Below are 1,153,433 nucleotides of genomic sequence, written 5' to 3'. Positions count from 1 at the left end.
TTGTATAGTACCAGGGAAACAGTTTTGTTTCTGGAGAACCCTCTTTGTGTGGTGTCAGTAGCGACTAGCAAATTTCGCCCCCTTGGGTATTAACAAGCCAAGTCACACAAGCATTACATCTACATTTATACTCCGCAAGCCACCCAACGGTGTGTGGCGGAGGGCATTACTGAGCTTATAAGCACGTCGTCTACCACACTCCTGTGTGCATGTCACTGCATAACGCAACAGGCTGTGGGGCCACATCACTTAACGCAAATCGGGTAAAGTTTTTATTTGAAATAGAAACTAATCTTACGCAGGAAAATTATTTCTTTGAAATTCATTGTGGCTTTACATATAAGAAAGAAAAAGATTATCCCTATCACTGGCTTCTTTATAATCGTGGAGGTCACCATTTCTAACGTTAACACAAAACATTTGAAGTATCTATCCACCTACTGCCTAATTAACTGACTCAAATATATTTTTATTGGCAATATGATGTGCGAATATTTTTCCATAAATTAAGTTCCGAGTTCGGCACCAAGTTTTAATCTCCCAGGAAGTTTCTTAAGTGGTCTTTATTTTCATACACGAAGAATGGGAAAATCTGGGCTGAATAGACCTTCCGAAACACTTTTTCTTTAATTGTTCCAGCATTGTGATTAAAAAAGATGTCGTGCTCAGCATTCTCCATCGTCTAAAATACTGCGTTTTCGACTTTAGTCGGAACTGCTAAGGACACAGCCTTGGGACCTGAGGGCTCGGCAAGTTTATGATGTACATTCGATATACCCATCGGTATGGAAAATGATAGATGTTGGGTTATGCTGCGGTACGAAAGACACTGCTCTTTTTTCCCTTGTCAAAACGTCCAAGACTGGTTCCTATGATTTATCACATCACGGAGAACTATTCTATCCTTTGGTCTTACTGTGCGGCCAAAAGCAAGAAGTGAGTTACTGGCGTAGCACGATAACTCTCGGCAAATTGGTAGTCACGTGTGTAGAACGAGAAGGAAGATATTAAATCTGCAAGAAACACATGCGTTAGAGGCACTCTCTTTACTGATGCTGGCCAGCATACAATTAGATTTAAAAAATACACACACACACACACACACACACACACACACACACACACACACACACAAATAGTTCAAATGTCTCTGAGTACTATGGGACTTAACTTCTGAGGCCATCACCCCCCTAGAACTAACCTAAGGACATCACACACATCCATGCCCGAGGCTGGATTCGAACCTGCGACCGTAGCGGTCGCGCGGTTCCACAGTGAAGCTCCTAGAAGCGCTTATCAAAATAAACAACGATGAAACGATGAGAACACTGAAAGCTAAGCCTGAAGCGCATGACTGCTATTGAGGGATCCCAAGCGTGATAGCAAATGTGGCTAGGATTTTCTTTTGTTATACATATACTGAACACTGGTGAACCATGCGGGCCTCAATGTGTCTTTGTTCAGTAACGAAATACTATTAAAAATATAGCAAGGCAGAACTGCTGATCATGTTCACAGCTGAAGTTCAACAACTGCGGTGTCGGTCAGTTTCACCAAAAATCAGTCGTTAGCCAAAAATAAAAAATCGCTTTATCGATTTCTACAAATTAATCTGTCATTTTCAGAAGCTTTACACACGATTAAATGATACGTAAGCCGACGTCAAATAAGGATCGGACGAAAAAGATGTTATACAATAAATAAGTAAAAAATATAAAAAGTTTTTTAGATGCATATGTACTGTACTTGAGCATCAGAAAAGTGTAAAAGTTTTGCTAAAAGCGAATGAACAACAGTTAAGCACCAAAAAACCACATGCCATCGTGAAGGAAGATTGAACAGTGTTACATCGCAAAAAGTACATAATTTATGCGACGCACAGCAACTAATACACTGATAATTTGAAGTGAATTGATCACGGCTACACAGTGAACGAAGTAGGAACGCTAGCATACGTAAAACTTTACAAAACCATACAAAGTGATTAACTTAATTATATAAAAAGAAAATTATACTTTGGATCAGATCCTGAACGTCCATTCAAGTATGTAAATAAAATTACGTGTACAGGAGGGGGAGCAGTGGCTAGTAAAAGGCAGCTAAAGAATTCTTCTTTATTAAAAGCTAATGATGGCTCCATGGGCCGATAGAGTAGCGGCAGTTCCTTTAACTTTTCAGTATGCTGAGACGAGGTTCGCAGCAGGACGAGAGCTTCAAATCAAATGTGTGTGAAACCTTATGGGACTTAACTGCTAAGGTCAACAGTCCCTAAGGTTACACACCACTTAATTTTAAATTATCCTAAGGACAAACACGCACACCCATGCCCGAGGGAGGAATCGAACCTCCGCCGGGACCAGCCGGACGAGAGTTTGCTGAAACGCAAGGTAAGTGAGTTGTGCTCAGATTGTGATACCAAGGAGTGTAGACCGCTGACCCAGAAGGTAGCGATGTGTCCCAGCGCATGTTTAAGAGTTGAAATCTTACGCTCAACACGTGCTTGTGGCTCGTAAAAAAGGCTGATTTAATTCTACCATACAAACACTTGAAAACTAATAAGCGTTGTAAGGATCGCTTAATGTAGGTATTTTAACAGGTTAGCGTGTAATAAAGACTTTACTAACTTGTAAACAGAGGCTATGAGCTGAAAAAAAAAACAAAGATACAGTAAAAGCCACTAGTACACATTGAACTAAAGCAATAATAATGATCAAAAAGAGTTATTTAAAATATGTGCACGTGCCAGTGCTATGACAACATAATTTCGACATCATTGAAAGGAGATTCTACAAATCAGAAAACCGTCTAAACTATAGTACGAGCTGATAAATCAGCAAGTCCTTATAATTAATCCTGATTTAGAGGTCCTTGTAAACTATATGCAAAATGTGAATATTAAGTAAAGTGGGCTTGAGAAGAGTGTGTTTTTCAGTCTTGAGATACTCTGCGGTAGTTGACATATGAAGTTTCACCGTCTTTGTTGAGAAAGTGCTCACGAAACCGAGAGTTGGCTGTCCTCTCTGTCAGTCAAATAGAAAAATTGGAAATACATTGCAATAAATTTTATACAGCCCACATTTACGTTATTTGTGAGTTGCAGACCTCCCATTATGTATCACTGGGAATGACGTCAGCTCATGGTCGGCAGCGATTAAAGTATTCTGACAGCACAACGTTACGTCACGGGCACCCTGCTTCCTCGTGTGTTATCTCTCATGCGACAGTATCTTGGTGACCAGTCCTCAGCAGGCACGTACCTCTACGAACTGTACTTCCTGTTGAGGTACTTACGTTGGCAGTAGGACCCTCACTTCTGTCCCCAGCAAATCGTGTGGCACCATCTCGGACGTCAACTCCAATTCTGTCCAGTGTCTGTATCCAGATCATCAAAGATCAGTTACAACAGTTGTGGGACAGCTTCCCTTACGAGCGGATACGAAGTCTTTATGACACCATCCCCCACAGAATTTATGCATGCTTCGTGGCCAGAGGGTGTGCAACATCGTACTGATAAGTGGATTTATAATCTCAAGCACTTTGTAAATCTGACTCGATTTTGCCATCACTGCAGTAACATCACACACCTTCTCCACCCGTGAAGTTTCATTCCCTTTCCTCCTCCACTTCTTCGTGCTTCACTTCTATTGTTGGGCTGTCAAGTTCGTGACCGTGGATAATGTCTAAGGACAGTCGACTAGAAAATAGAGATCTTACAACGAAATTTTAGCTGCATACTAAAGTGAATTAAAATTTTAGTGTTTATTGTGGTTAAAGTCATTGTCGAACTTACGCTACAGACAAATGAATACGTTTTAAATAGAGAACATGAAACACTCAATCTTTTGACTTACACAGTAAGAACGGTAAATCTCGACAGAGGCAAAAATTTAAATATCAATCGTCACCTGACATTATAACGATACGTACATGTCCAACACTGTAATCTAGCCAATACTGTAAATCAATAACGGCGCAGTAGACGAGAACACTGGCGAAATTTTCGTTTATAGAGCATTTTTCAGTTAAGCATATCTATCGGTTTTGTGCGACCCACAATGCCTTCAAATACCAAGTGCAAGACTTTCATGCTCGCTAAAGTGCTCACTAAGTGCACACTTTCAGCCCCACAAAAAAAAAAAATTAACAGGAATTTTTATAGGAAATTCAATGTAGTTAAATTTTATTTTGGGATACGTTCTCGTTGGAGGTTACAGTTTCGAGTTATTAAAGAAAAACGCGTTGACGGTCACGTTTGTACGTTATTTTCTTTTTTAATTATTCGAAAACTACGACCTCTAGCGAAGACGTATCTCTGTACAAAATTAAACTACATTAAATTTTCTACACGAGAATCCTGCTCATTTTCTTCTGCAGGACTAATAGCTCGTGTGCAACGAGAGAAAATATATGAAAATCTAGCGCGTGGTTTCTGAAAGCGTTGCGGGTTGTAAAAGCACAAAGGGAGGGGTAGCTGAATCATTTGGTATAGTATTCACACAACCCTTTTTTTGTATTCATTCTTAATAGAAAATACAATTTCACACAAATTATTGTAATTATGGGTATTTTCTTGAGTGTCTACCTGCGACAAGGGCAACACTCCCAAACGCTGCTTCGGTAGCCGCCACCAACTTTTACTCCGCGACTCCTGCAAACTGTTTCACTGGCACAGCACTCCCGGCGCTTGGGTCTAGATAATCGACGTTTATGTGCATTCATGACCCGTACCAAAACAGAGTCAATAATGTTGAGTAAAGGACCGTGGACCCCTTACATGTCGTTATAAGATAATATGAACTTGTAGAGAAAAAGATTAGAACGATTGATGATGAACCTTTGTCAATGAAAGTGTGCTGTTGAGTCCCATGTTTCTAAGATCATTAGACTGCGATGATCACTAAATGGAGTTCCCGGAGTCAAGAGAATCATGCCTGACGTTTTTTCCTGAGTTAAAGTGAATTTATCTTTTTTTTCTAGTATGTGTGTGAATGTGAGACTCTTTTTGTAGAAAGTAATGATAATGTTTTCCGAAGACAGCAAATAATATTTAAGCATAGAATCCAGAAAGAAGAGTTAATCTTCAGAAGAGTCATTTAAAGTTACTCTTTTCTTTTTTACACCTTTGTGCCAAATATTTTAAGTAAAAGGAAACGTGAATAAAAATGGAATAAACGATAGATTTCGCGCGTGGTATACCTCTGATAGTCCTTGGGGCCTTCGGTTCATGTGGCTCTATAGAAATAAGTACTGCTTACATTTAAGCTACCCCTGAAGCGGATGAAATAATTTATTTTTTACCTCTGTCTTTTACAACCAGAGATGCAATATTTGACACTCCCGAACGGACTGTTAAATTCATTCTGCCGGCCGGAGTGGCCGTGCGGTTCTAGGCGCTACAGTCTGGAGCCGAGCGACCGCTACGGTCGCAGGTTCGAATCCTGCCTCCGGCATGGATGTTTGTGATGTCCTTAGGTTAGTTAGGTTTAATTAGTTCTAAGTTCTAGGCGACTGATGACCTCAGAAGTTAAGTCGCATAGTGCTCAGAGCCATTTGAACCATTTTTTTGTGGGAGGGATGTTAAGTAAGTAATGCAACATATTTTTTCTGAAAGCAAGTTGGTTTAATCAGGAGTCCAATACACCGTATAAGTCGCAACTCTTTTGGCTAGAAACCCCAATTCTTCAACATAATCCCAGTTCAGTGCGACGGCCTTACGCCACCTTTTCAGGAAGATATGTATGCCCGCATGGCACCACTCCACTGATCGATGTTGGAGCCAACTTCTTGCTGCATTAACACCTGCTCGTCAGTCACGTACTGCTTCCCGCGCAGTGCATGTTTCCTTGGGCCAAACAGATGGAAATCGGAAGGTGCGCCATCAGGGTTGTGGGGTGGATGACGAAGATCAGTTCGATGGTGTTTTGTGTGCTCCACTCGGGTGCGCAGAATTGTGTGAGACCATGTGTTATCATGAAGTAGTAGAAGCTCGTTTGCATTTTTGTGGCGACCAAGACGCTGTAGTTGTTGCTTCAATTTCACAGCTGTGTGCGGCAGGCCGGCATGCGGGAGAACGCGCGACCTTGTTGCGATGATGACAGAAGCCTCGTCCAACGATTCACCGTGCTTTTGTTCACTGTCAGGTCTCCACAGAATTCTACAAACGCATGTTAATATGTATGGTACTGTAGTTTCCTCCCCCCGCCCTCCGCCCCCCCCCCCCAAAAAAAAAATTGACACAGCTCTCCGCTTGGAAAGTACCTCCGTTTCAGAAGCATTTTTGAAGGCTACAATTGTGTAGCCATCTACGGGAACTTCTTGAAACTTTAGGGGCTGAATATTCCACGATATCACACAACAAATTCCGCGTTTTCTCTACCGAAATTGATCGAGAAAAAAAATTGTTGCATTCCGTCGCGCGGAATGAATTCGCATTAACCTGCGAACAAGCAAAAAATTAATTATCTAACTTTGTTTTGGACGTGAGGAGTAAAACTTTATGGATACCTAAGTAGACAGTTTTGCAGCCGTGGTAGGAGTAAGACGACAGCTGAGAGACTTGGGCTTCCGATGCAACAGCCACTCCGGGCGGTGCCTAACAACGCAGGCAGCTCTTTGGGGCGTTGTGAGATAAGCGGGGAGTGGTTAATTGCGGGCAGGTGTTGGAGGAGGCAGGGAGGGAGGGAGCTAGATGCGCCGGTGAGTGGCTGCCGTGCCCGGCCGTCAGCGCTTTGCCGTAATGCCGCGAGCCCAGGGGCCGGCGCCCCAGCCAGCACTGCTAACTGAATTGCCGGCCCGCAGAGGGCGCGCAGTTAGCCACTAAGCCCCGCCGACAAGGGCCGGCTTACCCTCTGACCGCCGGCAAGCGGGCCCTCTGCTGCGGCACCGCACCATCCGAGAGAGATTCGCACGCTTCAGACGGGCACGTCGTGCGCTCGTAGTTGCTTGTTCGACCTTTCTGCAGTTAAAAATCAAGATCTGTTGCACTTTCGCACGTCTAACACTTTACCACTAGTGCTCCACATAGACTATATACAAAAGTTCTTTGTTAAACGAGGAAGGAGGAGGAAGAGTTTGTTTCTGCTAAGCCAGAACTAACGAGAAGAACACAACAAGTGCCACAATCCGATTTGCCAGGAGGGTGGGGCAAAAAAAGCGAACAAGTGTCTCGGCTTATCTGTAGGTACTCGACCATTTTTAAGGTTCTTTATGCGCTTTTTACCAAAGCAAAGCTTCAGACGAAGTGGTGGCACGGCGATTGCCGTCACGGATTCTTAATTTTGCGTCCCATATTCGAAACACGTTTATTACCTTTATCTCCTTTTTTCATTTATACAAGATGGGTTAAAACTGACTGCACAACTATGGAATGATATAGAAATTAATTAAAATAACTTACAGAGTACTTTTTGACACACTCTGTATACCCATACCTACAGAAGATTATATACGAATACTGATACAACGTTCTCCATATTCATTTACTAATTGGCTCTGAGCACTATGGGACTCAACTGCTGTGGTCATTAGTCCCCTAGAACTTAGAACTACTTAAACCTAACTAACCTAAGGACATCACACACATCCATGCCCGAGGCAGGATTCGAACCTGCGACCGTAGCAGTCGCACGGTTCCGGACTGCGCGCCTAGAACCGCGAGACCACCGCGGCCGGCATTTACTAATTGTTTGTCGGATGAATGAATTAAAGAAAGAAAGAATGAGAAAATTATTTGAAATTGTTTTCGCTGGAATTCCTCTAGTGTGTTTTGAAACACAATAAATTGCAAAGGGGTCAGTTTTCCGAAAAGTGATGCTTTATGCATGGTTCGTCGCGAAATTATTGATAATGTGCGAAATCTTCAGCTATGTTTAAAAAAAATGGTTCAAATGGCTCTGAGCACTATGCGACTTAGCTTCTGAGGTCATCAGCCGCCTAGAACTTAGAACTAATTAAACCTAACTAACCTATAGACACCACACACATCCACGCCCGAAGCAGGATTCGAACCTGCGACCGTAGCGGCCGCTCGGTTCCAGACTGTTGCGCCCAGAACCGCACAGCCACTCAGGCTCAGCTATGTTAACGACGTTTCTTTTCCCAGTGAGATTCATACGAATAAATGTAACTGTGGCAAACCTGCCTTTGCATTGTGCTCGTGTTATTTGAAATATCCGTGTTTCGAATGTTTCAAGGGAATGCATAAAATCTTCCTAATGAATACAACATGTGATATAAGAATGAAATATCGGAATATGAGAACTGAGAAAGATTGTAAGCCGTCAGCTTACCGTACACACATAAATTATACAATAAATACATATAATAGGAGTATGACACTTATTGTGAAATCCAGTTGTAATTTTATAATTAATATAGTATAATACCTTTGTATTCGCTAATTCGATAAGTAACGTTCCTGCAGTAACATTCTGCTGGAATGGATAGTTAAATGAAAACAATTTAAAAAATGAATAAAGAGAATAACTGGGTTTAGAACACGATGCGCAAAATTAAGAACGCCCGACTATAACCACCAAGCCACCAATCCGTCTAGTGATATCGTGCGGTAACAAGCACATAAAAGACCTCCAAAATCACCGAAAACTTTGACCGTCGTTTTTTCAGAAACGGTCGTGTATCAACAAATAAGCCGAGACGTGGGGTCGATTATTTCGACTCCCCTTCCACGGAGCAAAGTTCTTGGGAAATCAGATGATGCCAATTGCCATGTTCTCCTAGTGAGTAATGTCTTGAGAAACACTTCTTACACTTTACATAAATGTATGAGCAAGCGGTAATGATTCCTAATACGCCTAGTCTGTTGGCTTACAAAAATGACAAAGTATGTTAAAACCTATAATGTGCCTACTTTTGCAGGCTTCTGAAAATGACAGAATAATCTATTGAAACCGGTAAAGCGAAGAAAATATGCGAACATGAAATGTCAGTTCATCGGTACGAAAGCTGACGCTACGATCCTGATCTCTTATATGATAACGATTTCTACAGACGACAGCGGTTTCACGTGGACAGTTCACGTAGACGTGTCAGTCCAGGTTCTAAAAAAAAGTGTGAAGCAACACAACATCAACGCAGTTAGCAAAAGGAGTAGGGAATTAACACAAAGAAATTCTACAGAACGGCAGCTGTAGCGATATGCCTATACTATGTTGGACAATTGGTATTAAAAAGCAAGAACAGAAGTTGTCCCTGGTTGTAAAGCATAGCTTGGGTATAACAAGGATATAGTTGGCAATGCAGACGTATGCCATCAGCTGTAAGTCTGGAGGTTAGAAGATATGGTTATAGGTTACAGATACTATTGGTCGAACCGCATACTGTAAAATATACAACATACAAAACGATTATATGAATGCGTGGTGTCTGTTCTCTCGGACATGGAAAGGCGCATGTGTAAATGCACAGTCACGTTCGACCTCCTGCGGGAATCTCGAAGTAACGGGGATTTGGACAGGGACTGTAGATAGGTGGCGCAAGGTGGGAATGTGAGTCGGTCGAGAAGCATACCGAGGTTGTCCGCGCAGTTACGATAAACTCTGTGTCCTGGTGGTGCAGTGGTTAATATTACTGCCTAGTAAGCACAAGATCACAAGTTCGAATCCAGGTCCGACAAAAATTTTCACTCGTCGCCACTGATTCCGCAGAAAGTCCCTATGCAGGTGACACCATGAATTCCTTTCGTTTCCTTTCTCTCTCTCCCCCCTACATCCACTTTCAATTTACATAACACAAAAGGACATTTCTTTTTCTTACGAGCGGAAGGAAAAATGTTGTCAAAGTACATCCAGCAAATGAGACGAGTAGCTGCAATGGACCACAAGTCGTACAGCTAGAGTGAATAAGAAGAGGAGACATCTGTGGAACTTTACAGTCGGTGCTAGATATCGAAACCAGATCATTGTCAATTTTATGTACACTTAGTGGTGCATACCTTGCTTTAGATTTAGTGTGAGTTATTTTCCTTTCTTCCAGAAAAAAATTCATTCCACAAATGCGTAGATATTTTTATTTCACTTTGTCAGTTTCAACAGATTAATTTGCGATCTTTACAAGCCTTTAAAATGAGGGATAATATAAATCACTAAACCTTGGCCATATATTTGTGTAAAGTATAGGAAGCGATTTACAAAAACTTGATTAGTATTGGTTAGCAGAATGACACTCTTCTTCCTCTTTCCTTACTTAATATGGAAATTTTGGATATAGTTGACATGGACTACACAACGAACCTGTAGGAAGAGTTAGAAATATATAAAAATTCCTACCTAAAGTCAAAAGAGTTTTCGAACGATCAGCTTACGTTGAAAAATAGATAGTAGTTTTATTGTATAGCATCTCTTCTAAATTGAGAAAATTAACCCATTCCATTTAGATATTAGAACCATATGCCTTGTTTTTCAAATATACTCGTATTATATGTGACTTCTTTATGTACCTCAGTTATACTTCTTATATGATTTTGTATATCTTCCTTGATGCCAGCAGAACAAATAGAGTAAGTGCATAAATGTGATACAAAAAATGGTTCAAATGGCTCTGAGCACTATGGGACTTAACATCTGAGGTCATCAGTCCCCTAGAACTTAGAACTACATAAACATAACTAACCTAAGGACATAACACACACCATGCCCGAGTACATGATTCGAACCTGCGACCATAGCTGTCGCGCGGTTCCACACTGAAGCACCTAGAACCGCTCGGCCACACCGGCCGGCTAAATGTGAAACATTTACCGTAAATTATCAGTCTGTCACTTTGTATTTATGGTAGTCACATACAATATGTAAATTTTTAGACATGTCATGGCACTGCGCTTCTGTGAAGAAACTAGTGCTAAATCAGTACTAAGTAAGTTTTTGTAATGCACTTCTTATACGTTCCATAAATGTTTGGCCAAGGTCTAATGATTTATAACATCCCTAACTTTGTAGGCTTCCGAAGACGACAGTGCAACTGACGACTGAATTGTACTCTGAAATATATACTTCAGTAATTGAGAAAATAACAGCTATGAATAAAATAATAAATTTTGCTTTCTCCTGTATATTGAAGCAATCAGCTTTCTTTCTGAATTTACGGGTTCTTGCGAAATAGTAACATACCATTTGTTAATAATCATACATTAAGTTATTGCAGAAATGATAATGTTATTTTTTATACGGCAGCGGTATTGAAATTGAGCTTTGACAATAGTTATACTTTCCAACATTTTCCGTGTACACGACTGTGAGGTCACAGCCATCTGTTGCAAGAGCAATGGTTTACAACGTCCCGAAGAGATTTTTCATTTTAGTTCTGAACGCAGGCTCTATTCTTTACCAAGATTTTCGGTTGGTAGCTCCGGTGGAGGGTACGCTTTAAAGTAGCCTACCTCTCAGGGGTACAAATTCAACGTGAAAAATACGTTGCTAGTTAGTTGTTATGTTTTACCCTATATTTTTGAGGTATTGTTAAGTCCCTAAGGAGCACTTTTTTAAAATTTTTTTAGAGACAGTTGTTGTACTCTTGGAGAGTACGATTTGTTACAAATCACAAGACGAGTATTGATGACTAAACCGACGCTTGTGACAAATCTTAATCGTTCCTCCTGTTTAGCTATGCAGTTCTCTTAAAAGAAAGTTATGGTCGGGTTTATATGTTCTCACTTAATGCTGCGGGATGTAACACAACACTACGAGAAAAACTTTGCATAAGTCCGATTTAGCATTTTTTGCAAATATTGCCTCCACTCATGTTATGTTATTTACGATACAGTTTGATTCAAGACACTGGGATAAATCTTAGAACACACGAAGTTGACTCCGCTCACGTTATTTACGATACGGTTTGATTCAAGAAACTGGGATAAATCTTGGAACACACGAATTTGACTCAACACACTAAGATACATCTTGGAACACACGTGCTCCGTTAGGCAACAGGTTGACTGTTAGATGTGAGTTTATTATATCAGAGCTAAGTGAATTCGACTGTGGGAAAATTGTTGGTGTTCATGTGATAAATGCTTTTGTATCGAGGGGATGATTAGTGTTTCAACAGGCGCTGGTTTAAAGATTTATACTGCATAGCATACAGAGAAACACACTGATTGTTTGGCAGTCGCCCATCCCTTGAGACACGTTCTTGTGATCTATCTTCTTCATTGTAATAAAAAACTTAATGCAATTTTCTTGAACTGTTGTACAGCATTCCGAGAACGCAGCATCCTATAGGCATCCTGTACGAGGCGAGTGGGCAGGGCCCCACATCAGTACTATTGAGATTTTGTCTTCTACTGTGGAGAGAAGGATGCGCGATCCCCACCCGGCTCCGCCACCATATTTGACATTGGCATTATTTTGCAGGAAGAGTGATGTAAGAATGTCAACGGGTTTCCTGCACCGTATGCGGTCCGATGTCGTGTGACTAGGGCCTCCCGTCGGGTAATCCGTTCGGCGGCTGCAAGTCTTTCGATTTGACGCCACTTCGGCGACTTGCGCGTCTATGGGGATGAGATGATGATGATGATGATGATCAGGACAACGCAACACCCAGTGTCTGAGCGGAGAAAATCTCCGACCCAGGCGGGAATCGAACCCGGGCCCTTGGGATTGAAATTCTGTCGCGCTGACCACTCAGCTACCGGGGGCGGAACCTGCACCGTATTAGCTTGGTAATGGGTTGTGTTTAGGGTGTATCCGTATTTTTGTTTTCTTCCTGTGTATTAGATGTCGATTAACTATAGCTGAAGAGCTAGTAGAAAAATCGCGGCATATCTGTTTCTTTATTGCAGTCTCCCGGTTAACATTGTAACACAGTATGGACGCTGGCAAGACGCGCCTAATTCAAACATATACAGATATTTAGTGAATCTGCATCGAAGTCATTTCTTATATTAACAAGGAGAAAGATTTCATCGTATGTGTGTTAAGCCAATACGTAAATGTTTTTGTCGTTAAAAGAGGAACTGAATTTTGCCCCATGGAAAGCTTTGTTGTTAAAACTCAGATAAAGGGTCCCCAGCCCTGCTCTCTCTCTCTCTCTCTCACACACACACACACACACACACACACACACACACACACACACACCAATTACCCAAGTAAATGGTAATTTACGCTGAGTCTTGGATGAATTGTATTTTGGAAGTAAGTAACCTCCAGTGTGTTTCAGATACATTATTTAACACATGGCACGACTACTGAGAACTACCATTTGGTGTCCTGATTATTCTAATGAGCCCTTGTTCTATTGCATAAACCGGCGCCCCTTACGCATTTCAATAAAGTACTGGTGCAGTAGCCGCGAGAAGCTCTGGCCTGTTTTACAGTCGATTCGTGCCGGAGTACAAACTGGCGGCATTCCAACTCCAGATTCCGTGCAGTTCGTGAACTGTTTGCATTAACAGCTGCCTGTGTTTCCCGCTGTTCAGCTCCTGAAAGTGCATGATAACTGTTTGATCCGGTCAGTTTCAAAAGGCTTGATCCCTTGAACTGATTTTAGAATCTTGGCTCGAGCGTAACCTTTTCTTTTTTCGTTAGTTATAAAAATGGTCAAGGAGTCTCCAACTTGTGATAGAACCTATGGGGATTTGAATATGTATATCTTGTTGCTAAGCATCGCTCATTCTTCTTGGAATATTATTACTAATTATATTTCCTATAATTTCTCTAGTCACTTCTTTGGACCACAATGAGCATAGCACATATACTGTATAAATAGCCGACATATTTCTATTCCGATGTCTCTTCTAAATGTCCTGTCTCCATGAAACTCATAATATTTCAAAATTTATTCTTTTTTCAGTGATCAATCTTCTGACATGTTTGATGCGGCGAACCACGAATTATTCTCCTTTGCCAACCTCTTCATCTCAGACTAGCACTCGCAATCTACATCCTAAATTATCACCTCGATGTATTAATGTATTCTGTACAGTTTTTGCCCTCTACTATAACTCATAGCAAAAATACATTAAAATATGTTGTCACCAGTAAGATTTACATGTCACTGGGTGCTATCAGATAGCAGCAAACCCGTTTCTAATTTTATGTATACCTGTCGTTACTCATTAGCCGTCAGGTTGACATATCGTTCATTAAGTTTTTGCCTTTGTAAAACATTTAGCATGTAAAAGTATCTTAAAATGTAACACCAAAAATAATTAATGTAGGGTAATAAAACTTTGGGCAATACATCTTTGTAGGTAACATATACATGTGATTGACATTTCCATATCACAGTTTAGTGTAAGTGCGATATAAGCCATTGCACACGTGAAATGGTACACTAATAACCAATGTAACCGCCAGAATGTTGAATTGAGACTTACAAATGTGCATGCATTGTGTTGTATAGGTACCGTATGTTATTTTGTGGGATGCACTTCCATGCTTCCTGCACTTGATCGGTCAATAAAGGGACGGTTACTACAGGTTGTGTATGACACAGGAGTTATCGTCCAATGATGTCCAGTATGAGCTGGATTGGGGACAGATTTGGTGATCGAGCCGGCCAGGGCAACATGTCGACACTCTACAGAGAATTTTAGGTTACAACAGCGGTATGTGAGCGAGCGTTATCCTGTTGGAAAACACCCCCTGGTATGCTGTTTATAAATGGCAGCACGACAGGTCGAATAGCCAGACTGACGTACAAATTTGCAGTCAAGGTGCGTGGGATAACCGCGTGAGTGTTCCTGCTGCCATATGAAATCGCATCTCAGACCGTAAGTCCAGGTGTAGGTCCAGTGTGTGTAGCATGCAGACATGTTGGTTGCAGGCCCTCAACTGGCCTCGTCGTAACCAACACACGGCCATAACTATCACCAAGGCAGAACCACCTTTCATAAGAAAACCAACCAGGCATCAACCCTGTCCTCCGATGAACTGTCGCTTGACACCACTTAAGTCGCAAATGACGGTAGTCTGGGGTCAGTGGGACGCACGCTACTGGCCTTCTGGCGCGGGTCTGTCCTCGGAGTAACCGATTTGCAACAGTTTGTCGTTTCACTGTGGGGCCATCTGTTCTTCAATCTGGTGCTGCAGATGCAGTACAATGCTTCAGAGCCATACACCGAATGCAATTGTTTTCCCTCTCGGCAGTGCCACAGCCTGGTCTTCGTGCGACCGCACTTCATAGTGACCACCACTGCCAGCAGTCTTTTACAATGGTTACATTCCTGCCAAGTCTTTCCCCAGTGTCGCAGAAGCCCCGTTACACAATGTTGTTAAAACTCAGTGCCGTGTTGGTAATGGTCTTCAAAAATGGTTCAGATGCCTCTAACCATTATGAGACTTACATCTGAGGTCATCAGTCCCCTAGACTTAGAACTACTTAAACCTAACTAAAAAAAATTGTTCAAATGGCTCTGAACACTATGGGACTCAACTGCTGTGGTCATTAGTCCTCTAGAACTTAGAACTACTTAAACCTAACTAACCTAAGAACATCACACACATCCATGCCCGAGGCAGAATTCGAACCTGCGAATGTAGCAGCCTGGCGGTTCCGGACTGAAGTATCTAGAACCACTCGGCCACGACCGCCGTCGGTAATGGCGTCTTTGTCGCGTTAAAAGCATTCTTGATTAACTTGAAGTCACCATGTCCAGTCTCAACGGTATCTAACGTTCGCGACCATTACAGCGTGTATTAAAAGAAAACCTGATGTACATTCTCAAAGTGGTGCTACTTGCTCCACTCTTATGCTACTGGCACGAAAGTTGAAAATAAAGCATGTTTCAGATGTATAAACGCAGGTACCAACTTTCCTTTGTATCGCACAAATTCTTCTTGCTTATGCGATTTTTTTTTCCGTCAGTATATGTGCTAGAAATCAATGAAAGGTACACGTTGCCCCCCTCCGACGAATATGAAACCTGTGAGATACAGCGCGCAGGTAATTAAAATAGTATAGTCATTGGCCCGTAAACTGATAATGAGAGGTGAGAGCTGGCAACCAGATTGTGAAACCAACAGATTTAGTTTTTTACTACTGCGTATATGTTAGGACGTTTCGAGTCTACTTGCCGACCGTGGCTATCATTAGTTTTGTAAAGTTAGTTAGTTAATTAATTAGTTTCATGTTCCACGGAAAATTTGTGCGATAAATCATAAAGATATGGATCAACTGATGTTACGTACTCATGACAATTTAATTTTTAAATATGGCTACATGCTAAAGATTAATAAATTCCTTTTTCTAACATTTACCGATGTGAGTTAGTAATTCCTACCCTCCATCTGTTACATATTACAGTAATAGAAATTCTTCTATAGAACAAAAGGAGTTGACAAGGAGGAACATTAAAAATTTTTTTTAGACTGTACTTTGCTGTTAGACATTTTACATTTCTCGGTAAGTTATGACAAGTTTTTGTTGCAGCACTGTGCACCTAGTTTTGTACTAATGACAACATTAATGTGGAGTACTCAATGTCATTTTTCCTTCTACTATTGTAATTATGTACATCATTGTTCCTTGTGAACTGCGGTGGATTATTTACAACAAATCTCACGAGGGAATAAATATACTGTGAAGCTATAGTCATAATGCCCAGCTCCTTAAACGGATGTCTACAAAATGATCGTGTGTGTGTACCAGACACTGCTCTTATAATATGTTTTTGGGCAGTGAAGTCTTTCTTTGTCGAAGATGAATTATCCCAGGACATTACTCGATATGATATTATTGAATGGAAATATGCAAAATGTGTCAGCTGACTACTTTCCCTCGCTGCAAGATTTGCACTGCTTCTAAGGGCAAATGTGGTCGACCTAAGTTGTTTTTGGAGTTCCAGAATGTGCTTTTTCCATTTTAAATCTTCAACAATATGAACACCTATGAATTTTGAAGTTTCCTCACCATGTGTAAACTTGTCATTGGTGTAGTACCCCTAGATGTGCAGAACTGAATATGTTGTTCATCGTTAAAAGTGAGGGTGAGACCATTCGTGGAAAACCAGTCAACAATATTTTCAAGAACATTGTTTACTATTTCTTATGTTTCTGTACTTACGCTTGGATTGATTACAATACTAGTGTCATGCAAAAAGAACTAATATTTTGTATTTGTATATTACACGGAAGATCGTGTACATATACGAAGAACAATAGTGGACCTATGGCAGAACCTTGGGGGGGCACCCCATACGTGATTTTTCCACAGTCAGAGTAATGTGCTCGGACTATACTGATTGAATTACTAAGTACAACATTCTGCATTCTTTTGGTCAGATATGGCATTTTCAACTGGTTGGCTATACCATCAGCCCCATAAAACTTCAATGTATCTAGGAAAATGTTGAGATTCACGATGTAAATGCTTTAGATATGTTGCAGAAAGTACTAACCGGAGCTATTTCATTATTAAATGCTGGTAAAGTTTGGTGAGTGAATGTGTAAATGGCATTCTCAGTAGAACAACTCTTCTGAAATCCAAATTGTGATTTGCTGAAGATATTGTTTTTGCTCAGGTGAGACACTATTTTAGAATATATCATCTCCTCAAACATTTTGGAAAATGATGGCAGCAGCAAATAAAGAGTTGTGGTGGGACTGTGTATTTCATTAACCTAGGTGCAATAATCCAAATTCATAGAGCACTTGTCTATGAAAAGCAAACTTCTCGATTTCGAGTCTCGGTCCGGCACACAGTTCCGATCTGCCAGGAAGTTTCACATCAGCACATACTCCGCTGAAATGCAGGAGGATCTGCAGCGAATTGACGCATGGTGCAGGGAATGGCAATTGAATCTCAATGTAGACAACTGTAATGTGCTGCGAATACATAGAAAGAAAGATCCCTTATCATTTAGCTACAAAATAGCAGGTCAGCAACGGGAAGCAGTTAATTCCGTAAATTATCTGGGAGAACGGATTAGGAGTGATTTAAAATGGAATGATCACATAAAGTTGATCGTCGGTAAAACAGATGACAGACTGAGATTCATTGGTAGAATCCTAAGGAAATGCAATCCGAAAACAAAGGAAGTAGGTTACAGTACGCTTGTTCGCCTTCTGCTTGAATACTGCTCAGCAGTGTGGGATCCGTACCAGATAAGGTTGATAGAAGAGATAGAGAAGATCCAACGGAGAGCAGCGCGCTTCGTTAGAGGATCATTTGGTAATCGCGAAAGCGTTGAGGAGATGATAGATAAACTCCAGTGGAAGACTATGCAGGAGAGACGCTCAGTAGCTCGGTACGAGCTTCTGTTAAAGTTTCGAGAACATGCCTTCAACGAGGAGTCAAGCAGTATATTGCTCCCTCCTACGTATATCTCGCGAAGAGACCATGAGGATAAAATCAGAGAGATTAGAGCCCACACAGAAGCATACCGACAATCCTTCTTTCCACGAACAATACGAGACTGGAATAGAAGGGAGCACAGATAGAGGTACACAAGGTACCCTCCGCCACACACCGTCAGGTGGCTAGCGGAGTATGGATGTAGATGTAGATGCAGAGTGATAATTTGATTCTGTATCCAAGTCGGTACTTCGAAATATTGTCAATGTGACTCAGAAATCATGATGTGGGCCTCTGAAGGTGACTTGTTGGTGTGACGCCACGATGTGCCTATTGTGCTGGTCTTTTGTTCATCTCCAGGGCAAAATATCCTCAAATGGATGTGCCGCGAAAAACGAGTCCGGACGGTTGGGAAATAACGAAATTAGCAACGACCATTTTCTGCGCCTGAGGAAGGGGGCCTTGCTCTGAACTGCGACGTGTCGCGCGCGTGGGCGGCGTCGTCCTGCGAATTCGAATGCCAGCCACGGCCTGAGATTAGCCGCCTCCCATTAGTGCACGCAGTCATTAGGGGCGCCCAATTAGCCCCGTGGAAAAAGAAAAATCGCAAGGGCGGCGGGCTCCTGGGACGGCCGGCGGTGGGCGCCCAAAGAGCGGTGCGTCGCGCTGTGCCCACTGCGCCCCCGGTACAGAACCGATCAATCGGCCACTCAGTGGCTGAAGGCGCGACGCCATGGAGGCTGCGCCGCTCCGACATTTATCCCTTCGCCGCAGCGTTCCGTCACGCCGCTGCTCCACCGAAGAGAACGCTTCTCACTGACGGGCACCTTTTTTTTGTGGGGTACGGACAAAGTATCTCCTTCAAGCACCTTAGCCTGCGTCAGCTGCTCCCGTTATCGATGAAAAACAGATAAACAAATACGTGCTGATGACTTCACAGAAAGAAGACCTCTTTTTTGTCACCAGTCTTCCGACTGGTTTGATACGGTCCGCCACGAATTCCACTCCTGTGCCAACCTTTACATCTCAGAGCAGCACATGCAACCTGCGTCCTCAATTATTTGATGGATAGTCTCTGTGTTCCTCTACACGTCTTCCTCCCACGTCCCCAGACCTCAGTCCGTGCGATTATTGGCTTTGGGGTTACCTGCAGTCGCAAGTGTATCGTGATCGACCGACATCTGTAGGGATGCTGAAAGACAACATCCGACGCCAATGCCTCACCGTAACTCCGAACATGCTTTACAGAGCTGTTCACAACATTATTCCTCGACTACAGCTATTGTTGAGGAATGATGGTGGACATATTGAGCATTTCCTGTAAAGAACATCATATTTGCTTTGTCTTACTTTTTTATGGTAATTATTGCTATTATGATCAGATGAAGCGCCATCTGTCGGACATTTTTTGAACTTTTGTATATATATTTTTTTGTTCTAATAAAACCCCATGTCATTCCAAGCATGTGTGTCAATTTGTACCTCTCTATCTACATTATTCCGTCATGTATTCAGTTTTCAAATTCATACTGACTTTTTGATCACCCGGTATACCGGGACTGAAAAGATCTCCCTGCAAAAGCAAACGAAAATAAATTCAGTAATTTTATGTTTTCAATGCGATAATTAAAATTTTACCACTGTACCTCGTGCAGTGCCAGGCAGCGGATTGAAACCGTTATTGAAACCGCTCCAGCGACTCAGTGCAAAAATCGACCGTGATGCAAGTCCGCTGAAGCATCCAGTCCGGGCGAACCAGACCTTGCCGCAGGCTCACCAGCGAGGCCGGCCAACTGCGACGCTGGCTGCGAGAGCGCTCGCCACTGCCACCGCCACCGCCGCCGCCGGCCGCCGGCTGTGTTGACAGCACGTGCGGATACGTGGGCGGAAGTCGCCCCCACCCTGGCCCGTCCCGTCCGGGCAGCCGCGTGCGTTCCAGCGGACCAGAAACCACGGCCACCCGGCTACCGACGGCGGCCGCCTCTGTTGCTTCCACCCACCGGCCTTCCACAATGGCGTGCACGCCGCTGCGGCACTAACAGAATTAACCCCCGCCCCTTCTCTCTCCGCGGTACTGTGCCCGCGCTGAAACAGTCGTTCGTGACGCATTCAAACTACTGTACGGACCGTGTCTCGTGTTTGCTGATCCGTGTTCACTTCTGTTATCGTATACTTACGCAGTGTCAGTTTTCGCCATTGTTAGACTATAGCAGTGGTTCCCAACAAAATTTTCTCTAGGACATCCTCATCGAGTATGGTTGGTACCTTGTCATATCACAAAATTCCTCGTAGACAAAATGAATGGCATGCTGGGAACCAATGTACAATAAGGCTGTTTAGCCACCAGTCCTGTAGTCTCAGCAATACTGCAAGTCTTCCAAACAATAATATTAGCATCTGGAAATGCTTCAAGGCCACTATAGTCTGCATGATTGTCCCAAACAACAGCCAAGGTAAGCCATGTACTACCTCCAAACACTGCTTGTACATCACAAGTGAAATTAAGCAGCAGTCCACGAAACACATTGGGACTTCCAAATAATTGCTGTTTATTAAACTGTCCAGCCAGGCCAATATCAATGGCCTTGAACGACCTGTACACAGGTACACTGCGCCGCCAGCGACGATGGTAACCTAGACTTCGCAGAGGCATTGCTGAGGCACGTTAACAGACAATACCTAAAGTACCCAAATTAAGAGTCTTTTATGCGTTTTCTATTTTTGGTACTTAGAAAAAACATTGACATATTCATTATTGAAAAAATATTGAGCTTAAAACTTTTTCAATTTAGCCATCATTGTTATTGTTAAAATTTTGATTATTGCTCAAAATGTTTGTCTTCAAATCTGGGTGTTTAGTATAACAAACTCCTTAAAAAATTGAGTATGAACTGAAAATTACAGGAAAAAAAATTAAAACTGAGTGTACTACACTTGAGATTGCATTGAGTAGAAATGTGTGAAAAATACGAAAACACTAATCTCGTACAACCGGCCGGTGTGGCCGTGCGGTTCTAGGCGCGTCAGTCTTGAACCGCGTGACCGCTTTGGTCGCAGGTTCGAATCCTGCCTCGGGCATGGATGTGTGTGATGTCCTTAGGTTAGGTAGGTTTAAGTAGTTCTAAGTTCTAGGGGACTTATGACCACAGATGTTAAGTCCCTTAGTGCTCAGAGCCATTTGAACCATTTAGCCAACTAATTTCGTACAAGGTATTATTTATTTGAAAAAATATAGTTACAACAGAGTACTCCATCAGTACACAGTTAGTTTTAATTTTCATTTCTTAATGAGATGAGTTCAATTTGACCTTTGAGTCCATTATTTCAGAAATATTAAGTTCCAAACTTGAAACTGTCACTCTGAAATCCGACCGCATGTCGAGCCGATTCCTAAATTTGTTTTTCATGAAACACACGGAAGAAAATGCTTGCTCACACCGATATGTGGTTGCAAATGGGAGGATCTAACGTAATACAGCAGAACTATTTGCCTTATCTAATTCTAGTTTTGAACTAGTGTGTGCTAGTGTCAGTTGGCTCTAGGAAGAAGCTAGATGCAGAAGTTAGCGTCCGGTAAAGCTATGCTCATGCAGGAAGCGGCCAAAACAAAAAAATCTCTTATCATACGAAATATATTTAATATATTTTTTATTCTAACAGCATCTTGCGGACCCCTCCGGCATAGCTCGCGGATCCCTGGGGGTCGGCGGACCACCTGTTCGGAACCACTAGTCACTGTGTATAAAGGGTGTCTACAATAATTAAAAAAACGGGCTTTGAAAATCCCATTATTTTATTTATTGTTTTTGGCAACACTGTTTTTACACGTTTTGCTATCGATGATCGTTGACGTTATATTTTTATACTGTGCACAAGTTTTCCAGGTCATTGTTAGTGTAGTATCGTCTCCGAAAGATACAGAATGGAACAGCGAGTGTTGATTGTGAAAACTCACCACAAGAATGATGAAAGTTTCGCGTACTGTTCTGAGACACAACAATGCGCAAAATGAATTCACTGTTCGTAGGTTGACCAATAAACTTAAAAGAAAGAAAGAAAAAAAAAAGATTCAACAGTAGGCATCAAAGCCCGGGACGCCTTCGAAGTGACTGAAGCCAGGAAAATTTACTTGCTGTGTGTGATTCTGTTGCTGTGAGTCCAGGAAAATTATGTTGCCGTCGTAGTCAAGAAATTTGCATGCGCCCAGCAAAAATACATGGAATCTTAACAAAACATTAGCCATTACACCTGTACAGACTTCAGTTGAACAGGAACTTAAATCAACGGATCATGGAAAACGACAGCAATGTCTGCAGTTGATCCTGCAAAAGGAACGAGAAAGCTATCGTTTCACAATGTGCTTATTTTCTCAGACGAAACTCACTTCCATTTTAATGTCTTTGTAAACGAGCATAATTGACGAATATGGGGATCAAAGAACGTAAAGTAATTCACGAAAATGTCGTGCATCGTCAGCAAGTTTGGTGTAGGATTTGAAATGAGTGCTTAATCGGTCCTTACTTTTTAGAATGTGAAAAATGAAGGGCTGACACAGTGAATGGAATTCGTTAGCGGGTGATGTTCATCCTTTCCTCTAGCCTCGTTTGGATTAAATAAACATCCAGAATTTATGACTCCAACAAGACGGCACAATGAGCCACACTTAAGAAGACTGAATCGCTCTGTTGCGTGAAACGTTCCCAGACAGACTAATATGGTTACGAGGAGACCAAACTCGATCTTGCGACCTGGCGCCTTGTAACTTTTTGCTACGCTAAGTGACGAGTTAACCGGATTAAACCTCGTAATCTGTTTCAACTGGAACAATAAATTCGACGTGTGTTAGACGAAGTTAATGGGGAAATGTATGAGCGGGTAAGATTAGTAGGGGGGGGAGGGGGATATGCCCGATATAGTGTTCCACGTTTAAACACGGCCGTACTGCGCTCGGCAAACAGAATAATGGGGGAGTCAGTTCAAATAGGATGTGTTTGAACATTCGCCCTACAGCCCAGACTTGGTTTCCGACACCTCGTGAAGAGAATGCTTGTTTTGTTTGCGTCTTTCAAATAAATAAATGCGATTTATAGTAGCTTCAGATCCGGCGTTCTTTTTGAGACACACTTTATAATAAAAACTTTTGCATTAAACTCTGTTATAAGTTTCATAAATTACCTGATATGGAAACAGACTGTTAGTTCTCTTAATCGTTAGGACTGAAATAATCTCTAGAAATTTATTTGTGCTAAAGAGGCATTTCCATGTAGTACTTATTTCAAAAGAAGCAGCAACCGATTTCCACAACCAGAAGTTTTAGATTTATTTTGAAAGGAATTGTTAAGCATCCGAGAAAAGCCATCTGATTTCTAAGGGAGGCGAGGGACAAATGGGTGGAGGGGGCGCACCAAATGGTATGTCACTTCTGGGGAAAAATGCTCTCTAACTGGACCTGCCACTACAAAGCAACACGAACGTTACATCTCTTACTCTCCTATCCCTTCTTCTTCATCAGTATCGTCACTATCTACTTCTTCATTTACTCTGCTAACAGCCTCAAAAGTTGAGAGCTTCTCTTGTAACGGCTTCTCTTGTGAGAGGAGGAACAGTCATGTGCACTTAGAATCCAGTCCTCTGCGTCCAGCATCAAGCTTGCCCTGATAATCATCTTACACTATATGTGACCACAAAGTCACTGGCCATTCCAGAGAACGTGCTCTTTTTTCTGTCACAATATTCATCTGAGGGCACACGTGTAATTTTGAACTCTGGTAACAAACTGGCAGAACCGATCCCTGAGAGGCTAAAGAAAAAGTAAGGTAGTGTCAACGTATGTCCAGAAATCCACGATTTCTGTGCTAGACGGCAGAGGCCTGTACTGTACTTTCCAGTGACTAAAACACTCCAATTTCCCACCAGAGTGTGGCAATGTTTCTAGGATGTCAGCCTTTTTTGTTCCTCATTCTTTTAAGTATCACTATGATGCCAAGTTAGAAGAATTAGGCTCTGTCATATCAAATCGGAAATCAGACAAGACTTCATAACGCAGTATTTGTATACCAAAGTACGAGAGAGATGTTATGCCCCACTCATCCTTGCCACTGGAAGCTCTCTGACTGGCCTGTTTCCACGAAAGTGGTGTGGCTTAAGTAGGAGTTGAGAAATGTGACTGGATGAGCTGATAGGGCAGTACTATACTGAGTCCAGGCTGGGATAAATATGTATTGACTTAGAAGCTCTCTGATTGGCGCAATTCCTGGAAATAGGCTGTGGACCTAAGAAGCAGATGAGAAATGCGATTGGACGTTAGGATACTGAGCAGTTATTGGGAGAGTTACATTGGTGTGTTGGCATAGAAACTGTCTGACTGGCCTAGTTCCAAAAAATTGTATGGCTTAGGAAAGGGGAGAGGAGGGGAAGATTCATGGCATAGGAGAAGAGGTGGAGAGGGAGTAGTGGAAGGGGAATAACATGGCCTAAGAAGGGGGTGTGGCTTAGGGGGGGATGGCGCATGATACCGTCGTGTATATGCACCTGCCTGTAAGCAACCCCTGATTATCAGTGGTCAGAAATGGTCCAGAACGCCTGTTGTTCTCCTACAGCGATCGCTTCAGTTCAGCTGAATTACAAAATGGTTCAAATGGCTCTAAGCACTAAGGGACTTAACATCTGAGGTCATCAGTACCCTAGACTTAGAACTACTTAAACCTACCTAACCCAAGGACATCACACACATCTATGCCCGAGGCAGGATTCGAACCTGCGACCGTAGCAGCAGCGCGGATCCAGACTGAAGCGCCTAGGAACGCTCGGCCACAGTGGCCGGAGCTGAATTGCATGATATTATTTATATACTACAACGGCTGTCTTGTAGCAGTACATCAAAGACATCTGACTGATATACGATGTAATGACGTATAATGGTAGATGCTTTCGCTTTCACAGTAATGCATTCTTCGAAGCACAATTTTCTGTAGAATATAAAGCAATTCGCCTTGTTGAACAAGCCGGAAATGAACCACTTACAGCAGTGGAGCAGTCGTCACCTGTTTATTCTACAGATATACAAACGTGTACTCTAACGAGGAGGAGATGGAATCCAGGTAGATGGCACATTTTATCACGGTGACTGCAGCTCTCGATGTCTACAATGTTTGCGTGCACCATTTCCCTGAATTCCCACCGGATATCCGCATCTGTATAGAGAATCGAGTGCCATGGGAGTGTGTCGTGTGTTTAACTATAGGGCACATTATGCTCTGGAGTAGAGGAAGCACGTCATCCAGAGGCCACGTCTCAAGCAGACTACTGACACTAAGTGCGTCTGAAAGTCCTAGAGGGAAAGTTTAGTATGTCAAATGTAATTTTTCTTTATTTTCGTCTTGTACTGTTTGTGTCTGTAGTCTGTCACAAAGACGTAATGAGCATTTGTCTAAATGGGTCCGAACGACTAAAATCAACGCTCAGGATTGGGCCGTGCATCAGGCCAACATCGCCATATGAACACGCGATTATGATCCGCGATTAGCTGTCTCCCTCGTTTCGTTTGCAAACCGCCCTGCGTATTAAGTTACGTAAGAAGGTTCTTCAAAATTTCACCGAATGGCTAAATTTACTTGACAAATCAACTGAAGGGTATTTACGGCGAAAACAATCGCATAATCTATTAGTCTTAATTCGAGAAGTCAGTACAAACTAAATCACATAATTTCAGATCTAAATTAAGGAGGTAGAAGAAGTTCCAAAATCACAAATGTTTTGTAATAAAAAAGTTTGCTAGATATAGTGGCACGTCATGCAAATAAACAATCACTGAATAAAACCGAAGTGTCGGCCACTTGCAGTGGCTCTCTGTGTATGCTTTGCCGTTGAATGTATTCTGTTATCCAAAAACCATAATATTTCGTCAATATGCCCCTCCTGAGCATGATATTATCATTATTTTTCAGACCATTGATATTATTGATCTCTTGTGCTGTAAGTAGCCCAACAGGCTGCGCGAAGAACCTGAGACGGGTGCTTTGGCAGTGAGAAACTGCCACTGCGCCACCAATGCCTCGCATGAGAAAACAGGAGTCTCCACTACATTCGCAGATGACTGCCAATCATGGCTCATACTGTAAAGTGCAATACATGGCAACAGATTCCCCCCTCCTTCCACGACAGACAATGAGTCTAATAAAGTTTCCATCACTGCCACTACAGAAAAACAATAACATCAACGGGTTTTAATTTTGTGTAATCTCATGATCAGTACCCGAATTGTGGAGAAGTATTAGCCTCGTGCGTAAGCTCGCAACATTTTTCTTTGCATGTTGGTCTTCTGGTTGCTATGGGTTTATTTATCGATTGTCATTTCTCATTTGTAGTTCACCGCTGCTATTTGAGTTTTAATATTGTTATTTCGTCGTTCTGAGACAGTGAGTGGAACTGTGGATGCTGGAAATTGGACGGGAAAATTTTATTAACTGTGATCATTCTACCGTCGTGCGACATGTGCATGCAATGAGGAAGTTTCAAAAATGAGGTATATGTGCCGCATGGTGTAAGTCAAAATCACAAATATCAACGGGTGGCCAAATGCACATATCTGCTTCCTCGTCATCAATTGGCTCGTAAATAATGCCAACCATTCCCATCCTGTGTCGTTACTGGAGACGAGAAATGGTGTTTATCGTAACATAAGGAAAAGAAAGGAGTGGTTGAGCCCAAACGAAAGAACAACTCCCCGTTCAAAGACCTGCGCGCACGCGAAAGGCAATATTATGCGTTTGGCGGAACAGTGACAGTGTGGTGAAATACAAATTGCTTCCACGACGTGTAACCAACACTGCTGACATTTAATGTCAACAACTGGGACGCCCGCATTCTACTAGACTGACAAAAAACATGGTACAGGAATTGGGTATGGGAAGTCGTTCCGCACCCACATTATTTAACTGACCATACGCCCTCAGATTTTCACCTCTTCCACTCTCTAATGAGCAACGTTCACGGAATTTCCTTTCCGGCTGGAACAGCGCTCCGAACGTGGCTTGACGAGGTTTCCGCATCCAAACCACGTAGTTTCTACAGTTGCGGAATCGAAAAGTTACGTCAGCGTTGGCAGACGTGTAAACAGTGAAGGAGAATACATAATTGATAACGAAAATCATCGTTATGTGTACCTGTTGCGTTTATTAAAAAAAATTGAAAAACGTTACAAACTTATGCGCCAACCCAATGTAATGGACCGTGGGCAACAAAATGTTCAAAATGTGTGTGGAATCTTATGGGACTTAACTGCTAAGGTCATCAGTTCCTAAGCTTACACACTACTTAAGCTAAATTAACCTAAGGACAAACACACACACACACACACACACACACACACACACACACACATGCCCGAGGGAGGACTCTAACCTCCGCCGGGACCAGCCTCACAGTCTATGACTGCAGCTCCCTAGACCGCACGGCTAATCCCGCACGGCTCCTGGACAACAATGTACACCAGTAGAACCAAGAGAAGATGTTTACTGTATCACGCGGCACTATACGCAGACATCTTTTAACTAATTATGACTGCAGAATCCTAAGCACTTACAAAAAAAAATTTAATCGTCTTAGTAATCTGGCTTCCTGCACACCGTCAGTAGCTCAAGAACACAGAGAACGAAATTGACTTTGATTGGCAGATATTCGCCTCAGAGAAGAGTGGGATGAAAGCACGGAAAGGCGTAATTAGTAAAGCGTCGGGGCTAAATATATATTACAGTCTGTAGAGTGCCCAGTGCAGTTAGGTTCGCCAGTGAAACGAAAGAATACACAAACAGAGAACAAACAAGAAACACTACAGGCAGACACTAATTATGTACCAAAAATAACCAATACACGGCCGAAGGGAGAGCAAATTTTAATAACCGTCGAACGCGCACAAAGCTGGCGGAAAGGCAAATATTTGGAGACGTGTCTGGAATATCAACAGCGCCGGCTGGGCGCTGCAGGTGCGTTCGCGCCGCCAGAGAGCAGGCAGCTCCCGTACAGTGCACAGTGGAAGGTGGCCCGCTGTAGTGACGGGGGTGGTAGGGAGCGCAAGGAGGGGGGGGGGGGGAGCCTATCCAGCCACGCCCTGCTGCCCCGCTCCCACCAGCCTTCCGCCCCTGCCTGTTACTGGGTGCCTGCCACATGGCAAGAGCTCCTTCTTTGCTAAAGTTCACTCATGCCGGGAGCAGCCGAGAGATTCCCCTTTACTATGCTAAACACCGACGGAAGAAAATCGCTGCACCAAGAGGAAGTTGTGTGGTATAAACGACAGTTGGTAGGCGTGTTTCTCCATCTGAAAGATGATGTCACTCATATAAGAGTGACGCTAGCGCCACTACGAGGATGCAAATCAGGATTGCTTTAAATACACGCTATAACGTTCGTGAGCGTTAGTAAACCTTAAGATGAGTTGATGTCAGTCAGAATGACTTTAAGATGAGAAATACACCATTATCAACACCTCACGGAATTTGAACGAGGACGATTAGTAGAGCTGCCAGAAGCTGGATGATCCTTCTACGATACTGTAGAAAGGCCTGACAGCAATGTAGCCACCGTACATGACTGCTGTCAGTAGTGGTCACGATAATGTGCTCTACTGGCCATTAAAATTGCTACACCACGAAGAAGACGTGCTGCAAAAGCGAAATTTAACCGGCAGCAAGAAGATGCTGTAATATGCAAGTGATTAGTTTTTCAGAGCATTCACACAAGGTTGGCGCCGCTGGCGACAACTACAACGTACTGACATGAGGAAAGTTTCCAACCGATTTCTCATACACAAACAGCAGTTGACCGGCGTTGAAACGTCGTTGTGATGCCTTGTGTAAGGATGAGAAATACGTACCATCAAGTTTCCGACTTTGATCAAGGTCGGGCTGTAGCCTATCGCGATTGCGGTTTATCGTATCGCAACATTGGTGCACGCGTTAGTCGAGATCATATGACTATTAGCAGAATATGGAATCGGTGGGTTCAGGAGGGTAATATGGAACGCCGTGCTGAATCCCAACTTCCTAGTATCACTAGCAGTCGAGATGACAGGCATCTTCTACGCATGGCTGTAACGCATCGTGCGGCCACGTCTCGATCCCTGAGTCAACAGGTGAGGACGTTTGCAAGACAACAACCATCTGCCCGAACAGTTCGACAACGTTTGCAGCAGCATGGACTATCAGCTCTGAGACCATGGCTGCGGTTACCCTTGACGCTACAACATAGACAGGAGCGCCAACGATGGTGTATTCAACGACGAACCTGGTGCACGAATGGCAAAATATCATTTTTTTCGGATGAATCCAGGTTCTGTTTACAGCACCATGATGGTCGCATCCGTGTTTGGCGACATCGTGGTGAACGCACATTGGAAGCGTGTATTCGTTATCGCCATACTGGCGTATCACCCGGCAGAGCAGAGCAGGCCAGATGACCACGTGCAACCAAACTGTAAGCTGTCTAGACACACTGGACTTACACCTGCAGTTATGGTCTGCAATGTGCCATACCTTATGACAGTGCAGGAGCACTGTCATTGTTATCCCACGCACCCTGACTGCAAAACTATACGCCAGTCTGGTAATTCTAATTGTTGTTCTTCCATTCAAGAACAGCATTTCAGGGAGAGTTATGCAACAGGATAACGCTCGCCAACACACCACTGTAGTGGCCTAACATGCTCTGCACAATATCGACACGTTTCATTGGTTTATTCGATCACCGAATTATTCTCCAATCAAGCGCATATGGGACATCATCGGACGACGACTCCGGCCTCACTCATAAAAATTTGCCCCTTTATTGACCGACCAAATGCAACAAGTATCGAACTCCATCCCACAAACGGACATCTGGTACCTGTACAACACAATGTAAGCACGTTTGTATGCTTACATTCAACATTCTGGCGGCTACGTCCGTTATTAATGTACCACTATTTCACATTTGCAATGACTTATCTTAATTATTTTTTGGTGTTGCGATTTTTTTTCCGTCAGTATGTACGCTCAGCTCATTCGTACTAAGGCATTTATATCTACGTAACACCATTCTCCACAAAGGTCCCCAACTGCAGCCGTGGAAACCCACTCGATTCCTCACACAATCTGTTACATTTATCACCGTGTTTAACAATCACAGGAGTTAAGTCCCATAGTGCTCAGAGCCATTTGAACCATTTTTCCTACTCAATTACACTCTAAAACAAGTGTTTTAAATTTAAATCTTTCTAAACATTCAAATAACAGTCTTCAGTTGTCTACCAATTGGTGAACATGATAACATCTATAAGCATATTCTCGGAATCACTATTCCCCTCTACGAACCACCACACTGTAAAAACTTAAAAACACATCTGTACGTTCGCCCATCACACACTTCAAAATGTCTACAAAGCCCTCGAAATCTTGGGTAATCCGAACTCTGCCTCCTTCTCCATACACGTTCACCTTTCCCAATACGTATTCTCCCCATCAAATCAACTTCCCTCTCTCCTCGACGATACTAAACCATTCTGAATTTCCTATGTCTCCTTTAAACTTAAAATGTAATACGCTATACCAAAATTACTCCTTTTCATCACCACACCTGTTTGTCTGCCACGTTTATTCTGACATATCATACTACAAATTATGTCAACACATCATCTTCAAAACTTCAAACGAAAAATTTTACACAAAAGAACCTGTTAACAGAAAACTTCAGATTACATTTATGACAATAGTAGAAACAAAATTGTCAATTTCAGCTTTCGTCCGGATATTTTCCGTAATGAACAGCGATAATGTAATGAACTTGTGTACCCGCTGTGTTCTTCGCCGCTTGACAGAAGAGCACAAACAGCAACGAAGGGCCACGTATGTGCCGAATTTCTTGCGCATTACGACCATGATCGTGACAATTTTTTGTGGTACACCGAAACAGGCGATGAAACATGGGTTCATCTCTTCGTACCGGAAAGAAAACGTCAGTCGAGGGACTGGCACTACCTCCGACGAAACAGTTCAAAGCCGCACGCTCAGCCGATAATGCCATGAGGACTAAGTTCTGAGACTCCAAAAAGGTTATTGTATTCTGTTCGACTTCCTCCCTCTTGGTGCAACGATCAAGTCTGAATTGTATTCTGCTACACTCAGGAAACTGAAGTAACGACTACAGTGTGTTCGTCGTTACTTTCGTTTTGCCTCAGGTTACAGTAGGAAGTAATTATTGTTTTCAATATCGAGATATAAGTTTTCCTTTGATTGCTCGCAGCTTCAATACTTCGCTGGGTGAAGGGAATATTTGACGCATTTGTTTATTTCTTTTCATCATTTCACAAAGAGGTCACACGGCGTTTATATGTATACTCCTTGTTACATCCTGTATGGGTGTGCACGGGTATGAATGGAAGTCAAATGTAGCCGGAGCATGGACCAAAGAGAACAGTTTAATGGAATAGCAGTCATTGCCAACATTACAAGAATAACGGCAGGTAGGCCAGAGCAGCGGGCAAAGATGAAAACAGGCACAAGGGTAGGTTACAAAGTTGGTGCGGGGGTGAGGTGAGGTGAGTCTCCCCACCACCGCGTCGGAATAGGAACGTTGGTCGGATTTTGGCGTGTGGAGAGCACTGTGGGGGCCAGCCATGAGACGGACCGGACGCGGAAGCACAGCAGCTCGCACATTTGGTGAGATACAAATGAGGTAATGTGGCTAAAAATTCACGACGGGGTATGCTCATAGCACGCATTCAACATACCTTCATCGGTACAGGTTACGGTTTTAATTTATTTGCAATAGTTTTCTCTGAAATGTGTTTGTGAAATTTTGCTTTGTGGTAGTGAGCACGCAACAGGAACCATCAGTTGATGTAGCTATTTCCCGAGTTATAAGCTTCACTTTTAGCTCAATGAGTGCAGACTGCGTATCGGATGGTAGATCGAGAAATTTCTGTCGCGAAATTTAATTATTTTTGGTACTTTCTTTGTGAGTTCAGTTCGCACTTCATTTTGGCGCCAATAGTACATCATTTTTGCCCAGAATCTTTTCTCTGATAGAGGTTATCTACCTTCAGGTGTGGCCCACTTATGTATTTTTTGTGTTATTATGAAATTATGTATCATATATTAGGGCTATCCACAAAGTACATTACGTTTTGGAATTAAAAATAAATAAAGTATTGGAAATTTTTTATTATATACAGATGAAAGCCACACATAAGTACTACTTTTCTACATAGTTGCCATTTAAATTAAGGCACTTATCGTAGCGATGGACGAGCTTGGAAATTCCTTCGTCGTAAAATTCGGCCTTACAGGGCGGATCGTTCACCTTCCACATTCCAGGTTTTTGGCACAATGAAGTATGCAGTACGACTATAATAGAGAGGTTACTGATGCAACAAGACGTTGGCACCGACGCCGACCAGTAAATTGGTACAAACCGTGCGCGCAGGCCCCCCCAGTAAGGTGGCGTAAGGCCGTTGTAATGGACGGAGGTTATGTTTAGAAATAGGGTTTGTACCCGAAAGAGTGGCGAATAATGTGGTGTATTGGAATCCTGAATAACACCGACCTGCTTTCAGAATAAGTGTTTTGCTACAATTACGAACAGCTTAAATTGGAAGGAACACTTAGTAAATATTGTGTGAAAGGCTAACCAAAAACTGCGTTTTATTGGAAGGGCACTTAGAAAATGTAACAGACCTACTAAGGAGACTGCCTACACTAATCTCGTCCGTCCTCTTTTAGAATACTCCTTAACACATAGGACTGACGGAGTACATCGAAAAAGTTCAAAGGAAAGCAGCACGTCTTGTATTATAGCGAAATATGGGAGAGAGTGTCACTGAGATGATACAGGATTTGGGCTGGAAATCATTAAAAGAAAGGCGTTTTTCGCGACGGAATCTTCTCACGAAATTCCAATCACCAACTCTCCTCCAAATACGAAAATATTTTGTTGACACCGACCTACATAGGGAGGAACGATCACCACAATAAAATACGGGAAATCAGAGCTCGTACGGAAACATATAGGTGTTCAATCTCTCTATGCGCTTTAAGAGATTGGAATAATAGAGAATTGTGAAGGTGGTTCGATGAACCCTCCGCCAGGCACTTAAATGTGATTTGCAGAGTATCCATATAGATGTAGATGTATAATTATTGAAAGTCCCTTCTATTTGCCGAGAAATGTGCCTCCGCAGAGAGCCCCATACGATTTGAAAACAATCCATTAATAATATGGTGTATTTGCGAGACGGTGTCCTCTGAGGGAATGACGGACATTTGAAGCAGTAGTGTGTGATCAGGCGTTATAAGCGGCCGTTTATTTGGACAAGACGTCCTCCCTAATGTCATAACGTATGATTTTTTCTTGGAGTACACACGGAACTCAGATTTATTTAAACACATTGAAAACCTACACATGCCACAGCCGCGAGAAGCAGAGTGCTTCACTCGCCCAGCCCTATTGAATCCTTTATACAGAAATAAAGCATTTCCACAAATTGAGGTCTTAATGAATGACAGAAAAAATGCTAGAACAGAATTGGAACCCTGGACCTTCGGGTTGACAGAAAGACATCCGCTAAACAAAGCAGCGGTACTAGTGTTAGAAACACGTATTCTACGAGTGGGGGGCTTGCTTCGTCACTTCTGTTTCAAATTACAATGTCCAAAGATGACAATGTTTAATTTTACCTTCTGTTTACCTTGCATACTAGTTTTATAACTTTTCTTGGTGATATTTTTATGTAGTTAATTAGGAAGAACTGAAAATACTTTCTTCGCTGATCTTATGTTAAGTGACATAATTCTTAAGAGAAATAGAATAGTTCTGTCATTTACAGGTCGGGCAGTGTTCGTGTTTTATTAAACACGAACTCCCTTGCTGCATCTCAAGATCTAGAAGACTCTCTTTACCGGACTGTTATCTGCGTTAGTACCTCAATGAAAGGCAATGAAGTCGCTGAGGTCAGCTGGCGGTAATTACGCCGACAAGAGGTTGGAGAGGTTTCGAAAGTCAGAGAGGCGCTGACTCTGCGGATCGCAGTGGAACTTAAAGGAGGACAGATGAAAGTGCCTCTGCGAGTCTGACGTCACACTGCTAGAAGAGCAATCATACCGTAACTGTGTTTCTGTACGCCAATCCGCAGAATCCTCTGGATTTGTGGATTCGACAGCCCATTTTATTGGTGCATTCTTCAAAGTAAATGATAACTTACCATCTAAAGCGCTGAAGCGCAATCTGTTCTTCACCTTCATAGCGTAAGTAGTCTTGAGTTTCTGCTGTCACATATTTGCTGACACACATATATTTCGAAAATTCAATGAACGCAACTTTCGTGAAATCAGTTGAACCAGGAGACTCGGTCGAAACTCTCGCACTTTTATAGTTTTAAATAATTAAAGAGCAAATACAAACACAAAATAAATGAAGTAAAGAAATATGATTTACTGCTCATGACAATATTTGACTGTCATCAACTCCTTGTAATTTCTAGCGTCCGACAGTAATATTTACATTTAAATGTTGTTGAAGAGACGTTGCATGAGAAATACGATAGAATGGAAAGACGTAAGTAAATGCGAAATGTGTAGGTTAGGACGTAGTGTTTGTTCTTACTGTTATGTCATTAAGGCCCCAATAACCTCTATTTATAGACTGAGACTTTAATTGCACTTCGTACTTCATGTAACCATATTGGTCCATAGCGGCAATGGATAAATCAAAATTCAAGACGACAGTGACAAATATGTAAGTCGTTTCGGTGAGTATATTCGTTTAGAAAAGTCAACATGTACGACGGGCAGAGATAATGGACTAAAGTAGTGGCCGCGGTTATTATCTATGACAATGCTGTATACAAAATATCCAGTTAATAAGTACTTTAAGACAAATAAAACGGTATTTGTAATAACATAATATGAAAAGAGATTATCTTAGTCATGATTCGTAAGTAAACTTCGTAAAATATAGGTATGAAACTGGGCGTACATAATGCACTTTTGCATAAGATAGTTAAAAATCTCTTTTATGTTAAAATTTTTCACAAATAGTAAGTTTTAGTAAAATCGATACGCAGTTTCAGAAGCCGGCTAAAATTATTTCTAACGACACCTCATTGTCCCTGTACGATTACTGTGTGTTGAGGAAAAGGGGTGTTGACGTCAGAAATAATATATACTAATTGCTGCATCGAAAAAGGAATATTCGATTGTAAACACATCTTATTTTTGTACTAAACATTTTTACATAAATTGGAATTTGTATTTGTTTTACAGCAACGACAGGAAAACGAATTGTGCATGGCACAATTTAGATCGCTTAACACCGACTGCCAATTGAGAACCAATTACAACAGATTATTATAATATGAGGTAGGCCTTAAATTTTGTACCTTTGCTGATATTCCTTTCAAAGCGTCAGTTCTGTGGTAGGCTCTCGTATGGCATTTGTGAGACACACGCGAAACTGTAACTGGCATCAGGAACACAAAAGTACCGTATTGGCCAGAAAATAAGCCGCCACTACATATAAGCCGAAACCCAAATTTTGAGGGAAAAAAAAGATTTTGCATGAAAATAATCCGCACACTGGCTGACAGGAGAAAAATTACCAAAAATTTATTAGTACTTCCATGTAGGATGTAGGAAAACTATGTGGTGAAAAGTATTCGCACACCTGGCTGAAAATGACTTACAAGTTCATGGCGCTAATGCTGGAATTCAATATGGTGATGGCCCACCCTTAGCCTTGATGACACCTTCCACTCTCGCAGGCACACGTTCAATCAGATGCTAGAAGGTTTGTTGGCGAATGGCAGCCCGTTCTTCACGGAGGGAGTAGGGGTATTGATGTCGGTCGGTGAGACCTGACGCGAAGTCGTCGTTCTAAAACATCCCAAAGCTGTCCTATAGGATTCAGGTCACGATTTTGCGCAGTCCAGTGCATTACAGGGATGTTATTGTCGTGTTACCACTCCGCCACAGGCCGTGTATTATGACCAGGTGCTCTATCATGTGAATGATGCAATCGCCATCTCCGAATTACTCTTCAATCGTGAGGAGCAAGAAGGCGCTTAAAACATCAGTGCAGGCCTGTGATGTGATAGTGCCACGCAAAACAACAAGGGGAGCACGCCTCCTCCATGAAAAACACGACCACACCATAACACACGCTGGCAGATGACGTTCACCGGTTATTCGCCATACCCACACCCTGCCATCGGATCTCCACATTGGGTACCGTGATTCGTCACTCCACACAACGTTTTTTCACTGTTCAATTGTCCAACGTTTACGCTCCTTACACCAAGCGAGGCGCCGTTTGCAATTTACCGGTGTGATGTGTGGCTTATGAACAGCCGCTCACCATGAAATCCAAGTTTTCTCACCTTCCACCTGTCATAATAATTTCAGTGGATCCTGATGCAGTTTGGAATTGCTGTGTGATGGTCTGGATAGATGTCTGCCTCTTAAACATTACGACCCTCTCCAACTGTCGAGGGTCTCTGTCAGTCAACATACGAGGTCGGCCTGAAAGCATTTGTGCTGTACGTGTCCACGTTTCCACTTCACTATCACGTCGGAAACAGTGGACCTAGGGATGGTTTGGAGTGTGGAAATCTCACGTCCAGACGAATGACACAAGTGACCCCAAATCACCTGACCACGTTCGAAGTGCGTGAGTTCCACAGAGCGCCCGATACTGCTCTCTCACGATGTCTGATGACTACTGAGGTCGCTGATGTGGAGTACCTGGCAGCAGGTGTCAGCACACTACACCTAATATGAAAAATGACGACCATGAGGCAACAATCGGCTTGCAGAAATGGGCCACTGGCGGACTCTCAATCTTACCAGATTGCATAAGAATATGCTCTTCTTCCAGCAGCCAAACTGAATACGTTTGTCGGAGGTTGTACTTGGACGGTTTGTTTATGGCGACATCTAGTACCTGTAGTTTTGAAGTCATTCCTCGAGGTATTACGACAAGTCCTGTCTTTTGTGCAGCCAGTTTATCTTTCACTTCAGCAGTTAAACGTCCCTTAAAAGCATCCGAAACTAGCATGGCGCTCTTAGCTAGTAGTGCCCTAGGTCTGCGATTCCAAACAGTAGACAACCAGTGAACCATCAGGTGCGTTGTCGTCCAGCCCTTTTCTCGGCAACGGGTCACTACGTCGATCGGAAGGTTTTCTTCAGAATGACACAAGTGGGTAACTTTCCCCCCATCGCCTGTAATAGCTAACATCACCGACATTCTATTTCTTTCATTCCTCGTTCTTCTTAATGCGAGAATTTTTGCTCCTTTTATGTCTACCGGCGTATTGCTCGGCATGTCAAAAAATACTGCTGTTTCGTCAACGATGCCAATCTGATGAAAAGGTTACGAATGACTCTTTCGCAACTGCGTGGCGTAACGTTGTAAGTTGACAAGCTTCTCCTCGAAATCTGCTGTCGTTATTTGTGCTCCGTCGGACAGGAAGGCCATTTCTCTGCATAAACCGACGATACCAACCAATACTCGCACGAAATTTTCGTTATGGTACGTTTAAGATTTTGGTGATTTCCAAGGCCTCAAGTTAGATAATTTCTCATGAGATAGGCATCCCATCTTTTCTCTTTTCGTGCATGGAGAACAGAACCTTTGCTTCAGGTTCCGGATACCTGGAACATTTCGATCCACTGAAGGATTTTCTCGTTGAAACTACCTTCTTCCATTCTTCTTCTGAAGCAACCCAACGTCGCACGTCACATACGTCCAGTCCATACTTCGTTCCAGCCTCTCTGTTGATTGTTACTTTGGCGTAAGACCAAGTGTAATTCTGAAGGTTTCATCGTAACTACTTTGAATTACTTAGCTTGATGATGCTTTTCTCTCTAAATTGTCGTTCATGTCATCATAAACCAGGTTTTCGTACCAGTACCCATCCGAAAGTGCATTATAAAGTACGAAACAATATTGTTAGACCTACGCAACGTGTAATTATGTAATAGGCGTATTTAAACTGTTTTAGCATGTAATTATCTGAACTGTTTCTTATTTAAATTGTTTTGTTAATTAAATTGCATTGTGTATTATTGAGAAAGAGCGGGAAACCGCGCATAGATACATTTTGAGAAAGAGCGGGAAACAGTAATACATCTGTAATGGTAGCAGGGATTGTCTGCACCAAAAACCATTGTTGGCGGCGAGACCGCACTTTTGTAGCATTGAGCGTTGGAAGCGAGCAGTTGCGAGTAAGATGTGAGACGAGGCAGTCGTAGCTAGCGAGACATGAGAGGAGGTCGCTGTAAGCGAGGTATGAATTAACACTTTGAAAGAAGCGGTGTGCTCGCCAGCCACTCGCTATATGTAGCGCAATGCTAGTTTTTAAGAATTTTTGTAAAGAACTATGCCCCTTGTAATTGTTTGTCAAGATCGTTCTCAGAATATAGTTAACTTCTACCAGATTAAATGCATTAAGAATTTTCTATCCCAAAATCATTCACGTAAATGCTTTACGGAATTTATTGTTATCTTAAAAGAAAAGTCTAAACTGAGCTTCAGCTTTTATCAAATCTAAATTAACTTCAACTTAAAGAATTCCAGTCACAAAGTATTATGAAACTCCACCAGCAGCTTATAATTATGTTAAAGAGAAGTAAGTATATTCATTCCACAGTTTGCTGTAGCAGTCAGATGGCGATCCAGTATAAATAATTAAAGGTAAGAATCAGTCTTAATAATTTCAGGTAACGACTGAGGGCCACGGCGACAACACATTTTATGTTTCGTCGTAATAATCAGCAGGTAGTCTTGACAGAGCAGCAGTTAAAAGATTTTAAGAGACGCAGCGTTCAGTCAGCAAGCAAACGTTCATCCAATATTAGACGGGAAGGTTTCAAACGTTAATGCCAAAAGAACACTGGTAAAAGTTTGCACTGTTGTGTAATAAAATGCCTTGTCGCCAGTTTAGGCTACAGAAGCTAGTTGTTGCAAATGAGTTTAATTTTTGTACAGCAATTGCTTGTGAACGGCAGCAGATATAAGCAATACTTTTCGAGAGTGAAATTTTGTTAAAAAGTGCGGCTTATTTTCAGATTAGTACGGTACTCTATGGAAAGTTTCAGGTAGTCTTTTTGTCTTTGTAGTGGTTTAGATTTATGACAAATTTAGAGCAGTCCAGTTTCCATGAGAACACATAGTGGAAGCTCTGGTCCTACTCCTCTGTCTGGCTGGAAGCGTGCGTATTGTACTTTACACCAGTTGCACCGGTACCAGTGCCAGCCATAATTTAAGCTTCTGATAATCCTTGTCGCCATTTTCGCATCGTAAACGACATTACAGGCCCCGCCCTGCCGCGGATTACGCTGGATGCGAAACTGAATCCTCAGCGAGGCGCGCCGCTTCTGCCATGCTCGCAGTCGATAAACTCCTAATTTGAGCCTTTATACAAAACGCTTGCTTTACACTGCTATCACTTGTTCTCTCAGTAAAGCGCGTCTGCATGCTGTTACGACACACTGAGCTGCGTTTTTATTGTTAAGTACTGTAGACGAAATTCGCTTGTACATCGAGCTAGTGAACGAACGCCGACACTATGAATACGACCTGTACCAATTACAATAAAGGAAATGCATAGACGTACGTGCCAGTACAAAGGCTCTGTGGATTACACCACAACAGTTAATGCTATCGCAGATATAAAAATGTGAGTAATTCGTGAAGTTGGGGCAGATTCTAGCGCTAATAGCAATAGTCGGAAGTGATGGTTGCGAGTAAAGAGCCAAATTTGGTTTCTATTTTGTTTCCCTCACATTTGAAATTTCAGTTCACATGAGCGCATAAAGACCTTTAGTACAAGTTGATCTTCGTTTTTGAGGTGCCTTCACGCTAAAGTCACGTTCTTGCATAGAGAAAATTATGTCTGTCCATTTACCGTCGCCTAACTGAAACTGTCGTTTGAATCTAGGACCGGCAGAGCCTTGCATCTAATTCCAGCCCAGCAAAATCAGCCTTACGCAGTGACCGTCTCCGTCAGCGACTGCTTATCGCACCTATCTACACTGAATATGTCTGCTTCTGTTCGTTACTCTGCTGCCTTCTGGACCCTCAGTCCTACTATTTTGTTCACGTTTCCCCTTAGCCCCCGCCAGACCTTGACTTGACGTAGCACCTGAGGCTTCACATCGCCTATTTGCTATACTGGTTTGTTATTTTTCAGCTATCTTTTAGAGGCTGTTTGGAGGGGTTAAAAAGTCTTTTCCTATATGGCCACCGAATTCGTTCTAAGGCTTCCATTGGCTTCTAACGGCGTGTTGTAGCTCCACTACGAATCCCTCTCTATTTTTCACTTACAGAATGTTTTCTATGTCTTATAATTATTGCCTAAGGACCTTGCTTCATTAACTATCACCTTATTTATCTTTACTGTCTATGGCCTTTGCCTCATTAATTCTGTAGAATAACGTATCCTTTATTTCCATAGGCCTTCCGAAAAGTTCTCTGTGTTCCTGTAGCCCGGGAATGTGACTTATCACTATAAGCTTCCCAAGTCGGCAACTGTACCACACAACGTGTGGCCGTTGTAGTTTCTTCTGACACTACACTCAGTATCTTTCACAAGACTTGTCATTTAGCTAATGGCCTGACAACAACTCAAATATGTGGTTGTTCATTACAATCCTCCAGTAATTAATTCTTGACTGATTTGCAGACTTATGTCTACTCTACACGAAGGGAGAAGCCCCAAGAACTTAGAGGGTCTCTGACAGTTCATGCTGTGACATTTATAGGCTCTGACTGCAGGAAATGTGGTTCAATGCCATTCCTGTCACCAAAGGCGCCAGTTGACCATTTTAACTTTTGTTACACGTGTTGTGAGGTGTTGGCCTGGTTAGTGCTCTTTCTCCCATTGTAATTTTAGATTTTTATAAAATAAATCTTAGTTACGTGATTTCATTTTTCCTTAGCATCATGCTGTTCCTTTATCAGTCAGTGAGTGATTACTAGGTTCAAATGTAATGATTTATTTAGTTTATTTCATTTCATACCTTCTTTTGCGATTAGAATTACAGTGGTGTATTTGATATGCTCGTAAGTAGGTTCTTGGCAAAAACTTTTTTTTGTGGGTCTTCATAGCTGTTATGCATCAACCACACTGGTAAAATGCTTGTATTGACCAAAGTCTTACACGACAGAAGTCGCTATACACTACTACGGTTGCAGGGACTTGGGCCTATCATCAGGAGCACCTGAAATGTAATGGACAACAATATTGTAGCCTACTGCCTTAAACGATTAAAACTTAATAAAGCATTAAAATTTAGAATCTAAAAAAAATCAGATAAAATGATTGAAAATTATGTAACTAGCAGTCAGTTCTCTGAATTTTCTCGACTGTGTTCCTCGGAAAGAACGTCGTCTTCCCTCCAGGGATACCCTTTTAAGTTTCCGAAACATCCCCGTGATATTTGCGTGAGGTTCGAACTTACCAGTAACACATCTAGCAGCTCGCCTCTGAATTGCTTCGATGTCTTCCTTCAGTTGACCTGGTAACCACAATCCCTAAAATTGTCCCAATAAACGGAAGCAGACCAATCGCCTTCCCTGCTACAATCGTGACATGCTCGATCCATTTCATATCGCATTGGTACGTTACGCACAGACATCTACTCCACATGACTGCGTCCAGAAGCACACTACCAAAGCTGTATTCGAACATTATGTGTTTACATTTTTTGCATTTAGAACTAGTTGCCATTCATCAGACTAAATACAGATTTTGCCGAAGTCGTGTCATCCTACATTCAGTCAGAGACGACACCTTCCGGTACACCATAGTATCATTGGCAAACAGCCGCAGATTTCTCCTCTCCCTGTCCGCCACATCATTTACGTATATACAAGGTGTACTACTTTGCTTCCGCCGTTTGCCGCTAGGTGGCGACAAGGGTAAGTAGCGGTCGAAAGAAACAGTTCGCAGACGTTATGCAGTTAGCTTGGACCTCGGTCAATATAACCTCATTCAAACAATAGTCGATTTGTGTCTGCATCATAAAGCTGTTCTTGATTGAAAATGTCAATTTACGAGCCTAATTCTCGTCATTTGCGGGAGGTGTTACTGTTTTATTTCAATATGAAGAAAACAGCGGCTGACTCATCGAATGCTGTCACGTACGTATGGTAAGGACGCTATTAGTGAAAGAACGTGTCATGAGTGGTTTCAACGCTTCAAGAACGGTGATTTTAACGTCCTAGACCGGTATAATGGTGGAAGAGAGAATGTTTACGAAGATGCAGAATTGAAGACATTGCTGAGTGAAGACTCGCGTCAAACTCAAGAAGGATTGGCACGGGTAGTGGGAGTGACGGCAAGCCATTTCAAAACGTCTCAAGGGCATGGGAATGATTCGGAAAGAAGGAACTTGGGTCCCGTGTGATCTGAAACCAAGAGACGTTGAACGTCGTTTGTGTGTTTGTAAACAGTTGCTTCAGAGCCAAAAACGGAAGGGATTTCTGCATCGCATTGTGACCGGGGTCGAAAAATGGGTACATTACGATAATCCTAAACGCAAAAAATCATGGAGATATCCTGGCCATGCCTCCACGTCGATGGCCAAACCGAATATTCACGGCTCCAAGATCATGCCCTGCATTTGGTGGGGCCAGCTCGGCGTCGTGTACTATGAGGTGCTAAAACAAAGTGAAACCATCACAGGTGCTCGTTATCGGACGCAGTTAATGCGTTCGAGCATAGCCTTAAAAGACACACGGCTGCAGTACAGCGGGAGGCACGATAAAGTGACTTTCCAGCACGACAACGTTCGACCCCAAGTTGCAAAACAAGTCAAAACGTACTTGGGAACGTTAAAATGAAAAGTCCTACCCCACCCGCCGTATTCTCCAGATATTGCTCTCTCTGACTATCACCTGTTTAGATCAATGGCACATGGCCTGGATGACCAACACTTCCGATCTCATGAGGAAGTCACAAATTGGATTGATTCGTGGATCACTTGAAAAGATGAACAATTTTTTCGACACGGGATTCTTTCACTGTCCGAAAGATTAGAGAAAGTAGTGGCCAGCGATGGAAAATACTTTTGAGTGATACATGTGTAACCAATTTGTTTCATTAAAGCCTCAAATGTTGGGGAAAAAACGGCGGAAGAAAAGTTGTACACCCTGTAGATAAAAATAGTGGTCCTGTCATCCTGCCCTGGTGCACTCCTGACAGCATCCTTGTCTCTGATGAACTATGGCCGTCGAGAACAACGTACTGGGTTCTATTACTTAGTAAGTATTCGAGCCACACACATATCTGGGAAGCTATTACGTGTGCTCGTGCCTCCGTTAACAGTCTGCAGTGAAGCGACTTGTCAAATCTAGGAATATGGGATTTGCGTTTTGCCCTTCATCCATGGTTGGCAGGATATCATGTGAGAAAAGGGCAAGCTGAGTTTCGCACGAACGATGCTTTCTATAACCATGCTGATTCGTGGCCATAAGCTTTTCCGTTTCAAGGAAATTTATTACGAGTATATCTGAACTGAGAATAAGTTCAAAAATTTTGCAGCAGACCCATGTTAAGGATGTTGGTCTGTAATTTTACGGGTCCATTATTTTACCTTCTTACGTATAGGAGTCACCTGCGCTTATATATATACGCTCGCTTGTGGCTTGGCGCTCGGAAAGAGATTCGCAGTAACGGCAAGCTATGTAAAAGACCAATGCCGTAGAGTACTGTTTGTGAAACAGAGTAGGGATTGCACCCGGACCTGGCGAGTCGTTTTCTTTACAGTTCTTTCGGTTGTTTCTCTTCGCCAGGGATGCTTATTACTATGACCTCCATATGGGCGTCTGTACGATGGTCGAACGACCGTATGTTTCTATAAGTCTCCTGCGTGAACAGTTTCTTAAATGTGAAATTTAAAAACTTCGCTTTAGTTTGCTATCTTCAACTGCCACACCAGACTTATCAACGAGTGCCTGGGTAGAAACCTTAGGTCCGCTTAGTGATATTAGGCAGACTGGAAGTTTCTCGGGTTCTCAAAGAAATGCTTCAAACGGCTCTAAGCACTATGGGACTTAACATCTGAGGTCATCAGTCCCCTAGACTTAGAACTACTTAAACCTAACTAACCTAAGGACATCACACACACCCATTCCCGAGGAAGGATTCGATCCTGCGACCATATCAGCAGCGCGGTTCCGGACTGAAGCGACTAGAACCGCTCATCCACAGCGGCCGGCTCTCGGGTTCTCAGCAAGACGTATTGCCAAGGCATGACGATGGTAATTGTTATACGGTTTCCTTTGGATTTTTAGAATTTCGTTGTTAAACCACCATGTGTCCACTTATTCGGCACATACGTCTCCAGAGGACGATTTTCAACACGTTTAAACTTTGCGCGTAATTTCTGTAGTCCATCAGACTGGAACCAGATAATGTCAGTTCCCTGTCTAAGTGGTAGAAATGTTCTCCTAACATTATTGGTTGGTTTATTTGCTTCAATAAGCGTAGTCGCTATGATGACGTCATAGTCACTAATCCCTCTGTCTATACCGACGCCGTCTATAAGGTCAGACCTGTTTATAGTTACAAGGTGTAATACATTTCCATTGCGTGTGGGCTGTCTAACTGCTCAGGACGGTTTGCGGAAACAAGTTCAAAAGTACTTCCGCAAGACTGTGTCTGAACCCCTACAAAGAATCCATAAATATTCCAGTCTATACTTGGTAGGTTAAAGCCACCTCCAACTAATGTTGCATGATGTGGGTATTTCCGCGCTACTGGCTGTAGACTTCATTTTTATGACTAAAACTGTTACACTGGAATCGGGTGGACGGTAAAAACATGCAACAATTAACTAGAGAATAACCAACACCTCAACACCTGATATGTGTACTATAGGGGAAATATATATGGAAAAAGGTAAAGAAATCTTTGCTGTTTTTATAGATTTAGAAAAAGCTTTTGACAGAGTTCAGTTGAACAAGCTGATGGATATTTTGAAGAGGAAAGGAGTAGATTGGAAAGAGAGAAGACTGTTACAGAATCTGTATTTACACCAAACAGTAAGGATAAGGATTGAAAATGAAATGTCACAAGGAAGCAGCATTGGACGAGGTGTTAGACAAGGTTGTTGCCTTTTCCCACTGTTGTTTAACACATACCTTGAAGAGATTATTGCGAAAGGCTTATATGGCAAAAGAGGAATATGTATTGGTGGAAAGAGAATAGAATGTATAAGAATTACTGATGACATAGTATTAGTGGCAGAAAGTGGGCGGACAGTGAATAACATGCTGAAAGCTCTGAATGAAGCTCGTGTGGAATATGGGATGCAAATAAACACAGCAAAAACAAAGAGTGTGGTCATCAGTACAAGACGGAGACTCCACAATATTAAAATAGGACAATCTACCATTAGCCAAGTAAGTGCAAGTGCATTTAAATATCTTGGACGCACAGTACCTGAAGACTTGAGATGTCACCAGGAGATGAGAACTCGAACTATCATAGCGAAGGAGGCATTCAACAAGAAGAGGAGACTCTTATGTGGCAAATTAGATAAAGGTATAAGGAAAAGTCTTGGCAAATGTTTTGTCTGGAGTGTGGCACTATATAACTGAGACGAGAGGAAGAAAAAAGGTTAGAAGCATTTGAGATGTAGATGTGGAGGAGAATGGAGAGAATAAGCTGTATGGAAAGAGTGAGTAATGAGAGAGTATTGGAAAGGGTTGGTGAGAGAAGATGTCTGCAGGAGGTTGTAAGAGAAAGGAAAAAGAACTGGTTGGGACATTCATTGAGAAGGGAGTGTTTGCTAGCAGATGCCTCGGAAGGATTGGCTTGTGGCAGAAGACAGAGGAAGAAGGAGATACAAGATGATGATAGACGACATAAAGGGAAGAGGAAATTATGCAGACCTGAAGAGGATGGCAGAAGACCGGACAGCATGCAGAACTACCGTGTGAAAACGTGCCTTTTGGCAGAACACTGATGATGATGATATACGTAATCAGTTATCTTCACTGTCACTCTCAAATTCAACTTAAATAGAGACAGTATTTAGGTCAACTGCAATGAATACTCCCTCTCATATGGCGTCTAATCTGTCTTTTCGGTATACGTTACACGAAACGCTAAAAATATCAGGGTTTTCTTTTTCGGGTTTCAGACAGTTCTCGGTGCCTTTTTAACTAATAAAATATGTGTTACTTATTGTACAGATCCTGAACGAGATCGGATAGCTCTAAGTGACCGATTTGTGGAATACTAAGCGAGCATTCTGTTTCACAGACAACTCATATCTTAATTTTCTGGTAACAGGTGAACGGTGTACACCATATAGTGACTGATTATGTGTGAATGCCGTAGTGTTAACTTAAAATTACATCGCATATAGCACTAACTTTGGATCCAAGTAGTGACAATATATAAGAATTTTCATAAAACGACTTCTTTTCGTTCAATAGCCAGTAAAAATCTGGAACTATAAAATATTTGATGCACCCTTTAGGTACCTTTACTGCGGCTAGTTTCTACGAGTTTCAGTAGCCGATGAACATTAATTGTTTCCTTCAGGGAAGACACACGGTTCAGAAGAAGTACTCGGATATTTTTCTATTATAGACGAAACAACTCCGCACTGCAGCACTTCCTCTGGAGGTAGAGCAGAATGGGAGTATCTGGGTAATCAATAAACGACGTCTCTGAATTATATAGTGCCTGTGCTTTCGTAATGACAGTTGTTATGTAACCTTCAAGATGTAAAAGTTATTTTGTATGATAATTGACGTTAAAATCTTTTTCTAATTGTTCCCACAAACAGCTACTCGTCAGAGTTCAGAATTTCTTTCGGATGGTTGTAATTTTCTTTCCTTTTTTTGAATTATATATAGAGACGTTGCGAACCGTCAGTTGTCGTAAAGGACTGAGTATGCAATAAGAACCGGCAGAGACTGATGGCTTTTAAAATTAGTGTAGAAATAGAGAAACCGAAAATCTGGTTTTGGCTTTCTTATCGTCAAAAAGGTAGCGATACAATAAATACCGAGAGCAAAAGAGATGAGGTTAACGCAGACGTATCTGATTTATCTATTGACTATTCATGAACAGAAAATCGTTCATTACAGTTCAGAGTGTAGGTGAAGAGAAAAGCTGAATTGACTCACGAGAAAATCAGGGAAATATTCGCAGTTCTCTAAGAACAAGTAGGCCACAATAAAGCAATTTCAAATCATGGTATGTTTTAATCCATGTAGGAAGCTTGGTAGTTCACTACAAAATAAGGTATTTAAACTACATCCGTGCAAGTGATCGAGAAAAGTTTCTAATATTGATAAATACAGACGAACAAGCAGGTCAACTTGTGAGGAAAGTGAAATAAAACTGAAGCAACTGATATGACGCATCTGGTATCTCGCGAAAATTCAAGGTAAAGACAGACACTCTAAGAGACATGACTGGGACAAATAAATGATAGAGAAAATAATCTGCAAAACGGTCAACGGGGAAGTGATTAAAAACCTATTTCTCCTCAGAAGCCGAAAACGGAAAATGGATTGAAATGAGAGGAATAAATACTTGACGTATTCGGATAAGAAAAGAAGTGGGTTGTTAGGTATCACAACTGTACAGTGTACTGTACTGTACAACTTCACAAATAAGAAAAGGAAGAAGATTAGCGTTTAACGTCCCGTGGACCATGATGTGGTTAGAGATGGAGTATCAGATCGGACTGGGCAAAGACAGGGAGGGAAACTGGCCGAACAGTGACAAAAGGAGAATCCTGCCATTCACCTTATGTGATTTAGGAAAGTCACGGGAACCCTAAATCTGGATGTCGAGATGGATATTTGAACCACTGTCCTCCTGAATGCGGATCCAAAGTCTTAGCACTGCGCCATTTCATCCGGCACAGTACAAGCGACACTGCAGTGTTCTGTTCAACGCTGCCGCACTAGCTAGTTCGCCGGGCGCCAGTAATATCGCCAAGCAGAAGCAGCGGCAGACGCAGAGGGGGGAGCAGACGTAAATTGAGTGGATTATCGTTGGCGGCCGAGTCCAGACTGCAGGCGCGCCGCTCCCTGCTGCTGTCACTGCGAAACCAGGGCGGCCACTGTTTGCGTTCAGCAGCGCCTCAGAGCCTCGGGAGACAGAGGCGTACAGCAACACGGCGTGTATCGACGGCGCTCACACCTTTTTGTAGAAAAAAATGTGTGTACAGCATCTATACGTTCATTATTATGAAGGCTACCGTGTAACTGAACGGAAACTGACGAACATATCTGGTTCGGGCTTCTACTGTCCTGCATAGGGTCCTCCAGAATCGCAGCTACACGCCGGGGTTGCACACTATGTCTTTTTACAACCTCTATGTTGACTGCCATTCACGGCTTCCGCGCAGATCCACAAAAACAACAGAAATACTAGGCTTATGTCAGGACAATCTCAAAAAACTGTTCAAATAGCTCTGAGCACTATGGGACTTAACATCTAAGGTCATCAGTGCCCTACAACATACAACTACTCACACCTAATTAACCTAAGGACATCACACTCATCTATGCCCAACGCAGAACTAGAACCTGCGACCGTAGCGGTCGCGCGGTTCCAGGCTGAAGCGCCTAAAACCGCTCGGTCACACCGGCCGGCCATAATGTTAAAACTAAATATCTAGGTACTGCATTGATAAAGGTCTCAGACATTGCTGCATTATTTTATAAATTGCTGATATGTTGGTGGCTAATTTCTTTCCTGAATTACTTTCAAAAGGAGCGAAAAATTATTGTATTTCAAGTCGGATCGTTTGTCCATCAATTTCTCAGGCTCCTTTATCTCCTTTATATATTTCCCATTCTTCAAGTATGACTAACAACATTCCTTAAGGTGATGCCTGTAAAACTGTCATAGGATTTTAGTACCACTTGCTGTATATTTTCAGCTTCACAGATCATGGCCAAAAGTAATCTTGTTTTGGCTGATACGTTCCTTGTAGATAGTTAGAAATTTCGAGCAGTTTGGCCTACATAAAGGCAATCACATGTTCCACATTGTAATGCACACACCTCAGATGCATGAAACTTTCTTTTGTTCGTAACACTATATAGTACTATTTAGAGAAATCGTGCACTAACTTCTCCGTAATACGACCATAACGTTCCAATGCAAGAAACTTCTTTTTTCTTCCTTACGTGGGTTTTTTTCGCTTCTGTATTTTTTGGGAATCTGTGTAGTAGCTAAGCTTCTCCTAACCTGTGGCTACTGCTACCTGTTTGAGACTACGTAACTGACGCCGTATTTCCGTTTCACATAATCGAAGCTTGTACGAGGGTAATCCCAAACGATAGGTCTCCTATTTTTTATAAGTACATAGACCTGTTTATTTCTACAATGGTTTACATCAGTTTACAGCTTGAACACTTAGCTATTTTTCGACATAATCACATGTCATACCAGCTCGCCGCCATGATATTCAGAAAGCTATCAACCACTTCTTTCACCTCGTCGTCGGAGCTGAATGGCTGGGACCACAATTAACGCTGACAGCTACTGTGAGACTCTGAAAAAACTCAAACGGGCAATTCAGAACCGGAGAAGAGGAATGTTGAGCAAGGTCGTACACATTATCCATGACTACGCCACAGGTTAAGAGAAGCTTAGCTTCTACTCAGATTCTCAAAAAAATTCAGAAGCGAAAAAAACCCACGTAAGAAAGGAAAAAGAAGTTTCTTGCATTGGAATGTTATGGTCGTATTACGGAGAAGTTAGTGCACGATTTCTCTAAATAGTACTATATAGTATTACGAACAAAAAGTTTCATGCATCTGGGATGTGTGCATTACAATGTGGAACATGTGATTGCCTTTATGTAGGCCAAACTGGTCGGAATTTCTAACTATGTGTCGGCCTGTGTGTCCGTGAGGTTCTAGGCGCTGCAGTTTGGAACCGCGTGACCGTTACGTTCGCAGGTTCGAATCCTGCCTTGGGCATGGATGTGTGTGATGTCCTTAGGTTAGTTAGGTTTAAGTAGTTCTAAGTTCTAGGGTACTGATGAACTCAGAAGTTCAGTCCCATAGTGCTCAGAGCCATTTGAACCATTTTTCTAACTATGTACAAGGAACATATCAGCCCAAACAACAAAATTACTTTTGGCCATGTATTGCGAAGCAGAAAACATACAGCAAGTAGTACTAAAATCCTATGACAGTTTTACAGGCATCACCTTAAGGAATGTTGTTAGTCATACTTGAAGAATGGGAAATATATAAAGGAGATAAAGGAGCCTGAGAAATTGATGGACAAATGATCCGACTTGAAATACAATAATTTTTCGCTCTTTTTGAAAGTAATTCAGGAAAGAAATTAACCACCAACATATCAGCAATTTATAAAATAATGCAGCAATGTCTGAGTCCTTTATCAATGCAGTACCTAGATATTTAGTTTTAACATTATGGCCGGCCTGTGTGACCGAGCGGTTATAGGCGCTTCAGCCTGGAACCGCGCGACCGCTACGGTCGGAGGTTCGAATCCTGCGTCCGGCATGGATGAGTGTAATGTCCTTAGGTTAGTTAGGTGTAAGTAGTTCTAAGTTCTAGGGGCATTGATGACCTCAGATGTTAAGTCCTATAGTGCACAGAGCCATTTGAACCATTTTTTGTGATTGTGCAGACATAAGCCCAGTATTTCTGTTGTTTTTGTGGATCTGCGCGGAAGCCGTGAATGGCAGTCAACATAGAGGTTGTAAAAAGACATAGTGTGCAACCCCGGCGAGTAGCTGCGATTCTGGAGGACCCTATGCAGGATAGTAGAAGCCCGAACCAGATTTGTTCGTCAGTTTCCGTTCAGTTACACGGTAGCCTTCATAATAATGAACGTATAGATGCTGTACACACATTTTTTCTACAAAAAGGTGTGAGCGCCGTCGATACACGCCGTGTTGCTGTACGCCTCTGTCTCCCGAGGCTCTGAGGCGCTGCTGAACGCAAACAGTGGCCGCCCTGGTTTCGCAGTGACAGCAGCAGGGAGCGGCGCGCCTGCCGTCTGGACTCGGCCGCCAACGATAATCCACTCAATTTACGTCTGCTCCCCCCCCCCCCCATCCCCCCTACGTCCCTCGCCGCTGCTTCTGGTATCTTCGTATTTTGTTTCTTGTCAAATTACGACATGGCTGAAACGAGAACGGAAAATGGAAATACTTTTTGATTCTGCTTCCACAGCAGCCTATTCATCGCACATTGACATGAAGATCAAAGCCAGAAATAAGTAAAGAATTCTTTTATCAGCTACAAACCGGTGGACATTTTTTGCCTAATTACAACATGGCAGGGTTGACTTCTGACAAGGATCTGCAGGCACGTCGAAGTTTCATGCTCTTAGATCAGAGATCTAAATCCACGCTGTATCGACATCACCTATATGAACACACATTAACAACAGAAGGTGTCTGTCAAAGTTTTATGTAGGCCCATAAACGACTAAAGATACCTATCAATTTTTAAATGTACTAAGGCAATCTTAATGCAATCAAGTAACATTTCTTATGTTGATTTGATGTAAAGACAAATCTACTACGTACAGTGAAAGAGCACAAACGCAGGTGTTACATAAAACAATCTGTTGTATTCAGAATGCTTGAAAATGGTTCAAAATGTCTCTGAGCACTATGGGACTTAACATCTATGGTCATCAGTCCCCTAGAATTTAGAACTACTGAAACCTAACTAAGCTAAGGACATCACACACATCCATGCCCTGGCAGGATTCGAACCTGCGACCGTAGCGGTGAAAATGTTGTGTTTCATGTTTTGTTAATAACTTCGTACTTTCTAATGTGGAATAGATTGAGAATGAACGAAAATTTTCGAAACTTGACACTAATAAAAATATGGTATGCCACACCGTTGGAAACCTTAATTACTAAAGTCTTACACATGCTACATAAACGTGATTTCCTTTATTTCTATTTTTGTGGCTACATCGCAGTCATAGTGCTCTCTTTGGATCAGTTAAAAAACAGCCCACTGCTGTCCGGTGAGTCTCATTAGGTCGTGGCCGCATGATAAATTGCTATTTGGGCTACAGAGGATTTATCGGTTTACCAATATCGAAATGTGTTGCTGATAAATTCCACAATATAAAGGCTTTGGTTATATTTATAGATGTTAAGTATCTTCAGTTTATAAATTCATTTGCAAAATGGCAGGACTTCGGGCCCTCCCTTACGTGGTGGTAAGACTCATCATACCATCTCATCTTCCATTATTGTTTGATTCTTCATATTTGCAAATTGCCTTTAATATACGATGAACATTCTTCGTTATGCAAATCTTTGATCAGAAGCTCTGCACCGACAAGCGAAGGAAATAATTTGCATGGGTGACAGAGATATATTTTTAAAATAATTTTTACTTCCACCTTGCGACTGCTGTGGAGTTTTCAGCTGCCGAGTGTGGCCGATGAGGGAAGAAAGCTGACGGATTCACAGGAATGCGGAGGGCGTATACTATAGCCGTGCCGGTCCAGCGGCTGAACAGACTGGGGGCGGACAAGGTCACCGGCCGTGCGACAGGTGCCCAAGACATCGCCCTCGTCTCGCATTCTGATGTAGCAATCGGCGGCTAGCGGACGCTCCGAGCACCGTTTTCGAGGGTGAATGCTGTTGTCAAAAGTGGTGTATTTTGAAAGAGAAGAGAGGACAGAGGACATATGCTACGGCCTATGGCATTGTCTGCTAGGGCTTCGCGGAAGCGGGCGTCGTTCTCGACGGGGTGTGTGTCACACGCAGACCATGTAGTTAGTATAGTCCATTGGTGTCCGACGCCCAAGAGCTTCCCGCGCAGACATCTCGCGATGGCTGTGATTGGAAGGTTGACTCTTTACGTCAGCTCATGATTACGGCCGCCATGGGGACTGGCGGGGAAAGATGTCACAGGCGGCTACGGTGACGAAATTCTGTAATGGTAGGTTTGCCGTTTTTGTTTAATAGCCATGATTGGCGCAAATATTGTTGTTGGGTCGTGATTGGCTAGTCACTAGCGCAACGGAGCAGAAGCTCTGACCGACCTGTGGCGAAGAAAACGCTCAGAGAGCCGTCCTGATTGTCAGAGGAGTCAGACATTACTTACTCTTCTGTGCTTCGTCGTAGAGTAGTTTGATAGGGCCTTATCTGTCCGGTCACAAAGACAAGTACAGTTTTGCGGTCGAGTTTGGAGCGCTCTATCCCGGACGCCATCAGCCTCATCGCAGCGCACCCGGCGACGAATCGCAGCAGTCGTCTACACGTAGAAATTTGCTGTTACTACATCTACATCTACATATATACTCCGCTAGTCACCAAACGGTGCGTTGCGGAGGGCACAGCTCGCCAAAGTCATATTCCCCCCCCCCCCCCACCCCCTCTCAGGATGGCTAAATGTACCAGTCACCAATCCTGCCGCTCTTCTTTGGACCTTCTCAATCCCTTGAATCAGACCAAACTGGTAAGGGTCCCATACAGACGAACAATACTCCAAGACTGGACGAACTAACGTATTGTAAGCTATTTCCTTTGCTGAAGGACTCCATCGCTGCAGGATTCTACCAATAAACCGCAATGTAGAGTTCGCCTTACCCGTTACGTGTGTACTGTTTGTAGTAATGTAGGCTGTTGCGGCTGAAAACGAATCCGTCAATCAATTTCACGCCCCAACAGCGGATACACATAGCACCACTTTCTTTTCACCAGCAGTAGGGCGGCAAAGTGTTCGACCACTGTCACGTAAAATGTGATTATAATTAATATGCATCTTACTGCGCCACCAGTGACATACAGGTGTCTCACGTCACTTCGTTCAGATAAGTCCCCTATTGGATTTTGCCAGAGTCTCTACTAATTTTTGTCCGTAAAACTGTCAATAACTCGTGGCGCTTATGATTCTCACACAACTCATTTTTAAATTTTATTTTGATCTTTGTTTTGGAGTCAATAAACCTCATTGCAACACTCTAGGCCAGAATTTTCTCTACTGGAATGCACAATTCCCCTTCATTCCTATCATTATTTGGAATGAGAAACAATAATCAGTCTCTTAATTAAATTCATGTGAAGTTTAGGTGGCTCAAGACGTGTAAGTGATGTGCACCCTTATAGTGTGGTACGCATCAGAGCTTAGCTCTAGTCCTAATTTGCATGTTAGTTAGGAACACCCACACGCATCCACAGGCAAACTTCCAAGTTCTATCAATTGTCAATACGTTTAATGTTGTCTGTTGTTTGAGTGTGCCCTCGTAATACAAGACGGTTGGAGCGTAAGTTCTGACTTAACTAGAATAATTAACTGCAGTGTTATCCAGAATTCCAGCGACAAACTCTCAGAGTTTGTTCAGTGATACTTTTTGTGTATTTTGATACAATGAACCCTCGGCCTCCAGTGGCTCGCTAGAGAGAAATAATGAAATTATGATTTATTCGGTTTGTTAGTGCTGTCAGCCTTGTTTGTACTCGTATGGCTTCCCAACTGTGAATACGTCTGTAGTACACAACAGGAAAACGTACAGTACAACACATTACACAGAGTAATGTAATAACTCTCAGGTACAAAAGTACTGTGGTGTGGCTGCCGTCGGTGCGGGAACAGCTCGGCATAGCGGCGTAGTGCCGCTCTTCCATTGTGTTCAGAGTGAGCCCATGCACGAGTTCTCCACCGGCTGACTCTCCACAAGTAAACCTGTCCGTACTGCTACTATCACTGTTAACGCACCAGTAACACTGCTGGACAGAAAACAATAGAATGCAGCGATATTGAGTAAAAATTTGAAGGTAGCGAGGTAAGGAGGGCATTACTTTTATCAGCAGCAGATGTCGTGAGCGAATGAAAACAAACCATGTATCCCATACCGTAGATGTTTTTCACTATTGTACACTATTTCCAGTGCGTACAGGTACAACAGAAATAAGGAAAAATTACCAAAAGAAATGCAATAACTCTGTAATGAGCCGCCGGAGATCGTGGGTCCCTTATATCGAAATACGCTAAAAGTATCCCCGAAGAACTTCTGAAAGTCTATCGGTGGAGTTCCGGTTCACATTGTCTAACAGTATTCTTCGACCTTTCGAGTCGTGCTACAGAATAATAAGTAACTCGGCTGGCTAGATTAGGCGTCAAAAGCTTCCGTGTATGAACATATTTGCGAATCACTTTCCACCGTCGTTTTCTGAAAGTTTTTTTGAGTTACAGTCGAAATTTCTATAACAATAAATGGAAACTGACGACACTAGTTACAATTAATCCTCGGTGGAATAGACTCACCGAATTTTACAGACTTGACGTGTTGAAAATGCCTCACGTACTCAGGCACAGTACACAATATCTAAATGGTGCCGGCCGGAGTGGCCGTGCGGTTCTAGGCTCTATAGTCTGGAGCCGGGCGACCGCTACGGTCGCACATTCGAATCCTGCCTCGGGCATGGATGTGTGTGATGTCCTTAGGTTAGTTAGCTTTAATTAGTTCTACGTTCTGGGCGACTGATGACCTCAGAAGTTAAGTCGCATAGTGCTCAGAGCCATTTGAACCAAATAAATGGTGCGACATTGTCGAGATGGCATTAGTTAATATTATATGCCTCAACTGAAAAAAAACGTTGGTACGATGACGACATTCACTGACAGTAATTATTGAAATGCAGTTCATCTTAGCGGAACTTTTTCATAAGAATACAATGAGACTCTGTGTGGCTACACAATCATTCAGGCTATCCAATCGAAGTCAAGTCAATATGATTAAAACTTTTAAGTCCAAGAAAAGTCACCTACGACAGATCATTTTTACGAATCAATAAAAATTAATCAATGACCTCTCAATGTAAGACGACTAAGACATGCTACGCAAAAGAGATCGAATTTGAATATTTAAAACAAACCAAAATCGCAGCATCTTACCTTAGCAAATTACGTTTGGAAGAAAGAAATGAATTTCTCTAAGGATGAGTATATAAGGGTCGTCTGAGAGAGATTATACTAAACCGAGCCTCCTTCAAGATTTTGTTCCACCATTAACCGAGTAATTAGTCAATAATTTTAAAGTAAGTATTGACAACCTGATCATCATGGTCCAGCGTCTTATGCTTTGTCTGTTCGAATCAGAAGTTAGTAAAATTACAATGAAGGAAAAAATCACAGCACCAAAAAAATTCTCAATATAGAATAATGAAATTCCGAGAATGCATGTGTCTAGGTAACATATTTTACAGATTAATAGAATGGTTCAAATGGCTCTGAGCACTATGGGACTCAACTGCTGTGGTCATCAGTCCGCTAGAACTTAGAACTACTTAAACCTAACTAACCTAAGGACATCACACACATCGATGCCCGAGGCTGGATTCGAACCTGCGACCGTAGCGGTCCCGCGGTTCCAGACTGAAGCGCCTATAACCGCACGGCCACACCGACCGGCTACAGATTAACACAGTGAGGTCACAGGTTAACGTAAGCACCCGATAAGCCACTGAAAATGAGAAATGTTGGTACATAAATAACTTGTGTAATCTCCAGAACGTTGAATGCAAGCAAGCTGACGCGCATGAATTGTGTTGCTCAGGTACCGGATGTCAGTTTCTGGGATGGAGTTCCAAGCCTATTGCATTGGCCAGTCAATACAGGGGCGGTTAACGCTCTTTGTAGATGACGCTGGAGTTGTCCGAAGATGTGCCATATGTGCTCAACAGCAGTAGTGATCGAGCAGACCAAGGCAACATGTCAACACACTGTACAAACGTTTGAGTTACAACGGCTGTATGTGGTCAGGCGTTATTCTGTTTGAAAACATGCCCTCGGATGCTGTTCACGGATGGCAGCACAACAGGTCGGATCGACAGACCGACGTACAATTTTGCAGTCAAGATACGTGAGATAACCACGAAAGTTGTCATATGAAATCGCATCCCACAGCATAAATCTAACTATAGGTGCAGTGTATCTAGGCCATAGGCACGTTGGTTGCAGACCTCAACCAACAAATGGCCGTCATTCGTACCAAGGCAGAAATCTGTCCTGCAGTGAGCTCTCGCTTGACACCACTGAAGACGCAAATGACGGGGGTTTGGGTTCGGTGGAATGCACGCTACAGGGCGTCTAGATCGCAGCTGTCCTTGAAGTAACTGATCTGTAATAGTTCATTGTGTCTCTGTGGTGCCACATGTTGCTTAAATTGGTGCTGCAGGCGCAGAACGAGTGCCTTGTGACCGTACGGAGCCTGGTCTTCTTGTGATCGTACATTCTCATGACCACCGCTGTCAGCAATCATGTACAGTGGCTACACTCCTGCCAAGCCTTTCTGGAATATTGCAGGAGGAACATCTAGCTTCTCGTAGCTCTATTATCACAAAGCGAAAAAAGTGGTCCAGCTAAAACATTCAATTTTTTTCGTACTACACGAATATATAATAAAAAATGGTGGTTCCTATTTTAAAAAACCGCGGTTGACATCTGTTTGACCTATGGCAGCGCCATCTAGCGGGCCAAGCATAGCGCCATCTGGTTTACCCCTTCAAACTAGACAAGCTTCGTTCTTTGTAGTTTTTCCGTTGGACGCTTATTTCGTCTGGTATTTGGCCCGGTAACGATCAATGGACCACCCTGCATATGAAGAACATTATTAACAAGGAAATAAAGGTGGTTCAAATCGCTCTGAGCACTATGGGACTTAACTGATGTGGTCATCAGTCCCCTAGAACGTAGAACTACTTAAACCTAACTAACCTAAGGACATCTCACACATTCATGCCCGAGGCAGGATTCGAACTTGCGACCGTAGCGGTCACGCGGTTCCAGACTGTAGCCCCTAGAACAGCACGGCCACTAGGGCTGGCAAGGAAAGAAAGAAAGAAAGAAAGAAAGAATGCTAAGCCCACCACACAGGTATGCACAGACTCTAGTATTGCCGAGGCACGCAACATAACAGCGCGGGCAGTGTGGAATAATGTAGCAATAACAGGTTCAGAAGTAGTTTCAATTGTCGTTAGTCGGCAAACCTCGAGGTATTCCGAATATGCTAGTAACATATGTAGTAATATAAGCTGGAAATTATACACTTGGCAACTTGAGCAAATTCCTTTTATTTTGTGTAATTATTTTTAAACTTGATTCTTACTTCCAATCTTCTGTCTTATTTTTACATTAATATTACAAACGGTTGCTATTAACATTTATTACTATATACAAATTTGAAACACTGTACGTCATCATGATTAGTGAATATATACGACCTGTTTAGAGTTTCGAGGTAACAGGCCAAATTTGTGGCAATAAATTGCATTGAAACGAATTGGCCCGTTCACAGGTAAGTCCAAGACGGTACTCTGAATATCTCGCTTATTGTGCGATACATTATACACTGTGGATCTGCTGCCTGCAAAAATCGATAATAGTTCAGAATAGTATATCTGAATGACATAGTTAGTAACAGTGGTAGCGTAATTCACATAGTACCGAATAGAATGATTCAGAATACATGGCCCCCACCTAGTGCTGATAACAGAAGGTCGGTCTTCGCGTCTACATTTGCTGCAAAAAACCGTGTGACTGAAATTCTCACACTATTGGCGCGACATACGACCTCTTCAACCAGTGACAGACGTTTTTATGTTGTTCTTCGTGTTTCCCTTCGTATATTCATTACTAGATGCCCCTTTAACTGGGCAGTGCCAACATAGACACAAGCTTTAGGAAGTGGTTGCTCAACAGCTTCTGCTGCGCTAGTCCGGCCGGCCAGTCCCTTAGAGCCCTGCACCACTACGCAGCCTCTGCCTTTGAACAGAGGCCTGCTCTTCTGTGAACAAACTCCGTGGCTTCTCGCTAAGCTCTCAGTGCTTGTCGGAATTCCGTTGGGGGTTGTCCGGTTTCGACTAGGTTTCACTGAGAGTATCAGCAGGCGTTCGCCAAAATCTATGCCTTTGATACGTTAACAAGGAAGTGCATTCATTATCACGATCACGGCATAGCGAGTACTACAAGCAGTTCTTCATGCAGCTGAGAAAGGAGAAGCCGAGTTGTTGACTACAGGATTTCACCTCAGTGCATTATCCGCGGCACGTCGACTGTAATGTGCTGTAGACCAATCAGAGATTATTAAAATTTAATAAAAGCCAGAAGTGTTTCATCCATTTACATATAGCCACAATCTATTGAAAAACGCTTTAAGAATAATTGCCTACCATTAGGGTACCAAGAAAATCCAATTAAAACATATTCACTACCAAAACGAAAAATGCTCCTGTCATAGCACAAAGACGACGAAAACAACCTGGACAAAGTTAGGGATGCAAAAGAAGGAACTAGCTTTTCGACTTACCTGGCGGCCTCAAACCGACTTGAAAAGAAACATCTTTACATATTGACGCTTTCTTCCTTTTTGCTGTTAGTACCCATATCATATAAGGCATGGTACCAAGTAAAGTACACTCCTGGAAATGGAAAAAAAGAATACATTGACACCGGTGTCTCAGACCCACCATACCTGCTCCGGACACTGCGAGAGGGCTGTACAAGCAATGATCACACGCACGGCACAGCGGACACACCAGGAACCTCTGGTGATCGTCGAGGGGACACTGAATAGTGCACGTTACATCCAAACCGTCATCGAACCCATCGTTCTACCATTCCTAGACCGGCAAGGGAACTTGCTTTCCAACAGGACAATGCACGTCCTCATCTATCCCGTGCCACCCAACGTGCTCTAGAAGGTGTAAGTCAACTACCCTGGCCAGCAAGATCTCCGGATCTGTCCCACATTGAGCATGTTTGGGACTGGATGAAGCGTCGTCTCACGCGGTCTGCACGTCCAGCACGAACGCTGGTCCAACTGAGGCGCCAGGTGGAAATGGCATGGCAAGCCGTTCCACAGGACTACATCCAGCATCTCTACGATCGTCTCGATGGGAGAATAGCAGCCTGCATTGCTGCGAAAGGTGGATATACACTGTACTAGTGCCGACATTGTGCATGCTCTGTTGCCTGTGTCTATGTGCCTGTGGTTCTGTCAGTGTGATCATGTGATGTATCTGACCCCAGGAATATGTCAATAAAGTTTCCCCTTCCTGGGACAATGAATTCACGGTGTTTTTATTTCAATTTCCAGGAGTGTAACATGATACATGATCTCATCCCCCCAGGGACCAATCCACCGCCACAATTTTTATCTCCCCAGAAATTTTTTTTTAGCTATTACATATATACACTTCAGCTATATAATATTATACAGGGTGTTACAAAAACTTACGACCAAATTTTCAGGACCCATTTCTCACACACAACCAGTCTCGCTCCAGTCCAGAGTTATTTACGAGTGACTATTTTTGCACCGAAAATCGCAACAAGGGTGACCGTTTTTGCACGTAAAATCCGAACAGTTCTCATACGAATTGTGCTATTTGCTGGACATTAATTTCCGTCCAGTTAACATCTTCTGCAAAAGGAATACGCCGATTCGCACAATTGGTCTGGGTGCCAGCTCCTGTTCGTCGTTCAAACTGTGCATAATATACTGTAAGATAACTACAGTAAGGCAAATGTTTAAGTGTCTACACAAATGGCCGCTGGTCCAGACTCGCGTTCTTGACACATACACCGACGAAAAAAGATAATTCTTGTAACGTAATGAAAATTCGAGAATACGTTTGTCTAGGTAACATATTTAATTTGCAAATCACAGGTTAATGCTAGCGCTAGATAAGCCACTGCAAAAGTGAAATGCTGGTACATTAATAACCGGTGTATCTGCCAGACTGTTGAATTGAAACGTGCATGTATTGCGTTGCACAGGTGCCGGATGTCAGTTTGTGGGATGAAGTTTCGTTCCTCTTGCATTGGTCGATCAATACAGGGACGCTTAATGTTGGTTGTGGATGACGCAGGAGTTGTTTTCCGATATGTCCCACATCTGCTCGTTTGGAGACAGATCTGGTGATCGACCAAGCCAAGGCAACATGTCAACACTCCGTAGAACATGTTGAGTTACAACAGCGGTATGTGGGTGAGCGTTATCCTGTTGGAAAACTACCCCTGTAATGCTCTTCATGAATGGCAGCACAACAGGTCCAGTCACTACACTCACTTATAAATTTGAATCAGCGTGCATGGGACAACTGCGAGAGTGGGACTTTGGTTCTAGCCGTGAGTCGTGCGTGAATAGCCAAATGGTGCCTGCTTGGTAGTTCAGCGTGTTCGCTCAGAGGGCCGCTTGCCCTCTGTAATATTAAAAAAAAAAAGTAAAGGAACTTGAAAGGATGTCTTGTGACGTCAGCCCAGACCTAATGCAACGAACTGTATCGAACAAAATATAAAAAACCAGAAAAAAAAGAAAGAAATGATAAGGTGACCGCTCGCGATAAGTGGGAAATCAGGGTTCGAGTCCCGGTCCGCCAAAAAATTCCGTTGTTCAAAAAATGGCTCTGAGCACTATGGGGCTTAACTTTTGAGGTCATCAGTCCCCTAGAACTTAGAACTACTTAAGCCTAACTAACCTAAGGACATGACAAACATCGATGCCCGAGGCAGGATTCGAACCTGCGACCGTAGCGGTCGCGCGGTTCCAGACTGCAGCGCCTAGAACCGCTCGGCCACCAAAGGCCGGCAATTCCCGTTGTTGTCGTTCCGTTCTACTGCTGATGGTAGTCATTATTCACAATTAGGAATTAATGTGATTTTTTGCATAACGGCTGTGGTCGTCGCAGTGCATCGTCATCAGAATAACACAGGCACTGCAATATCGTAGCCACGAGAGTGCTCCTGCTGTCATAAGAAATCGCACCCCACACCGTAACTGCAGGTGTAGGCCCAGGGCGTCTAGTATGTAGACAGGTTAGCTGCAGGCCCCCAGTTGCTCTCCTTCTAACGGACACGACCATCACTAGCACCGAGGTAGAACCAGGGGTCGTCAGAAAAGATTCCCCTCCAACGAACTCTCGCTTGACACCACCGAAGTAGCAAATGACGGTGGTTTCCATGCTACATGGCGGCTGGCTCGGAGCTGTCCTTCAAGTAACTGGATTGTAACAGATTTCTTTGTCGCTGTGGTGCCAACTATGACTGAAATTGCTACTGGAAACGCAGTACGATGCGCCAGAGCCATATGCTAAACACGACGGTCTTCTATCTCGGTAATGTCACGTGGCCGTTCGGAGCCCAGTCTTCTTGCGACCGTACATTCCCGTGACCACCGCTGCCAACAATCATGTATAGTGGCTACATTCCTGCCAAGTTTTGCTGCAATATCGGATATGGAACATATAGCTTCTCGTAGCCTTATCACACGATCTCGTTCGAACTTAATGAGGTGCTGGAAAGGCGTCTTTGTCGTATTAAAGGCATTCACTACTAAAATCAATTCACCAGGTCCAATTTCAAAGGTATCTAACACTCACAACCGTTACAGTGTGTATTTACGGCAAACCTGATTTGCAACCTCATAGTGGCGATACTAGCACCACTGTTAAACGACTGGTGCGAATTTCGAACACACATTATCATTCAGATGTAGAAATACGCCTAGCAACTTTCGTTTATGTCGCACAATTCGTGCTTCGTGTTGCGATTCATTCCCGTCAGAGTATATTTGTTATAGGGCTTAAGCGCTGAACAGACTTTATCACCTTAGCGTATGAATCTCACCAGTTCTTGGCTACAAGCATGTATCACTTGGGCGTAAATGTGTTACGCATACAGTGACAGTAGAAGTCAAAGATATTGGTTATGTTGTTTATTGGACAGCTACAGTCCAGTGTCCTTATAGCTTCGGGTCCACTTTGGTGAGATTCTAAACTGTAGCTTGGCTTTCGTCAAGTTGGAATCTTTGCGAAACGAACCAATTATATTTCTTCATACTCTCCACCATAAATTCAATTAACGGTCGTTCCTGCTCCGTTCTCTTCACTTGCGTGAGCCGAGACGATATCAATGTCAGTTATTCTCAAGTCATGCTCGTCCGCCGGATTTTATAGTTATTTTTTAATAGTGTACTACGTATGTTAACTGATATTGTTATCATTTTCCTTCAGTCAATTTAATTTCCCATATTAACGCAAAGCTTTTCCATGTGCATTTCCTTTTAGTTGGCTTTCGAAATTTCCTCATTTACGCAGCTTACAATTGGTTTTGTTATTCCTTACTTTTTTACATTTCAAGTTTATACAATATTAAATTTGTCATTCAGATACAAGGTTACATAAATTTATCAAAGTACAAATTATCACAATGCGATCAGAAGAGTAAATGAGATTAATGTCACAGAGGATACACCTAGTAGTTTGATCAGCAGTGCAGGATAAATTATAAAAAAATCCTCTTTTTATATACATATGCGTACCTTCTAACTCTTTCAACAGACAAGAGAGACGGGTACGTAGAATTTTCTTAAGACTTCACACACGATGAAGGCGCAATACAAAATCTATTAATTCAAAAGCTCAGTTACCTGTCATGAAAGATTTGTTTTCATTACAAACTCGTACAAGAGTCCATATTTTGCTTTATCGTTACTAGCTAACAAGATTTAAAGATTCGTTACAAACTGATTGCCAGGGTTACTAAGATTTTCTTTAAGTATTTTATATGTTGCATATTGGTGACGCGTTGTGAAGAGGACAATCGAAACAACATCTTCTCATCTGAGGCACGTGACTATGAAATTGATGGCGGACACGGAGAGCATAATAACTAAATAGTAGATAACAGTTCCGTTCTTTTGCGGATTCCACGAAATTAAAGAAGTTTGTTTGCACTCATTTACGCAGCGTACAATTAGTTTTGTTATTCCTTAGTTTTTAACATTTCAAATTTATACAACATTAAATATGACATTCAGATAGAAGGTTACATAAATTTATTAAAGTACAAATTATCACATACAATCTGAAGAGTAAATTACATGAATGTCACATAGGATACACCTAGAAGTCTGATAAGCAGTGCAGCATAAATTTATAAAAATCTTCTATTTATATTCATATGCGTTCTTTCTAACTCTGTCAACAGACAAAAGAGATGTGTACCTAGAATTTTCTTAAGACTTTACACACGACGAAGGTGCAATACATGATTTATTAATTCAAAAGCTCAGTTTCCTGTAAAGAAAGATTTGCTTTGATTACGAACTCGTACAAGAGCCTATATTTTGCAATATCGTTACTTGATAACAAGATTTAAAGATTCGTTGCAAACTGGTAGCCAGGTTTATTAAGATTTCCTTTAAGTATTTTTACGTGTTCCACATTGATAACGCATTGTAAAGAAGACTACAGAAACAACGTTTTCTCATCTGGGGTAAGTGACGATGAAATTGATGGCGGACTCGGAGGGCATAACAACTAAATAGTAGAGGACGGTTCAGTTCTTTTGCGGTTTTCATGAAATTAAAGCAGTATTTTTGCAATAAATATTATTACAATGCTCTGCTTTTATATAAATTAAGGAGTGAAACTATCATCGAATCCATCCTATGTATTTAGTTGCAGTTTCCGGCAAAGCCACGAGAGCAGTGCGCCAAATTGCCACCACGGCCGGCTGAGAACTCGAGCACTCGGATGTCTACTAGTCGAGCAGCTTCCGCAGGATAGCGGCTCCTTAATTTCCGATATCAGACCCGAGGGGCGGTGGGAGCAGCAGCCAAGTTGGCGGCGCGGCGTAACAGGCGTCTTTGGCAGAGCAGTGCAGCAAGGCGGGAGCCAATATTTGGGGAGGGAGTGCGCCTGTCTCAATATCGGGCGCGCCCCGTATTTGAACTGCGGTTGTCGCGGCCGTGAGCTGTGGGACCATCCGCTAGTCTGCTGCTTCCTGCTCCCAGAGGCTCTGCGGACGAGCGCTGGGCACTAGTTATTGCAGACTAACGCCCGCCCCGGCACCGAGGACTGCTGCTGCGCGTCGCATCGCTCGCCTCCCGTGGAACAAACTCCACTAGGGCCTGCAGGGAGCCAAACCCCAGTCCTGGTTACTTATCGTCTGGCCTTCTGATGTGATTTCAAGAAAATTGTCGAAGATATGGAGTACCTTTTTACAATCTATAGGTGGGCTATGAAACAATAGTGTAGAAAAAGAACTTCCATTCTATTACGTAAGATCACTGGACAAAATATTACACTACTGGCCGTTAAAATTGCTACACCAAGAAGAAATGCAGATGATAAACGGGTATACGTTGTACAAATATATTATACTAGAACTGACATTTTCACGCAGTTTGTGTGCATAGATCCTAAAAAACCAATATCCAGAACAACCACCTCTGGCCGTAATAACGGCCTTGATACGCCTGGGCAGGGAGTCAGTGCTTGGATAGCGTGTACAGGTACAGCTGCCCATGCAGCTTCAACACGATATCACAATTGATCAAGAGTAGTGACTGACGTATTGTGACGAGCCAGTTGCTCGGCCACCATTGACCAGACGTTTTCAATTGCTGAGAGATCTGGAGAATGTGCTCGCCAGGGCGGCAGTCGAATATTTTCTGTATACCGAAAGGCCCGTACAGGACATGCAACATGCGGTAGTGCATTTTCCTGCTGAACTGTACGGTTTCGCAGGGATCGAATGAAGTTTAGAGCCACGGATCGTAACACATCTGAAATGTAACGTCCACTGTTCAAAGTACCGTCAATGTGAACAAGAGGTGACCGAGACGTGTAACCAATGGCACCACACATCATGACGCCGGGTGATACGCCAGTATGGCGATGACGAATACACGTTTCCAATGTGCGTTCACCGGGATGTCGCCAGACACGGATGCTACCATAATGATGCTGTAAACAGAACCTGGATTCATCAGAAAAGATGACGTTTTGCCATTCGTGCACCAATGTTCGTCGTTGAGTACACCATCGCAGGCGCTCCTGTCAGTGGTGCAGCGTCAAGGGTAACCGCAGCCATGGTCTCCGAGCTGATAGTCCATGCTGCTGCAAACGTCGTCGAAATGTTCGTGCATGTGGTTGTTGTCTTGCAAACGTCCCCATCTCTTGACTCAGAGATCGAGACGTGGCTCAACGATCCTTTACAGCCATGTGGATAAGATACCTGTCATCTCGACTGCTAGTGATACGAGGCTGTTGGGATCCAGCACGGCGTTTGGTACTACCCTCCTGAACCGACCGATTCCATATTCTGCTAACAGTCATTGGATCTCGACCAACGCGAGCAGCAATGTCGCGATACGATAAACCGCAATCGCGATAGGTTACAATCCGACATTTATCAAAGTCGGAAACGTGATAGTACGCATTTCTCCTCCTTACACGAGGCATCATAGCAACGTTTCACCAGGCAACGCTGGTCAACTGCTGTTCGTGTATCAGAAATCGGTTGGAAACTTTCGTCATGTCAGGACCTTGTAGGTGTCGCCATCGGTGCCAACTTTGTGTGAATGCTCTGAGAAGCTAATCATCTGTATATCACACCACCTTCTTCCTGTCGGTTACATTTCGCGTCTCTAGCACGTCATCTGCGTGGTGTTCCATTTTTAACGGCCGGTAGTGTACATTAATAACCGGTGTAACCGCCAGAATGTGGAATGCAAACGTCCAAACTTGCAGGCGTCGTGTTGTGCAGGTGTCGGATGTCAGGTTATCGGATAAAGTTGCATGCCTGCCGCACTTGATCGGTCAGTAAAGGGACTGTTAATGCTACTTGTGGATGACAAAGCAGTTGTCTTCGGTAATCTCTCATTTGTGCTCACTGGCACCGAGGCAGAACCATATTTCATCACAAAGCGCAACAGACTTCCACCCATTCCCTCCCCCCCTGCCCTCCCCTCCCCCTCCAATGAGCTCTGTCTGAACTCGCCAATAACCGTGGCTTAGGGTCACCGGAATGCACGCTAATGGGCTACTGGCTCCGAGCTTACTTGAAGTGTTCGCTTTGTAACAATTCACTGTGTCTGTGGTGCTAACTGCTACTGCTCAAATAGCTGCTGCACATGCAGTACTATTAGCCAGAGCCATATACCGAACATGATAGTCTTCCCTCTCTGTAATGCCACTTAGCCGTCTGGAGCCCGGTCTTCTTGCGAAAGTATGTTCTCGTGACCACCGCTGCCGGGAATCACGTAGAGTGGTCACATTCCTGCCAAGTCTTTTTGCAGCATCGCAGGAGGAATATTCAACATCTCGTCTCCCTGTTACACGACCTCATTCAATATCAATGAGGTGTTGGTAACGGCGCGTTTGTCGCCTTAATGTCCTTGGCTCTAAGCACTATGGGACTTAACATCTGAGGTCAGCAGTCCCCTAGAACTTAGAACCACTTAAACCTAACTAACCTAGGGACATAACACACATCCATGCCCGAGGCAGGATTCGAACCTGCGACCGTAGCAGCAGCGCGGCTCCGGACTGAAGCGCCTAGAACAGCTCGGATACAGCGGCAGGCCTAAAGTCCTTCTTGACTACCATGAACTCACCACTTCCGGTATTAAAAGTAACTAATGCTCAAGACAATTAAGTGTGTATTTAATGCGAATCACATACGCATCCTCATAGTGGCACTATCAGCTTCACTGTTATGCGACTGGCTCCGTTATACAAAACTGCAACCAGTCACTTTTTTGAATAATTATGTTTAATTTCATGAACCGGTTTTCGAACCTTTTCAGGTTGATCTTCAGATGGTTTCATAAAGTTTCATCATTATTGCTAGCATAATGCTGGCTCTATGACAAAAAGGTGGAACACGCTTTAATTAGGAATCACGTTCTCTGAGAGACACTTTTTGTTAAATCTGATTGCATTCTTTTAATGTAACGCCACACTCTTCGTTCTTTTACCTCTTCGATACTGTGCAATGTGTTTTTTTGTAGGGTAAAGTTGAGTGAATCTGCACTGTTGTGATCGCGCTATCTTCATCGCACTCACCAATTAAACGAAAGGGTGAGTTCACTTGTAAAATTACAACTGTGCACAACACGGTACGCCACAAGCACGACAGAGAAGTTTGTTCCATAATTGGAAAAAAGGGACAGGAATGCGTGGCCAATAGCCGAAGCGAAAGGGTAAGAATAGAGTAATTCTTTCAAAGGACAGACTCCCTCTCTTCCAAAGTTTATGATGCTTGGCGTTGCTTCTGCGTTGTGTGGTGTAATAAATCAAGTCCGGTGTACGGAGCGTCATAATACACTGAACCTAGCTGCAGCGTCTTACAATTTTTCCCTTGCATTCGCAATGACAATTACGCAAATCCCTTCTGCAAATATGGTATATTGCCTCAGTGGCCGTTTATAATATACCAGTCCGCTCCATTACTGGTAATACTGATTTACGATGTTTCTTGTAGATAGCGATATGCTGAGGCCACACATTCCACACAGCTCATCACTTCCTCCACCCGGCTCCCCCGACACTTACGTCGCATTATGTGGGTAATGGGGAAGACGTTATTTAGTGGCTTGCGTTCGTTATTGCCTCGTTAGGCAGTATCATGGGCACGAGTGAGCGCTAGGCTAGGGCGGGAAAGGGGGGGGGGGGTGGCATGAGAAGGGGAGAGGGTGGGTAGGGGGTTGGAGGAGGAGAGAAATTAGGAGGAAAGAAATAAGCAAATAATTAGTTTTTCTGTTAATGAGATAACGAGTCCTGCAATTGTCGGCAGCTTATACTGTGTCTCACCACTAGCATAAAATGGATAGATTATAAACAATGGAGTGAGTAGAACGAAACTTACAAAAAAGTTGTATGCTATTGTGTCGGAAGAAAAATGCAAAAATTATTCAAAGATTTGTTTGTCGAGGTTGGTAGTGAACCAATCTAACAGGGAAATCATCAGTTTTTAAGTTGGAAACACTGTCGTTTTGTTTACTTCATAACAAACATAGTTTGTGGTGCGTAATTGCTTTACTCCGAGATTTAAAAGTACCGTTCTAAATTGTGTTTTTGCCGGCCGCGGTGGTCTCGCGGTTCTAGGCGTGCAGTCCGGAACCGTGCGACTGCAACGGTCGCAGATTCGAATCCTGCCTCGGGCATGGATGTGTGTGATGTCTTTAGGTTAGTTAGGTTTAAGTAGTTCTAAGTTCTAGGGGACTAATGACCACATCAGTTGAGTCCCATAGTGCTCAGAGCCATTTGCCATTTAAATTGTGTTGTTTTAATTTAAGCACACAGCAAATTTGTAATCCCGTTTCATTAACCAATAGTTCAGTCTTAAAGTGTACTTTAATCTGGCTTGTGTTTCGGCTAACTGAAAATGTAGGGTTGTGTTTTCGAAATCTGTGGTGTGAACAGAAACAAAAACGGTCAGATTTTATTACAAGAAATCCAAGAATTTGACGGAAATGAAGAATCAACTGGCACTGTTCTCAACCTAAGTTATGATAGTTTGACTAAGGCATACGGAAAAAGTAAGCAGCCCTTTAAATTTTATGCACGTACAATTTGTTACTTAAAAGGCAAACATTAGGTGTATGCCTTTTTTTAAAAAAATGTCGATTACACCCATTTATTTTAACAGATTAATGTCATTTGTTTAGGAAAGGAGACGAAGATCGAAAGCTCTTCGTTACTGCTGCAGGTATGGCTTGTACATTTAAAGATATAATTTTAAAAAAATGATATTAACAAACAAACCAAGTTTGTCAATTTAATGATGATATAAGTAATTAGAGTTGTAACAATTTTTATTCGCAAAACAGAATAAAAATCACAATTCATCCACTATCTTTAATTTTAGTTTTGTATTGAATAAAACTTTTTTGAACCAGTCAGTTCTCCTAGACGCAAAGCAGATTTTGACATGTCCCTATGCAACAAATGTATCAAATGGCTCTGAGCACTATGGGACTTAACTTCTTAGGTCATCAGTCCCCTAGAACTTAGAAATACTTAAACATAACTAACCTAAGGACATCACACACACACACACACCCATGCCCGAGGCAGGATTCGAACCTGCTACCGTAGCGGTCGCGCGGTCCCAGAATGAAGCGCCCAGAACCGCTCGGCCACACCGGCCGGCTGTCCCTATGCAACACTGTACACAGAACATTTCTAAGGCAAGATAATTACAGTTAGGTTAGCGAAGCTTCCGATTTTGGCTTTCTTTATTCTTTTTATTTACGCATCGGAACTTGATATCGGTAACCAGTAAGTTGTTATGTTTTTGGTAGCTTATCTTACGAGGAGGAGTAACTACAGTATCTATTCAAGAAGAAAAATTATATGCAGTCCGAACCAAGTGATGGAAAAATAAAAGCTGTCATCAGCATCAAACCAACGAGATGGTGCAGTAGTTAGCAATCTGCACTACCATTCGGGAGGACGGCGGTTCAAACCCACTTCCGGACATCCTGATTTAGTTTTTCCGCGATTAAATGCCGGGATGGTTTCTTTGAAAGAGCACGGCCTATTTCCTTCACCACCCTTACCTCATCCGACCTTGTGCTCCGTCTTTAATGACATTGTTGTCGACGGGACGTTAAGTATTATTTTCCATCTTCTCCTCTTGCATTGACCAGAGGAAATCCACTGAAATGACATGAGGGGGAATCAATAGGTTTGAAGTCAATGAAATGGAATGACACCCGTCGTCGATTCACAAACGTGCAGCCTGCTGTGTAAAGTACGCTTTTGAAAGGCGAGTCAGTTATTTACAATGAACTTTTGTTTTACATTCTAACCTACATCATGGAGAAAAGTAGAATATTTGAAATTAGATTTAGGTTTGTTCGTTGTTTTTATATTATAAAATCTGTGTAGATGATACCTGTGTTTTACATAACAGTCAGTTTCATGTTTTTTTATTTCTTACACGAGTGTTTTATGCTTAACTATCTCTCGCGCTCCTGCATATCAACAGGCAGTGCGCAGCTTCCGGCTACCGGCGCACTCATTGCTGCTGTGTGGCCACGACTGCACTTGGCGTTGCGTGGTCGTTACCAGAAAGGCGCGGTGAGGCTACAGTAAAGAAGTACAGCTGTGGCGAAGGAGAACGCATAGCACTGCGAGTTACTTCAAGACAGTTCTGCATATACTGTCTAGTGTTTCAGCGTGTCCTCGTGAAACATCACGATGAAAACTCGCTATAAGCCGACTGAAGCGTCCTCACTTCCAGTTTCAATACCACCGTGGTCGACTAACAACAGGAGACGACTCTGGAAAACAAACAACGAAAGTCGGGATACAGAAAACCCGACCAAGAATAATGCATGGGGAATCAACTGCGAAAGCAAATCTTCGAGAAGACGATCTTTGAGTGATGCCAACATGCTGCGAATCTTCCTGCAGGAAAAGAGAGACAGAGATAAATTGGAAAAGAAGTTACATTTTCGCGAAAATTATTTCAATTCTTTCTCAACGAAATTTTATGCTTATTTTTATTGAAATCACGCTAAAAAAAGGTCTGTAGAAGTGCAACCTTTCCTTTTGATGCTGCAGAAACACTGTTGTTGATCAAGAGGATACATATTGTTTAAAGGAGGAGAAGCCGTGGCGGGAAGCCAAAAACTGGGGAACATAAGGACAGGTTGAAGGGGAGAAAGCAGAACCGATAAAAAAAAAGTGGTTGGCTTGGTTGACTACCATGAGGCGGACGCGAGATCGATTCGAGGCCGGGTCGGAGATACTAACCGCTGAGGGACTAGGTGCTGTGTTGTACTAACCATTTCGTCTCATTTTTATCGACGTACAAGTCGCCAGTATGGAGTCGAATAGAAAGATTCGCACGAGGCGGTCGAACAATCTCACATGGGGTTTCCCGATTAATAATGACATACCAACATTTCATTTTTACAATGTAAAGAATATTTTATGGCAAATGAAAAAGTGCAACAGGCCACAATCAAAGCCTGGATCTTCTACTTATGAGTAGCTTTCCACTTATCCGTTTGGCTGTCTGAGCAAGCACCCAACACCACATCAACTTCATGTCACTGACGTTTCCTCATATTACTTCATTTGTCTCGTCACATTTAATAAACTGCAAGCTCTGCATTTCTGAGCAAATGTCGGTGACATTATTTCATATCTTAGCATTTCAAAAATTTCCTCCCCGTTGATTCTATTCATTTCATTGAATTTAGTTTAGGTGATGCCTACATTTATGGCAATGTAGGCTACTGCCCTCCAATAAATCTATTCCTCCCAAATGTGTTATTCTGACATACTGCATGGGAGAAATAATAGCACGAAAAATCAATGATACTGAAATTCTAGGTCGGACCTGAAGGTGAGTTCAGTGTTCAGGTAACCTAATGGATAAGACGATTGTTCACGATAAGCAGGAGATACAGACTACAATACCGATCCCGCTCAAATTGTCATTTGTCACTACGAAACATTCTCAGAAGCTTCATAACAAACAAACAAACAAACAAAAAACGCTTGAGAACCTAGCGCTAAATTTTCTTAATTTGTATCGTGACTCTTTTCACAGAAAACATAATATCACACTTTTATAGTACACCGCGGTCATTTGATTATTTACGAAAAATACACTGAGGTGACAAAAAGTCATGGGCTACTTCCCAGTACCGTGTCGGTGCTCCTTTTGCTCGGCATAGTGTCACAACTCAACCTGGCATGGAATCAACTAGTTGTTGGAAGTATCCTGCAGATATATAGAGCCATACTGTCTCTATAACCGTCCCTAATTGCGAAAGTGTTGCTGGTGCAGGATGTGTGTGAATCGGTCTCTCCATTATGTCCTCATAAATGTTCTATGGGATACATGTCAGACAATATCGGTGGCCAAGACATTCGCACGAATTGTTCGACGGAACATCATTGTTTGGGAACAGGAAGTCAATCAATGGTTGTAAATGGTCTTCATGCAGCCGAACATAACCATTTTAAGTCAATGATCGGTTCAGTTTGACCAGAGGGCCCAGTCCATTCCATATAAAAATAGCCCATACCACTATGGAGCCAACACTAGCTTGCACAGTGCCTTGTTGACAACTTGGCTCCATCGTTTCGTGGGGTCTGAGCCACAGTCGAAACCTACCATCGGCTCTTACCCACTGAAGTCGGGACTGATCTAAACAGGCCACGGTTTTTCAGTCATCTACGGTCCCACCGATATTGCACGAGCCCAGGAGAGGCACTGCAAAAATTGGTTCAAATGGCTCTGAGCACTATGGGACTTAACTTCTGAGGTCATCAGTCCCCTAGAGTCGGAACTACTTAAACCTAACTAACCTAAGGACATCACACACATCCATGGCCGAGGCAGGATTCGAACCTGCGACCGTAGCGGTCGCGCGGTTCCAGACTGTAGCGCCTAGAACCGCTCGCCCACCCCGGCCGGCAGAGGCACAGCAAGTGATGTGCTGTTAGCAAAGGTACTTGAGTCGATCGCCTGCTGCCACAGCCCATTAACGCCACATTTCGTCGCATTGTCCTGAAGGATACATTCGTCGCACGTCTCATGTTGATTTCTGTGGATACTTCATGCAGTGTTAGCCAGCCGGAGTAGTCGAGCGGCTCTAGGCGCTACAGCCTGGAACCAAGAGACCGCTACGGTCGCAGGTTCGAATCCTGCCTCGGGCATGGATGTGTGTTATGTCCTTAGGTTAGTTAGGTTTGAGTAGTTCTAAGACTACCCCTAGCCTTAGAATTACTTAAACCTAACTAACCTGATGACCTCAGATGTTAATTTCCATAGTACTTAGAGCCATTTGAACCATTTGACAAACCTAAGGAGCAGCACGGTTGCAGATTGAAGCGTCTAGAACCGCTCGGCTACAGCAGCTGGTGTGTGTTTGTCAACGTAGGTATTCTCTCTGTTCTTACATCATTTAGAAAGTGGTTTGTTGTTAATGAGCGTCATGTGGAAGGGTACAGAGATGACACATACAAAGATCTTTCTCTGTGGAGGGCTTGCACACTGTGTCTATTTGCACGTTGTAAAATTCCCTGACAATCACTCACTGCAAAAGATCTTACAAAACACAAAGTATCCGTTTTTATCGAAGAAAAGAAATGACTGCCCGACTGACGCCTGTTTTGTTTCTCAAGGATGCAGACATGACACGAACTGAAGCATTTACGGTGTAATGTAATGTAACAGTGGCTACATATGTCTGTCAAGCGATAACACTCTGTAGCTTATATTTCACAGTGACAAGAGACAGCAGACGGTCATGCGTCAGTAAAACGCCTCTGGCCGCAGCATCCGTGATCTGCGGTCGCGAGTGCTAAACGAGTGCGCCAGCAGTGCATTACCCTCGTCATCTGCGTCCATTAGCCGGTAGCGGAGTTGAGGCGCTTGCCAACGGCTCCCTCAGCGCGTCTTAACTCACGACATGGGCCGCCACTACCACTCGCTGGACGACCTTCGCTCTAATCGATACGTGGCTCTCCAGCTTAACATTAGAGGTCCCGTCTTGGCTTGTCGCAAAACTAACGTGGTGTTTGGTGACTATTATTTTACTTTTTTGTGTAAGTTACCTAACTGAATCAAGTTTCATTTTCGATGACGCCTAGGATGGATGATAAAATTCTCGCCATCTTTGGGCACTATTGCAAGTTGTAAGCACAATAATTGGTTCTCAAACTACAGTAAAAGTTAGTTTTCTTTTTTTTTCCTTCTTTTTAAAAAATTTTTAACGCAGCCTGCTACGAGTTCCTCTCTTGTACCAGATTTTTCGTCTCAGAGTAGCACTTGAAACCTACGTCCTCGGTTATTTACTGGACAAATTCCCTCTAGTACCATGGCACTTATTCTGTTCTCTTACCAGATGTCATATCATTCTGTCCCTTCTTGTTGTACTGGCGTGGAAACTGGAATTGTATACAATAGTTTGTATGAAATCATTTTTTATTGCTTCTAGCCATTACGTCTTGTCAACATAAATGGATAAGTACAACATTCAAAGAAAAACTTATTATGGACATAGGGATATTAAATAAAAGAGGGCAGCTTCAATTAATAAAAAGCCCACTGGTAGTATAATAGCTGTTGATCTTCATATTCGTTTAAAGAACATAATGACAATTGAAACCACGCTATAGGAACTGCAAAGACGCAAAAAGTTTGTAATACAGCTCCTACTGTCAAACAGTTAATTGGAGAGACTTTAGGGGTGCAAGGGCCAGGTAGCATACTACCTACAAACAGGCGAAGTTGTCTGAGGGCGTTACCTCGATAAGACTCCCTGCCTGACAGGGAGTTCCCGCGTGGATAGCACCGAGGAAAGGCTGTAAACGCGACGGATTTCTTTCAACTGTGAAGTGTGTGGACGTTATATAACAGTTTAGGTGCTCATATTTTAGATTTCAGTGGATCCCTTGGTCAGTGGTTACACTGAACAGAAAGGTAACTTGTAAATGCTCAAAAACCATTACAGTGTACCATATTTATTCAATGGCATTAATTATCCAGAATGATAATTCCCACACATACAGTATTGAAAATATCTAAAATACATTTGGTCACCATGAAGATTAAATAACATGTCTTCCCATCAGCCTCCAATCTCTTGATTGGAACATCATAGAGACAATTTTACTGCAACAATTACGGCCCTGTCAACTTCCCAGCCGATCTCTTAAAGGATTGGGACTTTGGTTACTATTAAAGGCGTTAAATTGATGTAACTATTACTTAGCACTTAAAAGTATCGATTCGCTAGGCGTATTTACGCTTTTTTGAATGACGTAATCCCAAAATACCCCGTGCAGAAAGCCACCAAATCACCAAAAGATAGACTTATTCTATGTCTGTTAGTACAGGGTTGGTAACTGCATAATACACACAAACTTTTGTACTCAGTTCACAAGAAGTTCAGAGGTGTCCATCGGGGTAGGCATAGACAAACCCACATCCTTATAGTGGATTAAGACTTACTTTGTGTCAAGCATTCTGACGAAAAGTAGAAGTACGCAACGCGAGTGAAGACTCGCAAGAAGAGAGCATCTTCTGATCCGTCCACAGCGACGAGCAACCAACCTTAAGAATGGAATAGCAGTAGGAATACGACGAGGTTGTCCGTGATGACTGACAGAAACTACCCCTACAACACAGCAAAAGAAACAGACGTAACAATGTAATTTCAATACACTGTGAAATTCAGTTCTTGCTCCGTGCTGGCATTAAATATATCCCTTTTCTTCTGAAAGAAGGCAAATAGTTATTTGGTATGTTAACTTATTTTGAACGCTAGTGGTATATATCCAACGTTTGCATCGGCATTTCAGTGTGAACAGACTAACACTTATAACTGCTGAAATGTACTACTTATGGAAGGCTGTATAATCATAAAACCAGAGAAACTATTTTGAATCCCAAAAGCAACTCTTCATTATATTAAATGAATCCGGATGTAATTTTGTGCACCTGTGTGATTACTTCATTACCATCAGAACGCTAATGTATGGTTCCGCTTCTTGTGTATGCACAGCTTTCTTGGTATAATATTGGTTAATAAACGAAAGACAACACGAAGTAAGGTAAAAAAATCCTACGCCATAAAATAACTTTGCGTACCCTGACAACTAAAATGCTATTTTGCGAAACATAAACGTCAAGTATTTTCACGAATAAAGTGATCTGTACAGCTTCAAGAGTTCACATTATTATAGTTGCTACGACATCGTGGATTGAGCTGAAGAAACGACAATTTCTGGGTACTGTAGGATCCTCGAACTACACTGAAAGGTTCTGATCCCTTGTCCACGAACACTACAAGGACCGTAATAATCTGTCTGGAGACAACAGGAACAGTACAAATATAGCGTCGATTTCAGATTGCACTGCTATTAATAACGATTAGGTAGCATTGCAAGAAGTAACAATTTTGTCAGCAAACGATTTAGTTAGCCATAGCTAAATGTGAGCCTAGCACCATCTCCAGACAGGGGCATGCATATCCTACGAAAATTACCCATTGTTTCTCATGCAAATAAAAACGCAACGTCCTTTTTAAGTAACACGTGCCGGCCATTGTGGACGAGCGGTTCTAGGCGCTTCAGTCTGGAACAGCGCGACCGCTAAGATAGCAGGTTCGAATCCTGCCTCGGGCATGGATGTGTGTGATGTTCTTAGGTTAGTTAGGTTTAAGTAGTTCTACGTCTAGGAGACTGATGACCTCAGATGTTAAGGCCCACAGTGCTCAGAGACTTTTGAACCATTTTCTGAAGTAACACTGTGTACGGAGGACTTTATACGCAACATTTTGACTGAGTAAACAATTAGGTAATATCAGCTGCATCAAATTTGCGAACGTGCGAATGAAGAAGCAAAAAAATTTAAACAAGTGATTAATGAACTGCAATTTAGTTTTGAAGCACAACTTGTCAACAGACAGTTCTCGCCGTCCGGCGTTATCTGCGCGCCAGATCACTCCGTCCACTGACAGTAGCAGGAGAGAGTTTTTGCGGCGAGTACCTGCTGGCGGCGGATCGTTCATTATCCTGCTCGGGCTGGTTTACGCTGTCACCGCCAGCATTAATTTACCTCATTACTCTTAATTTCGCGTAATAAATGCAACGGTACGGCTCTGATACGACCTTTTTTTGCCGTTCAGTGTGTTTTAATTACGCGAGTGCACGCCGTTCCGCATTCCTATCACACCAGCGCCAGTGACAGTTGGTTCGTCGTATCGTTTTACACTGGGGTGGTACGGAAGTTGTGCGACGTCCCGTTCCGGATGTGTGTCCTCTTCAATAAAGGGTATGCGTATAGAATCCACAAAATTCCGCAGTAAGCACACTATTCCTGAAGAATTATCCCTGTCACCAACTTGAAGAGTGACCTTCGAAACTGCCATAGTGGCAAGTACGACCAGACGCGATAAACTCGATTCGCGTTGGGTTCTGTTTCGAGGTATTTGGTTGAAGTTCTTTAAACGATTTCTGTCGTTTCGACAGCACAAGAATCTGCCATTATCAAAGGTTTATCGCCGGCCGCTGTGGCCGAGTGATTCTAGGCGCTTCAGTCTGGAACCGCGCGACCGCTACGGTCGCAGGTTAGAATCCTCCCTTGGGCACAGATGTGTGTGATGTCCTTAGGTTAGTTATGTTTAAGTAGTTCTAAGTTCTAGGGGACTGATGAGCTCAGATGTTAAGTCCCTTAGTGCTCAGAGCCATTTGAACCGCAGGTTCAGCGTCGAATGCCCATGGCGGTGCCCAGCCGTCAAGGAATTCGTCAAAAGATCACGTCACACTCAACAATTTTGTGAAGTCTACTCACAGGGAACATACTTTGGACAGTGGTTAACAGACACAAAAGTAACTCACAATGACCACCTCACCTCTACTTCTGTCGTCGAGTTCTGTACATCTTGATTGATGATACCCATACATATTATAAAGGTGTGTGTGTGTATGTGTGTTTTCTGTATCTCGTCCTAAACCACTGAACCGATTTCAGACGAACTTGTTTCACATATACCTTACTCACAGGCAACAATCGCTGCGGGAGCGAGAAACCCCTATCTATAAGAGTTCAGGAGATATGACTTCATAAACACTGATATACGTGAGAAACTGCAGCATCATGCATGATATTTAAACGTATTATTTCCGTGCTTCTAACTGTATTCGCTCTGAACTTCACAGGCAGTTGTCACATATATGCCGCTAAACTGACCTACAAAAGCATATCATGGTACCACACATAGTTCAGGAGATACGGGTTCATTCATGATGCTGTAGTTTTTCATTCATCTCAGTGTTTATGAAGTCAAAATTTATTACTTCTTTGCAATGAACTCTATTCACAACATATTCCGCAGGCAGTACTGCAAATGCATCATTGAACGCCACATAGGTCAAGAGATATGACGCTGTAAACACTGAGACGCGAGAAAAAGTAATGCAGCATGCAAGGCAACAATAACCAGCCCATACAACAAAACGACTACAAAACCTCGCGCATTATTCTCAGAAGATGAGGACTGAGAACATGGTTGTCACTTAGTACTTAAACAATTGTTCCGAACTGCCTGTGCAATCAGACTGAAACAGAACCATGTAATACCAGAAGATGAAGAAGGAAAATAGTTCCTGAGTGCTTGAGCAATGATTCTGAACTAATATTTCTTGTGAGCAAACAACATTTCATCAGTAGTTTCATTCGCGAAGGACTTCGAAATTGTTTCGGAATTTGCGTCGATTACAGACTGTTTAAAACACCACGATAGATGATAACGCACAGTTTGATTTTTCCGAAGGGAGAATTAAAGGTGACGTAGTTGTGGCTAAATGGGTTAGCGGAACGTTAAATAATCTTACAAACATCTATAGAATACGCTCATTTTATTTACTCTATAGGGCTGGAAGTTCCCATCTTTGACGGAGCTGAATTATAAGCTCTGCATCTACATCCACATAGATACTCCGCAAGCCACCGACCGGTGTGTGGCGCAGGGTATACTGTACCACTACTAATCATTTCCTTTCCTGTTTCACTCACAAACAGAACGAGGGAAAAACGGCTATCTATATGACTCAGTATGAGCCCCATATTTTCGTATCTTATCTTGGTGGTCCTTAAGCGCAATGAAGCAAAATAGTTCGGCAGTCAGCTTCAAATGCCGTTTCTCTAAATTTTCCCAATACTGTTTCTCGAAAAGAACGTCACCTTCCCTTCAGCCACATCCATTGGAGTTCCCGAACCATATCGGTTACACTTATGTATTGTTTGGACCCACCGGTAATAAATCTAGCAGCCCACCTCTGAATTACGTCGATGTCTTCCTTCAATTCGATCTGGTACGGATCCCAAACACTTGAGCAATACTCAAGAATAGGTCGGACAAGTGTCCTATGTGCGGTCTCCTTTACAGGTGATTCACTCTTTCCTACAACTCTCCCAATAAACAGAAGTCTACCATTCAGCTACCCTACCACAGTTCTCACATGCTCATTTCGTCTCATATAGCTTTGAAACGTTACGCCCAGATATTTAATCGACTTGAACAACTGTCAGTATCTCCGCATTCCCCAATATATCAGTCTAGAGAAGCCCACTATGGCTGGAAATGACTGAGCTGCTTATGTTTCGGACTCTCTCCTCGAAGCAGTTCGGAGGACCTGTGGGCGCCGTAGCGATTTTTCCCTCTTAGAGCGTTTTAGATCATGAAAGTTTCAACAGAGAGTCATCATCTCAGCGAAATATGCCCTTGCAATCTGGGTCGAACGAATACATAGGACTCAAATACGGGCAAGTCTCTCACTCTTCCCGAGTATGGGTTCGTGCACAAACTACAATCTATACAAGAACTTACTCGACAACTCCTCAAAACTGTTGAATATTGCGCATAGGCAATTCCTCGCTAATTATGTGGAGTACAGAAGAGATCGAGATGCATTTTATGGCATAGATCAATATAACTTTTGTCGTACAGGACCTGACAGGGCAGGCGACTGAGGTCGGAACAGATATTTAGGCTACTGATGGGCCGACTCGATTTCTATGTGGATACTGAGAATAGGCTCACATTACCGATAGTTAAGTGTACCCCTTGCTGCCAAAGATTCTCCATCTTAGTTGTGAGTTGTCACACGAAAACACAAAGTAACAGTGAAAAGAGGTGGGATTTGCACTATGTTCTTGTAGCGACTTATATCGTAACAGTGATTAAATTTCTGCAGTCCTCATAGAAAAGTGCAACGAGTTCACACCATTTTTTCATATTTAGAATATAAAATTACGTGCTGAGGACGGAGATTAGGTAGGTTAGGTATAATGAAGCATTGCAATGCAAGTTGCCTTAAATAAGCCACTTCGACATTTGCCCAATTTTAGACACAAATTGGGCACTACGAGCAAAATGTAGGTACTGGTTTTCATTACCTGTTTTCTAATAGTATGTAAGTGTTTTGATAATGAATAAAATGTATTTATTTTCTTTTTACCTTCGAAGGCCACGTTTCTACAGTCAGCCATTTTGGTTTCTACACAAACTTTCGGCTTTAGACAACCAAAAAAACTCCTACAATTAAAAAAAAATTAGGTGTGCACAGTATTTAACAGCTATAACATTATTACCGATTCACGAACATTTCCTGGCCCAATAAAGAAAATCATTCACTGTGATTGGGCCGACGACGCATATTATTTTTAGAATATTTTGTTAACGGTGAATATTGATCACTTCTGTTTCTACTATACTGAAATGTAAAGGAAAAGGTTCAAGTTACACTGAACATAAAATATTTACTGCAATATCCGATGATTGTATTACACATTTTCTTTACGTAGGCCACTTATAGCAACCTTCCCTAGATATAGATGGAAATATTATTCGATGCGCTAAACGGGATTTAACTGAGATTTCTGTAATGCGATATGGAGAGAGAGAGAGAGAGAGAGAGAGAGAGAGAGAGAGAGAGAGAGAGAGAGACAATCGAAGACGTAATATTCGCTGGAGTCAAATGCAGCTAAGTGCATTGAGGAATTGCAATGCCGTGACTACAGGCTTGGCTTCCCGTAGCAGTCATCTTATGTTTAAGGTTCCTGTTCCCGTAATGGTCCTGCTGGTGATTCATACTCCTAATCACCATTTCAGTTTTTTCGGGTACTTTACTAACCTGGTCGTATTTCTCCTTAGGAATCCGAGAACTGACTGTTATTATAGCGAACAGAACCCTTCTATATATCTTACTTTCTACATGTCTACATCTACATGACTACTATGCAATTCACATTTAAGTGATTGGCAGAGGGTTCATCGAACCACAATCATACTATCTCTCTACTATTCCACTCCCGAACAGCGAGCGGGAAAAACGAACACCTAAACCTTTCTGTTCGAGCTCTGATTTCTCTTACTTTATTTTGATGATCATTCCTACCTATGTAGGTGGGGCTCAACAAAATATTTTCGCATTCGGAAGAGAAAGTTGGTGACTGAAATTTCGTAAAAAGGTCTTGGCGCGACGAAAAACGTCTATGCTGTAATGACTTCCATCCCAACTCGTGTATCATATCTGCCACACTCTCTCCCCTATAACGCGATAATACAAAACGAGCTGCCCTTTTTTGCACCCTTTCGATGTGCTCCGTCAATCCCACTTGGTAAGGATCCCACACCACGCAGCAATATTCTAACAGAGGACGGACGAGTGTAGTGTAAGCTGTCTCTATAGTGGACTTGTTGCATCTTCTAAGTGTCCTGCCAATGAAACGCAACCTTTGGCTCGCCTTCCCGACAATATTATCTATGTGGTCCTTCCAACTGAAGTTGTTCGTAATTTTAACACCCAGGTACTTAGTTGAATTGACAGCCTTGAGTATTGTACTATTTATCGAGTAATCGAATTCCAACGGATTTATTTTGGAACTCATGTGGATCATCTCACACTTTTCGTTATTTAGCGTCAACTGTCACCTGACACACCATACAGCAATCTTTTCTAAATCGCTTTGCAGCTGATACTGGTCTTCGGATGACCTTACTAGACGGTAAATTACAGCATCATCTGCGAACAGTCTAAGAGAACTGCTCAGATTGTCACCCAGGTCATTTATATAGATCAGGAACAGTAGAGGTCCCAGGACGCTTCCCTGGGAACACCTGATATCACTTCAGTTTTACTCGATGATTTGCCGTCTATTACTACGAACTGCGACCTTCCTGACAGGAAATCACGAATCCAGTCGCACAACTGAGACGATACCCAATAGCTCCGCAGCTTGATTAGAAGTCGCTTGTGAGGAACGGTGTCAAAAGCTTTCCGGAAATCTAGAAATACGGAATCAACTTGAGATCCCTTGTCGATAGCGGCCATTACTTCGTGCGCGGTATCCAAACTTAGATCTGTAACTGGAGTAACTGAAACTTTCTGTCAAGTTAGAACTGTATAGTGGATCTCGACTAGAGCCAGGAATATTGCCTACCGCAGGCGATTCTCTTACCGACTGAACTACCCAGGCACGACTCGCGAACTGCCCTGCAAGCTTAACTTCTGCCATTACCTCTCTGCCGCCTCTCGGCAGAAAAGCAGCTGTTGCTGTGGAACAGCCGTTTCTCCATAATATTCTCTCTTTCAGGAGTGCTAGTCCAATATGGTATGCAGGAGAGCTTCCGTGAAGCTTGTGAGGTATGAAAGAGGAGCCGGCGGAAATACAGTTATGAAGGCGGGTCGTGAGTCGCGACTGGATCGTTCAATCAGTAACGGCATCGCCCGTGTAACGTAAGGTTCCGAGCTCGAATGCCGGTTAAACCTACGACTCAGTTTTCCAGAAAGTTTCGTTTACAAAACGGAATTTTCTGGAACTTTTTTTTTGCCGATGGCGTGTCGGACGCTAACGTCTTGGGCCGCAGTGATACGTGCTTTGCACCGCATGTGGCCAGTGGGCCATGGCTTGGACACCACTGGTTTAAAAATATACGATTCGAATATTCCGATTTGTTTCGAACTCCACACGATAGTGGGTACCGATTGTGGGCTACTTGTTACTAATACATTGGAGAACGAGCACTCATCTTACTTGAAGTGCTGGTCTCACGACGTTCAGCAGGACCGTTCAGAAAAGGAATCTTTAGCCGTCCGCTGTCCCCTCCCTCACCCCCCCCCCCCCACACACACACACACACTCACAGACAGACACGGTATCCGCGTCTCACTCCACAGCGCAGCGCAGACGCCCGCTGGTCACACGTCGTCGCGCCTTGGCGCCGCCGGCCTCTCCGGCTGTGACGTAAGCAGCGTCGGCGGTGGTTGGGGGGGGCGGGGGGGGGGGGGGCGGCGGGCCGGTCTGCTTTACGTCCTGCGGGAGGCCGGCGCAGCCCTCGAGGACTTATTGTCGGCGGCGGGCAGGGCGTCTCTCGAGAGCTCTCCGGCTCCTCACAGAGGCCGCCGTGGCTCCCGCTGGGCCGATTCCACGTCAGCCCGGCGAGTGTCGCTACTTCTGCCGCAATCCACAACACCTTCAGCCTCTGTCTCTCTCTCTCTCTCTCCCTCGAACGTTTTCGCATCTAAAAATTTAATTTGCACCTATGTGTTTACGCGACTTATAACAGGGTACCTCTACCGCAAGTTAGACGCAAATATCTTTTGATTTTTGACATTATACAAATAATGCCTTTTTCTATTGCAGCGACACCAAAGAAGCTGACCAGACTTTAATTACATTTACATCTACGTGATTACTCTGCTATTCACAATAAAGTGCCTGCCACAGGGTTCAATGAACCACCTTCAAGCTATTTCTCTACTGTTCCACTCTCGAACGGCACGCGGGAAAAACGAGCTCTTCAATTTTTCCGTGCGAGTCCAGATTTCTCTTATTTTATAGTCATGATCATTTCTCCCTATGTAGGTGGGTGCCAACACAATGTTTTCGCAATCGGAGGAGAAAGCTGGTGATTGAAATTTCATGAGAAGATCCCGTCGCAACGAAAAACGCCTTTGTTTTAATGATTGCCACTCCAATTCACGTATCATGTCTGTAACACTCTCCCCCCTGTTTCGCGACAATACAAAACGAGCTGCCCTTCTTTGTACTTTTTCGATGTCACCCGTCAGTCCCACCTGATGCGGATCCCACACCGCACAGCAGTGCTCCAAATAGGGCGGACATGCGTGGTGTAAGCAGTCTCTTTGGTAGACTGAATGTTCTGCCTATGAATCGCTCTACCCACAATATTATCTATGTCATCGTTTCAATTTAAGTTATTTCTAATTGTAATCCCTAAGTATTTACTTGAATTTACAGCCCTTAGATTTGTGTGACTTACCGCGTAATCGAAATTTAGCTGATTTCTTTTGGTACTCATGTGAATAACTTCGCACTTTTCTTTATTCAGGGTCAACTGCCACTTTTCGCTCCATACAGATATCTTATCTAAATCAGTTTAAAAGTCGTTTTGACGATTTGACGACTTTGCAAGACGGTAAATGACAGCACCATCTGCAAACAATCTAAGACGGCTACTCAGATTGTCTCGTATGTCGTTAATATATATATCAGGAACAATAGAGGGCCTACAACACTTCCTTGGGGAACGCCGGATATTAGTTCTGTTTTACTCGATGACTTTCCGTCTATTACTACGAACTGCGACCTTTCTGTCAGGAAATCATGGATGCAGTCGCACAACTGAGGCGATACTCCGCGGGCACGCAATTTGGTTAGAAGACGCTTTTGAGGAACGGTGGCGAAAGCCTTCTGGAAATATAAAAATACGGAATCAATATGACATCCCCTGTCGATAAAACTTATTACTTCATGAGTATAAAGAGCTAGTTGTGTTTCACAAGAACGATATTTTCTGAATCCGTGCTGACTGTATGTCAATATATCGTTTTCTTTGAGGCACTTTATAATGTTCGAACACAGTATGTGTTCGAAAACCCTACTGCAAATCGACGTTAGTGATATAGGCCTGTAATTCAGCGGATTTCTCCGACTTCCCTTTCTGCGTATTGGTGTAACTTGAGCAATTTTCAAGTCTTTAGGTACGGATCCTTTTGTGAGCGAGTGGTTGAATATAATTGCTAAATATGGAATTATTTTATCAGCATACTCTGAGAGTAACCTGACTGGTATAAAATTTGGACCGCAGGCCTTGCCTTTATTAAGTGATTTGGGCTGCTTTGTTACACAGAGGATATCTACTTCTATTATATTCGCGGTTGCGAATACGAGCCACCTTCAGCTGTACAATGGAGTGCCGACATCGGACCGGGACTCCAACCAGAATATCCTGCTTTATGAGAACGGTGGCCTTAACCACTTTCGTTTTGTGAGCACGCTTCAGGGCCAGACCCAAATTTCGGTATGCCGCCGTCCAAGTGTCATACCTCTGCTCGTACGTTCCATTAACGTTATTCCCAGGCATACATGATTGTGCGAAGAAATATTGCATCATACTTTTTCACGACACAGGCACTACAATTTCGTATTTGTCGGCCGACACCGGGCAAGCGACTTACAAATAAGATGCAAATGGAAATGAGCGTTTGGCGTCATTGGCAGGTCCGGCCGCCTTGGTGCAGGTCGTATTACATTACACCACAGTGGGCGACTTGCTCGCCGCATGGGGATGAAATGATGATGAAGACATCACAAGCCGGGGATCGAACCCGGGCCCGTAAGACGGCAATTCGTCGCGCTGACCACTTTTTTTTTTTTCTGACAGAGAATGCATTTATATTTACATAACATTAAATATTCAGGAATTATTTATAATAATTTCGTAAAAAAGCCCCAAACACTTTTGGAAAACGTGAAGGTGAAGAAAAAAATTAAACACAACAGGAGTCGGATCATACATCGATCTCATCTCTGCATTGTAACATTTTTTTTTTTTTTTTAATAGGAATTAAAGAAAACGCCCTCCTGGCAGAACAGACAAAGCAGCATCCGCGTCCCGCCAACTTGTGGGTAGACGCACACCGAATCCCAAGGCAGTCAGGCATGTTCCAGGCACGTCTTCACGAAGAATATTGCATTTTCCGGTACATGGGACTGAGTCCTGGTATTACACATTCTCATTGAAGTCATCTTCTCATACCTGGGACACCCCAGCTGCAGGGGGGATCGAAGAAGGCACTACCCAAAAAATTGGCATAGTACTGACGGTATCGCGGATGGTGCATGAGAAAAGTAAAGCGATCTTGCAGGAATGTCCAAAAATCCAGAACACTCTTATCACCTTCATGGAACAAATAAGAGATCGAGAGACCTTTTATCCAGATCACAGCGTTGGTCTTCGTACTTGGGAAGTATGTCTCATCTGGGAACAGAAGAGATTTCGGTGTAATGGCATGGGGAGCCGTACGTAGAAGAAAGGCAAGCATCTTCTGAATCAGCTGCCACACCTCTGCAGAAGATCCACACATCAGTCGATGTTCGTCCGTATCAAGCGTTTGACAGCGAGGACACAGCGGCGAATCTGTCATTTTTATGGCATGTAGACGAAGTTGTGTCATGTATTTTCCAGTAACGACCAAATACCAGGTCGCACGTGCGCTCGTGTCTAGGTATATATGGTGTACAGAACGCCATACCACGGGCCATGCGATCGTAGGATATCGCCTTTCCACAACATTCCGAGTGTGATTTCTCATCATGATTCGGTAAACATCACGTGCCATAGGGGGTCTGGTACTAGGCAAGTCGGCATGGACATAACTGTATTCGATGAAAAAGGTCCGGATATGTGAGAGAGGGGAAGAAATATGGGCTACTGCAACGGGTGCCACTCGAGAGGGAGGGGCCACTTCATCAATCAGGCTTCCCGATAATCCGTTTCGGCGGCGGATCCACGATTTAACCATCGTACTTACATAAAGGGCAGCTGCTCTCGCTCGGACGTTGACAAGGCCGAGGCCGCCATCTCGAGGAGGAAGTGTCAGCGTGTCGTAGCGGACTTTGAAGATAAGACCCGCGCTAACAAAGTAGCCGAACGCCGCCTGAAGTCTGTGTGCCATTGCCTTTGGCATCGGTAAAATCTGTGCTAAATGGGGTAGTCGCGAGACTAGATGAGTGTTAACAAAATCCACCCTTTGTAACATGTCCAATGCTCTCAGGAGGTTGCCACGAACGTTCGTGCGGATAGCTTGAAGCAGGCGTTTGTAGTTAAATGAGATCGTGCGCTGTATATCACGCGTGAAGGTGATCCCCAAACATTTGAGCTTGTCCACTAATGGCAATGGTGCCACACTCTCAGCTGGAAGGCCTCTACCGACGGACATAGCACTAGATTTCGTCAGGTTCACACGGCTGCCCGCAGCAGCCCCGTACTGGTTGATCCACGCCAGTGCCTCTCGCACTTCATCCTCCGATAGAACCAAGAACACCAAGTCATCTGCATAGGCGCGGCAGATGAAAGAAGTCCCCCTCATTGTTATGCCTGTCAACCGGCTCCTCAAACCGTGTAATAGTGGCTCAAGGGCAATGGCGAAAAGCAGCATCGACAGCGGACATCCTTGACGGACCGACCGCATGACGTTAATAGGGCCCACCACACGGCCATTGACCAGCACCCGCGACGTGGCACCTCGGAGAAGCCGCAAGACGAGGTGTATAAACCTGTGGGGAAAGGCCATGCGTCGGAGTACGTTTTCGAGAAAGTCATGACTCACTCTATCAAAGGCGTGGTCGAAGTCCACTGTCACTAAGGCACCACGACTGCGACAGGTCATGGTCAGGGCTATAACGTCACGGTAATCGCTGAGTGCCGTCTGAATGTTACTATCACCTCCAAAGCACGTTTGATCCAGAGAGATAACTTGAGGGACGACGCGCCTAATGCGAGCGCCAAGAATCCGGGTAAAAATCTTGAAGTCACAATTTAACATGGTCAGCGGCCGATAATGTTCCACTCCTCGACCTCCCGATGGCTTGGGGACCGGGATAAGCAAGCCTTCTACGAATTCGGGTGGGAGAGGAAAGTCAGGGTTCATCAGTTCTTCATACATCGCAGGCCAGCGTGAGCCCATGATGTCATGAAATGTGCGGTAAAACTCCAGCGGGAACCCATCTGGACCTGGGGCTTTGTTTGCCGCACCCTTATGAAGAGCATCGGCAACATCATCAGCCGTAATTGTCGCCGTGAGAATCTCCGCAGCAGACTCGTCCAGGGTATCTGTCAAGGAACGGAGGACATCAGACATTACCGCCACGTTCCGGTCCTCTGCTGCATAGAACTCGTTGTAGTGATCCACAAAGGCTCTTACGATGTCATTCTGGGACGTCAATCGACGACCATCTGGCATGTCGAGGGCGTTGATCAACTTTCTACGACACCGCTGCTTCTCTCGGATAACATGATGCATGGACGGGAGCTCTGCTGGTACACATTCGTGACATCTTGCGCGTACTACTGTGCCTTCAAGGCGGTGACGCATAAGAGAAATTATCTTCGCCTTAATACGTTGAATTTCAACCTGTCTTTGAACTGAGGGGGCAAGGTTTGAGAGTTCCCGGAGAATTGTGAAATAGTATTCCATGGTATGTCGGTGCCATAACATTTTATCGCGACCGTAATTCATCATAGAACGACGTAAAGCAGGCTTAGCGCAGTCGATCCACCACCGAAGTGTTGAAGGATACGCTGGAAGGCGTCTCACACAGTTGTTCCACGTCGTCTCTACGACCTGCCTACATTCCGGATCCTTGAGATGGGCCACATTCAGCTTCCACAGGCCTCGACCGCGCCACACCTTCTGCCTCTGGAGCGAAACAGTGCAAATGTAGGCGATATGGTCGGAGAAGGCGGTAGGCCATAACTCAGCGTCAAGCGTGGCAGTTACGAGTCCTGGGGACACGTAGACACGGTCAAGACGACTTGCTGAATGGCTGGTGACGTACGTATACCCAGGCCGATCGCCATGCACGCGGTCCCAAGTATCGGTGAGTTTCAGTTCATGCACAAGCAGCTTGAGTTCCTGGCATGTGGTGAAATGGGGATGTTGGTCCTTTTGGGATAACACACAATTGAAGTCGCCGCCAAGAATAATATGGTCGTAGCGTCCGACAAACAAAGGAGCGATCTGTTCTGAATAGAATCGCGACCGCTCCCGTCGCTTGGCCGTGCCCGAGGGAGCGTAAACATTGATGACTCGAACACCGTGGAAAGTCACAGCAAGACCCCTAGCCGATGGTAGGTAAATCACGTCATCTACATCAATGCCTTCCTTTAAAAGAATAGCTGTCCCACTGCCACCGTCGGCACACGGCGTGAGGTAGGAAACATAGCCATAGACATTAGGAAACGTCGCCAGGCGAACTTCCTGCAAAAGGGCAACATCTAGGTCCGACGCCCTCAACATATCACGGAGCAATTGTAGTTTGACAGGGGTGCCAATGGTGTTGACATTGATGGAGCCAATCCTGTAAGCTTGTCGTAGAATTGGGACTACAGGGACGCTCATGGAGGCACGAAGAGCAGCAGCGAACAAGAATGTTGTCCCAGTAGGCTGCACATCCCCATCCTGTAACCCTGTCGATTAGGAGTCGTGGGCTGGAGCAGCGGCATTCGCGGCTGTCTCACTAGTTGGTGTTTCGTCGGCTACATCGTCATACCACGCAAGGGTGCGTGGATGGTGTGCGTCCAGTGGAGTACCAGCAGAGTCCGAAGGCAGTGTCACGTCGGTGGTGGAAGAGTTGTCCTGGCTCAGCTGTTGTTCAACGTCCATAGGTACAGCGCCTGGTGCATGCAAGGATGGTTGTACGTCCGACGGAGTGCAAGTTGGTGCTTCCACCACGGATTCGTCCTTCGGGGGAACAACTTGATAATTTTGATCTTCATCGTCTTGAGACTGCGTCCTGCATGTGTCAGACGGGGCGATCCGCCGTTTCCGACGTCTCTTCGGCGACCGTTGCTTGCGCACGTGATCTTCAGTGTCCGAAGACGCCTGGGGATCCGGAAGTTCAGGCACAAAAGCATCGGTAGGCACAATCATGGAGTCAAGGGCCATCCCCTGTCCTTGAGATTGCTCACCACTGCACACTTCGGGAGGAGGAGGCAAGGGCGTCGGTCCGTCCGCAACAGCCTGAGGCAGTACCGGAGACGACGATGTACCAGTAGTAGGAGCCAGTGGTGTTCGCGGTCGGGGGTCGCTATGGAGAGCTTCGACAAACGTCAGCGGTAGCGACGTCGGAGCGGTCGTGGCCGGCAGGTCCCCAGGCGGTAACTGTGTGATTCTGCGCTGCAGACAGCTAGAACGGAGGTGTCCTTCTTTGCCACATCCCGAGCATGTCTTCGGCTGTCCATCATAAATAATAATTGCACGGCAGCCACCAATATATAAGTAGGACGGCACATGTTTGGTTAGTTCTATGCGGATCTGCCGTACTCCATTGAGAACCGGGTATGTAGTGAACTGAACCCACTTCTCAGCTGTGTGGCTAATCACTTTTCCATATGGATGGAATGCAGATACCACTACCTCTGAAGGCACCTCGAAAGGGAGTTCAAAAACACGTATCGTGCGCAGTCCAAGTCCCGCATGTTCCACAGTTACGTCACCGATGTGTCCATCAGAGTGACGGAACTTAAGACCACTTCGAGTTGCATCTAGAATTTTTTCACATATGTCTTCGTTGACCAATTTCACGTATACCACACTGCTCACTATAGAAAGGTGGATGCCAACAAGATCGTTGCAGTCAATCTTGACTTCATCTCTGATAAACTGTTCGATTTCCAGTGCTTTTGGTCGGGCATATTCAGGTGCAAAGCTAATCTTCAGTGTCGATTTTCGGTGGGCATAAGCCATTCTCTGTCGAATGAAATATAGCGCGCTAAGACGGCAGAATCACGTAAACAACTCCGCGAGCGAGCTGCGCGGCGAGGACGTAAACAAGACGTCCGTGCCGCTAGAGTGCCGAAAGGCGACTACCACTCAGCTATCGGGGCGAACTTATGTCTCTCCTATACGGGAATAGCGTTAATGAGGTGTACGAGTACAGATATGAAACAGAAACGATGACGTATGAAAGTTTAGGTCTGGCTGTGAAGTGTACTCGCATAGCTGAAGTGGTTCGAGTCCCGGACAGACACAAATTTTTACTGTAGCGATTCCGTTATACAGTTGGAAGTAGTTCATACTCGCAACTGCAAATACATTGCATGTCTTTCACAGCAGGTGTAGTCACCGCAGCGCCTGTCCCTTCGGACATGGCAAGTATGTTCGAAGGAACATTGCTTCGTTCTTCATTCCACAGGTACTACCATTTCATATACATCTGCAAAAGTCCAAAAATATCAGAAACAGAAGTAATAACATCGGTAAGGTGAGGTAATCAGTTCTGGCCAGCCTAAAACCACGTCCAATCGAGAAATGACCCAGAAAGACGGGAAATTATGCTATTATTTTTCATATTCAGTCACCAAGTGTGGGTGCTTCACTGTCGAAGTACTGAGTTTCAGTGACACCATTCGCTGAAACAGCGGAGAGTTCCAGATATATTACTGAAATTACTGTCACAAACGATGAAAATGTGATGTCAGCACTTTGCTACCAATGATATGTCATTAAAGGTAAAGGCGTGGCGGAAAGCGCTAATATTTCCACCCACGCCACACTGCACCAAATACGATATGCGATATCGTAGGTCCTAGACCAGTATCCACATATCAGGGAAAAAACATAAATACTACAAAGTCCACAATGCCCGTTGGACACTGTAGACCGGCAGTAAACCCGTGGATATTTTGATTATCAAATACGCCGGGAGAAACTCAAGAATCACAAATACTACAATATCTCTGACTCCATACTGTTCCTAAAAGGGGGTCCGGATCTCGGCCAGTACACACTTCTATCACGTCAAATTTAAGGATAATAATAATACTAAAGGTCGTGTTTAAACTCCGACTGAACTTTCCCAGAGGGAAGAACTTGTGAGACAGCACAAATGAAACATGAAACTCCAAGCCCAGACCAAACTATTTGTGGTTCGTCTTCCACATTTGAAACGTTCGAAATGGATGCGACTATTCTGAACAGTAGCTTATAGCAACATTGTGGGCAGCATATACAGCGATTCCTACTGCTCTTTACGATAGTATTTATGACCCCCTCATGAAACGATTAACCTTCGTCTGACATAGCTACAGGACTGAGAAGAGGAAGGAAAGGAGTCTAGTATTTAGCGTCCTATTGAAAATGGGATGATTAGAGATGAGGCGACAGACAGGATAGCTCAACGATGTAGAAGAAAAACACATCGTTTTATATTAAGAAAGAACCATCCTGCCTTCGTCTTAATTCAGGAAAACCACGGGAAACTTAAATCGTATCTTTGGACGATGATCCGAAAACCCTACGTCCCGAATACGAGTCCAATATGCACCATTCCGCTCTCTTGCGGAGACCGCGACTCTGTGCTGCAACACGCACTCGAGAGCATCATATTTTCACTACTGGCCATTAAAATTGCTGCACCAAGAAGAAATGCAGATGATACACGGGTATTTATGGGACAAATATATTATACTAGAACTGACATGTGATCACATTTTCACGCAATTTGGGTGCATAGATCCTGAGAAGCAACCACCTCTGGCCGTAATAACTGCCTTGATACGACTGAGCACTGAGTCAAACAGAGCTTGGATGGCGTGTACAGGTACAGCTGCCCATGCAGATTCAACACGATACCACAGTTCATCAATAGTAGTGACTGGCGTATTGTGACGAGCCAGTTGCTCGGCCACCATTGACCAGACGTTTTTAGTTAGTGAGAGATCTGGGGAATGTGCTGCCCAGGGTAGCAGTCGAACATTTTCTGTATCCAGAAAGGCCCGTACAGGACCTGCAACATGCGGTCGTGCATTATCCTACTGAAATGTAGGGTTTCGCAGAGATGGAATGAAGGTTGGAGCCACGGGTCGTAACACATCTGAAATGTAACGTCCACTGTTCAAAGCGCCGTCAATGCGAAAAAGAGGTGACCGAGACGTGTAATCAATGGCACCCCACGCCATCACGCCAGGTGATACCCCAGTATGGCGATGACGAATACAAGCTTTCAATGTACGTTCACCGCGATGTCGCGAAACACGGATGCGACCATCATGATGCTGTAAACAGAACCTGGATTCATCCGAAAAAATGACGTTTTGACATTCGTGCACCCAGGTACGTCGTTGAGTAAACCATCGCAGGCGCTCCTGTCTGTGATGCAGCAATGATCTCCGAGCTGATAGTCCATGCTGCAGCAAACGTCGTCGAACTGTTCGTGCAGATGGTTGTTGACTCAGAAATCGAGATGGCTGCAAGATCCGTTACAGCCATGCGGATAAGATGCCTGTCATCTCGACTGCTAGTGATAGGAGGCCGTTGGGATCCAGCACGGCGTTCCGTATTACCCTCCTGATCCCACGGATTCTGACAATCATTGGATCTCGACCAACGCGAGCAGCAATTACGATAGACCGCAATCGCGATAGGCTACATCCGACCTTTATCAAAGTCGGGAACGTGATGGTACGCATTTCTCCTCCTGACACGAGGCATCACCACAACGTTTCACCAGGCAACGCCAGTCAAGTGCTTTTTGTGTATGAGAAATCGGTTGGAAACTTTCCTCATGTCAGCACGTAGGTCTCGCCACCTGCGCCAACCTTGTGTGAATGCCCTGAAATGCTAAGCATATGCATATCACAGCATCTTCTTCCTGTCGGTTAAATTTCCCGTCTGTAGCACATCATCTTCGTGGTGTAGCAATTTTAATAGCCAGTAGGGTAGTTATTCAGGCTGGGAGAACATGGTGGCCAAGCCATATGCTGAGTCATCTGCTGCTGAAAATATTTGTCCACGCAATGATTGTTGTGTGGTCAAGCGTTGTGATCTTGACGGATTACATCATCAGCTATCGCATGGATATAAGGATGTACACGTGCATTTTAGGTATCTATTTGCACTCGTGCGGTAAATAACATTGCGGAGGTCCATTCATCCAGCTACACATATGCTACCTCACGCTCGATCGGATCCGAATGCATCCCTTTGGCGAATGTCCATGCAGATAACTGAAACGTTCCTTCTCGTCCGCACTTTCGGAGTTCCTGTAACATCTGGTGAAGCGGAGTTCCTGTAACATCTGGTGAAGTCCTGCCAGGATCGCGGCCGGAGTCCACGGACTCCTAGCGTCGTGCAGTGCACGAAACGAATCATACGACGTATTGCTGAGTAGACTTCCTCTAGAAAGTTTCTTGACGTACCTGGATAATTTCTATAGCATGTTACACCTAAACCATAATGCCAAATAAGGGTCGCCAGCCTCGCATAGAGCCTCGATATAGAGTTAAAACAGTCCCTCCCTCTACACCACTATTCAGTGCCCTGAGGCTATCTGACTACCTTCAACAGCTTCCATTTTCGATCAGCGGATTGGACGAAAAACACCGCATTCAGTCACTATACCTTGATCAACCGTTTTATTCTGTAGACAACGTTGTCGAAAGTCAAAGAGGGCAAGGATATACGCGGGTATTCCATATTTCCAATTTCTATTGGACCAAAACTCACCTTTTCCTTCTTCTAATAACCCTCACCAAGAGTGTATCGTTCGTTACAAAAGACCCCCAGCTAGCCAGTTACTCCACACTCTGTTAGGCGATCTCCACCTTAAAAGTCTATGTATGTTCGCTAACGCCAACATCCACCTCGAAAACAAGCACGAGAATAAGACGTTTCCCACAAGCAGAACACTTCTGAACCTTACATATCTTGAGAACCACCTTACTACTCCTGACTTCGCCATACCACTTCCGCCCCACAGGGCACAACTCGCCTCCTTAACCCTACCACCTCCTCTGGCCGAATCCTCTACTTCGTCGGCCTCCCCCAGCTCCACTGCATAATATCCACATGCCGACATTTCGGTGAATCAGCTTCCAGAGCAGAAAGTAATCACTGAGATTTAGCCATTTTCTGCTGACGTTTAGAATAAACGTGTAAAGTACTGCTGCCTGTAGAACTTTCCGAATTTTGTTTCCCCTAAGGATACCAGGGAACACCAGAGATCTGAACATCACCCAGTAGGACCAGGCCACCATTCTTTAGCCAGGTTAGTGGAACCCTGCCCATCATCTTCAGGAAGGAGACTAACCGCAATCCTATGGACACTGCCAAACCGGCGCTGTCATGCACAGTCGCGTCCAGCACTTGCGAGAATAGTGTCCCGTCAATGATCCGTTACATAACGTGACAAAGGTATGGAAAGTCTTACCATCTACATTGAATAAGAGTTTCAGACATTAGTCACTGAGAATACGCTGCTGCAAAAAAACTAAACTAAAAATAGTGACAGCGATCAGGAAACAAAACATATGAATGTGAGTAATGAACATGGCAGAAACATACAGGTTTATTATAGTGCGAGGGTTAGTCAAAGTTTATAATTTTTTTTGACGTAAATATCTGCTTTTCCAGTGCACATTGGAATACTGAGTCACAGTACGTTAGCATGCCCCTAAAGCAGCCAAAATGAAGTAGTGCAGCTCACACCAGTTTATCAAAGGGCTGTACCATTTTATTCTGGCTCCTCTAAGAGTTTGCGTAGGTGCGGTGGCACTGGTATTTCAATGGGTAACACGGCTGTGAATATTTATTTACCAAAAAACACAAATGTTATTATAAAACGGCTTTTTTTGAAATGGTAATCAGAACTTTATGACTAAGCCTCGTATTTATTAATATTGTCAAATTAAACGTAGGTGTTTGCCGACTGTTATATGGAGCAGTTGCTACATATGTAAGAGATATTAGTCATACTGTGTCCAGAAGAAAATGTGAGATCACAAGATGGCAGTAGCGGCTCCACGATGGTTTTGAGATATTGGCGATTAGACACAAGGTAGTAGGGACTGCCTCGTAAATAAATGTTAGCCGCTACAGTCTGGAACCGCGCGACCGCTACGGTAGCTGGTTCAAATCCTGCCTCGGGCATGCATGTGTGTGATGTCCTTAGGTTAGTTAGGTTTAAGTACTTCTAAGTTATAGGGGACTGATGACCTCAGAAGTTAAGTCCCATAGCGCTCAGAGCCATTTGAACCATTTTTTCATCTAATGAATGAAACTAAAGTCCACAATAAATTCCTGTTCATTGGTAAAATGCATGGCCTTAAGTGCAAACATTAAATAGATAATACAAGTAATTATGAAGTACACAATGGTTCAAATGCATTAGTAAACACCCACGATAGCATCTTGGCACAGGTGGGTGGAATTGGAAAGGAAATGATGATTACAATGCAGAGTTAGCCGTGACCATGTAAACCATCAATGATTTCTGAATTAGCTAACAGATTAAAGGAAAGACTGGGAAAATTTTATATGAGTACAAATTCCCTTATCTAAGCTAATGCTGAGTTCAACTAGCTGAGTGCATCAATTAATTCTGAAAAGCAAAACTCTTTAACTCGAAACAAATGACTTCACATCCACCCTAGGCGTATGCTGCACATGCCTGCCTTCGTTCCAAAATACAAATGCAGAGAATGGCTGAAGGGGTAGCTGTAGGTTACAAGTTTGGGCCCAGCAACTATGATCGACTCTGAGACAGAGTCTCAAAACAACAATGAGCTAAGCACAGTCTGCGAGAACAGTAGACTAAGGCGAAGTGTTCCCTCTCTGGAGCTCTTGGACGAGGTGTTTATATGTCCTTCTACAACTCTTGCTGTTTCTGCCAGCACCAGGTGCTTGGCAGCCAACTGCTATGTGCTAGCCAATGTAAAATTCTTAAAAACATTAGCACTTTCTTCCTCTTAAGGAATCTGTGGAGATTAACCAGCAACACACATTTCCCTCTTCGAGTGGGGCAGAAAGAAATTCTCTCTCAGTATGACCTTGTTTTCACATTTCGGCTAATGACAACGCCATTACGTAGACACTCAAGACACTATAGAGTAGTTTTGTAAGGTGTCAGGCAAATCCAACACCTTCCATGAAAACCCTGACATAAGCAAATCCAGTCACATAGCTCTGAATAAATCGTGACATTAAATTAACCAAAGTATTACGAGCAATGAGTGAGCAAATGGAATTCCACAGACTAACACAAGAATGCCTAAATGCATGCCGTAACTTCCCACCTTGACACCGACGCAGTTCCGAGGGGAGAAACGAGAACAGAAGCCGAGAGCAGAACCGTGTTAAGCTAGAAGGCCCTACGATAAGGGACGGACAGGACACCCACGTCGGCAGCCTACTGCTAAGACCACCACCCGCACGTTTTGGCGTAAGACTTTTTCGCGTCTCAGGTACGTCAAGGACCACCCCCCAGCCCATGTTAAAAGATAGAGCCCTCCAGAAGAACAGTATAGATCTTACGATAACGCTAAAAGGACCACACCAGCTACAAGTTTCAGCGTGAGAATTTTTTGTATTACGTTGCAAACTTTAAAAACATTGCCCCAACACGAAAAGTATAACGTTTCTCATTGGATAGACAGAATTTTTGTAGGCGGAGCTTAAGGTTAACATTGAGACCCTGATTGGTCAGATGAAAACACTGCCAGATAGTTTTTTTAAACCAACTTCGGTAAACTGTAGTAAGGAGAAGTTAAACGAGAGTTGCTTCCGAGACGGCGAGCTGGATGGCTGCTGCGCCGGCCGCTGTCGCCCTGACGCTGCCTGAAGACCGACAAGATAATGAACGCACGCGATGCCGCATTTTTGAGCGCATCAGGTTTCACTCAGAACTGCAGAAGTCTGATCTGTTACACCCCCTTTTTTTGCGTAATACTAGTGTCGATCGTTAATTAAAACTCATGGTGTTCACATTTGCCACTTGAAGTAAAGATCTGAAACGTGATGATTTTTCTGTTTTATAGTTATTGAGAAGCCACATCAGCCACTGTAATTTACGACAGGTTAGATAAGTAATTAAAGATAACTGAGGGTCACTGTAGACCATTTTGATAGTTTTCTCTTTTGTGAAACTTAATTTACACCTAGATTATAGATGTGATATGGCATAGGTCATCCTTCGATCCATTGTAGAACTTGGAAAACCACTCAGGGAATATTCGTTCACATTTTTGTTGAACGCAGTTGGTTTTTACCATCCTGTATTGAAACATTTCCTTTTATCAATATTGCAATTTATAAACGATGTTTTGTGAGTAGAATAAAATTATAAATGGTAAACTTAACTGCTTTTTCTTCGTTATTTTACCAGCTAACTAAAAATAGGAAAGCCTTGAACCCTTTCCACTATATTTAGTTAGTATTAAGATTCTTTTACAGGGAGTGCAGTGGAGCTGACGCTGAGATCATTTAGTATTTGGTTATATCATCGCTAGTCTCACTGAACTTTTCTGAATTCTACATGTCAGGTGTGGTCTGGCGTCTCCTTACCAGCAACAGGTCGCAGGTTCAAACTAGTTAATTCCCTAAAAAACACGCTCAGAGCGTCGTTGCGCGAAATTGGTAGGGAGACACGATATAGAACAATCAGACACCACCATGAATGTTTAGAGTTTTATGGAGCCAATCCTGGGCTCCCTTGCAAAACTAATACATCAATTGCTGGCAACATTGTTTGAGTCCATCAGATACCTCTCGCTCTAAGTGTCTCATGCCTTGCCACCCTCTTGCAGATCCCTACGTTTTTTAGAAAGCTTTACTTTCGCTTCTTACAATGTGAGCTTAAAACTTGCCAACTTCGGCCTTCTGCCCTGGTGTGGTCATCAACGGGGCGCAGAGCACCTTCCGAGACAGCACCCGTTGCCCACTGAATCCTGCAAGGGACTCTTCCTTTCATCTAAAAACAGTCTTACGACCCCATTATGACTATCGTTGTGGCCCTCACACTCTCACAGTCAACCGCCGGATGCAGCTCACAGAAAAATTACACATAGTTTGCACCACTGTTAAATTCACAATCATTGAAGTTCGTTGCAGTTACATGCATAACTTCGTGTATCACTTGTAATTTGAATTGATTTGGTAGTATAATTTTATTAGTGGGTTGCTAATTACGTGCCGCGTGGGATTAGCCGAGCGGTCTGGAGCGCTGCAGTCATGGACTGTGCGGCTGGTCCCGGCGTAGATTCGACTCCTTCCTCGGGCATGGGTGTGTGTGTGTTCGTCCTTATGATAATTTAGCTTAAGTAGTGTGTAAGCTTAGGGACTGTTGACCTTAGCAGTTAAGTCCCATAAGATTTCACACACATTTGAACTTTTTTTTGCTAATTACGTTACGGAGTAGTTTTGGGAAAAACTGCACGTAATAATTAGCACATCAGAAGAATCACACTGCCTCCAATAACAACATAAACTAAGCATGCTGTGCTTTATATGGCATTCCATAGGGTATTAATGATTACACTACTGGCCATTAAAATTGCTACACCACGAAGATGACATGCTACAGACTCGAAATTTAACCGACAGGAAGAAGATGCCGTGATACGCAAATGATTTTCTTTTCAGAACATCCACACAAGGTTGGCGCCAGTGACGACAGCTACAACGGGCTGACATGAGGAAAGTTTCCAACCGACTTCTCATACACAAACAGCAGTTGACCGGCGTACCATGGTGAAACGATGTTTGATGCCTCCTGTAAGGAACAGAAATGCGTACCATCACGTTTCCGACTATGATAAAGGTCGTATTGTATCCTATCGCGATTGCTGTTTATCGTGTCGCGACATTGCTGCTCGCGTTTGTCGAGATCCAATCACTGTTGCCAGCATATAGAATCGGTGGGTTCAGGAGGGTAATACGGAACGCCGTGCTGGATCCGAACGGCCTCGCGTCACTAACAGTCGCGATGACAGGCAACTTATCCGCATGGCTGTAACGGATCGTGCAGCCACGACTCAATCCCTGAGTCAACAGATGGGGACGTTTGCAAGACAACCATCTGCACGAACAGTTCGATGATGTTTGCTGCAGCATGTACTATCAACTCGGAGATCATGGCTGCGGTTACCCTTGACGCTGCATCACAGACAGGAGTGCCTGCGATGGTGTACTCAACGATGAACCTGTGTGCACGAATGGCAAAACGTCATTTTTTTCGGATGAATCCAGGTTCTGTTCGCAGCATCATGATGGTCGCATCCGTGTTTGGCGACATCGCGGTGAACGCACATTGGAAGCGTGTATTCGACATCACCATACTGGCTTATCACCCGGCGTGATTGTATGGGGTGCCATTGGTTAGCCGGCCGCGCTGGTCTCGCGGTTCTAGGCGCTCAGTCCGGAACCGCGCGACTTCTACGGTCGCAGGTTCGAATCGTGCCTCGGGCATGGATGTTTGTGATATCCTTAGGTTAGTTAGGTTTAAGTAGTTCTAAGTTCTAGGGGACTGATGACCACAGATGTTAAGTCCCATAGTGCTCAGAGCCATTTGAACCATGTTCTTTTTTTTTTTTTCTTTTTTGCCATTGGTTACTCGTCTCGATCACCTCTTGTTCTCACTGACGGCACACTGAAAACTTGACGTTACATTTCAGATGTGTTACGACCCGTGGCTCTACGCTTCATTCGATCCCTGCGAAACTCTACATTTCAGCAGGATAATGCACGACCGCATGTTGCAGGTGCTGTACGGGCCTTTCTGGATACAGAACATGTTCGACTGCTGCCCTGGCCAGCACATTCTCCAGATCTCTCACCAACTGGAAACGTCTGCTCTATGGTGGCCGAGCAACTGGCTCATCACAATACGCCAGGCACTACTCTTGATGAACTGTGGTGTCGTGTTGAATCTGCGTGGCCAGCTGTACCTGTACACGCCATCCAAGCTCTGTTTGACTCAATGCTCAGTCGTATCAAGGCATTTATTACGGGCAGAAGTGGTTGTTTCTCAGGATCTAAGCACCCAAATTGAGTGAAAATGTAATCACATGTCTGTTCTAGTATAATATATTTGTCCAATGAATACCCGTTTATCATTTGCATTTCTTCTTGGTGTAGCAATTTTAATGGCCAGCAGTGTACATACCAATATTAAACGTTTAATGGCATGATTTCCTAAACATTATTGCATATATATGTCGGAGAAATCGAGATCCTCTGCAATAAACGGCATATCGTCACGCGCCGTTTCTTGGAACCACCAGACTGAGTTCGTTACAAAAAGAGAGAAAATGGAGCCCCGCGTTGCCGAATGATAGTGCCGGAATGATGAAAGAGAAATCGCCGTAACGTAGTGTGCATTACGCTTAATTAAAGTCCTCTTCTGAATTACATCCGTTTTTATTTTACGGTTGAAAGCGCGGCAGGTCGTTAGCACTATCGCGGACATTAATCGAGCTTCGTTATTTCGTCGGTTACGAGTGCCGGCGCCCGTCGCGCTGCGCGCACAATAGGGCGGCCGGCCGCGCACCCAGCCCGATAATACAATATTTCACGCGCCGCGACCAGTAACGAACCGCAGCGCACCGCGGTCGCTGTTTGCGTCCGCAAAAGTTTCCCGCGGTTTTTCCGCCGCCTCCGTTTCCACTGTAGACGCCGATGATTGTTGTCGTAAATAACTGCGGCTGTTCCCGCGGAGAGCCCGGGTGTAAGTCTGGATTTTCCGGGCGGTCAAATCCGATCGTGACGTAACGATCTCCTCTACGAGCAACTCCAGTGTTTCCTCGAGAAGTGGCGAGCAGGCGTGCTCGGTGGGGTACGGACAAGTATTAAAACGTGTGTGATGGGTCAGACACGCGGAAAGTGGGCTACAGACGGCCCAGAAATGCACTGGAGTACGCATAGGACTTATTAGCGTAGAGCTGTGGTTCACTTGTTCTAGAGCAAAGCGTGGCGTCAGGTTACACTATCCCGAATGTCGAGAGTTACGGTTGTGGCAAATGGGCAGAAAGGGGCAGGAAGGACGCGGCAGAGTATCAGGAGTAATCCATACAAGGGCCGGTGCCGTTCCACTCCCATGAATATTGAGCAGGGCGCTCGTCGTGCTATTACACGGCGACCAGTGTAACGTGACGAGTTTTCCGAAAGGCCGCTAGCTATGAGGAGAGAGAACAATGGCTGCACGCACAAGTTGACCCAGGGAAGACACACACACACACACACACACACACACACACACACACACACACACACGCTCAGGGAAGAATGAGAGGGATAGGGGGAGAGTGAGTGAGTGAGAGAGAGAGAAAGAGAGAGAGAGAGAGAGAGTACTCGTTCTGCGGGAATAAGGCTGATGAAAGGCACTCGGGAATACAAGAAGGGATTATCTCTGCAGATTACAGTTGCAAAACGGAAATTGGCTTTCTACTTGCGCCCAGAACGACGATAATTGCAGTTTAGTAACTGATGAGGGCGTCGTGCGAAATCAGTGTCGTAACGACATCCATGCATTTCTTCATGTGCACATTCAGAAACTAGGACGCAGTGAAAACTTATGACAGGTGCATCCATCTGCCAATGCATTTATGGTCGACGTGTAACTACACCCTCTTTTCCACACACTTATGCTATTTTATCATTTACATTTTTGCTAAGATGTGTAAGGTAGTCAAAGTACTATGCGATATATGTCAAGTACCGTAGTGCCACCTGAATACCATCACGTAACTTCAGAATAAATGTTGTGTGAGTATCAGCTGAGAACGCAAGAACTTAGGGATCACTTTTGATTTAGTTTGTCCTCCGAGTAGGTCGTTACAAGCACTTTCTTAACGATGTTGTAACATCGGACCATAGCCAACAAGCCACTGTGGAGAGTTCCGTGGCTAATGCTTCCTTATCGTTTCACTTGAGAGTGATGCGTGAGGAAAGTTACTATCAGCAAATCCCTCTTATTTTCTTCTTCTGGTTCTCCAACAGGATATGATAGTAGAATCGTCTGACTCGAATACTGATACCGTAAAGTCCACCACAGCTGCTTTCCAATACCAAGGTCTTCTTGGCTTAAAATGCACAGATCAAAAAAAGTTTTGCTTCACCCCAATTCCCAGAACTGCCGAAGATAGACATTGGGTGTGGACAGACACAGCTCCTTTGACTGTTCAGAGATGTCACTAAATCCACTCAAAGATGTAAACAACCATGCATGACTAGCGCCTATTAGTCGGAGGGGGTCCAACAGGCGATCAGTTCCAGTCATTCCGCCAGGAAGTAAGTACACGACTCGTGTTGTCTGCAGTTGAACCTTGCCTAGACGGTCAATACCGCGGTTCGATCGTGTCCGCATTGTTATTTTGTGCCAGTAAGGGAGCTCAACAAGGGAAGTGTCCAGGCGTCTCTGAGTGATCCAAAGTGATGTTGTTCAGACATGGAGGAGATACAGAGAGACAGGAACTGTCGATAACATGTCTTTCTCAGCTCGCCGAGGGGATACTACTGTAATGAATGACCGCTACCTACGGATTATGGCTCGGAGGAACCCTGACAGCAACGCCACTATCTTGAATAACACTTTTCGTGCAGTCACAGAACGTCGTGTTACGACTCAAACTGTGCGAAATAGTCTGCAGGAAGCGCAACTTCACTACCGACATCCATGGCGAGGACCATCTTTGCAACAACGACACCGTGCAGCGTGGTACAGATGGGCCCAACAACATGCCACATGGACCGCTCAGGATTGGCATCACGTTCTCTTCATCCATAAGTGTCGCATATGCCTTCAACCAGACAATCGTCGGAGACGTGTTTGGAGACAACCTGGTCAGTCTGAACGCCTTAGACACGCTGTCCAGCGAGTGCAGCAGGGTGGAGGTTCCATGCTGTTTTGGATTGGCATTATGTGGGGCCGCTGGTTCTCATGGAAGGCACCGTAACGGCTGTACGATACGTGAATGCCATCCTCAGACCTATAATGCAATCATATCGGCAGCATATTGGCGACGAATTCTTCATGGAAGACAATTCGCGCTCCCACACATCTTGTGAATGACTTCCTTCAGGATAACGACATCTCTCGAATCGAGTGGCCATCATGTTCTCCAGACATGAATCCTGTCGACCATGCCTGGGATAGATTGAAAAGGGCTGTTTATGGACGAAGTGACCCACCAATCACTCTGAGGGATTTACGCCGAATCGCCATTGAGGAGTGAGACAATCTGGACCAATAGTACCTTGATGAGCTAGTGGATAGTATGCTATGACGAATACAGGCATGCATCAATGCAACAGGACGTGCTACTGGGTATTAGAGGTACCCGTGTGTACAGCAATCTGGACCACCACCTCTGAAGGTCTCGCTGTATGGTAGTACATTATGCAATGTGTGGTTTTCATGACGAATGAAAAGGACGGAAATGATGTTTATGTTTTTCTGTATTCCAATTTTCTGTACACGTTCCCCAACTCAAGGAACCGAAGTGATGCAAAACTTTTTTTGATGTGTGTATATCCGTGATTACGACACTGACGTCGACCTGAATATTTTATTTTATTGTTGCATCGGAGACAGTTCAGTACAAAAGTGACATTTTGAGGATTTCGGTTTTTGTCCTTCAGTCAACCTCAGAAAAGTGCCTCTCGGAGCAATGATGTTATGTGTGTTTCCAGTAACCGAATAAGACGACGGCCAGTCAAAGTATTGTGCGCAAAAATGGAATTTTTAGCTAAGACGACGTCCCGACAAAATACATACCAGTAATTGAACAAACCAATGAACCCTAACAAATATTATTAATTTAAAAAAGTGTCAGCAGTAGTTCCTGTGAACGGATGACGATGCTTCGAAGCTAAGTGGCATACATTCAAGACCAAATAAAATATTTTTATGCCTCCCATAATAGCAGTAACCATCTCCGGAACAGTCGTGGAACATCACGCCCTAAGCTATAATTACTCTTGAAAGCGAATCTCAAACATGTTCAACAGTTTTAAGGTCGAAAGCACAATAGACAATCCCGCGTCCGGCCATCCTGATTTAGGTTTTCCGTGATCTCACTAAATCGCTCCAGGCAAATGCCGGGATGGTTTCTTTGAAAGGGCACGGCCGACTTCCTTCCCCGTCCTTCCCTAATCCGATGAGACCGATGACCTCGCATTTCGGTCTCTTTCCCCAAACAACCCAACCCACATTGAACAGGACATTCGAGAAATACCATCCCTTCAAAGTGTGTCTCTTTCCAATTGAGCTCCACGGGTAGAAAACAGCGCGGACAAGGAAATTGCTACCCGTTAAGTCCCTTACCCTTTATACGCGTTTGGAAGTATTTTATCAGCGTCTGTGGATACTGGAGTATTGTAAAACACTTTAACCAGTGTCTTCAGAATCTTTCGCGGCGGCTTATCTGAATAAAATCTTCTCCGTTTTCAACTCGCGTCAGTTCCAATAAAATACTCCATGTTCAGTTGGCTGTCTCTGCCATCGTCTTCAGGATTTAAAACCACCCGACTACCCGGGCTGGTACGGATTTCCGAGGCAGGATTGTAGCCTCTGGAACCAGTTAGAAAGGGATGAAACGATGCATGCGCGGAAGACCTGTTGGGCAGATCATAGCAGCCCCGACCCTCTGCGGGCCCGAGGCCCCCGATAAACCGTGGCGCGTAAGTCACACCACGTGACACTGCAGATTTTATGAGTGCCAGCAGTTGTCTCCCGAGAGGAGCGAGTAACTATTTCAGGCGAGTTTAATAATTCTTGACTGCGTGTTTAAATTCACGCAAGTTCTCGATAGCACACGGTAAAATTAAGACCTTCAGTACGTATCTTTTCTGGTAAATATTGATTTCCCATGGGCCCTGCACTGAGCCAAGCGTTCGCAAAGTGTGGCGGACTAGTGTGACGTCACAAAGTCGTTGTAGGGCCTATGCATCTCGCTGGCCTCGCCGAAGACCGAGTGACGTCAGGTGCTGCCAAGCGCCGGCGACACGTTTCAAACTGCCGCTCCTGCCTACCAACAAGCATCAAGCATACGTCTTTGCTTTTTTTCGGTATTTGTTTTAACCTGTTCGGTAATCTAGGGTTCTGGCGGAAGCCTTGCGCGTGGTTTGAATTTTCGTCTGCTGAAGTCAGACCTCGTAATTCACATTCCATGGACTAAGAATGTGGTGGCCAATAAAGACGACATTTTCATGTAATACAGTCTGAGATTTCCTTGCAACTTTCCTTAAGTTACGACTTTCTGTCGCAATTACTGAGTCAAATTTTCTGAAGAATATTTCATGAATATTCGGAAGGTGCATGAACTCGTTGTCATCGCATCTTGCATTGCGTTAAATGTTAAGACATACAGTCCGTTTATCAATTGAGCCTTAATTATTATTAATTTTAAACCATGTTAACGTGGTATATCTCTCAATTTAATAAGGGCTGCATAGTGTACTTGTAATTACATTTAAGAGAAGTATTGACAGCACATTCATTTTACACCTAACAAGGATCAGGCCGTGAGGCGAAGCTTCGAATGAACGGGGTGTCCTACAGCAGCCGTAACGTCATTTTGTGGTAGCGTTCATCAATTACGTACGGGACCTTTGTTAATGTAAACGAAGCAGGAATGACGGAGCTCTAAGTTAGCTGCTAGTGTGATGGCATCAGGATCTATGTGCCACTGTGAGGAAAATTTCGTAAATCCACATGTCATCATCTTTAGCTTTTACCGATGTCAACGACGACCCACCCTCGACAGTATACTGCGCACTCAAGCTAACATGGCGGCAATCCGTCCCGAATGATAGTAACAATAACGTAGACAATAATAATCTTTAATATCTGTTGCTTTTAATGCAAAACTAGACTAACACCGCCCATTAACTTTTAACCACAAAGTAATTATTATTGTGATTGTCCGCATCGACAAGAGGTTTTTTATATGCAATATAACTCAGGCGTTCCCTGGAATATCGAATTTAAGTCCATTAAGTCGCTTTTCCGTTCTCTGCAAATTTTGCACAGGGACTAATAAGATTTTCGGTTGACAAAATATTATTACTCTCCCACAGACAAAATGCCCTCCAGAAACATTTGTATGCTGTGCCGCACAACACCGTTTTCAACAGACCACCTGTGTTTGGTGTGCACTGTGCTGAGATCTGCTTATTAGTGATGAGGTAGAACTATGGTGGCATTTAATTCTGATAGCATCACCTCTGAAGCTACCAGAAACTGAAGACTGATTGTGATAATACATCCAGTAAGGACAGCCAATGTGAGAAACAATCTATTAGAACGAAACGTAAAATTCAGAAAGGAAAGCGGAAGAAAGATGTGCGAAGAAGAGGAGAAATTCTGGACAATATTACGTTTCGTCAAAAACTGTTAAGAAAGTCAGTTCAACGATTTTTGAAGTCAGCAAGAAATGCTGCTCGAAGGAATGTTTTGTAAAAATAAACCAAAAGATTAAGAAGAGATCCATGAAATGTTTTTATCTATAAGTGAAAAATACAGGGGAGATATACTGATTGAAAGGTTCATTTAAAAGAAATAATTATCTGTAACATCTAATGAAACTAATTCTGCTCGGTACCGTAGCTCTTTGTATATTTATCATCTAAAATGCAACAAGAATAGTACTCTAGTCTGTAAATCCCTATTACGAAAAGTTTTACAAGTTACAGAGAGTCGTATAAAAACCGTTTTAGAAGCACTGAATGTTGCTGTCTTTATAGTCTAAGACAACAGAGTGAAACACAGCTACAGGCGCCGCAAAAAACAGCAACAGAAATATTGGAAATGGTCCCATTTCAATGGGTTAAGTTTGCTTCCAAACCATTGCACTATTGCAAAGGCAAATCTTGAAGAAAATATTTTGTCAACCCTGATTTTAGTGCTGCAAGGTTATGCATATCTTCGCTAAATTATTCACTCCATGAAACTAATACGGTACTTCAGAAGAAGTACGTCATAATTTTTTAGAGAAAAATTGTCCGTATTAATTTCGAATATTGTTTCTTTGATAAAAAATGTAATTTTCCTTGCAGTAAGGTCTGGGAACGTTACTTTTATTTTTGATGACAGTTTAACAATAAAATATTGAAAATTTCGTTTCTTTTTATGTTATACAGTGATCAATGGAAAAACAACTTAAGTTTGGTCACATATTCTGAAACCACGAGATTTCCTTTACATTAGCCCATGTATCAGAGTTTGAAATGAATAAAAAACGATTTAAAACATCTATTTCAATATATTTCAGTTAAGCCTTTGTTCTAGAGGATGTCTAAAACTGCGGATAATAGGGACATTTGCGCATCCGCGCACAATCTATGGGAAAGAGAAACGACATGTATTATGCTTACACAATTGTATGAGTACAAAATGATCAGACGATCTAGCGTCTATAGCTATAAACAATAAAAAATTGTATTAGCTGAAATGGAGGTTCCTGTGTTCACAAGAGATGATTCTTTTCTGCAGTTTCATTTGACCTACAACGCCTAGATGGCACGGTCGAGCCGGCCGCGGTGGTCTCGCGGTTCTAGGCACGCAGTCCGGAACCGTGAGACTGCTACGGTCGCAGGTTCGAATCCTGCCTCGGGCATGGCTGTGTGTGATGTCCTTAGGTTAGTTAGGTGTAAGTAGTTCTAAGTTCTAGGGGACTGATGACCACAGCAGTTGAGTCCCATAGTGCTCAGAGCCTTTTTTTGGAACGGCCGAGCAACTGCGGGAATTCGAATTTGTGACGTCAAAGAGGAGCGTCGATGGTCAACGATTGTATCAACGACGTGATGGGCACAAAAACTCGTTGTGCTATGTGATAGACCGTGGTACATTGTTATTTGTCGGATCGATTGACTTGAATACAATACTATTAATATACTTCACTGCTCCAATTTCAGATATGTCTAAGCCGCGCGAGGTTAGACGAGCGGTCTAGGGGGTGCTGCAGTCATGGAGTGTGCGGCTGGTCCCGGTGGAGGTTCGAGTCCTCCCTCGGGCATGGGTGTGTGTGTTTGTCCTTAGGATAATTTAGTAGTGTGTAAGCTTAGGGAATGATGACCTTAGCAGTTAAGTCCCATAAGATTTCAAACACACACATTCAGATGTGTCTAAGATAGCTACATTATTTGGGAAGTATCAGGCACAGACGGAAAAACTGCTCCACTTTCAAATCCATGGCTTGGGTCCAGTCTCACGGCAGGCATTTTTATGATCTGTCCGATCTATCCATCCTTAGCTGCAGGCACCAGAGGAAAAAGTATGTTGGATGCAGCAATATTGCAGGAAAGCATCAAGATTAGTACAACCAATCATAATGAGTATTTGAAAAGAATTTCGGGGTAAAAATAGTGAAAGAAGAGTATTTCTTCTATGTGTGTCAGTCTGTCTGTGTACTCCCATTATTCAGTGTATATTGTGACTTAATATAATAATCATTTGAAAATGGAGGTCTGTTCAAAAGGAGTTTAAACAAAGTACTAATCACTGAATCTGTTACTCATGTTGTACTGGCAAAGGAAAACTGATTTGCATGCCCAAATGTTATTGTATGAAAATATTATAAGGAAATGTATGAATTTTTACCAAACAACTACTGTAGGCTACATTTAAAAATGCGTCGATGTTCCTAACACTTCACACGCAAGAAGAAAACTCACTTCTTCAAAGACGTCATCAGCTTTGTTTACAAATGTGATAGTAATGTTGTGTGTGGTATTCACGAAATTAATCATAGTTATGCGTTCATAACTGTTTTTGCCTCATTTTCACATAAACAACTGTATGTCTTTCCTCCCTTCTCTCATTCCTTTTCTCATTCAAGAATAAACTCGAACATCGCTAATTTTACGTGACACACAATTCTTGGGTTGTTGGCTGCTTTATACACTCCTGGAAATTGAAATAAGAACACCGTGAATTCATTGTCCCAGGAAGGGGAAACTTTATTGACACATTCCTGGGGTCAGATACATCACATGATCACACTAACAGAACCACAGGCACATAGACACAGGCAACAGAGCATGCACAATGTCGGCCCTAGTACAGTGTATATCCACCTTTCGCACCAATGCAGGCTGCTATTCTCCCATGGAGACGATCGTAGAGATGCTGGATGTAGTCCTGTGGAACGGCTTGCCATGCCATTTCCACCTGGCGCCTCAGTTGGACCAGCGTTCGTGCTGGACGTGCAGACCGCGTGAGACGACGCTTCATCCAGTCCCAAACATGCTCAATGGGGGACAGATCCGGAGATCTTGCTGGCCAGGGTAGTTGACTTACACCTTCTAGAGCACGTTGGGTGGCACGGGATACATGCGGACGTGCATTGTCCTGTTGGAACAGCAAGTTCCCTTGCCGGTCTAGGAATGGTAGAACGATGGGTTCGATGACGGTTTGGATGTACCGTGCACTATTCAGTGTCCCCTCGACGATCACCAGAGGTGTACTGCCAGTGTAGGAGATCGCTCGCCACACCATGATGCCGGGTGTTGGCCCTGTGTGCCTCGGTCGTATGCAGTCCTGATTGTGGCGCTCACCTACACGGCGCCAAACACGCATACGACCATCATTGGCACCAAGGCAGAAGCGACTCTCATCGCTGAAGACGACACGTCTCCATTCGTCCCTCCATTCACGCCTGTCGCGACACCACTGGAGGCGGGCTGCACGATGTTGGGGCGTGAGCGGAAGACGGCCTAACGGTGTGCGGGACCGTAGCCCAGCTTCATGGAGACGGTTGCGAATGGTCCTCGCCGATACCCCAGGAGCAACAGTGTCCCTAATTTGCTGGGAAGTGGCGGTGCGGTCCCCTACGGCACTGCGTAGGATCCTACGGTCTTGGCGTGCGTCCGTGCGTCGCTGCGGTCCGGTTCCAGGTCGACGGGCACGTGCACCTTCCGCCGACCACTGGCGACAACATCGATGTACTGTGAAGACCTCACGCCCCACGTGTTGAGCAATTCGGCGGTACGTCCACCCGGCCTCCCGCATACCCACTATACGCCCTCGCTCAAAGTCTGTCAACTGCACATACGGTTCACGTCCACGCTGTCGCGGCATGCTACCAGTGTTAAAGACTGCGATGGAGCTCAGTATGCCACGGCAAACTGGCTGACACTGACGGCGGCGGTGCACAAATGCTGCGCAGCTAGCGCCATTCGACGGCCAACACCGCGGTTCCTGGTGTGTCCGCTGTGCCGTGCGTGTGATCATTGCTTGTACAGCCCTCTCGCAGTGTCCGGAGCAAATATGGTGTGTCTGACACACCGGTGTCAATGTGTTCTTTTTTCCATTTCCAGGAGTGTATTACGATCACCGCTTGGTAATATCGTCATGTTACGGTTGTTTGGCCTTGTCTCTGGGAGATGTTAGCTCTATACGAAAACATGTCACTGTCAATGACATTAAAGAAATAAACACGCATCCTTTCGGCGGATTCTAAAAATGGCTCTGAGCACTATGGGACTTAACATCTGACGTCATCAGTCCCTTAGAACTTAGAACTACTTAAACCTGGCTAACCTAAGGATATCACACACATCCATGCCCTAGACAGGATTCGAACCTGCGACCGTATCGGCCGAGAGGTTCCAGACTGAAGTGCCTAGAACCGATCGGTCACAACGGCAGACCGGCGGGTTCTATCCTCTATGAATCTCCACTAAGTGTCTCCGCACAGTATGGTAACCTGTCAGTGGGTTGGACACAGGAAACAAACCTATGTGAATACAAGCTACTTCGGCGGAGACTATTCCAGATAGTTTAGACTTATTTTCTGTGTTTGGGTGCAGTCTGCAAAATTCGCTGTAATTGTCTTAAATTCCTGTAGCGTATATGGTCTAGTCGCGCACATTATCTTATGATTGCCTCCGGTAAAGTTATTAGCGAACTACGTTCTACGAATATTCCGTTCTTTGAAACAAACCCACCGTTGTGGAGTTAAACATTGCACTATCCTCGTCGTATCTACTACGTAATGCATCGACTGAATGCTACAGATAACAAGAAATCACGTCACAAAATACATTGTACGAATTTCCTTTTTAAACACAGTGAACACTGGTAACGAACACCGACCACTCGTGAAGATCCATTACTTTGACTGTTGTGTACTTTATCAGTCGCGTGTGTTACTAATACTGAACGGTGGTACACCTAACTGTCACAGCAACTCTCAATCGTTGGAGCAATGTTTAAGGGATGGCCTCACAGTTAAATTCAATTTCACCGAACACAAAAAAAAAAAAAAAAAAAAACTGCGTGGTGGGTTTCTGACGTTACCCAGGAGGGAATGTAATAGAACTAATTGCGAAATATAGCTAACTACTAACTGCTGCCGGCTTGAGTGGAGGGCGGTTCTAGGCGCTTCAGTCTGGAACCGCGCGACCGCTACGGTCGCAGGTTCGAATCCTGCCTCGGGCAGATGACCTCAGAATTTGTCCCCTTAGTGCTCAGAGCCATTTGAACTATTTGGCTGCTAACCACACTGCATCATGACATTATTTTCGAGCAAGGAAGTAAAAATAGTAGGTAACTCATTGGATAATGTAGATTTGTCAGATGTTTATTAATTGTATGTCAAATTCAAGAGGAGCGGGTGTTCCCAAATTATTATAGGGAGATTTTGGTATGGTTCCTTCCAATCCAACACAGCTGATCTGCTCCCCCATACTTGTACAACTGGGATTATGCACCAAGAATGAAAGTAAGTAGGTGCGATTAATCATTGTATGGCGATGACAATATTCCAGTTATTTTCAAAATTTGGGGAAAGGAAGAGAGGCAAAAACCACAGAATGATTGATAGTGTCTTGAATGACCCCCTAATTGTTTCCATCGGTGTACGACAGGCGGACAAACTATGTAAACTCACTATTTCCAAAATCTGTCGTTAATAACAAAATATGACCGTTCGACATATTGTTAAGACGTGCCTTCAGATCAAGGTTTATTCACTTTTACAAGGCATCTAGTAACTGAAATGCAGATGACAAGGAAATATACTTTGAAGTATGATAATACGCCCACGGTCTACCTAAACATATGTAGTAAGTGTATGTAATTCTTGATTCACGACGACGCCGTTAAGAAACAACTTTATTATCTAATCTTATACAACAATGCACGACGATCAGGAATATTTCAGTCTGTTGGGAAAGACGTAAGGTACGAGACATGGCGATGTACCGCAGTCCGTAATTTGTAACGCATGCGGTACGCAGCGGCAATCACTGCCGCTGACTCATTACCTGCAATTCAGGCTGTTTACAAAACGGGATACAGCCGGCTGTCAGGCGCCGCCTGCCTACATCCGCCGCAACTCCACCATTGCTGTGTGGCGGGGTGGCTAGGTAAACGATCATCGCACGCAAACACATGGAACACTGCTTGTCAAAGCCATTCACGTCAATATGCTAACTAAAACTGTCGGAGCGCCAGCTTGTTTAGAGAGCCAGGTACATGTACACGTAGTGGCCAGCTGTTTGACTGCCGGATACAGGTGGAAAACAAACTAGCTCTTTGACAAATGTATTTCGTTTCAAGCAGGAGATTATTTACCAGTTAATGCACTTTGTGTCAATGAGGGACTTGATATACAACTAATAAACATCCGACAAATCTACGTTGTCCAAAGAGTAGTTACTTCTTTCGTCACGACATTCTGAAGACTTGCTCGAAAAATAGTGTCTTGATGTATTATGATTGGAAGTTAGTAGTTATCTCTATTTCATACCCTGTTCTATTAATCCCTTACTGGGTAACCACAGAAACACCACGCGCGGTCTTTTTTGCATTCACTGTAATCGAATGTACCTGTGGAGGGGCAACTTCGCAAAATCAATGCCGCACAGTAAATACATAAAGCGTATAACGAGTGGGTCAGTAACTGGTGCAGGGTTCACTGTGTAATGCTGCTTAGGTGACTTGTACACCAAAGTCACACCGCTTTGTTTTGGGAGCCGCCCTTACGATGTTGGCTGGAATCGGGAACGGACCTCCGGATAGGTAAATTTTAGATAGTCATACATCAACTGACGCCTTTGTTTCAGCAGCAGTGTGAGTAAATAGGAGAGGACAACTATTGACACTGAGGTATACCTATTTCTGCTGCTTCGCCATGTCCACGTACATGTAGCCAGTAGTAACACTACACAGAAACGCGCGATTTTCACAGTTTTCACACAGTACTCCCATAAATCAGTTATGTTGCATCTCAAAGATAAATGTGATATCCATATTCGTTAATGTGCTTTGAAAGCAACGGACGATCCCACAATGTCAGTCCGCAGCTCGGTAGCGTTCTCGCTTTCCACGCCCGGGTTCCCGGGTTCGATTCGCGGTGGGGGTCAGGGATTTTCTCTGCCTCATGATGACTGGGTGTTGTGTGATGTCCTTAGGTTAGTCAGGTTTAAGTAGTTCTAAGTTCTAGTGGACTGATGACCATAGATGTTAAGTCTCATAGTGCTCAGAGCCATTTGAGCCCACATTGTCAAATGTCATGTTCGTACTTCTTTTCCGTTGCTAATTTCACCATTATCAAGAATGATCGTGTCTAGTATAGTCTGTATACTGTAGTATTCCTTTCTATTTTGTGTTTTTTATGGAAAGGAAGGCAGAGGTTGATACGGGGTGCCGTTACATAGTCTGTTGTTATCTAAAACGCCATGGCGGTCGCAGAGCTTAACATCCAAATCCGAAAATGGTTCGAATGGCTCTGAGCAATATGGGACTTAACATCTGAGGTCATCAGTCCACTAGACTTAGAACTACTTAAACCTGACTAACCTGAGGACATCACACACATCCATCCCCAACGCAGGATTCGAACATGCGACCGTAGCAGCAGCGCGGATCCGGACTGAAGTGCCTAAAACCGCTCGGTCACAGCGGCCGGCTCCAAATCCGATGGATTGACACCGTCTGTAGTGGCACACGCCGTCATTCCATATGGCGTTGTGGTTATGTTTTCTAAGTTAATCCAGGACTTCACCGCACTGCATAGGAACCAGTAATTATACGCTGCACTTTCAAATCCTCTTACACACCATATACTGAGGATAAAACTTTCTTCAGCAACACGTCATCACCTACCTACTGGCTGAGCGCTATATCTCGACCTGCGCTATGGAGGCGAACATGCCGTGTACACTAAGTAAAGTAATTGAGCTATGTATTCGAGATACATATATGAGAACTAATACTGAATTTGCAGAACAAATGTAATTAGGCTTTCACTCGATTATTAACACATATCTCATGTTAAGATGGATATGACTTAATTAATTCTGTCTGCTAGCACCTACAATTGAATGGAAACAATAGAAATCGATATTAGCAAAGTGGTAGTCACAATTAAATCTATTAGCCAGCCATTCATGCTCAGGCCACAACCCATTCAGGAAAATTATGCGAAAATAGGTCCACCAGCTACAAGCAGAAGAGAGCCTTCTCTCCCTCTAGAACTACCCCATCGTAGACAATAGGCAAAGGAAGGGCACAAGGGCGCGACCAGGAAGTGAGATGTTAAGTGCAACCCTCCAAAGTTGGGCGGAAATCATGGCAGTTACACGGAACGTATGTGCCAATACGCAGCATGGTATGCGTGTTGGGTCCAGAAGGAACCGTGACAGAATGACAGAACGGAGCTGTAGTGTTAGGATATATGTACACTATCTGATCATAGATATCTGGACATCTATCAGGGGACACTAATATATGGTGTGTGTGTGTGTGTGTGTGTGTGTGTGTGTGTGTGTGTGTGTGTGAGTCCACCTGACGGCTTGCACTCTGATGGGGCCACTTTCAGTGAGGTGTCCGAAAGTCCTCCTCCTCAAGAATCGAAAGCAGAGAAGGTAGTGGTGCTGCATGCTGGGGTCTGGAGCGAAGTCAACATTCTGACTCATCCTGAACGTGTCCTATTGGGTTCAGTTTGGGACTTTTGGAAGTTCAGTCCATTTTTGGAGTGTTACTGTCCACAAATCATTGCCTCAAAGTTGGTGCCTTATGACAGGCGGCATTGTTTTGCTGATGCAAGCACTCATCGTCTGCGAACTGTACCTCTACTGTTTGCAGCACACAATGCTGTTCACATTCTTCTGCACTTAGCGTTTTCTTAAGCGCAGTATGGAGTCACACTGTATCCACGAGAAACTCCCCCGCTACATACCGTAACACCACCTCCACTTTATTTCACTGTCGGGACTACGGGGTTACACATGATGGCAGGCAACGGTCTCCAGGCATTCGCCAAACCCAAACACTTTCATCGGATTGCCACGGTGTATAACGTGATTTATCAATACGAATCATTCGTTTCCAGTGATCCACTTGATCCGCTGTCGAGTGGCGCCACTATTTACACTACCTCAAGCGTCGATTAGCAATGACCACTGAAATGTAGCGGCTTATGAGGGGCTGTTTCGACCACTGTAGCCCAATCCTCTTATCTCCCTACGCACAGTCTTTGTGCTAAATGGACTTCTAGTAGCAATTAGGAAGTGATTTCTTCCGCTAATTCACTTGATTTACAACCAGCCTCAGCAGTGCTCGACGGTCCCCATCTGCCAGTACATGAAGTCTGCCTGTTCTAGGTTTAGCTATGCGTGTTCTTTCGTTTTTCTACTTCACAATCACATTACCACCAGAGCATTTGGGTAGCTCCAGAAAGGGTTAAAAAGTCGCTGATGAATTTCTTATTTAGGTGAAATTCAGTGCGTAGTCCACTTAAGGAGTCATTGAGGTCTGCGTACCCATTCTGCTGTTACTGTTTCTCTAATTACAATACAACATCCTTTACCTCCTATACTGACATCACTGTAGTGACTCGTGACATCAGTGGTCCATATTACCTAGGGATTTCCGGATACTTTGGGTCAGATAACATACGTATAACTACACCTCGAAAGAAGTTGTCTGATTTGGTGGCGTTCCCATGCAGATTGTCCAGCGTGACTAGAAGGAATTGTGTACCACTCACAGTCATGTAACACAGGTTACGATTAGCGGTCATAAAGTCCACCTTGATGGCTGAATGGTCAACGCGCCGGCTTGTCATGCCGGGTGGGCCGCGTTCGATTCCCGGCCGGGTCGGAGATTTTCTCCGCTCACGGACTGGGTGTTGTGTTGCCTTCACCATCTCATCCCCATCTAGCGCAAGTCGCCGAAGTAGCGTCAAATAAAAAAAAATAAAAAAATGCACCAGGCAATCGGTCTACCCGACGGATGGCCCTAGGCACAAGGCATTTCCTTTTACTTCAGTGGTCGTAAAACGACCCTAACTCTGTGTCAGAAAAGCTGAACTCTTGCCGTATTAACTTTTAGGAGACAAAGGACAGGGCCACTGACGATCGCTTTGCACAGGAGTGCACTGCACTGTCCAGTACGACTTTAGATCCCTGTCACACTCACCACGCCTCGTGTTTACCATTTAGTAAATGAGAGCACCGCGGTCCCCTCCCCTTGTCACCCTTCATCTTGTCGTCCTCCTCCTCCTTGCACTCATCGCTGGCCGTTTCTTTTAACGCGGTCACTCGCTGCAGCGCCGCGCCGGCGCGTTCCACAGTGGTCATAACACACGCTGGAGGAGCGCGTTGAAGTTACGCCCGCGCCGGCGAGACAACTTCCGCCGCGGCAACTCAAACAGGCGGAGCCGCTAACCGCCGCCACTTGTCAATTTTACGCGCGGGGTCGCTGGGCGAGCAGCAGCGCCACATTTGCATACGGCATCGCCGCCTGCCCCTGTTTGCCGAGCGGCCGCTCCGCCACCAGCAAGCTGTGCGACACGCGCTAACTCCACTGCCCACTTAATGAGTCCACGGACCGCTACACTCGCTCTGCAAATAGCTGCACGCGTTTGGAGGTGTTCGCTGGTTTCGAAGTATCTACATATCATACGCACAGGTGCGAAAGCGTGCTGTTTACCTCAGTTTCTTAACGACAGGAAAGAGGAAAGAATGGCAACGGTGAAACAGAAGATGGCATAAAGTGCTGGTGAAACGTGTAAATTGATGAGTCGATTGTGAGAAAATTATTGGTGAATAGACATAATGGAGAGAGAGTGTAATTCGAATACCTACCGCAAACAGATGTAGTGTACGTACCAAGTATTCCAATAGCGGTCTGCACAAACATGCTGCTTGGGAGATACTATGAATGTAGAATATATGGACGAACTACCACCGTGAAAACTTGCATTTCATGGCGTAGAACATATTTGAAGAAAGTCAAAAAATTTCTTCTCCTACCCCCCAAACAGACTCCTACCCCCGTACAGTTAGTAATCAAAATTTATGACTGTCAGTTCTTAATACTTATGGAAATATTTCTAGGATTTGAAACTTTAAACGTATGGCACATGCAACAGATAACAGTAACGAGGTGAACTGTTCGTGTATGAATTAGCAAGTAGTGTAATAGTAAGGCAGTGAACTAGCGATGCAGAAGTTACGTATCAGATGTGCCCCACGATTTTCGTTTTAAATCTTGCAAATATTTTCATAGCTATTAAAAATGCACAATCAAAAACTGTCTGGGCTATCTCTAAAGGGACTATCTCTAAGGGGTTAGGGATCGGTAAAGAGATAATAGAAACTGTTTTACACTTTCTTGTCCAATTTAAAACTGTGGTATATAAAAATTAATTTTCATCTAAATAATTATTTTCTACTTTTAGTGCAGTGTGTAGAACTACTTAAACCTAACTAACCTAAGGACATCACACACATCCATGCCCGAGGGAGGACTCGAAACCTACTACCGTAGCAGCAGCGCGGTTCCAGAATGAAGCGCCAAGAATCTCTCGGCCACAGCGGCCGGCTACTACAGAGCGTCATGAACCTTACATTGTGATAAACAGCATGAACACGTCGAGGCAAACTGGGTGTAGTTTCTCAAGATCGATGTGGAAGACAGTCGTTTGTATTTCACGGGCATTGCTAACTGAGTATGTCCCTATCTCTTGAAATCTTCATCCCCGAACATTGTTTCCTCACGATATTTAGAATCCTCTAAAGAAGTATAATTTTGAGCCGAAATGTAAGGGACACCAAGTGTAAATTATCGTGTTCTGAACCCTCCCAAGAACTCCACGTGCAGCGACGAGCGAGTGGGCGAAAGCACGAGGCCGGAAAAAAAAGGATGAGTCGAGAGTAATTAATGATAGGAAACAAGGTGACAGATTCGAGACCTCTTGTGGAGGAACAAACCTCTTCTCTATCCATAATTTGCATAGAAATTTTATTTCGAACTATTTAAAGATCCAACTGCGAATTAATGCACCTAATTAGTTATGGAAACGAAAGAAAGCTTGTAATAATAATTCCGTACGTACAGAGCAACCGAGATTTGTAAACAGATCTGAGCTGCCATTATTTACAGAGGAATTAATAAACTGCTCAAAATGGCGGAGGCCGTTAAAAAGATTCACGTTTAAACGGAGTGTCTTCTTCGTTTTGAGGCGCGCACGAACACGGAACATCTGGTCGTCCCAACGGCGGAGGCTGCATCACGTTAGGACAGTCTATGGCCCAGCAGGCGACTGCTAGCCGCTTGACCACCCAGCAAGTTGGCACGAGTACTATTTTCTTCAGCCCTGGACACACTGGTGTGAGGTGTTGACCAGCTATCAAAACCCTTGAGCGTCGCCGCTCCAGCCCCCATTCTGGTTCAAAAATGGTTCAAATGGCTCTGAGCACAATGGGACTTAACATCTTAGGTCATCATTCCCCTAGAACTTAGAACTAATTAAACCTAACTAACCTAAGGACATCACACACATCCATGCCCGAGGCAGGATTCGAACCTGCGACTGTAGCAGTCGCGCGGTTCCGAACTGCGTGCCTAGAACCGCGAGACCACCGCGGCCGGCGCCCCATTCTGGAACGTCTTCCGCCGCCGCCTATTTTTCACAGATACGCTCCGCGATGATACTGTAAAGCTTAATGGTTCGTGACTTGGGGCATAATCTAATAATGATTCTCGGATTTGATCGCCATTTCGGTCGTTCAGCGATCGCAAGTATTTCGCGATACAACAGGGGAGCAGCAGCGCCAGCCATGCGATAACACCCACCGAATTCTCCTCCCCCCCCCCCTCTCTCTATGTAGCTAAAACGTTGTTGTCATTGCTCGGGATTCTAACCCCGAAGTGTTCTCCCTTCAACCCATGTAGCTACAGGTAAATACTATCGCTATATGTCATTCTGTAATGTGTCTGCGTCAGTGGAGGCTGCCCTCGGTTAAGTACACGTTGTTCTGTGCTACTTGCAGAATATCTCTCTTTGTGTGAATTTCTAAATCTTTTGTTTGTGTTGCGATTTCTACCACCTTCCCCGGTATCCACACAAATCAGTGTCAAATCAGGGTTTTAGTTCGTGCGTTCCCACGGTCTGACACTGGGTACAATAATAACATGAGGTCCTCATGGGTTTTCAATATTTATCTCACGTCCTAACTAGGGCAAACTCTTTTCATTAAAGCCACCTGATACGAAAACTGCAGCAGCCAGTTTAGATGTGGTAGTGCAAAATTACCCTGACGAACCAAAACATTATGACCACCTGCTTAACAGGTTTCTGGGCCATCTTTGTAACGCAATTTATCACCGATTCTGCATCTCACCGAGTCTACAGTTCGTTCGAAGATTTGTGGATCTATGTGCCCCAGGTGTCTACGCACGATGTAAGCGTATTGTAATATCGCTGGGTTAGTTGCGGAGTATCTTTGCGGGCAGCCGCGACTGTAGAGTCGAGTGCGGAACACGGAACTATTACGTTGTGTTGTGGGTAGCTCTGCATCTAAGAAGCATTGCTAGTATCGAAGTTGAAGTGTTGCTACAAGTATCATTACAGTAAAGTGATGAAATATGGAAGTGATTCAGAAGAACGTGCGTCAAGATGTAAATTAAAAATGAGCAATGCTACCCATAACGTATTCCTCTAGTTATGTGTCGCACAGCATCAATCATCTGCGCCGTGTTCGGTCTCCCAGAATGAACTAATGTCAATCAGTAGAAATTAGTTACCATAAAAGAGTGCAGTCAAATGCCAGTGTCTTGTAGCGAGCGTGAGGACGTGCGTTCGGTCATCGCGTTTCCGCATTATCAACAATCAGCTGCGCCGCGACGGTTACGTGCACGCTCGTACATGTGAGAACTGAAAATTTAACTTTATTAACAGTGTTATATTATTATTAGTGTGAAGGAGTACTGGTACCAGATACTTGTGTATGCGTGACGAGCGTAAGAACTTTCATGCGATCATTCGGCTTCCACATCATGAACAATCACACGCGTCGTGTCGGCTACGCGTACGCTCGTCTCAGTGATATTGTGAACTGATAATCGTCCATTAATTGGGATAAACACTTATGAATTAGAATGTAAACAGTGCAACATGCTACTTTATTTTATCTCTCAGAATATAGTTGTTCATATCAGACGTAGAACAGTGTTGTGTTTTAACGTTTAGTGGGTCCCCTAAACCCGCTTGCATATTTCGATGGATAATTTGAGGCAAGCCAGCAGCAGTGTGAGGCACAACAATACGACCGCCGTAGGATTATCAGGTACATGGTGTGGGCAGTGCGCACGGTTAAGAAACGGTGGAAACGACAAACAGTTTTAGGGTACCTCCGTCATTTGTACTCCCGGGCGTGTTATAACGAGTTATGTAATTCCCATATATAACTGGCCATTGATCTGCGAACGTGTTGATGGCACTCGATAGGGAACCAGATGGGGGCCATCGGGTTCACATCAGGCGGATTCGGTGGACAAGACATTAACGCCATTGCACTATCATTCCCCTCGAACCACCACAGCACGATTCTAGCTTTGAGACATGGACAGTCATACCGCTGAAAGATGACAGCGTCGTCAGGGAAGATATCAAGCATGAAGGGATGCATGTGGTTTACAGCTGTCAGCGTGTCTTCGATTACCACCACAGGTCCCAGGAAAGCGCAGGAGAACGTCTATCATAGCGTAATACTGTTCCCATCAGCCTACGTCGGTGGCGTCGTGCACTTTTCGAGCAGCCCCGTCTGAATGACGGCGTTTATGGAGACGACTATCGACCTGACGTAGCAAAAACATGTTTCATCCGACGATCCCACATGTTTCCAATGATACACGCTGCAGCCTCGGTGATCCCGAGCCCATTACAATCGTAACTGACGATGTCGTCAGGCCAACTTGTGAACAAACGGAAGTCGTCTGCTGCGGAGCCGCTTGTTCAACAATGTGGTGAAATGCGAAATACATGCGCAACCCCCGGCATCGTGCTGTTTCGTTAGAGGTGCCACATATCGCCATCTATCCTAATTTACAGAGCGGACAAGCCTCCCAAGTACACGTCCTTTGAGGATTTGAAGAGTTGTGGATGTCCAACCACTCCGTAGATTCTCACGACAGTGAACATTCCAGCAGCGTTTCCGTTTTCGAGATACTCGTTCACAGGCTCTGCCTTATAATAACCTGCCCTTTGGGAAGGTCATTTATCTCACAAGGGTAGGCCACGACGTCTGGAACGCGAATTTACTGCAAACTTCGTATAGTCTTAGTACTTCACGAGGACAAAAAAATGTGTAAGCAGTAGATCATACATCTCAAACATTATTGAGAAAATCGCAAGATAATTCCGGCCGTCAAATCTATAACTGTGCATGGCTATTTTTAGTACGAATCGGCGGCAGCCTAATGGTGCCGGCACGATAGCTCAGCATGTTCGGCCAGAGGACCGTTTTCTCTCTCTATTAAAAAAAAACTGAATAAATAAGTCAGCGATTATCTTGCACGGATCTTCTGTGACGTTCGCCCAGACCAAACGCAACGAACAATACCAACCAAAACGCAAAAAGGAAAAAAAAGAAATATTGGCTAACGTTCAAGCCCCGTAATCGCTTGATCGAGTCCCGTTCGTCAGGTTTTTTCTTTTTTTACTTTCAACACAGTCAGTTTCTTTACTATTTATATTACAATTGATTTTTTTGGAAACATACGTGTAATCTAACGAACGTTTACAAATGCACAATGTTATTTGGCAGTGTACAAATTTCTATTATCACAAATGAAATAATATTCCTAACTATCGACTACTAAACGACAAAACGCATTGAGTGATACTGAAAACATATACTTGTCCGCGATTAGAGAAATCCCTTATACCTGGAAGGAGCACGAAACGACTTGTTTCCTTCAATTTTTGACCGGCACAGACGGCTTTCAAAAGATGAACAATTAATCGTCGCTTTCGACATTATGAGTACAAGTTGCAGGATGATATTTTTCGTAAAAACATACAGTACATAAAGTTAAACGGCACCAGCTGCATTGAATAAATGCTATGTTTCCGCATACGCAAGGTCTTTTGAGGTCTTCCGTGGATGAACAAACCTCGCTAACATTTTCAAAAATCTCTCTTTCAGCCGATAATTTGGAAGCAAACCATGCATATCGCAGTATTTCCTTAAATATCGGCACTGATAATCGGCCATACAGTATCGAGTGTCCAGAATGAGATTTTCACTCTGCAGCGGAGTGTGCGCTGATATGAAACTTCCTGGCAGATTAAAACTGTGTGCCGGACCGAGAGATGCTAGAGCACTTGCCAGCGAAAGGCAAAGGTCCCGAGTTCGAGTCTCGGTCGGGCACACAGTTTTAATCCGCCAGGAAGTTTCAGTATCGAGTGTATTTTAATAGCGTCTTCACGAGAAGCAATTTCTCGTTCTCTTTCGATTAAATACGAACAATTTTGAAGACGCGGACAAGCATACATTTTCAGTATCGCTTTATGCGTCTCGTCGTTTAGTAGTCGATAGTTGTCAATACTATATTATTTGTGATAGTAAAAATTTGTAGACTGCCAAATAACATTGTAAATTTAATAATAGTTCATACGATTACGAGTATTTTTTCCAACTATATCAATTGTAATATAAATAGTAAAGAAAATGACTGTTGAAAATAAAAAACCTGACGAACGGGAGTCTATACAGCGATTACGGGTCTTGAACGCTAACCACTTTTTTTTCGGTCTCCTTTTGTTCTATATGGCCCGTTGAATTTGTTTGTGGCGGACGCCTGATGACACCGTTTCAGGTTGTTCGTTGATCCGTTCACTCAGTTTTCTTATTACAGAGGGTAGCTAAGCCCTCTGACCGAACATGCTGAGCTACCGTGCCGGCATACCATTCGGCTACCGCCGCTTCATGGTGAAAATGACCCCGCATAGGTGTATATTTGACGACCGAAATTATGTTGCGATTTTCTCAATAACGCTTGAGAAGTACGCAATACTGCTTACACATTTTGTTGTCCTCATGGAGTACTACGAGTGTACGAAGTTTGCAGTAAATCCGCCTTCCAGACGTCGTGGCCTCCCCTTGTCAGTGGGTTTCTCTATTTGCAGCTAATATCTTCGATAGGGTAGTTGCTCGGGTTACATACTTTTCTTGTTGCGTCGCGTGCCTGCAACGCCACAAGGAGGCTTCCAGCCTTGCAGTGGGCAGTGGTCATAATGTTTCGGCTGATCACTATGTACTACTGTGTGCACCTATCACTTCGTTATCTCATCTCCACTTACAGGAAATACACCAGCTTCAGCTGTTTCTGCATTGCATTCCTCTCATTGATAGTACTAGCTTTGGCGGTACTCTTTGCCAACTTTCCTATAATCCCTGCAACCCCCTCTGCAACTGGGCAACAAAAACTGAAACGCATGCGCGCGATCACACGTAAATTCCAGTTTACCCATCACCTTCCTCTTTAGGAAATGGCAGAGACAGAGAGACTAGAAGGGGAGCGGGGAAGCCGACAAACGGAGAAAGACTGCCGTGTTTTTGGACTCTGCAGAGGGGGTGGGAGGAAGGAGGGGAGGATTCCGCCGCCAACTGCACACAAAGTTACCTCCGCAATGAAACGACAAACAGAACAAAGCAGAAAGATCGATACGATTAAATCTGGTATGTACGGTGCTTCTCTTGGGGGATCTAGACAGCGACCGAAGTGAATCGCACTGAGCGCCTTTAGGGTTTCCACTTGCCGCCCGCTATATTTTCTGGCTTTTACACGGGCCAAAATTAGAGCCCCGGCTCAATTATCTGGCGACGGTGGAGCAGCTAACCGGATCGGACAAGAGCAACAGGCGAACACTACCTTTTACGGTGGAAATTGGATGAGTCTCATCACATGCCAGCCCCGCGCAGCGCACCTACCAGCATGGTTGCCCGTCTCTGACTTTACGCGCTACCTGCCACTAAATCAGAGTTGCCTCACTGCGCTGCTTGTGCAGGCCTCATCTGCTCCTACGGAAACTGAAATCTCAGTGCGCAGCACATTCTGAAGAATAACGATTAGAAAGAACACATGAAGATGGACACATTTGTGGAAGAAAAACATTATAAGGAAGGGAGAAAAAAAGAAATGCCACAGCATACAGGAATTATCTATCCGAACGGGACGGAAATAACTAGATGTAATGTACATGTTCAAGCAAACAAATTTTTACGGTTTCAGATAACCTGGATGATTTATTAATGAGTAAGAGCTTCACAAAGTGTGAAAGTATGAAACGCTTAGTGCCTTCCCTGGCTCTTATGCAGGCGGCTATTCAGCTCAGCACTGATTGACAGACTTGTTGAATGTCGTCCTGAGTCAAATCGTGCCAAATTCTGTCCAATTGGAGCGTTATATCGTCAAAATCCCGAGCTGGTTGGGGGACCCTGCTCATAATAGTCCAGACGTTCTCAATTGAGGAGAGATCCTGCAACCTTGTTGGCCTAGGTGGGGTTTGGCAAGCCTCAAGAAAGGATAGAAACGCCCGTCGTATGCGGGCGGTCATTATCTTGCTGATATACAAGAGCGGGATGGCTTGCCAAGAAGGGAATCAAAACGGGTCACCGAATCACGCCGACGCGTTGGAACTGTGAGGCGTTGCGGTTTATCGTATTACGATATTGCTGCTCGCGGTGGTCGAGATCCAATGACTGTTAGCTGAATATGGAATCGGTCGGTTCAGGAGGGTAGTACCAAACGCCGTGCTGGATCCCAACGGCCTCGTATCTCTAGGAGTCGAGAAGACAGGCATCTTATCCACATGGCTGTAACGGATCGTGCAGCCACGTCTCGGTCCCTGAGTGAACAGATGGGGACGTTTGCAAGACAACAACCATCTGCATGAACAGTTCGACGACGTTTGCAGCAGCATGGACTATCAGCTCGGAGACCATGGCTGCGGTTACCCTTGACGCTACATCACAGGAGCGCCTGCGATGGTGTACTCAACGACGAACCTAGGTACACGAATGGAAAAACGTTATTTTTTCGGATGAATCCAGGTTCTGTTTACAGCATCATGATGGTCGCATCCGTGTTTGTCGACATGGCGGTGAACGCACATTGGAAGCGTGTATTCGGCCATACTACCGTATCACCCGGCGTGATGGTATGGGGTGCCATTGGTTACACGTCTCGGTCACCTCTTGTTCGCACTGACGCCACTTTTAACAGTGGACGTTACATTTTAGATGTGTTAGGACCCGTCGCTCTACCCTTTATTCGATCCCTGCGAAACCCTACATTTCAGCAGGATAATGCACGACCTCAAGTTGCAGGTCCTGTACGGGCCTTTATGGATACAGAAAATGTTCGGTTGCTGCCCTGGCCAGCACATTCTCCAGATCTCTCACTAATTGAAAACGTCTGGTCAATGGTGGCCGAGCGACTGGCTCGTTACAATACGCCACTCACTACTCTTCATGAACTGTGGTATCGTGTTGAAGCTGTATGGGCAGCTTTAGCTGTACACGCCATCGAAGCTCTGTTGGACTCAATGTCTAGGCGTATCAAGGCCGTTATTACGGCCAGAGGTGGTTGTTCTGGGGACTGATTTCTTAGGATCTATGCACCAAAATTGCGTGAAAATTAATCACATGTCAGTTCTAGTATAATATATTTCTCCAATTAATACCCGTTTATCATCTGCATTTCGTCTTAGTGTAGCAATTTGAATGGCCAGTAGTGTATCAATGAATGCAAAGGCGACAATCTGCTTGCATAAGGGGCAGACATAGGGTAACGCGTTATTCACTTGCTCAGTGTTTGAAGCTTTTTCTCCTTAATCATCGAATTTTTCTGAAATTCGAATTATTTGTTTGTCTGTACATGGACATCACACTACTGATATCCGACCCATTTGGGTAATTCCTCCGTTGTACGTAGTTTCATTCTCTCTCTTTCTCTGATTTGCTTTCTTCGAGTGTACGAACCTCGAGATTAGCATGCTGTATACTAGAGGCAGCAGTAAATTAAAGCGCTGAATACCTGGAATGTCCCAGCTAGAACAACATTACGCTGGTGCCTCCTATAAAAATAAACTAAAATAAAAAAATAACTAAAATAAAAAAATCTTAGTCATGGCGGAAATTTTGAACTGTAGTTATCGAAGGGCTGCCAAGAAATGAATGAGTAGTTATTCAATGAGGTTTCCAAATTGAAATGATAAAAGTGACAGGGTATCTCCAAACGTCGTGTCGGATCTCCTTTTCCAGGGGGTAGTGCAGCAACTAGATGTGGCATGGACTCAACTCATTGGAAATCTCCTGCAGAAGCACTGAACCATGCTGCCTCTACAAAAGAGTTTCTGGTGCAGGATTTTGTGCACGAACTGACCTCTTGATATGTCCCATAGGTTTAATGTCGGACGATCTTGGTGACTAGGTCATTCGCTCGAATTTTCCAGAATATTCATCAAAGCAGTCGCCAACAAGTATGGCTCGGTGCCATGTTTGGGAATATGAAGTGCATTAATGGCTACAAATGGTTTCCAAGTAGTGGCATATAACCGTTTCTAGTTAGTTTTCAGTTCAGTTGGACCAGAGGACCCATTCCATTCCATTCCATTCCATGTAAACGCAGCTGACACCATTATGAAACCACCACCAGCTTGCTCAGTGAATTGTTGGCAACTTGGGTCCATAATGTCGTGGGAACTGCGCTACACTCGAACCCCACCACCCCCTCTTACCAACTGAAATCAAGTCTCTTCTTGATATGTCTGCGTAACCAGAAGAAACTAACGATCAAAGTCTGAAAATAATTCATTGGACTGTTCAATTAACCAAAACAAATTCTCCAAGTATAACACAAAACAGTGATCCGTCTTAGAATCACAACTACATACAAGAATAGTATACTAAACAACTGAAATAATTTCCTACTAGTGTCTGCCAGAGAATTCTCCGATATACCAAGCCTAATCCAGAGATCAGCGACAATATCCAAGACAGGTTTCTGGGGCGGCAGCTACTCAAGTCTGTTGGCGGTCGATGAACTGCCGATGTGCGCCCGAGCGCCGGCCTTTATAGCGCTTCGGTGGATGAGTACCTCGGAACTACAGTATTTTCCATCACGTGGTATGACGTGTGAAAATAGTTCCGGAATCTGCAGCGACCTCTTCCTTATGTTTGTGTGGACCAGTAGTGTCCCCTGGTGGCCGCTGGTATCTTTGCTGTGTTGTTGTTGTTGTGGCCGTTCATCAATATTGCCTGTCGGTTGTGTAGTGCTTCGGTGTGCGTGCGAAGCGGGCAACCCGTGGCTGCAGTCTGTCAGTTTGGTTGCTGATACTCTAGGCGCCGTGATGTCTGCTGGATAAGGTCACAGCACTTCTGATCAGGTCACTGTTTTCCAATCGTCTAGTATCCAATCGCTGTGGTCACGAGGGCAGGAGAGGTGTTCTGCAGGCGACGTCATGCTGTTAGCGAAGTAATTCGCGGTGGCGTCTGTTGCCATAGCCCATTAACGCCTCATTTCGTCACACTGTCCTAACGGATACGCCGTCGTACGTCCCGCATTAATTTCTGAGGTTATTTCACGCAGTGTTGCTTTTCCGTTAGCACTGACTATTCTACGTAAACGCTGCTGCTCCCGGTTTTTAAATGAAGACCGTCGGCCTCTGTGTTATCCGTGGTGAAAAAAATGCCTGAAATTTGGTGTTCTTGGCACACTCTTCAACCTGTGGAACTCGAAATATTGAATTCCATAACGATTTCCGAAATGGAATGTGCCATGTTTCTAGCTAAAAATAACATTCCGCGTTCACAACCTGTTAATTGCAGTCGTGGGGACATAATAACGTCGGAAACTTTTCACACGATTCACCTGAGTACAAACGGCAGCTCCGACAGGGCACTGCCCTTTTAAACCTTGTGTATGCGATACTACCGCCATCTGTATTTGTGCATATCGCTATCCAATGACTTTTGACAGCTCAGTGTATGTATATTACTGCTCTAATAATACGGCTATATCTTACTTTTTTTTCTTTTCACGACTGTCAGAACGTTTATCAGTATAGGTAGTACGCACGTACCTATTTTCTACGCAGATTTCGCGATCTCGGTCGATTACAACTGTAGATTCTCTCCTGATGACCGACTTGTCGAAAACAATAACTCTGCGTTAGGCAACGTGTGATATGAAATTTTTATAGTTGCAATTATTCCATCAAAACGTTTGTCGTCCAGTAACAGTCTCAAGTTGTTGTTTTCGTTTTAACAAAAATGTGAAACGACGCTGGCCGGGGTGGCCGAGCGGTTCTAGGCGCTACAGTCTGGAACCGCGCGACCGATACGGTCGCAGGTTCGAATATTGCCTCGGGCATGGATGTGTGTGATGTCCTTAGGTTAGTTAGGTTTTAGTAGTTCTGCGTTCTAGGGGACTGATGACCTCAGAAGTTAAGTCCCATAGTGCTTAGAGCCATTTGAACCATTTTTTTTTTTGTGAAATGAAGAAATTTTTGGGACGAAGAATTTTATTATTTATAAGATTCGAAGAAAATCTGGCTTGCTTTCAATCTGCACCATTCATCGGCTACTGGACTCCATTTAAAAATTTTGTTTTGAAGGTGCAGTATACGTAATAAAGGCGAGAAGGCTTGCAAGGCACTAATTTGTGCCTTAAAAACCACCTGGTGCCGAAATAAGGGAGGTTGCACAGGACATCATTCGAATGCATTCCCGTAGATTACTTGAACGTGGTAAGGGTGCTTCTTCCTCGTTTTCTTCTTCCTTATTCCAAGAATTAACCGGCTGCCTGTTATGACATAAGCCTGCGACCAATCTTCTGCGTGGACGCAGTATCTCTTTCCCTGCTGCATAGTATTGAGAGTTGAGATAATGTGTCATTTTTCTTTCGCTCCACATGGTTTTCCCATATTTGTCAACATTTTTGTAGTTTATAATTTATAACGTGTATCTGCAAAGATTGTGTCTTCTATCCTCTGTTTACGAATTACGGTCTGTTTATCTGCTGGAGTGAAACTCACTTTCAGCAGGAACTTCCTTTTGGGTAACTGAATATTTTATTTGTTCTTTCGAAATGATGCCAGTTGTTATATACATATCATATAGTGGATACTGCTGTTTGTACAGCTGTTTAACAGTGCAATCTTTCTGGTATTATTCTTTATTGCTCTGTATATCGCACATACGATAGGTAGCTTAAATGTGACACCTGTTCTATTCCTACGAGATTAATGTAATTACTTGATATTGTTTTTTGCGCTCGTTTAAAAGCCATTACTAAATGCTCTTGCTTTGATGCGTTGATATTTTATTCCTTACCCACCAAAATTGGAGTACCCTTGGATATCATATTAATTTCCATAAATGATAAATTCATCATCATCATATCTCTACATGTTGATATGTATTCTTTTACAATGATCCGTCTTGCATTTCTGTTCTATGAAAACAGAATCACATAATCTTGGTGAACGGATACGACTTTTATGGCTTTTTAATGCCTCTTATCGGCAATCATTCAATTTTGTTTTGCTCTCAGAATCTCTACAATGACTTTTTAGAGATCCCAGGAAGTGCTTTGGCCAGCCTCTCACTTCCATTATAGAGCACAGAGCCTTCCTATCTACATTCCCGTAGGACATTTCAAAATCGCTAAAGGCAGTTTGATTCCTGCATTAAACTCATTTCTCGTTTATACACCTTGGTTCAGTACAAAATATTGCCTGTATTGAACAATTTCATCTGTTCAGCTCGAGTTATTTCCTAACATCGATTACGATGTTAAGTTTCTCATTAATAACGTAGACATGGATGGTATGTGCTGCATCCATCAAGTCGATCTCTATGTAGTTTTCAAAGCTGCTTTGGACTCCTTTCGTGAACAAAGATATCACATGCAGTGTTCCTTCTTGGATTACACACTGCAAATATTCATTGTGTAATCGCAGGAACGTTATGTGCAGCAACTATTTGTATATTTTAGGAAGTCAAATTTCGTATTCGCACTGTCGTGGATTTTCTGTAATAACAGCTACGAAAGATGTACTACGATTATTGGATCTACGTACTATTTGTTTGCTTTTCGTCTATGACTATAGGGCTTGAGGTACAAAAGTTGAGTGTTAACTATCATAGTCGTTTAACACTAACGATGGTTTGCCGGCACCTATTCACGTAACACTCCACTAAATAAGATATTGCATGTTCTGACGGAGATGCTCTGTTACCTCTGCTTTTCCGCTTGGTCCGTTCAGTCGCAATCTACAACACACGTGATTCTTTGTCCACAATGTTCACATCTTTGTGCGACAAGAATGCCATATTTTTTGGGTGTTGATAGTCCCTTGTTCTGTTAAAAGAGTCACAGAATCAGCTGTCATATTGAACGTGTACGCAATAGTTCACAGGGTCATATTTCGCTCCTTGCTTTTGCCCTCCTTCCTCTCTGGTTAATATTCATATTCGAATCATAACAGCGTCGTATACTTCCTTGACTTATTTACACACCATCGCCGTACAGTAACTTAAACGTCTGAAACTATGTTGCTTCCCGTACTTCATTGATACTCTGTTTTATCATCACCCTCAGTACACAGAATAACGATTACAGAAAGCTGACATATCTGTGCGTGAAAACTTTCCTGCAACTATTTTTGGCGCTTGTTCTGTGAAGTAACAATACTCAATATCATGGACTTTAACAGGGATGTATCTAGTCAAGGGATCGAGCTGAAATGCTGCTACAGCTGCGACCACACCCGACTTTGTCAGACAATTAGTGCGGGCGAACATAAAAAGCACGAAGTTTTAACACTTTCGAAGAGCGGCGGGATGAGACGTAATAAACATAGTTCGCCACTTCAAGGAATTAACATAAATGATTAATGAAATGGCATCCTATTCAAAATAACGATATACTAAGCCCGCTAATGACGTGGAACATCGTTCCTTTGAACCGTAAGCGAACAAACCAGAGCGGGTGAAGATAACAAGCAGAACTTTGAAATGGCTCAAGTTCTGTTTCCGGTCCGGGGTCCTAACCGGTTTCTCTGTTCCGTTCCTGCAGATGTTCGCCGTAATAGCTATTCTAGAGCGCTTTTCGTACCATACCACCAGACAGGAGGTACAGAAACAATGAAATTGTGGAGCAATCGATGATTGCCTGCAAAGCTGCACCAAAAACTGAAATGAAAGACCAATTTTAGTACTAACAGCACTGCACCACACTTTAACATTCACCAAATCTCACGGGAAAAAGTCTATCAACCATACATGTTATCGAAAAATATAACGCAATTCTTCTTTGAGTTAAACGTTCGGTTAACGATAGAAACAAAGCAACGGGTTTCTATTCTTATGTCAAATGAACAGTTCAAAAAACATAATGGTTAACGAAAAGACTGACATTAATTACTGATTTCAAATAAGACGACAGATTACCCAATCGTTAAAAATATTCTTGTTCAGTAGTTTTCAGGATACATGTCATGTTCGTATCACAACAGGGGAGGATAAAACAAGAGCTGACAAATAAACGTTTTTCAATGAAGTCCGGAGGAAATGATTCCACTTAATTTCACCTGTAGCTCTTACGACGTACTGTGTCTACCTGGGATACAAAAATAAAGTTTCATATGAGTGAAGTAAAGAACATAATTTATTCCGAAAAATTTTTAGACATTTTTGTTGAAGTGTTTCCACTATTGGCTTATGTTAGCTGAACGCAGAAATATTTGTCCTATGGGACGTAAAAGTTGTTGATGAGTTAGGAGTGACGCTCCAAATGTGATACTGCTTGTCTATAACGTGACTGTTTCTATAAATAACAACAAATTATAAACAACATGTTCCAAAGCTCACCGAAAAGCCTAAGGGACAGTTTCCTTACACCAAAACAAGAAAAATAGTCTAGTATACATGGGATCTAAAATGCATACTTTAAAACCTATGTGTACTTGCTCAGCAGAAAAGATACATGCCCGTTCATAAAATGTGTCGGGCGCTTTTTGGGACGCCCTGTATATATCGCTCATCGAAGCCAACTTTTCACGGTTGTGCTCCAACTGTCAGAGGTCTATGGAATTATACAACGGCGTCGAATTACATGAAAAGGAAATTTTGGGTGCGTTTTTTGATAACTGTGGCACTATGACTGAAGGTTGGCACTACTATATGAGGAGAGGGTATTTGCCTAATCGGTATGTGAAAGAAGGTGTCTAGCGGACAGTGCATATGGGGATGGAAGGAGTTGCCACTAGACTTTTAGTAGGTGCAGACGCCGGTTGACGACGATTGTGGATTTCAACGATGTACGAGAGACTATCAATAAGTAATGGAACTTTTTTTAGGTTAATTTTGGTTGAAAAAAGATGCGAAGAGTATTGTAGGGCATTGTGGAATATTTCCACTTCAGTCCCTAGGGTTTCACTAAGTTCAGATAGGTAGTGGCACTATTTGTAGTCTTCAACTGGGCGTCTGTAACGGAGGAGCGTTCCGAAAAGAGAGCTGTCACTGAGTCCATTTTGCCGGAAACCACAGCCTTGCAGATCTTCGTAGGCGCAATCGGAATGTCTACGGAGACTTTTCAATGAATAAAAACAAGACGAGTCGTTGGGCGAGGCGCTTGTCATCATCGCAACCAGGTGGCGGAAACCAGTGCCATCTCCCGCGTTCCGGCCGGCCGCACACAGTTGTGACTCCGGCAATGTTGGAACGTGCGGACACTCTCATTCGAGGTGACCGACGGATCACAGTCCAACACCTGGCTGCACAGCTGGACGTCTCTGTTGGTAGTGCCGACCCACAGGTGTGTGCCCGCTGAGTTCCTCGCCGCCTGACAGAAAAACAGAAAAAGGAGCGGAGGACCATCTAAGTGGAGCTGCTTGCGCGTTAGGAGGCTGGCCGTGACAATTTTTTTGTGGAAGATCGGCACAGGCGATGAAACGTGGGTTCAATTCGAACTATAAACAAAAGAGCAATCCATGTAATGGAGCCACACCACCTCTTCCCCGAAGAAAAAGTTTAAAACAGCGCCCTCATCTGGTAACTCTGAAGGGGTTATTCTGTTTGATGTCCTCCCTCACGGTGAAACGATCAGCTCTGAAGGATATGCGCTACTCTCAACAAATTGAGGAGACGACTTCACTTTGTTCGTCGTCATAAAAATGTAAACGAGTTTCTCCTTCTACATGACAATGCAAGGCCCCACACAAGTGTGTGCACCCGAGAGGGACTCACAAAACTTCATTAGACTGTTCTTCCCCGTCCGTCCTACGGCCAGAATTTCGCATCTTCCAACTTCCATCCGTTTTGGCTAATGAAGGATGCACTCCGCGGGATTCAGTGCGTGGATGATGGGGAGGTTACTGATGCAGCAAGACGTTGCATCCGACGTAGGTCAGTACAGTGTTACCATGTGTGCATACTTGGCCTCCCAGGGCCCGTAGAGTAGCTTAAGGTCGTCGGACTGAGTGGAAATTATGTTGAAGAACAGTTTTGTACCCAAAAGAGTGGAGAATGATGTGGTGTGCTGGAAATCTGAATGAAACCTACCTGCTTCCAGAAAAAAAAAAAATGTTGCCTAACTTATTGAGCGACCCTCTTATCTGTAACGTGTGACCTAAACGCTTGCTTCGTGCGCTGTTTGTTACTGATTTGCGAAGGTAGCTGAAAACTTCACCAAAGTCTGTGCCGTTCTGTGTGTAAACCAGGGCGTTTACTCCACGACTGCCTTCCAAGAATTTGCTGAACAGTCCACAGTTCTGTTTGAACGTGTGGGTGAGGAAGGGCATACAAGCAGCAGTCGGAACAGCTGCTCGATTACCAGACCTCGCAACAGAAAAGGAAAGTTGCCTAGGTGTTTAATAATTGTTCCAAGTAAATGTTGTCTTTAATGTGTCAGTTCAATGCTAAGTTTTGAAATGGCTCTGAGCACTATGCGACTTAACTTCTGAGGTCATCAGTCGCCTAGAACTTAGAACTAATTAAACCTAACTAATCTAAGGACGTTACACACATCCATGCCCGAGGCAGGATTCGAACCTGCGACCGTAGCGGTCGCTCGGTTCCAGACTGCAGCGCCTAGAACCGCACGGCCACTCCGCCCGGCGCTAAGGTTTGAAATAGGAGTTGTATTGTGTTCTTTCTTAATTCAGCCATGAAGTTCTACTTGTTGATAGACAAAGAAATTACTTTGTATGCTTACTTATTCACCTATGAAGTGCTACTTGTTGAATGTAAAGAACAAAGTATTTAAACGATATGCTAAAAATACTGTTCAGGTAAGGGAAAGATTTTAAGGGTGTCTGTTTTAGTCAGCCAGCTAGTGACCGATATTAGTTAACAAAGTAACGCCAAATTCTTACTACATATTTTTTTTAAAAAAAGCTTTCAGGATATTTTATTTGATTATTCCATGATAAAAAGTGTAAATATTGTCTTACTGCAAATGTTACGGATTGTTTAAACTGTGAAAAAGGCTTTTAACGTTGGCTATTTTGCGGAGTCAGCAAGGGGAACTCGTCAGTTACTAAAGCAGTCGTCAATCCGTTTAAATTTCTTGAAATTAAGAGAAAATTCTGGTATTCAACTGTAAATTTTAAGGTTTGTTTTTGTTGCATATTTGTTAAATGAAGTTTCGAAGCTCTTAATAAATTGCTCGAATTTTCATTATTCGTTTTGTGTTACTCCGATCTAACCGCTAGTTCCGGTAGGGTACACTTCCACCACAGTGTACCGCAATTATAAGGCAAAAGAGCGTGAATGGAGGATGAATGTCGTTAGAAACACATGTCACACAAAATGAAGATAAACGATACAAAAAAACTCTGCCCATGCCATTTTTAATAGATGGGAAACTTTCTAGCCTGTTCCAATACCACATTTTATAATAAAAATGAATGTTTTCTGTCTACGACACTGCTACAAAATTGCTTGTTTATTTTCCATTTCCGATGTCATCATGTTGTGCTACAGCAAATCAACTGTAACTACGGCCATCACAGAATATTTGCACCGTAGGATTCTTTTCGTAAAAAAAGAATATTTTTGCTTTGTAGTAGACGGTGGCACAATTTCTGGCGCTAGCGATACCTATTACGTTTACGATATTGTGGTATTTGATGTTCGCTGAGAGGTATCTTTGTATTATTAAAGTGTAAAAGAGAACCTTACAACACTTTTCGTGACACATCAATATTATCGGGAAAAGTTTAATGTCCCAAAAAAGATAACAAATAAACACTTCTCCTTTCTATGCCGGACTGAAATCCCTCACCTTCGTACTCTACGAGAGAGAATCTGAGTGAAAGAAATGGGTAATCCGCTTTTCTGTATATTCACCTGTGATGGGATGCAACGAAAATTCAAATGGAGATACACTCATACAGCTATGGAGCGGACGTAACTTTAAAGTTTTCTATATATTTTTTTAAGAATTGTACTACTGAATAATTTATGTAAGCACTGCAATATATTTTGCTCATGGAACTAATAATCAACGGTAAAAGGCGCTGTTCGGAAAGAAGACTTTCCAATGCTCGTGAAAAGGAGTTAGTTATCGCTGTTGTTGTACTATCACTTCCCATAATTGCCGGCCGAAGTGTCCGAGCGGTTCTAGGCGCTACAGTCTGGCACCGCGCGACCGCTACGGTCGCAGGTTCGAATCCTGCCTCGCGCATGGATATGTGTGATGTCCTTAAGTTCGTTAGGTTTAAGTAGCTCTATGTTCTAGGGGACTGATGACCTTAGATGTTAAGTCCCATAGTGCTCAGAGCCATTTTAGTTCCTATAATTCAATTAAGAAATATTTTTTGTATTTGTTAGACTTTTCTTGCACGCAGTAAATGGACATAGTTAGGAAAAATCTTATGTATGTCGCAAGTTTAAAGAAATTTTTTCTCTTTACTTAATTTCCGAAAAATTTTTATAAACTGTGAGTGGACTCAAAATGACTTTTGTAATTTAGATTGAGAAATAAATGAACCCCTTTCTGCTCCTTATAACAGTTTCTACAAACCAATTCGTGAAGGCTCAGTAAAACAGAAATAGAAAACGAGAAATTCTACCAGCCAAGAAATGTGCCGAAGATAGTCGTCATAGCCCTTCGGCTTTAACACATAGTGCTACTTCTGTTTTCGAAAGACGCTATGTTCTAACATCTTTACATAACACGTACCATGATTTGTCCCATCGTTGTAAGACTCATAGGAGAACAATTACAATATCTTGATGATTTAGTACCTGTTTACTTGAGCACTATTAACAACCTGGAACGTATGGCAAAGGATATTATTACGATTTCACGACCCAAATAGTTCCGCGTTTTATATAGTACTCATCAAATTATCGTTACAGATTATTTTCTATAAGAATGAATTTTTTGATAATTGTACAACACAGTTTATTAAGTACGCGTCAAACTTTGATATTGACACCTCACATTCAAGATGTCCATTGACCTTTCCAGCAATTATGCCCCAATATTTTTAACTGGTTCGTGGCATGGAAACTATTGGGCAGCCGACGAGTCTCCTCAGAAAGAAGCAACAAAAATATATTTGCGCATTATACAAACGTCTCAAACTGGATAAGTAGCCATCTGAAAAAAAAATTACTTTTTCACAGTTACATTATTTGGTCACCAAAAACGACTTATTTTTATTGATAAGTTTGAAACTTTAACGATAAGAACAGATTAACTCTTGTAGTAAACATTTATGTCGTAAAAACATTTCAGACTTCGAACAGGGCGTAAAATGTAACACTCGACTTTCCTCGACTTATTGAATTCCGCTACGAACTTGTCGAAGTGAATGAACTTGGGTGGTCGTATCTTTCTCGTGACACGGTGCCGTTCCGCAGGGTTACTAAGTTTCTGAACTCTGCCGGATTTCCTGCGACGTCCGAAGTTCCTCGCCGCCTTCAATAGCCACCACGCGGTGGAACGCGACATTCAGTTTCCGTCGCTTTGACCCCGCAGAATCATCCGACACACTCAGCGTGGCAAATCCGTTCCTATTCGCTCAGAGCATTTAACTGATATCCGACTGCTTTAACAATAGTCAGCAATAGGGTCCAGATTAATTATTTTGGCACACACGACCTCGAATGCTCGGCAATGTGGTTTTGAGACTCGTGCAATGCGTGGAAAGCAATTAGCGATAGGAACACGAGAGCGCACGAGGCAACATGAGAGACCGTGTGCAGTCTACCTGTGCATCCAAGGCATCTTCAGTAGCGCAGTACGAACTAGTAGCAAAAACTGTAAAGAGTTTTAGGGCACAGTATTAGTAAGTTAGCATATCTGCAGAAGGTACCTTACTGAAGTACAGCTACCTTATAGACGGACACGGCAACAATGAGTCAATATGGATTCTTCATAGTATTACTTTAGTGTTAACTCGTAACTGGTGAGGCAAAGTGGAGTGAATGGAAACAATGAATAGAAACAAAATTTCCAAAAAAGTTGTGTGTTATTGTGTCGGAAGACAAATGGCAATATCATTGAAAGACTTGTTTATCTAGTTTGGTAGTGGATCAACATAACAGGGAAATCGTCAATTTCCGACTTGGCAACGCTGTCAGCTGACGTTTGGTACACTACATGACAAACCTCTGATATGATGCTGACTTTCCTTGTTTCAAACTTCACTTGTAAGTACCAGTGTAAGCTATGTTGTTTTAATTTAAATACACAGTAAGCAAATTTGCAATCCCGGTTAATTGACTGAATGTTCAGCTTTAAGGCGTACTTTAATCTGATTTCTGTTTGCACTTAATGAAACTGCAGTGTTGTATTTTCGGAATTTGTGGGGTGAACAAAAACATGTGTTTCTTCAGAAGAAGACCGGGAATTTGATGGAAACGAAAAACTACGTGGCACCGTTCTCAACCCAGGTGACTATGCAGTGACTGAAGTACATGGAAAAAGTAAGCAGTCATTTGAACTATATACATGCACAATTTGTTATTTAGCGAGCAAATTGGAAAAAGAAGGCCAACTAAATTAGTTTACTTTAACAGATGAGGGGTCATTTTTTAGGCAAGGAGATGATGTTCGAAAGCTCTTCGTTACTTCTGAGGTAAGAATTCTAGATTCAAAGAATCGTTCTTAAACGTGATGTCAGTGATTTAATTTATTAAAAAACAAACCATGGTAGTCAAGGTAATGACACATTTACGTAATTAGATATAGAAGGTTCTTCACTCAGAAACGGAATAAAATGCCAAAATTCGTTAATTAACTGTTGGTTTTGTATTAAAAAACTTTTTTGAATCAGATGTATTTTCTTTCTTGTTCTCCTTGGTCCAAAAAAGACTTAAAAATGTCCTTTTTCACCCGAAGGGCAAATAAAAATGAAAAAGTAATGAGGTTAACACCGCCGTTTTTATTCACCCCTTTCTGCGGGGTCAATGGAAACAACAAATTTTTGTTTCTTCATTATATAATAGTGGCTACGTCCCAAATTTAACTATAAGTTTAAAGTTACGTACAAGGCCTCTAAACCCACATAATTTTGGTTTCCACGTTTCTTTTTAAAATTATCAATATTTTCTTTTAACGGTGAAAACTAGTTCTATTCACCACAATTCACGGTACGATAAAAAATGATTCTTCACTTCTGTCCGAAATTTAGTGTAACTTATCATATCGTCCAAAAATGAGACCTAATGATGAAATCTTTCGAGTAGTAGATTTTTAATAAACAGCATCACTGTTAGAATCTTTCTTGACTGACTGATCGTTTACTTTTTTAAGAGGGTACGTATTAAATGATGGATGTTACACTTTTAGTGGTAATACATCGTTTTGGAAAACGCACGACAGCGAATAGATCTCTAAACTATCGGCGCAAAGCACCGGAACAATAATGAAATAATGACGTTCTTCATTAAAATATCCTTAGGTAACGCTCGAAAAGCTCTCCTGCTGACTGGATCAGTCTCCTTTTGAATAGGAAGTGGTGAAGAGCATTACTCCAGCGTCACGTGAATATCGGGTTCTCAGCAGTGGTGCACGAAGTATTGTTTCCCGATGCACCACTGAAACACAAAATTTTCCCAATAAGTTTGAGTCGTACAAAAGATTTTATATGCGCACTAATGACGAAAACATTCTTATCAATCTCCATCACACAACCTAAACCTTCTTTCAAACAACTCGTCCACAAAAGAGGCAGTCGCTGGTATTAGAACGAAGAACTTGGACATCGGTAGCCAAAGCCACATATGATTATGTCAAGGAAATGGTAGATAGTCTAATGCACGTCGTACGTATCATTCACGTCACGAAACTGGAGCTTTTTCCAGAGAGGCCAGCTAATAGCAAGTGAGCTGATTAAAAATGTATGTGATTTGTTAACTAAATTCATCACATCTCTCTAGGAAAATTCTGAATGGTTTTCACTCAGCTGTCACAAATAGTGCATCTTGAAAACTACTCGATTATGATTTAGTTGAAGTACATAAAATGTGTCATACAGATTATTGGAGTAGAGATGACACTCATTTGAATTTCCAAAAATTAACGGTTTTGAAGGTACGAATTATGGGTGATTTTAGAGTTATATAGTTTTTCTTCTCTTGCAGTATTATTTAGAGACGTAACCCCATTTGTTGTTAACATTTATGACCGTTGCCTTACGTCTAACAGCGTCGCATATCGCTGTGTTGTTCCTGCTACAATTTGCAGAATTATTTGTTCAGAGATACCACAGGCACACAGGCGAACTGAAAATGTTGTTTGTCAGGACGTTTCTAACTATAATTTGCGTATTCATGTTGTAGTTAACACAACACGCCACAAATCGATTTCCCTGCTGTCGTTGAGTCATGAATCACGTGCGGTTACGAAACCGAGTCCGTGTTGTGGATGCATAACGGAAAAGGGTGTAATGTTTTGTGGCATACCGATACATTGCGCTACAATTCTTCACATACTTCGCGTTACTCACAATTTTACAATGACGCGTATTTCACAGTAGAGTGTACAAAGCAACACTCTGGACCAATATAGATAGAAGCACAAGAGTATGCACTATCCTGATCAAAGATAATTATTTTTTCAAAAGGTGAAGTCTGTTCCATCCATTTTTTATCGTTTCTACCAGTCTTTCCTTTCTCAGATAGTAGAAAATAACAAGACATGTGTAGTCCACAAAACAGGAAACTACAAACAACGCTTTTACGTCGAATGTTTCGTTTCTCTCCTTATTTGAAATTCATCTGCAAAACTAAAATCCATTACAATAATCGTCATTTTCTATAAGGTTCTAAGTAGTAAATCGACAGTTTAGCAAGCCCTGCTTCGTAAAATTTAAAATTTTCGCGGTGAATTGAATGTTCGAAAAAGAGATTTCGGGTTTGCAGTCGGTCGTCGTAAACTTCATTCCACGATATTTCAACTGAACGTCTCCCAGTCATCTTCAGGTGAGCCATAGAAGACTGTCTGCGATGGTTCACCTGAAAACGACTGGCAGGTGTCCCGTTGAAATATCCTGTTGAAATATCGACCAAAAAGCACTTCTAGTATGTCAAATGGTTCAAATGACTCTGAGTACTGTAGGACTTAACATTTATGGTCATCAGTCCCCTAGAACTTAGAACTACTTAAACCTAACTAACCAAAGGACATCACACAACACCCAGTCATCACGAGGCAGAGAAAATCCCTGATCCCGCCGGGAATCGCCATGTCCAAAAGTCAATCTTTCGTCTGGTTATGTGCAATCCATGTGTTTCTTTCTAGCCGTTCCTTCTTTATCTATCTATACACCTATCAACCACGATGATCTACCTTACATGGTTCAAATGGCTCTAAGCACCATGGGACTTTACATCTGTGGTCATCTGTCGCCTAGATTTAGAACCACTTGAACCTAACTAACCTAAGGACATCACTCACATCCATGCCCGAGGCAGGATTCGAACCTGCGAACGTAGCAGTCACGCGTTTCCGGACTGAAGCTCGTAGAAACGCTCGGCCACAGCGGCCGGTTTACCTTTCATGTTCAGTACTTCCTTGACAGAACAAGTAACTACTCATGGGTGTAGTACTTTTCCTGTGACGTTTCCCGCAGACTTCTTTTTGCCCTTATTCTGTGAATCGCCTGTTCATTTCGTACTTAAGAGGAATAATTAATTTTTACCATATTTATGTAACTTCTAACTTCAAATTTTTCCGAGTTCTTTTCTCGTTCCGTATTTCACTTCCAGGTAGTCTTTCCTCCAGAAGTGCATTTGAAGGTATAGTATTGGTAGAGCTAATTTGTTGCTGCAAACTTATTACACACAGACTAATGTATTTCTGGTATATTCTTTGCTTCGATTATCTCCTCGTGTTTTATTCTTGTCTGCTTCTCCAATTTTTTATATTTAGCAAAGTGTGATTTTAATATCTATTACTTTCATCTTAGCATCGTTTGTCCTCTGTCCATGTTCGATACTGAGTAGCATGCCCCTTACGTCAAAGAAGTGCGAAATCTCCCTTGCGTTTGGTAAGCTGAGGCACGATACAACAATTCAGAAATTCAAACAGAGTACTCTTGTTAGATTATATATTCTGCTGTGAAATTGAGGTTAGGTCAACTGGTAGCAAACGAAGCAACAATCTTATCACTAGACTTTCAAGGAAGTGTTAGAGTAGCAAATAACTAACCGATTTACGTTTACATTGCAACAATTTTTGAAAACGCGTTAAATGCAATGGGAGGTAACAGGTATCGCATTTACCAAGAACGACCTTCCTCTCTTTGCCCTTTCAACGGGGACGCTACGCTACGAGATATGAATCAGATAAAATACTAAAGAAGTGGGTTCGGTAATAATTTTCTGGTGTGGTAATCTTATATTTGAGATGGAAGTGCGTCCATTAAGCCAGGAAATGTAGTGTGGCCGTACCGCGAACGATAAGCTGTTTGCCACCCAACGGGTGCTTAAGACGACAGCGATCAATACCCACGGCCTCCGATAAGCGAATGGGTTATGTATCTGTTGGCTGGGCCATCGAGGTACTCTGCCACCGAGACAAACCACATTCCTAAAGTCTCGTCAAAGGGAGGTCCCAAGTTATCAGCTTATTCTCAGATGAACTGCACTGATGGAACAAGACAGGTGCAAATGAAGGCTGCAGCTGTCAAGATATCGGGAGATATTTCTGCGGGAACTTTGATGGAATGTCTGTCGTACCTCTTTCAGTAGTAGTATTGACGAGAACTGCATTCCATAAAGTCACAAGACGCGACGATGCTGACAGCCGCCATACATATTGTATTGATGGTGATGTGGCACCATAAAGAACATAGGACATCATTTGCAAGAGACAAGATGAATAAATCTAAATCTGCGTGATTACTCTGATATTCACAATAAAGTGCCTGCCCAGGGTTCAATGAAACACCTTCAGTCTGTTTCTCAACTGTTCCACCCTCGAACGGCACGCGGGAAAAACGAGCACTTAAATTTTTCTGTGCAAGCCCTGATTTCTCTTATTTTATCGTGATGATCATTTCTGTATACGTAGGTGGGTGCCAACAGAATGTTTTCGCAATCGGAGGAACAAACTGGTGATTGAAATTTCATGAAAAGATCCCGTCGCAACGAAAAACGCGTTTGTTTTAATGATTGCCACTCCAATTCACGTATAATGTCTGGGGCACTATCTCCCTTATTTCTCGATAATACGAAACGAGCTGCCCTGTTTTGAAATTTTTTCAATGTCATCCGTCAGTCCCACCTAATGCGGACCCCACATCGCACAGCAATACTCCAAAATAGGGCGGACAAGTGTGATGTAAGCAGTCTCTTTAGTAGACCTGTTGCACCTTCTAAGTGTTCTGCCAATGAACTGCAGTCTATGGTTTGCTCTACCCACAAATTATCTATGTGATCGTTCCAGTTTAGGTTATTTGTAATTGTAATCCCTAAGTATTTAGTTGGATTTACAGTCTCCGCCACACACCGTCAGGTGGCTTGCGGAGTATGGATGTAGATGTAGATGTAGATATGTGACTTACAGCTTAATCGAAATTTAGCGGATTTCTTTTGGTACTCATGTGAATTACTTGACCCTTTTTTTTATTCATGGTCAATTGCCACTTTTAGCACCGCACAGATATCGTATCTAAATCATTTTGCAATTCATTTTGGTCATCTGTTAACTTTACAAAAAGGTTAATGACAACATCATCTGCAAACAGTCTAAGAGGAATCTCAAATTGTCTCCTATGTCGTCAATATAGATCAGGAACAATAGACGGCTTATAACACTTTCTTGGGGAACACCGGATATTTCTTCTGTTTTGCTCGATGACTATCCGCCTATTACTAAGAACTCTAACCTTTCTGACAGGAAATAACGAATCCAGTCGCACAACTGAGGCGATATGTTATAGGCACGCAGTTTGGTTAGAAGACGATTGTGATGAACGGTGTCGAAAGACTTCTGGAAATCTAAAAATATTGAATCAATTTGACATCCCCTGTCGGTAGTATAAAGGGCTAGTTGTTTTTCACAAGAACGATATTTTCATAATCCGTGCTGACTATGTGTCAATAAATCGTTTTCTTCGAGGTAATTCGTAATGTTTGAACACGGTATATGTTCCAAAACCCTACTGCAAATCGACGTTAGTGATATGGACCTGTAATTCAGCGGATTTCTCCTACTTCCCTTTTTGGGTATTGATATTACTTGAGCAATTTTCCAGTCTTTAGGTACGAATCCTTCTGTGAGCGAGCGGTTGTATATAATTGTTAAATATGGAGCTATTTTATGAGCATTCTCTCAAAGGAACCTGAATCGTATACAATCAGGACCGAAGGCCTTCCTTTTATGAAGTGATTTAAACTGCTTTGCTACACCGAGGATATCTACTTTTATGTTTCTCATCTTCGCAGTTGTTATTGATTGGAATTCAGGAATATTTATTGCGTCTTCATTGGTGAAGGAGTTTCGGAAAATCATGTTTAATAACTCTGCTTTAGTGGCACTGTCATCAGTGACTTCACCGTTATTATTGCGCAGTATGACGTCGTCTTGCCACTGGTGTGCTTTATGTTTGACCAGAATCTCTTTTTGTTTTCTACCAGATTCCGAGACACAGTTTTGTTGTGGAAATTGTAAAAAGCATCTCGCATTGAAGTACGCGCTATGTTTCAAACTTCTGTCAAACTTTACCTGTCTAGGGGATTTTGCGTTCTTTTAAATTTGGCAAGCTTTTTTCGCTGCTTCTGCAACAGCGATCTGAGCCTTTTCGTGTACCATGGGGGTTCAATACCATCACTAATTAATTCATGTGGTATATGTCCCTCAATTTTCGTCGATAGTATCTCTTTAAAATCATTTCACGTCTTTTCTATGCTTACCTCATCAGATCGGAAGGAATGAAGACTGTATCTTAAAAAGGCGTTGCCAGCATTTTTATCGAATTTTTTTTAAAAATAGATATACTTTGCGTTTCTATTTTATGGTTGTAGGTGTTACGGTATTCAGCCTAGCAGGACTGCCTTGTGGCCATTGATTCCTGTATTTGTCACGATACTTACTATTTGTCCAGGATTATTTGTTGCTAAGAGGTCAGGTTTGCTTTCGCAACCATTTACGCTTCTAGTGGGCTCATGAACTAATTGTTTACGATATTTTTCTGAGAAAGCTTTCAGTACAATTTCGGATGACGTTTTATGCCTGCCACCGGCTTTAAACGCATAATTTTTCCAGCAAATCGAGGGTAGACTGTCGCGCGGGATTAGCCGAGCGGTCCACGACGCTGCAGTCATGGACTGTGCAGCTGGTCCCGGAGGAAGTTCGAGTCCTCCCTCGGGCATGGGTGTGTGTGTTTGTCCTTAGGATAATTTAGATTACTTAGTGTGTAAGCTTAGGGACTGATGACTTTAGCAGTTATGTCCAATAAGATGTCATACACATTTGAACATTTGAAGGTAGACAGAAGTCACCACCGACAGTAATTGTATGAGTGGGGTGCCCATTTGAAATGAAACTGAAGTTTTCTTTGAACTGTTCTGCAACTATATATTCTGAGACGGGGAGTCTGATTAATATAACGTCACCAGAAGAACTGTTCCCAAAAAGTCGACTGACGACTGTTTGAAAACAATTCGCCATTAAACCCGGGCGTGGGAAGCGAGAACGCTACCGCACGACCACAAGCTGCGGACATTTATGACGTATTCTCAGCGTGATTAGCAGGTTATATTTTCTCGTGTTGGTAAGCTTTCACAAAGATGAATACCCTGAAGGCAAACATCCCAATGTTGATTGAATTCATGCTCCTTTGCGAGGAAGAATAGCCATGTCGATGATGAAAGCATCTTCCTAGTCTAAATATATTTTCTTTCGGTCACTGACCCATTTCTGTATGGGCATTGTCCTATAATGGAGGGCGAGGGAGGAGTAAATTCCTGTTTTGACTGACGACGGAATTAGTGTGATACGCATTTTAAGATTTTGTGCTTGTCTGAGCACCTGTAAAGCCTCAGGTGGCAAAAGTGATGGGATACCTCCTAATATCGTGTCGGGCCTCCTTTGACCAGTCAGAGTGCCTGAACTCGACGTGGCATGGGCTCAGAAAGTTATTGGGCTGCAGAAATATTGAGCCTTGCTGCTTCTCTAGCCGTCCGTAACTGCGTAAGTGTTCTCGATTCAGGATTTTGTGCACAAACCGACCTCTCCATGATGTCCCATGATCGGTTGATGGGACGCATCTCGTACGACCTGGGTGGCCAAACGTCTCACTCGAATTGTCCAGAATATTCTTCAAACCAATCGATAACAACTGTGGCCCGGTGACATGGAGTGTTGTCATACATAAACATTACATAATTTTTGGGAACATGAAGTCCATGAATGATTGCAAATGGTCTCCAAGTAGCCAGACATAACCATTTCCAGCCAACGATCCATGTAAACATAGCCCACACCATTATGGACCCACCACCAGATCGCACAGTGCCTTGTTGATAACTTGTGCCCAAGGCTTCGATGGGTCTGCGCCACTCTCGAACCGTACCGTCACCTCTTACCAACTGAAACCGACCAGGCTACGGTTTCCCAGTCGTCTATGATCTCGCCGATATGGCCACGAGCCTAGGAGAGGCACTGCAGGCGACGTCGTGCTGTTAGTAAAAGCATTCGCGTCGGTCGTTTGCTGCAGTAGCACATTAATGCAAAATTTCGCCGCACTGTCCTACCGAATACGTTCGTCGTACGTCTCACATTGACGTCTGCGGTTATCTCACGCAATGTTGCCATTCCGTTAGCATTGATAACTCTGTTCAAAAGCCACTGTTTTGTAAGTGAAGGCCGTCGGCGGCTCCGTTGTCTGTGGTGAGAGGTAATGCCTGAAATTTGGAGTTCTCGGCACGATCCCGGAATATTAAATTTCGTAGCGATTTCTGAAATGGAATGTCCCATGCTCGTAGTTCCAACTACCATTCCGCGTTCAAAGTCTGCTAATTCCCGTCGTGTGGCCACAATCACGTGGGAAACCTTTTCACATGAATCACCTGAGTACAAATGACAGCTCCGCCAATACACTGCCCTTTTATACCTTGTGTATGCGATACTACCACCATCTGTATATGTGGATATAGCTATCCAAGGACTTTTGTCGCCTCAAAAATTTTCAAATGTGTGTGAATTCCTAAGAGACCAAACTACTGAGGTCATCGGTCCCTATACTGGCACACTATTTAAACTAACTTAACGCTAAGGGCAACACACACGCCCATGACCGAGGGAGAAGTCGAACCTCCGGCGGGACGGGCCGAGCAATCCGTGACAGGGCGCCGGAGACCGCGAGACCGCGTGGCCATTCCAAGTGGCTTTTGTCACCTCAGCGTAAACTCTTCAGGAGAAAGTTTTCATGGAGAGCGAATGGTTAGCTCATCTATTTTATTTTAGACATCAAACAAATCCGCCAACTGGCTATGGTTTCGCTATTTTTTTTCCGAGCAAGGCAACGCAATGCTTAAAGATCCAGGTTCTTTGTTGACGAGTACCCTTTCATCAACAGCAGCTTTGCAACGCAAGTGGCTCTTCGTAAGTTAGTATCGGGGACTCCTGGAAGGTTTCGGTTCTCATTATGTGAAGCGGACAAGTTGAAATACACTCCTGGAAATTGAAATAAGAACACCGTGAATTCATTGTCCCAGGAAGGGGAAACTTTATTGACACATTCCTGGGGTCAGATACATCAGATGATCACACTGACAGAACCACAGGCACATAGACACAGGCAACAGAGCATGCACAATGTCGGCACTAGTACAGTGTATATCAACCTTTCGCAGCAATGCAGGCTGCTATTCTCCCATGGAGACGATCGTAGAGATGCTGGATGTAGTCCTGTGGAACGGCTTACCATACCATTTCCACCTGGCGCCTCAGTTGGACCAGCGTTCGTGCTGGACGTGCAGACCGCGTGAGACGACGCTTCATCCAGTCCCAAACATGCTCAATGGGGGACAGATCCGGAGATCTTGCTGGCCAGGGTAGTTGACTTACACCTTCTAGAGCACGTTGGGTGGCACGGGATACATGCGGACGTGCATTGTCCTGTTGCAACAGCAAGTTCCCTTGCCGGTCTAGGAATTGCAGAACGATGGGTTCGATGACGGTTTGGATGTACCGTGCACTATTCAGTGTCCCCTCGACGATCACCAGAGGTGTACGGCCAGTGTAGGAGATCGCTCCCCACACCATGATGCCGGGTGTTGACCCTGTGTGCCTCGGTCGTATGCAGTCCTGATTGTGGCGCTCACCTGCACGGCGCCAAACACACATACGACCATCATTGGCACCAAGGCAGAAGCGACTCTCATCGCTGAAGACGACACGTCTCCATTCGTCCCTCCATTGATGCCCGTCGCGACACCACTGGAGGCGGGCTGCACGATGTTGGGGCGTGAGCGGAAGACGGCCTAACGGTGTGCGGGACCGTAGCCCAGCTTCATGGAGACGGTTGCGAATGGTCCTCGCCGATACCCCAGGAGCAACAGTGTCCCTAATTTGCTGGGAAGTGGCGGTGCGGTCCCCTACGCACGGCACTGCGTAGGATCCTATGGTCTTGGCGTGCATCCGTGCGTCGCTGCGGTCCGGTCCCAGGTCGACGGGCACGTGCACCTTCCGCCGACCACTGGCGACAACATCGATGTACTGTGGAGACCTCACGCCCCACGTGTTGAGCAATTCGGCGGTACGTCCACCCGGCCTCCCGCATGCCTACTATACGCCCTCGTTCAAAGTCCGTCAACTGCACATACGGTTCACGTCCACGCTGTCGCGGCATGCTACCAGTGTTAAAGACTGCGATGGAGCTCCGTATGCCACGGCAAACTGGCTGACACTGACGGCGGCGGTGCACAAATGCTGCGCAGCTAGCGCCATTCGACGGCCAACACCGCGGTTCCTGGTGTGTCCGCTGTGCCGTGCGTGTGATCATTGCTTGTACAGTCCTCTCGCAGTGTCCGGAGCAAGTATGGTGGGTCTGACACACCGGTGTCAATGTGTTCTTTTTTCCATTTCCAGGAGTGTATAATTACCACAGCAGGGATATGTCGAGGCTAAAATGTGTGCCATAATAGTACAACAGCTGTGCATTGTTCTCCGTTGCTGCCCGGAAGGCTTAAACAATGTGGCATCGGGCGGGCGTACCACAACTGATTATAATTGGACCTAGATGATGCACCCAGGCGAGGATTAATCCCGATCTAACGTTACCGCGGAAGCCTAATCACTGGCGCACAGAGTGAGCCGATTACGGCGCGCTTAAGCTCTCAACAGGAAATAATTAAAATGCGATCTACCATTCTACAGCGAGCACCGTGGTTGCCGCAGATTGGTTGGGGCGCTAATTTCTTTCGTTTCCTCCTCCACACCGTCTAGGGCTAGTTATACAAGAATACGGCGAAACGGCAACTCCTTTGCAAATTATAAATCTTTCGGTAATGAGCGGATTAATTTTGAGTGGGCGGCTAACAAGGCGTCCTCTGTGGGTGCACGCCAGCGCCCCTTGCCCCGTAATGAAGGCGTCGTCAACGCTGCGGCGTCCGTCTTATCGCGCGCTGCCGGCCGCAGCCAGGCCGGTAGCACACTAGACGCCGCGCCGGCAGCGGTGTGGCCACCCCCCCTCCCCGCTCCTCCCAGAGGCACCAGCTCACGGCGGCCCATCGCAAGTTAATTGACACTTTCATCAGGCTACTCTGTCACCAAAAATGAGCATGCAACAATATTACCAGAGGTAGAAATAAGTCAACAAAATACACTACTGGCCATTAAAATTGCTACACCAAGAAGAAATACAGACGATAAACGGGTATTCATTGGACAAATATATTATACTGTAACTGACATGTGATTACATTTTCACTCAATGTGGGTGCATAGATCCTGAGAAATCAGTACCCAGAACAACCACCTCTCGCCGTAATAACGGCGTTGATACGCCTGGGCATTGAGTCAAACAGAGCTTGGATGGCGTGTACAAGTTCAGCTGTCCATGCAGCTTCAACGCGATACCACAAGCTCATCAAGAGTAGTGACTGGCGTATTGTGACGAGCCAGTTGCTCGGCCACCATTGACCAGACGTTTTCAATTGGTGAGAGATCTGGAGAATGTGCTGGCCAGGGCAGCAGTCGAGCATTTTCTGCATCCAGAAAGGCCCGTACAGGTTCTGCAACATGCGGTCGTGCATTATACTACTGAAATGTAGGGTTTCGCAGGGAGCGAATGAAGGGTAGAGCCACGGGTCGTAACACATCTGAAATGTAACGTCCACTGTTCAAAGCGCCGTCAATGTGAACAAGAGGTGACCGAGACGTGTAACCAATGGCACCCCATACCATCACGCCGAGTGATACGCCAGTATGGCGACGACGAATACACGCATCCAATGAGGGTTCATCGCGATGTCGCCAAACCCGGATGCGACCATCATGATGCTGTAAACAGAACCTGGATTCATCCGAAACAGTTACGTTTTGCCATTCGTGCACCAAGGTTCGCCGTTGAGTAGTCCATCGCTGGCGCTCTTGTCTGTGATGCATCGTCAAGGGTAACAACAGTCATGGTCTCCGAGCTGATAGTCCATGCTGATGCAAACATTGTCCAACTGTTCGTACAGATGGTTGTTGTCTTGCAAACGTCCCCATCTGTTGACTCAGGGATCAAGAGGTGGCTGGACGATCCGTTACAGCCATGCTGGTAAGATCCATGTCATCTCCACTGCTACCGATACGAGGCCGTTGGGATCGAGCACGGCGTTCCGTATCACGCTCCTGAACCCACCGATGCCATATTCTGCTAACAGTCATTGGATCTCGACCAACTCGAGCAGCAATGTCGCGATACGATAAACCGCAATCGCGATAGGCTACAATCGGACTTTTAACAAAGTCGGAACGTGATGGTACGCATTTCTCCTCCTTACATGAGGCATCACAACAACGTTTCACCAGGCAACGCCGGTCAACTGTTGTTTTTGTATGAGAAATCGGTTGGATACTTTCCTCATGTCAGCACGTTGTAGGTGTTGCCACCGGCGCCAGCCTTGTGTGAATGCTCTGAAAAGCTAATCATTTGCATATCACAGCATCTTCTTCCTGTCGGTTAAATGTCGCGTCTGTAACAATTCATCTTCGTGGTGTAGCAATGCTAATGGCCAGTAGTGTAAAAATTACTTTTCAGGCCATAGAAAAGTTAATTATGGACTAATTCAAGGCCCCATATAAGGTCTCTCTCATTCTTTTTAGGGTACAGAGAAGTTAATTATGGATTACCTCAAGGTTCGATGTAAGGCCCTTTCTTATTCTTGATGATGATGGTGTTTGGTTTGTGCGGCGTTCAACTGCGCGGTTATAAGCGCCCGTTCAAATTCCCAAACTTTGCTCAGTCCAAATTCGCCACTTTAATGAATGATGATGAAACTATGAGGAAAACACAAACACCCAGTCATCTGGAGGCAGCTGAAAGTCCCTGACCCCGCCGGGAATCGAATCCGGTCTTATTCTAGAGTTTTATAAATGATTTACCCTACTTCCATTCAGCAGAAGAGAAAATGTGTTTCACAGACGGTACTAATATAAAAAAGGGGAAAAAGTACAATGAAACTGATTTACAGCAGTGGAACTCCGTGACTCTGCGACAACAGGAGAAGCACAAAGATGCTGTAAGACAACTGGACGGTGGTAAATGCGAATAAAACAGTATGAATGGGCTTAAGGTATAGGGTGTTCGCCGGCCGCGGTGGTCTCGCGGTTCTAGGCGCGCAGTCCGGAACCGTGCGACTGCTACGGTCGCAGGTTCGAATCCTGCCTCGGGCATGGATGTGTGTGATGTCCTTAGGTTAGTTAGGTTTAAGTAGTTCTAAGCTCTAGGGGACTAATGACCACAGCAGTTGAGTCGCATAGTGCTCAGAGCCATTTGAACCATTTTTTATAGGGTGTTCGGAAATTCCAATTACAAACTTCCAGGACTTCTAGAGGGGACCGAGTACGTAATATTCTGAGGAGGGAGTCATGTCTGGAAACGTGCCTTATCTGTTCTACGGAGCCGGCCGCTGTGACCGAGCGGTTCTAGGAGCTTCAGTCCGGAACCACGCTGCTGCTACGGTCGCAGGCTCGAATCCTGCGTGGGGCATAGATGTGTGTGATGTCCTTACGTTAGTTAGGTTTAAGTAGTTCTAAGTCAAGGGGACTGATGACCTCAGATGTTAAGTATTGTAGTGCTTAGAGCCATTCTACGATGGTTTCATTTCATATGTGTAACGCATCTACGTCTGCTGAGGGAAAAAGGAAAATCTCAGAGTTGCTTGTTCTGGTATGCAATAAGGTGTACAGCATGAGGTCTACTACGGCAGACGTTCACCTGATGTCACATGATGTTGCAATGCATCAGTTCTCTTCTGCTCTTACATTACGCTGGGTTCGTTTTTGTTTTGGAATAATGTAAATACGTAATGTTTAAGTGATAATACGAACGAATGTGCTTTAGTGATAAATGAATGTTTCGTTATGTTTCCTTCGGGTTGTTACCTAAGAACTGTACTGCCTCACGCCTAATTCAGTTCCTCAAGCACAAGTGGATGAGTTAAAAATCTGAATTGAAACCGTCGCTAGAATGGAAACAGTACGTTCCCGGACATGAGTTCCTATTGAAAACATTATGTAATCACTCCTCTCCACAAGTCCTTGAAGTTTGTAACGGGAATTACCAAACAGCCTGTATATCAGGATGTGAGCGTCCTAGCTCTTTCCATTAACATAATTAGTTTTGAAAGTTGTGGTGGAAACAGCAAAGGGTCGAGTGGATTTGTAGCTTAGCAGAAAATGTGTCTCGAAAACATGTCTAAGAGGCCGAGCACATGACTTCCCCTACCACTTTTTGGCCAACCTAGTTGTAGAATCGCTGAATTTTTATTGAGGAATTGGTGAGGACTGCAAAATGTGGTAGTGTTTGTGAATCAGATTGCGAAAATAGGATAATTAACATAAGGAAATGAGTGAGACAATCATTTGTGAACGAAATTTTAACAAAATTAGTTTTAGTAAAGTAAACTGAAATCACCTGCGAATGGTGGCCTTCCACCCCGAGAAATGAAATAAAAGTAGTGTTGACGTGATCAACTCGTCAGTGAAGTTCATAAATACGCGGAGTGAAGCCAGCAGTACGTCACATTTGAAAACAGCGAACTGTAACAGCAATTTCACACCATATGTGGGCGCTCAATTTAAGAGTTCCAAAGTGCCGTGACTTCAACAAAATCGGAATGTAAAGTTAAATATATAAATTCTAGTCACTGAATAGTAACAAAACTGAGAGATATTGTCCACTTAGTTGCCCATTAGCACCTAATAGCTTGGTGAGAACATTCCGTGGCTACAGGCAAGATGCTTCCGAGATTGCGCTGCGAATAATGAGACATGACATAAGACCGGTGGCGCTGTCGCGTCTCACTTCTACAGCGCCGCTGACGTCACCACCTTGTTCGTTAGAGCGATAGATGTTAAGTAGCCAGACTGTTGTTGTTGTTGTGGTCTTCAGTCCTGAGACTGGTTTGATGCAGCTCTCCATGCTACTCTTTCCTGTGCAAGCCTCTTCAGCTCCCAGTACCTACTGCAGCCTACATCTTTCTGAATCTGCTTAGTGTATTCATCTCTTGGTCTCCCTCTACGATTTTTACCCTCCACGCTGCCCTCGAATACTAAATTGGTGGTCTCTCGATGTCTCAGAACATGTCCTAGCAACCGATCCGTTCTACTAGTCAAGTTGTGCCACAAGCTCCCCCTCTCCCCAATTTTATTCAATACCTCCTCACTAGTTATGTGATCTACCCCTCTAATATTCAGCATTCTTCTGTAGTACCATATTTCGAAAGCATCTATTATCTTCTTGTCTAAACTATTTATAGTCCACGTTTCACTTCCATACATGGCTACACGCCATACAAATACTTCCAGAAACGACTTCCTGACACTTAAATCTATACTCGATGTTAACAAACTTCTCTTCTTCCGGAACGCTTTCCTTGCCATTGCTAGTCTACATTTTATATCCTCTCTACTTCGACCATAATCAGTTATTTTTCTCCCCAAATAGCAAAACTCCTTTACTACTTTAAGTGTCTCTTTTCCTAATCTAATTCCCTCAGCATCACCCGCCTTAATTCGACTACATTCCATTATCCTCGTTTTGCTTTTGTTGATGTTCATCTTATAGCTTCCTTTCAAGACACTGTCCATTCGGTTCAACTGTTCTTCCAAGTCCTTTGCTGTCTCTGACAGAATTACAATGCCATCGGCGAACCTCAAAGTTTTTATTTCTTCTCCATGGATTTTAATACCTACTCCGAACTTTTCTGTTGTTTCCTTTACTGCTTGCTCAATATACAGATTGAATAACATCGGGGAGAGGCTACAACCCTGCCTCACTCCTTTCCCAACTACTGCTTCCCTTTCATATCCTCCGACTCGTTTCACTGCCATCTGCTTTCTGTACAAATTGTAATTAGCCCTTCGCTCCCTGTATTTTACCCCTGCCACCTTCAGAATTTGAAAGAGAGTATTCCAATCAACATTGTCAAAAGCTTTCTCTAAGTCTACAAATGCTGGAAACGTAGGTTTGCCTTTCCTTAATCTTTCTTCTAAGATAAGTCGTAGGGTCAGTATTGCCTCATGTGTTCCAACATTTCTACGGAATCGAAATTGATCTTCCCCGAGGTCGGCTTCTATCAGTTTTTCCATTCGTCTGTAAAGGATTCGAGCCAGATACCGCTGTGTAATGCGGAATCGACCACTAGATGTCACGAGAAGTCAGCCGTTCCTGCCAGGATGAAAGAAACAGCTGAGCGGGCCGATCAGGAGGGACCAGGGACTTCGAACGTGGAATCACAGGATGTGCATCTGTGACATTTGAACATTTCTAAAGCTGCCCAAGTTGACAGCGATGGGATTGCTAAGTGGAATCACGCAGCAACAACCATGGCTAAGTCAGGCCCAGGCAGAGCTCATCTACTGACGGACAGGGGCACTCGAGCAATGAGGAGAATGGTTGCAACAAATCACATGTACGCATCGAAAGGACTCAGATATTAGCTCCAAATGCTATCAGTACTCCAGCTACCACCATCACTATGCGTAGGAAGTGATGCGGTACACCACACATTTCTAAGCGAGAAACGAGATGGCGCAAAGAGCGAGACTACTGGACAGTAGAGGACTCGAAACCAGTGGTTTCGAGTGTTGAGTCACACTATACCCTGCGGCAATCTGATGGAAGAGTTTGCGTTTCGCGAACGCCTGGTTAAAGCTCCCTGCTATTGTATGTATTGTCAGCAGTGAAATGCGGAGGATTTGGTGATACGGTGTGGGAATGTTTTTTGTAGTTAGGAAGTGGTCTCCTTATTGGGCTTAAGAAAACGCTAAATGTGGAAGGATATGAACACGTTCTACAGCACAGCACACTACATACATTACAAGAAAATTTCAGAGGCGATGATTATTTGTATCAGCATGGCAGCGCACCCTGATGCAAAGCAGCATCAGTGAGGCAGTGGTCTGTGGACAACAACATTCCCGAAATGGAATGGCCTGTCCACAGTCCCGACGTCTATCCAATGGAACATCCTCGGGTTGAGTCAGAACGTCGGTTTCGCTACACACCTCATTGTCCAGTATTGCTACCTTCTATTGTTTCGGTTCTTGAGGAAGAATGGGCTTCCATTCCGCCACAGACATTCAGAAACCTCACTGAAAGAGCACCCAGGAGAGTTCTAGCCATTATAAAGGTGGATGGTGGACAAAGTCTATATTAATTTGGAAATTTGTTATAAGTTCCTATGGGAACAAACTGCTGGGTTCATCGGTCCCTAGTCTTACACACTACTTAAACTAACTTACGCTAGCCACAACACACACATCCATGCCCGAGGGACAACTCAAACCTCCGACGGGAGGAGCCGCGCGAACCGTGGCAAGGCGCCTTGGACCCATATTAATATGCACTAATATATGATCAGATACTTTTGATCTTGTTATGAACACATCTTTCAACATTAAATAGCCAGGTTCGCTCAATTATGAAACCACAAGTAAGAATGAGTTTCATAGTGAAGTATTTAGGAAGCTCCTGTGTTATTAAAAATGCCTTATTAACAACTGTGCTTTCAAAAAGTAAGACCTTAAAAATTACATTTATCTAAAAAGAGTTAAAATTCTAATATCTAATAGTTAAAATAAGATGGAAAGATATATAAGTTATTCACATTGCTCGAGCATGTGTGACATGTTCAATATGTCCTCCATCGAAAGATACTGCTGCTGTTAAGTCCTGATTTTAGTGTTTCAGTGAGTCACGTACCGAGAAATCGTGAATACAGTAATTATCTCTCACGAAACTCCACTGAACAGCCAATACAAAGTGACCAACGTTATGCTCTTTAGCAGTCAACTGCACCCTTCAGTTCAAACCACCAGAGTGCAGATACGTTCATAGTGTGACAGCCTCTCCTGACCCGATCAGCTGCATTCTGACAAGTTACTCTGTAGCATATTCAAGTGCATGAACTGTTCTATAGAAGTGAGTTTGATTTTATAGTTCAATTTTCTAATGTTTTGCTACCTCCAAAAACCCTTCTTTTCAAACTCATCATGTGACGATATAAGAAGCAGTAAGAGGTCCTGATATCATTTATGTGATTTAAGCTTTAAATGTATTATGTACAAATTTCGTAAATATTTTATTAGCTTCCCTGAGCAATTTCCCGCGAGATCAAATAAGCAGTCCCTCTGCTGTTTTTCCTTATTTGCGTTATGTATCGCAAACGCTCTACAATTGAACCTTTCATGACTTTCGTTCTGGTATCGACTAACATCAAAAACGAAAGCCGAAATGCGGCAGGCCTTCTTTAAATGTTCCTTCACAAAGCAAACCCAAACAATATTATTCTCATTCGACTAAAATCGTCGAGCAATGTAGTGCAGTAGCTACAGCAATAGAGCCGCATTTGTCAGGACGTCGTTTACAATCCATGCTCCGCCATCATTTTCTATAGAAAGTCTAAAAGTGCACCCTGTATGAATTACGAACACATTCCCTTGTGTTTTCTTTTGAAATTGCGTGTATTTTTATTGTCAGCGATCATAAAGAGTTTCTCAGTAGGGAAAAAAGTTAAAGTACATTTGAACATGAGATTGTGTTAATAACGCTTCTAATAAGTCTAAAAGCACTCGAAGAAAACTGAACGATGTATACATTTTCAATATCTTGGTACAAAATAAGTCTGCTATAGACTCTTCCCACCGTGAGTCCTTTATTCATCCTTAATTAGAGGAATATAATCACGAAAAACTTTGACTGGTACAGTTACAGTTGATGTTGCTGAAGAATATAGACGCACATCTTCACTCAAGATAGCTCTCGGTTCTTTTGATCTTTAATTAGTTCTGTAAATCACTAGAGATGAAGCGATTTCTTTGTGAGCTTCACAAGAAAAACAGAAAAAAATTATGATTCATCCTTGCTTTCGAAAATCGTAGTTGAACGGGTGTGTATTCGTATTGCTTAATGAATGTGAATTTTGAAATTATTCGTTGAGGCAAAGTCAAAGCCAGTCCTTTGAGCTATTCAGTAAGGACGGCTGGACAGAAAAGTAAGAGGTATGCGTCACACCATGATCCCAGTCTTAATACTGAGTTTCTGCTTTTCTCGTATAATTACATTCCTTTTAAATAAGGCATTGCTTGATGGCAAATGGCATAATGGCGAGAGTTGCTCTACTCAGAGTTGGAGGATACTTCTCTGGATCTTAATGATCCACTATGTCTTGAGAAAAATTCGGGCCTAATAAAAAGCTAAGCCCTAAGGTGGTATGGACACTGACTGACTAGCTCAACTGGCACGGAGTCGCATTGAAGTACGGACGAATCACAGTCAGAAACAAACTGCTCGATTAGCGTACTAGATCTTAAAACAGAGACAACGCCTACGCCCTCTCCTTACCTGAAAATGTCGTAGACAACTGCTTTTACTTTTTCTTTGCTGCCAGTGTGAGGGATATCATCAGGTGTGATGCATCCCAGCAGTTTGAACACAAGCCAGAGCTGTTATGGAGACATGATTCACTGAACTCACAAGCGACTACACAGCTGCGCTTTCAGCGCTTTCGGACCAGTAGATGTAATATTAAAATCTGCATAATTCATTATGAGTAACGACAGTACAGCAATATTGCTTTGCTGTTGATGACAATAGTAGAACTGACTAGCATGTGTTTGTAAACAGTGAATACTTAAATTAAAAGGTTTTTAAAACTAACTCTAGCTACTACTAACAGCTGTATTTAGATGTTTCCCTTTTTTTACAATGGTTTTTGAAACTTGAAGAAGAGTTGTACTTCGAAATTTATTGTACCTGTTCTCGACATGCTGCTAAGGCTTTTGAGGATCGGATATACGTTGTTGCACCAAACATAGTGCTCGCATGCCAGTATGTAAACCTAAGATTACTACAGCATAGCTGCAATTATGGCCATGGCCTGGAAAAAGACAACTTGTATGTCACCTGGCAGCACACAGATGCGCCTGGTTTTATTTTTCAAACGTCGGACATACGCATTTAAATAAACTGACACGCAAATAAGGTTGAACAAGTATGTTTATAACAGCAAAGGGACAGTAATGTCACCACGAAGAACCTAATCATATTCTCGACCTGACGTTCTTAGCGAGGAATGCAAGTTCATTTTGCCCCTTTGAATTTCCCACTGCCAACATTGAGTTCACTGATCTGGCAACAAAGATGGTGACACGAAATTGAATACTGATTTCATTAGAAAGTTTCCTTGGTTCCTTAACATCGAATGAGGCAGCACAACAGTAGGGCAGTAGGCTGTTGCACGCATATCCAAGGTCGTCCATTCAGATGTAGCTGCTTCGTATGTGAACATCTGAGACACGGGGTAAAAGGTTACGTTAAGGGACATACTCTACACAATATAACCGTTCTGGTATTTCTATTATCTACGTGGATATTTGTGTCTTCGTCTAGATACCACAGCCGTCAGCTTCCTATCGCCTCTCTTAGCTTGAAAAACTATATCCCTACTGGCCTCACAGACTATTTATAATGCATTCTTAATGATAATTCTGCTAGAGACAACAAAACTCTGCTTCTACATCTACAACCGCAAGCCAACTTATGGTGTGTGGTGTAGCGTGCTTTGCATACTACTGTTGCTTCTCCCTGTCCTGATGCACTGGCATATGTTCAGCTGGAAGAACGAATGTTGGCAAGCCGCCGCGTGAACTTGAATATCTGTAATTTTACCTTCGTGGTCTTTTCGCGAGAGATGCGTAGGTGGAAGCAATATAAAGGTTGATTCTTCTGACAACGTACTCTCTCGGAATTTTAACAATAATGGTCGGCCTGTACGCTTTTGTGCTGTACGTGGCCCTTCACGTTTCATCTTCTCTGTCACATCGGAAAAGTAGACGTAGGGATGTTTAGGAGTGTGGAAATCGTGCGTACAGACGTATGACACAAGTGACACCCAATCACCTGACCACATTCGAAGTCCGCTGCTTTCTCAAGATGTGTAATGACTATTAAGGTCGCTGTTGAGGAGTACCTGGCAACAGGTGGCAGCACAATGCACCTAATATGAAAAACGTAAGATTTTGGGAGTGTTCGAATACTTTTGATCACATAGTGTATCATCACTGCGCCACCTGCGGCGGTGAAATGACAAAGTACTTGCACAGAAAATTGCTCTGAGCCACTGTAACAACTCATTCCAGTCAGCAACCCTGGTGAAATATCGACTTCTGCGCGCGCTCCCAGGCAATAAATGGGGGGGGGGGGGGGGGGGGGGGGGGGGAATAAAGCTGTTCACAGCAAATACAGATTTTAATAATGTATTTACGAGTCACACAGAGGACATGGAGGCCAGAGGGGACGGGGACGCGAAATAAAAATGAAACTGCACCTCTAACGGGTGGAAAAATACGAGCATGATCCCCGTGTTTGCTGTGACGGCGTAATTCCGGCCACGCTGTTTACGCGCAACAATCAAATGCCGAGCGGTGCCGCTCGGCGGCCCGTCTGTGGGGGGGGGGGGGGTGAGGGTGGGGGGGGGGGGGGGCTGGCCCACAGGTAGGCGTGCACATTAGCGGCGGAAGCGGTGCGCGTGTGATCACAGACTGGCTTTGTCTCTTCTGATCAGGGCAATCAGGGCATTTGTGCGTAGCAGCAGCCCACTCGCGTCCACCTGCCAGTCATTGCGTGTTCCTCGAATTCTCCTCATCTTTTGTAGTTCAGTTTTGCCACCAGGTGGTCACAGTCCACGATGAAGCGTTTGGTTACACTGCACACAAAACGCGTAGTAAAAAAATGCTCACCTGAAGTCAAGAACCATCCTTGCAGGTTCCTGAAGACCTTAACGAAAGCTGACAAAGATCGCAAACAGTCAACTGAGATAGGTATGCCAACAGCGATATTTACCACACAGTCCTCCAGCAGACGTTCCATAACTGTCCGATAAGCTGTTTACAGGTAAATTTTGCTGCAGGTGAGCGACGTTAGTAACCTTGTACTCTTACTGTCAATGAGAGTACCGTACACACAGGAATAACGAGAGTGAGGCGATTTCGGTAATAATTAAACGACAAAGAATACTTGTCAAGCCACATCACATAAGTTCCCTACAAGGAGTGTCCTAAGTAACATGTACGCTGATACACTGGTGAAAACGTAAACTCAGCACAATGAAGTAATCTCTGTTGATCCATCGTGGAAACGGATAGTGTCCAGACAGATATTTACCAAAGAAAAACCACTAAATAGCGGAGGAGGTGGTGGTGGTTAGTGTTTAACGTCCCGTCGACAACGAGGTCATTAGATACGGAGCGCAAGCTCGGGTTAGGGAAGGATTGGGAAGGAAATCGGCCGTGCCCTTTCAAAGGAACCATCCCGGCATTTGCCTGAAACGATTTAGGGGAATCACGGAAAACATAAATCAGGATGGCTGGAGACGGGATTGAACCGTCATCCTCCCGAATGCGAGTCCAGTGTACTATACAGCCTTATGTACATGTACATGCATACATACATTAATCCCTGTTCCATAGGTCATGAATACGACATTTCGTAATGATGTTGAACGTGTCACTTTAACATAAGTTTTCTTTATACAAAATAACTAATTAATTAATTTTTTCTTACAGTTACTACTTTATATCTAAGAATTCATTTACTGAGTAGAAGGAGTTGTCATTCAGAAATTCTTTTAATTTGCTTTTAAATGTTGGTTGGCTATCTCTCAGACTTTTAATACGATTTGGCAAATGACCAAAGATTTTTGTGGTAGCATAATTCACCCCTTTCTGTGCCAAAGTGAGATTTAATCCAGAATAGTGAATATCATCCTTTCTTCTAGTGTTGTAGCTATGCACTTCGCTGTTATTTTTGAATTGGGATGGGTTATTAATGACAAATTTCATGAGTGAATATATGTATTGCGAAGGTACTGTGAATATCCCGAGTTCCTTAAGTAAATGTCTGCAAGATGATCTTTTGTGGGCTCCAGCTATTATTCTGATTACACGCTTTTGTGCAATGAATACTTTCTCTCTTAATAACGAATTGACCCAAAATATGAAGCCATATGAAAGCATATGTTTCCAGAAGTTGTTATTTTACTTACAAAACCAGATTCGGCATCTCATCAATGCCATCTTCAGGCCCCTATGGACTCTATGCATAGACAATCAGATACGCTGACGCATGCGTAACTGGAGCCACCAATATCTGGATTCCGTGAAATTTTTGTGGAGTGAGCACTTCACGGATACCAGGTATTGATGACTCCGGTTTTGCAAGCATCAATGTATAAATGGAGTGCATAGGGGCCTGAAGATGCCATTAATGAGATGTCGAAATTGGTCGTGTAAATAAAATGACAACTTCAGAAAACACACGGCTGTTTGGTGATTTTTCTTTGATAAAAAATGAAGTAACGGTCCTACATGAATTACGTTTCACTCTCATGTTGTACATGGTGATTCCGTGACGATGTTACAAGCTTTCAGGGATGAGGGAGAACGATAAGTGTGTCTACTGCAGGTAAGAGACCTTGGTCTGGAAATCATTTTGACACCGCTGACAGCGGAATATACGTACCGGTGCTGTTGTTGGCGAGACTGTAGGATATGCAACTTTCAGAGGTGTTGCTACCGACCAAAACAAGAAAAAAATGCCCAGTAAACATGGACTCAAAAATGCATACCTTAAGAGCTGTGAACACTTGTTCGTAATCGATACTAAGATAAACATTTATTCTACCAAACTCTTAAGGTATACATTCTAGACCCCATATTTATTGCACGTTTTCTTCTTCTTTTGGTCCATACTGTCCCCTCCCAAAATATGGAAACCAATGATCTTCCAGCTGAAGATACGTGTTTTAATATCGGAGATGAACACATGCTCGTAGATCTTAAAGTATGCCCTTTACAGTCCTTGTTTACTAGACCTTTTTCTTGTTTTGGCCCAAAGCTGATTTCCCTAAAAATTAAGCAACAACAGTAATGGTACATGTACATTGTACCTTCCAATGATGTGGTACATACTCTCCGTCATAGCTGATGTCCCTGCAATCTGTGCTGCAGTGACCACAATTCATGCCACCCCACAAGACCTTCTCTCGTTTCTACAGGAATGTTGCTCCAACACCGACAGACATGTGACTGATGCTCGAGCCCTGCCAGAGAGGTGGAATAGACGTCAAATCGCATCAGCCGGTCCAACGTAAGCACCTCCCACCTCCCCCCTACCCCCCACCGTGACTACCCTGTTGCATCCTTATCTAGCGAACATGTTTCTAGACATGTATTCCAATTCAAATTGTCTACTCAATCCCCTCTACAAATGCTGAAAGTTGGTAAGGCGAATTTTAGGGCACCCTGTGGATATATATATATATATATATATATATATATATATATATATATATATATATATATATACTGATGAACCAAAACATTATGATCACCTACTTAAAAGCGGTTTGGTTCACCCCTGGAACGCAGTTCAGCGGAGATTCTGCGTGCCATGGATTCGACAAGTACTTAAGACATTTCCAGAGTTCTGTGGCACCATATGCCTACGTACAGATCACACGCTTCCCGTAATTTACGGGCGGTTGGTTTGTGGGCGCGGAGCTGATGCCCTATAGCGTACCAGTTGGGTTTCATCGGATTCGGATAAGCCGAATTTGATGGCCAAGACATCAACATGAGTTCCCTGTCACACTCCTCAAACGACTGCAGCACGACTCTGGCCTTGTGACACGAACAGTTGTCCTGCTGGCAAGTACCGTAGCCATTGGGGAAGACATCAAGCATACGAGGTTACAGGTGGTCAATAATAATGTTCATGTTGTGTACAGCTGTCATGCTTCCTTCGATTACTACCGCTGGTCCCATGGAGTCCCAGGTGAATGTCCCCATAACATCATACTGCTCACACCGGCCTGCGTCCGTGGTACGCTGCATGTAGCGAGAAGCCGTTCGGCTGGATGACATCGTATCTGGGCACGCCCATCGACCTGATTTAACTATAAACGGAATGTATCCAACCAGGCGACATAGTTCCATTAATTCATGGTCTAATCTCGATGATCCCATGCCCACCGTCATCATAACTGACGATGTTGTTGGGTGAACACGGGAACAACTGACCCTTAACATAGACAAATGTAATGTATTGCGAACACATAGAAAGAAGGTTCCTTTATTGTATGATTCTATGATAGCGGAACAAACACTGGTAGCAGTTACTTCTGTAAAATATCTGGTAGTATGCATGCGGAACGATTGGAAGTGGAATGATGATATAAAATTAATTGTTGGTGAGGCGGGTACCAGGTTGAGATTCATTGGTATCGTCCTTAGAAAATGTAGTCCATCAACAAAGTAGGTGGCTTACAAAACATTCATCCGACCTATATTTGAGTATTGCTCATCAGTGTGGACTCCGTACCAGGTCGGGTTGACACAGGAGATAGAGAAGATCCAAAGAAGAGCGGCGCGTTTCGTCACAGGGTTATTTGGTAAGCGTCGCGGTGTAGCTTGCTGTCCAGGTTTCGAGAGGGTGCGTTTCTGGATGAGGTATCGAATATATTGCTTCCCCCTACTTATACCTCCCGAGGAGATCACGAATGCAAAATTAGAGAGATTCGAGCGCGTACGGAGGCTTTCCGGCAGTCGTTCTTCCCGCGAACCATGCGCGACTGGAAGAGGGAATGGAGGTAATGACAGTGCTACGTAAAGTGCCCTCCGCCACACACCGTTGGGTGGCTTGCGGAGTATAAATGTAGATGTAGAACACGTAGGGGGTCCTCTGCTGCAGAACATTATGTTCAACACTGTACGCTGAAAGGTGTGCTCCAAAACACTCGTACCTGTGCCGGCACTGTACTCTGTCGTCAGATCTGCCACAGATCGCCGCCTATCCTGCTTTAGAGAGCGGGAAAGCCTCCGATCCCTACGTTCTGTCGTGAGGTATCGATGCCCAATTCCTTGTCGCCTACTCGTGGTTTCAGCGTTCTTCAACCACTTTCCATAGATGCTCACAACAGCAGCAGGCGTTTAACCTACCGTCTTTGCCTTTGCCGAGACGCTCGCTCCCAGGCACTGGGCCACCACAATCTGGCTTTTGTCGAAGTCGCTTAAGCCAGCGGATTTCCGCATTTGCGCCATTTATCGTCGCTAGAAGTATTGCCCATTCATCTCTGCTCCGTTCATACACTTCTCTTACCGCACCACGTGCCCTCAGCGTCACCAGGCAGCATACGACCTCGCGGTGGGCAGTGGTCACTATGTTTTGGCTCATCAGTGTACGTGGTGTGTACATGCTGTGGTTTCCCTGGTACTTATGTTTTGTGTTACACGTGCTTTCCTTTCACAATCTGTCATTTTTTCTGGCTCCAGAAGAGACTGTTACGTATTATCGAACTAATTACGCTTTAGCTCCTTTGTTAGGGCAGCAGAAACCAATGAGCTTTCAAATTCGTTTCATAGAGCAACAGAACAACGCAAAATCATCAAGTATAGCCAAAAATTGCATAAACAGCAACAGAGATATATGTTGTGCTGCTGCTGGTGTAGTGTTCGGAAGAGAACGATGGCTGGCCGCTGTGGCCGTGCGCTTCAGTCCGGAACCGCGCTGCTGCTACAGTCTCAGGTTCGAATCCTGCCTCGGGCATAGATGTGTGTGCTGTCCTTAGGTTAGTTAGGTTTAAGTGGTACTAAGTTCTGGGGGACTAACGACCTCAGATGTTAAGTCCCATAGTGTTCAGAGCCATTTGAACCAATTTTTTATTGACGAAGTATACGTTCAAGTCTGACATCAACATGCTTACCAACAGGTACACTCACAGTTTGTCACATATGTTTATAAGAGTTCGGCAGTTACCTTCTGAGAGTAATATCTGACTTATTCAGCGTTAACAAAGGCTGTGTTAAAGAATCATTAATCTAATATTTGGGTAACCGTAAAGTCTGTTCCCTCTTTTTGGTACACAGATTACCTGACCAGCAGAAGGCAACACAAATGGAAATTGTTGCTTGAGGAATAATCACAACAGAAGCGCGCATGACATTTGCACCGACAGCCAAAGTCGTGTGATAACAACGTTTTCATCGATTTTAAAGAAGGCCTTACGTGACAGTAACAAAGAGCGCTGTAAATATAGAAAGAAGTGTGACCAATGGAGATTACTGTGATTTTATTCACATGCGATGAGAACAGGTCGTATGAAAAGTAATCATAATTTACCAAAGCAATTTATGCTAGAGACCTAATAAGATGTACTGCAGGAAATTAGTAATTCTTTACCAGATACGGGAAACGGAATATAAACTGCGATGTAAGCTAGGATGCGACATGTATCCAGTCCAAAAAGTTGGCACTTGCTAGTAAACATATCGCGATTGTGTACTTGAAACCAAGCGAAGACTTTTAATTTGACTACGCTGAAGCGGATCACAGCACGCAGTGATATAAAATTCACACGTAAGTAGATAAAGTCATGGCAAATAAGTGGAAACCTCTATGTTGGTCTTGATTCACTGAAGTCTAGGAAAAAGGAAACAGTAAGCATAGTTTCTGCAACGGCGCAGATTTCGGTACCATTAGCAAGCCCTCACACCGCAGTGCTCACGGCAAGTACTGCACCATAAATTGCAAGAGTAGACTTCTTGTTTCCCCAATGAATCTCAGGACAAAACATTAGCGGTCCTAAGCAGCAGTAGAATTTATGGTGTCCCCACCCCAGTTTATGGCCGTAGCGATGATACAGAAACTTCATTATCTTGCCATTTAATAAACGTCCGATCTTCCATTCATTTGAGGTATTACTTGTAAAGTAATTAGCACTAAATCTTGCCTTTTTATAACGACGTCATTTAAGTATGGACGAAGCATTTTTCTAAACGTTAACCGCAAGCTATTTAGAAATAATACACGAGGGGCAGACGAAACCTACATGGCGTGATAACTAAAAAAAATGCAATTAACAAATTAGCGCTCCAATTTTATAGTATTTCGCCAAATAAATGAATAATTTAAATCGTATAATCGAACAGTGAGACATTCAATGTAGATATGACATCCTTACAAAACACACAAAATTACTGCATTAATAGAAATAGTGTTTAAAATCTATTGCATTAAAACCAGTCGGCACATGAAAACCCTATTTGCACCCTGGAGATGTGAAAACGATTGTAGAGCGTTTAATTTGCTTGCTGCGCACTGTAAATAGGCACTATAACGGGATAACTACATTGATAGTAACTCAGAAAATATTAAAACGCGTGTTGTGTATCATCTTTTCTAAGTTAAAGGCAGTATCACTGAAGTTGCTGGTCAGTCAATCAGAAAGTGAAACAACGCACTTAGTACAACGTATTCAGCTACGCTACACTAGTTTTCAAAATGATGAAGGCCTAGTTCATAAGAATACCGTAAGGGTCAATATGTAAAAAAATAATGTGAAGAAGTGTAGAGTTTCCTGCCGAAGACGCAACAAAGCTGTTTTCTGAGAATACCAAATAGACGTAAATATTTACTAATGTTATTGCTTTGTTGTCGAGCGTAATATGTGCTCAGAATCTTTTATGTCGACAAGTTTTCTGGGTTTAGGGGATTATTACACTTAATGCATAGCATCTTTCTTGTAGTCCTGCTGGCTGGATTTTGTTGAAAAGCCCTCAGTTCTGTGCTGACAGTACATTTTTGAGACACATCCAGCAATTTTTTCTGAAGACGAGTAAGATCTCACCCTAGTCCGCTAAGGAACCGTAACATCGTGTTTGCTGTTTTCCTGATGGGATTTCACTGTTCTATTGCACTGTATGTTCCTTTAACGCGAAATTAAAAGTGTTTGATAGTGTCCTCTAGCTATTTGCCGCTAATATTTACTCGAAAATAGTTTCTCCCCTGACGTTTATAAAAACAGCTCAACATACGCGAGATAAACGTAAGTAAAAGAATTCACTGAAAGTGGTTGGAATACAAATACGATATCCAAGAAAGATATTTTTAGTGTTTGATAAATATGAAGAGGTGCGGAAATCTAAGAGAGATGTGAAATTAAATGTCAGTGTGATTGAGAGATTGATAAACCCCATCCTTCGAATCGTTTCTTTTTTATCTACTTACATTCATGCATTGTTATTGCAACCTCCTGCCATTTCCTAAGATGTCTTGTATGGCGATGGAGCAAGAAATGTGGTTGGCCGAAGGCAGAATACAAGAGAAGACATTACACAAACAAAGGATGTAATGTTTAATTTGAACATCGCTGGCAATGGCGCAATCCTAAGTCACGACCTTTTGGTTAGAGGGAGGATGGTGCAGTTAGCGGTGCGGTTGACATGGTTTGATTCGGATGTACAGCTGATCAACAATATTTTACACTGTGTGGAGCTGCGTGTTGTTTTTAAATTAAGGCGGAATTTCTACTGAATGTCACTTTGAGCGATGCAGTAAATGATGTGACGGACGATACGACGCGAAAAAAAACACCCATCTGCAGATCGCACTGAATTCCAGCTTAAGTTTAAAAAAGGCGCGCGCTGAAACAACTTTTTTTGTAAAAATTGTGAACACGTACTGCCCCGTAGTTTCTAATTATTCCTTATAGAACATCCAAAAGGAATTCGTTAAATTTCGTTTACACGATAAATCAGTCTAATCTAAGAGCCGTAAATGCAACTAAATACCTAGGTATTACAATTACGAACAACTTAAATTGGAAGGAACTCATAGAGAATGTTGTGGGAAAGGCTAACAAAAGACTACGTTTTATTGGCAGCACACTTGGAAAATATAACAGATCTACTGAGGAGACTGCCTACACTACGCTTGTCCGTCCTCTTAGAATACTGCTGCGCGGTGTTGGATCCTTACTTGAGGAGATTGACGGAGTAAATCCCAAAATTTCAAAGAAGGGAAGCACGTTTTGTATTATCACGAAATAAGGGGGAGAGTGTTACTGAAATGATACAGGATTTGGACTGGACATCATTAAAAGAAAGGTGTTTTTCGTTGCGACAGAATCATCTCATGAAATTCCAATCACCAACTTTCTCCTCCGAATGTGAAAATATTTTGTTGACACTGACCTTCATAGGGAGAAACGATCACCACGATAAAATAAGGGAAATCAGAGCTCGTACGGAAAGATATAGGTGTTCGTTCATTCCGCGCTCTACGAGAGTGGAATAATAGAGAATTGTGAAGGTGATTCGATGAACCCTCCGCTACGCACTTAAATGTGATTTGCAGAGTATCGATGTAGATGTAGATGTAGAAAGGATTGTAAGTATTCGTTTTTCAATCCTAACCTCAACACTGGATAGTGATGTATGAGAAGTTCTTTTGGTTACTACCTCTTATGACACTGAAGCAACTGGTAAAATATCCTAGTTACATTCGTGACATCGGTAGTGCGATCTGGTGTGAATGACGGACTGAGTTACCTGGTAGTTAATCCTCCAATTCGCCAAAAAGACTAGAGAAACATTGTAGTTTAAATATATTTTTCTCGGTCACACCTGTATCACGTTTCATAACGTTCCGAAACTCACTAAACACGTAAATTATTTATGTAGTCGGAAACACATTAACAGTCTCGTTAACTAGGGAAAACACATTTCAAATCAAAGGACTAATTGGGATACACAGAGTATTATTTCTAAGTCGTCAGAACCGTTTATCAGTTAACGTTTAATTTTCAAAGACTGTAACATGGGTTTTAACAACATATCTGGTTCAGTTTTCCATTTTAATTTGTAATTAGTATAAAAATTAAATTTATTATTCTATGTGGAGTTTACGCTGCGTTAATTTGTGTGTCCACTTAAAACAGTGTGCTGGACAGGTAATATGCTACCTACTGCGCCACCTGACTACACACCATAGACTAATTAATGTAAAGCCCTAATTTGTTACGATCCTCTACAAATTTCTCTTTCAGCGTCGGTACTCCCTGGTGTTGTGGGACTAGCATCTGCGACAAACTGGATCAACAATTATCCTTACGTTGTGGATAGACAAATGATCAGTACAGCAGAACCTCTTCAGTGTTTGCGAGGAAAAGGGAAAAGTTTGTGGCAAGGCGGAGCTTTGTATCGGCGGTGAGGCTGGTCGAAGGGCACGTTTGTAAACATTCTGTCAGCGGTCTGGTTTAGAGTCTCGTACAAGCATACTATATTAAACTGTCACACGCAACACATATATCTCATACGTTTGTCACCGCAAAGATAGGTAAAAGTTTACCATCTCACTGACGTCGCCGCCATTAAAGACAAAACACTGAGTGAAGAGGAAGAAGGAAGAAAGCGGCACGTGCTCTCATTGATGGAACCACACCAGAAATAGCCGACAGTGATTTAAAGAAATGGCGTAGCTTCTTCATTTCTTATCTCAGATCTCCCTGAATTCGATTTCATGGTCTTCATAGCACACGTACATTTTTATGAATGAATTGGTCCACCCGTAGATGTTTTTTTTTTTTACGGGCACAAATAAAACTGAGGCAATTGTTGTTTGAGGTACGGAGTCAAACTGAGTCAGACGTACTGTTTAAATTCAACATATTCATCTGGAAAAGTAGAAGATCATAAAAGAAATAGATACGACAGGAAACGGATCTTCATCAATCATGTGTTATAGCTAAAAAATAAAAAGAAACCTCTCGTAACTTTATTTGATTTTAAGCAATGAACCAATTTCGAAATCGGACGTGAATAACAAACCTGAAATCTGTAAGGTAAACTCCCGGCACATATATGAGTTAGATCTGATCTCGCGAGAGGGCGCAGAGGAACTTAAATGCGCGGACCCGCATACAAACTATTTCGTGAATATGAAAAAAGTTTTTCTCTGATTCGGCTGAAAAGTTCCAAGTGAGCATAAAATTTGCAGATGCTATAAAGATCCAGGCTCTCCACACGATGAAATTCATACAGTTAAAACGCGCCGTCCGCAAGTTACGGTATTTATAGGAATTCTGCAACATTGTTCACGCGGCCACAAAACAACACTGAGCATTTAATTTCAGTACCTCCAGAGGGAAACCGCAAAAACTTTGCTCCTACAGTTGCGTTCTGCTTTTATCTGAAGTATTGCTGTTGGCGAACATTGTTAGGGGCTGCAGAGAAATGCCTCTGTGTGCAGTTCATCCTATAGACAGTCCATGCTCAGAAAACGGCTCATCATACGGAGCAGAGATTCTCTTTTATTTGCGTTTCGAATCCGCAGTGAGGCGTGCCAAATGCACCGTTCTCTTACGACAGCAGTGATCTCTTTCAGCACTTTATCGAATTGTGAGCCCACTTTGCTGAAGTGGCCGTCTCTTTGAGATGAGGGAAACCTTACCGAATATCGCGCCTCATCCTGTGTGCGCTTATCTCAGCAACAACGTGTCAGCTGCTACCGATCCTATTCACTGCTAGGGTTTGTGACTTCGTAAGGAACGTAAGATAAGAATGGAAATGCGTACGGACACAAATAAACAACACTTTCTTCATTGGTGAAGGAACAGGAAACTGCGTAAAGGGAATGTCTCCTATCTACCTATCGATCTGGGCAAAGATTTACCAGCTATGACGTAAAACCGTACTCAAGCATTGCATGTTTTTCTTGTGGGCGCCATAGTAAAGCGTAGCTGAACACTGAAATAAATTTGAAAGTAGTATATGTGAAATTAGCCTAAAACTAGCAGAATTGTTTTTGACAAACTATCCCCATCAATTTGTTTCTCTATATAACTTTTCGCTCGTGCGAACACAATTTTCCTTCTTCTTTTTTTTATTTTTTTAAACATACATGTTCCACTAAAGTTAGAGTATCTTCAGTGCTTTTTTATTTTCTTTCTACCAAATAACACGAAAAATTGCTTTTTAATGTCTGTGTGTATATACATGATTTTAGTTTTCAAAGTAAGTTAGCACATGGTGTGGTTTCTGTTACTTCCTGTACTGTGAAATATCCCTGTCATTCTTTCACAATTCGTCAACTACAGTCACAGAGAACTTAATATCGAGAACTTATTTATATCAAAAATTACTTCTGGAACGTTAAACTGTTGCCGCTTTCAGTTTGTGAATGGGCGTACTTTACTTTAAAAGATAAACTTCTTTATCTACAGATAACAAAAATCTATTATCTGGCAGAAAGCAAATAAAGAACACCACTGGAAATGCTCTAGTATCAGCTAAACATGTATGTGTAAAAAAGAAGAAAGAATTTTGTTTACTCGATGTCTAACGTGGATTACTCAAAAACAAATTCGTTTTCAAGCAAACACAGGCACAAGAGTGACTGAGCTTCATTCTCGAGGTAAATATTCTCATCAATACGTACGAACACACTAATTGTAAAAAGAAGACATTTAGACAAGCAGTTGGAAAATTGATCTATGATACGATAGTTAAGGGTTCTGCAAAAAACAATTTGGCGAAGCGAAAACTGTGATCACTTTCAAATAAAGATCGCTGAAAATCAGTGAGAATACAGATCACTAGTCAAGAAGCCCTAACAATACGGGTCACTTGAAATTATTTTCACTATCGTTGGCGTTGATTAGAAGATGTGGTCGCAACACAGTTGTAGAAAATAACACGCCAAAAGTGTGCTCCGAAACAAAGGAAAATGGCGTGCATTTACATAAGAATATCGGTTTAAATTAAAAATTGCTGTAACGAAATCACATTTATTATACTTCCCATTACACGTTTCGGAACATTATAAAACCATCATTTTAACTTCAAATGATAAGTCACTGATGTATGGTACGTACAACTTTTGGGTATCCTGTGGCACTGTCTGGCAGCAAAAGACAAAGAACTATTTCATAACAAAATTCAAAGTTATGTCTATGCCAGACAGAGGCACACGCTACCCAAAATTCGTACACACAATACATTCATGCGTCATTAATTGAAATGTGATGATTGAGGTATAATTCTCCGAAACCATAGTGTAATGTACAATATAATAAATGTTACTGGATGCGGTAATTTGTAGTTTCAACCGATAGTCATAAAGGTTACGGTAAAATCTTACCTAAAATGTCTTCATTAAAATTGAAAAACAAGATTAGAATGAAATTTTCATTATGCCAACGCGGTGTATTAAGTGCTCTGTCGCACAATTTTAATGTTCGGCCATTAGTACCTATTACTTACAAACTGCGCAAATGTATACTGCATTTTTTGAATGTCCTGTTACATCACTTATGTACAAAATTAGAATCTCTCGGTATATGAATTGAGGTCGGTTATCCGCAAATGTGCAATATGTTAAGAATACGCGGATACAAAAAATTCCGTTGACATACTGATTCATTTGATTACAGAGATTGTGTTTAGGAAGTATGCTGTGGATCTGGAACCTTCAACAAAGCTTGGTGTATTCGTATGTTAGCACGAGATACATGAGATAGTTCTTAGATGTTCGGATACAGCAAAACTTAGAAAAGCATAAAATTATACAGGGTGATTCACGAAGATATGCGAATATTTTAGTATGTTATTCTACAAGTGAAACTGGAGAGAAAGTTCATAAAAACGCATCTCCGTAAATGTTTAGTTACAGAGTTACTGGTAATAAAGAAGCAATTTCGTAAAATTTTAAATTTATTAGCTACTTGGACCAATTTGTTTTTTAAATTCCAGACAACTGCACAAAGTTTTCAACAGATGTAGAGAATTTAATCGTCGAAAAGCGATGGTAACAACGTTAACGTTATAAGGATACAGACTATTGTACTTCAGTGAACGCCATACATCAGATTGTGAAATGCCTAATCGTTGAGAGATACGTCGTTTATGGTACCCGGCAGCATCCATAATATCCTCATCATCGTCTTCACGTATGTAGCGCTCGTACTGATTATGAACGCTTCGTAGAGAACCTGTCTCTCGTAACATTGGAAATACTTCAGTGATGGTTCGTGAATTCGGAATCCTCCAAGTTGGATAACATGCGTGATATTCGTTAATTGCAGCCATAGTATTACCATCACATCTGCCATAAATAAACACAATATCGGCATATTCCTGGGTCGTAAATTTGAAAGGCATCCCTATTTCCTAAATAATCTACAAACTACAACAGTTACTATGTGGTTGCACTTAAATGCACTGTTGTTATTATGTTCTTTCACTGAACAATACAGAAAACTAACACGTTTCAAACTTAGGAAACGACTGAAACAACTCACTAACGGTCGGCAACAATGACATAAACGTTTCTACATTCTTAATGGAAAATAAATAAATTTACTTGTATAATAATCTTTGCTTCTCTGGATGTTCTGGAAAACTACTGCAGATACACGTCTGGGACATTTTATTAGATTCACTAGACAAATAAATAAAAAATAAATGGAAATCGTGCTTTACTTTAAGCTCATACAGTTTTTCGATGGCTTCATGTTAGTAAAGTTGCTAAATTTCAGGCAAAATCTTTTATTAGCCATAACTCTGTAACAAAACATTTACGGACCTATGTTTATATGAACTTTTTTCTTTAGTTTTACTTGTAGAATATTTGCGTAACTTCGAAAATCACTCTGTATATCTCTTTTCCGACTGAATAAAATTCCATTGACTTAATATTTTCCCCGTGCTGTATTTTCGTTTATGCTACTTAGTATTTTCGATAGTGAGGTAAAATTTCGTGAGTTTCTCGGCCCTTAGAAAACGATTGCTATGTAATTCCTTCCATTAAAGTTCACTGTTTTACTAGTGTCATATAACTAAAGAAACACGAAACGGTGTCCCAAGTGTAGGGTGTCCCAGTGGGAATGGCCAATATTCAGGGATATGACAGGAACGGTGATTCGAAGCAAAAAAGTCCCGTAAACACGTGTTCTAAAATGTATACCTTAAGACCTATGAGCACTTTTTCACCTGCCACACTGTGGAGCATATCGTTTACATAAAGCCCTTTACTTTCCATGTTTTGAGTACGTCAAAAATAGAAAAAATGTCCACTGATATGGGCTCTAAGGTGAATCCCTTAAGAGCAATGAGCACTTACTCACTCTCGCAACTGTGACACACATCTCTTCTATTGAACAAGTGCTCAGATCCCTTAAGGTACGTATTTTAAAGGCCATGTATTTTAGAGCCCTTGTTTACTAGTATTTTTTTCTTCGAAGAGTTTCTGTGTCATATCACAGCATATTGACCATTTCTACTGGAACATCCTCTATTATGTGATACTCTACATATTTGCATAAATTTCTGTCAGAGCTAGACTCCGCAGCCAGGTTCTTGAACCAACATTTAAAAATCCATTACATTTGTGGCACATACAGTAATTTAACTTAGAATAGATTACTATTGTGACACTTCCACCAGTGAGATTACTCCCGCGTCAAACATATCTCTGATATTTTCGCAATTAATGCTCTTTGAGCGCTATAGCGGCAGGTAGTTTCGGGATCAGGGCACAGCAATGGGTGAACGTATTCACAGTGCTTTACTAGTGTTGTTTAATTTTAGGGAACAGACAATGCATACTTTTTCTAGTGGGACGTGCCTCTCTTGTAAAGTCCATTTGCGTTCGTATTTGTTATGTGGTCACTACAATGAGCCTAATGGCAGTGGCACTGTGTTTGTGGTATTGAAAGCCGAATAAAGGCAGTGAAGTAATCACGGTGACGAGCATTCAATTAAGATGTCAACGTCAATTTGGTGAATGGATGCAATCCATAATATCCCAGGAGACGGGCGCGCGGTTTCGAGTCACGTTCTCGGCGGCGAACGGTTGCAGTAACTCAGTTAAATCTCGTGCAAAGTGAATTCTTTGCTCAGAACTGCATTAAATTCCGATACACAGCTAAAATGTGGGGTGTGTCTTTCTTAGTGGCTTCCTCAGGATAATTTTGTTTGGAGATGTTTTTCTTTTTAATAAGAAGGAAGTCGAGATTTTGTAAACAATGAAGTGCCGTGATTTTCACGACTATTCAGTTATATTGTAAACGACGAAATTTAATGACCAAACATTACTCGTGAATTACGCTATCTAGTCGATGAAGGAGGCAAAAACTGCCATGTATTTCAGTGTTTAGGTTCCAAAAATAAGTACTGCACTTTAAGGGGACCAAAGGAATATTATGAACATTGCGGTTAGGTCACCGATTGAAAATATAAATAGACCTGAAACACTGAATCATTTAATCTTTTTCTTTGCCTCTGTGACGGTAATTCGCGGGATGTGGCGTTGAGCTTCCAAATAACTGAGTGCATGTTCTACGTTGTTAGTCCTCATTATGCTGCAGTGGGCTTATACTTACCAGTATTCTATCTTGAGGATAGGGAAAAATTCACATGCTACTGAAATTTACGTGTGTACCAAGCCAGTGCGCAAGATAATAGACACTTGTCTCATGAACATGTGCAATGAACGTAGTTAGTAGTAGCAGTTAAAGACATTCATAACAGTAGCTGAGGTGACGTTTCACGTAGACTTAGAAGCTGAGTCCACAGCTTTGCAGGAGGGTTACTGTTGTAGCAGATCAAATAATCTTGGTTCCACCAATTTATAATGTGAGAATCGGTAAAAAAACAACGTGAAACAGGTTTTGAACAAATATAGGTTATCTGTAATATTTGTTAACTGCTACACTAAATACTGTGAAGACGAATGGAGGGGAGAATGTTGTCCGACTCCAAAAAGAAAAAAAAAGTGACGTCGACATTACTACGAATAAGCATCACCAGACGGCAGTGGAAGATACACAGAACAGTGGGTTCACGTCATTTAGTCAGATATTGCCGCCCACAGGATTTAATTATGTCGGCGGTGCAGCTCCTCTGAAAAAACGATAATAGCAAATGACAGATGACGTGTAGTGATTATATTCGCTGTACTCGCTCATATTAGTCACCTGCAACACTGCTTTGTAGCGTAGTAGGGTAAACATTTAATTGACGTAGTTGAGATGTTTATACCTAATTGATGGAACATCGGAGGAGCGAAAAGATTCCCGCGTCGAGAAGAACTGCACTTCGTCTACATTTTCCAACGTTGCAGCCTTCACACATCCGTGTTATAGAACACTACAAACACACTGCGGGTGCCTCGCGAGAGCATATCCACAGGCGAGTCGCTTAAACCGCTGTCACTCCCGTGACACCGCCGATGTAGGCGCAGGCCGGTACGTCGGGTCGCGCGCGGAGCACTCGCTGGCGAACGCCTCGGCGGTAGGCTGGCGGCGGGCAGCCACGTGCTGGAGCGCGAGCGTCACACTGCACGACGCCCAGCGTCGCGACGCGCCGCGGCCGGGCGGAGCCTCCCGCGGCCGCCGCCAGGGGCGCCCGCGTCGGCGCCGCTGTCGCCTCGCTCCCTCCGCAACCTGCCCCAAGCGACGACCCGCCCGGCCCCAGATCCGCACAGTTTACTCAACCCTTCCGAGACGTCTACGAAACATTTCATTAATTAATCCCTAACAGGAACGTTCGCGGAGATGTTTGTCAGAGTACAGGAAGGACTAGATCTTAAACAACAGAAGGAAACGTCCTCAGAATCCTGTAATGACGAAAATTTCAAATTGGCTGAGAGTCTCTTCATACCATAAAGTGTGGAGTAAATCAATGACTTGGCTCCTTGACACATACAGGCTGCACCTGAATCTCGCCGAGAAAAACTCGGAGGTTTTTCGCGGATATTTTGCCACTACGTTAGTGTAAGGGACCAATGGTCTTCGGTGGCTGGTTACACAGTAATTATATTCGTTTTATTAACTTCTCATGGTTGGGATTCACAGTCATATAATATTTCTTAAAAGACATCATAGCTGCCGTTGACTATATAAAATATTTATTTTTATTACAGCAATTTCGGCCTTGTGGCCATTTTCAAGTAACACTGCAAAAAAGTACCTAACCACAAAATTACGAAAGTGAAGCACAGGGGGTATATACATAATTAAGCAAACATTTCATTAAGAAAGTAGTTCAATCATAAAAGTTGGAGATAAATGCACATTACTTACATTCTGTCAGAAAATAAGACTATTTTGTCGCCAAAATGCAGCCGTTTGACTGTGAGAGTCCCACAAGATCCGATGAGTACGACACTTCTTACATCGTAATACGTTGTTATATATATACTGAACTGTCGATGTTACCATCGTTCTAATAATCTACCACACATACAAGTACAGGAGCACTGACAATACGTGGAGCTAAAGGGAACAGTATACACATTTACTTAGTCCTGTTCGCTACAAAAAAGCCTGGTTGAAGAATGCATCCTATATTTGTGCGGAGACATTGTGATGTTTTGTCAGAATTTGTGGTGGTGCACAGCGAATTGAATTGCTGGCGAGCGTTTTACGTCATTTATATTCGTAAAATTTATCCGCAAACAAAGTATTATATATCAGAGCTCTGTCTTCATCTCGTTTACGAGCACTTAAGTCACTGTGAGAGCTTATTTACACATAACACATGTATAATTCTCTATTATGTTATAAATAAATATTCTCATCCTATCCTACTGCCCATTACAATCATAGCACTATTTAGTAAGCTGTATGATGTCTACAGATGAAAAGACTTTAGGATATAAAGCTCGTAAGTGGTATCCTTGGTGTGGCCTGTCTTTGATACGTGCAAAGTATCTTTAGTAAATGTATTTCCGCACCAACTGACTTAGCTCCACATGTTGTCAGTGCATCTGAACTTGTATGTTTGATAGATTATTAGAACGATGGTAACATCGACAGTTCAGTATATCTTTAACAATATATTGCGATGTAATAAGTGTCGTACTCATCAGATTTTGTGGGACTCTCACAGTCAAAAGGCTGCATTTTGATGACGACGTGTACTCCCGTTAAATGTTTTTATATTCTGACAGAAGTAATGTACATTTATCTCCAGTTTTCATAATCGAGCTACTTTCTTAATGAAATGTTTGTTTAATTGTGTATAACTTTCGTGTTTTTGTGTTCAAGTAATTTCTTGCAGTGTTACTTAAAATAGCCATAAGGCCGAAATTCCAGTAATAACAATTAATATTTTATACAGTAAAATGCGACTATGATGTCTTTTAAGATATATTCGCTTTATTTCTTACTCATATTTCTCTGTGTGTCTGTATTGCACTGGAAATACCTGCACCACAGTGTGAGTCTTGTTTCGAAACAAACTTGCTGCATTCACTGGTGGTACTCGCTGATAGAAAAGGGCAGTGTCTATGTTATTGAGAAGTACGACGCACTGTTTCTTCGGACATCAATGCATGCATGTCTGAAGGAACAATCCATCGTACTTAATAATACAGGCACTGCTATTTCGTATTTATTCGCCAATACCAATCCCTCGACTCTCTCAACAAATACTCCTTCCGGGGCACGAATATACGTAACATACGTCAGGCCGTGATTCGTGCACGGATATCCGAAGTGGTTAAGGCGACTTCTCTAATAAAGAAAGATATCTAGATTCGAGTCCTGATCAGACATAATATTTCACTGTCGTCATTCCAATACATAGCCGAAGGTGGTTCATATTGGCAACTGTGAATATATTTTCTGCACTTGTTGGTGTCTACAGTAAAAACCACTACACTTTTCGCCTGCAGGATTCCATTTACTACTACTCTGTTCTGCCTCTGGTTTGTTTTACCGGCAGTGTTACTTGTACGTTAATAGTGATAAACGTAGTACAGGTCGGCTTAGAGATGAAGAGTTGGCCGATCTGCACCTCGTGTATAGGACCACTGAATGCAACGTAAGAGCACAGGTAGTCCCAGTCTTCAAGAAGGGTCGTCGAGCAGATGCGCAAAACTATAGACCTATATCTCTGTCGTCGATCTGTTGTAGAATTTTAGAACATGTTTTTTGCACGAGTATCATGTCGTTTTTGGAAACCCAGAATCTACTCTGTAGGAATCAACATGGATTCCGGAAACAGCGATCGTGTGAGACCCAACTCGCTTTATTTGTTCATGAGACCCAGAAAAATTAGATACAGGCTCCCAGGTAGATGCTATTTTCCTTGACTTCCGGATGGTGTTCGATACAGTTCCGCACTGTCGCATGATAAACAAAGTAAGAGCCTACGGAATATCAGACCAGCTGTGTGGCTGGATTGAAGAGTTTTTAGCAAACAGAACACAGCGTGTTGTTATCAATGGAGAGACGTCTACAGACGTTAAACCTCTGGCGTGCCACAGGGGAGTGTTATGGGACCATTGCTTTTCACAATATATATATATATATATATATATATATATATATATATATATATATATATATATATATATATATATATATAAAAATGACCTAGTAGATAGTGTCGGAAGTTCCATGCGGATTTTCGCGGGTGATGCTGTAGTATACAGAGAAGTTGCAGCATTAGAAAATTGTAGCGAAATGCAGGAATATCTGCAGCGGATAGGCACTTGGAGCAGGGAGTGGCAACTGATCCTTAACATATACAAATGTAATGTATTGCGAATACATAGAAAGAAGGATCCTTTATTGTATGATTATATGATAGCGGAACAAACACTGGTAGCAATTAGTTCTGTAAAATATCTGGGAGTATGCGTGCGGAACGATTTGAAGTGGAATGATCATATAAAATTAATTGTTGGTAAGGCGGGTACCAGGTTGAGATTCATTGGGAGAGTCCTTAGAAAATGTAGTCCATCAATAAAGGAGATGTCTTACGAAACACTCGTTCGACCTATACTTGAGTATTGCTCATCAGTGTGGGATCCGTACCAGATCGGGTTGACGGAGGAGATAGAGAAGATCCAAAGAAGAGCGGCGCGTTTCGTCACAGGGTTATTTGGTAACCGTGATAGCGTTACGGAGATGTTTAGCAAACTCAAGTGGCAGACTCTGCAAGAGATGCGCTCTGCATCGCGGTGTAGCTTGCTGTCCAGGTTTCGAGAGGGTACGTTTCTGGATGAGGTATCGAATATATTGCTTCCCCCTACTTATACCTTCCGAGGAGATCACGAATGTAAAATTAGAGAGATTCGAGCGCGCACGGAGGCTTTCAGACAGTCGTTCTTCCCGCGAACCATAAGCGACTGGAACAGAAAAGGGAGGTAGTGACAGTGGCACGTGAAGTGCCCTCCACCACACGCCGTTGGGTGGCTTTCGGAGTATAAATGTAGATGTAGATGTAGATGTAGAACTGCAGAACGATACGTTTCTGCAGTCACATCACACAAATTTCGCATCTGATGGTTGCTGCATTACATTGTATTTTCTGTTGTATGTTTTCTTGATAGCATATTACCGATTTTCCTGTTCCGAACTTATTTTCACAGAAATGAGGCTAACTGGGATAAAAGACAGATGAATATTAATTACATTATCACTCTTTAATGAGCCAACGGATACTACGTGTCCCTTATACCAAAATCTCGGAAAACATCCTGTAATAAATTCCGTAATATTGTAAGTGTCGAAATGTACTTTGGCGTCAGGAGAATTGTTCTTGAGTCAGCTGCAAATGTCGCTTCTCTAAATTTCCCCCAAAAGAGCTTCGCGAAAATAAAGTCGCCTTCCATCTAGGGATTCCCATTTTAGTTCACGATTCATGCACTTTGTTTTTACTCGGCACGACAGTATTTAAAAGCAAGAAAAATCAACGTGTTACACAAATCGCAGATTCCAAGAGCACCAGGAGGAATTTACAGTACTCTCCTGGCTTATTTGGGTTTTTCACATATCGCCACGATAAAGTAAGTGGCCGACCGTGGTGGCCACGCGGATCTAGGCGCTGCAGTCCGCAACTGCGCGACCGCTACGGTCCCAGGTTCGAATCCTGCCTCGGGCATGGATGTGTGTGATGTCCTTAGGTTAGTTAGGTTTAAGTAGTTCTATGTTCTAGGGGACTGGTGACCTCAGATGTTAAGTCCCATAGTGCGCAGAGCCATTTGAACCATTTAAAGTAAGTGGACAATGCAGATTCACTTCCTTGGTTCCCGTCCAGGGCTCTTGCGAAGCTTCCTTACGTTTTCAGGTAAAGTCCCGAATATAAATGAAGGAGGGAAGACTAGATTTTAACATCTCATCGACAGTGATGTCATTAGAGATGAAAGTATAGCTCCGATTACAAAAGAATGGTGAAAGATATAGTCCGAGCGCTGTTCGAAGAAAGCATCCCAGCATTTGTCTGAAGCGATTAAGGAAAATCATGGAAAACGTCATTCTGGCATTCTGGGGTTTGAGGCATCGTCGTCAAGAAAGCGAGTCCGGTGTGCTCATTACTGCGCCACCTCACTTGGGGTCTCAAACATAAAACTCAATCTCCTGCAGTGTCAGAGGCTAGAGCAGATCAGCGCTTATTCTTTTCCTGTTGTTTTACGTTGACGATTCTGCCATTATTAGGAAACACACTAGTTATAGCTCATTTCAAAATCTTGCCCTCAATCTTTTTGGCTTAATTACTTATGATCCCACTTTCGGCTTTGACGTTCACTTTTCTACACTTCATAGAAGTGCAGTCAGGTTAGGAAAGGGAACCTAACCAGGTGCATAATCTATCCACTGAGCAACGTGATCCTCTGCACCTGCTATTAGAGTGCCTTTGTGTTCACATCCAAAATCCAGTGCTGTAGACGACCTGTCATGTGCGACGGTCAAGTAGCCACCTGATAACCCAGGGATCACACTGGTCAAACCTGAGCTGTAACTTCGCTATGTATGCTGAGAGGGACCTAAGGATAATAGGGTTGACACTGGTGTTTTAATCCTAGCGTTCACTGGAAATGTTTACCTGAGAAAGTTAAAGTCGTGGGTTATGGGTGTGACGTCAAGCACTATTTCCCTTGGCATTGAGATGTTTTCGGTGCCAGGGCTTTGAACACACGTCGTTCTGCTGTGTTAATAAGGCTACTTGTGAGGTGTGTGGCAGTACAACGCATGAGGCTAGCCTTGTGAAGAAGCCTTGCATATGTAAACTGCCCAGAATACCATCCCCGTAGTTCTCCAACATGTTCAGTTTACAAGGCACAGAAGAAAAGCAAGGAACATAAAACATTCGACCGCTTGCCGTACCAAAACAGTAGAAACTGTTTCAACGCCTCCACCCGAAGCATATGACGTAAAATTTCGCACACACTGTGTCAAAATACGGTATTCGAACATTATGAATTACCTCGAAGAAAACGATGTATTGACAAATAAACAGTACAGATTCAGAAAAATATCGTTCCTGTGAAACACAATTAGCTCTTTATACACACGAAGTACTGAGTGCTATCGATAGGGGATCTCAAACTGATTCCGTATTTGTAGATTTCCACAAGACTTTCGACACCATTCCTCACAACTGATCTCCAATCAGTTGCGTACCTGGTGTGTATCACCTCAGTTGCGGGACTGCATTCATAATCACATATTTCCTAGTAACTGACACAAAGTCAACGAGTAAAATACAAGCGAGATCTGTCGTTCCACAAGGAAGTGTTATAGGCCCTCTGCTGTTCCTAATCTAACTAAACAATTTAGGAGACACTCTGAGCAGCTCTTTTGCAGAACCTCATGTGCGTTGGATGTAAAATCATACTATAAAACTAAGCAATAGCTGTCGTTCACTAGGGGCTGCCGGTGATGTAACTTTCAACACCCAAGCAGCATATTTCTGCCTGCCTGCAACCTTGCAGCGTGCCATTCTCATGAATACATGTGTCCCTGCTACATATCAAGCCCCGTTTTTCTTTCAGTCCCTGCGTCACCTGTCCTGAGTCCATCATGCATGAGCTTCCAAAACAAACTCTCTCAGAAAAGCAAAGAACAGGTCCCACGCCACGTTAAATGTGAAAACTCCGACAAGAAGTTACTAAGAAGTCAGCACATACTACAGCAGTCATATATACTGTTCAGACCTATTATTGTTAGATCGTGTCTCTCTTTCATCCTCTTGATCTAATTCAAAGGATCGGCTACATTTTCTCACAGATACAGCAGGTATATTCTCTTTCTAAAAAATATATCAATTACAGCAGTGCTTACATTTACACTTATAATTTGTGCAAAACCTTGTATTTTGTCAAGCGACTTAGTGCATAGCTGTCGCAATCAAGAGAGGAAGTAAAAACAGGTACGAAAACATTTCAATAAAGACCACGTGCCGATCTATCTCTTATTCTTCTTCAACTCAGTCACTACTCCGTTTGTAAACGCTCATGGAAAATCCGAACACAAGTACATGTGTCGTATCAGATGCTGTTGTAAGCTACAAAATTAACCAGTCAGAGTATCAGCAACGGAAAGAGGCAATTGTGGACTGCAAGGTTTTACCTAGTTATATCCCTCCAAAGTCCTTAAGTAAAACGCTCCAGTGTTTACATGGCCGACTACATTTTACAAAAAAAAAAAAAAAACAAAAAAAATGTAAATAATAGCATCCCAAATCATAACTGCAAGGTGACTTACACCTAACGTCCTACGGTGGATTTATTTTTGTAGGCTGCGTGCGTTTCCAGTGGAAATTTTGGGACAAGAGGCATTTTTCCAGGCCACGTTTGAAAAATGGACTTATTTACAGCCACAATTTGGAATGTTATTATGACGGTCTACCTACTGTAGATGTTTCCCTACTAGTTATTTTGCATGTACATGATGTCCTCCTACTGATAAAATAGTTTTTAATCACTTTGTTTTTCTACGTTCTAAATTTAATTTTTTTTTAAATTGTTTACAGGAGTAGTTAACAACTATTGTTTTACTTTAAATTCCAGATATATCTGATGATGGAGCTCAAAACTGTGGTAGTTTACAGCGACTTCTGTCTTGAAGACTTCCGACAATAAAAGCATTTTATAGCTGTAGCTGATTTGTGTACCATAACGCGTTGCAGAACAGTTGTGGACATCCCATAAATAAAAATTTATACTTATCGTGCCTCCTTGGGTGTGCAGAAACAAAACAGACCCTACCTTTATCTTTCAATCCATCTGTGTTGATGAAATTGGGATTTTGGTTCTCATGGTGAACCGAACGTTACAGTTGTCTATGAATGGTCGAATCAGCTTTCTTCTTACGACTACGCAAGAGGTCCATCCGAATCATACGACTCGGTACATACAACAAGGGGTGCTGAGAGGGACTCTATGAACGCTCACTTGAAAGGGCAGTTGAAGGTCATGGCATAGAGCTTCCAATCGTATCCCAATTGCTCTAACCATTTTTACAACCTGGACTGTCGGTTGTGAAACGTAGTCGAGTATCACAGATGCACAGGTATCTGACAGATTGTGACCGCTTGGTTCACCAAGAGTTGCTGGCTTCTGACCCTCAGTAGAAGACAATAGCTACCATCAGGAGAAGCTGTCTACAGGGTTCGTATGGAAGGTTCCAGTTGCCAAACTCTCACCACTGTGGTGGGTCAGGTGTAACAGGCGAAGTACTGCTGTCGAACTGTGGGATACACATCCGTAGACCAGTTGGGAAAAAATCAGACCTGCACCCGAGGATGTGCAGAAGAGAAATCTGAGGGTATAAAGCTTCCTCATGAGTTTTGCCTTGTACAGACGTACCTATGGTAAACATAACTTACTACAAAAAGGTCTAAAAACTTGAAAATTTCGACGACTTCAGGTAACTGTCTACTGAGGCAAAGTTTTGGGCGCAGATGCACAGTCCTCAGCCAAGAAAAGTGCACGACGCGAGTTTTCGCAAAAGAAAATTGATATCTGTGATTTAAGGCCCAATAATATACTTCCTGTACGGTCTGTTAAAGTTGGCGTCCTGCTGTGTCCATAATGGAGATGACAGGCGAAAGTCGCCCACATGCAATGACGGTTAGACCGTGGACTCTGCTGTGGTCACGATGCCATTGATACCGATGGAAAAGACGGTTGCACTCAGAACCGATCCATGATGGCCTCAGTTTCCTGTAAATTTACATCAGCATGACTACTCTGCAATAATAATACACAATTAAGGGCCTAGGAGACGGTTCATCGAAGCACCTTCCAGTTGTTTCTCCACAGTTTCACTCTCGAACAGCGCGCAAGAAAAAAGAACATCTGAATCTTATCGTGCGAGTTCTGATTTGTCTTATTTTATTACTTTTCACAATAACTCACATGCGGTGAGGTGGGGCGAAAAAAGTATTTTTGCATTCGAAGGAGAAAGTTGGCAATTGATCCTGTCGCAACGAAAAGTGCCTTTGTTTTAACGAAAGACACCCCATCTCACATATCATATCCGTGACACTTTCGTCCCTATTTCGCGATAATACGAAACGAGCTGCCCTTCTTTGAACTTTTTCGATACCCTCCGTCAATTCTACCTGATGCAGACCCCATACAGCACAGCAGTACTCTAGAATAGAACGGACAAGCGTAACGTAGTTAGTAAGTTTAGTAGACCTATTGCATCTTTTAAGTGTTCTGACCATACAGACATATAGTCGTTCCAATCTAAGTTATTCGTAATTATAATCCCTAAGTATTTATTTGAAATGACAGCTTTTTGATTTATGTGATTTATCGAGTAACCGAAATCTAGCGGGTCCCTTTTTATTACTCGTGTGAATGACTTCACATTTTTCTTTATTTAGAATCAATTGCCATTTTTCACACCATACAGATATCTTGTCTAAACCATTTTGCAATTAGTTTTGATCATCCGATGGCTTGTCAAGTATATGAAATTTGCATCAGCGAAATCTGAAAAAAAATTAATACCCACCTAGGAGGAATACTGTGTTATTAATGTTCCCGTTTGCAAAAATAATCTGATTGTTAAAGGGAAAGTAATTTACGGGATGTTTCAAAAAGGAGTTTGTTGTAGTCAATAACGACATTTGGAATGTTCAACGAGTAACTTCTTTAGTCTTACAATATGTTATGAAAAATTATGTGAAATACAGCTTCTGTACCAAGGGAAACAAAACTCCTCTGTTTGTTACACTGTCAGGCAGTATACACTGTAAGTTGTACAGTTTTGCATTAACTATCGAACGAACAAACAAAATATTGCGAGATGTAATCCAATAATTAAACGATCACTCCCGTAATCCACGTGCCCTCTCGAGAATCTGGCATATCGTACCCGAGGATGGTTCAAATGGCTCCGAGCACTATGGGACTTAACATCTGAGGTCATCAGTCCCATAGAACTTAGAATTACTTAAACCTAACTAACCTAAGGACATCACACACATCCATGCCCGTGGCAGGATTCGAACCTGCGACCGTAGCAGTCACGCGGCTCCGGACTGAGCGCATAGAACCGCGAGACCACCGCCGTACCCGTGGACGCTGATACTGTGAAAGAGAAGAATCGCTACACAAAGCTGGTAAAAGGAAAAAGTAATATTTCTTATGAAGGAAAAGCAAGAAAATTATTATAGGGTCATATAAAAAGTTGCTCTGCATACAATCTTCTTGAAACGTATGCTGGTAAGCAACGTTAGAATGGCCCCAGGCACCGTGGGTTGTATATCCAACGTAAACAAGCAGAATATTGTAATAACACTTGCCCCAAATTCTCTGCCTATTCTTTTTCTTTTCCCATTCTGCTCGTAATGTTCATTCGTGCGCTCTTTTTCAGCGGGTCACTTGTTGCTCTTTTCCAAATACGAATTGACGAGCCATTTCATTTAACAACGCGACGTCATATTTTTCTGTTAGCTCTTCTGACATCTAGAGCACCCGCAGCGTCATCAATTTATATTTGCTTTGTATATTGTCTCATAAATTGAATTTACCTTCCTTCTAGGTTACATTCGATATTTCTGTTATTTCCGTTCAGCTGGTTCAGATTCTATTCCGCAGTGTGGGTTATTTACACTTATAAATTCAGTTATAGTGTTTCATGTGGACACTGGATGTAAGTTTATTTGGAGAGCGCGGACATTTATTAGAACGTAATTTTAGGGACCCTCCTGAAGTGAAAATAATATCAGTCGTTCTCAATAGATCCAACATTGCAGCTGTAGGAGCTGCCAGGGATGGAAATAGATGATTATCAATACACAGGGGATTTACGCATAGTTTTTAATGATAACCTCCATCTGCACATCAAGTTCAAAAACGTAATAACCAGCTGAAAAGGAATTTGAAGCTCGTAGACAGATAACGGGTTGCTAATCGCAGCTTATTTCACAACATCCTTCTTTGTCGTGTTCATACATATTTAAAATAAATAGTAAACAGTTTATCGCCTATTAACGCTCCCTGACCATGGACCTTGCAGTGCCGGCCGGTGTGGCCGGTCGGTTCTGGGCTCTTCAGTTTGGAACCGTACGACAGCTACGGTCCCAGGTTCGAATCCTGCCTCGGGCATGGATGTGTGTGATGTCCTTAAGTTAGTTAGGTTTAAGTAATTCTAAGTTCTAGGGGACTGATGACCTCAGATATTAAGTAGCATAGTGCTCAGAGCCATTTGAACCATTTGTGGACCTTGCAGCTGTTGAGGTGGCTTGCGTGCCTCAGTGATACAGATAGCCGTACCGTAAGTGCAACCACAACTAAGGGGTATCTGTTAAGAGACCATACAAATATGTGGTTCCGTAACAGGGGAAACAGCCATTTCAGTACTTGTAGGGGCAATGGTCTGGATTAATGATTGATCTTGCCTTGTAACATCAACTAAAACGCCTTGCTGAAAGCAAGGGGAAACTGCAGCCGTATGTTTTTCCCATGGGCATGCAGCTCTACTATGTGGTTAAATGATGATGGCACCCTCATGAGTAAAATATTTCGGAGGTAAAATAGTCCCTAATTCGGAACCGGGAAGGGGCTATTCATGAGTATGTCGTCATCAGGTGAAACAAAACTGGCGTTTACGGATAGGAGCGTGGAATATTATATCCCTTAATAGAGCAGATAGGTTAGAAAATTTAAAGAGGGATATAGTTAAGTTCAAGTCAGATTTGGTGGGAACTAGTGAAGTTCGGTAGCAGGAGGAACAGGACTTCTGGTCAGGTGAATACAGGGGTATAAATACGAAATCCAATAGAGGAAATGCAGGAGTTGGTTTAATGATAAATATGAATCCAGGAATGCGGGTAAGCTCCTATGAACGGCATAAGGAACGTATTATTGTAGCAATAGATAGACACGCAGGCAACGCGTAACACAGTAGTACAAGTTTATATTCCAACTAGCTCCGCAGATGACGAAGAGATTGAAGAAATGCATGGTGAGATAAAAGAAATTATTCAAATAGTTAAAGGAGACGAAAATTTAGATATGATGGGAAACTGGAATTCGATAGTAGGAAAAGAAGAGAGAGAAAAGTAGCAGGTTAATATGGCATGAGGGGAAGGCAATGAAAGAGGAAGTCGCTTGGTAGAATTTTGCACAGAGCATAATTAAATCATCGCTAACACTTGGTTTAAAAATCGTGAAAGAAGGATGTATACGTAGAAGAGACGTAACGTTTCAGACTGATCGTATAATGATAGGACAGAGATTTCGGAACCAAATTGTAAATTATAAGTCTTTCCCAGAGGCAGTTGTGGACTCTGACCACAATTTAAGGGAGATTAAAACTAAGGAAATTCCAGAAAGGAAGGAAATTTAGAAGATGGGACATGGATAACTTGAAGGAACTAGAGGCTGTTAAGAGTTTCAGAGGGGGCATTAGGCAACGGCTGACTAGAACAGGGGAAAGGCATACAGTAGAAGACAAATGAGCATCCTTAAGAGATAAAATAGTGAAGGTACCAGAGGATCACATAAGTAAAAAGACAAGGCCTAGTAGATATACTTTGATAACATAGGAGATATTAAATTTAATTGATGAAACGAGAAAATATAAAAAGCAGGACATGGAGTAGGTGAAATGGAATACAGGCGTCTAAAAATGCGATTAATAGGAAGTGAAAAATGGCTAAAGAAGAGTGGCTAGAGCACAGATGTAAGAATTTAGAAGTATAATTCTCTAGGAAAAAGGCAGATAGCGAATACGGGAAAATTAAAGATGCATTTGGAGTAAAGAGTAGCAGTTGTATGAATATCAAGAGCTCGGATGAAAAATCAGTCCTAAGCAAAGAATCGAAAGCTGGAAGGTGGAAGGAATACGTAGACGGTCCATACAAGATTAACTTGAAGGCAATATTACAAAAATGGGACAGGACGTAGATGATAATAAGACGGAAGATATGATACTGCGAGAAGAACTTGACAGAGGTCTGAAAGACCTATAACGAAACAGGCCCCGGGAGTAGACGACATTCCGTCAGAGCTACTGATAGCTTTGGGCGAGCCAGCCATGACAAAACTCTCCCATCTGGCGTGCAAGATGTATGAGACAGTCGAAACACATTCACACTTCAAGAAGAATGCAATGCTTCCAATTACAAAGAAAATAGAGGCAGACAGGTGCTAGAATTTCCGTGCTATCAGTTTAATAAGTCATGGTTGCAAAATGCTAACACGATTTTTTTGCAGAAGAATGGAAGAACTGATAGAATCCGACCTCGAAGAAGAACAGTTTGTAATTCGGAGAAATGTAAGATCACGCGAGGCATTATTGACCCAACCACATAACTAAGAAGATAGGTTTACAAAAAGACAGATGTACGTTTTATAACGTTCATAGACTTAGAGAAGGCTTTTAACAGTATTAACTGAACTGCTCTTTTTGCAATTCTAAAGCTGGCAGGGGTAAAATAAAGAAAGCGAAAGATTATTTACCACTTGTACAGATACCAGACAGCAGTTACGAGAGTCAAGGGACATGAAAGGAAATCAGTGGTTAAGAAGGGAGTGAGACTGTGTTGTAGCCTATCCCAGATATTATTCAACCAACTGAGCAAGAAGTGAAGGAAATCAAAGAAAAATGTGGAGTAGGAATTAAAGTTAAGGGGGGATTTAAAAAAAAATGAGCTTTGCCGATGACACTGTAATTTTGTCACAGGCAGAAAGGGAATTGGAAGAGCAGCTGAACAAAATGGACAGTGCCTTGAAAGCAGGATAAAAGGTGAATATCAACGAAATTGAAACAAGGAAAATGGAATGTAGTCGAATTTAATTAGGTGATGCTGAGGGAATTAGATTAGGAAATAAGATCCTTAAAGTAGCAGATGAGTTTTGCTATTTGGGCAACAAAATAACTGACGATGACCGAAGTAGAGCCGACATAAAATGTAGACTTGCAATGGCATGGAAAGTGTTTCTGAAGAAGAGAAATTTATTAACATCAAATATACACTTAAGTGTTAAGAAGTCTTTTCTAAAGGTATTTGTCTGGAGTGTAGCCACGTACGGCAGTGAAATATGGACGGTAAACAGATTAAGCTTATTTATTACGAATATTTTAGAATCCGCGACTGTTAATTAAATGTAAATATATAAACCTGTAACGAGTCACTATTTTGAATAGTTATTTATTATTCCATGAATCAGTTTTAGAACCTTTTCAGGCTCATCTTCGAATGGTTTTCTGGAAGTTACATCACTATTTCTAACATAATGCTGGGTGCTGGATTGCGACTGTATGGGCGGCTTTCTTCTTTTAGTGTCCATCTATCTACTTCCATTTTGATGGCCAATTGGTACATCACTCCACACTCTTTTACGCAATCTGTATACATTAACACTGTAGCGAAGCTTTGTCAGGATCGAGCATGTGCTATAAAACAGTGATGTAACTTCCAGAAAACCGTCTGAAGATGAGCATAGAAAGGTTTGTAAAGCGTTTCGTGGTATAATAAATAACTATTCAAAAAAGTGACTTGTTGCCGTTTTACGTATTTACGTGGACGATAAAAAATTTAAACACGAAGAGAAAAAAGCCTTTGAAATTTGGTGCTACAGAAGAAAGCTGAAGAGTAGATCGGCAGATCGTGTAACTAATGAGGAGATGCTGAACAGAATTGGGGATAAAAAGAATATGTGACACAATTTGACTAATGGAAGTGATCTGTTGGTAGGACACTTTCTGAGACATCAAGGAATCACCAATTTAATATTGGAGGTACGTTTGGGGGGTAAAAATAGTAGAGGGAGAGCAAGAGAAGAATACGGTAAGCATATGCCTACAGGTTGCAGTAGTTATTCGGAAATGAAGAGGCTTGCACAGGACAGAGTAGCATGAAGAGCTGCACCAAACCAATCTTCAGACTGGATACCACAACAACAACAACAACAACAACAACAACGGGGACGACGACGACACTAGTTTACTGTAAGCTTTGCTTCTTAATCAGTATCACAGACCGTTACCTACTCCTACTGCTGAAAGCAATGACCTGCATACAGTTCATGTAATGTTATTTCGAAACGGCAGAGGATAGTGTACATGGAAGTTTGCCTGATGTCGTCCTTTCAGAACGGCCCAAGCTATCACAAAACGGGGAATGTATTCAAAACAGTGAAAATCCAGTAATACGCAAGCTCCAAAACGCTAACACAAAACCGGCCGTTGTGACCGAGCGGCTCCAGGCGCTTCAGTCTGGAACCGCGCGACCACTACTGTCGCAGGTTCGAATCCAGCCTCGGGTATGGATGTGTGTGATGTCCTTAGGTCAGTTAGGTTTACGTAATTCTAACTTCTAGGGAACTGATGACCTCAGATGATAAGTCCCGTAGTGCTCAGAGTCACTTGAATCATTTAAAGCTAACACAAAACACTGAGTAGTGCAACATCAATCACATAGCTGCGGGTACAGTGTAGTATAGTGTCACTGTGACGCTCCTGTATTGTATTCAGTGAGCCCATATCCGTGGTGCGCTCTGACGAACTCTTCAACAGGGAACCTATCCATACTAGTGTGTAACACTGTTAGGGTACAACTAATACTACTGGAAAAACAAATTCGAGAAAGAACAGAGCGGTACTGAACGAAAGCTGAAGGGCGAAGAGTGAAGTGGGCTCTGTGAGTTAATGCAACAGGTTATGTTTCGAAAAAAAGACGCACAGTACATATCCGCAAAATTTACACTGCTGTATAGATATTTCGGCTGCAAGACAAGTACGTGGATTAATGCAGGTAAGGAATGAAATGAAATACAATTATTTTACTGCAGACCACGGGTCTCCTACACCAAAATACTAACAAAATATGCCTGAACAATGCCCGAAATTTTGTTGATTCAACTCTAGTTCTTCCTCTATATCCAGTGAATACGATCCTTATGATTCACTTTTACATTACAAGGAGCCTATTTTACAATCGATTTATCTCTCTTTATATAAATTGATGTCGCCTCCTTGCATCCCTCTTTGTGCTCAGGTTAACCTCAATATTGGTGTAGGGATTTCGATCTGGTTTTGAGTAACAAATACAATGATTCATGAAGGAGGTTTCTGTATCTAATTTATAAGTATTTCGAACAGATTATCTAAATTGCGAGGAATGAGGTTGTGAAAACGGCGCCGTTGCTAGCTAGCGAGCAATCGCCTAACGTGAGAAAGCAGAAAGTGTGACTCATTTCACATCTGATGCCGGTGGTCCAACGGTAGAACATCTAGCTATGAAGGTTCGAATTCCGGCTGGGTCACATTTATTCAACGGTAGAACATCTAGCTATGAAGGTTCGAATTCCGGCTGGGTCACATTTATTCACATTACTTATTAACCTACCATTCACCTCTCACTGATGTGGAGATTCGAAACGCGCCTAGAAATCCACGTTCCACTGCAGTCCCTTTTTACCGGTTCAGTGACTGGATAGGGTCGTGAAAGTCACTTAAGTGGCAACCAGTTGATTGCATTCGTTTCGTAACAACTGCACAGAAGAGAAAGTGTGCGTATCAAAGACCTGTGGTTTTCAGTTCCTCATACATGAAGTAAAACGCAACATGCTTTGTTTATATAAAGTATTTTTACAGCAGCGCAGCATATGACTCAGCTTTCAGCTTTCTCCTCTCCTTGAGTCAAACATAGTAGCGAACAAGATTCTGTGCATGGTGGGGCGAAAGATATTATTTGTTTAGTTTGTTTTGTTTCAAATTATACAGAAGACTGGTAAACAAATTTTCACAGGCAACAAAGAGATTTAGGCCTTTTTAAGACGATAAAGAGATGAGCATGATGTTCTTCAATGGGATTCATAAATTTTTTACGGGTGAGTACACACTATTTCGAAATACTTCTGCAAATGGTTGAGGGACGCATTTCGAAATATGGCGAGAATTTCAGACCGACAATTTTTACTTCTCTCAAATTGGCAATCGCAGTTCATCGGAAAATGGGCAGTGAGTTACTCAACTTCAAGTATAGTAATAAATATGACCAATAACACAACAAGTGTTGTGAGACCTATAATTTGAAATAATCGAATATTTTTAAACAATAGTTTGAGAGCAATTTCATAGCGAAAAAACCTGCGAATCCTAAATATTACGTGTTCTATTTTTGTGCTTCTAGTAAAACGTTTCCCGAAAAACTATTTCATCACCTTTGCTTCATTTATGAGCAAAACGTTTATTAAACAGCGGATGAGATGTCTCAGCTTTTACCTTTCTGTGTTAGTTGAATCTAACCCGAAGGTGAACACGATTCTTTGCGTGGCTCGGGGAAGAAGTCTGCCATAAAGACTCCACGGCAAAGAATTGCAGCAATGAATCTCGATAATGCATCGTAGTGTGTACTAAGCTTCACGTGAGCTGTAACACGAAATTAACATGTACATCATGCGTACTTTTTTTTAACTTTTAGTTTACTTTCGCTACCTCAGCCAGTCTCCAATACTTACTGAACCATTCACACATATGTGCACGCATGATTCGCATTCAACGTTTAAATTGGTTGTAAATATACACGGAAGCGCCAAAGAAACTTCTATAGGAATGCGTATTCAAATACAGAGATATGTATACAAGTAGAATACGGCGCTGCTTTCGGCAACTCCTATGTAACACAACAAGTGTCTGATGCAGTTGTTAGATCGGTTACTGCTGCTACAATGGCAGGTTATCAAGATTTAAGTGAGTTTGAATGTGGTGTTATAGTCGGTGCACGAACGATGAGACACAGCGTCTCTGAGGTAGCTTTGAAGTGGGGACTTTCCCATTTCACGAGTGTGCCGTAAATGGCTGGAATCTGGCAACACATGAAATTTACTACGTCGCTGCGGCTGGAAAAAGATCCTGTAAGAACGGGAACAACGAGGACTGAAGGGAGTTGTTCAACGTGACAGAAGTACAACGCTTCCTCAAACGGCTGCACATTTCAATGCTGGGTCATCAGCAAGTGTCAGCACGTGAACCATTGAACGAAACATGATTGATATGGGCTTTCGGAGCCGAAGTCTTACTTGTGTACCCTTGATAACTGCACGACATAGGCCTTATGCCTCGCCTGGACTCGTCAGCACCGACATTGGACTGTTGACGAACATGTTGCCTGCTCGAACGAGTCTCGTTTCAAATAGTATTGAGCGGATGGACATGTACGGGTGTTGAGACAGCCTTATGAATCCATGGACGCTGCATGTCAGCAGGGGACTATTCAAACTGATGGAGGCTCAGCAATGGTGTTGGACGTGTGCAGTTGGAGTGATAGGGGATCCCTGATACGTAACATGAAATTAACATGTACATCATGCGTACTTTTTTTTAACTTTTAATTTACTTTCGCCACCTCAGCCAGTCTCCAATACTTACTGAACCATTCACACATATGTGCAGCCATGATTCGCATTCAACGTTTAAATTGGTTGTAAATATACATTGAAGCCCCAAAGAAACTTCTATAGGAATGCGTATTCAAATACAGAGATATGTATACAGGTAGAATCTACCATCTGCCACCAAACTCCCCAGACATGAACATTATTGAACATATCTGAGATGCCCCGCAACGTACTGTTCAGAAGAGATCTCCACCGCCCCGTTCTCTTATGTATTTATGGACAACCCTACAGGATTCATCGTGTCAATTCCCTCCAGCACTCCTTCAGATGCTAGATGTTAGTCGAGTTCATGCCACGTCGCCGCGCGGTCTGGGAGTCTTGCGACGGAACCGCCCGCCCCCCGGTCGGAGATTCGGATCCTCCCTCAGTCATAGGGGTACGTGTTGTCCTTAGGGTAAGTTAGGTTAAGTAGTGTGTACGACTAGGAACCGATGACCTCAACAGTTTGGTCGCATGGGAACCTACTACAAATTTCCAAATGCATTGCTTATACAGTTTTCAGCCCACGGATCCGATGCTCCGATATTAGGCAGGTGTACCAGTTTCTTTGGCTCTTCAGTGTATGACTTACATCACGATATGTTCCCGTAAATGCCATGCGACGTCTCTGCATACTCTAATTCTGTACTGAACATATAACATTCATGCTTCTAGACAACTTTCCTGCTAACATCGTGTAAGTTGTATAAAAGTGATGATTTTCATTTACTTAATGTTATTCTCTGAATAATTTTACCAGTAGCGCGCAGACAAAATACGCTACGCCAGACATTTATCTGGTGGTAGATACTATACTTAATGTTTCCCTTTCGAAGCCGGGCCGTGTCGTTAGCCCATAAAAAAAGGAGCTTCACGTGTATCACGTGTGTGTTACTCACACCTACGGGTAGTCGATGCTGGCGTGAGTTGGGCTGACAACGGAAAGCAGACGAAACCGCTGAAGCAGAACAAAGCCCACGACATGAAAGAATGCCCGTCAAGTTTTGTATTGAGTTTGGAGGTGAATTAATCTCGCATTAACTATGTTACAGTTGTTCCTTTGAACGAAGTGCTTTCCAGCGAGTCTGAAATAGGTGTTAGTTACGCCTGATGATCAAATTTGTCTGAACTTACTGGTTATTCCTGTCTGCTTCAAAGATCAGGAACATACCGTGATAACAAGTACGCAATTTTTCCTTACTGCACACTAGTAAGCAATAATACGGATATCACAGCAGGGTCAAACTTAATTCATCAACATTTAGATATCATGTAAAACTGTAATCACTACAATATGATTTCAGTGCGCCTGGACACAGTATGCGGTATTCCATTTATCGCATTTCATGTTCGTACTATTTCGTTGAACTGAATATTCCCTTGTGGCAGAAATAACAAATACGAGAAGAACACTCAAAAATCATAATAGTTTCACTATTAGTCTCGTCTACTATTCTCTGTGTAGATGAGCTGTTGAACGATTGACAGGCACAAAACCAAGAGTAAAAACTTTAATTAGTTTTCGTGAAATGTACTTCTCGTGAGCGAATTGGTACAAAACACAGGTGCACACACTAAATACGCACGTCTACATTGTGTGACTGACTACATTGTCCCATCGGTACAGGTCGAGCTGCCTGATGTTGTTGGCCGCGGTCGTATTGTAGCTGTGCTTGTGTCTGTTCATGTGTGTGCTTGCGTGTTTTGTATTAGTTTGGTATGAATAATGGCAGCGTCCAAAAGCTCAGCAACGTTTACAATCTATGTTTTGTGTCGCTTCTCAACACAACAAATCTATTATATTGTGAATGGTTACATTTATTCACTCCTTCCTTGCATTCAGTCATTACTAGTATTGCACAATAAGCGTATTCATGATTTTTTGTGACTTCATTTACGATGATTAAAATAAATATTAAATCGTACTTATGTCAGATATGAAGCTGGTAGAGGTTACCACAATCTCAAACTGCTGTAACTTTCTGTTCACTTACTCTCAATCAAAATATAATAATGTCGCTACCGCTAGAATTAACATGCTGTTTCTCAAAATAAAATTGCAACAACCAAAATATAATAACATTTCTATGACTAGAATGAACATACTGTTTCTCAGTTAAAATTGCAACATCAGAAAGAACAACAAATAACGTTGCTTTACGTATAGGAAAAAGAAATATTAAATTTGTAGCTGATTAGGGGACATCTTTGTTGCTGTGATCTTCAGTCCGAAGAATGGTTTCGTGCAGTTCTCCATGCTACTCTGCCCTGTGTAGGCCTCTTCACCTCCGAATAACTCCTGCAGTAGGAAATGTTAAAGATGAGAAATGGATGAGTTCCACTTTAAATTACATACGTCAAATCTCTGAGTGGATGAACCGTCCACAATAGTTACGCATGACTGGACGTAAACGAGTTTTTCTATGGTGTACATATCACGATGACCTATCCAATAGAATAGCGTGTGTATTACACTCTGAGACATAAACTTCGAAAATGGTAACCTACCAATGCAATAAAAGGTTTTCCACGACAAAAACTTGAAAGTCCACCAACAAGTAAAGCTGTAATCAGTTAAAAGATTCCTGTGACAGAACCGAAGAAAACTTTGGTTATAAACTCCACTCATTTGCAATTCAATAAGCTACGTCTAAAAAGAACATGAACAGGAGAACGGGAACACTGAAGTGTATGCAGTAGAAACAATGGAACCGTCTGACGGTGCCGCCGGATTCTGTTCTCCTATTCAACAGGCTTTATACGTTTACGATGAATACCATAACTTATTTAGAGCAAGCGTAGACGCAGTAGTGTGCTAAATATCTTCGCTAAAGCCTGTGAAATTCTGTTCCTAGAATTCCCGATTGCACGAATTGTAATATCGGGGAGGAAGCAGCAACACGCTACTTCTGTTACAGTTCTGGGCAAGTGAGTCTTCACCTTCTCCACTATGATATTGCTAAATCATATTCATAAACTTGTTCACGACGAATCATTCTGGTATAATTGTTAGGTTAACAGATTTACATGCTATATAGATAAAACCCAGCAGACTATCTGATTAGATAACTAATTTGGAATTTGTTTTCCACGTAAGCGAGAGGTGCAGCAGAGAGTACTTTTCGACTGGCAATGAGGTACAGGAGAATTACAGTCGATGATGAGAAAGATACAAAGAAACATGAACGTGAAGTACAATAGCATTGCTTCCTCAAAACTTATTTATGAACTTGGCAGTTTACGAGTTAATTGCTACTTGACAAGCGGAAAGTTTGATTACACCCAAGTTAGGTTGCCAAGTTTCTGCTAGTTCCACTTTATGAAACGCATAAAATCGTTATTATCATACACGTAGAGTACGCATTTACCATATATGCAGATCATCATATGCTTTACTACATTCTACCTGTAAAATATTACATATATTGTCTCGAAGCAGAACCTCAGACATATTTTCTCCTCGCGTTATATGACTATAGCTGTTTACGATGAAAACACGGCAAGTGGCATAAAACTATTTCCCAGAAACTCCGCGCAATGAAAAAAGGATTGGAAAAAGTGAACACGTTTCTCGGCTTATCCGTGGATATTCGATCTATTCTGAGAAGACGACGGTCAAAGTTTTATAGGTACATTATGTGCCATTTATCAGGTTAACAGTTCAGGCGAATCGGTGGCGTTGTGACTAACATCGCGGCTTCACACTTTTGCGTCCCGTATTAGGAACTTGATTATTATTTTTATTTTTCGTTTATCTATTACCCTAATGTTTTCCAATGCACATTAAAATAACGTTGTCCTTTTCTGTCTAGTAATTGTACTTATTCGAATACTAATTATATATGTCTGGTGAATGAATTAAAAAAGAAAGAAACAAGAATGAATGAGAAAATTATTTGAAATTGTTTTCCGACAAATTCCTGTAGTGTATCTTGATTCATAATCAACTGCAAGCACCAGTTTTCCATAAAGTGATCCGTTATGAGTTCTTTGCCGTGAAATTATTGCCAATGCGTGAATCTTCAGCACTGGTAGCGACCTTTGTTACCCGAGTGAGATTCATACGAAGAAATGTCACTGTGTCAAACTTTCCTTCGCGAGATGCTTGCGTGGTGTTCCGAATTCCTATATTTAGAATGTTGTACGATCAGTGTCATCCAAGAGAATGCACCGAATCATCCTGAAAAATAAATGTAACTATAAAATATAAGACTTAATATGAGAATTGACATAAGAATCAGTATAAAAATACGAGAATTTAAAAAGATTGTAGCCCCGGAAAATACCACCCACACATATATTATACAATGAATCTGTGACACTTATTGTGAAACTCAGTTGTAATTTTACAATTAATATAATGCCCTTGTATCCCTTAACTTGATAAGAAACATTCGCGTAGTAGCCTCCAACGGACATGGGTAAGTAAATGAATAATAAATATCGAAATAAATATGTAAATAAAATAAAATACATAAAAGCAAAAATCGGGTTTCGAACACGAGGTGAAAAAATGAGAGATCGTGACGTAGGCCTGTGAGTCACTATTTCGGCTGATATTATCGCGTCCTAAAAAGCGCCTAAATTACGTCGAAACCTTTGGCCGTCGTTTTCTTAGAAATAATCGAGTGTCTATGGATAAGCCGAGATATGTGTTCGCTTAATTTATCTTCTCTTCTAATGAGTGAAGTCTTTGGATAATTGGTTTGTGGCACTTGTCGTGTTCTCCTTGGTAGGTAAAGTTTTAAAAGTTTCGTTTTGCGGCGTTGTAAACAGTATTTAATCGTGACGCATTATCACGTAATTAAATATAAATGTATATTACACTCTCTGTGAGGTCGCTAAGTCCTGCTCCATATCCCGTTACAGACAGAGGAAGTATGCTCGTCTGAAATACCGACGGGCAAACATCTGAAAACCTTCACCAAGAAGAAAATAGCGATTTCTTTCGTAAACTGTAGGTATTTCAGAAAATAACTGACTTAACGGAGTGGAAAGGCGAATAGATTTTAGTAATATACAGTCATACTCTGAAACCACCGTAAAGCGCATGACAGAGAATTTTATACTGGAGCACGCACTAGGGTTTCATACAGTTCTTTGTCGCTCATGGAGCGTCAGAAGGACTGCTGACACTCTTCTGTGCGTAGTAATTAGTCTATTTTGTTTTCGATTCAAGGTTGTGATCAATTCTGGGAACGAAGAAGGAAAGAGAGTCATTCATACTGGTAAAGTGGGAAGATAAGGGTTTAACGTTCCGTCGACGAAGAGATCATTAGAGACAGAAGAGAAGCTCGTGATGTGGAAAAGAGAGGAGAGGCAATCGCCTAGGTGCTTTTCAAAGGATCCATATCGGTATTTAGCTTAAGCGAACTGGGGAAACAACGGGAAACCTGATATAGGATGGCAGAGCTGAGGTTTGAACCGCAATTCTACCGAATGCAAGTCCATCGTCTCACCACCGCGACACTTTGCTCGGTGACACGAGTAAAACGTAGCCGGAGTTGCTGATACGTGCCTTTGATTTCTTCTAATTTGAAAACGTAATAATGAAGTCAAATACAAATATTTCTGTGTCTGCAGTGCGACAGTGATCGTTAGAGGTAGTACACGGGATACGGCCCTAGCCTACAAATCACTGTGCATCTTTTGGAACTTATACAGAAATTTTATGGCGAAAGTGATTCCTCTGACCATTAAAATGTCCATTTTTCCTCCAATACGTGGATGATTAGTCAGTTTCTACAAGTGAGTGAATTTTTTTCTCGCAGTTGCACCATTATTCTCCCAGTACCTGAACTGAGTGGAGAGTAAGAAAAGGAATAAGAAAGTCGAGTGTGGGCTAAGTTAAAGTAAAGAAATGTCTTTAAAATTAGTGCGGAAAATTTAGTTATTCAAATATTTTTTTTCGGGAAGATGAAAATAATGTAATATGTATGTATTATCTGTTTACATGTAAGAATAAGTCTGATGCTCCTCTCTCTTTTACGTCTAAACAGCCCTTCGACATATTTTACATTACTTTCAAAACGACAGCATCTTACAGCAACACTTAGAAATAACTGCAAGATAATAAAGGAAAACAGTAGCAGCTAAGGTATTAAAAAATCAGTAAATTTTAGTGCATGGAAAATAGGACAACAAGAGCAAATTACAATCGGACAGATGTAAATTGAAGATACTAGCAAAAACTGACTCGAGAAGGTTGGAGAAGGCCAGAAAGACGAAACTGATAGAAGGCAAGTAATTAAGAGAGGGGAAAGACAGGACGTGACTTGATTGCGAAGCAAAAAGAGAAGGAAGCACAACTGGGAGAAGATAGCGTTTGCTTTAATGTCTGAGAGAGAGAAAACTGATCGTGTGTGTTCAAAGTGAGGTTGGCAAAAGGATCTGCTTCAGCAATTTCTTAAATGTAACGGGACATTTGGTTCTGCTCAGAGTGCAAGGTATGTTGTTCCAGACCCGGACAGCAGCAACAAAGAAGCGAATAATTTTCTTATAGGGATTTAAATTGCGCCAGTCGAGTAAATTCGACTAACATCAAAAGTAAAGAACGGGAAAGAACAACAGCTAATGACAACTGTTTACGGAGGATATTCTCAAAATAAAATGCAAGTAAAAAATAGACTGAAATGCCCTGTCGACATAGTGGTAGTTTGCACACTGAACACAGGCTCAGGTTGGACAATATGAGGAAGAAATTCGGCTGCCTAACGAACTAGCTCGAAATTTAAATCAACAAATTTAACCCTTCCATGGTTACAATTTATTCTAATATAAAAATAAAAGGTAAAAAAGGTAAAAAACTCTCTTCCTTTGTGACAAATAATACACTCTCACTAACACAAATTTTAGGTTGACTGAGTTTGAAAATTGATGAAATGGAATACATGTGTTTTACGAACATGACTAGGTCCATGTTTTCATGTGAACCAAAACTTTTCAGAGCTAAAATTTTAATTTTAGAATGATTTTATCAAAATGGAGGTTATAGAAAAAAGTATAACAAATCAATCACGAAACATGTTTATTCGCCTAACAATGAGAAACACAAAATATCGCAGACAAATTTTCAACACAAAATTTGAAGATGGCTTTGACTTACCACTTGCCAATGTTCTACATTCTGTGGTATATACGGACCATTACATACAAAGTGTGTTTAAACTAGTAGAATTACTGAGGTGTGTAGTATTGCTTTAAAATCACGTCTATGATGTATAAAAAGATACAGTTAGTCATTTCAGACATTTTTGGAAAGGGGAAGATGGTGATTCGATCTGATTTTTGTGAAACATACGCACTATGTCACCTATAAATAATAAACCTACAACATAGCATTTGACAGATATGAGGTACAGGTATCCCGAGGTTCAGTACTGTGTATTACTTTAGTGAGGCGTATGTATTCCATCCACCAGGAAAGTTTTACGCAAAGAGTATACAGAGGGTCGGAATTCGTTTTGAGTGGTGCTCCTGTGTGCACAGAGACAGGCTAGGAGGAAGGCAGTGAGCTCCAGCATGGGGTCCGTAAGACCGTTGATACTGTGATTCTTAATCGACAAGGATGGATGCCGATTTGAGGCATTTACGCCTCGGGGAAAAAGAGAAAATTTCAGTTCTATGCCTCGGTTTACCAAGAACGAAAGGGGTTTTTTCCTAATTTACGAAACAATTGCCTTGGCTTTACTGCAGCTGAACTGCACTGTGGGTGGGTGAACAAATGTGTGTGTGTGTGTGTGTGTGTGTGTGTGTGTGTGTGTGTGTGTGTGCGTGTGTGTGTGTGAGACAGAGAGAGATAGAGAGAGAGAGAGAGGGAGAGAGAGGGGGGGCAGAGAGGGGGAGCGAGAGAGGGAGAGGGAGGGAGGGAGGGGGAGAGAGAGAGAGAGAGAGAGAGAGAGAGGGGGGGGGGAGAGAGGGGGGAGGGAGGGAAAGTTGACGGAGTAGAACAGGTGGTGTTTTTCTTTTTTTTTTTTAATGAAATCATTCCGCAGTTAAAACATTATTTATTGCGATTGCAATTTCGACACGTTGTCATTTTCAAACATTCTGAAAAAAAATCGGTTGTCAAATATAATACACATAATTATGAAACTGACAAACATTTTAAAGCTGCTTACGTGGGATGTTGTAACGCACTCACTAATATAAATCTGTGACATGCTGTGTAAGAACAGTTGCATGAGGTGTTACGAATTTATCAATTGATCCATATAGCATGTACATTGTAGAGCTGATGTAAGCACTAAAGTTTAAATTTCATGTAGCAGGCGTGGTAACTGGATCACAAAAGCTATGGTGTCCAAAGTGCTAATATATCGAGTCGATATCATGTGATTTTTAAACGTGTGGGTAGAAAAGAGAAAAGTGACGGAAATATGTTGAAATGAAAATAGAATCTACAGATGATACTGAGAATATAGTTTAAAAGTGGGTAAAAAGATGAAGTGACTATCAGGTCAAAATAAAACAATATTCAAAAATACAAATTCAGAAGAGGGTCTAAAATCTCATACAGGTGAAAGTAGCATTCTACACAAGTAAGTCTGGAATCGCGCGACTGCTACGGTCGCAGGTTCGAATCCTGCCTCGGGCATGGATGGGTGTGATGTCCTTAGGTTAGTTAGGTTTAAGTATTACTAAGTCCTAGGGGACTGATGACCTCAGGTGTTAAGTCCCATAGTGATCGGAGCCATTTGAACCATTTTCTACATACGTAAAACAGGCACAAACAGGAAAGGTTTGAAGTAGTAACAACCGTAGCATAATATAGAAAATTTGCCAAGATTAACACTAGATTATAAGATGTTCCCGAATGAGTCGAGTAATTTCGTATTTGTAAGGTCAGTCTATTCACTTAAAATGTATTATGGATGGTCTGGAACAACTCTATAAATTTTGATATCTCCTGAATAATCAAGCTGTCTCCTTTTTTCTGTATAGGGAGAATTACTAAAGAGTTCTCATTGTTATTTATCTTGAATTTAGTCGTCCAAATATGGTTCGCAACGGACGATTTACTATTATCACTGGTGTTACTGTGTTCTTTAAAACAAATGTTACAACTTGTGCCAGTTTGTTCTACATAAAAGTTATTGAATTCGCCACAGCTGATTTTATGAACTCGAGATAGTGTGTAAGGTTTATTGTGTTGGATACTGCGATGCATGGTCAGACCTGAAGTGTTGTCAGTTTTTATTCCACAGATATTTTAGTTATTTTCCTCTTTTCTACGTACACGTTTCATAAATCATATGATATCAACTCCATGTAGTATCATCTTTGGACTCCAAGGCTCATACTCTTTGCACGTTGCATCTTTGCTGCATTTGTGATGTAGTTACCAAGCCTGCTACAGCAAGTTTAAACTTCAGTGTTTACATGATTATTTCACCAGCTCTATAAAGTATTTCGTATATGGAACAGCTGCTGAATTCACAACACCTCACACAACTTCCCTTACAGAGCACGTCTTAGCTTTATACTATTGTGTTACAACAACCCATGTAAGTAACTTTAAAATTCTGACTTTAAATTTTTGTCAGTTTCATAGTTACGTGTATTATATTTGACGACTGGTTGTTTTCAGAATGCCTGAAAATAACAACATGTCGAAATTGCAGTCGCAATAAATAATGTTCTGAGAGCCAAACGCGGAATGATTTCAGTTAAAAATTTCACCATGGCTACGAACACAGTTGCCATCAAACTTGTAAGTTGTGTGGTGGTCTGCTGCTTATCAAAAATGCCAACAAATACCTATAGGTAACGGACAGTGAATGTTTGCGACTGCTCTGCCACGTCTGCAATGGCCTGAATTCTTCAAACGCAGGATCGCGAAGAATGCAAACAACGTACTTGTCTGTTGCAGACACATGCGCGGGCCGGAGTCAGATGCAGCGCGGAGCTGTCTGTACTCTGACAACCGATCCCACGGAGCAAGCGCGGCCAGGCAGTCCGACCTAATTAATGAGCGGAGCGGCAGACCCCTTCTGGCGCGCAACCCGCGACACAGCTCCCGTGCAGCCCGGGCTGAGTGCCGGCGGGCCAGCAGCGATGTACGCCGGCCAAGGTACTACAGGAACACCACAGTCCGCTAATGGCCCGGCCGTGCCGGCAACGGAGGTACGCACGCCGCGCCAGGACCCACGGGCGCCACCGCGGTCTCTCTCTGTACACTCAGCAGCACCAACCGAAGCGTATCTCCACCATCTGTGTATCATGTATGTAGACGCTCCACAAAGACTACTCTTAGCGTCTCGGAACTGTTTGCGTACTGCACACTTCACACCAGAGGTCATGTTCACGTTAGCACCTATCTAAGTTACATTAATTTCCGACTTCCACGGAAAATTTATGTTCACACAGATCAAACACCAGTGATTAAGGAGGAAAAAACGGAGTTCGTAACATGATAATTTCTCGTAAATGAAACAGACGAATGAGAAGGAGAGGTAAAGGGTGGGTGTGAAACTACTGGCTTCCAGTTGCACGTGGTATTGTGGAAATGCACTGGCGAAAGAGGAAAATTTGTGCCGGATCGGGACTCGAACCCAGATTTACTGCTTCTCATTAGCGGTTCTACATCTACATCTACATACATACTCCGCAATCCCCCATACGGTGCGTGGCGGTGGGTACCGCCTACCACAACTAGCATCTTCTCTCCCTTCTCCACTCCCAAACAGAACGAGGGAAAAATGACTGCCTATATGCCTCTGTTCGAGCCCTAATCTCCCTTATCTTTGTGGTCTTTCCGCGAAATGTAAGTTGACGGCAGTAAAATTGTACTGCAGTCAGCCTCAAATGATGCTTCTCTAAATTTCCTCAGTAGCGATTCACGAAAAGACCGCCTCAAGTCGCTTTTGCCATCCCTCAACCATTGATCCCCTACTCTCAAATTATTGACATGATATTAGTGAATGACACGGAGCCATCACAGAAGTGTATATGTACACGACAACTGTTTGTTCTGTCGCACATGGCTAAGGAAAAAAATGTAGAGTAACGAAATTTCTGGATTATATTTGTCTAGGTAACATATTTAAGTGGTTAGCATTGAAAAATCACTGGCTATTGCAAGCGCGAGGTAAATCATTGAAAATGTTAAATACTGGTACATTGATACCCGGCGTAAACGTCAGTATGTTGTATGCAAGAATGCAAACGCGCATATAATGTGTTGCACAGGTGCCGGATGTCAGTTCCATGCCTGTTGTTTTCCGACAGTACAGGGAAGATTAATGCCGTTTGAGAATGAAGCTGGCGTTGTCGTTCGATGACGACCCATATGTGCTCGATTGGATTCAGATCTGGTGAGCAAGCAGGCAAAGGCAACGTGTCGACACTCGGTACAGTATGGTAGATTACAACACCGATATGTGTCCGAGCATTATCCTGTTGGAAAACACCCCCTAGAATGCTATTCACGAATGGCAGTACCAGACTAATTTGCAGTCAGGGTGCGTCGGATAACTACTACAAGCATACGAAATCGCACCCCAGGCCATTACTCCAGGTGTAGTTCAAGCATGCAGACAAGTTGGTTGCAGGCTCTCAACTGATCTCCTCCTAATCAACACACGGCCATCTCAGACACCGACGCAGAACCAGTTCCAATCAAAAAACACAACAGACCTTCACCCTGTTCTCCAATGAGCTCTCGCTTGACACCGCTGACGTCGCAAATGGCGGTGGTTCGGCAACAGTGAATTGCACGCTACAGGGCTTCTCGCTCGGAGCTGTCCTTGAAGTAACCGATTGTTAAAGTTCGTTGAGTCACTGTGGTGTCGACTGCTGCTCAAATTGCTGCTGCACATGCAGTATGATGAGGCAGAGCCATACGCCGAACACGTTTGTCTTCCCTCTCGGTAGTGCCACGTAGTTGTCCGATGCCTGGTGACCACTACTGCCAGCAATAATGTACAGCGGCTACATTCCTGCCAAGTCTTTCTGCAGTATCGCAGAAGGAACATCCAACTTCTCGTAGCTCTATTACAGGACATCGTTCAAACTCAGTGAAGTGTTGAGAACGGCGTCATTGTCGCTTTTAAGGCATTCTGGACTAACATCAAACTCACCATGTACAATCTCAAAAGTAACTTCAGTTCGCGATACTATTTGCATTCTCATAGTACGGCTACGAGCGTTACTCTTATGTGACTGGCGTGAAATATGAACAGACATTAGATGTAGAAACACGGCTAAAATGGTTCAAATGGCTCCAAGTACTAAGGGACTTAACATCTGAGGTCATCAGTCCCCTAGACTTAGAACTATTTAAACCTAACTAACCTAAGGACATCACACCCCTCCACGCCCGAGGCAGGATTCGAACCTGCGACCGTAGCAGCAGTGCTGTTCCGGACTGAAGCGCCTAGAACCACTCAGCCATAGCGGCCGGCAAACACGGCTACCAACTTCCGTTTATGTTGTGCAACTCCTTAGGGTTGCGATTTTTTGCTGCCAGTGTATGTATAGTTTAGGGATTATTGTCATTACATTCCTAAGTTTTTAATAAAGTATGTACCTTAACAGCACATTCTGATGTTCATGTATCCGTCTGTCGTCTGCAGTTTAGGCGACGTTTTGATATAGTTCGCAGTCTGTAACGAATAAGTATACTTACTTACGTTAGTTACATCGAACAAAAATGTTAGGCCTAAAATGAAACTATTAATGTTTTGTTTAGTTAGCGCTTTTCTATGTTATATTATTGCAGTTATTTACGTATTATATTCCACCGTCAACATTGGTATGTTAACTGTTTTAATGCTTATTTATTAGGTTATTGCAATTATTTTAGAAAACGTTTCTGCATATTGGATTTGAGGATATGTTTCTTGTGGTTGCTTTGTAAATTGGTGAGTGAGAGGGTGTGGGGGTCGTATGTAATTTGTTTCTATTTACTGTTTTCTGAGTATGGCAGCTCTATGAAACTGTACTTACGAAATATCTATTATGCATAGCCATGCAAATGCTTTACATGTTAATAGACAGAAAATAAAATGAATACGATGACGACTGTAAAACTTCACCAAAATATCTATGGGTAACAATGAAGAAAATTGCATTTCGTCCAAGAAGAATCCTCTTCGAAACATACATATTTAGAACAAAATACCGACAAAAATAATTAAAATTTTTTTCTTTTTAATATTTTAGCTGCGTTGTGACATGAAGACGAACACACAACTAAATATGAAAGATCCGTTTCTGCATCTGACTTTTCAGTGTCGTGATGCAAAATTTATTTTGAAGACAACCGTTCAGTGTTATCTTGAACGATACTACTACAATAGTCAATCGCTTAGAAATGATTTAAATCATGAAATTTGTCTTTTCTTTAAATAAATAAATTGTGCATCAAACGAAAAAATAAAAACAATGGAAATATATTCACATGATCAAAATTTCGAAATTTGTGTTGAACTAGTGAGCTGAGAAATAAAACTGCTAATACACTTCGCTGTCCTCGAAAGCGGCTGAGTAGCCATCGTCTGTGACTGCTATACGGAGGAACCAGATTCGGTTTGCGGTACTGCCAGTGACGTTTCGTTGCTGGTACGACGGGACGTAGGTGCACTCTACTTCGTGAAGCCAATAGAGGAGCTCCTTGACTGGGAAGAAGCGGCTAGTAGCCTTGGAAAGCTGACTACTACTCGGATAGTGGTGTCCTGAGAATACATCCCTCCATATCATTGCCAGTGGCTCTCCTGCTAGAGAGCCGGCCTCCACTGTGTAGTGTCTGCGGGAGTTTGACTGGCGAAGTTTTTTTTCCATTTTTCTAATATTATTAACTACGTCGTGACTTGCAGACGAACGTCCAATTGAGTTCTGTTACATTTATGCTAGAAGTTTGCTTGTACATCCGGGAGTCGGAATGAAATCAAACAATTTGCATAATGGTTTCATTAGCTAAAATGAAGGACGAAAAGTTACTTAAAAATTTCGTCAATATTGACGTCGACAGTGAGAGAGTATTAGTACGTGAAGGACATTCGCTGTGAAAGAATCACCTTTCTTTGCCTTGAATGATTTAGAAGAAATCACAGGACGGTCTGCCAAACTATTGTCCTCCCATGTGCGAGTCTAATGTATGCACCACGGTGCCAAGAAACATTTCGGAAATAGGAAATTAAAATTTTATGTCATTTGACTCTCGTGTATACAGTTAATACACTTCCTCCACACTTATGAACTTTCTTGGCATCCGGAGCAAAATATGTTCACAACCTAATTTACATTCGTAAAGATAAATTCATAATACGAAGAAAAGGCAGACACGATGCAAAACAAGAGAATAAGTTTAAATATGAAGATTTTAAACTTGAAGTTTCGAGATAGCTAAATTAAGACTGTACCTAATGTGGAAACGACAACTGAAACCTGTGGAGCCTGTCGGGGAGGCAGTGACGTGGGCGATAAAGGATAACGAGAAGAAGTCGTTCGAGGTCAAACTATGAGCGCATATGTCAATCAAGTAAGAATTATGACTTAAGGTTCTCAAAAGACGTCCAGGGGAAACCTGACTTTCATCTGATTGCTGTTTTTATTATGCGACAAGGATTTTGTCAACTTTACAAAACAATTTAATGTATGTTTTCTTCAACTAGTCAGAACGTCGAACTATTATTAATCACATATTTTTTTTCTCGCGAAATGTTCAAAGACCATGGTGCTGGAGTTGAGAAAATTATACCTATATAATTAATAAATATTCAACACTCTTGGGGGAAATCCGTGTAACTTTTAATGTAATACAGTCACACTGAAGGAAAATAGTCATTAGGGTTGAGAGACGTCTGTCTTTCGACATCTTTCGTGACACGTATTCGCGCGCGTTGATAGGCATTTACCCGTATCAAAAAGAACTGCTGTCACAGGTCCGTCTGCTGGGGTATGACATCTGTGGGTGGGCAGAAAAGAGACAGGATACTACAGAGAGGCAACACCGCGACCAGACTGAAGAAAAGCGAACAACCCTGCAACACGTTTTGTGTACTCAACACAAAAGAACGTTGTACATGACAGTGCGTAAGGAACTCAAGAAATAACTGCCAACTGTTAGCGTTTATTAATGACAGCAGTAGGCAGTATTACCAGAAATTTATTTTCTTTTATAGTAATTTCATTCCACTTGCCCCATATGGGTGGGGGATGGGCTGTCAGCGGATAAAAGTCGCCAATCTTCAGCCATAAGAGAGGAAAAATTTGGACACGGCGTTTGACCATATGAATGTTTGACACAGTAAAAAGACGTACTGTCAGTTGCATAATTTAAAATATAAATAGGCAGATTTGACCATTAACTAAAATATTGACACAGATGAAATGTCAAATGAATATTACACAAAATAGAAAAGATAGACAGACAGTTGCAAAAGTTAAAAAAGTAAGAAGCCGACGTGTTGACTGATTAAGGTACAGACGTAGACGCCCGCATCTCGTGGTCGTGCGGTAGCGTTCTCGCTTCCCACGCCCGGGTTCCCGGGTTCGATTCCCGGCGGGGTAAGGGATTTTCTCTGCCTCGTGATGGCTGGGTGTTGTGTGATGTCCTTAGGTTAGTTAGGTTTAAGTAGTTCTAAGTTCTAGGGGACTGATGACCTAAGATGTTAAGTCCCATAGTTCTCAGAGCCATTTGAACCATTTGAACAGACGTAGACGAGTGAAGCAAGAAGTGGGCCTAGACCGCCAACTAGAGGGGTATCATGGGAATGCACCAGTTGGGGTAGCGCGTAAGAGGGTATTGGTGTGGCCGGATGTTCGGAGGAAGGTTTCGTAAGAGTGAAGAGGGATGCTGTTCCAGACCAAGTCTTCGGATGTGGGTGGAGAGGAGTGGAGAGGAAGGGAGCTCTCACCGTGGGACGTGGGGTGGGTTCTGATAGGACGTATATATATCAGGGTGGATTTAATAGTCCGGTAAGCGGAGGCGAATGGAATTTCGTTGGAAGAGGAAGTGGACAGGGTGGAGGCGCAGCGTCGGGCGTCGGGGAATGTAGTGGTAGAGGTGCCACAGAGTAGTAGTATCAGTGAACAGGGGCGGGGGGAGGGCAATAAGAGGGGGGCAGTGTGGAGTTTACGGGCAAAATACGATATTGGGAACTTGGTCAGAATGAAAGAGTTGGGTGGAGAATTTTATAACTTGGTAGAGGATGCCGGTGGGGGAGGAGAATTGGATCAGAAAGGCTAGATGAAGTGCATGGCGTTCGAGGATCTGTTAGGCGTGATAAAAGGAGGGAGCAGCAAAAGTCCATGCCACGTCAACATAGCAGAGGATGAGTCTGATCAGGGATTTATACGTGTGCAGGATTATGGAAGGGTTCAATCCACATGTTCGGCCGGTTATTAGTTTTACTAATTTTGGTCTGCTGTAGAATTTCTGTTGAATGGTTGGAAGATGTGGCCTTTAGGTTAGTCTACGACCAAGTGCCAGGACGAGGTATTAACTGGATAAAATGGTGGTAAATGTTAACGTAAAAGTTGTGGGAGCGGAAGCTGCGGTTGGTTCGGCCTATACTTATTGCCTGGGTTTTGGCAGCGTTGATTTTGAGGAACCACTGGTTGATCAGGAGGTGAACTGATTGGGATGGAGCTCGAGGAATCGTCGGGGTTTCAGGAAGGTAGGGTAGAGCGCGTAGGCGGGTCATCGGTATAGTGGAGGAGACGGAAACGAGGAGAGGGCTTTGGCATATTGGCAGTGTAGAGGGCATTCAGGAGAGAAGAGAGGAGAGAATCTTGCGTAACACCTGCAGTGGGATGGAAGACACGGGAGTGGTATCATTGATGGTGACATCGACGGGCGGCTTGAGGGAAAGGATGCACTGAAGCGGATATAATTATGGGAAGTGCATAGGTCTGGAGCTTGAAAGAAGAGGCTGGGATGTCACAGACGGTCATACGCTTTTTCGAGATCAAGGTATCGAAAAATGGCGGATTTGCAGTTGTTGATTTGGTAAGAGAGGAGATGAGTAAGTCGCAGGAACATCTAAGTATTGCGCATGGACACTTTATATACGTTGTCCCAGGACCGAAGAACGTTTACACAAAACATGGCAGCCAATAGTACAGCGTGGCATCGCAGGTAGCCCTAAATAACATTCCACAGCGTCTTTGTGAACGGTCTATGTGTTTGATGAGAACAGTGGGTTATGTCTCAGTAGGTCGTACGAGCTATGACGGGACCGAGCCAGTAGGCCAGTAGGCCAGTAGGGCCAGTAAGGCCAAAATCAGTTAGCAAGAGACACGAGTAACTGCCGGAGATAAGGGGTACTCGGTAGTCTTCCGCCTACGCTCTTGTCTTCCACTTGCTGCTGTGATGTCGACATGCTTAGTCTAGATCGTAGCAAAACCGCTTTCCCTGTGGTAGTCAACTGGACGGATTCAACCAACTTCGCTTTAGATTATGGTAAGATGGTATCTGGCTCGCATGCCTGCGTTGGATTTACGTGATCATACATTATTCGATTTTCAGATTATACAGCAAGAGATTTCACTCCGCGATGTATTTTGGCAGTCGAGGTTAACGTCGTAAATGCAATGTCTTTGTTCGTCCACTAATTTTTCAAAAAATGTGGGATCAATATCCAACTGTATTTTAATCATCCAATGTTTCAATTGCTCCTACATTCATCAAATATTATTTTGGACGATAATACTAATACGTGGTAATTTTCTTTTGTCTCTTGTTTATTGATGGTAATGCAAAGACACATGGTCCGTTGAACTGAATTTGTATACGAAATATGTTATATCGTATATTTAATTAGTGAGCATCACACAAAATGAGAAAACAATTTGGGATTCTTACGAGCTGATTTTAGTTCTCCTTCGTCAGTGTTCATGTTAACGTACCCAAGGATACCATGCTTTCGCATATGTTGACTTACAAACTGCGTCTTCTAATGTACCACTTTCACTTTAATTGCATTTAAAGCTGACAGGGATTACATCACCTTAAGCAGTGATGAGGGCTTTAATAAATAAGGTTTCAAGTATACACGTAAGTTTGTCTTTTCAGTTTATTAGACATTGCAGGATATAGAGTGAAAAAGCAAATGCATAGCACGAATTGCATCTGCTAGATGTTTAGCGAGTAGCTGCATTACGTACAATGTAAGGATGATAATTTCAACTTTGTCCTGGTTAACTCTTATTAAAGCCCCTTTTAGTCTTTCCGATGCTCTTTGCGGAAGCTCTTTCCATGCGATATTTAATATAAAGTTATTCACACAGCGTTTACTCACGTATGAGTTAGATTATATATATAAAGTGATAACGTTTCATGGCATAAAAATGAGGCCACAGTCTCTTATGAACTCACAGATCAAAGCAGACAGTAGTGGAAGGCTTTCATCGTTAATATTAGTCCTTCTTGAAAAGTACCTGAGAGGCACCAAATTACTTGGCTATGTTGTTTCAGAGTGCCAGATGTAAATGCCTCAATAGCTTCCACTACTTTTCCATGCAACTGTGAAAAAGACCACTGCATTACTATACACACAACAGCTTCATAAAAGTTAGTTTCTACTTCATCATTTTTGGGGTGTAGGAGGGGGGGGGGATGGGGGAGAGTGGGAGAAAGAGAAAAAGATAACAGAGGAGCAATAATCTTGTTAGCCAATGCAGATGTATCGTCCGTTAACAAATGTAAAAATAAACTAATTTATTTTGCAAAACGTATCATTCAGTAAAACATAAAAATTGAAATGCGCGTGTGGCATCGTTGGCCGGGAGGCCCCTTTTCGGGGAAGTTCGGCCGCCAAGTGCAAGTCTTATTTCAATCGACGCCACATTGGGCGACTTTCGCGCCGGTAATGAGGATGTAATGATGATGAGGACAACACAACACAACAGCCAGTCCACGAGTGGAGAAAATCTCCAACCCGGCCGGGAACTTAACTCGTGTCATCTTGCTTGAGAGGCGAGCACGTTATCGCCCAGCTAAGCAGGTGGAAAGTAAAATATAGACAGTTATTAACAGACAGAAGCCGTGGGCTGTCCATTATGTAACTTCTGGATTAAGGGTATATTGGTTAACAATATTCCGTCTTCAGAAAAAATATTTTTATGTATAATTACTCCGAGACGCATTGGACAGTAACTAGAAAGTAAAAATATCGTGAGTGTGGACGGAATAGTTTTAATTGAAATAGACATAACCTATTAATAAATATGTTTGATCAAGACAGCTGAACGAAGTTTTAATTCAACCCCTTGTAACAAGAGTTTGGAGACTAATGGCAGTGAAAAATATTTTATGTTCAGGAAATTGCGTTGCTATGAAACTGTGTTAGAACACATCTTTATTCCGAGGGACGAACTACTATATAATAGTTATTCCAGCCTTTGTTTGAAACAACTATTTCTTATGTGATGTTGAAACGTACAACCTTAATCGCAAATCCTCTGGGAAAATAAGAAAATGACGAAGGATTTGTTGGAAAGAGACGAAAGGAACCAATTGCAGATGGATTCCAGATAGATTGTTTCAGATGCTACCCTAACACAGAAACTATCAATTTATATCGTGAATCGTTGTATACAAGTACAGGCAGGGAAATTTCATTTTGTTACATTATGAATTCAAATATTATTTTCGAACTGTCAGTATTCTGAGAGAAACGGTCTGCTGCAGGGAATTACATTTCACAGGGAAGAAAAGTAGAAGTCCGTCACTGAGAAGCTCAAAAGATACTGACAGGCTGTCGAAGACGTGATGAAAACTAGTAGTAGACATGAAAAAGGACTGCTAACGAACAGTTCAGACAGTCTCAGCTGGAATGTAGAGAAAGATTTGTTCCAATAAACTGCCATTGCGAGAGGTGATTGGAACTACCCGGCGGTGCTACAGACCCACATTAATGATTTAACTACTGCTAACTGCCCGCAGTAGAAACATCGATCCCAGTCAATGGAAACAGACAGGCCAATTGATTACACATGTGTATTACAGTTCATTATTTGAAGAGTGCAAAATGTTACAGCAGTATTAATAGATTTTAAAATTAGCTCTTGCAATTTAATGACTAACTAAAATTGGTTCAAATGGCTCTGAGCACTATGGGACTTAACATCTATGGTCATCAGTCCCCTAGAACTTAGAACTACTTAAACTTAACTAACCTAAGGACCCGGGCGTGGGAAGCGAGAACGCTACCGCACGACCACGAGATGCGGACGAATGACTAACATACATTACTTTCAGTTTACAGATACGCTATCTACGACAAGTCAAAGGGCATTAGCCTGAAAAGCAACTAGTCAGTGAAATTTTATTTGAATTACCAACAGACTATAACGGAACCCAGTATCAGCTGCATGTTTCCTATCTTAAGTCTTCCAAGAGGAACAACAAGTTATTTTCAATATTTCTCGTAATTACTGACCCAGTTTCAAAATTTAAAATGCAGTCGTAATCTACTCATTAAGAGGTATCTACTAATATACTAACTAAGAGGTACAATCTTACGTTAGTAGTGTTTCTTTCCTTTTTTTTTTTGGTTGAATCATCAGTCTTCTGACTGCCCGCCACGAATTCCTCTCCTGTGCCAACCTCTTCACCTCAGAGTAGCACTTGCAACTTACGTCGTCAATTATTTGCTGGGTATATGCCAGCCTCTGCCTGATTCTACAGTTTTTTCCATCTATAGCCTCCTCTTGTACCATGGAAGTCATCCCCTGATGTTGAAACTTCCTGGCAGATTAACACTTTGTGCCGGACTGAGACTCGAACTCGGGGCGTTTGCTTCCGCGGACAAGTGCTCTACCAACTGGACTACCCAAGCACGACTCACGACCTGTCCTCATATTTTTACTTCCGCCAGTACCTTGTCTCCTACCTTCCAAAGTTCACAGGAGTTCTGAGAAACTTGCAGGACTAGCCCTACTGGAAGAAAGAATATTGCGGAGACATGGCTTAGCCACATCCTGGGGGGTGTTTCCAGAATGAAATTTTCACTATGCAGTGGAGTGTGCGCTGATCTGAAAGCGAGGAAGTTTCAAATCAGACTCCGCTGCAGAGTGAAAATTTCATTTTGGAAACATCCCCTGATGTCTTAACACATATGCTATCATCCTGTTCCTCCTCCTTGTCAGTGTTTTCCACATATTCCTTTCCTCTCCCATTCTTCGCAGAACCTCCTCATTCCTTACCTGATCAGTCCACCTAATTTTCGACATTCGTCTGTAACACCACATTTCAAATGCTTCGATTCTCTTCTGTTCCGGTTTTTCCACAGTCCACGTGTCACTGACGTACAATGCTGTGCTCCAAACTTATGCGTTCTCAGAAATTTCTTCCTCAAATTAAGGCCACTGTTTTGTACTAGTAGACTTCTCTTGACCAGGAATACCTTTTCTGCCAGTGTTAGTCTGCTTTTGATGTCCTTCTTGTTTCGTCCATCGTTGGTTATTTCGCTGCCTAGGTAGTGGAGTTCATTTACTTCATCTACTTCGTGAACATCAATACTAATTTTGAAGTTTCTCACTGTTCTCATTTCTGCTACTTCTCATTACTTTCGTCTTTATTCGATTTACTCTTAGTCCATATTCCGTACTCATCAGTCTGTTCAATTCACTCACCATCATGTAATTCTTCTTCACATTCACTCAGGATAGCAATGTCATCACCGATGGTATCATTGAAATCCTTTCACCTTGAATTTTAATCCCACTCCTGATCCTTTCTTTTATTTCCATCACTGTTCTTCGATGTAAAGATTGAACAGTAAGGAACGAAAGAATACGTCCCTATATTCCTGTCTGACCCCTACTTTCCTCGGAATTTCGAACATCTTACACCATTTGACACTATCGAACGCTTTTTCCAAGTCCACAAATCCTATGAACATGTCTGCATTTCTCTTTAGTTTTGCTTCCATTATCAACAGAAACGTCAGATTTGCCTCTCTGGTACCTTTACCTTGTCTGCCACTGCTACACTGGCAGGTTATCAAGATTTAAATTAGTTTGAACATTGTGTTATAGTCGGCAAACGTACGATGGGACACAGCGTCACTGAAGTAGCAATGAAGTGGGGATTTTTCCGTACGAGCATTCCACGAGTGTACGGTGAATATCAGGAATCCGGTAAAACATCAGATCTCCGACATTATCGCGGCCAGAAAACATCCTGCAAGTACGGGACCAACGGCGACTGGAGAGAACCGTTCGATGTGACATAAATGCAACCCTTCCGCACACTGCTGCAGATTCCAATGCTGGGCCATCAACAAGTGTCAGCTTGCGAACCATTCAACGAAACATCATCGATATGGGCTCTCGGAGCCGAAGGTCTACTCGTGTACCTTTGATGATTGCACGAAACAAAGCAATACGACTCGCCAGGGCCTGTCATCACCGACACTAGACTGTTGATGACTGGAAACATGTTGCCATTGTATCGAGCGGATGGACGTGTAGGGTATGGAGACAGCCTCTTGAATCAATGGACCCTGCATGTCAGCGGATGACTGTTCAAGCTGATGGAGGCTCTGTAATGGTGTGGGGTATCTGCAATTGGAGTGATATGGGATCCCTGATACGTCTAGATACGATTCTGACAGGTGACACATACGTAAGCATTATGTCTGATCACCTGCATCCATTCATGTCCACTGTGCATTCCGACGAAATTGGACAATTTCAGAAGGACGATGCGACACCCCACACGTCCAGAATTACTCAGGGTGGTTCCAGGAACTCTCTTCTGAGTTTAAACAGTTCCGCTGGCCACCGAACTCCCCAGATACGAAAATTATTTAGCGTATCTGGAATGCCTTGCAACCTGCTGTTCAGAAGAAATCTCCACCCCTTCGTACTTTCACGGATTTATGGACAGTCCTGCAGGATTCATGGCGTCAGTTCCCTCCGGCACTACTTCAGACATTAGTCGAGCACATGCCACGTCGTGTTGCGGGACTTCGGCGTGCCTGTGGGGACCTACACGATATTAGACAGCTGTACCAATTTGTTTGATTCTTCAGAGTATATCACTGAGGGTACCTCCAAAATGATATCACTGGACGACGTAAGGTTCACAAGATATAATGTCACAAAGAACGAGCTCCGTCAAAAACTTGCAATGGCTTGAAATGGAACGTAATTATCCAGACTATATTCATCCATTGTTTCATAATAACAACAGTTGGATACTTCCAATAAACTTCATGCATAATGTCAAAACGTTTATACACGTTTTGTTGCTTAGGTGCTTAACTCGCTTGTAAAATTTTCATGCATTTGAGACTGTTTTAGGATGAGAGTTTGATTCCTTAAAGAACCGGCGGTTTACTGGTTTGGATCTAATTGCCAATGTGGTTCAGTAATTCGCAGAAAAGATTGTCTCTCGTGCACAGACCGTGTACGGCCTCTTTCGAGAACACGCGAAGATTGAGACACGTCAGGAAATAGGCTATGACAATGAGGTGCACGTTCTGTGCCCTACTAGGAAATCACAGCAGCGGGTTTAGCAGCAGCAGCACGCTACCGTTTACCAGTGGAGAAGGGAGACGCAGACAGCGCAAGAGAGGCATGTGTGTGGTCACGCAGAAGTGTGCATCTGGAATTCCGGCAGGCGTCCGTTCGCGGAAACTCGTCTTCCGGCTAGTATCGAGTGCGCCCCACAGAATGGAATTTCCGATTGCGTCCGTTCACGGCGCACCCTGTCGGCATCGCGCTATGCAAGGAAAGTGAATTCTCGTGACCAGCGTATTGCATCAATACTGCTACACTCGCCACACTCAGAGAGGCTCTTCCTTCTGCAAAGCAGCGATTTCGTGGAACGAATGCCGAGTCTCTCGGTAAAAGTCTAGACGAGAATTAGTCTATTTATACTAAGCGAAACACATTCATAAAGTGAATTTATGCATGATTTTTTAAATAAAAAAATTAGGAAGTTCGTGCTTCAGTTCACTTTACAGCATACATGCGCTTGCTCTCGTCGATATTTAAGAGTCGTGCGTGACGCCATCCGTGTTTAGTCACTGAAAAACAAGCTCCAATGATGAGCAGGGGAAGGATACGGTCGTGGTCTTAATTTAATATATATATATATATATATATATATATATATATATATATATATATATATATATATATATATTCTAACCACAGGAAAAAAATCAGAATTGTTGCTCTTCCAAAAGACATTCCATTTTTTTTATCAATGCAACAATTCGCTTTGTTCCAAACACTGATTTAATTTTCACGTATTTGTGAATTAAGCCTATAAAATGTACAAAGACCATGTGGAGCAACAAGAGCGAATTCTGTTTAGCCGCATTACGAAGTTTTTCCCTTTCCAAATCGGATGACTCAGGGTGGGCACAGGCTGGGTAATGCGCACAGCTATGTAACAATTTATTTTTAAAGGCTAATGAATCATAGAATCTGTGCTAGTAGTCACGTAGACAATAATCGAAACCTATTTTCTTTTCCAGTCGCTAAGTGACAAGTTAAACAGATGAGCAGATATTTCAATTTTATCGATGCTTTTAGTATAGGTTAATGCACACATCAACAAAAGTCTTGTATCACCCCGCTTCTCAGAGTTCCGGAACTTGTACAGAAAATTGGAATAAATATCAACATAAACATCATTTCTGCCCTTTTTATTGCTCATGAAAACCACACATTGCATGTTGTACCATCATACGGCGAGACCTTCAGAAATGGTGGTCCAGACTGCTGTATCCACCGGTACCTCTAATACCCAGTAGCATGTCCCCTTGCATTGATGCATGCCTGTATTCGTCGTGCCATACTATCCAAAAGTTCATCAAGGCACTCTTGGTTCAGATTGTCCCACTCCTCAAAGGTGATTGGGCGTAAATCCCTCAGAGTGTTTGGAGGGTCACGTCGTCCATAAACAGCTCTTTTCAATCAATCTCAGGCATCTTCAATAGGGTTGATGTATGGAGGACATGCTGGCCACTCTAGTCGAGCGATGTCGTCATCCTGAAGGAAGTCATTCACAAGATGTTTAGGATGGGGGCGCGAATTGTCGTCCATGAAGACGAATGCCTAGCCAATATGGTTGACTATCGGTCAGAGGATCGCATTCACGTATCGTACAGCCGCTACGGAGCCTTCCATGACCACCAGAGGCGTACGTCGGCCCCACATAATGCCACCCCAAAACAGCAGGGAACCTCGACTTTGCAGCACTGGCTGGACAGTGTGTCTAAGGCGTTCGGCCTGACCGGGTTGCCTCCAAACACGTCTTCGACGATTGTCTGGTTGATGGCACATGCGACACTCATCGGTGGAGAGAACGTGATGCCAATCCTGAGCGTTACATTCAGCAAGTTGTTGGGCCCATCTGTAACGTGCGGCATGGTGTCGTGGTTGTAAAGATGGACCTCGCCATGGACGTCTGGAGTGAAGTTGCGCATCATGCAACCTACTGAGCGCAGTTTGAGTCGTAACACGACGTCCTGTGGCTGCACGAAAAGCATTATTCATCATGGTGGCGTTGCTGTCAGTGTTCCTCCGAACCAGAATCCGTAGGTAGCGGTCATTCACTGCAGTAGTAGCATGAGCGAGGCATGTCATCGACAGTTCCTGTCTCTCTGTATCTCCTCCATGTCCGAACAACATCGCTTTGGTTCGCTCCTACGCCCCTGGACACTTCCCTTTGAGAGCCCTTCCTGGCACAAAGTAACAATACAGACGCGATCGAACCGCAGCACTGACCGTCTAGGCATGGTTGAACTACAGACAACACGAGCCGTGTACCTCCTTCCTGGTGGAATGACTGGAACTGATCGCCTCACTCTAATTTGCACTGCTCATGCATGGTTGTTTACATCTGCCGGCCGCTGTGACAGATCGGTTCTAGGCGCTTCGGTCGGTACCCGCGCTGCTGCTATGGTCGCAGGACCAAATCCTGCCTCGGGCATTGATGTGTGTGATGTCATTTGGTTAGATAGGTTTAAGTAGTTCTAAGTCTAGAGGACAGATGACCTCAGATGAGCAGTGCTTGGAGCCATTTAAACCATCTGCTTACATCTTTTCGTGGGTTCAGTGACATCTCTGAACAGTCAAAGGGACTGTGTCTGTGATACAAATCCACAGTCAATGTCTATCTTCAGGGGTTCTGGGAACCGGGGTGATGCAAAACATTTTGATGTGTGTATAATGGAAAATTCTTCCCTGAAGGAAAAAATCACAAATATTTAATGTAGAGCAATGAAATTTCAGGTAATACAATTGCCTAGGTACCATGTGTAAGTGATTAACATTGCTAGATCACAGGTTAATGTAAGCTCGACATAAGCCATAGCAAATGTGAAACTCTGGTACATTACTGTACTACTGGCCATTAAAATTGCTACTCCAAGAAGAAATGCAGATCATAAACGGGTATTCATTGGACAAATATATTATACTAGAACTAACATGTGATTACATTTTCACGAAATTTTGGTGCATAGATCCTGAGAAAACAGTTCCCAGAACAACCACCTCTGGCTGTAATAACGGCTTTGATACGCCTGGGAATTGAGTCAAACAGAGCATGGATGGCGTGTACAGGTACAGCTGTCCATGCAGATTCAACAGGATACCACAGTTCATCAAGAGTAGTGACTGGCGTTTTGTGACGAGCCAGTTGTTCGGCCACCATTGACTAGACGTTTTCAGTTGGTGAGAGAACTGGAGAATGTGCTGGCCATGGCAGCAGTCGAACATTTTTTGTCTCCATAAAGGCCCGTACAGGACGTTCAACATGTGGTCGTGCATTATCTTGCTGAAATGTAGGATTTCGCAGGGATCGAAGAAAGCGTAGAGCCACGGGTCGTAACACACCTGAAATGTAACATCCGCTGTAGAAAGCGCCGTCAATGCGAACAAGAGGAGACCGAGACGTGTAACCAATGGCACCACATACCATCACGCAGGGTGATACGCCAGTATGGCGATGACGAATACACGCTTCCAATGTACGTTCACCGCGATGTCGCCAAATACGGGTGTGACCATCATGATGCTGTAAACAGAACCTGGATTCATCCTAAAAATGACTAAATGGGCGAATCTGCTATGTGGATCCAGCGAACCTGGGTGCGTACCTGGGTTCACGAATGGCAAAACGTCATTTCTTCGGATGAATCCATGTTCTGTTTACAGCATCATGATGGTCGCATCCGTGTTTGGCGACATCGCGGTAACGTACATTGGAAGCGTGTATTCGTCATCGCCATACTGGCGTATCACCAGGCGTGATGGTATGGGGTGCCATTAGTAAAATGTCTCGGTCACCTCTTGTTCACATTGACGGCACTTTGAACAGTGGACGTTACATTTCAGATGTGTTATGACCCGTGGCTTTATCCTTCATTCGATCCCTGCGAAATCCTTCATTTCAGCAGGATAATGCACGACGGCATGTTGCAGGTCCTGTACGGGCCTTTCTAGATACAGAAAATGTACGATTACTGCCCTGGCCAGCACATTCTCCAGATCTCTCAACAATTGGTGGCAGAAGAACAGGCTCGTCACAATACGCCAGTCACTACTCGTGATGAACTGTGGTATCGTGTTGAAGCTGCATGGGAAGATGTACCTGTACACGCCATCCAAGCTCTTTTTGACTTAATGTCCAGGCGTATCAAGGCCGTTATTACGGCCAGAGGTGGTTGTTATGGGTAGTGATTTCTCAGGATCTATGCACGCAAATTGCGTGTAAATGTAATCACATGTCAGTTCTAGTATAATATATTTGTCCAATGAATACCCGTTTATGATCTGCATTTCTTCGTGGTGTAGCAATCTTAATGGCAAGTAGTGTAATAGTGTGTATCTATAATTACTTTTATTTTTCTGGCTAAACAAGGCTTTGCTGCCACTTTTTAAAGTTCGCCTTGTTTATTCATAAGTACTTCTTGTCTGTTATGAGTACATTCACTTTTTTCTGACATTCCTACTATCGTAATGTTAATTTTGTGTAAGCCACGTTAGTGCCCTAGTTACGAGACACTAGTTACGAGACATGATTTTCTTATAAGCGAACACATGTTTATCAGCACAAACTACGTAAGCACAAAGACGAGGAATACGGAGGATCAGTGTATACTTTGGTAAACGTGTGAGGTGCAGACCGGCGTGAACGTGTTCGTCGAATCTAGAGGGCAATTGTATTTACTGGGCGTCGCCACATCTCGGTTATAGCGCAGGGCAGGCGTGAGCCTCGGTAACTGTGTTAGGCGTCCGCGTAGCCGCCGACGAAACAGTCGATAAAGCTTCCAGTCAGCTCCTGCACGGAAGTCGGCAAAATACCGATATGTTCCTTCCGACAACAGCAGGTGGCGGCCAGGGATGCGATGAAGCGGCGCGGGGGTGAGGGCTGGGAGTGAAATTTCAAGGGAATAGCCTCCCTTGCAGTACTCCGGCTTCAAAGAGGTGCCTCGACTAAAATCCGTGATTAGCACTGCGTGGCTTTCTTTGTTTATTAAGACACAGTATCACCAATGGTGGGTTCGTAATCCATCGGTAAAGTTGCTTCTTTACTTCTTGACCCATTGTAGATGATACTGCAAACATAATCATCAGCAAAACGTAAGAAAAATTGATGTTCCTCTTGAAGGTATATAAAGTTACCGTTAAATATCTACTAGAAGCCACTAATATCGGATATCAAACATCTGTCAACATTCGACGCTGCAAATACAGGATGTAATACACTACTGGCCATTAAAATTGCTACACCACGAAGATGGCGTGTTACTGACGCGAAATTTAACCGACAGGAGGAAGATGCTATGATATGTGAATGATTAGCTCTTCAGAGCCTTCACACAAGGTTGGCACAGGTGGCGACACATACAACGTGCTTACATGAGGAAAGTTACAAACGGATTTCTCATACACAAACAATACTTGACCGGCTTTGCCTGGTTAAACGTTTTTGTGATGCCTCGTGAAAGGAGGATAAATGCGTACCATCACGTTTCCAGCTTTGATAAAGATCGGATTGTAGCCTATCGATATTGCGGTTCACCGTATCGCGATATTCCTGCTCGCGTTGGTCGAGATCCAACGACAGTTAGCAGAATACGGGATCGGCGGGTTAAGGAGGGTAATTCGGAACACCGTGCTGGATCCCAACGGCCTCGTATCACTAGTAGTCGAGATAACAGGCATCTTATCCGCATGACATACCGGATCGTGCAGCCACGTCTCGATCACTGAGTCAACAGATGGGGACGTTGGAAAGACAACAATCATCTGCACGAACAGTTCGACGACGTTTGCAGCAGCATGGACTATCAGCTCGGAGACCATGGCTGCGGTTACCCTAGACTCTGCATCACAGACAGGAGCGCCTGCGATTGTGTACTCAACGACGAACATGGGTGCACGAATGGCAAAACGTCATTTTTTCGGATGAATCCAGGTTCTGTTTACAGCATCGTGATGGTCGCATCCGTGTTTGGCGACATCGCGGTGAACGCACATTGGAAGCGTGTATTCGTCATCGCCGTACTGGAGTATCATCCGACGTAATGGTATGGGGTGCCACTTGTTACACGTCTCGGCCACCTCTTGTTCGCACTGACGGCACTTTGAACAGTGGACGTTACTTTTCAGATGTGTAACGACTCGTGGCTCTACGCTTCATTCGATCCCTGCGAAACGCTACATTTCAGCAGGATAATGCACGACGGCATGTTGCAGGTCCTGTACGGGCCCTTCTGGATACAGAAAATTTTCGACTGGTGCCCTGCCCAGCACATTTTGCTGATCTCTCACCAATTGAAAACGTCTGGTCGATGGTGGCCGAGCAACTGGCTCGTCACAATACGCCAGTCACTGCTCTTTATTAACAGTGGCATCGTGTTGAAGCAGCATGGGCAGCTGTACCTGTGCACGCCATCCAAGCTCTGTCTGACTCAATTCCCAGGCGTATCAAGGCCGCTATTACGGCCAGAGGTGGTTGGTCTGGGTACTGATTTCTCAGCATCTATGCACCCAAATTGCGCGACACGACAATGTAATCACATGTCAGTTCTGGTGTAATATATCTGTCCAATGAATACCCTTTTATCATCTGCATTTCTTCTTGGTGTAGCAATTTTAATGGCCAGTAGTATACTAACTGCAGCCTTACAACCTGGCTACGGCTATGCGAAATAGTTTTTTCTGTCTTTTTCTCCAGTTCAGGTGTAAGACTTCTTACGTGAAGCAGCATTCCTGTCATAGTGGCTATTCTATACATGTTTCCCGCAGCTATATCCATTCCCGTAATTTCCTCCATCTGATCTGCTGACTCTTATCACTGTATTATTTCTCGTTCTTCCCCAGAACACTCAACTTCTTTTCCGGTGTTTATTCAATCTATCCTGCTGCAGTAGATTTGTGTTAGAGGTCGTTACTCAAATTCAACAAAAACAAAATGGGGCGATTACTTAAGGAAGTATTAAATAGACTGATAACACCGAAACACCATATATTCACTACACGTCATCGTCATTGGTTACGGGGGTTGTGGTGGTGGAGTAGTGGAAGTATGTGTTGCTCATGTGCTTGATATATTGTAATGTTAGCTTCGAGATATCAGAGTTTAATGCCCTGTCGACAGCGCGAATGTTGGTATTAATTACAAAGGAAATTTCGGTACACGTAGGAGAGGGCCATAAGACCGTTAACTTGTCAGATGAAATAAATGCATAAATGAATAAAATAAAAAGTTGCTCTGCAATGGTTGGAATTAGGAGTGGCGATGAAGAGATGTTTCTTTAAGACTGTCTAACACACATTGCCACAAATAATCACTGCAGTTCCAACAATGTTGCCAGTCAACACCCTACGCAGATCTGTTGGGGTCCTAAACATCAGGCGACACATGTTGGCCACCACGTTAAGGAATCTCAAGGGCGACCGATAAAGTCGACTTACGGTTGGTCGTCCATTCCTGCCAATGCAAGGGCTGTGGAAATAAACATTAAGTAGATGTCCAGTCTCAAGGCGAGCAGGCATCCATAGACCGTGACTGTTCTCTTTCCGTGACGTATTTGCCAAACATTCTGGTAACAAATACAAATTCAACGTAATTTTCTGGACAGAGCACAATAATCAAAGGAAAAAGTTCAAAGAGATTGTCATGTACAATGAAATCCTACTCTTTTCTGCAGATCTCGCTTGTTGGTATCTCGTTGCAGTTGCGTAAAGATACCCTTATTTTCACGTACACCAGGTCTTGTTGCTTGAAATTCCTTTTCTCTGGTAAGAAATCTTGTCAGTAAATAGTTCACAGACCTGAAAGTCAACTGTTATAAACATCTTTTCTAATAACAAGTGGCTTAAGTTCAAAGAATGCAATATCACGTAATTCTGGAATCTGTTTTGCATGTGACAAGAACGCGCGTCTTACTGTATCCAAATCTCGCATAAAAAAATCAAGTAATATAGTGCGAAGAGGCTATTTTTTCATTTCATGTACAATTTCAGAAAAGTTTGAATTTCGTCCATTTCACACTCGCTCCTTACTGTCCCAAACTATTAACTTCCTGTTGGAAACGGTTGCTACTACCCTATTACTTGCGTGTATATTGTTAGTCTTTTTCTATACTAAACACAGAAAATTAATGCTCTTGATTGTTTTTTTTAAGTGTGTGTGGTCTCTGATTCTTGGTCTCGTTTTTAAATATAAACCTGAAAACAGATTTATTCTGTTGTTTCCTCTCTAACCGTTGTCTCCATTCAAATTTTAATTACAAGCAGTACCAAGGCTGATTTGGCATAGAGTGTAGCTGAAATTTAAATTCATAATAAAGTAATTTTTTGCCAGAAAGCGATGTTGTGTCATGGAATAAATTCAGTGATAGGAAATGTCTTTTCCCCATGCCCCGTTTTGTGTTGTTAAAAATGTTTAAGCGTTGGGATCGCTAGGGCATTAATTATGGATTAAAAGCGACTAGTTCTGCCTGAACTGCGAAGAAATAGTGGTGGTGGTACATCGGAGATTACGTAAGTAGGTTTATGTTAACAATTACAAGGCCTGATGGATAATACTCGAAATTTAGTTTCATAAAGAAATAAACTGGTTTTAAAATTCCACGGAGTTACGTTAACTTGTTCATTAATAATAAGCCAATGTTTAGACACTATACAAAGACTTGTAATGAAAGGAACCTCAACTTTTACTACTTGCAACCACTGTTCCTCGCTATGGAAAGAACGACGGCAAATATTCAGTATTATCACCTGAACGATAACGTCAACAGAGTGTGGCTCGCAGCTCCTGTGTCTTTTAGCCGTTCTCCTTGTTCGCTGTCCGTCTTCGTCCCTTCACCGCATGTGTTCCTGTTTCTATGCCTTTGGGCGCTGATGATCATGCTGTTTAGCGCCCGAAAACCTCAAACCACACACACACACATACACAGCGCCTACACAAGGATACAACGTTTCACAGTATTGTGGCATCGTATTCCTAAATGCGTCAATGAGGATAATTTCCTTATGTGCGTGATTTGCACATGAACGCACGAGACACACACAAAGGAAATCTCTGTGAAATCCTTTTGTAAAAGACTTTACAGTTTTGCTGTTTCTGCTTTAATTCGTAGAATTTCGGCGTTACCTCCTACGGGCAAATACAAAAGATCAAAGGAATATCTTGCCGTGGTAATCAATGAAAACTAAAGACAAAAGAGTTTCAAAGAACATCGAAATTCTTCCGTTGGGGTATTGGAAAGCGCTACAGCACTCACTTCGCTGATGGAACACAAACATTTAATCTAGATCTTTGCTGTGAAGAAGGGGTGTCGCCCTGTTATAAAGACGTCGCAGCGTTGCAGACAAGATGGAATGAAACCGCAACACAATACTCAATGACGCTAATTCAGAGATGCAGTGGAGTGAAAGTGATTAATATTAGCAAGTCTGCAATCATCACCGTTTTAGAACTCCTTCTTATTAATAAGCTGGACAACTACCCTATAGTGGATATTACATTTTTCATGCTTGCCTTACCTTGCTTTCGTCCATGACTCCAATCAGAAACTGGTCGTTTTAAACTTACCTGAAAAAGAAACACTCGTGTTACAAGACAGACAAGAAAATTTGAGGACAAAAAAGGAAAAAAATTGTAGTATTAAGTGATTCATTAATGGATTGATCAGAAACTATTAAGCATGTCATAGCCACTAAACCATTATCTGACGAATGGGTGAACATCACACACACCAGTTTTTTTTTATAAAAAGAAAAAAAGAAAACAACGAACTGTATTGCTTGAATCAACCTTCGCAAAGGTGTTACACAGAGCACACAACTAGTAATAGCTTGAGTACCACATTACAGTAAAATACAAAATAAGAAAAATTACATATTGCGGAACAGTTCACAACTTACGAAAATGTCATTATTTTTCGGCTAGCTAAAATACACAAACACATAATGAATTAAAGACGTATTGCGTGTTAAGAAGAACGCGTGGCGCTCATTGAAATAAGCACTGCACAGCCCACAAATTAGGTGATGGTACACACAGCCTTCGTTTCTGAGTCCAAGTATTAAACGGAGTAATTCTATGACGTCAGTGCGGCAGAAGTGGCATGATCAATTATCCGTGGCAGTTGAACGACACTCTTGGCGCATAGGACGTTAGTTATAACGCTAAAATGTACAGTTTTAAAGTTGCTTTAGAGAAACAACAACTTACTGTGTACGAATATGAGATTTCAGAGCTCACTGGGTAACACCTGAAAGCCAGTCAAATAGTTTACGATAGGCTTCCACATCATTACAGCTCCGACTCTGACAATGTAATCCCTGGTGTCTGGCTCGCCTACAATGTCACTATAGTTTGATTTGATTGCCGCCAGAGGCTGGTCACTCAATAACTTTGTAATGAAGCTACATAATCACAAAAAAAATGGTCGACAAATGTACAAGAAAGGTAAGAACGTACTACAGACTTCATTCCACATCAATGGAGGGACGTGTCTCTTGTGTTAAAACAGCAACGAACTAGAAACAGTGAATGTATAACAAAGGGTACAACAATCGCATTATGTTACTACTGTCTTCCGAACCTCTCTGACACCCACGTTGCCAATGTAGCGAGTATTGTTGCAAAGAGTAGGCTGATGGGCATGAAGCTATGGTAACTCCGGTGCGCTAGGCAGCCCATCTCGTGCATAGATCAAAGTAATTTCTTTCAGTTATTCGGAACGTGCTTGAATTCTCCTTCGCGAGACTGTGTGTGCTGTTTCACCATTCTTCCGGTTAAATCCATGGTCGCTACTGCTTTATAAAGTTGCTCTAAGAAATTTGTCACTCATTCGGGACTAAGGTGAACGTCAGTGATCGTCTGAATGTGACATCAAATCGATAAAAGTGACACAGTTCCGTCATCTTTCGAGCGATCATCCGCGATATTATTAAATGTTGCTCGGATATTTCGGCTGTCAACCTTAATGTCATTCTCAAGGTGACTCACTTGGAAGATTTTTAAATCATGTTATACAACACAGTTGAGTAATCACACATGCCGGTTATTTATCATTATTGTGTAAAGTGATTTAAAAATATTACATACGACTCACGTTGAAAATGGCTGGAAGGTTGTCAACCGAAGTATCGGAACAATAATCAATAATATCGTGGATGCTCGCCTGAAAGATGATGGAATATTCGATCCGCCGGGAAAACTTCAAGGAACACAGTGACATATTTGTTTGATATCTACAAATAACTGCTACTTTTGTTTGAGTCGTCCTGCGTGTTGATGCTCAACCTGAATACGTAAGACGATTATAGGTATGCTAGAGAATTCATGTGGTCATGAACAAAATTTGTGCGCTCAAGAGTCCTGTGCTCTAGTCGTCTGTTGAGAAAAATTCCCCGAAAGGGTGAGTCCATGCTTAAAGAAACGGTTAACTCAAGAAAAGAAAGTAGATAATTTTCCTTCGATTAGACACGGTGGAGTGTGAAATCAGAGTAACATTGTAGTTACTTGCATATTTACGTCATGACAGAAGCCATTTAACTGGAACTACCATTCGCTGCAGCAAATAAGACAGAAAAATCGGCAGCAGAAACGTTTGTGCCGTAGCTGCCACACGCAAATAGTATCAGCAAGCGCCTGTCCAACTGGCCGGAAAGAATCTTAATTTCTTGGAGTTTACAACTGTCGCGAACTGAAACAGCAATAACTCGTAATGGAATTCAGAGTTACGTGCCGCTTGTAGAGGAGGCAAAAAAGATGAGGGTAGGGCAGGCGTCAGGAAGGGGTATGTAGGGGAGAAAGACGGAACAGAAGGAGGGAAATGGAAAATGGCAACGTCAGAGAGTGAAAGGCGAACAAATCTGGGCGCAGCTCCAAATCAAAATGTTTGCCTATGGTGATTTATCTGGCTCCATACAAGAAGAAAAATTATACCTAATGGATAATGGACAGAAACGCCTAATATTTTATAAAACACAGTAACACGCCTGACTCAAGATGTGTCTCGTGTTTTCTGAGAGGCTACGGTCAGCGTGTGCATCAATACACTTGTGCCCTTTGCTGCCGATATGTCGGTGATAGAACGATAACCCAGTCTCGTGTCTGTTAAACATGAATGGGAAGCTGCTTGAATATTCGTACAGAAACAGGAAAAAATGGCTCTGAGCACTATGGGACTTAACTTCTGAGGACATCAGTCCCCTGCGACCGTAGCGGTCGCGCGGTTCCAAACTGTAGCGCCTAGAACCGCTCGGCCACCTCAATCGGCAGAGGAACAGACACACAAGCCTTCAGAGAGGAGGAAAATCGGAAAAATTGCAGTGGATTGAGGCCCATATGAACTTTAATTTTATTTTTTTATTGTAGGGTGGCTACGCATGGCTGGTATTTAGTCTTGTGCAATCACGTCGCTCGATTCTGTCTAAATCATTCAGATCAGATCAAAGTTTTTCTGTTTCATTGTATCTCGCTAACTTCTATACAAACGTGATATTTGTTGAGAACTATATTTATCTGTGTTAGACTTCTACCTGTGATGCAGCGCATAAATTAAGAAATGTTGTGACTAATGAATAGTGCAAGTTAAGAAATTGAATGTCACACAACAAACAAATGAAGGCGTGAATTATATTTGTCCGTTATTGAAATAAAGCATGAAGCGGACCGTAAACATTTCGTTACACATGCAGAAAACAGAAACTGTAATAGATGTACTACAAATCATATAGAACATTAGTGCAAATATAGATATAAATGACGACTTCAGTGACTCCAAAGAATTCGTGGAATCATCCATTTTCTACTGAATATATGCGCCTCTAAGTTGTTAAAAGTTAATTTCCAATTCAGCTCAGGTATCTCAATTTATAAATACGCAGCATAGAAAGGAATATATTAAGAGAAACCGTACAAGCTTCTGTACAATTCGCTCTACCGTAATGGTTACATTCAGACGTTAGTATACGCTATGGAAGAAACTTACCCTTATTAGTGCAAACAGAAAGGAAGATGACAGTGCCAGTTGCCGATTTGCGACGAACATGAGTTCCTGCGAGCTGGCAAAACATTCGCAAACGAGGACATCCACTGTCAAAGGTTTTTGCACTGCCCTTGTATGCGGGATAATCACGCCACGTTAGACGCTAAGGAGCCAACATCGAGAGGAAATAAGCTCGCTTCTTCTCAGATACGCCAGCCCAATAATCAGGCGGACTCCGCCTTCGAAACTCTTTTAAGAAACTGTACCTAGGGGCCGCGTCAAAGACGAAAGGAAAGCTGCTTCGGAGAAAAAACTGCTTTGGAGAAGATGCCAAAGAGGCGAAGTCCCTGAAAGCGTTAGGAAGCGTAAATTAGTCTCGGTGGTCCACGCAGTTATTTGGAACGATGGTGAAGAGTCACAAATCAATCACGACGATTCATCCGTGACAGAATTTAACCAATAAGATGAATCTTCCAGTGTGTTTGTGATAGGTGTTTTAAGCAACATGATGAAATCTCGTCTTACTGACATTAAAATTGTTACACCAAGAATAAATGCAGATGATAAACGGGTATTCATTGGACAAATATATTATACTACAACTGACATGTGATTACATTTTCACGCAATTTGGGTGCATAGCCCCTGAGAAATCAGTACCCAGAACAATCATCTCTGGCAGGAATAACGGCCTTGATACGCCCGGGAATTGAGTCAAACACAGCTTGGTTGGCGTGTGCAGGTACAGCTGACCATGCAGCTTCAACACTATACCACAGTTCATCAAGAGTAGTGACTGGCGTATTGTGACGAGCCAGTTGCTCGGCCACCATTGACCAGACATTTTCAATTGGTAAAAGATCTGGAGAATGTGCTGGCCGGGGCAGCAATCGAACATTTTCTGTATCCAAAAGGCCCGTACAGGACCTGCAAAACGCTGTCGTGCATTGTCCTGCTGAAATGTAGGGTTTCGCAGGGATCGAATGAAGGGTAGAGCCACGAGTCGTAACACATTTGAAATGTGGCGTCCACTGTTCAAAGTGCCGTCAATGCGAACAAGAGGTGACCGAGACGTGTAATCAATGGCACCCATACCAACACTACGGGTTATTCGCCAGTATGGCGATGACGAATACACGCTTCCAAATGTGCTTTCACCGCGATGTCGCCTAACACGGATGCGGCCAGCATGATGCTGTAAACAGAACCTGGATTCATCCGAAAAAATAACGTTATGCCATTCATGCAGCCAGGTTCGTCGTTGAGTACACCAGCGCACGCGCTCCTGTCTGCGATGCAGCGTCAAGGGTAGCCACAGCCATGGTGTCCGAGCTGATAGTCCATGCTGCTGCAAACGTCGTCGAACTGTTCGTGCAGACGGTTGTTGTCTTGCGAACGTCTCCATCTGTTGACTCAGGGATCGAGACGTGGCTGCACGATCCGTTATAGCCATGCGGATAAGACGCCAGTCATCTCGACTGCTAGTGATAAGAGGCCGTTGGGATCCAGCACGGCGTTCCGTATTACCGTCCTGAACCCACCGATTCCATATTCTGATAACAGTCATTGGATCTCGACCAACGCGAGCAGCAGTGTCGCCATACGATATACCGCAATCGCGATAGGCTACAATCCGACCTTTATCAAAGTCGGAAACGTGAAGGTGCGAATTTCTCATCCTTACACCAGGCATCACAACAACGTTTCACCAGGCAACGCCGGTCAACTGCTGTTTGTGCATGAGAAATCGATTGGAAACTTTCCTCATGTCGGCACGTTGTAGGTGTCGCCACCGGCGCCTACCTTGTGTGAATGCTCTGAAAAGCTAATAATTTGCATAGCACAGCATCTTCTTCCTGTCAGTTAAATTTCGCGTCTATAGCACGTCATCTTGTAGCAATTTTAATGGCCAGTAGTGTAGTTTGACCAGAAATCAATCAAATTTGGAGAAGGGAAAAGAACTGCATTCTCTCTAATACATAACGGTTTTTTTCCTACGTGGCTCCCTTTCTTTAGGAGGGTGGCACATTTAAAAATTGGTAACGTTACACGAAACAACGACTCGACCTCTCCTAACCTCACCCCACAAACGTTGGTTCGAAGTCACCAAAACAAAAGTTCACTTCGTAGTTGAGTGTGCACTGATTTGAAACTTCCTAGCACATTAAAACCGTGTTCTACAATGGGTCTCAACCCAGGGATCCTCGCCTTTTTCTTTCAACATCATTGGTGTAACAACAATAAACCTAAATTGCTTCGTTCAGTACAAACCAATAACGGACCACGTCTCTCTTCGTGAGCGCGTTCCTCGCCGATACCGTTGTACATCGTGTTGGTGACGGTTACGTCTTCACGTATGGTGGTGGATCCTCTCCAGCGTCCTGGTCCTTTCTTGTTCAGAATAATTACATGCAGTAACCACATTCTCTACCCGGTACATCCCAACTGGGTGCGGAGTCAAGCAAGGCACTCCCTAAAAAATTTGCGTAATATGTTCGACAGCCGCGCTGGATTAGCCGAGCGGCCTAGGATGTTGCAGTCAAGGTCTGTGCGGCTGGTCCCGGCAGAGGTTCGAGTCCTCCCTCGGGCATGGGTGTGTGTGTTTGTCCTTCGGATAATTTAGGTCAAGTAGTGTGTAAGCTTAGGGACTGATGATCTTAGCAGTTAAGTCCCATAAGATTCCACACACATTTGAATATTTTTATGTTCGACGTCTCAGATTTTGCATAATCAGAGTGGCGTTCTTATAGTAAGGCCCAAAAGTCTAGCACATTCTTATCGCCCTCTCGCAAAACGTAAGTACAGTCACACCTCGAATGCAAGTCACTGCGTTGGTTTTCGTTCGGGCAAAATATGTCATTTCTGGGAGAATAAGTATCCGTGGTTCTATTGCCTGCGATCATTTTTTGTGCCAAACACGACACTGCCGCCGAAGTCTCGCATATCAGGCGATGATAATCTGTGTCTAAACTTTGCCGTGTGGACGCAGTGGAGTGTCCGTCATGTGAAATGTACGTTACCTGTAACGAAACACATATTTACCATTTACTACCAGATACTACAGTGCGCGCTTCCCCTTGTCAAGGTGTACGTGGTACGCTGTACGCCATACCACTGACCATGTCACTGTTGGTCGCCGCCTCTCTTCAGCATCACTCGGTCGTTCTCGAGTCAAGATGCGATATACTGTATATCACGTACCGTTAGCGTCATGGTAATCGGTAGTTCCATCTGTACGTAATTGCGTTCCACAAAATAATTCGTATGTGGGCAAGCGATGGTGAGATGTGAGCAACTGCTGCCGGTGACAGACGAAAATATCCGTAGCGGTCGCGCGGTTCCAGACTGTAGCGCCTAGAACCGCTCGGCCACTCCGGCCGGCTCTTTGGGACACCTTACATGTACACTCCTGGAAATGGAAAAAAGAACACATTGACACCGGTGTGTCAGACCCACCATACTTGCTCCGGACACTGCGAGAGGGCTGTACAAGCAATGATCACACGCACGGCACAGCGGACACACCAGGAACCGCGGTGTTGGCCGTCGAATGGCGCTAGCTGCGCAGCATTTGTGCACCGCCGCCGTCAGTGTCAGCCAGTTTGCCGTGGCATACGGAGCTCCATCGCAGTCTTTAAGACTGGTAGCATGCCGCGACAGCGTGGACGTGAACCGTATGTGCAGTTGACGGACTTTGAGCGAGGGCGTATAGTGGGCATGCGGGAGGCCGGGTGGACGTACCGCCGAATTGCTCAACACGTGGGGCGTGAGGCCTCCACAGTACATCGATGTTGTCGCCAGTGGTCGGCGGAAGGTGCACGTGCCCGTCGACCTGGGACCGGACCGCAGCGACGCACGGATGCACGCCAAGACCGTAGGATCCTACGCAGTGCCGTAGGGGTCCGCACCGCCACTTCCCAGCAAATTAGGGACACTGTTGCTCCTGGGGTATCGGCGAGGACCATTCGCAACCGTCTCCATGAAGCTGGGCTACGGTCCCGCACACCGTTAGGCCGTCTTCCGCTCACGCCCCAACATCGTGCAGCCCGCCTCCAGTGGTGTCGCGACAGGCGTGAATGGAGGGACGAATGGAGACGTGTCGTCTTCAGCGATGAGAGTCGCTTCTGCCTTGGTGCCAATGATGGTCGTATGCGTGTTTGGCGCCGTGCAGGTGAGCGCCACAATCAGGACTGCATACGACCGAGGCACACAGGGCCAACACCCGGCATCATGGTGTGGGGAGCGATCTCCTACACTGGCCGTACACCTCTGGTGATCGTCGAGGGGACACTGAATAGTGCACGGTACATCCAAACCGTCATCGAACCCATCGTTCTACCATTCCTAGACCGGCAAGGGAACTTGCTGTTGCAACAGGACAATGCACGTCCGCATGTATCCCGTGCCACCCACCGTGCTCTAGAAGGTGTAAGTCAACTACCCTGGCCAGCAAGATCTCCGGATCTGTCCCCCATTGAGCATGTTTGGGACTGGATGAAGCGTCGTCTCACGCGGTCTGCACGTCCAGCACGAACGCTGGTCCAACTGAGGCGCCAGGTGGAAATGGCATGGCAAGCCGTTCCACAGGACTACATCCAGCATCTCTACGATCGTCTCCATGGGAGAATAGCAGCCTGCATTGCTGCGAAAGGTGGATATACACTGTACTAGTGCCGACATTGTGCATGCTCTGTTGCCTGTGTCTATGTGCCTGTGGTTCTGTCAGTGTGATCATGTGATGTATCTGACCCCAGGAATGTGTCAATAAAGTTTCCCCTTCCTGGGAGAATGAATTTACGGTGTTCTTATTTCAATTTCCAGGAGTGTATTATATTCGCTGGGACCCTGTAGGACCGCGCAAAGGATTCTCCCTCATTTGAGCATTCTGTCTGACCTTCCACGATTCTCTCAATTTTCCTCCAGGGAGTGTCTTTCATTCATCAGTCCACTTTCTGTCTGGTTTGCTTGGGACTTCATTCTCTGACATAACATTCCACTTGTGTATCTTGTCGCTGTATATGTTTCTGTCTTCATTGATTTGTACATTTTCTTGGTCAAGTTGAATCCGTGTGTTCCATGGAACTGTTGACTTGTCCCGTTGCACGCATTTCAGAATTCTGTTTGTGAGTCTTGTTGGTGGTAACCTGCTGATGTGCCCGTAGAATTTTAACCTTCTTTTTCTAACATGTGCTGCTAGGTTTGACATCTCCTCTGTGAATTTTCTATAGGGTAATCTGTATCCCTCTCTTCCTGTCATCCTTGGGCCGAGAATACAGGAAAGCCACATACAAGATGTCAAACCTAGCAGCAGATGTTAAAAAAGAAGGTTAAAGATCTACGGGCACGTCAGCAAGCTACCACCAACAAGATTCACCAACAGAATTCTGAAATACGTTTAAGGGGACAGGCCAACAGTACCACGGATCAGAAAGGTCAAACCCGACCTATAAAAAGTACAAATCGATCCAACAGGAGCCGGCCGCGGTGGTCTCGCGGTTCTAGGCGCGCAGTCCGGAACCGTGTGACTGCTATGGTCGCAGGTTCGAATCCTGCCTCGGGCATGAATGTGTGTGATGTCCTTAGGTTAGTTAGGTTTAAGTAGTTCTAAGTTCTAGGGGACTAATGACCACAGCAGTTGAGTCCCATAGTGCTCAGAGCCATTTGCACCATTTCGATCCAACAGGAATTCTAGACAAAGGTGACATATACACTGAAGCACCAAAGAAGTTGCTTTAGGCATGCATATACAAATACAGAGATATGCAAACAGGAAGAATACGGCGCTGCAGTCAGCAACCCCTATATAAGCTACTGAGTGTCTGGCGTGGTTGTTAGATCGGTTACAGCTGCTACAATTGCAGGTTACCAAGGTTTAAGTGAGTTTAAACGTGGTGTTACACTCGGCGCACCAGCGATGAGGCAGGGACGAAGTGGGGATTTTCCCGTACGACCATTTCACGAGTGTATCGTGAATATCAGGAACCTGGTAATATATCACAACTCGGACTTCGCTGCGGCCGGAAAAAGATCTTGCCAGAACGGAACCAACGACGACTCAAGAGAATCGTTCAACGTGAGTGACGTGCAACCCTTCCGCAAATTGTTGCAGATATCAATGCTAAGCCAGTGTCAGCGTGCGAACCATTCAACGAAACATCATCGATATGGCCTTTCGGAGCCGAAGACCTACTCGTGTGCCCCTGGTGACTGCACGACATAGAGCTTTACGCCTCGCCTGGGCCCGTCAAGACCGACATTGGACTGTTGATGGCTGGAAACATGTTGCTGGTCAGACGAGTCTCGTTTCAAATTGTATCGAGCGGATGGACGTGAATGGGTATGGAAACAAACTCTTGAATGCATGGACCCTGCATGTCAGCAGGGGACTATTCAGACTGGTGAAGGCTCTGTAATGGTGTGGGGCGCGTGCAGTTGGGAGTGATATGGCACACCTGATACCTCTGACAGGTGACACGTAACCAAGCATCCTGTCAGACCACCTACATCCACTCATATCCATTCAAACGGACTTGGGCAATTCCAGCTGTACAACGCGACATCCCAAACGTCCAGGATTGCTACAGAGTGGTTCCAGCAACACTCTTCCGAGTTTAAACATTTCCGCTGGCCTCCAAACCCCCCAGACATGACTATTACCGAGGGTATCTGGTATGCCTTGCAACGTGCTGCTCACAGGCGATCTCCACCCACTCGTACTCTTACGGACATCCCGGAAGGATTCATGGTGCCAGTACGCTACAGCACTACTTCAGATATTAGTCGAGTCCATGCAACGTGACGTTACGGCACGTCTCCGTGCTCGCAGGGGCCCCACACGATATTAGGGAAGTGTACCAGTTTCTTTGGCTCTTCAGTGTATAAAGCAGAAATATCATAAAGGAAAAAGAATATTACACTACGGGCAATTAAAATTGCTACACCACGGAAATGACGTGCTACAGACGCGAAATTTAACCGACAGGAAGAAGATGCTGTGATATGCTAATGATCACCTTTTCAGAGCTTTCACAGAAGGTTGGAGCCGGTGGCGACACCTACATCGTGCTCACATGAAGAACGTTTCCAACCGATTCCTCATACACAAACAGTGACCGCCGTTGTCTGGTGAAACATTGTTGTGATCCCTCATGTAAGGAGCAGAAATGCGTACCATCACGTTTCCGTCTTTGATAAAGGTCGGATTGTAGCCTATCGCGATTGCGGTTTATCGTGTCGCGACATTGCTGCTCGCTTCGGTCGAGATCAAATGACTGTTAGCAGAATATGGAATCGGTGGGTTCAGGAGGGTAATACGGAACGCCGTGCTGTATCCCTACGGCCTCGTATCACTAGCAGTCGAGGTAACAGGCATCTTATCCGCATGGCATACCGGATCGTGCAGCCACGTCAGATGGGGACCTTTGCAAGACAATAACCATCTGTGCGAACAGTTGGACGACGTTTACAGCAGCATGGACTATAAGCTCGGAGACCATGGCTGCGGTTACCTTTGACGCTGCATCACAGACAGGAGCGCCTGCGATGGTGTACTCAACGACGAACATGGGTGCACGAATGGTAAAACGTCATTTTTTTAGGATGAATCCACGTTCTGTTTACAGCATCATGATGGTCGCATCCGTGTTTGGCGACATCGCGGTGAAAGCACATTGGAAGCGTGTATTCGTCATCGCCATACTGGCGTATCACCCGGCGTAATGGTATGGGGTGCCATTGGTGACACGTCTCTGTCACCTCTTGTTCGCATTGACGGCACTTCGAACAGTGGACGTTACATTTCAGATGTGTTACGACCCGTGGCTCTACCCTTCATTCCATCCCTGCGAAACCCTACATTTCAGCAGGACAATGCACGGGCGCATGTTGCAGGTCCTGTACGGGCGTTTCTGGATATAGAATATGTTCGACTGCCGCCCTGGCCAGCACATTCTCCAGATGTCTCTCCAATTGAAAACGTCTGGTCAATGGTGGCTTACTGGCTCGTCACTATACGCCAGTCACTACTCTTGATGAACTGTGGTATCTTGATGAAGCTGCATGGGCAGCTGTACCTGTACACGCCATACAAGCTCCCTGACTCAATGCCCAGGCGTAGCAAGGCCGTTATAACGGCTAGAGGTGGTTGTTGTGGGTACTGATTTCTCAGGATCTATGCACCTAAATTGCGTGAAAATGTAATCACATGTCAGTTCTAGTATAATATATTTGTCCAATGAATACCCGTTTATCATCTGCATTTCCTCTTGGTGTAGCAATTTTAATGTCCGGTAGTGTATGTAACTTTCGCAGATGGTCTGAAGACTGCTATGTAGCCGAAATGGATTCATTACAGTAAAAGCATTAAATTACTATAGCAGCTATCCCGACATCATTACATAATGCCTCTAAGAGATACCTTCAACGCCGGGGCCATTAGGTAGTAAACCTGTTTGATATTGCTGATTAGCAGGAGGGAAGGTAAAGCCTCGGAACAGGTGTTTGCAATATTGGAGTGGGCCCTGGGAGAGTTGCTAAGCGACCGGTAAGCGGTAAGCCTGCGGTAGGTATCATTACGGACGTTATCACAGACCCGTGCCGGGAATGCCGTGTGCGGGCTTCGAACAGGTGTCCGCCGCGGTACGGGCCCTGCCTGCCCGCGCCGTGTGCCGAGCTGCGCGCTGCGGCTGGTCAATAGGAGGGCAGACTGGCAAGCCGATTACGGCTGCCCGCGCCTGTGGGCGTGGCGTGGCGTGGCGTGACGTGGCGCTGCCGCCCCAGCCCGGGAGGCGCCGCCGGCGGAGCCCTGTCATTTGTGCCGACCGCACCGGAGCGGCCGGCATCCGGCGATCGTGTTGCCCGGGCCCCGCGGCCTGCTCGCCCATCTGCTCCCGCTCCCACTCTCCTTAATGTCTGCGCCTCCCGGTGCCACGTGCAGGGAAGCCTCCAAACTTAACAAGGGGAGGCCACAACCGTTTGGAACGCGGGTTGAGCGTATGGCAGGCGGTGGGCGTTATGAAATAATAGTGTAATTTTTAGAGAAAGGCCATTTATTGGCTAAAACATGTTGCAAGGGGCTACACAGGACTATGGAGGCGAGGGTGAGCCAGAGCTTAGAATTTGGCGAACATTGTTCGCGAAGCTGCCGAAAGTTGTTGTCTGTCGAAACTAAGTCCACAGTGCCGCAGCACCGGGAGAAGCGGGAGATGTTCAATGCTACAGGGCGCGCATTCGACTCTCGGGTGAGCAAGAATACAAGAGAGCGAGCCCGGCGACGGGCGGCCGGGTATATTCGACGCTCCACGCGGCTTCCTCCGCCCTGATTGGTCAGGACCGAGCAAACCGTGCGGGCTGCATGGAACTTTACACAGCGTTGCCTGCTAAGCGACGCTTGGGGCGGCGTTACCTCGTAAGCACATGAGAGAGGCGCGTGAACAAGGTCCCCTTCATCGGTGCTGACTTCCTGTTACTAAACCGTGGGACGAAAGACTTTACAGGCAGCTAACGCTGCCGGCCGTGGCTTGGCCGCAATGGAAAAATGAAGTTACCGTCTGGAAGCTCATATAATAAAGTAAAATCCCTTATTGTCTGGCTCAACCTTTACAGCGGATTTACTGTAAACTTCGCGCACTCGTAGTACTCCATGAGGACAACAAAATGTGTAAGCAGAAGCTCGTAATTCTCAAGCGTTAATCAGAAAGTCGCAAGAAAATTTTGGTCGTCAAATACATTACTCGCCATTAAAATTGTTACACCAAGAAAAAATGCAGATGATAAACGAGTATTCATTGGACAAATATGTTACACTACAACTGATGTGTGATTACTTTTTTATGCAATTTGGCCGTAATAACGGCCTTGATACGCTTGGGCATTGAGCCAAACAGAACTTGGATGACGTGTACAGGTATAGCTGCCCATGCAGCTTTCTACATGATACCACAATTCATCACGAGTAGTGACTGGCGTGTTGTGGCGAGCCAGTTGCTCGCCCACCATTGACCAGACATTTTCAATTGGTGAGAGATCTGGAGAACGTGCTGGCCAGGGCGGCAGTCGAACATTTTCTGTATCCAGAAAGGCCCGTACAGGACCTGCAACATGCAGTCGTGCATTATTCACATCCAGGTTGCTATTGGGGAACACATAATCGGAAAGTAGATTCGTGTATCGTTCGACGTTGAAAGAATGTAGCCGACATACCGTGAGCAGCACTTCGCCCATGTGGAAACCTCGACTGAGAATACCTTGGCCATCTACCTGAATGGTTACCTCATAAATCGCCTCATGCAGCTCTTGACGTATTGGTACTCTGCCATCATTGTGTACAAACATGAACTAAATTATCAGTTCGGATGACCTTTCAGCATTCGCTTGGCGCCCAACAGCGGTATTTCTGCGTCCATACTTATCGATGTCCACTGTCCTGTGTGATGAGCAGATATTGTGGGTTTGGGTGGTGGTCTCCATGTCCAATACCAATGAAATTGTGCTGAATACTACGACTACTCGTCGTTGAAATTACCTGGCACTACTGTGACCTCCACCAGCCTGCTTAGTAAAGCATACACATTTATGCAACGCTGCTCAACTCGGAGAGACCTGGTTGGAGACCTATGGAAAAAAGAAAACTAACACATACATAAATATAACCATCAGGATTCGTCCGATACTAGAAGAAGAGATAGGGTCAGGAAATTTCTGTCTACCAGGTTCTACGTTAATGTTCTCGGCTTCATTCCGAGTATCCCCGCAATGTCTCATGAAGCAAAGGCGCCAGTCGCTGTTGATGGTGATCCATACGTCGGTTAGAGAAATTAAGTTTGGTGAATTCACTTATTCTTTTTGAGGGAAGCAGGCTCTCTCATCATCGTACAATACTATATTACACACACTCACTAAAATCATCTACACGATAGGGTTACCCGTAACACATCCGCCTCTCAAGACGCCCAAACGGCCTCAATCAGAAGAGACCTGTACCATCCGAGCCGCAAGAGTCCAGCATCAACTGGCAATTGACTTGACGCATTGTGACCCAGCGATCCGCTGTTACAATCAGCTTTAGACTTCGACGTTGTGTGCTATAGAATCGCTGTTGCCTGGTGCCGTTGAATCCGGCCAGGACTGCTACTTCGAAGCGAAATTTTCACGGCACTCCTTAGACACGGCGGCAATTGCAATTCAGAAGTGTCTCTACGACCTCGGCGACGGAGTATCCATGGATATGGTGTAAACGCATTGGCAGCGATTACATTAGTCGATATCGTGCGATCTACTGCGCTCGACTATCAAGCCGATGGCTTGAACGAGAACCGAGGACAATTCAATCAGGTAAAGCACCTACCTATTCCGTTTGTCGTGGCAATAGGAGCTCTCCCTCTCTACCTCCCTCCCTCTCTCTCTCTCTCTCTCTCTCTCTCCCTCTCTCTCTCTCTCTCTCTCTCTCTCTCTCTCTCTCTCCCTCTCTTTCTCTCCAACAACTATGTCTAGCTAGCTCAATTGCATTGCTCGTGGGAGTCTTGACATTCTTAAGTCTACCAAGTTTAGCACTGAAGGGCCATAGAGCAAACAACTACACTCCTGGAAATTGAAATAAGAACACCGTGAATTCATTGTCCCAGGAAGGGGAAACTTTATTGACACATTCCTGGGGTCAGATACATCACATGATCACACTGACAGAAACACAGGCACATAGACACAGGCAACAGAGCATGCACAATGTCGGCACTAGTACAGTGTATATCCACCTTTCGCAGCAATGCAGGCTGCTATTCTCCCATGGAGACGATCGTAGAGATGCTGGATGTAGTCCTGTGGAACGGCTTGCCATGCCATTTCCACCTGCCGCCTCAGTTGGACCAGCGTTCGTGCTGGACGTGCAGACCGCGTGAGACGACGCTTCATCCAGTCCCAAACATGCTCAATGGGGGACAGATCCGGAGATCTTGCTGGCCAGGGTAGTTGACTTACACCTTCTAGAGCACGTTGGGTGGCACGGGATACATGCGGACGTGCATTGTCCTGTTGGAACAGCAAGTTCCCTTGCCGGTCTAGGAATGGTAGAACGATGGGTTCGATGACGGTTTGGATGTACCGTGCACTATTCAGTGTCCCCTCGACGATCACCAGAGGTGTACGGCCAGTGTAGGAGATCGCTCCCCACACCATGATGCTGGGTGTTGGCCCTGTGTGCCTCGGTCGTATGCAGTCCTGATTGTGGCGCTCACCTGCACGGCGCCAAACACGCATACGACCATCATTGGCACCAAGGCAGAAGCGACTCTCATCGCTGAAGACGACACGTCTCCATTCGTCCCTCCATTCACGCCTGTCGCGACACCACTGGAGGCGGGCTGCACGATGTTGGGGCGTGAGCGGAAGACGGCCTAACGGTGTGCGGGACCGTAGCCCAGCTTCATGGAGACGGTTGCGAATGGTCCTCGCCGATACCCCAGGAGCAACAGTGTCCCTAATTTGCTGGGAAGTGGCGGTGCGGACCCCTACGGCACTGCGTAGGATCCTACGGTCTTGGCGTGCATCCGTGCGTCGCTGCGGTCCGGTCCCAGGTCGACGGGCACGTGCACCTTCCGCCGACCACTGGCGACAACATCGATGTACTGTGGAGACCTCACGCCCCACGTGTTGAGCAATTCGGCGGTACGTCCACCCGGCCTCCCGCATGCCCACTATGCGCCCTCGCTCAAAGTCCGTCAACTGCACATACGGTTCACGTCCACGCTGTCGCGGCATGCTACCAGTGTTAAAGAGTGCGATGGAGCTCCGTATGCCACGGCAAACTGGCTGACACTGACGGCGGCGGTGCACAAATGCTGCGCAGCTAACGCCATTCGACGGCCAACACCGCGGTTCCTGGTGTGTCCGCTGTGCCGTGCGTGTGATCATTGCTTGTACAGCCCTCTCGCAGTGTCCGGAGCAAGTATGGTGGGTCTGACACACCGGTGTCAATGTGTTCTTTTTTCCATTTCCAGGAGTGTATTTTGCGTCCATAACTTTTCGGTTGTTACCAGCTCTGTTTCCAGGAGTTTTTATTGAGTGTATGAGTATATTTGGAAGCTAAGAGACGCAATGCTGAGTGTGGTTGTTTGGAAGCCTAACTGTATGTAACTTAACAAGTACATAAGAGCCATGTTAATAAGGGCTGGTTAAAAATTACGAATGTAACGAACCCGATCATCCTCCATAACACCCAAATAATGCCAAACGAGTGGCACTTCTTCACACGCCTATAAAATACGCACATTAGTCTGTGTGTGGGTGTCGAGAAACAAAGTTGACTGCAGCATGCAGCAATATACGCTGTGCATATAAATTTGCATATCTTCTTCATTATTCAGATTAAATCGCAGTGTGATTGAAACGTCAATTAATTTTAATGCCTTATTTGCGTGTGAGAATCTAATTAAGCCGGCTAACTACGTGCCCAACAACTATAAAACTAACGTCCCACAGCTGTGATCATGAACTACGCTATTGCCATGTTCTGCATAGAGTTGCTAGGTGATTCTTCTCTGAAAGAATGGAATATATTCATCAGAATAACGCAAAAGAGTGAACACTGTTGGTATAAACACTAGGCACTTTGGGCGTATACAGGAATCTTGCAAGCTCTTCTAGTATTATAGTAAATAAAATATTATACATACTTCAAGTGATTAGTTTCAATTTGTGATACGTACTATAGGTCTCCGTATTTTCTTTACTGTTCTAAACATATTCTTCAAGTAATAATTTTTCATTTCTAGCACACAATTTTTGTGACCAACACAAATTAGTCAATAATTGTGAACTTCATTAGAATGCTCATACGCACGATATCTTGAGCAGTAACAATGTTGGTGGGGTTGCTGTCTCCAGAAAAGTTCTTCGGTTTTAATATTCAGTTCTTAAAACAGAAACCTAAAAAATATAAGCCACGAAGTTAATCTAAGCTCCACAAACGTTGCATTTTCCACGATGAAGTCCAACCTAAGCTTCTTTTTCTTTTAAATTTTTAGATTGTTCTGCGTAGGAACATCGGTTGCACATAAGGGATAATAACCGCAATTACGAAATTTAGCTGAAAACCTCGAATAACACAGAGCATAAAGATTCAGGACAAAGCAAAATAAGGGTGCAAAAAATTTGTACTGAGAGTTCGTTAAATAAGTATACTAAACAAGTTTTGTTATTCCATAATACGAAGGAAGCTAGAAGTTAGTGTTCCACTGGAGGCGAGGTTATTAAAAACGATGAATTGTTTTCGTTAGAGCAGTGATGAGAGAAGGAAATGGCCAGTGTCAAGTCCAATGAAAGAAGCTGGCTTTCACTTTCATATATTTATGGAAACCACAAACAACCCATCTCTGGATGATGGGGTGGAGATTTAAATCCCACTTCTCCTAAATGTGAGTACAGTGTACAAACTATTACTTCACTCCACTCTGCCGCACCCCGTTGATACAAGTGCACTGCCCTAACAGTTTATTACTATTATTACTACTGAAGCGGTAAACGAAAATATTGCAACATATTGCCAAATTGAGGCAGACTCTTTGAGACACTCCCAGCTGAAGAAGAAAAAGAGAGATCTAAAGCAAAATAGGGAACTTGTACAAGATAAACAGCTTAGGCTATGTACAGCAACGAAATGAAGACGAACATGAGATTTCTGTAGATGAAGACCGATCTTCAGGACAGAATGAGAAGCAAAAATGGAGAAAACTTTAGTCATGCTAACCGATGAGTACATCAAAATGGAAATTAGTAAATGGGTAACACAAAACATCCGTACCTACAGAATTTGTTACTTGGTTCAAATGGTTCTGAGCACTATGGGGCTTAACATCTGAGGTCATCAGTCCCCTAGAACGTAGAACTACTTAAACCTAACTAACCTATGGACAGCACACACATCCATGCCCGAGGCAGGATTCGAACCTGCGACCGTAGCGGTCGCTCGGTTCCAGACTGTAGCGCCTAGAACTGCACAGCCACTCCGACCGGCAATTTGTTATTGTTACTGTGTTCACAACCCAGTTTTAACAGATATAGCGAAAATTTCCCTATCCTGCTGAAAGCACCTTAAAACAAAGTTATTTTTCACGCAATTACAAGTCTTATGCATCGATATTTCTTTTAGTTAAAAAGCATGCTTGAGATAAAAATCCTGTAACGTTTCGAAACAATGACGGGTAGTACATGAACTGAATCTACAAAAATCGGACTGGAATACAGAGCCTTCAGATTCTTTAGTCTCCGGGCGGTCAGAAAGGTGCACAGACTATGTTAATTAGAACATCGTCGAAAAGTTTTGTGAACTGCTTATTGAAAATGTAACACCAAGCAAACTTCGAAGAAATATCTATGATGCAGATATTTCGTATTTTATATATGTTTACCGTGCACAATTCAACTTCACAATAACATCCATTGCGAAAAAGAGGCAGAGTCATGATTAATACGAAACTGTCACAACGAGAACACGATATGATTTTTTTTTATCAGTATGCTTTGTCATTTGACTCGTCCGTCAATTATTACCTACTTAGTTTATTAAATATCATACAGTGCCGGCCGGGGTGGCCGAGCGGTTCTAGGTGCTATACTCTGGAACCGCGCGACCGCTACGGTTGCAGGTTCCAATCCTGCCTCGGGCATGGATGTGTGTTATGTCCTTAGGTTAGTTAGGTTTAAGTAGTTCTAAGTTCTAGGGGACTGATGATCTCAGACGTTATGTCCCATGGTGCTCAGAGCCATTTTATCATACAGTATACACATATGGGCGTTGAAACTGGAAATGAGATTAACGAAAGGAAATTTCTACTAACCGAAATTTATAATGAGATACCTGTTCGAAATTACTTTTATCGAGGACTCGCGAAGTGTACATCTAAGGGCTTCCGCAGAATTCGGCAAGTACCATGTTTGAATCAGTGTAGTCAGTACATAAAAACAAATAAAGGTAATTAATCAGATGAATAAGTTTTGTAGACTGTTTACGAAAATCGTGCGGATGCATGCGGGCGCAAACGGTAAAACTGGATCTCACTTCTGCCAATAAAATCTAGCGCGTGTTTCACAACTTGTCGATAATGTCAGATGCAGACACCTGAATAACGGGTATTTAACAAATTCACGCAGAAAATTTTACTGTAACTTTCGTATTTATCGATAGATGGGTTGGTGAGAGGGAGGGAGGGAGGGAGGGAGAGAGAGAGAGAGAGAGAGAGAGAGAGAGAGAGAGAGAGAGAGAGAGAGAGAGAGAGAAAGAGAGAGAGAGAGAGGGAGGGAGGGAGTGATGGAGGGGGGATGGAGGGGGGAGGGAGGGAATTAAGGAGGGAGGGGGGGGGGTACAAGAACACATAGGAGGTTTTATGTAGTATGTTGCACGTAACATACGCACACACCTCATATTTATAAAGGTAACCGATATATGACAACAAGGTTTCCAGAAGAAAATATTATGCAAATGGGAGAGTATCTTGTTTTACGGTAAATATTCACAAGCACTTCGTTTATTTTTATCGAAATTAGGTACGGTACGCATTTACGATATTCGATAGCACCGTGAAAAGAGGAATAAAGTGATACAACAAATGTCAATGTCTGCAGTGAAAGGTTCCTCAAGATTTGCAACGAAATGTGGAGATAGTGAGATTTACGTCTTCTAAAGGAGCTCAGTTAGATCCTCATTCCGTCGTAAAGAACGTCTAAATGGGATGAAGGTACGCTGTACCTTCACAAATTTGAGGTGTCCATGTTAACTGGTGTATACTATGATATGAAAGTAAACAAAATTTAAGTGCTCTTTAGAAGTCTAACCCAGATGAAATAAACTTATGCGACGAATACAAAGGAAAGAAAACGCAAGTGCTGGATCAGGTCATTTCGTACAGTTTTCGAAAAGAGACAATAATGGCGGGTAGCTGAGAGCAAGAGCGGTTCGGCGAAACTTGCAAACTCGGGCAGCACCAGGCGACGGTTGGGCCGCATTCGCTCCACATGCGGCGCAGTAAATTCGTTACTTTCAGGGCATTAATTTCTAGCGCTGCGCTGAGAGTACACCAATAACAGTGCGAAATTCAGACAGATGGAGCGAAGTTTCACTTCAAGTATCGCGCCACCGCCAACAAGAAACCTCCTGCAGCACACTCATCGCTTTGCAGATACGGCTCGACAGTTTGTGATTTTGAGTAAAGTTCTCCTCTGACGAACAAAAAAGCTCTTTGGTTTTGACACGGAAAAGATGTTGACTCTCTACCACTACAGTGACAGTAGTTGTACTGGTTCGCGTAACGTGTCCACGGCGCACTGAAACAGAACACACTCTGTCGCTGACTGTCTGCTATTGTGAAACTTCCTTAGAGAGTAAAGTAGTGTGGCAGACTGAATTTTTAACCCATACTCTTGACCTTCGAGGGAAATGCCCTCACCGGCTGCCGGCCAGTGTGTCCGTGCGGTTCTAGGCGCTTCAGTCTGGAACCGGGTGACCGCTACGGTCGCAGGTTCGAATCCTGCCTCGGGCATGGATGTGTTTGATGTCCTTAGGTTGGTTAGGTTTAAGTAGTTCTAAGTTCTAGGCGACTGATGACCTCAGAAGTTAAGTCCCATAGTGCTCAGAGCCATTTGAGCCATGTTTTTTTGAACCCTCACCGACTGAGTTATACAGACATCCCTTACAGGTTAGTGACCCTACCAACAACTGCAACCTAATCGTACCTCTCCAGAACGCTCCTAACTTCTCAGCTCTTACGCTGGATTAGCCCTTCAAAATGGTTCAAATGGCTATGAGCACTATGGGACTTAACATCTGAGGTCATCAGTCCCCTACAACTTAGAACTACTTAAACCTAACAAACCTAAGCAAACGACACACATCCATGCCCGAAACAGGATTCGAACCTGCGACCTTAGCGGTTGCGCGGTTCCAGACTAAAGCGCCTAGAACCGGTCGGCCACAACGGTCGGCGACTCACCGTTCAGACATGGGATTGTCGGACAAAGGTACAGGTAGCCTGATTGTATTCCGAAACCTGAGAGATGCGCCTCAATAGATCAGCCAGGAAGAGGTGTACTCACTTTCAAACTGCAAAGAAAGAAATTTCGAAATACTCTATGGCTGGGGAACAATCGAACATCTGCCTTAAAGAAGTTACACGGCTTGCGGAGTACACGTAAAGATAAAAGACTAAATATTTGACCATTTGACTATCGGGTATTCGGTGACACGAAGAGTAAAATATTAGTAAACATCTTTCCTCCATGCAGATAAATATGTTTTTGCGCATCATTTAGTCCACATCGCTTAGTGATTTTTCATTTGTTACAGTATACATTCAAAGTTAGAACTACTAAAAGGAGGTGCAATACAACCAACTAATAACAAGCTTCAAGTTTGGATCGGATGATCGTAGTAGCTGAAAATAACAAATAGAAAATTTGATCTTAATTTGAAATGAAAAAAAAAATTAACTCACATATTTCATTTGACTTTCTTTATTACATTGCATAACGTATCTGCAACGTTTCCGAGATACTTCTGTTCATTTCAGTTGTATTTGCTAAATGAAATCTGCCCACTAATATTATTCACACAACTGGCCATTTGACCATCTTCTTCTGTGCGGATGCACGTACAGTGCCAGAACTCTTACGGGAATCGGCAGTAAAGCCTTGAGTAATAAGTATAATGGGCAGGGGCACTATGAATATAGTGCGAGACAATAAATTGCGAATGTGGATTTCACGGGAGGCCTGCCAGAGATAAGTCCCTGCAGTCGCACTATCCTCTGCGTCCTCGGTGTCTCAGATGGATAGAGCGTCTGCCATGTACGCAGGAGATCCCGGGTTCGTGTCCCGGTCCGGGCACACATTTTCAACTGTCCCGTTGGCAGCCAGGGGTATTCATTTCATTGTAGAGTATCAAATTGTGACTGTGACTGGTAGTATATATTTCTCTCTGGCGTTCATAGTTGTGACCAAAAACAGTTGTGTCTCGTTGCTGGCTGAATTCACGAACGTCCGCTATTTTATCCATTTAGATATTTAAGAAATGGAAAAAAGAAATAGTAATGACGAAAAATGAGCATTTTCCTAAACTTGAAATAAAAACGTACGAATAAAGTACGTATCCCATAGTACCAAGAAATAATAGATACAGTATTTCATCTGCAGATGAGTAGCAACAAAGAAACAGTGCTACAGAATCATAACGAATAAAATTAGAATGAATAACATTAATCTCTTTGCGTGTCACATTTATGATCTCGTTTCATGGCAAGTATACATAGTTTCACTTTCTCGCAAAAACAATGTGTTAAATACACCAAAAGTTCTGAAGTCTTAAATTTTGTGTGTCTCCGTGTTGTACACTTGTTCCGTGAATCATTGCTGTTAATATAACCCTGGACGCTTTTAAAATCCAAAGTTCAATTTTTTTCATGTTTGAAATACTTTTTATTGTAGGGCTGCGCATCAAGTTTCCTGGAAACTTAGGAAAAATGGGATACCGGTGCACAAATGGAAAAGATCGAAAATATTAGCTGTCGACAGCTAGTGGAACAACCAGTTAGCATGATTTTTCGTGGAATCGAAACACACTGAGCCCCATCTGCGACAGTAAGAAGGGCGTGCCTGAATTCGGATGAAGTGAAGCGCGAACGGAACGAAAGCTAGGCCTAATGTCGTGAGACGTGCATCACAGGAACTACTAATTATCATTGTCAAACACTGGATCTGGCTCACTTAAATGATGTAGGATATAGTAAACTTAAGAACTACGTAATTTGTGCATTTCAGTTACTCAGTTTGTAATCTGATTTTTAATATCTCGACTTCAATGAAAGAGTGTATTAAATAAGAAACCAAATAACACGGTTTTTAAGAAATACTTTTCTTTCGTTATGTTCAACTAGGCGATACTTTGAACTTATTTATTACTTCCGTTCTTTTCTTTCCCGTATGACTTCCGTTCCTTTGTTTCCCATATCTTTTCATTATCCATTATCATCCATAACGAAAAACAATGGCTCTAAGTACTATGGGAGTTAACATCTGAGGTCATCAGTCCCCTAGAACTTGGAACTACTTAAACCTAACCAACCTAAGGACATCACACACATCCATGCCCGAGGCAGGATTCGAACCTGCGATCGTAACAGTCCGCGGTTCCGGACTGAAGCGCCTAGAACAGTTCGGCCACCGCGACCGGCCATCCATGACGGCTGTGAGGTAGCGGTTGTTAAGATTTTACTGTGATAGTTTGTAGTATTCAACCTTATTACTTTCCTACACACAGCTCCTAAGCTTTACGATTTGATGATAACAGTGTTTCTATAAACGAGTTGTTGAGTTGTGTGTAGGACAGAAATGCAGTTAAATGCTACCAATTATCACTATAAACTATTCATTTGTTCATTCTGGTTCTTCCTATTTTCTTACGTTCATTCTAAGCAAATCTATTTTTGTCAATTAGGATTTCAAATTTCATCCTGTATGAATGTCTGTAGATTGATAAAACTAATGTGATTTCTCCTCCATCCAAATTCGGTAAATTCAATTTTCCCATTCTTGTCCTCAATTTTTCCTAAGAACTTCGCTTTCTTGGTTTTCAGTGGTTTTTATTTGGCATCTGCTATCACTTAATTAAGGTTTCAGATGCGTAAACAGCTTCTGTTTTAAGTACTATGTTATAATGCCATAATTTTCCCTTTTGTGACATAAAGCTGACGTGTATTGGTTCCATATGAGTTTTTATGCTACTTGTTGTTTTACTGGTCTTTCTTCTTTAGCTTCCCAATTTAGCCACACCAGTTCATTAATTTTCCAGAGATACCAGAGTTTGTCTACATGGGACATTTTGCCGAATCTAGCCATTACAAGTTGATTTTTTGATCTTGATCTAAACTGTTCCATTAAGTGCGTCTCTTAAGGTGAAAATTAGAGCCAGTTTTTCATGGAGTTTCCCTACCGATTGGATTACTTCTCGTTTGTTACTAGAGAAGACTGCACTGTCATCAGCAAATGGTAGACAATGAGTGCGAAATTTATTTTGAAGACGCCTGCCAATATTTGTACCTTTTATTTCATTTTGCCACCTCCTACTCACTTTCTCCAGGACTAAACTGAACACCGAGCAAGGTGGTGCAGTGGCTAGCACACTGGACTCACATTTGGGAGAAAGACGGTTCAATCCCATGTTCAGCCATCCTGATTTAGGTTTTCCGTGATTTTCCTAAATCGATCCAAGCAAGTTCCGGGATGTTTCCTTTGAAACGACACACCGATTTCCTTTCCCATCCTTCCATAATCTGATGAGACCGATGACCTCGCTATCTGGTGTCCTCCCCCAAAACAAGCCAAACTTAACTAAACCGAGCAGTAATAGCGATAACACGTGCCCCTTTCACCTCTGTACCTGTAGTGAAGGGTTCAGGAAGGCCCTTCAATAATTTAGATATTGATTCTTTTTTAAGTAGCTGCTTGTTTTTCTTATTAACTTGTAATAATAATAATAATAATAATAATAATAATAAATCTATTTCTTTAAATAATGTCATGATTACGCCATAACAAGATGTATTCAGCTCTCAAATGAAATTTTCTACATGTGCTATATTCCTGAAGTGTATTGTCAGTATGACTGCTGTTATAATTTGATTTCTGTTCTGCTTCAATGTTCATTGATGTCGCCCATATTTTGTTAATAGTTCTCTTGGAAATTTAGTTCTACTGTAAAATTATTAGTATGAACTCAACCGTGAGCTGTAACTGTCCAGAGGGCAAACAGAAAGTTTTGTAGCTGTCCTGCCTACCCATACCGAGTGTCCCAGGAAGAATGGTGTATATTCGTGGATAGGACAGGTACCAAGCACAAAAGTCTAGCAAATATGGATTCTAAAAAGCATACTTTAACAGCTATGAACACTTCGTCTTGGATATTAGGAAACAAATCTCTTTACTGCAAACTCTTTATTTTCCACATTTTGAGAGATGAAAGTATGGACTAAAACAATAAAAGGTTGTTTTTTGCTTCGAATTATCATTCTTCTCTTATCCCTGAATATTGACCATTCCTACCAGGACGCCCTGTGTAAGCGAATGTCATTGTCGCATAGACAGTTGCAAATTTTTCCTGAGTTCCAATGCTATAGACTGTCTGTTATGCTAACCACAGATAAGTTTTAATTTTTACCCGATTCGGCACTCGTTATTGCATAAGAAGACTCGAAACTTGTTTAAATACTGCCCTGCATTTCATGACAATCAACCCTATTTTTCTGAAGCTCAGCCCCCGCTCGCAGCGCGGGGTAGCCACGCGGCTTAAGCCCCTTGTCACGGTCCGGGCGGCTCCCCCCGTCGGACGTTAGAGTCCTCCCTCGAACATGGGTGTGCGTGTTGTCCATAGCTTAAGTTAGGTTAAGTAGCGTGTAGGCTTAGGGACTTGTGACTTTAGCAGTTTGGTCCCATAAGACCTTACCACAAAGTTCCAAATTTTCAGCCTCCGCTCGTTTTATAATGAGTTGGACAAGTAACGATGTCCATTCAACGGCTCGAAATCCACGCCATATCAACGACTGCACTTTGCTGCTAATCAGAAAAAATTCAACAGTAAAACTGAATTTAAAAAAGTATTTGCTCTCGTATTGTGTGCATACCTCTTCAATTTCCAGTAAAAAGAAGTACACAGTTCAGTCACATTTCTGTGAGTCTCTGTCAGAAACCTGAATAACTACCTTTCGCAGTGCGGACGTGCAGGAAAAGAGTCAGTGAGGTTCTGGAAGGTACCAACAGGGATGTGAAGCCATGCCGAATCCACCGCCGTAGCCAGCTGCGCTGGGTTTCTCGATCGAGAATCCATGGCGCAAAGAAGCCCGATCGAGTCAGTCTCACAGATTCTCGATTGAGGATGTCACATGAAACGCCTTCCAGCTGTCAATTTTCAACCTTATTTTATTGGGGCAACCAATTTCAGCGTTTTACTACGTCATCTTCAGGCCCCTGACCGACGAGTAGGAATAATCTACCTCACTTGTGATCAAAACGGGTGCCAGCAATACTGGTATTGCCTGCCGGCAGGTGATGGTTGAAGTGGTCACTGCAACCAGTGTCTACTAATACCAGTACTGCTGGCCCCTATTTTCATCACAAGTGAGCTAGATTATTCCTACACGTCGGTCAGGGCCTGAAGATGACGTAGTAAAACGCTGAAACTGGTTGCCCAATAAAATAAGGCTGAAAAGCGTTTAATTTGATATCCTATATCAAACAGCCGAGTCCCGCAATCATCGCTAAAAAGATAGACATAGAAAGAGTCTTGACTGGGTTTAAGCCAGGAGAATTTGGTGGCAACGTACACTGTGATCCGTGTGACACGTTTCATAGTTCTACCGATGGATACCATCGTGACGAGGAAAAAATAACCTTCATGGAGGGTTGCACATGGTCCCCAAGGATATATGAACACTTGTGTTGATCCACTGTACCTTCCAGAACAACGTGATCACCTAGGGAATGCCATGAAGATATTCCCCAGACCATAGCTCTCACTCCTCTGGTTGGACCCCTTTACTTTCAGAAGTTTCCCGCCTTACACGCCAGCGGTCATCTCTCTGGCGGAGCATGAAAGGTGATACATCTGAAAAGGCTAACTGCGGCAACTCAGTGTACGTCCTGCTGTAGTATTGGTGTGCAAAGTCCAACCTTCGTTGCCGAAGAACAGCAGTCACCATGGGACAGGAACAGGCACCTGTTGCGGAGGCCCACACGCAGCAACGTTCCGTGAACGGACGTTGAGAAGACACTGTCAGTAGCCCCTTCCCTGCTCCCACCCCCCTCCCGTTCATCTAGGCGGTCTGTTTCTCAACAGTAGACATCTCCGCAGGTGTCCTTCAGCCCTGTCTTTCGTGGCCCTTGGTGCACCACAGTTTTCAAGGCGCCGGTTTTGTATAGTCCCATTTTGCCATGCGCGGTATACGTGAACGGCAGCGGTCAGCGAACAGTTTACGTACTTAGGCCCTTCAGAAATGCTTCCACCATTGACCCGAAAGCCAATAATCGTGCCCTTTCGGACGTCAGACAAATCGCTCCGTTTCCGCATTACGGCAAGGACTGCACTGTTTTCCTCATCCCCCCCTTCTCTCCCCCCCCCCCCCCCCCCCCCCCGGGAAGCTTTATATACCGCCGGCCGGAGTGGCCGAGCGGTTCTAGGCGCTTCAGTCTAAAACCGCGGGACCGCTGCGGTCGCAGGTTCGAATCCTGCCTCGGGCCTGGCTGTGTGTCATGTCCTTAGGTTAGTTAGGTTTAATTAGTTATAAGTTCTAGGGGACTGATGTCCTCAGATGTTAAGTCCCATAGTGCTCAGAGTCTTTTGAACGCTTTCTATACCCTTCACTGGTAGTGTTTGTTATTGGACCTTGACATCGAACATAGGGCATTCTCACATTAATGTGATTGGGCTGTGTAAAACTCAGAACTTATTTATAAGTTCTGAGTATGCATTTATTTTTACTTGAAGTTTGGACCATCTGCAGTATCAGTACAGGTAATAAAAAATACACCAGAGCACAAGATGCTACTGCATGGACTCCAGCGCTCTACAAATGCAGCACATGAAAATGTAACAGCTAAATGTAAAATATCTTGCCTGGTCAATATTACGCTTGACAGTTAAGTTAATTCCTTGAAAGTCTAACACGATAAGTTTTGTTACCCAAGTTAGACCTGGAAGTTCTCTATGCAGATTGTTTGCCGCTTACTTCCTTCTTCCTGTGATTGGTCTGTATGTGTACCAAGTAGATATCTGCTTATGCAGTCTAGTGTCGAGTTTGATCTACTACAAATATCAATGGAAATAAAAGAAATGCTCCAAAATTGCATTAAAGTCTGGCGCCTCAACCTGATAGACGCATTTACATCACCACTCCAACATTTTCCTCCATTATGAGACACTAAGAAGATTTTGGGATTTAATTACGACACTGTTGTACAGTCTGGTGATCAGTAAAAGTAGGCCATAACCTCTCCTCCTCTTGTCCGCCGAATACTAACGGTAAAAACTGAATCTGATAAAAATGTGTAGAACCAACTGAACATCTGGGAAGCTGACTTGAGTTTAGGCTCAAGGGGAGCAATGAATGAAAGAATAATCATTAGGAAACTAAAAACCAGCTTTACTGTGAAATGAATACAACACAATAACCAAAACAAAGGTAGACGCTCGAAAGTTCATGGGTAATCATTAGGAAACTAAAAACGAGCTTTACTGTGAAATGAATACAACACAATAAGCAAAACAACATTTTTTTTATCAGATTCAGTTTTTACCATTAGTATTCGGCTGATAAGAGGAGGAGAGGTTATGGCGTACTGTTACTGATCACCAGACTGTACAAGTTCACTTCTTAGAATAGGAATCTATTGCTGGGTAGCGTTAAAATATTGTAGTCCACCTTCTTAGCTGAGTGATCAGCGCACCTGACTGCCATGCAACAGACAGCGTTTGATTCCATTCAGGTAGGGGATTTTAACCACTGGGGAACTTCATATTGTGTTGTCCTCATCGTTTCATCAACACGGAGCCACATGAAAAAACTTACACTAGGCATCCATACAGCCTCACATGGGGAGACCTGGCCAGTAATGCCAGATGATCATTTTGTTCAAACTTCGTGGTGCTCTACCACGTGCATTCCAACGTGCTTGAATCCCGCTTTGCACGCTCTCCGCAAGGTGGTCGATCTGCCCTGAACCGCCTTTGGGTGGCGCTGCTCCTGGTGTCTTTCATTATGAGGATGGTTCTGGCGACGGCCCATTGCACATTTTAATTTGATCCAAGTACGTACATTCGGTTTCAAACCAGTAGCTACAGTAGGTGAATCCATTGGCTATGTCCCTGCAGCTGCCCCCATCGGAGGTTCGAGTCCTCCCTCGGGCATGTGCGTGTGTGTTTAGTCCATAGCGTAAGTTAGTTTAAGTTAGATTAAGTAGTGTGTAGGCTTACGGACCGGTGACTGCAGCAGTTTGGTCCCATAAGACCTTAACACAAATTTCCGTAGAGGAAGGCGTTTAAAAGGTGGATGAAGTGTGTTCCTTTACTATCCTCTTCAAAGACGTCCCCTTCGCAGAAATGTGGACTGTACTGATGGGCAATAGGATGAGGAACCTGGTCAATATAACGTGCAATCTTCAAATTACGCTCTACAGCGATGAGGGGCGTTCGACAACCGTTCGTGATAGTGACCCAAAACATAACGGGACCCCCTTCCCTCCTCAATCTGTGGTACTGCATGTCTGAGCGACGCATACGTACCTGGCCGCTAGAGCACTCTTCTACAACGATCGTCTCGTCTGTCAGTGAAGAAAGTCCAACGTCATTGATGTAGGGTCTTTTATAGATGTTCCCTGGATCATGGTTCTGAGGAATTTCTTCTCCTGTTTTTAAAGGCCGCATAGAGGCCGAATTGATCGCGTGGAGAAAGAAGCGCACTGTATAGAACTACAAAACTCTCCTGGTGGCCTCCAAAAAGGAAGCGGGCAGTTATATTGTTTTCTGCCAGGGTAAGTACGTGGCATAATTTGTAGGTAGCGGTTATCAGATGATTTTTCTCACCGTAGCGGGACCACTACGAAGCAGATATCTATTGTCTTGTGTCTCACTAAAGCGCTTGCATGTTCGAATGACGCAGCTGTTGGGTACGCGCTGGTAATTTCCAGTGCTGGCAGTCCTTCTTCCCGTAAAGTGGCAAAGTGCGTTCCATGCAAGCTTGAAATTTTCCTATTCCTGTAGACTGACTCAAAGGCGTACATGATCCTCGTTGTGCACGCCCCAGTTGGAGACACTGTGCTTTCTAGTGAACAGGTTGACATTAACATCCACCAGGTGGATGTACATAGCGACGAGGGTCGTTTTTTCTTGGCCAGCTTCGGTTGAAAACAATAGTTTCATGAAATTCCGCGAGATGGCAATGTTATACATTGCCTTCAAAATGCCGTCTGCAAGTGTGGTGCGTCCCATGCAGAGAGATGTTATTGAGTTTCTTTTGGTGAAAAACCAGAGCATCGCTGATATTCATAGGCGCTTGGAGAATGTCTACGGAAACATCGCAATGGGCAAAAGCTTAGCGAGTCGTTGGACGAGACGTTTGTCACCATCTAAACAAAGTCACGCAATCCTGTCCCATCTTCTGCCCAGATGGAGTACTCACGAGTGTGTGCCTTCTTGGGTTACACAAAAGCAGCGAAGGACTATCTGTGCGGAATTGCTTCCGCGTTACGAGGCTGATCGTCACAATTTTTTGTCAAACATCGTCACAGGCAATGAAATATGGGTTCATAGCTTCGAACCGAAAACAAAATAGCAATCCACGCAGTGGCACCACACCACCCCTCCTCAGAAGAAAAAGATCAAAGCCGCATCCTCAACTGGTAAAGTCGTGGTCTTCTGGGACTCCGAAGGGGTTATTCGTTTGACGTCCTTCGTCACAGTGTAGCGATCAACCAGGAAGTGTATTGTGCTCTCTTTCTCTTCTCAGCGATCACATGCCCTGTAGACCACGAGCTGCATCAACGATCTGCTTCCATCGCCTTCTGTCTCTAGCAGCCCCTCTCCACCCTGTGCAAATCCCTAATGCTGCGATGTCCTTCTCTGTGTCATGTTTCCACCTTGTACAGGGTCAGCCCAATAGTCTTGTTACCTCGAGAGTTCCTTCAAATGCTTTCTTGGTGAATCTGTTGTTTTCCATTCTAGTGGATTGCTTAGTGAGTACAGACATCTTGACCCTGAGGCTATTCTTTCATTTATATCGATTGTTATGATATTTTTACTGTTGTAACGTGATCCAAGGTATTTAAACTGGAGAACGTTTCTGAATTTAGAATGGTGGTCAATTTCAAAGTAAGGATTTGGGTTTATGACTCGACCTGTTTCCATATATTCGGTTTTCTCTTGTGCTACCATCAGGAAATTGAAGAAACGATTTCAGCGTTTCCGTCGCCACAAAAATACAAAAGAACTTCTTCGTTTCCACGACAGTAAAAGGGGTCTCACATATCTTCACACCCGAGAAGAGGCCAGAGAACTTCATTGGACAGTTCTTCCTCATCCACTCACACCTTCCGCACCTGCAGAGTTCGATCCGTTTGGACCATTTATGCATGCAATTAGCAGCGAGCAGTACGTACATAAAAAAGTGTCGTGTGACTAGGGCCTCCTAGCAGGACCCCACATCAATACTACTGAGATCTTGTCTTCTGCTTTGGAGAGAAGGATGCATGATCTCTACTCACCTCCGCCAGCATGATTTGACATTGGCATTTTTTTGCAGGAAGAGTGATGTGAGAATGTCAACGGGTTTCCTACACCGTATCCGATCCGATGTCGTGTGACTAGGGTCTACCGTCGGGTAGACCGTTCGCCGAGTGCAAGTATTTCGATTTGACGCCACTTTGGCGACTTGCGCGTCGATGGGGATGAAATGATCATGATTAGGGCAACACAACACCCACTCCCTGTTCGGAAAAATCTTCGACCCAGCGGGGAATCGAACCCGAGCCCCTAGAACTGACACTCTATCGCGCTGACCACTCAGCTACCGGGGTCAGACAGTTCGTGGATGACAAGGAGGTTACTGAAGCAACTAGACGTTGGCTCCGACGTCGAGCAGTAGAGTGGTATCATGCGGACATGGATGTCCTCGGCAGTAAGGTGGCGTAAGGACGTCACATTGAACGGAGATTATGTTGAAAAATTAATAAAAAAGATGTGTTGCGTTACGTATTGAAAACGTCTGGTAGGGATTTCTGGTCATCACAAATCTATTGACAAATATGCTTCGGACAAAAGAAATAAAAAATCACTTACTATACAGGTCGTAAGTATTGTACAAACATTGTTTTGAGCAGTTTGTTCGCCACGTGATTTTAAAATGCAAAGCTCCTGCTTTAGCGACACTACTCTAGTGCGCGATAGTGATCGTAACTAGAGAATAATAATTCCTCATTTACGAATACATAAATCTTAAATGGATGGGTACCACTGTAATGGATACTAATGGTTTTCCTGGTCATTACACACGTGCATTCGGACATGTCCGAAAGAACAGACACCATAGCCATATAAGTAAATAGTTCTGGCAATGCCGGCCATCACCTCCTTCTCTGTGCGGATTCACACATATTACCTGAACTGATATGGGACTTGGTAAAGAATGTTTTCCCCAAGTAATGAGTGTGTTAGGTAGGGACACTACGAATATAGTGTGTGGACGTATAAGGTGCGAATGTGGGTCTCGCGGGAGGTGTGCGCGAGATTGTCCCTGCTGTCGCACTATCCTCTGTGACCTACGTGGCTCAGATGGATTCAGTTTTTAAACTCGCCGGCACGGTAACTCAGCGTGTTCGGTCAGAGGGTTGCATGCTCTTTGTAATTCAAAAACTGTGACAAAGAATCAACGATCAACTTGAACGGATCTCTTGTGACGTCCGCCCAGAACAAATGCAACGAACAAAATGAATTTTTTAAAAAAAAGATGGTTAGAGCGTCTGCCATGTAAGCAGGAGACCCCGGGTTCGAGTCCCGGTAGGGACACATATTTTGACCTGTCCCATCAACGCCCATCAGCAGCTGAAGGTATGAATATATAATTCTAATTTCATTACAGGCTTGATGAAACAGACTTTGAATCGGAAGTTTGAGGGAAAACGATTACTACAAAAGTGTCAAATTTTCAAAACCAAAAATTACAGTATCTGATTCGAGCGTTGAAAGCAACAGGCTAGAGAAGAGGATCTTGCGAGGATGGAAGAAGGTAATGTGTAGTACGGCAGCAGGACGGACACTGAGCGCCGGAGTGGCGACGGACGCATGCATCGCAATAAAAATGATGGACGAGCGTGCGTGCCCCGTGACAGCGGCAAGTGGGCCATGAATAATGGAGGCCGGCGGGCCCTGTGTGCCCCGATAGCGCGCCGGCGCCTGCGCCGCCGCTGGCCGGGTGCCGACCTGGCCGAAGACCTGCAATTACCACCTGCCCGTGTCTCTGCCCGCAGTTACGGCTGCCTTGCCACCGACGCTACGCAACAGCTTCCTGCCTCACCTTCTCTCCAATACGTGTATCACGAATTTTGTTACTGTTTCCTCATATTTTTATCAACTGATGTCACTTGTCCACACTGAGCACTGAAAATTACCTTCGCTTGTGCATTTTTGTCAGTTTTAAACTCTTTTTCTCTACGTTCACCTTACGCTCATATTTCTCAGACTATTACCTTCTACGAGGGGCGTTTGAAAAGTCTGTGAAAAAGTAAAAAAAACCACTTACGTGTTTGGGGTGAACCTCTTTCTATTTTTCGACATCCCTTCCGAATAAGAAACATGGCTCTGAGCACTAACTTCTGAGGTCATCAGTCCCCTAGAACTTAGAACTACTTAAATCTAACTAACCTAAGCACATCACACACATCCAGGCAGGATTCGAACCTGCGACCGTAGCGGTCACGAGGTTCCAAACTGAAGCGCTTAGAACGGTACGGCCACACCGGCCGGCCTTCTGGATAAGAGGAATTGTCCAAGACTGCAAAATAGCTATTAGTTGCTGCAATCACCTCCTCATTTGAATAAAATCTTTGTCCCACCAGCCATTTCTTCAAATTGGGGAACAAATAGTAGACTGAGCGAGCCAAATCTGGAGAATAGGGGGGATGTGAAACGAGTTGGAATCCTATTTCCATTAATTTTGGGCCGCAACTGCTGGGGAGTGTGCTGGTGCATTGTCGTGATGGAAAAGGACATTTTTGAGTTCCAATCGCCGGCGTTTTGCTTGCAGCTCGGTTTTCAAACGGTTCAATAACGATTAATAACAGTTTTACCCTTTTCCGGATAGTTGATGAGGATTGTCCCTTGCGAATCGCAAAAGACAGTCGCCATAACCTTTCCGGCCGAAGGACTGGTCTTTGCCTTTTTTGGTGCAGATTCTTCCTTGGTAACACATTGTTTAGATTGTTGTTTGGTCTCAGGAATATAGTAATGTATCCATGTTTCAGCCACAGTGACGAAACGACGCTTAAGGTCCTGCACATTCTTCCTGAACAGCTGCAAACCATCCTTGCAACTCTTTCCTCGATTCCGGTTTTGGTCAAGCATGAGGAATTGCGGAACCCATCTTGCAGATGGCTTTCTCATGTGACAAAATATTATGTACCCGTTCATTCGAGATGCCCATAGCACTAGCAATCTCACGTTCCTTAACTCTTCTGTCATCCATCACCATATCATGCATTTTATCAATGATTTCTAAAGTAGTAACCTTCACAGGGCGTCGAGAACGTTCAGCATCAGTTGTGCCCATATGGCCATTGCGAAAATTTTGAAACCACTTATAAACTGTTCTAATCGAAGGTGCAAAGTCATTGTAATGCTTACAAAGCTTCTCTTTAATCTTCTGAGGTGTTTTGCCTTTCATAAAGTAATGTTTAATCACCACACGAAATTCTTCTTCGTCCATTTTTTGACAATCACTTGACTTCCTTGATTCACACGAATGCCAAACACAATGAAAGAGACTAATGTGGGTGAAACTTGGTGTGCGTTCTTTGGAAAGATGCTACTAACAAAACATGACCTCGATACGCACTGGTGGTGCCATCTCTCAGACTCTGTACGGTCTTTTCAAATGCCCCTCGTATGCTGATAATCCTGTCAAAAGATGTGGCACTGTGATTACCTCAATGGCCTTGTTCCGGTGAGTAAAACGAATCTAGTACATGTCCAATAATCGTTAAGTTCATTTTCCGTAGTTAGTACAAGCCGCTTCAGGGGAAAGCTTGAATGTTGTTTTCAGTGACGACATGACTGATCATGTTATCTAAGCGTGCTGATTAAAGTTACCTATTGCCACTTCGCTTCTAATCATCTCACAGTCGTCAGATAACTTTGGGCACATCTCTCAATGAGGCGATACGATGTAGACAGTCCACCCACATTGACATGACTACCACCCATGTACGATGTCAACGTGCAATAACCACTCCCAGACAGCAGTGGAGGGTATATAAAGCGTGTCGGGAGGACGTGGAAAAGGATATCTGCTCCCCCCCCCCCCAAATTCTATAAGTCCCTCCAGATCCTTGAGCGTCATGCACTCCGCATCGCCTTCCGGATACGCCTCCCGTCCCCCACGTGGAGCCTCTATGACCTCATTCCTTTCCCCCATCTGCTCCTATCCCTCTAACATATCCACATACTCTACATCTCCTGCCGCCTTGATCCCCCTCACTCCCTGGTTGCTCCTCTCCTCTCCCATCCCCGCCCCCTGCCACATCTTCACTGTTGTGTCCCCCCTACTTCCACCTCTACACTCTTCATCTCCTTTCCGAAGGTGGCTTCCATCAACTCCCCCTCCCGGATGATGCCCTCTCTCCCTCCATTTATCCCTCCTATCAACTGTGATCCTCACCCCCCTCCTTTCCTCCATCCTTTCCCTGGGTTCCCTCTTCCCCCAATCCATCCTGTGTTTCTTCCCACCTAATCTCTCTCTGCCTCCCTTCCCCCCTCCCCCCCCCCGAGTCCCTTTGTATTCCCGTCCTCTGCATTCCCCACTCCCTGCTGTGTCTGCCCAGCACCCTCCACCCCTCTTATGGGTCCTCTTCCTCCATTGTCTTCTTTCCCTCCTCCTCCTCTCTTCGCTTTTCCTCACCTTCACCCATTTTTTATCTTCCCCTCATCTGTCTAGTTTCCCCCCACGTGCTCTCGGCTGTGGTATGTCATATTTTAGCGCAGTGTTTCAGTGAATGTTCAGTGTTCTTTCATCCTTTCCCATGTTGCGAACAGAAACCATGCTGTCGCTGGGTGTCAGTTTTATGTCCTTTGCGAACAGAAACCAGACTGTCGCCGTGTTTTTTTTTTTTTAATTGTCTGTCTATTATTTTACCTGTCTGCTTCGTATGTATTTTTATTAGCGTCATCATCCCTTTGTTCTGTTTTAAGTTCCACGATTTTTTTCACCCTGTCTGCGATTTTATCGCCTGTTTTTTATTATGTACTATCTTCTCCTTTTTAAACCAAAGTCTGTAGGCTGAACAGCGGCATACTAAGCTTCTGCCAGCCCGCCCACTTCGGGGGGAATCGAAATTCAATAAAGAAAAAGAAATACGTGGAAAACAGTTTATTGGACGTTGTAATGCGGAAACAGAGTCATTCATCTGACGTCCGAAAGGGCGCGATCATTGGCTTTCGGTCCAAGTATGGAAGCATTTATGAAACGGCAAAGTTTATAAACTGTTCGCCAGCCGCCGTGGTTTAAGTATACTGTGCACGGCAAAATTACGTAATCGAGAATCCGCGCTGTGGCAGCTGTGGCGCATCAAGGGCCAAAAATGACAAGGGCGAACGACGACTGCGGAGATGTGTATGGACGAACAAACATGCAACTACGATAATGATCAATGCAGATTAAATAAATTAAAATTCGTGCTGCGGCCGAGACTCGAATCCGGGTTTTCTTGCATGCTAGGCAGAAATGCTAACCAAATAAAAAGACCTTGTTTCGAGTCCCGGCCGCAGCACAAATTTTAATTCATTTCGTCTGCTTCGATCACTATCGTAGATAATAAAAAGAGACTTAAATGTCTCAGAGAAGCTGACCGCCCAGATGAACCAAGTCTACCATAAATGTATCCTTACCGACTGTTCGCCGAACGTTGCTGCGTATGAGCCTCCGCGCCAAGTGCCTGGTTGATGCACCCTCAATGACTGCAGTTCATCGGCGCCACCCAGCGGGGTGGCGCAGTGGTTAGCACCCTGGACTCGCATTCGGGAGGACGACGGTTCAATCACGCGTCCGGCCATCCTGATTTAGGTTTTCCGTGATTTCCCTAAATCGCTCCAGGCAAATGCCGGGATGGTTCCTCCGAAAGGGCACGGCCGACTTCCTTCCCCATCCTTCCCTGATCCGACTAGGCCGATGACGTTGCAGTTTGGTCTCTTCCCACAAACTACCCTCATCGGCGACGAAGGCTGGCATTAGATCGCCAATACCGCAACTGGACGGCCACTGAGTGGCGACATGTGGCCTTTTGAGTGAATCACGTTTTATGCTGCATACGACAGGTGGCTGTTGGCGCGTACAGCGTGAAATGTTTGAAAGCACAGAGTACAGGCCGGAGGACGTCTTGAGAACGTTTTCGTGGCAGTCTCCGAGCGATCTTGTCGTATAGAAGGTACACTGGATCAAAACAAGTATGCATGTACTGCGTCCATCCGTACTTGGACAATGCAACGTATCACACAGCTAGCAGTGCACTTGCGCGATTCGAAGAGCGCCAGGACGAGTTTACCTTACTCCCCTGGCCACAAGATTCCCCTCATTTAAACCCAATCGAGAATCTGTGGGACCATCTCGATCGGGCTGTTCGCGCCATGAATCCTCACGTGAGAAGCCTAGGGCACCTGGCCATGGCAAGGAGTGGGCATGGCTTTACGTCCCTGTCGGTAACGCCCAGAACGTCATTGACTCTCTTCCTGCACGTGCGCGCTGCGAAAGGTGGTTATTCAGATTTTTGACAGGTGTTCACATTAATGTGACTGTGCTGTGTAGAATACGACACGTTGCAACCACTGTCACGTGACGCAACGATTATCCGCGAAACACTCGTCTTCTCACAGAACTGATACAGAAAGCAGCAAGACACAGCAGGTGGCAATGACCACGTGTATGGTGCATCGCTGCCAGCATCATTTCCGAATATGTCACGTATTTAGGCGAAAATGGGAAGAGGTGTATAGCTGTCCTTCCAGCGTTACAACCAATTTCGATATCTTAGCTACATTTTCTACACAATACTGTATAACCTAAAACGCACCCAACCGTAAACTGGCCAGCAACTACATTTCTTACAGAAAGCTTTCAAAATACGCTTTGTGTTTTACCTAATTTCGATCTATCCCAATAACTATGAGCAATGGCGAAAGGAAAATCAGCTCATTGGAAAGGAGCGTTTGGCGTCATTGGCCGGGAGGTCCCTTAAGGGGCAGGTCCGGCTGCCTTGGTGCAGTTCTTATTACATTCGACGTCACAATGGGCGACATGCGCGCCGAATGGGGATAAAATGATGATAAAGACAACACAAACCCAGTCCCTGAGCGGAGAAAATCCCCGACCCAGCCGAGAATAGAACCCGGACCCGTAGGACGGCAATCCGTTACGCTGACCACTTTTTTTTTGTTGGCATTTTGCATTTTGTTCGTTATTGATCGTTACGTTTGGTCGTTGCGGACGTCGCAAGACATCCTGTTCAAGTTCCTTGACTGATCCTTCCACTCAGTTTTTTATTACAAAGGCCAACCGGCTCTCCGACCGAACACGCTGAGCTACCGTGCCGATGCCACACAGCTACTGGGGCGGACATCAGTTCATTATCAAGCTGTGATATCAGACGCAAAAAAAATTATTAATTTTGTATGCGGTATGTAACCCAGAATCGAATGAGAAGGAGTGCATAGGAAAAAAAAAGAGGAGACACATGTGAATCCCAAAACAATAGTCTTAATATTTTACATGAAAAGCAGAGTTTTATTGAGAAACAAGCTGCAGAGGCAGATGTAACACTGCTTGATCCACATAAAACACGAGGCGCGATGTATCAAGCATTAAAGTTGCCTGAAGCAACTCGCGCTCGGTGTTGCACGGGCGATGCGTTAGAGAAACGTATCGGTGTTGTGTCGCCGTCTTCGCTCTGTGAACGAGTAAAGTGGCTTGAGCTGTGTTTCTATGCGATCCACCGGTGGGAATTGCTTTTGCATCTTATTGGGAGTCGCATCGCTTATTGCATTGCATATCATATGCCTCAGTGACTGCGCCTCTGCCTAGCCAAACATTCCTGGACATGTTCCAAGCGACTACCTAAGAACCAGTGCTGTTTTTCTGGGGGAACGCCTGGGTATGAGTACCCCTAAACTTTTTCGTCGACAAAGTAATTTTTTTACGATGTTGAGAACCTGGAAGAGTGCCAAATGATTTATTTCACGGGCGTAAATTTTTTATTTCATTTTTTCGTGTTTGTAATTGCAATATGAACGATACCAGTGCAGTTTTTGGTGGGAAAAGCGATGTCATTGACTGTTTCAAGCATTTTGAAGCTGCAGCAACCGTTCTCGACAACTGAATCGCTGGCAGCCAGTTCGACAAGCATGTAGTGCCCTCGCCCGCTAATAGTGGGCGATGGTAGTGCTAAACGGATATGCATGCGCTCAAGGACCGAGCTACCGATAGATGTCTCTACGGTCCCCCAACCATGATGGTGTTGATGACTTTATGGCTAAAAGCAGACGGGGGGGGGGGGCATCCCATGCTTCAGTTGCAAGTAATTTTCGCTGCATTATATCCAATGTCGGAGTACCCTCAAGCTGTTTTTAGAAAAAAATCATTGCTAAGAACCATCAGTCACGCAATCTGTAGTGTTTAGGCAGATACTTGAAATTTCGTTTTTGTAATGCAGAGATAGAATCGGCCCAAACAAATGCCGCTCATTGCGTGTTTCATATGGCGCACACTGTTGACAAAGAAAAGTTTTAGTCGGCAGTCGCTGTTTATTTATTTTGCCTCCTTGCTACCGGTTTCGGTACACGCTAAAATTCTCAGGCCGTCCTATGATACAAAAATGGATAAATAGCTAGAAGAACAACACAAGACCAGTTTATAAAATATTATCCTCTACGACAGCAAATGTGAAACTTAAAATGTGTAGGTAGCCCCTTCTATCCGGCGATGACTCTTTAAAGCAAGTACGTGTCGTCGTCATCATGGCAGTATATATTTAAATATAAAAATTATATTTATTGAAAAGAAAGCAAGTAAATAGAGAGAACAGTGACACACTGCGGCAACGTATTGCTCTGCAACCGTCAGCTGATGGTCTTTGGCCACATCTCCAGTTCTATGTTTGTCGCTGGCCGAAGTCGCCGTGCGGTTCTATGCGCTGCAGTCTGGAACCGAGCGGCCGCTACGGTCGCAGGTTCGAATCCTGCCTCGGGCATGGATGTGTGTGATGTCCTTAGGTTAGTTAGGTTTAACTAGTTCCAAGTCCTAGGGGACTAATGACCTCAGAAGTTGAGTCCCATAGTGCTCAGAGCTATTTGAACCATCTATGTTTGTCCAACCAGCGTCCATGTATACGCCGGGCTTTCGGCGGCGCTGCATTGTACCTTATTTTCAGTATAATATGATTTCGTATTTTTAATATGTGCTGCTATGACGACGACGACAATGACTTAATATAAAGTTTTCGTGTTAAGATCGATGTTTTATAATGGAACAAAGTGCAAATTACGGTAAAATGTAAACTTGGGTAAACATGTTTGCTGTTTTCTTTTAATATTTTGCTACAGTAGGAAGTTTTTTGTTATATAATTTCTTAATTTTCAATTTCATGCTCGTGACATTTTTAGGGGATAAAAAACTCTGTAAATAGGGGGACACTCTTACCACTGCTGGCCGCAATTTACATCTATTTAAAGCTCAACATTGATTTTTTCTTATAGTATTTGACACATCTACTTGCGAAGCGAGTATGATGACGGCGTGTCACGGGTAAGGGGATACCTACACATTTTAAGTTTCACCACACAGAAGACGTTAGCTGTCATAGATGATAGTATTTTGTAAATAGCTCTTGTATTGTGGTTGTAACTGTGCTATCGAATTTTTTGATCATAGGTTGGCCCGATGATGATACTTTGTACAGAAACCAGTAGCCAGCAGGCAAAATAAATGAACTGCGATTATATTGTAAAACAAACTTTTCCCGTTTTCTGCTGGCCGCGGTTCCATTAACAGTACGTCGGGAATATGTAGCAGAACATTTCATTTCTCATTACAAATAAAATGAATTTTTTTCAAGAGGAGTATTGTGTGCGCATTTGCGCATTCAGTACAATGGTCGCAAAGTATTTTAGTGTGATATTCTGTTTAACTGTGTGTATTAACAGAAATACAGGCGCTTGTTCATATAGCACGACACGCTGCGTGCTGGTTTGCCAGGTAGCATGGTGAGCCAGGCCAGGATGCAGTCTGATGTGAGAAATACTGCTCGTCATATGCGAAGTCATATGCGAAGTTCACCGTCAATGGGTAAGATAGTCTCGTTTCTAATTAGAATCCGAATGCTCTTTGAAGTGGAATTTTAGGTGCGAATTTGATAGGGCGGTTCGAAATTGATCTAGTGCCATATTCTGTTTAATGATATGTGTTCACAGGCTCTGCAGAGCCTGAAGAATATTTCGATTTCGTATTCCAGCAGCGGCTGAGTACCGCTGCTACATGGCACACCGCATCATGCGCCGATCTCCACCAGCTGTCTGCAGCCATCACGTTGCAGCACTAGTCATTCGCTTATGGAGTGCTGGCTATTCTTCTCCTAACTTCTTCTTCTTTTCGTTAGCTTTAATCCGGTTTTATTGATGGGATGTACTGTATTCAAAATTTGGCGAACTTATTTTATTTAGATCAGCGGCCGGATTACTTTCCTGTTGCCGCAGTCGTCTCTTTCCTAGGAAGGGAGGGAAGTCTGTCTGCCACCTGTCTGTGAGTTGTGTAATCTTTGTTCTGAGTGCGGCAGTATGTCACACTCCAGCATTTGCTGAACGAGCACGGCAAACTGCATGAAAGTCACACTCAAGGTTTCTAGTGCACTAGCCACTGTCCTTAACCTCTGGCGATAAACGGTATGTATGCTGGGTGTTTCACCTACAGAGCAAGCAGCTGCCCAGAGCTCGGGGGATATGCATCGTCTAGTTCCCACAGCATCTGCCACTGCATGACGACTTGGCTCTTATCTCTTCAGTTCAACATAGATTTATGGGGTAGACCATGGTAGAAATCCTTTTAGCCTAATATTCACTGTTTTAAAATGTTCCTTACAGACTCTATTTTTAAGATTTATTCACGTAATGTGTGTTATATATGTTTAAATAGTTAAAACCGCCATTTCCTGCATGGGGGTATGGCGCATCCGAGAGCTCGAATGCAACAGGTGTAGTACTATAATAGTTACCGACGGAATGTGTTTCGTGTGGTATCACAGAGGACATCAGTATCAACTAAAATACTATTCTCAACAATATTTCCCAACGTAGCATAATTCCTTCGTGGTAAATAGCGTCTGTTTAATTGTGATCTGGCTTATTTTTATCACAAAGTAATACGTGGGTGCCTGAAGACGACGTAGAAACGTATTTATATAGTTAGGAAAGTAATCCCAATCGTGCAAAGAGCACTTCTGTGGGTAAGTGGAAGAGTTTCGACATGTTTGAACATCTGGAAAAAAGGATAGCTGCCCGCTTGTTCAATTTCGTTATTAAAAAAAAAGTTGAAATTTTGAACAACTGTTTTTTCAAAACAACATTTTCCAACTTGGCGTGATCTATAACTCAAGAAATATATATTCAGTCACATTGTACCGGCGTTTTTCTACTGTTTACGTAGTATTTTTGCGATATATTTTAATCTCGTTTCTTGCTGCACTTCTTTATAACGACTTTTTGTCGAATGAATTGACTTTCACTTCAGAATGCCCCCATTTTCTTACAAACCATTCTTTAAAAAAATCCCTACGCCCTACGTTAGACAGTATTATGAGTTTCAAAGCATTTTTTGAAATTTTTTTGTAGGATGAAAAATGTGGTATTCAGAGCTCCTACCAACCGCCGCCACACTACGCGAAGGCGTTTCGTCGATGTCAACTATTGTGCTATGGGTGCAAGCTTGTACTTAAGAAAATATATAATACAATCTTAAGGGCGTACAGTGAAGATCTAGAGTCAGTTTTGTAATTTGTTTCTTACTTTATTTAAAAAGTCATGAATATCATTCCCAAAATCGGGCGTCTCCCTGGTCTACTCCGTTAAGATGTAATGTGACTAAATTAAGCGTACATTTATTTACAACAGCTGGTCAAAATGACGTCCTCCGGCGGCAAGACCAGCCTAGTACTTGAACACATTGGTAAAGCTCTCGCCAAATTTAGGGTGGCGAAATTCTTGAAATCACATGATGATGAATGCTTTCTTCAAACCCTTTGGGTATCTGAGGATTGTTTGCTTACACCTTGTCTTTAAACAAACCCCCAAGGATAAAAATGATATAGGTTTATATATAGGGAGGGAGAGGAAGAGAAAGAGGAGGCCAGTCAACTATCCTGTCATCCAAATGTTGTAGTACTTCCATTGATGCGTTGGTAGAGGGTAATCTTCAAATATCCTACAAGAAAGAACAGTAGATCATTTCGTTAGCTGTTAGTGCCAGACTGCGATATACTGTTCATATACCTACTACAAGTTAACGTTTGGTGAAAAAAGATCTGTACAATAATTCGTGCTGCACTATTTGCACAAATCACCCCTACTTTTATATCATAGAGAAAAACTTGATGTAACTAATGAAGACCTTCGTAACGGCAATGTCGATGTTTTTGCGAGTTCGCAGACCCTAATATACGCAGCCGAGCTTCAACATAAAAAGACCATTTCAGGATCAACCTCTCCATCATGACCAGAATGCAGTAGTCAGTTACATGACTGACGCAGAGCAACATCATCTGAGTTGCTGAATCGGTTCATACCTCTAGTTTGTAAAGGATCAGCTTGTGTTAACCCAGAGCTGTGCGACCACTTGTTACTGTTACGTCCGTCTGTAGTGCTTATGGCGCCTCGATTTTCACAGGTAATTCCTAAGTTGTCTAGTTCAATTTTTGTCTAAAAGCGACATGCCATCTGCCCAACTTGAGAAATGTCAGCCTGAAGGTGGGATGCCTCCTCCAATTTTGGATTCATTTTTTCTTGGTGATATGCTAATTTTGTAAGTAATAGTATCAAGCTTCTGACATAAAACTGATTCGTGGGGATTGATGAGTGATTACATGATTCATCCGCACGGGAATAAGTGGAAGGGGCATGTTGGTTGCTGTTTATGTGCCACCCGTTCCAAGCGTTGCATTAGTGGGAGCCAAAATGGTGCTGTCGGGGAAGCGGGAGGTGGAGCACTTGTACATGGGAGTAGACCAAGTTGATATGAAACCGTCTGAAGTAATGCAGAGGCGGACAATGCTTGCGTTTCGGATGGTCCATATTCACGTGTAAGGAATTAAATAATATGACTTTCTTTGTTTAACCAAACTGTGATAATAAAATGTACACACATGAGCATTAGATAAAAAGAGAATAGACGCTCCAGTAAGAGTAAAAACGCGAGGACTATTTATGTAAGTGTATAAAATGTAGATAAATGTATCGACAGATAACAAAACTCTCTGTTAGTTGCTAAGCAGCAGAAGTTTGTTGAGGTAATAAGCTCCTTCCCGTTAATCACTCTCGTTTGTCTTGCCTTGCAGTAAAGACGTAGGTATGAGTAACTGGCAAAGCTTGTACTTTATATTGTTCTGAATAAAAACTAGGCATGTTTATCAAAAGTGTCTAACATTAATACAGTCATCTATAGATTTCCCACATATCTTTGTACATTATGTACTTTTTTTGTTTTAGGTACAGTGTGTCATCAAGGGTAACGTACATTGTTCGAAAGCAATCAGACCGATTGCCGATCGCGACTTACTGTTTGACCACTGTATTCCGAATAAAACCTACACCTTATTTACGAAGTCCGATACAGTTTTGCAACCACTGTTTGAGGTGGAAATTAAAGTACGACATTCTACAGTCAATCTGCGTAGCGAACAACAGTACTTCATCAGCTCCAGCGGCCTGATACCCTCATCAGTCAGTAAGTGACAGCGATATAATTTTTCTTGCATTAATTCACATTACTACTCAGTGAGATAATTAAGATTTTCAGGTGTTTGGACGTAAATTCAATACGTCTTGCTATCGTTTCTGTGATCTGTCCTTCCGACGGCAAACCTATAGTCCGTGCACTGTAAACTACAGAGCAGATTCATTTAACTTTGTCATTTTCATGTTTTTCACTGCTACCCAACGAAGGATACATTACAATATCATGTTTTTCAGAGGATGCCCTCTGGCTGTAAATTACACAAACGCAGTTCGTCGTTAAAAGGGAATGTTGTTGGAGTGCTTGTTGAAAATGTTTTCACCAAGAGAACATCTTTCTAAGTTGTATAAGAAGCAGACGCCACTTTGCGTTATGTTTTGTTTTCTGTTTCGGCACTAGTCTGGCACCTATCCTGGTAAAGGTTTGAGGGCTCGTTTCTCTGTACGCGGAAATGCAGCCCCTCAGTAGATTCAGAAAATTTCTGTAGGTGAAAGATCCAACTTTGTTATTGAAAATTGCATTGGGCAGAATCTGATGATTCACATGAAATATTTCCGACGTGATTATGACCTCACAACTGGAATTAACGGATCTGAAGTCAGACGCATTGGACATTTCATTTCGAATAACGTTAAGGAATTCAACGTTCCGCGATCTACAGTGTCAAGAATGTAATTAAAACACGAAATTTCAGCCATTAACTCTCTCCACGGACAACAAAGTGGCTGATACTTCACTTAACAACCGAGACCAGCAACGTTTGCATAGAGTTGTCAGTACTAACAGATAAATAACAATGAGTTAAATAACCGCAGAAATCAATGTGGGACGTTCGATCAACGGATCCAGTTGGACAGTATGGCGAAAGCTGGCGTTAATGGTCTATAACAACAGACGACGGACGCGAGTGCCTTTGCTAATAGCACGACATTGCCTGCAAAACCTCTTTTGGCCTCGTGGCCTTATCGATTGGGCCCCACTCGACTGGAAAATCGTGGCCTGGTCAGATGAGTCTCGATTTCAGATGGTAAGAGCTGATGGTAGGCTTCGAGAGTGGCACAGACCCCAAGAAGTCATGGACTCAAGTTGTCAACAATGCTCTGTGCTACCTGTTGGTGGTTCCATAATGATGTGGACTGTGTGTCTGGGTCCCTGGTCCAACTGGACCGATTATTGACTGGAAAATGTTATATTTGACTACTTGGTGACCGTTTGCCACATATATCTGAAACCAGTAAAGATAAATATTTACCATTTGCAACTGTCAGCTGTACCTCTTTTGTCAAATCAAAAATGTACTGTAGGAGCTATAGAAGGTGTGCAAAAAGTTGGCTGGTCACCTCAGGAGCGAAACTGGGTGCAGTAGCAGATGGACGTTTTATTGCATGAGGAGGAAACCCGATAGTGGCAATGTTTTTTGTTTTAATTTTCTTCTAGCGCTGCCAATTCAAACACTTGTTTACTTTGTACTGATCAGGTGCTATGGTGTAAATTTTGATAGAAGTATCATGGGTTCATGATAGACATAATCATTCTCAAACGTGGTAAACATATGTAGCAGAGCGTATGACTTAAATTTGCTGTAACGCAACATAAAGAGTAGAAGAAAAATTACATTCAAAACATTTTGTAAACATTTGTGGTTATGTCTCATACTGCATAATATATTTAAAAATAAGTACAATTACCGTTATGAATCAGTTAACCATAATTTCAGACAGATATCACAACAACACTTCGACGGGCACCTATAGTGTCATAGTTTCACTGAGAACAGCAGTTATCTGAAACAGAGGACAGTCGGCCCGAAGTGATCTGAACGGTGCCGACTTTTAACGATCAGTATTTGGGTGTCCTCGGCCAGCTTAACCTTCCCTTTCTGTGCCTAGTCTGTTGAGGGTTAACAATAAACAAATTTATGTTGGTTACCGCTTAATAATAAGATCGGTACATTTGCGGAACGAGGTACTACACCGCAATGTAAGTATTAGCTTTCGAGCAAAGAACTTTTGATGACTACAGCTCTACATGCTGCTGAGCCCACATATACCATACTGTCTATGTTGAAATTATCCTTTACGTGAGATGTATGCTTATAGAGCACGAGAGCATAAATTCGATAGTTTTGTTTTCGTTTTGAAAGTAAATGTTTGTAAACAAAATATGTTTCGCTTTATCCTGTGCTCGCGTCATACTTATGCACACGGACCTCGAGTGGAAATCTCCAAATATATTTATGCAAATTTCATATTTTGCAATCTAACAGAGCCATTTCGTATTTCACACAGTTTATCTACTGCTTCTGAATAACTTTCTGTTATCATAGCCACCAAACCAACATTGCAGAGAGATTATATCGAAGCGTCAATTTCAAGCACTAGTACATTTTTATGAAAGTTATGAAGTGTTTTTCATTTCTGTTAAACTGTCATACTTTCCTTTACGTACTAGAGCCAGAATGCATTATAAAGCTCGCTACACATATTCACTGGAAAAGCACTATTTAAAAACGGTGTCAGTAGGTACATTGTTCTAGCTTGCCAATTACATTGAGGTGACAAAAGTCATGAGACTGAGATGTGCACATATACAGGTGGCGGTGGTATCGCGTCCACCAGGTAAAAAGGGCAATGCGTCGGCGGAGGTGTCGTTTGTACTGAGCCGATTCATCTGAAACGGATTCCGACGTGATTATGACCTCACTACGTCAATTAACAGACTTCGAACGCGGAATGGCAGTTAGAGATAGATGCATGGGGTATTCCATTTCGAAAATTGTTAGGGAATTCAATATTTCCAATTCCACTGTGTGAAGAGTGTGCCGAGAATACCAAATTTCAGGTATTATTTCTCAACACGGACAGTGAAGTGGCCGACGACCTCCACTTAACGACCGAGAGCAGCTACGTTTGCTTAGAGTTGTCAGTACTAACAGTCAAACAACACAGCATGAAATAACCGCAAAAATCAATGCGGGAGGTACGCCGAACGTTTCCGTTAGGAGAGTAGGCGAATTTTGGCGTTAATGGATTGTGGCAGCAGACGATCGATGTGAGTGCATTTGCCAACAACCTGCAGCGCCTCTCCTGGGCTAGTAACCATATCGGTTGGACTCTAGACGACTAGAAAACCGTGTCCTGGTCATATGAGTCCAGATTTAGTTTGGGAAGAGCTGATGGTAGTGTTCGAGTGTGGTGGAAGTCCCCATGCAGCAATGGACCCAAGTCTTCAACAAACACTATGCAAATTGGTGGTGATTCCATAATGGCTTGGGCTATGTTTACATGGAACGAACTGGGTCCTCCGCCGGCCGGAGTGGCCGAGCGATTCTAGGCGCTACAGTCTGAAACCGCGTGACCGCTACTATCGCAGGTTCGAATCCTGCCTCGGGCCTGTATGTGTGTGATGTCCTTAGGTTGGTTAGGTTGAAGTAGTTCTAAGTCTAGGGGACTGATGACCTCAGCAGTTAAGTCCCATAGTTCTCAGAGCCATTTGAACCATTACTGAACTGGGTCCTCTGGTTCAATCGAATCGATGATTGTCAAGGAATGGTTACGTTCGGCTACTTAGAGACCAATTGCAACGAAACAACGATGGAATTGTTATGGATGACAATGCGCCGTATCACCAGACACAATTGTCCGCGATTGATCTGAAGAACATTCTGGACAGTTAGAGCGAATGGTTTTGGCACCCAGACCACCAGAAAGGAATCCCATCTAATACTTATGGCATATATACGAGAGGCCAGTTCGTGCTCAAAATCTAGCATCGGCAATACTTTCACAATTACGATCGCCTATAGAGGCAGCATGGCTTAATATTTCTCCATGGGACTTTCAACGGATTGTTGAGTCCATGCCAAGTCGAGCTGCACTACTTCGTGCAAAATGATGTCCAACACGATATCTGGAGGTATCCCATGACTTTTGTCACCTCGGTGTATGCCGGACCTAAGTCGATCTTATTGTTTCATCTCTAATGACTATGAATAACCAGATCGTTCCATAACTGTCGATGTGTTTTGAGTTTGGGTATTGTAGCTGACATTTTAGAGAAATGTCTACATAATACATCAATACTGAAAATATTTTGATGTCAAACGTTCTCTGCAAATAATATAGTGGGAAGGTATGAAATCAGGATATGACTCGTTAGCATTTAAAGGCCCACATATCCTTGTTTGTTATCTGTCTTTTTTTATTGGCCTTCGGCAAATAACGGGCATTTAGGCAGCTAACAGGTAAATAACTGACATATCCTAGGAACCGTTAAGTGATGATATATTACCAGATCATACATATACAAGACCAACTAAGGACTTTTTAAGCCTACTGTTGATTGACTTATACGAAAAACATTGTACAATGGGTTTGGTTAATTTAAAAGAAAAGCCAGAGGAACAATTAACAATTTATTATGGTGCTGTGGCAAAGAGATAAAAGTACTAAGACACGGTTAACAGAGGCGTTTCTCTTGGTGCGAAAAATTTTGCAGGGTAGTTCGACAAAAATAGTTGTTCTGCCACCACATATTTAAGAAATAAACGGAAAGGAGTACAAGCACTAGCGATACAAAAGCGCAAGGCCTAAGATAAAATAACTGTACATATTTACGTCCAACGATTGTTAACATAGCACCAAGACGCAACGAAAATTCTTATCCGTTCCCCTAGTGCATTTCGTCATGGAAGTTCCGAACGAATGACTCGAAACAATATAAATAAGGCACTAAAGTTAAAACGAAATACAATTAATTTAAATAAGAGTAAGGGAGGGGATGATAAGTCAGTTAGAACTTTCCATTTCTGTTTTTGTATGTAAATATTTTTCGGCGCGCAGTGCCGAAAGAAGCATGTACTAGACGTTACAAGCGCATTCTAAGCGTAATCAGTAAAAACCCGAGTCTTTAAAGAATCGAATTCTTATATTAAAAAAAAAACAACTTAAAACGCGTAAATGCGTTTCAGATGAGTTAATGTGCTAAATTTTTGAAGTTAGGCTCTTAAGTAATAAAAAAAATTAGGGAAAATTTCAAGTTATGTTGTAAGTCGCTAAGTATTCTCATTATGGGTAATTTAAGCTTCATTTGTCAAAAGCTGGTTCTTCACGCATCTCAGTGCTTATGATGTTACATTTATTGAAATAACGGTCGTACAATGTCAATAATAAACAAAGTAATAAATGAAAACGTCATGCCGAATGCGGAATTTCTGCTGCACCGGTATCGAAAATGTAGTACGTGATAAACTTCTTTACGTTCATCATTATTTTATGGCTGGTGTCAGCGTTAAAAGTTTCGAAAATATTTGAAGCTATGTGTAAGGTTTGTTGGAAGTCACTAAATGCTCTCATTCTCAAATTCTGGAAGAATACAGTGAGATGGCAAAAGGCACGGGATATCCCATAATATCGTGTTGGACCTCCTTTTGCCCGGCACTGCGCAGCAGTTCAACGTGGCATGGAGTCCACAAGTCGATGTAAGTTCCCTGCAGAAATATTAAGCCACGCCGCCTCTATAGCTGTCCATATTTGCTAAACTACTGCCGGTGTTGGACTTTGTACACGAACTGACCTCTCGATTACATCCCATATCGGGCGATCAGCGTAGCCAAATCATTCCCTCGAATTGTCCAGAATGGGTTACAAATCAATCGTGAACAACTATGGCCCGGAGACACGGCGCATTGTTATCCATAAAAATTCCATCGTTGTTTGGCAACATGAATTCCACGAATGGCTAAAAATGGTCTCCAAGCAGCCGCACGAATCGATTGTCAGCCAGTGACCGCTTCACTTGGACCAGACGACCTGGTACTTTCCACGTAAACACCGCCCACATCATTATGGAGCCACCACTAGCTTGAAGAGTGCCTTGTTTCCAACTTGGGTCCATGGCTTTGTAGGGTCTCCGCCGCACCCTAAACCTACCATGAGCTCTTACCAACTGAAATCGGGACTCATCGACGATTTTCCAGTCTTTTAGTGTCCAACCGATATGGTCATGAGCCCAGGAGAGGCACTGGAGGCGATGTCTTACTGTTAGCAAAGGTTCTTGCGTCGGGTGCCTGCTTCCATACCCCAGTAATGCCGAATTTCGTTGCACTTTCCTGACTGATACGTTCGTCGTACGCCCCACATTAATTTCTGCTGTTGTTTGTCGCAGTGTTGCTTGTCTTTTAGCACCGACAACTTTATGCAAAGGCTGCTGCTCTCGATCGTTAAGTGAAGGCCGTCGACCACTACTTTGTCCATGATGAGAGGTAAAACCTGAAATTTGGCATTCCCGGCTCACTCTTGACACAACTGATCTCAGAATATTGAATTCCCTAACGATTTCCGAAATGAAATCTCTGATGCGTCTACTTCCAACTATCATTCCGCATTCAAAGTCTGTTAATTCCCGTCGTGCGGTCATTATCACGTCAGAAATCTTTTCACATGAATCACCGTCGCGCGGCTCCCCCCGTCGGAGGTTCGAGTCCTCCCTCGGGCATGGGTGTGTGTGTCGTCCTTAGCGTAAGTTAGTTTACGTTAGATTAAATAGTGTGTAAGCTTAGGGACCGATGACCTCAGCAGTTTGGCCCCATAAGACCTTACCACAAATTTCCAAATTTCAGTGAATCACCTGTGTACAAACAATAGCTCCGCCAATGCACTGCCTTCTTATACCTCGTGTACGCTATACTGCTACCATCAGTATAAGTGCGTACTTGTATCACCTCAGACTATAATCAGGATATTTCCGCTGTGGTGACTTTACGTTGCCTCAAGACCTACACACCGTTTCTAACTGCTATACTTACAATATTGTGTTAAAGTATTAATGGAAGATAAGTAGATAATCACAGCATATTAAAATTTTAAATTTGGTCAGTAAATACGCGAAATATTAAAAATAGCCTTTTTTCGCCTGGAAGCTGTTAGATGGGCACTCTGTAAGTGTGACAAGAACCATGAACCGGTACAGGCGTTTAGTAATACATATAAGATGAAACAAACGAAGGCTGAACTGGTACCAGCTGAGAGTAGCACAGGAGACAGTGTAAGTTGTTATCTGTATGCGGAAATTTCAAATTCTTCACAGAGAAACTAATTCACAGAAAGTCATATTAAAATAACCGTCTACGAAAAATTCATTTATAATAATATTAAATGTGTCTGGGCTAGAGTTTTTTGTCTTTGACGTTTGGAATGGATTATGTGAATGAATAAGAAAAACTGAATCGATAATGTTAAAATATCAAGGATGTCTCTGTGTGTTATTATGACTAATGTTTAATCTGAAACAGACAATTTATGAATCTTGGGTTCTTTTCTTTACTTAAATGAAAACAAGCATTCGTTGACACTTAAATGTGTCCACAATCTCGTATCAAACGCAACTATTTTCTTAATGCAGCTCTTAGGTAAGTACCTGCTTTTAATAACCTCATTTCCCAGTGTTCTTGGACATTCACCGAAATTAACGCAGAAATTTATTCACACATTCTATTTTTCTTACCTGTTCTCCTTACATCCTAAATGGCCAGTTAATAGCTTTGCGTGTAACTTAGTAGAGTTATCTATCAAAAATAATATTTCTGTGGCTCTGTATATGCATACTGTCCCTTGCCGATCACCGCTTTGGATGGTGAAAGTAACATTCTATATAGGTCATACTCCTTATTCTTAATTAATGGAATATTAATTATGTATCCTAACACATAACTGTTAGGAAATACAGCGAGTTACTTTCAGTAGTATGTACCAACATTTTTCCATTAAAGAAGGAACTGCACGAAGAATAATGTTTACGTTACTCGCTACAAGAGTGACTGACGGAGTATTTAGTGTGGAGTACAGGGTTGTCAAGGCGACAAAAAGGGATCACTTGTATACTGTATTCAGGTCAAAATGAAATGTTCCTGTGACAGTTATTGGCGGGGATATCCCCGTCGGGGTTCGGCCGCAGTATTGCAAGTCCTTTTAGATGACGCCACTTCGGTGACTTGGGTGTCAATGATGATGAAAATGATGATGATGGACACACGACACACAGTCCCCTGCCGGGAATCGAACCCGGGCTCTCGTGCATGGTAGGTGGTAACGCTACCGCTGCGCTATTTTTTTTTTTTTTAAATCTCATTTTGTTCGATAATTTTCTTTGCATTTGTTCTGGGCGGACATACCTTGACGTCCTTCAAGTTCATCGCTGATATATTCACTCAGTTTTTTATTAAAGAGTGCTAGCTAACCACCTGACCGAAAACGCTGAGCTACCGTGCCGGCGTGCTACGAAGGTGGACTGTATTCAGGTCGAAAAAACGTGGATGCGGTTCGCGAGCTGCTCTGTGGCCATCATTGCTACGTACCAAACACAGCGTAAAAGCCAAGACTGCCTGCCAGGTCAAAGAAGGAGATTAACTATCTCGCTAGGCTGACGACCGTACTAACAATGGTATAAAATGTTGCGCAGTCAACAACTCCGTGGTTGAAGGAACACGGACTTAAGAAATCTTGATATTCTAACGAGACTGTCACAAAAAAAGTTGATTCAAATTGGTTCAAATGGCTCTCATTGATCATCAGTCCCCTAGAACTTAGAACTACTTAAACCTAACTAACCTAAGGACATAACACAACACCCAGTCATCACGAGGCAGAGAAAATCCCTGACCCCGCCGGGAATCGAACCCGGGCGTGGGAAGCGAGAACGCTACCGCACGACCACGAGCTGCGGACCAAAAAATAAGTTGACTTCGACAGTGTGGTACGAAGTACCCACATCACTTCAGTTGAATTAATTCCAATAACTGCTACAACCGATTAGTAAACATTGTAATTAAAGGGTTGCATCAACAAGATATTTCTTTCAGTGAAGAATTAAGATGTATCGGCCCCTTTAGTGAAGCTAGCTTGCTAGCTTATATACAGCTGTACAGTGCTGCTCGACTCTGAATAAGCCTGTTAGAATGGTGATAAAGTTTCATCGCCAATATTTGACCGACACGGAACGCGGCAGTATCTCCTGCTTTATGTGACCTGTTTATGATTATCCGTCTGTTAAACTGAGACGTTAAACCCGGCGGCACCGAGTAAACAAACAGTTTTAATGGCAGTGATGTGACTAGTTACGCTCCACTGGCCTGAGAGACGCTATTCTAGTTGGCGAGGCGTGCTGAAAGCGACGCTGCGGCGGAAGCAGAGTTCGGGGCGATGCTCACACTTTGCTCTCATGCGTTGTTATCTCCCAGCCGCAGGAGCGAGCTCGTTTATCACACGCACAAGCGGTCTCGTTTCCACAGGCGTGCGCAAGAAAAACTGCGCCGGCTCTCGCTTTAAATTTTTTTTTTAGGTTTCCTCTCTCTGTTCACAGATATGTTAACCATCAACGTCAGCAAAAGTTACGATTTTCCGTATCTACGAACGTTTTCGTATTTGCATCAGTGGTTTTAAAATCGACTTTTTAGATAGCTAGGGTGTAGTGCAAGAATGGAAAGCATTCCCTTACCTCCCCCACGGCTAACGTCTGGTTAATGTTTCACAAAAATGACTTTACAAAAAAATAAAACCTAGTGACAGAGAGTACCGAGGAAAATGTTAGAAACTTTCTGTATTTCCTAGACAAGATCCGAGTGTTTTACTTTGTCATCTCTCATTTTTCAGTTTGGTTTTGACGGTACCCACCATTTTACCAGATGCATACAGATTACAACGCATAAGCAACCTTTAATTTTTTTCATTTATCATGTTACATACACGTTTATGCACAAGACCTGCGTTTCTCAAGGCTTATACAGTATTCAGATAATTTACGGCAGTACAGCCCCTTGACGCCGTCCACAACCGCCAACATTTCGAAAGGTGCTCACCCTGTCATTAGGAAGTCATAACTGTAGCAAGTAAGCGCTGTGCAAAGGGGGTTTAAACCTCCGTTTGCAGATCAACTTCGGAAAAACACACACAGACACACACACATACACACACACACTGTAAACACTAGTGCCATCACACATCCAAAGATGACCGACGTCAGAAATTATCGATAGTGAAAATCAATAACCAATGAGTAATCCAGCATTAACTCTGTCCCTTGTTTTTTTTTTTTTTTTTTTGACAAGGAAGAGAGTAGGATCCCACGAAGAATTTAAGCACAAACCTCCAGCTCTATTTGCTACGGTTACTTGCTAATTTAATATCGATTGCTTCATTAGAGACATTGTCCCAATAGCTGGAAGTCCATGCCAGAATCTCCGTGTTGTTGTACTCCATAGGATGACCGGTGCAAGACGGTGTCCTGCAATAGCAGATTTTCTCGGCTCTATTAAAAGCATGTGTGACGCTTAGGCTCAGAACACCGGTCCTCCACAGTCCTAATAGTATGAGAAATATGTGACATGTCACAACCTCAAGGAACACGATACACACCCACCTTATACAGACCGAGGTCATGCTTTACTGAACCTGAAACGAACATAATCTTAGGTGCTGGTCGACAAACACATTTAACATCATGTTACTGCAAAATACGACCAATAATGCTGGAAATGCTCCTTGCGTAAGGCAAAAAGACCGTAGATTTTGGTGCCACCTCGATATTATCATCTCAGCTGGTGCACGCAGAGTGAGACACGTCTGACTGGCATTTCACTATAACCAATACGGCAGAATACGGCACTGTGGTCGGCAACGCCTATATAAGAGAACCAGTGTCTGGCGCAGTTGTTAGATTTGTTACTACTGCTACAATGGCAGGTTATCAAGATTTAAGTAGGTTTGAAAATAGTGTTGTCGGCGCACAAGCGGTGGGACACAGCGTCTCCGATGTAGCGATGAATGGAAATTTTCCAACACGACTATTCCACGAGTGTATCGTGAATGTCAGGAACCCGTAAAACATGTCCGCCCCCGGTAGCTGAGTGGTCAGCGCGGCATACAGTAAATCTTTCTGACGAAAGGTGACACCAGGATGGCCTAAATCAGCTGACAAATTCTCAGACTCCTAGATAAAGTGGGTCCTGTGAACCAAAGTACCAAGTACTGCATTGACGCTGAGCGGCATGGTGCTATCCCATAGATACAAATCAGACAAATTCTCAGACTCCTAGATAAAGTGGGTCCTGTGAACCAAAGTACCAAGTACTCCTGACGCTGAGCGGCATGGTGCTATCCCATAGATACAAATCAGTGTGAAATGGCTTCCTATAAATGACATGTCCCAAGGTACCATCAGTCACACACCTGATCAACATGTCAAGGAAGGGAAGATAGACACGCTTTTCCATCTCCACTCTAAAACAAATATGCGAGTGGATTGAATTCAGGTATTCTACACTGATGCGCCAAAGAAACTGGTATAGGCACGTGTATTCAAATACAGATATATGTAAACAGGCAGAATACGGCACTGTGGTCGGCAACGCCTATATAAGAGAACAAGTGTCTGGCGCAGTTGTTAGATTTGTTACTGCTGCTACGATGGCAGGTTATCAAGACCAGCGGTGGGACACAGCGTCTCCGAAGTAGCGATGAAGTGGAAATTTTCCAACACGACCATTTCACGAGTGTATCGTGAATATCAGGAACCCGTAAAACATGTCCGCCCCCGGTAGCTGAGTGGTCAGCGCGGCATACAGTAAATCTTAAGGCCCCGCGTTCGATTCCCGGCTGGATAAGAGATTTTTCTCCGCTCAGGGACTGGGTGTTGTGTTGTCCTAATTATCATCATTTCATCCCCACCGACGTGGCGTCAAATCGAAAGACTTGCACCCGGCGAACGCGACATTTACATTTACCGGTAAAACATCAAATATCCGACACCGCTGCGTACGGAAAAAGATCCTGGAAAAACGGGACCAACGACGACTTAAGATAATCGTTCAACGTGACAGAAGTGCAACCCTTCCGGAAATTGCTACACATTTCAATGTTGGACCATCAACAAGTGTCAGCGTGCGAACCATTCAACGTAACATTTTCGATATAAGCTTTTCCTAGCAGAAAACTCACTCGTGTACAGTTGATAACTGCACGATACAAAGCTTTATGCTTTACCTGGGCCCTTCAACACCGACATTAGACTGTTGATGAATGGAAAGATGTTGCCTGGTGGGACGAGTCTCGTTTCAAATTACTTCGAGTGGATGGAAATATAGGGGTATGCAGACAACTTCATGAATCCAGGCCAGCAGGTGACTGTTCAAGCTGGTGGAGGCTCTGTAATGGTGTGGGACGTGTGCAGATGGAATCCCTGATACGTCTGGATACGACTCTGACAGGTGACACGTACGTAAGCATCCTTTCTGATCACCTGCATCCGTTCATGTCCATTGTGCATTCCGACAGACTTGGGGAATTCCAGCGGGATAATGCGACACCCCACACGCCCAGAATTGTTACAGAGTGGCTCCAGGAACTCTCTTCTGATTTTAAACATTTCTTCTCGCCACCAAACTAGACAGACATGAAGGTTATTGAACATATCTGGAATGCCTTGCAACGTGTTGTTCAGAAGAGATTCCTGTCACCCCGGCAGGATTCATGTTGTCAGTTCCCTCCAGCACTACTTCAGACATTAGTCGAGTCCACGCCACGTCGTGCTGCGGCACTTCTACGTGCTCGCGGGGACACTACAGGATGTTAGGCAGATGTACCAGGTTTTTGGCTCTTCATTGTAAAACGTGGTGCATATTCACACTGTCATGAGACCAAAGAGCAATAGTTCTGAAAAAAACACGTTTCAAAGCTGCCGACTCAAAGGCACGTTCCTCGAAGCCATCCACAAACAAACTGGCAAAAGTGGGTGACAACGGGCTTGTCAACGCTACTCCATCTGTCTGCTCACAGTTCGGAAGTGAAATTCAACACATGTCAAAATAGGTTCGTTAATTCAACCGCAAAACCTCAATTAACCGTATCAAATTAGACAGAGGAACACGAGTGAAGAGATAGACCACATCAAAACTTACTAAAATATGAGTCATTCGAACTCATTTGCGGTTTATCGTATCGCAACATTGCTGCTCGCGGTGGTCGTGATCCAATTACTGTTAGCAGAATATCGAATCGGTGGGTTCAGGAGGGTAATACGGAACGCCGTGCTGGATCCCTACGGCCTCGTATCAATAGCAGTCGGGATAACAGGCATCTTATCCGCATGGCTGTAACGGATCCCTGAGTCAACAAATGGGGACGTTTGGAAGACAACAACCATCTCAACGAACACTTCGACGACGTTTGCTGCAGCATGGACTATCACCTCGGAGACCATGGCTGCGGTTACCCTTGACGCTGCATCACAGACAGGAGCGCCTGCGATGGTGTACTCAACGACGAACCAGGGTGCACGAATGGCAAAACGTCATTTTTTCGGATGAAACCAGGTTCTGTTTACAGTGTCATGATGGTCGCATCGGTGTTTGGCGACATCGCGGTGAACGCACATTGGAAGCGTGTATTCGTCATCGCCATACTGGCGTATCACTCGGCGTGATGGTATGGGGTGCCATTGGTTACAAGTCTCGGTCACTTTGAACAGTGGACGTTACATTGCAGCTGTATTACGACCCTCGGCTCTACCCTTCATTCGATCCCGGCGAAACCCTACATTTCAGCAGGATAATGCACGACCTCATGTAGCAGGTCCTGTACGGTCCTTTCTGGATACAGAAAATGTTTGACTGCTGCACTGGCCAGCACATTCTCCAGATCTCTCACCAATTGAAAACGTCTGGTCAATGGTGGCCGAGCAACTGGCTCGTCACAATACGCCAGTAACTACTCTTGATGAACAGAGGTATCGTGTTGAAGCTTCCTGGGCAGCTGTACCTGTACACGCCGTACAAGCTCTGTTTCACTCAATGCCCAGGCGGATCAAGCCCGTTATTTCGGCCAGAGGTGGTTGTTCTGGGTACTGATTTCTCAGAATCTATGCACGCAAACTGCGTGAAAATGTAATCACATGTCAGTTCTAGTATAATATATTTGTCCAATGAATACCCGTTTATCATATGCATTTCTTCTTGGTGTAGCAATTTTAATGGCCAGTAGTAAAACTTCATGCCTGATGGCCCATTTTTCACGTATCTCAGTGTTTATGACGTCGTATGTCTTGAAATATGTGTCGTACAATTATACATTTGTGTAGGTATATTCAGTGGCGTATGTGGATACTGTAAGTGAAGTATGTTGCGAAAAGAGTTAGTAGAAAAAAAAAGTAAAAAATGAAACGTCACACGCAATGTGGCAGTATTTTACGATTCTCAGTATCTATGACACGTATCCGGAACTAAATGTGGTACCATGATACAGTTTCGTAGTTGCAAATAGTGGTTTAAATGAATACTGCGTGCCAAATTTATTGCGAATGTAGCTAGTAGCACAGAGGTAATACGTGTAAACGTCATGCATGGTGCGACAGCTTTTTACACATCTCATTTTTTATGACATCATGTCTCGTAGGTAGGTAGGTTCGTATTAGTGCATTACGACGTAGACAGTAGTTTCTCTGTGTACTAAAATTTCAGCCGTATAATTCAAGTCTTCCGTACATATACCATATCGTCATGTTATCGTCGTTAGTGGATAGTTAAAGCATATCCCGTTTACTAAGTTGGCTTAGATGTGTCAATTTTATTTTCTTGTTGTTAATTACTGATTCTGTGATCGGAAGCTTGAGAAATAAATTGTGTCTGCAGAAAGCTGACTTCCTTAGATAACTGAAACATACTACACAATCTCCTCCGGAAACTGAAGGTAATAGTATTACGACCTGATACTTTATTAATACTACAGTGTCTATTATGAGTGCTTGGGAGGTGTAGTGCTGTATTTGGGGTGGTATATATTGTTAAGGGAATGAAATGGTGGCAGAGGTTGGAACTTCATATAGGCCAACTATCTGTCCGCTCGAAAAGCGTCAGAAATTCCATCGAGCCTGTCGGCAACAGATGCGCCATCAGTAGCAGTATCACATAGTGCAAGAAGGGGACATTGTAGAGAGCACTGGTGTTTACCTCAAATTACTGGTGATGGTATCTGCTGTCGCCACTACAGTGTAAGGAAATGGCTCTGAGCACTATGGGACTTAACATCTATGGTCATCAGTCCCCTTAGAACTACTTAAACCTAACTAACCTAGGGACATCACACAACACCCAGTCATTACGAGGCAGAGAAAATCCCTGACCCCGCCGGGTATCGAACCCGGGAACCCGGGCGCGGGAAGCGAGAACGCTACCTCACGACCACAGTGCAAGCTTCCGAACTGAAAACAGGACGTCACCGTATTAGTTAAGACATTGATATGACGATTTGCAAATGAATCACATGTCAGATATATCATCATTATCTTTCTGCTGGCTGTGAAGTCACCCTTGGTTTTCAGAAACAGTGTTTAAATGTTTGTATTTCCAGTCCAAAAGTACATCAACGTAAGTCCACTTTCCACAAAAGAAGGACAACGATATAAAGGTTCAAATAATATTTCATTTACACGCTCACACTACCAACGACTGAATCGTTTTCGGTGGAGACATCTATGCAGATACGGGACACTCGCTCACACTGTGATCCTCAGTGAATTTTTTGATGTAACGTATCATGTGGTAGCTACGAAGATTTTATTAAATAGAGCACGTCACAATTTCTTCTCGTATTCCACTGAAACTGAGCAAGTTCTTCCTGCCTACTGACATGTTTACATCATCAATAACACAATTTATCATAGTCAACTAACGAAAAACGCTAAATTTTTTGGAAGTCTCAAAAATAACTAGCATATACGATTTGAATTCCTGCTAGAAGCCTAAAGGCCTAATATAGATGACAATAAGCAGAAACCCAACTTTGGGTACGAAGAGTACTTCAGTAAAAATTACGTCGAGTACGTTGCCCGTCTTTGAAAGATATGTGAAGCATGCTGTGGAAATTGTTGTCGTTTTGTGAGCTGCTACATCAAAACGTAGTGACCGCTCCATCTTGTTGCAGACAAGGACGGCTGCCTCTGTAGTACACGGTGCAGTAAAACCGAGGCAGCTGCAATCATGATCCATTACCAAAACGTCCGCATTGTGCTCTGTAAAAGCCGCACTATCGATTTCGCGACTTCCTTTTTCTCATTCCGGTTAATTCCACATAGCGGAAATTATTCTAGCCGTCTGAACGACGGCATCGCCGTGCGAGCAGAATTCCGCCATCACGGCGCGGAACGCATACGCCGTACCGTTGGCGCGGCATATCACATGAGCGCACGAACGCATGCAGCAACGGGCGCGGAGTGACAAGCGAATTAACGTCCAGAACACGCCAACCCACTGACCCTAACGTAGTCGCGATAGCGGCATTCAAATATATAGCCTATGTTACAGTGAAACACGCAAGGCTCGTAGGATGAAAGATTCTGATCCGACTGGGCTTACTAGCGATTAAATAAAACTTGTAGAGTTTGGGTCTCGTTGCCCCGGCATCGAATTATTCAATACGTATGGGTTGATTCAAAAAGAAAGAACTGATTTCAGTTGCTAGAATGAAATTTCCACTCTAAAGCGGAATGTGCGCTGATGTGAAACTTCCTGGCAGATTAAAACTGTGTACCCGACCGAGAGTCGAACTCGGAACCTTTGCCTTTCGCGGGCAATTGCTCTACTTACTCAGCTACCCAAGCACGAGTCACGCCCCATCCTCACAGCTTTAATTCCGCCAGTACCTCGTATCCTACCTTCCAAACTTCACAGAAGCTCTCCTGCGAACCTTGGAGAACTAGCACTCCTGCCTAAGCCATGTCTCCGCAATATCCTTTCTTCCAGGAGTGCTAGTTATGCAAAGTTCGCAGGAGAGCCTCTGTGGAATTTGGTGGTAGGAGACGAGGTACTGGCGGAATTAAAGCTGTGAGGACGGGTCGTGAGTCGTGCTTGGGTAGCTCAGTTGGTAGAGCACTTGCCCGAGAAAGGCAAAGGTCCCGAGTTCGAGTCTCGGTCTGGCACACAGTTTTAATCTACCAGGAAGTTTCAGATTTCAGTTGTTTATTACAGGCAAGCTATAACAGAAACAGATTGCGCATGTCACTGGATAGAGGAAGCCTCAAAGATTGACACAGCTGTGTTGCTTGTTTGTAGCAAAGTGGTGGCTACACCACAAGAGAAATCAGTTTGTGTGTTGGAATTTGCGAAGTCAACCACTTTTCAAGCGCAATACGCATTCCACCGTCGATTCCCGTTTATGACTGGCATCCAAGATTCTTGAAAGTTGCTTGCATATGAAAAGTGCAGACCACTGGTGAGCCACGCTCGTCTCATGAAAATGTTGAGAATATCCTAGATGCGTTCAAACGGAACCCTTGGAATTCCAAAAAGCGGGAAGGCCATCAACTTCATCCCTCTCAAACAATGGTGACGAGTTTGCTGCAGAGACATCTTTATGTGAAGCCTTACAAGTTGCAGTTACTGCAGCAATTGTGTCCCAGCGAACCATAACAAAAATGGTTCCAATTGCTCTGAGCACTATGGGACTTAACTTCTGAGGTCATCAGTCCCCTTGGACTTAGAACTACTTGAACCTAACTAACTTAAGGACATCACACATATCCATGCCCGAGGCAGGATTCGAACGTGCGACTGTAGCGCCTAGAACCGCTCGGCCACTTCGGCCGGCCGAAGCATAACAGAAGGTACGAATTTCACGTTTCAGTTCTCCAGGATATCGCATGAGACACTTCTTCCGAACGACTCGTCTTTTCGCTTGACTCGGTGATTCATTTATCAGGTAAACTAAATCCCCATAAAGTAAGAATATGGGATTCACAAAATCCTATCGCCGTCGTCGAACATGGACGACTCACGGAAACTGTGTTTTGTCCCGTTTCTGTTCACAAAGTTTATGGACCTCTCTTTTCTTCGGTGGAAACTGTGACGAGAATGTCACAGGTCGACCTGCTGCAAAGTTGCTTCTTTCCTCAACTTCACGAAAATGCCAATGATTTCATTTGTATGCATAACGACGCCCAGCCTCACTGTCATCTTGAGGTGCGGCGTTAACAACACCATCACACTACGTCGGACTGGAAGAGGTAGAACACAAGATCTTGTTCACTGCTTTTGGCCTCACAGGTCACCAGACATCACTTCTCGCGATTTTTTTTCTGTGGGGTACATAAAAGACAGAGTTTTTGTTTCATCTATGCCAGATACTCTCTGAGATCTGATAAGCCGAATCGTTGAAGCTGTCGATTCGGCAAGTAGGGACGGGCTGATTCGTCAGTAAAATGCAATGAACTACTGTTATAATGTTTCTCGAGGAATGCAAGGTGCTCCTGTTGAGTGTGTAGTACAGTGTCTACGCGAGAATGAACTTCGAAGCTTCATCTATCCAGTGAAATGCGCAATGTCTTTCGATCTTTCACAGTTGGTCTGCAATAAACGACTGAAATCTGTTTCTCTATTTCTAATCACCGTTCATGTATCCTGTTTCTTCGGTAGTGATCACACCTAATCACGCTGATAGGCGCGTTACATCGAAGCGACAAGAATTTGGCCACTACTTTTCTGTTAGGCTGCAGCAAACGCTGATTTTTCCGTCATGGAGTGGTTGGTAATGCACATTGTTAACGTTCTCCGTTGCCCAGTAACTCGTGTTCTGTGAATTCACATCGTGGCCGAAAATATGAAACCATGCTTCATCACTCATGACGTAATGGTAAAGGTCTAACATACCATCGTTGATGTTATTCAAAAACCACGTGCAGTAAGCTACACGTTTCTGACTTATTCTCCCGTAATTGCTGCACAATCGCCACACGATATGGCTTCAAATTAAGACTTTCCAACAACTTCTCCTACTTACAGGTGCTTTTTGGGCCAATTTACGAGTAGACTTCTTTGGGCTCGAATAATTCTTCGGAGAACGTCTGTAATAACTTCTGGTGTGCGAACTGAAGGGTTTCCTTGTTTCACATTTTACACGGATCCGTAGGTGCGCCAGTTTTTGTACAGCCTCTGTACTTCTCTCTTTACTGGATATCCTCTAACCGGATACTTTACCACGAAATTTGCTCGAGTTTTCTTAATCGAAATTGTTTTCACAAATGGGCACACAATTTCAATGATTTCTTCTGTCGAGAAAGTCAATTTGCCGACTGCAGAGAGAACCGTATAACTTCACTCAAGAAATAAACTGAAATGCTGACAGAAGAATGCTAACAATCGATTATTTCATAAAAGTGTCCATTGTTTTAGCTGTTTACTCCAATTTCAGAAATCGAAATATTGTATTCTCATTCAAAAGGGAGGCGGCCTACTTTCAACTGTGCAACCTGTAGATGAACTGCTCACGATGATGCTCCATACGTGAACGAACCAAGAGGGAATCGTCACGGAAAATACATTTTTTTTTTTAAATGCGTTTCATTTGTGGAGTGTTGACGTCCGGATCAGAACAGCCCCAAAGTAGGGGGATTCCCACCTTTCTGGCGCTGCAAACCCAACTGCAGATAGCGGATGAAAATTTGGGAAACAAAGAGAGCAGATTTTTGCTGCTGAGGGATAACAGGGTTCCGGCCACAAAGGCGGTCGCAGCCGGCCGGCAGGTAGCGCCAGGGACTCACTCTGGCGGCGCTCTTTGTCGCAAACGCCGCCGCGCGCCGCAAACCACAGCGGCGGCGGCGCCACAATGGACGCGCTGTGCATGCAGCCGAGCCGGCCTGCACACCGCCACGCCGCACCGCGCCGCGCCAGCGGAATTGAATGAAAAAAGCCGCGCCGCACTCGATGGATGCCGCTGCACCACCCGCTGTGTGGCCGTTCTGCTTTTCTTTCCATTATGAACGCGCTTACTTAGTTACCGCGGAAATTACAGCAGAAATTCGTAACCGAACGCCACGAGATCACTATTGTCGAGATCCCCCTGCGTCCAATCACTCACACAGCGCCCAATTTCTGAGGAATAAAAGTCAGACTTTTACCCGATTTCGCTGTCGACTGGATGGAACATGCCAGCAACATGCTAAATTTCTGGTGATCTATTTACGAGACCGAAATACGTAAAATACGCTGTAAAGTGGCGTGGTCTCCTGACTTTCATTTCTTACATATTCCGACCTCTCCATTGTATTCTGCGTATCAAGACGTTTCATCTGAGCCCAAACTCGATAGGGTAGAATCAATTTTACATATTTCCATTTAATCGATATGCAAATCTAATAAATAAATCGCAAGGTCTCATCGAGATTAAAAAGTCGAGGCTCGCATACACAAACATTCGAGACACGACGGCCACAGGAGTTTTTGTTCGGCGGAAGCAGCCAGCCCACTGGAAAGTCTGTAGGAGGGTGAGTTAGCACGCAGCTGCACCAGCTGGCCGACTGCCCACGGACCAAAACAGATTTAGCCATAGAAAAGGGATAATGGCCTGCATGTTCACCCTAGAAGCAAAACCCGCTGTATCGCTTGGAAGAGCCTCAGCATACGTTTTTTTTTTTTGTTTTTTTTTTTTTTTTTTTTTTTGGGACCTGTTCAGCAGTTTCAGAGTTCTCACAAGTGGACAGTAAACGCCTAACGCAGATGCTATATATTTCCAGATTGTTCGGCTTAGCCATTCTCCCATTTGTAAGAGTAACGCTGATTGGTGGACTATTTCTGACGTTATGAGCTGGAGGAGTGAGGGCCGATATACCCTTTCGCTTTTTGTGTCGAGGGAAGTCGTTCCGGTAACACTCTTGTAGCGGGAGTGGTGCGCTCGTGCATGTACGCAGAAGAGAGTGAGGAACAAAATTTCTACTCAGTATTGCACTGAGAGAACACCTCCATTGCTAGCGAATCGGAGTGATACTCTATATTGAGTTGCTCGTGATTAAACGTTTGTTCACTCTGTTAGCCGCGACACTTAATGTGCTGTGTGAACACAGGCAGAGTATTAGTTAGCGCATGCAAGCAAACATTGAGTGGCATCGTGGTGGACTGGTTATCTGAATGGTGTATCACGCCAATATTAGACAAAGGGCAGATAGGAGTCCTTGACTTCATTAAGTTGTAGTGAGAGTTCGTTTGTCAAAGGTCAATCCAGATAGAAAGAGATAGTTTTGTTATTTTTCAGCAGCAAACGACACAGGCAGCAGTTGTTCCAGCTCACAGTATTGTGCACTACAGCATAGGCGAGCCCCATCTTTCCTTCATTACAAATAACATACTTCATTCGCGTCACTCCATTACATTTTGCATGTGACGGCCCTGACCGTACTTAGAAAAATTCAATCGGATAACTATTCAAGTTGAGCAGGTGCGGCTCTCAGCCATTCTGCCAAGTAAATAACATTCTTAAACAGCAGGGATAAAAGAGATTTCCCACAATTTGTGTATAAATGTCATTAACAGAAATCCTATCCATAAGAGGTAACCTCCTGTTCTGAAAAGAACCCGAAACTTGGTGTATCAGTTTATAAATAAAAGTTTCATTTGATTTTTCTTAAATTTTGAAATAAATAATATTTTCCGTTCGTTTAATATTTTTCTTACACTAACTAGCAATATTACAGTACCCAAGTATCCCACTAGTTATGTGAGAAAATAGAGTATTTTTGTGTATTTTCCTTACAGCGGACGACTCCAGAAAATATTTATTGCTGAAAGTTTTTCAGGCATTTCTTTTGGTACGTTAAGAGCGTCTGTCTGACTTCTGTAGTCGTGTAGGGTGGAAATTGCTTCTTGCAGGAGCCAAAGCGTACTTGTCAGATTAATCCATTGTGTAACTCGTCAACATAACACACACACACTGACAACACTGACAGAAAAAAATCGCAACATCAAAAAACAATTAGCATTTTGTAATGAAATTTCGGCAATACATTTAACAGGTAACATATTTAAGAGACGTGCTTGCATTGTATTATATTGGTGACGGATGTTAATTTGTGCGATGGAGTTCCATGCTTGTTAAATTCGGTCGGTCATTACAAGGACGGTTAATATTGTTTGCGGATGACGCTGGAGTTTTCGTCAAGTGATGTCTCATATGTGCTCGTCTGGGGAAAGATCTGGTGATTGAGGAAATCAGGGCAACATATCGACACTCTACAGAGCATGCCGAGTTACAAGAATGGTATGTGAGCGAGCGTTATCCTACTGGAAAAGTACTCCTATAATGCTGTTCATAACTGGCAGCACGATAGGTCTAATCGTCAGACGGACGTATAGATTTGCAGTCAGAGTGCGAGGATTAGCCACGAGAGTGCTCCTGCTGTCATACGAAATCGCACCCCAGGCCGTAACTCCAGGTGTAGTTCCAGTGTGTCTAGGACGCAAACAGGTTGGTTGCAGGCACTCACCTGGCCTCCTCCTAACCAACACACGGCAACCACTGGCACCGAGGCAGAACCAGTTTTCATCACAAAATACAACATACCTCTACTCTGCCCTCCAATGATACTGCTTCGGGCATGGATGTGTGTGATGTCCTTAGGTTAGTTAGGTTTAAGTAGTTCTAAGTTCTAGGGGACTGATGATCTCAGATGTTAAGTCCCGTAGTACTCAGAGTCATTTGAACCCTCCAATGAGAACTCGCTTAACACCGTTGAAGTCGCAAATGGCGGTGGTTTGGGGTCAACGGTATGCACACCAGACGACGTCTGGGTTGTAGCTGTCCTTGAAGTAACCGATTTGTGAGTTCGTTGTCTCACTGTCGTGCCAGCCGCTGCAGATGCAGTGCGATGCATCAGTCCCATACGCTGAACGCGATGGTCTCCCCTCCAGGTAGTGCCACGTCCACTCCCAAAGATAACCGTTACAGCGTTTGTTGAAAGAAAACCTGATACGCATCCTCAGAGTGGCGCTACTGTGCCCACTCTTGTGCGACTCGGGCGAAATTTTAAGACGTCTTCTCTCACATGTAAGAAACATATCTACCAAATTTCTTTTATGTCACAAACTCGTTCTTGGTGTTGTGATCTTTCTCCGTCAGTTTAATTCCTCGGATTAACACAAACGGGACCTGTACTGACGTTATTACACATGCTAAGAAAAGGAATATTCCGAATGCGATGGATATTAGTAGGTGTGACGTACATCTACAGGCATGTGAATTATCACAATTACAGAGAAACTGGATAATTTGTTGAAGAGAAAGAGCTTCACAGATTGAGAAATTCAATAAAACGTTCGTCCACTCTGTCTCTTACGCAAGCAGTTATTCGACTTGGCACTGAACGACAGAGTTGTTGGATGTCCTCTTGAGGGATGTCGTGTCAACTTCCGTCCAATTGGTGCTTTAGGTCGTCAAAACGTCGAGCTCGTTAGAGCGCTCGGCCAATAATGCAGCAAACGTTCTCAATTAGGGTGACACCCGGCAACCTCACTAGCCAGAGTAGGGTTTGGAAAACTCACGGACATACAGTAGAAACTCTCGCCGTGTGCTGGTGAGCATTATCTTGTTGAAATGTAAGCGCAGGATGGCTTCCCATGAAGACACGTATCACTGACTGGAGTAGAATTGTCTTCTAGTGATCCAACCAGCTCGGGATTTTGACGACATAACACGCTAATTCGACAGAATTTATCACGATATCCCTCAGGAGGACATCCAACAATTCTATCTATCTATGCCAAGCCAAATAACTGCCTGCATAAGGGCCAGAGATGGACCAACGGGTTACTGACTTATTCGTTTGTGAAACTCTTTCTCTTCAGCGAATCATCCAGTTTTTCTCAAATTGTTATCATTTGTTTGTCTGTACATGTACATTAGATCTACCGATTTCCGTTCCATTAGGATAATTCCTTCATGGTGCGTCTTTTTTCCCCCTACCTTACAGTCCATATTTTCTAGACTATGTTAAGAAAAAATAGAAAATTTCCTCTCTGAAGACAACGACATTCGGTCCCGTGACAACATCGGAATGCCTACCGGAGGAAACAAAATGGAACTTTTGAAAATTTGGGTGATGTCAAACATGAAATGAACACCATTAACTTCAGTTTATGGATGGAAAATGACACTTCATATTTATGCATTGTATAAAAACGCATATTTCTTAGGAATCAGTACTGATTGCTAAAGCGAAATCAACATACTCAAAGTGGGATCCTTCATCCTTATGGTTCTATGTTTCTTTTTGGGGAGTGTGCGAGGAATATGAACGGAATTTTCAAACTACATAAAAAGACCACTCGAGTAACAGATGAAAGTACCGTAGCAATCAAATTGATCACAAAGACTATTTAAAACGTTGATGATCTTAACTGCACGATATGAGAATATACACCATTTTGTAGCTCATATACAAAAATACAGATCAAACGACGAACATGGAACAAAAGCTTAATTTACATTATAGTAAATAGTATTTTGAATTGTTGCTGTATTTCTTATTCTATCATGCGGTAAAATGTTACGTTACGTTGATATGTGTGAATATATTTCTTAAAAATATACAGTAAAATGTACAAGATATGTAACGGTTAGAGCACATTTAATTATTGTTGAAAGAGGAAAGAGCGCTAAAATCATTTTGTAAATTAGTGTCCAGTATCTGTAATGGATAATATTACTCCCTAATGTCTTGGCCTGAGTATCAAGTAATGTGGCCCGATACCGGTTATATACTGACACAACCACGATTTACTTCACTTTTTTCTTCTATGAAGTAACGTGCACGGCACAGATCAACTTCGTATGCGCGATTTAAGCTGGCATCAGCCCATCGTGGTATTTCACGTCACTACGGACGCTTCCAAGTTTGAGGTACAGATGGGGGAAGGATACTTCTTCAGGGAGAAGTGTGAGCTACGCCCAGCCGTATGTAATCCCACCCGAGTCAGGCTGCCGGACTAGCAGACTGTGATGGATGAGCGAAACCTTGACTGGTGCAAGAAATGGGGCACTCATTAATAATGTCTTCGCTTTTTCCGTTACTTTCGACAGGAAGCAATTACGTAATTAACACAATTAACAATTATTTATGGATTTCAATTTGATCAAAGGGAACAGTTTAACGAAATATCTCATTCCTCCTTTTTAACAGAGAAAAATAAGGAAAAGGCATTTACGGATTTTTACAGTGAGACTGAGTTGGTCGGTGTAAGTAATATAATTCATCAACGTAGTTTACATTCTGCTGTTTGCTGATTCCGTTCATCCACTACGTGTTGGTTAATCTGGTTAAGACAAAACGATTAAGCATGTGCAAATGTTTAATAATTTCTTAAGTAAATATAATAAGAACCAAGATTCTGAGAAAGGGGTCCGGTTTATCTTCTATAATCACAGTACTGCAAGTGCACTGACCGAGCTCTAGAAGAATTAATTCCATTCTACCGTCTTTATTCATACATGACCTCAGTAGGCGAAAGCTGCAATAAATCCTTTAACAATCCAACTCTCATTTACTCCTGCAATGTTGTCAAAATCTATGTTTATGGACGGTCTAATGGTCATGCGCTAATCTGTTATAGAGAGGACATGGAACCTATGGTATGTTACACTCAGTTTCTTACATTCTTGTGAATGGCCTTAGAAAAATGTAACGTGTACGTTCATAAAGTTGCTGATGAAGATAAGTTACGAGATATATAGAGGGGACTTCAGAAACAAAGATACACATTATTACCGCAGGCCAAGTAACTTTTATTGAATGCTGCACTGCGCTTCAAAGGAACACTGATGTATGACATTATTTTTTAACATAGAAAGCAAGCCTCTGTAAACAACGGTCGGAACATTCTTCCAATCGTTCATTCCCTCGACGATAAAAACTCACTCATTAGTCACGGAGCTTTTATAAAGACGCTGTTTGAACGTCCTCATCGTGTAAAATCCATTTCCCATAAGATATTCTTTCACCATGCCCAAAGTTCGTAACTCGTGCTCTAGTGGCTAGCGTTGCTGCCTCTGGATCACGGGGTCCTGGGTTCGCTTCGCGGCCGGGTTGGGGATTTTCTCTGCTCGGGGACTGGGTGTTTGTGTTGTCCTCATCTTTTCATCATCATCATCACCCATCATCATCATTCGTGACAGCGAATAGATTGGACTGTGAACAAAACTGGACTGTGAAAAAATTGGGACTTTGTACAGGCGCTGGTGACCGCGCAGTTGAGCGTCTCACAAACCAAACATCATCATCATCATCGTCATCACCTTCCCCAAAAGATGCAAGTCGCCAGGTGCAAGGTCTGGACTCAGCGGCCAGTAACAGCAACATCTGCGTGGCCCTGGTCAAATTCTTGGATCCATTTCACCAGTGCTAGACGCAACATTCGTCTGATAAATAAACCGCCATAATTGTACTGGGAATCTATGTGTGATTGAGACGTTTTTCCCGCAAGAATCGTATTGTCCCGCGTAACTCTGGAATACCTTGCCACTTGTCGCCTCGTCTCACACCCGTTATCCGTATCGGACCAGAAGAGCGTCTGTAGGGAACCTGGAACATGTACTGTCTTCTGACAATGCGTTGCTATTGTTGCGCAATGGTCTTAGCATGGTATAAAACGTATAACTTAATTGTTGCAGTTCCTCAGTAGGTATACAGATAGATGGATTGATAGAAAAGCAGAGAGAGAGAGAGAGAGAGAGACTGATGTATAAAATGCTCGTTTGACCATCAGCTGCTGTTTCATTTAAAACCCAAGTATCGACCGGTTTCAGACAGAGACCATCTATCCAAAAAATACCAAAAATACGTGTAGTATACAGGAGACGCTACAAAATCGTTTTCAAGGAGGTGAAAAATATACATAAATATTTACAGTGTTAGAACAGTTTAGGCCACAACATCACATTTGTCATTACTTAAATAATGGCCAGGTCTCGTATACTGATAACATGCGTGTTATACTGCAATTCATGGCATGCTCTACATTTGAGGCGTGGCCATTATTTAAGCCATGACAGATGTGATGTTGTGACCTAAACTGTTTAACGCTGTAACTATTCAAGTATTTTTCACTTTCTTGGAAACGATTTTGTAACATTGTCTCTACGCCACATGTGTCTTTTGTATCTTTGGATAGAATGTGTGAAGATGGTCAATGACTGGAACCGATCGACATTTGGGTTTCAAATAAAAAAGCAGCTGATGGTCAAACATGCGTTTTATACATGATTTGACAGCTGTTAGTAGTCACCTTCCAAAATTGTTCAAGAAAGACTGACGCTTGATTTTTGTTTAAACATATGGTAGTTATGCTAACAACCTGAGGACGACACTGCTTTTACGCAAGACTCCAGCGGCTGCATTTGAGATTGTAAACATCACTAAAATGGGGTATAAAACTACAGAGTGCGATAGGATGAGAAAACCTGGAAAATCCACTGGTATATAGTAACTACTTAGTATTTACTAATCTATTCGCCCGAATTTCTCTGTAACGCACATAACGTAGCCACGGTGAACACGTTAGAGAATCCCAGACATATATAGCGTGATAAGTTATTTTTCTCGTTGGCATTCGTATTCATATGTCTGATTGGAAAAGGTGGCATCCACTATATCAGATAACTGTGAAGTGTTTCGTAAACCATTGCAAATATAGTTTATTTCCTTTTCCTTCTTTGAAAACATCGTTTATCAACTCTCAGCTTCCGGCTCTTAGAAATGCCTTGCAGTCTATAAAATAATTCATTATCTCTCTCTCTTTACGCAAAGTCCTGTCACATTCAGTCAATCTTAAACGTGGCCCTTTCATCCAGTCGCTTTATGGTTTGCTCTTGGCGCAAGCTTCTTGCAGTCTCACTTCTGATATTAAATAAGAACTTTAGACCCTTTTGCTGGCCGCTGGGGCAGAGCGGTTTTAGGTGCTTCAGTCCGGAACCGCACTGCTGCTACGGTCGCAGGTTCGAATCCTGCCTCGGGCTTGGGTGTGTGTGAAGTCTTAGGTTAGTTAGGTTTACGTAGTTCTATGTCTAGGGGACTGATGATCTCAGATGTTAAGTCGCATAGCGCTTAGAGACAACTGAACCATTTTTGACCCTTCTTAACTTTGTTAACGGCACGCTACGTCATTGGTCTCACCTGCGACTAGCTGTTTCCAACATTCTGCAAGACTCAGTCAGTAGCATGTATTTTTCTGCAGATTAGAGTTTATCGTCCCTTCTTCGACGACGCAGTGATTACAGATTGAGAACAAATTCGGACTGTCTTAGGATCGGGAGAGCGATAAGGCGTGTACATTCACAGGAACTTTCTCCCGCGTGCTTCAACAGTTTAGCGAAAGCACGGTAAACCCAAATCTTGATGACCGAAAGGGCCGGATGCCACACCACCAGTAATGTTCTATCCCGCCACCACGAGTTGTGGACGAAAGGCAGTTTATTTGGTTGTAAAACCCCCCTGCTGTAGCGGCTGTGCTCGATAAACGAGAGCAAAGATCGGATGTCGCATCCAGTAATACCCACAAATTATAACGCCCCGTGTTGCTCTGTTCCATCTCTCCCCTGTGCGGGGTATCAGATTACAGTCACCACGCCTTGGCCTAAAACGTACATACTCATCAATTTCGGAGAGGGTGAGGCGGGATTCGTCAAAACACAACGTGTTTTGGCACTCAGTAAGACAGCGACAGCGTTCCTGTGTCCGTTGGAGTCGGAGAGGTCTGTGGTTTTTGCAGTATAAGCTGACGCAATCGCCTGCGGACCACCCATTCAGCCTGTAGTCAGCCTGCAGCTTTATGCCGATCCGTGGACGCAGACAGACCCGCAGTCTTAGCAACATTCCACTGTTGAACCCACGCTGTGGACGAAGCTGTGCAATCTCTTACTGACGTACGGATGGACAACATGACGGTCACTCCGTGCTATGGACACATGTCATTCCATATCCGCTCCTTTCTGCTGACAGTCCTCCTCTACTCACGTGGTTCACACAGGAATCGCCATGCCCCTGTTCAAGAATAAAATTTCACCGTATGAACTCACCATTCCTTGGAGGCAGACGATTCATTTTCATTCGATCTAACTGACACGCTCACATTTACATCGATAAGGCTACCGACACTATCTACATTTGGCCTTATGGCCTTTCAGAAACTGGGATTGGCGTGATAATAACATTTATAGTCATTAGGAGTCTTCTACTTGCGTGTTTCAATTTTCACAAACGTTAAAGTAACACATGTGTGATACAGCAAAGAATATGAACACTTTTTTCAAGTATGCGAACACTAAGAGAGAAGGTAAGAGTTCCCAATACCTTTACTAGCCTACCCAGAATTTAGGCCCATAATCCGCCACTGGCAAAAGCTTCAAATTTTGCAACATTCTTTGGTGGACTAATCTGGGATGATCTCGCCCCAAAACCTTCAAAGTCCTCCCTTCTAGCATAATGCACATTTTTTAATGGTGAAAATTGGTAATATTGTCTCTTTGTCGCTAAGCCAGTTACACAAGACAACTACGTGCTGAATTTCTCTTTACCTTTAACTAAGACAAAGTTTACAACGTGAAATTACAAAGTTGGCAACAGTTATACACATGTTTACAATTCACGTTTGCAATACACATAATAATAATTAATGTAAACAGGTGTGCAAATACTGCCTCTCGGGGCCAATTACTCTCGTATAGCGGTAGAAAATACTAGCGACGCTGCCTAGCGGACGCTGATGTTGCCCAGTTAATAAGCTAGATCAAACAGAGAGGTCTCTTTTGCATCCGCTCTGACATTCTCGCTTCTCGCTTCACGCCACTCTCACATGCGCCAAATACACAGAACTGAGAGAACGTTATGACCACCCACGACGCGTCATGACATGGAAGCAATGAGGTCTTGGTAGGTCACTCAAGGGGGTTGGCACCACACATGTTCACACATGTGACCTAATTCTAGAAAATTCAAGGCAGAAGCATTGAGCTCTGATGCCACATGCAGTCACATCCCAGATGAGTTCGATCGGGTTCAAATCTGGAGTGTTAGGGAAGCCAGCACATCAACCGGAACTTGCCACTGTGTTGGTCGAATCACTCCATCACATTCCTGGCCTTGTGGGATTGTTGTTGTTGTGGGCTTCAGTCCTGAGACTGGTTTGATGCAGCTCTCGATGCTACTCTATCCTGTGCAAGCTGCTTCATCTCCCAGAACCCACTGCAACCCACATCCTTCTGAATCTGCTTAGTGTAGTCATCTCTTGGTCTCCCTCTATGATTTTTACCCTCTACGCTGCCCTCCAATACTAAACTGGTGATCCCTTGATGCCTCATAACATATCCTACCAACCGATCCCTTCTTCTGGTCAAGTTGTGCCACAAACTTCTCTTCTCCCCAGTCCTATTCAATACTTCCTCATTAGTTATGTGATCTACCCATCTAATCTTCAGCATTCTTCGTAAGCTTCTATTCTCTTCTTGTCCAAACTATTTATCGTCCATGTTTCACTTCCATACATGGCTACACTCCATACAAATATTTTCAGAAATGACTTCCTGACATTTAAATCTATACTCGATGTTAACAAATTTCTCTTCTTCAGAAACGCTTTCCTTGCCATTGCCAGTCTACATTTTATATCCTCTCAACTTCGACCATCATCAGTTATTTTGCTCCCCAAATAGCCAAACTCATTTACTACTTTAAGTGTCTCATTTCCTAATCTAATTCCCTCAGCATCACCAGACTTGATTCGACTACATTCCATTATCCTCGTTTTGCTCTTGTTGATGTTCATCTTATATCCTCCTTTCAAGACACTGTGCATTCCGTTCAACTGCTCTTCCAAGTCCTATGCTGTCTCTGACAGAATTACGATGTCATCGGCGAACCTCAAAGTTTTTATTTCTTCTCCATGGATTTTAATACCTACTCCAAATTTTTCTTTTGTTTCCTTTACTGCTTGCTCAATATACAGATTGAATGACATCGGGGAGAGACTACAACCCTGTCTCACTCCCTTCCCAACCACTGCTTCCCTTTCATGTCCCTCGACTCTTATAACTGCCATCTGGTTTCTGTACAAATTGTAAATAGCCTTTCGGTCCCTATATTTTACCCCTGCCACCTTCAGAATCTGAAAGAGAGTATTCCAGTCAACATTGTCAAAAGCTTTCTCGAAGTCTACAAATGCTAGAAACGTAGGTTTGCCTTTTCTTTATCTAGCTTCTAAGATAAGTCGTAGGGTCAGTATTGCCTCACGTTTTCCAACATTTCTACGGAATCCAAACTGATCTTCCCCGAGGTCGGCTTCTAGTAGTTTTTCCATTCGTCTGTATATAATTCGCGTTAGTATTTTGCAGCTGTGACTTATTAAACTGATAGTTCGGTAATTTTCACATCTGTCAATACCTGCTTTCTTTGGGATTGGAATTATTATATTCTTCTTGAAGTCTGAGGATATTTCGTCTGCCTCATACATCTTGCTCACCAGATGGTAAAGTTTTGTCAGGACTGGCTCTCCCAAGGCCGTCAGTAGTTCCAATGGAATGTTGTCTACTCCGGGGGCCTTGTTTCGACTCAGGTCTTTCAGTGCTCTGTCAAACTCTACACGCACTATCGTATCTCCCATTTCGTCTTCATCTACATCCTCGTCCATTTCCGTAATATTGTCCTCAAGTACATCGCCCTTGTATAGACCCTCTATGTACTCCTTCCACCTTTCTGTTTTCCCTTCTTTGCTTAGAACATGGTTTCCATGTGAGCTCTTGATGTTCATACAAGTGTTTCTCTTATCTCCAAAGGTCTCTTTAATTTTCCTGTAGGCAGTATCTATCTTACCCCTAGTGAGATAAGCCTCTACATCCTTGTGGGATTATCTTGTTGAAAAATGTCACTGCCACCACGTGAGAAACATGATCGTTATGAATAGTGTACGACATCTGCAACCAGTGTACGATTCTTCTTGGCTGTCAAGGTGCCTTGTACGAAGCTCCACTGGACCCATGGATGCTCATGTGAATGTTCCCCGGAGCATAATAGAGCCGTCACGATCTCACCTCCGTCCCACCCTACACGTGTCAAGAAGCTGTTGTCTTGACAGACTACAAATTCGCGCCTTCCCATCGGTATGATGAGGGTCATATCGGGGTTCATCAGACCACGCAACGCTCTGCCACCGCGCCAACGTCCAGTGCCGGTGGTCACGTCCCAATTTCAGTCGTAGTTGCTGATGTGGTAGTGTTGACATTGGCATATGATTGGGTCGTCGGTTGCGGAGGCCCATAGTTGGGAGTGTTGGAATCACTGTGTGTCCAGACACACTTGTCCTCTGCCCTGCATTAAAGTCGGATGTTAATTCCGCCAGAGTTCTCCGCCCGTCCTGTTCAACCAGTCGGCCCAGCCTAAGACGTCCGACATCCGTAAAGAGGAGTGGCCACCCAACCCACGACGTTTGGATGTGTTTTCACCTTGGTTTCACCACGTGTTGAAGACACTCACCACAGCACTCCTAGAAGAGCCGACAAGTCGTGCCATTTCCTAAAAGCCCTCACTCAAACTCATGTAGATAGAGCGCCTCCGCTATTCTACAGCAACACTACAAACGCCGTGCGTGTGTCTGACTAGCGGTCATTCCTCGCCAGGTGACGCTGATGTTGGCTGGACGGGTTCACATCGATAGAAGGCCAGTGGTCATAACGTTGTGGCTCATCAGTGTAGGCACTAGTTTCGCTGTCACAGATGATAGAGACACCCACTCATGAATTATTCACACCCTGAAAATTTACGATCAAAAGGAATCGTGTGTTTTTGACATGCCACTTTTTACGCTTTCAAACTTTCTCTCATTACCAAACTGGTGATTCCTTGATAACTTAATGTGCCGTATCAGCCGATCTCTTCTTCTAGTGTAGTTGTGTTATAAATTCCTTTTTTTCACAATTAGGTTCAGTATCTTTATTAATTATTCGATTTACCCATATAATCTTCATCACTGTTGTACAGGAAAACAGTCTATTCTCTTGTTATCCGAACTGCTTATCATTCACGTTTCACTTCCATAGAACACAACACTGCAGGTATTTCCAGAAAAGTCTTCCTGACATCAGCAAATCAAGAAAATATGGATGATCCTCTGCATTTCATTGTAATGATGTGGGATGGAAAAGTTCACGAAGAAGGTGGATGGAAAGAAACCACATGGAAAGTAACGACAGACGACCACGAAGAAGTCAAACAAAGTGCTTATAATAAAACATCGAGTGTTTGATTTTAATCGCACATTAAACGAATGCAAAAGAAAACTCTTATTTGTGGGTTTCGAATCGATGGTGGCTTCATCTTACTATAGGAATAAGCGAACGCGGATCGACGGTAAACTTCGTCACACTCCAAGAATGAGCGTAAGATAACTTCTCCGACATTAAAAGTTATGTCTCAAATGAGCCAAGCTTCCTTGGTAGAGCCTTTCTTATCTCGGATCGAAAATGAAATACCATTAGCATCCGCAGTGGAGCTGTGGGGCTGTCAGAAGAGCCAGGCGATCTCCTCCAATGGAGGTGTGCGTTATTTCAAGTTGCTGCGGGCGCGGACGTCGCCGGCGGAAATAAGCGGTATCTCTCATCTGCGGAACTCATCAAACGCTCGTCACGGATCCGGAACTTTTCCCTCTCGCTGGTATCGACCTTGACCGGCCCGTATTATTCCATTCCAAATTGCTCCGCCTCCCGTCCCTGCTCCTGCCCCTCATTCCACAGCACTACTTCTTCTGCTCGCCGTCTCATACTTTTCGTGGGAGCCCCGACTGAGCCACTTTGCATGCAGCGGCCGACTTGTCCAATCAGCGTGCAGCGTGTTTACCACTGCGTGGCGGCGGAGCGGCCTGTGGGCGGCTTTGAGGCCCAGCTCAGCCCCGCCCCTGCCGTAGCGAGTTAATTCAGTTCAGCCGGGCCCGACCCAAGGCTTGTTCCATCAACAGGGCCCGCGGCCAGCCTTATTTGTCGTGTCTCCTCTGATTACTGGCTACAAACTACCCCCGTCCTCCGTTGTATAGAACTTTTGGACGCCTTTATTGGGCACGATACACACATACAAACGTCACAAGTAGCCTCTCTTTTAAAGTGTTGTAGTACAGGTTATCCATAACTACGAGGGGCGCTCAAAGAGTAATGCAACCCTTTCTTCCCTGAAAGCAGCTTGGTTTTGTTCAAGATTCCAGTACACAATACCATTCCCCACTCTTTTGACTAGAAAAAGCTATTTTTCAACGTAATCTCCGTTCACTGCGACCTCCTTGCTCCACCATACTGATAAGTCCTTTGTGTCCGCATGATACCACTCTACCTGTAAACGTCGGAGCCACCGTTTTGTTGTATGAATAACCTGCCCGTCACTCACGCACCTGCCCGTCAGAAGGCGCGAGATCCGGGCTGTACGGTGGATGAGAAAGAACAGTCCAAGGAAGTATTGTGAGTTCCTCTCGGGTGCAGAAACTTGTCTGACGCCTCCCGTTGTCATGGAAAGGCCGGATTGAGTGGCCGAGCGGTTCTAGGCGCTTCAGTCCGGAGGCGGGCGACTGCTACGGTCGCAAGTTCGAATCGTGCCTCGGGCATGGATGTGTGTGATCTCCTTAGGTTGGTTAGGTTTAAGTAGTTCTAAGTTCTAGGGGACTGATGACCTCAAATGTTAAGTCCCATAGTGCTCAGAGCCATTTGAACCATTGTCATGGAAAAGAAGAAATTGGTTTGAATTTTTCCCGTGACGAACACGCTAAAGTCGCTTTTTCAGTTTTCTGAGAGTAGCACAGTGTTCTACAGAGCCGATCGTTACATCATGACGGAGGATTCAAATAGTTCAAATGGCTCTAAGCACTATGGGACTTAACATCTGAGGTAATCAGTCCCCTAGACTTAGAACTACTTAAACCCAACTAACCTAAAGACATCACACACATCAATGCCCGAGGCAGGATTCGAACCTGCGACCGTAGCAGCAGCGCAGTTCCGGACTAAAGCGCTTAGAACCGCTCGGCCACAGCGGCCTGCGTGACGGAGGAAATCAAAAAGAATGTCCCCTTCCGAGTCTCAGAAGACCGTTGTCATGACTTCACGGGCTGAGGTTGCCGCTTGAACTTTTACTTCGGAGGAGAGGTGGTGTGGCGCCTCTTCATGGATTGCCGTTTTGTTTCCAATTCGAAGAGATGAACCCACGCTTCATCACCTGTGACGAATTTCGAAAAAAAGTTGTCACGTTCAGCCTCGTAACGCGGAAGCAATTCTGCACAGACTGTCCTTCGTTGCTCATTATGCTCGTCTGTTAGACCACAAGGAACCCGGCACGCACACACCTCTTGAGTACTCTAGCTGGTCGACGAAAGTGTCAGCACTACGAACAGAGACGTCCAGTTGTGCAGCGAGGTGTTTGTGTGATCCATCGATGACATCGAAAGAGCGTCTCCGTACCTTCCAAGAATGCAGAAGTCACATCTTTGTACGGCCAGCCGACACATGAGAGAGCAGATATAGTCTATACGTGACAAAACTGAATATATTGATTTCAAAAGCTTTCTCCTCAAGCACCGTGTACTTTAGAGATCGTGTTCAACTTCTGAGCAAAACGGGCTGTGTTGCGCATATGAACAGTGCCGCGAAAAATAACTTTAAACTTCATCAAATGCAAAATTCAAAACAAAGAAATTGCATCTCATTAACTTCCAAAAGAAACTAATTGTGTGCTCAATGAAAACTATAGGTATAAAGCTGAGCACCGAAGTACATTATGAACTTTTCGTGACATGAAATACAATTTTTAACCAATAATATCCACAAAAATATGTACATTAAATGTATTCGCAGTTGCTAATATTGCAATCTTTTTTGTAATACCATTCACAGACAGATTTCTGCTCGGTTCGGGGGTATACACAGAATCCTTGAGAACAATTTTCGCCCACAACTTTTGCTCTGTTGCTACTTTCGCAAGTGGCCCACGTTGTCTGGTAACTTTCATAGTCTTTCACATTTGTTAGCCTGTCTACTTCATTAGACACACGTACAGTAGATCCTGTGTCAACAACAATGAACTTTACTTCTTTTTCGTTAGATTCTCCCGAAATCGTTCGTTTGTTGCATTCATATACTTCTTTAGGCTTTTCACCCTGAAGCGACCAAATAACTAAGGATTCAGTTATTGTCTTAAGTTTGTAGTATGTTAATAAAATTATGGGTATATCGATCAGATTTACATTGACTTCCAAGGAACATTGTGGATGTTTTCTCATTACATGATATCGCAAATTTGTTGTTCCTCCCCTCGTTTTCAATCTTTTAAAGCTAATGGAGCATTGTACTAAGTTGCTACCGCACTTCGTAAAATGCATCCAAACTAGGAATGGTACCATTCTACAATAGAAATGATGTCCGAGGTGATGAAGACAGCGAGAAACTACAGAATAGTTCATATGGAGGCAAGACTTACACATATGCATAGTATCCATTTGGCCACGCCACTGGGCAGCAATTACATTATTCTTTCTGCAGTGCGGTACCAATTCTTGTGTCACATGTTTGTTGCTATAGTCTGATTAAAATTACTTGAGCCGGCCGCTGTGGCCGAGCGGTTCTAGGTGCTTCAGTCCACAACCGCGCAGCTGCTACGGTCACAGGTTCGAATCCTGCCTCGGGCATGGATGTTTTCAAAAATGGTACAAATGGCTCTGAGCGCTATGGGACTTAACTGCTGAGGTCATCAGTCCCCTAGAACGTAGAATTACTTAAACCTAACTAACCTAAGGACATCACACACATCCATGCCCGAGGCAGGATTCGAACCTGCGACCGTAGCGGTCACGGGGTTCCTGACCGTGGCGCCTAGAACTGCTCTTCCACGCCGGCCGGTCGCATGGATGTGTGTTACATCCTTAGGTTACTTACGTTTAAATAGTTCTAAGTGTAGGGGACTGATGACCTCAGATATTAAGTCCCATAGTGCTTAGAGCCATTCGAACCATTTTTCAAAATTGCTTGATTGTTGACAATTCAGGCGTGGCCGGTATGGCCGAGCGGTTCTAGGCGCTTCAGTCTTCTAGTGTCTGGAGATGAATTCTTAATAAGGCCCTTTTCTTTCGCATTTCATCACACAAAATAACCACTTCCAAATAAACACACACACACACAAAACCATGGTAACGAAATACGCACATTTGGCACACACCATTAGTCAAAGATTATCCTTTTGCACAAGGCGTGAATCGGCGTCACATATTCAATTATATCACAGAGATGGGCCTACAGAAGATAAGCTTCATACGACATTGCTTGAAACTGAACGTTTGGAGGGCAGCAAATGTTCGTTGCAGCTGGTTCTATAGAAGAATAAATATAACTCTGTCATGTGAAGATCTCCCATAGCGCAGTGGCAAAGTCACCGACTGGGGTACAGAAGACCTTTTTTCTCACACCATTTTCCTCATCGTATTGACCTTTTTATTTCATCTTATTTTCTGCTTGTCATTCGTTTTTCGTTTGGGCTCTTCGTATGTCGTCTTTAACCTATAACTGAGTGCCAACCAGGACTGATCATTGGTTGCTATCGCGTCAGCTCGTGTAGCCAAAGCTAGAAGTTACAGTTCGCTTTTACCGCTGAAACTGAAATTGTTCCATCCTGAGTTTGCTCGTACAGGTCAGCTTTAACCGCTGTGAACAAAGCAAGCGTGATTAACGGCTGTACCGCAGGTTGCTGGCCGCAGTTTCATCGGATACATTGCATGCAAGGAAGTTGAGATTAGATCAGGAGACGAGGGCTACAGCACGCGTTGTCTATCACTGTTCAGTCATTGTTCACTTAAAATCAGCTGTGGACACGGCATTTCGTATTCCCGCCTTATCTGACAGAAGCCGATTCGAACACTGGTCCGCGTTACGCGAACAGCACTTCAGCGCTTGTGAAGTGACCCGCTGTATTTGGGTGCCGCTTTTGATTGAACAGTGGTCAATGTGGCAACTCTGTAGTGCCTAGTGACAGACAACAGCTGTCAACTAAGCTTAATCGGACTATAGTTTTTAACTGTAGGCATTGTTATTCAAATAGTTTTCATCGTTTTTCCCAGTGTCTATAACAATGCAGTATTTCAAACTAATGAAAAATTTTCCCATCTGTACCGTGGAAGAGCTAAAACACAATGTTGTGCAGCCATGTGGTAAAGTCGATTATCACGTCGTAATTACATTTTGGCAGCATCGGAAATGTTGCAGCTGTGTCATACCAGTCAAGACTGTTTATTTAGCCATGCCGATTGGCGTGACACAGGTGCCACATTTCCGCTGTAGCCGAAACCGTACTACCACAAGATATACCACTTCACCAGGGGGGGCGTGACGGCGTGACATTTTGTTTTGACTGCTGTGCTGCGCTACTCTGGCAAGGGGATTTCATTTTTCTCTGTTTAATATAGAAAAAAAAACCATCCGCTTCAGTTCCTAGTAATTTTTTTAATTTGTTCCACGACCGCTTAGAAGCTTAAAGTTTCATCTTCAGGTGCCAACAAAAGATTGTCAAGACACGAGTGTTTGGCAGCCGGTCCAGTCTGTCATTGGTGACCAAACAAACGCATAGGGGCGTAGAACCAGTTACATAGCGCCGTGCTGGACATCAAGACACGTGTGGTGGGTGTCATCGTTGCTGGTCCCACGCTACCATGCGTTTGTTTGACGTCAGTTTTATCACCAAGGACTGAATGGCCCGACTGTCAAACACTCGTGTCTTCACAATCTTTTGGTGGCAGCTGCAGATGAAACTTTAAGCTTCTACACCTATATCTACATACATACTCCGCAATCCACCACACGGTACGTGACGGAGGGTACCTCGTGCCACAACTAGCATCTTGTCACCCAGTTCCACTCCCAAACAGAACGAGGGAAAAATGAAAGCCTATATGCCTCTGTACGAGCCCTAATCTCTCTTATCTTTTCTTTGTGGTTTTTCCGCGGCGGCAGTAAAGTGCTGGTTCTCTAAATTTCCTCAGTAGCGATTCACGAAAAGAACGCCTCCTTTCTTCCAGAGACTCCCACCTGAGTTCCTGAAGCATTTGCGTAACACTCGCGTTATGATCAAACCTACCAGTAACAAATCTAGCAGCCCGCCTCTGAATTGCTTTTATGTCCTCCCTCAATCCGACTTGATAGGGATCCCAAACGCTCGAGCAGTACTCAAGAATAGGTCGTATTAGTGTTAAATAATCAGTCTCCTTTACAGATGAACCACGTCTTCCCAAAATTCTGCCAATGAACCGAAGACGACTATCCGCCTTCACCACAACTGCCATTACATGCTTGTCGCACTTCATATCGCTCTGCAATGTTATGCCCAAATATTTAATCGACGTGACTGTGTCAAGCGCTACACAACTAATAGACTATTCAAACATTACGGGATTCTTTTTCCTATTCATCTGTATTAATTTACATTTATCTATGTTTAGAGTTAGCTGCCATTCTTTACACCAATCACAAATCCTGTCCAAGTCATCTTGTATCCTCCTACAGTCACTCAACGACGATACATTCCCGTACACCACAGCCTCATCAGCAAACAGCCGCACATTGCTATCCACCCTATCCAAAAGACCATTTATGTAGATAGAAAACAACAGGGGACCTACCTCTGATGACCTCAGACCATCGAGGACAACGTACTGGGTTCTATTACTTAAGAAGTCTTCGAGCCACTCACATATTTGGGAACCAATTCCATATGCTCGTACTTTAGTTAGGAGTCTGCAGTGGGGCACTGAGTCAAACGCTTTCCGGAATTCAAGGAATATGGCATCCATCTGATACCCTTCATCCAAACGGTCGTGGAAGAAATACAGACAATTACTAGCAACTGAAGAGGAGTTTATTCTACAAATATGTTCTTCAGGTGCGGATGTTCTCCCGATCGAATATTTCGTACAGGGATTCCAATTTGTTCCAGTACTGTAGAGATATGCCTGGAAACGACCAAATAATCAGTTACGTAAATTTTATTCTTGCCGAGATGACATTTCAAACTTTATGATCACCTCTTTATTTATTTATTTATTTATTGTTCCGTGGGACCAAATTAAGGAGAAGTATCCATGGTCTTGGAAAGAGTCAATACATGAAATTATAACACGATATAAGAAACAGATAAAATGAAATATAAAAAAACATACTCAAGTGACAAGTCATAAGTTTAAATAAAGAAACTCAACAACGTAACACTGGAATTTGCTTAATTTTTTAGCTCTTCCAGGAGCTCCTCAACAGAATAGAAGGAGTGAGCCATGAGGAAACTCTTCAGTTAAGACTTAAGACTATGGGCTACTGCTAAGATTTTTGAGTTCTTGTGGTAGCTTATTAAAAATGGAAGCAGCAGAATATTGCACTCCTTTCTGCACAAGAATCAAGGAAGTGCATTCCACATACAGATTTGATTTCTGCCTAGTATTAACTGAGTGAAAGCTGCTAACTCTTGGGAATAGGCTAATATTGCTAACAACAAACGATATTAAAGAAAATATATACTGTGAGGGCAATGTCAGAATTCCCAGACTATTGAATAGTGGTCGACCAGAGGTTCTCGAACTTACACCGCATATAGCTCGAACAGCCCGTTTCTGAGCCAAAAATACCCTTTTTGAATAAGAAGAATTACCCCAAAAACTAATACCATACGACATAAGCGTATGAAAATATGCGAAGTAGACTACGTTTCGTGTTGAAGTGTCACTTATTTCAGATACTGTTCTAATGGTAAATAAAGCAGCATTTAATTTTTGAACAATATCATGGACATGGGCTTTCCACAACAGCTTACTATCTATCCGAACGCCTAGGAACTTGAATTGTTCCGTCTCGCTTATAATATGCCCATTCTGTCTGATCAAAATATCGGTTCTTGTTCAATTGTGAGTTAGAAACTGTAAAAACTGAGTCTTACTGTAATTTAGCATCAAATTGTTTTCCACAAGCCACGAACTTATTTCATGAACTACATTATTTGATACTGTTTCAATATTACACACAAGATCCTTCACTACCAAGCCGGTATCATCAGCAAACAGAAATATTTTTGAATCACCTGTAATATTAGAAGGAATATCATTTATATAACTAAGAAACAGCAGTGGCCCCAGCACCGACCCTTGGGGAACGCCCCATTAACAGTGCCCCATTGGGACTGAACATCCCTACCACTCTCAATATTGCGGAGAATTACCTCCAGCTTTCTGTTCTTAAAGTAAGAGGCGAACCAACTGTAAGCTACTCCCCTTACTCCATAATGGTCCAACTTCTGCAGTAATATTTTGTGGTCAACACAGTCAAAAGCCTTCGTTAAATCAAAGAAAACACCTAGCGTTCGCGACCTTTTATTTAATCCGTCCAAAACCTCACAGAGAAAAGAGAATATAGAATTTTCAGTTGTTAAACCATTTCTAAGACCAAACAGAATATTTGACAGCAAATTATGTGAATTTAAATGCTGCAGTAACCTTGTATATACAACCTTCTCGATAACTTTAGCAAACACCGATGGCATAGAAATAGGTCTAAAATTGTCAACATTATCAATGTCTCCCTTTTTATAAAGTGGCTTCACTACCGAGTACTGTAATCGGTCAGGAAACCGACCACTCCTAAAGGAAAAGTTACAGATATGGCAAAGTACTGGGCTAACATGCATAGAACAATATTTCAGTATTCTGCTAGATACCCCGTCATATCCATGAGAGTTCTTGGTCTTTAGTGATTTAATTATTAACTCAATCTCCCTCTTGTCAGTATCATGGAGGAGCATTTCAGGTGACAGTGTAACTTTTTTCTAAGAGTGCTATATGATTCCCTGTTGGGACTAGGTTTCTATTTAGTTCACCTGCTATATTCAGAACCCACGCTACACACCGTGGGGTGGTTTGGAAGCACAGATGTTGAAGCAGATGCACGATATTGCGAACCAGCATGAGCACTCCTATAGTGGAGGGTGAGTATTTCCATGTGAACACGACAAAACTGAGAGTGGTAGGAATCCAAAAGGCCCCGTTACGGTACGGGCGGCCGTTCCGCTCTCGCGACGGTGAGAAGCGGCGTAGCCTAGCGAGAACGGCGTCACGCGCCGGAGTGCGCCTACACTCCCGCTCGCTCGCTTTTTATTATTTGTCTCGGCCGCGCGCGCACAAAAAGGAGCGCCGCTGTCCAAGGAGGTGCAGAAAAGCGTGGCCGCCTGTTTGCATCGAGATTTATGAGCGTCGCGGCGAACCGCAGGCCGGCGCAAGGGAGGGGACAGGGGGCGGGCCTCGCGCCTCAGGAAGAACGCGAAAAAACGGGCCGGAACGCCGCTCCGCCACCGCGGGGTGCCGGCTGGCGGCTGGCGGTTGGCGGCCTTCCCACCGCGGCAGGAGGAAGCCACGAGGAATACGGCGGCGGCCGGGCGAACGTGCTGTCGGCCGCGGCTCGAACGCCACTCGACGGAAATCTGTGACAGGTGTCTCCCACCAATAAATATTACACGAGCCGTTGCCCGGAAGTCTTGCAATCACTTTGACAGCCGACAAACACGAGGGGCGTTCAATAACTAATGCAAAACTTTTCTTTCTGAAAGCAGGTTGGTTTTGTTCAGGGCTCCAGTACACCATACTACTCCCCCACTCTTTCCGCCACAAAACCCTAGTTTTCAACAAATTTTTCTGTCAGTACGTGGTCTTACGCCACCTTATTGGGAGGGTCTCTAAGCCAGCATGGTACCACTCTACTGGTCGACATCGGAGCCAACGTTTTCTGCCTCAGTCTCAATGTTTCAAATGGCTCTGAGCACTATGGGACGTAACTTTTGAGTTCATCAAAAAATGGTTCAAATGGCTCTGAGCACTATGGGACTTAACAAAATGGGACTTAACATCTGAGGTCATCACTCCCCTAGAACTTAGAACTACTTAAAACTAACTAACCTAAGGACGTCACACACATCCATGCCCGAGGCAGGATTCGAACCTGCTACCGTAGCAGCATCGCGGTTCCGAACTGAAGTGGCTAGAACCGCTGTGCTACTACGGTCGGCCCTTTCATTTAATTATTATGATAATTTCTCCCTACGTAGGTGGGTGTCAACAAAATATTTACGCATTCGGAAGTGAAAATTATTGATTAAAATTTCGTAAACAGATCTCGCCGCAAAGAAATCCGCCTTTCTTCCAGTGACTGCCATCCCTACTCGCATATCATATCAGTGACACTCTCACCCCTATTGCGCGATAACACGAAACGAGCTGCCCTTCTTTGCACTTTTTTGATGTCCTCCGTCAACCCTACCTGGTAAGGATCCCATACCGCGCAGCAGTATTCCAGCTGAGGACGGACAAGTGTAATGTAGGCTGTCTCTTTAGTGGGTTTGTCGCATCTTCTAAGTGTTCTGCCAACAAAGCGCAGTCTTTGTTTCGCCTTCCCACAATATCATCTATATGGTCTTTCCAATTTAAGTTGCTCGTAGTTGTAATTCCTCGGTATTTATTCGCATTGAGATCCCTTAGATTTGTGCGATTTATCGTAGGCCTATACCCAAAATTTATCGAATTTCTTTTAGTACCCATGTGGATGACCTCGCACTTTTCTTTATTTAGTACCAATTGCCACTTTTCGCACCATACAGAAATACTCTCTAGATCATTTTGTAATTGGAATTGATCGTCTGATGATTTTACTAGACGGTAAATGACAGCTTTATCTGCAAACAATGTGTAAGGGGGCTGCTCATATTATCACCTAGATCATTTATATAAATCAGGAATAACAGAGGGCCTATGATACTACCTTGCGGATCGCCAGATATCACTTCTGTTCCACTCGATGATTTGCCGTCTATCACTACGAATTATGACCTCTCTGAGAGGAAATCACGAATCCAGTCATACAACTGAGACGACACTCCATATGCACGCAACCTGATTAATAGTGGCTTGTGAGGAATGGTACCAAAAGCCTTCCGGAAATCTAGGAATATGGAATCGATCTGAGATCCATTGTCGAAAGCACTCATTACTTCATGGGAATAAAGAGCTATCTACGTTGCACAAGAACGATATTTTCTGAATCCGTTTTGTTATGTATCAATAAGTCATTCTCTCCAAGGTGATTCATAATGTTCGAGTACAGTATATGCTCCAAAATCGTACTGCAAATTGAGGTCAGTGATACGGGTCTGTTATTCAACTCCTGTTTCCTTTCTTGAATATTGGTGTGACCTGTGCTACATTCCAGACTTTAGGAATAGACCTTTCGTCAAGTGTGCGGTTGTATATGATTACTAAGAAAGGTGCTATTGTGTCTGCATACTCTGAGAGGAACCTGATTGGTATACCATCTGGACCGGAAGACTTGCCTTTTTTAAGTGATTTGTGTTGTTTCGCAACACCTAAGATATCTACTTTTATGTCACTCATGCTAACAGCTGTTCTGGTTTCGAAATCTGGAATATTTACTTCGTCTTCTTTCGTTAAGGAATTACAGAAAACTGTAACTCCGCTTTAGTGGCACCATCATCGGTAACATCTCCATCGCTATCACGCAGTGACGGTATTGACTGTTTTTGCCACTGGTGTACTTTACATACGACCAGAATCTCTTTGGGTTTTCTACCATATTTTGAGACAATATTTTACTGTGGAAACTATTAAAAGCATTTCGTATGGACGTCTGCACCAAATTTCGAGCTTCCGTGAAACTTGGCCAGTCTTTGGTATTTTGCGTTCTTCTGAATTTGGCATGCTTTTTTCGTTGCTTCTGGAACAGTGTTCTGACGTGTTTTGTGTACCATGGTCGATCAGTCACGTCTCTTATTAACTTATACGGTATGAATCTACCTGTTGTTGTCGATGCTGTATCTTTGAATTTGAGCCAAATCTAGTCTACAGTTACATAATTAGCTTGGAAAGGATGGATACTATCTCTTAGGAAGGCATCAAGCGAATTTTTATCTGTTGTTTTAAATAGATATATTTTGGGTTTATTGTTAGTGGTTTTGGTTTATATTGTTTTGAGCCTCGCTACAATGACCTTGTGTTCACTAATGCCTGTATCCGTCATGACGCTCTCTATTAGATCTTCCCCATACTCCTCCCCACTGAGTGCATCCTTCATTGGGCCAAACAGGTGGAACTCGGAAGGTGCTAGATCCGGGCTGAAGGGTGGATGAGCAGCAACAGTCCGAGGAAGTTTTGTAAACGACTCTCGGGTGTGAAGACCGGTGTGACGGATCCCGTTGTCACGGAGAAGGAGAAGCTTGTTTGCATTTTTGTGGCGGCGAACACGGTGAAATCGTTTCCTTAGTTTCCTGAGGGCAGCACAGTATACTTCAGTGTTGACCGTTGCATCATGAGGGCGGACGTCAAAGAGAATAGCCTCTTCAGAGTCCCAGAAGACCGTCGCCATGAGTCCACCGGCTCAGAGTGCGGCTTTGAACTTTTCTTCGGAGGAGATGTGTTCTGTCGCTACTGCACGGATTGCCATTTTGCTTCAGGATCGAAGCGATGAACATACGTTTCATCGCCTGTGACGATACTCGCCATAATTTGTCACAATCGGTCTCGCAATTCGCAAGCAGTTCCGCACATATTCGTTACTCTTTGTGGTCTTCTGTCCCAGCGAGTCCACATCTTTGAGTACCCCAAATGGTGGACGATTGACAATATTACCAGCAGAGAAGTCCAGTTGTGCAGCGAGTTGCATGAATGTGGTCCGTCGATCAGGTAGAATGAGAGCGTGCGCACTTTGCAACATTGCAAGAAGCACGCTGTGTGTGGCCTACCTGCACGCGGGGGATCGGATAGACCTTAGTGCAATGATGGCAGACACCACTACCAGCGACTCGCCGTGCTTTTTTTCGCTCGCAGGTCTGCAATCGCCTATGAATATCTACGATGCTCTGGCTTCCCGCCAAAAGAACGCAATGACAGCCATCTGGAACGCACCTCTGTTACAGACGCCATGTTGAAGCCTTCGTGTAGAGCCGCTGCCTATAGGAAGCTATAAAAAACTACAGGGGCTTAAGCGGAAATGTTCCACGATTTTCCACAACAAATTCCGCCTACATTTGCCGTATTACTTATTCAACATTTCTCGTAAAGTATCATCTTTGCATACTGGCACAGACATACAGGGTTTTTCATACTCTTCGGGTCAAACGTCTAGCGATGGTACATTAATCCATGATGAAAGATTTACATTAGAGATAAAACACCGTATACGCTTCGCTGCGATTTTTCTGTTCTTTAATATTCACCGGCCCTGGGACGACGAGATTTCACCGAACTAGCAATGTGTACTTGTGGCGGATGTTCGTTGCAATAGAGGATGTCGCGGGTACTGATGAATGCTCATTTGAAGAGATGTAGCAAAATAACTGCTTGTGCAGACCATTTCTCTGTTTCGCTGCAAGTGGTGAGGTTTGTCGCTCACCTACCAGTCAGGGTGACGGATTGCCGTCCTACGGGCACGGGTTCGATTCCCGGCTGGGTCGGAGTTTTTCTCCGCTCAGGGACTGGGTGTTGTATTGTCTTCATCATCATTTCATCCCCATTCGGCGCGCAGGTCGCCCGATGTGGCGTCGAATGTAATAAGACCTGCAGCAAGGCGGCCGGACCTGCCCCGCTAGGGGCCTCCCGGCCAATGACGCCAAACGCTCATTTCAGTTTACCAATACTAATTATCTTCTAGCAGGGTTTCAGTTGATGGTTAGTTAACATAATGGGTAGGACAACAAAGGGAAGCAAGATACAAGAGAAAATATGTCTGTTCTAGTAATATCTACTATACTGTGCCTCCAATAACAATGAATTGGCGAGGAATACTGATACAACACTGCAACTGTAAACTTATGAGGGCCATCATTCGGAGCGGATGACTGGATTATAGGCAACACAAATGGCATACGAACACTTCAGAGTGCTTCCACCCTGCCTCCTCTCAAGGCCATAACAAATACAAAAGGACGGCTAGCCACCACGATGTTTCAACACACATTTTTTCTCCAACAAAGGTTGGTACCCATGGGGTGATGCATAACCCTTAGCGGATCGGAGCAAAGTCTTTAAAGAAGCCATGTGTACATTGTATTATTAAAATATAGCTTTTTTATGTTGGTACATGTTGCACAATAACGAAAGTCAAGTACCAGCTTTGATCTACAGAAATATTTTGCCTATGCAGACATTCAAGGTAGTCACTCGCTGTGAGTGTTTCGCTCAAATGGATAAACAGAAATAGTTTATTTTAAACAGAAATTCACGAAAAGATGCTGAAGAAATCTGAGTCTTCGTTTATGATAGTAGATAAATTATTTGCTGAATTCAAACGCTCCCGTATCTGTCTTGACGATGATTTTCGTCAGTGATGTCTTTTGAGTGCGGCCACAGGCGAAGATATCGAGATTTGGAGATCACCGTTCAGAAGATGTAACAAACAGGTTGTGGTTTTCGGTTAGGAAGCGTGTAGACGATGGTTTGTTGCGTTGGTACTGAAACGTCCCCTTAGAACAATTTATACACGACTGTGCTTAAACTGACACACAATATTTTTAGCGCAACGCAATCTGACTTTCAATAATCCCTACAAAAGAATGGCCCTGACTAACATTAACCTATACCTTTCACAAATCACTTACCTCACAAAAAATCTTCGTTACTCGAACTACTGCAATACAGCGAGCACCACTACTGCCAGCTAAATAAAAGATTCTAACTACGGAAGGCACTAACTACTGATAGGTATAGTTAGCAAATGAAAGATTTTAATAGAGAACAGTGTATTTACCTTAATAGTCAAAATATATATGATAGTTCATGACATCCAGTCTTACAAATTACAAAACTCCGCCATCTCTCTCCCCACGTCCATCACTGCTGGCGGCTCACCTCCAACTGCGCAACGCTACGCGCTGTTAGCATCCAGCTGCCGCTGCCCAACACTACAATGGGAGACAACAATGCAAACTAAACACAGACTGCGCACGGCACAGCCAGTGATTTTTATACAGAGCGCTACGTGGCGGCGGCGTTACCAATAAAAAAACCTAAACAGCTTACTTACAGTACATACGAGTATATAGAGAGCGGTCGTTCGCCTGTTAGGCTTGGTGCCAAGACCCATGACTTATTCTCCACAAAGTGTAACTAAATTCCCTTCGCAAACTTTGTGGACTTGTAGTGGGGATCAAGAGATTAAGTTTAGCATGCGAACTCTTGTCCACAAATGTGCCGTTTTCCAGCTACACACAAAATGCACACAACACACACTGGACTCTGACTCCTGCTCATGTCGTCTGGGTCCACTTATGCGACAACTGCCGACATGAACACACGTACGCTGTAGCATGCTCCGGTACACACGATCACCAATCCCTGGTCCTCCAGCATCCACCGCAGTTATAACCAATGCCAGTAGGGCTTCCTCGGATGCCACAGGGATGTGGTAAGTTAACGACTTCATGCCACCCCACAAGTATCAGTCTAGCGGGTTTCAAGTCTGGATAACATTCAGGCGAAGCAATCGAGGCACCACGACCTATCCACTGTGGCCCAAATCGCTGGTCCAAATGATCACGGGCCATACGTGAAAAATGAGGAGGTGCGCCATCATGCTGGAACCACATGTTTTGACGCACTTCAAATGATTCAAATGGCTCTGAGCACTATGGGACTTAACTTCTGAGGTCATCATTCCCCTAGGCTTAGAACTACTTAAACCTAACTAACCGAAGGACATCACACACATTCATGCCCGAGGCAGGATTCGAACCTGCAACCGTAGAAGCAGCGCGGTTCTGGACTGGAGCGCCTAGAACCGCTAGGCCACAGCGGCCGGCTTTGACGCACTTGTAGTGGGACCTTTTCCAAGAGCTCATGTAGTACGCTGTCAAGGAATCGCAATTACGCAGCACATGTGAGATGTCGTGGAAGAAGGTATGGCCCAGTTACACATCTATCAATGACACCTGCCCAAATGTTCAGACCGTATCTTCCCTGAAACCAGTGGGGGGAAGTAGCATGCGGGTTTTCGTCAGTCCCGACGTGGCAGTTGAGCATACCTTCCCTGCTGAACTTGACTTCATCCGTGGAAAGGATCCGCCGTGGGAAGTCGGGCTCCACCACACAACGGCGCAAGGACCACCGGCAGAAGTGGACTAGCGACCCAAAATCCTGTGGCTGCATTGCCTGTATCTTCTGGGCATGGTGCAGGTTTAACTACTGCGCCAGACAGTTTGGAGATCAACATTCACTCTGCCTGTTGCGCTTCTGATAGTCGAAGCGCCCTCTCCCAGTGCATCGAATACAGCGTCTTCAAACAGGAGTCTGCGACGCCGCCGTGGGGGACAACAGTCGGTCCTCCTTGAGGTGAACGTATCTGTTTCAAAGGCCTACTGGTACAAAGTAGCAAAGAGTGAGTGTGAAGGTGCCTGGTGATGTGGAAAATGTTTCGCATACAACTGGCGAGCAGTCCTCCCACTGTACAATGCTTCGCCAAACAGTAACATGTGTCAATGTATTCCGCAAAGGTGTAATTCACCATGGTCAACAGCAGCACACAAAACATGAAATGTACATACAGCTTGCATTCTGTACTGCAGTGAACGATTACTAGTGAATAATAGTACAGTATTAAAAAATACCAGAAGCTCAGCATCAGGTCCTAACCTCTCTGGGGTTGAGGCGCCCGAATCTACGCTCATGGGAAACCATGAAAGCGGTTGGTAGCTTAAGATAGTAGGACGGTGGCCATAGATGTCGGAATCCACTAAGGAGTAACAACTAAGCTGCCGAACCAACTGGCCCTGAAAATGGATGGCGCTGAAGCGTCGTGCCTATACTCGGGCGTCAGTCTGGCAGTCATGGCCGGTCCTTGCGGTCGTAAACAGACCTGAAGTGGGCATGGGACCTCAGGTAATCAGGGAATGACGTACGTAATATCCTAGTCAGTGTAGTCAAAAATTCAGGAGATGTGAACTGTGTTGTCGTATTTTGCATGTTGCTAGAAAACGGTACCTTTCCCGACAGAATTTCCTATGCTAATCTTAACAGTATTAGTCCCCACTATAAATCCTTAACATAAGTAAAGGGAATTTAGTTATACCCAGTACATTTAACGTTTAAATGTTTGTGCAAGGTTCTAACAAAACAGAAGACTATCAACACTGACAGTTTTCAAATCACAATTTCAATCAGTCTTAATTCACGTGTTGAGCTTCATTAGAGATTTAATTACTGTCGTAAATAATTGGCAGATTAGATCGACCAATCACAAGAGCGCCTTGAGAAAGCGCGCGCGAAACAGTAAGCTTTTCTCGGCAGTCTAACACTTACCTTCCTACAGACAACGCGTTGGCCGAGCGGAGTGGCCGCGCGGTTAGAGGCGCCATGTCACGGATTGCGCGGCCCCTCCCGCTGGAGGTTCGAGTCCTCCCTCGGGCATGGGTGTGTGTGTTGTTCTTAATATAAGTTAGTTTAAGTAGTTTGTCAGTCTAGGGACCGATGGCCTCAGCATTTGGTCATTTAGGAATTCACACACAATATGGTGTATGTGAAATTTCTTTTTATATTATTGAAAATGAACTAAATTAGAATTCTGCACTGCGAAACGTTTGTAAAACAGTCTTCCACTGGAATTCCTACAAGCGAGTAATTGTTTCGTTTGACCAAGATTAATTTAAAGTTTAATGTACGTTTATATACAGTTTCGTTCTGCAATCAAAATCGTGTGGAGACAGTTCTTATGAATGATTGTTGTAAGTTGCTATTAGACTCTGTTGTGTTAACAGTGATATTAGACTGACTCTTAGATAGTATTCGTTATAAAAACTATTTTCCTGATTTTCAGATTGAAGCAATAAATCAGGTGACATCTCAGTACTTTCAGATTTTCATTGTAGTACTGTCGAAATATTTCCACGCGCCGTTCCAAAATTCGCCGTGTACTGCACACGATTTTAGGATCTGCGGCTGACATAAAAGCATCCAATGGGGACATCGATCAACTTCAGAACTAGCGACGTAAGGAAACCTCTTCTAGAGACGAAACGTATGAAAACTGCTAGGGCATTTACTCACGAAATACTCAATATTACCCTCCAGAAGCAATCATTCATAAAGCAGAACATGCGCTGTTAGCGCGTCCGTTGAAGTAATGTGTCATAGCATGAATATTCCACCTCTCTTCTTAATTTATTAATTAGTTACGAAGCGGGTGGGACCGCTAAAGAGTGACGCTCGAGACACACAACCAGAAAAACGGTAGCAAAGTTAACACGCAGAGCAAACGAGGAGAAAACTTCACCAAGACTGGTGCCGTATTTCCCGAAAGCAGACTAAAATTAAATACAACAACAAAATTTTCAGCAGTTCAGCCGTTTTAACAAGAATTCAATTGTTTTTGTGCATCGATTCGTTACGGTGAATGGAACGTGTCTACAGCCTCACGTCAGAAACCTAACAGCAGTACAAGCCAATGAATGTGCAAAATCGTTGAGGTCGATTTACACTTCTGTAAAAATATTGGAAATTTTTTTGGTATGTTTAAAGAATTTTTCTATCGATTGCTTCATAAAGGATAATAAGAGGTGACAGTTGAATATTACCCACGTCTTTTATAGCGACTGGATGAAAGGATACAAAACGAAAACTATCATCGTTCGTCAGCAAAGCAGGTGCTTTAGAAATTCGAAAACTGAAGAATACGAGGTACAAATTGTTGCACCTTTCTCCCTTCTCCCCAGATCTCGAACCCTCTTCCCTCAAATTCCACCTGCTCGCTTATCGAAATGTAAGTGTGTGTGACAACTTTCCAGAGTCATATTTCAGATGTAGGACAACTGACTTCCTAAGATTGTAACACGACAATCGTCGAAATGAAAATGATTTTTGTTCCTAAGAAACAAAATATATTCCTGTCCATTAGAGATTTTTCTGCTTGCTCATGTATTTTAATAACATGACTGTAAGAATGCTGCAGAAACCCATGGTGCACAAAATTATAAATTTTGGTGCTGTTCGCTTCCAACATTGTCACTACACTATGGTGATAACTGTGCAACACGTGTTGCATGCATGCGATATCAGATTCAAGTCATGCATTCCATTACAGGTCGCAGGCTGTATGAAAGCTATCTCTGACGTTTGATGGGTTATTCCTCGCAATAGCAGAAAATGGGAGGGATATTCAGATTCGGTATGACTGTGTGCAGTGCAGACTGCTTCGGAATGGATTCACATACAGGGACAGCCGTAATTCGACTGGACGTGTTGTTTCTATTTGCATTCTGCAATGTGTGACCGAACTAATTCGCAGGCAAGAGTGAGTCTCGGTCTATTTACATGCCGCTCTGGCCGGAATATTTACACTCGGTTTTTTTGATCACGCAATTTCATTTTCTCTGAAGTATTGGTTCATAAATAGCGATAAGCGACATCTTCGATCTTTAGGAGCTTTTCTTTTGTCTCGTAGTGATACAGATTTTGGCTACGATCTATGGCACACGCTAGCAGTCCCAACCAGTTATGATTATCATACAGTTTCGATTGAACTTTTTTTTCACCTACAATGACGTCGGCATCGACGGATTACTACTTCCTGATCTATTTTTCTTACACTACCATTACAACACAGTGCAAACCTCTTCTCCAACGATAAAATTTCTGAGATTATGCAGGGTTATTTTCTGAATATTGTTGTATAAGGGAACTAATGGGTGGCTCGTTTCAGAGTAATTTCAGTTCGTTTGCTTTCTTGCCCCTTCATATTATACCTGTATTCCACTGAAAATATTCGCACAACACTGCATATGCTGACATTCCATTCCATTCACTCATGGTGCTTGCTTTTGACAATGTTAATGTCCACTGTAGTCTTCCTGCTGCTCGTTGGTGTCCCGCGTTTGTTCACCTGGCAGAGTTATTTGTATGTTAACATTGATATGCATCATTATGGATACATTTAGTGATGAAGAGTTGGTCGACCGGACCTCGTGTATGAGTTCACTGCCGGCCGCGGTGGTCTAGCGGTTCTAGGCGCTCAGTCGGGAACCGCGCGACTGCTACGGTCGCAGGTTCGAATCCTGCCTCGGGCATGGATGTGTGTGATGTCGTTATGTTAGTTAGGTTTAAGTAGTTCTAAGTTCTAGGGGACTGATGACCACAGATGTTAAGTCCCATAGTGCTCAGAGCCATGAGTTCACTGAATGTAATGGAACAGTGACGTAACGACGCCATTTCTAGCTGTCCCAGTAGTGACAGGAACACAATGTGAGCTTATCGTCTTAGGATTATTGCATTTGTCTGTGATTTGTACTAAAAGTTAGGCTTTTTTCACTGTTGTGAAGATATTTCCACAGAAATAAGTTGAATGTATCGTAATTACGGGGGCGAATCAATAAACAAGTCGCAAACTGGTATAAGACTTCAGAACCACGTGTACTAGCCCGAAATTTATTTTTATCTTCAACATATTCCCTTTGCAAATTTAAAACACTTATCCCATCGTTCGACAAGGCGTTAAAAGCCTGCAGCATAGAATTATTGTGCCAGCGCTCGTACCTAACGAGTGACCTCTCTGAACACGAGGGTTGTCCAGAAAGTAAGATCCGACCGGTCGCGAAATGGAAACCACTAGGAAAATGCGGTAAAGCTTTGCACAGATGTGTTGGGAAGTGTCTCTAGTATGCCCGTCGATCGTTTCGCGTCGCTCTTTTCAGTTTTGAGTGAACAGTGAACACGTAAAGATGTGTAGGGAACAGTGTCTTCCACCAAGTGTGAGGGCCTGGTTAGAGATGTCGGTTGTGTCATGCAGACCATATAACACAACTCTCGAGCAGTTCCTTCCTCATGACAATTCTCGGCCGCACACTGCAGGGGCAATGAAGACGCTCCTGCACAGGCGGCTGCCTTCTATGACGAGGATATTGGAATGTTGACACAACACTAAGACAAAACTCGAAGTTGGAGCGGGGGAAGGTGTGGCTAACTGTTGCACTTAAAACGTTTCTGGTTTTCACTGTGGTTTCCATTTCGCAGCCGATCGGAATTACTTTCTGGACAACCCTCGTATGATACGCTTTTTTGTTCCTTAAATTGCTGCAAGCCACAAGACTGATGTGTCCTGGTGTTAGGGAAATACCCCTAGACAGGAGAACAACGTACCATCATGTGGATAACGCGATCGACCAGTGCACTGCTGAGTTGTGATATTTTTTTTTTTTTTTTGGTGCTTTGCTGAATTTCTGTATCCAATTGAACAAAAATTTCCATGGAATACAGTTGTAACTATCAACCAGTGGCCGCGGAGTAATCTTTATCGGCTACCTTCGACGCGACAGGTGCTGCCAACTTCTAGATACGTATAGACCCGAAATTTGAAACGATATGCCGTATTCTAGCGTTTGTGACGTATTTACTGATTTACGCTCGTACATTGCTACTCTGAAATGAGCCACCGAAGACCACGGGTCCTTTGTAACAAAATCCTCAGAAAATACTCCTAAACAACCTCAGCAATTATGTCGATGGAGTTCGCACTCACCCTCCATACAAAAATTTACTTAGCCTCTTCATGCCACGCAACTTAACTTAGTGCCAGTAAGTTAAATTTGATCCTGCTTCAGTTTTTCGTTTGATTCATTTTGGCTGTTTCTGAATTCTGTGTGTGTGTATCAATCAAAAGACTGAAGCAGTGACGAAAGATGTTCATCCCCTGTGAGTGTAATTCGGCTGACCGAGTGGCGAGTCTGGTGAATGCTGTGTACGGGTTTCCCAAACACTATTCATGGTCTCCCGCGTGGGCCTTACAGAGAGCAATGATGAAAATTTCCAGATCTGGGCTATTCTACAGGAACTGCTGCCGGTCTTCGTAGTGCCTCTTCGAGAATAAAACTGGCGAGTATATTTAATCGTACTACGTGCAATCAGCGTAAAAGCCGTCATTCAGACACCAGACGAAAGTCGAGTGAAGTACATAACCAACACCTTTCTTCTTGTTTAGCTGCCACTGTTAAAAAAATATATGCTATAGTCAATAAACCACTTCATGAACTTAAGAGTGAGCTACTGGTTAGGCACAGAGGATTAGAATTTAGCCAATTTATACAATATGGCATAAACACCTGTGTTTCTGGATAACAGCATACGCTTTTTTCAAAAATATAATTTTAAATCATTTCTCACGAAAACCGTTTAGAAATGCAAGTCAGAAATGAATTCCACCCATTTCATTACAAATTTCCTCACAGCGTTAGCATTCCACGGGTATCACGATAAAAATCTTAAGTGAGATACCTCATCTCACACATCAATCACATTGCTCATTGGGACGGTATTTTCTCAAAAGAAGGATAGTATATGACGAAATATCGCTGTGATTACACTGGATATGCTGCAAGCAACTGTCGACCATGCTGTGTTATCGATGTATCATGTTGCTGAATCAAGAGACCATATCGAACACTTTTTATAACTTGTAAACATATCCTAGGAAACGTGCTAGAAATTCCGTTATCACGTTTTTGGTGGTTTCTACCCTTTCTCGGCACCCACACCACATTCTAACCCCTTACAGCGCAATATTTTTCACCAAATGACAAAAGGTGAAACTTTTCTTTTTTTCAACGTACTCCACGAGCACGCCGACTGATGAACATACCAACGAAGTTTCAGCGCCCTACGGTCTATACAGCCTGCAGTCCAGCACTCAGGACATCGCCAATTTAATTAAGCCACTTGGTACACATAGAGGGACGTGCAGGGAAATATCTAGATTAGGAGGAAGTGCCATTGACGATTCGCAGGGTTATGTAGCTGATACATGATGGCGCTCCAGCCTACTTCGCCGCTAACGTGCGGACGCATCTCAGTCGTGTCTTCCCTGGTCGCTGGATCAGACGACGCGGTGCAATTGCGTGGCCTGCTCGTTCACCGGATCTCAATCCGCGCGATTTCTGGTTATGGAGCCATCTCAAAAGTATCGAGTACGCAGAGCCCATTCCTGATGTGCAGACACTGGAACAACGCATTCATGTTGCCTTTGACACTGTTCGGATGCATCCTGGCCGATGTGAACGTGTGAGGCAGAACATACTACAGCGCGTACGCGCACGTGTTGCGGAACATGGAAACCGTTTTCGACTCGTACTGTAAATGTGGCTGCATGGAACAGCGCGTGTAGGTTATTGCTCCCGTTTTACTATCCCTTTTAAAATATACTAATAAAATGAACATCGAACTACACTAATCTGGAACTGCTCGATCGACTGGACACGTAAAATTCTGCCTCAAATAATTATTTCGTTTGTAACGAGAAATAAACCGGCACTTTCCGTCGACAATGGGTGTCACACGAAAGACGTAATGAACAGTATTTGTTTGGGACGACTTTCGCTACACACTGCAAAAACTAAATGGCAAATATCTGCAGAAACATCAGAGAAAATATCTGACGACTCTTAGGAGGGACATCCTATACAACAATAAGAGGTAAAATTTGTATTTTAGGCCACTGGGAATATTTCGAAAGTGATGAAAGCGACACTCGACCGGCAGTCTTCAAAAGACCTTTTATTAGACGCAGAAAAAGAATTTATACACTAAGAAGATAGTAATGACCAATTTCGTGACTAAGAAACGACAGAAGGTTCTGAAGATTATTTTTAGTGTGAGCTATAAATCACGGTTTATTATTTACATACGTTTGACCTGTTTAGAAGGTCGTGTGTCGTCTTCAGATGGTGGTTATACATACCTTTCACATTTCTTTGTGCTGTTGCAAGCTGCAATTTACTTTAAAACTTCTTTCTTCTTATTTCACCACCTTCACAACGAAATGTAATTAATGATCCTTATTTGAATACGTTACTTTCTTTGACTAAACTGAAGGGAAAATCGATCTGGAGTTTGACAGAACTCTTTTTTGAATGTCGTTCTGTTTTGGACCAGCTATACGAAATTTACGTCAATGCCCCCAAGCACAGTTTGATACTCAACACGAATCTGTTATTGCATATCAAGCATAAGTGGAAGGCTAACAAAAGTCGAGCTGCAATTAAATCTGGATAAAAAAAGAACAGAAGGTATCGTCCGACATTACTGAGCTGGTCAATAATCAGTAAGATGCATATGGCTGTTGATGAGCAGGAAACTTCGTCATGCGTAGAAACCGTACAACTCCAATCAGCAGTAGTACTGATTAGTTGAACTAATTCCTCTCCAAGGCAAAGCTCGGTAATTCATGACAATAATAGATAACGCTTTAGGTCAGGAGATGTCAGAGGCGCGTGCTTAGATGAACCGTTAATGAACATCAGTTAGCCACCTACCAGTCCGTCTCTTCAACTGAACACTACATCCCATAATGAATATATCAATTTGACGATTTAATTAAAACTGTGTATTCGCTGCTCCGTAGTTATAAACAAGAGTAAAAATCAACAAGTTACACGTTTTTACATTACTTGAAGAAGAAGTCGTCAATTGCGAACGTAGAAGATAGGCATCTTATTTAAGTTAAGCATTTCTCATTCAGATCACAGAACAACTAGCAGAGGTTCGTACATGAAACTTTTTAATGTCATTAAAAACACACTGAAGATGAGATCAGAATTATATCTTATCTTCTTCGCAATTCTTTTCGTGCAAGAGTCACAATTAGGGAAATTTAACTAACACATGACATGCAAGATAATAATAAAGTAATAAGGTAAAATACGCAATGGCGCGAAGCGGACGTGCTCAGAAAACAGTGCAAAGAAGAATTTAATTAATACCTGCAAGAGACGCTCCGCTCGCAATTCTTCAAGTAATGTTCTCGTACCTTGAGGTATGATGAAACTTAAGAAAGAAGGCAGGGGAAGGCAAAATACTAATAGTTTCAGGAACAATTTACTGTAGAAGTAAGAGAAAGGAGTTGCTATGTGCTCTGGTTTACTCCAGCATCAGCTTCTAGTAACTCTATTTTGCTTCACTTAAAGCTCGAATTTAATAGTTATTTCCGAAGTGACATAAGAAACTGAAATAATGCTATTAAGTGGAGATTAGCTTTAAAAATTTAATAATCTATCCTGATCTCACCTCCAGCAAATAATACACAATTAAATATCATGCATAAATACATAAAACCAAACAGTTTACTAATATAAATAAGAATATATAACTGATAACAAGTACCTAAGATCAACTATTAAGAAGGAAAGTTGTACCATGAACTGACCTATGATGCACCAGGTACTCCAGTTATTCTCCGTTGTTTAGTGAAGATAATGAATGAGGTGAGAGGTCAATGCATTCCGCGGCCGTAGGAAACATCTACGTTATGTGAAAATAAAGCAATGAGAACATCGTTTCTTCGCATGTTATGGTGATCCGATTCACGTGATATTTTCATCGTGGTGGTAAGCACGGCGCGCGGACCGCAGTCGGGACATCCGCGACTGGAGCGGTCCATTGAAGCCGAGTATGGCGGGCGCGGACCATAAACAGAACACTCGACTCGGCGCGGACCGATTAGGGAACGCCCAGCTCCTTCCACGCATATATACTGGACTCGATTGACCCAAGGACTAGTCTCAGGTAGCACCTGAAGAAGCCAGCGAGGCACGCTGTTGAAATATCGTTCGAGAACGACGCGAACATCCGGCTGAATTCACGAATATCCAAGATGTCAACAGTTTGCCGCGAAAGCATGAAAAATAACACATATTTTAATGTAGCTGTAAAACGAGACATTTATGTTATTAGCGCGTAACGAAATGTGACACTTCAGGTTTTCCTGGTGATTAGTAAAATACACAATTCTCAGGTTTGCCGCCGAGTCACGAGAGAGCCGCTCGTAGCTGCTGCTGGTGACTGCTGTTCCTTAGCAACTGGGAAGAAGCAAAACCAGCTATATTTGGTGTGATGCGGCTGCTGGCAACCAGCGACCGGCATGGCGGCAGCAGCAAACAGCTGAAGATGTCGGGCAGTTGCCTCAGTCAAATAGTATGAGGGCTCCAAAACGTGTCCGAGTGGCAGACTCAAGAACCGTATACAAAAGTGACAAAATAGTTAATAACTGACCTCGAACTCCCGCTAGATGCAGAATGTTCTTCAGTAATAGGTTTTAATGCTGCGACCTTTCTATATTTCTCATACTTTTCATGAAAGAAAAAGCAGCAATTAATAATGAAACGTTGACCAAAACTAGAAGCTAGACAGATCTACACCTGTACGCAACAAACCTCCATAAGATACGCCTGTTGTGAGATCTTGATGAAAGAGTTGTAGGTTGCCCAAAAACAGCTGGAAGCTGCCTTAGACACTGTCGACCGGCTTAATAGTGTTTCTCAGAGGGAGTGACGCATTATTGGCCTTCTGACGAAAATACCGTCACGGGAATGAGACAAACAGGATGCACTTTCGCCGTGTATCCCTGCAGGAACTTTCCACCAGATGGAAGAGGACTTTCCAGGAGTAATTAAGAGCATAGGTTTCAGTCATTCAGTCAGCTGCAGATGGTCGCTCACTTCGGCACCAAAGACACTTGTCGCCTGGATTCAGAGACCATTGTCAGCTCTTACCAGAAACGGGAGGAAGGGTGCAGTCAGCTACAAGGAACGTTCAGTGAGTAATGCAACATTTTTTTCTAAGAAAAGGTTGGTTTTATCCAGGATTCCAAAACAACATATTCTTCCCTACTTTTGTGGATACAAAACTCTATTTTTGCACATAATCTTTGTTCAACGCGACGGCTTTACGCCATATTACTGGAAAGGATATATGCCCTCAAGGTACCACTCCACTGGTCCAGGACGGAGTAAACAGCTTGTTGCATCAATAACCTCCCCACCATCCACGTACTATTTCGAGTAGAGGGCATCCTTCATTGAGTTCAAACATATGAAACTCAGAAGGTATGAACTCAGGGTTTTAGGATGGATGAGGAAGAACAGTCTGATGAATTCTTATGAGCTCCTCTTGGATGGGCAGTCTCGGGTGACGCCTTGGTTGCCATGGAGAAGCAGAAGTTCGTTACATTTCTGTGGCAATGAACACGCTGAAGTCGTTTCTTCAATTTGCTGAGGATATCACAGTACACCTAGAATTTATTGTTGGACCATGAGGGAGGACATCAACGGAATTACCCCTTCAGACTGCCAGAAAACTGTCGTCCTGACTCTACCAGCTGAGTGTGGAGCTTTGAACATTTTCGTAGGAGAAGGTGTGTTGTTGAGAGATTCCATGCCCTCTTTTGCATGTCTCCTCCCATTTTTATCAATTTTATTAATGTTCTATGTCACTGCACGGTAGTGACAGACCGAATAAGGTTATTGTAATGAGAGTATTTGTACTGAGAGTTCAAAAAATACTTCTTACTTGATCCCTTTATATATGTTTTTACTTCCGTGGGTGGCCTGGGTGAGGCGAGCCTCGGCACACTGTGTTTCTGGTTGGGAGCTGCACTTCCCTGAATTCTGAGTGATTCGCACAATAGGCTTAAGCGCCTGGCGGAACGACTGACGTCGGTGGAGTTTCGCCTATTGTATGCAGGGCGAAACGACCTGCGAGACTTCTGAGTGCCGCCGCAGTTTATGTGTTTACCGTTTCAGCGCGTCCGGAATAAAGATTCCTGGCACCAACTGACTGCCTTGTCCTCATGATTCTGAGAGTACTTGTGGACTATGCCCTGCTGGGTGCGACTGTCTGGCACTGGATGGCCGGTGGTCTAGGCAGGTTGTTTTCGTAGCCGGTCAAACGGCAAGTTCAGTGCCCTCAGGTGATTAGCAGAGGCCTGATTGGTCAACTTAAATTCAGGCTAGTTGACGTCATAAAGACCTGCTTGAAATTGGAGGGAACGGTCGCCATTGGCGCGAATGATATTCTGAGGCAGTGTGGGGGAATTTTGGAATCAGAACTGCATGCTGATTCGCAGTTTTCGAGTGGAGTAGGGATTTGAGCAATGCTGGCTTCGTTCTTGCATCGCATCACAGAAGGGAATTCGGGATCTAATCTTCCTCGCAAATCTGACGGTCTTGCGACTTGATCGCTCGTTTTCGGAAGAACTCAAAATTCTCGGACAGCCTTCGCGGCCAGGGGTTGCCACAGAGTTGCTGCACGGCAGAAGTCGGCGCCTACATCATCAGGACACTGCAGACTTCAGTACTGGTACAGTATTTTGCGGCTCCGGTATTGTAACACCTTATCAATTTTATACTGAATCCATCAACAGCACGCGCGCTCGCTTTGCTACAAATCCGGTTCGAAGTGATGAATCCATGTCACGATGTTCGACAAAAATTTGTCAGGAACAACCTCATAACAGGCAAGCAATGCCATACAGATTGCTCTTCGTTGCTCTTTATGGCCTTCTGTGAGGCGATAAGGAACGCAGTGGGTACACATATTAGAATACCCCAACTGGTGTGTCAGCACACCCAACAGAGAGGTCCAGTGCAGCAGCCATGTGTGTGATTGTGACCCTTTAATGGCCTCGAATGAGAGAATCCACACGTTCCAACATTTCAGAAGCACAGCTGTGCGCAGCCGGCCGGTACGCGTGAGATTCTACAGGTGAGCGCGACCCTGTTATAATTGTGACAGATGTCTCGCCAAGCGACTCACCGTGCTTTTGTCCCTACCAGGTCTCCGCAGACATTCTGAAAGTGCCTATGAATATCTGCAAGGTTTTCCGTAAAAAGAAACTCTACGACAGTTCTCTGCTTGGAACGCACCTCCGTTACAGACGCCATTTTGAAGTCTACGTAAAGTGCTGCCACCCATCGCAAATTCATGAAACACGAAGGGCTGAAGCGGGAATATACCACGATGTACCACAGCAAATTCTTCATTTCTTTAACCGAAATTGGCTAAGAAACAATAATGTGTTGCATTACTTATTGTACGCCCCTCGCAGCTTCACTCGTGTGTTCTCTGCACAATTGTCAGTCTGCAGGAAATTGCCGAGGTCCTATGGCGGCCCTTGCTTGTCTTACGTAGTCAATGAGCGTTTCGATACCTTCTATTCGATCTCTCGTGAAACCTTGTGACGTCGATACTGAAGACAACACGTTGAAAGCAAAAATTTTAAACTGCATGTTTAAAAAACGTATTCAGGCAAGAGCCTACTGCGATATCAATGTCCGATCGCCGCACAGACTCGCATCTGAGCAATGTCCATATTAGCACATTCGACATTGAAAAAATTAAAAATTCTTAAAGCGAAGGACATACCAGCCCCTCGCAGGATTCCAGTTAGGTTTTACATTCAATACGCCAAGAAATTAACTCAATTTGGAGCCTATATTTATTGAGAATCGCTTGGTCACCGAGTAGTACCTTTTGACTGGAAGAGAGCACAGGTCTCTCTTGCTTACAGAAGGAGTAATATATCAGATGTACAGAAGTACAGACGTCAGTCTGTTGCACTACCCTAGAGCATATTGTGAGCTAAAAAATTATGATTTTCCTGGAGGAAAACTACTATTGTCAGTGAACCAGCACCAATTCATAAAAAGTCACAAGAGTGAAACACAGTTAGCTTTATTCATAGACGGCATCTTGCAAACAACAAGCGCAGGAGAACCGATGGACTGAGTTTTCATATATTTCCCTGAGGCGCTGACCCTGTACCACCTCGTCGACAACTAACCAAGATACGATAAGAATATCTTCGCAAACATGTGGTGGACTGGAGGAAAATTTGAATAACAAAATTAAGCAGATTATACGGGACTGAGAATGTTCTAAGCAATGAAATCACAGTCGTATGTGTCCCAGGGAAGCGCAATACGACCTCTAATATTTTCAATATGGACAGATGAGATGACCGCCGCCCTCTGTGAGATCAGTTGCCCCTCCTACGGGCAAGGACGGTATTGATAAAGGACAGGAATGTTCCCTGTAGCCTTTTTCCCAACTTGTCAAAGGTCACAAAAGCGGATTCCCCAAATTTAATACAAAGCTTGATGGCATAACGTTGCTCTAAATTCCGCCGTTCCATTTTCGTAAAACACAACAAAAATACAACTTCACTGATGGCGCTCTCAAAAATTACATGATGGCTATACGGAGCCGTAACTCGGGCTCAACATCTGGAAGCGACGAACAGCGTGAGCTACATAAGTAGAACAACTCAGCGTTCCCAGATAGCTCTCAGTATAGTCAGCTCATTACTTCTCTCACGCAACTCATACACACTGCCTCAGCTACGCATCATTTCATAGATTCTCGCAGTGTGGAGGTAATCGGGTGCATCCGTTTTGTGTAGAACAAAATCTTTTATTTCATTTTGACTGAAGAAAAAGGTCTGTACACCATTTATCCGTAGAATTCTGCTTATGCGGCCAGTGACCCCAGAAACAAACGTTTGCTTGTATGGGCGAGATGTTTACACCACCCGAGAAGACTGGAAAAACAGGTAGAAGAAGGGGTAAATTACTTAGTGATTTGGCTTTTCTTTCCCCGTGTCGTGGTAATGATTTTATCCCCAGTTTCGCCAGAATTATTCACCATGTGCAGACAGTGAAAGCCAGGAGAGTCTACCAAAGGGTGATCCAAGCATTTCTTCGGCGAATTAATCCAGCAAATATGCAGGGAGTCAATTACGTTAGCTCCATTTTAGCTGCCTTGCATTTTTCACTGAAGGTAACTCACTCACTTCAAGACTGGGATAAAGTCAACAGTATAACATTTAATCATTCGGCAAGATTATCACATTTCAGTGTTAAGAAATGGAAACACAAGTTCGAGAAGCTTATACACAAAGTAAACAAAACAGACGCCATTCTTGATCCGAAACATGTAATGGTGAAACTTTCGTCACAGGAACTCGATGAAGCAGCCGTTTCAGTTCTGGGCAAAGGTCTGAAATTCTCAACTACGTCTAAGAGAGGAAACTGTCAGTACCGCCAAAGTATCCTCGTTTTCTCATCCGAAGGCGCAGGCCGAAGAAGTAAGACAGGATTTGACGAGTATCCTACGGAAATCTAAATCGCCCAAAAACAACTTATCGGCACAGGACAGTTAAGTTCTCAACAACTTACAGAAACGAAATCATCGTGATGATGGAAGCAAAAAATGGGAATGCTACAATTGTTACGGACGCTGTGGAATACCACACGAAGATGATACATCTATTAGCTGATCCTGTGTGTCGCAAGTTAGAAAGCTATCCGACGAAAAGAATCGTACGTAAAGCGAAAAAACTGTTAGATTCCACGATGGTAAGCTCTGTTACTAAAGCAGACTTGGAACCATTTCACATCTGAAGAATCTTGTTTGGAATTTGCCCCGTTCAGTTCACATTATAATGTTAATACACATGTTTGACAAGTGTCGGTAATGAGAAATAATTTCTGTGAGGGGTCTTCTGGATCGTTTCTGAGCATGATGTATACACCCTCAAGTCCACGTTCCGCATATTTCTGTCAATACCATTCTCCACAACTCTAATGTGTGGTCGCAGTACCGTGAAACACACGAAAACTACAGTGGGTTTCAAAAAGACTCGACCCATTTCACAAAACTATATCTTCCACATGAATGAAGACAGAAATTTGAGGTGAATTTTAGCGTTCGCACAAAAATTAAAAGTTTACCGTGGCGCCTGTTGTGAGTTGACGGTTTATGTGGTCACCGGCAGGGGTCTACGCTAAGCAGTTAACTAGCCAACGACGATATGGAGACGGCTGGACACAAGTGGTCGTTAGGGAGGTGCCCTATCTGGACTAAAACAGATGACACAATGTAAAGTCGTTAACAGATAATTATTTTCGGTAGTATGTGTTGCTTTGTAGGTAGTTTTGAATCGTAAGTCGCACTGCTACGTTTACAAATAAATCATGGATGTCATAACAAGCAGATTTCGTAATTTTGTTAGATAAAAATCACATTTCACTAAAAAATTCGTCAACCACATTTATACCACCATTGTGTAGCTGTCACGTTTCCTTGTACAGGAACCGTTGTGAATACAGTACACATTGCAAGGGCAGGTATCGTGTCAAGAAATTTGTGTGCACCATTGTGAAAGGAAAGATTTACAGGAGATTAATTCCCGAGATATTCATAAAAAGTAAATTGCGGGTGCCGCTTAGGAGTTGTATGACATGTGTATATTTATAATCCAGGCAGTGAACATTAACTACGAATATGTCACGTATATATTTTGAAAATAAGTAGTAATGATCCCCTTTTCTAAACATGTGCATTTTAAATGCACAAAGCGGGAACATAGAGGAAAAGATAATCTACTAAATTAAAACTCAGCATATAGACTTTTAGAGAAAGCAGAATAAAATGTTGCTTTCTGAATAATTAATAGAACATGCCCCAATCGTTTGGTTAAGGCTAAAATACATTGAGAATCAATTTTCTCTGTGTCAAAAGTCGCGGTTAAATGTAAGAAATATACTTTTTTGCTGTTCCGATAAAGAATGTTCCAGAGAAATGTATATACGTATATTGAAACTTTACGCTCTGTAAAGTAAGTTGAAGGCTGTCACCGTAATTTGTCGTTGGATTATATAAAAGCAGGAACTGTGAGTTCCCTCTCTCTCTGTATCGTTTGTTTTTGATGGTTGTTTCACAACATCAGTCACTCTCATATCTCTAACTTTTGGTTAAATAATCACGCTAATTTAATTACAATCGGCATGTTTGAATTAAGAAGCTACTTTCCTCTTCCATTAATGCCAATCTCAATTTATTATGTTGCATTTTAGAACTTTTTCAGGCTGCAGCGAAGGAGAGTTGCCGACGAATTGTCTGATGGCCACAGCCGAACGCTACTAGTGTTCAATCGGGATTTACTTTATCAAACTTTTATTTCAGCGTCCCTGAGACCTCTTTTACCGAACTTATCAATCACTATCCGGGCAATGTAATTACGCAAACTGCGTAATTTTGAGATCGGTCACTGGCCTCCAGACAATGCCGTCGGTCAATGTTCTCGTCGGTCTGATGCGAATCTGATGCTGGTTTGCGGAATATAATTGCATTATCATCAAGAAAAAATGTTCTATGCACCATTGTATCATTTCAGAAGCTTTGCCACTAACAAAAATGATAAATATTTTTTTTAAAAAAAATATCAGTAATATTATAAGAACATACAATACTATCGATGCAAAAACGAAAGGATTTTGCTTCGAATGAAGGGTGCAATTCACTGGTCATTACGTAAACTAGAAACGGGCAACAGTCCTGATTTTGCTTTAACTATTTCAATACAAATCCGCATTTCATATGGTGGGGGATAGGAAAAGGTTCTCATTGAAATTTCCAAATACTGGTACCAATTTTATTGCACTGCATTCCATTTTAACAGCTTCCTTACTTTAGTTATATTAAGCTAAAGCTGTGAAGCCTCAAAGTGACGCTTAAGCCAATCACACGCACTTACACGCTAAAGAAAGATACGACCTCATGGCTGAAAGTATCAGGTTAATTTTTTGTCTTACAGAACTTGGAATGTACAGTTGGTTTGCATTAGTCTCCCCTACAATTTCGCAATCATTTTGCTCTCCCACTGGTTTTTTGCTCTCCCACAGGTTTTTTGCTCTCCCACTGTTTTCTGTAGGAAATATGAATAGCCATTTTCCTTTTGCCGAGTTGCTGCTACAATTCGGTGCAGCACAGCATCCCATTTCGAAGTTTCGACATTTGCTCTCGCTGAAGAAAACTATAAATAAAAACAATGTGACAGTCGTATAAAGACCCAAACTGGGTCTTGTTTATTTTCCGTTTTTTATTTTTCCGCCAAAGCAATAATTTTCCTATTTAATGCAATAAGTACATTAGACAGAGGTAATACAGTAAGTAGAATCGCGGAAACCTTTACGTACATATATTTAACATTGGGTTGCGATGTTTATAAATTTATACACATTTCGATTTTATAATATGTAATATATGTGGAACTATAATTCATAATACAAACTTATGGTGTTATGCAGATTAATATCTGTTAAACCTGAAAGCTGGAACGACTGTCGCAATTCTATAAGGGAAAAAATACGTTAAACGAAACTCTGAAATAAATTTAGCGACTTGTGTGTTCAGTCGAAGATATTTCTCTTGTAAATTTTACGACTGCACAAACACGTCAACAAATCGAGTGCCACACTGTACATCTCTCAACTAAAGTTGGATGTAATGAGGAGGTATACCAACAGCCAAAAGCGACAACGGTTTGACAAATAAATCCAAATCAGTCTTCAACGTGAAAAGTCTTGGAATCTCTTTTGAGAACTCATTATGAAAAGTTTCAGTTATTGAACATAGTCAGGCATGCCTTGTCTGTAAATAACTGCATTAAGTTCCGGGAAATGCTTCAGGTCATGGATCTGGTGGTGATTTTTCTACATGATTAATTTCTGTTTTATAACATCAGTATTGTCCGTCATATCTGCTACTAAATGATTCTCCCCTTGCCTTAAAAGACTAAATGAAATCAGGCAATATATGGTGCACACAATCGAAGATTTTATCACTGCTCTATTTACCTTCAAATCAATTTTTTTCCTAATGGACATCTTAATTTCAGCCAGCATTCACCCTCGTTAGTTAGAAGACAAATGCATGGTATCATCTTTGTCGCTGGTGTTGCAATGATGTTCTAATGAATGTTTTTCCAGCTCATAGTTGTGCAATGGCGTACTAAGCATTTTGTTTGGGACTAAAACTGTACGAAAAATAAAGGAATCTCATTTAGCACTGAGTGGTGTGGCTTCTCCATACTTCCTCTTTTTTTTTTTTTAATTGCGTAGAAGACATGGTATTCCCAACGGACAATGTTAATCTAATGTTACACAATTGGTACTGTTAGCAAACTATGACAAGCCCACTTCCTTTCTGCCTGTTCTAGTTCTTTACTTTTCTCGTTCCTACTGTGGAGGGCAGACTGAACATCTGTTAAAGTTAAATGTAAACTCTGATGCTAAATGTATGTGCATGGGTGCAGAAGATATAGGCTTGTGAAATCGGATGAATATTTATGAAGCAAGCTGTAGGAAGATACATGACGACTTAAACAAAATTTTCATTTGGTGTGATGAATGGCAGGTAGCCTTAAATGTGGAAAAATGTAATTAAATGCCGATGATTAGGAAGATCAAACCTGTAATGGTTGGACACAGTATTATTAGTGTTCCACTTGACACAGTCAAGTCATTTAAATACCTGAGCGTAACGCTGCACAGCGATACGAGATGGAACGAGCACGTCAGAACTGTGGTAGGCAAGGCAAATGGTCGACTTCGGTTTACCGCGAGAATTTTAGAAAAGAGTGGTTCGCCTTTAAAGGAGACTGCATGTAGGACGCTGCCTAATCTTGAGTACTGTTCTAGTATTTGGGATCCGTACCAGCTCCGATTAAAGAAAGACACCGAAGCAATTCAGAGGGGGTTGCTAGATTTGTTAGCGGTAGGTTCGAACAACTCGTAAGTGTTACGGAGCTGCTTTCGGAACTCAAATGGAAGGCAAGGTGATGTTCTTTACGAGAAGTAGTACTGAGAAAATTTAGTGAACCGGCATTTGAAGCTGACTGCCGAACGATTAGCTAACTGCCGTTCCGCGTAAGAACCGCAGAGACAAGATACGAGAAATTAAGGCTCATACGGAGGAAAAACTGGTAGAAGCCGACCTCGGGGAAGATTAGTTTGGATTCCGTAGAAATATTGGAACACGTGAGGCAATACTGACCCTACGACTTATCTTAGAAGCTATGTTAAGAAAAGCCAAACCTACGCTTCTAGCATTTGTAGGCTTAGAGAGAGCTTTTGACAATGTTGACTGGAATACTCTCTTCCAAATTCTGAAGGTGGCATTGGTAAAACACAGGCAGCGAAAGGCTATTTACAATTTGTACAGAAGCCAGATGGCAGTTATAAGAGACGAGGGTCATGAAAGGGAAGCATTGGTTGGGAAGGGAGTGAGACAGGGTTGTAGCCTAGCCCCGATGTTCTTCAATCTGTATATTGAGCAAGCAGTAAAGGAAACAAAAGAAAAATTCGGAGTAGGTATTAAAATCCATGGAGAAGAAATAAAAACTTTGAGGGTTGCCGATGACATTGTAATTCTGTCAGAGACAGCAAAGGACTTGGAAGAGCAGTTGAACGGAATGGATAGTGTCTTGAAAGAAGGATATAAGATGAACATCAACAAAAGCAAAACGAGGATAATGGAATGTAGTCAAATTAAATCGGGCGATGCTGAGGAAATTAGATTAGGAAATGAGACACTTCAAGTAGTAAATGAGTTTTGCTATTTGGGGAGTAAAATAACTGATGATGGTCGAAATTGAGAGGATATAAAATGTAGACTGGCAATAGCAAGGCAAGCGTTTCTGAAGAAGAAAAATTTGTTAACATCGAGTATAGATTTAAATGTCAGCAAGTCGTTTCTGAAAGTATTTGTATGGAGTGTAACCATGAATGAAAGTGAAACATGTACGATTAATTGTTTGGACAAGGAGAGAATAGAAGCTTTCGAAATGTGGTGCTTAGAAAAGTGTTGAAGATTAGATGGGTAGTTCACACAACTAATGAGGAGGTATTGAATAGAATTCGAGAGAAGAGAAATTTGTGGCACAACTTGACTAGAAGAAGGGATCGGTTGGTAAGGCATATTCTGAGACATCAAGGGATCACCAGTTTAGTATTGGAAGGCAGCGTGGAGGGTAAAAATCATAGAAGTAGACCAAGAGATGAATCCACTAAACAGATTCAGAAAGATGTAGGCTGCAGTACGTACTGGGAGATGAAGCAGCTTGCACAGGATAGAGTAACATGGAAAGCTGCATCTAACCACTCTCAGGACTGAAGACCACAACAACAACAACAACAACAACGGAGGCATATAGATAGTCGTTTTTCCCTCGCTCTGTTTGCAAGTAGATCAGGAAAGGAAATGACTAGTTCTAGTACAGGGTATCCTTCTCCACGCAGCGCATGGTAGCTTGGGGAATACCTATATAGATGCAGACGTAGATATTTCACAGTTTTCGCACTTTGTAGTTGAAAAAGTGCTAGATCATCACTATTCACGACACACTGAGAAGAAGAGCTGATAAAAATTCCAGTAATGTCAAAATTACAAACTTCGTCGATAGCGAAGGACGTTGGTAGTGGGTCTCTGCAGAGGTCTTTAAAGCAGCGGGCAGAGGTCCCAGAGGGACAGAGGGGTTCCAGCCACACCCCTGACGGCGACACAGCCCGCGGACTCAATTAGCCGCCGGTTTCCGCGCGGTCAGTGAAGAAAAGAGAGCCGACACAAAAGCGGCGCTGTAATGATTTCCCGATAATTTAGCGCCGTCGCGTGGACAAAAGGCCCGCCACGTGGTGGCCCGTCCCTCACTGTGCCCACACGAAATACCAGCAGCGGCGTGGCCCAACTCTACTTCATCTCGCAGCACGCCCCGGCGACTCTCTTTAAATCTTCCGCTTTTACGGCACCGTTGGCGCAGGTCTGTACTAGGCGGCGGCGACGCAAAAAGAAAGACGAGGACAGAGAGCTTCATCCGGGGGATGCCGCTGTCGGGTCCGAGGAGCCGAAGGCGATAAGCCAGTCAGCGCTCACCAGGGGCGCAATAACCAGACGCTGAGACCAAGTTGCACAGTGTTTACAATCGGGAGACTCTTGCAGCGGTCTCCACGATATTTTCAGAAATTTTATAAATTATATAACTCAGTACATATCTAAAAATATCTCTTCTTATCTTACCGATTCATAAACTTTAATATACGATGATTATCAATGCAAAGTAGTTTCAAGCCCTATTAGTCCTTGGAGCGTCCATTTACTCCATGGAATAGCTTCTCTGCTATCTATGTTTTCTCTTATGAAAAGAATGAAGGAGATCTTGCTGATTACCCGTGAAAGAAGGAGGATGTATATGTATGTATTGTTGAGCTAGTCGCCATCTTGATGAGATTCTGTATGAGAAGGAATTTAATACATGAACTAAACTAAAGTAAGTGTGTTCGCGTATTATTTAACTGATTATTATTGACAGTGTCTGCTTACTACGCTGTATTGCACGGGATCAGTGGGGAACGTCTGATTTACACTGGACGAACCTGCCGTTTTGTATGCTCAAGATATACAGTTTATTACTTCAAATAAATAGCCTAACACGACTGACAATTTTCATCGCACCGAGACTTCGAAGTTGCTTCACTGCCTTATGGAATTTAAGCTCAATTTAATCAGGATAGAACAGTATTCAACTGTGTGAACGTGATAAGCCTGCTTTGTGAATCAATATTCTCTTAATATACGCATGTTTTTACTATCCTTAACAGTGAAGCTAAATCAGGCCGGTGTGAGAGAGGTTTTTTAAATTACGAAAGATCCCACAAAAAATATATTAAAAGACCATACTTATCACGTTTACAAACACGGTTGTAACCCTTCTTCGTTCTCCTGCGAAGAACAGATCCTGAAGACGGGCTGATCAACATCAGCAACACGAACGACTCACCAGTGAACACGAATATGATTTAGGTTATTTTGTTACACTGCAGCCCATCTGACTGAACTCCCGTGCTCTTAACCGTTTACAAGCTTGCATATATTAGCAAATGAAAAATTAATTATACCGAATGTGCGGCTCGCTCTATTGACCTGTAAAGTCAAAGATGTCAAAACAAAATTTATCTTCGAGTCAACATGAGAAGATTATGAACTATTGCGAAACGTCCTCTCTGTCGCTACATTCTACTTGCTACCACAAGTGACACAGAGGCAATTTTGTCGGATTCGGGAAAGTACTAAAATTATTTATTCCCATGCAAAATAATAAAATTAAAAATGGACATATTTATACACGTTACGAATATCAGTAATATGTAGCGAAAGTCAATATGCAAACAAAATATTTTTAATTGGTTGGTAATGTAAACTTAAATAAATATCGAATGCACCCGTTATTCCAAATAAACATCGGAAAGAAGAAGGCCTGTTTATTGCTTCAAAAGGTATCATTAATGATACACTGTCATACGTTATAGAACATCGCAAGCCATCACTCCATTATAGCGACATCCAATTCCATTGGCTTTCCTACTGCTTAACCGTTCCCACTAATGGTCATTACGAAAGCAACTTGCCACCTCTTTAGATCTTCATATTCGGGATTCAGTGAAGGTGAAGCTCTATTGTTCTATAATGAAGACTCCTTATGAAATAAGTGATCAAACGCTCGATGTTTTAAACAAATTAAATTAACATTTTCGTTATCATTGTCGAGAAATTCGTTATGTTCTGTGAGAGAAAAATTGTCTGCAAATCTACATCGGCATGTGTCACAAAAGTTACTGTATATTTATTCTGCAATGAAACGATTAACAAAAAATGGAATTTTCATTACCATCGTTTGTGTGACGCATTGCAATATCTTAGCAGCTATTTATAATATGATTCAGTTTAGTAGAATTATATTCGTTCAGAATTGTGTTTGTCAGTGTGGCCATTTATTGAGTTCTTGAGAGGTGCTACTTTGAGTCATTCGTTATGAAATCTTAACAACCTGTACGCGTTGTTGGGTCAGTTAAATTTGCAAATTCCAGGGAAAGTACCCTAGATTTACACTCCTGGAAATGGAAAAAAGAACACATTGACACCGGTGTGTCAGACCCACCATACTTGCTCCGGACACTGCGAGAGGGCTGTACAAGCAATGATCACACGCACGGCACAGCGGACACACCAGGAACCGCGATGTTGGCCGTCGAATGGCGTTAGCTGCGCAGCATTTGTGCACCGCCGCCGTCAGTGTCAGGCAGTTTGCCGTGGCATACGGAGCTCCATCGCAGTCTTTAACACTGGTAGCATGCCGCGACCGCGTGGACGTGAACCGTATGTGCAGTTGACGGACTTTGAGCGAGGGCGTATAGTGGGCATGCGGGAGGCCGGGTGGACGTACCGCCGAATTGCTCAACACGTGGGGCGTGAGGTCTCCACAGTACATCGAAGTTGTCGCCAGTGGTCGGCGGAAGGTGCACGTGCCCGTCGACCTGGGACCGGACCGCAGCGACGCACGGATGCACGCCAAGACCGAAGAATCCTACGCAGTGCCGTAGGGGACCGCACCGCCACTTCCCAGCAAATTAGGGACACTGTTGCTGCTGGGGTATCGGCGAGGACCATTCGCAACCGTCTCCATGAAGCTGGGCTACGGTCCCGCACACCGTTAGGCCGTCTTCCGCTCACGCCCCAACATCGTGCAGCCCGCCTCCAGTGGTGTCGCGACAGGCGTGAATGGAGGGACGAATGGAGACGTGTCGTCTTCAGCGATGAGAGTCTCTTCTGCCTTGGTGTCAATGATGGTCGTATGCGTGTTTGGCGCCGTGCAGGTGAGCGCCACAATCAGGACTGCATACGACCGAGGCACACAGGGCCAACATTCGGCATCATGGTGTGGGGAGCGATCTCCTACACTGGCCGTACACCTCTGGTGATCGTCGAGGGGACACCGAATAGTGCACGGTACATCCAAACCGTCATCGAACCCATCGTTCTACCATTCCTAGACCGGCAAGGGAACTTGCTGTTCCAACACGTCCGCATGTATCCCGTGCCACCCAACGTGCTCTAGAAGGTGTAAGTCAACTACCCTGGCCAGCAAGATCTCCGGATGTGTCCCCCATTGAGCATGTTTGGGACTGGATGAAGCGTCGTCTCACGCGGTCTGCACGTCCAGCACGAACGCTGGTCCAACTGAGGCGCCAGGTGGAAATGGCATGGCAAGCCGTTCCACAGGACTACATCCAGCATCTCTACGATCGTCTCCATGGGAGAATAGCAGCCTGCATTGCTGCGAAAGGTGGATATACAGTGTACTAGTGCCGACATTGTGTATGCTCTGTTGCCTGTGTCTATGTGCCTGTGGTTCTGTCAGTGTGATCATGTGATGTATCTGACCCCAGGAATGTGTCAATAAAGTTTCCCCTTCCTGGGACAATGAATTCACGGTGTTCTTATTTGAATTTCCAGGAGTGTATTTTCTCTTACAGCTTGACTTCACGTTTATGACGGTTGAGAATATCCTAGAGCATGTCACAAGTGTGAGAGTTGCAATATCTTACGTACGAGAAAAAATATAGTGTCAGTACATGGTTTTGTTGTATCGTAATATTTGTTGGCTTAGAACGTAATGAAGTTCAGTGTTGAACGTCCCGTGGACAGTGCGGTCATTATACATGCAGCGCAAGCTCGGATTACAGAAGGATCGAGGAAGGAAATCGGCTGTGCCCCTTTTCAAAAGAACCATCCCGGAATTTTCCTGGAACGATTTAGGGAAATCACGGAAAACCTAAATCTTGACGGCCGGAGGGGAATTGGAACCGTACCGTCAGAAACGGGTCAGTCAGAATCGCTTCCTAAACTTTGTGTTCTCGACAAATCTCGTCTACTTGTAGCGCTGATTTTCACGATGTACGTTACTTCTTTATTCACTATATCAGCAGCCCCTATAAAAGAGATAAGCCAAAATGTTCGTTTATTTTGCTTTCCAGTCCCTACGTATCGTGCTACTGATCATGAGAGAGTGCGTATGTGTCTGAAAATTAAATGTTTTCGCGAGCAACCACAGTGAGAATGCGTGGCGTGGAGTCGTTGTCGACGTAACCTCATGGGATAGAGTAGCACAGAACGAAACTTGAGAGCACAACCAAGATAGACGTTACGTTCAAAATTTTTAGCGTCGTAGTTGGTCAGAGGCCAACAGCCTTGCCGCAGTGGTAAGACTGGTTCCCGTCAGATCACCGAAGTTAGGCGCTGTGAGGCTGGGCTTGCAGTTGGATGGGTGACCATTCGGTCTGCCGAGCGCTGTTGGCATGCGGGGTGCACACAGCCGTTGTGAGGCAAACTGAGAAGCTACTTGATTGAGGAGTAGCGGCTCCGTTCTCGGAAACTGACATACGGCCGGCAGAGCTGTGTGCTGACCAAATGCCCCTCCATATCCCCACCCATTGACGCCTGAGGTCTGAGGATGACACGGCGGCCGGTCGGTACCGTTGGGCCTTCATGGTCTCTTCGGAAGGAGTTTAGTTTTAGTTTTAGTTGGTCAGACATAGTGGTACCTCCCTCCGTTCCACCAAGTGCGGAGCCGTTTCTCAGTCATGTGCCATTCTCATTACTCAGACGGTGTCTGGGCACGTGAACAGTCACCCTCTACTGAGTTGGCTCGTTCAAGTGCCGATACAGGTATCTGAATGTACTAATTTAACTTGCCGAAGCGTTCAGTTCGGTATCCCAAATTACGACTACGTCATTTAATTTTTTTACCGAGGATAAATTGATGCTCATTGCTTTGTTCAGACTTGAACAATCACGTTGCATGGCCAAAGTTAGCTCTGTGAGCCCCATCTCTTATTAAATTTGGTTGATTAATGAGGCATGTATTGTGTGGAAGATTTTATGTGTAGTTAATGCAGTTTTAATAGGCCATTCTTTGTATTTACATCGTGGCCTTTGTCCATTAGATCTCCACGTATTCGCGATCTTGCAGTTTTTGTGTATGCTGCTATGCACGTTTTGGTGGAGCATGGGGTTCTGTTCCGAACGAACCCCTATATCCAGGGATAAATATTGTCCGTTATGAATTTTTTTTTTTTAATAGACGCTCGACACCTAGTGTACTTGAGCCAAAGATGGCTACTGATCTCTCCAATCGCTCTCTGCTTGTGTTATTAGTTGTATGGTGAGGAATAAATTGCTGCTCACCTTTTCACTGTGCGAATTTGCATGAAACTTCGTGACTCTTTTGCGTCCTAGTTTGCAACTTTGACATTTCTGATGAGAGTCTGAATACAACCTCAAAACCGTTGCAGCCTTAGACCTCCAGTCTAACATTATATTAAGGGACCCCTGTGTAATAATCATTTATGATGATGTGCTCTTATTATCAGATGAATATTGGTTAATACATTGGATACATAAGTACAGCAGGGATTATTGGTGACAATCCCCTGCGTGTATCAACTAAATTCTCACCGTTCATGATGAAACAATCTCACTGACTCCCTAAATAATTTACAGCATTCCATTCCGTTTTCCATCCTCTCATAGGCACTTATTTCCGAATGATCAATGTGTAGGCAATATTGAAATAGATCTAAAGAAAGAAATCAACAGAATGAAAATGTGGAATGCGTCGTACCTCAGTACCATTTCCGTTACGTTGCCTTCCCTGACGTGCTTGTTTAGTTTTTCTGTATCTGTTGTGCTAAACATGGAATTACCTTTCTTGTTGGACCATATCCGCTGTGTCATCATTAAATCCCATATGCAAGCGTACTTCGCAGGTAACGTCACGCTTACCTAGAAATGAATGCCTTTATTCAGAACCTGCATGAAAATGTGTTTATTGTTGATAGCATTGTAACTGCTTAAATTTTCAATAAAAATTATCAACAGTGGCAGCGAAACACATTCGATGTACGTAAACCCCCTTGTTCTGCTAAAGCTTTTGTCAAAGAGGTTGGAGGAGCAGACAGAGTTTCAGAGCAATGCTTGGTCTTGGTATGGCAAACAGCTCCTAAAAGGCGAAAGAATCAGCAATGATCAACAGAATGCGGATGTAAAAAGCAGTTGAAACCCCTCCATTAAAATCACATAATGTGTATGTATAGGATATGTGGCATTTAATTTTTTTTAACATGTCATGATTAGAGCTGTAAAACTATCGTAGGTTACCGTAAACAACAATAAGCAAGTGTAGGCTACTGTAGCTTTCCCAGTACATTTGATCAGTTAAGATCGTAATCGCATTACCTGTACGTTAAGTTTGTTGCATACCTATCTGGAGTTACATCGTTTCGATCGCTTTGTCTCCATATGTGATCAGTGTCGTAAGATTCCCCTATAAATCGAAGTGGTGAATTGTCTAGAAACACATTGAGGATACGTGAAAGGGCCATGTATCCTACAGAACATCTTTGCTATACATAGCTATCCTCCTGTCTGTTACTTAAAAATAAACAGTATTTATAGCAAAACTGAAATTGTCAGTGTTTAATTTAGGTTTTATTTGAAAGATATTAATTTATGACACGAAACAGACGGATGGCAAGCCAAAAATTAAAAGCAGGCAATACAGATATATCATATAGCGTTAGAAAATGCAATTTTCTGTATAAAAAAGTTAAACATCACTTCAATACTTCCTCGAGCTTATATAAAACACGTTTCTGTTATTCATAAACAACTTTTACACTTATCAATAATAACAGGAAACTCTAGCCTTTGATTATGATGAACAACGTTCCACTGAGTAAAAAATAACAACAATAATTATGTATGTTTTTATGTTTGTGCCTGTAAACTGTACTTGCATCAGAAATAATTGCGTAGGTTGCATAAGAGTAAAGAAGTTATGCAATCAACTAATTCTCTTTACTTACAAAACTCAGTTTGTAGTTTTTACGGACATAAAATACAGAATGGACTACCACTAAACGATGTACGATTTTATTTATGAGGAAAACAAAGAGGAGTCGTCGGGTTCCTCTTTCTCTCTCATATACTCAGTTACGTTTCTATCATCACCAATGCTACCAATTATCCCACCATTTGGGTACGTCATTTATGCACTGTATCAAAACTACCGAACCTCAACTTTGGTATGGCGCAACTCTCTCTAGTCATGATTACCGAGCCGGTCAGCAATTGATATTCAAACATACCGAAAACAGCGTCTCGTGGTAACCCCTTCACCTGTGTTCCGTTAGACGACGGCGGGGTCGCGTGATGATGCATTAAAAGCACTGTACGCGGATCGGCTTATTGTTCTTGTCACCTCCAGCGAATGCAAGAGCGAGTGATTCTTGTGGGACTGCGGGACAGTGTTACCTTGGACGCCAGTTCAGTGGCAGCATTAATAGTGCCGCGCAGAGGGACGCGCGGTTAGAGGCTACTTGGCGCGGATTGAGCGGCTTCTCCCGCCGGAGGTTCGAGTCCAGCCTCGGGCATGGGTGTGTGTGTGTGTTGTATTAGCACACGTTATTTTAAGTAGAGTGTAAGTCTAGGGACCGATGACCTCAGCAGTTTGGTCCCTTAGGAAATCACACACAGCACAGCATCAGCATTAATAGTAGATGTTCGCAGGGCCACCTGCAAATAGAGTAGAGTTTGAATTGTGTTTGGAGTGTTATGAGATGAAAGTGTTATGCTTGCTGGCGCAGCAAATTCTCCATCGTGATTATGAGTTGTGTACGTGCCGCTGAATTTGATGTCTGTTTTATCTAAAGGTCAACAGGCACAACATGTGCGACTCATGTCATTCGGTAATTTGGCTGGATTTATCCGTACTGTTTGATGTGCAAACATTTGTCAGTACGTGGTATAAACGTACGCCACATATTGATCTTATTTAATAGTATAAAGTACACATGTCGTGATGAGGGGCGATCTATATAGACATCAAGAACGCACTTTGTACGCTACGATTGCAGTATAGAAGCTTTTATTGCTCCAAGATGAAGGATTTTAACAACCAACACTCCTTAGGATGATGATGGCAGCATGAAGCTGCTGAAACCGGTCATCTTGAAACAGTAAAAGTGTATTTCCTGAGACTGCGGTGAACTAAGTATGTTCTTAACCATCTCCACCCCCTTGTTTAATAGTCTCACGGTGTTTGGGAGCATTGCGTCCAAGGCTATGTTGTGAGTGGTAAACTGTGTTTTGTTTTTGCTGAGTACCGTTCAGTTTTGTGTATTCATATTGATGCCTTTTGTTGCTGTGGCTTTAGAAATTATAAATGAGCGGCCACATTGTCTTTGCTAAGGTTTTTTGATTGTTCTAAAGGCAATTATATTTTTATAGCTCTTTTCTTGGTTAAGATTTGCGAACTGTTTTCCTTAGAGGGAGAGATTTTGGATAATCAGTTGTTCATGTCATGCAAGGCACTTTTCAAATCGTATATTGGGAAAATGATTTTAATTCTTTAATGTCTGAAATTCCGTTAAAATACTGGTAAACCTTGTTATTTAAATCATAGTTAAAGAGTAGAATTTTATTCAGTGGGGCCCCTGATTTAAGATCTATGTCAGTTTCCTTAGTCGGTTTTCAGATAACTTACCCCAAGAAAGTGTTCCTCCTCTTTTAAGGGTGTAAAGGACGTTGTTTATTTCATTTTAAGACGCGTGTTAAAATTCTTTGTTAGGCGTGTTTTCGATCACTGAATAGTATGCCATAATTATTCTGTCTGAGACAGTCTACTGCATTTTGGGAGGCCGAACCCGGCGGTTATTTTTGAAGCTGTTGCGTGATGATGTACTCCAACAAGAGTTTGTATCTAATTTAATGATTAAACTGTATATGTCTTAAAGAAATATTGTTGCTTCCGTTGGTGACCTCTGTTGTGGTTTTCAGTTCTTTTTTGAAGCTTGCCGCTTTTATTTGGTAAAATAAAGTTATGTAAAACCGTGCGTATTCCGTTCTCGACATCTTCCACTAGCGAAATGAGTGTACTGTCTTCTCGCGATAATTTTGAGATCGCTCAATGAATTCTCCGTTGGAAAAGATTCCGGACTATTTCCCCATTCAGATAGCAGGATAGGACTGCCAAGGAGGAGGCTTCAATGAGAAAAAGATTAGATAACCAACGAAACTGTAACATTCTACGAATCGGGGAGTGGAATGTGACGTGACTTGGAGAGACGATAAGGATTTCTAGTCAGATGTAGGATAATATCAACAGCAGCAGATGATGGTATAACGGAAGTAGGGAGGTAGGTCGGAGAGTGAGCTACTGTTAACAGTTTATTAATGAGTTGTTCCCATTAGTATGACAAGGAGAGATGATAATCGAAAAATCATAGGGAGCTGGAATATGGTAATAGGGAAAGGAATAGCAGACAGAACAACAGGACACTACGAGCTCGGCACTAGGAATGACAGAAGAATAATAAAAACTGAGTTCTACTGTTAATTTCGGTTAACGATAGCGAATACATTGTTTAATTATCACAAGGAAAGAAGGTACGCTTGGATAATTCCCGGAGATACGAAAGATACCATCTGGATTACATCATGGTCAAAGAAAGATTCCGAAAGAAAAGATATTCCATAGTAAGACGTGCTAAGAATCAGATACAGACTCAGATCGGCACTTAGTGATCATGAACAGTAGAGTGGAGTTTAAGGGAATCGTCCGGAAGAATCAATTTGGAAAGGCGTGGGATACTGTAGTATGATGAGTGAGACAGATCAAATTGACATTCTCCAAGGCTGTTGATATTGCGATAATACCATTTGCAGTTAAATTGAAGAGAAATCGACGTCTTTGAAAAGATAAATTGGTAAATCACAGAAATTGGACAGACAAATATAGATACAAAAAAGATAACTACGAAGAAACGTTGGTAATATATTACGTATGTCAACTGATCGACGAAAGGAGGACGACATAATGTTTTGGGAAACATAGGAACTCATACGTCATTTAGGAATGTAATAAACAGACAATGCTGGGAAGCTAAAGCAAAATGCCTTTAAGAAAACGTGATGAGATCCAACAATAAATGTTCTTGGAAAAAAATTATTCTGCGTGCAGAAAGTCAAAACAACTTCGGTAAAATTAAAAGCAACATTAAAAGTGCGTTGAAGCCCTCTATGATGGGGAGGACTTTCTTGATTATGTGACAGAAGAAGAAATGGGATCCGATATGGAAGACATAGGGGATGCAATATTAGAATCCGAGTTTAACAGAACTGTGAATGATTTGCAAAGAAATAAAGCAAAAGGTGTAAAAGGCAGAAGGTATAGATAACATTCCTTCAGAACTTTTAAAATCATTGGGTGAAGCGACAACCAAACAACTGTTTAAGTTGACGTATAGAATCTATGAGAATCGAGATATACCATCAGACTTTCGGAAAAATATCATTCACACAATCCTAAAGACAGCAAGAACAGATAAGTGCGAGAATTATAGCATAATATGCCTAGTGCTTGATGTACGCAAGTGGCCGACAAGAACAATACCCGGAAGACTGTAAAAGAAAGTTGAGGATGTGTTAGATGACGCTCAGATTGACTTTAGGAAACGTGGAGGCATCAGAGAGGCTGTTCGGACGTTGAGGTCGACGATGGAAGCAATAATTAAGAAAAATCAAGACTCGTTCATAGGATTCGTCGATCTAAAAAAAGCATTCGCTATTGTAAAATGGCGCATAACATACGAAATTCTGAGAAAAATAGGAGTAAACTACAGGGAGAGACGGATAAAATACAAAATTTACCGGTATCATGAGGGAACAATACGAATGGAACATCAATAACGAAGTTCTTAGACTAAAAACGGTGTAGGACAGGAATGCAGTGATTGCATCCTACTGTTCAGTCTACATATGAAAGAAGCAATGACGGAAATAAAGGTTCAAGACTGGGATTAAAATTCAGTGTTAAAGGATATCAATGTCAAGATTCGCTGACGATACTGTTATCCTCAGGTAAAGTGAAAAAGAATTATGAAACCTGCTGGATAGAATGAATAGTCTAATGAACACTCACCATGCATTGAGATTTTACCGAAGAAACACGAAAGTACTGAGGAGTAGTAGAAATGAGATTACCGACAAACGTAACATCAGAACTGGGGACCCGACGTAGATAAGGTGAAGGAATTCCTTTATCTTGGAAGCAAGATAACCCATGACTTGGGGCCAACATGACATAAAAAGTAAACTAGCAGAGGCAAAGAGGGCATTCACTATTAAAAGAAGTCCACCAGTGTCAAACACCGACGTTGAAGTGACGGAAGTTCTGATTACATATTTACATACGGATTACAGCAGTAAATAGAGATGAATCATGGACTATGGGAAAACAAGAAAGAAGAGAATCGAAGCGTTTGCGATGTGGCGCTACAGAAGAATGTTGAAAATTAAGTGGATTGATCAGAGAAGAACTGAAGAGGTTCTCCGAAGAATCGGTGGCGAGAGGAACTCATGGAGAATATCAACAAGAAGAATGGTCAGGATGACACGACATTTTTTAAGACATCAGGAGATATTTCCATGGTGCTAGAGGGATCAGTGGACGGCAAAACCTGCAGGGGAAGACAGAGACTGGAATATATCCACCAAATAATTTAGAACGTAAATTGCAAGCGGAACTCTGATATGAAGCGCTGTGAATTTTGTAAGACATGGCGTTTCAATTAGGTGATGTAGAGAGTTCGCCTGGAACAGTCTGAAGTGCAGTGAGACTGAGTAACCATTTTCATTGCAGAAGTTTGTGTCCGCTACTGAATAGATAAGTATAAAACGACTTTCATTAGATATTTGTACAATTTCAATGGGTTTCAGAACTATTGAAAAGTAGTATTTCAGTAATTTGGTTCAGAGTTTTGAAATGACATAATGATGTCCACTAATGTACAGGCTATATGTCGATTGATTCCGCATCTGAAACTCAAAACAGCACGTGATTGTTAATTGACGGAAGACAATTCACAAATGTTGATGGTGTTGAGACAGCAACTAACCACAAATTTATTTTAAGTTCCTTTATTCAAAGGGTACCGTAACCGGTTTCGAATCATTACGATTCATCGTCACACGGCTTTCATGCTTACAATACAGCATGTGTTGCGTTTTTTACTGATTAGTTTCCTAAAATATAAATAATACATAATTATAAGCACGTCACAAAGATGGTTGAGTTACAGATTTGCATTGGGATTTGACTCATATGAAATGTCGGTTTTGAGTACTTGTTTTCATAGTTTTCGACCAGCAGACAACGTTTGTAGTTTTCGCCGCATTCACATCATTGCACACATGAACCTGCATAATTGAAAGCTTCAGATTTGTCACTAAATGCTGTCTCAACACCATCAACATTTTTCTTAACAGCCACGGTCTCCAGCCATGTCATCATATGACAAAATTGCAATTCACAAGTTATTGCTGAGGAAATACATTGACGGGAAAAAAATTCCAACGCCAAGAAATTATTAACGTAGATCAATGAAATTTCGGGAATACGTTTTCTACGTAACATATAAGCGATTAACGTTGCAAGATTATAGATTAATTAAAGCGCGAGAAATTTCATTGCAAATGCGAACTGCTGATACATTAATAACCGGTGTAAACGCCAGAATGTTGAATGCAAGCATGCAAACGTGTGTGCGTTGTGGAATAAAGATGACCGAAATCAGATTGTGGGATGGAGTTCCATTCCTGCTGGACATGGTCGGTCAATACAGGGACCGTTAATGCTGGTTGAGGATGACGCTGGAGTTGTCGTCCGATGATGTCCAATATGTGCTCGATTGGAGACAGATCTGGTGATCGAGCAGGCCAAGGCAACATGTCGACACTCTGTAGAGCAAGTTGGGTTACAAGAGCGGCATATGAGTGGCGCGTTATCCTGTTAAACACCCCTGCAATGCCCTTCATGAATGGCAGAACAACAGGACGAATCACCAAACATACGACCAAATTTGCCTTCAGGGTCCGTGGGATAACTACGAGGGTGCTCCTGCTATCATACGAAATCACACCCTGGGCCATAACGCCAGGTGTGGTGCCAGTGTGTCCGTTACCACCGCTGCAAAAAACCGTGTACAGGGAGGTTCTAATTAAATTTTCGCTACTTGAACCAGTGTAGACATAAAGTTATTTGCCATACTGGTACCCAATTTTAAAGAAATGATGTTCAGACTGTGCTCTGCAGGATTTTCTTGTTAGTAGTGTTAGTGTCATGGCTTACCGTTAGGCGCCGGTACTGGTTCGGTGACGTAGGATTGAAACACAAGCATCAGCATGCGGTACAGTTGCAGTCAGTCAACATGGCTCTGGACAAAGTGACCAGCGATTTACCATAAAGTTGTTTTATAAAAACAACAGCAATAGGGCTGCTTCTCTTCGCGAGTATCGACACATTAAAGGAATACGGAGAAATCTTCTTCCCGCACCGGGGTTGAAGAACACGATTCGGAAGATCGAATTAACTGGCGATTTCGGAACTGGTTCTGCGAGAGAGCTATGGCTAACCTCGCCACAAATTGTTGAAGAAGTTGCTGTTACCATGGCTGAAAATTCTAGACGCAACGTGTGACCTTCAACCAGTGCAATAGCTCTGTCCAGGACAGCTGATCATTTCATGGTCCACCCTTCTAAAAGTGCTGCGAACAGTTGTAAAGTCATACCTCTAGTGTGGTTCCCGGCTGTCGTAGATGCCTATGCCAGTTTCTTTGGCGCTTCAGTGTATCATACACTAATAACATACAATTTTAAGACGTTCAAGTAATGTTTTTAAATCTGACTAACGACTGACGCTTTTTAACACATCGTATACACTATCAGAGCTGAAAGCTTACATCTCGGGAACCACACAGTCTAGAAGACTCTGAATTGCCTTGTTTCAATGCCCGTCGTGAAGTTGGTATGGCGAATAAACAAGTCATTCCTTTGCTTCTGGCATTACTTTGTTTGAAAATGATCTGCTAGCCAGTGACTTTTGTAGGGAACTTGCATATATTGCTCTTTTACACATGTATAAAATGACTAAGCGTAAAAGAAACGCGATTTTACGTTAGGAGATACGTTAGATCTGAATTTGTGTCTAAAGCTGTAGAAAAGACACTTGCAGACATTGAAAGAAGTGTAACTAACCAGAATAATGTTTAGGAGTGACCACACTCCATAGAGCTTGAAGTCAGCATAGGCAAGCTGAATTCTCTGGTAACTTAGACGCATTTATAAATAAACATTCTCTTTCTTGACAATAATGCAGGCAATCAGACCTATAGTCAAAGACTTGTTAAATTCAGAGATACTCAAAAATGTTTGCATGGATGACTCATATTGTGAACGTTTCCTTCAATAATGGTGTGTGGTGCCATGTGCCTAAAAATGTTTTTGTTATCCTTATCACTCTGAAGTTAGCATTTTCTGAAACTGTAATAACACTGAAGTGTAGGAACTATAAAAGTCTAAAATTTCTGGAGAAGTTAGGGCTGAGATTAGGGCAAAATTTACATAGAGGACTGTGAGAACTGGATGTGCCTCCTGTGCCTTCTGCTGAGCAGATGACAGAAGCAGCAAGAAAGTAAAGAAGAAGACGAAGAGAAGCACTGGGCGATTGTGCCATTGAAGAATACACAGAATATGGGCCAGAACAATTCTAGTGCATGAAAGAGTCAGTACTGTAACTCAGTAAAAAAGTTTATAATTTAAAAAATGTTGGACTTCAATAGCTGAAAAATACGTTTTTTTGCTAGAAATGGCTGGTTCTCTCAGAAAGTGTTGCATGTAAAAACATGAACCTGTAACACTACGTAAAGAATAAGGTTCAACACTTGTGGAACTAGAATAATAAAAATATCCTATGTTGTTTAGCTTTTATGTTCATTTATTTACAAAATTCAGACAGAAAAATTGTTTGAGAAAAATTTCATAACACGCCTCACAATATAAATTTTGCAACAATTCCCGTTCAGCATACCTAAAAAATTCATTAATTAATTATGGAAAACTGGAATTCGGCGTTGTAAAAACTTTTCAAGACAGTGGATCACAAAATTTGATAATTTAATATCGGTAGCCTGTCTGAGTCTTGGCTTTAGGGCTATTTAAGCATATCTCACCAAGTCTAACCAACTTCCTTACTATGCCAAACCTCGTCAAGTTTTCAGTCATTTTCGGTCTATGGATACTGTCCCAAGTTTTCGTAAAGACTACAATCTTGGCCTTATTAACAAATTTTCTCACAGACCTGTTTTAAGACAAAACTCATGCCCTTGGTTGATCGTCCACTTAGGAATCCTCCTGGGTACTCACCAACTATTTCTGTCGCTAGGGCTTTGATTCGTTTAGTAGACAGTAGGAGAATATCTTATAGCAAACTTTGAGTAGCCCTAAACCACTGTAGTTGTCACATGCTGATTTATCTCTCTTTTTATGTACGTATGACTCAGTTTGTTTATGGATTTTGGAGCAGAGAGCTTCGTCTCCAGCCCTAGAAGTTCAATGGGAAATCCATCCTCTCTTGGACTCTTGCCGTTTTTGAGGTTTGAGGTTTTTAATCAGTTTTCGTATCCTCTCGATGGTGGCTGGAAGATATTCTGGATCCACGTCACTGGATCGTTAAACTCGAGTAACTCCCTTGGTTCCTCGTAATTTAGTAGCTCCGTAAAGTTTGCCGCCCATCTTCTCACAATTCTCTGATATTCGGTTATCAACTTTCCATTGGTATCTTTTATGAATTTGGGTTGGTGGTTTTATCCTTCTTTAAACTTCTCCACTTTTCTATACAGCGTCTCCTAGTAGGAATGGTTAATATTCAGTTACATGACAGGAACGATAATTGAAAACTAAAGATGTCTAGCAAACTTGGGCTCTAAATTCCATACATTAAGAGCTATGGGCACTTGTTCAGTAAAAGAGATGTGTTTCACAGTAGCGAATATGAGCAAGCGCTCATTGCTCTTCCGTTACGCATTTTAGAGTCAATATTTAGTAGACAATATTATCTTGTTTTGGCCCATACTGCCTTCTCCCAGACCATGGAAATCGGAAGACTTGCAGTAGAAGAGGTCCACTGTTAGAAGCATCAGAACAATTCTCGCTTATCATTTTCGGGCTATCGTCCCTTAGCTGGAATTGATACATTTATCCTACTCCATTATAATCTTCTCTAAATCACCTTGTATATGAGGTGAACAACTTAGCTGAATAACTATACTTGTGATTGATGGTCTGCGGGACTTCGGCCGTTTACTTACGTAATGAAATGAGATACCTACAGCAATCGTTTATACATAATTTTATTATAATGCAACCAGTTTTGGTGACTCAATACACCACCTTCAGGCCTTGACGGGTGCTGAGGGTGAACTGCAATCGTAAACACGATCCCATCAGTAGCCCACATATACGAACTGGCTTCGGCAGAATACCGTAAAAACGATGTGGTGTCTCCAAACATCAACTACCAACTACTGACTTGGTAGTTATACGATTGGAGTTCACTCCCTTACATCAATTAAGGCTTGAAGATGTATTGAGTCACCGAAAGTGGTTGCAATATAATAAAATAACACCAAAACGACGGCTGTAGGTGTTTCATTTCATTACTTAAAAATATGTATTATTAACGTGAGATCTTTTTACTTAATATCACATTATTAAGCACTTCCATATGCACCCGTTAATAAACTCCAGCTGCAGTGTAACAATAATATTCCAGTGGGATTCCGCCCGGAAAGGCAACGTGTGTCAAACACATCGGGCTGCCAATCATACATCGCATCAGATTTTTGCGATCATTTTGTGGGGTAGAATGCTTTTTGTTTTCAGTCGCCTATATGTAAACTGTACTAGTATCGTGTTTCCGCGTGTAATAAATTGTCGGAAATACAGTCAGCGTCCCATTTCATGGCAAAACTGAATCATCACTTTACGCTCGATGTAGTTCTGCTGGTCGTAAATAGCAAATGTCTGTGAAATAAGCAAACTGGATGTTATCGGTCACGTCATACACGGTAATAGATGGGCGGCAGCATACACCGTGCAACACTGCTTCGCGTGTTCGTACCGGCATTCTGTCATAATTCTTAAAGCGTTGTCAAAATAAAAATAACAGTATTAATGTCAGGGTGGTGTAGGGCAACTGTAAAGATACCGCGTAATGATTACGGAACACTGCGGATTCCTGTTACGGTCGCATAACCCACTGATAATTGCTGTGCAATCGACTATGATGTCACCGCGTATTGGTATTCACCTGATACTGATATGTGAAACGTAAAATGTCGTGATCCTGGAATTAGAGGATAACAGAAAACTTTGCAATGCATGAATGCCTCGGTATTGAAGCATGTATATGGCTATCGCATCCAAAACGGCTCTCTTGAAGCAAGCCATGCTGTGAGCCATTCGAAATCAGTATGTATTTGTATACTTAAGCTATAGGTTTACGCATTTGGAAATCATTTTCGTAGAGGATTTTTCGCAAAAGAACAAAATTCTTGAGTCGACAGTTCTTCGAAAAATAGCGATATGGTTCTTAGCATGACTGCTTAAATTCTTTTTAGAGGAAAAGTGAAAATTACGTCACATCATCTAGTGGATGCGTCAGTAAAACTCTACTCTGCTTGATGACGTACAGATGTTTGAGACGCAGTTCTACCGCTATAATTTATTATTTTCTGCAGTAAATCGCTATATGCATTAGCTCCAGTGGTTTTCAAACAATGTTACGATACGTTTTCCTGCAATTTCACGGTCTAAACAGTAAAAACCGATCATTCCGAGGATTACAATATTAACATGTGATTACCATCGTAATTCACTGTATGCGATGCTATACCAACTGGATATGATAACCACAAAACATACCACTATTGACTATCCTTGTACGCTATGTAACTGAGTTGCGAAGACACCCAGTATTTGCAAATACTACCCATTAACTAGGTTACCTACTTCAGAATCCTCAGTATGAGTTACTTTCGGGATAGTATTTTTCACTTCACTAACTGCAAATGACTTACCTGCTAGAAAACGCTTATTACAGCAGATACTCATATTCAGTAGGTTTAATTTTATTTCTTACTGCTTTCGTAGAGCGAGTGTACATATCCCCTTTTACTTTTGAAAAGTAATAATTTGAGATTATTTGATAATTCGATAATACAGCGACTGCAGAGTCTTGGCTTCCATTAAAAAAGAAAAAAGAAAACACATACGCACCTGTTGTTTTATTATCTCTGACTTCTTTCTTTCATACTTTATAAAACTAAAAATGTTATTAGCTATTATTATTATTACAAATATGACTGGGATATTTTACTAGTCCATCGCCTGCCGGGGTGGCCGAGCGGTTCTAGGTGCTACATTCTGGAACCGCGCGACCGCTACGGTAGCAGGTTAGTTAGGTGTAAGTAGTTCTCAGTTCTAGGGGACTGATGACCTCAGATGTTAAGTCACATAGTGCTCAGAGCCATTTGAACTAGTCGATCTATCACCCCTTATCTTTTTAGTTTTTATCTAGCGTAGCCTTTCTTGTCTTGATATTTTATTTATTTTGTTTGGATTATAATATTTTTTAACATTTGACTATTTTTCCTTCCTTTTAAAAAAATTTATAAACGAGTTTTTATACTGTAACAAGAATATTATTTTTTCATTTCTTATATTGCACCCCGGTGTGTGAACCATAGACATATACCACTTTACCTGTAGTGTCTACCTACGTAGAACATTTTTAAAACGATAAAAAAATAAGTATCTACTATCACTATTTTACGCTACTAAAAAAAATACTCCGCCACTTCAGGAGTCAGCTTACTCACTAATCAACTTCGCAACCTACATAATAGAGTTCACTGATGATTACATAAACCAGAAATTAAAGACGTCGAAAATACAGTTCACGTCTTATAGACTGACGCAAAAGAAGTCTCAACACCAAGAAGGAGTTGTGAGAGATAAACGAAAGTTCGTAGGCGTGTTTGTACATCTGACAGGTGACGTCTACTCCGCTTTCGCGCCAGTCGCGTAAGAGTGGCGCCAGTACGGCCACTATGAGGCTGCAAATCAGGTTTGCTTTAAATAAACGCTGCAACGGTTGTGAGCGTTAGTTACCTTTGAGATCGGACGTAGTGCATTGGTGTTAGTCAAGAATGACGCTGTTATCAACTGGTCATGGAGTTTGAACGAGATCGTGTGTATGGGCTACCAGAAACTGGACGTTCGTTCCACAGTATTTCTCTGAGTCTTGGCAGGAATACGGCTACTATAGAGGGCTGTTATAATTAAACTTTCGCTACCTTTGGGAAACGAATGATCGTAGGACAATGAAATTTGTGGAAACGTTAGTAAGGACATGCGAAAGAGAAATAACGAATAAACCATTGATAGAAACGCATTCGCATTTCCACAGGAAAGGGTAACATTTGTTAACTGCGTACCATGTTAATGTTCCAGGTTAGAATCGTTGCTTAACAGAGATATGTAAACGGGCAGAATACGGCGCTGCGGTCGGCAACGCCTATATAAGAAAACAAGTGCCTGGTGCAGTTGTTAGATCCACTACTGCTGCTAAAATAATATGTTATCAAGATAAAAGTGAGTTTAAACGTGGTGTTATAGTTGGCGCACCAGCGATGGGACACACCATCTACGACGTAGCGATAAAGTGGGGATTTTCCTGTACGACCATGTCACGAGGAAACCGTGAATATCAGGAACCCGGAAAAATATCAAATCTACGACATCGCTGCGGCCGGAAAAAGATCTTGCAAGAACGGGACCAACGACGACTGAATAGAATCGTTCAGCTTGACAAAAGTGCAGCCCTTCCGCAAATTGCTGCAGATTTCAATGCTGGGCCATCGACAAGTGTCAGTCTGCGAACCGTTTAGCGAAACATAATAGATATGGAATTCGGGAACCGACCGCCCACTCCTGCACCCTTGATGACTGCACGACACAAAGCTTTACGCCTCGCCTGGGCCCATCAACACCGTCATTGGACTGTTGATTACTGGAAACATGTTGCTGGTCAGACGAGTCTCGTTTCAAATAGTATCGAGCGGGTGGACGTATACGTTTATGGAGACAACCTCATGATTCCATGGACTCTGCATGTCAGCAGATGACTGGTCAAGCTGGTGGAGGCTCTGCAATGGTGTGGGGCGTGTGCAGTTGGAGTGATATGAGACCTCTTGTATGTCTCAATACGAATTTGACAGGTGATACACATAAGCATCCTGACTGATAATCAGCATCCATTCAAATCATGTCCATTGTGCAGTCCGCCAGACTTCGCCAATTCCAGCAGGACAATGCGACTCCCCATACGACCAGAACTGCTACAGAGTAGCTCCTGGCACAGTCTTCTGAGTTTAAACACTTCCGCTGGCCGCCAAACTCTCCAGACATGAACATTACTGAGCATATCTGGGATGCCTTGCAAGGTGCTCTTCTGAAGAGATCTCCACCCTCTCGTAATTTTACGGATTTATGGACAGCCCTGCAGGATTCATGGTGTCAGTTCCCTCCAGCACTACTTCAGACCTTAACCGAGTGTAGTGCTGCGGCACTTCTACGTGCTCGCGGGGGCTATACACAATATAAGGCAAGTGTACCAGTTTCTTTGGCTCCTCAGTATATACCAAAATGTTCGGGAGAGTGTACAAGACATTACGGAATAGAAAATAGAAAATGTGAGATTTCATCGAATTTCACGTACAGTTTCCCTTTTGCTGGTTATTAATTCAGTAATTAAAATTTTTTATATATGCCAAAGGTAATTGGTAATTTTTTGCTGACAATAAACGTACTACCATATAAAATATGTGTAGGATTTACGCTCTATTACACAGGAACTCTTTTGTTTAGTATGTTTTTGTTTAGAATCCTGGGTGGAATCCATAGTTATACTCGCCTTACACAAAACATCTTGTTATATAAAACGTACCTATTTAGAAGTAATAATTGTTAAATTTCTTTTTAGCTTCCACCAGTGTGTTTGTTGCCAGAAAATGATATTAGCGATGGATCCTTAGCTGAGTGTATACTCTAGAATGCTACCCACCATTCTGAAAATGAAATAAATTTCATAGTGCTATCACTAAGGATTATAAAGTAGTGTAATCTGGAAGTACTAAAACTACGAAATTAGTGATCATGCTAATATTGAGCAAGCGGTAAGTTCCGCCGTTAGGTCTCACTTAGTTCATGCTGAATCCCACCGAGCGAGGTGGCGCAGTGGTTAGACACTGGACTCGCATTCGGGAGGACGACGGTTCAATCCCGCGTCCGGCCATCCTGATTTAGGTTTTCCGTGATTTCCCTAAATCATTCCAGGCAAATGCCGGGATGGTTCCTCTGAAAGGGCACGGCTGACTACCTTCCCCATCCTTCCCTAATCCGATGAGACGTATGACCACGCTGTCTGATCCCCTTCCCCAACCAACCAACCATGCCGAATCCCAACGGAATGCTGTAGTCACGTCATTTTGAAGGCTGCGTATCGCGCCGTCATCTACAAGAACTTTGTGTAACTTTGGTGGCTAAATCAGGTATATTACACGATTCCAACAACAAATTTCGAATTTTTTCAACCTAAATTGGCCAAGAAAAATAGGTGTTGCCTTACTGATTGAACGCCCCTCTTAGAATTCGTGGTTATTTGCACATCGACGCATCAAGGATCACACTTAAGCGAAAATATCCAAGGTTTCCCGCCGATCTCCCGCTTATGCATACGTTGTACAGTGATTTTCCCCTCTTTCGGTCGCTTAGCTGAGTCTTCATGTCGCGCTGGCTCCAAACACATGTCTTGCTGCACATCACGTATTGATCGTACCACTCGCTGCCATTGTAACGGCTCTACCTGTGAATCAAACTGACCCAGCCACGGCTTGTCTTCTTTTTCGAGTCATTCTCTCTGGAATATCGTAAGATCTCCAAATGTCTGGCGCTACACCAGGACATCATCACAACCAAACTAGTCTCTTTCCAAGATGTTTATGTGATTATACCCATTTCCAATGTCCCTCCAGGCGAATATGCGACGAGAATTATTCTACAATCTGAAGCAACTGAGGGCAGATTACTTCATTCATTCACGGACAGATCTTGATATTGTATTCTCCACAGTATATTGGCCCGTCTATTCATTGCCTAGAACGGGACAACCCAGACGGGTATATGGCTCGCGCACTAAATGCTTTGAGCCGAGACGTGGTTTGTTAGGGAACTGCAACAATTAGGCAACTGTAAGCTCTGCAAGACAATTGTCTTGCAGAGACCACTAGATCTCGCTAGACGATTCAGGTCAGATGTCGGTCCTGTTGCCCAACGATTACTCAGACATTTGCTTTGTCTCGAAATCGTCGACAAAAGCCGGGGAATGACACTTCGTAATACATTCAGCTCTGTGTTTCAAGAGTCCGAAGAATCTAAGCCGTGAAACAGGACACACTCGGTGTTTTTGCGGCATTGCTACACTGTGCTTATAATGATAGTCTATACATCGTTCACTGATTAAGAGTCCGGTAAACATTCTTCTGTTGTCTTTGTATGTAGCAGGGAGTGCTCCTTTCATATATGGAAAGCACAACTTCACTTAGCAGGGCATATTGTAGTCACTAACAGTGTGTTCACCGTTTCACCATTTCGCTGTATTAGTGATTATGGCTATTTTTGACACTTGTGTCTTTCGCAAATCCAGCTCTCAGATCAGTAGGAGAAAAGTAAAGAACACGAATTAAAAGATGGACGTTAGCTAGAGACTGTTATTTTGTAATACTTTTCCTGACAGCAGCGATTACGATACTCAGGGCGAACGCGAACTTCACAGACAAAATTTCGTAGGTTGTTCGAGAACATTTTCTGAGTATTTTTGTATAAAGTACCTGTGGTCTCTGGTGGCTTGCTACAGAGAAATAATGTAATTGTGACAGTTAGTTTACTTGTTAACTTATGTAAAATGTCTTCACAACAGTAAAAACGCCGGTAATATGCCAACACCAGAAGTATCAGGTTTCCAACAGGCGCCTATTGTGATATGTACACTTCCCGATCATCGACAATAATTATTCCGTTAAGATTCCCGGGAGATTATGTCGTTCCATGATGGTGTTTTTCGAGTAAGATGCTACCTTTGAGCAGTTATATCGAAAAATGGTTCAAATGGCTCTGAGCACTAAGGGACTTAACTTCTGAGGTCCTCAGTCCCCTAGAACTTAGAACTACTTAAACCTAACTAACCTAAGGACATCACACATATCCATGCCCGAGGCAGGATTCGAACCTGCTACCGTAGCGGTCGCGCGGTTCCAGACTGTAGCGCCTAGAACCGCTCGGCCACTCCGACCAGCAGCAGTCCTATCACTGCTGCCATTCTCTTACTTTGCCTGACGGAGACAGTAGACTTCCGTTTTCTGGAAGGCCTATAAGAAAGACGCATTATATACACTGAGGTGATCTAAGTCATGGGAAAGCGATTTGCACATGTACGGTTTGCGGTTGTATCGCGTACACAAAATATAAAACGGCAGTGCATGGGCGGAGCTGTAATTTGTACTCAAATGATTCATGTGTAAGGATTTACGACGTGATTATGGCCGCACGCCGCACGACGGGTATTAACAGACTTTGAACGCAGAATGATGGGTGGAGCCAGAGGCAAGGGACATTCAGTTTCGGAAATCGGTAGGGAATTCAGTGTTCTGAGATGCTCAGCGACAAGGGTGTGCCGAGAATACCAAATTTCAGGCATTACATCTCACCACGGACATTGCTGTGGCCGAGGCCCTCCACTTAACGACCGAGAGTAGAAAAAATGGTTCAATGGCTCTAAGTACTATGGTACTTAACATCTGAGGTCATCAGTCCCCTAGTCTTTGAACTACCTAAACCTAACTCACCTAAGGACATCACACACATTCCATGGCCGAGGCAGGATTCGAACCTGCGACCGTAGCAGCAGCGCGGTTCCGGATTGAAACGGCTAGTACCGCTCAGTTACAGCTCTGCGTAGAGTTGTCAGTGCTGCCAGAAAAGGAACACTGCATACAATAATCAATGTGGGACGTACGACGAACGTATCCGTTAGGAGAGTGCGGCGAATTCTGTCGTTAATGGGCTGTGGCAGCAGACGACCGAACCGACTTTGCTAACAGCGGGAAATCAGCCGCAGCCTCTCTCCTGGGGCCGTGACCATATCTGTTGGACCCGAGACGACTAGAAAACCGTGACCTGGTCAAATGCACCCCGATTTCAGTTGGTTAGAGCTGGTGGCAGGATTCGAGTGAGGTGAAGTCCCCACAAGGTCATGGACTCAAGTTGTCAACAAGGCATTGTGCGAGCCGTGTTTACATGGAACGGACTGGGTTCTGTGGTCCAACCGAACAGATCATTGATTGGGAATGGTCATTTACGGCTACTTGGAGATCATTTGCAGCCATTTAGGGACACCATGTTCTCAAACAACGAAGGAATTTTAACCGATGACATTGTACCATGTCGCCAGGCCATAATTGTTCGCGACTGGTTTGAAGAACTTTCCATACAGTTCGAGCGAATAATTTAGCCACCCAGATCTCCAGAAACAAATCCCATCGAACATTTAAGAGACATAATCGAGACGTAAATTCGTGCACAAAATCCTGCAAAGGCAACATTTTCGCAATTAACGACGGATATAGAGGCAGTATGGTTCCATGTTTATGCAGGGGACTTCCAACGACTTGTTGAGTCCATGCCACGTCGATCTGCTGCACTAGGTTTGTCAAAAGGAGGTCCGACACGGTATTAGGAGGTGTCCCATGACTTTTGTCACCTCTACGTATATTTTGAGGTTTCTGAACTGCAACATTTGCTTTAAATGTGTGGGCGAGCACACTCGTGCTCTTGCGGTAGCGTTCTCATTTTCGGCGCACGGGGTCCCGGGTTCGATTCCCGTCGGGGTCAGTGATTTTTCCTGCCTCGTGGTGACTGGGTGTTGTTGTGTCGTCTTCATCGTCATTCATCCATCCCCATTACAGTCGGAGGAACGCAATGGCAAACCGCCTCCACTAGGACCCTGCCTGGTCAGCGCTGCGGGTCTCCCGCACCGCCCCCTACGCTCCTCGGAGTATGGGACCTCATCATCATCATCTTAATACAAACACCGCTTTCCAAGTCCTTTATTTTTATTAATCAAATCCTTCACATTTTACTATAGAAAAATCTACAAATCAAGCTGTAGCATTTGCTCGACAACGTCGCCATTTCCCTGAAGCGAAGCGAACATAATTTGTCGAGGCGATTTCAGAGTGAAAGGAAATTATACAGTCTGAAACATACTGAAGGAAGATACAAGTTTAGGTAGATAAGGGTAAATAAAAGATCTGAGATATTATATTGTGAAGAGAAGCAAGATTAGTGTGACGGGGTTGACGTTGTCGCGAGAACAAATAGGCATAGTGTCGTTGTGCCACTTTGACACTGCATTCAGTAAACCCATACAGCAGGTGCACATTGGGCAACATTTTATCAGAAAATCTACGCGTATAACTACATTCATATGACTGACAAAGCACAATTAACGTTATCGAGAAAACAGAACAGAGCAACAGCAAGTTCCGTCAATCAATGAAACAAGTTAGATACCAAAGAAGACACAATGCGCCCAACGCCGACATTTGCACTGTCGTACAGATGTTTTCAGTTCAATGTGTCGCGTTTCAGATTCTGATACGAGACACCGCCTTATTTTTGCGATTGAGCACGCCGGCTAGTACCCTGTATTCTGAATACCTGTATCAAAAATTTTCCTTCCTTTTGTTTGTCTCATATTGAATGAGCAAGTTTCTGACACGGCAGTCCAGTGATCATCTTTTCCAGCGGCACTGCAGGTCACCAAAAAGTCAGCAGGAGGAAGAGTTGCTAGACTGCATTGTCTAGATAAACTTTGTACTTTCGTGTTCACAAAGTTTAAATGAAAAATTCTATCATTTCTTTAATGTCTCATCAAAGATAACTGCATTTACAGTGTCCATAACAAAGAGTAGATCTACAATCCTGCGTAGTGTAGTAGTCTCTTGAGTAGTCACCGACGTATTACGCGACCACGATATTATTCCACTTTCGCTTCTGTTGTCATTATCGGCCGGCCGGTGTGGCCGAGCGGTTCTAGGCGCTTCAGTCTGGAATCGAGCGACCGCTACAGTCGCAGGTTCGAATCCTGCCTCGGGCATGGATGTGTGTGAGGTCCTTAGGTTAGTTAGGGTTAAGTAGTTCCAAGTTCTAGGGGACTGATGACCTCAGAAGTTAAGTCCCATAGTGCTCAGAACCATTTTTTTTCAAATATGGTAAAAACTCATATAAGCCGACCGAAGCGTCCTCACTTCCAGGTGCAGTAATATTATGGTCGACTGATAGTCCACTATTAAGGAAAAAATTATTATCTAAATTTTATTAAAAGTGGACAACGTGCAAGCAGTTTATTTAAAAGATAGTAATTACAGGAAAGGTGTTGGCTTCAGTTAAGTACGAGTTTTAAAAATGTATGATCGGAAGAGGCCATTCACAAAACAATTACGTGAATAATTAAAAAGATCGGTAAGGAGCAGCCTGTCTGTAGGGTGAATCAAAACTTATTCAGTTTCGGGAACTTCTCTGAAGGTGGTTAGAAAAAGGGAAAAAAATGAAGAGTAGTTGGAATAATTTTATACAGAGTGATCTACAGGGTGTTACAAAAAGGTACGGCCAAACATTCAGGAAACATTCCTCACACACTAATAAAGAAAAGATGTTATGTGGACATGTGCCCGGAAACGCTTAATTTCCATGTTAGAGCTCATTTTAGTTTTGTCCACCTACGCTCAATGGAGCACGTTATCATGATTTCATACGGGATACCCTACGTGTGCTGCTAGAACATGTCCCTTTACAAGTACGACACAACATGTGGTTCATGGGCGATGGAGCTCCTGCACATTTCAGTCGAAGTGCTCGTACGCTTCTCAACCACAGATTCGGTGACCGATGGATTGGTAGAGGCGGACCAATTCCGTGGCCTCCACGCTCTCCTGACCTCAACCCTCTTGACTTTCATTTATGGGTGCATTTGAAAGCTCTTGTCTACGCAACGCCGGTACCAAATGTAGAGACTCTTCGTGCTCGTATTGTGGACGACTGTGATACAATACGTCATTCTCCAGGGCTGCATCAGCGCATCAGGGATTCCATGCGACGGAGGGTGGATGCATGTATCCTCACTAACGGAGGACACTTTGAACATTTCGTGTTACAAAGTGTTTGAAGTCACGCTGGTACGTTCTGTTGCTGTGTGTTTCCATTCCATGATTAATGTGATTTGAAGAGAAGTAATAAAATGAGCTGTAACATGGAAAGTAAGCGTTTCCGGACACATGTCAACATAACATATTTTCTTTCTTTGTGTGAGGAATGTTTCCTGAAAGTTTGGCAGTACCTTTTAGTAACACCCTGTATATAAATATATCAGATCACATCGTCAAGAAAATTTTATACAGAAATGATTCAGAGACATGTAGCATCTGTCAATTATCGATCTTAGCAACGACACATTGTTGTTTCCCACAAATGAACATTTTCGAAGTTAAGCTTTAACAGAAAGTGGAGTACTCTTCTCTTTCGAAAAAACAGTATTTAAATAACAAATTTAGAACTAGTGGAGGTAACACACTTAACAAAGACGATTACTGAGCGGTGAGACGACAACATTACACGCAGTCAGCCAATCACCTTAACAAAATATTTTGTCACTGTTGTAGAGAACTAGAATCTCACGGTTATTAGAACTCATACCGATTCACGTGTAGGGGAAGATTCACGTCGACGGGCCGGCTCCTTCGATAGGCTGGTCGGACAACAGGACCATACTACCTGTCATTAAGTGTACCCCACGTTGACAAAGATTCGCCATCTTAGTGGTGAATTGTTACACGAACACGAAGCAACAGAGAGAAAAAGTAGAATTTGCGCTACGTTCTTGTAATTCACTAGTATTAATGATTGAAACGTCGTAGTCATATGGTAATGGTAATTAAATTTCCGCAGCCCTGTTTGGAAGGTACGACCAGTTCATACCATTTTGTCGTATTTACAATATAAAGCTACATGTTGTGGACGGAGGCTACGTATTCTTTAGCCACGCAGTGCGAGTTGCCTTGCATGAGGCACTTAGAATTTTGTCTAATCTTAGACGTAAGGGGGCCAGTAAAAACAAAATTTAGGTAATGGTTTTCCCTTATATGTCGTTTCTGCGTTTAGCCACCTTGGTTTCGGATACATGGTATTCAACTTCAGATGCTAAAAAATCTCATAAATTAAAAATGAAATGTACTGACACTAATTTAGACATAAGTGCGCTTAAAAGCTATTACACTACAGCCCACCCAAGGAAACTTCCTGGCAAAATGAAGGAAACCAGTGGCCTTAATTGGCCCTATCACGGACATTTTCATTTTTCAAATATTTCATTAACAGTGAGTATTTACGACTGCTGTGTCTGCTATAGTGAAATGCAAAAGATAAGGTTCAAGTTACACTGAAAGTAAAATCTGTAGCATATTGGAGTATCTAAGAGTTTTCTTACACTTTTCTTCACCTATATACAGCTCAGACATTTTTCAGCCAATGGGGTGTTACCACCAGTGGAATGAGGCACTGAATACTTTCAAAAGCTGTTTTTCCAGCTCAGCTGAAGCAATGCGGTCGGATCATCGCATATACAGATGCAAAGATAAGCGAGGGTAAGAAAGCAAAGGAAATACAATTACTCCGTAACGAGCCACCGCAGAACGCGGGCGCTTTGCGTAAAAATACTCGGGAAATATCAGTGACTAACCTAAAACATTTTGTCGTTAGAGTTCGGGTAGACTCTGTTGTGTAACGTGACACTTTACTACAAAGAGGAGTGAAAACGGAGCCCGCGACAACGGAACACGCGCTGGACTTCCACGACTGTACCCGCTGCAGTACTGGACGCGTACTCGGAAACATTTGCGCTGCCTCGGCTGCTCGTTGTCCCGTGCGTCCTCGGGAGTAACGGCGAGCCGCAGCGTGGAAAGAGTGCGCACACACCTGCGACGTGGCGGCAGCGCGAGAGGTCGTTTAGCGCGGCTTCGCGTTATTTCCCCGGTGACCATTAGTTCACGGTGAGAGCGTCCGCCGCGTTTGGTTCGGTCAAAGGACAGCATCGCTAGCTTTACAATGTGCCGGAAACTGGAAATTCTCACCACCAGCTGCAAACTACGCACAGAAGGTGCTACTTCCTCTTTTCTTCTTCCTCTTCTTCTTCCTCTTCTTCTTCATCTTCTTACAAAATTTAGAAAAGTCTTCCAGTAATGAAAAGAGTGAAATCTTTCTCGCACAACATTTATTAACACTTTAAGTGGCACAATCCCGTTTGTGGATATGTCTGTATAACGAAAATTTTGTATTTGTAATTACGTTGGCAACAATTGTTACTATTATGCATAATCGTATATACCTTTGTTAAGACTGAGCTTTGATCTTTAGTCAACTGATGTTAAACAGTTAACGCCAGAGGATTATTCATGTGAAGAAGTAAAGTTTTCCAGAGTTATAGGCGCTAGAGTCTGGAACCGCGCGACCGCTACGGTTGCAGGTTCGAATCCTGTCTCGGACATGGGTGTGTGTGATGTCCTTAGGTTAGTTAGGTTTAAGTAGTTCTAAGTTCTAAGAGACTGATGAACTCAGAAGTTAAGTACCAAAGTGCTCAGAGCCAGAGTTACAAGATCCAAACATTTTCAAAACAGAGCTTCCAGCACCAGTGTACGGACATGTTCTATAACGGCTTTAGAAGATTTCTATCAATTGTTTGTTTCCAAAGTTTATTTTTTTCCCAAGAGGCCTCTCTGAATTTCGGTCCCCATCTGGGGCTCATGGCTGGTCTTTGCTCTGACCACTATGGGACTTAACATCTGTGGTCATCAGTCCCCTAGAACGTAGAACTACTTAAACCTAACTAACCTAAGGACATCACACACATCCATGCCCGAGGCAGTATTCGAACCTGCGACCGTAGCGGTCGCGGGGTTCCAGACTGAAGCGCCTAGAACCGCTCGGCCACACTGGCCGGCGCAGGTCTTGCCTACAACAACATTTTTTTTTTATTTTCTTCCGTAGCAAAATGAGTCGCTAAAGAGTACTTTCTATAAAGGAAATTGAAGACATTGTAAATTACCCCAATATCTTGGCTTTTTCTATGATGAGGATGAAGAATTCTTAGTGCTTTGATGTATTCGAACCCCCTCCACATCTCGTGGATGACAAGTCCGACTGTGATGAGACTGGTAAAAACATATTGGTTGTGACTCTCCCAACCAACGGCCTTGCCTCACGATCACCGCAATTGAGCGCTTTCAGGCTTGACTAGCACTTAGTGAATAACCATCGGGGCTGCCGAGCGCTGTTGGCAAGCAGGGTGAACTCAGCCCTTGTGAGGCCCACTGAGAAGCGGCTTGATCGAGAAGTGGCTGCTCCGATCACGAAAACTGACAACGGCCATGAAAGCGGCGTGCTAACCATATGTTCCTTCTTCTAAGCCCAGTGACGTCTGTCGGCTGAGGATGACACGACAGTCGGTCGGTACCGTTGGGTCTTCAGAGGCCTGTTTCTACGGAGATTGACTCTTCCACCTGAGGTTCTTGATACAGCGTAACTGCGGTGATTTGACGGGAAATGGTGTTACCAGTGCGGCAAGGCCCTTGGTTGGTAGAATTACAACCAATACTTTTTTACCAGTATAATCATAGTCGGACCCGTCATCTACAATTATGAACCAGCAGTGATCTTAACTGGCAGTGAAAGTGTCCGATATGATCCACAGAAGAATACTCAGAGCTTTGAATTATCCGATGAACGCATAAAAAAGTTCTTAGGTATGCTGCTCTTCACGGGATATCACGCTTCCCCAAACGAACAGTTATACTGCAATTAACATAAGGACATTGATAAGGCACGTACGACAGTGTATGAGCGAAGACGAATATGTAAAAATCAACTCCCACCTTCAGTTCAATGAGAACATACAAATGACCACAACCATAGCTGACGGATGGGATAAAGTTCTCAAAATTCGTCCCAATATGAACTTTCTGAATAAGAATTTCATTAAATTTCCAGTTTTTTCTGGTAGCCTGAACACTGGCGAGCAAATGGTTCGATATTACGGACACCATTACTTAAAATAATTCTTTCGCGACAAACCAATGAGACTCGGATTTAACCAGTGGGCCGCTTACGGTTCCCGTATCTACGCCTCGAGAATGAAAATGTATCACTGCTCCAGTTCAGAAGTGTAGTGCCAATGGCATATATAGGTCAATCATCCTGTCCTTCTGACCTCAGAAGGGTAGGACATCCATCATACCCGAAAGTATTCCCGTCACGTGCGTCATCTGAACTAGGGTCTTCTGGAACTGCGCACGTGATTAAACGCATGACGTTGGGGAACAAAAAATATGTGACATTTGCAAGAAAAATTCAAGGAGATATACTCTGTGCGCAATGTGTGGCTCTGTATGGACTGCTCTGTTTGGCACAAGATACAAAATAAAATGTAAAACGACAGTGGCAAGTGCCATGGTCTCCATTTGGTCATCGACTAAAATACATTGTTTATTTCAAGGTTACTTCACGTGTTTACTTTACATTCTTTTTCTCAGACTCTATTTCAATCAAGCAGCTCATAAAAAATGTAGATTACAAAAAGAAAATTCTGTAGTTAATGGGGTAAAAGCTATGGGAACAAATGGAAGTCGCCAATGTGAAAAGGTTTGACATGTAAGCTTGTAACTAGTTGGGTTTGTTAGTGCTGTAATCTGAACTGAACTCCTTTCCTCTGCTTTAATTTCGTGTGTGTTTGTGTGTTGTAATCCTGAACAAAGCAAGTGGTGTAATATCGGAAACGCTATGTCATACAATGAGTCACCAAAATATATCTAATATTGTAGAATTGTATTACAAATAAATTTTTACCAAAAATAATTAGAAACGTAAGACTGTGTATGGAATAAACCGTCCTGCGACATTTTGTACTCCACAGTGCAGTGAACAGAGCTATAATGCATAACGTACAGTACGTGGCATGCAATTCCAACACGCGACGCCCACGTAATAAGTAACTACATAAAATTACAAATCGAATTTTGAAAGAATAACTGTCCAAAATGTTTTTCTAAATATTCCCTGTCATTTTACATCATCAAACTGACTAAAGAAAATTCCAGACGCTAAACGACGCGCACGCAAAAGTATCACTGCACTGAGGGAATAACTCTGCCTGACAAAGAAGTGTGGCCTGGCTTGAACGTCACCTAAACTGAATTGGATATTAATTTTGAAATTCAGTGCTTAACTGTGAATGACTTTATTGTTACCTAAATGATGTTAAATTAGCCCTAAGAAGTTTTCATGCATTACTTGTGGCAAAGAAAACTCGGTACTGCTCGAAAATGATGAACATAAATTGCAGCACAGCAGCAAACTAGCTAAATAGTAAAGGAAAACCTTGCTCAGTGCAGTGCAAGGCGATGCAACTGTTCTAAGCAGATCATGCTTCAGTCTCAACCCCTGTGTTCTGCAGAGTGCAAAGTGCCGACGCACTGTTAGAAAATCAAATTTTCGTGAGGAGACGATGGAGAATATTGCATTTACTTAATGATTGAAAACAAACTAGCATTTGAACAAAACATTGAAACTCTTATTCTTTAACAATTGCCAGCATCTTTAGCAAAATTCACTTTTACAAAAACATATTACACTGCCATGAGATTATTTACTGAAACTGTACAGCAGTAATGAATTTCTAAGTGCAAGCTATGTCAACAGATAATATTGCTTAATTGTGTCTCGACAGTTAAAGTAACTGACGACCGAACCAATAAAAAGAAAACTATAACTCATGATAAGTTATACCGAACATGGAATGCGGCAACAAAATTACCTGAAAAATTTAACTCTTGTCATAACGGCCTTTACCAAATCATAGTTCCCAAATTAAACATCCTCCGCAATTTTATCTCTGTACTCTTCTAGCAATTTTCAATCAGCTTAGTAGCATTTCGAACATCCGACTCTCTCACTTACTTCTCACAGAATGCTCCTTGCAGCCTCCATGCTACTGACATCCAAATATCACATTACTTGTACTCAGGATCTCTGGTGTAATATATCGACGTTTAGAAACTTCTGTTTGAACAATATCTAGTGTACAGATACGAAGTATGACGCATCGAATGCAAATGGAGCTAACGTCACTTTCACTGAACACCAAAAATGAGCAAGTAACCTTACAAGCTCACAGTTTCCTAAAAACTAAACTTTTTTAACAAACATGAATCGCTCTGGCACCGGGGCGCCATGAAAGAGAAGAGCCAGCAGCCACGTGTGAGACCCTATAGCTGTTGTCCAACATTTCTCTGAAGTTTTTAAAGAAATGGGTTGCCAGATGTTATGATATATCATGAGAATGACTGATGATGTACTCACTCATATGAGCGAGATTCGGCATAAATACCGCGACTGCACCTGGGCTCTTCAGTAGTTGTGTACTCACCTGATGATGGCCGGACGTCTCTGGGCCGAAATATCGTGGCAGAATGTCGATGGGATCCGGCTGCATACCCGGAAATTATTAGAAGTACTCACTCATACATTTTAGAGCCAGTAATGGCACGGTGCTTCCTTTTATTTCCCTCTATAGTTTAGGGCGGCCGAGAAAAATGTGACTTTCGTTATTAATACCTGATTTTTGTGGTGTACGAAGAAGATTTATATTCCTCTGGTTAACGAGCAGAATCACTCCTTTTTCAGCTAAGTAACACAGCCAGAGGTATAAGTACTAACACTGATCTTTGCTTATAAACCGAAGCATCAGCAAAAACCTATACTGAAAGTTTCCTGATGTTTGTGTAGACGACTTGCTTGCTGGCATTTTAGAAGATCTAACTTTATACAGACTGTAGAAGCGTTAGTTATAAATCTGTACTTTATGGAAGTCCAAGAACTTATTTGATTACTTTGCTTAGTTAACAGCCATTTTTGGAGGCTACAAATAGCTAAAGCGGCGTCCAATTGATAGACTTGCACCCGGCCATTGGTCTACACGAAATATGGAGACTGGTGGAACGCAACCAACTAAAGTCCACATACTGACGAAATTACTGATGTACAAAAATTTCAAAGGAGTTACTGAAACTGGGCATGCTAACATTCGAACTTCTTTTTCGTTTTATCATAGTCATTCATATGATATTACCAATTTTTTGATAGATATGGTTGTTCTATCACTCCTATCACTAGCACGGCTACACTCAACAATTTTATTTTGCAAATCTTACCAGGCACAGAACGCCTGTCATAGCTCCGTTAATGTGGTGGTGCAGTAGTCCAAAGAAAATAAATTACATCGAATTCAAAAGTAAATAAGTCTGTCAGAAACATGAAAGCCGGTTTGAACCCTAACTTCACCGACCACTAGTGGTCTTATGAAACGGCTCGTGTCAAGTTACAGGTTTATAAGGGGCCTAAATATTTCATACGTGTACAGCGTTGTCAGATATCAAAGTATCCGTAATAGATACACGTAGAATCAAACCAAGACTGAATGTTGATGATGTGATTGAAATTTATCTATTGAATTACCAAAGCAGAGTTCACTCCTCACAAGTGAACTCTATTGATATTTTGCTTTTTTAAACTCTGCCTCGTTCGAAGTATACACACAAGCAAAAAGCGCAATTTTAACTGAAGTGGGGACGATAGAGAATAAAGCGCGAACAATAATTCCAGCTTTCAGAGAGTTCATGGTGGCTCTTGTGCCATATATATGTATACAAATGCATATGAGTAACTGCAGGAGAAATTCAGAAAGGAATTGCTTCCACCTTTACGTGAAGTCAACAGGACCACGACGCACCAAACAAACAGTCACAGGAAGAAAGAGAAAGACAGCCTGTCGCCTTGATATTGAAAGCAACGACTAACAAAATTGGAAACTACATTAAGAGGAAAAAATGGAATGGCACTTATTAAAAAAAACTGCGATCGATAGTAATATTGGAGAGGACGTATACGAAACACTAGCTAAAGTAAACGCTTCCCGCCTGTTGTGATAACGTTTCGGATGTCTAAGGTAAATAAATCAAGGACTGACTAAAATAAAGATCTTTCAACATACATGAGGGACAAAATACTACATCACACACAACCACTAGCGGGACAAAAAGACAAGGGTAACAAGTTACAGAAATAATGAGAAGGATACAAACCAACAGGCCGCAACAGCGAGTCTAACGACCGCATTAGAATTATGGAAGATAATAATGAATGCGGATGCATTTAACAAAATTGTCAGTGATATTGCTGATAACTTTACCGAGTCTAACGAACAGCTACTCTCAAACATTACACATACTAATTCTGTTGTACGTATATCTTAAAGGTATATAGCACAGCGTGAAATACGAACACAACAGCCCAGTGAGATTCCCACGAAGCAAACGTTGTTACGAGTACACACAAATAAGCTAAAAAACTAACGTTAATGCGGAAAAAGGTTTTGCAAGTGATAATGAATTTCACTCAAATTAAGCAAGTGAAGAAATATTCAAAACTCCATTGCACTGAAATATAATATTCGAATGTATTCATCATTTTACAGTACGAATTAGGAAGAGAAGCGGTAAGTGTCACTAATCACAATCTGCAATACGTGAGGACAGCCAGATACTTCAGAATATATCAGTGAGTCTACTCATCAAAATATACAGCTCAGAGAAAAAAGGTGAAAGTGTGCCAAGAGAATATGAATACGACTGCCCTACTTTCCAGGCATAGAACTGAATATCGTTTCAAAAAGTCTGAACTGAGACTAACATGCCATTTGTAAATCAGGTACCATTCTACATCTACATCTACATCCATACTCCGCAACCCACCTGACGGTGTGTGGCGGAGGGTACCCTGAGTACCTCTATCGGTTCTCCCTTCTATTCCGGTCTCGTATTGTTCGTGGAAAGAAGGATTGTCGGTATGATTCTGTGTGGGATGTAATCTCTCTGATTTTATCCTCATGGTCTCTTCGCGAGATATACGTAGGAGGGAGCAATATACTGCTTGACTCTTCGGTGAAGGTATGTTCTCGAAACTTTAACAAAAGCCCGTACCGAGCTACTGAGCGTCTCTCCCACAGAGTCTTCCACTGGAGTTTATCTATCATCTCCGTAACGCTTTCGCGATTGCTAAATGATCCTGTAACGAAGCGCGCTGCTCTCCGTTGAATCTTCTCTATCTCTTATGTCAACCCTATCTGGTACGGATCCCACACTGCTGAGCAGTATTCAAGCAGTGGGCGAACAAGCGTACTGTAACCTACTTCCTTTGTTTTAGGATTGCATTTCCTTAGGATTCTTCCAATGAATCTCAGTCTGGCATCTGCTTTACCGACGATCAACTTTATATGATCATTCCATTTTAAATCACCCCTAATGCCTACTCACAGATAATTTATCGAATTAACTGCTTCCAGTTGCTGACCAGCTATTTTGTAGCTAAATGATAAGGGATCTATCTTTCTATGTATTCGCAGCACATTACACTTGTCTACATTGAGATTCAATTGCCATTCCCTGCACCATGCCTCAATTCGCTGCAGATCCTCCTGCATTTCAGTACAATTTTCCATTGTTACAACCTCTCGATACCCCACAGCATTATCCACCAGGTCATTTATGTATATTGTGAATAGCAACGGTCCTATGACACTCCCCTGCGGCACACCTGAAATCACTCTTACTTCGGAAGACTTCTCTCCATTGAGAATGACATGCTGCGTTCTGTTATCTAGGAACTCCTCAATCCAATCACACAATTGGTCTGATAGTCAATATGCTCTTACTTTGTTCATTAAACGACTGTGGGGAACTGTATCGAACGCCAAGTCGAGAAACACGGCATCTACCTGTTTACCCGTGTCTGTAGCCCTCTGAGTCTCGTGGACGAATAGCGCGAGCTGACGACACTGTGGCGCAAATGTTGCTTCGCTCATATCCTAAGCCGCAGTTGTCAGTTTGATTCGGAATGCACTCCATTGACGTGTAGCTGGGGGTAGGTATCGTCTCACAAAGCGAAGTATGCGTCTTGCTATGAGGCAGTACTGTGTGGTGCTGTGCACTGGAGAAGAAAAGATTTAACCGTTATTGTACTAGTGCAAATTCAGATGGAAAGCAAATTATCATTTTATCAGTACAAATGTTGTTATACTCTTAGGAGTGCACGGCAAAGAGGGGAACACAGAATTCTTTCGTGTACAATACTTCAAGCGCAGTGAAGTACACTGGTCACGCTATACAACAGGCTACAGTTATGTTTAAAGATGGACCTAGGGCAATGTTTCACGTTTCAAGTTTTAAAAACTGGCTGGACAAATTCACCCAACAATTTGTGAAATATAAAGGGTAATTCTCAAAGAACTACGTGGAGTGCTTATGGCCGTAAGTCTATAAACTGTCCACTAGTTCCTCTCACATGTGAAGCACAAGGAAAGGGAGTCCGTGTCATGTAGTCTTCAAAACATCGTACTTTTTAGTTTTTCCAGAAATGAATGAGTCTGTAGATTATTACACTCATTAACCGAAGTAATTCAAGAGGATCTGGGTGCGGAGAAAGGTCTTTGCTTCAGTCACAATAAAAGTAAAAGTTCAAATCTAACCCGATAGTTGCAATATATTATGCACAAAAAATTAACATTAACTTCAGCCAACAACTGCCGGTATTTATCAATGAAAGTAATTAACTTGTAACGATTATCATGTTTCACTGCCTAACAAACCTTTCGGCCTCGAAAAAGATGGGAAAAGAATATCTTATAGAATTTATAAAATAATTATGGAGCTGAGACGAGCAAGACAGAGAGCTGTGAGCAAGGAGAAGTTACAGTGCGATATAAGAGAGTGTTAACTAGCATCTAGACGGTAGCATCTCTAACTTTAGCGACATATTGCGAGCGGCAGTTCACTCTGACCGCATATGTTATGAAGGTAATAAGTTACGATCGGTGTTAGAGGCACTACCCAGTCTTCCGGGCGCTGATGTCACGAAACAAAACCCTCACTATCATGGTGCCAAGAACGAGGTCCGTTGTGGATGAATAAAACTCAGAGCTACCAAGGAAACAGAATACAATCGGATTTGGAAGTGTTTTCTATTCCCGCTCTAAATAGATGCTCCTAAAAGATCAATTTCGCAAGCGAATTCTGAGGGAACTTTACAGATCTGTCAGGTTCCTATCAATTGACTGCGCCTAGCGGACTTCCTAGTCTGTCGGTTCACGGCGACTTCCATCACCTAAAGGAAACTACGAGGGACGTTCAATAAGGATGCAACACATCTTTTTCCTGAAAGCAAGTTGATTTTATTCAGGACTCTAAAACATCATACGAGGGCTATTTGGAAAGTAAGGAACAATAGATCGCGAAATGGAAACTACAGTGAAAATCAAATCTGTTTTATTTGCAACAGTTAGCTACAACTTCCAGCTACTTATATCCATAGTCGCTAATCCGACTTAGACGTTTGTCGTAGCGTTGCACCAGTTTTCCAGTACCCTCGTTATAGAAGGCAGCCGCCAGTGCTTTCCGCCAATTCTCTGCGCTGGCCTACAGCTCTTTCTCTGTGCCAAAATGTTGTCTTCATAGTCAGCGGTTCATGTGAGCAGAGATGAAACTCGGAGGGAGACAGTTACAGGCTGTATTGTGGGTAATCAAACATTTCGAATCGAAAACTATGCAGGAGCTCCTTCATTGCCCCTGCAGAATGCGGCTGAGAATTATCTTGAAGAAGAAACCGCATGACGGTTATGTAACGTTGGCTGCATAGCTTCCGGCGAAATTTCTCACCAGGCCCTCGTACTTGATAGCATGCACTATTGGTGTAAGTAGCTTTATGTGCTCAGAACTAAAAAGAACGACGTAACTCGATCGACGGACATAGTAGACACACTGTCCAACACACCTGTGCAAAACGTCAGCGGATTTTCACTGTGGTTTCCATTTCGCGACCGATCGTTCCTTACGTTCCAAATAACCCTATATCATTCCCCACACTTTTCACTACAAAACCCTAGTTTTTAACATAATTTCCGATCAATACGACGCCCAGACGCCACCTTACTGGGAGGGCCTGTACGCCCGCATGGTAACGCTCTACTGAGCGATGTCGGAGAGAAAAATAAATAAATAAATAAATAAAAAATAAAAATAAAACTTTTTTGTCACGGAAACAAACGCTTATCGCAGGTGGAAAATTTGTACGTCAGTGTACAAAAAACTCAGTACAAGCTACAACAATCTCTAAAAAATGGAAGTAAGTGGGAAGAGGTGTAGTGGGTGGTACACCATTGTAAGTGCAATAAATATCATCATTATTGGTAATTAAATTTATAAGGAAGACAATAGTACTTGCTTTCCTGTTACGGAGTTTGACGTTTGGGGAAGATATTATATAAGTCTTCAGTTATCGAAGGCGAAATTTGGTTCCGATCTTCTATAATCCAAAGAATAACGAAAACGTATTGTTAGCTTTTTAGGCGTATTGACACTGTGGCTCTAGTTAATTCAAAAGTCACTGGATGCGGCTTTCAGCCCAGCAGTCCAGCGAATCGAGCGCAGACCACGATGCAATTTCCACAGTTTTAGGGGAGACGAGCACTGTCATGTTGAAATAAAACTTTTTGTTAAAATGCTGGATTTGTTGTACCATCTAAACAGTTTTTAGAATCACTTGCACTCATTTTGTATCCACCAAAGCGAATGATCTATGCCCGAACTAGAAAAAGCACCATCTCCATAGTACTCCAAAGTCGCCACAGCACATTAATTTAAACGCCGTTCAGTAGTCAGCTGTCGTATCGATATACGTCCTGCTGAATACCACATGAATTCTTTCACCGTTTAACAGACCAGCAATGGAGTTTCGGTTACTGCCTAATGCTTGCCGAAGGAAGGAAAAGGTAACACTCACTATCAGTTCTCCATATAAACTCATTTTGACAAAAAACACGTCAAGGTTCTTGTTTGTTCTTCGTAATAGAGCACTTTTGGTGTTGTATTAGGACACTTATGGCCACTTTCTGTAAGTAACGACTCATTTTGACGCACTAAAATCATGTTCAACACCATCCGAATAACAGTAGATCTACGAGTGCAAGGGTAAATGATGGAGAACTGCTCATTACCCTGTGTTGACTCTTTATGCGCACTGGACGTCACGTATTAAGGGGTGCCTCACATAACACTGACAATGCGTTAGTACAGCGAAGGCAGAAAAGATTCAAGGCCGACGAGTGAACGCTTAATCGTTAAATATCGTTTTAAACAGTTATTTTCAACATCCTGCTCTTTCTTGAAAGACGTATCCTTTCCCCATTTCGGAATAATGTTTTCTAGAATGTCCACATCTATTTCACATAGATTCTTGCTACTAAAAGAGAGCAATCCGATGATAAGTAATGATCTCTTTGCGGGTGATTTTCTGTATGGCAGTACAAGGCAATGGCTTATGCAATGCAGAGTGCAGAACTGGGAGTCCATCGAGTTGGTTGTGAAATCACATGCGCCATTGCTGTGAAACCACGAAAGTGATTTTTACCGTCGAATGAGGAAAATTATAAGAGATTAAACTTAGATAAATAACACAAACTATAATCTACGTAAGAGGAGAGAGCCACCGAAATGCGCAAAGTGTGTCGGACAGAACACGAGGTGTAATGTTTTTTCTCTCACTGTAGAATTAGGGGCCTCGTGGAGCACTTTCTCTTAATCCATGAATGATGCAGCAGGAAAATTTTCTCAGTGTATTTTTTATACAATTTGAGCACACAGTAGCAGGCTAAAATCAACATTTTACTCTGCTTGAGGCTCACGATGTTTTTAAAAGGATTCCAGTAACCTACCAGGGCTTCATAAAAACATCTTTCTCAACCACACAATAATGCACCGTTTTTCCTTTTGAGTGTAGCTGCAGTTGTCATATTTATAACCTCTGCAAATGTAATCACTTTCACGACTGCATTTTCTGAAAAGCAAATACGATGGGACAAATGGTAACCAATATTTCAGGATTTTTCGTTATTTCACTGAAATTGTGATTACACCATTTTTCTTAATATTGCTCTCGGATCTCACTTGCTTGGAGTCTATTCCAGTACACAGTTTTCTCATTTTGATACAGTCCATGAGGAGAAGGCTGCTAACTGTTCAGACAATATTACAGTGCTAAGAACTTCTGACAAATTGCCACTTCTGCCAATGAAAATATCGAGATTATCCCATATCGTACTGAGGATATATGGAATGATTTGCTATTATAGTAATCTTGGATCCTGCATGATATCCCCCACTGCGAGAAGTTATAGAACTGTAGCTCACGAGGGGCGTTCAATAGGTAATCCAACACAAACAAGCTGGTTTAATTTAGGATTCCAGTACAGCACTTTATTCTCATCTCTTTTGGCTACAAAACGCTGTTTTTCAACCTCATCTCCGTTTAATGTGAGGACCTTACGCTACACAACTGGCAGGACCTGTAAGCCCGTAGGGTACCACGTTAATACTCGATGTCTGAGCCAACATCCTGCTGCATCAATAAGCTCCGCATTATCCACATACTGCTCCCAGCCGAGTGCATCCTTCCTTGAAACAAACGGACGGAAGTCGGAAGGTACGAGATCCTGGCTCTAGGGCGGATGAGGAAGAACAGTCCAATGAAGTTTTGTGAGCTCCTCTCGAACGTGCAGACTTGCGTGAAGCCTTGCGTTGTCATGGACAACGAGCAATTCGTTTGCGTCTTTGTGGCGACTAACACGTTGAAGTGGTTTCTTCAGTTTCCTGAGGGTAGCACAGTATACTTCGGAGTTCGTCGTTACACCACGAGGGAGGACTTCAAACAGAATAATCTCGTCGGAGTTGCAGAAGACCGTCGATGTGATTTTACTGGCTGAGGGTGCGCCTTTGAACTATCCCATCGAAAGAGAGGTGGTGTGGCGCCACTACAATGATTGCTGTTTTGTTCCTGGTTCAACGTGATAAACCTATGTTTCATGACCTGTGACGATGTTCGACAAAAACTTGTAACGATCAGCTATGTATAACGCCTAAGCCATTCCGCACGGAGGATTCCTCGGTTAAGAACCCTGTAGGCACATACCTTTGAATACTCCAACTGGTGATCATCTGGTTGTGCAGAGAGATATCTGATTGTGATGCGTCTGTCAGTTCGAATGAGAGTGTCCGCACGTTCCAACGGAATACAGTTGTGTGCGGCCAACCGGCAAGCGGCAGATCCGACAGGTTTTCCGCGATTTTCTTTCGATAATGACAGACGCCTCGCCCAACGATTTAACGTACTTTTGTTCAATGCCAGGTCTTCGTAGACATTCTGCAAGTTCCTATGAACATTCGCAACGCTCTGGTTTACCGTCAAAAGCTCTCTGCTTGCAACCCACCTCCGTTGCAGACGACATTTTGAAAGCTACAAATAGCGCCGTCACCTATCGGAACTCCATGAAACTATAAGGACTGAAGCGGGAATACTCTACGATGTCCAAAAACAAATTCGTAATTTTTTAACCTAAACTGGCAGAGAAAGAAATGAGATTCATTGCTTAATGAACGTTCCTCGTAAATAACTGGCGATGTAGTGGTCGTAATATCATTCATTGGTTTTCCCTCTCCTTTTTCGGCCTTATAGTAAGTACGATAATTCTGTACGAGTATATTTTCACGAATAACTCTTAAATATTAAGTTTCGATGGGGCGCAGAGTTGTCAGTGCGACTCAAAAATACCAAGTTAGAACCAAAAGTTCTTGAAAAATTATTCGTTCAAATCAATATAGGACGGATTAAGTCACAAGACAGAAGTATAAAAAATATGACTATACCGTCGTCGGCATATGTGATGAAGACAAAGAGACTATTTTACTCTTCAATTCGATTAGACACAGAGGTAAACTACTAAGTATTGTAAACGATGTGCTCATTACGACAGAACGAGTTACATAGGTACAATGGTCATCATCAATGATTCACTGTCAATTTTCAGTCAGCACTGTCCATGAGATATTTATCGTGAAACACTATATTTGCTGTGTCCCTAGTTTATACGAGATAGCAGTGCTAACCTTCAACACTCCGAACATTTAACAAATCACTAGAACATCAGCACATTTTTTAAAGTGTTTAAAGCATAGTAAAATTATAAATTTCTCTTCTATCACTTTGTGTGTCTTTTCCACAATGTCCCTGAAATATTTTTGTACCGTTATTGAATAGCAGTAACATCGTACAATACTCGTAGTTGTCTCATTGCGAGTATACCGAGTTCTAAGGTTCGCGATCGGTGTGTGGTATCTTAAAAAGACGCTCGGACCGATACATTTGCATGTAGTAGTAGTAGAAGCGAACACGGCGTATTCTGGTAGCGTCCTCAGAGCTGGCCGTAGGAAAACGGCGGGCCTTTAGATGACTAGATGAGGCTCATGGCGACTTCTTTAACACGTGTTTTCTGCGGTCCACATTGACACCGCCGATACCTCACTTTCCATGTTCGGCCCGACTAACAGAGGCGTCACGTATTCCTCGAAGATGTATCAATGAAACGTCTGTGTCATTCTACATTTGTTGAAAAAATGTTTTTGGAGCAGGATGGAGTATCATCTACAATGAGCAACTCAGTGAGAAACCATCTGACCGCCACATCTGCAAATCGAACGTTTGGAGGGACTGTGTTTCGTGGCCACATAGATATTCTAGCCTCACAGGTTTAAGGATTTCTTCTGGAGCACATAACAAAGCCGCGTGGGATTAGCCGAGCGGTCTATGGCGCTGCAGTCACGGACTGCGCGACTGGTCCCGGCGGAGGTTCGAGTCCTCCCCAGGGCATGGGTGTGTGTGTTTGTCCTTAGGATAATTTAGGTTAATTAATGTGTAATCTTAGGTTCAAAAAATGGCTCTGAGCACTATGGGACTTAGCTTCTGGAGTCATCAGTCCCCTACAAGTTAGAACTGATATTATTACTGCAAGATTTCACACACACAGCACATAACAAATAGCTAGTATTTGAATTACTTATTCTGTCAGAAGAGGATTTAGTGATGTGGATTACTGCCATTACCACCCACGTCACATAAGGAGGCTTCAAAATACCCAACAATTCCTGGAGGAAATGACGCATGTGGTCAGAAATGTTACTACTCGGGGATCATGGTTTCGATTTTTAGTGACATCGATATTTCTGGTGTGGAAATGTAACGAACAGTGTCTCGGCAATACAGTGCTATCGAATTAGAAGCTGTTAGAGAAAGTAACGGGAAAAACTTCCAAGACACTGAAGAGGCATTTGTAGACAACTAACTTATGTGAAACAATGCAAAATGTTAACCATTGTTGTAGCAGTGGAACGTGATGCAGACTATCACTGAAAGAAGAAATACCGAGTGTGTGATATGAAACGGCTGCACTGTTATGTTACGCGAGTACCTCTGCACCGCGCATTTCAGAACATTAATAAACTGGTTTAAATGTAGATAATTACTATTGTCAAACCAAATCATACAAATGTTCTTTGAGATACACTGAAAAGCATTGTGTCATGAGGTCTTGGTGAGGACTACATTGTCCTGCGACAACGCAAAAAACGTGACTAGCATGGCATACCACAGCGTTAATGCTCTGGACATGTACGACAGTCGGCGTGAACAGAGGTATTAGATGTAGTGTCCTAATCTCCGTGTTGAGATCCTTTGAGTTAAACTGCAGAACTGGTTGCATAGAAATTTACCTTGTGTGAGGATGTTAGCAATCAGACGTCCCCGTAAGCTGCCAAGAGAAAATGGGAAGATGGTGTGCGGTAGCGTACGAGAACTGCAGATGCCGATGATCTTCTTCCTCCTGGCCTTATGCAGTGCCTCTGTGTGGTCGCAGTGTTATTTCGCGTGTGTCACTGTTGGTGTTAGTGGATGGCCGGAAGTTCTTGCTGACGCCACCATTTCTCCGTGGAACGGAATTTGTGTACTCCGTCTGTCTGCGTCTAGTGTTATCTTATGGGAATGTGTGAGAACGTTTTCTGAATGTTTGAGTCGTGTAACTGAGGCGTGACTCGAGTACTAGCAACGTATTCACCCAGTCGAATGTGGAAAACCGCCTAACAGCCACATCCAGGCTGTCCAGCACATGGATCCTCTTCGGTAATCCGCTCGGCAGATTCGATTTGGGGTTTGTGTACCTCCCCGTGGAAGTAAGAAGCATTTAACCGTACTACGGCCAAGGTAGAGCACAAGTCATAACGCAGCCACTGGATTATAATCTTGCTTAAATACACGAAGGCGTACAGTCAACACAGTGATTGGCGAGACTTACGACTTTGTGGTAGATGAATAGCGCAACACACTGTCACGCGTGTATCGTCGGCTTCGTGAGGTTGCTCAGAATTCTAGTCGACCAGCGAGGTACATTCCTATTACACAATGCAACGTGTTGCTCGCCATATGTGTTTCATTAACAGTGTATGGTCTCGGGAACAGTGGTGTCTGGTTGACGCATGAGATGCGGCTTAGTCTGAAGAGGGTCTCTCGCTGTTTTTTGTGCATCTGGAGAACCGTAGGGGACACTCGAACCTACCATCTTTGTGGAAATGAACCAATGCGACGGCACCAGTGTTTTCGACTGGGGTAGGGTCAAAAGAGGTCTGTGAGGACATACGCAACTCCGCGAGCAACCTAAGGCTACTATGGGGGCTGCGGCTGGTGGAGGGTGAAATCTTGCAACGTTAACACCACCTTTTTCTTGGTGCATCTTGACCTGAGTTTCATCCGAGGGGTGATATTACGTTATACGACCGAGGCTATCATGACAAACGATAATTTGCAAGATGAGGCCTTCAAATGTCTGGTGTCGTTGTCGCTATGCGGACGTAAGTTTGACTGAACACACGCGGGACACGAGAGGCTAAACGACTGCTGTCCTGACACTACTAACATGCACCAATGATCACCTGAAAGGTGGTGCTTTCCAGTAGTGGGAGTCGTTACCGCAAGCCATGCTGGAGCACATGATCCACATTTTGAATAGTCTAGTGCGTCTTGCATTGTCACGCGAGGCCACAGAGCCCTGCACTGACGTTCTGAAAGCCACTGATGGAGGAACTCTGCACATTTCAACGACGTAAACCCACAGCTGTTCTTCGTTTCTTCACTACACTATGCATCTGTATCACTTTCTCACGTGTCATAGTGTTGCCAGCCCAATTTTATGTACACATATCATCGCCACACGAGTGTTGTTTCATGGATCAGAAAGACACTTAAATTGTGAACATGAGTGTTCAAAAAAAAAAAAAATGGTTCAAATGGCTCTGAGCACTATGGGACATAATTTCTGAGGTCATCAGTCCTCTAGGATTTGGAGTTGTTTAAACCTAACTAACCTAAGGACATCACACACATCCATGCCCGAGCCAGGATTCGAAACTGGGACCATAGAAGCAGCGCGGTTCCGAACTGAAGCACCTAAAACCGCTTGGCCACAGTGGCCGGCGAACATGAGTGTTCTATCGCTCTTGCACCCAGCAGGCGCTTTAGAGAACAGCACATTGTGGTACATGTTTCTGCCTCATAGCGACACTATTGGTTTTGTCTCAGCTTATATAATTTATGTGAATGGTCAGAGATGTTTTAGCGAATAGTAAACAATATGTTTATGACGAGAAAGGAACTCTTAAATGTGTGGATGTGAATATTAAATAACGCTGATTAATAACTTTTGTTAAATGAGTAAGACACTCTGTCCATTTTTTGTGATTTCTTTTGTTTTGCATTTTCCACTCTTGTTATCTAACCTCGGTTAAGTCTGGACGGACATATTTGGTCAATAGAAGTCAATTATCTGTTCAATAATAACTTGAAATCAGATGGAATCCGTGGTATTCTCGTTTTATTCATTTTAATCACAGTATTGAATGATGGACTAAGCGGTGAGGTTTTGTAACCATAATTTGAGGGCTTGGTCGCAAGCTGTTCAGCCGCCATTGCGGTCATCTCATTGAGATAGTAGTTAGTTACATTTGTCACAGAGAACCGGTACATTTTATCTGACGTAGTCCGATGCACAAGTGCAAACAGAAACGGTCGCACGTATTACTTTAAGCTTCGAGATCGTAGACTTCTTTAAACGAAGCCATTTAGTTGCAAAGAAATATTTCGTATTCTTCCTTCTTCAACGAAGTTGAGAGGGAGACGTAATTAATAATGACAATATTATTGTTTCTGTGAAATGGGTTAACTCAGTCTCTCTCTACTAAGCGAGGTGTGGTTAGGAACCTGGACTCGCATTCGGGAGGACGACGGTTCAAACTTTCACCCGGCCATCCTGATTTAGGTTTTCCGTGATTTCTCTGAAACGATTCAGGTAAATACCGGGATGGTGTCTTTGAAAGGGCATCCTTCCCTAGTCCAATGGGATCGATGACCACTCTGTTTAGTCCACTCCTCCAAATCTACAACCAACCATCTCTCTCTCTCTCTCTCTCTCTCTCTCTCTCTCTCTCTCTCTCTCTCTGTGTGACCGATGACCTCTCTGTTTGGTCCACTCCTGTAAATCAACCAAACACAACCATCACTCTCTCTCTCTCTCTCTCTCTCTCTCTCTCTCTCTCTCTCTCCCTGATGTAAGGGCCCTTTTATGTGACCTTAATGCACGACTCGCCATCAACGGCCGTGTCGAGGTGAATACACCGGTTCCCGTCAGATCACTTTATTTAAGTATCGCCGGACGTGGCCAATACTTGGATGAGCCAGCTGGTGTGGCGGAGCGGTTCTAGGCCCTTCAGTCCGGAACCGCGCTGCTGCTGCTACGGTCCCAGGTTCGAATCCTGCCTCGGGCATAGATGTGTGTGATGTCCGTAGGTTAGTTACGTTTAGGTAGTTCTAAGTCTAGGTGATTGATGACCTCAGATGTTAAGTCCAATAGCACTTAGAGCCATCTGAACCATTTTGAATACTTGCATGGGTGGCCGTCCAGAGGGGACAGGAGAGATGGTGGCGTGGAGTCCCTGATCACCAGTCTTGGTGTCAAATGCCCTGGATTCGATTCCAAATCTCTCAGCAGTGTCTGATGAAGTGAGGGTATGCGACATTGTTGATGGTGAGCCGTTCCCCTTGGTGCCCTTCGAGAGGAGCAGGCTATGTCACCTCCAACACGAATATGACACTACAGCACACACACGTCATAACAGTCACCAACACTGAACAGATAAGGCTTCCGTACACAGCTTTCATATTTCGCGAAGGAAAGGTGCCTAGAGGCGAGAAGGATAGGGAAAACCGTTCCAATTAGGTGGCTGAACCTGTCCCGCGGGGTCTCCCAGCTATCCATCCCATACGACTTTACTTTAATTTTTTGGACGGTTAACTACTGAACCACTACGACTTTGGACACTGTTTCAGCGCAACGATTCTTTACAATTATTTTACTGCTCAGAACGCATATAAATGCCGTTAAAATCTATAGAACGGAAATTTTGAAGCACCGTGTAGACTGTAATAAATCTAATTAGATCGCACGGAAGTACAGCATAACAGATGAAACACCGTGCCCCTCTCAAGATACACAGTATGTATCTACACGTTGAATTTCGTGTCTTATTAATTTTACGTTTTAAAACTGGCTGAAATGAGGATATTAGACGGCTATTGCAAGTCGAGTTGTAGTGGAAGTTTGGCAAAATTATGAATAAAGAGTAATAAAGAAACAAAATTTATGGTAAAGCGTGGCTACCGCAATGAGTAATAATATAACGGGGTATCTTTTGTCGTCAGCGATGGAAACAATGTCTCACGTATTTCGGAAGGACTCTCTTCATATTACCATAGTTACGAGCGAGGTAAATCACGCGCGCGGCGCTTTAAACGCACAATATCAGCGCAGAATTCCGTCCGCTCGAGGGAGCAATTACTTTCCACCGGCCGGACCTGGGCAGCAGCAGCAGCAGCAGCAGCAGCAGCAGCACAGCTAAATTAACCGGCCGCGACGCGCGGACGGCCTCGGCAGGGGCACAGAAAGGCCGCGCCACCGGCCCTGCAACCTCTTCTGCCCTCGCAGTGCGCGAGGCCGCCGCGACCTTTCGTCCTCGCGAGGACATTACGGCAGGGCACAACCACTGGGCAGGCCACACAGAGCTTTTGTTCTTCGGACTTGCCTCTGTTTTCCTTTATCTTTGCTCTCTTTACGGCCCACCTCAATCCATATGAAGACAGAGACATTATAACCTCAACTCTTATTTCTTTCATTGCAATTACGTATCCCTCAGCACTAGCGCACTGCGAGCAGCCAATTTGCTGCTCTGTAGGACAAAGTACGTGAGTTCTTTACAATAAAGTACTTACAGTTATAATAACAGAGGAAGCAGACTTTCTTTTTTTTTAAAAAAACTTTTTTCTAGGCAGTAGACGTCAGTGGCTGAAACACATTAGTTCCGTTGCAAAATAATGTGGGAGCAAAACTGGCTGACGATTTGTCGAAAAAACAGTACGGTCATTCACTATACGTGATTTCGGGAAGCCGTGGATAATACAGATCAAACTTCTATAATTGCATCAATGGTCTTTGTGAAATTTTTTAATGAAATAATTTCCACTTTTGGCTGTTAAAACATTATTTATTGCTACTGTAGTGTCGACATGTCATTTTCAAGCATTGTGGGGTGTTGTAATCCAGTCAATAATGCACACATCCAAAAAAATTTTGCAGCACCACCGGTTGCCATAACTCTCGAAGACAGACGTTGATTGTGGATATTGTACCACAGACACAGCCCCTATGACTGTTCAGAGACGTCACTATACGCGCTCAGAGATTTAAACAACCATGCATCAGCATCTCCTATTAGACGGAGGGGGTCCGACAGCCGATCCGTTTCAGTCATTCCACCAGTAAGCAGGTACACGCCTCGTGTTGGCTGTAGGCAACAAGAACAATGAAAAGATTCAGAAATGAGAGTGATAATGAAGGTAGAGGAGGAGAAACTGAACGGTCACCCCCAACCACAAAGAAGGCAGCTTTAAGTGACAAATCAGATCAAATTCTCAGCTGTGAAAAAACAGCCACCAAAGGTAATAAAAGCGTGTCACTTAATAAGAGAGTCGAAAAATAGAAACCCATTGAGAATGGTGGTGCTGAAACAGCAGAGAGAGTTGGCAGTACTGATGATGATGATGATGCAGCGTTTGTTGGGAGTACTACCAAGAACAGTGCTACTGATGCGTCTATTAAAACATCTGCCCCAGAAGCATATTAGGGAGACAAAAGTGGAAAGAGCATTCGACCCACCAAGACTAAAGAATAAAAAGGGAGCCGCCCGCTGGTGGACGAGCGGTTCCAAGCGCTTCAGTCTGGAACCGCGCGACCGCTACGGTCGCAGGTTCGAATCCTGCCTCGGGCATGGATGTGTGTGATGTCCTTAGGTTAGTTAGGTTTAAGTAGTTCTAAGTTCTAGGGGACTGATGACTTGAGATGCTGTCCCATAGTGCTCAGAGCCATTTGAACCATTTTTTTGCATAGATCCAGGCCAGAGGTAAGATAACAACAAGGAAAATAAAAGCTCAAAAGTAATCCATGACTGCATGTAGATGTAGTTCAACCATGCCTAGACGGTCAATACCGCGGCTCGATCGCGTCCGCATTGTTACTATGTGCCAGCAAGGGCTCTCAACAAAATAAGTATGCATGCGTCTCGGAGTGAACCAAAGCGATGTTGTTCGGATATGCAGGAGACACAGAGAGGCAGGAACTGTCGATGACATGCCTCGTTCACTCCGCCCAAGGGCTGCTACTGCAGTGCATGACTGTTACTTACGAATTAGGGTTCGGAAGAACCCTAACAGCGATACCAACATGTTAAATAATGCTTTTTGTGCACCCACAAGACGTCGTGTTACGACTCAAACTGTGCACAATAGGCTGCATGATGCGCAACTTTACTCCCGACGTCCATGGCTAGGTCCATCTTTTGCAACCTCTACGCCATGCAGAGCGGTATAGATGGGCCCAAAAACATGCCAAATGGACCGATCAGGATTGGATCTCTTCACCAATGACTGTCGCATATGCCTTCAACCACACAATTGTCGGAGACGTGTTCGGAGGTAACCCGGTCACGCTAAACGCCTTGGACACAGTGTCCAGCGAGTGCAGAAAGGTGGAGGTTTCCTGGTGTATTGGGGTGGCATTATGTGAGGCCGACGTACGGCGCTGGTGGTCATGGAAGGCGCCGTAACGGCTGTACCATACGTGAATGGTATCCTCCGACCGATAGTGCAACCATATCAACAGCATATTGTCGAGGCATTCGTCTTCATGGACGACAATTCGGGCCCCATAGTGCACATCTTGTGAATAACTTTCTTCAGGATAACGACATCACTCGATTAGAGTGAACAGCATGTTCTCCAGAAATGAAACCTATCGAATATGCCTGGGATAGATTTAAAAGGGTTGTTTATGGACGACGTGACCCACCAACCACTCTGAGGGATCTACGCTGAATCACCGACGAGGGGTGGTACAATCTGGACCAACCGTGCCTTGATGAACTTGTGGATAGTATGCCACGATGAATATAGTCATGCATTAATGCAAGATGGGGTGCTACTGGAAATTAGAGATACCAGTGTGTACAGCAATCTGGACCGCCACCTCTGAAGGTGTCGCTGTACGGTGGTACAACATGCAATGTGTGGTTTTCATGAGCAATAAAAAGGGAGGAAACGATGTTTATTTTGATCTCTATTCCAGTTTTCTGTACAGGTTCAGGAACTCTCGGAACCGAGGCGAGGCAAAACCTTTTTTGATGTATGTATATACACTGACTTCCTGTCCGCGCAGAGGGACAACTGCCGTCACTTTGGGCGACCACCTCCACGTTATACTTATGTTAGCCTCCGTATAAATTTTACTTTTTTAAAAAAATTCGTGCGTCTTTTACATTACTGTTACTAGATTTAACATATCAGTTTGTTTTTATGTGTTTTATGTGCTGCTTCGTTGTGTTCATAAGTTAAACACAGCAACACATTTTCTAATATCATTTTATTAAAATGAAGAGTTTAGCACCCGCTACTTCGCTCGCGTAGACTGTATGGTTCTTTGTTGTCCTTTGATCGAGTCTTTATGTTCTTCACAAATTTCAACAACCCCTAAACTTTTCATGCTAGTAAGGCCATAGAAGCATTGTCTTTTCCGAATATACTTCTGACGAAAAGGCAGTTCTGGTAGCTGGAGTCGAAGGTCTTTGACAATCCTGCCTTTTGAGTTTTTGTAGTAATATTTCCGTAATACGTTTCAATCCCCAAAACATGTTTCTTTAGGAATCAAATAACAATTTTCTTAGATCTAGCTTTAAGTACGTTTTAATGTAATGAAATATTTAGATAATAATTTTAATCCCCTATTTCGCCCCCTCAGCGGATATATTACTAAAACCACCTGAAACATATGTTTTTATTCACACCAAAAAGTCAAATACAATTTTTCTGTGATTTAGTCGCAAAAATGCCTTCGTAATGAAATATTACACAAAAACCTTCACATTTCCAGAATGAGATTTTCACTCTGCAGCGGAGTGTGCGCTGATATGAAACTTCCTGGCGGATTAAAACTGTGTGCCCGACCGAGACTCGAACTCGGGACCTTTGCCTTTCGCGGGCAAAGCACTTGCCCGCGAAAGGCAAAGGTCCCGAGTTCGAGTCTCGGTCGGGCACACAGTTTTAATCTGCCAGGAAGTTTCACCTTCACATTTTATTTTACCCCCTCAGGCACAGAATTTCCAAAAACATTGAAACACATACTTTCTTGTTTCGAACCGAGAAGCCAAATACAAATTTTCTTCGATTTAGCTTTAAAATTGCTTTCATAACGAAATATTGTCATAAAACATTTCATCTCCTATTTCACCCCCATGGGACTTAAATTTCTATAAATGCTGAAACACTTATTTGTTAATTCTTACCGAAAAACCGAATGCCAATTTTCGTAGTTCTATCTTCAAAATTTCCGCATAATGACGTATTTTCTAAAAAAAAAAACTTTCATCCCCTACTTCTCCCCCTTAGGGATGGAATTTCGAAGAATCCGTTCTTAAACGACACCTATGCTATAAGATCAACGCTCTCTCCGCATTTCAACTTTTTGTCCTTAGCGGTTTGTGCTGGGCGATGACGAGTCAGGCAGGACATTTCTCTTGATGTAGAGGGTGAAGATTAATAAAACAGACAAACTTCAGGGATGGATTCCTGACTGGAAATGGAGAAAAAAATGTCTTGTGAACATGTGTCCTAAAATGCATCGTTGCCGAGGTAGATGACGCTGACGAATGAAAGTTCCTTTGACCACGAGCCATTTGTTCCTTGTACGTTGCAAGCTGTGTGATTCATGCAGCGTACTATACGCAGCAGAATGATCCGGTATTCATGTCGGGAACAAGCCGAGATGGTGTTTATGTACGGCCAAGTAGATGAAAACAGTCGGAGGCAACACGGCACTACCAAAAGAAATTCCCTCACACCAAGCACAAACATTTCAAGCCAGTTTTGGGCGCTTGTGAGATCATGGGTCCCTTGAGACAGAGGAGTGGCCAGGGAGGTTCCGGACTCTGCGTACACCAGATTTGGAGGACAGGGTTCTACGGGATCCTGAGACGAACCACACTACAAGCCCCAGACAAGTGGCGCGCCATCATGATGTAAGCCAAAGTAAGATTTCGTGTATCCTGCGTGACAACCGCTACTATCCCTATAACATGCAATCACACAGAGGCCACTTCGAACATTTGTTGTGACGTGGATGCGATGCAGTTCCGTACTGTGTTTCAGGACGATTTGCTGTCGTTGCGTGCACACCCTCCCCCCCCCCCCCCCCCCCCCCCCATTTCCAGACATATGTTTATGAGACCTGTTCTCCTGCATTTCCAGTCAGAAATCAGTCCTTGCGGTTTGTCGGTTATACACTCCTGGAAATTGAAATAAGAACACCGTGAATTCATTGTCCCAGGAAGGGGAAACTTTATTGACACATTCCTGGGGTCAGATACATCACTTGATCACACTGACAGAACCACAGGCACATAGACACAGGCAACAGAGCATGCACAATGTCGCCACTAGTACAGTGTATATCTACCTTTCGCAGCAATGCAGGCTGCTATTCTCCCATGGAGACGATAGTAGAGATGCTGGATGTAGTCCTGTGGAACGGCTTGTCATGCCATTTCCACCTGGCGCCTCAGTTGAACCAGCGTTCGTGCTGGACGTGCAGACCGCGTGAGACGACGCTTCATCCAGTCCCAAACATGCTCAATGGGGGACAGATCCGGAGATCTTGCTGGCCAGGGTAGTTGACTTACACCTTCTAGAGCACGTTGGGTGGCACGGGATACATGCGGACGTGCATTGTCCTGTTGGAACAGCAAGTTTCCTTGCTGGTCTAGGAATGGTAGAACGATGGGTTCGATGACGGTTTGGATGTACCGTGCACTATTCAGTGTCCCCTCGACGATCACTAGAGGTGTACGGCCAGTGTAGGAGATCGCTCCCCACACCATGATGCCGGGTGTTGGCCCTGTGTACCTCGGTCGTATGCAGTCCTGATTGTGGCGCTCACCTGCACGGCGCCAAACACGCATACGACCATCATTGGCACCAAGGCAGAAACGACTCTCATCGCTGAAGACGACACGTCTCCATTCGTCCCTCCATTCACGCCTGTCGCGACACTACTGGAGGCGGGCTGCACGATGTTGGGGCGTGAGCGGAAGACGGCCTAACGGTGTGAGGGGCCGTAGCCCAGCTTCATGGAGACGGTTGCGAATGGTCCTCGCCGATACCCCAGGAGCAACAGTGTCCCTAATTTGCTGGCAAGTGGCGGTGCGGTCCCCTACGGCACTGCGTAGGATCCTACAGTCTTGGCGTGCATCCGTGCGTCGCTGCGGTCCGGTCCCAGGTCGACGGGCACGTGCACCTTCCGCCGACCACTGGCGACAACATCGATGTACTGTGGAGACCTCACGCCCCACGTGTTGAGCAATTCGGCGGTAAGTCCACCCGGCCTCCCGCATGCCCACTATACGCCCTCGCTCAAAGTCCGTCAACTGCACATACGGTTCACGTCCACGCTGTCGCGGCATGCTACCAGTGTTAAAGACTGCGATGGAGCTCCGTATGCCACGGCAAACTGGCTGACACTGACGGCGGCGGTGCACAAATGCTGCGCAGCTAGCGCCATTCGACGGCCAACACCGCGGTTCCTGGTGTGTCCGCTGTGCCGTGCGTGTGATCATTGCTTGTACAGCCCTCTCGCAGTGTCCGGAGCAAGTATGGTGGGTCTGACACACCGGTGTCAATGTGTTCTTTTTTCCATTTCCAGGAGTGTATAATTGCGTTAAGTGAACTACAAACTTTTTCTGTGGACCTAATATTGCTGCTCAGCTATTTAGTCTTAAATGCGCAGGTGTAGGTTTTCAACGAGGTGGTCGAGTAAAGCGGAACAAAGCAATGCACAGATCTGCCTATAGGCCCTTTTCTACATGCAACATCACTTCTGCATTCCAGCAGTCCAATATCAAACGCCACACTAATTACATTTCCAAACGATGATATTGCTGTGCTGACGACATAAGCTGCGCTTTGCCGAGCATAATTTATTACAGGCTTGTGCTTTCGTGCAGAATGTTGGCCGGCCCTTGGGACCGAGCGGTTCTAGGTGCTTCAGTCCGCAACCGCGCTGTTACTACGGTCGCAGATTCGAATCCTGCCTCGGGCATGGATGTGTGTGATGTCCTTAGGTTAGTTAGGTTTAAGTATTTCTAAGTTCTAGGGGACTGATGACCTCAGATGTTAGGTCCCATGGTGCTCAGAGCCATTTGAACCACCTTACACTTTTAAAGATCCTTCTTATTGCCTAAATAAATAGTCATCAAAATATTGACAATATTTTGTTTTCCGCGGTGTATTGTTGGTTCTATTATATGGATATTTTGTTTTTCCCGTTACCAAAGTGTCTCTCGTAGACCATGAACGTGTGATCACTAAAATGTCTTTCGTGCTAAGATGCACAGTTTTGCATGCGAAAGGCACTGTTTTTGGAATGGACTACTCACATTCTACTCATATTTTCGTGTGAGTCTATGCATTCAAGGTCACAGAGTTTCGTTGTTAGTAAAAGTATGTCACTATTACCGTGACCAGCGTCACTAGAACAAAGTTGAACAATTTATTAGCGCATTTCACACCTTTTTAAAAATTAAGTTTACGACTGCGCAGTGTCTGAGTCACTGCTGTTTTAGGGAAATTAACTCCGTTGTTCCTAGTGTGTGTGTGTGTGTGTGTGTGTGTGTGTGTGTTCGTGTGTATATTTTTTTCACAAATTATGCTATACATCTGTTTGTATCATGCTCTTGTAGATCTGTCGGTGTCTGTGAAGTAGAACCCGGCCATCTGTTGAAATCACCAACGCTGCGAATTTTCCGCTTTATTTAATCATAAATAATCAACATAAAAGTAAACAGAGTATCATTTAATCATTAGTGCGTTCCAGAGGAGTACATAGATAGTTTGACTTCGTTGGCCTACAAATCCCGTTAGCGTCGCAAAGAAAGCAACACAGCTTTCAATGTGCATGCAGTAAAACAACAGATCCCGCATCGGTCTTTAGTGGAAATCGTGCCTTCAGTTGCCCCAGTGGTTTCCCTTTATGAGAATCTTAAATCTTGAACGTCTCTTTCTCTTTTCAGTTTATGAATTGTCAACGTACGCGTCAGTTTATGAATTGTCAACGTACGTGTCTCACGTCACGGTGTCCGACAACTCGCTCTACGGAACGAAATCTGTTAGAAAGGCTTTTCCACATTGCCATTCTCTACGGCATTATTTATTGTCATAGTTGCGTAAAGGGAACAAGGTGAAACTGTGCTGTTACACAGATTACTACACTCATTCCAATTTGCCGTAGTAGCCCAGCACCATGTTCCACTGCGCTACTCAGTGAGCCGTTAATAAATGAAAGTTCAAACATAGCTCCCGAGTCCGCTCTGAAGTTTTTTTTATCGTTTTGGCACCGACACTTGAAGCGTTGAGGCAGATATTTATGAGTGCGTACGTACCTGGTGAATAAGCCGAAAGCTCTGCAAGTGGAGTCTAACGGAAATGTTCGGTTTCCCTTCTGTAGAGGCAGAGCGTTAATGCTGCGACATAGAGCCAGCATACTTATTTTTCTGAACAACCTAAAAATGCGCCGTTATTACATTAACATTTTCAAGATGTGATGTCATAAATCTTTATAAGATTATGGCCCAATTAAGAAGGCACAGGTCGGCCTTGGTGGCCGACCGGTTCTAGGCGCTTCAGTCTGGAACCGTGCGACCGCTACGGTCGTAGGTTCGAATCCTGCCTCGGGCATGGATGTGTGTGATGTCCTTAGATTAATCAGGTTTAAGTAGTTCTAAGTTCTAGGGGACTTATGACCTCAGAGGTTAAGTCCCATGGTGCTCAGAGCCATTTGAACCATTTGAACAGCTTCACATATTCAGAGATCACTGTGAAGGACAGGGAGATGCCGCGTAGTTGCTGAGATATCGTTATCAGCAACTGACAGAGTTCGAAAGGGGTCTCATTGTGGGTCTTCATTTGGCTGGCTGATCGAGTACTGCAGTATGTAGATTTGTGTGGACATATCGCTAGCTGACCGAATACTGCAGTATCTAGATTTGTGGGGACACTTCGCTGGCTGATCCAATTCTGCAGTATCCAGACTTGTGGGGCCTTTAGGTGCGAAAGTGGGCCGATACTGGAGTGAATGCGAACGTGAGGGCTAGCATGCCCATCGTCAAGGTTCTAGTCGTCCACGACTGACCACCACACGAGAGGATCGTCGAACTGTGCACGAGCCACATCGTAACCCCTTCAAAGGTGCGCCTGCCGTCCGAGAACAAGTAATCGACTCTGAGAAATATTCTGTGTTATCCCGTACCATTGTGTGTCGCCCGCCCGGTTATCCAAGCGGTCTAACGCACGGTTTTTGCGGAGCGGGAAGGAGCGCCTGGTCCCCGGCGGACTTGTGTCGAGGTCTGGTGCGCCGGCCAGACTGTGGATGGTTTTTAGGCGGTTTTCCATCTGCCTCGACGAATGCGGGCTCTGTTTCGCTTATTCTCTCTCAGCTACACTATGTCGGCGATAGCTGCGCAAACAAGTTCTCCACGTACGCGTACACCACCATTACTCTACCACGCAAACATAGGAGTTACACTCGTCTGGTGTGAGACGTTCCCTGGGGGTCCACTGGGGGCCGAACCACACAGTAATCCTGGGTTTCGTGTGGGGCGGCGGATTAGGGGTGAAGTGGACTGCGGTAGTCGTCGTGGGGTTGTTTACCACTGCGGCTGCGGATGAGACGGAGCTTCTCCATCGTTTCTAGGTTCCCGATTAGCATACAACATACAACCATTGTGTGTTGTACGTGTATTGAACTGGGGACGTAGAAACGACAGAGAGGCTTCGACCAGCCGTAGCCCTCAGCGGTTCACAACCCCACAACAGGCCACAGCATTCCACCTGTTCCACCGTGTGCGGTTCGGCCGGCAGTGGACCCCCTATCACCCAACCCACCCCCGACGTCTCATACCAAAGTCAAATGGCTCCAAGCACTATGAGACTTAACATCTGAGGTCATCACTCCCTTAGACTTAGAACTACTTAAACCTAACTAACCTAAGGACATCACACACATCCATGCCCGAGGCAAGATTTGAACCTACGACAGTAGCAGCAGCGCGGTTCCGGACTTAAGAGCCTACAACCACTCGGCCACAGCGGCCGGCGTCTCATACCAGACGAGTGTAGCCCCAAATGTTTGCGTGGTAGAGTAATTATGGTGCACGCGTACGTAGATACAGTGTTGGCGCAGCAGTCGCCGACACATTGTAACTGAGGCGGAATAAGGCGAACCAGCCCGCATTCGCCGAGGCAGATGGAAAACCGTCTTAAAAACCATCCACAGGCTGCCCGGCGCACCGGAACTCAACACTAATCCGCCAGGTGGATTCGTGCCAGCGACCGGCTGCCTTCCCGCTCAGAAAGCAGCGCGTTAGACCGCGCGGCTAGCCGGGCGGGTTCCCATGCCATTGTATGCTGCCGACATCACCCCAACACAAACGGCTGTGTTTTGTGTGATGTCGTGGCCGGGAAGCATGGACGCTGAATGAATGACGTAGCACTGAGTTCATAGATGAACAGTCGTTTTCTACTATCCTGGACAGCCATTGTCGGCGACAACAACGGCGACTTGCAAAGAGGCCCCTTTCTTTCACTGTTTTGGAGAGGCACAGCGGTGTTACTGCTGGTCTCATGTTGTGAGGAGTTCATCGAGTATGACTTCATGTCAAGGCTGCTAGTGACTGAAGCAACTCTGACAGCACAGCAGTACGTCATGGACATTCTGCGCCGTCATGAGTTACCCCTCACGCCGTAGTATCGTGGCGCCTGTTTTCAACAGGATAATGCTCGTCCAAATATGGCTCGTATTAACTGTCTGCATGACCAGCAAGTCCCCAAATCTCCCCCCGATGGAGCTTGTGTGTCACCATTTCCGACGCCACCTCTACCCCAGTACCCCAGTAGCAGTGGGCGGGATGTCAAGGACCGGTTACGACATCTGCGGGCCACCTTGGCTCTGGAGAGGCTACAACGGCTTTATGATACCTTCTTAATTGAATCAGTGCATGGATCCAGGCGGCCGCGGTGGCCGTGCGGTTCTGGCGCTGCAGTCCGGAACCGCGGGACTGCTACGGTCGCAAGTTCGAATCCTGCCTCGGGCATGGGTGTGTGTGATGTCCTTAGGTTAGTTAGGTTTAAGTAGTTCTAAGTTCTAGGGGACTTATGACCTAAGATGTTGAGTCCCATAGTGCTCAGAGCCATTTGTACCATTTCTTTCCATAGATCCATGCCAGACGCAATAGAACACCACACTAGTAAGAGGGCTCATACTCTGAAGTTCTCTGTGACCCGATTTCGTAGTCACTGAAATAACGTCACACCCTCTCTCAACATGTGTTTCATTTTGTTTCTTCTCTCCTTCTGGGTGCTTCACGTTTTTTGTCACTTAATGTACATATAACTGTACTTAACGATTTATTCGACACGTAAGGCCATAGAAGGCGTCCGTGACGTATACAGGATGTTACAAAAAGATACGGCCAGACTTTCAGGAAACATTCCTCTCACATAAATAAAGAAAAGATGTTATGTGGACATGTGTCCGGAAACGCTTAATTTCCACGTTAGAGCTCCTTTTAGTTTCGTTAGTATGTACTGTACTTCCTCGATTGACCGCCAGTTGGCCCAATTGAAGGAAGCTAATGTTGACTTCGGTGCTTGTGTTGACATGCGACTCATTGCTCTACAATACTAGCATGAAGCATATCAGTACGTAGCATCAACAGGTTAGTGTTCATCACGAACGTGGTTTTGTAGTCAGTGCAATGTTTACAAATGCCCATTTGATGCATGGATTAGCACGGGGCAATAGCCGTGGCGCGGAACACCAAGCCTTTGAGTCGCGACTGGGGAAGACCTAGAACGACGAGGACACCTGCAATGGACGAGTCAATTCTTCATGCAGTTGACGATAACCCTATTATCAGCGTCAGAGAAGTTTCTGATGAACAAGGTAACGTTAACCACGTCACTGTATGGAGAGTGCTACGGGAGAACCAGTTATTTCCATACCATGTACAGCGTGTGCAGGCACTATCAGCAGCTGATTGGCCTCCACGGGTTTACTTCTGCGAATTGTTCATCCAACAATGTGTCAATCCTCATTTCAGTGCAAATCTTCTCTTTACGGATGAGGCTTCATTCCAACGTTATCAAATTGTAAAGTTTCACAATCAACATGTGTGGGCTGACGCTATTGTGCAATCACGTCATCAACACAATTTTCTGTGAACGTTTGGGCACGCATTGTTGGTGATGTCTTGATTGGGCCCAATGTTCTTTCACATACGCTCAATGGAGCAAGTTATCATGATTTCATACGGAATATTCTACCTGTGCTGCTAGAACATGTGCCTTTACAAGTACGACACAACATGTGGTTCATGCGTGATGGAGCTCCTGCACATTTCAGTCGAAGTGCTCGTACGCTTCTCAACAACAGATTCGGTGACCGATGGATTGGTAGAGGCGGACCAATTCCGTGGCCTCCACGCTTTCCTGACCTCAACCCTCTTGACTTTCATTTATGGGGGCATTTGAAAGCTCTTGTCTACGCAACACCGGTACCAAATGTAGAGACTCTTCGTGCTCGTATTGTGGACGGCTGTGATACAATACGTTATTCTCCAGGGCTGCATCAGCGCATCAGGGATTCCATGCGACGGATGGTGGATGCATGTATCCTCGCTAACGGAGGACATTTTGAACATTTCCTGTAACAAAGTGTTTGAAGTCACGCTGGTACGTTCTGTTGCTGTGTGTTTCCATTCCATGATTAACGTGATTTGAAGAGAAGTAATAAAATGAGCTGTAACATGGAAAGTAAGCGTTTCCCGACACATGTCCACCATATTTTATTTCTTTGTGTGTGAGGAATGTTTCCTGAAAGTTTGGCCGTACCTTTTTGTAGCACCCTGTATAACAGTTGGCCTGTAGTAACTATCAAAATACGGCCGTAACAAGAGGGTAGGTCTAACAACTCTTCTTACAGGAATAAAGACAACGTTTTCAATCTAGTTCTGCTTTTAAATTCCGCTCTCAGTCGTTTCTTATTTTTTGGGCGTTGCGGAATGAGTACATAAACAGTGACAATTTCAAACGAGAAATTGTTTCGCTATAAAGTTTATTGCTGCACTGAAAAGAAGAAGCAAGCAAAATTGCGTTTAGCGTCCTGTCGACGTCGAGGTCATTAGAGACGGAGCACAAGCTCGGATTGTGTCAAGAGACGAGGAAGGGAACCATCCAGGTATTTGCCAGTTTAGGGAAATCACGGAAAATCTAAATCTGGATGGCCGAACGCGAGTTTGAACTGTCGTCCTCCCGAATGCGAGTCCAGTGTCTGAAAACAAGAAAATGTAGGTATAAATGGCGTGCACAGCACGTATATCACTCGTTACTTAAATTTAAAAACTGACACCTACATATTATTAAGAAACGCCTAACTATGCCTGAGACGTAACGAATGCTGCGAAATATCTCTGTTTAGATACTTGTACATTAGGGGCATCAGCCGAATTAACGATATTATTTGTTCATCATAAAAATGGTACTAGTAACTTTTTACTACTGCTCGCAAATCTACTGTACAAACGCCCCGCAGCTACAGAACATTTCTGCGAATGCATAGCTTGAAACTGTCTGTAATCCTAAAGAAGCGAAAATATTTTGAAATTTAATCGCCTTTCGATGCGACAATAATATTTTTGTTATGCCAAGAGAATGCGGAACTTAAACACACAGGTCAAACCGAACTGAAAGAAACGTATTTTCGCAGTTTGGGGTAAGTTCAGCATTCCCCTCACACCCTGTCCACTCATCACTACCTTGCATGTAAAATAACGTTTTTGTTGTACGAAGAGTACATGGAACGTAAACAGATAGGTCAAACAGAAATGAAAAAAACAAAAAAAAAAAAAACAACATATTTTCGCTGTTTCCCGTAATCTCAGTATCTCTCGTCACTTCCTGCAACACAACTTTGCAAGTAAAAATCAAAAGCTTCAGCTTACCGTAGAGCACTCATAGTAACTATACTCAAGAACAGAAAGAGACCATTTCAAGTGTTTTAGGATCAAAAATGGTTCAAATGGCTCTTAGCGCTATGGGACTTAACTTCTGAGGTCATCAGTCTCCTAAAACTTAGAACTACTTAAACCTAATTAACCTAAGGACATCACACACATTCATGCCCGACGCAGGATTCGAACCTGAGACCGTTGCGATCGCGCGGATCCTGACTGTAGCGCCTAGAAGCGCTCGGTCACCACGGCCGGTGTTTTAGGATCGAAGAGGCGCTGTCAATACTGATGAGCTAAAACCCTGCAAGAAACGGTTTTCGCTCTTTTTCATAGTTTATGTGAAAAGTCTATTACAGACAACCATCGGGTTCAAGAATGGGTCTGAGCGCTAGGGGCCTTAACAACGTAGGTCATCAGTCCCCTAGAACTTAGAACTACTTAAACCTAACTAACCTAAGGACATCACACAACACACAGCCATCACGAGGCAGAGAAAATCTATGACGCCGGCCGCGGTGGTCTCGCGGTTCTAGGCGCGCAGTCCGGAACCGTGTGACTGCTACGGTCGCAGGTTCGAATCCTGCCTCGGGCATGGATGTGTGTAATGTCCTTAGGTTAGTTAGGTTTAAGTAGTTCTAAGTTCTAGGGGACTGATGACCACAGCTGTTTAGTCCCATAGTGCTCAGAGCCATTTGAACCATCAAGAGGCGGACATAAAGTGGCTGAGAAAGCAAATGTTTATGAAGATATCATGGCTCAGATAATATGTGTGGCAGATCCCGATGAAAACGAAGTTCTTCACATACATTTTCCGTGATTCATGTATTTCCATTCGCATAAGTCCGATGTTGCTATACTATTGCGAGGAAGACAAAGAAAATCAAAATATCCATCTGTAACACTGAATACAACAGCTCACTACAGCAAACAGACATCATAATTTCTCTCAATTTAATTTTAATAAAGAAGTCTAAAGTAGAATTAACTGCGTAACATGCAGAGCACTTTTGGCCTAATCGAGCCAATAAAAAAATTAAATAAGTTTGTTCAGAGTTTAAATGTGCTTTCCTTTCTAAGTACAATTTAGTTTGTCGTCAAATATGAAGTCATCGGGATTACGAATCAGCATTCTTATTAAATGTTGAAATCGAAAATGTTGTTATCTTGCCGAAAAGGTATTTTTCCACAATCTCGGCCACTGCTCCAGAGAAGTTGCACGCGCAGAAAATACTGCAAACATTATAGTAATATAACCACAAATCAGGATCCAATGACCGACGTTTTGTAAGAGAGAGTTCTCGATTTCTTACACCTGATTTAAGACCGAATTAATACTAGAATTCTGATAACATAGTGTACGTACAGTATAGATTTTAGTGAGTGATACACGAATTTTCTCATAATTTTCTTAGTAAGTAGCTTCATACTGATTACTGCTGTAAGTTCTCTGAAGAATCACTTTCTCCTCACCAAAGGCGGTGATTCATTTCGCATCACAACTATAATCACAGTTTGCGCATCTTCGGTTGCGACGATTAAGTGTCGCTGTGGTAAAACACTCCATTGTCATTGGAAGAGTGTCGTGTTAGAATCTGCTCGCAGCTCGTGATGTAGTGGCTAACGTTGCTACTTGTGTATCATGGGGTTCCGGGTTCGTTTCCCGACCAGGTCGGGGACTTTCTCCGCCAGTGGACTAGATGACTAGGTGTTTGTGTTGTCCTCATCAACACTCGGCAAGTGGCGAGTTGGAAATGGGAAGATTGGGAACTTGTAGGGGCGCTGATGACCTAGATGTTGTGCGCCCCACACATCAACGTCATCATCATCGTCGTGTTCGAATTTAGCCGTGCTGTGTTCGAATTACTAGTCTAAAATTCGTTAAATCCGAATAACACTGGGAAAAAATTGTTATCACACAATTAATGTGTCCTACAGATTATATCAGTCTGCTGTAAAAGTGATCAATAAGGAAATAGTATTCCTCTATAGAAATAATTAGTCCACCGAACACGGGAACAGGCATTAATGCAATTTCCATTCAGGATTTAACGTTGCAGTTTGAATATCTCTCGATTTAATGCTGTCTTTCAGCGCTTAAAATCACTTCTCGTGGCTTTCGTGAGAGGTAAAGTTTCGTGGCTGGCTTAGTCATCAGGTTATCTGGACAGATAGCGCCCGGAGCATCCACGCGGACGCAGGCATTAAAACTGTGCTGCAAGTTGGAGCAAAGTAATACAATGGGCCGGCGTGGAGCCCACTCTGGGAAAGCTTTCCACCCGGCGCCTTTGTCCTCCGCCGCGTCTCATTAGCTGGAGACAAAAATACGCGGAAACAATTTCCTCGCGACGGGTTCTCGAGAACAAGAAACGCTTAGGTCATGTTTCTTCACACCTCACCATTTTTTTTTTATAATCAAGGTCTGCGTTCGTGGAACGATAACGATCTTAAACACAAACTCCTGTTTTGAATGGGATGAGGTGCAAAGATAACACCGACGCTATTTATTTCGGTAAATTTGCTATCAGAGATTTAGTTCCTTTATTTCTAATTTGGAGATATCGAATGACTGTAACAAAAAAGCGCAGAGTGACGTGACGCAAATTCCGACACATAATGAAAATAAATCAATTTACATGCAATTGGGTCACTCGGAGTGTTTATGACTTTTGAGAAAGTCCCGCAAATGATGGAGCCACGTTTTTTTCGCTCTGGAAGCAACTTCATGTAACTTATATTTATTTTGTTAGTTAATATCAATTATTTATATGCATACGCTGAGATACAGAAGGCTGCATATAGTGCAGCCCAGCGGTAGCTTTGTTTTTGGCTTCTCAAAAAACATTAGTTACTACTGCGTCCTGTTGTCTGATAAAAAGAAAAGAAAAAAAGGGAACAAGTATCTGTACTATACTTAGTAGTACGCAGAACTCGCAGTCACTACGTCGTTCTTAAGGGGGGGACATAGTTATAAGCAAATGTAGCGACCCCATGGTAGTGTAATGGAACTATTAATGTTGAAGAGCCAAAGAAAGTGGTACACCTGCCTGGAATCGTGTAGGCTCCCAGCGTGGACGCAGAAGTGCCGCGACACGACGTGGCATGCACTCGCCTAATGTCTGAAGTAGTGCTGGATGGGACTGACACCATGAATCCTGCAGGGCTGTCTATAACTCCTAAGACTACGAAAGGGTGGAGATCTCTTCTGAACAGCATGTTATCCCAGATATACTCAACAGGGGTCATGACTGGTGCGTTTGGCGGCCAGCGGAAGAGTTTAAAATGAGAAGAGTGTTCCTGCAGCCACTCTGTTGTAATTCTGGACGCGTGGGGTGTCGCATTGTCATGCAGGAATTGACCAAGTCCGTCGGAATGAACAATGGACATGAATGGGTGCAGGTAATTAGACAGGACGCTTATGTACGTGTCACCTGTCAGGGTCGTATCTAGACGTATCGTGAGTCCCATATCACTCCAACTGCACACGCCCCACATCATTACAGACCCTCCACCAGCTTAAACAGACCGCTATCTACATGCAGGATTCATGGATTCATGAAGTTGTCTCCGTACCCTTACACGTCCATCCGCTCAATATAATTCGAAACGAGGCTCGTTCGACCAAGCAACATGTTTCCAGTCATCAACAGTGCAACATCGGCGTAGGCGGGCTCAGGCGAGGCGTAAAGCTTTGTGTCGTGCAGTCATTATGGTTACACGAGTGGGCCTTCGGCTTCGAAAGCCCATATTGATGATGTTTCGTTGAATAGTTTGCACGCTCACACTTGTTGATGGCCCAGCATTGTCATCTGCAGAAATTTGAGGAAAGGCTGCACTTCTGTCACGTTGAACGATTTTCTTTAGTCGTCGTTGGTCCCGTTCTTGCAGGATCTTTTTCCACCCGCAGAGATTTGATATTTTACCGGATACCTGATATTGACGGTACACTCGTGAAAGTCCACACTTCATCGCTACCTCGGAGATGCTGTGTCCCATCGCTCATGCGCCAGCTATAACACCACGTTCAAACTCACTTAAATCTTGATAGCCTGCTATTGTAGCAGCAGTAACCGACCTAACAACTGCCCCAAACACTTGTCTTATATAGGCGTTGCCGACCGCAGCGCCGTATTCTGCCTATTTACATATCTCTGTATTTGGATACGTAAGCCTATACCAGTTTCTTTGGCGCTTCAGTGTATTTCTAAATTACGCTACATCTGAAGTCTGTCGCTCTCTAAAGGCACTCTCAATTGAGCCAGTTTCGTGCAGCTGGGTGACATCATGACAAAATTGTTACGATAAGGTTTTCTGGGTCTCATTACCATCCACGTAAGAAGCATCCAATATATGAGACAGTTTTAAAGAAATTTTCATTTTTATTTTCTACTCCGTCACTAAGCAACTTTTTACGTTGTATCGTGCCGTTCGTGAGACAGACTAGAGGACGCTTAGGGCTTTGTGGAAGTACTGGTAGCTGACCCTATAAACTGATACACGTAACGCAATTAGTGTTAACAGACGAAACGTAGCTCATTAGGTGACTAAGCGGTACAGTCTCTGAAATCAGTCACAACCGTCATATGGGGCGTTTCAAAATTTCCGTTACAGGTTTCTAGGGTTTGTAGCGGGGACTTTGTAGATAAAGTATTGATAATGAATCCAAGTCCGGAAATGAACCGTCTTGATGTAAAATCAGTTTGAGGGTCGCATCATTTTCAAATGTCCCGCTTCACAGCCCGCACACAGCGAAGACAATGAGCTCTGGCCTGTGAGCTGTCGGAGTACTTGGCACGGCAAAACTTTCGAGTACTTGTCACTCGGGTTCTCTGCTACGTAACGAAGGACTTCCTCTTCAATGTCGACAGTGAAGCGCGTCCGTGGAGCAGAACAGTCAACCCTCCTAGTTTCAAACCTACCAGTTTCTTGCAGCTGTTGTTGCAGTCGCACAAAGGTGTTATGTGATGTCATAATTACAAAGGGGAATGAAGACGCCCTTCTTTCCTTTGCTTGAGTGCGTACCGTGGCGTGTGAGATTTGGAAGTGGTCCGAATTTCAAACTTCCTTTATATCCAAACTGTGCATTTCCAAGCATGGGTTCCTTATCAAAATTCCATCTACTAAGTCCCGTCTACGACCCCTAGAAGCCTGTAATAGGAATTTTGAATCACGTTGTTTATCTAGGAGCTTCTGTCCGGAGAAATTTGAAGTACAACATCTATATCAATGCACATTCTAAGACAAAAAAGGCGACGCATCGTTAAGTAGTTATGCAAATTAATCATAAACTGATTCATAAAGCTTTGGTGGGCAATGGATGAATCTGTGACGCTCCAGCACTACTTCACCCTTCAGCTGACAAGGTTAGTAAACAGGAAACATCTCGATACCAGGGCGCAAAATGTTTGCAAATTTCATTTCGTACAGTCAGTTGGAAAGTAACTATGCCACGCAGACCGGAGCGTCAACAATATATGCCGATGTCAGCACTTGGGAGACGACGTGTTGTTGAGCTCAAAGAAACCGACTGGAGTAATCGGTGAATCGTCTGACATTTGAACAGGAACGATCCCACTATTCGACGACGCTAGCACGAGTAGGGGTGAAACGCGGCCGAACACATCGACAAGAAGGAAACCGTCGACGTAGAAATGTGATAGAACTCGGTGATAGAACAATCGTCAGAGAGGCAGTCAGAGCACCAGATTCATCACTGTCATCGATCTGACATGGGACTGGCACTTCAGTGACCACAAGAACCATTAGCAGACGACTCACAGTAGCGGCTGAGCTCAAGGCGCCTCTTGAGCCAACTACCCTTGACCCCTGTATACCAACAAGTCCGTTTGCAGCGGTGGCAGTCACATTCGCCCTCGAATCTCATTGACTAAAGTAGAGTTGTCTTTAGTGACGAGTCCCGCATCGAACTCATCCCCAATGACCAGTGAAGACGTGTCTAGATACACTCCGGACAGGGCGGATTACCAACCCGACAACCTGGTATCAAGGTCTGTGGTGTCATTTCTTTTTACAGCAGGATTCCTCCAGTTGTCACGCAGTGGAGGTATCGATTGAATCTTGCCACTGGTGTTCTTTACATACGACCAGAATTTCTTTGGGTTTCCTGCCAGACTTCGAGACAGAGATTGGTTGTGGAAACTATTAAAACCACTTTGCGCTTAAGTTCGCGCTAAATTTAGAGCTTCTGTAAAACTTTGCCAATCTTGGAGATTCTGCGTTGTTTTAAATGTGACATGTCTTCTTGGTTGCTTCTGCAGTAATGTTCTCGCCTGTTTTGTGCACCATGGGGTACCAGTAACATCTTTTATTAATTTATTTGGTATATATATCTCTGAGTTGCCGTAAATATTATCTCTCTGAATTTAAACCACATCTGGGCTACGCTTACATAGTCAATTTGGGAAGAGTGGGGAGTGTGTCTTGGGAATCTGTCAAGCGAATCTTAATCTGCTTTTTTAAATAGATAGGACAGAAGTTCAAGATACAGAGCAGGGTACTGACTAGCATTCTTCCTGCAAACGATGAGCCGATGGGGAGAAAGGTAAGGGGGAGTTGGGGAAGGAGAGGAGGAGGTGATTCTGCTATACTATTTACCGTCTATCATTCTCTAGCTTGTAGAACACAACTGTCGATGAAATACGTAAGATCATATTAAGAAAAAAGCCCAAAAAACCTTATCTGAATCAATACAACTCATCTAACGTTTATTTTCTTGTACCTATCTATCAAACTGAAATCACCTAATGTTTATTTCCATTTCCTGATTTTTTTTCTTTTAAGGGCTAATCTACAACGGTTTAAAGTAATGATACAAACGCCGTCAGATTCCAGGATATGGGAAAGAAGCAGGATTCCTCCACTTTCAAATTCGTGGAATTCAAATAACAGCAAATTTATAATTTCGTGGCGCTGGGAACAGCTTTTGGTACAGAGAACGAGCATTTAAGTTTTATGAGTTCTGAGTGCATGCGCCCGGACACATAGTAGAAACCTCCCCTTAATTCCATTGAACTGACACAACCAGATGAGCAAGTCCATGACGAGGAAGCTGATGTTACCTTAACTGCCAAAGACGAAGTAAATACACACACATAAAAAGTTGTGCATCTCCCCCGTTCTCAGAACTCCTGAAGATAGACATTGACTGTGGATATTGTATCACAGACACAGTCCCTTTGACTGCTCAGAGATGTCACTAAAATCGCCCAAAGATGCAAACAACCATGCATGAGCAGCGCCTGTTAGATGGAGGGGGTCCGACAGCCCATCAGTTCCAGTCGTTCCAGCAGGAAGAAGGTACACTGGTCGTGTCGTCTGTAGTTCAACCATGCCAAGACGGCCAATACCGCGGTTCGATCGCGTCCGCATCGTTACTTTGTGACAGGAAGGGCTCTCAACAAGGGAAGTGCCCAAGCGTCTCGCAGTGAAGCAAAGCGATGTTATTTGGACATGGAGGAGATACAGAAGACAGGAACTGTCGGTGACATACCTCGCTCAGGCCGCCCAAGGGCTACTACTGCAGTGGATGACCGCTACCTACGCATTATGACTCGGAGGAAACCTGACAGCAGCGTCACCATGTTGAATAATGCATTTCGTGCAGCCACAGGACGTCGTGTTACGACTCAAACTGTGCGCAATACGCTGCCTGATGCGTACTTTCAATCCTGACGGCCATAGCGAGGTCCATCTTTGCAACCACGACACCATGCAGTGCGGTACAGATGGACCCAACAACATGCCGAATGGACCGCCCAGGGTTGGCAACACGCTCTCTTCACCAATGAGTGTCGCATATGCCTTCAACCACACAATCGTCAGAGACGTGTTTGGGGGCAACTCGGTCAGGCTGAACGCCTTAGACACACTGTCTGGCGAGTGCAGCAAGATGGAGGTTCCCTGCTGTTTTGGGGTGGCATTATCTGGGGCCGACGACGCTGGTGGTCATGGAAGATTGGGTAACGGCTGTACGATACGTGAATGCCATCCTCCGACCGATAGAGCAACCATATCGGCAGCATATTGTCGAGGCATTCGTCTTCATGGACGACAATTCGCGCCCCGTCGTGCACGTCTTCAGGCTAACGACATCGCTCGACTAGAATGGCCAGCATAGATTGAAAAGGGCTGTTTATGGACGACGTGACCTACAAACTACTCTGAGGGATCCACGCCGAATAGCCATTGAGGAGTGGGACAATCTGGACCAACAGTGCTTGAGGAACTTGTGGGCAGTATGCCACGACGAATACAGGCATGTATCAATGCAAGAGGACATGCTACTGGGTATTAGTGGTACCGGTGCGTACAGCAGTCTGGACCACCACCTCTTTAGGTCTCACGGTATGATGGTACAACATGCAATGTGTGGTTTTCATGAGCGATAAAAAGGGTGGAAATGATGTTTATCTTGACCTGTATTCCAATTTTCTGCGCAGGTTCCGGACGTCTCGGAACCGAGGTGATGCAAAACGTTTTTTGATGTGTGTATTTTCAGATGCTCTAAATTTCGTGGTAGTGAGATAAATCTCGTTTTAGCACATTTCAGTGCTATTTTGGCTCTTGAGTCCACAAGAAAACGAAACCCTGTGGTAACACGGATTATGTATTAAAAAGAACATAAGTCAGAGAAGAATACAAGACAAGATCAGCAGATTAGCGTTAACTAATAATACTCCAGCCCCTTATTTTTAAAAAAAATTAAACTATTTATAAAAAACCTTCAAACGTGTGATTACTTTACAGTTGAGTTAATGTGATAAATATTTGACGATAACGATGTAAAGCCTCTGTGGCTGAAGGTGCGAAAACCTAATATTTGGTTTCACTTTTATTCATCCATTATTCTCTAAGTTCGTAATCGTAAGCCTTATGTTGTACAGTCATGTGAGAATTACCCTCCAACAATTATTTTTTATTCTATAAAGATTTAAATAACCGGTATTAAGAACTATTTACATTTTTGAGAAAAGCTACTTTTTCTCCTAAACTATTTGTCGTAAAGTGATATAATTTTGTAAGTATCTTAAATGGTATACGTAGATACTGCAAAAGGGGTAGCGAACAGAGTTAGTACTAAATAAATAACAAACTGAAACGTCAAGCTCGATAATTTAGCGCATGATCAATGACCATTTAGTAAACCGTAAACTGTTTTCCTTTCATTAACTAGTGGGTCTGTAAGAAAGAAAAAGTTGGATAAGCTCCGAAATTATGTTTAAAAGCTGTTGGAAGTCGTTAAGTGCTCTCATTATGGAACACAAGACGAATATAGTCTGGGTAATTTGCATACCGTTAGTTGCACAGCGCAAGGCAAACACGTAGTTTCTGACTTTAATACCTGACTTATGAAGTGAAGTGATCGTATGGCTTTACTGGTAGGGTATTTTTATTTGACGTCAATTCGGCGACTTACGATTCGATGATAATGATGATGATGAGGACATGAAATGATGAGGTCAACACAAACAGCCAGTCCCAGAGAGGAAAAAGTCTTCCATCAGGCCAGGAATCGCACACGGAACCCTGCGTTGTGAGGCAGTAATGCCAACCACTTACTTCCTTTTTTTTCAGCTAGATCACTAGCTGCTGACTATCTGACTTACTATGTTGAGACTGCAACATACGGTTAATCGTCTGAAAGAGTATATTATGACACCGTTTTACACTTTTAAATTTGTCAGTAATTATATTAAATAATGAAAAACAATTTTTTGTTGCTGCTTTAAGCATTACGCAGGCAGCCTGCAACTGGGATCTGGTGACAGTCTAAAGCTGTTTAGTAATTTGAGTAAATAGCAACCGAACGTTAGAAATCCACTGTGAAATCCGGTAAAATGGCAAATAACAAACATGTAAACAAACAAATACAGGTAATCATTGGAGTAACAACAAATAAAGCAATTTCAATAAAATGTTCGAACTTGGAATAAAGTCTGGTGACAGCGGAATCAAAGTAAACATTTGCTATATGGACTGGAGTGTTATTTAGTTTACACTGACTCAATATGTGAACCCAGATCTTTAACAACACGAACCCGTTAAACCGAACATAATGGTTTTGATTACAGAATAAAACTGTACGAATAGCTATAGAATGGTACATGAAAAGGATTATCAAATCGTGATGGCTGTGTATTTCCGTACTGTAGTGTAAACGACAGCTGCTATATACTAGAATTAATTAGAAGGCATCCAAAGTCTTAATATATAAAATTAGAAGCGGGCGCTATGAACCATTGTCTGCCAACACTTCATATTTTTCACTGAAATTAAGTAGGTCTATTTTTGGTATTCAGATAGATCTTGTTAAATTTTATGTTTACTTTCTGAGATGATTCGGTCTTTTCTTACGACTTTGAACAGTAACAAGTAACGTGTGTCTCAACTCCCCTTCGGAAATTTTTACACGGGGAAGTTATTGCTTATGTAAAGAAAAGTGCTCCAAGACTCGTTGCCTCCCACAAAACTACTGAGTTCAGAAAATACATCTGAGAAAAAAGTCGGACATGATAACGTAGAAGAATGGATAAATTCTTGATTTTACATGAAGTACGCGCGCACTGGGTCTGTCAGGGAAAGCAATCCGCTGGAACGCAATACATGTTGATTGCGTGTTAGTGGTTCAAATGGCTCTGAGCAGTATGGGACTTAACATCTGAGGTCATCAGTCCCCTAGAACGTAGAACTACTTAAACGTAACTAACCTAAGGACATCACACACATCCATGCCCAAAGCAGTATTCGAACCTGTGGCCGTAGCGGTCGCGCGGTTCCAGACTGTAGCGCCTAGAAGCTCTCGGCCATCCCGGCCAGCTGCGTGTTAGTGTCTAACCTCGTTAAACAAGAAAGATCGAATTACAATAGGAAAAGCTTCCATTTTCTAATGATTCATCACTTTTTCCACTGTAGCACATGTGAACAAACTGACCCAACGCTTCACCCAGAATGGTACGTGAAATTTCAAGTTTCCGTGAAAACTCGCCAGCATATCGCAAACATAAGGCAAAACTTAAGAAACGTAACTTTTGAAACTTCCTGGCAGATTATAACTGTGTGCCGGACCGAGGCTCGAACTCGTGACCTTTGGCTTTCGTGGGCAAGTGCTCTACCAACTGAGCTGCCCAAGCACGACTCACGGCCCGTCCCTACAGCTTCAATTCTGCCAGTACCTCACCTCCTACTTTCTAAACACATAAGCTCTTGCGAATTTATCAGCGCACACTCCGCTGCACAGTAAAAATCTCATTCTGGAAACGTAACTTATGTTTAGAAAGATAATTAGAGGACTCTATGTTTACAAACGTCATTCATAATCAAAGGTATGATGATGATGTTTCGTTTGTGGGACGCTCAACTGCGCGGTCATAAGCGCCCGTACAAAGTGCCAAGGTTTACACAGTCCAATCTTTTTCATAGATCAATCTAGTCACTGTCACGAATGATTAGGATGATGATGAAATGATGAGAAAAACACAAACACCCAGTCCCGGGGCAGAGAAAAATCCCCAACCTGACCGGGAATCGAACCCGGGACCCCGTGATCCAGAGGTAGCAACGCTAGCCAGTCTACCACGAGCTGCCGACATAAACAAAGGCATGCTAAGTAACCTTAGGAACCAAGCGCTTTATTCGTTTAGAGTCATATTCCTTTTCTATTCCCCGATCGTAAACTGTTATCTTTCCACCCGTGAGGAGTGTGTCCTGATGTGGACTGTTATTCGAGATGGAACGCAGTTTTCCTCAAGAACTGTAGAGCAGCACACACAGCCTAATTCAGATTACAACTGCCCACCGTAACATTTCCACGCTAAGATAGAGACCTGACGTTTTCTTTACGTCCGTGCAATAAAGCAGCGACGGCCAGATTTATTCCGCGGCACAAAGCCGTGATTTCTACCGACCATCGGAAAGAAAAAAGAGAAAAAAAAAGAGTTTCGGAAAGATATGAATCTGAATTTTAGATGCGCCCCGTCGTTCCCGTTAGGAAGGCTGCCGTAAATAAACCTCCTGCAACTCCGGAGAGTGCGACCGTCGCCACCAGAGGCGTGCACCTACCTAACTTGGCGCCCTCGATAGCGAGCGCTCCGCAGCGCACTGCAACTCGCCAAGAAGCGACCGCGCCGCGCTTATGTTTCCAAACTGCTCGCCATCTCATTATTATTTTATGGCCGTATTCTAAGCTCTGTGGGCGGTAAAAAAAAAGAACCGACGGAACTGGAGGAAACATCTTGTTCGCGAAGCCACTCCGTTGCAGACGCCAAAAATGATCGCCGAGATATCCCATCCACCGAACGACTAACTACCCTCAAGAGGCAAAAAAGGACATCGGCTAGTAATAGGGTTTATTTCACCAATTACGTAACTACAACTTTGACGATGTTCACCTATTAACTTAATCGAGAGAGGAAAAGTTCCGGATGAAATGTGCACCGATCCTAGTTAGAATCCACTTTGCAGTAATGACAAAATCGTTAAAACACTAAGTACATATGCAGTAGGAAGCATAAATATCAATATTAACTCAAAACAACCGATAACAGAAATACATTCCTTTCTTGACATTCTGCAAAGATTGTCAGTACAAAGCGAACTTCATTTCGGCTTCTTATGCTATTGTTAGCTAACAGCTGACTGCCACGACTGCAGATGAAGAAAGCGTAGGAAGACGTACGTACATACGTACACACATACATACATAGAAATAGAAGGGACGACGTTTCTCCGAAAACAAATATAGTTTCTTTTTGGCATATGCTAAATAAGGAGTACGGACTTCTATGACTTCAAACACATTACTTCTGAACTAAAGTCCATTGTATACATTGTTTCAGTTTCTAATAGCAATAAATTAACTTCAAGTTAAGCAAGAACAATAACAAGAAACTTCATTTGCTTATATACTGGTTGGTTACAATAGAAGTGCAGATAGAATAAGATTTTCACTCTGCAGCGGAGTGTGCGCTGATACAAAACTTCCTGGCAGATTAATACTGTGTGCCGGACCTAGACTCGAACTCGGGACCTTTGCCTTTCGTGCACAAGTGCTCTACCAACTGAGCTACCCAAGCACAACTCAGGCTTCGTCCTCACAGCTTTACTTCTGCCAGTATCTCGTCTCCTACCTTCCATATTTTACAGAAGCAAGGCTCGCAGGAGAGCTTCTGTACAGTTTGGAAGGTACAAACACACTAAGCAAGTCTGAAAGCAGTTAAATTGTGGCCTTCCGAGATGCAGGACGGTTCTTCTGCAGAATTACCACACAAGTCTGATGTACTGCATCAGCTATGCAATGATGCTGGTATCAGTAGTCAGGTGAACATTATGTCACACCCCTAGAAGAGGTTCTGGTCGTCCAAGAAGCACAGTCGCCCCTCAGGATCGTCGTATTGTAAGGGCAGCACTGACAGATCCTACAGCTACCACAGCACAGATAAGAGGGCTTATGAGCGTAGACGTGTCAACGTAACTGTTATAAACCGGTTATTAGCAGTGAGACTAACGGGCACGTAGACGTCTTGCGCACCTTCCATTCGCACAACAGCATCGACGTGCACGGCTCGAAAGGTGCCGTCAGAGGATCTGTTCGAAGATGGAATGGCGTGCTTTGGTCTTCAGCGATGAAAGCAGATTCTGCCTGCATGCAAGTGATAGTCGTTTGTGCGTACGACGTAGGCCTGGTCAGCGCTATTTCGTAGAGTACAATCGTCCGAGACACACTGGCCCCACCCGAGGCTAAAACTCTTGTACAACTTCGGTATTTCTGTAGAGGGCGCTAACCAGTGATCGGTACGATCAGCGTGTTCTTAGACCCGTCCTTTTGCCGTTCTTGCAACAGGACGCTGCTATGTTACTCCAGAAAGATAATGCTCGCCCACACACTGCCTGTGAAAGTCAGAGTGCTGTGCAAGATGTACAGCAACTTTCTCGGCCAGCACGATCTCCGAAATTGTTTCAAATCGGGCACGTCTGCGATATGATGGGACGAGAAGTGACTCATGCGACTCGCCAACCAATAACTCTTTACAGAAACGACGTTAACAGGTCACGCAGACTAGGTATAACGTGGACGAGAACAGTATTCGCCATATGCACGATCAACTCATACCAATATCAGCTCCTGCTTTGCCGCCCTTGGAGGCTATGCAACGTATTATTATGGGCGTCTCAGCATGGGTTAATACCTGGTACCTCAGAACCGCTTGTGGTGGTGGTGGGAAATTCCTATGGGAACAAACTGCTGAGATCATCGATTCTGAGGCTTACTACTTAATTTAACTTACACTAACTTACGCTAAGGACAACACACACATCCATGCCCGAGGGAGGACTCGAACTTCCGACTGGGGAGCCGCGCGAACCGTTGCAATGTGCCTAGACCTCGCGGCTATTCCGCGTGCAGAACCACTTTTAATATTCATGTCTACTCCATGTACACTGTTGCAGTACTAAATCTTAAGTGAATTGGGGACCTCTAGAAGGGAGTACTATTTTCTCCGAGACTATATTTGTCTCTCTTGCTTTCGATTCTTTCTTTTTTAATGAACATGCCTCGGAGTGGATGAAACTTAAAGAGCTACACATATCGTAGTAGGCTCATCAAACCAATGCGAAAATACAAAAATCGGATGGTCAGATACAACAGAAATGATTTTTTTGGTCTCTTGTTTTCTACGACGCATAATCGTATCCTCTGGTCGTGACGATGGTGGTTTCAGCTTTATGGACCTTCTCAGTTTCACCAGTCTAGAAGATATCGCGGTGTGTGCGGTAGCAATATCTGTTTTGAGGTTATGTGGAAGGAACGGCAGAAATAAAAGATGAAAATTACCGCATACGCTTTGCCTATGGAAGAATCGTCTGATACACTTCATGAACTGGTCGTATAAAAGTTCAGTTGTATTTTTAGCTTTCCTTGAGCGTTTGACTATGTTGAAGAATAGAAATTAGACGTGAAAATAGCTTTCATGCAAAAGTAAGTAGCAATCAACTTGTTTTGGCTGAAACTTTATGACTGTAGCGTTTAGACAGGGCTTCCGCTTTATGGAAATTGGTAAAGTGATGGGTATAGCCAATGACTATAGGTACATTATTTTTTTTTTTGCTCCAGACTCTTAATGTCTGTAGAGAGTCTATTTACTGTGACAAGTACTTTCTCGCAGAATACATGAGATACACTATACGCCAGATCGTGACAAATTATGATTTTCTTTTGCACCTTACATATAGTATCATCTTGGTATTTTCATAAAATTTGACCTTTGTTGTTAATCATTCAGCAATAATTATGAAAGAATGTGAATGCCTACAAGAGCTTAGGCCGCATAAATCAGCAGGCCCAGACAGTTATGCTATGGATCACTTACACATTGGAATCTTTGATCCATCCACGTGTATTATATTACGGTTACGTATACTGAGGTCTAGGCGGTAGTCTTCCACTGAGCACTTAGTGTCTATTTTTGAATGCGTCATCCTCTAAGGATACTGCAGAATTCTCATAAGTAATTTTAAATATGAAGAGTCAGTCGTCATTAATTTAGTTTCAGTACGACGACGGTTTTAGTCAAAAACAGTTTATTACAGATAATTGTCTATCGACTAACAAATATGGTGGCACATTCTTAAGGATGTGTCATGGGTACCGAGCTAGAGTAATGAGGACAGCGTCGAAAATTTACCTGGAAATCAAGAAGATGTTCTCGAACGCCATGCGCAGTTTACTGTTTTTGGTGAATTGAAAGCAAGATTAGAGATTCAGTTGAGTGCTCTTTTCGAAACCCAGGGCTGGTTCCACGAGGGTCCGTTGACCTCCAAAACGGACATCACATTCAAGCACAATAACATGTTCTGCAGTTCTAAATCAACTGCTCTCGCTTTTTCGTTTTAAATTGCTTTCATTTTTCTGTTTTACCTCGAGTCTTTGTTTTTACAAGCTGGAAGCAATTTCAGAAAAGGCCTGTCTACGGTTTCAACATACCAGATGTAATTCATTATTAAAAGAGAGCTAAATCCACGGTACCAAAACAAATATTGACTTGATTTTCATTCTCTCCAGCGCGAAGTATAGCAGCGTGACGCTTTCCGTAGAAATTTCGACGGCGCCGTCAACACGGATTACGTATCAGCATTGCCGCCGCGCCGGGACGTGGAGTCTATCGCAGCGTTTATTAAAAACTGAATGGCTGCTTTGTCCCCCAGAACACAATTCCCTTATTTCCATTAGACGGTCCTTTCGCGGCGGTGCCAATGAATGTAATTTATTTATCCCGCCGGGCAGGTGACCGAGGGTCGTAACTATCACTCACACTCCAATTTCTATAAATAACTGTCAGTCCAGCTTAAAAGCTGGCTGCGAGTATCTAAAAGAAAAGGGAAAAAATGGTAGAGTATGCCAGCAAACGATTTCTAGCAGCAGTGAAATTCTGATGAGAATAACTATCGGGTACACGGAGAGACCAAATCAATATAATGCAGACGCACAAGGCCACCTACCTCTAATCTGGACAGCGGGACGCGTAAATAAAGGGGCACAAGGTGGGGGCAGAAAGACGGAGCCCGTATTTATGACGCCCGCTGCGAGGAGCAAGTGCGCAATAAGCGCCGACCCTACACTCCGCCAGCCCATAAATTAATGGGCAACAATTACGAAATGACGCACGCCAACATATTTCAAAGGCGCAGCCCCCTACAAACACTAGTGAGTTTCTCTTTCTCTCTAGCCCCATCACCCCCTCTCGCGCTCTCACACCGCCATCCGCTTACTCCAACACCAATCCTTCCTCTTTCGCTCTCATTTTTTTTTTCATCGCCCTTACAGCTGTATTTCTGAGGTAACAGGACCATTCTGATTTTCATTACCCCTACAGTTGTATTTCTGAGGTAACAGGACCATTCTGAAAGCGATCTGCAGTTCCACTTACCATACTGGTCAGTCTGCTAAAATACGCTGCTTTCACTGCAGCTTAATAGAAATTTGTTTGCGACGCTTCTCGTACTGATATGAATCTTTTCTTAGTGCAGACTCTGTTTAGATAAACCTATGTCGAGAGGACATATTTTATTGTCCCATAGTGTAATGACTGTTTCTGACGCACTTGTTTGTCCACTTGCCTATTTTTTGGCCAGTTTACTTCGGCCAGCAATATCCGGTGGGCGTATTTATCACTGAAACCCAAGAAAAGAATATCAGCTGTATCGGGACTCTATGTGGAGTCAGTGGCAATGAGTGAAAAATTGTACTAGACTGAAATTCTAAGTCGGAATTTCCTGTTTAGCGGGAAGTTGCGTTAACCACTGCACCAATCAGATACAGTGTTGATCGCAAATTTGCGGACTACCCCGGTACTCTCCCCGGCCGACCCACACTCCCACCTAGCGCCATCTATCTGCAGTTCCCATGTTCTCCTCGCTCGCCACTTTTAGATTCCCGATGGAGGTCGAACGTAAATATACATCCACACTGAAGGTTGTAGATTCACAGCACATTGAGGCTTATCAGTTATAGGAATGTGTGGTGTCTGCTCTTTCGGACATGTCTGAAAGAACAGAAACCATGTCAAATCCACAGATGTGACATGTGTCATGAAAACTGTGGAAAAGTGAGTCGACCGGGGAGCATATCAGAACAATCCACGCATTTGCGATAAATATTGTGCCCAGGTGCCGAAGTGGTTAACTTAACTGTCTAGTAAGCAGCATGTCCTGGTTTCTAATCCTGGTCCACTGTACATTATTCACTCATCACCACTGATTCCGCTTATAGTCCCGATGCAACTGATATCATTAGTTCCTTCCTTTCCTTTCAAAATGGTACAAATGGCTCTAAGCACTATGGGATTTAACAAAAAATGGCTCTGAGCAGTATGGGACCTAACTTCTAAGGTCATCGGTCTCCTAGAACGTAGGACTACTTAAACCTATTCAACCTAAGGACATCGCACACATCCAGGCCCGAGGCAGGATTCGAACTTGCGACCGTAGCAGCACCGCGGTTCCGGACTGAAGCGCCTAGAACCGCTCGGCCACTGCGGCCGGCGGCCGTGGAAGATTTTGTGACAGACGAAGCCCACCTCCATCTGACAGGATATGTCAATACACAGAATTGTCAAATTGTTTTGGGCAACGGGAAATCCACACGCAAACGAACAAGTACCACTTCATCCAGAAAAGGTCACTGTGTGGTGCGGGGTTACGGCGTCATTTATGATAGGGCCATATTTTCGAAGGGACAGGTACTCCCAGTCCTGTTACCTCTACCGTCACTAGTAAGCGCTAAGCGTGTGTTTTGCGCAGCCACGTGATTCCAGTTTTTCAACAGCGTGGATGTGTGGATAGGATCATTTTTATGCAAGATGCTGCACCTCCGCACATTACAAATCCAGTTAAGCAGCTGCTGAAGTGCCACTTCGGAAATGCTAGAATTATCAGCCGCCATTTCCCTACAGCCTGGTCGTCCCGATTACCTGATCTTTATCCTTGTGATTTCTGGCTGTGGGGCTATCTGAAAGATATTGTGTTCCGATTGCAAACTTAGCTGCATTGAAGGCACGCACTGCGTACCACATTCTGAACGAGACCCCGGAAATGGTTCAAATGGCTCTGAGCACTGTGGGACTTAACATCTATGGTCATCAGTCCCCAAGAACTTAGAACTACTTAAACCTAACTAACCTAAGGACATCACACAACACCCAGTCATCACGAGCCAGAGAAAATCCCTGACCCCGCCCGGAATCGAACCCGGGAACCTGGGCGTGGGAAGCGAGAACGCTACCGCACGACCACGATCTGCGGACGGAAACACTTCGATCAGTTGTGGAACATGCTGTTTCTCGATTTCAACTTGGAGCAGAAAACGGTGGACGGCATACTGAACATGTTTTGCGCCAGACACATGGAAATTAATAATCCGATTTAAATTTGATTGATGCTTTTCATACGGTTTTTGGCCTCAGGACAATTGAAAATCGATGCGATTGGTGCTTTTTAACCGGTTTTTGGCCAAAGAACAATTAAAAATCGATTTTTGCCATCCGATGTTATATGACCTTGCCGTGGTGGCTGGGCGTACGTAACTAACAGTATCACACCAGTACACCCATGCACACTGAGTAGTACATTTTGTTTAACGCCGAACGTAAACCTTAGGCATTGTTGTATGATTCATTTGTCATTTGTAGTCGACCACTATTACATTATGATGCTTACAGAACCATCTATTGCTACATTTTGTAACTAGTTATTTTTCTTCTACCAAAGTTTTCCCCCTTCTTCGATAATATTCCTTTGCAATTTGAGGTCATTCTGACCAGTGGTGTTATTTCTACAGCGGTTTGAAAGTTTAACTTTCATTATAATCACGCTGTACGTCACAGCTGGGGACTCCGCTTGGGCCGACTGGAGTGGCCTTGCGGTTCTAGGCGCTACAGTCTGGAGCCGAGCGACTGCTACGGTCGCAGGTTCGAATCCTGCCTCGGGCATGGATGTGTGTGCTAATTAGCTCTAAGTTCTAGGCGACTGACCTCATAAGTTAAGTCGCATAGTGCTCAGAGCCATTTTTTGAACTCCGCTTGGACGCCCCCATGTCACACGACCAAAAGGAAGGACGGTGACAGCCGTGGGCGGAGGTGAGAGAGGTGTTTTCTGTCCTGCACAACACGACGCTAGCCTGCCCAAATAGCCCCCAACGCTGGTTGCCAACAACCAGCAAGTTTCTGTTTCGAAAATACCTACATGTCCCGTGACCATTAATGCACATAGAGTCGCTAGGCTTTGCCTCCTATATGTCCCTAAACGTTACCACTATCGTAGCGATCAAAGACACAGGGTGTCTGTCGTAAGCTGCGCGGGGTAACCGCGTGGTTTGAGGCGTCTTGTCATGGTTCGCGCAGCTCACCCCATCGGATGTTCGAGTCCTCCGTCGGGCATGGATGTGTGTTTAGTCCTTAGCATAAGTTTGTTTCAGATACATTAAGTAGTGTGTAAGCTTAGGGACCGATGACCTCAGCAGTTCGGTTCCATAAGACCTTACCACAAATTAAAAAAAAAAAAAGAAATAAAAATGTTGTCGGTCGTAACAGTCATCAGACGCATTTCCTCTGCCGTTACGGCAGACCTATTCAATTTCGTTTGTGCAATGTATAGCTAGTGTCAGACCAAACAAATACTGCCCATCACGTCTTTCATGCGAGTCCCATTGTCGACTGAAAGCGTCAGTTTGTTTCCCGTTATGAAAAAAAAATTGTTCTTAAGGTGAATTTTGCGTACCCATTCGAGGGAGCGGTGCCAAATTAGTTTCGTTTTATATTCGTGTAATCTATATGTATCAACAGGGACACTAAAACATGAAGAATAGCAATGAATGTGCAACCCCTTTTTAGTTGATTTTAGTATTGTTAATTTTACAACTGGTTTCTAAACCACTTTGGTAGCGGTTGAATTCACTTTCTTAAGATACCCCTCAGCCTGGCATTCACTTTTCCTACCATTTGTCGTATGTGGCCGTTCCAGTAAAAGTCAGTCCATAGTTATCCTAAAAGGCAATGAGCATATTTAAAAACATACTGTTTGCTGGTGTTTACAACATTTAGACAGTTTTCCAAATGGTCAAAAGCACTATCCATTCCGTACTGATAAATCATACCTTTATTACCGTTTTCTTTAGCCAAGAAAAATGTAAAAGTTTCTTGTAGCCATGTATCACGGCACGTTCTTATGAAATCGAAAATTTTGCTATCGGTAACTTTGTCCACTCCTGGATTTGTATTCTAACATAAACATTTATTGTATAACTTTATTCTACAGTTGGAGCCTGTCTACGTTACACAGTGTTACTATTGCTTGCAATAACGTTACTGTTTCCTCGGTAGTATTCTCCTTGCATACAGAACGAGTGATTTGGTATTAGTCACACATCTCCATTATGTTAAAAATTCTGGCAAAACCTTGTGATATATCCAGATTATTAGGTGATAATCGTCTGCAACGAGCTGCTGCAATAACCCATGGAGTTGCTCCATCTTAACAACTATGACGTCGGGGCAGAACTAGCAACTTGGATAGCAAATTCTCTATTGTGATTCCGTCACAGACGCGTTTTGTTATTAAGCTGGCGACTAGTTTCGAAGTACCATGCCAAGCCTGCTAAAGTTGCACTAATAGCCTGGTTAGGCGACAATTGACTCACACACGGAGCGTCAAGCCAGTTTCACAGTGTAGATTTATTCAAGAAGCAGTCCGCAGCTCGTGGTCTACTGGCTAGCGTTCCTGCCTCTGGATCATGGGGTCCTGCGTTAGATTCCCGGCCGGGTTGGGGATTTTCTCTACCCGTGGACTGGGTCTTCGTGTTGGCCTCATCATTTAATCATCATAACCATTCGTGACAGTAACTCGATCGGACTGTGTAAAAATTTAGACTTCGTACGGGCGCTGATGAAGTGCAACTGAACAAGACTCTATAGACACATTTTCATACATAACAATCAGCTTTAAAAATCATTTTTTCGTAACGGGTATCAAATTGGCGCTCAGTCACTGGCAGTCGCATAAAAAGCGTGAATGGCAGTATTTCTTTGGGCTGACTCCAACTGCTCGTCACAAAAACGAAACTGCAAATATATGCCGAAACACCAGGGAATATGCACCTGTGACGGTACAAACCTCCGATACTAGATGAATATTTGTAGTATGCAAGCATTGCTTTGTGGAGAGCGAGCGCGCTACATGGTGCGCGATTCACGGAAGCGCGTGGCGCGCCCGCAATTGTCGGTGGGATGGTCTCGTGCGGCCACGTGGCCCGAAGCTTGGGGCATTGTTTGGTTTTTCGCGCATTACGAGAAACTATGTAACTTACAGTGAAGAGCGATACGGCGGTGGACTGTGGCCAGCAATATGCACCTTCTAAAAGATCGATCTTTATTTCAAGTCACGAGATGCAAAAGTTACAGTAACCTCAAAATCGATTAATATCACGAATACTGAAAGATTAATAAAAATAGTAAAAAACAACTTACAGGGATGAGTGAGCACTCATTAAAAACGTTTCGTCATAGCGGACCGAGTGCCGTAGTAATATGTCAAGATTCATAAATAATTAAGCCCGTGTTGTTGTTGTTGTTGCCTTCAGTCCTGAGACTGGTTTGATGCAGCTTTCCATGCTACTCTATCCTGTGCAAGCTTCTTCATCTCCCAGTACCTGCTGCAACCTACATCCTTCTGAATCTGCTTAGTGTATTCATCTCTTGGTCTCCCTCTACGATTTTTACCCTCCACGCTGCCCTCCAATACTAAATTGGTGATCCCTTGATGCCTCAGAACATGTCATACCAACCGATCCCTTCTTCTGGTCAACTTGTGCCACAAATTTCTCTTCTCCTCAATCCTATTCAATACTTCCTCATTAGTTATGTGATCTACCCATCTAATCTTCAGCATTCTTCTGTAGCACCACATTTCGAAAGCTTCTATTCACTTCTTGTCCAAACTATTTATCGTCCATGTTTCACTTCAATACATGGCTACACTCCATACAAATACTTTCAAGAATGACTTCCTGACACTTAAATCTATACTCGATGTTAACAAATTTCTCTTCTTCAGAAACGCTTTCCTTGCCATTGCCAGTCTACATTTATATCCTCTTTACTTCGACCATCATCAGTTATTTTGCTCCCCAAATAGTAAGTGTCTCATTTCCTAATCTAATTCCCTCAGCATCACCCGACTTAATTCGACTACATTCCATTATTATCGTTTTGCTTTTGTTGACGTTCGTCTTATACCCTCCTTTCAAGACACTATCCATTCCGTTCAACTTCTCTTCCAAGTCCTTTGCTGTCTCTGACAGAATTACAATGTCATCGGCGAACCTCAAAGTTTTTATTTCTTCTCCATGGATTTTAATACCTACACCGAATTTTTCTTTTGTTTTCTTTACTGCTTGCTCAATATACAGATTGAATAACATCGGGCAGAGGCTGCAACCCTGCCTTACTCCCTTCCCAACCACTGCTTCGCTTTCATGTCCCTCGACTCTTATAACTGCCATGTGGTTTCTGTACAAATGGTAAATAGCCTTTCGCTCCCTGTATTTTACCCCTGCCACCTTTAGAATTTGAAAGAGAGTATTCCAGTCAACATTGTCAAAAGCTTTCTCTAAGTCCACAAATGCTAGAACGTAGGTTTGCCCTTCCTTAATCTAGCTTCTAAGATAAGTCGTAAGGTCAATATTGCCTCGCGTGGTCCAGTATTTCTACGGAATCCAAACTGATCTTCCCCGAGGTCGACTTCTACTAGTTTTTCCATTCGTCTGTAAAGAACTAGAGTTAGTATTTTGCAGCTGTGGCTTATTAAACTGATAGCTCGGTAATTTTCGCATCTGTCAACAACTGCTTTCTTTGGGATTGGAATTATTATATTCTTCTTGAAGTCTGAGGGTATTTCGCTGTGTCATACATCTTGCTCACCAGATGGTACAGTTTTGTCAGGACTGGCTCTCCCAAGGCTGTCAGTAGTTCCAATGGAATGTTGTCTACTCCGGGGGCCTTGTTTCGACTCAGGTCTTTCAGTGCTCTGTCAAACTCTTCACGCAGTATCATATCTCCCATTTCATTTTTATCTACATCCTCTTCCATTTCCATAATATTGTCCTCAAGTACATCGCCCTTGTATAGACCCTCTATATACTCCTTCCACCTTTCTGCTTTCCTTTCTTTGCTTAGAACTGGGTTTCCATCCTGATATTCATACAAGTGGTTCTCTTTTCTCCAAAGGTCTCTTTAATTTTCCTGTAGGCAGTATCTATCTTACCCCTAGTGAGATAAGCCTCTACATCCTTACATTTGTCCTCTAGCCATCCCTGCTTAGCCATTTTGCATCTCCTGTCGATCTCATTTTTGAGACGTTTGTATTCCTTTTTGCCTGCTTCATTTACTGCATTTTTATATTTTCTCCTTTCATCAATTAAATTCAATATTTCTTCTGTTACCCAAGGATTTCTACTAGCCCTCGTCTTTTTACCTACTAGATCTTCTGCTGCCTTTACTACTTCATCCCTCAGAGCTAACCATTCTTCTTCTACTGTATTTCTTTCCCCCATTCCTGTCAATTGTTCCCTTATGCTCTCCCTGAAACTCTGTACAACCTCTGGTTCTTTCAGTCTATCCAGGTCCCATCTCCTTAAATTTCCTCCTTTTTGCAGTTTCTTCAGCTTTAATCTACAGTTCATAACCAATAGATTGTGGTCAGAGTCCACATCTGCCCCTGGAAATGTCTTACAATTTAAAACCTGGTTCCTAAATCTCTGTCTTACGGTTATATAATCTATCTGATACCTTTTAGTATCTCCAGGGTTCTTCCATGTATAAAACCTCCTTTCATGATTCTGAAACCAAGTGTTAGCTGTGATTAAGTTGTGCTCTGTCAAAATTCTACCAGGCGGCTTCCTCTTTCATTTCTTACCCCCAATCCATATTCCCCTACTACGTTTCCTTCTCTCCCTTTTCCTACACTCGAATTCCAGTCACCCACGACTACTAAATTTTCGTCTCCCTTCACAATCTGAATAATTTCTTTTATTTCATCATACATTTCTTCAATTTCTTCGTCATCTGCAGAGCTAGTTGGCATATAAACTTGTACTACTGTAGTAGGTGTGGGCTTCGTATCTATCTTGGCCACAATAATGCGTTCACTATGCTGTTTGTAGTAGCTTACCCGCATTCCTATTTTCCTATTCATTATTAAACCTACTCCTGCATTACCCCTATTTGATTTTGTGTTTATAACCCGGTAGTCACCTGACCAGAAGTCTTGTTCCTCCTGCCACCGAACTTCACTAATTCCCACTATATCTAACTTTAACCTATCCATTTCCCTTTTTAAATTTTCTAACCTACCTGCCCGATTAAGGGATCTGACATCCCACGCTCCGATCCGTAGAACGCCAGTTTTCTTTCTCCTGATAACGACATCCTCTTGAGTAGTCCCCGCCCGGAGATCCGAATGGGGGACTATTTTACCTCCGGAATATTTTACCCAAGAGGACGCCATCATCATTTAATCATACAGTAAAGCTGCATGCCCTGGGGAAAAATTACGGCTGTAGTTTCCCCTTGCTTTCAGCCGTTCGCAGTACCAGGACAGCAAGGCCGTTTTGGTTATTGTTACAAGGCCAGATCAGTCAATCATCCAGACTGTTGCCCTTGCAACTACTGAAAAGGCTGGTGCCCCTCTTCAGGAACCACACGTTTGTCTGGCCTCTCAACAGATACCCCTCCGTTGTGGTTGTACCTATGGTACGGCTATCTGTATCGCTGAGGCACGCAAGCCTCCCCACCAACGACAAGGTCCATGGTTCATGGCCCGTAAAGAGCAATAAACAGAGTTTGAGGGAAAATTGTTTATAAAAGCCAATAGAAAATTCATGACTTAAAGAACGGCACTACGTAATACTTTTGGTGGCATCATACGTATTTTAAACTAGTTAAGTTATACTATATACTTAACTTGCAATAGTTTTCATTGTTTTCAAATTATTATTAACATTTATCGCCATAATTAATTAATTATTATAGATATAAAGCTTTTGAGCAGTGCAATGTGTAGATCGCTATAGATTACGTCTAAAAACGGTGCTATATGCAGTTCTATGTTAATTTGCCGCACAGATGTAAACATACAAATTTGCGCAAAGTGGCGAAATTTTGGAAAAAGTAAAACTTGATTTACGGGCGATAGAATAATCCTAGAAATTAATGTAACATAGTAGATAAAATACCGTCACAGATGCACTTTTTAGCGCGGTTCCGATGGTGTACTTATTTCCGTCAAGGGATATATGTATCAAAATTTGTAACCTTAACTGGTGAGATTGGTACTTGCATAAGCAAGGGGTTGACGTGGTATACATCGTGGTAAGTGAACATGTGGCGAGCTGTGATTTCACGCCAAAACTGTTAGAACAAAGAGGACAGTGGGATGGTTCTGTTCGAAATGATTGCATAACTTTCGACTATAGCAGCCTACATTACTGCTATTGGGGGCTCGGAGTCAAATTATTATTGATGTAAAACTGTAAACCGTCTCACCAGTGCTAATTTCATTGTGTGAAGTAAAAGAACAACGTGGAAGTGTACTAATGCACCAAGTGTGGAAATCGTCCCCTGAGACTCACGTGAGAGCGAAAATTTGCAATAACATTTTTAACCAACATTTGTTTATGCACATTCGTGTGAAAACGCTGCAACCGCAGTTCTTCTTTATTTTACCGCCCCGTCGCACACTTGATTATTAGGAGGGACACCGCGTATCTCTGATCGCTACTATAATGGTAACATTATGGGACTTAAACGAGATAAAGCATAGCACTTCAATTTGTCTTAATGGTCATCCAGCACGTAGATATTTTCTGAACAGAAACTCGCAGGGTGCTGGTGGCCAGCTTCAGCTGCTGTGTGGCCGAGTAAGTGTCGTGTTGCGGTGGGCCACAGCTGCAGGCAATATGTCAACACCGCTCTAACTCAGCCCACCTCTGGCGCCCTCCCTAATCGTGGTCGAATAACACCGGGGCGCCAGCAGAGCGATAGGTCCCTGTCATTGCAGCGTCTGTGGTCTGGCGGTGCGGTGTGAGTCTCCCACCGGCGTGCGGCAGCAGGCGATCACTTAGCGCCTCAGCCCAGGCGCTGCCAAGCAACCGCAACGCCTGCCGCCTCGCCTCCAGGCAACAGCGCGATGCACTGCCGACCACTCAAGCGTCGACGGATGCTCGCGCGCGTGTGGGGGGGGGGGGGGGGGGGGGGCAGCAGGATGCTGTGGAGGTGGCGTGGTACTTGTTTAAAATCAAAATGCAATTGTACGCATCCAACCCTACCACACACGGCAGTAATTGCACACTCTCCTATTTATCATAATCTACATCTTGTAGCGAACCAGTGTGTGATCTCACAATGACAAGCCTACATTTTCAGATAGTGGATTAGATCACCTCACTTCGTGGTCGACTTACCTACGTAACTGTTCTGTTACACTCGTGCTCCGCTCTTATGTGGGTACGCCAGTGGAAGACACTTCCAGCTGTAAGATAGCAGCTGAACCATATCTTAACATAATATCAAACGATTTTTGCACTACTGGCCATTAAAATTGCTACACCACGAAGATGATGTGCTACAGACGCGAAATTTAACCGACAGGAAGAAGATGCTGTGATATGGAAACGATTAGCTTTTCAGAACATTCACACAAGGTTGGCGCCAGTGGTGACACCTACAACGTGCTGACATGAGGAAACTTTCCAACCGGTTTCTCATAGACAAACAGCAGTTGACCGGCGTTGCCTGGTGAAGCGTTGTTCTGATGCCTCGTGTAAGGAGGAGAAATAAGTACCATCACCTTTCCGACTTTGATAAAGGTCGGATTGTAGCCTATCGCGATTATGGTTTATTGTATCACGACATTGCTGCTCGCGTTGGTCGAGATCCCATAACCGTTGGCAGAATATGGAATCGGTGGGTTCTGGAGAGTAATACGGAACACTGTGCTCGATCCCAATGGCCTCGTATCACTAGCGATCGAGACGACAAGCATCTTATCCGCATGGCTGTAACGGATCGTGAGCCACGTCTCGATCCCTGAGTCAACAGATGGAGACGCTTACAAGGCAACAACCATCTGTACGAACTACTTAAACCTAACTAACCTAAGGACATCACACACATCCATGCCCGAGGCAGTATTCGAACCTGCGACCGTAGTAATCACGCGGATCCGGACTGAGCGCCTAGAACCACGAGACCATCGCGGCCGGTGATGCTGTTACCCTTGACACTGCATCACAGACAGGAGCGCCAGCGATGGTGCTCGAATGGCAAAACGTCATTTTTTCGGATGAATCCAGGTTCTGTTTACATCATCATGATGGTCGCATCCGTCTTTGGCGACATCGCGGTGAACGCACATTGGAAGCGTGTACTGCCGGCTAGGGTGGCAGAGCGGTTCTGGGCGCTACAGTCTGGAACCGCACGACCGCTCGGTCGTAGGTTCGAATCCTGCCTCGGCGTGGAAGTGTGTGTTGTCCTTAGGATACTTAGGTTTAAGTAGTTCTATGTTTTATGGGACTGATGACCCCAGACGTTAAGTCCCATGGTGCCATTTGAACCATTTTTTTGAAGCGTGTATTCGTCATCGCCATACTGGCGTATCACCCGCTCTGATAGTATGGGGTGCCATTCGTTACACGTCTCGGTCATCTCTTGTTCACATTGACGGCATTTTGAACAGTGGACGTTGCATTTCAGATGTCATACGACCCGTGGCTCTACCCTTCATTCGATCCCTGCGAAACCCTACATTTCAGCAGGATAATGCACGACCGCATGTTGCAGGTCCTGTACGGGCCTTTCTGGATATAGAAAATGTTAGACTGCTGCCCTGGCCTGCACATTCTCCAGATCTCTCACCCACTGAAAACGTCTGGTCAATGGTGGCCGTGCAACTGGTTCGTCACAATACGCCAGTCACTACTCTTGATGAACTGTGGTATCGTGTTGGAGCTACATGAGCAACTGTAGCTATACACGCCATCCAAGCTCTGTTTGACTCAATGCCACGGCATATCAAGGCCGCTATTACGGCCTGAGATGGCTATTCTGGATACTGATTTCTCAGGATCTATGCACCCAAATTGCGTGAAAATGTAATCGCATGTCAGTTCTAGTATAATATATTTGTCCAATGAATACCCGTTTATCATCTGTATTTCTTCTTGGTGTAGCAATTTTAATGGCCAGTAGTGTATAACCTGAGTATCAGGTGATAAGAAGAAATACTAACACTTTTTTTTCTTCCGTTCCCAGTGACGGGCATGGGTGTTGAGAAAGAATTTAATTGCAATACGGTCTTGAAAGCGTGATACTAGCGGCAGTTAGCTTACTCTATCATGAATCCAAGTCCTCAAACTAGATACGTCTGCCACTGACATAAAAAACATAATTTATGTCACACAATAAACCGCATGTAAACATTTCTTCCACTAAAATGAATACACAGCGAAGACCACAATTTTCATTGTAATTGTAAAATCACGGTTTAGACCATGCTAGTGGAGTGATCAACCCTTTTCGTTAATGTAGACTGACGGAAAGAAAATCACAATACCAAGAAGGAGTTGGACGATATAAACGAAAGTTGGTAGACGTGTTTCTACATCTGCAAGATGATTCTATTCAGATTTCGTGCCAGTTGCATAAGACTGGCACAAGTAGCTTGGTTCAAATGGCTCGGAGCAATATGGGACTTAACAGCTGTGGTAACCAGTCCCCTAGAACTTAGAACTACTTAAACCTAACTAACGTAAGGACATCACACACACCCATGCCCGAGGCAGGATTCGAACCTGCGACAGTAGCAGTCCCGCGCCAGAACCGCACGGTCACCGCGGCCGGCGCACAAGTAGCGCCACTATGACGATGTGAATCAGGTTTGCTTTAAATACACGTTGTAACGGTCGTGAGCGTTAGTTACCTTTGAGATTGGACGTGGTGATTTGATGTTAGTCAAGAATGCCTTTAAGGCGGCAAAGCCGGCCGGTGTGGCCGAGCGGTTCTAGGCGCTTCAGTCTGGAACCGCGGGACTACTACGGTCGCATGTTCGAATACTGCCTCGGGCATGGGTGTGTGTGATGTCCTTAGGTTAGTTAGGTTTAAGTAGTTCTAAGTTCTAGGGGACTAATGACCTCAGATGTTAAGGCCCATAGAGCTCAGAGCCATTTGAACCATTTTTTTAAGGCGGCAATGATGGCATGGGCTATGAGAAGCTGGATTTGCTTCTGTAGTATTCCTGAAAGACACATGAATGCTGCCAGAGGTGATCACGAAAATATACCGTCGCAAGAAGACTGAGCTCCGGACGGCGACGTCTTCCTAGCGAGAGGGAACGCCATAGTGTTCAGCACATGGCTCTGGCGCATCATACTGTATCTGCAGCAGCAATATGAGCAGCAGTTGAGACCACTGCGACACTTGAACTCGGTTACTTGAAGGACCGCTCCGAACTAGATGCCCTGAAGCGTGCGTTCCACCGTCCCCAAGCTACCACCATTTCCGACTTCAGTGGTGTCAAGCTAGAGCTCATTGGAGAGCAGGGTGGAGGTCTGTTGAGTTTTGTGATGAAAGTTGCTTCTGCCTTGGTGCCAGTGATGGTCCTGTGTTGTTTAGGAGACCAGTTGAGGGCCTCCACCTCCAACCAACCTGTCTGCCTGCTAGACACACTGGACCTACACCTGGAGTTATGGTCTGGAACGCGAGCACTCTCGCGTTTATCCCACGCACAGTGACCGCAAATCTGTACGTCAGTCTGGTGTTTCGACCAGACGTGCTGCCATTCATGAACAGCAATCCAGGGCATGTTTTGCAATTGGATAAAGCTCGCCCACATACCGTTGTTGTAACGAAACAGGCTCTACAGAATGCTGACATGTTGCCTTGGCAAGTTCGATCACCAGATGTGTCTCCTATCGAGGACATATGGGACATCATCGGATGGCAACTTCAGCGTTATCCACAACCAGCAATAAGCGTCCCTGTACTGACCGACCTAATGTAACAGCGATGGAACTCCATCTCAGGAAGTTACACCCTGTCCCTGAACAGCACAATGCATGTTCGTTTACATGCTTGCATTCAACATTCCTGCGGATACCCCTACTATTAATTTACCAGCTTTTCACATTTGCAATGGCTTATCCCGCGCTTAAATTAACCTGTGATCTTGCAATGTTAATCACTTAAATATATTACAAAGACGAAGTATTTCCGATATTTCATTACTCTACATTAATTATTTTTTGATGCTGCGATTTTTTTCCGTCATTGTATGTCTTCTTGAGATTGATGAATATTGTTCCTCACCAGAGTTTCTTGCAAAGAGATAATATTTAGTACATATTCGTCAAGGTTTCATGATTATTTGTTTACAGTACCAGTCATGGGAATTCGTTTCAGAAGTGACCTGTGTTAAGAATTTTGTGTGATCCACAGTATTTGTACGTAAATGTAAATCGATGTATGTTTTCCAGACCAATAAGAACGCCCTTTTGTTTTAATTTGCTCCCTCTTTTACCCCACACAGTTAGCCTAGATCAGTGAGAGAGGGGGATCGGCAAGGTTGGAGGGGGAAGAAAATCGGCGATCATGCAGACTGTGTCCACTCTTTCCTGGTCCTGTTGCCATAACTCAACCCATACGAACATTTACTTTTTATGGTCATAATGTTCTTCCTTATTTCAGACTCGGATGTGAAATTATTTTCAATTCACTAAATGTCTTCTTTAGTGTTTCGTCAGTGTACACTCGCACCAATTTTCTTACCTATTTTTCAAAATTAATTGTTAAAAATACCTGATACACATGAACTTCCTTTTACAATACTCCTGTTCTGTTGTGATCTGTTACTTCCTTCTTCAATTATGGCAGCAAGCGAAATCCATCATTTAACTGAATTTCGAATTTCTAACTAAAGTTTCTCCTGTACACCCTTTGCTTGCCACCTTTTCACAACAAGATATGTCGGGTTTTCTAACTCTGCCTGAAGGGCACAGATCAATTGCTTCCCACTCCTAGATTTTCCGGTCTTTCTGGCAAAACCTACAGTCCTAAGGAAGAGACACCATTTCGAAAAATACTTCCTGTTTAACTAATCTGTAACACACACAAGTCTGATTGATTTTAACGCTAGAGACAATGAGAAAAAAATGGAAAAGAAATTTATGATACTTTTTTCTTATTATTTTCTTGTTTAAATTTAGGGCTAAAATTAGAATCGTAGAGAAAATGGTGGACCGATCCTTTTCTGCAAGCACATAGAACTGAGCTTAAATCTCCAATATAAACTGTCGGTCCACTCGTAACAAAGTGGATGAGTGAGAATGCGCGTCTGTGGAAGAAAAGAACGCAACAAGTCTAGTAACACATGTCAAGTAAAGTGTTGTCGTGTACGTAAAGATGATGAGCGATCTGTGTATAGTATAATTTTAAATCTAAAGTTAACTTTAATGAATTACTGGAATCACAGAACTTCCCTTGCTCTGAGCATTCGTCCCCCACCGCCCACGGGAGGATGATTCAAGTGCCTGCGGTGGTATCATGTTGGTTCTAGCTGCTGTTAACACCGCCAAATAGTTGCAAGTCATCCTTCTGTTGCTGTTCAACTGGTGCCGAGGGCGTGAAAGAGATAACAGCCAGCGAAATTTTAATTACCAATAACGAGCATATCACGCGTTTCAGTGACAAGACCAAGACACTGCAGCCAAGCCAAGACAAATGTCTAAAATGTTTTGAAGCTATTTTCATGTATCTACGTTATTTAAACGATGCATCAGTTTCGTCTTTTACGAAGACGTTATGAAGGCATTACGAGGGTATGTCAGGGCTAATTATTCGTGTGGAAAGGCGAAACCTGCAGAATAATGGACAGGAACTAAGCTGGGCGTTCGACGTTTCGTTGGTAACGAGGTCTCTGGAGACGGCGTGCTGGCTCAGTTGGCTGCACAAAGGGAGAAGCAATGACCTGTTGAATGAATTATACCGGATTCGTGTGCATTTATTTAGAAAAAGTACCCAAGATTTAAATCTATGTGGCTGGAAGGAGGCTTAATCAACCTGCTACTGAATATGAGTGTAAGCCTCAGCACAAGAAAATTTTTTAATGCTTATCATGGCAGACAGTCTGTTAATAGAACACTCTGAATAATAGGGTACAGACTCGCCACATAGCAGAGCCACTGTGTGTGTACATACATACATTGAAGATATTTTCATATTAGGGGGCTATGGACAAAACTCAAAAGCCCCTTAAATAACACGAAGAAAGTCCAATCTAGATGTTAAAGTCCCGATGGGAACAGAAATGGAAGTAGCACTGTAGTCTTCAGGCTGAAATCTAGAAAGGTAATGAATCCTCACACAGATCTAACGACAGGTTATATAAAGCGTGTAACAGGTCACGTCTTGGCGATGTGATACCAAGAATACATTCGTAAAGAAACAATGAAATATATAGCTAACTAGTACGAGAGTCTACGCACTGTCGTGCAACACACATAATGAAACAATGTTTGCGGGACTCTTCTTTCTTTATGTCACTATATGAGAGATAGGATTACAGAAGCGCGACTGTTCCTTACGTACCGAGTAAAAGAATCGCTAAATTCGATAAGCGGTCTAAGAGAAATGCGAAGTGTCAGTAATCCGCTACATTCAGTGCACACCAGGGAAGTTCTATAATAAAATGAGCGGAAGAATTCGAGGCTGAAACGTCTCCGCAACGCAAGATCAAATACCATATGAGTGAGCCGGCCGCGGTGGGCGTGCGGTTCTGGAGCTGCAGTCAGGAACCGCGGGGCTGCTACGGTCGCAGGTTCGAATCCTGCCTCGGGCATGGATGTGCGTGATGTCCTTAGGTTAGTTAGGTTTAAGTAGTTCTAAGTTCTAGGGGACTTATGACCTAAGATGTTGAGTCCCATAGTGCCCAGAGCCATTTGAACCATTTTTTGAACCACATGAGTGGCACCGGCCGTGTAATCAAACTTCGTGCTAACAAGGGAACCTCCCCATCGCACTCCGCTCAGATTTAGTTATAAGTTGCCACAGCGGATAGGCCTTGAAAAACTGAACACAGATCAATCGAGAAAACAGGAAGAAGTTGTGTAGAACTATGAAAAAAATAAGCAAAATATACAAACTGAGTAGTTCATGTGCAAAATAAGCAACATCAAGTTATATGTGCGCTCAGGAGCGCCGTGGTCCCGTGGTTAGCGTGAGCAACTACGGAACGAAAGGACCTTGCTTCAAGTCTTCCTTCGAGTGAAAAATTTAATTTTTTATTTTCAGACAGTTATTGTCCGTCCGTCCGTCCGATGCAAGGTAATTGCGCCGTAGTATGGGGACACTACACCTAACAAACATGGAAACACACTTTTTAGGGAGTGATTGTCACATACACAAGAAAACCAAAATCGGGCAAGGTAGAAGAATCTTTTTACCCATTCGCCAAGTGTACAAGTTAGGTGGGTCGACAACATATTCCTGTCATGTGACGCACTTGCCGTCACCAGTGTCGTATAGAATATGTCAGACGTGTTTTCCTGTGGACGAATCGGTTGAACCTATGAGCTTGCGGTCAATTGTTTTCGGGTCCCATTGGAGAGGCACGTCCTTTCGTCTACTAATCGCACGGATTTGCGGTGCGGTCGCAGAACACAGACACTAAACATATTATAGTGAACAGAGACGTCAATGAACGAACGGACAGATCGTAACTTTGCGAAAATAAAGAACGTAGACTTTTCACTCGAGGGAAGACTTTGAACAAAGGACCTCTTCTTCCGCAGCTGCTCACTCTAACCCCGGGACCACTGAGCTCCTGAGACCACACTCTCCTTGATGTTGCCTATCTTGCGCATGGACTACTCAGTTTGTTTCTTTCTTATTTTTTCCATAGTTCCACACAACTTCTTCCTGTTTTCTCGATTGTTCTGTGTCCAGTTTTTAAAGGCCTATCCACTGTGCCAACTTTTATCTAAATTTGAGGGGGGTGCGATGGGGAGGTTCCCTTGTAAGCAGGTGCTCGCTACAGCGAATTATGAAGCCTGTGTTGTCAGAAGGGCGGCTGCTGCATTAAAGAAGCGTAAGTTAAAAGAAAGGAAACACGGGTTTCGTAGTTCGGAGTGCATCTTGTGAGTGTGCCACGCACACTGAAAGCAACGAGTTTGAGTGTAGTTTTTGATTGGTGTCTCGTGTTAGAAAGAAAAGTTTTAGACGTAATTTAATGGTCGTAAGTCAAGATACTCACGGTAAGAAAACTGCGCTGACAGTTATAACGTTTACTTGTTCATAAGAAAACTCTTACAGAAGTGACATTCCGCTGTCGCTGTAACATCAAATAATCTGCGAAACTGAATACCTGAAATTAGCAGAACTAAAACGATCGAAAGCTGTTTTGTAATTTTAACAAATAGGATCTTATGCAGAAGATTGTAATTTTCATAGTCTGGACACCTTCTACCGTTACAGACCCTGAAAAGAGTAAGGTCGTTTACATTGGTTATTTTCACTTTTTATGTACTGCAGTATCATATTTTTAGTAATATTGTGCATTCACAACAGATATTCTCAACCCAGAAATGAAAGATCCAACTGATCTGCGCTACCAGTCCTTGAACTTCGTACAGTGCGCTGTTCAAGCCTGTCGGGATGCAAACTCCGCCACACTGGCAGACATAGTCGTTCATGGGATTTGTATCACTGAAATGGACTCATTAACATCAAAACGAATGTTCACTTTATGATGAAACAGCCAGTAAAACTACTCGTATTTAATTTACAATTGTTTCATCATTCTACATTTTGGTGTACACTGTTATACACATTTAGTTTGCTATAAGATGTGCAAAAGGTGCGTACCAAATCATAAATATTCGGCTCTTAGATACAACGCTTCGCTGTAGGACACACTGTAAGACATTCGTATTCATTTACTATGACAAATATCTTGTTTTTCGTATTATGTTATCAGCATTCTGTAGACTATATCTGTAGTATCTAGTTATATCTATCTCAACGGCTCCGATTGTTTCACCGAAACTGACAAAATAAATGAAACAGAGTTCTATGATAAGGCAAACGAGAAACGAGGTGCTCTAAAAATATTGATTGTTATTCCTCCTGCAAACTTCATACCTCAGATATGAGAGGCACGGTAAAAGCAGTAGAGGTAGGATAGTTGGTACACAAATTGTTTCATATCTGCAGCAAAATGATTGTAGTTGTTAGTGCTTGTTAAGGTAAACATATAATGTGTTGACAGTTGTTAGTTCAAAAACAAAACACTGATTGTTTTCCACGCATTTTCTCGTGACATTAAAATATCCAGGTGAGGGTCCTCCTTTTGCAGTCTTAGAGGGTCAACTACTTGTCTTGTTGTTTCGGAGGCCTCTCTTCCACAGCCGTTGTTGTTTTAGTAATATGGGAACTATTCCGTCTTTTGCAACTGTAATAAAGTCTTATTTTGTACATAAAATACAGGAGACGAAGGTGGATATTTAAAACCACACAAACAAGGTAATGTGTGTCGGTGCAGTGCAGTGAGCTAGACGCTTAACGCCTGAATATAGGAGTCAAAAACACATACATGAAATGCTTTAAGTAAGATGAAACTCGGCTTGTCCAAATAAGAATTTATTATAGTATCAACAGACGAAATAGCTCACATATTATTTTTTGTGTCACTCACTGTGATCAGTGACAGTGAAATGCAATGTAGCGGTTACGTTGTTATGAACGGTTGTCGAGACCAGAGAAGGAGGAAGGTTTATCCCCTTACGAAATTTGTTGTGAGAAATGCATCTGAGATTGAGAATAACAGAGATAATAGTAAGTAAAACAATAGAAGTTATCTCCTTTACAATTTAATGGACTTAACTTTGGCACAAAAAAGGGTGAAGTATACCGCTTCAAAACTGTTTGACAGTTTCCTCAAGGAAATAAAATGGCTGAAAGGCAGCACAAATATTTTCATATGTAAATTAAAGACGAAACTTCTTGACAGATTCTAGATTATAGATTAAAGACGTTTCTCTTCAGTATCTCCTTCCATATCATAGAGGAGTTCTTGGACAGATATAGACCAGCGGACACTTTCGTAGTTTTAAATAATAACAGTATCTGGAATATGCGTAGTCGTTGCGGCGCTAGGGTAAGGGTAGTTCAAAGAATAAAGGAAAAACATCCTTAAAAATGAAACGAACGACGTAAAATGATAATCATGATTTATGATACATCGTTGTACATACATTTCCATGTGTCCAAAAACGTGTTTTGCAAAAGTAACTTTTGTCCCGGTTGTACGACGGGTGGAGATCAGAGACTTTCATTAGGGCCACAAAACCTATAACTTGAACTCGACAACATTTTCAATTACAGTAAGCACGTGAGGCCGTAGCAGCAATTCATAAATCAAATTCAGGCCGACAATGACAAATATGTTTGTCGTTTCGGAAAATATATTCGCTTAGAGAAGTCAATTTTTACGATGGGCAGAGATAATGGATTACTGCTGCAGTCACTGTTATTATCTATAAAAATTATGTATGCAAGTACGTTTAAACAAATAAAATGGCATTTGTAGTAAGATATTATGAAAATGTGGTCTCTTATTCATGAATAATAAGTTAACTTCGTAAAATACAGCTATGAAGCTGGACGTTCATGATCCAGTCTCTTTTATGTTAAAATTTGCCACAAATAGTAAGTTTTAGCACAAAATCATATTCAGTATCACAAGCCGTTAAAAAAAAAAAAAAAAAACTTCTCTAACGATACCTCGTTTATCCCTGTACGATTAGAAGGTGCTGAGAAACAATATATGTGATATAAATAAAAAAAATGTTTATGTAGTTATATGCTAGTCATTCCTATAAAAATGATTAATTATGTGTCTTTTGTTGACACATTCCACATATGACGTTTATCGCGGATATGATTTGTGGAACAGATGGCCGCGCGGAATATCCGAGCGGTCTGGAGCGCTGCAGTCATGGACTGTGCGGCTGGTCCCGGAGGAAGTTCGAGTCCTCCCTCGGGCATGTGTGTGTGTGTGTGTGTGTGTGTGTGTTTGTTCTTACGATCATTTAGATTCAGTAGTGTGTAAGCTTATGGACTGATGGTTCAAATGGCTCTGAGCACTATGGGACTCAACTGCTGTGGTCATCAGTCCCCTAGAACTTAGAACTACTTAAACCTAACAACCTAAGGACATCACACACATCCATTCCCGAGGCAGGATTCGAACCTGCGACCGTAGGAGTCACACGGTTCCGGACTGCGCGCCTAGAACCGCGAGACCACCGCGGCCGGCTATGGACTGATGACCTTGGCAGTTAAGTCCCATAAGATTTCACACACATTTGAACTTTTTTTTTTTTAACAATTGGGTGACTGACTAGAGCACCTTTAAGAAAAGGACATCTGCATACAGTCTGCTGATCACAGCCATTAATCAGTGGCAATCGATCCACGTACATCAGGTCAGGTGTGACTGGACTGGTGTGCATTAGCGGCCGTGGCAACGGAGGTGGGAAGACATGGTACAGTAAGTAATAACATTATCGTTTTACCTACAGCTGGGAGCAATTTCAGACTAAAACAAATCCTGCAGTAAGCATACAGGCACGGGAGGGAATTAACACCGTCACTGTGATCAGAATGTGCATGTGTTTATCAGAAAGCTGTTTGTCGCCAGGCAGATATTTGATGTCAGTGTCCCAAAATTCAATTATTTGCTAAAGGGAATTGCATCATCATATGAATTAGGAAGTATCAGCTATCACAATACAATCCCTCAGTATTAATAGAAAGCTATCACACACACACACACACACACACACACACACACTCACACTCACACTCACTGGTCATAATGGACTCGAGAGTCCATTACCGCATCAACGTATTTACGCCACCTGTCCCTGTCTTGGGCTATTTCCTCCCATTCACCTTCAATACCTAGGCTCCTCAAGTCAGCCTTCACATTGTCCTGCCATCTACGCATCAGTCTCCCCACAGGACGTTTTCCCTCTAAGTGCCCTACCAGTACTCTGCGCACTGCCCTACCCTCAAGCATTCGAGATACGTGACCTACCCATCGCAGCCTACGTTATTTAATAAAACTGATTATGTCAGGACTTAGATAGAGTTCGTGAACCTCTTAGTTATGCAGTTTTCGCCACTCTCCGCTAATGTCATCCCTTTTTGCTTCGAAAATTTTCCTCAAAATTTTGTTTTCAAATACTCGAAACGGCTTTTCATTTTGCACAGTGAGAGACTAGGTCTCACACCCATACAGCATAATTGGTAGAATAATAGTTTTGTATATTCTAATCTTTAAATTCCTAGACAATATCCGTGATGAAAGTAATCTACTCAGTGAGAAGTTGCACACATTTCCCGCCCGTAATCTCTTCTTCAGTTCGGATTCAATCTCACTTCTAGATACTTAAATGTCTTCACTTTTTCAAACTGTGTGTCTCCAAGTCTTAACATTTCATGATCTACTGCTGTTGGCATTCTAATAGTAACCAGGTATTTAGTTTTTTCTTCACTTATCCTTACACCTACATCTTCACTAGTCTTGATTAACGCATTCGCATTTGCTGTTACAGATTCTTTACTGTCGCTAATGATGTTTAGATCATGTACATCCCCTGTATCTTAATATTTCCATTTAACTCTACACCCTCTGAATCATCTGCTGCCATTCGTACAATATATTCTAGGACTAAATTAAAAAGTAGTGGAGACAGGGCATCTAACTGCTTAAGTCCATTCTTTATTACAAATTCTCCTGACTCCAATTTCCACACGCGTACTCTACCTTTTGTGTTTTTCAAACTCGCTTCTATAAGTCTAACATGCTTCTTTGGTATTCCAAGTTCCAAAAGAATTCTGTACAAAACTATCATCATAGCAAAACTTTTTCAATAGCCTAAATGAACTACTCTTGAACACGTGTCCAACTACCGTAAATTATCCGAAATACCAAGAAATACCACGCACACTCCAAAAGTCTGAAGTTCAGCGAAGTCTGAAACTGCTCTTGGCGTAGAAATTGGTAAGCTGTGAAGATGCTGCCAGTGGGACAGATATGGGCGAATATTTGGAAATCAATTTCCCACTTCAGCTACGTAAGATAGGGAAAAAAGAAGGGGAAAAAATATTCCTGCGTCAGCGACGGACTAGGTTGTGAGCTTTCTTTTTTTCGGTGCATTTTCGGTCGCGTTCGACCCCTTCCGCGCAGCGTCGTGTGTATGCGGAAGCAATAAGACGCGTCGCGAGAGCAGGAAGGCAGAAGGCAGCGCGCCGTCGGGAGCAATCTGCAGCGTGTCTGCCGGGAGCGTGCGCGCTTTCAGATGCAAAGTGGGAGGTACCGTGCCGACGCCGCAGCGGCGACAGCGGCCGCGGCGCAGAACACAGCCACACAGGCGGCAATCGCACCCTAAATGCGCGAACAACGCGCGCGCCCGCTGGGACAATAACAGCAAATCCCCGCCGGGCGGCTGACAGATTTCTGGAAAACTACAGCGCGCGCGACGCACAGCGACGGTGCCTACGTGCTTTCTGCGGCGTATCAAACCCTAATAGTCGGAACCTAATACTACGCGTAATGCCACAACCCCGAGACTCAAATCAATCTGAGGTGCGTTACGACGATGCGTTGTTCTCTCCACAGTCTGTCAATGATCACTGCGTACGCAAAAGGATCATCTAGCTAAATCTCCTGTTTTTACCGAATTCGCGAAACAGCTCACCCTTAAGCGTATCGTCGAATGTATTTTCGATTTTTCCTTTGTTTATACCAACGCAATTACGGTAATATTTGACTAAGCAAATTATTATTGTGACCTAACTTGATTATATACATACGAAAAATAAATCTCGACACCAATAAATAATTAATGCACAGCAATGAATTTTCGGAAATGCATATGCTTAGGTAACGTACACTGAAGAGCAAAGGAAACTGCTACACATGTCTAATATCGTGTAGGGCCCTCGCGAGCACGCAGAAACGCCGCAGCACGAGGTGACATGGACTCGACTAACGTCTGAAGTAGTGTTGGAGGGAACTGACAACAGTAATCGTGCAGGGCTGTCCATAAATCCATAGGAGTACGAGGTGATGGAGATCTTGCGAGTAGGCTGTTTAGGTTTTTATGTTGGTAACGCCACGTAGCGCTCTGTGTGAAAATCACTGATTGTGCTGTATGCAGTCTGTGGCTGATTTGCATTGTTGGAATATTTGCTGTTGTAGTGTTGGGCAGTTGGATGTGAACAGCCCGTAGCGTTGCGCAGATGCAGGTGAGCCGCCAGCAGTGCTGGATGTGGGTAGAGAAATGGCAGAATTTTGAGAGCGCACGATCTGGACGTGTGTCCGTCAGAAAAACGAAATTTGTAAGACTGTATGTCAGGAACTTATATATATATAATGACTTTTGAACACTATTAAGGTAAATACATTGTTTGTTCTCCATCAAAAGCTTTCATTTGCTAACTATGCCTATCAGTAGTTAGGGACTTCAGTAGTTAGAATCTTTTATTTAGCTGGCAGAATTGGCGCTCGCTGTATTGCAGTAGTTCGAGTAACGAAGATTTTTTTGAGGTAAGTGATTGATGAAAGGTATAGGTTATTGTTAGTCAGGGCCATTCTTTTGTAGGGATTATTGAAAGGCAGATTGCGTTGCGCTAAAAATAGTGTGTGTCAGTTTAGTGTTGTTCAGAATAAGTACAGAGAATATGTCTGAGCACGTTCAGTTTTGCTCAGCTGTTTGAAAATCAAATAACGTAGAGGTTTGCCAGCACAGTAATTCATAAATTTTTCTAAAGGGATGTTTCAACCTCTTCAGGACAGCACGTTGCAAAGCATTCCAGATATGCGCAATAATCTTCATGTATAGCGAGTTTGGTGGCGAGCAGAAATGTTTAAACTCAGAAGAGGGTTCCTGAAGACACTCTGTAGCAATTATGGATGTGTGGGGTGTCACATTGTCCTGTTGGAACTGCCAAAGTCCGTCGAAATGCACAATGGACATCTGATGCAAGTGATCAGACAGGATGCTTACGCACGTGTCACCTGTCACTGTAGTATCTAGACTTACCAGAGGTCCCATATCTCTCCAATTGCACACGCTCCACACATTTACGGAGCCTCCACCAGCTTGAACAGTCCGCTGCTGACATGCAAGGTCCGTTTATTTATCAGGTTGTCTCGACACTCACACACGTCCATCCGTTCGATACAATTTGAAACGAGACTCGTCCGTCCAGTAAACATGTTTCCAGTCATCAGCAGTCCAATGTCGGTGTTGAAGGAGCCCAGGAGAGGCGTAAAGCTTTGTGTCGTGCAGTCTCACGGGTACTCGAGTGGGCCTTCGGCTCCGGAGGCCCATATCGATGACGGTTCGCTGAATGGTTCGCACACTGACACTTGCTGATGGCCCAGCATTGAAATCTGCAGCAATTTGCGGAAGGGTTGAACGAACCTCTTCAGTCGCCGGTGGTCCCGTTCTTGCAGCATCCTTTTCCGGCCGCAGTGATGGAGATCTGACGTTTTACCGCATTCCTGATATTCACGGTACACTCGTTAAATGGTCGTACGAGAAAATTCCCACCTCATCGTTACCTCGGAGGTGCTGTGTCCGATCATTAGTGCGCCGACAATAGCACCTCGTCCAAATTCACTTACATCCTGATTACCTGCCGTTGTAGCAGCAGTAACCGCTCTAAAAAGTGCGGCAGGCACTTATCGTCTGATTACACATCTCTGTATTTGAATACACACGCCTATACCAGTTTCTATGGCGATGTCCGCCCCGGTAGCTGAGTAGTCAGCGCGACAGACTGTCAATTCAAAGGGCCCGGGTTCGATTCCCGGCTGGGTCGGAGATTTTCTCCGCTCAGGGACTGGCTGTATTGTTGTCCTAATTATCATCATTTCATCCCCATCGACGCGCAAGTCGCCGAAGAGGCGTAAAATGGAAAGACTTGCACCAGACAGACGGTCTACCCGACGGGAGGCCCTCGTCACACGACATTTCATTTCTATGGCGATTCAGTGTATTTAAGTGATTAACGTTGTAAGATCACAGGTTAATCTAAGCGCAAAATACTCTATTCGAAACGTGAAATACTGGTACATTAATAACCGATGTAACCGCCAGTATCATGAATGCAAGCATGCAAACGAGCCTGCACTGTGATTTAAAAGTGCCGCATGTCAGTCAGCTGGACCAAATTCCATGTTTGTTACCCTCGGTCGATCAATACAGAAACGACTGATGCTGTTTGTGGAAGCGCTGAAGTTGTCATCCGATGATGACTGCTGCATTGGAGACAGATCTGGTGATTGAACAAGTTAAGCCCCCATATTGACATTCTGTAGCTCATCTTGGATTACAACAGCGACGTGTAGGCGAGAGATATCCTGCTAGAAAACACACTCTGGAATGTTCTTCATGAATGGCAGCACCACACGTCGAATCACAAGACTGACGTACACATTTGCAGTCAGGGTGCGTGGGGTAACCATGAGAGTTCTCCTGCAATCATACGAAATAGCTCCAATATAGGTCATGAGTGTCAAGCACGCAGACAGATTGGTTGCGGGCCCACAAATGGCCTCCTTCTAACCAACACAGAGTAATCATTGGTACTTAGGCAGAACCGGCTTTCATCAGAGAATACAAGAGACCTCCAACCTGCTCTCCAATGAGCTCTCGCTTGACACCACTGAAGCCGCAAATGGCTGTGGTTTGGGGTCAGTGGAATACACGCTACAGGGCGTCTGGCTCGGAGCTGTCCTTGAAGTAACCAGTTTGTTGCAGTTCGCTGTCTCACAGTGGTCCAAACTCCCGCTCAGGTTGCTGCTGCAGATACAATACGATGTACGATGCGCTAGAGACATACGCAGAACACGGTGGTCTTCCCTCTCGGTAGTGCCACGTGGTCGTGCGAAGATCGGTCTTCTTGCTACCATACATTCTCCCGATCGCCGCTGCCATCATTTATTTACTGTGGCTATATTCTTGCCAAGTATTTCTGCAGTATCGCACAAGAAACATCCAGCTTCTCGTTAAAACTTAGTGAGGTATTGATAATGGCGTCTTCGTAGCTTTTAAGACATTCTCGTCTGACACCAATTCACCATGTTCAGTCTCAAAGGTGCCAACGGCCTTGCCGCAGTGGTGACACCGGTTCCCGTCACATCACCGAAGTTAAGCGCTGTCGGGCCGGGCTAGCACTTGGATGAGTGACCATCCGGTCTGCCGAGCGCTGTTGGCAAGCGGGGTGCAATCAGCTCCTGTGAAGCAAACTGAGGAGCTACTTGATTGAGAAGTAGCGGCTCCGGTCTCGGAAACTGACATAACGGCCGGGAGAGCGGTGTGCTGATCTCATGCCCCTCCATATCCGCATCCAGTGACGCCTATGAGCAGAGGATGACACGACGACCGGTCAGTACCGTTGGGCCTTGATGGCCGGTTCAGGAGGAGTTTAGTTTTAGTTTTAGTCTCAAAGGTAACTAACGCTCACGACCGTTACAGTGTGTATTTTAAAGTAAACTTGATTTTCATCCTCACTGAGGAGGTACTAGCGTCTCTCTCAGGCTACTGGCGCGAAACTGGACTAGACGTCGTGTTTCTGATGTAGAGAGTTGCATGGGGGCTTAATTAAATATAAATGCTAATAATTTTTAGTTTTAGTCGCTGCTTATGCGGTTACGCAGTCTCGTAACCGGTTGGCCCTGAATAATATTAGTAAGCAATCTGACCGCACAGAATAACAACAAAGAATGAAAGGAAATTTCCGTTAACACAATTAATTAATTAAGTCCCCAGTAACTATAAAACGCCAGCCGCGGTGGTCTAGCGGTTCTAGGCGCTCAGTCCGGAACCGCGCGACTGCCACGGTCGCAGGTTCGAATCCTGCCTCGGGCATGGATGTGTGTGATGTCCTTAGGTTAGTTAGGTTTAAGTAGTTCTAAGTTCTAGGGGACTGATGACCACATATGTTAAGTCCCATAGTGCTCAGAGCCATTTGAACCAACTATAAAACCTATGAAACAAGAAAGCACAAATGAAAGTGTTCTGTGTGTGGAAGTGTGATTCAACGTACACGTCTGGCACGGTTCTTCCACGATAAGACAAGATATTTTGAACACCATTTACACTGAAGTAATTAAAAAAAACTAGAAATACTATGATTGCACATAGAAACCAGAATTACAGTCAAATACAAGAACACGAGCCAGATGCTTTGTTTACTGAACCTGTGACCAAGAGCATTGTTATTTAGGACGTCTAAAATAAAAATTTTTCTTTACCTTCATATATATTGACGAACAAAAATACACTCTGATCATTACAACATCCCCAATCGAATAACATATGGTGTCTTGCACAACAGAACAACTAGTACTCTATCGACGTCTCAACAAGTACAGATCACGCCTACCTCAGAACTACTACTACACTCACCAACTTCTCAGCGGCAACTACCAGTGGAGGCGGCTGAATAATACTCTTTGGCGCAATCCCTGGCACTGTGACTCAGTGTAGCCACCTTTCAGAGTCACCTACCAACTTTATTTTACTTCGTGTATCTCCTTCTTGGTATCGTGATTTTTTTTCCTTCCGTCAACGACTAACAACGGGAGATCGCCTGTTGTAGGTCAAGGATTTTGATGAAATTCACAAATCAAACTTTGTTTCATAAAGGATCGCCACGGATTCGATCTGCAGCTGTATTCAGTACATGGTGAAAGAAATATACGACACTTTGTTGCAGTGGGGCATTGAAAAAACTCAACGTTGGTAGACGAAAATTTGTTCCGGGTCGGGAGTCGAACCCGGATTTCCCGCTACCTTGCAGCGTTCGAGATTCGAGTCAGGTGGGGGACGTGCTTGGACAGCCAATGCGATTAAAGCAGCCTTTAACGTAAAGCGGGAAATCCTGGTTCGACTCTCGGGCCGGCATAAATTTTCGTTTGTCGCTACTAATGTCGCTCAGTGCCCAAGTGCAGATTGTGCCGGATATTTCTTTCGAGAATATAAGATTGTATAGTTTAAGTTATAGTGACTATTAGATATTGTCGAGCCATTTCACAAGGTCATTCTTCAACCATTTATCCATAATTTATTTCAGCAAAAAAAAGGGGACAGGGGTATTGACAACTGATTAAGAATTTGCCGTCTCGTGTAGCAAAAAACCTTTTGATTCCCATGAAATTATTTTTTCTTGCGTAAAATATATTTTTTTAAAGAATCAGCGCTCCAGTATCGTGAATAGTTCTATCTGGAAGCAACCGTAATATTAAGGAATTTAATGCTTTCATTTATTTACCAGCTACTAAGTTTTCTTTCTGTTTCTTCTGTATGTATTAAATTTTACCTATTACAAAAAATGGTTCAAATGGCAGTGAGCACTATGGGACTTAACATCTTAGGTCAGCAGTCCTCTAGAGCTTAGAACTACTTAAACCTAAATAACTTAAGGACATCACACACATCCATGCCCGAGGCAGGATTCGAACCTGCGACCGTAACGGTCGCGCGGTTTCGGACTGAAGCGCCTAGAACCACACGGCCACCGCGTCCGGCCTTACCTATTACACCTACTTAATGAAATTATACCTTATCTGTTGTTGTTGTTGTTGTTGTTGTTGTTGTTGTTGTGGTCTTCAGTCGTGAGACTGGTTTGATGCAGCTCTCCATGCTACTCTATCCTGTGCAAGCCTCTTCATCTCCCAGTACCCACTGCAACCTACATCCTTCTGAATCTGCGTAGTGTAGTCATCTCTTGGTCTCCCTCTACGATTTTTACCCTCCACGCTGACCTCCAATGCAAAATTGGTGATCCCTTTATGCCTTTATGTCCTACCAACAAATCCCTTCTTCTATTCAAGTTGTGCCACAAACTTCTCTTTTCCCCAATCATATTCAGTACCTCCACATTAGTTATATGATCTACTCATCAAATCTTCAGCATTCTTCTGTAACACTACATTTTGAAAGCTTCTATTCCCTTCTTGTCCAAACTAGTTATCATCCATGTTTCACTTTCTTATATGGCTACACTCCATATAAATAATTTCAGAAACAACTTCCTGACATTTGAATCTATACTCGATGTTAACAAATTTCTCTTCTTCAGAAACGCCTTCCTTGCCATTGCCAGTCTACATTTTATATCCTCTCTACTTTGACCATCATTAGTTATTTTGCTCCCCAAACAGTAAAACTCATTTACTACCTTAAGCGTCTCATTTCCTAATCTAATTCCCACAGTATCACCCAATTTAATTCATTTCAAGACACTGTCCATTCTCCATTCTGTTCAACTGCACTTCTAGGTCCCTTGCTGTCTCTGACAGAATTACAATGTCATCGATGAATCTCAAAGTTTTTATTTCTTCTCCATGGATTTTAATACCTACTCCGAACTTTTCTTTTGTGTCCTTTACTGCTTTCTCAATATACATACTGAATAACATCGGGGATAGGCTACAACCCTGTCTCACTCCCTTCCCAACCACTGCTTCCCTTTCATGTCCCTCGACTCTTATAACTGCCGTCTGGTTTCTGTACAAATTGTAAATAGCCTTTAGCTCCCTGTATTTTACCCCTGCCACCTTCAGAATTTGAAAGAGAGTATTCCAGTCAACATTGTCAAAAGATTTGTCTAAGTCCACAAATGCTAGAAACGTAGATTCGCCCTTCCTTAATCTAGCTTCTAAGATAAGTCGTAGGGTCAGTATTGCCTCACGTGTTCCAACATGTCTACGGAATATAAAACTGATTTTCCCCGAGGTCGGATTCTACTAGTTTTTCCATTCGTCTGTAAGGAATTCGCGTTAGTATTTTGCAGCTGTGACTTATTAAACTGATAGTTGGGTAATTTTCACATCTGTCAACACCCGCTTCCTTTGGGATTGGAATTATTTTAAAAAAAATGGTTCAAATGGCTCTGAGCACTATGGGACTTAACATCTGTGGTCATCAGTCCCCTAGAACTTAAAACTACTTAAACCTAACTAACCTAAGGACATCACACACATCCATGCCCGAGGCAGGATTCGAACCTGCGACCGTAGCAGTCGCGCAGTTCCGGACTGAGCGCCTAGAACCGCTAGACCATCGCGGCCGGCTTGGAATTATTATATTCTTCTTGAAGTCTGAGGGTATTTCGCCTGTCTCATACATCTTGCTCACCAAATGGTAGAGTTTTGTCAGAACTGGCTCTCCCAAGGCCTTATCTAACTAGAATATATAAATATATCTATGTAAATGAATGCTTGTTAACAAGTTAAAAAATTAATTGAATGCCTATAAAAGTTCCTGGTGTAGTTGGCGTTTATGTTTATAGTCTGTCTGCCAGATAAACCCGAAAATCGTCGCTGAAATGTGGCGTCTGATTTAAGAATCATCGGGTTTTTCTTATATGTTATGACGAAGGCAGCGTCTAGGATGATTTGATATTCTGGCTATATTCTACATTAACAAGCAATTTCTTTTCTTTAGAAGTTTTCGTGAATTGCAAGGACCACACTGAAGGATTCGACCAACCCGTCAGCCTTCACGGTTCCCTGTATCTTACGTCGAAAGTGTTCGTGGTACATGAAATAGGATCCAGTAATTATCGATAAATTCACTGAACATATCTTGATTAATGAAGATAATTATATATTTTCAGAATTTCCACAGTTCGCAACTTTAGTATTCTTTAGTACAATGAGTAGAGTGTTGTCCCACATCAGACGCAATTTGGTAAATTACAACTTTTCCGTTAACTAGAGTGTGTGTGTTTGAAGCCGAGGGGCGCTCAACGGCGAAGTTATCAGCGCCCTTACACTCATTAAAACAATGTGGCTGTATTCCACACGTGCACTCGAATCGACCACACAGCCACTCTGTCTCACAAGCTCTAAATCAGCGGAGAGAGAGTAAAAGTAGCTATACATGAGATTAAAACAAAGTAAAATGACAAGGGGTGTAAAAGAAATGCACAGGCAAATGTCATTGGCTGACTACTTACAAAAAGTATGCATGAAACAGTCGCTGAAATGATATTGGGAAAAATGTTGGACTGTTCACAAAATTTAAAAGCTCGAATACAGTCGTTTTAAAGTTATTTAGAAGAGAGGGCAGATCCGTCGGCAAATCCGCCGCGGTCAGCTGGTCGGAAAATAAGTCACAGTCCAATAAAATTTGGCGTACAGTGATCTGTATGCCAAAAGCACCAAACGTTGGAGAGTCCTCTAGCCGGACTAAGAAGCCATGCGTCATAGGGCTGTGGCCTATGCGAAGACGAGTAAGGACATCGTCCCGTTGACGTGGCTGGAAAGGGGACACGCCAGGGTTGAGTTGCGCGCTTTACCAGACGGAGATTGTTTTCTGTCACTCCCAGCCACTGATTCTCCTCCGGGGCAAGACCCTGGAGCTCAACAGGATGTTATAGCGTGCAGGGGGGTGGCACACTGAAATAACTGAGGATCACGTCACATCCCCTTGACTGCCACGTCCGCCCTGCCGTTCCCTGTAATTCCCACATTGCCTGGAACCCAGCAGAAAGACACCTACTTCTGCAGTCGATGAAGTTGGACGATGGCATTCTGAATATGCAATCGCCACTCCCGAATTGCTCTTCAACAGTGGGAAGCAAGAAGGTACTTAAAACATCAGTGTAGGCCTGTTCTGTGATACTGCCACGCAAAACAACAAGGGGTGCATGCCCCCTCCATGAAAAACACGACCACACCATAACACCACCGCCTCCTAATTTGGCTGTTGGCACTACACACGCTGGCAGATTACGTTCACCAGGCGCTCGTCATACCCACACCCTGCCGTCGGATCGCCACATTGTGTAACGTGATTCGTCTCTCCACATAACGTTTATCCACAGTTCAATCGTCCAATGTTTACCTTCCTTACACCAAGCGAGGGGTCATTTGGCCTTTACCAGCGTGATATATGGCTTATGAGCAGCCGCTCGACCATGAAATACAAGTTTTCTCACATCCCGCCTAGCTGTCATAGCACTTGCAGTGGGTCCTGATTCAGTTTGGAATTCCTGTGTGATGGTCTGGATAGAAATCTGTCTATTACACATTGCGACCCTCTTCAATTGTCGGTGGTCTCTGTCAGTCAACAGCCTAGGTCGGCCTGTATACGCTTTTGTGCTGTACATTCCCTTCACGTTTCCACTTCACTATCACGTTAGAAACAGTGGACCTAACGATGTTTAGGAGAGTGGAAATCTCGCGTACAGCCGTATGACACAAGTGATACCCAATCACCTGACCACGTTCGAAGTCCGTGAGTTCCGCGAAGCGCCCCATTCTGCTCTCTGACGACGTCTAATGGCTACCGAGGTCGCTGATATGGAGCACCTGACAGTAGGTGGCAGCAAAATGCACCTAATATGAAAAACGTATTTTTTTGGGGGTGTTCGGACACTTTTGATCACACAGTATAGCTAATTGGCTGTAGTCAGTTCCGTATCAACGCTGGCGGCCCTCGGCCGCGTAGAAAAACTTCACATAATACACACTTTAAAGACTTACTGAGAAATTCGTAGGGGGATGACGATGGCATGGAATTAATATGAATACTTCTATCTCGTTTTAAACGTGATACAAAAAGGGATACACCACACCTGGACCATATACTCCTATCACAGATTCCACAGCAATGGACAGACCTTGTCCGTGAGGAAACATGGTCAATGACATGATCTTTCGTCGTAGAATTCCAATTTTCACTATAATAATATCAGTATGAACATCAGACAAGAAATCTTATCTCTGTTACAGGATGTTGTACGAGAATTAACGAGAAGTGCCACTGCTTAGTAAACTTATTTATATGTTCACCATTAGAAGATAGGCTCAGGTTAAGATAATCATTTCGTCGTAACACATATTTTTATAACAGTTTGATGACATACAACGAAGACTCTTTATCACGATGTTAGTAGACGACGGTTCTACCACGACTCCTAATATGAAATAAACGATGGACTCTGAAGTGTCGGGGCTATGAAATATGTGAAAGAGAGATATTATACTGAAAATTGGTCACTTCCATTTCTGTATGATTAATATATTTCAAGTTATATAAAAATCTAGGTGCACGACGCTAATCAAAAAGTGCCTACGATCATCATCACAAGAAATAAGACCCAGAAGAAAATAGTCTGCTTGCAAACAGGTCCATAACACTTTCGTCACAGTTTAGTTTAGTAAATACGAGAGCGTTTCGGCTATGTTTATCAAACCCCAGTGACAGAAGCTACAAGACAGGCGTCTTGCATCATGGAGAAGATTACTATGAAAGTTCCAGGAGGGGGTTCCAAGAAGAGACAGACAACATACTACACTACATTTCACTTCCAAACGAATGTTGGTATATTTCCACAAGAACGCTAGTATCGCGTTGTGGAGAAGGGCGTATTCAAGTTTCGTAGTAATAGTATCAAGCTGCGAAGAAAACTGCTTCGACTCATTCAGCTTTCCTTAAAGTGTGTCTCAAGACTCTGACAGTCGCTTATGGATTTTACAAAGGACCTCCTGCTTAAACAAACACATCTAATGACGAGAGCTGCAGGAAAGTTTTCTACAAGCATTGCAATTTGCTGAATCACCGACAGTGAAATAACGTTCAGTGCTCCAATTTTAGATGATCTCATATCCTCTAATTTATAATACTGCAGGTCTGCATGTGATGAAAACGTATCATGCCGCATAATAAATAAGTATGCATGAAGTTGCCTGCTGATGATGCAGCTACATTTACACGTTCATCTACACGCAAATTTTGCACTTCGTCAGCTGTGATAGAGAACAGTGAGTGAAATCGAATATAATCACTTACCAACAAGAGCCATGATCAGGGCCAAGCAGCAGGACTTACCTGGAAAGAAAGAAGAAGTGGACAATTAGTATTCAAGGATATTTAAAAAGTCGATTAGTACTTATTTTTACTAAATATAACTTAAGATTTTCTTGAATCTATAACAGAGAATATATACAGTCATTTTCTTTAACAAACCACTGCAGAAAGAAAACTTGACACTTTTAGTTCAGAACAGAATACACTGTTTGTCCCACAGGTGTTGAGACAGACTTTGAGGAACTGTAGACGGTGTCTCGAGAAACAAATCGAGGATGAGATCCCTTGCCCGGAAACGTCATCTAACGTCGCCACAGAGCGTCGAAATTGCAGGTGTGCCTCTGCGCCAACCCCGCGGCTACAGACGTGACTTAGACGTGACATAGTACGCTGACGGACCGTACGCGGAACGACTCAGTCTGTCGTTTGTTGTCCACTGATCGCGATGCCTGTTGAGAAGATTGATGTAGTTGATGCGTAGACAGGCCTTGTCGCTTTCTTATTATTTCTTCATTTTGGCTTTGGGTTACAAGGACGATTCAGTCAATAACGGTTATGAAGTGTCAAAGAAACATAATCGCAAAAAAGCAGAATACCACAAAATTACGAAGTGATCATACAAACAGTCTCTTAAAGTAAAATAAAAGCGCAATTAGACAAATACGAGGTAACCGGCGGCAGTGAGGACAATGATACTGGAGCGGAATAACAAACAGCGCAATACAGCAACTCTTGTAGTAAAAGAGGAAACATCTAAGGAAAAACATCATACAATAGGTGCAACGAGTAGCTGAAGAAAAAAAATTTCAAATAACATCATATAACAATGTGAGAAGTGTAGCATACAGACAAACGTACTTAAAACAAAATAAAAAAAAACGAAAATGACAAACACAATACGACTAACAGGATGTAACAGTAAAACAGTGACATGAAAAGTGACATAAAATGCACGAGACAGCAATGATGAAAATTTAATGTGAAAATACAGATCTGCACACAATATAAATACAAAATTACGCATCTGATTATGAGCCGGGCTGATTACACGTGAAAATGAAGACTTCGGCAACTCGTAAATTAAATTTGATTGCCGGAGGCTTTCAAAGAGCCTGTGAGCAAATTATATTTATCAAAACGGTGGAGTAAAACAGGAATACTGGTGAGGAGGGGTAACATTTCGCAGACAATTTTTTGTACAAGTCTGACTGTGCAGTCGTTTACTTAGAATATGCCAGTATGATGTGGTTAAGATCCGCTACTGCCGTAGTATCCTTATCGCAGTGTCCAGACCTGATAATCTTCAACCGTGTCCCAGTCTCATGTGAAAGATAGACGTCACATCGAATGCACCGAGGCGAACCGTGGTCGAAAAGAGATGTTCCGTTGTATGGCCGCCAGGTGGCCGCCCTTAGAGTGCTCAAAGACAAGCCATTCACAGTTCGATGCGGGACTTGTCTCTTATGCATCCCATGCTCTGTTGCCTCGGTGAATGACGGCTTCGGACACGGATTTCCATTCGCAGTTTATTTTCTCCTGGAATCCTCTAAAATCTCCAGAGTGTTTCGGTATACAGGAGGAAAATAAACAGCGGATGGAAAGCTGTACCCGAAAGAATCGCCAAGGAAAGAGAGATTCGCATTCATAGTAGACAAGGCCTGTCTACGCAACATCTAGCTCCATCTTCTCCAATAGCGATCTTGGCGATCAGTTACTATCACTGATAAACACACAACATTCAGAGACGTTCCGCTTTTGGTAGACGTCGGCGCCTCTAACTTCGACGGTCTGTAGCGTCGTCGGATGACGTTTGCGGATACAAATTTCTGTCCTCAATTTGTTCCTCAAACACCCTCTACAACGCCTCGAAGCTTGTCGCAACATTTTTGGAAAAACCTGCATGTTTACAGTCTTCAGAAAAATAATAGCCCTTCCGAGAAAGCAGCTGTTAGCTACGACGGGTCTATCATTATATTTTAATAAACTGTAGGTTGCCCAGTTTGCCTTATCCATATATTCAGCAGCAAGGGCTTTCTTTTAAGACTCAAAGCAAAACTGCAACATCACAAATTATTACTATATTTATGTTTGGTTACTGAATCAACGGATGATTATGGCCGCGTGAGCTCAGATTACTATTACTATCATTTCACAATCAATTTCTCTGTGCAGTGGTATCCTCCGGTAATCCCTTCAAGCGTAAAATCACATATGATTTGTCCAGTTTTATTCTTTAACTGGGAAGTAAAATGAACACTGAAGTCAGCTGCAAATGTGCGTGGTTTATTGATTTTTTTTAAATTCCATCTTTGGATGCAATTTTCTTCTTCTACATTGTTACCCTTGCTATAAAGAAGGTTAGTGCAAAAATAAGTTTTTGTTTTGAAAATAGTGTTTTTTGGGTCTGGGAAAACATGAATCGCAAAATACGACAGAAATTTCTGGGGGACTTATACTACCTGAGAAGGTTTCTGAGCATTCAACTCAAAACCTGTTGACTCGATGCCATGAGCGAAGACACTGTATATCAATGATTTTCGAACATTTAGTATTGTTTTATTGACATGTCCTTTTGATATTTGCTTAGGGCCTATTTTTTTTATTCTGTTCTGACTCATTAAAAGCGTCACAACATTCTCAAAACCATAGAATATATCAGACCGAATGTTCACGCCAGCTTATGTGCGTATTGTTGCTGACCAGTGATTCATCGCTGATGATGTTTGCGAGCAATTAAGACTCATCCATATTGTATCGGATTGTCTAGCGTTTGATGCTGTTGCTAATCGCCCGTCAAGTGTTGGTTCAGCGCATATCATCATGAATGTTTCAAGAGGTTTCACAAGCGAATACTGTTACGTCGTCGGCAAAGACTTGAAGCGCCGTTGCTGTTGACACTGTCGGCTAATCATACATGCACTCTGCAAGCCGTGTAGTCATTTCACGAGATTCACAAGTGAGGAAATGATATACGTCTTGACTAGTCTTGTAATGTTCGTACTCGGAACCGTAGGATACTGTATATCCTTTTCGGTGTTTTTTTTCAGCATAATGTTCCGCAGGTGCCTTTCTATGACTCTCTCGCTTTGGCTCTAGAAACGCATGACAAGTTTCAGTCTTTCTCCTGTAGATGCAATGAAACCCGTATTATTGTGAGTTCGCACTTGCGAAATTCTATACGTTCAGAGACGGCAGCAACATTTCTATTTGTGGCTACCCGTAGCACGGCGTTGCGATGTCACAAAGTTATTAATAATCAAAATATGCGCTCAAAATTTTTGGGTATATCTCAAATCTCCCCTCAGTGCCACACAGTTGGATGGTAATCTATCCGTCGCAGCAGCTGTTTCGGCACTGGGTATCACTCTTCTCCACCTTTCTCCCCAAGAAGTAAATACGAACCTAACTCTACAAGCATTCACCACCTCTTTGTGAACGAATCTCTTAAACGCCAGCTACAATAATCACTTAGCGCAATAGATTGTTATCCAGAAATGTGAATATGGAAGAAACATGCAGATTACGCTGCTAAACCCAAGAAGGATTTCCCACTAAACGATTCCGTAAACTGTAACATAAGTGACAGAAACGGACTCGATGCGTTTCATAGACCAGACGATAAGTAATCGACGAAGAAGGAAGACTGATGATATACGCTCAACAAAGTAAATCTACTAAAACTGTTTACGAACAAACGAATCAAACACATGTACACAGTCATATTCAATATACACACGTCTCTCTCCACAAACTCAAGCCACAGACTTCTAGGGCTGCCCAAAATTTTAACCTTTGTACTGGACTGTGAATCAAAATTGGAAATCCTCTTTCACAGATAATCGCTAGCAGAAAATGTTTCACTGCGAAGCGCTTACACATCATCGATACATTCCTGATCCCTGCCAGGCGTTTTTCATATATTTGGAGGCCTTGAAGAAAGACATTGGTACGAGTGGCGTTCAATAAATAATGCAACAATTTTTTTCTGGAAGCAGGTGTGTTTTATTCAGAATTCCAATGCACCATGTTATTCCCCACTGTCTTCGCTACAAAACTCTATTTTTGAACACAATCTCCTTTCAATGTGACGGCCTTACGCCACCTTCCAGGGAAGGCCTGTGTGCCCGCATGATACCACTCTACCGGTTAACGTCAGTGCCAGCGTCTTGCTGCAACAGTAAGCTCCCGATTATCCCCTTACTGTTTCCCACTGAGTGCATACTTCTCTGGGCCAAACACATGGAACTGACAATTTTTATTTTGGCTGGGGTCACAGTCATGGAATTTTTTTTGAATAATGCTGCCACCATTTGACTGTAATTACAAGCAACAGAAGTCGGAAGGTGCGACATCCGGGCTGTAGGGTGGGTGAGGAAGAACAGTACAATGAATTTCTTCAGCTTCTCTCGGGTGTGCAGACTTGTGTGAGACCTTGCGTTACATAGTCCTTCATTGCTCTTCATTTATAATGGCCCTTCGTTGCTCTTTATGGTCTTCTGTTAGGCGGCGAGGAACCCTTGAGCACCCCAACTGGACGACGAGTGTGTCAGCATTATCAACAAAGACGTCCAGTTGAGCAGTGAGGTGTCTCATTGTGGTCCGTTGATCATTTCTAATGAGAGTGTCCGCACGTTCTAACATTGCAGGAGTGACAGCCGTGTGCGGTCAGCAGGCACGCGGAAGATCGGATACGTTTGTGCGACCTTATTGCGATGATGACAGACACCTCGCCCAACGGGGACTGATGACCATAGATGTTAAGTCCCGTAGTGCTCAGAGCCATTTGAACCTCGCCCAACGACTCACCATGCTTTTGTTTACTGCTGGGTCTTCGTAGACGTACTGCAAGCGCCTATAAATATCTGGGACGCTCTAGTTTTTCGCCAAAAGAAATTCAGTGACAGCTCTCTGCTTCAAACGCACCTCCCTTACAGGCACCATTTTGAAGTCTACGAATAGTCCCACCACGTATCGGAATTTTATGAAACTATAGCAACTGAAGCGAAAGTATTCCGCAATGTTCTGCAACAAATTGCGCACTTTTTCAACCAACATTGGCCGCCAGAAAAAATATGTTCCATTACTTATTGATCGACCCTCGAAGTAACAGCTTTGCCGATTAATTTTCAAATTATAAAAACTTTGCTTACTCATTTCTACCTGTCTAGTTTTCATTTGGCTGCGCCGTATAGTTTGTTCGGTGTACGTTTTCCGAGTTCTTCAGTGCGGAGCAATTTTTCAGATTGCTTGGATTCTGACTACGTTTTTCAATGTTTGGTGGCGAAGCTAGAATTTCTTGTACTTCCGAAGTGATTTGCTTGGTAAGTGCAGCCACCAAATAACTGTTTTTAGTTTCGTCGCAGGTGGTGTCGACCAAGACAAATTGGCTGCAAGCTAGGCGAACCACAATATTATATTATCCAACCAGAAGTGCGGGGTTACCCTGCAATCGGGCTAGGAATCACATTTTCCGCTAGTAAGTCAGCGCTTGCAGGATTGTGTATGTTTGTTACGTTGATTACGCGACGCGGTTGTTCACGAGTAGTTCTACGTTGATCGATTGCCTTGGAAACTTAACGTAAGATGCATTTCATCGTTCCGACGCACGATTTAATTATTTTGGCGGGCGATGCTATCGTTCTGCCACATGGTTCGGGAACTTGAGGTCGCCAAATCTCGTGTCAAAATGTAAATTATTCAACAGAACATAAATAATAAGTTACATCTAATGCACAGAGCGCTAACTTCCTAACCAAGAACAGATTGAACCTGATCACCGAATTACCAATTGGTGATCGCGTACCACACTTGCTACTCCCACTATGATTTTTAGGCGGTTAACCACTTACGTTTGCGCAAACAGTTGTCTGGTCCGTATACTATACACAAACTGTTAAACTGTTACACTACACATTATAAAGTTTACACATTCACCAGACAGATGGTCAGCGAGTATTTCTTTCCTTAGGTTAATTCACTGTGCACCAGGAAGAGAATCCATCGTCAAAATCTTTGTGTTAATTTATTAATGACATTTGGGTGCCACCAGTGACAAATCACGCATATAAATAAAAGCGGATAACGGGGAAACACGAAGAAAATCCATATCGAAATGCAGAGTAACATTCTACCTCTGTTCTATGAATGTTATTTGGAAATGTGTACTTGTCTGAGAAAAGCCATACTATTTAGACTTGCAGTGATGCATGGTAATCTCAAACCACTTATTGCATTAAAGCTCACAAGATTTGCTCGATACAGTGGTATGTAAAATAGGATATTTATTGTAGCATGCCCTTGGAAATGCGTTTGGCAGTATTCGTCATAAAAATTATACCGGTATTACGATTTATTGTTGTATCACGTTTGTCGTGAACTTCAGATTGTATCTTGGAACCTGCAAGTGTACAAGCGTAATCTCACTGTCATCGGACCTTCTATGAATGTCAAATAAAGTCTACGATCATTTTAATCACGGAGGAAACGACATGACAGCATAATCTCGAATATCGGAAATGTTGTGGAATGTCGCAGAAAATACTCCATTCGATGACAGTTCTGTATTGACAGCATGATGTTGGAACACTGGAACTGGCTACACAGGGATTATACACAATTTAAATGTCTCGTTTTGGTACCTACAAATATGAGCGATGCGCTGAACATAACGTGCCGAATTTCTCTATAATGTATAGAAGAACGCGTAAAATGATGGAAAGGCACTCCAGAATAGAAACACAATTTTATAAAAAGGCTGTGATTTTAAGTAGTTCCTAGGAAACATGGGTACTAAAGTGCAGAGTTGAGATCCGGAACCAAGAACCAGAAGTGAAGTTCCTACTTGCGATGCAAGACTGCCTCAAAACTGCATAATAAAAGAACTACAAGTCTTTTTGTTACGACAAAACTTGTTGAACAGCACAGCAGATAGGGCCAAACATGAGAAGATTAAAAACGACAACTGCGTGCCAAGTTTAACCAAACGGGATGCACCCACAGAAAACAGGAGTGTGGGACGTTCGCCACACACCGAAAGCTGTTTTCCGGAGTACAGATGTAGATGTAGAGTATGACTACTGAACTCCAACAGTACAGCCGCCTATTCCCTGAAGCTCAGAATGATTATTGTTTTCAATATGATACTCCTCATCCGTGTAAAAGTAATGTCCCAAACACAGTGCGAACACCGCACAGAAAAGATAGGTAAAAGTGTTAATTACGCATTCAGATACAGTTCTTGTAATTTTCCTTCACGTAGTTTATTCTTAATGTAGTGAATTACGATTTCTCTCGATTTTGATGGTAGTTGTTGCTAGTATGACAAGAGGCTTTTGGTAATGCTTTCTATCCTGAGTACTACAAAATTTTGCTTACAGTAGATTTTAAACATATTCCTAGCGTCTCTCAATCAACGAATTTCGTAACCGGAAATGTATATGCCATGTTGATGTCAGGCATTATGGGTTTTCACAATTTGTATCAGAGTTTGCAGACAGCGGATATTTCTTCTTTTTAAATGTGGTTATGAAACTTCTGGACATCTATAATTATTGCTCTACAAAATTCTCTAGTCCTGTAGCTCCATAAACGAGTTCAGCTTTAAAAGTGTAAACATAACATATGGACAGAATGTGTTCGTCGTTTTCGTAACAAATTTATAGAACGAGCATTGCTGGTTGGGGAGCAGACTACAGTGTTAAGATTCATTCTCAGAAACTTAGCAGTTCACCTTCAGACAACCTATAGTAGCATATAACAATTATGATTTTTTCGGTATCTGAACACTAAATAAATTTTCAAAGTGGTAAAGAGCAGCATTCAGTCGTCGTCTCCGTTCTAGCTTTATTAGAGCAGATTCAGATTACGGCTAGTAACTAGCCATTATCAGTGCAATATTTAAAGAGCATTTAATGAACTGTGACAAGGGCCTGAAAAACAGCCGTAGAAGTACTAGGACGTGTATAGCAGCTCTAAAATGTTGGACTCATTTTGGCTAGTTACTAGTCGAAATCTCGATCTGCTCTAATAAAGCTAGAGCGGAGAAGACAACTGGTTGCTGCTCTTTACCATTTTAAAGTTATATCACACTCGTGGAGCGTATTCCACTTTGCTAACGGCAGGCAATTTGGTGAAATGAATTTAATCGTATTGTAAAGCCAAAACACTGGCGCGGTACGTCACGCATCGGGACGCGCAATTGCGCGTTCGCTAGAGGTGACTAACAAAGAAAGAACGCCTAGATAATTAAAACTCAGCACATTCAGTACCCATTCTCAACGACTGACTAGATAGAGAACGTGTTACCACATTATCAAGTTTATTTCGAAGTTCCCCAAACATTAAATGCAGGTTTACACCTAATTAAAAATTCAGAGAGGAAAGAGGTGTTGGGGTTGGGTTGTTTCGAGGGAGGAGACAGACAGCGACGTCATCGGTCTCATCGCATTAGAGAAGGACAGGGAAGGACGTCGGCCTTGCCCTTTCAAAGGAACCATCCTGGCACTTTCCTGGAGCGATTTAGGGAAATCACGGAAAACCTAAATCAGGATAGCTGGACGCGGGATTGAACCGTCGTCCTCCCGAATGCGAGTCAAAAATGTGTGTGATATCTTATGGGACTTAACTGCTAAGGTCATAAGTCCCTAAGCTGACGCACTACTTAACCTAAATTATCCTAAGGACAAATACACACACCCATGCCCGAGGGAGGACTTGAACCTCCGCCGGGACCAGCCGCACAGTCCCTGACTGCAGCGCCCTAGACCGCTCGGCTAATGCCGCACGGCGAATGCGAGTCCAGTGTGCTAACCACTGCGCCACCTTGCTCGATAGAGAGGAAAGAGAGCGTAACAAATTTCACGACTTACTGAACAACAGTATGCCAGAATTTAAATTCCGATGCTATAACTCCGGGAGAATTTGATTATTTGCTCAAAACGGCAGTAATCGTTAAAACCAGACAAAAATTAAAACGGCCTTTCTTTCCCCTACAGGTCCGCAGTGTTACAGAAACGACTGAGCTTGAAGGTTGGGAGTTAAGGCAGCTGGGGAAACCTCTGTGGACAAAAGAGAGTGTTTTGTAAGAGCAATCAGGCAATGCTCGACTACGGCCCGTTCCAGGAGTTGGCGCAAGATCTGTATTTTTGAGGTCGAAAGCACTAGACTCTGCGCGAGGTGAGAAGCTATAAAATTTCAGAGCGCAGCCGCCCCAGCCCCAGTCTGCCAACTTCTCTTCGGATAAAACGATCGCAGCAAGACGGCTGCCACATGCACACGATATACTCTTGGTCCTTGCCACCGTGAGTCAGAGTAATGTTTGCCTTCTCATTACATTGAGGAGAAAGAAGCAATATCGATCGCGTTTAGCTGCCACCGCTTATAATCGGCGTGCGTGAGTGTGTCGCGAATTTGCAGTGAGACGACACACTCCGTCATGTGATAAACCATCATCGCAACCAACCCGTTTTCTGTGCGTGAATTACACACTGAAGCACCAAATAAAAAGGATACACCTGCCTGATAACGTGTAGGGCCCCCACGAGATCGCAGAAGTGCCGCAACACGACGTGGCATGGACATGACTAATGTCTGAATTAGTGCTGGAGGGAATTGACACCACGAATCCTGTAGGGCTGTCCATAAATCTGCGGGAGTACGCGGGGGGTGAAAATCTCTTCTGAATAGCACGTAGCAAGGCATCCCAGATATGCTCAATAATGTTCATATCTGAGGAGTTTGGTGGCCAGTGGAAGTGTTTAAACTCAGAAGAGTGTTCCTGGAGTCACTCTGTAGCTATTGCGGACGTGTGGCGTGTTGCATTGTCCTGTTGGAATTGCCAAAGTTCGTCGGAATGCACAATGGATATGAATAGCTGCAGGTGATAAGGCAGGAAGATTACGTACGTGTCACCTATCAGAGTCGTATCTAGACGTATCAGGGGTCCCAAGTCATTACAACTGCACACGTCCAACATCATTATAGAGGTTCTACCAGCTTGAACAGACTTCTGCTGACATGCAGGGTCCATGAAATCATGAGGTTATCTCCATAACCGTACACGTCCATCCACTCGATATTATTTTAAACGAGACTCGTCCGACCGTCTAACATCTTTCCAATCATCAACAATCCAATGCCGCTGTTGACGGGCCCAGGCGAGTCCTAAATCTTTGTGTCGTGCAATCATCAAGGGTACACGATCGAGCCTTAGGCTCTGAAGCTCCTATCGATGATTTTCCCTTGAATGGTTCGCACGCTGACACTTGTTGATGGCCCAGTATTGAAATCTGCAGTAATTTGCAGAAGAGTTGCGCTTCTGTCACGTTGAACGATTCTTTTCAGTCGTCGTTGGTCCCGTTCTTGCAGGATCTTTTCCTGTCCGCAGCGATATCGGAGATTTGATGTTATACTGGATTCCTGATATCCAAGGTACAGCTGTGAAATGGTCGCACGGGAAAATCCCCACTTCATCGCGACCTCGGGGATGCTGAGTGCCATCGCTCGTGCGCCGACTATAACGCCACGTTAAAACTCACTTAAATCTTGATAACCTGCCATTGTAGCAGCTATAACCGATCTAACAACTGCGCCAAACACTTTTTGTCGTATATAGGCGTTGCCCACAGTAACTCTGCATTCTGCCTGTTTACATACCTCTGTATTTGAATGCACATGCCTACACCATTTTCTTTGGCGCTTCAGTGTATTAATGTGTACATTCATGTAACTTAGTCATCTCGATGGGCAATGAATCCTCCAATCGGTCGACGGACGTGCAAAAACAGTTCGCGCAATTGCAATGAACACTGATCTTGGTGTCCCAGTGGTTAACCAACTGCCTAGTGAGCAGGAGATAACTGGTGCGACACATATTTTCGCTCTGAGCCGTTGCCTCAGCATTAAGTCCTGATGCAGCTAACATCACGGGTTCCTTCCTTTTCCTTTCCTTTCTTCTCCCTCCACCTTCAGTTCACGTAACAACCTTCTTCGTCACTTCGATCACTATCCCACGGTTTCATCTCTCTCTCTCTGTATGATGTTAGGATTCTCACGTGAATTAAATCCTCTCTCGCATTTTAAACTCCAGGGATCGATTAAGTTCGTCTACAATTCTATGCAATGATTCCTGCATTGATTGGTCAGTACCTCTGCATGTCATCAGTATATCTGGTCAGTGAAAGTTGCTCTCACCTATATGTTAATTCCAAAAGAGTGATTTCTACTGTGTAACTTTCATCTGCTTTAATTAGAGTTGTATTCCTTTATATGTACTGTTCACAAGAGATCTCCATCCCCTCGTACTATTACGTATTTATGGACAGCCCTGCAGAATACGTGGTGTCAGTTCCCTCCAGCACTACTTGAGACATTGTATTGTATTGCATGGAACTGGAGACCTAGAAACGAAGGAGAGGCTTCGTCCCCGCCGTAACCATCAGTGATATACAACCCCACAACAGGCTACAGCAGTCCACTCACTCTACAGTAACCAGGGCTACTGTGCGGTTCGGCCCCTAGTGGAACTCCCCGGGAACGTCTCCCACCAAACGAGTGTAACCCCAATGTTTGCGTGGTAGAGTAATTATGCTGTACGCGTATGTGGAGGAAGGTTTGCGCAGAAATCGCCGACATAGTGTAACTGAGGCGGAATAAGGGGAACCAACGTGCAGATGGAAAACCGCCTTACAAATCATCCACAAGCTGGCCGGCACAACGGACCTCGACACTAATCCGCCGGGCGGATTCGTGCCGGGGACCGGCACGCCTTCTCGCCCGGAAAGCAGTGCGTTAGACCACCCGGTTAACCGAGTGGGGCACTTCAGACATTAGTCGAGTCCATGCTACGACGTGTTGCGGCGACAGTACACGATATTAGGCAGGTGTACTAGTTTCTTTGGCTCTAAGGCGTATTAAAGTCTTTGTCATGGGTGTCTATAGTGTTTATCAAACTTACGAAAAACGCTGCGAACTATGCACCAACCTAATACAGTATGAACAAAAAGTGAGCGACATCATTCGGATTGTAGCAGACAAGTGAAGCTAAAAATCAGACCGACGAACGATGACGGTTCGCACATGTCGATCCACAGGCGGGGACTGTGTTGACGTTTCTAAGCGATAGTTGCGTTACGCGTATGTGCGTGTTTTCCTCTTGAAGAAAATGTATATTTTGCAAATTATGTGTCTCGCTTGTTTATATAGAATTTATCACTTACCATGACAATCAGCGATGGCAACTCGCAACAAATGGTTCATATGGCTCTAAGCACTATGGGACTTAACATCTGAGGTCATTAGTACCCTAGACTTAGAACTACTTAAACCTAACTAACCTAAGGAAAAAAAACTAAAATCAGCGTTTAGCGTCATTGGCCGGGAGGCCCCTCACGGGGCAGGTCCGACCGCCTTGTGCAGGTCTTATTACATTCGACGCCTCATTGGGCGACCTGCGCGCCGGATGGGAATAAAACGATAATGAAGACAACACAACACCCAGTCCCTATGCGGAGAAAATCCCCGACCCAGCCGAGAATCGAACCCTGGGCCCTTAGAACGGCAGTCCGTCACGCTGACCATTTTTTTTTTAAGATTTCATTTTGTTCTATATTTTTCGCTGGATTTGTTCGTGGTGGACGTCCGATGACACCCGTTCAGGTTCTTTCTCGGTCCGTTTACTCAGTTTTTTTATTACAGAGTGTAGCTAACACTCTGACCGGGCACGTCGAGCAACCGTGCCGGCTATTATACAGCTATAGGGACGGACAACTTAAGGACATCACACACATCCATGCCTGAGGCAGGATTCGAAACCTGCGATCGTAGCAGCAGCGCGGTTCCGGACTGAAGCGCCTAGGCCGGCCGAGGTGGCCGAGCGGTTCTAGGCGCTACAGTCTGGAACCGCGCGATCATACGGTCGCAGGTTCGAATCCTGCCTCGGGCGTGGATGTGTGTGATGTCCTTAGGATACTTAGGTTTAAGTAGTTATAAGCTCTAGGGGACTGATGACCTCAGAAGTGAAGTCCCATGGTGTTCATAGCCATTTTTTGAAGCGCCTAGAACCGCTCGGTCTCAGCGGCCGGCAAACTCGCAGCAACTGGAATTGAAACTAACTAAACAACTCGCTACGATCACGTTTAATGCTCGAATTAGCTACCTCATTCACAGCAGAGCTCTCAGAAGACTACTGGACGTTCATTGGCTGGCGGAGAATACGTGACGTAGGTGCGCAGAACAAGGCTAAACTTGGCCTGCATCTCTCTTCACACCACCTATACTGGTACGTAGTGCTTCTGGGAGGCGGCGATTAGCCGTGATCGGCGCGGCTGCTGCAAGGGGACTTGGCGGCAGCGACGTCCGATAAGGCCGCCTACCCAGCCAGGGAATGTTTAAGGCGTGCTAGCAACTTTTTATTCGCCCGCCAGCCGCTACTGCAAATGAAAGTTGTAAAACTGTTAAGGCGGCGCACAACACGCGGCCATGAGTTTTAATTCCAGACGCCGGAGCGGCGAGCTGCTTAAGAAGCCGCGCCGGCAAACTTTACCACGTTCGAGCAATTAATGGCTGAGCCGGGCGAGCTTCCGCGCCCTTATTGCCAGTCCCGGCGATTTATCTCGCCAGCCGTCTGTAACTGCTCTGCCCCAAGTCACTGTGGCTTTGCAGAACAGAGGCGCTTACTGCGTCCACAACTTCCTCATAAACAAGACAAGTCAGTGGTGAGAGCGGCGGTTTGGCCATCCACATTTAGGTTTCCGTGATTTCCCCGGATCTCTTAAGGTAACTTGCCCGCGAGCACCTGTAAAAATACTAACAATTTTCGTAAAGACATAAAGGAATTACAGACCTCGGCTGCGAGAGAGCATTAACTGAAATTAATGGAGAAACTGGTCAGAGCATCTGTCTAGTATGCAGGAGACCTGGGTTAGAATCCCGATTCGGCACAGATTTTTAACTTTTCCTATTGATTTAAATCAATGCCCGCTAGCAGCTAACGTCAGTAACTCGTTAGTGCTTCAATTCATAATAGCTGTTGCGTCAAAAACTGGTGTCGGTTCTTTTGGACATGCGCGAAAGAACAGACATCATATATATATATATATATATATATATATATATATATATATATATATATATATATATAAAATTAAGGCAAGAAGGCCAGCGGCCTCATCAGCGCAGATGCACACCAGGCTCAAACTCTCACGGGAATCCGCTAAATGCCGCGAGTAATGAGGTTAATGGACACGAGGGACTACATTTGTGGTGTGCGAGTAATTTGAGAACTTGGGGTCTGTCGGGGGGTGTCCTCCGGTAGTCCGTGCAAGTAAAACGACCACTGTGTGCAGGCGGCTCAGTTGTCCGAGTATCTGCCGAGTAAGCAAGAGACCTGGGTTCGAACCCCTGTTCGGTACAAATTTTCAACTTTTGTAAGGTAGGCATGTCATTCTGATTTTTTTAAGTTATCGACGTGAACATCAGAGGAAGAGCAAGTTATGTTCTTGTTTAACAGTCTTTCGTCTTGTGGCACAGTCCTTGCCTCTGTGCAGTTTGGTGCATTCTTAGCTGAAGTGTGGTAGGTGATGCGCTGACCTTTCATTCTACCTTTCAGGTGAAGAAAGATTTATTGTAAAGCACAACAACGATGAATATGATGTATACACTGAAAGGCGGAAAGAATATAAATTTTGAGTAATATTGATTCTCATTGAAGAGAACAGATTTGAGGCAGGACTTCAGGACTGTGCAGTTAGTTTGTGGGAATGAGTATTGTCTGCTTGTTAACTTTGCTCACTTGCTCAGAGCTGAGAGAAAGACCACCCCACTCACCTAACTCTTGTACCAACATATCAGCTGATTAAGCTGTTTGGTTTTTATAGAAATTCTCTGTTAACACTGCACCAAAAAACTACTAAGAACTTAGAAATTTCATCTAGGATTCAATAAGAACAAGTAATTTCTAATAAGATGAACATTGGCAGTAGTTTTTAAATTAGTTCTGAGAGGATACACAGATTATCAGCAATGTGTTGTTCACTTGAGAAGTACTTTTTTGCTATACATAGTGATGGTAATACACGGACATATAAAAATTTCTACCACTTTTAATGAGTTATACAGTCTGTTAGGATGGTAATTGTGTACTTTGGAAAGAAGAGTAATAGGTGTTTTCATGCAAGAAATTTTTCAGGATCTATTGTGAGGCAGTGAAGCTATGAACAGTGAAGTAAAAACTTTACAATTATAGTTCTGAGGTGTTATTTATGTGGAAAGAAGTGGATGAAAACAGAGCAGCGAATTGTTGTTTGAAGTGTTTATTGAGACAAAGACAGTGAATATGATTAATGTTATTATAGAATAATGAGATTTATGTTCGTTAGGTACGCAGGATGATAATCATGAGGAAAATTTAATAGTCATGGGTGACTGGAATTCGGTAGTAGGAAAAGGGAGAGAAGGAAACGTAGTAGGTGGGGCTAAGAAGTGAAAGAGGAAGCCGCCTCGTAGAATTCTGCACAGAGCACAACTTAATCATAGCTAACACTTGCTTCAAGAATCTAAAAAGAAGGCTGTATACATGGAAGAAGCCTGGAGATACTGACAGGTTTCAGATAGATTATATAATGGTAAGACAGAGATTTAGGAACCAGGTTTTAAATTGTAAAACATTTCCACGGGCAGATGTGAACTCTGACCACAATCTATTGGTTATGACCTGTAGACTAAAACTGAAGAAACTGCAAAAAGGTGGGAATTTAAGGAGATGGGACCTGGATAGACTGAAAGAACCAGAGGTTGTACAGAGTTTCAGGGAGAGCATAAGGGAACAATTGACAGGAATTGGAGAAAGAAATACAGTAGAAGAAGAATGGGTAGCTTTGAGGGATGAAGTAGTGAAGGCAGCAGAGGATCAAGTAGGTAAAAAGACGAGGGCTAGTAGCAATCCTTGGGTAACAGAAAAAATATTGAATTTAATTGATGAAAGGAGAAAATATAAAAATGCAGTAAATGAAGCAGGCAAAAAGGAATACAAACGTCTCAAAAATGAGATCAACAGGCAGTGCAAAATGGCTAAGAAGCGATGGCTAGAGGACAAATGTAAGGATGTAGAGGCTTATCTCACTAGGGTTAAGACAGATACTGCCTACAGAAAAATTAAAGAGACCTTTGGAGATAAGAGAACCACTTGTATGAACATCAAGGGCTCAGATGGAAACCCAACTCTAAGCAAAGAAGGGAAAGCAGAAAGGTGGAAGGAGTATATAGAAAGTCTATACAAGGGCGATGTACTTGAGGACAATATTATGGAAATGGAAGAGGATGTAGATAAAAATGAAATGGGAGATACGACACTGCGTGAAGAGTTTGACAGAGCACTGAAAGACCTGAGTCGAAACAAGGCCCCCAGAGTAGACAACATTCCATTGGAACTACTGACGGCCTTGGAAGAGCCAGTCCTGACAAAACTCTACCATATGGTGAGCAACATGTATGAAACAGGCGAAATACCCTCAGACTTCAAGAAGAATATAATAATTCCAATCCCAAAGAAAGCAGGTGTTGACAGATGTGAAAATTACCGCAGTATCAGTTTAATAAGTCACTGCTTCAAAATACTAACGCGAATTATTTACAGACGAATGGAAAAACCAGTAGAAGCCGACTTCGGGGAAGATCAGTTTGGATTCCGTAGAAAGATTGGAACACGTGAGGCAATACTGATCCTACGACTTACCTTAGAAGCTAGATTAAGGAAGGGCAAACCTACGTTTCTAGCATTGGTAGACTTAGAGAAAGCTTTTGACAATGTTGACTGGAATACTCTTTTTCAAATTCTGAAGGTGGCAGGGGTAAAATATAGGGAGCGAAAAGCTATTTACAATTTGTACAGAAACCAGATGGCAGTTATAAGAGTCAAGGGTTATGAAAGGGAAGCAGTGGTTGGGAAGGGAGTAAGACAGGGTTGTAGTCTCTCCCCGATGTTATTCAATCTGCATATTGAGCAAGCAGTGAAGGAAACAACAGAAAAATTCGGAGTAGGTATTAAAATCCATGGAGAAGAAATAAAAACTTCGAGGTTCGCCGATGACATTCTAACTCTGTCTGAGACAGCAAAGGACTTGGAAAAGCAGTTAAACGGAATGGATAGGGTCTTGAAAGGAGGATATCAGATGAACATCAACAGAAGCAAAACGAGGATAATGGAATGTAGTCGAATTAAGTCGGGTGATGCTGAGGGAATTAGATTAGGAAATGAGACACTTAAAGTAATAAAGGAGTTTTGCTATTTGGGGAGCAAAATAACTAATGATGGTCGAAGTAGAGAGGATATAAAATGTAGACTGGCAATGGCAAGGAAAGCGTTTCTGAAGAAGAGAAATTTGTTAACATCGAGTATAAATTTAAGTGTCAGGAAGTCATTTCTGAAAGTATTTGTATGGAGTGTAGCCATGTATGGAAGGGAGACGTGGACGATAAATAGTTTGGAGAAGAAGAGAATACAAGCTTTCGAAATGTGGTGCTACAGAAGAATGCTGAAGACTAGATGGGTAGATCACATAACTAATGAGGAAGTGTTGAATAGGACTGGAGAGAAGAGAAGTTTGTGGCACAACTTGACCAGAAGAAAGGATCGGTTGGTAGGACGTGTTCTGAGGCATCAAGGGATCACCAATTTAGTATTGGAGGGCAGCGTGGAGGGTAAAAATCGTAGAGGGAGACCAAGAGATGACTACACTACGCAGATTCAGAAGGATGTAGGTTGCATTAGGTACTGGCAGATGAAGAAGCTTGCACAGGATAGAGTAGCATGTAGATCTGCATCAAACCAGTCTCAGGACTGAAGACCACAACAATAAAGCGTAAAGATAAGTTTTTGAAAATATGTGGTTCGATGAAATAATGAATGAAGATAACGTGCATTCAGACAACACATTTATTCATTTGATGTGGAGTTTGTGATTATCTGATGCAAATTATACAACCTTTTTCTAAATATTTAATGGCTTTTTTACATCGGAACAACACAACATTTGACAGGTAAGCAAATTTTACGATAGTTCGAGAAGTGTACGTTTTTTTTTTTCAATTTGTGCACCAAAAATGTTGTGGATAGATTTGGTCAGCACTGATTCCTACTCTACACCATGACACACTATGTAGCGTCTGCTACCTCAATGAACCCTTGTAATTATCTTTGTGTTAGTGTATTTTCCTATGTATACTGATGAATCATATTTCTTTGTGATCGGTATATAGCGAGTGGGACGCAGAATGTAACTTCTAGTGACCTCTGTACAACTAGTAGACCTTTTCTTCGTCTAACAGATAAACTTTTTCTAATGTATGAAACGATGTCACAAGAATATTGTCCATCAGTCTATGTTTGAGAAATTTTGGAAGATGAAATTCATAACTCATGAGGTGTGACATGTATAGACAATACACTTAGAATCAAAAAAGAGCAATAAGAGAAATGAGATGCCGAAGTATGTGGGATGATAATGATCATTTCTTTTCTTTCTAGCTTTATTCCTTGTTGCCATAGCATAGGATAAGATTCTCTTATGTATATTCTTTTACCAACATGTGTAACATTGCAGACTAATTGACTTCTTGTATTGATATATGATGTAACATAATAACACGCATTGCTTTAGAGCTTAAGGAATTCACAGGTTAAATTTGCCTCATACACTTCTTTCATTCATTGAGTTTCTTTATAGTACGTATTCTCTACACAAGTTGTTGCTCTAGGAAGTGGCGCCATTAGTATAATAATTATTTTAAATAAAATACTGTAGTGAGCTCTCATAATTCATGCAAGATGTGTAAGAAATCGCGAAAGATGTGTAAGGAGGAAGCAAAGTGAGAAAGATAAGAAAGGATGTCATGCAACATATAAATGAACAAAGAAATGGCTACAAATATGAATTTGAGATGAAATCATTCGGTTGGGTAAATATCAAATGAAATATGGTTAGGCAGGACAAAGATGACAAATAGTTTGATGCGGAAATATGAACTTATAAGAACATATCAAATGGTGGTGGTGGTTAGTGTTTAACGTCCCGTCGACAACGAGGTCATTAGAGACGGAGCGCAAGCTCGGGTTACGGAAGGATTGGGAAGGAAATCGGCCGTGCCCTTTCAAAGGAACCATCCCGGCATTTGCCTGAAACGATTTAGGGAAATCACGGAAAACCTAAATCAGGATGGCTGGAGACGGGATTGAACCGTCGTCCTCCTGAATGCGAGTCCAGTGTGCTAACCACCATATCAAATGTATGAAAGAAAAAAGCACAGAAATAAAGTAAATAGTTGTGTTTGTTGGAAGTTTGATGAAATCATGGGTAAGATGATTAAGAGGTGCACAGACTAAAGGATGAAATACAACAAGATAGCATGCTAAAGACTGACCATATTAGGCATAATAACAGAGTGATGTTCGACTGAATGCCTGAAATATTATTTGATGTGAACCTTTGTTACTCCCTAATCCATGTTTTTCCCAATTATTATTTGTATTCTCTTGAACCTCATATGTTTATTTCTTGTGTGTAATCACTGTCCTTATTTATCTCTTCCTGCCTTAGACCCTATACTTTTGTGGAGTTTACTGATGAACATGGGTACATATTTACTCGAATAGATTTAGAGTCTTCTGTGTGTAATTCTGTACACATATAATAATTGTTTCTTATCATGGCTATTACTGTACACTATTTCACACGATTTACTTGTCTGATGTTTCTGTAATTATTTATTGTAAAACCATTAAGTCATTTTTTCTCTCATTTTTATTGACGTAGAAATCTGTTATTGCCATTACATTACATGTGCAGTCCATATGTACAACTATGTAAAATCTTGTTACTCCTGTCTTAATATACGCAACTCTGCATTCCAGACATAACTGATTGTAACTGATTGACCATTCACCACGAATGATTGTGACCTTCCAAGGCAGAAGAACTACGTCTTCTGATTATTTACTGAAATATTCTCTGCCAAATGTTCAGCGAAAAAAGCTGCAACTGACTTTTAGAAGGAACTCTTCGATACTAAAAGACGGCTTTGGAGTTATCAATGGATCTGCGGCGTGCTTCAAGTAGATAAGAAGTAAACTCCGCCCGAACAGGCCATGAAGGCGTGACGGTAATGACCGGCCGCCGTGTCATCCTCACCCCACAGGCATCGCTGGGTGCGGATATGGAGGGGCATGTCAAGACACCGCTCTCCCGGCCGTATGTCAGGTTGCGAGACCGGAGCCGCTGCTTCTCAATCAAGTAGGCTCCTCAGTTTGCCTCACACGGGCTGAGTGCACCCGCCCTGTCGACAGGGCTAGGCAGATCGGATGGTCAACCACACAAGTACTAGCGCATCCCGACAGCGCTTAACACCGGTGATCTGGCGGGAACCGGTGTTACTGCTGTGGCAAGGCCGTTGGCGCTTAGAGCAGATACTACTTCATATTTTACTGTTTGTGCATGTGTGACGTTGTCAGCTGAGAACTGTGCTGGTCTCACAGAGTCAGTTTCCACATAACTTCACGCAATGGTGACATAACAGTAACGAGATAGAGAAAGTTTGGTAGTTTGTGACAAGGACACTCTTGTACCTACTTTTGTCGTGCGAATTACTATTGCCATATATGATTTTTCCTTCATAAATGAAGGCCATGTGTGATACAGACACACTCTAACCTTCTTACTGTGTGCTACATAAACAATGTAGATCACCAATACTACTTACTACAATGCAAAATGTGACGTATAAACTTTCAAAATACTCCTGTGCAGAACGTTCTCATAGACATCATGAAATATAACTTATCTGTGGTCAATTCTATTGATTATTTCATTTTCATTTTCTTGAATTTTGTAATTTTTTCTTAGAGTTTTTTAACTCACATTCTTGTAAAACTATTTTTCTCTTTTTATTTGCAACATGTTTTGTATGTTCCTGTTCATAATGTTTCTAATTTTTTCCTCGTCGCATTCAAGTCTTAAATGGACCTCGTACAAAATTCTACTCGTGGAAGGTGGAGGATATGAGAGGTGGGCATGCCATTTTAGTTTTCAACGTGCACGCCAGAGAGAGAGAGCGAGTTATGTTACTGCTGAACAATCTGTGGTCTTGTTGAGGCACAGTATTTGCCTCTGCGTAATCGGTTACATTCTTAAATGAAGTGTGGTAGGCGATGAACGTATTCATTAGTGCTATTTTTTTTTTTAAAGCGCATAGTTTGAGGTAAGACTTCAGCACTGCGCAGCTCGTTTGTCGGAATGAGTGTTGCCAGCTAGTTAATTTTGTTCACTTGCTCAGTCCTGAGACAAAGACCACTCCACAACCCTATCTCAGGTATAAACATATCAACTGATTAGGCTATTTGATTGTACCCTTTTAAACTCATTGTTCACTTTGTTACGCGTAGTACTGTTTACACCAATGTTATGTGCGAAGATCACACGAAGTTTTACTCTGTCTCCTTGAATACATACTTCGTTCTAAACTCATTACATAGGAATAGCTACTCTCCCCATCCCACCGTTTGAAGAAGGTTTATCATTACGCGTTATCACACTGCGCCATATGGTATGCAATAGTTTGAATATTGTTTGTAAATTTTATTTTGAAAAATAAAAATTTAGCTTAGTCGCTGCCTGCTTGCTGTTTGCGTTTTGCTTTAGAGAAGTCTACAACAATGTTGTCAAGGCTGAGGTAAGAGGAAACTTTGATTAGGGCCATAAAATTGTTTTACTCCAGATGCGCAGTTAATATAAAGACAAGCTGCATTCAGACAAGTCACTGTTCAGTGCAAATTAGGTTCTGTCTTGCAAAGGTTTAGCATACGAGCATAAGTTGGATAACAGTTTGAGGTTACATAGACTAGATAATACGTAAACTTCTTGTAGAGTGGAACCTATATTTGGGCTAAATTTCGTACAGAAACACATAATGTTGATCTTACACTTTCAGTAAGATCTGTAATTCCTTTTTGTCTTAATTCATAATTACTTATGGATCAAAAACTAGATTCGGCTATTTTGGACTTGTCTGAAAGAACAGACACAAATCTCGTCAAGTTTACGCCACTCTAACTGAAAAACGTGAAATCTTAGGGTAGGATGAATATTTCAGAGCAATAGGAGTGCATCTCGATGAACACCGTGATTCCCAGTCAATCACTTTACTTCTTGCACTGACTTTATTACAACTTTTTGTAAAGTCAATTACATTTTCATACCCGGTCCGTACTTGGAATTTATGTCGTGACTGATTACCTTACTCAGAAGCACTTTATATTAACAACATGTATAGATAAAAAGTAGACTGCAATCATGTCATTTCAGCTACAAGTTTTTGATCTAGAAATATCACAACATTTTGATCTACAAATTCATTGACTGAAATGCCACACCAAGAATCAGTTGTGCGACATAAACGAGAGATCTGTTTCTACGTTTGAAAGATGATGTCTATCCAAATTTCACGCCAGTCGCAAAAGAGTAGCGCTAATAGCGCCACTATGAGGAACCAAATCAGGTTTGCTTTAAATACATGCTGTAAGGGTAATGAGCGTTAGTCGCCTCTGAGATCGGACACAGTGAGTTGATGTTACCTAAGAATGCCTCTAATGATACAAAGACGCCATTATCAACACCTCACTGAGTTTGAACGAGGTCGTGTCGCAGGGCTACGGGAAGCTGGATTTCCCTTCAGTGATACTGCAGAAAGACACGACAGTGATATAGCTATTGTACATGACTGCTGGCAGCGGTGGTCACGAGAATAAACGGTCGCAGAAAGACTAGGTTCCGGACAGCCACGCGGCACTACCGAGAGGGAATAACATCGTGTTCAGCGTACGGCTCTAGCACAGAGTACTTCATCTGAAGCAGCAATTTGAGCAGTAGTTGGTACCACAGTCACAAATCGGTCAGTACGAGGACAGCTCCCAGCTGGACGCTCTATAGCAAACATTCCACTGACCCCAAACCACAGTCATTTTCAATTTCAGTCGTGTGAAGAGAAAGCTCTTTGGAGGGCAAGATAGAAGTCTGCTGGATTTTCCGATGACAGCTGTTGTGCCCCGTTGCCAGTGATGGCCGTGTGTTGGTTAGAATATGGGCCTGCAGTTAACCTCTCTGCATGCTAGACACACTTAGACCTATACGTGGAGTTAGGGTCTGTGGTGCGATTTGATATGACAGCAGGAGCACTGTCGTGGTTATGCCATGCACCCTGGCTGCAAAACTGTGTGGCACTCTGGTGATTCGACCTGCTCTGCTGCTTTCATGAACAGCATTCTAGAAGGCGTTTTCCAACAGGATAACGCTCACCCACATACCGTTGTTCGAATCCAACATGCCATAGAGAGTGCCGACATGTTCCTTTGGCCTCCTCAATCACCAGATCTGCCTCCAACCCAGCACATATGGTACATCATCGGATGATAACTCCAGCGTCGTCCACATCGAGCGTTAACCGTCCCTGTACTGACTGAACAAGTGCAACAGACATGGAACTCCATCCCACAAACTGACATCTCTGTAACACAGTGTATGCAGCTTTGCATGTTTGCATTCAATATCCTGGCGGATATACTAGTTACTAATGTACCATCATTTCGCGTTTGCGATAGCTTATCTATCGTTTACACGTGATCTTGCGATGTTAATCACTTAAATGTGGTTCCTAGACAAATGTAGTCATGTCATTACTCTAAATTAAATGAATTTTGGTTATGTGATTTTTTTTCATCAGTGTCTGATAGTCAAAATTAAGGCTGCTTTTTTAATCAGTCTGCAGTTTCTTTCCGTTAGTAGAACGTTAGTGTCTATAATCTACTTTCCTCAAAATAGGACCCTGAAACATCCCAAACAATTGGAGAACCCTAGCTCAAATAGATATTTTGCCAGAAAATTTAACTCTACAAAAACTGAATTCGGAGTTACATTTGATCCATGACTTTTCTCTGTTGTTTCTACTACGTTCCAGTAGCATAATCTTCTTAGCTCACACGTTACTCATCGTCTCTTTTCCTTTTCTTCTTTCTCCTTGTTACTCTGGCGTATTAGTTGCCTCAGGGACCCACGTTTCTACTTCGGCCACCCCCATGGATTCAATTGCCAACAGTGACTGTCTCGTATTAAACAGTATATTCCTAGCCGTTCTAGAGCTTCATACTTGCTAGATGCTCTACATTAAAAGAGATTACAGGTACAATAACTTTAGAAAATGACAAAAAGCAGCAACTGAAAACAGAGCAACGTCATAAGGAAAACTGCGCTGGAAAACCAACGATATACAAAGGAAACAAAAGAGCATCGCAAAGCGTATCTTCTAACAGGTCTGCCAACTTGAAAAATAGTTTTACAGTATATGTTTCTCGAGCAACAGTTTAATGTGTGAAAGCAGTGGTAACATGGGCGTGGAAGCACACCGAGAGATCTTTAAACTGATTTCGAAACAACTTTCTGGGGTCCATTTCTTTGCTCACCATTTTGTTTAAAAAACTCTATACACAGATTTAAGATGTAGAACTAAAAATCCATTTTCTGTGGCCGATTAACAGGCAAATTACGTTGAGACGAATCAAGGAAGTTTGCTCTGACAGAGCACTGTCGATCCACTCCTCATCCTCCCCCAATCCGAGTTTGTGGTCCATCTGTAATGAAAGCGTCGTCGAAGGGATATTAAACTCTAGTGTTCCTTCTTTCGTTCCTTACCTACTCCGTTTCATAAACAGGCGCAATTCCTGTTTCCTCTGTTTATTCAGTTATTCGCAGAACAGATTGGTACTTGCAACTAAAAGACGACTGCACGGCTAGCGGATACAGGAGGGTGATCGGGTCCTACATTTCGAACCGAATTACATGAAGACATACTTAGTCCGGTGTGAGGACTTTGCGGTCCACAACAGACTGCATCGCTCTGCAAATAGGTCTATTAAACTAGAATAGAGGTAAATGGGGTTTTGGACAACTTCTTCCGGGTAAGCTGTTGAAATTCATTGAGACATGTTAGAAAAACGAAACGGCCCTTAACTCTTTTATTTTCGTCGTACGGATAACAATGACTCGATAATACAAAAATTTTACGATTAAGGGCAACCGAAGAAACCTTTAGCTCATTTGTATGCTGGCGGTGGAGTCAATATCGTTGTGGAGGATGCTATCCAGCCGTAGGAACAACTGAATTGACATGAACGCCAAGAATTATTTCACAGGACTATAAGATCCGCTATGCTATCATGAATTCCTTGAACTGTTAAGGGTATTTTTGTCAATACTGACATCATACGTCAAGTATACAATGCGTAAAGATCACTCTTAAAAGACTGATCGTTCCTTGGGTAATGAGACATTGGGAACAAATTCTTGTGGGATCTGTGAACTGAAATAAAATTCTCATCTTTTATAAGTGTGCATACATTCCACTGATAAATCGTCACACTTTTGAAATATATTACGTAGTTCATATTTTAACTGATTCTGCTGCCGTACAAGTGCAGGAGAAAATAGCTTAGCTGCTAAGCTGATAATTCGGTCAATAGCTGAGTCCAAGGGAGGGAAATTCTATTGACTGTCTACAGTTGCCTTGCGTTACAAGCAGCGTTGGACAATCTGTGACGGTCAACCCTCGACCCTCGCTTCTCCCCAAGTGAAAGTGGTCAACACAGGTCTCCGTGTATAGCGTCGGCGTCCAGCCATCAGCTAGTCCTCAGCCTTTATTTGTATTTTGCCTGTTGTTCTAGAAGTCCTGTTGCTCTGGACCAGCGTCACTGAGCAGAGCTTTTTGTAGGCACGTATCAGATTTCGGGTTACTTGCAGCTCTTTTACTCTTCAGCTCGTGTTTACCAGTATCATCCGATTCAGGCTTAACAAAAATTTGGCGAATACCAACTGAAAGCCCTAAATGCATATATATATATACAATTTGACGCCTCTTATGCAGTAACTGCTGTTGAAGTGTTACTGACAGTAGCTCTGTTACCAAACCAAGTTCAATATCATCGTCCTCATGAACGTGATATTAACCATCTTGCACTGAGAAATGATGTAACACGGAAGATGATTTCAATAGGAATCGAAATCGTCGTAAAACAATTAATTCGAAACGTAAGTTTACTTTATAGGCACTTGTTTTACTTTTTAAGGTCTGTCGCATTCGGTAAATGTCCTTTATTACAACGATCAGAAGTAGTACTATCATTTTGTCTGACACCACTCTGTGCGTTCAGAGGAAATGAGTAACACAATTGCATCTCGTCATTCTCCCTAGTGACTGACACATGACAGCAAACAAAGCTAGTTTCTGTGTGGCGGGGTGGGGAGTGGTAGGGGAGAGGGGGGAGGAGAGAGAGAGAGAGCACGCGTATCCGCCGGGCACTTTTTGTTCGACCACTGATCGGGTGACACATTTATAATTGCCAAAACAAACGCTGGAATTCCACGATGGCATTTGTAATAACGTCCGCTGTTTTTCGCATGTTGTCTCTGGATCAGCTAATTAGTCGCTGCTAGCTGCTGTCAATTATATATTCAATGATCTACGACTATCAAGTTACAGCTTATAATCTCGTCACTCCCTGCGGTGATAATAGAATACATCTAATTGCAATGTATTTAGGAAGAATTAATAAATTCGTCTTTGTTGTAAGCAAGAAAATGTCGTTATTTTTAAGCGGCTGGGTGCAGCTAACCAGAAGCAATTGCGGGAAATAATTTACCTGACGCCTTCGCACAGCAGTAACAAGAAAAGGAGTCTAAAAGAAAGATCAGAGTGGAACTAGAGAGGGAGAGACAACATAAATGTAACAAATTGCTGCAACAGCCATTTTACGATGAATACTCGCAATTTCCACAGAATGTTAGACATTCTAGTAATACTCCTGTTCGACGCGGTGCGGCGATTACCGTTTCAAATTTACAAAATTCATCACGTACATTACGTTATTCAGCTTTAATCACAGCCCTAGTAATTATCCATCGCTACTGAAATCATTGTGAAAATGAGTTCTGACACGATCACCTGCTAGGTTAAAAATACTTTAATCCATATCGACTACGCCGAAAGACAAAATTCACAAAAAATCGTTTAGTTTCGTGTGCTCTCCATAGGACCAAGGTTTTGCCTAAAACATAACTACAAAAAAATATAGAAAGAAATGTTTCATACGAACAAAACAATTATTGTGAACTTTTTCTGCTGTTTTATGATTGATTTTTCTCATGAAATCGGGGAATGAAGATAAACTCTGACATATGTGTACTGAAACTGTGCAGACACCTACCTATAGGTTGACCCTAAAGTTCGTTAACGTTTCAGAACGCATTCATTCAAGGAATTATGGAGGCAGAGAGGTAAACCTTGACACATATGCCTAAAAGGACACATTCCTTTACTGAAAACAAAAACGAGTGCAAAAACTGGCCAACAGATGGCGCTGGACAGCAACAGGCCAGTGAAGTCGCACGAGAATCGTGTACAAAATGAGCTGTAGTGAAAGAGGGAATCAGATTCGCCACCAGTAGCGACTTTTTGACCAGTGGCACTGTAAGCGAACCTCTACTGTCAGAATCCTCCACTGCAGATTTACGATCGTATCGTCAGAAGATAGGTATTCGAACGGGTAAAGGTCCCTGTGACATGAGTCGCTGTGAGCATAATGATCACGAATTTCGAAGCAATGTGTTGTTTGGACGATCGAATCCATAGGGCCGGGGGGGGGGGGGGGGCAGATCGCATGTGAAGTTGTGAAGTCGCACCTCGCACCGGCATTCCATGCTCTACTGTTTAGAGAGCAATAAGTCGTACGCTCCAGTTCTATCCGTACAAAATCCATCGCCATCATGAACTGCTAGCCGCCGATTTTGTGTAGAGGAGAGCATGTGAAGTATGACTACTTCAAAAAATAAGGGAAGATGATGAATGATTGTCTAACGTGTTGTGGGCCTGACGAAGCCAGTTTCATACTTCTAGGGTATTCCGACACCCACAACTACAGAATTTGGACTACCGAAAATCCTACAACTGTCACGGAAACACCACTGCATGATGAGAAAGTCATGGTACGTTGTGCATTTACCACATAAATCGTGATCAGATCGTTTTCCTTCGAGGTAATGCTACTTTCCCAACTGTCAGCGTGGCGGGTGTGAGGTTTGCCGATATGTTACAATATAGCTTCACCCCTAGCTGGCTGATAAACACCTGCTAGAAGGTACGACGTTTTCTACATCTACATAGCTACATATATACTCCGCTAGCCACGAAGCGGTGTTGTCGAGGAGGGCACAATTCTCGCCAAAGTCGTATTTCCGCCCCCCCCCCTCCCCTTTTCCACTCGCAGATCGCGCGAGGAAAAAATGACTCTCTGAACGCCTTAGCTCTAATTTCCCTTATCTTTGAATAGTGATCACTGCGTGATTTGAAAGTTGGTGGTAATAACATAAGCTCTACATCCTCGACGAAGATCGGATTTCGGAATTTAGTGAGCAGCCCCTTCCGTTTAGCGCGTCGTATATCTGCAAGTGTGTCCCACTTCAAACTTTTCATGAGATCTGTAACGCTCTCGCGATGGCTAAATGTACCTGTCATGAATCTTACTGCTCTTCATTGGACCTTCTCAATCTCTTCAATCAGATCCAACTGGTAAGGATCCCATGCAGACAAACAATACTCTAAGACTGGACGAACTAACGTGTTGTAAGCAATTTCCTTTGTTGAAGGACTGCATCAATTCAGGATTCTACCAATTAACTACAATCTAGAGTTCACCTTGCCCGTTACTTGTGGAATCTGATCATTCTATTTGAGATCATTTCGAATAGTCACACCCAGATACTTGACGCATCTTATCGCTTCCAAAGACTACGCAATTATTTCGTACTCGTATATTAATGGGGATTTTCGCCTTGTTATGCGCAGTAGGTTACACTTACATATATTGAGAGATAACTGTCAGATATTACACCACGCATTTATTTTCTGCAAATCCTCATTAATTTGTTCACAACTTTCATGTGACATTCAGGACAACATACTGCTCTTTGTCTGTTAGGAAACTTTCTATCCAACCGCATAAGTCATCGGATAGACTGTAAGCGCGCACATTTTGGAGCTAGCGACTGAGTCGAACGCCTTTCGAAAGTCTAGAAATATGGCATCAACCTGGGAGCCGGTATCTAGAGCCTGTTGTATATCATGCACAAAGAGGGCCAGCTGTGTCTCGCATTGCCGCTGTTTCCTAAAACAGTGCTGGTTTCTGCAGATGAGCTTCTCAGAGTCTAGAAAGGTCATTATGTCTGAACACAAAATATGTTCCACGATTCTACAACAAATCGATGTCAGTGAGATTGGCCGGTAATTATGTGGATCGGATTTTCTCCCCTTTTTATAGATTGCTATGACCTGGGCCTTGTTCCAGTCCCGTGGAACTTCCCGCTGTTTTTATGCAGGAAAGTGCTCCATCCTGTATTGCTACAAGTGTAAAATCTCTAGAGCACATCAATTGATGAGTATTGCCTGTTCAGCCGGCATGTACATCACGCTTGGCCTCCCATTTTCCTAGACCTTAATCCGCGTGGTTATTGGTTGTGAGGTTATCTGAAGTCGCAAATCTACCGCAATCGTTCGATTTCTTTAGGGATGCTAAAAGATAACACCCGACGCCAATTTCTCAACATATCTACTGATTTCCCTCTACTACAGGTATTGTTGATGAATGACGGCCGAAATGTTTTACATATGTTATGAAGAAGATCATCTTTACTAAAAATCGAATGTTATGCTGATTACTTTTTCTGTATCAGATAAAGCTCCATATTTTAGTCACGTTGTGCACTTTTTCCTTGATTTTAATAAAATCATAGGTCATTTCGAGCATATGTGTCAATTTTTACTTCTCTGTCTACTTTACTCTGTGAAGTATTGGATTTTAAAATGTTAACGGACTTTTAGTAGATGCTTGTTAAAGCAAACGTAAATATAGCAACATAGGTGTTTATAAAATAAGGCGCGTGTCTTCTAATAGTTTCTACATTGGCGTAACGGGTAGAGAATTCAAGATAAGATTTAGGGAGCTCACATATGCCAGCAACAACAGCGCCCTTGGTTCTCACCTGAGAGACCAAAGACAATGCTTGCAGTCAATCGAAAATAGCATAAATATTTAATTCATCGGAACAAAAAGGTAGAAAACCAGATACCGTCGAAGAGATTGAAATTTACACTAACCGCCCTTCAGCTCCAAGTCTAATAATTATTGAACAGATCACCAGCAGCAGACAATGATTCTTTAGCCTTTATGACGAGTTGTTGTTGAACAAATAGAGGGTAAAACCACGAACAAAAATTTGCATTTCATGCTTCATTCGGTTAAGTTGCGCTCTCCTGTATATTTATGGTTTACTTACCGATTTTTCCCTTTTGAGACAGGCACCTAGATTTGTTTCTCTTTTTATTGTGTGGTTGCCACACAAAAAAATTTTCTGCGAAACTCTCTATTGTAAACTTGTCTTTGCCTCATGTTTGCATTAATCTTTATTTACAGCGTAAGAAAAAATCTGTATACGTGTTGTGTCAAATACTGTAATATGTTGTGTAATTACCACGAATAATTATGTGCAGGTCATACATGGGAGCGCCACAGCTCTTACGCTATCTAGCGTCAACAAGCTCTCTTCACTGGGACTACTGTCAGATAGACCACTCGGACGTAAGCAGCACACGTGTTTAGGTCATAAAGTTGTTTGCTGAGTGGATAAATAAAATTCGTTTGTTTCGACGTTAATTGACGTTGTTCAGTCACGTTTTAGCATAGGTTTTCTTTTAAGACATTTGTGTAAATTTGAAAGATTGTAGAACAAAAAATTTTCTGTTACCAATTTGTCACCATGTGAATTGAAGATGGGCAGAGGTCGAAACGCGTAATGAATGATAAATGTAATGTTATGAGACCAAAGACGCTGTTGTCTTCGATTAGATTGTATACTACAACAGGCCTATTACGGAGTGAATGTCATCTTCGGTTTATCTGTGAAAAGTCTGACACAATATTTCAATTTTTTAAGTAGATAATTTAACGCAGTGCACAATTACGGTTTACTACGTATATCAAGTGGTCGTGATATCCCTACTGTGTCGATGTCTCAACTGCTGTCACGTTATTGTATAAGTTTGCTTCTATGGTGGTGTTGGAGCTATAGCAGATGTTAAACCTTTTGTTGAAGCAGCTATCTGTGTGGCTGTCGAATTATAAAAATTGTTTTCGTAACGATGTTTCGTGACAGCTGTATTGACAGTGGACTCAGCGATACTACCGGGTCATCAAAAAGTCGGTATACATTTGAAAACTTAATAAACCACGAAATAATGTAGATAGGTAAATATTGACATAGATGCTTGGAATGACATGGGGTTTTATTAGAACAACAACAAAAAATTCACAAAATGACGCTTGAAATATCTCTTGTGCGCATCGTTTGGTGATGATCGTGTGCTCAGCCACCACTTTCGTCATGCTTGGCCTCCCAGGTCCCCAGACCTCAGTCCGTGCGATTATTGGCTTTGGGGTTACATGAAGTCGCAAGTCTATCATGATCGACCGACATATCTAAGGATGCTGAAAGACAACACCGACGCCAGTGCCTCACCATAACTCCGGACATGCTTTACAGTGCTGTTCACAACATTATTCCTCGACTACAGCTATTGGTGAGGAATGATGGTGGACATATTGAGCATTTCCTGTAAAGAACATCATCTTTGCTTTGTCTTACTTTGTTATGCTAATTATTGCTATTCTGATTAGATGAAGCGCCGTGTGTCGGACACTTTTTGAACTTTTTATTTTTATTTTTGTTTCCCTTAAAACCCCATGTCATTACGAGCATGTGTGTCAGTTTGTACCTCTCTATCTACATTACTCCGTGCGTTATTCAGTTTTCAAATTTATATTGACTTTTTGATCACCCAGTACATTGTTACAGGCTATTTGCTTCTGTGTATTCTGCAGGTCATATCTTTGTTTTTGGCAGTTGTGCTATATACCTTGTACGACTGGTACTGACGTTCTACGCTTACCTGTAATTTAATCCTATTGTTTCTTATGGAATTGGTTATGCCAGGTAGTGTTCTGATGCGCGAGGTTTGTGCCAGCCTGCCGAAGTTGTTTTTGTGGCTGTTATTTTGCGATAAACAAGATAATTTAAAGCCACTTTCATCATGGTAAAAGTAAAGACTTTCGCTATCGACAGAACTCGTTCGAACGAATGTGTGTAATACGGGCGAGATTAATTTATAAATCAGTTTCCTATAGTGTTTTATGATGCTCGGTTCCCGAAGCTATTCCGGAACGTGTAAAAAACGGTTAGGGGGAGCGAGAAAGATGTTTTCACCTCCGTATAAGAGGAGCCATCGAGCAGAATCTGTGCAAAATGTGGGTGCCGTCAGAGTAAACTGCGGCGCCACCAGGTTGAGGTAAAGATGTTGCGAGGCGCGGTCGATAAGAGGGCCGCTCGGCTGGGTGCTTTAGTTACGGGCGCCGGCTATAAAGCAACAGTTGGCGGGTGCTTTGTATTTTCCGGGCCATTAAGGGCCCCTGGGGAGGTGCGATGTGGACGGCTGCCGTCTGTGGGGAGGGGGTGGGGGTGGGGGCGGTGAGGGTGTCCACTGCCAGCGATGGCCACGGTGCCGCCTAATGAAACAACGGACAAGCGCGCCACGTCGCTGCTTTACCCGCGATGGCCATCCGCCAATGAGCCGTGACCGGGACAGCTACCGCCAAGTCGCTCGTCTCTAGGCGATCACACACTCGTGCAACGAAGGTAAACGAACGACAACCGACGGATTCGGTCGAACGTTGGTCGCCAATGCACTGGCATTCGGCCCGTCAATATCACCAAACGTAGGGTTTGGGATTAACGGATTCGGTCATGTGGAATCGCAATTGGCTCTGGTAAAGTGTCGACATTTCTCCCATTTTGTTATTGTTATAAGGTAGCGTTTTACTACAGTTTCACCGGCCGATGTTATGAAGGAACAAGAGGACTCAGCAGTCGTCGCACGTGGAGCATTTATTTTCTGCAAGAAACTGATCCTCAGAAAAAGAAGAAGGAACAGCGCTGGCGGAGACCTCTCTTTTAAAATGTAGGGAGCAGTGTGATGGGTAAAATTAATGTCTTACCTTAAAGCTCAGTCGGAGCATGGGCTATTTCATAATTTCTTCCGAATTGGAACTACAGATTTCAAGTGTAGGCCCTAAAATTTCCGAAGATGACAATTCTTTCAGGTAAACTGTACCTGCGGTATAAAGATATTAATAATGATCCCATATTCTTTTGCTCCTAACTTATTTCCCTCTAGGCGCCTAATATTTTCACTGTGTTTTTAAAACCGAAGTTTGTAGAGTGCCACAAACATCCCCGATCACGATAGAATCATGTGCTTTAACGCTTCCAGAATGAGATTTTCACTCTGCAGCGGAGTGTGCGCTGTTATGAAACTTCCTGGCACATTAAAGCTGTGTGTCGGACCGAGACCCGAACTCGGGACCTCTGCCTTTCGTGGGCAAGTGCTCTGCCAACTGCGTTACCCAAGCACGACTCACGACCCAACCCCACAGCTTCACTTCTGCCAGTACCTCATCTCCTAAAGTCCAAACTTTACAGAAGCTCTCCTTACACAACTAGCAATTCTGAAAGAGGTTCGAGTCTCGGTCCGGCATACAGTTTTAATCTTCCACGAAATTTGAACTTTAATTCTGTCTCCGTAATAAATTCAATATTCCAACATTTTTAGATGCAAGAAGTAGATACTCATTCAACACAGAGAGCAAATCACTACGGAATCATCGACCATTCGATCCGGTGTCCACTCTAGAAGGTGGGTTCCAAGACCAAATACCGCCAACGCTTTGACGCTTTAATGTTACCGTCGGCAGTCCGAATGGCAACCGAGGCCAACGGCTTCGTTTGGCTCCGATTTGCCACCCGTACACAGTATGAAAATCTACGTCAACGGAGCACATGATCGTCGTTCGTTCACCTTCGTTGGTCTAGTGAAAACCCGCCTTCTCGAGAACACTGCAGACGTAGACTCCAAGCGTATTTTGTTGAACGTCGCCGATCTGGCTACGGGTATTTCAATCTTTCCATTTTAAATTTAAACTACTTACTGTCTAAATTACAGCCTCTTCTCAGTAGTGTGTTCCATCCTTTTTTGCTGCACTGGGCGATGGATCGCCGTAGCATGAGCTCTAACAAAACACAACAAGCATTAATACATGACCGCTAATCAGCAAATCGCAGCTCCAGATAACTGGTCGGAGCTGCACCAAATTCTTGCATGTGCCTTATGATTCTTTCTCGAGTTAGGTCAATAGTACGAGGAGCGGTCAATAACTAATGTAACACTTTTTTTTCTGAAATCAGTTTAGTTTTATTCAGGTTTCCAATACACTGTATTATTCCCCACTCTTTTGCCTACAATACCCTGTTTTTACCACTCTCTCCGTTCAATGCGACCGCCTTACGCCACATTTCTGGCAGGGCGTTTATGCCCTCATGATACCACTGTACTGGCCAACGTCGGAGCCAAAGTCTTGCTGCACCGACCTCCTCTCCAACATCTGTGTACTGCTTTCCGTGGTGTGCATTCTTCATTGGGCCAAACAGAACGAAGCCGGAAGGTACGAGTCGGGGCTGTAGGGTGGTGGTTAGCACACTAGACTCGCATTCTGGAAGACGACGGTTCAAACCCACGTCCGTCCATCCTGATTTAGGTTTCTCGTGATTTCCCTAAATCGCTCCAGGCAAATACCGGTATGGATACTTTAAAAGGGCACAACCGACTTCCTTCCCTGTCCTTGACACCATCCCAAATTGTGTTCTGTATCTAATGACCTCGACGTCAGCGGGAGATTAAACCCAATCAATCTTCCTTCCTTCCAGTGAAGTATTGTAAGCTCCTTTCGGGTACACAGACTTGTGTGAGACCTTGCATTGTCATGAAGAAGGAGAAGTTCGTTTGCATTTCTGTGTCGACGAACACGCCGAAGTCGATTCTTCTATTTCCTGAGGAAGCACGATACACTTCAGAGTTGATCGTTGTACCGTGAGGCAGGACAGCAAACAGAATAATACCTTCAAGGTGGTAGGAGACCGTCACCGTGGCGTTACCGGGTGGGGCTTTGAACTTTGTATCCAGAGGAGAGGTGGCGACGTGTCACTCGATGGATTGTTGTTTTGTTTCCGTTTATAAGTTCATCGTCTGAGACCATGTTCGACAGCAGATTGTCACGATCAGCCTCGTAACGCGCGAACAGTTCCGCACAGATGGTCTTCGTTGCTCTTCATGGTCTTCTGTTAGGCAGTGAAGAACCCAGCAGGTACACACCTTTGAGTATTCCAGCTACTGGACGATTATTTCAGCACTAGCAACAGAGACGTCCAGTTGAGCATCGAGGTGTTTGTGATTAGTCGATAACCTCGAATGACAATGTCGGCACGTTACAACACGCCAAGACTCACAGTTGTGTGCGCCCGGCCGGAATGTGAGAGATGGGACACGTCTGCGCGACCTTGTTATGATGGTAACAGACGACTCACCAAACGGTTCACCCTGCTTTTGTTCAATGCCAGGTCTGCGTAGACTTTCTGCAAGCACCTATGACTATTTGTGGCGCTTTGGTTTTCCGCAGAGGAACTTAGTGACAGCACATTGCTTTGACAGCATCTCCGTCACAGACGCCATTTCGAAGGCTACGCCAGGTATTGGGACTTCATGGAACTGTAAGAGCAAAAGCAGGAATACTTCACGATGTCCCACAACAAATTACGCATTTTTCAATCGATTTTGCCCGATAAAATGAAATGTGTTGCATTATTCATTGAACGCCCCAAGTATTAAGTTTTGCCGCCCTCGGATGCAAGACAAGAACACTCACTGTTGGGGAATGTTCACTCGACATCTGACAAATTTTGGGAACGATGGTGTCACAGTGGGTTATGTGTGCGACAGTCCGCAGACCCCGTGCTGTACTTCTTTGAGAAAGATGGCAGACGTACCTGGGATATTTCCAGATCTCATACGAAGTGAGAGGGATCTACGATCTGAAGTTCTTTTCTATCAAGTAGTACTCTGTTATCTGTCCATGCCAGAACTCCCAGGCTAGAATCATCCACAGGTGGCTGCGAAAATTCGGATCCCTGTTGTGGTTGTGAGATTGACTACCTAGTCAACCACCCCATCACATTCAATTCCGCAGTGATATCACATTCGAGTTTCTGTGACTTTGTTTCCATGTTAGCTACAGTTTTGTTTGATATCAGCGAGTAAGTGACTACGAAGTTCAGCGATATTGTTTCTTACCTAGTTTCCTTTCATACCTTTTTCTTGAAGTGAAGATTCGGACAGAAAATGTGTACGCAGGGATGGCCTTCGGGGCCAGCGCTTCGGTTGCCTCGACTCGCTTGTGCGGGACAAATTGAGAAGTGTTCATACGGGCGGCAGCAGAGCAGCCGGGCGATGTCACCCAGGTATGCACCTCCGTAATATGCAATCAGTCGCTTTCAGGCGTTGTGCGGGCGGTCGCCTAAGAGCCTTGGAGACCGCAGCTGGTGCTCGAACTGACTTCCCGGCTATGTCCCACAAATGTAGTATGGGATTCGTGTCGGGCGATCTGAATGGCCAAACCATTCGCTTGAATTGTCAGGAATGTTCTTCAAATGGACTGCGAACAATTGTGGCCCTGTGACATGGCACATTGTCGACCATAGAAATTCCATCGCTGTTTGAGAAAATGAAATCCATGAAGCGCTACAAATAATCCCCTGGCAGCCGAACAGAACCATTTCTAGTCAATGATCGGCTCGATTGGATCAAAGGACCCACTCCATTCCATGTACACATAGTCCACAACATTCTGGAGTCATCACCACCTTGGCTCTGAGCACTATGGGACTTAACGTCTGAGGTCATCAGTGTCCTACAACTTAGAACTACATAACCCCAAATAACCTGAGGGCATCACACACATCCATGCCCGAGGCAGGATTTGAACCTGCAACCGTAGCGGTCGCTCGGTTCCGGACTGAAGCGCCTAGAACCGCTCGGCCGCAACTGCCGGCACCACCACCTTCTACAGTGCCTTGTTGACAACTTGAACCCATGCCATTTTGGGTCTGCGCCCACTCGAACCATACCGTCAGCTCTCACCAACTTAAATCGGGACTCATCTGACGAGTCCACCGTTTTCCAGTCGTCTAGAGTCCAATCAACACGGTCATGAGTCCAGGAGAGGTGCTAAAGGGGATTCCGTGCTGTAAGCAGAGCCACTCGCGTCGGTCGTCGGCTGCCATAACCCTCTAACGCCAGATTTCGCCACACTGCCCTAACGGATACTTTGGATGTTCCAACGTAACATCAAGCGCCGGTACGTCGGCTTGGAACATTACAGCAGAGAAGGCTGTGGGACAACGTCAGCCAATGGTACGCCGAGTAGGACGACGCCACGGCAGGAGCGGACCAGGTACGGAGAGTACACAAGAGCCGCTCCCCCTAGCCGCGGCAGCAGTAGAAGACGAGCCGTGATGTAAACGCTTTAGGGAATGAGATTTACACTCTGCAACGGAGTGTGCACTGACATGAAACTTCCTGGCAGTTTAAATCTGTGTGCCGGACCAAGACTCGAACTCGGGACCTTTGCCTTTCGCGGGCAAGTGCTCTACCAACTGAGCTACCCAAGCACGAATCACGCCCCGTCCTCACAGCTTTAATTCCGCCAGCACCTCGTCTCCTACCTTCCAGGAGTGCTAGTTCAGCTAGGCGTGCAGGAGAGCTTCTGTGAAATTTGGAGGGTAGGAGACGAGGTACTGGCGGAATTATTCGCTTTAGCCGTGACTTGTGATCTGTATTATTTACATACATGGAAATGCTATATATTGAAGGACACTGATTATTTGAATGTCACCATTTCCTTGCGACCCATCTTTGTAAATACGCAAAGTTAAGTCTTGTCAATTTAATTTACCGTAATAAACTCCATTACCACGTTTTGCTTGAATTGTTGTCTAGCTATCCGAGGAAACAGCTTCCTAGGCAATCTATATTAGACGAGTGGGCAGGACACGACATTGGTCGTACGTCCTACATTTATTTCTGCGTTAATTTCACACAGTGTTGCTTGTCTGTTAGCACTGACATATCTAAACAGACACCGCTGCAATCGGTCGTTAAGTGAAGGCCACTGCATAATCCGTGGTGAGAGGCAATCCCTCGAATTTGGTATTCTCCGCACACTCTTGACACTGTGGATCTCGGAATACCGATTTCCCTAACAATGTCCGAAATCGAGTGTCCTTGTGTCTAGCTCCAACTGCTATTCCGTGATTAAAGTCTTTTAATCCACGTCACGCGGAAATAATGACGTTGGTATAGACATGAATCATCTGAAACTTGTTGGCAAATTAAAACTGTGTTTCGGACCGAGACTCGAACTCGGTACCTTTACCTTTCGCGGGCAAGTGCGCTACCATCTGAGCCACCCAAGCCCGACTCATGACCCGTCCTCACAGCTTGAATTCTGCCAGTACCTCGTCTTCTACTTTTCAAACTTCACAGAAGAAGTGGCTGACGGCCTCTTCTGGTTCGCAGAACAGCTTCTGTGAAGTTTGGAAAGTAGGAGACGAGGTACTGGCAGAATTGAAGTTGTGAGGACGGATCGTGAGTCGTGCATGGGTAGCTCAGATGGTAGCGCACTTGCCCGCGAAAGGCAAAGGTCCCGAGCTCGAGTCAAAGTCCGGCACACAGTTTTAAAATGCCAGGAAGTTTCATATCAGCGCACACTCTGGTGCGGAGTGAAAATCTCATTCATGTATGAGCTGAGTAAAAATGACAGCTCCGTAAGTGCTGTACCTTGTGCACTTTATAATGTCGCCATTTTATATGCTCAAATCGCTGTCTCATGACTTTGTCACTCCAGTGTATTGCCCTTGAGTTCTACTAATTAATAAAAAATAAATTGAAAATTGATATTTTCGTCCGATTTCGAGAAATTCCCCCCTTGGAAATCAGCTACAATTGTCCCTTCTTCCCAGGCCGTGTGTACGTAGATACGGGAGGCCAGTGCAACAGCGCGCCTGGTGCCACACGGCCAGCCAGTCCGATAGCGAACACAACACGCGAAGCGACAGGGTGCGGTGACCCGCCACTTGCTCCGGCTGCAGCCAATGAGCGCGCGCCGCGACCGATGGCCGTTTGCGGACCATTAGTGTGGCCGCAAGCACGCGTTAGCCCATCGCGGCCACGCGCCCAAATCCCGGCCCACTCTCCGCTGCCGATTTATGGCCCGATTTAAAATTTGTTGAGCGCTGCGTACCGGGATAAAGCGGCCGCCATCGTACTAAGCCTCCGCCAATAAAAGAGCCGATCAGCCTGCTGCCACCTGCAGATCCCATCCGTTGTCCGGCCTTTCAGTGACCGCTGACCTTGCCCAGCGGATTAAGTTCGTAACCCAAGCGCTTCGCTTTCGTAAAGGAACAATCCACAACACAAGCTTACTGTTGTGTTCAAACACACGCCTTGAGAGATGCGATGTGAGATATGTTCGTTAACGAGCTACTTTTCGGGCAATACTGACGGCGTTATGAGACACTAATCGAGTTTTGCAAGGAAGGAGAAATAAACCGGCGGTGACCTTGTTCAGAGAGCTATTGTAGTACCAGTTTGTAATTATTTCGAGCTGTGGTCGTCAAACTTTTTTCTTAAGAGGCAATATTGACATTGTAGGGTGACAGGAAGGGGTTGACAAAGTGGCCGCTCAAAGAGAAATTAAATTTTCAGCAAACCACAGGTACTGAGAGAAGCTTATCCCTCACACATTTTACATTTAAGTATTATAAGGTATTAATCAAGATCATGCGCTCAGTATAAAAGCGGCCAACGCAAACCAGCGGAATCATTCCGCTGTGAGCTGTACCTGCAACAGCATTGAAGCACTATGCCTCGTCGACGTGTGTATCGTCAACGTCGCCATCGCATGCCAGTCTACAAACACGTAATAAGCCTGGAGAATAAACTAGGCACAAAGTGTTATATTGAACGGACCTATTTTTTTCCGTGGATGACGAATTAATTCCAGACTTGACGTTGCCACAGGGAGTACTGGAAGTGAATGGTTTACTCTCGCTATCGTCCGATGTGAGAATGCTTCCCTACCTGGATTGGAATCATTCGCCGACCGAGATGTCATCGCTTACAAGACATGGCATTGTGGAATAGATGCTAAGACCCAATCTAGACCTAGTTATGTATATAGTAATTTGCCTTTTATATTGTATACCCGTTCCTGTCGTAAGTTAGTAATGATGAAAAAATACATGTATGGATGAATGGACTTGGTGTACTTGCTGAGAATGTAACTGTAACTGGTGATGTAACCCTGTACTATAATTACATCTTAAGAAATTACTGTCTCTGTAAGTACTTTTGTTCGTTACTGAGCAAGACGGACACACTCTTCAGAAGATCTTAACGTTAACTGACGCTTTTGGATTCTGCTGTTAGTTCCTAGAAACATTTTGTTATAAAATACAGCTGAGAAACATGCGGCCCGCGGGCCACAGCCTGATTACCAATAATTTAGAGAAGCCACAGGAGATCTGACTCAGAATATCTAGGCAGGATTTGAACCATACACCTTCCGAGTATCAGTCAAGTATCCTCACCATTGCTCCACATTATTCGGTTCCCACTTTCAATGTTCATAGAATTCATCTCAGCTCATCCATGTCCTCCTTCTGTTAGTAAACTTGCAGAATAACTACAATATGCTTGCAGACTATGAGTGATACTTCTACTGGTCATGAATCTTAGCTACTAGCAGCTATAATTTTCTTTGACATTATCTCGCCTTTTTGTAATTTCACTCGTCTCAGAGGTGAACCTTGGTGTAGCAGGTTCGAGCAGTCGTGGTGGAAGAATGTTGCATAACCAGTTGCTGACCGGTGAGATGAGGGGACATTGTAGCTCTGCAGTGTCTCGTGAAATGCTTGTAACAGTAGACAGTGATGTTTCTGTTCGAGGAGCACATCCACATCTTACGGTAATTTTCGAGAAATGGGCAATGTGTTGACACCGAATTTCGCCCACTGGCTATCTTTTATCTCTGTAGTTTCCCTGGACAATACAGAGACATTACCCAACACGGGCATCTACAAGACACAAATAAGCTCTTGATATTGCATGCTGAGCAAGGAAGAGAGATCTCGCCTCAACATTTCGGTATCTTCTCGACCGTAGCTTTGCAACTAGCACAGCAGAATCAAAAATACTGGTTAGTGTAGGCGAGGTTGTCCTGTAAAGATTTAAGTAGGTTCCACCTAACATTGTTTGTAGCTCCTGGTATTTGCATATTGTGGTGAAAACTGAGAACATCCCTCCGAATAAACAGCATCATTAGATAATCAACATTACACATAAAAAAATAAATTGATACTTTTCTGTATTGAGTTCTTAGTTTCTTGAATGTAGTTTCATCTATATGAATAGAAAATGTGCACATAGCACCTTTTTATGTCGAAGTTATGCCTGAGCAATAATCTATGAAACTTTGTGAACATGACAGCTACGTTTTCAGGTAAAGGAAGCATTCATGACAGTAGCTGAAATTAAATTATCGATCGGCAGCACCAATATTTGTTGTCTGTGGTTTCCGGAAACCACTATAAGCTAATTTAAAGGTACTACTTCCAACAAGACAGTGGCCGAACTCTTAAAGTCTATTGCTCAGTTACATCAGAGCTCGATCCTTGATAGCACTACTGGAGCATGATACCCTGAAACACGATTTTTTTTCTTGGGAAACGACATAGCACGCTGTCCCAGTATTACACAGCAGGAGTTGAAACACCTACCACAGTAATAAAAGGAAGCAGAATAACACATAAAGTGATTGTCCTCTTAAAAAAGTAATTTAAATATGCCAAAGGTGAACCGATAAATGTTGTTGTCCAGGGTACCTCAGAGAGTCTCATATCATTAGCATGGATGTTATTGACTGTATTGCCAAATGGAGATAAAATTAAAAGCCTTTTGACACAAACCGAATGAGATCTCTATACAGTTTGGAAGTAGGGTGCAAGCTGATATCTAAACCGTAGCTTCGTGTCGGAATAGAATTAAAGAAGAATGATTAACGTGTAGTACACTAGGCACGAAGCTTATTTCGGATGAAGACAGAGACGCTCTAAAACGGACACATCCTTTTAAGTAGTATGATCCGCGTCTCTGTCTGTTTACCCAGGTTTAATCCACTGTCCATAGTACTTTGTGAAATATACCGCTATGTTCTCCGGCAGTTCTTGGCTCCTGTCACTCGTTACACGGGCGAGATAATTATCCCTTACCGGCAACATGCCCAGCCTGCTTGCTAGGATTATCGACAGCCTTTCCTTGTCTATTGTCATGAAAAATTATTGATTTATTTTCTTTAAATGCCCAAAATTATTAATTTATTTTCTTTAAAAGCCTATTACTTTGTAACGTTCTGCTGCTGAACCATATCGGAACTTTTCTGCTTCTTACCTTCTTGTTACTTCCTGCATCCACATCTAACTCCAAAATAGTGTAGTTCTCCAGCTGATCATTTTCTTAAACGTCTTCCTAAGTCTTTTTCCATGAAAAAAAACTGGGCAAGTGCAAGTAAGACTCGTACTCTGAGGAAACATTAAAAAGTTAATTATATGCATAGAAAGTACATCTACAGGTTTTGATGAGTAAGTTTGCGATTACCAAAATAGATTACATAAATGACTGTGTATTTTGATTGCACTGACTTAGAATCTTAAATTAGTTACACAGCCAAGAGACTGTAGACCTTACTATCTGATGCAAATTTTAACTTGTTACCTCCTGAGAAAAAGAGATCGTAACAAACGAACAGACAGACGATCCAATAAGGGGTCCGTTTTCACCAATTAAGGTACAGAAAAAAAGATGTCGTAACAAACGAACAGACAGACGATCCAATAAGGGGTCCGTTTTCACCAATTAAGGTACAGAAAAAAAGAGGTCGTAACAAACGAACAGACAGACGATCCAATAAGGGGTCCGTTTTCACCAATTAAGGTACAGAAAGCTAAAACAAACGTGTTACTTTTGCAGAAGGAATCTTCCTAAGCTTGTACACTTTGATATATATCTCGTAAGGGACCATGCGGCGTTAATCAGTAGCTAACCAAACAATCTCCCTATTAATCATATCTTGATTTGACTAGTTTGGGAAGGAGAATTGCTTGTGAGGTGTGGAAAATCTGTAGCGGTGTTCCAAGCATGTGTACGACTGCAAAACCAGTAATAGAATACTGATGCCAAGTCGACTTTCTTCTTGGGGTGGAAACGGTTTTGTGCTGCCTGCCGAGTTTTTACCGCCGGAGATGAGCACAATCGGAGACCATAATTCAGTCGAATTGTCGTGTGGTTTCGCTGGAAATCAGGTTGTAAGATGGGTAACGAACCTATTCTGCTCGTACCTGGGGATTTTAGAGCCTCTATCCACCTAGCGAGTGAGAAGCATGTAAAGATAATCAATTAGTTTTCTTTTTGACGATATTGTGTAGTCTTTCAGACCTCGCATTTTAAGTGGACCTGCTTGCACACTGCCCGCAGTAAGGCCATGCAAGTTGAGAGACATATTCTTCCTCATTTGATGTGGATACATTTAAAAAGAAAATTGTTATAGAAGGAGCACATTCTGACAAACACAGTCCATTTCCCCAGGGTCACTGGCATTAAAGAAATAGTGAGGTTTGAAGGAGTTTTGTGGCTCAAACGGTTCAAATGGCTCTGACCACTATGGGACATAACATCTGAGGTCATTAGTTCCTTAGAACGTAGAACTACTTAAAGCTAACTAACCTTAGGACATCACACACATCCATGCCCGAGGCAGGATTCGAACCTGCGACCGTAACAGTCGCGCTCTTCCGGACTGAAGCGCCTACAATCGCTCGGTCACTTGCGGCCGGCGTTATTGTGGCCTTGAGAGATTTACAAGATAGTTTCTTAGACGTTTTGAGGACTTTCCTGTTGTGCAAACAAATCCCTTTAACGTTAAAACTGTCCAGGGCATTGATCTTGATTTCCTCACGTAGAGTTTCCACGCTTCCATTATGAGGTTGAGAAGTGCAACAACATTTCTACAAACATATGCATGAAAGACGTTTCTTCGATTATAAACACAGTAAGTCACTATTAAGTGGCAACCTGAGTGTGAAAATCACTGAAATTTTCTATGTCTGTACATAGGCCGACAGTTTGTACCACCTGAAAATTGTATTGTGTGTTTAATGCACCAAAAATGATTAAATACTACTAAATTGTGTTGTTGACAAATGTGAAATACCAAACCAAGTCGTATGCAGTACGACTGTATTGCCACATAAATGCTACACGTTCGTTGCTTCCCCTCTCCCCCCTCCTCTCACTGCCGGCCGGTGTGGCCGTGCGGTTCTAGGCGCTTCAGTCTGGAACCGCGTGACCGCAACGGTCGCAGGTTCGAATCCTGCCTCGGGCATGGATGTGTGTGACGTCCTTAGGTTCGTTAGGTTTACGTAGTTCTAAGTTCTAGGGGACTGATGACCTCAGCAGTTAAGTCCCATAGTGCTCAGAGCCATTTTGAACCTCCTCGCACTCAGAGAGCGTGGCGTGGTGGTTCAAATGGCTCTGAGGACTATGGGACTTAACTGCTGAGGTCATCAGTCCCCTAGAACTTAGAACTACTCAAACCTAACGAACCTAAGGACGTCACACACGTCCATGCCCGAGGCACGATTCGAACCTGCGACCGTAGCGGTCTCGCGGTTCCAGACTGTAGCACGTAGAACCGCTCGGCCACCCCGGCCGGCGGGGCGTGGCGGTGTGGGTTATGTACCGGCCAGGGTACGGCCCACGAGCTGAATTCTTGGCCACCCCTGAAGTAGCCACATCAACCGCTCCGTACTGTCGCACCGAATTAGTTTGCGCCTGCATAATATAGGCAACCTAAAAACGGCTTCCAAATTGGGCTACTGTCTTTGCATCTACCCGAGTACACTTCCATGAATTGTACGCATGTACTGACGTCTTCTGTGTCACAAACCGTTCGGATAAAAATATGAAGAGATGTTCCATCCACTGATAAATGTATTTTTTCTGTACTTATTGCAATCTTCGTGCAGTCGCCTTCTGAAACACCACAGTTACCTATGAATAAACCTGTACTGCTCCCTTAACGCACTAGCTTATTTACTGCGTCACTCGCTGTTTTGCTCATACTCCAGTAGCGCAATAAAGCTCATGTGAGTCAGATCAGCAAGGGCCATATAGGGAAAGACCTCCCATGCTGGATTCAGTCATAGTGTGTGAAAGGAAATGTAATGATGAACTCCACGAACTGACTCCCGGATATGGTATTGCGCCTGGAAAGCAGAGAACGCGGCGCCGTTTGATCTCGGCCGTCAGTCAGAAGTTATAAGCCTTATTCAGAAGCTGCGCCGGCTGCCGAAACGCGCGCCAGCTGCTGGCAGAAACGGAGGCGGCAAGTCGCTGGCAGGCAGCTGTGTCGCGACGTGTAACTCGATAGTTGGCGCCCTGGGGAGAGGTAGGGATCTGAGCGCTGGTGGGAGGAGGAGGGGCTGAGCTGAGCTGAGCTGAGGTGTCGCGCCAGGTCGCTAACGAAGTTGTGCTGACTCGCTGTCAGGCGGGTAGCACGCGCAGGGCCTGATTAACGAGTAGCGCAAGCGGCTCTCACCGGCAGCCCATATCGGCCTGCCTCAGTCACTCCTACAGACGTACACCGGGCATCATTTTTGTATAAAATTACTTCGTGCTCAAAGGTTCATATTCCAGTTCTATGCTCTAAAACTAATATATATACAAAGAAAACATCAAGGGCATTCAAATTGGTAATGAACACATTACATATCTGGCCTATGCAGACGACATTGCACTATTAGCATGCACACAAGAAGATCTGAAGAGAAGTATCCAGACCTTGGAGTTATTGGCAGCTAGGATCGGTCTACAAATTAGCTCTGAAAAGACAGAGTATATGACCACAGGAAGAAAGATCCAGAACTCTCAAGATTTAATTGTGGACAACACCAGGTATAAACATGTGAAAGAGTTCAAATACCTTGGATCATTTTTTACAGAAGTGACATCAACTGAAGCAGAGATAAAAGCACGACTGCAGGCGGGAAACAGATACTATCACTCTCTAGACCCTATATTAAAATGTAGAAGTGTCTCTCAACAACTAAAGCTACGGTTGTATAAGACATAAATAATGCCAGTAGTACTTTATGGTTCTCAAACCTGGAGCACTCGAAAACAAGACCTTAAGCGACTGCTAACATTTGAAAGGAAAGTCCTCAGGAAAACATTTGGACCAGTCAGAGATCAGGCTACTGGAGAATGGAGAAGACGCCATAACACTGAATTAGAAGAGTTGTACAAGGAGCCTAACATCTTGGGATCGATGAGAAGCAAAAGACTGCAATGAACTGGACATGTTGTTAGAATGGAGGCAACAAGATGGCCCAAAATCACAATGGACTGGATCCCGTCAGGCAGCAGACCAGTGGGAAGACCTAGAAAGAGGTGGATCGATGGAGTAAGAGAAGACCTGTTGCAGCTGGGAGTCACGGAAAACTGGAGACAAACAGCTGAAGGCAGAGACGGATGGAGAGCTCTAACTGTGGTGGCGCGCGGTCCTCTGGGCCTGGTCGCGTGAATTGAATTGATTATATATGTAAGGGGTATAACCTGAACAGGAGGGAAGTCAATAGAGGTGATGCCAGCCTGTGTGGCCGAGCGGTTCTAAGCGCTTCAGTCTGGAACCGCCAGCCCGCTACAGTCGCAGGTTCGAATCCAGCCTCGGGCTTGGTTGTGTGTGATGTCCTTAGGTTAGTTAGGTTTAAGTAGTTCTAAGTTCTAGGTGACTGATGACCTCAGATGTCAAGTCCCATAGTGTTCAGAGCCATTTGAACCATTTGATAGATGTGATATACATGTATGGTCAAACTAGTGAGTTCAGTTTCAGAAAAATAGGATGATTTATTCAGGATAAAGAACTTTACAAACTGAGCAGGTCCATAACGCGTTGACCCACCTCTGCCCCTTACGAAAGCAATTATGCGACATGACATTGACTGACAGGCTTGTTGGATGTCCTCCTGGAGGATATCGTGCCAGATTCCGTCCAATTGGCACATTAAAGCACTCCGTATTCAGGCCACTTGTGGCCTACCGGGACCATCCGACCGCCGTGTCATCCTCAGGGGAGGATGCGGACAGAAGGGGCTTGGGGTCAGCAAACCGCTCTCGCGGTCGTTATGATGGTATTCTTGACCGAAGCCGCTACTATTCGGTCGAGTAGCTCCTCAATTGGCTAAGTGCACCCCGAAAAATGGCAACAGCGCATGGCGGACTGGATGGTCACCCATCCAAGTGCCGACCACGCCCGACAGCGCTTAATTTCGGTGATCTCTCGGGAACCGTTGTATCCACTGCGGCAAGGCCGTTGCCTCAATTTGCACATTACATCGTCAAAATCGCGAACTGGCTAGAGGGCCTTTCCCGTAATGCTAGAAACGTTCTAAGCGCAAAGACAACCAACACAAGGTCTCACTGTGTGCGGGTGGGCATTTTATTGCTGAAATGTAAGCATGAAGGGCAACAAAACGGGGTTTAGAACATTCGACGTACGGCTATGTCGTAATGTTGTAAGAGTGCCGCGGATGGCAATCAAAGTTGTCCTACTTTCAAAATAAATGACAACCCAGACCATCTGTACTCGTTGTCAATCCGTAGGGCAGACGACAGTTGGATTGGCATCCCACTGCTGTCCAAGGCGCCTCCAGAGACATCTTCCTTTCCCATCGGCGCTCAGTTCGAAGCGGGACTCATCACTGAAGACAATTCCACGTTAATCAATGAGGTTTCAGGCTGAATCTGCTTCTGAAAAGGCCAGAGGTGGACCAACGCGTTAATGACTTGCTCAATTTGTGAAGCTGTTTTCTTGAATAAATCTTTCAAATTTTCTGAAACTGTAATCATATATTTGTCTATACATCTACAGACTTCTTTTCCATTCGGATAATTACTGCGTGGTAGATTGTGATGTTTTATTCTTATTATTTTCGTTTTTTTGCAGAAACGTAATGTTTACAAAAGTGTAGTTCTTCATGTTAGAAATATATTGTGACTGTCTATTAGTTAATTGGACCCATTTTCAAGACGCGGAACTAATTCTGACATGTGTTGGTTAAACATTGCATTCATGAGAAAATACTGATTCATTTTTACGAACGTACTGCGTGATAGGTAATTTAAATCCATATTGGATCTGGTTTCCAGCTGTATTTACTGTAAAAGATGTCACCTATTAATAACGCGTAGGTCCTAGTGCCTCATAGCAAACTGCAATTACTTCTATGAATTAATTAATCAGACAGTCTCCCTCAGCCAATGCATCTGAAAGCTGATGGCTCTACAGCCGTTTTCCGACTCAATGGAGCGTTTTTATGCCGAGTTACGTATCATAAATATTAATAATAAGCGGCGCACTTCACTTGCATATTAAACGGAAAATTTCACAGGTAACGTCTCCGGCTGTGAAGCCTTTATTGCTGTCACGTGACATTTGTAATTTAACCGATGTCAGTTTATTTCCATTATAACTTTGTAATTGCTACCTTGATTTGATTTGCGTTCATTTATTTTGGGGTAACTTCATGTGACATTGTTACACAATTTAAAGTGACAGATAACGTCTGTCTAATCAAATGAAAGGTCTACATATCCATTTCAGCTACGTTCCTGCAAATGTATTAATATAGCAAGAAACTGGCGGACAAAAGTTCTACCAAAATAGTATTAATTAATACGTCGCTTTGAGTGTAAAAACCAGAAGAAACTAAACGTTTCTATATGAAATAATCAAGTACCTGGGTGGCACACCTCAGAGTACGTGCTTTTTAACCTCAAGCGCACTGTTCGTGAGTTAAATACACTAACGGAGAAAAAATCGCAACACCAAGAAGCAGATGCGCGACATAAACGAAAGTTGGTAGGCGTATTTCTACATCTGAAAGATGATGTCTAATCAAATTTAAAGCCAGTCGCAAAAGAATGGCGATAAAAGTGCCACTATGAGGATGAAAATCAGGTTTGCTTTAAATACACGTTGTAAAGGTAATGAACTTAGTTACCTCTGAGATTGGGTATGGTGATTTGATGTTAGTTAAGAATGCCTTTAAAGCGACAAAGACGTCATTATCAACCCCTCACTGAGTTTCAACGAGATCGCGTAATAGGGCTGCCAGAAGTCTGATGTTCCTTCTGCGACATGGCAGAAATACTTGGCAGGAATGTAGCCACTTTACTAGATTGCTAGCAGCAGTGCTAAATGGGATGTACGGTCGCAATGAGACTGCGTTCCGGATGGCATCGCGTTCGGAGTGTGGCTCTGGCGCATCGTACTGCAGCAGCAATTTGTGCAGCAGTTGCTACTACAGTGCCACAATGAACTGTTACACATCGATTACTTCAAGTAAAGCTGGCAGCCAGTCGCCGTGTAGCGTGCATTCCACTAACCCCAAACCACCGTCACTTGCCACTTCAGCGGTGTCAAGAGGGAGCTCACTGGAGGACAGGGTAGAGGTCTGTTTTGTTTTCTAATGAAAGTTCGTTCTGCCTATGTGCCAGTGACGGCCGTCTAATCATTACAAGGAGGCCTTCAACCAACATGTCTGCGTGTGGGAGACACTGGACCAACACCTGGAGTTAAGGTCTGGGGTGCGATTTTCTAGGACAGTAGGAGCAATCTCATGGTTACTCCGCGCACCCTGACTGCAAAATTGTACGTTATTCTCGTTATTCGACGTTTTGTGCTGCCATTCATGAACAGTATTCCAAGGGGTGTTCTCCAACAGGATAACGGTCGCCCTCATACCGCTGTTGTAACCCAGCATCCTCTACAGAGCGTCGAGATGTTGTGTTGGCCTGCTCGATCACCTGATCTGTTCCCAATCCAGCACACCAGGACATCATCTGACGATAACTCCACCGTTATACATAAACAACATTAACCAACCCTGTCTTGACCGACCGAGTGCCACAACCATAGAATTCCATCCCTAAAAGCTGACAGCTGACACCTGTGCAACAAAATAAACGCACGTTTGCGTGTTTACATTCAATATTCTGGAGGTTGCACTGTTTATTAACGTACCAGCATTTCACGTTTGCATAGGCTTAACACTCGCTTACATTAACCTGTGATCTTGCCGCGTTAATAACTTAAATTTGTTGCCTACACAAATGTATTTTCGAAATTTGACTACTCAACATTAATTATTTTTTGGTGTTGCGACTTTTTCCTGTGAGCGTATTTGTCTCAAACAAAATGAAAATATCTCAAGTCTGTAAGCTAATTTGGGAGGAAAGAAACGAAAGAAGGATGTTTAGGATTTAGCAACTGACCTACGGAAAAGAAAAATGTAGAAAATTGTTCGCTATGTTTATAAAGCTATTGTATGGAATGTGTCCGTGTGATCTTATTCTATTTGAGATAAAGAGAAGTCCTGGGTTTGTAAAATTTGACCTCATTAAAGCTTTGAATATGTGACACGTACGAATGAGGATCACCGTATTGCTCGCACTTAAACCTCCACTCCGTGATATGCAAGTTGTTTCTTTTTATCAGAATTAACATACCTTTTTAAGAATAATAGCAATATCGTGCCTTTCGGTGACGATGAATGATCTATTTCAATACAAAAATGCCTCACCTAGCTTTGACAACATGTTCTGCCTTGAAAAAAGGTTTCGGTTAACTTTCCACGTCAGATTTGGATAAAACTAAACCTTCCTTCATCATCAAGAACTAAGTCTGGTTATTGTCAAAAAGGCGAGGCTCCAACTTTTATGCGCAAGGGATGGCATCTGACTAGTTAGTTTACATCTTCATGACATCAACGAGATGGCGAATGATAAGGCTACTTACCATGAAATCCTTTAGGCATAAAAGTAGAGGCCTCACCAGTTTTACAACAGTCACACGTATCATAGGACGACAACAATCAAGGTAATTATCGAAAGCATTGGATTTCATCCGATTTGACGCAACAGAGAACTTTATATCGTTTGATTTCATCGCGAGCGACTTCATAGTCACCTTCTACCCCCTCCACTAATCGCTTGTTAATACGTTACTAATGTAGCTTAACCAACTGAAGTGTCGGGATATGTCCTTGCATAATATTTATGGGAGCCCTGCAGTCCATGTGACATACGTGATTTAATGTAAAATTAGTATGAAAGTAAGCAAAAGCTTCACAACTAGTTATGTTAAGACTACAAGGTGCGACAATAAAGTAATGCGACTGATTTTCTTTGCAAGATGTGGCAACCCTCCAGGCTATGTGACGCACAATATCTTTGACCTTGGTCTATAAGCTGCTTCTAGTCCAAGTGGTACATCGATGCAACTGCTCAGTTGTGAGTTTTGCAGTAATAAGTTAACATGTGTTTGTGTCTCTCGTCACGGAAATGGAACCGCATAATGGTCGGCAACGGTATGCCAATTCTTTTTGTGTTACATTGGGTGAACACGCGACGACATCTTACAGTAAGCTTCAGAAGGCTTTTGGAGAGGAGGTTATGACAAGAGCTCAAGTTTTTCGTTGGCATAAAATGTTTGGTGAAGGCAGAACGAATGTTGAATATGAAGACCGCAGTGGACGACCATCAACGCCACAGACGGATGCCAACTGTTCACAAATTGTTCATAAAGAGTGGGTGCCTCCTGGACAAACAGTTAACCAGTATTACTACAAAGAAATTTTAGAAAGACTTCGTAAAAGATTTCTCCGTGTCCGTGCCGACATTGCTGATAGTTGGATTCTGCATCACGATAATGTACCATCCCCTACTGCTCTGTCAGTACAGCAATTTTAAACCTCAAAACAAATGTCAGTACTATCACAGCCACCTTCTTCGCCAGATATCGCTCCATGCGACTTTTTTCTATTTCCAAGAGTCAAAATGGGCGTCAAGAGACACCATTTTCAAAGAATACAAGATGTCCAAAACGCTGTGACGAAGGTCTTGGAGGATATTACAGAAGATGAGTTCCTGAAATGTTACAATCAATGGCAGAAGCACTGAAAAAAGTGTGTGCAATCAGAAGGGAACTACTTTGAAGGAGACGACAATAAACTTGACTAAAACTGTAAGCAACATTCTTTTTCCACATCAGTCTCATTATTTTATTGTCACATCTCGTATTTTAGACACGAAAACGTTGATACAACAGTAATAAAAAGTGAATAGGTACTAGAGGATGATAATGATGGTTGCACAAAGGAAATTGATCCGAAGATAATTTTTACTCTGTAATTAGATACAGAAGGACCAGCTGGTTAAGAAGAACAAGTAAGCCTTCCTGATATTTGAGAACTAAGCGACTTCCTCCAATACTGTAAAGTGGATTCATGAAAAGAATGGAATGGGAGTACGGAGAACGAACCAGTAATTGGCAACACACAAGAATTAAAACACGATATTTCAATGTTTATTTATTTTTAGCCACCTCTGCGTAGGGGACGCGTAATAATGAGTTTGGTGGCTCATACTTCGCTCTTTCCATAAAGTAAGGAAAATTTAGAACTACAGTACAATTATTTCCAAAAAAAGTCTAAAAACTATGCAGAGAAGAAACGAAAAATAAAATACGCAATACTTCAACAGAAGGAAGCCCTTGGACAACTCAAATCCAATTGAGACACTGTAGAAAATATAAGGAGGAACATACATTAAAATATGTAGATGAATCGTTAAAACGGTGTGGAAGACCCAGTAAACTGCAGTAGCTGGAAAAATTACAAACCTGATTCTATAAACAGTTATGAAAAACGATGTGAATAAATGGAGCACTGAAATAAACAACGGAAGGAACACATCGTAAATCATTAGAATCGGAATGCTAGCTATGTTGTTGGCTCGCTGTCAAAACCGACCAGGAGTGGGAGATTTAGTCAAATGGTTTTGACCTCAGCAGCCCAAATCAATGGCCACGTTTCTCAGTCAGGACAAAAGCGACGTCACTAAATTTTGCGGTTATTACACTGCAAGCACCCGTCAAAAGCAGCATAGGACGTAATTTTCAGACACCAAATGAAAAAGGAATTCCACATCAAGGCAGCGGCTAACTGTAAGTTACATAAGAACGCGACTACAATGACAGGTTTATGGGTTACCCGCCTTGGGTGGCCACAGACTAAGACGACAAATAAGAGGGTCACTCGTTTGGCAACAGTTAAAGTGTACGGGGCACCTATGACCCGAAGCAGACATAAAACTAGGATGGCGAATACAGTGCGTTCTTTTTTAAAGAGCATTTACGACTGGTGGTAAATAAAAAAGTCTTCCTGCAAATCGTCTCAGTACTAGAGAGACGAAGGAACGCAACAGGTGTTCTATAAAGAGTCAATAAGCAACGGAAAGGCCTATTCTGATTTTCTGCGAATATTCTGCTGATATCACCCAGTTAGACTGTTCCCAAAAACAGTACTTCTCCCCAAAACTCTGAAGTTTATGCTCAAAATATAGAACATTCATTCAAATATTGCTCAGTGCCTATCGGTCAACGTCTTCTGCCACCGCGGCGAACTGCAATCCGTCACCTGCAGAACGCTTCACATACGTCGATGGTGAGATGAAACTATCTGTAGCACACACAAAACCCAAAGTTCAAATTCTGACAAGCGTGTAGACTCCACCCAACCAGGTCAAGATCCCCGGGATAACAGGACCTACAGAGCCGATCTTACTCGCTTGATTTTCGAATCATTGTAGCAGAAAGTTTTGTGTTTGTGTTTGCATTTAACCATCCATAACAAAGGCGAATGACGAGCTGCCGTTTACCTTAACTTTATGTACAAGTTTAATTTCAACGACCCATAAAACACAGTGATGCAATTCGTTATTTTTAAATTATATGTTTAGGAAATTAACATGTTAATTAACAATATCTGTGTACAATGAACTGCCCAATTACATATACACTGGTAGCCCACAGACATTAATATTTATTTGATGAACGAAGTTAAATATTTCATTGTAATCGATGTAAAAATTTTCGGGGTCGATCAGAAGTGATTAGCATCGAATATAAGAATTGGCTATTTGAAAAACTGTAGTCTGAAAAGAGAAGTGAATAAAAAAATAGTTGTCAGTCACCGAGAAAAGTCGTAAAAATAAAGTATGAGCTCAGCCGACGAGTACCGGCTAATGACACACCTTTCAACTGCAGGATGACGCTGATTCTGAAGGTATTAACATTCATCGGTGTCATTAGATTCTCTCGGAATTACGATTTACATTTTATAGCCGACATGTGGTTTTAACACCAACTTTATTATCTAGAAGTAGTGTCACTGCTTCGAAAATTACGGAGTGGCTGATTGAGAAAAAGTGTGTCCTTGCAAATATGTTTACACACACAGCTGTCCGAGTTCAGCAAAGTGTCAAGCCCAGCTTTAAATTTGATCTGTCATATAGTTTATCGTACTATCATATTTCATTGTTTAAATAACTGCTTTATTTTCAAAAGTATGCCCCAAGCTTAGAGCAACTCCGAACTGATCTACTTCGGATTCTGAATGGACCTAACATAGGTGTGACTTGTCGAGGAAACAATACTAAAACTTACAGTCCGCAACTGCCTACCCAACAAGTGAACTGGTAGACTGCAGCTAAGCCAAGTGGCAAATGAATTCTCTACGAGAATGCGGTTACTTTTATTTAACATTTCGTTAAATTACCATAATTTTATATTCATCTTCATCTTCTCTTCGGGTATTACTCAGGAATTGCCTGTTACGGTATCCATCTCTGTCTGGGTCTTCCTCTGTCTCTTCTCCCACGGCACTTATAATTTCTTGCCTTTAAGGGAAGTCTCTCACTCTCCATTCTTTGTAGATGTTCGTTCCCATTTCTTCCGTAATCTCGAATCTTATCATAGAGGCTAAAGATTTTGGAGTTCTTCTCTAATGTCTTGATTTCTTAGCCTGTCTTCTCTTGTGCAACCTTTAACACCTCTACAGAATTTCATTTCTTGTGCCTGAATCCGGCTTTCTTGGTTCTGGGTAGTCACCCAGGCTCACTTCCAGAGAGCAGTGTGAGAACTGTAAAAATTTTCTAAAATTTAATTTCAGTGTCTTTCCTGTTCTTTTTTTAGGTTTCTGTTAATTGTTGACTGATGACCATAGATGTTAAGTCCTATAGTGCTCAGAGCCATTTGTTAATTGTTCTGCGTGCTTGGCTGAATTTACTAAGCTTAATTTCAATATCTCTGCTGTAGCCGTACGTCGCTTCACATTCGAAGTAATTTAAATAGTTTACTTGCCCTAAAATCTTATGATCTATCACTATTTTGGTTCTGATTGGTTTTTTCCCCATGCAAGCCATTGTCTTAGGTTTTTTCTTTTGAAATTTCCATGTAAAATTTTCCACTTATTTGTTTTAGCAAGTAGATTTATTTCTCAAGGTCATCTTCGTTGTCTGCTAGGATCACTGTATTATCAGCATACTGTAAATTATTTAAAAAAATGTACCTGTTTAGACAGATGCCTTTCTGAAATATTGTTTTATTAATGTAGACGTTGAACATAGTTGGAGAGATGCAGCAGCCTTGTCGTACCCTTTTGTTAGTTGGTACCTCATTAGTTGTTTTACCGTTGAGATCTAGAGTGATATTTGTATTGGTATAAACTTTTTATCGCAATTACTAAATGCTTTGGAAATCCGCGATTCGTCTTTATTTCCCAAAGTTTCTGTCTATTGACATTCTCAAAAGCTTTTTTAAAGTCAATAAAAGCAATGTGTGTTTGTTTATGGTGCTCTCTCCGTTTTTCTATAGTTTGCTGTAGAATAAAAGCTGCATCTATTGTGGAGCGTCCTTTCCTAAAACCCATATGTTCCTCATGCAGTACTGCTTCTGCTATATTTTTAAGTCTTCTTTCCTCTTTCAATGCTGAGTTCATTATTTATTTATGTTTTTTTAATGTGTCATATTTCCCAACGTACACACCTCTGCAGAGTATGCATAATGAATCAAACAACCTAATGTTTCAAAGCTAGCTAAGAGGGATTACCTGGCTGGATCCCACAAGTATTAAACAAACATTGATTGGACGGAGAACGTACACTGAGTTTTCCGTTACTAAAGACCAGTTCGTCATTCAGTACTAACAACAATTCCATGTGTTTTAGCCATTACGAAGTAGGAACGTTTCTTTCGATCGGAAAGGACAGTGCCTGCGTGTTACGCTGAGTGCCTTGTGCCACAGAATACATAATACCCCTCGTCACACAAACGATTAACAGTTCTCTCATTAGACCAAATGGCAACATAATATTGGTTCACGTCTTCAGTTTAATTAATATTTCAGTACTAGAAATCGAAACAAAGTTTTCTACAAGTAATATTTAACAAAGGAGTCAATTTATTGGGTGTACTGCTAACACACTTAACTTTTTTTATACCGAGATGCTGAAGAAACTGTATTTTTCATAAAGAAGAGAGAACTTTTGGACGATAATTTGGAGTTTGTGAAAAAGGTTATAGTGATATAACGTACGTCAATGTCTCCTTTGAAATGTTTGTCGAAAATGCACAGAGGCAACATATTTGTACCAACATTGTGTTCTGCCACTTTTTCTACCCCTGCCTCTCCAACCCCTACTCGCTCGCCCTTTGCTGGCAGTGCCTTCAATTTAAATCCATCTGACTGTAGTGTGATTTTGTTGTTCTACTTTCCACGAACTACTAAAAATTATGCTCCTTTATACTAAAGTTCCTACTGTTTTCCACAACTTACGTAATAATTCTTTATAAATATTGCATCCAGCCTTAAATGTGAGTTTTTTTATAACAATTACGCCATTATGAACATAATTCAAAGTAATCTGTTGAACATTATAACACAAGTACAGTGAGGGCTCGGATTTTATTATGTTTCAGTTTATTGGCTTTCAGCTTCTGCCCGTGCAGCTTCCTTAAGAACGGAAAGAGGACACGACAGTGCGTTTTTTCAGGTGACTTTAAAGTTATTGATGACGATATTGATGTAATGACACCAGAACACCCACCCAATCTCCGACCCGGCGGGGACCCGAACCCTGGCTCCTTCGGTTAGCAGTCTGTCGCACTGACCCGGCTCCTACATTTTTTGCTATTATTATCAGAGTGACTTGGTACTATGCTGAAACTTCAGAATCCCACAGTCAAATAATCATGCAACACAAGTAGAAAACCTGAAAAAATATGATAACACTATAACAAATAAAAAGGGAAGAGAGAAAAAGCTCGACAAAATACCCAACAAACCACTAACCAAATTCTCATTGTATGTATAAACAATTTTGAAGTTTTTTATATCTTTTTTAATTTTTTGTGTTATATTTTTCTATAATTACTTTCCATATAGAATCTAAAAGCAGAAAGACAACGAAAATCAGATTATAGTCTAAATCGCAAACTAAGCCTTCCCTCTACAGAAAAATTGAAATTTTATTGCAAGGGTCATATACGCTCACGTGTAAATGTACTTTGTCTATACACCTTAAACGATAGAACTGGAGCGATACTGAGGCAAAACACAAAACTAAACGACCAGGGCACTAAGAGAGGACAAGCCGGACCAAAACAGACGGGAACAAACATAAGAAGGAAAACACCTATCATTCGGAAATTAACCAACGCCTTGCTTGTTTCGGAAACCCTTATTCGTGTTTCACACAGTCAGCACGTCGCACGCTGCGGAAAAACAGGACACAACACTCACCTATCGAGGCCCACATAGCATGCCTTACATACGTGTCCAAATAGCTACAGGAAACCGCATATAGAAGGTAAGGGTAAAGCCAAGTATATTCTGTACGTAAGGAAACATTAAAGTGCGACTTTCTCAGTCTCAAATCACATTTGGACGTTGATTGCTTGTGAGAAGATGGTGTTATGCCGAGAGCAGCGCGCCCAGCAGCAATGCTAGCGACAATACTGGCACCATTTCGTCGTTCCAGAAGAGTTTCAGTTCCGCACGAAGCATCGCGATGTACGTATCCGTGAGCACAGACCCCGAGCAGAACGAAGTTTTTGTTGATCACCGTCATATGAGTCCAACACATGGCATTATCAGTTTCCATTGGAAAACTAACACTGTCGCATCTGGTTCGCATAGCCTTTAACCTGGGTAACAGATGTAACATTCCTGAGGTGTTAAAACCGGTGTCCTATCTCCGAGACGTTTGAAAGGTCTCTGTTGGATTCCATTCATGTTAATTTCTTAAATCTGTTGTCGTTTACGGCATACATGCCACTTATAAATTTACTGTGGTGTTTTTGACTCTATCTGGGAGGAGACTGAGCAGTGGAACGTGTTACTTTTACACATAATCAAGAACGTACATTCACAGTACTACACTTTAAAACACATTTTATATGTAATTCATGTCACAAAGTCTCATACGAAACCGCTTTCTTTTATGTACTGTGTATGATAAAATACTGTCATCTCCCTTCCCTTCTGTGTGAAAGGATGAATGAGCAAATGCATTTCTAGTTGCATGCTCGACAGTAGCAGACAAGCCGATCTGCTAGAGAACAGTAGGACCAACGTCGGAACTGGTAGCTACGCTTTATAAAAGCAAAGACGTTTCTATTCTTGGTACGGTCCTGTCCGTCCCTTGTCATGTTGGTATAGAAAGCTGCCTCTCTGGTCACTTCCGTTTGTATCTGTGAGGTACCCTCGGTAGGGGCCCGCGCCAGTCGGTCTGCGGCGAGCGTCTGAAGTGGTGAGATCTCTGACTAAGCGCGTCTCTGCTAAGTCTCTAGGACAATGGATTTCTTAAGTTCAGCCTAACTGAAAATTTAATCACCTTTGTTTCAGGTTTAGATCTAAACTAGCTTATGTTACCTTAAATTGCAACGCAGTGTAATTCGAGTGTGAAGTTTAGAATATCTTCCAGTAGTTTGCTTTGTGACTACTTTGTGAGCAACGTGGAACCACGTGTTGATGATCTGTAACTGTACCTAAGATCATCAGTCTTAAATGCGAATGTGCGTGAGATTATAACGTCTCATCTTGACAATATTTTTCAATATAGCAACTTTTTTTTATATTCAACCAACGTGGGGTGTACTTTGTGAGACCAGTACCATGTGCTTATATAATTGTTTGACCGATCAGTTTAATAGTATGACGATAGTAACCAGTTTGAGGTTTTTCTTTTGTAAATTGCGTTTCGATGTAATCTATTTTATCTACCAAAATTATTGTGGAGTTACACTCTTCGTGTAAACCAAGCTGACCACGTGAAGCATATGGTGTAATCATGAAAGTAGCCCTCAGCTATTCTTTTCGAGAAGATTTCACAGACAATTAGTATGAATTTAGTATACCAGTGTGTGTTAATTTCACGACGGACAGGATTGCGCTATGACCGTAACTTCTTTGGGTGAAAATTGAGTCGGTTGGTTGTGGTTAATTTCCTCTTGCATATGTTTCAAAGTTCTTCGTGTGTTATTTTATGAACGCAGTGTTGTATGGAGTCTCCCAATCTTCGCTCCGTATTACAAACTCACATTTTCACAATCCTAAATAAGGCACCAGTTTAGTTATGAATCAAGTTTAATATGTTGAAATTTTAACGGAACAGTGGTCAGTGCTAAAATAAATGTCCAAATATAAACTGATTTATTCCTTTATATATATATATATATATATATATATACCGGTTATCGTAAGATGGCTATTACAAGATTATAATTAATGTAATTAATGTTAGCCTGGTTGGCAAATTCGTAAACTAGACTGGATACCTGGTGAAACAGTTGCTCAGTAATGCAAGGATAACTTCTCTAGATAGCTCACAGCTTTTAACCCGCTTTATTAACTTGAATATCAGCACCGCTTTCAGAACAACTTAATGCATCAACTTTACACGTTATGTTTCAACTGTAGATCGCAGCACCGCGTGTTGCCCTTCCAGCCCTGAACTACATCGATAGAGCGCGTATTCGACTGTTATCTTGGCCAGCACGTTCTCCAGATCTCCAACATTTTGGAAACATATAGTCCCGGATTGCCAAGCGACAGGCACGCCATCACTCGCTAGCCACTACGATTGAATATCTCTGACAGGGAGTTGACAAGAAATTGGAAATTTGTGGTAAGTTCTATGGGACCAAACTGCTGGGTCATCGATCCCTAGGCTTACACACTACTTAGTCTAACTTAAGCTAACTTACGCTAAGGACAACACATACACCCATGCCCAAGGGAGGACTCGAATCTCCGTCAGGAGGAAGGGGGGGGGGGGGAGATGAGAAGGGAGGGAGCCGAGCGAACCGTGGCAAGACGCCCCTGACCACACGGCTACCCCGTGCCGCACAGAGAGTTGAGGCAGCATGGAATGACGTACCTTTATGTCAGCCGAAATGTTTGATTCAGTGCCGAGCCAGGTTGTTGCTGCCGGAGGTAGCAGCTGTGTATACTAAATTTTCACTGTGTATACCCTAAGCGATCTACAGATTTAATCACTTATTCTTCCCACTGCACTGTATACACGCAATAAGTTAAATTTTGTTATTCGCTATTATTTCTGGTTTTCTAACTTTGATAGACAGCGTTGTACATAGAACGCATAATTAGATGTAAGAGAGGACCTTACACCCCTAATCTTTCCTTCCCAATATCCGAATGGGAGGGAAAGCTGTGTATGTGACGTACATGTGCAGACAAAGCACATACAGCTGGTCATGGGGGCTCAGTTCGAAGCAGGTCTCCAGTCAATGGGATTTCATGGCGAAGACCGGAAGACGCACCGGCCAGCAGCGGAAAACCAACCTGAGTATTGTCCGCTATACGGTTCGACAACCAGGAGTGATCAGAGATGTGATTTCTTTTCATAGCAGGACTGTTTTGGTTGTCAACCGCGTAACGCTTACAATACACCGGTACGTCGACTATATTCTACGCCCTGTTTTGTTGCCGATCACGGCAAGCTACTCTGGGCTTACATTGCAGGAAGGCAATGCCTGCCCGCAGACAGGGAGAGTTTCTAATGCTTGTCTTCGTGAATTTCAAAACCTACCTTGGCCTTCAAGGTCGTTGGATCTCTCCCCCAATTGAGAACATGTGGAACATTATGGACTGATCCCTCAAATCAGCCTTGCTGTTCCTTATCTATACAGGGTGTTACAAAAAGGTACGGCCAAACTTTCAAGAAACATTCCTCACACACAAAGAAAGAAAATATGTTATGTGAACATGTGTCCGGAAACGCTTACTTTCCATGTTAGGGCTCATTTTATTACTTCTCTTCAAATCACATTAATCGTGGAATGGAAACATACAGCAACAGAACGTACCAGCGTGACTACAAACACTTTGTTACAGGAAATGTTCAAAATGTCCTCCGTTAGCGAGGATACATGCATCCACCCTCCGTCGCATGGAATCCCTGATGCGCTGATGCAGCCCTGGAGAATGGCATATTGCATCACAGCCGTCCACAATACGAGCACGAAGGGTCTCTACATTTGGTACCGGGGTTACGTAGACAAGAGCTTTCAAATGCCCCCATAAATGAAAGTCAAGAGGGTTGAGCTCAGGAGAGCGTGGAAGCCATGGAATTGGTGCGCCTTCACCAATCCATCGGCCACCTAATCTGTTGTTGAGAAGCGTACGAACACTTCGACTGAAATGTGCAGGAGCCCCATCGTGCATGAACCACATGTTGTGTCGTACTTGTAAAGGCACATATTCTAGCAGCACAGGTAGAGTATCCCGTATGAAATCATGATAACGTGCTCCATTGAGCGTTGGTGGACGAAACTAAAATGAGCTCTAACACGGAAATTAAGCGTTTCCGGATACATGTCCACATAACATCCTTTCTTTATTTGTGTGTGAGCAATGTTTCCTGAAAATTTGGCCGTACCTTTTTGTAACACCCTGTATAAACTTTTATGGAGACAATCGGAGTAGCCATCTTAGGTTGTTTACGGATGACTCTGTCATTGGTTCAAATGGTTCAAATGGCTCTGAGCACTATGGGACTCAACTGCTATGGTCATCAGTCCTCTACAACTTAGAACTACTTAAACCTAACTAACCTAAGGACATCACACACATCCATGCCCGAGGCAGGATTCGAACCTGCGACCGTAGCAGTCGCACGGTTCCGGACTGCGCGCCTAGAACCGCGAGACCACCGCGGCCGGCGACGCTGTCATTTATCGACTATTAAAGTTATCAGAAGATCAAAACAAATTGCAAAACGAATTAGAAATGATATCTGTATGGTCCTACAATTGGTGATGGACCCTAAATAAGGAAAACTGTGAGGTCATCCACATGAGTGCTAAAATTAGTCCGTTAAACTTAGGTTACACAATAAATCAACCAAATGTAAAGGCCGCAAATTCAACTAAATACCTAGGAACTACAATTACAAACATCCTAAATTGTAAAGAACACATAGAAGATGTTGGGGTGAAGGCTAAGCAAAGACTGCATTTTATTGGCAGTACACTTGGAAAACGTAAGAGATCTACTAAAGAGACTGCCTACACCACGCTCGTCCATTCTCTTTTAGAATACCGCTGCGCGGTGTGGGGTCATTACTTGAGAGGATTGACGGAGTACATCGAAAAAATTCAAAGAAGGGCACCCGTTTTTGTATTATCGCGAAATAGGGGAGAGTGTGTCACTGAAATGATACAGGATTTGGAGTGGACATAATTAAAACAAAGGCTTTTTCGTTGTGACGGAATCGCCTGACGAAATTCCAATCACCAGCTTTCTCTTGCGAATGCGAAAATATTTTGTTGACGCCGACCTACATAGGGAGAAGAAATGGTGCAAATGACTCCGAGCACAATGACTTAACATTTGAGGTAATCAGTCCCCTAGACTTAGAACTACTTAAACCTAAACAACCTAAGAGCATCACACACATCCATGTCCGAGGCAAGATTCGAACCTGCGACCGTATCAGCAGCGCGGATCCGGACTGAAGCGCCTAAAACTGCTCCGACACAGTGGCTGGCTACATAGGAAGAAACGATCTCCATAATAAAATAAGGCAAATCAAAGTTCGCACGCAAGGATACAGGTGTTCGTTTTTCCGCACAAGATTGGAATAATGGAGAATTGTGAAGGTGGTTCGATAAACACTCTGCCAGGCACTTAAATGTCATCTGCTGAGCATCCATGTAGATGGAGATCAGCTCCAGATTTTGACGATCTACCGCGCCCATTGAACAGAATGTGGCACGATATCCCTTAGCATAACACGCAACAGCTAAAACTAAACTAAACTCCGACAGAACAGGCCTTGGAAGCCCCAACGGTACCGACCGTCCTCAACCCACAGGCGTAACTGGATGCGGATATGGAGGGGCACAGCACGACAGCGCTTCATTTCGATGATTTGACGGGAACCGGTGTTACCACTCCGGCAAGGTCGTTGGTTTCAACAGCTCTGTCAGTCATGGTTGAGCCGTGGACCTGCTTGCATAAATGCCAGAAGCGGACAACCGCGCTGTTAACTAGTTTAGTTTGAATAACTCACCAATTAATTGTGAAATTTAGATGATATGTTTGTTTGTACATTAACATCACATTTTCCGATTTCCGTCGCGTTCGGATAAGTCCTTCGTGTTGTGCCGAGTGTAAATAATCACTTGCCGGGAACCATGCTTCGCTGTTCTCTACTTTTTATGAAATACGTAGGGTTGTATGCTAGTAGGTTACTAGGTACGTTCCGATACACTGCAACTCCAACATATCCCCGATCAGATTACTTTCTCTTCCACCACGGCCTCTTCAGAGCAGTACCAAAATCTGACTCATTTTTTTGCGGAGCGAGCGTCCCCGAAACTTTCCGCCGGCCTCTCTGCCACGATGTCCGGAAATTCGCGCGACGCGAAACTTTATCTGGGTTTAGGGAGAAGCGCTTGGCCGTGGCCAGCCGCGCGCCGCGTAGCGCACGGGAGCCGCGGCTCTCCGCTTCGCCGCACGTCCGCGAGGCGCCCGCCTGCCCTCGTTGCTCTCAGCTGCGTACCCCGGCAACACCAATATCGTCTGCGCCGACGCGGGTCCGGCGACGCAGCTATCTGCGCGGGAAGACACTCCGGGCGCGAAATCCATTTCCTGTGTGTCCGCCGCCGCCGCCGCCGCCGCCGCCGCCACCGGCACGTTTCGCAGCCCGCTACAATTCCTGCGAAGCCCTCTGCCCCTTCTGAACTCGAGCGCGAAAGGCGGTGACACTCATGTCCACCGCACAGACGCTCTTCAGCCGCGACCTTACCAAATCGACGTCCCTGGAGCGTGCTACACATGCTACACTCACATCTGCACGGAAGGAAATGGAATGCGTTACACCGCGAACGCCTTGACCGAATGCTACCGAACTGACCAGTATTTCCAACCTTGTGGGAGATTGCTGTTGCAAACTTCGTCCTTGCGTGAGCGTATTTTGAATATTCTTCAGTAGAGAAGTAAAGACCATTCATACAGAAGACGAACAGTGAGTACACAATAGCTATGGCGTGTGTCTAATGTCACTGAAACTTTAAAGATAGGCATTACAACATTCTTGTAAAGCATCTACGAGGGGCATTACATAAGTAATGCACAATTGGCCGGCCGCTGTGGTCGATCGGCTCTAGGCACTTGAGACCGGAACCGCGCTACTGCTACGGTCGCAGGTTCGAATCCTGCCTCGGCCATGGATGTGTGTGATGTTGAGAGGAGGCATGAGCCCCCTCTCATATTTCTTACTCTGAGTAATATGATTTTCCTCTCTAATTGGATGCAGTGAGAAGTTGCAATTCCTTCACACACGAACTTCCCACACAACATCTCTCGTCACCCGGGTGGTCCGGTGACAGGCGGGTTCTGCTGATCTTGAAAGGGTTAAGCCGATGGGTGTGAGGATGTCGAGTGGATGCTTTCCAGACTCTGACATTGTCATAAGAGCGGGGGCGACACGCCCACAGGGGCCTGACGGAGCGGCTGGGCTAGAGATTCCGTTACTTCCCAGAAACTTAGTGAAAACACTTTCTGGCGGGCTAACAGTGAGATGTGGGAATGACTTGTGTTTCCAGGCAGTCTTGGCCGGCTAATTCCCGCGTATTTCGCAAAATCATAACTGTGACTGGTTTGCTCAGGGGATAGCTCTGTGACGTAGCAAAATCGGCCTAGAACTTAGTGCCAAGTATCTACATTGGTGGAATAGTAGTGCGTCGGCAATAGAGTGGAATTTTCCGCCGGTTTTCGAGTTACTGATTGGAACGTTTAACCACGGCCACTGTCGTGGGGGCGGGAATGTTCTGTGTTCGGCTTGTATGGGTGCTCTTAGAGAGTCGGCTCTCGCCTTTAGGTCAGAGTAGGTTACAAGACTGAGCTCTCGCTGCTCTGGACAACCTGCCTTCTGTCGGCTGTGTAACATACTTTCATTTAATTGTAACTGTTTGACGAAGTTGCTGACTTCGACTTCAACGTAACTTTCCGAGTACAGTTGGCAATTGAGCGTTCTGCGTACAAGCGGCCCATGTTGTCCGTATTGAACATTTTTTACTAAAGTTGACTGTATCGGAGTTACTGTGTGACTTCGCTTGTTAAAATCAATCATTGTACCATCAGTGATTGTGTAGCGAGCCTTCCTCGTCTCCCTCAGAGGCGCATTTGTGTTGCTAGGAAGTCTTTAATCTGGAACAACCAGACCAGGGTAATTTCTTTCTGGCTATACTCGCAATATTATCATCACCACGACGGCACGTCGAACCAACCAGTCATCGCCTCCGATATGCCAAATCGTGTCCTCGCATTTAAGATTCAGCTTGGTAATGTACATTCCTGGAAATTGAAATAAGAACACCGTGAATTCATTGTCCCAGGAAGGGGAAACTTTATTGACACATTCCTGGGGTCAGATACATCACATGATCACACTGACAGAACCACAGGCACATAGACACAGGCAACAGAGCATGCACAATGTCGGCACTAGTACAGTGTATATCAACCTTTCGCAGCAATGCAGGCTGCTATTCTCCCATGGAGACGATCGTAGAGATGCTGGATGTAGTCCTGTGGAACGGCTTGCCATGACATTTCCACCTGGCGCCTCAGTTGGACCAGCGTTCGTGCTGGACGTGCAGACCGCGTGAGACGACGCTTCATCCAGTCCCAAACATGCTCAATGGGGGACAGATCCGGAGATCTTGCTGGCCAGGGTAGTTGACTTACACCTTCTAGAGCACGTTGGGTGGCACGGGATACATGCGGACGTGCATTGTCCTGTTGGAACAGCAAGTTCCCTTGCCGGTCTAGGAATGGTAGAACGATGGGTTCGGTGACGGTTTGGATGTACCGTGCACTATTCAGTGTCCCCTCGACGATCACCAGAGGTGTACGGCAAGTGTAGGAGATCGCTCCCCACACCATGATGCTGGGTGTTGGCCCTGTGTGCCTCAGTCGTTTGCAGTCCTGATTGTGGCGCTCACCTGCACGGCGCCAAACACGCATACGACCATCATTGGCACCAAGGCAGAAGCGACTCTCATCGCTGAAGACGACACGTCTCCATTCGTCCCTCCATTCACGCCTGTCGCGACATCACTGGAGGCGGGCTGCACGATGTTGGGGCGTGAGCGGAAGACGGCCTAACGGTGTGCGGGACCGAAGCCCAGCTTCATGGAGACGGTTGCGAATTGTCATCGCCGATACCCCAGGAGCAACAGTGTCCCTAATTTGCTGGGAAGTGGCGGTGCGGTCCCCTACGGCACTGCGTAGGATCCTACGATCTTGGCGTGCATCCGTGCGTCGCTGCGGTCCGGTCCCAGGTCGACGGGCACGTGCACCTTCCGCCGACCACTGGCGACAACATCGATGTACTGTGGAGACCTCACGCCCCACGTGTTGAGCAATTCGGCGGTACGTCCACCCGACCTCCCGCATGCCCACTATACGCCCTCGCTCAAAGTCCGTCAACTGCACATACGGTTCACGTCCACGCTGTCGCGGCATGCTACCAGTGTTAAAGACTGCGATGGAGCTCCGTATGCCACGGCAAACTGGCTGACACTGACGGCGGCGGTGCACAAATTCTGCGCAGCTAGCGCCATTCGACGGCCAACACCGCGGTTCTTGGTGTGTCCGCTGTGCCGTGCGTGTGATCATTACTTGTACAGCCGTCTCGCAGTGTCCGGAACAAGTATGGTGGGTCTGACACACCGGTGTCAATGTGTTCTTTTTTTCATTTCCAGGAGTGTATGTCCGCACCAACGGCAGATTAGGGAATTTAGCTACATGACAATCAGAGCTCAGCAGAGCGCGCCTGTTCCCGGCCTTTCAAACGTGGTTCTGTCTTGGGTGTTCACTGTCTGAGTTCTGACTACAGTAGCAGCAATTAATGTTGGGTTGCCTGGGTGTTTCTCTAAAGATTTGAGTTGCCAGGAATTGGCTCCACATACCACTGGGTCATAAACATCACAAGCTAGTTTCTGGACAACTTCACCTTCACAGCATTTATTTCAGTATCCAATTTTGACTTATTGTAAATGTTTCATGTGTTTTGTTTATTATTTGGAGTTTAGTCATAATAAATCAAATTGTTATTTTGGACAGAACTTTCATTCTGTTGATCGGTAGAGCAACCCTTTCATTTCTCACTACGTTAATGAAACTTTCCTTTATCAAATTAATTTTTATCAAATTAAATTATTGCAGGTCCCAAACTCTTTTCTAATCCACTTGCAGGGTCGATTACAGTCAGTTCGCGTTTCTTCTTAATCCATGTGCAACAGCAAAAGTCGGATTTCCAAAACGGGGCTTAAAGCATCATTTCCATATGAAGATTCTAGAAGAATTTAGTGTTAAATACACTTCTAGCCCCGGCACCTTGAAACGTCCTTAGGTGAGTTAAGTTTACGTAGTTCTAAGTCTAGGGAACTGATGACCACAGATGTCAATTTCAAAAATGTTCAAATGTGTGTGAAATCTTATGGGAGTTAACTGCTAAGGTCATCAGTCCCTGAGCTTACACACTACTTAACCTAAATTATGCTAAGGACAAACACTCACACCCATGCCCGAGGGAGGACTCGAACCTCCGCCGAGATGTCAAGTCCCATAGTCTTTAGAGCCATTTGAACCATTTTGATTGCAAAATTTCTTTTCTGAAAGCAGGTCGGCTTTTATTCTGGATGCCAATACACTATATTATTCCCAACTCTTCTGGCTACAAAACCCTATTTTTCAACATAACGCCTGTCAATGCGATGACCTTACGATACGTTCTTACTGGGAGGGACTGTATGCCCGCATGGTACCACTCTACTCTTCGACGTCGCAGACAGCATCTTGCTGCGTCACTAACCTCCATATCACGCACGTACTACTTCCGCGGAGTGCATCCCTCATTCGACCAAAGGCATGTAACTCGGAAGGTGCGAGATCTTGGCTGTAGGGTGGTTCAAGGGCAACAGTCAAATTAAATATATGAATTCCACTCGGGTCTATAGACTTGTGTGACGCATAGCGTTGTAACGGAGAGGAACAAGTTCGTTTGCATTTTTGTGGCGACGAACAAGCTGAAGGGCACAATACAGTTGTGTGCGGTTGGCCGGTACACGGGAGATAAGACAGGTTTGTGCGACCGTATTGCGATGACGACAGACGCCTCGCCCAGCAATTCGCCGTATTTTCGTTCACCATCACCTCTCTGTAGATATTCTGCAAGCGCCTATGAATATCTGCGATGCTTTGGTTTCCTGACAAAAGAAACTCAATTACAGGTCTCTACTTGGAACACACCCCCATTTCGACGGCTACATATAGCGCCACCACCTATTGGAACTTTATGAAACAATAGGGGCTGAAGCGGAAATATTACACGACATCTCACAACAAATTCAACATTTTTTGAACTGAAACTGGTCAAGAAAAGAATGTGTTCCATTTATTACCGAACCCCGCTCGTACTTGCAGCTTATCGCTGTCTTTCGGGAGTTTTGAGAATCGTCGAATCATTGGTATGAGGGGCATGGGAACATCATACTGACATATCGCACACACAACTCCCTGTAATTCAGTGACTGCAGAGCAAGTGGTGATGGGATGGACTGAGGAGAACAGATGGCAGAAACCATGATCCAACGGGAAAAGATTACTGGAAACCAAGTTGAGATGTCGAGTTGCCATCCGCCATTTACCGCTAACACTACACCATAGACAACTGGTTCGTGCATGGAGTAGAACCATAGTTATGAAGGACACTGGTTAGTGTTTTGTGGTGACCACCGAAGATTCTCACTTCTCTTTGTGACGGTCAATTCGACGCCAGTAAGTATGTAGAGGACCTCGTGAAAGGTCACAGCGAGCAGGGATTCTCGAGCGCATTTCTCTCCAACCCCTTGAACAATCGAGTGGGGAGCTTTTGGATATGACAACAGCGCTGGGTATGATAACTGATGAAGGCTCGTTTGTATGTGGCAAGATGCTAACTCAACTCGGTTGTCATATCCTTCATGACCATGGTAGCAAATGGAATATTCTAGCAGTATAAAATGGTTCAAATGGCTCTGAGCACTATGGGACTTAACTTCTGAGGTCATCAGTCGCCTATAACTTAGCACTACTTAAACCTAACTAACCTAAGGACATCACACACATCCATGCCCGAGGCAGGATTCGAACCTGCGACCGTAGCGGTCGCTCGGCTCCAGACTCTAGCGCCCAGAACCGCACGGCCACTCCGGCCGGCTCTAGCAGTATAACTCGAGACCACTGACTTTATTTCACACCATAAACACCTCGACAACTGTACAGATCCGCGACTAGGCCCACCGGTTCCCTTATTTGTCAACCATGGAATGTATCTGGGCTGCGATGACTCAGGATGTGTCCTATGAACCGATCACTTCTTTCGTTAAGCGGTGTCATAAAGTTATTTTTTCCCCAGTTCGACTCACTATCTCCTCATTAGTTCTTCAATCTCTACCTTTAATTATCTCCCCGTTAGTTCTTCAATCTCCTCATTTAATTACCTCCTCGTTAGTTCTTCAATCTGTAAATCTAATCTTCAGTTTTTTCTGTAACATCACATTTCTAAAGCTTCCATTGTCTTTCTCTTCCAAACTTTTAGTTTCTCATTTCGTGTCGGCCTCTGTCGCCATGCGGTTCTAGGCGCTATAGTCTGGAACCGCGCGACCGCTACGGTCGCCGGTTCGAATCCTGCCTCGGGTATGGATGTGTGTAATGTCCTTAGGTTAGTTAGGTTTAAGTAGTCCTAAGTCTAGGGGACTAATGATCTCAGGTGTTAAGTCCCATAGTGCTTAAAACTATTTGAACTATCAAGACCTTTTGCGCCCATGACTCAATTACAATGTCATAGGCCAATCTTAATGTTCTTATTACGTTTCTCCAGAATCCAAACTGATTTCGCCCCAAACCAGCTTCTACCAGTTTTTGTATTTTCCTGTAAACAATTTGTGTCAGAATTTTGCAATCATTACTTATTAAACTAAGAGTTCGGTAATATTTACATCAGTCAGCTTCAGCCTTCTTTGGAATTTGAATTATTACAGTCTTCTTGAAATCCGAGTGGGTTTCGAATTTCCAGTTTATATCGCATACAAAGTGCAGTAACTTTGTAATGGCCGGCTCTCAGTACTTTTGAGGGCATTTAGTCTATTCTAGGGCCTTTGTTTCTACTTATGTCTTTCAATGCTCTATCAAATTCTTCTCGCATTACCGTAACTCCCATCTCATCTTCGTCCTCTTCCCATTCTATAACACTGATTTCAAGTTCGTTTCTTTGTATAGCCCTTGTATGTATTCCGTCAACTAATCAGCTTTCCGTTCTTTGCTTAGCACTTTTCCACTTCTCTTTTTGAATTCTGTAACCTACGTACACCATCTAACATTGCATGCAGTGACTCGTGGAATAACAGTGGTCTTTTTCCCGATTACGAATCCTCCATTGTAGTACCCGCCCGAGGATGCTCGTAAATGATGTCATAGAGTCTAGACCATACTTGACTTCAGCAGAATGTTCAGCCCCAGCAGATGTGGGACGTTTGCCGAGCTAGAATCCCCTAGAAGTGAAATCCCTCATACGCCCAATGAGTGGTCATGTTATGTGAATGCCGGCCGCGGTGGTCTCGCGGTTCTAGGCGCTCAGTCTGGAACCGCGCGACTGCTACGGTCGCAGGTTCGAATCCTGCCTCGGGCATGGATGTGTGTGATGTCCTTACGTTAGTTAGGTTTAATCAGTTCTAAGTTCTAGGCGACTGATGACCACAGATGTTAAGTCGCATAGTGCTCAGAGCCACCATTTGTTATGTGAACGGTGAACGAAACAACAACAACGTGGGAGATAAAGAACTTTCAACGTATAGACTAGCGTTGATCTATCGCAGAAGAGATCTCCAGTAATACATTGAAGGAAGACTATCACATAGATATGAGTCGCTGCAATTTTCAGTCGTCCAGTTTGTGGCATATATAGCCAGACTCTCAAGCCAGACATTCTTCCAGTATCTTGCAGAATAATACCTCGAAATTACGTCATGGATACTCGACCATTACCATAGCCGTCGCTGTAGCAAGATTCTACAGAAGAGAAGATTTGTTGCTAGTTGGCATGTCGCTGTAATGACAGACCCATTATAGCCCACGGTATCTTGTAATTGACGTTAAATGTATTGTGCTAAAAAGAAACTTACACAGATTCCACAGTATAGCAGTTGCTATCGAGCTGCGGGACATCCATGACCCGTCAAGCTAAAAGTAGAGATCACACACTCTATAGTCAGTCACTGGTGTGTTGATTAAGTATCCGACTTTTGTTTAATGATCACTGTAGCATTGTATGTGGTGTACTGGGTGGAGTATCAGAATTTCATTACATAGTTATGAATGTCGCAAACCTGGATCTGTGCTAAGCTCTTCTTATGGTTAAGTCATATCCAGCGACTAGTATTAGCCCGACTCTCAGCGCTCTTCATCGACATTACTCTGCAATTCACACTTAAGTATCTGGCAGAGGATTCTTCAAACCGTCTTCATACTACTGCTGTACTGTTTCGCTCTCTAACAGCGCGTGGGAAAAATAAACACTTTAATCTTCCTGTGCGAGCTCTGATTTCTATTATTTTATTATTATGATCATTTTTCCCTACGTAGGTTGGCGAGAATAAAATATTTTCACATTCACAACAAAACATTTGTTACTGAGATACTGTGAAAACATTTAGCCGCGACGAATATCGCCTTTGGTTTAATTATTTCAATCCAGACTCTCCCCATATCCACGATACTCTGTCCCCCATTTCACGATAATACAAAACGAACTGCCCTTCATTGTACTTTTCCGTGTCTTCCCTCAATACTATCTGGCAAAGAGACCACACAGCTCAGCAATACTCTAGCTGTTCTACATTAGCTAGCAAATGCTTTCAGACAGTTTAGGTGGGGTGTCATACTCCCGTATGTATTGCGTCCCTGCAATGGCTCGTCATTTACTCATTATTATGCACAGATACGAAATGCACAGAATATGCCAACAAAGTTTCGTTGACTTGAAGAAAGTGTAGGAGTTAAAGACACATTACATTTTTCTGAAAATTTATTCTCTAAGAAAACCAACTATAACTAGTACTGTTTTATTACCGCGTCGATTTTAAGAGTCAGATAGCTCCACTTTCACTCACATGAGGTTGAAGCTAACGAGAAGGTAGAAGTGGCTCGCCCGGCAGAGGGCATTATAAATTTTCTACATCTACATTCATGCTCCCCAAACCGCCCAACGGTGTGTCGAGGAGGGCACTTTACGTCATTACCTCACTTTTCTGTTCCAGTCGCGTATGGTTCGCGGGAAGAACGACTGTCTGAAAGCCTCCGTGCGCGCTCGAATCTCTCTAATTTTACATTAGTGATCTCCACGGCAGGTATAAGTAGGGGGAAGCAGTATATTCGATACCTCATCCAGAAACGCACCCTCTCGAAACCTGGCGAGCAAGCTACATCGCGATGCAGAGCGACACTCTTGCAGAGTCTGCCACTTGAGTTTGTTAAACATCTCCGTAACGCTATCACGGTTACCAAATAACCCTGTGCCCTGTTCATGGGCACTAGACGGATAAAATACATTTAATTATTCTCAATAAACTTCAAAAAGTAGTAAAGAAAAACGAAAGAGTGCAACGATAAAGAAAGAGGGGAAGGTATAGTTTAACGTCCGCTCAATATCTATGACTTTAGAGAGCTGTTCATTTCGACAAGAATGCCAGAAGAAAATCATTTGTCATGATTTGAGTAACCATAGAAATTTTTTTTAAGTAATTTGCGAAGACAACAGGAAATCTAGTACTGGCTGGAAGTGGATTCGAGCTTCGATCTTTTCAAATTCAAGGCCGCTATCCTAATTATTAAGCCATTTTCTTTATATGGGTCGTGTGCAGTGCCTGCAAGTATTAGGTGAGCGCTATTCACCATACGTTGTACACTTCAAACGATTGAAGTTCGTTGCTCAGTGTTGCATTTTGGGAATAATCGAATTCTCCCAGCGGCGTATTAAAGGGGTTAGGACGCCAAACGGGCCGACGTGCAGCAGGAGAGGCACCACAGGACATTTTAACTTCCATTGTCTATACTTTTACAAATAAATTCATAAAACTTTGAAAGAATGATCAAGAAGGATTCAGGATTCATATTCATAGTAGTGGAAGCTCAAAAACTTAACAAAATACATTTTTTTACATGTAGAATTTCATCGTTTTTTCACTTACTAGTGGCTGCATTTGTTGCTATAGGTACACTTTTCTTCTTAAGTAAGAAAGTTTCTTCGATGAATTTTGCACAGAATACAAACTATATTTACATGTGTATGAAACTCTAGAGTTTATTTAATCTATGAAAAAATGAATGAAGTGTTACATTTTAAATTTGAAAAAAACTCAAATTTTATAGTTAATTATCTAAATTTTTACCACAGTTTTCAATAGATTTGGAAATTCTAGAGTTTCATACACCTTTACGTACTGTTCGTATGCTGTGCAAAATTCATCGAAGAATCTCTTTTACTTAGGAAGAAAAGTGTACCTACAGAAACAAATGCAGCCAGTTGTAAGTGAAAAAATGATGAAATTTCACATCTAAAAAAAAGGTATTTTGCTATGTTTTTGAACTTCCACTGCTATGAGTGTGAGTCCTCAAATCTTCCTGGTCATGCTGACAAAGTTTTATGTATTTATTTGTAAAAGTATAGACAGTATAAATTAAAATGTCCTGTGGTGCCTCTCCTGCTCCAAGTCGGCCTCTTTGACGTCCTGCCCCCCTTAAGCTCTGTAACGACGTTCTGAGACAACAGTGACTTGTCGTTCATCCCGCAGACGCAGCTCTGCTGCTCAGAGGTCTACGTCGTATGAGCCGCGCCGTTCTTTATCTGTCTTTTCCCCCAGCTGTGGCGCAACGTTCGTACCATCGTGGTGGCCCCTCCGGCCGCAGCGTTTGCACTCGGCCACGCGTTCCGCTGATTTACGGCGACTAGGGGCATCTTACGCGCTGCAAAAGAAACCACAGAAGCAGAATCAGACCGCCATTCGCTGTCGGTCCCAAGACAAAGGGCGCTGACAATCGCAGTGTACAAATCGATGAGCGACGCCAACAGTCTGGCAGACAGCTCGCTCTCCGCCCGTCTCGCAGGCCGTAAAACCAGACAATGGGCGTCTCTTATTCTCAGTCGCCCTTTGCTTCCATTTCTTCTTCCTATGTTCCGACCTTCTTCCTGCAGAAATTGTAATTTATTGTTTATCTAAGGCATTTATCTTCTTCCCTTCCACCTGTCTTCATAGATTCAAGACATTTCCATTTATGATGACATTAATATTAGATGAAAATAATTAAAGACATTAGCTTGAGGCGTAGCGCCGTATACCGATCCTGCCTTGGAGGTGGTTAAGTGGGAGATGTGTCTCAGAGCTGGATAGTGACAGATGGTGATGCGAGACTGGAAGCGCACGTAGTTTATGTATCAGCCGATAGAGGACAATATTGGATAGGGGAACTGTGATTTTAGTTTCAATTGTGCCCACTAGAGTGCGCTAAAGTAATAGAATGTTTTTCATAAACTGTTCTAGTATTTTCATAAAGTGTTATTATGTCTTTCTGTGTATGTAAAATGCTATAAATGTGTTTTAGCAGTGTTTCATACATCAAAAGTGTTGGAAAGTGACGGCATAATTATTCCGATGTTTGTGTAGAAATTTCGGAATTTTTAAGTTAATTTTGTGACGAGAAAAGACATATATTCCCCGTGGCGTATTGAGCAGTTCGGTGACTAAAAACTGTGACTGCGTTGTCACCGACAGACTTAATATTTGGCGAGTATAAAACAATCAGTATTTTGTTGCTATTACGTTTTCGGGGAATGCAACACCATAAACTTGGTAACGTGAGTGAAAGGGATTTTGAGTGACTGTGTTAGAACTAGCACGGGATTGGCAGTGATACTTGTTCACCTAAGTTTCAGAATATATTAATTGAGGACAAAATTTCCAACCTTTCATTTGTGTGAAAACTTTCTCCCGAAATGTAGATTAGTGACTTCAATTGCAGCCTGGTTCACGTCGAAGTACAGTAGGTTTCACTCGGCTTTCCTACTGATGATCTGCTGAGACAATGTTCACAGGTAGGAGCCGATTCGTCGTAAAGGGACGGAAAGAACCGCGCCGCCGCAAGCTGCCAGTAAACATTGATTTATATCAATGGAGCAAGTTGAACATATTTGCCAGACCGGGATTCTATCGTGGTTCTCATGCATACTAGGCAGATGTGCTGACCATACGCCATCCAGACGCAATAGTCACCACCACCGCACAGACAACCCTTACACCCCTCTCGTCAGACCCAAATAATCAATACAGTGAGGTGCATATAATAATTCAATGTATTGTAGCCATGCATTTGCAAAGATCGAATTACGTCACTGAATTTGTACAGAAATCAAATTGTACTAATACTCGCATTATTTCATATTGTTAGTGACTCGACAGCTATTCGGAAAGTAAATTCCGATCGGTAGCCAAGCGCAAACTAATGTGAAAATAAAAAAAAAATGTTTTATTTGAAATAGTAAGCGACAACTTACAGCTACTTCTCCACATAGTCACCACTCCGAAGTAGACATCTGTCGTAGCGTTGTACCAACTTCCCAACACCCTCGTAATGAAAGGTAGCCACTTGTGCTTTCCGCCAAATTTCTACGCTCGTCTACAGCTCCTTGTCTGTGCCAAAATCTTGTCTTCATAGCCAGCGTTTCATTTGAGCAAAGATGGTACTCAAGACGAGCCAATTACAGGCTACGTTGTGGCTGATGACACACTTGCCATCGAAAACGCGGCAAGAGCGTCTTCATCTCTCCCGCAGAGTGCGGTCAAGAAATCTCATGAAGAACTAAACGCATGACAGTTATGTTACGTGGGCTGCACAACATCAGGCAAACTCTCTCACCAGACCCTCATACCTGGAGGAAGACTATTTTTTAGGCATTTTTACGTGTTCACTGTGAGCTCAGAACTGAAGAGAGCTACGTGCCGCGATCGACGGGCATACCAGATACACTACCCAACGTATCTCTGCAAAACGTCGTCGCATTTTCACAACAGTTTCGATTTTGCGACCGATAGTAACTTACTTTCCGAATAGCCCTCGTGCACACACATCATTTGGTTGTACTAAGAATTTCATCAATGGAGTAGCAGAAGTTGGTCTCACTAATTAATCGTTGAGGCTCCTCTCATACTGAATGTTATTAATGAGTAAACTTTTTGTTGTGACTGACAATTCGCAATTATTCACAAACACAACTTTTATTGATGTACGTTCACAAGGTTGATGACTGAACAACAAACGAAAGGTAACAGTAACGATGCTAGTAAAAGTCTCCTAATTGAGGCAAACAAAAGTTCACTTCTAATTTTCCAGAAAGGTTCGTGGTAACACACACACACACACACACACACACACACACACACACTAGTACCCATTATCTTGTATGTAAACAGCCAGTGTTTACGATGGTGCTTTTGGTACGCCTTTGACAGACACAACCTCGTCGTCTATGGTGTAAGATAGGTTGCAGGCCCTCAGGGGCTACGTTGGCTCCTGCATAACACTTTATGCAGCTGCTGGCAAGTTACTGAAAATGTGAGTTCCTGAATACTGGACACCTTTCTGGATCAAAATAAGTGACTTGAAATCTTTGAGAAGATGATTCTTATTTCTAGTATTGATTCCATGAAATGATGGTTTAAATGGCTCGATGTACTATAGGACTTAACATCACATGAAATGAGCTCTTGGTCTGAAAAAGAGATATATTTTTGATGACAAAGTTCACTGATCAAAAAATATAATGGGAAGCTGTAGCTAGTATCCATATTTCCTTAAGCAGACCTCTGCAGGATGTTCTTGAGTTCAAACCACAAGCTATTTTTACCACACGATTTGCAGGCTGAAAGCATTAGCTTGGCTTGATGAGTTATATCAAAAGTAATCATGTATAACATTGTGGAATCAAAGTAAGCTTAGTGCTCCAGCTTTTTTATTTTTAGATCACCTTAGCCTGACAATATTCGCGTTATAAATAGAGATCTGTTTAGGTACTTCAATAATTCTGTGATATGTTTCTCCCAATTGGATGTGGTATCAAGCTGTGATCACAAGTATTTGATACTGTCAACTTCATCTACTTGTTTGTCGTCGCCCAACTATTCTGTCAACTGAATTCTGTTGATTCACAAGACTATCTTCTTCTTTTCTTGTGCCTTTGACCCGCGTCTACGCTGAGTTGATATGATTACTATAGCATTTGCCATGGTTAATTTAAGTGTCGCCACAACTTAACCCGCCACGATGGAATATGTGAAGCCCCCAACCGTCTGCGAATAGTGTTTGCATGTGAAAGAGAGAGAGAGAACGTTCTCCAAATGTTTTCGAGACGTGTAACTGAGGAGGGATTTTGGTACCAGCCCGGTATTCACCCAATCGGATGTGAGAAACCGCCTAAAAACCGCATTCGGGATGGCCGGCACACAGACCCTCGTAGCCAACAAGCAAAGCGGATTCGATCCGGGATCGGCACATCTTCCCGAATCCCGGAAGCTATTTGTTAACAATTGGGGCTGTCTGGATGGGTTTTAATTCATGAGATATTCTTGACAGCACAATATGTTTAGATAGACACAACCCCCACCCCCTTAGTCTCCTTCGTTTAGAGGTTGAGTTTGGTTTGCACAGCTCTATATGAACTACGTCCTTGGCACGTATGCAGAGCTTTATCCTAGAGCGCCCGTTGACGACGATACATTACAAGACGGCAGAACAAAACACACACAGTTCGTTTCCCAAACGAATTTCTTCAGTATAAACGGAGTCGACAAATGGAAGAAGGATACGCTTATTTCTATAAGACAAGAACCTGGAAGTTTTACTTAACAGTGAATTCCACCAAAAGCTGTGCAATTGAGAAGTCATTTTATGTTATTTTCGCTACCAGTTTCGGCAATTCATTATGCCATCTTCAGGCCCTTATGCACCTCTAAAAAATAATCTATACTGGCACACTCGGGCCATATATTTCAGGATTTCGTGAATTCTCAAGTGCTTTCTTCGAAGATTTGACTGCAACTCTGCAGTCGTAGTCAAGTGTTCGAAAGAAGTATTTTAGAACTAACGAAATCCAGAAAAATATGGACCCAGTGTGCCAGTATCGATTATTTTTGAGGGGTGAATATGGGACCTGAAGGTGGCACAATGAACTGGCGAAACTGGTAGCGAAAATAAAAAAAAATAAAAATAACTTATCAATTGCTCGGCTGTTTGACGAATTTCACTGTTAAATATCTGACAATCGCTATCTCATGTCCACAATGGATCAACAGAAACAGATTGTGAAAGAGTGGTTTGAGATCCACCTGGATCTCCAACAAGGAAATGATAGATACTGACAGCGTGTAAGTAACGGCGTAAATAACAAACTTCTTTGACCAACGGTAGCTCCACATGTTCCACGCATACTGTTTATCGATTTGAAATTAAACGTTTTTAGGTAGGTGCGCACAAAGGGAGAGTGAGTGTGTTCCTTTATGAACAGAGAGAGAGAGAGAGATAGAGGGGTGATGATGGTGGGGAGGGGGGGGGGGGGAGAGGACTAGACGAGTTAAGCCCTGTGAGCCACTATGGAGCGACCGGCTCTACAGCCGTCCAATTTGAGTATCCTAACTGTTACTGTTACGGTTACGACTGGCAGTTAAACATGTATACCCTGTACCCTGCAACAGATCAAGCTGGATCACGCAAATCTTTATATCATCCGCGATGCCATATCAAACACAGCTCTTTCGTCTCACACTTCACGCAAAGAATATGCTCGCTAACGCAGAGAGCACGACACAAGAATTTGTATACAATTCTTCCAGAGAAAGAGTTCGGGAAATTGTACTTAACGTGGCCGTACTCTGCTCTTAATAGCTCTCAGCTTTAATTCATACAAGTCCCTTAGACGATTACTTTCCTTCTTGCTATGTTAAATACAGACCTAAATTTAATTAGACTTCGAGGAGAAAGCAGTACAATAGTAGTATGCTGTTGTTTATGCAGCAAATCAATAAAAAAGCACGCAAAAGCAAACGACACAAAGGCTACGGTGAATCACGTAGCTAAACGGATTAACTTAGGTCGCAGTCGGGGGCAGTGCAAGTTTCGCTTCGCTAGGAAACAACTAATTTCTCTAGCTCCACATTTGCTATTCGATCACTTTGAATATTCTATTTCTTCACTGGCACGTTTTCGTCGTAAAATACCTGCAAGTTGCCTAATATTAAGGAAAAAAGGAAGATAAGTATTCCACATTTTCTTAGCCAACCAAATTGCTGTTTCTTGTGTACTGTACAGAGATGTATGGGACAGGCGAAATACCTCAGACTTCAAGAAGAATATAATAATTCCAATCCCAAAGAAAGCAGGCGCTGACAGATGTTAAAATTACAGAACTAACAGTTTAATATGCCACAGCTGCAAAATACTAACACGAATTCTTTACAGACGAATGGAAAAACTGGTAGAAGCCGACCTCGGGGAAAATCAGTTTGGATTTCGTAGATATGTTGGAAGACGTGAGGCAATACTGACCTTACGCCTTATCTTAGAAGAAAGATTAAGGAAAGGCAAACCAACCTTTCTAGCATTTGTAGACTTAGAGAAAGCTTCTGACAATGTTGACTGGAATACTCTCTTTCAAATTCTGAAGGTGGCAGGGGTAAAATACAGGGAGCGAAAGGCTATTTACAATTTGTACAGAAAGCAGATGGCAGTTATAAGAGTCGAGTGACATGAAAGGGAAGCAGTAGTTGGGAAGGGAGTGAGACGGGGTTGTAGCCTCTCCCCGGTGTTATTCAATCTGTATATTGAGCAAGCAGTAAAGGAAACAAAAGAAAAATTCGGAGTAGGTATTAAAATCCATGGAGAAGAAATAAAATCTTTGAGGTTCGCGGATGACATTGTAATTCTGTCAGAGACAGCAAAGGATCTGGAAGAGCAGTTGAACGGAATGGACAGTGTCTTGAAAGGAGGATATAAGATGAAAATCAACAAAAGCAAAACGAGGATAATGGAATGTGGTTGAATTAAATCGGGTGATGCTAAGGGAATTAGATTGGGAAATGAGACACTTAAAGTAGTAAAGGAGTTTTGCTATTTGGGGAGCAAAATAACTGATGATGGTCGAAGTAGAGAGGATATCAAATGTAGACTTGCAATGGAAAGGAAAGCGTTTCTGAAGTAGAAAAATTTGTTAACACCGAGTATAGATTTAAGTGGTAGTAAGTCGTTTCTGAAAGTATTTGTATGGAGTGTAGCCATGAATGGAAGTGAAACATGGACGATAAATAGTTTGGACAAGAAGAGAATAGAAGCTTTCGAAATGTGGTGCTACAGAAGAATGCTGAAGATTAGATGGGTAGATCACGTAACTAATGAGGATGTATTGAATAGAAGAGGGGAGAAGAGGAGTTTGTGGCACAACTTGACAAGAAGAAGGGACCGATTGGTAAGGCATGTTCTGAGGTATCAAGGGATCACAAATTTAGCATTGGAGGGCAACGTGGAGGGTAAAAGTCGTAGAGGGAGAACAAGAGATGAATTCACTAAGCAGATTCAGAAAGATGTAGGTTGCAGTAAGTACTGGGAGATGAAGAAGGTTGCACAGGATAGAGTAGCATGGAGAGCTGCATCAAACCAGTCTCAGGACTGAAGACCACAAGAACAACAACCCTTTACTAACGTGTAGTAGCTGACTTTGTAAGTTCTTCATTTTCTCGCACATGTCAAGGACTCCAGCTGAATTCGCTACAGTCTCGAAGAAGTCTTTGGTCTTGACCCTCCAATAGACTCACCACCAGAAAACTCTCATCAGTTTTCGGAACAAGGTTGCATAAAGCAGGAATAACATCCACACTTGCGATACCTTGCACAGCTGAACGGTAAATCCTAAATGGACCAGAGCTGCAGTTTAATATCTCGTTGGTGTCGAGTTCACTGCTAACAAAGTATCATTCATTTCAGAAGGATGGGCGTAGAATGCGCGCGTTGTCTGTTTAAAGAAATATCTCAGCTTGTACTTGAAGGCATTCACGGAAACAAGATAAAACTCGAAAGTGGCTAATCAGACTTGCATATAAACGTCCAGAACGCGACTCCTCACCTTTTGGTGGATGCGTAACGCAGACAGGTGAAGCTAGTTCCATAGGTCTTTCCAGAACAAAACAAGTACTGCAAGTAAAATATAAGAAAGGTCACAGCAAGGGTGATTCTAAACTAAGCTCACGCAAGCTATTCTCCCAGGGAACTGAGCTATATAGCAACATTCATGTGTAAATAAGTGCTTCTTTCTCTCTCAGTTCCTTCGAGTACAATGACTGTGTCATTGATGCCGTGGAAGATGTAAAAGGCTGAACCTTGCAACTAAACTGTCTTCTCCATCGTAAAATTTTTTTTACTGTCCCATAAATGAAGTGAGCTTCTACGGAAGCATGTTTAAGGGTTCTTCCATCGTTCGGCTGCAGAAATTCCCAGAGCGTAGACGATATATGAGGGCCCTTAGGAGGAACGCCGTGCCGTCGGAGAAAATGAAGACAAAGGCTTGTTTACTCTTCTCCAGTGCAGCAGGAGAGGTGGCCTTAAGGGGAGCCCGCCCGTGTGGAGAATAAATAGAAGAATAAAGAGCAGCCCGGAAGAGCAGCTCTGCGGAAACGATTTCATTTATTTAGCGCTAGTGGCCCGCCGTTTCTTTCTACGGGAGTTCCGTATTCTTGGAACACATCGTCTTTTCCTTCCAGTACAGTCTTGTGTTTACAAATTTCTTCTTTGAAAGGTGCGCTATCAAACTCCCGAAGTTTCATGGAACTAGTTATAAAATTTGAATATTACGAGCAAACGAGTTCGTGAAGGGTAGGAAAATCGCGCAGTATGGAAATTAGCCCATACGCTGCACTCTGTCAGTGAAAGGATATTAAGGATTGCCTTGTGCGTTTCCACACTTCCTGCTGGTGACAATGTTGGGGCACGTCGATTACAGATTTGAATTCGACGTTTCTCCTGTATGTTAGTTAGTTTGTTATATTTTAGGGCGCAAAAACAACTGTGTCATAAGCTCCCCTGTCAGAACCTTAGATCATCAAGAAATAAAAGAACTTAAAGGCAACTATACGTTAAGCACGATCGACGGAAGACGAGCGAGTTATGAACAAGGACTTCCTCGTGGATAAAGCTCCACAAAATACGCTGTAGAGACAGCTGAGGTCCCGAACCAAAGATGAAATGTCCTTCGCCATGTTGATACCACGGATAAAAGAAAAACACGATGCTTTGTTTGGGTGAGTCCCCTCGAATCTCACCAGCAGGGTGACTGATTTCGGTGTGTTCTTTAGTCCAACCGCCGTAATTTTCGCGTCGATTACAACGTGGTTTACCACGAATGGAAAAAAAATTGTTTCAGATAAACCCTAGGTATAATTTGCTCAAGAATCCGAATCAGCAATAAAATGAGGGGTTCCCATTTGGAAATAAAAGGTTGACCCCAAATGGGGAGGAGGTGGAGGGGGGGACCCGTTTCACGAGAGACAGATGTCAAATTTGAAAATATCAACTTTTCATTGGGAACATCCTTTTCATACAATGCGTGTTTTTCGAGATATTTAGTTGCATCAAGTTAAAACGAGTACTCTGAGTGTACATTGCGATATGGGTAACGTCGGAAGCTCTGTCAAGCTGTTGGTGCATGATGCTGTTGTGTATAGGGAAGTCGCAAAGCTAGAAAACTGTAACGAAACACACAGAAATTTAGTGCATCGACGTTTACAGCCCGGTTTGGCAGTTGACCAGCAGCCCTGACAAACGTAACGTATTGCGCACATACAGGGGAAGAGACTCGTTATTGTAATCACTATAAATTGCAAAACTGTAAAAGTGTCTCGCGTGATTTAAAGTGGAATGACTGCAAAACCCCGTTCATGTTTAAAATGTTAACCCTGATCTAGAAAGTTAATTAAGAGCCGGACACTCGGGTAAGACTCAAGTTGAAAATACTGCGCACAACAGAACGACTAGCGTGAAGAATTTATGGCCACAGCCATGGCTCCTGAAGCGGAGAATTACGTATCATTAAATTTTATATTAATGGAAGGCGTTAACAGAAACAGGTTTTTAAATGAACGCATTAATTTATTCATTTGAAAACACACGTCACACACATCTAACTATTCAAATGGCTCCATGTACTATGCGATTTAACATCTGAGGTTATCAGCCCCTTATATTTAGAACTACTTAAACCTAACTAACCTAAGGACGTCACACACATCTAGGATTCGAACCTGCGACCGTAGCAGCAACGCGGTTCCAGACTGAAGCGCTTAGGACCGCTCGGCAACAGCGGTTGGCCATTTGACTATGAAAGAACTTTAATTTATATAACAAATTGTGCTCTAGGAGAATTATACGAAGTTAACTTGCTGGATTTCAGCGTTACGTGAAGGTAAATAAGAATATATGCTGCAGACACAACTGAAGTTCTAAAAATTACTCACGAACTTTTATCTACATGAATACAGCTACTTTTGCTCTGAGGTACTGAGTAACACATGCATCTACTAAAGCAATGCTGAACTTGATACGGATAACCACAATGATCTGAGCAAATGCTGACCATGGCTTGTCCTACAGTACCAGAACTCTTTAGATGCGCACGCCTCCCCATCTCTGGACGAAGTCCGCTTTTTCCAGTTGAGTCGGACAGCCTGCTCTTCCTTCCTAACAAACAGGACATGTCAAACAATCACTGAAAAGAACACTCAGTCAGCCAGTTTCAGCTACCTCTCGAGTACTGCTAAGTCTGTCTGGGAGGACTAACAGTGGAGATAGAGAACATTCAGAAAAGATTGCCGTATTTCGTCACGGGGTCACCCACGAACAGCTTACGACTTTACCAGCCAGGTCATATGGACATAAACGGCCTAATAAAGCTTCCTCTAGATACCTACTGGGTTTTGTACGACCCCTTTTGTTGAGAGTCACGGAATGTACATCCACCTATAGTGAAATAAGGCACTATTAAAATTCGGATGACACAAGTTCCAAGAAGAGTTAAGCAATATGCAAAGTTCGTTCAATAAATAATGCCTCAATTTTTTGTAGCCATTAACGTAGAAGGTGATACTTATTGAACTACATGAAAAAAAACGTAAATTAGTTACCAACTACGGCATGCACACATTTCATTCAACATGTAAACGTCACTGGAGATATTCGGATTTAGGTTATGAAATGTTCGATATGACTGCCATCATTGGCGGTAATGTGGCGCAGACGAATAGCAAACTTCTGCATGACTCGCAGAAGTGTCGGAACGTCGATGCTATCGATGAACTCCTGAATCGCTGTTTTGAGCGCAGAAATGATTGAGGGGTTTTTGCAGTACACGTTGTCTTTAACACAGCCCCAAAAAAAGAATTCGCGTGTGTTCATATCCAGAGAATGTGGTGGCCAAGCAAAGCCCATGCCAATGGCCTCTGGGTACCTCAGAGTCAGAATGCGATCCCAGAAATTCTCCTCCAGGACATCGAACACTCTCCTTCTTCAACTTCCTCTTCCATAAACCACATATTGTAGAAATCAGGGTAACTTCGAATAATGGAGATGAAATCGTTTTCCAAAATATTCACGAACCGTTAGGTAGACACCGTGCCATGAAAGAATATCGTACCGATTATTCCGTGACAGGACATTGCACACCACAGTCACCCGTTGGGGGTGAAGAGACTTCTCGATGGCGAAATGCGGATTCTCAGTCTCCCAAATGAGCCAAATTTGCTTGTTCAGATGGTTCAAATGGCTCTATGGGACTTAACATCTGAGGTCATCAGTCCCCTAGACTTGGAACTACTTAAACCTAACTAACCCAAGGACATCACACTCATCCATGCGCGAGGCAGGATTCGAACCTGCGACCGTAGCAGCAGCGCGGTTCAGGACTGAAGCGCCTAAAACCGCTCAGCCACAACGGCCGTCAGTTTTGTTTCTTAACGGACCCATCCAAAAGTGGGCTTCGTGACTAAATAAAACCGTACAGCGCCTTCTAATTACCATCATGCCCAGCGACCAACCATGCAGCTTGAACGTCCTAACGTAAACCGTTGACAAATTATGACGATTTTATTTCCTATAGTTTAATAACTGTCATCCTGTATACACGAAAACGTGCTTTTCACTGCTTCGAATCCATTGTTTTTTCTGAAAATGTGCAAAGTTTCTAACGATTCCCACAAATTTCAGGGCTGTAGGTGAAACATGAAAATGGCGTCTTCGCAAGACTCTCGTTACAAGCAAAGCGCTGTGATTGAAATCTTGGTTGTGGAAAAAGAAACCAGTGTAAAAAACCATAAACGTTTATGTGGTGTGCAAGGTAATGATGCAGCTGATAAGAGTACTGTTGGGCTGTGAGTAAAGAGAGTTAAAGCGTCAGGAAGTGCTGTAACTTGGCTCCATGATAGACCACGTTCAGGGCGTCCTGCCACAGCCGCTGGTCCCGACATGGTGAGTCGTGTGGATCCTATTATTCGCACAGAGTGGCGTATCACAACTCGATAGCGGGTTCTACAGCTATAGGTTACCTTCAAAAGTTCGCGTGCAGTGACAGAAACTCTTGAATATTGCCGGCTGGTGTGGACGAGCGGTCAAAGGCGCTTCAGTCTGGAACCGCGAGACCACTACGGTCGTAGGTTCGAATCCTACCTCGGGCATGGGTGTGTGTGATGTCCTTAGGTTAGTTAGGTTTAAGTAGTTCTAAGTCCTAGGGGACTGATGACTTCCGATGTTGAGTCCCATAGAGCTAGAGCCATTTTCTTGAATATTCAAAGGTGTGTTCATGATTGTTTCTATGAGTGCTCGTCTGAACTCGTGTTGTAGGTGATCTCCCACGCCAACATCGATGTATTTCTGTTGTGTGAGTCAGATGCGCAGAACGAGTACAGTTTAGCGCATATATTACGGAACGTAGAGTGTATTTTTCAACCGCAGGAAGTGAATGTAGACGATTCCGCGTAAATGGTAAGGTTTATTTCATTTTATTTATTAATTATTTTATTAGGGTTTTGATTAGCTTGTCAGAGCTTCGCAAGCATATACGTATTAAGAGAGGGGAAACATTTCTGTCTTGCTAATTAATGTACACGAGCATGTGCCCTAACAAATCAGGTTTCAACTTCACATAAAATCATTCCTTTTTCTCGATGCACATATTTTAATTAATAAACTAAATAAACAAACAATATTAATCTGATAATATGGATACTTATCCTTTATATTAACATAAGAACAGGAATGGCGAGAATGACCCACATAAAAAGTCAGAGACTGTGCCAGAATTCACCCGGTATTGTTCAGACTCGAGAAGCCTCAATGCTGCAGATGATTTAGTAACACTCTGACGTTAAATCTAGATTGCTACAGAGCATACCGCGTTGGTCTGGTTGCATCACTGTTATTCAGCTGCGGTAAACAAGTGGATGCCAACGCCACGATCTTTGGCAATCCGAAAAGATAAGGTACTACAGGCAATTACTACATCTGGTCAAGATGGGTTACCCTCTGCCAACTTATGTAACTCTGGTGATACGCCTAAAAGGCTTTATAAATATCGTTTATTATATTCATTTCTAAAGCCAGTTCGAGAACGTCTTTCAATACAAGAGACATATCATTTGGTGCCCTGCTCTTCCCTTTTCCGCTCCACTGAAAAGATTCCGTTGCAGTAGGCCTCTTCCCTCCCCGAGTTCACACTTGATGATAACATATCAGTAGTGTTCAAGATACGAAAGCGTCCAGCACCCCTTACGGGTGTCTCTCCCGAGAACGAGATCGCCTCTTCGGAATCACATGAGGATCGACTTGTTGCGGAGCTCTGCACTTTATCGACGGATTTGTTGGACATCCCTGAGTGTGTAATATACTTAACCTCCTTCTGCACCCCTGAATGGGGAAAAGAGTGCCATGAGCCGCTACTGATCGAAACCAGATCAGCACAAGTATGCCAATGGAACACGTGGTGAATGTAAAAGTGTTTCCGCCCTATACCCTGGAGGCGCACCGTCCACCTGTCGAGTAGTGGGGTGTGTCCTTTGCAGTTGATACTGAATTTCCGTAGGACCACTGCCAAGTTCCCCCACGCAGCAGTCGCCTTCCCGCAAAGCCGCAAACAAACAGCATTTTCAACATGAGCGTGCGGCATCGCCGAAAAAGAAAAGAAACAGAAAGTGAGTGAAAGAGAGGACTCCACCTCTTTACACTCAGACTCATCCGTTGACTCTACCGTGGACAGTGATACAAGAAAGTAAAGGTCAGTTGCCAGTGACCAATGAAACTGTTTTGGTAACAACTAGATGCAGGTCTGTACCTCTCTTACCTTGAGTGTGAACAGAATTAGTTCCGAGCTTAGACTTGCAATGCTGAGAAAATTTATTTACAATTCAAGTGCATGCTTGAAGTGCTGTGCGACTGTTTTTCTATTCCCGGCTTTTTTACTTTCTTTAATGTGGTTCCTGAACCATCTACTGGTACTGTGTTATTTTACAAAGAGGAATATGTCTGACTGATTTCGAAGTTCTTGATAACGGCCGAGGGATAATCTGCACTTTTTGTAGCCTCAACTTTAATTCTCCTTTATTCTCCTTAAGGATCTGGTTCCATTGATCGAGTACGTTTTTGTAAAGAGGATATAGTTTATTTATTTCGTAAGTCTCCGCAGAAACTTTGTTAGGCGGAGCTTTCAATTGTGTTTTGTCCCAGGGTGGATCAGACCCCCAATTATAATTTCAGTGAGGAACTAGGCACTAGGCGCTGGTGCGCTCTGTCATTATCCAACTCTTGTCAGGTATACACATTTTACAACTAGTTCCAACTGCAGATTCTATATTCTTATCGTCCTGATTCCATATGTGGACAACTGATAGCAATATAAGTGATAACCACTTGTATCCTCTAATCGCTGGTGTAACTTTAAATCAGGTGCCACAACCAGTAAAACTGTAGCGCGTCCCCTGGGTGTTGAAGATATCTCTCTTCAACGATGCTTCACTCGAGATAATCGTCCGAAAGGTTTGGGCCTGTAGCTTGCTTTCGCATGATCGTTGTCCTTCTCTTATGGAATGGTGGTCAAGGCATGCAAAACCATTGCTCGCTAAAGCCTTAATGTCTTACGACGCTGAGAGCGTGAGCGATCTCCCTCGGACACAGGAATTTTATTATTCCGTCTTGCGACTACTTTATCAAGGTGCCAGATGGACTTCCTTACGGATTATGGGCGTCAGCCATGTTAAGGCGAAAATTCTTCAGTTGCCGACCCATGAACTGGAAGGACATAGGGTGCTATCAAAATGGCGCTGCCATAGGTCAAACGGATATCAACTGCGTTTTTTAAAAATAGGAACCTCCATTTTTATTACATATTCGTGTAGTGCGTAAAGAAGTATGAATGTTTTAGTTGGACCATATTTTTCGCTTTGTGATAGATGGCGCTGTAATAGTCACAAACGTATAAGTACGTGGTATCACGTAACATTCCGCCAGTGCGGACGGTATTTGCTTCGTGATACATTACCTGTGTTAAAATGGACCGTTTACCTATTCCGGAAAAGGCCGATATCGTGTTGATGTATGGCTATTGTGATCAAAATGCCCAACGGGCGTGTGCTGTTATGCTGCTCGGTATCCTGGACGATATCATCCAAGTATACGGACCGATCGCCGGATAGTTACGTTGTTTAAGGAAGCATGAAGTATTCAGCCACATGTGAAACGTCAACCACTACCTGCAACAAATGATGATGCCCAAGTAGGTGTTTTAGCTGCTGTCGCGGCTTATCCGCACATAAATATCAGACAAATTGCGCGAGAATCGGGAATCTCAAAAACGTCGGTGTTGAGAATGCTACATCAACATCGATTGCACCCGTACCATACTTCTATGCTCCAGGAATTGCATGGCGATGACTTTGAACGTCGTGTACAGTTCTGCCACTGGGCACAAGAGAAATTACGGCACGATGACAGATGTTTTGCACGCGTTCTATTTAGCGACGAAGCGTCATTCACCAACAAACCGGCGTGATATGCACTATTGCGCAAAGGAAAATCCACGATGGCTGTGAAGAGTGGAACATCAGCGACCTTGGCAGGTTAATGTACGATGCGGGATTATGGGAGGAAGGATTATTGGCCCCCATTTTATCGATGGCAATCTAAATGGTGCAATGTATGCTGATTTCCTACGTAATGTTCTACCGATGTTACTACAAGATGTTTCACTGCATGACAGAATGGCGATGTACTTCCAACATGATGGGTGTCTGTCACATAGCTCGCGTGTGGTTGAAGCGGTATTGAATAAAATATTTCATGACACGTCGACTGGTCGTCGAAGCACCATACCATGGCCCGCACGTTCACCGGATCTCACGTCCCTGGATTTCTTTCTGTGGGGAAAGTTGAAGGATATTTGCTATCGTGATCCACCGACAACCCCTGATAACGTGCGTCAGCGCATTGTCAATGCATGTGCGAACATTACGGAAGGGGAACTTCTCGCTGTTGAGAGGAATGTCATTACACGTATTGCCAAATGCATTGAGGTTGACGGACATCATTTTGAGCATTTATTGCATTAATGTGGTATTTACAGGTAATCACGCTGTAGCAGCATGCGTTCTCAAAAATGATACGTTCACAAAGGTACATGTATCACATTGGAACAACCAATATAAAATGTTCAAACTTACCTACGTTCTGTATTTTAATTTAAAAAACCTACCTGTTACCGACTGTTCGTCTAAGATTGTGAGCCATATGTTTGTGACTATTACAGCGCCATCTGTCACAAAGCTAAAAAAATGGTCCAACTTAAACATTCATATTTCTTTCATATTTCTTTACGTACTACACGAATATGCAATAAAAATTGGGGTTTCCTGTTAAAAAAAACGCATTTGATGTCCTTTTGACCTATGGCAGCGCCATCTAGCGGGCTAACCGCAGCGTAATCTGGTTTCCCCTTTCAAGCTAGACAAGTTTCGTTCTTTGTAGTTTTTTAGTTTGATGCTTATTTCGTGAGACATTTGGCCCGGTCGCGATCAATGGACCACGATGTATATTGACACAAATGTATCTGAGTGACATTTCTTTGTTCACATCATACGGTTCGTTCATGTCTGTTAAGCCGAAGTTGCGACACTTCACTATATTTTCAGCATTAATGCTGCATTTTACCTTGTTCTAGTTTCGTCACTTGGCCTTTTTTCCACCGTGTGTACAAGCTTCAATTTTTGTACGAATTGCTCCATTCTGCTCTGGCATGGTGCAGCAACAGTGATTCCATGTTCCAAATAAAATTCAGTGTCTGTTGCAATATTTATTGATCAATAAAGCGTTTCGCGCTCTTAAAGTACCAACAGGTTAATTTCAAAACTCGATGAAGTAATTATTACGTAAAAGTTTGATTTACGAAGCTATTTAAACACAGCTCCATTGTGAAACTCTGACGGTATAGGGACCATGCGCAGTGTCTCGTCTACCCATAGAGAAATGGTGCCAACAATTTGACCAGGCCGCACAGCCGTCTGCGATGCTGATCGGGAAGGAAGGGCGTCGACATCGACTACAGGCGGAGCTGTCCAGCCAATCGAGGACCCAATTCGCAGAAATTGCAGATTTTACGACTACGTGGCTGCATGACCAAGGAGCGGAATTCTTTCGTCAAAGAATGTTCCTTGTTTACAGTGGTTTGGTGACTATGTTGAAAAATAGTAACATATATCTGTGACACTTTGAAGTGCTGTGCAGCACTCAATAAACTTTTCTCGGCCTGACATAGTACTGCGTAACTTACCCTCTGAAGTACGCTCGTGCATAGATTCGTGAATCTTTTCTTTTACTATTATAGCACTGCCAAGCGGTGCTGTTTCTCCCCATGAAGTTTTATTGTATTCGACTGACTCATTGGAAGTTGAAATTTTCGCTCATATACGTGTTGACACGCTTCATACTTTATGACACTTTTTTTCTCTTTGTTGTCATTTCATCTCCCTTGCCCCACATGGGAGGAGGGTAGGCTGTCAACGGTAAAATATTCCGCTCTTCAGAGAAGCGAAGTAAGAAATATAGAAAGAGAAAACTAAATTTGTGTCTGTTCTATTTTAAAACGATAATCAAAGACAGACAGCTACAAAAACTAAAATATATACATTTTAAACACCTGAAGCACTGGGAGAACTATGGAAATGATAAGTAGGAGGTGAATCGGATAGACGGTGAGAAAGACGGTGAGCGAGGAGGAGTAATAGTGTATGGGGAGGATAGTGGTTCAAGAGTAGAAAGTGATAGGGGTGGGTGGAGATGAAAAAGGAGAGAGGAGTCCTGATGTTGAGTGGGATAGTTGGGGAAGGGTTTAAATTGATAGGAAGGATAAATATAAAGACGGATCTCAATTTCTGGGAGAGGGAGTTGGTTGAAATTGCGGGGGGGGGGGGGGCTTATGATGCGGAGAGTGCGTAGGTAGGTGTAGGAAGAAGAGACAGGCTGGCTTGGATAGCGTATATGACTGCAGCTGAGAAAAGCCGCGCTGGAAGGACCTGTCGGCATTCAGAAGAGGTCTACCGCTTCTCTCACTCGAGAGCAACTCATTTCGAGTGAACTGCTCTTTTTCAGTTGCCTGTATTGCTGCGTGTCTTCCCGCATCTCTTGTGCCGTTTATCCGCTTAATGTTAACTGCAAGTATCAAGTTAAATATACAACAGGAAGATTTAGAAGAATAATGGTTTGGTTTTGTGGTCTCGTGGTCTTAAATTTGTTGTTCACTGCTCGCGGCGAAACTGCGCTATGTTATTTTAAGAAAATAACTCCAGTATGAGAACGTAATTGTGTCGTAAGGACCGATAAATTCTTATTCGAGACGGAAACGCAATATAGTAACACTATTATTATGAATATATTTTTCTGTTATACTTGACCCACTGCAAATATCACACTTGTAACCGTTAAAACATGTCAGAATATTTATAGTACATAGTTTGCTATGCTTGAGGCAAGACACAAACAAAGTCTTCTCTGCGCGTTAGCAATGGCGATACTATCGAAGACATTGTTACCAAAGCAGAGTTATTAAACACAGACTTGTGAAATACCTTCACAAAAGAAGACGAGTTAAATATTCCAGAATTCGGATCAAGAACAGCTACGAACAGGAATATAATGAATTTCCTTGAGACAGAGAAATTGCTCTCCATACATCAGCACGGCTTTAGAAAGCATCGCTCCTGCGAAATGCAACTCGCCCTTTCTTCACATGATGTCTTGCGAAAAATGGATGAAGGGTATCAGACGGATGCCATATTCCTTGACTTCCGGAAAGCATTTGAGTCGGTGCCCCACTGCAGACTCCTAACTAAGGTACGAGCATATGGGATTGGTTCCCAAATATGTGAGTGGCTCGAAGACGTCTTAAGTAATAGAGCCCAGTACGTTGTCCTCGATGGTGAGTCTTTATCGGAGGTGAGGGTATCATCTGGAGTGCCCCAGGGAAGTGTGGTACGCCCGCTGTTGTTTTCTATCTCCATAAATGATCTTTTGGACAGGGTGGATAGCAGTGTGCGGCTGTTTGCTGATGATGCTGTGGTGTACGGGAAGGTGTCGTCGTTGAGTGACTGTAGGAGGATTCAAGATGACTTGGACAGGATTCGTGATTGGTGTAAAGAATGGTAGCTAACTGTAAATATAGATAAATCTAAATTAATGCAGATGAATAGGAAAAAGAATCCCGTAATGTTTGAATACTCCATTAACAGTGTAGCGCTTGACAAAGTCACGTCGATTAAATATTTGGGCGTAACATTGCAGAGCGATATGAAGTAGGACAAGCATGTAGTGGCAGTTGTGGGGAAGGCGGATGGTCGTCTTCGGTTCATTGGTAGAATTTTGGGAAGATGTGGTTCATCTGTAAAGGAGACCGCTTATAAAACACTAATACGACATATTCTTGAGTACTGCGTTTGGGATCGCTATCAGGTCGGATTTAGGGAGGACATAGAAGCAATTCAGAGGCGGGCTGCTAGATTTGTTATTGGTATGTTTGATCATCACGCGAGTGTTACGGGAATGCTTCAGGAACTTGGGTGGGAGTCTCTGCAGGAAAGAAGGCGTTCTTTTAGTGAATCGCTACTCAGGAAATTTAGAGAACCAGCATTTGAGGCTAACTGCTGTACAATTTCACTGCTGCCAACTTATATTTCGCGGAAAGACCACAAAGATAAGATAAGAGAGATTAGTGCTCGTACAGAGGCATATATGCAGTCATTTTTCCCTCGTTCTGTTTGTGAGTGGAACAGGGAGAGAAGATGCTAGTTGTGGTACGAGGTACCCTCCGCAACGCACCGTATGGTGAATTGCGGAGTATGTATGTAGATGTAGATTAACGTAGAAGCAGATATCCTCAGAGTAGTCCAGACTGTATGCCAATTACTTTCAGAGTATGCCGATGCAATAGTTACATACTTAGCAATCATATACAACCGTTCACTCGAGGGACCTCAAATTGATTCCGTATTTCTGGATTTCCAGAATGCTTTGACACCGTTACCACACAAGCGGATTGTAGAGAAATCACGTGCTTACGGAATATCGTTTCAGTTTGTGTCTGGATTCGTGATTTCCTGTCAGAGAAGTCACAGTAAGTATTAACTGACGGAAAGTCATCGAGTAAAACAGACGTGATCCCTGGCGTTCCCAAAGTAGTGTTATAGACCCTTTGCTGTTCCTTATCTTTATAAACGAATTGGCAGACAATCTGAGCAGCCATCTTAGGTTGTTTGCAGATGACGCTGTCGTTTATCGAATTTTAAAGTCATTAGGAGATCAAAACAAATTGCAAAATGATTTAGAAAAGACATATGTATGGTGCGAAAATTGACAATTGAGCCTCAATAATAAAAGGTGTGAGGTCATGCAGATGAGTGCTAAAAGGAATCCGTTAAACTGCGGTTACATGGTAAATCAGTCAAATATAAAGACCGTAAATTCAACCAAATACCTGGGAATTACAATTACGAACAACTTAAATTGGAAGTAATACATAGAAAATTTTGTGGGAAAGGCTAACCAAAGACTGCGTTTCATTGGCAGGACACTTAGAAAATGTAACAGATCTACTAAAGAGACTGCCTACACTACGCATGTCGGTCCTCTTTTTGAATACTGCTGTGCGATGTGGGATCCTTACCAGATAGTACACTGAAAAATTTCAAAGAACGACTGCACGTTTTGTATTATTCCGAAATAGGGGATAGAGTGTCATTGAAATGATGCAGGATTTGGAGTGGACATTACTAAAACAAAGGCGTTTTTCGTTGGGGCCGAGTGTTTTCATGAAATATCATTCGCCAACTTCCTCCTCGAATGCGAAAATATTTTGTTGACACGGACCTACATCGGAAGAAACAATCATGATAAAATAAGGGAAAGATATAGGTGCTCGTTCTATCTGCGCGCTTTACGATATTGGAATGGTGGAGAATTGTGAAGGTAGTTCGATGAGCCCTCTGTCAGGCACTTAAGTGTGATTTGCAGAGTACTCATGCAGCTGTAGATGTAGAATGTTGCAACAGTGCCCCTTCTGTTAAATCGTAAACACGAGAAGAAAATTTTTGCTAACTATAATAACATGAAGAAGCACTGTATACAACATAAAGAGCTCTGTGCAGTTTATATAGTGCAGCTGTTTCAATAGCATTAAGCACAACGTTATCGAGTTTCCCACTACTAACGAAATAATTTCATTAAAGTTCATTAAATAAAAGTACCTGCAGTTCTATTGTATTGCATAACTTTTATGTTCCGAGCATACACTGAACATTTATTGTCGTGTGTGACGGGAGGCGCTGTTTTCGTCTGTCTGAGTCAAGACCATTTGCTCAGCATTTTCTCACCTCTCAAAACGTCAGTTCGTGCGCCTTGTGTCTCTTTACTGGCAGCCATAGGTGAAAACGTTTCCTCTAAAAATTTCAGTATCAGAGAGGAACGAATGGGATGGGGCGAAAGTGTTTCTGCCTCCGACAGTCTGCGGTAAGCGCCAAAACAAAGTACCGCTCGCTGAGTGCTCGCAGATTTGATTTCAGGCCCTCCGGAGCGCGCTCCGTGTAGCAGGGTAGAAGGGGAGATTCCCTCTGAGGAAGCTTCCTTCTTCTCGAAAAGTCGCACCGTTTGTTCCCCACACCAAAGTTGTTTTGCACCGACAGTAACACTTTATGTCACGTTATTGCCGGTACCGTACCTATCCCATCTGAGTGCAGAGCGCATACCCCAGCTCTTGGAACCAGTAACGACAGTCTCACAGAGCGTGTTCCCAAACACACACACACACACACACACACACACACACACACACACACAAATCACATTTTTGTACAAGCTAGATACTATTTCACTGCTCCTGCTGCAGTTCTTCGCAGGGCCACCTGCAAATAAAAAACAAATAATGTTGTTACAACAGACATTACGGAACCGTCCATAGTGCTGCATTTTCATCAGTAGCTGACGATTACGAGAGAGTCATACGTTGGGTACAATACATCACTCAGCTAAGACTTCTATGGGGACGGAGCTAGGTTCTATTCCTGTATTTTCTTCGCTTGCACGTTAGGAGCACAGTGGTTCAAACGTTAGATTATACATAGGGCAAAGGTCATGATGGTTTGTTCAGCAGGACAAAGGCTGCTTTGCTCACACTAAGCTGCCTCGCCGTCGATAACGACCTGAACGACTACCGTTAAATTGAACTATACTTTCCTTTCGGCTGTGGTGACTCCCACGACCGAGCACTCATTAGGTCTATATATGACAATGCATCGAGATGCGATGGTCGCCTTCATTTCCTCTGGAACGGTGGCCGTCAACTTTTTTTCTTTGCTCAAGAGCCAATACTGATATTGTGGGGCGGTACCTTAGGCCACACGTGTACCGATCCCATTATTATCTGGTAACCTCTATAAATTAGTATGTTATAAGCCCACACAGACTACCTGTAGCAAGGGGGCAATAAGTTCGACGCCGGCTCGCCAGTACTGGTCGATAAAAGTTGGCAGCATTCAGACTACAATTGTCTCTGCCTCGTGATGACTGGGTGTTGTGTGATGTCCTTAGGTTAGTTAGGTTTAAGTAGTTCTAAGTTCTAGGGGACTGATGACCATAGATGTTAAGTCCCATAGTGCTCAGAGCCATTTGAACCATTCGGACTACATCGTGTTGACTGAGGTCTATTGCAGACAGATGCCAACCTCAGCGATGTGACAGTTTTGACACTATAGTTACGTGGAGGGATGTTGTTGGTTTTATTATGTGCGCCAATGACTTTGATTAATAATAGCATGTGTAATTATACACTGACGTAAAAAAATCTCAACTCGAAGGAGGAGTTGTGCAGCACAGACGAAAGTTGTTAGGCGTGTTTCTACTTCTGAAAGATGTCTAAATTTTGCACCAGTCGCATAAGAATGGCTCTAGTAGCGCCACTATTAGGATGCAAAACAGACGCTCAGACGGTCGTCAGCTTTAGTTACATTCGAGATTGGACGTGGTGAGTTGATGTTAGTTAAGAATTCCTCTATGGCAACAGAAACGTCATTATCAGCACCTCACTGATATTGAACGAGGTCGTGTAATAAGGCTACGAGAAGTTCCATGTTCCTTCTGCGACACTGCAGAAAGACTTGGAAGGAACGTAGGCACCGTATATGATTGCCGGAAGCGGTGGTCACGAGAGCGTATGGTCCCAAGAATATCGGGCTCCAGTGGCCAAGCGGCACTACCGAGACGGAAGACATCGTGTTCGGCGTATGGCTCTGGCCCATCGTACTGCATCTGCAGCAGCAGTTGGTATAACAGTGACACAATGAACTCTTACATCTCGGTTATTTCAAGGTCAGATCCCAGCCAGACACCATGTCGCGTGCATTCCACTGATACCAAACCACCGCCATTTCCGACTTTAAGCATGAGCTCATTGGGGGAGGGGGGGGGGGGCAGGTAGCAGGTCTGTTGTGTTTTCTGATGAAAGCTGGGTCAGTGTGTTGGTTAGAAGCAGACCAGTTGAAAGCCTGCAACCAACTTTTCTGCGCACTAGACACACTGGACCTACGACTGTAGTTATGGTCTGGGGTGCGATTTCATATGACAGCAGAAGCACTCTCCTCGTAATCCCACGCACCATGACTGCAAATCTGTACGTCAATCTGGTGATAGACTTGTTGTGTTGCCATTCATGAGCAGCATTCCAGGCGATGTTTTCAATGTACATACTGCTGTTATAACCCAATGTGCTCCACTGAGTGTCGACATGTTGCCTTGGCCTGCTCGATAACCAGATCATTCTCCAATGGAGCACACGCGGGACATCCTCGGACAACTCTAGCTTCATCCATGACCAGCGTTAACCGTCCCTGTATTGACCGAACAAGTACAACAGCCATGAAACTCCTTCCCACAAAGTGGCATCTGTACAACACAATTCCTGCAAGATGGCATGCTTGCATTATGGCGGTTACATCGGTTATTAATATACCAGCATTTCACATTTGTATTGGATCATACATTAATATGTGCTTTTGCAATGTTAATCACTTAAACTTGTTGCATAGACCAATTTATTCCCGAAATTTCATCATTCTACATAATTATTGTTTGATGTTGCGGTTCTTTGCCGTCAGTGTATGAAATAGGCTATTGAATATGAATCTACACTCCTGGAAATGGAAAAAAGAACACATTGACACCGGTGTGTCAGACCCACCATACTTGCTCCGGACACTGCGAGAGGGCTGTACAAGCAATGATCACACGCACGGCACAGCGGACACACCAGGAACCGCGGTGTAGGCCGTCGAATGGCGCTAGCTGCGCAGCATTTGTGCACCGCCGCCGTCAGTATCAGCCAGTTTGCCGTGGCATACGGAGCTCCATCGCAGTCTTTAACACTGGTAACATGCCGCGACAGCGTGGACGTGAACCGTATGTGCAGTTGGCGGACTTTGAGCGAGGGCGTATAGTGGGCATGCGGGAGGCCGGGTGGACGTACCGCCGAATTGCTCAACACGTGGGGCGTGAGGTCTCCACAGTACATCGATGTTGTCGCCAGTGGTCGGCGGAAGGTGCACGTGCCCGTCGACCTGGGACCGGACCGCAGCGACGCACAGATGCACGCCAAGACCGTATGATCCTACGCAGTTGCCGTAGGTGGCCGCACCGCCACTTCCCACCAAATTAGGGACACTGTTGCTCCTGGGGTATCGGCGAGGACCATTCGCAACCGTCTCCATGAAGCTGGGCTACGGTCCCGCACACCGTTAGGCCGTCTTCCGCTCACGCCCCAACATCGTGCAGCCCGCCTCCAGTGGCGTCGCGACAAGCGTGAATGGAGGAACAAATGGAGACGTGTCGTCTTCAGCGATGAGAGTCGCTTCTGCCTTGGTGCCAATGATGGTCGTATGCGTGTTTGGCGCAGTGCAGGTGAGCGCCACAATCAGGACTGCATACCACCGAGGCACACAGGGCCAACATCCGGCATCATGGTGTGGGGAGCGATCTCCTACACCTCTGGTGATCGTCGAGGGGACACTGAATAGTGCACGGTACATCCAAACCGTCATCGAACCAATCGTTCTACCATTCCTAGACCGGCAAGGGAACTTGCTGTTCCAACAAGACAATGCACGTCCGCATGTATCCCGTGCCACCCAACGTGCTCTAGAAGGTGTAAATCAACTACCCTGGCCAGCAAGATCTCCGGATCTGTCCCCCATTGAGCATGTTTGGGACTGGATGAAGCGTCGTCTCACGCGGTCTGCACGTCCAGCACGAACGCTGGTCCAACTGAGGTGCCAGGTGGAAATGGCATGGCAAGCCGTTCCACAGGACTACATCCAGCATCTCTACGATCGTCTCCATGGGAGAATAGCAGCCTGCATTGCTGCGAAAGGTGGATATACACTGTAATAGTGCCGACATTGTGCATGCTCTGTTGCCTGTGTCTATGTGCCTGTGGTTCTGTCAGTGTGATCATGTGATGTATTTGACCCCACGATTGTGTCAACAAAGTTTCCCCTTCCTGGGACAATGAATTCACGGTGTTCTTATTTCAATTTCCAGGAGTGTATATCACAAAGGTTTTGTGACTGCTTTAAGTATCAGTTTTATTCTACTCACTTTGTTGTAATACAACAGCCTTAATTACTATAACGTTCCTCGCTACAAGTAAGTGCCGCATTTGAAGATAACTCTCCCATAATGTGCTTTCACAAATGCATGTTGGGTTCACGTCAAAATTCGTACTATAGCACATGACTGGTGGAAGTTGCGCACACCAGAGAGTGTCAGTACTGGAAGACCAACAGCAAAACATTCTCCCTCACGTTCTCTCACGCCGCAAAGGCTGCGCTACGTATTTACCGCTCTGCTGCTGAGGCAAGCGGCCAACTTTTACTCACGGCCGAATTCACAAACGTCAATTAAAATAAAGCACATTTTAAAATATTACTGTCACAGTAAGTATCTGCTTGTTACTGCGCAGGAAAATTCATTGGATTGTACAGTTAGTTGTCAGAATCACATTACTATAAAATACGGTTGAGCAAAACGGATAACACGAACATTTCACTTCATTTGCCATGGGATGCGGTTCGCGGAGCACTGTTCTAGAACAGCGGTCGCCAAAAACGTTAACCAACGTTAAGAGCTTCTGAAGTGTTCTATTTTCCTTCTCAGTAACAAACATAAATACTTACAGAAATAGTAATATCTTAAGATGTGCTTAACTTGAATTGTCGTTGGTGAATTTGACCGTGGGCTGAGTAAAGGTTGCCAGTGGCTTGCAGCGCGTCCACTGGAAGGTTAATTGGACGTGAGACAGGGAATATTTTGTTGTCTGTCTTCCGACGCTTACAGCTCACCAACGTGCTCAAGTATGACCGCTATGGTATAAAAGTCAAACGGAAGTACGGTGGATTCGTGAATGCGCATTATAGAGGAAGTCGTCTTCAAATGTGGTACCGGTATATGTTTGAAGTAAGTAATATGACCACAAATTACTGCTGTTGTAATACAGTATAATGAGTAAAAGAAAAATGACATCCTAAACATTTAGTAAACTTTGCATACCTGTCTCATATTGCAATAACTATTATTAATTAATATAACTTATTAATTTGTCTAGGTTATTAGTCAATAGTAAGACAGGTAGTAGCTCAACGTGTCGACAGGGAAATGGCCAGTGCATATGTTTTGTACTGAACAGAGTTGTGCCTGCCGAGAAGACTACTTCTAACATACATCGCCATTGTTGCCAGTGAGACTGATAGAGGATGGTTGTTCCGATATTTTTTAGTAAAACTTTTTTGTTTTTGAATCTTCTGATAGAAGATTGGCGTTTTATATCATTCTTAAATCCTAACTTGTATGGAAAGTAGTAAGTTTTACAGTACCAATGTTTAAACAGCGTCTTTTGGCTTACAAATGTAATTCCTTGTTATATGCTTCTGTTTGATTGTTCTTCTTGTGGAGCACTAATGCTAAAGTGGCGTGGTATTATTAGAACCGAATATATTATGACCTTAGCGATAAGGACCAGGGATTCTATTACCTAATGTCGCTAGTATCTATTTTAGGACTTTGTGTTTGCATTTTGATCTGTTCTCTCTGTACGCTGTTCGACATTTACGTTTGATTTAGACTATGTGTCAAGGAGCGATGGCCGAAGTTCGATAACGCCGTGTTGGAACAACAACATCGTCTAAAAGGAGCGCGAGAGCATCTACTGCTCATCTTCGTGCTTACCAAACCCTAACTTGGCCAGCGAGGTCGCCGGATCCCTCCCTAATTGAGAATTTTTGGAGCAATATGAGCGAGCCTCCCAACCAGCTCGGGATTCTGACAGTCTAATGCGACGGTTGGACGGAACGTGGCATAGGATCCCTTAGGAGGGCTTCCAACCACTTTATCAAGCAATGTTAAGCCGAATAACACCTTACGTAAAAGCCGCAATTGGACCAACGCATTACTGAATTGCTCTAATTATGAAGCTCTAGCCGGCAGCTGTGGCCAAGCGGTTCTAGGCGCTTCAGTCTGGAATCGCGCGACCGCTACGACTGCAAGTTCGAACCCTGCTTCCGGCATGGATGTGTGTGCTGTCCTTAGGTTAGTTACGTTTTAGTAGTTCTACGTTCTAGGGGACTGAGGACCTGAGATGTTAAGTTCCATAGTGCTCAGATCCATTTGAACCACTTTTGAACTGTATACGTTGCTGTGGTGCGTTGGAACTTGCTCTCAGAGAACATGATGAGACTGCACCATTTTCATATCTGGGCGTTTCTCGTGCCTTGATTAAGTTTGGTGCAGAATTAGATTCAGTATTAAAACTGCATTTAGAAAAAGCAACGGTTTTCAAAGACACATCTAAAACCGTCCAGAATGGAGTCCTCCAATGCATGCTTCAAGTCTGCCAAGAGGAAATTAGAAATGAAATCAAAGACACAGAGATTTTAGCTGTGATTGGTAACGAAACCTATGACGTAGCCTGCGTTCTCGAGATGGTTGTAGTATATAGGTACCTCATCAATGGAAAATCAATTGAAGTATTTTGGTACATAGTAGCAACAGAAAAGCATGATGCCAAAGTCTTTGGAAATTCACATCATAGAACAGATAAACCCCACTTGGAGAATTCTCCGCACAAACTAATAGCACGAACATATGGTGGAGCAGTCCTGAGTGGATTTTCACGTGAGGTGCTGGGTAGTGTTAAGGAAAATATTTCTAATGCTTCATACATTCATTGATATGCCCATCAGCTGAACATCATTATGCTTAAAGCCGCTTCGATTAATAAAACTGTTGGAATATTTTTCACTAAACTTCAGTGACACTGCAGTTTCTGTTCAACATCTCAACAAAGAACAGCAATTCTCGACTACATAGTTCAGAAACGACTGTCACGTTCAGCGCCTACTCGATAGACTTTCCAGTCAAGCAGCGTCAATACTGTTTTAGAATGTAATATGAGCAGTGTGGAAATACTGTTTAATGAAAACCCCACACTTCAAGCTTCTGGGTTAGTAACGATTTTAAAGGACGAAAGGTTCGTTTTGTGAATCTCGTTTGTTCATAAAATTATGATCCATTTGTATATTTTGTACAACCAGCTTCAGAAAAGGGATATTGACCCAATTTCTGCACGAGATTAGCTGACAGCTTTTAGGCGTGAAACTAAAAAAGATCGAGGAGGAGGGAAAGGACATTCAACTGATTTGCACTATTATCACAAAAGAGGGTGAACTGAAGATGGAAGAGTTATGTGCAGTCTACTGCTAGAGGCAAAAAAATATGTGACGCGTTAAGTTAGGAAGCGAAAAAAATATTTACGTTCGTTGGGCACCTAGTTGGAGCCTCTCCTTTTCTACCCGAGAAACTCAAAACGAACTCTTCCAGTTTTTCAGAAAGTTCTTTCTGAGTTGGAACTGAATGCTTTTCTTTTTTGGAAGCAAACAGACTTCGAATGGAACTCTCTGTTATTTATGGAAGAGAGAAGTTCAAAAGTATATGTGCAGCTTTGAGCTTGTTGGATTACATAGTAGATCATCAACTTTTTCCGAAATTGTAATCACTTGTTTTTCTGTCGGTCACATGTACTGATTTCCGTCCCAATCGAATAATTCATTCGTGGTGCGTTTTCTTTTTTTTTTTTTTTTTTTTTTTTTTTTTTTTTTTTTTTTTTTTTTTGGACTGTAGGAAGGTGTCGAAACGAGAATATAAAAAATGCAGCAAAGGCAAAGAACGGCAAAATACGTGCACTCTGCAGCGCATAATTTACATCGAGAACTTAATGACGCTGCATGTGGAACTTAAGAAGACACGTCCTTTTACAACATAGTAGAAACGTTGCTCTTTTCTTCAGTCATAGTAGTAAAAGACGGCAACATTTGGCATTTTCTTGCAACTTAAAACAAATTTTGCCCAGTATATTGGTCTTCGAGATCTTAATCTGTTAAAGCCCCTAGTTCTGCTGATGTCGATATAACTTAGGCTCTTTCGAAAATAATGTTGACAGTTAAGAGAATAGAAGAAAGAGAACAAGTTGTTGTTCTGAAAAACCAGTCAGAGAAATTTGAAATCTTTTTCAGATAGCGCTGCAGTCAAAGATTCTAGAATGTACTAATTTAACCTCACAAATTATGCATGTATGGCTTCATAAAGCGTGTTCTCTTATTCAGATTGCAACTCCGCAAAAAATGAAGCATTTAATCAAATTTCAAGCACAGGAGTTCTAAAAGTGAATAACCTTTTGATGAAATGTGTTAGGAGGGGCATGTAGTGATTCGAAATATTTATTCAGAACCACTGTTTGTAATAGCTGTTTGGATATTTGTGTAGCCTAGTTTAAAAAAACAGCTTTGACGGTATGCACAATGTTGACCATTTCTTCAAAATTATTTACCCAAAAATTTCTGAATTCTGCTTCCGATAAAGGGATTCACAGAACAGCAGTAATTCTTCAAAATGAATATGAGGAGAATTTATTTAGTGAATGTCGAGACCAGGTAATAGGTTTCAAAAACAGTCTGAAAGAATATAAAAATAGCCTCATTAATCCTTGCAGTTGACTTGAAAAATTGTTAGTAATAGAGAATTCCATCGCACCTGTTAGCGGTCCAATATTGTGCACAGCATATTACGTATTTTTAACTATTCCTGTATCTGTTTCTTTAGCTAAACGCTTATCTTCGAAGCTCAAACTTATGAAGAACTATTCCATGACCCAAGACGGACTTAGTGAACGCAGCTGCCTCAGTACCGAAAGCGAAAGACATTTGTGTTTGACGACGAAGTACAGTTTTAAATGTAGCAAGTCACTTTTGAAATTCAATTCAACTGTAATAGGTACCGATGTGCTACCTAAAGCAACAAATGAAAATCTGTACTCGACTGGTATTCAAAGTTGGATTCTTACTTACCGCGAGTGGTCGCCTTATCACTTAAGCTATCCAAACTTCCATTTGTCACAGCTATCGACGAACTACAGGTCCAAATACTGAACGCTATTCCTGAAATTCAACTTAACTGTAATAGGTCTATTTACGTAGTACATCTATATCTATTCAGGAATAAATGTCAGTATCTGAAACTGTAGTCATCATAAAATTATAAATTGTTAAAGTAATTACAATGCGCAGACGACAGAGTATCAGATCCCGCGCTTACCGTGTGTCCCAACCGGTATCTGAGACATGCAAGAAGTTCACTGTTTCAGAGGACAGGAACGATGCTCGTAATACATTTCCATACCGAGTCAAGCAGTAATCAGGAAGTGAAAATGGTACACTATAACAGCATCTAACGCATCATTCTGCAAGCCTTGCAATACGGAGCCATGACATGTAACCGAGCTCAGCTGTTCGACAATGTCCAAGCACTGAGAGGAAGTGCGAAGGCAAGAGGAAGCGACAATATTTGAAGCCGCATGGTGCGGAAAAGTCCGCTGACGCCTCCTGATAATGAGCGCAAATGACGGCATCACCGACTACGATGACGTCATTGTAAGGTGTCAGGAAAATCCAACACCTTCCATGAAAACCCTGACATGATAGCAAATATGGAAGTATGTCACATAGCTCCGAATAAATCCTGACATTAAATTAACCAAAGTAATACGATCAACAAGTGAGCAAATGAAATACCACAGATTAGCATAAGAACGCCTAATGCATGTCATACCTACCCACCGTGAAACAGACGCAGTTCCGAGGGGAGAAACGAGAACAGAAGCCGAGAGCATAGCCGTGTAAGCTAGAAGGCCCTACGATAAGGGACAGACACCCACATCTCCGGCTGACCGCCAAGACCACCCCCCCAGCCCATATTAAAAGATAGAGCCCTCCAGAAGAACAAGATAGATCTTACGATAATACTAAAAGGGCCACACCAGCTGAAAGTTTTAGCGTGAGACTATACGCGTCTCTGTTACGTTGAAAACATTAAAAACATTGCCCCACCACGAAAAGTATAACGTTTCTCATTGGATAGACAGAATTTTTGTAGGCAGAGCTTAAGGTTAACATTGAGACCCTGATTGGTCAGTTGAAAACACAGCCAGATAGATTTTCTTAAACCAACTTCGGTAAATTGTAGTAAGGAAAGGTTAGGGAGGAGTTGCTTCTAAGATGGCGAGGTGTGTGGAGATGCGCCAGTCGCCGCCCCCTGACGCTGCCTAACCACCGACAAGGTAATGAACACACGCGATGCTACATAAGAGCACATAAGGCTTCACTCAGAAGTCTCATCTGTTACATCCCCTTTTTACGTAACACTAGTGTCGATCGTCAACTAAACTTCGTGGTATTCACATTTGCTATTAGAAGTTAAAATCTGAAACGCGATGATTTTTCTGTTATATACTTATTGAGAAGCCACATCAGCCACTGTAATTTACAACAAGTTAAATATGTAATTAAAGATAATTGAGGGTCACTGTAGACCATTTTAATAGTTTCTCTTTTATGAAAGTTAATTTAAACCTAGATTATAGATGTGATATGGCATATGTCATCCTTCGATCCATTATAGAACTGGGAAATCCATTCCAGGAATATTCGTTCACATTTTTGTTGAACGCAGTTGGTTTTTATCATCCTGTATTAAAATATTTCCTTTTATCAATAGAGCAATTTATAAACAATGTTTTGTGAGTAGAATAAAAATTCCAATGATAAATTTAACTACTTCCTCGACGTTATTTTAGCAGCTAACTAAAAATAGGAAAACCTTGAACTCCTTCCACTAAATTTAGTTAGTATTAAGATTCTTTTACAGGGAGTGCAGTGGAGCTGACGCTGAAATCATTAAGTATTTGATTACATCATCGCTAGTCTCACTGAAATCTTCTGAACTCTACATGTCATGTGTGGTCTGGCGTCTCCTTACCAGCAACAGGTCCCAGGTTCAAACTAGTCAATTCCCTAAAAAACACGCTCAGAGCGTCGTTGCGTGAAAGTGATAGGGAGACATGACTTAGAACAACCAAACACCACGCACAATGTTACATCATGTCCAGCTCATACATGACTGTTTCAGAAGCCTCAGCCCCAGTGTCTGCTCATCCCGTCTGCGTCTCTTATTCCGATGGAATGACAGTTTCTCTAGTTACAGGATAATTTGGTTAGCAAATCGTTATGTGCTGCCTGCCGCCTACAGATGATTTTGCCTCCGAAACTTCTGTAGGCGGAACTTAACTGTTGCAAGCTGTCAGTGCTGCTCTGGTGAAGAGCCATACCAAGTGACTGATAAGGGAAACACAACATCGCGTCCTTCTCAGATATAGTGGTCACAGGGCGCAATGGATAATCCGTCAAAAACGGAACACAGGTCAAGAATGAAAACAGAAGAAGGTGTACTGAACAGTGAAAAAAGAAGCAAAATAGGAACATTGAACGATCCAAAAAATAAAAAAAAATCATATGGCTCTGAGCACTATGGGACTTATTATCTGAGGTTATCAGTCCCCTAGAACTTAGAACTATTTAAACCTAACAAACCTAAGGACGTCACACACATCCATGCCCGAGGGAGGATTCGAACCTGCAATGGTTGCGGCCGCGCGGTTCCGGACTGAAGCGCCTAGAACCGCTCGGCCACTCTGGCCAGCCTGAACGATCCAAGCTTAAGATGTGCAACATTCAGTGCATCACAAGGAATCTAGTGTCATGGCTGTGTGGCCGGCCTGAACGATCCAAGCTTAAGATGTGCAGCATTCAGTGCATTACAAGGAATCTGGTGTCATGACTGTGTGGTCACGGTGTTGGACTGCAAAGTGGGAGTCCGTGTTCAAATCTCCCTCGTAGCCCCTTTTTTTCGTAAAATTATGAACTATGCGTCCGATCATTGATGTTTCTGTTCTCATCCTGCATTCTTTGCAATTTTCATACTATACATAGGTTATAGAATGTGAGTCTCGTAGTAAGAATATATTATCGTCGCTTGTAAACGTGATGAGTAGTGAAGGCAGGCGAGATGCTGCGTAGACCACTCCCTAAAACGAAAACAAGAAATAAACAGGTGTGAACTAAGTTACAAGAAAGGAATAGGAAGCCAGGAGTTATAAAATGTGATACTTGTTCAGAAAAACAGGAGATACGTACGTCTGGTGGTCCCTCCGTTACACCTCGGTGTTGCAAACGAACGCTACACTACGACACGGACACAAATTTCAATATAGGGAACAGACATGTCAATGACCGGACGTACAATTAATAATTCTGTGGAAAAAATATGGTGTACGAGAGAGACTAGAACACGGATCTCCCTGTTCGTAGTCCAACACCGTGACCACACAACCGCAACACCAGATTCCATGCAGAGCGTTCGATTTTGCATATCTTGAGCTAAGATCGTTCACTGCTTCTATTTAGCTTCTTTTTTTTTACAGGGCCGTATATCGTCTTCCTGTCCTCATTTTTGATCTGTGTTCTGTTTATGACGGGCTACCGACTGGGTAATTTTACCACTAAATCTGAGGGGGTTTAATGGAGAGATTCCCTTGTAAGTAACACCTCCCTGGCCGTACACTGCGCTGCTGATTTGGATCCCGAGCTTCTGTCTTCATGATACTGCCACCCGTGATAACGCTGTCGGCACCTGCTCAAGAGAGCACTGGGGCGGGCAGCGCTAGCTGCCAGAGAGCCTACGGTAGTCTTGCCCCTACAGACTCCTACTCCGGCTACCAGCACGACAGCGCCGCTGGGTCCTGACCTGCACAACAACAGTCGACGACGCGCTGTGTTCACATTCCTTGTCGCACTCAGCTGTGCAAATTAGCACGCCTTCCGCCGCCGCCCGAGAAGCAATCCGTACTGTAAAATATCAAGTAATAGATATGTCTCCAGACAACGCTATTTCACTTACACCTTGGAGCGTACGACAGTTACCCATACCAGCTCCCGAGTCCGGCCTCCTGCACCAGTAATGCCATCACCTCACCTGCTCAGATTCCACGCACACCAAAAATCCTGACATATCCCCGCATGACCTAAAATTAAAAGCGAAATTTAAGTCGAGAGAGATAAAAAAGACTGGATTCGCATTCATAGATGATGTTAATACTCAGCCTAATGATCTATATCATCCGTTATGAAATTTTCTACATTTTATGCACTTCAGTGTGCCTGCTTCTCAAATGACTTATATATATGAAATGAGTTCTGTTTTAATGCAGTTTTATTATTCCGTGTTCGCGCCCAGGTGAAACTGTGAAACATCGATACTGCAGTAACCTGTAATTATTTTCTAAATAATTAACCCCTAAATTAAATTACGTTTTTTCTTTTCAAATTCGGTGTATATTGCGCTGTTCCAATTTCAACAGAACTTTTGTGCGCAATCGAACTGCGCTTTCCGTTACCAACAAGCGAGCTCATTGTTTCTGTTTAAATGGGTGACGTATCAGAGTGGCGCACAACTGCTGCATGGACTCCATTACACGTGTCTCTTCAAAAAAGGCAGGTTATGTGGAGTGACAGGAAGCATTTGCATTAATTCATTATGACGGACAGCCTCAGGCCGAACACTGCATTGTGGTAATAAAATGAAAATAAAATGATGCTCTAGAATCAGAGTATGCCTGCAACTGCACGCAGATTGCGGGCAGTTCTAAACAGCAGATCATCTTACACGCCCTCACATCCTAAGCTAAGATTTCTAGAGGCTTGTCCATCATAATAGCTGCTGTTGCGTGATAGAGTGACTGATTTGTACGAAGTCGTTTAACACACCTAACCCCCCTCGTTTACACTAAGCGTAGTGGCGTACCTCAAGTTCTGGATCATACAAGAGCAACAGAAAGAGCCAAAATTAACAATTCGATAAAATATTTCGAGAGCCGTGGTTCGAGTTCAGCGGAAATGCACACAACGCAAAAAATGTAACGCCTGAACAGTTACATTTTTCACCGACGGATGCTGCTTCAGTTGAAATATGGATGAAAAGTAGCGTAACGCGTTTTCAACGTATTACCGATTACAGATGCTCCATGTTATTGCCAGATGTCAAACGAATAGCCAACACTTCGCACTTGACTAAAGAGGATTACAGTACGACTGTTGCTTCTAACATGTTGCCAAGTAGCTTATTCGAATATTGACAATGATGTCGGTTAAATTTTATACATCTTAGCGTGTAAGTTGCCTTAAAATGGCTTGTAGAGGTATGAAGAGATCGGATGTCACTAGGGATGAATGTCAATCTTAATTTTTACTGGACAGGATGTACTGTTTCTAGAGATGCTCCATTTTGTACGCAGGTGTGCTCGCATGAAATTACAACGCAAACACTTAAGAGTGCTGAGTGCTGAGTGCTTAAGAGCGCAGTCACCGAAATAATTTTTTAATTTGCACTGTGGACTTCCTCTACCACCACTGTCTGATCCACAGAGGTTCTGCTGCCAGTTGTAGCAACTAAATCCATTTATACTATGGTTAACTGAAATGTGCACCACGTATGATAATCGGGTGTTCGACAGCCAGTGAGATTAGTTTCCGCTGGCAGAAAAATCTAACCATTTAACTGTTGTAGTCTTACGAAATAATTCAGTTCCAGTTCCTTTAAGTGTTGAATTGAGGAAAGCTGTCTCCTGAGAATGTCAATCCAGTAGAATCGCCAGTTTATACGGATTCCCTGTGAGCAGAACCCGTAGCTTATGTGTCAGATTCTGGTTTAAGCCGTAGACTGTTTCAAAAGATGCTTTGAGTCTTCCGTTTTTAGCATACCCTTTTAAAAAATATCCTGCGTCTTGTAGCATATGAGTCACAGCTTTCGGTGAGAAGCAACGTGCCAGTCAATTTTTGCACTGAACGACGGAAACGCTGTCTTCACATCTGCATTATCTGGTCAACACAACACGCCTCAGATTAACAGAACGCTTGCATTTATTAAAAGCGGTTGAAAGCGGAAGTTACCCCTGTGTTAATTACCAAATGAAATTTTGTCGTTCATAGCAAAGACTGCAAATAAAGTCCGCATTCACGCACAGCCTAAAAATCTGCTGAACGGCAGTTAATTATAATTTTTTATTTAATCCGGATATTTACTGATGCCGCTCTTTTGAAGAAAGCTGGGAAGCTGTGCACTGGGACTGTCTTCTTTATTTGGAGTATTATGTAAAACATAGCTGTCACGTTAATGTTGTCACATTTCATCACTGTTAATTATGACACCGACGATTACTCTTTATCAAGAGAAATATAAATGGTAGCTCCCTAAGAACCCTCACACAGAATTAAAAAATACTGATCCTTCTTTCCAGTCCACCATTTATTCAAGTACTACGTCGCATTCGTACATGAACAGAGATTATTTAAATTTCTATGACACACAGAGCATATTTCGCTGATCAGTTTTATCTTTGGCCATATGGACACGAAACGTATCTATACCGTACTGAACCGAGAACGTTATTATACTTGCAAGTGGTATGTTAAGTCAGAGCTATTGAAAGGACGCTTTGTGGTATATTGTATAGACTTATTTTAAAGTTCGGTAATAAAAAATTTACCTTGAATTTTATTTGCGTAAGAGGCCACACGACTACATTTTAACAATATGTGACCTACATAAATATCGACTGTAAACGAAATACATCCAACTGACGCGTTATGCCACGAAAATTCCCTTTTATTTTAATTTTTAATGTGCCAATGGAGCGACTAATCGTTCTTTTACATTTTAATTTTAAGAATGTTTTATTTAATAGCTATTATACACTTGAAAAAGCGTAGTGAAAAAAATTACAGAGTACTGTAATTCAATTTACGACAAGCAATGCGGCAGATTTTTGTTCTTCAAAAAATTTATTTGGGCTGTGGACACAGTTGCTACCAATTTTGAAAGGCAGTAAGCAGCTGAAGACACACGCCACTGAACATCGTCACTATAGCAGAAAATAACTCTTTTCTGATTAAAAAAAATCCCCTGTCTTTCTGGGAATTTCTTCTAAGCTACATCGCGGCCCTTGAAATACTTCTCGATGTTGCTTTTTCTGTTTTTGCGATAAATAAAAATTGTACAAATCGTATTTGTAATATGAATGGATACGTTCAAGAGTTTCAATTTGGATACTACTGGTCATCCGTTACGTTTTTTTTATTTTGCATTATTTTGTTGTGATGGAACTATGAGAGAATGCTTTGTAAAAATTAGGTTAGTTACATGGGACAATCGAACATTCGCCTCTAGTGATCAACGGACTGAGATGAGCACGCATGAGTGTCCGATTAGATCTGAGTTCAGCTCTCCTTTACGTAAGATCCACAGCTGGATTCTGATCAGCAATTACTTAAGGTTTACTGCTTTCAAGATGATTTCTCCCATTATTCGAGTTAAACTTCTCCTGCATCATCTTTCTCGCTGCTAATCACGCTTAAACCTTCACCCATAAAATCCACGAGCAAATTTCACAGCGTACTCATATTTTTGATTCACTTTGCGGTGAACAGATTGCCACAGAGTAAAATTCTGCAATTTTCCATTTATTTAACCTGGCCGGGAAACGAACATAAAGAAACAGTGATGTAATTACGATAATGCAGTTCCTGTGTTGTTAGAGAGAACGATGCAATGTTCCTTCGACATGCATATATTGCAGCGATTACGGCCGTTATGAAATACACTAATGGAAAATATCGCAACATCCAAAACTAATTAACGTACACTAACGAAATTTCGGAAATACATTTGTCTACGTAACACATTTAAATGATTAATATTGCAAGATCACAGTATAATGTAAGAGCGAAATAAGCCATTGCGAACGCGACATGCTGGTACATCAATAACAGGCGCAACTGCCAGAATGTGGAATGCGAGCATGTAAAAATTCGGGCATTGTGTCGCACAGTGCTGAGCTGCAGTTTGTGGGATGGATGATCCACTTAGTCGGCCAATACATGAATGATTAATGCTGTTTGTAGATGACGCTAGAGCTGTCGTCCGATGATTTCCCAAATGTGCTCGATTGGAGACATATCTGGTGATCGTGCACGCCAGGGCAATATTTCGACACTCCGTAGAGCTTGTTGGGTTAGAACATGTGTGTGAGCAAGCGTTATCCTGTTGGAAAACACCCCCTGGAATGCTATTCATGACTGAGAGCACAACAGGCCGAATCACCAGACTGAAGTACAAATTTGCAGTCAGGGTGCGTGGGGTAGCCACGAGAGAGCTCCTGCTATCATACGGAATCGCACCTTAGACCATGACTCCAGGTGTAGGTCCAGTGTGTCTGGTACGCAGAGAGGCTGAGAGCAGGTCCTCAACTGGTCTCCTTCTAACCAACACACTGCCATCACTGGCACCGACGCAGAACCAGCTGTCATCAGAAAACGCAACAGACCTCCACCCTGCCCTCCAGTGAGCTCTCGATTGACGCCACTGAAGTCTCAAATGGTGGTGGTTTGGCGCCAGTTGAATGCACTCTACAGGGCGCCTGGCACGGAGATGTACTTGAAGTAATCGATTTGTAGCAGTTCGTTGTGTTACTGAGAGGCCAAGTGCTGGGAGATTGCTGCTGCAGATACAGTACGACGCGACAGGTTCGAATTAACATCTGAGGTCATCAGTCACCTAGACTTAGAACTACTTAGACCTAACTAATCTAAGAACAACACACACATCCATGGCTGAGGTAGGATTCGAACCTGCGACCGTAGCAGCAGCGCGGTTCTGGACTGAAGCGCCTACGACCGCTCGGCCACAGCGGCTGGCGACGCGACAGGTCCATACACCAAACGCGTTAGTCTTCCCGCCCGGTAGTGCCACGTGGGCGTCCGGAGCGTGGTCTGAACACGACCGTACATTTTCGCGACCACCGCTTCTACCAATCATGTACAGTAGCTACGTTCCTGCCAAGACTTTCTGCAGTATCGCAGAAGTAACATCCAGCTTCTCGCAGCCCTATTACAAAAACTCGTCCAAACTCAATGAACTGTTGACAATGGCCTCTTTGTCGCATTAAATCATTATTGACTAACGTCAACTCACCACGTCCAATCCCAAAGGTAACTAACGCTCACGACCGTTACAGAGTGTGTTTAAAGCAAACCTGCTTTGCATCCTCATCTTCAGGTGCCACCAAATAATTATTGGAAATGTGTGTCGGTCGGGACAGTGAGTCATGGAGGTCCAGGCGAGCGCTGAGTTTGCTGGTTCTACGCTCCCGTGCTGCTTGCCGTGAGTGTGACCTACCGTGACTGACTAGCCCGACCGCCTCGCATTTATATTCCCATAATTATTTGGTGGCACCGGAAGATGCAGCATTATGCTTCGAAACTGTTCATAGTATAAATTAAGAAATTCCTGGCAGCTGAAGCGGATTTTTGTTCTATAAATATGTTCCTCTGTTGCAGATGTCCACTTTATTAAATACTTAGTTATGAAAAACATTAAATGTATTTGCAGTTGTAAATTCGAACAACCGCCACCCGTTTAAGGGAATGATGACTATGTAAATTTATGTCAGACCGCGACTCGAACCAGATTTCTCCCTTTACGCATGCAGTCGTTTTAAACGCTTCGGCTATCCGTGCAGCCAGACCAAAACGTCCATGTGTTGTCATTCCTGCGCCACAACCTGTACTGGTACACACATTTTGTAGTTCGCGTGCAGGGGAGGACATTTTAATTGACACATTAACGACGACGTACCGAAGTTTGAATCTGTCCGTGAGTCGTGCACGTATAGCCAAAGCAGACGACGGCACGATAGCTCGTCGTGTTCCGTAATAATAAAATAATAAAAAACTAAGTGAAGTAATCAATGAAGCATTACAGGTATATCATGTGACATCAGCCCAGACCTAACGCGGAGAACAATGATCAACAAAATGAAAAAAAAGCGGTTAAAGCGACTGCCCGAGTAAAATGGGGAATCCGTGTTCGAGCCCAGGTCCGGCTCAAATTTTCACTGTCGCCTTTCCCTTATACAGACGATGGTTGTTCGTACTTTCAACAGCTAGTACATTTCAGGCACAGAAATCTAATTAGATACGTTTCAGGTCCTGTGTGCAAGCAGGCATTCAATTGAATGTGTGCTACTTTATTTTAAATATTCCGACAACATTTATTCCTTACAGTCTTGCTAGGACTATCACAGAAATTCGAAATTCCACATAAATCAACTCACACGATATAAGGAATTTATTTTAATATCCTTCCGAATATTTTCTTTCAGGATTGATGTTTTATATCGCTGCAAAATAAATGCAGCACAGTGGGAGATATTCACACAAATTTCAGAGAGCAGAAGAAACAATTTGTATTTGAAGTGAGATAAATAGGAAAGCCACTATCGGATCTTCATAACAACTCTGTTGAAGTGTAAGCTATGAGTCTATTTGCCTGGTAGCATGGAAAGTTGGGAACCACAGACAGCTGGTCACTAATAATTGTTACTATAAATTACTTCTTCAGATTTTCAAATAAAACTATGAAACATAAGCATTTGATAGTACAGCAGTCCGTTACGGAATTCCAGCCAGCGAATTTTGAAGAGAAATCTGTTCATGAAATCTGAACTATAACAGCATTAAATATTCACTGACTATCAAGGAGTTAATGAGTATCATCGGTGTGATTTTGCCCATTTGCTACCAGAAGGGTTCGCGACTGCAATGATCCCACGGAAGTTTGTAGTACAAGGCGAGACTCTTGAAGGCATGAGAATTTTAGTCTGCGGAATTCTTCCTAAGCCTCAGTAGAAAATATACATTGGCCTATGACGCACCACCAGCCGCCGTGGAATTATGCTTACGGCAGTTCTAAATATAGTGATTTTCTTTGGCATGTAGGCATGTTTTGACAACAGCAAAACCACATGTCTCGCATTTACGAGCCTAGACTGTGATGAAATGTGTCAACGGTATGGGATCATCACAGAAATAAACAGAAAAGGCGACCAAACTCATGTTAGAATGCTATGAAATACTAACTACTTCAACAACGGACTGTCACTGTGTTCTAGTAACACACTAACAGAAAACGTAATTCATGGTGCGAATAAACAGTTTAGCGATGCAACTTACTGTTGATAAAACAAGCATGCTGTTTCCAAGGGCTCACACACCTGTAGTTTAACAAGAATAGGAAATTGACAACCTAGTCTTGTCTACTCCCCACTTCCCTCCCGCCCTTCCTCCGGCGGCTCACACCCGCCACACTCATGTTACTAGATTTCAAACGCAGGTGTTCGAAGGAACCAATAAATAACTAAACGCTTAAATAATGTAATTAGAATTACGGTCCTCTAATGGTTTTACAGCAGAATAATGGGCCCCCTTTGCGTTCGCCAGGAGTAGAGCACACAAATAATACATTTGCAATACAGATTGATTTAAAAACAAAGAACAGATTTCAGTTGTTTATTACAAACTATGTAAGACAGAAACCACTGCGCATGCCACTGAATACAGGAAGGTTGAAAGTTTTATGTTCGCACAGACACTGTACCACATACTCAAAATATGCACTACGCTGAAGAAACGTAGAAACGGTAGTCCATTTCGTTCCACACAGGAATCAACAGGTTCATGTTTACTGAATCGACAGCTTCAACAGTTAGATTTCTCAGATGTTGAAGAGAAACTGCCATAGGTCTGACAAAGACCCTGTCTTTTATGTACCCTCTCAGTAACAAATCGCAAGGTGTCAGTCTGGTAACCTGGGAGGCTAGAAAATGAACAGGATCTTGTTGTCTATCGCTTCAGACCCAACTTTGTGGGATGGGGTTGTTAAGATAAAGCCGAACATAAAGGCGAAATTGTGGTCGGGCTCCGTCATGCACAAAAATTAAATCATGCCAATCTTCGTCACGTTGGGGAAACAGCCATTGTCCAGATATGACATACACGTCACTGTTTCCTCTGCAAAAAAAAGAAAAGTCTGTAAACTTTCCGAACAGCACGGCAAAAACACATTCAGTTTCAGTAAGTGTCTTTCATGTTCTACGACGCCATGATTATGTAAACCCCAAATTCTTGCATCATTAGGGGAAACGTCGATTCGTCCGAAAAGATGAGTCATTAGGAAAAATGTCCTCTGCCATATCCTGAAGAAGTGAAATGTAAAATTCGTACCTTCCGTTATAGCCGCAGGGGCGCATTTGCTGCAGTAACTGAAACTTCTAAGGCTTTATTTGCAGGCGTCGTTTCAAAAAATGCCACACCGTTGTTTGAGAAAGATGAAGTTCCTGGCCTGCCCGTCTTGCGTACTTACTCTGTGTGATCGCTTCTCGGACGCGCTCGACATATTCATCAGATGTGCATGGCCAGTCAGCGCTCTCCCCTTTGCAGATGCAACCAACTTTCAAGAATTTTGTATGTCAGACATATATCTGACGTGCAGGGGCGACGTCTTGCTGACTCGACGGCGGAATGCCCGTTGCGCTTGATCAATGTATTGATTTCGCCCAAAATCCTAAACACTAAATGATTTCTACTGTGGTGTAGTCGCTACGTTGCTATAAACGAACCACAGTGCAGCCTGTCAAATCTTTGAACCTTACTCTATCCAGTAATACGCGCTGTGTGTTTCTCCCTTTTGTATTTTGTCTGTAATAAACAACTGAAATGTGTTCTTTCTTTCTGAATCATCCAATATTTTCCACTCATGTAAGGACTCGAAATATCGATGAAGGTCAATAATCTACGACTAAGGATTATAAACACCGATTGATCCCACTGTGATACAGCGAGCTCTGAGCTGTACGAGAACAATAGTAAATAAAAAAAAAAAACATTTTGTAAAATATTGCGTCAGCTCTAAATCACGGTGATCAATGAACCTTAATGAGTAAACCAGCGGTAGTTGAAAATTATGAAATGCACGCAAAATCCACTATTGCACGAAGTCAGTGGGATTTCTTCCGTGAAACCTAGTGTGTCCATCAAATACAGAGAATCCATTATAACCTACCTCCCCCTCCCCCCCCCTCTCCCCCACATCCTGCCGCTCTCGCAGTCACTGAATCTAGATGGACAGTCAACAGCAGCAATACGCTCTGATGGTCGATATTTGCTAACAAGTATTCGAAAGAGCTCAAACGTCCTCCATAATTTCTTCTCAAGCTTCAATCAGTTTTAGAAGAAACGTCACGGTCATTTTTTTATGGAGCTCGTAGAGCTATTATTGACCATTTCAAACGTCGCTGTAAAAATCTGTATTGATGTCCAGGGTAATCAAACTAAATATTAACATTACTTGTGCTATACACACCCACTTTTTTTCTTTCAAAAGATTTAAGACCTTCGAAAGGAAATTATCGTCAGCTGTGTATTGCTGTTTCATTTGTTCAGTGTCGTGTAATCTATACTGTAGTCACGTGTCATCACACTCGGCATAAATAATTTTGAAGTATCGACAGTTTTGTGTCTTTTACATCATTTCGAGGATCTCCATCGTTAGGCCAGAGATCGTAATACCTTGTCTCCCATTTCACATTTCTTCTCCTAGCCCGTACTTCGTTATATCAACGTGGTTACTGACGCACCACTTGTCTCTCATCACACACCAAAGTTCCTCAATAAAAATTCCGTGGCAACCTGTCGCCTGACGTCGTCTCATCGAATATCATCAAGTAATACACTACTGGCCATTAAAATTGCCACACGAAGAAGAAATGCACATGATAAATGGGTATTCATTGGACGAATATATTATACTAGAACTGACATGTGATTACATTTTAACGCAATTTGGGTGCATAGATCCTGAGAAATCAGTACCCAGAAGAACCACCTCTGGCCGTAATAATGGCCTTGATGCGTCTGGGAATTGAGTCAAACAGAGCTTGGATGGCGTGTACAGGTACAACTGCCCATGCAGCTTCAAGACGATACCACAGTTCATCAAGAGTAGTGACGCGTATTGTGACGAGCCAGTTGCGCGGTCACCGTTGACCAGTCGTTTTCAATTTGTGAGAGATCTGGAGAATGTGCTGGCTAGGGCAGCAGTCGAACATTTTTTGTTTCCAGGAGGCCCGTACAGGACCTGCAACATGCGGCCGTGCATTATCCTACTGAAATGTAGGGTATCGCAGGGTTCGAATGAAGGGTAGAGCCACCGGTCGTAATGTATCTGAAATATAACGTCAACTGTTCAAATTGCCGTCAATGCAAACATGAGGTGGCCGAGACGCGTAACCAATGGCACCCCATACCATCACGCCGGGTGATACGCCAGTATGACGATGACGAATACACGCTTCAAATGTGCGTTCATCGCGATGTCGCCAAACACGGATGCGAGCATCATGATGCTGTAAACAGAACCTAGATTCATCCGAAGAAATGACGTTTTGCCATTCGTGCACCCAGGTACGTCGTTGAGTACACCATCGCAGGCGCTCCTGTCTGTGATGGAGCGTCAAGGGTAACCGCAGCCATGGTCTCCGTGCTGATAGTCCATGCTGGTGCAAACGTCGTCCAACTGTTCGTGCAGATAGTTATTGTATTGCAAACGTCCCCATCTGTTGACCCAGGGATCGAGACGTGGCTGCACGATCCGGTACAGCCATGCGGATAAGATGCCTCTCATCTCGACTGCTAGTGATAGGAGGCCGTTGGGATCCAGCACGGCGTTCCGTGTTACCCTCCTGAACCCACCGATTCCATATTCTGCTAACAGTCATTGGATTTCGACCAACGCGAGCAGCAATGTCGCGATACGATAAACCGCAATCGCGATAGGCTACAATCCGACCTTTACCAAAGTCGGAAACGTGATGGTACGCATTTGTCCTCCTTACACGAGGCATCACAACAACGTTTCACCAGGCAACTCCGGTCAACTGCTGTTTGTGTTTTTGAGAAACTGGTTGGAATCTTTCCTCATGTGAGCACGTTGCAGGTGTCGCCACCGGCGCCAAGCTTGTGTGAATGCTCTGGAAAGCTAATCATTTGCATATCACAGCATCTTCTCCCTGTCGGTTAAATTTCGCGTCTGTAGCACGTCATCTTCGTGGTGTAGCAGTTGAAACGGCCAATAGTGTATTTTCCTATAATGCCATTTCTGGCCTTTATAACAATTACGGTTAGCATGTACGTTGACGACAGCACTCTTGGAACCCACTTTGATAGTAACAAGCATACTGAAAAATTTGTGGCAGATTCGTTGTTAATCGGGCTTTTTTAAAACTGTCTTGTATGCCATAGATTTACTGTGTCCTACGTTCACAAGTTTCCTATTTTTTTAAAGTCCCTACACCTTCAGTTGTCGTGAGCACTAAACAACAGAATCTGACTGCTATAAGGTGGGATATGCTGCCTCTTTCGTTGAGTGCTGTCGCTTCTTTGACTGACACTTGACTCAGATAATTCCAAACTTGACCACTTCTTTTTTCAGCAAAGTACACGGATAGGTATAAGTGAACTCTTTACATCTGAATAGTTATAAGGAACGCCAACCAGGATACTGAAAGGTTGCCCTCTCGAGGTAATGGCGAACGCTCAATGACGGAACTAAGTTTTATTTTGCTGCTTGTCGATCAGCCACTAAAACCTTTCAAGTGCTGCCTAACAGCCCCTGACGGCTCGACTGAATGATCCTGGCGTTGCCACTCCAAGCAGGACGAGCGCCCTCGAACACTGCGAGCTGGGCACGTACTAACACCGAGCGGGATTACGCTGTGCCACTCCCGTCGCGTTCCAGCGCCTAGCCCGGGACTCACCCCACTGGAGCTCTGGTGGGCCACAAACCCATACATCACACCGCTCGGGAAATAGGGGCTCAGTTATTTCATCGATTAGGCGTGCCGGCAGTGGGACGGGCGGAGGTGGATATAGCGAGTGCTATGACAAGCTGTGGCGGAACACGGAGCTGTGGCGTGACGAGCCATTCATTATGAGATCGTAATTCAGCGGCGAGCGAGGCCAGGTCCCAAAGTCATTACTCATCGCATCGACTGGGCGCCGCCATTCCGCCAAGCGGTAGCGGTCGGCGGTCGGCGGTCGGCTCGCCTCCGGCGTATGATCCGACGCCGACGGACGCCTCAATTAACACAGCCTCGTCACGGCTACTCTGCATTTCTGTTTTGGAAAATGTCAATTACGATTTGCCCATCCCCTTGTCCTGCGTCGTCGTGTGATAAATCAGAGCGAGGTGGAAACATTGACCAGAAGGATGATGTTGAACATTTCAAATCCGACTCGAAAAGTAGAGGAGGGACGATACTGATCAACAGACTTTCTGTCAAAATCGTGGAATAAATTCTTAATGTTTCTGTTGCTGCCTGGACTGTATCAATTGAAAGCAGTCCTCCCGATGGGACGTTAACATTGTGGGACTATCTGTGAGCGATAATAAACGTCTCCACGCGCTCTTCATCAGTACGAGATGTAGCTCTCGACCACGACTCAGCTCCACGTACCCGCTCCAAATTAGGGGCGAAATTTTGACGAGCCAGTAAAAGTAGCATTGCGGACTTAAAAAGAGGCAAGCACATGCTAAAATCTACGGTCAAAGGACAAAACATCTGCTGAACCCCAACAGGGCATATGACGTGTGCCTTTCAACATATTACAACACGGAAACTAGTTACAGTACGAGTACCAAACATGGTAGCACTAATGTCCAGAGTATGGGTTACATGATTTCCGTGCGTCACAGCACCACCGTCCATTTCCAACAATGGCCACCAGGTGCTACGATCAGTCATCGCGATTCATAGTCTCACACACCTGACCAGTCGCAGTGCACTTGTTGACGTGTCAATATGAGCTTCGACAAAAGAAGCAGGCCATTATTGGTGAAGCTCTGTTATCAAAAGAAAAGTAATGCTGCAGCTGCACTTCGAGAATATCGCTGGCTGGAAGTATTCCGGAAGGGCCCTCTTTCTCCACCTCCTGTACCTAGTATGATGAAGGAGTTCGAATCAACAGGAGGTCTGGGCGTTCCTCCTCGAAGAGGCCGACGACCGGTTGCACCACAGGTGGTTGATCAACTCGCTGTTGCTATGGCAGACAACGCTCTGCGCAATACCCGATCGTCAGGCAGTGCGCGTGCTGTGTCTCGGCAGTTGAATATCCCGCGGTCCATTGTACGTGTGGTGCTTCGAACCTTTCTCAAATGGTATCCGTACAAATCCATATCGTACAGCAGCTTGCATCACAGGACGCACAACGGCGTGTTCACTTCGTTCTCCACTTTCTCGCAAGGAATTGACGACGTCTACCCCAGGACCATCCTCTGGACAGACGAAGCACATTTTTCTCTGACAGGTGAGGTGAACACACACATTTGCCGAATGTTCAAATGGTTCTGAGCACTATGGGACTCAACTGCTGTGGTCATTAGTCCCCTAGAACTTAGCACTACTTAAACCTAACTAACCTAAGGACATCACACACATCCATGCCCGAGGCAGGATTCGAACCTGCGACCGTAGCAGTCGCACGGATCCGGACTGCGCGCCTAGAACCACGGGACTACCGCGGCCGGCTTCAGTCTCAGCGCATGACGTTCCTCCGTATGGTGAACGTGTCACCGTATGGTGTGCTTTCACGGCTACGTTCATCATTCGCCCATTCTTTTTGGAACACGTTGGCGCTCAAGGACCAGAGACGTGCAGTGTGACTGGCCAGCGTTACTGCGATACGCTTCGCCAGCATGTCCTACTCGTCCTACGGGAGAGAGACGCATTGAACTCAACAGTTTTCATGCAAAATGGGGCCCCACCGCACATAGCTCGTGAAATTCACTTGCTTCTCCGAAACACAATTGGAAACGATCGAGTTATCAGCCAATCGTTTCCAAATGCTTGGCTAGCACGCTCACCTGATCTCACTCCCTTTGATTTCTGGTTAAGGGGCTAGGAGAAGTACAGGATTTACAAGTGGAACGTTCACACATGTGCTGATCTGAAGCGCAGCACACCAAGAGAGGTAGCCAGAACACCTACAGACATGCTTTGTTCTGCTGTGCATAATGCAATCCTGCGCTTTCGGACGCTTCGGATCTCAGATGGGCGTCATACTGAGCCGCTTTTGTAGCACTAATGGTATGATGTACCTTAGCAGAACATCAAAAGTGTTTCAGTTGAACTGATTCTGTATTACGTCTCTTCCCCATGACCTTGACATTAATGCTGCCAAGTTTGGTACACGTACATTAATTAGTTTCCGTGCTATAAAGTGTTAAACAGGGAAAGTTTACTTATTACCATCCGGTAATAACAAACTAAAACAATAAAGAGGACCGCCAGTGAACCAAAGTGGGTGCAACGACTATGCAACAGTGCTCAAAACAGGTGGGGTAATCAACCACGTGCATCCACTGGAATGAAAGACACAACTTAGTGTTAGAGACAAGACAAGAAAGGGACAAAAATCTAGGTATTGCAAGTGGTTGGATTAGCTGCAGATGATTTTTAACGGGCTTTCACAACGGAGCTCAGTAACTCAGAACTGAAGTTGCAAGATACTAACAGAATCTAGCCTCACGGAGAAGTGTTCTATCACTGTGTTTACATATGACACATTTTATGAAAGACGGACTTCTAAATTAGGTAACCGTTTTCCGCTATCGAGTTTACTAGTTAGCTTTGTCTCGATTTAAGTAGTTTGCTCAAACATTATTTTACAGGGCGTCACTTGTTTTGCACGAATAGTGTGTGAATGTCAGCCGTTTATGCATACCCAGCATGGTGACGTGGATACCTTCATAGATTTTAATAAAGAGAGATTTTCCTTTCGTCATCAGGTAAAGTTTTTGAATTTTATTCTTCTCTTGGAATCAAAATACACCTACAGAGGCAGGTTCCCTTCTCACTCAGCGATACTGAAGGCGACGCATCAACAGTGTCCCCATCATCGGAAAGAGCTCCTCCTAGATTTGTTACCGGTAGCTCCGAACAACACGTAAATATTAAGGAGATTGTTCAAATGGCTCTGAACACTATGGGACTCAACTTCTGAGGTCATCAGTCCCCTAGAACTTAGAACTACTTAAACCTAACTAAGTCCATCTAACGCTACATAATTTTAACAGAAAATGAGTATCGTCATTTTTCCGTTTTCCGTCATTCCTTAGTTGCTGCAAAATTCACAGAGAGGTCTATGCAACTACATGACACGCAATTTGCTTTTTGCCATTTTTGTTTCATTTCCTTTATTTGGGAAGCATCTTAGTGACCTGTAATACATGTTTCCTTCTATACGTCTAAACTGTGTTATGTTGTAGTTACAATTTGTTACTGTGTTGCACTTTGACATGTTTTTCTCTTTTCTTTAGATTAGAAACAACTGTTGTAACATAAATATAGTGATGTTAAATTACCATTTGGTGTTACTTACCATTTCCAGTGTTGTTAGTGCAAATGTGTGACCCTGGAGATGTGTTAATTCAGTCCTCATGCTTCAGCTGGTCGATATCCGGCGTTCTTTCACCCACACTTATTATAACACACGTAACACTTTTGTAATTTTCATATTGTGATCTATGTGTGTGTTTGCACAGTGTAGTATTGTCAACTGTCACTGGAGTTTATCTTCCGTCTCTTATTTGTGTTTTGTGTATGGATTAATATTTTTCTTTTGTTTTGTGTGTGTGTGTGTGTGTGTGTGTTTTGTTTCGTGTAGCTTCTTGTGAGGCTAACATTATCAGGGATTTATTGCTTATATTATTTTGGTGATTGATTCATTCGTTGCAATGAGCCCTTGAAGTGAAATAGAAGGTAATTAGTGACCAAATCAATATGAAAAATAGCTCCCTGTTGAAATGAGCCACAAAAATAACAAACAGAAATCTGAAACATAATAATTGAATCTTACTCCTCTCCTTCTCTCTCTCTCTCTCTCTCTCTCTCTCTCTCTCTCTCTCTCTCTCTCTCTATATATATATATATATATATATATATATATATATATATATATATATATATATTACGGATGCTTCACAAATAAAAGAGGCGAAATGCATATGACAAAACAAACCGCCTTTCATAGACAGAACACATCTCCGTAAAAAAAAGGAGTAGTTCGCTTTGTCTGAGATTAACGTTGATTAACCAAAATGTCGCAGCACCTTTGCACCTTTATCACACGGAAAACACATCGAGTCTCTGTTAGTGCTTAGCTGTGAATCACTGTGACAGGAACTTGCTGCGCCTGTCTTACGTTTCTTTTCTATATGATTGAACAGCGTGATTTTAATTACGGTTTCTTTGTAGTTCAATTATTTACGTACGATTATCTGAGAGCGTTTCCTTTTAGGTGTGGAGAGAATATCATAAAATGGAACTGGAGGATGTTTTGCTATTTCTGTCATCGCATCATTACACTTTACGACAGAACGACTAACAGAGTGTTTAGAAGTCTCTTCTGCACAAGAACACTCATATATATTTGCATATATTTTCTGGAAACCACCGTATGGTGCGTGGCCGAGGGTACCTTGTGCCACTACTATTTATTATCCTTCCTGTACCACTCGCAAATAGGGCGAGCGAAGAACGAATGTCTGTATGCCTCCGTACGATTCCTAATCTCTGTAATTTTATCTTCATAGACCTTACACGAAATGTATCTTGCTGGCAGTAGAATCGTTCTGTAGTTAGCCTCAATTGCCGCTCTCTAAATTTTTCTGTAGTGCTCATAGAACAGAATGTCTCCTTCTCCCCAGTGATTCCCGTTTGAACTCCCGAAGCATCTCCGTAAGCCGGCCGGGGTGGCCAAGCGGTTCTAGGCGCTACAGTCTAGAATCGCGAGACCGTCGCAGATTCGAATCCTGCCTCGGGCATGGATGTGTGTGATGTCCTTAGGTTAGTTAGATGGACTTACTAATAAATCCAACGAATTAACGTGGGGTTATTTGGTCAAGAATGTCTGTCGTATGTGCTTTTACGCTCAATGAATGTGAAGATTTAATTTCTGTTGCATTTAACTTCAGCTTGTTTGTCCTCAGTGTATTCGTCTTACAGTAATCCGATCTCTTTGGTCATTGCCTTTGCGATATCTTTGTTATAATGAAATACTTCTGCCTCTTCTGTCTACTTCCCTGCTGTCTCGTCTTCTGTTTGGACTTTTTTTACAGGATAAAGTGATGGATTTTTTGGAATTCTTTACAGCAGCTGTGATTTCTTCTTTCATGTTCTAGTGGAATAAGCAAGCACCACATTTCCGCTGATCCTGCCATTTAATTCGACAATTACGGATATAATCATAAAAATCTCGCAGACCCAAACCTCTGCTCCCAATGCTTTGTATTGCCGTAAAGACCTACCGAAGTTCCTTGTGGAGTGACTGCGTAGCGCTGATTATTGCTAACAGACGGAGAGAAAGAGAGAGAGAGAGAGAGAGAGAGAGAGAGAGAGAGAACCATCGTAAGCACCGGTATTCCTCTGAGTGGAGCAGTCGTACCTGAATTAAACGTTGATTGAAACATTTCCTCGACAACCCTTCTCTCGTAGACATTTCACCAGAATTTATTAGAAGTATAATGTTTGTAAAGCCACCTCTTATCTCAGTAAAAGCTTTTCATAGCCATATTTTATCGTTCACGTGAAATGGCACCTTTAATATGACAAACATCGAAAATAACTATAATAAGTTTTTTGCGAGCTCTGTGCTTTGTGCGACAAAAGCTTTTGCCTCATAGCACAGGTACTCAGATGGTCGATGGAATGCTTACTGAAACATAAGGCTTTATCTCCGGGGTAGATAGCCGAATTGCATTCGCCTCGGCATTATATTCCTTTTAGCGAAATGAAGCAGCGGAAGACTTGACTTCAAAATTTTGCAACCACATTCCCGCCCTTCCTCTGCTAGGACTGTCGTTATTTCTCTTCCTCATTGTCAATAAATATCATGGCATTGATAGCGAGCAACCGCACTTGTCTGCAGAAACACATTTTGTACTCACTCACTTGGTTGGACATTGAAATGACAACATTCTCTTTACTGAAGTGGAAGGAGGGAAGGACATTACATGTGTAACGTCCCGTCGTCGGAGGGGTTACCGGAGATGGAAATTTGTCTTCATCGTAGTAAGGAAACCAAGGAATACGAGATCAGAAGGTTTCTATAGAAGCAAACATAACTTCTCAGATCTGATTCGAATAATGATTCTTTATATTTCGCCAGTGGCATTTTTTGAAACGAGCGTTGTTTGTGTTCCAACAATCCCGTATAAGAGATCGTTGGCCATCTGCATATGAAAATCAATAGGAATTTCGTTTCTAAAGAAATCCACCACTAATTTTCGGTTACAAGATACATCACGCAGATCTAAAGGCGGTAAATTCAACTACATACTTAGGGGTTAAAAAAACCAACTCCGTCCGAACAAGCCTCGGAAGGCCCAACAGTACCGACCGGCCGCCGTGTCATCCTCAGACCACAGGTGTCACTGGATGCGGATATGGAGGTGCATGAGGTCAGCACACCGCACTCCCGGCCGTATGTAAGTTTCCGAGACCGGAGCCGCTACTTTTCAATCAAGTAGCTCCTCAGTTTGTCTCACAAGGGCTGAGTGCACTCGGCTTACCAACAGCGCTCGGTAGACCGGATAGTCAACCATCTAAGTGGTAGCCCAGCCCGACAGCGCTTAACTTCCGTGTCTGACGGGACCCGCTGTTACCACTGCGGCAAGGCCGTTGGCATACTTAGGGATTACAACTAAGAATAATTTAAATTGGAACGATCACATAGATAATGTTGTGAGTAAAGCAAACAAAGACTGACATTTATCGATAGAACACTTAGAAAATACAACAGATCGAATAAGGAGACTGCATGGACCAAGTTTGTCGGGCCTCTTCTGGACTATTGCTGTGCGGTGTGGAGGCCGCATAAGATAGGACTGACGGAAGACATCGATAAAGTTTAGAGAAGGGCAAGTCGTTTTTCAAAAAATTGTTCAAATGACTCTGAGCACTATGGGACTCAACGTCTGAGGTCATCAGTCCTCTAGACTTAGAACTAGTTAAACCTAACTAACCTAAGGACATCACACACATCCATGTCCGACCAGGATTCGAACCTGCGACAGTAGCAGCAGCGCGGTTCCGGTCTCAAGCGCCTAGAACCGCTCTTCCATAACGGTCGCCAGTCGTATTGCATTATCAGAAATAGGGGATAGCGTGCCACGTAAATGATACATGAATTGCGGGGGAAATCATAAAACAAAGGCGTTTTTCGTTGCGGCAGGATCTTCTCGTGAATTTCAGTCACCAACTTTCACCTCCAACTGCGAAAATATATTGTCTGAGCGCAATTACTCAGGGAAAAATGATCATCATAATGAAATAATAGAACTTCGAGCTCGCACAGAAAGATCTGAGTGCTCGTTTTTCACGCGCGCCGTTCACGAGAGGGACGGTATAGAAATAGCTTGAAGGTGGCTCGATGGAGCCTCTGCCAGGCTCTTAATTGTAAACTGCTGAGTAATCATATAGATATAGGTGTGCATGTAGATGATGCCGTTAATTAATAAGTAGAGTTTCTTAATTACAGCAGAAGCATTCAAATTTATGAACAGGCCGATATATTTGTTTCAACTGAAGGACTTAAGAATGGTTGGTTGGTTGGTTGGTTGGTCGTGGGAAGAGACCAAACAGCGAGGTCATCGGTCTCAGCGGATTAGGGAAGGATGGGGAAGGAAGTCGGTCGTGCCTTTTCAAAGGAACCATCCCAGCATTTACCTGGAGTGATTTAGGGAAATCACGGAAAACCTAAATCAGGATGGCTGGACGCGGGATTTAAGAATGGAACTAAAACACAAGTGTTTAGAGGAGAACTTCTACCATCAGAGGTAACTATTTCTGTTGGATCAATTATTCTTCAGCAATATATAAGTTAAAGTTCCGCAGCAGAGAGACGAAAGCATTTTGATATTAACGAAGAAACATGATAATTAAGGCAATATGACAGCAAACACGTTTTCCAATGAGGAGAGTACGAACAAATTTCAAATTGCGTCGGGCAGTCTCCTCAGACAGGAGCGGACAAAACAATTACGGAAAATTTTTAAAGTGCGCGTTTAAAAATAAACAGGTTAAAACAGCGAGGCGGCGCTGTTTCTGCATGAGCTGCGCCGTGCCGTGCCCCGTCTCAGGGAGGCGGGCCGGAAACATTTCGGACGTGCCGCTGCGCGCGCCGAATTTAACGCATAAATAAATCGCGCCGAAACTCTCGCTCACAGGCGGAGGAAAAAAAGGGAAGCGTAGAAAGGAGCGGATGGTGGGTGGCGGGGAGGGGGGAAGGGTGTTAGCAGAAGAGAAAGAGACAGAGATACGTCGCTGGGAAGATGCAAAGAGCGGCCGCATATTTAGACGCAGCTAAACGCCCGCCGCTGGCAAATCCCGCGAATCTGTTTTTAAAGTGGCTCGTCCCGGCGGAAAAGTTTAATTCCAGTTGTAGATTCATTACGGCAGATATGGCTCTCAACCCACCACGGCGGAGGGGATGAGCCGCCTTGCGAATTATCGCCCTTGCGGAGAAGTGAGCTGCACTTGCGAGCAAGAGAAAGAGAGAGAGAGAGAGAGAGAGAGAGAGAGAGCCTATCTGGACCCGAACCCTCATCACACAAACCAGACACGACCCTAGTATGTGCTCGCGCGCTATTATCTGACGTGCTGGTGGCTGGCAGCTTAATTACCACTGGCTCTGCGAACAAGAACACCCGCCGAGTCAACTAACGCTGCCTCTATGACTCATATAGATTCTGGCTTTGACTCGTACGAGGAACAGCGGTGGAGAAGTAAATTTTATGGCAATACTCACGTGTTCTTAGGCTTCGGTTTGTGACACTTCAGTCAGATTTCCAGAGTACGACTTCTTCGTAATGAATCATACACCAAACGGAACTAAAACGGAGAGACAGAATAAAACCACTTCTCATTGATAAAAAATTAATCAAATAACAGAAACAGCGCAAATGGAATCCTTTTTTCTATGTTATCAGTCCTCCAATTGATCTGACACTTCGCGGTTCTAGGCGCGCAGTCCGGAACCGTGCGACTGCTACGGTCGCAGGTTCGAATCCTGCCTCGGGCATGGATGTGTGTGATGTCCTTAGGTTAGTTAGGTTTAAGTAGTACTAAGTTCTAGGGGACTAATGACCACAGCAGTTGAGTCCCATAGTGCTCAGAGCCATTTGAACCATTTTTTTGATCTGACACTTCACTCAGTATCTCATTACATTGAGCAAATGCCTTGAACTCTACGTATCCATTACACCCAACATCTTCCACAATTTCTAATCGTATTACATAGTCTAATTTTTGTGAGTCCGTGCAAAAAAAAAAGACTGATTGCATGAGTAGGATTAAAAACAATAATATGTTCATTAACATTAACGCTAATCATCTACACGTATCCTGTGTAAACTGACTCGTTCCACATCATTTCGATAAAATAACCGTTCAAACGATTTACGGAACATGCAACTAACTCACTAACTAATCAAAGCAGGCCCACAACGTTTTCCGTATTCTCAGACGTTTCTTTCGATAGATTTCTTTCTTCGCCCATTCTTAATTCACCATATCATTTGAAACATCTGTTGACTTCATCTTGAAGATAGATCTGTAGCACCACGTTTGAAATCTTTCATCTTTCTTCTTGTCAAGATATCTCGATAAAAGAAAATTCACAACTTCGTGAGTAGTTTAATGCAGGCACGGCATGAAGATCAACTGGACATTCACAGGTCGTTATAACCAAGTTATCAAATCTTCTGACGAATGGGCAAAGGTGTGCCTACTTTATAGCCGTTGCTAAAATTTATTTGCCTACTTTATATCCGTTACTAAAACTTATTTCAGCTTCATTGCAGGTATCGGAATCTATGGTAACTAAGAAACGTCGGGTTCCTATTCGCTGACATTTCTGAAAATTTTTGTTTTCTAACGAATAGGTGAAATTAGACAGAATAAAAAGCTTGGCTTCTGACACTGCTTCATACGGTCAAGGTCAGCGTGATACTTGGTTTCCACTCATCATTACAAATAAAATGTTGTTTAAAGTACAACCGGTGCGATACCCAGTACTCGATCCAAAGAAAGAAAAGTAACCGCCAGGGTAGATGAGAGCGCTAACGCGCTGCTTCCTGGACTCGGGTAGGCGCGTCGGCCCCGAATCGAATCAGCCTGGTGGATTAAAGACGAGGGCGGTGTGCCGGCCATCCTGGATGTGGTTTTTAGGCGGTTTTTTGCAACCTTGTAGGTGAATACCGGGCTAGTCCACACGTTCTGCTTCAGTTACACGAGTCGCAGACATCTGAAACACGTTCGCACTGTTTCACGATTTATACTAGACGCAGACAGTTGGGGTACACTGATTCCGTCCCTGGGGTTACGGGGTGGCGGCACGAAGGGCATCCGGCCACCCCTACAAACTAACCTTGCCAAATCCGTTGCAAACACGCCGATCTTGCGATAGCTGAGGGAATAAGGCGTAAGCGAAAGAAGTAGAAGAAGAAGAAGAAAAAGAAGAAGAAAAAGATCCAAGGAGAGAAAAGTGAGTGTACACATTTAACACTAACACCGTGACTACAACGCGGTGACTTCCTCTCCCAACAGTCATTAGACGCCGTCTGGTGGCTGATGTTGTCAGTACTCAGCATTTCAAGCCGTTACCAGCTTGGTGAACCTTGCAACCGCTACTCCTGATTCATATCGCTCCTCAATTGGCATTACAATGCCGGGACATACGAGGTGTGTGAGAAAAGTAATGATATTAACAACATTGCGAGAAATCTGGCAACGCTGTGTTGTTGGGCTTGTGCAGACGGATGTGTTGACCCCTTCCAGACGCTCAGTACGACTTTAAGCTCCGTACAGTCATCAAGTGATGCTTGAGGCTGCTATCAGTAAAACTGTATTTTTGTTGTGTGTTACAAAAATGGAACAGCGCAATTTAGAACAACGTTATGCCAACAAATTTTGTATTACACTTGGGGAATCCGTGAGAGCGACCTCTGACATGTCGAGACAGACCTACGGGAACATTCTACATTAAGAGCACAAGTTTTTCGCTGGCATGAATCGTTTGTTGAAGACCGAGAACACGTTGAAGGTGAACTTCGCTCAGGGAAAGCTTCCACTTCAAATACTGGCAAAACTGTCGTGTGTGCTCTTGTGAGACCACACCGACGCTAACAATGAGGTGACAGGTGTGCTGTTAAATTTCAACGATTTCATCGTACACCGAATTTTGACCGCAGTTTTGCACATACGAAAGGTTTGTGCCAAAATGGTGCCGATAAACCTCACAAGTGAGCCGAAGGATAATCGAAGGAAGGCGTGCGTTGATGTCCTTCAGACGACTGCCAATTACCACGAATAGTTCACTCGTGTCATCACAGGTCGTGACTGTTGGATTTTTGTGTACGATCCTGAGACAAAGCGACAAAGTGAAGAGTGGCACACTCAGACATCTCTTTGACCGAAAAACGCTCGAATGAGAAAATAAAAAATCTGACCAATAATGATTTACTTTTTTGACGGTAGAGGTATCATGCGTAAAGAATCTGTTCGTCCAGGACAAATTGTCAACCAAGTGTTTTACAAAGGTTCATCTCAGATTCAAGAGAAGTAAAAACCTAGCTGACAAACAAAAGCCGGCCGTGGTGGTCTCGCGGTTCTAGGCGCGCAGTCGGGACCGTGTGACTGCTACGGTCGCAGGTTCGAATCCTGCCTCGGGCCTGGATGTGTGTGATGTCCTTAGGTTAGTTAGGTTTAAGTAGTTCTAAGTTCTAGGGGACTAATTACCACAGCAGTTGAATCCCATAGTGCTCAGAGCGATTTGAACCATTTTTTTGACAAACAAAAATGAAACGAAGCGAAAATGAGCCTAACGAGAGCAATGAGAGAAACGTTCAATGATTTTGAAACTCAGACGCTGTCAAACGACCTGAGTAAAAACCCTACGAGATTTTGGCTGTATGTAAAATCAGTAAGTGGGTCAAAATAATCTACTCATTCTCTCATCGACCATACCGGCACCGAAACGGAAGATAACAGAAAGAATGCCGAATTACTCAATCCGGTCTTACGAAGCTGTTTCACCGCGGGAGATTGTAACACCGTGCCTTCTTTCAATCGTCATACGAACGTCGAAATGGCAGATATTGAAATAACTGATTGCGGAACTGAAAAGCAGCTACAATCGCTTAGTAGTGGAAAGGCGTCAGGAGCAGATGAGATTCATATAAGATTCTATAAAGATTGTGCGAAAGAACATGCTCCCCTTCTAGCAGTAATTTATCGTATTTCACCTGAGCAACCAAAGATACCTAACGACCTGAAAAAAAGCGCAGGTCATTCCCGTTTTCAAGAAAGGCCGTAAGACAGATACACACAATTATAGACCTATATCGCTGACGTCAATCTGTTTTAGAATTATGGAACATGTTTTATGTTCGAGAATTATGACGTTTTTGGAAAATGAACATCTCCTCTATTAAAATCAACATGGATCCCGAAAACAGAGATCTTGCGATACTCAGCTCGTTCTGTTCCTCCATGAAATCCACAGCGCAGTGTACACCGGCGCTCAAGTTGATGCCGTGTTCCTAGATTTCAGTAAGGCTTTTGACACCATCCCGCATTGCCGTTTCACGAAAAAAAAAGCCAGTTGGCTGGGCTTCATCCATAGTTCATTGAATACTGTGACAGGTGACTGACTTTGACTTTTTCGGGTTCAAGAACATTTTATTTTTATCTGTTATTACTTTTATGTTGAAATTTCATGTACTGACACGTTCCATTACCTTGAAGATTTGCTCCTCAATTTGGTACTACGGAACTTGACGTGCAAATAAAATAAAACCTGCAGTACTGTAGGAAAGTGTAATAGGACCGTTGCTGTTTAGAATATATATAAATGGTGGCGGTGGTGGTTAGTGCTTAACGTCCCGTCGACAACGAGGTCATTAGAGACGGAGCGCAAGCTCGGGTTAGGGAAGGATTGGGAAGGAAATCGGCCTTGCCCTTTCAAAGGAACCATCCCGGCATTTGCCTGAAACGATTTAGGGAAATCACGGAAAACCTAAATCAGGATGGCTCGAAACAGGATTGAACCGTCGTCCTCCCGAATGCGAGTCCAGTGTGCTAACCACTGCGCCACCTCGCTCGGTTATATAAATGATTTAGTAAAAACCGTCGGATGCTCTGTAAGGCTATTCGCAGATGATGCAATTGTCTATACAAAAGTAGCGACGCCAGCAGATTGCAATAATTTGCAGAACGACCTGCAGAGAACTGATGAATGATGCAGGCTCTGGCAATTCACCTCGAACGTAAATATATGTAACATATGGCGCATACATATAAAAAGAAATCCACTACTGTACAGCTACCCTACTGATGACAAACAGCTGGAGACAGCGTCTGCCGTAAAATATCTAGGCGTTACTATCCAGAGCGACCTTAAGTACAACGACCACATGAAACGATAGTGGGAAAAGCAGATAACAGAATCAGATTCATCGGAAGAATCTTAAGGAAAACTCATCCACGAAAGAAGGGGCTTATAAGGCGCTTGTTCGCCCGATTCTTGAGAGTTGTTCACGTATCAGAGATCCCTATCAGGTAGGACTAACAGAGGAGATAGGAAGATCCAACGAAGAGCGGTGCGTTTCGTCACGGGATCGTTTTCTCGGCGAGAGAGCGTTACCGGGACACCACTTACCAGGAGGAGTCGGGCAAGATAAGGCTTCCCCCCACATACATTTCGCGTGGTGACCACGTGGAGAAAATTCGAGAAATTAGAGCCAATACAGAGGCTTACCGACAACCATTCTTCCCAGCACTCTTCGCGAGTGGAACAGGGTTGGAGGGATCTATAGTGGTACCCAAAGGGCCCTCCACCACACACCATTAGATGTGACCTTGAAAGTGTGAAAAATGGTGAATCGAGTGAGACTGCACGTTGCAGACAAGATAATGCTTCATCACGTTTGTTTTGACAGCGACATGAGTCTAGTTAGATGTGGCTAAGTCGTAACTGCTTATCAAAGTGAGTATCACATCCAACTGGAGGCAGTATTTCTCTATGCTTATCAGTTCTACAAAATTTAGTCATGAGGATGCAGACACGGATAACTATTGAAAACTTGAGATATCTTACTCAAATCATACCGCTTGTACACCAGATAGAATTTATTAAAATATTCTTCTTATTCAGCACTACCCTAGCATTTGTAGCCTCTATTTGGCGTGAATTTGTACCGGCGCAATATACTGTGCTGCTTTCAAAATACTTTCACCTAAAATCTGTGACAGACACGAAAGAGATGCCGCAAAATATTGGCAGGGGAAACCAGCTTAGAGAGGCACGTTAAAATTTTATGGGCGTGCCACTGACTCACGAAGAATAAATTCAGGCATACGGGCCAATCCCAAACACAGTTGGTAAAGAAACGCGCGGTGCAAGATCGAAAATACGAAAGGTAGCCCCATCACTTAGAGATCGGTTGACACGAAGGTCACGAGAACGGAACACCGCTTCTTCGGCCGCGGAGGATGAGGGAACAAGAAATGCGCCGCATCTTTTATTTATGAACGACTGCGCTACTCTAAATCAGGATGGCTGGAGGATTAATCGAAAGGAGGTCGTATTTGCTGGAGCCCAGCGGCTTAGGGCTGAGTCAGCTCGGCTGTGACTCCCGGCCACCCTGATCTGAGCACAGCCCGTGCAACAGAAATTTGGAGTTTCATCCACAGCTGATACAAGGTTCCTGTCCTACTTTGGCCCTTTAAAAAACCCCGTGCTCAGAGAACCGTTAGCAGGAACCGAGAGGTCGAATTAGATATAAGTACGTAAGTGTTTCAAATCAGTAATTGTATATTAAGAGCATTGTATAGCACACGTTAGGAAACACAACGCAATTTTTTGAAACTATATTCATGCAGTGCCTGAAGATGAACTCCATGATATGGAAACGCAATGTAAATCTGCACAAATAAAAGTCAGTTGTCGCATGTATGAAAGATCATCACCTGAGAATGGCTTGATCGATTTGGTTGATTTGTGTATATATTTGTGTATGTGTGTGTGTGTGTGTGTGTGTGTGTGTGTGTGTGTGTGTGTGTGTGTGTGTTTGTTATTGTTGTTTGTATTACAGAAAATTTTTGGAAAATCCAACGGAAACGTCGGAAATTAAAATCAGTTTTGAAAGATCATCATTTGAGAACGGCTCTACCGATACGGTTGACTATCTTTATTTGTGTGTGTTCGTAAACGTCGATGGCAATGGTATTTTTGGTATGGAAAAGAAGATAAAAACATTTTGGGTTCAGGCTGACATTTCTGCTGTCACATGTTTTCATAACAAAAAAAAATCAAGTTGACAGTTATATACATAGAATATATAAATACATATGTAATATATAATGGAGAAACGTTGTTTCCAAAAATCTTGAAAATATCTTGAGGGATTTACTTCAATTTTTTACAGGTGTTTTATTGAACATTGAGACAGAATTTGACACAGAGTGGTGGAAGACGGACATGGACACAGCGAGGGGGGAGGGAGAGAAGGAGAGTTAGACAGACAGAGAGGGAATGAGAAGATGAGCATAGAGCGATGGGCCAAGGTGTTCAGGATGTGTATGCAATCTGATACAAATTTAGCAATTGCGAAGCATTGCCAGGTTCGCTAGTACATAATATTTGTGAATTATATTCACCACATTATTTTATTTATCATATTTCAGCCCTATATTCTGATTTCGAAGATAAAAATATTTCGACGAGAAAGTGATTTGTATGCACCACATTATTTTATCGTATCACATTTCAGCCCTATATTCTGATTTCGAAGATAAAAATCTTTCGACGAGAAAGTTATCTGCACAGATGATACTCGTTATCAAATTGTAGAAACAATGATCTGCCTGACATCATTCTTTGTAAGGATGTGACATGTGTGAGAAAGAACGGATAAGACTGTCGCTGCATTGAACTAAGACGAAATAAGATACTGAAATGTAGAGGACAACGCTCTTCGAATGTCCAATACATTTTTTTACTTGCTTATCATTTGTAGTAAAGCCTTCGTCCACTAAACACAGAGTATGCAACATTCAAGATTTCTATGACCAAATTAGGAAATACGAACATTCTGCGATCCATGTCAATAATGTTTTTGACACTGACAAGTCTAGGCAATGTAAACATAGCTACTCAGTTAGACAGTGGGTACAGAAGATCTGTTTCACTACACAATCAAAAAGTTATCGATAATAGGTACATACTAAATCTCAAATATTAACTGTATACGGCCGGCCGAGGTGGCCGAGCGGTTCTAGGCGCTACAGTCAGGAATCGCACGACCGCTACGTTCGCAGGTTCAATCTTGCCTCGGGCTTGGATGAGTGTGATGTCCTTAGGTTAGTTAGGTTTAAGTAGCTCTAAGTTCTAGGGGACTAATGACCTCAGAAGTTAAGTCCCATAGTGCTCAGAGCCATTTGAACCATTTTTGAACTGTATACGTTTCTGTGGTGCGTTGAAACGTGCTCTAAGAGGACATGATGCGACTGCACCATTTTCATATCTTGGCGTTTCTTGTGCCTTGATTACGTTTAGTGCAGAATTAGATTCGGTATTAAAACTGCAGTTAGAAAAAGCAACGGTTATCAAAGACACCTCTAAAACCGTCCAGAATGGAGCCCTCCAAATCATGCTTCAAGTCTGCCAAGAGGAAATTAGAAATGAAATCAAAGATACAGAGGTTTTGGCTGTAATTTCTGACGAAACCAGTGACGTAGCCTGCGTTTTCGAGATGGTTGTAGTACATAGGTACATCATCAATGGAAAACCAATTGAAAGATTTTGGGACATCATACCATCAGAAAGGCATAATACCAAAGTCTTTGGAAATCCACATCATAGAACAGATAAACCCCACTTGGAGAATTCTCCGCACAAACTAATAGCACAAACATATGGTGGAGCAGTCCTGAGTGGTTTTCACATGGGCTTCTGGCTATTGATAAGGAAAATATTTCCGATGCTTCATACATTCATTGATAGCCCCACCAGCTAAATATCATTATGTTTAAAGCCGCTTCGATTAATAAAACTGTTGGAATATTTTTCACTTAACTTCATTAACACTGCAGCTTCTGTTCAACATCTCCACAAAGAACAGCAATTCTCGACTACATAGTTCGAAAACGACTGTCACGTTCAGCGCCTACTACATGGAATTTCCAGTCAAGCAGTGTCAATACTGTTTTAGAATGTAATATGAGCAATGGAGAAATACTGTTTAATGAAAGCCCCGCCCTTCAAGCTTGTGGGTTGGTAACAATTTTAAAGGACGAATGGTTCGTTTTGTATATCTCGTTTGTTCATAAAATTATGACCCACTTGGATATAATGTACAAGCAGCACCAGAAAAGGGATATCGACCCAATTTATGAACGAGATTAGCTGACAGCTTTTGCGCGTGAAACTAAAAAAAATCGAGAAGGAGATAATGAAAATTCAACTGATTTGCACGATTATCACAAAAGAGGGTGAACTGAAAATGGAAGAGTGATGTGCAGTCTGCTGATAGATGCAAAAGAAATATGTGACGTCGTAAGTTACGTTCATTGGGCACCTAGTTGTAGCTTCTCCTTTTCTACCAGAGAAATTCAACACTAACCCTTTCAGTTTTTCAGAAGGTTCTTCCTGAGTTGGAATTGAATGCTATTCTTTTATGGAAGCAAACAAACTTCGAAAGGAACTCTGTGTTACAATACTGGCCATTAAAAATGCTACACCATGAAGATGACGTGCTACAGAAGCTAAATTTAACCGACAGGAAGAAGATGCTGTGATATGCAAATGATTAGCTTTTCAGAGCATTCGCACAAGGTTGGCTCCGGTGGCGACACCTACAACGTGCTGACATGAGGAAAGTTTCCAACCGATTTCTCGTACACAAACAGCAGTTGAGCGACGTTTCCTGGTGAAACGTTATTGTGATGCCTCGTGTAAAGAGGAGAAATGCGTACCATCAAGTTTCAAACTTTGATTAAGGTAGGATTGTAGCCTATCGCGATTGCGGTTTATCGTATCGCGACATTGCTGCTCGAGTTCGTCGAGATCCAATGACTGTTAGCAGAATATGGAGTCGGTGGGTTCAGGAGGGTAATACGGAACGCCGTTCTGGATCCCAACGGCCTCGTATCACTAGCAGTCGAGATGTCAGGCATCTTATCCGCATGGTTGTAACGGATCGTGCAGCTACGTCTCGATCCCTGAGTCACCATATGGGGACGTTTGCAAGACAACAACCACATGGACGAACAGTTCGACGACGTTTGCAGCAGCATGGACTATCAGCTCGGAGACCATGGCTGCGATTACCCTTGACGCTGCATCACTGACAGGAGCGCCTGTGATGGTGTACTCAACGACGAACCTGGGTGCACGAATGGCAAAACGTCATCTTTTCTGATGAATCCAGGTTCTGTTTACAGCATCATGATGGTCTCATCCGTGTTTAGCGATATCGCGGTGAACGCACATTGGAACCGTGTATTCGTCATCGCCATACTGGCGTATAACCCAGAGTGATGGTATGGGGTGCCATTGGTTACACGTCTCGGTCACCTCTTGTTCGCATTGACGGCACTTTGAACAGTGGACGTTACATTTCAGATGTGTTACGACCCGTGGCTCTACGCCTCATTCGATCCCTGTGAAACCTTACATTTCATCTGGATAATGCACGACCACATGTTGCAGGTCCTCTACGGGCGTTTCTGGATATAAAAAATGTTCGACTGCTACCATGGCCAGCACATTCTCCAGATGTCTGACCAATTGAAATGGTGGCTGGGCAACTGGCTCGTCACATTACGCCAGTCACTACTCTTGATGAACTGTTGTGTCGTGTTGAAGCTGCATGGACAGCTGTACCTGTACACGCCATCCAAGCCCCGTTTGACTTCATGCCCAGGCGTATCAAGGCCGTTATAACGGCCATAGGTTGTTGTTCTGGATACTGATTTCACAGGATCTATGCACACAAATTGCACAAAAATGTAATCACATGTGAGTTCTAGTATAATATATTTGTCCAATGAATACCCGTTTATCATCTGCATTTCTTCTTGGTGTAGCTATTTTAATGTCCAGTAGTGTATTTGGTACAGTTACCGCAAACTGATACACAGTATTTAACAAGTCATAAACCTTAAGAAAAAGGGGTATAATTTTCAATATGGGCATCTAGAATCTCATTTAAAGTAGCAGTGTAAGCAGTTGTTACATCCAAAGTAACAATAATGTAGCCAGATGATAACACTGTAAAAAAAAATATATTATAAAATACGGATATAAGTCAACAGAGCTTTAAAATTTCAGTTGGGTAAAAATGAAATAAAAAATTGGTAAATGTCATTACTAGCGATCATGGCAAGAAAGCTTATCTTCTATGTTGTAATTCTTTATTTTATGTACACATTTTGCTGTTATCTCGAGTAGATGCTGCAATGACTGAAAGAGGAATCTGTTTATACCATGCATTACAGAAACGTTAGCAGTGAGCTAAATATCTCGCCATTGTCAATGTCCCGGGTGATCAAAAAGTCAGTATAAATTTGAAAACTGAATAAATCACAGAATAATGTAGATAGAGAGATACAAATTGACACACATGCTTGGAATGTCATTTTGTTTTATTAGAAGCAAAAAAATACAAACGTTCCAGAAATGTCCGATAGATGGCGCTTCATCTGATTAGAATAGCAATAATTAACATAAGAAAGTAAGACAAAGCAAAGATGATGTTCTTTACAGGAAATGCTTAATATGTCCACCCTCATTCCTCTACAATAACTGTAGTCGAGGAGTAATGTTGTGAACAGCACTGTAAAGCATGTCAGGAGTTATGGTGAGGCATTGACGTCGGATGTTGTCTTTCAGCATCCCTAGAGATGTCGGTCGATCACAATACACTTGCGCCTTCAGGTAACCCCAAAGCCAATAATCGCACGTACTGAGGTCTGGGGACCTGAGAGGCCAAGCATGACGAAAGTGGTGCCGGCCGCGGTGGTCTCGCGGTTCTAGGTGCGCAGTCCGGAACCGTGCGACTGCTACGGTCGTAGGTCCGAGTCCTGCCTCGGGCATGGATGTGTGTGATGTCCTTAGGTTAGTTACGTTTCAGTAGTTCTAAGTTCTAGGGGACTAATGACCACAGCATTTGAGTCCCATAGTGCTCAGAGCCATTTGAACCATGACGAAAGTGGTGGCTGAGCGCACGAACATCACCAAACGACGCGCGCAAAAGATCTTTCACGCGTCTAGCAATATGGGGTGGAGCGCTATCCTGCATAAACATCGTACGTTCCAGCAGGTGTTTAGCATCCAGGCTGGGGATGATGCGATTCTGTAACATTACATCTCCTTTTGTACACGATTTTCATGCGCAGTCACTGACATTTTGCTGTCCAGTGCCGTCTATCGGACATTTTCTGAACTTAGTTTTTTTCCTTTTGTTCTAATAAAATCCCACGTAATTCCAAGCATGTGTGTCAATTTTGACCTCTCTATCTGCATTATTCCACGGTTTATTAAGTTTTCAAATATATACTGACTTTTTGATCACACGGTATTTCTTGGTGTGCAAAGCGCACCACCATCTTTATTGGTCACGAGCCGCCACTGCTATGAACGGAGAGAGGGCGCTTCGCGAGGTGCCAGTCTGCCACCAGAGGCACGTCGATGCGGAAGACCTCGGCGGCAGCGACCTGGCGCTTGAAGAAGGGCCCGTTGACGAGGCCGTTGCACCACCGCCTGCAGCCTGGCCCGCGGCATCTATTATGCAGCAGGATTAGTGCCGTACGACCTCCGGCGGGACGCCGCATTACGCCCTGATTCGTATTAATGCAGCGGGGCGCAGTCGTCCGCAAGCCCGCTAGCGCCAGAGGCAGCAGCTGCCGCGTCTGCGGACTTCTTTTTAATGAGGAGCGGCCGCGGCGGGCCGGAGCAGCCCGGCGGCGTGGGGTTCCACTCTCGGCCGGTCCGGCGCCCACCCCCGCGAACGCCAGCCAGTCCGGTTTTAACGCTAATTAGAGCTGCAATTTAGCTGCGCTTCGCCTTTGTTATGTAACTGCGTCCTCGAGTGAGATTCCATGGCCAACCCTAACGGCGAAACAATGCGTCCGCGAACTTAAATATCCCTAGTGCAGCGCAACGAAATTACTGTTTCGCTCTGCCAAATCTCGTACATAGGACTAGACTTCATGTTCAGTATCAAAAATGCGATATCTCACTATGTGTTAAATACGGAGAAAGACCCAGAATAAGATTTTCACTCTGCAGCGGAATGTGCGCTGATATGAAACTTCCCGGCAGTATAAGACTGTGTGCCGGAGCGAGACTCGAACACGGGACCTTTGCTTTTCGCGGGAAAGTGCTTTACCAACTGAGCTACCCAAGCACGACTCACGCCCCGTCCTCACAGCTTTACTTCTGCCAGTACCTCGTCTCCTACCTTCCAAACTTTACAGAAGCTCTCCTGCGAACCTTGCAGAACTAGCACTCCTGAAAGAAAGAATATTGCGGAGACATGGCTTAGCCATAGCCTGGGGGATGTTTCCAGAACGAGATTTTCACTCTGCAGCGGGGAGTGTGTGCTATTATGAAACTTTCAAGCAGATTAAAACTGTGTGCCGTACCGAGACTCGAACTCGGGGCCTTTGCCATTCGTGGGCAAGCGCTCTACCATCCGCGCGGGTCGTGAGTGGTGCTTAGGTAGCTAAGTTGGTAGAGCACTTTCCCGCGAAAAGCAAAGGTCCCGAGTTCGAGTCTCGGTCCAGCACACAGTTTTTAGCTGCCAGGAAGTTTCATATAAGCACACACTCCGCTGCAGAGTGAAAATATCCTTCTGGAAACATCCCCCAGCCTGTGGCTAAGCCATGTCTCCGCAATAGCCTTTATTCCAGGCAACCACTTATTTACTAATCGTACAATATAGATACGTGTTTTAAAGTTTTACTGATCTTCAAGGCAGTCACCAGCAATGTTTATAACCCGTTGCCAGCGATGTGGAAGTCGTAGGATACTCTTAACAGCGCCAGTTGTGTTGACAGTTCGAGCTGCGCAGTCTATTGCCCGACGAATTAGTAGCAGTTCTGAAGCGAATGCCGAGAAGTGTTTCCTTCAGTTTAGAAACCGAGTTGAACTTACGGGGGCTTAAGTCAGGGGAGTGCAGTAGGTGGTATAGCACTCAGCAGCCCCATCAGTCAAACAAATCAGTAACAGCTTGCACTGTACGTGCTTGATCATTGTCCAGCAAAGTGATGGCCAGGTCCTGCAAAAGGTGTCATCATTTCTGTCTCTAAGCTGGTCGTAGGTTGTGTTCCAAAAATGAACAGCATAGAGACAGAAGTGAAGACACTTTCTGCAGGACCTGACCAACATTTTGCAGGACAATGCTCAAGCGCATACAGTGCAAGCTGTTACGTATTTGTATGACTGATGGGGCTGCTAAGTGCTACACCACCTACTGCACTCCCCTGACTTAAGCCCTTGTGAGTTGAGCTAGATTTCTAAACTGAAGGAAACACTTCACGGCATTCGCCTTAGAACTGCTACAAATTCGTCGGGCAATAGATCGCGCCGCTCGAACTGTCAACACAACTGGCACTGCTAAGAGTAAAATTACAATGAAATGAACACCCTTAGCTACTTACTGGCGTCAACATACATCAACGGGGACAGATGAAAATGTGTGTCTCAACCGAGACTCGAACCCGGGGCCTCCTGCTTATATGTCAGACGCTCTATCCATCTTCTATTTTTTTTTTTTTTGCATTTTATTCGTTGTTGATCGATGTGTTTGGTCGTTGCGGACGTCACACGACATCCGGTCATGTTCGTTTTTTCTTGATCCTTCCACTCAGTTTTTTATTACAGAGGCCAACCAGCTCTCTGACCGAACACGCTGAGCTACCGTACCGGCAAATCCATTTGCGCCACCGAGGACACAGAGGATAGCGCGACTGCAGGGATTTATCTCTGGTACGCCTCCCGCGAAACCCACATTCTCAACGTATTGTCCCACATTACATTCGTAGAGCCCCCCGCCAATTATACTCATTACTCGCGGCGCGTTGCCGATTCCCTTAAGAGTTCGGGCACTGTTTGTGCATTTGCACAGAAGATGAAGATGGTCAAGTGGATGGTATCTTAGTATATATACTGCTAAGAGTATCCTACGACTTCCACATCTTTGGCAACGGGTTATACACAATGGTGGTGCCTACTTTGAAGGTCAGTAAAACTTTGAAACACGTATCTATTTTGTCGAGCTGTAACTAAATAGTTGCCACTATTGAAGTTCCAGCCCTCGTATTTTTCGTTTGAGTTTTCTTTATTTTAACTTTTTCTTCACAAAAATACGTTTTCTAGCGCTGTATGACAAATCCATATATATTTTCTTTATTTTTACAACTGCATCCCCCTGTTGCACATTAAAAACAAGTTTCGAATAAGAGCTGAATTAAAGATTGAGTAGTACAATTTTGCAATAAGTACTGTTTATTTTTAAATAACAGACAGCTGATAACTGTGAAGAACAAAAATGTTTCGTACGTTATGCAGCCCTTTATACACCCTTACTCTGTTTCGAGACAATGTATCGCTTGCTGTTTAGAGAGTCAATTATTACGACACGCAATTGTTATGAGGTGACGCCTTCTAGGAACGCAACACACCTAACATACAGGTATCGTGTGTACAGCCGTGGCTGACCAATGCTAAGTCTACGCTTACTTATGATAGTCTAAGGTAACCTACATTAGTTTTACAGCTCTTACTTCAAAATACATGTGAATACGAAATATAATGAGGATAGGTTGCTCCTGTCAAAGCGAGTAAGAAATGATGCATTGATGTTTCTCCGTATATGTCTCGTTTGCTATTGAGATACACCAAAAGTCACAATAACAATTCTGCAAATTTAACAATCTACATTCAAAATAGAGACCTGTAGTAGTGTTTCACATAAATATTCAATACAGTTTGTACCCACTTAAATGTAGCCTTGATCACATTTCGCTACCGCACAAGATACGTTCCTGAAAAATTTCTTCATTGTCAGTGCACATCTATACATGATATATTTGCTAGAGATACCACTAGATTCAGCTCCAGCGACTTGAAAGCCATATAAGCTGTTGTCATAATTTTTTTGGATGACACAACTGCTGTGGATTTCACGTAACTTGATTATAATTCTAAGTGAAACATACAACAACACAGAAAAATTTATTACTACACATAATAATATAAGCTTCGCTGTGGCATATCATAGAAACGAATAGAGACCACCACTGACTACTTTAACACTCAAATGCGATCGTTAGGAGACCAAGGAGGATGTTTTATTCAACCTCATGGTCCTCATATCATTCCTAGTGTTTCCATCCCTGAGACAGGATGGTATTTCAGAGAACAATGCCAGCCGAATGGACGAACAGAGGCAAATGAGTTGATTCAAGGGCTTCATCAGTTACTTCCTCTTTCAGTGTGACCATAGGACCCACTGAGATGCACGACATAACCGTTAAAACTGCTGCATGCTCCATAAGAGGCGCAACACTGTCTGGCTTTTACTTTTCCTTAGTGACGGAGACACAGAAGCGTACTCTACGTGTAAATGTGGAAGAAGACAAGAGGTAATGCGCACATTACGTATTTCCTTTGACCAGTAGTTTAGGTTTTATGCTACTAGGAGCGATGTTACGAATAGTTGGTTTACATTTCCCAATCGCACTACTATCGTCTACACTGTCTTCTTCAAAGACCGCGACTGTTACTATCGTGCTAGTTTCTGTCAGTATGTATAGCATTTATTCCATTTTTCGGTTTAGCAGAGACAGTTTTCTTATATACTTTCGAATGTTGTCATCAGACTGGGTACAACAAATTCATATTACATTCGTAAATTTGCGCGGTTTCTAAGGTTGCCCTAAGTGCGGAACAAAAATATGAACTGAATGGAAGTTCGGAAATTTTCTGAATAAAGATGTGTAGCGTAATACAGACAGCTTTATTAGCAAAATATCCGAAATGATCGCAGATTCAATGAAAAATTTATTTCCTTTATTAAAAAGCTTGGAAAGCCAGAAATTAAGAAATAACGAACGCAACATGATAACAATCACTGATATAGGGGAGCAAGGGGCTTGTTGTAACAGGGGTAAGTAGTAACAGTCTCTTTTCACTAGGATGGTAATCTTTATTAGCGTATTTATTTGACTCGATTTGACCTGCAAACCGCGCCGCATCGTGTTGCCATAGCCATTGTCCCGCTGGCAGTTGCAGTGAGCGGAAGTGTGCACGCGCTTCACTTTTGCCAGGTGATATAAAATTGTACTGCCGTAACATTTGGTTTGCGTTATTATTACCGACTAATTGCAAACTTTCTATATCTTATTTACATTCAAATTTATCTATGTTTGATAATGTGTAACAGTTTATCGGATTGCTAAATTGTTTGAATAGTGATCTTCATACATGTTAAAAATCATACCAAGGGGTTAGTTGTAACAAAATCCCGGGGCTTGTTGTAACGTGTTACAAAATGCTGCACGCAGTGATGTAGATACCTACTTTTCTCCCCTTTCTTCTATAATGGGGGTGTATGAAAGAAAGTCAGAGCGGGCAACACAAAGCCAAGAAGTGTACGAGTTAGCGGCAGCTGAAGTTGTAAAAAAAAAAAAATGCAGTATTCGGAAAGCTAGTCAGACTTTCGGATTATGCCACGTCTCTCTTTATAGATACATAAAGAAAAAGAAGAATAATGAATGTTTAAGAGTTGGTTATGGTAAGCCTAGACAAGTATTTACTGCAGAACAAGAGGGTAGGATGGCTTCCCACCTACTCAAAGGCGCCGAAATATATTTTGGACTACTTCCTATACAAGTAAGGAAACTAGCTTACCAATGCGGTGTGCAGCTTAATGCTAAAAACATTCCCCCTTCTCAGCATCAAAATAACATGGCTGGTACTGACTGGTTCCAAAATTTTATGCGCAGAAATCCACAGTTATCCTTAAGGACACCAGAAGCGACGTCTTTAAGTCGAGCGACGTCGTTCAATAAGACTGACGTTAATTCATTATTTGCAATATATCAACGACTTCTCCAGTTTAATGCTTCTCGAATATGGAACATTGATGAAACAGGGGTCACAACGGTTCAAAAATCTAAGAAAATAGTAGCTGCTCGTGGCCAAAAGCAAACTGGAGCTATCACATCGGCTGAGAGGGGAACTCTTGTAACACTTGCTTGTGCCTCTAACGAGGCGGGTAATTTTATCCCACCGACGTTCGTTTTCCCCAGGCTCAAATATTCTGAAATGTTTATTCGTGGTGGACCTCCAGATTGCATTGGAGCTGGTAATTGCTCTGGATGGATGACTGAAAAAGAAATTATAATTTTTACGGATCATTTTGTCAAACACGCCAAACCCACCAAGGAAGAGCCAGTTCTGTTGCTATTTGATAACCATAGCTCACACGTGAATATTGGAGTTGTTGAAAAAGCCAAAGAAAACAATGTCATCATGTTATTGTTTCCCCCAGACTGCTCCCACAATTTGCAAACTTTCGACGTAGGGGTGTACGGCCCTTTTAAAATTACATAAATAGGGCACATACAACATGGATGCACAACAATCTGGGGAAAACGATGACAATATATGAAATCCCAGGTATTGTGAAAGAGTCGTTACAGCTTGCCTTAAACCCTGATAATGTTATGACTGGATTTAAAGCTCCTGGTGTGTGGCCTTTGAATGGTGATATTTTCCAAGACTCCGACTTGGAGCCATCTTATGTTACTGATCGTCCAGATCCTACACAAGAGCCAGATGTCGTAAATGTCACAGAAAATTTATCATTGAATCTTGAAAATCCAGAACTATTAGATTCTACCCCTGAGTTAGATATCAGCACCACGGAAATTATAAGCCAAATTGAAACTGCGAAAGAACCAACTCTGAGTTGCTCCAGTCCACAAAAACCTTTTTCGCCATCTAAGATTATACCTCTACCAAAGGCGCCACCAAGAAAACTGATACAAATAGCAGAAGCAAAAGAAAATCTACAGTATTGACGGACACTCCTGAAATTGAAGCTTTATAAAAGGAATATGAGGAAAATGTGAAGAAAAAAACAGAAAAAAAGATGACAGAATTAAAGGAAAAGGTAAAGGAAAGGGGAAGGGGGAATGCAAAAGTAAATCAACAAAACATAAAACCGGAGTGGACAGAGCTAAAAAAAACGATTTTATGTACAAATTCAGAATCTGAATCAGAAGAGTGGTATTGTCTGGTGACGCTTACACAGATTCAAATAAAGAATATTGGGTCAAGTGTTGCATTTGTAAGATGTGGGCACATGCAGGATGTGTTACAGGAGGCACTATATCTTCTATTTGTCTTAATTGTAGCTCATATGAAGACTGAATTTAATTATAATAAAACCCACCAAATATTGATTCAAATATACTGTAAGTGCAATACTTTGTTAGATAGTCATTAAAAAGAGATAATTACGAAGCATACGTTAGATATAAATAATTTAATTACTTACTATAATTGAAAAGTGCCATGATGATTATATAAGTAGTGTTTAACTAAATAAAACTGTTAACTACTTAATTTTTAGGTTTTGTTTACTTAAAAAGGGTATTTAAGTTGATTTTTGATAAGAATTACATACTACCTACTTTAGAAAGATGTCAATTTTGAAAACAATAAACAAAGAATAAATGATTAGAGGTATTATTGTTGTTTTTTTCTTGTCGTTACTACTTGCCCCGGTAGACGTCACAACTTGCCCCAAGCACGAGGTAAGTTGTAACACCGCACTTCTTCTAGAAAATAATTGATTGTAAAATAATGACCAATAGTTATGGTATTATTTTTACTTGATTTGGTAGAAGAAGAGTTACAGCACCCATCCATCTTTATTTAGTAGCAGTTTCATCAATGGATCTCAAGATATATTAGTTTTCATGAAAACTGTTATAACAAGCCCCTCGCCCCCGTACTGGCGAGAAGTAAGACTTCTTAAGATGTTGCAGCACAAGCGGCAAACAAAATACAACGTCTTGGCGTTAGGAGTAAGTCAGAAAAGAACCTGTGAAGACGTGGTGTACAGTACACCGCAGAGCTTCCACGTTATTCAGACCAGCTCCCGTATGTGCTACGAGGCATCCGGGACGGCTAAGTAATGCGAGCAGTGCGGCTCACTGCGCAGGGAGGCTGCGATGCGAGCCGGGTGGCGGGTATCGCCGTCTATGACGCCGGCACGCCCGCACGCTTCCTCGAAATCCGCGGCAGCCAATAACAGCCGGCGCGCGGCGAGGTCTCCGGTCAGCAGCATAGGGCCGCAGCCTCCGCCTCTCGCCGTGACGTCACGGGCGCGCGCTGCCGCGAGCCAGAATGCGAGGGTGGTCGATATCTGGAGGGATGAGCCGCGTGTAGCCCACTCGTGTCTGCGTGACCGCGAGTTCACGTTACTCTCAACAGGTTGTACCACACTGTCGGTCGACGAGGAATCGGTCGATGAGGAGTACCTTCTCAGACACGCGACTGGCATATGTGGAGGGTGTTCCACACATCTGATGACCGCACGCGCGGGGTTGTATTTGCAGGGCACCGGAACCGCGTAGGGCGGTCGAACAGTTCCCCCGCCACCCTGTTAATGCCGCAATGCGCGCCTTTTCGCCCAGTGTCATTCGAACAGTCGAACAAACATCACGAGTGTAACAGTGAAGTCGGCGATCGCTACAACTGTGAGATCGCATTATTCCATTCCACAACGAATGTTTATATACGATTCGTATGTGCATACAGAGTGCGCTCGTAGTGCACGAAGATTGTTTTAAAGGAAGTTTCCAGGTGCTCAAATTCCGAGTCGTGATGCAATCCACAAACTTATTGGAAAAAAAGTAATTTTCGTTCATAACAAATATCAGCCTTGAGTGTCGGCGCATTTGAGGTCGCCACGTGAGTCCAGTGGACCGCGCCGCATAGCGAGGGGCAGTGGCTTCGCGGTCGACACGAGAGCAACAGGAGTCCACCCACGACATCGGGCTGGCCGGTGCGAGCTGCGACGTCGTGAGACGGGAGATCGGCGCGCCTTCCTGCGTCCGTTGAAGCGGCTAGCAGCGGACGGTTCGGAAGAGCGTTTTGGGGGTGCTGCGCCAGGTGTTCGCCAGACATCGCACTTTTTTAGAAGTTAAGTGATTTTGATATGTTGTTTCATTTACTTGTTAAATTCTACTTGTTTTCTTGGTCAGTCTCTCGTCCCCAGCTTGCTCGTCTGTCTCCCGTCCGTATTTGTTATGCAGTTAGTGTCTGTCTGTCAGTCGGTCTGCCATACGTTAATAGCTGCCTCTGTTATGTTTGTTGGATTCGGTGTTACCCAATTTATTGCTTGAAGTGTAATAGCCAGATTCCTGAAATATGTTTTGATCTTGCCTATCATCTTGAGAGGCGGTTTATGTGTAATATAGAGCATGTTTGTATATTTCATGTAAAACTGCATTTCATGGGTTTTTATTTAAATGGTCATTTTAGTATATAAAGTTGCCACCCTTCCACCGTAAGAGGGTTTTTTTTTAAAAAAATCAAGTTGCACCTTCGGTGGCAAGTTAATTTTTTTAATGTTAGTGTTTGGTACTATTTCCTTCCATCCCTCCTACAGGGTGCATAGTTTACGTGCTTGTGTGAGTTGTTAAAATTTTTAGTTTAAGATAATCTGGTGTGTTGGAGATTTGTACCTGTCTAGTATTTCAGAGGTTGTTGTGAGCGGTCGCGTCTACGGCCGTGCCAAAAGGCAGCGGCAAGGTTCTAAGCCCGAAAGCTCATACTGTCAATATTTGTTCTTTCTGCCTCTGAATAAAATTGTAACTTGATAGTTTTAGGGTGCTTTCTGATTATAATTTTAAATCTGTTTTAAAAAAAGGGCTTTTAGGAATAAAATTTCGATTTGTTGAAAATAATTTAATTTTTTTTTATCAGTTACCCACTGGCAACTACTTCCACGATCACATAGTGTGGTTAAATGTGTTAATGTTATTGATGAATCGCTAGTAAATAGAGTAAATTCTTAAGAAAAGGTTTTGAAGGTAAATTCATGGTTCAAATATATGTACATTTGAACACATCTAACATATAAGTATGTATACGTATTATACACTATGTATTCAAAAGTATCCGGACACCCCCAAAACAGACGTTTAACATATTACGTGTATTGAGTTGCCACCTACTGCCAGGTACTCCAGTTAAGCGACCCCAGTGATCATTAGACATCGTGAGAGAGCAGAATGGGGCGCTCTGAGGAACTCATGGATTTCGGACGTGGTCAGGCGACTGGGTGTCACTTGTGTCATACGTCTGTGCGCGAGATTTCCTCACTCCTAAAATACCTAGGGCCACTGTTTGCGCCGGCCGTTGTGGCCGAGCGGTTACCGCGCGACTGCTACGGTCGCAGGTTCGAATCCTGCCTCGGGCATGGATGTGTGTGATGTCCTTAGGTTAGTTAGGTTTAAGTACTTCTAAGTTCTAGGGGACTGATGACCTCAGATTTTAAGTCCCATAGTGCTCAGAGCCATTTGAACCTTTTTTCCACTGTTTCCGATGCGCTAGTGAATCAGAAACGTGAAGGGACACCTACAGCACAAAAGCGTACAGGACGACCTCCTCTGTTGACTGACGGTCACCGCCGACAGTTGAAGAGGGTCGTTATGTGTAATAGCCAGACATCTATCCAGACCATCACACAGTAATTCCAAACTGCATCAGGATCCACTGCAAGTGCTATGAAAGTTCGATGGGAGACGAGAAAATTTGGATTTCATGGTCGCCGGTAATTGCCAAACTACGCGCCGCTTTGTGTAAGGTGCGTAAACATTCGACGATTGAACAGTGGAAAAACATTGTGTGGAGTGACGAATCACGGTCACAGTGTGGCGATCCGATGGCAGCGTGTGAGTATGACGAATGCCCGGTGAACGTCATCTGCCAACGTGTGTAGCGCTAAAAATTCGGAGGTGGTGGTGATATGGTGCGGTCGTGTTTTTCATGGGGGTGGGGGGTTTGCACCCCTTGTTGTTTTGCGTGGCACTATCACAGCACAGGCCTACATTGACATTTTAAGCACCTTCTTGCTTCCCACTGTTGAAGAGCAATTCCGGGATGGCGATTGCATCTTTCAACGCGATCGAGCACCCGTTCATAATGCACGGCCTGTGGCGGAGTGGCTACACGACAATAACATCCCTGTAATGGACTGGCCTGCACAGAGTCCTGGCCTGAATCCTACAGAACAAGTTGCGGATGTTTTGGGACACCGACTTCGTGCCAGGCCTCACCGACCGACATAGATACCTCTCCTCAGTGCAGCACTCCGTGAATAATGGACTGCTATTCACCAAGAAACCTTCCAGCACCTGACTGAACGTATGCCTGTGAGAGTGGAAGTTGTAATCAAGGCTAAAGATGGGGCAACACTATACTGAATTCCAGCTTAACCGATTGAGGGCGCCACGAACTCATAAGTCATTTTCAGCCAGGTGTTCGGATACTTTTGGTCACATTGTGTATAAAGGAAAAACATTGTTATTAAAAACCTCAAAATAAACTTTCTGATTTACTTCAAATTTTTACAAGTTATTGTAATAAACTCTTAGACACATACAGAATATATATATTTAATATACGACTACTGAGCTTGATTTGTAGAAACAAAGAGATTTCGGCAATCTGACCCTCTTCCAGGTGGCGTTTTTTAAATTCAGATTTCTTGAAACTTTATTTAACGCTTCTGTGAACATTTAGAAGTGTGAATACATTTGCTTTACATCGCTTCGTCCGCAGCAAGAGTTCTGTCGTATCACATCTCAAAATCTGTGTTTCTGCTATTTTCCCGTCTAGGGACCGCTGCAGCATATACAGTTGTATTATTGTTTATTGGTTCATAATGAGAATACTACTACAGGATCTGAATTAGCAACAACAATAAACAAGGCTCAAGCTCAGAGAGAGGGGGAGAAGGAGATGAATAGAGCGATGGGAGGAAATGGACGTAGGGAACCGGAAGGAGGAGATGAACAGATAGACGGGACAGGAGGATTTGGAGAGAGTGGGGAGAGCAGGCAGGAGTAGATGGACTGAGGAAGGGGGTGGAGGTGATGGGCAGAGAGAAGGAGAAGGAGGAGGGGACGATGAAAGGGGGAGGGGTAGAGGTACAGAGAGAGGGGAGGGAACGAGATTAGGATGTATATCCAATTACCAACGATTCCCATACATATTAGAAATGTCTGCTTCCTCTTTTCTTTCGTTTCTATTTAAGCAGACTGAGCCGCAGCAAAGCGTGGCTGAGTAGAGATAGATAGTGAATAAATTTTGTGAAACATGGGGCGTTAATAACGAGAAGCGTAAACGACGTCGTTCAGTGCTCACAGTAGCTCATCTAGATGACATTTCATACCGCCCGGAAAGTTCTCCTAAAAAACCTCTTACAGGTCTTTCACAGCAAACGCAAATTTCTTGCACTTCTGTACAAAGAGCTGAAAAGTTATTTGGGCTATGACCCTATAAACTAACATTAATGGAAGAACTTATACTTGGTGGTAGTGTGCACGGAATTAGACTTTGCAAGGAGACAAGTGCGTGACGCTGAAATGGATCCTTACCTCATTGTGTTTTCAAACGACGCTTGGTTCCATTTACACTGGTATGTTAATTCTCAAAACCGTCGACAAACGAGCCCCGATAGACCTAGTTTTCTTCAGGGGGAATGTTCAACAGAAACGGAAGTTTCATTGGGTACAACGTCAAGAAGCGCAATGGGACCGCTAATGCCCATCCATAAATGATTTACGAACACAAGACGCGGTCACAGCACGCTGAAATACTTCGTTGACGGTTCCGTTGCGTACAATAAAGTGTGGCAAGTCTATTCGAATGTGCGTAATTGAACCCATAGCTTTCTTATTGTGCATTACTGAACAATATCAAGCGAAGACAAAGTGCTGATGGTATCCGATTACATTACTTCTTAACTCGGTATTACAAACCGATACATACGAAACAGAAGGAATGGCAGTTTAGATTTGTTGGGAAGATTAAGGGAAAGGGCAGGAGATTTGTTATAAGACGCCATATGCAATACACTTCTGTGGCCTGTTCCATTTTCTTCGATCCTTATAAGGCAATAAATTCGAATACTTCCTTTGATTTTACCGACCTGGATAGGGGCAGTACTTGTTGACTTCCGAAGACCATTTGGGTCAGTAACACACATACACTTATTATCGAAACTACGATCGTATGTGGTATCAAAGCGAAGTTTGTGACGACATTGAGGATTTCTTGATAGAGAGGATGCAGCGTGTTATCTTGGATGGAGAGTAATTAATAGATGTAGAACTAATCCAAGCGTACCTAGAGAAATGTTGTGGGTCCCTCGCTGTTCATGTTATGTATTATTGACCTTGGAGTCATTGTTAATAGCAAACACTGGCTTTCCGCTAATTATGAGATTGTCTGTAATGAAATACTGTCGGGAAAAAGCTGCGCAAATATTCATTCGGATCTTGATAAGATTTCAAAGACGTGCAGGGATTGGCAACTTGCTTTCATGTTCAGAAATGTGAAATCGTGCAGTGCACAAAACGAAAAAACATTGATCCTGTGACTACAATATCACTGGTTCACAACTAGAATCGGCCAACTCATGTAAATATCTGAGCGTAACAATATTTAGGGATTTGTTGGGATGGTCATACAGGATACGTGATAGGTAAGACATTATATATGTTGTGTCTATTCTTTCTGACATGTCCGAAGGGAAACCGACTACACATATAATTAAGGGGATGACAGCAAACGGTCTGTTCAGTGCAAGTGTGCACCAAGCTCGAACTCCTTCGGGAATCGCCGAGATACCGCGCATAGAAAGGATAATGGGTAATGGGCACTACATCAGTAGTGTGTGGTGTAAGTTGAGAATTTGGATCAGACGAAGAGACATGCTAGGGTTACCCACGCGGTTGTGATGACCACTGCATCCGGATTGCGTAGTGGTTCAGCGTACCTGCCTAGTAAACAGAAGACCTGGCTTCGAATCCTGGCCCTGGACAAATTTTTAAGTTGGACCATTGACATAAATCAATTCCCACTACCAGCTATCGTCTTTAATTCCTTTGCGTCTTGTAGGAAAGACAGGTTGTAGACTTCGGTTCATAGTTAGGATACTATGAAAATGCGATGAGTCTACAAAGGAGATATCTTAGTAAACACTTTATGTTACATACCAGAATATTACTCAGCTGTGTCTGACTCATGGGAAAATGTCACAGCGATGCTGAAGAATCTGAACTGACAGGCACTTGAAGATTGACGCAAACCATTCAGAGAAAGTCTGCTAACGAAATTTCAAGAACTGGCTGCAAGCGATGAGGCTAAGAAGACACTACGGCCCCCTACGTATGGCTTCCACAGCGATAGCTAGGCAAGACTGGGCTCACTACAGCACGCACAGAGCCGTTTCAAGCAATCATTCATTCTGGTTTCCTTGTAACTGTTCTAATTCGACTGTGAGAACTGTTGCAATCCAGTACTCTGTCGTGTCAACGACAGAGAAAATATTTACTGCAGTGTCACACTGACACGAAAGACAGTCATTGTTGTCAATTTGACATGAGGAGTAATGTGTGGCATGAGATACCCCTTTTACAGAGACCAATCGTTCAGCCAGGTTCTTAGTCGCACATGCTGATATTGCGCCCTTTCAGATCAATGACGCTTGCTAGCACTTGATTATTCGTGTTCGCATTTCTTCTGATGGCTCTATACTGACATAGCTTCTATTGAGCCAGAGCTATACCGTAGTGAAGACTACAGAATAAAAGGATATTTTTAGTCAAGTAACAACAACCAGTTTGAAGCATAAATGACAACCAGTGTGGCACGTTACTGTATACACATCAAAAAAAGTTTTGTATCAACCCGATTCCCAAAACTCCTGAAGACAGACGTTGACTGTGGATATTGTATTACAGAAATAGTCTCTTTGACTGTTCAGAGATGTCACTAAACCCGGCCAAAGATGTAAACAACAATGCATGAGCAGCGCCTATTAGATGTAGGGGTCCGACACCCGATCAGTTCGTCATTCCACCAGGAAGGAGTTACACGGCTCATGTTGTCTGTAGTTCACCCATGCCTAGACATTCAATATCGCGGTTCGAACACGTCCGTATTGTTACTATGTGCCTGGAAGGGCCCTCAACAAGGGAAGTGTCCAGGCGTCTCGGAGTGAACCAAAGTGGTGATGTTCACAGAGACAGGAACTGTCGATGACATGCCTCGCTCAGACCCTCCAAGGGCTACTACTACAGTGGATGACCGCTTCCTACGGATTATGGCTCGGAGGAACCCTGACAGCAACGCCACCATGTCGAATAATGCTTTTCCATGCAGCCACAGGATGTCGTGTTAAGACTCAAACTGTGCGAAATAGGCTGCATGATACGCAAATTCACTCCCGACGTTCATAGCGAGGATCTATCTTTGCAACCACGACACCATGCAGCGCGGTACAGAAGGGCCCAATAACATTCCAAATGGATCTATCAGGATTGGCATCACGTTCTCTTCACCGATGAGTGTTGCCTATGCTTTCAACCAGACGATCGTCGGAGGCGTGTTTGAAGGCAACCCGGTCAGGCTAAAGGCCTTAGACACACTGTCTAGCGAGTCCAGCAAGGAGGAAGTTCCGTGATGTTTTAGGGTGGCATTACGTGAAGCTGACGTACGCCGCTGGTTGTCATGGAAGGCGCCGCAACGGATGTACGATACGTGAATGCCATCCTCCGACAGATAGTGCAACCATATCGGCAGCATACTGGCGAGGCATTCGTCTTCATGGACGACAACTCGCGCCCCCATCGTGCACATTTTGTGAATGACTTCCTTCAGGATAACGACATCACTCGACTAGAGTGGCCAGCATGTTCTCCGGACATGAACCCTATCGAACTTGCCTTAGATATATTGAAAAGGGCTGTTCATTGACGACGTAATCCACCAACCATTCTAAGGGATCTACGCCGAATCGCCGTTGAAGAGTGGAACAATCTGAACCAACAGTGACTTGATGACCTAGTGGGCAGTATGCCACGATGAATATAGGCATGCATCAATGCAAGAGGACGTGCTACTAGGTTTAGAGGTACCGGTGTGTACAGCAATCTGGACCAGCACCTCTGAAGATCTCGCTGTATGGTGGTACAACATGCAATGTGTGGTTTCCATGAGCAATAAAAATGGCAGCAATTATGTTTATGTTGTTATCTATTCCAATTTTCTGTTCAGGTTCTGGAACTCTCGGAGTAAAGATGTCGCAAAACTTTTCTTGATGTTTCTAATTCAGAATAAACGGAAATCTTTCGAAGAATGGTGACACTGACGTTATTAAACCACGAGGAGTAAATTTACAGAAATGGGAATGCAGCCAAACTGTTGAACTATTCTATGGTCCCCATCGAATATGTTCAATAGGAGTCATAGGAAAGAGATTATACAGAACACATCGCGAACGCTCGGGTACGTTGGGGACCAAGAGGGAAATCAGTATGTCAATGGAAAGGTATCCAATAAATTCCTTAACTTTGTCACATATTGTCGAGAGCATAAGTTTATTTAAATCCGGGGGTGCGAAGTATTAAAGTGGTCTCAGACAGTAAGTCGGTCCCCGCTGGTGACGTTCACTGCAACTCGTTAAGACCTGCAGTGTCACGTCCTTGTGACGTAGGCCATAGGGCCCTTATATATCGTTGGGACCATTGTACTGTGGCTTGCCGAATAAGCAAGGCGTAATAAAAGTACACCAACTAACTTCCATTGTATATAGCATATGTATTCTCAATTGTGAATATGAACTGTATATGGGAATGACGACAATGAAATTTTGTGCCAGACTGGGACTTGAACCCAGATTTTTCAGCTTTACGCAAGCGGTCGCCTCAGTGTCTTCAGCTATCCGTACACAAATCATGGCAATACCCAAACTTCCATAGGTCGTACATGCATGTCCGAAGGAATACTGCACCGTACTTCTTAATAACACAAGCACTACTATTTCGTATTTATTCGCAGTACCAGGCCCTCAACTCTCAATAAATATATCCTTCCTGGACGGTAATATATATAACAAACGCAGGTTGTGACGCGTGGACGATGACATATGTAAGTTTGGGGTCTGCCATGATTCGTGCACGGATAGCCGAAGCAGTTAAGACGACAGCTCGCGTAAAGCTAGAAATCCGCGTTCGAGTCCCGCTCCGGCACAAATTTACACCGTTGTCACTCCAGTACGCATCCGATGGTGGTTCATATTCACAACTGCAATTACGTTTCCTGTATTTCTCGTCGGCCGCAGAAGCTGCAATGCCCATTGCTTCTGACATGCATGCATGTCCGAAGGAATATTACGTCACACTTCTTAATAACAGAGGTACTGCTATTTCGTATTCGTAACTTCCACTAGTTGTAGACTTTTTCTTGAGGATAAATTTAGAACAGGAACCCAAGTCGTGAAGCTTCATCCAACAACGCTACAAAGGTCGAAGTTACCGGGAAAACACCTGCCGCGAAAACACCTGCCGCTGGTCCGCTTACACACTACTTAATCTAACTTAAATTAACTTACGCTATGGACTAAACGCTCACCCACGCCCGAGGGAGGACTCGAACCTCCCACGGGGGGAGCCGCACGGACCGTGAGAAGAAAGTTAGCAGGCATATATCTGTTACGTCTTGTATAACAGCGTGACGTAGGTGAATTATTGTTAACTGGTAAAAGAAATAATGAAAACATTAAAGAGTAAAGTACACGTTTGAACTAAAGTAGAATACAGGAATTTCAGGACTTAACGCTGTCCCCCTCCCCACCCAGTATATAGGTATATAGTTTATATGTTTAAACTAACGTAGGACACAGGAATATCAGGACTTAACTCTGCCCCCCTCCCCACCCAGTATATAGGTATATAGTTTAACGACCTGTCGACATCGAGATCATTGGAGATAAGTACAAGCTGAAATGGACAGGGAACCGACAATGCTCTTCTCGAAAGTACAATCGCAACGTTTACTACTAGTCATTTTATGGGAAGTACGGAAAACCTTGACCGGGATGACTAAATGGTGATATAAACATTGCTACTAAGGAACGGAACTATAGTACATTAACCAAAGAGACACTTGCCCAACTAGGAACGTTCTGAATAGTCGGAAGATTATCGATGAACGTGCTGAAACTTAGCAGTTTCCTGCACTTTTAATTTGTTGAAACTATTACGCTTTAATGATATTCCCAAATCATGATCTGTGATTATTTCGAGTTATAGCTATAGCAAATGAAGTCAGAAACTTCAATTTATTAAGATGTATCAGAGTCACGTTTCACAGGTATATTTACTAGAACAAGTTTCTACTATACCACGGGCAGATAATAACCTCAAGTTTTCTCTTTTATATATACGTTAAACACTAAATATTTTTTTCAAAATCAAATTAACTTCGTCTTTAAATTAGCTACTTGAAATTATCACTTTGTTAGGACTGTGATCAATTAGCAATTTTAAAAGTCACGTGTTTCAATCCACACTGTGCCAATTATTTCGAAATGATTTTCTCATGAGGTTTCGATGTCAATCAGAGCTCAGTGGAGGATGTCATATAAAATTCATAACTAAATTTATAGCAGTGAATTACGAAAAAAATGTGTTTCCTAGAGGAGCAGAATTTTTAGCGTGCATGCATGACTCATAAAAACAAAATAACTAAACCCTTCATGCAGTTCTTGGATGTGATCCTGGAAATCTTTTTTATCGCAGTGAATTACGATGAAACTGTGTTTCCTAGATGAGCAGAATTTTTAATGCGCGTGCGTGACTCATAAAAACTAGATAACTCAACCCTTCATGCAGTTCTTGGAAGTGATCCTGGAAAGCTTTTAGCGCCGTTTTTCTCTTCTCCACATCTATACAGCTGTAAACTACCACGTCGGTTCTCACAACAGCGGTTATTCACTTAATTCTATCCTCACCATGCTCCTACAGCAGACAACGTACGATATGTTGTTCAATTGTCATTACAGAGGAAAGAAAGGATTCGTAAAAGGACAAGAGATAAAATTTCTCGCTGTAATCAATACATGAGTAATTACCACATGTTTTCAAGAGAACCTTACATACACAGAACATACTTCGCAAAATCAGAGTTCATGTAACTTGTATAGCAACAATACATTACGGATCCAGGTTCAAAGAGAAACAGTTCTTGCAAGTGTTAAATATGATTAAAGAGAACTACAATTCAGCATAGACGATTCAACCCAATAATGAAGTTATGAAGAGAGTATTCAGACGTAACTGAACAATTTTGTAATGAAGAACTTCGAACGTTTTCTTTATTGCCATCCATGCCTAAATGAATGTAAAGATGAGCATAGAGCATCTAGATAACGACATAAACGCAACTTTAAGCGAAGTCAAGGATGAAAATATCGGTGTACGTTAACAGGACAACGAACCTAGAGGACTGAGTTTAGCGCATAATCAAACTCTAATCAATTATATGCTGATCACGCAATGAAACCATCTCCATATTCACAAATCTGTAGTCTGGATAAGTTAATTAGGGCAGCTATGAAATGATTTAACTAGTTTACTCTGTTTACTTCACGTACTTAATAAGGGATTAAACTCGTCGATAATGACGTGCAGAGGTTCCAGTTCATAGCAGCCGTCGGCTTGTACGGACAGCTCGATGAAAAACTGGAATGTCATGTAACACAACATGATTACTTCCAGTTACTGAACTGAGCAAGGTTAAACGCTGCGATTTTCACGGAAGTCTCTACTGGGGGTCGAAATGGTGGGCGGGCGTGGGAGTGGCAGGATGTGGGGGTGAGTGTTGGGGAGGGAGGGTGAGAAACATCGCAGAAATACCTTTGTGCTTGTGGGCATCCAAATTTAGATCCTGTGTGGCTTCAATGTATCAGTTAAGAAGACGTTCAGCTAGATCCTAATAAGTCCACGACCAATCAGCGCTTCATCTGTCTATGTCGTCATCGAAAAGATGTTGAACTGTAACCCTACTTCAACGTTCGGTAACGTTTGAGGTCTAGGTAGAGTACTTATTATCACAAATGCAATACTTCAAAGCCTGTCTTTCTGTATGATGAGCTATTATCGAATACTTTGTTGAACCTGAAAAATTATTGTTAGCAGTGTACGGCGTAGGGCTTTCTCCCCGTAGTCGCCAGTTGCGCGCGTTGAGTGGGGGTTTGCTGAATCGGTCTCCATCTGACATTATTGTCAGCATTTAAATTATCATAATAGCTACACTTGGTAAAACAGAAGCTATTAATTTCCAGTGTTGTTTTACACTACTGGCCATTTAAATTACTACACATCGAAGATGACACGCTACAGATGCAAAATTTAACCGACAGGAAGAAGATGCTGTGATATGCAAATAATAAGCTTTTCAGAGTATTCACACAAGGTTGGCGCCGATGGCGACACCTACAACGTGCTGACATGAGGAAAGTTTCCAACAGATTTCTCATACACAAACAGCAGCTGACCGGCGTTACCTGGTGAAACGTTGTTGTGTCTCGTGTAAGGAAGAGAAATGCGTACCATCACGTTCCCGACTTTGATAAAAGTCGGATTGTAGCCTATCGCGATTGCGGTTTATCGTATCGCGACATTGCTGCTCGCATTGGTCGAGATCCAATGACTGTTTGAAGAATATGGAATCGGTTGGTTCAGGAGGGTAATACGGAACGCCGTACTGGATCCCAGCGGCCTCGTATCACTAGCAGTCGAGATAACAGGCATCTTATCCGCATAACTGTAACGGATCGCGCAACCACGTCTCGATCCCTGACTTAACAGATGGGGACGTTTGCAAGACAACTATCTGCACGAACAGTTCGACGACGTTTGCAGCAGCATGGACTGTCAGCTCGGAGACCATGGCTGTGGTTACCATTTACGCTGCAGCATAGACAGGAGCGCTTACGATGGTGTACTCGACGACGAACCTGGGTGCACAAATAGCAGAACGTAATTTTTTTCGGATGAATCCAAGTTCTGTTTACAACATCATGGTGGTCGCATCCATGTTTGGCGACATCGCGGTGAACGTACATTTGAAGCGTGTATTCGTCATCGCCATACTGGCGTATCACCCGGCGTCACGGTATGGGGTGCCATTGGTTACACGTCTTGGTCCCCTCTTGTTCGCATTGCCGGCACTCTGAACAGTGGACATTACATTTCAGATGTGTTATGACCCGTGGCTCTACCCTTCATTCGATCCCTGCGAAACCCTAATTTTAGCAGGATAATGCACAGACGCATGCTGCAGGTGCTGTACGGGCCTTTCTGGATACAGAAAACGTTCGACTGCTGCCCCGGCCAGCATATTCTCCAGATCTCTCACTAACTAAAAACGTCTGGTCAATGGTGGCCGAGCAACTGGCTCGTCACCTTACGCCAGTCACTACTCTTTATAAACTGTGGTATCGTGTTGAAGCTGCCTGGGCAGCTGTACCTGTACACGCCATCCAAGCTCCTTCTGACTCAATGCCCAGGCGTATCAAGGTCGTTATTGCGGCCAGGGCTGGTTGTTCTGGGTACTGATTTATCAAGATATATGCACCCAAAATGCGTGAAAATGTAATCACATGTCAGTTCTAGTATAATACATTTGTCCAATGAATGCTCGTGTATCTTCTGCATTTCTTCCTGGTGTAGCAATTTTAAGTTAGTGTAAATTAAAGGGCCCTCACAAGATATGCATCACTCTACGCCCTGAGTCGAGCAGCACAACAGACATTGTCGGAAAAAAATCGCAGCACCAAATATAAGTAATGTGCACTAAGGAAATTTTGGGAATACATTTATCTGGGTAAAATATGAAAATGACTAACAGGTTACAGGTTAATCGCCAGAATATTGAATCCAAGCATGCAAATGTGTATGCATTGTGTTGCACAGGTGCTGGAAGTCAGGTTATGGTACTGAGTTCCACGCCTGTTGCAGTTGGTCGGTCAATACAGGGACGCTTAATGCTGTTCCTGGATGATGCTGAAGTTGTCATCCGCGTAGTGCTCGACTGGAGACAGATGGTGATCGAGCAGGCCAAGGCTACACGTAGACACTCTCTAGAGCACCTCCGGTTACAACAGCGGTACGTGTGGAACCGTTATCCTGTTGGAAAACAGCCTCTGGTGTACTGCTTATAAGTGGCAGCACAACAGGTCGAATCAGCAGATTGGCTTACAGAGTTGCAGTCAGGGTGCGTGGGGTACCCACGAGAGTGCTCCTGCAGTAATATGATATAGCACCTGTGGTGTGCGTACTGTAAGACCTTCGGTACACGCACCATCAGATTATTTGACTTGTCGCTCTAACGAAGTAGGCGAGTGTCAGCAATATGTCTCGTGGTCTTATCGTGGCGTGTTTATCTTTTGCCGTTAGGTCATACGATAGAACTGCCACTTGCACGCTTAGAGTAACAGATTGACGGTGACCAACTTTAAACAGAACTTGATTAATTTTCACACACATTTATTAAAATAATAACAAACATAAACATTACGTAACTTGATTCTGGATGCTCTTTACAATTGACAATCTGAAGTTCCTTTGGTATTGGTACGTTAATCTTATTCTCACATATCTTTGATACTTGACAAACTGTCTATACATTTATCTTCATGGCTATGTATAGGAATATGGTAATCTTATTAGGTGCAGACTGAAACTTGACTATAGACTGGTACAGACTAATGCGGACTGGTACAGACTGGTGCAGGCAAATGCAGACTGACTAACTGGAGCCGGCCGGGGTGGCCGAGCGGTTCTAGGCGCTACGGTCGCAGGTTCGAATCCTGCCTTGGGCATGGATGTCTGTGAAGACCTTAGGTTAGTTAGGTTTAAGTAGTTCTAAGTTCTAGGGGACTGATGACCTCAGAAGGTAAGTCCCATAGTGCTCAGAGCCATTTTTTTGACTAACTGGAGGTCTGTACATGCGTTATAATACCTCGTGCGTTCAGGTATCGCTGTGCGAGTGTAATCCACAAGGATAAAAGGTTCTACATTAGCAGCAATATCATTGGCTGCGTTACATATTAATACACAGATCGGCGGAAGCAGAATATGGTCCGTCTCTAAGGCAGCGCCATCTCGTAGTGTGGAGATGGACGAGTGCTGCGCCTGCGCTGTTGTGCTTAGTGGTGCGCGCTGTAGTGGGAAAGTTGTGTACACGCTGACTACGTGGAAGTATGTACACAACAGCACCCCAGACCATAACTTCAGGTGTAGGTATAGTGTATCTAGCACGCAAACAGATTGTTTGTAGGCCCTCGACTGGCCTCCTCTCAAACAATGCACGGTAGTTACTGGCACCGAGGCATAACCACTTCCTTAAAACACAACAGACATCTACCCTACCCTCCAGTGAGCTCTCGCTTCACAATGCTCAAGTTGCAAATGGCGGCGGTCTGGAATCACTGTAAAGCACGTTACAGAACGTCTTACTCGAAGCTGTCCTTGAAGCAGTCGATTTGTAACAGTTCGCTGTGTCACTATGGTGCCAGCTGCTACTCAGACTGCTGCTGCAGATGCTGTGCATTGAGCCAGAGCCAAACACTGAACACGATGGTCTTCCCTCTCGGTAGTGCCACGTGGACATACGGATAGAGCACCCACTTCTCAGGATCGAACGCCGTGGCGTGATTGCAAAAATGGTTCAAATGACTCTAAGCACTATGGGACTTAACATCTGACGTCATCAGTCCCCTAGACTTAGAACTACTTAAACCTAACTAACTGCCCGAGGCAGGATTCGAATCTACGACCGTAGCAGCAGCGCAGTTTCGGACTAAATCGCCTAGAAGTGGCCGGCGGGCGTGATTGCACTTGGGGAGAGTGAATATCAGAGGATGTAGACAAATCTTCCTCACAGTATTGTCGCATCGAATGAATTTGCTCCTTCAAGTAGGAAAGTCAATGAACAGAATTCGAATCCGTGCTGATGTAGCGCGTTCCTGGACAATTCGTATCAGCAATTTCCATGAACTGCACGTGTCTATCGACTTTTGCCGCGACACAAACGGCACCCATATTGAGCACCCTTAACGCGAGTTACAAACTTGTAGAGACGCTCCATCCACTGACGCTTGCCTATTTTGTGTACGTATTGTAGTTTTCGCACAATCGTTTTCTGAATTCTTGTGAATAATCTTTTACACCTAACCTTTGGCATGTAGAAAGGTAGGAACAAGAAGATATTATATTCATTAAATAACGAGGAGGAAATTCCTGTATAAGCCACAATTCATTTAGAAAAACAATTATCATTACAAATAGGAACAAAAAATTGCCTACTGTCACATTCACGATCAGAGAAGGTATACATCCTTTCTCAATGGCCAGCCAGTATTTTTCACCTCGTCGAGGTCTGACTCTTTCGTTAATGAGTTTCAAATTCAAAGTGTCGCTATCGGCTAGTTACGTTGTTTAGCTTTTGCTGCCAAAAATGCTCATTAACAGTTACTAGGAGGCCGATTCGCATTTCAAAATGAATTGATAACTTTGATTCCAACAACATGGTTTCTTTGATATGATTCACTACTATGAATGGTCATATTTGAGTACGATAGTAAATTTCCAAACAGGGTCAGTAATGGAAAGTCAAGTTGCGACGCGATATCTGAATAGTAGCTTCGGCAACAACCGAAGTTTTCTTAAGTAGCCCGCCTCCCAAAGAAGTTAACTATTCCACACAGTGGCACATGAACTTAAGAGACGCAAATATTCACTACTCGAACCCTAAAACCTCGAACACTAAAATCTGGAACACAAAAGACTCCCAGTTGCCAAAGGCTCCTAGACGGTAGAGACGTTAACAATACATGCGTGGGTTTTATCTGGTGGTTGTGAAACAAAAGCGTCGTTCGTTAGAAACGCTTTGAATAAAACCCCTTACTACTTTGCATATAATACTCTATTCCATTGGTTCTTATTATTCTTTTATTCGATTTTCTCTGCTTTAAAACGGCAATCCGAGATTTTATGTGAAATAAGGAAATTGTTCACGGCCAAGTTGGAATAAATTTTAGCTTCAAAAAAGACCAAATATGTAACGAGAGGTTACAGTCGGGACATTACTTGAGGATACATTTGTAAGAAAAGAACCGAGTGGGTTCTACTCCATGACTCAACATACACTACTGGCTATTAAAATTGCTACACCATGAAGAAATGCAGATGATAAATGGATATTGTTTGGACAAATATATTATACTAGAACTGACATGTGATTACATTTTCAAGCAATTTGGGTGCATAGATCCTGAGAAATCAGTACCCAGAACAACCACCTCTGGCTTTAATAACGGCCGTGATACGCCTGGACATTGAGTCAAGCAGAGCTTGGATGGCGTGTATAGGTACAGCTGTCCATGCAACTTCAACACGATACCACAGTTCATCAAGAGTAGTGACTGGCGTATTGTGACGAGCCAGTTGCTCCGCCACCGTTGACTAGACGTTTTCAATTGGTGAGAGATCTGGAGAATGTGCTGGCCAGGGCAGCAGTCGAACATTTTCTGTATCCAGAAAGGCCCGTACAGGACATGCAACATGCGGTCATGCATTATCCTGCTGAAATGTAGGGTTTCGCAGGGATCGAACGAAGGGTAGAGCCACTGGTCCTAACACATCTGAAATGTATCGTCCACTGTTCAAAGTGCCGTCAATGCGAACAAGAGGTGACCGAGACGTGTAACCAATGGCAACCCATACCATCACTCCAGGTGATACGCTAGTATGGCGATGGCAAATACACGCTTCCAATGTGCGTTCACCGCGATGTTGCCAAACATGGATGCGACCATCATGATGCTGTAAACAGAACCTGGATTCATCCGAAAAAATGACGCTTTGCCAATTTGTGCACCCAGGTTCGTCGTTGAGTACACCATCGCAGGCGCTCCTGTCTGTGATGCAGCGTCAAGGGTAACTGCAGCCATGGTCTCCGAGCCGATAGTCCATGCTGCTGCAAACGTCGTCGAACTGTTCGTGCAGATGGTTGTCGTCTTGCTAACGTCCCCATCTGTTGACTCAGGGATCGAGACGTGGCTACACTATCCGTTACATCCTTTATCAAAGTTTGAAACGTGATGGTACGCATTTCTCCTCCTTACACGAGGCATCACAACAACGTCTCACCAGGTAACGCCGTAGTTTGTGTATGACAAATCGGTTGGAAACTTTCCTCATGTCAGCACGTTGTAGGTGAATGCCTCGTGTGAATGCTCTGAAAAGCTAATCATTTGCATACCACAGCGGTTAGATTTCGCGTCTGTAGCACACCATCTTCGTGGTATAGCAATTTTAATGCCCAGTAGTGTATTTCTTTATGCTTAATTGATTCATCCATTATTACTGAATGCACAGATAGTCGTATACTCTTCATCTCTGCGAGTTCTCTTCGAGTGTTAAGCCAGTCGCGTAATGCCACTAAAAATACCAATAACAGCTATAATCATAGTATTATGATTTTTTTTTTTTTTTTTTTTTTTTTTTTTTTTTTTTTGTAGCTGTTTATTCAGTTCGCAAGATGATTATTTCTCTGTCACTCCGTGTAATTTCCCAGTCGGGTACTTCAATGACACCAGTACCCTTAGGAAGTTAGTACCCAATGGAATTATGTTAAAATTAAACAAGAGTACAACAATTCATGGGTATTTTCTGTACACTTCATTAACGGCTTAGGTCCAGTACACGCCAGATATAGACCAGGTGGCTTTGTCTGCCGTCTCGTGCGGTCCTTGGCATGCAGCCGTGACTCGCGATCGCCGAGGTGGGAGATATTTCGACGGCTGCCAGCTAAGCCAATATGCGGGCATTCCTACAATGGCGGCATAGGGGGCGCGGCAACGCGGTTGTCCGAATGCACAATGTGCGTCCAGAGAGCTGACCAATTGTAGCTTCGCCCTGAATGCTCACCGCGTGATGGATGGGTGTACACCTCGACATCCGTTTAATGCTCGCCTACCTGCATTCACCATTCACTCAATGGCATTAGCCGCGCCAGTGGACAATGACCAGTGACTGCAAAGCGAGGAATCTGGCGTGTGAACTACAACCGGGGGGGTTTAATGTTGATAGTTCTGGAGTTTGCGAAAAGTAAATTCGCCAGATAATGAGAGCTCTGGCTTGAAAAATAATCATTCGTTGGCTTTGCACACCATCTGTTCCACTTGTGAAAATGAATAATTTCTGATTTACTAAGATACTTTTTTGTACTCTTACGTGAAACAGGTGCAATAAAATACTGAAAACGGAGATCTGGTTTGAGCTGAATTTTTCCACAAAGTATTAGCATGATATTCTTAAACCTTTCAATACTAGGGGAGGAAAGTTGCAGAGGTCACACCAATATTCAAGAAAGGTAGTAGGAGTAATTACAGGCCCATAACGTTAACGTCGATGTGCAGCAGGATTTTAGAACATATATTGTGTTCGAACATTATGAATTACCTCGAACGAAACGGTCTATTGACACATAGCCAACATGGGTTTAGAAAACATCACTCCTGTGAAATGCAACTAGCTCTTAATTCACATGAAGTACTGTGTGCTATTGACACGGGATTTCAGATCGATTCCGTATTCCTGGATTTCCGGAAGGCTTTTGACACTGTACCACACAAGCGGCTCGTAGTGAAATTGCGTGCTTATGGAATATAGTCTCAGTTATGTCACTGGATTCGCGATTTCCTGTCAGAGAGGTCACAGTTCGTAGCAATTGACGGAAAGTCACTGAGTAGAACAGGATTGATTTCAGGCGTTCCCCGAGGTAGTGTTATAGGACCTTTGCTGTTCCTTATCTATGTAAACGATTTGGGAGACAATCAGAGCAACCGTCTTCGATTGTTTGCAGATGACGCTGTCTTTTATTGACTAATAAAGTCATCAGAAGATCAAAACAAACTGCGAAATGATTTAGAAAAAAATATCTGAATGGTGCGAAAGGTGTCAGTTGACCCTAAATAATGAAAAGCGTGAGGTCATCCACATGAGTGCGAAAAGGAACTCGTTAACCTTAGTTTACACGATAATTCAGTCTAATCTAAAGGGCGTAAATTCAACTAAATACCTAGGTATTACAATTATGAGCAACTTAAATTGGAAAGACCACATAGAAAAGCAAAATCAGCAGAATTAGACTGTAGGGCACGACATAATGTTCTTATTTCCAATAAAATGCGTTGGGTTCTGAAAAAAAAGTGTTTCCCTTAGAGGCGGTTTCGGTTTCTCTCCCGAGAACGGCGTCCAGCTCGCAGATGAGTGCGTAAGCTGCAGACAGAATTATCTTCTTTGCGAGCAGCAGAAGAAAAAGGACTGTACGCTATCGCAGTTTTTTCTTTTACAGGGGTTCTTTGCCTCTACAGGAACAGAGATGGGAAAAAAAAGGTCCAGCGGCGTTGGACAATGGCAGATCCTTTTATTACTTTTTCTTTCAGCCATTTGTATGTTGGCTGAGAACTGGCAGTTTATCCTCTTTTCTGCAGAGACGCTGCATTAATAAGCTGGACGGATGCCTCAGCGGCCGTCTGGATGGCGACGTCTCGCTTCAGAAATGCGAAGGCATGGCAGTGCTTTACCAAAGAGCAAATGAGACTGCCACGTGATCTACTACGTAGTTCAAAAGCCGCCCTGAGCACTCGTAGTAGAGACAACACCAACACAGAGTAGTTTCAATTACGTTAGCGCAGTGATTTCATATGTTCGTTGAACAGTGAAAAAATCGCATGATATTATTTCAATATTACTTTTGGCTTACTAGTGCCTCAGGAAGTCATTTCAGGCAGCAGTGAATAAGGACATAAAGGAAGTGTTGAAATTCAGGAATGGCTTTTGTTGAGATGCATTCGAAAAGAAAGAAAAATCAAACAACCACAAAACCTTAAACGTCAGTGACAACAATAATCAGTGCAACCGAGTGACAATGAACCTACAAAACAATTCGATCGTTGAGCAAACCCAGTTCAACGTATAGCAAGCGATTGTATTTTTCTTCAAATACGGTGTAGTGTTAAAGGATTAATTAGTAATGTAGATGGCTCAAAAAAGCCAGGTGCATAATGAGGTAAGCGGCCATCTGTAGAAAAAGTACGCTACAGGACTTCTAGATGGTGTCACCCACTTAATTATGAAGTCACATGATGCGAGCGTTTCCTTTTAGCAGCAATATGCTGATTTGGTTTGGTGTACAGTTCGCTGTAATTTGTGTAGCAGTTTTATGGATAAAGCACCTGCAATAGTTGGCTTACTTAAATTCTTTATGCATGATTTCAAACCATATTTAACGCTATTTTAGTATTTTACCGAGCTATGTATTAATAATTAGGAATTTAGACATCGAGTCACAAACATTTCGGTCACAGCTTTCAAGCAACTCCCTATCGCAATGAGATCCGCCCCGATATTTATCGAACTTACCAGCTTTAGCTTATCCCCACATATTCCACTCCACATCTGGGCTCCTCTCTCCTTTCCCTCTCCATCCATCAACATCCATTTCCTTTTGCAATCAGTGCCCCACACATACAACACACTATTACTCACCCTCCGGCTGTCCCACCGACTGTACTTCCCACCATCTACCTCAGTTGCTGCCTCTCATCGCTATAGCATTCCTATCTAAATGACCACAAACTTTCTACCCACACCTCTCAACCCCATGGAATATACTTTCTCCTACGGCAACACGTCTGACCCTAGCGCAGGTCCTTCAGATTTTGTAGTGTTTCGGTGTTTCTATATATATATATATATATATATATACGGTTTTTTAACTGTTCGTCTTTGATTTTTAATTTAAAATAGCAAACAGCCCCTAATTTTGGCCGGCTGCTGAGGGCGAGGGGTTCTAGGCGCCTCAGTCTGGATCCGTGCTTCCGCTACGATTGCAGGTTCGAATCCTGCCTCGGGCGTGGATGTGTGTAATGTCCTTAGGTTAGTTAGGTTTAAGTAGTTCTAAGTCTAGGGGACTGATGACCTCCGATGTTAAGTCCCATAGTGCTTAGAGCCATTTGAACCATTTTGAACCCAAATTTTGTTTGTATTTCTCGTAGTAAATATTTCACTTCGCCTGGCTCAAGAGAGGAGAACTGTATCTCTGATGCCCCCGCCGCCCATATGAGACGAAGGGAATGAAATAACAATAAAGAAAAAAAAAGATTGGTCATGCGGTAGTGCTACCAATAAGGCCAGGTGTTTCCTTATAAGATACCCTGGTGGCCTTATTTATTTTTATTTCCGTCTCAGTTTTCTTCTAAACTTTTTACTGGAGCGTGTGTAGAAAATATAGAATTTCAATTTTTTTATCCTGTTTACTTATTTTATTTCACGGGCATCCGTCGTTGACTCCCAGTTAGACTGTCTATGGTTCGAATCCAGACGGCCTCAATACTGCTATTTTTCATAAACTTTAATTTTTCTAAGAGACATAAATTGATGTTAAATAACGCCATATAGTATAATATTTCACTGAATAATTTTTATTCTTTTTAGTGGTAAGCAATGGAATCCAGCCACGAGCAACAGAAATGGAGCGCTGTGGGCAAAGGAGCAGATGGAATTAGCTTTTTGCTGCTGTTCGTAATGGATCTCTGCGAAAAGCATTCATATTCGCAGACGGACATTCGCAACGACATTATTTCCGAAATAGCTGAAAGGAAATTAGGACGTCGGTCTACTCGAAGTATAGAGCAATACCGTAGAATTTTTCAACTGGCAGCTGTCGCAAGCAATATTCTCAAACGTAGTGTATACAATTATGCATCTTACGTGTAGGGAACAACATTCGAAACCCTTTCAATGAAAATACAAATACAGCAGTATGCCGTTGGATAGAACGGTTTCTAAATCGCCATCCAGAAACATCACGACCCAGAAAGGAAACGTAAATCCCGGAAGGACTTGTAAATGAAATGATTTATTGCGACTGATACTTTATCAAACTTAAACAATGGATAAAATCGGTGCAGGTGATAAACCTCATCTGATATACACTATCGATGAGAAGGCTTGTAGACTTCAGTTGCACCACACTTACAACAGATGCTACCACGAAAAGAACCTAAACTAGCTCACTTGGTAGCTCCAGAACATGCTGAGAATGCAATAGTTGTTATATGTGAAACCGCTCTGAGTCATTATATTCCTACAGTGATTTTGTTCAAGTGGCAGAGACGGAGAACAGAGTGGTCTTCCCCCTGACAGCAAAGTGGAGATAACGGAGAAGGCGAGCATGACTGCCGAAGATTTTACACGGTAGATGACCAATTTCCCCAGTACAAGAGAAAAAGGCGTTGGCGGCAAGCAAGTCTACAAAGAAGTCGACGGCCAGCAATAAAAAGAGTATCTTCAAGAATCTCTCTCAGCTAAGAACAAATTCCGGTCTACAAAATTCATCTGTACGCTGATACTGTTTTGTTTGTGTAGAGGATCGTGTAGCTGATGGGCTTTGCACCTTGGAATTGGTATTGTTTCTGAGGTGGAAAGACAAAACATTACTTTATCTCCCGAGTAATACCACCCAGGAATTTCAGCCGCTAGATAACTCAGTCTCTAAATCCTTTGCGACGTACTGGGATGATGAAATGCAAAAGAACTGGGTGTCTCATCCAGGACATATAACACCTTTCTGAGAGTATGAAGAAGAACAGATGGCATCTTCATATCGTTAAGGATAACCGGATGATGACCTCCTTCAGTGCGGATGCACACGAATTGCCTGAAGTCTTACGGGCTCGGCGGACTGTCTGCCGCGAGTAATGGATATAATGGCAGGGGAACTACGAATGTCGTGTGTGGACTGTAAGTTGAGAATGTGGGTCTCACGGGGAGCGTGTCAGAGAAAAATCCCTGCAGTCGCGTTATCCTCTGTGGCCTCGGTGGCTCAGATGGATAGGCGTCTGCCATGTAAGCAGGAGATCCCGGGTTCGAACCCGCTCGGGGCACACATTGTCAACTGTCCCCGTTGGTGTATATCAACGCCTGTGAGCAGTTAATGGTATAGATTTAATTGTAATTTCATTTCTGAGAATAATTCTCTGTCATCCACATTTGTTGCATAGCCATATTAATTGCCGAATGCAAGAGTGGAGACTCCCCATTTTTCATATTCTTCTGCTTCAAATGTTCCCCAACTTTCTGTAAGTGCAGTTCTGCCCACATAACCTGATGCAACTGAAGACATCCAGACGTCAAGCCTCGAATTCCAGGAGCGTAGTTGCTGTGAAGGCACTATTCACTGGTCCACAAAGAAGGTGACGACGAACGTAAAACAAGAATCTCTCTCGACAAAACACAAGTGCTGGTCTCCAGAAGTCATCTGTAATCTGGTATTGTTTTGTTCGTGAAGAGGCTCGTGTAACTTATATGAGACTTCGTGTTCAGTGCAACTGTTACGTTCATAAAGAGAGTGCTCGACTAACAAAAATAATTCAGACAATTTCATTTGCCGAAAGTGTGAAAATCAATTCATTTTCAAACTGTAATTTGATATGACCACACAAATGTGCTACTCAATATGCTATGAGCATTATATCACTCATGGGGCTTAAGTGAACATGCTGACACACCTTTTATTTTTGTCTTGGACCAATATTAACATTGTTCCAGAAATAAATTTATGCCACAGCGAGTCCCTACCGTCATTCGAATGAATAATGATTGTATACGGCTACCTGAAAATTTAAGATTCCAAATCTCCATTACTGTCCGTCAGCATCAATGGCCGAGCGCATGCCTGATTCAAATGTAATGTTTTAGGTGTTTCTGGACTTCACGTTTGACAACATGCACTTTCGTTAGGCTTGAATTGTGAATGGTTTTCTATTTTTCTGAATTGGGTGGATTTTCCTTTTTTATGTGAAAGATCTATCCAACGTTAAATGTTTCACGTTCTTGCACAACTCTAATGTTAACATCACGATGTACAGGTCAACATTTAGCGCTCTTTATTTGAGCGAATCGGTATCAAAAACGTTCTTCAGACGTTGAGAACTCCTGTCTGTCTACCTTTTGTCTTGCATTCCGTTTGGAAAAGTGATTCACACATCTTATTAGTTGTCTTGATTTGTTGAAAATGATCTCTGAGAGGTGGTCGAGCGGTTCTAGGCGCTACAGTTTGGAACCCCGCGACCGCTGAGGTCGCAGGTTCGAATCCCGCCTCGGGTATGGTTGTGTGTGATGTCCTTAGGTTAGTTAGGTTTACGTAGTTCTAAGTTCTGAGGGACTGATGACCTTAGAAGTTATGTCCCATAGTGCTCAGAGCCATTTGAACCATTTTTTGATCTCTGAGAAGTTTACTGCTTATTTACAATACTGAATATTTTACAAAATTTTACTTAACTGGTCAGCAGCACAGCAACAAGCACCGTGTCGCACTTCGTCTTGGTTGTAGGATAGACATTTATGTTCCTCAGAATTTAGGGAGAGAAATGCCACTCTGCGGCAGTTAATTAGAGTGAAAGTGCGCACGGAATTAAATTTTCCTTGCTATATTATTCATTAAATATTTCAGTTCCTTGCAAGCACACACAGAGGACATGCCGAGTATATATTTTTAATTTTGGCTTAAATTATGTGTGTAGTGCCATGGTGCCCGCAAGGCCAACTTCGGCAGTCATGAACTCTGCTAGCATAGCGAGTACAAAAGTTGAGACTAGAAGATGAACCACCGCGTTGGAAATCCCAGGACTACTCCTTTACCAAACGAGGCCACAATTAATTTCGTTTTCCATCCGTTCCCTGCTGAACTAATGTTCTGCATCTAAAGAGCATGATTCCGATGGAAGGTTAAACTTTAAACTTGCTTCCTTCGGCAAGACAGTTGGAAATAGTTGGAAGTTACGCCTGGTTCCACTGCACGGACAAATATTATCGTAAAAACTCAGTCAAGAGCCGAGCTTAAAAACTTACTACCTCGGAAGCCGACTTCATTGTGTGTTTTTCACGTACTTTCCTAATATAGTGCAGCGTGGGCTAACGGCGCACTCATTAGCCCTTCAACTGAATTAATATCAAGTCACACAAAACTCACATTCACCAAGAAACGAAAAATACGTAACAATAAAAAATGAAATTTCGAAAATAAAAACAATGTGCAATATTTTTACAGAATGTTGGGGGAATAAACAAAAATGTACTATCTTTCCGCCTCGCGGAGTGGTCGCGCGGTTTGAGGCGTCATGTCACGGACTGTGGGGCCCCTCCCACCGGAGGTCCGAGTCATCCCTCGGGCATGGGTGTGTGTGTGTGTGTTGCTCCTGTTATAAGTTAGTCTAAGTAGTGTGTAAATCTAGGAACCGATTACCTAAGCAGTTTGGTGACTTACGAACTCACAAACACATTTTCACTGTCTCAGACACTTTCTGAGTCGTTGTTTCTAACAGAGTGCACGTTCCCAAACACTTTATCCTGTGCCCTCCTTCTAGTACACCGGGTGCATTCGTCAAAATGTCACATACAGACTGTCCAACCCCACAACCATTGCACACTGCTAGGTCCTCTTGTCAAAAGAAGTAACTATGCGGCAGAGGAACATTTCAATTCGAAGGCCATTTACAAGACTTCATTCCACCTATGTATGAGTGGAAGGAGCTACGCACCGGTGATAGCAGGTTTTACTGACTATAGCTTGGTATTACTAGCCTATCAGCTGCTCTTCAGTAAAGTACCGACCTGTGCCTCAATGAAGTCACCTGTCTGCAGCCGGCGCTTTACACTGTGCATCTGTCGAAGTGAAAACTTAAAACATGTAAGCAAGCCAAGTTCGGTAACGTGGTAGTTAACGCTTCGCACGCGTTTTGCAAGGGCCGGGTTCAAATCCTCAAACTCAAGTATGGCGATAGTTGGGACGATTCATTTGAAAATGAAAACGCCGATTTTCTTCCTATTCTTTCCAACACGGTATTGTTCTCGTCTTTAACGACTCCTTCGTCGATGGGACGCTTCATTCTCGTCTTCTTTCCTCATTTCTACCAATCATTATAAAATACTATTCGTTAATTTAACTATGACTGTAATATAGCTTCAATAAATTAGTCCTTGACCCAGCAGGCAAGTAAAACAGAATACAATCTAAGACAAAGGAAGGGCCGGCCGCGGTGGTCTCGCGGTTCTAGGCGCGCAGTCCGGACCCGTGCGACTGCTACGGTCGAAGGTTCGAATCCTGACTCACGCATGGATGTGTGTGATGTCCTTAGGTTAGTTAGGTTTAAGTAGTTCTAAGTTCTAGGGGACTGATGACCACAGCAGTTGAGTCCCATAGTGCTCAGAGCCACTTGAACCATTTGAACAAAAGAAAGGCTCACCACGAGGGAATTATCCGAATGGGACAGATATTAGTACATGTGATGTACTTATGCAGGCAAAAAATGATTACAGTTTCAGGAAAATTGGATGATTTATTCAAGAGAAAGAACTTCACAAGTTGTTTCAACTCTGGCTCTTATGCAAGCAGTTATTGGGCTCGGCATTGATTTATAGAGCTGTTGGATGTCTTCCTGAGGGATATCGTGTCAAATTCCGTCCAATCGGCGCGTTAGATCGTCAAAACGCCGAGCTGGATGGAAGGCCCTGTCCAAAATGCTCCGGTCATTCACAACTGGGAAGAGATGCGACGACCTTGCTGGCCAGTGCAGGATATGGCTGATCATAGGTATGAGTTCAAAGTGGGACTCGTCACTGAAGACAATTCTACTGCAATCAATGAGATTCCATTTCAAACACGTGTCTGGAGACGCCCCATATAGACGTGGGATACTACCCTCAACGTCACCCGCTATATAGTCCGACGACCAGCAATTATGGTCTGAGACGTAATCGCTTTTCATCCTTGGTGGACCTTAGTTGTCATCCGTGGCACCCTATTCAACACAGGGGTACGTCGACGATATTCTGCGCACCATTTTGTTGCCCTTCATGGCAAGCCATACGAGGCTTACATTTCAGTAAGGTATTTCCTGCCGGCACTCCACGAGAGTTTCTTCTGCTTGTCTTCGCACTTGCCAAACGCTACCCTGGCCAGTAAGATAGTCGGAACTCTCCCCAATAGAGAAAGTTTGGAGTATTATGGGCAGGGCCCTTCAACTATCTCGGAATTTTGACGACTATCGCGCCAGTTTGGCGGAATCTGGCTCAATGTCCCCCAACGTGACGTAACAACTCTATCGATCAATACCAAGCCGAATAACTGCTTGCATAAGAGCCAAAGGTGGACCAAGACTTGACTTATTCAATTGTTGAAGCTCTTTCTCTTGAATAAATCACCAATATTTTCTGAAATTGTAATCATTTGTTTGTCTGTACGTTTACATTACATCTACCTATTTCCGTTCTGTTGGGAATTTCTTCGCGGTGCGTCATTTTTGTGTGTGTCTTAGAGTATAATTGAATCACGTTTATCAGTGAACTACCACGTATCAAGAAATCTGTATTCCTGGTCCTACTAAGAGAAGTACACCGTTTACGATTATGGCGATGCTGAGATTTGAATAGTAGCTTTCACCAATGGGATTTGAATGTACTTTTTTCCACTGTTGTTATAATTTCTGTGTATGATGACGTTCTAAAAACTAATACCTCCAAATTTTTTATCTGAAAATTCTTAAGTCTCTTTAAATAAAACAAATGTTATTAATTATGTATCTCTAGTCTACATGTCTGCACATTTATTTCTTAAATAGTTACCTGGCGACGAATACATTTCTCCCAAGAGAAAAGTTTGCTGATTCCTTCACTTTAGAACGTTTTACTTTTGCCACGGAGCCACTATCTCGCCTCTTCTTGCATCACTTCACCAGTATCAAAGAGAGGTCCTCGAAGGCATTCTTTAAGTTTCGGAGGTGAGTGTCGGATGGGGCCAAGGTGGAAGTGTGTGGAGGACGATCGATGCCAGTGAACCCAAGGTTTCTGTTTGCTCAGACGTCGCAGCGCCCGTGTATGATCTAGCATTGACATGTTGAAGGAGAGGGTGCCTCTTAGAATTCGAAACTCGATTACAGCACCCTGTTGCTAACGCACTGAAATATTTTGTTTACACACTGCCATATTACACGCTACAATTCGGAGCCTTCTAGCGGCAGAGGAATTAGGATATGTGCACATGTCGAATGTTAGTAACGTTTGTTTTGTTTAATAAGCTTTAAGAGTTTTGATATAATCCGAGGCATTACTTTTCAGCACGCTACCATATACGAGGGTTGGCAACTATTTATTCATAAAGGATGCAGAAGAGTTACATGTTTGCACTTGTTACTGTCTTTCAAAGTAGTCACCAGCATTGTGTAGTACCTATTGGGAGAGATGTGGAAGGCATAGCATACCGTTAGCATAGCCTGTTCTGTTGATGGTGCTAATGTAGCGGTCTAAAGTAGTGGTGATTCTGGTGTACGACTGTGATGGTGCTATCGTAACGCATTACGTTCCTCCACGGCAGACAGTCAATGCACAGTATTACTGTTCGTTTTTGGAGCATCACCTGCGACCAACTTCGCGAAAGAAGCTGCGACACTTTCTGCGCAACCCACCCATCATTTTGCACGACAATGAGGGGGCGCTTACAGCGCAAGCTGTGGCTGCTCTGTTCGGTCGATGGGTCTGGGACGTACTGTACCATCCACCGTACTCCCCGGACTTAAGTCCTTGTGACTGATTTCATTCCGAAGATGAACGAAACACTTCGTGGCATGCGCTTCAGAACTGTTCCAGAGATTCGACAGGCAGTAGACCGGTCCATTCGCACCATCAACAGAACAGGCTCGGCTAACGGTACACTACTCCTTCCACATAACTGGAAACGGGTTCTACACAAATCTGGTGACTACTTTCTCTTTTGTATCGGCTGTGAATAAACAGTTGCCACTATTCAAGTTCCAACACTTGTATATGTACTTTTATCCTCTTCGGATCTTTATCTTCAAACAGACGAGAAGTGGACGCATTTAAACTGTTTCTCCCATTGCCATCCAAGGGAACACACAAGCAAACTGTTTCTGCTAGTAAATGGAAAGAAATTAGATGGAAACAGTGCCTTGCTGGTAAATGTGGGATGGTTATTCAAGCTACATATGTCATTTGTTGCATTATTACCCGTCCACAAATTTTGGTCGATTCTTTGATAGATGAAAAACACTGAGTTAGCAGAAGGCTAAAACTCATACTGACTACCAAAAATTTGCGGTGAGTGAACATCGAGCACGCTTTTGTTACGAACTTGGAAAATTATAGCTCGATGAGGTTCAACCCAGTCAGTCAAAATCTCGTGTTTATTCGTTGAGTCCTTTGTCCTTTTACTTTTTACACGGTGTCCTTCAGTAAGAGATTGCCGCAAGGAGCTAATCTATTAGTACATTACCCTGTTAGATAACTGACAAAGTCATTTCAGTTCATTGTTATGAAATGCTGAAAGTGTTAATGTAGACGAGAAAACTCTATAAAGCGGAAGCGGGGAGTCATGTATTTTAAACGGGGCGTGTTATTTAAAGCTCTACATTCTATTTTGTTTGATAAGTGAAATGTGGGCCCACTGTATGAGATTATAGGGTTGTGGGGGAGGGGGGGGAGGTATGTGGAGGGGGCAGGGTTAAGGCAGGGGCATGGGCATGTGTCCGCCGCTACGGAGGGGCATTAAACATGGCCGGCCGGATGGGCCAGTGCTCACCGCCAACACTCACCCCCTCCAGAGAGGCCGCCATTAGCCGTGGCTGCGGGAACGCCTGAGTAAATATTCATGGCCTTTTGAGAGTTGTGCACTCGGCACGATAACGCCGGCGGGGAAATGAGGACGCTTCATCCTCTCATGGCAATTACCGATTAAAAATGGAGCCTAACAGTATGATCGAGTACACACAATGGATACCTCTTCTTCTTTTTTCGCATTATTCTCGGTTTTTCAAGGACAGCATCTGATTGGCATTCACTTGTCCTGGATTTTGCGTTGTTTTATACACGAAGTTCAAAACCATGGTACAATATGCGTTAGATGAGTATGTGCCAAGCAAGATCGTAAGAGATGGGAAAGAGCCACCGTGGTACAACAATCGAGTTAGAAAACTGCTGCGGAAGCAAAGGGAACTTCACAGCAAACATAAACATAGCCAAAGCCTTGCAGACAAACAAAAATTACGCGAAGCGAAATGCAGTGTGAGGAGGGCTATGCGAGAGGCTTTCAATGAATTCGAAAGTAAAGTTCTATGTACTGACTTGGCAGAAAATCCTAAGAAATTTTGGTCCGATGTCAAAGCGGTAGGTGGATCAAAACAAAATGTCCAGACACTCTGTGACCAAAATGGTACTGAAACAGAGGATGACAGACTAAAGGCCGAATTACTAAATGTCTTCTTCCAAAGCTGTTTCACAGAGGAAGACTGCATTGTGATTCCTTCTCTAGATTGTCGCACAGTTGACAAAGTGGTAGATATCGAAGTAGACGACAGAGGGATAGAGAAACAATTAAAATCGCTCAAAAGAGGAAAGGCCGCTGGTCCTGATGGGATACCAGTTCGATTTTACACAGAGTACGCGAAGAAACTTGCCCCCCTTCTTGCAGCGGTGTACCGTGGGTCCCTAGAAGAGCGAAGCGTTCCAAAGGATTGGAAAAGGGCACAGGTCATCCCCGTTTTCAAGAAGGGACGTCGAACAGATGTGCAGAACTATAGACCTATATCTCTAACGTCGATCAGTTGTAGAATTTTGGAACACGTATTATGCTCGAGTATAATGTCTTTTCTGGAGACTAGAAATCTACTCTGTAGGAATCAGCATGGGTTTCGAATAAGACGGTCGTGTGAAACCCAGCTCGCGCTATTCGTCCACGAGACTCAGAGGGCCTTAGACACGGGTTCACAGGTAGAAAAGATAGAGATAGAAAAGATAGAGAAGATCCAACGGAGAGCAGCGCGCCTCGTTACAGGATCATTTAGTAATCGCGAAAGCGTTACGGATATGATAGATAAACTCCAGTGTAAGACTCTGCAGGAGAGACACTCAGTAGCTCGGTACGGGCTTTAGTTAAAGTTTCGAGAACATACCTTCACCGAAGAGTCAAGCACTATATTGCTCCCTTCTACGTATATCTCGCGAAGAGACCATGAGGATAAAATCAGAGAGATTAGAGCCCACACAGAAACATACCGACAATCCTTCTTTCCACGTACAATACGAGACTGGAATAGAAAGGAGAACCGATAGAGGTACTCAGGGTACCGTCCACCACACACCGTCAGGTGGCTTGCGGAGTATGGATGTAGATATAGATGTAGAAGGAAGAGTACAGTTTAACGTACAGTCGACATCAGAATCACTGCAGACGAAGAACTATCTTGGCTAGATGGACATGAAAGGAGAGTGGAGACCATCCGTGTTTATACTGAAGGAACCGTCCGCGTCAACTGATTTAGGAAAGCCACAAAAAACCTAATTACGATGGCCACGTGCATTTTCATCCAGCTCCTCCCCAACAAATATCTTACACAAGGAGACGTACGCTTTTTATTCCACTGATTACATATTATTTTTGGACACACGACCTGAGTTTTGCGTTATCATTCGTAGCCCATCGTCTAGCGCTACTGCTTAAAATGTCGTTATGCGTATTAGTACAAACGTAAACAAAGTACAGAATTTCCACTCACCAATGAAAATTAACTGTTGTAAGTAGGCTGTTTAGTTTTTATTTTGCTAACGCCACGTAGCGCTCTGTATGAAAATCACTGACTGTGCTGTGTGCAGTCTATGGCTGGTTGGCACTGTTTGAATATTCGCTAACGTAGAGTTGGGCAGTTGGATGTGAACAGAGCGTAGCGTTGCACAGTTGGAGGTAAGCCGCCAGTAGTGAGAGAGAGAGAGATGCCAGAGTTTTGAGAGGTTGCTATAAGCGGACGATCTGGACGTGTGTTTGCCAGAAAAAGTAAATTTGTAAAGATGGATGTCATGAATTGATAGATATATATGATGACTTTTGAACACTATTAAGGCAAATACATTGTTTGTTCTCTATCAAAATCTTTCATTTGTTAACTATGCCTATCAGTAGTTAGTGCCTTCAGTAATTAGAATCTTTTATTTAGCTGGCAGTGTTGGCGCTCGCTGTATTGCAGTAGTTCGAGTAACGAAGATTATTGTGAGGTAAGTGATTCGTGAAAGGTATAGGTTATTGTTAGTCAGGGCCATTCTTTTGTAGGGATTATTGAATGTCAGATTTCGTTGATCTAAAAATATTGTGTGTCAGTTTAGTGATGATCAGAATAAGTAAAGAGAGAAATGTCTGAGTACGTTCAGTTTTGCTCAGCTATTTGAAAATAAAATAAAGTAAGAGGTTTTCCAGCACTGTCATTTTTAATTTTTTCTAAGGGGGCGTTACACTGCTTACAGTAAACAATACATCAGATGGTAGAATACTAAAATGAAGTTAGTAGTATACCCACAACTTAATGGGGAAAAACTCAGTAAAACTGGTTTGGTCAGTTAGTCTGTTCCTCGCTGTTCATTTTGACATTGTCAAGGGATGCAGAGTATCTTTATTCTGTGATTACGTAGCCTTTCCCGGCGTAGTTATGTTCGAGTATAATGACTTTTCTGGAGACTAGAAATCTACTCTGTAAGAATCAGCATGGGTTTCGAAAAAGACGATCGTGTGAAACCCAGCTCGCGCTATTCGCCCACGAGACTCAGAGGGCCAGAGACACGGGTTCACAGGTAGATGCCGTGTTTCTTGACTTGCGCTAGGCGTTTGACATAGTTCCCCACAGTCGTTTAATGAACAAAGTAAGAGCATACGGACTATCAGACCAATTGTGTGATTGGATTGAGGAGTTCCTAGATAACAGAACGCAGCATGTCATTCTCAATGGAGAGAAATCTTCCGAAGTAAGAGTGATTTCAGGTGGCCGCAGGGGAGTGTCATAGGACCGTTGCTATTCACAATATACATAAATGAGCTGGTGGATGACATCGGAAGTTCACTGAGGCTTTTTGCAGGTGATGCTGTGGTGTATCGAGAGGTTGTAACAATGGAAAATTGTACTGAAATGCAGGAGGATCTGCAGCGAATTGAGGCATGGTGCTGGGAATGGCAGTTGAATCTCAATGTAGACAAGTGTAATGTGCTGCGAATACATAGAAAGATAGATCCCTTATCACTTAGCTACGAAATAGCAGGTCAGCAACTGGAAGCAGTTAATTCCATAAATTATCTGGGAGTATGCATTAGGAGTGATTTAAAATGGAATGATCATATGAAGTTGATCGTCGGTAAAGCAGATGCCAGACTGAGTTTCATTGGAAGAATCCTAGGAAAATGCAATCCGAACACAAAGGAAGTAGGTTACAGTACGCTTGTTCGCCCACTGCTTGAATACTGTTCAACAGTGTGGGATCCGTACCAGATAGGGTTGATAGAAGAGATAGAGAAGATCCAACGGAGAGCAGCGCGCTTCGTTACAGGATCATTTAGTAATAGCGAAAGCGTTACGGAGATGATAGATAAACTCCAGTGGAAGACTCTGCAAGAGAGACGCTCAGTAGCTCGGTACGGGCTTTTGTTAAAGTTTCGAGAACATACCTTCACCGAAGAGTCAAGCAGTATATTGCTCCCTCCTGCGTATATCTCGCGAAGAGACCATGAGGATAAAATCAGAGAGATTAGAGCCCACACAGAAGCGTACCGACGATCCTTCTTTCCACGATCAATACGAGACTGGAATAGAAGGGAGAACCGATAGAGGTACTCAGTGTACCCTCCGTCACTCACCGTCAGGTGGCTTGCGGAGTATGGATGTAGATGTAGATGTAGATGTAGATGTAGATGTAGATGTAGTGACATGATATTCTTATCCGGTCTGTATCCGGATCATTCAATCATCCAGACACAACATTTATGTGGTCCACCTATACGCCATCTTCAGGTGACATCTTTGCTGATTTCCGACTAGAGATGCTAAGTGCATATGGTTGCGTGATCTGCAGACGCAACAAGAACTTCATTTACGAAAGTCTTTTTATCCATGCAGTAGGTGATCAGGAGGTTCTTGTGGCGCTCGATGATCTCCATTACGTCAAGCACAGACAGTTTAAGTGAGTTTCTCACAGTCGAGCATTTATAACTGTGTCTTCATTCACAAACAGCACTGCGCAGTGGTTTGGTATGTGGTGCGCAGTTTCAGCTTCTGTTGTGTTCTTTCAGCCTGTGCACACTCATCTGCCATGTTTTCCTCTGCAGTATGAGCTACACACTGTGCAATTTTTTATAGATTCCACTTTGTTCATTGGGGACTGCTTGTCTCTGATCTCAGATATGTATTAAGCTACTGAATATTGCTTTTTCTTCAAGGTGTTGTATGTTTTGATTGACAAACCTACCACAAATGGCAGTACACATAGTTTTCTGGTAATCGTTTGGGGCTCTACTGGCCGATAAATTGGTGTTTTACGTTATTTTTCCCTCCTTAAGAATAGTGACAAGAATTAGTAATCCGAAACACACATTATACACGTAAAACTAGTAACTAATCAATAAAACAGTGGCATGAGAAGTGTGTTTTACTAAGTATCAACAGTTAAATAAACATCACGCATTTTATACAATTTTACGGTGTCTCTCTAATTTGTATGTGAGTCATGTACACACTGTATTGCAAGTGTTTCATTTTTTCTTTGTTGTGTTTCTTAAACGGAAGTGGAAATTCAAGTCGACTTTTGCCTTGAGGGAGGTGGATATCTACCGAGAAACAATCAGCTGGCTGGTGTGCCAGAGCCCAAGGTCGCTCATCTGCAGTGTGACTTCGATAGAAGTTTAGCTGCCCACTCTGTCTCGTCGTGTACTGCTCCAAGCATTACGTGATGAGACAATGTCTCGTACACTGGAAATTACATTAGATATTAGGACAGGCTTCTCAAGTTTTAGGTCACTGCTTTCCTAGGAAAGTTCGATTCCAATAAGCCGTCGAACGACCTAACTAATCTTACAAGTATTTGGTTTCTTCAAACGCTTCAAGCTTTATCTGACATTTAAAAATAATAATTGCGACTGTATCATATAAAGAGTCTGGACGTAAATATGTAAACGCCAAAAACGCAACACATTGCCATGGTGAAAACGGTGTAGGAAAACGGTTAGGATTCAGGACAGTTTCCAGTCACCTCGGAAAGAATAAAGAGAGGTCCTGTAGGATTTCAGGGGAACGTTATACTATTTTTACTGCAAAAAAGTGGCAAATTCATATAGCGATGATGGTGGTGGATAGCGATCACGCCGCGCGGGATTAGCCGAGCGGTGTAAGGGCGCTGCAGTCATGGACTGTGCGGCTGGTCCCGGCGGAGGTTCGAGACCTCCCTCGGGCATGGGTGTGTGTGTGTGTGTGTGTGTGTATGTGTGTGTTTGTCCTTAGGATAAGTAGTGTGTAAGCTTAGGGACTGATGACCTTAGCAGTTAAGTCCCATAAGATTTCACACACATTTGTACATTTTTGATAGCGATCACGCATCCTTCTCTCCAAAATAAACCACAAAGGCTCAGTACCGTTGAGAACTTGTGACTGTGGGACCCTGCCATCTTGGAACACAGAATCGCCATTAGGAAACTAACATAGTGCTATGGGATGGACCTGATCGTCCAAAATGTACACATAATATTTGGCAGTAATACAGCCTTCCAGTGTACCCATGAGGCCCACGGAGTACCACAACATGGTTGCCTTCATCGTCACCGCACCTCCGCCACTGCACACCTGGGACATAAACTCGCCAGACGTTCGAAGCAGTGTGAAACGAGTTTAATCCGACTATATGACTTTCTTCCATTCGTCCATAGTCCAGGTTTTATGGCTCCGGCACCACGTTTTCCTGTTAGGGGCATTTGCATCGCTGATTAGTGGCTTTGGAATTACAGTTAGTCCTTCAATTCCGAGCGTATGGAGATTCCTTCGTGTTGTTTTGGTGCTGACACTGTTCAGCAATGTTCTGCAATGATTTCTGCGACTGTCTTCCTCTTATTTTTGTCATAATCCTTTTCAGTGAACTATCACGATAACTAAATACACACTTCCGTGCGTGTTTCGACTTACGTTTTCCTGCTTGCCCTGCCCGTAGTATAAATCTTTAATACCGTGTCTTCTGAAACACTACACGCTTCAGCTGCCTTGGATACCGAAGCAGCCACCACGCGTGCACTAATTTGTCCACATGCGAATTCCCTTTATTCCAATACAATGCACTCTCACCAACACAGAACGTTGTTATGACCGTGACTGAGACTTGGAACGTTGTGAAGACATTGGGCAGGGGCGTTCATGGTCAGGTAGAGCAGCGCAACCTGCAGGTTTGGCTAGCACATTCATTTATGTTGAAGCACACATTTCTTGCAGTGAGTCCATATTTTTGGCCAACCCTTGTCGTTGACAGTACACTATGCTTACTGCGGTCACAGTGAACTCGTCATCCTCTCTATCTCTGTGTTATATACAGAGATACTGCCTTATAGGTATAACCTCCAATGTTTTTTCCGTTTTCACAACGACATGTCGCCTTCGTATTTACTTGTATATCGTTTTAACACGGGTTCCCATTCTAACACTCTCTTCCGAGACTTTTCATCATTCTTCTCTTCCGTTTTTACTTTTTTACTTGCCCCATATTTTGTGAATTTCAGGACCTTGTATTTATTAGTGTAGCATCTCTTGCAAACTTTTCTTTTATTCTGTTTTTTGACATCACAAGTATAGACACATGTAAAGTTAGTACATAGACTAAGCATCTAGAAAACATTTCGTTCGAATTATAGTGTTAACTTATAAGACACTGTTTAAGAAATGTTAACAGTAACGAACATAACAATTTTCGGTTGTGTTTTGAGTGTATTTTAATTTTTTCATACCTCAGTTTTTAGACGGTTTTTTATTCTATTCCTCCATCTCTTTCCATCGTGTAGTGATCTTTATTTCAGTATTTAATTAGCAGTCTGAGGGGGAAACTAAATTCCATTCTTTCTTTGTGCGTACCTACTGTTGTGGCATATACTTCGGCCAGGCCTTCCTAACCAGCCAACGGATATGTGGGCCAGCAGCCAACACGGGGTTCTGGCGTCATTGGTTGACTGGACTGCCACACGGTCCAGAACAATGCGGCGATTCCACCGTCGACTATGTTACGGGAGCCTTCCTCCTGTGATAATACACCAAGCCAGAAGGAGTACAAATCCTGTCAGCTCAGCCAGTACTAGCAATCCTTCAGTTTCGACCTTTCGTGCGACGCAGTTCCTGCGCCAGTCATCAATCGAAAGTACGGCCAAGACGCTCCAGCCTCATCGAGCAGCGTCACCCACTAGCTGAAGCTGCTGATCTACGAGTCGTCAGTGGTTCTGGGCTTGGAACTGGAACCGCCGAGGTCACCCAGTAAGTGCCATCACGTAACAATCCAGCCAGCCTCCAAGGACCCTGGGTTCGACTTGAGCATGCCTTCTGCCAGCCGCACTTATAAATCGCAGTCAGAAGTGGTGGCATTGCAATACTGCTATATCATCCTCATTAATAAATTAAATATATTTTCATCTCACTCTTCTTCTGCCAGTGCCAAGATAAATCCTGGTTAGGCCACCTGACGTCTGATTAATGAATTTATCCTGCTTTTATGGGGTTTCTATGGAATTCGTTCTAACCATATATCAATTGATTTTTTTCCCCTTTTAGTTCCTTTCTGAAGTTCAGTATTCACTTTCATGTAACAATTTCATTCGATTTAAGTGCATTTGCAAAAAGACACTCTAAGGCAAAAAAGTGAAAAAAGCCTCGCCACGAAGGAATTATCCGAGTGGGAGGGAAATCGGTAGTTTTAATGTACACTAGAGACAAATAAATAATTACAATTTAAAAAAAAATGGATGATTTATTCAAGAACAAGAGCTTCACAAACCGAGTAAGTCAATAACGCATTTGTCCATCTCTGGCCATTATGCAAGCAGTTATTCGGCTTGGGATTGATTCATAAATCCGCGGCATCTTACCGCACAGCGGTACGTTGATGATATTCTACAGCCCGTTATATTTACCTCTATGGCAGAGCACCCTGGGGCTTATATTTCAGCAAGATAACGCCTGCCACACACGGCCAGAGTTTCTACTGCTTGTCTTCCTGCTTGACAAACCGTCGACTGGCCAGCAAGTCCACCGGATCTCCCCCAGTTGAGAAAGTTTGGAGCATTCAGAACAGGACGTTCCAACCAGCCCGGAATTTTGAAGATCTAACGAGCCAATTGGACACTTTTTGACATGGTATCCCTCAGGAGGACATCCAACAGTTCTATGAATTAACGCCAAGCCGTATAACTGCTTGCTTAAGAGCCAGAGGTGTGCCAACGCGTTACTGACTTACTCAGTTTCTGACGTTCTTTCTCTTGAATAAATAATCCAATTTTTCTGAAATTTTAATCATTTGTCTGTCTGTACTTTTGCATTACATGTACCGATTACAGCCCATTCGTATAATTCCTTCGCGGTGTGTATTTTTCTTTTCCTAAGAGTGTGTCTTCAGGTCTTGACAATCTTTAATAATGAACAGTGCTTTTTTGTCGAATAGAGCTCTCTTTGCTAAGGCCATTCGACTTGTAATTTCTTGACAGAAAGTAAGAAAAGTAGTGGAATTGGACGCTGAAGCTGAACATATGGTATTCAGCACTTTCAGAGGAAGGCGATAATAAGTTCCTCTTCACTAATTGAAATAAGCTGTCTTTCTATATCTGCTGTGTATTGTGGTATCAGCCATGGAACGCGTACGGTGCATTAGGTTTCCACGTCTCATCAACGACATCATTAGTGAAGGACCATACGTGTGGAGCGTGGGACTATATAGGCCTTGTCGTTTTCGAAGAAATTGTCCCCTTAAACGGGATAAGAAAATCACACAAAGCCTAAATCAAAATGTATAAATGGGGATGGGGAGTCCACCTTTAGAGAGACAATGCTAGCAATAGTATTTTGTAGGATTGTTTGTGGTCAATGTCGTCATCTGCACGTAGACTGTAAAGTTAGTATGAGCTCGGAAGAACTAAGAAATATCAACTTCTTTTTTTTATCTTTTAAGATTTTCATCTAATGATTGAAGCCCAATACGGTAGTTTTCCCGCGTCCGATCACAGAGTATCAGCTTTCATTCAGCAGTATCAATTGTTCCAGAACACAATGTGCATACTCTCAAGAGAGGTTTCGAATGATGAGTAGATTGCACTGTCAATGTGGACAAAGCATAACTGGGAATGTTACTGACGGTTATTAGTCAATGGAGCACACTAAATGTGGACGTTCTACGGTGTTGCTGTGCATTGTAAATTACAATGTCCACAGTTTGTGTTTTTCATTGACAGATGTCAAGTTGTTCAGCCAAGTTGCGACGGAACAACTATTAGCACTGCCGACGCGTTCTCGTGTAGCTACGTGCCGCTTCCGAGGTGCTCCAGGCTTTCGGCTCGCAGGACTGGCAGTGCGCATGTGCAGAGTTAATAATGCATGATGACGCTTGAGCGGGTCAGACAGCTGTGTTTTCAGGTCACGTCGCTCTGCGACGATAAAGCGGAGGTGTGGTGTAACTAAAGGGAGGGGACGGGGTAAAACAACGCAGCCGGCAGGGGGTTGTTTGAGGCACCACTTGTATTTCACCACGAGTCGTGTAGAATGATGATGTGAAAGAGAATCGAAGATTGTGTGAGAAGATGAGGGAGTTAATATAAGTGCATGTGAAAGTTAATCAACATGGGTTGTGGTTGCTTAGAACTGTGGGTATGTGTGTACTCCACTTCAGCAGTGTGGGTAGGTCCCATTTAGTTTTTGATAACAACAGTAAATACCTGCCCTACAGCATTTTACGGCGTGCAATAAAAGTTTACAGTTGCCGAAAACGCGATTCATACACCGCCATTCCACAGACGTTTACACAGACAAAACATTTGTCAGTGACCACGTTCTCACATACTCCTTCTTATAAGCTAAGTAGCACCGTGTTAGACCGTACTCTCCCCAAATCTATGCACTATTATCTATTCAATTTACATTCCACGTAAACAGAACAGAAAAATCGAAACTCTTTGAAATGTCATTTTACAACAAGGTTTAGCAATTCTTTTTCTATCTCTCTTTCTCTCTCTCTCTCTCTCTCTCTCTCTCTCTCTCTCTCTCTCTCTCTCTCTCTCTTTGACCTTGTATTTCATTTTGTTTTATAACCGGCCACAATGTTTCACTGGGGATATTGCGTTCCATACGTATCATTATCCACTTTTTAAACTGAAGAATCGTGAAGTACTCTTGGTGGGGAGGAAAATAGCTCACGCGCAGGTTAGTAGAATTTTTCCCCCTCTCCGACACCCTGTGTCACCCAAGGCTTCCTATAGCAGCACAACCGCTATCCAGAAAACGGGAAATACTCTGCTGATGTGCGGTCATTTGAGAGAATTGCATAAATGTTCATCGTCATAAGCAAACAACAACAGTGGTTAGCAAAACGGCGCGTCGAAGCTATTACAGACCGGGTGATGACCACATTGGATGTAGAGCGAATTGCGGATAAATTATTACGCGGAAAATATTCTCGGTATTCCTGTCAGCTTTGAGCAGAAACTCGAGGTTTCAACCATCCGCATCACTGAATGTTTCTATTGAGACCACAGTAACGGTCGTGACATTCAGCTGCTTTTACGGATGATGATGGCAGAGGTCGTCGAAAGTTCGAGTTTTTACTCGAATTTAACGGACTTCGTATATAGTATATACAAAAAGCTACACATCAGTTTGTCGTCATGAATGACTCAGCCAAGTCTTTATCTGACAGATTCCTCTTCAACTAGTGTTATCGAACTTTAAATTTTTTTTTCAGATTGATATTTCAGTCTGCCTGAAATGTTCTTGGATGTTATACACGACACAAGCGCTGCGCAGTAACAAATGCCGATGAGACAGGTTAGATCGCCGCATACGCTTCGGAACATCTGTCCGACTTTGGCAGGTATCACATCGGCGTGAGCTGAACTAAATGAGTTAGGAACGGACTTTCAAGGGGTCTTGAAAAATTTGTCGAGTTATTTAGCACTTTAGACACCACAACAGGGATTAGAGGAAACACGTGCGTCGAAATCAAGGCATACCGTGTGACGATCACAAATTAAGTCCTCAGCGACCACACACCAGCATTCCACTACACCAGACCTATTACAAAACCAAAGGAAGCTGGCAAGAATACCAAGCCAACGACACAGAAATCAAATTACGATAAGCTACAAGTAGACCTAAAATTAAGTAGATCTGAAAGAAAGGATATTTTTCAAATGGAACAGCTAATGCTAACTGGACTACTACATCCACTAGGCGATACTGTGTATTTTCCAACAACAGAGCTGAGGAGAGAAAATCTCCCAATCTTTGCTGAACCCTTAGACGATCTAATACGCCAGTTTTTCATGTGCAAGTCCAAGGTTACTGACCTCGAAAAAAATAAGGATCAGGTTAGGGCAAGGAAGATTATATTTTGAGCACTCTCAATATGGCACTAAATGCTATATTCACGTTAAGCATTCATAGTGAAGATCCTTCAGATCAATGCAGTGGGGGCCGCCCTAGCGAACGCTTAGCTCCAGAAATTGCCCAAGAACAGCATAAGGTGATTCTGTACATACAGGAACCTTATAAAAAGAATGTGCAACACTCGTGTCTTCCCAACAACGCCGTAATAATATATGGTGACATAGACTGTAAACCAGAGATAGTTATACCTAATAAAAGTATAAACACAGTCAAGATACAGGGTGACAATTATTGAACTATATGAAACAAAACGTAAATTAGTTACAAACTACGGGGTGCACACACTTTATTCAACATGTAAACGTCGCTACAGATATTCGGATTTAGGTTATGACATGTTCGATATGCCTGCCATCATTGCCGATGACGCGGCGCAGACGAATAGCGAAATTCTTCATGTCCCACTGAAGTGTCGGAACATCGATGCTGTCGATGACCTCCTGAATGGCCGGTTTCAGCGCAGCAATGGATTTGATATTATCTCTGTTCACCTTGGCTTTAATACAGCCCAACAAAAAGCAGTCACGAGTGTTCAGATTCGGAGAATATGGCGGCCAATCGAAGCCCATGTGAGTGGCCTCTGGGTACCTCAGAGCCAGAATGCGATCCCGAAAATGTTCCTCCAGGTCATGAAACACTCTCCTGATTCGATGGGGTTGAGCTCCGTATTGTATGAACCACATGCTGTCGAAATCAGGGTAACTTTGGATAACGGAGATGGAATCATCTTCCAAAACCTTCACCTACCGTTGGGTAGTCACATTGCCAGCAAGCAATCTCGCACCGATTATTCCGTGACTGGACATTTCACACCACACAGTCACCCATTGAGGATGGGGAGACTTCTCGATAGCGAAATGCGGATTCTCAATTCCCCAAATGCGCCAATTTTGCTTATTAACGAAACCATCAAAATGATAGTAGGCGTACTAATTCCCATCATATCCCGCGGTCAACCGTGCAGTTTGAACGTCCTAGCGCAAATCGTTCAAAAATTATGACAATTTCATTTCATATAGTTCAATAATTGTCACACTGTACCTCGGCTATGTAATTAACATCTAGTCACACTGGAAGTAACACACGGCAGGCATATGTGAGTGATGGCCTTGCTGTGCTCACAATATAGCCAAAGGACAGAGACTTGGGTGAATTTAATGAAAGATATAGCTCGTTACGCAGAAGGTAAGAAATTAGTCATGAGCTTTACTTCTGTCAGTATCTCGTCTTCTAGTTTCAAAATACAACTTTAACCTGTCTGAAAGTTTCAGATCAGCGCAAACTTCGCTGCAGAGTGGACATTTCATTCTGGAAACATCAGACACACATTACATCAAGGTTACAGTAACACAGGACCACAATTCTGCACAGTAATTAGAAACAAAGAACAACGGACCCAACTTAATACATTAAAAGACAACATCTCGAAAGACTCCTGTGAAGAGTATATACGAAAACGAGTCCACAGATGACAAGCCTATATGCGACCTCAAGATAGATTCTATAGAGTAAATGCCGAAGATGAAGAAAGAAAATGAGCGACGATCGACCTACGGTTCTGGATGGCTGACACAATCACACCACATTCCAAATTGCTACTACAATGCATTTTAAACCTGTACATACGTTCAAATAGTGTAAGACAGTACATGTGTGTTGTGGTTCTGGTCTTCAGCCCGAACACTAGTCTGATATAGCCCTCTACGCTACTCTATCCTGTGGAAGCCTCTTCACCTTCCAATAACTGTTGGAGCCTACATCCTTCTGAAGCTGCTTGCTGTATTCATCTCTTGGTTTCTCTCTAAGATTTTTACCATGCACTCTTCCCTCCAATACTAAATTGGTGATCCATTCATGCCTCAGAATGTGTCCTTCCAGCCGATCCTTTCTTCTAGTCAAATTGTGTCACAAATTCCTCTTCTCCCTAATTCTGTTCAGTACCTCCTCGTTAGTTACGTGATTTACCCATCTAATCTTCAGAATTCTTCTGTACCACCACATTTCGAAAGCTTCTTGTCTAAACTGTTGATCGTCCATGTTTCACTTCCATACATGGCTACACTCAAGACGAACACTTTCAGAAAAGACTTTCTAACGCTTAAGTCTATATTCGATGTTAACAAATTTCTCTTCTTCAGAAACGCTTTTCTTGCCATTGCCAGTCTTCATTTTATATTCTTTCTGCTTCGGCCATCACCAGTTATTTTGTTGCCCAAATAGCAAAACTCATCAACTACTACTGTAAGTGTCTCATCTCTTAACCTAATTCCCCTGCATCAGCTAATATAATTCGACTGCAATCCGTTATCCATGTTTTTCTTTTGTTGATGTTCATCTTATATTCCCTTTTCAAGACACTATCCATTGTGTTAAACTGCTGTCCCAAGTCCTTTGCTGTCGGCAAACATCAATATTTTTATTTCTTCTCCTTGATTTTTAATTCCTACTCCAAATTTTTCTTTGGTTTCCTTTACTGCTTGTTCAGTGTACTGATCGGATAACATCAGCGGTAGGCTACAACCCTGTCTCACTCCCTTCTCACCTACTGTTTCCCTTGTCGTAGCAATAGCGCTATATACTTGTACATACTCCTACAGGAAAATAAACAATAGAAAGTTAAGGCACTATAATAGATTAACCCATACACTGCTGCAGTACCAAATATGCGTATAGAGTCACTGTCTAGTGTCTTTACTACTATTAATATATTTTTAAGAATTGTGACTGACGGCAACGACTCGAAGCAACAATTCCGAGGTATTCATTCTCCGTCACAGTGATGGCGCCATTAACTCGTCTCTCATCTAACCTATCTTATACATTTATTCTTCTTAGATAAGAGAACATCATTTATATTTCCATTTCAAATATGTTGAATTATCTGGTTTAAAAATGGAGCGGACGAAATCATTGAGCCTCGCTGCAAATTCGATACTTGGCACTCGACTCGCGAGTATGTCTGTGGTGCTGCGATGTGAGGCTCTCATTGGTTTGACGTCTGGCGGTTGTCGTCGAATCAGTTCGTTGGCGGTCTGTTTTGGCTGCGAGGCGCTCGCTACGGAAGGACTCTGCAGCTCGCTGGGCGAGTTAGGAGAAACAGTGCAATCACGCGAACGACAACGTTCCTGCGCCGGGGACGCGCCACGACTAGAAGCCTGTGGTAACTTCTGTTTTCCACATCTCGCTGTTGGCGCTGCTTTATCCGCAGGACGAAGTCTTGAGTTCCTGGTAGGGTGCTCGACCGCGTGGTTATCAACGCCCGTACAAATTCCCAATCTTTGCACAGTCCAAATCGTTCAAATCGCTCGGTACACTATGGGACTTAACATCTGAGGTCATCAGTACCCTAGAACTTAGAACTATCTAAACCTAACTAACCTAAGGACATCACACACATCCATGCCCGAGGCAGGATTCGAACCTGCGACCGCAGCGGTCGCGCGGTTTCAATACTGAAGCGCTTAGAACCGCTCGGCCGCATTGGCCGGCTGCACTGTCCAATCTCGCTATTTTCCCGAATGATGATGAAATGATGGGAACAGCACAAAGACCCAGTCCCCAGGCGGAGAAAATCCCCGATCCGGCCGGGAATCGAACCCGGGACCTCGTGACGCAGGGGCAGCAACGCTAGCCACTAGGCCACTTGCTGCTTCTGGACTTATTAAGACCGGGTGAGCGGCCTTATTTCCAAGTACGTTGGTAGTTTTCCTCTACGCAGGGTAGTGGAATGTATAGCACAGTTCTTGCAATATTATTCGGTAGACTGCCAGTTTGCCCTCTTGTGGTGCATTACTTCCTTCTTTATTGAGACACGTGCCTGAATTGCTTATTAAGTGCGCCCTAGGCGTTTCCATGTCGATCCAGCAACGCTACGCTCGGCCTTCCTCTTTGATGTCACTTGGTTTCGCTTTTGGCTTGTATTGCCAAGCGTTTCTGTTTTATTGTGTTCATCTGTTGACTGGGCCTTTTGTGCCATTATGTTCAGCCTAGTGTACCCGATGTAAATTTTTTAAGCATTCTTGGCTATTTGAGCCACAATTTGGCATTTCATGTTTGAATTTGTTCAGAGTTGCAACCTTTCTCGGGAACCACCCCCCCCCTTTCTCCCATTATTTAATTAAATTAAAAAGAGTGGTTGTAATACGCTTTTTCTCACTTGTCTCAAAGAGTTTTGGTGTGTTGTAGAAGTCAGTTATAATTTGATCTCCCACGTTAGATTTGCCGTGTGTCTGCGCTGCCTGGGCGGACCTTGCGCGTGCCTGTTGTCGCTGACGTGGCCTCTGGGAACCTTGACTTGTGTTAGTGCCCGTTATGTTTGGTATTTTTATTTTTTACAGTTTGTAAAGTTTATTAATGTGTTGTTTTTCTTTTTTTCTTACCTAAAGGATATTAAACCTGTTTATTAGTTCATTTGTTTAAAACTTAACGATTCTTGAAAGAGCACCCAAAGTTCTGTTACCTATCTTGTAAATGGTTGTGTTTTATGTTCCAATGAAATAATGATTTCCTTGTTAAAATCATTTTAAGTCATAATAATTATCTGGTGGTCAGTTTTCATTTCTAATATTAACAGTTTTTTGGCCCAATAAATTAAAAAATGTTTTAAACGAACAATGCCCAATTCCACTCAGTGGTACAGCCATACCTAATGCATTAAGCCGAGCACATGGAGAGGTACTGTAGTGCCACGCTAGAATCACAAAATGAAATTAAAAGACAAGGCCCACCTCCGCGGAACGGGACACGAGCAGTGGTACCGATATGTGCGGATGAGGCTCCTGGAGGAAGCTGCAATCAGTCTTCCCCAAACAACTCAACCGCATGAAGGGCTACGTGGCCAGTTCAAGACCCACCTTCAAAATCGGGTGCAGCAAATGAGAGAACACTTTACAGTGGGATGACAGTAGCAGTTGTTCATTCAGCCGCGCGCAAAATCAGTCTGAAACCCTGCTAAGTAACGGATCAATCGAGGTGCTGTCACTGAACGTCAGTACTGCAACTGGCAATTGCAGTAAGCGGACTCTATTGATGGCGTACATGACCTTGCGTCCGTTACCGTTACCCAAAAACAACAAACGTCTCACGTTGCAGTGAGGCAGCCCGCATTGCTGGAAAACATAACAATGACCAAGAAAAATAGTTTGACTGACCATATGTGATCACACCTCGTATTTGCTGACGGCAATATAAACAGCAGCCACTATATCTACCATTTCTACATGCAATCGTAAGGGCTGGAATCAAGGCAGTAAGTGGCTAGGAATGTGGAGGAGTTTTTTCGAAGAACAGAAGGAATTACTACTTGAAAGTTAAATGAGCTAATGACCTAATGTTGACATCAAGACTTAGTAACGAACTCTGAATTCGAACGTAATGGCATTTCCTGGTCGAGAAAGTCTATCTCAAAAGAAGCACTGCTTCTCAAGTTCCACATGGGTAACAAATCTGGCTTCCCAAGCACACGTCCTGCAGTGAATGCAAGAGATCTGTTCATTCTATCCTCTTAGACGTCCGGAAGGCGCTCCACGCCGTGCCACACCGCCGACAGATACCATATATATATATATATATATATATGGGAGATACGATACTACGCGAAGAGTTTGACAGAGCACTCAAAGACCTGAGTCGAAACAAGGCCCAGCGAGTAGACAACATTACATTAGAACTATTGACGGCCTTGGGTGAGCCAGTCCTGACGAAACTCTAACATCTAGTGAACAAGATGTATGAGACAGGCGAAATACCCTCAGACTTCAAGAAGAATATAATAATTCCAATCCCAAAGAAAGCAGGTGTTGACAGATGTGAAAATTACCGAACTATCAGTTTAATAAGTCACAGTTGCAAAATACTAACGCGAATTCTTTACAGACGAATGGAAAAACTGGTACAAGCCGACCTCGGGGAAGATCAGTTTGGATTCCGTAGAAATGTTGGAACAGGTGAGGCAATACTGACTCTACGACTTACCTTAGAAGAAAGATTAAGTACAGGCAAACCTACGTTTCTAGCATTTGTAGACTTAGAGAAAGCTTTTGACAGTGTTGACTGGAATACTCTCTTTCAAATTCTGAAGGTGACAGGGGATAAATACAGGGAGCGAAAGGCTATTTACAATTTGTACAGAAACCAGATGGCAGTTATAAGAGTCGAGGGGCATGAAAGGGAAGCAGTTGTTGGAAACGGAGTGAGACAGGGTTGTAGCCTCTCCTCGATGTTATTCAATCTGTATATTGAGCAAGCAGCAAAGGAAACAAAAGAAAAATTCGGAGTAGGTATTAAAATCCATGGAAAAGAAACAAAAATTTTGAGGTTCGCCGATGACATTGTAATTCTGTCAGAGACAGCAAAGGACTTGACAGAGCAGTTGAACGGAATGGACAGTGTTTTGAAAGGAGGATATAAGCTGCACATCAACAAAAGCAAAACGAGGATAATGGAAAGTAGTCTAATTAAGTCGGGTAAAGGTGAGGGAATTAGATTAGGAAATGAGACACTTAAAGTAGTAAAGGAGTTTTTGCTATTTGGGGAGCAAAGTAACTGATGATGGTCGAAATAGAGAGGATATAAAATATAGGCTTGCAATGGCAAGTAAAGCGATTCTGAAGAAGAGAAATTTGTTAACATCGAGTACAGATTTAAGTGCCAGGAAGTCATTTCTGAAAGTATTTGTATGGAGTGTAGCAATCCATGGAAGTGGAGCGTGGACGATAAATAGTTTGGACAAGAAGAGAATAGAAGCTTTCGAAATGTGGTGCTACAGAAGGATGCTGAAGATTAGATGGGTAGGCACATAACTAATGAGGAGGTATTGAATAGAACTGGGGAGAAGAGGAGTTTGTGGCACAACTTGACTAGAAGAAGGGACCGGTTGGTAGGACATGTTCTGAGGCATCAAGGGATCATAAAGTTAGCATTGGAGGGCAGCGTGGAGGGTAAAAATCGTAGACGGAGACCACGAGATGAATACACTAAGCAGATTCAGAAGGATGTAGGTTTCAGTAAGTACTGGGGGATGAAGAAGCTTACACAAGATAGAGTAGCACGGAGAGCTGCATCAAACCAGTCTCTGGACTAAAGACTACAACGACAACAACAACAACAACATGTCGATAACAAGCGCTTGAAACACAGGGTACAAGCTCTAATTAGATAGGTACAGGGTAGGAAATCGGCCGCGTCATTTTCCAAGTAATATCGGGTGCCCCGCAAGAGGTTACGCCCCTTCTTGTCTTCTATACTGTTGTATACAGAGAAGTCGTTGTTTAAAGTTGTTACCGGAATTCTAGTAACGTTCTTGGCCGAGTTACTTCCAATTTTTACACGGTACACTAATAGTCATTCGGATGGGCACAGGCTTCATATTTTTAATATATACAATACATAAACAAACAGGTAATATATTAACTGGGAGACTTGTTAACAAAAATGTCGAACAAATCTTGACCGATTTATTTCAAATTTTTACACGACAATCTAATGAACATTTTGGCAGGTGTAAGCTATATCTATATTTTAGATAATATAAATAAAACATTATTATGTATGTGATATATAAAAGGGAAACATTGTTAGCAAAAATCTCGAAAAGTACTTGGACGATTTACTTAAAATTTGTACACGATACTCTAACAAATATTCAGATGTCTATGCGCTATGTAAATTGCCGCGAAAAAGAAAATGGTACACCCTTATAGAAGTTTCCACTTCACTCAAGATTTATTGTTGCAAAAATGCATATGGAGTACATGAAATGATTACATATGTAGATCAATAGCGCACGCGGTTCTGAGGTACCAGGTATCGAGCCATGCTGAAAGACCCACACTAGTACATGGTGCAGCCTCCACTGGCGGCAATGCAGGCGCTGACTCTGGCATCCAGTCAATCGTATAGATGGCGAAGACTGTCTGCGATACTCCTGCTCGACTTGTTCACGTAGTTCTGTAAGAGTTGTTTGTTGACGAGTCGCAGCACGAGTCACTTGTCGTCCATCATATCATACACGTGCCCGATCGGAGACAAGCCCGGAGATCGTGCTGGCCAGCGAAGTTGCTGGATGTCTTGCACTGCACGCTGAGTTTCACGTGCAGGGTGCAGGCGAGCATTATTCTGTTGGAATAGCGCATCACCTTCCTGTTGCAATAACGACAAAAGAACGGGTGTAACATCATTTCGCACGTAGAGGGCGCTGGTTGGCGTCCACTCCAGCAATGCCAAAGTGGAACGATATCTGAAGCTCATCGCATAGCAGGCTAAAGGCGCGGGAAGGGTCCAGTGTGTCTTGGTCGAATGCACACTGTAAGACAGCACTCGCCAGGTCTATGTCGTACGTGCAAACGACCATCACTCACGCGTGGGTAGGATCTGCTTTTCATTATTGAAGACCACGGCGCACCATTCCAACTTCCCAGTGATCCTCTGACGGTATCAGTTGAGCCATGCACGCCGATGCTGTAGCGTGAGTGGAGGACGGGCCAGAAACACATGGCCCTCTGGTAACTAAACCACTACCGTGTCTGTTGTCGGACAACGTTGAAACCATTATCAGCACATCTACTATCCCCCAGGTGGCATATGCCGCCACCGGATCAAAATCGCCGTCATCTCTCGCGGTGTTCTAATTTATTTCCTAGAAGTGTATTCTTTAAACGATATTGTACAAATTTTCTGTGGAAACCGATAGTGAGAAAGAAAATTATGTACTGTGCTATGCAAACGTGCGGTTTCGTTAACTTTCTTCCAGTCAGCTTTAACTACATCATCCGTGCATGTAAACCACTGGAACAATTGTTTCCCCCATAAATATCTTTTCTAAAACAAAAATTGTTTACAGACACTGTGCTGTTTTGTTTGGTTTCTTGCTGTCAGCTTTGCAGGAAACAGGAAAAATGTACTTATAGCTTATCGGTTTATGATTACAATACTACTACGGAGTCTGAATCGTCAGAAACTTTGTAATCCTACCCATTCGCACGTCGAAACTACTGTATGTGAAAATTGTTACTGAAGTATGATCCTCACAGGTTCAGCAGCTGGAAGGTCTGTCTCATACCCCGTACACAAACGATCACGTTAGGGTTTACCATTCGTTCTAAGTGGCATTCCCAGTGAAGGTTTCGTTTGCAATAACAATAAACAAGGCTCAGGGTCAGAGAGAGAGAGAGAGTGACAGAGAGACAGAGGGGGAGGGGTCGGAAGGGAGGAAATGTGCATAGAAACGCAGGAGGAGCAGATGGACGGGGAAAGGTGAGAGGAGATGATCCAGAGAGAGGGATGGAGGATAATGAGATGGACACAGAGGGGGAGAAGAGGAGGTAGGTGGAGAGAGAGGCAGAAAGAGTTTAGGATCCATATACACTCCTGGAAATGGAAAAAAGAACACATTGACACCGGTGTGTCAGACCAACCATACTTGCTCCGGACACTGCGAGAGGACTGTACAATCAACGATCAGACGCACGGCACAGCGGACACACCAGGAACCGCCGTGTTGGCCGTCGAATGGCGCTAGCTGCGTAGCATTTGTGCACCGCCGCCGTCAGTGTCAGCCAGTTTGCCGTGGCATACGGAGCTCCATCGTTGTCTTTAACACTGGTAGCATGCCGCGACAGCGTGGACGTGAACCGTATGTGCAGTTGACGGACTTTGAGCGAGGGCATATAGTGGGCATGCGGGAGGCCGGGTGGACGTACCGTCAAATTGCTCAACACGTGGGGCGTGAGGTCTCCACAGTACATCGATGTTGTCGCCAGTGGTCGGCGGAAGGTGCACGTGCCCGTCGACCTGGGACCGGACCTCAGCGACGCACGGATGCACGCCAAGACCGTAGGATCCTACGCAGTGCCGTAGGGGACCGCACCGCTACTTCCCAGCAAATTAGGGACACTGTTGCTCCTGGGGTATCGGCGAGGACCATTCGCAACCGTCTCCATGAAGCTGGGCTACGGTCCCGCACACCGTTAGGCCGTCTTCCGCTCACGCCCCAACATCGTGCAGCCCGCCTCCAGTGGTGTCGCGACAGGCGTGAATGGAGGGACGAATGGAGACGTGTCGTCTTCAGCGATGAGAGTCGCTTCTGCCTTGGTGCCAATGATGGTCGTATGCTTGTTTAGCGCCGTGCAGGTGAGCGCCACAATCAGGACTGCATACGACCGAGGCACACAGGGCCAACACCCGGCATCATGGTGTGGGGAGCGATCTCCTACACTGGCCGTACACCTCTGGTGATCGTCGAGGGGACACTGAATAGTGCACGGTACATCCAAATCGTCATCGAACCCATCGTTCTACCATTCCTAGACCGGCAAGGGAACTTGCTGTTCCAACAGGACAATGCACGTCCGCATGTATCCCGTGCCACCAAATGTGCTCTAGAAGGTGTAAGTCAACTACCCTGGCCAGCAAGATCTCCGGATCTGTCCCCCATTGAGCATGTTTGGGACTGGATGAAGCGTCGTCTCACGCGGTCTGCAAGTCCAGCACGAACGCTGGTCCAACTGAGGCACCAGGTGGAAATGGCATGGCAAGCCGTTCCACAGGACTACATCCAGCATCTCTACGATCGTCTCCATGGGAGAAGAGCAGCCTGCATTGCTGCGAAAGGTGGATGTACACTGTACTAGTGCCGACATTGTGCATGCTCTGTTGCCTGTGTCTATGTGCCTGTGGTTCTGTCAGTGTGATCATGTGATGTATCTGACCCCAGGAATGTGTCAATAAAGTTTCCCCTTCCTGGGACAATGAATTCACGGTGTTCTTATTTCAATTTCCAGGAGTGTACAATTCCCAAACATATTCAGCATTTACGGAGCATTGCTAGAGTTTCTGGTAGGTGCATACAAGCAAAAATCCTATCAATTAAGAGAGAGTTGTACTCTGTAATTGGATAATGATGGTGGACGGATGTACAGGACACTATGATCGGTGGATGAATTTACCGAAATGCTGAACAACTTTGATAATATTGCAATTGTTTTCCAGTGAACAGGTGTTCGCCAGTGTACATGTAAAAATAAAAGAGCGAGTGTTCAAGTACTGAAGCGGTCCACGTGGCTATGTGAATATGAAACAGTGACAAGCGTACAGAAAAGTTTCGCTTTACAAAGCACTTTTTTTAAGCTCACGATGGGTTCATCGTAGCAGTATTTTAGACACAATGTCTCGTTTCTGCTTTATACTTATTCGGAGCACACTGGATTCCAAAGGGCTATTAATTCCGGCATTTGCGTGGCATAAACAAGAGAGAGATCAATCAAAAATTATTGGTTTGACGTGAGACAAACATATCGCATTAATGAAATATCGCACAGGATGTTTCGATGTTATAATACAGCAACACGAAGCACGGTAACGCAATAAATCAAAGAGTGGCGTATATAAATTCAGAGATACTGTCAACAAAACGACTGCAACAAAGAAAGACCATTTCCTGGAAGCTCCTCCGTTACATTCTGATAAGCTGGTAGTTTTAACAACTCTTCACTACCTAAAAAGCCGCGACTAGTTAAGCTTCACAAATAATTAACATACGCATAAAGGACATCACGGCAATATTGTGACTAAGGACGCTGTGGCAGTAAAGCAAATTTTTTCTCCTGTTTTGATTTGTCGCTGGTTCTCCTTTGATTCACGTTTCACTTGCATAGACAGCTGTGAGCCAGACAAGACGCATAGCATTAACGGAACTTCTCTGTTCTGTGTCAACAGACTTCTTGTGCTTTCGTATTCTCCAATGATCCTGCGTTCGACGTCGTCTTTACGTAGTAATCTCGGTTCCAAGACAAAACGAATTTTTTACATTTTCTACTTCCAGGATATTTAGGTGTAATTAAATGTTATTCGTTTTCGTTTCTGTGTCTAATCAGCTGTTGGCTCTACTCTGTTTATCCTTAAACGAAATTCTATACTAAGTAAACTGTTCTAAGCTTTCCATTGTTTCAGGGTGAAACATCCTATCATTTTAATTTGCTACCCAAACTGCTAGTACAGTTTTGCCATGTTTTAAATGCACAAAAAAGTCAACTAAAGAAATTTTCTTCCGGGTCAATTTGAACAAAAAAAAATGGAAATGAATATATGGCATCGTTCCCCGGGAGGCCCCGTCCGGGGACGTTCGGGCGCCAAGTGCAAGTCTAACTTCAGTGGGAGCCACATTGGGCGACTTGGGCGCCTGCGATGAGAATCAAATGATGATGAGGACAACGCAACACCCAGTCCACGAGGGGAGAAAATCTCCAACTCGGCCGGGAATTGAACCCGAGCCTACTGCAAGGGAGGTTAGCACGGTACCACCTTTTTTTTTCATTTTGTTCGTTATAGTTCCTTGTATGTGGTCGTAGCGGACGTCACATAACATCCGTTGAAGTTTGTTGTTGATCCCTTCACTCAGTTTGCTAGTTTCGGAGACCGGCCAGCTCTCTGACCGCGCCGCGCGGGATTAGCCGAGCGGTCGTGGCGCTGCAGTCATGGACTGTGCGGCTGGTCCCGGCGGAGGTTCGAGTCCTCCCTCGGGCATAGGTGTGTGTGTTTGTCCTTAGGATAATTTAGGTTAAGTAGTGTGTAAGCTTAGGGACTGATGACCTTAGCTGTTGAGTCCCATAAGATTTCCCACACATAAAAAAAAAAGTTCTGACCGCACACGCTGAGCTACCGTGCCGGCTGTCTCAGCTAAGCAGGCGGACAATTTGAGCGTATTCGTTAGTATATGACAAACTGATTATTAATATTATTTTGTTTGCCCTGGGATTTTGGTTATCCAGTGGCAGGGCGGATTCGTTCTACTTACAGTCAGACATAAATACACTGTGCAACAAATATTGAAGTGTTACTTTTTCGAAACCGCGTGATTATCTCACATTACAAGCAGAACTTCGAAATTTGGCTGAAAGGTGCCTACAATGTGATGGTGAGAAATCGTGGCGCCCTGCAACGCTACCCCCGGCCTCGGTAACGCATCAGACAGCAAGGTGGCAATACTTGCGAAGAAAGGCCAGTGCCCAGAAGTTCGTGTGAGCTGTACGGTGTCTTAATGATGTCACATTGGTACCAAATTCCACCGAAATTTTCCCCAACGCCACCGAGCACGTCTCACACGATGTGAATGTCGTTACATCCCCTTTTATTTATATTTCACCCTTTCTCTTCACGTATCTGCGATGAACCGCGTCATCCAGCTTTGAAGTCACTCGTTTTCCTTATGGGTGGCCGAGGAAGACCTTTGAGACACATCGCCACTCAGAATTGACACGAAAAGACCTCAGGGGGTGGCACAAAGGGCGTCAATGAAACCACGCCTTCCCATCAGGCGCTAATTCCCACACACTTCGAGATCGAAAAGGACAGTTCACCAGTGCGATGACAGACAAGACAACGTTCTCGACGTCATTTGACACCGCTGATATGCCCTGGAGGATTCACCCCTTTTCTAAGAATGTTGTAGGCCTATAACAACACTGAACGCGATCGCACCCCTTGGAAACGACCACAGTTTTTGCCATAGTGTACAGGATAGAATAGATAGTGACTCTTCAAACCCATTCGACGAAATTTGTATGAGATCCTAAGCAAAAAATGCTTTTTTTTTTTTTAGCCCTCCTGTGGCAGGGTCCCTCTAAGACACCCATTTCGGCAGCACCCATAGTGCCACTCAGGCACTTATGTTGAGCTCAATAAAAATCTACCTGTACAAAGACAGCCCATGATGGATTCTTACATGCCTGTGGGCAGGCAACCCCTTGATACCCTTCAGCTGAGCCACGCGGGTAGCCATGCGGTCTTGGGCGCCTCGCCTCGGTTCGCACGGCTCCCCTAGTCAGAGTCTCGAGTCTTCCCTTGGGCATGTGTGCGTGTGTTCTCCTTAGTGTATGTTAGTTTAAGTTAGATTAAGTAGTGTGTAAGCCTAGGTACCGATGATCTCAGCAGTTCCGTCCCGCCGGCCGCGGTTTTAGGCGCTCAGTCCGGAGCCGCGTGACTGCTACGGTCGCAGGTTAGAATCCTGCCTCGGGCATGGATGTGTGTGCCGTCCTTAGGTCAGTTACGTTTAAGTAGTTCTAAGTTCTAGGGGACTGATGACCACAGATGTTAAGTCCCATAGTACTCAGAGCCATTTGAACCAAGTTCCGTCCCATAGGAACTTGCCACAAATTTCCAAATCTCCTTCACCTGAAAAAATAAAACATGAACTAACTGAAACTAACTTAGTCTAAGGACAACACACACACCCATTTAAGTAGTGCGTAAGCCTAGGTACCGATGATCTCAGCACTTCCGTCCCATAGGAACTTACTACAAATTTCCAAATCTCCTTCACCTGAAAATATAAAACATAAACTAACTTAAAGTAACTTATTCTAAGGACAACACACACACCCATGCCCGAGGGAGGACTCAAACCTCCAATGGGGAGAGCCGCACTAACCGTGAGAAGTTGCCTCAGACCGCCATGCTAGTCCCCGCGGCCCTTCAGCTGAGTTGCGATACAGTGCTTCTCTACTACCTGCTTGCAGACCTGTAGTATATTAGGGATGTCAAGAGGTTGCCTGCATGTAGGCACCTGTGAACACACAACACACAATGGTGGGCCAAAACCATATTGAATTTCAGCGTTACCGATGGAGGGCGTCACGAACTTTTAAGTCATTTTCAGCCAGGTGTCCGGATACTTTTGATCACAGAGTATATGTCAACGTCGCACCACCCCTATCCCCCTATCCCGTAATCACGCCATAGGAGGTCGCGAAACAGGATTGCTGAAAGAGTAGAAAGATCCTTTGCTGATACGGATCATGTTCAAATTCCGTCGAGTGGATTCGAACGGACCCTAGTTATTCCACCTTGTAGGACACAGCAAAAACTGTGGTCGCGCTACGCTCGAAAATGGTGCAGTCATGTTCAGAGGGGTTGCAGCCTCGTCGTGTCCTTATAGTAGGACTGAGCCGTGCAGGGAGTGTCAGTGGTTTGAAATGTTGTCAAGAACGTCGTTCTGTTACTCATCCCACTGCGATGAACTTCGACCGCGAAATGTGTGGAAATCTAAGACCCCGCGGAAGAGCTGGTTTCACTGACTCCCTTAACGCCACCCGGTAAGGCCTTTCCGTGCCGATTTCGAGCGGCGGTGTGTCTGAAATGTTTGATTCAGCTACCCATAAGAAAACCGCGTGATTTCAACTCTCGGCAGCATGGTTCTGACTCCATCGCACGGACGTCAAAAGAAGGGGAGGAAATTTGATTAAGACGGTGTGTGACGTCCTCCTGTCGATGCCTGGCCTTTCTTTCGCATGTTTTTGAAACGTCATCAATCCCTAGAGTGACGTCCCAGGGTGCCACGCTTTTGCTTCATTACAGAGGATGGTTATCTACATCTTCATCTACATGCATACTCTGCAAATCATATTGAAGTGTCCGGCAGAGGGTTCATCGAACCACCTTCACAATTCTCTATTATTCCGATCTCGCATAACACGCGGAAAGAACAAACACCTATATCTTTCCCAACGACCTCTGATTTCACATTTTATCATGGTGATCGTTTCTTCCTATGTAGGTCGGCGCCACCAAAATATTTTCGCATTCGGAGGAGAAAGTTGGTGACTGGAATTTTGTGGGAAGATTCCTCCACAACGAGAAACGCTTTTGTTATAATGATGTCCATCCCAAATCCTATATCGTTTCAGTGACAATGTCTCGCCCATTTCGTGATAATACAAAACGTGCTGCCCTTCTTTGAACTTTTTCGATGTACTCCGTCATTCCTATCTGGTAAGGACCCCATACCGTGCAGCAGTATTCTAAAAGAGGATGGAGAAGCGTAGTGTAGGCGGTCTCCTTAGAAAATCTGTTACATTTCCTAAGTGTCCTGCCAATAAAACACAGTCTTTGCTTAGCCTACCTTACAACTTTTTCTATGTGTTCCTTCGAAATTAAGTTGTTCGTAATTGTAATTCCTAGGTATTTAGTTGAATTTAAGACCTTTAGATTTGACAGATATATCGTGTAAACGAAGTTTAACTGGATGACCTCACACTTTTCGTTATTTAGAGTCAATTGCCAATTTTCTTACCATACATATATCTTTTGTAAAAAGTATTGCAATTTGTTTTGATATTCTTATGACTTGACTAGTCGATAAACGACAGCGTCATCTGCAAACAACCTAAGAAGGCTGCTCAGATTATCTCCCAAGTCTCTTATAAAGATAAGGAACGGCAAAGGGCATATAACACTATCATGGGGAAAGCCAGAAATCACTTGTGTTTTACTCGATGACTTTCCGTCAATTACTACAAACTGCAAACTCTCTGACAGGAAATCACGAATCCAATCACATAACTGAAACGATATTACATAGGTATGCAAATTCACTACAAGGCCCTTGTGTGGTACAGTGCCAAAAGCCTTCCTCAAAACCAGAAATATGGAATCAATTTGAAATACCTTGTCGATAACACTCATCACATCGTGCAAGTAAAGAGCTAGTTGCGTTTCACAAGAACGATATTTTCCATATCCGTGTTGACTGTGTGTCAATAGACCGTTTTCTTCGAAGTAATTCATAATGTTCGAACGAAATATATCTTCCAAAATCCTGCTGCATGTCGATGTTAATGATATGGGCCTGTAATTTAGTGGATTACTCCTGTATTATAGCCACCTTTAGGCTAAATTTCCAATTTCTGCGCCACAGTGGGAGATGGGTGCAGGGTTTTAAAAAAAAATAACTCTTTAATTGTGTTGGCAGTGTAGTAGCTTGAGGCTTAACCGAAGCACATTTTCTGAAGCTTCCAATCGCTAGCTGTATACTGCAATTAATATGAGAACCCGATACAAATTATGTGCACAAACAAGTTGTTACTATAGCCATAATATAACGACGAGGCCCTAGTTATCACATAAGCGCAAAACATGAACACCAGAAGCAATTGCCTTTATGGACGAGCTGGCATGCCGCAGGGATCGCCAGTGAATAACCGAAAGGCAATTAAAACTCGGCGCCAGAGCGTCAAAGGGCACAGTAGACTGGGTTTATGCATTACAACCGCATCTGCGAGCAGAAGCATCCCTCACGTACAACATAGCTAATCTTCAATTTCAACCAGTCCTTTGATATTTCCCAATTCACTCTGCTGGAATTTATTCTGAAACACATTCAAGCACAGAAATTGTATGCTAAAATTCTGCACAGAGACTTTTTCTAGGTCAGTAAGTATTTGCATTTTCTTAGAAACGTAATTTCAGATTTTCCAAAATTAATTTTCAGATACTCTCAAGGCTAATGTATAATTTTAATGAAGTGGAAGCGTTATTAAAAAAAATTATTGCCCAAGATTTATATTTAGAGTTCGCAGCAGAGAGAACCTTTCCGAAGTAAACGTAAAAAATGTGTGTGTTGAGTTTCGTCTTTTCTGCAACCTCCTCCTTTTTCTGTCATTTTCTTAAAATGCTTTACTGTGTACAATTTCACAATTCATGCTTAGCTTGAGTATAGCGGATGTTTTGTTCGATTTTCCACGTTACAGAATTTAGTTAGATTCAATAAAATGTAACTCAGCTACAGATACTATGATTATTTTAGAAATGTAACGATTTTTGCTGCCTATGAACAATCGTCAGTCCGAAAACAGTTGATAGAACATATATTTTGGTCTCCTTGACTCAGCAGTAGTGGCAACACGCAGCAGACCAACGTTCAAATTAAATTCAATTAAACCAACGGATAAAGATTTCTAAGTCGAAACAAGACCCCGGGAGTAGACTTCATTAAGTCAGACCTAGTGATGGCCTTCGGAGAGCCAGCCATGACAAAACTCTTCTTCCACGTGGTGTGTAAGATATACGAGACAGGCGAAATACCCTCAGTCTGCAAGACGAATGTATTAATTCCATTTCCACATAAATCAAGCGCTGAGAGGTGTAAATATTATCGAACTACAAGGGAAGTTCAAAAAGAAATGAGCCGGAGGCATAATTACAGAAACCAGTACCTGCATGTCAGAAGTATTGATCATGGCTCTTGAGACACTTGTCCCGCTGAGACACAAGGCAGTGAGTGGCTGTCTCATAAAATTTCCGGGGTCGCGATGTTAACCAGTTCCGCACGTACAGCTAGACGTTGTCGACCGTGGTGAATCGTGTGCCCCTCAGAGCCTTGTTAAGGGGACCAAAAATGGCCCCCTTCTGGTTCACTTCCTGCAACACGGGACAACAGGGAATGGCCAGCGTTACTCGCAGACCTTGACCACCCTTCGCCAAGTGATCAAATCAAAACGGCCAGGCTATCTCACCTGTGGGGTCGTTCTGCTCCACGACGATGCAAGCCTCATATGGCCAACACAGACGCGGCACTCTTGCTGAAATTCCAATGGGAGGTTCTCGGCCGCCCACCATACAGTCCGGACCTCTCTCCCTGTGATTACGCCATTTTTCGTTCTCTTGAAAAAGCTCTGAGGGTCAAACGATTCACCTCGGACGACGACGTCCAGTTGTACGTGAGGAACTGGTTAACATCGCAGCCCCTGGAATTTTATGAGATAGCCATTCTCCGCCTTGTGTCACAGTATCGCCTGTCTCAACAGCCAGGGTCAATACTTCTAACATACAGGTACTGGCTTCTGTAATTATACCTCCGGCTCGTTTATTTTTGAACACATCTTATACCTGTTTGATAATTCATGGTTCCAAAATACTAACAGGAATTTTTTACAGAAGAATGGAAAACTTGTAGAAGCCGACTTCCCGGAAGTTTCCGGAAAACTGGGGGGCACTCTCTAGCCAATACTGACCCTAGGACAGGAGATAGGTTAAGGAAAGACAAACCTACGCTTATAGCATTTGTAGACTTAGAGAAAGCTTTTGACAATATTGACTGGAATATTATCTTTGAAATTCTGGTGGAAGTAGTGGTAAAATACAAGAAGCGAAAAGATATTTATAGTTCTTTAAAGTCAGTACCGCCATTAGACTGTTGTTTATTTACATTTACACTTACACAATAATGATTTCGGCTTCAGAGTGCCGTTATCAATGTTTTAAGTGCTATAAATGGCCTCGGATGGCATACTGCCGTGTTAAAATACCCTATTAGACACATTGTCTATGAGTCGATATTTCCTGCAGGGCCTCATTACTGTTTACACCATATATATAGGAACCAGACGGCACTTACAAGAGTCGAGGGGCACGAAAGGGAAGCAGTGATTGAGAAGGGAATGAGACAGGGTTGTAGCTTATCCCCGATGTTGTTCAATCTGAAAACTGAGAAATTACTGAAGGAATCCAAAGGAAATTTGGAGAAGGAACTTAAATTCAGGGAGAGGAAATAAGAACTTTGAGTTTTTCCGATTACATTGTAATTCTGCCAGAGACAGCAACCGAGTTGAAAGAGCAGGTGAACGGGTTGGACTGTGTCTTGAAAAATGGGTGTAAGTTGAACATCAGCAAAAGGAAAACTTGGATAATCGAATGTACTCGAGTTACATCAGGTGATACTAGGGAATTAGTTTAGGAAATGATACACTTGAAGTAACAGACGGATTTTTGCTGTTTGGGTAGCAAAATAGCTGCGATCACCGAAGAAGAGCGTATATAAAGTGTAGGCTGGCAATGGCAAGAAAAGCGTTTCTGAAGAAAAGAGATTTGTTAACATAGAATATAGATTTAAGAGTTAAGAAGTTTTTCTGAAAGCATTTGTGCGGAGTATAGCCATGTATGCAAGTGAAACATAGACGACAAACGGTATAAACAAGAAGAGACTAAAGCTTTTGAAATTTGGTGCTGAAGAAATGGATGAGTTAAATATCTGAATTGAAACCGTATATAAAAAGTGCAACACTTGCTCAACGAGAATCTTGGAAGTAACATCTGAATGAGTGATCCCAGGCTATAGTACGAAAAACATCCCCATAACCTCACAGAACCGCGACCGATCTATACTATAGCCTCTACCCACTGCGGGTAAAATGACTCATCGGGCGCCTATCCACTCGACACTTTGCACAATTTGAAAAGAGGCAAAATCACGAGTTGTCGTAGCACCCTAAGGCCTCCAGCTAGATACCGCCCAGGTTTTGTATTGGTTAGTCAACTGAAGACATGAAGCTTTACGTGTCACTGTTCTGTGAGGTACCCAACTTCATATACGCATCAAATGCAGTACACGTCCCAATGCTCACTTGGAAACTATGCGAGATGACCCTGCATTTGCTCACAGCAGCAATTCCTGTCGGGTTTGAAGCCGATTGCCATTACCAAGGCGTGGCATTCGTCTGCGGTTCCTGTTGGTTAGGATATTTGGTGCACTACATATACTTTATCCATAATGGATTCTTTTACAGTGTTTAGAATAACAACCGCTATCAGTCACAATAAAAGGTGACTTTATTTAACACAGGATCCGTTTCGTGCTTGTGCCATCTTCAGATGATTTACATCCAGGTACACGTTTCCATACTCAATGATAGAGATCACTGTTTAAATAAAAAACAAATAATGTGATGAAACATTTGGAAGTGCGTAACTGACAAGTATTGTAAAATATCATAGTGCTTGCATGTGGCTCGTGTATCAGTGTAGTTTACATTTACCACATTTTGCACAAAAATATTTCTATTTTTTTACATGTTGACAGTGTATTAGTCACCACGCTAATTATTGGTGCTTGCATATTACATATTTGATAAGTAGTGACACTTTAGACATTAGTAACTCCAGACACGTACGCATTCACGTCATTCAGAGTGTTTACGTTGCAAAAATGGTTGTGGTCAAAGAACGTAAGTCAAAGAAGTACAGCGATGTTTCACACACATATACATAAAAAATACTACAAATTACGAAAGTGAAACTGATACATGATTGTCGAATCACACTGTCATTTGCAGTATCTAGAACGTTTCCAGGTAAATTTCATAACGTTAAATAGACATTTTCCTTTAAAAAAAATACTGGTTGTAAGGTGGCCATTAGTTACAATTTCTCATTTTTAAATATTTCATTAACGACGTGTAAAGATGATTTGTTTGCGAAGTCTACTTGTTCATCGAGAATAAGGTGTGGTGATTTGGAGCTATACAAGCCAGACAGGAAGGAGTTTCACTAAAACATACCGAGAACACATGAATGTCTTCCGGTTAAACAAGTCTGATAAATCCACTTTTGCAGTACATCAGAAAGAAAACGACTACTAAGCCACAATCATTAAAGACAACCTATATATACTACAAAATGTCACCAAAGGAAAGAAAAGGTATATTCTTGAAAATCACAAAGTTTACATCCACAGCTCCAAATCACCACACCTAATTCTCAATGAACAAAAAGACCTTGCAAACAAGTTATTTCTACATACCGTTAATGAAGAGTTTAAAAGCAGAAAACTGTAACTCATTGTCACTTCACAATTACCAATTTTTTTTAAAAAAACCATGTGTATTTAACTTAATATAATTTGCCAGAAATCCTCCTATATATTATTATCGTACTGTAATGACAGTGCCCCCTGCTGTGCTGGTACTGCGAACGGCTGAAAGCAAGGGGAAACTACGGCCGTAATTTTTCCCGAGGGCATGCAGCTTTACTGTATGATTAAATGATGATGGCGTCCTCTTGGGTAAAATATTCCGGAGGTAAAATAGTCCCCCATTCGGATCTCCGGGCGGGGACTACTCAAGAGGATGTCGTTATCAGGAGAAAGAAAACTGGCGTTCTACGGATCGGAGAGTGGAATGTCAGATCCCTTAATCGGGCAGGTAGGTTAGAAAATTTAAAAAGGGAAATGGATAGGTTGAAGTTAGATACAGTGGGAATTAGTGAAGTTCGGTGGCAGGAGGAACAAGACTTCTGGTCAGGTGACTAAAGGGTTATAAACACAAAATCAAATAGGGGTAATGCAGGAGTAGGTTTAATAATGAACAGGAAAATAGGAATGCGGGTAAGGTACTACAAACAGTATAGTGAACGCATTATTGTGGCCAAGATAGACACGAAGCCCACACCTACTACAGTAGTACAAGTTTATATGCCAACTAGCTCTGCAGATGACGAAGAAATTGAAGAAATGTATGATGAAATAAAAGAAATTATTGAGATAGTCAATGGTGATGAAAATTTAATAGTCATGGGTGACTGGAATTCTGCAGTAGGAAAAGGGAGAGAAGGAAACTTAGTAGGTGAATATGGATTGGGGCTAAGAAATGAAAGAGGAACCCGCTGGTAGAATTTTGCACAGAGCACAACTTAATCATGGCTAATACTTGGTTTAAGAATCATGAAAGAAGGTTGTATACATGGAAGAACCCTGGAGATACTAAAAGGTATCAGATAGATTATATGATGGTAAGAGATAGATTTAGCAACCAGGTTTTAAATTGTAAGACACTTCCAGGGGCAGATGTGGACTCTGACCACAATCTATTGGTTATGACCTGTAGATTAAAACTGAAGAAACTGCAAAAAGGTAGAAATTTAAGGAGATTGGCCCTGGATAAACTGAAAGAACCAGAGGTTGTACAGAGTTTCAGGGAGAGCATAAGGGAGCAATTGACAGGAATGGGGGAAAGAAACACAGTAGAAAAAGAACGGGTAACTTTGAGGCATGAAATAGTGAAGGTAGCAGAGGATCAAGTAGGTAAAAAGACGAGGGCTAGTAGAAATCCTTGGGTAACAGAAGAAATATTGAATTTAATTGATGAAAGGAGAAAATATAAAAATTCAGTAAATGAAGCAGGCAATGAAGCAGACGTCTCAAAAATGAGATCCACAGGAAGTGCAAAATGGCTAAGCAGGGATGGCTAGAGGACAAATTTAAGGATGTATAGGCTTATCTCACTAGGGGTAAGATAGATACTGCCTACAGGAAAATTAAGGAGACCTTTGGAGATAAGAAAACCACTTGTGTGAACATCAAGAGCTCAGATGGAAACCCAGTTCTAAGCAAAGAAGGGAAAGCAGAAAGGTGGAAGGAGTATATAGAGGGTCTATACAAGGGCGATGTACTTGAGGACAATATTATGGAAATGGAAGAGGATGCAGATGAAGATGAAATGGGAGATACGATACTGCGTGAAGAGTTTGACAGAGCACTCAAAGACCTGAGCCGAAACAAGGCCCCTGGAGTAGACAACATTCCATTGGAACTACTGACGGCCTTGGGAGAGCCAGTCCTGACAAAACTCTACCATCTGGTGAACAAGATGTATGAAACAGGCGAAATACCCGCAGACTTCAAGGAGAATATAATAATTCCAATCCCAAAAAAAGCAGGTGTTGACAGATGTGAAAATTACCGAACTATCAGTTTAATAAGTCACAGCTTCAAAATACTAACACGAATTCTTTACAGACGAATGGAAAAACTAGTAGAAGCCGACCTCGGGGAAGATCAGTTTGGATTCCGTAGAAATACTGGAACACGTGAGGTAATACTGACCTCACGACTTATCTTAGAAGAAAGATTAAGGAAAGGCAAACCTACGTTTCTAGCATTCGTAGACTTAGAGAAAGCTTTTGACAATGTTGACTGGAATACTCTCTTCCAAATTCTAAAGGTGAAAGGGGTAAAATACAGGGAGCGAAAGGCTATTTACAATTTGTACAGAAACCAGATGGCAGTTATAAGAGTCGAGGGACATGAAAGGGAAGCTGTTGTTGGGAAGGGAGTGAGACAGGGTTGTAGCCTCTCCCCGATGTTATTCAATCTCTATATAGAGCAAGCAGTAAAGGAAACAAAAGAAATATTCGGGGTAGGTATTAAAATCCATGGAGAAGAAATAAAAACTTTGAGGTTCGCCGATGACATTGTAATTCTGTCAGAGACAGCAAAGGACTTGGAAGAGCAGTTGAATGGAATGGATAGTGTCTTGAAAGGAGGATATAAGATGAACATCAACAAAAGCAAAACGAGGGTAATGGAATGTAGTAGAATTAAGTCGGCTGCTGAGGGAATTAGATTAGGAAATGAGAAACTTAAAGTAGTAAAGGAGTTTTGCTATTTGGGGAGCAAAATAACTGATGATGGTCGAAGTAGAGAGGATATAAAATGTAGACTGGCAATGGCAAGGAAAGCGTTTCTGAAGAAGAGAAATTTGTTAACATCGAGTATAGGTTTAAGTGTCAGGAAGTCATTTCTGAAAGTATTTGTATGGAGTGTAGCCTTGTATGGAAGTGAAACATGGACGATAAATAGTTTGGACAAGAAGAGAATAGAAGCTTTCGAAATGTGGTGCTACAGAAGAATGCTGAAGATTAGATGGGTAGATCACATAACTAATGAGGAAGTATTGAATAGGATTGGGGAGAAGAGAAGTTTGTGGCACAACTTGACCAGAAGAAGGGATCGGTTGGTAGGACATGTTCTGAGGCATCAAGGGATCACCAATTTAGTATTGGAGGGCAGTGTGGAGGGAGGGAGACCAAGAGATGAATACACTAAGCAGATTCAGAAGGATGTAGGTTGCACTAGGTACTGGGAGATGAAGAAGCTTGCACAGTATAGAGTAGCATGGAGAGCTGCATCAAACCAGTCTCAGGACTGAAGACCACAACAACAACAACAACAACAACACATGACAGTGCGGTTTCAAAACCATGTAACAATATCGTTTTCATAATTCATACTATCTGTTATGTATCTGTAAGTCTAACTGTCTCTGTACTTAATAATTTTTCCATAATGCGGGGCCATAGTCACAATATATTTCTTTAAAGTCACTACCGCCATGAAACTTGTTTACTTGCAATATTACATCTACACTTACACGATCATGATTTCGGCTTCAAAGTGCCGTTATAAAGTGTTTTAAGAGTTACACAGTGGCTAAGATGGCATACTCTCGTATTTAAAATACACTATTAGACACATTGTCTCAGGGTCGATATTTCTGGTAAAACCAACTGCAGTAGGCATACGAGAGTATGCCATCTTGGGCACTGTATAACACTTAAAACATTTGATAATAGCACTTTGAAGCCGAAATTATGATCGTGTAAGTGTAAATGTAACACTGCAAATAAACAACTGTCTAATGGCGGTACTGACTTTAAAGAAATCTCTGTACTTAATTGACCTAAGCTCTGTGACCCTAACCTCTGCTCTCCAATGAAAACATGTTGGATGTTGTGAGTTCTTGTGCTTCTGAAACTACTAGCATCTCAAGAGTCACAACTTTATCAAAGGCATAATATGGAAGCACCAGTAATTAGCAATGTAACTTATACACAGTTAACGTGTGCAAAACGAGATATGTTTGTAAAAATATGTGATAAATGTAACGAGAAAACCATATGGGTACACCACTTATATGGAAGTAGTATAATATCTTAAAACGCATGCCGCTTATGCACACAAATGCTTCATTTGTTTCTATTTCGTTACCATCAGATTGAGCGATTTTCGTATTAACAGTGATCTCCAACACTGAGTATGGAAACATGTACCTGAATGTAAACGACCTGAAGATGGGCAAAAGCCCGAAATTGGTCATGTGTTAAATAAAATCACCTTTTATTGTGACTGGTAGCGGTTATTATTCTTTCCCGTACTTGGTACACTATTCGTTGCGGACACGTTGCGCTGGTCACATTGACACATCAACGAATGGAGCAACTTCATTCACGCTGTGGTCATGGACTCGTCCAAAAACAAAAACGAAAACTTCTTTTTGCTATTCTGTCACGTCTCCGCGTCACTCCATCTTATTGCGTTGATTCTATACAACCGGGTGACACAGACAAATCTACTTCATTGCCACGACTTACGTCACCGTTGGAAGGTCATGGGATCGCCGGGTACCAAGTATATTCCCGTCACTTTGTTCAGCTGCCAAAGCTGGGGTAACTTCCCGATTACACAACTGCAGAAATCAAGTGATTCTGAGACGAAGAACTCGTCGAGTCATATTCGGAGGGCGTTTTCGTGGGGAAGGAAGTTCTTTGAAGTTTCTTCGATAGATAGCAGTAAAGCTGAAAATTTCAGAGAGCAAGATAAGGTGAAAATGCGAGTGCCGAATGACTTCCTGTAGTGTGCGTACTGTAATACCTTCAGTACACACACCATCAGATTATTTGACTTGTCGCTCTAACGAAGTAGGCGAGTGTCAGCAATGTCTCGTGGTCTTATCGTGGCGTGTTTATCTTCTGCCGTTAGGTCAGACGATAGAAATTCCACTTGTACGCTTAGAGTAGCAGATTGACAGTGACCAACTTGATTAATTTTGTCATGCATTTATTAAAATAATAACAAACATAAAAATTACTTAACTTGGTTCTGGATGCTATTTACAATTGACAATCTGAAGTTCCTTTGGTATTGGTACGTTAATCTTATTCTCACATATATCTCTGAAAATTGACAAAAGTGTCTATACATTTATCTTCATGGCTATGTACAGGAATGTGATAATCTTATTAGGAACAGACTGAAACTTGACTATAGACTGGTACAGACAAATGTAGAAATCGTACAGACTGTTACAGACTAATGCAGACTGGTACAGACTGGTGCAGACAAATTCAGACTGGTACAGACTGGTGCAGACAAATGCAGACTCACTGTATACTCGTTATAATACCTCGCGCGTTCATATATCACTGCGCGAGTGTGATCCGCGAGGAGAAAAGGTTCTACGTTAGCATCAATCTCATTGACTGCGTTACATATTAATAAGCGGATCGGCGGAAGCAGAATTTGGTCCTTCTCTATGGCAGCGCCATCTCGTATTGCGGAGACGGAGGAGCGCTGCGCCTGCGCTGTTGTGCTTAGCGGGGCGCGCTCTAGTGGGAAAGTTGTGTACGCGCTGACTACGCGGAACTATGTACACAACACTTCCCATTCCAATTTCTCTATAGTGTTTTGCGTCAGTCTAACAGAATGCGGGCGGGCGCAATCGTGGAGCAGCATAACTTCACACAGCCTTCCTGGTCGTCGTTCTTGGATGTCTCAGTCTCTGACAATAAATGACAGGAATGATGGTTACACCTCGTGTGAGCAATTCGTAATACACCACAGCGTCGCTGAACCACGAGATGAACAACATTATCTCTTGTCGAAGCGCGCAGGTCTTTGTATGGGGAGTTGCTGCTTTGTTTGGGTTCAGTTCCTTATGTTAGCGTGAAGACCCTATTTCCCGTACCAGTAACGATGCAGGATAGGAATGGTCAGTGTTTTTCACGAGCCAATTGACGACGAGCAAGCAGAGATGCACATTTATAAGGCCACCGCCGATTTTTGTGATTTTGGCTTAGTACATACGGCATCTAGACACCCGATTTTTGAACCTTCCACATTGCATACAAATGTTGCATGAAGGTGGAATGATCGCAGTTCATCACATTTGCCAGTTGTCGAGTACACTGCCGTGGCCTATTGTGGATTAATGCGTTTAAACGATCGTCATCAAACCCCGAAGACTTTCCTGAATGTGGAGAGTCTAACGTTGAAGCGACCCCCTTAAAACGAGAACACGGTTTTCTTGCGGGTCTCTGTCCAATGGTATTCTTCCCATACACCGTGCAAATGTTTCTGGCTACCTCCACTGCTGTCACCCCCCTGCTGAACTCAGACAGAAGAACATGTCGGAAGTGTTTCGATTTCTCCAAGTGGCTCTTCATTTTCTAGCGTTCACAGCACCACTCACTTTCTCGAAATGATAAAATGGCAGCATGTAAACTCAAATAGCAACAGTTAACTACTAATAACAAATCTGCCGATAACGCCAAGGTAACCGGAACACTAACATTCAAAACAAAAGCTCTACTAACTTATGCACCAACCTAGTAATTAACTTCTCATGGTTGGGATTCACAGTCCGTCGTATGTACAATACCTTGACATCTGATGGGAGTTTAGAACCCTGACGTTTTGTATAGACAAGACTGTAAATGAGGTTTTCTTTAATGTAGATGCTTCAAAACCATATTAGTAACTAAGTAATGTCATATCCGTTACCACATGCAGTGTATCTATTTTCTTATTTTATGTATTTTAAGAGCGTCAATTTTTATGTGATGTATCTTACCAGTTTTGTCTTAAATCATAAGTAACAAATTTTATCAGTAATCTGGTGTATTTTACTGTAAAGAAAAGTTTATGGACTATAACGAGGGAAGAAAAGCATACTCCAATGTATTTTGTTTTTGTATGTTTTATAAATGAAATGTAGCCTCGACATTTCATTGTATCCGAAGCTTGTGATTTATTGCATCAATCTACTTCAACAGTAATTCATAGAACTGTACAGTTATTTTAGACACTTACCGAAAACATTTTAAGCAATTTCGATGGAATAGTATACATATTTACTTAGTCCTGTTTGCTATAATAGAGCCTGGTTGAAGGATGCATCATGCATTTGTGCTGAGGCATTGTGATGTTATGTCAGAATTTGTGGTGTTGCACAGCGAATTGGATTGCTGGACAGCGTTTTACGCCACGTATATTCGTAAAATTTATACACATACAAAATATTATATATCAGTCCTCTGTCTTCATCTCATTTACGAACACTTAAGTCAATGTGAGAGCTTATTAACAGATAACACATGTATTATCCTCTATTATGTTATAAATAAATATTCCCATCCTATCCTACTGCCCATTACAACCTTAGCACTATTTAGTAAGCTGTATGATGTCGACAGATGAAAAGACTTTACGATATAAAGCTTATAAGTTGTATCCTTGGTGTGCACTATCTTTGCCACGTGCACAGGCAGTATCTTTAGTAAATGTATTTTCGCGCAAATTAACTTAGCTTCACATTTTGTCAGTGCACCTGAACTTGTATGTGTGATACATTATTAGAACGATGATAACATCCACAGTTCAGTAAATATTTAACAACATATTACGATGTAATAAGTGTCGTACTCATCGAATCTTGTGGGAATCTCACAGTCAAAAGGCTGCATTTTGACAACGACGTGTATTTATGTCAGATAGTTCTATATTCTGACAGAATGAAAGTAATGTACAATTATCTTCAATTTTTATAATTGAGCTACTTTCTTAAGGAAATGTTTGTTTGTTGGTTTGCTTGCTTATGTACATACACCCTGTGCTTCACTTTCGTATTTTTGTGTTTAGGTAACTTTGCAGTGTTACTTGAAAATGTCCATGAGGCCGAAATTGCAATAGTAACAATAAATATTTCGTACAGACTGTAACAACAATGACTGTAATATTGTACATATCGATAGTTCTTTTCTTCTGATTTTTCGATAAACTTGTGTAATTGATGTTCTGATTTCATTTGTTTTTTTATTTTTGTTTCATGCCATTGTGTTAAGAAAACTGTAAACAAGTTCAATGTGAATGTGAATGTTAATGTTTATGTCAAATGTCAAATAATATTGTGATAGAATTGAAATGTAACAAATTTTGAAACTGTTGTAAGATGTTTAAAATTGTAACTGTGCGTCTGGTCCATACGTAGGCAATGTGTTAGGACATGCAGAAAGCAAAACCTCGGGTGAATACCCGGTCTGTCACGGAGCGATAAAAGGTGGAGCGCGGGAAAATGCAGGCGGGCACTGCACGGCACAACGGGGTCAGTAGTAGTTGGAGTTTGGCACTGGTTTTAGAAGCACCTTCTGGAGCGAGGAGGCTCTCCTGGAAGACATAGTGTCACTGAGCCTCGGGTAGGCCGATCCAACGCCCACACAGTATGGCAAAATTCCATAGGCACTAAATGGAAAAGTATTACGACGCTAAGAAGAATGAAAGTGCCGATACGTCAAGAGCCATGGCTGTGGTTGTATGTGTGCTCTGTGCCTCGTCATCTCGCCGCCTGCCAACCGCCGCATCGATACTAGAAAGTTGTCCGCCCCGATAGTAAGCCGGCTCGGTAGCTCAGCGTGTTCGGCCAGAGGGTTAGCAGCCCTCTGTAATAAAAAAAACTGAGCTAATGGATCAACAACGAACTTAAACGGATGTCTGACGACGTCCGCCCCGAGCAGATGCAACGAACAAAAGCGAGCAAAATGAGATCATAAAAAAAAGGTTGTTGAGTGGTTAGCGCGACAGACTATGATTCCAAACGGCCCGGGTTCGATTCCCGGATGGGTTGGAGATGTTCTCCATTCAGGGACTGGGTGTTGTGTTGTCCTAATCATTATTATTTCATCCCCATCGACGCGCAAGTCACCGAAGTGGCGTCAAATCGAAAGACTTGCACCGGGCGAACGGTCTACCCGACGGGAGGCCCTCGTCACACGACATTTCATTTTCACTAGCAATATATTCGTCTGGATAAGAGAGTGAACTGTGCAATAATAACCTAAATTTTACCAGAACTCTCCCATCATTTAATTATCCTCACAACTAACCTAGACAGGGTCCTTTCCAAATGTTGTGCAATCCGAGTGTCCCGAAATGAAAATTTAAAATTTGTGTTAATAATAATTATTTGCAGACCTAGCTATGTTAGAATGGTGTTTAAAGAAATGTTTCGTTAATGAACCAGTAAATGAATAACGAAAGTCTAACGAAGTTGAAAGACAACTTTAATATTGATATAGTAATCAAGTTTAATTATTTCGAGACAGATATAAAGGTATTTAAATGAGCAGTAAATAAGATGAAAAGAGTAGTAGCTTATATACTGGACATCTTGAACACATAATAAATTCAGTAATCATTTTTTTAAATATAGTGTTCATAACAGTTTAAGCCCCCCCCTTTTTATTCATTTGAATTCTGAAGTGTTTTAAATTGGTTTGACCAGAAAAAGTTAAAGTCAATATAAAAGTCAAAATTTATCAGTGTTTTATCTTTATCAAAATTGATATTTTGTGTGCGGCACGAAAGTGCTATTTCTATGCCCGATTTTAATCGGATTAATAGACAGTATAAAGTTTTGTAGTACACATTATAGTGTAGTGTTATGTATTCATGGTTTTTCCATATCAGTACAAAACGTGAAACTATCAATTCAATAGATTTTCTGGTTCTAAAATTCTAATATATTATGCAGTGTAACTACTTGTTGTTTTGCATGAATATCTACCAACTTGTACAGGGGAAGAAACTCAGTTAATGCCTAATTAGGCTGGCGACCGTATTATCATCAAATTGGTAGCATCTTCAGTGTCACTTTTGGTCCATCCTGACGTGTAATCGCATTTCTAACTTGCTTGACGGATCATTGTTATTATTTGAGTGGGTGTAAGTCTGATTCGCCACCATTCAGGTACACGCGGTCGATATCTATACGAAAACCCTTTCTCATAAGGTGAACCCCGCTCAACTACCATAGTACAGGCTTTAACGAGTACTGTGTCACGCGCACGTTATAAGTCAACGTCGACTATGATGTCTTTTAAGAAACCTAGTAATTGGTGGCGGGGACAAGCTTATGTTTCGTCGGTGTGCTTAATTTAGAGTAGTACTGTTAAACTCTGTGTATTGAAGCTGTCGGCTTCAGCGCTAATGTGAGATTAAGCGAAAAGTTACGTTCAAAAACGGTTGGCACGTTCTGGAAGTGGCTCTGGGGTGACTAGTAAAGAGATGGCGCCTGTCCCACGTACGTGTGGACCCTCCAGAGAGCGCACACTTTGGTGGGAGAGCGCCGCTTTACTTGGGAGCAATCTGCGGCTGCGGCGGCAGGCAGCTAGACGGCAGCTCATCCCAGCGGAGCCCTCTCCGTGGGCGGCGGGGACGCCTTACACCGCCCAATTACGGCGGGCGGCCAATTGTCACGGAGCCCCGCTACCCGCACCACCTCCTTCAGGTGAGCGCGCCTCTGCACTGCGCTTAGGATTGTCAGTGGTCTCTCAGGGCTTCCAGAGATCAAGCGGGGGCAGAATATTCACCGTCCCCTGTTGGCAGTCTGGTGGCGATCAACGGCACAGTCTTGTGCAGCTGACTGATCGTTGCCTGTACAGTCCGTGTTGTATTTATTGGCTGGCCTCTTCCCCAGTACACTTTTGGGACAGGATATCGCTACGTGCAGTCAAACCTGCAGTTTCAGTCCACTTCGGTAGAATGCACTGCCTTTCCAATCGTCGGCATGGCAATGCTGCATATCTACATTATCAAACGGTAAACCCGGTTCATGGCGCCCAGTTCCAGCTGCAGTTTCCAGGAGACACAAAAATTTGATTTTCAACATTTAATATAATTTCACTTGTTGTAGCTGGCATTCATAGTCATAAAAAACGTTTTGAAGGAAATCATCTTTACGCTCGTAACTGTTATAAGTTTTTATTACACACTATTGCAATTTCGGCCTTAGGCCATTATCAAGTGCTGGTGAGAAATACAGAATGTTTAAAAAATTATTTTATAAATTCATTACGTATCTCGACGTTATGCCGATTATACGAAATATTTTAACTATGTAGGCATGTTACTTACATATTACGGCTTTAAGCCATGTCAACGTAATGTAAGGTGACACATTTATATGTCGTTGTAAATCCTGTTAACTACATTCGTGTCGTTGTTACACAGTGCGAGCATACTTATTCAAACACCGTAAAACAACATAATCCGTAAATGCGCATGTTCATTAACCCACCACCAGTCACACGTGCATTAGACAACAGCTGCAGACTACTGTTTGCCGCAACAGTCACTGGCGTAATGATGATGTCCTTCAAGTAGTTTCATAAAAATCATGACCGAAATCAAAAATTTAAAATTCTATCATAATGCAATGAGGTCAGAAAAGTCATGGGATACCTCCTAACATCGTGCCGGACTTTCTTTTGCTTGGCGCAGTGCAGCAACTCGGCGTGGCATCGATTCAACAAGTTGTTGGAAGTACCGTGCAGAAATATTGAGCCGCGTTGTTCTTATAGCCATCCTTGATCGGTAAAGTGTTGCCGGTGCAGGAATTTGTACAGGAACTAACCTATCGACTAAGTTCAATAAATATTCGATAGGATTCATGACGGGTGATCTAGTTGGCCAAATCATTCTCACGAATCGTCCACAAAGTTCTTCAAACCAATTGCTAACAAATGTGGGTCAGTGACATGGTGCATCGTTGTTTGGGAACATGACGTCCCTGGATGGCTGCAAATGGTCTCCAAGTAACCGAACATAACCATTTCCACTCAATGATCAGTTCACGTGGTGAAGAGGATCCAGTCCATTCCATGTAAACACAGCCCACACCATTATGGAGCTACAATCAGCTTACACATTGAATTTTTGACATAGTAGGTCCATGAATTCGTGGGTTGAGTGTCACACTAGAACCCTACCATCAGGTCTTACCAGCTGAAATCGGTACTACTCTGACCAGGCCATGGTTTTCCAGTCGTCTAGGTTCCACCCGTTATTGTCATGAGCCAAGGACAGGCGCTGAAAGCGATGTCGTGCTCTCTGCAAAGGCACTTACGTCGGTCTTCTGCTGCGACACGCCGGGCGAGGTGGCCGAGCGGTTCTAGGCGCTTCAGTCTGGAACCACGCGACCGCTACCGTCGCAGGTTCGAATCCTGCCTCGGGCGTGGATGTATGTCATGGCCTTAGGTTAGTTAGGTTTAAGTAGTTCTAAGTTCTAGGGGACTGATGACCTCAGATGCTAAGTCCCATAGTGCTTAAAGCCATTTTTTTGCTGCCATACCCATTAACGCCAAATTTCGCCGCACTATCCAAACTGGTACGTTCGTCGTACGTCTACATTGATCTCTATCGTTATTTCACGCAGTGCTGCTTGTCTGTCAGCACTGAGAAATCGACGCAAACGCCACTGTTCTCAGTCCTTAAGTTAACGCCTTGTCCGTGGTGAGAGGTAATGTCTGAAATTTGCTATTCTCTGACACTGTGGATCTCGGAGTATTGAATTCCCTAACAATTTCCGAAATGGGACGTCCCATACGCCTAGCTCCAACTAGTACTCCGAGTTCAGACTCTGTTAATTCCCGTCGTGCGACCATAATCACGTCGGAAACATTTTCAGATGGACCACCTGAGTACAAGTGACAGCTACGCCAATGCACCAACCATTTATACGTTGCGTACGCGATACTGCCGCCATCTGTATAAGTGAATATCGCTATCCCATGACTTTTAGTCAAAGCTTGACTGCTGTGATATCTCAGTACGGGGCAATACAGTATCGCTGCTAGCAAATGAGGTAAATGGACAGGAATACTACCTTGTACTGTGGCGGACGGAATGTGTGCTCGGGTAGCCGAAGAGGTTAGGGCAACCCCTCACATAAGGTGGAATTCCGGGTTAGAGTCCCAGCCCAACACAAATTTTCAGCTTTCGCCGTCAAATTATTGCAGTACCCGGTTGCGCTTACGTCAATACTCCCTCGAAATATTGAACAACTGTGTATGTCTCTCGAGGCAGTGTAACTCACTGCGGGCAAATACCCAAACTATTCATCCAGTATTATAGAATGAGAGCACTTAGTGACTTGCAACCAGCCTTACACACAGTTTCAAACACTTACGGAACTTTTTCTCGCCGACATATTCCACAAAATGACTAAAGGAAGAATGTTTATCGCTAACTACATTCTCGCTGTTCATGTCGCATCAAGCACGATGTCTTAATCTCACTTCATAAACACTGAGATGCGTGAAAAACTAGCTTTTGCTTAAAACGGGACATTAAACAAACAAAAAATCACTAGCGTTTGGGTACTTTGGAGCACCCTACAAACTACTTCGAAATACTGTAATTTACACCGTTTATGTAATTTTTTGGTTGAATGTAGTGCAAAAATTCAGAGCATTTGGATACCTTTGACCACACTGGACAACAGGCTACTTTCAAATACTGCAAATTACAACCGCTTCGGAAGTTTGGGATGATACAGTGCAAAAATTTCACACCGTTGGGATACTTTTGTGCTTCTTTTGATGATTCTTTTTGGTAAATAAACCTGTGGATATTTTTGAATATGGTGGACTCTGGCAAAAAAATATGTACTGGACTGTGATCCGTTGTAAAAATATTCCCAGCAGTGTCATCTTGCTTTTTGATTAGCTGAAAAATATTTGCTGCCACAGTAATCTTTAATTTTCATACACCGTGATTGGCTGAAAAAGATTTCTCGCCAGCAACATTCAAGTTTTGAATTTTTCGACATCGCCGTCGTGAATTTGAAAATTTCTCGCCATCTGCCGTCTTTAATTTCTAAATTTCCCACCATCGGCCAAATTAACGTTTAGTTTTTCTGTCACCTTGGGTTTTTAAATTTGTTACCGTCTGCAATCTTGATGATGCCATATGACTGCAGTGCCGTATAGGTGCAGAAACTTGAAGTGTGTATCAGAATATACATAATATACTACTGAGTGGAAGTTACATATTATCCTCTATTTTATTTTTACGTTAAACTGCTTGTCTGTAGTATCGTGGTTTAATTTATTACCTCTTTCCTACTAACTCTACTTGCAAATCAATTTGCAGACTGTATCATTACATATCACTGTATCTATGAGCAAGATTGTATCATTGTACGACACATAGTTCAGAAGATACGACCGCGTTAACTTATTTGTAAAGAAATCATAAATTTGAAGGTGTTTCACACGTGACAGTTCGATCTTTAAAGAATGGGAGATTTACTGGAATATTCTATTCAGACTTTCAACATGCTTCGATGGGTCATTTCTAAATTGGATCGTACATGCGTTGTCATTATACAACAAGAAAGTTCGTCCGCACGGAAAGTTGGCTACCTAATTGGCGTACAGCGATGTCACTCCAACATTCTGCCATTGTCGTGAGACTCAATACATCAATGCTCTGCTTCGTAATGTTCGCCCTCGGTGGACGCCTAAGATGACGACAGCTATCTACATATTATGAATTTTAGGCACTACAATCAAATTGCAACACAACTGCACTTGCCTTTTTGGTGACAACAGGGAGGCCTGTGTCCATCTCGACAGTGTCGTCTTCACACAACCACTGTGGTGTCACGGTGTCCCTTCCGAATAACAGCGCAAACCTCTAAGCACTGTAATGCACAAAATAGACGGCCAAGGATACAGGTATAAAGTAACAAGGGTTCTTTTCACTAGTGCCGTGTCTGCCTGATGCCTGATAAATATCGCTGAAGAGTGTGCAGTCGCCAAAGTAAATACGGACGCCTCTTCGTCAAGCATGTAGTCTGACGGGTACAACAGGATGTCGGTCGCGTCTCATCGTTATCTGTAGCAACTTAAGAGTTGTGCAGTATCGTGACAGTATTCTCCAAACTACTAACGAGCCCTGCAATCAACATTTCGGTGATGAGTTCGTTTATCAAGACGACAATGGCCGAGCACACCGCGCGCAAATCGTCAACGCCTTCACCCAGGACGCAGCAGTCAAATGGGACGAATCGCCTGTGGTCTCTACTGACAAGAATTCAACTCAGAAGGTTTGCGACCAGTTGAAACTTACTCTGCGTCTTTATACAAACACACCCTGGATGACAATAGGAGTGCCACCGGCTGGAAAATGGAATAGGCTTCATAAGCAACATTTCGATAACCTTGTGGACAGAATGCCTAGAGAAGCTTGTTACAATGCACTAGGTGGATCCACCTGCTATTAAATGTTACCCAGCAGCAGAGTTTGATGCCACGGGTGTGAATTGCCTTTACTTTGGTTATTGTTTTTGTTTTTATTCATGTGAAGACTGTCTTTCTAGTACCCGCCACGTTAGCCGAGGGCACTAATGCACTGCGTCTTGGACTCGGATAGGCGCACCGGCCCCAGATCGAATCCTCCCGGCGGATTAACGATGAGGGCTGGTGTGCCGGCCAGCCTGGATGTGGTTTTTAGGCTGTTTTCCACATCCCACTAGGTGACTACTGGACTGGTCCCCATGTCCCGCCTCAGTTACGCGACTCGCAGACATTTGAAAACGTTGGCACTATTTCATCGCTTACACTAGACACAGATAGCTGGGATACGCTAATTGCATTCTGGGGTGTATGGGGTGGCGACAGGAAGGGAATCTGACCACCCTCACCCACTAACATTGCCAGATCCACAGTAACAAGGCCGACCCCGCATTGAAGTGGGACAAAGGCCCAAAGTAAATGATGATGATTACCGCCTTTCTAGTGTCATAAGGTTTATTGATTCTCTTTAATCAAAGCTGACACACATTCTTAGTCAAACAGCTGTGCAAATCGCCTTTTGAGCGGTCTAATGTTTATTCACATTATTATGACGACGGAAGGGGCTTCGACGTCAGAAGGTGCGCTGTTCGTAAGTTACGCAAAGTGATTCGAACTGCTGAAATTCCATTCAGCAATATAGCTATGTATGTTCTGGCACTCAGTTCAAGCTCCGACCACTAGCCGGCGTTGCGGTCACGTAGTGTCACCAAGATGGCAAATGGAAGCAAACTCAAAAATCCAAAATAGCAGAAAATTTAAAAGATAAATGTGTCGGATGGCACGAAATTCAGAAATTAAAGATGGAGGACGGCGAAAAACTTAAAAATCCAAGATGGTAATGGTGAAAAATTTAAAAATATAAGAATACAATGGTGATAAATACAAAAACTGGAAGACGGCGATTGTGGGAAATATTTTCAGCTACTCACAGTGTTTAAAAATTAATGATGATGCTGACGGGTAATATTTTTCAGCCAATCACAAAGCAAGATGGGAATTTCTTACACCAAATCACAGTATAAAACATGTTTTGTTGTCAAAGATCACCATATTCAGAAGTATCCACAGTACTATCTATCGTAAAGTACACACACACACTTTTTATGTTATATTCAGTTAACACACTGAAATTTCTGCACCTTATCCAAAAATTCCATAAAGGATGTAACTTGCTGTATTTCAAAGTACTCTCCAGTGTGTTCAAGCGTATCCGATTCTTTGAATTTTTACATTGTAATTAGTTAAGCATTACGTAAAAGTTGGCCAGAATGGCCGAGCGGTTCTAGGCGCTACAGTCTGGAACCGTGCGATTGCTACGGTCGCAAGTTCGAATCCTGCCTCTGGCATAGATGTGTGAGATGTCCGTAGGTTAGTTAGGTTTAAGTAGTTCTAAATTCTAGGAGACTGATGACCTCAGAAGTTAAGTCCCATAGTGCTCAGAGACATTTGAACCATTACGTAAAGGGCGTAAATTAGCAGTACTTTGAAATACTTTATACAGGCTCTAAAATAACCACACGTTAGCAGAGTTCTTTTTCTACAGGTGAAACTTGTAGTATTCAAAGTACTTTACATTGTGCTCCAAAGTGAATACACTGAATTTTTTGTGTTTTTGCGCTATATTGAACGGAAACATTGTGTAAAGGATATAACTTGGGTAACTGGCAGTGATTCAAAATACTTTACAGAAAGCTCAAAGGTATCTAACTGTTTCTTTTTTTGTGATAGTCAATAAATAACTGTGTAAAGGGCATAACTTGCAGTGCTTCAAAATATTTTACAGGCTGCTCAACAATGTTCCAATGCTCTGAATTTTTTGTACCATGCTCAAAAGAATTATACAAAAATTACTTAAAGCTACCGCTTTCTGTGCGTGAAAAGTTCGAACAGTACCTCTAATATATTATTTCCTACACCTAAATGTATGAATCAGCAGCTGAGTTTATTTCGCATTTTGAAATTTTGCGGAATAGTAATTGAAGTAGAACCCACCTTTGGAGACTGGATATTTCTACTGTGTTACTTACATTGCAAAACTGAACGTTAGCTTTTAACTATTTGTGGAGAGTTTGTTTTATACTCGTTGTCATATAAGACAAAAACAGGTGTTACAAATTGTACTTTATTCTTGTGGTGACACATCGCAGAAGATATATGCTTTCAAGCATTAAATATCTTTTGCCAGGATTGATATCCCCTAGAGAACAAAATTATACTTCAACGAGAGAGATAAAAAAATTCAATGTAACTCACTTTATGGGCCACTTTTCGCTCGACGTATCGGAACAACATTGAAGTATCAAGACTCAACGACTTGAGCTATGTGTTCCATCCTGAGTTCTAAATTAACTTCAATATCAAATCAGGAGTCTGAAATATTTTTAAAGTGTGGTATGGAAATGGAATGAGCATTTGGCGTCATTGGCCGGGAGGCGCCTTACGGGGGCAGGTCCGGCCGCCTAGGTGCAGGTCTCATTACATTCGACGCCACACTGGGCGACCTGCGCGCCGGATAGGGATGAAATGATGATAAAGGCAACACAATACCCAGTCCCTGAGCGGAGAAAATCCTCGCCCCAGCAGGAAATCGAAGCCGGGCCCGTAGGACGGCAATCCGTCACGCTGACCACTCAGCTATCGGGCGCACAAAGTGTGGTATAATGAGACATGTATTTCTACTGCTCACTTTTCCCTCAACACTGCTTTCCTATATTTATTGTCTGCAAGTGACTTTTCTTCCAAAATGCTTTTTGACAAAAACATGCATAATGTCTAAATTTAATGCTGTTAAATCAAAAACTAATGCATAAACACAGGGCTGGAAATTTTTTCCGCGACAATTTTGTAGTAAACATTTGCCCCTTTTTTCATACTAAGTTCAACGACCAAAATACGAATAATTTTCGAATGCTGAATGAGTAGTTAAAGGCGAGCTTTGATGAGAGAATAATATTATCTGCTCTTGTCAACAAGCATGTGTATTTTGAAATGTAGCATCGATATATTTTACGCCAACTAGATGTCGACGTGACAAGACTTGTCAGAAAAAGCAGAATGTTCAGTCATCGAGCTTGGTCCTGCCGATCGCTGCCTGTCTACCTTGTGATACTTGACATTCACCACGGAACGATTCAGACGCAGAAAATAATTAATTTGAGCTCCATTCGAACATTTCACGTGCGCCAAGTGCTGCTGTATGTAATTTTTTGATAAATACTTTCAAACAAGATGCAGAACAAATGGTTCAGATGGCTCTGAGAGCTATGGGACTTAATATCTTAGGTCATCAGTCCCCTAGAACTTAGAACTACTTAAACCTAACTAACCTAAGGACATCACACTCATCCATGCCCTAGGCAGGATTCGAACCTGCGACCCGAGCGGTCACGCGGTTCAAGACTGAAGCGCCTAGACCGCACGGCCACACCGGCCGGCTTATCTTTGAATATGGCGATGAAAAAATAGACCGTACTGGAACTTTTGAAAATCCTGTAAAGTATTTTGAAATACTGCAAGTCACATCCCTTACCTAATTATTGGTTGAAATGGCTAAAAGAAATCAGAATCCTCAGGTACTTCTGAACACTGTGTGAAGTACTTTGAAACACTCAACGTTACTCATTCTATGTAATTTTTTATTGAATATAGTGCAAAAAAATAAAAATCTAAGGCAAAGTGTGAAAGTTACGCGTTTTACGTACTTTTTGTTAATTAGGGGACAAACAAATTATTTGTATTTCGTTACATTTGGCAAACGTGTAAAGCACTTCAAAATTCTGCTTGTTACATTCTTTACGTAATTCTCTGGTTGAATATGGCGCAAAAATTCAAACTTTCTTCATACCTTCGAGTATTTTCTATTGCGCTAATGCTGTAGTATAACTAACATTTATGCAAAGTGTGGGTCGCGCGCGCGCGCTCGTGTGTGTGTGGGGGGGGGGGGGGGGGGGGCGCACTGTGGGTACTTTTGAAGGCGGTGGGCTTTGCACAAAAATTTATACAGCTATGTGATTGGTTGCAAAAATACACTCAAAGAGAGAAAGAGAGAGAGAGAGAGAGAGAGAGAGAGAGAGAGAAACGAGACACCACGAAGGAATTATCCGGCTGGGTTGAAAATTGTTAGATATGATGCACATGTACAGAAACACAAATAATTAAAATTTCTGAAAAATAGATGGTTTAGTCAAAAGTAAGAGATTCACAAACTGAGCAAGTCAGTAGCACCTTTGGCCCTTATGCAAGCAGTTATTCCGCTTGGCACACATTGATAGAGTAGTCGGATGTCCTCCTGAGGGCTATAGTGCAAAGTTATGTCCCTGACACGTTAGACTGTCGAAATTTCGAGCTAGTTGTAGGGACCTGCCCACAATATTCCAAACGTTCTCAACTAGAGAGAGATCCGGCGACCTTGCTGACCAAGCCAAGGCCTGGCTTGCTGTAAGGCAAGCGGTAGAAAATCTCGCCGTGCGCTGGCAGCCACTATCTTGCCGAAATATAAGTCCAGAATGGCTTTCCACGAAGTGCAAGAAAACGGGTTGTAGAGTATCGTCAGCGTACTGCTGTATTGTAAGAGAACTGCGGGCAACCAAAGGGATCCTGCTATGAAAATAAATGGCACCCCACACTATCATTCCTGACTGTTGGGCTGTGTGGCTGGTGGCAGTCATGTTGGAATCCCACCGCTGTTCAGGGCGTCTCCAGACTTGTCTTCGGTCTGGTATCTCATTTACTGGAGTAGAACTGTCTTCAGCGACAAGTTCGGCTTCCAACTTAGCCCCGATGACCAACGCACTTACACAGACACACACACACACACACACACACACACACACACACACACACACACATACATACATACACATAACTAACCAGGAAAGTACTTGGGCTCGAACAAACAGATTTGTATGAACGTTTGGTTACAGGACCATTATGTACCTCTGAATGTGCTGGTGGGTGTCGTTTTTCTGTAAAACTCTGCAGTCATGTTCTAGATATCACTGTAGATGTAACTGTAGACGTCATACGCAATGCAGCAATCTTAACTAGAAATGTAAATGCGGAATGTCACTAAAATGCTCCGAGCAATATGAATGACTGCAAAACGCATAGTGATGAAATGCAAGTTGATCGCATGGCGTATTTGCACATTCTATAATATCAGTGTTGAACGCCACGTCAATGACACTTTTGAAGTTGTTCACTGGTTCACCAATATCGTAGCCAGCGTTCTGCCACGCGTAACGAAGCATTGGTCTGTATACTCCCGCAGATAACTGATTGTAAATGACAGAATGCATATTCATAATAAAGAATCTGTCGTGCAATTTCGGCTGCATTTTACTGGAACGTAGTTTAATTAAGTCTGTTATTCTCTTGGCATAGATTTTATATTGCCTCAAGAAATACACATCCAGAGGTTGTGCATATTTTGTAGTGTTAGGCGGAATGATTTTTAAATCTACATGTTTTCCGCCAGATGCTTCCAGTAGTACTCGTTCGTCCTTATGTACAGACCAGGAGTCACAAAGTGCTAATGACTTTCTCGACAAATGTGGATTCAAAACTGACAGAAAAAACGTCTTCAGATGTTGTTTCGTAATCTTCCCACACATACTTGCATCGACGACGACATTTGGAGGGCACCGCGTTTCTGTTTCCCTTGACACGCGGGGTCCAAACTTTCCACTGGATTCTTGGAAGCAAATACAGAATTTGTCTGCCAATCATCCGTCCATTGATATAGCAGCATCGATCGTGTAACTATGTGTTGCACAGTTAGCTGATTGCAACATCGCGACAGTGCTTCTCTCCCCTTTCATGGATAGTGTTCTGTCACAAGAAAGTTCATAGTTGAACTGACTGATCACAGTTCCATACAAAACTAATATCGACGGTTTCTCTCGTGATATGCTTATTGACGTCAGCAACAAACGTTTGAGCTCTTTCAATCAGCTCTTCTTCGTCATCCTTATCCATTCGTGCTTGGAGCATAGTGATACGGCGTGATGTTATCCTAAACTCCTTTTTCAAATTAGTAACAAATCCTAGTGAAGCTGTAAAGTTTCTACATCCAAGATTTCTGGCTACGTCCAATGCCCAAAGTTTTAAATGCCAATAATGAACGGCAGAACCACATTCTCGCGCTTCACCGAATTTCGTAATTACACGCTCCTTGATGGTCTTGAACAGCAGTGTACGATTTCCTTTGAAAACTCTATTTCCTTCTCTTTTCTTTGCCACGTAATCCAGTATGTTTTTAATATTGCTTTTAGATTTCAGTTTATGGTATCTTTTCAGAAGCTTGTCGTATGTGTCGAAACCTCTTACGTAATAAAAATTACATGTTCTCCAGTGTGTTGTCATCAAACGCCGTGATGATACTTGCAACTTTAACCTTCTTCATGGGGGTCGGTTGGTATTCACTGTCACTGCTTACATCGCCTCTTCCCGCAATTGCCATAGCACTACCGTTTGCAATAAGTTGTTCGTTATTATGATCCCTATCATCATCATGATGTCTTAGTGTTACAACAGTATCTGTTTCTAACTTATGCTCATATAATAGATACCAGAAAATATGTGAATGATTCGTCTTCTACACCAATACCATCTTCACGAAGAAGGGTTCTTTGTAACTTCATCTCAACCAATCGCAATACATTAGCAGGATTGATTACCAATCGCCGAGCCATCTGACGCTTAAATACACAAATAATGTCACAAAACGCAACTTCAGAGGCACACTGCACCGTCCCTACTGGTCCCGACTTGCGTACCGGCAGGTCAGTGTGCATTGCGGCATGGCATACGCAGAGGCCTCGAACGGACGACTGCAGAGTTTTGCAGATCCGGGAGTATCACTAGTGCAATAACACGATTTTGGAGTATTTGTGTTTGTTCGAGCCCAAGTACTTTCCTGGTAAGATGGCATGTTTGTTTTATTTGGGAGGACTAGTGTTCAATTCTGAACGCGCCATCCCGCTTAAAGTCTTAATAGCAACCTTAACTTGAAAGCCAATTCACAACTGCACGTCAACAACAGTGTGGCTGAAATTCTTTCTTATACTTTCTAATAACAGCTATGAAACCATCAATAGTGATATCACTGGTGTGTTCAAACACTACCAACACGTGAACGTACCCGTCATTCACTGCAAGACATCTGGGGGACTCAATGTAGAAATTTAAGTGAATTGGTTGTTGTATATCTATACAGGGTGGTCCATTGATCGTAACCGGGCCAAATAACTCACGAAATAAGCGTCAAACGAAAAAACTACGAAGAAAGAAGCTCGTCTAGCTTGAAGGGGGAAACCAAATGGCACTATGGTTTGCGCGCTAGATGGCGCTGCCATAGGTCAAACGGATATCAACTGCGTTTTTCTTAAATAGGAAACCCCATTTTTTATTAAATATTCGTATAGTATGGAAATAAATATGAATGTTTTAGTTGGACCACTTTTTTCGCTTTGTGATAGATGGCGCCGTAATAGTCACAAACGTATGGCTCACAATTTCAGACGAACAGTTGGTAACAGAACGTAGGTACGTTTGAACATTTTATTTCGGTTGTTCCAATGTGAGACATGTATCTTTGCGAACTTATCATTTCTGAGAACGCATGCTCTTACATCGTGATTACCTCTAAATACCACATTAATGCAATAAATAAGTTTCCTTTAATTTACGTCTATGGTCACAAACTTTTTATTAACAGATTACCGGTTTCGGTCTTTAATGACCATTATCAGATCTGTGTCATAGAAACAAAGTCCTAATGTACTGCAGCCATAGTGGCATCGTCAAATGTTAAATGCGGAATCAGCACCAGCATTTAACATTTGACGATGCCACTATGGCTGCAGTACATTAGGACTTTGTTTCTATGACACAGATCTGATAATGGTCATTAAAGACCGAAACCGGTAATCTGTTAATAAAAAGTTTGTGACCGTAGACGTAAATTAAAGGAATCTTATTACATATACGGCTGACTGTTTTGTCGCAACTTGTGAAAATGCAATAAATGCTCAAAATGTTGTCCGTCAACCTCAATGCTTTTGGCAATACGTGTACCGACATTCTTCTCGACAGCGAGTAGTTCGCCTCCCGTAATGTTCGCACATGCACTGAAAAGGCGCTCACGCATGTTGCCAGGCGTTGACGGTGGATCACGATAGCAAACATCCTTCAACTTCCCCCAAGAAAGAAATCCGGGGACGTCAGATCCGGTGAACGTGCGAGCCGTGGTATGGTGCTTCGACGACCAATCCACCTGTCATGAAATATGTACCGCTTCAACCGCACGCGAGCTATGTGCCGGACGTCCATCATGTTGGACGTACATCGCCATTCTGTCATGCAGTGAAACATCTTGTAGTAACATCGGTAGAACATTACGTAGGAAATCAGCATACAATGCACGATTTAGATTGCCGTACATTAATCCGCCAAGGTCGCTGATGTTCCACTTGTCGCAGCAATCGTGGATTTTCCGTTGCCCAATAGTGCATATTATGCCGGTTTACGTTACCGCTGTTGGTGAATGACGCTTCGTTGCTACATAGAAGGCGTGCAAAAAATCTGTCATCGTCCCGTAATTTCTCATATGCCCAGTGGCAGAACTGTACATGACGTATGCAATTCCTGGTGCATAGAAGTGGTACGGGTGCAATCGATGTTGATGGAGTATTCTCAACACCGACGTTTTTGAGATTGCCGATTCTCGCGCAGTTTGTCTGCTACTGATGTGTGGATTAGCCGCGACAGCAGCTAAAACACCTACTTGGGCATCATTATTTGTTGCAGGTCGTGGTTGACGTTTCACATGTGGCTGAACACTTCCTGTTGCCTTAAATAACGTAACTATCCGGCGAACGGTCGGGACACTTGGATGATGTCGTCCAGGATACCGAGCAGCATACATAGCACACGCCCGTTGGGCATTTTGATCACAATAGCCACACAACAACACGATATCGACATTTTCCGCAATTGGTAAACCGTCTGTTTTAACACTGGTAATGTACCACGAAGCAAATACTGTTCGCACTGACGGAATGTTACGTGATACCACGTACTTATACGTTTGTGACTATTACAGCGCCATCTATCACAAAGCGAAAAATGTGGTCCAACTACACGAATATGTAATAAAAAATGGGGGATTCTATTTTAAAAATTGCAGTTGATATCCGTTTGACCTATGGCAGCGCCATCTAGCGGGCCAACCATTGCGCCATCTGGTTTTCCTCTTCAAACTAGACGAGTTTTGTTCTTTGAAGTTTTTTCGTTTGATGCTTATTTCGTGAGATATTTGGCCCGGTCACGATCAATGGACCACCCTGCATATGCAACATTCGTTGTGCAGCGGAGCGAGTAGACAACTGATTCTGGGGAGTAAAAGTAACAAGCGGACAACACCGCTTGCACAGAGAGCTGCTAGCTAACGCGCTGCTTCGTTACGCAAGAACACGTCCAGTCAAGCGGGTTCGCACAGGCGGCGCTTCTCTGTAGTACAGCCGCCACCGCTGCCCTGAAAATTGAGTCTGAGCGCGAGGCGCAGTCCCCTGATTCCTATCAGCCCGAACGGACGCGAGCCGGCCTATCGCATAAACCGTTTTTGTGGCGATGGTTCGCCGTCCCGCGTCTCCTGCCCCGCAGCGCTTATTAAAGTCGAAGAAAACGGCGAACGCGTCGGCAGGTTGTCTGGCCGCTCAGAACTTCGTAATTTCCGAAGCGGCGGCGCCGAGAGGTCTAGGGGGTGGGGAGCTAGCATCCACAGCGGACTGGAGCCGAGTGGAAATTGGGAACAGCGGGCGGACAAGGCGGGTGATAATAGAAGGGAAGGGCTTTCTGCAGACAGCAGCCGTTCGCGCCGCCGGCACACGGCTTAACCCCACTGCAGTCGTCAAGCAACTATCTCAAGGTAGGGGTGCCCGCGTAATGTATTTAGTCGAAACTCTGTATTAAACTGCCTTAGACGATTATCTGATAACATCAGCACGTCACATCCACCGGCGTGGTAGCACAGATGTATAAACCACCACCTGACAGAACAAATACGCGTTCTGAAACTTAAATGCACCTATGTCTCTCTCCTATGAACTCATTTTCCAGTGTGCACTGACGGAAAAAAAACGCAACACGAAGAAGTCATTAACGGAGAGTATATAAATTTCGGGAATGCATTAGTCTAGGTAACATCCTTAAATAATTTTCAATGTAAGATAACAGGTTAATGTAAATGCGAGATAAGCCATTGCAAAAGCGAAACGGTGGCACATTAATAAACATGCAAACGTGCGTGCATTCTGTTCTACAGATGCCGGATGGCAGTTTGTGCCTGTTGCAGTTGGTCGGTTAATACAGCGACGGTTAATACTGTTTGTGGGCGACGCTGGAGTTCGTTCCATGATTGGAGACAGATCTGGTGATCGAGCAGGCCAAGGAAACTTGTCGACGCTGTACAGCATGAAACTTCTACATCTACATCTACATCTACATGACTACTCGGCAATTCACATTTAAGTGCTTGGCAGAGAGTTCATCGAACCACAATCATACTATTTCTCTACCATCCCACTCCCGAACAGCGTGCGGGAAAAACGGACACCTAAACCTTTCTGTTCGAGCTCTGATTTCTCTTATTTTATTTTTATGATCATTCCTACCTATGTAGGTTGGGCTCAACAAAATATTTTCGCATTCGGAAGAGAAAGTTGGTGACTGAAATTTCAAAAATACACTCCTGGAAATTGAAATAAGAACACCGTGAATTCATTGTTCCAGGAAGGGGAAACTTTATTGACACATTCCTGGGGTCAGATACATCACATGATCACACTGACAGAACCACAGGCACATAGACACAGGCAACAGAGCATGCACAATGTCGGCACTAGTACAGTGTATATCCACCTTTCGCAGCAATGCAGGCTGCTATTCTCCCATGGAGACGATCGTAGAGATGCTGGATGTAGTCCTGTGGAACGGCTTGCCATGCCATTTCCACCTGGAGCCTCAGTTGGACCTGCGTTCGTGCTGAACGTGCAGACCGCGTGAGACGACGCTTCATCCAGTCCCAAACATGCTCAATGGGGGACAGATCCGGAGATATTGCTGGCCAGGGTAGTTGACTTACACCTTCTAGAGCACGTTGGGTGGCACGGGATACATGCGGACGTGCATTGTCCTGTTGGAACAGCAAGTTCCCTTGCCGGTCTAGGAATGGTAGAACGATGGGTTCGATGACGGTTTGGATGTACCGTGCACTATTCAGTGTCCCCTCGACGATCACCAGAGGTGTACGGCCACTGTAGGAGATCGCTCCCCACACCATGATGCCGGGTGTTGGCCCTGTGTGCCTCAGTCGTATGCAGTCCTGATTGTGGCGCTCACCTGCACGGCGCCAAACACGCATACGACCATCATTGGCACCAAGGCAGAAGCGACTCTTATCGCTGAAGACGACACGTCTCCATTCGTCCCTCCATTCACGCCTGTCGCGACACCACTGGAGGCGGGCTGCACGATGTTGGGGCGTGAGCGGAAGACGGCCTAACGGTGTGCGGAACCGTAGTCCAGCTTCATGGAGACGGTTGCGAATGGTCCTCGCCGATACCCCAGGAGCAACAGTGTCCCTAATTTGCTGGGAAGTGGAGGTGCGGTCCCCTACGGCACTGCGTAGGATCCTACGGTCTTGGCGTGCATCCGTGCGTCGCTGCGGTCCGGTCCCAGGTCGACGGGCACGTGCACCTTCCGCCGACCACTGGCGACAACATCGATGTACTGTGGAGACCTCACGCCCCACGTGTTGAGCAATTCGGCGGTACGTCCACCCGGCCTCCCGCATGCCCACTATACGCCCTCACTCAAAGTCCGTCAACTGCACACACGGTTCACGTCCACGCTGTCGCGGCATGCTACCAGTGTTAAAGACTGCGATGGAGCTCCGTATGCCACGGCAAACTGGCTGACACTGACGGCGGCGGTGCACAAATGCTGCGCAGCCGCGGTTCCTGGTGTGTCCGCTGTGCCGTGCGTGTGATCATTGCTTGTACAGCTCTCTCGCAGTGTCCGGAGCAAGTATGGTGGGTCTGACACACCGGTGTCAATGTGTTCTTTTTTCCATTTCCAGGAGTGTAGATCTCGCCGCGACGGAAAACGTCTTTGCTTTAATGACTTCTATCCCAACTCGCGTATCACATCTGCCACAATCTCTCCCCTACTACGTGATAACACAATACGAGATGCCCTTTTTTGCACCCTTTCGATGTCCTCCGTCAATCCCACCCTGTAAGGACCCCATACCGCGCAGCAATATTATAACAGAGTACGAACGAATGTACTGTAAGCTGTCTCTTTAGTGGACTTGTTGCTTCTTCTAAGTGTCCTGCCAATGAAACGCAACCTTTGGCTCGCCTTCCCCACAATATTATCTATGTGGTCTTTCCAACTGAAGTTTTTCGTAATTTTAACACCCAGGTTCTTAGTTGAATTGACAGCCTTGAGAATTGTACTATTTATCGAGCAATAAAATTCCAACGGATTTCTTTTGGAACTCATGTGGATCACCTCACACACTTCATTATTTAGCGTCAACTGCCACCTACCACACCATACAGCAATGTTTTCTAAGTCGCTTTGCAACTCATACTGGTCTTCGGATGTCCTTACTAGACGGTAAATTACAGCAACATCTGCGAACAACCTAAGAGAACTGCTCAGATTTTCACCCAGGTCATTTATATAGATCAGGAGCAGCAGAGGTCCCAGGACGCTTCCCTGGGGAACACTTGATATCATTTCAGTTTTACTCGATGATTTGTCGTCTATTACTACGAACTGCGACCTTCCTGACAGGAAATCACGAATCCAGTCGCACAACTGAGACGATACCCCGCAGGCCCGCAGCTTCATTAGTAGTCGCTTGTGAGGAACAGTGTCCAAAGCTTTCCGGAAATCTAGAAGTACGGAATAAACTTGAGATCCCCTGTCGATAGCGGCCATTACTTCGTGCGAATAAAGAGCTAGCTGCGTTGCACAAGAACGATGTTTTCCGAAACCATGCTGATTACGTATCAATAGATCGTTCCCTTCGAGGTGATTCATAATGTTTCAATACAGTATATGCTCCAAAACCCTACTGCATACCAACGTCAATGATATAGGTTTGTAGTTCGATGGATTACTCCTACTACCCTTCTTAAACACTGGTGCGACCTGCGCAATTTTCCAATCTGTAGGTACAGATCTATCGGTGAGCGAGCGGTTGTATATGATTGCTAAGTAGGGAGCTATTGTATCAGCGTAATCTGAAAGGAACCTAATCGGTGTACAATCTGGACCTGAAGACTTACCCGTATCAAGCGATTTGAGTTGCTTCGCAACCCCTAAGGTATCTACTCCTAAGAAACTCATTCTAGCAGCTGTTCGTGTTTCAAATTCTGGAATATTCCATTCGTCTTCCCTGGTGAAGGAATTTCGGAAAACTGCGTTCAATAACTCGGCTTTAGCGGCACAGTCGTCGGTAACAGTACCATCGGCACTGTGCAGCGAAGGTATTGACTGCGTCTTGCCGCTTGTGTACTTTACATACGACCAGAATTTCTACCAAATTTCGAGGCAATGTTTCGTTGTGGAACATATTAAAGGCAACTCGCATTGAGGTCCGTGCCAAATTTCGCACGTCTGTAAATTTTGGCCAATTTTCTGGATTTTGCGTTGCATGCATTTTCCGTTGCCTCTGCAACAGCGTTCGGACCTGTTTTGTGTACCATGTGGGATCAGTTCCATCTCTTACCAGTTTATGGGGTATGAATCTCTCAATTGCTGTTGCTACTATTTCTTTAAATTTGAGCCACATCTCGTTTACATTTCCATAGTCAGTTCGGAAGGAATAGAGATTGTCTCTTAGGAAAGTTCCTAGTGACACTTTATCCGCTATTTTAAATAAAATTATTTTGCGTTTGTTTCTGGTGGTTTTGGAAGAAACTGTATTGAGCCTATCTACAACGACCTTGTGATCACTAATCCCTGTATCAGTCATGATGCTCTCTATTAGCTCTGGATTGTTTGTGGCTAAGAGGTCTGGTGTGTTTTCGCATCCACTTACAATTCGGGTGGGTTCGTGAACTAACTGCTCGAAATAATTTTCGGAGAAAGCACTTAGTACAATCTCGGAAGATGTTTTCTTCCTACAACTGGTTTTGAACAAGTATTTTTGCCAACATATCGAGGGAAGGTTGAAGTCCCCACCAACTATAACCGTATGAGTGGGGTATTTATTTGTTATGAAACTCAAATTTTCTCTGAACTGTTCAGCAACTCTATCATCGGACTCTGGGGGTCGGTAGAAGGAGCCAGTTATTAACTTTGTTCGGCTGTTAAGTATAACCTTCACCCATACCAATTCGCACGGAGTATCTACTTCGACTTCACTACAAGATAAACCACTATTGACAAACACAAACACTCCACCACCAATTCTGCCTAATGTATCTTTGCTGAACACCGTCTGAGACTACGTAAAAATTTCTGCAGAACTTATTTCAGGCTTTAGCCAGCTTTCTGTACCTATAACGATTTCAGCTTCTGTACTTCCTATTAGCGCTTGAAGCTCAGGGACTTTCCCAGCACAACTACAACAATTTACAACTACAATTCCGACTGTTCCTTGATCCAAGTACGTCCTGGCAGTTTAAAACTGCGTGCCAGACCGAGACTCGAATTCGGGACCTTTGCCTTTCGCAGGCAAGTGCTCTACCATCTGAGCTACCCAAGCACGACTCACGCCCCGTTCTCACGGCTTTACTTCCGCCAGTACCTCGTCTCCTACTATCCAAACTTCACAGAAAGTCTCCTGCGAACCTAGGAGAGATAGCACTCCTGGAAGAAAGGATATTGTGGAGACATGGCTTAGCCACAGCCTGGGTCATGTTTCCAAAATGAGATTTTCACTCTGCAGCGGAGTGTGCGCTGATACGAAACTTCCTGGCAGATTAAGAGGTACTGGCGGAAGTAAAGGTCTGAGGACGGGGTGTGAGACGTGCTTAGATAGCTCAGATGGTAGATCACTTGCCCGCGAAAGGCAAAGATCCCGAGTTCGAGTCTCGATCCGGCACACAGTTTTAATCTGTCAGGAAGTTTCATATCGGCGCACACTCCGGTGCAGAGTGAAAATCTTATTCTTACTGTAGAGCATGTTGAGTTACGACAGCAGTATGTGGATGACCATTATCCTACGGAAAACACCCCTGGAATACTGGTTATGAACAGTAGCATAACAGCCCGATCTCCTGAATGACGTACAAACGAGCAGCTCCTGCTCTCATACGAGGTCGCATCCGAGACCATAACTCCAGGTGTGGCTCCAGTGTGTCTAGCACGCAGACCCTCAAAACTGGCCTCGTTCTAAACAACACACGGCCATCACTGTCACCAGGGCAGAGCAAGCTTTCATCATAAAACGCAAGAGACCTCCACCCTGCCCTCCAATGACCTCTCGTGTGACGCCACAGATGTCACAAATGGCGCTGGTTTGGAGGCACTTCAATCCACGCTACAGGGCTTCTTGTTTGTAGCTGTTCTTCAACTAACCGATTTTTAAGAGTTCCTTGTGTTACTGTGGTCCCAACTGCTGCTCATAATGCTGCTGCAGATGAAGTACGATGCGCCAGAACTATACGCCGAAAACGATGGTCGTCCCTCTCAGTAGTGCCGTGTGACCATCCACATCCCAGGCTTGTTGCTCCCGTGCATTCTCATGACCGCTGCTGCCAGTCAACACGCACAGTAATTACAGTCCTGCCTCGTTTCTCTGCAGTAACGCAGAAGGAACATCCAGCTTCTCGTAGCCCTATTACATGACCTCTTTCAAACTCAATGAGGTGTTGAGAATGGCGTCCTTGTCGCCTTAAAGTCATTCTTGACTAACATCAACTCACCACTTTGAATCTCAAAGGCAACTAACGTTCCCGACCGTTACAGAAAGGCAACTAACGTTCCCGACCGTTACAGCGTGTATTTAAAGCAAATCTGATTGATATCCCCATAGTTGCGCTGCTACCGTCACTCTATGCGATTGGAGTAAAATTTGAATCGACATCATCTTTCAGATGTAGAAACACGCATACCAGCTTTCGTTTATGTCGCACACCTCCTTCTTGGTGTTTCGATTTATTTCCATCAGTGTATTAACGTTCATTATAATAATACTGAGTGCTATTTTGTATTATAAATTACACGTAATATAGTCGGAGAAGTAAAATCAGACAACAGTACACCCTTTGCGCAACAAATGGTTAAGGGCAAAAGAGTTGTCATTTACTTTTGACAAGACTCAGTACATGCACCTCTCATAGAACGCCACTCGCTTTAAAAGCAGATTGCTGAAGCAATAAAACACAAGAAGTAGAAGGTGGTTATTTTTTCGGGCTACAGGTAGGTCACAGCCTCAACGGAAAAGAGCCTACTGTCTAGAGTTAACGAAGCATCGTCGCTCAGCTACAGTCCCAGTACGCATGATTTTTCCCATACATGATTTAGAAGTGAAGAAAGTAGTTTATTCTCGTTACACTGAGGACACGTCCTCATATTGTGGCGGCGTAGTGCAGCAACGCGACTTGGCGTGGACTCAACAAGTCGTCCGAAGCCCTCGGCAGAAATTTTGGGCCATGCTGACTCTATAGTTGTCCATAACTGCGAAAGTGTTGCCGGTGCAACATTTTTCGCATGAACTGACGTCTCGATTGTGTCCCATGAAGGATCTGATGGACTCACGTCGGGCGATCTGGGTGGAGATATCTTTCGCAGGAATTGTCCAGAATGTGCTTCGCACCAATAGCAAACAATAGTGGCCCGGTGAAATGGCGTATTCTCATCCATAAAAATTCCATCGCTAGTTTCAGTGAATAGCTAACTACAAATGGTCTCCAAGTATCCGAACATAACCATTTCCATTCAGTTCAGTCAGTTCAGCTAAACCAGAGGACCCAGCCCGTTCCCTGTAAACACAGCCCACAAGATTGTGGAGCCACCACCAGCTTACACAGTGCCTTGTTAACATATTGGGTCTGCGCCACAATCGAACCCCACCATCAGCTCTTACCAACTGAAATCGGGACTAATCTGACGATGCCACAATTTTCCAGCCGTCTAGGCTCCAATCGATGTGGTGACGAGCCAAGGGCAGGCACTGCAAGCTACCGCTTCTTTCGCAAAGTGTTTTTTTTTTTTTTTTTTTTTTTTTTTTTTTTTTTTTTTTTTAAGGGGTGACACTCTCTGTGCAACCCATCCATCATTTTGCACGACAATGCGCCGGCGCATACATCGCACGCTATGCGTGCTCCGTTCGGTTCACGGCACTGGGAAGTACTGTGCCATCCATCATACTCCTCGGACTTAAGTCCTTGTGACTCTTATTTCATTCCGAAGATGAAGGAACCACTTCATGGCATTCGCTTCAGAACCGTTCCAGAGATTCGACAGGCAATAGACCGCTCCATTCGCACCATCAACAGAACACGCTCTGTTAACGGTATACTACGCCTTCCACATCGCTGGCAACGAGTTCTGCAGAAGGCTGGTGACTACTCTGAAGGACAGTAACAGGTCAAACATGTAACTCTCTTGTATTGTGTATCGGTTGTGAATAAATAGTTGCCATTATTTAAGTTCCAGCCCTCGTGTGTGTGTGTGTGTGTGTGTGTGTGTGAGAGAGAGAGAGAGAGAGAGAGAGAGAGAGAGAGAGAGAGAGAGGAGGGGGGGGGGGAGGCGGGGTAGTTAAAAATTAGAGAGACCAAGGCTTCAGTAGAGCAAACAGGTTCAAATAGGTGTAGGTTTCAGTAATTATGCAGAGATGAAGGCGCTTGTACAGGGTACAGGATAATCTTTGGACTGAATATCACAACATTTATGTTGTTTGTCATGGCTAATATTTCTCTTTTCTGAAAGAAATAGTGAAAAGCGTGAATATAACACTAGGACTTCAATCAATCACTATAAAGACTTCAGGGCTTAACATCAGTATAGAACGGAGTCAGCTACATGTGCACACTAACTAACTAGCAGAGAACATTAAATGTCAAGAAGGTAATGCAGTGCAGTTTAGGGCAGAATCAAAGAACACTCTGTTGGGAAACTCCCAATCCGATGAACAGTCTCTTCACAGGAACTTTTTTTTATTAGCACGGTAACATAATCTCCTTAGTAATGTTAAGTCATTTCACTGTATTGCACGCAAGGTAAATGAAGCATACACCTTTGAATTCTTTCCATAACCCAGAAGCGCTCTCCGCGTGGTTCATGGTATACGACACATGTAACGTAATTAAGATCGCTGCCCCGAAAACAGAATGAGCTTATTAATATTATTGTTATGAACGCCACGCAAAATTTATTAACTATACACCTAAAAGTCTGTGTTTTATCTTGCAAAACTAATCCCAAAAAATTTGGGAGCAGATGAATTTTTTCTTCGTTTTTGGAAATAGGACACATGCGAGTAGAAGTAGCTCTCCGAGAGTTCTGTACAAACTTTATTATCCAGATACTTAATTAGACAAGTAGTTCATCTATCCCGGGAAACGATAAAGTCAACAATTTTTGCCTGTCATCTGTACCGACACTGGCAAGTTACAGCTCCTGGGAAATCCAAGATTTTCCAGAATATATTTAGTTTGAAAGTTTAAATTTTTTGTCTAATTTCGTATTTGCTAACGTAATTCCCGAGGAAAGGGGTTTTAACAGGTGGACAGACAGACAGTCGGATAACAAATAGTAAAAAAGCCGCACGTGATTATCCGAGCGGTCTGAGGCGCTGCAGTCATGGACTGTGCGGCTGGTCCCGGCGGAGGTTCGAATCCTCCCTCGGGCACAGGTGTGTGTGCTTGTCCTTTGGATAGTTTAGGCTAAGTAATGTGTAAGCTTAGTGACTGACGACGTTAGCGGTTAAGTCCCATAAGATTTCACACACAATTGAACAACTGAACAAAGTAAAAAAAAAAAATTCTCGTGTGATATAGTTATAAATTGACCGATTGCATTGGCTTAGAAGCTTACAGTTTTTACATCGTCAAGGGGCTGTACGTCTCAGTATGTCATACGTATTTCAACTTGACGCCTCTAACGGTTCCTGCGAAGAAGGATTCTTAACAGTCAGACAGACAGAGAGATGGACAACAAACTGATCTTATAACGATTCGGTTTCTATCGGTTGAGGTACGGAACACTAAAAGATACAGATGATTTTATGTTAACAGGAAAAAGCAGCTTCACTCCTTTTAAGGGACAGCTAACATTTTACCGAGCGAGGTGGCGTAGCGGTCAGCACACGGGACTCCCAGACGCAATTCTAATTTTCCTTAGTCGCTTTAAACGAATGCCGGGATGGTTTCTTTGACAACAGTATGCCAAATTTCTTCCCCATCCTTGCAAAAACAATCCGGGGTTGTGCTCCGCCTCCAATCACCTCGTTGTCGATGGGACATTAATCCCTAATCTTCCTTCCTTCCTTCCTTAATTAACATGCTGATGACATATTGTCCCCGAATGATCGGTAAAGTTTAAGAACGTAGTGTGACGTAAAATACTGCTGACGTCTTCGAAATATCGTGCTTTCACGTTGGACTGCGGCAAAGCAACTTCGTCTAAAGCGAGAATCTTATGTCCAGGAATCAGCACTGTTTTAGAAAGCATCGCTCGTGCGAAACTCAGCTTGCCCTTTACTCACACGATATATCTCGAGCTATGGATGAAATATATTTCTACATATCCGTAAGGGATTTGACAAGGCGCCCCCCCCCCCCCCCCCCCACCCGCAGGCTGTTGAGAAAGGTACAACAACATGGAACTGGTTCCAGAAACATGGGTGACTTTCAGACTTCTTAAGTAGTAGAACCCAGATGTTGTCCTCATCGGCGAAAGTTCATCAGAGACAAGCGTCGCGTCGGGAGAGCCCCAGGGAAGTGTGACTGGACAACTATAATTCTCTGTGTACATAGAAGATATTGCGGACACGGTGGGCAACAATCTGCGGTTCTTTACTAACGATGCTGTAGTGTACGGGAAGGTGTCGAAGTTAAGTGACTGTAGAAGAATACAAGATGACGTAGACAAAATTTCTAGCTGGTGTATGAATGTCAGCTAGCTCTGAATGTAGGGAAATTTAATCCATTGCGGATAAGTAGAGCCGGCGAGGGTGGCCGAGCGGTTCTAAGCGCTACAGTTCGGAACCACGCGACCGCTACGGTCGCAGGTTCGAAACCTGCCTCGGGCATGGATGTGTGTGATGTCCTTAGGTTAGTTAGGTTTAAGTAGTTCTAAGTTCTAGGGGAATGATAACCTCAGAAGTTAAGTCCCATAGTGCTCAGAGCCATAGGACCATTTTTGGATAAGTAGGATAAACAAACCTGTGATATTCGGATACGGCATTAGTAGTACCCTTCTAGACACAATAACTTCGTTTAAACATCTGGGCTTAACGCTGAAAAGCGATATCAAACGGAACGAGCATATGAGGATTGTGGCAAAAAAGGCGAAAGGTCGATTTCGATTTATTGGGAGAATTTGGAAAAGTGTAGTTCATCTGTAAAGGAGACCGCATACAGCACGATAGGCCCACCTGTTTCTAAGTGATGCCAGAGTGTGATCTATATCAGGTCGGATTACATCTACATCTACATTTATACTCCACAAGCCACCCAACGGTTTGTGGCGGAGGGCACTTTACGTGCCACTGTCATTACCTCCCTTTCCTGTTCCAGTCGCGTATGGTTCGCGGGAAGAACGACTGCCGGAAAGCCTACGTGCGCGCTCGAATCTCTCTAATTTTACATTCGTGATTAAAGAAAGACATCGAAGTAGTTCAGAGGAGGGTTGCTCCATTTGTTAGCGCTAAGTTCGAACAACACGCAAGTGCTATGGAGATGCTTGGGGAACTCAAAATGGCTCTGACCACCAAAGGACTTAACTTCTGAGGTCATCAGTCCCCTAGAACTTAGAACTACTTAAACCTAACTAACCTAAGGACATCACACAGATCCATGCCCGAGGCAGGATTCGAACCTGCGACCGTAGCGGTCGCGCGGTACCAGACTGTAGCGCCTAGAAGCACTCGGCCTCCTCGGCCGGTTGGGGAACTCAAATGGAAATCCCTGGAGGGAAGGTGACGTTCAATTCGAGGAAAAATACTGAGAAAATATAAAAAACCAGCGTTTGAAGCTAACTGCATAACTATTCTACTGCCACTAACGTACATTTCGCGTATGGACCACGAAAATAAGATACGAGAAATTAGGGCTCACACAGATGCACACAGATAGTCGTTTTTCCATCGCGCCGTATGCGAGTGGAACAGAAAATACAATGACTACCGATAGGTATCAGATAGATTATATAATGGTTATATAGAGATTTAGGATCCAGGTTTTAAATTGTAAGACATTTCCAGGCGCAGATGTGGACTCTGACCACAATCTATTGGTTATGAACTGTAGATTAAAACTGAAGAAACTGCAAAAAGGTGGGAATTTAAGGAGATGGGACCTGGATAAACTGAAAGAACCAGAGGTCGTACAGAGTTTCAGGGAGAGCATAAGGGAACAATTGACAGAAACAGGGGAAAGAAATACAGTAGAAGAAGAATGGGTAGCTTCAAGGGATGAAGTAGTGAAGGCAGCAGCGGATCAAGTAGGTAAAAAGACGAGGGCTGCTAGAAATCCTTGGGTACCAGAAGAAATATTGAATTTAATTGATGAAAGGAGAAAATATAAAAATGCAGTAAATGAAGCAGGCAAAAAGGAATACAAACGTCTCAAAAATGCCATCGACAGGAAGTGCGAAATGGCTAAGCAGGGATGGCTAGAGGACAAATGTATGGATGTAGAGGCTTATCTCACTAGGGGTAAGATAGATACTGCCTACAGGAAAATTAAAGAGACCTTTGGAGATAAGAGAACCACGTTTATGAACATCAAGAGCTCAGAGGGAAACCCAGTTCTAAGCAAAGAAGGGAAAGCAGAAAGGTGGAAGGAGTATATAGAGGGTCTATACAAGGGCGATGTACTTCAGGACAATATTAAGGAAATGGAAGAGGATGTAGATGAAGATGAAATGGGAGATATGATACTGCGTGAAGAATTTGACGGAGCACTGAAAGACCTGAGTCGAAACAAGGCCCCTGGAGTAGACAACATTCCATTGGATCTACTGACGGCCTTGGGAGAGCCAGTCCTGACGAAACTATACCATCTGGTGAGCAAGATGTATGAAACAGGCGAAATACCCTCAGACTTCAAGAAGAATATAATAATTCCAATCCCAAAGAAAGCAGGTGTTGACAGTTGTGAAAATTACGGAACTATCAGTTTAATAAGCCACAGCTGCAAAATACTAACTCGAATTCTTTACAGACGAATGGAAAAACTAGTAGAAACCGACCTCGGGGAAGATCAGTTTGGATTCCGTAGAAATACTGGAGCACGTGAAGCAATACTGACCTTACGACTTACCTTAGAAGAAAGATTAAGGAAAGGCAAACCTACGTATCTATCATTTGTAGACTTAGAGAAAGCTTTTGACATTGTTGACTGGAATACTCTCTTTCAAATTCTAAAGGTGGCAGGGGTAAAATACAGGGAGCGAAAGGCTATTTACAATTTGTACAGAAACCAGATGGCAGCTATAAGAGTCGAGGGATCATGAAAGGGAAGTAGTGGTTGGGAAGGGAGTGAGACAGGGTTGTAGCCTCTCCCCAATGTTATTCAATCTGTATATTGAGCAAGCAGTAAAGGAAACAAAAGAAAAATTCGGAGTAGGTATTACAATCCATGGAGAAGAAATAAAAACTTTGAGGTTCGCCGATGACATTGTAATTCTGTCAGAGACAGCAAAGGACTTGGAAGAGCAGTTGAACGGAATGGACAGAGTCTTGAAAGGAGTATGTAAGATGAATATCAACAAAAGCAAAACGAGAAAAATGGAATGTAGTCGAATTAAGTCGGGTGATGCTGAGGGAATTAGATTAGGAAATGAGACTCTTAAAGTAGTAAAGGAGTTTTGCTATTTGGGGAGCAAAATAACTGATGATGGTCGAAGTAGAGAGGATATAACATGTAGAGACGGTCGCGGTGGTCTCGCGGTTCTAGGCGCGCAGTCCGGAGCCGTGCGAATCCTGCCTCGGGCATGGATGTGTGTGATGTCCTTAGGTTAGTTGGGTTGAAGTAGTTCTAAGTTCTAGGGGACTAATGACCACAGCAGTTGAGTCCCATTGTGCTCAGAGCCATTTGAACCATTTAAAATGTAGACTGGCAATGGCAAGGAAAGCGTTTCTGAAGAAGAGAAATTTGTTAACATTGAGTATAGATTTAAGTGTGAGGAAGTTGTTTCTGAAAGTATTTGTATGGAGTGTAGCCATGTATGGAAGTGAAACATGGACGATAAATAGTTTGGACAAGAAGAGAATAGAAGCTTTCAAAATGTGGTGCTACAGAAGAATGCTGAAGATTAGATGGGTAGATCACATAACTAATGAGGAAGTATTGAATAGGATTGGGGAGAAGAGACGTTTGTGGCACAACTTGACCAGAAGAAGGGATCGGTTGGTAGGACATGTTCTGAGGCATCAAGGGATCACCAATTTAGTATTGGAGGGCAGCGTGGAGGGTAAAAATCGTAGAGGGAGACCAAGAAATGAATACACTAAACAGATTCAGAAGGATGTAGGCTGCAGTAGGTACTGGGAGATGAAGAAGCTTGCACAGGATAGAGTAGCATGGAGAGCTGCATCAAACCAGTCTCAGGACTGAAGACAACAACAACAACAACAACCGATGGTACATCATACCCTCCACCACGCACTATATGCTCACTTGCGGACTAAGTATGTACAACAAAAAAATTGACTTAGTTTATCCATTACGGATGTTTTAGAAGCAGTGGTTGTGTATTTAATGGAAATACATAAAACTCCGAAGATTCTGATTATCACGACCGCGTTACTTTGCTTTGAATGCCACACCCGCGATCTGCTCGCTTGGAGGCGACGTTTAATAAAGAGACAGCTGATGGTCCAACCATGATCCATAATCAGGGAAATTCTATGCCTAACCGCTGTGAGAAATATGTTTCAGAAAGCTCGATGTGTACCACAAGGCACCGTTGCCTTTGTTACTAATGGTGGACTGAGAATTCGGCCATGAAGCCAACGGCCGGAAGAGAAAATGTGCTGGCATCGAACAGAAGAATATCGAGACGTCCCAAGACTGAACTTACATTAAATATTAAGAAATGAAAAAGACTGCTGTGTTAGATTTGGTCATGTACTAATCTGTACATCGTCAAGATAGGATTGTGATCAGCTGAAGACAAAGGGTCCGCGATTAGATTATGGAACTACTTTCTAAAGGTTCGTCTTGATCAAACAGATTTTACAAATCAACCGGTTTCGGTCATGCCATCTTCAAATCTATTACGAATCGAAATATCACAAGAGCTTTAAAAAGAAGTGACAAGGCGGCACCGCTGAGATTCCACCCCGAATGTCTCACCGACTGTCGAGATTGTAATTAATAGTAACTGTTTTGTTAATTGCCTTACTCTTACAGTTGTATTTATTGTTTTGTCATGCTAAAAGGTTTCAAATTATAGATGTGATGTTACTTTTAAACTTTTGGTTCTGGCTTTTACGCAGTTGTGCATTATTTGCTTTGCCAGGATAGGAGTTTCCCTTTATTACTCTTTACCCTTTTTATGTGGATGTTAAGTATGGATTTAATTCCACGTATTGTTTTCCAGTTGATGTCATATTTTGAGACGCTCATTTTTCCACACGAAGTAATTTTAATTAATGACTACAGACACTGCATTTCAACTATTAAATTTACGATACTGGTTACTTATGAGCGCTAGCTATGGTGCACTCTGTTGGCCTCAGTTATTGGTAGCAGTACTGGACGCATGCTGCCCATTACCAGCACTTACTATTTACATAAACATAGAGTCTGATGTTGATACCTACACCACGATATTTTATGGTAAGTATGACTGGTATGCGCGGCTGTTAATCACGTTAATATTTTTATTTTTCGTATGTATCACTAGGCCTGTGGCGGTAACGATGAATTGTAAAATCTGTGTGATCAAAACGTACCTTTACAAATAAAGTATTAGAATTGTGCATTTTTTCTTGAATGTTGTGTTGAAATTAACATTTCGCTAGGGTTTTAAGTAGCACATTATTCGTTACTAGGAAATGTTCGATTTTGAATCCTACTGGATGTGACTAGCAGTGTGGATTTAGGTAACTTCTTCTGTTGAATAGTTACGAAGTACGTTACTGTGACATACACTCAAGCTGCATTAGAAAGATGCGTGACAGAGAACTGAGAGCTGTTTACTCAAGTGACAGTTTACTTACTCGGTGGCAGTGAGACTATTCTTTAACTTTGATGAACTTTCCCGCGTACTGTCATTGTTACAAATTTTTTCCCTTCAATTTCTTCTGATTAGTCAGATTTTAATGACGCAAGTAGATGTTCATTAACGATTAGTAAAATCGTAACCGTTATGGGATTTCTAATAAAGCATTGTTTTTTGTGTCTTCTCCTTGAGTCGGTGAGTGCTTCTGGAAGCACTCAGGTTTCCCCAGACCAGTCGGTTGGTCGAAAGTCTGCACGGGAGAAACATAACAGCCTGTAGAACAGGGGAGACGCCAAAAACTGCAACCATTCTCTTTTCTGAATGTAGGAACGTTTTCGTTTATTTCCTTAACAAGTATTCGAACCGTTCCAAGCTTACCTTTAGATGGGGCACGTAGAAGTTACGCGATGCTTTCCATAGCATGACACTGGCTTGTGCCAGAATGTGCCCCATTTGAAAGTCAGCCTGATACGGTTCGAAAACTACTTATGCAATAAACTAAAATTTTAAAAAGCGACTGGTTACAGTTTTTATATTCATATTAAGAAAAAATGTACGTGGTTCTCGTTCATGCAACACAATTAATATATCATGTACCGAACAGATATGACCTAAAAAGGAATGGAACAAGGTTCAGATTAGTGAAAAATATCCTTTAACCTGTGCCGAATTTGCCGTTACAATCAACTTACTCAGTGAATAATATATCATTTCAAGTAAAGTCCACAGCAAACAGAGTTTGCCAGTTCTTGAGTCGAATTATAAAGTGATGAAAAAAGTACGTCATGTCAGACATTTAATTTTGATGTACACTAATTCAAAATGATTGACCAAGCAGCAGAGATAACGTCATTTAGCGAGCAGTAGTATTCTCGCAGATCACCTAAGCTGAATAAATCTGGAAAACCGCCGACACTCAAAAATGTAAGAGCTGACAGCAGAAACACTGCAGGATATGCTGTACAAGTCATCGACTTTATGCTTTTACACACATTAACAATTACACATACATTAGCACACATTAGGCCTCCATATTGCTCCAGGAACAAATTAAAAATTTATTTAATTCCTCGGTTCAGACCAAAGGTTTCAGGGGATTCTCCTCTGTTGTTAAAAATGCAGGAAGCGGACATCATCTCCCAAATAATGCCGAGCTTCCTAAGATTTTATTGAAAAGAATCGAGCACTATGAGAGAGCCGATATCAGACTGCCCGTAATGTCCATTAAGCCACTGGATACAAAAGTGTAACAAAATCAGTATAATAATAGATATATTCACGATAAAACAAACCACGTTCGAAAATATAAGTTTGTATACAATCGTGGCCAGAGTTATTTCCCGTGAAATTCGTCTCAGTTGTAAAGTGTGTCATTTTACAACATGTATAACCGAGACGAATTTCATGGAAGAGACCGCTTATTAAGTGCAACAGCTGTGCCCCGCTCAAAAATTGTAGCTAGTTCGGGCACTCTTGGTTCAGATGAAGTATCTGTAAGAAGCTAAGGAAATTTATTACGGCAAATACAACAGAAAACAGAACATGCACATGATTATAAATGCAGACTGAATACTCACGCCTAAACTCCCCTGGCGTTCCGAATGGTCGTTTTAGGCGAATTTGCGAAATGTGGGCTGGCATATTCGGAACGTATCGCTGCCGAGTCGTAAATTGATGGGGTAGTCACATTTCGCTGGTATCAAAGGAATCGCGAGAAGTAGGTGGTAGCGTTCGAGCTCGCTGAAATTCGTCGACCAGCGACGAACAATCTGAAATCCCGCGATAACGATTATAACAATGGCGCTGCTTCATGCCCGCGCTGCAGTGATGGATGAAAACAAGCAGAAAAGACCGCAGTGTTGCACTAAGCGTGAAAACATCACAGCGCGGTGTTAAGTGTGAAAACATCGCGGGAGAATGGACATCTCATCTGCATGACAGGGCGACCTGCTTCTGGAGCAGCTTTGGAGAACTCGCGCTGCATTGTCCGCTGGGACGGCCTCCGCAGCGCAGATGATTGCTTGCAACCATTTTCTCTCTCACGATACCCCTGACAATGAACAATCCGGGCCTGAAGCTACAGCTGGCGCGCGAAAACACAACGACTCGTGGACTGGGAATAAAAGAGGAGCTTTGTTTCAAAGACGGGCAAGCTTCAGTTTGATTATTTTTTGAGAGAAGCTACATTTCTCTTCATCGCGTTAACTTGTAATGGTAAATGTTAAAACCTTTCAGTTGCGTTTTGACACACTTATTGACAACATGAGCGACGCCTGCACTTGAAAAATTATTTTCCATAGAAATATAAAATGAGTGTGAAACCTGCGTTATCAGTTTTTTTCTCTTTCTTTAAAAAAAAAACAAACTTGTATGCACATTTCAGCTTTTGAAACAAGAAATCCTGCACTAAGGAAATGCAGTAACAAAAATGTCACGGCGAAAACTACTGAAATAATCAACATAATCATAAAATAACTTAAAAATAAAAGCGGTAATATCTTCATCGACAGGGGATCTGAAGTTGATTCCGTATTTCTAGATTTCCGGAAAGCTTTTGACACTGTTCCTCACAAGCGACTTCTAATCAAGCTGCGGGCGTATGGGCTATCGTCTCAGTTGTGCGACTGGATTCGTGATTTCCTGTCAGGAAGGTCGCAGTTCGTAGTAATAGACGGCAAATCTTCGAGTAAAACTGAGGTGATATCAGGTGTTCCCTAGGGAAGCGTCCTGAGACTTCTGCAGTTCCTGATCTATATAAATGACCTGGGTGACAATCTGAGCAGTTCTCTTAGGTTGTTCGCAGATGATGCTGTAATTTACCATCTAGTAAGGTCATCCGAAGACCAGTATCAGTTGCAAAGCGATTTAGAAAAGATTGCTGTATGGTGTGGCAGGTGGCAGTTGACGCTAAATAACGAAAAGTGTGAGGTGATACACATGAGTTCCAAAAGAAATCCTTTGGAATTCGATTACTCGATAAATAGTACAATTCTCAAGGCTGTCAATTCAACTAAGTACCTGAGTGTAAAAATTACGAACAACTTCACTTGGAAAGACCACATAGCTAATACTGTGCGGAAGGCGAGCCAAAGGTTGCGTTTCATTGGTAGGACACTTAGAAGATGCAACAAGTCCACTAAAGAGAAAGCTTACACTACAATCGTTCGTCCTCTGTTAGAATATTGCTGCGCTGTGGGGATCCTTACCAGGTGGGATTGACGGAGGACAGCGAAAGAGTGCAAAAAAAGGGCACCTCGTTTTGTATTACCACGTAATAGGGTAGAGAGTGTGGCAGATATGATGCGAGAATTGGGATGGAAGTCATTAAAGCAAAGACGTTTTTCGTGGCGGCGAGATCTATTTACGGAATTTCAGTCACCAACTTTCTCTTCCGAATGCGAAAATATTTTGTTGCTCCCAACCTAAATAGGTGGGAATGACCATCAAAATAAAATAAAAGAAATCAGAGCTCGAACAGAAAGGTTTAGGTGTTCGTTTTTCCCGCGCGCTGTTCGGGAGTGGAATGGTAGGGTGGTAGTATGATTGTGGTTCGATGAACCCTCTGCCAAGCACTTAAATGTGAATTGCAGAGTAATCATGTAGATGTAGATGTAGATGTAGATGCAGATGTATAATATTTACTAAAATTAAACTTACTATGCCTTGCACCACACTACATTTCCCCACCTAAAAGCGCATTAGCTTAGCTCTTCGAAATAGTCGTCATCAATGCGTTATCACTGACCACTCCACCCAAAAACGCTTTTTTAATGGTTTTTTATGTATGTTTCCTTCTGTGGGCCAACAGTTTCATCTATATTACCAATTTAGTAATTGCGAAAGCGTTACGGAGATGATAGATAAATTCCAGTGGAAGACTCTGCAGGAGAGACGCTCAGTAGCTCGGTACGAGCTTTTGTTAAAGTTTCGAGAACATACCTTCACCGAAGAGTCAAGCAGTATATTGCTCCCTCCTACGTATATCTCGCGAAGAGACCATGAGGATAAAATCAGAGAGATTAGAGCCCACACAGAAGCATACCGACAATCCTTCTTTCCACGTACAATACGAGACTGGAATAGAAGGGAGAACCGATAGAGGTACTCAGGGTACCCTCCGCCACACACCGTCAGGTGGCTTGCGGAGTATGGATGTAGATGTAGATATACAAATTTCTGATGAATTAATATACAGCGTAAGACTCATGTGATACCTCCTAATATCGCGCCGGAACTCCTTTTGCCCGAGGCAGTGCAACAAGCCCTTGGAAGTTCCCTGCAGAGATATTGAGCCCTGCTGCCTCCGTAGCCGTCCATAATTGCGAAAGTGTTTCCGGTGTATGATTTTGTGCATGAACTGACCTTTTGAATATGTCCCATAAATATTCGGTGGGATTCATGTCGGGCGAGGTGGTTCGCCAAATCATTCGCTCGAACTGTCCGAAATGTTCTTCAAACCAATCGCGAACAATTGTGATCCGGTGACATAGTGCATTGTCATCCATAAAAATTTCCGTTTTTCTTTGGAACATGATGTCCATGAATTGTCTCCAAGTAGGAGAACGTCACAATTTCCAGTCAATGATCTGTTCTGTCGGACGAGAGAATCCACTCCATTTCATCTGAACACAGTCCTCACCATTATGAAACCACCACCAAGTTGCACAGTGCTTTGTTGACAAATTGGGTCATTGGCTTTGTCAGGTCCGTGGCACACTCGAACCCTACCACCAACTCTTACCAACTGAAATCGGGATTCATACGATCAGGCCATGGTTTTCCAGTCGTCTAGGATCCAATCGATATAGCCACGAGCTCAGGAGAGGCGATGCAGGTGATGTGCTCTTAAAAAAGGCACTCGCGTCAATCTTCTACTGCCATACCCCATTAACGCTAGATTTCGCCGCACTGCCCTAACGGATACGGTCGTCGTACGTCCCACATTGATCTCTATTGTTCTTGTTGATTACGCCTCCCCCTCCCTCCGACGATTTGAACAGCCAGCCGCTGTGGCCGAGCGGTTCTAGGCACTTCAGTCTGGAACCGCGCTGCTGTGAAGGTCGCAGGTTCGAATCCTGCCTCGGGCACGGATCTGTGTGCTGTCGTTGGGTTAGTTAGGTTTAAGTAGTTCTAAGTCTAGGGGACTGATGACCTCAGATGTTAAGTCTCATAGTGGTTAAAACCATTTGAATCTATGCGGATGGGCAGTTACAGACAAGTCTACCGCTGGAGGTCTAAAACTGAAATAAATCACGTGTGAACTCTAGAGATTGCGTTTACAGTGTAAACACTAAGTGTCTTTGTTTGAAAAATTCCTGTTGTCTCCTAAATTGTCAGACCGATGGCTAGTGATTCAGGGCGAGGTCCTCATTCCGAAGGCACAGGTCGACTTGAAACTCTACCTGCACATCCACCTTCTAATTAATTGACAACTGGAAAAACAAATTAGACTTCTCTAACTGATTATCTTCGACTGTCAGACTGTGAGTAATTCCAGAACTTAGTTGTGGAGGAGACTGAATTTATGTCGGCAGGAAGCGTAGTCACTTGTATAAACATCACGACTACACCAACACTTACCTGGCAAACATTCAAATAATTACTACAAGTTCTACAAACGAACACAGGCCTAATAAGACTGAAACTTGACATGGTCAGACCTTTGTCGTTTTAATATACACTGCACGCCGTCTGTATATCAATGGATAAGAGAGATCTAGTTTTCAGTCACTTGTTAAGATTACGGTAGCAATAGTCACGGTTTTTCTTGCTGAAATACCCTCAGCTTCTCAGACTCCCCCAAGCAATAAAGACTGAAGGCTCTACGTGAGCAGTCGAGATTAAGCTCATTTGCGCGCAGAAATCTGCTGATTCCACCCTGTGCTGTTAACGAGAGGGAGGTGTCAGAGCTTCTGATAGGCAATTGGCGGTCTCGAAATATTTCTAGTAGAGTGGCTGCCTGCTAGGCACCGTCACGGTTATCTGGATATTCGAAGAACGATCAAAGTGCAGAAATTGAAAGATGCGGCTGTCTAACAGCAACCGAGATGCCTGTAGCAAATTTACTGTGTGCGATGGTATCCACAACCGCCTTGCGAAAATGTCCTAATAACGTGATATTTATGAAATGGGGCTTTGTCCCCTACATCGCCCCGTAAGGGTGAACGCTGTACAGTAATGGCTAAGTAAACATTTTTTATAGGCTCGAAAATGTGCCGAAAGAGCACTCTTGTGACAAAGAAAGTATCAAAACTACAACCATTATGCACCATCACCTTCAAAGTAGTCCCCATGAAGTAGATAGAACGATCCCAACCTTACTACCACTTTTGAAATGTATCCTGCAAGTCTTTCATTTTTAGGCTGCTAGGACCATCTACGATATAACTTTCTTCTCCTCCATTGTATCAAATATTCGTCCCTTCAACTTGATTTTCATCTTGGAGATGACGAAGAAATCACATGACGCTAAATCTAGTGAGTACGGTGGGTGGGTAACAACTGTCATCGTGTTTTTAGTTAAAAATTCCACAAAAACATAGGTTGTATGCGATCGTGCATTACATTGAGATGGTGGAGTACCCTGTTTGTACGCCAATGCTATGGCCTTTACTACTCACGTCTTCCTCGGATTTCTTCTTACAGAATAGGGATCTATACTGATCGTGTGACCAGGAGAGTCAATCGATTTCTGAACAATTTCACATATATAGGTCGACGGTCGACGTAAATAAGGACTTTTCTATCGCAACGGTTGTTGCTTGGTTACAGGATCAGCGTCATAAAACTAACTTTCGTCACCAGTGACAGTCTTTAAAATATGGTTTGGAGCATCTTCAAGTAGTCGTGGCGCAAATTCCGACGCGACCCTTCTTGTGTTCAGTTCTATTCATAAAAACATCTTCACGAGTCCCATGACTTACTCCCTAGATGTTGCAGAGGTCCTGGGTATTTTGTCTACAATCTTACAGAATCAGATTCTTCGCCTTCGGGCCGGTCGCGGTGGTCTAGCGGTTCTAGGCGCTCAGTCCGGAACCGCGCGACTGCTACGGTCGCAGGTTCGAATCCTGCCTCGGGCATGGATGTGTGTGATGTTCTTAGGTTATTTAGGTTTAAGTAGTTCTAAGTTCTAGGGGACTGATGACCACAGATTTTAAGTCCGATAGTGCTCAGAGCCACTTTCTTCGCCTTCGGGCCGTTTTCTGGTGTAATGACGGTTGACGGCCAAGCGGAACGGTTGTCATCATTAGCAGATGTTTGCACGTTTATGAAACACTTAAACCTACCGTAGATGTGTGCCTGATTCAAAGTTTGTCTCCAAAAGCTTGCTTCGACATTTGATGCATTTTTACTGCGGTTTTCCAAAGATTAGAACAAAACTTTATGCAGACACGCTGCTGTTTCTTTTCAAAACACGACAATGGAAATACGCTCACAAATAACTAACCAATCTAGTCAACTCGTAGCCGCTTGCCTCACTGACTCAAGAAGGCTGAAGACACTTCATACGAACACATAGCTGTGAATGTAGATTTTAGAGACCCACCTGCAAGTATCTTAGATGGTAACCCATCAGGACTAAGTAGAGACTATATTACTAAAATGTCTCACTACTTTAGTAAATAATCCTTATTACCAATTACGGACATTGTGTAATTGACTATAATTGTACTAAATCAATAGAACTCATAAGTAAATGTAAGTTAGTAAGTAACACATACGTTGGTGTTCCCACCATAAAAATATGCACTTACCGGAAACTTTCCATTTTACAGCGCGAAATTTATGACACCGCCGTGTCTATTGCGGTTCCGTAATCCGTTAACTTCAGTGTGCTCTGTAGTTTATTCTCTCCGCTGTTCACTGTGGCGTCTTCATAGTCGAAAGTTGAGTGTTATACAGGATGTTCGTAAATTTCCGTTACAAGCTTCTAGGACTTGCAGAGGGGAGGGAGTAAACAATACTTTGAATAGGAACCGATATCCTTTATAAGACGGTTTCAGTTCAGATGCTTAACTCGTCCACTTCTGCTTGAGGAATTGAATTAGGCGTGACACAAAATTATTATTAGGTAACAGTTCGAAAGGAAACATAACGATGCATCCAATAATCATTTCAACACATTTGTTTGTATCAACACTAACACATTACGTGTTTACGTTATTACAAAACAAGAAAGAATACAGCACGCTGTAGGTACAGAACAGTACTGATGTATTACAACAGCAGCTCGATGTGCCGACCACCAACGTTATTACAGACATTGTACACGTCACGCAGTCTACGCTATTCCATACCAGAACAGGCAACTATAAGACTTTTCTCTTTCCCTAAGCAGACGTAGGCGCCTTACACAGCTGAAATGAAACTGTCGTAGAAAAGAAACGGTACGTTTCTAGACGTGGGTTTCTATTAAAAAGACAGGTTGTTTATACAGGGTGTTTCAAAAATGACCGGTATATTTGAAACGGCAATAAAAACTAAACGAGCAGCGATAGAAATACACCGTTTGTTGCAATATGCTTGGGACAACAGTACATTTTCAGGCGGACAAACTTTCGAAATTACAGTAGTTACAATTTTCAACAACAGATGGCGCTGCAAGTGATGTGAAAGATATAGAAGACAACGCAGACTGTGGGTGCGCCATTCTGTACGTCGTCTTTCTGCTGTAAGCGTGTACTGTTCACAACGTGCAAGTGTGCTGTGGACAACATGGTTTATTCCTCAGAACAGAGGATTTTTCTGGTGTTGGAATTCCACCGCCTAGAACACACTGTTTTTGCAACAAGACGAAGTTTACAACGGAGGTTTAATGTAACCAAAGGACCGATAAGCAATACAATAAAGGATCTGTTTGAAAAATTTCAACAGACTGGGAACGTGACGGATGAACGTGCTGGGAAGGTAGGGCGACCGCATACGGCAACCACAGAGGGCAACGCGCAGCTAGTGCAGCAGGTGATCCAACAGCGGCCTCGGGTATCCGTTCGCCGTGTTGCAGCTGCGGTCCAAATGACGCCAACGTCCACGTATCGTCTCATGCGCCAGAGTTTAAACCTCTATCCATACAAAATTCAAACGCGGCAACCCCTCAGCGCCGCTACCATTGCTGCACGAGAGACATTCGCTAACGATATAGTGCACAGGATTGATGACGGCGATATGCATGTGGGCAGCATTTGGTTTACTGACGAAGCTTAATTTTACCTGGACGGCTTCGTCAATAAACAGAACTGGCGCATATGGGGAACCGAAAAGCCCCATGTTGCAGTCCCATCGTCCCTGCATCCTCAAAAAGTACTGGTCTGGGCCGCCATTTCTTCCAAAGGAATCATTGGCCCATTTTTCAGATCCGAAACGGTTACTGCATCACGCTATCTGGACATTCTTCGTGAATTTGTGGCGGTACAAACTGCCTTAGACGACACTGCGAACACCTCGTGGTTTATGCAAGGTGGTGCCCGGCCACACCGCACGGCCGACGTCTTTAATTTCCTGAATGAATATTTCGATGATCGTGTGATTGCTTTGGGCTATCCGAAACATAAAGGAGGCGGCGTGGATTGGCCTCCCTATTCGCCAGACATGAACCCCTGTGACTTCTTTCTGTGGGGACACTTGAAAGACCAGGTGACCGCCATAATCCAGAAACAATTGAACAGCTGAAGCAGTACATCTCATCTGCATGTGAAGCTATTCCGCCAGACACGTTGTCAAAGGTTTCGGGTAATTTCATTCAGAGACTACGCCATATTATTGTTACGCATGGTGGATATGTGGAAAATATCGTACTATAGTTTTTCCCAGACCGCAGCGCCATCTGTTGTTGACAATTGTAACTACTGTAATTTCGAAAGTTTGTCTGCCTGAAAATGTACTGTTGTCCCAAGCATATTGCAACGAACGATGTATTTCTATCGCTGCTCGTTTAGTTTGTACTGCCGTTTCAAATATACCGGTCATTTTTGAAACACCCTGTAAATGAATATCGGGGTTTTAACGCTTTATAATATTTATTATATTAAACTTACAGTTATAAATGATATGTCAAATGAAAGAGCAACTCAAACAGTTTTACCAAGAACCTTATAAATGTTCAGTGTGAGCACCATTTGTATACGGAACACATCAGGTCTATAGTCGAGTTCTTCCCAAACGTTGATAAGTGTGTCTTCAGTGATTGTAGCAACAGCTGCTTCAATCCGGTTTCTTAATTCAGGGAGCTCTGCTGGTAGCGGAGGCACTTACACACGATCCTTGATGAAGCCCCAAAGGAAAAAAACCGCATGGCGTTAGGTCGGGTGAACGTGGAGGCCATGCAAAGCAAGCCCTGTCATTGGGCCCCTTGCGGCCCATCCAGCGCTTGAGTACAGTGAAGTTCAACCAATCGCGTATTTCGCTATACCAGTGAGGTGGCACTGGTGCCAAACACAGCTATTTGAGTTGTTCTTTCATTTGACATATCATTTATAACTGTAAGTTTAATGCAATAAATATTATAAACCGTTAAAATCCCGATATTCATTTATAAACACCCTAAAGTATGTACTCATTCCCCTTTACAAGTGCTACAAGTTCGTAACGAGAATTTGCAAACAGCATGTAGCTGTCCTCGAATGGTCTCACATCATATTTCCGGTACTTGAAGTTATTACCTTTGAACTCATTTTGCTATTGGTTCTCTCAGAGGATAAGTAGTGTACTTTGTAACTGGTTACAGGTGAAATGTTGCCTGTAGCGCTGACATAATTTAAATATTCTGGGTGACTTTCAGCCCAAAAATGAGATAAAAATCTCTTCCAGTCAGTAACAAATCGGTGGATAAATGGCGTTACGCGTGATCCCGCAAACTTAACAGGAATACAGTCGAAAAACGTGATGGCAATACAGTGGATGTTTTCGAAGTATTTAGACCTAAGAAGATTAATATACGAATCAGACGACAATGGATCAAAATTTTCGATTTGAAATTATGATTTCTGAAGATACATCATCTAGTGATGCCCTAGCAGACGACCATTAAATATGACCATTATGTAACTTGAATGTAGGTGTGATATTAGCTCCACGTGACACTTTTTTTCAGTAGACATGAAAATTGAGAATAGTGAAGGAGCTGTTCACCATCTGTATTACCAAGTGATGAATAATGCAACCAGCAACCTCCTCGCTCTTTCGAATGGCGGACGCTGAAAGTTCACAATAGCAGTTCGTTGTTGTTGTTGTTGTTTTGTGACTGCTATTTTCGAATCGTCCTTGAAATTCTTTAACAGATTTCATACATTACATCATCATTATCGATTAATATCGATAAACAGTAAGAAACTACGGAACCCGCCAGGGTAGCCGAGAGCGTTAATGCACTGCTTCCTGGACTCGGGTAGGTGCGCCGGCCCTAGATAGAATTCGCCCGGCGGATTAACGACGAGTGCCGGTATGCCGGCCATCCTGGTGGTTTTTAGGCGGTTTTCCACATCCCGCTAGGTGAATACCGGGCTGGTCCCCAAGTTCCGCCGCAGTTACATGACTCACAGACATTTGAAAACGTTCGCACTGTTTCCTAATTTACACTAGACGCAGACAGCTGCGGTACACTGATTCTGTCCTGGGGGGGTATGGGGTGGCGGCAGGAAGGGCAACCGGCCACCCCTTTCCACTAACCATGCCAAATCCGTTGTAACCATGCCGACCCTGCGAAAACTGCGGGAAAAGGCGTAAGCGAAAGAAAAAAAGAAAGAAAGAAAGGTAAGAAACTACGAGATAAGTGGTCTCCGTTGGTCACAATAAGTGTAGTCTCCGTATTTCGTGGTGGCCTGAGGTCCTGAGAGGCTACACCCATTATCTGTTTTAAAAAAATACCGATTGTACAGCTAATCTCTTCCGCTGACATTTTACGTATCCGATGTATCGCTATCCGACCACCACTTCTGAATTATTTGAGATAAATACTTTCAATTAAAAAATTAGCCCATTCAGAGACTACGGAAAAGGCTCTGTCCGTAGCAAGTGCAAGAGTGACTGTTGATCGTAAGGATGTGATGTGACAAGTAAAGGCTGTATGCAGTGCCCGCGCATTAACCTCGCTTCCATGCATCTGGCGGGCAACGAGCTACCAATCGAGCTATGCTAGCACAACGCATCGATCGACTCAGTCATCTAACGTGTCAGAGGCTACTTCATTTTCCCGTGGAAGTCGCATACCCCTGATTCGAACGCCGGTACAACAAACGTTTGTTATTTACAAATATAAACTTTCAGGAACTCTGTAATGGCAACCACGAACGTCAATAAAGAGTTCGTATCGTCCTCATAATTATAACCAGAATGCTCCTATCGTCGTATAAAACCGGCGAATATATCATCAGCAGGTATGTAAGAGACTGGAACTAGCTTTTCGGCTTGGCAGCTTCAAAATATCTTGACATAATAGCGATTTTTTACGAGTTAACCCTACTTTCCCCAGCCGTAGTGAGCTCTCTTAGACCCCCCCCCACCCCATTCCCACCACCCTCTTCTTACGTGTATGGTGAGAAGTGTAGGAAGAAGCAGACACAAATTTATGTGCTTATAGAGAGTAGGATGCATCTGCAACAGGAAGTATCCGAGAGCGGGGTTGCATCTATGTATAATAGGAAGTATCCCAGAATGGGATGCATGCTTCCTAAACTTGACATGACAAATGTAATGCTGGTTGACTTGATGGCATTGGTCATGGTATACTTCATGACACAATTTATCATGTTACTTTACATGACACAATGCATTATATCACATGGCATAGATACTAACACTAACAAGTTAAAACAAAAAAAAAGAGTGTGAATATGTCAAGATGGTTTCATTTAAATGTCTTTGGAACTGCCAGATAAGTCGAAAAGCTAGTTCCTTTCTTTTACATACGTAGCTCTGCTTAGGACAAATTGGCCTTTTTTGTGCTGCGATAGGTGCATTGTTCATTCTGGTTCCCAACTTTTACTCTACCATAATTTTGACATTAGACAGACATAACACGACAAACATTAGACCTTCATAGCTTGACAAACTACATAGATTCTTAGCCCGCCCGGTTGGCCTTGCGATCTAACGCACGGCTTTCCGCGCGGGAAGGAGCACCTGGTCCCCGGCAATATATCCGCCCGGCGAATTTGTGTCGAGGTCCAGCGAATCGGCCAGTCTGTGGATAGTTTTTAGGCGGTTTTCCATCTGCCTCGGCGAATGATGGCTGGTTCCCCTTATTCCACCTCAGTTACACTATGTCGGCGATTGCTGCTCCAACAAGTTCTCCATGTACGCGTACACCACCATTACTCTACCACACAAACACAGGGGTTACACTCGTCTGGTGTGAGACGTTCCCTGGGAGGGGGGGGGGGGGGGGGGGGGGGTCCACAATAACCCTGGGTTCGGTGTGGAGCGGCGGAGGGGTGGAGTTGACTGCGGTAGTCGTCGTGGGTATGTGGACCACTGCGGCTGCCGCGGGGATGGAGCCTCTCCGTCGTTTCTGGGTCCCCGGTTAACATACAATACAATAAAGTAGATAGATTCTTGGTGACTCTGGCGACTACTGATTAGGTATAGTTTTTTTATTGTCTTTCCAACCATGTCGTGCTAATGGATAACGCTTTCACAAATCGACTGGGCGACCATTATACTTGTCCACGTTCTAACCAAATTTGTCGATTCGTACAAATCTGAAACACAGAAGCGGCGAGCATAAAATACTTCAGAAAAACGTGTTTTTTGTTCGTAATATCCGAATGAAGCTAGATTTTTTGAAGAGAGTATTCAGTTTTATCGGAAGAATACATTTTTTAAATATCAGATTCACTTTAAACCGTTTCCGTGCATTCAATTTAAGTAAGAACTAATTTAGCATATTACATTTATCTCGACTTTAAACCATCGTATCTCGACAACGGACAAATATTTTGGGTAAGAGAATTTCTTTTTGACTTTATTCTCTTAACTACCTTCGTGCAGAATTTGGACATAGAAATGGCGCTTCAAAAATCTCTCAGAAAAAAGTTATACTACTGTATCTCGACATCGGATAAAGACTATTGATTTAAAAATAACTTTATAAGCGGTGCGCTTCAAAATCGTCCCAGAAAAAAGTGTTTTTTGCCCATAAAATCCAAGCGAAGCAATATTATGTGATGAACAATCAAACAACAGGGTGGGGTAAGAAGGAGAGAGACGAAAGGAATCTGTGTAATGCGTGTGGGGAACAGTTGTACTACTAAGAACAAGCATATTGTCTTATGGTGAGAAAAATATTTCCTCTAGCTCTGACGCATTTTCACAGTTAAGAAATACTTTTCACCTGGTGTCATCACTGTGTGTCAATGGATAGACATCTTTCTTCGTAGCGTTGTTCAGTCGCCGGTAGTCAACGCAGAAACTCCATGTGCCATCCTTCTTGTTCACAAGCACTACAGGAGAGGACCAAGTACTCACCGAAGGTTCGATGGTGGTGGTGGTGGTTAGTGTTTAACGTCCTGTCGACAACGAGGTCATTAGAGACGGAGCGCAAGCTCGGGTTAGGGAAGGATTGGTAAGGAAATCGGCCATGCCCTTTCAAAGGAACCATCCCGGCATTTGCCTGAAACGATTTAGGGAAATCACGGAAAACCTAAATCAGGATGGCCGGAGACGGGATTGAACCGTCGTCCTCCCGAATGCGAGTCCAGTGTGCTAACCACTGCGCCACCTCGCTCGGTGAAGGTTCGATGATGTCGTCTTACAGCATCTCTTCCACATCCTCCCGGATTATCCGTCGTTAAGTCGGTCACACTCTAAATGAGCGCCACTGATGGATCATCTTCAGTGTTTATAAGGTTTTACCACAGAGCGGTTGGTCTGACTACTCTACACTCTGGATATGAAAGCACCCGAAAATTGACGCAGAAAGGCTGTCACTCGTCTATGTTGTTCGTCGGCAAGTCCAGATCCAATTGGAATTTCGGTAATAGCTTCATCCTCTGCCTTGTTTGTAGTGGTGGCGGAGCACACTGAGCTGCCCTTCTTGCACTGGTTCTGTCACTACATAAATATCTTTGGGGATACGTTGTGGCCATTCGCGACAGATAGTGATTTCATGTTCATGATCATTGTGGCTTGTAAATTTTTTCTGCGTCTGGATAGCTTTTTTTGCAGTCATCAAAAGCTTCACAGTTGAACTGGGTATTTTGATTGACGATTGGAATTCGTCTCATCCATAACGGTGGGATAACGTCTTCAACAGCGAATAACCAGTCAAGGCAATCTTTTCGGATTCAGGCATAGGTCTGCAGTCTGAATACACTTCAACACGGTTGCAAGGCGGGTTAGATACTTCGCAAATGTCTTGGATAAAACGGCAGTGTCATCCAGACAGCAGCCAAGTTGTCCATTTAAAGCACGGGTGGGCAACCGGCGGTCCGCGGCCCGCGGTACGATCCAGATCCGGCCAGCATGTGTTTTCAGTTCGGCCCGCGGAAGATAATCAGGAAGCTGCTCTTATTTATTTCGTTGCCTTATTTTGTTTGCCTAGTCTACTAGTAAATAATCCTTTGCCATTATGGACGTATTAGATCAATGAAGCTATTGAAACTGAAGGTAGTTCATAATGTATTAGCTGCAACCAGTAGTTTTTATAGGCATTTATTTTCCATGATACCTGGCAACCTATCTTCAGTTGCTGACATTTATTTAGGTATCGTGAACGTCGTTTCTTTACTAAAGGCGTTGCATAATTTTGCGATGCACGTTTTTAGACAGTTATCGAAAAAACGTCGTAATCAAATATACAATGTTCACAACGCAGAAATATAAATATCTGTAGATGGGGTGAACATAAAATGAATGGGCTCTCAAAAATGCGTGTTTAGAGCCTAATTTGCTGGAATGGCGAGTCGGGAAAGAGGTGATAATTCATATAGTTGTGTTACCCCGTAAAGATTCTACTCACGGACGCTACAGTATTGACTTTATTCGCTAGGAGCACTGCTGTCACGTCACGTGACGAGACTGCTCGCAAGCTTAAGGGGACCATACCCTACCTATTGTAAGTAGGCTGTTTAGGTTTTCTTATTGGTAAGGCCACATAGCGCTCTGTATGAAAAATCACTGGCTGTGCTGTGTGCAGTCTGTGGCTGGTTGGCATTGTTGTAATACTCGCCATTGTAGTGTTGGGCGGCAGGATGTGAACAGTGCATAGCGTTGGGCAGTTGGAGGTGAGCCGCCAGCAATGCTCGAAGTGGGGAGAGAGATGGCGGAGCTTTGAAATTTGTAAGACCAGATGTCATGAACTGCTATATATATTATGACTATTAAGGTAAATACATCGTTTTTTCTCTATCAAAATCTTTCATTTGCTAACTATGCCTATCAGTAGTTAGTGCCTTCAGTAGTTTGAATCTTTTATTTAGTTGGTAGTAGTGGCGCTCGCTGTATTGCAGTAGTTCGAGTAACGAAGATTTTTGGTGAGGTAAGTGATTTGTGAAAGTTATAGGTTAATGTTAGTCAGGGCCATTCTTTTGTAGGGATTATTGAAAGTCAGATTGCGTTGCGCTAAAAAAAAAAATTGTGTGTCAGTTTAAGCACAGTCACGTATAATTTTTCTAAGTGGACGTTTCACTATCTAACCCATGTTAATTTAGACAAGTATTTGACCCATTCCTGAAAAAAAATATTTGATGCAGGACCTTAATAATATTACTGTATGTTACATGATGCTAAGAGAGTCAACTGTACTAAAATCTACTTTACCCATTTTATAGTTTTTAAGAAATACTTTTTTAAATTTATCAACTAAACATATTAAGTTTTTTCTGCAGAAACTATTTTTTGTGAACTTCCTAATGGTGAAATATTAATGAATGCAGTACCAGATACTGCAGAGTATGTGAAAATTAAATTCATTTATCTATGATAGTTTCTGTTATAATGGGGCATATGTATTGAAAATTTTAGTTTGCGGGAAATTGACTTTAAAGAAAAAACTTTTCATATTTGTTACTTACAGTTAATTAGAACTGTCCTGCTGCATATGATGGCCTTCTTTGGTCTCTAGCATGTCTTCCAAGCTTCTTTTTCCCCTTCCTGGATGTTTGTCTTGCTTTCTTGGCCATATTAGATGCACACCTGTATGTATCGGCATCCTCATTTTATCGCAATGTTGCAGCCCAATGATAATATTTTCACCAGTATTAATTTCCAACTTTTTCAATACCATCATTTTCCAATATTACCACAATTAAATATAATAACAGCATCATGTACGCATGCCTACAAATAGTTTCAGACAGACGGTTCCAAATTATGCTGCTGGAACATTCATTCAGGTTCTGTGTCTGCCCATGCAGACGTTTCCTTAGAAGGTCAGTATGAGCCACGTCTCTGAAAATAGGTTTAATTGCTGTAATAACATCAGCAGGAAGAGAATGCCGGTGAGAATAATATTCTCCAGTTGCCTGAGCCCTTTTGTATTTGTACCACGATTTGCAAGCAGCTCTCCACCGAAGTCAGCCCTGTGCACGCCTCTTCAGATGCATCTTCAGAGAGCTTTCTAAACTTGTCTCCTCTAAATTGTTGTTTCTTGAAAATGCCTTTGCCGGCTGAAGTGGCCGTGCGATTCTAGGCGGTGCAGTCTGGAACTGCGAGACCGCTACGGTCACTGGTTCGAATCCTGCCTCGGGTGTGGATGTGTGATGTCCTTAGGTTAGTTAGGTTTAACTAGTTTTAAGTTCTAGGGGACTAATGACCTCAGAAGTTGAGTCCCATTGTGCTCAGAGCCATTTTTTGGAAAATGCCTTTACGTTTCGTCATCTTCAATAAAACACAACAAAACACACGTAGAAAAGCACTGCAAATGTAAGTATAATAAAATACTCTTTGACTGCAACGGTGCTTCCTCATTACATAAAAATTCCTTTCTAGAAAGCCAGACTTTCAAGCCAGGGACCAAGAAGCTGTCGCTTAGTGATAACTCTGGTGAATAGGGTGGATGAGAAACCAATTAAAAGCCCAATTCATGCCCTTTCACCACGTTGCCACTGATGTGTGGGATGGTGCATAATCCTGGTGAAAGAGCACATTTCTCCGTCCCAACCTTGGTCTCTTTCAGCGAATGCAAGTTTGAAACGATTTAGCAACGAAGCTCAATAGGGTCCAGTTAAGGTTCTGGCTTTTTCAAGTAATCTATGAGAATAATTTCTTGGGAACCCGAAGAAAATAGTAGCCATCACCTTACCAGCTGACAAAATGGTCTCTGCCTACTTTGTTACACGTCCAGCACTCTTCGTCCATTGTTTTAAATGCCGTTTTAACTCTGGTGTATAATAATAGATCCATATTTCATCAACAGACACCAGATTTCATCAACAGACACAAATCGGTGCAAAAGTCTCGCTGATTGCGATTAACATCGCCAAACATTGTGCTGAAGTGTTGTGTCGGATACACTTCTGGTCGACTGTGCGCGGCACCCAATTCGCACTCAGCTTCTTCACAAACAGACAGTTGTCAACCAGGGATGGAGGTTATCGCTGAAACAACCGATTTCTATTCATATTGGTTTTTTTCCAATGCCAGTTTAACCTGACTGTTCAAACCGCTCAAAATAACCGGTTTCTAGAATAACCGATTTTAGGTTTTTTATTCCTGTTATTTCCTAAAATAAGTGGAAATCGAAGAAAGACTGAAAGATTTTGATTCTCAGTTTGATTATACATAGAATCAAAGCATTAAATTAAATAGGCAAATACAAGAAACTTAGTCCATCCACCGTTCACACTGCGTACGTAAAAAAAAAAGAAAAAAGGTCACCAGCAGTTTCCTACAGATTCCAGTTTTTTGAAAGTCTGCACAAACATCATGTTGTAATCGAGGATCATACCAATATTTGGACATTACAAATCGTCAGAGCTAAAGGATGAAAACTGAGGCTGAAAACTCTGTTTTTCTAGTTAATATGTCTGCTTTCAAGGGTTACAAGCACATATACGAGTATAATATACACTCCTGGAAATTGAAATAAGAACACCGTGAATTCATTGTCCCAGGAAGGGGAAACTTTATTGACACATTCCTGGGGTCAGATACATCACATGATCACACTGACAGAACCACAGGCACATAGACACAGGCAACAGAGCATGCACAATGTCGGCACTAGTACAGTGTATATCCACCTTTCGCAGCAATGCAGCCTGCTATTCTCCCATGGAGACGATCGTAGAGATACTGGATGTAGTCCTGTGGAACGGCTTGCCATGCCATTTCCACCTGGCGCCTCAGTTGGACCAACGTTCGTGCTGGACGTGCAGACCGCGTGAGACGACGCTTCATCCAGTCCCAAACATGCTCAATGGGGGACAGATCCGGAGATCTTGCTGGCCAGGGTAGTTGACTTACACCTTCTAGAGCACGTTGGGTGGCATGGGATACATGCGGACGTGCATTGTCCTGTTGGAACAGCAGGTTCCCTTGCCGGTCTAGGAATGGTAGAACGATGGGTTCGATGACGGTTTGGATGTACCGTGCACTATTCAGTGTCCCCTCGATGATCACCATAGGTGTACGGCCAGTGTAGGAGATCGCTCCCCACACCATGATGCCGGGTGTTGGCCCTGTGTGCCTCGGTCTTATGCAGTCCTGATTGTGACGCTCACCTGCACGGCGCCAAACACGCATACGACCATCATTGGCACCAAGGCAGAAGCGACTCTCATCGCGGAAGACGACACGTCTCTATTCGTCCCTCCATTCACGCCTGTCGCGACACCACTGGAGGCGGGCTGCACGATGTTGGGGCGTGGGCGGAAGACGGCCTAAAGGTGTGCGGCACCGTAGCCCAGCTTCATGGAGACGGTTGCGAATGGTCCTCGCCGATACCCCAGGAGCAACAGTGTCCCTAAATTGCTGGGAAGTGGCGGTGCGGTCCCCTACGGCACTGCGTAGGATCCTACGATCTTGGCGTGCATCCGTGCGTCGCTGCGGTCCGGTGCCAGGTCGACGGGCACGTGAACCTTCCGCCGACCACTGGCGACAACATCGATGTACTGTGGAGACCTCACGCCCCACGTGTTGAGCAATTCGGCGGTACGTCCACCCGGCCTCCCGCATGCCCACTATACGCCCTCGCTCAAAGTCCGTCAACTGCACATACGGTTCACGTCCACGCTGTCGCGTCATGCTACCAGTGTTAAAGACTGCGATGGAGCTCCGTATGCCACGGCAAACTGGCTGACACTGACGGCGGCTGTGCACAAATGCTGCGTAGCTAGCGCCATTCGACGGCCAACACCGCGGTTCCTGGTGTGTCCGCTGTGCCGTGCGTGTGATCAATGCTTGTACAGCCCTCTCGCAGTGTCCGGAGCAAGTATGGTGGGTCTGACACACCGGTATCAATGTGTTCTTTTTTCCATTTCCAGGAGTGTACATACAGGCAGAAGATTAGCTGCTTTCTATTTCTATCGTAAACTGTGAATGAACTGTTAAGTTATCACCTCATATGATTTCGCAAGTTTGTAGTGGCTTGCCTTGTTTTTAATTTTATAAAGAAAATGGAGTATTGTACTTGACTGATATTGCACTTCGTAAAATAGTTCCAGGCTATGGATGGAACAACTGATATCCGATGACGACAGCGAGAGACCACCACAGAGACAAGATGGGCAAGTCTTGCAAACTGCAAGTACACGCGTACCATCTAATAGGCCACGCCGCATGGACACATACAGATCACTGTCTCAGCTAAGCTGTACCAGTTCTTATGCCATTTGTTTGTCGTTTTTTTCTGTCGACATTATTACTAAAATAGCACTGATCGCTTTTCCCATTCTCTAATACAACGTATTACTTCAAATGAATGTAAATTTTACGAAAAAATTACTCGTTTTTTTTTAAAACTCCGTCTGAATAGGCCTTGGTAGGCCCAACGGTACCGACCGACCGCCGTGTCATCTTCAGTCCATAGGCGTCATGTGGCCAGCACACTAATCTCCCGGCCGTATGTCAGTTTAAGAGACCGGAGCCGCTACTTCTCAATCAAGTAGCTCCTCAGTTTTCTCGGCAGGCCATATCGTCACCCATCCAAGTGCTAGCCCAGCCCGACAGCGCTTAACTTCTGTGATCTGACGGGAACCGATGTTACCACTGCGGCAAGGTCGCTGGCGTTTTTCAAAAAAAGGTTTATTTACAAATCGAACTTTTTAGCACTGCTGCTATGGCTAATTGATATTTTTTTTCACCCGTTTATAAGTAAAAAATAAAAAAAACACCTGTTATAACCGCCGCCAAAGAAATACCGAAAGATACCGTTTATTCAGAACTGTAATACTGAAAGCAGTTTTAACCGGTAGGTTTCTCGAATTCCTACTGGCAGCACTGATCTGTATGCTGCATCTCGTCGAAATTCTGTATTTACTACTTGGAATAACCAAGCTTACCAACCACAATGGCTCAACGAAAATGTTCCATTCTTTCATGGAAATTTACCAGACTTACCAAACCATCCTAGTAATTATTCTAAGTGACTAGTAATTATTCTAAGTGACTGATTATTTCAGGTGTCATTCTAGCGACAGTAGACTTTATAAGCTACCGGTCCTTCCTATTTGGAGAAATAAAGAATGAGAGCTGGCTGGCGAATTTATCTGTAATTCTCACTCTTCTACATACTAGGGTTGGATAAAAAGAAGTGACAAAACTGCCGTAACATGAAGGATGTGCACCCAATCGCATGAGCACTGTCTGTGGCTGGTGGCAGGATCAGCTGAAGTAGTGCAGTGAGCGTCAACGAGTGTGTGGGTCAGCTGCTGTGTGGACTGTCTGAAAGAGGGGGAGACCAGTTCAGCCGCTCTAACAGTGTTAAAACGAACATGTATGGATCACGACTCCATTGGCACGTGGTCGGAACGCACAACAATGTTTTCAGGAACTGCGTGAGGTGTGCCATGATGCAGCATTGCCATATCGCACGCTCATGAGACGAGTGAAAGTGTTTCGGTTTGACAGGAATGTCATTCAAGACCCCCCCCCCCCTCTCCCATGGACAACATGTCAACCGAGCTACTTGCCTCCCGGCTGTATGTGGATCGCCGATGGACTGCGTACCATCATCCTTCATAACAGTGAGCGATGCGACATAGCGAATCCCGTGCAGGAGCTCTTCCATATGTAAGGGTGGGATATACAGGATCATTCCCCGTACTCACATGATTTGAGTCCATGCGGTTACGACGTGTTCACTACAATGAAGGGAACTCCTCGTGCCGTGCGTCACAACACTAGAGACGACACTATCCGTGACATAGGTCGGTCCTTGCGAGACATAGACAGAGCTGAACCAGCTGGTTGTGTACAGTGCCTTGCATCTGTGTGGGGGAGGTGATCGAGATATGGGCCTATTATATTAAGGGTATATAATAAGGTGAACGTCTGGTATGGATTACAGCAGTGTTGCCACTACTTTATATCCAACCCAAGTATTATCTGAATGGATAGCAGTAAATGTGGGTGTCAACCTTTTTAAAGCCTCTAGCTCTACAAACGTTGACCTGCTTCCATCCAAGTGGCTCTTAGGCATGCGATGGGCGTAAGAGGATCCTCATGGCCGTTCCGCTCCCAGATCGTGGCCTAAGCGACAGTTGCGTTGTTGAGGGCGTGTTGTTCCGGGCTGTTCTGTTCTGTTCTGTTCCGGCGATCGCAGGAGTAATCCCGGCCAAGGCGCGGCCAAACGGCTCCGGCGGCTGTTCTTGCCTGCTGGCGCTCGTTACGTCGCCACGTAATGGCTGGGCCGCCGTCGCTACCAGTTACGGCGCGCCAAATTAGTGAAAGCGACTTCCATTACCCGCGCACCGCCCGCACCAGTTCGCTCGTTATTGAATCAATTAAAACCTAATAAGGGACGAACTGAGCGGGCGGAAGTGTCGGCAGGGGTTATGACGCAGCCTCCAACACTCCAACCGCTCCGATTCCAGTAATGGCGCCGCAGGAGCTACACCGCCGACTGCTTCGATAGCCCCAAGGTGCCTCTCCGATACAGCGTTCTCCACCAACAGGTTGAGAGCGTAGTGCCGTCATTGCTTGACAGACAAGCAATCCAAACGCTCAGTATTACCATAATAACTACACATCGAAAGAGGAAACAACTTTTTTTGACGAGACAGACATATTCTCGTGACTTTAGCGTGCTGAGTCCTTGTATGGCAGCAAAAATGCCATTTAACCAACCATCATTCCGACATTAATGCTTCGTATTTTTGGTCTTCCGTTTCTGCGTACGAGCCAAATTAAGTTAATATAGTAGGAGAGTCCAATAAACAATGCAACACTTTTTTCTGAAAGCAGGTTGGTTTTATTCAGGACTACAATACATCATATTATTCCCCATTCTTTTGGCTATAAAACTATCTACATCTACATGGTTACTCTGCAATTCACACTTAAGTGCCTGGAAGAGGGTTCATCGAACTTCTCTACCATTCCACTCTCGAATGGCGCATGGGAAAAAGGAACACCTAAATCTTTCCGTTCGAGATCTGATTTCTCTTATTTTATTATGATGATCATTTGTCCCGACATAGGTGGGTGTCAACAAAATATTTTCGCATTCGGAAGAGAAAATTAGTGATTGAAATTTTGTAAATAGATCTCGCCGCAAAGAAAACCGCCTTTGGTTCAGTGACTGCCACCCCTACTCGCGTATCATATCAGAGACACTCTCACCCCCATTGCGCGATAACACGAAACGAGCTGCCCTTCTTTGCACTTTTTCGATGTCCTCCGTCAATCCTACCTGGTAAGGATCCCCTACCGCGCAGCAATATTCCAGCAGAGGACGGACAAGTGTAATCTAGGCTGTCTCTTTAGTGGGTTTGTCGCATTTTCTAAGTGTTCTGCCAACAAAGGGCAGTCTTTGTTTCGCCTTCCCCACAATATTATCTATGTGGTCTTTCCAATTTAAGTTGCTCCTAATTGTAATTCCTAGGTATTTAGTCTAATTGACAGCCCTTAGATTTGAGCGATTTATCGTATACCCAAAATTTTTCGGATTTCTTTTAGTACCCATGTGGTTGACCTCGTACTTCTCTTTGTTTAGTGCCAGTTGCCACTTCTCTCTAGATCATTTTGTAATAGGAATTGCTCGTCTGATGATTTTACTAGACGGTAAATTACAGCGTCATCTGCAAACAATCTAACGGGCCTGCTCAGATTCATATAAACCAGGTACAGCAGAGGGCCTACGTCACTATTTTGCGGAACGCCAGATATCACTTCCGTTCTACTCGATGATTTACCGTCTGTCACTACGAAATGTGACCTCTCTGAGAGGAAATCACGAATCCACTCACACAACTGAGACGATACTCCATACGCACGCAAGTTGATTAATAGTCGCTTGTAAGGAACTGTATCAAAAGGCTTCTGGAAATCTAGGAATACGGAATCGATCTGAAATCCCTTGTCGAGAGCATTCATTACTTCATGGGCGTAAAGAGTTAGCTGCGTTGCACAAGAACGATATTTTCTGAATCCGTGTTGGTTATGTATCAATAAGTCATTTTCTTCCAAGTGATTCATAAAGATCGAGTACAGTATATGCTCCAAAATCCTGCTGCCAATTGAGGTCAGTGATATGGGTCTGTAATTGGTTGAAATGGCTTTGAGCACTGTGCGACTTACCTTCTGAGGTCATCAGTCGCCTAGAACTTAGAACTAATTAAACCTAACTAACCTAAGGACATCACACACATCCATTCCCGAGGCAGGATTCGAACCTGCGACCGTAGCGGTCGCTCGGTTCCAGACCATAGCGCCTAGAACCGCACGGCCACTCCGGCGGCCTGTAATTCAATGGGTTACTCCTATTTCCTTTCTTGAATATTGGTGTGACTTGTGCTACTTTCCAGTCTTTAGGAACATACCTTTCGTCACGTGAGCGGTTGTATATGATTGCTAAGAAATACGCTATTGTGTCTGCATACTCTGAAAGGAACGTGATTGGTATACCATCTGGACCGGAAGACTTGCCTTTCTTAAGTGATTTGAGTTGTTTCGCAACACTTAAGATATCTACTTTTGTGTCACTCTTGCTAATCTCCGTCAACGTGACGGCCTCAAACCAACTTACTGAGAAAGCTGGTATGACCGCATGGTTTCAGTCTACAAAGTCTGACGTCGGAGCCAACGTCTTGTTGTATCAACAACCTCCTGCTCATCCACGTACTTCCTTCCGCGGACTTCATCCTTCATTGGGCCAAACAGATGGAAATCGAAAAAGGGAAGATCCGGGCTGTAAGGCAAATGAGGAAGAACGGTCCAATGAAATTTTGGGAGCTCCTCTCGGGCCCACAGACTTGTACCTACGAACATGCTGAAGTCGTTTCTTCATAGCAGCACAATACACTTCAGAGTTGATAGTTGCACCATGAGGGAGGACATGAAACAGAATAATTCCTTCAGAGTCCCAGAAGATCTTATCCACTAGTTTATCGGCTGAGGGCGCAGATTTGAATGGATTGCTGTTTTGTTTCCGGTTAAAAGCTCCGGCCGCTGTGGCCGAGCGGTTCTAGGCGCTTCAGTCTAGAACCGCGCTGCTGCTAGAGTCGCAGGTTCGAATCCTGCCTCGGGCATGGTTGTGTGTGATGTCCTTAGGTTAGTTAGATTTAAGTAGTTCTAAGTCTAGGGGACTGATGACCTCAGATGCTAAGTTCCATAGTGCTTAGAGCCACTTGAACCATTTTTGAACCAGTGAGAACTGATGAAACTTTGTTTCATCGCCTGTGACAATATTCGACAGAAAATTATTACGATCAGCCTCGTGACGTGCAAGCAATTCCGCACAGATGGTCCTTTGTTGCTCTTTATGATCTTCTATTAGGCGGAGAGGAACCCAGCGGGCACACACTTGTGAGTACCCCAACTGGTGGACGATTGCGTCAGCACTACCAGAAGAGTCGTCCACTTGAGCAGGGAGCTGTTTGACTGTGACCCGTCGATCATTCGAACGAGAGTGTCCACACGTTCCAACACCGCAGGATTCACAGCTGTGTACGGCCGGCCAACATGCGGGAGATCGGACGGGTTTGCGCGACCTTGTTGCTGTGATGACAGACACCTCGCCCAACGACTCATCGTGCTTTTGTTAACTGCCAGGTCTCCGCAGATATTATGCAGTCCCCTGCGAATACCCACCAAAAAAAAAATCTCTCTGTTTGGAACGCACCTCCGTTACAACCACTATTTTGAAGGCTTCGTAATAGCGCGACCATCTGTTGAAACTTCATGAAACTGCAGGGGTTGAAGCGGAAATACTCTACAATTTCCCACAAAAAATTACGCATTTTTCGACCCAAAATGTCCAAGCGAAAAAGTGTTGTATTACTTATTGAAGCCTCTAGTACTAATTTACGAAGCTCCCCGTGAAAGTGCTGTCGCTTTCGTTTTCCTGCAACAGGTATCAGCAGAAGCGGCCACAATACTCAAGCGTTCCAAAATGACGTCTCATATCGAGTTACGTTTAAAACTGATGTGTCATGGTATTCTTTCATAGCTGAACAAACTGTGCCAAAAGAAGTCCATCAACGCTTTCTACTAGGAGCGATCAAAAAGTAAAAACGAATAATGTGAGGCGGCGGGTACTACGTTTCAATAGTAACGAAAAGAATTTGCACGAGAAGAAACGCGCCGGTCGACACAGCTCAGCTGCCATCCCTTCGATCAATGGTTCGATCAACTCATCCGTGACGATTGGTGCATTGCCTTCAAGAATTTTGCGAACACCTCAGTGGCGGCTGTGAGGACTGGAATATATGTGCGAGTTTTTTTCCTCTCAAACGGTCTGATTCACTCACACAGTACTTGCAAAATTGTACTAGAGGTGAATTATCGCTGATAGTCGCGGGCTGATAAGTCACTTGCGAGTAGCTTCTCTGATTGCGTGTGTGTTTTACTAAACGAGATGTCGGAAGCGTTTACTCAGAGCAGGATGACACAGTCTGTGACAGCTGATAGATCAATCTCAGTGAGATTTTTCAGTCGTCGTTCTGCACGAAAGGGAAGGGGTTCCTATGGAAGAACGTCGGGATGCAGCTGCACTTCTAATACTTTTAATGGCAAAGAAAAAACGTAAAAGACAGTGTTCGTTTTAGATCAGAGGGTGGATTAGGCGGCGGGATGGTTTTGGAAGTTGTAAGAATTTCGTTGTAGACCTTGTGATGGAAGATACAGAGCAATATCGAAATTTTACGAGAATAACAGTGACGAAGATGGAAGGAATACTCCCTATAATTGGATCCAAAATTGCGAAGCAAGACACTATTTTGCGTAAACCCGCTAGTAAGACAGGCTGCTTGTGAAACTATCATTTCTAGGATCAGATACGTTTATTCTGTTTAATATTAGGCACAATATCAATTACGCTGAAATAACATTATGTGATATCTGATATTGATACCCATACTCGCTCAAAAGTCAAACAGTTCGGATATCTGATATGTGAAGCATTTCCTATACATCTATTCGAACGCTTTATTTTCTTTTTCCTTTTCTTTACTTTTATTGACTTAAGGAACCACTCGTAAATTTCTGAAGGGCTGTTCTTCAACAGCCAATATAATAATGTTCTTCAACAGCCGACATAATAGTATAACCAATAAATAGACCGCCGTCGGTAGCTGAGTCGTCAGCGCGACAGAATGTCTATCCTAAGGGTCCGGGTTCGATTCCCAGCTGGGTCGGAGGTTTTCTCCGCCCAAGGACCGGGTGTTGTGATGTCCTAATCATTACCATTTCATCCCCATCGATGCGCAATTTGCCGAAGTGGCGTCATATCATAAAACTTGCACTCGGCGAACGGTCTACCTAACGGGACACCCTAGTCACACGACATATACATATATAATCGATAAATACACATAAAATATAGATAAAATATAGATACGCTGTATTATAAGGAGTTAAATTGCAGATTTCTGAGTTCTAAAACGATTACTTTCAATCATAACTTCACATTGTCTATGTTAGTTAATCTACGTTAAAAAACTACTTTGCCTGATTCCTTAAATTTTGATTATTCTGGTAAATTTATTCTGTGTAGACATCAAAAGTGTAGCCATTTCAGCAACCAGTTTCTGTAGAACAGCAACCAAATAACTCCGTAGCGCTAGCATTTCCTCATGCAATCTAATTAAATGCACAACTTCTTGGTAGCTTTCTTCATCGTTTTTTTTTTCCGGCACATCGCTGACATTCACTTCGGTGCTCGTGTCCATCACGACATTAGTCCCAACATACGATACTGCAGTGCATCTATTGTTCAGAATTACGATGCAATATACCTTCCGATATGCATGCGTGTCCAAAGGAACAGGCACTGCGGTGACTACAGACGTTATGGAATACACGAAATGTATTCGCGGGTGTGAATATGGACAACCATCAGCTGTCTAATGGAATGACGACAGTGAAAATTGGTGCTGGACCTTGACTCAAACCCGGATTTCTGGAACTTCCAGGGTAGGAGAAATTAAATTGTCGATGCGAAGAAAGAATGAACGGACGATAAGAATCAGTGGATACCATACACTCACAAGAAGACATACTTGGATGACAGAACAGCGTGGGCCATTGGAAATACGATTCTCCATTGTAATGTGTGTTGGTTTCTTCATATAACGCGAGAATAATGTTCAATTTACTAACTTTCAAGCAATACATAAACATTGAAATTTAACTTCATTTAAATGTTATATGTGAACCAGGATTTGCTTTAATTTGTGAAAGATATTCATTGAAATTTGAAGCATAGTTGGAGAAGTATTTCTTTTTTAACATAATTTTATTGTGTTTTTAATTCCTGACGCATTCTTACCTTTCCAAAGTTTACTACTTATTACAATGTTAATTCTACGTCAGTCTCGTTTATAGTTATCCGGTTTAGTTTATATATGTATGTATATGAAGAAATTTTTAATCTCATTTTGTAATATCAACAAAAAGGTAGTTTTTGTTTTCTATTGTTCATGTTTAAAAGTAAAAGAAGGCGGTAGAGCACTTGCCTGCAAACAAACAAAAACAAAAAATAAAAAATAAAACGAAAACAAAAAATTCTGTTATTCCCTCAAAAAAGCGGTTACTGCACCTTTACAAAAAGAATAAGCCCACCGCTCGCGATAAGACAGAAAAAAAGCGGGTAAACCGATTTCGAGTCCCGATCCGGGAAAAATTTTCATGGTCGTCATTCCCTTATATAAGTGATGATTGTTCGTATTCGAACTGTGAATACGTTTCGTGCCACACACAAGATGTTACGCAACCTTCGCTTTCGCAAAGAGTGTGTGATGTTCAAGCCAGACAAAAAATATCAAGGAACGGAAATTTGTCAGTACCTGCCAGACCAACGCGAGGCTAAAGGTGACAATTAGCTAACACCATCATCACCAAAGAGAAGACGGGGTGTCGCCACTACGACGCAGTATGCAAGAGATAGTCGGTGCAGTGGAGAAACGCAATTTCCCCAACAAAGAACAACTTCAAGACACAGCCATCAGCAGGTAAAGTGAAGTACTCAGTCTTCTGGGATGAACTGAGTGAGATTCTTTTCAAGGTATTGGAGCTTAAGGTAACAGGCAATTCAGAATGCTAATATACTACACTGACTAGGCTCAAAGCCTCAATATGCAGAGACAGAACAGAGACGAAGAGTTAATTTCCGCTTGTAACACGATAGTAGTAGACCCAAAAACAGTTTAGCAGCATTCGGACTCACTGGCAAATTTGATAGGACTGCCCTACAACATTCTCTTTACAGACCTCTGTATATACCTGAATGGCCAACCAATCTCAGATGCCATCATCAAACTTGAGAGTTTGTGGCTAGCCTCAGCTTGATCACGTTTTTACAAGCAAACCATACAGGTTCATCGGTAGAAAAAGTGCAAAACGAATGGTGGCGACTGTGTTAATAAATGACAGTATATACCCGAAATCTTGTTCTTTTCAACTGTTTCATTGTGCTTTCTGTAACTGTTGTAGTTCCTAAGAAAATAAATGGGAGACATTAGGTTCGAAGTGTCATACATAGTAGGCCAAGGGATCACGGATGGTCCAGAATAAACTGGCTTGTAAAAAGAACTTTGAATCTTGGAGAGAAAAATATTGTGCGCCAGAGCCTCGTGCATATGGAAGCACTTTCTCTTTCGTGGTTGATGGATCACGTACGTCCCACCAGCTCTGAACACCGACTTGTGTGTCGGGACATGTTATCTGCCTCTATGTTGTGCTGCCATCTAGGGTCGACTGTGCTGAACCATCGAAAAAATAAGTATAGCAGTGCACGGGTAATAGAGAAGACTGTCACTATTCATAGTGACTGACGAGTACATAAGGCTGAAATCTCACTGTTATGTACATACTTCCGCGTAGTCAGCGCGTACACAACATTCCCAATAGGGCGAGCCCCGCTAAGCACAACAGCGCAGGCGCAGCGCTCGTCCGTCTCCGCACTACGAGTTGGCGCTGCCATAAAGACGGACCAAATTCTGCTTCCGTCGATCCGCGTATTAATATGTAACGCAGCCAATGAGATTGCTGCTAACGTAGAACCTTTTCTCCTCGCGGATCACACTCGCGCTGTGATACACGAACGCGCGAGGTATTATAACGAGTGTACAGACCTCCGATTAGTCAGTCTGCATTAGTCTGCATCAGTCTGCATTAGTCTACAGTTAAGTTTCAGTCTGCGCCTAATAAGATTCATATTCCTGTACATAGCCATGAAGAGAAATGTATAGACACTTTGTCAAGTATCAGAGATATGTGAGAATAAGATTAATGTACCAAGGCCAAATGAATTTCAGATTGTCAATTGTAAATAGCATCCAGAACCAAGCTAAGTTATTTTTATGCTTTTTATTATTTTAATAAAAAATCAGCGATATTAAGCATATTACAAAATATGGCGTCTTTCAGATTCTAAAAGTGGTTTTATTTCAAAGTTTGAAGTGTGTACCGGTAAACAGAGCATCTCAATGCAAGACTTCAAGAATTACCAGAGTTGTGAGCGAATAGTGCTGGAGCTACGTCAAAAAAAATTTTACGTGGGGACAAACACTATTTTTGATTATTCTTTTTACAACTTACAAGTTGGTGAAAGGGCTGAGAAACCATGGCCTTTATAGTTGAACAGTAAAAGGAAACAGGAGAGCATGGAACAAAATATTAGCAAACAAAAAAAGTGATCTCAAAAGCAGAAAGTTTCAGTTTGCAGTAAGGTGCGGCGTAGCTGCTGTAAAATGGCAGGGAAACTAAGCAGTTTGGATGCTTTCTGTTGAACAGTCCAACAGATGTGAAAGAATGCGCTAAGACAACTGTACCGTGTGCTGAAGTAGTATACCATAACAACAACACAACGGATGGAGTTGACAGGTTCAATCAGGTACGAGAAGGATACATTACAGCAGACGATCTCTAAAATCGTGGCATCGAGAACTGTTTTTTTTATTTTTTTTATTTGGATATTATTAACTCACATGTGCTATATGAGGTAGAAAGGCAAAAGACAGTTCACCTTTCTTCTCGAGTTAGCAAGTCAGTTCGACCCATTCTTGAGTAATGTTCATCAATCTCGGATCCTTAGCAGGTAAGACTGATGAAAGAGACAAAGAAGATCCAATGAAGATACGCGAGTTTCTCCACAAGATCGTTTAGACCGCAGGAAATTGTTACAAAAAAATTGTTCAAATGGCTCTGAGCACTGTGGGACTTTACAGCGGAGGTCATCAGTCCCCTAGAACTTAGAACTATTTAAACCTAACTTTCCTAAGGACATCACACACATCCATGCCCGAGACAGGATTCGAACATGCGACCGTAGCGGCCTCGCGGTTCCAGACTGAAGCGCCTAGAACCGCTCGGTCACAGCGGCCGGCGATAGCGTTATAGAAATGTTGGACAAACTCCAATGGCAGACGCAACGTAAGATGCGTTGTGCATCACGGAGAGGTTTTCTATTGAAATTTCGAGAGACTGCTTTCCGGGAACAGTTGGACAACATATTACTTCCTCACACATACATCTTGCGAGAATGTTCGAGAAAACAGAGCCAATAAAGAGGCTTACCGACGATAATACTTCCCAAGCTCAGTTCCCGAGTGGAACAGCTAAGAATGGATAGGTTAGTGGTGTCAGAGTACCCTCAGCCATACACCGTTAGGCGGTTTGAGGAGAATGATGTAGATGATGTGGCTATAGATGGGTTTACATGCAGAAAAAAGAGGTATTCAGCGATCAATTTCTTCCAGCAAAAGGAGGAGTTTCTAGTGTGCCAGAATATGGCTGGCTAGTGAATGTAGGCAAACATGCACCGAAAGACAATGACACTAGGAATCAGTTCAGATACTGCGGTCCAAAATATAAGCACAAGAGAACAAAAGTTGTTTATGCAGCTTGGGATGTACAACTTTTGCCACAAGTCTCATGGCATATACGGCTCTGGTTTTGAACTTATTGTAACTTTTCATAAAAATTGAAATATGAGTATTTCTGTACACTGACAGTAAACAAATAAATTATGACATGTATAGATAATTCGCAGTTACCTTATTTCCGACCAAAGTATATTTATGTATAAAAACGAAAATCTTAAAATCTCTCATGTAACAGAAAATAGTATCCAGAACTGGTTCGTGGGCAATTGTATTACACATCCTATGGTGAAAAATTGAAGAATTTAAAAGATATTTTCGTAGTGCATGTATAACAATTGTGTTGAAAGGAAACCATCATCGTCTTAATATTTCAAAAATCTGTTCAAATTTAGTTTTCACCTCTAAACATTAGGCTGGACCTAATGAAACAGTTTATGAAATACTTACTCAACTCTGCAGAACGGTTCAGTATCTCAGTGGCAAGTCTCTTAGTCTATGGGAGCGAAATTGAAAGAATGCGTATTTGTTGGAGGAGTAATTTATTCGATGTCAGCTTTGAATCAAAAATGACTACGGGTGAGAGGTGGGTTTGAGAATCATTTAGAAATGTTGTTAATAAGTTTTTATGCAATAAAAGGGATCCATATTATATTAATGTTAAAAACATCATGCTGGAAAAACTCAAGAACCTAAGCTGTCTGGTAAGGTTCATGAGTTACTTTTTCGTTTTCAATAGTGAGCATGAAATTTTTTTTCCCTCTAAAAGTTTGGGTTGATTCAGAGAGAAAGAGTAAGAGCTTACATCACAATAATGGAACGTCGATATCAGGACGACTAGCGTACCAATATTGTAGCAGATTACTTTTGGTCACATCACTAACACACACAACAGGCAGTGTATCGGAGGAAAGTCTGTATTAGATGCTTTAAAGAGACGAGAGAAAGGAAATATAATCGATTCGACACATAATCCATATGTAATAAAAGTGTTTCCTGTTTCTACTTCAACAGAATCTTGGATCATATTCGAAAATTAAATTAGGTTTCTTTCTAATTAAATTCAACGATTTTGTAGTTTATAATACAGCTACACAGTGGGTAACCTGTAAATTAAATTGGTTACATATAACATGAAGCTATTACCTAACAAAGAGTAATAGGAACGTTACTTCATTGGCCTGTTAGACAAAGGCAAAAACTACTTACGTGGGTTCTTGTTGTCTGCAGCGTGTATATTCTATGGCTAACAGTGCCACACCATGACTGACAAACGAGTTCTTGTTGACTTACCTAAAAACAGGCAAAACAGTTTTATTAATATCTCAGTCAACTGTCAAAAATATTTCTATTGATTTTATAAGGCGGAACAAATGCAGTTTCTGTCTTTGTTGATTGTAATCAAGATGACAAATAAAGGCAAAAAGATTATTCATCTACCTGGCCCAGAGATTACACTGGTATCAATACAATTGTGTTTTGGTTGTATTGGTGCATGTTGCCAATACGTCAGTCGTGTTGTATACACAGAGGGGTCCAAAGAAATGTATCCACTGTTTAAAGGTCCATGACTTGCAATCTAACTGACGAAGTTTTCTCATTTTTGGTGAAAGTGTAGCTAAAAAACAAAAAATGGTTCAAATGGCTCTGAGCACTATGGGACTCAACTGCTGAGGTCATTAGTCCCCTAGAACTTAGAACTACTTCAACCCAACTAACCTAAGGACATCACACACATCCATGCCCGAGGCAGGATTCGAACCTGCGACCGTAGCAGTCGCACGGCTCCGGACTGCGCGCCTAGAAGGATGCCGCCGAACTGCAGCACGAACTACTGAGCGCAACGTGTTAAGTTGAATATTTGCACATGAATGTACGATGGATCCTCGAAGTTCATCCAGTGTGGGTGGCTTTTGTCGATAAACGACGTCCTTTACTGTTCCCCACAGGCAAAAGTCCAGAGGAGTTAGGTCTGGGGAACGTGGTGGATACTCCAAAGCACCTCTACAGCCTATCCATCTTCCTGGTAGATTTTCGTCGGGATTCGCCCTAACACGATTTTGGTAGTGGGCTGGGGCACCATCTTGTTGAAAGTAAAGTCTTCCGTCTCCATACAAGTCTCGGATGGCAGGTAAAACATATGTCTGAAGCTTCTGAAGGTACACCTCACCGGAAACTGTGCCGTCAAAGAAGAATGGCCCAATCAAGCCCCGGTAAGACAACCCACATCACACATTTACTCCTGGCAAGTTCACGACTTTGTCTGCATGGACGTTGAGATTTTCGGTGGCCCAGTAGATGCGATTGTGGCGATTTACTGTACCATTGAGTTTGAACTGTGCCTCATGAGACCACACAATCATCTCTGCAAACTCTTCATCGTTGCGCAGCATGTTAGTAAACCACTCGCAGTACTCCATTCTACGATCTGGGTCGTCCTCGCTCATTGTGTATAACAATCGTGGGATGTAGCACTTCCACTTTGCTGTCTTCAAAGCTCGCCGAACACTTGAGCGACTCACTCCAGTTTCACGGGCACACTGTCTCACAGACTTCTGTGGTGAGCGAGTGAATTGTTGTAACACACGATGGGAGTTAAATGGACTTGTTACTGTTACAGGTCGTCCAGATAGTTGTTTGTGTACATTTTTAACACAGCCTTAGGCTTCAAATTTGTCTCGAATGCGGCGAATTGTTAAACGTTTCGGTGGCTCTGTTTGATACTCATTTCGCCATTGCCGTTGAACCTCATTAATGTTTTCGTACTTGAAATACCACTTCAAAACTGACTTCCTTTCATAGAATGTAAACCTTGCTCCAGCCATGTTTACTCGAGTAACTAGGTGCAACTAAGAACAAAACACTATCTGGCGACTGTCATCTGCCAAAACAAAACAACGCAATACAACGCAATACAACGCCTGTGTGGCGATTGCCGGAACTACGAACTATTGCACTACCAAAGATGAGACAACTCCGTCAATTACTTTCCCAGTTATGGACTTTTAAACAGTGGATACCTTTCTTTAGACCCCTCTGTATTTGTATCAAATGGATAAACTGGAATAACACTGTATCACATTTGTTTTATTATTTACAGAGAATGATTACGGTTGTGAATTAATTAGAAGTCGGCTCCTTTTTTTCAGAAGTTACAAAATGACCAGCTTAATTCAAAAGTGGGAATACTTCTCTTGGGAATGATGCTGAAGGGCCTGCCAAAACTATAATCAGAGGTGAAAAACATTTAAAAAGTGCTGGTATAGGTATATGAAATAGACGACGGCAAATGAGAAGGATGGTTGTGACACATTTTACATGGAGATTTTACTACCAGAAATTTTGATGCAAGGAGAATGCCGCATTCGTTGAAATCAGTTCAAAAGTAATCTTAAAAACACTTGTCAGCAACGTTTGGAACTTTTTAATGCGAACAAAAGTGATTACGTGTGTACTTCCGTTGCAATGAGCGAGACATTGCTGCACCACATCAGTGCAGAAACGACATCGCCTTCATAACGGAGGACGGTTACCGGCGGTGCTGCGCCAAAGAACACGGCGTCGATTTCATTTGTCAGTGTTGCCACTACCAGTGTGTCATGGGGATTATCCTTTACAACAAAACTGGCGAATATTTTGCTAGGCTGCTGCACCGACTGGATGAAAAAATACGTGACAAGATGTCCGATTAATAAAGCCAACGCGTCATCCCACGAAGGTGCACTCCCAACGAGAATAGAGAGTGATTTTAAGTAGGAATTTTTGATACAGCATTATATAGTTACATTCCGTGTAGCTATAGGTTTCGCTTTAAAAATGCAACATCAGGTATACTAGACGCATAAGTTATGCCGCTGATGCTCATGTTTACATTCATGTTGGCACTGCCAATTGTTCATTTGAAAATCTTGCTGTAGTTGCAAAATCTGCAGTTGTGAAGCAGTGTGGAAAGATAATAAGACCATTTTCTTGCTAGGAACTTGTGGCTATAATGAATGTAACTGTATAATGTTTTTATGCAGGTACTGCTTGCAGTTTTAGCCACTTAAGTCAATTACTCTTTTGAAAACTGAAGAAATCGCAGGACAGTGACTCAGTCCACAATCTTTTATTGTGTATACGACCGGCTTCGGGACATTTAATGTTCCATCATCTGGTGTAAAAAATAAAATCACTTCATCATCTGAGGTCATCTTCACCATAATGCTGCCGTGGAACCTAAGGTTCCCTGTCAAAAGGATAAATGGGACAAGAATTTCATAAGAGCAGTTCCACAGTGCTGAGCAACCGGGAACACAAACAGGAAAACTATGTTATAATAAAAACGGCTAATATTTACAGGAAAACTACGTAATAGTAAAATCGTCTGGTTTTTTCTATTACATACTTTTCCTGTTTGTATTCCCGGGAACCGCGCGACCGCTACGGTCGCAGGTTCGAAACCTGCTTCGGGCGTGGATGTGTGTGATGTTCTTAGGTTAGTTAGGTTTAAGTAGCTCTAAGTTCTAGGGGACTGATGACCGCAGCAGTTAAGTTCCATAGTGCTCAGAGCCTGGCCACGCAGAACAGGGGATTGGTTGTAATGGAATTTTTGTCCCAGTTGCCCTTTTGATACGGTACCTGATTCTGCGACAGCACTGGGGTGAGGATGACCTCAGATGATTGAGCGATTTTATTTTTCACACCAGATGGAAATTCAAGTATTCCGAAACCGGTGGTGTACACAATAAATGACTGTGGATTAAGCAACTCTTCTGCATTTCCTTCATTTTTCAAAATGGGCGTATACAGTTGTGGTCGCTCCATAAGAAGAACTCTTCGTTCGATTATTGTTGATGCCATATGTTTTACTCTAACAGTCAGTATGGCTCAACAAGAAATTATCGACCTTAATTAATAAACTGGAATGAAGCGAAGTACTGGCGGAAGTAAAGCCGACGCTTGCTTGGGTAGCTCAGTAGGTAGAGCACTTGCCCACGTAAGGCAAAGATGCCGAGCGAGTCTCGGTCCGGCACACAGTTTAATCTGCCAGGAAGTTTCAATTAAAGCCGCAAAAATTTTTGTCTGAAACAATCAAAATTCCATACGCGAGACAGCTACCACTGGAGATAGGGACTCCCATTTCCGAATTCTCCGTAGGTGTCATCTACGAGAACTACTTAAGGAATCTATAACGCAGCAAATAAAGTTTTTCAGGATAATAGGTGCATAAGATGAAATTAGTCAATAAATATGTCTGCAAGTAATATTTTGTGTGTAAGAAACAAACAGGCATGAGAAACTCAAACACCAACGGTATTTGTATTTACTAAAACAAAATTCACATAGCTACGAAGAAATAAAGCTCTTAAAAGCTACAGTAGACACCAGAAGACTAAATAAAGTATCTATTTAGCAAACAGATGAGATTTCTGCACAAGTGAAGGCAACTCATGGACCGACACAGGATAACATGAAATGATGTTTTTTAGTTATACGATGGAATTCTTTATTTACGTATTAATTACTCATTATCAGTAAAAAAATCGAAGAATAAGCTGCTTCCTGGCTTAAGAAATTAGGTCTGAAACTGTTAAAATTTAAGTCAGCTTTTATCGGGGAAATTCATTCGCTCTAATTCCGAGAAAAATTAAAGAAAACCATCAATTAGTTTTCCAAGAACTAAACTTCAAATACAACTACAATTACGGCGAGGGCGGAAACTTCGAGGTACTCCCTTTAGTGCGAAAGAAAGAAAATGAAATAAACCAGCGCCGTTGCCTGGGTAACGGAGAAAACGCGCCACATTGTTGGAAGCGCGGCAGCAGCAGCAGCTGCACAATAATCTCGCTAACAAACGAGTCGCGTTACTCGGGAGGGCCCCCGGAAGATCCCCGCCGCGCTTGCAGCCTGCCAGGGCTGTAATTGCGAAAACGCAACTAAGTGGTTTGCTGTAGGAACGGTCCATTTGGATTAAAGCGCGAGAGGGGAGCAGTCTGAGGCGCTACCAAGTCCTCGAGTTCCGCGCGCAGACCGCAGGAGTTGCCAAGCTCGGCTGCGCAGGTCTGCGTCGCGGGGTTACGGCACACCCGATTCCCACCAGTTCCCTATAAACGTAATCAGGGATCGAGAAACCTCTGCGCACCTCTGTGTACAGAGAACGGTTAACGCAATGACGCACAATTACATTACATCGGAACGAACATTCAATGCTAAAATACAGTGTACTTTGCTGCTGTTACTATTAAGGTGACTGCTTATTACCGAAAAGTAGTAAGTTAAGACCAGAGGTCACTTAAATACGCGAAAATGGGGGTGAAGTCAACTAACATGCAGCGATATGGAAACGTATCAGTGCCTATCGTGCAGATACACCGAACCTACAATGTGACAAATGCGTCACAAAAATTGGAGATGTGCACCATATCGGGACACGAACCTTGATTTCTTCTTTTCGCCACATGTCGCCTGAACTATTAGGTTATCTGGCCACGCCTCAAGCTGTGACTCAAGCTTTCTTTGTTACTGATTTTTTCATCAAGGACAGAGAGAATGAATGTCAGAACTACAGAAGCGTTCTGAACTCATTTTATAAATTGTGTGACAGAATTGTAACAGAGTATCGGCAATCGCTGCAACTCTATATTATGATGGCCAAAATCGTTTTCGAAAACGCAGATCCCGCTGAGACTGTACCTTCACCATAACACAACTAATAGAAAATCACCGTGAATTGGGCTTACCAACATTTCTTACCTTCATTGAGTACGACAAGGCGTTTGATAAAGTGAATCGAAGTAACTGTGGAAAATTTTAAGACAGAGAGGGATCCCTTATCTTAACAGCTATTCAGGTTTTATAAACGAACAACAAATTACAAATAAAAATAGCAAGCAGCAGACGTTATATGGTTGAACTAAACCAAGGAGCTAGACAAGCGTGTCCCCTCTCATCCTCTATTGTTAATGTATGTATCGATGATGTAACCAAAACTTGCGAGCCGGCCGCTGTGACCGAGCGGTTCTATACGCTTCAGTCTGGAATCGCGCTGCTACTACGGTCACTGGTTCGAATGCTGCCTCGGGCATGGATGTGTGTGATGCCCTTAGGTTAGTTAGGTTTAAGTAGTTCTAAGTCTAGGGGACTGATGACCTCAGATGTCAACTCCCATAGTGCTTAAGAGCCATTTGAACCAAAACTTTCGTACGCACAATAAAATATTTTAAAAGTGACAATGTGAATGTCAGTACACTACTGTTTGTTGGCGATCAAGTACCTGTTGTATTGTATGTATGTATTGCATGTTAACCGGGGATCTAGAAATGACGGAGAGGCTCCGTCCCCGCCGCAGCCGCAGTGGTCCACAATCCCACGACGGCTACCGCAGTCCACTTCACCCAGGGTTATTGTGCGGTTCGGCTTCCGGTGGATCCCCTCAGGGAACGTCTCACACCAGACGAGTGTAACCCCTATGTTTGCGTGGTAGAGTAATGGTGGTGTACGCGTACGTGGAGAACTTGTTTGCGCAGCAATCGCCGACATAGTGTAATTGAGGCAGAATAAGGGGAAGCAGCCCGCATTTGCCGAGGCAGATGGAAAACCGCCTAAAAACCATCCACAGACTGGCCGGTTCACCGGACCTCGACACAAATCCGCCTGGCTGATTCGTGCCGGGGACCAGGCGCTCCTTCCCGCCTGGAAAGCCGTGCGTTAGACCGCAAGGCCAACCGGGTGGGCTGAAAAGTAACTGTTAGTCAGAATGAAAATGACTTACAAGAAACAAGTAAAATAGCCAGAGAAAACAGTATGAACGTCTCCCACACAAAGACAAAATGAATGGCATGTTTAGGACACCAGCCTATATGAGCTAACATTCAAACTGACAATCATGTCACAGAGCAATTTAATGCATTGGAACACACGCCGAAAAAAAGTTAGTCACCTGGAAAGACGACGTCGGTGTTGCCACCTGGAGGATATCAGATAGACTGATCCGCCAACGCAAAGCGTAGTAGCACAGCTATCAGTACACCATCGTGTCTGCCCTTTTTATGGAATGCTCGCAACAATAAGCGCTTTGTGGTGTAAATGTGTTCAGAAAGCAGGCAACCGTGCCACAGAGAAGCACTAGTGCTTCCTACAGTCAACTGAGTGGGTTTGAAATTGTGGCCTACCGAATGGCAGGACAGTCTTTTCGGAGAATTACCACAAACGTTGGACGTGCTGCGTAAGTTGTGCAACGAAGCTAGTATCAGTGATGACGTGAATATTCTCACGCCCGTAGACGAGGCTTTGGACGTCCAATCGGCACTGACGCCCGCCAGGATTGTCATTCTGTAATGGTAGCATCTACAGTTACCACAGCATAGATAAGAGGGATTGTGGAGTCAGACGTATCCACACGAACTGTTGCGAACTGGTTATTAGCACAGCGAGTACGGAGACGCACATCTCTGGCCCGTCTTCCATTCCGTCAGAGGTGGCCGAGCGGTTCTAGGCGCTACAGTCTGGAACCACGCTACCGCTACGGTCGCAGGTTCGAATCCTGCCTCGGGCATGGAAGTGTGTGATGTCCTTAGGTTGGTTAGGTTTATGTAGTAATACGTTCTAGGGGACTGATGACCTCAGATGGTAAGTCCCATAGTGCTCAGAACCATTTGAACCATTTTTGAACCGTCTTCCACTCACGCCACAGCATCGACCTGCACAGCTCGACTGGTGCCGTCGGAGGATCACTGATGGGGACGTTTAGTATCTTTGGGTTCAAAAAATAGATTTTTTTAAATTGCATTTTTGGATCGATAAAAGTGTTTAGAATCCACCCCTGAAACGGTTTTTCCAAATACGGAACGGAAATGTTTGTTATTCGCGGCTGAGCAAAAAAATGCACCTCCCTGAAATTGGCCTTTTTCACGCACAAGTATTTTTCTTTCTTTCGGAGGACGAGTTATTGTACCGGTGCTTGGGATGAAACACACAAAATTCAAATGAAAGTCTGAATGCGTGTGTTTGGACGTTAGCCGTCAACCATTTGCATTCTGGTGAGAAGACTATGAATACTGCGACTTTCCTGGCAGTAAGCACCTTCAACGAAGAGTATTCAGCAATTCTGAAGAGACCATGATAACGATGGACGTCACCCTGGGACTCTATGCGACGCAGTTCGCCAAGCATTCGGACGACCACCGGATCCAAGCGGCCGAAAACCGGTTGTCACCGGCCGTACGAGCGGCTCTGGAGCACCGCTGGATGGCCCAGATGGAGCAGAACGCCCTCTGTGAGGAAGAGAAAGGACTAGTTTATGGACCCGGAATAGTAGATTGAACGTACGTTGCATAATATTGCATTTATATGTAGTCAAAACATCAAACACGTGTTTCTCGAAATGACGTTCTTCTTTTTATCGCGCGGTATGGTAACTTCAAATCTACTGAACCGACTGGTATGATTCCTTGTGTCTGATGAAGCTAACTAAATTGTGTAGGAGTTGTACCACTTTTATTCCGATCCGTCTACTATAAATATTTTTACTTGGCCGACGAATTCGAAAAATCGATGAAAAAAGCCTATTTTTTTCAAATGGGCGCCATTTTGTTTTCTATGGTCCAAATAACTGAAGAGAGGTACAGCTCCTGAAGAATCTTATATACCTCGCTATCGTCAACTCAATTTTGATTTCAGACGAGCCGGCTGACCTGTGACATACCGCGCGTGGAGGTTTACATCGAAATGTTGTTTCGTTCTGACGGCACTTCCGACTTTGCTCTTCGACTTTTCCGGTCAAAAAATTCAATTTTGTAGAGAAAATATCAATACACGTTTTGACCAAATTTGACACTGATATCTATAACACCTCCCGAGAGAATAATTCTCAAAGAACATGCTTTTTTCGGGCCAAAGATAGTGAACCTTCCCTTAGGATGGAGTGGAGCGCCGTGGTCTTCAGCAATTAAGGCTGATTCTACATGCATGCGAGTGATGGTAGTTTGCGTGTCGACGTATATCTGGTGAGGGCTGTCTCATTGGGTGCATTTGTCCAAGACACCCCAGGCCTTATGGTCTAGGGTGCGATAAGCTACTACTCTCGTTCGCCTGTGGTAATTCAGGAGGGGACGCTAACCAACGCGCGGTACGTGCAGAATGTTATTATGCACGTTCTTTTGCCGTTCTTGCAGCAGGAACGTGATGTGTCGTTCCAACAGGATAATGCTCACCCACACGCTGCCTACGAAACACCACGTGCTCTGCAAGACGTGCAGTAGCTTCCGTGACCAGCGCGATCTCGGGACTTGTCTCCAATCGAACACCTGCGGGATATGATGGAACGAGAAATGACTCGTGCGACTCGTCAGACAATAAGTCTTACACAACTACGTGAAAAGATCTAGAAGGCGTGGCATAACGCATTCCAGCACAGTATTCGCCATCTGCACGATCGACTGGGTGCCAGCGTCGGCGCCTACATTGCCTCTCATAGAGTTTACATCACGTACTAATGTGGGTGTTTCAGCATGGGTCGATAACTGGTATCTCAGGTCCGCTTATGCTATTGATCTGTAAACGTAATCATTTCATGTACTCCAAATGCACTGTTCCAACAATAAATACCGAATGAATTGGAAACGTCTACAAGGGTCTAATATTTTTTTTCCAAGAGCGTATTTAGGATGCAGTATTGCATACGGGACGCATAATGCAATGCAGTACAGGTTAGGCATCTTTAACTAATTCTGTGGAACATTACGCAGAACACTGGGAAAGAAAGTCCGCAGAGATACTCTACTAAAATTCTACAGTGTTATAGCTATACCAGCACTCCTCTATCGAAGCAGAGAATGGACTCTTACGAAGAAAGATGAAAAGAGAATAGAAGCATATTAAGTGAATTTCCTTAATTACGTGGCTGGACGTACTTTGATGGATGAAAAGATAAATGATGATATCCGAGCTTAACTGAATACGCAGAATATAACTGACATAATAAATTAAATTAGTAAAATGGAAAGAGTATATTAGCATAGATTAGTACTTGTTCCATAGACCATGAATACGACACTTCGTAATGATGTGGAACGTGTCAGGTTAATAAAAGGTGTCTATACGAGATATTACATTACACAAAGTATTACACGACGCATAACACTTAATATTTTTTGTGGGGGTTGGGGAAATTACCTAGTTACGATATCCGAAAATTCATCTAATGAGTAGAAGCAGTTGACATTAAGAAATTCTTTTAATTTCCTTTTAAATGCTATATGGCTATCTGTCAGACTTTTGATTCTATTAGGTAAGTGACCAGAGACTTTTGTGACAGCATAATTTACCCTCTTCTGAGCCAAAGTTAGGTTTAATCTTGAGTAGTGCAGATCATACTTTCTCCTAGTGTTGTAGCCATGTACACTGCTATTACTTTTGAATTCGTTCGGATTGTTAATAACAAATTTCATAAGTAAATATATATATATTGTGAGGCTACAGTGAAGATCTCTAGCTCTTTAAATAACTATCTGCAGGATGATCTTGGATGAGCTTCAGCAATTATTCTGACTACACGCTTTTGTACAATGAACACTCTGTTACTCAATGATGAGTTACCCCAAAATATGATGCCATACGAAAGCAGAGAATGAAAACAGGCGTGGTAAGCTAAATAATTGAGATGTATATCGCCAAAATTTGCAATGACCCTAATAGCATAAATGGTTGAACTCAAACGTTTCAGCAGAGCTTCAGTGTGTTTTTTCCATTTCGACCCCTCATCAATGCATACACCTAGAAAATTTGAATATTCTACCTTAGCTACCGATTTCTGATCGAAGTCTATATTTATTAATGGTGTCATTACATTTACTGTGTGGAACTGTATGTACTGTGTTATGTCAAAGTTTAATGACAGCCCATTTGCAGAGAACTACTTAATGATTTTCTGAAAAACATCGTTAACAATTTCACCAGTTAATTCTTGTCTGTTGGGTGTGATAGCTATACTTGTATCATTGGCAAAAAGTACCAGCTTTGCATCTTCGTGAATATAGAATGGCAAGTCATTAATATATATTAAGAACAGCAAAGGACCCAAGACCGAACCTTGCGGCACCCCATCCTTGGTTGTTCCCTAGTTTGAGAAAACACCAGTTTTTTACATATTATGTGAACTGCTTATATCAACTTTCTGCACTCTTCCAGTTAGGTATGATTTAAACTATTTGAGCGCTGTCTCAGTCATACCACAGTACTTAAGCTTATCTAGAAGGATTCTATGATTTACACAATCAAAAGCCTTTGCGAGATCACAAAAATACCAATGGGTGACTTCCGGTTACTCAGAGCATTTAATATGTCGTTAGTGAAAGTATATATAGTATTTTCCATTGAAAAACCTTACTATTACATATGTGGCTAAGAATCCCACTTATCTCTTGGGAACAAGCTTTTATTATCCTGCTGGAAATGTCGTCAATTCAATGTGTAATGGATAGACTGTATGAAAGATAAAAGAATCACTGAACCCGGAAAACAATATAAACCAATTGGCAAAAGATCTTTAGGAAAACCAATGAAGAGATGGCTTGATCAATTTTGAAGAAGACTGAACGGACCAAAAGGCCCAGTCGTTGATGTAGATGGTTGTGATGATGATAATCACTGAAGCTAGAAAACAGTATAGACCAAGAGGCAAAAAAATCTGTAGGAGGACCAATGAAGAGATGGCTTGATCAGTTCTGAAGTAGACTGAACGGACCGAAATGCCCAGTCGTTGATGTAGATGGTGGTAGTGGTGATGATGAGGATGATAATGATGATGATGTACGGAGTTCGGACTCAAGTAACACAAAAATATAAAAATTCAACACTTTGTTTACAAAACTATATAGAATGTTTTATGGTGTTAAATTGGTCGTGAACCTCTGGTGAAACTGTAGCCACGTTGTTATTTGTTCAATGTCCTTGTTCTGCCCTTTCACGAACGCTACGGTCGCTGCCAGCAGATCCAGTAGACTGCCCTAGCTCTGGGAGAACAAGTTGGGTACAGCAAAGAGTCGGTGTACGCGTCAGTGCAGCTCACGCTGGTTATTGCTCGCGCGGCCTCCCGGAGCTGTACGTCTCGGTGTCTGCTTCGCCTCGCCTCGCCTCGCCTCTTCTCGCTCCTTCGGAGCCGACGCCTGCGTTCGCAGATATTGGCGCCGAAGCTGAGTTGTGCGGGCGACCGGCCCGCCGCGTCGCGTTAAGGAGATTGTCTCTATATATCATCCGGGATATCGCAGTGTCGTCGTCAGCTGCCCTCTGAATTGGTCGTCGTGATGGCGTGTCCGGGGCGGAGGAGGGCGGGAGGTGTAGTGGGTGGAGTGGGACAGTGCAAGGAGTGGGGGAAGAAAAAAGCGACTCCCTGGGCCACTGCTGCGCCGCTGAGGACCCGTCAGTATGCCGCCTCGGGTCATTTGGAATTCTCAGGCTATGCCGTAATGTTCGAGGCTTGGCGTTTACAAATGTGGCATGCTCGCTGGTCTTCGTTCTAAAATGCGCAGTATTCCGACAAGACATTCAGCTTGAGTTACTACTCTCGTAACATCTACAGCTCACCATTCATAAAAACACTGTAGACAGATGTCCTCGCATGTTCATCTTCCTACTCGTGTTATTATAAATTATTAGGAGCTATTACATTTGCAACACGAACTTTGAGCATACAGAGATGAGCACCGAGCACTCATTTAATAAGCGTATCTGTACACGTGGAAGCATTATAACAAATTTGAAGTGCTCCCGGCAACCAAGGTTTACACTGAGGCGACAGAAATCATGGGACTACTCCCAGTATCGTGTTGGACTTCGTTTTGCCCGGCGTATTGCAGCCAATGGACGTGGCACGGACTTAACATGTCGCTGGAAGTCCCCTGCAGAAGTAGTGAGCCGTTCTGCCTCTACAGTCGTCCATAATTGTGGATGTGTTGCCTGTTAAAGATTTTGTACACGAAATGATCTCTCGATGATCCCCCTTAAATGTTCGTTGGGATTTATGTCGGGCGATATGGGTGGACAAATCATTTGCTCGAACTGTCCAGAATGTTAAACTTCCTGGCAGATTAAAACTGGGTGCCCGACCGAGACTTGAACTCGGGACCTTTGCCTATCGCGGGTAAGTGCTCTACCACCTGAGCTACCCAAGCACGACTCATGCGCCGTCCTCACAGCTTTACTTCTGCCAGTACCTCGTCTCCTACCTTACAAACTTTACAGAAGCACTCCTGCGAACCTTGCAGAACTAGCACTCCTGAAAGAACGGATATTGCGGAGACATGGCTTAGCCACAGCCTGGGGTATGTTTCCAGAATGAGATTTTTACTCTGCAGCGGAGTGTGCGCTGATATGAAACTTCCTGGCAGATTAAAATTGTGTGCCGGACCGAGGCTCGAACTCGGGACCTTTGCCTTTCGCGGGCAAGTGCTCCACCAACTGAGCTACCCAAGCACGACTCACGAACCCGACCTCAGTGCTTTAATTCCACCAGCACCTCGTCTCCTACCTTCCAAACTTCACAGTAGCTCTCCTGTGAACCTTGCAGAAAATGATCAAATTTGTGTGAAATCTTATGGGACATCAGTCCCTAAGCTTACATACTACTTAACCTAAAATATCCTACGGACAAACACACACACCCATGCCTGAGGGAGGACTCGAACCTTTAAGAACTGGCACTCCTGGATGAAAGGATATTGCGGTCGCATGGCTTAGCCACAGCCTGGGGGATGTTTCCAGAACGAAATTTTCACTCTGCTGTGGAGTGTGCACTGATATGAGCACATTCCCGCGAAAGGCAAAGTCGCGAGTTCGAGTCTCGTTCCGGCACACAGTTTTAATCTGCCAGGAAGTTTCATATCAGCACACGCTCCGCTGCAGAGTGTTAATTTCATTCTGTAAATGTCCAGAATGTTCTGCAAACCAATCGCGATAAGCCGTGTCCCGGTGACATGACGCATTGTCATCCTAAAAATTCCATCTTTGTTTGCTGCAAATGGTCTCCAAGTATCCGAACGTAACCATGGTCGGTTCAGTTGGCCCAGATGGTCCAGCCCATTCCATGTAGAGACAGTCCATACCATTATGGAGCCACCATCAACTTGCACAATGCCATGTTGACAACTTGTGTCCATGGCTTGGTGGGTTCTACATCACCGACCAGGCCGCGGTTGTCCAGTCGTTAAGATTCCAAACGATATAGTCACGAGTCCAGAAGAGGCGCTGCAGGTGACATCGTCCAGTTAGCAGGTGACATCGTCCAGTTTGCTGCCAGAGTCCATAAACGCCGGATTTTGTCGCACTTTCCTAACGTATACGTTCATCGAGCATCGATTTGTGCGGTTATGCCGCGCAGTGTTGCTTGTCTGTTAGCACTGACAGCTCCTACGCAAACGCCGCTGCTCTCAGTCGTTAAGTGAAGGCCGTTGGCCACTGCATTGTCCGGGGTGAGAAGTAATGACTGAAATTTTATGTTAACGGCAAACTAGCCATTTCCAAAACTGAAAGGCTCATGTATCTAGCTCCAGCTAACATTCCCCGTTCAAAGTCTGTTAATTCCCGTTCTCGGAAACCTTTTCACATGAATCACCTGAGTACAAATGACAGCTCCGCCAATCCAATACCCTTTTATACATTGCGTATGTGGTATTACCACCATCTGCACATATGCACACCGCTATCCGATGATTTTTGTTACCTCAGTGTATCTGTTATTTAATTACGGATGTGCCAAACTCTCGCAATATGTTGCTGTCTTAGAATCAATTATTATCATCAGAATTCAAATGTGGGAGGACAACTTAATGGCGGCGGCATAGCAGGTAAGGTTAGGTGAGTTTAATAGGTCGAGTAGATGCTGTTGCATTTCGAAGACGCAGATCCAAAAGGCTGATCTGCTGTTCAACAGGGACCCACAGTCCTGTTATAGTTCTGCTTCCTGATACAGGTACGTTGCTGGTTAGGGTTTGGACATCAGCTGTTTTCTCTCATTGCCAACCGACGTGCGTTTTTGCCATTGGAATAAAAAGTTTCAAAGTAAATGAATGTAAAATACGAGAAGTAGCTGAGAATGTTTCAGTTATATGAGAAGATCGAATAACTAATGAAGACGTTGTTTCGGATTGGATAGAAAAGAGGCTGGCAGTACAGCCTAAAAAAAAGCGTTGATTGAACACTGTTTGAGGCATCTATGATTAGTTAATACGGTAATGGAAGAAATTATGTTGACGGAGCTCACGGCTTGACAGGATGAGTTTCAAGTGGATGTGGGCTGCTGCAGTTATGCAGAGATTAAGACTCTTGCAGACTACCGCCTGCAGATGCATTCAGGGAGGCTTCGTGCTGTCTACCGCAACGAAAATACAGTGTTTCTAACGCACTATTAGTGATTCATCACATGTTCTTTTTTCTTTCATTTTTCAAGATGAGGCATGTGTCAGAAACTGCGTTGACTTCCCAATACTTTTCTGACAAAACGTTCGAGATCTGTTTTTTTTTTCGTACCCAGTGGAGAACATTTCCGAAACGTTGAAAAAATAAAAATTATGTCATATACATGTTTCTTATATGCTGCTTTGAATGTAAAGTTTCGATTTGTTAATCAATATCGCATTTTTTCCACAGTTATTTATAAATTTAACAGTAGGGCTTGTTTGTTTAGTACCTTGCTTAGGAACGTAGGACTGAAACCACCTTCGGTTTTTCTGCAAGTATTTCCGGCCACAAACTATGCACCTTGATGCGGTGGTGTGGTTTGTGTGCCCCGCGATACCAATAGCTAAACCGTAAAAGATTAATACTTTATTGACGTAACTCAGTTAAAAAGCAACGCAAATCGAGAAGCACGATCCGTGGTGTGGGAGTGAAGAAAAAATAAGGGCTTTTGCAATATTAGTACGAAGTTCTCACGAACAGTATATTTAACCGAGGTGTGAAATTGCATGTGTCAGCAACCAAACGATCATATTTACCATGGTAAATGTATAAATGGTACAGTACATATTCAAAGGGCAAATGATACCCTCCTTTTTAAGAAAGCCCTAGCACGGTCGTAAAACGTGAGCTCGGCCAGCATCAGAGATTAATGTATTAGTAAATCTCTCCAGTGGTACCCATAAAACGCAAGGGTCTGGGTTGAGTCTGCCCCGGCTTTAAACAGGTAGTAACTTTAATATGAAAGTAGATTTTTCCCCGTTAAAGGAAGATAAATTCATTACTTTAAGGTAGATTTTGTGTACTGATGGGTAGCGTTATGACAAGTAAATGCTCTATTCTTCTTTGCTGTTCTCAGAGGACATTATGGATATATTCTCACGAAAGAGGAAGTGCTATGGGTATTCTTAACAAGAGAAATATCGGATAACTCTCAATTCAATGAAAAACCATGACACTTCTTTACGCAAGAATGTGTTAACATCCCACACTATCGAACATGATGCTATTAAGTTATAAAACCATATGAATGATGATTTTCTTTTAACATGCTTTCCGCTTTCGACCTGATAAAACATCCTTAGTTTGCAGTGATCGTAATCCCGAGTTGCATTCAACATGACGTTGAGTTTGGCGGTACCAGATTCGAATTTCAATAGTCGTGAGTCCGTAAAATCCTTAACCACGTATACCACGTCAGTGATTCTACTTGATACCGTAGACCTCTCTTAGGAAAGAAAGGCGGCCAGTACGTATGTATATGTCCGCATAAAGTCTGCAGTCAGGAGCATTAATGTCAAATCGTGTTCCGTACAGCTGCTTGATTGGTGATATATGTTGACTCACAGTGTGTGTCATAGGTAACGTGGTAATGTGTGCGTCATAGGTAATCCATTCACTGCTCCACTATGGTCACAGTCAAGTTTCTGTGCTGCTAGTCATTTCGTTCCTGACGGAAGACCAAATGTCATCAAATTCTATGTTTTCTACACTTCTTTATTCATGTCCGTTAATAATGGCCATTTTAAGAAGCCTTGAAATCGTTAAAATTGAAAAATGGGTGTATACGCTGCATTCCACAAAATATCTGTTTTCACACGATATGTCTTGCAGGTAAAAAGCCTATTTTCTTCTGCATCTAGTACAAGCAAAGATGTTATTGTTGCAGTCGACCGTGTAACAAATACTTACAATTAAAGTGGGGATACTCACTGAGATCTATCATGAGCTGTAATTATCGTATAGCAGCAAAACTTGTTAGATATGCTAATGTATTAATGCGGAACCAATATACGCTGGATATAGATAGTTCCAATTTTGGTCACCAGGTGCGTATCTGACTCTTTGAATGCGCGAAAGACGTACAGAAATGTTTCCATGTGTAATGGACTAGGCACAGGATGTGGGCACAAGAGGTCAAACAAGTGAGCAAGGTTTATTTTATTACCAACCGCCGCTTACACAATTTGTTCAGCATGGGCGCCGAAGACGTCGTCGACGAGATGCTACTACCGTAAAACGATGTGATCAACAGCGCCAGGATTGTACCTCGTGACCAAAGCTGGAACTAATTTTTTCCACCGTATATTGGTTCCGCATCACCGCATTGACATATCTACCAAGTATAGCTGCCGTGCGATAACTACAGCCCACACTGCACCTTTGTGAGTGCAGTAGCTGCACTTTAATTACAGCCATCCGGTATAAGAGCAAAGAGTCCTCCAACAGGCCACTTGTCAGTTCCTCGAGATTTATTGTTAACAGCATTACAGAACGTGGAACATTTTGTAATTTCAGATTTTTACCTAAGAAATATGCTCAGTATAAACGCTGAATACTGAGATAGCATTACAATTACATGATATTACAGGGGAAAGCTATTGTTATAAAATAAAGCAGCAGGAGAAGAGAAATTAATATAGTTTATGACATAATAGATAGGTTTTGAAACACCCCCTGATATGTCCTTTATCGGGTTTTGTGTGATTTACCGAAGCCGTCAAACAGTTAATTATTATGGATATATGACCGTGTGCTTAATGGGTGAAAGGCCATCGGTTTTCCTGCTCTGGTTTCGGGGGTGTTTCCACAGAGTGCGGCTGTTCAGAGACGGAATAGTTAAAAATTGAAAGTTTTCTCTATTATTAAAGACCACAGAGGTTGCGATATACAAACTGCTGCCGGCCGCGGTGATCTCGTGGTTCTAGGCGCGCAGTCCGCTACGGTCGCCGGTTCGAATCCTGCCTCGGGCATGGATGTGTGTGATGTCCTTAGGTTAGTTAGATTTAAGTAGTTCTAAGTTCTAGGGGACTAATGACCACAGCAGTTGAGTCCCATAGTGCTCAGAGCCATTTGAACCATTTGAACAAACTGCTATATATTTTCTGTTAACACAAAAATTCTGAGGCAGTTGCTACCTTCGTCTTACATGTTTAGTTACGGTTATATCTTTTATTGGTTGCTGATTTTAAGTATTTCGTCACACGCAATGATGATGGTTAACACTCACAACAATCCTCACTGCAGTCCATGATTGTTGCTGGCCGACACGGTTGACGCGAAACACGTAATTCGGCACTTGTCACTTTCTGTTTCATATCACTCGCGAATCGGTATTGATGAGGGTCAACTCCATGACGATAAGGGGACGCGCTCATTTGTCACACTCCGGTGAATTTACTATTTAATCCTCACTCGGCACATCTGCCATTGACACCATGCTCAGCTCAAACGCATTTTTTTTTTCAGTCTTCCCAGTACCGCTTTCACTCGACACTGATCTCGCTGCCTCCTGCAGCGCTCGACAATCGACTCCTGTCTGCTGTCGACCTGTGTGTCGGGTACTAACATCTATGTTCATGGGGGTCACGGATCCCTTACAGTTTCTATCAGCGGTGGTAGACATCTGAAGAGGATCCAATTATTTTGCAAAGTTCTGGACAGTTGTTTAATAGCCTTCTTAATTTTTAAAAATGTCAGAAATATGACCCTATTCTCTATTAGGTTCCAAAGCTTTTTATTGACCGTCAAATGCCATTTTCTCGTAATACTTTTCGCTACAGTATTCTGTTTTCAGTTTCTGTCATTGTTATTTTACCACAAAGGTTCACTTAACAACCGCACACGATGTGAAATCAATGCTGTAGCACTCAGCAGTGATTTATCGCACCGTGTACTACCGTAATGGTCCATAACTGGACTATAACTCAGCACGCAGAATGTGAAGGCAAACACGTTTGGTGAAACGTTTGTTAACCAACGTCATCTTTCAGCGTGGCTCTAACATCCAGTGTTTCATTTTTCCTTCAGAAGAAAGAAACGTTGTCATTTGAAGTAGCTCCTGAATATTCAAAACGTAAACATAATCGGGAATAAAGAAAAACGGGAAGAAAAAAGATAAGCACTCTTTGTAAATGACATCACGGGTTCCCTACAAAGCTGAATCTACAGGGAACGAGCAGCCACTGCCTCTAGCACGCACATGATTTAAAAATAATAGAAGACAGTGCATTAGACGAGTAATATCACAGCGGTATGTGCATTTCATTCTGAGCACAGCGCAGTCTCTTAGTAAAGTTTAATAATTATCAGGAAAATGACATTTGTACTCTGTTACGCTCGGCTGAATTTTCGGACGTCGTGAAGCAGATCACACGTTGAGCTCTGTCTCTTCAGCGTTGAATGCGGCACTACTAACGTGTCACATCTATCTTGAGCGGCAGTTGTCAGAAATGTAAAATGTTACTATATTGCAGTGCCTGTGTTATTCCGAATTACGATGCAAAGTAATTCGAATTAACACAGGCACTGCAATAACATATTTATCCGACAAGAGACTTTCAAGTAAAATGTCTCCCCTGTATAGGAATGAACTTAATGGATGCACGACTACAAGATGCAGACATACGATTGAGGACATGGTTTGGGTCTGGCAGAGAGTCGTCCTCAAATGGCAAGGCGACCGCTCTCTATAAACGGGAAAGCCGAGTTCGAATCCCGATCCGACACAAATTTTCATTGTAGTAATTTCATTATTCAGCTAATTGTAGTCCTTATTCGCAACTGCGAATACAGTTGATGTAGGTAAAATGTTTGTCAGAGGCCAATACGAGAACGACCCAGTGTAATCATGCCACAAAGGACCGATATCCTGCTGTTTCGATGCTTTGGAACTCATTTACCAGGTTTGATGTTTCTTTTTTGTTTGGGCTCTGAATGTATGTCTTCAGATTCAAATCTTTCCTATCACAGGTTTTTCGCTTCATTACATGTTCCCAGAGATTTCTCTGATTTCGTTCTGTGGCTCTCCCGAAATTCTATTTAAAATTATTCTGTAATTTTTTCATTATGTCTTACAGTCATACAAAAGTAATATGTTCTCTATTACAACCGGGAGGCGGCTATATAGGTTACTAGGGCTGTGTGGAGTGGACTGCGCGGTTTTTTTTTAGGTTAGAAGGGCTCGCGGAAAAGCAAGAAGGGCTTCAGTTTCAAGGGATGCAGCTCAAACACAAATACTGGACGAGGGTGGTTTTAGGAAGCACAAGTATTATAGTACTGAACTGTCCTAGCTGTGTTTGGGAAGAAACAGAGCACCAAGCGCCAATAGAAAGCCCTAAGGCTCCAATCGTTATACGTATGAAAGTTGGCTAAGGCTAGAGATAAGTTTAGCCTAAATATTTGCAACCGACCTAATGGTGTTCAGAACGAATAGATTAAATACAGCTGGTGGCGGTGCGTGCGTTGCTATTAGAATTAGCTTACCATGTAGCGAAATTGAAATAGATAATTCCCGTGAATTAGGATGTGGAAAGGTTATACTTGACAACAGGAGTAAATTAGTAACTGGTATCTCTTTTCTCCTGACTCAGGTGATACTATTTCTGAAACGTTTAAAGAAAACTTGAGCATCATCTCAAATCGTTACCCAACTCATACAATTGTAGTTGGTGGTGACTTCAGACTATCTTCGATATTACGGTATATTGATAATTTTTACTTGTGGACCGTCTGACAGCAACTGAATAAAACACAATTTTACTGCCATACGCGTTTCGCCTTTATTTTCTGCAAGGCATCATCAGTGGCCTGGAAGATGTACATATGTTAGTTATTTTATTTACATTTTTGTCATTGTGCTTATAGGTTATAAACAGTTCTGGTGGTTGGTATTTCCTGTTAGGTTGTAATGTTTTGAACTGTACTTACAGGTTGCGTGGACAATTTCTTACATATTACGCCCCTGTTGCATTTTTTGTGTTGTTCTTCTTCTAATGAACGCCAATTTGCGGTTTTTTCCACGTTCCACAGCACTATGCACTGAACGCTTGTTGTAATGCAATATTTTGGTTTCTGTTGCCGACTGTCAAATATTTTTGCCAAAGATCGAATGTTATTGCCAAACTTATGAGTGTACTATTGAAATATCTGTGGTCTGTTCGACGCTTAGAAGATGCAACAAGTCCACTAAAGAGACAGCTTACACTACACTCGTTCGTCCTCTGTTAGAATATTGCTGCGCGGTGTGGGATCCTTACCATGTGGGATTGACGGAGGACATCGAGAGGGTGCAAAGAAGGGCAGCTCGTTTTGTATTATCACGTTATAGGGGAGAGAGTGTGGCAGATATGATACACGAGTTGGGATGGAAGTCATTACAGCATAGACGTTTTTCGTCGCGGCGAGACCAATTTACGAAATTTCAGTCACCAACTTTCTCTTCCGAATGCGAAAATATTTTGTTGAGCCCAACCTACACAGGTAGGAATGATCATCAAAATAAAATAAGAGAAATCAGAGCTCGAACAGAAAGGTTTAGGTGTTCGTTTTTCCCGCTCGCTGTTCGGGAGTGGAATAGTAGAGAGATAGTATGATTGTGGTTCGATGAACCCTCTGCCAAGCACTTAAATGTGAATTGCAGATTAGTCATGTAGATGTAGATGTATGCATTTGTATGTGTGTGTATGTATATGTGTGTGTGTGTGTGTGTGTGTGTGTGTGTGTGTGTGTGAGTGAGTGTGTCCAGATGGTGTGGGGAAGAATTTTTTTATGTTATGTTATCATTTACTTTATTAAGTGTAGTAGGGAGCCTGTGCTGATGTGTGTTTGTTCATTTATCACATGTTTGTTTTCTGCTATGGCTTTCTGGATGTGGAAGTTTTCTTGCGTTTGTATAAGATATTTGTCATGGTTGCTTATTCTCATTATTTTCATTTCTTGTTCCATGTTTGTGGGATGATGGTTGTAGTGTTTTAAATGCTCTGCAAATGTGGAATGGTTTGTTTCATACTTCCAACATCTGATATGTTCTTTGTATCTCGTTTTAAAATTCCTGCATGTCATGCCTACGTATACTGCATCACAACTTTGACATTCAAGTTTATATATTCCATATCTTCGATATGTTGGTGAAAATAATTGTTTACATCAGAAGCAGATTCGAAGTGTAAATGGTTGTTGTGGTCTTCAGTCCAGAGACTGGTTTGATGCAGCTCTCCATGCTGCTCTATACTGTGCAAGCTTCTTCATCTCCCAGTACCTACAGCAACCTATATCCTCCTGAATCTGTTTAGTGTTTTCATCTCTTGGTCTCCCTCTACGATTTTTACCCTCCATGCTGCCCTCCAATATTAAATTGGTGATCCCTTGATGACTCAGAATATGCCCTACCAAGAGATCCCTTCTTCTAGTCAAGTTGTCCCACAAATTTCTCTTCTCCCCAATTCTGTTCGGTACCTCTTCATTAGTTATTTGATCTACCCATCTAATCTTCAGCATTCTTCTATAGCACCACATTTCTAAAGTTTCTATTCTCTTCATGTCTAAACTATTTATCGTCCACGCTCCACTTCCATGGATTGCTACACTCCATACAAATACTTTCAGAAACGACTTCCTGAAGCTTAAATTTATGCTCGATGTTAACAAATTTCTCTTCGTCAGAAACGCTTTCCTTGCAATTTCCAGTCTACATTTTATATCCTCTCTATTTCGACCATCATCAGTTATTTTGTTCCCCAAATGGCAGAACTCATTTACTACTTTAAGCGTCTCATTTCCTAATTTAATTCCCTCAGCATCACCCGATTTAATTCGTCTACACTCCATTACCCGCGTTTTACTTTTGTTGGTGTTCATTTTATATTCTCATTTCAAGACCCTGTCCATTCCGTTCAACTGCTCATCCAGGTCCTTTGCTGTCTGTGACAGAATTACAATGTCATCTGCGAACGTCAAAGATTTTATTTCTTCTCCATGGATTTTAGTACCTACTCCGAATTTTTCTTTTGTTTCCTTCACTGCATGCTCAATATACAGATTGAATAACATCGGAGATAGGCTACAACCCTGTCTCACTCCCTTCCCAACCACCACTTCCCTTTTATGCCCCTAGACTCTTACAACTGCCATCTCGTTTCTGTACAAATTGTAAATAACCTTCCGTTCCCTGTATTTACCCCTACCACCTTCCGAATTGGAAAGAGAGTATTCCAGTCAACATTGTCAAAAGCTATCTCTACGTATTCAAATTCTAGAAACGTAGATTTGCTTTTCCTTAATCTATTTCATAAAATAAGTCGTAGGGGCAGTATTGCGTCACGTCTTCCAACATTTCTACAGAATCCAAACTGATATTCCCGGAGGTCGGCTTCTACCAGTTTTTCCATTCGTCTGTAGAGAATTCGTGTTAGTATTTTGCAGCCGTGGCTTATTAACAACAAATAAGACCGAGCGAATAACGAGCATCATGATAGATACAGGTATTTGTAACCACAAGGTCACTGTAACGAGACAGACGACCGCAACACCCTAATCCATAAAAATAAATGCAAAATATATCAATTTAAAAAAAGCCTTCCTAAGAGACAGTCTCTATTTCGACTAGATGTGACTTACGTTCAAAGAAATAGTACCGATAGCAATTGAGAGATTTATAACAAAAAAAAATTAATAAGAGACGGAAGTGATTCCCCATGGTACACAAAACGGGCCACAACACTGTTGCAGAAGCAACAAAAAACTGTTAATTTTGAAATACGGCAAAATTCCCATTATCAGAAAGTTTTAAGGAAGCTCGAAATTTACAGCGGATTTAAATGCGAGACGCCATTACTAGTTTCTACAACGAAGCTATGACTCAAAATCTGGCAGAAAATCCCAAGCGATTCCGGTCCTACGTGAAAATACACCAGCAGCAAGATACAATCGGTATCTTCACTGCCCAATAGCGATGGTAATATTAACGATGACAGTGCCACCAAAGCCGAGTTACTAAATACAGTTTCCTGGAATCCCTTCACCAAAGAATACGAAGTAAATATTCCAGAATTCGAATCAAGAACTGCTGCCAACATTAGTAACTTAGAAGTAGATATCCTCACGGTAGCGCAGCAGCTTAAATCACGTAGTAAAGGCAAGTCTTCCAGTCCAGATTGCATATCAGTCAGGTTCCTTTCAAAATATGCTGATGTAATTGTTTCATGCCTAGCAATCATAAACAAGCGCTCGCTCGACGAGAGATTCGTACCTAAAGACTGGAAAGTTGCATAGGTAAAACTGCTATTCAAGAAAGGACATAAGACTAATCCGCTGAATTACGAACCTCAAACAATTACGTAGATTTGCAGTAGGATTCTGGAACGGATACTGAGTTCCAGTATTATGAATTACTTCAACGCAAACGATCTACTGACGCATAGCACGGATTCAGAAAATATCGTTCTTGTGCAACACAACTACCTCTTTATTCTCATGAAGTACTGAGTGCTATCGACAGGGTGATTCCATATCTGAGGATTTCCAAAAGGTTTTCGATACCACTCCACACTGCCGTCTTTTAATCAAGCTGAGTGGCTATGGAGTATCGTCTCAGTTGTGCGGCTGGATTTTTGCTTTCCTGTCACATAAGTTACAGTTCGTAGTAGTTGACGTTAAGTCATAGAGTAAATCGTAAGTGATATTTGGCGAACCCCAAGAAAGCGTTACAGGCAGGCCCTCTGGCGCTCCTAATCCATATAAAAGATTTAGGAGAAAATCTGTGCCGCCCTCTTAGATTGTTTGCAGGTGATTCTTCAATACATAGCTTAGTTAAATCATCAGAAAATCAAAACCAATTGCAAAATGACGTCCACAAGGTATCTGTATGCTGCAAAAAGTGGGAAGTGGGTGAATAGTGTGAAGTCATCCACACAAGTCCTAAAGGGAATTGGTTTAATAAATCGTACAAAACTAAAGGTTGTAAATTCAACTAAGTACTTAGAAATAACAATAACAAACAACTTAAATTGGAACGATCACACAGATAATATTGCGGGAAAGGCGAATTGAAGAGTACGTGTTGTTAGCAGAACGCTTAGAAAATGCAACATATCCACTAGACTGCCGATACTACGCGATATAGTATTGACTGAGAGCATCCAAAAAGTTCAAAGACGAGCAGTTCGTTTGTGCTATCGTGAAATAGGGGACAGAGTGTCACTGATATTAAATGCGTGCTGCGATGATAATCATTGAAACAAACACTTTTTCGTTCCAGATAGATCTTTTCACGAAATTCCATTCTCCAGCTGTCTCCTCCGAATGCGAAAATATTTTATCGACGCCCACCTACGTAGGAAGAAATTATTATCGTAATAAACTTAGAGAAATCAGAGCTCGCACGGAGAGATTTAAGTGTTCGATTTTCACGCGTGCTGTCGAAAGTGGAAAGGCAGAAAAATATTGTGAAAGTGGTTCGGTGAACCCTCAGTCATACATCTAAGTCTGAATTGCAGGGTAGTCATGTATATGTAGATTACAAACGGAATAGTAGTGAAAAATGAGCTCAGCAAAAAAAGAAGAAAACGCAGATGGTGAAGGAAACTATAGTTAGCACAATCAAGCGAAAAATCCGTTGGTCTTATTCGTTCTTGTTGACAGATGAAATATAAACCCGAAACTATAGTTAGCACAATCACGCGAAAAATCCGTTGGTCCTATTCGTTCTTGTTGACAGATGAAATATAAACCATAAATAAAATCATTACTGTTTTAATAAGCGAACCGAACGTTGCAAATCCGACGCGCGTTATAAAACAAACACCGAACACGAAACCCGCCTATTTTCATGCTTATATAATACATACATGTATGTGATTTCTATCCCTGATCACATAGAACAAACAAATCGTCTGGAAAAGCAGAACACCCCATCAATGGGATTACGCGAATAATCCTCACAAACCGCTTTGAAATATGGCACATCCGTACATCCCGCTTGCTAAAACAGGGTATTACAAATATTTTTAAATACGGTAACTTTTTCGCAGAAATTGCCTAAGGTACTGGTTCACCTGGCGAAAAAGGACCCTTTTCGGGCGCATCTTTCACTTTACGAGAGAAACGAGACTGTAATGTATTTTACTGCCACATTAAAACAGATTTTCCACTATTTAGTCTTTGCTACAAATTGAAATGTGGTATTCGGGAGACTACGGAGACACGGTCGTAGCGCATCAGTCGTTAATGTTGGGCAATGTAACTCGAACAACAGCGGAATTACATAAATTAATTTCTTAGCTCTATTGGTTCTCTGATTTGCCGCTACGACTTCGTGTGCTGCTCATGGTCATAGTACTTTATGTGTGATATGCGAAGAATAAAATTTTTCCAAGTTAACATTAGGCGTCGCTCAAAATAAGAAGAGAATACAACTGAGTGTAGGAAGTTAACTGAAATGAGTGAAAGCTGATTACTTCAAAGAAAGCAGCGTTTACGTGGTCTGTGCTTTATAACCATGATTACATGGTGCTAGCCAAGCACGCACTTCCCTGCCATCCATAAAGCTCTGAGAGGCTTACGCGATAGTCCGTGATAGCGTGACTTCCGGAAGAAGGTGGAGGGAAGAGAAGGGGCGAATAAAGGAGACGATCTTTTGTTTGACGATTATGTTCCTTCAGTCTGACACGTCACTGACTTGCACATGCGTCTGGTGTCCCCGCTGCAGCAAAATCCTCCGCCCTGGCTAGGTATGTCTCGCAGGAATTAAGCGATAAACATATTTCTTCGCTGTATTTAATATGAGTTCAAATGGCTCTGAGCACTATGGGACTTGACATCTTAGGTCATCAGTCCCCTAGAACTTACAACTACTTAAACCTAACTAACCTAAGGACATCACACAACACCCAGCCATCACGAGGCAGAGATAATCGCTGACACCGCCGGGAATCGAACCCGGGAACCCGGGCGTGGGAAGCGAGAACGCTACCGCACGACCACGAGATGTGGGCATTTAACATGAGTAAAAAGTTTAATTTCCTATTGCAATCTGCGCTGTAAATCGAAAGTATTCGAGACTCCATCACAATTTATACTAATATTCAAATGGGAAACGTTGTGACCTAAAATCTCGAAAAGTTCTTGACCGATTTACTTAAAATTTTTATATTGATACTGTAATAAATATTCGGACGGACACAGGCTACCTACGTTTTTTAAACGACAACATGCAAGTTTTGTGTTCGAACCGAATGCGAGGGAGAAATGTGCTACGTTGTGAAAACGTGCGATTTCGTTTTCTTACTCGCAGTCGGTTTTAACTATGATGCCATAAACTGAACAGGTAAATTAGTTAGAATCAATGTGTAGATCTTCTGCTGTTTGAACTCCGAGGACAATACCTTCAATGTCATTATTTTGCATATTTGAAATGTGCGAACGGGTTAACATTACAAAGTTACGGGTGATTCAGATTGCCTAGTAGTACTTGCAACATACGGCGATAAGCCATCATATGCGTTTCATTTACCACTCCTGGGGACCTTACAGGTTCCAGCATACGCCATTCAACCAACTTGAAACCACTCGAAAACACAGGTCAGAACCGGTAGATTGGAACCATATTAATGTATTTCTGGGACAATGATAACAACATTGTCCGAGCCAAAACTTAAATTATCTTCTGTTACTGCAGGTTTAAATGTATGTCGCACGCCCATTAATACAGCTTTCGTAATAGACAGATTTTCTGTTAAAACCGACTGCGAGGACGAAAACGAAGTCGTACATTTACACAAAACAGCACAGCGTTTCTTGGTAGTCGGTTTTAACAGAAAACCTCTACATTGTTGTTTAAATAGATGTATAGCCTACGTCAGCCCGGCTGTTTATTAAAAGATCATATAAATTTTTGAATCAAAGTGGTCGAGAATTTTCTATGTATGTTTCTTTCATATTCTATATGATTCATTATAATTTCGAATTTCATACCTTCAAAGTGGGCGAACTCGCAACGAGGACCTGAAATTTGCGTCTGACAGTTCCCAGGGATGCCCCAGATTAGGACGTGTATCCAATTCTCATAAATATTTAGCAGCTGAGAAGCATTGCCGGGTTCGCTGGTATGCTATAAATTCGGAATTATTTAAATGGCCTCTAAATGCCATATAACTGTGCTGGCGGAATAGAATTCGAGCATAGGAAAAAAAAAAAACAGAAGGAGACCATGGACAAGGGAAATGAAAGTTCAGACGTTCGCGGAGAACTCAGTTTAATTCAGAATGAGATTTCCACTCTGCAGCGGAGTGTGCGCTGATATGAAACTTCTTGGCAGATTAAAAATGTGTGTCGGACCGAGACTCGAACTCGGGACCTTTGCCTTTTGCAGGAAAGTGCTCTACCATCTATTTTTTAATCCCATTTCTTTCGTTGTATCTGCTCGGGGTGGACATCGCAATACACCCGGTTCAGTTCGTCATTTATCCATTAACTCAGCTTTTTTATTACAGAGGGCAACTAACCCTCTGACCAAAAACGCTGAGTTACCGTGCCGGCGCCCTCTGAGCTACGCAGTCACGACTCACGCCCCGTCCTCACAGCTTCACTTCTGCCAGTACCTCGTCTCCTACTTTCCAAAGTTCACAGAAGCTCTACAGAGAACCTTGCAGAACTAGCACTCCTGGAAGGAAGGTTATTGCGGAGACATGGCTTAGCCACAGCCTGGGGGATGTTTCCAGAAGGTAAAGGTCCTGAGTTCGAGTCTCGGTCCGGCACACAGTTTTAATCTGCCAGGAAGTTTCCTATCAGTTCAATTCAGTTTAATAATTACTAACATAAGCAAAAGAAGTACTACAGGTGATGAATGGATAATTTCAGAGATGAAAAAGGAAAAAACAGAGGAACATCTAAACAAAAAGACAAAACTCAACAACAATCTTCGGATAATAGACGTGGTATTAAAATTGACCGATGAAAAGAAAAATACAAAAATACAGCAAACGGCGGAGATAAAAGGATGTAAACATGTCTAAAAATGAGACTAACAGAAAAAAACCAAAAGTGGTAAGAAGGAATGGTTAGATGTGGAATGCAAAGCTGTAGAATGCTTAGCTATAAAAAATACAGATGCTGCATATAAAAAGCAAAAATCTTTATAGTAAAAAGAAGCAGCTTGATGACTACCAAGAGCTCAGACAGTAAGCCAGTATAAATCAAAGAACGATAAGGCTTAAAGGAGAAAGGAATATATAGAAGGGCAACATAAACGAAGGAAATATTATGGGAAGGGAAGAGGAAGTGGGTGAAGATGAAATATGGGATGCGATATTGCAAGAATAATTTGACAAGGCACTGGAAGACCAAAGTCGAAACAAGGCAACTAGTGTAAACGCCATTCCTTCAGACTTATTATGATGAAGATCCTCAAGAGAGCCAACCATGACAAAATTATCACGCAGAACATATGAGACAGGCGAAATGGGATCAGACAAGACTGGCGAAATGTTGTCAGACATCAGGAATAATGCAAGTATCGCAGTATGAAAGACAGAAGATTCTGATTGGGTGTGAGATTATCGAACCATCAGATTTATAAATTACGGATGGAAAATACTGACACGAATTATCTACAGAGGGATGTAACGACTACTAAAAAATTAATTTTAGTTTCGGTAAAAAGTAGAAACATGCGAAGCAATACTTCCACTACAACTTATTATAGAAGATAGGTTGAAGAAACAGAAAACCATTTTTGTACAATTTGTGGATTTACAAAAAAAAATTTGACTATTCTGACTGGAATACGCTGTGCAATTCTGAAGTTATCAGGTATTAAATACAGGGAGTGAAAAGTTATCTACAAATGGTTCAAATGGCTCTGAGCACTATGGGACTCAACTGCTGTGGTCATCAGTCCCCTAGAACTTACAACTACTTAAACCTAACTAACCTAAGGACATCACACACATCCATACCCGAGGCAGGATTCGAACCTGCGACCGTAGCAGTCGCACGGTTCCGGACTGCGCGCCCTAGAACCGCGAGACCACCGCGGCCGGCAGTTATAGATAACTTGTACAAAATCCAGAATGAAGTTATAAGAGCTGAAAGATATAGAAACGAGGCAGTAACTAAGAAGGGTGTGAGACAAGGTTGTAGGTTATACTTTTCGCTGTTCAATCTATGCACAAAGCGAGAGTGGAGGAAAGCAAGAAAAAATATGGAAAGGGGGTTAAAATTCAAGGAAAAATAATGTGAAATTTTAAAGTTTGTCGATGAATTCTGTAATAGATGGCAAAGCGCAGTGCGTCTGTACTTAAAATTCCAGTTTCACAACGCTATAGAAAGAGAACCACTGCTCAGAATGACGTCAGATTTGAGCAGCATATTATCGCCGCAGGACGACATCTCTTGGGAGAAAAGAAATTTAACGAAAATTTTACCTATAGTCAAAGCTATAAGCGTCAGAATATGCACACCAACAGACACGAGGCACAACACTGTTTCTCTTTCTGCGTCAGACACGCCTAACTTCACTGTCTCCATAAAGCACCGAGATCGCCTGGCACTGCTCTTTTCCAAGAGCGGGGATTGTGTGCCACTATTCTTGCAGAAGTTCCGGGCACTCAGGTGTATGAAAAAATGAACTGGTCAGATGTCAACTACGGGTCTGCAGAATATGTTTACAAAATTCGAAAAGACAGCTTCTTTTGAAGTGCAATGTGTCAGAGGGTCGAAAACGGTTGATCCGACGTCTGTCGAAGTGTGGCCACAGTACAGCAGGCGAAAGCTGAACGTGTCTGCGAGCACGGGGCGGAAGATCCTAGGAAACATCCTGCATTGCTATCCATACAAAATCACTCATGTTCAGGCGTTGCTTCCTGTTGACTTGCTGCAGGACAAACGCTCACTCTGGAATTTCTTGCTCTCATCGTCGTGTACAACGAATGGCCATGGGGCATTCTGTGGACAGACAAAGCCTGTTTCCATTTCCAAGGACATGCCAGTACTCCGAACTGCAGAGTATGGGAACAGAAAATCCGCACGCAAATTAACCCGTAACACTTCGTTCAGCAAAGGTGACTGTGTGGTGCGATTAGATGGTATCGTTTGTCGTAGGGCCGGTTTTTTTTTTTTCCCCGGAGAGATTAGTCCTGCGGGTCCTGTTAGCCGTACATACATTCATAAACGCTATGAAAGACTCTTACGCCATTCCAAACTTTCATGGGCTTGGATGTATGGGATCGTTAATTTTTATACAAGATGGCGCTCCTCCGCACAATGCAGAGCCACTGAAGAGGCTGCTGCATGTCGGAAATGCTAGAATTATCAGCCATCATTTCTCCACAGCCTGGTCGTCCAGATCACCTGATCTTAATTCGTGTGACTTATGCACTACTGGCCATTAAAATTGCTACACCACGAAGATGACGTGCTACAGACGCCAAATTTAACCGACTGGAAGAAGATGCTGTGATATGCAAATGATTAGCTTTTCAGAGCATTCACACAAGGTTGGCTCCGGTGGCGACACCTACAACTTGCTGACATGAGGAAAGTTTCCAACCGATTTCTCGTACACAAACAGCAGTTGACCGGAGTTGCCTGGTGAAACGTTGTTGTGATGCCTCGTGTAAGGAGGAGAAATGCGTACCATCACGTTCACGACTTTAATAACGGTCGAATTGTTGCCTATCGCGATTGCGGTGTATCGTATCGCGACATTGCTGCTCGCGTTGGTCGAGATCCAATGACTGTTAGTAGAACATGGAATCGATGGGTTCAGGAGAATAATACGAAACGCCGTGCTGGATCCCAACGGACTCGTATCATTAACAGTCGAAATGACAGGCATCTTATCCGCATGGCTGTAACGGATCGTGCAGCCACGTCTCGATCACTGAGTCAACAGATGGGGACGTTTGCAAGACAACCATCTGCACGAACAGTTCGACGACGTTTGCAGCAGCATGGACTATCAGCTCGGAGACCATTGCGGCGGTTACCTTTGACACTGCATCACAGACAGGAGGGCTTGCGATGGTGTACTCAACCTGGGTGCACGAATGGCAAAACGTCATTTTTTCGGATGAATCCAGGTTATGTTTACAGCATCATGATGGTCGCATCTGTGCTTGGCGACAATGCGGTGAACGCACATTGGAAGCGTGTATTCGTCATCGCCATACTAGCGTATCACCCGGTGTGATGGTATGGGATGCCATTGGTTACACGTCTCGGTCACCTCTTGTTTGTACTGTCGGCGCTTTGAACAGTGGACGCTGCATGTCAGATGTGTTACGACCCGTGGCTCTACCCTTCATTCTATCCCTGCGAAACTCTACATTTCAGCAGGATAATGCACGACCGCATGTTGCAGGTCCTGTACGGGCCTTTCTGGATACATAATATGTTCGACTGCTGTCCTGCCAGCACATTCTCCGGATCTGTCACCAATTGAAAACGTCTGGTCAAAGGTGGCCGAGCAACTGGCTCGTCACAACACGCCAGTCACTTCTCTTGATGAACTGTGGTATCGTGTTGGAGCTGCATGGACAGCTGTACCTGTACACGCCATCCAACCTCTGAATCAATGCCCAGGCGTATCAAGCCCGTTATTATGGCCAGAGGTGGTTCTTCTAGGTATTGATTTCTCGGGATCTATGCACCCAAATTGCGTGAAAATGTTATCACATGTCAGTTCTAGTATAGTATATTTGTCCATTTAATACCCGTTTATGATCTGCATTTCTTCTTGGTGTAGCAATTTAAATGGCCAGTAGTGTAGCTGTGGGGTTGTATGAAAGATATGTTCAGTGCTCCAATTACTAATGTAGCTGAACTGGAGGCACGCATAGCGCAGAGCGTTCTGAACGTGACTCCCCGAGACACTCCGATCTGTTGTGGAACATCCTGTTATACTGTTTCTCGATTTCAGATTGTAGCAGAAGACGGTGGACAGCATATTGAACATGTCTTGTACCAGACTCACGACAGTTAAAAACCGACGTCATTTTCCTTTTTATGTGGTATTTTCCCTCAGGCTAAAAAATTGGTTTTACCCATGCAATTTGTACGACATTGTCGGGGTAAACGGGGTTGCCTAGCGAACGGTTCTGCAACTGTTGACCGCCAAATTTGAGCAGTAATTCACATTAAACAGTGCGGACGGTGTAATGTGCAGCACAAACCATAGCCGTCGTGGTCGTACTGCGATTCATCTGTCATTTGCAGGCGACCTCATTAATGTTAAGACGCTTACAGCGCCATCTATTGGTAAATGTTTGGTGACTTTCTTTTTTTTGCATGTCTTTATCCCCTGCGTCAATAACATGCTGTTAAATTTGACGTCAGTTTGAGCAGCGCTTCTCTTTCTACAGCGTTTTGAAACTGGAACTTCAACTATGGCTACCCTGTACTTGGAAGATCGCTTGAACTGAATGGATAGTGTCTTGCAAAGAAATTACTACATGAACATCAACAAATATAAAATATGGCTAATGGAGGCGAGTCGAATTAAATCAACTGATGGTGAGGAAATTAAGTGATGAAACGAGACCTTAAAAGTCGAACATGATTTTTGCTATTTAGGTAAAAAAAATAACTGGGGATGGCAGACGTAAAGAGAACGCTGGATACAGAATGCCAATAGCAAGAAAATCGTTTACGAAAACGAGAAATGCGATAACATCGAATACAAATTTGAGTGTTAGAAAATGAAGTGAATTGTGGACAACAAACAGCACAGGCAAGAATTAAACAGAAGCTTTTGATAATGTGGTGATACACATAAATGATGAAGATTAGACGGGTGGATCCAGTGACTAATGATAAATAAAGAGATATTGTACGGAATTAGCGAGAGAAGAGCTTTTGAGCATAAATTGACTAAAGAAAGGGCAGAGTAATTAGGAAACAGTTATTTTAGTAATGGAATGAAGTCTAGGGGTAGAGGGAGACCCTTCAAGATTTCGTGTATGTAGGTGGCACTAGTTATGCACAGATGAAGAGACTTGCCCAGTTTAAATTCCTGTGCAAGACTACTGCAAACCCGTTCTCAGGATGAAGACCATGCCAACAGGAACAACTGTCTGACAAATTTCAGAGATAGCAAATTAAAATTACTATTTTCCGATAAATTATTTGTCACGGCACGCTTGTATGCAATACGTTGCCACTTACTAGTTAACAGGCCGGTGATTTAAAATTGAAACTAAAAGAGAGTATCATCGGCAGTGTTTTAAACTTATTTTCTTTATAAGCAAACTAGCTGACATACCCGACATTGCCCATGTATTTATATGGCCAGTTTTCTATCAGAAACGAAAACAAAAAATGAGCTGTGTTTGCTGTGCAATATCGAAAAAATTTCATTTCCACGTACACGTGAGAAAAACTCTGAAATCTTGACACAGTCGTACAAATAAATACGCTTAACGTACAAATGCATAAGTACAGTATCGCGGACAGTTTATTTACGCTGGGCGCAACTGATACAACACGATCTTATGGAGGTCTCTTTAGCAACGCCTCTTCATAGCTGTATAGACTGCTACTGTTTTCGCCTGCAACCCTTTGCGCTTCGCAGTTGAAAGCTGTCCAAAGCGCTGCCGGGTGCCAGAGATTTTCCTTCACTCGACTCAACTGGTCGTCTGTCTTAGTTGTAAAGAATAAATGTATTAACACTTCATCCATGATGCAGCATTTTTTCATGCATCTCAGTGTTTATGTTCTCTTGAAATGTGTGTCGTACAATGACATATTTGTGTAGGTACATTCGGCGGCATATGCGGATAATGTGTTTCTACGAAATATGTCGCGAACAGAGTTAGTAGCAAAGAAGCAATAAATTTAAAAGTCACGCACAATGCAATAGTTTCTCACGCATCTCAATGTTTATGACGTAATATCTCCTGAACTATCAGTGGTACCACGATATAATTTTGTAGGTCCATTTAGCGGCATATGAGGAAACTGACTGCGAAATTTATTGCGAATAGAATTAGTTGCACAAAAGAAACAAATTTCAACGTCATCCATGATGGGACAGTTTTTCAAGCATCTCGTTGTTTATGACGTCATATCTCCTGAATTATAACAGGTAGTTCGTTGTTACCGCCACAGCGAATATTAATTACAGTAAGGGATATATGTACCAAGTTTGGTTGATGCCGGTCCAGTGGTTTAGGCGGAGATGTGGAACATATTTTTATGATATACCTGGATATGGATGTATGATGGTGCATTACGTGTCGTATTTTGTTGATGCTGTCACACTCACGAATAAAATTCCCTATCGTTGTATCTAATTAAAATGGCTCTGAATGTACTAGTGCAGGAAAACACATGGCAGCTTCTAGCAGTATCCAGAGTTGAGCTGTACTAGCTATTGCATGAGACACACAACGAAGTTGTCAATCGATATTGTGCCATACTTGTTTAGCAGACGACTCGTCAGGGAAGCAACGGCTTACGTCGTGAGGACAGTCGCTCACGAGAAGACGACGAGAGAGATATTCGTCGATACACCATATCTTTTCACCGATCGTAGTGACATGGTTTGGACTGGAGGAATGGCGCTCAAGTCCATCTCTAGGTTTCCTGTTGCTTCCGTTAAGTCGCTTAAGACGGGTTGCCAGATCGTTCCTAGAAAATGATACCCTTGCTTTACTTGCGTATCCAAGCTTCTGTTCCGTTTCTAATTACGCCATTAAACCATAATCTTCCTTCCTAAACAGTTTCTCGTAAACGGTGCTGTATGAGAACGCAATGACTTGCATATTCGTTGCTACATTGAAACACTGTCTGTGGGAATGTATAAGTATGTGCCGAAGCAAACATTTCCGCCCCTACAACTTCTCTTGTGCACCAGTGAAGAACAGAGAGATTAGTCAGTCATCGTTAGAACAGAATCAAAATTATACTTTAATTTTTATATTGCTGTTTCCAATTTCATGTACGTATTTGGTACCTCGCTACTCGCGTCTTAAAAGCAGAGCACTTCTGCACAGACTGCGTAGTGCCCCGTTATCTACCGAGTTTTTCGAGCAGTAGTTTAAGGCAATAAAATTTATTGCAGCCACGAATGGTTACGACAACGCCTTCGCACATAACATTTACAGGGGTATAGTACGAAGGTTAAATATGAAACGTAATGTAGCGCCATTTTTGTCCCTGCCAAAGACCATCAGCCCTCTTATCACAACAGGCAAAACATCTTCCACTACAAGAAAGTATCACAGGAGTCTTTCTTTAGAGATATTTCTGGCAGAATAAGAAAATGCTTGGCTTCAAGAAACATAATCCCAGTTTAATATATTCATAAGAATAAAACCATAAAATTTAGTATGCTCCGGGATAGGCTTAATTATCGGTCGCCAGGAATGCGATGCCAAATGTATAGGCTAAACTGGCAGAAGATTTTCATCTCAGTTTAAAGATCACGCCCATTGCGCGAATTCAGGATCAGCACTAAATCCACGTTTACGTGACACAGGACATCAGATCGCGGACATACCTAAGAGTATGCATATCATGTACTTGGGGAATAAGGGTAACAAACTTATTATCTAAGGAGAGTTAGCTATTTTCCGAGCATTACAAAAATCTCTGGAGATCAACTTAAACGACCACACAGAACAGAGACAGAGAAATATTTTAGGAAATTTTGGCTACCTCAACCGATCGCTCATTTTTCTTATTTTTCGACAGATTATTGTGCTGCAGGTAACAACTTTTACTGTTTACAAATTCTCCATTGGTTTTCAAATAGCGTGGAATAACGTCCATTATAAATATTAGTAATCAGGATATACATCTATATCTATATGGATACTCTGCAAAATCACACTTAATGCCTGTCAGAGGGTTCATCGGACCACAGTCACAATAATTCCCTATTATTCCAGTTTCGAAGAGTGCATGGAAAAAACGAACAAGTATATCTTTCCGGAAGAGCTCTGATATTCCTTATTTTATTATAATGATCGTTTCTCCCTATATATGTCGACGTCAACTATAGACACATCACAAAAAGTTTTCATCACCCCGGTTTCCAGCACTCCTGAAGATAGACTTGACTGTGTATATTGCATCACAGACACAGTTCCTTTTACTGTTCAGAGATGTCTCTAAACCCGCCCAAAGATGTAAACAACCATACATGAGTAGCGCCTATTAGAGGGAGGCGGTCCGACAGCCGATCAGTTCCAGTCTTTCCACCAGGAAGGAGATACACGGATCTTGTTGCCTGTAGTTCAACCATGCCTAGACGGTCAATTCCACGGTTCTACCGCGTCCGCATTGTTACTTTGTTCCAGGAAGGGCTCTCAACAAGGAAAGTGTCCAGGCGTCTCGGAGTGAACCGAAGCGACATTGTTCGGACATGGAGGAGATACAGAGAGATAGGAACTGTCGATGACATGCCTCGCTCAGGACGCACATGGGCTACTACTGCAGTGGATGACCGCTACCTACGGATTATGGCTCGGAGGAATCCTGACAGCAAGGCCACCATGTTGAATAATGCTTTTTGTGCAGCCACAGGAGGTCGTGTTACGACTTAAAATGTTCGCAATAGGCTGCATGATGCGCAACTTCACCCCCGACGTCCATGCCGAGGTCCATCTGTGCAACCACGAGAGCATGCAGCGCGTTACAGATGGGCACAACAACATACCGAATGGACTGCTCAGGATTGGCATCACGTTCTCTTCATCGATGAGTGTCGCCTATGCTTTCAACCAGACAATCGTCGTAGACGTGTTTGGGGGCAACCCGGTCAGGCTGATCGTCTTAGACACACTTTCTAACGAGTGCAGTGAGGTGGACGTTCTCTGATGTTTTGGGGTGGCATTACGTGGAGCCGACTTACGCCGCTGGTGGTCATGGAAAGCGCCGGTACGACTGTACGACAAGTCAATGCCATTCTCCGAGCAATAGTGCAACCATATAACCATATCGGCAGGATATTGGCGAGCCATTCGTCTTCATGGACGACATATCGCGCCCCTATCGTACACATCTTGTGAATGACTTCCTTCAGGATAACGACATCGCTCGACTAGAGTCGTCAGTATGTTCTCCGGACCCGAACCCTATCGAACATGCCTGGGATGAATTGAAAAGGGCTGTTTATGGACGACAAAAGCCACCAACCATTCTAAGGGATCTACGCCGAATCACCATTGAAGAGTGGGACAATTTGAACCAACACTGACTTGATGACCTTGTGAATAGTATGCCAGGACGAATACAGGCATGCATCAGTGCAAGAGGAAGTGGTACTGGGAATTAGAAGTACCTGTGTGTACAGCAGTCTGGACCACCACCTCTAAAGGTCTCGCTGTATGGTGGTATAATATGCAATGTGTCGTCTTCATGAGCAATAAAAAGGGCGGAAATTATGTTTATGTTGATCTCTATTCCAATATTCTGTACAGGTTCCGGAACTCTCAGAACCGAAGTGATGCAAAATTTTGTTTCATATGTGTATTTTCGCATTCGGGAGAGAAAGCTGGTGATTTAAATTTCGTGAGAAGATATCGTCGCAATGAGAAACACCTTTGCTTTAATATTGTTCACCTCAACCTGTGTCATATCTGTGATACCCTCTACTCCATTTATCATAATACCAAACATGTTGTCGTTCTTTGAACTTTCTCGATATGCTCCGTTAATCCTATCTGGTAAGTATTCCACACCGTGCAGCAGTGCTCCAAAAAAGGATGGACAAGCGTAGTGTAGACAGTCTCTTTAGTAGACCTGTTGCTTCAAATGTTTCAGATGGCTCTAAGCACTATGGGACTCAACATCTGAGGTCATCAGTCCCCTAGACTTAGAACTACTGAAACCTGACTAACCTAAGGACATCACACACATCCATGCCCGAGGCAAGATTCGAACTTGCGACCGTAGCAGCACTGCGGTTCCTGGCTGAATCTGTTGCTTCTTCTAAGTTTTCTGCCAGTAAAGTACAGTGTTTGGTTCGCCTACCCCACAACATTTTCTGTGTGTTCTTTCTAATTTAATTTGCTCGTAATTGTAATTTCTAGATGATATTCTTTGTTGAAACAAGAATGATTGAAATAGTCAATAACTTTTGGTGCATTCTTCTAGCTGATTAATTGCTAACTTAGTGAAAGCAATTTGCATCAGTGAGAGAAGTGGATCAATGAGATAGAAATACACTCAATTGAAACTGAAGATTTCTGTCAAAGAGTTTCTTGTTTCCTAGGAGGTATACTGGGCTGATTTTTCAGTAAAGTACACAAGATATTGAAATGCAACCATTCTATTATTTATTCGCTTCTTCTCATATCAATTGATTGCATATTTTCACATTATCTCGAAAAATTATGTTATTTCACGATTAGTAGATTCAAAAGTACTGAGCATATTTCCACCAAACAGTTTCTGAAAATCACACTATGATATATTTGAAGCAACACTACATGACACGATGGCTTCCAGAGAACCAAAGATGTTGAAACTGCTTGCAAAGGTTATGATGTTAATTGAGAACAGAAATGTATGCATACAAGATAGAAACTTAAGTCTCAGTGGAATAAAAATTGCGAACTGTACTGCATCAAACAAGACTTGCCGTATTAGTTTATTATCCACATATCGTCCATGTTTTGTATCACCTGCTGATTTAAACTTTAACTGATTTTCATGTACAACTCGTCTCTCTCTTTCACGCTTCGCCTTTCGGCGGACTTGCACGACGTCTTCTAGCGCTATCCCGCTAGGTTTTTGGATACCACGGTCAATGCAGATTTCCTCGTGACTGTTTGCATAGGGCTCTACTTAGTTCAGTGTTCCTTATGGTCGTGCACGCTTCGCATCCAGCCGATAATATAGTATTTCTTTATTGGTGCTTATATACATTGCCCCCTTTCGCAGCTTTGTGGGGCTTGTTTTCTTCTCTCCACACCAAATACTCGTTCTATTTTGTTTTAGGGAGCTCCCCTTTTTATCAGTTTGCCACTAGCTTCTAATGAGTTTTAGTTTATCAGAGACGTGAAGGACAAGGAGAGGATTCAGAAAAGCGTAAAACAATGTTGTAAACACAATTTGTGTAAGTACTTGATGCACAGAACCATTCTGATTCAAATAATAATATTTACTAAGCCAGTGTAAAAAGAAAGGTTGTAAAACACTTCCCTTTTAACCCTCTTTACATCATCTGGGAAGAGCCTGAACTGGCGTGAAACGGGTGGTGGTTTTAATAAAAAAAATTATCTATAGCCAGAACGGAGTTTTTTGACATCTTATAAAAAATTGGACATTTGGCAGCGGTTGCCCGCAGTTTAAAATAATGTTCAGTACTTCAGCGATTTTAGAAGGACGCTTCTCTGTGTATACTAGTGGACGTGGGGATCACCGTCATTCTCGGTGGCGACTACGACGACATTAACATCCTTATCAAGACGTTGAGGTTCTCGGGTTTCACCATTAAGTGTTCAGAGACAGCTTGCTTGGCAGACAAGCTAATCAACGCGCGCAATAGTCTGCAGCCCACACAGGGCCGGCACATGGCTCGCGAGCAACGATTTCCAGGAGACTGAGTTAGTTACGTCTACAGAATCGGAAAAGACAACGAGACAGACAGCGCTTCATTGCAACATCATTTACAGAAGGCGTCCAATTCAAACAGAACGAGAATTAACAGACCACTTAGCACTTGTTTGCTAGAAGCATTCTAATATCGATAGCTACTGCAGTACCAGTCTTTCTTCTCGACTACGAGAGTTTTCGTAAAAGAACTGCGTTATTTCGGTAATAAGATGCGACAGCAGGGAAGAGAAAATTTAACCAATTAACTAACAGATAAATGTCGTGCCCCTTCCATGAGGACCTAATTTTCATGAGTTAGAAATAGGTCGCAACGTAAAGTGAGAAAAGATTCTCAACAAACTGCCAATTTACTCAATGAACATTATGTTAACATAGCACCAAACCTATTTAAATGTACGTGCAGTTCAAACAGTAAAAAACATAAAAGTACCGACTTAAGTGAACAAAATTATTCTCTACCCAGTAGCAGAATCTGAGATACGCTATTAACAAATTAAAAAATAAAATATCCAGCGGTGTTTAACAGAATTCCAGACAAGGTAACCAAACGTAGTTCTTTCCGTACAGACTCTCAGCTAACTGACATTATTACACTACTGGCCATTAAAATTGCTACACCACGAACATGATGTGCTACAGACGCCAACTTTAACCGACAGGAAGAAGATGGTGTGATAATCATATGATCAGCTTTTCAGAGCAGTCACACAAGGTTGGCGCCGGTGGCGACACCTACAACGTGGTCACATGAGGGAAGGTTCCAACCGAGTACTCATACACAAACAGCAGTTGACCGGCGTTACCTGATGAAACGTTGTTGTGATGCCTCGTGTAAGGAGGAGAAATACGTACCATCACGTTCCCGACTTTGATAAAAGTCGGATTGCAGCCTATCGCGATTGTGATTAATCATATCTCGAAATTGCTGCTCGCACTGGTCGAGACCCAATGACTGTTAGCAGAATATGGAATCGGTGGGTTCAGGAGGGTAAAACGGAACGCCGTGCTGGATCCCAACGGCCTCGTATCACTAGCAGTCGAGATGACAGGCATCTTATCCGCACGGCTGTAACGGATCGTGCAGCCACGTCTCGATCCCTGAGTCAACAGATGGGGACGTTTGCAAGACAACAACCATCTGCACGGACAGTTCGACGACGTTTGCAGCAGCATGAACTATCACCTCGGAGACCATGGTTGCGGTTACCCTTGACGATGCATCACAGACAGGAGCGCCTGCGGTGGTGTACTCAACGACGAAGCACGAATGGCAGAACGTCATTTTTTCGGGTGAATCCAGGTTCTGTTTGAAGCATCATGATGGTCGCATCCCTGTTTAACGACATCGGGGTGAACGCACATTGGAAGCGTGTATTCGTCATCGCCATACTGGCATATCACCCGGCGTGATGGTATGGGATGCCATTGGTTACACGTCTCGGTCACCTCTTGTTCGGCACTTTGAACAGTGGCCGCTGCATTTCAGATGTGTTGTGACCCGTGGCTCTACCCTTCATTCGATCCCTGCGAAACCCTACGTTTCAGCAGGATAATGCACGACAGCATGTTGCAGGTCCTGTGCGGGACTTTCTGGATACAAAAAAATGTTCAAGTTCTGTCCTGCCCAGCACACTCTCCAGATCTCTCACCAATCGAAAACGACTGGTCAATGGTGGCCGAGCAACTGACTCGTGACAATACGCCAGTCATTGCTCTTGATGAACTGTGGTATCGCGTTGAATCTGCATTGGCAGCTGTACCTGTGCAAGCCATCCAAGCTCTATTTGACTCAATGCCCACGAAATATCAAGGCCGTTATTACGGCCAGAGGTGGTTGTTCTGGGTACTGATTTCTGTATGCACCCAAATTGCGTGAAAATGTAATTACATGTCAGTCCTAATATAATATATTTGTCCAATGAATGCTCGTTTATGATCTGCATTTCTTCTTGGTGTAACAATTTTAATGGCCAGTAGTGTAATACTTCTTTAAGGAGAGGTGTGTTTTCATCAAAGCTAATGTTATCCGTAACCAAGGCACCTCTACGAAAAGGAAAGTACAGCTAACAAAAATAATTACAGACCAGTATAACAGTTAACAAGTGTTTCTAAATTAACTGAAAGAGAAATCTATGAGAGGCTAGCTGATATTCTGAATAAAAATAAAATATTGACTAATGTTCAATATGCGTTATGAAGCACACATCACAGAAACAGCAGTCTTTCAATTCATGAATATGGTTCAAAAATGTCTTTGATGGGAATGACCTAAGCTGTAGGATATTCTCAAAATTATCCAAAGCAACTGATCTTATCAGCCATAATTTACTGCTTATGAAATTAGATTGTTATAGGGCCCGGGAACTGGTCTTCAAACTGTTTAAGTCTTATCTTTCTGAAAGACAAAAGAGAGTATAAATATGTCATGGAGGCAAGGAATACCTTTCAATTCGGAAAAAATTTAAAAAAGGCTATGGAGTGTCCCAGGGTTCTGTATTGGGCCCTATTTTGTATCTGGTATATATACATGATTTGCCAAATCACCTGAGCGCCGCAGACACAGTGATGTTTGCCGACGACACAAGCATTTTTGTAAAAGAATGCATGGAGCATGACCTACAGCAGAATGTCTCTAAGACGACAAATCAAGCAGGAGAACTGTTTAGGGATAACACTTTGGTCATGAGGAAGAAATGGTATGAATGAATTTCAGTAATACCGGATGGTTATAATAAAACTTACCCTATTTAACATGTTATAACAGGGAAACTGATTACTGTACGAGTACCAAACTTGGTAGCACTAATGTCAAGGACATGGAGTAGTGAAACAATGCAGAATCAACTCAAATGAAACGTTTTTAATGCTACGGTCTATCATACCATTACATATCTGTACCATTACTGCTCCAAAAGGGGTTCAATACGGTGCCCGTCAGTGTTCAGTAGAGTCTGAAAGCGCAGTATTGCATCTGCACAGGGAAACGTAGCACGTCTGTAGTTATGCTGCGTTTCAGATCAGCGCATGTGTAAATGTTCACCTGGTAAATCCGTCCTTTCTGAATTTGTTTCGGAGAAGCAGTTGAATTTCACGGATGATATGCGGTGGGGCCTCATCTTGCATGGAAACTGTTGAGTTCGATGTGTCTCTCTCCTGCAGGGTGGTATAACATGCTAGTGAAGCATATCGCAGTAACGTTGGCTAGTCACACTGCACGTCTTTGGTCCTTGAGCGCCAGCCTCTTCAAAAAAGAATGGGCCAATAATAGACGTAGACGTGAAGCCACATCATACGATGAAAAATGAGCTTCTTCTGTCCAGAAGATGGTGCAGGGCCAGCCCTCGTCAACTTCAGTCCTTGCAAGAAAGTGGAGCGCGAAGTCAACACGTCGTTGTGCGTTATGTAGTGCAAGCTGCTGTACGATATGAATCGTAGACGGATACCATTTCAGAATGATTCGAAGCATCTTCCGTACAGTGGACCACGGAATTTCAACTGTTGTGACGCAGCATGCGCTCTGCCTGACGATTGCGAGCAGCGTTGTCTGCCATAGCAAAAGCGATTTCATCAGCCGGCGACATTCTCGAACTGCAGTTCCTTTTGTCCAAGCAATGTTGACACCTCAACAAGTAAACTGCGACTGGTGAGGGGTGTGAGACTAGGAATCACGATGACTGGTAACGGCACCTGGTGGCCATAGTTGGAACTGGACGGTGTCACATGGAGATCATACACCCCATACTCTGGACATCAATGCTACCAAGTTTGGTACTCGTAAGGTAATTAGTTTCCGTGTTATAACTTGTTAAATAGGGAAAGTTTAATTATAGTCACTGGGTATTAGAAGTAAAGCTGGAGGTAGCATAAAAACTGTCAGGTACTATGCTATTGCGCAAGCTTCATCTACAAAATTTCTAGGCATATAGGTGATCGAACACTTGAGATGGGAGAGGCATCTAGAATTTTTGAATAAAAAGCTAAGTAAATGCTGTTATTTGTTACGAATGCTTTGGACTATTGCAGCATTGAATCATTGTTGGGTTACATAAACACCGTGCTTAGATATAGTGTGATCTTATGGCGAAAACGGGTATGGCAAAATAAACTATCAAACTTCAAAAAAAGGCTGTTAGAATAATGAAAGGAGTTACCTGTAGAGAGCCATGTACTGAAATACTTAAAAGAATTTAAAATAATGACACTTACTAACTTATACATTTATCGTTGTGTGTGCTTTCTGGAAACTCAACAGGAATTTTCAACACTGAGCAATCATTGTTCATCTCTACAAAACAAGAAACAGAGATGACTTTCACAGAGACGCCCACAAAAAAGGCCTTTACCAAAAAGCGTACGTTATCAGCGCAAAATACTTTTTAAAGGATAAGTCGACTACAGTAAAGAAAATTAAAGAATTTCATAGTTTCCGTGTAGAGCTAAAATAGTTTTCGTTAACGCGTAGCTTCTGTAACATTACTTACACATACCGTTGGAAGATCACTGTATTTTTATGTAAGATTATAAACAACTTAAATATAAGGAATCTTATTGTAACTATGCTGGCTATCAACTGACAGCATCCATACAACGTATATCGTTGACAGATGAATAAATAAACTGAACTGCATTGAACTGTTAACCACTATACGCAGCAACAGCTCTTACTGTATTTTGCAAGGAAATCGGTTAAACTATCAACCGTCAGAGTCTGGATGTTCTGCTATAAAGTGGTCACCAGATCAACCAGTAACTGATCCAGATAGTGTTTTCACTACCGGATTTTTTATTACTAATTTAAAATGTTATTATTGTGACTTTTTGACTGTAATTCTTTTTATTTAGAATTTTATGACACCTATTAGTCTTACTGCCTCTTCAAGTCCGTCAACGTGACAAAAATGTAGCTACACACCTGTTGCAGCAGCCAGCAATTTTATTAACTCACGTGCTTCACTGATCATATGGGCACTGCACTTTGCGTTTCGGGCTTTCGCTCGTTATCTGTAGCTTCATTATGATTAAATTTCACACAAAAGACATTTACACACTGTAAAATGGAATGAAACTTATTTTAATCTATTCTCTCTGCTCGCTATCTGGTGCCTCATTACGATTAAATTTCACAAAAAGTACATGTACGCACTGTAAAATGATATTAAACCTATCTGTAGCTGCTGTAACAGTCTGTTTTCTGTTATTGCTGTTGCATTTTTTTGTTGATTGGTGGGTGGGTAGCTTCAACTGACGCACGGTTCATGAGGAAACGGCCACTGGATTTGGATGGATTTTTCTCGCCTTAAAAAATGTATGTGAAATCTTATGGGACTTAACTGCTAAGGTCATCAGTCCCTAAGCTTACACACTACTTAACCTAAATTATCCCAAGGACTGACACTCACACCCATGTGCGAGGGAGGACTCGAACCTCCGCCAGGATCAGCAGCACAGTCCATGACTGCAGCGCCTCAGACCGCTCGGCTAATCCCGCGCGGCGTTTCTCGCCTTACATGGGGTGCAATGTGGTACCGGAACGCAGACTACTTTCAAAACATTAGATTTGTTTCACACGTTTAATTATGTAGCCACAATGAATAATACAGCATCTATCTTTGGACTGACATGTAAACTACGGCGTCTGGAAAATATTGTTAGGACAAGTGAAAACGAAGTGGCTAGTCAATGTGTGCTTTGTTGTTCACTTTTGTGAAAACGAGTTTTGACCTGAGTTGCCCTGTGTTCCCAACTGGAAATGATAAAGAAAAAATTAAAAAATATATAGGCAAGTTTCCTCGCCATTATTGGAAACAGATTCCAAGCGTCTTGTGGTAACATGTGTTTCCTAAAGAGGGTTTTCCTGTCCAAAGGTATTATATTTTCTGCAGGCGAAAAACTGTAATGTTACCCTAGTATTCGAGAAGTGGTGTCATTTTATACCATTTGTTCCAAGACGAAACAGAACCAAAAGAGAACATCAGACTTGCATGTCACAAAAAAAGTGTGTTCCAGCTTTAACGGAATTCGCTTAGACGAGAAATTCGCTTTTATGTCGTATGCTGTACGGGTGTACACAGTTTAATGATGAATGAGCGCAAAATTATGCAAGCAGTGGCTGCTTTACAAGTCACGATGTTATTCAAGCGCAGAACTTGCCGAAATCTGAATGCAGGCTACGGCACCTGGCCATTCTCCGTGCGCCCTCATCCATTTTTTATGATTCAGGGTTCCCCACTTGGTGCCGTTGCGTCCCATTCACACTTCCACCCCACGCCCATCACCTCCCCTCTCGCCACACAAAAAACTCTCTCTCTCTCTCTCTCTCTCTCTCTCTCTCTCTCTCTCTCTCTGACACACACACACACACACACACACACACACACACACATCAGCAGATACACTCTTTCTCTCACTCTCCTCGTGAGTAGAGAGTGGATGAACGCGCCCAGCAGGCCGTGTAGTTGCAAAATGTTACTACCTGCATTTCTGTTCTGTACCTAAATTCTAATTATCGTAGAAGTACATAAAACTTCGTAGACCTTATTCTTAATATAGCACCATGTAAAATAAAAATCGCCTAAAGTTCACTCCGCAGTTTAGATCTATACAGGTAAGCTTTGTTCCTTCAAATATGTTTCGTAAATCTGCATCGTTGAACTTGCAAATAGTTCAGCTTGTGAGTTAGGTACTATGCCTATTCGGAAAGTAAAGTCCGACCAATCGCGAAGCCGGCCGGAGTAGCCGAGCTGTTCTAGGCACTTCAGCCTGGAGCCGCGCGACCGCTACGGTCGCAGATTCGAATCCTGCCTCGGGCATGGATGTTTGTGATGTCCTTAGGTTAGTTAGGTTTAAGTAGTTCTAAGTTCTAGGGGACTGATGACCTCAGAAGTTAAGTCCCATGGGGCTCAGAGCCATTTGAACCCATCGCAAAATGGAAAACAGCGAAAATCAAAAATATTTTATTTGCAATAGTTTGCTACTACTTAAACAGCTACTTCTCCACATATTCGTTGCTCCTAGTTAGACACTTGTCGAAGCGTTGTGCCAACTTTCCAATACCCCGTCATAGAAGGCAGCCATCTGTGCTTTCTGCCGGTTCTCTACGCTGATCTGCAGTTCGTTGTCTATGCCAAAATGTTGTCTTCATAGCCATCGGTTCATGTAAGCGGAGATGAACGTCAGAGGGAGCCACGCCTGGGTTGTATGGTGATGATCAAACACTTCCCAGGGACATCCTCATTGCCCGTGCAGTCTGCGGCGGAGAATTTTCATGAAGAAGAAAATGCATCACAGGTACACAATGTGGGGTTACATGAAATCAGGCGGTAGACACCATTGCTCTAGGCCATCTTTGCGTGCTCGCCGCGTACTCAGAACTGAAAAGAGTGACGCAGAAGTTAAGTCCTATACTGCTCAGAGCCACTTCCCCCTGACGTCACTCTCTATGTGCCTTACCAAGTTTCGACCGTGTCAGGTGCTTTGATTGCGTGAAGACATAGTAGTTTCATCAAAAATGCCACCTTGCGTTGTTTACGGATGTACTAATCCATCCGATGGTAGTCTAAAGTTTAAAGGAATCGCTTTTCATTCGTAAGTGGAGCCGTTCAAGCAATATTTTCTTGAGTATACATGAATTATGGTTGAGCTGTTAACTTTATACCAATTGTTTGATCTTTGTCATTTGACTTTAGATTTGCCTTACTTTACTCAGTGTCCGTTCTTTCTCTTCTTTCCTATGGTTTTAATTGCCCTAAATGTCTCAAACGCTCCGATACCCAAGCTACAGTGTACCAACAGTCTCGTCTCAGCACAACATACGGCTACGTAACTGCCCTGATCTCTGGGGCAGTGTCTTACGCCCTAAACTCCTCCCGCAATTAACTATTCATTGTTCACATTTCCTCCCCCTTTTAAAAAAGATTCTGGTTACAACAGCCGGAGACAGCGGTGATGTGTGTGTGAGTTTTGCGAGTCTCATTTTATGAATGTGTATGTGTGCTTTGCTTCTTTTCTGAGGAAGGCTTTGGTCAAAAACTTACGTGAACACCCTTTTCGTCGTGTCTGTGTGCTGCTCGGCAAGCGAGTAACAGTCTATCCGTTTCACAGTGTAGTTATTCCCTCATGATATTTGTTGTAAATAATCCACTGCACTTCAATAGGAACAATGTTGTACATAATTACAGTACCAGAAGAAAAAAAATTACTTTCATTACGTCACGCCGACTGGTGTGGGCGAGCGGTTCTAGGCGCTTCAGTCTGGAACCGCGCGACCGCTACGGTCGCAGGTTCGAATCCTGCCTTGGGCATCGATGTGTGTGATGTCTTTACGTTAGTTAGGTTTAAGTAGTTCTAAGTTCCAGGGGACTGATGACCTCAGATGTCAAGTCCCATAGTGCTCAGAGCCATTTGAACCATTACGCCACATTAACGTTGCCTGTAGCATAAACAGCGGTACGCAATTCTGCAATCAAAAGTTTTGATCACTTACCCATTGACATAAAATGCCTGACAGGCAGCAATATAAAATTTGAAACTAAGCTGAAAAAATTTATGTGCGACAACTCCTCCTATTCCGCACAAGACAGTCTATTCGTGTAATGTGTAAATGGTGATGGGTAAGAATTACTAACAGCTGTCTGTCTGTAATTGAAAAACGAAAAAACCTTATAAACGATCAGCAGGGAGTGATATTTGCAAACAAATCGATGTCAACATATAATGTCTCGTTCCGCATCACTACGATTTATCATGCAAATGATACATACAACATGAAACTAACTAAGTAAGTAAATAATTATTGGTATATCACAAAGCATGGTAGAAGCTTATATACTTTGAAAACCTCCAAATGAAAATCGAAAGTAAAATCAAGCAGATCATCAAAGTAGACGTACATTTCAAATGCGCTATATTTGGTTATTCTTGGAAAACTGACACAGTTACCGGAGAGAAATATTCCGGAAAAAGAAGCAGATAGGCTTTTTGTTGGAAAGATAGGCCTATATTTTACACAGGTTAAGCAATCACTGCTAAAAAATTACTTACATTCATGTTAAAGCAAAATATCCATTTTATGGGGTCTTAAGGGTTTGAGACCATTCTCTTATCGCATTTATACCATTCCATAATGCTGGAAGATGTTTAAAAAATTACATATTATTTTAACCTGTAAATTGCTATTTATTGGCCACACACTGAATGATGCCTCATAGGTAAGAATTCAAAGTGAGAAGAAGTGTAAACTACAGTGAAATTAATGCAATGATAATCTTATAAAACAAGAACTCTTTTCTGCATGGAGGTATGCTTCTATGCAGTTCTGTTTCTCTGACATTGCAATAATCGTTCACTTTGTTGCCATGCTCAAGATATGATAGCTTGCCTTGCTTCTTTCCTCACTGCACACGTTTATGGGCTAACGAAGAACGCGTAAGTAAGTTTTTTGGATACGTTAACATTAAAAATGTTGTCCATACGAGCTGAAAGCGGAGAGCGCCACTAACGAGAAGTAGTACCATTAAGCAAATAAGCATTGGTTTTGGAATTCCAGCTTCATTTGCTGTCAATACAAATAAAGTAAAAGTGGAATAAAATGAATTGCAAAAGCATCCTTTTCACATAACATCCTTCTCTTCTTGGTTATTCAGAATGCATCAACAAAAACAAGGTACAATAACGATGCCAAATGCGTTGTATTAGCAGAGCAAATATGCATCCAAAAAGAGAAAAACGTTCGAAATTGCCTTCCTGGCACAATGTTATTCATGCAAGTACCGTAATTTTTAGTATTTAAAACAGTTTTTGAATGTACATTACAGAAATACTGAGCAAGAAGTGCTCGTAAACAGCACTCTGATAATGTTTTGGGCTACTTAAAATGGCGGCAGGCGCCGCCCACTCTGGCTTCGAAACAACGTACAGCGTAAGTCTATAGTGCCACCTCCTTTTTTTTTTCCTCCATGGATATGTTATGCCAGAGAGAATATCCAAAGAAGAGCGGCGCGTTCCGTCACAGCGTTATTTGGTAAGCGTGATAGCGTTCGGAGATGTTTAGCAAACTCAAGTGGCAGACTCTTCAAGAGAGGCGCTCTGCATCGCGGTGTAGCTTGCTGTCCAGGTTTCGAGAGGATGCGTTTCTGGATGAGGTATCGAATACATTGCTTTCCTCTACTCATACCTCCCGAGGAGGTCTCGAATGTAAAATTAGAGAGATGCGAGCGCACACGGAGGCTTTCCGGCAGTCGTTCTTCCAGCGAACCATACGCGACTGGAACAGAGAAGGGAAGTAATGCAGTGGCACGTAAAGTGCCCTCCGCCACACACCGTTGGGTGGCTTGTGGAGTATAAATGTAGATGTAGATGTAGATGTAGAGGTTCTGAGTACAAGCACTGTGATCTTTGGTTGTCAGTAGCGCTGTCGTTACTAGAAGCATTCGGTGAGAAGTAAGTGAAGGAGTCGGCTTGTTTTCTGTGGGAGTCTTGTGTTGGTCACATTGGTGAGTGCTCGGAAATAGTTTGCAGAGCAAAGAGATGAACATACGTAGGATTCTGAATTTTGGGCATATGATTTGATAAAGACTAATTTGAGAAGGATAGATTTGCAGGTAATGTTGCTTCACTGCCTGCGTGTAGTATTTTATGATGCATATTAAAAACGAAATGTCTTAGTAGAATTTTTTCTTTATTGGTCCAGGTCAGTTAGTTCAATTATTCAGAGGTTATTAAGTAAAGGTATCGGTTCACACGGCTCGCACTCAAAAGTTATAAACTCATCAACCCTTTACAGTTTTCAAGGCACAGTCATATCTGTAATAGGAAATAAGTTGCGTAATGATAGTTGCAATTCTTAAGGAAGGTATCAGACTTTTTAGTACAGTTTTTGAATGCTTGTCTCCTTACATTACTCAGTAAATGCAATAACTAATATCCTCCCCCGTATCCTCGCGAATTTTATTTTTCGATTATGTGTGTCGCCACACTGCTCTGAGTGGAACACAGTTGGACAATAGTAAAGCTGAAGCTTAATGTGTTTAGCAGAGTTGCATGTTCTTGCATTGCACTGCGCAAGGATTTTCTTTTATTTAGGTGGTCTGCTGTTGCGCTCTATTTTTATGTCATTACTTTTAGCAGTACCGAGCTTCCGTTGCCACGGGTAAGCCACATAAATTAGTTAGTAGTAGTTTAAAATTACAGTTAGGACGCAGTTAAATCATTCACAGACATGCGTTGAATTTCAGAATTGTTATCAGAGTCAGTTTAGATTGCATTTCTTATGCAGGCAGACTTACTCTTGCACTGCAGTGCGCGTGTATTATTTAGATTTCGGTATTTTACTTAGTCAGTGGTTTACGTAAAATCACAGGGCGTTGTTTGGGAAACATTTTTGGTTATCTATACTTTCAAAACTCGTTTTATAATTTCATGGGGCATTTTTTTCTGTTTCATGTGTTAAAACTGCAAATCACGTACTGTAATGTCACTCATTGTAGCACAGTTCACTTCACTGCACAATAAACAACCGTTTCTTTGGCATAGAGTTACAGGTTCTCTCATTACTTTGGTGAAGGTTTGTTCAAATATAGCTATATAATTTCAAATAATTTGGGGACTCATTTTATCACATAGCATTTCGTGATTACATCACTTGCCTTGTTCAGTATGCAAGAGAGGCATACACTAAGGTAAAGACAGGAAACCAGTTCAGTCCACCAAGTTACAGTTCACAATATTCAACTTACTTATTATTTGTTTGGATTCTGAAAAGTGACATTTTCACTTACCCGTATAAAACAAAGCTACTATCTATGGAATCTACTATATTTTTAAGTTAAGTGAGTTGCAAAATTTTGTATTTTCCTACACTGGAAGTCAGTTGTCGTCTTTGCAGAAGGCTCACATTTTGTCAAGATCTAACTGATTACTCAATCGTCTGCAAAAATGCCGAGATAGCAACAAACGATATCTGCTAAGTGAGTAGTAATGGTCCTATAATAATTTTCTGCTGTACTTCCAAATCTGGTGTGTAATCCAATATGAACGTATTTTCTTTGCTAGACGTTTCTGTGGTGCTGAATCAACACCTTTATGGAAGTCTGCAAATACCAAATAGACCTCATTACCCCAATCCACACCACTAAGAATGTGAAGCGCATGAATTGGATTTAGCATGATTAATGATTTAGGATTAGTAGTATTCGGGAGTCCCAAAAAAGTCACATTTTTCATTGTAGGTCGTTATTATTGAACTCTGAATAATTTTTACAACTATGCCATGAATGAAGGTGATTCGTATAGGGAAGTAGTTCTGTGAGTCACCAGTTTTTGCTAATAAGTGTGATCCGCGGTGTTTTTCAGAAACAGGGAACAATACTTGGGTTAAGGATGGAATAAATTCATTTTCAAATTCTGTTAAGAGTCCAACAGGGATTTCGTTGGCTGGTGTTGAGTTTAATCGATTCCATTCGTTTTCTAACACCTCTACTGCTGTTCACTGAGTCACTCCTCGAGCCAATTGATGGCCGTATTAGGTTATTTTCCACTACGAAGGAACTTTCGAAGGTAAGTCAAACTCCGGCATGGCACAAAAAAGTGTTCTTTGTTATACATTTGGAAGTATTTCGACGAGTTCAGATACAGATAACGCTTTTTCGTAAGAAGCTTCCTGATATTGTTAGTACACCAGGAGGATCCCTGCCGTCTTTAATTTTCTATTACAATGAGGTGACAAAAGTCAAATGGTTCAAATGGCTCTGAGCACTATGGGACTTACCATCTGTGGTCATTAGTCCCCTAGAACTTAGAACTACTTAAACCTAACTAACCTAAGGACATCTCACACATTCATGCCCGAGGCAGGATTCGAACCTGCGACCGTAGCAGTCGCGCGGTTCCGGACTGAGCGCCTAGAACCGCGAGACCACCGCGGCCGGCTGATAAGTCATGGGATACCTCCTTATATCGTGACGGGCCTTCTTTTGTCCGGCACAGTGCAGCAACTCGCCGTGGAATTTACTGCACAAGTCGTTGGAAGCCCCCGGCAGAAATAATGGGCCATGGTGCCTCCATAGCCAACAATAACTGGGATATTGTTGCCAGTGCAGTATGTTGTGCACGAACTGACGTCTCGATTATGTCCCTTAAATGTTCGATGGGAATCATGTTGGGCAACCTTGGTGGCCGACCATTCGCTCAAATTGTCCAGAATGTTCTTCAAACCAATCGCGAACAATTGTCGCCCCGTAATGTGGGGCATTGTCATCCACAAAAATTCCAGCGATATTTGAGAACATAAAGTCTCCAAGTTGCCGAACATAAACCCTTTCCCGTAAATGATCGGTTCTGTTCGACCACAGGACCCAGTCCGTTCCACGTAAACATAGCCCACGCTATTACAGAGCCACCACCGGCTTCTTGGGGTCTGCGTCACAGTCGAGCACTATCATCAGCTCTTACAAACTGGAATCGGGACTGTTCTGACCAGACCGCAGTTTCCCAGTCATCTAGGGTCCAACTGATACTGTCACGAACACAGGAGAGGCGCTGCAGGCGATGTCGTGCTGTTAGCAAAGGCACTCACGTCGGTCGTCTGCTGCCATAACCCATTAAAGCCAAACTTCGCCTCACTGATCTAACGGATGCTTTAGTCGTACGTCCCAAATTGATTCCTGCTGTTATTTCACGCAGTGTTGCTTCTCTGTGAGCACTGACAACTCTATGCGAACGCAGTTGCTCTCGATCGTTAAGTGAAGGCCGACGGCCACTGCGTTCTCGTAGTGAGATGCAATGCCTGAAATTTGGTATTCTCAGCACACTCTTGACGTATTGGAATATGAAATTCCCTAACTAGTTTCGAAATGGAAAGTCTCATACCTCTAGCTCGAACTACCATTCCGAGTGCAAAGTCTGTTAATTCCCGTCATGCGTCCATAATCACGTCGGAAATCTTTCACATGAGCCACCTAAGTAGAAATGACAGTTCCGTCAATGCACTGCCCTGTTATGCCGTCTGTGCGAGATACTACAGCTACCTGTATATGTGCATATTGCTCTATTCCGTGACTTATGTCAGCTCAGTGTATATAAATAATTTAAAGAGTTCTGTCGACTACTCGTTTGGACTTGTAACACAGCTTCCATACATGCTCATTACCAGAATTAAATAATTATAGTGCCTGTCTGAAAAATGAGAATTTCTTCCCTGACCATTACACTGAACATGAGGCTCTTGTGTTTAATTTAGTAGTTCTCCATTCTTGCTGCAGCAATTACCAATACCACTTCATGGCCACTGACCCCAGTCTCTGTGTGAACATCCTTAAAGAAGTTGGGTCAGTTAGTTGACAACTTAAACAGGGATCCGAAATATCTGTTCTGGATAATTTTCGAATAAAGCTTTTACATCAGTTTCTCTTGAAATTCTGTGCATCACCCATGAAATTAGTTTTCTCAGTTTATTGTGGTATGAACAATAATTCACAATAATACTCTGGTATTCCTGGTTTCTGGCGTCAGTAGTTTATTTTGCTAGAAGCTCGCCTTGATGCAGCTTGACACAAGTGAAGTACCATATGGTACAAAAGTGGAGTGAGCTACAAGCAACAGATGGTGCAGTGTGTACCAGTCCCGTGTGGGAGCCCACCAATTGCACTGAACTTGCTTCTGATTGGTCGGCACGTTCGGATGCTCGGCGCCGAGACGAATAAATTATTTTATTAATTATTTACACTACTGGCCATTAAAACTGCTACACCACGAAGATGACGTGCTACAGACGCGACATTTAACCGACTGGAAGAAGATGATGTGATATGCAAATGATTAGCTTTTCAGAGCATCCACACAAGGTTTGCGCCGGTGGCGACACCTACAACGTGCTGACCTAAGGAAAGTTTCCAACCGATTTCTTATACACAAACAGCAGTTGACAGGCGTTCCTGGTGAAACGTTGCGTAAGGAGGAGAAATGCATACCATCACGTTTCCGACTTTGATAAAGGTCGGATTGTAGCCTACCGCGATTGCGGTTTATCGTATCGCGAAAGTGCTGCTCGCACTGGTCGAGATACAATCACTGTTAGCAGAATATGGAATCGGTGCGTTCAGGAGGGTAATACGGAACGCCATGCTGGATCCCAACGGCCTCGTATCACCAGCAGTCGAGATGACAAGCATCTTATCCGCATGGCTGTAACGGATCGTGCAGCCACGTCTCGATCCCTGAGTCAACAGATGGGGACGTTTGCAAGACAACAACCATCTGCACGGACAGTTCGACGACGTTTGCAGCAGCAAGGACTATCAGCTCGGAGACCACGGCTGCGGTTACCCTTGACGCTGCATCACAGACAGGAGCGCCTGCGATGGTGTACTCAATGACGAACCTGGGTGCACGAATGGCAGAACGTCATTTTTTTCGGGTGAATCCAGGTTCTGTTTGAAGCATCATGATGGTCGCATCCCTGTTTAACGACATCGGGGTGAACGCACATTGGAAGCGTGTATTCGTCATCGCCATACTGGCATATCACCCGGCGTGATGGTATGGGGTGCCATTGGTTACACGTCTCGGTCACCTCTTGTTCGGCACTTTGAACAGTGGACGTTACATTTCAGATGTGTTATGACCCGTGGCTCTACCCTTCCTTGATCCCTGCGAAACCCTACGTTTCAGCAGGATAATGCTCGACAGCATGTTGCAGGTCCTGTACGGGACTTTCTGGATACAAAAAAATGTTCAAGTGCAGCCCCGGCCAGCACATTCTCCAGATCTCTCACCAATTGAAAACGTCTGGCCAATGGTGGCCGAGCAACTTGCTCATCACAATACGCCGGTTATTACTCTTGAACTGTGGTATTATGCTGAAGCCGCATGGGCAGCTGCCATCCAAGCTCTGTTTGTCTCAGTGCTCAGGATCTATGCACCCAAATTGAGTGAAAATGTCAGTTCTAGTATAACATATTTGTCCAATAAATACCCGTTTATAATCTGCATTTGTTCTTGGTGTAGCAATTTTAATGGACAGTAGTGTATATACTTTTCACTGTATTTAACACAATTTTCAGTATGACAGTCTCTCGCGGTTACCCTACGAATCCACCGTTTTGGTTTGTTAAATTTCACTAGTTTTGAGAGACGTAAGAGTAACGACATTGCAACCGAAGTGCTTCGGGCACCTTCGGATTCCTTTGACGCGCCTGGAGGGGAAGTACATCAGCTGCACCAGTCACTCTGTTTCGGGCGTTCAGGGGACCGGACACGTATCTCAGTATCGTGCATTGCTTAGATGTGAGTATGTAATAGTCACTCTGTTTCGGGAGTTTTTCAGAGCCTGACATGTTGTACTCTATATCGGGCGTAACTTAGTTGTGAATATGCAGTACTCACACTGCCTAGTGCGTACCGGAGAGCTGGACATGTGTATTATGTTACGGAAGTTGGATGGAAAAGTTATCATACAATTTAGAAAGCTATGTCGAGTTTTGTGAACGACAGTGTAAGTGTATTAATGTTTGAATGATAACCAAAGAGGGTACATAATGAGACGTGTTGCCTACCATCATTGTCAGTACTTCAGATCTTGCCCTCTGTAGATACTGGGACTAACCTGGGCAAGTGGCATCCTGCAAAAAGGACAATCACAGGTTCGAATTGACAGCGTAGCGGACTCCAACGAAGAAGAGCCCACGACTGACGAGCTGTCTTCTGCGCTGGTGACACCACTTTAGAAGACGACAAATTGGTGGAAAGAATGGTCAGAGACTTTTATTCAATCTCTCCAGATCTCTCCACCTTCCAAATTCGACTTCCAAAGGGACACATAATCTATAATACTCTTGGGCATCTATAAATCTGCCAACAGGCACAGCACTATCGTCGACGCTCCACCGCCGCCGACGATTATGATGATGATGATGATATTACTATTATGACATGGCTTTCGGACTAACGTTAACTCGAATTGACATTTACTTCCTGTTCGATACGAAAGATGCAGCTGCAACTTCAATGCTGTTCTTGATGGCTGCCCTCCCACAAACTGTATCCCACGTACAGAATACACTCATATACTTTAACTGATTTAACGTTACTGTTTGCGAATATGTCACATCCGGTAAGTGGTCCATGAGTCTTACATCCAAAAGTAAGTCCAAGGGGATGGACTCAACAAGATCTAGTAATCCATAGTCTACAGTCACAACGAAATCATCTGCAACAAGAGGTACTAACCTTCTTTCTCCTTCATCACTAGACTCAACAGTAGCACAAATGAAAGGCAATACATCAGAATCACATAACGAGATATGTTGCCATTCCAGGTGATGAACGTGTAAGTCTAGTGTAGCTTGAGACTAGTTACACATAGTATCACACGTAGTTCTTTTTCAAGGATCAGTAAATGCATTCTGTCCATGGAACTTGACTTTTTGATCGTGGCGTGTACTCCTCAATATCAGCATATCACCCCATATCTTTGCTAGGGTGATCCTCCGTCCGTGTCTGCTCCGCTTACATACGTCTGTTACCACGTCACGTGCAGGCAACGCAACTTCGTTGCATCAAACGTGTCGGTGGGCAGTGCTCAAAGTTTTGGCTGTTCGGTGTACCCTGCAGCAACATCCTCAAACGGAAACTCTTTGGTCGCCTCTTATACCAACAGGCACTTATTGTACGCAAACTTTGTGAAAAGTAAATATTAAAAATAATCTAGATCTACATGATGCCTCATCACACAGTTACTTAAGAAAATCGGAAAATCGATTCCGTCGAATAAGGAATGAAAATTTGTCAGCGGATGCTAGAGGCTTTTGGTAATCGGTGTACGATCATTAGACAGTTCTTGGACATGGCAAACGAAGTTGATGTTTTTTATTACGTTAATATATATTGGTGCACCTTCTTTCCAGAATGCAAGAGAGGTCTCCCAAAATGTTTGTTGTTACACTATTTTCAAGGTACCAAGTTACCCGATGACGATTAATCACTAATACATAGTGCTAACTCAGCCTTATTAAACCTAAAATAGTAGTGTAACCAGCGAAGATTTCCTTCTGGTTTTAAACTATGACGAAAATAAAAGTCAATTTCCTAACTCCATATTATCAGTTGATTAAGTGCCAGCCTTGGTATGCACAACGAATCATCCACTTGCTAAACGTTCCACTGTTCTGTTTGTGTAATGTGCTATGTTTCCCATCAATTTAGTTTCAGTGTTGACAACACTTAATGGTGTCCGAGATAGTCACCTATTTACCTTGCTGCGGCACAGGTGGCACGGTAGTTAAGGCACTGAACCCGCTTCGGAAGTAGTGGGATCCTATTTATCGGCTAACCATCGAAATACAAATTTTCCGTGGTTCCTTTTCATTGCATGAAAATAATGCCAGGACGATTGCTTTAAGAAAGAAAAAGATCGATGTCCTCCGCCAAATATGTCCTACCCGAGCTTCTGTTCAATCACTGATGAGCTCCTCGTCGACGGTACGTTGCATCATAAGCTTCCTTAGTTTTCCCTCTATACCTAATGTATGTATTCCTATTGTTACATAAGTACTGCTATGAAACAACCAATAGAGCTTGCGCCCAGGCATTTGCTGATTAAACAGTATGTTTATAGGTAAACACAGAGAACTACAGGGATGGCGGTTATCACTGAAACAACCGGTTTTCGGTTACATCGATATTTCCACGCCACTTTAACCTTACTGTTAAAATCGCTCAAAATAACCAGTTTCTGAAACAACAGATTTTCTGTTTTTTCGTTCCTGTTATCTTCTGTAGTAAACGTAGAAAACGAACAAAGACTGAAAAATTTTCAACTCGCTCAGTTTTAAGACACACAGAAACAAAATATTAAATAATGCACAAATAAAAGAAAACTTATCCGTTCGCAACTATTCTCGAAACCGTAAGTGCTTGAATACTATAAAAAATTACCAGTATTCTATTGAGTCCACTTTTCTGAAACCCCGCACAAAAATCATATTGTAATCGCGGATCATACCACTGTTTGGGTGTTACGAACAGTCAGTGCTAAAGGGTGAAAACTGAGGTTGAAAGAATTTATTTTTCGTGTACGTTTCTCCTTTCAAGGGCTTCAAGCAGATAAAGTCATATTATGGCAGGCAGGAATTCGGCTATTTGCTACTTTTAATGCATACTATGAATGGGCTGTTGTTAAGCTTTTAATTTATTATCGTTACCATAATTTCCTTCCTCTTTCTTTGTAGAAATGACAGAAAAAATGTTAATCTTTTAAAACAAATAAAGCATTGTACTTCATTACTACGTCACTTCGTAAAAATACTTCCAGACTTGAGTTGCTGCCATTCTGCAGTACAACGGATGTGCGGCGACGACAGAGAGAAACTACAGTATAAACCAGGTGGGGGCAGGTATGGCACAAAGCACGTACACGCAAATCTTGCGCCACGGCACACGGCATCAGTAATGCTGCCTCATTCCTGATGCCATGAGTTTGTTGCTCGTTTTTGTCGGCATTGTTATTAAAACAGCCTGATCGCTTTTTCCATGTTCCAAAAAAACGCAATATTTGAAGCCAACGCAGATTTTACGAACGAAATTTACACCTTTTTTTTAAAAAAAAAAGATTTATTTTAAAACGAATAATTTTTGTACTGCTGCTATGACTACTTGGTATTTCGGTTTTTTACTGGGTTATTAGTGAAAAACAAAAGAAACACCTATTATAAACGAGACCAGAAAATATCCAAAAATATCGGTTATTCAGACTAAAGTACGGGTATCGGTACTAGGTTAGTTTTCCGCATTCCTATGTATTGTCGCGACGTTACGCATGATCCGTTTCAGTGGTAGAACTTTTGAGATGCCCCTTATTCGATATCAAGAACGCAAATGTAATGGCCTTAAAGAGGCACGGTTGCGTTACATGCTGGCCAGCAAATCCCATGAAATACTAGCAGCTAAATTTAGCAGGTCTGCATATCAGTTTTGAGAGTGCCACAACGCACCGGCATAATCCTCTCCCGGATAAAAGTTACGCGTTGGCTGCTACTGACCGTTACGCAAAGCGAGCACACTCAGACGTTGGCCGCGTTAACTATGGCGGTAATAGATTACGCGTCTCTGGCGTGTATCCCTTCCCCCTCCTACCACCCGACACTTTTTCCGGCTTTAGCGGAAGTCTGCTGCGCTCGCTAGACGGCAGCACAACCCAGTAGGGCGTAGCCAGTCACTAGATTTAGTGACTCGTCCGCGTCGTACGGCGCAGTCAAATAAATGGCACGTTCATAATGGAAACACAGAAATATGTGACGGGCCGTATGTGGTCACTTTATGGCGGCCAGCGGCACGGCGCCGCGAATCGGTTTGAAACAATGGACGGCGTGTCCGGCAATTGTTTGACTGACACGGCTGCACGGGCAAACGTGCGCCAGCGAGAGTCCCGCCGCGAAATAAAAATGCGCCCCCGTATTGAATGAGCGTGATTTATTCAAAAGGCTTTTCAAAACGCCGAAATCATTTTTAACCCGCGACAAGGATCGTGGAGGCCAGCCAGATATGTGAAACGCAGCAGTTAGAAGCCTACGGGCATCGGTCTTCGCGAATTAAAACAGCATAAATCCCCACTGACGGATATGAATCACAAGCGGACTTGACTAGGACGGGCACTCGACAGTGCAGCAGATATGGTCCGCTAAAGATGGGTAAATGCATAAATAACCCGAAAACGATGTAAATGCGTAAGCTCCCTCAAGCGCAGTAGCTACTTGCGCCTTCTCGTGTTTTCGAGTATCTGCTGCTTCCTAAACAGCTTAATATCAGTACGAAGTTCAGAGAGTCCCCACTACTTATAAATTACTCGCGGAGTGTCTTTTACTCCGAGTATTCCAAGTATGCTTGGCGCTTTTTTTTATTTGTTCAAAAGAAAGCAACGTTCACCTGGTATGGATGTCGGATCGCGTACAGCGAAGGAAAGCGAAATTCTGAAGTGCCGTAGCAGGCGACCAGAAGTAAATTAGAATTCGGAGTGTAGACTATATAGACCTATCCTTTTTAGTCTCTGTTAGTAAAACCTTTCCTGAGGGACACGTGTGGCATCAACATAAGATCATTAAAACACTGACCGTATTCTTCAGTTATTAATTAGTTGTCTAATCTTATGAAGTAAGTTACACACCCACAAGGCCAATATTTTCATCAACATTGCGTCGTTATTTAACACGCAGTTTTCCCCCGTAAATCTCCAATTACAATTAACTGGTTGCCTTAAACAATATTCGATACACTACATACACCCCAAAATCTTGCAGAGTCGATTTTTCTGTGATATTCCCTGATCTTTTTAATTTTACTATCATCCATGATTGGATTATTTAAGGTATGATAATCTGTTCGCCACTTTTTTTTTTTTTAGTTTTCACGGAAGTCGCAGCTTAACGAATGGTCCTACCCTCCGACAGTGAATCGACACCAGATGTGGATCACTGGGAAGAGAGCTGCCGGCCGCTGTGACCGGTTCTAGGCGCTTCAGTTCGAAACCACACTGGTGCTACGGTCGCAGGTTCGAATCCTGCCTTGGGCATGGATGTGTATGATGTCCATAGATTAGTTAGGTTTAAGTAGTTCTAAGTCTAGGGGACTGATGAGCTCAGATGTTAAGTCTCATAGTGCTTAGAGCCATTTGAAGGGGACCATTGGCTCATATCACCAAATGCGTTTACATTTGTAAATGGAAAATAAAATAAAAAAACACCCATCACGAAGGAATTATCCGAATGGGACGGAAAACGGTGGTTGTACTGTAGATGTTCAGACAAACTAATGATTACATTTTCAGAAAAAGTGGATCATTTATTCAAGACAGAGAGCTTCACAAATTGAGCAAGTCAGTTACGTGCTGGTACACCTCTTGCTCTTATGCAAGCAGTTATGTGGCTTGGCTTGATTGTCAGAGTTGTTGGATGTCCTCCTGAGGGATATGGCACAAAATGGGGATATCGTGGCAGATCCTGTCCAACCAGTGCATTGAATGAGGAAAATTCCGAGTTGGCTGAATGGTCCTGCCCATAATGCTCGAAGCGTACTCAATTGGCAAAAGATCTGGCAACTTTGTTGGCCAACGAAGAGCTTGGCAAGCACGAACACAAGCGGTAGAAACTCTCGCCGTTTGCGGGCGGGCATTGTCTTGCTGAAATGTAGCCGCTGGATGGCTCGCCATGAAGAGTAACAAAACAGGGCTTATAATATCATCGACTTACCGCTGTCCTGTAAGAGCGCTGGTATGATATGAGATGACACTCAGACCATCACACTTCGTTGTCGGGCCGTATGGCTGCTTGGTATCCCACCCCTACTTGGGGCGTCTCCAGATACTCCTTCGGTCTGGAATATAATTGTCTGGAGTAGAATTGTCTTCAGTGATGAGTACCGCTTCGAACTGAGCAACCATGACCAGCGAAGACGTGTCTGGAAATGCCTAGGACAGTGGTGGGATACCAACTTGACTGGCACGATATCCCTCAGGATGACATCTAAAAACTCCATTGATCAATGTCGAACCGAATAACCGCCTGCGTAAGGGCCACAGGCCGACCAATGCTGCTGACTTGGTCCACTAGTGCGGCTCTTTCTCTCAAATAAATTACCCAATTTTGCTGAATCTGTAATCATTTGCCGGCCGCGGTGGTCTCGCGGTTCTAGGCGCGCAGTCCGGAACCGTGCGACTGCTACGGTCGCAGGTTCGAATCCTGCCTCGGGCATGGATGTGTGTGACGTCCTTAGGTTAGTTAGGTTTAAGTAGTTCTAAGTTCTAGGGGACTAATGACCGCAGCAGTTGACTCCCATAGTGGTCAGAGCCATTTGAACCATTTTTTTGTAATCATTTGTTTTTCTGTACATGCTTATCACATTTACCGATTTCCGTCCCATTAGGATAATTGCTTCTTGGTGCGTCGTTTTTTGTCATGGAGTGCGTTTTTAAATAAATATGTTTCTAAGCTTTTCAATTAAATTTCGGAAACTAAAATAGCATGCAAACAAGTCTAAAAATGGCAAACAGTTCTAGAAAAATACGAGCTACATTTAAAGGAGGATACTCTCCATACGCGTGCTCGAGTGTTTGCCTGTATGAATTTGCTTTCGATATGGTCGGTTCCAGAGAAATTAGAGCCAGAGAAAAGTGCCCATTCATAAGCTGACCGTGCCAATTGCTAGCAGTTAACTCCTCAAGTAAAACCAGCAAGCAATATGAAGTTGCATAAAACGAGACATAAAGGGTAACCTACCCCCCCCCCCCCCTCCCTAAATAAAAATAACAGACAAATCTAATTTGCCGAACGACAGCGGAAACAATTGAAAGAAAATGCATTCCCTCGCTCCCCGCCCCCCCCCCCCCCCCCCTCCGTAATAATTAGGGTATCCTTCGGTTATATAATGTAAATTATGAAGCTGTGAAAGCTGTGAAAGTTTATTGGTATTCTAAATCTTAAACTGATTGCGCGGCTGCTAGGGTAGCAGGTTCGAATCTTGCCTCGGGCATGGATGTGTGTGATTTCCTTAGGTGAGTTAGGTTTAAGTAGTTCTAAGTTCAAGGGGACTGATGACCTCAGATGTTAAGTCCCATAGTGCTCAGTGCCAAATTGATTGCATGATACAAAACCTTCTAAAATTTTCGGCTGAGTAACTTTCAAAATTGGGTGACAGCAAATTACATTTCTGAGAAGGAGTTGAAAATAATAAATGGTAAATACTCTCTCTCTCTCTCTCTCTCTCTCTCTCTCTCTATTTCTCTCTCTCTCCTCCTGTGGCACCCCTCCGCCTCCTTCCCTCCCTCCCTCCCTCTCCACTACCTCCCCCTCCTACCACGAATCCTGTCTACGCGTGCGTTTGGTCAGCACAATAGCAGATAAATGCCGTCTGGTTTGTGAGACAACTGAGCGTTGTTTGGTGGGCAGTGGCACAGTTAATGCAATGAAAACATTATTAGTGCCAACGAAGTCTCTGTCAACAACGATTGTAGACGCCGAGGATTCTGTGGCTTTTTAAATTTCTTCTGGGAAGGGAATAAACGTCAGACTTCACTACAAATGGTACGACGATAGAAACAAACATTTAAGAAAAGCATACTGGCACGCTGCTTACCTAAACACTACATGCAGGATGAGTCTCTCTTTCTGGCTGCTGTTCTTTGTGCCCAACTACCATTGATGATTATTTTATTCCATTCGTTTAAACATAGTATAGCTGAATATTTAAGCATACCTACGAAGAGCGAAACAGCTATCTTTTATACCGTCGCTGCAACGCCATATTCGTGAAGTATTCGTCTTCAGCTACAGCTTAGTACCATTACCCACAGGCACTATCTGATCAAAGGTATCGAGAATACAGAAATAATCACAGGATGTCACAAGGGACGGGCCCAGCAGTATAGGAGGAGGCGGGGAGTTCTGTGTTGACGGTATAGAAATAGTAACAGCAGAACGGGTAGGTCAGCAGGGTTCTGTGACTTCGAGCTTGGGCTAGCCACTGCATGTTAGCCAAGTAACAGTTCCATCAGGATCATTTCAGTCTTTCTAAATCTGCCTGAGTCGACTTTTGGTGATGTGACTATGAAGTGGAAACTGTGTGGACTAACGGGCGAGTCGTCGCGCCCTGAAAATATTCTTAGCTCGGAAGAAGCAATGGCCGCATGGGCTCGGCAGGCCACCACGTGGCTCCAGACGCTGGCCGAAGCGAGAGGGGTCCAGCCGCGTGGCTGGGAATTCCATGGTGACGCTGTGTTGATGATAGAGACACGCCAGGAGCGCCAAAGATGGCGGACTTCGTGAAACCTTAATGGCAGACATTTCACAGTTTGAATAGAAATTGATAGCAGCCAGATGAACCACGATACCTCAAAAAGAAACATGTACATTACTATTATTTGCACGACGATTCTGATGGTGTAATCATATTGTCAATATCTTTATTAGTTTAAAGTTTAGTATCTGACGGTAAATTATACAAGTAACACCCAGCAACGAATTTTCAAAATATAAACGCTCCATCCGATTTCGTCGGTCGCTGTGTCTTTAGAAAGCTATTACTGTAAACCGAAAATGGTATGAATTACAGGCACGTAACTTGAATAGTACATGAGTTATTGGAGGTCAAAGTGGCCGATTACTACCGATCGCGTCAGGGCATAAGTACTCCAAAGTTACACGAAAAAACGGTAGCAGCGTGCTTATTAATATAATTATTCGTCTATATCTTTGTTTATATCCGATATATACTATTCATGAAGAAATTGGTTAAATATTTACTGTGTTTTAGAAAGCACAGAGAGATTAGGCTACTGGCCTACGTTTGGTTCTATTCCTTTGATATACGTTTATTTAATTTGTTTATGTATCTAATAACGTGTGTTAGAGCGTGTTCATGGTCCAGCCTTAGGAATATTTATTTAATTTCATGTTATTTAAATGTAACTCCAGTATTTCGTGTGTTTCATTATGTTCGTGGGGTGCGTAAGCTTGAAGACATGGCGCGAGCGCTCTAGCCAATCACAGCGCTCGTGAATTGGGATACGGGATGGAAGCGGGAGAAGAGCATCGTTTCGAGAGAGGACAGGTTAGTTCGCAGAGTACGGGACACGACACGGGAAGTGCTGGGCGCGACGGCGGGACGGACGCGTGCCGGCCAGAGCGGCCGTGCGGTTCTAGGCCCGCTTGGTCTTGGCTTAGCTGTGGTATTCCTTCGCGTTTTGCGGGCTTTCATGTAATAATGAAATGAAAGTGATGTTGGTGTCCGTCAACTACGTACCCTCGGAACAGTTTAGCCTGGTTTCGTTGTCTAGGGCTAGGATACGTAGTTGCCGCATTACAAGCCAACTACTGTTAGGTGTACAGTATACGATAAGAATACACGCTTGAATCTAATAGTCGAAGGTTTCTATCACTCGGCAATTGCGAACTATGAAAGTAACATATTAATTTATAAACGAAAGATTGCAATTAAATAAAATCTGGAGGTACTATCTTAACGACTTTAAATGATGAGTACTATAGCAGAAGTAATTCGGTATATTTCTGCAAAACATTTATTGGTGTCAATGCTCCAGCAATTAAGTAAAATATAAGTTGAATAACAGAGAAGCAATAGATTCCTACTTCACGTAATTAGTTATGATCAACAACATAGCTCGCGAGATATTCACTTCTGAACGCATGCTACATCTTCACTGCAGAAGCCACGGAAATCACACAGACCGCAGGTCGGCACTCCGAAATATTTCTATCCTCCGCGAATACTGCTCCACTGTGAAAGTCTTTCCGCCGACCCCGCGCCCGTCGCTTGGTTCAAAAGGCTCTGAGCACTGTGGGACTTAACTTCTGAGGTCATCAGTCGCCTAGAACTTAGAACTACTTAACCTAGCTAACCTAAGGACATCACACACATCCATGCCCCAGGCAGGATTCGAACCTGTGACCGTAGCGGTCACGCGGTTCCGGACTGACGCAGCTAGAACCGCTCGGCCATTACGGCCTGCTCTCAAGGAAAAAACTGGTCCAACTCTTCCGGATTTGTCCTATGTCTTTGTGTAAACACAGATCTAAACATGCGAGATATGCCTTTGATTGCCTAATGGGCCGTATCAACATGGCATTCTCGTTTTTCATGAGTAAAGTACTTATGATCTCAGACGAACGGTTTAGGCGCCATGTCATGGATAGCGCGGCCCCTCCCGCCAGAGTAGTTAGTTTAAATAGCGTGAAGGTCTAGGGCTTTCAGCAGTTGCAGTTGGTCCCTTAGGAACTCACAGACAGACAGACACACACACACACACACACACACACACACACACACACACACACACACGCGCGCGCGCGCGCGCGTTTATGACCTCTGAAATCAATTTTGGTGGTGACAGGGCGAAGATGGCGACAGAATTGTAAATAGTTATAGGTAAATACAGTTTTAGTGAGATCAGTACATAATATAGGTTTAAATTGGTTACATGAGGCTACATCAGAGGTTTTGTTGGCGACCTAAAGCTAAGTATTGCTTCCCATGTTAGGATTTTTCCATACTTGTTGTAAAGAATGTTCTTTATCATTTTAGGAGGTGGCATCGAAATTAACAAATTGTGTTGAGTACTTATCCACGACCACGCCACGCTGAACTGACAAACAATTTTCTGTCACGTCAGCTCCTGCTATTTACTTATCGCAACTGCGAAACACAATTTGAAGGGAAACTGCAGACTCTTCAAATCAAAGGGAAGGTCACTGGAGACCGATGCAAGCCGTAGCACAACTGAGCAAATCATGTTAAAACAGTAGCCTTGGCTACATTATTACGTAGAGCTTTAACGTCATCCTAACATCAGTGCAGAGTTTCCGTGGTTCTAAAGTTCTCAGCAGCATCACAAGTAAAAACATGAAGTATACGCATATGGTATTTGGAGCCAACTATATCTATTTTGTTCAAAAATTTTTCAAAGCAACTAACTGCTTCGTCTGTATTCACTCTGTTTCTATTGAACTGTAAATCATTTCTTCCGCTTAGAAGGATTTCAGAAGTGTATAATTGATTACATATGCTTGGTATTTTTTAAAATTAAGTGCGAATGGCTGTACCACAGTACATTGAATTTTTGTCTTCAGTTTCTGAACTGTAATCATTATAACTCGTTCTGTATAGCTAGCACTTGGCCTGTTTCTACATTGTTACTGTTCCCCAATTAAGCTAAATGTATAAAAACTGATCGGCTGACATTACACCTCTCAAATGTTCTCTCACACTGTTTAAATCACTTCATATTCGCCATCGATTCTACTATTTATTAGAACATCCACAACTGAAATATCGCCCTTAGGTTATTTTCACGGGGTTACACTGCAGTCAGTGTATACATCAAGGTGAGACATACGTATATGTTTAAAAATAAACTCAAAATCATTCTCTTGTTGGAAATACAGCAGTAGTCAACGTTACTAAAAAGGTCAACGTTACTGAAAAGAATGTAAATGAGGTGTGCCTCTATGGCTCAGTTAAGCCTTTGTTATCTACACCATTTGTATAAAGTATAAACTGTACCATCACGTTACGATAACACGTCCTGCAACAAACAGATAAATGCAGCACTCTTAATTAATTTTTACCGGTTTGTGAAGGGTGGGATAAAAACTCACCAAACTACATTCGTGCTTATTGCACATGTCGGGAACAAACACCGTACTGGTCAAATCAGGCGGTAATCAACTTCAACGTATTTACGTCATTTCCAAGGACTACATTTACGTCGCATACACGCTTCTTGACACAAAGTCTTTGATAGCGTAGACAAATATATTCCAAGGCGCTAAGCTAAGGTAATGGGAAAACCAGGGTTATCACACGGTTTTACCCTCGGTAAAAAAATACGCACTTCTATAAACTAGAATATATTAATACTCGTACTATAAGGCCATGAAAGTGTACACAGTAATATAGAATAGTTAGAAAAGTTCTTGCAGTGTATATTCTTGTGGTTTGCGTATAATATGCCATATATTGCACCAGTTAAAGGATCTGCTTTATAAAGTGTGAGACTCATACAGGTGCCACGTACAAATGAACCGTGCAATGCAAATATCTTCTTGTTTATCAGATATAGAAGCACAACCAACATACTAATTATGGTAAAAAAGAATCACCCTTGCATTTGAATATACACTCCTGGAAATGGAAAAAAGAACACATTGACACCGGTGTGTCAGACCCACCATACTTGCTCCGGACACTGCGAGAGGGCTGTACAAGCAATGATCACACGCACGGCACAGCGGACACACCAGGAACCGCGGTGTTGGCCGTCGAATGGCGCTAGCTGCGCAGCATTTGTGCACCGCTGCCGTCAGTCAGCCTGTGTCTATGTGCCTGTGGTTCTGTCAGTGTGATCATGTGATGTATCTGACACCAGGAATGTGTCAATAAAGTTTCCCCTTCCTGGGACAATGAATTCACGGTGTTCTTATTTCAATTTCCAGGAGTCTGTGTCCAAGTTAGCGCTGCTGCTGCTGCTACGGTCGCAGGTTCGAATCCTGCGCCGGGCAAGGATGTGTGTGATATCTTTAGGTTAGTTAGGTTTAAGTAGTTCTAAGTTCTAAGGGACTGATGACCTCATATGTTAAGTTCCATAGTGCTCAGAGCCATTTGAACCATTTGAACTTATTGCCGTGAAGGTTCATGGTCGTACAGTAACATGTCATAGAAAAATTTATGTATTACGTAGTTTTCTGGGCTGTACATGTTATGTCACGCAATATTTAAAGCATAGGATGTATACTGTGGGGTTCATGCAGCCGTCATCCAAGAAAGGAACCACACAATGCAAACACACTCTTGTTTATGAGATAGAAAGCACAACCACTACTCTAATTATGGATAAAAACATTATAATTACATTTGATTACAAGTAAAACATTTCATTATCCACAACGAAAATGTCACGTATTGTATTACTTCTAGTACTTAAAGCATGGGACGAACTGTGGGCTCGAGCAGGTTTCACGCTACAAACCATCGCAAAGACATTCTGATGTGCTAGATGCAAAAGCACAATCACAATATCAAATATGCTAAAACAATGGCTCTAGCCCACAGCGTACACACCTTTCTAAAAGTAATACAAATGACATGTTCATTGCAGCATAATGAAGTGTTTCACTTACACTCCTGGAAATTGAAATAAGAACACCGTGAATTCATTGTCCCAGGAAGGGGAAACTTTATTGACACATTCCTGGGGTCAGATACATCACATGATCACACTGACAGAACCATAGGCACATAGACACAGGCAACAGATCATGCACAATGTCGGCACTAGTACAGTGTATATCCACCTTTCGCAGCAATGCAGGCTGCTATTCTCCCATGGAGACGATCGTAGAGATGCTGGATGTAGTCCTGTGGAACGGCTTGCCATGCCATTTCCACCTGGCGCCTCAGTTGGACCAGTGTTCGTGTTGGACGTGCAGACCGCGTGAGGCGACTCTCCATCCAGTCCCAAACATGCTCAATGGGGGACAGATCCGGAGATCTTGCTGGCCAGGGTAGTTGACTTACACCTTCTAGATCACGTTGGGTGGCACGGGATACATGCAGACGTGCATTATCCTGTTGGAACAGCAAGTTCCCTTGCCGGTCTAGGAATGGTAGAACGATGGGTTCGATGACGGTTTGGATGTACCGTGCACTATTCAGTGTCCCCTCGACGATCACCAGAGGTGTACGGCCAGTGTAGGAGATCGCTCCCCACACCATGATGCCGGGTGTTGGCCCTGTGTGCCTCGGTCGTATGCAGTCCTGATTGTGGCGCTCGCCTGCACGGCGCCAAACACGCATACGACCATCATTGGCACCAAGGCAGAAGCGACTCTCATCACTGAAGACGACACGTCTCCATTCGTCCCTCCATTCACGCCTGTCGCGACACCACTGGAGGCGGGCTCCACGATGTTGGGGCGTGAGCGGAAGACGGCCTAACGGTGTGCGGGACCGTAGCCCAGCTTCATGGAGACGGTTGCGAATGGTTCTCGCCGATACCCCAGGAGCAACAGTGTCCCTAATTTGCTGGGAAGTGGCGGTGCGGTCCCCTACGGCACTGCGTAGGATCCTACGGTCTTGGCGTGCATCCGTGCGTCGCTGCGGTCCGGTCCCAGGTCGACGGGCACGTGCACCTTCCGCCGACCACTGGCGACAACATCGATGTACTGTGGAGACCTCACGCCCCACGTGTTGAGCAATTGGACGGTACGTCCAGCCGGCCTCCCGCATGCCCACTATACGCCCTCGCTCAAAGTCCGTCAACTGCACATACGGTTCATGTCTACGCTGTCGCGGCATGCTACCAGTGTTAAAGACTGCGATGGAGCTCCGTATGCCACGGCAAACTGGCTGACACTGACGGCGGCGGTGCACAAATGCTGCGCAGCTAGCGCCATTCGACGGCCAACACCGCGGTTCCTGGTGTGTCCGCTGTGCCGTGCGTGTGATCATTGCTTGTACAGCCCTCTCGCAGTGTCCGGAGCAAGTATGGTGGGTCTGACACACCGGTATCAATGTGTTCTTTTTTCCATTTCCAGGAGTGTATAACGATAGTTGTCAGATATTAAGTGATCACTGTGAAAGACACTGACATGTCACGTACTAGTGTAAAGAAGTCTCCATTTGGTCGAATCTTGCAGTATCAAAAATTGTAGGGTATTCAGATGGTGACAGTGGCCCGATGTTGGACTGCTTGTAAATGTGAGGGCAAGTATACGCTTCTTCTGAAGTCATCAGTCCCCTAGAACTTAGAACTACTTAAACCTAACTAACCTAAGGACATCACACACATCCATGCCCGAGGCAGGATTCGAACCTGCGACCGTAGCGGTCGCGCGGTTCCAGACTGTAGCGCCTAGAACTTCTCGGCCACTACGTCCGGCCTTGCGTACATGGAAGTAAAAATAGAATGGAGGTTGCACTACAGACTTAGGCAGTACGCTGTTTTAAAGGCAGAGTGGGCGCCTTTTTAAGTAGCCCAAAACATTAGTAGGCTACTGTTTACGAGTGCTTCTTGTTCATTATTTCTTTCGTTTGCGAGCAATAACTGTTTTAGGTACTAAAACTTATAGAGCTTAGATGAATAACGTAGTGTGAGGAAGGCAATTTCTAACGTTTTTCTGTTCTTGAATTATTTGCTCTAGTAATATGACACAGTCAGAGTGACGTCACAGGGAAGTTCACCGCTGTGAACAATGCGGGTATGAATGCGGGGAACCTAATGTTTTGGGCGACTTTGGTTTCAATTTTGTGACATAATGCAGCTCCCCTCTTTTTTTTACCTCCATGTCTGCGTACGTCTTAAATGTAATACTTGAAAATGACGTAAATACATCGAAATTGATTGGTGTTCGTTACTTACATGTGCTATAATAACGAATCTATTTCATGAGTTTTTATCCCAACCGTCACATACCGTTAAAATTAGTTAAGAATGTTGCACTTTCTTGTTTGTTTTTTATATGTTCTCGTGACGTGATTGTATTTTACACTTTATGCAGGTAGTTTACATGACATAGTCTACACGAGTCGTAGAAGATCACATCAGTTTATTGTTTTTAGTCATGTTGATTACTGCTGCGTCTGCAGCACGTGAGTAATTTTTAGTTTATTTCTGAACAATATTTTTCACGACAGTGCAGTAAAAGCTGTATGTATTTTTGTCAGTTGTTACGTCCAGACGCGATGTATACAGGGTGTTACAGAAAGGTACGGCCAAACTTTTCCTCACACACAAAGAAAGAAAATATGTTATGTGGACATGTGTCCGGAAACGCTTACTTTTCATGTTAGAGCTCATTTTATTACTTCTATTCAAATCACATTAATCATGGAATGGAAACACACAGTAACAGAACGTACCAGCGTGACTTCAAACACTTTGTTACAGGAAATGTTCAAAATGTCCTCCGTTAGCGAGGATACATGCATCCACCCTCCGTCGCATGGAATCCCTGACGGCGTATTGTATCACAGCCGTCCACAATACGAGCACGAAGAGTCTCTACATTTGGTACCGGGGTTGCGTAGACAAGAGCTTTCAAATGCCTCCATAAATGAAAGTCAAGAGGGTTGAGGTCAGGAGAGCGTGGAGGCCATGGAATTGGTCCGCCTCTACCAATCCATCGGTCACCGAAACTGTTGTTGAGAAGTGTACGAACACTTCGACTGAAACGTGCAGGAGCTCCATCGTGCATGTACCACATCTTGTGTCGCACTTGTAAAGGCACATGTTCTAGCAGCACAGGTAGAGTATCCCGTATGAAATCATGATAACGTGCTCCATTGAGCGTAGGTGGAAGAACATGAGGCCCAATCAAGACATCACCAATGATGCTACGTACTGATGTGCTTGATGCTAGTACTGTAGAGCAATGAGTCGCATGTCAACACAAGCACCGAAGTCAACATTACCTTCCTTCAATTGGGCCAACTGGTGCTGAATCGAGGAAGTACAGTACGTACTGACGAAACTAAAATGAGCTCTAACATGGAAATTAGGCGTTTCCGGACACACGTCCACATAGTATCTTTTCTTTGTGTGTGAGGAATGTTTCCTGAAAGTTTGGCAGTACCTTTTTGTAACACCCTGTATATCGATTGCAGCTGTAACCACTCGAAAATGTCCTGCGGTCGAAACAGCAATAGCGAATATTGTAATAAACAGTTCAGTCGATGATGAATAAGAAGTCATTTAAAAAAAATCTATGAGACTGTGCTCCCACAACAAATACAAATCCCACATTTTTAGTGCATTTATAAACATCAGTACTACGACTTTTAGTGTTTCTCAACATTCCAGCGACATTTTTCTGTTTAAATGTTGCCTGTGGGACTCTGAATTTTTCAGGTTAAGAGACATGGTTAAAGAATTGTACACAATCGATTTTTGTTGGCGCCGTAGTGACGATCCCAGTTGACGCGAAACATAAGGAAATGTCTACCGTAATCTTTATTATTGCTAATAGAAACGTAACAAAGTAGAATTACCAGCTGGAGCATCTAATGAGAAAATGTGGCACTCAGCCGCCTCTTTACCTGTAAATGATTTATCACAAACTGCCATTTTCTCATATGTTAACAAGTCTTCACTATTACTCAACAACCTGTTTAAAGCTGGTCCATCACAGTTCATTATCTTTCACGTTTTCTTCTATTTTTCTAATGTTTATGGCTGAATGATTTTGGTATATTCCGTTATTTTCCGCAAGCTCACGTAACGCTAAGAACATTTTATAGGTTTCAGATGGGCACTTACCGAACACCTCATCTCTTACATTCTTCACATTCGTTTTTTTCTGACAACGTCAACGAGGTGGAGTGAGGTCCAGGGGTTCGCAAATGTGAATATTTTGGAAGCGGTTATCATTTCAAGTATTTCCCGTAAAAGCAAAGGGAACCTTGCGGCGGCGTGGCTCCTTCCGTCCCTTTACGACGTACGTGCACCTACCTGTGAACATTGTCTCGGCTGATCATCAGTAGGGAAGCCGAGCGAAACCTACTGTACTTCGACGTGAACCAGGCTGCAATTAAAGTCACTAATCTACCTTTCGGGAGAAAGTTTTCACACCAAATGAGAGGTTGGAAATTTTGTCCTTAATTAATATATTCTGAAACTTAGGTGAACAAGTATCACTGCCAACCCCGCGCTACTTTTAACACAGTCACTCACAATCCCTTTCACTCACGTTACGAAGTTTATGGTGTTGCATTTCCTGAAAACATAATGGCTACAAAAATACGGATTGTTTTTGATTGCGAATCTCGACAAATATTAAGTCTGTCGGTACCTAATGCAGTCACAGTTTTTAGCCACCGACCTGCTCAATACGCCACTCGGAATTTATGTCTTTTCTCGTCACAAAATTCACTTAAAAATTTCGAAATTTCTTCACACAGCCGGCCGCGGTGGTCTCGCGGTTCTAGGCGCGCAGTCCGGAACCGTGTGACCGTTACGATCGCAAGTTCGAATCCTGCCTCGGGCATGGATGTGTGTGATGTCCTTAGGTTAGTTTGGTTTAAGTAGTTCTAGGTTCTAGGGGACTGATGACCACAGCAGTTGAGTCCCATAGTGCTCAGAGCCATTTGAACCATTTTTTTTTTTTCTTCACACACATCGGAATAATTATGCCGTCACTTTACAGCACTTTTGATGTATGAAACACTGCTAGATCCGGTAACTTATCATTTCCATCGGAACTACTATGCACACGTCCGAATTGTTTCATGGCTAGGCTCCGACTCCTCTCTAGAATACTCCAAGTCTTCTCTACCGCCTGCCGGAGTGGCCGAGCGGTTCTAGGCGCTACAGGCTGGAACCGCGCGACCGCTGAGGTTGCAGTTTCGAATCCTGCCTCGGGCATGGATGTGTGTGATGTCCTTAGGTTAGTTAGCTTTAAGTAGTTCTGAGTTCTAGGGGACTTATAACCTCAGCAGTTAAGCCCCATAGTGCTCAGAGCCATTTGAACCATCTTCTCTAACAGCAGAGAAAGGCGCGCGAAGAATATTGCATTACCACTGGTCAGTTTACTCCACAGCCAATAGGAAAACAACATTCTCCCGCGTCAGTCCACGCTTTTCATCAGTAACCAATCGCAAAATTTTAAATCTAACGACTGCACTTTTCATCGACGTAATTATATAATATGCTAAGTTTTGTTTAAGCACAAAGTTATTTATACCTGAATTAACTTTCTGTTTACCATAAACTTACTTTACAAATCTCTTCTACAAAAATCCCCTTTGTCCACATCCGTACTTGGTCGAAATGTTCCCACACTAAATCCCACTACATAACTCGTTAAACAATTATCTTCATCGTAACCTTAAACCTCACTCACACATCATTCGTACTGCTAAAACACATTTACAACATTTTACATACACAAAAAGACATAATAACACTTTATGAAAATACTAGAACAGTTTAAGAAAAACATTCTATTACTTTAGTGCACTCTAGTCGGCACAGTCCCCTATCCAATACTGTCCTCTATCGGCTGATATATCAACTACGTGCGCGTCCAGTCTCGCGTCACCATCTGTCAGTATCCAGCTCTGAGACACATCTCCCACTCAACCTCCTGAAAACCTTGCTCAGAACCAACGCATTGGATTTTCACTGACTGACAAAAAAATAATTAAGACACAGGAGGGAAGTAAGAGATGAAACTTCAAAAGTTGAGGGGTATGTTATTTCAATAATTACAGCATGGAGTCAAATTTACAAAGAACTTGACAGTATGAGCCGACTTATCAGTATGATGTAGTATCCTCTCTGACCTCACCCCATGCACTAATCGGTTGGGAAGGGTGTCATGAAGTCGCTGTATCCTCTCCTGAGGCAAATTGGACCACAGCTGTTGTAATCTGTCTTTGATATCCTGGATACTGTCATCTGGATGGAGTTCACATCAGAGTTGGTCCCACTCATGTTTCTTTCGGGGCAGATCTGGGGACCCGCTGGTCACTGGAGTATCTCAACATCACGCAGACTGTTCATAGAGGCACGTGACATGTATGGACAAGTACTGTCCTTATAAAAATGGCGCCGCAATACTGTCCCATGAGAGGTAAAACATGAGGACGCAGGATGTTCCTGAACTGCCGCTGTGCCGTCAGAGTTCTCTTATCACTACCAACAGTGACTTGTCCGCCCCTGGTAGCTGAGTGGTCAGCGCGACGGAGTGTCATACATAACGGCCCGGGTTCGATTCCCTGCTGGGTCGGAGATTTTCTCCGCTCAGGGACTGGTATTGTGTTGTCCTTATCATCATCAACTCATCCCCATCGACACGCAAGTCGCCAAAATGGCGTCAACTCCAAAGACTTGCACCTGCCGAACGGTCTACCCGACGGCAGGCCCTAGCCACACGGCATTACCATTTACCGTGACCTGAAGTCATACCCACACCATGACGCTACAGGTAACACCACTCTGCCACTCCAAATGGGACCCGACTACAGGTCGCCGCCATGCTGGCTAATCATGGTCATCCGAGGAAATAAAGGATTGCGATTCATCACCGAACACAATGGAACGCTCGTAGTCTCTTACCAATGGTGCAGGATGAACAGAATGTTGGAGGGAGTCCATTAATTGTTTTCAGATGACAGGAAGGGATGTGAATAGATTACGATTTGTTTGGGGCACAATACAGTGATCCTCCTTTTTGGTGGTCAGGCAAGGTCGATCGGAGCTATGAAGACGAGTATACTTGCCCTCACATTTACAAGCAATCCAACATCGGGCCACTGTCACCATCTGAATACCCTACAATTTTTGATACTGCAAGATTCGACCCACTGACCAAATGGAGACTTCTTTCAAATACCGTATCACACTAGTACGAGACATGTCAGTGTCTTTCACAGTGATCACTCAATATCTGACAACTTTCGTTATATAACCTACAAGGCCTGATAACAACACTATACAAGAAAAACACTGATAATTCTGTTGTCCATTCTGCCACAGGAAATTGCAATTTTAACATTTCCATTCCTGCCGATCGTGTCTACTGTACGAAGGTACTCTGACGTCCGACCATGTCTCTGGATGCCTCATTTTCTTGTCAGCAGTGAATTTTATTTTGATTCGAGAGACTATACGTACAACAGAAAAATGTGACTTAGAGTGAAGCATTCCGTATTATTTGAGCCTTGGGCGTAGCAATTCTGTGTCCACGTTGAATGTACTTGGCACGCAGAACTAGAGCTGTAGGGAAGCATTATGACGTAGGGAACATATTTTGACAATATTACGGATGGTTGATCGGAGGCCGACCACAGTCAGTGTGGTGTGGGCTGCAAGTTGAAAGTCACCCGCAGCGTCATTTCAAGGCTGTGGAGAAATTTACAGTCCAGGGAAAACAACTCTCTGTCTGAAGCACATTCACGCTTGACACATGACTGTCTACCTTTAGGTTACATCAAGAATCACTACAAAATCGAGCGGGCCCAAATTATCAACAAACAAAAATGAAAAATAAATAAAGTTATAAACTACTAGCGAAATACACTGAAGCGCTGTGATGTCCTTAGGTTAGTTAGGTTTAAGTAGTTCTAAGTTCTAGGGGACTAATGACCACAGCAGTTGAGTCCCATAGTGCTCAGAGCCATTTGAACCACTGAAGCGCCAAATAAATTGCTATAGGCAGCGATATGTAAACAGGCAGAATACGGCGCTACGTCGGCAACGCCTGTATAAGACAACAAGTGTCTGGCACAGTTGTTAGATCAGTTACTGGAGCTACATTGGAAGTTATCAAGATTTAAATGAGTCTGAACGTGCTGTTACAGTCGGCGAACGAGCGATGGATCACAGCATCTCCCAGGTAGCGATGAAATGGGGATTTTCCCGTACGACCATTTCACGAGTGTACTGTAAATATCATGAATCCGGTAAAACACCAAATGTCCGACATCGCTCCTGCCGGAAAAAGATCCTGCAAGAAAGGGACCATCGACGACTGAAGAGAATCGCTCAATGTGACAGATGTGCAACGCTTCCGCAAACTGCTTGGCAATCAACAAGTGTCAGCGTACGAACCATTCAACAAAATATCATCGATATTAGCTTTCGGAAAGGTCCACTTCGTGTACCCTTGATGATTGCACGACACCAAACCTTACGCCTCGCCTGGGTCCGTCAACACCTACATTGGACTGTAGATGACTGGAAATATGTTCGGATCAGTCTCGTTTCAAATTGTATCGAGCGGATGGACGTGTACATTTGTAGCTGCAACTTTATGAAAACATGGACCTTGCATGTCAGCAGGGGACTGTTCAAGCTGGTGGAGTCTCTATAATAGTGTGGGGCCTGTGTAGTTGGAGTGATATGGGACCACACGCACGTAACCATCCTGTCTGATCACCAGCATCCATTCAATGTCCATTGTGCATTCAGGCAGACTGCAATTTCAGCAGGACAATGCGACTCCCCACACGTCCAGAATTGCTACAGAGTGCCTACAGGAACACTCTTCTGAGTTTAAACGCTTCCCCTGCCCACCAGACATAACCATTATTGAGCATATCTCGAATGCCTTGCAACGTGTTGTTCACAAGTGATTTCCACCACTAGTACTCTTATGGATTTATAGACAGCCCTGCAGGATTCATGGTGTCAATTCCCTCCAGCACTACGTCAGACATTAGTAGAGTCCATAGCACGTCGTGTTGCGGCATTTCTGCGTACTCATGGGGGTGGTACACGATCTTATGCAGATGTAGCAGTTTCTTTGGCTCTTCAGTGTAATTATTATGTGGTATACTTTATGTAATGTAAGACATAAAGATGGAATATCAACGGAGAAAATCGTTCAGATCAAAGAAAGAAGACAGAAAAACTCTTCGACATAGCCGTTAGTGGAGGGACAGAAGGACAGAGAGATTCTACGGTATCTTTGAGGGAAAACCAGCCTAACATTTGCCTGATGGGATTTGTAGACACAGCGGCAAACCAAAATTAAAATGACTCCTGATATAAATATATATTTTTTTTATTTTTGGTTAGCACACTGGACTCGAATTCGGGAAGACGACGGTTCAATCCCGTCTCCTGCCATCCTGATTTAGGTTTTCCGTGATTTCCCTAAATCGTTTCAGGCAAATGCCGGGATGGTTCCTTTGAAAAGGGCACGGCCGATTTCCTTCCCCATCCTTCCCTAACCCGAGCTTGCGCTCCGTCTCTAATGACCTCGTTGTCGACGGGACGTTAAACAACACTAACCTAACCTAACCTTTATTTTTGGAGGTGATGCTGATTTTACTGAAGTCTACATGATAGTGACTATTGCACTACGTTCACTTTTTTCTGGATTTCAGAGTTCCCTGAAATCTGAATTTAAAGGGTTGTCTGTTCTGTCTCAAAGATTTTGGCAAACACAAAAAGAAAATTACTTCACTAATGATTAGCAATCAGTAAGAGAAAAGCAATACAGTGACCATCAAAATAAATGTTACTAAGTGTGAGACGTGGAAGAGAATAGCAAAAAGATTTTAATACAGTCTGATTCGACAAACGATTATACAATGCAGTCAGTGAGTGCCCTATGGCATTTATAACCGTAACTGTTAACAGAGTGAAGTGTGCTACAGCACTAATTAGGCCCAATAATTTCATTAGCGGATTGTCAACATCGAAATAGAAACGTCATGACTATCGACGTGACGACCGCTTTTCTATGTCAACTTGGGTTGGAAGTGTTCTGAAAATTGCATAGGCTAAAGCGTCACAAGGGAGTTCCTTGTGATATAAAAAACGAAAACTGATGGGGATAGTCGAAAGAATATGAAAATTCTTAACCAAACAATGTTACAGTAGCTTTAATTTCTACTTTCCCCGCGTTGCGACTCAGAACAGTGTCTGGGAACTTGTGTTGAGCGTCTCACGCAGAAAATCGGTATATTCGTCAGGATGATGCCATTCAAAGTTCTTGTGGCTCTTTTTATACATCTATATGTTCACCCAATTTCGAGTAACCACAGTTCGAAGTTCTTCTGTTATGAAATTGTTTACACTTAGCCATTTTATTAGTACATATGCTTCTTTACTCCGTGATGCCAGTTAAATTATATGACTTCGTCTTTCATTTATCATTACTTAAGACATGTGAATCGAATGCAATACATTCATTTGTGTACCCACCGAGAATCAATAGATCGCATGTGATCTGAAAATACTAAGCCATTGCCATTTCCATTACTGTCTCCCTTTGTTCCATCAGATCAATTGTGATGAATAATGGTCTTTCGTTTCCTAGCACTAGACCTCATATTCTGTCGGTTTTTGTACAAACCCCGTGAAAGGCAAAGGTCCCGAGTTCGAGTCTCGGTCGGGCACACAGTTTTAATCTGCCAGGAAGTTTCAAACCCAAAATAGTGTGTTCAAATTCTGTGGCTCCTACATACACTGTTAGAACTGTAAAGAAAGTAACAACGAACACAAAGGAGATTACAGTTTGTTTTCCCATCTAGCACATACTTCTTATCGAACGGTGCAGGCAGATGCACAGGTCCATGCATGGCAGACGTGATCTGGTATCAAGGCAGTCAGAGTCGTAATCGGACTAACAGCTGGTCACTCGCTTTCTTCCATATTACCAGAATTTCACATATTCACAACTAATGAATTCAATCACGTTTGAAAAGAATTCAATTTTTTATACGTACACTCTAAGAGAAATAAAACGACGCACCACAAAAGAACTATCGGAATGGGACGGAAATCGGTAGGTGTGATGTACATGTATGGACAAACAGGTGTTTACAATTTCAGAAAAATTGGATGATTCATTCAAGAGAAAAATCTTCACAAATTGAACAAATCAATAACATGTTCGTCCACCTCCGGCCCTTTTGCAAGCATTTCTTCGGCTTAGCAGTGGTTTATAGTGTTGTTGGATATCCTCTTGATGGTGTTGCACCAAATTCTGTCCAACTGGTGTGTTAGACGTTAGAGTCCCGAGCTGGTTGCAGGGCTTCACCCATAATGCTCGACAAGTTCTCAGTTGGAGAGAGATCCGATGACCTGCCTGACCAAGTTTCATCTACATCTGCATACGGTGCGTGGCGGAGAGTACACTGTGCCTACTAATCATTTCCTTTCCTATTCCATTCGCAAATAGGGGGGAGAGAAAAACGACTATCTACATGCCTCCATATGAGCCTCAGTTTTGCGAAACATATATTGGTGGCAGTAGAACCATTCTGCAGGTCTTCTGGTATGTTTTGGCAAGCACGAAGACAAGCAGTAGAAACTGTCGCCGTGTGCGGGCTGGCATCATCTTGCTGAAATATAGGCCCAGGTTGGCTTTCCATAAAGACCCGCCAGGTTAGCCGAGTGCACTAACGCGCTGCTTCCTGGAGTCGGGTAGGCGCGCCGCCCCGGATCGAATGCACCCGGCGGATTAACGACGAGGGCCGGTGTGCCGGCCAGCCTGGATGTGGTTTTAGGCGGTTTTCCACATCCCCCTAGGTGAATACCGGTCTGGTCCCCACGTCCCGCCTCAGTTACACGGCTTGCAGACATCTAACCACTTTCGCACTCTTCCAAGGATTAATCTAGTTGCAGACAGTTGGGGTGCACTAATTCCTGCCCAGGGGGTACGGGGTGGCGGCAGGAAGGGCATCCGGCCCCCCCTTCAACTAGCATTGCCATCTCCGGCTAACCATGCCGACCCTGCGCCTCTATGGGAAAAACGGCATAAGCAAAAGAAAGAAAAAGAAAGTTGACTTGCCATAAAGGACTACAAAACAGGGCGTAGAATATAGTCGACGCAACGATGTGCTGAAAGGCTGACGCCGATGACAACCAAACGGGTCGTTCTATCAAATGAAAAGGCACCCCCAGACCATCACACATGGCTGTCGGACCGTAGGGCGAGCGACTGTCAGGTCGGTATGCTAACGCTGTCTGGGGCATCTCCAGACACGCTTCGCTGGTCAGCGGGGCTCCAGTTCGAAGTGGAACTCATCAATGGAGTCAATTATCTCCATTCAGTGGCATTCCAGGCTGGAGACGTGTCTGGAGATGCGCCGGACAGCGGTGGAATACCAACCTGACTGTCGCCCGCTATAAGGCTCGACAACCGGGAATGAATTGTCCAGTGTGCCATTTCTCTTCATAGCAGGACGCCTTTGGTTATCTGCTTATATGGATATGATGTCTGTTCTTTCGGACATGTCCGAAAGAACAGACACCATATCCATATAAGCATATAAGTTATGGCGGTACCTGCCATGACCTTCGTCTTCTGTCCGGATGCAAACATACTACCCGAACTCTTACGGGACTTGGTAAGAATGCCTACCATGAGTAATGAGTGTGTTGAGTAGGGACACTACGAATATAGTGTGTCGACATATAAGGTGAGAATGTGGGTCTCGCGGGGGGCGTGCACTGGATAAGTCCCTGCAGTCGCACTCTCTTCTGTGCCCTCGGAGGCTCAGATGGATAGAGCGTCTGCCATGTAAGCACGAGATCCCGGGTTAGAGTCCAGATAGGGGCACACATTTTCATCTATCCCCGTTGATATATATCAAAGCCCGTCAGCAGCTGATGGTGTTGATTTCATTCTAATTTACCTTTGGTTATCATCCGAAGCATCCTCAAAGAACAATGGTACATCGACGATATCTTCGCCCTGTTTTGTTATTCTTAATGGCAAGCCATCCTGGGCACACATTTCAGCAAGATTAAGTCCGCCTGCATACGGCAAGGGACTTGTCTTCGTATTTTTCAAACCCTTAGTTGGCCAGCAAGGACGCCGGAAATCTCCCCAATTGAGAATAGTTATATCGTTATGGGGAAGGTCCACCAAACAGCTCGGGATTTTGATGATCTAATATATCCATTGGACAAAATTTGTCACGACAGATGCCCGGAAGCTCCATCAATCAATGCCAAACTTAATTACTGCTTGCATAAGGGCCGGAAGTTGACCAACGCTTTGTTGGCTTGCTCAATTTGTGAAGCACTTTCTCTTGAATGAATCATCCAATTTTTCTGCAGTTGTAATGATTTGTTTGTTTGTAGATGTACGTCACATCTGCCGATTTCTGTCTCATTCGGATAATTCCTTCGGGGTGCATCTTTTTCTTTGATATGGTCTTTGAGTGTATAAAGAAAATTCACTAATGATTTATTGATTGAAACAATTTAGATAGCAATGACATTATTACAAACGAAGATGTATTTATTTCGTGTTACAGATAATCACTGGTGGGTCATTTTATGTGAAACAAGAGCGGAAATAGAGGAAATAACATTGGTTCCACGATCAATTAATTTTACCTACTATTACTTTAGTGTTCGAGAAACGTTCTAGATAGTTTACTAACTGCGTTCAGGGTCTTTCCCGGGAACCTTATTCTAAATATACTAAATACGCCATCAAATTGACAATGGTTTGGCTCTTCTGATCATTTCCGTTTATTGTTGACTTTTCGGAAGCAGAGAATATTCGCACGGTGAGTTCATCTCTGGAGTCAGTTGACATTGTGTACAGTCATTTTCCACATCCCTCTGCAAAAATAAAATTAAGAATCTGAGGGTGGATGATGGAACCGATCCTACAAATAGCATTGCTTCCATTACAGGCGTTGTTCAGATGTAGGACAAAGAAAGGCACTAAAGAACATTCGTTAGAGTTTATCGATCCGTCAGTATATAAGTTATTCATTACAGGAGGACAACAGTGCGAAAGGAAATGGCTGCGGCCATGTTGCTCCCTCCTGAATGAAAGAAGATCAGAGTTTAAAGCAACGCTATGTCAACGTCATTACAGACGGAGCGCCGGCTCAAACTAGACAAAGGCAGGTAAATTGCAGTGGCCTTTCTCAAAAGAAGGCATTCGCCTAAAGTGGTACAGGGAAATTGGGAAAAACTTAAATGTGGATGACACGAAGGCGTTTGGAAACTTGCTCGTCCTGGATATGTCTCTTCTATCTTCATTTGCCTGAAGTGATTTAGGGAAACCGCCTGTAAAGAAAAGAGCAAGAGAAAGATAAAACGGAAAGGCCGAAGTTTAAATCCACGTGCACATCGGGGACATGGAAGCTGGGGAGAACTGGACTAGAAGCACTCAAATAAACCAACCTAGCGTTCACTTAAAGTGATTTGGGAAAACGCGGAAAACTTAATCATGGGCGCCAGATGGGAATTTGAATCTCACTCCTCGCAAAGGGCCAGATGTAACGCATAGAGTAAAGTAGTTCCTGAATTCAAACAAAATTATACATACAAAACATAGACAAACTATCGAAAGTGTCGTCTTCGACTATGAAGTATTTTGACTGAAACTGTAAAGGAACTGAGAGATTGTGTAATTGTCGATCTTTGGTTGTCGTGCATTTGGAGCCTCTGTTAACTTATCCAGCAACAAGTCTACTACTAATGCAAAAAGAAAATTTATCTGGAAGAAAAGGATACTCTAATTTGTAAGTGCAAACTACACTGTGACAAACAGTAATTCTATAAAGATCAGAAGAAGTGTGTCTCTTCAGGACTGATGTTTCAAAATTGGTGCGACTTACATATCTTCGTAAAGACTAACAGCAGTGGATATTTGCTGTGCGAATTACGCGGAAATATTTGCTTCTCATTAGCATTGTAACTGATGTGTTTCCGAATGATGTTATAATACGAATAACAGCAATCACATCGTAGCTTAATATGTGTGCTGTTTCTCTCCGCTTTCGAACTTACTTTGGATAAATCTCAGATTTTATTTTACCGACATTCTGTGCTGCTAGCAGCACTTTAGTTACAGATGTGAATTCTTTGTACATAAAAGTGCATAATGCAGGATTCAAAAAATTGTAATTTATTATTTTAAAAAAAGGGTCCAAATGTAGCTAACGTACACAATTATAGCTATTTCTCAGTGCTTGTTCCCAAAACTATTGTGAGTGCCTGTAAGACTTCTGTCAGGCATTTGTTACACTATGGCCATCGTGCACTGTTTCGACAAACATTTTGGCAAGCTTCAAGCAAGCATGTTTCCAAAATCCAGAAAGTGGTGAAATTTGACACGGTGTTGCATATTTGGAGACGTTGGAAGGTGTCTATGTTGATATGCTTGCCGCTGTCTCCGTTTTGTGTACTGTTTTGGGTAACCTTTCGCTGCCTGGCCAAGGAATCACTGATGAGTACATTCGATGAGATCGTTAGTGCCACGGACCGGGGTATATATCTTTACCTATTGGTGTGTACTGTCTTTGTTCAGTGTTAGCTTCCAGAAAGTCTTGAGGGGGCAAGCACTTCATGGCGGTGGCGAGGCGAACTGAAACCAGCCATGCATGAAATGCAGCTACCGATCGTTTCACGATTTTCTTTCATTCTCCCAGAGTTATTTTCATGTTTAGAAGCGTTATTAGATATGTGCTACGGCTTGCGGAATGTGTGGTTTTTTATGGGTCATGCAATAGTTCCTTATGAATACTCGTATGTCACACCACGTTCCTTTAAATCATACTGTACCAAGTACTGAATAAACTTTAAGGTTTGTATTTTACTTTTGGTACTGAAGGAAAGTGATATGAACATATTTTCATTGGATGTGTCACATTATATATTTTTACGCCAAACATTTTTCAAACAATAATTTTTCATAGTCGATATGTTATGCTGACCGCAAGCTCTGTGACCTTCGGATGTAAGTAGCGTTGTTTTTGCAGTAACATTCTAAGAGCAGCTAGCGAAAGAGCCGGGTGTTGGCTATGCTAGTGAGCGGATAGAAATGGCTTGCAGAGCAGACAGATAAGATTACAGTGAAGGATGAAATGTGAATGATGATTTGTAAAGATTAATTGAACAAGCGAAGATTTTCTTGAGTAAAGTGTTGCTGTATTGCTTGCTTACGCGTAACTATCACGTTTGTGAATGACGAAACGTTTTAGTGAAATCTCTCCTTTTATTGGTTTCGGTTAGTTGGTTCCATTGCTCTGGCGACAGTTAGGAAAGTTTTCTATTCACGTAGTTTGCGTCAGAAGTTACAGATTTTACCGCTTCTTTACCATTTTCAGAGATTAAACTTGGCAGAGTAAGATTTGTTAGAAAAGATAAATGTTTGTAAAGGTGGCTGACAGTGTGTTTGTTTTTTGCAATACAATTTTTATTAGTGTCAAATTTCCTTCAATCATTTAACACCGTCATCTCACGAAAGAATTTTATTTTTTCATTAAGTGGGTAATTGCGCTGCACTCTATTTTTTTTTTTTTAAGAATAGTTGCACGTCCTAGCATTGCACTGCGCAAAGCTTTTTTCCCCTCTTAGCATGTTTGCTGGTGCGCTGTATATTTTATTTCCATCGCTTTGAGTAGTACTAAGTTTCCTTTGCCACAGGAAATTTGGAAATCTGTAGTAAGTTCCTATGGGACCAAACTGCTGAGGTCATATCGGTCCCTGGGCTTACACACTAATTAATCTAACATAAACTAATTTACGCTAAGGACACCACACAAACCCATGCCCGAGGGAGAACTTGAACCTCCGACAGCGGAGAGGGGGGGGGGGGGGGGGGGGGCAGAGCGGCGCGAACCATGGCAAGGCGGTTTTGTCACAGGCAGGCTACATTTATTTTTGGGGGCAAGTTCAATTCAGATTACAAATGCAGACAATTTTATTTTTGCAGAGCAGTGTTACATTTGAGTGTGCATTATTCAGTGTTTGGAATTTTGTTTAGTCGGACTGAGTACGTAAATTTATATGGAGTTTCTGTAGCAACATTTTTGTTCATTGTTCTTTCAAAATTCGATTGCTAGTTTTATATTTCATTCTGTTAGCTCTATATGCAGAAACTGCAACGTGACGCCACGCATTACAGCACTGCCCACCCCTGCACAATACGCGTATTTAATTTACAGTTTTGGTTTTCTAATTACCTAGTTCATTAAAAATATAGTTATACAATATCAGTTTTGGCAACTCATTTATCTGATAGCCTTTCCGTAATTACATTTAAAGAATTGGTTCAAATGGCTCTGAGCACTACGGAACCTAACTTCTGAGGTCATCAGTCCCCTAGAACTTAGAACTACTTAAACCTAACTAACCTAAGGACATCACACACATCCATGCCCGAGGCAGGATTCGAACCTGCGACCGTACCGGTCGAGCGGTTCCAACTGTAGCGCCTATAACCGCTCGGCCACCCCGTGCGGCGTAATTACATCACTTGTATTATTCAGGACACTGACACAGATAACCGAGTATGAAGAATAGCAGTTCATTTTACGCCAGTATCAGTTCACAAGACTAAACAAGCAGAAAGTTTCAAACCATATCTTACAGATAAATTACTGCATCTGTGTCCCGAGACAGAGAAATCAATAGTCTATGATATACGCTGCCAAAGACTTCAACTACGACCTACAGGAGGTCCACGCGAGAAATACCATGGGTTTGGTCTCTGACGTCATGTAAAAATCAGCGAGCCCAACGAGGTAAACGGGCCCCTGCAACGAACTTGTGACGTCACACTAGTCGGCTGGTCCGTCACGCTTCGCGAAACCTCAGTTCCGTGCAGGGCCCACGGGAATCCAATACGTAATTGAAAACGTACCCACTAAAGGTCTTAATTATGTTGCGTGCTATCAAGAACTTACGCTACTGGCCATTAAAATTGCTACACCACGAAGATGATGTTCTACAGACGCGAAATTTAAACGACAGGAAGAAGATGCTGTGATATGCAAATTATTAGCTTTTCAGATAAATTCGCGCAAGGTTGGCGCCGGTGGCGACACCTACAACGTGTTGACATGAGGAAAGTTTCCAACCGATTTCTCATACACAAACAGCAGTTGACCGGCGTTGCATGGTGAAACGTTGTGATGCCTCGTGTAAGGAGGCGAAACGCGTACCATCACGTTTCCGACTTTGATAAAGGTCGGATTGTAGCCTATCGCGATTGCGGTTTATCGTATCGCGACATTAATGCTCGCGTTGGTCGAGATCCAATGACTGTTAGCAGAATATGGACTCGGTGGGTTCAGGAGGGTAATACGGAACGCCGTGCTGGATGCCAACGGCCTCGTATCACTAGCAGTCGAAATGACAGTCATCTTACCCGCATGGCTGTAACGGATCGTGTAGCCACAGATGGGGACATTTGCAAGACAACAACAATCTGCACGTTGAGTTCGACGACGTTTGCAGCAGCATGGACTATCAACTCGGAGATCATGGCTGCGGTTACCCTTGACGCTGCATCACAGGAGCGCCTGTGATGGTGTACTCGACGACGAACCTGGGCGCACGAATGGCAAAACGTCATTTTTTCGGGTGAATCCAGGTTCTGTTTACTGCATCATGATGGTCGCATCCGTGTTTGGCGACATCGTGGTGAACGCACATTGGAAGCGTGTATTCGTCATCGCCATACTGGCGTATCACCCGGCGTGATGGTATGGGGTGCCATTGATTACACGTCTCGGTCACTTCTTGTTCGCACTGACGGCACTTTGAACAGTGGACGTTACATTTCAGATGCATTACGACCCGTGGCTCTACCCTTCATTCGATCCCTGCGAAAACCTACATTTCAGCAGGATAATGCACGACCGCATGTTGCAGGTCCTGTACGGGTCTTTCTGGATACAGAAAATGTTCGACTGCTGCCCTGGCGAGCACATTCTGCAGATTTCTCACCATCTGAAAACGTCTGGTCAATGGTGGCCGAGCAACTGGCTCGTCGCAATTCGCCAGTCACTACTCTTGATTAACTGTGGTATCGTGTTGAAGGTCCGTGGGCAGCTGTACCTGTACACCCCATCCAAGCTCTGTTTTACTGAATGCCGAGGCGTATCAAGGCCTTTATTACGGCTAAAGGTGGTTGTTTTGGGTACTGATTTCTCAGGATCTATGCACCCAAAATGCGTGAAAATGTAATCACATGTCAGTTCTAGTATAATATATTTGTCCAATGAATACCCGTTTATGTCCTGCATTTCTTCTTGGTGTAGCAATTTTAATGGCCAGTAGTGTACATGCAAATAAACAAAGTAAGAGCCTACGAAATATCAGACCAGCTGTGTGGCTGGATTGAAGAGTTTTCAGCAAACACAACACAGCATGTTGTTCTCAATGGATAGACGTCTACAGATGTTAAAGTAACCTCTGGCGTGCCACAGGGACATGGGACTATCGCGTTTCGCAATATATATAAATAACCTAGTAGATAGTGTCGGAAGTTCCATGCGACTTTTCGCGGATGATGCTGTAGTATACAGAGAAGTTGCAGCATTAGAAAATTGCAGTGAAATGAAGGAAGATCTGCAGCGGATAGGCACTTGGTGCAGGAAGTGGCAACTGACCTTAACATAGACAAATGTAATGTATTGCGAATACATAAAAAGAAAGATCCTTTATTGTATGATTATATGATAGAGGAACAAACGGCAAAGGCAGCAACTGAAAGTCATGGAACAGCACCAGATTATATTGGGACTCATACTACAGACGTCTGCAGTTCCGTTACCAGCCGAGTAGCACAATCGCCATTAATGATAAGCGTGCTCTTCTGCTATGTACTAAACCCCCCCCCCCCCCCCCCACACACACACACAAATAATGTGCCGCCTACAAAAGTTACGTCCTTTCCCACAAACTGAGTATTTAGAATTGTTACAAATACAGGGATTTCTCTAAGCATTACAAGTAGTATAGGCATGTCGTAGCAGCTAGGTTTACCATATTCGCTGTCGCAAGAAGTCACATCGGTCATATGCTCCATGGGCAGTTGATCTCAATGGGCTGATCTAAAAGTGACGATTTTTGTGTGCAAATCAATGTTGTAAACAACCCTATACAGAAACGTTAATTCGTCACATAATAATTCAGTATGCAACTGATAAAGTTTGTATACAGGCACTGAAATTAACAAATTCTTCTCCCGAGGAAATGTTTAGAATACTTGAAATTTCAGCTGCAGCGCAGCAATATTTTGATGAAACTGATGTATCTTCTGTAATTTAAAATATCGAATGCAGCACTGCAATATTTTGATGAAAGCGACATACCTGACATAAAACGGAGTTCCATTCACGCCACAATAAGCGTTTATGAGACTTATCAAGTTCATCTTCGTCTACGAGCTTGGGGTCAATCCCCGACGTCAATTTGAGGTCCAAGCAACAAATCAGAAGTTGCATTTATTCGACTCACAGTCCCCGCGTATTTCTCTAGCGCCTGTCATTACTAACGCGTTATCCAGGGTGTCCAAATTGTTCCTCTAAATATTCGCGGACACATTGCAAGCGTAGCGAGACGCACTATGCGCAGTGCTGTAAACATTTTGCATATGCCAGAAGTCTGCAAAGGATGCCCCGCGTTTCACCAATAATGCTGCCATAGCGTTAAAGCAATGAAGCCACAAATAAACCTTTTGATGCAAAGAACGAATATTTTAAGACTGCTGTAAATTTTTTGAACGAGAATACTATCATTTTATTTGCTCCAAATGAACTTTGTATGTTTTCGGTTTGAAGTATGGACCATGCAATCGGACCTTACCCAGACATCAATCTTCCCCTTTTGTAGTAAATTTGTAATTGTAGTGTATACACTGAACGGCTTAATTTTCATCTTACACTCTCCACAGTTTCGCAAAACAAAGCTCCTTTAGAAGCCATCTGATCACAAAAGCCGGTCAGTGCTACACTACAACACCAAGATATTCAAAACAACTGCAGTGTAATGTCACCACTTTTCACTCCTACTTGCTTTAGTAAGAGAAAATGAATCGACGAGGATGTATCGACCACAACACTACAATTCCCAGACCCCTCATACTGGTGGAACTGCAGCTGCAAGGAAAGAAGCCAGTACACAACTGACGTGATTTCTAATGTATGTGACCCTCAATATTGGACTTGTACTCGTTCCGTTTTCTGACCTCTAGCTCCTGTAGCCTGCGACACACCCACGTCACGCCGGCCGCTACTATCTGGACACAGAGGCGTGAGCTCGCGCCTTAAGGATCGCTATAACGCCTTATCAGTTCATCGCTGGTGACGACATACGTTCACTGTGGAAGACAATGGCTCGTGCTGGGACAGCACGCAAACCAGCTGCGCCAATGCCTAGTGACTTCCATCTTGAGCCAACTGCCAGTGTCCTCAGAGCAGGTCAGATAAAACTTTAGATGCCAGATAGAGAGAGGCCACCGTCCACAGCTCCAGCGACATTGAAGTAAGTCCCTCCGCATCTCCAGTACCTACGACTCCCGCTCCAGCAAGGATGCGGAGACTGGAACACCAGCAACAGCCGGCTCCAGCATCAGGACGACATAGCCTCAGCAAGCATGGGACAGAAACCAGCCATCACGATGGATATCGAACACTTAGCTGGCCTGCCCACTCCATTCTCGCCCTGCCGTTACGGTGATCCCACTATTGTACAGTTCAAGGGCAGACAGGTGCGATATCTGTGCTCTCAGACAGCGAAGTTGATAGCCCGCTATAAACGCCGCCAAAAGCTTCAACTGTGGCGGATTGGAGTCACCTGCAATCAATAACGTAGGCCTGGTTTCTGATGTCACGTAGTAAATAAAATTGGACGCCTTGCCAGATTGCACTGACTTCACATCGTGCTGTGCTGATGTGTCTATCTCGCTGAGGCTGCGCATATATGACTAGGCTGTGGATCTCAATTGGGTAACTCATTCGACTGTGATAACATGGGTGCTGACGGGCTTGCATGACTACAGACTATCTGGATTCTTCTTTTGTGTTTCTACAACTTTACCATGACCTGGGACGTAATCGTTTCAGCAATTGTCTACTGATAATTGTGTAATGGTGTATCCATCCTTTCTGTGTAATAATGAGCGTTTGTTGTAATTTAGCAGGTGTTATATAAAAGTGGAAAAAGCATATTTGTGCCATCAGACGTAGAGTCCTATGTTTATTCTCTACCGGTTTCGATTCTTACAATCAACTTCATGGAGAAAAACATTGCAAATCAATGGATCAATCACACATTTCCGTCATATATGAGACATATATGTCAATCATATCTAATTGTCATTATAGTCTGTCTTAACACAGCTCGTATAGTCCATATAAACAAGCTGTGACTTCACACAATTACAATAGGCACTATTGTAATTTTGCCAAGGCACAACGTCTTTATATGAATTACATGGACTGTGTTAAGACAGACTGTTATGAAAATTAGGTATTTTTACATGTGCATGGCCTACATATGGGTGAAATGTATGGCTGATCTAATGATGTACAATGTTTTTTCTCCTTGAAGATGATTGTAACAATTGAAACCGGTAGTGAATAAATATAAAATTGTACAGCTGATGGCATAAATATGCTCTTCCCAAATTATTAAACAGCTAGAATGAAATTTTCACTCTGTTCCGGAGTGTGCGCTGATATGAAATGTCCTGGCAGATTAAAACTGTGTGCCGGACCGAGACTGGAACTGAATATCTTTGCCTTTCGCAGCACTTAACTGCGAACAATCACCTCTGAAAAATTCTAGTACTATAGCCGAAATATCAACCCCATCCCTGCTACATCGCTGTATGGTCATTCCGATTTCTGTAGCGTACGTGTGTGTGTGTGTGTGTGTGTGTGTGTGTGTGTGTGTGTGTGTGTGAGAGAGAGAGAGAGAGAGAGAGAGAGAGAGAGAGAGAGAGAGAAATCAAGGTCATGTAAGTATCCCATCAGACGGCGACGGAACACCGGCACTGAGAATGTGGGGCGAATGTATTTAAGAATAAAGTTCAATGGCGGTTGTGCTCATGAAAAGCATAGGCGACTTCCATTACAGCCGCTTTCAGAACATAATCAGACAGATAACGTTTCTGCGCACGAAGAAATCAGAATAGAATAGCTTCATTGAACAATCCTTCCTAGGATTACAATTATAACGAATCAGAAGCATGCTTCAACTAAACTAGTGTATCATATGGTCATTCGAAGAACTGGAACATTTTATATATAGAGGGTGAGTCAGTTAGTCCTTCCGTTGTCATTTTATGCAACCCGCAATGTTATGGCTGAACTGCACAAACGAAGCGCGAGATTTTCATATTCCCTCACTCGCTACGCGCGAACTATTAGTCCTACAGAAAAAATGAGTCTGGCCTTTCAAGTAGGAAATGTAATGCAGTTAAATTTTGTACTTGGATACGTTTTCGCCAGAGGCCGTAGTCTGAGAGTTACTGAAGAAAAAGGTACAAAACTGTCCTACAATGCACCCCCACTCCCCTTGCTCTGCCACCACCAGTCATGATTTGTAATATGTTGTTCATGGCACTTCGTCCTTGTCAGCGTAATTAGTTTTACCATAACTTTTACAAAAGTTGTTTTTCGTTCATTACCGTCACGAGCACGTTTAGAATAATAATGTTAACGAAGTAGCCGACTGTGGCGGTAGTGTAACAGCTCTTCAGCAGAGACCAAAAAAGGTCAAATATCGCGAATAGTTCGTGCAGTCGGAAATTTCTGTGCAGTGGTAGGAGGGAGTGCCACAAACAACATACTAGAAATCCTGACTGGTGGGGGCTGAGCGTGGGAATAGAGTGCGTTTGAAGGTCAGTTTTGTAGGTTTTGTTTTTCTTGAATGACTCAAAAACAGTGGCCTCCAGCGAAATTTTATGACAGTAAAAAATTTTACTGCATTAAATTTCATATATTAACGGTCCTCTCACTTTTTCTATAGGACTAACAGTTTGCGCATAGAGAGCGAAAGAATATGAAAATCTCACGTGTGGTTTATGGAGGACAGGTACAACATTGCGGGTTGCATAAAACTATTGTGATAAGGGCCGCTGATTCACCATCTGTAGTGACTGTGCGCCTCAAACTAAACTCCCACGTTGCCTGCCCGGTTGTCCGTGCGGCCTAACGAGCGGCTTTCCTGGCAGGAAGGAGCGCCTGGTCTCCGGCACGAATACGCCCGACGGATTTGTGTCGAGATCCGGTGAACCGGTCAGTCTGTGGATGGTTTTTAGGCTGTTTTCCATCTGCCTCAGTGTATGCGGGCTGGTTCCCCTTATTCCGCCTCAGTATCACTATGTCGGCGATTGGTGCGCAAACAAGTTCTCCGCGTCCGCCTACACCACCATTACTCTACCACGCAAACATAGGGGTTACACTCGTTTGGTGTGAGACATTCCCTGGGGGGTCCACCGGGGGCCGAACCGCACAATAACCCTGGGTTCGGTGTGGGGCGGCGGAGGGGTGAAGTGGACCTCGGTAGTCGCCGTGGGGTTGCGGACCACTGCGGCTGCGGCGGGGGCGGAGCCTCTCCGTCGTTTCTAGGTCCCCGGTTAACATACAATACAATACAATACAGTACTCCCACGTTACACGATATCGTTGACACAGCGATGGATAACTCCGAAGCACATGCCTCAGAGTAAGAACCACTTGTCAACAGTGAATCTGTTAGTGAGGTCTTTCGTCCGAAGGCCTAGAGGAACTGGATCAAGCTGGGGACCCTGGCACACGAGCAGGTAGAGTATATGGCCGTACTCACCGGAGTTGGGCTGTCCGTTGCTGTTGGGACGCGCAGAGGAGGCTCCGTCGCGCGCTTCCACCTCCAGTGCGTAGGCGCCCTGCTTCTCTCGATCGAACACCACCTTGGTGAACACCTCGCCGGACTGCAGGTTGATCTCAAAGAAGTCCTTACCCTCGTTCCGAGGAGAGTCGACCACGTAGTAGTACACCTGTAACAAAACACCACAAGTATCACTAAATGCTTCCCGCTGCGTCTGCACAATGCAACTTTCTTGGCAGATGGTGATATTAAAAATATGATAAAGCGCATTCTGAATTGGTACTTTTAAACCGAGCGCTAGTCACATGCAGTGATCAAGGCCAGCCATGAAATGTATAAATCAGAATGACTAGAGCACCCCTACGTGTTCACTTGACCCAAAGACATCGTCCGTTGGCACGGGACTATCGGGATTCAACTATCTTTCAATGAAAACGTGTAGGCTCTGCAGGTGAATCACATTTTTGCTACTCTAGGCCGTCTCCACAAACGCCGTCATAGGGGTGAACGGCAGCTAGAAACTTGCATCGCGCCACGGACGCAGGCTGGCGGAAGCAGCATTATGCTGTCGGAGACATTCTCCTGCACTTACATGGAACCGGAGGTAGTAATCAAAGACACGCCGACAGCTGCGAACTACCTGCATCCCTTCATTCTTGATATCTTCTCCGACGGCGATGTCACGTTTCAGCAGTAGGCCTATAACTGTCCGTATCTCGGAGCGAGAACCGTACTAGAGTAGTTTGAGGAGCTTTATAGTGAACTCACATTTTTGTATAAATGATGACTAACTGAAAACCTCAGCTGCCTACAAGTGTTATTGATATACCTCGATGTGGACAGCTGAAAATGTGTGCCCCAACCGGGACTCGAACCCGGGACCTCCAGCTTACATGCCAGACGCTCTATCCATCTGAGCCACCGAGGACACAGATGAATAGCGCGACTGCAGGGACTTATCCCTTGCACGCTTGCCGTGAGACTCAGATTCCCAACTGTCCACAATTCTACATATGTACTGTACCTTATAGACATTTGCCCAACCACTCATTACACGCGCACGCTTTGGCGATTCCCGTAAGAGTTTTGGGCAACCTGTGCGCATTCGCACAGACTAAGGTCAATGGCTGGGTAGCCTTTAACTATATATACGAAGACAGAAACTTGTTCTCGAAAGAACAGTTACTGTTGATGACCGTTCAGCTTTTACCTGCAATAAATGATGACTAACTGAAAACCTCAGCTGCCGACAAGTGTTCTTGATATACCTCGATGTGGAGCAGGAGATTCCGTGTTCGAGTCCCGATCGGGGCACACATTTTCAGCTGTCCACACCGACGTATATCAACAACACCTGTCGGCAGCTGAGGTTTTCAGTTAATCATTTATTCCAGGGAAAAGCTGCACGATCATCAATAGTAACTGCTCTTTCGAGAACAAGTTTCCGTCTTCGTCACATTTTTGTCTCGGCTACCAAGTTCGCCTGATGTAAATCCTATTGAACCCATCTGGGTCGCAATGCGGTGCCATCACTGCGTACGCAAATCATCTAATGCCACATATCTGCACAAACCCACCAACAAAATGGCGGATCCTTGGTACGCATAATCAGCGATGTCTTGCGTTCCAAATTCGGAGAAACAAGCTATTCAGCAGGTGGTCATAACGTTTTGGCTCATCGGTGTATATCGTTCAAGGCCCGTGCATTCATAGGCAGTCATTCAAGGAAATTACGTATAAGTACTTCTAGAGTTACATAAGACTACTGTGCAAAAAGTACAAGACATGAAGCAAACAGACTCACATCAGTAGATACAATAACTCTCCATGTTCCTGATTCACATACAGGAGCTCAGTAGGGGCACAGTTTTTGACGCAGCAAACGTCATTCGTTGACACCACTCGTCCAGGAAGGCGCGGCAGCATCTTGCTCTGCACTAGCTGCAGGCACGAACTAATTCGATGCATCAATACGGGACAGAGGGTTAACAACGAAACCTGAAGACGGCGCAGCCTACAATTACAAGAATTCTATAAACCATTACCAGGTTTCCCTTTTCCAGTAGGACGTTGATACATAGCAACAAAAGACAGCAAATTCTGCTTCTCTGATAACCTGTCCCAGGACTCACATATTTTGGTGGAAGTCAAAAGGTTAAGTAACGAGAACTATGATGTCAGATCTATAGCGCACAGTACCGTTTTATCACCGAAGCTGCCAGTGAGAGGTATCAGAATATTAGCTGCTCGTGTCCCAGCAACGTCTAACAAATCAGTACTAGGGAGAATAGAAGCCGAGTATTTATGGGTGCACTTTACTGGGACTGAGCGTGTGAGCTGCACTAGCACAAAGACGATAAATCTGATCCACTTTATTTGGTTATAAGTCAGAGGAAACAACAGTTTTCAAACCACGTTTCATTCCGTTAATATCCACACGTTTCGCAATTGGTTCAAATGGCTCTGAGCACTATGGGACTCAACTGCTGTGGTCATCAGTCCCCTAGAACTTAGAACTACTTAAACCTAACTAACATAAGGACATCACACACATCCATGCCCAAGGCAGGATTCGAACCTGCGACCGTAGTAGTCGCACGGTTCCAGACTGCGCGCCTAGAAACGCGAGACCACCGCGGCCGGCGTTTCGCAATTGCTGTGATTCAAATGGCAAATTAATTTTCTGCCAAAAAACAGCGTAACGTTTGAAATACGTCTGTAATGCTTCTGAAATCTTATACAAATGTGTTATTTGTTATGGTATCTGCATGGAAAACCTTTGTTTCAAGATATGTTGGTGATAAAATCGACTTGTTGAATGGAAACAGTGTGGATAGCTGGTTTGAAAAATCATATCACCTTGAAAGTACTACACATATATAACTGTTAGGGTTATGTTACGATTCCGCAAAAAGGTGCATCCGATTTAAGGAATGTGTTTTAGGTGCCACGGGTTGGCACAACTAAGATGTTTCTCGACGGCTTACCTTCTGACCGTCATCGTTTCTCCGTGCTGCTACTACATTTCATGTTCCTCCAAGATACTGCTAACGGGAGACGGACACATTTATGTTGCTCGCCAGTCGCCTCGGCTAAAACTGGTGCTAAGCAACGGCTGGGGCCACTAGAAGAATCTCGTATTGTTGCTAACTGCGTCGCGTCAGGATAAAGTTGTTTATTCTTAGGTCTCACATGGAAAATAATCATCGAATAATTAAGGAAAAAAACAAGGGGAACAGCAAAGCGTAAGTAGACTCGGGTCCTTCCGGCAATGACTGACGGTCGCCGAGGGAAAAGAGAAAAAGAACAAAAAAGCAAACATTAAACATGGGAAAGAAAACAGGAGAAATCAGTAAAATACTTCAGTCAAATGAACTCTTCGGTTATGTCCTGGACGTCCTTCAGAGGAAAAGATATAAGTATCATTTAATTCCTTCATCCAGGTCAAAGATCAGTCTTAATTAGGAGTCGATCATCAATTACACTACTGGCCATTAAAATTGCTACGCCACGAAGATGGCGTGCTACAGACGCGAAATTTAACCGACAGGAAGAAGATGCTGTGATAAGCAAATGATTAGTTTTTCACAGCATTCACACAAGGTTGGCGCCCGTGGCGACACCTACAACGTGCTGACATGAGGAAAGTTTCCAACCGATTTCTCATACACAAATAGCAGTTAACCGGCGTTGCCTGGTGAAATGTTGTTGTGATGCCTCGTGTAAGGAGGGGAAATGAGTACCATCACGTTTGCTACTTTGATAAAGGTCGGATTGTAGCCTATCGCGATTGCGGTGTATAGTATCGCGACATGGCTGCTCGCGTTGGTCGAGATCCAATGACTGTTAGCAGAATATGGCATCGGTGGGTTCAGGAGTGTAATACGGAGCGCCGTGCTAGAACCCAACGGCCTCGTATCACTAGCAGTCGAGATGACAGGCATCTTATCCGCATGGCTGTAACGGATCGTGCAGCCACGTCAACAGATGGGGACGTTTGCAAGACAACAACCATCTGCACGAACAGTTCGACGACGTTTGCAGCAGCATGGACTATCAGTTCGGAGACCATGGCTGCGGTTACCCTTGACGCTGCATCACAGACAGGAGCCCCTGCGATGGTGTAGTGAACGACGAACTTGGGTGCATGAATCCAGGTTCTGTTTACAGCATCATGATGGTCGCATCCGTGTTTGGCGACATTGCGGTAAACGTACATTGGAAGCGTGTATTCGTCATAGCCATACTGGCGTATCTCCCAGCGTGATGGTATGGAGTGCCATTGGTTACACGTCTCGGTCACCTCTTGTTCGCAGTGACCGCACGTGAACAGTGGACGTTACATTTCAGATGTGTTATGACCCGTGGCTCTACCCTTTATTCGATCTCTGCGAAACCCTACATTTCAGCAGGATAATGGACGACCGCATGTTGCAGGTCCTGTACGGGTGTTTCTGGATACAGAAAATGTTCGACTGCTGCCCTGGCGAGCACATTCTCCAGATTTCTCACCATCTGAAAACATCTGGTCAATGGTGGCCGAGCAACTGGCTCGTCGCAATTCGCCAGTCAGTACTCTTGATTAACTGCGGTATCGTGTTGAAGCTCCGTGGGAGCTGTACCTGTACACCCCATCCAAGCTCTGTTTTACTGAATGCCGAGGCGTATCAAGGCCTTTATTACGGCCAAAGGTGGTTGTTCTGGGTACTGATTTCTCAGGATCTATGCATCCAAATTGCGTGAAGACGTAATCACATGTCAGTAGTAGTATAATATATTTGTCCAATGAACAGCCGTTCATCATCTGCATTTCTTCTTGGTGTAGCAATTTTAAATTGCTAATAGTGTATTTACTCCAGATGCACTGTTGCAACAATACATCTTGAATGAATTGGAAACGAGCATAAATGTAAGTTTTACCTCAGGATGGGAACGTATGTAGGACAGCCTCAAAGACTGGTGTCTTAAAAGATTACATGGCCCCAGTAGCGATTCGGTATGTGTGGATTGCCTACTAGTAGCCATCTATAGAGAAAGGAAGAGCCTCCAGCTCTCCAGATGGGCCCACGACCCACTTTACGACGGGCCTCCGTCTTGTCGCAGATGCCGGTGCAACGACCCCCGCGGCACGCTCGGGGCTCTGGAGAGGCGGCTGATAGCGTCGTGTAGCGGCGCGCCGCCCTGCTGATAGCTCCCGCGATGGATCACCCCACGCCCTGACGTTATTGCAACATTCGCAGATAGCGCGGCGCCGGAAGGCGTGCATATTTATGGAGTCGTCTGCGCGCCCGCCCCTGGGGTAGTCCTCGGGTCCGTCTAGTGCCTCGAGCAGGTCATTGAAATCGTGTGCGGCCCATGCGGCCGGGAGGCCGTTCGCACTGCACTCAGTCACGTCTAAACGAGAAAACTGCACACGTCCAACCTCGTTAAAGTGGTAAAGCTTCTGGTAGCAATGCAGCAGATGCTAACTTTTCTAGCCATGCGTTCACCGTTTTTCACTATGAATAAGTTCGTATTAATTTCGAACTGTGTTATTACTCAGTTTCGGTGCTAATATTTCTTACAGAAGATACATACAAATCACGCATCAGTACTTCAACAGCAGATATTTGGCACAAAGTTGCACTTTTGTTCGTTACAGATGATGGACTTCCTTATGACCTCCTCGATCACGAGAGTGGAAGAGCTTTGAATTAACAAGAAAATTAAACTACCTGGCAGATTAAAACTTTGTGCCGGACCGAGACTCGAACTCGGGACCTTTGCCTTTCGCGGGCAAGTGTTCTACCTTTTTTTTTAGTCAATAATCTTTATTGAACAAACTAACAGTGCATATAAATACACAATGCAACATTTCTTCAAGGTACCATTTAAACATATACAAACGATTGTTGGTTAAAAAAATATTAGAAAAACGTTAAATACAACAAAACATAACATCATTTTCGAAACATCCGTCCGCAGCTCGTGGTCGTGCGGTAGCGTTCTTGCTTCCCGCGCCCGGTTTCCAGGGTTCGATTCCCGGCGGGGTCAGGGATTTTCTCTGCCTCGTGATGACTGGGTGTTGTGTGATGTACTTAGGTTAGTTAGATTCAATTAGTTCTAAGTTCTAGGGGACTGATGACCATAGATGTTAAGTCCCATAGTGCTCAGTACCTTTTGAACCATTTTTTTGCTAGTTCTGCAAGGTTCGCAGGGGAGCTTCTGTAAACTTTGGAAGGTAGGAGGCGAGGTACTGGCAGAAGTAAAGCTGTGAGGACGGGGCGTAAGTCGTGCTTGGGTAGCTCAGTTGGTAGAGCACTTGCCCGCCAAAGGGAAAGGTCCCGTGTTCGAGTCTCGGCCTGGCACACAGTTTTAATCTGCCAGCAAGTTTCAAAACATAACTTTTTTTTTTCGATGCATGAGAACGTGGATAAGGGTGTTGCATCATGTGATGGGTAGGCATGGCACACACCAACTATGAGGGGGATCAAGGAAGACGCTGCGGAGATAACCGGCAAAAATTTGTCGGTAAGATGGTTTTCGGGTGAGGGTGCTATGCGCAGTCACAACATTGTACCCGAAGTCAAGGAGTGTATGCGGACCACTCTGTAAGAGGTATTCTAAAGCCTGTCCTCGAAACCAGATGAGTGTATGGTGCTTAGCAAGAGCGTAGTGAAATGTCTGGGGCAACAACAAGAATTCTGGGGTTACCGTCGTTGGCGGGGCACGGACGTAAAAGCCACGATTCGTTGGATGAGGAGCCATACGTTTTGTTTCAGGGGGCACGTAAGACGGTGCTCGTCGGTGTCTTCGAGCTGACAGTCAGGGCAGAGTGGGGATGTGGCCAGTCCTATGAGATAAAGTCGACTATTAGTCGGGAATTTGCCATAGACTAAAACATACCAGAGTGAAGACACAGACGACGGTAAAAAGGGTGCAGGCACACACCCCCAAACGGTTCGCCAGTTAATGTCAGAGTGCTGAGGCACCATGGGGTCGCAAGGGTTGGACAGCATAAACAAACGGTAAGAATCTTTTGTACGGGGAGAACAGGTAACTGGAAGATCGGCCAGAACGTAGCTGAGTTCTATGAAACAACTGGCGACGTGGTACAATAATGGAGAAATAGGTGCCACATTAAGCGGTGGATCGAGTGAAGCTAGTCGGAGGATATCTAAGAGACTGCGTTTTAAGGTCGGGACCGGCCCCTGCCAGCGCCGCAACATAGTATGGACAAAGAGTGCACAAGAACGTGCCCGTACGTTGACGAATCCGAGGCCACCTTTTGCAGGAGGCAGTGTTAGAGTGTTGTAGCGGACTCTGAAAAGTTCCCCTGCTGACACAAAATATCCAAAGGCTGATTGGATGCGGCGGCCAAGGTGTAACGGCATTGGGAGGATCTGGGCGACGTGTACCAGTTTAGCGGCGACATACATGTTGACATAGGACACACGTTGGAGTTGGTTTAAGTTACGGTGCACCTGACCGAGGGCCACTGTACGGTGTGTGGAGATCGTAAATTCGATAGCCAAGTAACGAAGGGTGGTACTGACTGAGGGTGGGGTCGGCTCCATAGCCGGGAGGCCGCGCCCAATGTGCATCATAGTCGATTTACGGACATTAAGAATGCTACCACAAAGACGTGCATACTGGTGGATCGCCATATGAGCTACCCCAGCACAACTCAGGCCCCGTCGTCACAGCTTTACTTCTGCCGATAGCTCGTCTCCTACCTTCCAAACTTTACAAAAGCTCTCCTGCGAACATTGCAGAACTAGCACTCCTGAAAGAAAGGATACTGCGGAGACATGGCTTGGCCATGGTAATGGCAGAAGTAAAGCTGTGAGGACGGGGCGTGAGTCGTGCTTGGGTAGCTCAGATGGTAGAGCACTTGCCCGCGAAAGGCAAAGGTCCAGAGTTCGAGTCTCGGTCGGGCACACATTTTTAATCTGCCAGGAAGTTTCATATCAGCGCACACTCCGCTGCAGAGTGAAAATCTCATTCTGGAAACAAGAAAATTATCCTCAGCCTAATAGTCCAGTCAACGAAGTCTAAAAAAGGTCGAATAGGTGAAAAATTCGTGTATTCACAATTTTTGCGCAATCGTAGTAGGGAGTGTCATTAACAATATACTAAAATTCTGACCGAATACATTTGTAGTCGTGTACTACATCGACAAAACAGAGTTTTATCGTTTGTTTTGTTATTTTCTGTTGTTCGATTGAAGATCGCGACGTATATAGCGCAAATTCAGTAAAGGCGGCCACACACGTAACTGCATGCTTGACAAGCACGCTTGCGCCAGCGTGACAAATTCCTTACTCCTACAGAGCATTCAAATAAACTTGCACAAGCATTAGTTTGTTTATCAGAAAATGTTGAGTTCCGGCAACAAAGTGCTGGCTTTGGCAACCTTTCGCTTGTTACGAAAAAAGCAGCTCGTGGTCTTGCTGTCCTGCGCACGGGATCCCGGGTTCGATTCCCTGCGGGTTCAGGGATTTTTCCTGCCTCGAGATGACTGGGTGTTGTTTTGTCATCTTCATCATCATCATTCATCCCCATTACGTTCGGAGGAAGGCAATGGCAAACCACCTCCACTAGGACCTTGCCTAGTACAGCAGCGTGGGTCTCTCTCATCTTCCCCTACGCTCCACGGAGTATGGGACCTCATCATCATCATTACGAAAACAAAAAGATAAAATGTGATACATGGTGTAAAGAGTAGTTAAAGAAACGAAAACATTATTCCGGTATTAACTAATAGTGGTACATCCGCAATGGAAACTATCTCACAGCAATGTTGATTTTCTTCTCTCTTTCTCCATGTAATACTGTGTTATTTGACTTGACCTACAGTACAGTACAATCTTTGTACAGAATGTAATTTAACAGAACCAAATAAAAATTAAATAAACCCAGACCACTGACAAATGCTTGCACAAAGCTCCCCATTCCTAGTACACACGCTCAAGTATACACTCGCTTGAACGCTTGCACAAGCGTACATAATCGAAATTCGATCAAGCATCGAACTGCTTGTATAGTCTTAATGCTTGCGCAAATTTATCCTACATACTCTCATACAAGCTTGGGCAAGCACACTTGCGCAAGCGTGCTTATCAAGCTTGCAGTTACGTGTGGGGTCGCCGTAAGCTATCCGATCTCTTCTAGTTGCAATTTATGTTTACTCTTACAGGTACTTCATAGAACCGCAAAGGGAATGGAAAATGCTATTGAAACAAAGAAGATAGGACTTAGATTTGCTGATAATGAAAAGACTTTGGTTGTGGGTCTCATGTCGTAAATGAAAGAAGTAGCTGAAAACAAGAAAACGGATGACGCAACACTGCGAGAAAAGGACAGAGCATGGGAAGATCTTGCAAACTGTTTCAGTACAAACGGATTTGGAAAGAAAAGAACGGTGAAGCAACTGGAAATGTTAAATGACAGTTTGAAAGGCAGGAAAAAACAAAAAAGGAGCCAAGGCAAGGTGAACAAGTCTCAGACAGGAAGTAGCGCCGCTACAATCCCATCATTGGACGAAACATCCTCTCAATTTGCTGCAGATACTCAGTGCACAGGTAGATACACTTCTCACAGCGTTGACTGTGATGCCATCTGTGCAACGCTTTTATTGCATGATTTCATAAGTAGTAAACTTCAGGATTCAAACAATGTTAAGACCAATATATTTGTATCTGATTAATGTGAAGGGCAAAATACAAACATGAACACCGTTAAGAGGGGGAAATATCGCACATAGGGATAAATTCAGACAGGCACAGTATATTTCTCTTCTTGCGTTGGTATCACTGAATGCAAACCTTTATTTGGCTCGCACGTTTTCCTGTTTACATCTTATGTGTTGTCAAGCAGATGTGAACTTTCATTGTTGCATTTGGAAGTTAAGAATATGGTGTGTAGCAGTTTTCAGTGCAGTGTAAAATTATTGTTAGTTGTCTTTTCGAGTATACTTTCGTCTTGTACTAAAAGAGAAAAAGTGGTAAGCCTAATTTCTTATAACGGACTCATTTAGATGTCGAGAAGGAAATGTGACTGCAGTTCGTCTGCATGTGTCACATGCACTAATGTCTGGTAAACTATTAACAGTTACTACATACGTTGGGAGGAATATCGGACAATGCCGAGGACTTATAAAAGGCGGCTTCAGAGGTGCAGCTGTAACCCTCAAAATCATGAAAAAATTGTTTTTGCTAAAAGATGAGGAAAACTTTACTGCAGAAAGGCATCAAGTAAATTTAACATACCACACTGAAGAGAGAAAGAGAGAGAGAGAGAGAAGAATGGGAACAGAAATAGACACAAAAGTAATAGAAGTCAGGTTTCTGTGTCCATAGCAAGGCAGTAAATTAATGTTTATTTTTCCTTACATTTCAGATAGTGATACTATAGGCAAACACCAAATTGTCAGAATGTCACCGACTCCTAGAGAAGAAAAGTGGAAGTCTTTGTTCATTGAGAACATACTATAGGTTTATGATTTATGCTGTGAGTAGATTCTCATTATTAATCAAATACATCAGGCAGTTTTATTTGTTAGGATCTGCTTCCTTAAATAGTATTTTCGGTTCACGTTCAGTCCTTTGATCATGTTATTCTTCAATTTCACCCAAAATATCCTGCGCTTTTGTTGCATGAATTTAATATTCTTTGTGAAGCTCCTTAAAGAATATTAAAATTCCATCCGATATTACCCCATCTTACGGTATGTTAAGGCTTTGTACTTGGCTTAGCAATCACGCAACACGTGTTTCCAGTTACAGGGTATTTCTACAGTCTATGAGATAGTAACTTAGGCTTACGCGAAAAATTCCACAAGACACTGAAAGCATTGAGAACGTGTGCCATATATTACTGTGCTTCCGAGCTATAGAAAGACTCCAGCGTGGACATTATTCAGGACTGGGCATCAGCTGTATCACCACACTACGACAAGATATGCTAAGGAAAGACACAACTTGGAAATTAAAAATATTTTTTGTTGTATTAAAACACACTCATTTTAGTCTCGTTTTCTTATGCAGGAATATTCATTCCCTACCAAATAAAAAAGAGGATGTATATTGCCAATGGTGAAGACTGAAATGGTGATGTCGAAACCGTCACGTCCTGGCATTACAGATGCTAACAAGAAGGATATTTTTGCATTACTCAAGTTCCTATGAGAAGAAAATGCAGAAATACTAAACACGACTATTGAAGGCACCTACGAAAAAATGAATACACAGAATGACTGAAATATTGAAAAATGAATACTCAGAATGACTGAAATACTGAAAAATGATCTTTAATAATTATAAAAAAACTTCTTAAGATAATTTGAGACGTAGTCATTTTGTGCTTTTTATTTGTTTATTTAATTGAAAAATTCGTTTGTTTCACACTGTGAATGATATTTTTACTAATAGGGTGTCAAAGAGAAATGTTTTATGTTTTGTTCGGTATTATATAAAACGACGTAAGTAACAACTTTAAAATATTCCGTTTCTTCGCAAACGAAATGGATTTGATTAATAAAAATCCAGTTGTTGATAAAGTCTGAGAACACTATTTTTAGTTTTGACTTCTGTTTATAGTAAAACATGGAAAATTTCGTTTTATTTCATGTTATACAGTGAACTACAGAAAAACAAGTTTGGTACTATATTAGTACTTCAGTTCAGTCTGTAAGTCTTAAATTTTCCACTATCACGTCATATTTTGTGAAACCGTATGATACACAACACCTGAAATGAAACAGAGAAAGGAAAGCATGCTACACATACAGGCCCTTGCGGAAAAGAAGGCTAAGTGTGAGCCCGTATTTTCTACTGCTCACTTGCTCATGGATATAGCAACAGCTTAAAAGTAAATTTAAAAAATGTTAGAGCAATAAAGAAACAGAAGTATAACTTGTTTATTTGCAAATCTGACATTTCTAAGATTTTTATATTAGAAAAAGAAGCAAACATGACAGGTGATTTCGGTTCTAGGCGCTACAGTCTGGAACCGCGCGACCGCTACGGTCTCAGGTCCGAATCCTGCCTCGGGCATGAATGTGCCTGATGTCCTTAGGTTAGTTAGGTTAGTTCTAAGTTATAGGGGACTGATGACCTCATAAGTTAAGTCCCAATGTGCTCAGAGCCATTTGAACCATTTGACAGGTGATTTAATGTGCGCATAACAGGAAATTGATTATTTATGTTGAACACAAGCTATAATACGAAAGCAACCAAATACGCCTTTACTTTTTGAACGAAGAAGTAAAACATGACATAATCTCGCTCTGTTCTCCATCAGTGCCTCACGGCTAAGCTCATTTGCCCCCAACCTGATAACCAGCTCGGAATATATGTTACATTGTATTTAAAAAGAGACAAACAATAAGCGGTGACTTTTTCACGTTAATTATCATTGCTACACAATTCACCCGCAGGAATTTATGCTAGCTACCACCTCGGGAAACGCGATAATCAAAGGATAATACAGTATTTTAAACGCTATCAGAACTGTCTCGCCAATTATCAGACATTAAACATACTTTTTGTAACAGCATTAACATTTAATTTACAGGGTGTTTCAAAAAGAATTATGCGGCATTCTTTCGCACGAATGAAGTTAGAAATTTGGGCTGAATTTTAAGTTACTCCTCAGACTACAAAGCTTTATTTTCATGATTTTTCCGATTTTACAAGGGTACATCTTTCAGATACGTGCACATACAACCTTGGGGTATGTTTAGAACCAGAACTTTTATTCACCTCGCAACGGACGCACCACAAACTTCCAGACGATAATCGCAGACCTCACTTAATTTTTCGAGCATGTATGGAGTTTTACTGCGTTTACTGATGTTGCTGTTTAGCGTTGCAGTTAATTCAAAGTTTTTGGAAGGATGACATCTAAAACTTTAAATTTCGACACGTAGGTTAAAGTTTACCCGAAGTCTCTAGCTTTATCTATGTACAAGCTATAGTCTTGTGATATTGGATTAATTTCATCAACCTCCTGTATGTTAAAAACCCATAGGATACTTTATGGCACGAGTAATAAAACAAAAATTATGAAAAATGCTGTGAAGAACAGGTGCAGCAAACGGCATATATCTGGAGATAGACGTGCGAAGTTTTACATTTACGTACTGAAAACCACCGTGAAGGGCGTGGCGGGGGATACTTAGTATGGTACGATCCACACAAGAGCGACGGATCGCAGCGATTAGTCACGTGCGATACCGCTGCAGTTCGTTGCTCGCCTCGACCTCGAACACACGAACGACTTGCCGTGCAATTTCAGCCAGTATTACGAGCGCCGCTGTGTCGAGAAGTTCTGCTATGGAACATGAACTGCCACAGTTGACCTCCTCCGTAACCCCACGAGTACTTGCAAGAAATAAATTAAAAAATAATGGGAATCGTAATTTATTAAACTGGTTTTCAAACGTTTTTCTTGGGAACTGTATGCTACTCTACAGAAAATTTAACATTTTTAAGTGGCGCCAAGAGGGTTGTGTACATCTTTCCAGTGTGTAACAGAATTCGTTTTTCGTTTAGTAGTCTTCAATTCCTTTTCCATTAGTCTTGTAGCTTAACTTCAACAATTTACTCATTTTGTTTTGGGCAGTGGGCGTTGACACTCCAGCGGCAACAACGTCATACGGTTATTTCCACTCTGTGCCACGGATCGGCCTCGTTATACTTCCTAATTAAGATATACACATGGAGAAATTGAACTGGTTTGTGTATTCACGAACACTTGGAATTACATCGACTATATGTGATGTGGTGATTTCGAAAAAAAAAATCGTTTAGAAAACGAAAATTACAAAATTATGAAAGCGTGGTGTTTTGCCTTGTTTCTTGTGGTCAGTTTTAATGAAAAAGCCTCTAAACAAGACCGACACGTATTTAGAGACGTTTTCCGACATATGTCAGTCAGAAGGAAAAAGGTGGGGCATTTAAAAGATTTTACAGATTATTAGATATAAGGTTCGCCTGCTTTGCAAAAAGGGTTTTCATGTTTATCAAAATCTGCGAAATGTGAACATACTTTAAGTGACAACTAACCTAAAAAAATTTGACCTAAAGCAGTTTTGTTCATTATCTTAATTTAACATTATACGCTTCTACAGGACCATTTGTACACTGTCATGTTCTGATGGACTGTCATCGGTAACCAAACGATGTTAACGTGAATTTGATTGGCGAGGTAATGCATCACTTTATGTTTAAAAGTAATTTTGTTGGCTAACATATTTCGTTGGTATATTTGCTATGACTTACGTTTTGCTTTGGCAGACCCATTTTCTTTTGCGTTTCCATGAGTTATTGAGAAGCGCACATCTACATCTACATCCATACTCCGCAAGCCACCTGACGGTGTGTGGCGGAGGGTACCCTGAGTACCTCTATCGGTTCTCCCTTCTATTCCAGTCTCGTATTGTACGTGGAAAGAAGGATTGTCGGTATGCTTCTGTGTGGGCTCTAATCTCTCTGATTTTATCCTCATGGTCTCTTCGCGAGATATACGTAGGAGGGAGCAATATACTACTTGACTCTTCGGTGAAGGTATGTTCTCGAAACTTTAACAAAAGCCCGTACCGAGCTACTGAGTGTCTCTCCTGCAGAGTCTTACACTGGAGTTTATCTATCATATCCGTAACGCTTTCGCGATTACTAAACGATCCTGTAACGAAGCGTGCTGCTCTCCGTTGGATCTTCTCTATCTTTTCTATCAACCCTATCTGGTGCGAATCCCACACTGCTGAGCAGTATTCAAGCAGTGGGTGAACAAGTGTACTGTAACCTACTTCCTTTGTTGTCGGATTGCATTCCCTTAAGATTCTTCCAATGAATCTCAGTCTGGCATCTGCTTTACCGACGATCAACTTTATGTGATCATTCCATTTTAAATCACTCCTAATGCGTACTCCCAGATAATTTATGGAATTAACTGCTTCCAGTTGCTGACCTGCTATTTTGTAGCTAAATGATAAGGGACCTATCTTTCTATGTATTCGCATCACATTACACTTGTCTACATTGAGATTCAATTGCCATTCCGTGCACCATGCGTCAATTCGCTGCAGATCCTCCTGCATTTCAGTACAATTTTCCATTGTTACAACCTCTCGATACACCACAGCATCATCTGCAAAAAGCCTCAGTGAACTTCTGATGTCATCCACCAGGTCATTTATGTATATTGTGAATAGCAACGGTCCTATGACACTCCCCTGCGGCACACCTGAAATCACTCTTACTTCGGAAGACTTCTCTCCATTGAGAATGACATGCTGCGTTCTGTTATCTAGGAACTCCTCAATCCAATCACACAATTGATCTGATAGTCCGTATGCTCTTACTTTGTTCATTAAACGACTGTGGGGAACTGTGTCAAACGCCTTGCGAAAGTCATGAAACACGGCATCTACCTGTGAACCCGTGTCTAAGGCCCTCTGAGTCTCGTGGACGAATAGCGCGAGCTGGGTTTCACACGACCGTCTTATTCGAAACCCATGCTGATTCCTACAGAGTAGATTTCTAGTCTCCAGAAAAGACATTATACTCGAGCATAATACGTGTTCCAAAATTCTACAACTGATCGACGTTAGAGATATAGGTCTATAGTTCTGCACATCTGTTCGACGTCCCTTCTTGAAAACGGGGATGACCTGTGCCCTTTTCCAATCCTTTGGAACGCTTCGCTCTTCTAGGGACCCACGGTACATCGCTGCAAGAAGGGGGGGGGGGGGCAAGTTCCTTCGCGTACTCTGTGTAAAATCGAACTGGTATCCCATCAGGACCAGCGGCCTTTCCTCTTTGGAGCGATTTTAATTGTTTCTCTATCCCTCTGTCGTCTATTTCGATATCTACCATTTTGTCAACTGTGCGACAATCTAGAGAAGGAAGCACAGTGCAGTCTTCCTCTGTGAAGCAGCTTTGGAAGAAGACATTTAGTATTTCGGCCTTTAGTCTGTCATCCTCTGTTTCAGTACCATTTTGGTCACAGAGCGTCTGGACATTTTGTTTTGATCCACCTACCGCTTTGACATAGGACCAAAATTTCTTAGGATTTTCTGCCAAGTCAGTACATAGAATTTTACTTTCGAATTCACTGAAAGTCTCTCGCATAGCCCTCCTCACACTACATTTCGCTTCGCGTAATTTTTATTTGTTTGCAAGGCTTTGGCTATGTTTATGTTTGCTGTGAAGTTCCCTTTGCTTCCGCAGCAGTTTTCTAACTCGGTTGTTGTACCACGGTGGCTCTTTTCCATCTCTTACGATCTTGCTTGGCACATACTCATCTAACGCATATTGTACGATGGTTTTGAACTTTGTCCACTGATCCTCAACACTATCTGTACTTGAGACAAAACTTTTGTGTTGAGCCGCCAGGTACTCTGTAATCTGCTTTTTGTCACTTTTGCTAAACAGAAAAATCTTCCAACCTTTTTTAATATTTCTTTTTACGGCTGAAATCATCTATGCAGTAACCGCTTTATGATCGCTGATTCCCTGTTCTGCATTAACTGATTCAAATAGTTCGGGTCTGTTTGTCACCAGAAGGTCTAATATGTTATCGCCACGAGTCGGTTCTCTGTTTAACTGCTCAAGGTAGTTTTCAGATAAAGCACTTAAAAATATTTCACTGGATTCTTTGTCCCTGCCACCCGTTATGAACGTTTGAGGCTCCCAGTCTATATCCGGCAAATTAAAATCTCCACCCAGAACTATAACATGGTGGGGAAATCTAGTCGAAATATTTTCCAAATTATTCTTCAGGTGCTGAGCCACAACAGCTGCTGAGCCCTGGGGCCTATAGAGACATCGAGTTACCATGTCTGAGCCTGCTTTAACAGTGACCTTCGCTCAAATTATTTCACATTTCGGATCTCCGTCAATTTCCTTCGATACTATTGCACTTCTTATCGCTATAAACACGCCTCCCTCTTCACTGTCCAGCTTGTCTCTGCGGTATACATTCCAATCTGAGTTTAGGATTTCATTACTGTTTACATGTGGTTTCAGCCAACTTTCTGTCCCTAGTACTATATGGGCGTTGTGACCGTTTATTAATGAGAGCAGTTCTGGGACCTTTCTATAGACGCTCCTGCAGTTTACTATTAGCAAATTAATATTGTTATTCCTTGTTGCACTTTGCCTACTCCTGCCTTGCCGCGTCTCAGGAGGCGTCTTGTCGGGCCTAGGGAGGGAATTCTCTAACCTAAAAAAACCCCATGTGCACTCCACACGTACTCCGCTACCCTCGTAGCCGCTTCCGGCGTGTAGTGCACGCCTGACCTATTCAGGGGGACCCTACATTTCTCCACCCGATAGCGGAGGTCGAGAAATTTGCACCCCAGCTCTCCGCAGAATGGTCTGAGCCTCTGGTTTAAGCCCTCCACTCGGCTCCAAACCAGAGGACCGCGATCGGTTCTGGGAACGATACTACAAATAGTTAGCTCTGATTCCACCCCGCGAGCGAGGCTTTCCGCCTTCAACAACTCCGCCAACCGCCTGTACGAACTGAGGATGACCTCTGAACCCAGACGGCAGGAGTCATTGGTGCCGACATGAGCAGTCGGGTGCACCCAGTGCTCTCTATCGCACAGACATCGCACTAACATATTTTGCAAATGGTTCAAATGGCTCTGAGCGCTAGAACTTAGAACTACTTAAACCTAGCTAACCTAAGGATATCACACACATCCATGCCCAAGGCAGGACTCGAACCTGCGACCGTAGCAGTCTCGTGGTTCCGGACTGAAGCGCCTAGAACCGCTCGGCCACCGAGGCCGGCTCATATTTTGAAACATATTCCTGATACGTACCGGTATGTGTTTGCGCCACTCAATAACTGACGGGAACGTAAACGAAAACGGCTGTAACACACCAAAACGTAAGTAACGGCAAATACTCTACGTGCTCAAAAGTATTCGGGTACTCGCAAAACCGTATGTTTTTCATATTAGGTGCATTGTGCTGCCACCTACTGCCACGTACTCCATGTCAGTGACCTCAGTAGTCATTAGACATCGTGAGAGAGCAGAATGGGTCGCTCCGTGGAACTCACGAACTTCGAACGTGGTCAGGTGATTGTGTGTCACTTGTGTCATACGTCTGTACGCGAGATTTCCACACTCCTAAACATCCCTAGGTCCACTGTTTCCGATGTGATAGTGAAGTGTAAACGTGAAGGGAACGTACAGCACAAAAGCCTACAGGCCGACCTCGTCTGTTGACTGAGAGAGACCGCCGATAGTTGAAAAGGGTAGTAATGTGTAATAGGCAGACATTTATCCAGACCATCGCACAGGAATTCCAAACTGCATCAGCATCCACTACAAGTACTACAACAGTTAGGTAGGAGGTGAGAAAACTTGGATTTCATGGTCGAGCAGCTGCTCATGAGGCTCACATCACGTCGGTAAATGACAAACTACGCATCGTTTGATGTAAGGAGCAAAAACATTAAACGATTGAACAGTGGATAAACTTTGTGTGGAGTGACGAATCATGGTACACAGTGTGGCGATCCGATGGTGGAATGTCGGTATAGCGAATGCCCATTGAACGTCATCTGCCAGCTTGTGTAAAATTCGGAGGCGGTGGTGTTACGGTGTGGTCGTGTTCTTCATGGAGGGGTTTTGCACCCCTTGTTGTTTTGCGTGGCACTATCACAGCACAGGCCTACATTGATGTTTTAAGCACCTTCTTGCTTCCTACTGTTGAAGAGCAATTCGGGAATGGCGACTGAATCTTTCAACACGATCGAGCACCTGTTCACAATCCACGGCATGTGGCGGAGTGGTTACACGACAATAACATCCCTGTAATGGACTGGCCTGCACAGAATCCTGACCTGAGTCTATAGAACACCTTTGGGATATTGTGGAACTCCGACTTCGTGCCAGGCCTCACCGACATCGATACCTCTCCTCAGTGCACGAACAGTTCGACGACGTTTGCAGCAGAATGGACTACCAGCTCGGAGACCATGGCTGCGGTTACCCTTGACGCTGCATCACAGGAGCGCCTGCGATGGTGTACTTAACGACGAACCTGGGTGCACGAATGGCAAAACGTCATTTTTTCGGATGAATCCAAGTTCTGTTTAGTGCATCATGATGGTCGCATCCGTGTTTGGTGACATCGCGGTGAACGCACATTGGAAGCGCGTATTCATCATTGCCATACTGGCGTATCACTCGGCGTGATGGTATGGGGTGCCATTGGTTACACATCTCGGTCACCTCTTTTTTGCATTGACGGAACTTTGAACAGTAGACGCTACATTTCAGATGTGATACGACCCGTGGCTCTACCCTCCATTCAGTCCCTGTGAAAACCTACATTTCAGCAGGATAATGCACGACCGTATGTTGCAGGTCCTGTACGGGCCTTTTTGGATACAGAAAATGTTCGACTGCTGCCCTGGCCAGCACATTCTCCAGATCTCTCACGAAATGAAAACATCTGGTCATCGGTGGCCGAGCAACTGGCTCACAGTACGCCAGTCACTACGCTTGATGAACTGTGGTATCGTGTTGAAGTAGCATGGGCAGCTGTACCTGTACACGCCATCCAAGCTCTGTTTGACTCAATACCCAGGCGTATCAAGGCCATTATTACGGCCAGAGGTGGTTGTTCTCGGTACTGACTTCTCAGGATCTATGCACCCAAACTGCGTGAAAATGTAATCACATGTCAGTTCTAGTATAATATATTAGTCCAATGAATACCCATTTATCATCTCCATTTCTTCTTGGTGTAGCAATTTTAATGGCCAGTAGTGTTATACAGGGTGATTCAAAAAGAATACCACAAATTTTAAAAATGTGTATTTAATGAAAGAAACATAATATAACCTTCTGTTGTACATCATTACAAAGAGTATTTAAAAAGGTTTTTTTTTTTCACTCAAGTTCAGAGATGTTCAATATGCCCCCCTCCAGACACTCGAGCAATATCAACCCGATACTCCAACTGGTTCCACACTCTCTGTAGCATATCAGGCGTAACAGTTTGGATAGCTGCTGTTATTTCTCGTTTCAAATCATCAATGGTGGCTGGGAGAGGTGGCCGAAACACCATATCCTTAACATACCCCCATAAGAAAAAATCGCAGGGGGTAAGATCAGGGCTTCTTGGAGGCCAGTGATGAAGTGCTTCGTCGCGGGCTGCCTGGCGGCCGATCCATTGCCTCGGGTTGTTGACATTCAGGTAGTTACAGACGGATAAGTGCCAATGTCGTGGCGCTCCATCCTGCTGAAATATGGATTGTTGTGCTTCTTGTTCGAGCTGAGGGAACAGCCAATTCTCTAACATCTCCAGATACTGGATGCGTGCTACATTTTCATCACTCGTTCTCGGCCGTCCAGAACTTTTCCCTTTGCACAAACACCCATTCTCTGTAAACTGTTTATACCAACGTTTAATACACCACCTATCAGGAGGTTTAACACCACACTTCGTTCGAAATGCACGCTGAACAACTGTCGTCGATTCACTTCTGCCGTACTCAATAACACAAAAAGCTTTCTGTTGAGCGGTCGCCATCGTAGCATCAACTGACACTGACGCCTAGTCAACAGCGCCTCAAGCGAACAAATGTACAACTAAATGAAACTTTATAGCTCCCTTAATTCGCCGACAGACAGTGCTTAGCTCTGCCTTTTGTCGTTGCAGAGTTTTAAATTCCTAAAGTTGTGGTATTCTTTTTGAATCACCCTGTATAATGGAGTGATATATTATCACAGCTGCCGTTCACAAGACTGGAAATGCTCTCCTATCTCACTTCTTGTCTCAAGATTTGAAACTATCATCCAACATTCACTGTGATAGGACTAAAGCTGAAGCTATAGCAGAAAATATATTGGCTCCACATTCTTTGTAACAAATTCTGAAAAAATATGGTACACCTCCAGTCTCGATTGCAAATTATGCTTCAAATAAAGGAATGAAATTATTTCCTGTTGCTATCTTGTTACTTCGACCAAGAAATGGGAACGACTGCAGCTGTTATGGATTGTTTACGAACGCTGACGAAATATCAATTTCTATAGCCAAGAGGCTTAAAGAGAGCATCATTAACATCATCTTTCAGGATCGCAACTGATTGTTTATGGAGCGGACAACTGTTGGTCAATTACGTAGATACCAATCTGTTTTCATGGATTTGAAAAAAAAATGTTTAAAACGCCACATATTATTGCAGGACATTGTCGTATACATATACTGCATAATACTGAGAAATATAGGCTAAAACTACTGTAATACGATGTTGAATCGTTAGCGGTTAAGGTATTTAATGAGTTTTCTTTAAGCGCTGAGAAGGTTTGTGAGCTGAAGAACTGTTTTTGGAGTTCTTGCAGTCAGAGCACTCCATCCTATTCAAGCACGCTCCTACACGCTTTTTGAGGGTTTTTTTTCTGCTGTAGACAGATTGCTCCAGAACTGGCCATTGTTAAAGCTCTATTTTATAATCCAGGGTGAAGGCAATATCGCCAAACTTCGAAGCCCATGAAAACGACAGTGAAATGGACGATGAAGTAACACTCCAGAGATTTACATTTATTTTGTCCACAATGTTATGCCTTTGTTTAATACAACCATAAAACATGTTGAAAGTGATTATATACAGATAACTGAAATATATCCAGTATTCCTGAAATTGCATACCTAAACTATTTATAGATAAAAAAATAATTTCTTCGGATTCTGGGTATTACAAAAGCTGAAAAAAAGTCTGCAAAAAGAAGAGCAAAATTTATCAGAGAAGCTCAGCAAGTGTATACTAGGATTCTGGAATATATAGGAAAATGGTTTGACTTCAGTGAAGATTCGCATTCAAGCTTAACTCTCAGTTAAATCTTGAAGGGCCCTTCAAATGGAGAACGTAATGAAACTAATAGATTATTTCAACATAATTATAAATGGTGACGAACTATTTTATGAAATATGTGCACTGAATGACGTCATGCGATTCATTAAGGACTTACCTGACACAAACATTTCAAACCAATTGCGTGACATGTTTTAAGAGATGCAAAGCACATAATTTGTTGAAAGTTGTTCAACTTGTGGTAAAAGTGCCTCCGACCAATGCGTTTGTAGAGGAGATTTTCAGTGTGATGCTATATATCTGGAGCAATGAAAGAAGCAGACTGCAAGTGGAAATGGTGAAAGCTGAACTATTTGTGAATTTTAACTACCATGTGGTGTGTGCAGAATTTGCTAAATTTGTTAAAAACATCAACGGGAAAGAACTTGTTAAAGCGGTGAAGTCGAAAAAAAAAGTAAAATGGCTGGTTTCCAGTATTATCAATGAGTAGGGGGTCTATCGTGTTAAATAAATGTATGCTTCCTGTTGTAGCAGCTATAATATATCTATTGTTTAATGTGTTATGAATAATAATAATAACAGTAGTACAATAATAATACATTTTTGATTTGTCCAGTTGTGGCTCCTGTTAAGGTCGGCAACCCTAAGCCCAGTCTATCATTACTATTACTTTGAACTTCCCATCAGTTCCATGGCACAAGCGCCGGATGCTGTGACCGAACGGTTCTAGGCGCTTCAGTCCGGAACCGCGCCGCTGCTATGGTAGCAGGTTCGAATCCTGCCTCGGGTATGGATGTGTGTGATATCCTTAGGTTAATTGGGTTTAAGTAGTTCTAAGTCTACGGGACTGATGACCTCAGATATTAAGTATCATAGTACCTAGAGCCATTTGAACCATTTCTACGGCACAAGCTTCAAAAATGCTAATCATTGCAAAATCGGTGGATTTATTTTGTATTAATTTCAACAGAAATGACAACTTCGATCTCCACTTCACTTCTCAGAGTAATTCGTGGTCCCTGATAACTATAAATAATTACAATTATTGTAATGTATGAAATTCTTACCCTACATGGCAAAGCGAAACGAAACAAAACTGCACAAACACGCCTAATAACTATAGAAACGAATAATAGCCACATTGTCACATATCGCTAAGTGCTAAAAAGCCAGGCAATATATTTATTATAGGTGGTCTTGTCATACTGCAAGCACCAATTGCATGCGGTACATCATACTGTCTGGGATTTCCTTGAGATCCGCGACCGACTGCTGCGATTTCCCCAACTATGGCGATCTACGAAGCGATCGATCGCACAAACGACGTATCGCTGCGATCGTCGCGAGGCCTTTTTCGTTGAAATTGTGTACGAAGCGCGGGAAGAATGATTGCTTAAATGCCTCTGTGCTTCCTATATTTAATCTAATTTTCTCTCCACGCAATACACAGGACCTGAAGAATATCTAATACTGACTGCTGAAACTTTGTAAGTAGTCTTTCACTGAATAACTTGAGCCTTCTTTTTTTCCAGACGCGACGGACTCGCCCACGCAGCATTCAGCTGCCAGTGCTGCCTTTGAATAACGATGGCATCTTCCCAGTATCTTGCCAATGAGCCCAAGTCTGCCACCTGCTTTATCTATGACTGAGCCTGTATTAGCATTCCATTTCATATCCCTGCAGATCATTACAGCCATGTTTTTGTATGATCTGACCAATTAACAAGCGTGTAACTCACTGATATTGATGCCATAGGATACTAGGCATTATTATTAGAATTATTATTATTATTATTTTTACTTTTTTTAAAAGCACAGAAATTTAGATTTCTGAACATATGAAGCAAGTTGCCAGTCTTTGCACCACTTTTAAATCTTATCGAAACGTGACTGGTATTTGTGTAGTTTTTTCAGGCTGTACTTCATTATTGATAACAGCATCATGTGCATAAAGTTTGAGGTCACTATCAATATTGTCTGAAAGGTCACTAATAAACAGCGTGAACAGCAAGGGTCCTAACACGCTGCCTTGGGCACACCTGAAATTACTTTTACTTCTGCTGAGGACGCTCCATCCAAGATAACATGCTGTGTCCTCCTTCCTGTCTGCAATCAGTTACATACCTTGTTTGATGCCTAATGTACGTATGATGGCAATCAAGAGCAGAATGCTGCTTTTCAGTGGAGATGTTGGAAGAGAAATTATCTTCTGTTGTTTGAACAACCAATCAGTAAATTCAGGAACATGCACCATGTTGTTTTTTCGCTTTGTAGATTGTTTGTCATGTATTAGTGCTTTTGACAAGAAGGGCTGGGATTTATTTGCAGGCGATCAATACTTGAACCTTTACAGTGCCTCAAACTTGACCATAGCTGTTAATCCTTACTTGTGGTATTCATTGCCCCTGAAACTTAATGAGAACTCCATGAAGTAGCCACATGGTGTGTCATGCTGGTAGTGTAATGTTGTCTTTGTTGTCAAAAGGACTCAGCGGAATGTATCACATCCAATTTGCCTTGCTAAATGTGTGTCTCTGTGGCTTCCTTCCTAAAATGTTCAACCAGGTTATTTTTGTTTCTGCTAAGGTGGCACCTAACATGGCCCCTAGTGTCTTTTATGGAGGTAATGCTCCATTTCATCTAAAAAGAATATCAGTGTTATATACTTACACAGTGGTTTATTTAATTAAAGCTATCATCCTTTCTACATCAAATAATATCTTCATACAGTCTATGCACCCACAGTTAATATGTTTGTTGTGGTCTTCAGTCCTGAGACTGGTTTGATGCAGCTCTCCATGCTACTCTATCCTGTGCAAGCTTCTTCATCTCCCAGTACCTACTGCAACCTACATCCTTCTGAATCTGCTTAGTGTACTCATCTCTCGGTCTCCCTCTACGATTTTTACCCTCCACGCTGCCCTCCAATGCTAAATTTGTGATCCCTTGATGCCTCAAAACATGTCCTACCAACCGATCCCTTCTTCTAGTCAAGTTGTGCCACAAACTTCTCTTCTCCCCAATCCTATTCAATACCTCCTCATTAGTTACGTGATCTATCCACCTTATCTTCAGTATTCTTCTGTAGCACCACATTTCGAAAGCTTCTATTCTCTTCTTGTCCAAACTATTTATCGTCCATGTTTCACTTCCATACATGGCTACACTCCAAACAAATACTTTCAGAAACGACTTCCTGATACATAAATCTATGTTCGATGTTAACAAATTTCTCTTCTTCAGAAACGCTTTCCTTGCCATTGCCAGTCTACATTTTATATCATCTCTACTTCGACCATCATCAGTTATTTTACTTCCTAAATAGCAAAACTCCTTTACTACTTTAAGTGTCTCATTTCCTAATCTAATTCCCTCAGCATCACCCGATTTAATTTGACTACATTCCATTATCCTCGTTTTGCTTTTGTTAATGTTCATCTTATATCCTCCTTTCAAGACACTGTCCATTCCGTTCAACTGCTCTTCCAAGTCCTTTGCCGTCTCTGACAGAATTACAATGTCATCGGCGAACCTCAAAGTTTTTACTCCGTCTCCATGAGTTTTAATACCTACCCCATATTTTTCTTTTGTTTCCTTTACTGCTTACTCAATATACAGATTGAATAACATCGGGGAGAGGCTACAACCCTGTCTCACTCCTTTCCCAACCACTGCTTCCCTTTCATGCCCCTCGACTCTTATGACTGCCATCTGGTTTCTGTACAAATTATAAATAGCCTTTCACTCCCTGTATTTTACCCCTGCCACCTTTAGAATTTGAAAAAGAGTATTCCAGTCAACATTGTCAAAAGCTTTCTCTAAGTCTACAAATGCTAGAAACGTAGGTTTGCCTTTTCTTAATCTTTCTTCTAAGATAAGTCGTAAGGTCAGTATTGCCTCACGTGTTCCGGTATTTCTACGGAATCCAAACTGATCTTCCACGAGGTCGGCTGCTACTAGTTTTTTCATTCGTCTGTAACGAATTCGTGTTAGTATTTTGCAGCTGTGGCTTATTAAACTGATTGTTCGGTAATTTTCACATCTGTCAGCACCTGCTTTCTTTGGGATTGGAATTATTATATTCTTCTCGAAGTCTGAGGGTATTTCGCCTGTCTCATACATTTTGCTCACCAGCTGGTAGAGTTTTGTCAGGACTGGTTCTCCCAAGGCCGTCAGTAGTTCTAATGGAATGTTGTCTACTCCGGGGGCCTTGTTTCGACTCAGGTCTTTCAGTGCTCTGTCAAACTCTTCACGCAGTATCGTATCACCCATTTCGTTTTCATCTACATCCCCTTCCATTTCCATAATATTGTCCTCAAGTACATCGCCCTTGTATAAACCTTCTATATACTCCTTCCACCTTTCTGCCTTCCCTTCTTTGCTTAGAACTGGGCTGCCATCTGAGCTCTTGATATTCATACACATGGTTCTCTTCTCTCCAAAGGTCTCTTTAATTTTCCTGTAGGCAGTATCTATCTTACCCCTAGTGAGATAAGCTTCTACATCCTTACATTTGTCCTCTAGCCATCCCTGTTTAGCCATTTTGCACTTCCTGTCGGTCTCATTTTTGAGACGTTTGTATTCCTTTTTGCCTGCTTCATTTACTGCATTTTTATATTTTCTCCTTTCATCAATTAAATTCAATATTTCTTCTGTTACCCAAGGATTTCTAGCAGCCCTCGTCTTTGTACCTACTTTATCCTCTGCTGCCTTCACTACTTCGTCCCTCAGAGCTGCCCATTCTTCTTCTACTGTATTTCTTTCCCCTATTCCTGTCAATTGTCCCCTTATGCTCTCCCTGAAACTCTGTACAACCTCTGGTTCTTTCAGTTTATCCAGGTCCCATCTCCTTAATTTCCCACATTTTTGAAGTTTCTTCAGTTTTAATCTACAGGTCATAACCAATAGATTGTGGTCAGAGTCCACATCTGCCCCTGGAAATGTCTTACAACTTAAAACCTGGTTCCTAAATCTCTGTCTTACCGTTATATAATCTATCTGATACCTTTTAGTATCTCCAGGGTTCTTCCACGTATACAACCTTCTTTCATGATTCTTAAACCAAGTGTTAGCTATGATTAAGTTGTGCTCTGTGCAAAATTCTACTAGGCGGCTTCCTCTTTCATTTCTTAGCCCCAATCCATATTCACCTACTATGTTTCTTCTCTCCCTTTTCCTACACTCGAATTCCAGTCACCCATGACTATTAAATTTTCGTCACCCTTCACTATCTGAATAATTTCTTTTATTTCATTGTACATTTCTTCAATTTCTTCATCATCTGCAGAGCTAGTTGGCATATAAACTTGTACTACTGTAGTAGGTGTGGGCTTCGTATCTATCTTGGCTACAATAATGCGTTCACTATGCTGTTTGTAGTAGCTTACCCGCATTCCTATTTTCCTATTCATTATTAAACCTACTCCTGCATTACCCCTATTTGATTTTGTGTTTATAACCCTGTAGTCACCTGACCAGAAGTCTTGTTCCTCCTGCCACCAAACTTCACTAATTCCCACTATATCTAACTTTAACCTATCCATTTCCCTTTTTAAATTTTCTAACCTACTTGCCCGGTTAAGGGATCTGACATTCCACGCTCCGACCCGTAGAACGCCAGTTTTCTTTCTCCTGATAACGACATCCTCTTGAGTAGTCCCCGCCCGGAGATCCGAATGGGGGACTATTTTGCCTCCGGAATATTTTACCCAAGAGGATGCCATCATCATTTAATCATACAGTAAACCTGCATGTCCTCGGGAAAAATTACGGCTGTAGTTTCCCCTTGCTTTCAGCCGTTCACAGTACCAGCACAGCAAGGCCATTTTGGTTAATGTTGCAAGGCCAGATCAGTCAATCATCCAGACTGTTGCCCCTGCAACTACTGAAAAGGCTGCTGCCCCTCTTCAGGAACCACACGTTTGTCTGGCCTCTCAACAGATACCCCTCTGTTGTGGTTGCACCTACGGTACGGCCATCTGTATCGCTGAGGCGCGCACAGTTAATATATCTGCCCAAAAAATAATCAAACAATGGAAAATCCAGGATGGACTGTAACAATATTATGAAAAGAAAAGTTGATACTTACTATGTAGTGGAGATGCTGAGTCACAGATAGGCACAATGAAAAGACTGTTCCAAACAAAGCTTTCGGCCCATAAGGCCTTAGGCAGAACCAGACAACACACACACACACACACACACACACACACACACACGTAAACACAATTGATGCTCATCTGACTGCAATCTAAGGCAACTGTAGCCACACTGCGACCAGCAGGACCAGTGCATGATGGTAGTGGCGGCTGGGTGGAGGTAAGGAGGAGGCTGGGACAGGTAGGGTGAGGGATAGTAGGGTAGGGGTGGTGGGAAGTGTAGTGCTGCTAGGGAGCATACAGGGACGAGGTGGAGAGGGTAGTGCAGCTATGCACAGGCAGGAGCTTGGACGGAGGGCAGGGGAGAGGTAGGGAGAGTGGGTAGTGGAAAAGGAGAGAAGTATAAGGACTGGGTGAAATGAGGGCTCTATAGTGCTGGAATGGGAACAGGGAGGCTGGATGTGTGAGGGCAATGACTAACAAAGGTTGAGGCCAAGAGGGTTATGGGAACATAGGATATATTGCTGGGAAAGTTCCCACCTGCACAATTCTGGAAAGCTGGTGCTGGTGGGAAGGATCTATGGCTCTGAGCACTATGGGACTTAACATCTGTGATCATCAGTCCCCCAGAACTTAGAACTACTTAAACCTAACTAACCTAAGGACATCACACACATCCATGCCTGAGGCAGGGTTCGAACCTGCGACGGTAGCAGTCGCGCGGCACCGGACTGAGCGCCTAGAACCGCGAGACCACCGAGGCTGGCCGGGGAAGGATCTGTATGGTACAGACTGGGCAGCAGTCACATTTCTGCCACTATCCTTCCCACCCCTCCATAGTGGTATTCCGCCATCCACCAAACCTACACAATATACTTGTCCATCCCTACACAACCCCTGCTCCCAATCCCGTACCTCATAGCTCATTCCTCTGTAATAGACCTAGATGCAAGACCCGTCTCATACATCCTCCCACCACCACCTACTCCAGTCCGATCCCAAACATCACATATCCCATCAAAGGCAGGGTTACCTGTGACATCAGTCATCTGATCTACAAGCTAAGCTGCAACCACTGTACTGCATTCTGTGTGAGCATAACAATCAACAAGCTGTTTTTCTGCATGAATGGCCACTGACAAACTGTTGCCAAGAAACAAGGGGACAATGCAGTTGCTGAACATGCTGCCAAATGTGACATCCTTCATTTCAATGACTACTTCACAGCCTGTGCCATATAGATCCTTCCCAACAACACCAGCTTTTCTGAATTGCGCAAGTATATAGGATATATTGCTGGGAAAGTTCCCACCTGCACAATTCTGGAAAGCTGGTGCTGGTGGGAAGGATCTATGGCTCTGAGCACTATGGGACTTAACATCTGTGATCATCAGTCCCCCAGAACTTAGAACTACTTAAACCTAACTAACCTAAGGACATCACACACATCCATGCCTGAGGCAGGGTTCGAACCTGCGACGGTAGCAGTCGCGTGGCACCGGACTGAGCGCCTAGAACCGCGAGACCACCGAGGCTGGCCGGGGAAGGATCTGTATGGTACAGACTGGGCAGCAGTCACATTTCTGCCATTATCCTTCCCACCCCTCCACAGTGGTATTCCGCCATCCACCAAACCTACACAATATACTTGTCCATCCCTACACAACCCCTGCTCCCAATCCCGTACCTCATAGCTCATTCCTCTGTAATAGACCTAGATGCAAGACCTGTCTCATACATCCTCCCACCACCACCTACTCCAGTCCGATCCCAAACATCACATACCCCATCAAAGGCAGGGCTACCTGTGACATCAGTCATCTGATCTACAAGCTAAGCTGCAACCACTGTGCTGCATTCTGTGTGAGCATAACAATCAACAAGCTGTTTTTCTGCATGAATGGCCACTGACAAACTGTTGCCAAGAAACAAGGGGACAATGCAGTTGCTGAACATGCTGCCAAATGTGACATCCTTCATTTCAATGACTACTTCACAGCCTGTGTCATATAGATCCTTCCCAACAACACCAGCTTTTCTGAATTGCGCAAGTGGGCACTTTCCCTGCAATACAACCTATGTTCCAGCAACCCTCTTGGCCTCAACATTTGTTAGTCATTCCCGTCACACATCCAGCCTCCCTGTTCCCATTCCAGTATTTGCAGTCGTCATTCCACCACCGCATCCAGTCTTTTTTACTTCTCACCTTTTGCGCTACCTCCCCTCCCCTCCCCACCTCTCTCCTGCCCTCCATCTAACCTTCCGAACACACATAGTTGCCCTACCCTCTCCACTCGTCCCTGCGTGCACATTTGCAGCACTGCACTGTCCGCCACCCTTTCCCTACTATCCCTCCCCCTCCCTACCCCGGCCTCCTCCTTATCCTCACCCAGTCGCCACTCGCATCATGCATTGATACTGCTGGGTGACTACAGTTGCCTTAGAGTGCAGTAAGGTGTGTGTGAGGTGTGTGTGTGTGTGTGTGTGTGTTCGTGTGTGTGTATCTATCACCTATTTTTGCCAAAGGCCTTACGGGCTGGTAGCTTTATTTGGAACAGTCTTTTTGTTGTGCCTATCTGTGACTCAACAGCTCCACTGTATGGTGAGTATTAACTTTCCTTTTCATAACACTGCCCAAAAATAATCTGTTAAAAAACTTCAAAGAATTTTTTAAAAACTAATTATTTAGCTGCAATTATAAATATAATACAGTAACATAAACCATCTAAACATCCACAATGGAGTCAAATAACAATAAAACAAAACAATTGCTTGTGTAGGGAAAATTATTATTATTAGTCAATATTTGTCATTCGCAATAGGCCTGCTGCAAAACTACTATTAACTCACATGTATCCATGTCGATCACAACTAGTTTACACAACAAATATTTAATAAAGGCTTTGTGCAATACACTTCATACAAAACCACATGTGTCAAAAATTATGGATAAAATTTTGTTACATTAGCTGTTTAAGAGGATCATAATAGAAATTGTTTTAAATTCATATCCAGAAGTTTATGGACATTTGAGATCCATGGAACAATGTGATGCACATTGATGAAGAGTGCACCAAAACATAACCTCACGTTACAGCATATGATACAAATTGCAGGTAAACCTACCATTTGTGATTTTCCTTTGATGATAATATACAGAACTTCTGCACAGTATGTGAGCCCATGCATTGCAATTAGGAACGCAGAGTAGCTGCCCATACTGTTGATCAAGTTGGCCAGCATTAAGCAAAACAATGCAGCCCACTGCTGAAAAGGCAAGCTCTTGAATGTCTCATCCATGTTCCTTAAGACCAGAGACAAGCTACTCTTAGCCATAGATAAGTGATGTTCTCATGTTATAATTACCATTTACCAGATTGGCAATGTATCACCAGGCATTATAATCCACTGAATGGAATACTTGTGCAATTATGCATTCTTGACATTTTGTCTTTCTGTATGCGATCTCATATGTTGTCATATTGGTATCTTTTCACAATATTGGCAAGAGTTAAACCAGTGGTGCATCATATGATCAAATGACAAGAATTATATTCCAGGCTACAGCTTGACTTGTCTGTAAACAGTACAGTACACCAGTATTCTTGGGTCCACACACAGTGGGCAAAGCTCTGCATCTGCTGTGTCCTGTTGTGCCTTAGTGTAAATGGAACACATATGATGATGACTTGCCAAGCATACTGAACGAGCTGTCAAAACAGATAATGCATTATTTTGTAGGAAGTATGTTTACCTAGCTGGGAAAAGTGCTGTTTTGGTTACTTATCTTTGGTCACTTAATGAAAAGTCCACACCCCCCGGTAGCTGAGTGGTCAGCGTGACAAACTGTCAATCGTAAGGGCCCGGGTTTGATTCCTGGCTGGGTCAGAGATTTTCTCCACTCACGGACTGGGTGTTGTGTTGTCCTAATCATCATCATTTCATTCCCATTGACGTGCAAGTCAACGAAGTGGCATCAAATTGAAAGACTTGCACCCAGCGAATGGTCTACCCGACGGGAGGCCCTAGTCACACGACATTTACATTTATTTATTTAATGAAAAACAGTAATCTTAAGACTGGATTACAGCATTTGGCTTATCTTGTTGGTGTTGTTATTTAATGTTTCATCCCTCCTGAAAGCTGCTCATGAAATGATAGTATGTTCAGCATTCAACTACCAGTCCATCTTGTGCTGATTGTGAGCAACTTTCAACCAGTAAATTATACAGTCACATGTAATGTCACCCGAATGTGTTCACTTGTCATCCTGCTTCCATACAAATACACACATACATGGCTGTACTCATACCCATGATGTCTGTTATAGAAACATTACTTGCTCTCCTGCCATCAAGGTATATATGTCCCATGTTTCTGTGTTGTGCTGTCACAGTTTAGTTTACTCTTTGCAATTACGATACAATGGTTGCTTGCATATTAAAAAGATTCCTTATGCACATGAGTCTATAGCATGTTGCACAACTGCTACATACAAACTTATGAGAGAGATTGGTGGCAATCTTGTACATAAAGATGTTAAATAGTTCATTGTGTGTATCTTTAATCTTTGAGCTCTGTCTTTTTCTATTTCTCAATTTGCAATGTGCATATATGTACCTGGGAACTTCTGAGTCTGTACAACTTCTCCTTGAATAGTAGAAGCAACGCACCTACATATGCACGTGTGCGTGTGTGCACCCACCCACCCACCCACCCACACCCACCCACCCACCCACCCACCCACCACACACACACACACACACACACACACACACACACACACACACACACACACACACACATATATATATATATATATATATATATATACACAAAAGCTAGATTCAGCCAGCACAATGTAGCTGTGTGTGCGTGTGTGTGTGTGTGTGGGGGGGGGGGGGGGAGGGGGGGAGGAACGCATTTGGGCGCGCACACATGTGCATGCACTTCTAGCTCAAAAAATGGATTATTCCATGAGTTGTTATCTTTACTTTTAAATTATTTATGTCCCACCAGAACTTTCCATACCAGAGAAGAAAGAATGTAATGTTCTTTATTCTCAGATGCAACAGCACCTGAATCCCATTTTGGATGTGCTACACATTAATTGTTACTATAATTATAATAAATATCTTAATTTTTGTAATACTGACAAGCCAAAAGCTGTACAGCTTATTTTGCCACACTGCTGAGGGTCAATACCCCTCATTTTGTAGTAAAATTTTTCAAATATCTGTATATTATTTTCAGTTCCTCTCTTCATAAATAATAATCAAAAATAAAACTTCAGCAGACATTGATAAAAACTGCTGTTTCTAATAAGGAAAACAGTAGCAGCCCCACATTTGTTGATAAAAACAAGAATAAATCTAAAATCTTAAGACACGAGAGCCACCAGTGGAGAAGGGAGGAATGTAGAAGGAAAAGAAATAATTAATTTTCATTTGGGCTCTAATTTCAATGGTTTCTTTTTCCACAGTTTTGTATGAATTTCTTTAAAAAATCTCTACAATACAAGGAACAAGATAGATTGATACTCACCATACAGATGCCAAAAGACTGTTACACATTTATCTTTTGGTCAAAGTCTTCTTCAGAAAAGGAAACACACACACATTCACTCACAAAAGCATGCACACCTCCCACACATGCATGATGACCATCACCATGGTAACATAGTTAAATTGTTTCAATTTGCAAATATTTCTTACCTGATTATTAGGAAAAGTCCCATCTTTGTCAATTGCATTGACCTGTGTCACTTTCGTTCCAATAGGTTCACCTTCAAGAACAGTCTCTTGCTCTCTCTCAGTGAACAGTGGTATCTCATCATTTACATCTTCCAGCAGAATATATACTGTTGCTTCTGAAGCCAGCTGTTGTGCTCCATTATTCTGTCAAAAAATACAAAAATTGAAATGCTTTACATTAGTACTAATTCACAATAACAACTGTGTAATTCTAACACTGTAATTTTCTGCTAATTCGGTATACTTTGTGTATTTCATATTTTATGACTTAGTGGCTTAATTATTTGTGATCACATTTCAAGATAAGTATACAAGACAAACATTTAGTCACCTTCAGTGGATCTCATGTTAACACTAGATGTAACATCACCTGTAGCCTTTATAATGACCTTCAGTGGATCTCATGTTAACACTAGATGTAACATCACCTGTAGCCTTTATAATGACATCATTTTGGCTGGAAAAAGACCATAAATTTCTACATGTGTGCTATATTCAGCTGAAGCCACTCACTGATGATTAGATCCCGCAGAGCTAAAAAATTGTGAGGATGTCAACTACAGTGTTTCATCTGCTGCTCCAAATAGCAACAAACATTTTAAGTGACATTAAGACTGGGTCATTTAGCAGTTAAGTCAGGCTGCGATAGGGTGTCAGAGTGTTCAAACAACTAAGAATGTATGCATGCATCCCTGCAGAAGATGGGAGTGTCCACAGCCCATTCATATGAAGATGTAGATGAAAGGGTAGTGATTGATCACTGCTAAGGTTGAAATAAACATCATGGGTAATGTTAATGGTAACCTGAATGGATGATTGATTACTAGACTTCTGCAACTAAACAGTGCTAATTTGCCTTGACGTTCCTGAAGATAGAGTTAAAGTTGGTGAAAATGTTTAACTATGACAAAGCAGCATGGAAATCAGTAATGTTCATCTCACTTGCAGTTCAGAGCACCCAGTCTCATAGTTCTCCCTCAGTAACAGTCCACTGACTCTCATTAGCAACTCTAAATCTTTTGAGCAGTTTTTCTTTCACATTTTTATGAAATTCATTTTGGCACATATTTTGTACTTTGTGTAAATCGTTCTTCCATTTACAAGATTGTGTTCAGATTTTACATAATGAAACTAGCTTTGCACACCACTTAAGGTGAGGTGTTTTCTCCCTCCTTCCATTTATTAATTTTGTTTTAAACAGCATTTTCTTTGTCAAAGCTTATTACTGTGCATATTTTCTTTTGACTTGGAAGTACTTTGTTTTTGTTCTGGACTTTAGTTAGCACATCAGTCATCATTCGAACTACAGTTCGCAGAATTATCCAAGCTATTTCCTGTTTCTTTAATGTTGCCACAATGTATAACAAAAGATGACATCATTGGAATGAATCTCTAAGAAATTGTCCGCCCTGATAGCTGAATGGTCAGCGTGACGGACTGCTGTCCTAAGGGGCCTGGGTTCGATTCCTGGATGGGTTGGGGATTTTCTCTGCTCAAGGACTGGGTGTTGTGTTCATAATCATTTCATCCCCATCCGGTGCGCAAGTCACCCAGTGTAGTGTCGAATGTAATAAGACCTGCACCAAGGTTGTCAGACCTGCCCCGTAAGGGGCCTCCTGGCCAATGACGCCAAACGCTCATTTTCAAGAAATTATCTAACAAAAAAAAATTTTGTAGATCTTCAGGAGAAGTAGGTGATTCCAACTGCATACCTCATTCTTTATATTTTGTCTTTGTAAGGTTGAAAACATTAATCAGATTCCATATTACTGTGAAACTCTGGCACCTCCACAAAGACAGATATTATTAGCAAGCATTTGCCAAGAGATCACAAAGAAAATTAATTCAGTTCCATCTCCATTGTTAACAATTAGTGATACCACAAAGACAGCCACTAATTACTATGGATGTTATATAAGCAGCAAATTCAAATGAACAGTAACTTTGTACAGTTGTTTCAGAGAAACTATCAATGTAAACTGTAATTTACTTTATAAGTTAAATTGCATTTTGCCATGTTATCTGTTTACTGATGTGCTATCAATCAGAGATATGTGTCTGTAGTGTTGCACATGTGCTGTCTGCTACAGCTACAGCAGTGGTGACCATTTCTACAGCTGCCTGACAAACTAGGAATTTGGCAAATTTCAACATTTTTTTAGAAATACTTGCAGCATGCCCTAGCAGCTAAAATTCTGACATTGTGTTTCTTTTGGTGTATTCTTCTTTTATAATAAAATTCAGAAGAGGTTTCGACATGTCAGATTCGACAGCTCTCTTGTCAGAGCCTTTAAATATGAGCTGCACCTAGTCACTACCAAATCCCATAAAATATGCTGCGACATCCACAACTTAAATCAAAGGATGTATTCTTTGAATTTTCAATGTAATACAACAAACAGGATAATTTTCTGACTCATTATGTAAAACAATTTTGGTCATGTCCCTCAAATCAAGGAATCACCATACGAGCTTCAGTAGTAACCAAAGTATGACTTTAATGAGACTTATAGAGAATATTTTGGTATGAATGGTCAAATCCATCATTTGGACTGGATGCTAGAGACTAGGAAGCAAAAAGGTGTATTATGCTACTTGCAGGCACAATATTCTAGAAAAACTCCATCAATTGAGTTTTCATAAATGTCTGCCTGTATGATTTACTCCTTTCTATCACAATGACTTTTTAGATACTTGGTGGAGTTCCATCTGATTGTTTTAGGCCAGAGAAAGGTATTCCTCAAGAATATATTTTAAGTGTACCTACATCATAAAGTGCAATGCACTGGGGTCCAGGTGAGTGAGTTTACAAGGATTTTTTCCCCCTCTTCTCTTTTCTTATCTTGCCACAGCAACTCAATAATTACAACTCAAATTTATAGGCTTGGGCAGTTGCCTAGAAAGATTTTGTATGTACTGTAGGTAGAGGTGAGTGTGGGAGTTGAGGAGGGAGGGGGGAGGGGGGTGTGTGCACTGTTTTTGATAGTTTGTAGTGAATTAATTTACCTGACTTGCAAATGAGCCTATGAGCTCTATGAGCCACATATTTGATACAAAACTGCCATGGGTTCCACACCTAAAGGACCTGATTCAAATTCACTGAAGGAAATAAACGCCAGAAATTTTTTCCATCACTGTCTTGGTAAGTAGATAGGGCTCATCTGCTTCAGTATTATAAAACTTCTGTATGTAATTCTAGCTAGACTATGGAGGTACAGTATATGCATCACTGAGACCAAGACCACCAATGCTATCAACTATGAGGGGATCAGGTTAGCCACAGGTGCTTGCAGGACAAACCTCTTAGCCAGTCTGTGAGCTGAAACTGGGAAGCTTTCATTTGTCACCTCCCAGCATCTTCCTAAAGTGCATCAGTTGTACATGTTCTTCCTCTCCCAGAATTATTAGCAGTGCAAACTGTTTCCTGCCCTACCATGATATCAGTTTTCATAAATCACCTGCAAGTAATGATCCCAAACAATGGTTTCTAAAACTATTTAATAACTGCAGTTTTTTCCACAGTCACATCATAGTTACCTAAGGAGAAACATTTGAGTATGCAGAAAGAAAATTACCAGAAACATGAGATGGAACACAGTCTGTATCAGGAAACAAACCAGCTGAGTCCTGACGCATAGCACTTTGACTGCCAATCCCATAATTTGATGCAGTACACTTACTGCTATTTCTAAATACTAAATCTTATATATTGATGGGCTCAGTTGGTCTCATCGTGTTCCGAAGGACATATAATTTCTGAAACCACCATAAAAATGGCTGGTATTCTAAGAAACAGCAAGGTAAATGTGGTTGTTAGTCAAAGTGTTAAACCTTCTCAGCTGGACTGTATTCTTTGAATCACTGTACAAAAACAAAATATTTAATTGTATTCTTGACAAGCCAGCTAGTGCTAATAGGAAAATTCCCAGCTCAGGTATTCAGAAAGACTGCCTTATCACTATGCAATTCTGCAGTAGAATCTAATGTGCTATCAATGTGACTGGACTATCCCCATTTTTGTAAGGGATCAGAAAGCTTCTTTTTCCTGTGCTTTCTTCTGCTCTTGTTTCCTGCTTTCTATTTTTAGTATGTTGGAAAATTTAATATAGGGTGGATTTTGTTACATAAGCTCTTTATGCAATTCTACTGTGTGATTCCAGTTCTTTGCTTTTAAGATGTGTTGAGCTGTAGAAATGTATTGAGAGATAAATGGAAACCAACAAAAGAGCCTGTAGAGCCAGAAAGGATCTGATTGTCATGTAGCGTGAATGCCACATCGTTGGCTGATGTTAAAAATTGTTTTATCTGTGATACACATTTCCATTTCTATTTGTACTGCGTACAAGGAAACTGATAATCAAACCTGTGGGTTGCTTCAGATTCTGGACAGAATTCAGAATATTATTCTTAAAATTATGATGAGCAGATCACCAAGCCCTATGAATATAGTGCTTGTATGGTATTGAGTGCAAACAGCACTGACTGTATGGTACGCACTGCAAACCACTAAATTAAATAAAAAATGTATTAATGCATGTTAATGAATATCACATCATTAGTATGGAGAACTTCATTTTATTGGGAGAATTTATGGAAAGCTTAGCTCATTTATAAAGGAGCCAGCATATAGAACACTAGTGCGACCCATTTTTATATATCGGAAGAGTGTTTTTGATCCCTATCAGGTCAGATTAAAGGAAGATATTGAAGCAATTTAGAGGCATGCTGATAGATTTTTTACTGGTGGGATCAATCAGCACACAAGTATTATGGAAATGCTATGGAATCCCTGGAAGGAAGATGACATTTGTTCTGTGGGTTGCTATCAAGGAAATTTAGAAAACTGACATTTGAGGGTGACTCAGACCAATTTGACTGCTTCCATTGTATATTTCATGTAAGGACTACAAAGATAAGATGTGAGACATCAGGGCTCATAAGGAGGCTTACAGAAAGTCATTTTTCCCTTGCTCTGTTTGCACGTGGAACAGGAAAGGAAATGTCTAGTAGTGGTATATGGGACCCTCTGCTGTACACAGTTTGGTGGTTTGTGGAGTATGTTTGTAGCTGTCGATGAAGATATTTTCATCATGGATTGATGTCCAGAGTATTAATCCTAAAACTACAATGTGCAGATCACCAAGGTGAATGAGTGCTGTATGGTTATGGAACTGGATACTGTGGGTTGTTATATTTAATTAGGAATACATTAATGCACTTTCTCATAGTGGCCTAATATTCATAACACTGCTTTTGAATTTACAATGTGTTAATCACCGCATGATTGCTGGGAGCATACCATACTGTATCAATTGTGAACAGTCTGGACTGTTTGGCAAGTAATGCAGATTGTTAATTCACATTCTGAATATCTTAATGTATTTTCTTATTGTCGACCATGGCACTTTGAAATGTTCTGAGCTGTGATCAAACAGGAAACAGCAAATTCAAATTTGTGACTATAAACCGTTAATAAAACTTATGTCGCCAGGTTACAATACGAGTTAATTGAATGAAGGGTGTCTTATCTATGTCGCCAGTTGTAGACATGTTAACTGAAAGAACTGTACAAATATCATGCATTCCTGCTGTCAGCAAAAATGGGCAGTTATGTTCTCAGGCTTTATTTTTCATTCACTTTTATTACATATGTATGTATATTTGTTTTGTTTTCAAGGGTTATTTCCTGCATTTGCATGCTACCATGGTTTTGTGTTCATTTTTAAGTTGGGCATTGCCATATGCTAAGATAGTATGTGCATTGTGCAGTATCCACCATAAACTAGCAGGCAGCGGCCAATCGCATATAGCCAGTGTGTTCCCAATGGTGAAGTACTTAGGTAATGAAATAGTTTCAGTTTTGATTCGTGTGTGATGGTTTGCATTTATTCAAATGTCTATATTTGTCATGCAATGGTTTTCTGAGACAAAGTAAGGCTTTGCTTACAGAATACATGCTGCCCATGTAGCATTTGGTTGCCTCAGAAAACATGTCTTCCTGAGTAAAGACCTAACACTATACACCAAACTGATGGTGTATAAAACTGTTGTCATCCAATGCTGCTCTATAGTTGTGAAACCTGGACATTATACTGCCACGATCTGATCTGGAGAAACTGGAATGTTTCAAGCTACAGAAGCTAAGAGACATCATGAACATAAAATGGGTTGACTTTATATCAAATACCACTGTTCTTGAGAAAGCAAAAATGAATAGTGTAGAAGCTCTCATTATTGGGCACCAACTAAGATGGGTTGGGCATGTCCAGCAGATGAGAAATGACAGACTTCCACATCAAATGGTGTACAGTGAAGTGAGCACAGGCAAATAGGCTGTGAGGTGCCCCTCTTAACTGCTATAAGGATCAGTACATGAAAAATCTAAAAACCTTGAACATCGATCCGAGTAACTGGTCCACCATAGCAGAATATCACAGTCGCTGGCATTCAATTACCTCAAGTGCTCTTCAGAACTTTGAGCGGGAACATTGAAGACTGGAGATGTAAACTCCTCCAGGCCCAGCCACATCCTCCACCTCCCATCATTTGTAATTCCTATGGTCACAAGTTCCATGCTAGGATTGGACTACCAAGCCATAAAAGACATTTCCGCACCTGAGCCGTGACAAAGGAAATCTCAGGAGAGAAACGAAAAATCAGATATGAGTATTAGCCGCAGACAATGACTTGTCGTGCTATGGTTTTCTGATACAAAGTAAAGCTTTGCTTACAGTTTTGTTAAAATCAGTCATTATTTCAATCTGTAGGGGGTGTAATATTCCACTAATACTGGGAAGTGTTCAATATTCTTCATTTCACCTGCCTCCAAATTTATGTACATGAGACAGCAGATAAACATTGGGTTAAAATTAGAGTGGGTTCCTCTTTCGACACATCACAAATAACCTCCATATTAAGTGTTCTATATTAAAACACACACACACACACACACACACACACACACACACACACACACAAACACACACACACACACAAACACACACAGGGAAATGACTTAAACTCATGGAAAAGTGATGCAAAATGCAAGAGAGACAAAGTGCTAGAGATCATTATAGAAAGTACTAATGAAATGAAGCTAGTAAGATTTTGGTCAATTGCATCTTATTTGCCGTGTCCCTATTGACCAGGAGTGTCTCCCATCAAGATTAGATGTTTACTCTTCTTAGACTTTCTCCTTACCATCAGCCAAAGAACTCAGCTTTGAAATCTTGTCACCTATTTTCATGTTTGACTGGATACTGTAACAGTTTTGATGCTGAGATACATGATTGACAAAGTCTGGACATGCTTTCATGCCTTGTATTACTTCCTTGTTAGCAGTGAGAGTATTTTTAGCAGTGACCTGGAATACACCCTGATCTTCCATTAGCCACAATTTGTCATCTGTTCTTTCCAGTTGTGATGTATTACTTGTAAACAAGGTGATGTACCTTCACTTATGATGCAAGCAACTTCAAAATTGTGTGTCCCTACAGTTCACAGGCCTGCTTGTAGAGGCCACCTGGGTTAGTGCCAGAAAGGACAGTGGCTGCATTGATGGGAGAGTAAGCTGCCATGAATGCGCTGCTGCCACTCGATTTAGAGTGGAGCAAGAACCTGCCATTGTTCTGCAAAAGTTTGCTGCTAGGCAATGATATGTTGGAGTAATTCTTTCATTGAGATGTTTCATTAGGTGATTCAAGCACTGACAGTAACATGCAGAGAAAATGTAACACTCACTCATCGCGAGGGGGCTGATGCAGGTGACCTTTATAAGCAGCCCTGTGACTGTATACTGTATGGGCACACAATCTCTGAAAACACACCTGTCAGGAGTGAAGGTACATCACAAGATTTCTGTCATTGTCAGCGAACATATAGGAAGCTGTATGGCAACCTGAATAAATTAGTTTTAATCTCATTGTAAGGATTACCTTGGTGTGCTCAAAAGCAGTTAGCCACTTCTGCATTCTGTTTCGTCAGCCTTGGACTCCACATTAGACACAGCGAAATAGCCATGCCCAGTGTTTTACCACTTCCTTTGACACCCTGATCACTATTTTGCACTTAACACTTCACTACTGAAAGAAATATACACTGTCCATACACTTATGTGTGTTTCAGCATCAATTATGGAACATATACCAAGGTAGGGGACAAATCTGCTTTGAGCTGTACTGTTTATTGCAGAAGACATTCAAGCAATATTGTTCAACTTAGAACATTTGCCACAACTGCAGAGGAAAAGAGTTTATGGATTCTACCTTCAAAGATTTTGTTTTCCCTGATGACATAAATGAAGCAGGTGGAGACTGTGAAGTACCCATGGATCATTTCAAAAGAGTTACAAGAAAGAAAGGTTTTACAACAGGAGAAGGAAGAAAATGTGGCTAATAGTTTACAGAGAAGTGATATAAGCAAAAGAGAATAAAATTTTTGAAGAAAAGATTTTTAGGCAAAAAGCTATTAGGGAATAAAAAATAAACATAAAAAATGGATTCTGTGACAATAAGAAAAACAGTTCCTTCATATATGCATAATTACTAATCCAAGACAATTCTTAAACAAAATAATAAGTTCTGAGAGCACATACAACACAAATAAAATTATTGACTAAGTGAAATTTTATACAGGATGGGCTCATTGCTTCTTTACTGAAGAAGCGAAATAAGTTCTCATATACTTACGCCCCAGTACAACACAGAATCAAAATGGAGGAAAAGCAAGGCAGTGAGAATAAAACTGAAAATGGATCTGTCTGCTCCAAAGATTTGTTGTAGCAATCTTCCTCTTTTAATTCCATTTCTTGTTTACTGACAAGGGAACCTCCCCATCGCAACCTCCCTCTGATTCAGTTATAAGTTAGCACAGTGGATAGGCCTTGAAAAACTCAACACAGAGCAATCAAGAAAACAGGAAGAAGTTGTATGGAACTATGAAAAAAATAAGCAAAATATACAAACCATGCGCAAGATAGGCAACATCAAGGATGGTGTGAACTCAGGTGCGCCGTGGTTCTGTGGTTAGCGTGAGCAGTTACGGAATGAGAGGTCCTTGGTTCATGTCTTCCCTCCAGTGAAAAGTTTAATTTTTTATATTCAGACAATTATCAAAGTTCAGGCACTCGCACATAATCAACTTCGCTCTCCAGAATTCCAGAACATGTTCAGATTTGCTTGGACATATCCAGCATTTGACGGACTACACCCGGAAAAATTTGAAAACGTTAAAAACATATGTTTTGACAGAGCATAAGGAAAACTGTGCAACTATGAAACTGTTGCATTCATTTGTTGCAGTTTATGTCACAAACTCTTATGTTTTCATCACTTTTTTGGGAGTGATTATCACATCCACAAGAAAACCTAAATCATGCAAGGTAGAAGAATCTTTTTACCCATTCGCCAAGTGTACAAGTTCCTGTCATGTGACACACATGCCGTCACCAGTGTTGTATAGAATATATTAGACATCTTTTCCTGTGGAGGAATCAGTTGACCTATGACCTTGTGATCAAATGTTTTTGGTTCCCATTGGAGAGGAACATCCTTTCATCTACTTATTGCATGGTTTTGCGGTGTGGTCGCAAAACGCTGACACTAAACTTATTACAGTGAACAGAGACATTAATGAACGAATGGACAGGTCATAACTTTGCAAAAATAAAGAAAGTAAACTTTTCACTTGAGGGAAGACTTGAACGAAGGACCTCTCATTCCGCAGCTACTCATGCTAACCATGGGACCACGGCACTCCTGAACTCACACTATCCTTGATGTTGCCTATATTGCGCATGGACTACTCAGTTTGTATATTTTGCTTATTTTTTTCATAGTTCCACACAACTTCTTTCTGTTTTCTTGATTGATCTGTGTTCAGTTTTCCAAGGACCATCCACTGTGCCAACTTATAACTAAATATGAGGGGGGGGGGGGGGGGTGCAATGGGGAGGTTCCCTTGCGAGTGACAACATACATCAACAAAGGGTATCAGAGCAGACTATTACCATTATCTCGCAAAATAAGCAGATTTCTAAACATAATGTAAGTGCTAAATCTTGACCATCTTTCTTAGGCAGCCTTAACATACACTAAACTAAAATAAACTTACTGGAGAAGGCATTTGCATCCTTCAGCACACCCTAAAACTCTTATTTGTGTTGATTACTAGATTAAAAATTTGTAGATTGCATGTTGAGGGTAAAAATCGTAGAGGGAGACCAAGAAATGAGTACATTAAGGAGATTCAGAAGGATGTAGGTTGCAGTAAGTACTGGGAGATGAAGAAGCTTGCACAGGATAGAGTAGCATGGAGAGCTGCATCAAACCAGTCTCAGGACTGAAGACAACAATAACAACAATTTTTTCAAGTTTCATTTATATTTCATCTGCTGTATATAAAAACTACATTTAAAGTCATCACAGCAGTTGAGGCACATGAACAACAATTTCAAAGGCATAATCTTAAACATAGAGTAAAATAACGCTAGTTTTTTTTTGTTTTTGTTTCTTTTTTTCTATAAGAGAGTTTAGATATTTACCTCCACACGTATTGTGAGATTATATTCCTTAATACTTTCATAATCTAATGGGTGATTCACTTTGATGTCTGCCCAAGTAAATCCATTGTCAGCTCTTTGTTGTAAATAGAAAGTATGGTATTTGTTGGTTTGTGCTGTAGATCCTGGCATGAGGCGATAGAAAACAGTTGGATTTCCTTCTATACCAGAACTGGAAAAATATAATATTATTTACCAACTGTATTTCAGATTGGAGCAATATACAGTATCTCATAATTTTATAGATTTATGATCAATTGTATAATCTCAAGACCTTTAATTTTACAAAAGCTTACATATCTGTAAAATTCTCTGACTGATTGTATTTTGTGTAAGATATTGTGTAACGTTTGGAAATGATGATGTTATATTGATATGATGTAAAAATTGAAAAAAATTATTGATTTGTAGTTTATAATATATTCAAAAACATTATTTTCTTTTTAAAAATATTCTAAATTCTAACATCAAAAACAAAAATTGTCTTATTCTCAATTAAAAAATGCTCCATTATTCATGCAAATTAAGAGCTGCTCATATACTGTCAAGTATGGGAAATTGCTTCTTGACTTACAAGTAGCACAGGCAAAAATAAAAAATAACTAACTCTGCAGCCTTAAAACTTTGTATATGAGCAAATGCGCACATGCAGACTGAAACAAAATGAGAAAAAAATATTTTTGAACCGTATTTCAACTGCTTTGTACCCATCCACAAATCTTATAAAAACTTCTACAATGTCTACTAACAAAAATCATGCCAGAAAAAAAAATCAGTCAACCTCTGCACAAAAATTGGTTGAAATCACAAAAATCTATTGAATGTGTAGTGTTAGTTCTCTGCATAGTCTGTAAATGTATTGAAGCAGTAATATGTATTGATTCATAATAGTCCTGCACCTATACATTCTCATAACAAAGCTTTCGTTACACAAATTGTTGCGCATGCTTTTAAATAAAGCAACCTACATTAAACACATTTCTTTTTACATGATAATTAACACAGCCTTTGAATTGATGTATGCTGATAATTGTACAGACAATGCCTATTTGACAGCAATAAAATAATTCACAAAATTACTTCTATTACAGTAGATGAAATCCAAAACTACACAAACAAAGATTTTTTTAACTACCTGTACTCTATGTTTGACATATCAGTTCTAGATGACACAGATTTTAGAAAATAATGAAAACTGGGCATTTTGTTGTAAAGAAAATTATTAAAGTAAAATCTAGCTCAGTTTTAATTTTATTGAAAGTGACCCCCAGATTTAAAAAAATCAAATATTTTTTTGTGCCTAAATCTTTTCTATCAGGATACTTCAGACATCACAAAAATACATAAACCTGACTGATTAAAACAGAAAAATTTAAACTAATGTTCTAATATTCCCACTATTATAAGTTTCTCTTAAGTTTTGTTGTTGTGTTTTACAAATTCAGATAAAGATTTATCTAACCTGCTAAGTGTTGGCCTGCCTCAGCAACTGTTTTAGAATGTTTTGATGAAATACTAGCCTGCAGTTTTCAAAAAAATAATTCTCCCCCTTCTCTAAAATCACAGCTACTAATATTGATAGACTGATCTGATTTAAAATGCTGCCATCTTCAATCTTTATATGTAGTCCTCATTCCATTGAAAATGTTGAAAGAACTTATAGAGCTAATATAAATTCTTTGACACATCACAAGAAGTACAGGTTAGTAGAGGTACAGATGGACAGTCACACACACCAAGAAAACTCTGGACGTGCATTACGTGTAGGGAGTCAGCGTGCAAAATACAACTCCCAGTGCCGTGCAAGGGTGAGGCGTGCCCCACGGAGCAACCAACATTGAGTCGAGTGACAGACCTGGCTTTAACAGACACAACTTTTGCCCCAACTGGCATGTTTTCTTTAATGTAGATGGGTCCATACACAACATGGTCCCAGACTGGAGGATTGTTTGCACGGTCCACAACGTCTATTTGAACTTCGACGGTTCGGGACAAGGGAGGGTATCCTTTATCTTGAGCCATGGCTTCCAACTTGTACGTCTCTCGCTATATTAAAAAATTGTCAATGGAAAAACAAAAAATCACGCTGTTAGTCATATTAGTTCTTACACACTATGAAGGATAGGTTGAAGAGGGGGAAGGAAGCACGCACGAGCTGCTGTCTCCACCAGGATGATCTCCATAGCAACTGAACTGATCCTGTGGCACTGTGAAATGTACAGAGATTATGTAAAAATTCAAAAAAATGTTTCAAACTGCTATATATGCAGCTGCTATGAAGATGATAGACCTTCACTTTTGAATAATGTTTCTTACATTCTATAGCTTCCTGCAGCATACAAACCTTGCTCTCACTGTTGTCACTACTGTACCAACTGTGACATTTTCTTTGATGTGAATGGGGCCGTATACACTCAGGTCCCATAGAGGAGGCTTATTGTTCCTGTCTACGACGTCTAATGCAACGTCCACATCTGCATATAAGGGAGTACTTCCCCTGTCCAAGGCACGGACACGCAGGAGATATTTTTCTCGCTACAGTGGCATGAAAAGATGTGCTGTCAGGTAAGTGGGGAGATTACAAGCACAACATTCAGTTCAAAAAATTAAACAAACCAATTTAAAAAAGAAACTGTAAAAAAGAAAGAAACTCCACTTAATCTCTTTGAGTTAACCAAAGATAAAATAACATAAGCAATTAATAAAAAAAGATACCTACTTCCTCATTTTTAAATGTCTCACAGATTATGAATTATTTAATTCTTTGGGCTTCAAATAGAACTATCAAATTGAAAATAAGCATTGTTGCAATTAGCAAAAAGTGAATCACATTTTTTTATTGCAGCTATGTTTAGGAAACTGTCTGATTTTTTGCCAACAAAGTAGCAATATGCAGGCCCGGTCAGAGGCTTATCTAGAGTGGAACTGGAAAGAAGTTTTTGTATAATAGAGGCAAAACTCCATTCCTAAATTTCATCAAATGGAAACCATGTAATAGATTCAGTAAGATAAATAAGTTGTAATTTAGCAAAAAATAGTTACATATGATGCTTCTCTTTACAAACCACTGAATAACTAGGGCACCTAAACATATTCTTCATACAAGATATTTGTAGAAGCATGTGACACAAAATTTGCCTGAGTTGATGTGCTGAATTCTGTTGGTTTTGAATACATGACTTTGTTCATGGGGTAACTTAGTGGTCTTTAATCAGTGAGTATTATCTTCCTGAGTATTATTTAATTATTCAGCATATTTTCTAAGATGCATGATTTCCATAGCATATCTCTTAGTATCTATCCTTTATTCAAGGCGAATTTTTTCTCCTGTCTTGTTTAAATAAACAGATCTGCTGATTTCTCTACAGTAAATTAAAAACATCTTTTCCTATGTGAATAAAGTTATATGATTGCTTCACCTTTAAATACTCTTAGACAGGTCAATAAGAGCCAATTTACATATGATGCTTCTCATTACAAGAAACTAAATAACTGTGGCCCCTAAACATATTCTTCATACAATACATTTACAGGGGAAGCTTGCGGCATGTCAACAAGAAGAGCAGAGAAATAAAGATCTGTGTCAATTATACATATTGTGTACTGTGAAAATGTAACATGAGAGATTTTTACAGCTTTCATAATGACATCCTTAGCATTATGTATAACAAAGCTTTTTAAAATGGTGAGTCATTTTTATCTGAACATGCCCTCCACACTTTGCCTAAGACCGAGCCTGTTATTAATGATTTTAGAAACTTAATATTATTTCAACTATACTACTTATTTTAAGGAACATACTGAACACTCCAATGTTTCCATTCATTGTTTATGTATGCACATATGGAAATGGAGTCACCTACTTACTGGAAAACATCCCTTGTGGTGGTTCAATTCCGAAGAACAGAAATGGTGCAATTAACGAAACAAAACAAGAGTATGAAATTATAAACAATATCATTAAAGCAAGCAATTTACATGCGGAAGAAGATGCATTTAGAGAGGGTATTGGGGAAAGGATTGGGCCAAAAATGGTGATGATATCTAACACTGCATCCAAAAATTGCAGATGCCTCTTATTACTGTACGCTGCCCCATACACAGAAGGAAAAATGTCACAAATGTCACATCAACTGAGCAACATCAGAGGCTTCCCTTTGGAGGGCACAAAAATAAAAATTTACCTCTGATGCCCTCAGTTGACCAAAATATCACAAACTATATATACTATCACATATAGCCTCCTGAAGAGGCAAAAAAGAATTATCAGTACAAAAACATACTAACTCAGCAAAATCGGAGCATCACCCTTCAAAAATCTCTAGAGCTCTCTGAAAAGCAGTTAACAAAATTAGTGAGTTCAGTCATAAATATAGTGGTACAGCTCAGTTAAAAATTACAAAAATGTCTTCTCAAGTGCCTCGCAATATTTATTGCAAAATACAGTTTGCTTCTATTTCTAAGAAATGTACAAAAATGAAAAATTCTTGGTGGATTAAAATTCTTCTTGGAAGTGGATTATATACATAAAGGCATATTCAGATTTAAAATACTTGCAGTTATTTCAGAAAACTGGTTTACTTAAAAACTTATAAAGTGCTCTTGGATAAATACTGTGTGTACATACATACATGTAAACTGAAAGTAGTGAACAACAGTGAATTACAGTACATACAATAAAATCACTGAAGGTAAGTGCCGTAGAAAGGAAACTTATCCATCATTTTAATGTACAGTGATTACTGACTGCTGGTGGCAACATAAAGTAATGTGTGACTAAAAGAATAAATATAAGTCAAAAAGCTAAGTTTGAAAACAATTGCAGCGTCACACTAGAGTAATATTCAAACATGAATGCATATTATTACTTCACAGACATCTCTATACAGATTGTCTATCACCTTGTAATGAAGTGGCAGTGCACTCCGAAGCCTTCACTTATACCCAAAAGAACCAGGGTTCAGTCTGGCATTGTGATGAATACTTTTCTTGTAATGTTGGCAACTCTTCTTGTAAAGTCTCTAAGAATTAGCCTCTAAGGATTGCAATGTCTCTTGTTACAAGACCATATAATACCATACTAAACCCTGGTAGTAGTGATTAATCACAAGGAAAATACAAACTGTAGCAAAAGCAAGTTTGTGATATCAGTTAGAAACATGCATGTCTACTACTTTCTGAAAAAGTAAAACTGCACTTTGAAACAATAAGTATAACAATTTCTTTTACTATTAGTTAATTACATGTTATTACTTACATCTAACGGCTTCCTCAGAACTATCCATCCTGATTCTTGTTGAATCTCAAAATATTCCAGATCATCTGGATTGTATGGTGCACTTAATGTGTATACAATGGCACCATTATTATCAGCATCCTCATCTGATGCTGACACTCTCAGTATGTTAGTTCCAATGCTTGCATCTTGTTTCACATTCTCTATGTATTTCTGCAATTAAAACAAAAGCTACTGTACATTTTCCAATAACTTCAATTTACTAGAGAATCCTGAGCTAGGAAAATAAAGCAAACATTACATTGTGCCATACACTATAAATATGGAAAAATACCTGTCTGTCAAAAAGGGGAGGATTGTCATTAACATCAGTAATCTCCACAGTAAATGAGCATACACCTTCCAGGGAAGGTTCTCCTTGGTCAGTGGCTTTCACCGTTACTGACACAAATTTTCCATCATCACCTTCACGATCGAACACCTGTAAAACAAAAAGAAAAGTAAAAAAAGTTATAATATGTAAGTAGTTATATGTGACAGCTGTATATCTTAAATATGTCAACCAAATTGCCTGTGTGATACATAGTAGACAGATAATAAAATAAACAATGCCACAAATTTATACACATTTTTGTTTTCAAAATACAAAACTAGAATGAACATTGAATAAGCAGGTTTTTCTGCCTTCCATCAACAGCTAGTGCAGCTAAACAGCCTCTTATCAATAATTAACTGATATGTATTAAAGTGTCCAGCGGGCACACTGTACAGGCACAGGGTATGTGCATGTGCTTCAGCTTATAACATCCCAGCTCCTCCACCAAATTATAACATCCCAGCTCCTCCCCCAATTTATAACATTTCAGCTCCTCAACACCAAATTAAAACGTTCCACTTCAATTTGTTTGCACTTATAGCGATCCCAGCTTCCTCAACCAAATTAAAACGTTGCATTAGGAGGTGTCTGCTTCGTGCAAAAGGTCTTGAGTTCATATTGACGACAACAAGTAATTCTTCATTACAGACGTATATTTACAAACAGAACTGACAGACTTCACAGACTCAACAACTGACTCTGAGCTAACCGCACTGCATATCCGAACTGGCAACTGACTACTCCTAGGTGTACTAATATCCTTCCAAACAATGAGAGTCTTTGACAATGCTTTGTTCACAATATGATAGCAATTCACGACTTAAAACCAAATCAGACATTACAGAACTTTAGCACAGATTAAAGCAAGTAAAAGGATCAGCACATATAAATTCTTACAAGCATAATTTCCAAATAGATTTTATAACATTTTTCTACCAGCTTCTGGATAACCTTCACCAGATTTGTACCGATGTTTCCAGAAATATCTAGACATTTGATTCTGGATATTTCTTGAGTGATTTAGAACAACTATTTATATGTAAAATGATTTAAATCGTGTTTCAAAACGTAAATAAATCTTTTTAGCAATATTTCTTGATAAAAATCGTCTTTCGAAAATAGGTTATGAAACAGTTTTCACAAGTTTTCGTATTTTTGCGATCATAATATAGAATTTCTCCATAGAAAGTTCCAAAAGTGTGCATTAAACGTTCATTTACAGACTTTCTCTTTAGCTGGTGAGTTTTTAAAGGTATCTTGTCCATATTATACGAAATAATTTAGCTCAAAACTGATAATTTATACAATTAATCAGAGCTACAGCAAACAGTGAGTCTTTCTTTTACAAAATGAAATATAATTACAAAATTGAATGAAAATAGGTTACTAACACTAATATATATTTACATTAATTCTATTTTTGTTCTTTCTGTGCAAAATGTCCTAATATTGACACAGTACAATATTTAAACATCACCAAAGTTTCCCTTTACATTTTGCATATCTGTATCGACATCCCCTAAAAGTCTACAGTATCGAATACTTCAATATGTCCCAATATGTCCTGTAATGTTACAAGCTCAACAAAAGTTTTATTCTGAAAGCTAGCAAGTTCTTCTCTTTTATATGTGCTTGTCGGTGACAATGATTCTGCTCTTCAATGAGTGGTCTCCTTTACTCCTAGATTATTTATATTCCACCAAATTTTTCTATTACAAATATTAATTTCAGTAAAACTGCAGTTTTGGAGCCACTCATATTTCTTCTAACAATGTGATACCCATATCAGCTGGCAAAAAATTATTGGCCTTTCTTAAATGTCTACTTTTTGTTCAGTTTTATGTGGCTTGACCAATACTCATTTAAATGGGTTCATTGTATCATTGGTCCTTCTTCCAGAGACTGTGTATGTGCACTTATTGTAAAACAAGATAACACAAACGTAATTGTTGGGAGATATTTCTTTGACCAAAGTGCTGGAATTGTTACTCAAGAGTGAAAGAGTATTTGGATATAGAATCTCTAACATATAACATGATGTGTGAGTTAAATCTGATTTTCCTTAGATAGTGGCAACCATATTATGTATTACCAAAATATCCAGACATTCATCTGATATTCACTCTCTGCAAATGGACTGTCAATGATTCTAGATAATACACAATACATGTAATTCAGTACTGCACCAGACCTGACCACATCATTAGAAATAATGTGTTGTGGTTGTGGTCTTCAGTCCAGAGACTGGTTTGATGTAGCTCTCCATGCTACTCTATCCTGTGCAAGCTTCTTCATCTCCCAGTACCTACTGCAACCTACATCATTCTGACTCTGTTTAGTGTATTTATCTCTCGGTCTCCCTCTACGATTTTTACCCTCCAAGCTGCCCTCCAATACTAAATTGGTGTCCCTTTATGCCACAGAATATGTCCTACCAACCAATCCCTTCTTCTATTCAAGTTGTGCCACAAACTTCTCTTTTCCCCAATCATATTCAATATCTCCACATTAGTTATATGATCTACCCATCAAATATTCAGCGTTCTTCTGTAACACTACATTTTGAAAGCTTCTATTCCCTTCTTGTCCAAACTAGTTATCATCCATGTTTCACTTCCATATATGGCTACACTCCATATAAATAATTTCAGAAACGACTTCCTGACATTTGAATCTATACTCGATGTTAACAAATTTCTCTTCTTCAGAAACGCCTTCCTTGCCATTACCAGTCTACATTTTATATCCTCTCTACTTTGACCATCATTAGTTATTTTGCTCCCCAAACAGTAAAACTCATTTACTGCCTTAAGCGTCTCATTTCCTAATCTCATTCCCACAGTATCACCCAATTTAATTCATTTCAAGACACTGTCCATTCTCCATTCTGTTCAGCTGCACTTCTAGGTCCCTTGCTGTCTCTGACAGAATTACAATGTCATTGATGAACCTCAAAGTTTTTATTTCTTCTCCATGGATTTTAATACCTACTCCGAACTTTTCTTTTGTGTCCTTTACTGCTTGCTCAATATACACACTGAATAACATTGGGGATAGGCTACAACCCTGTCTCACTCCCTTCCCAACCACTGCTTCCCTTTCATGTCCCTTGACTCGTATAACTGCCATCTGGTTTCTGTATGAATTGTAAATAGCCTTTCACTCCCTGTATTTTGCCCCTGCCACCTTCAGAATTGGAAAGAGAGTATTCCAGTCAACATTGTCAAAAGCTTTCCCTAAGTCTACAAATGCTAGAAACATAGGTTTGCCTTTCCTTAATCTAGCTTCTAAGATACGTCGTAAGATCAGTATTGCCTCACGTGTTCTAACATTTTTACGGAATCCAAACTGATCTTCCCCGAGGTCGGCTTCTTCCAGTTTTTCCATTCGTCTGTAAAGAATTCAAGTTAGTATTTTGCTGCAATGGCTTATTAAACTGATAGTTCAGTAATTTTGACATCTATCAACACCTGCTTTCTTTGGGATTGGAGTTATTATTTTCTTCTTGAAGTCTGAGGGTATTTTGCCTGACTCATACATCTTGCTCACCAGATGGTAGAGTTTTGTTAAGCCTGGCTCTCCCAAGGCTGTCAGTAGTTCTAATGGAATGTTGCCTACTCCCGGACCCTTGTTTCAACTCAGGTCTTTCAGTGCTCTGTCATACACTTCACTCAGTATCGTATCTCCCATTTCATCTTCATCTACATTCTCTTCCATTTCTATATTATTGTCCTCAAGTATATCACCCTTGTATAGACCCTCTATATACTCTTTCCACCTTTCTGCTTCCCTTCTTTGCTTAGAACTGGATTTCCATCTGACCTCTTGATATCCATGCAAGTGGTTGTCTTTTCTCCAAAGGTCTCTTTAATTTTCCTGTAGGCAGTATTTATCTTACCCCTAGTGAGATAAAACTCTACATCCTTACATTTGTCCTCTAGCCATCCCAGCTTTGGCCATTTTGCAGTTCCTGTCGTTCTCATTTTTGAGACGCTTGTATTCCTTTTTGCCTGCTTCATTTACTGCTTTTTTATATTTTCACCTTTCATCAATTACATGCAATATCTCTTCCATTACCCAAGGATTTCTACTAGCCCTCGTCTTTTTACCTACTTGATCCTCTGCTATCTTCACTATTTTGTCTCTCAAAGTTACCCATTCTTCTTCTACTGTATTTCTTTCCCCCATTTTTGTCAATCATTCCCTAATGCTTTCCTTGAAGCTCTCTACAACCTTGTACTGTATGAGGGTAAATCAACAAGTGAAAGAGAATATTCTAAATTCTTATGGATTCATGTAGATAAAAACCTGATTGGAAATCACCTGTTACAGATCTTCTTAAATGTCTATTCTCTGCAACTTTTGCAGTATGAATAATATCAATAGAAAGAAACATTCCACATGGGAAAAATATATTAAAAAAAGATGCTGCGACTTACCAAATGAGAAAGTGCTGGTAGATAGACACAATAAAAAAGCACACACACAAACTTCAAGTTTGCCTTTACATATGTCTGCTTGTGTCTGTAAATGTGCGGATGGATATGTGTGTGTGTGTGTGTGTGTTCATCCATATTATAGCAAGAAGTTGCAATTATGATCCAAAGTACATGGGATTAATTAATTAACTACCATACCTAACTAACTGTGAATTCAGATTGATGAAAAGTGAAATCTACAAGATGAAGCAAACATACAAAACAGATAGGCTAAAATCAGACAATGGAAAATCCAGGATGGAATTTAACAATACCGGAGAAGGAAAGTTGCTACCCACCATATAGAGGAGATGCTGAGTCGCGATAGTCACAGTATCTTTTTATTGTGCCTATTGGGACTAAACAAATAGGTTACATGTTTATGGATATTTTAGTTCTGTCAAAGACCTCCAACATGGTCCCAAAGATGTATTTATACTATTTTGTTGTCTTCTGAAGGTAGGACACCAGAAAGTGCAGCTATTTGCATCTCAATTGAATTTAGATAGTCACAGAGTATGAGACTTGTCATAAAACATGTAAATATATATAAAAAAATATAAAGACATCCACAATTGAAGTGTTGGTTGGTCACAACAAATTGAAAAGTAATTCAGTTGTTCCTTGGCAATATTCTGCCTGTACTTTTTAAGATGCAGTGTCCTTAGTTAATGCATTAGCCACTACATTCCTTGCATTTGCCACTTCATTCCTAGAATACCCATATAGCCTGGTACCCTCCAGAGTATCACCTCATTTTATAAAAAATGTTTGCAGAGGAAGGTGTCCTTTCTGGTCTGAAAATGTTAAATTTCTGGTTGTATGACTGGATAACTCACAGTACCCTCATGGAATTTGAACAAATGAAGAATTTAATAGCATGAGTTCATCTCATGTGCTTCAGTAGGCCTTAACACCATATGTCCTTCCACCAATAGACACTGAGTACGTTGGGTAAATTGTTCTTTATGACATGAACCGGTCAATCCACTGAGCAGTCAAGGTCACCTCTCTGTTTGAAGTCATTAGTAACAGTTTATGAATATTTTCAGTATTAATGTAAGATACTCTTATAAATGAAATTTGGAGCACTTTTCCTTCTAAATTTCAGAAGACTGAAAACAACTAGGAGCTTCTTGGTATTACAGGGTGGCAGGCAGTTTTATCTCTAGAAAGGACTTGAACCTCTTCAACACCGAGTGCCGATATGTTTCACTTTGTTCAGATACCATTTGCCCTGGCCACTGTTTGACAATTTGTGAACATCGTTTTCATAGATGGACACCGAGTCTTTTAGAAGACATATGTCTGTGGTATAGACATGAATGGATGTACCTGTTCCATCTGAAGTTGATAAAGGATGTACAACACTTAAGTATAACACATATTGTTTGATTGTAATTTATTTATTCATTCACCCAAAAGTCTTTTCTGATTGTGGGATACAATACAATGGTGCATGTGCGTACAACCTGTGCAGAAAACGTAATATTTCAACAAATAAATGAATTTCTTGTTGTACCCATAAAGAGCTTGCAGTAACGGCACTGTCTTGTTATAAATCTCTTGCATTTATCGTGGTCAAAAAATTCTGCTTCAGAATAGAAGCAATGGTCTAATAAGAATGTTCTTAGGGTTTTACAAAAGATGAGAATGATGATATAATTTTTCCCTGATGTGGAATACTTTTGTAAATTGTATACTACTATTTTTGACTGGACACTAAGCTTCTCCTTTTGCCTTGTATCATGGTTATGAATATTAAAGTATTATTTATGACTTTTGAATTCTTTTTTACATATTTACTAATTTATAGTACATACACACAGGGAAGTGGGAGGATTGTTTTGAAATAGCGATTTGCAATAATCTCTGTGTTGAACTTTCTGCATTGTCCTTACTGTTCTTTTCTGAGATAAGAAAATGACTAAAATAGGTGGTGTATTACCCCAGAATATGATTCCTTATGACATTGTGATGCAGGCACGGCCCTCCAAGGGCTGTAGAGCTGAGGAGGAGGGGGAGAATAATTCCCTACAGTATGATGCTGTGGAATTGTGTGAAGTAAGTAAGTCAGACAATGTAAAAACTTGTTTTAACAAGTTTTAAACCTTTAGTGCATAACTTTAATGCCAAATGCTTGGAGTTTCTCCAACAGTATACTGTTGTTCAGAATATCAAAAAATTCTAAGGACTTTTTGTTTTTTGTTCACTGTTTTTAGGGTGTTTTGCATAAAATCATAGAGGGCACTAGTTGTCAGTTTATTTTTTCCTGAATCAATACTGAGTATCAATGAGAATTTTGTTTTTGTCTTGAAATTTCACTATGTTGTGACTCGCCGATCTTTCAAAGTGCCGCCGCACAGTTACGTGCATCCTCTACATGCGTCGCTGTCTGCTAGCCATGCAGCAGCAGTGCCACCTAAGCGGCCAGCCAGCCAGCGGCCACTAGACTCGGACTCAGTTATGATTTGACTGTTACAGTGAAAACACATCTTACTTTGTTTACTTGATCTGTGACTTTCATGTATTACGTCGTCCTTGAAATATATTTGTTCAACTTGAAGTTCTAACACACTAACCTATTATACATTACTTTTCTGTGGTTTTATTAAAGTCTGACAATAAGACCATTGGTCTATAGTTTTCTATATGCAATTTATCTCCTTTCTTACAAACAGGAACAACTTTAGCAATTTTTAAACGGTTCAGAAATGTGCCTATCATGAGAGATGAACTTACTATATCTGCGATAGCCACTAAAATGTTTGTAATATGTTGCTTTAGGATGTAATCTGGAATACCATCAATTCCAGGTGACATTTTCTGAAAAGTTAACTCAATATGGCTGATTTCATTCTGGCCTGAGCTGCTGAAGTTAGTGGTCATGTGTGCATGAGGTGTGTTTGCTTGTTTGAATAAATGACATGTGTTTCTCTTTTTCCAACAAACTCTGAGGCAGAAATCTTATATGTAAGTGTTTTTTAATTGTGCCTTTCTGCAACTTAGCATGTTATCTTTATGGTAAGGAGCAATCCATCTTGTTGCGCACTGTTGATATTCCTACCTGGAGTTTCCAGTGTTTGATTCCATATGGCGTTGTTTTGTAAATAGACGGAATAGGACCATAGTGTACTTTATTTTTCTGTTTAATTGTACTATCTTTTTTGTCACTGACTATTTGATTGTTTGTGATATCTGCATAGTAGGTTTCCAGTATGTTGGGCATTAGTAACACTCTTGTTCTCATGCTATAGAGTGATACTTTTCATTTTATGGCACATTTTATATGCTTCCTTCTTCATTATTTTCCATACCGCTCAGCTTTTATTTGCTGGCTCTGTTATGAATTTATCACTGGCCATTTTTTGGCCATGTATATCAGTCTTCTGTAGATCTGCATGTAAATGTACAGGGGAGGGGATATGTTATCGCTTTTCTTCAAACTTGATATTTTGATGTATATTGTTAATTGTCTCTTTGCTTTTCAAGTTGTGTCACTTATTAATTGTGTTTTGAGAGGGAAAGCAGTTTAAAAATAGTCACTGTGTGTCATCTATTTGCAAAACTTTTTTTCCATCTTTCTCATGATAATAGGGAACTGAATGTTTCTGTATTATGTGTATTCAACCTTCTTGCCATTAGAGGTTTTTGTAGTTCTGGAAGGGCTTTAAGTAGCTTGGGAGTGTAACAACTTAGGCTTCATCCTCAGTAACACATGTATTTTTTTTCATTTTTCAGTACAACTTGTATTCACAAATATCTGATACGGGACAGTAGCTTTAGTTTTCGTGATTCTTAATGTCTATTTTCAGTGTAAAGCATCTGTAAAATTGAGAAATAGCTTTTTTTCTACTGGTTCCAAGGAAATCAGCATTGAAGTCTGCACACACCAGTACTGATTTATTGTCTAGGTAGAGCCCATTATATAAATAGTCTAACCTATTTAGGAATAAGTCAAAATTTCCATTAGGGGAGCAATAAATACATGCTGTAACCATACTTGCATCACTGACTTCAATGAATTTCTGCTTAAGGCCCCTTTCTGCTTTGAGAGGTGGAAACTTATTAATAGATGTATATATTTACCCCTGTTTGAAGACTATTACAGTATCTCCATTTTTATTAAAAAATAAAATTCATAAACCCAACCTCCCTGGATGCCCCATTGTGACTAGTTAGTGTGCCCCATACAGGAAATTTCTAATCTTGTGGACCAACATCTCCAGCCTATTACCTGTAACCTACCCTCCTATGCTAAAGACACCAATCATTTCCTCCAGTGACTCTCCACAATTATTGTTCCTTCACTACCTGGCGCACTGCTCATCACTGTTGATGCCAACTCCCTCTGTACTAACATTCCAAATGTCTTTGGTCTTGCAGCTATTGAACACTACATTTCCTAATGCCCAACTGATGTCAAAGTGACCCTTCCATACAGCCTAGCCACCAGTGGTTGTCATGTCTGTAGTGACAAGCAGTACCTCTCCAAATGTATTCATATTCTCTATGAGGCCTTCACAGAATCAGAATTACCCTCACAGTCTTGTCCAGAAACAGATATCCCATGCCTTTATTCTCCAGTCACCTGCCGCCACTCACATATCCACTAAGTAGCCATAAAGGAAAACTGCTCTTGTGGCTCAGTGCCACCCAAGACTGGAGCAAATGAATCCCATTCTCTGTCCAAGTTTAATTGCTCCTCACTGTGCCCTGAAATGAAGAATATCCTTCCCAGCCCTCCTACTGTGGTATTTCACCACCCATTGCACTTACACAGTATCCTTGTTAGTCCCTACTCCCCACCCTCTTCTCCTAGCCCCTTGCCTTATAGCTCACATCCCTGCAACAGACATAAACCCAAGAGGTGTCCCATACATTCTTCCATTATCAACTGCTCCAGTCCTATCATAGACATCTCCTACCATATTAAAGGCAGGGCCACCTTGGAAAAGAGCCATGTGATCTCCAAATGAAGCAGCAGTCACTGTGCTGCTTTCTACATGGGGTCTTCCTACCAACACCAGATTTACTAAATTGCATGGGTGGGAAATCTTCCTACAAAACATCCGTCATTGCCAGAACCCCCCCCCCCCCCTTCCCCCACCATCACCACCCCACCTGGACTCAACCTTTGCTAGTCCATGTCCTCCCTCTACCTGTTCTCTTTCTGTTTCACCAAACCACAAATTTGTCTTTTCCCCTTCTCCTCTTCTCTCATCCCCCCCCCCCCCCCCCTTCCCCAGCACAGCCTCCCAACACTGCACCTAGCAGCTCTGCCATGTCCCCACAATGTTCCTGCATGTTCCCACAGGCAGCACAGCATCTTCCATCACCACTACTCTGCTATCCCTCCCCCTCTTGGTGCCATGACTCCTTCTTACTCCCACCACACACACCATCAGATTTCTGCTCATGTCGGAAGTAATCACAGCTGGGTCCGGCAACTGGAGACAGTGGACATGAGTGTGCCAGTTGTGCTTCTGTGAATGTATGTCTCTTTTTTTATATCAAAGAAGGATTTCGTCCAAAAGCCGAAGTATTTTAGCAGTGTTTTTGATTATACCTGTTTGCTATTCAATGCCTTCTTTGTAGTGTAAGCAGCAAACTATATTTTCCATATTTTTGAATTTATGTTACAATTTGTTAGACTTTCCTTGAATAGTGTACACTTTGGATGTTTGCAGATATATTTATTTGTCTTTTCTCATAAGTATGTCTTTAGTTAGTGTACTAATAATTTGTTGTTTGCTTCTTTCTTGTATGCTTAATTTCAGGTTGCAATATTTAAAACCCAGCCTCATCTTTTTTCTTCAGGTCTACTTTTGCACATATAACATGACAAAGCATTTTAAATTTCACTCACATGATGCCTTTGATTGGTCTGTTTTTCAGTAGCGTTCATTTGTATCCTTCTCCATGCAGCTTACAGTTTCTGCAGATGATGCTGAGGATGTAGTTCCACACACTTTGACTCTCCTTCCTGATTATATATTACATTTTTCAGTCAGTTTGTTAATGATTTTAAAAGAGATGCATTAGTGATCACCATACACAGTCCTAGTTTTACAATCTGGCACATTTTGAAATTGTTACTAGAAATATTTGTAGAACTAAGTATCTCAATATTCACATTTAAATTACAGCATATCTTTCTGCAGTCAATTAATTTCTGCATTGAGACACTGACTTCAGCAGTTACCTCCTCACACAATAGCAGTAGTTCACCTTTATAGTCATAGTCTTTTACTTTCCCTGTTTTCACCAAATTTTCACTGCAGCATTCAGTGCACTTGTTGTGTGTTAGTAACTCACAATTTTCCTTTGCTGAACAGTCGACACATAAGACACACAACTAAAGAATTGCCGACACATCTTGAGTGACTGTACTAAAGTAAGCAATATTCTAATTAGATATGCATAAGAAAATAGCATTTCATTCCTACATACAAGGGTAGTTTGAAAACTTCTCAGACTGTAATAGAAAGAAACGATTTACCTTAGAACTTTTTATTTCTCAATGTAGACTCCCTGTACACTGATGCACTTCATCCATCTATGTTCCAGCGCTTTGGTCCCATCTCTAAAATGAATTTCTCCAAGCATTCAAAATATCCATCAACTCCAGTTGTCAGTTCTTCCTTTGTAGAGAATTAGTATCATATAAGTCTACTGTGCCAACAATTTGTTTCTTCGTTTTTGCTTTTTGCCATGGAAACAACACTGCATTGTCTTCCTTGCCACACCCAGTCTTTTCCATGTATCTTTTGCTGTAGTTGGTCTGGAGGTAAGTGTAGTATTGTCCCATAATTGTTTGACCAGTGGGAAGATAATCTGTCCTATAATTGTGTGGCCTGTAGGAAGATAATCTATCAGCACAATCATTTTTGCATCCTTTTGTATTTTATATTGTATTGTCTTTGCTTTCTTTGGTGGTGGTGACTCAGAATGTTTCCACAGCTCTGATTGTTGATTTATTTGTGGGGTATAGTAGTGGTCCCAGGTTTCGTTCCATCTGCAGTCACAAACTAGCAACAAAATTCTTGTTGGTTGCTTTGAAAATGATTCAAACATAATTAGGACATTTCCATTCTGATGTGTCTCTGATCCTCTTTTAAAAGTCATGCAAACATCTAACAGATAATTTTATCGTATCGAAATCCACTGTTAAAATGTGGTGTGCTATTTCAGATGACAGCCCAACAGCTTCAGCAGTGTCTCACACTTTGACTCAGTGCTCCTCCATGACCATTTTATGCACTTTTGCAGTAATTTCTGGGGTAGTAGCATGTCTTTTCCAACCATTATGCAATCATCATATAAGCTATCCAGATTAAATTTAAACTCATTTGTTCAATTGGCACCAGTTGAATATGAAGGAGCAGAGTCCCCCATTGTGTTCTCAAAATTGATGTGAATTTCCTTTGCTTTCATATCTTTCTTTATGAAGTACTTAATCACTGCTTACTTCTGAATTTGTTCTATCTTCACAAACCACTACACAGAAACAACAACAGAGAGATGTTTGCACTACAGATCTCTACCCAGTGCACTGAGACATCATGTGTCTACTCATGAAGAACAGCCTATTATTATGTGGGATCCTCCTTGCACTGGCACTGACATCTGGCAGTGATACCACAAACTGTTGAAACTACTCTAACATATGGCTACAAAAGAACTTAACTATGCACAATTAATGGGAGTACATTAGTAAAATATGTTTAGCTTTTATGGAAATACTGTGATAATTGTGAACTGCTGAATACAAAGAGTATGAGAGAGAACCTACAGATTCGAGCAATGTTCCAAATATTTGTTAATGCTATATATGTTGTATTAGTAGAGCTTTTAGTACTCTTTTAAATGTATTAAAGTTAAGTATTCTTTTAATCTTATATGGCAGTGAATTGATGAAAATTTCTGGCTTACAATACATTGTCCGAATATATTATTTTAGTGGTATGTACCTATGAAAGTTATTCCTGTTCCTTGTTTATTAATTGTGAGCACCATTGGCTTATAATAGATTGCCCAAATATATTATTTTAGTGAGTATGTACCTATTAAAGTTATTCCTTTTCCTTGTTTCGTAATTGTGAACCCCACCATTCATCAATTAAAGTCTTAATTATTCAAATATTTTCAAATATAAAAATAGTTGGCAGGGTTATGATTTTAACTCTTTACAAACACCTTTATATTACTCTCTGTAAGCAACACCTTTTTATCTTACAGCTTTTTCTAAAGTTTAAACAACTGTTTTGTAAAAGTAGTATTTCCTCAGAACAGCCAAAGAAACTGGTACACCTGCCTAATATTGTGTAGGGCTCCCGCAAGCATGCAGAAGTTCTGCAACATGACATGGCATGGACTTAAATAATGTCTCAAGTAGTGCTGAAGGAAACTGACACCATGAATCCTGCAGCACTGTTCATAAATCCGTAAGATCATCTCTTCTGAACAGCACGTCGCAAGGCATCCCAGATATGCTCAATAATGTTCATGTCTGAGAAAAGTTTGGTGGCCAGCGGAAGAGTTTAAACTCAGAAGAGTGTTTCTGAAGCCAGTCTGTAGCAATTCTGGGTGTGTGGGGTGTTACATTGGCCCTGCAGAAATTGCCCAAGTCCATCGGAATGCACGAATGGATGCAGGTGATCAGACAGGATACTTATGTACATGTCATCTGTCTACCAACAACACTCATGTCTGGAACATCAACGGAATTCATGCCAAGGGGACAAACCATCAGTTGATGGTACTATTGGACATGTTGTGTTGTCTGCGAAAAAATTTGGGAAGGAAACTGCCCGAAATGTGGTGAGACAGTTTACGACTCCTGCATCACGATATCACACCTGCACATTTGTCCCTGTTGGTATGTAACTATTTTACAAAAAACGAAATCACTGTGCTGCATCCTCCATACTCTCTAGACCTGGCCCCTGTGGACCTTTTTTTTAATTCCAAAGTTGAATACCCCATTGAAAGGACGAAGATTTGCACCAGTAGATGAGGTAAAAGAAAATTCGCAGTCCAGCAAGAGGCATACCAAGACTGCTTCTGGAAGTGGAAACAGTGTTGGGAGCAGTGGATCAACTGTGAAAGAGAGTGTTTCGAAGGAGACCATGCAAATTAAGTAAAATGTAAGTGTAGAAAAATTTTGTGGACAAATTTTTGAACAGATCTCGTACAATAATTACTCAATACTCAAAAGGTTGGTATATTTCTGTATTCAATGTCACTATTGAATTCGTCAGTTGTGACTAATCGATGCTTTTTACGTCATTCTGTGATGTTTTTAACAAGTTATTCACTATGCATTTTTTGACATCTTGGAATAAGCATATACAAATGTTGAAATTATAAAAAAAATTTATGACTTATGATCTGCTGCAATTGAAATTGTTTGCATAAATAAAGTTGTTCATGATATCAGCTTTTGGTGGTTTAGCATGGTTTTCACTGAATGCTTACAAGTTGCAAGACACCATCTACTGAAAATATACTTTGATGAGCCAAAACATTATGAGCACCTACTTAATAACTTAAAATACATCACTGATTCTACATGTCAGGAATCCAACATTTTGTTGGTAGATTTGTGGGGGTGTGTGTATATGTCTATACACAGGTCATGTAATTCGCATAAATAACGAGGCACTGATTTGTGTATGCGGTGATGGCGCCCAATAGTGACCTTGATGGGTTCCACAGGATTTATGCTAGGTAAGTCTGGTTACTGAAACATCAGCTGGAGTTCACTATAAAGCTCCTACCACCACTGTGGCATGGTCCTGTCTCTGAGACATGGAAAGTTATACTGCTGAAAGATGACATCATCGTTGGGGACCACATCAAGCATGAAGGGGTGCAGGTGGTTCACAGGTGTCAGCTTGTCTTCGATTAGTACCACAGGTACCACATAAGTGCAGGGGAATGTCTCCCAAAGCATAATACTGCTCCCACCAACCTGCATCCGTGGTTTGCTGCATGTTTCAAGCTGCCATTCACCTCAATGATGGCATTTGTTGAAATGACCATTGGCCTGGTGTAGCAAACATATGATTCACCCAAAGAGCTGACATGTTTCCATTGATCAGTGGTTAAATCCAGAAGTTCAAATGCCCACAGCAGTTGTAATTGATGATGTTGTTGGGTCAGCATGTGAACTTGTAGGTGTGATGTGCTTTGGGGCCCATGTTCAACAGTGTAAGATAAACGGCGTGTTCCAAAACACTTGTGCATGCTCTTTTGGCAAACCCGATGTTCTGTGAAGAGCCATGGTCATCCAGCCATTTAGTGCCTAGTGGTAGTTTCACTGTCATTCTACCTCTTATTGTAGATGCTCATGACAGTAGCACGAGAACATTTGACCAGCCCACTGTTTTTGAGATACTCGATCACAGGCTCTGTGTAATAATAATAATAATCTGCCCTTTGGTAAGGTCTCTTATCTTGATGGATTTCCCCATTTGCAGCCCATATTTTCGTTAGGGAGATCCTCTGTCCATGTCTGCTCCATTTGTGTACTTCAGTTACCATGTCACATGTCCACAACACCACCAGGCAGCATCTAATGTCAAAGTGGGCAGTGTTCGTAATGTTTTGGCTGATCACTGTATTAGATTCTTCTAGACTAGTGTGGGATATTTTAACACAATTACAAGTTTCAGAGGAGGTATATACAATACTTCCTCAGTACTCAGCAGGTTGCTATATTTCTGTATTCAATGTAAGAATTAAATTCTTTTATATGTGATTGATCAATGCGTTTTGCATCATCCTGTGATGTTTCTAACAAGTTATCAACATTTTATTTTTTGATATCTTGGTTGTTAGTTATAAAAATGTTTAGATGATAAAAAAAATGACTAATCATGATCTGATGCAACTGAAATTAGATGCCGTTGATAGTTTTGTGTGACTTTCAGTGAATGCTTACAAACTGAGAGACACCATCTACTGAAAATTTATCAGATTCTGCTACTGTAGTCACCGTCTATCCCTTAAACACCAAAAATCATTCTATATGTTTCTTATGTTTTCTGTCTTCCTATTTCTGCTGAAATTCCAAAAGCTTGAGATTCATCCCTTGAATTTATTCTAGTATTCAGCAAGTTTCAATATCTATCAGCCATGTCTCTTACATTTTATATATTGGTAATAATTACTAATGGCAAGATTTTCATGTAATTTCATAGATTTTCATGTAATTCCATTTTGTTTTGAGACTATGTTTTTTATGTACAGTTCATCATTCACCTTCACTATGTACTGCGAAGTCGAATACCAAAAGAGCAAGCAATATTTGAATATAACACATACACACTGAAAACAATGGTAGAATGAGCTGTCATCATCCAGCATATTCATCTGTCCATTTTTAAACAAATGATACCATTGATATATGGTGCTGTTACTACACATACAGTGCACAGACATCATGAGTTTCATGAGAGATTCCAAGTGTACTAGCATAGTAATACTAGCGTAACAATACTAGCTTGAGTAATGGCCTATAATAAGGAAAGTTGGAAGGCAGGACATGTGGAAGGAAGGAGATATTATAATGCTGGAAGGAGAGGAGAATGGATACTGGGATATAGAAATGCATGGACAACTCTGAAAGGAATGTGGAACCAAGGATGGTATACATGTAGGATGAATGAGGAATGGAGACAGGTGCAAAAGAAATGACCATTAACTAAATAAGATGCAACATCTCTAAACTGTATGCAGTTTCTTATAGCTAATTTATGACTGTCGTCTTTTAGTTTCTTATAGCTAATTTATGACTGTCATCTTGTGGTGAACCGAGAGGCAATGTCGTCTTGTGGTGAACCGAGAGGCAATACACTATACATTATGTATTGTGGGGGAAATCTTTTTGGTGTGTGCAGCATTATTGTTTACACTCATGGTATGAGTTCCAGTTGGCTCAGACCTCTTTAACTGTATTTAAACAATGGAAAATCCAGGATGGAATGTAACAATATTACGAAAAGGATAGTTACTACTCACCATATAATGGAGATTCTGAGTCGCAGATAGGCACAACAAAAAGACTTTCACAAAATAAGGTTTCGACCGACAAGGCCTTAGTCAAAAATTGATGACAGACACACACACACAGGTACACTCACACAAATGCAACTCACACCTCACACCCACATGACTGCAGTCCCTGGCAACTGAAGCCACACTGCGAGTATAAGCAGCAGTGCATGATGGGAGAGGCAGCTGTGTGAGGGTACGGAGGAGACTGGGTTTAGGAGTGTAAGGGATAGCAGAGTAGGGGTGGAGGATGGTGAAATGCTGATGGGGAGTGTACAGGTATGAGGTGGAGACAGGTTAGGGCAGCTAGGTGCAGTCGGGAGGTTAGATAGTGGACAGGGGAGAAGTGGGGAGGGGGGGTGGGGCATAGTGGAAAAGGAGAGAAGTAAAAAGACTAGGTATGCTGGCAGAGTAGAGGCTATGTAGTGCTAGAATGGAAACAGGAAGGGACTGCAGGGGTGGAAACAATGACTAACGAAGGTTGAGACCAGGAGGTTTACAGGAATGTTGGATGTATTTCAGGGAGAATTCTCACATGCGCAATTCTGAAAAGCTGGTGTTGGTGAGAAGGATCCACATGACACAGGCTTTGAAGTAGTCATTGAAATGAAGAACGTCATCCTGGGTGGTGTACTCAGCAACATGGTTGTCCATTTGTTTGTTGGCCACAGTTTGTTGGTGGCCATTCATATGGACAGACAGCATGTTGGTTGTCGTGCCCGCATACAGTGCAGCACAGTGGTTGAATTATACCTTTGATGGGATAGGTGATGTTTGTGACTGGACTGGAATGGGTGATGGTGATGATGTATGGGGCAGAACTTGCATCTAGGTCTATTACAGGGATATGAGCCTTGGGGTAGGAGGTTGGGAGCAGGAGTTGTGTAGGGATGGATGAGTATATTGTGTAGGTGTGGTGGTCGGTGGATTACCTCTGTGGGAGTGGTGGGAAGGATAGTGGGCAGGACATTTCCCATTTCAGGGCACAACGAGGTGTAGTCAAAACTCTGACGGAGAATGTAATTCAGTTGCTCCAGTCCTGGGTGTTACAGAGTTATGAGGCGAATGCTTCTCTGTGGCCAGACGGTGAGACTTTTTGAGGTCGTGGGAGACTTGAAAGATAAGGCATGGGAGATTTGTTTTTGTGCAAGGTTGGGAGGATGATTACGGTCTGTGAAGGGCTCGGTGAGATGCTCAGTATTTTTTAAGAGGGACCGTTTGTCATTGCAGATGCAAAGACCACGAGTGGCTAGGCTGTATGAAAGGGACTTCTTGGTATGGAACAGATGACAACTGTAGAAGTGGAGGTATTGCTGGTGGTTAGTAGGTTTGATATGGACAGGGGTATTGATGTAGCCATCTCTGAGGCAGAGGTCAACATCTAGAAAGGTGGCTTGTGGGGTTGAGTAGGACCAGGTGAAGCAAATGGGGGAGAAGCTGTTGAGGTTCTGGAGGGATGTGGATAGGCTTTCCTACCCTTGATCCCCAGATCCCAAAGATGTCATCATTGAATCTGAACCAGGTGTGGGGTTTATGATTCTGGGTGTTTGGGAATGATTCCTCTAGCTGCTCAGCACACTGCCCAGCATGACATTCTTCATTTCAGTGACTTCTTCACAGCCTGTGCCGTTTGGATTCTTCCCACCAACACCAGCTTTTCTGAAATGCATAGATGGGAACTCTCCCTGCAATATATCCCATGGGAACATTGGGCAAATGAAAGTATTGTGTGTTGATCGTATCATTGGTTTAATAATGGAGGGACAGATATTCTTGATTGTGACAGAAGGAGTCATCAATCTCGAGTCAGCTTCAGACTGGTATAGCAACTTGATGAAGTAATTTCTGAAACCCAGTGCTTCATAATGTCTCATATATCAGACAACTTTATGCATACATCTTAGTATGTTTTAATTATTATTTGGTTCTCCAGGATGTCCGTAAGTCCTGCCAAAGTCATTATCAGTGCAGCAATTAATACTCAATATATAAATCTTTGGTGAAATCCAATGATGAGTAGCCAGCTCCAGGTAGTGTGACATGAGATTGTTCATAATCCACTGCTTGTAAAGGCATTCTGAACTCTAGTTGGCAGAATCAGGCGAGTTGCTGGGAGCACCACCTATCCTGAGTTAACACACCCCATAACCTCTTTGATTCAATAATGACAATATCTTCTGTGGCAGGATCAGTATCATTATCCAGACAAGCTAAAAGATCTCTCCCCCTCCAGGGAATGGTTGATATGACCAAAAACGTCCAGGACAATGATGGAGGTGGCAAGCCAGCTGAATGAGGGGAAGTGTAGGTGGGTGTCTCACCAATGCTTCCTCCACATGAAATGCATCTCGAGACCCAGTTGTGGCAGGGAGGTTGAAAGTGTCTCATCCATCTGCACCTCAAAAGCTGGCACAACATCCTTAGCATCAAATGCATGGATGATAGAAACAGGGGAACAAAGTGCTATCGTGTACCTCTGCAGCATCTTCTTGTAGGACTGCATCATGATGGGAAGATGTCTGGAGTGGCTCCAGGCTGGAGCCAATACTGGAGGAGGCCAAGCTGTTGCCAGTTTACTGGATAGTAGGCAAGGGCAGAGCTGATTTGTGCATCAGACTAGGCATGTGCCATATACTTCTATGTCAAACATCATGTGGACCTGAATGGCTGTGACAACTCTCAGAATGCATTCTGGGACCTAATCATATGTGTGGGCCCAGACATAGTGCCCACTGCATATTGGGTATGGCTGCTGGACATCATATGTTGTTGTGCTAGCTGCAGGAGGTCCAGTAGTATGTGCTGCCAGTGGCTATGAAGGATAGGAGCTGATGATTGGCCCTGGACTGGGGTTTTATTGTATGCTGATAAAAAAGGCATTTAGTGCCTCTTCCTTACTGGTAGTAATGACAGCGTTGCTCATTTGCATTTTGAATGTGTGCATTAAATGCTCAGCTTTGCCATTAAAAGCAGGATAAAGAGTAGCAGAAATCATTTGTTGGATGCCATTGTTTCTGCAAACAACCAAATAGACCAAACTTGTGGTCCACTGTCTGAGACCAAGGTGTGAGGAGCTACCTCTATGGATAAGATATTTCTTAGAGGATGAATATTTGTGGTTGATGCAGTAGTTATTGAGAAAGCTATGGTCTATAGGGAAATTTAAAGAATACATTTTTGATCACTAGCCACATACCATCAAGGGACCAGTGTGGGTGATCTGGATGTGCTGTCATAGTTGCTGTGACGTCAGGTGGGGTGAAAACAGGTAGCACAGCCACAGACAGCAAGTTGTGTGTGCCGAGACATGCCTGGCAAGTAGAAGTGCCACACACCAAGTGCCTTGGTGTACATCATTCACAAGCTGTTTGATGTGGAGTGGGGTCACATAGGAAAGGAGATTCAACATTTGTCCTATGCAGGTGAACAGACAAGGATATCACCAACAGCTTGTAGATGACGTAGCGACTGCAAGGTTTGAAGTTCGGGAGCAATTTTAGTGCATAGATTTTCAGGTAAGCCCTAGGTGATGAAATAGAGGACTTGTTTGAGTGTTGGGTCCTGTACCATGGCTTTAGTTCCCTCTTGTGCAGTGGTGATGAGGAATCTATCAAGAACATCTAGTAGCTCTCTGTTGATGGCAAAAGAAATTGGATCCTGCTGACTGAAGTGAGCTTGGGAACCATGGGGAGAAGGGAGGATACATCCACATTGACATGCTGAGAGGTGGTTAGTATTGGAACTTTAGGATCGCTGAGCTGTTTTCTCCAGTATAAGACAGAAGACAGTGAAGACTGAAGAGGGTGGCAGGTAATCAGGTGAAATTTCATTCATTACAGGGAATTATGAAATATTTTGATGTGAAAAATGGTTCACAGTGCTGCTTTTTCTATTTGGCTATAGCTGAGTTGAGTCGAATGTAATGTTTTTAGGTATAAACAGTGGAATTTTCTGTGACATCAGGATTCTTGTGCAATAAAACTGTACCAATGCCAGGTTGCAGGGAGCATCAGTCACAAGGGCCAATTGTTTACTGGGGCTGAAGGTGGGTAGGCAAAGGACACGTTGAAGGCCATGCTTTAAGTGCTCAAAAGCCCATTGGCAAACAGTAGTCCATTGAAATTTAGCACTTTTGTCAGAAGGTTGAGAAATTTGAATATATCTGATACCTGAGGGATAAATTTCCCATAGTAATTGGCTTTTCCCAGGAAGGACTGTAATACTTTAAAGATAGTCATTGGGGGAAGTCTGATGGTGGCTTTGACATTTTTATTCAGTGGGCATAAGCCATCCACATTAAGGATGTGTACCATGTAGTCAGCCTCTGGTTTAAGGAGTTCATATTTCTTTAAGTTGTAATAGAAGCCATTGCATTGTAAGGTGCCATTGTGTTGTAAGATTTTGAAAAGAAGGCAAAGATTGTGTAGATGTGATTATCTCATTTTGCTAGTAACGAGGATGAGATCCAGGTTGTTAGTGCAGCACAGGACAGTGGGTAAACTGTTAATAGGTAATGGTGAATAACTGCAGGGGCACTATTCGTGCCAAAAGGGAGGCAATTGTAGTGATAGAGGATGACCCTGAACTGCTAGGAGCTTCATCCAATGGTAGCTATAGATACCACTCTGCTAATATCAGTTTTGCAAAAATATTTTGCTACTACTCATGCCTTCAAATGCATCCAAAACTCTGTCTGGCAGAAAGGTTATATTCAACATATTCTGGGATGCTAGAAGTCTCTTATCCATACATTTTATACAATGTGGAATGACAATCAATTCTGCAGCTTGCTGGTTAAAAGCTGTGTAAAGGCATTAGTGGTGTTTCTGTACAACAATGCTCAGATACACTCTGCAAATCAAACACAAAGTTTTACATCATTCAGGACTTTCTTTAATATCAGCCCCACAGCATAGACTTGGTCATGTGTGATTTTCACCACTTCAAGCACAAAAAGTGGCTTGACTCCCAACATTATTACTCCAACTAAGGAATCCAAGATTGCTGTCATGGACTAGCTGCAGTTCTTTTATACAGACAGAAGTTTTTAACACATTAACAGCTATAAATGTTTAAATATGAATGATGATTAGGTAGAGAAGTAAGACAATGGACAGTGCAACCATTTTTCTAATAATTTGGCTTTAACTATTCCAGTAATTTATTTGTAGCCTAACAGAGGTTATTTTCCAGCTAGCCCTGTATTTAGGAGGTGATTACAGGTTCCTAATGTGAAATAATTTTGATGAAGGTAAGCACTAAAAATATGGCAGTCAGATGCTTTTATAGACCACCTTCTTGAGGAGCTATAGTGAAGATACATTTCAAAGAAAATGTGCAGAATATCCCAGATAAATCTTCTGACCATGTGATTGTGATTTTAATAGGGGAAGATTTCAATTTGTCACCTAAAGAACAGATGAGTAATAGCAGAATGATTAAAAAAGTTGTCAGGGACAGGAATTCATCAGAGATTGCTCTGAACATCTTTTCTGAAAATTTTCTTGAGTAGTTAGTTACACAACCATCAGGTAGAGCAACTTCTTATATCTATTAGAACTAGTAGATCAAACTGTCCTTAATGGAAAATAAATAAAAGCACAACTCACCAAATACACTGGGGGATAGTAGATGTACTGATAATGGTTTCATCATCATCATCCGCCAACAGATAGTGTAGTGGCATAGCTACCAGAGTGTCATCTGTGTCTACTCTTTAATAAGGAATGCTCACAGCTAGAAGGCTCAGTGTGGCGCAAATGCATGGAGCAAGCAGGCAACCATGCCATGGAGACACACTTGTGCTTCCTACAGCCACTGAGAGAGTTTGAAAGAGGGCAAATTGTGGCCTTCTGGGTGGTGTGAAGGTTTTTTCGGAGCATTGCCTTACAATTTGGATGTGCTGCATCAGTTGTGTAATGATGCTGGTATCTGTGGTCACATGAACATTTTGTGACCTGTAGATGAGGTTCTCAAGGTGCATGCAGCACAGATGCTCACCAGGATCATTGTATTGTAAGGGCAGCAGTGGAAGATCTTAAGGTATCACAGGGCAGATACACTATGTGATCAATAGTATCTGGACACCTGGCTGAAAATGACTTACAAGTTCCTGGTGCCCTCCATCGGTAATGCTGGAATTCAATTTGGTGTTGGCACCTTGATCACAGCTTCCTCTTTTGCAGGCATATGTTCAATCATATGCTGCGAGTTTTCTTGGGGAATGGCAGCCCATTCTTCACAGAGTGCTGCACCAAGGAGAGGAAACTATGTTGGTCGGTGACATGTGGCACGAAATCAGCATTGTGTTCTGTAGGATTCAAGTCAGGGCTTTGGGCAGGCCAGTCCATTACAAGGATGTTATTGTCATGTAACCACTTCACCACAGGCCATCATTATGAACAGGTGCTCGATCATGTTGAAAGATGCTGTCGCCATCCCCGAATTGCTCTTCAAGAGTGGGAAGCAAGAAGATGGTTAAAACATCAATGTCAGCCTATGTTGTGGTAGTGCCACATGAAATAGCGAGGGGTGCAAGCCCCCTCGATGAAAAACACGACCACATCAAACCACCACTGTCTCCGGATTTTAATGTCTGCACTATGTAAACTGGGAGATGACATTCACTGGGCATTCTGCATACCCACACGTTGCCATCAGATTGCCACATTGTGTACCATGATTCGTCACTCCATATAACAGTTTTCCACTGTTCAATCGTCCAATGTTTACACTCCTACAACCAAGAGAGGCGTCGTTTGGCATTTACCGGTGTGATGTGTGGTTTATGAGCAGTCGCTCGACCATGAAATCCAAGTTTTCTCACCTCCTGCCTAACTGTCATAGTACTTGCAGTGGATCCTGATGCAGTTTGGAATCCTGTGTGATGGACTGGATATATGTCTGCCTATTACACGTTATGACCATCTTCAACTGTGAGCAGTCTCTTTCAGTCAACAGACAAGATCGGCCTGTACGCTTTTGTGCCGTACATGTCCCTTCATGTTTCAACTTCACTATCACACAGGAAACAGTGGACCTAGTGATGTTTAGGAGTGTGGAAATCTTGTGTACAGACATATGTTGCAAGTGACACCCAATCACCTGACCACATTAAAGTCCATGAGTTCTGCGGAGTGCCCCATTCTGCTCTCTCACGATGTCTAATGACTACTGAGGTCGCTCATATGAAGTAACTTTAAGTAGATGGCAGCACAATGCACCTAACATGAACAATGTATGTTTTTAGGAGTGTCAGGATACTTTTGATCACATAGTGTAAGAGGGCTTGTGAGCCCAGATGTGTGAAAATGAAGAGCTGTGAACCATTATTAAGAGTAGGACTAAGGGCACCCCCATAGCATCAATGTGCATGGCTTGATTGGTGTCTTCAGAGGATCACTTGGAAGATGAAATGACATGCCGTGTTTTTCAACGATGAAATCAAGCTCTGCCTTGTTGCAAATGGTGGTCATTTGCATGTATGATGTAGGCCTGGTGAGCACTGCCTCATCGACTGCATTCATTAAAGACACACTGGCCCCTCCCAGGGCCTTATGGTCTGGGGTGTGATAAGGTGTGATAAGTTACAACTCTCATTCACCTTTGGTGTTTATGGAGGGGATACCAACCAGTGCTTGACATGTGCAGAATGTTGTTAAACATGTTCTTGTGCAGTTCTGGCAGCAGGAAGGTGATGTGTTATTCCAACAGGATAATGCTTGCCACACAGTCTGTGAAACTTAATGTGCTCTGCAAGATGTGCAGCAACTTGCCTGGCCAACACAATCTTTGGAACCGTCTCCAATCAAGCACATGTGATGGGACGAGAAGTAACTCAGCTATTCATCAACCAAATTACACAGAACAATATGAACAGGTTGAGCAGGTGTTCTGTAATGTCTTCCAGGACAGCATTCACAATCTGTACAATCAACTGGATGCCAGAGACAGCGCCTGCATTGCTGCATGTGGATGCTACATTTCATGCTAATATGGGTGCTTCAGCGTGGATGGATACCTGGTAACTCAGAATTGCTTGTGCTATTGAACTGTAAATGTAATCTTTCATGTTCTCTACATGCGTCTTTGCAACAACATATCTTGACTAAACTGAAAACCTCTCAAGAGTGTACTTATTTCATTTTTCCTTTTTTTTTTTTTCAGGCAGTGTTATTGAATTGCTGAGATGTTGAAAGGTGCAGATGATTGGAGGGGGAGATAGAACAGAGGAAGAGGGAGACTACAGAGAAGAGAATGGGAGTGCAGGATGGATGAAGTTAGGGCCATAGGGCAGTGTTTGAGGCAGGTGTGAGGCACATGCTAGTGGAGAATAAGGCCTGGAGGATTATGGGCAACTCCCATCTATGCCAGTCAAAGAAAATGGTGTCTTGGAAATGGATTCAGATGCAGTGAGCATTGAAGCAACCATTGAAATAAAATATGTTGTTCCCAGCAACATGTTCTTCCACTGAGTTGTCAGCTCTGCTCTTGGCCATAATCTGACAGTGGCTATGAAGCCACTACAGTGTAATGAGCAAAGCATCACACATCATTGCACATGCACAATGCTTGAGTGACTTTTTGGGTGGAAAATTATTAAAATGCTGGTACTGTTGATAGTTAGTGGGACTGATATGAGTGGAGGTCTGGATGGAGCCATTAGGGAGGTGGAGGACAATGTCCAGGAGGGTGGCACATTGGCTTATGAGGACCAGATGAAGCAGGTGGTTGAGAAGGTGTTGAGACTCTGAAGATACAGGTCATGAAGATACCATCAATCAAATCTGAAAAAGACAATGGGTTTGGGGTTTTGAGTAGTTAGAAAGATTTTCTTTAGGTTGGTGTAGAAGGTTACCTTGTGGCTGGCCATGGCCATACTGAAGATTTTGTATATCTTCCCCTCAAAGGAGAAAAACTTACGTGGAAGAAGGGTAGTTTGTTAGATATATAATGAGCGAGGTGGTGAATTTGTAGTTGAAAGGATTTTGGGAGAGGTAGTGTTCAACAGAGGCAAGACCATGGCATGGCGGATGTTGGTCTGTAGGGAGTTGGTGTCAACAGTGACAAACAGGGATCCAGATGTTTATGAGGTGAGACCTAGTGAAAGAAGTGGTTCACATTTTTTATATGAGCATTCAGGCTGCGGTTTATTAGTAGGAGGTAGTCAATGAGAGCTTCTTTCAGTATGAACACAGTAACCAGCTACAATGGTGTGTTCATTGTTAGGGTTATAGATTTAGGCAAGACAGTAGGAGCTTGGTATGTGGAGGTAGCTGGAGTTAGGAGGGAGATGGATTTGGGGGAGAGATTCTGTACGAGCCTAAAAATTTGAGTTGAGAGTGAAGGTTATTCTGGACTTCTGCAATGAGATCACCATGGCAAATCTTTTATGTGGAAGAGTAATAAAAGATATAGAAGAACAAATCAAATATCCTGTGTACTATGCAGTTAAAGAGTTGAAGACATGAATTTAAACACAGAAAATTCGGTTTATTTATTTATTTATTATCATCCCAATGATCACATTTGTGATATAGGATTTGTCAGGGTACATTTTAACAACTATATAATATCTTTACAAAATTGTTATCTGTGCAGAATTCATATGAATCTGTCTTATGTTCAATACAATGTACAACTAATAAGTGTTTTTATAACATAATTTCTTATGTGCTTGACAGACATATTAACTGATGTAATTTCATTTGTCACATTAACTTAAACATATATTCTTATACAGTTGCGCAAAGATATTCACTTATGCTGTAATAACATTTGTCAAGCATGTGGTTCTTTATAACAGTTTTAAATTTATCCTCATTTTCCAGCTCTTTGATATGTTTTGGTAGCACATCCAATTTAGTGATTATTTCTTTTGTGTATTCCAGTACACTTGTTTTGGTACTTCTCCCAGCTTGAAATCCACGCTGATTACTGTTTATCTGATTGTGGATATTAAGATAATGTGTGACTCTATATTTCATTAGTATCTCTAAAACCTTAGAGAAAGTTGGGAGAAGTGAGACAGGTCTGTAGTTTTCTATTTTAAGCTTATCACCCTTTTTCAACAGGGGAACTATTTTAGCAAGCAGGAATCATTAATTATACTACTGTGCCAAGAATAATAATGATGATGTATAGAAACTTGGCTTAGATAGATACAAATAATGTAGATTTTCATTTCTAAATTTTTCTTGTACTTCATTTCAAGGTGTGATAGAATATAACATGAGCCATATCACAGGAGATACTTCTGAGGTGTTGGAAGTAATATGAGTATTTTAATCATTTTCACCATAATAACAATAAAAGGGTATTTGAACCATCTAGTAGCAGTCTATCATAGGCTGCTAACACAACAACGGGTTCCAAGTGATTGGAAAATGGTGTACATCATTCCCATTTTATTAAGTATCCACATAATTATAGGTCTGTATTGTTGTAAAATTATGTAACATAACTGATACCAGAGTATGATGACCTTCTTGGTAAATGGAAACCACCTCTACAATATAGGAAACAACTCAGATTCTGCAAAGAGCAATATTATGAAACTCAACTCACTCTGTCCATCCATGAGATCCAGAGGACAATACAGAATAGCATCCAATTTAATGCTATGGCTTCCAGAAAAGAGTCAGTAGAATTCTGCAATATGCCAAGAGATCAAAATATGATATTACAGAATACTGGATAGCACTGCTATTAGATTCAAGACTTTCTAGCAGACAGATCTCTAGACATTTTCTTCTATATGGTAAAATCAGCAGAGGAAAAAGTAACTCGAGGACTACTGTAAGAGAGTGTTATATTGTCCTTACCGTTCATAATAGATATAAATTATCAGAGTAGTTCAGGAGTCTATAAGATCATTTGCAGGAGATATTTTAGTTTTTAAGGGAGTTGCAACGCCAGAAAATTTTACCAAAAAGCAGGAAAATCAGCTGTGGATTGAGTTGTTTGGTGCAGGGACTGGCAGTTGACCATCGAAATAAGTACAGTAAGCAACACAGCCCATTTGTAATTGTATCAAAATGAAATTTCAGTTTATTTGAATTTGACATTTATCTACATATTGGTATTTACTCTCTGTCAAGATTTTTAAATCCTGTTGAACAAAAATGAAAGCAGTTTACACAGAAAAATCTTATGGTTTTTCTTTTTGTCATTGATTTACCATATTGAACTCGGGACACTCTCCATATTTGTAAATCATCTTGACCTAATATAATTTATGTTATCTTACCACAGTTATACTAACCTTATTTGTTGAGACTTCACCTGTTTCTTCATCAACAGTGAATTTAGTTCCCTTTTGATTAGGTTGTTGGACAATGGAATATTTCACCTGTCCATTAACTCCCTTATCTTCATCTGTTGCGTGTACCTGTACAAAAATTTCTCTAATAATCCTCACATTTAGAAACTGGCAATACAATACCAAAGGAAACAAGATGATACTTATCTTAAGAAAATGTTATGAAAAGTTCTGCAGCAGGCATAAACAGTAGATCAATACTCTCATTTTTAAATAAGGGGGAAGATGAGGTAATCTGCTCAGGTTCCAACAAGGCACATATCTAGCACTTAGTACTCTGCTCTATCTTATATAAATAACACTTTATCTTTATGACCAAAGTTTTAACTTTGCTTAGAAAATTAAGCTACTGTCTAAATGTGAACCTGCATCTGAAACTAATCACAGTAATTTAAACAGTATTGTCATGAGGTGTTTGGTCAGTTGTAGCATATTTTTTCTTTGGTGTGTTACTAAACAGCCACACAGTTCTCTATATGTTATTGATAAAATAATTAATAGATTGTAAATAATTTCCAAAATGTTTAAGAAACCACTTATCAGTAACACACATTGGTATTTGTTCAGACAGTTGTTGTCAGGAGCATTATAAATGTCATAACCATACAAATCTTCATCTATTCCAGACATGGCCCACCTCTGGAATAACAGTAATCTGTATCTAAGCTATGAAGGTATGTCTTCACTGACATTCCTTCACCACATGATTAGATACTTACTCTCCTGAAGTTGATGGACATCTGCACAAGTTCTTCCCAATTCCTTTTTTATAACTGGCTTCAGAGACACTGAACCTTGTGGTTATGTTGCTACCATTATTAGTTCATATGCAGAATACAACTTCTATGTTTTCCACTACATCTGCAGACATGAAGTTTGCAATGGCAAACAGTCCATCTAGATTAACTGCTGGTCTTGCCAAGATGGGTTCTATCTGCCAGATCTTGTCTGTAAACTGATCTTTCATGCCATATATCACCATGCTCATAACTGTTGATTCCCACATGTTAAACAGCCACAAAGGCACATTCATCTTCCCAACCAGATTAGGGTCTTCCATAATTTCTCTGAATAACTTAAGGGAAATGATAATACCATTCCTTTGAAGAGGATGCATCCTATTTCCTTCCTCACTCTTCTCCAGTCTGAGCTTGCACTCCATCAGTAATGAGCTCATAATCAATGGGACATTAAAACTAATCTTCCTTTTCTGCTCTCCAAATTCTTTCATGTATCTGTCTCCCAAACCAATGAATTTCTCTGCCACCCACAAAGCATACAAGCACTGATTAGAGTAAAAGCTACCATAAAATGCATAAATTGTAAGAAAGGATGTATAATCTTAATCATTAATATCAAAATTAGTCCTGAGGAGTTAAGTATTCTTTTCTGCCAGTTAATGGTGAATCCTGACACTATAATAAATTCCACTCATAGTAGTGCTCTAGCTTTACATATTTTCTTATTCATGGTGTCTGCATTAAATATAACCATGCCAAATTGAGTAAAAATGCATAAGATTGCAGTAACACAAATAATGGATCCTACATGAAGATATTTTGGAGAGAAAGTTCCTTTTCTAGTTAGGTAAGAGGCAGGTGGAGGACAAGAGAACATGCTGAGGCTAATGTTAATAGGAAATATTGACCACTGAAAAACATATATATGAGACAGGGGAAATACCCTCAGACTTCAAGAAGAATGTAATAATAACCAGAGTGTAACAGTAAGCAGATAGTGAGAGGTCTGAATACTAGTGAACTATCTGCTAATAAGTCATTGCTGTAAAAATACTGAAATGAATTATTTACAGAAGAACAGAAAAACTGGTAGAGTTCAGTCTCGTGGAAGATCGATTTGGATTCTGGTGAAATGTAGGAATACCAAGGGCAATATTTCCCATATGACTTCCCTAAAAGACAGATTGAAGAAAGGCAAGCCTACATTCTCAGCATTTGTAGATTTAGTTTTTATTTTTTATTTTTTTATTTTTATTTTTTTTTTATAGCCAGAATAAGAGTGAGTGAAAGACTATACATGCGCTGAAACCAGGCTTCGGTTACAAGTATCAAAGGGCATGACAGAGAAGCAGTGGTTGAAGAAGCAATGAGACATAGTTGTAGCCTATCCCCAATGTTAATCAACATGCATACTGAGCAGACTGCGAAGGAAGTCAAGGAGAAATTCAGGAATATAATTAGTATTCAGGGAGAAGAAGTAAAAACTTCTAGGTGTGCTGGTGATATTGTAATTCTGTCAAAGAGAGCAAAGGATTTGGAAGAATTGTTTAACAGAATGGATAGTATCTTGAAAGCGAGATACAAAATAAACATCAATAAAAGCAAAGCAAAGGTAATGGATTGTAGTAAGATTAAATGCGGTGAAGCTGAGAGATTTAGATTAGGAAACAATACTTTAAAACTAGCAGACAAGTTTTGCTAAGGGCAGTACAATAAATGGTGGTAGCTGAAGTAGAGATGATGTAAAATGTAGACTGGCAATAACAAGAAAAACATTTCTGAAAAAGTGGAATTTATTACCATCTAATATCAGTTTAAATATTAGGAAGTCTTTTCTGAAGGTATTTGTCTGGACTGCAGCCTTGGATGGAAGTGAAACAAGAACAGAATAAAAGCTTTTGAAATGTGGTACTGCAGAAGAATGCTGGAGGTTATATAGATAGATTTCATAACTGATATGGTGCTACTGAATCTATTTGGGTAGAAAAGAAATTTAGGGATCAGTTGCTAGGACACATTCCAAGGCATCAAGAAATTGCCAGTTGGTACTGGAGGGCAGGGGGTGTGCGTGTTAGGGTGCAGGGGGGGGGGGAGAAGGGGGGGCAGGTTATATAAATTGTAGAGGGAGACTAAGGTTGGAATACAGTACTCAGATCCAAATGGATGTAGGTTGCAGTAGTTCTGAAGTGATGAGGAGGCTTGTAGAAAACAGACTAGCAAGGAGAAGAGCTGCAGCATGTCAGACTCTGAATTAAAGACTACAACAACAAAAGCCACTATCACTGTTCACCAGACTTTCTGTGTGAAGAGAAGAAACTTTTGGCAATCCTGCCATTTCTATCGTTTAAAGTCTGTATTGACAACAGGGAAATGTATCAATGTCATCTCAACCATCACTTCACTGCTTATGAGGTAACTGACTCATATCTCAAAATATAATTTTTTTTTCTTTTGAGGGCTTCACATAGTGTGTTTATGTTGCTGTACAAGCTGTCCCCCATGAGGAATCTAGACATTTTGTCTTTTGCTGTTCTTGCTGCTGTTGTTGTTCAGTGGTCTTCAGGCCAAACACTGGTTTGATGCAGCTCTCGATGCTACTCAGTCCTGTTTAAGGCTCTTTATCTCTGAAAACTGCTGCAACATACTTCCTTCTGAATCTGCTTACTGTATTCATCTCTTGGTCTCCCTCAATGACTTTCACTCCCCACACTTCTGTCGAATACTAAATTGTTGACTTCAATGTCCTAGAATGTGTTCCATCAACCAGACCCTTCTTTTAGTTGAGTTGTGCCACAGATTCCTCTTTTCCCCAACTCTGCTTAGTACCACCTCAGAAGCTGACCAATCTACTCATCTGCTCCTAAGAATTCTTCTGTAGCACCACATTTCAAAGGCTTCTATTATATTGTTATCATCCATCTTTCACTTCCATATATAGCTTAACTCAATAAAAATACCTTAGAAAAGTCATCCTAACACTTAAATCTCTTCTTCTGAAACGCTTTTCTTGCCATTGGCAGTCTACATGTTATATCCTCTCTACTTTGGCCATCATCACTTTGTTGCTACCCAAGTAGCAAAACTCATTTACTACTTTAAATGCCTCATTTTCTAATCAGCGTCACCTGTCCACATTCTGTTATATTTTGCTCAACTTCATAAAATGTTATCAGATCATTATGGTTGTCAATCTCAGGTATCATGTGCTAATTTAGAAATTTACCAGCATTGTAAAAGGCAATCTGAATCCTATAAGACTGGTTCACAGACTTTCAGGATCTTAATCATCTTGTGAATTTTTCTGCTTCACTCAAACATGCTAAAAATTGTATGCAGCTTCAGTGATTAGAGTGTTACTCATCAGATATTTGCCAAATAATGAAGTTTACACACAGTCTTTAAGGCATTCTAATCCTTCTTTACAAGAGGTGCTTCAAATAACTAAGGCTTTCGAATTTGTGTAGGAACCACAAATCCATTGGATGCTCAGTCCATTGAGTCCACAGTACCACAAGAAAACTGGCATACACATGTCATAAGCACATAAGGAAAAATGAGGCACTCTCAGGCTATACAGGTAAACATGCTAGTCCCCAGAAATTTCTTTTCTCTATGCATAACAGGCAACTGGCACTCAGACAGAGCAGCATAGCTTCAGGTGCATCCAAACAGTTGTTCTCTAGTTGTAGTTCCTCTTATGAGAACTTATTGAACTATCCACCTGAACAGAAAGTTAATCATTTAGCTTGTTGTCCAAATTATTTCAGCTAACATCATCACTCCTGCTGCCAACCTCAGTTGGCTGTCGGTTGTACTTGTGACACTAAAAGTCATGTTACTAGTGTGTAAGTCACATGGTAGAAGGTGGAATAGGAACAGAGATGAGTCAAAGACAGAATCTTGTTATACTGCATCCTTTTACTACCACACTAGACAGAGTAATTAAAATGAAGCAGTGCATAACATTAAAATTTTAATAGATCCAGAAACCAGAAAACCTGTAAACTTATTATTAATGTTACAAGTTTGTAGCAATGCAATCACTGGATATACTGCTACATTGTCATCTATCATAAATGGTAATTGGGTTCCCCCACACTAAAACTGTTTCATAGAAAAGTAACTGCTTATGATAAGTTTCTTACAAAAAGTTTCTAGGAAACTTCCATTCTTGGCTATTAATTTTAGCAATACAAAAAGTATTTAGTTTAGACATATTCAAACAGCTTGGTTTCTCAATTATGAAAATGTGCATTTCGTATCATCTGAGAATCCATTCCAAGGCATACAAGAATTAACTGCTGCATATACAGATCCATTTAACATAGGACAGGAAGTGATGGATGTGGCTGTGGAAATTCTTTTATGACAGGCAGCTTTACCTCACTTTGTGTATGCACACCCAATCCACATATATTATGGGATGCTGTTAAAGTGAATTAGAGATATGAAGTTATTATCCCTGTCTCATCCAGCCAGTGATATCTCCACTAATCATTGGGGAGGAAAAAAAAAAAAAAAAAAAAAAAAGCGCATGGTTCTCTCCAAATTCATGGCAATTTTAAAGCCATAAATGCCCAATGGATACTTTCCGGATGACCTGTTGTAAAGACTGAACAAAAGTAATTGCTATACTAAAATCAATCTGTCTTATGTGTACTTTCAGTTACCTCTACACCTAGGAGGTCAGTAACTGTTAGCACTAAATACTTCTCTTAGTCTCTATCAGTACAACTGGCTGGTTGCAGTTTTCCAGCCACATTTGGAAGAGTTAATACAGAACATTCCTTTGTGCTGCAATTATCTCAATGACATCATCATTACGAGTGTGCCCAAGACATGAAAATTCTTCCAGAAATATGTCAAAAACCTTGGTTTTGTAATATGCAGGAAGGGTGTACATCCTGTCATGCAGCGCTTCCATGCCAGATAAGGTCCTCACAAGTTCCGTGACACTAATTGTAATGAGTTTTAGGTGGACATCACTGCTTTATTTTGGCATGCTCTTTCCTGACTCTATTTTATGTTCAACCAAGACTACAACAAGGGGACAAGTTTTTTTATGGAGTACAATGAAGGAAGAGTGCTAGAGACACAGTAACACTTGAACATACTCTGTTTTGGAGGTATGTGGATGATTCTTTCATAGAATGGCTTCATGGAGAGATAAATTAATAGAGTTATTACACTACATCAGCTACATTCATACGAGCATATAGTTTGTTGTGGAAACAGAGAAAGATGTTTATCTGCATTTCCTGGATGTTTTGGTTAGACAGAATGATGGCTCTCTGGGGCATTCAGTTTATTGTCAGACTACTCATATCAATTTGTATTTACAATTGCTGAGCTGTCATCACCTGTCCCAAACTATTATCATGCTCAGAACACTTTCACAAAGAGCTCACCAAGTCTCAGGCCCTGGTAGTTGGCTGAAAGAGCTTGTCCACCTAAAGACAGTGTTCCAGGGAAATGTGTATTCTACCCAGCAGATGAACCATCAGTTTGGAGGGGGGAAAAAAAAAAAAAAAAAAAAAAAAAAAAAAAAAAAAAAAAAAAAAAAAAGGGGGGGGGGAATAAAAAAAACACCATCCAAACAGGCCTCAAAGGCTGATTGGTACTGACCATCCACCGTGTCATCCTCAGCCTTCCTTAGGCATCGCCATATGCAGATATAGACAGACATGTGGTCAGCACTCTGCTCTTCCATCTGTTGTCAGTTGAATAAAGAAGAGAGAATGCTGGTAACATCTCTGGCTTTTAATGATTTTGGAGGGCCACAGTCACATAAATTTTTTGTAAAGGAATTTCTGCAAATTAATAGTCAAACAGCAGAAACTTAAAAATAAATTAATAAAATAAAAAAACCTCTAGCTTTTCTCCCCTTTAGCAGCAATAATTCATTTAAGATAGCTAGCTGTTAACAGATGGTGCTATACACTATACAGCCTATAGCCTGCATGTACTCAAGCACTTCGAGCTGTCGAGCTGACACTCTGTGCAGTGGCCGATTGGTGTGACCATAAAGGCATTCCCATATTCACTCAGTCACACCAGCCATCATTTTGACTGTCTTATAGTAAATAAACTCGTCCCTTGTTAGGGGTCTTTGCAGTCACATTACAAACTTTTCAAAATATCCATATTTTGCAGTAGAGAAGTGGTGCAAATGAAAAACGAAATTTTGCCTCACATCTTGTAATATTTCAACAAAAATGGATTCAGTTGCCTTGCATATTGAGGATTCAGTTTTGTCCAGCATGGTGGGATTATTACGGTAGACAGTGTCTTTCAATGTGCTCCACAAAAAACAGTCACAAAGGACCATATCAGGTGAATAAGGAGACTAATACATGCCTGCACCAGTGTATTTGGGATAGTGCGATGCAACAAACCTGGTGACTTCCGATTTTGAAAGGAAACACATGTAGACTGTTGCTCAGTATTCCATGTGTGTTGAAACTCTTCAAAGCAGTCTCAGTTACAATTCTTGAGACAGATTTCCTCAGATGTTGCTGATTAAGGCCAGAAACTGTGATGGCATTTTCAGGAGCAACTACAGCTGCCTTGGGCCCTCACTCCCAGTGAGATCATCAGCCATGCTGCCCGTTCATTTGAATTTGGTGAAATGCTTGTGAGTAGTTTTCACATCAGGTCTTTTTATACCTTTAAATCATATTTCAGAACTGCGCCTTGTCATACTACTGTGTTATATTCCAGTACCAGAAGCACACATTGTTCAGTGGAGTACACAGCTTGAACCACTTGTTTTGGTACACTAATGTGATTTCAATTTACAACAGAGGAACTGATCAAACTGTGCTTGAGAGTACTATTTATTGGTGCTATTTATTGCAGTTACAGTGCCATCTGTTGGCAGCTTTTCTAGCTACTATTTCTAAACTTCTGTATAAAATTCTTACAGCTTTCACAGTATACATACTGTCTGTCACATTCTTCTATCAATTTTCATTTTCATCTTATTTAATTGTAAAATGAGTGAGACATTTGTTTGACATCCTGTACATTATGCATGAATGAAAATACTATTACTGCTAATGCTAATACTACTACTACTATTACTACTACTACTACTACTGCTAATAATAATAATGTAGCTATTTGAAATGACTGACATGTAAAGCAAACATGTTGCAATCTTTTGTTATTCAGAGTTTGTGTATCTGAAGGAAAGGAGACAAGGTTTCAGAGACAAAAGAACTTCATGATAAAAAAAAGTTTGAAGTAATTATGCTACATTCAATTTTTAGTTTTGTTTTGCGCTCATCCTGCTGCACCAATCTCACTCTGTAACTTTAAGCAGTGGAAAATCTGGGATGGAATAACTAAATGACTTTGGAATAGACTTGCGCAGAGGAGTTATTGAGCACAGACAGTTACTTAAAAGTAGACTGTTGGATGTTGGCTTTTGGACAAAGTCCTTCATCTGATGAACATAAGACATACACGATCTGCTGGCATTGTGTCCAGTTGCCTTGTGAGTTGTGTGTGTATATGTGTCTTTTACATCTGCTGAAGGACTTTGTCTGAGAGCTAACATTCAATCGCCAACTTTTAAATGTGTCTATCTGCTTTTCAGTGCCTCTCCTATGCGGTGAGTTGCAATATATCCTAATATTTTCAGTACAAAAATTAAGATTTATTTTTCATTTAATTCCTTGAAATATTTTATTTTTATAACCTAGTCTGCCTTTACCTACATAAAAGGCCACTATAGTGTAATAATATCAATTCTTCCCCTTTAATTAAGCAGTCTTTTCTTTACTTGGTTTGATGTCATTTTGCATAGATATGCATAAAATACTGGAAAATATTTTTAAAAATATATGAGCAGCAGAATTAAATGTGTCCGATTCTATGCTTGGTAACTGAAATGATGTGGTCATGAGTGGTAGCAAGGGGGAGTTATGAATAAACAAATAATGAGAAAAGGGAACTACAACTGAATACCAATTAATAGACTTTTACAGCTGAAGCAGTGGAAAGAAATAGCGCAAGAACGTCAAGGGTGAAATAATGAAACAATGAAAGGATATGAGTTGGAGAGAAGAAAAAAGAGAAGAAAGAAACAGAATTATGAATGACACAGAACAATTTTCTTATTTACATGTTGCTGCCTACAAACAGAAATGTTTTTCAGTCAGTAGCGTAATTCTTCATTCACTCTTTTTCTTACTGAGACATGGTGAGTAGTGTACATGCATTTATTTGCTGTATTTTAATTTTGTTCAGGTCTCTAGTATCACAGTTAATGTGTCCTGTTCATTGCTATTTTTTAGATTCTTTTAAAAAATATTCCCCTTCAGACAATATCTTATTTTATTACATGCCATCAATATTTAAAATAGTAGCATCTTTACTGCTGTTAAATACAATACCTTAATGACAGGGCTTCCATTTGGTGCACCTTCTTCAACTTTAGGTGAGTAAGTTCCACAGTCCTTAAAAACTGGTTTGTTGTCATTCACATCAGTTATGAAAACAACAACAACAGCTGTGCTTGTGTGAATAGTGCTATCCCCATTAACACAACATGAACCATCATCCATTGCTGTTACATTCAGTTCATATTTATCACGATCTAATGAAATTTCATTACCATGCAGACGTATTACACCTGTGATTTCCTCAATAACAAACTGTCCAGATGATGTCCCACCACCAACGAAACCAAAACGCACATTGTCACCATCTTTATCAGAAGCAACAACTGTAGTAACTAAAGTGTTGGGTCCTGCATTCTCATCAACATTTGGTGTGTAAACTTGTTGAGAAAACTTAGGCTCTTCATCATTTTTGTTCTTAGTGTAAATTCGTACTGTAGCAGTCCCAGTCTTTGATGGTTCTCCTGTAGAGTAAACAGATATATCAAATTGATAAGATTGAGAAATCTGCTTCAGCTGTAAATGGGAAGAAAGAAAATTATTTGAAGAAATAACATAAAAGTATTGGTACAAACTAGTAACAACTCATGTTCATTTAAATACATGGAACTCCTTGATGTAAAGCATGTAAAGGTCATTACGAGAAAAAAATGAGACTGACAACATGGTGAGAGATCAGACAATGCTTCTTTGTTCTACTTGTGTAGACCAGTGTGTTTATCCCTTCCAGATGATCTGTCTGAGTTTGAGCTCTGCATAGCCATCACATGAATTTTGATGGTGTCGTGAGTGAAGTTGTGTTTTTGCTGTGTGTTACAAAAAAGGAACAGTGAAATTTAGAGGAATATTATGAAATCAGGTTTTATGTTAAGCTGGGGGAATCCATGAGTGTGACCAGTGAAAAGTTGAAACAGGCCTAAGGGGAACATTTCTTTACAGGAGCACAAGTTGCTGGCACAAATCGTTTTTGGAAGGTCAAGAACATGTTAACGATAAACCTTGCTAAGAGAGACCTTCAGGTTCAAAAACCAACAAAACATCAAACGTGTGTGCTCTTGTAAGATTTTTCTAATTAATGGAAAATCTCATATAAAGATGTGAAACAATTACTAACAAAGAGATAGAGGGGCTGGCCAGTATTTACCTCAGCTCAGTACAGTCGATAGAAACATAAAAAACAACCGAAAATTTAAGTTCCTAGCTTTCGGAATAAATGTTCCTTCATCAGGGAGGAGAGAGGGGAAAGAAAGGGAAGAAGGGAAAGTGGATTTAGTTACTCACAACCCAGGTTATGAAGCAACAGGGAAAGGAAAACAGGGAAGGCAGCAAGGATGGAGGCATGGTTGTCAGAGGGAAGCCAAAGATATTCTACTGTAGGTACTGTGCCAGCTTCAAACCAAAGAGGATGCATACAGAAGTAAAGAGGTGTATAGTATAAATATGTAGGATGAAAAGATGCATGAATGGCTAAAGAGGAAAGGGAAAGAGGAGAAGACTGAAAAGTAAATGGGAGTGAGGTTGTTTAACATAGGTTCAGTCCAGGGGGATGGCGGGATGAAAGGATGTGCTGGAGTGCAAGTTCCCATCTCCACAGTTCAGAGGGACTGGTGTTGGGTGGGAGAAGCCAAATGGCACATACGGTGTAGCAGGTTCCTAGGTCCATAGAATTATGCTGGAGGGCATGCTCCGCTACTGGGTATTGGACATCTCCTAGGTGGACAGTTCGTCTGTGTCCGTTCATGCGCTCAGCCAGTTTAGTTGTTGTCATACCAATGTAAAAGGCTGTGCAGTGCAGGCATGTCAGCTGATAAATGACATGTGTAGTTTCACACGTGGCCCTGCCTTGAATTGTGTATGTTTTACCAGTAGCGGGGCTGGAGTAGGTGGTTGTGGGGGGATGCATGGGGCAGGTTTTGCAGCGGGGTTGGTTACAGGGGTAGGAACTGCTGGGTAGAGAACGTAGTCTGGGAATATTGTAGGGTTTAACAAGGATGTTACGGAGATTAGGGGGACGACGAAAGGCAACTCTAGGTGGTGTGGGGAGAATTTTGTCAAGGGATGATCTCATTTCAGGGCTTGACTTGAGAAAGTCATATCCCTGGCAGAGTAATTTATTGATGTATTCAAGGCCAGGATAATATTGGGTGACAAGGGGGATGCTTCTGTGTGGTCTGAGGGTAGGAATATTGTTGTTGGACGGGGAGGAATGTATTTCTTGGGAGATCTGTTTGTGGACAAGGTCTGCAGGATAGTTGCGGGAGAGGAAAGCACTGGTCAGGTTATTGGTGTAATTGTTGAGGGATTCGTCACTGGAGCAGATACGTTTGCCACGAATACCTAGGCTGTAGGGAAGGGAGCATTTGATGTGGAATGGATGGCAGCTATCAAAGTGAAGGTACTGTTGTTTGTTGGTGGGTTTGATATGGACAGAGGTGTGGAAGTGAGCTTCAACAAGATGAAGGTCAACATCCAGGAAGGTGGCTTGGGTTTTGGAAAAGGACCAGGTGAAATTCAGATTCGAAAAGGAGTTGAGGTTATGGAGGAAATTAAGGAGTGTTTCTTCACCATGAGTCCAGACCACAAAGATGTCATCTATAAACCTATACCAGGCCAGGGGAAGCAGCTGTTGGGTCTTCAGGAAAGCCTCCTCCTTGCGGCCCATGAAGAGGTTGGCATAGGACGGAGTCATCCTGGTTCCCATGGCAGTTCCCCTGATTTGTTTGTAGGTCTGGCCTTCAAAAGTGAAGTAATTATGGGTGAGGATGAAGTTGGTAAGTGTGATAAGGAACGAGGTTTTTGGACGATCTTCGGGTGGTAGTTGGGAGAGGTAGTGCTCAAGGGCAGAGAGACCATGGGTGTGTGGGATGTTTGTGTAAAGGGATGTAGCATCTATGGTAACAAGAAAGGTTTCAGGTGGAAGTGGGGTGGGAATGGATTTGAGGCGTTCTAGGAAGTGGTTTGTGTCCTTGATGTAGGATGGGAGTCTGCGGGTGATAGGTTGGAGGTGTTGGTCTACCTGAGCTGAGATACGTTCTGGTAGGGCTTTGAAGCCTGCTACAATGGGACGGCCAGGATGTTTCTCTTTGTGGATTTTGGGTAATAGGTAGAAGGTAGGGATACGTGGCTCAGGTGGAGTGAGTAAGTCTATGGAAACCGTTGTGAGGCCTTGTGAGGGACCTTGGATTTTTAGGATTTTCTGCAGCTCAGTGGGATCGATAAGTAAGAGTCTTTGCAGCACAAGACGCTTCAGTTCTTTTACATGAGTCTGGATCTATTCATATTCCACTGGATAATCAGAGCAATTTTAGTGCTAGTATCAGTCTTTATCATTCCAGTAAGTCCAAATATTCAAGAAAGGTGTGTCAATATCTCATGGTTTTGTGGCAAATAAGTTGGTTTCGTTTTTTAGAGCTGCCTCCTTCAGATAAAGGAGATATTCCATGGGGTTTTTTAAAATTTTGTTTCCTCAATGTATGATCCCTTTCAGTCTGGATGGAGTGTCAACATCCATGCTGCCACAGATGGGGCCCCCACCAAGTGTTGACTGACAGTTTGGAGTGGCCAACAGGAATTGAAGGTAAAGGATTAGCTGTGTGCACATTACAGGTGCATAAAATGTGAGATGCAAGACCTGGGAAATGCTGCACTCCTGGCAGGAGTGTGACCAGAAGCATGAGGCATGAGAGACATGAGTGTGGTGAATGCTGGATGAGGCCTCAGTGACAGTGCTTGATGAGCATGTGTGTGCATGAGGACCGGGCCAGTAAGAAATGGAATGTAAGTCCCATAGTGGAAGAAATGCCAAGAAATTGAATGGACACACAAAAGATAGAGAGATGAACCAATGAGTGATAGGAAGAAGTTGCTCAAGAGAAGAAGAGACTGCATGTGCAGGAGTGCATGCATGAGTGTGAGCATTTGCATAATGAGGGGCACAGTGCTGCACGGTGAAGCCACAGAAGAGTTTTAGCATGTGTTGGAGCATGCAGAAGTGCTTTTGCACACATTTGAGTGCTCAGAAAGAAGAGAAGGAAAATGAAGATATTGATGCAGTATTGTGTGGGAAAAGAGCAAGGAGAGCTGTGAGAGACAGGAAACAGCAAAGGAATGAAGGGGGTCATGGGAGCAGCCAACAGGACAGTGAAGTCTGTGGGTAGAGGATTGATGAGCAATGATGCCAGTGTCAGAATGGTTAGAAATGAGAGCTGGTGCTGTCAAAACAGGTGGTGCTGGATGTGCTGGTTGCAACAAAACAAGAGCTGGCAGTATCCAAGGTGCAGGTATTAGAGGGAACTGCATTGTAGGAGCCACTGCAGGATCTGAGGAGCAAGAATTGCCAAGAGCAGTTGAGGACAAGGGAAAGGAGACTGTGTGGAGGTACGTTTGGCCACATAAGGACATGATTGAGTGTAGAGGTGTGCATTGGTGCATGCAGACGATGATGATGGCAACAGGCCAGCAAAACATGGCCACTTGCACAGGGTCTGGGAGTCGGCAGGCTGGCAATGGGTGGACCAGCAGTGTAAAAACTGTGGTGTGCAGGCTGGCAAAATGCACGGCAGCTACTCGCAGACTGGTGGAGTGTGGATTGGTGATGTATGTGGCAGGATCAGGCAGACCAGCGATATGCAGGGAAGCGTTGTGTGGACCAGCAGCAGGCTGGCTGTCACTGCAATAGGCAGCACTGTGCTGGGTGGTGGGTGGCTCATTGCAGTGCCTACCAGTGGCAAAGGCACTGGGAACGCAGTTGACACCATGGAGGGATGTGGAGCAGAGCTAAAGCAAGGAAGAAGCATTTCTTCAGGTGCCTGACCCGATGCCAGAGAGCAGCTTGGAAGTCTGCCTCTGCAACTCGGCACAGGTCCTGTTGTGAGCCTCACATCTGCTCCAAGCACTGCAAGAGATCTGAGTCGTACGAGTTCATGGAGAAGACCATTGTATTGAAAAACAACAAAAACTATGAGTGACATACATATCACGAAACTTTCATCCATGTCACCAGTTTTGTGTTGGTGATCATAAGGGGAATACCTATTGATGTGCCATAGGTAATGTTGAACAACTGTTTATTAAGCCGATAAACATGAACATGAGTAATAGGAAAATAAAGAGTCACTTTTGGAGAACAAGGAATATTGGATACCTGACATGATCATTTAGTGCAGGAGGCAACCTATAAATTTATTCTGTAGTCTTCTTGTGAAAACCAGTTTATTTTCCAAGATCACAATGGGTTACTAACTTTTACAATATGTATTCCTATCTTCAGATCTTCAACAGTAAAATTTTCCAATGTTACAGGTGTAGACCCATACAAAAATGTAGTTGAGCATACACAACAGCTCAAGGACAAAAGTTACATACCCATAAAACTGGGCAGTGATACTTCAATCATATAATGCTTAAACCACTTTGTTACATTAGGACTGGACAATATACTGTAAAATAATAATTCCCATAAAATTTTGCTTGTATGGACAGATACAACCCAAAGCAGTGTTGGCAAAGAAATTGGTTTTCAAAAGAAGACTGCAGTACAACAAGGAATAAGGTCACACTTCATCCATCAGTAAGAAGGTTCAGTCAGTGACTACATTTAATCACTGAAGTAGGATTGTCTCATAGCATTTATAACTGCCGAATCCTATGAGGCAGGGGTTCTTGGTGAGCAATTGCAGTCCCTGATGACAGCTGAGCAGGTCAAGCACATAAGGCAGGCAGAATCCTGGTTGGCCATGGTCAGCATGTAAGCATCGGCTGTCAGTGACAGCATAGTGGCTCATGGAGCTTATGACACTGGATTAAGAAGGTTGTGGTCTATGGCAGGCAATGGCAAGATGAATCGGAAGTATGCTGCAGGTGTAGTTCTTCCTGGTTGCGAATGGCAGTGCTGCTGGTTTGGCTGCTTGCAGAGATGGAGGTTACGGGATGATTGACTGGCTGTGGGACAAGTGGCTGCTTAAACAGATATGCAGTGGAGGCCATACATGAACAGTTTCCAGGTGGCACATGACCGGTGTGGGAATTAGGATCATGAATGTGGTGCAGCATGGAGTAATACTGGTTCCATGGTTGGGCAATGCTTCTGTAAGTCTGCAGGTAAATATGGTTGTATTTACTGGCTGTAAACATGGAGCAGTATTGACAGACCAGTACCATAATGCCTCAGAAGAGAATTTTCATGTTATCACACGGCTTTCTTTTGAAAGCTTCCAATTGTAAAGTTACAGAGTAATTTATTCTTTAATTAATTACAATGAATAGATTTACCACAATTGTTTCTTTGTTCCTATAATGACAAGGTTATGATAATAAAATTTAATATTAAGAACAATGTTTTCATTTTCAACATAAGTCTGTAAAACAATACAATAAGACAAAAATAAAGAACATGCAGTAACTTTCAAAAACAATTAATCAGAAACTAATACCAAAAATGGGAAAAATAACTCAAAATTGACAAAAATAAAACTTAAATTGGAAAAAAGTGACTCTGAAATTGGCCATAAAAGAAAGCAATTTTTTCCTGTCCTTGTTACACATTAACAATAAGAGTGTCTATTTTCTTAAAAAAGAAGTTTTATTTTATCTGAATAACAGTTTGCATTTCACTCCACCTTTTCATTTGTTTATGGTTGCTATAGGTACTAATGCTATGTAACATTATTTTCCTCCTTAAATTTTTAAATTTATTCTTGTCTTTATTTTACTATATCTGACACTCTGTCCAGCTACCATTTATATTTTAGCTACTTCAAAATATGTATCTTCATTAATTCCGATTTGTACAAGATTTCATTTGTTTGTTTGTTTAATATGACAGTGGAAGCTTCTAGGCGGAACTCAAACACCCACTCTGCATATATAAGAGACATTGAATGGTGGATGGAAGCAGAAATCAGAAGCTGAACATTGTAGCTTGACATTTGAGCTTCTGTTCTTCTTCAGGGTACACTGTCAGAAACATAAATACATGTTCATTGTAATCTTGTCTGTAAGGATGTGGGCCATGAGCTCATCTGAGTGTGGCATCTGGAGTTGATGGCTATACTATGAGAGTGTACTGAGCTAGGGAAGGCTCTCAAGATAGAACAAGCATCGCCATTCAGAGTATCAAATGCAGCCTTCAGTCTGCCTCAACCTCTAAGTCTTTCACTCAGAGACTGTGTTCTGTAAACCCTGGAGTAATCTTTTCTTGAGTTAGAGCACACGTGTGTTTACACACACACACACACACACACACACACACACACACACACACACACACACACACACACACACACACACATGCAATTGTGCCCTTACATGGTGCCCGGTTGACACAATGCCTATGCTGCATTTCGACAGGTGCATTTGTTTGAGGGTGGGGGTTGTTTTGGATGGGGTGGGTACAGGGAAAGAGGGGGGGGGGGGGGGGAGAAGCAGGAAGAGGGTTTGGTATGGGTGGCTAGCAGCTCATAGGGATACTGTTCGTTTGCCAGCTAGGAAGGTGGAAGGCAGGGGCACAGGTGCATGGGCGAGGAATATGATGCATGGTGTTCGAGTCACACCAACATGTAAAAAGCTTGTGGCAGATTTGGTATATGACATGGCTGTTTTCACAGATGGTCTGGCCTCTCATGGGATAGGATAAATCTATGACAGGACTGGAGTGTGAGTTGCTTAGTGGGTTGATTGGACAAACCTTGCACCTGTATCTTCCACAGGGATAGGATTCACATGGCAAGTAGATGGGAGTGGGAGTGCCATAGGGATGGACTAGGATGTCGTGTAGCTAGAGTGGGCAATTGAACACCACTTAAGGAGGTGTGGGAAGAATCTCATGGTAGAATTCCCTCATTTCAGGGCATGATGATTGATAATCAAGGCCTTGACAAAGGATGTGGTTCAGTTGTTCCAGTTCAGTCCCTCTAAATTCAGGTTAGTTGCGGCATATACCACTTCCCACCTACTGCAACACCTATGCATCACATACCTAGCCCATACACCTATCAACCCGCCCCTCCCCACATTCATATCTGGCAAATCGGCTATCTTCCTCTTAGCTGCTAGCCACCCACCTGTAACCCCTCTTGCTGGCTCCCACCACGCTCCCCCTCTACCCATCCTACCCAGCACAATCCCTACCCTGACCTAGTCCACCTGCTGAAATGCAGCACTGACATTGTACCATTGTGCATCCAGCTGGCCCCATGTAGGGTTTTAGGGCATAGGCAAACGTGTGTGTGTGTGTGTGTGTGTGTGTGTGTGTGTGTGTGTGTGTGTGTGTATCTGTGCGTGTGTGTGTGTGTGTGTGTGTGTGTGATGCTCATTCAGTATAGTGGTCTCAGATTAGTCTATTGAAATATGTGTTTAATTGATATGTGTTAACAGGGAAATCAAACATGAAAAGTAACCAGCACTCCAGTAGTGACTCGTGTCATGGCCTGCTACCATCATGTAGCAGAGCTGCTCAGTCGTTGCCGGGATACTGTTCACTCTTTCTGTTTAGCTGTCCCTGTTAATGCATAGCAATAAAATGAATCTGGGTCAGCTCTGTCAAATAGGCATGTAAAACTCTGCTTAAAAAATAATTTTGTTTGCAACAGGAAACAAAACCGATACTTTCTGTCAAACAGAGGGTAATTTATAAACTTCACTGCTATGAATTTCAGTTGTTTATGTTAATGAAGTTTGAGTGTTGCACCATAACTAAGGTGAAAAGATCTGGAAATTATCAATAAAGGCTGATACCAGTAATCACCTCTAGTAAATTGCAGTTAGAGTTAGCTATAACTTTCCAACAGTTGCTTTTTCTCTCCACCTACATTGTCTGCCCTCATAAAAAGCAACTATTTTGTAAAGAGCCACTGCCCCTTCTCTTACCCTACTCAATTACTGATGTATCCAAACTTCAAACAGAGCCGTTATATAGCTTTACACAAACCATCATCAGCTACCTATGTACTGGCAAAGTCAGTATTGTTTAGTAAAAATATTAGAGTTATGGATAATTTACATTTGTGAATCATATTAAATTGTAGAAGTGGCTAATGAGGTATTCTTTTAATTTGTTTTTGAATATCTGGAATTTTCAGTTTTGCTGCTCAATGTCTTACAATAAATAATACAGAATTTAAAACCCCATTCTGAACACTAGATGTGGATGCATAGTCTTTACTTCTAGTGTTATGGTTGTGTACTGCACAAATTATACTACATCTACTCTTTTATTGACCATGAGTACCATTAATGAGTATATGTTTTGGAAAATAATTGTAAGAAATGTCCCTCAACATGCTGCTGCAAGACATCTGGTTATATCAGCTTTGAACAGTATTCTGATTGCTCAGCTGTGTAAATTAAATACTTTTTTTAGCATTAGATGCATTGCCCTAGAAGAGTATGTCAAAAAGTATGCCACCAATTTCATCTGCAGTTCAAGACAATTTGAAGTGCAACAGTGGCAAACTGAATTTTGTGTTTAACTTTTCCATGTGCTGGTGACACTATTGTTTATTATCCAACTGGATGTCTAGGAACATCATGCAAGGAGCTTCATTCACTGTGCTCTCATTGAGATACTGCTTTCATACCCTTAGATGTAAATGGTTAGTCAGGATAGTTGGTTTGAGAAAGACTCAGTACGAGATTTACATAGGAGCAGGCAGTAGACAGTTCTAATGGAGTTCATGATCATTGTCATTATTATGATGTTGATGCATATTCATGATTACGTTTGACTTTTTAACATCATTTGAGGTCATCTAATGACCTGCAGAAAGCCACAGTGTGTTCTACTTTGCTCTTGGCCTTAGTTTGGCAACGGCCGTTCATCCTGGTTGACAGTTGGTTGGTAGTCATGCCAATATAAAAAGCCTTGCAATGATTGCAGCAGAGCTGGTAAATGACATGGCTGCTTTCAAATGTAGACTTGCCCCTGAAGGGGTAGCGAAAACCTGTGACAGGACTGGAATAGGATGTGCTTGGTGGATGGATTGGGCAGGTTTCACGCCTAGGTCTTCCACAGGAATTTTTATATTGGTATGACTATGAACTACCTGCCCACCAGGATGAACAGCCACTACAAAACTGTGGCCAAGAGCAAAGTAGACCACCCTCTGGCACAACATCCAATTGAACATAACACACTTGATTTCAGTGACTGCTTCACTACCTAAGCCATATGGATCCTTCCCTCCACCACTAGCTTTTCTGAACTGTGCAGTGGAAGTTATCCCATAATTTTCCCAATCTCAACCTACAGTAACATACTGACCCCACAACCTTCACCCAACAGTTTCCATCCCATTTGTCCATCATCTCCTCCCTATTCTCATCTCACATCCTGTTTATTTGCAGCCCTCTGCCAAGGCATCCACCCATCTTTTCATGCTCCTATCCTTTTTTGCTCCTTTTTTCCCCCACCTCCTTGCTCACAACCTCCTGATGCTGCGCCTGTTGGCAGTCTAGTCCCTGCACACTCTACCAGACAGTGTTCATCACTCTCTCCACCTGTATACTACCATCCCTTCCCCCTATCCACCATCTCCATATTGCTGTTGCATCCCGTGTGATAGTTGCATTCTAGCCTGAGATGCTGGAGTTGGCAGTCATGTGTGCATGAGGTGTGCTTGCTTGTGTGTGTGAATGGTACATGCATCTCTTCTACTGATGAAGACTGTGGTCAGAAGCTTTATGTAAGTGTCTTTTAATTGTATCTGCCTGCAACTTTTACTTTCCATTGTTCAAAATATGCTGGTATCACTAAGAAAGTGCTGAAACATATTTTCAAGTTCTGGAACTTAATTAGAGGACAGTAAATTTATAAAAAAAGCATGCTGCTATTGAAAGTAAAGAAATTTTTATTTTTGTGTTATTATTGTTGTCAAAATGTACACCCCCCCCTCCAACCCCCCCCCTCGCACACACACACACACACACACACACACACACACACACACACACACACACACACACACACCCTTTCCCGTCTCCCAGTTGGTAGTATATGTTACTGAAACTCCATTGGTGTATCTAGGATTAAACTTAGAAGGTGAGCATGGCAGTCATTAAAATTTCACAGTATTCCAACACTATCACTTAGCTGGAAAACCAAGAGCTTTTAGCAACATGTTTGTCCTTAAAACATTCTGCTGAAAGAAAAACTTACTAGCCAATATCTAAATGGAATCAAGTATGAAGGTGCCAATGTTTTTACAAACAATAAAGAAATTACATAGTAGCCTGTATCACACTCCTAAATTTCTTTAGAATTTCAAGTGCTCATAGACTATTGGGATTCAAAGTGAAAACAGATACGAAGCTAGAAAGAAAGGAACTCTCATTGATTGTGCATGGTTCTACAGTACAACATATTCCAGGATGATGCTTCATATTCTATGCTCTGAAGATGATCAGTGATTGGGCAATACTGGTAAAATGTTGTGGAAGTATAAAATGGTTTTGTAATTTAAATAAATACTGTAGAAATGTTGTGTCAGGCAATGGGTTCTCCATTTTGACATTACATGATTGTATACAAACCTTTATCTTTTGCAGTCACAACAAATTCATAGTACGCATTGTTGTTATCTGCATCCAGCTGTTTATTGTTTGATATGATTCCACTAGAATCTACACTGAAATGATCATCTGAAACCATATATTCAATTTCTGCATTTGCACCAGAATCTGAGTCTGTTGCTTTCACTTTCAATATTGATGTTCCAAGAGGTACATCTTCATCAACATTATGAGCCTGGTAATCTGGTAATTCAAACTTTGGAGCATTGTCATTGACATCTGTGACTCGTATTGTAAGCTAAAACATAGAAAAACATGATCATAGTGATAATATAATAATTTCAGTTTAGTCAAGAGATGATACTAAATACTTTACTATTTTACTAGAGTGATATGTTCAAGTAGGAGTTACAGCTCACAGCATCATACAGTGTGTTCAATTCTCCTCAGTCAAAAGAGAAATATTGGCTTGATTATAATAAATGTTCTTCTGAATAGGAAAACAAAATTCAAGGCATTATTTGGTCCATATTCATAAAATAACTTTTATGACCGTTCTTGAACTTGAGATATAATCAAATAGTGAATGTTTATAAGATGTCCACATATGACATGAAAAAATACAAGCCTTACCAGCTATTTAAAGTGAAAACAACAATACTGAAAACACATTAATATAGCACCAGAGACTTTTATTTCACTCACAGTAAATAATACTGATCTTTTTGAGGCATTTCTCTTTGTGATAATTACATAACTGATTGTGAAAACTGGATTGCTATAAAAGAAACATAGGTGTTACCGCTAATGAACATTTAAATTAATGTCAGAATCAGAACATTAAGTGAGTAGTGGATACAGCATTAAGAGTGTACACTGAACCAGTGTTTTGCAATATTTAGAATTGTCTACATGAGCTGCAACTGAACTTGTATACAAGATTACATTGTTAAAAGGGAAGTATTTTGTAGTTACGAATATAAAGTCATACTTAGGGTACGAGCACACACTATTGCAAAAATGCTGTATTTCCCTTGAAGTAAGCTCATGCCAACATCATTTATCAGAATAAAATACATCAGTGCACTGACATAAGTAGAATTCTCATCCCCTTAAAAAACATACAGTGTTAAGGTAAAAATTTGCTATTTTTACAATGAACTAACCTCCACAGATGTTGAGAAACCTCCAGAATCTTCAGTGGCAGTAACAATTAGAGAATAAACATGAGGTTGACGGAGATCCTCAAAATCTAGTTCCTTGGCTAGTTTAACAATTCCTGAAGTAGGTCCAATATTGAAAGTACCTGCACCTTGACCTTGGGCCTTCAGTGTGTATCGAATTTCACGATCAGCAAAAGATTTTGCTTTCACTGAAATTATACTGTGAAATAAGGAGAAAATTATTTTTAACATTTTTTGTACTTTAATTACATTTGTATTGCAGCAGCATAAAAAAAGGAAAGTTATAAATAGAACTCACAACATGTCGGTAGTTCAAGACAAAATTTTTTTTCATAGTTGTGTTTTTTTGCTCTTTAGTGATATATAGGCTGACGAGTATCTGTGGCAAGTTAAAACTGTATATCAAGCCATGACTGCCACCTCTTGTGTGCAGTTAACCACCTATCATGCTCTCTGTCAATCTGTCAGGTGTGGGAGTATAATACACTCCTGGAAATTGAAGTAAGAACACCGTGAATTCATTGTCCCAGGAAGGAGAAACTTTATTGACACATACCTGGGGTCAGATACATCACATGATCACACTGACAGAACCACAGGCACATAGACACAGGCAACAGAGCATGCACAATGTTGGCACTAGTACAGTGTATATCCACCTTTCGCAGCAATGCAGGCTGCTATTCTCCCATGGAGACGAACTTAGAGATGCTGGATGTAGTCCTGTGGAATGGCTTGCCATGCCATTTCCACCTGGCGCCTCAGTTGGACCAGCGCTCATGCTGGACGTGCAGACCGCGTGAGACGACGCTTCATCCAGTCCCAAACATGCTCAATGGGGGACAAATCCGGAGATCTTGCTGGCCAGGGTAGTTGACTTACACCTTCTAGAGCACGTTGGGTGGCACGGGATACATGCGGACATGCATTGTCCTGTTGGAACAGCAAGTTCCCTTGCCGGTCTAGGAATGGTAGAATGATGGGTTCGTTGACGGTTTGGATGTACTGTACACTATTCAGTGTCCCCTCGACGATCACCAGAGGTGTACGGCCAGTGTAGGAGATCGCTCCCCACACCATGATGCCAGGTGTTGGCCCTGTGTGCCTCGGTCGTATGCAGTCCTGATTGTGGTGCTCACCTGCACGGCGTCAAACACGCATACGACCATCATTGGCACCAAGGCAGAAGAGACTCTCATCGCTGAAGACGACACGTCTCCATTCGTCCCTCCATTCACGCCTGTCGCGACACCACTGGAGGCGGGCTGCACGATGTTGGGGCGTGAGCGGAAGACGGCCTAACGGTGTGCGGGACCGTAGCCCAGCTTCATGGAGATGGTTGCGAATGGTCCTCGCCGATACCCCAGGAGCAACAGTGTCCCTAATTTGCTGGGAAGTGGCGGTGCGTAGGATCCTACGGTCTTGGCGTGCATCCGTGCGTTGCTGCGGTCCGGTCCCAGGTCGACGGGCATGTGCACCTTCCGCCGACCACTGGCGACAACATCGATGTACTGTGGAGACCTCGCGCCCCACGTGTTGAGCAATTTGGTGGTACGTCCACCCGGCCTCCCGCATGCCCACTATACACCCTCGCTCAAAGTCTGTCAACTGCACATACGGTTCACGTCCACACTGTCGCGGCATGCTACCAGTGTTAAAGACTGCGATGGAGCTCCGTATGCCACGGCAAACTGGCTGACACTCACGGCGGCGGTGCACAAATGCTCCGTAGCTAGCGCCATTCGACGGCCAACACCGTGGTTCCTGGTGTGTCCGCTGTGCCGTGCGTGTGATCATTGCTTGTACAGCCCTCTTGCAGTGTCTGGAGCAAGTATGGTGGGTCTGACACACCGGTGTCAATGTGTTCTTTTTTCCATTTCCAGGAGTGTATAACAGACCATGTAGTACAGACTGGAATATGCAATCCCACACCAACTATCTGTATACCACAAGAGCCACATTTTGTTAGGTTCATGGATACAATGACTCGTGGCTTTATTTACTAATTTATGTTAACTGCTGATAATTGTGTTACTGTTTAGTACAAACAATGGTGTTATTAGTTTACTGTGCAAAAGCTGTATCTGTTTGTAACTTAAACATTATTAGCAATTTATAAGTAACTGCATGCAAAACAGCACACTAGATGAAAAATTTCAAGGTAGCATTAAGCCATAAATGTTAGCAAACAAATTAATGAACTAATTACATGTTAACTTAAGATTTGATAATCCTACATTATTAAAAGTATATTGCAAATTTGATACTAAATTGTTGTGCATTATGTTCTCCTGAGTAGCAAATATGTTTTTGGACTTTATTATGTACACCATGGTGCATCCTATTTGATTTTTAATAATTTCAGTAATTATAAGTCAACCAAAATCATGATATTAACATTACTCATAGTGTCTTTAATTGTTAGGAATATGTGTATAAAGACTGGAGGCTTCAACCACCAATACAGGGTTTGAGTTCAGGCTAGTTCACAAGTCAGTGTTTGCTTTTCATTCCAGGAGTTCTTTGCAGTTCATTTTTGAATTTATGTAACACAGTGCAGAGTAATTTCAGTTCATGTTGTTTTCACTAAACTTCAATCAAAATTAACTGTACTGTGTTTATCTGTTTAGTTACATAAGTCAAAAAAAGTTATGCATCACCTTGGTTCCAAGAGTTCCGGAACTTGTTCAAAAAATTGGAATAGAGATCAACACAAACATTATTTCCACCCTCCCTTCTTATTGCTCATGAAAACCAAACATTGCAAGCTGTACCACGATACAGCGAGATCTTCAGAGGTGGTGGTCTAGATTGCTGTTCACACCAGTACCTGTAATACCCATTAGCACATCCTCTTGCATTGTAATTCATTGTGGCATACTATCCACAAGTTCATCAAGGCACTGTTGGTTCAAATTGTTCCACTCCTCAACAGTGATCCAGCATAGATCCCTCAGAGTGGTTGGTGGGTCACGTTGTCCATAAACAGCCCTTTTCAATATATTCCAGGCATGTTCTTGTAGAGTTCATGCCTGGAGAACATGCTGGCCACTCTAGTCAAGTTATGTCTTTATCCTGAAGGAAGTCATTCACAACAGGTGCACAAAGGGGGCGTGAATTGTCATCCATGAAAATGAATGCTTCACTAATATGCTGCCAACATGGTTGCACTATCAGTCGGAGGATGGCATTCACATATCATACAGCCATTACAGCGTGTTCCATGACCACCAGCGGCATACGTCGACCCCACATAATGCCACCCCTAAACAGTAGGGAACCTCCACCTTGCTGCACTCACCGGACAGTGTTTCTTAAGCATTCAGCCTGACCGGGTTGCCTCCAGACATGTCTCTGACGATTGTCTGCTTGAAGGCATATGCCACACTCATCGATGAAGAGTACGTGATGCCAATTCTAAGCAGTCCATTTGGCATGTTGTAGGGCTCATCTGTACTGTGCTACATGGTGTCATGGTTGCAAAGATGGACCTTTCCATGAATGTTGAGAGTGAAACTGCACATCGTGCAGCAGATTGGGCACAGGTTGAGTCATAACACGATGTTCTATGGCTGCACACAAAACATTATTCAGCTTAGTGGCATTGCTATCAGGGTTCCTCTGAGCCATAATCTGTAGGTAGCTGTCATCCACTGCAGTAGTAGCACTTTGGCGGCTTGAGCGAAGCATGTCATTAACAGTTCCTGTCTCTCTGTATCTCCTCCATGTCTGGACAACATTGCTTTGGTTCACTTCGAAATGCCTGGACACTTTCCTTGTTGAAAGCCCTTCCTGCCACAAGGTAAAAATGCGGACATGATCGAACAGCAGTATTGACTATCTAGGAATCAGTGAACTACAGACGACATGAGCCGTGCACATCCTTTCTGGCGGAATGACTGGAACTAATCAGCTGTCGGACCCCCTCCATCTAATAGGTGCTGCTAGTGCAAGGTTGTTTACATCTTTAAGCAAGTTTAGTGACATCTCTGAACAGTCAAACGGATTGTGTCTGTGATACAATATCCACAGTCAACGTCTGTCTTCAGGAGTTCTGGAAACTGGAGTGCTGCAAAACTTTTTTTGATGTATGTAGAATGTCCTACAAAAATGCAGCTAAAAAGACCAGAGTTTCAGCAAAGTGAATACAACAGAATTTGTTGATGTGATAATAAACATACAAGACAAGTATTATTCTTTGATCTAGTAACATACAGTTACTACTTTTACCAAATTTGTGATTGATTCATTCTCATTATTTCAATGAAGCAACACACAAAATAATGAACTTTGATTTTTTTACTGTGGCTTAGGCAGTTGGTCATTTTGCAGTGGATACCTCCATTACTTGTACATAATTTCAGGTCCAATTCTTAGGTTTGCTGCGGATTGTATTGTGTAAAATGCGTTTCATCAGTGCAAGAGTTTGACTTCTTCAGGTGGTGATAGTTGCTGTTGTCATCCAGGTGGTGCTAGTTGCTGTTGTCTCTGCTGCAAGGCATGACTGGTGATAATCACGTGGTAACATTCAAATTTATCAGGCTGGGAGCAGGCAATATGCGTGCACAGGAAGACACTGGCAGTTGGAAGAAAGCAGAGTTCCACGTGCTTCCATACATGTGCTGTGAGCAATGCTTGTGCTTTCAGATGCTCCTGTTGTTAAAAGCTGAATTAAACCTCAGCAGTTCATTGCGTTGAGTCATGAATGGGAAGTTCTTGTTTTCCCTGATTTGATTTAATGGCAGCCAGTACTAGATTACAGGTGGTGCTTAATTGAAACCCTGTGTCCCTGTTGATAAGATTGTCTGCTGTACGGGTATGTATGGCCTCCTTAACAACACAGTCCCAGAAAAATGATGCAGGGGATAAAATTACCGTCTTTTTATAAAACGTACAATGCCCCATGTTCAGGCAGTGCTCCACTACCACTGATTTATCAGGTTGCCCTAGCCATCAATGACTATGGTGTTCGACCCAACAGTCTTGCACAATTCGGCTTGTCTGCCCAATTTTAAATTTTCCACATTGGCATGGGATCTTATACACTAAGATCCTCCTAAGGTCGAGGTCATTTTTCACGAAGCACAGTACAATTCTCAATTTTGCTGGTGGCTGAAAAACACACCTGACGTCACACTTGATGACAACTTTTGACCTGCAAATACAACTCAGTGTGAATTGATTTGCGACAGACACCATGTCCCAGTGCACCATCAGCTTTTCTTCTGACAATGACATCCAGGGACGGTAAAATGCCATCTTTTTCCACTTTCGTTGTGAATTGTACGTCGAGATGGAGCGAGTTCTGATGATGGAGAAACACAGGTAATGTCTCTATTCTGTGGGGACACATCACAAATGTCTCGTCTACATACTGCCAGAAGCAGGAAGGTTTTTTAATTGCCGACTGCAGTGCTTTTTCCTATAAGTATTCCATAAAATAGTTACCCACCGTGGGAGACAGAGGACTTGTTCAAAATACTGGTCATTGAATAAGAAATAAGTTCAGGTAAGCACATGTTCAAACAATGCGACAAAATCTTTCCCAAACTGGCTACTGACAAGCTCTAACGAGTCCTACAGAGGTACTTTTACAAATAAAGATACAACATCAAAACTAACCAAAAGATTTGACGGTTGTAGCTTAAATGCCTTCAGTCATGCTGTGAAGTTCTCTGAATTGCAGATATGGTGATAACACTTGCCTATGAGAGACTATTCCAATAGAGAGATATGCCATGCATTCCGTTCTAAGCAAATTCAAAGAGGTATGTAAATGAAGAGCGGAGGCATCCGCTGCAATGACATTCCTCGTCAACTTCAATCCTTGTGAGAAAATGGAGAGCAACGTCAACGCGCCGTTGTGGGTTCTGTGGTGCTAGGTGCTGTACATATGGATCTTGTATGGATACCACCTGGGAATGGTTCGAAGCACCCTCCGTACAGTGGACCATGGGATGTTCAACTGTCGTGACACAGTACACGTACTGCCTGACGATCGGGAATTGCGTGCAGCGTTGTCTGCCATAGCAACAGCGATTTCATCAATCGCTTGTGGTGCAACTGGTCGTCGCCCTCTCCCTGGAGCGACGCCCAGTTCTCCAGTTGACTCAAACTTCTTCATCATGCTCCGCACATCAGGTGGAAAAAGAGGACCTGTACGTAATCCTTTCAGCTGGCGATGTTCTCGAAGTGCAGCTGCAGCATTACTGTTGTTCTACTAATAGATCTTCACCAATAATGCCCTGCTCCTTTTTTTCAAGCTCGTGTTGACATTCAACATGTGCATTATGACTGGTCAGGTGTGTGAGACGATGAATCATGATGACTAATCACAGCACCTGGTGGTCGTCGTTGGAACTGGACGGTGGTGCTGTGGCGCATGGAAATCATGTACCTCACACTCTGGACATTACGCTACCAAGTTTAGTACTTCTACAGTAATTAGGTTCTGTGTTATAACGTGTAAAATAATTAATTATAACCATCTGGTACTTCCATGAATTTTGAAGTCTTTAAGGTACGGCAGAAAACGAAAAAAATTACTCTAGTTTTAGTTTGCACCACTCTTGGATGCAGTTTAAAAGTAACAGAGTTCTGCAGTAGTTTCAGTGTTCAGTAATCAAATTAGTACTATAACATTTTAGAAATTTTGTTATTATTATTATTATTATTATTATTATTAAAATCCTATGAGCCTGTGGTTTGTTATAAGTGGGGTGATGGCAAACTATATAAGGTGCTACAAAACGATTTCGACAGACTCGGAGGGGTTACAGAGGCTGTCTTGAAGTATAAATTGAGGATAGGAACCCATGTCCGGAAACGTCATCCAACAACGCCACAGAGGTTCGAAGTTACAGGGCCTGGTGCCTGTCGCTAAACTACCCCTTCAGCAGCAAATGTGACTTTGTGCATTGATGGGCCGTAGGCGGAACGTCTCTCAATGTCGTTATTCAGTGATCATCAATGATTGCTACGAACGCCAGTGGAGAAGATGCAGATAGCTGTTGCGTGGACGGGCATTGTCTGCTATGAATCTGATGCTGTTTCCTCAGTGAATGACAGTTTCAGACACAGGTTTCAATCTGAAGTTTATTTTTCTCCTGTATACCGAAAGTCATTGAAGATTTTAGAGGGATCCAGGAGAAACCAGGCAACAGAGCATCGCATTCATGCTTTCTACGCAGCAGCCTACTCCATCTTCCCCACTGGCGATCGTGGCAATCAGTCAACATCACCGAATAACAAACAACATGGCTAGACATTCCGCCTACAGCCCGTCAACCTAAAAAGTCACGTCTGCTGCCGAAGTGGTAGCCTAGTGAGAGACGCCGATGCCTATAACTTCGACGCTCTGTAGCGCCGTTGGATGATGTTTCTGAACGCGAGTTTCTATCCTCAAACTGTTCTTCGCGATACCCTCTAGTCCTTCGAAGTTTCAAAAAATGGCTCCAAGCAGTATGGGACTTAACATATGAGGTCATCAGTCCCCTAGATTTAGAACTAATTAAACCTAACTAACCTAAGAACATCACACACATCCATCCCGAGGCAGGATTCGAATAGCAGCGCGGTTCCGGACTGAAGCGCCTAGAACCGGTCGCCCACAACGGCCGGCACCTTGAAGTTTGTCGGTATCGTTTTATAACACATTGTACGTAAGGTGCAGGGGAGGGGGCAGAGGGTAACGATCTGGGACCTCTTCGACTTCCGGAACCTAGATCCGCGCCTTGTGTTTAGGGAAAAATATCGAGAATGAAAAAATATTGACACTGATGTGAGTGCACCCGTGGATTACAGATTGCATAAATTACGAGGTTGTTAGAGTTGTGAGAAATCGTTGCTATTACAGTTCTTAAACCAAATGCACGACACAAGTACTTCTGAAATTTTTGGTCGATGCTTTTATGTCTTAATTTTTTGTGAATTGCAGTTTCTTGAAGTAACGCTAAAACTATGTGTCAAGCACTGACGTAAACATTCCATAGGTCATGGCAACTATGGCATATCTTGCAATAACGCGACACCATGAGAATTCCACGATGAGACACGATAAGGCAGGGTCTATCTGAATGCCAAGATAAAATAGGGTTTAATAGAGGAGGTCGTGGAAAAGAGTGAAATGAAACACACACACTGGAACTCTGCGTAAATTTATTGTAAACAAGTACAAATGGAACAAAAATGAATCTAAATCAACTGCTGACCTTCGGAATAGCCTTCCAGTGTACCCACACAGCGTTGCCAACGATGGGATAGGAGCTGAATGCTATTTCTCAGTAAAATCAACTGATTCTTCTGCACAGTTTCAGTGCAGTAATGTGTTCATTGTATATATATATATATATGTGTGTGTGTGTGTGTGTAAGTACAATCTAACTTCTGCACCATTTCAGTGCAGTAATGTGTTCATTGTATTATAGTAGTTGTATATTATATTAGTTGTATTACACATTTATTACCTTATAAATAAATAAAAAACTTTTTTATTTTAAATTCAGTGCATCAGTATTTGTAAAATGACTCTTTCATATAGTGTTCATTAAAAATTTACGATAATTCGACTTGGGGCCTGTGTAATGGTACATTAGCTTATTTGTTTTAGTTGTGAATATTAGTGATGTATTGTTGTTTTTCTGACATGTATTACATCCTGGAGGACCTCCTCACAACGGATCAAATGGAACTAAAGTAATTCTAATCTAACTGGAATTGCCATAAGAGCGTGTCACTTGTCGCCGGAATGCTCCGAGGATATCCTCCCTGTTCGCAAAGTGCCTCCCGTGCAGAGATTGAGGTCTGGTGGGTAAGGTCGATGGGGGAGGATTTCCCACCCTTACTGCCGTACACAACTGTTGATGGTGCCTGTAGCACTGTGATGGTGTATGACTGTATTATCCAGCAGTGCCGGAAGTTTTCGCTGAAGTGTACGTCGCAGATGGTACATCAGACAGTTGCGGCAATGTTGAGTATTGATGGTGTGACACTCTAGGATACAGTGGCTGTCATATCTCCGAATGAGCATGATCTTCATGGTTGATAGATTCTGTCGCAACTTGTGTCCTCGTGGTGAATCTGAATGACGCCATTCAGCTGATTGGGTCTAAAATTCTGATTTATATGCTCCTACGCATATTAATGCGATGGAGCATGTTATTCCCTTCCTCTATAAGTCGCCCCATGTAGATACGGCCGGTCTCATATCGCGTCTACTTCTCCACCTCTGGTAACAGATGTGGTAGCCATTTTGAACACTTCTTGCGCAGCTTCAAGTCCTGCCATAAAATGTGGAATACTGAGATGCTTTTAATAATTTCCACAACTAAATTCTGTCTCGAAATCTGGCAGAAAATCCAAAGAGATTCTGGTCATACATAATGCACACCAGTGGGAAGACACAATCAATACCTTCACTGCGCGATGACAACGGTGAAGTCACTGATGACAGTGCCACTAAAGCAGAGTTATTAAACACGGTTTTCCGAAACTCCTTCACCAAAGAAGACGAAGTAAATATTCCTGAATTCCAATCAAGAACAACTGCCAAGATGAGAAACATAGAAGTAGATATCCTCGGTGTAAAAAAACGGCTTAAATCACTTAATAAAGGCAAGGCCTCCGGTCCAGATTGTATACCAGTCAGGTTGCTCTCAGAGTATGCTGATAAAATAGCTCCATATTTAGCAATTATATACAACCATTCGCTCACAGAAGGATACGTACCTAGAGACTGGAAAATTGCTCAAGTCACACCAATACCAAAAAAGGAAAGTAGGAGTAATCAGCTGAATTACAGGCCTATACCACTAACGTCGATTTGCAGTAGGGTTTTAGAACATATACTGTATTCGAACATTATGAAGTACCTCGAAGAAAACGATTTATTGACAAATAGTCAACACGGATTCAGAAAATATCGTTCTTGTGAAACACAACTAGCTCTTTATACTCTTGAAGTAATAAGTGCTATCGACGGGGGATGTCAAATTGTTTCCATATTTTTACATTTCCAGAAGGCTTTCGACACCGTTCCTCACCAGCGTCTTCTAATCAAACTGCGTGCCTACGGAGTATCGCCTCAGTTGTGCGATTGTATTCGTGATTTCCTGTCAGAAGGGTCACAGTTCGTAGTAATAGATGGAAAGTTATCGAGTGAAACAGAAGTAATATACGGCGTTCCCCAAGGAAGTGTTATAGGTCCTGTACTGTTCCTGATCTATATTAACGACATAGGAGACAATCTGAGTAGCCGTCTTAGATTGTTTGCAGATGATGCAGTCATTTACCGTCTTTGTAAAGTGATCAGATGATCAAAACAACTTGCAAAATGATTTAGGTAAGATATCTGTATGGTGCGAAAAGTGGTAATTGATCCTGAATAAAGAAAAGTGCGAAGTTATTCATCTACATCTACATGACTACTCTGCAATTCACATTTAAGTGCTTGGCAGAGGGTTCATCGAACCACAATCATACTATCTCTCTACTATTCCACTCCCGAACAGCGAGCGGGAAAAACGAACACCTAAACCTTTCTGTTCGAGCTCTGATTTCTCTTATTTTATTTTGATGGTCATTCCTACCTATGTAGGTTAGGCTCAACAAAATATTTTCGCATTCGGAAGAGAAAGTTGGTGACTGAAATTTCGTAAAAAGGTCTCGCCGCGACGAAAAACGTCTATGCTGTAATGACTTCCATCCCAACTCGTGTATCATATCTGCCACACTCTCTCCGCTATAACGTGATAATACAAAACGAGCTGCCCTTTTTTGCACCCTTTCGATGTCCTCCGTCAATCCCACCTGGTAAGGATCCCACACCGCGCAGCAATATTCTAACAGAGGACGAACGAGTGTAGTGTAAGCTGTCTCTTTAGTGGACTTGTTGCATCTTCTAAGTGTCCTGCCAATGAAACGCAACCTTTGGCTCGCCTTCCCGACAATATTATCTATGTGGTCCTTCCAACTGAAGTTGTTCGTAATTTTAACACCCAGGTACTTAGTTGAATTGACAGTCTTGAGAATTGTACTATTTATCGAGTAATCGAATTCCAACGGATTTCTTTTGGAACTCATGTGGATCATCTCACACTTTTCGTTATTTAGCGTCAACTGCCACCTGACACACCATACAGCAATCTTTTCTAAATCGCTTTGCAACTGATACTGGTCTTCGGATGACCTTACTAGACACATGAGTACTAAAAGAAATCAGCTAAATTTCGATTACGCGAAAAGTCACACAAATCTGAAGGCTGTAAATTCAACTAAATACTTAGGGATTACAATTACAAATAACCTAAATTGGAACGCTCACATAGATAATATTGTGGGTAGAGCAAACCAAAGACTGCGATTCATTGGCAGAACACTTGGTGCAACAGGTCTACCAAAGAGACTGCTTACACTACGCTTGTCCGCCCTATTCTGGAGTGCTCCTGTGCGTGCTGCTGTGCGGTGTGGGATCCGCATCAGGTGGGACTGACGGATGACATCGAAAAAGTACAAAGAAGGGCAGCTCGTTTTGTATTATCGCGAAATAGTGGAGATATTGTCACAGACATGATACGTGAATTGGAGTAGCAATCATTAAAACAAAGGCGTTTTTCGTTACTACGGGACCTTCTCTTGAAATTTCAATCACCAGTTTTCTCCTCCGATTGCGAAAACATTCTGTTGGCACCCACCTACATAGGGAGGAATAATCATCACCATAAAATAAGATAAATCAGGGCTCGCACGGAAAAATTTAGGTGCTCGATTCTCCCGCGTGCCGTTCGAGAGTGGAACGGTAGAGACAGCATGAAGGTGGTTTATTGAACCCTCTGCCAGCCACCTTATTGTGAATAGCAGAGTAATCACGTAGATGTAGATGTTACTCTCGACATACACGTACATGTCATTGATTCCGCACAGTCCAACGTCGGTCACTGATAACATTGTTCAAATGGCTCTGAGCACTATGGGACTTAACAGCTGTGGTCATCAGTCCCCTAGAACTTAGAATTAGTTAAACCTACACACACACATCCATGCCCGAGGCAGGATTCGAACCTGCGACCGTAGCAGTCGCACGGTTCCGGACTGCGCGCCTAGAACCGCGAGACCACCGCGGCCGGCTAACATTGTTCAATAACAGCCACGGACAGGTCAATAAGAACAGACTTGGGACGCTCACTTTGCAGTGAGTCTGTCGTTACTGAGCATCCACGTCGGAAGGCCTCCACCCAACGTGCTTGTTCAGTAGAGCAACGACTGCCACCCACATAACACTGAGTATCATTTCTGACAGCAAGAAATACCCTTTTGACAGTAGTTCACTTTTCCTCTATGCTTACATACTGTAGGAGTTCAGTAGAGCAACGACTGCCACCCACATAACACTGAGTATCATTTCTGACAGCAAGAAATACCCTTTTGACAGATGTTCACTTTTCCTCTATGCTTACATACTGTAGGACGGCCAAGCTTACACTATATGTTTCAGGCTCTGGTACCGAGTCATACTGCATGCGGTTGCAATTTGTCGCTTGATTCCGGTACTGTTATTATTGTAATTCTAGGCAGCTGTGGCATGTTAAAAGTGTGGGTGTCGGATGACATCAAGTTCTATTGTGGGAGGGGGGACAGTAACAGCTAGCACCCCCTCCCCCCCTCCCCCAGAACCGAACACCAGATCTGCAGCTGATTTAAACCATGCTATAACGGGCGTGGAGGATGCTGCGAAAATGTGCCTCAGATCATGACGGAGGTCCCGCGCCCTGTATTCTACCTCGGGGGTGAGCGCCGACAAGACGCCCCGACGTGCGTTAACGACCTCGGCAACAGAGGCCGGTCGTGTAGCAGGCGTCGACGAGTTTCAGTGGCGGCGGGGGCGGTCTTTGTTCTCCGGAGGGCTGATCCTGCCTTCTCGAGTGGTACTCTGGGTCCCTCTGATGTTCAGAGGGAAAGACCTCCTGACTTCAGCCGTGGCTTCAGAGTTATATCCGTCTATCTGCACGGGCCGAGATGTTCCAAACGGGTCAACCATATTCAGCTCTAGTTAGTACTCGATTGGCTACGCGTTAATGAAGAAGTGAAAATGCTTTGTAATGGGCAAGTTCCTTCAATCCCTCCAATTTCTGTAGAAGAAAATTCATAGTACAGGCCTTTAGTTTACTCTTTTTGCAATTTTCCGTGAATTTTATAAGTATGTTGATTCGGCTTACTAGAAGTTCTGGTATCTAAAAGAGGTGTAATTGAACTCCTGCCCATGTTACCCGAAAATCCTCGACCTTATGTCCTAATATTTTCTTTTATTCGAACGAACCCATATTTGACTCCACAAAGTATTCAGAAACGATGTGTTTGACCTTTATTTGTACCCATATGTCTTCCATCCTTTTGGCATAAGCTCAGCTTTTTGCATCAAACCAAACTGCTCTGGAAGTCGTCTTCGGGTTTTCTTCCTGATCAACTTTCCATTGTTCAAGTTTACAAAAAATATATTTCCTGTTCAGAATATCTCCTTGTGTGATTATTTACAGTTTTGTACTATCTTCTTTATATTCCTTAATTCCTTTCATGGTCCATGTTTGCATATAGTACAACTATTTGTCTCTAAGTTTATGTGGCTGTAAATTTGTAAAGTACGTTTTCTAACATCACTGTGGATGTTCGTGTAGTGTTTGCTCTCTCGGATCCTTCTTCGCCTGAGCTCTTCACCTAACCATTACGGACTCGGGATATTGTAATAATTCATCGTTCGTTTTTGTCAATATTTTCGACATATGCTTCCCTGTTTTATTATTATTTCTATCATTAGAAGAAACTCAAACTCATGGATTTTTACTGAATTCTTTCTAGGCAGGTAAATGTTGCAGTAGCTTGACATTATTTCAAAAACACTAATCAACACTAATCTGGTTTTTCCAAATGAGTGCAATTATAATAAAATGGAGAGTAGACGTATATCACGGTCGGCTGGATATTGGTAGAAACGAAACTCGTTAATTGAAGAAGATTATATTTTATCGTAGTGATGCACCTGGACCCCACGTCGAAGTCACCGCTATGGAACACTCTCCCTGCTGGAGATGTGAAGTTCAGCAAATTAACCACAACAAGGTGATAGTCCTGCTCGAATGCCTGCTTTATGCCACAGTAGCAGCACTGGGATTACGTCTGTCAGCCTCACATTATACGAGTTTCGAAGTCGAGTTTATAAAGTTTTAGATGTTGATGTAGTGATATGAGTTCTTTCTGCGTACGTTGTGTCCTAAAGCATCTGACGAGTGTATGTGGTTCCACGTCTATGCGAAACAGTGGTGTAGTGAACTGTATACAGATACACTGTATGGTTTGATGGCCCTCCGAATATAGTGCCGGACCTGCCTTTGTCCGGCGTAGTGCAGCAACTCCAAGTGGCATAGGCTCAACAAGTAGAATGATGTCCCCTCCAGAAATTGAGCCATACTGCCTCTATAGCCAACCATAATTCCGAAAGTGTTGCCGGTGCAAAGTTTTGTGCACGAACTGACCTCTCAGTTATGTCCCGAAAATTTTTGATGGGATTTATGTCTGGCGATCTGTGTGGTCAAATCATTCGCTAGAACTGTCCAGAATGTTCTTAAAAGCAATCACAAACAATTGTTGTCCGGTGACACAGGGAATTATCACCTATGAAAATTCAATTGTTTTTGGAAGTTTGAAATCCATTAATGGCTGCTAATGGTCTCCAAGTAACCGAACATAACGATTTCCAGTAAATAATCGGTACAGTTGGACCAGAGAACCGAGTTCATTCCATGTAAACACAGCCCACGTCATTATGGAGTCACCACCAGCTTGGACAGTGCCTTGTTGACAACTTGGGTCCATGACTTCGTGGGGTCCGCGTCACACGCCGAAATAATTTCTGATTTATTTCTGATTATATCACAGGCTCATGGTTCGCATAAACCTCCACTAATTTGGTGTTAACCGAAGTCGGACGCAGAGTGCAGGGTAGTGACAACATCACGAGAACTGAAAGTATCGGATATCCCTGTGATTCGGTGAAAGAGGAGACTGCCGAGGCATGTTAATCGAAAGTTACAAAAGAGTGGAAGTCATCCTTGGCGATCTACATGTTAGGTATAAGCGAGTGAAAGTAGGTAGCGATCATTTTTCACTTCAGAAACATTACTGATATCGGCTTTGAAAAGTAACGGGCCTCTTTTCCGTTATAATACATGCGCTGAGACTACGGTCGTGCTTTGAACAGTTGCTGTTAGTGTAAGGTGTTGCCGTAAGACGTAAGTTACTTAAGTTAATAAAATAAACAACTGAAGCTTCCTGGAAGTTTAAAACTGTGTGCAGAACTCGGACACGAACCCAGAAGCATGTCTTTCGCGGGATACAATCTTACCAACTGAGCTATCCATATATAACTGACGACAGGTCCTCACAGCTTTACATCCACGAGTATTTCTCTCCGAACAGCGAAGCCGTTACGCCGCAGTTTCCTTTCTTCCAGAAGTGCTAGTCCCTTGTGTGAAGGCTGGGAGGAGGGTGTAAGGCTGTGAGGGCCTGATAGCTCAGTCGGTAAGAGCACTGCTCGCGAAAGCGAAGATTCTGGAATAGTCGCGGTTTGGCACATAGTTTAAATCTACCACGAAATTCCAAACAGAGCACACATCGTTGGAAAGAATGAAGAGGTAAATATTCATTTCCGACCTTTAGTTCCATAGCTCGAAGTATTCAGCTTACGTTTCTCTGCCATCTGTTCGAACGTGAGCATCTATTTCTCTTCTATTCCACTCTCTAACAGAATTCGGGTGAAACAGGCGCTTAAAAACTATATCGCATTGGGAGGAGAAATTTCAGCAAAGGTCTCGCCGCGACGAAAAGCCCCATTGTTTTAATGATCGTTTTAATGATTGTTTTAATGATCTCGTATCACACCCGTGACACTCTCTCCCTTATTTCGTGATAATACAAAACGAACTGCCCTTCTTTGAACTTCTTCGACGTCATCCGTTAATCCTATCTCGTAAGGGTCCCATACTGCACAGCTACTCTCTAGCTGAGGACGAACAAGCATTGTGTAGGCAGTCTCTCCAGTGGATTTATTGCGTCTTCTGCCAATAAAACACGCTCTTTAGTTCGGCTTGCACACAACATTATCTACGTGATCGTTCCAATGTAAGTTGTTCCTAATTGTGATCCCTATCTATTTAGTTGAAATGATAGCCTTTAGATTTGTGTGTCTTATCTTGTATGAAAAGAAAAGTTTGGAGTAGGTATTAAAATCCATGGAGAAGAAATAAAAACGTTGAGGTTCGCCGATGGCATTGTAATTCTGTCAGAGACAGCAAAGGACTTGGAAGAGCAGTTGAACGGAATGGACAGTGTCTTGAGAGGAAGATATAAGATGAACATCAACAAAAGCAAAACAAGGATAATGGAATGTAGTCGAATTAAGTCGAGTGATGCTGAGGGAATTAGATTAGGAAATGAGACACTTAAAGTAGTAAAGGAGTTTTGCTATTTGGGGAGCAAAATAACTGATGGTGGTCGAAGAAGAGAGGATATAAAATGTAGACTGGCAATGGCAAGGAAAGCGTTTCTGAAGAAGAGAAATTTGTTAACATCGAGTATAGATTTAAGTGTCAGGAAGTCGTTTCTGAAAGTATTTGTATGGAGTGTAGCCATGTACGGAAGTGAAACATGGACGATAAATAGTTTGGACAAGAAGAGAATAGAAGCTTTTGAAATGTCGTGCTACAGAAGAATGCTGAAGATTAGATGGGTAGATCACATAACTAATGAGGAAGTTTTGAATAGAATTGGGGAGAAGAGAAGTTTGTGGCACAACTTGACAAGAAGAAGGGACCGGTTGGTAGGACATGTTCTGAGGCATAAAGGGATCACAAATTTAGTATTGGAGGGCAGCGTGGAGGGTAAAAATCGTAGAGGGAGACCAAGAGATGAATACACTAAGCAGATTCAGAAGGATGTAGGTTGCAGTAAGTACTGGGAGATGAAGAAACTTGCACAGGATAGAGTAGCATGGAGAGCTGCATCAAACCAGTCTCAGGACAGAAGACAACAACAACAATCTTGTAACCGGAATTTAAACGAATTCCTTTTAGGACACATGCAAATGACATCGCACTTTTCACTATTTAGGATTGATTGCCACTTTTCGCACCATACAGGTAGTTTGTTTAAATCATATTGCAGTTAGTTTTAATCTTCTGAAGCCTGTACTAGAAGGTAAATGACAGTGTCATCTGCGGACAAACTAAAATGTTTGCTCAAATTGTCTCCTAAATAGTTTACGTAGGTCAGGAATATCAGAGAGCACGAAACACTTCTTTGGGGGATACCATATATCACTTCTGTTTCGGTGGATGTCAACGGCTGTACCGAAGTGCGTACGCCGGTTCCTTGCACCTCACTAAAGTTACGCACCGTTGGGTATCACCAGTACTACGACGGGAGACCATCCGCGTACGCCATGCGCTGTTGACATTTGGTGGGGAAATGGTGTAAAATCGCTGATACTAGACTTTGCACGAATGTCCTGGATTAAATTCCAAACCTCACTGCATGTGTCTCATGAAGTTGTAACGCGTACATGCTTTCCCTACACGTGTTTAGGCCAAGTATTACGCACATTTATGCGATCAGGAAAGCTCAGTATCAGCGAGACTACACGTACATCTGACAATTATTCGTCAGCAAGGAGTATTAATGATAAACTCATAGGAGGCAATGTTGTGTAACCTTACTAGGGACAAGACCCGACCTTTCGGGAGTAGGATCTTACAATATGAGACAGTGTTGCGAGACTAACTTCTTTCACAATGTCCGCAAACGTGACGTCAAATCCGCCTAGCAACAGCGATCTGAAATCCCAATTGGCTGCAACTCTGGAGATTATGCGAAGTGTCCTTATTGGCTGAGGGAGAAAGGTGGAGTCTATCCTGTCCATCGGAAAGACAGGGTGAGTTACTAGTGAGGAGCCACTCAAAATTCACGGTCGAGCAATCGACGGCGGCTCCAAAAGAACGGTTTCGAGTAAATATTCCAACTGTTAAACATTAGATATAAAGTGAAGGTTAGTTATCAGTGAACGCCACGTGCCGTGGGCAATGTATATCACGAGTATGGAAAGTGAGAAATCTGATAATGTGTTGTAAAGGGTTGAATAACGGCGTAGCCAAGAGCCGCCATATTGGAAATTCTCTGAAGTGTGTGTTTCAAAGTATTCTTTATTAAAACGAGTATAGTCCGAAAGGTTGTTAAAATTTAACAACTGGCATCCCGACCCACCCCACTTCAGCAGGATCACAGTCTCCATGGAAACTGGCGCCTGAGCTCTACTACAATGCGACGAGGGACTACCGAAGCAGCAAGAAACCAGGTTAGTGATACAGCGACTAGAGAAGTACTTACTTTTCGCTACAATGCCACAGAGAGCGTTGTAAAGTGAGGGTATGCGACACAGTTGGCTGGGGACTTTAATCTCGGTGGCTCTTTTGGTGCTATTCGAGAGCAGTAGGCTATGTAGCGGTACAGGGTTTCAACCTGTCCCTTCTCTGATCATCCCCTCTCTGATCATCCCTAACTCCCCAGCACCAATATGACACTACACCACACACTACACCACACACACACACACACACACACACACACACACACACACACACACACACACACATTACAGTAGTCACCAACACTTAACAGATACGCAGAGAACTCACATAGTCTGCGAAAGAAAGGTGCCAGCGTGCACGAAAGATAGGGGAAACCTTTCTATTAGCCAGCTGATCTTGTCCTTTGGCGTCTCCCATCCCTTCATGGCATGGGACTTAACCTTAAGTTTTTTACTCGATGACTTTGCGTCAGTTAGTGAAAAGTGTGACCTTTCTGACAGGAAATCGCAAATCCCGTCTCTCAAGAAAGATAATACTCCGTAGGTACTCAGTGCATAGTTTTCACCTTTAGCATGTTGGGGACGCAACAGGTAGGGCCGAGAAAAGAGAGAGGCGCCGCTGCTTACTCGGAGTCCTTCTTCTGGTTCTCGGGGATCTCGGCCTCGTAGGAGGGCATGTAGAACTGCGGGGCGCGCTTGCCGCCCACGATGGAGAGCCGCTCCTCGGGCGTGGACTGGAAGTGGCGCTCGTCGACGCGGCCGTTCTGGTCCTCGGCCTTCACGTACAGCACGTACTCCATGTCCAGCTGGAAGGCGTCCGTGCCGCGCGTGCGAACCACGCCCGACCGCTCGTCCACCTCGAAGCGGCCACCGGCTGCAACACAACGGCACAAGACGACTGCGGTGCCTGATCCGATACTTGCGGCAAAAGCTAGATCTCTCTGCATCTCCTCCATTTCAGCCATTCGACTCTGGAACAAACTGTCCTGTAATCTGCATATTGTGCAAAACCACTCGCAATTCAATAGGAGACTAAGTGGCTTGTTTCAAATAGCTCTTAGCACTATGGGATTCAACTTCTGACGTCATCATTCCACTACCACTTAGAACAACTTAAATCTAACTAACCTAAGGACATCACACACATCCATGTGCGAGGCAAGATTCGAACCTGCGACCGTAGCGGTCGCGCGGTTCCAGACTGTAGCACCTAGAACCGCCTCGGCCAACCCGGCCGGTTGGAGATAAACTCCTTATCTGCTGTCGTCGGTACAACTTCCCTCTGCATACCGCTTTCTTATGTCCAACGGACAACCAGTATCTCCGTCACACTATAAACTATCCATGCTTTTCTGACTCTTATCTGTTAATGTTTTCTTCCTTTCGTGTTGTCTGCTAACATTACCCCGTTAATTCTCACGCTTCCTTTGATCATCAAACTTCCTTTCCAAATTTCTTTCCTTCTGTACTGGTGCCACACATTTATGTTAGATATCATAACTCACACTCGACAAGAGTGCAACGAAGAAAATGCTTAACACAATGTCAATGACACTGACATTTCGTTTATTCATTACTGTATACATAATAATAATAATAATAATAATAATAATAATAATAATAATAATAATTATTATTATTATTATTATTATTATTATTACACTGAAGTGCCAAATACAGACATACGTAAGCAGATAGAATGTGACACTGCGGTCGGCAGCAAGTATATAACACAACAAGTGTCTGGCGCAGTTGTTAGATCGGTTACTGCTGCTACAAGGGCAGGCGGCCGTTGTCGCCGAGCGATTCTATGTGCTTCAGTCCGGAACCGTGCTGCTGCTACGGTCGCAGGATCGAATCCTACCTCGGGCATGAACGTGTGTGATGTCCTTAGGTTAGTTAGGTTTAAGTAATTCTAAGATTAGGGGACTGATGACCTCAGATGTCAAGTCCCATAGTGCTGAGAACCATCTACATCTACATCTACATGACTACTCTGCAATTCACATTTAAGTGCTTGGCAGAGGGTTCATCGAACCACAATCATACTATCTCTCTACTATTCCACTCCCGAACAGCGAGCGGGAAAAACGAACACCTAAACCTTTCTGTTCGAGCTCTGATTTCTCTTATTTTATTTTGATGATCATTCCTACCTATGTAGGTTGGGCTCAACAAAATATTTTCGCATTCGGAAGAGAAAGTTGGTGACTGAAATTTCCTAAAAAGGTCTCACCGCGACGAAAAACGTCTATGCTGTAATGACTTCCATCCCAACTCGTGTATCATATCTGCCACACTCTCTCCCCTATAACGCGATAATACAAAACGAGCTGCCCTTCTTTGCACCCTCTCGATGTCCTCCGTCAATCCCACATGGTAAGGATCCCACACCGCGCAGCAATATTCTAACAGAGGACGAACGAGTGTAGTGTAAGCTGTCTCTTTAGTGGACTTGTTGCATCTTCTAAGTGTCCTGCCAATGAAACGCACCCTTTGGCTCGCCTTCCCGACAATATTATCTATGTGGTCCTTCCAACTGAAGTTGTTCGTAATTTTAACACCCAGGTACTTAGTTGAATTGACAGCCTTGAGAATTGTACTATTTATCGAGTAATCGAATTCCAACGGATTTTTTTTGGAACTCATGTGGATCATCTCACACTTTTCGTTATTTAGCGTCAACTGCCACCTGACACACCATACAACAATCTTTTCTAAATCGCTTTGCAGCTGATACTGGTCTTCGGATGACCTTACTAGACGGTAAATTACAGCATCATCTGCGAACAGTCTAAGAGAACTGCTCAGATTGTCACCCAGGTCATTTATATAGATCAGGAACAGTAGAGGTCCCAGGACGCTTCCCTGGGGAACACCTGATATCACTTCAGTTTTACTCGATGATTTGCCGTCTATTACTACGAACTGCGACCTTCCTGACAGGAAATCACGAATCCAGTCGCACAACTGAGACGATACCCCATAGCTCCGCAGCTTGATTAGAAGTCGCTTGTGAGGAACGGTGTCAAAAGCTTTCCGGAAATCTAGAAATACGGAATCAACTTGAGATCCCCTGTCGATAGTGGCCATTACTTCGTGCGAATAAACCATTTGAACCATACAATGGCAGGTTATCAAGATTTAAGTGAGTTTCAACCTGGTGTTGTAGTCGGCGCACGAGCGATGGGACACAGCATCTCCGACGTAGCGATGAAGTAGAGAGTTTCATGTGCGACCATTTTTCGAGTGATCGTGAGCATCGGGAAGCCGGTAAAACTTCAAATCTCCGACATCGCTGGGTCCGGAAAAAGATCCTGCGAGAACGGGACCAACGACGACTGAAGAGAATCGTTCAGTGTGACAGAAGTGCATCACTTCCGCAAATTACTGCAGATTTCAATGCTGGGCCATCAACAAGTGTCAGTGTGCGAACCATTCAACGAAACACCATCGAAATGGGCTTTCGGGGACGAAGCCCCACTCCTGTACCCTTGATGACTGCACGACACAAAGTCTTACGCCTCATCTGCTGGGTCCATCTACACCGACAATGGACTGTTGATGACTGGAAACATGTTGTCTGTTCGGACGAGTCTCGTTTCAAATTGTGTCGAATGGATAGACGTGTACGGGTATCGAGACAACCTCAAGAATCCATGGACCCAGCATGTCAGCAGGGGACTGATCAAGCTGGTGGAGTCTCTACATGTGAAGTTGGAGTGATATGGGACCCCTGATAAGTCCAGATACGACTCTGACAAGTGACGCGTACGTAAAGCATCCTGACTGACCACCTGCATCCATTCGTGTACGTTGTGCATTCCGACGGACTTTGGCAATTCCAGCAGGACAAGCACGTGAAGAATTGCTACAGAGTGGATCCAGGAACACTCTTCTGAGTTTAAAACACTTCCGATGGCCACTAGACTCCCCAGACATGTACATTATTGAGCACATCTGGGATCCCTTGCAATGTGCCGTTCGGATGAGATCTCCACCCCCTCGTACTTTTACAGGTTCGAATCCTGCCTCGGGCATGGATGTTTGTGACGTCCTTAGGTTACCTAGGTTTTAGTAGTTCTAAGTTCTAGTGGACTGATGACCTCAGATGTTAAGCCCCATAGTTCTCACAAGGGAACCTCCCCATCGCACCCCTCTCAGATTTAGTTATACGTTGGCACGGTGGATAGGCCTTGAAAAACTCAACACAGATCAATCGAGAAAACAGGAAGAAGTTGTGTGGAACTATGAAAAAAATTAGTAAAGTATACAAACTGAGTAGTACATGCGAAGATAGGCAACATCAAGGACATTTGGGGTCAAGGAGTGCCGTGGTCCCGTGGTTAGCGAGAGTAGCTACGGAACAAGAGATCCTATGTTCAAATCTCCCCTCGAGTGAAAAGTTTAATTTTTTATTTCCATTTTATGTGACAAACTCTTATGTTTTCATCACTTTTTTGGGAGTGATTATAACATCCACAAGAAAACCTAAATCGGGCAAGGTAGAAGAATCTTTTTACCCATTCGCTAAGTGTACAAATTAGGTGGGCCGACAACATTCCTGTCATGTTACGCAAATGCCGTCACCAGTGTCATATAGAATATATTAGACGTGTTTTCCTGTGGAGGAATCAGTTGACCTATGATCCTGCAATCAAATGTTTTCGGTTCCCATTGGAGAGGCACGTCCTTTCGTCTACTAATCGCACGGTTTTGCGGTGCGGTCGCAAAACACAGACACTAAACTTATCACAATGAACGGAGACGTCAATGAACGAACGGACAGATCATAACTTTACGAAAATAAAGAAAGTAAAATTTTCAGTCGAGGGAATACTTGAACAAGGACCTCTCATTGTATAGTTACCCCCGCTAACCACGGGACCACGGCGCTCCTGGGCTCACATTCTCCTTGATGTTGCCCATGCTGCACATGGACTATTCAGTTTGTATATTTTACTAATTTTTTTCATAGTTCCACACAACTTCTTCCTGTTTTCTCGATTGATCTGTGTTCAGTTTTTCAAGGCCTATCCAGTGTGCCAACTTATAACTAAATCTGAGGGGGTGCGATGGGGAGGTTCCCTTGTCAGAACCATTTGAACCATTTTGAGCCAATTATTTGTGTACGAATGGAAAAACTGGTAGAAGCCGACCTCGGAGAAGGTCAGTTTGGATTCCAAAGAGATGTAGGTACATGCTAGGCAATACTGATCCTACGGTTTATCTTTGAAGATAGGTCAAGGAAAGGTAAACCTACGTTTATAGCATTTGTAGATTTAAAGAAAGATTTTGAAAATTATGATCGGATTACACTCTTTCAAATTTAGAAGGCATCAGAGGTAAAATACAAGGAGTGAAAAGTTATTTACAACTTGTACAGAAACCAGACTGCAGTTGTAAAAATTAAAGACATGAAAGGGAAACAGTGGTTGAGAAGGGATTCAGACAGGTTTGTAACCTATCTCCGCTGTTATCCAATCTGTATACATTGAACAAATAATAAACGAAAGCAAGGAGAAATTTGGGAAGGGGGATTAAAATTCAGTGAGAAGAAATTAAAACTTAGAGGTTTTTCCGATGGCATTGTGACTCTGTCAGAAGATTAGAAGAGCAGTTGAACAGAATGGTAAGTGCCTTGTAAAGAGGACATAAGATGGACATCAACAAAAGTAGCACAGAAGGAACGTGGGTGAATCAAAACAGGTGATGCTGTGGGAAACGAATTAGGAAATGAGACTTTGAAAGTAGTAGTTGAGTTCTGTTATTTTGACAGGAAATTGTAAGTGGCGGTAAAAATTTTCCATTCGATAGCATGACCGGTATGGCAATCAGGCAAAATCGTGTGAGCAATTGCGCAATCACTGCAATGAGGCATCAGATTTCTTAAAACATCGCGTCCTGCTGCATGAAGAAGTCCGTAATTACCCGCTACACGTTCTCGTCCGACTGGAATTGTCAACCTATCAAGTCTTTTTTTAGGGGCCGATAGATCAGGACTATAGAGCGGATACTCGTGTGTCTCCCTCCTGATTTGATGGAACTTCTGCGTGATAAAATTTGCGATTTGCTTTGTCATGAGGCACCAACACCCATTCCTGCACCATTCCACAACGGTTGTTTTCTGCCCCGTACACATTCTCCATTCTCCGACGGATGTATACTGTGTTTGTCCTTCGGCAGCCAAGAAGAGTATAACAGCTCTTGGTCCTGCTTGGACTCATTTGGTAATAACGTCGCCATAGTTCACGTTTCCGCTTTTACTGCCACACGTTGAAAAGACAAGAAAGGCATGTTCATCCCTTACCTACATACCGGTGCTTATGTACCAAATGACTGCAAAATACTAACGAAAATTCTTTACAGACGACTGGAAAACTTGTAGAAGCCGACCTGGGGGAAGATCAGTTTGAATTCCGTAGAAATGTTCGAACACGTGAAGCAGTACTGACCTTACAACTTATCTTAGAAAATAGATTAAGGAAAGGCAAACCTAAGTTTCTAGCATTTGTAGACTCGGAAAAAGCTTTTGGCAGTGTTGACTGGAACACTCTCTTCCAAATTCTAAAGGCGGCAGGGGTAAAATACAGGGAGCGAAAGGCTATTTAGAATTTGTACAGAAACCAGATTGCAGTTATAAGAGTCGAGGGGCATGAAAAGAAAGCAGTGGTTGGGAAGGGAGTGAGACAGGGTTGTAGCCTATCCCCGATGTTATTCAATCTGTATATTGAACAAGCAGTAAAGGAAACAAAAAAAAATTCAGAGTTGGAATTAAAATCCATGGAGAAGAAATAAAAACTTTGATGTTCGCCGGATGACACTGTAATTCTGTCAGAGACAGCAAAGGACTTGGAAGATCAGTTGAAAGGAATGGACAATGTCTTGAAAGGAAAATATAAGATGAACATCAACAAAAGCAAAACGAGGATAATGGAATGTAGTTGAACTAACTCGGTTGATGCTGAGGGAATTAGATTAAGAAATGAGAGGCTTAAAGTAGTAAATGAGTTTTGCTATTTGGGGATCAAAATAACTGATGATGGTCGAATTAGAGAGGATATAAAATGAAGACTGGCAATGGCAAAGAAAGCGTTTCTGGAGAAGAGGAATTTGTTAACATCGAGTATAGATTTAAGTGTCAGGAAGTCGTTTCTGAAAGAATTTGTATGGAGTGTAGCCATGTATGGAAGTGAAACGTGGACGATAAATAGTTTAGGCAAGAAGAGAATAGAAGGTTTCGAAATGTGGTGCTACAGAAGAATGCTGAAAATTAGATGGGTAGATCACATAACTAATGGGGAGGTATTGAACAGAATTGGAGAGAAGAGAAATTTGTGGCACAACTTGACTAGAAGAAGGAATCGGGTGGTAGGGCATATTCTGAGGCATCAAGGGATCACCAGTTTAGTATTGAAGGGCAGCGTGGAGGGTAAAAATTGTAGAGGGAGACCAAGAGATGAATACACTAAACAGATTCAGAAGGATGAGGTTGCAGTAGGTACTGGGAGATGAAGAAGCTTGCACAGGATAGAGTAGCACGGAGAGCTGCATCAAACCAGTCTCTGGACTGAAGACCACAACAACAACAATGTACCCGCATCGGAGTCGCGATACGTAGCTTGTGCGCTACAGCAACGCCTTCAAACGGAAACCTCTCGACCACGGCCTATAACAGATTCTGGCCGAAATGGAAAGGATGTAAAATGTAGACTGGCTGTAGCATGAAAAGCCACGCCTCCATAGCCGAATGGTCAGGGCAGCTTTCTGCCTTGTAGAGATCCCGCGTTCGATTCCTGGAACTGCCAGGCATTTTCCCTTGGTGGGAGGTTGGTATCGGGTGCACTCAGCCTCGTGGTACCAACTGAGTAATATTATCTAAGGCACTAGCGTCGGTCGTCTGCTGTCATAATTTATTAATGTCAAATTTCGCTGAACTGTTCTAACAGATACGTTGTTATACATCTCACATTTATTTTTGCGATTATTTCACGCAATGTTGTTTGTCTGTGAGCACTGACAATCTAAGCAAACGCCGCTGCTTTCGGTCGTTAAGTGAAGGCCGTCGCCCGTTACGTTGTCCGTGGTGAGAGGTAATGCCTGAAATCTAGTATTCTCGGCACACTCCTGACTCTGTGGATCTCGGAATAGTGAATTCCCTAACGATTTCCGAAATGGAATGTCCCATGCCCTTGGCTCCAACTACCATATTGCGGATCAAAGTCTACATCTACATCCATACACCTCAAGCCACCTGACGGTGTGTGGCGGAAGGTAACTTGAGTACCTCTATCGGTTCTCCCTTCTACTCCAGTCTCGTATTGTTCGTGGAAAGAAAGATTGTCGGTATGCCTCTGTGTGGGCTCTAATCTCTCAGATTTTATCCTCATGGTCTCTTCGCGAGATACACATAGGAGGGAGCAATATACTGCTTGACTCCTCGGTGAAGGTATGTTCTCGAAACTTCAACAAAAGGCGGTACCGAGCTACTGAGCGTCTCTCCTGCAGAGTCTTCCACTGGAGTTTATCATCTCCGTAACGCCTTCGCGATTACTACATGATCCTGTAACGTAGCGCGCTGCTCTCCGTTGGATCTTCTCTGTCTCTTCTATCAACCCTATCTGGTACGGATCCCACACTGCTGAGCAGTATTCAAGCAGTGGGCGAACAAGCGTACTGTAACCTACATTTGTTTTCGGATTGCATTTCCTTAGGATTCTTCCAATGAATCTCAGTCTGGCATCTGCTTTACCGACGATCAACTTTATGTGATCATTCCATTTTAAATCACTCCTAATGCTTACTCCCAGTTAATTTATGTAATTAACTGCTTCCTGTTGCTGACCTGCTTTATTGTAGCTAAATGATAAAGGATCTTTCTTTCTATATATTCACAGCACATTACATTTGTCTACATTGAGATTCAATTGCCATTCCCTTCACCATGCGTCAATTCGTTGCAGATCCTCCTGCATTTCAGTACACTTTTCCATTGTTACAACCTCTCGATATACTACAGCATCATCCGCAAAAAGCCTCAGTGAACTTCCGATGTTATCCACAAGGTCATTTATGTATATCGTGAATAGCAACGGTCTGTTAATTCCTGTCGTGCGGTCATATAATCACAAGAATCACCTGAGTACAAACGACAGCTTCGCCAATGTACTGCCCTTTTATTCCCTGTTTATCCACCACCATCTGTATATGGCCATTTGCTATCCCATGACTTTTGTCACCTCCGTGTAAACGTAAGTGTTAAGATGGCCGAAAAACTTCTACTTAGCAGTATGGTGTCGCAAGGCCCGTATGCAAGGGGGAAAGGAGCTGGGAGTGAAGGGCGGCGTAGATGAATTGTGGTTTGGAAGGAGAGGAAATGGTGGGGTCCTCGTGGATTGGCCACTATCTGCGATCACCGTTTGTGGCTCTCTCGTTGTTGTAGCTGACGAGGAGTTTTCGTTTGTTGTACGGAACCGAATTTGCGTTCTGCGGCCGCGCTTACAACAACAACAGCGCGCTGGCATGAGCGGCCGTTCCATACAATTTGAATATGCAATTAGCAGGCGCGTAATTGAACACCTGCGCTCGCCACGTGTTCCCACAGCCCGGAACAGGGCTGTTAATTATCAGAGGGGCCATCGCGCGCCCTGGGTGACAATGCGCGCAGCCAGCCACGCAATTTACTTCCGGCGCCGCGGTCGTTACCAGCTCGTCAGCTCTAGCCGCGTCCACTGCCCGAATACGCGATCGCCGTGTCTCCCTCTGTTTTGAATGCGTTGTTATTCATCACGTTAATTATGAATGCTAGCGTCACGCCTATTAGGAAAAGAAATACAAGCTGCGTGGCTTTGTTTGTTTACACACAATATTTCAGCTAGCTTCACTTAGCGTAATTCATGTTATTGAGGGAGTACATTGTAAATCATGTTCCATATACAAATATACTAGGGATATTCGGAAAGTGGGTTCCGATCAGCCGCGAAGTGGAAATCGCTGTGAAAATCCGATGAAGCTTTCTTTTACCAGATGTGTTGGGCAGTGTCTCTAGTATGCCCGGCGATCTCGTCACGTTGCTGTTTCCAGTACTGGGTGCACAATGAGCGCTTAAAGAGGCACAGGAAATAGTGTCTCCCATGAAGTATGAGGGCCAGGCGAAATGATTCGCCTGATGTTATGCAGCCCGTACAACGTAATTGTCATACAGTTCGTTCTTCATGTCGATTCTCGGCAGTACTCTGCAAGGGCAATGAAGATGCTCCTTCAGCGTTTTGGATGGGAAGTTTGTGATCACATACAATACAGCCAATAACTGGCTGCCCCTAAGCTTTATCTCTGTCACATGAACCCCTGGCTTTGAAGATAACATTTTGGCACAGTCAACGAGCTGTAGACCAGCGCAGAGTATTGGCGGAAAGCACGGGTGGTTGCCTTCTATGACGACAGTGTTGGAAAGTTGGGAAAAAGCAATGATAGATGGCTAAGTAGGAGCGGCGACTGTGCAGAGAAGACGCTGGAAGGTGTAGCTAACTGTTGCCAATAAAACATTTTTGAGTTTCACAGTGGTTTCCGTTTCGAGACTGCCCTTACGAATAACTTTCGTGTTTTAACCAGCAGAAAAATTCTTCTATCGGAGGACAAAAATGCAAATATATTCCTGTTTGTTTTAAAACACTGACTGATAAGTTTGGCACCAACTGTCTTATTCTACCTGCCTCAGCATCCTCAAACATTTTCACAAAAAGTTTGGTATGTGAACATATTCGCGCTTTTTTGAACATGCAACTCCCACAGGCTCGCCTAACTGTAAGTCACTCACACTCACCAGTCCATCGCTGTAAGTCACTTATACCCATCCACTCCCAGTTACCTATTCTGACTCATTCATTCAGCTCAAATCATTGTGATTTTCTGATTTCGTCTTTCTGTCTCCCTGCCACTATGTCCTGTGTCACAGCTACAGTCCCCTTCGTTCTGTCATTTTTTATTTATTTTTTGTTAGTCATCACTCTTCTGACTGGTTAGATAAGGTCCGCCACGAATTCTTCTCCTGTACTAACCTCTTCATCTCAGAGTAGCACTTGCAACCTACTTCCTCAATTATTTGCTGGACGTATTCCAATCTGTGGCATCCTCTACCGTTTTTGCCTTCCTCAACTCCATCTAGTACCATGGAAGCTATTACTGACATCGTAACAGATGTCCTTCCATCCTGTCCCTTCTCCTTGTTAGTGTTTTCCACATATTCGTTTACTCTTCGATTCAGGGCTGAACCTCCTCATTCCTTACCTTACCAGTCCACCTAATTTTTAACATTCGTCTGCAGCACCACATCTCAAATGCTTCTATTCTCTTCTGTTCCGGTTTTCCAACAGTCCATGTTTTACTACCATACAATGCTGTGCTCCAAATGTTCAGTATCAGAAATTTCTTCCTCAAATTGAGGCCTACGTTTCATGCTAGTAGACTTCTTTTGGTCAGGAATGCTCTTTTAGCCAGTGTAGTCTGCTTTTGATGTCCTCTTTGCTCCGTCTGCCATTGATTATTTTGATTATTTTGCTGCGTACATATCAGAATTTCTTAAATTCATCTACTTGGTGTTCATGAATCCTGATGTTAAGTTTCTCGCTGTTCTCATTTCTAATACTTTTCATTACTTTCATCTTACTTCGATTTACTTACAATCCATATCCTGTACTCATTGGACTGTTCATTCCATTCAGCAGATCATGTAATTCTTCTTTACTTTCATTCAGGGTAGCAATATCAATAGCGAATCGTATCTCTGATGTCCATTCACCTTGAATTTTAATTCCACTTCTGAACCTTTCTTTTTCCATCATTGCATCTTCGATGTACAGATTGAACAGTAGGGGCGAAAGACTACATCCCTATCTTACACCATTTTTAAAGCGAGCACTTCGTTTTGGTCGTCCACTCTTATTATTCCCTCTTTGCCCTTGTAGATATTATGTATTACCTGTTCGAGTCCTCCTCGAGCATGAGTCTGTGTGTTGTCCATAGCGTAAGTTTGTTTAAGTTACATTAAGTAGTGTGTAAGCTTAGGGACCTATGACCTAAGCAATTTGGTCCCGTAAGATCTTACCACTAATTTAGAATTTATCTGTCTCTCCCTACAGCTTACCCCTATTTTTATCAGAATTTCGAACATCTTGCATCATTTTACATTGTCGGACGCTTTTTCCAGCTCCGCAAATCCTATGAACGTGTCTTGATATTTCTTTAGTCTTGTTTCCATTATTAACCGCAACATCAGAATTGCCTCTCTTGGAGACTTTACCTTTCCTAAAGTCAAACTGACCGTCATTTAACTTGGCGCTACAGCCATTGTAGGGCCTTGCCCTCCCGGCAATCTCCGCCCACTCCTCTCTGCTGGCTACCTTGGCTCTCCATCTTCTAACTCCCAACCTTATCAAGTCCACCTCCACGTTATGTAACCATCTGGCCTGCCCTTTATACGACGTCCACCGGGTTTTCCTTCGAAAACTTTCTTCGCTGAGCTGTTCTCCACCATTCTTTACGTCCCAGCCAACATAGTATATTACTCTTCATTTCGGTCACGATATCTGGTTTGTTGTTCAACTCTCTGATCTCGTTATTATTTCTGATTCTCCAAAAACCCCTGTCATATACTGGCCCATAGATTTTCCTAAGTATCTTCCTTTTCCATCTCAGCAACAACTCCTCATCAATTTCCGTCATAGTCCAGGTCTCCAAACCATACCTCACCGCAGGTCTAACTACTGTACGATACACAGTCATCTTCAGATTCCTACTAAGGCTCCTTGCTCTAAATACTTTAACCAGTGCAAAGTAGCTCCTGTTACCAGCTACAGTACTTGCATGTATTTCTCCTCTCATATCATTATTCTCAGTTACTAGTGGCCCAAGATATTTAAAGCTATCACAGCGTTCATATTCTTTTCCATTCAAAGTCATGCTTCTTTCTCCCTCAATATATCTTTTCCTGGATATTAACATATACTTGGTCTTTGACTGATTAACGGTCATCCCCAACTCCGCACAATATCTTTCTACCTTTCAAGCTTTTCTTCCAGGTCCTGTTTCCTACTGGATAACAAATCAATATCGTCTGCATATGCAAGCTCCTGAGTCACTCTGTTAAACAGTGTTCCCCGCGGTTGTTGCTTTGTGTCTTTCGCATCACACTCTCCAAGGCGACATTGAACAGAATAGTGGAGAGCACATCACCCTGCCGCAGTCCTTGGTTAACTTCACATGCCTTTGATAAAGTGCCCTCGATCTTAACTTTGCATATTGTTCTTCTCAAAGTCATTTGAACCAATATTATCAGTTTGTTAGGGACTTCTGCCTCTTGCATTACCTTCCAAAGTTTATCCCTTTTGATACTATCATAAACTTGTTTGAAATCAACGAAAAGCTGGTGGACATCGCTGTTACACTCATAACATTTTTCAAGGATCTGTCTGATAGTAAAAATCTGATCTGTAATGGATCACTGGTAGTCTCCTAGATACTCTTCTACGTATGTTCTTAACCGCCCAGCCATTATTTTTCCTAATACTTTATATACTATACAGAGCAGTGCAATTCCTCTATAATTCGTGCATTCAGCTTTATCATATTTCTTATGTAGAGGGCAGAGTATTGCTGTACTCTACTGTTTTGGCATATTTTCTTTCCCCCATATGTCCACTATAATCTCATAATCCTTACTAGTTTTTCTCCATCATATTTTATCATTTCTGCAGTAATATTTTCTTCTCCTGGAGCTTTATTGTTCTTAATAGTCTTGATACTAACTTTAACTTCTTCCAGTGTGGGTTCTGCTAGTGATCCCTCGTGCTCTTCATCTCTGTTTACTTCCTTCTTCACCTCTTCTGCCATATCGGCATCAACCCCACGTTCGTTTCCCGAGTCTGCATTTAGTAGTTCACTAAAATACTCCACCCATCTGTCTAAATTCTGATCTTTTCTTACAATCAGATTTCCCTCCTTATCTTTACAGAAAACTTCACTGGGTTGGAATCCCTTCCTTATGTCTTTAACTCTCATGTAGAGTTTCCTTGTTTCTTGAACAGTATTTCTCTCTTCTAACTCATCAACCCACCGTTTTTCAATGTCTTTCTTTTTCCTCCTACATTCCTTATCTGCTTCCCTTCTCTTCTCGTGGTATTCTTCTACAGTACCTCTAGTTCTCCTTTGCAGCATTCTTTTTCTTGCCTAATTTCTTCTATCTTCCTTCTACAGTCTTCATCAAACCAGCTCTGGGTTCTCGACTGCTTCCTTCTGCCCAGTACAGTTTCAGATGTCTCATGTCCTTTAACCGTTTCCAATCCTCCTTCAATAGCCTCTCCTGCCCGCTTTTCGGCTTCATTAAGCCTATTTGTCAATATAGTTTTATACTGTTGTACTGTATTTTCATCATTTCTTAACTAGGTATTATCAAACCTTGGCGCGATAGCTTTCTTAGTCTGTCTATAATTGGCTGTCCTCTGTATTTGATTCTTACCAAATAATGATCACTATCTCCATCTGCACTACGACAGCTATCCACCTCTAATATATCAGAAGCATGTCGTCTATCTATAAGTATGTGATCAATCTGATTTTTTGTGATCCCATTTGGGGAGCTCCATGTAACTTCCCTTATAGATCGTCATCTAACACATCTTCAATTTTCTTTTCCATTCTTCTGTATATTGTTCTTGTTAGCAATTTGGATGCATGACTTGTTAAACTGATTGTGCGATAATTCTCACCTTCATCGGCTGTTGTAATCTTCGGAATTGTGTGTATGACGTTTTTCCGAAAGTCTGATGAGCCTGATGTTATACAGCCAGTCTAATACATTCTACACACCAACGTGAAGAGTCGTTTTGTTGTCGTTTCCCACAATGATTTTAGAAATACTGATGGAATGTTATCTATCGCTTCTGCCTTATTTGATATTAAGTCCTCCAAAGCTCTCTTAAATTCTGATTCTAGAACTAGATCCCCTATCTCTTCTGCATCGACTCCTGTTTCTTCTTCTACCATGTCAGAGACAAATCTTCCCCCTTATAAAGGCTTTCAATGTACTCTTTCCCCCTATACGCTCTCTCCTCTCCATTTAACAGTGGAATTCCCGTTGTACTCTTAAGGTTACCGCTCTTGCCTTTAATTTCAAAATGGTTCAAATGGCTCCGAGCACTATGGGACTTGACTTCTGAGGTCATCAGTCCCTTAGAACTTAGAACTACTTAAACCTAACTAACCTAAGGACATCACACACATTCATGCCCGAGGCAGGATTCCAACCTGCGACCGTAGCGGTCGCGCGGTTCCAGACTGTAGCGCCTAGAACCGCTTGGCCACCCCGGCCGGCTTTTAATTTCACCGACGATTATTTTGACTTTCCTAGATGCTGAGTCAGTCCATCCGACAATCATTTCACTTTTGATTTCTTCACATTTTTCATGCAGCCCTTTCGTCTTAGCTTCCCTGCACTTTCTATTTGTTTCGTTCATCAGCGACTTTTATTTCTGTAGTCCAGAATTTTAACGAACATTTTTACACTTCCTTCTTTCATCGAGCAACTAAAGTATTTTTTCTGTTACTCATGCTTTCTTCGCAGTTACTGGAGATAGGCAAAATAATGAGAACAGTGATAGTAATGGGATGGTTGTGTTTGACGGTCAACAACGCTGATGAGGCACATGTCGAGCTGGACTGTGCGTGTTCAGTACAGACTAGGCATCAGTACAGGTTGTTTACGAGTGGTGCACCCTTCGTATTTGCATTCAGAGGCCGAGATCGACGTGCAATGAAGCTCATCCGATAATTATATGAATATATTATTTAAATTTGGTATCTTTAAGTTTAAGGCAGTGACATCTAGTATGTTCATTTTGGGTCTTAAAATATATTTTAGTTGGTTGCTCTCAGACTGAAATTCTGGCAAGAAGTAATGTATCTGGATGTAGGCGCATGTATTTAAATTGTTTCCGGCAACTCATTTTTTATTTAAAGGTTGAATCACCTGCCAACTACACACATCAAAAAAAGTTTTGCATCGCCTCGGTTCCGAGAGTTCCGGAACCTGTACAGAAAATTGGAATAGAGATCAACATAAACATCATGTAGGCACTTTCATTTGCTCATGGAAACCACACATTACATGTTGTACCACCATACAGTAAGACCTTCAGAGGTGTTGGTCCAGATTGCTGTACACACTGGTACCTCTAATACCAACTAGCACGTCCTCTTGCACTGATACATGCCTGTATTCGTCGTGGCATACTATTTACTAGTTCATCAAGGCACTGTTGGTTCAGATTTTCCCACTCCTCAACGGCGATTCGGCGTAGATCCCACAGAGTGGTTGGCGGGTCACGTCGTCCATAAAAAGCTCTTTACAATCTATCCCAGGCATGTTCGATAGGGTTCATGTCTGGAGAACATGCCGACCACTGTAGCCGAGCGATGTCGTTATCCTAAAGCATGTCATTCACAAGATGTGCACGATGGGGGCGCGAATTGTCGTCTGTGAAGAAAAATGCCTTACCATTATGCTGGCGATATGATTGCACTATCGGTTGAAGCGTATCGTACAGCCGTTACGGCGCCTCCCATGACCACCAGCGGCTTACGTCGGCCCCACACAATACCACCCTAAAACAGCAGGGAACCTCCATCTTGCTGCACTCGCTGACAATGTGTCTAAGGCGTTCAGCTTGACCGGGTTGTCTCCAAACACGTCTCCGACGATCGTCTGGTTGAAGGCATATGCGACACTCATTGGTGAAGAGAACCTGATGCCAACCCTGGGCGGTCCATTGTAATGTTGTTTGTCTCATCTGTACCGCGCTGCATGGTGTCGTGGTTGCAAAGATGGACCTCGCCACTGACGTCGGGCGTGAAGTTGCGCATCAGGCAGCCTATTGCGCACAGTTTGAGTCGTAACACGACGTCCTGTGGCTGCACGAAAAGCATTAATCAGCTTGGATGCACTGCTGTCAGTGTTCCTCCGAGCCATAATGCGTAGGTATCGGCCATCCACTGCAGTAGTAGCCCATGGGCGGCCTCAGCGAGGCATGTCACCTACAGTTCCTGTCTCTCTGTATCTCCTCCATGGCCGAACAACATCGCTTTGATTCACTTCGAGACGCCTGGGCACTTCCCTTGTTGAGAGCCCTTCCGGGCACAAAGTAATAATACGGACGCGATCGAACCGCTCTATAAACCGTCTAGGCATGGTTGAACTACAGACAACATGAGCCGTGTACCTCCATCCGGGTGGAATGACTGGAAGTAATCCATTGTCGGACCCCCTCCGTCTAATAGGCGCTGCTCATGCAAGGTCGTTTAGTGACATCTCTGAACAGTCAAAGGGACTGTGTTTGTGATACAATATCCACAGTCAACGTCTGTCTTCAGGAGTTCTGGGAACCGTGGTGATGCGAAACGTTTTTTTGATACGTTTATTATGGTTATGTGAGACTTTTACAATAACTTTCAGTTCCTTGCTTCAGACAGGGGGATATTGGGAAGGAACTGAATATGTAGCATGCACCTATAAGTGCATGTATTAATTTCTTAAGAATGTTTGAAAAGTAAAATAGCAGTACTTAATTTTACAAAATCCTTGAATACATTCACGATAACGCAGCAGAGTCTAGACACAGTTTCACCACTTTTGGACAATAATTTTCGATGAGTGCCCGCTGTTAGGCAATTGTGCCTAATTCAGTTGTCCATGAGTGTATTTAATGATACGTAATCAAACATATCATTAGTATTTCATGTTGGGACATCAGTTGCAAGAAGCACTGCCTCCAGCTACGTGCTTCGGAACTTAACGTAACAAGGTCACATAGTCACTTAATTCGCGAACAGTGAGATCAGCAGTCAGTGACTCAGAGAGATTGTCCGCAGCTCGTGGTCTCGCGGTAGCGTTCTCGCTTCCCGAGCACGGGGGCACCTGCCTCGTGATGACTGGGTGTTTGTGTTGTCCTCATCATTTCATCATCATCATGAAAGTTGCGAAATTGGGCTGAGAAAAGGTTCGGAATTTGTACGGGCGCTGATAACCGTGCAGTTGAGCGCCCCACAAACCGAACATCATCATCATCAGAGAGACTGTGAGGCTGTTCACTCGCCCAGCGCAACCTGCGGCGACACAGCAGGCCGCCAGCACACCACAACGGACTTCAGACACGCCCTCACCGGCCACGACACGACACGTAACGTGGCGCAGTCTCCTGGTCTCCGGAGCGGTAAGGCTACCATGACCGCTCTGCGATCATAAGCCGGTGTCGCATTCACTCTATATGTTTTCAGTAGTAAGTTAGTTACTTAATAAGATAATTGTAAGTTCCATACATCATCTGAACGCTCATTTTACTGAAATAATGTTGTACGAGCTAGTTTCTACGAGGATGAGTCAAATGAAAACCTTAAATATTTTTTTAAATATTATTTACTGTGCAGAAGTGGTACAAAGCTGTATCACATTTCAGCATAATCTCCCCCACGCTCAATGCAAGTCTTCCAGCGTTTACAAAGTGCATAAATTCCTTTAGAAAAAAATTGTTTTGGTAGTCCGTGCAACCACTCACGCACCGCGTGGCGTACCCCTTCATCAGAACGGTACTTCTTTCCTCCCATTGCGTCTTTAAGTGGTCCAAACATATGGAAATCACTTGGGGCAAGATCTGGTGAGCATGGTGGATGTGGAAGACACTCAAAATGGAAGTGAACCCGGGTTTCGTCCCCAAGCCATCACCTTCTCGTTTAAAGCGCCGAATAAATTCTTCACAAGCATCAACACGTTGCTCTCTCATTTCAGGAGTCAACTTCCGTGGCAATCATCTTGCAGAAACTTTGTGAAACTGGAGCACATCATGCACAATGTGGTGTGCTGACCCATGACTAATCTGTAAACATGCTGCAGTGTCATTCAGTGTCACTCGGTGGTTTTCCTTCACTATAGCTTCAACTGCTGCAGTGGTCTGTGGAGTCACAACTCGTTGTGCCTGACCTGGACGAGGAGCATCTTCCGCTGAAGTCAGACACACCATTTGCGAACTTCCTACTCCATTAGTAGGCTTGCTGCTGTGACAAACATGCATCACCCTACTGAACCTTCATTCGTCGATGAATTTCAATAGGTTTCACACCTTCACTACGCAAAAACTTAGTAACAGAACGCTGTTTCTCCCTGGTGCAAGTGGGGCCGTCATCTTTATACTGATACTGTGACGGTATGTGTGCATCTGTACTATGGTGCCACCTACAGGCCATTCTGAACACTGTTTGTAGCACACTTACCAACCTACAGGATAACGGTGCGAAATTTCGATTTGTTATTACAAATTTAAGGTTTTCATTTGACTCACCCTTGTAGGATATGTATATGTGATTGTTGTGTTGTTTATACTAATGAACAGATTGTTAAGGTTCCTTATGAACTCAGTCGGTAGAAACGGAACCCTTATAGGATCAATTTGTTCTCCGACTGTCTGGTGTCTGTCTGTCGGTCGTTCCGACTTCTCGGGGACGGGCAGATGTATCAAGTTGAGGTTTATGTCACATGCTGACGTCTACGGTCGTTTGAAAGTGTGAAATAGTTAAGCGGCTAAGTCAATGCAGTCACAAGATATGGCCATTTATGTCACATATTTTTATACTCGCAAATTTACTCATCAAAAGCGTATAGGGTAATTTCCGTTGCCCCAGAATCATGAAATTTGGAAAGAAGCAATATTTCACAGTGCAATCAAAGGGAAAGAATCCGAAAATTGTTAATTTGTGATTATATCAGACGAAAAAAGAAATTTTGTCGTTTACTATCAGACTGTATGTACGTACGTCTGTATCGACCCCTTTTTCTTGGCGTCGAGTAGACGTATCAAGTAGAAATTTATTTCACCTGCTAAGATCTATGGTCCATTGGTGGTGTAATACTTAAGCTTCTAAGTCGATGCAACCAAAAGATAAGGCCATTTATGTCACATATTTTAATACTCGCAAACTCACTCATTAAAACCTATAGGCTACTTCCCGTTGACGTAGAAACATGACATTTGGTAAGAAGCAAGGCTTCATAGTACAAGTAAAGGGGAAAAAATCAGATAATTGTTGACTTGTAATTATAAAACACGAAGAAATATTTCTTTTATCGGTTGTTATCCCACTTCAAACTTGAAATTAAATCATTCTAGAAAGTCTTAGAATCCCTTATGCCGATATCTTGCCAGTATCAATGTCGATAACAGTTAAAAGTCGTCGAGATTCACGACTCCCGAAATGGATGAACTGTCTATACATACACATAATTAAGCGTGTATTGAACCCTCAGGGCTCGAGTTGGTTCAAATGGCTCTGAGCACAATGGGACTTAACATCTTAGGTCATCAGTCCCCTAGAACGTAGAACTACTTAAACTTAACTAACCTAAGGGCATCACATAACACCCAGCCATCACGAGGCAGAGAAAATCCCTGACCCCGCCGGGAATCGAACCCGGGTACCCGGGCGTGGGAAGCGAGAACGCTACCGCACGACCACGAGATGCGGGCTATTACTCACACCTGGCCAATTTTTATTTTTAGCGCTACTCATGCAACTAACGTTAATTTCCTTACTGGCTGGCACATTTTAGATAGAAATTTGTCAATGGAATAAAAGGAGTTGTCCAGGAGATGTGACTTTAAATTAGATGTAAAAATTGTTTCCTTACACGTCAGACTTTTTATGTCATTGGGCAAATGATCAAAAATGTTTGTTGCTGCGTATTGAACTCCTTTCTGGGGCACAGAGAGTTTTAACAATGGGTAATAATGTTTTTTTCCGCTTTAGTGTTATAGGTTGTGACATCACTGTTCTTCTCAAATTGGTATGGATTATTTATGACGAAATTCATTAGCGAACATATGTATGATGACGGCGCAGTTAAAATGCCTAGCTCCTTGAAGAGGTACCTACATGACGTCCGTGGTTGAACACCACATATTATTCTTACTGCTCGCTTTTGTACACTCAGTACACTCAGTACTTACCTTCGAAGTGATGGATTAACCAAGAAAATTATTCCGCACGACATTATTCAGTGGAATTATGCAAAGATATCAGGAGGTTGGCACGTTTGTTTCCAAGCTTAGCAATTATACCAAGAGCAAAAGTGGCTGAACTTAATCGTTTGAGAAGCTCAGTAATATGCTTCAAGTTTTCATCAACACGTACAGTAAAAAATCTGTAGCATAATACTCTAGTTATTGACTCCTGCTTGTGCTCCATTGACTATTGATATTACTCTATTTGATGTACAGAACTGTATGTAATGAGCTTTTCTCTAAATCTTGGGAGAGTCCTTTTTTAGGGAACCACTTAATAAATTCTTGGAAAATATAATTTACCAATTCTTCTGTTGTGTTCTCTGTGATGGGATTTATTATAACACAAGCATCGTCTGGTTGTTTAATATTAAGTGGAAGGTCATTCACATATATAAGGAATAGGAATGGAACAAAAATTGAAACCTTTGGGAACCCCTCTACGACTTTTTCCCAGTCATTAAAATTTTCTACGTTTCCAACATTGTCTAAATTATTCACCGCAACCTATTGCATTCTGTTTGTCAAGAATGATTCAAACCAGCTGTGCATAAAGCCATCACTTCATAAAAACTGCGTTTTTCTAAGAGACTAACATGATCTACACAATCAAAAGCGTTGGAAAGATTGCAAAACATACCAACTGTCGATACTTTATTATTTAAGGCCTGCTCTATTTGATGAGTGAATGTATAAATAGCATTCTTAGTTGTGCCACCATTCTGGAATACAAGCTGTTATGTGCTAAGTAAACTGTTTTCACTTAAGTGAACGGTTACTCATGAGTACATTACTTTTTCGAATATTTTGGAAAAAGATGTCACTAAGGAAATTGGGCAGTAATTGTTTAGCTCTGTCTTGTCACCTCTTTTACGAAGTGGTTTAGTAATTGCATATTTTAATCTGTCTGGAATTCCATGTACCACTTATGCATTGCATATATCACTAAGTACATTACTTATTAAGTTGGAACATATTTTGACAATTATGTCTGGAAGTCCATCAACCTCCCAAGAGCTTTTATTTTTTAGACTTATTATAACTGTATTAATATCACTGAAGGATGTTGGTACTACTTCCAGATGCTTAAAGTTTTGCGGACTGACTTTTTAATATACTCTTGTTTCTTCAACTGTACCACTTAATCTTGTATTTGGTTTTACGTTTAGAAAGTGACGGTTGAAAGTATTTGCAATGTACTCGCCGGCTACCGCCTTCTTCACAGCTTACGCAGTGAGTGCTGTGCCTGTATTTGTGATTGCAGAACGACGGACTTTGGCTTCATTCTTGGACTTTCAGTTCTTCACAGTGTTCATTCTTTGCGTAACCGTAGCCAGCCAGAAATTTGTGTTATACGCCGAACACTCAGCTTGTGAAGAATTATAACTGACTTTTCTATTCAAACACTGGAAACGGAAGCACCGTTTCAACAGTGCGCTACCAATTACGCCAACCGAGCACGAGTCATGGACACGCTAATGGCATTTGAAGTGTATGGAAGGAACGGGGAAGCAGTTGTGACTACTTCAGAGTTTGAATAGTTGCAGGAAGGGAGGAAAGAAGGAAGGAAGGAAGGAATGGACGAAGGAAGAACAGTTTTAAACTTGCGATCGACGAAGTATTAATTAGAGACGGAGAACACGATTGGACTGGAGGTGATGAAAATCGTCTGTGTCCTATTCAATGGAAACGTACTGACATTTTCCTTAAGCGATCTTGTGAAACCACATAAGCCCAAATTAGGATGGCTCGACGTTGATTTTTTGCTGCCGTCCCCTCGAATTCGGCCAAGCAAGCTGTTCGGATAGACTAATTGGTTGCTCACTGCCCACGAAAGACAAGGACTCCTTTCCGAACGCCGGTACGCACACAGTTTTTGTTGTCACACATAATCGGCGTAGCATATAATGATCTTCCAGAAAAATACAAATATATATTTGTCCTCAAGTATCTTAATGTTAAACACCTTTGCAACAGTCTAAGCATTGTACGCAATAGCTCAGTCACGTTATCAGTAAAACTGGTTAATATTAATGAGAAGTGTTGCTTACAAAACGGAAAAGGGCTACTCATTCAGGAAAGGACTGTTGAAGTTTCTAGGAAGTGGTTTTAGGATATCTTGTGTTCATCACAGTCATATCCGCCCCTGGTAGCTGAGTGGTTAGCGCGACAGAATGTCGTACCTCACGGCACGGGTTCGATTCCGGACTGGGTCGGAGATTTTCTCCGCTCAGGGTCTGGGTGTTGTGTTGTCCTTAACATCATCATTTCATCCTCATCGACATGCAAGTCGCCGAAGTGGCGTCAAATCGAAAGACTTGCACCAGGCGAACGGTCTACCGGACGGGAGGTCCTAGCCACACGGCCTTTCCACCACAGTAACTGAATTGTGCTTGAAATCGGACCTATAGAGCAAAGAATGGAGTCGTAGGGAAGACGTGGGAATATTACATCAAGCTCTGAGAAGGGAGATGGGGGTCTTAGTTGTACTCATTCTAGTAAAGTCTGATACTTCTATTAGTGCCATGCCGGCCGGTGTGGCCGTGCGGTTATAGACACTTCAGTCTGGAACCGCGTGACCGCTACCGTCGCAGGTTCGAATCCTGCCTCGGGCATGGATGTTTGTGATGTCCTTAGGTTCAAAATGGTTCAAATGGCTCTGAGCACTATGGGACTCAACTGCTGTGGTCATTAGTCCCCTAGAACTTAGAACTACTTAAACCTAACTAACCTAAGGACATCACACACATTCATGCCCGAGGCAGGATTCGAACCTGCGACCGTAGCAGTCGCACGGTTCCCGACTGCGCGCCTAGAACCGCGAGACCACCGCGGCCGGCAAAATTCGTCCCTTAGGTTAGTTAGGTTTCAGTAGTTCTAAGTTCTAGGGGACTGATGACCACAGATGTTCAGTCCCATAGTGCTCAGAGCCATTTTTTTTATTAGTGCCGTAAGTCGCACTCTCTTGCTACCCAGTCTCAGGAAAGAGAAGGGCTGCATGTAGCGACTTAAGGACAGAGACTATTCACTCGGCCCCACATGCTCGCAGCAGGCAGTGAGCGCACAGCAATGGACTGGAGACACGTCCTCCTTCACGTTGTATCATGCAGAGTGATCACGGAGCAAGATAAAGCTGTCCTCTCTGCGACAGTAAGCCAGTGTCTCATTGAGTCTACGTGCTTGCAACATACGCACCGGCTACCATAGCCCTAGCCATGTATGGAAGTGAAACATGGACGATAAATAGTTTAGACAAGAAGAGAATAGAAGCTTTAGAAAAGTGGTGCTACAGAAGAATGCTGAAGATTAGATGGGCTGATCACATAACTAATGAGGAGGTATTGAATAGAATTAGGGAGAAGAGGAGTTTGTGGCACAACTTGACTAGAAGAAGGAATCGGTTGGTAGGACATGTTCTGCGGCATCACGGGATCACCAAATTAGTACTGGAGGGCAGTGTGGAGGGTAAAAATCGCAGAGGGAGACCACGAGATGAATACACTAAGCGGATTCAGAAGGATGTAGGCTGCGGTAGCTACTGGGAGATGTAGAAGCTTGCACAGGATAGAGTAGCATGGAAAGCTGCATCAAACCATTGGATTGAAGACCATAACAACAACAACTCTCTTGTTGACAGCCTATACTGTGAGCTTGAACTATGTTTGGTGATCGACTCTGGCCGCATTTCTAGTAGCTTTGACTTTACTGATGTACCTACAGTATTTCACAGTGTTCATTCTTTGGATAACCACAACCACCCAGAATTTTGTGTTGTGTGCCAAAGTCTATACCTGTACCGAATTTGCAACTAGTGCTTTCGTTCAAATAAAGGAAACTGAAGTACCATTCCAACACAAAGTGTGTTGTATGTATGGAGACTGAAGCAACGAATGAAAATTTGTATCAGGGCCCAGAGTCGAACCCGGGTCTTCTGCTCACTAGGCAAATGCGCTAACCATTACGCCATCCTGGCACAGTGATTCGTACAACCGCGAAGACTACCATATCATGTCTCCCTCCTAAACGCAAGTTCATATTCATGCCTCAGACCTTTTGGTATTTCCCCTAAACTCAAACACCATTGCAGAGGCTCACTAGTTGCACTGCAATAGTACCTCAGCGCGGAACGAAACGGGGGATCCTGTCCGAAACGCAGGCATAGGTACTTTAATCAAATGGAACTACACTACTGGCCATTAAAATAGCTACATAAAAAAGAAATGCAGATGATAAACAGGTGTTCATTGGACAAATATACACTCCTGCAAATTGAAATAAGAACACCGTGAATTCATTGTCCCAGGAAGGGGAAACATTATTGACACATTCCTGGGGTCAGATACATCACATGATCACACTGACAGAACCACAGGCACATAGACACAGGCAACAGAGCATGCACAATGTCGGCACTAGTACAGTGTATATCCGCATTTCTCAGCAATGCAGGCTGCTATTCTCCCATGGAGACGATCGTAGAGATGCTGGATGTAGTCCTGTGGAACGGCTTCCCATGCCATTTCCACCTGGCGCCTCAGTTGGACCAGCGTTCGTGCTGGACGTGCAGACCGCGTGAGACGACGCTTCATCCAGTCCCAAACATGCTCAATGGGGGACAAATCCGGAGATCTTGCTGGCCAGGGTAGTTGACTTACACATTCTAGAGCACGTTGGGTGGCACAGGATACATGCGGACGTGCATTGTCCTGTTGGAACAGCAAGTTCCCTTGCCGGTCTAGGAATGGTAGAACGATGGGTTCGATGACGGTTTGGATGTACCGTGCACTATTCAGTGTCCCCTCGACGATCACCAGAGGTGTACGGCCAGTGTAGGAGATCGCTCCCCACACCATGATGCCGGGTGTTGGCCCTGTGTGCCTCGGTCGTATGCAGTCCTGATTGTGGCGCTCACCTGCACGGCGCCAAACACGCATACGACAATCATTGTCACCAAGGCAGAAGCGACTCTCATCGCTGAAGACGACACGTCTCCATTCGTCCCTCCATTCACGCCTGTCGCGACACCACTGGAGGCGGGCTGCACGATGTTGGGGCATGAGCGGAAGATGGCCTAACGGTGTGCGGGACCGTAGCCCAGCTTCATGGAGACGGTTGCGAATGGTCATCGCCGATACCCCAGGAGCAACAGTGTCCCTAATTTGCTGGGAAGTGGCGGTGCGGTCCCCTACGGCACTGCGTAGGATCCTACGGTCTTGGCGTGCATCCGTGCGTCGCTGCGGTCCGGTCCCAGGTCGACGGGCACGTGCACCTTCCGCCGACCACTGGCGACAACATCGATGTACTGTAGAGACCTCACGTCCCACGTGTTGAGCAATTCGGCGGTACGTCCACCCGGCCTCCCGCATGCCCACTATACGCCCTCGCTCAAAGTCCGTCAACTGCACATACGGTTCACGTCCACGCTGTCGCGGCATGCTACCAGTGTTAAAGACTGCGATGGAGCTCCGTATGCCACGGCAAACTGGCTGACACTGATGGCGTCGGTGCACAAATGCTGCGCAGCTAGCGCCATTCGACGGCCAACACCGCGGTTCCTGGTGTGTCCGCTGTGCCGTGCGTGTGATCATTGCTTGTACAGCTCTCTTGCAGTGTCCGGAGCAAGTATGGTGGGTCTGACACACCGGTGTCAATGTGTTCTTTTTTCTATTTCCAGGAGTGTATTATACTAGAACTGCCATGTCATTACATTTTCACGCAATTTTGGTACCCAGTACAACCACCTCTGGCTTTAATAACGGCCGTGATACGCCTGGGTATTGAGTCAAACAGAGCTTGGATGGCGTGTACAGGTACAGCTGCCCATGCAGCTTCAACACGATACCACAGTTCATCAAGAGTAGTGACTGGCTTATTGTGACGAGCCAGTTAAACGGCCACCATTAACCAGACGTTTTAATTGGTGAGAGATGTGGAGAATGTGCAGGCCAGGGCAGCAGTCGAACATGTTCTGAATTCAGAAAGGCCAGTACAAGATCTGCAACATGAGGTCGTGCATTATCCTGCTGACATGTAGGGTTTAGCAGGGATCGAATGAAGGGTAGAGCCACGGGTCGTAACACGTCTGAAATGTAACGTCCACTGTTCAAAGTGCCGTTAATGCGAACAAGAGGTGACGGAGACGTGTAATCAATGGCACCCCATACCATAACGCCGGTTGATACGCCAGTATGGCGACGACGAACACACGCTTTCCATTGTGCGTTCTCCGTGATATCGCCAAACAAGGAAGCGACCATTATGATGCTGTAAACGGAACCTCGATTCATCCGAAAAAATGACGTTTTGTCATTCGTGCACCCAGGTTTGTTGTTGAGTACACCATCGCATGCGTTCCTGTCTGTGATGCAGCGTCTAGCGTAACCGCAGCCATGGTCTCCGAGCTAATAGTCCATGCTGCTGCAAACGTCGTCGAACTGTTCGTGCAGATGGTTGTTGTCTTGCAGACGTCCCCATCTGTTGACGAAGGGATCGAGAAGTGGCTGCACGATCCGTTACAGCCGTGCGGTTGAGATGCGTGTCAACTCGACTGCTAGCCGGCGCCTGTAAATCTATGGGTATAAGAGGATCATTCCTTGATGATGTTACAAATTTTGTAGGACGAAGGATACGGATAAACGTATCAATTTGAGGTAACATTCCCTGTACCGTAAACAAACGAGTCGAAAGCTAAAAGTGGAAACCGTTCTGATACATCTGACTTTCGTATACCTCTGACTGTGGAATTCATGTACCGGTGCCGTTGTTGCTAAGATTGTAGGCTCTGAGCACTATGGGACTTAACATCTATGGTCATCAGTCCCCTAGAACTTAGGACTACTTAAACCTAACTAACCTAAGGACAATACACAGCACCCAGTCATCACGAGGCAGAGAAAATCTCTGGCGCCGCCGGGAATCGAATAAGATTGTAGGGTAGGCAACTTTCAGAGGTAGTAGTAGTATGGATCAAAACAAGAAAAAAGGTCCAGTAACCATCGTCTCTAAAATGCGTACCTGAGGAGCTATGGCCATTTGTTGAATGTAGGAGATGTGTTTCACACTAAGGAAAATTAAGAAGTGGTCATAGCTCCTCGGGTATGCATGCTGGAGCCCATTTTTACCGGACTTTTTTCCTTGGTTTGGCCCATACTACAGCTCTGAAAGTTGCAACAACGCATGTATTCCACCATCAGAGGTTTCAGAACGGTTTTCTCTTATACCCTAGCCGGTCGTTGTGGCCGATTGGTTCTAGGCGCTTCACTCGGGGACTGCGCTGCTGCTACTGTCGCATGATCGAATCCTGCATCGGGCATGGATATGTGTGATGTCCTTACGTTCGTTAGGTTTACGTAGTTCTGTGTCTAGGGGACTGATGACCTGAGATGTTAAGTCGCATAGTGCTTAGAGCCATTTGAACAATCTTATACCTTACGACTCGTTCGTTTCCAGCACAGAGGCTGTTACCTCAAATTGATACATTTGTCCTTATACCTCATCCTAGAAAGTCTGTAACATCGTCACGGAATTACTCTCTATATACATACATTTAAAGCCACCGGCGCCTATAACTCTGTATAACTTTGACTGACTGTAGCGTCTTAGGATGGCGTTTCCGGACGTGGGTTCTCCTTTAATACTTAATCTACTAACTCCCCTCTACAACTTCCAGAACCGTGTAACATGAATTTTGAAACACCCTGTAAATACATGAAAATTTGTACCTATGCTGTGGTTTCAGACAGGATGCTCATTTCGTTCAATGCTGAGGTGCTTTTCCAGTACAGATGGAGAACCTTTGCAATGCAGTTCGAGTCTATGGGGAATAGCTAGCGGGCTGAGGCGTGAATGGAAATTTGCATGGAGGAGGGGGGTGTGCGGGGGTGTGCGTGCAGTGAAGAAAAGCCAATATGCCAGGATGGCGTAGTGGTTAGCGGATATAGCTCATGAGCAAGAGACTCATATTTGAATCCTGGCCTTGGCAAATTTTCATTCGTCGCTTCAGTTTGCATACATACATCACTGACATTTCAGATTTTGAATTGTCTCTGGAACCATATAGTTTCATTTGAGGAAATGTGTTGGTTTCAGTGTATTTGATTGCATTTGCACTACTTTGTCAGTTTTTCTATGACTTTCTTCATTTGCTGTTCAGTGCAACGCAATTATCAGAGGCAGGAGTAAACAGTATATTCCCGACTTTAGTTTTTCCAAACGTTACAGTTTTCTTATCGTCTTCTTTCCTTTCACTGGAATATCGTTACAATACAGTCTTATCTCCTACGAACTAGAATGAACCATACCTTTACGTGCATGGTATTTGCGTCTGATGCATATGTATGTCTCTCGTTTCTGAGCAGTTAACCTGTCTAAAGTTCAATCAAAACTTCTCTCTTTCAAGCACGCAACACGTGTGGTATCGCACTTAAACCGACGTGGTATCATTACTTGCGAGGAGAATGCTTACTTATCGGTCATCAGTGAACGCTAGCCTCTTCCCAGATTGCGAACGGTGCTCCAGCGGCCACTTAAGGACGGTTCCGAGCTCATGTTACAGGACTCTCCGTGCCTGGGGAAACAGAGAATTGTACTTAGAAAAAACGGATAACCACCACGATATACTCTCCAGAGACAGACCACGTTGGTCTTGTCTCCAGTTTTGGTACCCATTTTCTATGGTTTCGCTATGCGACACAGAAACGATGGAATAGTTTGCATTAATAAATGCCCTTCCAGTAACTTTCTGGATCCATCGGATGTTTGTTTCCTTTAATATTAACTTTAGATAACGATTTCAGATGAAATCGGTGCTGACAGCTTAATATTGCACGTTGTTACTAGAGCGACGTAAATGATATATTCAGCGATGTTTCTATCTTGGTGGGGATTCAGGTAGTCCAACAGGAAATGTAGACAGTAATGTGCAACTGGTAGATCCGTCACCTCCAGTTCCCCCTCACCCTCCACTCCCCCCTCCGCCGCCCCTACCCCTTGGAAAATATAAACGACCGTTTTGCAGGTGGGCCGTAGACCCAGACACGCCAATGTAAGTTGAGCATTAGGACCACTCCCCTGACCCCGGTCAGGTCCTATGTGTTGAGTCACTGTTTTGGTTTAATTATTTTTTTCTATTCGTTGGCTTTCACCTTAGTGTTCAAAGTGCCATGAGTTTCCTCGAGATGACCCATACAGCATTTTTTTATAGTGAAATTAAGTTAAACAGTCTTGATGACAACAGATGTTTATTTTGGTTGGTAACCGGTTTCGGTCTACAGTTTAGACAATCTTCAGGCAGTAGGCGTCATCATGGCTGCTGGTGGCGGTGCATTGAGCAACCTATGTAAGAACACAGACGTTTATTGTTCGCATCAGTTGATGTCCGTGTTCTTACGGATCTTGTTCCGTCCACCGCCACCGGCCGTCATCAATGTGCCTACATCCTGAAGATGATCCAAATTATAGACCGAAATCGTTTGCCAACTGAAACAAAACATCGGTTGCGATAAAAAAATGTTCAATTAAATTTTAATATTTTATGTCGATCGCTGAAATGAAATGATCGTATGGCATTTATTGGCCGGGATATTCCCTTAGGGTTCGGCCACCGTCCTGGAAGTCTTTTTAGTTGACGCCACTTCGGCGACTTGCGTGTCAATGGTGATGAAAGACACACAACACCCAGTCCCCTCCCGGGAATAGAACACGGACCTCCTTGTGCAGGAGGCGGTTACGATACTGCTGCGCTACGGAGGTGTTCGCTGCCCATTGAAAGAATGCTTTCAAAAGTTTTAGATTTCGTTGTGGATCTATAATTTCCTACTCAAGGGGGCAGGGAGGGCTGCTGTAGAACTCGGTTCCTGAAGGTCAATCCCATTCGAATAGAAAAGTTCCAGATTGAAACTATTTAGGGTGGGAAAACTACCACAGACTTAATGAATTTATACTGATTCCGATTGTGCATTTATTTCATAATATGATTTGTACAGTGCGGTCGAACCAATAGTGTTTACTAAGACGATTCGACATAATTTGGCTGTTTCATCCATTATCTCTCTCTTCCTCTCTCCGCGTGTGTGTGTGTGTGTGTGTGTGTGTGTGTGTTTGTGTGTGTGTGTGTGTGTGCGTGTGCGTGCGTGCGTGCGTGATGGAATTAATCTCTCTCCGATATCGACTCAGGATTATGTTAAAGCGCTACTAAAACACCACGATAATAATTAGCTTTTCTTTCCATGGAAACAGTGCAGCTGATGAAGTACTAAATATTCTACAGTCGCCCATTTTTTGTGTCTGTTACATGTGTTCAGATCTCGTTTTCAAGAGAGATTTGTTCTTGTGAATGTAAAAGTTGCGTTACTAGACTGAATAACATATAAAAAGCTAAAGTCCTGTCGCCTTCTTGTTTGTAACACCCAGAAAGATGGCTTCGGCAAAATGATTGGAAACATTTTGAACTAATATCAAATGAAGAAAAAACTTGTGACACAGATCATCTGTTCACATCAACAAGCCGCTAAGTATTCAGGAGGATACCGCTCTACGAGCGCCGCTCCAGATTCAGCCCATTTGATCACGAGCAGACGACCAACCAACATTGTTTCATTTTCATAGTGGGAGAGCCACTACAGTTTTTGCCTGTGTAACTTCTGTTATCTTTGATACATTCGGCTTCGCACCTACGTGCTCCTCAGTACGAAGTTATGTATTCACGTTTATTATTGTGCTGAGATATAGTAAAACCACTTTTAATTGTTGCAGTACCGGGAGCTCTACCTCTCCTGCTCCTCCTAGCTTCCTACATTAAGCCTACCCTCTAAATTAAAGGAGCAGACCCACGCACCGCCTTCCAGGCGGGATACAAAAGTCCATATGATGTACTGCATCGCCTTCTGATTACGTGCATCCTTAACTTTCTGTTAGACATTACTGTGGAGGGTTACCAGTGCGTCTGTATCTGGCGTGATCAAAATTGAGTATAACCGCCGTCTCCACACAATTCAGATGGAAACAACTGAAAAGTAAAGAGAAATTAGGGATTAAAACGAAACTCAAACACTATTTTCGGACAAGCTACCAGCGAGGCGACAACGTGGCGTGTTGTACAGCTGTTGGCTGCGGTTCATACTTAACTTGTTAATGATTGCCAATAAAAAGTACGCCGTTGCCGCAGTCTACGAGTTTATCTGAAATGAAAGCCGGTTATTAAAATCTTATCTACGTTTTGCATGTTTGGACGCCATCACTGCTACGTTTAACGCACGTGGAAAATTTGTGAGGCATTGATAATTGCGTACGAAGCCTTGTGAAATTTTGTCTCAGTCGTCAATGAGAGTGACTACGAATTGAGGTATGATGACTAACAAAATTTGTTGACAACTAATTTGCCTAGTTCTTTTAAATTCTTTCTGTAAGTATTATTTCTTTTTGCCAGAAAGAACACAGCAAAAAATAAGGCACTCAGATACCTGTCCCCTATCCATGTATGACTGTAACACGATCTTGATAATTCTGAGATGGTAGCTTCCAAGATTCCTTCAACAAAATTAACGGTAATATTTTTTTAAAGAAACAGTTAATAAGGAGACAAAAAAATGAAACGCAATTTAAACTATAAGAACTTATGGGGACTAAGAATTTTGATTTTGTCTTCATACTTCAAATCAAAAGTATTACCTTCTTCATGAGGGTATTTTGGATCCGTCGTTGCAACTACAAAAATGCGTGATTTTTTCACCAGGAGCGTTTCGCTTTATTGAGGTGGAGCACCGTCAGTGGTCTGTGATTAAGTTTATTTACATTTTAATTTGCTCTTTAGATCGAAAAACAGTTCGTTAAGAATAGGTTAGTTTGTACTTACGGCTATTTTTCTGCTACTTTCTCGCTTACGTCGGGAAATGCAAGCGAAATGTAATAGGAACTAAGCGTCAGTGACAACAGACACACAGAATATTTGTTTCACTTTTCCTATAGTACATCCTTGGTATAAAAAAATTCAATTATTTTCAGCAATTCCTATATTGTAACTCCACATGTGACTATGTCATATTATGTGCCTGTACTGTTATCGTTTATGAAGCTCTGTAATAACGCTTATGCACTTATATCTCGCACTTTGTTTTAAGTTATGTATCATTTAATAATTCCTTTCGTTTTGTAATTTTTAACAGCTAACATCCAGCATGAAGTCTGTGTATTTTGTTATCTGCCTGCATTCTGCCTCCACGGCTTTCAAGTTCGTGTAGTACATAATCAATGTATTCTTTGTATGCCTTGCTAGTGGTTACGTTCTTTGATTGCCAACTATTGTCTTAATGGTTGCTAACGCCATCTTTTAACGGCAATTGTATTCCTTGACACTACCTTTCCTGATGTGCAGTCAATTTGGCATCTGGCTCCATATATATGAGAGCTACGTTTTCAGTTACTTATGTGCCCACTTTTGTGTGGATTGTTTTGGTACTTTAGTGAGTGCTGATAGAAATTGCTGTTCACACTCCATATATTTATCTTGAGGCATCTTTTCATGAAGGTATAATAAGAGGAGATTTCATAATGCCACAAAATTGAAGTCGACGTCCGCCATGTCAGTTGCCCCAAACTTTAAGGTCTCTGGATGTGTTTTGACAAATGTCAGCTTACGTCATTTACTGGTGTGTTAATCGTTAAGATTACTGTCTAAAATGTTAAGGAATCACATTTCATTCATAAGTAGACTCGTTCAAGTGGCATTTTCTTTCATACACATGGATATTGGCTGCGCTTTTTACTTTTACTACAGTGATTTTATTTTTGTAATCTGACTTTTGATTTCCTATCAGTCCATCTCGGAAAGCTCTCTGACTGAAAGCTGTGGGAAGGTAGGTTTGGAAACCGCCCAAACATTGCAAAATACACTGCCGGAAAAAATTAGTACATATTTTTAGCGGTTTCCATTTCATTCAAGACTTACTGTTGCAGCGGTGCATATAGTGTACATGGAATGATTACATGTATAGATCAATAGTACATGCAAGTCTGAGATACCAAATATCGAGCCATGCTGAAACATTCATACCAGTAAATAGTGTAGCCTCAACGGGCTACAATGCAGGCGCTCACTCTGGGATGAAATCGATCGTACAGATGACGAATACTGTCCTAGCGTGTGTTATAACACGCATGTTCAACCTGTTCATGTAATTGTGGAAGAGTTGTTGGCTGACGAATCACACGACTCACATCTCGTCGCATCGTATCTCACATATGCATTGCAGACAAGTCCGGAAATCGCGCTGGCCAGGGAAGTTTCTGCACTTCTTGCAGAGCACGTTGAGTATTACGGGCAGTGTGTAGACGAGTAACTCATCACCTTCCTGTTGCTAGAACGGCAAAAGGACAGGTCTAACAACATATTGCATGTATCAAGTGCTGGTTAACGTTCCTTTCACAAACACCAAATTTAAAAGGGAGTTGTAGGTTATCGCACCAAAGATCATGAAGCCTGGGATGGTGCCAGTGTGTCTTGGACGAATGCACTCTACGAGGCAGCACTCTCCGGGTCTATGTCGTACACGCAAACGACCATCACTTGCGTGGATGCAGAAACTGCTTTCGTTGCTGAACGCCACGGCACGTGTGATATTGTGGCGACACCATTCGAGCCGTGCACATCGATGCTGTGGCGTGAGTGGAAGGCAGGCTAGAGTTGTGCGTGCCCGTATTCCCACTGCTAATAACCGGGTAGCAACAGTTCGTATTCACACGTCTGACCTAACAAGCGCTCTTATCAGTGCTGTGGTAGCTGTAAAACCTGCTACTGCTGCCCTTACAATACGAAAATTCTGGCGAGTATCTTTGCTGCGTGGACATCCAGTACCGTGTCTACCGGTGTGAGAATATTCGAGTGACCGATACCAAAATAGTTGCACAACTGACGCAGCACGTTCAACGTACGCGGCAGTTTTCTAAAAGGACCATTCTCTGCCACTCGGGGGGCCACAGTTTGATCCTATCAAACTCGCTGAGCTGGCTGTAGGAAGCACGAGCGCGTTCCTGTGGCATGATTGCTCATTTACTTTACGTGTTTGCACAACACTGAGCCTTCTGCCTGTGAGCATTCGCTAGAAAATGATAGACGCTCAGGTAGTTATGTCACTACTCTGTCTATTGGCGGAAGACGTTGAAACCATTATCAGTACAGCTGCTATTCGCCAGGTGGCATATGACGTCGTCGAATAAACGTCGACGTCTTCTTTCCAGGTGTTCTAATTTTTGCCCGTTAGTGTATGTTCTCAGCATTTTCTTGAAGAGGACGTAGATGGAACATCAGTTTCGTCATTCCATATTAAGGAATATGCTGGATTACGAAAGTAGCCTTATCATATCTCATACATCGGTACTTCGTTACTCGAAACGTACAACAAAAAGGAAATTACATTACAGAGGCGACATGCGTGGTATTACTGGATGAAATATGCACTTAAAACGTCTGGAAAATCTTATCTAACTCAGTGTTATTCACGAAAGATCTGTAACTTTTTCTGTTTGAAACAAATGTTGCGTTCATATGGAGACATGAAGAGAAAGAAGCAATCATAAACAAAAATCTGCTAATGTTTTGGGTCATTTAACATGGCGGCACCGGCTTCAAGCAACACACAGTGTAAGTCCGTAGCACTATCTCCCCTTACCAGACCTCCAAGCGTTTTCTTTTTACGTATTGTACTATCTAACAAACCTGCCATTGTCCAGGTACACATTTTACCAATTTTCTATTAGAAACGAAATCTTATATGTACTGCTGCAGCAGACTCGGTGAGATAGGATCCTCAACGGTTTTTGTATGCGGGATGCAGCTGTTTTGCGTGTCTACAACGCGATTTGGTAAAAGTATCTACGAGATGCGACAAGAAAGCAATGAGACTGATGTGAAAAAACAAAAGTGGCTTACCGTTTTAGTCAACTTCAGTGTTCTCTCCTCCAAAGCAGTTCCCTTCTGACTGCACACACTTTTTCCAGCGCTTGTGCCATTCATGGTAACATTTCAGGAACTCATCTTCTGTAATATCTTCCAAGATCCTCGTCACAGCTTTTTGGACATCTTGTGTTGTATGAAAATGGTTTTCTTTGACCGCCGTTTTGAATCTTGGAAGTACAAAAAGTCGCACGAAGCGATATCTGGTGAATAAGGTGGCTGTGGTAGTACTGAAATTTGTTTCGAGGTTTAAAATTGCTGTACTGACAGAGCAAATTTGGGATGGCGCATTATCGTGATGCAGAATACAATTATTAGCAATGTTGGCACGGACACTAAGAAGTCTTTAAAAATTTCTTTTTAGTAATATTGGTTAATTGTTTGTCTAAGGAGGCACCCTCTTCTTATGAACAATTCCCTTGGAATCAAAGAAGCACACAAGCATGCATGGTCGTCCACTGCGGTCTTCATATTCAACATTCGTTCTGCCTTCACTAAACATTTTATGCTAACAAAAAACTTGAGCTCTTGGCATAACCTCCTCTCCAAAAGCTTTCTGAGGCTTACCGTAAGTTGTTGTAACGTTTTCACCCACTTTAACGCAAAATGAAATGGCATACCGTTGTGCAATATTATGCGGTTCCATTTCCGTGACGAGAGACACAAACACGTGTTGACTTATTACAGCATAACTCACGACTGAGCAGTTGCACCGATGTGCCGCTTGGATTAGAAGCAGCTTATAGACCAAGGTCAAAGATATTGTGCTTACGCAAGTCTGTAGGATTGCCACATACTGCAAAGAAAATCAATCTCATTACTTTATTGTCGCACCTCGTATGGCAACACCTCTTCGTAGCTCTATAGATGGCTTCTGTTTTCGCTTACAGTCGTTTGTGCTTCGCAGTTGTCGAAAGCGCTGCTAGGTGTCAAGCTTTTCTTAAGTTGTCTCGATTATAGTAGTGTCTTAGTAGTAAAGAATAAATGTACATGACGCGGCAGCTTTCCAAGCATTTCAGTGTTTATGACGTCATATTTTTGAACTGTGTGTAGTGACATGATTTCTTTTGTAGGTGCATTTCGCGATATTTGTGGATACTGTCTGCGAAATTTATTGCGAATACAGTTAGTAGCACAGAAGTAATACATTTAAACGTCACACATGACGCGGCAGTTTTTCACACATTGCTTTTGACGTCGTATCTCCTTGACTATGATAGGTAGGTTCTTATTACCCACACAGCGATTGTTACCTGATAGTACGAGATATGTGCAGGAAGTTTGGCTGAAATCGGTCAGATGGAACGTACACACACAAATTTATTGAGCTTACAAATGTCGTGGGATAACTCCTAACATCGTGTCGGACCTCCTTTTGCCTGGCGTAATGAAGCAACTCAATGCGGCGTGGACTCAAAATATCGTTGGAATCACCTCCACACTCAGCCCTTCAGAAATATTGAGCCATGTTGTCTCTACAGCCTTCCATAGTTGCGAAAGTGTTGCCGGTGCACGATTTTATGCACGAACTAACCTCTCGATTATATACCATATATCGGGTGATGTATATGGCCAAACAATTCACTGGAATTGCCCAGGATGTTCTTCGAACCAATCGCAAACTATTGTGGCCGGGTGACATGGCGCGTTGTCATCCATAAAAGTTCTATTCCAGATGGCTACAAATGGTCTCCAAGCAGCCAAACATAACCATTTCCAATAAATGATCGGTTTAGTTGGGCCAGAGGGCCCAGTCCATTCCATAAAAACACAGCCCACACCATTATGGAGATATCACCTGCTCGCGCAGTGCCTTGCTGACAACCAGGGTCCATGGCTTCGTGGGGAGTGCACTACACTCGAAACCTACCATCAGCTCTTACTAACTGAAATGGGACTATTATAAAGAGGCCGCGGTTTTCTAGTTGTTTACGACCAACCGATACGGTCACGAGCCCAGAGAGGCGATGTCGTGCTTTTAGCAAAGGCACTTCTGTTGCTTGTCTACTGTCATAGCACGTTGTTGTTGTGGTCTTCAGTCCTGAGACTGGTTTGATGCAGCTCTCCATGCTACTCTATCCTGTGCAAGCTTCTTCATCTCCCAGTACCTACTGCAACCTACATCCTTCTGAATCTGCTTAGTGTACTCATCTCTCGGTCTCCCTCTACGATTTTTATCCTCCACACTGCCCTCCAATGCTAAATTTGTGATCCCTTGATGCCTCAAAACATGTCCTACCAACCGATCCCTTCTTCTAGTCAAGTTGTGCCACAAACTTCTCTTCTCCCCAATCCTATTCAATACCTCCTCATTAGTTACGTGATCTATCCACCTTATCTTCAGTATTCTTCTGTAGCACCACATTTCGAAAGCTTCTATTCTCTTCTTGTCCAAACTAGTTATCGTCCATGTTTCACTTCCATACATGGCTACACTCCAAACAAATATTTTCAGAAATGACTTCCTGACACTTAAATCTATATTCGATGTTAACAAATTTCTCTTCTTCAGAAACGCTTTCCTTGCCATTGCCAGTCTACATTTTATATCCTCTCTACTTCGACCATCATCAGTTATTTTACTTCCTAAATAGCAAAACTCCTTTACTACTTTAAGTGTCTCATTTCCTAATCTAATTCCCTCAGCATCACCCGATTTAATTGGACTACATTCCATTATCCTCGTTTTGCTTTTGTTGATGTTCATCTTATATCCTCCTTTCAAGACACTGTCCATTCCGTTCAACTGCTCTTCCAAGTCCTTTGCCGTCTCTGACAGAATTACGATGTCATCGGCGAACCTCAAAGTTTTTACTTCGTCTCCATGAATTTTAATACCTACTCCAAATTTTTCTTTTGTTTCCTTTACTGCTTGCTCAATATACAGATTGAATAACATCGGGGAGAGGCTACAACCCTGTCTCACTCCTTTCCCAACCACTGCTTCCCTTTCATGCCCCTCGACTCTTATGACTGCCATCTGGTTTCTGTACAAATTGTAAATAGCCTTTCGCTCCCTGTATTTTACCCCCGCCACCTTTAGAATTTTAAAAAGAGTATTCCAGTCAACATTGTCAAAAGCTTTCTCTAAGTCTACAAATGCTAGAAACGTAAGTTTGCCTTTTCTTAATCTTTCTTCTAAGATAAGTCGTAAGGTCAGTATTGCCTCACGTGTTCCAACATTTCGACGGAATCCAAACTGATCCTCCCCGAGGTCCGCATCTACCAGTTTTTCCATTCGTCTGTAAAGAATTCGCGTTAGTATTTTGCAGCCGTGGCTTATTAAACTGATAGTTCGGTAATTTTCACATCTGTCAGCACCTGCTTTCTTTGGGATTGGAATTATTATATTCTTCTTGAAGTCTGAGGGTATTTCGCCTGTCTCATACATGTTGCTCACCAGCTGGTAGAGTTTTGTCATGACTGGCTCTCCCAAGGCCGTCAGTAGTTCTAATGGAATGTTGTCTACTCCGGGGGCCTTGTTTCGACTCAGGTCTTTCAGTGCTCTGTCAAACTCTTCACGCAGTATCGTATCACCCATTTCGTCTTCATCTACATCCTCTTCCATTTCCATAATATTGTCCTCAAGTACATCACCCTTGTATAAACCTTCTATATACTCCTTCCACCTTTCTGCCTTCCCTTCTTTGCTTAGAACTGGGTTGCCATCTGAGCTCTTGATATTCATACACGTGGTTCTCTTCTCCCCAAAGGTCTCTTTAATTTTCCTGTAGGCAGTATCTATCTTACCCCTAGTGAGATAAGCCTCTACATCCTTACATTTGTCCTCTAGCCATCCCTGTTTAGCCATTTTGCACTTCCTGTCGATCTCATTTTTGAGACGTTTGTATTCCTTTTTGCCTGCTTCATTTACTGCATTTTTATATTTTCTCCTTTCATCAATTAAATTCAATATTTCTTCTGTTACCCAAGGATTTCTAGCAGCCCTCGTCTTTTTACCTACTTTATCCTCTGCTGCCTTCACTACTTCATCCCTCAGAGCTACCCATTCTTCTTCTACTGTATTTCTTTCCCCTATTCCTGTCAATTGTTCCCTTATGCTCTCCCTGAAACTCTGTACAACCTCTGGTTCTTTCAGTTTATCCAGGTCCCATCTCCTTAATTTCCCACATTTTTGCAGTTTCTTCAGTTTTAATCTACAGGTCATAACCAATAGATTGTGGTCAGAGTCCACATCTGCCCCTAGAAATGTCTTACAACTTAAAACCTGGTTCCTAAATCTCTGTCTTACCATTATATAATCTATCTGATACCTTTTAGTATCTCCAGGGTTCTTCCACGTATACAACCTTCTTTCATGATTTTTAAACCAAGTGTTACCTATGACTAAGTTGTGCTCTGTACAAAATTCTACTAGGCGGCTTCCTCTTTCATTTCTTAGCCCCAATCCATATTCACCTACTATGTTTCCTTCTCTCCCTTTTCCTACACTCGAATTCCTGTCACCCATTACTATTAAATTTTCGTCTCCCTTCACTATCTGAATAATTTCTTTTATTTCATCGTACATTTCTTCAATTTCTTCGTCATCTGCAGAGCTAGTTGGCATATAAACTTGTACTACTGTAGTAGGTGTGGGCTTCGTATCTATCTTGGCCACAATAATGCGTTCACTATGCTGTTTGTAGTAGCTTACCCGCATTCCTATTTTCCTATTCATTATTAAACCTACTCCTGCATTACCCCTATTTGATTTTGTGTTTATGACCCTGTAATCACCTGACCAGAAGTCTTGTTCCTCCTGCCACCGAACATCACTAATTCCCACTATATCTAACTTTAACCTATCCATTTCCCTTTTTAAATTTTCTAACCTACCTGCCCGATTAAGGGATCTGACATTCCACGCTCCGATCCGTAGAACGCCAGTTTTCTTTCTCCTGATAACACCAAATTTCGCCGCACTGTTGTGATGGATAAGTTGGACCTACGCCCCACATTGATTTCTGCAGTTATTTCATGCAGTGGTCCTTGTCTGTTAACAAAGATAGCCATGTCACAAATTAAATAAGTTTAAATTTTTCAATTTAAAATCTTAGGAGACCATATGCTACGTATAAAGTATTGAATCACCATGTGTATACCATTCGTTAGCTTCGTGTTAATATGACACAGTTCCAAACGTATTCGCTAAGAAGCAGTTTCATAAATGTATTTATCGATAACCTAGAAAGGACTCCGTTTCGTTAAAGTACTACTTTCAAGATAAAATTAAAAGTTATAAATGTAATTTTGACATTGAATTGATGGATATCACGATTGCGTTTAACAAGTAGTTGACACAATGACATCGTATCCTAGATATAATTTCGCTGAAGAGGCACTCTTTTGAACAATGAAGAGCCAAAGAAACTGATACACCTACCCAGTATCATGTAGAGTCCCCGAGAGCACGCAGAAGTGCCGCAACACGACGTGGCATTTACTCCACTAATGTCTGTAGCGGTACTGGAGGAACGTGGCACAATGAATCCTGCTGGGCTGTCATAAATCCGTAAAAATGCGAGGGGGTGGAGATTCTTCTCAACAGCACATTGCAAGGCATCCCAGATACGCTCAATAATGTTCAGGTCTGGGAAGTGTTTAAACTCAGAAGAGTTTCCTGGAGCCACTCTGAAGCAATTCTGGACGTGTGGGGTGTCCCATTGTCCTGTTGGAATTGCCGAAGTCCTTCGGAATTCACAACGGACATGAATGGATGCAGGTGATAAGACAGGATGCTTACATACGTTTCACCTGTCAGAGTTGTATCTAGACGAATCAGGTGTCCCATATCACTCCAACTGCACACGCCCACGCCATTACTGAGCCTCCACCAACTTGAACAATCCCCTGCTGACATGCAAGGTCCATGGATCCATGAGGTCGCCTCCATACCCGTACAAGTCCATCTGCTCGATACAATTTCAAACGAGACTCGTCCGACCAGCAACATGTTTCCAGTCATCCACTGTCCGATTTCGGTGTTGGCGGGCCCAGGCGAGGCCTAAAGCTGTATGTCGTATGATAATCAAGGGTACTCTAATGGACCTTCGGCTCCGAAATCCCATTTTAATGACGTTCGGTTGAATGGTTAGCACATTGACACTTGAGATGGCCGAGCACTGAAATCCGCAGCAGTTTGCGGAAAGGTTGCTGTTCTGTCACGCTGAACAATTCTCTTCAATCGTCGTTGGTCCCGTTCTTGAAGGATCTTTTTCCTGCCGCAGCGACGTCGGAGATTGGATGTTTAACGGATTCCTGATAGTGAAGGTATACTCGTGAAATTGTCACACGGGAAGCCCCCATTTCATCGCTACCTCGGAGATGCTGTGTCCCATCGCTCGTGCGCCGATTATAACACCACGTTCAAATTCACTTAAATCTTGATAACCTGCGATTGTAGCAGCAGTAACTGATCTAACAACTGAAACAGACACTTGTTGTTTTATATAGGCGTTACCGAGCGCAGCGCCGTATTCTGCCTGTTTACATATCTATGTATTTGAATACCAATTTCTTTGGCGCTTCAGTGTACAATGCTTGTAAGCCAATTAGTTCTTAAGAATTCTTGAAAGTGGAGAGTCAGGCACAGCAATATCCGCAAACATGTCCTTACACCAGGGTACTAAGACGTGGAGGTTTTCGTGCCAGCTTCGTATTTAGTTGCACGTAAAGTGCTCAACAAATTCACAATTTCCCAGATTCTGTTAATATTTTGCTTCCATCAAAAGCTGGCTGTAAGTTTACACAGCTGAAGAATGCATTTTTACTTATTAGCTTTTCACACAACAAAGAAAATCTTAGTCATATTTTATGAACTGTGAAACGTTATTTTATCTCTTTCTCGTGATGGATACATTTGTGTAATTGTAAATAATAGAAAGTCTGCTTAGCTGATATATTTACCGTATGTATTACGAAAACTAAGTACTGTAGTCTCTGAGGATTAAAATTAAACGACGTTAGTATCCAGACGCATCTGGAATTTTCCAGTTCCCTGACTAAATGGGTAAGTATCTCTTTAAGCTATGTTGTCCCGTTGTTTTGCGTGAAATGTAACGCTTATTTTTTTCAGGTTGTGGCCGTCTATACGACTCTCAGTATAACCAATTTTATCATGGCATGCACTTACCGCCTTTGTTTTTTGAAGGTTATCAAAAGTGGCCAGGTTTTTAGATGCTGCTCTGCGTGTGTGCTTACTTTGCTGATTTTGAAGTTTTTTGTACTTCCTATCTTTTGAAATTCCACCAGTCTAGCACTGAGAGTACGAACATATGTTTTCTTCTTACTGTCAGTTTTGAGTTAGAGAAATGAGTCTTATATTATTTGTGATGCTACAGAGACTCTGAAACGGGTAATGATGAATTAAAATAGTTAAAAAAGAATAATAGTGAGTAATTACCATTTATCTTTCTGCTCCAGCATGAAATTTGTGATCTATTGTGCAAATAAAATTTTACAAAACCTGTGATTGATGGATGCCTCGATGACCTTCTGTAAACATGAAGTTCTGTGAAATTTGTCTTGAATTGGATCTACTAGTTGTTTTACCACTGTTTTTGTTTTTAATTTAGTTTTTGACTACTCGGCTGTATAGTCTTGAACTCTTTGCAGTCATTTGGATACCCTCATTAAATTATGTACTTACTTATCATAACTAATTCATTCACTTGCGTTTCAGATATGCTCACCACACAGTTAATTAGTTATCTCAATAGATTTCCTTGTTTTATATTTGTAGCGTGTATCTACGACGACTCACAAAGAAAGGACATGTTCTCTTGCCGATGTCAGTGTAGAGCTCTTAGTACACAGCCGTCGCTTTGCTACAGAATGTAGCTGAAAAAAAGGTAGATCGCGGAAAACACTCCTGCAGGATAAAACAACAGAAACAGAGCGTACCAAGAGTCATGGGATTTTTTTTATGTCAAAAGTAGAAAAAGACATACAGTGAAGGTACCCTCTCCTCTATAAACTTATGAAATACTTTAGTAGAGCAGTGTGTACTGCACGTTTATGGCTAAAATATGTTCTAATCAGCACATGGAGGACATACATCTGATTTATGAACTTGCAATTTGGAATATGTCTGAAGCCAGACGTTTTTATGCTTAAGGATTTCCTACTAGAAATTTAATGAACAGTCAAACCCTTCGAAGAATACATGAGAGTCTTGCGGAGACAGGCTCTTTTGAGAAAAAGGTAATTTCATCGTGGGAGGCCAAATGTTGTTAGAACAGCTGATTCAGAAGACCGAATACTTCATCATATTGAAAACAGTAATGACAGTAGTAACAGAGAAATAGCAGAAACTGAGAATGTGAGTCACGTGACGGTATGGAAAATGTTATGAGAGTCACTCGTGTATCTGACGCATCTTTAGACAGTGCAATGTCTTATCGAGACAGTTTTCCAGTCTCGAAAAGCTTTTTGTACTTGGTTGTGTGGTCAGGAGCGACACCTTCTGTCTACCATACTATTCACTGATTAAGTAAAGTATACAAGGAAGTGAGTGCAGAATTATCACAACGATTATGTATGTGCGGATAAGATTCCTTTTGCAGTCCTGAAAACAAGGCATCAACAACAGTTTAGCATAATGTATGGACTGGCATAACTGGAGACAGTTTAATTTGACATTTCATTCTCCATGGAACACTGACTGGAGCATCATACAGTAAATTTTTAATGGAATATTTAAATATTTTGCTGGAAGACGGTCCGCTATAGTTACGTGAGAACATGTTGTTAATGAACGATGGGACACCACCTCATTCTGCTCTGCAAGCAAGAACAATTTTAAATTAATGTTTTCCCAATAAATTGATAGCTTATGGAGTAGCAATATCTTGGTCTACTCGATCTATTGATCTCAGTCCATTGGGTTTTATAGTGTGTTCAAGACCCACTGCGAAAGTTGACATCCTTCGCTAAAGTGTTCAAGAAGGATTCCAGCAGATACAGCAGACTCATGGAATATAGGCGCGACTTACACGATCCACGATGCTGTGTTTAGAAGTTTGTGTTATACATTTTGTGGTAGACATTTTGAACATCTCGTTTGGCCATCAGAAGGTCGCATTTGAAAAGAAAAAGAAGAAACAAGCTGAAAATGTGAAAATAAAAGACGGAATTGAAGCGAATATGTAATAAGAAAGTATCTGTAAGTAAGAAAATTGAAAAAAATCCATACTTACATACAAATATTAACTTTTGTGTTTCTTTGTAATTCCGCTATCACTTGCCTGGGGTTCTCATACCTTGTATATTTACCATGAAAATAATTTTAGAGAAACGACGAGAATTCAAATTTGCAGACATAGGTACCTTTTATTAACTTCCTAAAAGCTTTTAACAGGGTTAATAGAACAAAAACCTTTGAACATAATGATTAAAGCAGGGTATCCTAAACAACTTATTCAGGCCACAAAAGGCTTATACAAAGACACAAAATTAATATGAAAACTGAAGGAAATATCACCTATAAGGAGATAAACAGCGCTGTAGCCTGTCACCAACATTAATCTGTAGTCTGATTAAGAACTAGAGACAGGATGAAAATCCAAGTGTACAGATTAATAGAAATAAATATGTTCATGTAATTATATACGCATATGATGTAACAATTTTTGAAGAAAGTGAAGATGAGCTACAAAACGCAATATACAAGTTATGTTAGCGAGAAGAGAATATGAGATTTGTGAATCAGCAAAGAAAACTAAAACGATGCCTCATTATTGGAAATATCCCACCGGCTCAAAAATAATAACAGATAATACTCCACTTGAGCATGTCTCTAGCTTCAATTTTTTGAGGTGTGATACTACCTTTGATATGAACAAGGATATCAAGAATAAGATTAACAAATATGAATCAGTATGCCCAATGATAAACAAAACATTCCAAAACAAAATACGGATGGAAACAAAATTAAAATTTTATGAAACCATCACTACACCTATATTGGTACATGGAAACGAGTCATAGAGCCCCATAAAAATGATAAAAGTGTACTACAAGCAGCAGAAATGAGATTTTTCAGGAAAGTTAAAAGCGTCACAGGGGAAGAAATATTTACGGTATTAATGAAATGACAATAAAACCTTATAGAAACATCTCGTACAAAGAATGAATGTAGAGAGAATACCACATCACGGCACGCCAAGCATAAGCAGCCCCGAGGCAGAAGGAACGTAGGAGGATCCAGAACGAGGTGACAGCGAAAAGTGAAGACGGAACAGGCACAACTGTCAAATCCTTGACGGGCAGGAGGAGTATAATAATAATAATAATAATAATAATAATAATAATAATAATAATAAGTAGTAGTAGTAGTAGTAGTAGTAGTATAACAAATGTATGTGTAAATTATAAGAGTGCTCATTTGATCAAATATCCGCCTCTGTGAAGCTATAGTTCCCAGTTTTATGAAAGCAGACATACGCTCTTTTTACCGACAGTTTGCTACACCCTCTAGGAACAACGGACGCTGCGGTAACGCAACCGTGTTTATCGATGTCGTCGTTTATCTTGTGAATATAAACCTGTGCACCTCAAGAATTTTTAGAGCGCGTGTGCGTCGTGGCTTTCACGTAAACACACGAGGCTTGTGGCTGGAAGTGAAGCATCCGGCCGCGGTGCGCGCCTGCCGCTATAAACAACGTGCGGTGGGGCTTCCCTCGCTTAGCGTCAGCTAGCTGGCCTGCAGGCGGTCCGGTGCTAGGCGTGTCCAGCAAGTTACGGTGAGGCAGAATCACAACCGTACATCCATGGCAAGACGCGCTGGAAATTTGGAATCTGAGTTCCAAGGAATGTGAGCAAGGAGTGAAAAAGGATTTAAAGAACGCCTTTACGAAACCACCATTACCTGCCACACTCACGTTCAGAACAAACAGAACAGCTTCAACGGCTAGAGATAGGACGTTCATATTCACGTGACATGTACATTAGTATGTTCCATAGAAACGATTGGCATTTGAACCATGTCGCCCGGAGGATTCAAAGTCAACAGCGATATCGCTGCGCAACACCAGCTATCGGTAAAATGCGCCTGCAGGTCTCGTTGTCGCTATAAACAGAACGTAATAGCTCAGTGTGCCTTGAGCAGACGTGCAGGATGCCTCGAAGACTTATGCGCGAACCGTACCGTCAAGTCATTGAGTTTGAAAGAGGGCACGTTGTTGATATCAGATAATGCGATGCATCTGCCAGGGAAATCGTTGCTCGTGTGGGACGAAGTGTTTCGGCAATGAAACGGGTACGTGCAGAATCGTTCACGGAAAGCCTTAGGACACGACGAGACCACTCCCTGAGAAGATCGATACCTCATACGAACGGCTTTGCAGTACAGACCTGCGTCCTCCTTGGCTCTGGCGCAACAGTGGAGCACTGTAACACATTGTACACCATCTGAGGTGACAGTACGTCGCCGTTTATTACGGCATGGATTACGTGAGCTTCGTCCGCTCACCCCGTCTACCTTTCATGAATGTTCATCAACATGTTAGAAGACAATGGTGTATGGAACTACCTGACTGCGGACAGGAATGGTAGTTTTTCGGACGAATCCAGGTTCTATTTGTTGGAAAATCATGGCCGCATTTTGGTTCGCTGCAGATAGAGGAGCGGCATCGCAGTGATGCATTCGCACAAGGCATACAGCGCCACCTCAAGGCCTTATGTTGTGGTGTGCTATGGGGTACAACCACAAATCACAGCTGGCATGTGTCCACGGTACTGTGACCAGTGTGACATATGTGAATGACATCCTGCGACTTCTGGCCATACCCTTTCTGCGCAACACCTCAGAAGCCACTTTTCAAAAAGACAGTGCACGACCATATATTGCTGAAGGTGCCTGGGGTAAAATACAGAGAGTGAAAGGCTATTTACAATTTGCACAGAAAGCAGATGGCAGTTATAAGAGTCGGGGTATGAAAGGGAAGCAGTGGTTAGGAAGGGACTGAAACAGGGTTGTAGCCTATCCCCGATGTTATTCAATTTGTATATTGAGCAAGCAATAAAGGAAACAAAAGAAAAGTTCGGAGTAGGTATTAAAATCCATGGAGAAGAAATAATAGCTTTAAGGTTCGCCGATGCCATTGTAATTCTGTCAGAGACAGCAAAGGACTTGGAAGAGCAGTTGAACGGAATGGACAATGTCTTGAAAGGAGGGTATAAGATGAACATCAACAAAAGCAAAACGAGGATAATGGAATGTAGTCGAATTAAGTCGGGTGGTGCTTAGGGAATTAGATTAGGAAATGAGACACTTAAAGTAGTAAAGGAGTTTTGCTATTTGAGGAGCAAAATAACTGATGATGGTTTGTGTTTAGTAACTCTGCTTTAGCAGCACTGTCGTCGATAGTATTTCCATTGCTATCGTGCAGAGAAGGCATGTATTGTTTCTTGGCGTTAACATACTTCACATCCGGCAAGAATTTTCTGTCCGGTTTAGAGAAAAAATTTCGTAATGGAAGCTATTATAAGCACATCGCACTGACGTCCGTGCTACTTAGAGCTTCTGTAAAAGATAACCGATCTTAGGGATTTTGTGTTCGTTTAAATTTGGCACTCTTTTTCCGTTGTTTCTGCAACAGTGTTATGACTTGTTTCGTGTACCTTGGGGGATCAGCTCCGTTGTTTATTAATTTATTTGATATAAATTTCTCACTAGCTGTCAATACCACTTCTCTGAATTCAAGCCACATCTGGTCTACACGTACATTGTTAATTTGGAAAGAGTGGAAATTGTCTCTCAGGAAGGCGTCAAGCTAATTTTTATCTGTTTTTTTTAATAGATGTGTTTTCTTTTATTTTTGGAGGATTTGGGAGTTACGGTATTCAGTCTCGCTACGACATCCCTGTGTTCACTGATCACAATGTCCGTTTTGATGCTTGTTATTAGCTCAGGATTATTTTTTGCTAAGGGATCAAATGTATTTTCACAACTGTTTACTAGTCGAGAGAGCTCATCAACTAATTGCTCGAAATAATTTTCAGACAATGCGATTAGCACAAATTCGAATGATGTTTAATGCGTAGCTCCGGATTTAAACATGTGTTTTCGCCAACATGTCGAGGGCAAATTGAAGTCACCACCAACTGTAATTGTATGAGTCGGATACGTGTATAAAATTAGAGTCAAGTTTTCTTCGAACCATTCAGCAATTGTAACGTCTGTATCGGGAGGTCGGTAAAACGAGCCTGCTTTTCTTTTATGCCGTTCGTGAAGAATAACCTCTTCCCATACTAACTCACGGGAAGTATCTACTTCAATTTCGGTACGAGATAAACTACTTCTAACAGCAACAAACACGCCACCGCCAAACGCATTCAGTCTGTTCCTTCTGAGCAATGTTAGATTCTTCGCAAAAATTTCGGCTGAACGTATCTCCGGCTTCAGCCACCTTTCAATGCCTATAACTATTTGAGTATCAGCGCTTTCCCTTAGCGCTTGGAGGGATGGTACTTTTCCAACATAGATTCGACAATTTACAGCTGTTATACCCGTGGTTTTAGATCTTCTCGAGTTCGATCTGCACCATTTGAGACTGAAGCCCTTTTTGTGTTTCCCAGAGATCCTGTAACTCAAGATAAAAAAAAATAACCGCGCAGTCCACGCCACACACAACCGCGTGTAGCTGCTTCCTACGTGTAATGGGCTCCTGACCTATTTAGCAGAAGCCGAAACGCCACTTCCCTATGGCGCAAGTCGAGAGATCTCCAGCCTACACAGTTCACAAAAGCGTGTGAGCCTCTGATTCAGAACCTCCACTCGGCTCTGTACCAGAGGTCCACAATCTGTCCTGTAGACTATTCTGCAAATGATGAGCTCTGCTTTCATCTCGCAAACAAGACTGGCAGCCTTTATCACTTCTTTTAGCCGCTCCAAACCAGAGAGAATCTCTCCCGATCCAAAGCGACACGCATCATCGGTACCGACGTGCGCCACCACCTGCAGTTGAAAAATGGTTCAAATGGCTCTGAGCACTATGGGACTTAACTTCTGAGGCCATCAGTCCCCTAGAACGTAGAACTACTTAAACCTAACTAACCTAAGGACATCACACACATCCATGCCCGAGGCAGGATTCGAACCTGCGACCGTTGCGGTCGCGTGGTTCCAGACTATAGCGCCTAGAACCTCTCGGCCACTCTGGCCGGCCCACCTGCAGTTATCTCCACCCTTGTGCTCTTCACGGCATATGGAAAGACCCGTTCCGCGGCTGCAATGATTCTACCCGCTGTGCCCACAGAGTGCACATTGGCTTTCTTCCCCTCCTTGGCAGCCACATCCCTAAGGGGCCCCATAACTTCCCTAACATTGTAGCTCCCTACTACCAATAATCCCACCCTCACTGGCTGCCCAGGTATTTCAAGCGGTAAGGTTTTCCCTGAAGCAGGACAAGTGACTGCATAAGTAATAATAACATTACATTTTAATACAGTCAGTACATGGGATGGTTACTAGAAACACAGCTGCATCTCTTAACCTTCCCATATTTAAGTTAGCTGTGCCGCCAAAATAGACTCAGACTACCTTTAGTTAAATTTGTGATTAATGATGTCCACCAAACATTGGACACAGCGGAGGTGGAAGTCTACGGTCTTTAACAACAAACCTCTAACCCCGTTCGTTCTTTAACAACAAACCTCTTACCCCGTTCGTTTAGGCACATTACTCTTCTCTATTAAAATTCCTGTAGTATCTGAGAATATCAGTAGTGTTGATCATTAAATGTGCAAGATTGATCTTGACTCTTATAAATAACTGACTATTTTTGAAACTGGTGACATAATAAGCCCCTTTCAATGCTTGTTCATCGTCGATCGGAGTATACAAAGAAAACAAAACAAAAATAATAATATGTGACTCTTAGGACACAAACAGAAGTACGGTACGTTGTGAATGCTTTCAACTGTGTTGTTGGAACGTTACATAACATTTGATCATCTTTCAGCTTATAGCTTGCAAGTTAAAGCTATGGATGAAACGATGTAAACCGAGATTTATTGTTTTCTCTCCCATACTTACGAAACATACAGCTAGGTACGGTATAATAAAGGAAGTATAAATGGTTCCTTCTGTCAAACGCAATGAAGATTTGAATTCAATGGACATTCTTCCTAACACAGAATTTCTATAGATGGTAAACAAAGCAAGACGAAAGAGAGGAAGAGGAACAGAAAGCAGAACGGCAAGTAACTAAGCATCGAACGTGCAGACACTGCAAGTGAAACGCTACTCCTGTACGTGTGTTCATACAGAAGACAGCTGAAAGAAGGGAGCGATTAGAAACAAATAAGCACAGGCGTTGTAAGATGATCTCCACAAAAGCTTTAACGGCGTTCGCTACTGACAGAGAATTACGGAAGAACTGCTGGAGCACAGCGGCCATGGGAGTTAAACATGGACCATGACTAAATCTGGAAAAAAGAAGCTAGAAGAATTTATAATGCGATGTTGCAAGAAGGGGCTAAAGATTAAGTGAACAAGGTAAATATAAAATAAGAAATATTAGTAAGGGTATGGAGGAAGACAGGGCTGTTGGAAACCCCTTACCGAAAGAGGATTTGTTGAAGAATAATAAAATTCAGCATGTAAGTTGCAGCGGAGGTAAAACTTTGTTCCATCAGACAAAAATCAAAATACATACAACATTATGGATGATGCTGGTTGTAGTATGAAATAAGACATAAGAAAAGTTAGTTTGTAATTTGCGGAGGGGAAGCACGACATCAAACCAGTCGAACGGTATATGTAGTTAAGCACAAACAAGGGCAGTAGAAGCAGATTGCCGTTCATGAAGAAAGTATTCACAATAAAGGTAATACTTTCTTTCCAAACACTGGGGTACACAATGCAAATCTTAATCGCATGTAGTGCGTACACAACACAAATGAAATTAAAAATTAGCAGAATAAAAGCGGAGAACAAATACTGGGAGCATATGAAGGATGTTAATATGCCCGGATAACGTCAGAATTGCGAAGGTATAACATGAAACTGACAAGGAAGTAAGTCAGCGGAAATGTTTCATCAGAGCAATGCGAGATCTGTGGAACATAGGTAAAACACACGGGAATACAATATTTTATTGGCGGTTGCTGATTATAGGCGAGGAAGAAAAGATGGACAAAAAAAAAAGAAAGGAAAAAATATACGCATCGCTGACTGTTGTATGAAATTGCGATGAAGAGGGTAAACATGGAAGAAGGACGAACTATTATTTACAACGAAGGACAGTTTCAGAGAAGGCTAGTTGTCTACTGGTTCATCAATTTGTTATGTTACAGTTGAGAACCCCTTTACGTGTCTACCAGAGTAATTACGAGCAATTGAACTGGTTGCCCAGCGATGCACTTTTAAGAACGAGCGCAATGGGGTGCGAGGTGGGCCGGTGACAAATGAGACAGTTTTAATGCCGAACGACGCTTGCTATTCAACTGAGGTGCAGAAGCATGAGGTTTGAGACTTTCACGATACGACAGTCTGCTCATTTTGAGCAACAACAGCACTTACGACTGATAGTAATGTGTCTGGGGCAGTTTTGTAGCGAACAGTAGTACCAACGTCAAACAACGCAACAGCTGATCTGGTAAAAAAGCAGTAATACATCGAATGCTGACCGAAAACGACACATTCGTCAACGACACTAAAGGAAACACTGAGCTTCATTCACGTTAAATGCAGTACGACACAAGTATTTACTGATTCAGCTATTGGAAATATTGGAACTATCCAGAAACTTCTCTTAAAGATGCGAGGAATAACAGTAGCTGTATTAGTCTGGTTTGGTTTTTGTCTTTTTCTTTCTTTTTTTGAAGGGGAAGAACAGTATACTAGATAAGATTTTAAAACGGCAACAAAAGATTCTTTAAATCGTTTAGGAGTACTTACGAATTACTTACAAGATATATTCTTGCATTATACAATGGATATTGTACGTTGAATCAGTTATTAATTACGCTAATCTCTAGGGAAATACCATGCGCCAAACTCAGCGTTACCTACAAATTTTTACTATAGAGTATCCATTACATATTACAGAAATTATATATATATATATATATATATATATATATATATATACTCCTGGAAATTGAAATAAGAACACCGTGAATTCATTGTCGCAGGAAGGGGAAACTTTATTGACACATTCCTGGGGTCAGATACATCACATGATCACACTGACAGAACCACAGGCACATAGACACAGGCAACAGAGCATGCACAATGTCGGCACTAGCACAGTGTATATCCACCTTTCGCAGCAATGCAGGCTGCTATTCTCCCATGGAGACGATCGTAGAGATGCTGGATGTAGTCCTGTGGAACGGCTTGCCATGCCATTTCCACCTGGCGCCTCAGTTGGACCAGCGTTCGTGCTGGACGTGCAGACCACGTGAGACGACGCTTCATCCAGTCCCAAACATGCTCAATGGGGGACAGATCAGGAGATCCTGCTGGCCAGGGTAGTTGACTTACACCTTCTAGAGCACTTTGGGTGGCACGGGATACATGCGGACGTTCATTGTCCTGTTGGAACAGCAAGTTCCCTTGCCGGTCTAGGAATGGTAGAATGATGGGTTCGATGACGGTTTGGATGTACCGTGCACTATTCAGTGTCCACTCGACGACCACCAGAGGTGTACGGCCAGTGTAGGAGATCGCTCCCCACACCATGATGCCGGGTGTTGGAACTGTGTGCCTCGGTCGTATGCAGTCCTGATTGTGGCGCTCACCTGCATGGCGCCAAACACGCATACGACCATCATTGTCACCAAGGCAGAAGCGATTCTCATCGCTGAAGACGACACGTCTCCGTTCGTCCCTCCATTCACGCCTGTCGCGACACCACTGGAGGCGGGCTGCACGATGTTGGGGCGTGAGCGGAAGACGGCCTAACGGTGTGCGGGACCGTAGCCCAGCTTCATGGAGACGGTTGCGAATGGTCCTCGCCGATACCCCAGGAGCAACAGTGTCCCTAATTTTCTGGGAAGTGGCGCTGCGGTCCCCTACGGCACTGCGTAGGATCCTACGGTCTTGGCGTGCATCCGTGCGTCGCTGCGGTCCGGTCCCAGGTCGACGGGCACGTGCACCTTCCGCCGACCACCGGCGACAACATCGATGTACTGTGGAGACCTCACGCCCCACGTGTTGAGCAATTCGGCGGTACGTCCACCCGGCCTCCCGCATGCCCACTATACGCCCTCGCTCAAAGTCCGTCAACTGCACATACGGTTCACGTCCACGCTGTCGCGGCATGCTACCAGTGTTAAGACTGCGATGGAGCTCCGTATGACACGGCAAACTGGCTGACACTGACGGCGGCGGTGCACAAATGCTGCGCAGCTAGCGCCATTCGACGGCCAACACCGCGGTTCCTGGTGTGTCCGCTGTGCCGTGCGTGTGATCATTGCTTGTACAGCCCTCTCGCAGTGTCCGGAGCAAGTATGGTGGGTCTGACACACCGGTGTCAATGTGTTCTTTTTTCCATTTCCAGGAGTATATATATATATATATATATATATATATATATATATATATATATATGTGTGTGTGTGGGTGGGTGGGTGTGTGGGTGTGCGTGTCTTCCACATCTCCCCCTAAACCACTGGACTGATTTCAACCAAACGTGATAGAAATATACCTTACTCTCAGGTGACAATCGCTATGGGGGTAAGAACTACCCACCCATCAAAATGGTGGGGGTGAAAAAGAAGCGTAGCTCGCGATGCGTGAATTCCCAGACTTTATTCGTCCACTATTTGGGAATGAGAGTACTTTCAACGGAAGTACCCTGTTCGAACGGCTAAAAGTGCTTGGAAACGCATTTAAATTATGTTATACTGTTCGAATAGGTATCAAAGTCATTCGGCAGTTAGTGGCATCTGGAGGTTAGCGTACTAGCCCCACTGCGCCGTAGCTGTGTAGGCAGTGTGCGGTAATGAGGAGCAATTACTGACGTCAGTACTGAAGCCATTTGATCCTGTGAACGTAGTGAACCTGCTCCGCGAAAACGCACGTCGAACTTACACCCCGGATAATGAGGCTGTAATTGGAGTAGAGGATGAGCCGTTAGCACGCACGTTGTGTGACATCATAACGCAAAAATACTAGGGATTTAACAGACATACACTCTGACAAATTGGGTAGGGGTAATAATTGTGTCTGACGGGGTGTGAGAATTCCAATGCTCTCGTCAACTACTGAAGGAACTGCAAGTATAAGTGAATAAGCACCTTCATTCCCAATAATAACACGACCCATTGTGATACAGAGTATTGATAACAGAATAACGAACAATATTTATGACCAATTGTCAATTCAAAGGTGTGTAGCAGGCTACTCACCATCTGGCCCATCAGGAATCGCAGCGAAATTAATCAACCCTTATAACTGTACACGTCCTACATCCAATTTCAAGACAATTAAGATTATGTGATGCACAAAAGGGAAGACCCAAGCAACTTCAAGGGAAGCAAAACATCAAAATTGAAGGCTATAAAAGAATCTGTCAGAGCATAGTTTCACAAAGCTAGAGACTATGGATGAGTGGTCGCTACTGGCACATTCAAGCGTGGCTGTTGAGCCGCAGTGGCAGTTGCTATGAACAATTTTAAAGCTTCTTTGCATTTCGTCAGTGACTTCAAAGAAGAATATAGCATTTCGTCCAAGCACATCACCAAGGTCATGCCTTGCAAAGAGACTGAAGAGGAACGTATTCAAATAACTTACGGGTTTGCTGCCGGTTGACGTCGTCGGCCACCGCCGATATTTCGACAGGAGCACACCCTGCCATTCTCAAGGCATAAAGCTGGTACAACGTTATGACAAGGGCCTAAATATTGACGAAAATTATGTAGAAAAAATCTGGTACAGGCTTTCTTGTAAAAATAAAATTATTGAGATATATTAGCACGTCTTTTTTTAATTTCAAAACAGTACTTTCTTACAAAACACGCCTCGTATAGTATATTGTTTACAGCAAATATCGAGTAGTGTTTTTTATGCCAGATAATACCTCATTTATGTCTTTGTGGATCTGCTGGTCACACATCCTACATGATATTATTTCATCAGCGACTTGTACTTCTCTAGCCTTTATATTCATCAACGTTTAAACATCGATTGTACAAAAATATGGAGTTTTACAGATAAATAACCATGATGAGTGGTAGAACAAGCACAGCTTCGCAGTATAAACGCTTTTGTACTCGGTTTTAGCCAGTCGATCTGGTGTACTTCCCTTGTTAGTCACTTGCAACGAACTTTACATATAATTTCAAACCTTTATGAGAATTTTTTCTCGCTGACAGCGCCTGCAAGACAACGAAAGGAAAAATATTTATCACTTACTACTTTTCCACTGTTCATGTAGTAAAAGTGTCGAATGAGGCATGACTTATTATTCCAGCCTTATCTTTAAACTGTCTCACAGACATCTCTGTTCATCATCAAACTAAAGATGGTACTTATGGAGCTCCCAATGTTATTTCTGTTTTAGTTTCGGTAGCCCTGTGATGAGTATAGGTGGAAGCGTGCAAGCTTGTCACCTAAACACAGCAGCTACTTTTCCGTGGTTCAGTGCATTTAGAGTAGCTTCCATAGTACGGTTGTCTTCGGACGTGAGCTTCGTCGAACGCTAGATCAGTCACATGGCTCAGCAGTTGCTCAAGAACTGTTGTTAAGATATGGGTCTTTTTGCCGGTATCTGCTGTGACCTCGCTATCGACAAGTATACCAGGTTCATTCCAATCCCTGTCACATTTTTTAAATAATTTCTTAGCCTCATTTGGATTAAATTTGTTGTGTGCACTTTTCAGTTCATGTTACCAATTTAAATCTCGTCTGATTTAGGCGTTGAGTCGGTTCCACTGTTTTTAATAGAGCTTCATGTATCCCTTCATGTATTTCAGAGACTGACCTTTTCTTTTTGATCTATCGAGTAGTATAGGCACTATCGGATCAGCCAAATTGCATGACAATTAAAAGCAGCGAAATTCGTCAGCAGGAAGTGGAAAAATCTATTTCTTGTACACTCTAAAACGAAAAACAGCGATGCACCACGAAAGAATTATGCGAAAGGGACGGAAATCGGAATATGCATAGATGAAAATGCACAGACAAAAAAAGATGACAGTTTATGAAAAATTAGATGATTTATTCAAGAGAAAGACCTTGACAAATTCAGGAAGTCAATAACGCGTTGGTCCACCTCTGGCCCTTATGCAAGCAGTTATTCGGCTTGACATTGAGGATAAAGTTGCTGGATGTCCCCCTGAGGGATATCGTGTCAAATTGTGTCCAACTGGCGAGTTAGGCCGTCAAAATCCCGAGCTAGTTGGAGGAAGCTTCTCACAATGCTCCAAACGTTCTCAACTGGAGAGAGATACGGCGATCTCGCTGGTCAAGGTTCACTTTGACAAACGCAAACGCAAACACGAAGAAAAACAGTAGAAATTCTCGTCTTGTGCAGGTGAGCATTATCTTGCTGAAATGTAAACTCAGGATAGCATGATATGAATGGCAACAAAATGGGCAGTAGAATATCATCCGCGGATGACAACCAAAGGGGTCCTGCCATGAAAAGAAATGACACCCCAGACCATCGCTCCTGATTGTCGGGGTGTGTGATGGGCCACAATCGAGCTGGCACCCCACCGCTGTCCGGGGCGTCTCTAGGCACGTCCTCGGTCTGGAATCTCATAGACTGAGGCACGTCCTCGGTCTGGAATCGCATAGACTGGAATAGAATTTTCAGTGATGAGTCCTGCTTCCAACTGAGCCCCGATGAACAGTGGAGACGCCCCTGCAGTTGAGGTACCAACCTGGCTGTCGCACGCCAAATGGCCCAACAGGCAGGAGTGATGGTCTAGGGTACCATTTCGCTTCATAGCAGGACCACTTTGCTTGTCATCCGCGGTACCCTTACAGCACAGCGGTAAGCCGTCGACATTCTACGCCCCTTTTCTTTCGTTTTTTTCCTTTTTTCTTTTTTTTATTTTTGCCCTTCATGGCAACCCACCATGGAAGCCACCATGGGCTTTGTAACGCTCCAAGGACAGAAAACCCCAATAACAAACTTTGTGAAAACTGAAAGTAGGGAAGTGAGTCATTTTGACAGTGGCAACAACTATTGGTGATAAAAAAATTAATTACCCTGATAATGTTTTGAATAACAACTGTAACACTTAAATACTGAGAGAAGCATACAAAAGAGGAGATAAAAGGAAACGGTTGTCATGCATTATCTTTTAAACATCTATAGAATAAATTTAAATTCATATGAACAAAGGTTAAATGCAAGGAGGTAATTCGGTCAAAGATAACATTTACCATAGAAGAGAGTTGTAGCCTCATCGAAAAGGAAATTCAATGCGCCTACAGGAAGTGCAAAATGGCTAAGCAGGGACAGCTAGAGGACAAATGTAAGGATGTACAGGCTTATCTCACTAGGGGTAAGATAGATACTGCCTACAGGAAAATTGAAGAGACCTTTGGAGAAAAGAGAACCACTTGTATGATTATCAAGAGCTCAGATGGAAACCCAGTTATAACCAAAGAAGGGAAAGCAGAAAGGTGGAAGGAGTATATAGAGGGTCTATACAGGGGCAATGTTCTTGAGGACAATATTATGGAAATGGAAGAGGATGTAGATGAAGATGAGATGGAAGATATGATACTGCGTGAAGAGTTTGACAGAGCATTGAAAGACCTGAGTCGAAACAAGGCCCCGGGAGTAGACAATATTCCATTAGAACTATTGACGGCCTTGGGAGAGCCAGGCCTGACAAAACTCTACCATCTGGTGAGCAAGATGTATGAAACATGCGAAATACCCTCAGACTTCAAGAAGAATATAATAATTCCAATCCCAAAGAAAGTAGATGTTGACAGATCTGAAAATTACCGAACAATCAGTTTAATAAGTCACAGCTGCAAAATACTAACACGAATTCTTTACAGACGAATGGGAAAACTAGTAGAAGCCGACCTCGGGGAAGATCAGTTTGGATTCCGTAGAAATACTGGAACACGTGAGGCAATACTGACCTTACGACTTATCTTAGAAGAAAGATTAAGGAAAGGCAAACCCACGTTTCTAGCATTTGTAGACTTAGAGAAAGCTTTTGACAATGTTGATTGGAATACTGTCTTTCAAATTCTGAAGGTGGCAGGGGTGAAATACAGGGAGCGAAAGGCTATTTACAATTTGTACAGAAACCAGATGGCAGTTATAAGAGTCGAGGGACATGAAAGGGAAGCAGTTGTTGGGAAGGGAGTAAGACAGGGTTGTAGCCTCTCCCCGATGTTATTCAATCTGTATATTGAGCAAGTAGCAAAGGAAACAAAAGAAAAATTCAGAGTAGTTATTAAAATCCATGGAGAAAAAATAAAATCTTTGAGGTTCGCCGATGACATTGTAATTCTGTCAGAGACAGCAAAGGACTTGGAAGAGCAGTTGAATGGAATGGACAGTGTCTTGAAAGGAGGATATAAGATGAACATCAACAAAAGCAAAACGAGGATAATGGAATGTAGTCGAATTAAGTCGGGTGATGCTGAGGGAATTAGATTGGGAAATGAGACACTTAAAGTAGTAAATGAGTTTTGCTATTTGGGGAGCAAAATAACTGATGATGGTCGAAGTAGAGAGGATATAAAATGTAGACTGGCAATGGCAAGGAAAGCGTTTCTGAAGAAGAGAAATTTGTTATCATCGAGTATAAATTTAAGTGCAGGAAGTCATTTCTGAAAGTATTTGTATGGAGTGTAGCCATGTATGGAAGTGAAACATGGACAAGAAATAGTTTGGACAAGAAGAGAATAGAAGCTTTCGAAATGTGGTGCTACAGAAGAATGCTGAAGATTAGATGGGTAATCACATAACTAATGAGGAAGTATTGAATAGGATTGGGGAGAAGAGAAGTTTGTGGTACAACTTGACCAGAAGAAGGGATCGGTTGGTAGGACATGTTCTGAGGCACCAAGGGATCACCAATTTAGGATTGGAGGGCAGTGTGGAGGGTAAAAATCGTAGAGAGAGACCAAGAGATGAATACACTAAGTAGATTCGGAAGGATGTAGGTTGCAGTAGGTACTGGGAGATGAAGAAGCTTGCACAGGATAGAGTAGCACGGAGAGCTGCATCAAACCAGTCTCAGACCACAACAACACAATGCAACTCGGATATGGAAATGTTTAGTTAGTTGCTCTCGAGTAGCTCCAGAGTACTATAGTGAAAGTCTTCTGGAAGCAAACGCCATTAGATTGTTTCAGTTATGAAAGTTCGATAGTTCGGGAGAGAGAGACAAAAGCCATACTCAGTAATTCGACTGAATAAAGTAATCTTTACCGTTATCAACGCGACGGTGATTTTAATTGAGTAATACTCTCTTACAGGACTTAATCTTCGGACTGAAGAACAGTTGCGAAATTGATAGTAATGGATCAGTGACAAGAAAACTATTCCTAGTCTTGAGTAGGACACAATAATACAAAGTCAGGAAGAAAGACCAATACGCCGTTCAACCAAAAGTTGTTGTCAACGTCACGATTACTGGACTGATGAGAAGTTAATCTTGAATAACATATCGGTATGTGTGCGTGATAGGGACAAACAATTAATTACAAAAAGATAAATAAACTATTAGTCACGATATAAATCAGATGTGTCGCCTACATGATTCAAGGAATAATATTACGTATGTTCATGCTAGTGATTGAGTCTTTTAAACATTTTATGAGACTGTGTGAAGACAGGAATAACAGACAGTGAAAGGTGAATTATATAAAAAACAGCATTACGGCGTGTTACAAGGGCGTTACTTTAACATAAGTGATCTCTGGAGTTACGTTGGAACGTCGTTAATAATTTGACGTAGCAACGGCATAGCAACGGAATTACGAGCAGTATTCATTAATCCTAGGATTAAGAACCAAGATTTCACTGCTCAACGAAACTAACCGGGCATAAGATTAAAGATAAACAATTCCGTGCGGTTCTAAGCGCTTCAGTCTGGAACCGCGTGACCATTACGGTCGCAGGTTCGAATCCTGCCTCGGGCATGGATGTGTGTGATGTCCTTAGGTTAGTTAGGTTTAAGTAGTTCTAAGTTCTAGGGGACTGATGACCTCAGAAGTTAAGTCCCATTGTGCTCAGAGCCATTTGAACAACAATTGATCAGTTAACGCAAATTGATAAGACTGTTACGGACGAACAATAGAATATTTTTTTAACTACGCGAGGAGCTGTAGGACAGTTTCATGCTCTGTTCCACGTCATACTGACGGGGACGAACATCATTACGAGTCGCGTCTCCTCCCGACGAGTGCAGAAGGAGGGATGGGACGTAACAGCTTACATTTCAGCAATATAATGCCCGTCCCCACACAGCAAGTGTTTCTACTGCTTGTCTTCGCGCTTGCGAAACCTCATCTTGGCCAGCAAGGTCTCCGGATCTCTCCCAGATTGATAACGTTTGAAGTATTATGGGAAGGACCTTGCAGCCAGCTCCGGATTTTGGCGATCTGTCACCCCAATTGGACACAACTCGCACGATACCCCTCAGGAATACCTCCAGCAACTTTATGAATCAATGCCAAGCCGAATAACTGCTTGTATAAGGAGTTACTGAGTTCTTAAATTTTTGTAAAGGTCTTTCTCTCGAACGAATCATCAAATTTTTCTGAAATTTTAACCATTCGTTTATCTGTACATGTACATCACATCTACCGATTTCCGCCTCTTTCGGAAAATTCCTTCGTGGTGCCTATTTTTTGTGTTGGAGTGTACTTTCAGGTACATACACAACAATTTTCGACTCTAATTTCTACCCATGATGACCTTTAACGTACGTCTAATGTTTTGCAAGTTTAAAAGATGTATACTCTCTGAGCCGTGGCGAGCTGGCGCCAGTGTTATTTTGTTCATGTATCGTTAAGATCGATTGTGGTTGAGTTAAGCTATCTTTGCTTTTCGCGTGTGTTATCTTTCGGGTTGGTGGGCGAAGCGAGTTGGCCGTTAGCCTTCGACGGGTGACGCTCAAGATCTCGTGACATTCGTTGAGAGACGAATGTCAACGGCTGCCGAACGAGCGTGGTGACCGTTACATGCTGTGGTGTGAAGTTGGTTTCGCGTTTTGGCGACATGGGCAGCTTGGAGCTACAGTTTCTGTGATTTCCCTGATAACAAAATTTGAAGTGAAGCGGCGAAGCTGTGGAGCCCGCTCCCTCGTATTGTGTACGTGATAAAAAGTAAGTGGTCGTAATTGTGTTTTGTTGACCGACGCACTCAGAGCCTTTAAACTTTATTGTCGTGGTGAAACTTTCATAGTCGAACTTCCAAATGATGTGGAACAGTTCAGTTGGTCTAGTTAAAAGGTGGCCGTTATTTGAAAGTTTTCTCAGAAGTTTTATTAGTGCTTTGTGTCTCTTGTAATCAAATCATTTTATGTTGGGGTTTTCAAAGCCTGCACTCTATTAATACAGTTCTCCATGTGTAAAATACTTAAGGCCAAAGTTACGATTTTGTCAGTAGTGTACCGTGTGCCTTTACACGCTTACCCATAAATCCAGTCAAAGGTTCTGCCGAGTGTTTCTATGTTTCAGAGTTTTTGGAATGTCTTTGTGATTCGGGCATAACTTTTGATTGTGCCAGCACCTTGGCGGGGAGTGAAATGTCGTCCGAGGTCTATGCGTGGCAGTGTTTGAGAACCTGGCCACTACCGGGAGATGTTCACATATCGCCTTCCAAAATTTAGTATTTATCTTCCTTCCGCCAAAGCGGGTTAGGCTGGTGGATATGTAAACGTATATTGTATGTAACCTGTTCATATATGAACCTGTTTCCTTAAATATTACGAGTTGGCAACTTGCTAAACCTTAAGCTGCATAGCATCCGCTGAGTTCCTTGTACAGCTCTTTCTAGTAATTTTTTATTAACACGTCTGGGCACGTGAACATTTATTTTAAATATCAGAGTTTCTGCTGTAGTTTTTTTTATTTAAATGGTTCTATCATATTAAGTAATTGTAATTTAGCTTGGCACTAGTGTTCAAGTCTCATTAAGTCACGCTTTACTGGTAATTCTTTTTATTATATGTATTTTAAGCGAAATCCTATATGGGAGTTTGAATTTCTGAAGTTTGTCAGTAATTATGTTTTCTTAATAAGGGACTGTTAATTTGAGTACCGAGTACGTTGGGTTTCTAACTGTATATGCAAAGCTTTATCTAGTGGGTCGTCCACAATTTGAAATTGTCAAATTCCTTAAAAGGTGTAATGTCAATAAATTGTCTTCATTATAAATTGTGACTACCAACCATGATTGCATCCCGCCTCCTCTTTTATGGTATTTAAGATATGGTGTGTAAGTGTGGTACGATTAAGGAAATCACGTACCACTCGCTATTTAACAACACATTATCGCTTGATTGAGTGCCCAGCATATTACAGGCAAAAGTAGCAGTTTCTCAGGAACGTTTGCAAAGAAAGATCGTGACGGTCTGGCGCTGTCGAGATGACTTCCAGCCCGCAACCTCACCGCTAACAGTCGGACGACATACAAATTAAACGAAAATCATATTTTCAACCTTAAGATGTTAGTTGAGTTACTTAAAAGAGAAACGGAAGATCGGGAAATACTACAACGACTGGGAGAGCGCTGTGCTGGCCACATGCCCTTCTAAGCACATCTGGATGACGCCGTAGGCAAAGGATGACACAACGGTGCGTTGGTACAGCCAGTAAGCGGTGCTATTACACATTGTGAATATCTGAATAAATTCACGATCAAGTTAACTCTTCGCTACAGCAGCCGAGCGTAGACTGATGGGCTTCAACCGCGCAGCTTAACAGAGGAACCGTACCGGAGTAACATCTTTGCTTATGAAACTTCCTGGCAGATTAAAACTGTGTGCCCGACCGAGACTCGAACTCGGGATCTTTGCCTTTCACGGGCAAGTGCTCTACCAACTGAGCTACCGAAGCACGACTCACGGCCGGTACTCACAGCTTTACTTCTGCCAGTTCTGGAAATCTTTGCTTATGTTCAGTACAGGGCAGACGTCGTAGGAGAGTGGTCTGCGGCACTGTTATCTTGTTGATTTTTGAGCAAGTTACATGCATGCTATGTCGCTGAAGTACTCTTTGAAGGCTCGTTTCCATGGCACAGAAAAAGTTCTATTAAAGAACAAAAAATGCGAAGTCGCTGTCATAATTCTGCAGCTACAAACATTAAAAATTACTTGTAAGCGTCAGGAAAAACATCATATTGTTCGCTATAGTTTAGAGAAATCCACGACTCGACGTATTTATATAAAACTATACACTGTAAAACGAGCAATATGGTTAAAATGGCTCTGAGCACTATGGGACTTAACTTCGGAGATTATCAGTCCCCTAGAACTTAGAACTACTTAAACCTAACTAACCTAAGGACATCGAACACATGCATGCCCGAGGCAGGATTCGAACCTGCGACCGTAGCGGTCGGGCGGTTCCAGATTGTAGCGCCTAGAACCGCTCGGCCACTTCGGCCGGCTAAAACGAGCGCCATGTCGGGATTACTACGCAGTAAAATGGCTCCTCAAACTGAAGCATAAAATTAGCATGTAAGTCTGATGACGATCACTATGGATCGATATCGACAGTCTGAAAATTTTTTTATGATTGGAATTAAATAAAGGAATTCTATACATTTACTTTTTCCGTGACTTTTTAAGGCCAAACTAAAATACGCCAGCGGAATTATTAGGTCTACAACATTGCTTCCGCCGTTTTGCAATAGACAGCAGTAGCGGAAAGTGGGGTTCAGGTGGTTGGTCATAGGTGTAATACAATAAGCTTAGGCATCTGTAAACATAATGCCATAAAAATATTAGTCCATTTTTGATTGCATCATAAGGTTATTCTCGATTAAGTACGTCAACTTACGTACCCGTTTCTCATCATTAGCGGGAAATTTTTATTTTCTGCTTTAACATGAAGAAATTTGCGCCTGTGGCTCTTAAAATGCTGAGTAACACCAATGGTGAGGGAACTATTAGTGGAAGAACGTGCAGAGAATGTTTTCAACGCCTTAAGAACGATGATTTTGATGTCGAAGATTGGCATGGCGGGGGAGACAGAACGTTTTTGTAGCTACTGAAACAGACGAAGATAGTCACAGGACATCATTATCGAAAGCAATGAGCCCAGCACTGAAACACAAACGGTCACAGTGTAGCGACAGACACCAAAAGGTAAATTTGCAGCAGGTCAGTGCTCGAGCCCATGTCGCAAAACCCGTCAAAATATACATGGAAACGTTGAAATGAGAAGTCCCATCCCTCCCGCCGTATCCTCCATACGTTGTTCTCTCTGACTACCACCTTTTTCGATCAGTGGCATATGGTCTGGCTGACCCGCCGATCAGTGGCATATGGTCTGGCTGACCCGCCGATCAGTGGCATATGGTCTGGCTGACCCGCCGATCAGTGGCATATGGTCTGGCTGACCCGCCGATCAGTGGCATATGGTCTGGCTGACCCGCCGATCAGTGGCATATGGTCTGGCTGACCCGCCGATCAGTGGCATATGGTCTGGCTGACCCGCCGATCAGTGGCATATGGTCTGGCTGACCCGCCGATCAGTGGCATATGGTCTGGCTGACCCGCCGATCAGTGGCATATGGTCTGGCTGACCCGCCGATCAGTGGCATATGGTCTGGCTGACCCGCCGATCAGTGGCATATGGTCTGGCTGACCCGCCGATCAGTGGCATATGGTCTGGCTGACCCGCCGATCAGTGGCATATGGTCTGGCTGACCCGCCGATCAGTGGCATATAGTCTGGCTGACCCGCACTTCCTATCAAATGAACAAGGGCAGAATTGAATCGATTCATAAAATCCCTACAAATGACGCCCAGTTCTTCCGCCACAGGATTCGTATGCTATCCGAAAGATGGGAGAACGTAGTGGCCAGCGATGGGCAATACTATGAATCATAATTTTTTTTAGTTTATCACAATGAAGCCCCGAACTTCGAGAAAAAACGCGGAAGTAAAGTTGTTGACCTAGTATTTATTTATTTTTGACATATGCGATATTTGAATTCAAAAGAATCAAACCTTTATCACTCGATATCTGAATACCAATGTGTATCATTGAGGAACAAAACCTGGCAGGCTGGCCATAGGCTACTTCACTTTTTTTATCAGTCTTACATTTTAGCTTCAATTGTCAATTCTGTAGTTACTTACCTATCTCCATCTGACCGTGATAGGAATATATGTAAGTTTTATGTATTGCCTGCTTACGGAATAATAAAAATGGCTCTGAGCACTATGCGACTTAACTTATGAGGTCATCAGTCGCCTAGAACTTAGAACTAATTAAACCTAACTAACCTAAGGACATCACACATATCCATGCCCGAGGCAGGATTCGAACCTGCGACCGTAGCGGTCACGCGGTTCCAGACTGAAGCGCCTAGAACCGCACAGCCACACGGGCCGGCACAGAACAATAAGTTAAAAGTTAATGATCTAACTCTGATCAATTCTATTGCACCACAAGAAATAACTTACCTGAGTAATGTGTTTTCTATGAATTTCAGAGATCTTTTTGAAAGAGCTGGAGTCGGATTCTTCAATGACCGAACAATTAGAGGTTTATTCGTGCTTTTTCGTTAATCGTTCTCTTAATAAAGAAAGAACTTATCTTCATCAATATCGAAGTCCGATTACTAGATTAACTTCTGAATTTTTTCTATGTAAGAATTTTACTAAACTTTTACGGTCGACAGTGACTGATAAATGACTTCAGACAACAAAAACGAGTTTGTCTGAGGTGAAATAATTTCCTGTTAATGGCGATTGGAGCAACTATTACCGATATATTTATCGTTTACTACCAATGAAGAATTATCGCAATAGGCATTAATGCCGTTTATAAGCATAGAAGATAATGCTATCGCATTTGGAATGCGCGTCTTGACGCGGCAAAATCTACACGCCAAACTTTTAAAGGATTCGAATTTTTCAGTGTTGTTTAGCTGGAGGATTGTTCATTTGAAGAACTTTCTTTGTCGAGGGGGCATATTTCGTATTTACTGTTATGGATTTTTCGGTTGTGAGTAGTAGTTGACAACGTTTAAGCACTTTAATAGTACGTGTTTCTTCTGATCAGGTTATGAGCACTCAACACGTATAGATAAATCACTGAAATTCTAACGACATGAAATAAAATAAAAACGCATTGGAGTATTTTATTTCATGGACGCCTCACATATATTGTTATAATTTTAATGTTCCATCCATATATGTTGAGTGTTGACAATATGATGATAAGCACGCTGTCTCTTCATACGCATCATTGATTTGTGTTGAGTACAATTAAAGTAGTTGAACGCTATTGATTATTACTGATGGTCTGGGACGTATTTGAGTGACCTCTTACCCGCAAGAAGGAAGGGAGGAAGATTTGGGTTTAACGTCTCGTCCACAGCGCGGCCATTAGAGACCGGTGTCTGCATTTCTATTACAGAGCCGTCGGTGAGGATACAATGAAAACGTCCCTAGATAATATTGTGGGATCCCACGATCCGGCAGTTACAATGCCTCTGGAGTACATTTCCGGACAGTACACATCCGTCCAGCTATTTAGCGAAGCGGTGCCCTGGAGTGCTGTCGGCGCTAGAAGACAAGCTGCCAAACATCTGCGAAGAGAGAGGCCTTTTCAAAGATATCACTCCGGCATTGGCCTGGAGTGATTCATGGAAATCACGGAAAACCTAAATTTGGATGGTCGATGGAGATTCTCTTCCAGAATGCGAGTACAGTGTGCTATCCAAGGCCCCAGCTCGTTCGGTGCATCTTAGCTGCGTCACTATGCAGATATAATAGTGATGACCCAGGACTCAGAACTGGATTCTTGCACGAGTGCTTTTCAGACAGAATGAGAGAGCTATTGTCTGTTCATGGGTTCGTGTGTGTGCACGGGCAAGCGCTGACTGTGAAAGATGGAGATTGCTGGTATAGTCTTGGCTAGAGAACGATTGCAGTGTATCAGGATCGTTACCCTTAGCATATTCTGGTCGGTAAAGTGAGAGCCTTGTTTTTTTTCCGGTGCTGCTCTGGTATCCCTGATATGCAGCAGCCTAGACTGTGTAGCCGATGCTGCGCCGACACAGGGAGGCTGGTTAGCGGCGCAGCCTGTGCCATTGTGTTGCTCGGTGATTTAGAGCGCCGTTGTTAAGTACCGTACGGTGCCGTGCAGGCGCCGCGCAGCCGACAATGCAAGGGGCGGAGATTCGATTGCGAGAGGCGGAAGCCGTTACGTCTGCGGAAATTGTGCGCGAGTGCGGCGGGCGCCTCTTCGCGAATGTTTGCCGGTTTGTCTTCCAGCGCCGAGAGCGCTCCACAGCGGCCGCTCCACGAAACAGCGGGGCGGAGGCCTACGGGCCGGAAACGTACGGCAGAGGTCCTGCAACCGTCGGGAGCACCAAGCCAACACAAATCTCAGAACAGTGAGCAGATCATCCACAACTTCCTGTCGTTCTCAGTTGCATATACTATTACGGTATATTGGCAATTCTTACTTTTGGACCGTCTAATTTAAACTGAATAAAACGCGATTTTTGCGCCATTGGCGTTTCGCCTTTAGTTTTTACTAGGCATCTTTACTAGCCTGGAATATGTACCTATTTTTGTTTGTTCTGTTCAGTTGATATTTAGAACGTTGTATATGTAGGTTATAAGCAGTTGTGGCAGTCGTTTTTCTATGATTTACGTGGAGAAGTTGGAAAATAAGTTTCCCCTGTCGACTGTTGTCAGAGTTGCGTGTGAGAGGAAAAACAAAAGAATGAGACATTAAAGATAAGACATATCTTTATTTTTCTACATAATTTCCAAGTACACTAAGTCATTTGTCATACCGCTTTATAAGCTTCAAAAAGCCTTCCAGGAAAAAAATCAAGGCATCGCATATGGAAGAACAGTCAACGGTGTGATGTGCGTACTGTAAGACCTTCGGTACACACACCATCAGATTATTTGACTTGTCGCTCTCACGAAGTAGGCGAGTGTCAGCAATATGTCTTGTGGTCTTATCGTGACGTGTTTATCTTCTGCCGTTAGGTCAGGCCATAGAAATGCCACTTGCACGCTTAGAGTAGCAGGTTGACGGTGGCCAACTTTAAACAGAACTTGATTAATTTTCACACACATTTATTAAAATAATAACAAGCATAAAAATTACTTAACTTTGTTCTGGATGCTATTTTCAGTTGACACTCTGAAGTGCCTTTGGTATTGGTACGTTAATCTTATTCTCACATATATCTCTGATACTTGACAAAAGTGTCTATACAGTTATCTTTATAGCTATGTACAGGAATACGGTAATCTTATTAGGCGCAGACTGAAACTTGACTATAGACTGGTACAGACAAATGTAGAACTGGTACAGATTAATGCAGACCGGTACAGACTGGTTCAAACAAACGCAGACCTCTCGCGTTCATGTATCACTGTGCGAGTGGGATCCGAGAGGAGAAAAGGTTCTACGTTAGCAGCAATCTCATTGGCTGCGTTACATATTAATACGCGGATCGGCGGAAGCAGAATTTCGTCCGTCTCTATGGCAGCGCCATCTCGTAGTGCGGAGACGGACGAGCGCTGCGCCTGCGCTGTTGTGCTTGGCGGGGCGCGCTCTAGTGGGAACGTTGTGTACCCAACAAACGCCTTGTTTGACGCCAGCATTTCTGCCAAAGCGCCTTCCACTGAGACTCTCCTTCAAAGCAGGAAACAGATGGAAGTCACTTGGTGCGAGATCTAGACTGTAAGGTGGATGGTATAGGCGCTTCCAACCAAGAGTTGTATTGTGGTATTGCGTTGCCGTCGCTGTGTGTGGTCTCGCATTGTCATCCAACAGCAGAACGACAGATCTGACAAGGCCAGGCCGCTTTTTCCGAATCATCTATTTTTTTTTTATTTCGACAGAGTGGCACAGTACCGCACAACATTGATGACTGCATCCTCGAGAAAGCCCAGCAGCAAAACCCCTTTGACGTTCCAGAAAACGATGAGTAGCACTTTACCTGTAGACGGAGTGCTTTTTAACTTCTTTCGGGCAGGTGGTGACGGATGTTTCCCCTCCATGGATGCGGCCTTCGATTAGGGCGTGTAATGTTGGACCCATGTTTCATCCCCCGTCACAAAAAATGGCTCTGAGCACTATGGGACTTAATATCTGAGGTCATCAGTCCCCCAGAACTAACAACTACTTAAACCTAACTCACCTAAGGACATCACACACATCCATGCCCGAAGCAGGATTCGAACCTGCGACCGTAGCGGCCGCGCGGTTCCGGACTGAAGCGCCTAGAACCGCTCGGCCACATCCCCCGTCACAGTCCGAAACAGAAGGTCGTGGCCAGATTCATGGTAACGCACGATCTGTTCCTGGTCGAATGCCATGCGTTGTTCTATGTGTGTTGGGGTCAGTTGGCGGGGCACCCATCGTGCTGACACCTTCCTGTATCGAAGAATGTCGTGGATGATCTTGTGAGGTCGCTCATGTCCGATTCCAAGTTCTGTCGCTACTCCATCGATGGTGATGCGCCGGTTCGCTTTAATCATGTCATCCACCTTCCTGACATTTGCATCTATAGTGGCCGTGCGCTTCCGTCCAGGTCTCAGTATGTCCTGCACTTGCTGACGTCCATCACTAAATGGCTTGCACCATCTCCGCATCGACATCACACGTGACCCATACACCTCAACAACACCGTAATGAATTTCCGTGCCTGATTCTCCACGTGCTCATTCTTTGCGGAGCTCCAGGAAAAGACTGAGCGGCCGGTCTCCGCTTTGTTCAGGCAAGTGACAGCGCCACCTGCTTGAAAAGTTGCGCCACCGTAGATGTCGTTTGCTAAGTACTCTTGCCTTTCTAAAGAGATGTCGTTCCGAGAATGTTGTTCCAAATTTTGCTAAGGTTATGCATCACATCGATTCTGCAGCAGCGAAGAGAATCAAGAAACGAGCCAGCCTCGCATTGGTACGTGAGAGAGTGAAGTTCACCCGCCTTGAGTTTATCTCACAGGAATTACTCAAATTACATTTGCAACTGGCTACTAAGTTCACTTCTTTTTCCTGGGATTGGATTGATGGTGTCACCTGGGTGTCAGCTGATTCCGCCCATAAGAAGGCTACGGGACGTCAAACAGCTAAGTTCTCACGTCTCCTTGACAAACCATCTCTGCAGGTTCCGTGCAAGACTGTCATCAATTTGAGTGGCATGGTGTTGAGTGATGATGCGGTCTCGGTTTTGCAGAAAGGTCTCAACTTCGGTCCCACTCCCAAGTTCACTCCGGTCGCAGAAATTCTTAGTGCTGTTGTACAGGTTGCAGCTCGACTTCCGCCAGAATCAGCCTAGGAAATACGTCGTGAAACGTGTCGTGCGTTGACGAAATCCAAGCCGATGAAGTCAAATATCAGCAGTAAAGAGAGGGCGGCCATTCGTGATCTGAGGGAACGCTCTGAAATTGTTGTCTTACCGGCTGTCAAAGGCAATGCTACAGTTGTTGTCTCCCATAAGGACTACACTGATAAGATGCAGAGCCTGCTAAATGACGATTCCTACCGGAAGATCAGCGTTGACCCTACAAAGAAGGTGGAGAACAAGACGAGGGTTCTTCTCAAGGACGCAGATTTACCGGAGGGTGACGCTAAGAAATTGTTACCCCAAGGTCCGGTACCGCCTAGACTATATGGACTCCCGAAGGTTCACAAAGAGGGGGTACCATTACGCCCCATTGTCAGCAACATCAGGGCACCTACATATTTGTTGGCCAAATACCTGACGGGAATATTAAGTCCTTATGTGGGTAAATGCCCTCATCACATCCGTAATTCTGTGGATTTTGTTAAACGCCTTGATAGCTTCAGGTTGGATGAGTCAGATATCATGGTGAGTTTTGACGTCGTTTCCTTGTTTACGAGGGTACCCCTGCGAGAGTCGCTAGAGTTGATTGGTCAGAGGTTTGACGAGAATACCACTGAACTTTTTAGGCATGTCTTGACTTCCACGTATTTTCTTTTTAATGGAGAATACTACGAACAAACGGAAGGAGTCGCCATGGGTAGCCCACTCTCACCGATGGTAGCGAATTTGTACATGGAGAACTTCGAGGAGGAAGCCCTGTCGTCATCCGAATGGAAACCTACTTGCTTTTTCCGTTACGTGGACGACACGTTCGTCATCTGGCCACATGGTATGGATAAACTCCTTGACTTCCTTACACATCTAAACTCCATACACCCCAACATCAAATTCACTATGGAGACTGAAACGGAGGGTAAATTATCTTTCCTTGACGTCTTGGTCAGGAGAAGGGCTGACGGCACCCTAGGTCATGGGGTGTATCGAAAGACAACACACACTGATCTGTATTTGCACGCAGACAGCTGCCACCACCCTTCACAGATAAATGGGGTACTTAAAACTCTAGTACATAGGGCGCGCACTATCTCTGACACAGAGAGTCTACCCCAGGAATTGGGACATCTGAGAACAGTATTTCGAAAAAATGGGTACTCAGAGTGGCAGATCCAACGTGCTCTCCGCCCAAACACTGCATCACAACCTGTTGAGATGGATGAAGTCACGAGGGAGGAGGTAGGCAGTGCATTTATTCCATACACAGGCGCACTCTCGGGGAAAATCGCCCGCATTCTGAAGAAACACCGGGTCGGAACTGTGTTTTGTCCTCCGAATAAAACTCGTGCACTGGTGGGGAGCGCCAAAGATGACCTCGGTTTGAAGAAGGCCGGCGTGTACCAGATTCCATGTCAATGTGGCAAGTCGTATATTGGTCAGACGATGCGTACCGTTGAGGATCGCTGCTGTGAACACCAGAGGCACACTCGACTGATGTATCCGAGCAAGTCGGCGGTCGCTGAACATTGTTTGTCGGAAAATCACGCTATGGAGTATGACCGCACGAGGATCCTGGTACAGACATCGAGATACTGGGACAGCGTTGTTAGAGAGGCCACCGAAATTCGCACCAATGACGACCTCATAAACCGTGACTGTGGCTATAATCTTAGCAAGGCTTGGGAACCAGCGATTGGATTAATCAAGAGTAAATCGAGCAAACGCATAGTTGTGACGACCACGGCGGACAGAGCCATAACACCGACGTCATCTCAGACGCCGTCGCAATCTGTTCCACCGTCCTACCGTGGCGCGGGGCGCGGACGGCGGAGGGAGCGCGCCGCGGGCGGAGGGTATTTAAATCGGCCGCCGCCGCGACCGAACCCAGTTCCCCCTGAGCCGGCGCGTTCACAGGAGCTCAGTCCGTCAGTTCACCTGATGATGGCGACATGTTTGATCGCCAAAATATTGTGCCCGTTGGACACTATAGACCGGCAGTACACCCGTGGATATTTTGATTAACATATTAATTATGTTTCTCTGCGCTGCAGTATATCAGGAATCTGTGAGTGTCCATTGGGATGAAGTGTAATCTACGTGGGTATTACGAGACACGAGCTAATAAACTGCGACTGATTTATGTGTATTTTGTTATTAACAATTTACGACGAACTGGCGTGCACTGGAATTGTGAACTATCAAGTCGTTACAGTATATCGTTATTTTCTGTTTACTCAAGAGTGTGTTTGAACGTAGCAGGTGTAATAGGAGCTACGAGGACTTGAACGTAGCGTGTGTGATGATAAAAGGTTAAGTGATCACGAATCTGGAAGTAATGGAACTGCAACAGCTAAAGATGTAACTTCAAATGTAGTACCGGGGGACTAGAGGAACTACAAAAGCAAATGCTGGAACAACGGCAGCAACAACAGTGTATACTACAAACGTGAACAGCACCCACTGCTACTATTTATGCCATTTCATCTTACGTAGTACAGACATCCTCATACTACATATACGTATCTGCAGCTCCACTTCCAAGCGAGTAGCATAACCGACACTGCAAAAGTGTGCTTTTGTGCCACCTACTAAACACAAAACTCTTTGTCTTCTACAAAATTTACGCCTTATATATAAATCTAAGTGGTTAGATTTGTATGAAAGCCATGGTTTGCTCTCGGCGTATTACAAACAAGAAACACATGTTTTCGCAAGAAGTCGCGTCAATCGTAGAACGCAGGGGCAGCTGACCTCGAAATGGAGACAAATAAGGGTAGATTTTGGTGTGAAAATCAAAACTGTAAACAATCCTATGCTAAATTGTCAGTGCGTGATGTAATAATTACATTTGCACCCGACAAAGAAGTTTTTCTGACAGACATTTAAATTAATAAAGACTACTCTCAAAGAACTGTTAACAATAGCAAAACTTTTGAAATACCAGATGCAGCACAGTACTATTTTGATTAAAGTACACCATCTTCTGTAAAATCACTTAAAACATCGAATGCAGCACAGCAAAATTTTGTTGAAAGTTACGTAGAGTCCATAAAACGACCTTCCCATTCACGCCGGAGCAAGAGTGATCACAACTCATCCAGTTCATCTTTGTCATCCGACTTGGGATTCAAATCCTGAAGTCCATTTAGGGACATAGCTCAAGCAACATATCAGCAGAGTATTTGATTCATACTCGTCTCTTCGTCCGTCTACTACTAAACCTCAATGTAACAACAGCAGGGGGCGGTACCCGTAGTGCTCTGTTTGTTCTGCTAAACATACATGCATTCAGAGCCCGTATAGTGAAACGCGCAGTGTGCAGTGCTGTAAACAAGGGCTTGCGGCAAAAGTTTGCAAAAGCGGACCGCGTTGTACCAACAAAACCGCAACAGTGTAAACACACTACAGCCATAGTTGAACCCTTTCACAGAGAAGCTGCAAATGTTCTCTCTCGCACTATCAGCTGCCAGATAGTAAAATTTCTAGTGCTTTCACTAATTGCTATTATAAATGAGGGAACCTATGCTCAGGCTGGTTCTCCCTCTCTTTAGCAGACATCATAAAATTTAAATACTACAGCAAACACAGCATACTTCTGCACTGTACGGAAAAGTCGGCCTCTGTTGATCCATTGCGGACATGGGACAGCGGCTGGTCAAATATTTAACAATGAAATACGCCGAACAGCCGTGCAATTGAGATGCTGCTTTATTTTATTATCGCTACCAGCTCCGGGAATTCATTATGTTGTATACAGATCCGATATGCACCTCTCAAAAATCATACATTTTGACATATTGGGGCCATATGTTTCTGGGTGCCGTGAAGTCGTAGCTCAAGTACTTCCTTCGAAGACTTGCCTGTTAAATGATTTGAGTGTCTGTAGTAGCAATGTGAGTAAAGAATACTGACTATGAACTAATTAAGTTAATCCTGGCAGTACTTGTATTACTGTTACTGCTGCCACCAATAGTGATAATAATAATAATAATAATAATAATAATAATAATAATAATAATGACAATAATAGTGACAATAATAACAATAATGATAGTGCCAGATATAAAAAGAATTTATAGGTGTACAAGGTAGATATTTTCTTATATAGAGAGTTCTGGAAAAGGGAAATTTAAGGAGACTGCAACAGCTAGGAACTTCAGAAAAAGAGGAAGATCTGGTTGGAAAGAAGGATGTACAAGGGTAACGAATGCGTAAATGGGCAATGATGGTCATTTTTAGAAATTTGCTGTCAACAGCCGTGAAGTAATGTATAAAATACATATTTGAACCATCAGCTGGTTGCATTTCAAACCCAGACATCTGCCGGTTTCAGTCATGGACCTTCATCAAGGATGAAGGATTAAAATGGTTTAAGCCACAATATTGCATTAGTCATTATTTTAAAATGTGTTGTGCATGCCATGAATGTAAATGTATGGGACAGGACTTTAAAAGCAAACAAACGAATACTAAATTTATACAGAGCGCTGCAAGTGTAAGGGAGTGTACAAGTTTCTTTTTCAGGTCAAGAGGGAATAGCGTTTTGTATTTCTGTAAGGCATGAAGATGCACATGCACTCTTACGCACTGCAGTTACGTGCTGAACCAAATTTAGATTTTCGTCTATTATTAGTCCTAGACTCTTTTCTGAAGGAGAGAACTTGATATTTGTCCCATATAAGGTTAAATTTGGTAGGGATTCCCGATATTTCGGTGTAATGAGACTGGAAAGAACAACTAGTACCGTTTGAGTTTTGGATGGGTTGCGATTTTAACCCTGTATGCTGCGCTCATTTTGATAGTGCACACAGTACGATTAGATACGGCTGGAGGTCGTCAGCGTACATGTGGTACTTGCAATAGGACAAAACTAATGACACTATTTGCATACGATGAAATTAGTATAGGACTTCATACGAAACCGTGGGGCACGTCTGATACTACCTATCTCCATTGTGACTTCAGGCTGCAAAGCCTGGGAAGTAAAATGTTGAAGCCCACAGTTTCAAATGGCTTTGCTGAAGTCTAAGAAGCACTTGATAAATGGCCCTTGTGCATCCACGGCAAACTTCAGGCCATCTATTACGGTTATTAAGGCATATGCTGTGCTGCTCTGTTTACGAAAACTTAAGTAGTATTCGTCTAGTAGAGTGTTTGTAGTTAGGTAGTTTGTTAGCTGGACGTGAACTATATATTCTAAGGCCTTGGACAGTGCAGGAAGAATGCAAATAGGTCGGAAATCAGAGGGAGCTGTGGCAACGTTCTTTTTCGATAGTGGCTTAACTAGTCCCTATTTAATGGACTCAGGAAAAACACTTGCGGTTAAGGAATAATTGACGATGTCTGTTATAGTGGGTAATAGTGGGTCAATAACTTCATCATTTGGACTGTGATGTCATCATGTCCAGCAGATGCCGATCTGATACGCATGATGGCTTTATTAACGGTTTTGCAAGTAACAAGCTTCAGCTAGAATTTTTCTTGGTTGCAGTCATTTACCCCCATGAAGTAATCAGTGAGCCTCTGTTTCGCTTATGGTTCAATTGTGGTTGTAGGTAATGTGAACTAGCAGTTCAATTCTTCGGCTGGGACAGTCGGATCATTTGCTGGTTTATTTTCGTTGTCGGTTAATGTAAGGGCTTGCCTGAGTATTACGTTTCTCGCAGTATGACTGCCTCTGGTCTGCTTCTGCCTGTAAGCGACGTGATTTACAGGCGTCGGGCGTAATTTTTATGCCCGGTGTGCAGCGTCTCTGAGATTCATGAACTGTTTTAGTTCTTCAGTTTATTTTATTTTATAGTAAGTAGTGTAATACTCAGTCATTTGAAGTTTAAATGCTTAACAGAATAATTAAAAGAAGGTGGCATTTTCCATTTTTGCTCTATTAATTTTATTCGTTCACCACCAGTTTCAGTCTCCTGGGCCATTCTCAAATGATTTTCTGGTTTTGAAAAAGAAAATTATGCCTTAGATATTGAAATGTTAGCAAAAGTGGAAAATTCCACCTTCTTTTGCTGACATAGCCGCTATTAAGAAATAAAGAATTGTTAAACTGAGCTCCATGTCTGCACAATCCACAGTCTGTACCACACTCAACATAAATCCCACGCTATAGTATTTAAAGTGCACAAGTAGAAGATTCTGTCCGCTCCACCCAGAGCTAAGGTCCTGGACCAGTTCATGGCCTGCCACACGAAAACATCGCTACAGGGACGCACTCCAGTGGAACTGCTGCAAGGTTGCTGTCACAAAACTTTCTGGGACCTCCTGAGGCTAACAACATGGCTATGCCAGCCTGCGGAAGGTACCTGCAATGGATATCTGAGTCATTAGAGCCGACCGGAAACGACAAACGTTCCTATGGACTCCAATGGCACCATGCTCGTCCGACACACCAACCAGCAGCGCTCACTCTTATTGGCTTCTACCTCAAGACAACCACTGCCGCTCCTTGGTCCTACTCAATCCAACTTCAGCAGCGTCTGAGGTTCAGTGCCGTCATCTCCAGCACCACTAACTCCTAGCACAGCTATCGGGACCACGACCCCAGCTGCAGCTAAATCAAGCTTCAGCACCATGTCCCTGCTACAAGCAGAGGATACAACGACAACAGACATTTAGCGGACTTCCCCACCAACACTTCCAGCCTACTAGTATGGCAATCACGATACTGACAGGGACACTCCTGGCCGTATGCGCCGATTAAAGGGAGGAGGGGATGGATGGTACATCTCTCCTATCCAACTGCGAGCTCGGTACCCTGCGATACCCACTACTAACGGATCCTCCTGTGACCGGTAAGAGACCACCATCTCACTGTTGTATCGACCCGACCGCTGACGGCAAGCTGCAAATAAAACCTAGCCACCGGACAGCTGAAAACCCTTTGAATAGTGCTGTGCTTAAGTCTGTACCCCACATTCACGACACCCTCTTGACCTGGCTGTTTACTGGAATACATTTTGGATTGTTGTGGTATGGATTACTGATGGATTTGCTTGACCCTGGACTGTTGGGATTATTCGCTTGGTGTGGTCTACAATTTACGACGACTTGGCACGAACTGGAAATGTGACCTGGCAACTGATTTCAATGTATCCATATTTTTTCTTTGTAATAAAGAGTGCATCGCATACTAGCAGATGTAATACGGTGCCAGTAGTGCCACGGGAACAAAATTGTTTTCCAAATTTAGAGTGACAGCAGAACGATAAATGATAACGAGCAGAATACCCAAACTTACTCACGTCTATCGTTCTGAACTGGGTTATTAGTCCTGTAGTGAAACTAGCAGGAGCCAACTGTTTTAACAGAACCGAAACATCAATTTTTATTGTAATTCACATGTACATGTGTCCTAAAAAGTTTTATAAATGTCTAGGTTACTTTAGGCTACTTACTACTTTACTACTTTACTGTTAGTTAAGTACCACAGGACGAACTTGTTCGTTTGAAGTAATGTGTGTGTGTGTGTGTGTGTGTGTGTGTGTGTGTGTGTGTGTGGGTGTGTGTGAGAGAGAGAGAGAGAGAGAGAGAGAGAGAGAGAGAGAGAGAGAGAGAGGGGGGGGGGGGGCGGGAGTGAGAAAGAGAGAGAGAGCATCATCGCAAAAAGATTTATTCTGACTCCTGCTTCTAATAAAATGATGTGATCATCATATACAGAAAGAAGTGAGATGCTTCAGGGTCTCTTCTTGCGGGAAGCTTATTCTAATCGCTACCAATGCAGATGACTTAATAATCCAGAGTAAATTAGACTACTGGCCATTAAAATTGCTACACCAAGAAGAAATGAAGATGATAAGCGGGTATTCATTGGACAGATATATTATACTAGAACTGACATGTGGTTACATTTTCACGCAATTTGAGTGCATAGACCCTGAGAAATCAGTACCCTGAACGACCAGGTCTGGCCGAAATAACTGTCTCGATACGCCTGGCCATTGAGTCAAAGAGAGCTTGGATGGCGTGTACAGGTACAACTGCCCATGCAGGTTCAACACAATACCACAGTTCATCAAGAGTAATGACTGGCTTATTGTGACGAGCCAGTTGCTCGGCCACCATTTACCAGTCTTCAGTTGGTGGGGGATAGGGAGAATGTGCTGGCCAGGGCAGCAATCGAACATTCTCTGCATCCAGAAAGGCCCGTACAGGACCTGCAACATGCTGTCGTGCATTATCCTGCTGAAATGTAGAGTTTCGCAGGGATCGTATGAAGGGTAGAGTCACGGGTCGTAACATATCTGAAATGTAACGTCCACTGTTCAAAGTGCCGTCAATGCGATCAAGAGGTGACCGAGACGTGTAACCAATGGTACCTCATACCATCACGCCGGGTGATACGCCAGTGTGGCGATGACGAATACACCCTTCCAATGTGCGTTCACCGCGATGTCGCCAAACACGGACGCGTCCATCATGATGCTATACACAGAGCCTGGATTCTTCCGAAAAAATGACATTTTGCCATTCGTGCACCCAGGTTCGTCGTTCAGTTCACCATCGCAGGCGCTCCTGTCTGTGATACAGCGTCAAGGGTAATCGCAGCCATGGTCTCCGAGTTGATAGTCCATGCTGCTGCAAACGTCGTCGAACTGTTCGCGCAGATGATTGTTGTCTTGCAAACGTCGCCATCTGTTGACTCAGGGATCGAGACGTGACTGCAGGATCCGTTACAGCCATGCGGATAAGATGCCTGTCATCTCGAATGCTAGTAATACGATGTCGTTGGGATCCAGCACGGCGTTCCATATTACCCTCCTGAACCCACCGATTCCATATTCTGCTAACAGTCATTGGATCTCGACCAACGCGAGCAGCAATGTCGCGATATGATAAACCGCCATCGTGATAGGCTACAATCCGACCTTTATCAAAGCCGGAAACGTGATAGTACGCATTTCTTATCCTTACACGAGGCATCACAACAACGTTTGACTTGGCAACGTCGGTCAACTGCTGTTTGTGTATGAGAAATAGGTTGTAGGTGTCGCCACCGGCGCCAACCTTGTGTGAATGCTCTGAAAAGCTAATCACAGCATCTTCTTCCTGTCGGTTAAATGCCGAGCGTCTGTAGCACGTCATCGTCGTGGTGTAGCAATTTTAATGGCCAATAGTGTATTTACGTTAGCTAGTTACTTGTTATTATTATCGGTGTTTTGCCCTTAAAGAGCGCAGTTGGACTAAACTACATGGCCAATTCCTTCTGGTACCTTCCTTGCTGCCCAAACTTCCCTCTATCACTCGCTGTGTTTCTGTTTCCGGTCCTCTGTCCATGCTTCGTGTCTTCGGTTTCATCTTGGTTGCCTTTTTGGTTGCCCATATTTCCTTCATCTTCCAGCTGTGATCTTGTTTGCGTTCTTCGGTCCATTTTACGCCTGTGCGTTTGTCACAGTGTATCTCATGTAGTTCTTAATGAAGTTTGTGATTTTTATACTGTCGTTTATTGTGTCTGGCGTGATGTTTAGTTGGTTCAGGTCGTTTGTTTACCTCTGCCACCAATTTGTTGTTTCTAGTGGTTACCCAGACGATGATCTGAATCTAATCTTGTCCTCACGATCCCATGGGAGCGACTCGTAGGAAGTTGTAGTGTATACCTAGGGTCACACTTCTTTGCGGGTAGGCTTCTTCGTATAGTTTGCATCTACCTTCGAGTGCCCGACAGTTCGGTTGCCCGCAGGTTCAGTCTCCCACAGTCGAGCAAACCTGTGATCAATCGTGCTGCCCTCCTCTGTATATGTTAATTATCCTCTGTTAGTCCTATTTGGTACGTGACCCACACTCTTGAGCAATATTCTAGAAGAGTGATTGTAAGCAATCTCTTTTGTAGACTGATCACATTTCCCTGTGAGACTACCAATAAACCAAAGTGTTGCAGTTGCTTTATGTGAAAGTGAACCTATGTGACAATTTCGTTTCATATCCCTATTGAGTGTTACATCCAGGTAATTGTATGACTTGACCTGTTCCAACTGTGAAATGAGAGAGCAATATTTTTTGAAGGTTGAAATCTAAAACAAGTGCATTTCAGTTTCGTGCGCCGCTTTGTTATTGTCCTGTAATGCCCAAGGCTAGTCATGGCGAACCCCTGGACTGCCTAGTTTCCATAAATACATTACGTCAAATCCTAGATTCCTCCCTTTGAACAGAACATGGCCGATTCCCTTCCACTTACGTAGAAGGGCAACGCGAAAAATTTTTTTTTCGTACATGCTGTGGGATTAAAATTAAGCTGGCTGTGTTCCGAGAACTGTAGTGCAGGCTGTATACATTGCAGGAGTCTGAAACACCGTAGGTATGTTCACAAATCAGTGCACTCATGGAGCATGCTGAAAAAAATAATAGTTCCAAGAAGTCAGAATGTGAAATTTTTCCAGTTTTGACATCAGTATCCTATTTGTCACTTTGCGACACATGTTGATTTCTTTTGTGAAATGACTGTTGATATAAACGACTAAGAAAGCTGAAGTTACGAAACGCATTATCTAATGAGAAGAAAGACGGTGCACTGCTGGTAATGTTGTCTTATCAGAATGGCAGTAAAAGCAGCGAGGTGGGAACGTCGCCGACTGAAACGGCTGCGAAGAACTTCCATGTCAATAAATGGGCTAATGTATATGATGAAGAAATTTGAAGAAACAGGTGAATTAGATGGCGTAGCAGGGAGAGGAAGGCCGCCAATTCCAATGGCAGTTGTTGATGGAGTTGCTGTAGTTGTAGCCGACCGTGCAGCACGTGCCTCAAATTCTGCAGCAAGTGCTCGGCCTGTATGACGGAAATTGTCACTCCCATGATCAACAGTGATTGTGTGGTTTATTTTATATTGATATCCCTACAAGGTTCAGAATTTGCACCAAGTGAAGCCCCAATATAGGCTTCAACGCCCTTAAGGTTTTTGCACTCATGGAAATGGATGACATGTGGCCGGGGAATATTCTTCCGATGGACGAAGCACATTGTAATCCGCACGGTGCCGTGAATACACAGAAGTGTCTCATATGTGGTTCTACTCCGCCTCATGTAGTGCAGGAACATCCACTGCACTCAGCTATGTGTGTGGTGCAGTTTCACAATCTCCTTCATTTTCTGTCGGTTTTTCTTCGAGATGACACCCCGCGGGACTGTTAGGTATAGAGTGACATCTGCACGTTTTAAGGAACTCCTTGTGCAATATGTGATTCCAGATTTGCAACAAAGCAAGTGTGTCAACAGCACTATTTTCATGTAAGATGGAGCGACACTATATGTCGCTTGCCATGTGAAATATCTGATTTGCGTAACCTTCGGTAACGAGCCACATCATCTCTAGGCAGGTTCAAGGTATGTGGCTTTCCACATCCCTCGACCTAAATCCATGTGACTTCTGATTGTGGGCATACCTCAAAGATCGTGTCTATCATGGATATATCCAGAATCTTCGTGATCTGGAGGATAGCATACGACGAGATATAGTTCTGATTACATCGAGCAGTTGTCGAACATGCCGTGTTACGGATGCTGAGTCGGGAGACCATACTGAACACATGTTGTAACTTGTGACCATATCCCAATAAACGTGCCATACCCACCATTATCATGTGTCTGATTGTTTTTCGCCTTTTTCTGCACCCACATCAAATTTTTATCTGGTGGCAAAAAGTGGAACTATTTTCAATTTCAGCATACTCCGCGAGTGCACTGATTAATGAATACACTTACTATGTTTCATCCTCCTGCGATGTATTCAGCCTGCACTGCAGCACTCGAAACACCATCAGTTTAATTCTAACCACGCTCTACTTCATTTTCAAGGTTAAAAGTAAGGGAATTAGGAACTTACTATCATGCATTATTGAATTTTTCTGACAGGTCAGGCTTACCTTTTGCAACGGGATTTCGGACGTGAATCATTGCGTTGCTCGTGGAATACTCTTATCAGCAGACCTATCCATGCCCGAATGACAGTACGACTTAATAACTTCAGTTCTGCAGTATATTTCTCCTACGTTCCAAATTACATAAATGTTCTCGTGCAATCCGTAACTTGCGAAGTCGGGTCGAGATTCTTGCATCAACAGCTCAGCTGGTTAGAATATCGCTCGCAACAATCAAATGTTCGAGGTTCGGGTTCCTTCCAAGCACACTGATTTACTTTATCATGAGGGTACGCATTAGAAGACACTATGCAGCCGATTGGAAGATTCCATCTGGAAATGTGTTACTGTTTTACAAATTTATAGTATTATGCCATTCGATGGGGTCAACCGTTTTGTACCTGCAATAGTGTAAATTACATTGGTATTCTATAGCCTATCTTCAAAACTAATATTACAATACTGTCCATAATGTGGAATTCGTAACTTCAGTTAGGGACTTCAGACGCCTACGTCACGTCCAGTGTGATAGCAGCTTGCAGAAGATAACCGTTTATAATGTAAGTGAACAGATATTTTACGGTGTGTGTGCTACAGTTTTGTTCTAAAATAGCGAAGTATCTATCGTAGGGCGTTTTAAATGAAAGTAAGCTGGAAACAGACAATGAAAGCAGTATATCTGGGCAGAGAAATAATGGACGATGGCCGAAACAGACGTGATATAAAATACAGACTGGCAATAGCAAGTAAATATTTTATGTAAAAGAGAAATTCATACATCGAATATAGACATTTGTGTTAAAAAGTCTTTTCTGAAGACATCTGCGACGAATTTGGGCTTGTACTGATATAAAACGTGGGTGACAAGCCGCCCAGACAAGGAGAGAATAGAAGCTTTTGAAAGGCGCTACAACAGAAGAATGTTTAACATTAGATGGGGTGTGAGGTAAGTAATGAGGAGGTACCGAATGGAACAGGGGAGAAAACAAATTTATGGTACAATTTGGCTGAAAGAAGGGATAAATTGAAAGGCCAGATAGTAAGACGAGGAGGAATAGTGAAGTTGTTAAAGGTCATCATCATCATCGTCTTCTAGGATCAGGCCTTCAGACGTATTCCGTCGCAGAATTGTTCACGCCATCTCTTTTAGGGAGGCCCAGCGTTCCTCTTGTCGGTTGGGTTATATTGTATTGCCGCTTTTGGGTATTCTGTCATTAAACATACTTCAGACATGGTCTTTTCAGTTCAGTTGGTACTTTTCGATTGCATTTTTAAGAGGTTCAACATATAGTTCTTGTCTAATGTCAGTATTTCTTTTACGGTTCAACAGTGAATATCTCGCTACAAAGTGGAGGAACTGGATTTCCGAGGATTCGATTCGTCGTAATTGTTTATATGCTGGAGTCCAACATTCCCTACCATACAGCAGCAAAGATAACGCTATTACTTTGTAGAGTTTAATAATGTTTCTTTCTGTGTGTTATGTTTTAATGTACTTTGTATAGTTCTAAAAAAATGTGTGAATCTGGACAATTTTAGCTCTATCTCATGTGGCGTGGGAAATTTAAAACTTACCGTAAACATTTAAACTCTCTTACTTGTTCAATTACTTGTCCTTCGACCACAATTTTAGCTCTTACGGGTTCCAGTCCTTGAAATGCCATCACTTTAGTTTTATCTGTTGATGTTCCGATTCCGTAGTTAGCCGCAATTTGACTCTCTTTGTGTACTGGAATCTGAGCCTATTCTACAGGTTCTCCTATTATAATACGAGCGTCAGCATACAGCATAGTCATAAAATTAAAACTAACAGTTTTAAATGTGTCATTAAATAAAGTCAATGATTTGCGACTAATATTGTCAATTTTAACGTTGATAATGGTGCGATGTATAATTGGAGAGAGAGGGGTGTAAAAATTGTAGAGGGACAGCAACACTTGACTGCAGTAAGCAGGTCTGTAGGCTGTAGTAGTTACGTAGAAGTGAAGAGCCTGTACAGGATACATTGGCGTGGAAACCTGCGTCGAACCAATCTTGGCAGAGAAGACCATCACTACTACCACAACAACAAAAAACTGGTCAACTCTGCTTTAGAAGGACTCCACAATTTTATTAGCGTTTGTTACCATCAAATACTAGATTTAACACGACTGACGATCACGTACGACTGCAGATGACATTAGCGAACAAAGTCGCGTCGGAGTGTCTATTTCCAAAGCTAGAGAACCAAAAGGTCGGGGCACTCACTGCGGTCGCGCACGATGAAGTAGTGGATGTTGTGGTCGGTGTCCGGGTCGCGGGCCTGCAGCGTGAAGACGGGCGTGTTGGGCGGGGCGTTGAGCTGCACCACGGCCTGCATCGGCAGCGGCCGGTTGATGAAGTACGGCGGCTCGTCGTTCACGTCCTTCACGTGGATGATCACGCGCTGGTTGTCCGTGTCTGCAGCACAAGGAACGCCAGGCATTAGTCTCTGGACACAGTTTCCAAACCATATCAGTCACGTGACAAGTAACACACACACATCCCTATGACGAGCATTGTACACAGTCTTCAGGATATATATATATATATATATATATATATATATATATATATATATATATATATATATATATATATATATATATACTGGGTGATCAAAAAGTCAATAAATCACGGAATAATGTAGATAGAGAGGTACAAATTGACACATATGCTTGGAATGATATGGGTTTTTGTTAGAACAAAAAAAAATACAAAATTTAAGAAAAGTCCGACAGATGGCGCTTCATCTGATCAGAATAGCAATAATTAGCGTAACAAAGACAAAGCAAAGATGATGTTCTTTACAGGAAATGCTCAATATGTCCACCATCATTCCTCGACAACAGGTGTAGTCGAGGAATAATATTGTGAACAGCACTGTAAAGTATGTCCGGAGGCATGGTGAGGCATTGGCGTCGAATGTTGTCTTTCAGCATCCCTAGAGATGTCAGTCCATCACGATATATATATAGGGTGGTCCATTGATCGTGACCGGGCCAAATATATCACGAAATGGCGCTGTGGCTGGCCCGCTAGATGGCGCTGCGGTAGGTCAAATGGATATCAAATGCGTTCTTTTAAGTAGGAACCCCCATTTTTTATTACATATCCATGTTGTACGTAAGGAAATATGAATGTTTTAGTTGGACCACTGTTTTTCGCTTTGTGATAGATGCCGCTGTAATAGTCACAAACATGAGGCTCACAATTTTAGACCAACAGTTGGTAACAGGTAGGTTTCTTAAATTAAAATACAGAACGTAGGTACGTTTGAACATTTTATTTCGGTTGTTCCAATATGATACATGTACCTTTGTGAACTTATCATTTCTGAGAACGCATGCTGTTAAGCGTAATTACCTGTAAATACCACATTAATGCAACAAATGCTGAAAATGATGTCCGTCAACCTCGATGCATTTGGCAAAACGTGTAACGACATTCCTCTCAACAGCGAGTAGTTCACCTTCCGTGATGTTCGCATGTGCATTGATAATGCACTAATGCATGTTATCAGGCGTTCTCGGTGTATCACGATAGCAAATATCCTTCAGTTTTCCCCATAGAAAGAAATCCAGGGACGTCAGATCCGGTGAACGTGCGGGCCATGGTAGGGTGCTTCGACGACCAATCCACCTGTCATACAGTATGCTATTCAGTATCGCTTCAACCGCACGCAACCTATGTGCCGGACATCCATCATGTTGGAAGTACATCGTCATTCTGTCATGCAGTGAAACATCTTGTAGTAACATCGGTAGAACATTACGTAGGAAAACACCATACGTTGAACCATTTAGATTGCCATCGGTAAAATGGGGGCCCATAATGCCGCACCATACATTAATCCGTCAAGGTCGCTGATGTTCCACTTGTCGCAGCCATCGTGGATTTTGCGTTGCGCAATAGTGCATATTATACCGGTTTAAGTTACCGCTGTTGGTGAATGACGCTTCGTCGCTAAATATAACGCGTGCAAAAAATGTGTCATCGTCCCGTAATTTCTCTTGTGCGCAGTGGCAGAACTGTACACGACATTCAAAGTCGCCGAAATGCAATTCCTGGTGCATAGAAACATGGTACGTGTGCAATCGATTTTCATGTAGGATTCTCAACACTGACGTTTCTGAGATTCCCGATTCTTGCGCAATATGTCTGCTACGGATGTGCGGTTTTGCTACGACAGCAGCTAAAACACCTACTTGGGCATCATCAGTTGTTGCAGGTCGTGGTTGACATTTCACATGCGGTTGAACACTTCCTGTTTCCTTAAATAACGTAATTATGCGGCGAACGGTCCGGACACTGGGATGATGTCGTCCAGGATACCGAACGGCTTAAATAGCACACGCCAGTTGTGCATTTTGATCACAATAGCCATACATCAACACGATATCGACCTTATCCGCAATTGGTAAACGGTCCATTTTAACACGGGTAATATATCACGAAGCAAATACCGTCCGCATTGGCGGAATGTTACGTGATACCACGTACTTATATGTTTCTGACTATTTCAGCGCCATCTACCACAAAGCGAATAAAGTGGTTCAACTAAAACATTCATATTTCTTTACGTACTACACAAATATGTAATAAAAATTGGGGGTTCCTATTTAAAAAACGCAGTTGGTATCCGTTTGACCTATGGTAGCGCCATCTGGTTTCCCCCTTCAAGCTAGACGATGGACGACTCTATATATATATATATATATATATATATATATATATATATATATATATATATATATATATATATATATATATATATATATATACTCCTGGAAATGGAAAAAAGAACACATTGACACCGGTGTGTCAGACCCACCATACTTGCTCCGGACACTGCGAGAGGGCTGTACAAGCAATGATCACACGCACGGCACAGCGGACACACCAGGAACCGCGGTGTTGGCCGTCGAATGGCGCTAGCTGCGAAGCATTTGTGCACCGCCGCCGTCAGTGTCAGCCAGTTTGCCGTGTCATACGGAGCTCCATCGCAGTCTTTAACACTGGTAGCATGCCGCGACAGCGTGGACGTGAACCGTATGTGCAGTTGACGGACTTTGAGCGAGGGCGTATAGTGGGCATGCGGGAGGCCCGGTGGACGTCGACCTGGGACCGGACCGCAGCGACGCACGGATGCACGCCAAGACCGTAGGATCCTACGCAGTGCCGTAGGGCACCGCACCGCCACTTCCCAGCAAATTAGGGACACTGTTGCTCCAGGGGTATCGGCGAGGACCATTCGCAACCGTCTCCATGAAGCTGGGCTACGCTCCCGCACACCGTTAGGCCGTCTTCCGCTCACGCCCCAACATCGTGAAGCCCGCCTCCAGTGGTGTCGCGACAGGCGTGAATGGAGGGACGAATGGAGACGTGTCGTCTTCAGCGATGAGAGTCGCTTCTGCCTTGGTGCCAATGATGGTCGTATGAGTGTTTGGCGCCGTGCAGGTGAGCGCCACAATCAGGACTGCACACGACCGAGGCACACACGGCCAACACCCGGCATCATGGTGTGGGGAGCGATCTCCTACACTGGCCGTACACCTCTGGTGATCGTCGAGGGGACACTGAATAGTGTACGGTACACCCAAACCGTCATCGAACCCATCGTTCTATCATTCCTAGACCGGCAAGGGAACTTGCTGTTCCAACAGGACAATGCACGTCCGCATGTATCCCGTGCCACCCAACGTGCTCTAGAAGGTGTAAGGCAACTACCCTGGCCAGCAAGATGTCCGGATCTGTGCCCCATTGAGCATGTTTGGGACTGGATGAAGCGTCGTCTCACGCGGTCTACACGTCCAGCACGAACGCTGGTCCAAATGAGGCGGCAGGTGGAAATGGCATGGCAAGCCGTTCCACAGGACTATATCCAGCATCTCTACGATCGTCTCCATGGGAGAATGGTAGCCTGCATTGCTGCGAAAGGTGGATATTCACTGTACTAGTGCCGACATTGTGCATGCTCTGTTGCCTGTGTCTATGTACCTGTGGTTCTGTCAGTGTGATCATGTGATGTATCTGACCCCAGGAATGTGTCAATAAAGTTTCCCCTTCCTGGGACAATAAATTCATGGTGTTCTTATTTCAATTTCCAGGAGTGTATATATATATATATATATATATATATATATATATATATATATATATATATATATATATATATATCCTCGTCGAGAGTTATACACAATCTTATGGACTCCAGTTCTCCTCGATAGCCCGCACCACTTACGCACCCTTGTGCGGTAGCGCTCGTTTTGAAGGCAGCGTTGCCCAGCAACGGGAGGACGAATGGTGAGGTAAAGTTTTTGATCACCAGACACTCCACCGAGATGATGGATTAAAGGCCAAACCTTCCCACAGTACCTCACGAAATGAGAGCACGCGACACTGTCGATAATGATCCATCCATCGGATGGGGACGTTAATGTCGGCAGCCCCCTTTGTGCTCTTCGCTAGGAGTACGTTATTTCCACTGGATGTCACCCGCTCTCTTTTTTCAACGCTCTACAACGCTAACATAACATACACACATCCGTTACAGTCACGAACACTCAACAGACTGAAGGCACTCAGCACGGATTGACGTCATTTTATGTTGAGGAAGAGTAATATTTCCGATTAGGTAACTGAACAACGCAGCCGAAGCTCTCAGTCGACACTGATATACTACTTTTATTTTCTTTTTATGGAAATCTACCCAGTAAAAACAGAAACGGCTCTATGTCATCAAAACCCTGTAAATAAATTCGACTGGAGCAGCTCCCCACTCCTAGACCTCGTCATACTGCTATTCCTAATCCTAATCTTAGTTATAACAAATCAAGATTTACGGCAGCTTCCTGGGTTAATCAAAGTTTGTGATACCACCTTCTTTTCGGTAAGGTTTATTCTGATTTTCGGTTACATAGTGTGAGAGTCGTATTTCTCACATAACTACGCAATACTTTGGTGCATTTACGAAATTTTATACCTTTCCAAATTTATCCACGACGTAATAATATTTTTGTATGTTTCTTGCGATAATGCTCTGCTACTAAGATCATTTATCCTACAAATATCACTTTGTACTGACCTAAATTTAAAATAGAGTATGTTCCTATGCAGAAAATAATCAGGGTTTCTTTTTTTCTTGATATAATTCACAATAAATGAGACTTGTAATGCGATTATTTTCCACATTTAATTTACGTGGTGTTTAACAAGACATTATTTCTCACTAAACAAGGAATTATTTTTTACACTCAAGAGTCAAAGTTCACTTCTTCACGTATAACTTCTCTTGATGTTAAAGGTAAATTTAAAGAAATCTTGTGGCGTCGCATATTTTGAAAATCACTGAATTTATTTTCGTAACTAAATAAATACCTTTTATTTCTATTTATGGGAATTTTTCAGTCATAAAAAATATAATACAATTTAAATTTGTCTCATTTCTTGACAGCAGAATGATACTGTTTACCAGTTTTATTCACAGAAGCTTGTAGAAGCTCGTGGAGGTAATACTGAATATACACCTTGAGACATGCACCAAGTCACATTTCAGGATGACACTTTGGTTCGGACACTTCTTGTCAGCACTCCGTATGCGTTGACCAGACTCCAGATACAGGGTGAGTCACCTAACATTACCGCTGGATATATCTCGTAAACCACATCAAATACTGACGAATCGATTCCACAGACCGAACGTGAGTAGAGGGACTAGTGTAATTGGTTAATTCAAACCATAAAAATGCACGGAAGTATGTTTTTTAACACAAACCTACGTTTTTTTAAATGGAACCCCGTTTGTTTTGTTAGCACATCTGAACATATAAACGAATACGTAATTAGTGCATTTTGTTGCATTGTAAAGTGTTAACTACATCCGGAGATATTGTAACCTAAAGTTGACGCTTGAGTACCACTCCTCCGCTGTTCGATCGTGTGTATCGGACAGCACCGAATTACGTAGGGATCCAAAGAGAACGGTGGTGGACCTCAGGTACAGAAAAGACTGGAACAGTACATTACGTCCACATGCTAACACCTTTCTATTGGTCTTTTTCACTGACGCACATGTGCGTTACCATGAGGGGTGGGGTACACGTACACACGTGGTTTCCGTTTTCAATAACGGAGTGGAACAGAGTTTGTCCCGACATGTCAGGCCAATAGATGTTCAATGTGGTGGCCATCATTTGCTGCACACAATTGCAATCTCTGGCGTAATGAATGGCGTACACGCCGCAGTACATATGGTGTAATGTCGCCGCAGGCTGCCACAATACGTTGTTTCATATCCTCTGGGGTTGTAGGTACATCACGGTACACATTCTCCTTTAACGAACCCCACAGAAAGAAGTCCAGAGGTGTAAGATCAGGAGAACGGGCTGGCCAATTTATGCCTCCTCCACGTCCTATGAAACGCCCGTCGAACATCCTGTCAAGGGTCAGCCTAGTGTTAATTGCGGAATGTGCAGGTGCAGCATAATGCTGATACCACATACGTCGACGCGTTTCCAGTGGGACACACTCTAACCCACTTCGTAATTGAAAACGGAAACCACGTGAACCACGTGTGTACGTTTACCTCACCCCTCATGGTAATGTACATGTGCGTCAGTGAAAAAGACCAATAAAAAGGTGTTACCACGTGGACGTAATGTGCTGTTCCAGTCTCTTCTGTACCTAAGGTCCATCACCGTTCCCTTTGGATCCCTACGTAATTCGGTGCTGTCCGATACACACGATCGAACAGCGGAGGAGTTGTACTCAAGCGTCAATTTTAGGTTACAATATCTCCGGATGTAATTAACATTTTACAATCCAACAAACGGCACAGATTACGTATTTGTTTATATGTTCAGATGTGCTAACAAAACTAACGGGATTCCATTTAAAAAAACGTAGGTTTGTGTTAAAAAGCATACTTCCGTGCATTTTTATGGCTTGTATTAACCAATCCTCACGTTCGGTCTGTGGAATCGATTCGTCAGTATTTGATGTGGTTTACGAAATATATCCATCGGTAACGTTAGGTGACACACCCTGTATACCGCTCGTATAGGCTACGTTTCGTTACTATGAGAATCTGTACATCTATTTCTCTCTTTTGTGCTAAAACCGAGTGTATTATATGATATGAACTACGATGTTTGTTAACAATTTTGTGATGAGGTAACATAAAAATCAAAAAGATGTAAACATTAAGAGTCATGTGCTTCAGTTTTTGCCAACTAAAAACACCGATGATATGTACTTTAATCAAGATTTTTATTGGACGCAAACCTGTAGATGCTGATGCCTTACAGAAGATAAGTGCTCGTATAACCTCTTCTCTTGGAACATTAAAATGCACGTATTGATTATAATGATGATCACTAAAATGCGTGAATGGAATATTAGAACTATATCCAAGGGGGATGTTATATGACGTTACTCGCAGTTCTCCTTCTCCAGCCGCCTCCCGCCAAGACTAATTGCTATTATGGTAAGATTTATCACGGCCAATGAAAGGTGACGAAAAATGTAATATGCAAAAAATCAAATTATACAGTGATGCTGGCAGGCAGGCTCAGAAAATAATACCCGCAGTTAAGTAATCAGAGTCCTGCTTTTCAGAAAAACAGAAGCAATGTGTTATAGTATTATAATATAACCCCTTCAGAACATCATCTTGAACACCCGAAATACGCGATTGTCGAGAACCTTGAAGGTGAGATTCCTTCCGACGATTCTACACCGACGTTTTGTATTAAATAGTATTAAATAAAAATCTAAACTTACGTACCAACTGTGTTAAATACAAAATCGTAACACAGACGAATACTTTCATCAGTAATCATCTCCAAAAGGAATCGTCCAACACCAAAAAGCACCTCGTAGGTGCGAAGCGTGATGCTCAATTTAACTGAATTAATGTTGCAAGAATATCTCTATTTCATCAGAGAATAAATATCTTACGCCCAAGTACGTATCTGTCAACATAAAATATACAGCGAATCTGAACAGCAATGGCCTAACTTTGGTACGTCGTCGCGACGTACAAAAATAAAATGTGGCCTATTTCCTGACATATGCGAACTATACAAGATATCACAGGTGTTGCATTTCCAGCAGATACTCAGTTTCTCTACAAATCTTTTGCAATATTACAGTGATAATACTGTTGACAAATTCCATTGCCTGGTGTAGTACATTTTGGCGCAAATTCTGCTATTAAAATACACTCCTGGAAATTGAAATAAGAACACCGTGAATTCATTGTCCCAGGAAGGGGAAACTTTATTGACACATTCCTGGGGTCAGATACATCACATGATCACACTGACAGAACCACAGGCACATAGACACAGGCAACAGAGCATGCACAATGTCGGCACTTGTACAGTGTATATCCACCTTTCGCAGCAATGCAGGCTGCTATTCTCCCATGGAGACGATCGTAGAGATGCTGGATGTAGTCCTGTGGAACGGCTTGCCATGCCATTTCCACCTGGCGCCTCAGTTGGACCAGCGTTCGTGCTGGACGTGCAGACCGCGTGAGACGACGCTTCATCCAGTCCCAAACATGCTTAATGGGGGACAGATCCGGAGATCTTGCTGGCCAAGGTAGTTGACTTACACCTTCTAGAGCACGTTGGGTGGCACGGGATGCACGCGGACGTGCATTGTCCTGTTGGAACAGCAAGTTCCCTTGCCGGTCTAGGAATGGTAGAACGATGGGTTCGATGACGGTTTAGATGTACCGTGCACTATTCAGTGTCCCCTCAACGATCACCAAGGTGTACGGCCAGTGTAGGAGATCGCTCCCCACACCATGATGCCGGGTGTTGGCCCTGTGTGCCTCGGTCGCATGCAGTCCTGATTATGGCGCTCACCTGCACGGCGCCAAACACGCATACGACCATCATTGGCACCAAGGCAGAAGCGACTCTCATCGCTGAAGACAACACGTCTCCATTCGTCCCTCCATTCACGCCTGTCGCGACACCACTGGAGGCGGGCTGTACGATGTTGGGGCGTGAGCGGAAGAGGGCCTAACGGTGTGCGGGACCGTAGCCCAGCTTCATGGAGACGGTTGCGAATGGTCCTCACCCATACCCCAGGAGCAACAGTGTCCCTAATTTGCTGGGAAGTGGCGGTGCGGTCCCCTACGGCACTGCGTAGGATCCTAAGGTCTTGGCGTGCATCCGTGCGTCGCTGCGGTCCGGTCCCAGGTCGACGGGCACGTGCACCTTCCGCCGACCACTGGCGACAACATCGATGTACTGTGGAGACCTCACGCCCCACGTGTTGAGCAATTCGGCGGTACGTCCACCCGGCCTCCCGCATGCCCACTATACGCCCTCGCTCAAAGTCCGTCAGCTGCACATACGGTTCACGTCCACGCTGTCGCGGCATGCTACCAGTGTTAAAGACTGCGATGGAGCTCCGTATGCCACGGCAAACTGGCTGACACTGACGGCGACGGTGCACAAATGCTGCGCAGCTAGCGCCATTCGACGGCCAACATCGCGGTTCCTGGTGTGTCCGCTGTGCCGTGCGTGTGATCATTGCTTGTACAGCCCTCTCGCAGTGTCCGGAGCAAGTATGGTGGGTCTGACACACCGGTGTCAATGTGTTCCTTTTTCCATTTCCAGGAGTGTAGTAGTTATAAATACACTGCGCAACAACATTGAAGAATCACTTTTTCGAAATCCCGTTATAGTCTCCCATTTCGAAGCATAAGCTTGAAATTTCGTTCAGTGATGACTACAACCGTACTGTGTAAGGGTGGAGATGCGTGGGGCGCTGCAACGTCAGCCTCTGGCTTTGCGACTCTTCAAACATCTAGGTGTCGACGCATGCAAAAATCGTCCACTGATCTGAAACTCATGCGAGCTGTAAGAAGTGTTAATGATGCCATATTGGCTCCGAATTTCACTACAATTCTGCCCAACTCCACCATGCACGTGTCAGACTTATGAGAAGATAGTCACACCCTGTCTTACCCACATTTCACCCCTTCTTTTGACGCATCTGCGATGGATGTCAGAACCGCGACACGCAGCGCTGATATCACGCTGCTTTCTTATGGGTGGCTGAGTAAAGCGTTTCGGACACAGCGCCGCTGAGAAGAGACACGAAAATGCCTGAGGGGGTAGCATAAAGGGCGTGAATGAAAGCACCCCTTACATTGGGGCATTGATTTCCACACATTTCTCGGTCACAAACGACAGTTCGCTCTGTGACGAGCAACAGGGCGACTTTCTTGATAACTTTCGACACTGCTGGCACCCCCTGGGCGTTTCAAACCTGTTCTAATGACATAGTAGGTAGTAGGGCTGCAACCTGAATGACTTTGATTTGATCCTTTTGGAACGTAACGCGACCATTAATTTTGCTCTGTTGTGGAACTCGAGATAACTATGAACAACGTATTAAAACTCGAATTAAAAACCTTTAGCTGAAATCTGAAAGTGGTCCAAAGCAGCAAAGGGTGCCAATGTATTTTGGTCCCTCCTTTTTCGCGTTCTCCTAGGGTGTGATCAAGGGGAAGCAGGTGCAACATTTAAGATGTGTATGAATAAAACACAAAGACCTCCCCCCCCCCCCCCCCTCCCACTCAGCCAACACCCTCAGTGCCACCCAAGCACCTTAACTGAGCACGTTACATATGTACTTGTCGGAAACTGCAACACATATTGTGCACGTGGCTGCCACAGCGCTTAAAGGGAGGCAAACACAACCCGAGGCGTGTCGAAGGGTTGCCTGATCCTCAGGCGCAAGAGCAGCCGCGAGGCTGAATTTGTGTGTTGAATTTCTCACATGCACATTTGTAACGTGCTCAACTAAGGAACGTGGGTGGCACCAAGAGCCGGGGGACTTGGACCCTTTGCCGTTTTATTCACACACATCTCAATGTTGCGCCCTCTCCCCCCTGATAGCGCCATAGCAGGGCGCGAAAAAGGAGGGATAAAAAACATACGAACCCTTTGCTGCTTTGGATCAGGTTCAGACCTCGCCAAATGGTTTTTAACAGTTCCTAGCTATTCGGAGTTGTAAAGTAGAGCAAAAACTGTGGTCCCGCTACACCCCAAATGGACCAGATGACCTTCAGAGGGGTTGCAGCTCCACAGTATCATTAGAGTGGAGTTGAAACTGCCAGACGATGACAGCAGTGTTGAAGGCTGTGAAGAATGTTGCCCATCGCACTGAGAAGTGTCGTTTTCGACCGCAAATTGTGAGGGGATAACCCCCCCCCCCCAACCCCCCCCCCCCCCCCCCCAAGCGAAGCATGGCTTCACTGGCGCTCTTTATTCCACCCATTGAGGCATTTTCGGGTAGATTCTGAGCGAATGTGTGTCTTAAATGTTTTCCTCAGCCACCAATAATAAGACAGCGTGCTTTCAACGCTGGTTGTCGGGGTTATGACCTCCATCGCTGAGGTGTCAACAAAAGAAGGGATGAAACGTGGTTAAAAGAGGGTATGACAACCTCCCCATCGTGTGAGACGTGTAAGGTGGGGTTGGACGGAATTGTGGTGAAATTTGATGCAAAGGTGACATCACTAACCCACCTTACAGCTCACATCAACTTCTAAGCTGTTGCCTTTTCTTGCATGTGTCGACACGCTGCTGTTCGAAACATTGCCGAGCCCTAGGATGTCGTCACTGATGAATGTTATTGGAACCTTCGAGCCAAATTTCAAACTTATACGTTGGAATGGGAGACAATTCCGTAGTTTCTAAAAAGTAATATTTTAATTTTACTGCGCAGTGTAAATCGAATCACGTGAAATGTGACTAAAATTAAGTTCAGTACATTCGTTTCTACATTATCACCTGATAGCTCCGCTAAGAACTGTCCGCAAACCTAGAAACAAGTGTGATATTTAGTTTGATTTTAGGACGGGACGTTTGATTGCAATCGCTCTAGATGGGGGAAGGTCGAGCGTACAGCTCTTATGCAGCGTGTCCAGGCAAGAAGTGTTCGTGGCACGTGCTCCGTAGCACTGTGAAGCGGCAGATAAATCACTGGACTCGCACTCCTCCGATCATCTACAATTAAATTTTTTGGGTATCCTCAAATAATTCAAGGCTAATGTCAGAGAAGCTGATTTGAAAATGACACAACTGATGGTCTGAACTATTTTCATCTAATTAGGGTCTGTGCTATGTTTCTAATGACATTGATGTCGATGGGTCGTTAAACCTTGATGTAACTCCTTATTTTCTTTTAAATTATTTATGTAAGAAGAAAATGTCCGGGAAACATTCATTTCATGAAACCCCTGCAACTGTTCGATTTAAACCGCTCTCTATACATTACACGAATTTGTACCTTTGTAATATTACACAGTAGTATATTGCGCCAATTAACTATCAATAAGCGGGAAATGTGACTTGAAGGGAAAATGTTAACGAGAGTCAGCCGTTGCTTATATTTTCGGAAGAACCTCACAACAAACTTTGGCAAAACATTTCAATGGATTCCGAACGAAGCTGCTCTTCCGGCACCCACTTGTGCTGACTTAAAGACGCTACTGATGACTGGGAAAGTACAGTGTAGTGTCTGTGTGGGCAGAGGTCTTCGAGATAACATGTTGTCTAATGCTTGATGTAACATTGCTATTAACTGTTCACTCTATGATGACTCACGCTGTGATGGCTGACGCGAGCGGCTGTTTCCATAGAAGCAGGAAGATGTTGGGGGTCTTCGCATCGATATTCACTTGTTTTCGGTCGCTACCAACCTTAGCTTTCAATACCTTGTGCAAAGAGTATCTTTGTGAAATATATCAATAAATTTAAACAGTTTCAAATAATTTTCTCTAGTTTTCTTATTTATCATTAAGTCATCGTGTTATCTCTGCACTTGTTTACGAGTACGTAGATGCATTTAACACTGCGGTTTGCTAATCAAGTCTGACAAGTCTGGCAGTGCCGAGAAACTTTTCGGTACCGAAAAGGCCATCCTGTCGATACAGCTGCTCCCTTCAGGCACTGGTCCAAGAGTGGACAATCAATACGGAATGAGCGTTCAAAGCTGGATAAAGGTCGTAAGATAAATGAGAGTAGTTCGTCGCCTATGCCAGTTTTACTTCTACACGCACTTCAATTATAGATCAGATACGAATGATCTGCTTTCCTGCCATCATAGTACACAGAGTGGAGAGTCAATATTTGTAATCATTCAGACATTCCGCGTTATTTCCGCAGAATGAAACCGGTTGACATTGGCCAAACGTAATGGCATATTCCTTTGCTGCTACGTGAACTGAGTTCCATCTGGTCGTCCAGATGTCAAATTCTATCGTCTGCAAACAATCAGATAAGGGAGAAGGAACGATTATTAGTGTTCAACCTCTAGTCGATTACGAGATCATTACAGACGGAGCATAAGCTCGGATTGGAGGAGGATGAGGAAGGGAATCGAACCTGTCCTTTTTAAAGTACCATCCCGCTATTTGCCTTAAATGATTTGCAGAGAACCTGAATCTGGAATCTTACGACTGTGCCACTTCACTCGGTGTCAAAGAAGCAGCGCAACTGACATAGCTCTCCGCTGCCGATGTTAGTGTTGGTCAAGTGTCACATCAAGTTCTTTGCGTTTGGGAAAGTATCGAGTTGCACCTGGAGCGGAGATGCTCAAACTCCCTTGTATCACATAGCAGTTTCCTTAAATAACCATGGCGAATGTGGAGATCTGTATTTTTTATAATGACACGAGCTATAAAGTTTCGAGAATCTAGCGTTCCCCATGAGCTCTTCTGAAGTATTTATCTTGGGACAGGGTGCAAGAACAACGGAAGTAATTTAACCAGGAAGTCTTTCGCAACGAATTTGTTTTGTTAAATGTTCTCAGAACACTTGTCGCCCTGGTTCTCTATGAAAATCAGAGCTCTTGACAATATCCACCATCGCCTTTGTCAGAAAGTAACGGAATCACACGCATGTAAGAGAGGCAGTAGGCCCACTGGGAACGGGGATTACGTCAGCGTCGATGATGAAATGTCACTCAAACTGTCTTAGTTTCCATTACAATGTACAGGGTGTCCAGAAAAGGTCTCCCCGATTTCAAAATTAAATATCTCGAAAACAAAGATCGATAGAGGAATGCAGTAAACGATATGTTTATTGTGAAAGCTGTAAGAAGTTTATACAGCAGTTTGAAATAATAGTTACAAAAGCTGCTAACAGATGGCGCTGTAATCGCCATACGTAATGCCTACTATAAATAGTGATCCAAAGCCCAGAGCGATTTGTTCCGGAGTGTTTTTAATACTGTGGCCGACTTTTAACCTGTGCCTGCGTATTCAGTGTCTTCTCTGTGTTTTAAGAATCGCCAATTGTGTTTTTTAACTTTCTGGTGACTTTTTTTAACTGTCCCCATGAACGTCTCCATGTCAGTGTATATTTCACCTCCATTTTCTCCCCTTATTCTGTTTTATGTTCCCCTTTTTTATCTCCTTATTTATGTATCATTTTATTCTTGTTTTAGTTGTAGTGTCACTCGGCTGAAGAGCGGCGGATTGTGCCGCTGACAGCCCTCCCCTGCCCATATGGGGCAGGGAAATGAAATCACAATAAAGAAAAAAAAAACAGAGCGGTCAGTTCCACTATTGAAACGTGAAAGGAGGTCAGCGTACCGAAGGAAGAGATTAAAACCATGTACTCCATTGAACAACGCGTTTTTCTGGTGCTAGAGTACCACAGGTTAGAAGAGAGTCCTACTGCAACAAAGCGAAGTTTTCAAGCACGATTTAATGTTCCAAAAGGACTCGATGTGAAAACCATTCGTATGCTCTTCGCAAAATTTCAACGAACGGGCAGCTTAACTGATGATCTAGTGGGGCATATTGGCAGCAAGCAAACTGCAGTTACGCCTGAAAATATCGCCACAGTTCCTGGAATTATTCAGCAAGATCCAATGTCATCCGTCCGTAGAATTGCGTCTGGCACTGGTTTGAAGCGTTCCAGCACGCATGAAATACTGAGAAAGAGCCTACACATGTTCCTATTCAAAATTCAAAAGCACCAGGCCATACCTGTACGAGCTGTGCAACAAAAGGTTGCCTCTGCTAATCAGATTCTCACAATGATTGTTAGTGAAGGATTTGATTTTGACTGCATCTGGTTTACAGATGAAGCACACTTCCACCTGAATGGATACGTGAATAAGCAGAACTGGCGATTTTGGGGTTCCGAAAAGCCACATTGGTGTGAAGCGGAACCCCTGTATTCTCCTAAAGTTACTGTGTGGGCTGCAGTATGCAGCAGAGGCATTATTGGCCCTTTTTTCATTCGAGAAACGGTCACTGGTGCACGTTACGTTGCAATTTTTTTTGGAACAATTTGTCGCCACGCAGCAAGCGTTAGAGGATCGACCAGGTACTGAATGGTTTATGCAAGATGGAGCCCGACCACATCGGACCAAACAAGTGTTTCGCTTTCTTTAGGAATACTTCGGGAATCGAGTCATTGCTTTGGAATATCCCAAATTGACTGGTGCAGGCATGGATAGGCCTCAATATTCACTCCCTGTGACTTTTTTTTGTGGGCACAGTGAAAGCCACGCTGGACGAGCTTGAATCGGCGATCTCTGTGGCATGTGAATCCATTTCGGTTGAGACACTACGAAATGTGTGTGTGTGTGTGTGTGTGTGTGGTGGTCTTCAGTCCTGAGACTGGTTTGATGCAGCTCTCCATGCTACTCTGTCCTGCGCAAGCTTCTTCATCTCCCAGTACCTACTGCAACCTACATCCTTCTGAATCTGCTTAGTGTATTCATCTCTTGGTCTCCCTCTATGATTTTTACAGTCCACGCTACCCTCCAATACTAAATTGGTGATCCCTTTATGCCTCAGAAAATGTCCTACCAACCGATCCCTTCTTCTGGTTAAGTTGTGCCACAAACTTCTCTTCTCCCCAATCCTATTTAATACTTCCTCATTAGTTACGTGATCTACACATCTAATCTTCAGCATTTTTCTGTAACACCACATTTCGAAAGCTTCTATTCTCTTCTTGTCCAAACTATTTATCGTCCATGTTTCACATCCATACATGGCTACACTCCATACAAATACTTTCAGAAATGACTTTCTGACACTTAAATTTATACTCGATGTTAACAAATTTCTCTTCTTCAGAAACACTTTCCTTGCCATTGCCACTCTACATTTTACATCCTCTCTGCTTCGATCATCATCAGTTTTTTGCTACCCAAATAGGAAAACTCCTTTACTACTTGAAGTGTCTCGTTTCCTAATCTAATTCCCTCACCATCACCTGACTTAATTCGACTACATTCCATTATCCTCGTTTTGTTTTTGTTGATGTTCATCTTATATCCTCCTTTCAAGACACTGTCCATTCCATTCAACTGCTCTTCCAAGTCCTTTGCTGTATCTGACAGAATTACAATGTCATCGGCGAACCTCAAAGTTTTTATTTCTTCTCCATGTATTTTAATACCTACTCTGAATTTTTCTTTTGCTTCCTTTACTGCTTGCTCAATATACAGATTGAATAACATCGGGGAGAGGCTACAACCCTGTCTTACTCGCTTCCCAACCACTGCTTCTCTTTCATGTCCCTCGACTCTTATAACTGCCATCTGGTTTCTGTACACATTGTAAATAGCCTTTCGCTCCCTGTATTTTATCCCCGCCACCTTTAGAATTTGAAAGAGAGTATTCCACTCAACATTGTCAAAAGCTTTTTCTAAGTCTACAAATGCTAGAAATGTAGGTTTGCCTTTCCTTAATCTTTCTTCTAAGATAAGTCGTAAGGTCAGTATTCCCTCACGAGTTCCGGTATTTCTACGGAATCCAAACTGATCTTCCCCGAGGTCGGCTTCTACTAGTTTTCCCATTCGTCTGTAAAGAATTCGTGTTAGTATTTTGCAGCTGTGGCTTATTAAACTGATTGTTCGGTAATTTTCACATCTGTCAACACCTGCTTTCTTTGGGATTGGAACTATTATATTCTTCTTGAAGCCTGAGGGTATTTCGCCTGTCTCATACATCTTGACCACCAGATGGTAGAGTTTTGTCAGGACTGGCTTTCCCAAGGCCGTCAGTAGTTCTAATGGAATGTTGTCTACTCCGGGGGACTTGTTTCAACTCAGGTCCTTTATTGCTCTGTCAAACTCTTCACGCAGTATCGCATCTCCCATTTCATCCTCATCTACATCTCTTCCATTTCCATAATATTGTCCTCAAGTACATCGCCCTTGTATAGACTCTCTATATACTCCTTCCACCTTTCTGCTTTCCCTTCTTTGCTTAGAACTGGGTTTCCATTTGAGCTCTTGATGTTGATACAAGTGGTTCTCTTATCTCCAAAGGTCTCTTTAATTTTCCTGTAGGCAGTATCTATCTTACCCCTAGTGCGATAAGCCTCTACATCCTTACATTTGTCCTCGAGCCATGCCTACTTAGTCGTTTTGCACTTCCTGTCGATCTCATTTTTGAGACGTTTGTATTCCTTTTTGCCTGCTTCATTTACTGCATTCTTATATTTTCTCCTTTCATTAATCAAATTCAATATTTCTTCTGTTACCCAGGGATTTCTACTAGCCTTCGTCTTTTTACCTACTTGATCCCCTGCTGCCTTCACTACTTCACCCCTCAAAGCTACCCATTCTTCTTCTACTGTATTTCTTTCCACCATTCCCATCAATTGTTCCCTTATGCTCTCCCTGAAACTCTGTACAACCTCTGGTGGTTTCAGTTTATCCAGGTCCCATCTCCTCAAATTCCCACCTTTTTGCAGTTTTTTCAGTTTTAATCTACAGGTCATAACCAATAGATTGTGGTCAGAGTTCACATCTGCCCCTGGAAATGTCTTACAATTTAAAACCTGGTTCCTAAATCTCTGTCTTACCATTATATAATCTATCTGATACCTTTTAGTATCTCCAGGGTTCTTCCATGTATACAACCTTCTTTCATGTGATGGCGAATTTCATTCTTCGTTTGCGCCACCTCTGTAGTGCCAATGGTGAACATTTTGATAACATTGTGATGTGATTGTTAGCATAGATTGTTTTCATACGATTATTTCACTTATGTATGCTGATATGAGCTGTACAGCGTACAGCGTCATCTGTTAGCAGCTTTTGTAACTATTATTTCAAATTGCTGTATAAACTTCTTACAGCTTTCACAATAAACATACCGTTTACTGCATTCCTCTATCGATATTTGTTTTCGAGATACTTAATTTTGAAATCAGGGAGTCCTTTACTGGGCACCCTGTATAATACGTGACAAAAGTCACGGGATACCTCCTAATGTCGTGTCGGACCTCCTGCCAGGCGTATTGCGACAACTCGACTTGGCATGGATTCAACGTGTCGCTGGAAGCCCCTACCCCACAGAAATGTTATACTTGCGTCTCAGCTGCCTCTACAGCCGTCCAGAATTGCGAAAATTTTGCCGGTGCAGAAATATGTGCACGAACTGACCTCTAGATTGTGTTCCATAAATGTTCGATTCCTGTCGGGCGATCTGGGTGGCCGCATCATTCGTTCGAACTGTTCAGAATCTTCTTCAAACCAACCGCTAACAATTGTGGCCCGTTGACTTAACATCATTGTTTGGCAACATGAAGTCCATGAATGGCTGCAAATGGTCTCCAAATAGCCGAACGTAACCATTTCCGGTCAGTGGTCTGCTCAGCTAGACCAGAGGACACAGTCCTTTCCATGTAAACACAGCCCACACCATTACGGAGCTGCCACCACCTTGCACAGTGCCTTGTTGACAACTGGGTCCCATTGCTTCGTGGGGTCTGCGCCACACTCCAATCCTGCCGTCAGCTCTTACCAACTGAAATCAGGACTCATCTGACAACACCACAGTTTTCCAGTCGCTTAGGGTCCAACCGATACGGTCACGAGCCCAGGAGAGGCACTGCAGGCGATGTCGCGCCCTCTCCTAATGGATGCGTTCGTCGTAAGTCCCACATTGGTCGCTGGGTTATTTCACGCTGTGTTGCTTGCCTTTAGCACTGATAACTCTATTCAAATGGCGTTCCACCCGATCGTTATGTGAAGACCGGTAATGTATGAAATTTGGTATTCTCGGCACATTCATGACACTGTGTATCTTGGACTACTGAATTCACTAACGATATCCGAAATGGAATATCCCGTGCGTCTAGCTCCAACTACCGTTCGGAGTCCAAAGTCTGTTAATTCTCGTCGGGCGGCCATGATCACTTCGGAAATATTTTCACATGAATCATCTGAGTACAAATGACAGTTCCACCAATTAACTGCTCTTTTTTACGTCGAGTACACAAGAGTACCGCCACCTGCATGTGTGTATACCGCTGTCTTACGTTATTGTAAGCTTACGCAGTTATTTGATATATGGTGTTATAAACTGCATATAATAGAGTGCGAAACTCTTATCTCTATCATAGTTGTTCAGAAACATTCTTAACAGTACAGGACTATGTGCCGTATTATACATCTTTACGGAAACAAAGGTGCTGCTAGTAATGTTTCATAGACCGCTCGTGTGGTCTAACGCACTGCTTTTCGAGTCAGAAGGCGTGCCGGTCACAGGCACGAATCTGCTCGGCGGATTAATGTCGAGGTGCGGTGAGCGGCCAGTCTGTGGAGGGTTTGTAAGGCGGTTTTCCATCTGCCTCGGCGAATGCTGGCCGGTTCCCCTTATTTCGCCTCACTTACACTATCTCGGCGATTGCTGTGTGTTCAAATGTTAAAATTAAATTCAATTTTTCTTCAGTTACCGAAGGGTTTCTACTAGCCAACGTCTTTTTACCTATTTGATCCTCTGCTACCTTCACTACTTCATCCCTCAAAGCTACCCATTCTTCTTCTACTGTATTTCTTTCCCCCATTCCTGTCAATTGTTCCCTTATGCTCTCCCTGAAACTCTGTACCACCTCTGGTTTAGTCATTTTATCCAGGTCCCATCTCCTTAAATTCCCACCTTTTTGCAGTTTCTTCAGTTTAAATCTACAGTTCATAACCAATACATTGTGGTCAGAGTCCACATCTCCCCCTGGAAATGTCTTACAATTTAAAAACTGGTTACTAAATCTCTGTCTTACCATTATATAATCTATCTGAAACCTGTCAGTATCTCCAGGCTTCTTCCATGTAGACAACCTTCTTTTATGATTCTTGAACCAAGTGTTAGCTGTGATTAAGTTATGCTCTGTGCAAAATTCTACCAGGTGGCTGCCTGTTTCATTTCTTAGCCCCAGTCCATATTCACCTACTACGTTTCCTTCTCTCCCTTTTCCTACTACCGAATTCCAGTCACCCATGACTATTAAATTTTCGTCTCCCTTCACTATCTGAATAATTTCTTTTATTTGATCATACATTTCTTCACGTACTTAGCTGTCCTCCTAAAGAAGACGTAAAGCACAGTGCTACAGAAATTGTCGTAAAATGTTTAATGTCAACAAATTACTCTTGCTATTGATGGAAGTCGTTTCTAAAGTAACATAATAAGATGCCTTGTTTCACCCCCCCCCCCCCCCCCCCTGCTAGTCACTTGCATAACAATTACTTCTGTAACAGTTTATCTACAGTTATGAACTGCAGGTAATTCAGAAAATTAATGATCTTAGACATTTTTGGTACAGTTATGTACTTGAAATTCATGTATGTGCGCTTTAGAGTTCCCACTACCCAAGGCTACGGTTTTCTTGTCACTACTGCGTCTGCTTATTCGCCGATTCGCGAACTAAGCAGGAGGGGTTGCACAAACCGCCATTATAAGCGTTTCTTCGTGGGACAAAAATGATTAGGTTTAGCACAAAAAAATACTTGCAGTGCACCTCAGCAGCTAAAATTTTGACTGTGATTTGTATCAGTTCATTCTTCTTGTGTGAAAAATTTCAGGGTAGCTTTCGACATGTCGGATTGGACAGGATGTGATTCCACCCTAACCAGGGCGTGCCCTAGCTGCAACCACTGTATCGTCGAGACCATCGGGTGACGTGCGTAGGAGGTCATGTGCAGGGCACATGCATACTAGACGACGAGCCACGTGTGGGCCGTTCACCAATTGCTTCATGATGGGGCGTTAGCAGTGTGAATGCCAACATGGCCCCCGAGCTGTGGATCAATGTAGTATGGATCTCTCCACAGAAGGCTCCTCGTTTAATTTGCAGAGAGACACGGTCCGAATATACGAGGGTGATCTAAAAAGTAACAGAAAACTATTTTTTGCGAAGCGTATATTTCACTTACAGATACAAACAATATATCATTTTTCAAAATAACTACCCACCTTTTCGATTCAGTTCCCATATCGATGCACCAACTTTTCTATTCCATTGGAATAAATGGTTTCCTGCTGTGCCCGCAACCGGGAGTGCACCGCTTTTGTAACCTCTACATCTACATCCATACTCCGCAAGCCACCTGACGGTGTGTGGCGGAGGGTACCTTGTGTACCTCTATCGGTTCTCCCTTCTACTCCAGTCTCGTATTGTTCGTGGAAAGAAAGATTGTCGGTATGCCTCTGTGTGGGCTCCAACCTTTCTGATTTTATCCTCATGGTCTCTTCGCGAGATATACGTAGGAGGGAGCAATACACTGCTTGACTCCTCGGTGAAGGTATGTTCTCGAAACTTCAACAAAAGCCCGTACCGAGCTACTGAGCGTCTCTCCTGCAAAGTCTTCCACTGGAGTTTATCTGTCATCTCCGTAACGCCTTCGCGATTACTAAATGATCCTGTAACGAAGCGCGCTGCTCTCTGTTGGATCTTCTCTGTCTCTTCTATCAACCCTATCTGGTGCGGATCCCACACTGCCGAGCAATATTTAAGCAGCGGGCGAATAAGTGTACTCTAAACTACTTTCTTTGTTTTCCGATTGCATTTCCTTACGATTCTTCCAATGAATCTCAGTCTGGCACCTGCTTTCCCGACGAACAACTTTATATGATCATTCCATTTTAAATCACTCCTAATGCCTACTCCCAGATAATTTATGGAATTAACTGCTTCCAGTTGCTGACCTGCTATACTGTAGCTAAATGATAAGGGATCTTTGTATGTATTCGCAGCACATTACACTTGTCTATGCACGTTACACTTGTTCCCTGGCTAAAGCTTCAACACAAATACGCCGGTTCTCATGAATCATGGTGTCAGCGGGTCCCACCTTCTCATCAGTAGCGGCCGTGCTTGGACGACCAGAGCGTTGCTCTTCTGTGTCTACGCACGTTCACTATTCAGGGCATCTACCCACTCGCGCACTCTTCTCTCACTAATGCAGCTATTTCCATAGCTTTCTAACATTCTTCTATGAATTGTTGGGGTACTGCGCCCTCCGACTACAAAAACAGTATTATTATCTCTCTTCTTCTATTTCGCACACAGTTAAGTACGCAGCCATTTTGCTTCAACGACCTTTCCTATTTAGAGAGCCTGTATATGGAGAGAGGTGCCAGCCGGACGATAGCGTGGCCATTTTTCTGCCAAGCCCCGGACGGGACTTTTGAATGGCCAGTAGTGGAGTAGTGGAGTACACACTCACCGAATCAAAAGCACAAAACAAAATGGCGAAATCATTCGTTAAATGCCTTTCTTTGCAGCTATAATATACTCATAGTAGCCTACTACGCTCAGCACAGGAAAATTTGATACATGGCTGTAAAAATTATTCGTTACTTGCATTTATCTCCTTTAAAGTTCGTTTAATAGACATATTGCAATGAAAGTAACGCAAATAAAAAAACATACTGTATAGAATTTGCTTTGTATCGGAAGTGCATAACGCTAAATATTTAACGTACCTCTATTAGGTCAGATGAATGAAAGTGGTAAGCAGTTGTTTACTTGTGACATGCAAAAAGTGTGAGACGCATTAGTGCTTCGTGTCAAGTCTTCAAACTTTTTCCATGTCACAAGTAAACAACTGCTTACGACTTTCTTTCATATATACTCGAATACCTCTCCTAGATAACAAACGAAAAAGATGACAAAAATCAGGTAATGTTAAATGTAGGCTACTGTAATAACAACCAAATATAACAAGAAAACTACCGTATCCCTTCTACCCCACAGTAGGTAGGCTTTTAAAAACTGTCTTCAAGAGTACCTACAATTATTTACTACGAATAATGTTTCAGCAACCACTGCGGAAAACGTGATTTCAACTTGCCTGCGTCAACAGTCAGGCAATAATACTGAAACCAAAATACAGCCTAGTGTTCTGATTCGGAACAACCAAATGCAGCACAACATGGCATCGTTTACGAACGTCTGCAGAACGAATTACAGATGTGAAAAACAATACTGTACAATTACTAACGTGTTTATTTCAACATGTAGGCCTACCGACTTCATTACAAAACGCTTCATTATTTCAACTCGTATTTAAGATCGTAAACGCTAATTAATGACTAAAAACGATATACAACTAAATCTAACATGCATGCACAACGCATAACAAGTCTCTCAATAATTCAAATACCTTTTAATCGTTTCCAAAAGTCCTCTGAACTTCAATTCAACTCAAAAGCACAGCGAACATAGGAAGCGCGAGAGACGTTTGGCAGAAAAGTGGCGCCAAAGCTAATCAACCAATCACGGGCAACTTCACCTATGGCCACTCTCTCTGTATACTGGCTCTCTATTCCTATACAGCTTGTCATGCCATCTACCGGCACACTCAGGAACTTTCTCAAAGCATGCGTCTTCACTTTCACTTCAAATTTTTTGGAAGGCCTGAGCGCGTTAAGAGCCATAAGACATTTGAAGAAGTGATGGCTACCGTGGAAGTACTGTTTGTGTGTTGAGCGGTTCATGTCGGGGGAAACGCACAGACATTCATTTGTTTCCGCATAGGAGTGTGACTGTCAACGTCGATAGAAATATGAGTTTCTAGGCGCTTATTTACGTTCCTTTCCAATAGGTTACGATTACCTTATTCGGTATTTATTTATTCGAATGGTTTATGGACAAATGCAAGTCTATATCACTGACTCCGTTTTTAAGGTTTGAGACGTAAATGGGTTGTCTTCAGCCTATGCATCTGTGATACGGTAACGTGGTATATTGTTATTACGAGTTGTCACCTTGCATTGAAATCGTAGCTTTCCATGGGGCCGTGAGGAGAGCGGATTTTCGTTCTCACGCTGGCCCAGCTGACGCTGGCTACTGGACCGAGCGAGCCGTGTTCTTGCCTAACTCTGCGTGATATCAGCTACACGTATTCTCTATGAATGTGAAGAAGTACTATTAAATATTAATAGAGATTTTTCGTACTTAGTATACCAAGTTCTATGGAAAACATAACTATCAATCAATAACTTCAATACTTTCGGAGATATATTGCTGGCATTGCGAAATTGAGATAGGGACTGTAGTGTATTCGTCTAAGTACCAACCAAGAGGATAGTTTCATTACCACAGATTTCTAATGTATTAAAACTACTTAAGAACTTATTATTTCATTGTGTTTTGGTGGTGTGAGCGCTTTGGAAAGACTGAGAGAATAACTGGAGGATATACGTAAAGTGAGAATGTGATATTTTATTAAAACTATGTAAATGTAAACGTGAGAATGTGTTTTGAATTAGAGGACTTTGTTACGTATGTCCGAGAGCTTGATTTTGTAAAAGGTAGCCAGAAGGGGCGCTGAGTATTAAATTTATTAGTAATTTATTTTGTGGAAAGGAATTGTGTTTTGTGTTCAATAAATTTTGTTTGGTTTCGGAATTACGAGATTTCTAGTCTAAATTACTTGTGGTAATCTGGTTGACATTAGAAATGCCGCGAGTGTAGAAGTGCTCGAGATGATCGGGTTGGCTGCTTAACATACTAGCCAATAGGAATTCAGCGTTTTCCGCACTTTGAGTAGGGCATTGTGCTTCAGATTTATGACTCGATATAGTCGCTCGGGAGACGTCTTCTGGTAAACAACTATGTTAAATGGTTCAAATGGCCCTGAGCGCTATGGGACTTAACATCTGAGGTCATCAGTCCCATAGGATTTAGAACTACTGAAACCTAACTAACCTAAGGACACCATACACATCGAAGACCGAAGCAGGATTCGAAACTGCGACCGTAGCGGTCACGCGGTACCAGACTGAAGCACCGAGAACCGCTCGGCCACCAAGGCCAGCAAACAACTATGTTAAATCACGCCTATCAAATTTGTACCAAAATGAAGAAATCTGCGCGTTTGATCGGTTGTTATGTTGCTGGCGAAAAGCGACTACAGTACTGAGTATTCTGTGATAGTTTGAGCTATGTGAGTAGTTTATTTGAGGAAATATTCGCTTGTGAACATTTCATGTCATACATTTTTCGTGCAGATTACGAGAATTATGGCGAGCACTTCTTTAAAAGAAGCCTACTGGACGACTGAATGTGTTGACGCAAGTAGTCGTGGGTCAGCATGAACTCCCCCACACTATTGACAGGCATGAGCTCAGTTGCTTCTTTTTAGCAGACGCAGCTCATATTAGAAAAAGAATTATTTTCTGTAACCACAGAAACAAAACCCTCTTCGATAACTATGGCTTCCTCCATCATAGATTGCAATCTCATCAATGTCTTCTGCAGAGAGAAGTGCCTCTTACATTGATTCATTTCGTCCCTCTTTCTGCTGTTGTTTGTTTGTAATCGCTCTATTTTTTTCAGTTCTTACTCAGTTTCTACATCTTGTAAACATCGTCAGGCAGGGATGATGTCGAGAGACCTATTCCAGGTTTTCAGCCGAACAGAGCTTCATATGGTCACCTGTCAATCCCCGAATGAAAAGCTCTGTTTTTCGTATGTTTGACGAATGGCAGTCCGTAACTCCAGCTGAAAGTTTTTCCATCTTTCATCCAAGCACACAGCATATTTTCAATGTCATCATTTGCTCTTTCTGTGCTCCTCTGACTTCAAAAGTGGCGCGCTTGCCATGGACAATTTTCAAGGTATGTAAATACTCCTTTAGGCTGCTAACCACACTATTTGCAAATTTCCTTTTGTTATCGGATTACAGATTCACTGTAGCACCAAACAAATTAATATGTCTATGAAATTGTAGGCTATTTCTTCCGCTCTCATTGATTTCAGAGCCTTGATAACAAAGCATACCGGGTCGGACTAAATATCTTCTGTCTGATTTCAGGTGTGTTGATTTTGAAGTATTGAATACGATGTTGCAGTATTAAATACAGACTCGATAGCCATTTTTCTTGTTTTAAGGATAATAAACCAAATTAGAGTATCAGCTACTACCCATGGATGGAGTTATGTGGCCATTGCGTGCTACTTATTTAGTCGATTTTCGTCAAGCTGCTTTTGTCCATTAAACCAATATCTACCACCGCAGAGTGGTCCAGGTAGGTAGACTGATTGTTTCAAAGAGAGTAAGAGACCAACTCGTCCCGTTGCTATTTGTGTCTGATGTATCTGATGTTGTGCGTGTGTTACTGCAGTTGATAAGAGGGAAAGGAGAGGCTGAATGCGTACCTATCACGAATAACGCCAAGCCTGTTCCGAAACTTACTTTCCTCTTCTTAAGGACTCACCGACTATGTCATATGACAAGACGCATGAGACTGTTCGGAAAGTAAGGTCAGACCGGCGGGAAATGAAAACCACAATGAAAATCCTGTCAAACCCTCCACAGATGTGTTGGTCAGTGCCTCTAGTACGCCAGTCGATCGCGTCGTGTCGCTCTTTTCAGTTCTGAGCGCAGAGTGAACACTTAAAGATGCCTAGAAAATAGCGACTCCCGCCAAGTATGAGATTTCACATGATGTCACGCAGCGCACGTAACAGAACTATCATGGGTTTCTTCCCCCATGAGAATTCTCGACCGCACTGTGCAGAGGTGGTCAAGAAGATCGAGATGCTCCTGCAGTATTTTCTACGGGAACTGCTTGCTCACCCGTAATATAGCGCCTAATTGGCTCCCCTTGAGTTTCATTTCTGCTCACAAAAACAGCCGGTCATGAAGACAACATTTTGGAACAGACAACGAGCTGCAGACCAGCGTAGAGCATTGGTGGAAGCAACAGGCGGTTCCTTTCTATGGCGAGGGTACTGGGAAGTTGGTACAACGCTAGGACAGATGTCGTAGCGGCGACTATGCAGAGAAGTAGCTGGAAGGTGTAGCTAACTGTTGCAAATAAAACATTTTTTATTTTCAAAATACTTTCCACTTAGCGACCGATCGGACCTTACTTTCAGCACAGCCATCATATTTCAAGCACGTTAAGATAAACAACCCAACTTACCTGAACCATAACCAGGGTGTTTGATGACAGTTAGGTTGCCTATTTTTACGTACATGAAATATTTTCAAGACAAATTTCCTTTCGCCAACTCTGTATACTTTTCTCATTCTATTCAAAAATGTTCAAATGTGTGTGAATTCGTAAGGGACCAAACTGCTGAGGTCATTGGTCCATAGTCTTACACACTACTTAAACTAATTAATGCTAAGAACAACACACTCACCCATGCCGGAGGTAGTCCCATTCTATTCGTACTCAGTATTGATATTACTTGGATAAAATGAATGTGACAGTTTGGTGTAACAAATTTCACATATACTGCAGCTTATGGTTCATAGTGTGGGTTCCTGTTGTCCGATATATGAAAGTCCGCATTCACATGGTATCTTGTAAACTCCAGGCTTGCGGAGTAGTAAGTCATCTTTAACGGAACCCAGGAGTGCAGCCGTCTTCGCCGGTGGACGAAAAATCACTTTTACTTTATGTTTAGTGAGGATCCTTCCTATTTTGGATGAAAGGCTTCCCACATACAGCAGGAAAGCTATGGATTTAAATGTTTCCTCGTCATCTTCTGCATTCCTTACGGACACCTTAGGTTTTATTTGTAGTGCCTTACCTATCTGTTGTGGAGAATACTCGTTGTCCTCAAAAACTCTCTTCAGATGTAAAAGTTCGTCTTTTAAACTACTTTCATCAGATATGACGTGTGCTCGGTGTACCAAAGTTCTTAGAACACTACTCGTCTGCGAAGGATGGTGACAGCTATTTGCATGTAAATATAAGTCCGTATGGGTCGGTTTCCGATATACTGCATGACCCAAAGTGCCATCTTCTTTGCGCTGTACCAAGAAATCCAAAAATGGAAGACATCCATCCTTTTCCACTTCCATTGTAAACTGAATTTGTCCATGGATGGAATTCAGATGGTTTAAGAAGTCCTGCAATTTGTCCTCGCCATGGGGCCACACTACAAAGGTGTCATCAACGTACCTCCAAAAAACTGTAGGCTTCAAAATAGCAGACTCCAGGGCCTTCTCCTCGAAGTCCTCCATAAATAAATTGGTCACCAAGGGTGACAAAGGACTACCCATGGCAACACCGTCAGTCTGTTCAAAAATGTCGTCATTAAATAAAAAGTATGTGGAGGTCATCGCATGGTGATTATCATATAAGGAAATCTGCAGATTTCATTGGCTAATTAAAATCTTTGAAACTGAACACCTCTGATCTATTAGTCAGCTTTGATGTAGTGTCGCTATTTACTAAGGTACCTCTCTCTGACTCTTTAGATCTCATTGGAAAAAGTTTTGATAAGGAGATTTTAGCATTGTTTCACCATCTTGAAGCCTACAGTTTTTTGGAGGTACGTTGATGACACCTTTGTATTGTGGCCCCATGGCGAGGACAAATTGCAGGACTTCTTAAACCATCTGAATTTCATCCATGGACAAATTCAGTTTACAATGGAAGTGGAAAAGGAGGGATGTCTTCCATTTTTGGATGTCTTGGTATGGCGTAAAGAAGATGGCACTTTGGGTCATGCAGTATATCGGAAACCGACCCATACGGACTTATATGTACAAGCAAATAGCTGTCACCATCCTTCGCAGACGAGTAGTGTTCTAAGAACTTTGGTACACCGAGCACACGTCGTATCTGATGAAAGTAGTTTAAAAGACGAACTTTTACATCTGAAGAGAGTTTTTGAGGACAACCGGTATTCTCCACGTAAGGCACTACAAATAAAACTTAAGGTGTCCGTAAGGAATGCAGAAGATGACGAGGGAATATTTAAATCCATAGCTTTCCTGCCGTATGTGGGAAGCCTTGCATCCAAAATAGGAAGGATCCTCACTAAACATAAAGTAAAAGTGATTTTTCGTCCACCGGCGAAGACGGCTGCACTCCTGGGTTCTGTTAAAGATGACTTACTACTCCGCAAGCCTGGAGTTTACAAGATACCATGTGAATGTGGCCTTTCATATATCGGACAAACAAATCGTACAGTCCAAGAGAGGTGTACGGAACATCGCAGGTACACTCGGCTCTTTCAACCCAGTAAATCGGCTGTGGCAGAGCGTTGTATTGATTCTGGTCACTCTATGGTATATGAAAATGTCGAAATTCTGGCTTCTGTTTCATCTTTCTGGGACTCCGTAGTAAAGGAGGCCATTGAAATCCGCTTGACGAAGAATTTAATTAATAGAGACGGCGGTTTCACATTAGATAAATCATGGAATCCGGCACTTTCAATATTGAACTTACAAAGACGTCGCTACAGTTCAGCTCCCAGTAATACATCGACCTCCGAGCATGGATCGAATGCGCAGCCACAGACGTAACTCATGCATATGTTGTACGTCTTTGCCGCTGATTAACATCACTGGCGCCTTGTTTATCTGTGGCCGCATGCGCAGTGGCGCGGTCCGCGAGTTTAAAAGGATGGAGCGAGCGCTGGAGCGTCAGTCGTACGGCACTCTCTGAAGATGGCTGAAAGGTATACAGCCGAAACATTAGAAGAAGAAGCAGAATTTATGCGGCTGCATTCCCGAAACTTAATGGAGCATCCTGAGAGAAGCATGTCTGAATATAAATGGGATTGCTAGCCAAGCCTGTAGGTTGCGCTGCAGTATTTGATCACGAACGGTACCTCTGCTGTGTCCGGAATGCGTTGCAAATGTCAATCGTGGTCAGAGCAGTCTTCTGGAAGAGCATTATGTCGCAGATAAATGGATTTGAACGTGGACAATGGTTGGTGTTCGTATGGTGGGTGATTCCATAGCCAAGCCAACTGAAGTGTTTAGTTTTCAATAGGCACCGTATCAACGATTTATAATGCATACAAGGAAAGCGAAGAAACATCATTCGCAAAGTCACAACGCGGACGAAAGTTGGTGCTCAGTGATCGTGGCGGGCGGTTATTGAAGAGAACTGCGACGGAAAAGAACAGGAAGACAGATGCAAAAGTCAATACAGAATTGAAAATCGCACTCGCTAACCCTGTCAGCACCAAAACAACACGAAGGGAGCTAAGCTGAGAGTTGCAGAAGGAGCCAGAATTTCGAAACCATTCACCAGTGATTCAAATGCTCGTAACAGGAAAACGTCGTGCCGAAGCAATGAAAGCTGGAAGATGGAGCAATAGAAGAAAGTCATTTGGTCGGATGAGTGCTGTTACAGACAGTTTCCAACATCTGGTCGAGTTTACGTCCCAAGAGAGAAACAGGGCGGGGGTTCAGGGATGATTTGGGGAGCCATATGGTGATATTTCATGGGACACATTGTTACTGTGTAAGGTCGCACTACTGCCAACGATTATGTGACAGTTTTAGCTGATCAGGTCCATCCTATGGAAAGATATTTGTTCGGCAAAGGTAATGATGCGTTCCAAGACGACAGGGACCCTCTCTGTACTGTCTGCCGTCGGGTTCCCCTAAAGGTCAGGCAGCACCGCTTAACAGCCACGCTATGAGGGAAACAAACCAACAGCCAAACAGTCGAAGAAAAAAAGGTTCAAATGGCTCTGAGCACTATGGGACTTAACATCTATGGTCATCAGTCCCCTATAACTTAGAACTACTTGAACCTAACTAACCTAAGGACAGGACACAACACCCAGCCGTCACGAGGCAGAGAAAATCCCTGACCCCGCCGGGAATCGAACCCGGGAACCCGGGAGTGGGAAGCGAGAACGCTACCGCACGACCACGAGATGCGGGCAAACAGTCGAAGACATCAGCTAAACACGCCGAAGATTCCAGTCGATTAATGGGAACCTGTCCTTGCAGAGATCGCCGCGACATATCCGGCCACGGCTTCCTACGCCGGGTTTCTATTGGCTCCAGCTCACTATATAGACCCGGCCGGTCGAAGGCAGACCATTCTTCGTCCGCTGCTTATGGTAACCGCTATAGCAGAGTCTCCGAGAAGATATCACCGACGCCGCTGTACTACACCGCCGATCGAAGTACCAGCCGACCGAGAGGAACCACATCTCCGGATAGATCGACGGACGTCTACATCTATTGTACAGCCAGCTATTGTATTGTAGAAGAAGTCACGTTCAATAAACTGTTGGACAATACAACACTGTTCACACAGCTCAGTGATTTTTTGAGTACGAGGATGAATTGTCGCATGTCCCCTAGCTGCCACAGTTGCCGTATCTCAATATAATCGAGTACTTGTGGTCCACTTTGGAGATGAGGCTTAGTGGTCGCTATGCACCTGTAAGATCGTTACCTCATCTTGCCAGCATATGCAGGAAGAATGGTATGAGATTGTCTTGAAAAGCGTGCAGCAGCTGTATTTATCCATTCCGAGACGACTGGAAGCTCTTTTGAACGACTACGGTTTTCCTACACCATATCAGGCAAGGAAATATGTTGTATTCTCGATATTTCCATATTTTTGTCCACCCACTGTACAGTACTGCCGCCAAGCAGCTTTGGCGAACAGTCATTACGTAGCGACTACAGGCAGGGTTGGATGTAGATGAAAGCTTTTCGTGTATCTTTCTTGAAGTGCTCACTAACGCAGTCGCGCCGAGCTAAACACGACGAGCAACTGCTTCAATAAAGCGGCAAGAGATAATGGGGATCTTCAAAGATGGGTTCCATCGAAACACCATTTGAGACAGTGACGCACGCGTTCTAACGTAACGAACGAAAGACAGGTTCGATCCCTTTGTTCAACATACGCCTGCTGCTTCATTTCTGTAAGATCGTTTCTAGCGATCAGGAGAAATATCTAAACCATTACAGCAAACTGGCCTTTTTAAAAAGATGTAGGAAGGTTAGGGATAAACTTACCGTTAACGACGTTAGATTAGGAAATGAGACAGTTGAAGTAGTAAAGGAGTTTTGTTATTTGGGAAGCAAAATAACTCATGATGGTCGAAGTTGAGAGGATATGAAATATAGGCTGGCAATGGCAAGGAAAGCGTTTCTGAAGAAGAGCAATTTGTTAACATCGAGTATAGATTTAAGTGTCAGGAAGACGTTTTTTAAAGTATTTGTATGCAGTGTAGCCATGTATGGAAGTGAAACATGGACGATAAATAGTATGGACAATAAGAGAATAGAAGCTTTCGAAATGTGGTGCTACAGAAGAATGCTGAAGATTAGATGGGTAGATCATATAACTAATGAGGAGGTATTGAATAGGATTGAGGAGAAGAGAAGTTTGTGGCACAACGTGACTAGAAGAAGGGATCGGTTGGTAGGACATGTTCTGAGGCATCAAAGGATCACCAATTTAGTACTGGAGGGCAGCGTGGAGGGTAAAAATCGTAGAGGGAGACCAAGAGATGAATACCCTAAACATAATCAGAAGGATGTAGGTTGCAGTAGGTACTGGGAGATGAAGCAGCTTGCACAGGATAGGGTAGCATGGAGAGCTGCATCAAACCAGTCTCAGGACTGAAGACCACAACAACAACAATGACGTGGTTATCAGAGATGCAGATGAAGCTCTTATTGGGTAAATATGACTCAGAAAATCGCCAGTTTCCTTTCCAACAGGCATTAGTCTTAAGAGATTTTGGGAAGCCATGGGGAACCTAAACCTGGATGCACGACGGGGATCTCAATCTCGAGAGCAGTGTGATATCCACTGTCCCGCCTTGCTCGGCAGCCTCCCTCAAGGCCTGTCCGTACGTCATATAAATCAGCTGGCACATAGTGTCAGTATCAATTTACTCAGATCGATGTTACATAACGAGTAACAGAGTGGGTGTCACTTGCTGACTTCAGATGTGATAGAAATTTTATTTTTCGCAAACTGCCACAATTATCACCATTGACCGTAACTACACAGCAGGAACACAGCGACGTGGCGCGGTGGTTAGCACCATGGGTCCGTACTCGGGAGAACACCATTTCAAATCCATTGACTATCCAGATTCAGATATTCTGTGGTTTCGCTAAATTATGCCAGGTTTGTTCCACTGAAAACGACACGGCCGATTTCCTTCCATATCCATTCCTCCACGCACTCATTCCGAGCACTTGTTCTGGCTATAAAGACCTCGTCGTCGACTGGACGTTAAACCCTAATCTTCCTCTTTTACATAACAGGCGGAATTGTAACTCTGCCGCAGGCTCGAAATTGCCCTTACAACAGACGGCTGACAATGCTTGCATACCTCGCTCATTTACAACTGAATTACACCTACTACACTGAAGAGCCAAAGAAACTGTACACCTGCCTAATATCTTGTAGGGCCCCCGCGAGCACGCAGAAGTGGCGCAACACGACGTGGCATGGACTGGACTAATGCCTAAAGTAGTGTTGGACGGAACTGACATCATTAATCCTGCAAGGCTGTTCATAAATCCGTAAGAGTACGAGTAGATGGAGATCTCTTCTGAACAGCGCATTGCAATGGCATCTCAGATATGCTCAATAATGTTCATGCCTGCGGAGTTTGGTGGCTAGCGGAAGTGTTTTAAGGTGGAAGACTGTTCCTGGAGCTACTGTGTAGCAGTTCTGGACGTGTGGAGTGTCGCTTTGTCTTGCTTCAATTGCCCAAGTCCGTCGGAATGAGCAATGGACGTGAATGGATGCAGGTGATCAGGCGTAATGCTTACGTACGTGTCACTTGTCACAGTCGTATCTAGACGTATCAGGGATCCCAAATCACTGCAATTGCATAAGAGGTTGTCTCCATACCCGTGCACACCCATCCGCTCAATTCAATATGAAACGAGACTCTTCCGGCCAAGAAACATGTTTCCAGTCATCAACAGTCCAAGCTCGGCCCCAGGCGAGGCGTAAAGCTTTAGGTCGTGCAGTCATCAAGGGTACGCGAGTGTGCTTTCGGCTCAGAAACCCCTTATCGATGATATTTCGTTGAATGGTTCGCACACTGACACTTGATGATGACCCAGCATTGAAGTATGCAGCAATTTGTGGAACGGTTGCACTTCTGTCACGTTACTCAAAAGTGGTTCAAATGGCTCTAGGCACTATGGGACTAAACATCTGAGGTCATCAGTTCCCTAGATTTACAACTACTTAAACCTAACTAACCTAAGGACATCACACACATCCATGGCAGAGGCAGGATTCGAACCTGCGACTGTAGCAGCAGTGCGGTTCCGGACTGAAGTGCCTAGAACCGCCCGGCAACAGAGGCCGGCTCACGTTAATCGATTCTCTTCAGTCGTCGTTGGTCCCGTTCTTGCAGGATCTATTTCTGGTCTTAGCCATGCCAGACATTTGATGTTTTACCGGATTCATTGTGTATTCGCGACATGGTCGTACGGGAAAATCCACACTTCATCGCTACCTCGGAGATGCTGTGCCCCATCGCTCGGGCGCCGACTATAGCACCACTTTCAAACTCACTTATATCTTGATAACCTGTCATCGAAGCAGTAGTAACCAATCTAACAACTGGGCCTGACACTTGTTGTCTTACCATTCCATCTTCCGAGTGATCCTCTAACGGCAAAAGTATAGGCGTGCTCGTCAATGCTGTGGCATTAGTGAAAGACGTGCTAACATGTCTGGGATCAAAAGTCCCCCTATCTGTGCTGTGGTGGCTGTATGATCCGCCACTACTGTCCTTACAATAGGACGTTCTTGACGGACGTCTGTGGTGTGTGGACATCCAGAACCTCATCTACAGATGTGAGAGTATTCACGTGACCACTGATACCAGCATAATTGCACAACTGACTAAGAACGTTCAATTTGCGTGACAATTCCCCAGTAGCACCATCCCGCCATTAGAATGGCCACAATTTTGCCCCTTTCAAGCACGCTCAGTTGGCTATGGGAAATAAGAGTGCGTCTCCATGTTATGGTTGCTCGCTTGCTTCACACGTTTGCACCACACTGAGCCTTCTGGGTGTGAGTACTCCCTATTAAAGGATAGACACAGACGGCGACCTGGTAGCTGCGCCACTACCCTATCTGTTGGCAGACGACATTGAAACCATGATCTGTACATCTAATATCCCACAGGTGGCATATTCCGTCATCGGATCGAAATCGAGGTCATCTTTGCAGTTATGCAAATTTTTTCTCTGGCAGTGTGGTTTTCCATCTACCATCTACACTGGCTGAAGTAGCTAAAGTTTAATCATAACCACCACGTATTTTGTTACTGTACTTTATGCCATGACTATCTTACCGCACATGTAAGATCCTGAGGCAAATTCCTCCTAATGTCAGAAGTCGTAAAAAAATGGTAGTTCGATACGATGAAGTAATCGTTTTGCTATCGTATTTGTAATTTACTGATAGAAGATGAAGAAGAGATATTTATGTTTCTTTGCCTAAGAGAACGTGACAAGTATATTCAAGTATCCGACAGGAGTCCAGCAGCTAAGAGAAATCAAGCAGAAGCACAGAAGAGCGACACGGGTTTCCATCTCTGACGAGCCTTAGCCGAAAATTTCCAGATTCTCAGAATCCCTTATGTGTTCTAGTAAGCCATCCGGATCACGTCTGCAAAATTGCCCGAGGTGAGAAAGGGTCCCCACCGCTCAGCGGCTGACGGGATACATTCTGCCCACCCCGCGACAAATCCACCCACGAAATGAGATGGAGAGATGATCCTCCGTCTGCACGGAAAGAGGAGACCCCCCTCCCCTCACTCCTCGGGAAACAAGAGGTGCTGCAACCGCCGGACTCCAGAAGTCCCACCAAACGTACCAAGAGGCCCCCGAAAAAAGAGATGTGGGCAGATGTTCTCCTTACCGAACTTCTCCACATTCTATCGACACAGCTGCACCTATCATATACACCTAGAAAAAAATGGTTCAAGTGGCTCTAAGCACTATGGGACTTAACATATTAGGTCCTCAGTCCCCTAGAACTTAGAACTCCTTAAACCTAACTAACCTAAGGACATCACACACATCCATGCCCGAGGCAGGATTCGAACACGCGACCGTAGCAGTCCCACGGTTCCGGACTGCAGCGCCTAGAACCGCAAGACCACTGCGGTCGTCTATACACCTAGAATAGCGGGTCATTTTAACTTACAATATTTTCTATTTTGCAAATTCTATAGGTTCACATTTTCATTTAGGCGGGTAGATTTTAGTGTAAGAAAATAGTAAAGTTGCACTTTTGCCTGATAACACATCAATTCACGGGTTGGGAAAACAGAACCTACTTTAGGTGTCTCAAACATTCTGATCTGTTATGACGTTTGAGGGCCTTGGCAAATCAGCCCAGTTAATGGGCTCCACGTGGATTGCTTAGTGGTTGCATTGGTGGCATTTTTCTACGATGTTTTCATTGCATTTTACTGTATTCTATTGTTAGACTCCACGATTTCTCTCATTTTTGTCTGTAGTCTCGTATTTGGTATTGCAAACTTTTCTGTTAGCCATGATTTTTTCATTGTTGTTGTTTCAATCTCCCGAATTGGGGGCGGGCTCGCAGCGGATAAAAACCGCTCTTCAGCGAAGATTTACCCAAACTGTTTTTTAAAGATGGTTAAAACATATAAAAGGGTCAATGACAGACGTTTTTGTAAAAAATACGTAGTTACGATTTTTAGCCACCATACGTTGTACAAATTTTACGTTGCAGAAAGTTTGCTGAAATTTCACGCGGGCCATATAAATTAATGTATTAATCCATATGGATTTGTGAATTTAATGATTACTTATGGGTCATCAGTCAATGCTTTGTTACAGTGTCTTGAATGCCACCCGATGGGGATCGAACAGTATACCTACTTACCTGTGACTGTCGCCGTCAGTATGCACCTAAAGTTCATACGAGCGTTGGTATTTGATGACGTACATAGTACTGAGGTTTTAAAGTACATAGTATTTGCTACTAGCGCGTATTATTGTACGGCTGCCCCCGTCGGAGGTTCGAGTCCTCCCTTGGGCATGTGTGTGTGTTGTCCTTAGCATAAGTTAGTTTAAGTTAGATTAAGTAGTGTGTAAGCCTAGGGACCGATCACCTCAGCAGTTTAGTCGCATAGAACTTAACACAAATTTCCAAATATTTTGTATTACTGTACTTGTTAGCCGGAAAAGGTAATCAAAAGAAGAAATAGTAAAGTGTGGCCAAGACAGAAACATTTTGCGTTTTTACTGCATTATCTCACCATCAGGAACCAAATACTTATCAAAAATCTGCTGCTGTAAGCACCATGAGCGTCTATCCGACGCTCGTAGTATTCATGGTTCTCAATTCCTGACTTACGCTGGTACCTGATTATGACACTATATAGTTTTGAAATCGGTTGTATATGAATTTAACATAAAAATTATGCAATATAGCTCTATGATATAATTCTGAGGAATTCTCCACTCTTTTCGCCAATCTAAGATCGACTGCAAGCACTCGATGTATGTTTAATCGATTGCTCCGGACGGAGGCTCTATGTTCTTCAGTCTCAAATTTTCGAGTAACAGAAGTTGGTTCTGATGCAGCAAATCAGACACATTCCCCTACAACATAAAAATTCAAGAAATTTGTCCGCTATGGTACTCTACCATGCTATCTGCCCAATTGCGTTTAGCATGGTAGCGTCTATTACGTACGCGACCATCATTGCAGGGCATGTTGAAGTGGGACCGTCCGAAAACGCTCCATGTCTCACTCAGCACGCCAGTGACTGCGTTAAAGTGCCCATTTCGTCTGAGGCGTTGGTGGTTTCTGGCCAGTGAAAGCTCACGTACTGTCAGGCGTGCCACCTGTGCATCTCTCAGCAGACAGCGTCGGAAACGTCGACGTAGCCATTGCAGTGCTCAACGTCGAACCGACACTGTGGACGAAGCTGTTCAGGCGTTATGGCTATGCGAAGAAGGTGGCGGTCATCCTGCTTTGTTGTCACATTATGTGGTCCAGCACCCTCTCGTCGCTTTGTGCGACACTCTGTCACCCACTTGTTCCACACACGCGTCACTGTCGTATCAGAGTACCCTGTACGAGCTGCAGTGTCATTATATGACAAACCTAATTCCCTGGGGCTAATCATTCTATCCCGTTCGAACTCACGTGGCGATATTGCGCCCTTTGACGTAGACGAGGCATACTGGCACTTGCTGGCACGTTCTTAATCATTTGTTATGATTTCAGTGTTATACACATTCCCCGATTTTGCAGTAATTCAGACCATTCCTTCGGGTGATGCAGTTTTGAAAACAGTAGCATATAGTGGAAGAAGACAGAGTCGGCCGCGGTGGCCGTGCGGTTCTGGCGCTGCAGTCCGGAACCGCGGGGCTGGTACGGTCGCAGGTTCGAATCCTGCCTGGGGCATGGGTGTGTGTGCTGTCCTTAGATTAGTTAGGTTTAAGTAGTTCTAAGTTCTAGGGGACTTAAGACCTAAGATGTTGAGTCCCATAGTGCTCAGAGCCATTTGAACCATTTGAAGAAGACAGAGATTTCGAAAACATATAGTAAACTTCACACGATTTTCACGAGCAAAGTTGGACTCTGACCATAATTTATTAGTTATTAACTGCACGCTAAAACTGAATAAACTGCAGAAAGGTAAGAAATTAAGGATATGGTACTTGGATATGTTGTAAGAAACAGATATCATTGAGTATTTCCAAGGTTGAATTAGACAACTATTGACCGATAGAATGTAAAGGAATGCATTAGAAGACGAATGGCTAGCTGTGAGAGATGAAATGGTGGAGACAGCATAAGAAATTCCTTGCTGATAAATTACACTCAGTTTAACTGACGAATGGAGACAGTATGAAAATTCAGAAAACGAAGCAGGCAAAGAAAATACAGACTTCTAAACGTAAAGAGCAAAACGGCTAAGCAGGTATTGTCAGAGGAGAATGCAAGGCTGTAGAAGCGTTCGTGACTTGGGGACGACAGGTGCTGCCTGTAGGAAAATTAGAAAGACCTTTGGAAAAAAGAGGAGAAAGTCTGTGAATATAAAGAGCTCAGATGGCAAGCCAGTAAAAAGCAACGATAGGAAAGTTGAAAAGTGGAAGGAATATATAGAAGGGCTATTCAAGTGCGCTATCATTACAAGTGCGAGGGTAATACCAGTATTAAATGCAGAAGAGAGAGGAAATAGCGGACAGGCGGAAAGAATACTTCGAAGAACCCTATGAAAGGGGGGACTTTTGACGTGACAGATGAAAAATGGCAGTCTATATGGAAGAAATAGGGCATCCAGCTTTAGAGTCAGAGTTTAACAGAGCTATGGAGACTAGCGATCAAATAACGCAGAAGGAGTAGACATAATTCCAACGGAAATTCTAAAGTAGTTAGACGAAATGGCCACTGATCAAGCTGATGTGTAGAGACTGGAGACATACCATCAGACTTCTGCAGAAATATATGAAGGTAGTATACCATTTATGACCGAGCAGCTTCTCTAGAATGAAATGATAATTAAATCTCGTTAGCCTAGCTGCAACCAGGAGTTGATATACATCACTGGGGAAATGTTGAAAATGTGTGCCCCAATCGGGACTCGAACCCGGGATCTCCTGCTTACACGGCAGACACTCTATCCGTCTGAGCCACCCAGGGGAGAGGGGCAGTGCTCCTGCAGGGATTTATTCCTTGCACGCTCCCCGTGAGATCCACATTCCCAATATGTCCACACCCCTACATTCGTAGTGCGCCTAAGAGATGTTTGCCCATTACCCTCACTACTCGTGGCAGATTAATCTACCAAGTCCCGTACGAGTTGGGGCATAGCGTGTGCATTCGCAGAAGAAGGTCAATGGGCGGGTAGCCATATTTTAACTATATATGGAGGCAGTATCTGTTCCCGAAAGAACACATACCATTCATGACTGTGCAGCTTCTCTAGAATGAAATCATAATTAAATCCACACCCTAACTGCAAGCAGGTGTTGATATACATCATTGGGGCATGTTGAAAATGTGTGCCCCGACCGGGACTCGAAGTCGGGATCTCCTGCATTTATTCTAGAGAAGTGATGCTGGTAGGTGACGGTAGATAGAAAAGCTCAGCAGTTGTTCACATATTTTCAAAGAGCTTATGAGAGCATTAAATGACATCGTATCTATAAAATCTTAAAGAATTTCAAATCCCGATTAATCTCCCTGAAATGATTACAGTATATATGAGTGAACAGCAAGAACAGGAGAAGCACATTCACAATTTTTCCCAGTAAGAACTGGATTAATACAGGGAGATGCATTGTTTAATCTCATCGTGGAGAAAGTCGCAAGAGAGAAAGCGAAGTTAATGAGTGTAATGGGCTACAAACGAAAGGGGGCAGGTTTCAGATACTGACTTACGTTGACGACACAGCGTTAGCGAACAGTACCTTTGGGAGAGAAAAAAAAAGCGTCGTCATAGTTGCAAGTAAAGCAGTATTATTCGTCAATTAAAAACAACGCAAGTAGCCAGAACTAAATATGCACAATAACTCTTCACATGTACTGAGACAAGGTCAAGTCTGTTGATCAGTTCAGCTACCTGAGATGTTGGTACAAATGTTGCAATCAAATATCTATGGATGTAAACGAAAGAATTTCTGCTGGCTCCCGATGTCTATATACGCTCATAGACCGAGCGATGTGGCGCAGTGGTTAGCGCACTGGACTAGCATTCGAGAGGACGACGGTTCAAACCCGCACCCGATTATCCAGATTTAGGTTTTCCGTGATTTCCCTAATTTGTTACGGGCAAATGCTGGGCTAGTTCCTTTCAATGGACACGGCCGATTTCCTTCCCAGTTCTTGACACAACCCCAGATTATAGTCTGTCTCTAATGACCTCGATTTTGCTGGGCGTTTACTCAATCTTCCTTATATATCCTTATAGATATATTCAAGCCCTATCACATCCTGCGAAAGTGGAGATCTACAATGCCGTTATACGCCTCATTGTGCTCTATGGTTCAGAAAAATGGAAACTAAGTAGGAGGATACCCAAAAGATCCTAAAATTTGAAAGAAAAGTAAAGAGAAGAATCTGGAACTCGGTGAGAGACGGAGATACTTGGAGAGCAAGAAAGAACAATGAAATTTATGTGATCACCAACAAGTCCAAAGTTTTGCAACACAAAAGAGTAGGCGACTCCAATGGGTCACGTAATCCGTATGCTAAAGATCTGACTTCCTAAGCAAGCTTTCATTGTCCACATTACAACAAAAACACCCTTGGCTAGATTAAGAAACCAATGGGAAGGCGACGAACAGAAAGATACAGAAGCTCTGAATGTAATCAATTGGAAGGAATCATCTACAAACAGAATACAGTGAAAGCTATTAACGCAGCGCATGGTACACAGAGCTGGTGAACCGCTGGATAAATAAGTAGCAGATGACGGCCAGTTTGGCTTTCGGAAGAGCAAAGGCACCAGAGAAACAATTCTGAAGTTGCGATTCATAAAGGAGATAAGACATAAGTAAAATCAAGACACGTTCACTGGATTTGTCGATCGAGAAAAAAATCGTTCGACAATGTAGAATGCTGCATGTTGTTCGAAATTCTGAGATAGATAACTGTAAGCTATAGGGAAAAGAGGACAATACACAGTACGTACAAGAAGCAAGAGATTACCGAGAGGTAACAATCAGAACGGAAAATGAAAAATCCATGACACTGCTCGGATTAAAAAGGCTGTAAGACAGAGATTTAGCTTTTCGCTCCCTACGTTCATTCTATACATCGAAGCGACAATGATCGAAATAAAAGAAAAAATCAAGTGTGGGATTACAATGCAGAGTGAAATATCATCGACAAGATTCACTAATGGCATTGCTATACTCAGTGTCTAACATTTGACACAGCAGTCTTTTTATTTTTCTTGTTGTTCTTTGGTCTTAAATGGATATATTTTCATTGTTTTCTTGTCAATACCAATTAAATGTCATATTGTAAAATAACTTTCTAGTAAACTACTGAAAACAATTTTGTTCATGATGTAAGTAGACATGCTGGCAACATCAAGAACTTGTACAGTATCCAAAGATATTATATGAATTGTACTAGCATCTGTGGTACGCTAGAGGGCCAGTTAGGAGAGAGAGGTCGAACGCGAAGTGAGTGCGAGAGCGCGCGCAAATATGAATCTAGACGGTGCGGTGAAAAATGTGTAATGGATGTAAAGAGCTTGAAGTTCTATGGACAACAATACAAAATTTATTCAAGGAGCGATTTCAAGAGGACCATGAAAAGAAGAGTACCGTGCAGCCAAGGGTATAAAATTTGCTGATAGCTGGAAGAAGAGTCTTGGCCTAAATAATTTTTTGCCTCAAAACTACTATGTCGATCCAACATCAGCATCTCCTGAAATTAAGACTGCACGATTTCAGATCCTTCGAAATGTAGAAGATTCGCGAGCCTCGTAGAATCATTTCATCGAACTATATAGTGTGACTGCAAAACTTTAATCCTTATGGTGTGTTGAAGATTTTCGTGTCATTATTACCAACAGTAGTTTCCTTATCCTTTTCCTACTCCTACAACAATAGAGTGTCAAATTATTGAAAAATAAAGACATCATTGTATAAAATTCCTGAATGTGTCAAAAACCGTAAATTTAATTTTGTCCTTTTCCAACTAGAAGTCCAATTTTACTACATTATTCAACTGACCTCCGGCGTGTGTAATGACCTTTGTTGCCCTCGTACGTATCATTAACTGTTCCGCAAGTTCAATGTTTTATAAACATTACCATATCACACGCTGGAATTAATAAATCAGTTTTGGTTTTGTATGTTTCTAAAGTGTTTGGTGTTATGGATACTTAACCATGAAAAATCTTATAATTACTTGCAAATTCAACTGACCTCCAGATTTTTCGCCCTCGTACGTATCATTAACTTTTACATTAGTTCAATTTCAATCCAACATAGTCAGTTTCATAACTGATCTGCTGAAACGAACTGCCGGCCGTGTATTTCATTTAATAATTATAATTTTACTAAATTTCCGTTTGATCATTAACAAAAAATTTCGAGGAATTAATCAAAATTAATCAACATTATTACAATTTCGTTTCTGATCGTTATTAATGCAATACATTTCTTTAATATTATGACAATCCGTAGTACGCTTACCTGCAGTCTGTAGGTTCATAGTCTTCAAAATAGTCGATTTACCCGAAAAATAGGTACGTTTGTGTCACGGTCGATTGCTAACATACCGCGTGTGTAGGCATGTTACAAGGAATAATGAAGAAGAGTTTCACGACATGTTCAATGTAATGAACAGTTTCATGAGTAAAGAATATGGATTGATAATAAATTGAAGAAATACGAAAGTATTGAGAGGTAGCAGAAACGAGAATAACGATGATTTTTATATCAAAATTGATGACAACGAAGTGCACAAAATTAAGGAGTTGTGCTATCTTGAAAGCAAAATAATACATGACAGACGAAAGAAAGAGATTATAAAAAACAGACTAGCACAGGGAAAGAGGACGTTCATAGGCGAAATAAATCTCTTAATATCAAACAAGGACCTTAATTTGAGGAAGAAGTTTTTGAGAATGTACGTCTTAAGCAAAGCATTGTATGGTAGTGGATGCTAGACTGTGGGAATTCGGAAAAAGAGGAGAATCGAAGCATTTGCGATATGGTATTGTAGAAGAACGCTGAAAATTAGGTGGACTGATAGGGAACGAGGATGTTCCCCATAGAATCGGCGAAGAAAGGAACAAATGGTAAACCCTGACAAGGAGAAGGGGCAGGACAGAAGGACATGTATGACAGATCACGGCATACGAGGTGTGTTAGAAAAGCAATGAGATGGATTTTTTATGTGGTAATTTTTAATTTTTTTCAAACAACGACTTTGTCCCCTTCAAAGTAGTTCCCTTTGACAGCTATGTATCAGCAGAATTGTTGTTCCAAGTAATGGCAGTAGCACTGAAAGGCTTCAACTGGTAGGGCCTTTAACACGTCGATCACATTCTTTTGAATGTTCTTTAGAGAGCCACAATGACGTCATGTTAAGACATTTTTCAATTTCGGGAAACGAAAAGGCACAAGGCTCAGATCAGGTGATTAGGTGGCCTGTGGAACAACAGGAATGCCAATTGAGGTCAAAAACTGCGCGATGGAAGAGGCTGTGTGACGTAGGGCGTTGTCGTGATGCAGCGTCTTCTTGTCTCCATGTCCGGTCTCGCTCGAGCCAACCCTTCTCTGAGCCTTTCATATTTTTAAAACACTTGGTTGACAGTTTGTCCTGGAGGGACAATCTCAAAACAGCACAAACACTTTCGACGTTTTCGTCGGTTTTTTTTTAAGTTGAAGATCTCCCAAAGCGAGTTTCATCTTCAACGCGTTCCAGGCCTTCCAAAAATGATCTGAGCCAGCGACAAACTTGTGCTCTTGACAAGGAATGTTCCCCATAGGCCTGTTTCAATTTTTCGATGGCCACACTCGAGGATTTCCCCCGTTTAACACAAAACGTGATGACATAACGTTGCTCTAAATTCCTCTGTTCCATTTTCGTAACACACAACAAAAACAAACACAACTTCACTGGCCACTGATGACACCTTCGAAAATCACGTGACGGCAGTACGGATCTGAAGCTCGAAATGAGCATCTGGAAGTGATGAACTCACCGTTCTTCACAAGTAGAACAACACAGAGTTGCTGGATCTCTAGCAGTGTTGCCAGTATCACTACTTTTCTCACACACCTTGTAACTTCCATGATTATTAGAGGGTGCCGTGGAGGGTAAAAAGTGCAGAATAAGATAGAAATTGGAATATATCCAACTTATAATTGAGAATGTAGGGTGCAGCAGCTACTCTGAGCGTAAGGGCTGGTACACTTGAGGAATTCGTGGTGAGATGAATCAAATCAGTCAGAAGACTAATGACTAGAGAGAAGTACAAGGAAATTAAACATGAAGACAAATCATCGAAAGAGAAAGAGAAGGAAATGAAAAAGTGGTAGTAGACATGATACAGTGAGAAGAATTTGACGAAGCACAGAAAGATCGAAGTAGAAACAAGGCTCCTGGAGTAGAACAAATTTCCTGAGAACAAGTGATATCCTTGGCATATCCACCCTTGACAAAACTATTCCATCTGGTGGGCATGATATATGATACGTGCGAAATACCCTCATACTTGAAGAGGATTATAATAATTACAATTCCAAAGAAAGCAGGTTCTGACACAGGTGTGAATGTTAGAAACAATCATTTTATAAATAAGACATGCTTACAAAATACTTTCACCAAGAACACAAGCATGGAAAGCTTGAAGAAGTCAATCTTGAGGAAGATGAGTTACATTAGAGGATAAGTGTAGGAACATGTGGGGCAATAATAGCCCAACGACGTATCTCAGAAGATAGTTCAAGAAGGGTAAATGTCTCTTTACAGCATTTTTAGATTTATAAAAAGCTTTAGACAATGATGATTAAAACTGACTTTTCGAAATTCTGAAGATAGCAAGCTAAAATAAAGGGACGTAAGGATGTTCGCAACTTCGTACAGAAGTCAGTCGATGGATAAGACAGGGAAGCATTAGTCGGGAAGGGATTGAGACAGAGTTGTAGCCTATCACCGACGGATTTAATTTGTACATTGAACAACCTGTAAAGGAAACCAGGGAGAACTTTTAATACCGAAATATGGTCCAGGGAGAAAGAATTTAAACTTTGAGGTGTGCTGATGACATTGCAGTTCTGTCAAAGACAGCAAATGACTTCGAAGAGCAGTTGAGTTTAAGTGATTGTGCTAAAAATATGTTATAAAATAATCATCGGCAAAAGTAAAGCAAATGTAATGGAATGTACTTCAAGAACTTCAAACTATGCTGTGGGAATCAGGTTAGCATAGTAGATGAGTTTTGGTATTTGGGCAACAAAATACCTCACAATGGCTGAAGTACTGAAGATACAAAATGCAAAATTGGTATAGCAAGATACGTATTTCTGAATAAGATGATTTGTTAACATATAAGTTTAATTATTAGGAAATTTTTATTAAGATGTTTTGGCGGAGCGTAGCATTATACTGAAGTGAAAACCGAAGGATATGCAATTCAGACAATAAAATAGTAAAAGATAAAAATTGAATAACAGATGAAAGGTACTGAATCGAACTGTGGAAGAAAGAAATTTATGGGACAACCTGACTAAAGGAATTCATGTGTTGACAGGACAGCCTCTGAAACTTCAAGGAATCGTCAATTCGACAATGGGGGAATGTGTGGGATGTTAAATTTGTAGAGGAAGACAATGGGATGAATAAGGTTAGCAGGTTAAAATGGATGTGGGTTGCAGAATTTGGAGTAAAGTTCCTTCTGTAGTGATAAGGTTAAGTTACCATAAAAGCAGGAATATCTCAAAATTCAAAACTACGCTTGAAAGCATGCAGTAGTGTCGAAGAAATTTCAAGGTAATTGAAGGTTATCTGCTTTTCTGGCAAATCTTGAGGTCCCTCTACATATCATCAGTGAATGTGATCTAGATGGTAATGATGGCTTCCTCTAGATCAGAAAAATTCTGTCGGCAAAATAACGCGCAACTGAATCTACGAGGCAAGCCAATACGAAGGAGGTATCTGAATACTGTAATTTTTATCGTTTGCATGGGATGCTAAATAATGCGCAAATAAGCGATTTTTATGTGCGCATGTGATGTAAATAATCTGTCATAAAATCGCGTTGAAGTACGGGAGTTTGTAGACTGGCGATTCGCAAATGCAGGTCAACAAATAGTTTGCCAGAGAATTTTTATAGTTAGTATTTTATGTGCGCCGTAACTGCGTAACAAAATTCAACTTGACAGCTACGTCAATAGTTCGAATGTAATTTGTATAACACGTTTAATAATTACCGCCTCTATGAAACAGACAATTCGCATTTATAAAAGCGCAAGTTATGCATCAACACATTGCAGCGTTGTCCAAAATCACGTATTTTGCAGCTGTACATCCAGACGAAGCGCCTGTAACATATGCTGCCCGCCACACACGCAGCGCCTAAGTGTTGCGCCAGTTGCAGGCGTCGTCACATTTGGGCTTTTGTTTTGTGTATCACGGTGTTCTGCTTTGAATGGCCCTAATAAACGCGAGCATACGTGTTCATGGAACACACTCCAGACTGCTTGTCGGAGTGTTTCTGTAGTTGTAAGCATAAAGCCATTTTACGGTGACAGAAAGGAGCCACAGCAGAGACGGTAGCTTCTGTCGTGACACTAAGTGAATAACTCGTTTGGGTTAAAAAAGTAGTGGTGATCAAACAGGCGTATTTACTCGTATAGCGTCAATCGTTAGCATACTTGTTTCGAAGGGTGTCGTACCCTTTTCCTAAACTCTGACAGTCGTAAAATTTACGTTAATAGTCGCTTCACTTGAACAAAAAGGATGATTTTATGCAGTGTGTTGTTGGACGTCAGCAGAAAAAGATGAATGAAATCTTATACTAGTGAACAAGTTAAAATTTTCGTTGCACAGTGAGGACACTGATCTGTAGATATTAGTTGGATACATAATACAGTTGTAATTAGTTGTTTGCATCGTGTCACAGTTTTTTCGCCTCGATAACAGTTTTACTTTGTTAAATGCCTAAATTTATATCGTTCACGTCTAATAGTCACCTCAGATTGGATAAAACTGTTTGTCTTCCTGAAAGTACTAATAAAGAGCCGTTCTTCATTGCCATTATACTTATTATACTTCGTTTAACTTCTCCAGACCTACTTGTTACAAGAGCATCAGTTGGTCTTGTTCACTTGTGAGAGCTATTGTAAAAATAATATCTGTATGATCCTGGGACATACGCATCTATTCAAACAGTAAACACAGAAAGAATATAGAAAGGCATGGTGGTGAAATATAAAGGACAAAACATTATTGACTGTTTGAATAAAAGAATCTTTGTACAATAATGGTGGATAATATTATAATTTTGATCTTCCACTAACAACAACAGAAACTTTATTGAACGTGTTAACATTAAAGTAGGTGTTACATATGTAAGAAAGTCAAATGCGAGTATTCACTTGAACTGGCAAAAATACAGGACCTTTACCGGAGAAAAAGCTGAATTTCTTTTGTATATACATTATTTGTGTCGATATATATCATAATCATCTCAAAAACTGTACTTTTTCTTATATCACGAATCTTCTGCGAGTCTATAAAAGTTAGCCCAGAACACTTGGTACCATACGTGCTGCACAGCATCAGCCCTTATAGAGCTGTTTCTGAACAGTTCTCACTGTTGTTGTCAATTTAACACATTGTTTGCGTTGCTAGAAATTGGTGGTTTCAAAGGGTGGAGTGGTTAAGACACTGTAAACTGGGAACCACATCGTACAGGTCGCCGTGTATCCATCCAAAGTCTGGGTTCTCCATTGCTTCCCTAAAAACCTGCTACAAATTCCGGAAGTAGAGCTGAACTCCATCAGGACCACGGTTCAGTAGTTTTGGTACGCTGCCTAAATGGCGTAGTAAGTGGTAGGGTTACGGGTAGTACTGCTGGCATTGGCAGGGAAAGATATACACATAAATGTGTAAGAGAAAAACTGGTAGTTGACTTGCGTCTGTTTGGTTGTTTGTATTGCACATACGAGGAGCCGCACATCATTCTAGACATATGTCGTCGCGTTGTACCAGCTTCCCATAACCTCGTCATAGAAGGAAGCTGCCTGTGCTTTGCGATAGTTCTCTATGCTGGTCTGTAGCTCTTTGTCTGTGCCAAAGGATAGTTTTCATAGCCAGCGGTTCACTGAGCACAGATGAAACTCAGAGGAGCTAATTACGTGCTGCTTTGTGCGTGTTGAAACACTTCCCATTGAAGACGCTACAGAAGCATCTTCATTGCCCCTGCAAAGTGCACCCTAGAACTGTCATGAAGAAAGAACCGCATGACAGCAATGCTATGTGGGCCGGATGGAATCAGGTGAAATCTCTCACCAAGAAATATACACTATTAAGTTTGGGGTTCCACAGAGCGTCAGTTTTAGTTAACAAAGGTGCCCCTTCTGGCAACAGCAATGGTTCTAAGGCAGCTGGGCGCTGAGTCGAACTTGGCTAGCAGAAACTAGTAAGTCACTATTCACCTAGATATCTTTACGTACTCACAGTGCGCTCAGAACTCAAGTCTGAGCAACACTTCATCGGATTTTCACTGTGCTTTTCATTTCGCGCTCGATTGCACCTTAATTTACAAACAGCCCTCGTAGTAAGACACTGATCGCATACGTAAAGAATGCGATCGTTATGAGGTAACGCCCGAAAGCTGTGCAACATTCCTAATATACAGGTAACTCGGGTATGACCCTAACTAACCAAAGATACTAGGAAAACTACGTAGTCTACGGTTATTTGTGATGATCTACAATAACATACGGTAGTTTTACAGCTCTAACCGGGAGGGTTTCTGTGAGAAGCTCATGAACGACATCTTTCTTTATCCTCGTGTAATCTAAATTTCCGTATCATCCTTGTCGTCGACGGGAAGTTAGGCCATCTTTTACTCTTTCTTTTTTTGTGATTAGTTTCCATGACTCGTTCTTTTTAAAAAGAGTTAACTTAGTAAACGTATGTATCTGGATTTCTTACATTTTAAGGGGATGTTAAAACGTGATACTTTTGAGAGCTATTTGCACCGAATAATTGAGGCAGATGAATATAAATACACTGCCCCCTTGGAAGAATAGCAAATAATGAAATTTTAGTTTTTGTGCGTGCATAGTATGGTAGGAAATATACACTATTAAGTTTGGGGTTCCACAGAGCGTCAGTTTTAGTTAACAAAGGTGCCCCTTCTGGCAACAGCAATGGTTCTAAGGCAGCTGGGCGCTGAGTCGAACTTGGCTAGCAGAAACTAGTAAGTCAATACATGCTGCTTCAGCTCTTCGGCAGAGTACATCAATCTTAGTGGCTGGTGAGAGGTGGCACTCCACTCTCTCGGCAAGCTGAGACCAGATGTTTCCAGCGGATGCAAGATCTAGAAAATCTGCAAGCTAGAGGAGTGGTCGATCATGGTCTGCATCGAGATAGGTGAGGATAGCACGGTCAACATGCGATCTTGCGTTATCTTGTTGAAAGATAACATCACAAAGACGTTAAAGACAGGGCACAGCCAACTGGCTTAGCCCTCAGATTTGTAACACCTACAGATCAGATTACTGGCTATGTAAACCAGAGGCGACCGTGTTATGCACCCAGTGGCACCACATACCATCACAGAAAGTGCTGGGCCCATGTAACGTTTATAAACGCCATCTGGCAACGTTCATTCCCCTTGTAGCCTCCACATAAGCGTACTTCCATTCAGATACTGTGCGCAGAACCAGGATGCATCTCAACGTACGAAATGGTGCCATTCCTGTGCCCTGTAGTGTTGTAGGTTGCATCACTACTGACCCACCAGTATTTGCTGTAACACCACGTGAATCCGCAACAGTGATCGCCGTACAGACAGTCCGCGTTGCTTCACACATCGTCCCACTGTCCGTGTGGATATTTCTTGCAAACAACGCCGTTTGTTGACTCAAGGTACGTGACTAGGCTGCACGACGCTGTACTACTGAGTGAACAATGTATGTCCTCTCATGCGCTAATGAAGTGGGACTTCTGAACTCCTGCATGGCTTTAAGTATGGGTCCGCCTTAAGTGGCTCTGAGCACTACGGGACTTAACGTCTGAGGTCATCAGTCCCCTAGAACTTAAAACTACTTAAACTTAACTAACCTAAGGACATCACACACATCCATGCCCGAGACAGGATTCGAACCTGCGACCGTAGTGGAATGAAGCGCCTAGAACCGCTCGGCCACACCGGCGGGCTGGTACGCCTTAAATCATCGATTTCGGATTCACGTGGCAGTTGCGGGATCTCGACCAACGAGAGCAGTATAACTGCAGAACGATACACCGCAGTAACTATCGCTCATGGTCCTGCCGCTGTCCAGTTCCTACACGAGGTGGTAGATGTGTCTCCTTCTTTGACGAGCCATAACAAGACTTCTCACAAACAAACAACATGTAAATGCGATTTGCGTTTGATGAGAGAGAGAGAGAGAGAGAGAGAGAGAGAGAGAGAGAGAGAGAGAGAGAGAGAGAGAGAAAGAGAAAGAGAAAGAGAAAGAGAAATTACGCAGCGGGTTCTCAATCGCATTTGCATGTCGTTTGCTTGTAGGAAACCGTGTTACGGCACGTCAAAGAAGGAGAAACATCAACCACCTCGGTCGGAATTGGACAGCGGCAGGACCACCACCTATAATTACTGTGGTATAATATTCAGTAACATTGCTGCTCCCGTTTGTCGAGATCCCACGACTGTTACGTAAAGCCGAAATCGATTATTTAAAGCGAATCCATACTCAACGCCATGCAGACTCTCTTCAGTCCCATGTGATTAACGCCTGAGAGGACTTACATTGTTCACTCATCGGTACATTGTAATGCAGTGTCGTCACATACGTTTTATGAGTCAGGAAATGGAGTTGCTTGCAAGAAATATGTTACGCTGGTGCATAAGTTAGTAGCGTCTTTGTTTTTAATGTTGCTATTCCGCTTGCTATGAATTTATTGATCGTTTGCCGGCCCGCCGTTGTTCTAGGCGCTTCAGTCTGGAACCGCGCGATCGCTCCGGTGGCAGGTTCGAATCATGCCTCGTGCATGGATGTGTATGATGCTTTTAGGTTAGTAGGTTTAAGTAGTTCTAAGTTCTAGGGGACTGATGGCCTCAGATGTTAAGTCCCACAGTGCTCAGAGCCATTTGAACCATCGTTTGTCATCTTTTATTTGTAGTTAATTGTTGCTAGAATATTTTCAGTCTGCAGCGGAGTGTGCCCTGATATGAATCTTCCTGGCAGATTAAAACTGTGTACCAGACCGAGACTCGAACTCGGGACCGTGAAAGGCAAAGGCCTCAAGTTCGAGTCTCGGTCCGGCACTCAGTTTTAATCTGTCAGGAAGATTGAAACTTTCCTGACAAATGAAAAATGTGTGCCGGATCGAGACGCTAACTCGGGACCTTTGCCTTTCGCTTGCAAATGCTCTAACAACTGAGCTACCGAAGCACGACTCAGGACCCGTCCTCACAGCTTTACTTGCGTCAGTATCTCGTCTCCCAATTTCCAAACTTCACAGAAGCTCTTCTGCGAAACGTGCTGAACCAGCACTCCTGTAAGAAAGGATATTGCGGAGACATGGCTTAGCCACAGCCTGGGGGATGTTTCCAGAATGAAATTTGCAACCTGCAGCGGAGTGTGTGCTGTTATGAAACTGTGAGGACGGAGGGTAAGTCGTGCTTGGATAGCTCAGTTGGCAGAGCATTTGCCCGCGAAAGGCAAGGTCCCGAGTTCGAGTCTCCGTCCGGAACACAGTTTTAATATGCCAGGACAGTTTCATAACAGCGAACACTTCCCTGCAAAGTGAAAATTTGATTCTGCTAGGAAGATTCATTGTTGCTATTTGAGTTTACCTATTCCTATTTTGTCATTTGGATATAGTGAGAGAAGCTGTGGACGCTAGAAATGGAGTGTCAAGCGGAGAAATCGGAACATTTCCGACATATTCTACTGTTTGAATTCAGTAGAGGGGTAACAGCAGCAGAGACAGTCAGCAACACTTGCGCCATGTATGGGGATAATGTCACTGTACAGAGAACGTGAATGAAATATTATTCTCATTTTAAGGGTTATCGTTTTGACATTTGTGACTCTTCACGTCCGATAGGACGCTGGGGGGTTTGATCAAGATCGTTTAAGCGCGTTAATCGACAGTGAACCATGCCATTGGCAAAAGTGATGAGCTGTCGTCATTACACCATCGTGCGGCATTTTCACGGAATTGGGAAGGTTCAAAAATCGAGTGTATGGTACAGCATGCTCTAAGCTAAAATGACACAAAACAACGGGTCGCCATATGTGTATCTCCACTTGCTCGTCAACTGGCTCGTGAACAACACCGGCCACTTCTGTAGTGTATCGGTATTGGTGACGAGGAGTGGAGTCTTCATGCCAACGTTGTTGTTGTTGTTGTTGTGGTCTTCAGTCCTGAGACTGATTTGATGCAGCTCTCCATGCTACTCTATCCTGTGCAAGCTTCTTTATCTTCCAGTACCTACTGCAACCTACATCCTTCCGAATCTGTTTAGTGTATTCATCTCTTGTTATTCCTCTACGATTTTTACCCTCCACGCTGTCCTCCAATACTAAATTGGTGATCCCTTGATGCCTCAGAACATGTCCTACCAACCGATCCCTTCTTCTAGTCAAGTTGTGCCACATACTTCTCTTCTCCCAAATCCTATTCAATACCTTCTCATTAGTTATGTGATCTACCCATCTAATCTTCAGCATTCTTCTGTAGCACCACATTTCGAAAGCTTGTATTCTCTTCTTGTCCGAACTATTTATCGTCCATGTTTCACTTCCATACGTGGCCACACTCCATACAAATCCTCTCAGAAACGATTTCCTGACACTTAAATCTATACTCGATATTAACAAATTTCTCTTCCTCAGAAACGCTTTCCTTGCCATTGCCAGTCTACATTTTATATCCTCTCTACTTCGACCATCATCAGTTATTTTGCTCCCCAAATAGCAAAACTCCTTTACTACTTGAAGTGTCTCATTTCCAAATCTAACACCCTCAGCGACACTCAACTTATTTCGACTACATTCCATTATCCTCGTTTTGCTTTTGCTGATGTTCATCTCGTACCCTCATTTCAAGACACTGTCCATTCTGTTCAACTGCTCTTCCAGGTCCTTTGCTGTCTCTGAGAGAATTACAATGTCATCGGCGAACGTCAAAGGTTTTATTTCTTCTCCCTGGATTTTAATCCCTACTCCGAATTTTTCTTTTATTTTCTTTACTGCTTGCTAAATACAGGTTGTTACAAAAACGTACGGCCAAACTTTCAGGAAACATTCCTCACACACAAAGAAAGAAAGTATGTTATGTTGACATGTGTCTGGAAACGCTTACTTTCCATGTTAGAGCTCATTTTATTAATCACGGAATGGAAACATACAGCAACAGAACGTACCAGCGTGACTTCAAACACTTTGTTACAAGGAATGTTCAAAATGTCCTCCGTTAGCGAGGATACATGCATCCACCCTACGTCTCATGGAATTCCTGATGTGCTGATGCAGCCTTGGAGAATGGCGCATTGTCTCACAGCCGTCCACAATACGAGCACGAAGAGTCTCTACATTTGGTACCGGGGATGCGTAGACAAGAGCTTTCAAATGCCCCCATAAATGAAAGTCAAAGGGGTTGAGGTCAGGAGAGCGTGGAGGCCATGGAATTGGTCCGCCTCTACCAATCCATCGGTCACCGAATCTGTTGTTGAGAAGCGTACGAACACTTCGACTGAAATGTGCAGGAGCTCCATCGTGCATGAACCACATGTTGTGTCGCACTTGTAAAGGCACATGTTCTAGCAGCACAGGTAGAGTATCCCGTATAAAATCATGATAACGTGCTCCATTGAGCGTATGTGGAAGAACAAAGTAAAATGAGCTGTAACGTGGAAATTAAGCGTTTCCAGACACATGTCCACATAACATATTTTGTTTATTTGTGTGTGAGGAATGTTTCCTGAAAGTTTGGCCGTAACTTTTTTTAACACCCTGTATACAGATTGAATAACATCGGGGAGAGGCTACAACCCTGTCTCACTCCCTTCCCAACCACTGCTTCCCTTTCATTTCCTTCGACTCTCATAACTGCCATCTGGTTCCTGCACAAATTGTAAATAACCTTTCGCCCCCTTTATTTTATCCCTGCCACCTTCAGAATTTGAAAGAGAGTATTCCAGTCAACAATGTCAAAATCTTTCTGTAAGTCTACAAATGCTAGAAACGTAGGTTTGCCTTTTCTTAATCTTTAATCTAAGATAAGTCGTAAAGTCAGTATTGCTTCACGTGTTCCAACATTTCTACGAAATCCAAACTGATCTCCCCCGAGGTCGGCTTCTACCAGTTTTTGCATTCGTCTGTAAAGAATTCGTGTTAGTATTTTGCAGCCGTTACTTATGAAACTGATAGTTCGGTAATTTTCACATCTGTCAACACCTGCTTTCTTTGGGATTGGAATTATTATATTCTTCTTGAAGTCTGAGGGTGTTTCACCTGTCTCATACATCTTGCTCACCAGATGGTAGAGTTTTGTTAGGCCTGGGTCTCCCAAGGCTGTCAGTGGTTCTAATGGAATGTTGTCTAGTCCCGGGACCGTGTTCGACTCAGGTCTTTCAGTGCTCTGTCAAACTCTTCATGCAGTATCATATCTCCGCTTTCATCTTCGTCTACATCCTCTTCCATTTCCATAATATTGTCTTCAATTACATTGCCCTTGTACAGACCCTCTATATACTCCTTCCAGCTTTCTTTGCTAACGTAAGGGAAAGAAAAGAATGCTTGAGGTCAGAGTAGTAATTCCCCGTACAAATGCCTGCACACACCCACGAAAGATTATTTGAATCTAGTGGAACAGCGACAGTGTGGTGTCCTATCAATTGCTTCCCCCAAATGTAAGCATCATTTCTGTCATTTATTATCAACAACTGAGACGTCTTGCAGACGCAATCAAAGAACAACGACCAGGGAGACTGGAAGACAGCGAGGCGTGATGCTTCTCCGTGACAACGCCCGCCCGCATTCTGCAAGACTGAGTAAATCACTGTACAGGAGTTGGGTTGGGAAGTCATTCCACATCCACCTTATTCACTTGATCTTGCGCCCTCGGATTTTCACATTTTTCCGCTATGTCGAACAGCCTTCAAGGAACTTTCGCCGCGCTGGGTAGCCGCGTGCTCCTGGGCTCCTTGCTACGGTTCGCGCGGCTCCCTCCGCCGAAGGTTCGAGTCCTCCGTCGGGCATGGGCGTGTATTTTGTCCTTAGCGTAAGTTAGTTTAAGTTACATTAAGTAATGTGTAAGCCTAGGGACTGATGACCTCAGCAGTTCGGTCTCATAGGAAATTTTCAAATTTTCTACGGAACTTCCTTTTCGGATGAAAAATCACTCCGAACAAGGCTCAACGAATTCTTCGCCTCAAAACTATGCGATTTATACAGTCGCAAAATCGGAAAGTTACCCTAGCGTTGGCAGACTGTTGAGGATAGTGAAGGAGAATATATTATTGATGGCTAAAGTCTCTGTTACGTGTATCTGTTGTGTTTATTAAACTTATAGAAAAACACTACGAACTTTTGTACACTAATTTAACAAAATGCAAACGGAATTACTCCTGACAACATTGAGCAGTAGTGCTGAAATGCCAGTTATTTCAAAATAATGCAGTCCACTCAATGAAACTTCAGTATTTACTGCATCATTCTGAATGTTTGATGCTGGATTTTAAAACATATTTAATAGAAATCTGAATTAAAAAAAAAGTTTTTCAGCAGGTAAGAATGCAGACTTTATCTATACCATGCACAAAGAAAAACCACTGAAACTACTGGCTGCCATGCATTACCAACCAAATGAAAAAAAATTCTTAGACTAGACTGCTGTACAACAGCTATATATTCTACTTGTATAGTGGTCAGGTTATACTTACAGCGTAGTCCAGCTGCGGAAGGCATGAAAGAGAAGAAAAGAGAAATTGTAATTAGTACTGGTGTGCAGAGAAGCGGAACAAATAATACAAGTGCATTCAGCATTGACAATACAAAACACAGACTAGGCATTCGCGCGCTCTGGCTGCTAATACCAGTGATTACGTGTCTTTCACACATGGCTGTGAACAATGGCTCTATCGGTCTCTGAAAACCCGTTCAGCCCGTCCACACACACACACACACACACACACACACACACACACACACACACACACACACACACTGCATTGTCAGATGCAAAGTATTGTTGTGTTATTCAAAGTTACACTGTTGTAGCGTTATTCAATCACCTGCCCGTCTCTAGAACGAATATTCTTTGAGATCGTTTAGCCTTCCAGATAACTCACTGCATTAGTCTGAGGAAAATAAGTCTGCATCGGTGGAAGATTTTGGAACCCATAACCGGTAATTAGATCACTACTTATTTTCAGTTCAGTAGATGATATATATCAAACACAGTGTTTCTTACAAGAAATAATCCAGCTCAGGTGATAAACAAAATTTAATTCATATGTGCTACATTATACTGTTTTAGTGTGTCAACTGTCAACATAATTACTTTCAGAGTATGTAACAACATCAATTTAGAAGCGAAGTAAAACTTTTCCTTGCATCCTGTTTCACGTCAGAAGATGAGATTGAAGACTGAGATAAGCAGAACTAGTAATACAATAGCCCTACAAAAGATTGAAATCCACGAAGATTTAACTCCACAAAAGATTTAACCCTAAAAAAGGCTCATGTGATAAATCGAAATAGTACCTACGAGTGGAGCGGAAACTAATTAATTTTTTAAAAGAAAGGTACATAAGAATACAGCTTAAAACAAACCATGTCATGTTTCTTTTCGCAGGTTTAATTCTGGCAGTCTCGTATCTTACATTCGAAATGAAAATTTCAGATGTTGTGAGTTCGCTTCCGCTCCCTAGTTTCAGCGGACATCTGTAACACATTTAGAGTTTAAATAATCAACATGACCTTCACTTATGCATTGATGAGAAATTATGCAGCGTCACACAAACACACACACAAAATATTTGTCTGCTTCAGTGCTAAGGTGAGAGTGATCAATGAGTTGTAGCAGTTCATTTGTCTTTGAAACTCCGGAAGTGATGTGCGTACAAACGAAGTAGGTTTTAAGCTCCCGTGCGTGCCGGACGGAAAATGACTATTTCACTACTGACCATTAAAATTGCTACACCAAGAAGATGGCGTGCTACAGACGCGAAATTTAACCGACAGGAAGAAGATGCTCTAATATGCAAATGATTACCTTTCCAGAGCATTCACACAAGGTTGGCGCCGGTGGCGACACCTACAACGTGCTGACATGAATAAAGTTTCTAACCGATTTCTCATACATAAACAGCAGTTGACCCGCCTTTCGTGGTGAAACGTCGTTGTGATGCCTTGTATGAGGAGGCGAAATGCGTACCATCACGTTTCCGACTTTGATAAAGGTCGGATGGTACCCTATCGCGATTGCGGTTTATCGTATCGCGACATTGCTGCTCGCGTTGGTCGAGATCCAATGACTGTTAGCACAATATGGGATCGGTGGGTTCAGGAGGGTAATACGGAACGCCGTGCTGGATCCCAACAGACTCGCATCACCAGCAGTCGAGATGACAGGCATCTTATCCGCATGGCTGTGACGGATCGTACAGCCACGTCTCGATCCCTGAGTCAACAGATGGGGACTTTTGCAAGACAACAACCATCTGCACGAACAGTTCAACGACGTTCGCAGCAGCATGGACTATCAGCTCGGAGACCATGGTTGCGGTTACCCTTGACACTACATCACAGACAGGAGCGCCTGCGATGGTGCACTCAACGACGAACCTGGGTGCACGAATGGAAAAACGTCATTTTTTCGGATGAAGCCAGGTTCTGTTTACAGCATCATGATGGTCGCATCCGTGTTTGGTGACATAGCGGAAAACGCTCATTGGAAGCGTGTATTCGTCATCGCCATATTTTGCGTATCACCCGGCGTGATGGTATGGGCTGCCATGAGTACACGTCTCGGTCACCTCTTGTTCAGATTGACGGCACTTTGAACAGTGGACGTTACATTTCAGATGTGTTACGACCCGTGGCTCTGCCCTTGATTCGATCCCTGCGAAACCCTACATTTCAGCAGGATAATGCACGACCGCATGATGCACGTCCTGTACGGGCCTTTCTGAATACAGAAAATGTTCGGCTGCTGCCATGTCCAGCACTTTCTCCAGATGTCTCACCAATGTACAACGTCTGGTCAATGGTGGCCGAGAAACTGGATCGTCACAATACGCCAGTCACTACTCTTGATGAACTGTGGTATCGTGTTGAAGCTGCATGGGCAGCTGTACCTGTATACGCCATCCAAGCTCTGTTTGACTCAATGCCCAGGCTTATCGAGGCCGTTATTACGGCCAGAGGTGATTGTTCTAGGTACTGATTTCTCAGGATCTATGCAGCCAAATTGCGTGAAAATGTAATCACATGTCAGTTCTAGTATAAGATATTTGTCCAATGAATACCCATTTATCATATGCATTTCTTCTTGGTGTAGTAATTTTAATGACCAGTAGTGTACATCTGTGTCGTGGTTCTATACTAATGGTATGCACGGGAATTGTGAATTTTGTGTAGGTACGCCGCAAGAAGACAATTTGCGGGAGAGTTACTGTAATTTTTACCCCTGAGTAAAATTACTCACGTAGCTTAGAACGACGTCTGATCCGGAAAACAGAATACCGATACTGGTGTAGCTGCACTATGCCTTTACTCACAGGAATTAGCTGCACCATCCGGCAGTAGCGTTGATCGTAAATTTCTGGAGATATTTAACTTTTTGGCAGGATACAAATCTTCGCCTAATGAAATGCACTCTTGTTAGCAGATCGTCCGTGTAATTTTTCCGCGCTAGCTCACCATTTTTTCCGAGATCTCGATTGTGCAGTTGTTCATCTGCTGTGAGCGTCAACGAACCGGCGCTTGTCCTCATAGAGGGAGAGAGAGCAGCGAGAAGCTGTTACATCAAAGAGGGCGCAGGCAGCGGTAATGAGCAGAGCCTCCGTCAGCAGCTTCTGACGGCCCAGAGGGACCGCCGCTGCTTCTCAGCCGTCTCGTCGTCCTCGTATTCTCGTCATGTTAGCAGCTTTACGACAGTGCCGCAGCAGAGCCGTTTCTCCGTTCTCTTTTTAAGTATCTGTGTCTGACGCCGCCGCAAATGGAGACTTCTCGTTGAGTGTTATAAGTAGCGGGTGTTTCCAAATGAGTGTATGGGTTTGGGGCTTTGTAGCTTTAATTACATTCAACTTACAAATGAAACAGCAAACCAAACAGTTTGTCCGACACGAGCGTTCAATGTGAGCACCATTAGTCACACATCGAGTCGACAGGCGAGCTCTCCGCAAACCGTATTCAGTGTGTCTGTTGTAGCTGTTGCAACAGTGCTTTATTTTAAAGTCGCATGGATCAGATGGTAGCGGAGGCACATGCACATGGTCCTTAATGAAGCCTGAAAGCTGAAAATCGCATGGCGTCAGATTGTGTGAATGAGGAAGTCATGGGAGACAAGCAGTGTCATACGGTCCCTGGCGGTCAATGCAGCTGTCGGGTACAACGTCTTTGAACCAATCGCGTGCTGAGTTATGCCTGTGAGGCGACGCACCATCTTACTGCAAAATAAAGTTTTGCGTCTCAGCTTCTTTCAATTGAGGAAGTGGCCATAGTCGTAGCGCATCAAGATAAGAAGTACCAGATAGTCGCTTCGCCGTGAAAGAAAGGTCCATAAACGTTTCACCAGGAAATTATGATACTTTAACACGGACGTACGTCTTTAAATTTTTTTCATTTATATGCTATAAATATTGTATTTTGATTCTCTCGAAAACCTCAGAAGATATCTGTATGTGTACAGAAAATTTGTTGGTCTGTGTAAATCATAATGTAGATAAATGGTTCAAATGGTTCTGAGCACTATGCGACTTAACTTCTGTGGTCATCAGTCACCTAGAACTTAGAACTAATTAAACGTAACTAAATTCAGATCATCACACACATCATGCTCGAAGCAGGATTCGAACCTAAGACCATAGCGGTCGCTCGGCTCCAGACTGTAGTGCCTGGAACCGCACGGCCACCACTGACGTCTAATGTAAATAACTAATGTGGACTGGGTCAGTGCTGTTTAGGGAATAACGATTCATCTGTCAGTGCGCTGTGGCTGATTAATTATTTGTCCGATGAGCTGATGTTCAACGGACAGTTACTGCCACGTGATACTCCTATGTGTAACTCATGATAGAAGTGTGTAGTGTACATCATACTATTAAGGTTAGGTGCCCTGATTCCGCCCCTGCTCCTGATTTCGCTCCCCTAAGAATTTCTAGTTTGCACAGTTGGTAAAAAATGTTTGGGTACAACCAAGTGAGGTGGCGCCGTGATTATCACACTGCACTCGCACTTGAGAGGACAACGGTTCAAACCTGTGTCTGGGCATCCAGATTTAGGTTTTCCGTGATTTCCCTAAATCGTTCCATGCAAATGCCAGGATGGTTCCTTGGCACAGCCGACTTCCTTTCCCCATCCTTCCCTCCCACCAAATCAACTAACCAACCTCGACACCTTCCGAGTTTGCGCTTCGTCTCTAATGAGCTCGGTGCCGACGGGACGTTAATGCCATCCTTCCTTCTTGTTTAGTTTCTTTCTCGTGCGTAACCTCTTCCCTTTGTTTCGTGAGAGAGTCTGTTGTGTGCAGCTTCTGTGGTATGAGGGAATTCAATTTTTCACGCTGAGCTGATTTCTTCCAGCAGTCTAAGTCTGCCTTTACCACTATGAGCATTCATGCTGGGCTTTATTTCAGTAGTTTTATAGATTTTGGCGTGTAATCTCTATAGTCAAGAGTTTGGCGAATGTTTACTGTAGCGACCATTATAATAAATCTGGGGAGGTTCCTAATTTCGTCCCTCTTGCAGTTTCTGTTTTTGTTCCGGGGATGAGATTTGGAACTGTTTTTAAAATTTCATTTTATTTGCTATTTATGAAGAGGATTCTTTTAGGTGCGAAAACTCAAGAGGAGAGAAATGGACTTTTACACGAGATGCTTGGTTTTGTGTCACAAAACACGGTCTTCCTCTACTCCAGGCCTGGCCAAACAGCGCTCCGTGAGCGCGATCGCTCCGATCACGGTCCTGTCTAGTGCTCCGTGTACACCAGTGAGTGGGGCTGATGGACGAGCAGGAAGAATTACATCAAGGCTGCAGCCGGAAGCATTCGCCTTGTCACAAGCCAAGCAGTTTTCTGACAACACTACTTGCGTTATATTAGATTGAGGTTCAATTAGGAATGCTATGGCGTCTACACAAGTGTCCAAAAAGTAAACAGTGAAGAAGTGACATCGTTCATTGAGGAACTGGCTTACTTTTCATATCGTTTAAAGCTCATACAATGTGGTTAATATGCCATCGCATAGAATGGACTGGGAACCTCTTCTCCTATCGACATGACTCACTTGCCTTCTGACAAATGGCAGGCAATGCTGGCTGAGCTGAAGGCAGCCGAAAGGGAAAACTGATCTGAGGGAGAGTAGATAGGTGACAAAATATTCTGTGGTTAACAGCACGTATTATTTGAATTCATAAAGTGTCTTAATGCAACGGAAAAATCATTAGGTAACGTATGGTGGACAAGATTGATGCCATCAAACAAAAAGTAGTCCTACAGAAAAATCAGATTCTAGTTCATGACATGGAACATTCAAGGCAGTCTTTTGTGGACCAGACATGACTGCCTACGTTTTAGTAACTGAAATATTTCATCAGTGTTTCGCAAAGAGATTCCAAGACACAGCAAGACCAATGACGGATTTCGATTTATTCGTCAGATCATTTTCGCTATTATCTGCTAAGGTACCTCATAACTTCCAACTTGACATGATAGAAGTACAGTGTAGCACTCAGCCCAACGACCTGTTTGTCTAATCCATTAATTGTCGCCCTAAGAGCAATTTCGTCTACTGCACAGACAAACCGCCAAAGTTATTTCAATGTTTGTTTCAACACATGCGTCCAAATTTTTTTCTCTTATGAAATTGACGATGTCCCTCCAACGTTTAGGTTTAACAGATTTTAATCTGCGTAGCTCCATGTGTTTGACTGTACCACCAACCATAGTTGTGGATATATTTATTTATTTATTTATTACTTATTTAGCGTGACTAGAATAGGACCTCAACGCCCTCTCTCACATCTGACCAGGACGCATACCAAAGATTTCACAAAAAAGTTCACACTAATAACAGCCATAATAACAGTGCTAATAGTAATAGCTGACACTAATAATAACAAAAATATTAATAATGATAATAATAATAATAATGAATGGCATAAGGAAGTACATAAATTATTTTAGTACATTTGAGTCCATGTTTAGAATTATCAGGAGTGAAAAGAATATAGCTGAAGGAGAAGACTGAAATAACCGTCAGAGCAAAAGATAGGAAACAATAAAATACAGGTAGAGAACTCTGCTGACAAGAGGGTAAAATACAAATAGAGAACTCTGCTGATAAGAGGGAGGAAGGGGGGGGGGGGTAGTTGTAGGGTAGGGGGAATTTGCGAAACTAAGCTGCGGGATATATGGCTATTGTGATAGAAGGTGCGCCATTAGCTGTCTTTTGAAGCTTGGAAAGGATTTCATTTCTCTGACATAATACATATTATAAAATCGAAATATTTATAAATTCATAAACATCACAACTTAATGTTCAATACTGTACATAAGGCGTTTTGTGGTTCTGCTCATCGTATTAACACTACCTTATGTACTTATTTAATCAAGTAATAAAAGTTATTCCTTTTCAGAGAAATAAAAAGTCGGAAACATACACACATGACAAAATACTGTTTATAAAATATGCTGCAATATTCGCTCTTAGGAGTAGTTGTACTGTGCTGCAAACAAGTCTTCCTAAGTTACCGCATGTGCAGCCTTCAGCATATAGCCATCTCATTCACACGTGCTCGGAATAGCGCAGTGGTGGGGAAAACCGGAGCACTGAACAGATTTGGCTGTGCTCGCACATTTATAGGCGTGAAAGTATTTAGCAACGTAAATGGCAAATCGCCTGTTAACTCCTGTCTCGGGTTCTTCATCTGACGTTCGTCTGATGATTTTTCTGACGTTTGCCCAGCACAGAGGCTGGCATCGTCAAATCTTCTATTGCTGGTTATGGTCCACCACCTGCAATGGAGGACGGAGCTCTGCCAATGCCAACCACTCGTCCCAGCGAAACGGCAGAAAAATCGTCAAACAAACGTCAGCCGAAGAACCCGAGACAGAAGCCAACAGACAATTTGTCAACAAGTTACCTCGGAAACCTTACCAGTTTTGTGCTTTTCCATTATTTCTCAGGGTTTATTCAGGTCGAAATCTAATAAGGTGACGGAAATTGCGATCCCTACCTTGTCAATAAACCACTGCTCTCTGTCAACTTGCTAGCTTGCTTATTTCACGCGCTCTAAAGCAGGACTCTTAAGTCACAGCGTCCCTTGATGCTGGAGGTCTTCAATGAGCCAAGCAATATTTGAATCGGACAGCTGCTGACTGGAGAGTTCTAGAGTGCCGACGAGTCACAATCTTGCTTCTTTTGAAATGTTGTTAGGCCGTCAGTGCACCTACAACCCAACCAAAAGTTTAACTCGCACTGTATGGAGGCTGTAGTTTAGTCACCAACAGCCGTGTTCACAACGATGTATGCATATTTTCCTCATTTGACGAACATTCAGGCATCCTATCGCAGCTCGACTAATCCTCTAAGCCACTTGATCTTAATCCCGTAGAGAATGTCAGGGACTAATTGGACCAGCGGGTGGAACGTAGAAGTCAACATCCCCGCAGTTTTGTAGCGATACAGGATCTAATAATCAATAAGCGGCTGCAGTTGGATATGTTACGCCTGAAGAAACTTCTGACCTCTCCTTTCCTCGGCAATTTAAGGTCATTATACATTGAGGTGACACAAGGCATATGATAGCGATATGCACATATACAGGTGGTTGTAGTATTGCGTGCACGAGTTACAAAAGCGCAGTGCATTGGCGGAACTGTCATTTGTACTCAGGTGAGTCATGTGAAAAGGGTACCGACGTGATTAGGGCCGCAAGACGGGAAATAACAGACTTTGAACGCGGAATATTAGTTGGAGCCAGACGCATGGGATATGCCATTTTGGAAAATTTTTGGGAGCTCAATATTCCGAGGTTCACACCGTTAAGTGTGCCGAGAACAATAAATTTCATGCATCACCTCTCAACGCGGACATCGCAGTGGTCCACGGCCTTCACTTAACGACCGATAGCACTTGTGTTCCATAGAGTTGTTCGCGCTAACAGACAAGTAAGACCACGTGAAATAACCGCAGGAATCAATGTGGGCCGCAAGGCGAATGTTTGCGTTAGGACAGTGGCGCGAAATTTTGCGTTGATGGTCTATGGCAGCAGACGACCGACACAAGTGCCTTCGTTAACCTCACGACGTCGCCTATAGCACCTGTCCTGGGCGCCATATTGTTTCGATCCTACACCACTGGAAAACCTTGGCCTCGTCAGACGAGTCGACATTTCAGCTGGTAACAGCCAATGGTAGGGTTCGAGTGTGGCGCTGACACCACGCACCCGTGGACCCAGGTTGTCAACAAGGCACTGTGCAAGCTGGTGGTCGCCCCAGAATGGTGTGGGCTGTGTTTTTTCATGGAATGGACTGGGTGCTCTCGATGTTCGGCTACTTGGAGATCATTTGCAGCCATTCATGGTCTTCCTGTTCCCAAACAACGTTAATACTTTTATAAATAACAATGCGCCATGTAACGTGGCCACAACTGTTCGCGACTGGTTTGAAAAACATTCTGGACAATTTGAGCGAATGCTTTGGCCATCCAGATCGCCCGACATGAATTCTATCGAACATTTATGGGACATAATCGGGTGGTCAGTTCGTGCACAAAATTGCACCTGTAACACCTTCTCAGTTATGAGCAGCTATAGAGGTAGCATGGCTCAGTATTTCTGCAAGGGACTTCCAACAATTTGCTACTTCCATTCCATGATTCGTTAAAGTATAGTTTTTCTTTTCTTTAAAAAAGTTATGGGTCAAATCCGCAAATCTCCACTGCACTGTACCTACGGAGTTTCTCCTTCTTACAGTCTACCAGACTAAATACGTTATATTATTTAGCATCTTGCTGTTATCGTTTCATCTGGAGAGAAATTATAAACTGCATAAACAGCAAAACTAATGAACTCATGATGGATAGTAAAAGAGAAAGTGTACTCACGAAAAAAGCAAGGAAGATGGACTCCGGGACGACGGGAGTATATACTTATGACTGTAGGAAAAACTCCTCGCTTTGGTAGTCGAAGGCCGGACGAAAATACCTTTATTTTTCATGTTCTCATGGCCATGGTTCACAGTCATGTGGAATTTTTAAAGCAAATCGTACGATGTCCTTTAAAAAATTATTTTTCACGTCGGCATCTTTTCGATCGGCGCACTTTGTGCAACGCTTTGCAGTGAGAATAATCCATCCCTGAACTGTAATTCTGGAATGATACAAAATACGTACTAGTACCTATCCAAGCGTCCCATAACCTCATTATTTGGCTTCCGTTTTCCCTTCACACCTTTCACTACTCTGCAACTACAACAGGTATGGTATACACATTTATGTTTATAACATTTGTATTTCAGTTTAGTTATGTAGGATAAAAGTATGTGCTTTCCCTGATGATATTCATGTCGGGTCTCCAGCCGCAACATATCATCTGGACACAATATTTCGGCTGCCCAGCTGCTCGCCATCTTCAGGTGAGTAATCCGTGGCACTGAATCGCCGGAACTCGCAGTTTACTCACGTATTAGTCACCTGAAGATCACAGACAGCTGTACAGCCGAAATATTGTGTCCAGACGACGATATGTTCCGGTTGGAGACCCGACTTGGATATCAGAAGTTACTACGCCGGGGAAGTTTACAGGCCACACGGTTTTTTCATTGTTTTCACGCGTCTGAAAGTGTTCTAAAATGGAACTGGTAATAATTATAAACACAAATGGGATTATAGATTGAAATTTAAAAAAAACATATAATAGTTGCCACTGATAGATAGGGTGTTTCACAATTCATATTACACACTTCTAGAAGTTGTAGAAGGGACTTCGTAGATCAAGTTTTACATGGCATCCCAGGAATGTCATCCACTGACGCTACAGAGCGTCGATGTTAATGCGCTGGCCCCTGTAATTATGGATACACAGGTTGATTCCGCGATAATGTTACAAACTTTCAACGATGATGGAGACGGATATATGTATCAGTTCGAGGTAAGTGTCCCTGTACCGGCAACGAGAGAGTCGAAAGTATAAGCGAAACTCATTGTGACACCTCTGACAGAGGAATACATGTGCCGGTAGTGTTGTTGTTAACAATGTTGGGTATGCTACTTTCAGAGGTGGTAATATGGACAAAAAAAAGTATAATAAACATGGGCTCTAAAACCCACACCTGAGAAACTATGAGCAATTGTTCATCGTCTCTAGTGTGAAACACATATCCTTTATTAAGCAACTGCTCATAACCCTTAAGGTATGCATTTTATAGCCCATATTTATTAGACATTTTTATTGTTTTGGCCCTTACTACCATCTCTGAAAATTGCCTACCCTGCAATTTTAGAAACAAAAGTATGGGTACGTGTATTTCACTGTCAGATGTATCAGAAAGGCTTTCGTTCATAACTTACCACTCGTCCGTTTCGGTTAGAGGGGCCCTTGCTTCAAACTGATGCATTTACTCTTTTCCATCATCCTTAAAAGTTTTTAACATCATCACAGAATCACTCTGTATATACATTCAAGCGCCAAAGAAACTAGTGTAGGCATGCTTATTCAAATACAGAGATATGTAACGCCTATATACAGAGGAAAAAGGAAATTTATGGTAAGATCTTATGGGATCCAACGGCTGAGGTCATCGGTCCCTCAGCTTACACACTACTTAATCTAACTTTAACTAACTAAGGACAACAAACACACCCATGGCAGAGGGAGGAGCCGCGCAAACCGTGACAGGACGCCTTAGTCCGCGTGGCTATTCGCGCGGGTATATACAGAGATACGCAACGCTTTTATAAGACAATAAGTGTCCGGCACAGTTGCTATAATGACAGGTTATCAACTTGTAAGTAAGTTTGAACGTGGTGTTATAGTCAGCGCACGAGCGATGGGACACAGTGCCTCCGAGGCAGCGATGAAATGGGGATCTGCCCGTACGACCATTTCAAGAGTGTACCGTGAATATTAGGAATGCGGTAAAACATCAAATCTGAGACATCGCTAGGATTGGAAAAAGATCTTGCAAGAACGGGGCCAACGACGACTGATGAGAAACGTTCAACGTAACAAAGTGCAACCCTTCTGCAAATTGCTGCAGATTTCAACGCTGGGCCATCAGCAATTGTCAGCGTGTGAACCACTCAACGTAACATCATATGAACATTCGGAGCCGAAGGCCCACTTGTTACACTTGACGAACGCACGACACAAAGACTTAAGTCTCGCCTGGGCCAGTCAACACTAGTATTGAACTGTTGATGACTGGAAACATATTGCCTAGTCAGACAAGTCCCTTTCAAATTGTATCGAGTGGATGGAGTTGTACAGGTAGGGAGACAACCTCAAGAATCCATCGACTCTGCGTGTCAGCAGGGGACTGTTCAAGCTCGTGGAGGCTCTATAATGGGATGGGGCGTATGTAGGTTGATCGATATGGGACCCCTGATACGTCTAGATATGACTCTGACAGGTGACACGTACGTAGGCATCCTGTGTGATCACCTATATCCATTCATGTCCATAGTGCATTCCGACGGGCTTGAACAGTTCCAGCAGGACATCCGACACCCCAGGCCTCTAGAATTGCTGCAGAGTGGCTCCAGGAACACTCTTCTGAGTTTAAACATCCGCTGGCCACCAAACTCCGCAGACGTGAACATTATTGTGCATATCTGGGGTGCCTTGTAGCATGCTGTTCAAAAGAGATTTCCACCCTCTCGTACTCTTACAGATTTATGGACAGTTCTGCAGAATTCATGGTGCTAGTTCCCTCCAGCACTACTTCAGACATTAGTCTAGTCCATGCCACGTCGTGTTGTGGCACTTTTGCGAGCTCGCTGGAGCCCTACACGATATTAGGCAGCTATACAAGTTTCTTTGTCTCTTCAGTTTATATACACAACCGGCGCCTATAACTTTGACACTCCGTAGCATCGTTGTGTGACGTTTCGGTACATGGGTTCCTAGGCAAAACTTGATTTACAGAATGCCCTCTACAACCACTATAAGAGTATAACATAAATTGTGAAACGCTCTGTATACAGGATGCTTCCGTAAGAGCGTGCAAAAATTTAACAGGACTTAGAGGATGGTCCACTGAACGATTTGAGGTAGGGAACCTGAGATTGGAAAAGCCATCTTAAGGAGATAATAGGAATAAAATCACATTACTGTGTACTTTTCTGTTTACATTAGTTACAGTTAACTGCAAATACCATCACTGACACAATGAATGTATCGTTTGTAGGTATCTTATAAGATATGGTGAAACTGACGTCCCTCATCCTCAGTACATGCATGACATCGGCAAACAGGATTCTGACGCATCCTGACAAACACTCCTGGGGTGTTACGAATCACATCACAGGCAGATACAATTCTGGCAACTAATTCTATCTCCGTATCCACTAACGTCTCACACACAGGTGATTTTAGATATCCTCATAGGAAATAATCAAGGGGACTCAGATCAGGTGATCATGCAGGCCATGGAATAGGACCTCCCTTCCCAATCCTGTGACCAGGAAATACGGCACTGAGATGGTTGCGGACATCCACACTGAAATGAGGCGGTGCACAGTCATGTTTTATCCACATACTCTCACGGACAGCCAAGGCTACAATCCAAAGAGCTCAGGTAGAACTCTTTGCACGAACCTCAAGTGCAGGTGGCCATTCAGACGGCCAAGTAGTCGATATGGCTCGATCTCCTTGTTTCCTGGCAGGAAATAAAGAATGTACACGTAAACAAACATTACAGTAATTGTAAACTTGTACGCTCCAAACCGAAGAATTTCCTTGGCTTCTGTGGTGTTCCCTGATCATGTTACCCGGATTCGCCTCCCTGCTGAATACAGCGTTTTCGCAGTGGAGCTCCACGCGATCCTGAAGGCACTGGAGCAGATGAATCGTGTTCGGGGTGATCGATTTCTTCTCTGCTCCGATTCTCTTAGTGCCTTACAATCACTGCAGAACCTGTACCCGACTGAGGAGGTGGTCCAGCTGATATATGACCAACTGTACTTGCTCCAACGGCGAGGTAAGGAGGTGTTCTTCTGCTGGGTGCCTGGTCATGTAGGAACATGGGGCAATGAACAGGCAGATCTGGCTGCCAAGGAGGCCTGCAGAGAACAGGATGTGGTCCAGTATCCTATCCCCTTGACGTCTGCCATCTCTGCACTCCACAGGGAGTGCATGGAGTTGTGGGAGGAAGAATGGCTGGCGATGACGTCCAATAAACTGCGGTTGGTGAAGTCAACAACTCGGCCGTGGCGTTCCTCCTGCCGGTTGCTCAGGCGGATCGGGCAGTGTCCTCTCACACATAGCTTTTTATTACGGCGGTAGGATCCCCCGATTTACGATGCTTGTGGTGTGCACATCTCTGTCCGGCACATTTTAACAGACTGCATTTTATACCGTGATGCAAGGGCGGAAGCACAAGTTGATGGGGTCTGCCTTGTGTTTTAGCTAACGATGAGACGTTTTGTGATGAGTCTGGAGTTTGGCCGAAACTTTTAGGCTGGAGGTTTTAGTGTACTGCAGAGTGGCTGACTCCTCCCTTTTTTCCTTGCGGTCAGCCAGCCACTTCCATCTGCTACATTGTTTTAGCTCCCTCTACCACTTTCTTCCTGTGTTGTTCATGTTTTACTGCTGACGCCCTGCTTCATTCCACGCTTCGGTGTAGGTAGGCACATATTTTTCAAAGCTTGTTACCTGTGTTTTATGTTCTGTTTTATATTACTGTTCTGAGCTTTTTTGTTGTTGTTGACACCCGTCTCACTATGAACGGGCGCTGAAGACCTTGCTATCGTGCGCCCAAAAAACCCTCTACTACTACACTACTACTATACTATTATTATATGCCAGTATTCCAAGAAGAATCGGTGCTGTGTTACGGGCAAATGGAGGTCCAACCCCTTATTAATAAATGATTCCCAAGTAAGTACAGGTGTTCCCATTATTTTGCCCGTCCGCTGCATATGCTGCTGCTGTGAGACAAGAAAACGCCCAAAAAAACCGCGTGCGATCACACTCACGCGCCACAGAGGCCTGCGAAGACGTGGCCAGAGGAAGCGCACGCGTGGCAGCCGCTTGCAGAATCCTCCGCACGAGAGGCCGGGCCGTGCAGAAGCGCGACGGCCCAGGCGCCGTGTCTAGTTACGGCGGAGGCGGTTGGGAGGGTGCGGGGACGCGGCCAGTGTCTGGCTCGTATTACAGCCGGCGAGCAAACAATGGGCGCGAGCCCCGCGTTTATTACTCTGCTGCCACTGCTCCGGAAGAAAGCCCGGCACCGGGGGCCTACTTGCTGCGGCTGGGCCTGCATAATGTCGGCACGACTTCCATTACAAACCAACGGCGGACGACCTCTCGCGTTTCTCTTACAACTTCAGCGCACTACTTCAGCAGTCGCTTGGGGTCAGCACGGCACCTGCCACTCATCAATAATGGCAGACGTTCGCTACAGCCGTATATACACTACTGGTCATTAAAATTGCTACAGCAAGAAGAAATGCAGATGGTAAACGGGTATTCATTGGAAAAATATACACTCCTGGAAATTGAAATAAGAACACCGTGAATTCATTGTCCCAGGAAGGGGAAACTTTGTTGACACATTCCTGGGGTCAGATAGATCACATGATCACAATGACAGAACCACAGGCACATAGACACAGGCAACAGAGCATGCACAATGTCGGTACTAGTACAGTGTATATCCACCTTTCGCAGCAAAGCAGGCTAATATTCTCCCATGGAGACGATCGTAGAAATGCTGGATGTAGTCCTGTGGAACGGCTTGCCATGCCATTTCCACCTGGCGCCTCAGTTGGACCAGCGTTCGTGCTGGACGTGCAGACCGCGTGAGACGACGCTTCATCCAGTCCCAAACATGCTCAATGGGGGACAGATCCAGAGATCTTGCTGGCCAGGGTAGTTGACTTACACCTTCTAGAGCACGTTGGGTGGCACGGGATACATGCGGACGTGCATTGTCCTGTTGGAACAGCAAGTTCCCTTGCCGGTCTAGGAATGGTAGAACGATGGGTTCGATGACGGTTTGGATGTACAGTGCACTATTCAGTGTCCCCTCGACGATCACCAGAGGTGTACGGCCAGCGTAGGAGATCGCTCCCCACACCATGATGCCGGGTGTTGGCCGTGTGTGCCTCGGTCGTATGCAGTCCTGATTGCGGCTCTCACCTGCACGGCGCCAAACACGCATACGACCATCATTGGCACCAAGGCAGAAGCGACTCTCATCGCTGAAGACGACACGTCTCCATTCGTACCTCCATTCACGCCTGTCGCGACACCACTGGAGGCGGGCTGCACGATGTTGGGGCGTGAGCGGAAGACGGCCTAACGGTGTGCGGGACCGTAGCCCAGCTTCATGGAGACGGTTGCGAATGGTCCTCGCCGATACCCCAGGAGCAACAGTGTCCCTAATTTGCTGGGAAGTGGCGGTGCGGTCCCCTACGGCACTGCGTAGGATCCTACGGTCTTGGCGTGCATCCGTGCGTCGCTGCGGTCCGGTCCCAGGTCGACGGGCACGTGCACCTTCCGCCGACCACTGGCGACAACATCGATGTACTGTGGAGACCTCACGCCCCACGTGTTGAGCAATTCGGCGGTAAGTCCACCCGACGTCCCGCATGCCCACTATACGCCCTCGCTCAAAGTCCGTCAACTGCACATACGGTTCGCGTCCACGCTGTCGCGGCATGCTACCAGTGTTAAAGACTGCGATGGAGCTCCGTATGCCACGGCAAACTGGTTGACACTGACGGCGGCGGTGCACAAATGCTGCGCAGCTAGCGCCATTCGACGGCCAACACCGCGGTTCCTGGTGTGTCCGCTGTGCTGTGCGTGTGATCATTGCTTGTACAGCCCTCTCGCAGTGTCCGGAGCAAGTATGGTGGGTCTGACACACCGGTGTCAATGTGTTCTTTTTTCCATTTCCAGGAGTGTATTACACTAGAACTGACATGTGATTACATTTTCACGCAACTTGGGTGCACAGATCGTGAGAAATCAATACCCACAACAACGACCTCTGGCCGTAATAACGACCTTGACACGCCTGGGTATTGAGTCAAACAGAGCTTGGTTGGCGTGTACAGGTACAGCTGCCCATGCAGCTTCAACACGATACCACAGTTCATCAGGAGTAGTGACTGGCGTATTGTGACGACCCAGTTTCTCGGCCTCATTTGAACAGACGTTTTCAGTTGGTGAGAGATCTGGGGAGTGTGCTGGCCAAGGCAGCATTCGGCCATTTTCTGTATCCTGAAAAGCCCGTACAGGAACTGCAAAATGCGGTCGTGCAATAGCCTGCTGAAATATAGGGTTTCGCAGGGATCGAATGAAGGGTAGAGCCACGGGATGTAACACATCTGAAATGTAATGTCCACTGTTCAAAGTGCCGTCAATGCGAACAAGAAGTGACCGAGACATGTTACCAATGGCACCCCATACCATCACTCAGAGTGATACGCCAGTATGGCGATGACGAATACACGCTTCCAATGAGCGTTTTCCGCGATGTCACCAAACACGGATGCGACCATCATGATGCTGTAAACAGAACCTGGCTTCATCCGAAAAAATGACGTTTTTCCATTCGTGCACCCAGGTTCGTCGTTGAGTGCACCATCGCAGGCGCTCCTGTCTGTGATGTAGTGTCAAGGGTAACCGCAACCATACTCTCCGAGCTGATAGTCCATGCTGCTGCGAACGTCGTCGAACTGTTTGTGCAGATGGGTGTTGTCTTTCAAACGTCTCAATCTGTTAACTCAGGGATCGAGACGTGGCTGCACGATCCGTTACAGCCATGCGGATATGATGACTGTCATCTCGTTTGCTGGTGATACGAGCCCGTTGGCATCCAGCACAGCGTTCCGTATTACCCTCCCGAACCCACCCATTCCATATTCAGCTAAGTCATCGGATCTCGACCAACGCGAGCAGCAATGTCGCGATACGATAAACCGCAATCGCGATAGGCTACAATCCGACTTGTACCGAAGTCGGAAACGTGATGATACGCATTTCTCCTCCTTACACGAGGTATCACAACAGTGTTTCACCAGGCAACAACAGTCAACTACTGTTTGTGTATGAGAAATCGACTGGGAACTTTCCTCATGTCAGCACGTTGTAGGTGTCACCACCGGCTCCCACCTTGTGAGAATGCTCTGAAAAGCTTATCATTTGCATATCACAGCATCTTCTTCCTGTCGTTTAAATTTCCTGTTTGTATCACGTCATTTTCGTGGTGTAGCAATTTTAATGGCCAGTAGTGTACTTTATAACTATTATGGTTAGATCGTGGATGTTACAACTATAGTGCTTAGGTCAGGGGAAGGGCTCCCATCCAGTCTTGTCTTTCTGACACAGTTGCCATTGTATTGAACAAAGTTGGAAAAAAACCTAACACTTGCCCTCGCCTTCGCCCGCCTACGAATATATCAAATTTATTTCACACACGTATACTCTGCCTGACGAAAAAAGTGACATGGTCGGATGTTAATGTCTCTTCACCCAGCGAGGTGGCGCAGTGGTTAGCATACTGGACTCGCATTCCACTTTGTCAAACATTTAATTCCGTTTTCCCGGAGACAGCACTCCCACATCGCGATACTGTGCGAGTTTTGAGTAACAAATTTCGAACTACGGGTTCAGTAACAGATTCACCGAGAAGTGGTAGCCCACGCGTTTTGTCTGAGGATAAATACTCGATATTTTCGATAAAATGTCCACGAGTCCGAACAAGAAAACTCGCGCAGGAAATCGATGTTAGTGTCGGAACGGCCCACACAGCTGTAAGAAAAAAATTCGAGCTTTTCCCATACAACGTGACAGTTGTGCAAGAACTGAAAATACTGATCCTGGCAAGAGACTGCATTATTGTCAATGGTTCAAAAATTTCGTTCAACAAAATGGAAGGGATATTCTTGATGAAACGTATTTCACTTATGAGGCTTGGTTTCATTTATCCAGGTACATGAACTCGCAAAATTCTCGTATGTGAAGTACTTCACATCCATTGTGTATTCATGAGGAACCACTTCATTTTGCGAAAATTGGAGTTTGGATTGGAATTTCTACACGTCGGATTGTGGGTCCCACATTTTTCAACGAAACAATAAACGCACAACGATACCGCAGTGATATTCTGTACCCATTGATAGGAGAACGTGTGTTACGTGAAATACTGAATGATTTTTTCAATGAGATGGTGCAACCGCGCACAGAGCTCACGTTTCAAGGCCACTGCTTGCTGATGTTTTTGGTAATCGCAAAATTTCACGGGGACTTTGGCCTCCACGATCGCCTAACCTAACACCAACTGACTTTTTCTTCTGGGGTGCAGTGAAAGCAACTGTCTATAAAAACTGTCCAAAATCCATCGATGAATTGAAAACTGCAATATCCACTTTCACTGGTTCTGTTACAGAAAAAATGTTACAGTTTGTGTTCGGAAACATGATTAGACGAATTGAATTGTGTATTCAGCAATAGGGGGGACACTTTAAGAATTTAATGTGAAAATTTGTAAGTAAAAATGAATATTCAATAAATTAATAACTTGTATTTCACTGAGTTTCATTTCAGTGTATCCACTGCGGCATATGGCACGCGCGGCTAACTGCGGAGAGACTTTTTGAGCACCCCGTATTAGCTGACGAACAGATGTAACTCACGTTCTGTACAACGTTTATAACTTCGCTTCTCACGTCGAAAAGTGACACAAAAACTCGGCTGTGCTGAGGTATTCACACGCAGATAGCTTTGATACCTAGAGAGGAATCTGCCAAGCGGAACTGAGCGTTACTGTAAAAATGGAGTGGAAGTGTCCATTATTAAACTGAACTACTGGACAAAATGTATGACATGTTTGTGCAGGTGTTGGGATAGATTTAGCAAGAGACACACACAAATTCAGCTGCCGTGATTTTGCAAAGCTAATTTAAAACCTCTCTTTTCTATCTCCATTCCTCCCCAATCTCTCTCTCTCTCTCTCTCTCTCTCTCTCTCTCTCTCTCTCTCTCTCTCGCGCGCGCGCGCGCTCTCTCTCGCACCGTGTGTGTTTGGAAATTAGTTTCTCCGGTATTTCATTTGCTAAATGATGTTAAACTGCTCAGTGTAATCATACGTAGTTATGATAAATATGTACATTCCTCATCGTATAGATTATTTAACGTGGTAATTAAGTGCAAACATATGGCCATCTGAACTAGCTAAATACGAGGCCGCATGAATAAACAGAGCGAGGTAGCCGGTGACGCTCTACGATAACATCAGATACAGCGATAAAACACACACGGAGAGGATACTGTGAAAAGAAGTGTACGTATGTGGAGCACAGAAGTTAGATAACAGTAATGCCTCATCGCAGAGTTCAGTTAACTGGAAAAAATCTGTTGGACAGTACTCATAACAGTAACTACTTACGGAAGCCTCGTATTTCCTTTTTCCGGATAGCTGCGCGAAAGTCTGATATCGACATCATTTGAAATGAATACAGTTGATGGTTAATCCTTAGGGTGGTTAACGTGATGCTGTATGCCCTTAAAGGTGTTCAAATGGAATTCGGTAAGTCGTGGCGTCTCAGGGACATGCACTTAGGTACCATTCTGATCCTTTAATATCGTAAATACGTAACTAAATAAAGCTTAACACTACAGAAGTAATTATCAATGTAGATTCAGGAACAGCCGTTCTTTGGGTTTTCTCTGTAAGTAGTTACACGAAATATTAACATTCAGCTTTTCCGTTGTGGATGTGCCTTTCGCCGACAGGCCTTCCTTGAGAATTTCTGTAACGTTCACGTTTTGAATGTACAAACTGGGGAACTGAGCAGCTCTTCCTCCAGCATTCACTAATTCTTCTACCAGTCTTATTTGGTCATGATCCCAAACTAATGTAAATACTCAAACGTCTGTCGTAAGAGATGTCTGCAAGTGACCACTGTTTTACATGAGTTACATCTTCGAAGAAGTCTATAAATAATCCTCAATAGACCGTTTGTTTTTGTCATAATTAGTTTTACACGATTGTTTCACTTCACGTTGCTCTGGAAGAATTACTCCCATCAGTCTCTGCATATGCACGGTCCAGAAGCTGATGTAGTTACCAAGGGCACTGGACCATTGGCAAGGAGTAGGCACGCAAGACATTCAATCGACCGGTTGTAATCTCATAGTCGTTCGTGACAGATAGCGGGGTTAGGGGTCTCCATTAACCATTAGAGGTACCACATCGAAAATCCGCGAGGGGCCCCTCCATATCACAGTAACAACCATTGCTCAGTGTAGAAATGGCTAAGAGAGTCCGTCCTTGAGGTTCGTTTCAGATTTCCATATACAGATGCAGGATGATCCTTCTAAGAGTCTTCAGCGCATTTTGTCTGGTGTTTCGGCAGATATTTGCAATTTCATTTGGGGCGGCCAATGCCGACAGACGCGTCAGTTTGTTTCCCGTTTGAAAGAACACTGTTTTTAAAGACAAATTTTACGTATCCGTTCGATAAGGTGGTCCTAAATTAGTCTAGTGCGACGTTTGTTTTATCGGAATGTGTTAACAGGGACAGTAAGACAAGAAGAACAACCGTTGCTGCAGCAGGGGTTGCCCCACCCTGGTCCGCGCCGGCTGCTACCGCCTTAAGTCGTTAATGAAGTACTGATGATTATTTTTGTTTTACTGTCTCTATTAATATACATCGATAAAACAGACATGGCACTAGACTAATTTGGGATCCCTTTGCCGAATGGGCACGTGAAATTCCGCTTTAAAAATAATTTTCTTTCTATGAGAAACACGCAGACACTGGACGTTGGACACTGGACACTGGACGTCGTATGAAAGACGTCATGAGCAGTATTTGTTTGCATTGCAGAAACTACATTGTAAGTATCTGTCAGAACATAAGAGAAAACGCTCCTGACGACTCTTAAGACACCCGGCGTGTGGGAAGGTGACAATCTTCTCTATCTCACAGAAATTTTGCCTCGCGTAGACAGTGTTCTGCCTCTCATCACAGGTCTATAGTTGTTTTCACCTGGACAAAAAGTAACCAAGTGGTTCATGAAATAAAGGTCAACACGTTTCGCCACTTTACTAGTCGGACATTAGCTTCGTTTTTAAAAATAAAACTGTGGTATATAGTTTGCATCTGAATAGCAGCCCGGAATGCGATAAATTCCTGGTAATGTAACTATTTTGTAAGTCTCAATATTGTGATTGTTCTGCTGTTGCGTCAGTTGGTACCGCGTGACGCCTCGAAGCTTACTGTGCTACCTACTCTTCGCCGCCACCCCCCCTCCCCTTTTCCATCTCGTATCGCATTCCATGGCGCAGCTCGTTTTCGACGAGCGTCGTTAACTTTCGGGCGGTACGCCAATCAGATGTTTAGACAGAAGGAGATTACTAATGTCTTTGACTCGAAATTTATTTGAGGTGATAAATTTGTGTGCCTTCCTCTGCGTGGGCGTATATGTCGCTGATTGTAGCAAATTCGGGGAAGGAATACATACTTCACCGATTAGCTTTAATGTGGCATTGATTTTTAAAATTATTCTAAATGAATTTTGTAACGTTTTAGTGGAAAGACCTGAGTTTCTTCTGGCGTATACAACTTTCAAATAACTTCCGGGAATTCAGCCAGGTAACACTTTCAGAGACTGCCGATATTTCGGCGGGAGAACATCCCGCTATTTTGAAGGCAAACTGCAACGGACAGGCGGCGTACATGCAAATTTAAAACCTCGTTTCTCGGACTGATACAGTAAAGATAACACACACATTGAGCACTAGTGCCATCAAAGATGACCAAAGTCAGAGATATCGATAGTGAGACTACTAACTCGCAGGTGAGGTAGCATTGACTCTGTCCCTCTGTTTTCTGACAAGGGATAGAGTCGGATTCCAAACAGAGTTTAAACAAAACCCTCCATCCCTGTTAACGAGGTTTCTCGCTAATTTAATCTCAACTGCCTCCTTAATAACACTGTCCCAATAGCTGGATGTGCATGCCAATCTATCGGTGTTATTAGATAACATGGTGTGACCAGTATCCAAGCAATGTTCGGCAATAGCAGAACTCCTTGGCTGCTGTAATCTTGTGTGGCCCTCCACGGTTCTGATACTTTAACCAATATATGCCACGCCGCAGCTACAAGGAATGCGATATACATCTGCCTTACGCAGACCAAAATCATCCTTAACAGAATTCAAAAGCACTCTAATTTTAGATGGAGGTTTGAAAACACATTTCATATCGTATTTCCGTAAAATACGACCGACCTTGTAGGAAGCGTTTCCTGCTTGCGACAAAAAGGCAGTGGTGGTGGTGGTTAGCCCGTCGACAACGAGGTCATTAGAGACGGAGCGCAAGCTCGAGTTAGGGAAGGATTGGGAAGGAAAACGGCCGTGCCCTTTCAGAGGAACCATCCCGGCATTTGCCTGAAACGATTTAGGGAAATCACGGAAAACCTAAATCAGGATGGCCGGAGACGGGATTGAACCGCATGAAAGTCCAGTGCAAAAAGGCAGTAGACGTAGGTGTCGACTCATAATTATCATCAATCATCCGATGTACAATTGGTCGATAGCGCAACGCACATTCAATCTGTCTATCACTATAACCATTTGGACGAAACGCAACTTCATCTTGAAATTACGTTTCGTCAAAATGGTTATAGTGATAGACGCACTTTCAATCTGTCACTTTAACCATGAAAGTGTTACCTGGCTGAATTCCCGGAAGTTATTCCAAATTTTAGTGGAAAGTCTGAGACTGGAATTATGGAACTCAGTCTTTCTGATTAATAGGCACTACTATGAACAGAAGGAAGACGTGCTCATGAGAAGCTCTAACTCACCAAGTCTTTATGTTGCCGGTGTCGCATGATTTTTTTTGCATTATAATAAAATAAAGGTCAATCCGTTCTACTCTCGGATTTCCATCACAGTATCACAGTTCGTAATTCAGGGATGATTTTGAAAGAAGTGAAGGTCCACCTAGGCAAAGGGTACTTTCACGTTTACAATGTTTTTTGTCCTAGTGGAATCATAAGCTAGCGGCCTGCCAAGGCTTTGCACCGGTATCACTAAATATCTTCGGCAGGACAAGTCTGCCATACCGAAAATATGATACGTACACAAACCTTCTTCGTGAAACAGTTTTTCTGTTGGTGACAACCGTATCAAAATCCGTACAGTAATTCCTGAAACTAGCCTTCACATACAGAGAGAGAAACACGGCGGGACCATCAATTTTGTAAGGGCCAGTCAAATGGCAACGTGGCAGATGGAAAAGTAAGTAAACAGTTTATTAATTCAAAACTATTTGCCATATCTGTCAAGAGATTTATCCCACTTCACAGAAAAATGTTTACGGTTGCCTGTGGAACAACGATTATACCCAGGCGTGCACCTTTTCTCCACGGCCATGGATCTTTTTTTTTTTTTTTTTTAGGGCTCAAAAGACATGGAAATCTCTACGGGAGAGATCGAGACTATATGAATCATGTGTAAGAGAAACTACTGCAGTTCAGGCAAAACAACAAGCACGCCAGCTCCGGGAAAGTCATGATGATCTTTGACTGCAAGGGGCCGCTGCTCATTGACTTTCTGGAACACGGCGCCACGGTTAACGCACAGCGGTACGTGGTCACTTTGTAGAAATTAAAACTTGACATCAAGTACAAACGCCGAGAAATGTTGACGGACGGCGTCATTCTGTTGCACGACAATGGCCGCCAACGTGTTACCCAAGTTCTTTCGACTATGCAGCAAATGTTTCGCTGCGACGCCCTTACACATCATCCATGCAGTCTCCATCACCCGCTATGCGATTTACATATTTTTCAAGCCCTGAGGACAGACGTTCGTGGCCGTCGATTTGTCGATTTGGTTCGGACGGAAAGGTGGACGACTGGGTGCAATTATGGTTTTTCTATGGAGACACTGATCGTCTGATCTCGTAGTAAGCTAAATGTATTAACAGTTTTGGCGATTAATTTTGAAACAATAAAATTGTCGCTGTCTCTTCTTAAGTGTAAATTATGCATCTAGCAACTAACAGTTGGTTCAAAACAGTCAATCGATTCAAGAAACCTCAACTAACGTTAAAGATAAATTTTGATTTGTGGGACACTCACAACTGTTCTGAAATATGTCCATGGTAAATAAACCTGATAGAGTTGTAGAATACTTTTATTGACCGAAGTCTTACACGACAGAAGTCGCTATACACTACCACAGTTTACGGATCTTAGCCCAGCGTCAGAAGTTTTACAATCGTAGCGTATATGTTTACCACGAACTTCTTAAGAGTGTAGTTTTCGTGCTTCGTAAAAAACAAATGTACTTGCCTAGTGAGTAATAGGCTATAAGATGCGCTTAATTGTAATTGACGTTGGTGAGCCCGTCTGTGAGATAAATAAAGCTGGCTGCTTACCCTATGTACAGAGGGAAGATGTGAGAGTGGGGACTTATTACAGTCTTCCAGTTCTGACAACTCACGGTCTCACTTACCAGTCAGCCGGTATGATACAGTTTGGAACGGAACTAACGTGGATTAGTGAATGTGCTTTATAGAGACGGTCGTCGCAAATGCGGTACATATTTAAAGCAAGGAATGTGAAATTAATTTAAGATCGTTGTAATACATCGCAATGAGTAGAAGAAGACTGACATTAAAAACATTTCCTAAACATTTGTGATCGTGTCTCACATTGTATAATATCTTTAAACATAAGTCAAAATATTGTTAGTAATTTAACCATCCATTCACACAGACCACACAATAACACTATGTCAGGAAATTACAGTTTCGCTATCTTGCGGCCCCTGATGGAGGCACCAATGTGGAACAGAGAACAATCCACACGAAGTGTTCCAAACCGTACCAACTTTTGACACTCAGTACTTGGGGACCGGCTGCCAACTTACCGCGCTCTTACTATAGCTAGCCTGTTGGCGGATCATAACATATTAATTTATATACAATAACAATTAATAACGTCGGTACATAAGCGACCCGAGGTACTGCCAAGATTTGTATTGACTCTTGATGAAAAACCTTCGCATTGACCCTCCTTCTGTCTTCTTACCTCGACACCACTCGAACGTTAAATCTTAGCACTCAGCTAGATATTCGCCCACGACGAAGGAAGGTAAGTTACGTGCGAGATGTTCAAAAGAAAAGGTGCGAAACAACGCTGAGGGTATAACAGAAATCTTTAAAAGTAATAACCAGAGGCGTGAGCACAACTATCCCATTGTTTCACGAGCCTAATGGATCCTTGTTCCCCGAATTCCTGTGGCTGTGACAGCAGCCAGTCCTCCACTGTGTCCTTCAGTTCGTCGTCCGATTTGAAGCAGTTCTCTTTGAGATTTTTTTTATCGGACCAGACAGATGGGAATCGCAGAGTGGCATGTCCAGGTTGTAGGGAGTATGCTCAAGATACTCCCAGTTAAACCTGGCCATTACACTTTGTGTAACTTTGGAGAACTGTAGACGAGCGTTATCGTGGAGCAGAATCACACCCTCCGTGAGCAGCCTAGATCGTTTGCTCTTGATGGATTTGCGTAGGCTATAGTGTCCCAATGTACATGTCACTGTTAACTGTTCCTTCCGTGCTGGAAGACTTCAGTGAGTATCGGACCTCGGACATCGAAAAAGACGGTGGCACAGTTTTGAATGTTTATAGCCCAGATGTCTCACTATGTTATCTCACACATTTAAAGCGGTGTCGTTGTTACGACGTTTCGTGTCTTTTTATTTGGACATTTTTGATAGTTTATCGCTTTATCTACATGGAAATGATTAGACAGTTGCTAAGACAGAAAAGGAAGGGGGCAGGAAATCGGCTGTATTCTCGTTAAGAGGATCGTGCCAACGTTCAGCTTCAGTGAACTGGACGAAACATGGGGAACCTAAGCCATAGTGGCCGATTCGAGTTGTGAGTCCTCTCCTTCCGAAAGTGAGTCTCGCTTCCCAACCATTACGTCATCTTGCTCAGTGAACCCGTGTTCCAATCTTCTGTAAAGATTAGAATTTTGCTCCACTCTGTCACAGAAGGTATTGGCCCCCGAAGTCAGAAGTTGTTGATCGTGTTCGTTCATCTAGATTGTAACATATTGTTCAACGAAATCATTTTAGAGACAAGCAATTTCATATCAAACGGATAAATAAGAGGCGAAAAAGAAAAATTAATGACGGTGGTGTTTCATACACTACTGGTCATTAAAATTGCTACACCACGAAGATGAAGTGCTACATATGCGAAAATTAACCGACTGGAAGAAGATACTGTGATATAAGAATGACTAGTTTTCAGAGCATTCACACAAGGTTGGCGACGGTAGCGACACCTACAACGTGCTGACATGAGGAGAGTTTTCAACCCATTTCTCATACACAAACAGCAGTTGACCGGCGTTGCCTGGTGAAACGTTGTCGTGATGACTCGTGCAAGGAGGAGAAATGCATACCATCACGTCCCTGACTTTGGTAAAGGTCGGATTCTGGCCTATCGCGATTGCGGTATATCGTATCGCGATATTCCTGCTCGCGTTGGTCGAGATCCAATGACTGTTAGCAGAATATGGAAACGGTGGGTTCAGGGGGGTAATACGGAGCGTCGTGCTGGATCCCAAAAGCCTCGTATCACTAGCAGTCGAGATGACAGGCATCTTATCCGCATGGCTGTAACGGATCGTGCAGCCACGTCTCGATCCCTGAGTCAACAGATGGGGACGTTTGCGAGACAACAACCATCTGCACGAACAGTTCGACGACGTTCGCAGCAGCATGACTATCAGCTCGGAGACATGGCTACGATTACCCAGACAGGAGCGCCTGCGGTGGTATATTCAACTACGAACCTGGGTGGAAAAATGGTAAAACGTCATTTTTTCGGATGAATCGAGGTTCTGTTTACAGCATCATGATCGTCGCATCCGTGTTTGGTGACATCGCGGTGAACGCACATTGGAAGCGTGTATTCGTCATCGCCATACTGGCGTATTACTCTGAGTGATGGTATGGGGTGCCATTGGTAACACATCTCGGTCACTTCTTGTTCGTATTGACGGCACTTTGAACAGTGGACGTTACATTTCAGATGTGTTACATCCCGTGGCTCTACCCTTCATTCGATCCCTGCGAAACCCTACATTTCAGCAAGATATTGCACGACCGCATGTTGCAGTTCCTGTACGGGCTTTTATGGATACAGAAAATGGCCGAATGCTGCCTAGGCCATCACATTCTCCAGATCTCTTACAAACTGGAAACGTCGTGTCAATGGAGCCCGAGCAACTGGCTCGTCACAATACGCCAGTCACTACTCTTGATGAACTGTGGTATCGTTCTAAAGCTGCATGGGCAGCTGTACCTGTAAACGCCTTCCAAGCTCTGTTTGGCTCAATGCTCAGGCGTATCAAAGCCGATATTACGACCAGAGGTGGTTTTTCTGGGCTCTGATCTCTCAGGATCTATGCGACCAAATTGCGTGAAAACGTAATCACATGTCAGTTCTAGTATATGTATTTGTCCAGTGAATATCCGTTAATCATCTGCATTTCTTCTTGGTGTAGCAAGTTTAATGGCCTGTAGTGTACGTTGGTGGGTTCTTTGGAAGAGAACACCAGGCTCCCTCAGTCGGCTCCATTGTTCCGGCAGCATACTACAGACGCGCCGGGGAGATGGCCCAAGTGAGTCAGCAGCCAGCAACGCGGGCGACGTTCCTAATTACTGACGGAGCCCCGCAGACCGCTGACTGCCCAGGGACCGCTGGGGAGAGCCGCGCCCTCTCAATAATGGTTGCTGAATCAACGACGACAATCGCAACTATAAATCACGTCTCCTTTCTATATTGAGCAAACAAATTGACTGGGGAGCGGCTATACAATAGAAAACAGCACGTCCCCAGTTGTAGGAGACCCCGTATGAAATTATTCTTAATCGCTAGAGGCCCCTAGGAAAAAGAATGCTGAAATGAAACAGTGCGTAAGGTCGTGATCTAAGCCAGGGGTGGGGAATCTTTCGTGACCCACAGCCTGATTCACATAATTAAGCTCGCGAGCCGCGTCGTCACGTGATGCGACAGCAGGCGCTCCTAGTGCAAAAAGTAAAAACTATACCGTTCCTGACGTCATTGTTTGTGGAGTAACGCACCGATATGAATGGCATCTCCTTCCCGACACACCATGCCAGAAATTACGCCTCAAAACACACATTATTGAGAGAAGATTAATTTTATTAATTTTTGAGAACATGTCAGTCTAATCTAAAAGCCATAAATTCAACTTAATACCTAGGTATTACGATTACGAACAACTTAAACTGGAAGGAACACACATAAAATTTTGTGGGGAAGGCTAACCAAAGACTGCGTTTTTTATTAGGAGGACAGTTAGAAAATGTAATAGATCTACTAAGGAGACTGCTGACACTACGTTTGTCCGTCGTCTTTTAGAATACTGCTGCGTGGTGTGGGATCCTTACTAGATAGGACTCACGGAGTATATCGAAAAAGTTCAAAGAAGGGCAGCACGTTTTGTATTATCGCGAAATATGGGAGAGAATGTCACTGAAATTATACAGAATTTGGTCTGGACATCATTAAAAGAAAGATGTTTTACCTTGCGACGGAATCTTCTCACGAAATTCTAAGCACCAACTATCTCCTCCGAAAGTGAAAATATTTTGTTGACGCCGACTCACATAGGAAGAAACAATCACCACGATAAAATAAGGGAAATCAGACCTCATACGGAAAGATATAGGTGTTCGTTCTTCCGCGCGCTATACGAGATTGGAATATCAGGGAATTGTGAAGGTGGTTAGATGAACCCTCTGCCAGGCACCTAAATGTGATTTTCCGAGTATCCATGCAGATGTAGATGTAGAGCACAGCGGTCTGGTAAAAAAAACTCTAAAAAATCGACACAACCGGTCTCGACCGCAAAAACTTTTATTTTGATGGCAACAGGTTTCGGTCAGTTTTTGACCATCCTCAGATCCTCATAGCACGAACCTTGACGTTTGTGTAGCTAAACTACCCGCTCCATTCAGCTCCACCGCCAACCATCATGGTATGAGGGCCTGACGATGATCAATTACTGACCGATACCGGTTACCATAAAAAGAAATGTTTATGCGGCCACAATTGGTTGTGTCCATTTTTAAAGACTCGTTTTATGTTCACCATATGCTCAGATGTTTGTTTTTCTTCACGCGTCGTCAACATTGTAATTTTGCTTACGACGTTTTTCAATAGCTGTCTTAAAAACTTCCGTCGCAAAATTCTGCAACAATGTTCACGACACGTAAATAAATGTAGAGATCTGAAGATATGTTGCTAGGTATCTTTCAACGTCATCGGGGAAAAATAAATGATTACAGCTATTTCATAATAAATTACCTTCAGTTTCAACAGATGCAGTGCTCTAATACATCTATTCTTTTCTTTTTTGATTCAAGTAATCAGTCTTCTGACTTGTTTGATGCGGACCGCCACGCATTCCTCTCCTGTGCTAAACTCTTCATCTCAGAGGAGCACATGCCATCTACATCCTCAGTTATTTGCTGAATGTATTCTAAGCTCTGTCTTCCTCTACAATTTTTGCACCATACAGCTCCATCTGGTACCATCGGGGTCATTCCATGGTGTCTTAACAAATGTCCTATCATCCTATCTCTTCTCCTTGACAATGTTTTCCAAATATCCCATTCCTCTCCGATTCTGTGCAGAACCTCATTTCTTCCCGTATCAATCTACCTAATTTTCAACATTCATCTGTAGCACCACATCTCAAATTCTTCGAGTCTCCTCTCTTCCGGTTTTCCCACAGTCCATGTTTCACTACCGTAAAATGCTGTGCTCCAAACGTATATTCTCAGAAATTTCTTTCTCAAATTAAGACTAATGTTTGATACTAGCAGACTTCTCTTCGCCAGGAGAAGAGTGCAACGTGGGCAATAAACTGCGCAGACAAGAAAAGAATAGAAGGTTTTGAAATGTGGGCTATAGGAGAATGCTGATGATCAGACGGGTAGATTGAATTTCTAATGAAGAAGTACTGATTATAGTAGGGGGACGAAGAAATTGATAGCTTACCTAAAAGAAGCGAAAGGTTAGTGGGACACGTTCTGAGGCATCAAAGAACAATCTACAATTAAGCACCAAAGATCTGGTACAGGCATACCTATTCAAATATAGGGATATGCAAACACGCAGAATACGGCACTGCAGTCGCTAACGTCTACGTAAAACAAGTGTCTAGCGCGATTGTTAAAACGGTTGTGGCTGCTAAAACGGCAGGTTATCAAGATTTAAGAGCGTTTGAACGTGGTGTTAAAGTCGTCGCACGAACAATGGGTCACAGCATCTCCGAGGTAGCGATTAAGTGAGGATTTTCCCGTACGACCATTTCACGAATGTACCGTGAATATCAGGAGCCCGGTAAAACATCAGATCTCTCACATCGCTGCGGCCGGAAAAAGATGTAGAAAAAACGGGACCATCGAAGATTGCTGAGAATCGTTCAAGGTGACAGAAGTCCAACCCTTCCGCAAATTGTTGCAGACTTCAATGCTGTGTCACCGTGCGAGCTATTCAGAGTAACATCATAGCTATTTGCGTTCGGAGCCGAAGGCCCACTCGTGTATCCTTGATGAGTGCACAACACAATTTTACACCTCGCCTGGGCCCATCAACACCGACACTGGACTGTTGATGACTGGAAAGATGTTGCTTAGTCAGAAGAGTTTCCTTTCAAATTATATCGAGCGGATTGACGTGTACGGGTATGGAGACAACCTCATGAATCCATGGACACTGCATGTCAGCAGGGGACTGTTCAAGCTGGTATGGAAATATCGAGTGACTAGGACCTCCCGTCGGATAGACCGTTCGCCGGGTGCAATTATTTCGATTTGACGCCGTTTCGGTGACTTACGCGTCGATGGGGATGAAATGATTAGGACAACACAACACCAAGCCCCTGAGCGGATAAAATATCCGACCCAGCCGGGAATCGAACCAGGGCCCTGAGGATCGGACAATCTGTCGCGTTGACCACTCAGCTACCGGGGGCGGACTTTCAAGCTGGTGAAGGCTCTGTAACGGTGTGGGGCGTGTGGAGCTGGAGTTTTATGGGACCCCTGATACGTCTAGATACGACTCTGACAAGTGTCGTGTACGTAAGCATCCTGTCTGATCACCTGCATCCATTCAAGTCCATTGGGCATTCCGACGAACTTGTGCAATTCCTGCAGGAAAATACGACACTCCACACGTTTAGAATTGCTACAGATTGGCTGCAGGAACACTCTTCTGAGTTTGAACATTTGTGCTGGCCACCAAACTCCACAGACATGAATATTATTGAGTTTATCTGGGGTGCCTTGCAATGTGTCGTTCAGAAGAGATCTCCATCCCTCTCGTACTCTTACGGATTTATGGACAGCCCTGCAGGATTCTTGGTGTCAGTTCCCTCCAATACTACTTCAGACATTAGTCGAGTCCATTGTACGTCGTGTCGGCTGCGGTGGTCTAGAGGTTCTAGGCGCTCAGTCCGGAACCGCGCGACTGCTACGCTCGCAGGTTCGAATCCTGCCTCGGGCATGGATGTGTGTGATGTCCTTAGGTTAGTTAGGTTTAAGTAGTTCTAAGTTCTAGGGGACTGATGACCACAGATGTTAAGTCCCATAGTGCTCAGAGCCATTTGAACCATTGCACGTCGTGTTGCGGCACTTCTGCGTGCTCTCGGGGGCCCTACACGACTTATGCAGGTGTACCAGTTTCTTTTGCTCTTCCATTATATGGTAATATAGGTAGTATAGGGAGTCAAATTTGTAGAGATAGTGTTTTGTTTGAGTAAAGTAAATAAATTCAAATAGATATACACCGAGCTGACAAAAGTCATGGGACAGGTTCTAACATCGTGTCGGACCTCCTTGTTCCAGTAGTAATGCCGCAACTCTACGTAGCATGTACTCAGTATGTCGTTGGAAGCCCACTGCAGATACAGTGTGCCATGTTGCCTCTGTAGCTGTCTATGATTGTGGAAGTGTTGCCGGTGAAATATTTTCTACACGATCTGACCTCTCGATTATGTTCCATGTTCGGCAGAATTCATGTCGAGCCCCTGAGTGGCCAAATGATTCGCTCCAATTGTCCAGTATGTTCGACCAAGCGTGAACACTTTTGGCCCGGTGACGTGGCCTATTGTTGACCACAAAAATTTCATCTCTGAATGTCTGCAAATGATCCCCAACTAGGCAAACGTAACTGTTTCCAGTCAGTGATCGGTTCAGTTTAACCAGAGGGCCCAATCCATTCAATAGAAACAGAGCCCGCATCATTTTGTAGCCACTACCAGCTTCCCTTGTTGACAACTTTGGTCTATGGCTTCGTAGAGCCTGTGCCACACTGACTCCTACCATCAGCTCTTACCAATTAAAATCGGGACTCATCTGACCAGACCACGGCTTTATGGTCGTCTATGGTCCAGCCCATATGGTCACAAACCCAGCACAGGCGCTGCAGTCGATATCGTGCTGTTAGCAAAGGCACTCGCGTCGGATGTCTGCTGCCATAACCCATTACTGCAACATTTCACCGCACTGTCGTAACGCATGCGTTGGTCATACGTCCCTCGTTGATCTCTGCGGTTATTTCACGCAGTGTTGATCATATACGCAAACGCCGCTGCTCTCGGTCGTTAAGTGAAGACAGCCGCGCACTGCGTTGCTCACGGTGGGAGGTAATGCCTGACATTTGGCATTCTCGGCACACTCTTCACACTGTGGATGTCGGAATACTGAATTGCTTAACACTCTCCGAAATGCAATGCCCATTCGTCTAGCTCCAACCACTATTCCGCGTTAAAAGTCTGTTAATTCCCGTCGTGCGGCCATAATCACATAGATAACTTTTTCACAAACGCACTTGGGTACAAATAACAGCTCTACCAATGCGATATTACCGCCATATGTACTACGTGCACAACGCTATCCCATGCCTTCTGTCATCTCGGTGTAAGCTGCAGTAGTTATTCAGAGAAGAAGTGGCTTGCACCCAACTGACCAGCATGGAGAGCTGCAGGGACAATGAGGAAGAACAGTTCAGTGAAGTTCTGTGAGCTGCTCTCGGGTGCGCAGACTTAAGTGAGGCCTTGCGTTGTTATGGAGAAGGACGAGTTCGTTTGCACTGTTGTGGCGACGAACACGATGAAGTCGTTTCTTCAGTTTCGTGACGATAGCACAGTGCAATTTCTAGTTGATCGTTGCACCTTGAGGGAGGACGTGAAAGAGAATAACTCCTTCAGAGACCCAGAAGACACTGCCAGTACTCGGTAGACATTCTGCAACCGGCTATGAATATTTGCGTACCCTGGTTTTCCGCCAAACGAAATTCAATGACAGCTCTCTGCTTGGAACGCACCTCCTCCACATACGCCATTTTGAAGGCTACTTATGACGCCGCCACCTGTCGGAACTTCATGAAATTATAGGGCCTGAAGTGGAAATATTTTACGACGTCCAGCAAAAAATCCCGCATTTTTGCCACCGAAGTTTGCCAATAAAAAATGAGTTGCTTTGATTATTGCACGCCCCTCGTATTTGCTGTATTTATTATTGCATAGGCCAGTTTTTGGAATGTTTCCCCAGTGATTAGAAATCTCGACGTGATCGCCTGTCTGTGTCAGAAAGTAAACACTAGTAAGATACTACACGTTTTCGCCATTATGACATTTTGTGTAAAATATGTGTACCTGGGTCTTCATTTTATGGACTGACTCATGTTTCTATCTTTACAATGATGGTGAGTAGCTTAGAAAAACCTTCTCCTCCATCCGAATGACATTACCGAACCAATCTCGATCTTGAAACCTATGTGATTAAGCTCGTTACCTCAGTGTGACTGTAGTAGATACAACATCGAGAATATGAATATTATCTTGCATGTGCAAACTGACATTAGACACTATACTTCAACTAATTTATTTAAAAGACGAAAATGTGATGGAGATTCAACTGAGTTGCAGTTATATCTTGGATCTTCGTGCAGTATATGCGGTGTCACTCTACCAACAATTCGTTGATCAAATCATGGACGAGTCAAGAATCTTCTTCGCGATTTTCTCCACTCTTCTTCTATGATTTCTAACGGAGTTAAATCATCTGTTACACGCTCATCCATTTTCGAAAACAGACTATCTGATTAAAGCTCTCACCAAAAAGTTACGAACTTGGCAACTCTTTACACAACTCCCTTTTAGTTCTGCAACTCCTAATATCCAAAGTTCGTGATGAGAGAACTGCCATGACCACTGGCATAGGACTATATTCTTGATTAATTGTTCGATATTAGTATTACAGTACTTTCTTCAAATATTTTCGATTTCAGCTTTACACTGTGCACAGTGCAGATTGTTGTAGAGATAACTGCAGCAAAGGAGGAACAATTATTTCAACTGACCTATTGTGTTCAAATATGTGTGAAATCTTATGGGACTTAACTGCTAAGGTCATCAGTCCCTAAGCTTACACACTACTTAACCTAAATTATCCTGAGGACAAACGCACACACCCATGCCCGAGGGAGGACTCGAACCTCCGCCGGGACCAGCCGCACAGTCCAAAATTGCAGCGCCCGAGACCGCTCGGCTAATCCCGCGCGGCAACTGACCCATTCTTAGAATAAATTTGTGTTATGTCATCGTAAGACAGATCTCCTTATAATCAACAAGTGTTGAGAACTAGTCAGGAATCGTCTGAGTAAGATACTACTGGAGGTGGTTTTCTTTTTGCTTCGTGATGACAAGTATACGTCTTTTTTTGTTCATTATAATGTGTCTTATCTTAAAGTATGTAACAGAAAAAAGGTGCCGCATGGAACAAATAGCCAAACGTATTCCTCTAGATTAACACCAAAGTAACTGTTTCAGTCTACTGTCCCGATTAGATGCGAAGGGTGACTATGGACAGGGTCAAAATCCAACCAAGCAGGGAGATACTGACTAGAGGTTTTGGACTCTATTGCTCTAGGGGTCAGTTGGCTCTCAGTGACGGAGTGGCGAGGACGTGTGCTTAGCGTTCCGCCGGTCTCGTGGCGTAAGCGAGTTTGTTTACTTCCAGTGAGCGCGAGTCGCTTACTACAAGTTCAATGTAATAACATGGCGAACTCCTGTAGGAAGAACACTATCAGGATTATGTTCTGAGCTGAATATCGACGACCACGAGCATATGAAGTAGAAAACTTCTTTCAAGACGAACAACATCTAGATCCAACGGACATCATTGGTATTCAATTTTTGATCACAGCCAGTGTCGTCAATGTTAAGATGATTAACGAAGAAGCGGGCACGTAGGTGGCTTACCGGTGCTGCCAGCAAACTTCACTTTAGGCACTCACATGGACATATCGGCGCTGTTACTGTTGAACATGCACGCCTAGGCATTAGGCCCTCAGGGTCGTCGAGCTACCTTTTGAAGTACCCGCCGATTCCGCTGTCGCCGATCTTAAGCCGTACGGGACTGTCATCTGCCACGAGGCTGAGAAGCGGCAGATTTTTACAACGTATCCCATACTCAGTGCAGTAAGACAGGTCAAAATCGGAGTCGCGGAGCATATTCCTTCATACTTAAACCTTGCCGGTTGTCGTGCAGTTATCATGTACGACGACGACGACGACGATGATGATGATGATGATGTCTGGTTTGTGGAGCGCTCAACTGCGCGGATATCAGCGCTGAAACATATCCCCAACCTCTGCTCAGTCCAAACTCGCCACTTTTATGAATGATGATGAAATGATGAGGGCAACACAAACACCCCGCCGGGAATGGAACCCTGGACCTCGTGCTTGGGAATCGAGAACGCAACCGCGAGACCACGAGCTGCGGACCACATACTCAAGATATGGACAGGAGGGTCATACTCGTTCTGATTGTTTGCAATGGCGGATGACCCAGATTTCATGAGCCGAAGTGGTACAGCATATTTCTCTTTCAATTCTACCAGTTACTTATGCACATATTACAGCATCTGTGACGTCTGACGGTGGGGATTGTGACAGATTACCATCGTAGACAGACGGACAAGTTATTATAAATTTATATAACTTTTCCGTGGAGCACAGTGACTGGTGCTAACTCTGGTTAAATAACTGTCGAGATCGCAATAACATTTTTTTTATGACCGGTTTCGGCTTATGTTAAAGCCATCCTCAGATATTTTGGCCCCCCTATGGCTGATGCCGGCGGCTCCTCGGTTTTTCACGTGATACCACGATCGTAAACGTGTAGAGGAGGTAATGCTATAGAAAAATTCGCAGCTGACTTGAAGATGAACCTTCTCGTTGTTCCCAAAATGATATGTTAAGTTACAGGAAAATTGCACTTTATCATTTTGAGAAAAAAATTGGTTGTGCAGTCGGTGAATGCTATGACATATTCGTATACAACACCACCAGTGGTAAGTGTGGTGTCACCGCCAGACACCACACTTGCTAGGTGGTAGCCTTTAAATCGGCCGCGGTCCGGTAATATACGTCGGACCCGCGTGTCGCCACTATCAGTGATTGCAGACCGAGCGCCGCCACACGGCAGGTCCAGAGAGACTTCCTGGCACCCGCCCAGTTGTACAGCCGACTTTGCTAGCGAAGGTTCACTGACTTCCACGCTCTCATTTGCCGAGACGATAGTTAGCATAGCCTATAGCTACGTTATTTGCTTCGACCTAGCAAGGCGCCATAGTCAGTTACTATTGATATTGTCAATCATGTATCGACAAGAGCGACGTTCATCCTTAATGGATAAAAGATAAGTATTCCTCCAGCTACGTCCGTTTTCCTCAATTCTAATTCCCTTGTCATGTTCCAGACCTCATGGCAGCCTGCGTGAGCTAAAACGCGTGCATTTCGGCCTTCTTTAATAACACGGGGTTGGCTCTCCTGCCAACCACAACAGTAAGTATTAGTGTGTTACCATTTCCGCAGCTTTTCAACTGTCTTAAAAAACTTCAAGGCCAATATGGAGAACTATTAAAAAACCGATATCTACTAGTAAAAATCTTGCAATCTATGGTGCTAAATCTGAAAGAATGCGAGACAATAATTTTCAGTGTTACACCCGTGACGTCTTCTTACCATTTGGAGAAAATAATTAATTGGTTTTGTTCGACTCTTGGCATGAACGTAACACCTTTGTCTTTAGAAGGGGACGAAAATACAGTTTAAAAAATTAACTCTGTAAAGCATTTTTCTGAAAATTCTCAGACAACATAATTTTCTACAGCTATTTGTCCTTTCCTGTTCAGCAGCAGAATAATATTGTCAAACTTCAATTATTTCTTTATTGCCTGTTTGCATCACCACATTTTACGAATTTGAACAAGAATACCTGGTACGCAGCACAATTTGCAGAACAAAGGCTACGACCATAAATTACCACCACTCGAATTCTGTCAAAATAAAACTAGTTATTACTGCGAAGTGTTGAATCCATCAGAAAGAGGTGGCGAAAATCATGGGATAGCTCCTGATACTGGGTCGAATCTACTTTTACCCGGAGTAGAGCAGCAACTCGATGTGGCACGGACTCAACGAGTCGTTGGAGGTCCGATGCAGAAAAATTGAGCCGTGCTGGCTCTATAGCCGTCCGTTATTGTGAAAGTGTTGCCGGTACAGGATTTTGTGCATGAATTGACCTCTCGATTATGTTCCATAAATGTTCGATGGGATTCTCGTCGGACTATCTGGGTAGCCATATCATTCAGAAGAATTGTGGCTCATTGTAATGGGAACATGAAAACGGTTTCCATGTAGCAGAACATAGCCATTTGCAGTCACTATTCATTTTATTTTGACTGGGGACCCAGTCCATTCCATGCAAACACAGCCCACACTATTATGGAGCCACCAGCAGCTTGCTCAAGGCCTTGCGTTTCTAGGCGCTTCAGTCTGGAACCGCGTGACCGCTACGGTCGCAGGTTCGAATCCTGCCTCGTTCATGGATGTGTGTGATGTCCTTAGGTTAGTTAGGTTCAATTAGTTCTAAGTTCTAGGCGACTGATGACCTCAGAAGTCGCATAGTGCTCAGAGCCTTTTGAACCATTTGAAGCTTGCACAATTCCTTGTTGCCAGCCTGTGATCGTGGTTTCGTGGGGTGTGCACGACACTCGAACCCTATGATCAACTATTACCAACTGAAATAGTTAAGGGTTTTCCAGTCGTGTACGGTCCAACCGATATGGTCACGAGTCCAGAAGAAGAGCTTCAGGTGATGTGCTGTTAGCAAAGGCACTCACGTCGGTTGTCTGCTGCCATAGATCATTATCGCCAATTTCTCTGCCCTGCCGTAGCGCATAAATTCAACATACGTCCCACACTGATTTCTGCAGTTATTTCACGCAGTGTTGCTTCTCTGTTAGCACTGATAACTGTACGCAAACACCGCGGCTGTCGGTCGTTAAGTGAAGGCCGTCGGATGCTGCGTTGTCAATGGTGACATGTAATGTTTGAAATGTGGTATTATCATCAAACTTTTGACACTGTGGATCTCGGAATATCGAATTCCTTAAAGATTTCCGAAATGGAACGTCCCATGCGTCTAGCCAGCTACCATTCCGCGTTCAAAGTCCTTTAACCCCCATCCTGCGGCCATAACAGCGTCGCAATATTTTTCACTCGAAACACCTAACTACAAATGACAGCTCCGCCAATGATCTTTTCTTTTATACCTTGCGTACCCTGGGTCGTGTGCGGCTCGCGCTCTTGCCGTTTATTACTCGTCATCTTATTTTTGTGATTCTGTCACCTCGTTTTTTCTTTAATTCGATTTATTGGCGTCACTAGGTTGCTGATTTGCTTGCCCGTCAGTGGCAGCAGCAGCGTTTATAGATAAGTCCACTGTCATACCATCTCTGGAGCGATCGCTGGTATTTCCGGGTCGTCGTCTGTCTGGAGTTCAGTTGGGAGCTACGTCGGGGCGCAACAGCAGTAAGTAGAGAACAGAGCGCCAGTGAGGTGCGGACAGCCAGTACTCGCCGATCGCTGGCGACACACATGGAATATCCGACCTGGGTTGGTCGTTCAGTCAGCCGTCTCATCGGACGACGTGTATTTGGTCGCCCACCGCTTGTGGCATCTCTCTGTGTGTCAAATTGATTCGTCCTTCTTGTTCCACAGTGATTTCTGTTACGATTGTTCGAGTTCTTGTGCAAGCGTGTTTACGTGGAACTGTGTGTAGCTTCTGTGATTTCCGCTGAGCAGATGACTGTTGTCTGCGTACTGGAGTACCCACTTGATCGGTTGCGACAGAAGGAATTGATTAGGTTGTTGGTTTGTTCTTCAGCCGTCCATAGGTCGCGCTGCAACCCGATTGTTTAGCGTTACGCTTGGCTGTGTGTCTCGCCTAAACTGTGGTTAGAGTTTCCTCCCCACGCCGATTCTTGGGACACTTCTGAGCACCACTGTTTGTTGTTTGTGATTGTCATTTTATTTTGTCGCAGGTACTCTGCCAGTCCTTCAGCCATGTATTAATGTTGTCTGTTTTATATGTAGTATATGGCCTTCAGCCAAAATTCATGTCAAATATTTTAAGATTATGCCTTCAGCCGTGTTTCATTTAAAATTCTTGTTGCTCTGTATTTAGGCCTTCAGCTGCGTTTGTTTCAGAATCTATGGCTTTAATATGTAAATCCTTTTCTGTAAGGTTTTTCTTTAATTATCTTGAATTCTTGAGACGGTCTTCAGCGGTGTTCTGTAAATTTTTATCTTAAGGTTGTCTTTGATTATTCCTGAGTGATTGCTTGGGCCTTCAGCCGACGAGATACTTCAAGTTTTCTTAAGATGTTTTCCTGTTGTACTTTGTAAAGGCTTATCTTTAGAGTCTCTCTTTTATTATGTAAAGAAATTAGTCGACAATTGTAAATGCTTGGTTTCTCAAGAATTTCCTTAGCTGATATGAAATATTATTTCGGCCTTTATCAGAGAATATATTGCAATTTTACTTAAGTAAGGCCTTCAGCCCTTACTCTAAATCCTAGTGTTTTAAAAGGGATGACTCAAACTTATTCTGGAGAAGTTACTTGGGCCCTCAGTCGTAAACTGATCCTTGTTGTTTTAAAGAGAATACTGTGCATTGGTTCGAGAAATAAAGTTGTGTGTTCTTGTATAACTAATAGTAACTGACGTTGGCCCCTTTGCACAACGTGATCCGCTCTGTCCTGCCAAACCGGACTGCATACATACTATCTCCATCTATACATGTGCATACCTCTGTCCCATGACTTCTGTTACCTCAGTGTATTTTTTCTTCTATTAGTTGCGCCTGGTGTAAGGAGACACTTCGCACGCCTGTGACGAGTGCAGGGAATAAACAAGGAACTTTTTCATTGTTAGTAAAATGTACACACATCAAAAACAGTTTTCCATCACCTCTGTTCAGAGAGTTCCGGAACCTGTACAGGAAATTGGAATAGAGATCAACATAAACATTATTTCTGCCCTTTTTACTTCTCATGAAAGCCACACATTGCATGTTTTGCCACTATACAGCGAGACCTTCAGAGGTTGTGGTGCAGTTTGCTGTACACACCGGTACCTCTAATACCCAGTAGCACATTCTCTTGCGTTCACGGATGCCTGTATTCGTCGTGACATACCACCCACAAATTCATCAAGGCACTGTTGATCCAGACTATCCCACTCCACAACGGCAAATCGGCGTAGATCGCTCAAAGTGGTTGGTTGGTCATGTCTTCCATAAACAGCCCTTTTCATTCTATCCTAGGCATATTCGGTAGGGTTCATTTCATGCTGGTCACTCTAGTCGAGCGATGTCGTTATCCTGAAGGAAGTCATTCACAAGGTATGCGCGATGGGGGCGCGAATTGTCGTCCATGAGGTCGAATGGTTCACGAATATGCTGCCGATATGCTTGCACTATCAGCCGGAGGATGGAATTCACGTATCGGTTAGCCGTTACAACGCCTTTCATGACTACCAGTGACGTACGTCGGCCCCACATAAGACGACCCCAAAACAGCAGGGAACCTCCGCCCTGCTGCACTCGCTGGACAGTGTGTCTAAGGCGTTCAGCCTGACCGGGTTGCCTCCAAACACGTCTCCGACGATTGTCTGGTTGAAGGCATTTCGGTGAAGAGAACGTGATGCCAATTCTGAGCGGTCCATTCGGCATGTTGTTGGGACCATCTGGACCGCGCTGCATGGTTTCGTGCTTGCAAAGATGGACCTCGCCATGGATGTCAGGAGTGAAGTTGCGCATCATGCAGCCTATTGCAAACGGTGTGAGTCGTCACATGACGTCCTGTGGGTGCACGAAAAGCATTATTCAACATGGTGGCGTTGCTGTCAGGGTTCCTCCGAACCATAATCCATAGGTAGCGTTCGTCCACTGCAATAGTTGCCCTTGGGCGGCCTGAGCGAGGCATGTCATCGGAAGTTCCTGTCTCTCTGTGTCTCCTCCATGTCCGAACAACATAACTTTGGTTCACTCCAAGACGCCTGGACACTTCCCTTGTTGAGAGCACTTTCTGGCACAAAGTAACAATGCGGACGCGATCGAACCGTGATATTGACCGTCTATGCATGGTCTATGCATGGTTGACTACAAACTCGAGCCGTATACCTCCTTCCAGGTGGAATAACTGGAACTGATAGGCTGTCGGACCTCCTTCATCTAATAGCCGCTGCTCATATATGGGTGTTTATATCTTTGGGTGGGTTTAGTGACCTCTCTAAACAATCAAAGGGACTGTGTCTGTGATATAATATCCACAGTCAACGCCTATCTTCAGGAGTTCTCGGAACCGTGTGATGCAAGTTTTTTTTTATGTGTGCGTATTACTCCAAAATTATCGTAATAACGGTTTTACGGGAATTGTCATAAAATGTTTAATGTCAACAAATTTAAGTCGTGATTGATAGAAGTAGTCTGTAATGTAACATAATAAACTGTCTTGCTTTTTTTCTTCTGCTAATCACTTGTGTAATAATTACATTTGCAACAGTTAAGTTGTTGATATGAATTTCAAATTAATCTACTAAAAAGTTAATGCTTTGAAACATTTCAACTACGATTTAAATGGTTAAAATTCGCGTGTGTGCTCTCCGAACATCGCTTGTCTCCGCTGCGTCTGATTACTGGCCGACTCGAGCGCTAGGCAAGAAGGACTGCACGAACCCTGTTATAAGCTGTCCTCCGTGCCGCCTAAGTGAGTAACTTTAATATAAAAAAAACAAAAAGTTGTTGCACTGCGGCTTAGCAGCTAAAATTTTGACAGTGCGTTTCTTCGGTGTGCTCTTGCCATGTGAAAAATTCCAGGGTAGATTTCGACCTTCTGGATTGGACCATTTCCTTGTTAAGACTACGAGGATGCTGACAGCGAATAGTAATGGAGCTTTAGACCACGAGACTCAATATTTACGGCTGAAGACTATTTAATATCAAAACACGGGTGGGTAAAAATACTACGTCTTTATCAATTACCGGTTTAGGCTCATTAAGGGAAGTTTTACTATCTTTTGGATCAAAAACTCGACTTTTAATTGCATTTTTGGACCCACAAAAGTGCTTAGAATCCACGCCTGAAACGGTTTTTCCGAATACGGAACGGATATGTTTGTTATTCGCGGTTGAACAAAAACATGCACCTGCCTGAAATAGGCCTTTTTCACTCACCAGTTTTTTTCTTTCGGAGGACGAGTGCTTGGGAGAAAACACACAAAACTCAAATTAAAGTTTGAACGTGTATTTCGGTGTGAAGACTGTGGAGATTACGACTTTCCTGACAGTGAGCAGCTTTAACGAAGGGTATTCAGCAATTATGAAGACCAAGACAACGACGGACGTCACGCTGGGACTCTATTCGACGCAGTTCGTCTAGCATTCGGAGACCATTGGATTCAAGCGGCCGAAAACCGCTTGTCACCGGCCGTATGAGGGGCTCTGGAGCAGCGCAGGATGGCCCAGATCGAGCAGAACGCTCTCTATGAGGAGGAGGAAGGACTAGTTTATGGATCCGAAATAGCAGATTGAACGTACGTTGTATAATATTGCATTTATATGTAGTCAAAAGTTCAAACGCGTTTTTCTCGAAATGACGTTATTTTTTATCGCGCGGTATGGTAACTTCAAATCTACTGAACCTGTTGGCATGATTCTTTGTTCCCGAAGAAGCCAACTAAATTGTCTAGGGGTAGTACCACTTTTATTCCGATCCATCAACTACAAATGTTTTCACTTGGCCGACGAAGTCAAAAAATCGATGAAAAAACCCCATTTTTTCAAATGGCCACCATTTTGTTCCCTATGGTCCAAATAACTTAAGCGAAGTACAACTTTTAAAGAATCTCATATTTCGCTAACGTCAACTCAATTTTGATTTCAGACGAGCCGGCTGACATATGACATATCGCGCGTGGAGGTCTACATCGCAGTTTTGTTTCGTTCCGACGGCACTTTCGCCTTTGCTCTTCGACATTCCCGCTCGAAAAAATTCCAGTTTGTAGAGGAAATATCAATAAATATTTTGTCAAATTTGATATTGATATCTACAACACAACCGGAGAAAAAAATTACCAAAGAACATGCTTTTTTCAGGCCAAAGATACTAAATCTCCCCTTAACGAACCAACTTCAGATCAATTTAAAATGTTGTTCAGCCTGTGACAATCATTACAGATCGTCGTATTCTGAGAGCTAAGTCGCTCTAAGATGACAAATCGCAGGTGACTATGTAGACTGAGAATGTTAATCACTAGTCAGATGTTGTTACGATGTCCATACAATATTTGATTAGTGGTTAACGTTGTGAATTGGCATAGCCAATTACGATTTGTCATTTTAGAGCGACTTAGCTCTCAGAATACGAAGATGTGTAATGATTGTCACACGCTGAACAACATTTTAGATTGATCCGAAGATAGCTCGTAATGAGTCGAAACCAGTAGTTAATAATAAAATTTTGCGATCTTGTCGTAGGGTGAAGCTTGCTGTTAGATTAAACCTGTGTGCCGGACCGAACTCGAACTCTGGACCTTTGCCTTTCGCGCTCAAGTGCTCCGCCAACTCAGCTACCCAAGCACATCGCACGCCCCGCCTTCACAGCTTTACTTCTGCCAGTACCTCGTCTCCTGCCTTCCAAACTTTGCAGAAGCTCTCCAGAGAACCTTGCAGAACTAGTACTCATGGAGGAAAGGATACTGCGGAGACATGGCTTAGCCACAGCCAGAGGGATGTTTCCAGAATGAGACTGTCACTCTGCAGCGGAGTGGGCGCTGATATGAAACTTCCTGGCAGATTAAAACTGTGTGCCCAAACTCCGCTGCAGAGTGAAAATCTCATTCTGGAAACATCCCCCTGGCTGTGGCTAAGCCATGTCTCCCCATATCCTTTCTTTCAGAAGTGCTAGTGCTGCTAGGTTCGCAGGAGAACTGTCAAGTTTGTAAGGTAGGAGACGAGGTACTGGCAGAAGTAAAGCTGTGAGGACGGGGCGTGAGTCGTGCTTGGGTAGCGCAGTTGGCAGAGCACTTGCCCGCGAGAGGCAAAGGTCCCGAGTTCGAGTTTCGGTCCGGTACACAGTTTTAATCTGCCACTAAGTTTCATATCAGCGCACACTTCGCTGCAGAGTGAAAATCTCATTGTCGTAGGGTTTTTATCCACAGATGATTTAAACGGACAGATCGCGCTTCTCTCCATTGACTGTGTAAAAGAACATGTAGTATCGGACTCGATCCGAGTGGATGAGACAAGCAGTTGGACTCTTCGTTCTGTTGTGTGGGCGGAGTGCGGGCGGTGCGTAGGAGCCATCCCTGGTGAGGTGGCGGTTCCTGCGTTGCAGGGTGTGGCTGGTGGCGGGCTGTGCCTATCGATCGGCGGCGGCAGTTCCCAGTTCCTTGCTCTTTACGGGCCTGCCGCGTCGCACGGCCCGCACCTGCTTCTGCTTCAGCGTCACGACGCCGGGTCAGCGCAGCGGCCGCCGAGCCGACACTCCGACGCCGGCGCTCCACGCCGCCCAGAATCGTTCAGCTGCACCCACCAGGCGTCACAGGCAACTCATGAATCCCGAAGGTCACTATTACCACGAAACGAATGCTTTGACTCCGTACGAGAAGGAATTTTGAGTGACCGGATCCTGAACGTCACGTAAAATGTCACTTGTCTCTCTTCGTAGCTTGATACACTTAAAAAAAAATTTCAAAAAATTGAAAAATAAAAAAAAATAAAAATAGTACAGCATTTTAGAGCTCTCCAATTCACTCAATATTTATTGTTGCAACACTGCATATGGTGTACCTGAAATGATTACATTTACAGATCATTACCACAAGCGGTTATGAAGTATCAGTTATCGATCCATGCTGAGAAACGTATACTATGTGATAAAAAGTATCCTGACACCCCCCCCCCCCCCCCAAAAAAAAGATTCTTTTTTCATGTCAGGTGCATTGTGCTGCCACCTACTGCCAGGTACTCCAGATCAGCGACATCAGTAGTCATTAGACATCGGGAGAGAGCACAATGGGGCTCTCCGCGGAACTTCGGACGTGGTGAGGAGATTGGGTGTCTGCCGGCCGGGGTGGCCGAGCGGTTCTAGTCGCTACAGTCTGGACCGCTACGGTCGCAGGTTCGAATCCTGCCGCGGTCATGGATGTGTGTGACGTCCTTAGGTTAGTTAGGTTTAAGTAGTTCTAAGTTCTAGGGGACTGATGACCTCAGCAGTTAAGTCCCATAGTGCTCAGAGCCATTTGAACCATTTTTTGATTGGGTGTCACTTGTCTCATACGACTGTAAGCGAGATTTCCACACTTCTAAACATACCTAGGTTCACTGTTTCCGATGTGGTAGTGAAGTGGAAATGTGAAGGGTCACGTACAGCACAAAAGCGTACGGGTTGACCTCGTCTGTTGACTGACGGAGACCGTTTACAGTTGAAGAGGGTAGGAATGTGTAATAGGCAGACATGTATCCAGTCCATCACACAGGAATTCCAAACTGCATCAGGATCCACTGCAAGTACCGTGAGAGTTTGGCGGAAGATGAGAAAACGTGGATTTCATGGTCGAATGGCAGCTCATAAGTCACACATCCCGCCAGTAAATGCCTAACGACGTCTAGCTTGGTGTAAGGAGCGTAAACATTGGAAGACTGAACAGTGGAGAAACGTTGTGTGTAGCGACGTGCGATCCGACGGCAGAGTGTGTGTATGGCGAATGACCGGTGAACGTTATGTGCCAGCGCGTGTAGTGCCAACATTAAAATTCGGAGGCGGTGGTGTTATGGTATGGTCGTGTTTTTCATGGAGGGGGCTTGCTCCCTTTGTTGTTTCGCGTGGCACTATCATAGCACAGGCTTACATTCATTCATGTTTTAAGCACCTACTTGGTTCCCACTGTTGAAGAGCAATTCTGGGGCGGCGATTGCATCTTGCAACATGATCGAGCACCTATTCATAAAGCACGGCCTCTGGCGGACTGGTTACACGACAATAACATCCCTGTAATGGACTGACCTGTACAGATTCTTGACCTGAATCCTACAGAACACCTTTGGAGTGTTTTGGAACGCCGACTTCGTGCCAGGCCTCACCAACCGACATCGATACCTCTCCTCAAAGCAGCACTCCGTGAAGAACGGGCTGCTATTTCCCAAGAAACCGTACAGCATCTGGTTGAACGTATGCCTGCGAGAGTGGAAGCTGTCATCAAAGCTAAAGGTGGGCCAACAACATATTGAATTCCATCATTACCGATGGAGGACGCCACGTACTTGTGTCATTTTCAGCCAGGTGTCAGGATACTTCTGATCACACAGTGTATATTAGTACATGGTGTAGTCTCCATGGACGGCGGTGCAGGCGCTGACTCAGTCGTTCAGTCCGTCGTACAGCTGGCGAATGCTGTCCTGAGATAAGTTATGCCATGCCTGCTCGATATTTTCACGTAATTCTGTAAGTCACTTGCCATCCCGTCATACCCACAGTGGCTCCATTGGAGAAAAGTCCGGAGATAGTTGTGGCCAGTGAAATTGCTGCACCTCTTGCAGACCGCTGATTACTGCCTGTTCCAGAAACTCCAAAGGTGAACGGTAGTTGTAGCTTATTGCACCCCAAGCCATAAGACCTGGAGTTGGCTAGCATCCCTTGGACTAATGCACTCTATGAGACGGTGCTCACTAGGTCTATGTCGCACGAGCAAATGACCGTCACGTGCGTGCAGGCAGAATCTGCTTTCATCGCAGAAGACCACCGCGCGTCATTCGACCTTGCAAGTGATACTCTAACGGTAGAGTCAAGCCGTGCGCATTGAAGCTGCGACGCGACGCGTGTGGGAGATGTGTGCGTGCCCACTGCTAATAACCGGTTCGCAACAGTTCATGTTGCCACGACTGAGCTCATAAGCTGTCTGATCGGTGCTGTGGCAGCTGCACGATTTGTCACTGCTGCCTATACAAAACGACGGTCATGGCGGGCGTCAATGCTGCGTGGATGTCGAGAAAGTCGTCTAGAGTTCTGAGAATGCTCCCGTGACCACTGACACCTTCACTGTTGCACGGCTGACGTAGCACGTCCAACTTGTGCGCCAGTTCTCCAAAGGACCATCTCGCCACTCAGGAGGCCACAGTCTGACTCCTTTCAGACTCGCTCAGTTGGCTGTAGGAAGCACTAGTGCGCCCCTGTCGTATGGTTACCTGCGTACTTCACTTGTCTGCACCTTACTGTACTTTTCGTCTGTGGGTATTACCTGTCGAATGGAACACACAGATGGCGCGAAGGTAGCTATGTCATTTCACTATCTGTTGGCGGACGACACTGAAACCATTATCAGTGTATCTACTATCTCCCAGGCAACACATGCCGTCATATGTGTTGTCTTTCCAGCTGTACTAATTTTTTCCTGCAGTGTATTTTCAACAAATGCTTTAACAAAAGCATTTGATTGTACGGACCGTACGAAGTGTGTGAGAAACTAATTGATTTTAGAATATACCAAAATTTTTATTTTTTTGAAGCATCAATGTTCTTTCTTTCTTTTCAGGCCTTTGTCCCGCTCCAACGCGGGGTCGGCTTTATTATGACGCATTTGGCAGTGTTCATTGCAGAGGGTGGCTAGATGCCCTTCCAGACGCCACCTCGAACCCCCTGGGACGGAAGTAGTCTACCCCAGCTGTCTGCGTCTAATGTAAGTCAGGAAATAGTGCGAACGTTTTCAAATGTCTGTGAGTCGCGTAACTGAGGCAGAACTGGGGGACCAGCCCGATATCCACCTAGCGGGATGTGGAAAACCGCCTAAAAATCACATCCGGCCTGGCCGACGGGCGGATTCGATACGGGGCCTGCGCGCCTACCCGAGTTCAGGAAGCAGCGCTTTAGCGCTCTCGGCTACCCTGGCGGGTTTTCAAGCAGCAATCTTTCCTCCTTCAAAATATCTCTCTTCCGCAGCTACACAGTAGTGGAGTCATTGTTCCAAGTCTTGGTAGCAACGCTGAATGCATTCAACTAGTAGGGCCTTTAACATGCCGGTCACATTCATTTCAATGTTCTCCAGAGCCCCTAAAATAACGTCCTTTTAAGAGATGTTCCAATTTAGGGAAAAGAAAGAAGTCACAAGAGCTCAGATCAAGTGAATAGGGGGGTTAGAGAATAACCGGAATACCTTTTGAAGTACAAAATTCCGTGATGGAAGTGGCTGTGTGACATTGTCTGTAATTTCCGGTCTCACTCTAGTCATCATTTTCCTGAGCCTTTCAAGGACGTCTCTGTAAGACACTTGATTTAGAGCTTATCCTGGAGGACCGAATTCTTCTTGCACGGACGTGGGATTGACGGAGGACATCGAAAGAGTGCAGAAAAGGGCAGCTCGTTTTGTATTATCACGTAAGAGGGGAGAGAGTGTGGCAGATATGATACGCGAGTTGGGATGGAAGCCATTAAAGCAAAGACGTTTTTCGTCGCGGCAAGATCTATTTACAAAATTTCAGTCACCAACTTTCTCTTCGGAATGCGAAAATTTTTTGTTGAGCCCAACCTACATAGGTAGGAATCATCAAAATAAAATAAGAGAAATCAGAGCTCGAACAGAAAGGTTTAGGTGTTCGTTTTTCCCGCGCGCTGTTCGGGAGTGGAATGGTAGAGAGATAGTATGATTGTGGTTCGGTGAACCCTCTGCCAAGCACTTAAATGTGAATTGCAGAGTAGTGATGTAGATGTAGATGTAGATTTGCTCATTCAAACTTTCTTCCGTCTAGGAGATGTCTCAGTGAGGCACTCCTCACTTTGCGTCTTTGTCTCAGGACCACACTCAAAAATCCAGGATTCATCACCTGTGATCACACGACTGAATCATTCGTGATCATTGACAGTTCTCTCAAGAAGTTCAACGCACACGTTCCTTCGACTGTCCTTCTGCTCAGTTGTGAGGCTTTTTTCCATCATTTTGGCACAAACATTTCGTATCTAAAAAACTTCGCTCAAAGTTTGTTGTATGGTGAAAGTGTTTAAGTTAACAGGTCACACGGCATGCTTATAGTTAAGCGCTGCTCTGATCTCACAACAGCACGCACAAGTTCGACGTTTTCGTCGGTTTTTGAAGTTGAAAGTGTCCTTCAGCGAGGTTAATTTTCATGTTCTCGGCCTTCCAAAAGTGATATGCGCCAGCGAAAATTTGTGCTCTTGATAAGAAATGTTCTCCATAGGTCTGTATCAACTTTTCAAAGGCCAAATCCGTGGTTTGCCCAAGTTTGACACAAAAGTTGAGGCCATAATGTTCCTCTAAATTCCACTTTTACATTTTTCGTAACACACAACTTAACTCATAGCGCTCTCAAAAATCATGTGACGCAGCTGAAACTCTGACTGAGCATCTGGAAGGGATGATCACACACGTCTACACAACTGGAACAATACGGCGTTGCTACATCGTCGTAGTGTTGTCAGTCATTACTTTTCTCACAGAATTCGGATAATAAATTTACGTAATACAAAACATTATCGAAATAGGGAAAAGATCAACAATTTTTCACTTCATATCTGGAAATTAGGAAACAGAAGGTTGACGTCAACTGCTAACAAACGGGCAGGAGGTTTGAATCTTACTGGTATCAGGTAAAGTGGCGTGTACCACATGGTGCTGTGTTGGGTCCGTTGCCTTTCTTCGTGTATATCAATCAACTGCCAGTAAACATTATGAATGACATAAAAATTGTCATTTTTGCAGTTGACGCGAGTTTTATTGTGAAAGACGTGGAGGGTAATATAAATATGACTAACAGGGTAGTCAGGAATATAATCACGTTGCTTTGACAGAGCAGTTTAAAGCTTAACTGAAAGGAAGTGTTGTAAAAAAGGAATTTTGTAGTCTGAATGTAGTGAAACGGCCCAAGTCCCCATTTCAAACTGTTAGGAGTGAGGAGAGCTGCTTATTTCACTATAAGAACGATCTCCACGGTGTCTGACATTGAAATATGGAGGCTTGTTTATTCCGTTTATCTTCACTCTGTTATCTCGAATTTTTTTGACAGTGTTATATTTTGGGGCAACTCTTTGCACTCACCAAGAACATTCTGAACCCAGAAAGGGGCTGACATACTGATCTGCAGTGTCACCTCAAGCACTTCGTGTGGGCCGTTGTTCAGGTGTCTCGGCATTACGTGCTGACAATATTGACTCTTTCGGGAGAAACTGCAATATTCGTCCAGTCAACACTAGACGGGAAAATTATATGCGCTTATTTAACACTTCTTTACGGGTGACGTTCATGCAACAAACTGAAGATGTCAATTTTCAATTAATTATTTATCTATTAGTAGACTTCTTGAACAATAAATTTATAAATATTCAGTGACAAAATAGCATCAGAAATGTCTGAAAAATAATTAAATATACGACGCTATCTTACTGCCACGCCCGCTTTTCGAAGTAACACTCTAATGCTAGCTCGGTGAACAACGATTCCCTGGATTACTTTCAAGCGAACGTGAATGGGCCACATCTAGAAGGCTGTGATATATACTCTTTGGTTTTATAGATTATCCGTGACTCTGCTCCGTATCTTAGAAACAATCACAAACCAGCTGACACGTTTATGAAGGAGCAATTCTTGCTTTCACACATTTTCATATGCTATTGTCGGAATTGCAACTTACGATGTAGTTATTGTATTTAATGGTGGGAACATAGAGAGAGTGACGATAGTAGAGAAAATGGGCTTTAAGATGGGAAATTTCACTAAAGGCATCTTGAGAAAAATGAATTTACAACGCCTCTCTGCAGTTGAAGACCTGGCAAAGGAAAAGAGATAGAAAACAATAAAATAAAATAGTAAATGTTTTCTGGAAGAGTAAATTCTGTAATTCTGTGTTTGAGCTGAGATATGGAACACAGTGCTGGTAATTTTGC

At 43.0% G+C, this 1,153,433-nt stretch overlaps 1 protein-coding gene across 1 annotated transcript; it reads right to left on the bottom strand.

Annotated features, from left to right (window-relative positions):
* Window positions 1-229,046: 229,046 nt before the first annotated feature.
* On the bottom strand, window positions 229,047-1,101,568 carry LOC126273385 (neural-cadherin-like). Its single transcript, XM_049976938.1, has 14 exons — window positions 1,101,544-1,101,568; window positions 1,045,109-1,045,300; window positions 960,155-960,401; window positions 941,104-941,320; window positions 939,959-940,235; window positions 928,427-928,896; window positions 919,231-919,356; window positions 891,388-891,534; window positions 891,075-891,266; window positions 887,673-887,863; window positions 885,800-885,989; window positions 875,221-875,403; window positions 841,560-841,749; window positions 229,047-229,382 (listed from the first exon to the last, which is right to left on the bottom strand). The coding sequence occupies exons 1-14, from the start codon at window positions 1,101,566-1,101,568 to the stop codon at window positions 229,357-229,359; spliced, it is 2,673 nt and encodes an 890-aa protein (XP_049832895.1). The 3' UTR covers window positions 229,047-229,356.
* Window positions 1,101,569-1,153,433: the final 51,865 nt, after the last annotated feature.

The sequence above is a fragment of the Schistocerca gregaria genome, chromosome 5 (assembly GCF_023897955.1).
Source record: "Schistocerca gregaria isolate iqSchGreg1 chromosome 5, iqSchGreg1.2, whole genome shotgun sequence".
NCBI lineage: Eukaryota > Metazoa > Arthropoda > Insecta > Orthoptera > Acrididae > Schistocerca > Schistocerca gregaria.
Note: the sequence above shows the minus strand (reverse complement) of the source record. Positions and strands in the feature narration are given on the sequence as shown.

Excerpts from the sequence above, each read along its gene's own strand:
- LOC126273385 (XM_049976938.1), bottom strand. The coding sequence starts at position 1,101,568 with ATGCCTTCCGCAGCTGGACTACGCT. Across the intron at positions 919,357-928,426 it reads ATGGAAGCCCTGTCATTAAG|GTACACGCAACAGATGAAGA; the intron begins GTATTGTATTTA and ends ATTTTTGTACAG. Across the intron at positions 887,864-891,074 it reads TTCTGAGGAAGCCGTTAGAT|CGAGAGACGTACAAGTTGGA; the intron begins GTAAGTAATAAC and ends TTTTTAATATAG.